The sequence below is a fragment of the Xiphophorus hellerii genome, chromosome 11 (assembly GCF_003331165.1).
Source record: "Xiphophorus hellerii strain 12219 chromosome 11, Xiphophorus_hellerii-4.1, whole genome shotgun sequence".
In the NCBI taxonomy this organism is placed as follows: Eukaryota; Metazoa; Chordata; class Actinopteri; order Cyprinodontiformes; family Poeciliidae; genus Xiphophorus; species Xiphophorus hellerii.
Genome location: NC_045682.1, coordinates 10,014,754 through 11,115,658, shown reverse-complemented (window position 1 = coordinate 11,115,658; position 1,100,905 = coordinate 10,014,754). Strand labels below are relative to the sequence as shown.

General features: G+C 38.7%; 59 protein-coding genes and 1 long non-coding RNA gene across 107 annotated transcripts in view; 21 read left to right on the top strand and 39 right to left on the bottom strand.

Annotated features, from left to right (window-relative positions):
• The window catches only part of ppp3ca (protein phosphatase 3, catalytic subunit, alpha isozyme), a 205,037-nt gene extending 181,149 nt beyond the window's left edge, over positions 1-23,888 (bottom strand). For both annotated transcript variants that reach the window (XM_032576816.1, XM_032576815.1), the window contains exons 1-6: positions 23,425-23,888; positions 15,032-15,232; positions 10,277-10,401; positions 10,072-10,183; positions 9,671-9,816; positions 9,437-9,576 (exon numbers count right to left, since the gene is read on the bottom strand). In XM_032576816.1, the coding sequence (XP_032432707.1) occupies positions 9,437-9,576; positions 9,671-9,816; positions 10,072-10,183; positions 10,277-10,401; positions 15,032-15,232; positions 23,425-23,479 (779 nt within the window). In that variant the 5' untranslated portion in view covers positions 23,480-23,888. The remainder of the gene's footprint in view (positions 1-9,436; positions 9,577-9,670; positions 9,817-10,071; positions 10,184-10,276; positions 10,402-15,031; positions 15,233-23,424) is intronic.
• A 12,997-nt stretch (positions 23,889-36,885) lies between these two features.
• On the top strand, positions 36,886-66,339 carry cxxc5a (CXXC finger protein 5a). 2 transcript variants are annotated; one of them, XM_032577198.1, is made up of 3 exons: positions 36,886-37,378; positions 50,107-51,116; positions 65,203-66,339. In XM_032577198.1, the coding sequence occupies exons 2-3, from the start codon at positions 50,322-50,324 to the stop codon at positions 65,245-65,247; spliced, it is 840 nt and encodes a 279-aa protein (XP_032433089.1). In that variant the 5' UTR covers positions 36,886-37,378; positions 50,107-50,321; the 3' UTR covers positions 65,248-66,339. The 2 variants fall into 2 exon arrangements, with proteins under 2 accessions (XP_032433089.1, XP_032433090.1); XM_032577199.1 differs by having other exon boundaries at positions 36,890-37,378; positions 65,206-66,339.
• A 50,332-nt stretch (positions 66,340-116,671) lies between these two features.
• Positions 116,672-137,312, bottom strand: LOC116728613 (SH2 domain-containing protein 4A). Its single transcript, XM_032576854.1, has 7 exons — positions 137,185-137,312; positions 135,972-136,459; positions 130,308-130,455; positions 130,082-130,184; positions 128,185-128,223; positions 125,605-125,890; positions 116,672-117,820 (listed from the first exon to the last, which is right to left on the bottom strand). Exons 2-7 carry the CDS (start codon positions 136,156-136,158, stop codon positions 117,606-117,608), a joined length of 978 nt encoding a protein of 325 aa, XP_032432745.1. The 5' UTR covers positions 136,159-136,459; positions 137,185-137,312; the 3' UTR covers positions 116,672-117,605.
• Positions 137,313-140,421: 3,109 nt separating this feature from the next.
• Positions 140,422-148,823, bottom strand: puraa (purine-rich element binding protein Aa). Of its 2 annotated transcripts, none has more exons than XM_032576547.1 (2): positions 148,643-148,823; positions 140,422-145,154 (listed from the first exon to the last, which is right to left on the bottom strand). In XM_032576547.1, the coding sequence occupies exon 2, from the start codon at positions 145,058-145,060 to the stop codon at positions 144,203-144,205; it is 858 nt and encodes a 285-aa protein (XP_032432438.1). In that variant the 5' UTR covers positions 145,061-145,154; positions 148,643-148,823; the 3' UTR covers positions 140,422-144,202. The 2 variants fall into 2 exon arrangements, with proteins under 2 accessions (XP_032432438.1, XP_032432437.1); XM_032576546.1 differs by having other exon boundaries at positions 140,422-145,149.
• A 3,772-nt stretch (positions 148,824-152,595) lies between these two features.
• LOC116728150 (uncharacterized) lies at positions 152,596-153,511 on the bottom strand. The gene is made up of 2 exons (XR_004340952.1): positions 153,373-153,511; positions 152,596-153,261 (listed from the first exon to the last, which is right to left on the bottom strand). It is a non-coding gene; the product is annotated as an uncharacterized LOC116728150 (long non-coding RNA).
• On the top strand, positions 153,467-249,946 carry nrg2a (neuregulin 2a). 5 transcript variants are annotated; one of them, XM_032575978.1, is made up of 12 exons: positions 194,140-194,571; positions 207,883-208,048; positions 209,261-209,379; positions 230,054-230,116; positions 231,907-232,027; positions 236,421-236,479; positions 239,904-239,927; positions 241,288-241,390; positions 241,910-242,033; positions 242,119-242,246; positions 243,791-244,012; positions 246,074-249,946. In XM_032575978.1, the coding sequence occupies exons 1-12, from the start codon at positions 194,319-194,321 to the stop codon at positions 246,726-246,728; spliced, it is 2,037 nt and encodes a 678-aa protein (XP_032431869.1). In that variant the 5' UTR covers positions 194,140-194,318; the 3' UTR covers positions 246,729-249,946. The 5 variants fall into 5 exon arrangements, with proteins under 5 accessions (XP_032431867.1, XP_032431868.1, XP_032431869.1 ...); XM_032575976.1 differs by lacking the exons at positions 194,140-194,571; positions 230,054-230,116 and adding an exon at positions 153,467-153,979; XM_032575979.1 differs by lacking the exons at positions 236,421-236,479; positions 239,904-239,927 and adding an exon at positions 235,968-236,044 and having other exon boundaries at positions 194,142-194,571.
• On the bottom strand, positions 165,431-168,360 carry LOC116728147 (uncharacterized). The gene is made up of 3 exons (XM_032575981.1): positions 166,309-168,360; positions 166,145-166,229; positions 165,431-165,702 (listed from the first exon to the last, which is right to left on the bottom strand). The coding sequence occupies exon 1, from the start codon at positions 168,224-168,226 to the stop codon at positions 166,493-166,495; it is 1,734 nt and encodes a 577-aa protein (XP_032431872.1). The 5' UTR covers positions 168,227-168,360; the 3' UTR covers positions 165,431-165,702; positions 166,145-166,229; positions 166,309-166,492.
• LOC116728149 (zinc finger CCHC domain-containing protein 18-like) lies at positions 170,757-173,929 on the bottom strand. The gene is made up of 3 exons (XM_032575984.1): positions 173,730-173,929; positions 173,566-173,650; positions 170,757-173,123 (listed from the first exon to the last, which is right to left on the bottom strand). The coding sequence occupies exon 3, from the start codon at positions 172,744-172,746 to the stop codon at positions 171,109-171,111; it is 1,638 nt and encodes a 545-aa protein (XP_032431875.1). The 5' UTR covers positions 172,747-173,123; positions 173,566-173,650; positions 173,730-173,929; the 3' UTR covers positions 170,757-171,108.
• Positions 249,947-252,221: 2,275 nt separating the features above from the next.
• Positions 252,222-258,791, bottom strand: slc22a6l (solute carrier family 22 member 6, like). Its single transcript, XM_032575983.1, has 11 exons — positions 258,428-258,791; positions 257,893-258,283; positions 257,675-257,778; positions 257,380-257,534; positions 256,889-257,057; positions 256,659-256,782; positions 256,461-256,576; positions 256,162-256,376; positions 255,460-255,568; positions 252,808-253,011; positions 252,222-252,688 (listed from the first exon to the last, which is right to left on the bottom strand). The coding sequence occupies exons 2-11, from the start codon at positions 258,277-258,279 to the stop codon at positions 252,595-252,597; spliced, it is 1,677 nt and encodes a 558-aa protein (XP_032431874.1). The 5' UTR covers positions 258,280-258,283; positions 258,428-258,791; the 3' UTR covers positions 252,222-252,594.
• A 7,052-nt stretch (positions 258,792-265,843) lies between these two features.
• On the bottom strand, positions 265,844-284,904 carry pygma (phosphorylase, glycogen, muscle A). The gene is made up of 20 exons (XM_032577007.1): positions 284,572-284,904; positions 279,027-279,128; positions 278,834-278,912; positions 278,638-278,741; positions 277,938-278,069; positions 277,734-277,845; positions 277,557-277,639; positions 273,437-273,580; positions 273,143-273,235; positions 272,054-272,200; positions 271,277-271,440; positions 270,555-270,669; positions 270,342-270,443; positions 268,800-268,947; positions 268,039-268,097; positions 267,821-267,962; positions 267,536-267,743; positions 266,927-267,061; positions 266,506-266,572; positions 265,844-266,365 (listed from the first exon to the last, which is right to left on the bottom strand). Exons 1-20 carry the CDS (start codon positions 284,812-284,814, stop codon positions 266,216-266,218), a joined length of 2,529 nt encoding a protein of 842 aa, XP_032432898.1. The 5' UTR covers positions 284,815-284,904; the 3' UTR covers positions 265,844-266,215.
• A 19,639-nt stretch (positions 284,905-304,543) lies between these two features.
• Positions 304,544-470,662, top strand: nrxn2a (neurexin 2a). Of its 7 annotated transcripts, none has more exons than XM_032576019.1 (22): positions 304,545-304,960; positions 338,792-339,878; positions 342,247-342,267; positions 350,550-350,579; positions 350,809-350,820; positions 358,049-358,350; positions 364,293-364,454; positions 376,736-377,165; positions 378,901-379,284; positions 380,133-380,336; positions 385,621-385,647; positions 391,693-391,812; positions 391,887-392,268; positions 393,785-393,975; positions 394,080-394,253; positions 395,850-395,969; positions 449,987-450,168; positions 457,983-458,154; positions 461,196-461,285; positions 463,763-464,091; positions 466,325-466,409; positions 468,179-470,662. In XM_032576019.1, exons 2-22 carry the CDS (start codon positions 339,176-339,178, stop codon positions 468,979-468,981), a joined length of 4,923 nt encoding a protein of 1,640 aa, XP_032431910.1. In that variant the 5' UTR covers positions 304,545-304,960; positions 338,792-339,175; the 3' UTR covers positions 468,982-470,662. The 7 variants fall into 7 exon arrangements, with proteins under 7 accessions (XP_032431912.1, XP_032431916.1, XP_032431910.1 ...); XM_032576020.1 differs by lacking the exon at positions 304,545-304,960 and adding an exon at positions 305,039-305,218; XM_032576021.1 differs by lacking the exon at positions 385,621-385,647 and having other exon boundaries at positions 304,544-304,960.
• A 5,298-nt stretch (positions 470,663-475,960) lies between these two features.
• On the top strand, positions 475,961-519,250 carry LOC116728319 (pecanex-like protein 3). Of its 3 annotated transcripts, none has more exons than XM_032576347.1 (36): positions 475,961-476,183; positions 477,082-477,560; positions 479,128-479,336; positions 479,412-479,517; positions 479,709-479,748; positions 479,868-479,963; positions 480,691-482,430; positions 485,292-485,421; positions 485,622-485,791; positions 486,246-486,303; positions 486,417-486,558; positions 486,665-486,822; positions 486,996-487,149; positions 487,342-487,374; positions 488,004-488,175; positions 488,303-488,413; positions 488,671-488,762; positions 488,842-488,951; positions 489,510-489,615; positions 489,698-489,790; positions 489,891-490,041; positions 507,735-507,879; positions 508,010-508,187; positions 508,287-508,395; positions 508,528-508,657; positions 508,767-508,825; positions 509,343-509,558; positions 509,937-510,190; positions 510,803-511,033; positions 511,133-511,236; positions 511,896-512,043; positions 512,141-512,371; positions 512,989-513,263; positions 513,371-513,540; positions 514,203-514,591; positions 515,521-519,250. In XM_032576347.1, the coding sequence occupies exons 2-36, from the start codon at positions 477,408-477,410 to the stop codon at positions 515,632-515,634; spliced, it is 6,777 nt and encodes a 2,258-aa protein (XP_032432238.1). In that variant the 5' UTR covers positions 475,961-476,183; positions 477,082-477,407; the 3' UTR covers positions 515,635-519,250. The 3 variants fall into 3 exon arrangements, with proteins under 3 accessions (XP_032432238.1, XP_032432239.1, XP_032432237.1); XM_032576348.1 differs by having other exon boundaries at positions 475,961-476,304; positions 508,013-508,187; XM_032576346.1 differs by having other exon boundaries at positions 475,961-476,304.
• LOC116728320 (immunoglobulin superfamily member 11) lies at positions 511,962-524,804 on the bottom strand. 2 transcript variants are annotated; one of them, XM_032576350.1, is made up of 8 exons: positions 524,591-524,804; positions 523,752-523,906; positions 523,195-523,261; positions 522,956-523,087; positions 522,191-522,346; positions 520,672-520,800; positions 520,365-520,596; positions 511,962-512,052 (listed from the first exon to the last, which is right to left on the bottom strand). In XM_032576350.1, the coding sequence occupies exons 1-7, from the start codon at positions 524,652-524,654 to the stop codon at positions 520,379-520,381; spliced, it is 921 nt and encodes a 306-aa protein (XP_032432241.1). In that variant the 5' UTR covers positions 524,655-524,804; the 3' UTR covers positions 511,962-512,052; positions 520,365-520,378. The 2 variants fall into 2 exon arrangements, with proteins under 2 accessions (XP_032432241.1, XP_032432240.1); XM_032576349.1 differs by having other exon boundaries at positions 520,365-520,800.
• Positions 524,805-528,679: 3,875 nt separating this feature from the next.
• Positions 528,680-537,825, bottom strand: dlat (dihydrolipoamide S-acetyltransferase (E2 component of pyruvate dehydrogenase complex)). The gene is made up of 14 exons (XM_032576711.1): positions 537,410-537,825; positions 535,683-535,784; positions 535,452-535,576; positions 535,184-535,346; positions 534,318-534,444; positions 533,956-534,149; positions 532,991-533,120; positions 532,827-532,894; positions 531,688-531,801; positions 531,291-531,398; positions 531,057-531,175; positions 529,938-530,100; positions 529,715-529,851; positions 528,680-529,625 (listed from the first exon to the last, which is right to left on the bottom strand). Exons 1-14 carry the CDS (start codon positions 537,662-537,664, stop codon positions 529,496-529,498), a joined length of 1,935 nt encoding a protein of 644 aa, XP_032432602.1. The 5' UTR covers positions 537,665-537,825; the 3' UTR covers positions 528,680-529,495.
• A 1,180-nt stretch (positions 537,826-539,005) lies between these two features.
• Positions 539,006-552,208, bottom strand: LOC116728531 (dixin-A-like). 5 transcript variants are annotated; one of them, XM_032576719.1, is made up of 21 exons: positions 551,945-552,208; positions 551,092-551,218; positions 549,934-550,059; positions 549,304-549,535; positions 548,376-548,477; positions 545,991-546,091; positions 545,808-545,911; positions 544,418-544,501; positions 544,120-544,173; positions 543,938-543,988; positions 543,749-543,853; positions 543,536-543,589; positions 543,352-543,426; positions 542,900-542,971; positions 542,736-542,801; positions 542,102-542,251; positions 541,066-541,129; positions 540,873-540,969; positions 540,564-540,672; positions 540,228-540,307; positions 539,006-540,150 (listed from the first exon to the last, which is right to left on the bottom strand). In XM_032576719.1, the coding sequence occupies exons 1-21, from the start codon at positions 552,005-552,007 to the stop codon at positions 540,141-540,143; spliced, it is 1,926 nt and encodes a 641-aa protein (XP_032432610.1). In that variant the 5' UTR covers positions 552,008-552,208; the 3' UTR covers positions 539,006-540,140. The 5 variants fall into 5 exon arrangements, with proteins under 5 accessions (XP_032432610.1, XP_032432608.1, XP_032432609.1 ...); XM_032576717.1 differs by having other exon boundaries at positions 551,092-551,221; positions 551,945-552,207; XM_032576718.1 differs by having other exon boundaries at positions 543,352-543,423; positions 551,092-551,221; positions 551,945-552,207.
• Positions 552,209-552,703: 495 nt separating this feature from the next.
• cfap54 (cilia and flagella associated 54) lies at positions 552,704-579,215 on the bottom strand. Its single transcript, XM_032576716.1, has 57 exons — positions 578,987-579,215; positions 578,673-578,778; positions 578,288-578,437; positions 578,031-578,196; positions 577,242-577,300; positions 576,713-576,856; positions 576,344-576,454; positions 575,353-575,451; positions 574,881-575,073; positions 574,629-574,727; positions 573,884-573,996; positions 573,507-573,618; positions 572,710-572,795; positions 572,438-572,575; positions 572,149-572,296; positions 572,012-572,061; positions 571,006-571,134; positions 570,657-570,891; positions 570,384-570,517; positions 569,342-569,536; positions 569,172-569,264; positions 568,895-569,083; positions 568,679-568,797; positions 568,442-568,589; positions 568,158-568,313; positions 567,954-568,076; positions 566,632-566,754; positions 566,391-566,511; positions 565,814-565,897; positions 565,222-565,348; positions 564,900-565,002; positions 563,324-563,406; positions 563,040-563,237; positions 562,702-562,862; positions 562,484-562,620; positions 562,197-562,406; positions 561,910-562,109; positions 560,930-561,065; positions 560,696-560,822; positions 560,378-560,539; positions 560,084-560,296; positions 559,842-559,929; positions 559,547-559,717; positions 559,381-559,447; positions 559,040-559,225; positions 558,873-558,959; positions 558,329-558,448; positions 558,122-558,169; positions 557,573-557,714; positions 557,216-557,391; positions 556,914-557,068; positions 556,731-556,812; positions 555,565-555,724; positions 555,170-555,327; positions 554,313-554,459; positions 554,093-554,213; positions 552,704-553,276 (listed from the first exon to the last, which is right to left on the bottom strand). Exons 1-57 carry the CDS (start codon positions 579,130-579,132, stop codon positions 553,137-553,139), a joined length of 7,674 nt encoding a protein of 2,557 aa, XP_032432607.1. The 5' UTR covers positions 579,133-579,215; the 3' UTR covers positions 552,704-553,136.
• Positions 579,216-583,069: 3,854 nt separating this feature from the next.
• On the top strand, positions 583,070-584,770 carry LOC116728725 (alpha-crystallin B chain-like). Its single transcript, XM_032577009.1, has 3 exons — positions 583,070-583,380; positions 583,578-583,700; positions 583,777-584,770. Exons 1-3 carry the CDS (start codon positions 583,201-583,203, stop codon positions 583,966-583,968), a joined length of 495 nt encoding a protein of 164 aa, XP_032432900.1. The 5' UTR covers positions 583,070-583,200; the 3' UTR covers positions 583,969-584,770.
• A 204-nt stretch (positions 584,771-584,974) lies between these two features.
• Positions 584,975-588,582, bottom strand: mia (MIA SH3 domain containing). 3 transcript variants are annotated; one of them, XM_032577012.1, is made up of 5 exons: positions 588,372-588,582; positions 587,878-587,946; positions 586,913-587,046; positions 585,839-585,949; positions 584,975-585,731 (listed from the first exon to the last, which is right to left on the bottom strand). In XM_032577012.1, exons 2-5 carry the CDS (start codon positions 587,924-587,926, stop codon positions 585,708-585,710), a joined length of 318 nt encoding a protein of 105 aa, XP_032432903.1. In that variant the 5' UTR covers positions 587,927-587,946; positions 588,372-588,582; the 3' UTR covers positions 584,975-585,707. The 3 variants fall into 3 exon arrangements, with proteins under 3 accessions (XP_032432903.1, XP_032432902.1, XP_032432901.1); XM_032577011.1 differs by lacking the exon at positions 588,372-588,582 and adding an exon at positions 588,248-588,365; XM_032577010.1 differs by lacking the exon at positions 588,372-588,582 and having other exon boundaries at positions 587,878-588,365.
• Positions 588,583-588,589: 7 nt separating this feature from the next.
• bicdl2 (BICD family like cargo adaptor 2) lies at positions 588,590-595,051 on the top strand. Its single transcript, XM_032577008.1, is given in 11 exon segments — positions 588,590-589,018; positions 589,105-589,535; positions 591,111-591,326; positions 591,431-591,547; positions 592,467-592,613; positions 592,781-592,927; positions 593,142-593,216; positions 593,592-593,671; positions 593,777-593,804; positions 593,806-593,892; positions 594,722-595,051. Coding segments are annotated over 10 exon segments (1,314 nt in total). The 5' UTR covers positions 588,590-589,018; positions 589,105-589,292; the 3' UTR covers positions 594,896-595,051.
• A 984-nt stretch (positions 595,052-596,035) lies between these two features.
• LOC116728297 (mitochondrial import receptor subunit TOM40B) lies at positions 596,036-606,417 on the bottom strand. 3 transcript variants are annotated; one of them, XM_032576287.1, is made up of 10 exons: positions 606,287-606,417; positions 600,147-600,346; positions 599,498-599,565; positions 599,323-599,415; positions 598,828-598,929; positions 598,584-598,689; positions 598,267-598,389; positions 597,393-597,469; positions 597,203-597,315; positions 596,036-597,129 (listed from the first exon to the last, which is right to left on the bottom strand). In XM_032576287.1, the coding sequence occupies exons 1-10, from the start codon at positions 606,298-606,300 to the stop codon at positions 597,027-597,029; spliced, it is 999 nt and encodes a 332-aa protein (XP_032432178.1). In that variant the 5' UTR covers positions 606,301-606,417; the 3' UTR covers positions 596,036-597,026. The 3 variants fall into 3 exon arrangements, with proteins under 3 accessions (XP_032432178.1, XP_032432177.1, XP_032432179.1); XM_032576286.1 differs by having other exon boundaries at positions 597,213-597,315; positions 606,287-606,414; XM_032576288.1 differs by lacking the exon at positions 606,287-606,417 and adding an exon at positions 600,736-601,007 and having other exon boundaries at positions 596,071-597,129; positions 597,213-597,315.
• On the top strand, positions 601,123-604,502 carry fdxacb1 (ferredoxin-fold anticodon binding domain containing 1). Of its 2 annotated transcripts, none has more exons than XM_032576279.1 (5): positions 601,123-601,606; positions 601,691-601,847; positions 602,536-602,644; positions 602,927-603,006; positions 603,084-604,502. In XM_032576279.1, exons 1-5 carry the CDS (start codon positions 601,429-601,431, stop codon positions 604,282-604,284), a joined length of 1,725 nt encoding a protein of 574 aa, XP_032432170.1. In that variant the 5' UTR covers positions 601,123-601,428; the 3' UTR covers positions 604,285-604,502. The 2 variants fall into 2 exon arrangements, with proteins under 2 accessions (XP_032432170.1, XP_032432169.1); XM_032576278.1 differs by having other exon boundaries at positions 602,536-602,739; positions 602,848-603,006.
• Positions 605,823-614,356, top strand: alg9 (ALG9 alpha-1,2-mannosyltransferase). 2 transcript variants are annotated; one of them, XM_032576280.1, is made up of 15 exons: positions 605,823-606,026; positions 607,484-607,619; positions 607,752-607,886; positions 608,128-608,198; positions 608,542-608,630; positions 609,584-609,719; positions 609,805-609,892; positions 610,101-610,206; positions 611,187-611,309; positions 611,611-611,765; positions 611,852-611,981; positions 612,063-612,210; positions 613,011-613,140; positions 613,221-613,351; positions 613,496-614,356. In XM_032576280.1, exons 1-15 carry the CDS (start codon positions 605,887-605,889, stop codon positions 613,617-613,619), a joined length of 1,842 nt encoding a protein of 613 aa, XP_032432171.1. In that variant the 5' UTR covers positions 605,823-605,886; the 3' UTR covers positions 613,620-614,356. The 2 variants fall into 2 exon arrangements, with proteins under 2 accessions (XP_032432171.1, XP_032432172.1); XM_032576281.1 differs by lacking the exons at positions 605,823-606,026; positions 607,484-607,619; positions 608,128-608,198; positions 608,542-608,630 and having other exon boundaries at positions 607,768-607,886.
• Positions 614,357-614,417: 61 nt separating this feature from the next.
• Positions 614,418-623,553, bottom strand: layna (layilin a). 4 transcript variants are annotated; one of them, XM_032576283.1, is made up of 9 exons: positions 622,153-623,553; positions 622,022-622,039; positions 621,605-621,902; positions 619,088-619,251; positions 618,968-619,012; positions 618,803-618,865; positions 618,623-618,719; positions 616,902-617,558; positions 614,418-614,624 (listed from the first exon to the last, which is right to left on the bottom strand). In XM_032576283.1, exons 1-9 carry the CDS (start codon positions 622,232-622,234, stop codon positions 614,552-614,554), a joined length of 1,497 nt encoding a protein of 498 aa, XP_032432174.1. In that variant the 5' UTR covers positions 622,235-623,553; the 3' UTR covers positions 614,418-614,551. The 4 variants fall into 4 exon arrangements, with proteins under 4 accessions (XP_032432174.1, XP_032432173.1, XP_032432176.1 ...); XM_032576282.1 differs by having other exon boundaries at positions 622,022-622,042; positions 622,153-623,549; XM_032576285.1 differs by having other exon boundaries at positions 614,418-617,558; positions 622,022-622,042; positions 622,153-623,549.
• Positions 623,554-626,670: 3,117 nt separating this feature from the next.
• Positions 626,671-636,435, bottom strand: LOC116727817 (complement factor B-like). The gene is made up of 18 exons (XM_032575448.1): positions 636,330-636,435; positions 634,861-635,067; positions 634,586-634,771; positions 634,040-634,216; positions 633,130-633,216; positions 632,784-632,923; positions 631,458-631,602; positions 631,228-631,356; positions 630,502-630,612; positions 629,743-629,877; positions 629,165-629,274; positions 628,844-628,976; positions 628,505-628,643; positions 628,318-628,394; positions 627,585-627,685; positions 627,382-627,511; positions 627,247-627,296; positions 626,671-627,128 (listed from the first exon to the last, which is right to left on the bottom strand). The coding sequence occupies exons 1-18, from the start codon at positions 636,385-636,387 to the stop codon at positions 626,946-626,948; spliced, it is 2,298 nt and encodes a 765-aa protein (XP_032431339.1). The 5' UTR covers positions 636,388-636,435; the 3' UTR covers positions 626,671-626,945.
• Positions 636,436-637,531: 1,096 nt separating this feature from the next.
• On the top strand, positions 637,532-643,024 carry chek1 (checkpoint kinase 1). 2 transcript variants are annotated; one of them, XM_032577387.1, is made up of 14 exons: positions 637,532-637,666; positions 637,852-637,917; positions 638,184-638,283; positions 638,364-638,472; positions 638,801-638,865; positions 638,943-639,012; positions 639,092-639,280; positions 640,051-640,155; positions 640,889-640,972; positions 641,246-641,312; positions 641,396-641,564; positions 641,669-641,800; positions 641,917-642,018; positions 642,702-643,024. In XM_032577387.1, the coding sequence occupies exons 2-14, from the start codon at positions 637,853-637,855 to the stop codon at positions 642,795-642,797; spliced, it is 1,353 nt and encodes a 450-aa protein (XP_032433278.1). In that variant the 5' UTR covers positions 637,532-637,666; position 637,852; the 3' UTR covers positions 642,798-643,024. The 2 variants fall into 2 exon arrangements, with proteins under 2 accessions (XP_032433278.1, XP_032433277.1); XM_032577386.1 differs by having other exon boundaries at positions 638,184-638,298.
• On the bottom strand, positions 642,824-651,174 carry LOC116729003 (V-set and immunoglobulin domain-containing protein 10-like 2). The gene is made up of 12 exons (XM_032577385.1): positions 650,916-651,174; positions 649,928-650,311; positions 648,509-648,784; positions 647,569-647,844; positions 646,806-647,090; positions 646,458-646,715; positions 646,081-646,371; positions 645,547-645,900; positions 644,840-644,962; positions 644,713-644,737; positions 644,520-644,620; positions 642,824-643,481 (listed from the first exon to the last, which is right to left on the bottom strand). The coding sequence occupies exons 1-12, from the start codon at positions 650,983-650,985 to the stop codon at positions 643,333-643,335; spliced, it is 2,592 nt and encodes an 863-aa protein (XP_032433276.1). The 5' UTR covers positions 650,986-651,174; the 3' UTR covers positions 642,824-643,332.
• Positions 651,175-655,334: 4,160 nt separating this feature from the next.
• On the bottom strand, positions 655,335-662,719 carry LOC116728819 (V-set and immunoglobulin domain-containing protein 10-like 2). The gene is made up of 12 exons (XM_032577137.1): positions 662,366-662,719; positions 662,029-662,286; positions 661,116-661,394; positions 660,419-660,709; positions 658,687-658,968; positions 658,349-658,606; positions 657,972-658,262; positions 657,523-657,879; positions 656,484-656,606; positions 655,728-655,752; positions 655,544-655,635; positions 655,335-655,402 (listed from the first exon to the last, which is right to left on the bottom strand). Exons 1-12 carry the CDS (start codon positions 662,478-662,480, stop codon positions 655,335-655,337), a joined length of 2,439 nt encoding a protein of 812 aa, XP_032433028.1. The 5' UTR covers positions 662,481-662,719.
• A 1,063-nt stretch (positions 662,720-663,782) lies between these two features.
• On the bottom strand, positions 663,783-667,863 carry LOC116728818 (V-set and immunoglobulin domain-containing protein 10-like 2). Its single transcript, XM_032577136.1, has 6 exons — positions 667,108-667,863; positions 666,624-666,908; positions 666,279-666,536; positions 665,292-665,567; positions 663,908-664,122; positions 663,783-663,791 (listed from the first exon to the last, which is right to left on the bottom strand). Exons 1-6 carry the CDS (start codon positions 667,295-667,297, stop codon positions 663,783-663,785), a joined length of 1,233 nt encoding a protein of 410 aa, XP_032433027.1. The 5' UTR covers positions 667,298-667,863.
• A 2,945-nt stretch (positions 667,864-670,808) lies between these two features.
• Positions 670,809-688,052, bottom strand: nectin1a (nectin cell adhesion molecule 1a). Its single transcript, XM_032575957.1, has 10 exons — positions 687,614-688,052; positions 676,715-676,827; positions 675,976-676,234; positions 675,629-675,746; positions 675,155-675,336; positions 674,276-674,393; positions 673,547-673,698; positions 673,099-673,231; positions 672,934-672,994; positions 670,809-671,795 (listed from the first exon to the last, which is right to left on the bottom strand). The coding sequence occupies exons 1-10, from the start codon at positions 687,663-687,665 to the stop codon at positions 671,478-671,480; spliced, it is 1,506 nt and encodes a 501-aa protein (XP_032431848.1). The 5' UTR covers positions 687,666-688,052; the 3' UTR covers positions 670,809-671,477.
• A 1,823-nt stretch (positions 688,053-689,875) lies between these two features.
• LOC116728137 (thy-1 membrane glycoprotein) lies at positions 689,876-691,978 on the top strand. Its single transcript, XM_032575960.1, has 4 exons — positions 689,876-690,020; positions 690,475-690,532; positions 691,194-691,520; positions 691,598-691,978. The coding sequence occupies exons 2-4, from the start codon at positions 690,496-690,498 to the stop codon at positions 691,693-691,695; spliced, it is 462 nt and encodes a 153-aa protein (XP_032431851.1). The 5' UTR covers positions 689,876-690,020; positions 690,475-690,495; the 3' UTR covers positions 691,696-691,978.
• Positions 691,979-693,832: 1,854 nt separating this feature from the next.
• Positions 693,833-697,950, top strand: bud13 (BUD13 homolog). Its single transcript, XM_032575958.1, has 10 exons — positions 693,833-694,019; positions 694,158-694,245; positions 694,474-694,558; positions 694,638-694,925; positions 695,679-695,968; positions 696,068-696,176; positions 696,266-696,404; positions 696,485-696,666; positions 696,771-696,852; positions 697,608-697,950. The coding sequence occupies exons 1-10, from the start codon at positions 693,880-693,882 to the stop codon at positions 697,699-697,701; spliced, it is 1,497 nt and encodes a 498-aa protein (XP_032431849.1). The 5' UTR covers positions 693,833-693,879; the 3' UTR covers positions 697,702-697,950.
• Positions 697,951-698,827: 877 nt separating this feature from the next.
• snrnp35 (small nuclear ribonucleoprotein 35 (U11/U12)) lies at positions 698,828-702,288 on the top strand. The gene has a single exon (XM_032575959.1). It carries the CDS (start codon positions 699,068-699,070, stop codon positions 699,734-699,736), a length of 669 nt encoding a protein of 222 aa, XP_032431850.1. The 5' UTR covers positions 698,828-699,067; the 3' UTR covers positions 699,737-702,288.
• Positions 702,289-703,680: 1,392 nt separating this feature from the next.
• Positions 703,681-722,939, top strand: arhgap42a (Rho GTPase activating protein 42a). Its single transcript, XM_032575954.1, is given in 25 exon segments — positions 703,681-704,470; positions 707,411-707,506; positions 707,601-707,662; positions 711,258-711,329; positions 712,770-712,871; positions 712,973-713,083; positions 713,672-713,776; positions 714,905-715,034; positions 715,150-715,250; positions 716,088-716,197; positions 716,325-716,403; positions 716,509-716,548; positions 716,638-716,700; positions 716,793-716,867; positions 716,966-717,050; positions 717,143-717,201; positions 717,881-717,986; positions 718,194-718,353; positions 718,430-718,580; positions 720,388-720,461; positions 720,463-721,042; positions 721,147-721,303; positions 721,526-721,597; positions 721,698-721,777; positions 722,568-722,939. Coding segments are annotated over 25 exon segments (2,913 nt in total). The 5' UTR covers positions 703,681-704,316; the 3' UTR covers positions 722,657-722,939.
• An 827-nt stretch (positions 722,940-723,766) lies between these two features.
• trpc6a (transient receptor potential cation channel, subfamily C, member 6a) lies at positions 723,767-735,793 on the bottom strand. The gene is made up of 14 exons (XM_032575955.1): positions 735,264-735,793; positions 734,101-734,432; positions 733,022-733,154; positions 732,428-732,728; positions 730,870-731,055; positions 730,236-730,400; positions 729,920-730,163; positions 729,616-729,837; positions 728,256-728,520; positions 727,355-727,550; positions 725,610-725,810; positions 724,906-724,962; positions 724,708-724,783; positions 723,767-724,373 (listed from the first exon to the last, which is right to left on the bottom strand). The coding sequence occupies exons 1-14, from the start codon at positions 735,401-735,403 to the stop codon at positions 724,243-724,245; spliced, it is 2,649 nt and encodes an 882-aa protein (XP_032431846.1). The 5' UTR covers positions 735,404-735,793; the 3' UTR covers positions 723,767-724,242.
• Positions 735,794-738,699: 2,906 nt separating this feature from the next.
• Positions 738,700-742,809, bottom strand: angptl5 (angiopoietin-like 5). Of its 2 annotated transcripts, none has more exons than XM_032577403.1 (8): positions 742,607-742,809; positions 741,285-741,462; positions 741,099-741,202; positions 740,915-741,008; positions 740,532-740,635; positions 740,340-740,460; positions 739,988-740,173; positions 738,700-739,906 (listed from the first exon to the last, which is right to left on the bottom strand). In XM_032577403.1, exons 1-8 carry the CDS (start codon positions 742,661-742,663, stop codon positions 739,587-739,589), a joined length of 1,164 nt encoding a protein of 387 aa, XP_032433294.1. In that variant the 5' UTR covers positions 742,664-742,809; the 3' UTR covers positions 738,700-739,586. The 2 variants fall into 2 exon arrangements, with proteins under 2 accessions (XP_032433294.1, XP_032433295.1); XM_032577404.1 differs by having other exon boundaries at positions 741,291-741,462; positions 742,607-742,807.
• A 4,862-nt stretch (positions 742,810-747,671) lies between these two features.
• On the top strand, positions 747,672-760,831 carry LOC116728288 (transcriptional coactivator YAP1-like). 7 transcript variants are annotated; one of them, XM_032576264.1, is made up of 9 exons: positions 747,672-747,952; positions 748,289-748,521; positions 752,223-752,425; positions 752,979-753,133; positions 756,111-756,212; positions 756,447-756,544; positions 756,622-756,776; positions 757,739-757,839; positions 758,516-760,831. In XM_032576264.1, exons 2-9 carry the CDS (start codon positions 748,318-748,320, stop codon positions 758,689-758,691), a joined length of 1,194 nt encoding a protein of 397 aa, XP_032432155.1. In that variant the 5' UTR covers positions 747,672-747,952; positions 748,289-748,317; the 3' UTR covers positions 758,692-760,831. The 7 variants fall into 7 exon arrangements, with proteins under 7 accessions (XP_032432155.1, XP_032432154.1, XP_032432158.1 ...); XM_032576263.1 differs by lacking the exon at positions 747,672-747,952 and having other exon boundaries at positions 747,964-748,521; XM_032576267.1 differs by lacking the exon at positions 747,672-747,952 and having other exon boundaries at positions 747,965-748,521; positions 756,658-756,776.
• A 2,595-nt stretch (positions 760,832-763,426) lies between these two features.
• birc2 (baculoviral IAP repeat containing 2) lies at positions 763,427-771,281 on the top strand. Its single transcript, XM_032576371.1, is given in 15 exon segments — positions 763,427-763,490; positions 764,046-764,121; positions 765,472-766,258; positions 766,364-766,644; positions 766,754-767,056; positions 767,619-767,876; positions 767,878-767,908; positions 768,360-768,459; positions 768,566-768,644; positions 768,733-768,781; positions 768,867-769,109; positions 769,202-769,300; positions 769,493-769,648; positions 770,375-770,416; positions 770,775-771,281. Coding segments are annotated over 13 exon segments (1,929 nt in total). The 5' UTR covers positions 763,427-763,490; positions 764,046-764,121; positions 765,472-766,164; the 3' UTR covers positions 770,969-771,281.
• Positions 771,282-771,958: 677 nt separating this feature from the next.
• On the bottom strand, positions 771,959-773,956 carry rpl23a (ribosomal protein L23a). The gene is made up of 5 exons (XM_032576372.1): positions 773,836-773,956; positions 772,860-773,040; positions 772,473-772,649; positions 772,226-772,295; positions 771,959-772,018 (listed from the first exon to the last, which is right to left on the bottom strand). The coding sequence occupies exons 1-5, from the start codon at positions 773,858-773,860 to the stop codon at positions 772,004-772,006; spliced, it is 468 nt and encodes a 155-aa protein (XP_032432263.1). The 5' UTR covers positions 773,861-773,956; the 3' UTR covers positions 771,959-772,003.
• A 1,105-nt stretch (positions 773,957-775,061) lies between these two features.
• On the bottom strand, positions 775,062-780,844 carry ddx52 (DEAD (Asp-Glu-Ala-Asp) box polypeptide 52). Its single transcript, XM_032577220.1, has 15 exons — positions 780,706-780,844; positions 780,293-780,524; positions 779,720-779,865; positions 779,409-779,594; positions 779,164-779,307; positions 778,055-778,166; positions 777,878-777,950; positions 777,600-777,803; positions 777,439-777,529; positions 777,241-777,363; positions 776,338-776,488; positions 776,085-776,160; positions 775,848-775,919; positions 775,448-775,720; positions 775,062-775,254 (listed from the first exon to the last, which is right to left on the bottom strand). Exons 1-15 carry the CDS (start codon positions 780,790-780,792, stop codon positions 775,242-775,244), a joined length of 1,983 nt encoding a protein of 660 aa, XP_032433111.1. The 5' UTR covers positions 780,793-780,844; the 3' UTR covers positions 775,062-775,241.
• A 164-nt stretch (positions 780,845-781,008) lies between these two features.
• On the bottom strand, positions 781,009-790,927 carry heatr6 (HEAT repeat containing 6). Its single transcript, XM_032577193.1, has 20 exons — positions 790,521-790,927; positions 790,322-790,429; positions 789,820-789,960; positions 789,377-789,492; positions 789,065-789,179; positions 788,864-788,965; positions 788,616-788,780; positions 788,281-788,525; positions 787,835-788,009; positions 787,535-787,741; positions 786,910-787,009; positions 786,438-786,835; positions 786,234-786,356; positions 786,056-786,142; positions 785,205-785,339; positions 784,998-785,120; positions 784,781-784,905; positions 784,115-784,211; positions 783,794-783,998; positions 781,009-782,997 (listed from the first exon to the last, which is right to left on the bottom strand). The coding sequence occupies exons 1-20, from the start codon at positions 790,911-790,913 to the stop codon at positions 782,417-782,419; spliced, it is 3,741 nt and encodes a 1,246-aa protein (XP_032433084.1). The 5' UTR covers positions 790,914-790,927; the 3' UTR covers positions 781,009-782,416.
• An 801-nt stretch (positions 790,928-791,728) lies between these two features.
• On the bottom strand, positions 791,729-793,176 carry dynll2b (dynein, light chain, LC8-type 2b). The gene is made up of 3 exons (XM_032576804.1): positions 793,049-793,176; positions 792,513-792,650; positions 791,729-792,420 (listed from the first exon to the last, which is right to left on the bottom strand). The coding sequence occupies exons 2-3, from the start codon at positions 792,642-792,644 to the stop codon at positions 792,283-792,285; spliced, it is 270 nt and encodes an 89-aa protein (XP_032432695.1). The 5' UTR covers positions 792,645-792,650; positions 793,049-793,176; the 3' UTR covers positions 791,729-792,282.
• Positions 793,177-794,655: 1,479 nt separating this feature from the next.
• On the bottom strand, positions 794,656-798,772 carry srsf1b (serine and arginine rich splicing factor 1b). 2 transcript variants are annotated; one of them, XR_004340999.1, is made up of 5 exons: positions 798,350-798,772; positions 796,763-796,959; positions 796,503-796,675; positions 795,501-796,150; positions 794,656-795,194 (listed from the first exon to the last, which is right to left on the bottom strand). XR_004340999.1 is itself a non-coding variant. In XM_032576802.1 (4 exons), exons 1-4 carry the CDS (start codon positions 798,538-798,540, stop codon positions 795,962-795,964), a joined length of 750 nt encoding a protein of 249 aa, XP_032432693.1. In that variant the 5' UTR covers positions 798,541-798,772; the 3' UTR covers positions 794,656-795,961. The 2 variants fall into 2 exon arrangements, 1 of the variants encoding a protein (XP_032432693.1); XM_032576802.1 differs by having other exon boundaries at positions 794,656-796,150.
• An 872-nt stretch (positions 798,773-799,644) lies between these two features.
• On the bottom strand, positions 799,645-807,612 carry pigs (phosphatidylinositol glycan anchor biosynthesis, class S). Its single transcript, XM_032576800.1, has 12 exons — positions 807,476-807,612; positions 806,326-806,465; positions 806,123-806,234; positions 805,551-805,640; positions 805,342-805,433; positions 804,440-804,677; positions 804,197-804,339; positions 802,844-802,958; positions 802,605-802,750; positions 801,498-801,598; positions 801,021-801,231; positions 799,645-800,196 (listed from the first exon to the last, which is right to left on the bottom strand). The coding sequence occupies exons 1-12, from the start codon at positions 807,492-807,494 to the stop codon at positions 799,918-799,920; spliced, it is 1,686 nt and encodes a 561-aa protein (XP_032432691.1). The 5' UTR covers positions 807,495-807,612; the 3' UTR covers positions 799,645-799,917.
• Positions 807,613-808,246: 634 nt separating this feature from the next.
• Positions 808,247-816,595, bottom strand: aldocb (aldolase C, fructose-bisphosphate, b). The gene is made up of 9 exons (XM_032576801.1): positions 816,425-816,595; positions 811,198-811,314; positions 810,885-811,096; positions 810,584-810,638; positions 810,333-810,493; positions 810,116-810,199; positions 809,856-810,030; positions 809,486-809,685; positions 808,247-809,387 (listed from the first exon to the last, which is right to left on the bottom strand). The coding sequence occupies exons 2-9, from the start codon at positions 811,307-811,309 to the stop codon at positions 809,295-809,297; spliced, it is 1,092 nt and encodes a 363-aa protein (XP_032432692.1). The 5' UTR covers positions 811,310-811,314; positions 816,425-816,595; the 3' UTR covers positions 808,247-809,294.
• Positions 816,596-819,575: 2,980 nt separating this feature from the next.
• Positions 819,576-828,484, bottom strand: rskrb (ribosomal protein S6 kinase related b). The gene is made up of 13 exons (XM_032577264.1): positions 828,139-828,484; positions 826,171-826,461; positions 825,980-826,063; positions 825,286-825,354; positions 824,908-824,977; positions 824,175-824,282; positions 823,759-823,799; positions 822,551-822,578; positions 822,210-822,299; positions 821,983-822,071; positions 821,688-821,798; positions 821,499-821,612; positions 819,576-821,395 (listed from the first exon to the last, which is right to left on the bottom strand). Exons 1-13 carry the CDS (start codon positions 828,166-828,168, stop codon positions 821,165-821,167), a joined length of 1,356 nt encoding a protein of 451 aa, XP_032433155.1. The 5' UTR covers positions 828,169-828,484; the 3' UTR covers positions 819,576-821,164.
• A 590-nt stretch (positions 828,485-829,074) lies between these two features.
• On the bottom strand, positions 829,075-835,695 carry cct8 (chaperonin containing TCP1, subunit 8 (theta)). Of its 3 annotated transcripts, none has more exons than XM_032576842.1 (16): positions 835,533-835,695; positions 834,199-834,289; positions 834,021-834,100; positions 833,767-833,916; positions 832,896-833,076; positions 832,739-832,800; positions 832,509-832,646; positions 831,688-831,866; positions 831,222-831,288; positions 831,058-831,145; positions 830,849-830,964; positions 830,695-830,766; positions 830,443-830,607; positions 830,236-830,355; positions 829,884-830,024; positions 829,075-829,350 (listed from the first exon to the last, which is right to left on the bottom strand). In XM_032576842.1, exons 1-15 carry the CDS (start codon positions 835,590-835,592, stop codon positions 829,917-829,919), a joined length of 1,677 nt encoding a protein of 558 aa, XP_032432733.1. In that variant the 5' UTR covers positions 835,593-835,695; the 3' UTR covers positions 829,075-829,350; positions 829,884-829,916. The 3 variants fall into 3 exon arrangements, with proteins under 3 accessions (XP_032432733.1, XP_032432735.1, XP_032432736.1); XM_032576844.1 differs by having other exon boundaries at positions 829,888-830,024; XM_032576845.1 differs by lacking the exon at positions 829,884-830,024.
• A 935-nt stretch (positions 835,696-836,630) lies between these two features.
• On the bottom strand, positions 836,631-840,854 carry pimreg (PICALM interacting mitotic regulator). 2 transcript variants are annotated; one of them, XM_032577397.1, is made up of 6 exons: positions 840,730-840,854; positions 839,525-839,863; positions 839,151-839,449; positions 838,942-839,037; positions 838,380-838,418; positions 836,631-837,546 (listed from the first exon to the last, which is right to left on the bottom strand). In XM_032577397.1, exons 2-5 carry the CDS (start codon positions 839,819-839,821, stop codon positions 838,388-838,390), a joined length of 723 nt encoding a protein of 240 aa, XP_032433288.1. In that variant the 5' UTR covers positions 839,822-839,863; positions 840,730-840,854; the 3' UTR covers positions 836,631-837,546; positions 838,380-838,387. The 2 variants fall into 2 exon arrangements, with proteins under 2 accessions (XP_032433288.1, XP_032433287.1); XM_032577396.1 differs by lacking the exon at positions 838,380-838,418.
• A 2,843-nt stretch (positions 840,855-843,697) lies between these two features.
• Positions 843,698-850,004, bottom strand: tmigd1 (transmembrane and immunoglobulin domain containing 1). The gene is made up of 6 exons (XM_032577327.1): positions 848,223-850,004; positions 847,453-847,539; positions 847,054-847,335; positions 845,595-845,882; positions 845,392-845,495; positions 843,698-845,307 (listed from the first exon to the last, which is right to left on the bottom strand). The coding sequence occupies exons 2-6, from the start codon at positions 847,514-847,516 to the stop codon at positions 845,293-845,295; spliced, it is 753 nt and encodes a 250-aa protein (XP_032433218.1). The 5' UTR covers positions 847,517-847,539; positions 848,223-850,004; the 3' UTR covers positions 843,698-845,292.
• A 2,986-nt stretch (positions 850,005-852,990) lies between these two features.
• On the top strand, positions 852,991-868,447 carry slc47a1 (solute carrier family 47 member 1). The gene is made up of 17 exons (XM_032577326.1): positions 852,991-853,289; positions 853,593-853,694; positions 855,527-855,595; positions 855,664-855,812; positions 856,183-856,225; positions 858,332-858,376; positions 858,855-858,952; positions 859,571-859,668; positions 860,552-860,665; positions 861,207-861,274; positions 861,376-861,484; positions 862,313-862,388; positions 862,474-862,543; positions 862,637-862,769; positions 864,792-864,886; positions 866,356-866,460; positions 866,545-868,447. The coding sequence occupies exons 1-17, from the start codon at positions 853,077-853,079 to the stop codon at positions 866,917-866,919; spliced, it is 1,962 nt and encodes a 653-aa protein (XP_032433217.1). The 5' UTR covers positions 852,991-853,076; the 3' UTR covers positions 866,920-868,447.
• A 40,910-nt stretch (positions 868,448-909,357) lies between these two features.
• On the top strand, positions 909,358-915,091 carry LOC116728816 (protein Ycf2). Of its 3 annotated transcripts, none has more exons than XM_032577134.1 (2): positions 909,358-909,542; positions 911,530-915,091. In XM_032577134.1, the coding sequence occupies exon 2, from the start codon at positions 911,559-911,561 to the stop codon at positions 913,557-913,559; it is 2,001 nt and encodes a 666-aa protein (XP_032433025.1). In that variant the 5' UTR covers positions 909,358-909,542; positions 911,530-911,558; the 3' UTR covers positions 913,560-915,091. The 3 variants fall into 3 exon arrangements, with proteins under 3 accessions (XP_032433025.1, XP_032433023.1, XP_032433024.1); XM_032577132.1 differs by having other exon boundaries at positions 909,358-909,627; XM_032577133.1 differs by lacking the exon at positions 909,358-909,542 and adding an exon at positions 910,023-910,807.
• Positions 915,092-928,168: 13,077 nt separating this feature from the next.
• On the top strand, positions 928,169-933,173 carry LOC116728602 (F-box only protein 39). Its single transcript, XM_032576837.1, has 6 exons — positions 928,169-929,182; positions 930,067-930,238; positions 930,612-930,920; positions 931,035-931,259; positions 932,203-932,379; positions 932,458-933,173. Exons 1-6 carry the CDS (start codon positions 928,758-928,760, stop codon positions 932,578-932,580), a joined length of 1,431 nt encoding a protein of 476 aa, XP_032432728.1. The 5' UTR covers positions 928,169-928,757; the 3' UTR covers positions 932,581-933,173.
• Positions 933,174-933,176: 3 nt separating this feature from the next.
• Positions 933,177-939,793, top strand: slc25a1a (solute carrier family 25 member 1a). Its single transcript, XM_032576836.1, has 9 exons — positions 933,177-934,132; positions 934,449-934,556; positions 934,636-934,735; positions 935,900-936,038; positions 936,128-936,212; positions 936,299-936,403; positions 936,493-936,608; positions 937,911-937,984; positions 938,060-939,793. Exons 1-9 carry the CDS (start codon positions 933,883-933,885, stop codon positions 938,172-938,174), a joined length of 1,092 nt encoding a protein of 363 aa, XP_032432727.1. The 5' UTR covers positions 933,177-933,882; the 3' UTR covers positions 938,175-939,793.
• Positions 939,794-940,531: 738 nt separating this feature from the next.
• nle1 (notchless homolog 1 (Drosophila)) lies at positions 940,532-946,170 on the bottom strand. The gene is made up of 13 exons (XM_032576834.1): positions 946,042-946,170; positions 944,997-945,158; positions 944,250-944,470; positions 944,050-944,129; positions 943,871-943,947; positions 943,686-943,783; positions 943,405-943,597; positions 943,188-943,323; positions 943,067-943,113; positions 942,781-942,983; positions 941,681-941,840; positions 941,528-941,598; positions 940,532-941,450 (listed from the first exon to the last, which is right to left on the bottom strand). Exons 2-13 carry the CDS (start codon positions 945,132-945,134, stop codon positions 941,438-941,440), a joined length of 1,437 nt encoding a protein of 478 aa, XP_032432725.1. The 5' UTR covers positions 945,135-945,158; positions 946,042-946,170; the 3' UTR covers positions 940,532-941,437.
• An 862-nt stretch (positions 946,171-947,032) lies between these two features.
• On the bottom strand, positions 947,033-954,362 carry LOC116727966 (inositol polyphosphate 5-phosphatase K-like). 4 transcript variants are annotated; one of them, XM_032575674.1, is made up of 14 exons: positions 954,070-954,362; positions 953,105-953,156; positions 951,288-951,392; positions 951,083-951,191; positions 950,441-950,557; positions 949,996-950,171; positions 949,810-949,921; positions 949,636-949,745; positions 949,531-949,557; positions 948,506-948,728; positions 948,292-948,429; positions 948,128-948,211; positions 947,941-948,045; positions 947,033-947,352 (listed from the first exon to the last, which is right to left on the bottom strand). In XM_032575674.1, the coding sequence occupies exons 2-14, from the start codon at positions 953,146-953,148 to the stop codon at positions 947,284-947,286; spliced, it is 1,419 nt and encodes a 472-aa protein (XP_032431565.1). In that variant the 5' UTR covers positions 953,149-953,156; positions 954,070-954,362; the 3' UTR covers positions 947,033-947,283. The 4 variants fall into 4 exon arrangements, with proteins under 4 accessions (XP_032431565.1, XP_032431562.1, XP_032431564.1 ...); XM_032575671.1 differs by lacking the exons at positions 953,105-953,156; positions 954,070-954,362 and adding an exon at positions 951,627-952,980; XM_032575673.1 differs by lacking the exons at positions 953,105-953,156; positions 954,070-954,362 and adding an exon at positions 951,656-951,804.
• A 3,156-nt stretch (positions 954,363-957,518) lies between these two features.
• On the bottom strand, positions 957,519-976,309 carry pitpnab (phosphatidylinositol transfer protein, alpha b). Its single transcript, XM_032576214.1, has 12 exons — positions 975,961-976,309; positions 970,397-970,427; positions 967,392-967,537; positions 966,091-966,182; positions 965,324-965,331; positions 964,959-965,033; positions 963,358-963,441; positions 963,170-963,247; positions 962,090-962,200; positions 961,689-961,811; positions 961,117-961,198; positions 957,519-960,980 (listed from the first exon to the last, which is right to left on the bottom strand). Exons 1-11 carry the CDS (start codon positions 975,975-975,977, stop codon positions 961,151-961,153), a joined length of 813 nt encoding a protein of 270 aa, XP_032432105.1. The 5' UTR covers positions 975,978-976,309; the 3' UTR covers positions 957,519-960,980; positions 961,117-961,150.
• A 2,985-nt stretch (positions 976,310-979,294) lies between these two features.
• Positions 979,295-990,374, bottom strand: slc43a2b (solute carrier family 43 member 2b). The gene is made up of 14 exons (XM_032576213.1): positions 990,309-990,374; positions 989,300-989,578; positions 986,662-986,938; positions 986,427-986,482; positions 986,263-986,339; positions 984,134-984,226; positions 983,618-983,751; positions 983,298-983,494; positions 983,050-983,193; positions 982,303-982,435; positions 981,354-981,486; positions 981,078-981,151; positions 980,812-980,935; positions 979,295-980,732 (listed from the first exon to the last, which is right to left on the bottom strand). The coding sequence occupies exons 2-14, from the start codon at positions 989,457-989,459 to the stop codon at positions 980,571-980,573; spliced, it is 1,764 nt and encodes a 587-aa protein (XP_032432104.1). The 5' UTR covers positions 989,460-989,578; positions 990,309-990,374; the 3' UTR covers positions 979,295-980,570.
• An 877-nt stretch (positions 990,375-991,251) lies between these two features.
• Positions 991,252-1,009,301, bottom strand: hephl1a (hephaestin-like 1a). Of its 2 annotated transcripts, XM_032577130.1 has the most exons (20): positions 1,008,858-1,009,298; positions 1,006,565-1,006,809; positions 1,005,007-1,005,219; positions 1,004,595-1,004,786; positions 1,004,128-1,004,382; positions 1,001,992-1,002,160; positions 1,000,430-1,000,560; positions 1,000,172-1,000,303; positions 999,593-999,798; positions 999,278-999,422; positions 998,937-999,149; positions 997,540-997,756; positions 997,287-997,417; positions 997,082-997,207; positions 996,887-996,993; positions 996,548-996,782; positions 995,739-995,878; positions 995,459-995,612; positions 995,337-995,357; positions 991,252-993,297 (listed from the first exon to the last, which is right to left on the bottom strand). In XM_032577130.1, exons 1-20 carry the CDS (start codon positions 1,009,028-1,009,030, stop codon positions 993,212-993,214), a joined length of 3,291 nt encoding a protein of 1,096 aa, XP_032433021.1. In that variant the 5' UTR covers positions 1,009,031-1,009,298; the 3' UTR covers positions 991,252-993,211. The 2 variants fall into 2 exon arrangements, with proteins under 2 accessions (XP_032433021.1, XP_032433022.1); XM_032577131.1 differs by lacking the exons at positions 991,252-993,297; positions 995,337-995,357; positions 995,459-995,612; positions 995,739-995,878 and having other exon boundaries at positions 996,667-996,782; positions 996,854-996,993; positions 1,008,858-1,009,301.
• Positions 1,009,302-1,028,905: 19,604 nt separating this feature from the next.
• tmem135 (transmembrane protein 135) lies at positions 1,028,906-1,039,108 on the top strand. The gene is made up of 15 exons (XM_032576781.1): positions 1,028,906-1,029,093; positions 1,030,798-1,030,925; positions 1,031,708-1,031,800; positions 1,031,925-1,031,958; positions 1,032,042-1,032,107; positions 1,032,863-1,032,909; positions 1,033,276-1,033,317; positions 1,033,395-1,033,571; positions 1,033,662-1,033,731; positions 1,033,837-1,034,004; positions 1,034,125-1,034,188; positions 1,034,274-1,034,350; positions 1,035,834-1,035,932; positions 1,036,038-1,036,105; positions 1,036,411-1,039,108. The coding sequence occupies exons 1-15, from the start codon at positions 1,028,956-1,028,958 to the stop codon at positions 1,036,559-1,036,561; spliced, it is 1,422 nt and encodes a 473-aa protein (XP_032432672.1). The 5' UTR covers positions 1,028,906-1,028,955; the 3' UTR covers positions 1,036,562-1,039,108.
• A 732-nt stretch (positions 1,039,109-1,039,840) lies between these two features.
• ltn1 (listerin E3 ubiquitin protein ligase 1) lies at positions 1,039,841-1,055,072 on the top strand. Its single transcript, XM_032576592.1, has 32 exons — positions 1,039,841-1,039,981; positions 1,040,172-1,040,378; positions 1,040,570-1,040,668; positions 1,041,072-1,041,302; positions 1,042,165-1,042,217; positions 1,042,343-1,042,523; positions 1,042,658-1,042,831; positions 1,044,406-1,044,596; positions 1,044,689-1,044,836; positions 1,044,921-1,045,178; positions 1,045,268-1,045,579; positions 1,045,785-1,045,994; positions 1,046,076-1,046,117; positions 1,046,205-1,046,394; positions 1,046,493-1,046,732; positions 1,046,820-1,046,973; positions 1,047,056-1,047,206; positions 1,047,937-1,048,147; positions 1,048,231-1,048,387; positions 1,048,479-1,048,592; positions 1,048,704-1,048,831; positions 1,048,914-1,049,049; positions 1,049,322-1,049,466; positions 1,050,058-1,050,271; positions 1,050,520-1,050,757; positions 1,050,935-1,051,012; positions 1,051,144-1,051,330; positions 1,051,432-1,051,597; positions 1,052,024-1,052,244; positions 1,053,784-1,053,978; positions 1,054,101-1,054,268; positions 1,054,354-1,055,072. The coding sequence occupies exons 1-32, from the start codon at positions 1,039,940-1,039,942 to the stop codon at positions 1,054,414-1,054,416; spliced, it is 5,304 nt and encodes a 1,767-aa protein (XP_032432483.1). The 5' UTR covers positions 1,039,841-1,039,939; the 3' UTR covers positions 1,054,417-1,055,072.
• A 17,415-nt stretch (positions 1,055,073-1,072,487) lies between these two features.
• Positions 1,072,488-1,073,930, bottom strand: LOC116728817 (tigger transposable element-derived protein 1-like). Its single transcript, XM_032577135.1, has one exon. It carries the CDS (start codon positions 1,073,928-1,073,930, stop codon positions 1,072,488-1,072,490), a length of 1,443 nt encoding a protein of 480 aa, XP_032433026.1.
• Between the last annotated feature and the right edge of the window lie 26,975 nt (positions 1,073,931-1,100,905).

Below are 1,100,905 nucleotides of genomic sequence, written 5' to 3'. Positions count from 1 at the left end.
ATCGATTTATGTTGATCACGGGACAGCCACAGCAACAGGGGGCGCCACCATCTGGGCCAAACGCACCACCTTCAATCCTCAGAGCTAAAAAAGAAAAAAATACAAACTATTATTAAAATACCGGTAGAAAAATCAAATAGATAAAACCGGTAAAAGTCTTTTACACTCGACCACCCAGCACCGCACAATTCAGTGAACAAGCCGGTGCTGATCGGCTCTCAATAAGCCACAGGATGGGGCGGAACCAGCGGTAACTCCGAACAAAGCAGCAGCGATCATTGTGGATATACGGAAACTATATTAGGGATGTGACAGAAAAAAATAATTAAAAAGGATAAAAAATTCTAGAAAATAGTATAAAGTTAAGACAGATATTTAACAGGCAGAAATTTTTAAAAATTGGCAAGAAAACATTCAAATATATTCAAACAAAACATTACACTCTTTCATTAAAGAATTTACTGGAGGGGAAGAGAGTAGTAGTGCTTTTGTCATAGCCTTCATTATTCCTAATGCATAAGCCCTCACCCTGCAGGGGGTGAGGAAAGATTATAAATTAAATGTTTCAACTTTCAACTAAATCTGTGATATTTCAACTGATCAGCAGATAGACATGAGTGAAGGTTGCAGCAACTATGACAATGTCCAAAGTGTCTCCATGAAACATGTGAAAGATGGATTTAGCACTGTAATTAAAAACTGTCAAATATGTGGCTGGTTATTGAAAAAAATGGAAAAAGTTGGGAGTGAGCACCTCTACATGTCCCATTACTTGTTGTGCAGCTAAGCCTTACCGAGTAAAATACATGGACTAAATATGTGCAAGAAACTATTGAAAATTGTTCATTGTTACAGTTTCCCACATTTGGATCTATTTTACTTTTTGCATTATTTTTCTCTTAATGCACATTTGAAAAATATAGTGTTTGGTTTTATATATTCTATAAAGCCATCACTATTAGGTTATTCATATTCAGTGGTCAAGAACAAGATGCAGCTGACATGAAGCAGTGGTGAGAGTATTAATTAGTTTATAGGCTTTAATTTAACATGAGCTAGACTTAAAGAAGCTTTCCCAGACATCATGCTACCTGATACACTACAGGGCACCTTCAGAAGTGTATGCATCTGCATGATAGAGCTTTTAAAGCTAATTGTAAAGAATCAAAAGCATATTATTATGTTACTTAATGCTAAAATGTATCTGTGAAGCTACTCACTTCTAACCGGTTTTTTGCTTTAGGCTGACTCTTATTTATGATTATTTATTGATTTGTTCCTATTTATTTTAATTGCAAATTTGTTATTTTAAAAACGGTTTGTGATTTTTCTTAAGCTTTAAATAATCAAAAAATATTTCCTTTCAATCTTCTACACATGTTTTTTTGTGTGTCCTTGATCGTTTTTATTGTCATTTGCTTTTCGCACTGGGTCATTTTTTTTTCTTCTTTTTGCTGAAAGAGTCAAGCTTCATGCAGACAGAGAGACACCAGGACACCTAAAGCATAAAGAGCTCGAATGGAGGCACAAATAAGTAGATAGTGACTTGTCTTCATTATAACAACGTTAACAGTTAGATTGTTTTTCAGCAGGAGATTATGCTACTTTAATAAATAGATATTTTTTGTAAAAGGTTTTTCCAGCATCTTTAGGGCGTATTGAAATACTAGCTTAAATTTCCAGTCATTTAATTACTGTTTGCACTGATCATAATTCAGTGTTTCCAGATTAATGTGTCCTACTGTGAAGGCAAAGAATAAGAACACAAAAAGAAACGGAAATGCATTATGTATACACCGAGTGGTCATATTGGAATCTTCAACGCAAAACAGAATCACTAGATGTTAAAGCTATGATCAATCTTTGTTTCTGTGTGACACTAATAATTTCTTCAGTTCTTTTGTCTTACTCAATCATCATGCTCATTAAAGAAATGTATAAACTTTACTGACAGTTATTTAAGAGTGTCTCTAAATTCCTCATTTTTTCCAGCAGAATAAACCATACAATTATTGCATTTCGACTCATGAAATTTAAATTACATATCCAAATCGACTCAAACATAAAACTCCTAATACCATCAAGTTAAACCTTCTGAGTAATAATCATCTTCTCCTGCTCTTCCGTGCAGTCACTGCCATCCATGGACCCATCAAACTTTCAGCGGTGTTTAAAATATTAAAGTGCTCCAAGGTTTATGCCGGAAGACAAACAAGGGGACTGCTGTGCCCTAAGCACCTAGCAAAACTGTGCCATCCTCCCCTTTTATTTAGGTCACATAGGTAACACTCCCTTGAGGAGAAAAATATGCTTTAAATGACATGCGTAGCTACGTAAACATGTTCTACGGTTTCCTCTGTGGCTGACATTTGAGTTTAACAACACAGCAAGATACTGCCCTCAAAAGAACGTTATATAACCGTTTCTATTAAAAAACATCTACAGCACATTTTAATATCAGACATAAGACTGAAACTCGCCTTGTTTCAAAATCTATAATAATATTCAAACGTAATCAAACATACATTAATATTTTAGTCACATTTTATTTGGTCAAACTACATTTATCGATGAATGCTAGGAAACACAGTATGGATTCAATAGCTGCCCTCCGATCATTCCTTTTCTCTCCTTTGTGAAAACGCACAATGATATGTGTTGGTGAGCCTGTGACTGAGAACGAGTGAGGAATCTGACAAGTGAGTATGAGCGAAAGAGACAGAGAGGGATGGAAGTGCTGCGTCGTGAGTGTGAAACTGAGAGGTTTTTTTTCTTTTCTTTCACCTAAGATAATCCATCTGTGAGGCTGCTGGTCATCACACTCATTTTCCCCCAATCCATCCATCCATCCATTTTCTGTTCACCCTTGTCCCTAATGGGGTCGGGAGGGTTGCTGGTGCCCATCTCCAGCTACGTTCCGGGCGAGAGGCGGGGTACACCCTGGACAGGTCGCCAGTCTGTCGCAGGGCAACACAGAGACATACAGGACAAACAACCATGCACACACACACTCACACCTAGGGAGAATTTAGAGAAACCAATTGACCTGACAGTCATGTTTTTGGACTGTGGGAGGAAGCCGGAGTACCCGGAGAGAACCCACGCATGCACAGGGAGAACATGCAAACTCCATGCAGAAAGACCCCGGCCGGGAATCGAACCCAGGACCTTCTTGCTGCAAGGCAACAGTGCTACCAACTGCGCCACTGTGCAGCCATTTTCCCCCAATATTAAAAAAATAAAATAAAAAAATCTTCCCTACTTCATCTTGTAACCACTGCACAAAAAAAGTGAGCAAAGATAGAAAGCCAAGACGAAATGTAACCTAGACTTTAAGTCAGATTGTCATGAAGTGCGGGTGGTGTTGGTGGTGAGGCAGACGCAGCGGACCCAGGTATGATGAATATGGTGATTTTTTTAATGAAAATAACTAGTCCAAACAACGAACATGGACACACTGACGACGAATAAGCTAACATTGACGAGGAACAAAGAACACAGGTGGAGTTAAATACATGGGAGGGTAATCACAGAGACGAGACACACCTGGGAACAATCAAGGGGAGGACAGGACAACGAAGAGACTTAAGGACACAGAAAACTCTAAACACAGAAAAACACAGATCCTGACAGTACCCCCCCTCAAGGGCGGCTACCAGACGCCCACAAAACAAAAACACAACAAGGGTGGGCGGAGGGGCGCCGGACGGGGGCCAGAGTCCAGAAAAAACAACCCACCATTGTGGGCGGAAACACAGGAAGGGCCAAGAGTCCAAAAACAAACAAAAACTACCCACAGGGTGGGCGGAGGCAAAGGAGGCGGGAACCACGAAGGTGGTCTGGCGGTCGTCCGCGGCGGCGGGAACCACGGAGGTGGTCCGGCGGTCGACCGCGGCGCTGGAGGCGGGAACCACAGAGGCGGTCCGGCGGCCGTCCGCGGCGCTGGAGGCGGGAACCACAGAGGCGGGAACCACGGAGGCGGTCCGGCGGCCGTCCGCGGTGCTGGAGGCGGGAACCCCGGAGGCGGGAACCACGGAGGCGGTCCGGCGGCCGTCCGCGGCGCTGGAGGCGGGAACCACGGAGGCGGTCCAGCGGCCGTCCGCGGCGCTGGAGGCGGGAACCACGGAGGCGGGAACCACGGAGGCGGTCCGGCGGCCGTCCGCGGTGCTGGAGGCGGGAACCCCGGAGGCGGGAACCACGGAGGCGGTCCGGCGGCCGTCCGCGGCGCTGGAGGCGGGAACCACGGAGGCGGTCCAGCGGCCGTCCGCGGCGCTGGAGGCGGGAACCACGGAGGCGGGAACCACGGAGGCGGTCCGGCGGCCGTCCGCGGCGCTGGAGGCGGGAACCCCGGAGGCGGGAACCACGGAGGCGGTCCGGCGGTCGCCCACGGTGCTGGAGGTGGCGACGAGGAGTTCCGGGGGCCGCCCACAGACGGCGACGACGAGCCCCCCGAGGCAGGGTCTCTGGTGGAGAACAGGGGGTCTCAGTTGGAACGCGGGGGGGTCTCGGTCTCGGGTGGAACGCAGGGAGTCTCGGTCTCGGGTGGAACGCAGGGAGTCTCGGTCTCGGGTGGAACGCAGGGAGTCTCGGTCTCGGGTGGAACGCTGGGAGTCTCGGTCTCGGGTGGAACGCTGGGAGTCTCGGTCTCGGGTGGAACGCTGGGAGTCTCGGTCTCAGGAGGAACGCAGGAGGTCAGGGTCTCAGGAGGAACGCAGGAGGTCAGGGTCTCAGGAGGAACGCAGGAGGTCAGGGTCTCAGGAGGAACGCAGGAGGTCAGGGTCTCAGGAGGAACGCAGGAGGTCAGGGTCTCAGGAGGAACGCAGAAGGCCAGGGTCTCAGGAGGAACGCAGAAGGTCAGGGTCTCAGGAGGAACGCAGAAGGTCAGGGTCTCGGTAGGAACACTGGGAGTCTCGGAAGGTGCGCCGGCTGGAACGCCGGCTGATTCGGCCTCGGGTGCGCCGGCTGGAACGCCGGCTGATTCGGCCTCGGGTGCGCCGGCTGGAGGCGAGCCGCAGCGAAGCCTGGGAAACGGCTGCGGGGGCGAGCCGCAGCGAAGCCTTGGAAACGGCTGCGGGGGCGAGCCGCAGCGAAGCCTTGGAAACGGCTGCGGGGGCGAGCCGGAGCGAAGCCTGGGAAACGGCTGCGGGGGCGAGCCGGAGCGAAGCCTGGGAAACGGCTGCGGGGGCGAGCCGCAGCGAAGTCTTGGAAACGGCTGCGGGGGCGAGCCGCAGCGAAGCCTTGGAAACGGCTGCGGGGGCGAGCCGGAGCGAAGCCTTGGAAACGGCTGCGGGGGCGAGCCGGAGCGAAGCCTGGGAAACGGCTGCGGGGGCGAGCCGGAGCGAAGCCTGGGAAACGGCTGCGGGGGCGAGCCGCAGCGAAGTCTTGGAAACGGCTGCGGGGGCGAGCCGCAGCGAAGCCTTGGAAACGGCTGCGGGGGCGAGCCGCAGCGAAGCCTTGGAACCGGCAGCGGAGGTGACCCGGAGCGAAGCCTGGGAAACGGCTGCGGGTCCGGAAAGCGACGAGGGGCCGGGTCTGCCGGCGGCTCACGTCGCTGTCTCCGAGCTGGCAGCGGAGGTGACGGATCCGGAAGGCGACGAGGGGCCGGATCTGCCGGCGGCTCACGTCGCCGTCTGTGAGCTGGTAGCGGAGGTGGCGGCTCAGGAAAGTGACGAGGGGCCGGATCTGCCGGCGGCTCACGTCGCTGTCTCCGGGCAGACAGCGGGGGAGGTGTCTCCGGAAAGCGACGCGGGGCCGGCTCCACCGGCGGCTCAGGTCGCTGGCTTCCCGGACGGAGGTATCGACGGGGGCCATATCCGGGGGGTGCCAACACCAGTCTTGTCCCCCGGAAAAGCTCCCGCTGCAAGTCCGCGAGGGCTTCCGCTAGCTCCCTCTCCTCCCTGCCGGATCTCCGCCTCCTTCCGCTCTGCTTTTTAGGAGTGAACCTCACTCCAGCTGGGTCCATGATAGCAGCCTCACCGATCGGTATGGTCGGGTCCTTCTGTCATGAAGTGCGGGTGGTGTTGGTGGTGAGGCAGACGCAGCGGACCCAGGTATGATGAATATGGTGATTTTTTTTAATGAAAATAACTAGTCCAAACAACGAACAGCAGGAACATGGACACACTGACGACGAATAAGCTAACATTGACGAGGACCCGACGAGGAACAAAGAACACAGGTGGAGTTAAATACATGGGAGGGTAATCACAGAGACGAGACACACCTGGGAACAATCAAGGGGAGGACAGGACAACGAAGAGACTTAAGGACACGGAAAACTCTAAATAAACACAGAAAAACACAGATCCTGACACAGATTCTTAAAGTCTAACTTACGACTTTAAGAATCTGACTTAAAGTCAGATCCTGTTAGGTTTAACCACAGTGGTATCCTATCAAAAAAGGATAATTTTGACTTGGTCAAATTTGTTTTTAGGTTACAATAACAAGCTTAAACGGTGTTTAATTGTAACTTTAGAACAACTCAACTAGAACAACTAGGACACAGTTGTGAGGTGGAAGAAAAATCTTATTTGGTTTCCATTTTTATTAATAAAATTTTAGAAACGTGGTTTGCATTTGCATCAACCTCAATCAATAAGGACGCAGAATGTTAGTGAAGAGCAATTTTTAAGTCATGTAACATATTCTTTAGATTTAGGGTTATAGTTTAACTGGGACATCTTAATACATTACTATGGTTTGATCTAAACTATTCCATTGTAGCATAGGCTATACTTTAACCTTAACTCCACAACCTCAATCAAGTTTTCTTCCAGCGCCTCCAGTGCGTTGCTCTCTCCATCCTTCTAGCAACTCTGACTCGCTTCCCAGATGCTGCTGAGTAAGCACTAATTCAGTAAATTCAGATTATCAGAGGTATTCAGTTTTATGGAGAACTGTTTGTATATTTTCAATTGATTTCCAACCCCCAAAAAACTGCCTTTATGAAGTTGCTATCATAGCTTCCCTTGCCTTTATATACACTGTGTTTGAAACAGATTTTGTTTTTTGCATTTCTCTCAGTTCCCTACTAGCATTTGGTACTTTGTGCTGCATCCACACTGTACGGATGTTGAGAGTCATAATGATGGAGAGGTGTGTGTGAGAGTGAAGGCAGAACAAAGCCAGGGGGAGATAGATGACTATAATAGCAGCATCCTCCACACATGTAGAGAACAATCCTCACCGAGTTCCCATCTCACTGAATACCAGTCGGCGACCATTTCGCTCTGGTGGAAGAGAGAGCGTTTTGTTTTATTCATCTAAGGCATCTGGATTGTTTTGATTGCTATTAACTAAGTACTTTGACTTTTAGGTTACCATTTTACTCATAGTGGTGTCATTTATGTTTGTGCTGGTCACAATGTCATGTTTTATTAAACTTAACCTTTTAAAATGATCATTGTATTATCTGTTAGCATGAGCTGGAATAGACAACTATTATCATTATTATCCTTTCTATATGGAACAAAAATCTAAACATGAATCACAAAAAAAACCTTACTCTTTAAACTGAGGAGTTTTAAAGTGATTCTTTTGTAAGCCAACTCTGCTGCTGTGCTAACATAAATAGTAAGACGAAGATAGTAGCACAAGAAATATAAATTATATTTTCCCCCATAACAGTGCTAATGGTATTAGCATTTCAGTCTTCTGTAAAAAAAAAAAACTTAAATAAAAAGAGGCATTTTGTGTTGAACTGAGTTGCTATATTATTCAGCCAACCACAAAATTATGTTCTGTGTCCAGAGAAGCTAATTTCTGAGAATAAAACCTGTTTTCCTTGAAGTAGCCGCACATTTTCTGAAATCATATGAAGAAGAGAAAAAACCCTGAGAAGAGTACACAACGCAATAACGGATAAAAATATTCACGGCTGTACTCATTGTTGTGTCTCTTGTGAAACTGCCAGAGGTACTTGCAAAAATCAGAGAAGATTAAATTTTAGCTGTATGATTGTATGATTTTTAGCAGTACACGCTGCCTGGACTGTAATCTCCCCTCTGAAGGAACCCAGGAAGTCTTTCAGATTTTTTCGGAGCAAATGTGGTTCAGGTTCTGAGCTTTCATTAAGAATATTTTCACTGTAATTGCCACCTCACCTCTTCTCCACCAGCTCCCTGTCATCCCACAGCAACGTCAGGTCAGAACTGACCTCTTATTATTTTGGCCTGACACGACTGATACAAATACTTTTGAGTCTCCTTTTTCCTGCCCATCCATTAAATCAGTCCATCTCTATTTTGAGTCTTTATGAGCCTTTTATTATTTTAAGTTGTCTTTCAATTGATGTCTATGAATAGATTATAATCTCAATATCTATTTTTAATCTCTAGTCACCATTTAGTCACCAGAGATTAAAAATTTTGATCTTATTTCTATGCGGTTCTCTTCTTTGATTTTTGATGTTTTACTCAATCTAATTAGAGTAGAAATGATGCGTTCAAGAAAAACTGTGTAACCATAATTTAAAGTAGTTCAATTTATTGTGAAGTGTGACCTGCAACTCATAAGTGCTGCTGCAGACACAACAGCCACATGGGTCAAGTGACTGTGATCACTGTAGTATTTGGACTTTATGACAGGGATAAAGAGCAATGCAGGCTGATATATAAAATCTTTTAATATCCAGGGATCTTTATAGACCAGAGGCTGTTAACGGTTCTTAATATTGTGTTTATATTTACTGTGGTTTCTTAATAGTGACTACACAGATGTCTCTCAAACTGAACTCAGTATAAAATGACTTTCAAGGGCATTTCAATACAAAAAATACTTAAGTTAACTGAGGCATGTAGCTTTTTCACTGTAATTGATTCATTCAGATATTCAACATTAAGTGGTGTCAATCTTTTTCTACTAGCTTTTATTGAATGTAAGGTGGTGGTGTACTACAGGTACCATGTTGTCACAATGTGTACTAAGGTAACAGAAAAAAAAGGCCAGAAAAAGGCCTGGAGTGGTGGTACTCTTTCTTTAACCCTCTGATGCATGACATATTGACTACACAGTCTTCCATGAGTGGGTCTTTTTGGACCCGTGTTTAAATCAATGTGTTTTTATGCTACTTTTTTCATTTTGATTAAAAAATAATATTTAGTATGATACTTTCTGCTGTTTTCTCTGTGCATGTTGTTAGTAATGATATCAATTGAAAATGAGGTGCATCAATGGAGTATCCATGCAGGACACGGACTAATTATGTCATTAGTGATTTTTTTAATGCAAAATAATTCAGGTAAATTCTGAGTTGTCCATGTTTTTAACAAGAGACCAAAGTAGTCTAGCTTTTTTAAAGAACCTAAACAATAACAAAGACTGTAAAATAGCTATTCACTGCCAAACAAGAATTTACAAATCAGATATAAAGTTCACCACTTTTAACCTCCTTTGGAGGTTACCCTCAAACCCACATTAATCTTGTGCTGCTCACCTGTAGAAGTAGGAGCAACCTCGCACTGTGTTGTGGCTGAAGTATTCCTGGGTTTTCTCATTTCCAAAGTCTTCCAGAGGATCAGACCAGAGCAGGTCACACATGGGCCCAAACGCTGGCGGCTCTTTGAACCGATCCAACTTAACATGAAGAAGAGAAACGTTTTAAGGCAGAAAAACCACAAAATTAACAAAGCACTACATGGCAGATGCCATTCTACTGTTTCCCCGTTACCTTTTTAATGTCATCTAAGGTGTGTATTTCAGGTGAGAGTCCTCCGTGGACACACAAAAACTGCTGGTTCATGAGTGCAGCCAAAGGAAGGCAGTCAAATGCATCCATACATGAGTCATACACCTGCTCTGAGTACTTGATTTTACCTAATAGACAAAACAATGGATTAGCTGCACGTATGAGAATGTATGCTAAATCTCAACTCACATTTTTCACTAAAACATTTAGCTATCAACATAAAATTTTCATCTGTTGACAGAAAAATCCAACCTTTCATACTGTCACATGTGCTAGACTGTAGTGGATTAGCTCCTTCAGACATGCTGCAGGCTATACAAGAGCATTTCAAGACTAGAAGAAAAGCCTCAAAAACAACTCGTTGGATCCTGCGAGGTACTCACATTCTTGTTTGAAGGTGAAATATTCTGTCAAATGTCTACATTCATGATTTCCACGAAGTAAAAATAGTGTCTTTGGATAGAGGATTTTCAGCGACCAAAGGTATAAAACACACTGTCAGAGCAAACAGACAAGCATAGATTTAGTTATTTTAGAGCACGGATTCATTGCTTTTAACTTTTAGCATATACAAAAATATATTCTCACCTCAATACTGAAGTAGCCACGGTCAACATAGTCCCCGAGGAACAGGTACCGTGTTGTGGCTGGCGATCCTCCCACTTCAAACAACTTCATAAGATCAAAGAATTGACCGTGGATGTCCCCACAGACTAGAAAACAAGCAAAGGAAAAAATATGGTATGGAATTAAAATTTTTCCTCTGAATGTTACTTTTTTGACCACAGGAACTTTGTCAAGTTTGCCAAAAAATGTCCTGAATTATATAAACATAAAGAATTCCTTTAAATTAGAGATATATCAACAATTTTTCATATTATTTAAATGCATACATTTTAGTTGTATTTGCATTGTGTCTACTGCTAGTTCAATCTAATAATCTATTTAAGGAAAACACAGGCCTCGTTATTAGTATCATTTCAATTGATACGAACCAATTGAAATGATTAGTATCATTTCAACAGCTTTTGTTGGATCTTATCAGACCTAATAAAAACAGGTAACTGGCAATTGAAGAGTTTTTTTGGAGTATTTTTTGTGATATTGGTTTAGTAAAAAATCATGAAAACCAGAAAGGCATTTTCCTGTTGTTGAAATCGGATTTTATTATTTGGGAGATCAAAAAGTACTTTGGAGGGAGATGAAGCTTTTACATCCCTTGATGCCCAGCAGTAGGAAAACTTGCAAAGGAAATCAGTGTGACTCCACAGTCAGCCTGAGTCAAGCGTCTCCATGGTAACAAACTGTTCCACTGGCCAATGAACGGTGATATGAACTTAAAATCCTTTCTCGTGGTAATATGTGTCATTTAATGAGGTGAAAAGCAATGACAATAAATGTCTAATAATCCATCAATTTCTTTGTCATAAATCGATCAAGTATACGATTCTTTTGTCTGGCTAACATTTCTGCAGTCCTTTAAGTAACAATTGGAATATCAAAAAGTGTAGTCTGTTTTTAAGCATGCCATTGTTTTCCTTTAATTTGTTGAGCAAATATACTGTTTTTTGCTTGTGTTTTTACTTCTAATTATATAAAGCACTTTGAATTTTGTTATTAAAAATGAGCTGCACAATTAAAATTGCTTTATCTTGCATATTACTGGGGTCAAGGTTGTGGCATTCCCAGTGTTCAACTGCAGAATAACCAGGTCCTTTTGCAGTGACATTAACACTGCAATGTCACCGCAACTGACCTAACTGGAGATGAATGCCGCATGAGATGTCCCTAATGGTGGAATAACAAGGATAGACCAAAAAGTAGGTCAATTTATCAGATTCAAGCATAAATGACAAAATCTTTGGCAGCCTGACTTATCTTGATCAAATTGAGCGTTCCTCTACATCATAGAAAAGAAATGAAGATTTGCAATAGTGAGAAGTGTGTAATAGAGATAAATCAGCAGATCAGACCTCAACAGATGCCAAAAATCAGTTTTTACCAGAACAAACTCTCAAGAGATCATCCCTAATGTTGATCAAAAAGAAAAACAATGTATTACATAGCTTACATCTAATCACCAGGAAAATACAAACAGGTATTCAGAGAGGAAGTCAAAAACAGGCATACGGAAAGCAGTATAACCTCAAAAATCCATCCTATTGGAAGCACTGCATTATTTTATTCATTTAAAATAGACAATACACACACATTGGTGTAAACCAGATGCCTTGTGTTTAATCTTTATAGCAAACCTGCTAATTTTTAGCACCTGTTCACAGGAAACTTTTGTTCATATAAAAAGAAAAAAGGTAAAGAAAGGTAAAATAGCATAAATAAATGACAGAAGACACAATTGATCAATAATGTTTGTTAAAATTTCCCATGTGAGCAGGTCTGCCCAGACTTAAACCACTGCTTTAGGTCTGTACCTCGCCAACATTACAATGAACATGTCAGTTTTAGTGTAGAAACGTAGGAGATTGTTTTGAAGGGCTTTACCCATCCTCTGCAGATATCTGCTATGCTATCAAAGAACCATGTCATCCTTTTTATCATCAGTCTTGCAATGACATGGGATAACAACAAATCACAATGACAATAGTCGAGGTGTAAATACGAATTCTGACCCATCTCATGCAATCCGTCTGCCACGTGCAATAATGTGTTGAAACAGACGTATAAATCTGTGTGTATGCAGATCAGAAGATATCTATGCAGATACAGTGACAATAAAATCATGGTGCTGATGTTTGTAAACAACAAAGCAGAGCACATTATTGGTGCTGAGATCATCAGTGAGTAAAGAAAGATTTTGTCCATTCAATATGGCTATTGTTTGTACAAAATGTAAAAAAAACAAAAAAACATTTATAGTTTGGAAATAATGAGGATGATTTGTGCCACTGACGAGACCTTTAAATAATTATGGAAGTACTTTGAGCAATTACATTGAGGACATGATGGTAATGAGATATTTCTGTGGTCTTTAAGGCCTCCTTTCTCTACTTCTGAGAAATGAGAAGCGCAAACCTCAAAGGGGTAGAAGAAACCCAAGCCCCCAGGGAGATGTATGCTTTTTCACAGCGAACACTATGGCTCTGGAGTGCAAACCTACATCTCATTTCCTTGCTGCCTTCAATTTTTCATTATCAACTCGCTCTGTCTCGTTCTCTCCTGCTCATCCTCCATCTCCTCTCGCTTTTCCGTCTCCCCTATCAGCTCCACAGTGGCCTTCGCCCACTCAAAGCTCAGAGCAATGTGTGTGGGAGACTGCTTGTGTGACTAAAGCAATCAAACACACACATGCGCACATAGGTGCAGGCCCATCCACAAACACCCATGTATTACATGCAGGCGAAAGCCACATTGAAATTCAAATGCACCCGAGCTCACAAAGATACGAAACACACGTACAAATGCCCGCACACAATACTTTTGCAGATTTTCACCTCAATACGTTCAACATCTATTTAGACCAGGAGGCTGAGGCCTGAAGATGTGATTTTCATCAGTTTGTCACTTCTGAAAATGTTGAGCTGATCATGAGCTATTTAATTAATACTGGTGGTTAGATATATATTTAATATCATGCATCTCGTCGTATTAAACATGCATGTGAAAGGAAACAAAGCATTAACAAACCATGTGAAGTGGTTTCAAATCAAATGTCCAAAGAACTAACTCTTTGGGAATCAGAGGAAATTTAAAACAACGATTTGCATAAAACGTACACAACGTACATAAGTACACATTCAGTCCTCAAGACCTGCCATCCAACAACTTTTAGATTCTCCTGACTTCAACACACCTGAATTTCTACACCATCAGTCATTCCGCTTTGTAGAGGCCTGGTAATGCTTAGTTAATTTGAGGTGAGATCTGCTGGATAAGTCCAAAACAACATTTATTTATTTTTTAAAATTATGGCGTAACTACACTTCTGTCGTTTTTATTATTATTATTATTATTATTATTATTATTATTATTATTATTATTATTATTATTATTTTAATAATAGGCCAATGCTGCAACTGACAAATAAGTCATATGTTTTATGTTGGTATATTTACAAAACACTTATTTGTGGGTCTAAATGTAAAGAAATAACATTTAGACAGGAATTAGCAACTCAGGAATAAGAGTTGCTAATTCCTGAAATAGCAACTTTTATTAAGTCTATAAAGTCTTTCTGTAAATGGTGTAAAATATAAAATTTGCCATAGACTGAAAATGTCTCCATTAGCTTCCTTTTAGTCCAGTAATCTCTGTTTTCCTACATCAAAACAATCAACGCAAAACTACTTAAAATTTAAATCTGACCAGGGCAACATCAATAAAGCTCTCCTGGTAAGTTCCTATCTGAACCAAACATCGATTGGCCTGAAACAATAACAAAGATCAAAAGAAGGAGGCATACTAAAAATACTCATCCTGAACAACACCAAAGAACAGACTGTCTACGATTATTCTCTACAAACTGTTGCCCCAGGGCCAAAATCAATAACTAAATAGTGCATGCTTTATTTTTAAGACTCAGTTTCAACTTTGGAGTTATTATTTCTTCCTTCTTCAATAAAACTATTGAAACCCTCTACATCCGACAATAACTCGAATCCTCGTCCAGGTTTGTTCGGTTATTTTAAATATTTGAATTATTAACATGACCGCAGATAAGATTACATTTAGCAGCTACATTCTTACTGCCATTTCCAGACTAATGATGATGAACACACATCTACCTCATTTGAAAATGATCTATTGTCTTTCCCATTTTAAAGAGTAGCTAAGTAAAAAGCTATTCTCATACTTATACAGCAAGGACAAATAAATTGAAGAATTACTCATTAAATGCTCCTCAACAATGATGCATATGAACAAAGAATAGACATCAGATCAGTGACTAGGATGTACATCAACATGTCAACGATATATGTGATTTGGATAACTGCTGAAACAGATGTATGCTAAATTTACTGGGAGACATCAGCCTCAATTGTACATTACCTTTTTAGATAATTGTCCCCTGTTTGGGGGTGAAAATAAACAGCAGTAATGATTTAAATAGGATTGAAAGAAGTACACAAAACTGTTTAATAATAAAACAGCCTAATAATAAATTGACTAGCTTTAATTTAGGTAAGTAAGCTCCATGGCTTTGATGCTAAACATGCTAAATCACTGTCAGAAAGAGCCCATTTTCAAACTATGACATATCAAAACATATGTAGTGAATTACAGTCTTTCATATATTTAACTAAAGATCATAAAAAATTAGTTCCAGGTTTAGCCTAATTCAGCTTGCCATGAAAAGCTGGCAAACATCCCTAAACCATGTGATACCTGTGACTGGTGCCTCAATGTCGAGAATAGTTTTCTCCTGACGGAGGATGGCTGCTCCCTCATTGATGATTCGAAGCGCGACAGCTTCCTCCACACGGCCCTCCTTGGTCAGGTGAGCCTTCAGCAGATCTACGCGAGGTTTGCCTTCACAGTCGAACACTTCCTTCATTGTAAGGCGGTGGCTCAAGGGGAAGGGGACAGCTAAGGAAGGACAGAGCATAGAGGCAAAAGTTGTAATTCAAATAATTGGCATACAACAGAAACATCAGTAACTGACAATCCAATTATTAAATGATTTGTTTATAATGTATGATATTCACAAGAAGATCTGCTTTTTAATGCAACGTATTCCAGTGCAGATGTGGAGTTTTGTGTTTTCTGATTCCTGCATAAAACATTCAAGCAATTGGTTCACTCTTCCCGGTTTTCTAAAGTGTGTGGTCATTAAATCTGCACCAGTCACCTACCCACCAGACAGTTTGTGAAACTGTGAAATCCAAGCACAGATCATTACTTCGGTGATGGCAGGCAAGGATTATTGTTATTATTTTGAAATTGGCAGATGATCCATGTGACTTCTAGTTTCTGGGCACATATACAAACATTAATCTAGATATACAGAAAAAGTGTCAAAAGAATGAATAATTTACATGGGAAGAAAATGTAAGTCCAGTTGCTAATTTACATTAGTGAGAAACGACGGCACCAACACAGCCGTACTGGAAACACACACACATACAGTACGTTATAAGTCAAAAACAATATTAAACTCAGAGAATGAGCAATTGAATGTGTGCCAGATTTCTGCAGTGTGCAACTAACAAGGCCACTCAGCACAGCCAGAGAAAGAAAAGACAAAGAAAGAGGCTCTGAACTGAATGTGGTGAAGATGGTCTTTAATAATGAATGCTAAACTAGAGAAATCTCAAAGACACTACTCCTGGGATAATAAGGCAAGCCCCTGCAAGTGGAGTTAAAGGGCCTAAAATTTTTCACAGGGCGCAGTGTGTATCTGTGATGGCGACGTGTGCTTTGACACTTAACCAGCAAGTACAAAGCAGCGTTGAATGCACTGCAGAGGAAGTGAATGAGCCCACTACATATAACAGCACTCAAAAATCAGTTCATTTTTTGTAAGCAGTATAAAAAGCAGTTATCAGTTTAAAACATGAAGAAACAAACTATGATATATGAAGCAAAATCGCCTTATTTCTGCAAAGTTAGCATACAAATTAGAAAAAAAGAGTGGGAGGAAGTGCACACCTTACTTCTCAGTAAGTCATTTGTTACTTATAAACATTCTTTGTTGTTATATTTCAGATAGTTTAAGATTTTTTTAAAGTAAGGTTTTGTCTAACCCTAACCCTACCCTAGCCTAGGTAATGCTCTGAAGCTAATACTCCAAACCAACTCGAAACTAAAAGCTGGTCCAAAGGGCCAAAGTTAAAAGTCTGAAACTAAACAACTAGTTTGAGAGCAACAAAGCTCATGTTCTGAAGCTAGATGGAACATGTAAAAGAATTTATTAGCCTAAATGTTTAACATGGTAGACTAAATATCATTCAAACCACTACAATGTTTTTTTGTTGTTTTTTTTTTACACCACTTTACGTTCACATCAAAGGGTTACTCTGTGTTACAGTTACTCTGTTCTCAGCATGTTTCACACAGAAAAATTATTTTTGGTGCACCACCTCCAACGTCCACTTCTTGAGGAAATATTCACAGATACTGTCCAGCGCAAACATAGTGACAAGTAAAAAGCTCACAAAATAGTCTTAGCATACTATGTTGAATAAAACAATAACAATATTTGTCTGAACTTTAACTCTTGCAAATGTTTCGTTAAATAGCAGTGTACATTTTTTATCTGATAAAAGTCAGTAAATACAAATTTAGTGTGATTTTCTAATCCAGTGCCATTGCAGGACCTCTGACTTCATACAACTGTAGATTACCACAACGTCTCTCTGTCCAACAGCAATGCAATCTTAATATTGTTTATTTCTAGATTTTTATTTATTCTTTGCTTTTTACTAAACTGAAATGACATTGAAACTTAATGTTAATGAAATACACTGACCACAGCTTTAGCAATTTAGAACAATTTGTTCCACAATTGGAACAAATTTGGATAAAAATCTGGATATAAAGAAACTTGATAATAAAATATGGCCATTCTATTGTGCTTTATTCATTGCACTCAAATTGTACAGCCAAAAATTAAAAGCATGCAAGTAAAGAATAAAAAAATAACAACAATATTTACATATTCATATATTTCTTTTTTCTTTCATAAATTAGAACATGCTTTGCTTTTTGATTATTATATTGTAAAAATCTTGTAAATGTATCTCCTAATTCTTCTAAAACAATTTATCATAAAATTATTAAATAAATTCCTAATTCTATGAGAAAAAAATGTACTCGCTGCGTATTTACTCAAAATGCATTTAGCCTATATTTTTATAATAGTCTTCTTAATATGGGTAATAACAATAAAATCCTAAATATAATATCCCTGCATCTTATGTAATATTCTTCCACAACACCTTCTGCAGAAGCAAAGGCACATTATACAAGTACACTGATATAGATGTGTGGTGCAGAGATGAAAAGCTGACTTCTGCTCAGCGCCAAGCTCAGCTGAGCTATGAAATACTGTATGTTGCCGGGCAACAGCAGCAGCAGTGGCGGCAGTGGCAATAGCAACAGCAGTTGAGTGTTGGAGTGCAGCCAGTGGTGCTCCAGAAAACTGCAGTTTGCACTGGAGGTTCACATAGAGACAGTGATTTATTAGACACGGTCAGGCAGCTGACAACACAAATTTTTCAATCAGCTTTGAATAAAACTTGCGTTGTACTGTGCTCATGATGCCTGACAAATATTCCTAAGACAGGTTATCATGCTGAATAATTGAAAAAAATAAGAACAACCATATATGTAATAGATATTATTGCAAAAGAGGGATCCTGGATCCTATTAGGAAATACTGTACAGTCCCACGTGATTGGACTGACTAGAATTGGTGGGTGTCAGGTTCCCTTCACACCTCCATGTGCAAGGTCTACTCTGTAAGATATTCCACTATTTGAACCTCCAAACAAAATGTACTTATTACATTTAGCAAACACTGGTCTACGTCTAGCTAGTCAAACTATTTCATCAGTGTGGCTGTCATTAGAAGTGACTTTAGGATGAAGGGACAAGTGACAAAGTGAGGAAAGATTGTGCACATGTAGAAATATAGCCTCCTGCCTGTTGATGCTAACAGTTCAGCAGAACATCAAACTGTACTGGCCAGCAGAAACCAACGCATACACGTTTGTCAGATCAAACGTGTATGTGAAAAAACAACTGAAGACAAACCTAGTTTGCTTTAGGTTAAAGCTATGCCCACAAGGATAAAAATATCTCAGTCTCACATAGTGAGTGCACCAGAACATAACAACTCACTATTGTCATGATAGCAAACTTTGATCAATTGATGCCACTCTGATTAAGTTCTTTATGACTTTTTCTTTTTTTTTTTTTTTTTTTTACATTTGGCACTCTGGGAATTGTAAAAGAAAGGCTTGTCTCTTCAAAGCTGAATACCAAAATAGGAAAAGCAGATAAAAGTGACAAACAGGAATATCCGCAAGCCTGTCAAGAAATAACAAAACCTATTGCATGTTTTAGAGCCTCTAGAACTGGGGTGCCCAAAGTCGGTCCTTGAGGTCCGGCATCCTGCATGTTTTAGTTCTCTCCCTGGTGGTAGTAGCAACCTTTTCAGCATGTCAGTGTTCTTCTTAGGCCTCTAATGAGCCATCATTGGATCCAGGTGTGTAAAACCAAGGAGAGAACTAAAACATGCAGGATGCTGGCCCTCCAGGACCGACTTTGGGCACCACTGCGTCTAGAAAATGACTCGAACTTGGATTTGAGTAAATGTTTTCCTATTTTAAATGGCCAGATAGTTTCCACAAAATACACAAGTAATAAAACTGAAACAAATGCATAACATGTTCAGAGTTTCCGACTCCTCAAAGTGTTTTGGTGTTACATGTTCATGTTACAAAAGCAAAGCGTTTCAGTCAGAAAGCTGGCTGTGTGCCTGTGCTGATATGGACTTTCTGTTTGCTTCACACTTTTTTTCAACTCTTGGTCAACAGTCATTTTTGTTGTTCAAATTGCCAATCATCCTTAGATATACATGTGATCGCATGGCTTCCCTCCATAATACGCACAATATTAGTAAATCATGCCATGGTGATATCACATGCGGTTAATCCCCATTTTCCTTCGATGTTACTCAATTTCTTCTAATTCTGTGTAATTTAGTATTTTTTGATCAAATCAGCTACATTGAAGATTCCAGGGACGTGCGGTGAGGTTCATAGCTGGTGAGGCACTGACTTAATCATATTCAGATTTACAAATATAGACCCCCTGCATGTTATTTTTTATGTAAGGAAATTGCGCGCATGTGGACGACGCTGGAGGGCAAAAAGACTATTTCCGTTCACTCAATCAAACTTGGACATGTAGATATTATTCATTTCGTGCTGTGCTCCACAGCGAAGGGGAAACCCGTTAAAGTACAACTCAAAACCACGTCTTGTGTCGCTCTCGGTATCAGCGCAGCTACGCACAGACTCGTTGCCACAGCAACTGACAACAACGACACAATAAAAAACACTCAAATATTTCCCACGCAAAAAGCAGAACATTCAGTCTGTTGCAGTAGTATTGTTGTAGTATTATTTTGCGATTATTAATTAATTGCTGTGGTAAGAGGAGAAAACTATAAATATATCGCTGCACTTGACCTTATTGTTTGGCTAGCTCCATGGCTAGCTCGCTTACAGTATCTTACTCTGCAGTTGTGGAATCACAATGTCTGGGATCATGAGCGCCCCCTGCCATGAGGCAAGAGAACTGCCTGCCTCACCTCGAATCTGTTCTCTGCCGTTTTTGATCGTTCTTCAGCACATGAAACACGTTACGCACATAGTTGGTGACAAAAAACACTGTACATTATATACATAAGTTAAATTATGGAAAATCAGTTCATACATTAAATGTTTTTTTAGCCATTTTATTGGCGAACATGCTCTCAGAATGGCAGCCAGTGCAGTTAGCGAGAAGATGCGCAATCCCAGGTGAGGCTCAGCTCGCTGCTGCCTCACCAGCTTCGCTTCCGAGCATTTGAATGGGAAAATGCAGAAATTCAGCGATTTTGAAGAAAAAATAATCTGAACTTTTTTAAATTAAATGAAAAATAGGTATAGTACAAACCACAGGGTGAAAATAGCTATATAAATGATTTTATCATTATTATTTTTCCATGATTACAGGTGAGGCTCTGCCTCACCTGTCTCCCCTGATCGCACGTCACTGGAAGATTCAAGAGGGTCATTCTCACCATTATTTCCTTACAGGTTTTCCATTATTTCAGTTTTAATTTGTGCCACATAAGTAAGGAAAAAGCATTTTTGGGTTTAGCATTTAAGTTGAGTATGTTGGTTAAAATTCACCAAGTCCTCTCGGCCAATGCAAAAAAGATATTGACTTTGTTTTGGTGTTGTTTATTGGCATGGATGATTAGGGCTTGAAGAGACAAGCTAGTCTCTGATACATTCTGCTCAATGTAAACATATCTGCATTGAGATTACCTGCAATAATGATAAATGTTGGTTTTTTGGTTGTTTTTTTTTTTCAGCAAGAGAAAGGCGACCCCACGCCAGCATACTGCCTCCAGGCTCCACCAAAACCATTTGGGATTCCCATTGGATTTAGCATCTTTTTCAGATGAACAACGCGCATACTTAGCTCTTTTATTTAAATGTGGCAACATCCAAAAGGAAATAAACAGGTGCTATTAGATTACAATAAGAGATATGTCAAAGAGCAACATTGTGACAAAGAGAAAAAAACAACAACAACCAAACACTGGTTTTGTTTGTTTTGTCCTAAGATCATGTTTATGAGCAACAATTTCAGTTTACTGTTCAATCAATTACTTAATTAATTCATATACTGTTTATGTATTGAACAATATAATGAATTGTCTACATTCCCAGTGTGGTCATGTGCAGTGTATACAGTCATATCTAATAATTTGGAGGCTCAGACATTAAACCCACACATTAGAAATGTTTTTACTGATAAAATGTAATCTTATGTTTCCATTAGGTGTAAGTGTTAATTAATCATAAATACAAAATTAAAGGCTTATTAACATTAGTCTTGTGTATTTAATTTATATAATGTGTTTTTGTGAATGGATATATTGAAAGGAATGAACTTTTCAATAATATTTTTAATTCATTGAGTATGACACCATTTCCCCAACTGCAATATTAATTTTAATGTTGCAACCTGATAAATAGACATAAAAGTATTTTAGCACCCACTAATATTTGAAATATAAGCTAACTGCAACACCCTGTGCAGCTCAACTCTTAAATATGTGAATCCTTTATGTGAATATTTCATTTACAACTATCAGAAAATAAAATGTAATCAGATATGCATTGATGAGATACTACTTCTTTAAAACAAGTTAGTGGGTTGGTTTCAGCCAGTTCATTTAAAAAAAAAAAAGTTAAGCCCTAAATAATATTTAATTTGGGGATACCTCCAGTAAACCTAACTGCAGGAATAAGACAACTGTTATTTTACTTTTATGTATTTGTTTAAACGATAACCCTTTGACATGTAACGGGGATCCTTAACACACATTTTTTTTCTCTCCGTCCTTAATATTTTATTTCTTTGGTTTAGTTTTCGGTTGTTGTTAAAGACAACAACAGAAACTGTGAGGACCTCTAACGTTGCATTCACAAGAACTAAAATAAAAGGCTTTTAGCTAGAATGTGCAACTAGTACACATGTCCCGTCTAAGTTAAATTTCTGTTGGGTTACAAATCAAGCCAGAAGCACCAAGCAGTGACCAAGTTTACTTATGCCTTGATCTGTCCCTGCATTGGGATATCTACTTTGCATGAACTGCGATGATGACACATTTTTAATATACTGTGCTGCTGCCTTGGCAATATGAAGAAAAATTTTGTGGGTCAAAAATTTTTCTTTAGAATGCCTTGTATGTCTATAATGGTTTATCAAACTAAATCACTTTGTCCATATATATTTTCTGTGTTTCATGTGGGCAATAAGGCTTTTTGCTGCCTGTGGGGTCAGCCACAGCAGAAAAAAAACTACTCTACACAAAAGTTGGAATCCATGCAACGTATGAATTGGCACTAAATGAAAGTGCTGTTTTGGTGTCTCTGTTATGGAATCTGGACAACATTTCATCATATCTAGTTAAAAAATCTTGGCTTTAAACCTGAACTGACAGATTCTTCTCCACCCATTTTCGTGTCCAATCAACAGTAGAAGTGAAGTATTGTGGTTTCTTATTGGTTATATAATAAAAATACTGCTTGCAGTACGAGCTTTGTTGGTGAGTGGGTGTATCTGGCAGTGTGAGGGGCAGCAGAAGCAGCTGTTCTTCCATTCACGCAAGAACCACCTATTAAAATAAAAGTTAACTTTAAGCTTATATTTGATGCTTCAATAGATAATTATCACAAATATGTAGCAGTTCACATATTCCTGTGTTTTCTTCAAATCTTGGGCCTATAGTGGTTCTAATGCTGATAGATCTGCTAGGCCATCCTGATAATGCACTAGACTGTATACTATAGAAATACATTCATGCACAGTGCAGATGCATGCTCAAAATGAGCTGGGCCAAGTGAGCTATGGCAACTGTGAGGACCTCATCATCCCACATCGATCAGTTCCATACATGCCTTGTTTTTCTTCTTCTTCTTCTTTATTCCCCCTAATCAAATAAAAATGTGACTCACTCCTGGTAAAGTATATCCCATTAAATGTCAATTTCATGCCCCCTTCCTCCTCTGCTGCCCCCATTCAAGCCCACGAAATCCTGCTGCATCACTGCTCCAGCTTCTACCACAAAGCTCGCCAACTGAGCTTTTCTTCCTCCTCACTTCTCCTGCCTGCTACAGCCTACACGCTATGTTACTGTAAAACCGAGCAGCAGCAGCAAAAAAAAAAACAAAAAAAAAGAAGATCCAGTTAGATCGTGGAATGCATGCATATTTATATACAGATATATGTTTGAGCAATGCTTCGTGCTTTATGCCTACTGACTTCCTTGGGGGAGGGCTTGTGCAGCAGAGAAACCTGGGATTGTTTATCAACATCAAAGCTTCTCTTGTCCACTATAACCTCCCAACCAACGCAACTTAATCAATCATTATGGCACGATGAAAATAACAGTAAAGGACACATCCCCCCACCCTCACCCCCTCTAACCGCAGCGCTTGAGATATTATGTAATGCAGCCACATCCGAGCGGAAAATGTAGGCTAACTTACATTTTACCACCCGATCGGTGGGGTTTAAGACGGTGTCAGCGTTAGACATCTTCATGGGCAGTTGCCGTCTTCGAGGCTAAAGCAAAATTTCCCTTCACCCCGAGCTCTCCTTTGCGGGATTTTTACTCTCGATTATTTCGCGTCGAAATGCGGATGATGCTGTGGCATCACTCACACGGTGTCGCGCCGGGTAGGACTGCTGCTCCCCAGGCAGGGACAGAGGGATGCTGGGCTGCTGGATGCTGCAGGACCTACTACTGCCGCGCTAAGCTGTTATAATGTGGGGGAGGATGTGTGGAGAAAGAGAGAGAGAGAGAGGGAGAGAGGAAGAAAGAGAGCGATGTGCACCATCCCGACATGGCGGTGGAGGGAACTCCCACGCAAATGTTTCACGGGACTGCCTGATGCTGCCATCAGATGGAGGGTGAGTTGGGGTTGCCCCCCACCCCCACGCACGCACGCACGCCGCAGAACCATATAATCCTGGTATTCTGGAAATGTGGTTGCGCAGCATGAGAAGCCTGCAGGCCGACTTGAATATTTTGAGGACTTTTTTTTTTTTTTTTTTTGCAGCATCCACAGTAAGTGCAGGTTGGTTCTGTACCCTGCACGTCCGCGGATCATTTTCTCTGGGTGGCGACAAAAACGTCAAGTGAAATGTTTGTTGTCATGCGGGAACCTCAAATTTCAATGTGATTTATTGGAATGTTGTGTCATAAACTAACGCATGGTGGTGTTTAAATGTGAGCTTTAAAGAATATTATACAATTTACTTTCAAAGTTATTAAAAAAAAGTTAAAGAAAAAACTAATGTCAAAAGAAAACAAAGAACTTAAGCCAAATACAAGCTCTTATTTGTTGTTGAGCCAACTAGTTTTTATTCCCCAAACCCCCCTCACTCCCTGAAAATATAAACACTTTGAACAGATTTGAAATTTATATACGTTTTATATTTTTGACAGAATTTGGACACTGGGGGGTAAAAATGCCACAGTCGAATAAATACATAATTTGCCAGAGAAATATTTAAACATGTGACAATTTAAAGTATTTGTGAGGTGCATTGAATAAGTTAAAAAATATTCACAAACATCTACAAATGTGCAAAACAAAGGCGATGTGCAATCTTAATTCATCCAAAGTATCATTGGATGAATTAAAGGTTCATCCAATGATAGGAATTAAGGAATTAAGGTTTCCATGAAACATTTTTCATGGAAACCTTCTTCTATTAAGTGGTGCAACAGAGTAGACAAATGTTTTACCTGATTTATTTGACTGCATTATGCACTGAAACTGGAAACCACACAATGCCAAACACTGACTGGCTGGACGTCAACATCATTTAATGGTCTATTAGTCTAATGAACTGAAGGACAAGCTATAATTATAGTTAACTGAAAACTGATTAAAAATCAATCTAGTGCAGAATAACTGTAAAACATACTTCCCCTGCAAATAATTTGAAAGTAATTTTCACGAATCGAAGCAATTTGGATCAATTAGCATTCAGATTGAGTTTAGCAGAGTATGAAACTTCTGGCCTATGGAGTTGGTTCAGCTGTCTGCAAGGCAAATCAGTCAAGCAGAGGCCATCAAAAGTTCCTCAAGATAAGTTTTAAAGGACTCAGCTGAAGCAGAAAATCTAGTCATCTGAGTTCGTTAGAGTTTTATCAATGTAGGTCTACAATAGAGGCATTTCAACCATTCTTTTTTTTGTGTGTAAAACACAAAGGCAACAAACGTGATAAAAAACTAAAAACTGAGGGGTTTTCTTTTTAAAGCTGTCAACAAACGTCATGTATAATTCTTGCTGTTTACTTCACTACTCCAGTTATCAGAATTAGAATGAATTTAAATTAGTTGGTTCCTGATACCACTTTGGAGTAGAGGCTGGAACCAGTACAGAAGCTTACAGCTCCATCCATTCCACAATCCAAACTAGTTTTAATTTGTGTTTGTTGTGTTTACAATCATTGTCCTGTTGGGAAATCCAAATGTGTCACTGGTGTGGACGCTGTTATCCAGAACATGTCAATCCTAAGAACTTAAGCAAAAGGTATCTGGACTTCTTCTTAAGAATATTATTGTGTCCAAGTTTTAAACGTCCCCCATTGGCATTACTCCCACCAGTTTGCACAGACCCCCAGCATGATACTGAAGTTCCTGAAAACTTGTTCAAAGCCTCACATTGACTCGTCTGAAAATACTTGACATTGTTGTTATATATTTCAATCTCTCTTTTGTAAAAGTTTTCTCCTCAATACAATTTTTTATTTTCATCCGAAGGTGACTGCTTGGGTCAGACGTGCCAACAGGATATCAAACGTCAATCAAACATACTGGCAGAATTAAAATCAATTCTGAAAAAATATCCGTCATGTTTTAGAATCAACATGGAAGTTTTTTGGGGTTTTTTGTGATGTTGCATCACTTTTTTTAGCACTGGTCAGTGAGGAGAACTAGAGGGCAGAGCTCCACCAAGTTACAGAAAAGGGCCATTAACCATAGTTTTTATATAAGCAGCATTTGAAATACACAGCTTTAGACTTTAAGATGATGTCAGTGTTTGATATTTTTAGTTTATTAGTGAGCTGTGAACACAATTTAACTTGTCTTATTGGAATAAAACTACATGAGAAATGGGGTGCAGTTGAACCACTGACCTTTCGAAAAAGTCTGCAGGACCCTGGTTCAAGACAGATTTTTCAACAATTTGTCCCCAATTACAACAACAAGCACATTTTTGGTATTGCAAAGACATCTGAAACTAAATGAAAACAGTTCCCTTTGTTACGTGTCATTGAGTTTTGACATTACAGACCAGTTTTATCTCTAAAGAAATGGTTTGCAATGGACTTGTTTTCCTGTGATGCCAGAGATTGCCATGTTCTGTATTCATTAGGCACACTATTCATTAGGTGCCTATAGGTTATGTTGAATATGTTATAGAGAGATATACTGTATGATCAGTTCCCATCAGAGTACCATCAAGAATATAGGAAGCTCCTTTGTAGCACCAAATCTGGTGCCACGATTGGTCAAAGTTCTGACCTCAACCTGTTGGAAATCTTTGGGCTTTACTTAAGATTTTGCCACAAATTTTCTCCCCACTCTGAGCTTACCAGACACGTGTAATAACTGTGCATCTGTGTGGTCATTACTGTGAGCCGCATAACAGCTGCTCTGAAACATGAGGAGGACTTTTCAGAGCTTGTGATGCTTAGTAATTATTGCTCTTGGCAATTAAAGCTGAGACCACAAAGCTGCTTTTGTTAACAGTTTTGAGTTCCGTTTTTTTTTTTTTTGCCTTGTTGATTTTCCATCATGCCTGGTATTTCACACATTGAACGGAGTTTTTCTAACAAGTGTAAAATAGTTTTGAAATGAAATTTAACGGCACCAAAGGCATTTTTTTTCTCTCTCTCTTAATGACATAGTTGATGTGTCATAATAAATTCCCTTATTATAGGAGGAACACACAGTGCTACATTCTGCTCCTTTGAGATTATGAAATGTAAAAATAATAATAATAATAATAAAAAGCTGACAAAACTCTCAAGTTTTACCACAGCAGACTAAAAATCCCTGCTGCTGTCCAACACAAAGAAACAAACAGGAGCTGAATGTTTTTTATTGAATTTACCCTGGGCGATCAGCGCTGCATCAGCAGGATAGCTGGTTTGATATTTGGAAGCTTTGATTTTTCTTTTTTTTTTAAGAATATGAAAGACTCATATGTCACGGTAAAGTGAAGAAAAAGACAGGAAATGCTTTATATAGCTCTAAGAATAGGCATGGACCGAACTATATGTGAAAATCTAAAGAAAAATGAACAATATCTGAGTGAAAATTCTTATTTATTCTGATCGTTTTTCAAATGTTGATGTTTGGATTCAAGATGAATAAATAACTATTTCTTACCATAAATAGTTATCGTAAAACAGCACCTCCTAAATCCTGTAAAGAGATAATGAAGTTTAAACATTTTTGGCAAATAGCCAGATTTGACGCATCATTTGGAGAATTCATTATTAAAATAAAATTAAGACACTGTTTATTTCCTTAAATAATAACAGAGACTAAATCACTAGGGTGTTTTCTAAGATAATATAAGAAGAGTTTTAATAGGAAAAAAAAACAAATGCTTAAAAACATGCAATGGCATAATATCTACCACTAGATGGCGAGCTAACCTTTAACTTTCGTCTCTACAACAGCTGGTCTGCTGGATCTGACACGAGGGGCAGTGTTTTCCTGTTTACTGTGAGTCATGATCATTTGAGAAAGTAGTCACACCATTTAGGTGGCAGTACATGCAGCTGTTGTTGTGGCTTTGGCTTCTATTAGTCGTAAAAGTAAATAACTTTGTTTGTGTCAAATTGATGAAAGGGTAAGTTGCTTAAGTTCACTGCTCAGTAATGACACCAAAAATAAATAGCATTCAACCTCACCTTCAATAGAGAGAGGCCAATTATTCTGTTTTAGCATTTTGTGGTGAAAACCCATGTGTGCGGAAGGAAAACATGCAAACTCAACGCAGAAATGTCCCATATTGAGATTTGAAGTTAGGACCTCCTTGTTGTCCCTCACTGTGGAGCCCTTGTTTCAAACAATGCATGAAAGAAATGGTTTCAACTGTAGACAGAAAGCAGACAACCCCAATTTCACATTTGATATTCCCCTTAATCTCACAAGTTGCTCCAGTGACCTGTTGGCAACCAACATCGTCTGACCCCAGCTTGAAAAACCACTTGGTGGAAAGCAGTCCTGGCACAGCTGTGGAAGGACTTGCTGGTTGAAAGTCTCTTAATCATGTATAAGGTATCTTCCAGATCCAGGGCTGGTATAAACCAAAAAAAATAAATAAATGAAAACCTTTTTTCTGTCAGTTCAAGTCCACTCATATGTTTTAAAGCTATTTTAACATAAAACTACAATCACTATTATGCCAGTCTCTATAGAAGTTTATGGAAGTGCTCTGAAGAGATAAGAGTAATTTAGATAAAATAACATTTTAATTTTTTATTCTAACCTTCTCAGTACCTTAAGAAATGCTAATTTGCAGCAGGCTGCATCTTCTTCAGGGCAATCTACGAAAGCACAAGCAATTTACTCCCAGGTAGAGCCCAGAGTTGTACTTTATGTGCTCACTCTAACAGATGTTGCTCCATGCACGGTTCTGTCCTTTAAAGGAACTTCATCTGCTGCTTATTTACAGCTGCAGGACAATTTGCTCCTTGATCATGTTATAGCTCTACTTTATACCTACATCTACATTGTTTCCTCCTCTCATTTCACATCTCCACCCAAACTATTTTCTTTTACATACTTAATGTTGCACCACTGAGTATCAAGTTATTTCACTTGGTACTTACAGTTGCGTCGTATACATCGACTGCTGTCGTAGTTGCTAAGAAATCTTTGCTTATTTCTTTTGAGCAAAAAGGCTTGAAATTCATCAACTTTGTGTTTGTGCGACGCAACCAAATTTTCAATATGTAAAGGTTTGTCGATGATCAACCCTCAAAGAAGATGAAAATCAGTGGTGGCACCAAATATACAGCATCATCAGGTGGTAACCGACAAACTAATACAGCTTAAATATACAATAATGATTACAGTTTATTTTTAAAGATGCAAAATTGTGTCAATTTCCTCAACTTCAGTACACTTCCATCCTCATTCTTAGTCCAGTGGTCTGCCCCAATGAGGTGGATGGTTAGGGAATTTCCTCCAGGTGATTTCATTATTCTGTGAACCACGCCTCCAGGAAGTTGACTTTAAAAAGAAAGAATGGTTAACAGTTTTCAAAATAAAAGTCAGATAATGGAATTGTGTGCACTTTCCATCATGTTTTCCTTACACAAAGCATGATGGGATTCATTCCTGACTGCTTTATGTTGTGTTGTATTTGCCCAATGCAGTAGATTACTGCAGATGGACAGAACAAAGGGTCTTAATTTACTTTTCTATGTTTGCTCCCTAATTTCTTCCTACAGATTTCTTCTGCTTTTGCTTTTTTTTTCATCATACTTTTAAAATTAAAATTGTATTTGAGTGAAAAAGTGAAAGTGTCCTTTGTGAAAATATAATTGTCCCTCATAATAAATATTGAATTACCTGCATTTAACCACACTTTTTTTTATTTCAGTTTTACTAACCACACCAGGTCTGGTTAATGTCAGACCAGGAGAATCAAGAAATTATAAAATTTGAACATGCCTGATAGCATGAAGTGGGTAGAAACCCCCCCCCCATGTTATGTAGAAAAAGAGCACCATGTTATGCTTAGAGTTTGCAAACTTAAATAATATAAAAGTGTAAAAGCAGATAAGTGTCAAGAAGTGCAGGTGAGATGATTGATGGTTGTTTTAATGATAAATAAACGTCCAAACAGTCCAAAAATAGTCCACAAACACAGGCAGCACGGCTGAGCGGACGCCAGGGCTCAACGCCGGTAGCAACTGGTAACGAGTGGAAAGAACGACAGAGACTAGACGTCGAATGAGACGAGGACCCGACAAAGACACAGAGACACAGGTGACACTAAATACACAGGAGGTAATCAGGGAACGAGACACACCTGGGAAACAATCAAGGGGAGACAGGACAGCACGGGACTCAGAAACACAGAAAAACTCAAAATAAATACACAGAGAACTCAGAACAACACAGAAAAAACCCAAATCCTCACAATAAGAAGCAAAGTCATTAACATTCACCAGCTTGGGAAGATTTAAAGAGATTTCTAAAGATTTGGGACTGCAATAAAACAATTTCAGAAAAACATAGAACAGTTTTATTAAACATTTACGTTTATCTTTAAATGTATCCTTAAGGCTTTGTGATTATCGGAAATTTCAACCAGAAAGAACACAAGTTGAACACAAATTGACTACGTTTTAACCTAAGAATTGGCATTTGTCTGTAAATAATGACTTCCATTTGTTTTACTGTTATAAAAAGTGAAAACGGACCCTACTGACCCAAAGAGCTTGCAAAGGTTAAAGTTGTTTGAAATAAACAAAAATTGCAAAATATAATTTCAGTTTCATGCTGGGAGAAATATGTCACTGTTAGAGGCCCTAAACTTGCAAGTCAAAACTGACAGATTTCTAAACTGTGACTTAAGTTTAGTCACGTTTTACTTATGACACTATGATTAAAAGACAACATATTAGAATTAACACTGGTTGTTTTTGAGCAAATAGTAGCTGAAATAAGGATCAAAGAAAGTACGAACCAAGGGGTAAGAAACAACACATACCTACTGGTACTAAATCCAGATACACAAATTATAAGCATAATTAAAGAAACAAAACACAAAGAAATTAACATATAGCAACTCCCCTTCAACAATAATCAAGATAGAGAACCAAATATTGCAAGACCAAATTAATGTACGGTAAACGGAAAAGGGAAGGGTCAACATTCACATATCATAACAATGTTAGTTATGGAAAAAAGAAAAGACGTACAAATAAACGAAACCAAAAAAATCTAAGAAAAATACTACACAGATTAAAAAATGTGCATTTGAATGTTTGATCATTTTTAACCTAGAGAAAAGCATTTTCAATACTGAAAAGTCAAATTGCCATATTTGTGTCACCTGCTGAGATAAAGCAAAAATAAATAAAGGGCACTAAAGACAGACAGAAAGGAAAAAATTACCACTTTCAAGTCAAATGCCTGCCTCTTTAAAATGTATTTGTTCCGCCATGCTACTGCCAGTGGGAGCCACATCCTTTTCTCGTAGTAGAGTGAACACCAGAGTGGCACAAACATTTGAAAACAATTAAAGCGGAAGTTTTTTTTTTTTCTTTTTAGTGATTACTCTTTGCTGACTACGAGTATTCTGTAGCTATTCTTAAAAAAGAAGTATCTCTTGATGAGTTGTGAAATACTCGGTTGCTGGACCACATGCTCTAAATAAATTTGGGTATTATTTTACAGAAGATCAGCCAACATGTCAAGCATGTGTGTTGGGTTTGAGACTCCCGGGGAATTTTCCTTGGAAACTTTATTTGCTGCAAAGGGAGCAATTTATTGCTGCTAAACTGACAGAATAGTGTGATGACATAAACTAATGCGGTAAAAATGTTGCAGCACAAGTAGTAATAATAAAAGGGGAACAGATTGCTTTAGGGAGAAAAATCAACATTAAATTGCACTTCCAGAAAGAAGCATGTTATTTTAAATGATTAGTCTTTAAAAAGTTCACAACATTTTGCAGTAATGGACGAAAGAAAGCTGGTCGCTCCTTGCCTCTCCCAGCTCCCTTCAGCCCTGACGTACCTCTTTTTGGGCCATCATGCGGGGCTTTCCTGCAGCGCTGGTCATGTGTGCAGCTGGGGATGGAGGCCATGCAACGCTAATCCTCCTCCCCGGCTCAGGAAAGTACCGTGCCTGGCTGTGCAGAACGAAAACACAAAGAGCCGAGTGTGGCTGCAGCCTCCGGGGTTCAGCGCACCCACCAGAACATGTCCAAGAGTCACAGCTTGCTGCTCCTTCCAACCCATCTATCCACGCATGACTCTCCTTTCCTCCCCTGCTGTCTCTTTCTGACCCCCTTTTAAACCTATGAAAGGCACAGATGATTGCAGATTGCAAAGTAAAAAGTTTTCCTGTTCTAGGAAAACCGACTAGATTGAGGACAGAATAGAATAGAAAATGAATAGAATAGAATAGAATAAAAACCTTATTGTTTTACAATTCACAGGCATTAGTCTTAAGGTTCACAGACATGGCTAAAACAAAGATACATTTACTCAAATTGTAGATAAATTCATTTCATGCTTGTATCATGGTTTTTATAGCATAAGCTAATTAAAAGACAAACACCAATGGAAGTAAAGACAGTATAGCTTATTTTATCTTAAATGGCTGATAGGGACAGCATTTTGTGCATGAGTGGACAAATTTACATTAGAAGGAATAAAAAAACAAAAGTGATAAGCAAGGGGATTGCATTTTCATCTGCAGTTTTCTGGAAGTGCGTGTTAAGGACCAAACTAATGTGCACATTTCTGTTGCTGTTCTAATATTTTTTTAACTCACTTTTTTTTCACACTGGGAGGGAGCATGTTGTTTCACCTAACTTGTGCCAGTCACTTGCAGGTTTTGATGATGTCAGCATGGCTGGGAAGTGATCTGAAAAGCCACAGTACATAAAATATCAGGCAGCTTGAAGCAATGCATTGATAAAATAGCTTAGTTTGTTATGTGTATATACCGAAGGTTTTTCATGGTATCACTTTCAAACAACTGGTGGCATGTAGATAACAGCTAATGGTTGTTATGGAGACTTGGTGAGTGCAACATGCTATCTGGGGGTTTTGAAACCAATCACCCACATCTTTACCTCGCATTGTGCAAGTCAAACTTGGATCCTCGTACGGCCAAATGGGAAGGTTCTAAAAGAGATGATCATCTATCTTGTAATATTCATTCCCTGCAGAAACAGAAATCTGTGGATTAGAAACAATGATCAATTTAAAAAATAATCAATATAAAAATGATCCAATTATATTTATTTAAAGGTAACTAACATTTGAGCCACTAGAGATTTTGTCAATTATTTCTGGAACAAAGGATCTTCTCATTATTAAATAAATGCAATAATATGCAATAATATTGCAATAATATGCAATAATAATATGTTTTTACAAATGTCTCAGTGCAACTCAGCAATAATAAAAAAACTCAAATTCTTATGAGTTGGTCTGAGAAATGGATCATCCTCTAAACATAATCAAGATTTTGAACATTAAGAAGGGAAAACATTTACAACCAAACGTTTTCGTTCCTCTCCAACTAACTGATCGGTCCTTTAGAGCTTTTCATGGAGATTGTTTTATCAGGGAACGCTGCATAATTCTAGCCTATTTAAATACTCTTTTCCTAAACTTTGTACAGGCTGATGGTTCAGACTGTACAGCTCAAAGAAAATGATTTTTTTTAGAGCGTGAAAACTTCAAACCTTCTTTTGCCTTCAAAAGGAATCTTATCTCACAAACAAATCCAACCACCATAAGGCACAAACGTAGCAAGGTGAGTAATAACGAGTTACTTTTACTCAGTTACACTTACTTTCAACCTGCTGACCCAAATTTAACCTTTAGGGGGCAAATAAATGTTTACACCATCTCTTATCAATGGAAGTAGTTTGCATTGTTTAAAGAAATACGTTGACTACTGTAGGTATTGGTGTCACAAGACTTGTTTTGTGATAAATTGCAATTAGGAAACACGTGCTTCTTTTGTCTTAATTTGTAATTTTACCATGATGTTATTTATGTTTTATAAATTGCATTTTATTAGTTGAAGATATCACAATCTGCAAAACTTTCTGTCTGTATCACTAAATTGCTACAACTATTTAACACTTTCACGTCTACTTGAGTTGTTTAAAGCATTACTAAACCCATTGGAATACAATTTTTGTCCACTCAAGGCTAATAAGATTTTTTAAAAATCAAAAAACTTAACTGTACAATTAAGAAAATGTAAAGTTTTTCACATACGCCTGAGTGTGAGATGCAAAATTCAAAAATCCCATGATGATTTCATGGTATTTATGTGCATCTATTTATATTCTGTTAGGAAACAAAACCACAATAGTATGTGCTTAAATAAAATGGGTTTTAGGAACTTTAAATTACATTTTTTTTAATTCACCTGTTCAAACTATTGAAATAAATTCAAAAACAGAATCAAACATGTTCAACCATACAAATAAATGCAGTTTAGAGAGATTCTATTATTGTAGCTAGTTATCTGGTCATAAACGTGAAATAACCTTCACTGTAAGTACGTTCGGAACTCAAATCCCGTGCGTAATTACGCACGCAGTGACTTTTTGACTCCCGTGTTTGCATAGTGAGCGTCATGTTTATGAGGGTCAGAGCGCATTTATTTGCAGGGATGTTTGTTGGCTACGGGCAGAGTTGAGTTGAACACCCCCTCCTCTTTCTCTCCCTCTGTCTCCCTCTCTCTGTCTCTCTCTCTCTCTTTTGCTCTCTTCAACTGCCGCGATATTTTCCAGCTCTGGAGCCTCAGCCGCGCAGCTCGATCGATTCGCATTGATTGTCCCTGACGAGCTGCTCCACTTTCTAGCCAATGTCAGCCAGTCTGCGATCGGGAAGGAGAGAAATGAAGGAAAATCTCTGCCGCCCTGGCGGTGTCATTTCCACACACTTGGGTTGGCCGCCTGCCAGCAGACAGGACAGTCGGAAGAAATGGAGTGGAGTTTTAAGAGCTGGATGAAAAGGTCGACATTGTTGTTGCTTTGCGTTTCGTTTTCGGTTTCTCCCGTTCTTCCTCATCAGGTTGCATAAAGCTATGAGCAGGATTTAATTTGTGCCTCAACTCTGGTTTAATCCACCACCCACCAGAGCCCAGCAGTTTCTATTTTCTATACTTGAATTTTTGTAGTATTTATACCTCCGATCCAAAACAAGTTGAATGAAAAGCAACCACTGAAAAAAGTCTAGTACCCAGTGATTAAAATTACAATTAATTGTGTGTACAATTACAATTTTTCATATGAGCACTATGGGCACAAGCATCAGATTTAAAAAAAATCTTACATCCCAGTTGCACCTTGAACTTTATTTGAACTACTCAGTTACAGTTTTTCAAATTTTTGAAAATAGTTGTTTCCATACATTTTAATTAGTTTGGAATAGAAATAGCTGGTCAGGGCCTCAACTCAAACAAGAATTGTGATTACATGGGCATCTTTGTCATTTTTTAAAGTTATAGTCATTGAAATGCAACTGTTTTTTATTGAGATATTTTTGTCTCCCAACATGCAGCAATTTGTACCTAACACAGGAAACTTTTGTACCTGCTTTGATGACAAATGATTTAATTGAATCGTCTGTAAGCTTTTCTTTGTCTGTTGTAACAAAGGACTCCGTCTATCCGGAGGAGGTCTCTCAGAGTCATTTCAGGTGTGATAAGGAGTCATGTGTCATATATTAAAAGCAACTTGTTCCAAAGTAAATATAAATGCGGCGTAAAAAAAAACGTTTTCTGGAAAAAAAAGTTTGATTAACTAAATAATACCTAAAATTTTAGCATTCTTTTGCTTAATTATCACCATAACTTCTGAAAATATCTAAATGCAAGGAAACAGACTTATACACAACAATTTAAGTGCAGTGAGTACAAAATGGATTATTTATGCATATGAAAAGGAAGTAATAAAGAATGAAAGGGGAGTGTAAGATTGCTACACAGTGGGGGTAAGAATTGTGGAGGTGATGAACTGACTTTTGCATAGAATGTTTTTTCAGCTCAGAAAGAAGCAGCAGAAATAACAAAAGATAAACAATAACACACATGTTTTGCATAACTTATATACTTGTCAACATGTATAGTGTAAATAAAATTACTCTGGATCAAATTCTACCAACAATGTTTTTCAAGCAGCCCCATTCTGTCAAGAAATGCAAAACAACAGAAAGTGTTGGTTTTTTTTGTTGTCTTGTTTTTTTATTTATTTTTTTTACAATAAATAAATAAAATAGTCCTGCTCATTTGTACAGCATGTTTGTGAATTCAAAAAAAATATCTCATTTCCAAGTTGGAAAAGAAAGACAAGAAAGCCTTGTGATGAGTTTCACACTAACCTAATCTCAAAATCCAATATGGCTGTCGTTTAAAACTAGTTCAATTACACAGGTTTCTTTTTTGTTTGTTTGTTTGTTTTGTGCTATGTAGTTCTCGCAGTTTGTATCATTCTCAAATTATTTCCAAAGATCAGTACAACTAAAACCTCCATTGGTGAACATGTTTATTCAGTGTATGATTGCATAAAATTCAGGAACACATATCTGTTACTATAGCTTGTTTTGCTAAAAGTAATTAATTTTGTTGCTAAGTAGCAACTGAGAAATCTGCCTGATTTACTGACTTGTAACTAGAATATGGTTAAGTTGTGTTTGACGTTATTCCTACATAAAACTAGTAACTTTAGAGGTAGATTACGACAGAAACAGCTGTTCAAATCGCCAAACATTAAACAGACACTTCAAAAAATTGTCTGAAAGTAGCGCTTCTGAGGTCAAGCTACGTAGTGAGACACTGTCATCCACTGCTGAATACATGCAGACACATACTGTTGTCCATTTCATATAGGACCCATTTGTGCATTTTGATCCCTTGAGGTGTTGATCCATTTAATATGAATATTCAGAAAAAAAATAGGAAACGGATTTAAAGCCCATAAGGGTCCCACTTTTCATAGAGAATGGTCCTACAACAAACTTAAACAAGCTAAGAACATGGAGTCATTATGTCACTGGCAGACAATGGTCTGAGGAATATTTTCAGACAATTTTCAATGTGGCTTAATTTGTACACTTTCTCTAATCCAGATGTTTTTGGCATTCAATCAATGTAATCGAGATTCATTTTCAATAAGAGGTCAAAAAGTGATCATTTCCATGTTAGGTACAGGAGTAAACAGATGAAAAGGAGGGTATTCTTGCCCCGCTAGCCTGCAGCTGTATTTTGAAACGGCTTCTGTTGGCTCAGATCTCGCACAGAAATCCACTCCGGGTTTTCCACCGGGCCCCAAAAATCTATGAAATGTGTTTGCATGTTCCTCTCTGCAAACGGGGATGTAGAGGTGGGATTGCAAGCGCCGAGAAAGCTCGGGGAACCCACGCGTTCAACACAGCCTCAGAGAAAGTGCGCTTTTCTCATTGAAGCGACGCAAAATCTGAATTTTATTTTATTTAATTTCTCTTCACGTTTGTCACTAACAAGCAGGCACAGGGTTAGGATTGTGTCTTTGGAAAAAGAAGCTTTTTGTGCCCCTGTCTTTCCTTGTCTTCTTTCTTTCTCTTTTTTTTTTTGTCACCATTCGCCACGGAAAGGCTGGGAGAGACACGGACCGCTCGGACTGTGGGAGCCCTCCCTTCTGTTTGAATCTGCTCTGGTAGGTGCGAATAAAAAAAAACGAGTGTTTGCAAATATGCAGATATATGGAAAAGGAGGGAGGAGGGGGTGGATTATGGTCCGAGGTGGTGGAGGGAATCATACTTTGTTGAAGTCTGATGAAAGTTGGGATGTGATGTTAGTGTGGGATGAAGTTAAAGCATGATGTAGCTGTACCCCGAAAGGTTTGATCGCAATAACAATACAAAATCCTATTTTGGTATTTTAACATTTTTATAGGGAAATAAACTAAGCTGTAACTAAGGAGACGCCACGCTGGTGGATCTAAAGTACCTGCAGTTTTACGTAAACCAGCTGACAATATCAGTTATAGTGAGGATCCATTAATTTGGACGTCGCTTGAATAAAAGTCGCCTGGTGTCTGTTTTGTTACAAAAACTCATTTGCGTATCCGTGCGGAGCTTAAAATGAAAGATTCCCACTTCCTCGGCTTTTTTTTTTTGTTTGTTTTGTTTGTTTGTTTCCAGCTTGTCCTCATTTGAAAGTTTCCCACAGATGTTTTATTTTTTCCGCCACCACAAAAGGTACATAGCGGCATCTCCAAGTGGATCCAAAGAAAAGAAAAGAAGAAGAAGAAGAAGAAAAAAAAAATCCTCTAACTTTTTCTGTGTGCGCGCCCGCAGCCTATTCGGGGGGTGAAAGAAGACGCAGCAGCAGGTTATGGACAAAGGATGGAGCGTTGAATCTAATTATTGCCACCAGGCTTTCTAACCTCCTCTGCGTTTGTGCGCGTGTGCGCGCGTCATTCGAGACGGAGGGAGCTCAGCGAGTGGACAAGTACATGCAGAGTCCGCCTGAAAATGGAGAGAGCTGCGTTCCGCGTTAGGTGTTCCCGGCGTCTGTCGCAAATGATTCACAACCACGCAGCTGTAAACCAAACAATGCTCCCCCTCACACCACCGCCTCCTCTGTTAAATAAAAGCTGCTAACCTGGTACCTGCGCATGCACTGACGTCAGTCACGGAAACTCATTCAGGACTGATTCCCGAGCAGTTGTACCTGACAGTTTATATCTGGCTCACCAGGGCAAGACTAAGAATCTGAAAGCAGACAGTTACAGTACTATGTTAATTTATAATTGTTGTATTTTCTAAATTTGACTACATCACACACTAACCAGTCACTTTATCAGGCACACTCTGGATTTTTGACTCCCTCTTTTGCCTACAGAACTGACAAAATTGTTTGTTGCATAGACTCAAGGTGTTGGAAACATTCATTAGAGATTTTGATGCTTCAGATTTGTCAGCTGCACATCCGTGATGCTAATATCCTGTTCAGCAATGTCCCAAAGGTGCCATGTTTGATTGAGATCTAGGGAACGGAGGCTACTTGAATACAGTGAACTCAAAACAGTTTCAGCTGATTAGAGTTTTATGACATGGTGCATTTTTCTTCCAAAAACTATCAATCAGAAGACGGGTACACTTCAGATATGAAAGGATGGGCTTGGACACCAACAATAACAAACTGTCTTGTTTGTGTTTAAAGGATAATCATTTGGTACTAAAGTGGCCAAACTGTGCCACAAAATATTGTTTACAACTAATTTTGGATGTACCATCTTAATGTTGCAACTGAAATTCAGATCCATCAGACCAGGAAACATTTTTCCGGATCTATTACTTTCCAGTTAAGGTGAGCATTTAGGAATTGTAGCCTCAGTTTCCTGTTCTTAGCTGCATGAGTAGCATCTGGAGATGGTTTCTGAAGCTTTAGCACATCTGCTTCAAGCTTTGACGTTTTGTTCACTGATGGTGTTCCACATACTTTGAACCAACTGCTAAATGCATTTAAAGTTACTTTAATCCCTGTTTAGTCCTTATCCTAATGCTTAGTTTGAACTTAAACAAGTTGTCTCGACTACCTCCTGAGCTCTAGACTGACTAAGTGGCAGCAGTAATATTTTCTTGTTCACAATTAAATAACACTGATTAAATTGTAGATTACAATTTACAATGTCAAGCACAGCAATTATATTTACAAACTATCCTGGATTGCAGTGGCTAGAAAACATACAAATTGAAAGTACACATCGTACTTTATTAAAAATCATAGTCAAATAGAGGTAGAGGTGGCCTCAGCATGTATTTATTGTAGCACTGTTCCTCACTATTAGTAAAAGTCCACTAATTTGAGTCTTTGGTCAGGAATATCAAACATGGTAAAAAGTCACATTTAACTCTCAGAAGACTTCAGACTTGATTTTGACTTGCACTGTACAGATTCAAGACTTTACTGTGACTTGCTGTCTGGAACTCAAGTCTGATAAACAATATTTATCCCATTCAATTGGGGGCAAAAATGAGGCAGAAAATGTAGTTATACTTGGTGAATGATTAATGTTGTCCTCAAGTTTTATAGTGTCTACAAATGACACATTATCATTGTAATGTTAGGCACAATAAGTGTGGCTTCTCTGTGTGGTTACTCATCAGTATGTGCCAGTAAAAGGAGTAACCAGCCCCTTTCAAGTTTGTCTGCTTTTATTAAATGCTACCATCAGTCTATATCTAAATCAAACATTCACTAATGTTTTGTTTAGGCATGACCAGCAGGCTCAAGACCTCAACTTATTGCAGATTTATTATATGCTACAAAAAGTATGCTATTTCTTTAGCCTTCTCCATGGTTTACAGAGCTTTTCATTATATAGTATTGTGTTAATAGCATGTGTTCTAACACAAAATATATATATATGTATATTTTTTAAACGTAAATAGAAAACTCTTTTGGAAGGAAAACATAGAGAGATGAAAAATTCTCTATACAGCACACAGAAAATGGGTAAAAAATGGTAAATGGGCGACAGGGCTGACATTATTTGGTTGTATGTGAACATTTGTGAATTAAATCTCTGAATGTTAGTCAATGCTTCAGTTCTTAGTTTCTTAGATCTCCAGTTTAATGATCATATTCCAATATCTTACATACATCAAGACTCATTAATGATAAAAAAAAAGTCGCAACATTCTAATTTAACACACACATAGTCCGGCATATTTATTGGCACCTCTCATAAAATTTTGTTAAAGAGCCTGAAAATAAAATAATTGATTTGGAGATTTTGCATTTTCTCATGTCTTTCCTATTCTGGAGAGAGGCTAAATGAAATTGGTGCCAGTGTCACTTAGTAATTCCACCCCAGGAAAGCAGGAAGGCTCAGATTACTGATCAAAAGTTCCTGTTCATTCTGATCAACTTACAAAAAGTTCTTATGCTTTCATATCTATAATTAGGAGTTTTCATTAATGATTACTGTGATTTTGTATTTTCCTTTTTTGTTAACTTATAATTGGGATGATTTTTCCCCCCCTAATGTCTGAGGTCTTTCTAGATGGAGTTTGCATGTTCTTTCTGTGTATTGGTTTTCCCCTGGTACTCTGGCTTCCTGCCACAATCCAAGAACACACTGATCATTTAAAGATCAGTTTGCAAAAACAACACTTTGTATTGGTCACCTACAATTTCATTGATGTCATTACTTCTAATAAAGAGAAAACCATGTGTAAACTGTGAGAGAAGCCTTAGGTTGCTCTTGTGTGACTGTGTATGGGACTTTTGTCTTAGACTAGGCAAGATTTGTCACTAGGTGCTTTTAAGTGGGGGCAAATAAATGATCAAAAGATACAAAATGAAGTTACAAGGTTGATCATTGTCAAGAATGAGGTGAGCAAATATGCTTAGATCCTTATTAAAACTAAGAAGTTCAAATGTGATGCATGGGAAGTTCTACTACTCACTCCTGCTTTACAGCCATAAATACCAGGCTATTACATTATTGTAGCAGAATTAAATTGGTTATTCTGTGCTTATGCCAAAAAAGACACAAAGTTTATCGCCTGCTTGTAGTATGTAGACAATCATTTCTGGCTGTAGCTTCTTAATGTGTAAATGGATTTCAGATTCCTATACAGCGTGTAAAGGTGAAGTGCATACACTGTTTTTTTTTTTAATTTTAGGTTTAACCTACAGCTAATTATAGTCACTGAAATCATGCAAATTATTTCATTAAAATAAACCCACAACATTTGTTGTAAGGGGAATGTGTTCCTGCATGTGTGTGTGTGTGTACATTTGGGATGAGGGGCAAGGAGTGACAAATTAATGACAATGCAGTCAGTTGTATGTAGGAAAACGGCTAAATAAGTATAATAGCATATTTATCTGAATACTTCTTCGGTCATTTTATAATGTTCTCAGTTTTTCACTTAGTATATTTTCATATAACATGTTTGTAAGGGAACCTTTAACTGCAATGAACACCTCCATTGCAGCTGTATAGAAACTCAGAAATATATCAAGTAATGCAATGTGGCTAAATTAACAACAATAAAACTCTGAATCAAATTCAGATTGTCTGTGCTGAGTGGGCACTGAACCTACCGTGAGATTTATCTTTCCATGTATGTTGGCATATTTGAAATGCTTTCCATGTGGGTCCATGAAGAAATAGAGCATGTTCTATAAAACATCAAGTCCTGCTATGTCTTAGGAGTATGTATATCTTATGATGCACTCCCATAATCAGTGTGTGCTTTTAGAAGACAGGTGTCAAACTCAGTGTTGTTTTGCATCGGAGTAGCCTGGCCATTGCCTTCCTATGAAATTTCTCTTGATTAAAATGTCGCTTCACAGCACAGTCTGGGCTTTCTCCCATTTACGTGGGTTCCTCCTGTAGAATTTCTACCGCATTATGTACGTCATGGACAAACGTCAGCGATTTGGTTAATTAAAACTTCAACAGAGTCCACGCCTCCAGAAATCAATCGTTTCTCAGTAGCCGAGAGTCCACTCCTTCTGTACGAAGGAGAACGTAGAGACTGGTTTTTAATCAGGCTAGCATTGGAAGTTACATTTTGCCCTATTGTCACTTCTTCATTTTATTGATTCGCTATCTAATGATTACCTGACTATTTTGGGCTAACGGTAACAAAATGTGGTAGTGTCTCCAAGTGGTCCAGTCAGGAGAGAAGTCCAACTCTCCTGGCATGTCAGTCCCTCCAAACATTCAGCCTGCTGGCGTGATTGAATCTTTCTCAGTACAGACAGAGCTTCTGCATAGCATGCCATGAGATTAAGTTACATATTACCAGGTAATTGCTGCAATGTGGGTATAGCTCTCGCATTTGAACTGCAGCAGTCATTTAATGGTAAATGTGGTATTTCTAAGTTGCAAAGTTAATCTTACACTTTAAAGCCATTCCTAAAGCTGTATCTCTCTTTATTTGCCATTAAATCAAAAGACGGATGAGCAAATGTGTGAGGGCCTTGTGTCATTTAAGGATAAATTTGAAAAGGTTTCTGACAAAGCTTCCCAGCGTTTTTCACTAGTCAAATGGTATTTTGAATGATGACATTAAATGTACATATCCAAATGCTTAAACTTGCTTTCTTCAAACTGTGAGAAAAAATAGCTAAATTATGACAAAGCTTAAAAAAAATAAACAGTTCCGAAAGAAATACCTCAACACTACGGCTACTGTTTCTTCTCCTGTGTAACTTCACCTAAGGAACTGGTCACCAATTATTTTTGCAGATGCTTTAATTATAGGTTCTCACAAAGCACTAAGGCTTTGCAGTTTTGAGCTGAGCTATCTGACCATTCTGAGAAATGATTCACTTGTGTAGTTCTTGGACTGTATTGATCTTTTGGTAATTTATACATTGGGCTTTATGTCTGTGCTGTCATCCAGTGTTGCACGTTGTGCACAAAGAAATTTACAAAAAAAAGAAAACAAGAAAGAACCATTGAGATGTCAAGAACAACTTATATGAGCACATGTTAAGAAACGGAAGAGGCTTAATGTGTAAGAAATGCCACTTTAATGGGTGGCTATTAGTTCAAGAAAAAAAACATTGTCCTAAGAGACATTACTTAAGTCTTTATATTTTGGATGTGCCAATAAATAAAGTGAGCCTGCCAGTTGAATTAAACTACATCAGCTATCCTGTTTTACCAAAATGACATCCAGGCTGTCTTTAAAATGCAGCTGCAGTTTAGGAGACAGTTCACATGAGGACACGAGGCTTCTCTGTAAATGATGCGCTGAGGGGAGCTGAGAAGCCAGGGTGTTGGAAGTAGAGGAGGGTGATTAACTAGGGACTATATGCCATGCTCAAGGTTTATTATGATTGAAAGAGTGTGACTGATAGGGCACACAGCACGGGAGGATGAGTGCAAAGCTAATACATTGTAGGTGGACTTGCTGTCAGTTCTTACCTTATGTTTTAATGCAGTAACAGCACTGCATGACTGCATGGTGGACAAAAACCTCCCACATAAATATGGTAAATAAATATTTGCCATTGGAAGCACTTTTGTAATTTTGCAGTTTATATTCTTGTACATTTTTACATTTTGTAGCCTCATAAACAAAACAAACATTAAACATCGGGATCTGAGTCATTCAAGACGAGTGCCAATTCCCAATACAGTGCTACATTAAATTAACAAACGTTATGCCATGCATATTGTTAAAAACTGAGTAGTTTTACAGTGTAATAATATGACACACTGTATTCCATCAGTTTTACATGCCTTACATTAGTGTTTGGATTTTCACGCAGTGATGAGGTTCAGGACAGTGCAGGACAGCCTCAAAATATAGTTAAGTTGGGGTAATTTATACATTGGTGTTTATCTGTAGGAGTTGTTAGGGAACAAGTCCTACAGCTATTTACTTAAAAGGGAAGTAGCTTTTATTATTTGTTTCTAAAGGTATATCTGATTCAACACATACTTCAGGCTTTAGTAAACTTACAACTTACACTTGTTGATACTTGCTGTGTTTCTACTACAAATGTTTGAAAATCCTTATTGATTTTCCGCCAATATAAAAAAATAATAATTTCACAATTGAGGTGTTTCCATTGAATAAGAAACCCGATTAAAATCATGTGAATAAGTTTTGTCATGCGATGAGTAATTGAAAAATACGCTGCACCGTCGTCCTTCTACCTCTTCCAGACGTCGTTTTCGTCTTTCCTGTCAGCAGTAACATCTGGTTGTTGATTACATGACTCCTGTGATGATTGCAGTTTTGCAAAATACACAAATTTTGAGACAGATGTAAAACCACCTCATTTTAGCTCAAAATAACTTTTGTCAAAAAACCTGAGTTTTTTTTTTTAAATTGGTGTGTTTAAATGGGCAAATTTATTTTCCTAACTCCAGGTTGCGCGACTTTACGGTCAATGGAAGCACAGCTAATGTTTTCACGAGGAGCAGGATTTCACAAGCTAGACTTAGTTTGTTTGCTGTCTCGATCATTTTGATAAATTGACTTGCAAACATATATCAGTTCAGACCCAGTTAGTTATTTTATTCTTTTACTGTTTTGTACATTTGTACCTTTGTAAGCATCAGTGGTTGCTAAAATTCGCAAACATTTACTTTCTGGTTTAAAAGTGAAGTTTTTAAAATGAATATGTTTACATGTTATTGTATACGGTATACAGTGTATGTGCTATTGTTTTCCTTTAGGACTTTTTAGATTATTTTGGATTATTGTGCATAGTTTTCACACAAAAAAATATAGCATAAGGGTTTAGTCTACCATAACCCATTAGGGTTATGGTAGACTAAAATACTTTTTACATGCTCTTGATGTGCTCGTTTTCACTCCCTTCCATTTTGACACAAATTAAAAGTTGGCTAGTTTTAAAGAGGCTAGTAAATCTTTGTCTTTGATGTTGACAAAGACAAAGATTTTATTATCACTATCAATGGAGTCTATTTAAATTAAAGCATTCTTCCACTTAACTTTCAGGAAAAGTCATGTTCATACAAGTTTATATGTAATTATATGTAATATGTAAGTATTTTTCAAATCCTGTGCACACTACTAAAGTTGCACTTTCTTCCCTCTCTGACACTGATTTTTATTTTCTTTAACTGTGACTTGCTAATGATGCATTTTTATAGAAAAATGTCTTTGTTTTGAGGCTTTCAGTGACTTGGGGGGGGGTAAAGAAATCATTTATTTGCAAATGAACCACCAAAACTGTTAGAGAAATTGGCTGATTCAGATTTCTGACCAGTTCATGGGTGCATCTCCTGCTCATCACCTGCTGACTCAGCTGTTTGTTTAATTCCCTGCAACCCTTCCAGGTTCTTCATTCAAAACTCAAATAGCATTGGGTTACATGTAAAACTAAAGACAGCATACAGTAGATTTAGATTGGGTCTGTACAGCTGAAACACACACAGGAGGAGATGGCGACTTGAATGTCAGAGTCTGACTTAAATTGCACTTAAGTCACAAAAACAAACACTTGAGCCTTGAATTTGACTCACGGTCTGGGACTCGAGACTCATTAACACATTTTAAGTTTCAGACCGCAGCTATTTCATTACAAGATATGTATGGCTAATCAAAATAAAAGTACTTCCTGTTCTGTTGACACTTAAATTCACTCACTAGACCAGGGGTGGGCAACTCCAGGCCTGGAGGGCCGGTCTCCTGCAACCTTTAGATGTGTCTCTACTTCAACACACCTGAGTCAAATAATGAGGTCATTAGCAAGACTCTGGAGAACTTGACTGAACTTAGGAGGTGATTCAGCTGTTGGATTCAGGTGTGTTGGACCAGGGAGACATCTAAGAGTTGCAGGACACCGGCCCTCGAGGACCAGGGTTGCCCACCCCTGCACTAGACTATGTTTTGTTCATTACGTTTTAATTTGTAGCGTTCTCTGCATTATGTTTCCCATTTAAATTGACATGATCGGTTTTAAATCTAAATTTAGAACATGGTTTCTTAATGTAAAAAAAATGCTAATTCAGAGCGACGAGAAGAAAGCATTTTCAAAATAGTTCAGGTGACGACAATATCAAGACCGTATTAACTCCATTATTTCAAATATAAACTAAAAAAAACCTATTTTTTTCAAATGTTTTTTGAAAAGAAAAACATTTACATAAAATGAGATTAAATGTAAAACTCATTCCATTAGTTTACACATATTTGCACTGCTAATTGGTTAAATATTATGATAAATCAATCCAAAATATATTGAAAGTGCCTCATAGCAGTTACCTTGCAAGTTGAATCGAATGCTAAAATATTATAAGGTAATTGCTAATTAGTGTTAAATGATGTGTGTTAAATGGTCAAATTACAGCAATTTACTGTTATTATAGGTTGCAAAGGTTTGCAAGTGCTTTTTTTTTTTACAAAAGAAAAACTTGTCATGTATTCACTTAATTAAACCATCACTAAAACAATTAAATGTTGACTGAAGATATAGTTTAGAGGGATTTTATTTTTTTTTTAGTCACATACAAAGCCTTCTCCAGAGACTATATGAAACATGAAATTCACTAATTCAGCACTCTTTACTCGCAGCCGAGCAGAGATTCTGGTAGGAGGGGATGCTGTCGGGAAACCAGACCCGGGTCGGTGCAGCACCGGGGAAACTGAAACTACGGGGTTGAAGGGCTGCAGAGCTGGCTCTGGTTCTTTGGCGCCGCATCCCCCTGAGCTGGTGAAAATGTGGGGGCTGTGTTTTAGCCTTTGAAGCTTTACCTCCCACTAATTCTGGCCTTCCAATTTCCACACACAGCACAGAAACCCCCCCCGACCCTCCATCCTCCGCCCCTCTCTTTGCCTTTGTTTCCCTTATAAGGATTTGCCCGGCCATTTCCTCAACGTTTCATGAAAGGTGGTGCGCTTGTTTGTTAACCTGGACAGGTCAAAAAAAAATAGCATCATTATATAATAAAGTATTTCATTGCTCTGGAGTGTCACAAGTAAAACTCGTTATAAATAAATACCACTTCACATTGTTTACATCGGAAATTTTAATAGATAAATGTGAATTTCAAGAGGACAAACTTTTTTTTTTCTAAAAGTAAAAGATAATGACAAACAGAAATGTTTGTCAGTGAATAGTGGATAATCTGCACAATCTTGAAAATCTGGAATTTTTATTTATCAGGTTTGTATGAAAGTATGAAAGAGTAAAACGAGTATGCAATTAGTTAGACATTAAAATAATTACATTTTAAAATAAAATTCAAAATATTTGAATAATAAAGTGTTTTGTTTTTTTTTTGCTAATGTCATTAGCTTTGATTTTCCACACCAAAACATACATTTTTATCAAAGCCTTGAAGCTTTTATGTTCTTGAGTTATTGACAGAACCCACAGATAAATGGAAAGTCATTCAACAATAATAAAAAAGCTATTTTGGAACTTTCTTTCAGCTTCTAAGGCCATTTTTAATATATCTGTTTAAATTGACCTGTTGTTTTCATGAACAAAAGAAAAGATTCATAAATCACAAACTCTATGTAATATGTATTTATGAAAGGATGATGCAGTGGAAATTTGATGTGATTTGAAGGCTACACATGATACATTTTAAATTTAAATTTTGATAAATTTTAAAACATACCTGTTATAAGTTGTTCCATATTTTCTACAGAAGTTGTGAAATAGCCCTTTAACACGTTGCTAAATTTGAAGTCTACTTGACATTTATATTCATTCATGATCTGTATGTATCAATATTAAGAAGAACCTTGTAAATTATTTGTTCTCTGTGTTATGAAATGCTGGTGAAAACATCCTAAAAATTAAATCTGATAAAGAATCGGTGTTGTTTATGAAAAAAGAGCTGCGGCAGCAGTAGAAAGTTTGGACATGAACTTTTGATTGGTGCAGCCAATATTTCCTGCTAGATAAAGACAAAAACAGACTGTTTTGGAATACATTGCGAGCACTGCCTTGCTTGTGATAGGAAGTCATTTATCAGGAAGATTATTGTCCTCGCTACAAATTAATTCATTAGATTGTATTATATTGAAGTAGCAGGGACCTTGGCTCCCCGCCTTGTAATTTCCTTGCAAGCCAATCAGAGAATCTGCAGGGGAGCAGGTGTTGCCTCATCAAGCAGGAGTGTGTAAGGTTTGATTAATGGATTGATTTGGTAAGAAAAGAATTAGAGGTGTTGTAAAAGCTGTTGTTCTTGGTCAGACTTTTCATCAAATACTTCTACAGTTGGGCGAGAGTTTTCAATGCTCCTAATGAAACTCATCCACAGGTAACCATGTTTTTTTCTGCACAAATTCTCTAATGAATAGCAAACGTTACATCAAATCTGTATTAAAATGTTTTATACTAAATTCTAGTTCAGAGAGATGTGATAAGGTGATTGATTTGGGGACCTCACTTGTGGAATAATTTAGTTTTGTACTCATTTGCTGTCAGATTTACAGTTTTCAGCTTATTCTCACCCTTCTGGTTTTGTTGCTTTTCAGCCACACAGAGCAGCTTTTAAACCAAAACGCTCTAAAATGTTTGTGTCCCACTCGCTCAGCAGATGACACACTATATACACCCTTAATGCGATTGGCTGACAAGAGCAAACGAGACCAAAAGCAGAGCTGAATCTGAGTGTATAGTAAATGCTTTAATGTTTCTAGAAGCCACATATGTGGTCAAATGAGCGGTGCAACAGAAGATGGAAAGTGGATAGGTGAACTGATCAATTTTTGTTCACAATCAAAAATATCTGATTGTGAAGTGGTAATTGATCATTTTAACGGACTTTTTGTATCTTATATTAGTAACTAGCACGGCTAATAATGCTTCAAGAATGTAGATCGTTCACTTAAGTCTGAGATTTCTGAAACGCTGTCACCATTTCTAAATCTAGCATGACCCACGACAGAAAGAGTTTGAATCTCAGAACAGAACAATTTTACTCTACTCCATTCAGTCTTCTCGTTATCTGCTTGTTGTCTTGCTCTTTCTTAGATTGTTGCAGTGTGAATGAAATGAAGACATGCAGTATTTTTATGTGTCACAGAAAACTATTCCTCTTTCAGCAGCTTCTTACATCTCTGAGCATGCTCTGTGTTCATTTTATGCAATTATTGGTTTGGTTTGCTCAACGGCAGAGATGAGAATCGTCCTATTTCAGACACAGGACAATTTCTTGGTGACTCTCCATAAAACAGGGTTCCTACACAAAAATATTAAATTTGATTAAATAATTTTCAAGCCTGGATGAATGTGGAAAAATTAAAATTGAGTGCCAAACAAGTTTGTGATTCCGAACTTTTAACTTTTTTAATTATATCTACAAATTAGAAAAATCCAAATTTCTGTAAAAGTAAAGAGCTTCTTTTACTTAAATTTACTTAGATGATGGTCTTTAGTTTTGATGGACAAAATAACAAGCAAGATAAGACAAACACTCATTCTAAAATCAGCTTTTTTGCCCTCCATGTCATTTTAGTTCTAGGTTTAAATTGAATCCATGGATCTTGAAGTGATGCCAAACAAATTCTGATTTCTATTTTTGGTTTGGGAATTTAAAACAAATTCCCAAATCAGTTCAAACTAAATCATAGTTTGAACTGATCACAAACTATGATTTAAATGGTCTGTTTGCAATCCAGGACAACGTAGTTTATATATTTCAATGTTCTATACATTATAATTGATCTGAGTAGTCAAAAAATTGTGAAATGGCCCGCACTCATGAACGGAAAGTCAGTTTCAGCACAGATAATGAAACACAACAATGCATAACTTATAAGTTAATACATAAATGTATTTTGATCTCCGTAAAACAAAACAAAAAAAAAATCATAAAAATGTAGAAAATTAAGTTGGCAGAAGTTTGGAAATATTGAATGGAAACATCTTGAGAACCTTAAATAATAAACCCCTTTCTCTTCTCTCCCTGTAAAGGTTCCTGAAAGCCAATGGAAGAACGTGGATGAGGGCCGCGCTTCTAAGGAGGAGGAAGGCTTTGGTGCCTGTCTCTTTCTGACTGGCTGACTGGTCCACTAACACCAAGCAACACTCTCACCAGGGCAAATAACGGGCAGAGTAAAAGTCCTTCATTGCTCACCCCTCTCCCCTTTCCACCCTCACCCCCGACCCAGGCACGTACGCACCGGACCATGTCTAGTGGGCTGTCGGAGGAACCCCAAACAGAGGACCTGGAGCGGAGTAGCTGCAAACAGGACTCTCCTGTCATAGAGCGCAGGAATCGGAGTGGCATCATCAGCGAGCCCCTCAGCAAGAGCCTTAAGAACTCGCGTACCCTATCTCAATATACAGCGGTCTCCTCTGCCACCACCAATGGACACACGGACAATAGCTCAACGAAGAGCCACTCGGCCAAACATCAACCGCCCCCAGCTCCCCAAGCCACTGTCTCCACACTAACAGCAGCCAAGTTGGACAGAACCTTAGAACAGGTTCTGGAGGGACAAAATGGCCTGCTGCACTTTGCCCAGGCAGCAGCGCTGCTAAAGCGAGCCGGTATGGAGCACATGCTCTTGCCTGGGGGCATGGGAGTGGGAGTTGGCGGCGGAGACGCAGGCTCGGGGGCTAGCGACTTGGAGGGTACGTCTGTCACGGACGCCGTAGGTGGTCCCGTTGACTTCCCATATGGAGTAGGGAGCGGCTTCCCCTTCAATCCGGGCCTTTTCATCATGACACCGGCTGGAGTCTTTCTGGCGGACAGCGCGCTTCACATGGCTGGCTTGACCGAATACCCGGCACAGAGCGAGCTGGCCTCTGCTATCAACTCCGGCAAAAAGAAACGGAAACGCTGCGGCATGTGTCCGCCTTGCCGACGGCGGATTAACTGCGAGCAGTGCAGCAGCTGCCGGAACAGAAAAACAGGCCACCAGATCTGCAAGTTTCGCAAATGTGAGGAGCTGAAGAAGAAACCCTCTGCTGCACTGGAGGTAAGACAGTGGTGGTTAAGATGTACTATTGCTTAGTGAGGTGAAACAACTGCTTGAATGGGTTTGATTCAGAGCGACAGAGACAAAATTTGAATGCACCAACCTTGGCCTCCAAGTAAGACACAACAATTCAATCATATAGAGGGGGATACAAAATGATCTGAAAAAGTCTGAGGTTGAGAAGTAAACTGCTATTTAAAAATACAAATAGGACTCTTGAATAGTCTTCCCCCTAAAAGAAAATTAGCAAAGTGGGGGTATATCGTGGGCCGAAGCTTCTGGAGCAAGGAAATGACAGGTGGTGAGGAGAACGGAGGGTATGTTCAGTGTAAACAAACACTATGGGGTCTCTTTAATCTGCCCACTATGACCACACAAGCGCCATGCCTAACTGTATTATTCAAAGCGATCTGCGGAACATTATATTTCCCTCAAGCGGGTCCATTTTAGTCTGATCCAATCTAACTCTTGTTTTGCCTACTGTGGCAACAGAAATTTGAATAAAAATAATGTGTGAGTTTGTGGAATAAGATTGGCAGTAATTGTGGATATGTGTACAGTATGTGTTTGAATGTCAGTATACATGTGTGGGTATGTTTGTATATGAGTGTGCGTATAATAAGGTCCATCTGGCTGCAGAGCTGTCATCTGGAGCACCAGGTGTCAGTGTGGCACACTGCACCCCCTCTTCTGCTTGCCACTGTCCTTCTCTCCTGTGACACTCCTGCTCATCTAAATGGCCCTCCATACTTCCTGTCTGCTGCCTCACACTCTGTGGTCTAACTAACCCTGGCCGTGGTGGCAGATGTTTCATCTCAAAGGAAACAAACTTTTGTGGATAAATGGTGTCACTTTTGCATTGCATAATAAATTGATAGACATGAAACACTGTGTGAACATAAACCAATAGAGAGGCCGCTGGTCTAATTGACCCAAACCGAATCTATGCTGCAAACAGCTAATGGCCTTGCTACGATCTCTGTCTGATGTTGATTGGGACGGACAGCTTAGTCTTGTGTTTGCAGGCTAAAAGGTTAGTTATCCAGGCCTGATGTGCCGAGTTTGGCCCCTCATGACAAACTTGATAAATGTGTAAATATCAGATAATTTTGAGGGATACAGCTGTGCACATGGCAGGAGATTTCAGAATAATGAAATGCCACAATTCCTTTTGTCAGCATGGTTGTGTCATATCTTTCTTATACATATGTATAAGGACATTCTTTAATTATGAGTCACAGATGTGAAGGTAAGTTCTCTAAGCTTGGAATCTCTTTGTTGCAAGCTTATAGCACTCACCTCTCCATGTTGAAACTCTTATTTTGATGTTAGAAAGAAAGTAGTTCCTTAGGTTCCCTGTTGTGTTAAGAAACTTTACTGCTTGCCTGATTTGCTGAAAGCACTCTGTTGCAGACTCATCAATAAAGCCTCGATCTTCTTTCAGTGGCTTATTTAACCAATTTTTTGGGCATGTGAAGTAAAAAAGATAAACACTGACAGATTGATTGATAACTACAAAGGATTTATAAACAGAAAATACCACAGTTTGCTAATATTAGTTGCCAATAAAGTTAATATCTACTTCCCATCAGCTGCAAATGAAATGACTATTTTGTTTTTAATCAATCTTGACTTTATTTTAACAAATCAAGTTCAAAACCAAAAGTACTTAGACTTGAACCTGAACTCAATAATCAGAACAGAACTTCTTTGTTATGAAATTCATGTTACAACATTTTTATTCTGTTTGTAAAAAAATTAAGAACCAAGATTCTTAGTTTTCTCAAAAGTTCTTAGTTTTCTTATATTGCTAAAATCACATCTTTTTCTTTCTCATGAATATAACATGGTCTTGTTTTGTGAGCTGTTGTTGTGTGTTTGAGGTTCTTTTAATGTAAAAAGGACTTAACTTAGCCTGAATAATGGATATCTAAAAGGTCCTTAACTCTTAGACTGACTGAGTAAATCAATTTTGTCCAACAGTTAGAAACACGATAATATATATATATATATTTTTTTGTTTCACAAATTTTTACTATTACATGTGCATAAACCAGATGTTTCACATTTAGCTCTCATCAATGATGAACATTTATTTTCTGGATGGCTACTCATCAAAGTTTATTCGGCGATTTCTAGTTTTGTTAGAGATTCAAGCTACCGATACTAATATAATAACGGTAATATTCAGCTTTTTAAAATATCAACTTCTTGCATTCTTAATATTAGTATACTTTTATACTTTTAATTTTAGTAATACTATCAATGTTAATAAGAGACAGCAATATATAATTTGTCACTTTGTAGCTTTCAGACAGGAAACCTCCTCAGAAGGAGGGTGGGAGAGAGTTTACAATACTAGGTTCCATTTTTAGTGCTGTAAAAATGCTTGAAAAACAATGAAATTTGAAGTATTGCCAGCGATGTATGGCCTTTTTTACCAGTTGGCATATATATACAGTACAGACCAAAAGTTTGGACACACCTTTTAATTCAATGAGTTTCCTTTATTTTCATGACTATTGACATTGTAGATTCACACTGAAGGCATCAAAACTATGAATAACACATGTGGAAATATGCACTAAACAAAAAAGTGTAAAACAACTGAAAATACCCCTTATATTCTAGTTTCTTCAAAGTAGCAACCTTTTGCTGTGATTACTGCTTTGCACACACTCTGCATTTTCTTGATGAGCTTCAAGAGGTAGTCACCTGAAATGGTTTTCACTTCATAGGTGTGCCCTGTCAGGTTAATAAGTGGGATTTCTTGCCTTATACATAGTCATGAAAATGAAGAAAACCCATTGAATTAGAAAGGTGTGTCCAAACTTTTGGTCTGTACTGTATATATATATATGTTTAAAAGTAGTTCATTTTGAAGGCTAGTGATAGTGGAATGGATCAGAGTTAAGTATCAAATTTAATCCTTTTTTCATTGGGTTTACAAGTGGAAAAGGGCTCAATATGCGTGGCCTGAGAAGGACTCATACAGAAGTATACTTCTCATCAGGGGCAGTGAAACTGAAAATTGTTCAATTCCTGTCACTTGCAGATTTCTATTTATATTTTAGCACAAAAAAAACTGTTGTTGCTTGTAAGTCAGTGTCACGTAATCAACACAAATCTCCATTACTTCTCAAGCATCCTCAGTGGGGTTAAAGTTTTGACGTGGTGATGGAAGTGGAGAATTTGTGTACTAGTATTTTGATTTAGAACCTGTTTGGGTGAATAGTTACTTTACAGTGATTGAGAGAACATGTGAGCCCTGTGGGTTCCTCCTGTCCCTGTGACGTACTGCCGATCTGTCGAGGGTGTATCCCGCCTATTGCCGGATGACAGCTGGGAGATGGCAGCTATAGCTGACCTCATTTTTCTGGGCACATACAGTCGCTGATTGTGGACTTGACCAACTAGCACAACCTCATATCATAACCCTGTTCACACAAGCTCATACAGTGCAGTGAATGGGCATCAGGCATGCACTACGTTCACTTACATCAAGAATGTTTTAATGATAGGTCTAGCTCTTCTTGTTTCATTCATTTCCTGCAAAGCAACTCTTTGAACAATCATGAAGAGCTATATTTTACCCCCCACAAATTTGGGATAAAGCTTGTCAGCTAAAACTTAATGGAAAATGCTTTCCCAGTGAGAGCTATAGCCAGTTAGATTTTTCAGATCTATGAAGTGATGTTTTCCCTTCGAGGTAGTACGTTTTATTTCTACTACTTTCAATTTTTTACATTAAATCAAAATTTACCAGAAATAATTGCTCATGATGGAGATCTCAAGAGATCCCGATTTCAAACCAGATTCTTCACGAATCATTTAAGTGCCTTGTTGGTTTTGCTGGGGATGAAATGAAGTGCTTTTAAAAAAAGATTTCTCCAACAAGCTTAAGACTCTTGGATGTGTATTTTGAATGTATATTTGAGTATGATTCAGTCCAGAAATCAACAAAAACCTGAAGGAAAGCTTTAGCTAGCTGCTGTAAGTGGTACTTAATTTGAGGTTTGGAAGTGAAGGCCATTATCTTCCTGAATCTTGGTCATCTGAGCACTGGCCTGCATGTTTTAGCTGTTTGCCCCTCCATCATTCCTGATTCAAATAAACAAACTACCTCCTTGACATTTAAACAAATTCAAAAGAAGTCTGACCCAATAGTTTAAGTGAGGTGTGTGGAACAGGGAACTCTGCAGGACATTGGTTCCCAGGGGCCAGCGCTGACATACACTGTTGTGAAATTTTACTTTTAAACTTTGTTGAACCACTTTTGCTTCTCGAATTTACTGGAACCAAACTGAATTCTTTCTGAAGTTGTACTTTTTTCTAACTTGTGTCTACATTAAAGTTTATGACCTTATAGAAATTGTTTCTATAGCAAAACTTTTTTAAACATGTACCCCCATTTTACCAACACGCATGACATGGGAAATGTTTTATGTGCTGTACATAAAACGGTACATAACAGTTTACTTGTTTCCTCCCTGTGATGCAGCGGCCTAATTCTATTTTATTCTTGTTCTGATCCCCTTGGCCGGTTGAATCTGTTGAAATATGATACATTAGCTTCTGATCAGACCAAAATAAACCTAAATGACCTCCACATTTTCCTCCAGTTGACTATGAATAGATTATAGAAAATTATTTTAAACTGTCAGTTGTCAAAGCGGGTACGGTACGTTCCCAACGAGTATGAGTTGATTCACAGCCATTGCAGCAAAAGACACCACTTACTAAAATAAAAAAGTCAGACACCTTCTCAACAACTCCATCTTTATGTAAATATTAATTAGCAAAGCTGTAGCAATCAATTTTGATTGGAAGAAGCAGGAGCTTCTCATCTAAAGACTTTGAATGTCACATAGGTGCAGGTTTTACACATCAGACCATTGCAGTGGAGTTTGGCTAACTGATCAGTCTCTCTGAACAGTTTATGCCGCTTGAGTTACTGCTATGTCAGATTAATCTTTCTGATGTCAAATTGCCTCCACCATTACTGTGAACTGCCACTTGTTTTATTCATAACACAAAGTAAAACACAACCCAGCTGAGCTACTACTTTGCTGTACATTTTTTTGTACTAAGAACTGATCATGAAAAGTTTTTAAATGTTAAACAGTTGCTGATATGAGCATCCCCCACTTTGTTTGGACAACATTTTTTAAGGAATCAGAATATATTGTTGAGTTTTGACATTTGTGTCTTCTGATCTTTACCAATGCTGACTGTAGACATGTCAGACTCTTTTCAAGTCACACATTCAGTGTCAAAGCTTGGGTTCCTTGTGACATCTAAACTTTTTGTTTCCTTTTTTCATCTTAAAATAGTATGTAGAATAAATAACTATAAAATATTAAAAAGAAATTTGGCATCTTTAACTTTGACCTGTCATTGTTTAGGGGCTAGCCTTGACTGCAGCCTTGTGAGTCACTGTTCCGGTTGTTTTAATCTTAGTCATTAGCCTAATGACTAAGGCTGCAGAAATGGCAAATTTGGGTGAGTGGCTATTTTCTTGCAGCCATTTTCTTATAAAGATCAACACACATCGGACTTTCTTAAATAGCATTGTTTCTCATCTTTCCTATTTTGAAGAGTCGCAAAGAGAAATAGGACTCTACACATCATAATTATGTCAGAAGAAAACAGGAAGTCAATGACTGCAGCATATTCTTTGAAAGCCCAAAAGGATAAAACAGATAGGACAATATGACCAGCCTTCCTGTTATCTGCTAAAAGTCTGAATTTCTTCCAGTCTCAGTCAAACATGCCATGCAAGCTGCAGCAATACAGAAAGACCAACATGCTTTAGCAAGCCATCTTTTGGAGCCAGTGTCCTAATTTAATCGCAAATCACAACATGAATACATGCTGAGTATATACAGTATGTTCTATATATATTGTTGTTAGTTGTTGCCAGGTGCTCTTGCTTTCTCTTGCTCATCAAAGCTGTTAGCGGGTACGACGTCATCCGTACAGACATGAGATTCATAGCCAATAAATTAGAAATGTCTAATTCAACTGATTGATTTCGATTACAATTCAGTTTTTACTTATGATTTATGTTTGTATTGTCTTTCAATTTTGGCTTTTTTAAGTGGGATTTGTGCTTCCCATCAGCAGCTTTAGTGCATATCCAGGGTGACTTGGGCACCACCTGCGCCAGAGCAGATCGCCTGGCTCTGGGAGTCACGCTGAACTGCGATGAGCCTCAGCTGCAGTTCAGACAGCCCCTGAGTGTCATGTTCCACTCCAATCAAAGATGGCACAGTACATCCCCGTCTGCTCTGACTATTACACTCTGTGCGTGCTTTCAAAGGGGGCATGATCTCTTATTTGAAATATGCGTTGGTCTAAGTTATCCTGGATAGATTTCACCGCTTTCTTCACATATCTATGTATGCAAACAGTGGACGTGGCACAACATGCACGTGTTTCACCGCATTTGCACGAAACACTTTTTTTATTCCCCTCTTTATCTGTTTGTTTGTTTGTTTCGGGCTACGAGTGCATGTACGTAAGAACACAAGTGCAGTCCAGCGACGACGGTGGCAGCGTGCTTATTTTGGGTGTTGATGGTTTCCATTGAAAGCTCATGGCAGCTCAAAGAAGAGCGTAAAATTGGCAAGTGAGGGGGAGTTAGCATGCTGAGGCCTTTGCCACCTCACCGCTCACTGGCTGAAGATGTCTGGATTTATTCTGGGAATGCTATGTTTGAGAGAAATAAGTGCAAAGGCAGTTCTCTTCTGCTCTGCGTCTGAATACCCTCCAGGGGTGTCAGTCTCAGCAGCGGTGAAAAGAGAGGAAAAGTAAAGGTTTGGAAGTTCTACTCCTCCTTGTTGTTATCTAAATGTCACAAGACTTTTAGGATCCACTGTACTAATGGGTAATATTTAAATATCTTATCAAAAATAAGAGGAGCTCAGCTTCTGTAGACTTTGTGAAGCGGCGCTGGTTAAACGTATACACTCGACCCTGCATGTTATTATGCGCAGCCAGCACCTGAAACGTTTTCCTCTGAGACCCACTTTGCCAGCATCAGATGGCGATATGGGAGCAGTATATTCCCTCACTGTCTTCCTTGCCTCCAAGATACCGCACACCAGACAGTCAGGACAGCGGAGACTCATAGAAAGTGACAGGCATGCAGACTGACGCCGAGATGCAAAGATGTGTGGGCAAGTTGCTGGGCAGGCGGAGGGACATGTTGAAGTGGACAAGAGGGAGTTTGGGGGAGGGAACAACCAAGGCAGCCAAGGTGTCACTGCGGACTGACATCCGCATTAACCTATGAAACTTTTAGCTTGAAGAGTTTTCTTTTTTTTTTGAAGTACAGTTCCTAGCAAACATTGTTCACTCCTTACTTTTTTTTTTTTTTCCATTTTCATCAGATTGCAACCACAAATAATATGGTATTTTATTAGGAATGTAATGGATCATAACATGGATCTGTATTAAGACCCTTTTACTTTGATAACCTCGAATAAAATATTGTCCAACCAACTGATCTCAGAAGTCACTTAATCTCCAGTGAGATTAAGATCCTCATGGTGGCAACATCTGGCTCTGGAAATGTAAACATGTCTTTACTATATTTAGATCCCTTCAGCAACTTTTTATCCAAATAAAACAAGTGACAAATCTGGCCACTTTTACTATACTGTCAGAAACTTTTATGGCGGCAACACTTGCAGTGAGCACTTCCTGCTTCCCAAGCCAGTCGGACACAGTCGTCCATCCTGCAGAATACCGTCACCATCAGTCAGAGCAGAGGAAACCCATTCCAGTCCTTGTCCAGATTGCAAAGAAATCACACATTTGTGGCCACGCTCACTATTCCAACTACTGACTAGCCACTGGACAGGATTGTGTTTTCTGAGAGAGATGATTTAATACCTGACCATGGCACTGTGTGACAAAAAACTGTACTGTTTAAACAATGCCAGAATTCAACTGCTTGGGACCTAGAGAGGCCAGCAATGAGATGGTTTCAAGCTAAATATTGCAGGACTAAACAAATTTACACTCAAATATCAACATTTGCACAGAAACATAAAAATAGAACCCTAAATAACCTGTTTAATTGGTTATTGGCAAACAAAAAAGAAGCTTATTTTGGTTTAATTACACTGTTAAAGTGTTCCTTAGACTTAACATGTGATTAATGGACTCAGATGTCAGAGGCTGGAATGGAGGTACTTTAAAAAATTTAAATTGAATAAAATTGCTAAAAAGCAATGGAGGTTCTAGATTTCTTGTATTTATTGACATAGGCATGTCTCTAGCATCCTCTCTGTCATATTTATGCCGAGAGCTATGACAGCCAGCTGATTAATTAGAGGATTAGCTGAAGATTAGTCTGAAATTATTTTGATGATTAGCCTCTTCAGACTCTTTTCTGGACTGAAATGAGCAAAGGCAATTATCTGTTATTTTAGTTCACAAAATCTGATGCTTTTCAACATTGTGTTGCACTGAAGAACCACAAAACAAACAAAAGTAAGAAAACAAGAAAAACACTGATGTTTTGTTTGACGCTTGAATCTCCTAATGAGTGTTTATTGATAGGGATATTCTGAATCAGTATCCTTTGTCTTATGTATCAATCAGTCCTTCAAAATTACACATTTGTTAACATCTAATCACAGTCCTATAATTCATTAAAGTCAATGCAATGTACGTAGTTGAAAACACAATAGCTTCAAAATGCAGTAAAATAACACATATCAACATTATTAGTTTCCATTACTTATGTGGCTTTCCACCATTTAACTGACACATCATAGTGCTGCAGCATCTGTTTTTCTTAAAAGAAAACTTGAGTTTCTGTCGGATAGCCTCCACATGCTACTCCAATGCGGGATTAAAGCAGTTAATAAGGCTGCCATGCTGATCCTACAATGCTTCTTTAACATTTGTTACTAAAGATATGTTTGACTAGAAACATAGAGCTGGTGTTTAACAATCTCATGTCTTGGTTGTGCTGAAGATGTTTTTATTTGAGCAGCTAAAACCAAGACTGATGTTCATATATTTAGTCTCTTGTTTCGATATGACTTGTCGATATTTTAGATACTTATCTAGTTACACTTGTCTGGTGACACATTGTGTTCAGTTACCTGTTTCTGAACGACTTCCAACCATGGCTGGAAGTCCACTATCTGACACACCAATGTCTGTGCTCTAAATCGGAGCGGTAAGGAACGGCTCTGCTCCACTGCGCACTTCTAAGGTGGCGAGGAGCGGAGACGCACACTGTGTAAATACGGAGGTTGCATTAAATGTAGCAGTAACCCGGAGGGGGCCTACCTACAAAGTCATTTTCATTCATTTTCTTAGCAACCAGGGCATGGAGACATAACTCCTGCCTCTCTCAGCAGCATTTTGTTTAAGCATCGAACTGTGGACATGTAATGAAGTTTCCTGGTGCTCCGAAAGAAACAGGCTCACAGCTGCCCAGATCCTCCCACATATGAGTTTGTTTTATTTGGCCTACTTTGAGTGTAGACTCATCACACAGATCCTGTGAAAATCTCAGTAGAGTTCCGGTAACTCCACATGTTTATGTTTGTGATTTAAAGAGGGAAAATGCTTTTTCTTAAAAACGAACAGCCAAGTTTGGCACAGTTTCTCTTGTTTTGTACTTTCTAATATTGGCTCTAACTAAATGGGCAGGTTTAGCCAATAGCTAATTCCTTAATGTCTTACTTGCATGTTCCCTTGTCTTTCACATTTTGAATAAAGCTAAGAGAAGTGTATAAATTTGCACCATAAAGAAAGGACTGTCATGGATTGTAAACAAGAAGTTTAATTTCACTCAAATCAAATTGTATGGGAAATAAAAAAAAAAGCTGGATATTTTTTATTTTAGTGGATTTCTTAATTTTCCCCATTAAATAAACTAAGTAAAGCGTGTGATTAAATTTCTCTAAAGGAAATCTTTTACACATTTTTACTAGTGGTGCTAATAAATGTGACAGGCGCTCTTTAATCCAAGTCTTTTTTTTTAAAGCAGTCATTGTAACATCTCACATTTGCGTCACCATGTTGAGATGCTTTGAGTTGATTGCGTCTGTTTCCTTATATGTGTTTTGGGAATCCATAGAAAACAATCAGCTGAACACTCAGCTGTGCCCTGAAGCCAAAGCTGAATTAGGAATGGTTTAAACAGGTTTACAGATTCTTGCATCACTTATGCTTTCCTTTATTTGGTTTATTACATGGAAAATGTTTGTGTCACGTGTAAGCCAATGGGTTTGCCTTTATTTGAGACGGGGGGGGGCACACATCCATCGACTTGTAGTGATTGGCCTCTTCACACCCACAGATCCCATCTGAGTGAACTCTCGCAATCAGTGTTGAGGAAGGATAGGAAGGAGGTTTTCTATTTCTGAAATGCTGCCATAACCCCAGCAACCCCCCCATCCCATTGATTGCACACGCTTGATAATGAGGAAAAACAGCATTACCGCTCAGTCCCAGCCGTGTGTTGTTTTTCCTCCCACACATTACGTCATGGTCGGTCCAGTCCTTACCAGGTTTTTAACATCTGTGGCAGTGCCAGATGTTGCTGTCCTCCAAGTCTCTGCTTAACAGCTGAGCGCAGTAGCAGAAAGGTCACAGTCAAGATGGAGGAGACGCTGCTGCAATATGTCGGTAGTTAACCTCGGGGTCGTTTGTGTTAAAAATGGTTTTCTTAAGACACATAGGCTGAAAGCTTGAGTAGCTTTCAGATGTTAATTGTAGGTTTAGTTACTAAAATAATCATGTTATCTATAAATCTTTTTGAGTTTTTGTCTTCCTGTAGCTAGCTAGTGTTCAATATTTTTGATCAAAACTAGAGGCTTTTATTGACAGTCATTGGATGGGAAAGAGGACGTTCCAGCAAGGGTCAGAGGGTCTTGAAAGTAGACCCTACACATGGCATGCCCGCTCTACCTCTACATCGCACGGCACTCTGTTATTTTAATATTATTATTAGATATTGTGATGAGAAAATAGTTGTAGATCGACTCACATGTTCCCTACTCGTCACTGTCAGTTAATTTTCTTGGTCCGTGAAAGACCATCCATCCGGGCAAATGTGTTATTTGCAAACAGGGCTTAACTGTATCTCTTGAAATATATTAATCTACTAAGTACTATATCTAAGCAGTCCTGTATGATCGCAGTATCACTTATATTGATTTTGTGATGATGATTGTTCAACAAAAAAAAACTTCTTCTTATTGACGCTACCCTTTCGGATATAATCATATGATAAGGTTTGCTTTGTGTGTCAGACCAAAATATCCATCCTAACAAGAAAATGGTTGAAGTTTAATCACCAGGAACTGTTCAGTCTCTGGATCTGCGACAGCAATAATTGGTTTTGTTTATAACATTTCGGAACCTGAATTTTTTACTTCTTTGATATTAATACAATCCTAAATCAGACATTAAAACTATCTTCCCCTTCAACATGCAGATAATTTAACAAAAAACTTGATACCTTTTAGTGTTTTAATCAGCTGTATTTACTAGAAAAAGAGACATCTCAGTCAAACCACTAGTGCATACTTTAGACAGTATTGGAAATAAAAATGTAACCCTTTTGCAGGTAAGTAACCATCAGTGTACAGCTAACTTTGCTAAGAAATTTAATGTGGAGCCTGCACCTTGTTGCCACAAATTTTCATGTCCATGTGAAAAAACAATAGTGGTCACAAAAGATCAACCCTGACCTAAGTGAAAATGAATGATTTAAATTAGCCTGAAAAGTAACTAAGGCAGGTATTGTTTTTGCCTGAACTAATTTGAACTAATTCCTTTGTGGAAAACACAATTTTACAGACTGTATAAGAAAGCTGAACGAAGCTACACCAAAAACTTTAGTCCGATTATGTCAGTGGTAGCCGCTCTTCAGTATTATTTTTTTATACCTCAGTTTGACTTAAACAGCAGCAGTGAAGACAGAAACAGGACAATAAGATCTTCTTTCATTTCATTTAAATAATAGTACAGTATTTGTGTTTCTACTCATTGTTTGGATGGTTCTTTATTTTAAAAAAATCTCTGTTGGTGAGTGTTGAGGGAAAATTGAGCCTGATTCCAGCATATATGAGAATTTCACTTGAACAGTCTCACTGTTTGGTGTGATTTCGGGGGTGTATTGCGCGAGTCGGTTAACGTGCCACTGTGTGTGGAGGTGTGTGACTGCACTTGAATACATATTGGTTTCGATGTGAGAGTGTGTGTGGGTGCGTAAATGTTTGCCGAGCTTCTGCCCCTCACTCCCTCCCCAACCCTCCATCGCTGCCACCGCCGCCTCACTCCAGGCAGTTCTGGCAAACGGAAGAATCCGTGCTGCAGAATAGAGGCGTGCTTTGCAGGACGCCAGCCACGTTCTGGCTCCCGGGACCCGAGCTGCTCTCTATCTCCTGACTGGCAGGCTGCTGCTGAGCCCTGCAGCTGCATGCATGTGTGCCACTCCTGCTCAGTGCAGTCAGACACGCTGATAACCACAGCAACAGGGGGGTGGAGGGTCAGTTTTGGTGTGTGTGTGTGTGGGGTGGGGGTGCAAAGCAACATCGCCATTCACGGTGGTGTGGGAGGGCAATGTGTGTGGCGGCTAAATAATAAATGTGACGTATTGGGTTTTCTGTGAGCTGAGGCCTGTTCCTCCTCTGGTGCTGAGGGCAGTAATGTAGAGATTTCCCTCATGCTGCTAACCAAGGGTCAAACTCTGAAATAGAACCACTACTGAGTGGATTACACATTCAGTTTATTAGCTGATTGACATCCATATTTTAGGTCACCAGACGTTTTCCAGAGAGGTTTTGTCTTTCATAACTTTACAGTTGAAAACCCAATCTTTCGTCCTGTTATATTAACTTAGCAAAACAACTGATAAGATTACTTTAAATATGCTTTCTACATTAATAGTAGTTAGTAGTAGCAACTAATCTTACCTGCTGTAAACACTGTCTTGTAGTGGTTTTAATTTGGATGACAAAAAATTAAATAGAATCAATGATGGGATATTTAAACTCATATAATTCAAGATGGGAGACCAATGAAGACCATTTATGTCTAAAGCCAACTTCTGATTCAAAAATACAAGTACATAAAAACACTATTTGTTTAAAACCTGGTTGGAAAATGTACAGCATTCGATTAGTAACAGTTGTGGAAAGATTGTAGAGATTCAATATGGAACCTCACAGTTATAGAAATCTGACTAGTATTCAAAATAATTTTCTAACTCTTTTTTTTCAGCCTCCCTGTCATGAACCAACTGTTGTATTTGTATGGAGAACAAATATATATATCTAACAATTCCCTGGAAAACCGATAACTTTGGGGTTGACATTTTAAACAACCCTATTAATTTTTAGTGCAATTAGCAATAGGAAAACAATAATCCCTGTATGTAGTCCATAACAAATATAGGTCATTATATTCAGTCTTAAATTTCAATAATCCGCTGACATGTCCAAATCCACCATATTCCATGACAGACTGAAGACGAACATACACAAATGCATTCTGTCCTTCTGTTGTATGTGGCAAATCACACCCTCTAGTTTAGTCTGAATTAACAGCAGATTTCAATATAAAAATGTGGTTTATAATATGGCACCAATATGGGTTACTTTAAAAAAAAAAAAAAAAAACTCCTCAAACCATTATTTCTATCTCTTAATTCATCCATCCCTCTACCTTTATTTCTTCTAAAATTTTACTATTCCTTCTTATTTGTAGTTGATTCATGTAATTCTTTGCTAATGATGTGTATTTTATTACTTGTTTAAACTGTATACTCTAAGTTTTATTCTTCATTTTTTCTCATGTAGTAAAGACAGAGATTCATTTTCAAGTTATTTTATTGTCTATTATGCATTGACATGTATGTGTGTTTGTGTAAAATGTGTGCAAGATGTGGACATTTTTAAGCTTTAAAGGAAGTTGTGTATTTGAGGCTAATATTTGCAAACAGACACACAGAAAAGTGTTGGTGTTCATTAACAACTACTTATTCTTTCTTTCTTTCTTGCCCCCTCTCTTCTCTCTCCTCTCCTTTGTTGTCTTCTGTTTCTCCAAGAAGGTGATGCTTCCTACAGGAGCAGCGTTCCGGTGGTTCCAGTAGGGCTCCTCCTCCGCTCCTTTCCCAAAGCTCTGCCATCAAGTGCAATGCCAACTCCTGGATTGACTCCGGAACAGACACTGGTTAATAAGCAAACTAGCAACGAATAAAATTCTATATATATATATAAAAAAAAACAAACAAACAAAAACAAAGCAGAAAAAAAAACAAACAATCGGATTATGGATGCACCTACTTATTCCTTGAACCAAAAATGAAGCGTAAAAGAAAAGCATCTATGGCAACTTTTCATTCCCTTTTTCTATGTTTCCATTTTTCATACCTTTTTGTCCTTTTCCCAGCTGGATTTTTTCTCTTTTTTTGGTTTCTGTCTCTTAAACACGGAACTGCTCATTGCCAGAAACAGAAATAGCGGACAGATGGTGGACAATCAACTAATTTCTGTGTTTGGTGTTAATGTTGTTCATGTGTGAAAAGATTCGGTACTTGTGTAGAGAATGTAAATTTACAGCTATATTTTAAAGCTAGCGGCTAATGGCAAACATCGTAACTCTTCACTGTTATGTTACCTAAACCCTTGTCTAGTTTATGGTTAAGTTTGTTGAAGATGGAGGCAGAAAGTGATTTAAAATGTGACGCTGTCAAGTTCAGAGTGAAATGAAAGTGAATATTATTGCTGGGCAAAACTCTCTGAGTTTAAGCCATCACTACTGTAATCTCCTTAATGAGCTCTCCTCTGCATTTCCAAACTTTTCCTTTCTTGTAAGACTGGCAGCCTTATGTTACTGTGGCCCTACTGAGCATGTGCCAGTACTGCTCAGGGCAATAGCACCAAGCAACAGCACTTGCTCTAAGTCTACCCTACTGAATGCACTGAAAAAGTTGCATTTCTTTTTTTTTTTTTGTAATTGTTGGTTTATTTGTTAAATTTTCATGAGATTTTTTTTTTGTTAAGTTGCTGGGTAGCTGCAGCTTTTGAGAAAAACAAATAACTCAATCTTTGTATTTGTTTAGGAAATTCGACTGGTTTTGTGAATAAAAGGAATGCATGTATTTGTGTCGAACTTTACAATTCTGAAGTTTGGTCTGATTGTCTGTTTGCATGTTTTTTTTATAAAATGAAATTTTCCACGGGTTATGAAAAATGTTTTCCTTTGTTTTATAATTAGATGGCATGAGACGAAGAAAAAAAAAACTAATCCTTACCCCCCCCAAAACTCTTAAAAAGCAAATGAAAGATGGTGGTTACAGAGATCACCGTCATGTTCCATTTTGCTGCCTGTGTTATCTTCCTACACTGGAATGATGGAGCCTTGCTGTGCTAAAATGTAACCAAAATGATTTAAAAGATGTTTGAATAAGAACAAGTTTGATTGCCGTGTTTCTTCAGAGTGCATGAAAACCCTGCGAAAATCCTCCTAAATCTCATTTATTGTCAATGATTTTTGGTCTCCTTCGAGGTCTTTGTGACACTCGCCTCGCTCACTGACATTTATAGTCAGAAAACACGAGCTGAAATGCGGGAGATCGATGGCAGTCATGGATTACTGAAGAGAAGCTGCGGACGCTTAGGTAAAAGTGTTAGGAGCTGAAAATCTTGTGAAGTTCCAGTAAAAACAAGGCTCAGGTAAAAAAAACAATGTATTTTTTGCTATGTTCTAAAGGTGGATCTTAGTTATTTATCACTAAAATGTTATTTATTACAATAATTCATTTGAAAAACGTTATTCACACATCAGATATGATGCAGCTGTGTGTATTTCAATCTCTGTCCATTTTATTTATTGAGGCGTCAAGCTTACTAAAACCAAAAATTTAATTGATCAGAGAAAGAAAAGTTGACTTGACAGTTGTTCATTGACACGCCACAAGAATAAGGCGCAAAGTTTTATTGCTAAAGAATGTCCACAGAGTTCTGTATACAAGCATAACTGTGGAAGATTTAGTGTAAGGAAAAAGTGTGGTGGAAGAACGCTGCAACAAGCCCCAGGGATGACTGCAGCCTTTAGATGATTATGGAACAAATCCTAAGTTTTTGTGGTTGAAGTCTAGATGTTCTTACCTGGTCTATAGGCAGACAAATTCTAGTTGTAGACATCCTCATTCTTCTCGCTGTTTACAAGCTTCAGGGTAAATATACACATTCTTTCAGTGTTTTTTTTTCTTCAACATTTCAATAGGAAATGAATTCTTGGATGAAATATTTTGTTGGCCAATGATACATTTGGCTAGACTTTGCCTGTCTTTCATGCAAACTCCTGATATAGATTCTGGTAATAAAAAGCTTAGGGGGAATGGTGGAGACGTGGGAAAAGAGAATAGTCACAATTAATTACATCAGATGTAATACGTGAAAAATATAGCAATTTTATGTTTTCCTAATGTTGTGAAACCCATGTTCAATTTCCTGCAGAACATGATGCCTCTTCTCAATACCAAAAGTAGCAATACATGGTTCAAACTTAGTTTCACTGCGCTGGATAGGCCGTAAGTGGCCTGACCGAAACAGAAAGATATAAGGGACACCAGACCTAACAATGCAAATACGCTAAAGTCTTATTTTAAAGCAACCCGTGTTTACTTAACACCACAGAAGTGGCACAGGATGATCATCTCCATGCCACACTACATTGATGCAGTAATTCAACCAAAGTAACCAAGTACGGAGCGCATATGATCAACAGTACATGGGCATTCTTAACAATGGACCAACATTTTCTGTTAACAATCCCTTACTTCATCGGCTTTGTATAATATTTACATTTTGTAAGCCTTATAAAACGTGGCCACATTCAGACGGCTCTCTGCATAAACACTCATTTCCATCTGCTGATAAGTGATGACTGCCTGTGTTGTTTTAAAGCCGCTTCTTTGCATCCAGGTGGGGAAGTGGATGCAGATTCCTTCCACAGCCAAAAGTGTGGTTTTAATTAGCGGCCGTCCACAGTGGAAGGCCCAGCGTGGCGCGCCTGTGTACGAGCTTGTGATCAGCTTTGTGAGAGCTGGAGAGCGGAGCTATATCCCAACTCACCCCCCCCCCACACACCCCTCCACTCCACCCCCACCTCCCCCTAGGTGACAGCACTGGGCTAGTGCCATCGCCATGGCGATGGGGGGAGTGTGTGCGTGATTGCGTGACGGGGTGTGTATGTGTGTGTGTGTTTCTGGGGGTGGTGGCTGAGGCCTTTCATTATTAATGTGCACCGCGGCGTCCTTACCTCCTCCGAGCCCGCACAGCTCACCGCCTGACCTGCCATCCAAGGGAGAGGAGAAGGAGAAGGAGGGGGAGAGAGAGAGGGAAGGGTGGGGGGTGAGGCGGCAGAGATAAAGAAAGAGAAGTGAGCCGAAGAGAAAGAAAGAGACAGCACGCTCAGCGTAGAGTTAGAGGAGTGTGTGAGTGTAAAGCACAGATTCATTTACGTGTTCTTATTAAACACCAAGAGTATCTCAGATTAAGATCAGCACTTTGGAGATTTGGGGTGTGGTTTGCAGGTGTTTGTGCCGAGGGGAAGGAGCCCAGGAGGAGTGGAGGGCAGGGATGTGGGGGTGAAGAAAGTCAGGGAGGGTCATGCGGTGGCTGTACGGCTCATGAGCTGGGCTGTCACACTGGGAAAATCCTGGAATCTTATCACCGCTTCACAGACACTGAGCTGCACTGATCTACTCACCCTTGTTGCCAGCAGACATGCCCTTCCCCCCATTTTGCAAATGCCCCTGCACAAGCTGGCCCTTCGCAGTTCCGACGCCACCTTCTCCACGAGCAGGGAGATAGCAGAACCGATGCAGTCCAATTGTTGAGGAGGGAGGAATGCTGCTCGTGAAAATGGGACTACTGGGAAGAAAAACAAGCTTTGCAACTGAGCAGGCGGCAAAGAACAGAGAAGCCCGGAGAAACCCTGAACAATAACGCACAGTCACAACCAAATCTCAGTGAGAAACATAAAGAAGTATGTGAATTTTAAACATACCTGTAAGTTGTTTTTGAAATAGTGTTTTTCAATAGTGGCACAGTAAGTACTAAACTTACTGTGCCACACAAACTGTTTGGATTCAACAATCCTATTGACTGATGCAAAATGTGTTATTATTAGAAATAATTATTAGAAATAATAGCATTAATAATCATTGAACTGAAAAAATGTAAGCACATTTGTTTCACTACATTCACAATATAAGATATAGAAGTCTTAGGCTGATGTCTTCATCTTTTTTTCTTGACAATTACTTTCTGCAGAATGGCTTTACATGTTGCTCCATGATGAGTTTAGTTTAGTTAAAAATCAATCAAAGTTTTCACAACATGTCACCTAAAACATAGATAGCATAGCAATTTGTTTCTAAAGATATATCAGCTCAACATTTACAACTATAGTCTTCAATAAACTCATGTTTTGTGTCTGCTGACAATGTTTTCATTCACCATTTTGCTATGCTAATGCTAGCATGCTTTCCTATCTGTTTTGATAATACTCCATGATAAAGCAGCTTGTGATTGAGGTAAGACGGTTTGCTAGCAAAGGAAATTGTTCTCCTGCATCATTATCTTTGTTATCCTTCTAGCATCATTAAAATTAACAGATCAAGTTAAAATTTATTTTAACTTTCAGTTTTAGTAATAACATTCTGTTTGCTTAAAATTAGAGCATTGAACTAATGCTGCAAAATGGACCAAACATTATTACCCTACAGAATGATTAAATGTCAAAGAATTTAGAATGTGTTCAATTTCAAGTCATCAAATTAATTCATCAAGATAACTGAGCATGATGAATTTTCTTCATTAATTAGAAGACAATGAACAAGTTGTGGTATGAGTAAGCAGCACCTCAGAAACTATCCTTCAAATTCCTAGCTTCAATAGTTCCCAACTTGTAAATTTTCGTTTGTAAAAAGAGACTGCTAAACACAGGGTCAGAGCAAAGGTCATGGATGGAAATCAGAGTCTCTATCTAAGCACAGATGGTGTAAAGGTCAAAAGATAATGTTAAACTTTGTGGATGGCAGCCAAGAAATAAACTTACTTGTTGGCACAAAAACTGTGAGACAAAAACTTTTTTGACACTCACTAGTTCATTGGTTTGTTTTTGGTGGGAAGGGGCGGTGGGGAGGCGATATGCAAGTAAGTTATGAAAGTAAAGCGTGGAGATATGATAATATGAGCCTCCAAGATATTCAGTATTGTTATAATCCCGCAATTTAGATGTGAGGCAGGAAGGAAATAAACGTTGAGAAACTTTTCTTTTTCACTTAGTTCCTTCATGCACGTTTTATTTTAATGAAAGTGGTTTTGTTTTAGTTCTACATTTAGATAGATAGACAGTTATAGATAGATGGATAGTCATAGATAGATATCTAGAGAACTGGACAGATAGATATGTGCAGCTTGTGGAGATTCCTCCAGCTATAGGATAAACACAAAAACAAAAGTTTTAGATGAACAGAGCACCACATTCTGACCTCTGTTTAATGGAAACCAGTGTGAGCTGCAATTTATTGGTCGGACATGAACCAGCGCTGCATTATTTATCCAAGCTAATTAGATTGTGGCTTCCCTTCGCTCCATCATTGCCGTCTATTGGTTAGCTTTTCAGTGACGAAATAAAATCTGACATTAGTTGTTCTTTATATCTCTAAATGAATCTAAAGGCAAAACAAATACGTAAGGTGAATGAAAGACAAAAAAAATCTACTGTTATCCTGCTTATTACATGCTGAACCTAGGATTCCTTCTAGATTTAAACAGTCATTTTCTGACTTCTCTTTAAATTCTTTGAAATTATTGTTTTACTGTTTTATTTATCAGAGTTTATTGGGATTCGCCAGAGAAAGATTTGCCGTTGACCAGAATCGGCTGATTTATTGCTTTAACAGTATAACATGTATTTGATGTTTTTAAAATCAGTGAATGCACCATATATAAGTAACAGTAGGTTGTCCTGATAGCACTTTACAGAGTGGAAGCTGTGACTGAGGGGAGAATGGTAAAACCTAGCTATTTTCACAATAAGTAAGGTGTTTAGATTAAGTCAGGGAATAGAAAAGGGTGTAAGATGCTTCGAAAAAAGAGAATATTTTCCCTGGAAGCATGTTTGCAGTTAATTAACATCCAGTTTAACTGTGGACATTAAAAGCATATCTGGCACAGCTCTAGATTGTTTTTCTTTTTTTTTTTTTTTACCTTTGTAAGCTGTTTGGGTCTGTGGGACCCATTTTCACTTTTTATTGTAGCAAAACAAATAGAAGTAAGTATCTTTTCAAATTGAGACTCATTGGCCTTAAGTCATTTTCTGTGAAGAACATAATTCAGAAAAAAATTTGATGGCCATTGGCCACGCACCTTACACCCTCCCTACACATTTACTATGGTTTTGTATGTCTGCTTGTATATAGGCGACCATTATAACCATTTTCACCAACAAGAGGAGGTTCGTTCATGGAAACTGGGGACATTTTCCTGGTCTTCATTTCTTTCAGTTATACTGAGCTCTGTTAGTTAGGTTTGATGTATGGCATGAAAAAGGTTTTGGTAAATGTTGGGATTAGGAATATAATTGTAATGGTGAGATTATGGAAAATGTCTGAATTTGGCATAAATACAGTTATTAAGATGAATTGAAGTCTATACAAAATAACTGGACCATATAAGGATGTTTGTGTGTGTGTATCTGTGAATTTTGTCTTACTGTGCCTGGCTTTCTGGACAAAGTTGAAACATTGTCGCAATGTGCAGGTGCCAGATGTTTTACTACTGACATTCATAGGATAACATGGTACCCATTTGCATTCAACTTGTGTTTTTTTTTTTTTTTTTTTGGTTGAAATTTCTGATAAAAATAGAAAAAAGATCAATCATAACTGAAAAGCTGCATAAAATAGTAAAAATAATTATTATTCCATAAATTTTTTCTATTGTTTTTTTTTGATAACTCACTCCTATCACCTAGAATTTTACTGTTATAGATTTCCAGTGAACAGCTATCTAACTTTGGTCTGTTTTTGAAAAATATGATTTATTTTTATTTTTATTATTCAACAGTAGCCCGACAGGAAAAAAGGGCAGAGAAAAAATGAGAAAACATGCAGTAAATGGCCCAAGGCCAGGAACTGAACCAATTGCGGTCATAAATATGATGTTAAAACAAATTTTACGAGTATACATTTTATCTACAACCACAGCTAAGGTAGAAGTGCTGCAGTTGTTAGAGTCTGATTGAGCTCTCATATGAAGAACTGTTGTACCTTTTTAACCTGGGCCATTGAATATGTGGAAACTGTCATTATGTGGGTGTTTTGTGCTAAAATTCAGCTAAAATATGCGCTGGTGTCAATGTGAATTTAACAAAGAGTTGTTCAGTGTCAGAACTTTTAATAGCTTCCTCCAAGAGTTATAAAAAGGTATGATCAGCTTTCAATACCTGTTTGACTGGTGTTATTATAATACATGCTGTTGTAAAACAGATTATTAGATTTATTGTCTATTTAAGATTAAAATATACAGATGATTTTATAACTGCAAATAAATGGTTAGTAACACCATATATGATAAAATATTTTTTAAAGACTAAAATAGGTAAAAAAAAATTTGTTTTTACTGCATTTATAAATAATTTCTGACATAAAAGTTCATCTTCCAGACTTTGAGCCTCACTTTCCAGATTTTAAATACATTATTGATAAGCACAAAAAGATGTCTCAGAGTATCCTCATCATCAAGAAATTCACAGTAGATCAGCAAGCCTTACTGCTGACCTTTCTCGGGGGAATCTTTAAACCATTAAAAAAAAAATCTTTTACGTATAAAGATTAATCTGGAGGCTGGCGATGGACTGGCGACCTATCCAAGGTGTATTAGTTTCTCTCGCCCAGTGACCGCTGGAGATATGGACCAGAACAGAGACAAGCAGTATTAGACAATTGATGGATTAATGTGGATTTAACTTTTCTATCAAATGATCTCCTAGTAAACCAAAGAGTAAAAAAAATATAACTAAATAACCAGCTTATATGATTGTGGGACTAAAATTAAGTTTTGGGTATAATTTTCACATCAGCAGTTAAACCTGGAAACAGAAATAACATTATTTTTACGGTTTTAACAGAAATTTCATGCTTAACAGGCACAACCTTATCTTTGATTCATATGTATCAACATTCAATTACAAGAAGAATATTTAAAGCTCATTACAGCCTTTGAACATTTCATACCACCCAATTTTAAGGGATAAAAGTAACTGACTTAAGACTAAAATGAAAGTAAGTGGCTAAAATAACTATTTGAGTGTCCCACACCAGAGAATGTATTATAACTTAATGGAAACAACATGCATGGTTTACATAAATGAATTCATATTGGTTTGGAAACCCATTTAGTATGTACAGGAATTTTGCCTCACTCTTATTTGCAGGAATTTTAATTCAGTCACACTGGTGGACCTTGATGCATAAATATTTAAGAGTTGCCACAATATTTCAACTGGATTAAAGTCTGGACTTTGACTAAGCTACTGCTGTGAGACAGGCGTTTTGTGTACTTTTTAGCTAATGGCAAAACTCTCACATGAGTGCCAGTTGTGTCTTGTCCCGTTTTATTGTTGAGTAAAAATGTGTTTACAATGTGTTTATATTTTTAGATGCTTTGATTACTTCATGATCTAAAACAGGTTCTGTTTAGTAATCATGTCAGGATGTGGCATAGGAAAAGGGATTAAATAGATTTTCATTGATAAATGAAAGTATCATTTGAAAATTCAAATTTTGTATTTTGTCAGATTAAAAAGGAAAAATAGAAAAGAAATATATACATTTTTATGAAACTAATAATCCCTTTGAAAATAAGATATTGTTCCCCCTAGCTAAATTCCTTAAACAATACACAACGTGTATTCTATAATGTTACTGTAATTTAACTCAGTTGTGTTGATCAATGTATGGACATATACCTCGGTCTTTGCATAAATGTGAGAGAGCTGTACACACTTTTTGAGCGGCCACACAAACACGCTGAGGCCCACTCAGGCTTTCTTTCCTTCCTCTCACCTCTCACTCACGCGCTAACAGCTCTCTCGCGCGCCGACACGCTCACGCGGACACGTAGGAACAGATTAAGTCCAAATCAATGGCAGTGGCTGGACTGGGAGGGAGAGGGAGAGAGATTTCACCCAGGGTTCTCGTTAAGGTCTGACACATGCGGCAAAGGCTCGGGGGAGTGTTATTACCAAGGTGATGGTTGATAAGACACTCGTTTCTCCACGCTGCGTCCTGTGGGGAAATGCGTCGTGCAGCCATGGAAACCATAAGGCTAGGTGTTATGCTATAATTGGGACAGCGTCTCTAACGTAGCAGCTGCACTGCCAGGTATGCCACCGTCTCCAAATGAGAAATTACAGTGGAGCCACAGAGGAGAGGATGCGCCCAATTTCCAAGAATCCCCCTTCCTTCCCTCCCTCCCTCAATGGTTTCCTTTTGATTTTTTTTTTTGGTCAAACTAAAAATAATTTTCTAGGACAAGTTAAGACATACAAAAAAAAAAGAAAAAAAACCTCCACATCATTATCTAAAAGTCTAAGTAATACACAAAGTATCTGAATCAAATCAGAGTGCAGAACCAGGAAATGCACTGGAACATGGAGAAGGAAGATGGAGGAAGAACGAAGAGGAGGAAAAGAGAAAGATGGTTGTCGGCCAATCCCTGCTCACTCTCTGTAACTTGGTTGATTACGATCAATTTCCACGGTATCGATGGCCTCCCTTGCCCTGAGCTACACTCCCTCCTGCACTTTGCATGGTACGTGCTTTGTGTACCGTGACGTGACGCACACTCCAGCACATCTCCAACCAACCCTGCATCCTCCACCACCTGCAGCCCCCCGATCCCGGCCTTGAGAAATATCAACAGCTGGGTTTACCACATTCTGGTAGGAGGGCTATAAACAAGCATTCAAAAAAAGCACAAATGTTTCCACTTCTTGTTCTCAGAGTGGGTGAAAATCTGGGTTAGCGCAGTGGTTTCTGTTTCTTGTTTTTTTTATTCTTCCATCGACTGCCTTGCGAGTCTGATAGGTGTAAAAAAGTTTGGGTGGTGTTACTGCAGCAGAAAAGAAGAAAGGAGATTTTCTTGTCTTCTCTCTCTCTTACCCTCTCTCTCTCTGTCAGGGCTGCAGAGAGATTGAACACTAGCCAAAAAACTCCAGGAGACAAGGTGGAAACGACGAGATGAGGTCTGGTCACGACGCGCACGGACCAAAAGCCCCCAAATCTGTATTTGTTCTGGGGAATGGGAAACTGTCCTCCCTCCGGCATGTGCGAGGGCGCATCCCGCCCGCTCCATCTCTGCACACTTGGCACGCTCTATGCGAATTAATTGCATCTCTGCGAGGGAGAGAGTGAGATGGATAGAGAGAGACGGAGTGAGGTTTAGTCCTTCTGTTGGGCTAGTCTCGCTACGAGGGGAGTCATTTAAAATTCTGCCTCCCATGTGGCTCCTGGTTTTCACTTTAATGACTGCCCTCCCTCCCTTTTTTATATCCATGACTTTCTAGAGTTCTAAGTTTCTTAACTTATGGCTCATATACATCTCACTCAGGCAACTAATACAGCCGAGATGTCTTGCTTGTTGTTATTTAGGTCTTCCCCTCCTGTGGTGCCTCACAAAACATACTTATACGGCTTTAAATTTGCCAGTTCTTTGTCATGTTACAGCCACAAACTTCAGTTTATTTTATCTAGGATTTTTGAGGTAGACTAACAGGAGGAAAATACATGGTTCTCAATACTCTTTACAAAATAAAAGTAGAAAAGCATCCACTTCAAGTCAGTCCAACAATATTTTTCAGAACCACATTTTACTGGAATTACGACTGCAGGTCTTTTGGGGTATGTTTCCACCGGTTTTGCGTGTCAAGAGTGAAATTTTTGTCCATTCTTTACAAATACCTCCAACTGAGTCAAATTGGTATGGAGAGAGTGTGAGAAACTCAAGAATTGCCAATGATACTCAATTGGACTTCTGTCTAGGTGATGACTAGGCTTTAACAGCATGTGAACATGCTCAACCTACATCTACATCTTCCCAATAGCTGTATGTTTATAACTGTTGCTCCACAGGAAAATGGAAGGAGTTTTATATATGAAGTCCTAAACAGTTCAGTTTTTGTTTCTTTCACGCGTTTGCAGTCTCTTACGTGGCTTAACTGCATAACATGGCTTTCTTTAACCAATCTTCTTGCCACTCTTCAATAAAGACTCAACGCGACGAATAGTTATCTTGTTGGCAAATTCTGCAACCTGAGCCATGTATCTCTGCAGCTCCTGTAAAATGTTTACAAACCATGTATGATGTTCCTCCAATGTGCCCTACATTTTGTTAATCTATTACAATAAATCTCAATAATGTGAAAGCGTTGAAAGAATATGAATACTATTGCAAAGCACTGCGTACCTTCCAACTTCGCCTACAGGCATCAACAAGTTTAGCTCCGCTGCTAATGTTTGCTTTCCAGTCACTGTCTTTTCTCAAACAAAATTTTCTCCCTGTTGTCAAAAAAAATATTGGATGAATAATGCTTTTTAATGGCAGTAATGATACTAGATAATGGTTGAATCATGTGGGCCTGTTCTGATCCCCGAAGCATCTTTAGCAGTACGAAGTAGAGACAGCAGCCAGCCCAGTATTAACTGCTGCAGCGTGCTCCTCTGAGCCTTCATTGAAGGCACGATAGGAAATGGCCTCAACAAGATAAAGCTGAGCTCTCTGCATGGCTCTCAGCAGGGGTCCCTGCCTCTCTCACGCACACTCGCACACATATATCTTCGTGTGCGAGTAGTGGGGGTAGAGTGATGTGGGCTGTAGGACAGCAAAGTCCCACAAGGTCAGAGCAGGCAGTGTATATGGTTGTTTTTCTCAGTTTTTTTTTTCTTTCCTCTCAGCGGTGGAGCTGTGTGCAGCCTCCCTGGGTCTCTCCTCTATCTGGTCAATACCAGCACGCAGCTTCTGGCGATCAATGGAGGGTCAATACCTCTCAGACGCCTGCCTCTTTGTGCTCTCACTGATTTAGCTACCACCTACCCAGGCCTTTTTTTTTTTTTCAACTTTTTCCTTCTCGCTCGCTGTTTTTTTATGACCCAAAGGTCTCAGTTAAACACACCAGCCTTCAGAAACTGGAGAGACACTGCAGTAAATCTGAAGGGCAGAAGGCATGTTTTAGGCAAAATGCTTTAAACCGAAGCCCATCATTAGCTAGGAACATAACTGCAGTGACCTCCTGTCAGCTGAAGCTACTTTTAAACATTTTCATGAAGTTTAAGAAATTAAACCGCTCTCTTGTCTTAGAATCTATAATTCACACGCTGTGAAGAAAAGACTAGGTTATGTCGGTTTATTTTTTCATAAGAATAAAGTTCAGTTCACCTGGAGGTATCCATGTGTTGAAGAAACTCTGAAGGAAACTAGCAGCAGTTCATAAAGACCCAGTCAGTCGTGTATGTTACCACCTGATCCCAGAGCATACAAAGAATAATCAGACTGACAAAAAGTCTGTGTGTAGAAGTTAAGGTGGCCCCCACTCAGCATTTCCTTTCTGCTGCTGTTGGTGTGAAAGATCAATTTTGGTTCCTGCATTATGCACCACATCCTTCCCTCCATCTGGACTGAAGCTACTAAAATAATCTGGTGGTGTCTGGTGACTTCCCCCCCTCTTTTCAACTTAAAAGACTACATTAAAATGAAAATAGTAGAAGACAAGAACAAGGGTTAATCATAATTTTATTAGAAAGCAAATAGTAAACTCTTCGGTCCCATTCTCTGCTGAGGTCAGATGTTAGCAAGGCCTTATTGTCCACACAACTGACACTAACATGATATTTTCTCTGTTATTGCGTGCTAAAATCCCAGTAGTTTAGCAGTCTCTCAAATCCGGCCTCTCTACCACCAACAAAAATGCAGTGTTCAAAGTTACTTGAATCCAATTTCTTTCCTGTTCTGATGCTGGACCTGAGCAACAACTTCTCTTCACTATTTCATTTAAATTCTCTGAGTTGTAGAGTTGCTATTTGTGTTATCTGGCAATTAAAAAGCTGTCCCCAATAAAGTGGCTGGGTAGCTCATTTTGAGAGAACAAAGACAAAGGTACAAGACCCTTATTCAAGCTGTGTTATTTTGTTATTTTATGAAGTATGACTTCAGGTGTGGCAGCAAAATTAAAATCTAGTCATCATATGCATCTTGGTAAATATCAGTAATTATAGAAATGTGAAGCTTTGCTGTTTTAATGTCTCTAGCATTTTTAGAATTAACAGAATTAAATTACAAATAAACTACATTCTGACTATGAATGTATGTGTTTACATTAAATGTCCAGTATTCTTCAAGGTAATTTTCTTCTACAACTCACAACTTTATTAATATAAAACTGTCCACAATATGGATTCCAGAATGTATTCCAATGATTTTGTGACGCAAATATCCTTTATAGTTTACAGAAACTCAGAAAAACATTTTCTATCCTTTAAACACCTGCTGAATAATATGATCTGATCAAACTCCAATGAGCATCTTTCACTAGGTAAAACAACAAATGTAAGGATGGTAGACATACTAATGTCGGTAATGATTTTCAAACTAGACAACAGTTTGCTCCATTAAGATAACATTATCTTTTTAGCTGCTAAGTAAGCGAAAGCTAGCTATCAAATGTTTACTCACATTTTGACCTTTTAAATTTTTTTTGAAGAACTGGCCATTAAGTCAATATAAAGAGGAAATGTATTTTGTATAGTGTCATATGTTGAACATGGTTTCTGTCTTCAAACTCAACTGTTGAAAAGTAAAGTTTTGTCAGATCTAACAAAAGTAGCAACTGCTGGGTTATTTGTTTATCTCAAGTACCGAGTTGTGGCTGGGGCAAGTTTACATAAACGTTGAGTAAAAAAATTATCACAGTTATTACATTTAAATAAGTACAGTACAGGTTAGTACTATGTTGAACATTAAAAGTATGACAAAAGAACTGCATATAGAACCATTACAGATAGACTATATTGCAATATAGTCTATCTACATACAGTATATTACAATATAGTAATATATTGTAATACATTACAATATATTATTGTAATATAATAATATTACAATATTATATTACTTTTATTCATACTTGAATAAAATTCAAGTATGGATTTTATTTTCTAAACTTGTAATGAATAAAATTTAGAATACATGGGAAATTAAGTCAGTGTTTCTTTGTGCTAAGAAGATCCTGGATTTGTAGCAGGGTGGGGCCTTTCTGTGTGATGTTTTTATGTTTTCTCCATGAATAGTTTCTTGTTCAGGTACTCATCATCAAAAACATGCATGACAAGTTCTTTGTCTGCCCTAAATTGCCCCTAGGTGTGCATGAATATGTCAAAGATACAAGCTTCCTCTTATCTATTGACTGCTGGAGGTGGGCGCTAACCCCTTGTGACCTTGCAAAAACAATGAAAGAGTGGGGAAAGAAAGCATTAATTTCAACTATTATTATTTGTCTAGTAGTCCAGATTGTGACTTTGGTGATATTGACATTAGTGACTAGTCCTTTTCTGGAGGTTTAGTATCTTGATAAATTTGTAAAAGTTTGATTGAATAAAAATCTAAAGAACAGTTAACAATAGAAAACAATTATTGCTTATGGTGCCAAGCTCATGCTGTGTTATACAAGTTCAAAATAAATAAACTTTTTTAATGTTTCCATGACTCTGTCAGTCAAAACTGAAACAAAATTGTCTTAATAGTTGAAGACTGGATAGGTATATATGATACTACACTGCAGCGTTGAATGTGTTTACCAGTGCAAAACGGACATTTGTAAATTGTAGCTTTTTATCTAGTTTGTTCTTTGTAAACGTTTCTTCTTTGTTCTCTGTAACATTGCCTCTTTTTTCTTCAGGGATCGTCACAGCGACTCATCTGTCTCCATTTAGTCCTATCCTCTACATCTTCTACCCTCACACCAACTAACTTCATGTCCTGTTTCACCACATCCATAAATCTTGGTCTTCCTGGTTTTGATGTCTGTTGGTGTGTTAGCTTGCTTTTCACTTTTAAAGTTATCCAAGAATATGGTGTTCCAATTTAAAAAATGTAAAAAAAAAAATAAATCAGGAAGAAAAACAAACCATCACGCCCTGTCAAACTTTTACTCATCTCGCGTTCAGTTTAAATGGTAAATGAATACATACAGCTTCATATAGATACATCTGATGGCCGATGCGCACCTAAATTAGGCTGGTACTGAATTTTGGGATATGTTGAAAAACCATGATTTCATTCTTGCAACTTGTAAACAACACATACAGATCGCATGTGCCAGTACTACAGAATTTAATGCCGCTCTGTCTGCACCTGTGCGCTGTGGTCCATCAGCGAAAAGTTTTCAGACCTCTACATTCGGGAAGCAAAACAAAATCGACTCAAAAGAAAGAGCAGCAAGAAAGAACAAGTTAATCAGATCAACATTTGTGATGCTCAGAGAGAGGTTTGTATACTTTATGTACCTGTGTTGACAACGACTACAATCCCTTGGTCTCCCATTAGATCTGGGAATTTGCTCAGGAATTGCAGTTTGGGGTGTTCTGGTCACAGGTCAGGTGCTTATTTCATTTTCAATTTGTCATATGCATGTTAGCAACCTAAAACAATGGACCAGTTCAAAGAAACAGTTAATTTTACATTTCTTTTGACGTGATACAATTTGAGTCAAAAAAATCACGAACGTCGTATCAACTCTCAGCTTTAATGCCTTACAATAGGTCCTACTTAAAGGAGGAGTGATACCTAAACAATTCATGTCATTCTAAAAGCAAGAATGCTGGTGGACAAATCTGAACTTATAGATTTTCCTTCATCCAACCCAACTAACATTTGAATAAATGCCTCTTAGCAAGTTGCACTTCAAGTACACATTTTTTGTTGCCATGAGCAAACCTCTGGCAAAACTCTGGGTGGATATTTGACCATTCCTTTGGGAAAAAACAGTTAAGTCCAAGGGTTTGGGTTGGACGTTCAAGAAACTTGACTATCCAAAACCAGTTTGACAGTCCTGTTAATGAGCTCTATTGGAACATCCAACTCTGTTCAAGTTTTGTTCATTTCAGCCAAATTGTCACCATCATATATGTTTCCAAACATCCCAACCTAGGAACCACAACGTCTACAGGCAATTAAGAACAAGTTACTGGAATTTCAGTGTCTTTGTTCACAATGAAGTCAGTGTGGCATCAACATGGACTGAGAGGATTCTGACTAAGGAAGGAGGCATTCCTGGAAAAGTAACACCTTTAACTCCAAGTGGAATGCGCAGATATTCATATGGATGATCTTAAGACCTTCTGGAGAAAAGGTTTATGTTCAGAGAGACAAAGATAAAGCTTTATGACAAAAACTACTGTATTTTGGAGAGGTTAAAGTGATTCTTTTATACTATTGGCTTGTTTCACTGTCACATGCAGTGACATTATGCCTAAAACAACTTAAATGAACCCCACCATTTATGCCAACACAAATGGCAAAATATTCATCTCGAAGTATTCCAGAACATTGCTGATGGCATGTATTTTTTTCTTTTTTTGCTAAATGTTAGGAAACACTTAACATTAGCAAATAAGAGGATATGTATAATTCAAACTACATTGTTAGACCTGGGGGCGTGTGTGTGTGTGTATATATGTGATTCCTCTACTTATTATGACATTAATAACCATAATTAATGTATTTGTACATTTCTGATTGAAAAAAATTTAACTTATATTTTCTCACAAATAGTCTTCAATCAAAGTAAAGGAAGTAAGTTAAATAAAAGAGAACCATCATTTGTATGTTTAGAGAATATTTAATAAAAAAGATTTTAGAGCTGAAGTCAAAAGATAAAACTATATGAACAAATTCAAACCTTGACTTCGTATATTCTTAAAAATATTTAACAGTTATAAATACACTTGTGATTATATCCTCGAGTAAGCAAAGTGTACAGGCATCACTCTGAGTGTCAGTGTGTGTATGTTTGTATGTGTAATCTTCCCGTTTCTGACTGTTGAAGCACGATGATTAAGAACCAGCTTTCAGTGCGAGAAGGTATCACAATCAAACATGGTGTTGCAACCTTTTAATCTCCAGCAGCAGTTGACTAACATCCCATCTCCCAAAATGACAGATGATTGGACGGCCCCTGTGGAGCCCGATGACATTATGGTAATTGTCATTACCAGGGCTGGGGTGCTGGCGTGACCGACGCCATTAGAGAAAGTGCAATTACAGTGGGCTTTTGGTGACCTTGCTGACGAGAGGAGGTCAGGGCTTCTCATTAGAGTGTGGTGGAAGGCAGCCCAGTGTCTCCTCTGTGCCAATCAATAAGAGCGTAGCTTGGTCGCTGCTAATCATAGCTTTGACGCAGCCTCACGCCCTGGCCACCACCACCCACCCCCAACACCACATATACTCACCCAACCTTTCTGTGTCCCACCATTTATCAGATTTTCCACCAAAGCAAAAGGGATAAAGCAGCTAAAACACATACAATGTACTTATACAATTTTAGATTTATAGATGCTGTAGAAATATAAAGATTAACAGGAGCAGGTTCTACTTCTAATAAACTTATGGGTAGTATGGAAAGCGCTCACTCCAGGAAGCACATGAATAATGACAAAAGGTGTATTAAGTTATTGACACAGCTTTACAATGCAGGAGAATAATAAAAGAGGACTTTTCCAGGTGTGAATAAAAAGAGGCAATGAATACACGTAGAGGCTTAACACACCAAAGCTCAGGTTTTGTGACCTTGCAGGGTCAGTTTAGGGACAGCCCATCATTTTCTCAGGCTTCTTTCCTTTAACCAGCACTTGGTTTTAGAAGTTTCCCTCATAGATGTTTCAGTATCTTATCTGACTTCTGCTAAACTATCTGTTTAGCTGTTTCGATGCAAATTTTGGTTATGGCAATTAATAACAGTGAAGCATCAGTTTTTGTTTTCCAAAACATAGTTATGGATTCAGAATTTTTAGTTTCTTGTTTTGGCAGGAACTGATCACACACAAAATATGATGTCTCGTGGCTGAGAAAACGATCCAGCTGCCCAAGAAGTCCATAAACATCATAATAGTGCAAACACAATGTCAATGTCAATTTTACCCTTGTTAAATCACTTCTTAAGAACTTTTATTATTCTTTGTTTCAAAGCAAAAACTTTTCCTGCTTAATTTTAACACTAACGAATACATTGTATGTTTTACAACTTTTTCTTTTTAAATGTCAGGCCTGTGGCTCACAAGAGTCACATTTATTTTCTTCTTTTGGACTAAAATTTTCAGTCGAATGGTGACTTTGGAAGTTTGGGAATGACTGAATAATACAATGGCCACCAAAGACAAGCACCAAAGTTTTTTTAGCAAGAAAACAAACCATTTTGTGTTTACAACAGCAGTTAGCCACACTCTGGATTTCCAGACAGCACATCATTTACAATAGTGAAGATTATGTTTAAAAGTTAGCTTTGAACTTACCTTAATGCTTTGAAAAACAATTTTAATTTATTCTTGTTTGATACTTTAAAGATTGATGTTTTCTCATTCCAAAGAAGGACAAAGTTTGTTCTGCAATATCGGACTCAAAGATGCTAATAGTTACAATTTTATTGTTAAAGCAAACATTTTTCACAGTAACCTCTAATAAAAACCCTAGAAAAACTTAGAACAATACAACAGATTTTATTCAGGGCCTATGTTTGAACTTTTGCATTGCAAATTAAGATCCCACAACGTACTGATGACACACAACTTTATCAGTTTTCCGTCTGGTTGATGAAGACGCTGCATTATTAATATGCTGAGCTGGGGAACCGTTAACGCTGCGGTGTGATGGAGGTGTGCTGCGCCATGAGCTCTGTCCATGGCGGTGTGAGGTATGCGGTATGGCTTGGGGGCAAGTAGTCAGGCAAACAGGCTGCGAGCCAGTTGTTGAGTTGTCTGCAGAGAGAGAGGGGAGGAGGGGTGGCTTGACTGGAAAACTCTAGATCTGCCAAAGCTCTTTTTCACCATTTGCACTCCAGTGGTTTAGTCACCAGACCTGCCTATTAAATCAAGGACCTCCTTTGAATGAGAGTGACAATTATGCCCCGATGAGTTGCAACCCCCCCCAAACTCACTATTCTGCTCCATGTCCTGTCCCTTTGCTTTGTTTTTTATTTTTTACATTCCCTACCTACTCCGTTTCATCCCGCTTCCACCAGTTTCTTCCTTTGCTCGGTGTGACTTGTTTTTCAGGTCTCGGTCAAATGGGAAAACACTGTGTTGCATCTCTGGCCTTCTCTCAGTGTCTGTGCAGCTTCTCTGAAGAATAAAGAGACGAAGGTTTTCATTTGGCAGTGGCAACACTAATTGTGGCAGAGGTGTAAAACACGTATCCCATGACTATTATGACTTCATATGTCTTCGTTTGCTGAGGTTCTGTCATTTGGATCAGGAGGGACAGGAGGAGCAGAACTTTTAACTATGCTTGTGATGTGGCATGAGGGACAGAAGTGTCCTCCTGTCTGTCTGGCATATTAGAGCCCAACAAAATCTGTGAAGAACTTCTGAATGGATCATTTTTAGCACAGGCGTATGTGAAATATTTGATTTGAAGTCTCATGATCGGTAGAGTTTAGCTAAAGGAAGGAATTATCTTTGAAGAGGTAGATAAGTCAAGTAGATTTTGTTTGTATAAGAAATTTCAGCAAAACAGCAGCTTTACATGTTAAACATCAATTATGAAACAAGCAACACATTTTACATTTGGCTGTCATCAAGAATTATCAACAAATTTACATCAAATACTGTATATCAATCAATGTTCCTGTTATTAATAATCAAAGACAACTTTAAATAGGTGGGTTTTTGGCTTTTATTTAATTGTTTCGGCAGTTTTGCAGTTTTCTTGAAGTTTGTTCCAGATTTCAAAACTGAATGCTGCTTCTCCATGTTTGGTTCTGACTCTGTGGTTGCAGAAAAAACTTGGACCAGAAGACCTGAGTGGTCTGTAAGGCTGACACGACAACAAATCTTTAAAGAACACTGCCTGGCCAAAAGAAAAACTGCCACCTGAATTTAACTGCGCAAATAGGTCCAAGCTTCCTATTGGATAGTTAGTTACTGCATGGACAACTGTCTTTTTACAAGAATTCTTTTTTTTTTTTAAATCTAGGGAGATTGGAGAAACTACTCACGTTTGGTTTAAATCTAGGCATTGTTGCTTTTTATTTTAGATCTTTTAGTTCACTTCATGTTGTCATCTTTTCAGGTTGTCAAAAATATTGGGTTTAACTTGTGAAAATTAACTAAAATTTATGATATGACAAAGGGACAAAGACAAGTATCCAAAGGCTTGTTTTGTGTCAACTTGTTTGCTTTGAGAAGAGTGAAAATAATAACAATGATTTATTTAAGTGTCATGCTTTGAAATGTGCATGTTTTATGGCTCAATAATATCAACCAAGTACAACAGTTTAAATGTTTAGTCACCAAGAAGAGCCACAAAAGGGAACAATGTGAACAAGTAACATTCAAACTCTGTTCAGAAAAGATTAGACAGGACAACCCTCAGAATAATCCTTATTTATATGTAACACTGTTATGAACGTTTTGCTAGAGCTTAGTTTCACAGTGTAGGGTTTACCTGCGTAGGATGGGAGTGGTTTCAAATATCATCTTACTGCATATTTCAGTTGCAGGGAGTCTGACAGGCTCCACATTTACAAGTGTAACTGTCAACTCTGGAAAATGTTGTCGCTCACTTCAACTGGATTTTTCCGTCTTTTGTAGACCAATATCGATATGTGAGCAAATTGAGTTTTTGAAATGATGCTGCAGCCTCAACTCTTGACCCCAAACACACAGGGTTACTGTATGTGCTTCTTTCCCCAACCAAATGGTACTTTTAAACAGTAAAAAATAGTTAATTGAAAGAAAGCCATAAAAAAGCCTCCATAGCTCCTTCATAAGCCATGAAGGAAGCATAGCAAACATGTGGAAGAAAATGCTCTAGTCAGAAGAGACGAAATCTATTTTTCATCCTGCAAAAAAGTCTTACCAAGATCTTTCATCTCTCCCAAAAGGACTTATAGCTGTAGTTGCATCAGTGGATCTGTAAGTTATCGACTCTGGGGACTGAATACAGATACACGACACTCATACGCACAAATTGGAATATTTTTTTAAATGTGCGAAAACAGTGCAACATTTTTAATATAATTATTTTAAAACATCAAATTTTAAGAATTCTAAATGACCTCCATATGACTAAATCAGCAAGTTTGTAAAGCTCAAATTAATAATTAATTAATTGTGAGCACATCAAAGTAGCTGAATTTAGCAAATCTATACCCCTTAAATCAGCAAAAAAGTAAGTAAAAATGTGTTTTTCAACTGAAATATGCAAGACTTTACTGTTTCGCCTTTCTGTTGTACTCAAGACAGGATCTGATAAGACAACTGCTCGTCCCACCGAATGGATGAACAAACTGAGGGATGAACAACTTAGGCTGGATGGACTGAGGGGTTGATGAATAAATGCACCGAGGGTCGGTGGACGGAGAACCAGAAGGAAGGACAATCTACGGGGTTGATGAATAGACGAACGAAGGGGTCAATGGATAAATGGACTAACAGACAGACTGAGGGTCACTAGATGGACAGACAGAGATGACCACACTGAGGAGTCGATAGGATAGGCAGATTGACTATTAGGGGTCATTGGATAGATGGACAGACAGACAGATGGACTGAGGGGTCAGGACATGGACAAATGGACAGATGGATGAACTTAGGGGTCAGTTGATGGACAGATGGATGATTGCTAATATTTATCTAATAAGCAATGGGAAAGGAAAAAGGTCTTAAAATATACCTGAGTTTTTATTTTCTTTTACTTTGCATCTATCCAGACCTACAAACAAATATTAGAATCAAATTATATACCTCTTAAGACCTTCCAAGACAAACTTTAAGTGTCATGGCAGCATTGTTCCCCTACGTTTCAGGTGAAACAGTCCAAAAGATTTTAAGGAGTACAGTGGAAGAAGCCTTTCCATTTCATGTCAATGCCAAGCAGTGACAAGCAACAGATTTATTTAAAACACAGATGTTTCTTCTTACTGTTTTACCCGTGTCTGCGATGGGAATGAACCGAAGACTCTGGTGCAGGCACACAGCATTACAGAGCGAGCCGCACCCCTATACCTCCAGGCAATGCTCCAGCTCTGCACGCTGCTCATACGCCACGCTCTGCTTCCCTCTCTTGCTTGGCCCTTAACTCTCTGGTCAGCACTCCACCTAGCTCCAGTTCTTCTACTCTGCTTCCCAAATGCTTAATGACCTTCCCTCTACAGCATGAACAGCAGCTGCTACCTGTCTTTGGATTTTGGCACAAACAGTGTTGCAGAACCCAAATCTACCTTTACAAAGGCTTTATTCCGTATTCCTATGATTAAAACTTGAACAAAGCTTTTTCCAGGGGGCCCAATAACTATAATGCAGTATCTTTTTCCCCAATATTACACCACAAAGGTTCATGAAATTTTCTCATGAATATCATGAAGCAGGCACTCAAGAAGGGATACAGGGAGTACGTCACCAAGCCAAAAACAAATTCAACAAGGCAATCAGGCTTGAGAGTAAGGTTGCCAACAGTGACTCATTCTGCAGAAAAAGAGTGAAAAAGACTCCTTATTCTTTCTCTTCAACAGCCTTAGCCCCATTTATTGTCTCATGAAGCAGTAAATCCTATTTATTCAGCCTTCCTATGTTTGTAGGTCATAGGTTATTTTACAGTATCTATGAACATGATGACATTTTCTCTAATTTAATTGTAAGAATACTTTAAAGTACGTGCTACAGGTAAAAAAAAAAAATCCAAAAAATGTATCGCTGAACACAATGGTGGCATAATCTAGATTCAAAGCCATGATGTATTATCTTGTTAGAAGTGGAAATCAGCGCACTGAGACAGAAATGGTTAACAACAATACTCAGGTTGGCTGTGGGATCTAAATAACACACAGTTGCTAATAAGGGGCCCAAAGTGTGATGAAAAAAATAACTCCACACCAACATCCCAACACCAGGCGTCTAAACTATTGATTTTGTTGTTTTTACATGTTGTAGTAGTAGTTGTAATAAGTGGTTATATGAGCTGCTGTTGCTTTTCTATCATTTGAACCAGTCTGACCATTCTTATCTGACCTCTGACATAAACAAAGCATTTTCCCCCACACGGCAACTGCATGTTCTCTTGTTGGCATTCCCTGTAAAGAGAAAATCCCAGTAGATCAGCAGTTTCTGAAATACTCAGACCGGCTCTTCTAGCACCAATCACTATTCCAGATTCAAAAATGACTGAAATCCCTTTTCTTCTCCATTCTAATGCTCAGTTTGAACTGTAGCAAATTATCTTCATGTGTAGATGCCTGCAAGTAATCATGTACCCAACTGAAGCTGCTGGTGAGTTTGTTAGTCAGTATTAATATAAACTTAGTAAGATTGATTTTTAAAAGATTATAGTACTTAGTAGGTCACAATAGAAGTTAACTACTCACGTATGACCTCAGTAAGCAGTTTATAGCCCTAAAAAAAACCAACACATGTCTTAAGAAAGTATTTGAGTCTTAAAAGAGTCTCAAACTCCTGCATTAGCTAGCTAGTGGTCATATCTAGGCTCTAATTCAATTTTGCAGGAGTTGTTTTTATTTTCACCCTCTCTAGTTTTGCCATCTACAGCCATACAGGGACAGTGGAGAAGAAGGGAAAGGAAATGGCCTGGTCTGAGTGGGTTCACCATTCAGTGGGTGAGACAGATGCTTGTTTACTGGCCTCATTATGTCAGCAGCTGTCCTGAGCAGGTCACTCGGCGGTCCTCTGTCCACCTACTGAGACACATAAGTCCAGCACCTGCCAGGGGACACACTGTAAAGCCTTCCAGACATGAGAAGAGCTTGACAAGCTCTTGTTTAAATTGCTGTCAGTTGGCCTCTGTCCGCACAAGCATAATAGCAGCTTGAAACTAAATATACCCTGGAGTAATGGCCTCATGAAGTTATGTAAACGTGCAGAGAAATTAGTGTTTTAGACAATACACACTATAAGGATATTCACTTAAAATGATAAAATAAAGAACAGCTTGAACTAAAGCTATGCTTAAAAGGCACATTCAGGTATGCTTGTTTGAAAACATGCAGTAAGGCTAGAGAACAAATACTTTGAGTCCTGTTAATTACAGGTTTTGAAGAGAAACTGGAATTGACTATAATCTGTATCAGTAAATCAAAGCAGGAAAGAGTTTGGACATTGGACACAAAACTCTGGTTGGTATATCTCCAGTCTTAATTGACATTTGAAACTCATCAATTCTAAAAATATAGTATTAAGATACCCCCAGTAATTAGAGCTACACATGCAAGACCTGGCATAGTATTTTAGAAAAAGTTCAAGTGTCACAATAACACTTCAGAACATTGAAGTACCCACTTGAGCACCCTAAGTGGCTTGTGATGGAGATAAAACAGGGATTATTTTCTCAAATTCACACCAACTTGACAGAATAAATGACAGGTTATTTAAAACGAGATAAAAACCAACCTGGTTTATTCTAATGACATTAAGGAGAAAAAGCTATCCCATACAACCTAACCCTATGTGAAAACATAATTACCCCCTTGTTAAATCAGGAAATAACTATGATTACTCGCATTACTTGGTTCAGTTTCCGTAGCCTGATTACTGCCTGACTCAAAAAAAATAAAAAATAAAAAAATCAAGAAATGACTTAAACAGAATCTGTTAACATGCAGTAGGCTTAATCAGAACATTTCCTAATCAAAAAAGTAATAATCTAAAAGAGATGAGAAGCAAAGTGCATGTCATCATTTAATGTACATTAAATTATGTCTTTAACAGACACTTAATGCTTTGTGCAGAAGTGTGCTGACACAGGACAGGTTCCTCGATTCAAGGGTTGGATAATTTTCTCAGAAGTATTGATGCTTCTGGATAGAAGAGGTCAAAAAGGAATGAATGCTCAGCCCACAGGAATTATCCTGAGTGAATCAAAAACCTCATCCAGGAGGTCAAAACACAACCCAGAGCTTAATTTTAAAACACTGCATGCCTCACTTGCCTCAGTTAAGATCAATGCTAATTTTTCAACCAGAAGAAAGAGACAGGAAAATAAGAGACTTTCCGGGAGAACACGGAGAACTTTCTGTGAGAACGCCATGGCTAAACCAAATGAACAGAAAGGCCCATTACACATTTCCCCAAATGATGAAAGATATGCATTCAGTTCCATCTGGTATACGACTAACAGCATTTCAGAAAGAGAACATAACTTGGATGTTCTTGGGTGGCTTTGCTTCTTCAGGATCTGGACGACTTGCCTAACTGAAGGAACGATGAATTCTCCGTACCAAAAAAGTCCGGCCAAAAGTTTATGATCTTAAGCATAAACACTCTTTGGTTATGCAGTAGGGCCATCTGGACGTAAATCTAGCACAGATGCTGTAGCATGACCTTAAAACATACTCAAAAAGGAGAGAGCCGAACAACTGCATGATGGCTGTTGTTGCCGTTAACGGTGAAACAATAGGTAATAGTTTTAGTAGGGGCCACGTTGGCTTGGATTGACTTATTTGTTTCTTTAATAAATTAATTCATCATTTGATTTTTTTGATAACTTGAACTGCGACAGACTGGCGACCTGTCCAGGGTGTACCCCACCTCTCGCCCGGCTGGAGACGGGCACCAGCAGCCCTCCCAACCCCATTAGGGACAAGGGTTTTAGAAAATGGATGGATGGATGGATGATAACTTGAGTTCTCTTGTTTGATTGTAAAATTTGAAAATTAAAACATTTAAGTGTGACAAAGAAGCAGGAGCTTGAGAGAAATGCATGTTTACAGCAGTGTTCATACATGCCTGTGCAGTTTAGAAAATAAGTAGTTTCTATTAAGACACAAGTTAGATGGTAAAACTTGTTTTGCTCGTGTGTTGAAATAATATCTCACACTGCATCAATACATACTGAATCAATGTAATGTCACAAAAAAAAGTCTTGTTCTTATCCAGAGGACATTTTGAAGTCACGTCTTTGACCGTCCTGGCATCCATTAGCGTGTTGTTTTTCCTCTCTGCAGTCCCCACAGCTATAATCCCTTTTATTGAAATCCGTGTCACCTGCCACCTGCGCAGTCCAACACCCTAAAGCATTAGATGGCTGGCATAGTGATGGCCACTGCAGCAAGAGGAGACCACGGAGACCTTCTTTTACGTTTATTGACGGCCTTTTTTTATTGATTTATATGAATGTTCTTTATGATGAAACTCAACCAGAAGGCCACAACATACACAAGAAAGAGAAAGTAAGAAAATTTGAGATTTTTCTTTATATACTGCCCAGCTCAAGCAAATCGGGAAATCTCCCCACGTGTGTATTAGCATTTCATCCTCCAGCAACACCAGAGAGAGCCGTGTGTTTTAGGGAAACATGGAGACGGAGAGGGGACTCAAACCACGAGGGAAGAGGAAAAAGAAGACAGAGTGAACAAGAGAAAGGAAAGCCAGAGGGAGCAAGGAAGAAGGGAAGATGGAGCGAGAAGAACGTGAGGCAATTTTGCAAACCTGTGACACATTAATTATTAACAAACTAAGGGCTACATGCGTAAACTCTCCCCTCCTTGTTCATTCCCTCTCATCCTTCTTTCACGCTCGCCTCCTGCGGAAAATGGTCACACTCGAGATGCGTACGGATACTTGTCCGCACACCGTTCATAGAGGCAGCATGTGACGCCTATAACATGAAGTGAAGCATGTCAAAGGGTTGGAGGAGGGTGTGAGGCAAGAGAGTCCACAAAGAGTGGGAGGACAGGAGGAGAAAACATAGGCAGTGAGGATTACAGGAAGCGGAGAAAGGACTGGACCAGGCATGCAGCTGCAATATAAAGGTAAAAGACAAAGAAAAGCTCCAAAGAAAGGGAAGGACATAAAATAAGAGATAAGGTTAGTGGGAGAGAGTCTGGCAGACTGTGAAGTTTAAACAAAAGTGAAACAACCAAGAGTTTAGTTGCATTCTTGAAGAAAACAAGCAGAAAACAGAATTCAACCAAAAGCCTGTCAAAACTTACTGAACTCAATCCTGCAAGGAAAATCTCACTTGCATATCTTTGTTTGCTGCTAATCATTAATTTGTGGTCAGCCCGTTTGACTTTCAGCATTGTCTAATCAATGGTCTGGGGTGTTGAAGTAGGACAGCACAAACACACCTCTGTATGTGCACACCCGTTCTTGTCTGCATGCGAGTGTGTTGAAATGGTGCTGCTTGAACGGTCACTCTGCCCCTCAGGCAGTGATGTGTGTTTGGAAAGCAATGGATCCTCCCCCAGGAATGGAGAGAGGAGATGCGTGTGAATGTCGCTACATTACTTTTGCAGCTTTTTTTGCTTCTCTTTCTCGTGACTTTTGGGCGTCCGTGAGGGAAACAAAGCAGATACAGAATTTACAAAAACAAACGCCGGACAGACAACTGAAATGATCCTAGGCACCCAGCCAAAGAAGGACTCAAACAGTTATAATTATTATTATTAATAATGATAATTCAACAGTTCTAAACTTTTTGTTTTAACAAGTAAACCTCAAAAAATTATAACTTTATCATTCTTTTGACATATGTAAAACAACAACAGGATTTGGATTTTCTATTTTTGTGTATACATACATATATAAAAAGAAAAACCACATTCTTATCCATTTTTGGCATGCCTATCCTCCAAATTTCCAAGCTTGAAGTTGGAAAAATAAACAGACAGATACCTAGAAGTCAGTTTTTTAACGGTAAGAATCACAGGTTTCTAACAAACCTTAACCTCAGAAACCAACATGGCTGCCTTTCATATAAAACCGTCAAAAGGGGTAACGTGACGTTCTGTGAAGTTATTATTGAGTAAACAAATCTCACAGAGTTTAGAAATTAAAATGATCTATAAAAATATGCCTTCCAACCTTTGATAGATTAACTGATCATGAGTACTCCAGTATTATTTTCTAAACTATGAGAAGTAGAAACACAGGAACATATCTTCTTTGATGCTGCTGCATGACGCATGATTTACACACATGAAAATGTCAGCAACTTAAGTAATTACCACAAAAAAAAGTTTGTTTGCGCTCATTGTTTGTATTTGTTCAAATTTCCAAAGTATAGTTACAACCTCCTCTAACAAATATTCTGTTGTGGTGTTTGAACTACAACATGCTGACAAACACAGATAAATATTAGCTTGAAAAGCTAATAGCATGTAGTTTGATTATTGAACATATTAGTTGGCAAAGGTCATTGGTTTTCAAGGAGAGAGTTAGGTTTGAAATCATTCTCAGCTACAGTCTCTAGCTTCAGCGGTTTTGGACCAGCATAAGTTGCCACCAGTATTCGTCCATGACTTGCCGTTTTCCATCTCATCTCGGCTAATTTGTTTGCATTTATCTTGCGAATAATTCCAACTCCAAAGTTTCTTTTGTGTTCCGCTAATGGCAGCCCAAGAACCACCCATGGTATTTGTACCACAGATTGACAACCATGGTTAGAATGCATTTATGAGAAAGTGGGGAGGCAAGATGCAACTCTGTGATGACAGTTAAGCCCATAAACGTGTTTTCAAAAGTCATCTTTTGCAATTTCACCGAACCCCTGTTTTTTTGTTTGTTTTTTGTTTGTTTTTTTTATAGAAGGAGCCAAATCTGTGCTGTTGAACTGGCAATATCATAGTTTTATTCCATCTGATCTTCTGCCTTATCAGACTGGAGGCTCACATTTCCCACAACATCAACATGAACATGAGGGGCTCAGTTCTAATACTGTAGGTTTAGGTGAGCCGCCTCAAGCCTTAAGCCTCAAGCAGAGAAGAGCAAGCCGAGAGTTCAGGTAAGCTCGTGCCTTTCCAACGCCTCTCCACAGGATTTTTTTTTTCCAACATTACTTTTATCCAAATTGTAATAACTCAACCGAACCAGGTTATAATAATTTTTACTGCAACTTCTGAAGCAGTAAAAACTTTTTTTAAGGTGTGCAGTATCTCCCCTTAGGCCTATCAATATACTTTGATGTACTGCTATTAGCACTACTAGCTAATATTTATGTGCGATGTAACACTAACATTTTGCATCATCCTGAACTATTTCCACACTGCTGTAAGGATGCTTTCTTCAGACTGAACAGAGAAGTAGATAGGAAGATGGATAGAACAAAATACAGGGTACACCTGCATTTTTCAGCCTGTTAGAGGCAGGGAAATAGTTGAGGCCTACAACTAACGCTAAGATAGTTTAGATCCATTTAGTTCAAATCAGTTAATTTACTTTAACAAGTGTCATTTCAACACACTTTAAAAGATAAATGTATAAGCACAACTACACTGTTTAATTCAATCATTTAAACAGATTCAATTACATTAATTTCAGCTCAACCCCTGTCATAACAGAAAGTAATTAATGCCATCTTATTATGCAACTAGGTAAAAAAGAAATCTATTTTAGGAAACTCAGTCCACTGCATTGAGTCACTTGCATCTCCTGAACGAACATCTGGCACCACTGAAATGTTCTCTGCATCAAGTTAACTTTGTAGCAATACTCAATTAGAGAATCCATGTGGCGACAGTGGAGAGAAAACTCTTTTTCAAATGAAAAAAAACAAACTCCAACAGAACCCAGTGCAGCAGTCATCTGCTGCCGAGTCTGTTTGAGAAGACAAAGACGACTCATTAAAAAAAACACACGTTCAGACACGTTCAGAACGTCTTTCTGTCCGAGACTAAATTAGGAGTGAATTGTAGCAGCAGATTTTTTTTTTTGTGGTTTGAACGAGGATAAACTCTGAGCCTGAAGTAAAATCCTTGGATAGAAAAACCAACATGTATATGGAGTCAGTGGCAGCAACAGTTTTGTCAGTGGCTCTTTTTCAAAAGAGAAAAAGGATTAATCACATGAAAATTTCAAGTTAAAATTGAAGTTCTTTTCCCAGACAGCAATTGGTGTACATTTCTTCCAGAGTATGACGATCTATGTTTGTGGTCTTCTGCACAGATTTTATGACCATATGCAGAGCTGTTGCCATAATACACCAGTGTCCTATGAACGCTTCCAAAGAGGATCAGTGAACAGACACCAGCAGCTGTTGGGAATGTTTCAGTTTATGAGGCAATCCCAGTTGATATGTAATCTTCGTTGGGCCTTCTTGACCAGAGATTTGAGATATTTGTGTGAATTTGGTGGGAGTTCTCAAGTGGATGGCAAAGCCACCATGAAGTATTCCAGTACATGTCCTACCAGTCAGATAATGAGTACTGGTCCTAATGCAACTAATCCATGGCCCTACATATGGAGACTGTTAGTTTCAAACTGATTTGTGGCTTGATTTAGGTCGCAGTAGTGTGTGACGGTTTACAAGGTTTTTTTTTTCTTTTTAAAATGGGATGCCAGCCACATATCCCTCTTGACAACTAGCGTTTGCAAAGTTATTTTACTTTTGATTTTATTTTATAACCAGACACACCAGGACCATACACTTCATCGCTGTTGACCCTTTAGTACAATTAAAGACAAAAAGTATTTGTTAAAAAATAAAAAAAGGAGAATTCTTTTCTTGTCTTCTCAAGGCAGGCATAGGCTCCCATACAGAATTTAAAATTTGTAATTTAAAATTTTATTTACAATTATGCATAGCACAAAAAAAAAGAATAAATAGACTTACTGGTCACATGACAGTCTCCCAGGAAGCAGAACCAGGAATCCTTTCTTTATATCTGCACTGGACAAAAGTAACAATTTAATATCATTATTGAGCTTAAATGATTAGTTCTTGGTCATTTAATTTTTGTTGAATTTCTAGGACTTACAAGTAACTTTTAAATCTTTGACGTCACAAACTTCTCATGACTTCCGGCTTCCCACGTCGGAGAGGCTGGCTCACAGCAGTCGACGTATTTTTACTTTTTTTTTTTTTGTCTTTATCGGTCCACGTTAATTGTAGCCACTCGGATGCGATTAGGAACAGGTGAGGAATTACACAGCCTTGGATTTAATTTTAATAGTTCCAGCAAGGGACGGCAACGTTGGTGGCGGCGATTGTTGCTATGAAACCGCCTGGAGGGAAACGGTCATCTTTACAAACAGGAAATGAACCAGTTTGAACAGCGGACCAACCAGGTGAATTCAGGGGAAGACTGGGCGTGACCAGGGGCGTGTCTGAAAGTGCGACAGGACGGAGGGGGCCGAGGGAGAGACGAAAACAGTGCAAGCAGCTTTGTGCAACAAGGGTTGTCGCAAGCGTTCAGTGATAAGGTTGGATTAAGGGCATTTGTTGTTAAAGAGTAGCTTCAGATTAATATTCATCCATCTTCTAACCCACTTGTCCTTGCAGGGACACTTGAGGTACCCTGTGAGAACCCACCGTATGCACAGGGAGAACATGCAAATTTAATGCAAAAAAGACTCCAAACAGGACATTCCTGCTAAAATGCAGTAGTTATACCAATTCTGCCACCATGTAACCTTATTAAAATAACATTTGAAGTTCAAATATAATATTGTTCTCTTCATTGAAAATGAAAGATTACACAATTTTACATTTGATAAGTTGGAATCACCGGCTACACCCCACTGTCATTGCTTCCTGTTTTTTGATTAACATATTTTGCTGCAGTGGTGTTAGCATCTACAAGAATGCAGACAGCATTTATTGCAATAACTTCTGAAAACATTTTATGGGTTGCTGCTTGGTTCACCTGGTTGCACTTTTGGCAGCTTAACAGACAATATGCTGATGTACTAACAAAAAAAAGATACATCATCGAATGCACTCCTCTGCAACAGATCACAGTGACTTCACAATGTGCGCATTTACGCAACAGTGCTACTCTAATTTGTGAAGCAGGGTGTGGAACAATTAAGTAATTCTGTGGAATGACAAAATGCTTTGCTTCCTTTTGTGATGAACAATGAAACCCATTCTGTCACACTGGATCAATGCTGGCATCACGCTGGGAAATGGACATTTTCAGTCTTGGTTGTGCACACACATCTTCTCCTTGTTTCTCTCATTTTCTGCTGTCTGATATTTCAAATCTAAACTCTTCCCATACACAGACATACCAATTGTATAGGCAGAATTTGAAATTAGATTTGAATTATTGCAATACCTTTAATTTATTCACAAAAAGAAAATATAATCTGAATTTACCTTTTCTTCATGTAATGAATAGAGAAGAGCAGTGAGGAAGAGCCTTTGAGTTATTAGCTGTGCACCGCACCAAGCAATTTTTGCCAATGGTTGCAATAATGCCATGTTGACTTTTATGCATCACAGGTTTGGCTGGTAGCCATCTTGGTAAGGCCCTTTGCATGACCTCAGGACTTCTCATTACACCTAAAAGGATGCAGAGATGCATTTTGAGGGGCTGGTTGAAAAACAACAGCAAACGGGTGATTAATCAATCATTCAAACTTTATTTCTAGAGCACACCCACCAACAACACCTTGCATTGGCCAAATGCTTTACAAAATAAAACAAATAAATACAGTACTTTACACTTTAAAACTGAAACAGTGCCAAGTAAAAAGCTAGAAAATACAACCACATTAAAATAAAACATAAAAGTACTAAAAGTCAAACATCAAAAGCCTTTTTAAATAAATGACTTTAAGTTTGGCTTTGGACAAAAACAGTTCATATATGGGAAGACATTTCCAGGATGTTGGACCAGCCACAGAAACAGACCAGTCCCCTCATTGCTCACCCACAGAGCGAGGCACCTCCAGCAGATATTGACCGGCAGACCATAAAGTTCTGCTGGGCTGGTGGGTTTTCAAAAGTTCAGATATATAGGTTGATGCAAGGCCATTCAGTGCTTTAAAAGCAAACAGCAGTGGTTTAAACTGTATCCTTAGCTGAACCAGTTGAAACTGTAACCTTAGCTGAACCGAGAGCCAGTGCAGATATAAAAGGACAGCAGTGATAACGTTGATGTTTATGTGAGTTTGTCAATAAGCGAGCAGCAGAGTTTTTTACAAGGTGTAAGCAGGAGATGGAGGACTGATTGATATTGATACTTGATTGATATTTTTCCAGCCTGCTTGAAGACAAAGACTGAGTGAAACATTACATAACAACATCCATTCGGTTTAGGTGAAAAAAATATTTGAGAGAGCCATTCCTAATGTCCTTTAGGCAGCTGTGAATAGAGTTTATAGAGTGGAGAATTTTTGAGTGACTGGCAGATAACGGCTGCATGTAAAGCGAGAAGAGCACAGGCCCCAGAATGGATCCCTGGGGCAAACCAAAGGTCACGAATAGGGTTAGTTTTCCTCTTTGTTGCAAATTAATAGGAAGAGCATTGTACAAAATAATTTTTAAACATCTTTTGTTAGACATGGAAGTTATTTGTTAACATGATCATGCATACGTGGCCATCCAGTCATACTGATCAATATGAACAGTATTTGCATTCACTTCCGTTTTGCTTTAAAATTGTGTTGAAATACACACTGGTCATTTCTACACCTCCTCCAAGCATGTAAAAATCTGCCAGTCCTCCCCAATAGAACATGTTTTAAACCTGCATTTATTTTGGCTTTACACATACAAAAAATGCCATATATTTTTTTTGGCAACTAAGTTTTACATTTTGATTCAGTATATTCTATTTACAATTGGACACATGAAAAGTGATAACAGTCCAATCTTGTTAGTGTAGAAGTCATGTCCAGCCATATTTTCACTCTCTCTGTGTTGGCACCCATATCACTGAAACAAATTTAAACAAATCTGAATGGCACAACTGAATTAATAATCAAGAAATAAACTGTGCCCCTAACATTTACAAAATAGAAAAAAAATTATTGTGCAGTCTAACTCCTCTTTTCCAGACAGGTACAACTTGTGTTTATTTTAAAACAATTTTCTTCTTTGCATAATTTCAACAGAATAAAGACACTGAAATTACCGTGGCATTCATAATACAAATTAAATAAACTGCAGAAATGAGTTTTGATTACTTTGAGACGCCAGCATATTTAACAAAGATAATGTTAAGAAATCAATAGGAAACGTGTGGTAAACTGATAGGAACAGACATCCACACAAAAACACACATGCACAGACATTTTAGGTGCGATCCTCTAGCTGCTATTTAGGGGAAGGTGTAGAATTGTGGGTAGGAACAACAGGACAAATTCAGTTTGAAATCCAACACCTCATGAGAGTGTTGCTGATTTGAAGGAACAACTGTAACACAAAGAAAGCCATGCCCAGAAACAAAGAAGCATGAGTTCCAAAAGTACCGTAATGCAAGTGGGTCTCCAGTAGGTTTAAAAATCAATCTTTTGCCACCGTTTGGTCCAGGATTTGGGATCAAATTAAGATAAAAGCACAAAAATTCTAATCAGATTTTAAACTTTTCATGCCAGATCCAACATAGAAGCTCATCTGAAATAAATGTGCTTGAATTTAACTATGTATTTAAACAGTGGAACCGAACATCGCAATCTACTATCAGCAAGAAAGTGAATGAGCTTATTCCAAAATTGAACTGTACACTCATATCTTTGCACATACACAACATCCATGGTTTCTCCAACAATGTTCAGGGTAACAAAAACTTTGCTTCCTTAGTCCGTCACACACAGATGACTTTAGTAGACACATTGTGCTTGGACACTGTCACTGTTCCTCTCTGCAGGCTCTGCCTCCGCATTGCTGGTCCCAGTGGACAAGATCTCTGAGGACATCTCATTCTGTCAGCTGCTGTGTCGGAAGAAGAGGGGGAAGAAGGAAGCACAGTTTGAAGTAGCCTCTGGATTTGAGCATCACTGCTGTAGCTGTTGCTTATCTGTGCAAATCCAAGACATATTGTTGCAGTTTTAGTGTTTTGTATTTGTGCAAAACAGTGTGTCTACCTCGACCACACATCAGTGACTGCAGCAGCAGCCAACCCAGCTGCAGTGAACATGTGGACGGGTAAGGACGGTCTTTCTGGGCCTGATAGCCCATCTCACCATGGCAACACTTCCCCACTGTGCGTCCCTGCTGCTGCATTAGTTTTCTGCACACTGCGTGCAAACCAGGTCTGCAGCATCCCTTACACTTACTAAAGAGCGCACGCACAGCAACAAGCCCATCTTACCAAACTGATAAAGACTTATGATTCAGTAACTCTCGTGTAAATGTGCTGTGAAATTAGAAAACAATTTGGAGTCAAGTATGATACAGAGATAGTTATTATCTTAATACGTTCATAAAATAAACCTTTTAATGGATTTATTTTTTCACATTTGTGTTATTAAAGTTGAAAAAATACAAAAGTCGGGTGTTAGCACACATATCTTTGGTCCATAATCAGTCTGAAAGTGGTGCTACTGTTAAAATACTGTTATCTGGTCAGATATTAATAATATACATCACCTTACAAAAGCACGGAAAGAGCATGACATTTATTCATCCATTCATTGTTGTAATTTTAATTTGATCCCACTATAAATAAAGCTTTTCTAGTACAGTGGCGGAGATCTGGAACACAGTAGTTGGGAATGAAAGTGAACAAAAGTGCAGGGTTCAAATCCCAGGCTTTGAATATGTCATGAAATGCTTCTCATTCAATGAAAGAAGGTGCAGCATGATTGAACATTTTGCTAAATGTTATGCCTGGGAGAAAACTAATATTATCCTTGACTATCTTGACTATTTTTGTAGTGAAACATGGTATTGAGTGCATCATGTTGTGGGTATGCCTTTTCTTCAGCAGGAACAGAAAACTTGCTAATTATTACAAAACACTTTAAAAAAAGGATAAAGACCCCCTTCAAACAGAGCAACAAAACTGAAATGGTTTAGCTCCTAGCATCTTCACTTCTTAAGATGGCCCAGAGTCCAGACATAGATCCTATTGAGAATGTGTGGCAAGACTTATAAATTTGAAGTTCCCAGATGGTTTCCATCTAAGTGTGTGTGAAGTTAGAGGAGAAACAAACCAAAAGAATTGCTGCTGTCAGAACATTATATTTTCCAGCTGTATCGTGTCTAAATACAGATATTCCATTCATATTTCAACAGAAACACAAAACATAGCATCTGTTTGATTGTTGACAACCTTGTTAACCTTGGTGTTTGTTGTGTGTTAATTATTTTGTATCTTTGTATAACACACATCCTGGTTTTCTTCTTGAATTTGACCTGTGAGAAAAGTGAACAGGCCAGGTTTTATTTTTCTTCATGAGTGGCAGATTTTTACATTTTAACAAGATATTTATAGTTCTGTGAAAAAAGGGAACACTACACTTATATGTGTGAGCATCTACTGTTTATAAAATACTAATAACTTTATTATTGCAAATAATACATTTGAAGTATTGATCATTTGCACAGAACCTATTATAAAGTAGTCATCTGTGCCTTGTTATTATCACAAGAACACAGATTTATCCTAAAAATCTATCTGCAAAAGGAAAACAAGCAAACTAACAAAAGAAAACAAATACAGTGTAATATTAACATCAGTTTACAATGTTGTTGTCACATCAAAGACTCCTGGCGATCACTGGTAAAGAGTGATACATATTTTTTTATTACTTGTCTAGAAATGCATTTGCAGGGGAAAAAGGTTGCACGACTTGCCTATTTTTAATCCCTGTTAAATGAAGCAGAGGCAGGAGTACATTAAGCAAAAATGTAAATAATTAAAACTAAATAGTGCCGTGACCTGGAGCTGAACTGAGGGTTGCTAAGGTCACAACATAAAGTACCAATGATATAAACGCTCCTCTGCTGTGAATCAGCTTGGCAAACAATAAAGGCTTACTAAAAACCAATAAATATAAGATGGACAACTCAAATAGAAATAATATCAGAAAAAGTTAGATTGGAATTAAGTATTCAAATTCAAAGGTGAAACTAGTACCTAATTTTGATGACACACAGAGTGATATATTTCCAAATATAAATAAATTACATAAAACCAACAAAATAGAGATTGTATTGGAGAAATATTATTATTGAAAATGATCTACATGCACTGTTCAGTAATTAATCTCAGAACTTGGTCTGGGCTCCATTTGCATGAGTTTTTGGATTAGTGCAGCTGATCATGGAGGTGATCAGCCCTTTGGCTGTGCTGAGGTGTTCAGTAAGGTTGCTATAGAAACACCTCATCTGCACTATTTAGTCAGGTGTTGATGACAATGCTCCACAGGTTCTCTTTGCAGTGTAAGTCAGGCCGGTTTGCTGGCTAATCCAGCACAGTGATAGCATGATCATAAAACCAAGTATTTGTGCTTCTGGCGGTGTGGGCAGGAGCCAAGTCCTGCTGGAAAATGGTATCCACATCTCCAGAAAGCTCTTCAGCAGAGGAAAGCGTGGAGTGCTCTTAAATTTCCTGGCAAATAGCTGTGCTGACTTTTCACTTAATGAAACACAGTGGACCACCTCAAGCAGGTGACATGGCTCCCCCAAATCCTTGCTGAATCTGGAAACTTCACACTGGACTTGAAGTGACTTGGAATTTATGCATCGCCAGTCTTCTTCCTGACTCTGGTAAATTGATTTTTAAATGAAATTGGTGTGAAAAAAGGACTCATGAAAAGCATTCATTTCCTTATAGCATAAGTAAGATTCTGTTGATCCCGTCTTTGGTTCAAGAGTGGCTTGTTACAAGGAGAGTGACAGTGGTAGCCTATGTATTGAAAACGTCACCACACTCGTAACATTGCGAGCTAGCTTCTGACTTTCTGACCGTAGCCACAGTCCGTATATAAATCCCTTTTAGTCCCTCAAAAGATAGACTTTGACTCGCTGTCCTCTCAAAGCTGCATTTACCTCTATTCAAGTTTTCCCTTCAGTCAACTCTCTACTATCATGCTCAGATTTAGCAGTCTATAAACAGCCAGCGGTGACCTTTTATGGTTTACCCTCCTTGTGGAGGTGGAGAGTGATCGTCTTCTGGACAACTGTCAAGTCAGCAATTTTCCCAAAGATTGTGAAGGTCATAATATCACATTTCTGTGTTAATTTCTTTGCTTTGGCCTGGAAAACCAAAATAATTTAGAAAGATTAATTAAACACTTGAAATTATGTCGCAGTATATGTCTGTAATAAATTTATATACAAGGTTTTTCAATGAAATTACTGAAATAGAGTCCATGTTTTTTTTAATAGTATTTTTAATTAATATTCACTTATAAACCTCCTCTGAAGTGTGGATGTCTGGTATTACATGTGCCATTGTAGCTTGGCTTTTGCTTTCATTCCATTCGATTCTCATCTCCCTTCAGTGCTCTGTCTGGGATTTCTCCCTTTGAACTCAATTTCTCTGATTGAATTTTAATCAGGCTGACCAGTGAACAGACGTTGTGAATGATGACGTAGATTTTCTTCCATGGTTGTATTTTTTTCAATGGCAGTGAATGAAGCCGATCAGTCCATGTTGGCAACACTTCCAATACTGAATTAACATTAATAGATATGTTGTCGCAGTGGGGGATAGTTGTTTAGGGCGCACACAATTTCCAGTAAGCTTCATAGTGTGGAACTGCTGCATTGCATGCACATTAACGATTGGGTGAAATTTAAGACTTCGACATAGTCCACTCCTCCAGCAAGCAATTGTTTCTCAGTGGCCAAGTGTCCGGACCCTAAAGCAAAACTTAAAACAAGGAGCTGGTTTTTACCGGGCTAGTGTCATAGCAATATCTGTGAGCTGTTTAAGAAAATAAACTTCTGTTAATTTTCCAGTTTTTTTCCCCCTTAGATACGGCTTGAGATCTTGCCTGTATTTGCATCTTCCTAACAAGGATCTATCTTTCCGACTGACTCAATCTTGAAGTACGTGGCTCACCTGATTGGTTGGACATAAGTACTGGATCAGAGGTGAACACAAACATACATGACCAACTGCCACGGTCCTCTTAAAGTAGATCATATACACAGTGACACTCTCTCACACACCCCCACACACACTGAGCCCCTGGTTTGTCCCCCTGCCCATTTCCTCTGCAGCCTATGGTGTTTCCGCTGGGGTGAGGCAGTGCCAGCTCCCTCCCTCTGCTTCCCAGTGGGGTCCTGCCTCCCGGCATCTGTCAGGGCAGCTGTCTCTCCTCTCCACTCTGCACTGCGCCACGCTATGCCAGGCCTCCACACACCATCATCAGCTACATGCGCACACTTTCATTAATATACAGGCAGACAAGATGGGGCACGTCTGCACAGATTTATCGCAGGAGGTAAAATGGCTTGCGATAGAGGTTTTACTGATTTAGAGTACTGAATCACCCTAAAATCTGGGGGGGGGGGGGCATCCAGTGACAGTGATATAGGCTTGTGCACCTATCTTGTTATTAAAGTTAAACTACAGAGCGAGCGCAGGACATCTTTATGATAATTAAAATAATGCTGGAAAAAGAAATTGGGATTTTGCATCCAAACAGAAGCGGCAGTTCTGCTTCGAAATTTAAGCGCTGGCCCGTATTATTGCACTGGTTAGTCATATGAATCAGACTGGGAAGAGACTTGAGACTTAACTGCCAAACAGGGGAGGAAGGAAAAAAAAATGCAACCACGCTCCAGAGCAGAGATGAAAGAAGAGCGGCTATCTCAGCTCCAGGTGCGCCAGGAGCTTCGCGAGGTAAACATAAATGCAGGTGCTGAAAAATGATCCTTTTCTTGGTGAGGTCAGGTAGAGCAGGAGAGGAGTGTGCGCGTGCATTTGTGCAGGGGTGGGTGAGTGTGTGTGTGCGTCACGGGAAGGGGCAGGGCGAGAGGTCAGGCCTGTTGCTGACACTGAAACCCCAAGAATAATCTGAAAGTGGAGGAGGCGAGCGAACCAGAAAGGGTTAGTCACAAGAACTCATAAAACAGACAAACCTTTCTTTATTCCTCAAGCATTTAACATGCACACTGAGCACTCCCACAGGTAGCACGCGCACACACGCATGCACACGCGTGGTTCTGTTCACTCACACAAGAGCAGAACCGGGAACATTAAAGTGTGAAGACAAAAAGTGCTTCCACTCCGCCTCCTCCCCTCGAGGAAGAGGTCCATCCAACACAGATGTAGCCTTGATTAATTGGGCGCAACGCAGGGAAGTGGGTCTGGAAACTACCTGGCAATTTCCCTCAACCTCCACCTCACCCCACCAGTCCAACTCCCTCCCAAAGCTACCCGCTCTGCACCTTAACCCACACCACCCCACCCCGTCCTCGAATTTGGATCACGTAAGTCAGCAGGTGGGCTGCTGGGCCGAGGATCTGCCGCGTGGCGTTGATATTCTGCCCGCGTCCAGCTCGCCGGGCGCCCTACATTGCAGGCGCTCCCTCTGGCAATGCTTGCATTGGCTCTGGGCTGAGTGCTGGAAACGGCGAGAGTCTGACAGACTCTGTGGGTGCACACACAGGTATACACACAAACCCACAGACGCACAGAGAATGGACCGCTCTCCACTTGCCAGGAGCAGAGCATAGAAAGAGGACAAAAAGAGAGAGAATTGTAGAGGAAGAGATGGGAAAGCAGAGGAGATGCAAGCAGAGGAAGGGATAGACATACTGTATTTACCTCACACTCTTTCAGTAAAGCATGCGGATTACCCAGTGAAGCACAGGGAGGCTTTTTAATGAAAGCACAGGAAGGGGGCAGCAGCTGGTGGCATGTGTTTGAGCCGGGAGGATAAGACCCCTCGTGCTGGGCTTGCCAGCTCTCTTCCTCTCCTGCTTTCCTCATCTCCTAGCGCTCCCTTCGTCCTACCAACACCGCCAATCTCCCTGTAGAGAATGAAGTCCTTTGTCTGCTCCACTACTGCCTGTCCTGGAGCTGTGGCTTGAGCCGCGGGGGCCTGCTGATCAGCCAGCCAGCACCAGAACCGGAGGAGAACAGGGCTGAGCCTGCCACGGCAGACCTACTCAGAGGGGTCTCTGGTCACCATTTGCAGGGGGACGAAGAAAATGAGCTAAGCAGAGAGAGAGCGAGAGAGACATCAGCAGAATTGTTGGACAAAATCAGCGAAAGGAGAACAATAGGAATGTACAGACGAACTGAGGCCAAGCTCACATGTAAAAAAAGGACACGACGTATTTTATTTTACAGCTCTGTTTAATTTTAGTTTATTTTCTGTATAATAGGTCATTATCATTAAACAAGCAACAGGTAACTTACTGACATTTATATGAAAACGTTTTCACACATGGGGCGGCTACATCTAGTCATTTCAGGTGTTTTTTTTTTTTTCTTCAGTAACATACCTGCAAGATTTCCTACCCACTTAATAATCTAATAAGTTATTGGAGTCATGAAACAACACTTCATTAGAGTGCACTGCGTAGAATGTAGAAAGCTTCTTCAAATAATTGATTGTCAAAGCAGATATGACGTGTCCCTCTGGTGGGCACTATTTGACACGTTGTCGGTATGAAGCATCCTGTTCGAGGCTGAGATGTTCCATGTCCAGTACAAAACAACCAAAAACTACAACATAATCCATAAAAAGATGAAACAAAAATGATTACAATTAGAAAACAAAGAGTGAAGTTAATTAACTTGCTTTACTACTTCATATAATATAAAGACAGTTTCTCCTTTTAGATGTTATAAAAACAAAACAGAGAACTATTGGTGGATTTTCACTCAAAAGGTTCTCTCGTCAGAAAGGCTCAACACTCAAATGTTCTTGTGTTTATTTAAGTAACTTGATTGACATCGACATGTGCAGGCCCACATCCAGGCTTTGTTTAGTAACACCTTAGACTGAAACATTTAGATATGACAGTGTCAAAAGTCTGCTGGTTAATAATTTGAGTGAACATCCTACAGAAAAGGGACCAATTTTTTGTCCATATAAAGATTTCCTTTATTGCATCATTACGGATCAAAGATTATTGTCAGCATGTAACTGGTGATTTTTTTTTTGTTGTTGTTGTTATTTCATCCACTGCTCATCAGATGAAGTAAGTACAATGAACAAACATCCATCCATGTTGTCTGTTACAAGTCTATTCAGATCAGAATCAAAACTTGGGCAACGACTTCCACACTTTTCACTCTGCTGAAATGAATGTCAAGTATACAGTATGTACATATTTTAAAGTACATTTATGACTACAGAGACAATATCAAGAACATTTTGTAAAATATACGAGTCTGGATGATGAAGTAAGTAAACCGCGTCATGCAGATGAACTGTGAGTGGAGGAAAGGTCTTCACAGTGGCTACTCTGCCTGAAGGACTTTTTGTCGCACCACCTAATCTGGTGTACTGACTCTACTAAAAACCTATTTACTGTAATGTGCATTATAATACAGTTCTGTGAGCGCAAAAATGCATTTTTTCTGAATTGCTGCTGTACTGGGGGTTTGTGTCAGCGAGTGATTAGCACTAAGATGCAAAACGAAAATTAAAGCAGCCTTTCACATAACAGCTCCTTAATTTTGATACCTTAGTAGTAATGTTGATCGCCTCTGCATACGGATAACCACAACAAATCTTAAACACGAAGGATGAACAGAAGAATTTGTGGAAAATGCCCTCACAGGTTTAAATAAAAGGTCCTCATAAGTGATTGGCTGGTTTCAGCTGTATTGAACTGATTGGATTTGGAAATGAAAGTTAACTGAATCAAAAGGAAAAGTGCTGCTGCTGTAGCATGTGTCAAACTCGCTACCCTGTTGTTTTTTTTTATATTCTTTGAAGATACAACTTCTCTATGTCTGCATGCACTTGTATAAATATCATCAAAAATAAATATTCTAATCAGTTATTGATTTTAAATAACGGACCCCTTATTGTATACTTTCTGAAATGTACTGAACAGTTCAGAATTTCAGATCAGTTACTGCACCAGCTTGAATCAAAGTTTTACATACGTTTCATATTCTACCTTGCTTATTTTTATTCAACAATATTTAACAGAAACGATAATAAATAATAATTAAAAAGGTTCTAGTAATCATAAGATACTAAACATGTTCAAAGGTCATTTGATGATGAGATGGGACCCTAGAAACAGAGGAGTCATAACCTATTCTAATTTGGAGTTGCAATTATGAGTAAATTTTAAAAAGACAGCATTGAAAATCCTTTGGTAAATGCTCTATTAAAGTTTGAGTCCTCTTGTACTCCAAAGTATGGTTTTCAGCAGCATCCATGCATGGCAACTCCGGCCCAGCATCGTCCGTCGCCTAGCAACATCGGCACTCGGCCCCTAAAAGAAACTGGAGGTCTCTGCTGGAGTCACACCAAGTGATTCCTGCAGTGCAATCAGCTTTTTTCCTCATCTCCTTTCAGATTCCTCACAGCGATCACCCAACACCTCTTTGAGCTTCCTTTGTCCAAGTGCTTCGCTCAAGCTACCTGGATTGTTTTGGAAGAACGCTTTCTTGCAAAAAGATAAAGAATAGAAATCCAAGGATATTTTAAAAGTCAGGATGAGACCTCAGCTTGTTAAGAGAGAGCAAAGAAAACAAAAGCATGAAAGGAGTTTTTGTTGTTGTCTTTTTTTGAATTATATTAATTTTCTGAACATTTCTATATATTTTTTTTATTTTATTTTATTCAAGATATGAACTTTTATGTTTTGATATGTAGTACTAGAATAAACAGTTTTTAAAAAAGACTATCATTTTATAATTATTCACAGCGTTTTGTTTTGTGTTTTATCGTGTTGGATCCACAAAAGAAAATGTATTTTACCTGGATTTCATGTGATAGCACAGAATAAATCAAATCTATGAAGATAAGTTAGAAATATGCTGCTAAATGACATCGGTGCAACATTTATTCTCAGAAGTTGCCTAATTGCATTGCCATAGCAATGCATAGGGAGGGCAGTGACTGACATGCGTAGCACTTTCATTTTAGCTTATCAACAAGTTTTAACATATTGAATGGAGTAAGTTCATGTTTGTCAGCATGCTTGTGATTCCCCACATGCTGTTAAGATTATTTTAGCTAAACTTAGCAATGATGCTAATTTTTAGCATCAGAAGGCTGGGTTCCAACCGACGGGCACACGTTGACAGGCCCCGTTTAAATTTCTTCAGAAATATTCTAGTTAGTAAATATCATTCATAAAGACCAACTATGAATATTAACTGAACACACACCCTCCCTATATGGTTATAGATAATAGTGGCAGCACCATGCTGGGGGGAGTCTACTCATACTTTTGGAAGGCACTGTAAATGTAATTTTGGCCTTTTACCAGAAATGAGAACAAATTTACAAAAACAGTTTCTTCATTCCTAACATCAACTTTAAAAACATTTTTAAAATAACAAACTTCCATACGTTCTGCATTGAAAGAAAGGACTAAATTAAAGCAGCCTGTGGAAGCTACTGTTACATACAGTATGTGCTCATTTCCCCTCTGTAGCAATCCTCACCTTCCCAAACCACCATCCCCAGTATTCCCAGGATCCTTCGCTAGAGCCCCCCCACCCAGCTCCACTTCCCGCAGTGGGTCCAGACATGATAACAGGGGGGCTGCGTTGGCGAGCAGCGAGCCGCTCTAGACCACCTTCCTCACATCTGAGAACCTCTGTGAAATCCTAATCCCCGGAGCAGGGTGAAGCACAGGCCCAGCTTGCCTGACCTCTCCGGTTGCCATGGATACAGCGCACTATAAATAAAACAGAGGGGGCTTTTTTTCTAGCAGTTTGGCAGGTCTGTGTGGCCTGCTCACTGGTGGGGCTTATTTTCCTCTATCCCTCGTTCCGTCTCTCTTCACTCTCATTCCACTCCCCTCGTTCATGCATTCTCTCGCTCATTGAGTGCTCCGTCTCGCGCTTCCTCCCTCTTCACCTTGTCTCTCCCCAATACTTTCATTCAGACCCTCCAAATCAGAACACCTAAGTTTGCTATGCGCTTGTAGAGGCTCTTTCAGGTCTTTCAAAGCCCTTCTTCAACAAGTTACGGCGCGCATCAAGAATACGCACAACCCAATTTCAAAAAGGAGACTCATCGTCTTGTTTGTGGTGTTAAAGCAACAACCAAAGCTGACTGGACTGTGCTGCTGATTTTTTTTATTTTTTATTTTTTGGCAAGACAAATCTCGGGAGGCTGGAAAATAATTTGGTCATGGCTGTGGGAAGGTTGTTGGGTGTGGGAGGCATGCGGGTGATGTGGGGGAGAAGGGTTGAGGGGTGACTGCTCCGTAGGAGGAGGAGGAGGAGGAGGAAGAGGAGGAGGAGGTAGGGCTTTGACCGTCTCGCTGCGGTGGAAAACATGCTTGACACTTCATTCCTTTCCAGTTAATGTGGAGCGGACCGCAAGATGTTAACCCTCTGCCTGCCTCTCGAGTCTTGCTCTACCACTTTTCAACAAAACCCAGCGCTCCAGGGTCACCTTAGCACAACTTTGCTTTAAAATCTGTGAAATTTACGTGACATTTAGTTCAACGTGTCATTGTCAGTTTTGCCATTTGTTTTCCTAGTTGACTGTAAATGTTTACTTATTGAAATAAAATGTACCTCAACAAGAAGCCAACTCTCGCAATCTATGTAGGAGATCTGACAGAATGCACTGGCTAGCAGAAAGCAGTATAGTCATGCTCAAAATAATATTATTGTGTTTTCATCTATTTTTTTATTCACATTTGTATAAACCTTTATTTAACCATTATGTCTCATTGAGCTTAAACATCTCTTTTTCAAGAGAGAGCTGGCCATTTGTTCTCCTTTTGGTGTATTTTTTTTCAGAACAATACCAGAGCCACAGATCAAGACCAGTGCATAGGTTTCTGGACAATTCAGAAACACAAACATACTTAAAACCGCTCCGACGGTTTCATTTTCAAGAACCAAATATCTCCAGCAAAGCCGCTGCATCCTTCACTACAACTGCCAAGGCTGATCACTAGACAGACAGACTTGTGATGGCTATGCACGAAACACGATCCAAAGCATGCTATTAATTCAGTTCAGTTTATTTATAAAGTGGCAATTAACAACAACTGTTGTTTGAAAGCTCTTTACAAGATAAATGCATCCAATATGTAAACAGAAACATACAATTACATCAATCCAGTTACAGTTACTCCAATTGAATCCTATTTATGATGCAATGCATTCCAATTTGGTTTTTGTGCTAACTAGCAACTAATATGCTAATTATCTACTTAAGGAAGCCCTTAGGTATATGATCAAGCATGTGGGGACAGTGGAAAAGAACAACTTCCCTTTAACAGAAAATAAACCTCCAGAAGAACCCGACCGTCTTCTGGGGTTTCCATTATAAAGAGTGAGGCGTCGCAAAACTACGTCCTCTCCTTCTGGACTGTATGAAGTGCTTGACGGGTTAGTTTGGATTTTTATTTAGAGAGGTTCTGTGAAATTATTGTTTGAAATAGTTCCCATAACTCTAGTAGAATGTCGTATCACTACTATTCAACAATGTAATTGTTGAGAATCTACATGCCTTTTCAGAGTTGTGAAAGCTAACTACTAGTTAGACTGTTGTGTCTCACTTTTACATTTTAAAAAAGGCCTGATGTTCACATTAATATTTTACACTGAAAATTTCTGTATTGGAAATTCTTTTTTTTTTTTTTTTTTGTCCCATTCATTTTATACAGTGGTTGAAAGGAGATGCACCTCTGGTCTTGTAGAGGTCCAAAAATAACACCAATACTTGTCTACAGCGCTGTCTATTAGTGGAGTGTAAATCTGCAGGACAATATGAAGCGCTCAGCGGTCTTCAGGAGTAATGACGATTTTTACTGTCAGATGTGCTTTTGTCTGGAAAAGTTTTGAAGAGCAAGCCACATTTTCCGGGCCCATCTGCCTCGTACAAATTACACAAAAAGAGGAGCCCGGCATCAGGGAGCATCCACAATGTTGCCTGGGAGACAGAGGTCACATGAGAGGATGAGTCACCTAGAACCGCAACTACCTAGAAACCAAGACGACTATCGAGCGTCCTCGCGTCATGAAGCTCCGCTCGGCTTGGGGATGGGTGAGAGGATCACTGTCATGTCGGCATGTAAGCGACATCCAATCTCTGTCCTTGGTGGAGAGACAGAAGTTAAACTTTTTCCAGCACAGCTACTGTTGCTGTTTTTCTCCAAGTTGGAGCTCCAACCTCAGTGTGACCACGGGTCTTCTGCTGATCTGTGAGTTGGCATGTGTGTGTGTGGAGAGTAGGGAGTTAATGCAGGCAGGGCCGTGGCAGTCCTCTTGCCCCTCAGCCAGATTAATCATGCAGGAGAGACACAGCAGGCCCCCGTTTATTCTGCCTGGGGGTGAAGCTGTGCCCGCATGCTCTCCGTATCACATGACCTCGGCTCCCCCCTCCGTCCTGCTTCCCTCTCCTTCTTACTCTACTGGGGGTGCTGTGGATGGTCCTGGTGTTGGAGTCAGAGGAGGTTTGCAGTTATTGGCAGTTAGGGGGAACACCACAGCACTCTGTGTTGCATTTTTTTTATCTCTTTCTTTCCTCCTTGTTGTTTTTTTTCCCTCTTCCCTCTTCTTTGGCTGTGAAATAAGTGAAGCAGAAAAAAAGACGTCCATCTCTCCTGCAAGGAAACAACAAAACCCCCTTTTTTTATCCCCCCCCCCCAACTTCGGTCGGAGGGCACTAACCACAACAGAGGCCCGGCTTGCTCGATGTAGAGGAGAAGTGTGTAGGGCAGAGGGGAGGAGAGGGGAGGAGGTGGGAGGACATACCAGGGGACTCGCCACAGATATCTCCTGGAAACTGCTCGACGATGTCTCTGCGCATCAGAGAACAGCCAAGGCCATTGTTGGGCTCTTTGGGAGACAGAGATCTGAGCGGCGGAGAACAGTTGCGTGCTTCAGCGTTTTTCAGTGGGCTTGCATGCGGAGCCCAGTGTGCACAACAGAGACAATATATTTTACCACATGGTGTGACCAGTGAAAAGATGAGTGACTCTTTGTAGTTTTTATGGGACTGGGATGCACTTTGCTTCGAAAGACTGAAACTGGGCCAGGAAAGAAAAAAAAACACAATATGGAAGATCAATGTATATCTGGCCTGCAGTGTTTTATTTGCAGTGCAATGCTTTCTCATCCAGATCTGATTACGTTGACTATAAAATTACACAGTTGCAAAGCTTTTCAAAGAGTTACTGTTTCAGTTTTGGGAAAATCCACTAATCCAAGCAGTCATCCTGCTAACTACAAAATAGTGCTTTGAGATAGCTTTTTAGAGCTTTTAATTTATTTTTACAAAACATTGTAAAGCTTTTTAATCATGAATATAATTCTGATATCTCAATTTACTGTGAGCCGCTTCTTGATTTCCTCCCGTTTGGAAGACACAGTAAAGAACTTGAATCCAGATTCACGCCACTCATCGCGCCAGTTGAAACAATACATCATAATGGTGGCAGAAGATGGTGGCGTTTGCTTTTAAGAACGCAGCCTGTTGAAGGGAGAAAAGAGGTTTGATGATCAGTTTGCTTCTGGACTATATGAACAACAAAAACAGCAGATCTACAACATGAGCACAACACGCTGTGCTCCCTGTGGAGAATGCAGCGGCTGCTGCACATTGTGAAGCTGCATCATTGCTTTGTTTCATAGATGCTCATTTACCATAGTGGTGTGATGAAACGTTTCCGTTTTTCTTAAAAGTCTTTCTGCATTTGTAAAAGTGGGCTAACAAAACAGTGTCCAATCTTTTGTCCTTTAAAATGTAAGTTATTTTAAAAAATACATTTGTGCTGGTTTATATCTCACAATTTATTCTAAGTATATCTTTAGCTCGGGCATCAAAGAAAGACCTCCATCTGAGTTTGTTAATGATGCAGTAGGGGCCTCTCGCAGTTAACCATTACTCATCATAAAGAGTTTTTAGAAAGTAATGTGTCTTGGTATTTTCCAATTAGGTTCCAAGTTTCAATGTAAGGGGTCGTAATCAAGGCTTTTGTTAAAATGATACACATCTAGACTTATATCAGATGTGTACAGAGGCTTATTGCATTTCCACTGTAAGTGAGGAGGGAGTTGAACTACGCTTTTAGCGGTTTGTAAGGAGCTTTTGACTAAAAGGAGATTAATTTTCATATTCCAAAGATATTCCGCCTCATTCATTGTCTCAGTACGTCGGTTCGTCAGGTCATGCCACAGCATCTTTATTGGATTTAAGTCCAGACTTCGACTACTCTATTTCAGAAGCTTCTCAGAAGTTCTGATTTTAGAAAGTTAAAGATTTACTCACTGTTCTGCTTCTAATCTTTGTCTTATTGTAACCAACGTCCTAAGGTTAAGGTCCCAGACTGAAGGCCTGCCTGACATTCTACAAGCTTCATGGGTTTTCTACAAGAGAGCAAAATTCATGGCTCCATCAATAAAGGCAAATCATCCAGACCCTAAAGCACCAACGCAAAAAGTCTAAATTTCTTTCTGAAATCATTTACTGTAGATGATTTTTGGGAAATGTCTGACATGGCTCTCTCCTGATAAATCTCCCATGGATGCCATTTTAGTCTAGCCATCTTGTCTTGAATTATAAATACTGACCTTAACAAGGTCAGGACAATTATATCATTATTTCAGTGATGGAAACTGTTGAACATTTGTTTTCTGCACGTGGAGAGCCATACTGAAAACTAAGCACAGACTGCCTTAAAGTAAGCATACTGCAGGTAAACAACTTTGCTGCGATTCAAATAAAAATTCAAACTGAGTTCATGAATGTGAATCTATATGCTATGATTTAAGATTTAAACATACGTCATTTTTTAGATCACATCAATTAAATTACAACATCAGAGAGTACTGTCAAATACTGTCATGAATGTTTGAAAAATCATTAGTTTGCATTTTATGAGAATTATTCAAACTGCTACTTTCCCAGGGTGCAGTATATAAACAAGCTTTAACGATCACAAAAACTGGACCTTGGTGTGCAAATTTGAATTAATGAAGGATTTTCTGTAATCTTTAGAGGGTCAAAATTATGCATACGGGCTAAAACATTCACTTGAATTTCTTACCTTGACAAGACATGTTAGCTTATTTTTAGTAATTGTGCTTATTTACAATTTATAACTTTTACCACAAGTTAGACTGATTAATACAGATTAAAGCAATTAATTATTACCATTTATTTTTTGTTTACACAAGTGGTTGGATCATCCAGGACCATCAGTTTAAATTACAGCACAGATTATTACTGTGCGTCAGTGCTTTGCCAGAAAACTCCTCAAAACTCACTCACAGGTAAAGAAAATTGTTAGATATTTGAGTACATTTTGGAACCGCCATGCCTCCAGCCTGCCATAAACTGGAACCTGCTGGAGCAGCAGTGTCACTGTCCATGATGAGGCCAGTTTTCCAACAACCAGGGCAGAGAGACACCTGTCTGAAAAAGGAACACCTTTAACCCCTTAGCAGCAGGGGCTTGTTTGGGGAATGGTAACACAAAAAGTTTGATGGATGAACAGTGAGGTGAGGCAGTGATGTGCTGTATCACACACACTGAATGACAGTAGGTTCATTCCCATTGTTCTCTCCCTTTGCATCACCTACATACATGTTTAATTAGACATGAACACAGTTTGTCTAATATGTTTAATCTCTCAGGTTGGCCTTAAAAGGGCATTGCAAATGAACAGGGTGAGGCAGAAAGTACAGTGTCACATTGATAGGGGGCAGCACTGAGCCATATATTTACAATGGGCAACAGGTGCTTATCTACACACTGGGAAGACTAAAAACTTGAAAATAAACGCAAAGAAGGATGATTTTGAAGATATTCATGGAGAACAGGAGGCAGATGGACTTCCTATACAAATAAAGGTAAGATCATCCATCCATCCATCCATCCATCTTCTAACACCCTTGTCCCTAGTGGGTTTGGGAGGGGTGCTGGTGACAATCTCCAGCTGACATTAGACGGGGTACATCCTGGACAAGTCGCCAGTCTGTCGCAAGATCATACATTATTTTCAACTTTAATAAAACAAAAAAACAAAAAAAAAACTGCTAACATTTAAATTTTAAAAAACATCTACATTAACCTTGAATCTTTTGTCCTGTTGGACAGCATGGAATTAAAAACTTTTGAAACCAAGTGATTTGATTAAGGTCAAAACTGAAATAAAAGGGTACTATTTTGGGTTTTATATGTTTGAACATTATCCGTCACGGATCTCACTGCACATGACTGCAACAGGTCGCCCCAAACACACGACAACTGAAGCAGGCTAACATTAAGGTAATGTCTCGCCAAAACAACAACCTGAACTTACTGGATATTTTTTAACTATGCCTAAAAGGTTCAGAAGATATTTTTGATTTTATCTATGCAGCTAATTATGCAAGAAGCTTCGTCAAGTCAAAGTGAAAACTTCATCAGACATATTCAAACAAATATTAGCACTGGTTAATGCATATGGAGACAGAGAGCAAACTCATACATTACAAAATGTGATTTAAACATTATATTTATTGAACTGCACCCTTCAACCTTTACATCAGAGATTTTGACATACCTCATATTTAAAAACAGCATTGTACTAATATCAAATTCCCCATTACAAAATGTGCATCCATATAGAAAAGATAAAAACAACAACGGCAACCAATCACATCTCAAAAATAGGCATGGCAAAAAGAACAGCAGAGCACAGAGCTGGATTATTTGGCACCAACTGTCTAACTTGCCAGGATTTGATCCACTGGGAGTGACAGATGAGTGTGCGTTTGGCACTGTCATTGGTCCACAACAAGTCGCAGTGAGACTCCTGCCAGGTGGCGGAGGGAGACATACATTGCAGTGTGACAAATAAACAAGCCAACAGTATCCTCTGGGAGGAGACGCTAAGGTGAGGGAGGACCCTTCTGTACCTGCTTTCACCCCTCCGTGCCTCCCCAGGCCTTCTCTTTTGTTGAAACAGACAAAAAACCAAGAGGAAAATACCACCGCTTTGAGTTTGTGGCTAGGAGAAAATGAAAATGTCATAAATTGATCAAAACACATTATGTAATCGGCGACATTATATTGTGTTAATTAAGTTAAACTGTAAATATCGCTCCTCATCATACAAAGTGGAAAGCATCCAAGAAAAATCTTTTGAAAAATCGTTGATTTTTTTTGGAATAGGTAAAAGAATTGCCACTTTCAAAACATAATATTCAAATACAATCAAATGTTTTTGGAATTTCTTTCCCACAAAGACCATTTACAGTACTGCAGCATTTGATATTAAAATAAATCTTTACATTTAAACCTTTGCCTGTTTAGGCTTTGGAAACAGAGCAACAGAGATCATTTGGTTTCTTACATCATCTTGTGTGGCAGTAATTCAAGCAGAAGGACTCTAGGACCCGGGTGAGAGGGCGTCTATTGTTGTTTACGGATTACCTGACGGAGGGCGTGGTTGTTAGGCGCAAGTGGTCAGGCTTTGTGGGAAGGGGTGGCTTAAGGCCGTGGGACGGGGCCAGTCCCGGGTTGTCAACACTGAAGTTTTTCATCAGATGAGCCACCCGGCCGCGCCCTGTGCAAGCTGTTGCAGTCAATGCTTTCCCGGCCTCTGCTGAGTCAGCCCTCTGAAACTTTCCCAATGCGCCAATATCTGTAAAAGAAAAGATTTGGTCACTTTTAACAAAGGATGATTACTCTTAAGTGCAGTCCTGAAAGTCCTGGCATGAGATTAGGGGTGCACCGATAAATTGGTCGGCTGATCGGATGAGATTTCCTTCATTTTTGGTGCTCGGATTAATGGCCAAAACTTACATGTGAAACCAAACTGATCTACCTCTACTGAAGTCTGAAAATCATTCCCTGCCCCCTTTTGCTCCTCCGTGGGAGAGGGCCGACTGACACAATCACCCACAAGGTCACGTCTGCACGTGTGCTGTTAATAATAGTCACCCCACTGTTGCCAACGACTGTGTCACAGTGTCGGCGAAGAAAAAATAAATAAACTGGTATTTGCCAAAATCTGAATCAGCAGGTCAGGCTTTTAAACGATTGGTGATCGGCCAAAAAACTGCTATCGGTTCCCCCCTACATGAATTATTAAAACGCGCAATATTTCTTGCCATAATGGAGACTGTCTCACAGACACTATAGCTACAGTTTTAGTGCAAACTATTATTTTGATATAAAACTCAGGCAAGGCTATGCCAGTTTGTTTAAATACCAACATTCATACCTAAGGCAATCAAAAGTACTTAAAAGAAAATCAAATGGAAAAAAAAAAAACAAATCTTCAGGCTATGCAAAGTGTCAGAAAAACCGGCATCAGAATAAAAGCTCTCAGGTGTCACAAAGAAGCTCCCAACAGGTGTCAGGTCAGAGGTTTCCAAATGCGTAACCAACGTGCGATGGTGGCAGACTGGAAGGTAAAGCCGGTACAGTATATACATGAGCATTTAAAGCCACACCAACAGCAGCAATGGAGGTAGAAATGGGAGAAAAACACAATTAGGAATAAATGAATGGTTAAATTTATAACGTAATACCCAGGATCATGACACATGAGAAATTTGAAATTCGTGCAGGAAATAAGAAAACAAAGTAACACAGATTTTTGGGTGGACAATTAAAGAGAAAATAAAAAAAAACTTCAAGTGAATAGCTTAGAAATTAGCCCAATATAATCAATAACAGTTATACTTCTGGATTCTTCAAGAAGCAATATTAGATCTGACATTAATGGAAAACAAAAACAATATATTATATTATACAGCCGTGTGAAAAGCTTTTAAACAGTTTTTATTTTTGGTAGAATAATCCAACACTAAAATAACCACATAAGTATTTTTAATTAAAGAACATTTGCTGCCAGGATAGTTTCACTTTGCCAAAGGCCATTAGGTGAAGCAAGGAACCACGTTCATCTCCTCACTACACACAGAGAAAAAAAATATTTATTAGATACCATCTACTTGCAAAAATGTTTGGGATTGAGGTAATAAAGTTTTTCTGTTTCTACCGTCAGAAATGTAAACATGTAAAGTTCACTAAACTTTGGTTTTAACTGGAACCATGTGTTCCAACAGATGAGAATAGTACCAATCCTTCCACATCAGTGTGGCATGAAACAAATTATAAATCCTTGCAAGTATGGAGGAGAACCTATGATGCTGTGGGCCAATTTCTCTTCCAAACCTGATAGAAGATAGAGCATTCTGAACACAAAAAAAAAAAAAAAAAGCAGTGACCTTCAATAAAAATCTTGGGTCGCTTGGTCTTTGTTTTGATATGAACTGCATTATGTCCAGTTGACATTTTGTGGAATAATTTGGAGTAGCAACTTGATTTGGAAAAGCTATCAGCAGCACCAAACCTGTTTCAAACAGGAGTCTACACCATCGAGACAGATTGTTAATGGTCAAAGGTTCCTGTTCCCCCCGCCCCGCTCTCTCTCTCTTGGTATGATCCAACCTTGTGAAATTATACTTGAGAACATTAAGTTCTGTTTTCAAAAGGTACAAAGTGTTACCAACAGGAGTATCAACAATCATGCCATCTGCATTATCGTTAAAACAATTACTTCTTAACATGAACATTTTTTCCCCACACCCCAGAATGTACTCAAATTCAAGGGTGGATTTTTCTAAAATATTCAGTGCGAGATTATTGGTACTTCAATAAAGCCTTTATATAAAGGCTTTTTATCTAGGGTTTGAGTAAATTAATAAAAACAAAATCACAGAATCGGTTTAACACTCACATCAGTATATCAAAAAAACAAAGCAAATAATAAAGTAAACACACAGTTATAGTTTTAGATAGTTTCGCAAATGTAAGATTCTAGCTCAACAGCAGCTACCATTCCCCTACTCCAGATGTCGTCTCTCTATATTCCTTCTCTCTCTTCCATCTTTTCTCTTTTCCTTCGCTTCCCTCCATCCAGCCGTGGGTGAGCAGAGGTCATCCTCGCTGGAAGTGGAGCGGGGACACAGCTGGGCGTAGTTTGTGTGTGCGTGCTCGCCACGGTGCCATGTTTTGGAAGAGGGTTGTAATTGAGGGAGGAATGGAGGGAATGGAGGGAACGAGAGTAACGAACGATAGGGGAGGGAGGGCCGCAGGGACGGCAATGGAGGAGCGAGCAGACAGACGCTGCTCAGACACCAGAAGGCTTGAGGAGCCACATATTTTTAGCGTCGTCCCCTGGGGGACAGAGATATGTGAGAGTACCCGAGTGCGTGGCTACAGAAAGACACACGAGCGCTCTCTTTCTTTCTTACACACACACACACGCCGACACACGCACGCAGCAGAGTGAAAACATGCACACATTGACGCACATGCCACATATCGTTCAGGTCCGTGCATGCTCTTTCGCACACAAACACTCACACACCCCTGCTGCTCACGGATTCAGTCATGCATGCCGCCATCTCTGACTAATACCCCGGCACTGCACATGCACAGAGGTGGTTGTTAAAGCCCAAAAACACAGACAGATACACCTGGGGGCCAGGAAACCTTTAAGGCGCTTTACATCTTGCAGGCATGAAGGGAGGAAACCTGAAGTAGCCTTTAAGGGGGTTTTATTGTTTATTGTTGTTTACGCTCTCCTCTTCCTCGGTTTTGGCCCCTCTCCCTGTGGTGACACTTCATCCCTCTACCTTTCTCCTCATCTTCCTCCCCACATGTCCTGCCCTGCCTTCCTTTGCCCCCTGACCCCACGGTTCCTGTGTTAATGTCCTCTCGCCGCGCTGCGTGGGCTTGCCTCTGATTGTCTCGTTGTGTTGTGCGGTCACCACGGAAACCTTGGATAGGCTCCAGCAATTGAGGCCGACACACATCGAGGCACGCACCCCGCACGCACGCGGAGGCAGACGCACACACCCGCGGTCAGTTTTCTGAGCTCGGAGACTCGGCGCGGGTCTGAGCAGAATGCTTAATGGAGAGACGGAGCGATAGAAAAACGGAGAGTAGAGAAGGAGGACTGGTGTTGTGGGCATTCACTGTAAAATCTAAGGCAAAAGACCAACACCTTCCCTCAGGTAGCCTGACTAACCTGTCCCAACACACCCAGAAAATGCTTAAACTCCACGCCTTCCTGCCTGAAACCCTCCTGGGCAGCTGCTCCCTGATCTCTGCTCACAGAAACTGTGTTTGAGGCTCCCTGTAAATCCTGTAAATACTCCCATCGATGTAATAAGCATTAAATTAGTTATCAGCACAAATTTATCTTCTGCTTGAGCTTTTAAGTGTTGCTCAGCACCTTCCGGGACAGCATGTGGGAAGCACAGGGAACACGAGGAGGATGAGTAAGCTAGCAAAAAAATAAATAAATTAAACGCCAATCTATCTCTTTAAAGATCTCTGCGTCTCTGGCCGGAAAAGAGGAGGAGCTGTGTGGGGCGGATGGGTGGGGTTGGGGGGGGGAGGGGGTTGGGATGGGGCAGGAGCGGGGCATAGGGCAGAATTCCTGAGCAGCACATCTGTGGACTGAAGGGCAGGGGAGAGGAGGAGGAGAGGAGGAGAAGTGTAGGTGTAGGCGTGTGTGTGCGTGTGGAAGCGTTGGCTCCTGTGTGGGGGGCTGGGGCCCCTGTCACTTATCGGCTCTGGCTGAGCGTCACCCAGGGCTAGAGTTGGGAAGCGGCGCTGGAATGCCTGTCCTTTCCTCTGAAGGTGAAGACAGAGGAGAGGGAAGCCAGCGGACTGAGTGGGAGTAGCTTTGAAACGCAAACGCTCTCGCAAATGTATGGGTGCTGAAAAATCGCTCATGGAGCTATTCTCAAAGCTCACACGCTACATAAACTGCAAATCTTAGTTTAACTTCAGATCAAGCTGACACACTTGTTTCCACAGCACTAAATGTCTTTAAAGCAGCATCAAATAGCCCTGAATTCACTGAATCAGATTATACTTGACACATCTGTGCAGGAACAAAAAGAAAGAAAAAAAACAGCAAAAGACAGAGCTACTCAGTGATGGCATTTGTTTTCCTACTAATTTCCTGGAACAGTCAGCACTCACATGTTCTATTATGTGTTAAATAGGTCATGTGAACGGAAAGAAAAAAGTGCGTTGCTTCTTTTGGATTCATTAGGGCGAGAGTATTGCGGTTTCCAACTGATTACAATGAGTCGGTATTTGATGTTCTGCACCATTTGTGCCATTACATCAGTGAGACACTCAGGATTTCACAACTTCGGTCCAGTTCAGGAACTGAGGGTGCAGAGGCTTCCCTGACATTTGGGCAACACATTAAAGGCCAGGCAAGAACACCTGAAAGCAGACACAATATTCTCTTTTGATATTTGAAAAAATACATGTTTTTCCACTCCCTTGCTCCCCATTTAATGGTTTCCTCATTTGTATTATTTTACTAAAATTGTATAACTGAGGCATGACCACGCAATTGCTTTTACACTCTTTCCTAATTTGTAGATGTAATGTTTAGTAGTCAGTTATTTTCTTGTCTTTTCCTTTATTTTACACAATGTTAAAATATTGTTGCTTAACTTAAAGCACCTTTAGTCCAGTTCCTCTCAGTCCATGTTAACACAACAGTCAGCCATGTCGCTGTTAGGTCTGTAGGTGTCTCCTCTCCGTGCTAACGGGAATGCTTGTCAGTACTTCCATTCAAACGAAAACAACTGAGGCTCAGTTCGCCTCGTCCTCCCAGAGGAACGAGCTTCCTGCAATTGTCAAGGTCAAACCGTCGTCCAGAGTCACGATCCGTTCATTCAGGACGGTTACAGACCACTAGAAACTCACCCGCCCACCACAACAGCTGTTCCTTCAAACTGCCGTCTCTCCTTAAATCTGTGTTACACGCTGTCCTCGAATTACCAACCCCTAACCACATGCAAAACATCCTCTTTGCTTTCTTTCCAATTTGCATCTTTTAATTCTTGTGTAGAACCGCTCCTTTTTAAAAAGAAAAAGAAAAGAAAAAACCCACTTCATATCCTTCTATAAACTGGCTTATTCGAGCAAAGCGATTGAGACCAAATTTTCATCTGGAGGACAATATGATGAGCAAACAATAGTTTTTAACTCTTCAGAGTCCACAGAGATTCACCAGGATCAAGTAACAGAAAAAAAAAAAAAACTATTTCAGTTTTTGTTGTTGTCGCCTGAGGAATTCTCTGCTATGAAGTCAGTATAATGGCTGCTTGTATTTTTTCTCCCCAAAGAAGCATATATACACAGAAATATTCAAATGTTCTTATTTATTTATTTATTTATTTTATTTATTTTTTTATTTATTTATTTTTGCAACATTTTGTAAAGAAAAATTAAATCAATGCCTAGTGATCAAACTTCTGTGTCACTTCCCAGCTGTGTAGTCTGAGACGGATTTGGACAATGAGGTGCAGCAGGATATGGAAAGGAAGGTGTTGCAGGAAGAGGATTTTTCCAGCAGAGGGACGCTGTGGGAATGAGACACTTTCCCCAGCTCAGCTTCCCTTCGCTAATATCACAATTCTCCACTAGGTGGTGCTAACTTCACCCTCACACAACAAATGTTTTTGCAAATTTGGGTCAATTGAGGCTGAATAGTTGTCAGATCTTGAACGTGAATAATGGGTTGTAATAAAAAATGATTGAATTGTCTGTAAAAATTTCCTGCAATATTTAAAATATCTTTCAGGAAGAAATTCAAATTCTGTCTTTTTATCTGGAAAAGATTTTTAGATTCAAAATGGATTAAACAGAGTTGAAAGTTTTTATTTTGTTATGGGGTTTTTATCTCTAAAAATTGTCATCCTAAACAAAAATGGTTTCCCTTATTTTAATCCATTAAAGAATAAAATCAAATTACAGCTTTATGTTGACACATCAAATGACCATAAACTTAACATTTTTGTTTTTTGGGCTGCATCTCATCAATCTTTTCCCAAAATAAAACACTGGGGATGCAACCAAACATACAGGTGTGTAGCAAGGGCCAAATCGCAGACTCATTTTGCCCCCCTCCTCCCTCTCTTGGCAGGCCCCTGGTTCTTTGCCAGTCCATGCGGATTCCAGCAGGCTGAGGCACTGTTTGGCGAGCGCTCAGGGCTCAGAGAAATAAATCGCTCCGCCTTACTGCAGCACAGAAATCCGTTTCTAGTGTGAACTTTGCTCAGGCTGTTTCTCCTCAGCTCTCAGCAGCCATTGTTTTTCTTATGCGTTATGCAGATATTCTGATGAGGATTCTCATATACAGCGACTTGCATAGATACACATATAGCTTCAGTCCTTCTACATTTTGTCACGTCACAACCACAACCCTCAATGTACTTCATACACCTGACATAAAGTAGCACATAGCTGAAATGCAAATTGATACATACTTTTTAAAAATCAGGAAAAGTGGACTGAAGAAAACTACTGTTGACAGGAATCTGTAAGACGTCCTGAGGCTGCTTGTGTTCAGTAGAAACAGGAAAGCTTGTCAAAGTTGATGGAAAAGAGGGATGGAGGTAAATGCAGAAAAATACTGGAAGGAAACCTGTTTGAAGCTACAAAGATGAGAGATGAAAGTATACCTCCCAGAGGCATAACCCATACAGCCAGAGATCCAGTGGGATCAAAGCAGATTCGTAAGTTGTTAGAATGGTCTAGTCCACAGGTGTCAAACTCCGGTCCTCGAGGGCCGCTGTCCTGCAGTTTTTAGATGTGCCACAAGTACAAAACACTGGAATGAAATTGCTTAATTACCTCCTCCTTGTGTAGATCAGTTCTCCAGAGCCTTAATGACCTAATTACTCTATTCAGGTGTGGTGCAGCAGAGGCACATCTAAAAGTTGCAGGACACCGGCCCTTGAGGACTGGAGTTCGACACCCCTGGTCTAGTCAAATTCCAGGCCTAAATTGAGTAACTGAAAACACTGATGCTCTACATCCAACCTGAGTGAGTTTGAGCTGTTTTACATACAAGAATGACTGAAAATTTCTGACTCCAGATGTGTAAGGCTGGTAGAAACATACCACTGCAGCTGGGATTGTAGTAAAAGTCAATTCTGTGAAATATCTACTCGGGGACAATGAAACACCTTTTCCTATATTGTCACAAGTTTTCTCCACTTTGTGTTGTTCTGTCAAATAAAAATGCAATAAAACAGACTGAGACCATAAAATATGGATCAGTTAGGAGGGTGTCGATGCATTTGTAAGGAACTGTACGTTATCTTCAATATGTTGACGATTGTTTCATTGCCAATGTTTAATTTTCTTCTCTATCTATGTGTGAGCCTATAATAAGTGACATACAGGAAGGATTATTAATGATGGAAGGTTTTCTGTGTCTTTTTTTGTGTGCATCATCTGAGAGTAAACCAGGATATGCTCCAGCAAGTGTGCAAGTCATCCACATTCAGGCTTACAACAATCACTCCCTAAAGTGATTTTGACATCTGACCCAACATTTACCTTTATCTGTGGCGCCGCATGCTCACTCACCTTTCCCAGCCTGTGAATCTTGGGCCTTCTGGGGCTTCTCAGAGCACACGCTGCCTTTAGCGGTGGATGCTGATGTGGACTCTAATTGGACAGCGCTGCTGGAGGATGGCGTAGAGGATGCCAGTCTGAGATTTCCGAGGTCGGCCCTGGCGTTGATGCAGCCCGGCGTGGGGTTTGAAAAAGCCGGTCTGACGATGATGGCGTTGCTTCTCGTGGGTGGCCTGGAGCTCAGGGGCGCCTGGGAGACGGGCTTCACCTCCGTCGGACCGGACGCCTGTTCCTGGAGCTGCAGAGCCAGGAGTGACACAAAGAGGACCAGAGAGGAAGATCAGTGTTGACAACCAAATCACATGCAGTGGAAATACTGTCATGCGCAATTAAATCACGGGATCAATGATTCACTAAATTACAGCTATCCAATGACAGCTCTGTGTGTACCGAAGCACACACACAGACACGGCTATGACCAGTGACTCGGAGTTTGCGGATGTGAGGGGAGAAAATTATAAGGCGACTTGAAAATCAAGCAGACTTGCTAATCTTCCTCCCCAGTCTTACGCCTTCTTAATCAACAGCTCTCCGCCTACAGAATGAGACCGCCGTCCCTCATGAAATGAGCTGCAGAAAACCAAGCTCCTTCCTCCTTCCAGAAACAAACCACTTTATTTATAAGAAACACATTGAATATCAGGATTTGGTAAAGGGTTGTCACACTGACCAAACTTCGTAAAGAAGAGGGGATCAGCAGAGATCGGAATTAAGTTATCTGTCAATAACTTAAAATAACAAAAAGACTGACATAAATAAATTACTACATCAGTGCAGTGCGCTCTGGAGGCAATGAGCCTCTCTGCTGAAGTGTTCAGAATGTCCAGGTTGCTGTATTAGTGGCCTTCAGGACAATACAGTCAAACCAGACTCAGTTATTACTTAGTTAGTTTACTGTCGTATTAGCAACAATGACCACATCAAGGTACAAAAAGGCACAAAAAGCAATTATCAGTTGAAATATCCATTAAAATAGTCATCACACTGTAAAAACACAAAATCTTACCAAGTAATTTTGGTCCAGTTTCTAGCGCAAATATCTTAGTATGCTTGAAATGAGAGAAAACTAACTTACAAGTAACTTATCAGCAACATGTAGGAGCTTGTTTTGATACTTCAATACTTCCTTAATATTGGTAAAAAAAAATAATAAAATGAAGTACTAGTCCGATTGGAAGATTATTTTACTTGTAACATGGGAAAAAGTCTTGTTATAAGTAAAATTATCTGTCAAACTTTTTACTAAAAACAAGCTCCTATATCTTGCTGATAAGTTACTTGTAAGTTAGTTTTGTCTTATTTCAAGTTTACTGAGATATTTGTGCTAGAAACTGGACCAAAGTAATTTTCATTACTTTGTAAGATTTTGTGTTATTTTTTTTTTCAGTGTAGATAGTAGTATATAAACAAATACAATTAAAAATGTGTCAAATGAAAAACCTTAAATGAAAAATACAAAGTCTAGGACTCTATGTGTTGGTGAAAAGCTATTCTGATGTTTTTAGATATAATTCACATTTTCTGAGAAACTAAATGTTGGTGTCTTTTCAGCTGTAAGCCATAATTATAGAACTTAAACAGAGATTCTATACACAATCTATATAATTGGATCTATATGACTGAACTGAATAACTGAAATTAACTTTTTGATGACATTTTAATTTGAGATGTAACATGAGGAGGCTGGCCCAGACTTTGTGGACTCGAGGTACAGACGTTTCTTTTGTGGCAAAGAGGGGAATGAAAAGAAAAAAGAAGAACGCAGAACAAACTCGCTCGCCCAAATCTCAAGGGACTGTTCCACAATCCCATCCATCTGCGACTGACGCATTCTCCTTCTCTGGCGTTTTAATTCCCTGATCAAGTTCATCAACCATCTGTTCTGGGGCAGTCCTGAAATCCTGTCTCATGTCAACCCCCTCACACATACCTACACACACGCACACACATCATTTGCACACTCATAAACACAGAAACAGAAAGAAAGCGAGCGGAGATAGGAAGCACAGTCCCCCGACAAGACAAGTCTGGAAAGATAATGCAGCCTGTGGGAGGACAGTTGAATACAACTGCCCCAACTACCCCAGAGTGAGCGATGAAGGGTGGGGGGGTTTAGACCGGACGGAGTACAGAGAAGAGGGAATGCGGAGAGAAAGACGATCTGGAAAGAGGCAGGGAGCAAAGGGACAACTGGCCCTGACAGACATTTCCTGCTCCAGAGGAAGGGGACCTGCGAGTAACGTCTATAAAAGGACTGCTGCACAGTAAATCATCTGTTTATTACAAAGACCAGTGCACTTAAACATTTAAAACAAGATGCTCCCTCACAAAATGTCTGAGTCTAATTACACATTGCAGAAAATTAAACAGGAACAGTATAAGAATCTGAGAAAAATTCGAAGCAGTTTAACAATGGGTCCTCAGTTGCTGCTGAAAGTGAACGCTTTCCACCTGACACCTGTGGGCTTAACCAGGGCACTACAGGAGTGAGGGCCGATGGAACAAAGACTGAATGCAGTTGCTCCAACTTACCGGCAGAGGGCGTAAAGTGCTGGTTTCCTCACGTTTCTCCTGTTGGGAGAGAAAGGAGCGTTGTTAGTTGATGTAAAAGGTTGCACTTTAAATGTGAGGCGGTATTCTGATCTACATTTGCAGAGTGAACGCGGAAGAAGAATAGAGCAAAACTTAAAAGTTCTGAAAATGACGTGAAGCATTGGGAGCAATGATGTGTGAAAACCAGACACGGCGTGAGATGCTCTCATTTCCGCTTCAGGCCAGATGAGACCTGGATCACTGCAGCTCAGTGTGTGCAAGGTTGCCATGACAACACACCAATGTGGGGAAAGAAGGTGCCCAGTTATTATTATTAAAAAAAATGAACTACTAAAATACAACTACCCCAGAAATGAAACATACAGCTGGTCTTCTGGGACTAATTTATCTACAAATGTTGATCTTGTCATTTTAGGGTGTGAGCACAAGATCCCATTTCAAAGAACTCTGCATATTTGCTCAGATTATCTTTGAGTTTAAAATGTTGTCATGATCTAAAACTTTTAAGGTTGTTAAGAAAAGGAGAAAATCTGTAAGGAAGTAAATACTTTATAAAAATGCCAAAAGCAAATATATTTGAAACAGATAGAAAACTCCAGAGAGACATCATGTTTGGTAAAAGCATTGTACATCGGCAGAAACACTCTGTCTCCCCTGTGAAACATGGTGGTGGCAGCATCATGTTCTAAAGATGCTTCCCTGCAGCAGATTCTGGAAAACCTATGAAGGTGGAGAAATGTATAAGATGTCTAAAATTCACAAGGACAATCTACCTCAGTATGCAACATAACTACAGCTTAAAAGGAGATTTCATTAAAAAAAAAAAAAATTCAAAGACAACAAAGTGAAGGCTTTGGAGTGGCCAAATCAAAGCCAGGATTGACAACTAATCAAGAATAAGTGGTTGTACTTGAAAAGAGTCGTTTAAGCTTCCTGGGAAATCTGACAGACGATGAGCTGTTGTGTAAGGAATGGAGAAAAACTGCAGAGTCCAGACGTGGCAGCCTGGCATACAGTATTCACAAAGGCTGAGTTTTGTCTTGTCTAAAACCTTTTTCTTTTTAGAGAGTTTTCCAAGTCACCTGGTCTAAAATGTTCTTCCCAATAAAATATGTTATTTGGTCACGTACTTTCAGAAGGAAGCGCAGCAACATTTATGATCACTTCCTGTTTGGCAGATTGTTGTGACATAATGAAGCTACAGACTAATTTCTAGTCGGCTTTAACTACATTCTTTGCTGTCAAAATGAATCACTTCCAAATCAAAATTGATATCAAACATGTAGGGTAACATTCCTACAAATAAAATGTTAGTTTAAGATTCCTGCAGCAGACGTTTGTGTCAGAGAATTATAAAAGTATTCAGTGTGTGTCTTAAAGTTTTAATAATTTTAATAGCTTGTTTTAATAATTTCTTCTTGTAATTTACTTCTATTCTCAGAAAATTTGCATTTTAGAAATCTACAAATCAACATTTTTAGCGTGCCTTTTCAAACTTTTAAAAATATAAACATTCCTAAATAAGCTGTACAAAAAAATACCTGCATTCACTAGTGCATGAAAATAACTTTAAAATAAAGACTTAAAAAGGAAACTAGTTTTTCAAAAGCTATGCTAAAAAGCTTTACTGATTGACATAAATCCAAGTAAGAGGATGAAACAATGGGAGTAGTCAAGAAAATCTAACTAAAATCGATTTCTTTTTTACTTAAGCAGCTTTTTTCATGTGTTAACAATGATATGCTAACATTTGTACAAGGAGTGAATTATGGTATAATCACACAAAAAATGTAGGGAAACAAAAATATCTGAATTTCTTTTTCCTCTCTGTCTCCAACGTTTAAGTCATTAATAAGGTTTTCTAAGAGTAACCCACCTTTAAGTTCAAGGAGACTTCTGCTTGTGTTTTCTGAGGGATGTGCTGACACTCACTTTTGACCTCTTGTGTGACCATGATGCTCTTCAAGGTAGTTTGGTGGCTGTAAAGTATAAACATCACATTCTAATTTAAAACAGGAAAAAACACTGATGTGGTTTTAATTTTCTGAGTTGTTCACTGCCTGTCATGTAGAAAATCTGTTTTATTAACGGGAAGTAATTACTGCGTGCTGTTCTGAAGACTTGGTGGTGACTTCTTGTCTACGGCTGCAGAGTTGATGAATTTGGAGGTCAGCTCATCCACTTCTCCGATTACAAGGACTGAAACGTCTCCATCCCGGCCGAGCAGCCAGCTCACACTCTTACTGTTGGCTGTAAAAAAAACAAAAAAAAAAACAGTTATACAACTCTATTCCCAAAAAATTACTACTTGTTAAATGTAACTGAAGCTAGTTTTTGAATCAATACCATCATAGTTTAATATAAGAGTTAAAAGATAGACGACTTACTGAAAGCTAAATTTATCAATCACCTCAATTTATTTTAAAAATAAAGTTTTTCTTAAAACCACCCAGCGACAAACATCAGTGTCGTTGCTATTTCTTATTTTTTATTGGGTTCGTTTTCTACACAATTCAGACAACCTGTCAGTTAGGAGGGTAAACAAATGACATCCAGAGACTCTTTACGGCCGTGGCCGCACACATTGTTATTGTTACACACACGCAAACACACACCGTACACACTTGAAGTCAGTGGCGTGCCGGTAGGTCCAGTTGGGGGGTGGGGGGATTTCGTTCTTTTTCTTTTCTTTTTCTCTGCACCATCCTCTCTGTGCTGCAGAGAGGATGGTGCAGAACAGAAAATTATTTTAAAAAGCTGAAATGTCTGGTTTTTAGGAATGTGATATCTGCCGAACCATTCTGAATCAAGCCATCCAGCATTATTCATTTCTTGACTGATTTATGACACTCAAATATAGTTAAAATTTAGTCTTTCTTTCTGTCTTGGCTTGTAAAATCAGTTATTACATTTTTGTATCATTTATTAAAATAAAATCCTTGATCTGTCTGGTATTTCTGAAGATCTAATCTGATTGGAAGGCAGAAATCTGCATATGACTAGTTTTATGTTTAACATTGAGGATATATTGACTTTTCAATCAATAACTCTCCCTAATGTTGCATAAATTTTATAGTGAGTTTATCTGTATCTGACAAAAATCTAAGAATATTTTTTCATCATTCATTTTTTGGAGCAGAGAGTTTCTCAGAGCTTTAAATTCATCCTTACTTCTGATGGGCTAGACTGGCTTTAGCAAGAGTTGGTTTCTGATATATCAAGGTTACAGAGAGTTACGGCTTTAAGCCTGATTTAATTTCCCATCATACATCTCCTACAGCTTTAAGTCAGTTTAATGAGGTGACGGAGTAACCGGAGCAAATCAGAAAGAAAGGGAGCAACGTTGGACATGATCTTGCTTTCAAACATTTTTTTCAAAACTGAAAATTACTACAGCCAATTCTAGACTGTCCCATGCCTTTCATGACTTCTTTTCTTCTTGTTGTTGGTAAAATCTTTGCAGATTTCCCATCTACTCATTGCAGATGAATGCCTGCGCAAACACTTGGCCTCATCTGATTGGCTACTGCTCAGCTGATTGTTTGAGAAACACTGCAAACCTATCAACAGTGTATCTGATGTGAATCTCTGTTTAAATGGCTGCTGGGAATGGAAGATATGATCAACAGACGTTCGCTTCAGGACGGCAACTGTAGGACTGATTCAGCTCACAGAAGGTTTATGTACTATGTAAACAGATCAGGAAGCCGGGGGAAAAAACCCGGCCACACTGGTTTTCCTCCCATCATCACTTCTGACCAGTACTTAAAAGCTGAATATCCATCTTCTTAACCCAAGACGCACTGATAGATAACCGGCATCTCCAGTTGTCTTTGTGTGATTTAGCAGCACAAAGGCATGTGGACACTTGTATCTGAACAAACACGTGTCACTGCCATGTGACTGTGGGAGCTGAGAAGTCAATTTATTCAGATAGCACAGCCAACACAATCCCAGGGCGAGAGCTTGTTGGGTGAAAACATACATTCATGGTGAGCTGGTTGCACCAGTCTGCCCTGTCGATCGCATTCCTACCCAGCATACCAGGATCACAGCGAAAACACGGCGTTCACAAACAAAGGTGATGCATCAGGTGCACACCGGATTCATTTAATGTGTCGGCTTCTCATTTCTAATAACAATAAGCAGAATTTAATAAGATGATTTTTTTTATCTGGGGAATGTGCTGAATGCTCTCCAGTCTTTCCTGGAATTTTCTAAATTGTTCCGGATACATTTTTTTGTGTGTCAGCAGTCTGTCGGCATAAACACAAAAATAGAGTGGAATGCCGTCATACTGAAGGTATTAATAGGATAAAGCATAAAAGTCAGGTTAACCACATAATCAGAAAAGCCTCAGGGTTAAACAAGAGCTCACAGTGTCAATAAGAGAAACATCAAACTTTATTCTGTGAACAAAAAAACAAAAAAAAGAACTTTTCCATCTACTTAGATAGTTAAACATATGTTTGCAGCATACTTCCTGTTTTGCTCTCTGCTAATTGTTTGAAGGATTTAGTCTTGACTCACTTCCTATTTCTCCCCCCCCACAGCAGCACAACAGCCACTGTTTCCTCTAAAGGAAAAACGGAAAAGGGAAAACGAGGCGAATGGAAGCGTTGCCACTGTGAGTTCTCAGCTTGCAGTCTCCGTTGCGAGGCTGCAAAGGACAGCTGCATCAGCCATTAAAGACAAAGAAAGGCCACTGTTCCTTCACTCTGAGCGGCAGTTTATAGGAAGATCCTTGTGATCAGCGAGAAGACAGAAAGGTTCATTCACACACCGCGATGTGCTTTTAAGTGACTGTAGGTCGTGCTGTCATTTTGTGATTTTCTCTTGTGAAAATAGCCTAAAAGAGCGTTTTGCTGTGTCCGGGTTATTACACAACACTTTCTCGCATTATCGCTCCCGACAAGGACAAACGAGACAAAATGTGGACTGACCACATTCTGCAGAGCAGCGTCCCGAGTTCCTGGCTGTTCAGTTGTTGACTGTTTCAGTCTGTTAACTCCAACGGTTGCGCCTGATAAACAAGGATACTATTTGAAATAAATGAGTAATTTCCCCTCTGCTGAGATTTCTTTTTTTTTTTTTTCCTCCCAGTATTTTCATCAAGCATCTGCTTCCTGCTTGGTTCTACACAAAACCGTGCATTTTGGAATGTGTTGTTAAATGACCCATCACAAAACAACCTGGAAATAAAATGCACAGTGCCTTGTAAAGATTTTTATACCCTTTTAAATTTTTCACAATTTTTCATGTAACGACCACAAACCCTGATGTACCTTATTGGGATTTTTTTTTTGTCTAATAGACAAAAATTAAAGTAGGGCACAGTTGTGAAACAGAAAAATAAAACATATAAACATGAATTTCAAAACTTTTATGATTAAAAATCTAAAAAGTGTTTCATCATCTGATACACTGTTAAAAACAGTAAAATCCAGTTTACCAGCTGCTTATGGTTGTCCACAGGGAGTAATTTAATCTCAGGATAAATTCAGTTGACTACTGATATTTCTTAGAGACCATTAGTGAACAAACAGTATCATGATGACCAAGGAACACGGCAGATAGCTCAATGATAAAGTTAGGAGATTAAATCTCTGGCAGTACTTATGAATTTAAGATGCTTTTCATCTAATCTGACTTCTTCGTAAAATAGCTCAAAGGTTTGAGCTATTTTACAAATAAGAATGGAAAAAATGTTCAGTCTCTGATTTTGCATAAACAAATCTACCCCAAAAGACTTACAAAGGGCGCCCTAATTCTTAAAAACAAACAATTTATAGTTTTGTAGTAGGGAATTTTTTAAAACCACTCAGTCCTTTCTTTGCCTTTCACAATGCTACATCGTTTTGTGTTGGTCTATCACATAAAATCTGCATAAAATGCTTAGAGGTTTACAGTTGCAACAAGTGAAAAGGTTTCCAGGGGTGTGAATACTTCTGCAACACACTGAATACTTATGAATGGCATTTATGTCAGACAATATGCTGACCTTCTTTAATACATTTTTATTTGCCGTAAAACACTCGCTGCGGCGTATTTACAACTTTTCAGAGTGGGAACATCTGTGAGTGAAATGCTAACATTAGTTTATTCATCATTAATCAGGGGGGAACTTGTTTACGGCCCTGAGGTATTCACCGTGCTTTCTGCTTCAGCTCTGAGTATGTTTGCAAACAGCTGCTTAAAGAATGGAGAACATGAGCTAAAGCGGCAACAGCACAACCAGCGGCTTAGGGAACATTTCACAGGTAATGCACAGACGTCTCCACAATCCCCTTCTCGAGGTCTGTGAGCCTATCAGGCGTTTTGCAGGAGACTGCACAAACATCTTTAGTGAAGGGATTTCGAATGAGGATCTCAGGTGGTTTGAGTGACAAACTGCACCGCTGTGCAGCCTCTTCTTTAAAGAGACAGGACGTATCAAAGTACAGCTGTGTTCAATACAGCGGCAGCCCGTGCCATCCGATCGCTTTTTTTTTTTTTTTGGTAGATTCAGATTGATAAATTGCAAATAATTCACTAGTAGGTGTAATAAAGTAACAGAAAACCTACAGACTTAAAATCCACACCAGGAGAGATGCTTATTTTGTGTGACTAAAATCAATAATCGAAAGGGGATGTGTTAAAAAAAAAAATAATAGTGTGGTGAAGTCCTTCATTCTGTGAACAAAGAGGGGTCAAACAGGAGGCCGATATGAGAGCATAAAGACAGGAAGAGTTCAATAAGGTTTTTATGGGGCATTCTTCTACAAGCACCTGAGCATCGTACGAGGATTACAAAGTTGATCGAAAAGATGGAAACACACAAAGAAGTGCTAAAACTGACAGGCTGCTCAGCTGACATGATCTCAGCGGCTTTAAAAACGGAAAACACAACAATGTGGAAGAAAACAGAGAAGTGCTGTTTGAACAGATCAAAGGAAAGCCAAAAGGATGAAGGTTTCTGCGTTATCGCCTGTGTGTAAATAGAAGATGATCATCAAAATCCAAGGCAAAAAAAAAAGAAAAAAATCCAAAACACTTTGTTTTGAAGAGGAAAGGTGCAACATTTTAAAGAACTTAAAGCAATGTCACTTATTACACTGAAAAATCCATGTGTATTTTTAAGCTCAGGGTCCCAAGTATCTTGGTACAGACATGTCTCTCATACTGTGGTGTCAAAACTACGATCAGATGTTCTGCGATCGGGCGTTCAGTTTGAAAACATCACACTAAAAAATAGGTTATGCTGCCTTATGCTGAATAGGAAATAGCTTTGAAATGGGTGTTCCAACAAAACAATGAACACAAACACACCAGTGAGAAAACAGCATTCTGGTTCCAGACCAACAAGATTAACACGATGGAGAGCTCAGCCAAATCCTCTGACCTTAATGCAATAAGAAAAGAAAACCTATAGGGTGACATGGGGGAAAAAAAGTTGCTTCTGACGACAACCGAAGCAAAACAGGGGAATAAAGTCCAATCGTGCTGAGCTGGAACAGATGTTCACCACAGCCAGAATTTGGTCAACTACATGAAAACAAGAGATGTGAAACAATTATCACAAAAAAACGATCACTGGGTCAGGGATTCTAGCATTTACAGTTTATACAGTGAGTTTGTACAGAAATGTTTTTGATTTGCGATAGAGCATGTGGTGTACACATGCAGTTTTGTGTGGGGGTGCGGGGGGGCGAGGAGAGAAAGTTATTAGAAAGGATTCTGAGCTTATTTTGAACACAAACATTTCAGTGTCTGGTCGGCGTGGTTACCGTTTCTTGGTTTTGTCCCCTTCGACTGGGCAGCGCCTCCCTCCCTCTCCAGCTTCTCCTCATGCTCTTTCCAGCGTCGGACCTGCTCCTCGCGCATCTTCAAGAAAAGTGTCTTTTTCTGATCCTCGTTCAGAGCTTCCAGAACGTCGGGGTCGATGTACATGTCCTTTAAAATTTGCTGCAGCATTTTGGCGGCGGGGTATATATATATATATATATTTTTTTTTTATCTAATGTAACTGGGAGAAGTAGAGAGAGGGTCTCATGGGTCGACTGCTGGAGGTGACAGTTTATAGTCTCATCCTGTTAGATTTTCTTGTCTTCTTTAGCCTACCAACAACCCACACAAACTTTTCTCTATGAATCACAACGCATGCATATCTTCTCACAATGTCACACACACACTTGAAACCCTGTTTCCTTTCTTTTTTGTGCTCCCTGCCCTGCTAAGACATCAGATTTTTGGAGGCCATCTTTGGGGGGGAAATCTATGGAGAAAAAACAGACAACATATAGAAGGTCATGTTATTCCCTCAATTTGATATGCAATGCTACATATATTTCTTGAAAGACTACTTCGTCTTGCACACTTTCTCCTTTTTGTTTATTTTGAATTTTTTTGGGAATCATTTGGTCTAAAATTATACACCAGTTTTTATCTTGTTCTTCCCTTCAAGAACACGGAAGATCCCAAAGCCTGCTTCTGCTCCGACAGAGAGGCTGATGTCAAGAATGGGAGGAGATTCCAGAGGAACGGGAGCGATTCTGTCATCAGCTGCCGACCTCACTCCTTCCCCCTCCCCGACACGCATCCCTTCCACTAAACCATGTTCTTGTCTCCCCACAAGCTAAGCATGATAGCAGCTCCATTTTAGCATGTTCGGGGTCAGCTGTTGGACATAAAGAAGTTGGCCATATCTTCGGAGCATGTGGGCCAGTCTTCCCAGCAGTGGGAGTGAAATTGGCTCCTCTGCTCTCTGCGATAATAAGTTAAACAAAGGCTTCCACCAGCAGTAACAACACTTGGAGGGAAAGAAAGGTTTTGCTCAAACTGACACATTAGTGGGATACAGACTGCTGTCTGCTACACACTGCAGAGGAGGAGGGGGGCATTTAGAGGGGAAACCCAGGGGGGAAACAGGAAATGTGAGGGAGGAAAGTGAGTGATAGAACAACAGAAGGTAAAAAGGGTAGAATTTGTTCAAGTACTCACAGTGGGATGTAGAGAGCCGCCGCTCCACAGCACAGTGTGCTAACTGAGCTGAGAGTCAGAGAGCCTGTGGGTCCTCCTCGTCTTTGTGTGTGTGACTGGCTGATGACGTCACAGCATTCCACGGTTCTCCCTCCCTCCCTCTCCACGGGCTCGCTTGCTCTCTCTCACACACACACACACACACACACACACGCAAGCACACGCCCACACACACATATATCTCAAATAATTGGAAGACTGCAATCCAGGAAACACTTTGGGAATATTAAAAAGAAGAGATGAGAGGAAAACTGCTTCATTTAAAGATTGCAGGCCACATCTGGAATTCACCCTGATCATAACTAACACAGAGCTGCTAGCATCAGCTAAAACAGCTAAAACATATGACACCCCGCAGAATCATTGGCACTTTATTGGACTCTTATCAGGCTTTTAAAAGGTGACAAAATAAAACAGTATTTCTTTTTCAAGGCTTTCTGCACATCATCAGGGGCGGTAACATAACATTTTTAAAATTAAACATACGTCCTCAAACTAAAAGCATTGTGAAATGTTCCGTCTTAGATTATGTGACAGCAGTAAAAACTGAATAAGGGTTTTTGCAAATCTTAATCTGGGAAAACCACTAACTAACTAACTAACTAACTAACAAAACACAAAAAGGTCCCAGAAAAACACATATTTTCTTGATAAGAAAAGAAGAGACAGAAATAAATGAAAACATGCTACTAAAAAAATACATAAATAACAAAATAAAACTGACAAAAAACATTTTAACATACAGTACAGACCAAAAGTTTGGACACACCTTTTAATTCAATGAGTTTCCTTTATTTTCATGACTATTGACATTGTAGATTCACACTGAAGGCATCAAAACTATGAATAACACATGTGGAAATATGCACTAACCAAAAAAGTGTAAAACAACTGAAAATGCCCCTTATATTCTAGTTTCTTCAAAGTAGCAACCTTTTGCTGTGATTACTGCTTTGCACACACTCTGCATTTTCTTGATGAGCTTCAAGAGGTAGTCACCTGAAATGGTTTTCACTTCATAGGTGTGTCCTGTCAGGTTAATAAGTGGGATTTCTTGCCTTATAAATAGTCATGAAAATAAAGAAAACCCATTGAATTAGAAGGTGTGTCCAAACTTTTGGTGTGTACTGTATTTCATTTCTTTTAAGTACCTTTTTAAAAATTGATTTTAGATTTATTTTCCAAAAACGTCACTACTGCTGTGAAATGTAGCTAAATTAGGTCAGGTTTTGGCATTTCAAAAAGATTTGTAAATGCCTATTTAAACAATGTAACCATTCCATGCGAAATACACTGTAGTTTTGCACCACACTGTAAAACAAACATTAATCATATACATCTGTTGAAACACGAATGAATGATATTTCCCTTTGTTCCATAACAAATCAATCTTCTAAGGTTCCTACTGTTGGCTGAAATTTCGAGTTACAACTTTCGCTTAGCCAGTCATTCATGGGTAAAGGTCTCCATCTAGCGGCCGTAAAGAAAATGTCCCTGCAATGAATTACGTCACTGGCAAAGCCTGGCCCCGACAACAGCAGAAAATTAAAGTTCATTTACAACAAATGGCAGCGACATTATAAACAAAATCATCGCCCCTCGCACACATATTACCACCACACGACGGTATAAATGTTGGCCATGTCACCAGAAGTAAATATGGAAGCAGACACCTTTACAGCAAGCAAAAAGCATCCAATTTTAACTAAGCAGGACCATCGGTTGATGGAGGTAATTTTCGACTGAAATAAAATATAAATTTGACCTCCTTTCACGGCCTACTGTCGATATGTCCTTTCTGTTTCAAACTAAAACCTGTTCGAGTTCAACCCATAACCTACATAACGAGTCGTGTCGGTATACACTAGTTAGCGTCTTTGCTGAAAAGAGTCTTGATTTCCTCGTGTTCACCCCTTGCCAAAAGTAAGTTTAAGCAATTTCATGATAAATATTCTACAGAAAGGCCCGCGAATGTGCATGAAACGCTCACCGTGGTCGCTTTGGAAGGGTAATGCAGGTATATCTTAGGTTTCTGTGTTTTTTTCAGAATGCATTGTGAAGAGCCAAATGCGATTGGAAATCAAAAATTAATTCAATTATTTCCTGAAGTAAACTTGCGTGTGCCGTGAGTCAACATCAAATTGTTATTGTATTTTGACCCTAAAACCAATCATTTCTATAAGATATCATTTCGGTCAAGAGGATTTCTGAGACCCAATGTCTCTAAAAATGTTACCTTCGTCAAAGCATACTGCATTGAATCCTTTTCTTGATTTCCGCCATCTAGCGGCTAGCACAAGTAATACAGGTGATACGTACGGTACACGTTTTATTCAACAGTTCAAAAGTTGCGTGCCCCTTATAATGGAGCTTAAAATTCTTTAAAAATATAAAGGAGAATTTTTTTCTTTTTTCTTTAGAGTCTGGTGGTAAAAACATGTTCAACAAAAGTCATAATTTAGGTACGGACAGAATGCTGCACACACATTTTAATATCAAAGATAACCTGAGTAACTAAAAAAAAAAAATTTTGAAAGAATATTTGATGTGTTAAGGAACAAAAGCTATCCAAATCAACCGTAAGTAAAAAAAAAACTAATTGCTGACACTTGTCAAATAAATTAACTGACTGAAAATTTTTAAAGAAAAATTGACATCACTTATGCTAACTACATCCTCAGTCCTCATCAGTTCTAAGCAACCAAAAGTGCATAAAGTACCATTTAATTTTTGCCATAAAACATCTTTATGATCCCCAAGACTCTTGGGAAAATGTTCCATGAAGTTGAGAGAGAAAAAAAATATTTTGTTTTGCAAAGTACATCTTCTGTTATACTAAAGCCATATCAGAATTTCCAAGGACTTAATAAAACAAACAAAAACTCTACCAACAGTCAGTCTGGACTTGATTCCAATTAGGATACAGTAGCATGTCCTTAAACAGGATGTTCCTTCTCAAAGGCCATCATATATTGCTTAATTAAAACAATTCAAAAGAAAATATTTTTTTGACTCTGGACATCAAGTCTGGACATCGTTAGTATAATTTAGCAATATAATCATGCAAAGAGATGAATATCTTGTCAAAAATAATTGAGCTACAGATTTTTTTTTTTTTTAAACTTGTATCAAGCATTAAAGGGTTAAACAGAAATGTGATAGATGTAGAGGACCACAAATCCCAGTCAGTCCAGATGATTAGAGAACAAAGTAATGCTTTATTTTACAGCCTGGCATTTATTACATATACAGTACTTTGAAATTTTCCAAGAAGACATAAGTCATTAAATAGTTGAAAGGTTTGCATGTTGGAGGCTGTAAAATTAAGCTTTAGTAATTAGTATCATTGCAAACGCAGATTCAGACATTGTAGACAACACTAGATCAAAAATAAACTTTTTCTTGCTCCCCGACCCTCCTGCACAGGAAACAAAACATTGGGGGCGGGAGGAAGACATAGTGGGAGAAATAAATTTATTCTTTCTTTTAAATTTGTCAAATGTACATAAATTATACTTAATGCATCAAATGAGCAAATCATACATACCATCTGAACAAAAACAAAACAAAGAGGCAACATAAGAGAAAGAACGACATTCTTTGATGAGATCATTGTTAAACAAGTATTGGTCAGGCGTTTCATTAACCTGGGAAAAGCAAAGTGCTACACACAACAACCACTGAAGACAGTTCACCACACATCTTAATGAGGATTAGACTGAAGCACCTTTTCTTAGCTTAAAGCTAAAAATGGAGATTTCTTCTTTTTTTTTTTTTCTATCATAAAAAAACAAAAAAAAACAAAAACAAAAACAACCTCCATTCGGATGTTTATAGTCTATCTTCAACAACCCACGCCCCTTTTCTTAGAGGGACACATTTGCAGTGACAATGTTCTGTTTCAAGTTAAAGTACATATGTGAACCGCTTGACCCAACAGGCTGCTAAGACCCTTGGTTTCCGCTTTTTTTTTCTCTCTCTCTTTCTCTCTCCAGGGTGAAACTTTTGAGTGCAAATAAAGGCGTACGACTCCTTCATGAGAAAAACACATGGAATTCAGTCACATGCTTTTCAAATTATAATCATATATTTAATTGATATACATATATTGCCACCATTGGCACATATGATATTGCACACAGTGATGAAATGTTGCACAGGAAAACAAAAATAAAATAGATATATCTCTTTCTTTTATGGGCAAAAACATTCCAAAATCACAAATAAAGTGGAATAATGCTGAAAAGGTAGTTACATTTAAATTAGAGGGGAAAAAAAACAATAATTATGTTCGCTACTCCCCGTTTACTGCCACATATAACCACCACTTAACCATGTTAGCTGGAAAATTAGCAATTTAAGTGGGGTGGGGGCTTACCGTCGAGGTCTTATTTCACACAATTAGCCCCCGCTCAGCGAGACACAAGCCTGCCCCTCTGCATCGTCTTGCATCGAGGTGACCACCCCCTTCCATGTTTACATGTAGGCCGATACCTGGATGGCTAAAAAAGGGGATGGCAATGGAGTTATATAGGGAAGAAAGGAAGGTAGCAGAAAGAGAGTTAAGAATTCTGCTCCCAGGATTTGTAGCAAACCCTTTTAGCACCACGAGTCGTGCGCTAGCACACAAGGGGGCCGAGACAAAACTGGAAGAAGAAGAAGAAAAAGAAGCATGAAAAAGAAAAGCTAAAACTGCAATCCAAAGCACCAGGCCAGCGTGTAAGCATGCGGAGTGTGTAAGGCACCAGGTTGTTTTACATGCTGAAAGTGGATGCTCCCCCGTACAGATGTGGCTTAGGCTTTAATCCGGATGCTCCTGAAAAATAAGGTGGTCAAGGAAAAGGACAATCTAGTTTTGCTGGTTTCCAGTCAATTGGAAGGCGGGAGCAATCGTTCGATTCAATGATGAGGTAAATCTGAAATAATCTGATTGTTGCCAGTTTCTCTGGAGTTTACTGACAAAAGAGTTTATAAAACTGCTATCGAACATCTATGAGATGCGACTGAACTGGTTCCAGAACCAGTCTTTTTAACAAGTGGCAGCCCGAATATTTACAAATAGACCAGACTGCCTCCAATCCCAAATCTGACGTAAAGCTGCAAGCGTGCATCCAGAGTAACCACTCAGACCTTAAACTTGTAGGGCTAAAGTTGGAGAACCACCAACAGGTGACTAAACCCCCTCCTCATCATCTTCCTCCTCCTCAGCTGAGCCAGGTGTGCACATAGGGGGGGGGAATGAGGGGCCTCCTTCTAAACCAACGGTGATATTCCGATTACCATTTCTGCTTTAACTATGCCAAAGCCTTTTGGATAAGTACTCAAACTTGAGATTCGTATCAATGAAACGGTTCATATAGTGCAGGTTAACATGCAGCAATAGCACTCCTTGGCACCATGTAGACTCTTATGACTGAACAAGATCACGAAAAGATGTTCCAGAAAGAAATGCACCGATCATTTACCCAGATGATGACCTCTCCCCACCAAAAGCTGGCAGCACATGTTGCAATTTGGAGTCTGTTAAACATCCACATGGCGAAGTTTAAAGAAAATCACACAACGTTACTGGCCAAAATAAAAAGTGATCGGTGCATCTCTAAAGACGAAACATGTCAACAAAAAGTTACCTTTAGGGTCGAGACGCACCAAACAATCGATCGGAATCAGACGACTGTGCCGTGATCGACTCTGATTGGTTATATGCAGGTCAAATAATGGGGGGGGGAAAAAAAAAAGCTTTTTCTATTCTCTAAATGCATTAAAAAAAAAAAAAAACGCATCAACAAATAGCATGTACTTTGAAATTATTTTTAAAACTTTAAAAAGTACATCTAAAAGACATCAGAAAAATTATAATGCCTTTAATTTCTAATAGAACGTGATAAACACAAAAGAATTAGCTGGCTGGATTTGAAAGAAAACCATCGATCGTGATCGGTGCATCTCCATTTCCACTCATTTCGATGCGTCTCTGCATTTAACTTCGCCAATTAACACAGCTCATGTGTACGGACGTGCGTCTTTGTTAAATAATTTGCAAATAGGGCAAATTGCTACATGTTGTCACTGCATTTCCTCTATAAAAAACACATAACGTACCTTTTATAATTACCACATTGCATCAACAACGAGACAGAAAGGTAGTCTATAATATATCGATTTGCATGGCAACAATTTCAACTCAAACAAAAAAAAAAAAAAGAAAAATTACAATATCTATATTTCTTTGAATGCCTCTACCAACGGCCATGTCAACTGTTGACCAGTTCAATATAAATCGATTTATCTGAAATGCATATTGCACAACAAAGATAGCACTTATTTCATTTCATGAAAATGCCTATATATTCCTTTTTTTTAAAATATACTGCATGACATCTAACCACTTTCCATAGCAGGCCTAGCCCTCATATATGATTTATGTGTAAACACATCTCCACTCACAGGTAAAGGTAAATAGGATGGCAAGTACATGTGACAACCTTTTACAAAGATTTGGAATTTTGTTGTTTTTTTTTTTGAAAAATTAAAATATCTGATTTGTGCTGAAGTCATTAGCTCACATGTAAAGAACCCCCGCCCTCCTCATATTTCCGTTTGAACATTGCAAACACTTTTGTCTTCTCCTTTTTTTTCTTTTTTAACAATAGCTTTAACTGGTACAAAAGTTCTCTGTTAATAAGGGAAATAAACACTCCGTTCAATATTGTTTGTCAAGTAGGAATCAATGTTCAAATATAATGTTATTACTTTGTTTAGCAGCCTGTTACTGTATTAATGGTGATAAGTGGGGTAACATCCAGCGATGAGTGACAACATGTCATAACTGTCAGGTTGTGGTTTCTTATACTGAGAGTGATGCTCCCTTGGAGTTAAACCTTTACAGTTAAAATATTTAGATTCTTTCTTTATACAGTAGAGTTTTTACTTTAATTCTCTTGTTATTTTTCGTTACTCTTGCACGTTTTCTCTATTATCAATCCTCGTCCCCATCGTCCGCCTGCATCTCCTCTTGTTGCTGCAGCTCGCATGCCCTCTTCTCCCGCTGCTTCTCCTGGATCTTCTTCATATCCTCGGCGTATTTACAGAAGGTATTCCCGAATTTGGACCACACTTTGTAGGGCACCGTGATAGAGTTGCGGTAGGTGGGCTTCACCTCGCTCACCCTCATAAACACGCCGTACTTATTGGAGCCGACGTCGAAGAAAAACCGCTTGTTGTCCACAGTCAACGACGACCCCTCCGGCAGTTCCGCGGGCTCGTCCTCTACGCCGTAATCGTCAATAAGTTTAGCCAGAGCGTCGCGAAACTCAATAAGTCCCTGCGCGGGCAGAGCGATCGTCTGGCCTTGCGTCGATCCCAACCCGGGCCCCCGGTTAACGGTCTGTCTGATCCGCAGAAACCGTCCTCTCTGGTTCTCTTTCAGATCCATATAGTATTTCCGATTCTCCCGGACCAGGAACTCACTTTTCAGCGCCCGCCTGGGCTCGTCCTGTACCATCCCAGGGTTGCTCGGTCCCAGCTGGGCGTAGTGCTCGATGAAGTCCCCCAAGTAGTCTCGGAACTCGACCGCCACGGACATGGAGAGAGTGAGGCGGCTCTTGTTTCCGCCGGCCCCGACTTCGGCTATCTTCAAGAAGCGGCCCTTCGCGTTCTGCTTAACGTCCAAATAGAAGCGCTTGTTCTGGATGTCGACCCGCTTTGACGCCAGCTCCTGCGTCTCATGCTGGAGCCCGGAAGCCGAGCCCGCCCCTCCTGCCGCTAGGTGCATGGAGCCGAAGCCTGGGCCCGTGGCCGCTCCTCCCTGCTCACTTCCACTGTCTCTGTCCGCCATGATGCTGCCTGCCTGCCTCGCCTGCCTTCTCCTTCCGTCTGCTGCAAAGCCACGGCCAGCTGAGCCCGTGTTCGGAGCTCTCGCGAGATCTGATCTACACAGAGGTATAAAACAGCGAGGAAAGGGAAAGGGAGGGTGCGTTAATGCAGATCGAATACTGCTGCTGAGTTCTCCATCTCCCGGTGTTTTCCTAATGTCAGGAGCTGTCTTTTCGCTTCATGTGAAACGAAACTTACGAATTCCACAGATTAATATCAGTTTCGATTCTTCAGGACACTCGACGAAAGAACTGGTACTTTTTCTTCGTGGGAAGACCCTACTTTCTTTTTCTAATGCTGATTACCTGAAAAGCATTAAGATTGTATGTAACTAGCTTGCCAAAATGTTATATAATACTTTGGCTTATACCATATATATATATATATATATATATATATATATATATATATATATATATATATATATATATATATATATATATAATGTGTGTATCTGTGTGTTTTTAAAATCTTTTCAAAATCATATCAAAGGTTGTAATTGCCTCAACGCTGTTTATTTAAATTGCGTTTTCGTTTCACAGTACCCTGCGGGCACATAAAGGCAAAAATAAAAATAAAATAAATAAATCATAGGTCAGTCCAATCATGTCTGTTTTTGGGCGGCAGAGATGTGGTGTTCTGTGTCTGTAGAACAGATTAGACCCACCTCTCTTTTCCAGCAAAGAGTCAGCAGGATGACTGACTTATCATGAAAATGTAAACATTCTCCCTTTTATAGTTAAGGAATCTTCACACATTTCCATAATGGTCTCGGCATGGCTATAGTGAGTCATCAAGTCACTTTCTCGACAAAGAAAGAAATTTGCAGAATCCGACAGACTGGTTCGGTGCGTTCATTCAGGTCCCCTCCATTTTAAACTGAACAGTTATGGTACGCTTGTAACCTCAACCTTTGGAAAATTAAAAAAAAAAAAAAACTTATTTATTTTAATATTTACGTTAAAGACAACATGGCCTGCCGCCGTATTGATACTGGCGGTTGCCACGTTGCTTGTGGCCTTTAATTAGCACAGCGGCCTCTGTCCTCCCCTCCTCCCAGCTGTATGACCGCACACCGTTTACGAGCCACTCCTTATTCTACGGGTTTTCCACACTCACGAATAGGCAGGTGGCAGATCTTTCTTTGTAAATGTCTGCTGAGTGACACTGCACGCCCTGCTCTGCAGTGGAACCACGATCAGTAGCATTTGGTCACAGTTAAGTCACATTTTGCCAAAAGGCACGGTCCACTTTGAATGAAGGCATTTACATTCAAAAACTGTTGCCAGCGTGATAAGTAATTTGTATATGTGTTGTCTAAAGTAGCTAATTGGGCAACGCATCTCCTGCAGAGCACACACAAAAAAAGAAAACTAAAAATAAATAAATAAAAAAACCCTGCAGCCTATGGAGTTCTACCCCCTTTCTGGAAGGACGCGTATATTAACTGCAACACTTTTTTTTTTTTCTGCACACTGTACCCAACTATTCAACTAGAACTAATACAACTTTTAGAATAAAATGAAAAAACAACAACAAATAACTAAAAATGTAAAATAATGCATAATGAATGCATTTATCGAAGTTAAAATTATATCTATATTTTATTTTATTTTTTTTAAAAAAAGGGAAAGTCGTCGTTTTCTGCCAGTCTAATAAAAACACATCGTAAATAAAAATAGGTGGAAAAATATACATTTAGCTGTTTCTGGCCCACTATATGATTAACCGTTGGTTAATTTTTATTTGAAATATTTTAAATGCGTTTTAACGCCATTTTAAGCAGATGTTTTGCCGTGCTTCAATTAATGTTCAAATAAAATTCATTTCTAAAAACAAAACAAAGGATAACAATAATAGGTCACATCGTCAATAGGCCGTTTCACTGAGATGAATAAAATTTCTATGAAATAAAATTGTAAAATAAATAAATAAATTAAAAAAAAAACGTGATTATTGTTTTTGGCCCAAACATTGACTTCTGTGGTCACGGTCTAATCTTTTTTTCCCCTCCGTTTCACATTTAATATAAGTTACTTTTAATAATAATAGCAAACTAATGTTTTAGGTACATTGAAGGCCATATCATAAAAGAGTAATTCAGTATTTTCTGTTGAAAATGAATATTTATATACGCTTTCCAAAGGTACTTTGAAGGTCCCGGATGAAAGGTAGTCTAACATCCAAACAATACTGCTAATTGCTTAGATATGAAACTTTGTTCACCGTTTTAGATCCAAAATTAGTTTTTAAAAAACTGTTAATGAGGAATAAAATATTAAGCAAAAGATTTTAAAAAATCCAAAATGACAAAAAGAAACACACAAAATAAATATTTTTAAGAGCAAATAATTAGTTTTGATACCCAGAGCAATAAAAAAACTGATGATATTAATATCTTAAGTGATGGCTCATTTATATTCCTTATCAATGCAGGTCTATGTAGGTAAAATAAATTCATAAATCGATGTCTGAATTAAAATTTTGAGATGCGCTGAGACTGTATGTTGAAGGCCTAGAAAGATTTGGTCAGTTTTCTTTTGTTACATTTCTTTATTCAACCATTACTTTTCTTACATGAAAACTAATGGTCGTCTTTCTGAATCCCATTCTACTATATCACGTAGCGTATTAACATTTTAGAGCGCGAAAACGGGCTCGTTTTATACTGGATGCTGTCCAAGAATGATCCGTGAAGCAGGTATAAAATGAAACATTTTTGCGTGAAAAAATGATTAGTTGTGACAATGCATCAGATATTTATTTATTTATTTTAGTTTAAAATACGTGTATTGTTTTTTATCCTAAAATAAGCGGATTTTAATTTTTTATTTAAGTTAATTTTTTACATTTATTTATTTTATTTATATACAGAGGACTACTGTGACGCACATAAGTCTAATTGTTGTGTAATTAACGTTTCTCGAGCGTATAACCACGGTTTTATGAATGCCGCGACGTTTTGCCCACTGCACATCAACTGGGCGAGGAAACAACCAAACTTCAGCAGAGTTTTAGATCCAAAAACCTGGTCAACATATTTGTTTCATAGACCCTGCACCCCCCACCCCTCCTTTCTTTCCTTGCTGGCTGATTCATTTATTGCTCCAGCATACGAACAACCGACCTATCAACTTATTTACATGCCGTCAGTGGGTCACCTTATATTTATTGAGGTGTTTTTTGTTTTTTTTTTAATGGTGGACAAAAAAAAAGTATTTCTGTTCGGATCCAAAACCGGCTTCTGTCTCAGTAATAAGGTGCTGTCGCAGTTAGTGGAAGCCAGACCCCGTAATCTCCTCACAAAGTTTTGCCCTACATCCCGGCACTGAAACGCTGCGTGGCGACGCTCCAGACGACAGCTCCGTCGCCGCTCCCGATCAGCCATATGTTAAGATGTCATGCTTTGGAAACTCTGCAGAGCGCCGTCATATGCTTGGTCGCACGTCACGGCACTTCGATAGGGCGGCTATGATAACCCAAATCGCAACTATACGCACAGAATTTCGTTCCACAGACCGTGGATTTCCTGCTGTAACCTTACCTTTCTTTCCCCCCCTCCCCGCAGCTCCGTCTGCGGGGACCGAGAGCCTTTTACAACCTAGACAACGCAACGCAGGCGACGAGACGAGGCGGAGGACTCATGGACGGACGCTCGAACGGCCCCTTCTTTAGCAGCACACAACACTACATCTGCCTGCTTCGCAAGATGGACCAGAAACGGCGAGTCGTGGCACGCCGAGCGACACACGCACAAGTTCGGCGCCGCACGTTGTGCCGCTGATGTCAACGCGTAAAGTGGTGAACGATGCCTCACTTTGGTGGAGGAGAAGAATTGCAGGCTTTGCTTGAAATGTTGGGTAGGAAATATGCATAAAGGCAAGCGGTACTTGTAAATGTTTCAGCTTTTTAATGACTTCTGTCATTAATTTGCGTCACTTTCACGTAAAAATTATTCTACATTCCCCTGCATTTCCTAAGGATATTGTAATGCTTTAATGCTTTACAATATCCAGAAGCAAAAATGATACCCAAAGCAAAATATAATTTTGGGTGTCCCCAGTTAAGTCTGCCTGTTCCTACAACTCCACTTGTCTAAATTTATACTAATTTAATTTATTGTGAAGCATATTTAGCAAGTTTGCCCAAGGTGCTGCACAATAATAAAATAGATAAAATATGCTTTCCAAAGTTTAGTAGCCAAAACAGAAAAAGACACATAAACTCTAAAATTCCATTGACTCTTAATTTTTTGGGGGGCAACTAAAAGCAGCTGGTCAGCTGATCTGACCAGGGTCTGCTGAGAAAGATAAGTTTGGAATTGACAAGTTCATGTCAATAATTCAGACTATCATAAGAAAGTTAACTTATTTTAGTAATTCATAAAAAAAAATGAAACTCATCATTACATCCAATACACAAATGGCAATAGTTCATTTATGTCATCTAAATTTGATAATTATGGCTCAAAATTAATGAAAAGCCAACATTGAGCCACATTTGAGATCATTATTGATCTCAATTTTGCTTTGAGATCAATAATATATTTTTTAATTTGAATTTAATATCAATAAAATGGACTTTCCATGTAGAAACGTCATGTTATTGGGACATTGTAGCCTAAACAAGATATGGACCAGTGCTGTTTTGACAGTTGTCCAGCAGACAGTCATTAACATTCACAAGGAGAACACGTCACAAAATATCCTCAATAAAGCAGCTTGTTCTACCAAAGCAAAACAAACTAGGTTGATGGAAAAGGCAACACAAAGAGAGGCCTGAGAAGCAAAGCGCATTTAAGAGTGTGGGAGACATTCACAAAGCTTGAGCTGTGGCTACATTTAGCAACTGCTTCCAAATATGTTTGGTATTTTTCTCTGTCAAGTTCCGGTTTATGGGCTCTTGATTTAAAATATTGCAACTTCATGCCAGTTAAATACTGGGAAAATGTAATCTAATTACCTGTGGCTAAAGTTGAACTCTTTGGATTTCAGTGCATACATCATGTTTGGAGGAAGAATTAGACCTGCATATCACCACCAAAACAGGTTAAGTTTTGCAGGTGGGAACATTACGGCGTGGGCTGGTCCACCACATATGGTGCTGGCAGACTTCATATAATTGAAGGGAGGATGATTGGAGAAATGAACAAGGGCATTTTTGATGTAAATTTGAAGATGAAACAAGGTGTGGATTTCTGAGCAATAGTTCCAAACACACAGCCAGTGAAACTCTTACTTGGTTTGAGAGAAAGCAAAACTGTAAAAAGGACCAAGTCAATCACTATATCAATTTGAAAATGTATGTAAAAAAAAAAACTGAAGATCAAAGTGAATAATTTGTTCTGACGAATGAGTCAAAATTACAGCAGAGAAATGCATATAAGTAGTTTATCCACACAAAAGAGAATTTGATGTTTTTATTACCGGAAAAGGTTTTTACATAAACTATCTAATTAAATTTGATGTATGTGCCATTTTTTTTATCTATACCTTCACTTGTTGAATAATTTATTTTGATTACTTTTTATGCTTGATTTCTTTGGTAGTGAATGACCAAATGGGCCCAAAGAATGTAAAATATGGAAAAAATAAAAACATTGAGGTGTTCAATAATTTATTTTATAGTTAAGTAGAAGAACTAACACAATTTCTTTGAAGGAAAACTATAGAGCATCAAAAAAAGATGCAATACTCTGTATACATCAGTGAGCATATCTGAATATGTTGTTGCTTTTATTTTTTTTTTTACATGTTTGTTAAAACTATCACCATGTCATGACAGTATGATATGAGACAGATAATCTGTGAAAAAAATCTTGTTCCTTTGCCTTCAGAAACAACCAATCACAGCCAGGAGGACGGTCTTAGAGCTGTCAATTACTCTTGTGTAAGTGCTGCTCACACTCTCCCCATTGTGCTTTGCTTGCCACAGCGAGTTCCCCACAACAGACTACGCCACGAATAGCCAGGCTAGCTTGCTTGACCTCCGATGATTGCAAATAAACAGTTTTCCTAGAACTGTAAGCTGTTTCTCTGCCATTAGCATATTGAGCTAAGACCCTCCTCCTGGCTCTGATTGGTTGTTTTTGACCGGGAGCAGCGCGTTTCTGCCAATGGCAGTAAGAGGAAGTGGAGGAGCTTGATCTTTTCACAGATCATCTGTCTCATGTTTTCGTAAACATGTAATAAACATATTGTTGTAAAGGTTACATACTGCAGCTACTTCTGAAGCAACTTTTAATTCAATTTTGTTTATAATTCTAGCCGTTCGTTCTGTTCGTTCGTTTCCTTGCTTTTGAATCAGAGACACATCTAAACTGAACTGAAGACCCCTGCCTTTGACTCCGAGACCTTTTTTTTAAAATTAAAATGCAAGACTGACTTTCAACTGAAAAATAGACTTTGAATCACTTAGCAACATTGCAGTCCTACTTCACCATAGCCCAGATTAGAAGCTTCCTACTTTAATTCTGGAACAGCTGAAGTTCATGTCCTGAACTGACTGTCCATGCCATGTAACTCCAGTAAGAATGACTTTTACGTCACAATTCTTTCATGGTTACAGTATTATCTATTGCTCATGCATCTTTTTTCTATCACATTTTTACCTTCCACTAAACTTTCCACTAAGAGTATCCTCTGGAAGCCAACTACTGGAAGCTTATTCAGTAATGGAGCTTTGTGACTCATCCTCCATGTGGACTGTAGGCTTGACAACAATGAAGTCTCCATGAATGTTTCAACCCTAACTTAAGATGGCTTACATTTCTGAGAAATTTGAGTTTTCCTTTGTTGTAGCTCTTGATCATAACATCATCAGAAATAAACATTTAAAATATAACACTTTGAGTATAGTGCATCTAACTTTTCGACTACTCCAAATTTATAGAGAAGCTGCGGAGTGACGGTAGCATAGCTGCGCCCTCCATGTGTGGATGCTCTTTTTTTTTGAATGACCATTATGGTCGGTAGATGTCGCTCTTTGTGAATACCTACTTCAACGTCCTGTATCCGCAGTGTATTTGGCACACAAACTAAACCTTCATCTTCCTTCCCTGAGTTAGTTTGTCAATAACATTTATCAAACAAATGATAACACAAAGGATTCTATTTGATTTTGGTTGGAGTTTTAAAGCTCTGTGCAAAAGTGCAAACCTAAAACTGCGCTAAAAACATATATATAAAAAGGAGAAGCTTAAATATAATATTTGTTCTTATTATTTCTAAAACTATCAGTGCTTTTTTAAAAAAAAAATATTTTAGATGTGGACTTTTGTAGTGCAGCTGAATTAGATGTGTAGGTTAAACATGGGTTCCTCAACCTCAGTTTTTTCCGAGGCAGAACGGCGAATGTGACCTGAATGCAGGGCATGACTTAATGGGATGAGACGCAAAACTCATTCAGAACAGTCTCCCGAAGAATCCGAAACGCTTTCGCAGTGTTAGTCATCGCAAGAGTTCCATGACTTACATACGCGGCTTCATTTTTCTCCCCCCCCCCCTCTACCCCTGTTGTTAATCTATATGATTTTTTTTCTTTCTTTTTTGGGGGGAGGTGTGGGGGGGAGGTTGCGAAATGCCTTGGCTACAGTAGGATGCGCTTGTAAGGAGGGGGAGCCATGGATTTAGGATTTGCATTTGTTTTATTAGAGCAAGAGATCCTCGCTGAAGAAACACCATGGAGTGACTGACATGCAGAACTAAAAGGGGGGGGAGATAGACCCTTTTGGTCCATCGGTTTCTTGTATACTGCATTTTTTTTTTTTTTTTTTTTTTTTTGGAGCCCCTTGGCGATCGGTCTTATTTTCTCTCCGTCAGCGGCTGGTAGGGGAGGCGGAGAGAGAGCCGCGGTGGAAGGCGGCGTATTAACGCTGTAGCTGGCGTGCAGAAATAATTCCTTTTATTTATTTTTTTTATTGTTATAATTTTCTATCATTGTTCTATTTTGTTTTCGTGGAATGAAACGGGTCCCTTTGTTTTGCGATCAGGCTCCCCCAACTTGTGCTTCACTGCAGCATTTTGCGTCTCTTCCCTCCGTTGCAGATGATACGGAGAACCATAACAGCGGCACCTTCCCACTGCAATTTTTGGGGGCAAAGATAAAGAGTGGCGTCGTCTTATGGCAGAATAACGAAGACGGGAGGGGGTGCACAATTCCTTCCTTAAAAAAAAGAAGAAGAAGAAGAAACATTTACAATGCCTTATCATTAGTAGGAAGCAGTGACTGGATTTAAAAGCCAGCGTCATCCCTGCTGCAAAAGCTGCTGTTTACCCGCTGAAAAGCATTTGGGGAAAAAGCAGCGGATCCCGATGGCATGGACACTTATGCAAGGTCCGCCGCGCTGCCGTGCTACTGCTGGAGCCTACTCGCTTTCTCCTCCTTCAACCCAGGTCCACCGCCATCGCCCCGCAGCCCACAGTGCCCTGCCGCAACGCGACCAGCCCCCACCGAGCCAAAGCAGGCGGCATGAGGCTTGATCCGGTGCATCTATCCATGCTGCTCATCGGGGTCTCATTCGCCTGCTACTCCCCGAGTCTGAATTCCCTGCAGGACCAAGCTTACAGGTCCGCCGTGGTGATCGAGGGCAAGGTGCAGTCCACGCCTGCGGGGAACGCGTCCGTAGAGCCGTACCGTGTGAGTGTCAAAGTGCTGGAGGTCTGGCCCCTGAACAGCGGCGGTCTGGAGCGGGAGCAGCTCGTCACCGTGGGGGAGTTCGGATCCGAGGCTCCGTGCGCCAAAGTGAAAAAGAACCACAAGTACATCTTTTTTATGGACCCCACGGACGAGCCCTTGGTTTTCAAGGCATCGTTCGCGCCCGTTGACACGAGTGGGAAGAACCTGAAGAAGGATGTTGGGAGGATCTTGTGTGAGAACTGCGGTAAGTTCATGTTGCCTTTCTGAGGTCCAGAACCCGGAAGAATGGGGGAGTGTGTTAACAAATATACCCGGCTGCCGGTGCAGGTTGGCTGCTTGGCCTCGGAAGGACTTGGAGTCACTGGCCACGAGATAGGTGCCAAAGGGGCGTCTATGCAGCAATTTTCCACAATTCTCGCAGGCTTCCATAGCCCACATGATCAATCAAACTCTCTTTCTCTCTTTCATTCTGTAAACGGAATTAATCTCGGCATGCGCCTCGCACTGTTGCTTTGGAGGAATTACAGTTTTAGCAGTTGCACAGCGTTTTATTAAAATCATGCTTTAAACCGTTAACCCAGTTCTATTGCAGCTCCAGCACATATAGAATTCAAAGTTAGATGTCTCCGATTTATTATAAATGAAGACGAAAACCTCTACCGGATGCAGTTTCAGCACCAGGGACAGCGGCGTGTTGCCGGTTGCCTGTCACGTGTAGAAAATCACGCTGTCCTCAGCAAATTGGTTCCTAGGCTATTTTTAGTTTCACACCCAGCTTTAATGCTTTAATACCTAAAGCGTTTGGAAGTCTTAAGTCCTTCTCACCCATATGCATCTTTACACATACAAGCATAGAGGTGTGAGCTGTACTTATCAGCAGGAAGAAATGAGTGCTGCAGCTTTTCAGATTCGTTACTATTACTATCTTCATATTAAATAGTCTCAAATAAATATAGAGGGACTCTCCTAAGTTTAGACATTCTTGTTAAAACTTTTGAGAAAACTTGTCAACTTGTGATTTCAAACAACCATGATCAATTATTTGCAAATTATTGCCCCCATTCAATGGGATTATTTTAGCATTTCAGCAAAAACAATGAATTCATCTTTAAGAGAGGGAATAGAAGATGAGAAGCTGCAATCACCCCAGTTACATAATAAGTGTGCACAGAAATACTCTAAAACTTTGTCAAACCAATTTTTCATCTAATTTCAAAGTTCAATCTGCTGCAGCATCCAGTTGCCATTAATTGGAGGGAATTTGATGAAGCTAGAGGGATTGTTTTTATTTGTTAGTTTAATTGTACATATTTTTGGTAAGAAAAAAGTTACAAAAAGCTCTGTTGTTCTCAAAATTATTCATACTTCGGGCAGATTTAGTTTTCAGTTAATCTTTAAATTTTCGAGATGCGTTTCTTCTGACAATGTTGATGCTTTTGGAGTGGCCTAGCCAGAGTACCGGCTTCGGTTTGAGCTGATAAACCTCTTGATTGGGAAAAATAATCTAAAATCTAAAATACACCAGAGATAGTAATATTAAATATGATCGAGCTTAACTGTGGTATACTGTATTAAAGTGACGTGAGCCATTATCAGTAACTGAAGGAAATATGGGGCTACAGTGAACGAAACATAAAATTTCTCCAAGATGAGGAAGAATATAAGACAGAAACTAGCTAGAGAGGTTGCCAAGAGGCATAAAGTAACATTGTAGGAACAGCAAAAGTTTATAGCAAGTACTGTTTGTGCTCTGTATGTGACAACAACCTCTTGTATGCTCCATATCTCTGGAGTAAGAAGTAAGTTTGAAAGACAGAAGTCTTATTTTCCCAAAGTATCTGGATCTGATTAAATGAGCTAATGATACCAAACTGGGACTCTATCACCATAGTTTCAAAAGGCAATGAAATGGTACTATGCATCAGCAAAAATAGCACCATACACATAGTGAAACAGGTTCGGGGGAAACGTTTCTTCAAATTGTAGTGTATATTTTTGTTTAGGTGGATAAGCATTTGAGCAACATCTCTAGGGCTTTGTTGATAAGTGCCTTAAGGTGGCAACCGTTTCTAAACTGAACAGAACTGAAATTGAATTTGAAAACGGAAGAAAAAGAGAGATATTATACAGCATCATTGTGAACCTATTTTGTAAAATAAAGGCGTCAATAGAAGAAAAGTAGATTTTTTTTCATAAACAGGTTGTCAACTCCCCTGCATGCAAAGTGTAACAGAAACTGGACCATGAAAGGACAACACCACATGTACAGAAGTCTTGCTGATCTCTCAGAATCTGGACTATTAGCACTTTCTTTGTTTGATTAATCTGTAGTTTAGCTGCTTTTGGAAGAAACAGATGTTGGATTCACAGTGCCAAACATTAGAAAGACCCTCCAGGTAGTTACTGCAGAAACAACTGTGATGGCGTAGGGGGTGTATCATTGCCCAAGGCATGATTGATTGGGTTAAAAGGTTTAATTGCTGCAGAATTATGGAGATAAATCAGCTACAATAAAGGAGATGTCTTTTCCAGGGCAGCCTGCTGTTATTTTGAAAGCAAAGCTTCATCGGCGCTGAGAGTGTTTGCTGTACTTGACTCTCTGCAGTACACACCTTTCTCTGCATGGCACATCATAAAGAGGAGAAGAATGCTACAGTTGTGATCGACTGAGCAGCTGGAGCTTTGACTTCATGTTTAATAGAAACTGCTTATGAAACCTAAACTAGATATTCTCAGCTCTCAAACTTAAAAAAAATATTTTTAATAACAGCAATGGAAAGAATATTACACCTGCCTGCTACCTTTATTTTAATGCACATTTAAAAACAAAAAAGAACCAATTTACTTATCTGTCTGCTACAGAAACGTTCATAAATAATTACAGATTCTACTTTATGTTGACATTTTAATATAAAATCCATCATTTTGCTAAAAAAAAAACCCCAATTGTTCCAACAAAAATGGGAACAAGTGTCTTTGCAATCAAAGTTGAATTCAATAATTTTTCCACTCTTCTCTCATGCTTTTGACTTTTATATTTTGAAGAGTAGCAACAAGAAGTTGTTGTCTCCATCGTTCACTTAAATAACCCAGGGAATATGAGGTCATGGATTACTAACCTGAAGTTCCTAGACGCAAATGCATATGAAAAAGTAAACATTAAAATGCTTTAGTTCTATTTATTTTACAGGAATTTGTAGGCTTGAAAGTAAGTTTGCTACTGATAAAAATAATCCTACAATGGGACCCCCTCATGAAAAACTGTTCTTAAATCAAAGATTGGGTTCTTCTAAAGCAAACATCAACAATAACAAGTACAGCATTATACTTCTGCAGGAGCATATACATTTACTAAATAAAGAGGCTTTTCCCATCTTTACCAGGGAAACTGATTCAGCTTGTTTTCTTTTGACTTGTCAGCAAGTTTTCCCGTTTTGTCAACTCTGTTCATGAAAACATTTTAGTGTTTCTCCTTGATGTTTAACTCATTTACTGCAGCTTTTAATCTCTGCTGAGTTAGAAGTAGCCCACACTGAACCATGTCACATCACAGCTTCAATAAAGGACCGTCAGCAAGTTGTTAAGCTGGTACGGCCACCTGTCCCAGCTCACTCTTCAGCATAAAGCTCCTATAAGATATGGAGTCTTGTACTCAGAGGGAGTACTCTCGTCATAGATTCTTGTGCTATACCTTCTTTTGATCAATTAAATTATTTCTAGTAAAATATAGTCATCCCAACATAAAAACCTGTGTTAGTATCAGTTTAGCTGGTAAATTTGTGTTTCAGTTACCATCATGGCGTTCAATATCTCTGTATAGGTCAAGAAACTCAGACAACATATGTGACATGCACTCTGCTGGATAACTACGATATGAGGTCTCCTGCAGTCATTATGAAATGAATGCATGCAGGTCGTATTCCGCTGCATTAGGTTATGATAAAAAAAAAGTCTTAAAGTTGCTTCCAATATGCCAGACTTTGTTTGCATCAGACTCTCTCTTCTCCGTATGTTCTGGATCAATAGTTCTCCATGCTTGAAGAACATGAAGGTCTTTTCAAGTGTTTCTAGGAATTTGTACGATTTTCCTGTTCGTACTTAATCAGTCTTACCTGGCAATGGAAGGTACACAATCATGCGTTGGCGTGTGGGGGTGTGTGTGTGTGGGCGTGTGCGGGCGTGTGTGTGTGAGAGAGAGAGACAAAAAGAGAGAGGACAGACAGAATATAAGAGAAGGAGAATGATAAAATATTTCGGGCCTGGAGATAATAAAGAGAGGATCTATCTGTAAGAATAAAGTCACATATTTAAGTATGAGTAAAAGAAAATGAAGATCTGACACTGGGCATGCTCATTTGTGCCAAATTGTCATCTCACTTTTTTTTGCTGTGAAAATACTATTTTCTGTTGTGCTGTGTCGTCTCTCGTATTTTTGTAGATTAATCTAAAGAGATGGGAATAAAACGAGCTTTTGTGACACATATGTTATAAAACATCCCTCTAAATTTGTGTATGTTTTCTTTTTCTGGATGAATAGACTAATCGTTTTTCTATAACAAACAAATAGTGCAATCTGTAGCTGATTTCGTTGAGTATTTGTCAGGTTTTGTCTGATATTTGAAATGGGAAACTAATTAAGATTAACATTGTTTCATTAATAACTTGGGTTTCTTCTGCATTTAATACACCTGGAATCCATTCAAATTTTGACATGCTACAACCAGTAGTGGTTCTTGCATGAATGGGAGCCTGGGTAAATCTCTTTTGCAGTCCCCCAATCAATATGAATGCAAGATATCTAAATTTAGAGGTGGGATAAAATGTGTCGCTGCCCTGCACACAAAATAGTCCTAGTAGCAAGCAGAGGGCGCCAACTCCCTATTGACTGCACATGCATAAAACCAATAAAAATGTATTTATGGCTCAACTGGCAAGTAAGTTAGATCTGCTGCTTGTGCGCTCCATTTCTAATGCCACCCTGGGCAACTGCCCATAGACACGTTTATAAACGCCAATGGTTGCAGCCAGAAATGTAAGTATATGTTAGTGTGATTTTCTTTGATATAAGAACAAGAAATAGTGCACAACTATTAAGTAAAACAATGATCAATTTTAATCTTTTTTTTTTTTTTTTGCTTCTATAAATTAAAAAAGTTTAATTTGACTCGCCCTTTGAGTCAGAACTAGAATCACATTTTGCTGTAATTACAGGGTATGTTTGGGTATGTCTGAACCAGCTTTGTAAATAGCTTAGGCACAATTAGACTGGATCTGTGGGCATTTATTTTTACGTTTTGCAGCAGATTCCTAATTGGCTTTAAGTCTGGGTTTTAATTGCACAATTGACATGGCGCCACCTGTCAGTCATTGTACGGGGTTTGTCAGAAACTGACCAATCGGTGCTCGCAATTTGTCCCTAAGTACACGCCCCTTATCTGGAGGAACATTGCCGGGGGTTTATCGTCGCTAACGGCTGCGGTCATACAGATTTCGAAGAAAATAGTAGGAAATCACGGTCCAGTGTTGTCAGTGAGGAACATGCAATCCCGCCGGGCGGAATACAATTTATGACATTTCCAAAACCTAAACAAAGTGTGGAATAATGCAAGAAATGGATCAAGGCCTGCAGTCGACCTCATGTCCACTTGAATGAAACTGTGAGGAAGGGCATCTAACACTTCGTCTGCACTAAGGTAACTGGTAGATCAATAAGTGAAGGTAGTTATGCTTGATTTTATGTGTGCAAATTCCAATGGCAGCTCTACAGCAGCGTGAAAACGTGCTGCAGTAACTGCTGTGTTTACATGTGAGCACCTTTTTATGCTAATTTATTTTTAAGCATTTACCTGAAGGCAGATTTTCACAAGCAGGTATTATTTAAATTATTAGTCACCCGTTTTCTACGTGCACAATGTGTCCGCCACAGTTTTCACAGTCACATCCAGTGAGACTTGAGCTATAACGTTGATTTCCGTAATCCGTAAATAACCTTACTGACCTGATGTAGGACTCGTTGGAGAATTTTGCTTCAATAGAGGCAAAAACGACAGGCAAGAAAAAAAAAACTAAACTAAAATGTTTCGGGTAGCCACTGAATTCCCCAACACTGTTTGCTTGTCTGAGGTTTGTTCTACTTCCGCTTGTGGGCGGAACTAGCGTCATGCAGGTCTGCATGTTGGTTTAGGGTCATTTTTCTGCTGCAAGGTTAACCTCTTTCTCAGTCTAATGCCTTCAATTTCTACTACTTTCTGTTGTCCTATTTCATAAATGAAAAAAAAAATACTTTGGAGATTGTGGTTGAAATTTGGCAAAGGGAGAAAAAGTTTAAGGGGTATAACTATTATTACCCCATTTCTTACTGTGTGGCTGTTTTTAGACTAGTTGCATCTTTGCATCAGTGAATATATTGACAACTGTGTTCAGAAGAAGGTGTGTTAATTTGTGGAGTGATGGATTGACATATTGCTACTAACCATTGTGATCGTTTTTAATTGAACAGGCCTCTATTTAGCTTGCTTATTTTCAGATATAGTGATGTTTTTCTTTTTTAAAAGAAGCAGCCTCGTTTCCTCACAAATCTGTCACGGTGAAGTGTGTGCAGGTCGCAGCTGTTGCATTGAGGTGGCAGACAGACTGAATTTCACCCCGAGCTATGCATCTGTCTGTGACCTGAAAGAGTTGCTTCAGTGAGCTGGATGTTGTGCATGTGTGACAGCTGCCTGATGGCTTCAGGGTTCTGCTCCTGCGCCACAGTTTGTCTGGTGGCTAATTTAACTCATATGTATCTATAAATTTACCTTTGAAGAGTTTTAATTGAGCAACCTGACATCAGTGGCGTGCTCTTATAGTATTAGAGTACCAAAAATGTTCTTTTAAAAACAAATTTCTAGTCCCTTTATGTAGACCTTCTGCTCCAATTGTTTTTCTTGAGCTGACAAGAGAATTTGATGTATATTTATAGGGTGTGTGGAAAAAAAAAAGAAGAAACAGTCATGGCCATTTCAGTAATTGGTCACTCATTTTCTTGTCCATTAGGCACTTTCTTGCCATCATTCAGGTTTTTACTCCACATTCCAAAGACAGAATTTAACAAGTTATATTATGACACCAGGGGCAAATTAGAATCCAAGCAAAAAAAAGTTCCTGCCGTTACTCACCCTTTTTACTGGTAAAGTTAGAGTTTACGTAACCCCTTTTTGCGTTACACATTTGAGAGAAAAATAAATTTCATAAGCCTTCATTTATGTTCTTTATTACACCCTAAAACAGGGATGTCCAAAAAGTGGTCCACGGGCCATTTGTAGCTCTTGAAACGCTTTTGCGTGACCCATTACTGTAGTTCAAGAAGGGTACAAATATGTAAATGTCTGATTCCATTTTCTTAGGATGAGATATCAAACAAAATATTTGAAACAAGAAGTTGACGGTTCATTTCAACGCAAAGGATTTATTATGCATTTATAATTTTTTTTTTTTTGCTCTGATTTTAATTTCATAGTACATTTGAAAAATATTTAGCAACTTTTACTCAAACCCAGTTTTACTTAAATTTGCTGTTTATTAATCTTGGCTGATAATGGTCACCAAACCAGTGTTTAGGCCTGACCGCATTAAGTTGAGCATATTTACTTGAAAGATTTAACAAATTCCAGTTTTCTTTTCACACAACCATAAGTTCAGTCATGTGGTAAAAGATCAATTGTGGCAGAAGGAGACTTTCTCATCTGATGCCAACAATCAGCTCAACATCCTGATTGAGGCATTTCTAAATGGTCGGTGTCTTGTATACCAATGTACTGTGTTTATTACACAGCAGTATAATCAAAATAATATCTTACTGCTGTTTACCATTTTATCAGGTACTTCCTGACATCTCTGGACACAAAACTGGTAGGTAGATATTTTCATAAATGGGAAAATATAAATAGTCATTATCTGTCAACTAAATATAACAAAATATGAGATTTTAAAAAGGAAGTCATGTTCTCCTGTCCTGAAAGACTTTTGTTTCTGAATAAGAAAACTTAAGTTTAACTAAGCTTTTGTTTCTGCACTCCTTTCAGTACCAAGATGAACACTGGCATGTAAGTGTACTCTGAGCTCCTCTTACTTCTGAAAAATTGTTAGAAATTGTTGGGTTTTAGAAGAAAATGTTTTCTTATTAGCACTAATACAGTTTAATGTAGACATTATAAAGGTTATGTCTGTCATATGTGAGGTCTAAGCTGCTTGTCTGGCATTTCACCCTTGCAGTCCTCCGACGATTATTTCCAGAGTGTGAAAACGTCACTGATGAGATCAGTAGCGCCTGTGGGCTAACTCGCCACATAATAATCCCTTCAAAGCTGATTTTAAAAAGAAAACAGAGCCGATGAAAAAACTTAACATTTTATTTGTCTTCTCAAATATGAAGGAAGGAATGAAATGTGAAAATAATTACTTGCTGTTATTTGTGTAATCCTCCTTTAAAAAGATCTAGATTTCTCACTGAGCTAAAGGAATTCCAGGAACAGAAAATATGTGCATGGAGATTATCTGGATCGGTTTCCCAAAAGACTTAAAAACACGAGAGAGGCAAAACAAAGCTGTGTTTTCATAGCCTACTGTAAGCATACAAAAGTAACATGAGGCAGTTGTCACTCTTATCACTAGAAAAATATTTTTAGCACTTAGATGTGCTAAGGTAAACTCAAATGTTGCCGGTTCAGTTCTGAATTCTGGGTCTAAGCTCTCCGTGTGACAGATATTTTGCGCAGATGGAATGACTGTTTCCTTGTCCTTTAATCACACTCGCAACAAAACAAAGCTTTGGATGATTACATATCAATGCTGCAATACAGAATTACCTCTAGGCTGTTGGAGGACAATGAGCTTACTGTAAGATCTGCTGGATAAATACTGGGAAGACAAGTCTGCAATTCTGTTCTGGTTAAGACTTTGAACATGTTTCCTAACTGCTAGCGACTTGAGAAAGACCATAAAATGTGTTTGAATAGGAGCCAGGGTAAAGTGTGTATAAGTCTGGCAAAGTGACATGGAAACTAATGTCTTTGGATTTCAGCCCTTTATAAACAAAAATCATTGAAATCTCCATGCACCCAGTAAGAAAATGATTTTAGGTTTTAAAATAAATTTCTGCACCACTTTGTCAGGGGTTTCAGTAGGTGTGGAGGAGACTTAAAGTAAGAAGAACTAAAGGTCACTATTTTAATTAAATGATAAGCAATAATCCCAAATAATGTAAGTGAGACTTACCATTTCACTGAGCCCATTGAATTCTAACTCTGAGAGCTGCAGACAGCTGGCTGAAATCTCAGGGAGCAGCAGGACTGGGTCAGCTGGCAGTGTCAATGTAAATCAGATTTGAACTAATCTCACAACAGCTATTGTTCATTAATCTCTTTCTTAAAATTAATTTTCTGACATGAAAGTGGGGTTTGTTGCATATGTATATATTTCAAATAGAATTTGATTCAGACCAGTGAGGACAAATGAGCATGGAACCATTGTCTACTATTTAATAAACTGCTAATATGCCAACACAAGCCAGTGCATAAATGCATAGAAGATGTAGAAAGTTAAATAATTTTCAATTTTTATTTACAAAAAAAAGAAGAAAAAAGTTTGTATTCTGCCCCATCTAATAGTATTTTGTCTCTTCCAGTTTCGTACATATAAAGATTGAATTATTTTTCCAGTAACAGCTTAAGCTTAGTCAGACTTGAGAGAGAGTGTCGGTTAATGACATTTTTCAACTCCTGGCATAGATTCTAAAGTGTGTCTAGGTCTGGACTTTGACTGGACCATTCTAACATATGAATCTGCTTCAACCATTCTGTTCTAGCTGTGAATTAATTCTTAGGGTTCTTGTCTTGCTGTAATTTGAACCTCTTTACCAGTCTCAGCTAATAAGTCTAAGTATGCTCCTTTGGTTCTTCACTGCTGGTTCATCTACTCAATATGCTTTGTGCTCAAACGTTGCTAAGTCTTCCAGCTCTGTTTAATTTTTACGTTCTTTCTTCAAGTGTTTGGATTTTTGGACCTTGCTTTGTTCTGTATCTGTTTGGCATATTAAAAATGTTTTTTGTTTTTTTTTTTCCATCCACCTCTGCATCTCTCTAGGATGCTTTTCCAAAGGCAGGCCAGCTATTGGTGTATGGCTAGTGGAAACTCAAAGATTCACTGCAGTCATACTTGGATTAGAAATCGTACTTGGACCAAATTAGCTGACAAGCAAAGGCAGTGGGATGTGTTTAAGCATATTAGAGGACAGGGAACTGAATTCAGATGGACAAATTTAAGAACCATATATTATTTTATTTCTTACAGTTCATAATTATGCACTAGTTTGTGTTGCTCTATTCCATGCAGCAAAGTTCACTAGATTTTGTGTTGAAATGTCATGAGATTCAAGGAGTGTGAATATTTTTACAAGGATAGGTGTAAAGTCCTGCGACAGACTGGCGACCTGTCCAGGGTGAACCCCGCCTCTCACCCGAAACATTTGCTGGAGATGGGCACCAGCACCTCCTGACCCCACTAGGGACAAGTGTGTACAGAAAATGGATGGATAGATGGATGGATAGGCGTAAAGTCACATTTTAGCAATGATGATACTTAATTTTTTCCACAAGAAGCTTGAAGAAAAGTAACACAAAGTGACTCTCTAACCTCTTCTGCTGCATGCTGTCTCTATGAAGCAACTTACACAATAAATGCTGTATTTTTACAAACATATTCTATGTACTCTGACATAAACAGAGAAAAGAACCAGAAACAAAATGCTCACAATGCAAAAAACAAAACAAAAAAACCTTAGCCTCTCATGTTGACTTCACCACAATGAGGCAGTATATGATCAAGATAGGGAAGCAGGAGAAACTCCCGGAAAAAAAAGAAAAAAGTTTGAAGGGATGACTCCTTTGGGAATGTCACAGCAGTTGTTAGGCCTGCGGCCCCTGGAGTTGGAACAGTGTCAAAAAAACTCAAAAGCCCCACAGTTGAGTTCAGTCCGGAAGATATGTCCAGTGCAACAACTGTGAAAGTCAGTGCCATTTGGATTTCAGTGTGATCGCTGGAGTGAGCCAAGTTTTATAAGGTTGCAGTAAAACCTGGGCAGTTAATTCTGCAGGCAGCTTAGAATATATGTTTCTTTGACTAAACTAAGCGTAATGGTGTCTCCTGGGCAAAGACAATCATGTTCAGCATTGGACTGTAGAAAAACAGATGGCCAGTAGTAACTCTATCCAGAGATTTGTGTAGATAAACACATCTATTGCTGCCTCTCTACTGAATATCCCCAAGATGCAAGAAATAAGTCATTTTTAACTAAGACTGTTCCTGAAAAACAGGGAGACTGGACTAAGAGCACAAAAATATGAGAGCAGTGCCACAAATAAAATCACAGTGGAAACGTTACTACAACACAAAATCTCAAATATGGAGAGAAAACTCGCTTTGTTGTTACTATTCATTGGATACCTCATGATATCATTTAACTTGTTTTATGTCTGCCAGCTCTACTACTGCTCTTGAAGGCAGTTTAAGTTTATCCAACCTTTTGAATCATTCAGTAATTTGCAGCTATCTTGGGCTGCAATACTCTTCCTTCTGAAGCTGCAGCCACTGGATGTAATTAATTATTGAAACTTTTTTTTTCTTCTGTGTGTAACAGTTATGGGCTAGACAGCTAACTGCGGCTACATAAGCAGCATCGGAAGAGTGGCCTTTTAAGGAGCCTGAGGTGTGAAAAAACACAGGAGGCAGTGCTTTTAGTTTTGGTGAATATATATATTAAGTGATTTGAATAAAAAAAACATACAATTACAATAACACAATGAGACACATGAGAATTGACTCAGAATAAATTGATTTCCAAATCATAAAGTCCATAGTCCATTTCTAGCTCGCCATCTTTCGATCCAGATGAGGATCTGATCCGACAGGTGGAAAAAAAAAAAACCCGACCTAAAAGGTCAGAAAACCCATTAAGTGTTTTATCAGAAACAAATATAATACAAAGGAAATAATTATTAAATTTAAACATCTAGTTTATGCATACTAAATGCAAATGCAATAATTAGATTCCTAATAGTTAAACAAACATTTCAATCAGGTTAAATTAACCATAATTTAAATAAAACAAAACAAAACTATCATATTTCAACTAATCAATTTAAAGTTAAAGTGCACTTCCAAAATATCAATCAAGAAAAATAAAATAAATTAATTGTCAAATACTCAAGCAGAGTGAGGGAAGGAAAATAAATAAATAAATAAATAAATATACTGCGCAATATCAATTTAAGTGTAGCTACATTCTGTTCTGATCAATTTTAGTTTAAACTTCAGTGCCTCGGCATCAATGTAAAGGTGTCAGAATACGCACAAACTTCAGCAACAAGTTTACCTTTTTGAAGAGAGTGGGGCGTACTTAGCCACAATCAGCACTAACAGAATCCTGGTGACGGTCCAGGTAAGCAATGCCAGTGATTCTAATAAAACAACGCTCCAATGAGCAATCGAGCAGAAATACCACAAGGAAAAAATAACACTGTTAACAAATAAACTCACCCAGCAATCAAATCAATAGGTTCAAAGATTGTTTGAGGAATTCCTGAGGAAGACGCCAACAGCAAGCCACAATCACAGTGGAACAGGTGAGGATCTCTTACTGCGCACTGGAGGCGTGGCTTTAAATAAGTTAGCAGCGTTCGGGCAACACAGGAAGTGGGCCCGCAAAAATAAAAGTCCTTTACTAATTGTGGGTTACAGGTTCCCCCCCTAAACTCATGTACGGCCTCGTACATGTAACCGGCTGGTGACACACCACACTGTCACATGATGTAGAGGTCACAGAGGTCTCATCCAGTTCCAGAGCAGATGTAAAGATTGTACTGAGTCCTTGAAACAGGGTCTGGATGCTCTGCAGAAGTGGATGACCAAGTGTTGAATACTGCAGACGAGTTGGTGGCTGACGTGTTCGGGTAGAGCGTCTGACAGGTGGTTCAGGATCTGGGCTGGAGAGTTTTGCAGAAGAAGAATCACTTAACATGCTGGATTGTCCTGGAGAGGATGCAGATTCTGGGTGAGGAGAGACAGGTCCTGATTGAGAGGAGGGATTTTCCACAAGAGGCTCTGAGTCATCAGAATCTGTTCCATCTTCAGCCGTTTGTTCCATGTCCAGTTCAGCAATAGGTTCAGGTCCAGACTCCACTTCCTTTTCCTCACCAACCTCTTCTTCCAAAGAGCTCTGGGGATGCTGGCCAGGCGGATCCACAGGCAGAGGAGCGACAGTAGATGCAGGAGCAGGTAAGTCAACCTCAGTTGTAACTCTGGTGACATAGGAGCTGGAGAAATCAGGTAAGTCAAATAAAAACAATTCTTCATTTTCAGGGTCTAAAAGATCTACATTTTCTGAAGTCTCAGGTGCAATGGCTGTTGTTGGCTTTGTCTGTTCTGGTTTAGAGGCTGGGGACAGGTAGCCACAAGGCAACAGCAGGTCTCGGTGGAGGGTCCTGATGGGACGATCTTTGCCTTCTGGTTTGACTGTGTATACTGGAAGAGTGCCGGCTTTCTTCTGAATAATATACACGTCTGATTCCCACCGGTCTGCGAGCTTGTGCTTGCCTCGTAGTTTGACGTTTCTAACCAGAACTCTATCTCCAACTGAGAGTTCTGCAGCTGTGACTTGCTTGTCAAATCTGAGTTTGTTCTTCCACATGACTTTCTCAGCGTTTTCAGTTGCAATCTTATAACTTTCTTTGAGATGTGACTTGAGCTTTTCAACATACTGTGAATGAGATGTAGATGGTTTTTCAGACACAGGCAGTCCAAAAGCTAAGTCAACAGGAAGGCGGGGTTGCCGACCAAACATCAATTCATATGGGGAGTATCCAGTGACATCATTTCGGGTACAATTGTAAGCGTGTACCAATGGCTTCACAAAATCTTTCCAGTGAGTTTTATCTTCTTCTTGCAGCGTACCCAACATGTTTAAGAGTGTTCGGTTGAATCGCTCCACAGGATTACCACGGGGATGGTAAGGTGTGGTCCTAATCTTTTGGATTCCTGTGATCTGACAGAGCTCTTTGATAGTATGAGATTCAAAATCAGTCCCTTGGTCACTATGGAGACGCTCTGGCATTCCATAATGGACAAGGTAATTCTCCCATAGCGCTTTTGCTACGGTTTTGGCTCTTTGGTTTGGGGTTGGCACTGCAACAGCATATTTTGTGAAATGATCAGTTATCACTAGAACATTTTTGGTGTTGCTTCGGTCTGGTTCTATTGAGAGAAAGTCCATGCAGACAAGTTCGAGTGGTCTTGAGGTTTTAATGTTAACAAGTGGTGCAGCTTTCTCAGGTTGTGCTTTTCTTCGGATGCATCTCTCACAGCTCTTGAGTTTGTTGCAGACATCAACTGCCATTCGTGGCCAGAAGAACCGTGATCTGACGAGGTCCAGAGTCCTTTCTGTGCCCAAATGGCCCATCTGGTCATGAAGCTGGTTGAGGACCTCAGGCCGCCATTCCTCTGGAAGTACAAGTTGGTAAGTAAGCTCACCTCCAATATTCCTCCTCCTGACAAGAACATTATTATGGAGCTCCAAGCGTGTAAGCTCTCGCAGGAGTAAGGGCAGATCGGGGAGCTGTTCCCTCAGAAATGGCGGTGGGTTTTCCCCTCGTTCCAACTGAGCGATGATGTGCTGAATGACTGGATCGGCTCTCTGTTTGTCAGCAATTTCACCTTCAGAGAAAGATGGCACAACAGGTGAAGAGAACTGTAGATCATTAACAAAACTGTCTGGTAAACTGTCAGTGTTAATGGAGAGGGTTTGCACAAGAGCAGCAACCTGGTCCAGGTTGGGTGAGCTGTACACCAGCTGCCTGTCACATATTGCTTGGACTGAGTGCTGGTCAATGGAAATACAGGATGGATGTTCCAGATGTTGTTCAGTGAACTTCAATATTCTCTCTTTCTCCTTAAGAGACAAAGGATCAGCCACCTCTTCAGCATGAGGTCGCCGAGAGAGACCATCAGCATCCACATTTAACCTGCCAGCCCGATAAATGATCTTAAAAGTAAAAGTTGAAAGAGCAGAAAGCCATCTATAGCTTGTAGCATCCAATTTAGCAGAAGTTAGCAGATATGTCAATGGGTTGCTATCTGTAACCACAGTGAAATCGGATCCATACAGGTAGTCATAAAATTTTTCTGTAACTGCCCATTTGAGGGCCAAAAACTCAAGTTTATGGGCAGGATATCGACTTTCACTGCGGGACAGACCTCTGCTGGCATATGCAATCACCCTGTTCTGCCCATCCTGTTCTTGGTACAAAACTGCACCAAGGCCAGTAGAGCTAGCATCTGTGTGTAATATGTAGGGTTTACCTGGGTCTGCAAATGCAAGAACTGGTGCTGTACTGAGCTTCCGGATTACCTCTTCAAAGGCCTGCTGGCAAGCAGTTGTCCAGCGAGAAGCAAAGGGTTCTTTGGGGTCAAGGTAATGTTGCAACTTCATCTGTTTTGATTTTTTCTGACAGGGTGGATATCCAGCTGTTAACTCATTGAGAGGTTTGACCACTGATGAGAACCCTTCCACAAACCGGCGATAATACCCTGCAAAACCAAGGAATGATCTGAGCTCTTTTAAATTCTGAGGAACCGGCCAAGATGTTAAGGTGGAAATCTTGTCTGGATCTGTCTCCACTCCATCCCTTGAAACTACATGTCCAAGGTAGCGAACAGATGTCTGAAAGAAAACACACTTTTCAACTGACAGCTTCAATCCAAATTCTTTCAGGCGTTGAAGAACTTTCTTCAACCGAAGTTCATGCTCTTCTAGAGTTGGTGCAAACACTATTAAATCGTCAATGAAAACAAGCACTTCTTTTAAATTCATGTCTCCCATGCACCGCTCCATGAGGCGTTGAAAGGTGCTAGGAGCATTAGTTACACCTTGAGGCATACGATTAAATTCGTAAAATCCAAGCGGACAGACAAATGCAGTTTTATTTTTGTCTGATTCATTCATCTCAATCTGGTAGTAACCAGATTTTAAATCCAGTGTGGAAAACCACGTCGAGCCAGACAGTGCTGAAAATGTGTCCTCCAGCTTTGGCAAAGCATATGCATCCCTGATGGTCTGTGCATTCAACTTCCTGTAATCAATACAGAGCCGTACTGCACCATTTTTCTTCCGCACTACAACTATGGGGGAAGCAAAGGGTGAGTTGGATTCACGTATAACACCAGACTGCAGCAGTTCTTGAATATGTTTACGTACCGCATCCACATCTAGGGGGTGGATGGGTCTTGGTCGCTGCTTAAAAGCAGTGGGATCTGATAGCTTGATCTCATGCTTGACCTTATCTGTACGACCAAAATCAAGATCATGCTTTGAAAAAACATCTGACATACTGTTGAGCATGGTTGTTATACGTTGCTTCCATTCAGTTGAGAGCGGCGAATCTCCAAAGTTGTAGTTCAATTTGGTTGGATTTGGCTCGGAACTATGGGAAGGTTGATGCACACTCTGCTCTTTGTGAAGAATGGTTTGGATGGTACTGACTTCAGCGATGGCTGCTCTGGCTGGAATCACAATGTCATGGTTAGATTCATTAGTGATCACCACTGGCAGAGAAGCAGGCTGTACAGGAGGTAAATCAAAAAGACTAGATTTTACTATCAAACCACCAGGTAGAGAGAAAGAGGTTGGATGCTGAATAACTACTTCTTTTTCACCTTGCAGTAATGGGCAAATAAGAAGAGCATCCAGCACAACAGTCTTCTGTGCAGGAACAACCTGTGGGATGGATGACTGCATTTTTAGAATGCCATGATAGTCATCAGTTGTTAGTTTATGCCTTATCTCCAAAGTTTTGTGCACTGCTCTATATCCAAAAGGCACAGGATGGAACTCAGACTGTGACTGACAGCACTGGTTATACACAACATCCAAAGTGTTGGTGCCAATCAGAACAGGAGGTTGTGCTGATCGCAGGTCTGGCACAACCAAGGCCAAGGTATTTATGTCCATCTCTTCTCCTGTGAACTCAGGGGGAAATGTCAAACAGAGTTCCACATATCCGATATAAGGCACCCTCTGACCATTTGCACCTTCTATCTCCAAAAGATCATTTATTGGGTTTATTTTGTGATCTGATAGATGGGTGTTATAGAAGGAATGTGAAATTGTGGTGACTTGGGAACCTGTGTCCAAGAGGCAATGAAAATTGATCCCTTTAATCTTCACCTCACCAGTACTCCTTGTGCCCACTAATCCTTTAGGTAATGAAAAATATGAAAATGAGTCTTTAGTGTGGGGACATTCACTGGTTGCAGCTCCCACTTGTCCCTCAGTAAGAACTGCTTCTAGTTTAATGGCTTACTTTTGTCCCAGGACTGCTGTTTGTGTTTGAGCTGGCGGCGTTTTTCTTCAACTAAGCTGGAATTTGGCTGACTGGAACAGTTGGGAGCAATGTGACCATCCTGTCCACACTTGAAACAGAACCAGGGCTTTGGCCTATTACTGGTCTGGCCAGATTTTGGTTTCTGTTTTTTCATCTGATTTTCTGGTTTAGCAGAATTAGAGTCCTTAGACAGCAGGGCTGACATTTGACTCTGCAGCTTTAACATTTGCTTCCTTAAGTCTTCGATAGCACCTGAGTCTGATAGATGGCTACATGAACATGAACTGGTAGTGTGAGCTTGTGCACTGACACGATGCTTGACTGATGGAATATGTTTTTTCATTAACATCTCTTTTGCCAACTGTCTGTCTTCTTCTGTTCTGAGTGTTAATAAAAGCTCTGAGAAAGGAGGTGGTTGGTCTTTTTTCTTTTCTAGTTGAAGTTTGTTAATCATGCTGTTATCCCAGCAACCTCTACAAAATTGTTTTAACAAATATTTGTCAATTTCAGTGGCTGGAATCCCACCACGCTTCACCACTGTGCTGAGAGCCAACTGGAGTCTCTGCAGATAAGAAGATGGTCGTTCCCCATGGTCCTGAAGCGTGTTTAAAAATTTTGCAAACAATTCTTCTCCATCCTCAACAGTGGCATATGCAGAATCAAGTACCTGCAAAAATGTTGCAGGCAGGGCACCAGGCCCCAAACCCTTCACTAGGTCAGCAGCTGGAGGGAGTAAACCTTCCAAAATGCGCCTTGTAACATGTAAAGGTGCAAGACTTGGATCTGCATTTAAGAGTTCTATTTGAGACCTCCAGGATTCATAATCTGCCTCATGCTGAGGTTTTGGAAGTCTTCCTGAAAAGGTGCGTAGTCTAAATGAAGACAGAGGTTGAAGATTTACATCATCTCTGCGCACAATGTGTTCGACAACAACCCTTTGAACCCCAGAAGGATTCAGATCATTCCCCGAGAGGAAAATTCTCGGCCCCACATTTGTAGTTGGATTAGGCTGAGTTTGTGGTCCCTGCTGGTAGGTGGTGGACTGATCTGATTGGTTTGCGGGAAGAGTAGATGGCTGAGTCTGACTGGACTCTCTTTCAATGGTAAGTATTTCAACAATATCCTCCTCATCACCATCCCCTTCATCATCCCCATCAGGCTCCCCTCCGGTAGCCGCTATTCCTAAATGAGCACTTATTTGTTCAAAAACTCCTCTCAAAACGTCATCAAATGATTGTCCACTCTGCTGGGAAATACGTTTCAGTTCATGGAGATAATCGGGAGGTAAGGTCGTGTCCACTGTGACTGTGGCAGGGCACTCTCTTGAAAGCAATTTAACAACAAATATAACATCTTCTACAACCTGAGATGGATAAACATATGGTAAAAGCGATTTTAGCTTTTCCAAATCTGCAGAATTAATGAATTCAACGGCCAGGTTTTTATAAAATGGACTCTCACATGCAGTAACAGAAAAAACCTTAATTCCACCATAACTACGTAAAAGATTGACAATCTCATCATCTGCTTGAGTGTTCGTTACACCACTAATGATGACAGAATTAGCAACATTGATACCAACTTGATCAAAGAAATCCATATTTCAATACCAAACCACAAAACACATTCACCAAAACATTCACAGTATCAGGCTCCTGGCTAGCTCGCCAAAGTAATGTAACAGTTATGGGCTAGACAGCTAACTGCGGCTACATAAGCAGCATCGGAAGAGTGGCCTTTTAAGGAGCCTGAGGTGTGAAAAAACACAGGAGGCAGTGCTTTTAGTTTTGGTGAATATATATATTAAGTGATTTGAATAAAAAAAACATACAATTACAATAACACAATGAGACACATGAGAATTGACTCAGAATAAATTGATTTCCAAATCATAAAGTCCATAGTCCATTTCTAGCTCGCCATCTTTCGATCCAGATGAGGATCTGATCCGACAGGTGGAAAAAAAAAAAACCCGACCTAAAAGGTCAGAAAACCCATTAAGTGTTTTATCAGAAACAAATATAATACAAAGGAAATAATTATTAAATTTAAACATCTAGTTTATGCATACTAAATGCAAATGCAATAATTAGATTCCTAATAGTTAAACAAACATTTCAATCAGGTTAAATTAACCATAATTTAAATAAAACAAAACAAAACTATCATATTTCAACTAATCAATTTAAAGTTAAAGTGCACTTCCAAAATATCAATCAAGAAAAATAAAATAAATTAATTGTCAAATACTCAAGCAGAGTGAGGGAAGGAAAATAAATAAATAAATAAATAAATATACTGCGCAATATCAATTTAAGTGTAGCTACATTCTGTTCTGATCAATTTTAGTTTAAACTTCAGTGCCTCGGCATCAATGTAAAGGTGTCAGAATACGCACAAACTTCAGCAACAAGTTTACCTTTTTGAAGAGAGTGGGGCGTACTTAGCCACAATCAGCACTAACAGAATCCTGGTGACGGTCCAGGTAAGCAATGCCAGTGATTCTAATAAAACAACGCTCCAATGAGCAATCGAGCAGAAATACCACAAGGAAAAAATAACACTGTTAACAAATAAACTCACCCAGCAATCAAATCAATAGGTTCAAAGATTGTTTGAGGAATTCCTGAGGAAGACGCCAACAGCAAGCCACAATCACAGTGGAACAGGTGAGGATCTCTTACTGCGCACTGGAGGCGTGGCTTTAAATAAGTTAGCAGCGTTCGGGCAACACAGGAAGTGGGCCCGCAAAAATAAAAGTCCTTTACTAATTGTGGGTTACATGTGCAAAGCAGGAAAGGTTGTTGGAAAAAAACGAATCCTTTAAGCAGTCAACTTGTACCAGAATTTTATCCCAAATCTGTTGCTAAAGGAAGCACAACAGCTGACCGTTGTCAGAAATGCTTTATGCTGCCTTGGAAAAGTATTCATTCCCTAACAGCCACAAACTCTGTACTTTGTTGGGATTTAATGAGGCAGACTGACACAAAGTAGAAAATAATTTATATTTATTTATAAATAAAAATCTGAAAAAGGGAGCATGTCTTTATTTTCAGCCTCCTTGCGTCAGATTCCCCTTAATAAAAATTCAGTGCAACCAATTGCCTTGAGCAGTCACCTAATTAGTAAATGAAGTCTTAATCTTGTATTATTAGTCTCAGTGTGAATCACAGCCATTTTGTGATTTTTGTACAGGTGTGGCAGAAAACATTAGTGGAAAAAAAACAGCATCCGGGAGCCCAGTGAACACAGAAGGCAGGTCAGGGATTACGTTGAAGAGAAGTTTAAAGCAGAGTTAGTTTATAAAACAATATCACCCTATCACTTTTAACAAGATGCCGCCCTGGGCAGTTGCCCATGTCACCTAGATCAGAAATTGCAGTAAAATACATTAAAGATTGTGACTGCAATGTGACAATATGCAATCAAGTTTCAACAGAGTTAAGACTTTTTTTATGGACTGCTATTCATGTTCTGTACAATTTCATTTTTATTGAAATTGTTAAAATCATATTTTGTTTTACATGAGAAAAGGCAGTTTGTGGGAAAAAAAAGCAGGTCTATGATTAAATATTTTAAAACCAAGTTAAAAGTAAGAAATATGCAAAAATATATGTATCTTACCAAGATAGGATACACAGACTGTCCTAAACGTTAAAAGAAAAAGTAGATTTATGTTCTAATGTTGAACTAATAACACTTACAGGAAAAATAGGTCATATTTTTATCAGGTCTATTAACACTTTTTATATGCATTTGGCAGTTCTGCTTCAATAAATACCCATTAGATCATGTCTCTGTGATCTTAAACCTGTTCAGGTTGCCTGACTCACTGCAATAAAAGAATATTTTTTTTTAAAAAAAAGGTTGCCGTGGCATGAAAAACCTCCTGTCCAAACTTCTGGAACTTGTTATCATCCCAGACGGAGTCAGATCAGCATTTGATGGATACTGTTTATGAACTGTATAATTGTCTGCAACATAAGGCTGGTGATTGGGAGTGTCAAGATCACACAAATCAAAGTTGAGATCAACATAGTTTTGGCATGTTGCTGGAATAATCTAACGTTTCCTATGCCAAGATGGGATGGAGGAGATGACAAGCTCTTCCATGCTTGTTTTCAGACAAATCTGTCTGGTTTTGAGAAAAAAAAAAAAAAACAACTCCAGAGGATTAAAAAAAAACTGGTTTATAAATGACAGGAAGGCTTCTTTATTATTATTATTTATTCACTGATTTAAGGAGGATTAGTATCAGTCAGCTTGTAGTGCAGTCTCATTTGGGCATTGTTTTGTTACTGGCGTCAAGCACTGTCCTTACTGAGGATAGGGGTGAACCTTTTTTTGTTTTCTTCAGGTGGAATTCCGTGCTTTGCAAAACCTACCCGGAAACAAAATATGAAAGAAATCCCTATCCAGCTTTCTGGCAAAGGATAACCTGATGATGATGACGATGTTCCAGGAAGTGAACAGCCGGTTTTGGCTGGAAGCCATAGGGAAAGGTTATCAACTGAAATGGAAAGTATCGGCAGCGGATTTTAATACCTCGTCACTATTTGCTTTGCAAATGTCTAAAACGTGGATCAAGTAAACCAGAATCGTATTAGACATGCTGTTATGTATCCGGGTTGGGTGTGGATTTTCCTTTATAAATGTGCATACTTCATTGACCTTAGCAGCAGCTTGGGGAAGAGAGCTATCACAAGGCTCTTTATGAGAAAACCTAACTGGCAATAAAACATGAGCAGATCCGGGTGCTTCCTCGTTGCAACATCTCCTGACTGAGGTGTCAGTTAGATTCACAAGAAGTAACATGACACTTAAGGATAATTCAGGAGATAACCTTCTTCTGCACTTTCTCTCTTCTTGGGATTCATTGAATATAAGCCTCAGGCCACTGTTTTGCTCTTATCGAGCATTTCTTTCTAGTCCTCTTGTGGTCTTATCTGTTGAGATAAACCTGCTTTGTGACATCACTGACTTAAAGGCTGAGACACCCAGGCTTTCTTTCCATCTACAGGGTCATGTCATGTTAAATAGATCACCCTGAGCACTGAACAATAACTGCAGCATGCTACATGCATATGAATACCAGTTAATCCATTCTTGAAATGCACTAAAGTTTAGTTTTCTGTCTAGGCAGACTTGCAGAAATGGTAAAATTCAGTTCTGTTTCAAGCTCTGACTCGGGTGACTTTCTGGAACTTCTTCATTGACGTGAGCAACTTGAATTTCTATAAAGTCGATCTGCAAAATTTCTGAATTTGCAAGCAAACAGTGCCTTGCAAAAATAAACAAACTACCACTACAAAATAACTGCAATGTGCTGCTTGCATGTTCTGCTTCATCATTTGGTTGTAAGATGGCTAGTTTCCTTAATGGACATTCTTTTGTTTCATGAGTGAAAAAAGTGACTTTTCTTCTGATAGTTTTTGCACAATCTTCATGAAATATCAAAGAAACACTGCAATGTGCTTTGTTTCAAAAATACTCACACTTCTTGGAGGTTTTTCAAGATTTTATCATTCAGACACCAACTTCAGTAAATTATCCTGAGAATTTATTTAATAGAAAAAAAGAGTAAACATGAAAGTTTTGTTTATTTTAATTTTTTTTAATTTACCACACGAACAGTGAAAAGTGCCTTTTAGAGTAATTGTGCATTACAGTTCATTTCAATGTATTTCATTGGTATTTTAGGGGATAAAACAACACAATGTAATGAATAATGAAATAGTGAAGGCAAAGCATTCTTATTTTTTCATTACCAATAATAATAATAAAAAAAGTTGTAGCATGCATTTATATTCATCCCCCGCAAACCTAGTGCTCCAAAATAAAATCCAGTGCAACGAATCTTTCCTTTACACTTACTATGTACTGAATTGTGTTGCTCTTTCACGAGAAATTTATAAAACACACATAAAAGTTTGTGGTTCGGTGAGTGTAAATACTTTAGCCAGGCTCTTTATTCACACAGACTTTGAGTTATTGTAGATCTACACAACTTAGACATTCAAATTACATTTTGTAAACATATAGGTTGTAGATATCAACTCTGCAGACTTTGAAATAGTAGATCTGAAGTGGAAGGTTTGCATGTATATGGAATTGTTTTTAGGGTATCTGACTTTAGGAGGGTCGAACACAAATGTAACCTCTTGGATTTTAATTATTTTTCTTCCGAAACCATGCTAAATTTTCCAATCACTTTCTGTTAGTTTATCACATACAATCCTAGTAAAATGCACTTACCTTAGCAGTACAATTACAGTGCTTGCATTGCTCCTTAGTTGCGACAGAAGAGCCTAGTTGGAGAGAAGTGCCTCCTTTTGTTTAGTGATTTTAAAATGTGATTGCTCTCACATAATCTTTATGAAATATCAGGGATCACTGAAGTGAGTTCATCCTGGTGTTTGCCAGTTATAAATGTCCAAAGAAAGCTGACTGTGTCCATGACAGGAACTCCCCACAAAACGACGGGGAACAAAAGGACCATGGAAAGGGCAACTGTGCTTGTGTGCGCCGTGCCGAAGTGTTGAAAAGAGGGGCTGCTGGCACTCCTGCCGGGCGCCTCCCGGTGTGTTCAGGGAACGTGTCCGGCCATGTTTGCCCCACACACACTCAGTGCATATCCTGAGAGAAGGTTTGTTTCCTCAGGTATGTTGTAGGTGTGGATTGATGTGTGTCTTAACATGAAAAGACTTTACACAGAATGGAATGGCTTGTTAGCAATGTTTGGAAGTGGACCAGGAGAAAAACCATGTTTCCCTCTGCGGGGGTCTCCTGCTTGGAGATTTGAGGCTTATTTCAACAGAGCTCGTGACAACACGCCATCGCGGCAGAGCGGAGATGAATTGCCTAATTCTGTGGTCTTATTAAATGAAAGAGAGAGGAGGAGCTGTTAGAATATTATGACACTGCTGACTCACAGTGAAATAAAATGTCAACAACTGAACACAGACATTCCTTAGTATTAGCTACACGAATTGGACATTTTGACATATGTAGGTTCACCATATAGCCTTCCATACAAAGTGCCTCGAAAGAGTATTTACAACCCCTGAAATGTTAGTTTTCATGAAAAATATTGCATTACAGCCATGGATTTAAATTTTTTTTTTTGGAATTTTAGTGATAAGCTAATACAAAGTGGGGATTAATTATGACAAGGAAGTGGTCATGGTGGTGGTAGCATCATGCTGTGGGAATGTTTTTCTTTATCAGGGAAAGGAAATATGGTCAGAGTTGTTTGGAAGATGAATGGAGCTCAATAATAGGCAGTCCAGGAGGAAAACCTGTTGAGACAGAGGTTCAAATATCATTTTGTCTATTTTCATTGTCTTTTTTTAAATTTCAAGTGTGTGCTTTATATTCGTTTTAAATGTTTTTTTTTATGTCTTGATTTTTATTCCATGTCTCGGTTGTCTCGTTTTTGTACAGCACTTTGGACAAACTTCTGTCCTTTAAATGTACTTTATAAATAAATTAGATTTGCATTTGGATTATACACTGCCTGGCCAAAAAAAAAGTCGCCACCTGGATTTAACTAAGCAAATAGGTACAAGCCTCCTATTGGATAAGTACTGCATAGGCGATTATCTTTCAGCTGGCAACAAGTTATTTAACCCCAGCTGATGCAATGAGTAACTCCTCATTTCTTAAACAGCCATGGCAAAAGACACATCCTGTGGTCGTGGAAAAGACGTTAGTCTGTTTAAGAAGGGTCAAATCATTGGCATGCATCAAGCAGAGAAAACATCTAAGGAGATTGCAGAAACTACTAGAATTGGGTTAAGAACTGTCCAACGCATCATTAAAAACTGGAAGGATGGTGGGGAACCATCGTCTTCCAGGAAGAAATGTGGTCGGAAAAAAATCCTGAATGATCGTGATCGGCGATTACTTAAACGTTTGGTCAAATCAAATCGAAGAAAAACAACAGCAGAACTCAGGAGTATGTTTAATTGTGAACGCAAAAGCATTTCCACACGCACAATGCGAAGGGAACTCAAGGGGTTGGGATTGAACAGCTGTGTAGCCGTAAGAAAACCTCTAATCAGTAAGGCTAACCAGAAAAAAAGGCTTCAGTTTGCTAGGGAGCATAAAGATTGGACTCTGGAGGAATGGAAGAGGGTCATGTGGTCTGATGAGTCCAGATTTACCCTGTTCCAGAGTGATGGGCGCATCAGGGTAAGAAGAGAGGCAGGTGAAGTGATGCACCCATCATGCCTAGTGCCTACTGTACAAGCCTGTGGGGGCAGTGCTATGATCTGGGGTTGCTGCAGTTGGTCAGGTCTAGGTTCAGCAACATTGTGTGCCCAAAGAATGAGGTCAGCTGACTACCTGAATATACTGAATGACCAGGTTATTCCATCAATGGATTTTGTCTTCCCAAATGGAACGGGCATATTCCAAGATGACAATGCCAGGATTCATCGGGCTCACATTGTGAAAGAGTGGTTCAGGGAGCATGAGACATCTTTTTCACACATGGATTGGCCACCACAGAGTCCAGACCTTAACCCCATTGAGAATCTTTGGGATGTGCTGGAGAAGGCTTTGCGCAGTGGTCAGACTCTCCCATCATCAATACAAGATCTTGGTGAAAGATTAATGCAACACTGGATGGAAATAAATCTTGTGACACTGCAGAAGCTTATTGAAACAATGCCACAGCAAATGCGGGCTGTAATCAAAGCTAAAGGCGGTCCAACAAAATATTAGAGAGTGTGACCATTTTTTGGTGGCGACTTTTTTTTTGGCCAGGCAGTGTACATAATGTGGTAAGAGATGAAGCTTGTTTTCAATAGAGGACCTGTGGCAACATAAAATTGCTGTTCAAAGACATTTTCCATCTGATCTGACTGAGCTCTTTTATTTTAGGTATTTTGCAAAGAAATATCCTCAATTTTTTTTTTTCTCTTGATGTTCAAAGCTGGTGTTGACAAACCTAAAATTAGCTCTAAATGCAGCGAATTGTGGTCCTACAATGCATGCAACCAAAGGATCTTTATTTGTGTCAAAACATTTCAAAACCACACATTTTTTCCCTTCCACATTATAATCATACACTAGTTTGTGTTGTCGTATCAAATAAAACCTGAAAAACGTACATTGAGGTTTGTGGTGGTAGTAACATGATAAAATATGTTCAAGGCCCACAAATACATTTTCAAGGCACTGTATTGAACACAGTTTCAGCAACCGCACTGACTGGAGCTGGTGTGTTATTTTTATGCTTGTGATACTGAGAATTTCGGTGTCATAATACAGGGCAAGCTGATTCCAATTCTGATACCAATGATTTTTTTTCTTGAAATATCATCATCATTACATAATTTGGCGACTTGACTTCAGTTAGTTAATTCTGATTATGATCAAATGCAAGGCAAAGATCCAACTGCAATATAATGCAACGTAACAGAAAATAAATTAAATAATTCCCCTTTTACCTTTTACTACTACACACAATTGTTTCTGTGTTGTAGTGAACACACAGGTTATCATATTAATATTTGCAAACAATACAAAGGCATGAAATCCTGCTCTCAAATTGAAAATGGAAGCAAGTGATATTTGGCATTTTCAGTCTTGCATATGTGACTGGTATGAACTTCAGCAGATTTGAGTAATTTGGTGGACATATGGAAGAGAAACTGCAAACACAAATATCATTCTCCTCACGCTGATATCAATCTGATACCACTCCTTACTTTGGTATTGAAAGTATAGATCTTTAGACCAATACATCCAGTCCTAGTGTCCACAACTGTATGGTTATTCATATTAATTTTGACACTTTTCCATGTGATAATAACTTTAGGAGGAAAGGAAATGGATGGTAAACCTTCCAAAAGGATGTATTCATATGAAAAGGGAAATGTCTCATTTGAATAGTTAAATAATAAGTAAATTAAAGTCAAAATTATATTTTGTTGCAAATTCATGCCTTTGATTAGCATAAAACCTGCCAAAGTAATGGGACCGACTGTATGTTTCTTGCAAATGTTCCTGCATATGTAATGCATTGTGGAAGTGTGTGTTTTAGCAGCTTCCCTGTCCTTTTTACCAGCGCTCGCTCCTGACCTTCCACCGGTGCTGCTGCTGCTTTGCTCATTCTTGTGTTGCTCTAATCTGGATCGGACAGGACTGGGTGCAGAAGTGTATTTATCTTCCTGCACAAATAGGACCTCTTTCCGTCTGGTCCTTGCTCAGCTTGTTGTTGAAAGATAGCGAGCAGCATAGAGCAGGCTTTAGTGTGCGTGTGTGTGCATGGGGTGAACTCAGATGTGTCCCAGCTGGCCCACCGACCAGCACGCTAACCATCACCTCACTGCAGCAATGTAGACAAAAGGGGGATATACTGTATCTCCCCTGTGATATCGATACTCCTCGACTGTGGGGTTGTTTTACTCAGGATGAAAAAAGCAACATTCCTCAAAGAAGTCTGGTAAAAAGTCTGTAAGATCACAGTTGCAGAAAGTCCCCGCAGAGTCTCCTCCGTAAGCCCTTTTCTGCTTTTCCTCCATCCCATCTGCTCGGAAGTGTATGGACTGTCTAAGCATGTTTCATTGTATTCCCTTGCCGTCTCCCTGATATTAGGCTCACAAACCTAGCTTCCAATGGCTACAAGCCAAGTAACCAATACTTGGCTGTATTGCTGGCTAATTCAAGGGTTAGCCAGCAATGCAAAAATGTACCTTTAAAAAAAGACACAGCTCATCTTTCTGTCACCACTTACTATGAGTGCAATGTTACATCCAGCTCACAAGAGAATAGGATATATAATATTGGATTTATCAGAACAAGATTTAGGCAATATTTTTGGAGAAAACCAACAATCTACATTTTTTGTTTTCACAAATACAGTATATGTTTGACAAGTGAAAAACTGCGTTTTAAACAATTTCTGCTCAATGTAAAACATCTTCCTTCCCATTTTAGTTCTTAATAGGAAGGTTCAAAGCCAATGTTAACTTTAGTGATGTTCTCATAATTTATGCAAACCACTTGTATCTTATTTAGGATGCTGGTAATCATTCTTATTATTGTTTATAGAGGTTATGTCAATGTATCCATCTCAAGAAACCATAAAACGGTAATCTTAAATGACAATGTGTCTTTTAAAGAATGAATAAATGCAGAATAGTTCAGGTTTGCCAAGTTCATATACTGCAGTTTATCGTGAATTCCACTTGCAACAAATGAAAACACAACATTTTAAGATTAGGCTATTACATCAGACCAATGAAAAACGTACTTTTTACACAGAAATGTGGTCTTCATGGAAAGGAATGTTAATACCAGCTTAAAGGTTATCATTGTCAAAAAGTACTTTTAATCTGACAAACGAGCCTCGTTGGAATGCAAATTGTAATTCATTAAATATGTTATAAATGACTTATCAGAATCAGGACCAGAATTTGCTTTCATTGGCCAGAACTGTGTGAACAAACAAGGAATTTATCTTTGGTTTCACACGCTCACAGCAAAACCCCCCATAAATTTTAGCAGACATAGAATAAAAGGAAGGATATGTACATGTATGTGTATGCTCACACATTTTTTTCTAAAGAAAGGTTGTGCTAACACAAAATATGCTTATTTTGTTTCACATTGGAGTAGTTGACAACTCTTCCTCTAAGATGTGTTGAGATTGTGTTCATCAGAGAGAACCTGACAGAACAAAATGTCTCTGTGACTTTTGCAAATATTGCTCCATAGTGCTGACCTGAAGGTAAAAGGCCAAACAATTTGTGTCCAGCATGTGTGGGGTATGTGGAGATGTAAGCTGCCCATTTCCTGATGCTACACCTGTACATCCAGACCTAAACTATATAGATAGAAGGTCACCTCTGAGGATCCTCTCTGTAGATCTGATTGTTTGTTGCAGTTTGGCCCTGTCTTGTTTTTTGGCTGAGTGAAACCACACAGTGATGGACGAACACAGGACAGACTAAATAGTACCAGGGTAAAAGATCCTGTAGTGGATTTTATTTCTTCAGTTGCCGCAGAAATTATATTCTCTGCTGGGCTCTTCCAGACAGTATCTATGCGCTAGAATAATCTCAAGTCACAAGAAAGGGTTTCCATTTCAAAGTTGACAATTTATCTTTCACGCTGTGCTCCAAGTCTTTGAGGTGGGAAGGCCTCCTTGACATCAGCCTGATGTTTTGCTTCAGATTCTCCGTGAGAATCAGTCGAGACTCTTGTTGGACCACTCCAAAACTTTAGTATTACTAAGAAGAAAGATATAACTAAAACAAAATATTACTTTAAACTTACATCTGTTTGCGACAACAATATTTTAACTCTGTATATTGTAACATTCATGAAAGAACCACTCCAGACAACAACAAGGAAGCAGATAGACTCCAGTTCGATGAGAAATATAGGCTTCGGCCTATATTTCCACACTTGATCAATTCATCCTGATCTTCATGTTTTGTATTACCTTCTTTTTTCATGCAAGGCTTCTGAAGGTAAATATCATTAATGATGGTCTTTTTTAGCTAAAGATTTGATTCTGTGCCTCTGTCCATAAGCTGCTCAGCAATGGCAGCGGTTTGCCTCCTTTAGCTATTACAGCTTGAGTAAGCTTTGACCTCCTTATGCTTGTCATTCACTGCCACGATGGGATTTACCCCGCTTGTCTGTTTTTTTTTTCTTTTTTTCTTTGTCCATCCGAGCGGTCATGTTGTCGCTTTGAGATGACCCGACTGCCACTCTGGCTCTGTGGCTGTCGGCCAGAACGCTGTGTGAGGCCCTCCTGGCACTCTTGACCAGTTATCAGGCTCAGTCAATTTGAGCCCGCCTTCATCTGGACGTATGCTGGCCGAGGCATGATCTAAGCTTACACATGCGTAGTGGCCTGTTTTCCAGGAAAGGCCGACGTTGGCGAAAAACAAACAAAGAGATAAGGCATACTTTTGATAAGCCGTGAGAGGGGCAAGCAGAAATGCAAATGATGTAGCCAAGATGCTGGTTCGACTTTGTGTGAAACTCCTCATAGTGTCCTCATCCTGACATGTTTGTGTTGCTCCAAAAGCACATTCTGGAGATAAAGGACAAGTGCAGAGCGCTGGAGGAATTTGATTTGATGCAAAGAATGTGAAGCAGAGAGCGGATGCTTGTATGTTTTTGAAGAGGGGGGTCTGCTGATAAAAGGAACAACCTTCCTGTGTTTTCCTTTGAGTAAACTCACAATTCTGTGTTTTTATGAAAACCTAATTGACAGAATCAACCCTCAATGAAGACAGTTTGAAACCTGTTTAAATCTTTAATTTCACTTTCATTCAAAACAAACAAAATAACAATCCAACCAAAACGGGGTTAGGCATGTCTATGTGAAAAGTTTCACATCATAATTTATGATTAACCACCTTGTTTTGGAGTTACATTTCACTTTTCGCAGTCAGACCCAATTATTGTCAAACTGGCGAACCAAGAAAAACACCTCGATAGAACCTGTTTTACAACATGAAGTTGGCAAAAATATGTCAAAAAGCAACACGTCATACTCTGACCTTAACAGGGTAAATAACTCCTAATGCTGTATGTCTGAGGGTCAAGGTTAGTTCGAGTCTTTTAAAAACAAATCTACGCATTACCAACAAGCAGTAAAGTTATTTAGTAGGTGTGAAAATTTGAGCGTAATGGAAACAATATTGCAATTCTGGGGAAACACTGTGATTCACATGTGATGTCCTAAACGCCGCGTTTGTACGTGACACATGGCATCACACAGCCGAATGGTTTATGTTCACAGTTAGTGGAAAAATGTCCATTTTGAAGACATCAGAAACTCCTGAGCTTCCTCGACAGTATTTACTCGTGGATGCACCTGCGTGTTTGCATGCGTATGTACGTGTTTGAGGGGGTCGTGTTTGGATCTGAGTGTGACAGTGTATACTTAGTCAGCCGGAGGATACTTAGATTGAGTGCGTACAGTCCTCTCTTTGGCGAGAGCGCACATATGTGTTTGTGCGAAGACCCGGTCCTATGTGGGTGTGTGTTTGATAAACTGTGAGAGCATGTGGGAGACTGTTTGTCTATTCATCTGGGTGAGAGCGGGAGAGAAAGAGCAGAATGAGGAGGTGGAGGAGATCTGCTTTCCAGCCTCTATCTTCAAGTCAATCTGCTCACAGTAACACAAACCTCTTTATCTCTGCCTTAAACAGAAGGGAGGGAGACAGGCAGAGAGACAGACAGAGGGACAGACTCAAAATAAATGCTTTTAGCAGGAGGAAAAATACAGAGAGAAGGAGACAGAGATTCAATCAAACAGCCTTAAGAAGATCAAGCAGATAATCATATAAGAGGAGCGTGTTTTTAGCATTCGTCATTAAAGATGTTTGTTCTGTTGTAGTGAGCCATAATTGTTCTATTTAGAGGCCTCTTCTGGTTAGGTAGATAAAATACATGTCAGGACCTCTGTTATTTCAGTGCTTGTTATTCCCAGTGTTACAATTGATTGTAATAGTAAAAAAAAAAAAAAAAAAAGGATAACCGACTGGCTTTACTGCTACGGTGTCTTGCAGAAGTATTTACAATTCTAAATGTTTTTAGAAACTGTGTCGCATTCCAACCACAAAATTGAATGCATGTCATTGAAGTTTTATTTTAGAGACCAATACAAAGTTGTACATAATTGCAAAGTGCTAAAACATAAAACATGGTTTAATTTTTTTTTTCCCCAAATAAAATTGTGTTGCAGCTTCCACAGACTTTCCTTTACATTCATTCGAACCACCATAAACATGATCTCCACATAGCAACTTTCTCCACATTTTTCATCTGCTCCATTACTTGCAGCAAGACTGCAAATAGGACTTTGTGTGTGCTTTTTTTTCAACAATGTTTTTCTTTAATCTATTTTTTCAGAAAGACCAAATTTATGGTGGACACAAGTGATAGTTGTTCCATCAACATATTCTATCACCTGAACAGTGGATCTCTGCAGCTCCTCCACAGTTTGTTGTAAAATGACTTGCTACATGCATTTTAAACCCTGACTTATATTTTTTTAGTTCACCAACATACATTGTTTCATCCCAATACAATACATGAAGTTTCAGATTGTAAAGTGAGACACTTTTCAAAAGTTCCATTGGTGTAAATACTTTTTTAATGCCGCTATTCGTTTCTGAGCCACTATATGGACTTCTCTTTTTTTTTTTTTCCCCCATGCATTTACAGCAAACAAAAATTCACACACATAACCAGACACTTCCTCACATAACCATGACCGATGCCAAAGATAAGAATCATCTTCCAGGCCTGAAACAAGGAAAACCACACAGTTTTATCTCTGTCTTGGCGAGTGTATGTCTGCCCGCAGAGCAAGCATGACCAGTCAAAAACAAAAAAAAAAACAAAGAAGATGGAAAGCGATAAGAAAGAAGGAATCATTATAAACTCCTAATTGTAATTTAAAGACGAGTGGGCGGGGGGTCATTCACCGCTCGGCTTTTGCAACCGACCGAATTAGGAGGACGGCCAGTGGGAGTGCTGCAGGCACAGAGATCACATCTGGTCGCAGGGTGTTGTTTATGTGTGGGTTCAAGGCAGACGTGGTCCCGGCCCGTTGTTGCAGTATCATGCCCCATTGGCTGATGTGTTGCTATGCTCATCTGTCGGTTCTCTCAGCCCCGATCAACCCTGTCAGATTCTGAGTCACTGTGGCCGTAAGTGGGGAAAGATGCCTCTTACGATTACATCAATCACTTATCAGGGGCATCAATCAAGCCACGTCCACTGAGGGGCCACGTCTGGAAAGGGATCGGCCGTGTCATGTGCTTGTGAAGTGAGGGGAAGACTGGGATGGAGGGGGTGGGGGGAAACTGAACTAACCCATACGGCTGAAATCTCATTTTCTCCACGGCCTTGAGAGTGGAGCATGCCCAGTACTGATGTTTGTCATGTCTCCTCTCTCTGAGATGCTGCTGCAGTGCTTCCCAGTAAGCTTGGCACAGGCTTACCCATAGACATTGCTCTTATTGGACAGATTCAGCGCAGCAGCCTAGTAGATACCTCTGTCTCTCTCTCTCTCTCTCTGTGTTTCAGCATTGCACTTCCAGCTCTTCACTGCTCCCCTGTCTTTGCTTTTCTCGTTCTTCCTCTCGCTGTATTTCTCACACGTTATCTCCTATTTTGTCTCTTATCCTCACTCAGCCATTCTCTCCCTCTCTCTCTCTCTCTCTTACATACTCTCGCTGCTACCCTTAAGACTGTGGTTGCCATGGTGACAGCTTTGTGCTGCAGGAAACGTCAAAGAGCCGAATCCGCCCAGCATCACTTCCTCGTTTAACACACAAATTCTGCTTCATTGTTTCCTCCTTGCTGTGATTTCTGTAACATGACAAATAGCCGAACTTGAGTTGTATGATTTAATATAAATTTATTCATGGAGGTGTGAGCATTGTCAATGAGTCAGCAACTTTGAATTTGACATACCAGATCTCCACTCTTTTACCTTTAGATTTGGCACAATTGACCTTGGAAAAACTCGCTTAGCCTACAAAGAATGCTCAGTGTTTTCCCCCAGGAACTTGGTCCTGAGGCATGTGGGCGGGTGCTAGAAATGACATTTTTTTCAGCTTGATTGAATCCAATTTCCTTTAATTTTGGGTGATCAAAGTTCAACTGAAACTTGCATGTGAAGCTTATCTTATCCACTGATCCAATCTACCTCCACAAAGGTCTTGAAATTAGCCACTGCCCCCTTTTGCTCTCCCGTGACAGAGAGCTGGTCAATTCTGCGGGTGCACGTCACAGTCAACTGACTGTTGCCAACTTAGCAACTTTTTTTTTGCTATAATTAGACCAAAAGAAAATCTGTATCAGCAGGTCAGACTTTCTCATCACTGCTTTCTTTTTTTAGCAGCAATCTGTAGAAAAACTGACTGCTGTAAGACGTAACAGTCATTAATACAAATAAATATATTTAACAGTTGTTGAAGAAGTCCTTGAATACGTCTTGAATATATGCACAAATTCAACAGAGCAGTCCTAATAAAAGGAAATAGAAAATGTTCTTTATTTCTCTGCAATGTGCTACATTAATATAATTTTTAATACGTCTCTCTCTATTTTTCAATCTTTATTTACTGTATCTTTGTCTCCCTCTTTGCCAAACTCAGTCTTAAAGAGCCACAGGGAAAATTTTACTCCAACAGCTGAGCCAGGTTAGGCTAGCCATTGCGTTCCTGTCTGCTCAATTCTCATCTCCCTTCAACACTCAGTCTGGAATTCCTCCCATTGAACTTGATTTCTCCAGTTGAATTTCAACCAAGCCGGACAGAAGAAGGAGTTGTGAACAATGTAAAGGCAATGAACATGCCATATAATGTAGGGGGATTATATGCAATAACAACATAACACGATGGACAAGTTTCAGCTTAACAATGTTAATATATTTCTGTTTTGGATTCATTGCAAACGTAGGCCCCAGCGTGTGAAATGTCTTTGCAGTGACTGGAAAACATAAGATTCATTATTTTGAACTTTAAAACATGTTTTCTATTTTTTTGTTGTTGTTGTTTTTATCACTAAGCTGCTGTGTGAAGCAGGGTTAATACTCAGGCACATTACTGCCTCCAACAGGTCAGTTGTAGTAACTTAACTTTGCTTAGATAGCGCAGTTGTCACTTCAGCACATGGAGCAAATTTGCATTTAGTTTTTTTTCAAAAAAAAAAACCAAAAACAAAGAAGGTTCTCCTTGAGAAATAGATGGAAAAGGGTCCAAATTTTGGTTGGGGAAAGGCAGATGTTTTTTGCTATCACTGATCTCGAAATCTACTATAGTTTGCAACATAGTGATAGCTGGAAAAATAAATGTTTCAGTTGCCCTTCTGATAGTGTGTATTGCATTAAATCATTCAAGTAATACTGTATCTACTCCTTTAGTGTTTAAATTGATAAAATGTAAGGATATTAGGGCTGAAACGATTCCTTGAATGATTGCAGTACCTCGATTATTAAAATTCTTTGAGGAAAATGTATCTGCCCCGAAGCTTTGTTAAATTATGTTTTATTATGTAGCACCGTGTTCCACTCGGATCATTATTTGTGGTGGGCAGCGCTTTTACTTCCGCCTATGAGTAGTTGTGAAGTGCTAGCAGCATGGTGTTTAATTGTGTGCCGTTTTGTCATGGGACAATTGTTGAAGTTTGCGGTGCAATGGTCGGACTACGAGGGTTTGTGGCATCGGAATCGTGCCGTCACGGTTTTGGAGCGAACGGTAGGAATGAGAGAGATCCGATTCCTCGGATAATCGTAAAAATATTCTATACAGTACTCAATTACTAAAATATTCTTTTACAACAGCCTTAAAGGATTAGCAGCAAATCCTTTAGCAGCAAAGACTAACCATTGTTAGCCTTTGCTGCTAATGGATGGATTAGCAGCATGAATTAATTGGTTTTAAGGCATTCTCAGATCCAGTTTCTTGGTTCACTATTGTCAACTTCAGTTTCTTGAAATATGGTCACCATGCGTCTGTCCCAACTTGTCTTTTTATTAGCTAGATATAAAACTTAAAAACCTTTGTTTGCCTTTTAATTCTTTGACACCCAACTTTCTAATGAGTACCCCGAAATGAAATCAAAGTACCACCAGTACTACTCATCCCACTGGTTAGGAATCAGGGCCCTTGAAGTGAGGAAAATCTAAAACTTAAACTACATATGCATAATCAGAAAGCGTCAGCTCTCACAGAGTTGGCTGTAAACCGCAGAACGTGTGCTTCTTTTGTGTCTCCTGAAACCGTCACTAAAGCCAAATGAGCAGCTTTTTATCTCTGCAGTCAGTCGGCCTGCATTTATGTTTTGTTACCACAGCATGGTTCAGTGCATGGCCAAGGAGACAGATGCCTTATTAAAAAAGGTGAAAATCAGCAGGTGGTGCTTTTTTCTGCCATCTGATGTAGAGGTCGTTATCTTTTAGCTCTCAAATACCTCTGTCACGCTTTTTACCTTTTTTCCCCCTCCCTCTTTAATTTTTTTTTGTGTTAATTCCGTTTGATCTCCCTTTAATTTCTATCTCCTGCTGCGGTTTTACGCCCCTCTACCCTCCTCCCTCACTACAGAGAATTAAACCTGCAGATGGGCGTTAAAAGCAAGCACCATACAGTACTCCAACCCCCTCTGCAACCACCATCACCACCATCACCACACATGCAAGCACACCCATGTCCACTCTATTGGAGAAAAAGAAAGAAAAAAGCCCAGACAGATGTAAACAACAAAACCTAATGGCTGTTTAAAGCCATTATGTCGAAAAAGATAAACTCTCCTGGCTGTGAAAGGGCAGGAGTGCTGTTGAGCGGTATCAGTGTGATGATGTGCAGGTATGCCGCTGTTAGGAGTGAACTGCTCGGCTCCACAGTGGAGGAAAGCTCTCTCTTTTTTTTTTTTTTCTGGGAGCAGCAAAAAGAGGGATTAGGAGGCAGGCAGAGATGGGTTCTGTGAGGCATTTATGGCAAGCGCGTACAGTATCAATCAAAAGTTTGGACCTATTTTCTTCAGGCTTTATAAATATGATCCTCATAAAAAATGTTTCATTTTATTACCGTTCCATATTTTTGCTGATTTTTTTAAAATAGTAATGGAAAAGCTCATACTTTAATTATATATTATTATATCTGAAAACGTTGTTTTACACTTTGTACCTAGTTATGTCGGTTGTGATCTCATAAAACTCAGGTATGAAGTCGGGAGGAAGTGATCACCAGTTTTATTGATTATCACGATCAAATTTCCAACTGTATTTAAAAATGGAAAAACTGTTATAACATTTCTTTTTTGTTGTTTTTCTGTGGGTTTTACTGTCCATTGAACGCACCATCTTAGTTGCTCACTAAAATATTTCAACTCCTTTTCAATGACCAGATGCTCCAGTGTTTGTATCCTGGCCCGGGGTGTTTCTGCATTGAGTTTGCATGTTTTCCTCATACATGTGTGAGTTCTCTCCAGATGCTCGGCTTCCACCCACGGCCCAAAAACATGACTGTTAAGGGGCAGTGTTATGTATTTTCCAGGCATATAGTGCCAAGGAGAAGCTTTTGGAAATAGGCAGCGCTTTGTATGAGCTAGCATTTAGGAATGGCTGCCAAAGGAGATTCAAGGATTTCTCAAATATCCACAAAAGAATCAAAATATTGGAATTTGGAAATATTTCTGTTTGGGGAAAAAAAAATAGACACTTGTGTTGTGGAACGAAAGGAGCACCACCCATTATTCTGACAAAGGTCACAGCTTTAGAAATAAAGTTGGCAGGTGGCTTTAAATCTAAGCATCGAGATTGTAGAATGCATTTTTATTTTGAATCTTCATGTTAACATGTGGATTATGTGGAACCATGTGAATCATGTCAGCCAGTGCTTAGCTCTTGTGCATTCTCGTAATTCTAACCTCGCTGTATTTGCATTGTTTTATAAATTTGCTTCAAAACATGCTTACGATGTTGAAAACAACAGATGACAAACATTTCCAAAGAAAAAAATCTCTTTCCAAATTTGCATACTGTCATCCTCAAAGGCATTTTTTTTTGTTTTGCAACTTGACGTCATGTGTGCTCACATAAACTGCGTGCCCACCCAGAAACGTGCAATCCTTGCTACAAGTCCCATCTTGTCAAAACGGCAAGTGGAGGAAGTGAGCGTTGAGATTGGGGCGATAGGGCGGTACGAGGCGGCAGGAGCATATCCCTGTCACACCGCGGCCCCTGCCAGCTCTTACTCCTTCCTCCGTTGATAGATTAGATCATGGAGAACTACCACAGGAGGAGAGAGCAGAGGAAAGAGCAATTTGTTTTTCTGAACTCGGAAAAGCACTGCGTCGGAGCCGGTTGGTGTTTCAAACCTTGGCCTTGTTTTGACCCCTCTAGCCCACAGATAAGGATTATGCTACTGAGTGCAGTGACCTGTTAAGACATGACCCATGAGCTGCCCCTCTCAATCCCTGCCGCTACCGCCTACTCGAAAGAAACGACAAGAATCCTCTGAGGGCTTGACGGAGACAAACCCCGGGATGGCCCCGCAGATGACTCATCGATGAGTTTCATTGAGAGTAACTGTTGTTGTTCTTCTGTTTCTTTTTGTCTACATTATTTTTGGCACTTTACCAGAACATTGAAGTGCAGGAAGCCTAATTTTGGAAAACCTTGCTTTAATATGTAGTGCCTTGTTATTCCACATTTTCTCATATTATAACTGCAACCTATGCTATTGGAGTTTTTATTGGAGTTTTTGTGTGATTGAGCCACATAAAGCAGGACATAATTCAGCAGAGAAAGAAGGTGATACAGGCTCTCCATTTCTTTTCACAAATAAAAATCTGAAAAGTGACTTTATGTTGTCTTTGGACCCGTTTCCTCTGATGAGCCTCAGTAAAAGCTTCTGCATTCAGTATTTAGTTTTATCTCAGTATAAGTCCAACTCAGTGGTTTCTAAGATGACAATTGCAGATAAACAGGATCACGAGGACAACAAGGAGCACACCCGATTGGTCAGGGGAAGTTGTGTAGAAGCTTAAAGCAGGGTTAAGTTCCAACACATTACCTAAAGCTATGGACTCTATTTGATCAATCGTCGGCAAAGAAAAAAGCACAACTACCAACCTACTTAAATTAGGAGTCTGAAACCTGGTGGCTTCTTGTAACTTTGGCCAAAGACAAAATGAAAATGAGGTATGTTTTAATTTATAAAGAAAATATAATTTCTACACCAGGGTTATATATAAAGTTTTTTAAAAGTCATTTTTGGTCATTTATTGTTAACCTACATACTTTTTGATGTGTTTTTATATCCTTTATGAAAAAAAAATAGTATAATTTTCTTTATTCTTACCTCTAAATAAATAAAATGAAGTGGTATTGTTTGGCTTTGTTTCACTAGACTAATTGTTCTTTGGAGTAATGTGGGTAAAAATGGCTGTTATCAACACATATTCATGTTTTAGAATTGCCTAGTCAAAGTCTGTGGCAAGAATTGTTGTTCCGGGGCTCCTCATCTAATCTGACTGATTACTCTGTGAGTAAAGCTGATTGTGCCCTAACCATAAGAGGTGGAACTACAACGTATTCATTCGGAGGGGCTGAATACAAAAATGCATGCCACACTTTTCAGATTTTTATTTGAAAACCAAAATTGGTGTTGTGTGTTATTTCTCCACTTCATAACTATTTTGCTGTTGGTCTGCTATATATAATCTTCGTAAAGTATATTGAAGTTTGTGGCTATAAGTGGCGCTGTAAAAAAATCTTTCCTTTTACAAGACACTGCGGTAGGTTGAAATAAGACTTGGCCACATAAAGCAGGACATAATTCCTGACATAAGTCCGCTGTCACTGTTGCAGACGTGTCAGATGGACATGAAAGGGAAAGTTGTCCCTTTTTTACAGTGTCACCCTGCTGTCTTTTGGAGCCACGAATGTAACTGTCCTGATCGTCATCTTGGTTCTGTCTGCCTTTTATCCAAAGTGTCTCCTTTGCTCTGTTTTTTTTTTTTCAATGCTCCAAACTGTCTAGACAAAACATCAAGGCTAATAACGCTTTTTAGATTCAAGAAAGATACAGAAAAATATCACAATATCGGTGTAAAACACGCTGTACCTGTTTTGCACTCTTATTGCTGCTTGGACAATAATGACAACCGGCCAGAGGCGTCAGTGAACAGAGAACCTCAGGCACTGGCGTGCTGAAACTCGCCTATCGTACCGGTGGAGGTACTGACAGATGAGCGAGGAGGTGAGGAAGTGCAATTTTGAGCAGCAGTCCTTCATAGATTGTTATCTGACATTCAGCACCTCGCACATGCATATCCACAGAATCTGCGCTCCGCAAATGGGAACCAGATGTGAGGCTGCTCTGGGACCCCGACATCATCCTGGCAAGGGCAGGTCGTCTGCAGGCTTATCTGGGTGGGGTGAGCAGCGCTAGGGGGGGGGGGGGGGGATAACTTAACTGGTCTCATTTTGCTTTTCTTCTATGGGTCAGTAGAGAGGAGAAGATGCTGCCCGGGATGGCGAAACGGAGCTCTCCGGAAGCACTGTTGTGAAGTTGAAGATTTATGATCAGATTCCTTGGGACACCCTCTCGGTCTCTGTCTTGAGTCACGGCTTCAGGGTCTGGAAGATCCAGTCATAGAAGGGTTGATTGCCATCATGCAATGGGAAATGCTTTTCTTGTTCCCACCCTCTTCCCTCCCTCTCTGTCAGAGTTGCTATCCTTGATCAGTGCAAGTCTATATAGGAGCAGAGAGACGCTCTCACAGCTTCAGAGAGTCTGGTGGTGCCCATTTGCCACACGTTTCCAAAAAGGACTACCACTTGACTGCAGCATGACAGAACCCAAGAAGAAAGACAGGAAAGGGAGAAAGAATGGGGGTAAGAGAGGACGAAAAGAGAGCGATCCTACTAGAGGTAAATACAATTTAGTTTCTGTGTTACATGTTTAAACTTGTGTATGTTTACAACAGAGAGGAACAGTGACGCAGAAATAGACTCGGACAAACAAAAGAGCAAGATTAGGATTGAATTACTGTATTAAGAAGGGGAAATTATAGCCTTGTTTTGTAAAAGTTGCAGCCAAGTTGTCACATGAACTTACCTTTCAGTAGCCAATGACACACAGAGGCACTTGTTCCGGTAACTCTTTATTTAAGCAAAAATGATAGACCAAGTTAAAAAATTCAGATTTTAAAACAGCTGAACAGAAGATCTAAAAACTTGCTCACAGGAGAGTTTTAGCAGTCCATGTGTTTTATCCCCTATCACAGGGTATTAATTGAATAGTAATGTCTGTGTGACAGCAAACCCTGCGTCATAATGCACTGTTTGACAGGGTTAATATTTCAAAGGTTGCTAAAGTGTTTTCACTTCTCATTTTAATATTGAGTCTGCCGTGACTCATCCAGCATAAGAGTCGGCACTTTTCTTTTTTGCGCGTGTGCCCTAAGCTGATTTAGTTTTACAAAAAAGAAAAGGAAGCTGGAGACCTGTTTGTATTTCATATACACAAGAGGTAGAAATGCGGTTGCTCTGTAGTGAGTTCAACAAGCTGCAGCATGTCACTTTAGTTTGACCTCGGGTCATGGGGAGGCCCAGCCCCCGTTTTAGTGACACTTTAAGGACAATAGCTTGATTAGTACTGTAGTTTCTACATATGTCATTCCTTGCTTGATCAGATACTGTCTCTTTGAGGGTTCATCTTGATAGACATTTTGTACCTGGTGATGTCACCCCCCTCAGCCTCCAACAGATAAAACCGGAGATTAAATGGGATGTTTTTCTCTAAATCCAACTTTTTTTCTGTCTGTCTTTTTTTTTCTTTTTTTTTTGTAGCCTGCTAAATGTTTCAGTTTCCTTCCGTTATGTAAGCCAACTACTGGTGATCTGGCTTGTTTTATTGTTTTAAACAAAGTGTTGAAATACTTGCTGGCTGCCATTCTAGATTTGAGGGTAGCCTCTAAACTTGTGAAATACATAGCTTACAAAATTCATCCTTTTTCAAACAGCCTGAGAAAGGTCAGTGAGTTTATGATCAAAATGGTTTATTTTATGGAAGTGTTATCTTGCAAGAAAAATTTACTTATGGCAAACCAGCATTGGGTGTCTTTATAGGGGCTTATTGTTTAAAACAAAAAGTATGATGGGAAAAACTTTTTCCAAAGCTCAATTACGTTTCTTCAGCTCTTCATTAAACATCTGACTCTTGATTAAACAGGGTAATTAAAGCTGAATTATTTGGATAGGTTTATTAGTGTTGGTCCACGAAAACTTCTATATGTCATTGCATGAGTAGCCACCTGGGGGCAGTATAGCGACCTTGTTGAACAATCTGGCTGTCTTTCCTTGTGCAAATGAAATGGAAAAATCAGTATTCGCGCAAAGTATTTCCTTTTACTGTTGTAAGTGCACCGCAATCTGGAAAATACATGTTTATTCTGCTGTATCAAGGTCTCAAATAATAATTTAACCAGACACATTTTGGTACATAAGCATTGTGATTTATTTATTTATTTTCGGAAAGTTGATCATCCTTAAAATAGCAATGTATAAGTGTGAATTCTAGCTGTGCATGGTGCAAGTAACAGGACTTTCACATATCCGGATTCTTATAATTTCCCCATAATAGCGTTTCAGTTTTTACCTAACTTTGTTGAAGAAAGGCCACGAGTCAGTTTGGCTTCGTAGTGGAGCACAATATTAAACATTAATCTAGTTTAGTTTTGATTATTTTATACGCGTTTGTTCTGTGAAATTAGTTCATATGGTGTATGCCGTTTTGTGATTGCAGGATTAATGAAAACTGCATGCAACCTTTTTTTTTATATGCAACCATAACCCTGTATTTACGTTACCAATGTGTTCTTTTTAATCTAACTTAAACAGCTCATGATTTATTTTAGCAGCTGGTTTAGGATGACAATGAGACATAAAAATCCCAATAAATTAGTAACTCCAACTTAGACTGACACTCTGAAGGTGCATAGCCTTCCTCCTCTGCAGTTAACCCATGAACACTTTTGTCTTCAAAGTTGATCAGGTTATGGATAAAAAGTTCTTTTACAAATAAATATAACTGTAATTTGACTGTGACTTAACTTTTTACCTCCGAAAAGTAAGACCATCATTCATTTCCTCTTTTTTTTTTTTTTTTACTATATTTGGTCTTATTCAAATTTTAAACTATGTGTGCTCTTTATTTTCATAACAGTCCTTTTCACTGTTGTGTTTGTGGTTTTATGTAATAATAATTTTGGACTCTTGCTGGTAAAAGGTCAAAAAGAGCCAAAACTAAACCTTGTTTTCTTATTTGATCTAAAAAAATATAAAGACACAATAGATGTAAAACATACCTAGGTTAATTATTTATATTTAATTTTCACTTAACATATAAACAATAAAGTTTATTTATTGCCATCTAAATTCTAAATTTCACACAAATTATACGTTAAAATATTTTCAAACCTGGTGGGTCCCTTGCACTTTGCCCACTCAGCTCCTCCGGACTAGCGGCAGTAGCAATTAGCAAACAACCTGGTGGAACTGTGCATCTGCTGAGCTTATCATACAAAGTGCTTCTCAATCCGATGTTTCTCAGAACGTTGTAAAGGTCATAATGGCTCATCATTGTTGTGATAATGTCCTGAAGACAGAAAGAGCAGGAGCTTCTTAAAGAGATAGAGACCACTTCAAAGTGTCAAATTGTGAAGTCAAATTTATCTTATGTTTAATATATACATAAGATGGCTGTATGACTTTAAAATACATAATTCTGCCCCTTTAAGTAAAGTGAATAATCCAAATGAGGAATAATGCTCACATGTTCAAATCCTGAACATGTGAGCATTTGAACATGCCTCTTCAAATCATTAGAAGATTATACCTTATACCATTATGCCGCTTCGGTCGTTTCATACCTTTGCGGTTTTTATTGTTTTGTAACCAAATTTTTTGAGATACAAAATGGTGCCAATTGGTTGGTCTGTTTTACACCGACCTTTCATAGCCACCTGGAAACCGCTGAAAATTTACAGTAATTTTATATATTCTACTCAAGCTTTAAAATGAATTTATTGAATATAGCTGAACTTTATGCCCTTTTAAGGCAAACAATATTGTGCGAGCTGGAGAGCATAATTTCCAACTTTTATTATCAGTCCTAAGAGAAAACATTCTCCATGTGTTTTTAAGCGTCATACATATTGTGTTGTATTAACACTTAAAGTGATATATTTGATCACTGATGATGGTTTTTGAAAACATCTTGTTTTTAAGTTTACACTGTTGAAAAAGAATAATGTGAATGTACATAATGTAAATGTTGTAACTTGGTGTGGAATTTCACTGCTGAAATTTTTTTTTCGTTATATATGTTGTGAAAATAAGCAGACTGAATATGAATATGTGTATTTTTTTTTATTTCATTCACGAATTGTTGCTTTTCATTAGTTCACACTAGCTACTTTTAACTAATTAGCCAACAAGCTAGCCAAAACCAGCTAACTCGTTTAAAAAATAAGACAAGAATTATATATTTACTTCAGCCAATACTCCAGTGCTCAATTGAAGTTGTCATATTTGAACAATTTTCCTTCACATGTTTCCAAATTGGCCAGTCGCATGCTAAAGATGCCATTTCAAGATTACTTTTGCATAGATGCAACGATATGCGGCATAATTTGAAGTTATACAATATGCTGTGTGAGCATGTGCATGTGTACACGTGCCTGTCTGAATTAGGTGTGTCGACCCATAATTGTATGTAAACAGGAGCAATCTGCCGAAGCTGTCAGTCAGTGATCAATGTGGCATTGGGGGCGTGAGACAGGTTCTTCTTCTGTTTTTTTTGTTTTTTTGCAGAATTTTTTTTTTCACATTAATTTCAAGACATCCCCTCACAGCAGGTGTTTCTTAAAGTAAGCACCCTTTCATTCAAGCTGACATCTTTGAACCAAAAAGTGTTGATGTGTGCCATTTTGCATCTGCTCTGTTGCATGATCATTTACTGACTCATTTATCTACTTTAACTACTTGTAATGTAGCTGCAAAGCTGGTAGTTTTTAGAAAATGTCAAAAAAAAGAGACAAGTTTAACACACTTTTACAATGGAAGGCCTTCATTTTTTAATACTAGTTGTTAGTGGAAGAAAATTGCATCTCAGCAGAAGAAAAACTAAGCACTAACTCTAATTGGATGTCTTTGCAGTCTTCCTGACCTATATAGATATGCTGCTCCTGTTTGTGATGTAATAATTCATAATCATGCACCTCCCACCTATCATATGTCAAGACAAAACACAACAAGTTTCTTTCTGCGTGAATGGGTTTGCGTGTGTAGCCAAGGATTGCAATAATTACTCAAGGAAGTAAAGAAATGGCTGTTCATTTTGTGCTTGTTGCTTTTCATCATGTAGTAATACCTACTGCACCTTTAAATTTATGGTGGTGCTGTTTGAATTATTCAGCAACTAGTCAGTGGAGGCAGCAGGGATTGCTGCCAACTATTTCAGGGTGATCTTGCATTTATTTCTCACAAGAAGAGGATTCTCACAAAGAAAACAAATCTAGTCCATCATTATGTCTTCACTCTGTGACATCTTCTAATTTTTTTTTATTTTAATTTATTCTTTCGAATGCCACTTTGGTGTGTTCATTAAAAGAGATGGAGGTTGAAATGTGTCCTTTCAAAAGCATGAAGCTAGAAAGTCTTTTTCAGGCTGAATTATGTGAGATATTCAGATAAATTCTGATCAAATCTTAACTTGAACACAAATTTTAGATGACAGCAAAGATCTAAAATTTACTGCTTGTCTTTATGACGATACATAATTCATATAGTGTCTGTTTTTAGCAGGATTCAGGTGTGACTACAGTCAACACTACCACACTGTCAGCAAAGACTTGATTCATCATTAATTGTAGTTACACAAGGACTGGCTAACAGTATGACAATATAGAGCTTAAATACAACAGCGGAACATTATCACCACCCAAAGTTTAAAACAAAAATGTAAATAATTATATAATTTCTTTCCAATCAAAAAAGCAATAGCTTTTGCATTGCTGCTGCTAAATAATATTGAATATTACAGATAATGTTGTCTGGAACATTTATTATTTATTGACAAAACAGCTGAGGATGTTGACAGTCAGTTGTTTCATGTATGACAATAATTTAAAAAAAATAAAGTTTTGCTTCAGTTGCAAGCACCCAAATAGTCAGTATGACTACTTGGTCAGTACTTGGTCAGGTACTACTGACTATTATCTGCATCAAACTGCAGATGATTTAAAAGGTTAGCTAGCCTGCACTCTGCTTAACATACAAACTGCTACAGAATGATGGAACAATATCTGTAAATTCAGAAGAGCATTAGCTTATAGTGGCAAGTAATGTATGGCGTCCTTTAATTTCCAGTTCATAGCTTTCCAAGTAGCTGTGACTTTCCTCCAGACTCCACCCACTCCAGAACTTTCTCTGGAGTGGGTGGACACTCCTCATTTTACTGGGGAGTGTCGCAAGAGTAGAAGCTTCTTAAAGAGACAAAGGCCCATGTCAAGGCTTCAGATTAGTCAAATGTCTTATTTTTTATGAGACATTTTCAAAGCAACTGAAGGTAACATGGTTACTTGATTGTTCTATGAAACGGCACTATGTATCTGGAAAATAGAAAATAAACTCCCTTTGAAGGAACTTAAAACCGTTAGAGTGGTATAATGAAAACTCAACATAATAAACATAGGAGACACTTGTTAAGCTTTTGCACCGTGACCCTGGCTTTGATTTTACAAACTGGTACTGTTCCATTTATATGACTGGATTAAGTTTGCTCATGTCTGGGAAAATATTTATCTGTTGTGCTGACATGTGTACATTTCTTCCTGCATTTAAATGCAACTTTGGAAACTTCTGCTGCATCAAGGTAGAATTAGGATTCAGTCCATTAAAAAAAAGTAAGGTTTAGAAGTACATTTTTAAGAGATACTGTTACATACAGAATAGCAAGCTGCTTCCCAAAGTAATAACTAAATTTTGTGAACCGCTGGGTGGCCAGCAATGCTCCTTTGGATCTGAAACGTCCTGAGTTGAAATTCTTCCCAGGCTTTATTTTATTTTATTTTATTTTTGTATGGTATTTGCATGAAATCTCTGTGCATAGATAAGTTTTCTCTGGGTACACCAGTTTCCTCCCAGTGTCCAAAAACATTCATGTTTGGCTGTTGGTCACCACCTCTTTCCCACTGATCACTTGAGCTGGGAACCAAACAGTTAGTTAATGCAGATGATTACACAGCATCATCATCTTGATGACACACCACAGAGTTAAAGTTAATACATTTAGTTACTTTTTGTGGTGTCCTGTCTGTAATTTATAATTCAAATTTGTAATGCACAATACTATAGAAACATTTATGTCAGGATTGGCCGGTGTTAGTCATATTTGAACTAATTGGTATCGGCCTCATAAGGAAAATATGTAACAGTGCTAGTGATGCAGAATAAGATTAGGACTGGTTTTTGACCATAGCAACAACATCAGTGTCAGACCAAAATGGTATGTTGGTGCATCTCTAGTCATACTACAGCTGAAGAAGCTGGATTTCAGTCACTGAAGTAGATTATTAAAGCTGATTTCAATCTGGAGAGACTCAGACAAAGAAAGGGAAACAATTAGGAAAGTTTATTAACAGCATGAGTTAAATTTTTGGCGCTCGGGCCCCGGCTGAGGACATCTATTATCGCAAACTTTGCGATGGGCTCGGATGAACATCCCTGACGCTGAACGGAACGTCATCCCCCCGGGACCCGACACTGGTGGTGGAGGCGATGAGGGATGCGGCCGGATGGCCGAGCGAGTGGAGGTGAGGGGGTGGAGGTGGGTTGAGCTCTACTGGAAAGCGAGAGACGCCGTGGATGGTGGTCCATTTCAGCTGGAACTCGGTCGGAGATTGGGCGTGACTTGGATTTGGACCAGCGTTGGTTAATCAGCGGTGATGAGCAGGAAGCGCCGGTTGGATGATGCAGATGGGGCTAAAGAGTCTTCCAGATTGAATTTACGCCTAGGCTTCGTTTCAGTTTAAAGCCTGATAAACTGAGTTTCATGCAGACTGTTTCAATACCACCGAGGTTTCAGCGACGTAATATTGGCATCATGCAAGTGCAAACAAACAAAGATGTTTATCCTCTGAAAACATCAAGTAACCATATTCATTACTAGCTGAAGTTTGTGCCGACATGTTTTGAATACTGTGGACCGTTTCAAACAGCACGTCAGTAGTTATTTGAAATACAACGAGTGAAATGGTCTGATTAAATTAAACATAGTCCAACATGACTTGTCAAGATTTTTGGCTCCAAACAGCTTCTTATAAACAAATATAACTCGGCTGGCTTTTTTTTGATCTGAGATCACAAAGTGAAGGAGATCATTATTTAGCTTTTCCTGTTGACTTCCTCAGTTTTTATGGGGTGATTCATCTCTCTTTGGCATCATGGGTTAGGTGTTGAACACAGGGAGGGTTTTAAAGAGACAAACTAAAACTTTAGATTGAGAACTATGACTTTCAAGCAACAGTTCAGACCTTGCGTTTTGCCTCAACTCCTGAACACATGATATATTCGCATTCTCTATTAAAACCTAGAATTGTCCTTTAGACATGACGGACAATTGTCTATCATGTAGCAAAAAATGTACTAGAGAAAGTACGCATGTATAGTCTGATAATGTATGAATAGTTAGACATTTTATTGATTGTTAAGCTTGGCTCAAACATGCAAAAATCTCAACTAATACAGAGTGTTGGCAATGAAGTATCCAATACAATTTTACTTCCAAAGATTAGAAGTAGGTTTGCTGTTTGAATTTGTCCACAGCTGAAAAGTTTCAGTACAGGATTGATAGTAATTTGGGGGATCTCCGGATGGTAGGTAAAACAATCCCAAGAATGTACAAGGTCCTCACTTTGTAAAAGCAGATTTGGCTGGATGCTATTAAACTGATCTTTTTGAACAGATGTTGTGTTACAGTAACTAGCGTATGGCATCTGAGGGGCATTTGCACATGCAAATGGCATATCTCTGGCTGCCATGCAATGCGGTTTGTCTTTTGACAACGTGCAGCGAGGTGACATAACACCGCAGTAATCAGGGATACTTTGTATGGGGGGGAAAAAAAAGGAAAAACACAAAGGCATGCCTTAGATTCCTTTCCTAAGCTCCTGGAAATGAAACAGAAATGTTAACTCGATAATAAGGGTAAGGCATTGTTAATATATCAAATAACTTTGTTTTTGAACAGCTATGTGGGCTGAGATCTCCAACTGTTACCCAAGGCATGAGCTGTTGACACGCCAGATAGGCTTCTATTCTCAAATTGGGTTTTTATAGTCCATGTCTGCAGCTGCCCCTGTGCTTCAAAAAGAGAGAAACAGGCTGTTCTTGAGGCCACGGTTTATCATCACTCCTGCACAGTTTTTCATTGAGGAAATGGAAAAGGACTTTTTGGTTACATTGACAACTTGTTTTCATCAAAAGTTGATCATAGCATAGTGCAGTAGCTTTAAAGGTAATTTCAGACATTTTAAGAGTGAGGTTCTGTGACATTATTAACCGGGATAGTTCATTTACCTGTAGTATGAAGATATCAGTGAATATATCCTCAAATTGGCAGATGGCTAATAGGTGGCCATGTTCTAGGTAGCTTTAGCAATTGAATAAAGCTGATAATTTGTTTAAAAACTAAAAATGTTTGAATCTATGGAGTGTATTGCTAAATTAATGAATATTTACATTCTGCTGTTACAACTGTTAAGTTTATCACTGCTGTCTCAGTTAAACAGCTTTCTATGCTAAAGATGGTTGACTTTGTTATTAAGTTTATTGTTGTCTTCATATTACTATTCTAAGAGGACATTTTGTGAAGTTGTTACCTGCAACATTTGTGGCTGCAGAACTAATTTTTAGATGTCTACAACACCTATAAAATCACCATTAAGATCCATCTTTGAAGACACTGCATATATTAGAGACTTAATAACTATGTAAATTTTACTTACAGATTTAGAGTGGAGTGATTTTAAGGATTAATGGTGTGTTAATAATGTTAAATATGGAAAACCACATGTGAGAAGAGAGGTACGTTCCACTAAAATAACACACCCTGTCTTGATAGAGTGGAACACTGTGAATTCCACACCCTTGATCCCAATACTCATGCTTGATTCAAACTGGGAGGAAATTAAAACCAACACTCGCACTTGAAAGACCGGACGTTTCACATAATCCGTTTCATTTCATGACATTTACACCTGCAGAACATGTGTTTTTTTAAAATGGCCACAGTGCAAGAAAGAAAATACCATGACAGCATTTAAACTGTCTTGCTGTCTTGGTGTTAATGTTTTTCATCTGTTGGAAGAGAGCATTTTCAGTCTGAGTTGTGTTAAGTTGCTAAAATAAAGAATCTGTCTGATTACTTCTTAGCCATCCATGATTTATTTATTATGCGGGTCAATTTACATCTTTCTACTATAAGGAGGGGAAATATTTTGATAACTCCACAGAACTTCACTTAAAAACCTTAACCTATTCTTTTAGTTTGTTAGATATATGTGCAATGGGGGATTAATTTAATGATACTGATCAGTATCTGAAAGCTGGGCAGATGAAGCAGACCCTCCAGCACATCTGGCTAGCTGGACTGATGAAAAGTAGAGTCCTGTGTTTCTGTTGCTTCTCTTGCCAAGGACAAATCTTTGCTAATTCTCTTGGCAAGGACAGACTCATGTCCAGACATTTTTTTTTTTTTTTCCGTATAGTCGGTGCAACCTCATTCTTGCAGCTCTCTGACTGACGAGGCTTTCCTCAGGCAGTGTGCACGGGTTCAGTGTGGCACAGTTCAGTGTGTGTAGATATCACAGGCAGAAGTTCAGTTTCTCAGACTTGGGTCGGCTCACGCAAGCATTTCTACGTTTTGCTCTCCGTGTTTTAAATATCTGCAGAAGACAATGAATTTTCTAAGCCTTTCAAATGCCAGACATTTGCAGATACTCTTACACAGTTACAGTGCGACTAATACAGTACTGGTTTTTCCCTTTGGTGAGAGTAACGTAAAAGTTAGAGGTAGGTCAGTAGGGTAGACCACAGAACATTGAGCACTATTTAACATCAATTCCCATGTAGTGCATTAAATTGTTAAACAGCAAAAAATCTTTATGGCTCAGTATTAGACCTAGCTTCTAGCTATCAATAAACCTGAAGCACTTGCAGAGTTGATGTCAAATGGCAATATGTTGTATATGTTCAGCCCATATAATGTTATGACTTTCAGCAGATCTGCAGTTACGCTTTGCTGAATTAATGGGGGTTTTATATTTCCAAACTCTTGGGACTTCAAAATCTTGAAGCAATTCCTCGAGCAATTGCACCACCAATATCTATCTTGAGACCGAAAGCTCATTAAAGTTTCAAAGTGCTACATTACAAAAGTACATCTTGCCTTTTCCCTGAATGTTAGATTCTTTGTCTTTGTTTTCCCAATGCTGCAAATATCATCAGCCACATTTCCCAGCTGCATGATGTTTGTAGATAAAAGGCCCTTGTCTTAATGAAAACAGGATAATTTTAGCAACAAAGTGACCGCTGTGAAGCTAAAAATGGCTATGTTTCCATTGATCTGTGTGCTATTTTGTTTTTTTTGATTTACAAACGGATCTATTTTAAACAGAGGATGTTATCTTCATTAATATATCAATCTTCCTTGGATATATCCAGGCTGCTTTGCATTTAAAGATTTAATGCATATTACTTTTCAAACTTTGTGAAGTACACTAAACACAAAGACTTTTTGAAGCTTTTGCTGGGGTTTACGTTTTAGCAGACCGTGTTATATGCATTATCAGGAATAAAAGAGCTTTTCTATGAGCAAAGAGATGCTTCTCTCATGAATATTAGTGCCAAATGCAAAATATGAGACATACTTAGAAACGTATGCACTGCTTTACAAAAGATTTTATTCTCCTTGAACTTTTCTACATTTTGGTATTACTGCAATGTAAATAATTGGTATTTGGTTTGTCCTGCAATGTTTTAGTTCCAATCTTTACTCTGGTGCCCTCAAATAAAATCAAGTGCAACCAATTAACTTCAGCAATGTCAAGAAGATGGACATTGCTGAAACAATGCCTTACCCCTATTTCTACTAATTACTATCAGAACTCTCAATAATTACTTGTAGGACTTCTGAATGCTAAATGTGTTGGAAAAGTAGCACTTTATGCTATAATAAACACACCACCTCCACAGTCAAATGAGGTGGTGGCAGCTTCATGCTGTAGGATTGCTTTTCCTCAGCAGGACCAGTGAAACTGGTCAGAGTTGGGTTGATATGGATTGAGTTAAACACAAAACAGCATAGCTGGTAAGATGTAGCCCATAAGAGTTGCAGCTCTAATTGCAGTGACAGATGGTTCTATAAGTGTTGACACAGGAAGGTTGAAAACATATGAATGTCTCACCTCTCAGATTTCTATTTATGAAAAGTTTTAATAACTCAGTAAAGTATTATTTTTCAACGATTCATCACTTTGTGCTTGTCTTTGTGGAAGAAGGTGCTCTGGTCAGATAAAATCAAAACGGAAATATTTGGTATACATGTAAAACATATAACTGTGAACATGCCACCCCCCACTATGAAATATGGTGGTGTCAGCATGACGCTGTGGTCATACTGCAGGGACAAGTTCCCAGCAGCCCAGTGACCCCGTCCAAACAAACAAAGTCTTCAGTGCAAATCCATGAGATAAAATGAACTCAGTCAGTATTTACTCAGGGGGCTAAACACAAATGTAAGCCTCACTTTTCAGATGCCGATCTACAGAATATTTAAGAGACGAGCATCATTTTCCTCTCAGCAATTATGCATTATGTTGGTCTGTCAGATGAAACATGTTGATATTTGTGGTTGCAACAAGACAAAATGGGAATAGCATAAGGGGATTAAATACTTTTGGAAAGTACAACAGTTCACTGTTGTAAGAGTTCCTGGTATTTACATTTGCAAAAGTCTCCCAGGTATGTGACCTCTCGAGAACTGATGATTTCTTCAAATCCAGTTGAAGATTATCATAATGGCTGTTTTGTCATTACTCACTTAAGTGTTTAAAACTTTCACTGACAGAGGAAAAAAAGTGTCTGAATACCTCTGTGAATGCTAACTGAACATTACCCTAAATCCATCACAACTGTCAACCTAAATCCACCAAAACGTCTTAAAAACTGCAACATCATTGGATTTGTTTTCTTTTTTTGGCTCTGCGCAGACATGTCTTCTTTTAATAGGTCAGTAAAGTAGGACAGTCTCTTAAAAAAAAAAGAGGGCAGGGGGGGATAAATTTGGTGCAATGCTATTTCTGTGCCCAGTTGTTACCTGCGTGAACTTCATTTTGCTTGTCATGGTTTGTTCGTCTTCATTCAAGTGTCGTCTTTGGGAGGTAACTGCACCAAGCAGCTATAATTTGCAGGACAGCATGGTGCAGATTGTGCATGAAATCGTGAATGTTACTCATGGTTATTGGAGGCGATAGAGGATGTGTGTGTGGGGGTGTGTTTGTGTGTGTGTGTGCACCAGGGGTCATCCCCGGGCTGACCCTTGCTCACCCCTTTTCTTACTCCACCTAAACATGTGTGCAGCTGTCAGCTGACATGTTGCTGTGTTCTTTGTATGTATTTGATGATTTATGTTGTATGATCATCACAAATATGGTTATCATAGAACGAAAGCACAGAATGAGTGTTATGATTTAGCATGTTTTCTTTTCCCTCTCACAAACACAACAGGCCAGTTTTACAATGTTTTAACTTTTCTTATTTCCAGATTGACTTTAATTGTGCGTGATATTTGTGGCTGCATATTTCCCCTCCTCAGCTGGTGGATGTTTGCTAAATACTGCCTCAGGTGTTTTTGTAGCAGCAAAGCCAGAGTGAATATGAGCATGTTTATTAGTCCAAGGCGAAGTTGATGATGTCTCCAGTGACCACATCTGGAGGTCACCTGAGAGAGCTGCTGGCTCACTCCATTAAGAGGGGTTTCTGGCTCAGCTCCTGTTTCTCCACTCTTCCCCTGTCTCGTTTTGTAGCAAACCATGATGCATAAACCTGAAATATGTTTTCTTTTTGTTACATTGCATTAACACTGAGTTTTTTTTTCTTCTTTTTATTCCATCTTAGCTGTTGCTCCAAAGTTAAAACCAATCAAGAATCCCATCGTCGTTGGTGAGGGAAGCAAGCTTATGGTGAAGTGTGAGGCCACAGGAAAGCCTGTCCCAACCTACAGATGGTTTAAAGATGGCAATGAGCTGACAAGTAGTCGAAAAGTCAAGATCAAGTCCAACTTGTGAGTACAAAGAATCGTTTTCTAGTAAGCCAAACACCATCACACTATCAAGAATGTTGTAAGTTGTCTACAAATGATCTTCTTGTAGTCGGACACCATCTAATAAAAAACTTAGACAATGAAAGAATCAATAGAACAGCCCGTGTACTGTGATATTTCACTTTTCACACTGTGGTTTAATCTGAAATAACCTTCAAATTTTTTGTTCATAGCTTTTGTTTATACACCAGTGGTGTTGCACCGCCACCTAGCTCCATTTCTGATTAAAAAACCTTCCAGTTTTATGTAAATATAGTTTGTAAAATAGTATTCTCATAAACGGCTAAGATTTTTGAGGATGGAGCATTTTTTTAAAACACTCATTGTTGTCTTTGGTCTTGGTTCCTCCTAGGCCACGCATTAGCTTGAATCTATTAGCTTTGCTTAGCCTCTCTTGTTCTAGCCATTCACTTCAGACTCAGCCTCTTAGATAAGTCTTTAGATCCAGATAATTAGTTTGACCCCTTTTTGATTAGCTGTTAGCTTCATTCTTTAAAACTAACTAATATAGATTTATACAAAATAAAGAACATCAAGCCAATTATGCACTAAAGGACGTTAGGACCTACTCAGAGGCTTATGACTTAACCTCACTTCAAAAATCCTGAACTATGTCTTTCAGAAAACATTTTAGTTAGTTAAAATCTAAGTCACTAGTTTAAATGGCTTGTAAAAAGAAGTCTTACCAAGACTTAAATTAGTGTAGAGGCCATATAATGTTGCTGTCGCCAGCATCTTTTTTGTAATAAGCTTACATAACTTATACAAAGAGAAGCAGCTCAAAGCATTTAGCCAAAGATAAAGAAAGAAAGACAGCTTTTCATTGTGCTTAAATCCTGTAATTTCTCCTTTTTGACAAAATGGCTAATGGTGAGCTAAAGTTAAACATACTCACTTTGAGGAGAAAATACCCAAAATAAGAGCTTAGGTTGACAATATAATAGCAAAGTCTTTATTAATAGTAGAAATGTAAATAAGTTAAGCTGCAAAGGAACATGTTGGGTAACCTGGATGCCATACTGAAGCATCATAAGTTAGAGATGAGCGTGTGCCATAATTGCTCTTCGACCTCTTTGTCTCTCTATGTTCCCACTTGTTGTATTTCCATACCTTTTTTTTTTCCTCCCTGCCCTGATTCCCCTGACTCAGCTGTGCGAGTGTTGTCACCCACAGGAAATCCTCCAAAGTCCAGATCAACAGAGCGAAACTGGAGGATTCTGGGAATTACACGTGTGTGGTGGAGAACTCGCTGGGGAAGGACAACTCCACTGGCACCGTCAACGTACAAAGCAGTGAGTACTAACTCCCGAGCAACAGGCAGAGCAGCGCAGATGACCTGGCATTGTTGTTGTTGTTGCAACTGTTCTCTTGCCAATTGAGAGATCTGACAGAGTCAGATGGCATGCAGGGATAGTAACATGCATGGAGAACAACTGTCCACACATGTGGTTTTGGCCTACTGTTCAGTGGAATGGCGCACTATACTTGGCAATGAGCAAGAGTGAAATGTATCGGAAGGTATGTCTGTTTCAAACAACAACAGCAACTAATTAAAATGGGAAGTTTCAAAAGGAGTGTGGGATAGAAGTTAATGGGATTGTTTGGTAGAGATTGATGTCTGTGGGTTACAGATTTTCACAAAGCCTGTAGCAGATGAAAGAGTTTTGATAACAGCTGCTTCCATTTGGTGAGGTGGTGAGTTTGCCTGTGGTCCAAGAAGTGTCGGGAAAGTTCAAGGCTACCAAGCTGCTCTTGGTAGCTTTTATTTTTACATGGATTGGTCCAAAATAACATAAGAGTTGAAGGAATCTCACCTATAGATCTTCTTCTGCTTCTAATCAAGAAAGAACATGCTGGATATTGGACACAGATTGTTCAAAAAAGATGCTGCATTGAACTTTCTGTGCAAGATGAAAACATATCTGTACACGTTCTAGGAAATGTACAGAATATCCACATTGCCTTAGAAAATATCCATATTTATTCATTTTATAACTACAGACTTTATTGTAATTTAATGGGATTTTATGTGACGTGCATAATTATGAAGTGAAAACAAAATAGTCAAATCTAAAATGTGTGGTAAACATTTTCATTCAGACTTGTTTACTTTACCACTGAGGAATTCCCATGTAACAAATTACGCATGCAATCAAGCTTTTGGATGCCTTCTGACTGTGGTTTAATGTCAGCGTAAATATATTTTCTCTGAAGGGATAAGTGGTTTGTTAGAGAACATTAGTGAAGACCAAGGAACACAAGATGGGTCAGAAAGAAATTTGTAGTTTGGGTAAAACCATGTAGAAGAAACAGCAAACATCTGGAAGAAGGTGGAGTTTAAAACGGAACTTTTTGGCCTACAGGCAAAAAGGTTCATGGTTATATATTACATATTATTGGTCTATTACATAAAATCCCAATATTATACATCCAAATCTTTGATTACAGCATAACAAAAAGTCAAAAAGATGAAGGGGAGTTAATTAGCAAGCCTCTCAATAGTTTTGAATATTGTGTGACTTCAAAATGAGGGACACCATTTCTGACCCTGACAGCTGGTTGATTTTTGTTGACATCCCACACACCTAGAGATACAGCTGCTGAAAAAAGACGAAAAGCCGGCTTCGGCAACCGGGGGCTGTTGAGTTACACTTAGTGTCCTTGTAATCACTTTCAGGCACAATATTCACTCCCCCTTCTTTCTTTACATTAGTCAAGGCCACCTTTTTAGAGCTATTGTTTAGCGTTTGCAGTCTTAAGCTTGAGCTGCATTATTAGAGTATGGCTGCTCTTCTCAGAGAAAGAACGCGCCCATTGTGTTTGGGAAAAACAGAGAAGGCTTGATATCCAGCAAACAACTTTTGCAGAAAAGAAGCCATCCATCTTGTGTTTTTAAATCGGCTGCAGATTGCCTCTTTTATTTCTCTGACATCTAAAAAGCTTTAGCTGAGTTTTATGAGCGGATCATGTGACTCCTACTTTATGCGTACAGTGCGACACTCGGCTTTGTCCAGACACGGTGTCTTATTTCTCTTTGCCAAAATCAATGCAATTTTTATGCATCCTTCTAAGACACACTGTGCTGACATTTATTAAATGTTAATGTCATACAGGTAAGTCACTGCACAACAACCATGTTTATTGGCAATTAAAACAAAATGGGTTGAATCATGCTCTGAAGCCTCAGAGGTTGGAGAATCCCTGGTGACTGCACCTGCTTGTCTTCATATTCAGTGAAGGCTCAAGAGCATGTGATTGGTGGCCCATGAAACTATATATGATGATCTTAGCAGGCTGATCTCCTGGTGATGCAGAAATATCAAAGAAAATCTAAAATTACAAAGCAGTGAGCATGTGGGCTTATTCCCACAGTAGCCATAATGGAGAAAACATGACAGAGCAGCATTATGGAACAGTGTTTTCACTTGCAGTGCAGACGATTTAAAACAAGTTGAACAGGATATCCTTATGTGTAGCGCAATGCATGATAAACAAGAACTGGCAACTGGTAGAGCAGACGCTAAAGCAAAGACAAAAAAAATATGTTTCGTCTTTCTTATTCACCATCTATGCATATCTATGTGTAAAAGCATCCCTGTGCTTTTCCATCTGTCAGCACGGACGTTTCTTTAAGTCGCTCAATGGCATAGCTGTCCTTCCCTTAAAACGCCAGCGATCACGGGTTGTATGTCACAGTTTGGTTTGTTTGTGTACGTGTGGATGTGTCGGTTCACCGTTCCTTAAAAACATCCCATTGTACTCCAACAGCACGCCCACTTCTGTCATGCTTCAGGGAAGAAGGCAAGACGGGGCGAATCGGGGGTGACACGTCTATAGGCAGGTCTGAAGACTTCGCTGAGGAGATGTACGCTAATTATCCATAACATTATAACTACCCACCAAATGTTAAGACAGGTTCACTTTTTGACTTTTAAGCATCACTGACTTGATGAGACAAGGACTTCATTAATCCTCTGAAGCTTTGTATTCATATCCAGCTTCCGTTTAGTCCGATTTCCGTAAATTGGAGTAAATCCAGCGTAGCCTAATGAATTCAGAAGTTATCTAATTGACCTAAAAAAGGTCATTTTGTGTACCGTAGTGAACAAATGCCATCAAGAAGACAAAAGAATGCAGCAAACTGATTAGTGATAATGTTTTGGACAACTTTAAAGCATTGGTAGATGATAAAACAATATCCCAAGGTGTCGAGTCAATCATATTCATGTGTATTAGTGGCCCAGTCAAAGTCTGTACTTAAATCCCACTGAGAATCTGTGCAAAGAAGTACAGTTCATAACAAGAGAACTCTCCATTCAATGTAATTTCTGTTTCTAGATGTATGAAACAGGTGAAGACATACCTAAATGAACTGCAGCTGCACATGCAGCGAAACACGATATTACAAGGTATTGACTTGTGGAGTTGAATACAAATGGACAACACTTTAAACCTTGCATCACCTAACCGATCTACTTTGTGTTGGTCTGTCACATAAAATCTCATTAAAATACACTGACATTTCTGGTTGTAATATGAGATATTTAAGTACTTTTGTACGGCACTGTAACATGAACTTTTTCAGTACTTTATTTACATTAGCTATGCTACTGAGTACAACAACATGGACCAATGGAGGCTTTGTTCAGCCTGTTGCCAGCTTTCATTTCTTAAACAAAAATCTTCTTCTTTCGATGGCTTTAGGTAAGCCCTGGCCTTCGCAGGCCGGAAACATCCCACAACAGCTGCAGATGTTGAGATGCTATGACTCAGCTCTTTAGGCATCAAATTTTGGCTGTTGCAAAAGTCTCCCCTGTAATCCTTTTCTTTTTTCTGCTTTCAGCATATCATCTTCATGGACAAAATGTCCACAATGTGCCTAAACTTATCTCTGGTTCTACTGTAACAAAATATATTTTTCACTGTCTGCTTTCACAACGTTGTGGCTAAATATTGTATTTCTTTAAAGAGGAATGTCGCTGTGATTACAACATGTGGTTGCGAGCTTAAGGTAGTTGTTTAGGGAAAATGACACATTGCCGTTAAAGCAAATGTGATCAAAGAAAGGTTTGTTGGAAGCTAAAAGCATGGTTTTATTAAAGACGACACGTAGTTGATTAAGGGAGTTTCTTTCCATCCTATTGGGTCAGGAGAGAACCGGCTGTTGTGTTAAAGGGCTGCAGTGGAGCGCGCTTTCCTGCTGCAGTATGTTGCCAAAGCAGCATGTAGCTGCAGTATTATCTATGTATGTGTGCCTTCAAGTGAGGGAGAGCGAAAGGAGGGAGGGGGGTGCAGATGTAGATGGACAGGGGGAGCAAAAGAAGAAGAAGAACAGAGCGTGGATAAAGGGAGGGGAGAACATGTAAAATGAGGGAATGCATGACAGAAAACAGACAAAGCTATTAGTAAGAGCAAGAGAGATATGTATTACTTGTGGAAGGAGAATAGCAGAGCAAGGGAAAAAAAAGTGTGAAGAGAAGGAAGATGTGTTACAGTGCAGTCAGCGGTTGCAAGCTTTTCCCCTTCTTCTTTCTGCTGTATCTGATGTCTGCGTTAGGGTGCAACAGTGTACCTCTTTTCAGAGTGTGATGTGTGTTTTAGCCAAACCTGAGCAAAAAGAAAATGTTAAAAATCTTTTATTTTTCCAATTAAAAAAAAAATCACAGATAAATTTTAAAGCAGCTTGGTGCAGCAGCATCAGTTCGACTCACAGCGTTACCTACAGTGTAGCACATGGCTGTGCCTGCATGCTGCCTGAAACCAGCACTCAGCTCCACCACATGGTGAATCCAGGCCACCACAACCTACTTCTGCAGAATATACTGACTTCCCCAGACAAGCATTTGTGTGTTTTTACTTCCATATTTGATAGTTATTACAGAAATGTCTGCTCATAGACTTTTGCAACGGTGTTAGGCAGTAAAATAATATGTCTCTGGCACGATAAATATAGCAAAAACATTTTTATCAGCATGCCTGAGTAGCACTGAAGGGTGATGACATCTGAGTTGCCTAAAAAAATTCCCAAAAGTGAAAGTGATAGCTGGATTTGGTGCAGAAGCTTCTAACTAAAAACATATAAGACGTTTTCACTGATGCAACACTTTACAGCTGGCCACTGTAACAATATTTGTGCAGCAAGACAAATGTAACCAAGTCTGCCTCGGACAAGAAAAACATGCCAGTTTTCCTCAGAGTGAACCCCATCTCAGCATTTGAAGGCATGCAGTGGCTTCATGCCAGCGGATGGAGTTCGCCAATAATATTGATTGATTGGACTTGTGTGGGGATTTTGCTCATGCCTCTCTGTTGGACGAGTGGAAGAGAAACATACAGTGATTAAGTGCCAGTTACTGAATATTCTACACAGATGGCTGAGATAAGTGTTTGAGTTTCTTGTTTTTTTGTGTTTGTGCATGTAAAAGTACAGTTTTGGCTGCATTTATTCCAGATTTTCCCCAGTGGGCGGTCCACCGTGTTTTTGTATTAAAACATGTTAAGTTGACATTAAATATAAAATGTGAATTGGTAATTATACGTTCCTGGAAGTCATTGTTGACTCCCAATTAGCCAGTGGATCTAAAAACACTAAGTAATACTGTTGACATTTATAACAGACCCAAGGCATACGTATATGAACTAAGCAGCTGATTTAGGCCCCCCAGGCCTTCAGGGGCCCCATAAATGCTGACATTTTAACACAAACCACAGATATAGAATTTTATCACTTGTTTATTGAGAATGTCAATAAATTTGATTTAATGATTTCAGCATAGATGAATTAAAGGAATTCAATTTAAGATTTCACAAAAGATCTTTGTAAAAGCGCAAAGAATAATTTTTGTAGTTAGATTAATTGTTGTTAAACTCACAGCATTAGTGAGAGCCTAATGCTGTGAGTTTAATCTTTGAGTTTGAGCTCTGTTTGTTCAGTAATACATTTCAGTAAGTTACAGTTATCACTGATTGCTTTTATACTTGGCCTAAGCAAAGACGCATGCAGTCCGGGGTCACTGGTTTATAAAATAAGCTATTTTAAGGAATTATTCTTTTTTATTTATTTATAAAAACCAGCGATGCTTAGCCTGTCGGGGCCAAGTGCAGCCTGGCGCCCCGACAGGTTTATAATACATTGGAGGAAACCCTGTTTATTCATTTGAAATGAGGTCCCTTATTATCAGTAGTTCCCCACCAGCAGTAGTTTAGATGTCGTGTTTTAGTGAGTTTGTGAAAAATTGAACACATCCTCTAAGAGGTAGAAGACTAATGGCAAGTAAAAAAACTGTTATCTTAAACTAGGAAGTTTGTTTTCTGTCTACTAAAGATCTTTGATGCTATTGCTATTTGTTGCGATCCCAAACAGTAGGACTAAATAAACTTTGGAAAGTGTAATAATACACTTTTACGGTTTGATATTGGTTCAGAATTTCTTTTCTCCAGTTGTCCATCCAGTTGTGATTTTAAGGATTTTTGCAAAACGGAAGAAATTTGTTCTGTCACGCAAGGTCGCAAGGACACATTTCTTTCATATTTCACAAGAACTCACGTTCAGAGACCCTGGGAAGTCCTCAAAAGTCCCTCCCAACTGTAAACTTCTAACTAAATGTTATATTCAAATGTTGCGGAAGTGTAGATTTTTTAAAAGTGTAGCAATACATCTCTTGAATATGTAACATTTTAGTTTGAAATCTTTTAACTGCTAAAATGAGACAAAACTAGGGTCTGACAACCTTCTAGTATTTAAGCTCTCTAAAGATTGAATTGGTTTTCTTGAAAGTTTCTTTCATTAAACTATAAAACACCATGTGCTGTTGACAGAGTACATTAGAAATACTTTTTCTTTCAGGTAAATGGAACTGTGTTTGTCCTCCAGACATCTCAGCAACAATTGCTACCATTTAGCAAGTGCTGGCTTAAACTTCATCCACGACCCCCAGTGTAGACGCCCGGGGACCATTTGTTGTCCATGTGGTCTGACCTCTACCCTGTAATCAGTCTGGCATGGTGAGACCTGCTGGCCCTCTGCAGCGCGGTGTAGTATATCATCAACTGTTTTCTACAGGGCCAGCTTTGAGAGGCAGCAGCAGTCAGAGTTTGCTTGTTTCCACGTGGCTTCAGATTAAGGCCGCCATTTATCCTGCAGGCCGCCGTGTTGTGATAAGCGCTTGCAAGGCAGCCATGTGTCTGCAGGCTGCAGGTCACATCCTTGGGGGGTGCTGCACACAGCTCCACAGAGAGGCTGTGTGAGCGTCCAGGAATGTGTTGATGGAAATCACAGCTGAACATATGATTGCTCCAACCTCAGTAGTCATGCTGAGGCCCACTAGAAACAATTTGCACACACCGGGACCCTCCTCTTTACCCCCAGTGACATACACACATAGATATGCACACGTATGTTTTCCCTCTGTGTCCTGAAGTAGTGATTAACTAATTCACAATGTCTTAATCGTTTTACGGTTGAGTGGAAGGAAGCTCGTTAGCATCTTTTCCACACCACAGTTTGGTTTATTTGGCAAGCTCACTATGCCATCTAACATCATACATCAGTAATATTTGAATTTTATTCGAGGGTTTATTGTTGAGATTCTGGAAAGTTTTTGTGCAACATGATTAAACCAAATACAGGAATAACTGTTGTCATCAAGCAAAAACAAAACTGAATTTTTTTTTCCTGCTTTCTTCCAGTAAATCTGAAGATCTGTTTTACGTAAGTGAAACTGTAAGCACTTTGACTAGGATAAACAGCAACTTCCTTCGTACCTACTATGTCACCCTTTAGCCTGCGTGCGTAAAACAAAACTTACTCACTTGTACCACGCAAACAACAAGATAAACTCGACTCCAATGACGCTAAAGGATGTTAGTTGTGGCCTTGTCGTAAGCCAGTCAATTGTATTGATCGCTGTGTGCAAGAAGAAGCAGCAGCAGCTGGACCGCCTATATCTAAGAAGAGCAACTCTTTACATCTGCCAAATGATTTGTATTTACAGCCCACCAGAGAACACCTCGTCAGGCTCTGTGGATGTAGCTGCTGTGCTATTAGTCATACCCACTTTTTCCAAATAATCCCAAGTCTTGAGTCCTGGATAAGAATTCCTGTTTGTGCCAGAATCCCAGGTCTTTTTTAGTCGAAATCTACACACAGAGGCAGAATCGGGTCCAGGAGAGATGTTGTAATCTAACTGACAACATTGCAACAAAAAGATTGTTTTTACATGGGTCACTTTACCTTTAGAATCCTCCTGATTATCTTTACTTTGTTGAATAAATAGAAATGAATGGAACTGATCATAATCCGAGCATTTAGGACTAAAAATAACAAACTTCCAAAAGAAGATTTTTTATTTAGTTTTCTGTCATTATCAAAGCAAGCTGCATCAAAGATATTATCTCTAGCATCAGCTCACTGACCGAGGGTGGTTTGTTTCCAACAGAGCTGTGACAGTTTGCACTTATGAGAGTTCAAGCCCTCTTTTTTTCTCAAGGGGTTCTCAAATCCAGCCATTTCACCCACGCTGGCGTTTGTTTTTGTTTACTGTTTGGGCCTTCCTGGAAATCTAGTCAGTTTCCAGAAGTGTGGGAGGATCGAGAATAAGTGGAAAAATTTATGTTTTGAGCAGATGAACACCTCCAGTGTCATAAGCACCAATCATGCACTGGAGCAACATTGCTGATCTGTCAGGCTACAGCATGGGATTGTTATAGTATGTCTTTGGCCGACTTAAACTAAGCTGACTTGATCTTAAACTTTAACCTTAAAAAACTCAAAGTCTTCAAAACTTCTCATACATATTAAACTTTTTTAAGAATTCACATTATGTCAAACTAATGTATTTTAGTGTGATTTTATGTGACAGGGCAGCAAGGGCAGTGAAGACTGTGAATGAAAAAAAAAAGTTTTTCAATTTCTTTCTCTTTTTACAAACAAAAATCAAAATAATGCATTTTTATGTTTATGTATTCAGCCACCTCTACTCTAAATATATTTAGCAAAATCCAGCACAACTATTTTCATTCAGAAGTTATCCAAAAGTGGCAGAAAGCTAAAAGTTCACATCATCCTCATGGGCAAACATGGTGGTAGAAGGAAGGATCACAGTATACGAATGCTTTCTCTTCCTCCTGTGTATAATGTTCCTTCTACCTTATGTGGAACACAATAGATAGACCAGCAACATAACCCAATAAAAACACAAAAACTGGAGTTCTAAAACCCTGAATTGGGTTAAACCTTCTTCAAGAAATTGAAATATTTTCCATTTTTGTGCTTCTTCTTTGATGCTTTTTATTCTGAGAAACATTTAGTAATGTTTGACTAATAAAACATAATTAAGCACTTTAATGTGGTGCATCCTTCTTCTAATCATAGCCTTTTATATTCTGTATAGGCTTAAGAAGCATAATTGGACAAACAGAATAAAGCAGCTTCCAAATGTTTCCCTCAAACTTTTGTTTTCTCTCTCAGCTTAGTTTCATCCGGTCATTTTGATGTTCTGATGTTATAAATAATCAAAGCACGTCTCATTTCAGAAGATATCCAGTAATCTCTGTGTGTTATACGGGTCAGTTAAGCCATCAGTTTGAATGGATGAGGATATGGCTATGAATGCAGGAGGAAGCAGCTGTTACACTTGAAAAGCTGAGTGATGTGAGCAGGAGGTGACACAAGGTTTTCGCTGTGTGCAGGGGCTTTGTTAACTCTTCCAGTGCTCCTGCACAGAATGTATCAGGGCCTTAATTTGATAGCATAATAAAAAAAATCCCTCTCAGCCCCCTGTCAGCTGTCCTGGTGGTCTTTTCTCTGCTGGTGACCCCAGCTGCGGCTGGCTGTGCTCTGGTTTCTGTTTTAACTTGCCAAATAACTAACAAACACAGCCGTGTTTGTTACTGTTTTCAAAGAGGAGAATTATGGCCTAAAATGTTTCATTGCATCATAAAGGCTTGTTTGTACTGAGGCCGTAATAATTCGCAGTTGCTTGGATGTTTTGTGAACAGAGCAAGAACACTGAGAAGGGGCTTGCCAGAAAACTATTGTTCACTCACATCAAACAAAATTGAGGCTCCTCCTGTTACCTTGCATTGTTCAGAATGGGGTATGACTAATTCTAGGTGTCCTTGTGCTTTTTAAAATTTTCTTCGTGCACCAGGGGAACATATACTTACCATTCCATTGCTTAAAGCTCAGCAGCTCAGTGTTGTAGTTGAGTTGCCACAGATGTCTGTTATCCTAAACCTCCCATTACTCCATCACGCTGTTTCCGTTCATTAGTGATTTGGCACCTTTACTCAATCATCACATCATGTTTGTTAAGGTGAGCAAAGTTCTTCTCCGGGATTTTGTATGAGTAGTGGGTACCTGTAAGTTTACGCTATCCACGTTTAAGTATTAAGGCACGACTTGAGGATGAAACTGTGACACACTCACAGTGAAGTTGATGTGTAGTATACAGAGGCCCAAAAGCCTAACAAATACCCTTGCTACATGACCTGTTTTCAGGGTGTAAGACAAGTGTGGGTGGGGTGTGTATGCAAGTGTGTTTATAGGCATAAGAGGGCTGTACTCACACACGCACACGCCCGCATACACGCAAATACAGGTAGGCTATGTACAAATAGGCTGAGTGCTTTTTGGCTTTCGGGGAATAGCAGTGGGAAAATCTTTGGTCTGAACAGCTGGCCATTACAATAACTGTGAGTATGAGACCCAAATTTGGAGTAGGGGTTAAAGGGTTTCCTTTTAGCTCACTAAATCTACTTCTCCTCAGTAAAAAGAGCATCTCACATGCTGACTTTCCAAGTGAAACTGGCATCTGTATTCGTATTCCCTATTCATAGTTAACTCCAACATTACTGATGGTAGATATTCAGATTTAAAGTAAAGTTTTAATTTTATCAACATATTTATAGGCTACTGACTGGAGGTAATATTTTCGAGTGACCCAGTTAAACCCACCACAGATAAATTGTGAAAATACTGGTGGAAACTTTAAGAACAGTTTCATTGCTGCAACACCAATAAAGCTCTTGCTTTTGATTTTTGACAAGTGTGTAAATATTTTTGACATGCCATTTTTTAATAAATGCAATAAAAGTTTTCATTAAAACTTTAAATTCATTTTACATTTTTATTGTCTTTACAGAGATATCAGAAATCTGCTTATGGGTTGAGACAAAAATAAATAAAAAATTCTAAATCTTCCATGGATATCATTTTGGCATTTTGTCCTCATCAATGGTTCTCTTTAGCAAGACATTACCTCATATGAGCAAGAAGACTGGAGACTCAAGTGTGGTGTTTGAAAAATTTGTTGATTAAAGCTGCAGTATGTAATTTTATTTTGACCAATGCGTAGCTCCAACAAAAGTGTCAACTTCGCCTGTTATTTTTTTACTTGAGTCACCTTCAGCTAACCTTGCTTAAGACTTAAATCTAAAAATGTGGCGGTAAAAACATCATCATCTTGCTGAGTGACACATTGTATTCTACACATGCTGAAGGAATTTCCACACAACTTACCATTTGGCCTTTAAGTTCAAATGTGTCACCTTATGGCTGCAAATCTACTTTGTTGACATAACTATCAGAAGCTCTGCCCTGTCGGGGTGCTTTGACCAAAGATGTTGGCAAATTTAGAGGTTTTAAAGTGGATGGGCTTAGGTCCTCAGGGTCAGTGATCAGTGCTAGATTTTACCTTTCCACATCAGTGAGTTAGTGTTTCAAATCTTTCCCAACTGGGTCTTCAGAGTCCCTCCAGCACTGGAAAGAAGGACACTCCAAAAGAAGTATGTTCACCACTTCTTGCTCAGGAGATCCAAGGCTGCATTCGTTTTTAATTTTTTTTAATTTTTATTTTTTATATTTCAACATTTAAAATGTGCAAATAGTTTGAACAACAGAAACGACCAAGCAGAGAGCAAACCTGCCTGGAACTGAGCTGCAGAAAACACAGTTTGGCCATTAGTTGCCAACTGCACTCAAACTGGTGTCCGACAGCAGCCATGGCGTGCGCCCGCGTGTGTGTCGTGCCATTTTCCCGCCCTGCCAAAGACGCACTTTGCTTCCTTGCAGTGCCTGAACAGCTGTTGTGCAATCACATACAAGGTTGCTCTTTGATTACACTTCAGCGCTAAGACGATTGAGGCAGACAAGACCAGGCATATCAGCTATGTGACTGAAAAATGGTAATAGGAGACAAGAATATAAAAGAAGACGCACTGGTTGAGGTGGTCTTACTGACGAGTGGGTGGTAGATTAATGTTGTGGGCGGGCTCCATTTTGTTCATTTTCTAAACATTCCTGTTTTCATTTCAAAGGTGTTTGAATTGGGGATAATTTTCTATTGGAAAGAAGCTTTAAAGGAACTCTTATTCATAAAGGGTTTTTTTAATGCATCACACTGAGAGTAAATAGTAATTTAATTCCTCTGGTTATTTGACATGAAATCTCCCTCGCTTGAAGGCACAGATGCTGGATGCAGCTATTGATTGGGTGTGGTTAAACTCTACGTACGGTATTTGGTTTTTGTTAGTTTTGGCACGCTTTGATATTTTCCTTCTGATCGTGTCAACACACCATCTTTTCTCTTCCGTCGTCTTCCAAGCATTCAGTCTGTATCTTGTGCTTTCTTTTCGGCTACCTTTTTATTTGTTACTGTTTTTTTTTTTATTATTAATCTTACTTTGGCGACAGCTTTATCTCGGTTTCAGCTTCTGTCAACATATGTTGTAATTTCGAATCTGAAAATAAAAACATGTTTCATGCGTCAACGTTCATATTAATACATAAAAATGTCAGTGCTTGCTAATATCTAAAACATAAAGAGCCTTCATGTAACTTCTGCTCCATCTTTTGCTTTGTTTCATGTTTAATTTGTGTTCAGCTGGATAAATGGAGTCATTTATTTCCCCCTTTCTTTCATACACTTTGTTTAAACCACAGAACTTAAGCCCACAAACTTACATCTAAAACTTTCTGCACATCCTCTGTAACCACATCAGACCAAGCTGTCAACGACTTTATATTCAACCAAAGGCACACTTCCCACTTTGGTCTTTTGTGCTGCCAACTTACCAGGTTCATTGTATTAAGTCCATTTAGAGAAGACGGCCTTTGCACAACAGCATAAAAGAACATGCAGCACGCAAAAGTGTAGCAAGAATGCCTGCAACTTGAACTGGACCTGAGTTGAAAGATCTTGGTCCCAGCTGTAACTAGGAGACATGTCAGACATTCTCTGCCAAGAAGTAAGGAGGTGAAGGGAGGTGAAGGGTGTGTGAGTCTGAAGAGGGGGGAACAATCTGAATTTTTTTTTTCCCGGTTCATAAAAGTGAGTTGTGGAAAAGCATGTATGGGTGACAGAGATTACAGGTACCATCACCCTCTTTATTTATATGTTTAATAACCTGTACTTGTGACATTTATAATGTTCTTCCGTCTGATTTTCACAGCCCAACAAAGATATTTGTTTTTTGTTTTAATTGTGATGGTGATTTACTGCATCTCGCGTCTGCATGTTTTTGCAGCTCGAAGCTGAATGTCTGAATGAAGGCCTGTGGACTGTTCTCTTACGACTGTGATTTACTCCTGAATCAGAGACATGATTTATACGTTTTATCTTGACAACATTGCTTTTAAGAGCAAAAGTAAAAAAGCCGTAACAAAGTCCAGATGGATGCTGGTCCAGCAGTGTTTAAATAACTTCCTTGACGTTCGCCCTACGCAGATTCAGATTCTATCTCATGCTTCGAGATGCTTTTCTGTTCAACAGCGCTCCGCAGAAGTAAAACAGATTAAGCAAAGCTGAAGAAAATTATCAACATTTGTCATGAATTAGCAGAACATGTGTATAACTTTGCACCGTAGTCGGGCCAAACTGAAAACTTTCATTACACAATTCTGGATAAATGGACTGGACTGTGAGGTGCGGTTCAGGGCTATGATTCGGTGCAAGCAGTTTTCTGTTTGCTACATATGCAGAGGGTGCCTCAGGAGAAGAAAAAAAAAAAGAAACGTGCAAAAGGGACCTCTCTTTTCACTTTTACGATTTTCCTAGAATCCTTTGGAGAGCGTGGAAAGACAGGCATGTTTATGAAGGTTTCCAGATGGTCCGGCTTGCACCCCCAGCTTTTCCTTTTCAGTACTTGGGCCATGAAGGATTAATCAAAGTCAGTGGCAAAAGCTGATGCCTAAACACTGTGGCTCTCACTAACCCAGGAGGAAACCTCTTCTCAGATCTCTTCACATTCAAACCCCCAGGCTATACTGCTGTGGAAAACTGAAACGCGAGGTTAAGAAACCAAGCAAACTTATCAAAACCTTGGCTACATGAGTGCATATAAACAACACAGGGAAAAAATCCTCTTACTTCAACCCTCATCAACCCAGCAGCCAATCTTCTACTTGGGGTAAAAGAAAATTGTCCCCAACGTTCGGCCAAGAATTAATGAACATACCTTTAACTTTGGAAGGTGCCTAAAGAGCAATATGTGGAATGCACCTGAACTATTTACTCTACAAAACACAGATCGTTAAGAAAGTAGGAAGTTTAGATACCAATGATTCAATGTGACTAGTTTCTACATCATTGGGAGCTACATATAAATTAGTTGGATGTCAGAGAAAGCAACATAAAAAGGGTACATTTCCTTTCAGTTCCTCAGGTTGGGAACTGAAGTTGAAGGTTTCAGAGGAAGTTTATTTTAAAAACTCTGAACTATACCTCACAAAAATACTTTAAAAAGTAAAGGTTTAGAGTCATTCCCTAAAGCAGTATTGTTTAACGTTCTTACTAGGTCACTTAAACAATTCATCACTATTGAGAACTAAAGGAACGCACAACTCAACAGAGCATTGACTCTGCATTAGTCGGGATATTTTTGGAGGAAAACTTTAATGCCATGAATTATATTTTTTAAAGAAAACATTTTATTCATAATCACCCAAAGTCATCTCTATGTGACTCCATAAAGCTGTGACTTTGCATTAGTTTTGCCACTGAACTAAGATCATTTTTGTTGTCGCCTATTGATGATGACATTTATGCTGTTCTACAAATATAGAACATCAAATTACGTTTTAACTATTTATTTGTATAAATAGATTGTACAGCCTGATACAGTTGTATGAAAATAGTGGAGTCAATTTCTCCGTTTTTAAAGAAGACATGCTTATAGGTGGCTCACTTTTGCTATATTATAAAAAAAATGTTTTATCTAAACTGGATGAGCACATTCAAACACCAGAAATAAATATGCACCTGATTTACCAGACACATTAAAAGTTGTATATTTTAGAGCTACAAACTGTTCCAAGTTACGTACATAAAAAAAAAAAAACCTTCACTGCATTATGAAAAAATAATGTAAAGAATATCAAACCCACCATCAAGAATCTATTGCTATTTATTAGCAGTGGCTGAATGAAAAGAATAAAGGAATGCAATAAGACTAAAGGTGTTGTAAGTAAAATATGTGCTTTCACTGTGATTATTTTCACTTGCTTCATGTTCAGACATTATTTTGAGAAAGATTTAACCCACTTAAACCTAATCTTCCTCTCAAGACAAACACTCGTCTGATGTAAAACCGATGTGACTGAACGCAATTAAAGAAATCCAAACACACACATAAAACAGAATGACTACTCAACATTATAAACCCACATTGCGTCTATCTCACAGGCTATGAATGTGTACGTAAGCTGAGTTTACTAAGCGTGAAAAATGAAACTCTTCTTCAAGCTGTGAACTGAACCATCACAACATATTGAAAATAATTAAGTCGGTATAATAGTTGAAAATGTTTTTTACACACTTACTGCCAAGAAATTTGTAGAAAAAAAAAGTATGAATGAGCAATGGAGGAAAACAATATCTGTTATAATCACAGAAAAGAAATGCACTTGCTTGCAGACTGGATGGATATGCTGTGTTGTCAGAGTTTACAACAACTCTGGAAGAATATTCAGTCTGTGAAGAAAATCTGGTCAAAATGTTCTGTCAAGTCACTCATTTAAGTGATGGTGAACGTTTTGCTGCATCACATTTACACAAGAGACGCTCTGGTGATGTGTCAATGTTAATCTCTAAACAATTCAATAAATACTTGGGCTTTATCATGATGTTTAATCTCGAGCTAATATGTTGTTGAGCCTGAACAAACATTAGCACAAACAGATTAGAACAGAAACACAAAGGGATGGAGTATAGGAAGGCATGTGAGAAAATCAGCAGCCTCATTTGTAGCATTTCTGCAGTCAGGTCATTAGGATCACTGATTGCCCTTAGTAGTAAAAAACATTTTATTTGTGTATAGAAAATAAGAAAAACTGAAATTCTCAAACATATGTAAACTTTTTTCTTTGATAAAGAGGGAAACTTCAGCCTTTTTCACACCCTTATTTTGATTTTTATTGTTAGCCTAATTATGGGCTTTCCAAGTGATTTAACTGTATAGGCTGCGAACAAATGACGTAGTTCCTGTAATCTTATCATATTTTGTGGTGTTGTGACAAAAGAAAATGCGTCAAAAAAGAAAAAAAAAAGCAGTTAGGGAAAAAAACCCAGCTTTGTTTATGACATGCAATACAGACAAATTGCAAAACATCAGTACCAGAGATGATTTTATTCCAAACATGTGCCCCTTTTTCAGTTGTGGTTAGCTGAGACACGCTGGGTTGCACAACAATAAAAAAAAGACCTTCATTTAATTAGGTAAGAGCCAGCAAATCGATCGGTTTATTTTTGCAGCTTGTTGCAAAATGTCGAAGCGAGTTATGGTATTTATACGTGTTTGTAGCCTGATAAAACCTCCTGCAGATGTGCAACTCATACTGAAAAGTTTCCAGAGGACACTTAATGTGTAGTAAGTTTTCCGAACTTAGTGGACAGACTTTTTTTTTTTTTTAGCTTTTATCAGTGCTTCTGCAATCCAGAGTGACAAAGCACTAAGGAGAATTTCTATCTGTGCATTAAATCCTTGCATAGATGCATCAGAAATCACTTTGATCAGGGGTCTCAAACTCCAGTCCTCGAGGGCCGCTGTCCTGCAACTTTTAGATGTGCCTCTGCTGCACCACACCTGAATAGATGGTCATTAGCAAGGCTCTGGAGAACTGATTTACACAAGGAGGTGGTAATTAAGCCATTTCATTCCAGTGTTTTGTACCTGTGACACATCTAAAAACTGCAGGACATCGGCCCTCGAGGACTGGAGTTTGAGACCCCTGACTTAGATCCTTTACTGTCCAACAGAGTTCTTTTATTTCATGGTTATTTTCACAGAATTTTATATTTAGAGATCTCTTAGTTCATGTGAGAACATTCTAAAACTACCCCTTTATTTTTGTCTAGCATCAGTGTTAAAGTTATGCAAAAGGGGAGGGAGAACAGAAAAAATTAGAACTCTTGGATTTTTTCCTGTGCAACATTATATGTAATAATACTAATTTTTACCATTGCATTTAGTGAAAATTTATATTTACGCCGCTGAAAAAATTTACAATATAATTGTAATTGTGTAGCAACTTTTTAACATTTTTTTATTTTTTTTGGAGTTCTTGAATTGTCTAGGAAGACTTTTTTTTTCTTTTCATTTCACTGTTAGGAGGGTAAAGCCACGCTTCTGCTTCTTAGAAAAAGCCCTTGAAGACAAACAGATGGGATTTGTTGTTTGGCTAAATGAATCCTGTGTACTGAGCGTAGATGTGTGGGCTCCACCTGCAAGTACTCAGCTGGATGTCAACACAAGACCAGCCTGCTGCTATAGCTGTTTAGCAAAGGTTCCCACTTTAAGGACGTTTGACGAAAAACCTGTTAGCTGTACTTTAGCCTCTACTCTTCATTTTTACAATGTATTGATTTTGAACCTCATGTTTAGATTTTAAATAATCATCAAGTGAATCATAACCTGCTTAATATCCAACTAATGTCTCTTACAGTGTTTACCAGAGTTAATGCCAACCAAAGAAAGTGACTGAGTTGAGCAGTTTGTTTCTAAGACACGCCAGGTTTTTGTGTCTGGAGGAAATACCTGTAATGTACCAAACTGATTGGATTTGACAGGACTTGTCAACAAATATTGCTGAGCACGAAGAAGCATAAAAATGGAAATCAATCCCATGCTTATGTTATCTATTCCCTTAGAAATGCTCAGATGTGCTGCAGACATTAAGAAAACAGCACTAGTCTGTTTTTAGACATATTTAAATCATGTCTAAAAATGGTTTCAACCGTTTTTTCAGATATTTTTCCACTCATTAGGGCTGCTTATAGAGTACCACAGGGTATAGTGCTGGAACCAATTTTCCTTTTACATATATCCATCCGTCCATCCATCCATTGTCTTATATCAATAAACGATTGTTGCATGTCAGTCAAAAATCTTGCCACGTTTGAGTGGAATAAGTTCAATAAAGGATCATTGCACCAAAAACAGCTGGTGTTATTTTACAGAAACTAATAGGGGTGATGTTTATTCATCTGTGACCAAAGTAAACTTGGCTGCTGTACCCTTTTCACATTTTAAAATAAAACTTTTCCCATACTGTTAGCAGCTGAAGAATTGTTATTCACTAAAAATAATAGACTTCAGTAGTTAAAATACTGCTACAAAAATAATAATCACCAATTACATATACAAATGAATTGCAGAATATTTGAATTGTATTATAATGTAACATCTTGTCATTCTGATTTTATTATAGTAGTACAAGTATAACAAACTCAACTAGTAATTGTTTTGGCAGACGGTTTGAGTTGATATACAGTAGTTGGTCAGTTATAATCAGACATAGTTTTATTTTCCAAGCAGCCAGATTTTTCTTTCTTGTAAGCGACAAAAGCAATATGGTAGGCTTCTGTCAGACAGCTGACTGGCAGTGTGCAGCATTATGATGGGAAAGAGCAACTCTCAAAACAACTTCGAAACTTTATGAAAACTTTGTAGCCCCCCCGCTCCCCCTCCTCTACTCTGCCCCATCCCAACATCAACAGCTGCTGCTCTGTTTAATGATTCACCCAGCTTGTTTTGCAGTCTTTCCACTAACACTTTTTAAAGCCAAACCCCTAGGAAAGCTTTCCACTTTTAGCATTGGAGGGTGGGTGCAGTCCTTCGAGGTGCCTCAGTCCTTACCTGATCTTTTTTATCAGGAGTTTTACCTGGCAGGACGCAAACTGAATGAGTCAGGTGAAAGTGAAGTTAGCTCCGATCTGCTGCTGAAGCTGAAAATGTTTTCCCATGGAAGTGGCAGCGGATAATGCTGAGGGGTGTGCTGGTATGAAAATATTATTGTGTTTTGTTAAACCCTGGAATATGGGTGACAGTGAAGCTTAGGAGTTTAGACATGTAATCCAGTTGCAGCTGAGATGTTTTCCATGAATCACACATTAACTAATCTAATCAGATTAAACCTGCCGTAAACGTATATCTTGGTTTATTATTTGGGTGGATGTTTATTGGAGTTAAACCTGAGATTCTTTGAGTGTGGCCTGCTCTGCATTTTGAGAGTTGAGCAGAAACTTCTTACTGCTTTGCGAGGCAGTTGTACTTTCATCATGTATGCGCTTGCATTTTGAATTTTTATAAAAGCTCTGTGTTTTCTGACTAGAAACAAGAGCATTGACTTAGTATACATTCGATTTACCTTGTTTACTAGCAGAAGAACAAACCTTTCTAGTTTTTTGTCAAAGCAAAACATCTCTACCTTCTTGAAATAATAACGAAGGAGAAGCAAGAGTTGTGAAACCTCGCCGTGGAGGCAAACAGACCCAGAGGCCTAGCTGAAGAAATTCCTTGAGCGATTTCTTGTCACAGCACTTTGCACGGCATGAGTATCAGACTACAGATATATTGGAGCTATTGACATTTTTTTCTCGGTGCAAAGCGTTTGTGTCTCCACCAGCACACTGCAGCATCTCACTTCAGGTACAATCGCATTTCAGCATCTGACATGCAAAGCACAACCCTCTCTCCTCAAGCCCAATCCTGCCATGTTTTACCTGTCCCTGTGTTTTGATAAGCAGACTTCATCCCAGGCATGTTATGTTATGCTCAGTCAGAGGAAGGGGGATTAAGTTCAGATACATGACATTTCGGGCCATTCCAACGAATTGAGTCAGTGCATAAACAACTCCTACGTTATGTCAGGGAAATATTTATCTTTCTTCGTAAAAGCTTCTTGAGATAGTGTCAACACTGCTTAGAGACACAATTACATCTGAGGCTGAGCATCGAAGAGTCCTTTTGGAGATAAAAGTGTGGTTTATAAGTAAATCACAAAATACTTGTGGCTATACAGGACTATCGCTCTGATAAAACTGTCCCAGAAGTGCATATTTAAAGAAATACTAAGCGTGGCCATTAATCATATCTTTTATTCATATTTTGACTTGAAGAGATTGCATTACGGTAATCTTTTGGTGGCTATTAAGAGAAATAATTCAGCTTCATAAATACAGCAGCCTTTATGATTTTGTCACCTCAAATAAACGTGAGTAAAAGCCTTAAAATAAGTCACAGTAGCATACATTAAACTTCCCAGCGTTCAATTTAATTCATTGATATCATCATTTTTGTTCAACAATATTGTCGATATTCTATCGACAATATTTTCCTTTTAGGCGCCTAACTCCACAGTACAGCCACCCACTCTCCACAGCTGCGTGCACACAGACTTGGGAGAGGTTTAATGTCGGATGCCCGGCCTGACACCCCCGGGAAGGGAGGGAACTAGGTTGAATGCGAGAACCTCCAGGCCTACAGCAAACCTGCTCTACCACCCAAACCACTTGGCACTTCTTCCATCTACTCTAAAATTATTGCAACTAAGCCAGTTTTCAAATCTATTATTTTCTATTTGTCATGGTTGGTTGTATCTTTTTTAACTCACATGCAGAATCACTCAGACATGTTAATAAATTTATTGTACCGTACTTGTTGTAAAACACTGGTTTCTTTATCTTTCAGGCGTGGATTGTACAATGAGCAACTTCTCTTGCAGCACCACTACAGAAAGGACAAAAGGAACAGGTGAGTACATGGAATGATGTACAACAAGTATGAAAATCTTTGGTTAGTGGGGGACAGAAAGCTTAGACTGACAAGAACAAGAAGGTCGGCTTTGGAGGAGGATGTTCATGGAGGTAAGTGTTCCAGGGTTGTTCTTCGAATCCTTCTTAGAACGTGGACGATTTCCAAGGAAGTAACTTCAGAGAACGCAAAAGGAGAAACTCAGTTGGGATTCTACAGGAACACAAGTATACACAAAGGTATACTAGTAGACTAGTAACATAGAGAGCAACAGAACTGCATTATTCCTTTCCTGATACGACGATTACACAGGGATGTGAGAAAGGAGCCAGCAAAAGCCATGGACCCCAGATCTGTGCTGGCACCCTGCCTTAACAGATGCCTCTTGGTGGCTCAGAAGATCCAGATGGTGGAGAAGCCGTGCAGCTGGTGATCATGGAGTCATCTCTGCTTGATTTTGGACAAACAGAAGGTCGTGCGCTTAGGTTTGGAAAAAAGGAAATAGACAGCAGTGGGACTGACGTTGGATTTTATTAAGGCACCTTGTATATCTTATAATAGCACTTAAAGGGGAAGTCTTTTGCAGAAAACCATGCCTTTTGGCCAAGCTAGTATTTTGGGCCTGGAGTTCTTTTATGCTTGTTAGTTTTGTTTAGTGATTCCTTGGAGGGGTGAAGTAGTTTAGTTCCACATCTTTCAGTCCATATGCTGGTGAACTATATGTACGTTGGCATGGGATTTATGTGCATGTTCGATCACCGGTAAACGTTGACCCCGTGAATAAGGATTAGAATTGGTTACGAACCTAAATGCGACTTCCATTTCCTGACTGAGTTGTTCATTTTCACCATTATTTCTTGGATGGAAACCTGAACTAAGCATAACTTTTCCAATTGGGAGATACCATGAAGTCTACACACATTTTGGATGAAAAGGTTGGTTATCTTGCTGCCAGATGGGAGTTTTTTCTTCATCAATGAACCAACAAGACTCGAGGAAGCAATTATTCATAGATAGGATTATTTTTGAAGAACCCAGTAAAACGTATCAAGACATCTTTGACCGGGACTTGGAATACAGCAAGGGCAAATCTGAGTTTGAAGGGTGTTGCTCTCTGAGTTTCAAAAGCTTTTTCCATCATTCCCCTTCCACATGCAGGTCAGATGATAAGTTTTGTGGAGGTCTTTGTTGGACAATGTAGTGGTGCAATGTACTGATCTGAATGCTGTGGAAATGAGAGGCAGTGATTTGGTTGAGACCGTGGTATTCAGTAGACTTGGGGAGCTATCTTTCTTCAAAGCAGACCTGATTTCAGGTCTTGAAAACTTGAGACCTAATCTCAAGTTTTAAAAAACTTTATAATTATTAATTCATACAAAGTTTCCCTAGGACATAAATACAATGTGACAAAGGTTATAGACTTTTCTCACATCTTTGCCACCATGTGTGGGGTTTCTTGTTAAATAAACGGAACAATTTTTCATCTAAATGTTTAAAGATTATTATTTATGGTCAAAATATGGACAAAAACTATGATAAATGGCCATGCTTAGTTCTTATTTAACTTTGTACTTGTGAGATTTATCACATGTATTTCTTGCAGAAAATACACTATTATTTTCTAAAGAACTCTTCAATGTTCAAGTCCCACCATGGTGTCTGCATTGCCTGACGTTTTGCACATCTTTACAAGTTTTGACAATATTTGTTGAGGTCTGGGCATGTATGTGAAAATGTCTTAATGTTGTCTTTTGTTTCTTTTTGTTTTTTTTTTTGTTTTTTTTTACTAGTAACCACAACGCTATCTCCAGGCTCAGGCCATGCCCGAAGATGCAATGACACAGAGAAGACCTTCTGTGTGAATGGCGGCGACTGTTACTTCATCCCTGGTATAAATAAGATTTCCTGCAAGTGAGTTTTCGTCCTGGTGATATTGGGATTCCCTGTTTTTATTATCAGAGTTTGATCTTTACAAGATGTTTTGCTGTGTAATAACGTTCTAGCACCATATTAAAATTAGTTTTCATCATTATGCTGCAGTTTCCTTTCAGCAGCAGTAGTTACACATCAAGTGGGGGAGGGGGAAAAACTCAGTTTCTCTAATCTGCCACCTGTTGTGTATTTTAACACTAATAATGAAGTGAGGCGGTGTGCTTACTCTTTTAAGTTTTGTTTAGTGTAGAGAAGGGCTGCACATTAAAAGCCCTTTCAAAATGTCATGAGTCACTGTTTTAGTAGTGAGCAAATATTTATGCCTGTTCGAGGCCTCCAATGAGATAAATACAATCATTGCTTACATTTGACAGAAGGGATCAAGGCCAGTGTGCAAGGATGTGTTTAACTCTGTATCATTGCTTTTTAAGTGGAAAACGGGTTGACGTTTTCTAAGAAACAACCATTTTTCTCTCCCTCTGACGTTTAGATTTGAGTTTGTCTGATGCTTACGGTCAAGAAACATTAGTAAGGATGGTGTGTAGGAGAACATAAACAAGGAGTTTTCTATTTGTTTTCATCAGACATTTTTATTTTTGAGCAGCTGTTTACTCATTCGGGTGATCCTCCAATGTTTTCTCTAAACTTTAATACATTTCTAATTTCAGGTTCAGAGTTGGTTAACCTTGGCTTGATATCTTCTAATCTGTTACAGTACCTATAAAAAACCACTCCAAAACTATTTGCCAATTCTATGATGAAGTTTTGCTGTCAAGCCTGTGATTTTAATTTGGGTTTTTGTTTAGCTACATTTGCGTAATGTGGCTAAATGCAAATGCATACTTCTTATTTTCAGATTTTCAAGTAAAAAATATTCTATCAGATGCAATTTTACTTCCACTTCTCCATTACTGTATATTGTACAGTATACAATATATAATATTGCGTACTGTATACAATATATTGGTTTACCACATAAAATTAAAAAAAAAACAAAAAAAAAACACAAAGGCTTGTGGTTGTAAAGTCACAAACTCTGAAATGATTCTAGCAAGGCACTGTGTTTTACTTGGAAAACATGCAGATTTTTATTACTTCTAGTTTATGAACTGGTTAAATGAAAACAATATACAATCCAATGTGAGTTACATGTTTAAAATCCGAGAAAAATTATACATCTTTGCTTCAGGTTAGATTATTGAAAGAACAATGCAAACCGTTCCAAATTTTGATGAAAAACAAAACCAGCCAGTGAATATGATATTGCTAGTTTGACTTCATAAAGTAGAAACTAATATCAGAAAACAAACTAATCTCCCTCCAAAGGTTGTCAGGCGTTACCATGCAGATTTTTCTGGGAGCACAAACTCGCATAAGTCTGTCAGTCGTTTTGATGTAAAGTCGAAATATTAGCAAGACTCTGCTGCCAAGTCGGCCAGAGAACGTACGTCTAAACAACCAGCGAGGACGCGGCTGCAACCGAAGTTTGATAGGCTGTGTACTAATCAGAGGCGGCAATAATCCAGCCGCTGCAGCTAATTCATTCACGGCCGGGGCATAGGTCCAGAAACGTTGGATAATGCGGGGAAGGCCTGCAGCAATTTGTTGTCCCACTGCCATTTCACTCGACACCGACCAGGTTTCTCTTTGGTTATAACTGAGAGGCTAAACAATCATGTAGACAACAAGTCTGTGTTTCACACCCATCTGCTTCTCATTAATGTACAAGTTTTGAAAAAGTGAGGTTAATTAATAATCTAAATATATTTATGTGTAATCAAATATAAACAGAAAAATAAACAGGATTACAAAGAAAGTAAAACACAAACGGAATCAACAAGAATATTTTTAACTGTTAAACATGATGATTTTCTTTTATATTAGATACTTTTATGCAGTGGGAAACAAAGATAGTCAGATTTTGCTAACAGGAGTTGATCATACAATTGCTGGCAAAACCTTTTTTTTACATTTTGTGACAGGTTAACACAAATTACTGCATAATTACACAGTGAAAGGAAATGGATAAATGGTTTTCAGAGAGTTTTAAAGTTTAATTTTTGAAAAGTGTAGCTATCATTTGTATTCATCCCCCTTTACTCTGACAGCCCTAAATAGAGCAATCAGTTGCCTTCAAAAATGACATCTTAAGTAAACACATGTCCAAATATGTTAAGTTTAATTTTAGCATAAATCCAGCTATGCATTAGTGAACAGACAGCATAATGAAGATCAGCACAGCAGACAGTTCCAGTATCAAGTTGTGAAACATTGGCAGCCTCATGCCTCATTTATGCTTAAGGGATATGGCTATATTTGTAATCTATAAATGTGACACAGAAGGTTTTACTCTTAGGTTCAGCTCATTACAGTGAGCTGGACACACATTAACACATTTGTGCTGTCAACCCTGTCTTGCGTTTTCTTCTAAAATATGCTTAAAATCTATTAGAACAAAAAAAATAAGTATTACAAATTACATAATAAGTAAGTACAAAAAAATATTTCTACCTCATTCTGTGACTGAAATATCTGCAAACAGCAGGTCCTACCAGACAAGTCCAAACCTATGCTAATTTGCTTATTTCGTTCTGCATGTAACAAGTTTGGTTTTGGCCCCATCCCAGAACACTGTTTTCTCTTCTAATTTTTTCTTAATTACTCACCGGGGTTTTTTTTTTTTAACTTTCAGCAAAGTTTTCTTGGATTAGCCAGTCTTGTGTTACTTGTCGGTAAAACATTGGTGGCCCTTTGAAAGGCCCGCTCTTATCCTAATGGGACTATAATGAGGAAGTATGGTCAACACCCTTGATCCTGGAGATAGTCTGTCTTCAGTAACAAAAACATTAAGCTACATGCTATCATCATAAACCATGTAAAATAAACAGTCCAATATTAGGAAGCATCTATGTTTTCACAAATTCCAGTGAAAAATTTAGAGTTTACTTTTGTCTGATTTGTTGTTACAATAATAAAACTCTCACATTTGCAGGTTGTGAGCACAGCTACTGGGATTCCAAGAGGCTTTACAAAGGAAGACCTCATTAATCTATTTTCAGTTTTGTTGCACAGGTTTCCTTCAGTTCATTTATGGATGAAGACTTGCATGGGGATAAACGTTGGACTATCAGAAATCAGCTTTTATTTAATAATAGCCATTTGTTGATTATTTTGTAAAAGTTTTGTGTTTGTTTTATTGATATGCAGAGGCTAGAGGCTCTAGTAGGCCCTTTTATGTGTCGGGCTTTTGTGATGAAAAAAAGTCAGACCATGGTAATGTTACTATCAGGAAAAAAAGTTTAATTTGGCATTTTGGTTTCCTTGTAGGAAAAAAGCCTCTATCCATCACCACTGACTGGGTTTTATTAATGTATTCATTAATATATATGTCAGTTTAACTCTTTCTTTGAATTAATTTTTGGCAAAAAATGTATTTTGACTGAGCAACTCAGTTCTTTAGTTCAGCTTAGTTCCAGCAGACCCCAATGTCTTGTAAGTTTATGGGGAATTTTGGCCAGGGTTGCAATTTATTTTGCAATCTCTTGCCCTCAAACAACAGATGTGAAAATTAGGAGACTTTTGTTACATGTAGAACACAACCAACACATGACGGAAAATCCTGCAGCTGCTTATTTATTCATCTTTTCTTCTAATAGTTTCTTTTATGTTTTATGTTAATGTTATTGTCCCATCAAAAATGTGAAAAAATTCTTGAATGATTTTTTTAATTATTTTTTTTAAATCATGTCACTTTTTAGGTCTCAAAAGCCTGGCTTTAAAACTGGATACAATCTTGAGAGCCCCTCTTTTTTTCCCCATACATGACATGTCACGCTGCACGAATGAATGCCTTGAAATTTAAAAATGCACCCACTCCCCGTGTTTTCTTTTTTCATAACACATGTCTGCTCTTTCCCAGTTGTCCACCGGGATACTTCGGTCGTCGATGCTCGCAGACCGAGCCCCTGCGGTCGTTCATGCCCTATCCTAATAAAAGTATGTCCACCTGATATGAGCAGCTGAGAACAGAGATGCAGTTGTCCCTGGATTCTTCCAGTGGACTCCTGTCACCCCGACCGTCTTGCTCTTTCTCCTTCTCTTCTTCCCTCTTAGGTCAACTTCACAATGAGCTGTGCACAGCACCATGCACACAGTGGTTTCGTCCATGGGGAACACTCTGCTTTTGCTGTCTATAGTTTTGCTGTTGTTCTAATTCTGTGTCTCTCTCCCTTTCTCCCACCCCTCCCCCCGATTTCTCCCCTTTTTTTTCTTACACATGCTCTTCCTTTTCACTCCACTGTCCCTCTATTTTCTTCCTTTTATTTTCCTCACTGATCTCCTCCCTCTGTTCCTTTGGCTTTCTTCCCATCAGGTGTCCAAATGACTTTACTGGTGATCGCTGTCAAACCTACGTTATGGCCAGTTTCTACCGTATGTCAACTTGTCTCTTCTGTCTCTGTGTCAGACTGTCCTCGTGTGATGCATGTACACTGGGTGTAGAGAGATTGCACTCATTTCCTGTTCTTACCTAATAATTATATCTGTGTCTCCTTTGATGACTCATTCACAAGCTGGCACAGATTAGTAGAGCGTGTTTCTGTGGTTGGTCACCATGTGATTTGGCGTGTGTGTGTGTGTATGTGCTTCCCCTGTAGCTCAAAAGAGCTTCGCATGTGCTTTCCCGTGGTAGATTTGCCTGCAACCTGTTGTGAAGTGAAGTGATCTTGTGTTAGATGCTGCCTGAACCAATTGTTTGCACATAATGAGCTGCATGTAACAACACCGGCAGGATAAATGCTAAAACACACCTCTTTATGCAATCAGTTGCAGACATGCAAGCTTGGGCAATATTACCTGAGACAGTCCATTAATGCAGAACCAGATCTGAACAAAACTTATCAATGAAAAGGCAGGTGAAATTTGATGTTCAGTGTGTTCCAGCCTAATGAAAGAGGAACACACGACTTCTCTACTGCATAATGTCTCGCACAGAATTCCTTTATATTTACAGTTTTAATTAGCTGTATTGTCAGATGCAACATGAACCAACGTGACAGAACACTTCCCAATACTTGTTTAATTCTTGACTAATTGTACCTGCATGCATCTGAAAGCCAAGCATCACATCCCTTCAAGCTGTGACAAGAAGCCCCTGCTTGTTTCACTTTCAGGCCAGTTGATCGCATGCTGAGTTCCTCAATTACAGCCATTCTGAGAAAATTAAAGGTTAGGGCTCCATCATTAAAAATACAGCTAGTTGTTATTGTTTGGGGGTGGGAGGGAGAGTTGTGTCTGCTAACATGCAGCACTTTAGGGAAAAAAAAGCAACAAAATGGTGCTCACAACTGGAAGAGCCCCATTGCACAAAGTGCCTTGCAAAAATATTCAACTCTTTTCATTTTGTCATGTCACATCTGCAAACATCAATGTAATTTTTTGAAATTTTATGTGATAAATCAACAGGAAATAATGAAAAAGTGTGAAGTGGAGGGGGAAATGACACATTTTCACATAAGCAAAAACCATAAGGTGTTGCATACATTGGAAAGGATGAATTTTAATATCTCAACTCTACATGGCGACATTGGCAAAGACAGCCATCAGCTGAAAGATTATCCCAAAATTGGTGGAAGTGCTGCTGAGAACTCTCCTGGATGGATCCTGGCCTCCAGGCATTTTCCTATGAAAACAGTCTGGAGACGAGCTTCTCCTTCAGTCTGTCTGCCTTTAAAGCCGCTGAAGTGCTTTCAGTATCACAAAAGTATTCGACAGTGTTAATAAGTGATGCTGCAATACTGTTACAAAAACATACAGCTACAGAAAACATTCTTACATTTTCTACAATGATGAAAACAAGATTCCTTTCTGTTAAAAGAAAAAAGACCTCCTGCTAATCCCATTGCATATGTGCAGTCATCGTGTGTTTGCAAGATCATACAGTTTCAATTTAAAGTACATAGCAGTGAGTGCATCTGCTCTTGTTAATCCGCCTGCTGATTACAGAGACCCGTCTCTGCAGTCCATGTTACTCAACTCGCATATGCCGTTTGTTGTGTGTTGGCAACGAATGAATTGCAAACATCCCACCTCTCCCCCATTGTCTCTCTCCTCCATCTTAACTACAAGTAATTTAACCTCACACTAAGCAGCAATGGACTGCAGTGAAATTACTTGTCTTTTGGCAAAGTATTGTTGTGTTTTTTTCCGACACTCACTCACTTTGGTGCAGCTGTTCGTCTGCGTCAAGGTCTGCGTCTATTTCCTGTTGCTGTGTAGTCGTATGGAGACAGGCCAGCCTTTCTGTGCTTTGTTCCTTGTACAACATCTTGTCAGCATAAAGAGAGATCAAAAGATAAAAGACGAGTTGATATAAGTCTTAATAAAGTGATTTTATTCACACTTATTGAACGCTTCCATGTTTGGTCGCATTGTAGCCACAAACTTTGCACGTGATTGTGGAGTGGAAGTTGTTTTAGAAAAAAAAAAAAAGTAAAAATTTCAATTTTAAGCAAAGTTGGGAAGGGCATTTTTCAAACTTGTATCTCTAAAAGATTCTGATAACCATGCATCATGCTCCTTCCACATCAAAATGAGGGTGTTTCATATAAGAGCCCAATAAAACACGCTACATTAAAGTCTGTGATTGTAACATGAGAAGATGTGACAAAGTTCACTGGATACGACATTTTTGCAAGGCACAGTAAAAACATCTTAATTGTACACTAAATGAAGGCATATAAAAGGGTGCATCTCTCCTCATGAGATACAGCAGAGAAGGAGGATGGTTTCTTCCTCTCGGCCGTGAGGGCTTGAATTAATAAGGCATGTTGTCATAAGGACAGCTGGGACTCGCCTAAGCCCAAGCAAACCAACAGAGTTGCCAGAGTTATGGACTCGGCTAGTTGGTGCAACATCCCCATGGCCTCGCTCTGCCAGAAAGCTTAGGCCCAGCAATAATTCAACGATATTATTCCAATATTGAGTACAGCTGTATTGAAGCAACCCCTGTTCTCACAGCAGCCCTTTAACTTGCCTGTTCATGTGATGGGTGTGTCAGGGAGCTGACAGTGTAGCAGTTCTGCACGGCAGAACAGTGAAAAGCACAAGTAATCTCTGCATATGACACATATTTTCCCCAAACAGCACCAATGAGGGTTACTATGCAACCAAAATTCAATTCCCATTCACAGAGTTTGTTTATGTAACAACTTGAAACGTCTCTGCAGAACGGAATTGTAAAAAAAAATATAAAGCTGTGCCGCTTTCACTGGTTGTACTACAAACAGTGCCTCGGAGAGTAGTCATGCAAAGTGAGATGTTTAAGACTAAAACTTAAAAAAAAAAAAAAGTGGTTCATTCTGTTAGGAGTTAATAAGTTAATACACGACGGTGGCACCATCATCCTGAGGGACGCTATTCTCAAAACGGTGTCTTCTTTTCCTCCAACTTCACAGTTATTCTCAACGTTGTGTTGATTTGTCCCTTAAAACACAATCAAACACATTAAGGTTTGTGGTTGTGACAAAGTTAAAGACTTTATATGTTGGGTTGAGACATGCAGCTACCCGAACACGTTTCACCTCCCTAAACTGAGAGCCCCAATCATGAATGTGAAATTACCATTGTTCATTTGTCTTGTGTGGAGTTGTATAGTTTAGTTTAAAGTGTGTGGTGCATGCTTTTGTCTTGTCTTGCACAATTTCTGACATGTTTGTTGTTTCAGTTGGCTGTGTTAAGTCACTTATCCGCCACTATGTATATGTATGCTCCGAGGTGCCACTACCTTAATCTGCTCTCTTGTTTCTTGTTTTTGTTCTTGTTTCTCCTTCCATCTGTCAACCCTCTGCAATGGCAGAGCATCTTGGGATTGAATTTATGGGTATGAAACAATCCATTTTGACTCTCAGTCCTAGCCTAGCTCCCACAATGTCCGTCAATGTGACATGCTTGTTGATTTGTAAAACACATCGTCCCCCCTTTTTTTTAATTTTTTTTTATTAACCAATCAACATCTTTAGTGATCATAACTCATACGAATGACAAGCTCACATGTCCTCCGCCCGGCATCATTAACATGGATTCAATACGTCCCTCCGTACATGTGATCAGAAGTTTCCACCTTATACTCACGGTAGTTAGTTTTCCCTTTTAGAAGCTTGGATTTTAATTTCATTCATAACAAGCATGATGTCTCATGTTTGTCCCTACCGGATGATTTGACTCCGTTTTCAGTCCAAGTCATTTTTCCTTCATCTCTATCTTTTTTTTTCTGACATGCCTCGTCTCACTTTTGATTTACATGTGATCTCCTCTACTTTTATTGCAATCCTCTGTTGCTAGCCGTGCAGAAATGCAATGTTGAAGTCTGAATCATGATATGTGTGTTCTTGGCTCAAATTCTCCCTTTTCTAATGCATGATATTTTAATGTTTGACAGCCTTCCCTTTCCTTTCTATCAGCTTCTGTCTCTTTTTCATTGTTGGCTTTTGTCTTCTGACACTTTTTTTTTTTTTTTTTTTTAACCAGAAAAGAGCTTCAGAGTGTGAGATTTTAGAATAATGGCTAGAGGCATCCTTTCAGACATCATGCAATTATACAAGTGCATTCACGCACTGGAACAGAGGAACACTATGTTATTGCAGAAACACCAGTATTATTTCCTCTGTGTAAAGTCATTATCAGCAGATGACATGCACCGTGAAATATTCCCCACTTTGCTCCTACAGATAAACTAACTTTATTTATGGTGCCATAAACTTCTCACAAATTGGCATGATGACGAACATGACTGCCGGTGAATGAAAGACGGAGCCTCCTATGGGAGAGGATGTGAGAAATCTATCACATTACTTATCAAAGATCCCGTCAGCACAGCATTTTCTGCCTCAGCCACGCCGCACTGGAGCTCTTTTTTTGTTCAAACACAAATCACTCTTCAAAATAATCATATTTAACTTTTAAATTAACTTGTTTTTATAATGTTGTGACAATATGTTTCATTCCTTGCTGAAATCTTGAGTAGATGTGTAGTTCTGCAAAGTTTAGGACTGCTACATATATGTTAGACATTTTAGATTTTATTGCTGCTTAGAGCATATTGTGTTTGTGTTGCTGGGAGGATGAAGATTTATCCGACAGAATTTAGATCTGGAAAGTACTTTGGGAAGCATCACCTCCTTTGTGAAGCTAATTGTTTCCTGTCTTTTCTCTCTGTTGTCTCGTGGGTTTAATTTTGACAGAGGCAGAAGAACTCTACCAGAAAAGAGTCCTGACAATCACGGGTATTTGTGTGGCTCTGTTGGTGGTAGGCATCCTGTGTGTGGTTGCCTACTGTAAAACCAAGTAAGTCCTGCAGATGACATGTTAATGTGACTATGTGTGGTCATTTGAGCCAATGGATTTTAGTGAAAAGATTATAAAAGCTTATCATAGGATTAAGTTTATGGTCTAAAGGGCATATATCATCACTTTTTTTTCAGTAATGCACATGCTTACAGCTGAAAATAGTTTTAGATAGTTATATTTATTTTGTGTAAAGAAATTGAGAAAAATGTTTTCTAGAAAAAAAATATCTAGCACTAGGCTGACTAGAATGCAAAGGAAAGTAAAGACTTCGTTTGAGATGCCTGGATTTTTTTTTTAAATTTTTGCCAAAATGTGTTTTTAAAGTAACCAGTCTGATTTGAAAAACAATGAGTAGGTCACTATAAATATATATATTTTTCATTTATTTAATATAAATAAGCTTTAAAATATAATGTGATCCCTCTAATATGCAGTTTTATGCACAATTAATTCTAGTTCTTTTGTCAAATTGCAAGCTTAACATTAAAAGAAAAATTTCTCAAAATCGTTCCACAGGAAACAAAGAAAGAAGATGCACAATCATATGCGACAGAACATGTGTCCTGAACATCCCAATCGTAACCTTGCTAACGGACCTAATCACCCAGGACCCGGCCCGGAGGAAATCCCTATGGTGGATGTACGTTTTTATGAGAACATAAACATATCCAATCAAAAGTTTTCTCTCTTTTACATTTCTTAATCGTTTGATTCTAATTTTACAGTACATATCAAAGAATGTCCCTGCAACTGAGCGAGTCATACGGCCCGCGACAGAGCGATCATTCCCAGCCAGTCACGCCTCTTCCAGATCTCACAACTCTTCCACACGAGCCCACTCATCAACTCAAAGGTAAGCAGTCATTATGCGTCACGCTGTGTGTGTCATGTTGTACCCCCTTGCTCTGATGTGATGTACTTCAACAAAAATTCATCCTTTGGTTAGATTGTGTGACTAATTTTTGCTAATCTACTCATTCTCACTGTATTTCTGACTACTAAGGGTTAGGTTTTATTTCAAATTTGTTTCTTCTTATTGGGCTGTCTCTGTTGTGTGAGAGCCTTATCTCTTGTCCCAGAGAGTTTTGGAGAGTTTTGTTGCCTGTAATCATCACTAGGTGTCCTCAGTTTCCCTCGGGTTCTCTCAACCTGTTTCCTTCAAATCATCTTTCCACCCGTTGGCTGTTTCTGTCAAACTCTTTTCTCTGCTCTCCCAGCATCTCAACTCAGAGGATGTCTGAATCTGAAAAACAGAGGATGCTTTACAGATTTCCATTTTTCAGAATGTTCCTTTGATGTTAGTGTTTTTGTGTTTTTCAGTCTGTTTGGTTAGTTGTGTGGCTCGTCCCGCTTTGTTGAGATTTTGGCTAGTTTTAGTCAAATAAAGGTTTTCCAGTTGTTTATCTGCCTATGTTTTCACTACAGATAGACAATGCAGCAACATGCCATTCATGAAATAATTAATATGATAAAGTATTTGCCAACATGCAAAATACATAGTATACAAGTATTCATACAAGTATTGAAATGATTATCTAATTTATTATAGAAACAAATTCCATCCAAATCAACTTGAACAAGGGTGGAAAAAATAAGCTCTTGGATTATGCCGGACATTGATCCAAAACACACGCTAGCAACTCAATTTCTGACAGGACAGGCAGAAAACAAGTTAAGTGATGGTTTGGTTTTAGCCTAGTCACCACCCTGAGTTAAACAAGCTGTAAACAGGCAATTCTTGTTTGAAAATCGTCATTTTTTATCAAAGCAAGCTATTGTTTAGTTGAGTGGGCCATAATTCACCCACAGCAATGTAAGACTGATTTCCATTTATGGTAACTTTTTCGCCCCAAATACATGAACTCACCATTTAAGAATGACTTTTGTGTATATTCCGGTTATCGATGTCTGAAATTTATGTGACGATCAAAAAAAATCCTAAAAGCTGTGATGAATTTGTTGTGATTTAGGATAATATAAAACAAAATTGTTTACTTGGTTCGTGAATTCAGTTGATTAAAAATATTTTTTTTAGATAATAATAAAATAAAATTGTGAGTTAAGCTTTTAATGTTCATAACAGATACAAGTTTTTTCAACTTCTAGAAAATACTATAGACTAATTTTTGCAGCATTGAAATAAACCCATCTTGTTTAGTGTACAGGAATATCACCACCATTAGTTTCTACTGGTCAGATCAGCTGCAAGGCAGGAGATTACGAAATAGAATCTGTGGTTTTAACACATGAATTATACTGAAACGCTTGCGCCTGCGGAAACAGTAAAACGGTTCCTTTTGTTCTCCGAAGGCATTCTTCAGCGTCTACAAAGAAAGAGAAATATATCTTGGGGACACTTCAGGGTGTGGGTATGTTAACACCTATTTTATTTGACAGACATGAGGAACGGACATGGAGCCTGGAACGTTCTGAAAGTTTCCTCTCTGACTCGCCGGGAATGATGTCATCGTCCGTGGGGACCAGTAAATGCAGCAGTCCTGCGTGCATGGAAGCGCGGGCGCGGCGAGCTGCTCACTGTGGTTATTCTGATCCCCATCGGCCGGGGCTGCAGTACGGGGACTCGTTCGACTCGCTGGGAGACTCTCCGCACAGCGACAGGTGGGAAGCGAGGTCTGCCCGGCCGATTTGGCTCTGTCTGTAATAAACACGCTGAAAAGTTTCCCCTCTCTGCTGGCTCCGTGTCCACCTCGGGAGGCCAGCGAGGGCAATCAGTGGAAACTGACACACAGCAGGCATGATGTTCAAATGTGCAAAGGAAGGCAAAAGTTAGAAAAGGTGCTTATGTCAGTGGGAACTCTGCTCTTGCAGCTATAGGACTATTATTTCTTTTCTAATATGTTGTTCTTGAGGCTGTTTTTCACTTGCTGCTTTCGTTTTTGTTGTTGTTGTTTTTGTTTTTTCTTATTTTTTAGTAAGCCACGTGTCAGTCACAAAAGACGATAATTCTGCCATAAAAATAGTTGAAGCGCAAGTTAGCACAAAGGGAAAGCCTGACAAGGGAGGAAATGAGCCTTTCATCAACTCTGCTGTAGTCTATATTTATCCTGTGCATATTTCTTTATATTGTAGGCAACAAGATACCAATCTTCTTATGCAGCTCTGGGCATGACAGACAGTAACCCTAACAGCCTTATCTTCTAAAACATCAGGCTAGTAGCCTTAGCATGAACGTTCTGCACAGCTGCTCAGTCACAATGGACTTTCTAAAGTATTATGCTTTTATGTCTGCCGTACACATTTTATTCGAAAAATCTGTTTCTTGTGTACAGTAACTCACTTTTTATGGCTTTACTGTAAGCTGAATTGAAATTTGCCAGCAATATCAATGTCAAAAGAGCCAAGCAACAAAAAAGGCCCTCTTTGCTATATTGTAATGTTTGAAATTCTAGTGAAAAAATGTCCATTATTGCTTCCTGATCCAAATTTACAGCTGTTTGGCTGTACGTTTTCATCCAAGTATCTGACTTTATGAAAAATTGGTTATCAGTAACATCAGTGTATCTATTTCAACTCTTTCCATATATTGGGACTTGCACTTTTAAGGTATATCAAAGTTTTAAAAACTTAAGACTTTCAAACAATATGTTTGTTCTTTTGTCTTTATATTACCAGGTAAAATGTTTGAGAATCAGTTCTAATCAGAAAGCCTGACTTAGCCAAGAGGCTGTTAAAAGGAAAAGTGCAAGAACACACAAATAAATGGAAACAATATGGAACAGTCATGTAAATCATTAAAATGGAATCAGAGCTACGAAGTAAAGTAAATCATCTAGGACTGACGGGAAAGGAGGAGGATAATGTGTATATGTTACTGTGACTTAAACTCTGTTTAATGGGATCCTAGAGAAAGTGCCAGAATGAGAAGAAGTTTTTGTTTTGTTTGTATGGAGCATAGAATGATACAAGTCCTTCTCTTCTCCACAGACTGTTAGTTGGCTACATTACACCGGCCTCATTACACTTTAAATCTTTTTATCAAGTTAAAGGAAAAATTTGTGACTGATTCCAAAATTGTTCCACTTTAAGAATATGCATGTTTTTTATTGATGGCTATAGCCATTTGAATGCAAAGAAGATGCAAATGTTGTCACAATCTGTTAACAAGGGAGATGATAAATGCTGGAGATTCTGTTTTTTGGATGCTACGAAAATGATTGTAGACATGGATTTTTATTTGTATCCCTTGCAGATCAATATAATATATGTGTATTATTGGATCCAAATGTTAGCAAAACAACAGCGGTCCAGAAAACCAAACTCATTGGGGAGCTGTTTAGAGCCTGAGCAGGATCGTTTCCAATGAAGACTATTTCATCATCAGCAAAAGTTGAGCCAGCTTGAGCAGCAAAAGAGAAAATAAATCAGCCAACAATGACATGTTTTGTCTTGAATCAGTTGTAAAACGTAATTTAACAGATACTTAATGAAAGACATTCCGCAGAAGGAAGTAGATCAATGCCCACCATGCATCCTAACTTGTTGATGTACACAGAAACTCTGTGGAAAAGTACCTCCCACTCACTGTTCTAGTTTCTGCTCAACCTGACAATAAGGGCGTGATTTGTGTTCAGTCATCAAAATGCTGTACGCTCCTCCTTCTCTGCTCTGCTCTTTGTCCTGCTCCAATCACCTGTAAATTTCTCTCTGTTTTTCAAACAGGTACGTGTCAGCCCTGACAACACCAGCCCGCCTGTCCCCGGTGGATTTCCATTACTCGTTGCCCCCCCAGGTGCCTACCTTTCAGATAACATCCCCCAATGCCAGCCACGCCATGTCGCTTCCTCCTGCTGTCCACAACCCCTATCCTCCAGAGGATGACCAGCCGCTGCTGCGCCGCTACCAGGTGCCCCTACATGACGCCCAGTGCCAGGAGCCCTACCGGCAGCAGCGCCGCACCTACCTAAAGAACAGCAGGGGCAGCCTGCCCTCCAGCCCCTACCGGCTGGCCGAGGAAGAAGACTATGAGACTACCCAGGAGTACCTCTCCTCTCGGGAGCAACCAAAGACAAGTGGGTCCAGTGAAACTGGTAGCCGGCGCTGGAAGAGATCCAGACTGAACGGCCACGTGGCCCCGCGTGGATACGAGGCATCTCGGGACTATGGATCTCGAAGCTGCCTAACAGAAAGCGAGTCAGAGGAGGACGGTGAGAGCACTCCCTTTCTCAGTATGCAGAACATGAACGCCGAGCCCTCTACCATCTACAGGCCGGTGGACACTCGGACTTCTCACTCATCAGGGTGGCACAGCGGGCGTGGCAACATGCATACAAGACTCACACAGTCGCGCTCCAAACCGGACAGTACGCCCCATTAAAGAGTGACGATGAACCAACAAAAATCAATATAGTATAGACCTGCATCTATAAGAAATATTTTTATTTTATATAACTGACAGATATTCTAAACAAATGAAATATTTATTTTCATTTTAGCAAAAGTTGTCTACTAGTTAACAGCAAAGAATTTTTTATAGGGAAAACTCTATTTATATGTACATTTTGATTTACAGCATAAAAAAGATGTGCCAGTTTTTTCACAACGTTAAAAAAAAAAAAAAAAAAATAGAGTAATATTGTGGTGCCTTTTGCTGTTTGCCGATGCCAGAGGGCCAGTGGAGGTTTTTGTAGCCTTTCTTATATGGACGCCTCATTTTTTATACACATTTATGTTCTTTTGTTCTGTCTGATTTTTTTTTTTTTTTTCCTGTCTCACTTTCTTTCCAAAAAAAAAAGGCATTCTTTGAGAAGTCTGTCCCCACTGGAGCATAACCCCTTCCATGTCACGCAATATAAACCACTTCAACATAAAGTGTGTGTTTACATTAATATGATTCGTCCTGTAGGGTTTGGTGGTTCGGGGATATAACAGAACGCCTGATAAATACAATGTAGAACATTTCTGACGTATGTGCCCTGAGAGACGAAGAAAGAAGATAGTGATGTTTGGTTGAGTGCAGGTACAAATGAATCTGTGTGAGTGTAACGTTGCTTGCATGCTTTCGTGAATGTTAGGAGAATATCATGTTGTGAGATTAAATGTGTGGATCTCAGGAGAGCTGCCACTGACCCCTTCTCCTCTTCCCCTCTCCCTCCCTTTGTGTAGGTGGACAGGTAAGGCCGAGTTGTATTATGCAGGTCATTTCTTAATGATGTATTTATAACTGTCTGGCCCCAAGTCTTCCCCTATTCTGTCCTTTTTAAAACATCCTTGTACGAGGCCAACAAACGCTTAGCTGATGGGCACGGAGTGGGCATACCGACGTAGGAGACCAAATCAAAAGATATAATCTGTTTTCACTCAAAACGACTCCTCCTCCCACATCTCATTATCATTCTGTATCCATTCTGTTTCTGTGGCTTGTTTTAAAGGCCACACAGTGTCTCAGGATTTCCACATACCCCGCTCCACCCCACACACCCACTTTCACCTCCTCTCACCCCTTGAGTAAGGCCTACCTAAGACGATGGTTCTCGGAAGTTGAGGACCTGGAGATAAACACGCTACCAGTCTACCAGTCCCACGCAAAGAAGCAGCTCTGCTGAAGGAGAGTAAAAACAATGTAGGGAATTAGCTGTGAAAACTACGGAGGATCATACAATGCAAAAATATGCAAACTTTACATTTTGCTGTTTGACTACATCATTTTCTAAGAGGTGACTGTAGTGTGTTGTGTGCGCAAAAAAAAAAAACTCTGTCATGCCTGTGGAGCAGAATGAAAACAATGGGTACCTACCTGAGTTATTTTTTTAAAGCCATTATGCAGACATCTATCCACTGCTTTGATCCATCCTTCACTTGCTCACAGAACAACTGTGTCTGTGACACAGGATTTAATTAGACCACTCCACATCACACATACACTCCCAAATATTGTCTCGTCTAGTAGTGCTGTGTACTGCTTTGTCTGTTTGACACGTTTTATCATTTTGAATTTAATCTGTAAATGATCGTTTTACCAAGGTGCTCATATAGTAAGTAATATCACCCTCGTTTAAAGTAGAGATGTGCCAAGAATCAAACTCAACTTGTCTGGAGACTGTTCAATCAAATACTCAAACTGACTTTGCAAACCCAAAGGAGGCGACACATGGAGATGAGTGGGGTCAATAGAGTATTAGTCTATTCTTTTAAACATTTCAGCTCTTTTCAGTTTTATTCTTTTTTCAGGCTAAACAGCACTTGCAGGAAATCCAGTGATCTTTCTTGTTGGTCTTTAGCATGTCCCATGCTATATGACATGATGTGCGTGGTGAAGGTTTCGCCTTAAATATGCTACTTACCTCGGCACATAGACCATCTGTAACCAGAGACCAGCTTTTACCAGTCAGCTGATGCTATGACTGACTTGCTCGATGAGTGAGAGGACATAACGGGGAGACCTTGACCTCAACCGCCCCAATCCCCTTCACTATTTGATCCATTCATCAAACACATGTAGAGAGTAAAATAGTTCTACCTGTTTTCATTGTCGGTGAGGAGTTTGAAAAGGAAGTCTAAGGACGTATGTAGATGTAAGAAATGATATAAACTGAAACTATTTTTCATTGTTGATTTGTTTTTTCATGCTGCAAAATTAAAGAGCAAGTATTATCCAGATGCTGGGGATTTTGCTCCCTCATCACCAACTTGTACTTTTGCACTTTACATAGTGTTTTCCCCTTTTCATTAGTTATAGGAAAGAGCCGCCAGGCAGAGGACATCAATTGGTGACTATTAGAATATTTATTATTTAAAGACAAATCTTGGGAATTTTGGTGTGTTATTTGACATCTTTTCAGACTCGAACATGAAAGCTTCTATAGGTTTTCTGTGCTTTGTATGCCCTCGTTCCAAAACATTCAAAGGTCACCCAGTCCTCTCTCAGCAGTGTGTCCCAGCTGTAGACAAGAATAAGAGAACTTCATCCCATTTATCTCCAGACAGTAATGGCTGTAATGTTGTCATTTTTTTAACTTCTACATGGATTTAAAAAAATCTAAACAAATATAAATAAAGTTTGAGAATGTATTTTAGCTCATTTTTGTCACGTCCAGATAAAGATCTAAAATTGTGACTTGTGAAGAAAGTTTATTTGGAATACAAAACAGTGTTTTACCCACTTTTTGCTTTCCCAAAATGCCCTTTGCCTTTTAGAATGGCTGTTACAAATATACACACTTCTCCAATTGCATAAATTAGATTGTTAAGCCAATAGCTACTTTGCTTAGTGAGGAGCTGACAAAACAATGTTTTGCTACATTAGCAAAGAAGCAAAATGATTTGGAGTTGATTCCTGTAGATACCAGGACTGCCAAACACACTACAGAAAATATTCTCCGGATTTCAGAATCTTAAGGTAATGGTTTACATTGTCTTGGGAATACACACAGAGACTGGTGTTCACATCTACTAATGCTAAGAGCACTGATCACGCTAACTCCTAACATAAGATGCTAAGTTCAGCTTTAAAAGGGCACTCCATCTGATTTTGTTTTGGATTAAAAGAGTGAACCTCTCAATAGGATGTCAACGCCATGCTGAAGACAGATAACGAAAAAAAAAAAAAATCTAATCAGAAAACGGTCACAAATCTCTTATCGGTGCATCTCTACTTTAAAGGGACATGGTAAGAAATTAAGCCAATGATCACATGTCACAGCTGGTCCTTTTTTTCTTTTTAAGAGAAACTGAATACTCAATTGTCCCATGAATATTGACCCACAACTGTCAGAAAAATGTATCTGCAATTTGGAAAATGCACAGAGGTATTGTGATAGACGGCGATTTCTGGTCACACCTCCATCACATCTTCCAGATATTTCATCAGGTTTCTCACCGGGGTCGAATTTTGTATGTCTGAATGAGATGAGAGACGACTCCACACCTCTAGTTCAAATGTGACGCCCTCTTCACTTTACCAATCCTCTCACACAGTTGATACGGTACCAGGCATGTCCTGCCAGTCTCTTCTTTTTTTTTTATTTTACAATCCCCCACCCATCCACGCCTATACACGCCTACACACGCACACACACAAACATACACCTGACCCCGCCCCTCGCTTGAAATGTTTGAACACCTCTCCTCTGCATGTCTTTGTGATCAAGGTTAGATGGGTGCATGGATACTGAAAAAAATAAATAAATAAGGAAGAAAAATAAAGCAGCAGACAATTATTTTCCAGTCAGTGAATGTGCATTTCATTTCACATTCAGCAATAAAAAGGAATCCTTACCCCTCCCTCATGTCATTCCTAAAATATGCTAGAAAAAAAATAAGTTAAAAATGCGAGACTGTCATAGATTGTAAAATAAAGTGAAAAATGAATCCACCTGTTCATATGAAAAATAAATCTTTATTCATATCATTTTATGTTGCGTTTATTTCTGAAGAGCATTTTCCTTTCTTTTGGATCTCAGCCCGGAGGCTGAACTCTCTTTGTGCATGTTGTTGCGCCTCTCAGGGGTGCGCACATAAAATCTCAGGGTGAAAGGAAATCTGTTTAATGTGGCGGTTGGGGCTTTATAAATTATAGTAAAAGGGTTACAGTCTCAGATGCACAAAAAAAAGAGCCAAATACCATAAATTGATTTTTAAGAGGTGAAGAATGTGTCTTTGGGCTCTTTAATAAATAATCAGACATAAATTGCTGTCTTTAGCATTGTACTCTCTAATTTACCAATATTGATGTCACTTAAGCCTTTAGCTGTTTTTAGCACATAATGGATTGGTTTTTTTTATCCATTATGCAATACTACAAAAGGTCCACTAGATGGAGACAAAGCAAACAGGCTCAAGAGAACAACTGGCCTTCTGTATGCAGAGACATTTGGGTTTTTGGTCCTTTAGTATTATAGTATATAAACAAATGATTCTACATTATGCAATGCACTTATTAGTATATTCTTTTTAAATTTCTGAATTTTTGCTTATTTATTTTCATTTGATTTCTTTTACATATTGATAAATGTGTTGGCCCTATTTAGGATGTAATGGGTCAACATAAAACGATATTTGGAAATTTAGGGCATGAATGACACATTTTGTATTTCCAGGACTTAATTGATTTGAAATGATACAAACATGTGTACTATTGCGATAATAACTTGCATGCAGTCATTTTCTCAACATGGGATGAAAAATAACAAAAAAAACACACCAGAAAGATATGATCCCACATAGAAAAACCATTTAAATTGACTGTCTCTCGAATAAAAATTACTGAAGGGTAAACAAGGAGTCCATTGATACTCCTTGAGCTTTTCATCCCTTGAATCCACTAAGTGCTCAATAAATTAATTGAGACTGTGACAGACCAACACAGGAAGAGTTTTGAAGGACTTGCAGTGGTAATTATTCAGGTAATTGCAGCAAAAGGAGTTTCTACTCAGTATGTAATCTGGGTGGTTGCATTCTTATAATATGTATCATTTACCTTCCATTTAACTTATTTTTTCACATAAAATTCCATTAAAATACATTTCATGTAGCTGTAATGTGACAAAACGTGGACATTTTTATGTTTAAAAGAGCGCTCTGTTTCAAGATTATGATTTTTTTTAAATTAAATTATTAGCCTTGGGAAAATGCCTTGCGAACATAAATAGTATTCAGAAACAGTGATGGTATACTTTCAAGGTTCATCAGCTGAAAGTTGAATTAGCAAAGATGATGTTATTTACTTTTGCATTCTTTGGTTTCTTCTGCTTTTCATCATTTCCATAGTTGTTCCAGTTAGGTTAAATATGACTAAATTAAACTTTGACAGCTCCCACTCTAGTAATATTTGAGTTAAAAACAATAAAGCCAAACTCAGAAGTGGAGTATGTGTTCACTTTTATTGAAAAATACAAAGTGGTACATACAAAGCAAAACAAATTTACAAAAGCACCAATAAACATATAGTCAGCCTTGAATTCATTCTACTCAGAGATTTGGGTTATAGACATGATTGTTGCAAAGAAGTCCTGAATTTCTCAAAGCTACTGTTTCACCAACAAACATACTGCAGATCTGATTTTCTGATGCCTTCAGATTATTTTACTGACCTTTTTTAAATAACACTCTCTCTCCATTTTTCGGGATAAAACAACACAAAATAAACTGTGAAAATCAAATATGCAGCTATGAAGAAAACAAACCGTACAAACGCCATTTTTATTTATGTGTCTGCACATTCACCAGGTTTATATGCAGGGATTTCAGGCAGCCTGTTTGAGGAGATCCACTTTAGCGTCCTGCAAGATCATCGTTTCCTTTGTTGGCGTTGGACACTTGGAGCTTTTTCCAGAACCCCTGAGATCAGAACAGAGAAGGAAAAACTGAATAAACTATCCTTTCTCTGCATTTCAAAGTGTTTTTGCAACACTGAGCCTTTTGCTGTTTTAATTTTCAACTTTGCATGTTGATCTTACCTGTCCTCCACATCCTGTATTGTGTCAGGGAGATGTGTGCCCAGTGTCTCTGGAAGAAAAACTGCAGCAAACCCTGAGAGAATTGGAGCTCCTCCGTAGATTAAACCTGGCAGCCAAGGTATGTAGTCCCCAGTGAGCTGAACCATTGGGGCCACCATAGCCCCCACGCGAGCCATCATGGACACCCAACCCATGCCACTTTGACTGAATGTGGAAAAAGTCAAAATGATACAATAAAAGCAGAATCCGTGGTCTAGTTGCTGTGCAGTTAGAAATTAAATTATATTACAGGCTTTAATTGACATTTTTGTCAGAGGACATTCTTAAAGGAAGATAGTAGGGGCTCCAGAAGTGCATGAATGAATTACTGTAGTTTAATATGATTAAACTAAATTTGAATATTGAATCAATTTTGTATTTTTGCAGTGTTCACACAGTTCCACTATAAAAATTTGGCAGAGAGGACGATTTTAAAAATGTAACAAAATCAGAAGGGGGAAATCTTTGACATTTAGCTCAAGATAGAGTCCCTGGCACTTTAGAGGCCAGGAATTGACAGTATTAAGCAGCTAAGGGGTTCACTGTAACATCTACAGCTAATGAGGGAGAACTAGTTGATTCAGAGCTAATCTTGGAACAATGGCACTATGAACGCCCCCCCAAAAAAACATACTAAAAAAAATAAATAATACAAAATGTTATGTGGAGGAAAACTAACACCACACATGCCCGCTGACACACCATCTCCTGCTGGATTGAATTAAATATATTGGAATACTGAAAAAAAAAATAATTGAGGGTTAAACAAACGGGGGACAGAGGTTCACCTTCTGGCAGGACAACGCTAAGCAAACATTCACAGCTGCAATCAAAAGATTTGGATCAATGAATGACCTGAATACAAATACCTACAACAGATCTTTGAAAAAAAAAAAAAAAATCAAACCACACATATTTTTCCACTTCACAATTATGCCTTACTTTCTCTTTGTCTGTCCCATAAAATCTCAATAAAATACATCCAGCTTTGTGGCTAGAACATGACAGTAATTTATCCAAGGAGTATTAATACTTTTGAAAGACACTGCACAAACACTGTGTGCATTTAACCAAATAACTCAGAGTCAAATCCTTCAACAAACCTGGATTTGCTTTAGCTTCTTTTAAATATGAATGGAAATCTTTTGTGAGAAAAAAAAAGAAGATTTCGTAATAAATGAGTGAACAAAAACCATGTGATGTTACAAACTTTATATCCCAGAAAAAAAAACAAATGCTGTGTAAATCTCATCTGACACATTGGCAGTCCACAATAAGCGCAAACAAGAGGATATATTAGCCTGCAGTCATTGGCATTCATCACCAACATCTGTTTGCAGAACTTGTTTGAAACTCAAGAGTATTTATCCTGGCCAAAGGTCACCTGGAGACTTCCCAAGGTCAACCTGAAACTCTTAGATCGTTCTTCTTTTTTTGTCAAAACCTTTTCAAACTCCTTGAATGCTGTTTGTTTTTTTTTGTTGTTGTTGTTTTTGTTTTTTTTGGCCCAAATTCCTGGTAGTGTATTTAGCTCTTATATGTCTGTAAATGTTTCTCAGGTAATGTTCACAAAGCTCTCAGCTTCATGGTTATTGTAAATCGTGTTTTTGTTTTCCTTGATTGTTTGCTCGTTCGGAACATCTCATTGAGATGAATAAAAATAGTCTTATGAATCACTGCATTCATACTGTTTCATAACAGGCCCAATTGTTTGTTCTAATAAAAACTAACAAGTCTGGCTTGCATTTGAATTTACCCGTTTGCACTTGTTAGATGCCTTTCATCGAATCTTACTGAGCTTGAGCTGCTTTGCAAGAAAGAATCATTAACAGTTTCAGTCTGTAGTTGTGCACAGTTGATAGAGACAGACCCCAAAATAGTTGCAGCTGTAAATACCACAAAATGTGGCACTGCAAAGATTTGTAGAGCCACAATACTTCTTTGGATTTACGACGCTCTTTTAACACCATGCACCACTTTCCTTCCTCTTTCATTCTGTTTTCTGACACATAAAATCAGAGTAAAATACATTGAAACTTGTTGTAACACAGTGGAATCTGAAAGATTTGCGGCGCACGGATACTTTTGGTCACATGTGAGAAAATGGTCACTTATTTAACTCAATCCCTCACTGTTTAGTCCAAGTTTGGATTGAATTGAACTCTGTGTAACACTGTTAATCTGCAAACCTCCACCCTCTGACCTGTATCACTGAACACTTGTGCCCGTAAATAAACAGAAAAGCAAACATAATTCAGTGTATTTTCACTACTACATCACAAACCTTATCAACTTTAAGCTTCATTTGTTTTTATATTTTCATTACTTTCTTTCTCCTGAAATTGTTAAGCATACAAACATATCCTTTTTTTATTTTTATTTGTATCAATTATCACTTTTGTGTCTTTAATCATGCTTTAATTTAATCAAGTTTTAATTTTGACGGGGTTTTTTTGTCAAGACGTTTGTGAGCTCAACAAAGTCACAAGTTCTATTTTTGTCAGAAACACCTGTCTAGTCCAGAATTACACTCACGTCATAAAATGGAGGAACTCTGATTTTCGTCAGGAGGAATCAGATTCAATAAATTCAATTTCTGTTTTTAAAACATACCGGATGATAGTCGGGTAAAGTTCTCCAGAGTAAAGGTAGCAGCAGCTGAAGGATGCAGCCAGACAGCCTTTGCCCACCACTGCCAGACAGGTTCGCACAGTCTGTTTGTCTAAAGAAAAAAAGACACATTACTAAATGTATAATAACTTTTCCCATTTCAGTAGATAACTGTATGTTTGGTTTATTATGAAGCATGCAAAAAAAAAAAAAAATCAATTACAATAAAATTATTTTCAGGAGTTTTAGTGTCTTTTATGCCTTCTCACACCATGATACTGCCACCACCATGTTTTACAGTAGAACTGGTATATTCAGGCTCAAGCGCAATATGAGATTTCTAATTATTTACTGCATGGTTTTCATTGATGTTCTCCAAAACGCTTGGGAGATCTTACCCGAGCAACTGGATTTACATTGAGATTTAATTACACACAGATACTCTATCCACTAATTAAGCCACTTCTAAAGTCAGTCAGTTGCTGTCACAGTTTGAGTAAAAATATACACATGCAACAATTTTTAGGTTTTCACTTGGAAAAAAAAAAGGTGGTACATTGTTTTTTCATCCAATTCAAAATTATGCACTGTTTTGTGTTGGTCTCTCAATTATTGTCTCAAGAAACACTTTTCTGGTTGTAACGTAAAATCTAAAAAAAAGTTCAATAATATAATACCAGGATAAGAAATGCGTTCCATATTTACCATAAGGTACCAGTATGTTGATCAGAATTGTGACTCCAGCCAAGATGAGAGCGCCGCATTGTGACGGCCGGCGTCCAATGAAACTCATACACACGGTAATGACAACTTTAGCGGGGATGTCGACCGCTCCAAAGATCACTTGTATCAAGTAGATGTTCACCCCAAATTTCTGGAGGTCCATAGCAAGGCCGTAGTATGCAAAGCTGGTTGATAACCTGAGAGAGAGAGTGTCCTTTACTGCCGATTATTTAAAGATGGGTTTTGTTTGTGTCTTTTCATAGAAAAATCAGGATGTCTACCAGGTGGCACTGAGGCAGAAAGTCATGATGCGCATTTTGGGCGTGCGGAACAGATCAAGGGCAGAGTGGGTCCCCTGGGAGCAGGACAGTTCTTTTTTCATAGATTCTTGCAGCATCTACGGATAAAGAAGACATACTTTCAGTGCACGTCCCTTTTATGAATAAAAACACAATTCTATGAAAATGACATTGCCATACTTTTACATTAATCTTTTCCCCTTCTTCATGGCGGCCATTAAACCTGGCCACACTTTTAAGCATCTTGACAGCCTGTTCAGTTTTATTGTTTATCGCCAGCCATCTTGACGATTCATGAAACCACCTGAGAATATACATTTGTTTATTTTCTTAGATGGTTTTTGCCATTTACAGACCCTCCCAACATTTGACCAGTCCATCCACTCGCATCTTTGTATTCACCATCTTACCATGCAATAAGGAAGAACACATAGAAGGGCAACGACACAGTCAGGGTCAACCACCTCCAGTCCGTGATGACGTAGGCAGCGGCTGGCAGAAGCATCTGCCCCACAGTGTAGCAGTAGCCGGTTGCTGTCCCTGTGAATGTCCGCACACGAGTCGGGATCCACTCCACAACTTCACGTGAAAGAATCAAAGAAAAACATTTGAGTTCCAGACAAACGTCCATAAAAAGTCATAGATTATAATAGAGAATATAGAAAGAGGCGGGTGAAGAGACAGACAGATATGCTGCAGTTTTATTTCAGTTTATGTTAGTTAAAGATAGCCATTCAAAAATAAAATCAGCATCAATAATGATAATAAAAAAATAACATCTTGGTTATTATTGTTATTGCCTTCCACAGTTTGTCTGATGAGTTATAGTTTAGGCTACATTTTATCCCTTGAGCAAACGAATTCTTGTTGTTTTTATGTTTTTGACTGAAAGCTTAATTACTGAGTGAGAAGGTGTTGAGTCCCAGGCCGGACAGAGCCATGCCACAGCCAAACCGGAACAGACAGAAGAGGGAAAAGGAAGGGGAGAAAGCAGCACACGTTCCTGAAACCGCCATGAGCAGGTTAGAGATCAGCAGGAGGATGCGGCGGCCATATCTAGGAGAGAAGAGTGATGTTTGGAAAATTTTTCTTTTTTAAAGGCACATTAAAGGAAAAGACTATTTTACTGATTTTGAACATGTTTGCAATTAGCATCAGATGGAGTTGGAACTATGGATAAAAAATTTGGAGGATACCTGTCTGAAAGGCCTCCGAAGACAAGAGCCCCCACAAGCACACCGCCCATATAAATGGTTTGGCCCATTTGCTTTAAGGAGCGCAGGTCACACACCAAATGCCACTGAAGAAAAGAACATATACATCAAAAAACAAACATGTAAGTGTCTCCTACAATCATCTCTGGCTTGATTAAAACCCCCATGATAGCAATAAAGTCTGAAGAACGCAGCCCTACATCAGATATGATAGTGGAGGTCATATCCGTCATGTTGTAGGACCATCCATCAACACATCCCTCCAGGACGACACCATAATCCCTCTCTGTAGAGGAACTACCATTCTTAGCCAGGAGGTGCCACTGTGGAGCAGCGTATCGCTGGCAACTCTGTGGTTTCCCTGCTTCATTCAGTGGTACTGTGATCTGCAGAATCTCCTCCGGGCTCAGCTGGGTCCGAGACATGTTGGAATGTGTGCTGCAGTGATGAGGCGGCACCATGGCCACAAAGTTCTGCAGCAGGTTGTGACTGGCCATCATCAGGACGGGTGTGCAGAGGAGCATCACATGGAGGACCTGGAAGCGACCCGTGCTGCCAACCTGTTCGAGGAGGTCTGCAAAGGCCATCCTTCTGCACAACCACAATATTGATATTAAAATTCAGGTTCTGCTGCATTAACAAACTTACATTAGATGAATAAAAAAAAAAGCAAGCACTCTGTAACCATCTGTGCCATCAAAGTGTTGCTGTTGATAAGAAATGTAACAAACTTACCTGATTGATCACGCTTTGCTTTGTAAAGAAAAATTCCTAAAGCAATAATAAAAAAAAATGCTTAATGCACAAAAACTAACTAAGTTTAACCTAAAATCCCCATATAAGTCCTGAAAATGTGGGGAAAAAAGGGCACCACAGAGAAAAAACTAGCTTTGTCACTGCACCATATTTAAATCCATAAGCGGCTCTGAAATTCCTCTACTTCTTCTCAACCTTAGGAATTAGCAGCTTTATGTTTGAGCACAGAGGTAAAAGAACAGAGTCCTTTCTTCACAGGTCTTGTTGAAAGATTTGAAAGAACTCCAGCATCAGTCGAACCTCAGCTCTTGTCCCTCTTTGCACTGAGAGACTCAGTGCGCTTTAGTGGTTACTTAATATGAATGACGGGGTGTGTGCGCGGGTGTGTGTGTGTGTGTGTGTGGGTGTGCGTGGGTGGGTGTGCGTGGGTGTGCGTGTGTGTGTGTGTGTGAAAGAGAGAAAACGAGAGAGAGGCACACGTGCATACATGAGATCAAGCAAGAAATGTTTTTCTTTACTATTTTTTGCTGATGTTTCTGATTACAGCACCAAGAAGTTAGCAGGATTAAAGATAAACAACAAGAAAAGAGGTAATAAGTGAGGGAACAATGAGTGAGTCATTGGCGTAAGTTGCAAAAGACGTTGATCAATATTCAACAATTGAAATGCCCTTTAACACTGTGAACCTTTTCTCCTTCTCTCTAGCACCTTGTGTTATAACACTGTAAATAAGTTACTGCGCTTTGCTTTGCAAACTAAATAATATAGGAGAAAACAACTGAAAATAACATATAAAAAATCCAATAATTGTATTTTCAAGGTTTGATCCGATTGTAACTGAAATATTAGCTACTTTAGCTTTGTTAGATTCCTGCTGATTAGTTTTGAGGAATGTTTTCTCTTATGTAATAGTCAGCATGAGACGTCGGAGCGAATGAAGCTGCAGGTGCACCGGGGCTAAACAAGAAAATCTGAGTTTTTTCAGCTGTCTGACTCAGAGACCGACTTGAGCTGCTAGATTATTCCTTCTTCAGCATATTTCTTGTATATCGATGTATTTAAAACTGGAATCAACGTAAAACCATATCATGCGGTGCTTTGTAAAAATAACTTTTTACCCTTGGGAAAACTTTAATATGTCTTTTTGGGATGGGTTGTGAAAAAAGCAACACTTTGTGTTGCATAACTGCGGATGGGAATTTTTTCTTCACGGTTTATCAAATAAATAAAAATCTGAATAATGCAGCTGGTATTTATGTTCAGCCCCTTTAATAATGTGACAGTATGCAATCTCAGTATTTATACTGAGATTCATTCTCAGTATAAATACTATGGCTCAGTGAAAAAACATGTAGATTTGATACGTATTTGGGGAGAAACTTTTTTTTTTAATAAAAATGAACACAGAAATATCTTTACTTTTGTTTCTGTTTTACAAATAAAAAATTGGTTGTAAGAGCCCCCTCTTTTCCATTTCACATACTTGAGATATTCTTTAATGAATATATCCATAAGAAAAGAAACACAAGCAGAAGAGATAGGAGATATTAAATGTCCCGCTTTCATCTGTTATTTTGTTCTTTTCCTTAATCTCACATTATTCAAAGAACAAAGGCCTGAAACAGAAACAAAAATGAACAGAGAAATCATCCATAAATTATAACATAAAACTCTGGAGAAAACTTTGAATACAGTCTTAATGTCTTACACAAGATGTGTCAACATTTTGGCAGCTTTCTATGTTCAAGGTTGAATGTCTAACCAGACGCGGTAGAATATGCAAATTATTTATCTGATCCTAGAGGTGAGCAGGCAATGTTTCTGTGATGTTATAGCGAGGCAGAAAGCAACAAAGCTTCTCAGATCAAAATAATAGTAATAATAACAATAAACAAATGTAAAAAAAAATTTTAAAGCATGAACACCAGAGAATCAACTGCAGAGGAAGATTTGTGGGATCATTTGGCTTGAGTTGAGCTGGGCTGTTCCATTAGGTCCACTTTACATGTCACTGTGTTGCATAAGACCAGTTCAGAAAACGCTTTCCCATTGCCAAAGTACTCAGAACCCAAGAACCTGCTCACATTTTGTCACCGTGCAACCAGAAACTTCTGTCTTCTTTGTAATGATGAGCCAACACAAATACAATCTTATCGTAAATTTTTTGCTCTTCTTGGAAAAAAATAAAATAAAATAAAAAATCAACCGGTAACCTGGATTCCCATACAGGAAGTCTTTGGGTTAAAATATTTTCTATACCCACTTATTTCTTCCAGGGTGCCTCCTGGCAATGGTGATCCCAACGTCCAAGTGAAGTCTGATCTCATCACTGTTTAGTTAAAAATGGCTGGCTGAGAATAATCATGAAACCCCTCTTAAGGATAAAACAAACCAAGTCACAATTTTTGACTCAATTATTGGTTAAAGTTATGCAACCTTTGTCGCAACTGCAAGAACCCAGCATTTGGCTTAAACAAATCACGAGAAATCAGTAAGACTCCAGCCTTGCTAGCAATTCAAGTACCTCAAGTTTACCTGTAGATATGAAAATTCCTGTTTATTTTCTCCACATCATGGTGAAAACATAATGAGTTGATGGCAACTAAAGTTTCCCCAGCAAGCATCATGTTTGTGGTTTGTAATTGAAGTGCAGTGTTTTAACAAACTAGACCAAATAGAAAAAGACGTCTATTTGTAAAAACAGATAAGTATACTTTTACAAATACAGCGGCCAGTTAAACTAGCTGGGATATTTGTTGGTGTGAACTTATTTACTGAACATTCTCCTCTAAAGTTATTAGTCCTTCTTATATCACAAGAGTCTGACTCTGTTGAAGAAGGCGACGGGGGCGAGCAGACTTGTTTCTTGGATTGAAAGACTGACTTATTGAGCGAGACACATTTATTTTTTTTAAACAAGAGACTGTTTTCTGTCTCTGTCATATATTGATCAAAGCGAGTCTCAAGCATTTCATTTACACCTCAGGAAACTCTGTCACAAGGCATAATATCTCTCCACAAACACAGAGCTACAAAGTGAGGCAATTACAGCCAGTGACTCCTCGAGAGGAGCATTTTTACAGACCCACAGATCATAACTTTACTAGGTAAAGTTATGTTTTACAAGGGAACAAGACGTAAGTGAAAATCCTGTTTAAATTCGTTATATATCTACTGTTATCTGAAGCGTGGGATTTGTGCTTGATCCTTGAACTCAAAGATAAGCCCAAAAGCAACAAGTTATCTTACAGTTTACTGCAATTCTAAAACCAGACTATAGAAGCCAAAATTTATAAATGTGACATAACACATGTTTCCTTTTATCCTCTCATCAAGTCTGTTAATGGGTTTTTTTCAAGATTAAACACACAACCCTGATCTTTTGTCACTGTGCAAGCAAAGCTTGTTGAATAGAAATGTGTGAATCATCCATTTAAAGTCAAGCTCCGACATGGTTAGGAAATAACACAACTTTTTTTTTATTGGTGTCAGATGTATATAAAAATATCCTCTTCTTCACTGGCAATAGGGCTGTGAAAATGTGATCCCCTCATTCTGGTTTTCTTTTGTTTGTCAAATTTAAATATTCCAATTCATCAAACAAAGCTGAATAGCAGCTAAAAGGAGTGAAGTGAAAATCATTTTTAAATGGTCATTTATTCTCAAATTAAATCATGAATGAATTGTATTTAACAACAATTTGTGGAAGACTGAAGAGACTTTCATGCATGACACCCATTCGAGGGAAATCAAGAAATCACTGACAACATAGCAGGCTCAAAGAAACACTATGTCATAGTCATTGATACTGACATTTATCAGCTTGGAAATGGTCACAAAAACATTTCTAAAACTTTGAGACTCCAGTGCACCACAGTGAGAGTCATTATCCACAAATAGAGAAAATATGGAACGGCGGCAAACATTTTCAGAAGTGGTCTGCATACCAAAGTTACTCCAAAAGCTCATCAATGACTCGTCCAAGAGGTCTCCATGTAACCAATAGATTGACAACTATCTACTGAGTGAGGTCTGAGTGTTTTGGTTGGTTAATGGTTGGTTAATCACTTGTTGGTTAATGGTTTTTGAGAGCACCGTAGATCTTAGCTGCTCCAGCGTGTGTTGCTTCGACAAAAAGTGGTTGTCAAAATTTAGCATCTGCAGCAGGCTAATATTCAGCTTCTTTCATGGATTTGTCCACATTGCTTCCAGGCATTCACTACTCACTTGGTTTGTTTTTTTGCTTCCTTAGATGTCCTATCTACTTGTTGACATTGTTGCCGTCACCTGGCACAACAGGGCCTCTCAATGTTAATGTTCACTTCTTTCAAATCTTGCGTCACCATTTGCTACAGCAGCTTCCTCAACCTCATTTACTTCTTATTTATCCATGAATTCTAAAAATCTTTGCAAAATCAAGTGTCACAGTTGAATATTATATTATAATAATAATAATATTTGATTACGGTACCTTGAATTTTATTGATTCTTTGTACGCGGTTCTTTCTCTGACAATTACTGAGAAAAGTTTCTGTTCTTTAGTGATTTAAAAAAAGAGGGTTTAACTCTGCAGGTTGTGACTGATGACATACTCAGCATTTCAAATGCTTGTGTTTGCCATCGGGTCACAGCCAAACTCCAAAAATGTCACCTATTATTCACTTTTAATGGTGTAAGCATATCACAGATACAAAAGCTATTTACTGTACACGAGTTTTGATTTGGCAGAGATTAAAAAGCCTGGATAAGTTTTCCTTTTCTTTTTTTCATGACACATTTTGAACCCACATATTACAGAGGTTTTATTTATTAGCTGTTTTTCAGTTACATGTACATTTTTTAATTTAGAGCGCACTGCCACACAAAAGTATGTCTAACCTTTAAACTTTTTCACCTGTTGTCACATTGCAACCTCAAACTTCCACGTATTTATTATGAGGTAAAAATGTCGAAAGTGTAGTATTCTTTATGCTGTTTGCTGAACTCACAGCTGCAAATGTTTCCCAATATGTCCCCAGTAACTTTAAATATCAAGACACTGAAATAGTTCAAATTTAGTCAAATTGGATGGAAAGTGTCTATCAACAGTGAATCTCAGTTGGTTGCAGGTCTAGTCTGTATAAAAACCAGTCTATTGTTGCTCTGGCTGCATGTTTAGGGTTGCTCTTCTGCTGGAAAATGAACATCCCTCTGACTCTGTTTTGTGATAAGGTAACTTCAGAAGATAATGGAGTGCACTGGACTTTGTTTGAATAGAAGTAAATAGATCTGAGCATGATATAATGTTCTAGCAGATAAAAGACCTCTAGTTGGGGTTGCAAAGAAAGGGGTTCTTCTCTAAATCTAAATGTTGTTCAGCACATGCTGGCAAATTCGGGCCATTTAAATTCAACACTCAGTTTGTAGTCCAGGTCATTACCTCCTTGTTAAACTTAAAATAAAAAAAAGATCAATAACTGCTCTAACAGGTCACACATCCTATCGGACTGGAGAGAGGAGCCGGTTTATCGTAGCAGAGGTTCTTTTTTATGCTGATGTTGTGATTCGTGGATTTTTATTTAACTATATGAGTACACCCGTTGCACTGGAGCAAATGTTATCAGGAAGAGCCTGTGATAACAGCTCGTATTAAGATTAACTGCTTCTGGCTGCATCCCTCCGCTGGAGTGCTGCCCTCACAAGCAAAAGTGCCAAAGTCCTGTCTCCTGGTAAACTGGGTCTCGTGCTAATGTTGACACAGAGGTTTGCTGTGGGGCAACAGCCTTATCAGACACCAATATCCCTGTTTTTGTGTTGACCTATTTAACTGGACATATTGTCCTTTTCTTTATTTATTTTTGCAATGCCATCCCATGTTGGATGTTGGAGTTTTGTCCAAAACAATCCATCCTGAACTCATTCACATCTTGACTGTTTTGGCAGGTACCATATTTATTTTCCCAGCAGCTGATATGGTTTTACTAGGGCGTAAACGAGCGTATTTTGTGATACATTTATGGAAATACCTGTCATATCCATTGACGTTAATGAAGGGATGTGCCTGTTAAAATGTAAAGTCTGCAGTTCTGTGGAAAAAGAATTGACCCTCTTACTTTGCTTTTTTGCAAGAGTGAATGTTTCAAATCATCAAACAAATGTTATCAAAGGAAGCACTAAAAGCAGTTTTCAAACGAGGATTACATTTTTAGGCAACAAAAGCAATTCAAACAACATGGCCCTATGTGAAAAAAGTTATCTTTCCTTGCCCAAACATAAATTAATTTAGATGACGCCAGCAAATTTGTTCAGGTAGGTACAGCTCATCCTGACCTTACTTAATACAGGACCTTTCTCACAATCTGCAGAATATAGCAGGCAAACACTACTGATTTTGGTGTACCATTTAAGCTGCAAAATCTCTAACTGTACTCTTAAGTTCATGAGCTACCATTGGCCGCTTTGTTACCTTCGGCCCATCTACCTCCCCTGCACCTGCATGGGCTCTGAGGTCAGAGACCCTCTCTTCATTTTCTGAAATGTGGAAGAGATAGTCATGGTGTTTACATGCGCTTATCACCGATATGTTGAAGAGCATGCTCGTGGTGTAAAGAGACTGAAGCTAATAATCATTTCATTTTAAATTTACATGCACGTTGTCTGTGATTATGCTAATTTTTCAAAGCTAAGTGCAGGATCACCAATTACATAAAGGCCTGATTACTGCTAGACACGTAGAATCAAGAAGCCACATAAATGGAAACCATCAGACATCATTAAGTATGCTAAAAGATCATAAAGAAAGGTCATGGCACAAAGTAAAGAAATTCAAGAACAAACCCACTTTTTTATGTAGAGCAATATACAGTATATGTGTTTTCATTATTAAAGGATATTAAAGACATCATTTTTTATTTACTTAGTAAAGATCTGATTTAAAAAAATATATACAATGTGAAAATGTTAAGTGTGAAAATAAGGAAAAACTGTTTTTTTGGGTTTTTTTTTTACTTGTAATAAGACTGACGATATGAGACAGGGGGTTAAAGAAGCAGTAAAGAGAGTATGGTGACATCTAGTGGTCAAGGTACACATTGCAATCACTTCAACACTTATTTTCCTGATGAAGCACAGCATCACCCTTTTCATCCAACAGGTTAGGTGAATTTCAAAATAAAAAAGCACAATGCTTCTATTTATTAGTCAGATTTGCATAGAAATACATAAAATAATGCTTACTCGTTACATAATTTTTATCTAGTAGACATTTTCTCTGTAGTTACTTTTCTGAAACAAATGTGATTATATCCCAAAATATATATTAAACATAACATTTAAGGTGGAAAATAATGTCTAAAACCCATAATGAAGTCCACATGGCCCAACAATAGTGTTTTAGGTAAGTAAAGTCTCAGAAAGGAAAGTTGTTAAAACAAATTTTATTTAGAATGAATCTGAATGGATATATAACAGAAACGTTTTAATAATAATAAAAAAATCACCAAACAAATGTACAAAGCCCACCACAAAGCTCTTTCAATCCACTTTACTTCAGATACATATCAACTCCTACATCTCCAAAGAAACTGCAACAGTTTTCCTTTGCCAGCATGTTACCTGGATTAATAATAATGAAAGTAAGGAGAAAGGTTAACTTTTTGAGGTTTGAATGTGCTGTGGATGCAAGCTTGTGGGGGCTTCTTGCCTGACATTACAGAGCCAACAATACCGGTTTCAGGTGTCGGAGCCTAGGTGAGAAAGTGTGTGTGTGTTGGCTGTCATAAGAAGAGTTTATTGCTTATCATCAGGGGCAGGCAGTTTCTCAAGCGTGGGCTCCATGCCCCAGATCTCACGCGCGTACTGGGCAATGGTGCGATCACTGGAGAATTTGCCACATCCAGCAATGTTGTAAATCACCTTCTTGGTCCATTCCTTAGGGTTCTGTTATAAGATGAAAATAACAAGTAAGCAATAGAAGCAGTCACTTTTGTTTCCCCCTATTAAGACTACACTAACAGTACACTAACAGGACTAATCCTAAGCAAGACAGTTAGAAATAATGATTTATTTTGAATTTATACCTTGTACAAAGCATTGACTTTCTCCTGGCATTTAATGTAGTCTTCATAGTCAGCAAAGACCTTGAACCTGAGAGGAAAACATGAAAAACTTAATGAATAAAATGTAGACAATACAAAGCTAAGGTTGCAGAGATCAGAGATCTGACATCTTGATGTCTGATTCCAAATTCCTAGAGTCAATGCCAACTTTTATTAAATTCTTTTCTTTAAAATGCTTAGACTAGTCAGACCTGACAAACAATAGAAATTCATCAAGGCCTGATCCAGTTTGCTCTACCACCTGCACAACCAGAAAGCCTGTTTGTCAATAATGGTCCTATTTGTACACACTTGCTAGAGTCCACTAAGCCCTTCTGCACACATATATATGTTCATCAATATCTATATATTTAAATATACACAAATACTAGATTGTTTGTACCTGTCGTGATGCATCAGCATGTTGACGATTTCCTTAAACAGGTCTGGCTGCTTTGGGCTGAAGAAGCCACCGGCGATCTGGTCAATGGCCTGTTTCAGCTCAGGCAGTCGGTTGTAATACTCCCCAGCATGGTATCTAAGCAGGATGAAAAACAAAAATGAAAAACATTGACTAAAGCACAAGCTTATCGCTGTGGTAACAAGCTCTTTCATCGGTGCAACTACAAAACAGCTCTGTGTTCTTTACAGTCCCTCCTTTTAATGTACAAAACCCTTATTATGCGAGGAAAAAACAGTCTTTGAGCAAAGGAAAAGGAAAAGATTATTATTAAAACCAGTGAAATGGCTCAGAGCAGCTGGACTGTCAGAGCTTGTGGAGCTCACTGCGATGATTTTAAAAGGTCTTGACAGTTGGCCTCTCTCGGAGGTATTTCCCCAAATGGATCTGATAATGATACTCCGATGGCACAAGTAAAAAGAAAAGGATAAACCGCTCTGTACTCCGTCTAAGTCTTCCTATAAGGAATTCTAACATTTTTCAGAGCCAGTAAAAGATTTTCCTGTCCTCTTGATTGCACATGAAAGACGGAAGGTGTGGTTCACTCCTTACCCCTTCTTGTCGAGTGCATCAACGTCATCTACTCTCATGCCAAAGATGAAAAGATTGTCTTCCCCAGCTTCCTCTGCCATCTCAACGTTAGCTCCATCCATGGTGCCAATGGTCAGGGCTCCGTTAAGCATGAACTTCATGTTGCCGGTGCCGGAGGCCTCAGTGCCAGCTGTGGAGATCTGCTCTGACAAGTCTGATGCTGGGATAGCTGCAAGATGGCAAAAGAAGAATGTTGATAAGCACTTCATATAAGTCTTTTACTCTCGGCATAGAATGGGTTCTTACCTTTCTCTGCCAGTGTGACTCTGTAGTTCTCCAAAAAGATTACCTTCAGGCGATCTCCGACGACAGGATCGTGGTTGATGACCTCGCCAATTGCTGTGATCAGACGAATGATCATCTTGGCTGTGTGGTATCCAGGAGCGGCCTGCAAGTTGACTTCAGTTAAAGATCTGGTAACATGTCTTGTCAAAGTGTTTTGTTTTTTTTATTTTAATACAAACCTTTCCTCCAATCATGACTGTTCTTGGAGTCCACTGCTTGTTTGGCTCTCTCTTAATGCCTAGTAGGAATTGCAACAAAAGTAACTTAACAACCTAAACTACAAAACAACAACAACAACAACAAAAACCCTGAATTTATTATGTATATAAATCTCTGTGAAGGTTGTAAACTGAATAGATGAGCTGGAAGGAACCATCTAAATCTTGACTATTAAAAAGTACAGCTGTCCAACACAGTAAAAACGTTTAAAGGATATCCTAACTCTATTGAGAAGATTAATGTATAAAGTAATTATAAATATAAAAGCAGTTTTCAGGTTATGACTTAATTTAATAAGGGACAATTAGCATCCAAACATGTCGAGTAGCAGTGTAGTTAGGTGTTTCAGCTTTCCAAGTTGCACTCCCTTCAGAATCTTTTAGATATACCTAATGAAAAAATCTGTGAGTAATTTGGAGTTATCTTCCACTGAAAAACCCATGAATACTGAACCACAAGTAGCTGGGAGTCAACTGTAGCTCCAACACAAATACTGAAATGAAGGACCCTTTTGAATGGGAGGTAGAAGGACTCCAAAAAACAAAAGACAAATTCTATTTAATCGCTTTGTATGTTTTACGTCCTGGATAACTGATAATAGACACCAGAAATCTCAAAAGTTGTTACAGGAAAAAATACAAAGCGCTAAAGGACCTCAACAGTGGAAGATTTTACATAATAAAGTAGATGTAGAGCCAGAGGCAGCTAAACGAGGACTTACGGTTGTAGTAAGTGATGATGTGGAGACAGTTGAGCAGCTGTCTCTTGTATTCGTGGATTCTCTTCACTTGGACGTCAAACATGGAGTTGGGATTGATCTTCACCTTGTAGTGCTCCTCCAAGTGCACAGCGAACTTCAGCTTGTTCTCCTACAGGATCGAAGCATTTGTTTTTGTTTGTAAAGAAAAAAAAATGTACTTCAGTGTCTGCCACTGTGAACAGATTCATTATGCAAAGGCGGTTAAAGCAATTACCGGAGACAAACAATACGCGAAACACAAACGTGGGAAAAATGCCAATGAAAACTCATAAAGTGTCATGTCACCTCTCTACGCTGATTGCTGGCTGTCACAGCCTGGGTGGGCCAGGGGCCAAGGATGTATTCATTATAATTGCTTTTTAATTACACAGAGAGTTAGAAGTAATGAAACTGGGACACGCCTGTGATGTATAGAGGAGAGATATCCAGATGGAGCTTGGGAATGCCTGGGAATTATATTTGTACTTGAAAAGCCAGTAGCTGTTTCTATGTGTGAAGGACATGATTTTGGTGTTAACAGCCTGTGACTACACAAACATTTTTATATGTTGTCATAATCCAACCACAAGCTTTAAATACTTTTATTGGGATTTTATGTGATAAACCAACTAAAAGATCTGTGGTAATACTGGAGGAGCAACATGACATCAATTCATTGTGCACCCCACAAACATCTTTGACAGAAGAGAGAAGGCATCCATTGTTGCTGTGACCTTCAGGATAGAGAAGCTGACCACAGTTTATAGAAAGATGGGTGAAGGTAAATACAAATCAATCCTGGGGGAAAAAAACGACGTGAGAAAGCAGAACAATGACTCTTAACGGGCAGCCAGAGCTGCAATGGAATGATTTGGACCAAAGTATATTCTGAAGTTAGAATATTCAAAATGCAGACCAAAATCTAGCTGTGGCAAGAACTGAACATTAATGTCCAGACATGCTTTCCATCTAATCTGACTGAGATTGAGCTAATGGGCAACAACTTCAGTCTCTAGAGGTGAAAACCCAGCAGAGAGATTCCTCAAAGATCAGCAGTATCCTCCTTTGTATCCTCCTTTTCATCAAAAGGAGGATACACAAAGCATTGAGTCAAATACACTGAAAACAAACCAATAACACTTTTATCAGAATCATATTAGTGAAATCAATAAACCACTGGGACAAAATGTGCAAATGGTTAGGGGATATAATAACATTATCAAGGCACTGTAATTAGATTTAAGGCAACATTGAAAGCATTGTGTGAACTTAAAAGGTGAAGACATACAATATATGTGAAATCTTGCAAAAGCCTATTTTCTTTCACAAAGCTGCTGAAAAAGAAGCCAAGATCAGCAGTATGCTCTATTTTTGTGCTGCTAATTAACCATGCTGTGAACCCCAAGGAATGTTGCTACTAAGGTGCGGGAAGTATTTGCTTTTTAAATTTTATTTTTGGTGGGTTAGTGAACAGTTAAGGAATCACAAACTCAAGCACATACAGCTAAATAGTCCATTATTCACCTGTTTCACTTTGGCAACATCCCGAATAAATGCCTCATCATTCACAAAATCCCGGAGACGCTGCAGCTGGTCCAGATCACGAATGAAGTCCTCCCCAATTCTCTGATGAGCAACAAAACGACACCAAGTCAGCCCATACTGTGAAGTGGTTCATTCTGCCAGATGACCTAAATATGAGCTTGGTTTTGTTTATGCCGTCTGAGCGCAGCTGACCTCAGCAATGATCTCTGCCAGCCCGGGGTTGCACATGACCAGCCAGCGGCGAGGGGTGATGCCATTGGTCTTGTTTTGGAACTTGTGTGGCTCCATTTCATAGAAATCCTTAAAGCTGGCGGGAAAAGAAAACTTTAGTTATATCTGCACACAGCTGCTTGAAATTCATTATGTTATTATATAATTTACAATAGAAGTCCTTAAAGCATTCAGGACACCTTGAAGGTTCTCTCTCATTATTTGCAAAACAGCTCAGATTTGTCAGATCAGACTGGGGCCGTCTGTTTATTTGTTGTTGTTTTTCTAAACTATTCTGTTGTTTCTCAGCAGTACTCTTTTTCTTGGTAGTGACTAAAATTCATCCTAATCTGAAGTGTTTTGCTGCCTGAAATGCAGCCTTAAAATACTGTCCCATATTTACCTCTGTTGATCGCATCAAATCTAAACAGCTGCCACCACCATGTTTCATGTGGAGATAGTGTGAATGAAGTGAGAAGGTGAATGAAGATAAACAAAGCTGCCCACCCTGCTTGTGTCTTTTTCTACTTCTAAGATTACATCCTGCTTTATGTTGCTGTATCACAAAAAAATCCCAAAACATAAAATGTTGTTGTTTGCTCTGATATGATTAAACGAGAAAGTAAGTAAAACAGGGATATATGCTTTTTCAAGGGACTGTAGTTCTAATTTAATTCCTGGTAAAACGATTTTTGGCTACTTACATTGTAGCTTTCAGGATATCAGAGTGGATTCTGGCCACACCATTGACAGCGTGAGAACCAACTATGCACAAATGGGCCATGTTAATCCTCTTCTGCCCTTCTTCCTCAATCAGCGACATCCGACGAAGACGATCAACGTCTCCTGGAAATGCGGCGGCAACTTTCTGCAAAATCAAAAGGAATTCCTGATTTTAGAAAGAATTAAAAACACATCTTTTGCTTGTTACATCAAAGCTGGTCGTTGTCTATACACAACAGGTCACACCATACATTTAAACTACAAGTTAGCAGCATCATGACCATTTCCATCAGTGTGACAGTAGATGAAAGCTTTCACATGAAAGCTTTCTCTTTTTTTATTGTGCAGCTCTGCCCACCACTTCATGTCAGAAATATCTTTGTCTTGTTTCAGAAGAGATGTGGGAGTTTTTTCTGACAGATGTTGAAAATAAAACTCAAGATACATCTATTTTTTTTTTTTTGTGCTTTCACATTCTGAAAGATATTCATCTTTAACACAACGTTTTTGGCACTGAAAGTCATTGCTGCACTTTGTGTGTTAAATAAATTCTCATTTAATTGTTTTCTAATCTTGTTATTGTTAATTGTTAATGTAAGAGATTAGATATAATTTAATTTCGTCATCATTTTATTTTCAACTATGCTGAGTATACTCTGTGAAGATTAAGCAATAGTCTTATTCCACCATACACTGAAATAGGGTTTTGGATGCAACACATTGCTGTCTGTACAGATGTTGCAGTTTGCAGCACCAACCTCCAGGTGGCGTCGGTTGATCTCAAAGACGATTTCCAGGTGACGGGGCAGCAGATGGGAAAACAGGTCTACTGGCCAGCGCTCCAGAGCTTCAGGAAGGACTGTGTGGTTGGTGTAGGCACAGGTCCTAACACATATGTCCCAGGCCTGAACATCAGCCACAGGAAGCAATAGTTAAACATCTTTGTTTTGTCTAATATCATCCATCCATCCATCCATCCATCCATCCATCGATCCATCCATCCATCCATCCATCCATCCATTTTCTGTCCCTTAGAGGGGCCAGGAGGTGCTGGTGTCTATCTCCAGCTAACATTCCGGGCAAGAGGTACACCCTGGACAGGTCGCCAGTCTGTCGCAGGGCATGTCTAATATCAATAAAATCATATAGTTTCTTGAATGATATGATGATACAGGGTTTTCCCAATCATTTACAATATAATCAAAATTATATGTTGTTTTAGTAATTCAATTTAAAGAGTGAAACTCATATTTTAGATTAATATCTGAGTTTCACAAAGTGATGTGTTTCAAACATGTTTTCCGGCTTTTTTAATTAATATTCAAATTTTAAAAAAAACCCCCAAAATTCTGCCTAATAGATTTTTTTAAATATTAGAACTAATAAAAAAAAGCATTTTTAACACAAAAATTTCGACCAGAAAAAACACATCCAAAGTAATTTAAAATTATGCACACCATGAGGAACTAATTCCAGTCTCAGTTCACATCTTGTAAATCTCCTTCAAATTCTTTAATGAAATTTACACTTTCCCATTCTCTGTCATAGTGGCAATAATCCCTGTAGTTTATGTACTTTTTGAGCCACAGTTTTCCTTTCACTCAATTTTCCATTAATAGGCCCACTGTTTCTTTAGTAATAAACTTTTGTGTCTGACCCTCTGTGTAAGCCATTACCAACACAAACAGACACACATCACTCTGTTCGTAATCTATTATTTCCAGTCTTATGATTGAATAATTTACCTTTTTATTGATTTATTGCTTTGTAACTTTGTACTACTAAGATATACTTGTGCCTGGTACCTGTGAAGAGCTTTAGGAAGATAAAGAAAACGGGACATTTACCGATTCCCAAGAGAGTTTTTCATCATCAACAAGAACCCTCATCAGCTCCGGAATAGCCATCGCAGGGTGGGTGTCATTTAGCTGGATTGCAACCTGCATGTGCAGAATATTTGGTCAATGTAGAACATGCACAAAATGCCAGTAACAAACACAAACAACTTTGCAGGTGCTGTTCATGCCAAGTTATACTTAAAATGATCAATAAACAACTACAATATCTGCTCAACACACTGATAGAAAGTCTTTCATGCAGACATTTGACAGAAGTGACTTTGTCAAGTTTTCCCACTGTACCTTGTCAGGCAGTTTGCTGAAGTCTGTGCGAGCGACCTCCCTGGAGCCAAACTTTGAGACCTTGAAGCGACGGATGATGTCTTGCAGGGTGGCAGACACCACAAAGTATTCCTGCTTCAGACGGAGCTCCTTCCCTTCAAAGAACTGGACACAAAGACACCGTTTTGTTCTGAAGTCAAATTTCAGTTATTTTTATTCATTAAATGGGTACTTTCATTCAAATTATGTTTTTTTTTTTTTTGCATAATTATAATCAAGGCATTGACTAAAAAGAAATTAGGTATTTGTACAAGTTTGTTGCTGCTGTTGTGCTCTTATCTCTTGTAGATCTACATTAGTGTGAGTTAATTTTTTTTTTTTACAGTTCAGTAGATGGTTTCACATCCATTCATCCACACCCAGACATCTTTTTCCACTAGTCCATTCTAATGAGTCCCAGTACGTTCTCAGGTCATAAGGAATATATAGTGCCTACAGCAAACATTTTCAATATGCTCAGAAGGCTTCCAGATCAGATATCCATAAATATCTCTGCTGACTCCTTTCAACGCAGAAGTGCAGTACCTCTACTCTAAATAAAGTAGTACCTCACTCATTTTCTGAGCGTCAATGAATGTTGCCACACAGCCAGGCTAAACAAAGAAAGCTGATATCAGCAGCTTGTGTCTGGAATAGTGTTCCTTGAGTCACAAACAATAATTCATGACCATAAGCTTTGATGTTTCAAAAGCCGTCAATGTTTTGTTTATATTAAAAATAAAAAAGTGTGGCATGCATTTATATCCTCCGTCCTTCCCCATATACATAAACACAAGCACCCCCGCACACCCACACACACATATCACCCATCAAGCAAATACTTTGTAGAACCAGATGTTGTCACAGTAAAAGCTGCATATCTTTTGATGTGTGCATCTTCTAGTTTTGCACATCTACACAGACTTTTTTTAGCCAAACTTGCTTTCAAAATATCTCAAGCTCAGTCAGATTCGATCTAAATCTTTTCACTGTAGCTTTGTCCGAATGTCTACCGTTGTTCTGATGGAAGGTGAACCACTGCCTCAGTTTCAATTGGTTTTCAACCACTGACAGGTATTTTCAGACTAAAAAGACATCCTGATAATACATATGTACAAATATTGTTACATCTTAATCCAAAAAGTACACCGTGTTCCAAATTATTAAGCAGGTGATGTTTTCTCAGATTTTCCTAAATGGTCAATGCAAATGATGGTCAGTATAATTTTCAGGTCTCATATTGTTACAGTTATTATTGCAGTATAAATCTAATTTTACTGAACAGAGCTCTCCATGAGAACAGTATTTCTTTTCAAAAATAAAAAACTCAAAATGCACTGTTCCAAATTATTATGCATAGCAGATTTTCTCAACATTTTATGGATTATAAAGAACTACAAATGGTCATTCTTTGAATGTGCAGCATTAAGTGGTCACATGTACTAAAATCAAAAGCTATTTCAATCAAAGACATCTTAACAGACAGAGTTACATGTTAACATAGGATCCCTTCTTTGATATCACCTGCACAATTCTTGCATCCATTGAATTTGTAAGTTTGTGGAAAGTTTCTGCTTGAATTTCTTTGCAGGATGTCAGAATACCTTCCCAGAGATGCTATTTTGATATGAACTGCATTCCACCCTCAGGTCTTCTGCTTGAGGAAACTCCAAAGGTCCTCAATAGGGTTGAGGTCAGAGGAGGATGGTGACCACACCATGAGTTTCTCCCCTTTTATGCCCATAGCAGCCAATGACACAGTCGTATTCCTTGCAGCATGAGATGGTGCATTGTCATGCATGAAGATGATTTTGCTACTGAAGGTACGGCTCTTCTTTTTGAACCATGAAAGAAAGTGATCAGTCAGAAAGTCCATATACTTTGCTGAGGTAATTTTCACACCTTCAGGGACTCTGAAGGGTTTGACCAATGATTCTCTCCCCATGAATTCAGCCCAAAAAATGACTCCACCACCTCCTTGCTGACGTCACAGCCGTGTTGGGATGTGGTGGCCATCCACCACCAATCCACTACTGAGTCCCTCTGGACCATCCAGGGTTGCACAACAGTCATCAGTGAACAAGTCTGTTTGAAAATTAATCTTCATGTACGGCTGGGCCCACTGTGACCATTTCTGCTTGTGAGCTCTGGTTAGGGGCGGCTGAATAAATAGTAGGTTCATGCACCACAAGCCTCTGGAGGATCCTCCACCTTGAGGTTCCAGAGGCATCAGCAGCTACAAATAACTGTTTGCTGCTTTGTAAGGGCATTTTAGCAGCTGCTCTCTTAATCCGATAAATTTGTCTAACAGAAACCTTCCTCATTTTGCCTTTATCTGCACAAACCCATCTTTGTTTTGAATCAGCCACAAATCTCTTCACAGTACAATAATGCTACAGTTTTCGTTAAATATCTAATGTTTTCATACCTTGTCATACGGCACTACACTAGCTGATGATTTTCGTCATCAGAGAGATTCTTTCTCTTTCCCATATTGCTTGAAACCTGTGGCCTGCTTAATAATGTAATAATGTTCTTAAGTAGATTTCCTTTAATTGAGCTCAGCTCTCTGAAATTAATTATAGTGATTCAAAGAGCCCTGACACACAATGCAATCTATAAATTTAATAGCACAACAAAAAATGTTATCTTTATGAGACTTAGATCCAATTTGCATAATAATTTGGAACACGGTGTATATAGTGCTGCAAAAAGCTCTGTTTCAGTTCACTAAACATTTGTAATTTCACAGCTGCAGTGGCTGCCCATCCCAACGTCTGCTCTCACTTGCACAGACATAAATTTCTAAGCTCTTCCTGACTTATAGCTCAAACCAGACGTCTGTCTCCTGGAGTAAATCCTTATTCTTGGGCTTTCAGAAAGCAGAGGTCAGGCCTTAAGTCAGGTCTAAAAGACACCAGAAAACTCCTTGGACAGGGGACTGTGATTGAACTGAAGACAAAACACATTCATTGTCATGTCAGGTGGCTCCTGTCTCCAGGTTAATCACACAACAGCCACATTTTCTTATCTTCTCACCAAATATACTGTGCAGGGAAAAATCAGAAGACAAACCTGTATTCCATGATTTGATTCCATGCAAACAAACACCAAAATAAACATTAGGTTATTAATTAAAGGAACAGTATTATATATTTTCCAGGCATTTTATAGCACAATCAAGTAACTATGTTACCTCCAATTCTTATAAAAATGCTTTATATTACAAATATGACTTAAAAGATATTTAACTTTAGAATTTAACACCTTGAAATTGGGCCTCTGTCTCTTTAAAAACTCCTGCTCTTTGTGAAACTCCGCTTTCAGGAAGTCATCACATTATCCATGCTTACCACGTGGTGAGGTGAGGTTTTATGCTGGAAATGTTTTATTTTTCATCCCAAACTGGTCCTCTCTCTTAGTGTCCAACTATTTAAATTTCAGACTCATCTGTTGAAACATTTTCTTTACATTTTCTGCGGCAAACTTCAATGTGGCCCTCATCTTCAGTTTTCTTTTTTGTTCTTCGAGAGCAGAACATCCTTGCAAACCTGCCTTGAAATTTCAACTTGTGCAGTCTCTTTCTGACTGTACAGACATGCACTTAAATATTAATAAGGGCCTGTTGTAGGTTCGGTGAGAAAAGGTTATGGGGGACGTTCAGTATTTTGCAGTCGGTTGAACGAGCTTTCCTGGAGGGCCAGACCTTGGCATGTTTACTGTTGAAAGTTACCGTTGTGTAGATTACTTTCAGTCAAGTGGAATGAGTAATTTCAGACTCTTTAGAGACTTTCTAAAATCCCTTACCAGACACAAAAGGTTTTACAATCTTTTTTTTAAGGCTTCAGGCAGCTCTTAAGGTTTCCCTCCCTCTTCAACAGTTAGAGCCACAACAGACTTAATGTCTGGGGTTTAAACAGCAATAACTTCATTTAAGTACTCTATTTCTCACCATTTTAAGTGGGCAAAAAAATAGGATTTTCTATTAAATTGGTATTAAATGTCCATATTTACAAATGTGTTAGAAAAACACACAGTGTCCTAAATGTTGGGTCAGTGGCTCCAGTTCTTGTGGATTAGAAGGTAATATAGTTTTTCTTACATTATCATTGGGGTAAAGCACACGGGAGATGTTCTCAGCCAAGTTCCTGTCCAAAACAGCCTGAATGTAGCCACCAATATTGACTATGAAGAGAAAATAAAACACAAACGTATTGGTTTAAGCAAGATCTGGAATTAGAGAATGTATTAAAAAGTGTCACTAATGTCAGACACGTACAGTCTTTCAGGTTAAACTCGCAAGGAGCCTTCGCAGACCACAGCCTCATGGTGTTCACAACGTTGTTTCTGTAGCCAGGTACAGGCGTGTCATATGGCAGAGCCAACACAACCTATCAGTGCATGAAGGGACAGAAGTATTGTATGTCAGTAGTGTCCCATCTGAACAAGATTTAATCTTTGTTACTTCAGATTATATTTTCACCTGGGTGTCCACCCATTTCACACCGTCGGGCTGATGCTCAGTTCTGCCATAGAAATGAACTGGACGCATGTACTCAGGTCGAGCCTTCTCCCAAGGGTTGCCATAACGCAGCCAGTCATCGGCCTCCTCCACCTGACAAGTGACAGACAGGACAAATGCACGAGTAAGATCACAGAAAAAAATTCATCTTCCCTGCGATTTATGGTTAAAAAAAAAGAAAAGAATTACCGGTACTGCTAATTGCAGTGCCTTATAAAATTATTCTTACTCCTTGAACTTTTGATATCATCCAATGTTTCAACATTAAGGTTTTGCGTATTTTTTATGATTGTATGAGATACGGTAGCAAGAAATTAGACATGAATATTATACCCACAGTTAAACGGTACCATGTTTTATTAATGACACGGTAAAGGGTGAGCTGCAAAACTGTTTACAAGTCACATTTTCATCTCATCTGCCCAGAACCTCTTCTTAAACATGTTACCCAGATGGTTTGTGCCAAATTGCATATGGTAAATTTTTTTCTAGCTTTCTTTCAACAATTTTTGCGAATCGTTATAAAGAGCACGATGGACGCCATGACTATGAATTGTCCTGTTAACAGATTCCCCCACATTTCCCCCAGGGCTCGGTTAAGAGGAATGAACACAATATTTTTTGCAAAACACTGTATTAACATTCACTTTTTTTTCTATACCTGCCATCCATTGACGATTCTTTGGTTAAAGATGCCAAATTCATAGCGAATGCCGTAACCATACGCAGCCAGGCCCAATGAAGCCATTGAGTCCAGGAAACAGGCTAAACAAACAAAAGCATGTAAGAATGTATTCATAGAAAACAAGAGTGATCATTTTCATCTCATGCAAAGTGCAACAAAATAAAAGACGTACCAGCAAGACGTCCCAGGCCTCCGTTACCCAAGCCAGCATCTTCCTCCATATCCTCCAAGTCCTCCATGTCCAAACCCAACTACACAGAATGGACAGAAGAAGAGGGGATTTGGGGGAAGCTGCTCCTTTATGCACTCTTTGGAAACAGAATTTCACTCTCATAAGAGGATTAAATTAAGCTGCTTTGTCTCACCTGGTACATGGCCTCGTCACAGGCGTTCTCCAGTGCGAGGTTCACCATGGTGTTTTGGAGCGTGCGGCCCATGTAGAACTCCAGAGAGATGTAGTACACACGCTGCAGATTGGACACAAAGAAAGACGAAATCCTGTCACCTTCAATAAACTGAACAAATGAATAAAAAGGCGTTAACCCTCTATGGCATGACTTTTTATTTTTTGGGGGAAAAAATATTTTCCTGCATTCTTTGGGAGCTTGGTGGTCCCTAATTACATGTCAATCATAAAATCGGACTCTGACACCTCCTGGAACCAGATTTGGGTTTGTTGCCTCAGGGTAACATTGGTCTAGAACACCAAGATTTTCTACACTGATTATGAGAAATGAAATACAAATCAAACAAAAACTATATTCATAAAAAAACTTTTTTTCGGACAAAAATATGTCAAAAATCATGCCCCCCAAAAAATAAAATAAAGGAGCAATGTGAGGTACAGATATGTGGTTTGTTGCCTGAGGGCAACGCCATGCCATAGAGGGTTAAGAGGTTTCATTTGTGCCACTGTTATAACGGTGAAAGCTCCTCCCAGCTGGATGGATGGTAGTGGTGGTTCTCAAAGGTACACACATTCTTGATAAAATGCCAGGTCTACATGCCATAAGCAAATGAGAGGAAGAAAATTTAGCATTGTTTCAACGTATTCTCCATCAACAGAATTCGCCATGTAATGTCAGAGGAAAAACACATTAATTATAAAATTAGTGCAATTGACTGATTAAATATGTGTGCACAACTTAAACTGATATTTTACTAGGGCAACTTGAGATCAAATTTCACTATTTGGTCTACATCTCAAATTAGTAACATTTTTCCTTTGTCTAATTTGACAAAGTTCTCTGGGAATTGCAATCCTTGGTAAAAAGAAAAATTCTTGAAGTTTTTTTATTTTTATTTAGAATTTTAAAAAATCATTAAAGCTGCAGTATGTGATATGTGTGCAAAAAAGTTGCATATTTATTACAACTGCTGCTATATCCTGATAGTGTGATGTGAAAAACCAAGCTCCTCTGCCTTCTCCCTGTGTTTCTACTGCCATCGGCAGAAACACACCACTCGGTCATAAACAACCTATCAGAAGCAGGAGTAGGATTTTAGCACTGTCAGTTAAGCTCGTGTACACACTGCTCACACCCTCCTTCTCGATCTCTGTTGCACTACAGCTCCTTTCCTTCTTTTCCCTCCTGTGAATGCACAGGCTAGTTATCATGGCCATGATGACGGCGGAAGATAGTTTTTTTTCTGAAACAGTAAGTTGTTTCTCCGCAATCAGCACAGCTGCAGTAAACCGGCAATCTTGACCAGTACATACACTAGCATGATTAACAGTGCTGAGAACTTCCTCCTGGCTCTGATGGGTTGTTTCTGATCCAGTGCTATATTGATGGCAGTAGGACCACAAGCAGGAAGGAGAAGAACTTGTTGTTTTTCCCAGATTATCTGTTTCATGTTATACGGTCATGACATACTGACAGTTTGACCAAATATGTAACAAACATATTTTTATAAAAGATACCGACTGCCAGGTTTCTTTTTGGACGTCTTATGCATGCTTGAACTCTCAGTGATGCTTGAATTCATCAGACCTTAACACATTCTCCTAGAAGGCTTTAACATTGATCTTCAAATCCAGGCCTGGAGGCCCAGTGTCCTGCAAGTTTTTGATGTGTTTCTGCTTTAACACACCTCAGTCAAATAATGAGATCATTAGTAGGACTCTGGAGAACTCGACTGCATGGAGGCGGTGATTCAGCCATTCGGCTGTGTTGGACCGTGAACTCATCTAAAACCTGCAGGGCACCGGACATTGAGGCCTGAACCAGAAGACCTCTGGTTTAAGAGATTTTAACCAGGCCTGGATGGTTTCTTTGAAGGAATAATATTATTTTAATACCCCACTTATTAGTCTAGACACACGGAGAATGCAGAACATTGTTGTCATATGTAGAATACAACTAGTTCATGCTTGAAATTCTCCTTCAGTGTTGCTCTCTGACCCTTGGCTGCCTCCCTGACCACTACAAGCTCATCCTTTTAAGCAGTTGCTGAAAAGGTTCAGTTTCTATGATATTCCTCTCAATCCATAGATGAAATTATTGGTAACTTTCTACATTGTTGGCATATGTAAAATGCTAAATGATGTAAAATCATTATATATACATATTTTTGTTTACCATTTTTTGCACTGTAATGATGGGAAAGAATGACATCAAGAAAATCTTACTTGTGCAGCTTATCTTTATTTCAGGTTAACCCAAAGATCCTTGAAATATTACAGCTGTGAACTCAATTCTGAAACTGATTTAAAAGGAGCTCAAACAAAACATTAGCTCAAGGGTGTGCATACTAATAAAACCAGAATATTGCTGCTCTTTATTTTTATATATTTCCTCTAATAAAGTCGTTTTTAGTTTAACTGTGCAGGATATGTCACTGACATTATTTGCGGAATAAGGTTTTTAAATCCTTTATCAAAGTCTAATTTTCTTACCTCTCACTTTTGAACAGGGGTTTGCACCCTTTTAAGAGTTTCTGTATTTGCACTGAAACTATAAACCTGAGAAATCATATGCCAAATGTCAAAATAACGCCCACACCTTTCTTGAAAAAACAAACAAACAAAAAAAAAACTTCAAGTTTCATGATTTAGTTTCATGGTTGGGAGCGCTTATAAATGTGCCACCTGAGACAGTGTTTAGCCTTTGCCATTTAGATGTTGTTGTTTTTTTCCCCCCTTTCCTCTGACATGGAAGGGCACACACAGGCAGAGGAGAGAAGGAGGAGGACTAGGGAGGGGAGCGGGTAGAGAGAGAGGGAGGGGACTAGGGGAACAGATTGCTTTGGGTATTACATAACATCCAACATTTTGGGCCCGGTAAAAAATAGCTCCTGTAGAGGTCGTTGTAAAGGTCAGCCAGAACCTGATAACCTTTAATTGTGGAGTTCAAGTCCTGGTAGACAGAGACGGCACAGATAGATGTTTAAAAACGATGGTGAGGGGAAATGACAGGGGCTCCATTTTGAGCGGTGCTGAGGATTCATTAAATTATATATAACAGCAAGTTCCTATCCCGTTTTACTTAATTTACTCTACTGACCACCCTGTTTTTTCCAAGAATGCAATCAGTATTAAGAGAATGGATCACGGAGGTCCACACCTTAGTTTAGCTTGGATGACCTTCCTCCCTATGCTTTCCAGTTAGACCAGCATGTTATTCACCTTCGACCATTCCGTTCAGAGCTCAACCCCAACATGCCACTCTGCTTCTGATTGGGCTGTTGTAGCCCACTGACCTCTGAGCAAACATTTTCATACAATCACCAGGATCTTTCTTGAAAGCATTGCCTCAGCAAGTGTTGTTGAAAAGCGGGTTCCCTCTTCCAGCTTTGTTCAGTAGGTTTATTAATGAGCCTCCAAAGAACATATTATCACACAACGTAAGAGGAGATGGAGCTGACTTTTACCCTCCTTCTCAACCCTCCGCCTGTAATTACATACGGTTCCGGCTGACATTTCTAAGTGCAAATGTGTTGCAGCTTGCAGTTTTATTGTTCTGTTCAAGTGAACCACAGCCTTATAGTTCCTCTAAGATTCCCAGCTGTAGCTGCTGCTTAATGACTGAGCGGCTGTTGGCATAAAGCTTTAATGTAACTGCATTACAACAAGCGGGCTTCGGACGGCCTTGGATCTCACACACTCACACGACCTAAGCAAGGAGGAGGAGTACGTGTTGGTAGTCAGACGGGACAGGAACAGAAGGTCATGGGTGAGTTTAGTGTTTCAACACACTATAAGCAATGGGGGCATACTAGCAGAGTGCTAAGAACCCCTACCCCAAAGAAGTCTAAATGTCACGGCTGCCATACATTGGCATCAGTATGTTAAAACTATGCTTGGTATTACTATCCTGGGCTCAAAGGAAGAGTTCATATAATTTACCTTCAGTACAACACAGTTAAGTTCCTTACTGTATTTGGTCATACAATAATAATTTATTCTTATTTATTGTTTTATCTATATAAAGGCAATGTTTTGTTTTGGCTAAACACACAATACCCTGGCTGGGCTGTTGGTAACCAAAAACTCCACAAAAATACTGATGATAAACTAACATGCTATTATAATACAATTATGTAATATTTATATAAAAAAAATACTAATGCATCACTGCTTTCAGGCCGGTAAAATCTAAAATCTGTACTGTACAAGAAACAGCATATGAGCGTTTTAAATTACAGCAGACAGTTCTTATTGTATTACTGTACAGTACAAGCAATATTTGTTGCTGTATGCGACGGTAAGCAGCAGTAAAGCTGGTGGCGTGTTCAGTGGTTCTAGACTTAACACAATTGTTACAGCCTAAGTAACAAGCGCTAGTTATGTTATGTACAGGCGCTAGTGGCTAGTATTTTTTTTGTACAGTAGACAGACAGGAAGGAGGGTGAGGAGAGGGGGGAAGACATGCGGTAAAGGTCGTCGGGACCGGGAGTCGAACCCGCGACGTCCGCGTTGAGGACTAAGGCCTCCAAACGTGGGGCGTGCTAACCCCCTGCGCCACCACAGCACAAATTTATGTTTTTATACAATATAAGATATGGTGATATTTTAGGTATGAGTCAAGGCTGATTAGGGGATAATGTTTATTATGCATGTTTAGTCTTTTCTTGTAGGAATGGTCCAAACAGGGCCAGTATTTAGCAAAGTAAGTATGACTCCACTGCAATTTGTGTTTGTTTGTAATCAAAGCCTGCTTTGTGTAGGTAGGGCCCCAAAGCTGCCTTTTGACTTTTGCCTTCTCTGACACTGGGCACAAAATTGGAGTCAACTAAAGATTTCCCACCTTTTTTAAAGCATTTAATGATTACTTTTAATTTATTTAGACCTTGCATTAAATAATTTAGAAACCCGAGTACAAATACTTGCAGCACTAAATATCTTTTAGAAAATTATGCTATTTAAAAACTTCAACGTTGTTTTTTTAAATTAACTGATGGGCAGACTTTGAGGGTGGCACACCAGAACCAAGAGCTACACCAGAATTTCTGTTTTTATCATGCTGAATGAGTACCAGCATAATAAACCAGGAATCAAGATAAACTGCCTGACCACAAGGTCAAATAAATAAATAAATTATGCCATTTAATGAAGCTTGCACTGTGACTCCTTTAATTAATGTAATAGACTTGATCAGGGAGAGCAAAATTGGTGGGTGTGGCTTTTTTTTCTCGGGGTTGCCATTGCCTTTTTGGATCCCATCAGTGACACCACTGTTAAATAAAAATGTTAAAATCCAAAATATTTGCACATAATGATTGTGATCATTGTTCATGATATAGGTGTGGGCATTTTAACTTCATCTCACAAAAACAATCTTTCACTCCCTTTTTCTCATAATAGTTAGAGAAGTGGCTTTGCTTTTGAACTCTTACGGTTTATTTTTTTAATAAATTGGAATATGAACATATTGGCTTACATTTAGTGCTGCTCTGAGCGTGACTTACTTTGGGATCTTTCTCATAGTAGTGCTGCTGGGTTCTGATCCACCTGCCCACCAAGTGGTCTCGCACTGTGTGGGCGAGAGCAAAGTAGTAATCCCTTTTGGTGGCGACATTCCTGTCCTTCACCAGCGTGAAGTGGAGATGTCTGTTGAAGTTCTGCTTCAGATCTGTGATGTTCTCGACGCCGGCAAGACCCCTCACTGAAATCTGTTTCTTCCTGTCGTGGTCGGACAGAGGCTTGGACATGTTGGCAGCTCAGCTCTCTGAGGTGGGTAGAGATGTAAACGAAAAACTAAGCTCAGAGACGCAACTAGAGAAGCGGCCAACACCGCAGGCTGAGGATGAGCATTTTATAGACACGGGTATGAATATTAAGCAAAGGGTGGAGTGGCCTCCGTGTATTGGGTAAATGGGAGGAGAGAACATGCTGAGGCAGAAGACATCACTGTCAGACTCATGAATAACCAAGGAGGGGCTGTTTGGGACCAATGAGGTTTCCCTGGCAGAAAGACAATACACCCCCATAACATGACAGTGTCATTTGCAGGATGCATAATCATTCTAAACAAAGTAAAGATTTTCATAAATGTTGCATTCAGTCAGTACATACAGTTCCATGCAGAGGTATCCATATACATCAGGATTTATGCATTTTGTCAAGTTACAGTCCCAAAACACAACATATTTTGCCACAGAACAACACAAAGTACCATATAATTCAAAGTTGAAGAAAATGATTTAACAGTTTTCAGAGTTCGAAGAGGTCTAAAACGTGAAACTTGAATTTGTATTCAGCGCCATTTACATTAACAACCCCAAATATAATCTTGGTATAAATTGGCCTCAGAGGTTTTTTGAAGAACATGTCAATGGCACTTTAGCTGTAATTTCATCTATTCACACTATGAATAAAGTCTCATTTCTGCACAGGCTTGGTCTTGCACATCCTTGTCATGCTACTGTATTACTAGACAATGCAATAGTACTGTAAGTAGTGAGTGATCGATGCAACGTGTGTGTTTAAATCACACTGTTCAGCAGCCCAGAGCAACGTCAGGCACAAAATTAGCAGGAGCAAAGCAACTAAGACCCACTCTATTCTCAGTTATCACTCTGGCGCGTACACTATCATAAAGTCTTGACCTTCTATAAATAGTTACTCTGACCCAGTCCCAAAGGCCATGATATTTGAAAGGCGTATCTTGTTAATGTCAGCAAGAGCCGGCAGAAAAAACTAGTATATTACTATCAGTAGGACGGCAATTGCAGTAGTTTCCTCAGCTGGTCTCAGTGGGACGCAGTGCTGCATGATTATAATTTCTCCCGTATAGAGGCGTTCTACCTCTGGACTGAAATTGGATAAAAGCTGGTTGAGAGAGTGAATCCTACTTTGCACTTTGCAGTGCGTTGAATTGCTCAGCACTTTGAATAAATGTTGACAGGAAAAGTATGAGGAATAAAATTACCATGTCTCTGCAGCGATTTCTCCAGTCTGTCTCAAGATGCAAACAAGAAAGAGAGAGAAAAAAAATCCCGCTGTCAACCATTACACCACTCAGACAGAAGCTAAATAGAAATCAAGCCGCAGGTGGCTGAGGTGCAGTGCTGCAGAATCTTTAGAATCTGAGCAATATTTTGAATTTAGTCAGTGCAGAAATGCCGTTTCTATTATGTTCCTGGATGCCAAACGACCCGCAGGACAGGAGAACAACCGCAGAGCAAGTGACAGAGATTGAAGCTGGCATGCCCCTGATTTGTCCAGTATGATGAACGAATTATGCTCTTACATGTCTACTGGGTGTTCAGTCAAAATGTGTGCCGAGCATTTCACAACCAAGCTAAATGAGCACACAGGCTAATGAAGACAGAAATGAATAATTATACAGTCTTAGGAAGCCTGTTTCCAGCAATATCATGAATTTCTTGAACTAGACTCTTTCCCCATTTCTCCAATACTAATAAGACACAGAATAATTTGCAGAGCAGTTTCTTTCACACAAGTCAGAAAAAGCGGATTGTTTCTACAGTAACAGCAAATGTCTAGAAAATATCCAAGTTTGCCAAATGCTTTCACAAAACAGCAAGTTTCAAGGTTAGACTTAAGAGATGTGTTCCTGGTGAGATGTGTGTGAGTTTAGCAGGACAGAGAGCTCCATCAAATGGGGGCTCTAATAGTGAAAACCCAAACGCCACAGCAGTAAAAAACTGTGACCTTGGTACAGCTAGCAGGGAGCTTTTATGGATATAAGCAGCAACAGGGTGTACGACATATTGATAACCAGGTTAGGGACAAGGTCATTTCAAGTTCAGAAAGTAAACAGAAAAAATTTTAAGTGAGAGTGTTAAGTAAGACAAGCATTGAGGTAGACAAGCATTGAGGTAGGCCTGGAGTTTGACACCCCTGCTTTAGAGCAGGGGTGCTCAAATCCAGTCCTCGAGAACCACCATCCTGCAACTTTCAGATGCATCCCTGATCCAACACACCTGAATAAAATGAATGGCTTATTACCAGGCCTGTTTAGAGCTGATCCCAGTCTGTTGGAGTAAGGATGCTTCTAAAAGTTGCAGGATGATAGCTCTTGAAGACTGGACTCGAGCACCCCTGCTTTAGAGCAATTTCCTGCTGTGCAACCTACAAGTGTGCATCACCTAAGGTTCATTAACTGATGGCTGGACAATCCTTCAAGATTTTTCATCATTTGAAAGTTGAATTTACTTTAGTTATCCCTTTACTTTGTTGATGATCAGGAAAAATGATAATAATGTGACAACAAACCAAAAACAGAAGGCATCTGTAAAAGAGCAAATACTTTTTCACAGCACTTTACAAGTTTCATCTCAAATAATTCAAGTAAAATTTCACACTGTCTAATACAGGGATGCCCAAGTCCAGTCCTCAAGTCCTCACACCTGAATCAAATGGCTGAGTTCCCTCATCAGCAGGTCATTCAGCTCAGCAGAAGCCTGGTAACGAGTCATTTGTTTGATTCAGGTGTGTAGGAGAAGGGACGCTTTGAAAGATTGCAGGATAGAAGCTCTTTAGTGCTGAACTCCAGCGTCCCTGCTCTAATGTATAAAGTCAGTTATCGCTGTTTATTAAAGTTTTATTAAATCAAGATTAATCACAGCAGTTGCAATAATTAATTCAAACTCTGTCGTTTTGGCTCTTTGATCCAATATAATCTGGCGAAAAAAACACTTTAGGTAAAGACAAAAGCCAAAGAGTTGAGTCAGTCCTTATGTAAACACCAACCTTCCTGGTTCTAAATTTGCCTCCTTGATAAGAAACACTTGAGCCTGTTGGATCGTCACTCAAGACACACCCCGGAAAATCTGCATGTCTACTGAGACTAAATAAACACAATTAGACTATATTTACTATTTCAGTGAGTTCTGAAGGATATTTGCACTGGATTTTATTTAGTGGAATCAGACTAAACAGGGATGAAGTCTAATGTACAAGACAGTATTTAGGTCTTTATTCCAATTTAAAAACATTTTTAAAACAATATATTGATTTGGTCATGCTTGGTGTTAGTATTTTTTTAGATTTTCATTTTGTTTTGTTCTAATTTTGGTTAGTTTTTCTGCTCCTATATTTTGAAAAAGTCATTCCCCAGGCAGATAACCTCCAGCACACAGTAAGTTTAACCTTTTATTTGATTAAAGACACTGTTCAACATGACCGAGTATAAATCCTGCTTGAAAGAGGATCCCACACAATAAGTTCTATTATTTTCTCCCCTTTTTTTTTTACAATTGTGCATAGTTATGCACTACCCTATGTTGGTGTATCACATAGCATCCCAATAAAAATGCTAAAGTTTATAGGTGTAGCATAAAAATTGTAAATCAGTTAAGTAGATTATAATAGCTTTACAAATTGCTCAATGAAAGCAAATCAGTTGCTTCACCTTGCTTTCAAAAAGAGATATGCAACTAGTGGACAAAAAGCAGGGCTCAGCCTGTTTAGTGCAGCAGAGACTGGCTGCTAAGCAAAGATGACAGAACACTTAATGAAAAATGTTGAACGATAAAAGAATCAGAGTTAGCTGGGAAAACAACCTACTCAAAATTTGATCCTGTGTCACTTACAGCATCTGCTGTATCCACAGCATAATTATATGCATCAATATGGATGAAGATTTCTGTTTATATAAACACAGCAGTTTAACTGACGTTTATTTTAGGCCACATGGCTACTTCCACCAGCTAAAACAACTGCCTACTTCTCATAAAGTAATTTCAGGACTAAATCAGCTTAGTTAAAGTGAACAATTATATATATTTATGAATGTTCGACTTACTTTTGAATGATGTAATTATTTTTTGGGCTGTCCTAATTTTCTATGGGTGCTTTTCACAATTTAGAGTTTGCTTCCCATCTTTTATGGTTTTTTGAGGGATGCAAACAATTTATATTTCATATGCAAACAAAAAGTTAAAAAAAAAAAAACATATTTGCCTGACATTTAAAAAGAAGCATCTGCAGAAAGGTTTTGGTGACATTACTTATGGATCATGTTGTTTTGTTGTTGTTGCTCCATTTTATGATGTAAACTTCAGGGAAGATTTGTTTTCCCCTTTTTTGTGTTTGTAGGATGAAAAACTGTAAAGCAACAAACCCACCACTCCTTCTCCTTACACTGCTGTAAACATATCTGAAAGCTGTCATACAAAATGATGTGCTACATTTGCAGGTGTAATATTTGTCTCGCACTTCAATGTCATAAACATGATGTTTCTTCGTAACCTTTCACAAGCTTTCAGGTCATGCATTGGCTTCCTTTTCTTTTTGCTTCTATTTTTCTCCTATTTGCCTCATATTCTTGCCTTTGGCTGGTTGTTGAATCCTTTCATGATGAAGGAAGGATTTACATCTCTTATTTCCACAATATTAGATCAGAGATGTCATGGGACTAAAAGGATGAAAGGATTAAAAAATTAAAAATGACAGTAACAAAAATCTGGTGAAGAAAGGAAAGTCTTTTCTTCTCTCACACACTAGTGCAATCTAAGCCTCTCATTTTGTATTTTCAGCTCATGGTTATATACTTGTCTACATTCTACATTACAACAATGCAGGGCAAGACAGGACTCCTCTATAGATATCGTATACAAGAGCAAAACAGCCAAACGATTTGATCTTAAAACCTCATGTCACACAGGAACATCAACATTGTTACACACAGTTAGCCGTTTCCCTTCTTTTGCTGAAGGGAAGCTTCATCTTTGTTTACATCTCACCAAAACTGAGATGCAAAATTTATTAGCACTTTGGGATTTGCTGTTGTGTGTTTCTGTGTGAAATGTTAATTCATCCCTGAGGTTTAAGCAAAATATATTTTTTCTGTATGTGGAAAAAAAATGGTTTGTTTGCTGCAAACTCTGTTTGCAAAACTAGTTCTAGAGGTTTTCCCACAACATAACACTTACGACCACAAAATCAAATCCAATACAACCCACTGGCCAAATGGCCTCATCAGTAAACAGAGTACACCTGTCTGTAATTTCAACTCAGTATAAATATTTTGTTCTGAGAAGAGATCAATGTTTGTCAGAGAGTATTACTGGATGGTTAAATTCACACAACCTGTTTTTCATCTCCTGCTGCACTTGCTTTCCTTAAGTGGGTATGGATGCTCTGCTGTGGTGTCTGAGCACCTGATCCCTATCTTCTCATCAGGCAGGCGATATAAGTGCAGCAACCTCATGGTCACCTTTAGATGCCATTTTTTGCTGATGATCTCTAACTAGAATCTCCCACACAAACACCCAGAACTCCTCTGCAACTCTTTACCACAAGGATTTATATGAATTCCTTGGTCCTTATTCTCAAAGAATTATAAGACTAAAGGTTGCTCCTGACATCATTTCAAGAAAATTCAAATAATTTCTAGACAACCACTGAGTGTCTTAAGCAGGGACACTCATTGGCAGAGAGATTGACAGGAGAGCTATTCTCCATAAAATGGATAGAGCTGTGCCAGCAGCCGGCCCTGCACCTCTGTCCGTATGGTTTGGATTCCTTTTCTTCATTTTATGTTGGTAGTTTTGTCAGCTCAAACAAGTTTATACAAGCAAACAGTCACAGCTAAAAGCTGATCATAATGTCAAATAGATGACTTTGTAAAATGACCAGCATGATGAGAAGTTGTGACAATTCACAGTAATGATGATGTAAATAAGGTACGATTAAACACGTTGATGCCGTGTGGTGATTCATTCAATTTTGCATAGTTTCATCATCATGACACACTTATTAATCCAGCCTATATTCAAAGATCGTTAAATTTCTATCAACTGTTTGGGACACATTTATTTATTTATTTATTTGTGAATCAACCAATCACAGTTAAAACTGGACCTTAGTGATCTAATTCAGAAAGGCTCGAGAAGAAAACCTACCATATCTTATTTTTTAAGACCGTGCAAAGTACGGATATGACATTTGGTCTATGCTTCTTACCAGTTGGTGCTGGTAATGCTCCAGTAAGCTTACCAATCATCAAAAGAAGTTGAAGAAGAAGAACCAATCCTCCCTAGAAGATAGCGTCACATTACCCACGTCTCCTTATTACTATGGGAATTTCTGTTGTCTCGTCAACAGGTGACTCTTAGGCCACGTTGACACTGCAGGCCTTGATGTTCTTTATTTTTTTGTGAAATCTGATTTTGTTTTTCTTTATGCGTGGTCGTTCACATTTCTAAATATATGCGACTTGCATGTGAACTGCAAACGATCTGTGTCCCGCATGCGCAGTAGTGGGCTCAATGAGGTCACACATAGAAAGCGTGCTCAGTGTTTTGCCAACCACTGGAGAAGGTGTACTTGAACCACTGTAAGAAAAAAAAGAAGTGCTCAGTGTTTGCGTAGGTAAACGTGGATGCTAGTGGTGGAGCTTATCTTGCGATTTTGAAGTTGTCGTTCGCTCGGAGCCAGCACATTAACTTAATCCTCAATGGTTGTTCATTTTCTTCCCGCGTGCGTGTTTCAGAGCGCAAAAATAGTGACGTTTGTCGAGTATCAATGGCGTTTCAGGTCGGATCAATGGGACCTGGATGGACAGACTCGGGTAACATTTGAAAAGATCAGATATGTATTGGATTTAGGTCCACATATCCAAGTGCTCTGGGTTGCATTAGAAAAAATCCTACCTGTGTTGTTCAGACTGTTATCAGAAATAGGTCACATTAAGTAAATAAATAAATTGGATTTGGGTCTTTTCACTTAGGCTGCAGTGTGGACGTAGCCTTAAATTAGGACTTTTTGGGCCAAGATAGGAACTCTCTGAGAATCGTTCAGTATATTCGGGCCGCGGTTTCCCTCTATTGTCTGCAGCAAATGCTCACCTCTAGTCACCAAGCATTCTGTGCCTCAACCTGCAAAGCACCTTCTGGACACAAGCCTGGACTAACACACCCCACTGTGGAAGCCAAGTTAATGTCTGAAATATGTAGTTACAGTTAAAACTTATTTGTTTAATTAGTAATTCAATGAGTGCATTTGTAGTTGAGGTTTAGGTAGAATTATTATGTTACATGTAGGTAATTTCATAATATTTTATTGTGAATAAGTGTTTTATTAGAAGTTTGTATGTTTTATAGCTTAATTGGCCTCTTCTCAATTTATGCAAATGAGGTGTGCCATGCTGGAGCGATAACAATGATAGCAGAGGAGGGAAGGCGCTGTAAAGTAGATAGAGCCACACGGTTTTTCAAACCTAGTTTGTTTTGTGGAGGTTATCTAAGATTCAATTGCTCTTGTAAAGGATGACGCCAAAACTGTGGAATACATTTTTGTTTTGCATCTTTACATCGGAGCACAGTGGAAGTTTTTATATTTCCTCTTCAAACACACGAGTGAAATCTGAGAAATTAACCTTGTGGCAACACACTCACCTTGCATACTGTAAGCATTTGTTGCAACCATTCAAAATCAATCAGCACTTCACCCTTCTGTCGATAAATTGCAACATGTTAGGCAACTTTCTAATCAACAAGACATACTGGATCTTTGCGTATAATAAACTTTATCATAACTTATCTGAGTCAAAAAATAAATCTTTTAAACATATGAAGACCATGGAACACACAATGCATGGCAGGGATAAAGCTGTGCTTAAGGCAGGGTTGGGTAACTGGAGGTGTTGCCTAGATCTGGTAGAAGAATGTGTCAGCAAGACAGCTGTGGACTCAGTTTACAAATCTGACCTTCAGCGGCAAGAAGAAAGCAATCAAACTCTTTGACCTACATGTAGAAAGCACAATGTGTGATAGACACATCACCCTGCCACCACCACAAAACCTGGTGGTGGTAGCATTATGCTGTGGGGATGATATTTTGTTCCGGCAGAGCAATTGAAGCCAGTCAAATGTTATGAGAAGACGGATGGAGATAAATACAAGAAAACTTGTTAGGTGCAGCAAAAAGTTTGGAACTGGTTCACTATCCAGATGGAGCAACAACTTGAAACGCACAACCAGAAATGCAGTGGATGCTTTATTCATGTGCCAGAATGGCTCAATCAAAGTCTAGTACTGTCAGTCTGATTGAGCCAGAGCTAATTTGCAAAGCTGAGAAATGCCACTAAAATTCTGTAATTACAGTAAAATATTCACTCAGAGGAGCTTATTACACAAGTCGTGCCGTTCTTATCTTTAAAGAAAAATTAATGCAAATCATGCATTATTTTACCATCACATAAATGCTCTCTGTCGCACTTGAGGTTGTAACACCTCAACTTGTATACAAGCTTGAGGGGAAATCAATATATTTGTAAAACATTTTTCTCTGGTGGCGAATTGCAGAACATTTCATCTAGATGGGCTTATGTTGCAGCATGTTTCACTCGGGTCAAAGGCTTTATTTTGTCTGTGATATCCTCAATGGTTTGGGTGGACGGAGAGCAGTAGGAACACTGTCACCTGCTGGTGCATAAGGTAATCTCACAATGAAAGCCAGGTTTTGCTCTGTAGCAGACTGTGGAGCAGCACCAGCAGCTGCACCTGTTAGAAGTGAGCATTATCAACTAATTAAATTTACAAATTGACACAGAGATGTAGAGTAATGACCAGCTGAACAGATGTTCTCCCTTATTTGTACATGTGTGGCTTAAGTTTATCCAGTTTCTAACAGGAATAAAGAAAATTTCTGTAACAATAAAAAAATTATACAGATTAGTTAGAATTCATGAATTAATTTGGTTTGTCTGACTTTTGCATTATATTGTCATTCCTCTGATGATTTTTCATCTTGCAGCTGGTAATTGTTTCTTTCATGTTTCTGTTTTTATGTGTGTTTTTGTCTAGATATATTCCCCCATGTTTCCCTGAAGTGTTCACATTCATTCACCAGCCACTTTATACGTGCACCTGTTCAGTTGCTTGTTAACACATGTAACAAACTATCCACTTAGCGTGGTAGCAAGTCATTGTATTTAAGCGTCTACACATGGTGGAAGACAACTTGCTGAAGTTTAAACATAGCGTCAGAAAGGGAAGAAACAGGATTTAGGTGTCTTTGGATGTGGCTGGGTTGTTTGGTCCCAGACCAGCTGCTGTGGGTATTACAGAAGCTGCTGATCTGCTGGCATTTAACACGCAACCAGCTCACGTTTACAGAGAATGGCCTGAAAAACAAATTGTGCAGATAAAAGCACCTGCTTGACGTAAGCGTTCAGAGAAGAATGAACAGTCTGGTTCAAGATGGTAGAATAGCAACACCAACTCAAATTGCTACTCTTTACAACTAAGATATGCAGAATGCCATCTCTGAACATGCAACATGAAGGTGTGTGCTACGGCAGCAGAAAACACATCGGGTGTGACTCCTGATATCTGAGGCTACAATTTGCAGATGCAAATAACAGACAATAACAGATTGCAAAAATATTATCTCATCCAATAAATCTCAGTCTCAGCTGTGACATTCGTGATGTTTTGGGTCCCTTAACTCTACAGCCTACCTGAATTGTAGATCACTATCACCATGACGACCACAGTGTACAGATCATCTGACTCTCAGTGTTTGGCTGGTGAAAACATCTTCAACTACTGTCATAAACATAATGAGCTCACTGTATTGCATTGATCTCCACAGTCACCATAGCTCCATACAATAGAATACTTTTAAGGTTGACAAACAGGAGATTTAAAAATAGATGTGAGACCAACATATTTGCAGCAACTGCTTGATGTTATGTTAAAAACTCAGGAATATTTCAGAAACCCTGTTAAGTGGTGTGAGTAAGCAAAGTTTTCCTATGATACAGTTCTCTTAGTACCTGTGTTTATGCTGCCCTATAATTTTTATCAGCTGTTCCCAGGCCAGTTACTCAGACTCACTGTTTTTACACCAGTAATCACCTCTCAATAATCAAGTTCACTGCTGATATTTTCCTGTTTTCTTCCTGCCCCTTGTTGCTCCAGTGTGTGCTCTGCAGCTATTGTTTTTTTCTCCCATATTTGGATTTCCTCGCTGCACAAATTCTTCACAATAAGCTTTTCAGTTCCATTCCTATTAAAGTGCTGCTGTATATTATACCAAAATGTCCTTGCTACATTGGGCTTATCTAAAAATCAAAACATAACTGTACTGAAACGTTCAAATTTGAGGGAGTGTTTCCTGAACATCGGCCAAATTTAAGCCTTGGGAAAATTCACATTTTAAAATGTACTGAATACATTGGTATTTTTGGACTGTTTGATTTACATTCCTAATACATCTATTTAGTATTAGACTAGCGTTCACACTATAGACCTTAATACTCAATTACGATTTTTTTTTTCTTTGAGAAACCTGTTTTTGTTTGTTCTTTTTTCGTAGTCGTTCACAACTTACAAATATATATGAGTCCCCCTGAACTGCAAACGATCTAGTGTCCCGCATGCGCACTAGTGGGCGCAATAACGTCACACAGAGAGCGTGCTCTGTGTTATGCTAACATGTGTAGATGCTAATGGTGGAGTATATCTTATGATTTTGAAGCTATCCGATCGGAGCCAGCACATTAACAATTTAATAATCATTATCATCCGCCATGGTGGTTGTTATTTTTTTCCAGCTTGTGCAGAATAGTGACATTTGTCGAGTATCAATGACGTTTAGGTCGTATGAACGCGACGTGGCCATACAGATTCTGGTCACGTTTGAAAAGATCTATACTTAGTGGCCTGCTTCGCATTCAAAAACATCCGATCGGTGTTGTTTCGACTGTCGTGAAAAGATCAGATAGAGGTCGCATTTAATGCAAAAACATCGGATTTGGGTCACTAGAGGCTGCAGTGTGAACATAGCCATATATCAATTTTGATTAACAGAAAAGGTTTTAGAAGCTACAAACTCATAAAACAGTTTTTTTTTTTTTTTTTTTGCTTTGTAAGTTTCATCTGTTTTTTTTTGTTTTTGTTTTTTTTGTTTTGTTTTAGATAATTAATAGAGACTCCTATGTAGATATTCTTTCCTTTTTGGTGCTGCTCTGCTCTAGTGTGGGGGGTAAGTTTTAAGGAATATCCAGCCTTGTGAGACCAAACTGACAATTGTATACATGCTTTGCACAAAGTTGAACTGTTCCCAGTGTGAATTGGACTTCCTCACAGCTGCTCCTTGTCACTGATTGTGTTCGTGTTGTTCTAGGCACCTTCAGACCATTACCTCTAGGATGAGCTGGAGCAGTTAATAACTCATTGTGAAGCAGAAGAGGGTCAAATCCTTGGAGTTTGGAGCCATGATTCCCAACATCAAAAAGGTTGGATTTCTCTCTCCAGGTAGGAATTATTCTCAACTTTTGTCATAATGTAATGTTGTAGGGGACAAACATGCAAAAACAACAAACCTGAGAGTGTGGTTAAGGATGATTTATTAAGAAAATGGAACAAGAAACCAGCATGTGGACTACAGTATTATCTAATGTTGTGTCACTGAAACCGAGAAGTGTAAAATACTAACTTGATTCCTGGATGCAACATAGGTGAGTAAATGAGCAGATGGAAGGCAGGTGTACATGAACCAGAAGCTTAGGCTCTGATATAAAAATGACACTACTTATCTAGAATTTAAGAGAAAATTAATAGGATGGAAAAATATAATGAAAATAATTAATCTTAATCTCCGTTCCATGTTTCATCAATAGTCATTTAATGTGGGTCATGATTTTATAAATGAGATCCCAGACCCAAGTTGATGAAAAAGCTTTCAGAAGCACAATCTCACCATAGACATCAGATTCTGCAACTTCACTTACAAGGTACCTTCATTTCTTTTTCTGCGCCATATTCCAATCAGAATCTCATTGACGGCAATATTACAATCGCTCTTTTTTAATAAAATGTAATTTTACAAAAAGCTAAATTTATCTGTTATTCTAAATTAATTTGACATGGAATGAGAATGTACGCTCTTTATGGTCAAAATATTTCTTTAACCTCTTATAACTGTTGCCTATACTGTTTGTTTTTAGAATTATTTTCAAAAATCAAAAGACATGTGCCTTTTTGCGTTGAAAAGTGTGCTCACTGGAAAAGTAACTTGTCCTAGAGAGTGATTCGGGAATGAATGACAGGCAAGATTTATGAAAGACCTTGAAAATGTGGCTGCCAAGCTGAAAGCAGCAGTCACTAATTGTATCGTTCACACCTGGGATTTTCTGACTGAAGTGACAAAATACTGTCAGTGAAAGTAATTATTGATTTTCTGACTTTCTCCATGATATTTCATATTTTGACAAGCGATACTGATGCAACAACCATTATGAGATCAACAATCGACCTGTTATACATTTATTATTTGATGCTTTTAGGTCATTAGGCAGTCACCTCTGGCTTCTCTGCTTCCTTGTTTTCTTGCACCTCGCCTCTCATATCATCAGTAAGCTATCTGTTTAGAGTTCAGTCTTGACTATACAAGCCACAAACGTCTTGTAAGCTGATGTCTGAGTGTTCTTTGTTCTTGTTCTGCAGCTGAATCCCAGATAGAATGCTCAATAACGTGCGTGCTTTACTTAAGTCCTGAGGGCTTTCTCCTAATATGGGCCTTTCAATATTTTATTACAAAAAGTAGCTCTCTGCACCGCAGATAAGCACCCCTATTTCCTCGACGAGGCCGCAGAGCTTCAATCTGTCTTACATTGGAACAAAAATCAATAATTGGCCCAGACAGGGCACTAAAACACATACGCACACACACATATCTGTTTGGTAAAGTGTTTTTGAGGTAGAAATTACACAGATGTTCCAAAACAAAAGCACTGGTTTCAAAAATACTCCAACATTGGAACAACAGCTGTATGATTAAAGCTAACTGTGAGACGGTGTGGTAAAGCAAAGCACCCATTCTGTCGAGTTTGTTCCTTGCTACACTGTTGATATTCCACTTGGCAGCTTTGGTTACATTTGCACAACATTTTTGCTTTTAAACAGCATCATAATAAAATCTGCTTTTGTGCCAGTAAGCAGCATAAAGCACATACAGTGATGAGGCGCAATAAAATGCTTAAAACTGTGTAGATCCCAAAACAACCGCAGCGCCCTCCACAATTGTTTGCACTCCTGGTAAAGATGTGTGAAAGGCATTAAGCTGGATTCATCTTTTATTGCAGCATGATTTCATGCAGCAAAGAAAAAAAAAAGGCAGTTTTTTTCTAAACTGTGAGGTTTTAAAGCCTTTTAATACCTCTCTCCTCTGTGTGGGCTTTTAAGATAAACTAGGATGCTCTCCAAGCTTTGATTGACACATTTCGAGTTATTTTAATGAACATTTCATTTGTTGCTCTTATTAATATTATTATTTGTACATGTAATTTCTTCCTACCTCAAACTTTAATCGATCTTAATGGGATTTTATGTGATGGACCAAAACTAAGTAATTTTTTACACATCCCTAAATCCAATCCAGAGCGAACATTTTCTTTTATTAGACACAAAGAGTTCACTTGATTAACAAATGTATGGCACATTCTTCCAATTAAACAGTTTATCTACCTCATAGCTACACAAAGTAGCGCAATTATGCGCTACTTTGTGTTCATCTATCACAAAAAATCAATTTTTGTTATTATGTGAAAAAAGTGTAAAGGTATGAATAATTTTGCAAGGCACTTTTTTGACAAATCTGGGCAAGTAGCTACTTATAGCCATTTTCTAAGTCATGTACATCTGGCTTCTCTGAATAGCATGTTCTCATGTGTTTCCTGTTTTGAAGGGTAGCTAAAAGAACTGGACCTCTTTTCCATGTCCTAGTTATATTTCAAGGACTTTGAAATTTACTTAGTACCTTAAAATACACAATAAAAAGTAAGGTTACATTAAATTGTTAAGATGCAACAATTGTTTTATGTGTATATATATATATATATATATATAAAATTAAAGTGGATTTTTCTTAATTAAATTATTTGAAGGTTGTATTTTTCTAGATTTTCCTGACATTATGCTACTGCAGTAAAATAACATCACTTAAAAGTTTTTGATTTTGTTTTTTTTCACATATTTACTATAGGTGCCAATGAATTTGGAGGGTATTATAGGGCTGTAGTTTTGGAAGAGCAGACATGGGTGGATTACAACAGTATTTGTTAGGCTGTCTGGTGCTGGATGCTGGCAGCAAATCTACTCTGGTAAAATCTGTAGATGCTTGGGATCAGTAAAGCTGCTTTTTTTTTGTTATTGTCTCTTGAGCTGTTTATGACGTCGTGGTCCGTATTGAGGCGCCACGGGGAACAAGTTACATCAGCAAGCAATATCTTGGCCTGAAATTATGGTACTGATTATCCTCTTTACTATTAAAAGGTACATTTCAACTTCAATGCTACAACTAAATCTTTGACCATTGTTTGGCGGCAAAGCAGTGCATTGTTGATCACTTATTTGCGATATTTATCAGTGACTTCAACATCTTTGTCGATCTTTACTGAAACACATTGTGAGAAAGTAGTCAACCTTCATCATCCGAAAGATTTTTGAACACCATCTGTAAAATCCTGAGGAGGACTGGAACTAGCATTCTAAGGATAAGAAGACAGAAAATTGATACCACTTCTAGTTTCTGTGCTAAACAAGGCCAGAAACTATGCAGGGGTGTCTAACCTCTGAAGTTTGAGCGTTCAAACAGGCCTTTGAAACAGTCACACCTCTGAAGTGGACTTTGTTTGAAATTCACTGCACATTTCCCACTATGTGACTGACGGGCAAATCCAGACTATTCTTTTTATTCAGAACCAATTGGTGGGCTTTGCTGAGGTTTTCCTGTATCTTATTCCTGTAAAAATATTATGACTTTGGGACTTTTAATACAAGAACATAAAAGCTTGAAAACAATAACAGATTTGCATATTATAATTTATAATCCACAAAACTGCCTCTTTGTTGCTATTCTTCAGGGTCCAAATGCATTACCAGGGCTGACCAGTTGCCATTTTGGTCAGAAGTTTACATACATTCATCATTGTTGTGACTGTAAATATAATTTGGAGCGTTTAATTATCCAATCGATCTGTTTTTAAAAACTGACAAAACAGTTTTTTGATGTGTTTTGGGATCATTGTCCTATTGGAACATTCAATTATATGCAGGCTTCAACTATCCGGCCTAAACTGTCAACCCTGATGAAAGGAAATTTGACATTTCACCTGGCTGCTGAGATACCAATGCATACATTTAAAACAACTCTTTTCTAAAACTTTGACATTTGCAGCTGCCCACATGAACAAGCTAAATAGTTCCAGGTGAGGGTTTTTATTCGGCTGCTGTTCCCTATGAGCCCGCCTACTGAGGTTTCCAGAACCACAATGATCCCAGGCACACAAGTCTGGAACTAGTTAAAGGAAATTTATCTAGAATTAGCGAAGTTTATGTATATTTTTTAATCTGCGTGTAGCAAAGAAATGGTTTCAATTGCATAACTGCACGCTTAGCCCAAGCTGTATACCTAAATTTGAGTTTTTTGTGGCTCCTACTCAGACAATACTAGTAAGTGTTACTTACTTCCTCACTTGGACTGAATTGTTTAGCAGGCAAAAATAAGATTTTTGAGCATTTATTATTTATATAATCGCCCTCAGAGTCAAGATTGCTTTGACTTTTATCCGGAAGTAAAGTCGTCGACGTACCTCGGCTCTCTGGAACAGGCTTTTAGAGGTTTGTTCATCTGAGTCAACTGCCACTGATATGTCAAATAGTCTACACTCCCAGACAGAGCTTGTGCAAGGCACACGATATGAAATTGGACTTTTCAAAACAATAACGTGCTTAAAATTTCTCATAGCAAAAGCAAATGCTTTTAGCGTTCCATCTGGTTCCCTGATAGCTGTAACCTTTTGAGTCTAAGCCCGAAATGGAAAAGTATCAACATTTTCACACAGCTGAAATGAAAATGAAGTGCTAAAAAGGACAGCTTGCACCTTCATAGAGTACAATTTAACCACAAAGAACCCTACAAATTAAAACAGACAATTTAAATGTCTCAATTTGAAAAAGAATTAGCTCTTTTAGAAAAAAAGAAAAAAGAAAAGTGTTTGAAGTGCTTGCTTAACATTTTGGCTTTGCCGGCAGAGCATCTCGGGGTTAACCTCTAAAAACGACACAAAGCTGTCACTGAAACAAGTTATTTTGATGGACTAACCATTGTTGAGAGCTGCTGTCAGCTCGAGTAACTTTGTCTTTCTTTCCCTTCTCTTTTCTCCCTTCTACTCTTGTTTTAAAGCAAGCACCTTCTCATTACTTTGCTGTCTTCACTCTGACAAAGCAGACATGTATTATTTGTGAATCCAAAACTGCTATTTAAATCTCTTTAATTTATGATTCATGCATTCAGTTTTTTTATCTGTGTTTATAAATACTGTAGATGTGGATTGTCTATGTATAACAAATGTGCTAAAGTGTCATAAATTGAAGGTTCAAGGGGGGAAAAAAAATCAATTCAGTGAAGAGAGGACATTTGTAGGCATATACATTGGTTTCTTTTAATTTACCTGTGTGGCAAGAATTTATTTTTGTACTTAAAAGTAGTGTATACAGTAAATTTAATTTTGATTAAAAATGTGCATATTTTTAAAAGCAAGCTAACACCCCATCTACAAGGGAAAGTTTTTATTTTATTTTTAATATTTTTTTTAATTGGTTGTCACTGTTTTCAGAATGTTTCATCTACACAGAAATGCAGAGAATGGCCCAAAACCTTTTTTTTTTTTTTTTTTTTTACTCTCCCAGACCAATAAATTGGATTATAAAATTGTTATAAAACAGGATTCAGCTTGGGTCTTAGCTGAAAGGAATGTTTTATTACCAATTCATATTTTCATAAGCTAGAAACTCATAATTTGAATTATGGTAATCTATGGATTTTAACACCTATTAAAGTCTATATTTATGCACAGCTATTGTATTGTACTTCTGTTAAAACTTCAGTAATTGAATTTCTACTTTATTCATCAAATGTTATGCTAACTGTATCGTTAGTCTTTAAGATTTTATCACTTACCACTCAATTTCAATGTTCACTATTTAAGATTCTATAAATAACATTTTTCACTTCATGATTATTTCCTCAGTTAATCTATATGTAATTTTTCTTTGTTGTTTTTGTTTATTTTGCTTGACCGTTAGGCATATTTCAATAAACACTTCTATCTAATTTTACCCTATATAAATGCCCATGCATGTGATTCTGACTGTTTCTTTGCCTTCATAGTTACAGTTCTGTCACAGTAATTGACACCAGTGTAATGCAAAGTTGTTTTGATTTTTGATTTACCTCTTAATAATTTGAACTTTACAGTTTCAGGATTGTGTTAACATGTACAGTATTTGTATGAGGACTTTTATACCAACTTGCTTGTCTGTTTGAAGTGTAATTTATTTATGTAGAACTTTTAATGTCTACCGAAGAAAAACACAGGAATGTAAGAATTCTGGATGGGCAGATTTGTGTCCTTTGACTTGCTCAGAGGTTCATAAGAGCTGGGTTTTAAGGTCCACATGAGTTGGATCTGTGTCTGGAGAGGGTTGACAAGTGGACCTGGAGGCATTCTGTGGAAGGTACTGTGGAGTAAGATGTTCCACAGTAGGTCCTGCTATGTCAAAGCGGGACACACTTGGATGTCCCGCTTTGACACGTCGGGATTTCATCTCTTCATTTTGCAAATGTTTTTCCGTTGGCATTTTCAATCCATTACTTTCAACGCACAAAGAGCTCTGATATCTGAGGGAAGGTTGAGACATTGATTATATATTACAAAAGTAATAGCGGTTATGTTTATTAATATATATCGATGGGTTGAAGTACAGACACTGCTCTGCTGCATTGTGTCAGTATAGGTAGTTTAGGCATCAATTCAGTATACCTCTTAAACGCCTCCCTTAGGAGGTTTTCCCAGAATGTCCCACTGAGAGGGAAACCTCAGAGTAGACCCGGAATCTGCTGTAGAGTTCTAGAAACCATGTGGAGAGAGATAAGGGTAGAGTTTGTAATCATCCAAAAATGTGGAGGAAATTGTTTGGGTTAGACATGCATCCATTATAATTGTGTTGCTTACTTTGAGTCTTACAGTCTGGTCACTGGTGAAGTTAATGTCAGAAATGTTTAATTTCTAAACCTCACATTCCTCATGTCATCCCTGCACATAATGTGAAAGGCAAGATCTAACGACAACTGAAGAACTTTGTATGCATTTGTCAGCGAGTAGCGTAAATTGGAGTGACCGAGAGGAAATGAATGTAATTGATCCTGATCTGTTGAAAATAAAATCATTTGCAACGAATACATTTCCCTTGAGTCAAAAGGATTTTCCTGAGTGAAATTCCCAATTAGGCAGGCTGCTGTTGTAGGAACTGCATGGGGATCTATTGAGTTTAATATGAGATAAAAAGGTTTTCATTTTTATGTCATGGTAAGCCAATGGAAACCAGCTAAAAATCATCAGAGTATGAAAATAGCTTAAATTTCATCTAAGAGAGTGCAGACCCCCAGTGCACGCAAAACAGAATCTGACGCTTGTAAAGAGGCAAAATATGCTTGTAATTTTATTTAGCAAATGTTTGGACTTTAAACCTGGGTTGAGTTTTGCCATTTGACTATGAAAGAAATGTCATTTATTTTAACATGTGAAATCTTAAAAAGATACTAACTAAAATCTGTTGAGTATGAACTGCAATTTGTGTCTACCTACATGGACAAGTCAAATCTCTTGAGGACAAAAGATTTTTACGGTTGGAGAAAACAGTGGGTGACTTTTTCTTTATTATTTATTTATTTGCCCTGAAGACATGAATCACAGATGCAGGAGTTAAGGTGAGGCTTCAAAATCCAAGAAAGCAACCCAACTCTCTTGCTGAGGCGTCTGTTGCTTGTGGAGCTCCTGCATTATGCAAAGTGAATGGTCAAATTAATTATTGTTACCTTCAGATTCCTAAACTTCAGCACAAATTAGCAGCTTGATAGGTGACAGTTGGGTAAGAAAATTATCCCAATCATTTGTAATGACTAAAGTAACATTAAGCTTACTAAAAATGTACATGCAATTAAAAAGAGCCATTTGTGATCATCAATAATGTCTAGTGTGTTACCAGATGTTTCTATGTTTATTTGATAGTAATCTAACCGGAAGCAGTTAAATGTTAGCTTTCGATTTTTAATGGATGGATAAAAAGTTATCCACCAAAATAGGGAAGAAGTGAGTAAAAAGTGGTGAGTGGCTTGCACCTTGCTCAAGGGCACTTTAGCAGGATGAGAGGAGGACGTGGGGGGCTGATGGAGGGAGAGGAAACAGGAAACATGAGATGCCTCCTGTATCAGGATACCTGATCACGGCAAATTAAAATACACCCACTCACAAAGCTGGGGTTACGATCCCGCGTGGTACGTTTATACGCAGTTTAATCCTCCCTGGCAACGTTGATGTTATAGTTTTGATGGGGGTGGGGGATTGGTCAACAGCAGCTGACCGCGCCCTCAACCCTTATAAGCTACCTACTAAACTATTACCATCAAGTGTCGGGGGAGAGGGGGATGACGGCTCTGCTGCTGCTGCTGCTGCTGCCGCTGCCCTCAGTGCGGCGGAGGAGAGAAAGCATCTTTGTCTGCACAGAGCAGCTCTGCTGGGCTTCCCTGCCTGTCTGCTTTCATCTACACAGCAACATCTAAAGATAAGGGAGACTCTTCCTGAAAACGGGATTCGTGGATTCATCTGCCGCATTCATCTCTGCTGAAATTTTCGGACTTTTCCTTCCCGTTTCCTTCTCTCTTCCTCTCTCTCTCTTTCTCTCTCCATTGTGCTTTCCGGGCTTTTTTTGTGTGTGTGTGTGTTTTTTTCTTTTCTTTTTTCTTTTCTGTTGCCTTGCTGGAATAATCCAACCCTCCCCTCCGTGTCCATGTGTCGGATCGCTGGATGATGCACAGGTAAATGACACCACGCACCTCCTACACACAAACGACCTTACGGACGGAGGTAATTGCTTTTTTAAGGCATGCCGCAGCGGAAAGCCACGTTATACACGCCGTGTATTTGTGTTTAAAGCTGCGAGGCTGTGCTCCCTTTTTTTTCCTTCTTCTTTCTTTCTCTCTCCTATGTCAGTGATTTGTTTTCTGTCACAATTCGGGGGCTTCTCATTTACTACTTCTTCGGGGTGTCTTTTGGAGATCTCAGCCTCTATGCAGGTAAAGGTGATCTGATTTCTTTCAGAATTTAAATACATTTCCAGTCAGCTCAGCTGGGTGGAAGAGGACAGAGGTATGGTTTCAAAATCTCAGCACGGTTTTGCGGATGAGGTCGCCTAATTGCGTGCCGGAAGACATGCCCCGTGGTTGGGCTGTACATGCACCACATACTGTGGGGGCTTTTCCTTTGAATGCATACAGAAAACTGGCATGGTTTCATCAGATCCCACGTACCAGGCTGACTGGTGAAGATGCTAAATATTTTATGGGGAGGAGAGAGGGGGAGAAAAAAAAAAAAGTGAAGTTGAGGTGGTCTTTGAGTCATGCAGCAGGCAGGGCCCTTGTCTGTAAAATGCTGGAGGTAGCCTATTTATTATTGAGGGGGATTTTGTGTTCTGTGCCAGAGGACCAGCTAGTTTAAATAAAAAACAGAAGGGATGGAAGAGGGAACAGTTGCAGCCAGTTCAGCTTTAAATACAATAATAAAATTTGAGAAAAGTTGCTATTCCATCCAGCGTTTTGTGGTTGCAAAAATCAAATTGTGTGGTTTGCATTTTAGGAGTTGTTGTGGCTCAAATTACAGCTTGTTCTCTATCTTCTTCCGAATACATTTGCTTTATTTAATTCTCAGTTCTAATTTACAACCCCGCACATTATAACTAGATTATTGTGACTGAGCAGAGGGAAACAGCTTATTTAATCACCACCTATTGTTTATGGGAAGGCACCAATTGTCATGGTGCACTATTTGGGTGTTACTTTCCTCCTCACTGGTGTTTGTTTTTATTTTGTGTATCTTTTGTGTCTTGAATATTTTTTTTTTTTATAGAACAGTAGCGACTCTGATCACAGCTTGATGTTTTCCCCCTTAATAATTAGATTAATTTATCCAAAAACTGAGGGGAGGTGCCCAAGGGGGCTGCTGCCGCTCTTCTCAAAAGGAGTGTGGCTGCCCTCCTTGCACCTCCTGCAAACCAATTTGCTATGCAAATTCAGCTCCACCTGTGATCTGATGCATACTGTTACTTGTCTTTGTCAGGATGGAGCAAAACATCCAGCTCAAGACATTAGGCAATAAACGAAGTTGGGTTCACAAGAACACAACAAGATTTTTTAAAAGACATTATTAAGCAATAGTATTTCGGGTAAAAATCCTTACTTTATATATTATTTATACAAATAGAGTAATCTCATAGTGTTTGAAGAGTCTCTAATCTACGTTGGACATTGAAAATGCTCCTTTTTGTGTTTTCACAAATAGAACAAATATTTAATGAATGTCAAACTTGGATCTCTCCAGTGAAGAATTACCCACTTTTAGTTTTTTCAGCTCAAGTATTTTAGATGTTCAACTAGAGATGATTAAATACAGTCTTTAAAAAAGTGCAGATGCTAACTTTAGGATAGTTAGCAGCTAATAGTTATCCAGTCCATTGCGTACATGTAAGCTGTATTTTTCTGTTGGGTCCTCCTTCAGTGCCTTTGGAAAATAGATGTCGGTCAGCACAATGCAGAGTTTTTTTTCACTGAGTCAATATAACACAACATCTGGTTACATCCCTAAATTGCCGACTCCAAATCAAATCAGAAACAGTTAAGATCAATTTAATCCTATACAAACTGTGTAATGGACCTTTAATTTAACACCCATAGGAAGCTCCGAAGCAGATGGGAAACATTGCGTCATTAGTGGCTGATGGCTTTGCACACACTGTAGTCTTGCAGTGCTTACAAATCATTTGTGTCTTGTCTATAACTCTTTTAATGTTTCTATACTGTGCACCCAAATGCTACCTGACCCATAGCCAGAAAGTAATGAGTGTTTTTGTTCAGCTGTCCCAAACAGAATTATTTTTTTAGTCGACTCTGGCAAGAAGTAAACTCAAGAACTACTTCCTAGCTTACAAAAAAAATATAAAAATAAATACATGAAATCTATCCCACCATAAACACAAGAGGTTTGTCAAGGTTCAGCCAAGTTTTAAACAGTTAAAACATTTTTCAGTGCTTCCCCACCTGTTGCTGCGCATTGATGGTCAGCTGACACCCTTATGCTTTTCAGACGCATAAGGCAAAGCTGATCTTCTGGAAATATTTCCAGATGCTGCATACTTTTTTCCAGTTGTGAAAAGTATAGAGTATCATTGTGCCTAAGCTTCAAAACAATGATAAATATTATGATATTGCAACCAATATGTTTTACTATTTCAGCAGTAGCAGGAATAATTGCTGGTTTTCTGTTTTACATAACTATAAAATCGTTTTATATATTTTTGGTCAACATTATCGTACCATTAGATTGTCATGCTGCCCAGGCCTACTAATTACTGAGGTCAAGCTTGAAGTACTAACCTTCATGTCATATTCATAATAGTAGCTTACACTTACCTCACTAGATAAGGTCACATCCTAACAGCAACTACTAGATTGCGCTTTTGGAGACAGACTTTGTCTCGTTTTGATGAGAAATATCATGGCATTTTAGTAATGCAAGGATCTCAGGTTTCATTGAATAGAATGACCAAAATAAATGATTTTGCAAAGAAAGAAAAGGGTGAGGGACCATTCAAAATGAGGTATTGCTAAGGTCATAGTTACAGACTTTGGTGAACTAAGCTTTATTGCATTCAAATTCTTAATGGATTTACCAATCTTATAGCTTAATACTACAATTCCGATTTTTAAATCAAATTTCAGCTTTACTTTCGCTCAATGTGCTATAGCTAGGATTTCTCCCATTACCCTGTTGCTATTTTTTTGGAGGGGGAGGAGCTTTCAGGGCCACACTTTCCACACTTGTGTGGCTATGATCTGACTCACAAGGCATCTGCTTTCATTACTGCCTCCAATAAAATGTGAGAGTTTGGGAAGGCTTGGGCATTTAAGAAAGAGGGAAATTGTGTTACTGCTGTCATCACAGCAACTTATTTAATACCAAGTCATTGGAATCATTTTAAAAATAATTTTGTAATATTTTTTTAAAACCTATTAGAATGTGGCAGATCACATAACTTCACTTTTATTTAGTTGAGCCTTTTTTCTCCCGAAGGTATTTCTTGTCTATTGGAATGAAACAGAAATGCAGAACCAAGACATAACATAAAGCACCAGCTAGAACGCAGCGAGAGATGGGTGACTTGACCAAGGAGACTGCTTGAAATAACAAGAGGGCAAAGTTGACGTGGTGTGCGTGGATGTTTGTGTGTTTTTCATACATGTGTGTCACAGCTCAATGGCTGCAGCATGCATTCTGGGGAAGCGGAAGGTTACAGATATTGTGTGGCATTGCAAATCGTGTCGCTTCCTCTTTATCATACCCCATCAAGGTCATACCCACAGACTGAAAGTGGTGGCCCTGGCCTTTTCCACTCCTGGCTCTGGCAGAGGAACGGGGCCCGCGGACCACTGTTGCTTCTAATCAGGGCTGACGCGTGACTCAGTTGCATGCCAGCTGCAGAGCCAAACAGGGATTATGTCCCTGGATGATGAAGACAAAAAAACAAAGGTCACTGTTGAGATCTTTGTCTCTCTACACCTTCAGGGAGCTCGAGTTATTTCATCATTTGTGCGTTATTTTCTAATGAACTTTGCTCCACAGAATGGAGCAAATAGTAGAAATAAAAAGAAATCTTTTACCCAGTACAAGTCACATAGCCAGAGGGCTGTATAGTTAGAGTTGTGACACCAGCAGCATAGTGTTGGTTAAATTACAATCTGGGTCATTGTGCCACTTGTTTCAAAGGGTAGAAACAAGGATTTAAAACATTGTTATGCACAGCCGAAAATCACAGGGGACGGACCCCCTGCCCTCTTTTCTGGGAAAACTGGAGCGTTATGCCACAAAGTATTTCACTGTAATTGTAACTATATAATTTTATACCGTTCATTATGCATGTTAGGTGCATGTGGTAATTACAGATACAAAACAAGTCTTTTCAGAACTTTGAATATTTTTTTTTCTCTCTCCTACGCCTCACAATGCTATATATGTTACAGCCCACTCAACTGACTGGAAGTGTGTCAGATGCTGCTGAGAACTAGTAAACAGATTTTTTTTGTAGTAGTAGTTAAAACAGGGCAGGATTTAAAAAAAAAAAAAAAAAAACTTTTCCCAGGCAGAATAAAATATGCACTTTGTCTTACCTTGCACTAGACATATAACAAAACGTCTAACTTATGAGACAAAACATGTAAAGAAGATGCAAGAAATTGGACTTGAGAAAACATGAGATGAGTATTTTTGTTAAAGAATTCTTTTTTTTTTTTTTTTTCGCAAAAATTTGTGTTGAATAGTACAGCCCAAGTTTGGCTTGTGTATTTTTTTGCACCTATCTAATCTAGGGTGTTCCTATTATACCAAACACTACCTAAAATACTTCTTACTGTGTATTTATAAATAGACTAAAGGTTTCATGTCTATTTTAAAGAATCTGTCTTCAAAGTTGACATATCCAGTTCAGTCCTGAAAAGCCTAGTTGTTTTTGATTTTGAACTAAAGCTGACCAAATGCAGTCCACACTAATTAAACACACTGAAACATCGAAATGTGAAACAGATGCTAACCTAACAGTGAGCTAGTTGTGGTTTTCTTACTGTGAGTCGTCTATCATCCTGTCACAGTGGTTTTTTTCCCCCTCTAATTTCATTTTAAATTTGTCTTTTACGCATGTTAAATGTGTGGAAATTACTGATGCAAAACCATGTCCTTTGAAAGCTTTAAAATTTCATATTGCTCTCTTATACTTTGCAATCATCAGGTGCAATATCTTACAACCCACTCATCTGACTTGGAAGATAATTATTGCTTAAAAGTCAGCATCAGGCATTTTTTTATTTTATTTATTTATTCATTTTTGCACATTTCCCACTCAGAATAGACAAATGCTTTGCATTTTGTTTTCTCCATTAAATGCTCCATTTGGGATATAATAATACATTCGGCTCACAGTACATGACATTACACTATTGGCTCACAAGAGCTCGACAAGATTAGATTTAAGTCATATTTTATTTGTTGTTGTTTTTTAATAAATACAGTAAATATTTAAGAAATTATGCAAGGTATTTAAAAGAGTATGTTTAATATTTCAGTTCATGCTTTGCTTGTGTATACATTACAATTTTTCTTCTTTTCTAAGGTGATCCCGGTGCTGAACAAAAATATTTTCTGTTTTCACAAAATGTACATTTTCTAAATTCTTTAGATTTAGAAAATTTAGGTTTTCTAAATCTAAATTTATAGATTTAGAAAACCTATAAAGATTTTCTAAATGTAAGACTGTTTTCAAAAATGGTTCCCAAATATTTTTGCTTGCCCACAAAATAGGAATGAAAGTGACTTGTCGCTGTGATTATTAGCCGAGTACGCAATCATTACATGAAGTCAGTTAAAAAGATCTATTACGCAAATCAAACATCATCCGCGGCAACATTCTTTATCTATAACTGATGTAACATTAAGAGCATAAATGTTTTAACATGACCATTTTCTTCTTATTTTTGTTTGGATTTCTGAAGCGAATCTGTTTAGTGTGCAGTTATTCTGTCTTTCACAATCTTTTTATATTTTAATCTTTAGTTGATCTTTAATTCTATGCATCACTTTGAGTTGCTTTTAGTACGAAGCGTGCTCTATAAATTTCAAATGGATTGATTGATTCATTGATCAAGCACTCAGTCAGCCCAGATTCATCAGCAACTGGTCATTAAAGCTCAGCTGCTAATGATGCTAAAGTTAGCATCTGCTTCCAATGTTTAGCCACAAGCTGAATCTTTTAAAAAAAAAATTCTGACAGTTTTATTTTTCTTTTTTTAGTTCTTTTGGTACTGAGCAGCATAATGTTTTCAGTTAAAATCTTTATTTACTCCATCAACACAACATCTGGTGTGACATCTGATCATACCTCTGCCTTGCACCAGCTCCTTATCGCAAATTGTTATAGGTCACCTCGGAATCAGTTGAGATCATTTCAGTCCTATGCAAGTGTTTATCTGTTACACCTTAGTTACGCTCAAAAGTCAGGTTTTAACACCACAATGCTTTTAATCGAATCATTTTTTTTACACCCTGTACCCTCCAGAATGTCTGACAAAAGCATTAAACCATGCTGTTGAGGCCCAAACAGGGGCCTTTTGAAACATCTATGAAGAAAAATAATAACTTATTTGCATATGCAGCAGCTACTGATTTTAAAAGCCTGATTGGTCCTGCCATATATCTGTGAAATAATTGACGGTAAAATTGCCTGTGATTTTCACCACAGGTGGTACAGTAGGTGGAAAGGAACGAAAGGCGGTCTGTAATTTTCTGTAAGCACAATGCTACTTAGGATTCATCAAAGGTTGTCAGCGGAGTCTGTCATACTTAGGAGACACGGTGACAAAAATGTCTCTTGAAAAGCTCAGCTGTTGTTCATTAAGTATGTGCATGACAAAAATGTACCCGGTCAGATTTTTCCCCGACATCTTGCACTCAAAATGGAGAGACATTTGTATTTGTTACGTGTTTTTTCTGTCATATTTTTTTAATAACACAAATGCTGTTAGATTGAAGTTGTTCTTTTGTTTTTTGGGGGGGGGGGGAATAAGCCACATAATTTACGTGGGGTTAATGTGAGAAACATGTGGCATGCAGGACCTGAAGTTTTATTTCCCTTCATTCTGGAAATTTTACTCTATTCTATTTTGCTTAACTTAACAAATACGTTTTCTCCTACCCCGTCGAGCAGCTAAATTTTGTAACTGATGGGCTCCTGAGGTTGACACCACAGACTCCAATCAGCTCCAGTCTTGATTAAGAGGCTATTGTAGGCCAGTAAAGTTAAAAAAAAAAAAAGTAATGTAAGTAGTCATTATCACCCTTTTTAACTTTGTGATCTGCTATAATCTTACTAAAATATCATAGAGTAATGGGTTCTGAGAGTGCTGATTGAAGGGGATATTTATTCACTGTTGAACTGAAGACGTACAGCCCTCTAGTTAAACAAAGTGGCTTCATCTTGCAGCGCCATTCAGGTAGCTTTTGCACATTTAAAAAGTGTTGCATTACATTGCAGATGTAGGAATTTTTAAGCCCATCCATCTTTGTGACAGAATGAGTAAAAGGAGGCTGAAGCTGCACTGTTAAGCGAAAGGTGCCTAGGCAGCATAATCGGTGCCCTTAGTGAAATAAAACACAACATCACTTTGTCAAGACATACGTTGTGCCGTTAGACTGCTCAAAAAAAACAGCAATCCTACAAGGACCAAATCTGCTGCTAGAAGGAAAAGGACTTGAGTTTGCAAGAATAAAAACTAATGCAGTTATAGTATTGCTTTGAATTAGTATTTTTTGGTCTAGAGAAATGGTCTGGATTTTCTGCTATCAAAATTAAGGATGCACCAAATACTCAGTTGGCCACCAGAAGCGGATGATCTTCAGCTTGACCGACTTGATTGCTAACAGTAAAACATAAATACAATTTAAAATGAGTTACAGAAAGTATGAGATGTAAGAAGGTGCTAATGAGAAAAGAAAATGCTATGGAGTTTGTTTGTTACTGATTGTATTTCTCAGCGCTGGATTGGCTGAGGTTTCCTTTGTATCTATGACTTAAATAGTTAATCTTTTCAAATGTAATTAGTTATGATTTGAGGCCTAGCGAAAGTGTGCTTGTCCTGTGTACGTTTGTGTTTTAAGTCTTAATTAACTGCAGAAAAAAAAACTATTAGCGGTTTTTGCCTCCCTATGGCTCAGACTAACACCTCCCTGTGTTTTAAGTCAGGTGTCTCCAAGGTCAGTCCTTAAGGGCCGGTATCCTGTGTTAGTTCTCTTCCTGGTGGTAGTTACTACCTCCTCAGCAAGTCATTGTTCTGCAGAGGCCTGCTAACGAGCCATCATTTGAATCAGGTGAGCTGAACCAGAGAGAAAACCTGCAGGATACTGACTGGCCTTTAAACTGACTTTGGACACTCCTATTTTAAGCATTCTCAAACATTCGCTCACATAACGTAAAGCTGAAAAGTACAAATATATTTCTTTTTTCGTACCGATGGAATGTCTTTTTTGATTAATGCACCACAGCATGGAAAATAAGCAAGAAGGTAGATGGTATTTGCAGGGTTTTGTAGATGTCTCCTGTGCTGCATCAAAAATAGTTTGCATCCCTCATAATATTTGATGAAGTGTTAAAGCTCTTAGCCATGCAGAAAACAACCATGTTGTTGTAGTTGCGGGTTGGCATTGTCGTAGCAGTTATTAAAGATCAAAATTCACAAACACCACAAACTGTAGGGTTTGTGGTATTCACTTGGATTTCACTTTGGTTTGAAATCCAAAGTGTACTGCACTAAGACTTGTGTACAAAATGGCAGCCTCTGCTGTGCATTGTAAAGGCCCCTCACATTCTACATTGTCAGATGCTGCTGATAAACTTATTGTTTTCCTCTTCAACAAAATGGTGGAGCTGCTAGTTAAGGTGCAGAAACCTCTCATATTAGAGAAATTAAGAATATTGTGAAGAAATATGTCAATGCAGGCATGATGCTTGTGGCTACAGCATCCTAGTAGAAAGTACACCAGGATCTTCCTTTTTTCCCCCAATTAAACTGTTATCAAAATTTTTCGCGTTCACACTTGGATCTCCGGACAGTCTTGAACAGCCATGAAGGGGATGGTACTGGCTTCCTGATTGTTCATATGGCATATGTGGGCATTTTGACTTCGGGCCTATTTGTGTTAAGAGTAGCACTAAGAACTGATGGAATACCGGTTCAGTTTTGCATTGAAATATTTTAAAACACTACCCAAGAGATAGTGGTAAGGGTCGAATCTCAACCAGGTGAATATGAAAGCTTGTAAATTAAAAGAAGTGTGCATTTTATGCTGTCTGTTTGTTCTCAGTGAGAAATTGGAATCTGTCAAAATCTTAATTGTCAGGTCAAGGCGTAAGTGTAAAATGCTGCTGTTGGTGCATCTCTAATCATGATGAGATTGTGCGTGTTCATCTCATTGTAAAAAGCTAAATTGTAGTCAAGTGTTCCAAATTACAGAGTGTAATTAACTGTAAAGAGCCACACAATCCCAAGGCTATTATTCTGATTTCTGTATTCTTTATGGTATACAACAATCTGAAGCTTTTAGTTTTGCAAACGACATATTTTGGGTATAACGCCGTCAACTGGAAAGACTTGCTGCATTATTCAAAGGCCAGCTTTAAAGAAACTTGCGCATCAGCCTCTTTCTTCTTGAAAGATGAAAACAATGATGACATGGGGAAGGTTAAACGTTCACCTTGGCTGACAGCGCGTGATTATGTATTATCTGCATCACCTCAGCAACCCGTGGCTCTGAATTAAAAAAAAAAAAAAAAGTCTGCATTTTGGTTCGCTGAAATATTTTGATTGAACTTGCATCAGATTTGTTGTCAGAAACTCCTGGTAGGGCCACAGAGGTTTTACTCAATCTCAGTTGCAAATCGCTCAATGGATCTTTCTCTTTCATACCAGCATTAATGTCACCAGCAGGGGAATTCATCTTCTCAAGGCAATATCCACACGGCTCTCACATGGGAGGTGGGAAGGAGTTCACAATGAATGTGTTGGAAACCTGGGGAGTCTTGTAAAATTGCACTGGTACGTTAGAGGTAGAGTCCTGTCAGCTTTTAATTTTTAAATTTTCTCCCCTCTCTTATCATGTGACAACAGGGCGTAGGGCAGATTTACGTGGATGCAGTTGATCAGTGAATGGCAGGCGGGTTGCGAAGCGAAAGATTCTTAGCAGCTGTCTGGCTGTCCATCCATCACGCCGCACTCAGGCGCGCCAGTCACACTTAGATGACCAGCAGACTGCAGAATGGGGGATGCTGTGGTAAACACTGGTACAGTCGTTTATTTCAATTCAAGCTGTGTCTTCTGGCATCTCTCGTGGGGAGCGGATTCTCACTAATTTGTTACAGTATGCAGCGGAAATCTTGCCTAATGCTGCATTGCAAAGTCAGTCTTTTCCTTGCCCGCGGCTGCTTCATCTATAAAGGTGTCTGTCTCATGTGTCCTATCTGTGCGAGGGAGCTTTATGCTGTATCAATGTCAGCTTTCATTGGGTCTTAGCGGAGCTTTCTGATTCTGGCAAAAGGAGCTGTTACCTAAGATCAACCTAGGCCTTTCTTTTGCTTAGCTGCTGAAGAGGAAAGAGGAGTCGTGGGTTTGTGTGCAAGTCTGTGTACATGTGTGAAAAGAAAAGGCTCGGCGAGCAGGATCCTCGCTTTGCTTCCGCTCAGGGTTTTTGTCTAGTGGCATCCTCCTCAGGATGAGATGTGACAGCGCTGGATGATCTAATCATGGATGTCATGGCATAGCTGCTTATTAACTGAGATTTCAAGGGCAAACATTTCCATCATTAGCAACTAGTATACTGTATAAATGGCTCCATGAGCAAGTGGTGCAGTGGTGATGGCTTCTGGTAATGTCACAGTATGTGGTGGTGGAGAGGAGCTTGTCTCATTACATTTTTTGCACGTATATATGAAGAACTTATCTTCATATATATGTGCAGATATACTGTATATGTGCTGCTGCTGTTGTATACTGGATATAAATGGTTGCATCCAGTGTACAACCATTTGTATTTTCAGATAAATTTTAAGTCCTCTGATGTTCAGAATTACAGAGGATGTAAAATATATGCTCATTCATGTTAACTAAAACATTAAAAAAATGCACATTTTAATTTTAGTCGAGTGCTGTCATGAAAATTATTAATGCACATCAAATATGTTGGTCAATGTTTAATTTATTATGGTTTAAAAGTAGCTCTAAAAAGGTGACTTTTTAGCCTAGATATAAAGGAACTAGGTGTTTCAGCTGTTTTGCAGTTTTCTATAAGTTTGATCCAGATTTGTGGTGCATAGAAGCTGAATGCTGCTTCTCCATGCTTGGTTCTGGTTCTGGGGATGCAGAGCAGACCAGAACCAGAAGACCTGAGAGGTCCAGAAGGCTGATACAACAACAGCAGATATTTAATGTATTTTGCTGCTCAGCTGTGACGTGAGTTATAAACTAACATAACTATTTTGAAGTCTATTCTCTGAGCTACAGGGAGCCAGTGGAAGGATTTTAGAACTAGCATGAGGTTCTCTATCTTCCTGGTTTTAGTGAGAACACAAGCAGCAGCATTCTGGATCTGCTGCTGATGTTGTATAATTGATTTTTTTATTTTTTATTTGGCAGACCTGGGAGGACACTGTGAGATAAACACGCAGATGAGTTTCTCTAGATGTTGCTGGGACATTAGACTTTAATCCTGGAAATGTTCTTCAGATGACAGAATGCTGACTTTGTAACTGCACATATTAAATAAGATTGAATACACATCTACCATCATTTACACTAGAGTCTCATTTAAAGGTCAGTGGCGATAATTGACTTTTACTGACATTTTCATATTTACATCTCTAAGCACCATCCATTTAACATGTCCCTTTAAAATTTGTGGAAAGATAAGAAGAAAACTGGTCGCTGGTGTTGCTAAGAGGCCTACCTATATGTTTAAAGTACTGGCTGTGTTCACTGCATATGACTGGACAGAAGACTAATAATAAAAACAGCCAGTCATAGCAAAGTCTCCGTAAGCATGTGAGAAAATTGAATATAGTGCGATCAAACTATGTTTGGCACAAAACTACACTGCACATCACCAAAAGAACCCCGGCCTGAAATGAAGCGTAGTGGTGGCAGCAAGACTGAAGCTTTGTTTAACCCAATTCAACAAGAGAATAGTTTATTTCTGTCACATTTCAAAGACAGGATTTCATTTTCCTGTCCGTAAGTAGCATTGCTTGAATAGAAGATAAGGAAGTAAAAGTTAGCAGACTGAATTGCTTTATAATGCAAATTTGTGTGCATCAGTTTGAGCAGCGAAGTTTGAGTCAGACTTGTGAAATTGCATTTCAAAATACTCTATTGTTGCTACTGTGGTGAATTTTCCATCGCAGCCTTGCCTAAGTTGTCCCACCTGTCTCTGAGATATGCAGAAGAAATCCTCTGGCAGCAGCACAGAGACATTTTATGCCTGGAGCACATAGTGTCTGTCTTACATGAGAAACAAAATTGTACACGTCAAGTGACGGAGTGTCTCTGTGCACTGGACACCGAACCATTAGCTGTAAGTTTCTGCCCATATCACCCGCTGACAGAATCCACCTATATTATTTGGTGACGCTCTAAGTGATGTCACCGGCTCGGTTGTTGCCAGGCTACAACCACAACATCCAGATACAGTCACTGTGATCCACAGAGATTTGAAGCACACCTCTACCTTTGCCACACATCCAGCTTTCCTTCCGTTTACTCAGATAGAACATGCTATATAATTATTTTCACAGTGTAACAGATGCCTACCCTAATAAAATGTATTAAAATGGGCAAAAAAAGGTAGTTAACTTGCCAGAAGAGCAACCAAAAGCAGCCAGTTTAAATAAACTATGCCGATTTTGAAGACAGTAGATGTTAACAATCCAGCCAAAGTCATGCCACGGCCTTTCTGACAGTTACAAAAGAGATATTCCAAATATTTGCACTGATGTATGTGAAGATTTGAACCTGTAATATTCCCATAAAATTCACATTCATTTAAAATTCAAAGGTCACATAGTATACCGAATTCAGATACAAACCAAAGGTGTGTGAACACCCATCCTGTGACAGTTTGACATGGAGGGGCGCTAACATGTTGGCAGTGAAAACGATCTCAGTTCACATTTTGATTTCCATGCGTCTCACCAGAACATAACACCCTCACTAATGCAGCTCCTTACCTTCTGTAAGGCAGCCTGGATTTATTTCTGAGATCCGTCTCAGGCGAGAAGCTTTTCTCGAAACATTAGGAAGGGTGGAAGATTACTGTGTATTAACAGAAAATCAGAATCATTTATGATGTTATGACATTGATTGGCTAAATTCAGTCGAGCCCTAAATTATTCTGACTCTATCAGATTTTGGTTTAAAGTAATCTTTTAAGTTTATCAGCATGTTTCTTCTGATTTAAAGTGATAGTAAAGTTTTGGGTTAGTCTCAGTGCTGGATCATCTATGGAGGGAGAATAGGATGAAGGTCATGACAAAAATCTGAAACTCATTTCCAACTATAAGTCATTCAAGTTCTAGATAACTTTATGCAAAAACCTGTACCAAATAAAGAATATTCTACTGATTGAGAAGAGTGTAATTTTTAAGCTTTAATTTGTGGATAGACATCTATATCTCAAAATTGAACCTTTGTCATTTTCATTGTCATTGTCTTATTTCTTTTGAGAGACAAACTTCTTGGTTAACTTGAAGTTCATTTTTTTTACATCAAAAGCCCTGAATATACTCTGCAAGAACAGAGAATTTTGTTCCGTCTCCGAAGGATGCAAGAACAAAATGACATCTTTCTGTTCTTGCAGATTATCTTGACACATTTTAAGGGGAGAACAATTTTCTCTTGTGGTGTCTGAGATAATATTAAGTCATTGAAAAGAATTTAAAGAGGGCAGTGATACTACGCTGAGAAATGGGAGCGACCTATGAGGACTTCCCAGGAGTTCTGCACAAGTATTTCTATCATAGTGTTGCTAAAAGCTGTTGTAATTCTTGATAAATTTATATACTTAAAGACTTGGGGTGTTTTCACATCTGATAGTCTGCTAGACTCTTCGATTGGGACCAAAATTGCAACATTTGTTACATGTTCAGCTGGTGTGGTTTACTTTCAAACTGTTGCGTTAAACAAACCAAATGCTTTGAGCAACCTGTTCACCTTCTCACCTGTGGTGGCGCTACACCAAGAACCAAAGAACTACTGGGAGAAAGCACTCAACACACACCTATGAAGCACACAACTTCCTTCTTCACAAAATGTAAATGGCGGTGTGACATCAGATTTTAATGGTTGTAGAATTTCTCTTTTGTCTTTAGCAAAAGGCCACAAGGCATTTCTCCAATCAACGCTATACACTCATTTGTTTTGATTGCATTTACCCAGAATGCCATGGGTTAAAGTTTGCTTCCGTCTTGTGGGGTAGTCTCCGGTACACTTGGCATTTACATCTGCATTCGAACAACACCACTTCAACCAAGAGCTAGGTTTTTAGGCGAACCAGAATTCACTTTTTTGGTCCGGCATCAGTTTGATCACACTTCCCCAAAAGATCCAGGCTCTCTAGGCAAATTAACTTGCGTTAGATTAAAGCTGACTAAAGTTCAGAGGGCCGGTCTGAATGCTCCCTTATACTTAAAAGTCATATGCTAATATTTTTCTATTAAAGCTTTTATATAAATTGATGTTTATAAAATATTTAATCCTGTCAAGAATCCTGCTGTTTTTAAAAAAAAAGTATTTTAGCAGCTATATGCCTTTTTTGTCTCATTCCTCATCTGCTTTCTTTTAGGTTAGACTTATTAACACTATTTTTTTAAACTTTGAACCAGCAAATGTGGTTACCTTCTGGTAAAACCATCAGCTCTGGATTTAGACCTCAAAATTGTGCTCCTTTGATCACCTGACACCAGTGCATTTGGCTGGGGCAGGGGTGAGTCTCTTTAACAGTTAGCAGCTAACTGCTAACTGTGTGGCATGTGATCGAAGGAGCATAATTTGATTGGCTAAAAGCTGCTTGACCTGATCTAGGGCTGATTGCTTTGGCTTGGGTCACCAGAAGGTCACCACTTTTGCAGGTAAATTTCTTTTGCTAGTGAAGTTAAAGGAGATATACTGTATATATGTATATATATATATATATATATATATATATATATATATATATATATATATATATATATATATATATATATATATAGTATATAATAATTGAACAGGATAGAAATTCAGTGTTATCAAGTCAGAAAAAGTCTGATTCAAATGAGACTATATTTCTTCCATACTATTAAGACTGTATTTCTTCCTTAGTAAAGTTAACGTCTAACTGCTTGTATCAGCACTTTTTTTGGAGCCAGGACTGCATTTGGTCATTTGTAGTTCAAATCTAAAACGCTTACAGTAGTGAAACCTGAACTGATTCATCCGATACTGAACAGAGATTCTTTGAAACACACATTAAGTCATATGAAACCTTTGTTTTGTTTGAGAACAAAAAAGGATGTTCTTTTTTTTTTTTAAACGTCTTCTCTCATTCTCATGAAACCAACATCAAATGTGGTTTTGTGTAGTTAGCTTGATGTAGCATCACACCCTGACAAAATAGCACTTCATACCTCCATACTCATTCTCACACACATCATGCCTGCCATCACATGCTGAAGTGGGTGTCAAGCAGAGGATTTTAGTCTTCACTAAGCTTGCTAAAACAAATATTTCTCTTCAGACACGGTCATGTTCCGATTTCCTCTTACCCACACCGTCAAATGTTAATGGAGGAATTTCATCTTGATGGTGTGCCAGGACAAAAATCTGTCTAATGATGCTTGGGAGGGTTTGGTGCCTGAGCTGAGCCTCTGTTAACTCAACCTCCACCTCAGTGTGTGATAAGGGTGGTGCTCTGATCCTGCTGGGTTGGACACAGACAGCGAGGCAGGCTCATTTGCAACGTGCAGGCGAACAAGCTGCACGATGCCTGCCGTGTTGTCGTTTAAATCACTTTTTTTCTTGCTGTGGGTATCCAACCAAATGGCATTTCTGAGGAAGGTTTTTCAAACGCCACAGTTACAGCTATACAGGGAGCAGATGTGCATGCATTGTGTCATTACTACGCCTACAATACATTTACATTCACTTAATGAGGGCATTGTGCGCAGTACCATGTTTATGCTTGTAGCGAGTGTTACGTATTTAGTTACCTAATTACCTGGCTTGCTGGTTTGTGAAAGTGTCAGCTGTTATAATGTCTTGTACCACAGAGAAAATGGAAGCCTGTGTTCTGTTGACATGAGCTCGGCATGTACGGCCTGTGCAGGATTCCACTGAGCTGACAGAACCTTTAAACTGGATGTTCCGCCTGACACAAGATCTGCTTATATTTATCCAACTCGCATCGAGGAGTGCTGTAAAAAAAAAAAAAAAAGCACAGATTTTTTTTGGTGTGTGTATTTGTATCTGAATGTGTCAGTGCTTCCTCTGTGAGACAAATTGGCAGTATGTGAGGAAAAACACAGGAGCATGATCACAGATTCTCAGAAAATGGTTGACATGATCGTTTACAGTTAAAGTCAATATTCTAGCCTGCGCTTTCTGTATATTTGAGATAAAAAATGTGGTAGCAAATATCGATCACTCCATGAGGTCTTCTGTTTCTTTAAATGGCACAAATTTCAAAATAAGAGCGGGTCACATGCCAAACAATCAGCTCACATGTTTGGCAGTAAAGCTGATTCTGGCGTTGGTTGGGAGACAAGTTGAGATATTTCTTAAGCTTGCTACTGAAGTAAAAAGTATTTAAAAAATACAGTTAATGCACAAATATGAGACAAAAATTGTTTGTTTTATGACTATATAGAAGCCTTTATATTAATAATAATAAGTTACTATAATAAAAAACAATTATAAATCTTTTGAACTGAATATCAAATGTTTTGTTCTCCCAAGCCATTTTTATTTACCTGAAATCCCAATGCTGCATCACAAAGCAAAAGTTCAGCGCTTTGAAAAGGGCTTTTGCTATTTTGTGTCTTGCTGAGAGTTAGATGAGACAACTGATAACACTCCCGTGTCTGGACAGCAGATATGAAGAGACTGCCAGCAGCTAGCCAACTTATCTTCCCACAAAAAGGAAAAATAGTGGGAACATAGCTGCACCGCATTTGCTCAACGGTAACAAAAAATGTGCACACCGGCAACTCTAATGCACCTCCTGCTGACATGTTATATTTAAGATGGACAAAAGGTGTAAAAACTAAAAATGAATTGGGTTTTACAGGGATCAGTGGGGATTTCTGGAATGTGCTGGAGGTGATCATCAGTAAAAAGTAGATTTCCTCCATAACTTTGTTTCAACCTCAGAGCCTCTTTATTTCTGGTGCTAGTACATGTAAATGTGTTCACATGCTACATTTTCCTGCTGTTAGGATTTGTGATTGTAAAAAAAAAAAAAGGGTTTTGATTTTATTTTGACTCCAAAAACAGTGAATTTGACAAAAAGAAATATTATGAAGAATTTTTGGCCACAAGTGCAATAAATGTAATGTTTTTTCCCAAGCTAAAGGATATAGTGACAAATCATGAGGAAGAATACTTATTTAAGTATCAAGCAAAAATAATTGTGATTTTACAAAAAAAAATATTTAAACATACTTTCCTTTTTGCTTAATTTATATTTAATGTTACCTCCTTGGTGAGTGTACTTATGTAAGTAGAAGACACAAGCTAAAGGATATAAGAGCGGAAAAAATATGTATTTCCTACATTCTAACTGCTCACCAGCACTTAAACGTTTAATCCATTACTATTTTCTATTTTAACTAATTTCTTTCCAAATTCACTGATAAGTGTTCAGATAATTTTCCTCTTCAATTTTTTGATTGCTGTTCTCTCATAATTGGATCATCTCAAATGCATTTCAGCTCCAAGTCTGAAAAGCTCCTTACTTTGCTTCTTACTGGCTGAAAAGTTTCAAATCGTTCATATTTACTAAAAATTATATGCCTGTTTTGACATATAATTTAAGGAAGCAAGAGGACAAAAATGTAACTATAAAAAGAAAAACATCCATAGAGCGTAAAGTACAAACAAGATGTATCAAATAACTAGCGTCAGTAAAAGATTTAATGAACATACTGATAAACATATTTCTGAAATTAAATTTAATTAAAAAAAAGAGATAGTGTTATAATTTGGGATTTTATTGATAAAGGGATAAATGAGACTGGAAGGGATTTCTCCAACTCGTATTATTTATTTTTGCTTGTACCCACTATAAAACTTTCAATTTCCACCACAACATAATCTATACGTCGGTGTACCAAATGGTTGGTCATTAATTATGTGAATTCTCTATGTGAATTAAAATCTGTGGATGATGGCTATCTGTGAGGCATCATGTGTTTTATGGTGCTGGATCTATAGCGGTAAAAATCTTTATTGTCTTTGTGCTGATATTGAACTCTCCTTTATTTCTCATATTGACAATGTCAAAGGATATAGTTACACTGGGGGAGAGTTTTGTGGCCACAGAAATACCCATTTTGTGTCCTCATACATAGAATACAGATTTTGAAAGCATTTTTTTAAAGACTGACTTAAAGAAAGACTTTGAAAAGTGAGAACACCATACCATTTTTTACTCACTGCTCACATCTGTTAGGGAAAAGTGGTATCACAATAAAACATGTTTTAAAAATACTTGTCCTTCTCTAGATGCATTGAAATAGTAGATATGGTTTTTATGTTCCTGCTTATTTATATTTTTCGTTGCAAAAAACAAAAAAAAAAGCAGCTGCACGTGAAGCATCAATTGTCTGTGCTTTAGAGCTTAACTCCCTCCCATCAATCTTTTTCTTAAGCAAGGTGCATTCTCGGCAATAGAGAGCAAAAGAAAGACAAATACTAGATCCCTTGTATCTGTAATTAAAGTTTTAAGTTACACCAGCCACTATGGGTAAGTGCAGGCCCATCATAAAAGATTAAGTTACTCCAATGAAGTTGGATCCAAAAAAAGACTGAGTACTGAGGAAAAGGCAAACGGAATAAAATGTAAGATTCATAAAGCTGGAGGAAGATGAGAGAGTGTTGTTTGCAACGTGACATACATTAGAAGATGGGACACTGACATGCACTATGGAAAATGTGGATCTTTGCTATCGAGAACAACACGGATATAAAAATAGCAGGCAGGTATTTACTGAGCAAATTACAGCACACAACATAGGTTTATGTGACAAAAGTAATGCGGGAGGAGAGAGATTGTCTTAGTGTCTAATACACTTTCTTATGGGGAAAACTGTTGAACAATTAACTCCAAATTTTTTAAAAAACATCGCTAACGCATCCTTGCTGCCGATAAATTAAAAAAAAGAGCCGTGTGGAAGAATTTGTAGCAGTAAATAAATGCATACACATGCTCATTAACCTTCTTTTGATAAAGTGACCGTTTTCCTGTCTCGCCAAGACTTTGTGCAGTATCTTTTCCTTAGAATGATCCTTTCAGACATAAAAAATGCAGCCATCTAGGGACTGAAATGCAAATAATTGATGCTGTCCTCTGGCTCCAGAAGGTTGAAATGGTAAACAATGACTGAAAATGTCCTCAGATTTAGTCTCTAGGTTAAACTTGAACAAAAAATTTAAGAAGAAAATGATGGTCAAAAAAATGCACTTGGGTTTTTAACGTGACAGAAAAATGAAGTTCTGTCATAAAATATTAGTTTTCTCCAACATTTATGATGTAGACTTCAAATAAAGCAGCAAACGGTTAAATATATTCATGGTTATTAATTTCTGTTGTTTGAAGAGGTGATCTTCTTGGCGGGAAACCTCTGACAATGCAGTGGGGAATGTGTGTAAAAAAGCACTAGGAAAACAAGCAGTCTTTTCTAATTACAGCTCGACACACATCACAAAATAAAATAAACAAGACTGATGGCAAATATTGCAAAAAAATTGTGCTGACCTGACTGAATGCATGAGAGCCTGGATGAATAGATCTGCATAAAGCTTGAATTCCCCACACAGAAGTAAAAACATGGCTAAGATTCTTAATTTATTGGAAATGTAGTCATGTTCAAAGTATCATGTATACGACAGAAGATAAAACATAAAGAAAGGATGATATTGATTCAACAGATTAATTTCTTTTGTTATTTTATTTTTGTAACATTCATTCAACATATCTGAATTAAAATGTTATTTTTGTGACCCAATATATGCTTTCTTATATTGTCTAAGTAAATTTTGCACAAATTAAACAGAGCTAGTGAAACATTTTAAGATTGTGAATTGCTTTGCTTTTGTGTCTTAGTAAAGCCTCACAGAAGCACTGACACCCTAAATCTGTTTCATGGCAGACATTTTGACATGTCTTAGCAGGAAATAGACTGGTCTGCTAATTAATTAGAGGTTGATTGCCAAGGATTACTGGGGCACTGAAAGGAGCCAAGCCATCATTCATGTCACTCAGTAAATCTGTGCTCTGAAAAGGCAAAACATCTTCTGTGGAAGCCAAGCATGTTTTAGAGTCTGATTTTATAGCAGTTCATCTAAACTTCCTATCAAAGTGTACCTTGTTGTTGTTTGTTTCTCTGAGTTTATTTTAGTTGTGGAAATTATTTACTTTAGAGCTGTAGAAAAACTTGCACCCTATTTTTGCAAGATCTTTTTCTCCTTTTGTGTTGCCGCCACTTCAAGGGACACATCTGCTGAGGAAATTGTCCCTGAACACAATTGACCGTATGGATTATTGTTCAGTCAGGGATTGTTGACGTTGAGAAAACATTTGAACTGAATCGGCTTTGTACAAAACTACACCTTATGGCCTGACAGAAGGGTGATCTGTAATGATTTCTTTTTTTCAAAAACTGTCAGATTGCTTTCTGCAATATTAAAATGAGCTTGTATGTTGACATATCTAAAAATACTTTTTACAGTGTGCGACTCAGAATGTAACCAAGTGAAGCAAAACATCACCAGTAACGTCACATACTGTATATTAAGTGATTGCGTTGCTTATGGTGCTTTTGTTTATCATCTGCTTTGAACTTTGTAACATTTACTGAGAGAACCCTGTTTTGTGATTGTGTCTCTTTCTTTTGGACAGACCATCTTGGGCTGAAAGGTCTATGCTACATATGTAGTTTGATCACCTTGACACGGTCAAATAATTAACGAAAATATTAAAAAAATAAGTGCAGCTTCCCCGTCACGTCAGACACACATTTGGTGTACTGGGGTGAATCTTCACTAGCAAAGATAGAGTGTCTGCATATATTGTTGTGACATGAAAATATGTCATTTTTTACTGTCATTTACAAAACACAAAAAGTTTTTCATAGCACTGTTGTGTGTCATAGTGTTGACACTGATGCTACAAAATGTTCCAACATGTCCACAAAAATCTGATCCCACCTCGACTAGCTTGAGTTCACAGCACATGCTGCTCTATCGGATTTTCAGAAATACAATGTTGGTGCCACATTTACTATATGCTTTGAAGTTCTTTATCTAGACACAAAATTGCAAAAACAAATGCAAGGCAGAAATTCAGTAGTGTGTAATATTGAGGTAACCTAACCAGGATACTGTTTCTTACTTCAAACTAAGCTATGTAGTGTCAAATTTAAATGCTATGATAGTAGCTATAAAACTGACACTATTAATCTACTTGTTACATCAGCTGGATGGCATTTCTTGACAAGACAGACCTCCCTTTGACAAGTGTACTTGTGTTTTATATCTCGTGATCTCATGCCACAGGATCTCATCATACCCCTGATAAATGCTTTTTAACTTGACAGAAATTGCGTAGTGGTGACATTGATTAGTTCTCAGTGGAACAAGCTTATGAGTTTAGATCTCATTTAAATAAAGTAAGAGCTTTATGAAACAAACGTAGCTCTTCAAAATCTGATCTTCTGACTTAATGCTGCCTAATTGTGTTCCCCATATTTAGTTATAGTGTTCAGCATCTTTAAAAGTATTAGAATTTTTCTTTCTGTTCCATCTGTAATTAGCAACTTTAAATGAGGATAAGCTGGCAGTATTGACAAACCACTTAGACATTTTCTGTGTAAAAGAAACAGCGTCTTGCGCCTGTGCAAACAATGCTTCATTTCATAACATTTATCATATTAACTGTACATAAAGATAGATCTTTGTGTACAAAACTTTACATAATGACAGAACATTGATGTAAAGTCAAATGACATAAGAATAAATGCCCTCACAGTTGAAAGGAAGAAAGTCCTTGTGACAGCTGGCGGAGATCCGCCGTGGACTCACTGACAGGAGGAATTTGTTGTAACAAAGGCAGCCACAGCTCGCTGAGGCCGCCTGTAAGCAGAGTGAAAAGCTTCAGCCAGGCCAGACTGAGGTAGCAGCTTGTTAGAGCGACCCCACACAGCTGAGCAACCTTCTGTGGCTCGTCCTGGCTGCTGCAGGGTGGAGGACGGGTGCAGTCCTTGTGACTTTGCTGTAGCTCCCCAGGCATTATCAGTGCCTGAGTGACAAGTCCCCCCCCCCCGCCTCCTCCTCCTGGTGCCTTTTGCTCGCTCCCATTTGTATGCACATCCTATTTATAAACTTTCACTTTAGCACAGCAGATTTTGCGCTTACATATTTAAGGTTGATGAATATTCATTAGTGTTATGATAGTCATCCTCGGAACTTTGCATAAATGTCCAAATATCTGTGACAGCGGCTTGGAAATGTTCGGTTTTGACATTAGAGAAAGTTCAGGTTTAGATGGGTGTGAATCCCAAAGAGTGAGGGGTTCCTGCAATTCTTCTAGATGTAGAGAAATTATGACACAAACACTACATGGCTTGGAATCATAACCATATACCGAGCTGTAGAAGAAAATAGATAATATTATTAAAGTGATGTTCTTTCTCACTTTGGTATTTTCATTTTGATTGCAGGATTCCTTATTTTCAATTTAAGATGAACTGAGAAAAACTCTGTGCTCACGCTCAAGTCCATTTGGCTTGCTTCCAAATGCACTTTTCTGCATTTCTGCTCTCAGATTTAAAACCTCTGGCACAAATATTTCCATCACCTGTGTGCTACTCCTTGTGCTCAAAACGTCTCTGAGGTTTCTCTTGTCTCCTCATGGATTATTTTGCTCTTGCAAATCTGCCTAGTAACGATTTAAGCCAATAGAATGTCAGTGTGTGACTGTAATATCACGGCTTCTTAGTGGAGTTCTTGTTTTACTGACACTCTAGCCAAACTAGCTATGAAAAGTATTTTGGTTAAGTTAACATTTAATATTCAAGATTGAGAATTGAGAGACCAATAAAGGGAATCTTTGTGCAAGCGGGACATCTGTAAGCAAGCAACAATGTTGTGCTTTTGTGGTTTGAAATTAGAAGTCTCCCGTAGTTCGTGCCCCATCCTTGGAAGCAGACAGGCCTGTGATCTGCCAGTTTTGCTGGTAATTCAGATCAGATTTACAGCATCAAAGAGCTTCCCTTTGATTAAAACGTGTGTATATATATCTACTTTGGTTTTTACCAGGAGGTCATTTAGTTCAGTATTTCAAATGCATGAAATTTATATGGTTTGCACGGTTCTTACGAAACTAGTGGGGAAAGGGGTATTTTAAAGAGTTCTTAGTGTTTTCCTGGGTGTATTCTGTGCATACGATGCATGGTAGACTTACAGGTTTGTAGAGCGAGAAAATCTTCCGGTTCCAGCCCTTTTTGTCTGCCATGCAACAGCACTTCCCAGCATGCTGACCTAGTTGGGTTTTCATAGTCTGATTGAGGCTCCACTTATTGGATAGTGTTTTGTCTCTTATTTTATTTATTAAATAACTTTCCTGGCTCTCATAGTTTTGCCACATAGAAATTGATGAGGCTGTTAAAGTTCTAATAAAGTTCTAGTGTGAACGAAAGCATACAGCTACATCAGGTTTATTTGAAGAAATCACTCTCATTGTTACACTCTGTAATTAACATGCCACCAAGAAGATACATACATGATTCATTTTTAGAGAGGAAACAAAAAAAGAAAAAGAAAAAGTTGTGACTCAGAGGCTCTCCATTTGGCAAAAAAATAAAAAATAGCTTGGCTGACAGATGAAGTGTGAAGACAGCACAGGTTATCAGATATTCATAAATGCTTAAATTGAAGTCTACTTCCTTCTTTTTGTTTTTGGTAGATGTTTTACCCCTACTTCTAAAAGCTTCTTCGGTTCTTAACATGGATTGGCAGTTCCAGGTTTATACAGGTCTGTTGATTCAAATAATTTGATTGTGTAAAAAGCCTTAAAGTAAATGGCTACTTCAGGTGAAATTGCAAAGGATGGCTTAGGTGCAATGTCTGGTATTTGGAGAGTTGGATGGCCTTTTTTGCCTTTGGTCCTGAAATAGTGCATAGATCTTTCTGATCAACATGCTGCAGAGTGATTTTTAGAATATTACTACGTTGTAAACATAAACGTGTGCCAAGAAAACACCACAATCATATTATCTTACTACCACCAGCCTAAAACATTGATACAAGGCAGGACTGATCCAGGTCTTCATGTTTTCTATCCCATTTTCTGACTCAACTATCTGAATGTCACAGCTAAAATCAAGATTAATTGGGCCATTTTTCCAATATGGTTTTCTCCAATCATGGTGAGCCTCTGTGACTTGTAGCCTCAGCTTCCTGTTCTTAGCTGACCATAGTGTCACCCTTTCTGCTAATGTTTAATTCCCACCATGTTAAACTAGCCTGCCTCTTCTCCTCTGGCACCAAGAAGGGATTTTTGTTCACATTACTGCCACACATTCTGTTTTTGACTATTCTTTGTAAACTCAAGAGATTGTTATCTGGCACCAACCACCATGTGACGTTCAGACATTTAAATCCTCTTTCTTCCTGAGTAGTTAGTTTTATTCAGCTTGTCACAATGACCAAAGGTTTTGAGTTGCTGCCTTGTAATTGGCTGATTTGCTGTTTAGTAGAAATTATACAGTGGGGATGTATCAGGGGTGAGAGTAGAGTACCCAAAAATTTTACTCAAGTAAGAGAAGCATTATTTCAGAATATGTTTACTCGTGTAAAAATAAATTGTAGCCATCCAAGAAATTACTCAATAGTAATACAGTATTTGGTGAAAAGGCTACTCAAGTATTGAGTAACTGAACAAAACAATCATTTAATATAAAAAAATTACATGATCAAATGGACCAAAATGTAATGTTATGTGGAAATTTTTATATCTTAATAACAAAAATAAGCATAATTCATATAAGTAACATAAATACAAAAGAACAAAATCAGGCAAAAGAAACATGTTTTCCAAATTAGTTTCTTTCAATATAAAAATTATGAAACTTGGACAGTTATGAACAAAAACTGCAGGTGTATATCTATTTAATTTTTGATTAAAACAAGCTTGTGCTTCATTCAGTGAAATTACTCAATGGGTAGAGTATCCAGAAATTTTACTCAAGAGTAGGTATACGTCATAATAAAATTACTCCTAAAAGTTCCTTCTTGTACAAAGAGCTACTCAAGTAAATGTAGCTAGTTCCTGCCACCTCTGCTTCAACTATTCATGTTTTTAATCAGTTTCACCATAAATGTGACCCAATTTTGTAGTCTGTTTCTATTGTTCCAAACAGCTACAGAGAAATTTTAAACAAATTCAACGGGTGAAACATTCACAGTTTTGTGACTCTTATTTGTCCAATTATTGGAGCAAAGCTATAAAAAAGCTCCTTCTAATGATATAAATAATAATAAAAAAACATTAACTTGAGAGTAAATTGAAGAGTCGTCCCTCGCCCCCCCCCCAACAGGTATTTCCTTGAACATTTCCTCATGCTGGAGCGACTTCTTACACAGAGGGAATCTTCTGCTCAAATGTCCCAAATGTCATGAATACTTCATTAGATGTTTGTGATTCATGGCGGTAATTAATATCCAAAGACATGCCCTATTTTGCTGCTAGCATCGCATGGACTACGACGCCGAAGATTGAGGGGGTAAAAGATCACAGAGGCGTGGAGAGAAGTCATTTCTTGCCGCCCAACTCTCACTCCGTGCACAAAGCCTTGACACACCCATACCTTTTGAAGATTGGGCATGCATATTGAGTGCAGTTTTTCTCCCATTTGCTCCTATTGGGACCTATTGGAAATGCATCCACGCTCTCACAGGCCCCATTTAGAGAATGACTGGATATTTAGCCCCCTCTGGTCCTCTAATAGAAAAAAAATGATGGATGAAAGCAGCAAAGCTAAACAGCTGGAGAAAAACATAGCCACAAGGAAGATTGGGTTCAAATGCTAAATTCTTCTTCCTATTGGAAGCCTAATGTGCTTGGATAAACGTTGGTTTAAAAGAATAGCTTCAGAGCATGTGCAGTTTATTTAAGCATTAAATAGAAACCAATCCGTGCAAGGAAGGCAAGCTGTAAGACAAGAAGACCTTGAGCTGTGTCTGCAACAGAACAAACACTGTCTACATTGCAGTGTTTGAAGATGCCTCTGTGACAAGCAGGCGCAGACGCCATATATGATTAAGTCAAACTCACTAATGCATTTTAAACAGTGCCGCAGCATTACATACATGTTACGGTATCTGCCGTGTCACAGAAACTATTGCAAAAAAAAAAAAAAAAAAGAATGTTCTGTACTGCTCTAAGATCTCTTGGACACATTTCTGCGTCTCTGAGCTGTTTTATTTTTGTTTAGCCACTTCACAGTCCACTTCCTGCTCTGCTCTTTAACCCGTTTGCTAAGTTGATTCCACGCAGGGAGTCTTTAAGATCGCCACTGTGTTTACTGACACGCTGCTGAGGATCAGGAACACGGCGAGCCTCGCGCCATGATCCCTGTTGTTTGTTGTCAGCTTGTAGAATCAAGAAAAATGGTTCGGTTCTATTCCCTGCAACACTCACTCTGTGGGGAACCAACACGTATAATCAGTAATTGCTGACCCCTGGGCCCTTCCTCTGGTTACCTCTGAGCTTCAGCAGCAGCTCATCCATTCTTAATCTCCTGTGCAATACAATACTCTTAAAGATTGTGGTTGGATCTATTTAAGAGAATGTTTCGATTGGTAAGATTATGTTTAATTGGTAGAAATTTTTGGCTTCCTTGAGATTTTGATGCATTATACGGCTACATTTTTATGGCCACTAGCAACAGCCTGAGATTAATGGTTGTTGTCGGACAGCAGTATTTACGATATCGCATTCTTGAGACGTGTCATAACTATTATCATCATGAATGTCTCATATATATATATATGTGTGTGTGGCAGTCTGGCATATAACAAACCTAGCAACACACTGTTGCAGTGTCCAAGAAATATGAATTTAGCATTTTGTTTAGATTGTTTTTTGGGTCTTTCTGCTCATGTAGCATGACATTAATCTAGTCAAAAATGTCTTCGTTATGACAACTTGACATTAACCAAGAAATCATGATCTGACATAAATTTGTTATAAAAGTTTTACTGATTAAACTTTAAAAAATTATGTAGCTTTATGTTATTAAAGCTAAAGTTTAATCAGTAATACTTTTATAACAAATTTATGTCAGATCATGATTTCTTGGTTAATGTCAAGTTGTCATAACAAAGACATTTAGAATAATGTCAATTCTGTATTGAAAGTGTCATGATTTACCGAATGACACTTTATGACAACAGTCATAAATATTCATGAAGATTTAATCATGTTCATGAGTTCAGGCGTTATGTCATGTTTATTAAGGTGTCATGACAGTCTTATTCACAATCCGTCATAAAAAACAAATCTTCTCACCAGAAGTTTGTATGTTGTTTGCTTTAAAGAGAAAAAAGCTAAGTTTGCTTTTAAAAGCAGTACGATTTATGTAAAACCAATTTAATATAAAACTGCAATAGAGTAACTTTGTAATTATGTATTATTCTACTTGTAGTTTTAAAATAAGTGTAGAAAACATGTCAAAGGCAACAATTATTGAGTTATTTCTGCTACTCAATTTACATTAACTTTAAAAATTCTGAAATAAAATGCTTCATTTGAAAAACATTTTTATACTTTGCCATGAAATGATGAAGAGCAGGACCCAAATGCAAGGAGAGAGCAGGCAGGTGAAAATAAACAAAATTAAAGAATGTTTTTCAAAACCTAAGGCCAAAATTATATATTGGTATGGGAACACCAGGAAACAGACTGCTGGGAACAAAATGATTTGACCAAGTGAGAGATTTTTAAGCTTCAGAGTTGATTGCTGAATATGGAAAATATGGTTGACCAAAACCTGGGTGCAGCTGTGAGGCAATGCAAGTAACTCAAGTGGAACTGAGGAGAAACGGCTGCTGGATTACACAGGAAACATCAGGCTGTACTAAAATGAAGCTGAACATAAAATCTCTAAGGTCATTGCAATAAATAGACAGCTTTTTGTTACTATTACTTAAATTGCATTTGTTACTGTAGATAGTTATGTTTTACTTTTTAAAAGCAGCACAGATAACACAAAAATAGATTCAACTTAATATTTAGTTCCAAACAGGAATTAAAATAGCAAACGCTTTAAGTTTAAAGACAGGCTAATATAACTAAAGTAAACTATTGATTTATCTTTTGTGCAGTTGGTCTATTATGTTTTTTACTTTTTTAATCTGTTTTGCATATGCATGACTTTTGCATAGTGTGTAAAAGAGAAACAGAGAATATTCTCTCTTTAGCTTCAGGAAAGTTTTTTTGTTCATCAGACTGCAGTCCAAAATCTTTAATACTTTGATGAAATATGAGTTAATTTAATATTTAACAAAAGCATTGAAAAGGGTGTCGAAAGAAGTCAATCTCGTACTTATTTCTTTTTTTTACACTAATTGCAATTCAAGATTGCTTTTCCCAGTTAAGCAAAAACCTAATAAGGCAGCTGTTGTCAAAACCTGACCTGTAAATCATTAGCCTTGCTTTTGTTTTTACTGGGTTACTATAATTCTTTTTTTAATCTCTTTTTAAGAAATTGATTTTAATTTATTGAGGTTCCAAAAAAACAGCAGCAAAAATGTTATCTTGGACAAATTAACAAGCTGTTAACTGTCACTCCTGTTTTAACTTCACTCCACTTGTTGCCTGGCAATTTTAAAGTTTAATATTCCTGTACAAACATTAAGAGGAAAAGCTCCTCAATATATCTCAAACCTACCAGAAACGTATTCTTCCTCTTGGCGGTCTTATGTTTACCAGCCAAAGGTTGCTGATGATTTCATGCACTCTGTGCGCAACTCTTCAGTATTGATCCTTCGAATCAGTTGCACTGAGACTTTGGAAAGCATTTCCTCTATCTTTTGGGTGCAAAGAGACTATTGACTCTTTTAAATAGCATCTGAAGGTGCTTTTATATAGACATGCATTCCGTTAACTCTGTCGCTTTGATGCTTCCTGAATCACATATTTAAAATTTGTTCAATGTGTTAGAAGGTACAGAAGGTTCTGGGGCAATGTTTTCAATTTCTCTGTTTTTAGTGATTTCATACTTTGTTACTAGAACTTTTTAAACTTTGAAATAAACCTTACTTACGTTAGAATCCTATAACCACAGTCTTGCTTTATGACACCTAAACTGTATTTGTGAAAATAAAAAAAATTGGATTCTTAATTTTCCATAAAATATATGAATAAAGTCTATTTGTAAATGACTAATTTTGACTAGCCAGACAAATGTAATGGGACAATGTTTTTTGTGAGCTGCTTAGTGTTTTTATGCAGGCTTTGAAATACGAACAGTGCACAATCAGTATTTACCATGGAATGCATTTAATATTACTCTTAATGCTTGTTATATAAATGTTTTAGTTGGTTAATGGGCGTACAGTGCAGTTCAATGGACTTGCCAGGGTTTAATAATACATGATGGTACACAGCCCTGTTCTCTTATTGTGTTATTAGTGTCTTAGTGTGGATAAAAATCGCCACTGTCCTTAATTTGAATTATATACAGCTCTGGGGAAAATAAAAACAAAAAACACTGCATTGAACCCCATTGAAAACCTTCTGGTTATTCTACCAAAGACTGATTTCTGAACTCTTCCTGAATTAAAACATTAGTATTGTTGTTTCCAAATGAATGTTAACTTGTTTGAGGTCTGAAAGCGCCTAATCTTTTTCATTAATTTGACTATTTCTCATTTTCTGCAAATAAATACTACATTTTTGGTTGGGATTTTGGAGAAATGTTGTCAGTAGTTCATAGAATTAAAGAACAATGTTCATTTGACTCAAAATGCACGTTATAAACTCATTTTGAGTTCATTTGAACTCAGTACCTCATAGCTATAAAGATACGCTTTATACCTATAAAGAGTAAAGTCAGAGAAACGGTGCAGTTCGTACTGGGCGCAGATGATCTGACGGATCTCAATCAGATGTTAGCCTGGAGAAGATGCCTGGCATTTATATACCACGGTTCAATAAAGACTCATTAAATAATTGGACAAATTGGGTTATCAATGACATTACAGAAACTGGAGATTTATCTAAGATTGTTTTAAAGACAATCTCTTGTGGCAACTTGCCTGGCAACCATTGTTTTAGCAACAGTGCAGTAGCTGCAGGCATTTTCAGCATGCACTGGTTACGGTCTACAGGTGATAACCAGCTTTAAGGTTCCTAAGCTGAGAAATGTGGTTGTCAGGCAGAATTGTTGCCACCCAAAGAAATTATCCTGGAGTTGCTTAAGTCTCCCTTATGACAAAAATGCTAGAAAGGTGATGCCTAGATGAAATTAATACAAACTGAGATATTTTGCAAAGAAGGATGGGCTAAGGTCACTGAGTTAAGATGTGGCATCAAAATCACCATCAAAATGTGCAAATTTATGTTATTAATTTTTATAGTTTTTTTTCCCCTGTTTCAAAGGGTTTATTTGGTTTTCTGTTGAATTTTACAGGATAAATGTCCCATTTTATGGGCGCAAACCTTTGAAGCAATGAAACATGCACACAGTTTTCACAAAGGGTGTGTGTAATTTTGAGAGCCTCTGTGTGAGTAAAGTTTTCCATTGTAAAGTGTTACCAGGCATCTTTGATTTTGTAGATGTTCTGTTTTTATTCGTCTTTTATGCAACTTAAGGAGAAAATCCAGCAGGCTCAATGGATTAAATTCATGTTTTCAGGGCTTTTCGGTTGGCAGAAGATAGAGATGCACATTTGGCTGTGTTATTGTTTTGGGCACAGGTCTCCAATTTAATGACATTAATTTACAACCCCGGATAAATGCTAGAGCCCATTGTGCTCATGATCTGTAATTGGCCTGCTGCTTTTAATGGAAAAAGTGGATGTTATCCAGTGAGAAAAGCCATTAGATGTACAGAAGGCTCTGGGCCATTTTACAAGCATTGCTGTTAAGTTGTCACAGTATTGCAATGTAACAGGCTCCACAAACACAAAGAAAGACACTTTAAATTCTACTGCATCTATATGTTTTAGACGTTTTCTGTAGATTTTTATTTTCTTGTTTTCTGTTTGCATTGGACATTTTATTTAATTTTCTAAAGCTGTCTTTAAACAGTCGTCATAAACTGAATAAATAATGTGAAGTGCTACTGTGTGGTTTAAAAAAAAAACCTTGGTTTCTGAAGAGTTTACTATAAAACACTTTTCAAATATTAAAGATGACAAAGCCCACAGTTCCTATATGAGCTAGATTCAGCTGGTTTGCTGGATAAGGATTTGATTTATTTATTTATTTTTTAAACATTTGTAGACTATTGACATTGACCGAGCTGCCTCTCATAGCTCTTGTGGGGAATCGCTGTCTCTATTAGCTTAGCTGTGGGTGCCATGTTGATAGAACTGGCTGTAAAAAAGATAGAGGATTATTACTGTAAAAACCCCACAGAAAATGTGGAATGCGGAATCAGAAACAGGCTTGAGCTGTTGCACAGTCTTCTTGCTGTTAAGAAAATGTGTTTGTCCTGCCTTCATGTTTGAATTTTTATACCACTCGCTCATTTTAATGACTACAGGCTGGAGAAGGATCGACATGCGATGATGCTTTAAACCTGAAAGGTGCCGCAGCCCTCCTTATTTCAGCGTGTACAAAACGACCAATGTGTTGTTTTTCAAAATCAATACAAACCCCGGCTGTATCAGAAATAGTATTTCCCACACCGTGCGTGACCCTGACAAATAGCAATTCATTCTGCAAGGAAAGTGTCAGCTTTTATGACCTTCCTCGATGCAGCTGTTCCCTTGATAAACCTGTCTGTCAGTAAGTTTTTTTCAGCCTATAGCAATCTGATACTTTGGTAAGAAATTTGGATTGATCTTGTCAAGAAATCTCTGTTGCACTTCTTTTATTCATTTTAATGTTTTTTGGGGGGGGGTTTCCCCTAGGAAGCCGATTTTGGCATCAGTTTGCTCTGATTGATAAGAAGAAGCCCCGGTAGCTGCAAATATTTTTGAATGTTTAAAAGGAATTAAATGCCCTAAATAAATTATACTCTAATTTGAATGGGACTGTGTGAGCTAATGTATTCTGGAGGAATCATGAATACCTACAACTGTTTCATTCTCTTGTGAAAACTGTAATCGATTGTGGCTGTTGATTTTGTGTTTCATCGCTTAATTGGACCATACAAGGGGTTTGTTCTTTTATTTTATTATAATAGCATTAAAGCAGCTTTGGGAAATGAGCTCTAGCAAGCTGTGTATTCTGTACACTCCATACCTACTGTTTTTTTTTTTGTTTTGTTCTCTTGCTAAAACGTAAATATTCTGGGAAGAGTAGACAGAAGGAATCATTCATATGAAATCTGAAAGTAAAGTTTTACTTATTTTACGAGTTGTAGTATTATTGTACTAGGTCTGCTCCCATTTTATCATTCCCATCCTTCAATTGTAGCATTACTATGTCATGTCAGCGTTACAACACAAAACTACTGACTAACTTACAGTTTCACTCAATCTGCCAGCGACCTTGAAAGCACATTTGAATCTAAAGTACATGAGCCTGCACATGGTACATTTTAAAAAATTAAATTTTTTGATCACTTTTGCATGAAATGGGACTATGGTGTGATCTCACCTTATTTTTTCACTTTACTGATATCCTTTTTGTTGAAGCCAATATCTCTTGTGCCAAAAGTGGGAAAGTAAATTAGGCTAATTGAAGTACTGCCTGGCCATTGTGTGTGTGATGAAGGTGTACCCCTTCATCACACACACAAGGCTTCACATTGTGTGAATACCAAGTCACACAGGTGCAGGTGAGCTCCCCATGGCACCAGGACAAAGATAAACGATAAATGGATCAAACTTATGTACTGTTGTGTAGGACTGTACAATATTAGGAAAACTTGTGAAACGGAATAATATTGGAATAATGATGGTTAATGATTTAGTCTGGTGTTAAAGTAAGGGGTTACTTCATTCTAAATGATTGTTGCTAAGTACAATATGTGATAGCGGTATAGTAATCCTTTACTTGTCGACAGAAAATAAACACTTATATTTACTTTTCTTGTTTATTTACAGGCCGACTTGTTTTGCTCATTTGTACCTTCTTTCTTTGGGTGCCAGGAGGAACCTGTTAGGGGGTTGATTTTTTTCAAGTTAGACAGCCTTTATGTTGTGCCAACATATTTTTGTGGGTAATTTTCAAACATCCCACTATCATTTTAGAAATTAGTTGACTTTAGCTGCTTTCTCCGTTTGCTTGGTTATGAGGGGATATGGTAGGCTGCCAGATTTTAGAGAGCCCATTACTAGTGGAAAACATCTTTTCTCTAGTCAAAATCTTTGTTTTTAAAAGTTGCCCTTAAAAGCTTCTAAATGCTGATTTCTGAATACATTACTCTGATCTCCATATCTCCCTCCTTAATAATTTGTTAGATTTTTGTAATTCATTTGCCACGGTATTGGTAATGAATGCAGATTATTTACCTTTTTTGTGCAATCACAGGCTCATAATGCTTCCAGCTATTCATTACACATTCTTCTTTCATGTTTTAGGATATTGGGATGCTGAGCAGAGTGGAGGCTGTACCTAGGCTGCATGCCTAGCTAACCCATGGAGAACTGACAGGAGCAGTGCTGGATGGAGGCCAAGTCACTGGATGGCGAAGACGAGGAAGCACACAGTACTGTGGATCGCTCGCATTGTTTGTTCTCTTCCTCAGATGAAAAGTAGATGCGCCTCGATTGTCAAGAGATGGCAAAAACAAATCAGGATAGGCAGTCAGTGCTGAACAAACTGTGCTGCACATAGGATTTTAAGTGTTTTTTTTTCCTTCGCCAATTTTATGGTGACTTCAGAAATATTATAGACATTAGATAAAATTCCCTGATTAAATTGGAGAACACACAGACGCTAACAGGAAGCAGAGAGAAACCATCATGGGCAGCTGTAAACGCGAGGTTTCCCGATTTTTGTTTTTAGCGTGTTTAGTGTTAACAGGAGTAGCCTTGGAATACGAAGGGGTACCTGGCCAGTGGACTCGCTATGCTCAGTGGGACGCTAAGACGACAGGCGAGCTGAGCTTTATTCTGAAGACCAACATCACCAAAGCCCTGGTCCTCTACCTGGATGATGGCGGGAACTGCGACTTCTTGGAGCTCCTGATCGCAGACGGGAGGCTTCAGATGCGATTCACCATCCACTGCGCAGAGCCGGCCTCCCTCCACACGGAGACGTATGTCAGTGACCAGCGTTGGCACAGAGTCCTCCTCACCCGCAATTACCGGGAGACCCGATTAATGCTGGACAGTGAGGAGAAAGTGGCCGAGGTGAAGTCCAAGAGGAAAGAGATGGTTGTGGCCAGCGACTTGTACGTCGGTGGGATCTCACCCGACGTGCGTCTCTCCGCTCTGACGTCGAGCACCGTCAAGTACGAGCCCCCGTTCCAGGGCTTTGTAACCAATTTAAAAGTGGGAGATGCTCTGCCTGTGCTGCTGGATGGTCAAGCCGTGCACAATGATTTGGAGTACATATGTGAGGCATACTCACCCTGCAGCAACCAAGGCCTGTGCTCTGTCAGCCAAGGAGAGGTCCTCTGTGAATGTATCAATACCAGCTATAGGGGAAGGTACTGCCAAGAAGGTGTGTAAACTCCAATCTTCTTTCTTCTTTCTGCAAGATGTGTGAAAAGATTTACAGGCTAGACGGAGTTTCATTCCGTAAGCAAGACCAGACACTGTTTTAAAATTCACAGCAAATCTATTAATTTGAGGCTCATGCAATTATTAATCTGAGTCTCTCATAAGTTTGCCAGCAGCTGCTGAAAATGACCAAAGTGTTCAAACGGTACATCTGCTCCAGGAAAAAACGTTTTAATCTTCAGTTCTATTATACAAATGCACCTGATCTGTTACAGCCTAAAGACAAAACACACTGATTTCATATTGGGCGACTCATAAATCACATTGACATGCTGTATTTCAGAATTATTCTTGTTTTTGTCTTTAGTTTTGCTGACTGGTTCACTGTTTATGTCATCCTTATGACGATATTCTGGACTTTTAGTTTGAGGTCTTTTTTTCAAGGGTGGAGCGATTATACAACTTTAACAAAGTATTACTACTTTAACAAAGTATTACTACTTTAACAAAGTATATTTGTTAATTTGCATTTTTCTTCAAAAATGCACAAATGTTTACATGCACGCACAATGTTTGTTTAGTGTTCATTTTTTAAGGAGAATTTAAAAAAGGAATTAAGTAGCAGTATAATTCTGACTGCTAAAGCTCTTTGAAATTTGTTTCCTTTCTGGTATGGAATCAGCTGTGAATTATGTTTCTGAATTTTTTCAACAAGTTTGATTTTAGAGTTTTGGGAAGACTTTTCCAGACCAAACCAGTTTTTACAAATGTTTGGGTTAGTTGCCTTATCTCAGGCAACTGCTGAGATGAGGCAAGATTGACCTTTCACCTCATCTGTCCACAACTGTCAGTAAAAATAGTTTGATACAGTAACACTGCCACCATTCTTCGGTCTTCTATATAATCTTCTTGGTGAGTTCACCTTTATTTATACAGGTAAATCTTGTGGAGATCCATTGTCTGCTTTTCAAGAGCACCTGCTTTATGCAGACAAACAAAACTACAATATGTTAAAACAGACAATCTTCGGTATACCCTATACAACAGATTAACTGAAAAAGTACAGCTGAGTAAAGACAGTAGCAATAAAACATTAAGAACAGGAACTTAATGTGGATGGTTGATCAGCGTGATCAACCATCCACATTAAGTACCGCACTGGATCTACTGTGGTTGGCGGCTGGCGCAACCGTTCCAAAGCTTAAGATGGACACAGGTGGCTTTGTGCTTGGAAATCAACTCATTTTAACAATCTCTACCCTTTCTGCCTCAGAGAATTGTAAAATATTCAAACCGAATTGTACTTTAAACTTGTTGATGGCTCCAAAGAGGGCACTAGCCAAATTTTAGCGGAGATGTACATATTAGTTTGATTGTGTGGATTAGAGAAACTCCTCAATTAAAAATCATCGAAGATGTATGTTTAGTATTCACTCCACCCTGGGAAAAAAAAAAAGAGTGGTTTGTTATGTTAACATGACAAACACGCCCATGATGGGTGCATGCAGACTTCCGAGTGGATCTTTTGTAATTCTTTCGTACTAAACGGCAGATGCTACCATCAGCTGCATTTGTTTGGCCCATAAATGGTACCAATATGTTATTAATATCCCCTTCTAAACATATAGTTCCAACTCTCATTGAGCTCCTGGGGATAATCAATAAAGCCCACTTAACAGCAATCCAAGACAAAGTATGCTCCAGCAGTGCTCGCAGGCTGCTCGGTGAAGCAGTTATCTTCACAAGGCAGAGGATTTAAGCCGTCTAATGTGATCGGTGTTCGCATCTTTTTTTTTTTTTCTTTTTTAAATGCTCAGACATCTAACGGGCCTCCCAAAATGGATGTCATTTTCTTCTTCTGGAAAAAGCTGAGCAAAGAATTTAGCATTATAAAGTGAGCTCTTAATCTCCTGCAGCTCGGAGCGGAACGTGTAAATGCAGAATATACTTTCCACTCTGCACTTAAGGTTTGCTGTTTTATGAATGTTAGTCATTAAAAATATGACTGACGTGGAAACTATGCGGTCCAACCGCAGGGTTTCTTTATAGTCTAAAATACTAAAGATCCCAAACTGCGGTCCTTTTAATTTAACAATGATCGTCTGAAATTCATTTATGTGCCACAGATGTGATACAATGCCGCCATTAAAGTGCATTAATTTTATTGCTGTGAATATAATGGGCAAAAAAATCACACCCCACCATGCAAGGCTGAATTGTTTTAGCCAGCATGTATTTTCTTATTCAGAGCAACAGCAAGAAGATATATAACATAGCACGGTGTATCCATGGTTTGGTATGCACATTTCATGTATTATTCTGTTGTCAACATTGTAAACGTCAGTTTTCTGTTCTTTATTCCCCTGCAGCTGTCCAGAGAGAAGTTGAAGGTAAGGAAATGCATCCAATAATGAGCGCAAACGGAGAACGTGGCCTGTTTTATGGTGATGTTCTTATTTGCAAAGGATATCACCTTAGCATGACTGTGTGAGAGAGTGTGTTTGGTTATTATAAGGTTGTTATTTTCAGTTTGGACTGCAGTTCCAACATCCAACAAATTAAGCTGAGCTGAGACATACTATTGCCGGTCACAGGGTCACAAAAAGGGAAAAGCGTCTAATGTGCTCAACGCTCATTGTGTACATAATCAGCGCGCTCAAGGTGACTAAAGGTCTACAGAGTGCGTGGGTGTCACACAATATGGACAACATTCACAAACTCCATAAAGGAGCAAATGACAGTGCAGAGTTGCAATTCAGTAATTTATGAATCCTTCGTTTTCCTACCTCTGCAGGGCATATTTTTCACATCTTAATTACTTGTTATGAGGTTTACTTTGTATAGTGCGCCATTAAGTGCTGAGGTCAGTATGTGTGCAGTATTAAACTCAAAATTACTTAACTCAACATGACTGATCACTGAAACCTTAATAATCAACTTGTGTGTAATAAGATTTAGAAAGATGGTTTTCTTTTCATGAAGGGGGAAAAAAACTTGTGCTACTTCTACCGACTACATTTTGGTTTCTAATGAGGTGCCCATACCGAGCTGAAAGGAAGGTTGAGAGTGAGTTGGGAAATTTGTTTAGTCGACATTGGAGAGATACATCCATCTCCCCCCAGTAAGGACTCACGGTTCTGGTGAAAGGGCAGCCAGCAGACTCAGGAGACCAGTATGAGGTGTGCTGCTCTGGTGCACGTTATAAATCACTGTAACTTACACAAGATGCCAAACCCATACACACACCTGTTTTCTGAAGTCCTACCTCTGGCACACACTTGCCATACAACAGCAAAATAGACAAAAAAATTCATACCTTTTGAATGTTTTCCCATTTTGTCACATTACAAATACAAAATAAAACATTTTTCTAAAACAGAAAGAAAAAAACTGCATGATTTTCTACATTGTTTCACAAACTAAAACCAAAAAACTCTGGCCTTGATTTAATTTTATTTAGGGTTATTTTGATAACCCTAAATAAACGCCAGCACTGCCAAGCGCCTTCAGAATTAATCTGGTACATTGAGTCAACCTGTGTGTAGAGTAGCAGAGATCTTAGGAATGGGCAATATTAAGTAAAAAAATAGTTTATAGTATTTTGTGTTATTTATTACAATAATGGTTAAAAGAAGCCATTAAAATTCTCTGCAGTCTAGAAAGCAATTATAGAGCTATGACTGTATGTCACTGCATACAATCATAGCCTCACAAACACAAATGAGGCTTTTAAAGTTCCCTGGTCTTTATGGAGGGATACTGAGACAAAGTACCGTATTTTTCGGACTATAAGGCGCACATAAAATCCCTATATTTGCAAAAAAATCTGCAATGCGCCTTATATTCCGGTGCGCCTTATGTATGAACAGTGTACCGTATGTTTTATTACGACTTTGGTTCAGCGACGAAGCCACTCCCCTTGATTGTCAAAGCATAGGTAAATTTGTTTCAGATTTTTATGAGAAATTCAAGAAAACCAAAAGTATGGTTTTCTTTCAACTTTACATTTATGCAGTGCTTTGTGTTGGCCTATCAAATTTCATCAATATACACAGAAGCACGTGGTTGTAATTTGACAAAATGTGAAAATGCTGAAGTGCTATGGACACTTTAGCAAAGCTCTGTAGGCGTGTGGAGCTCAAAAGGCATGAGGACGGAATGTGTAGAGATAATAGCCTGAGTGTAGATTCTCTGCTGCTTTGAAGACTTAGTCACAGAGATATGTGATTTTTATTTTTAAGCAACATTTAATGGGTTTCATCTCAGCACAAATTGCAAAAACAGGCATTAATCATTACTAATGTGAGCAAAGATGTCAGGACTCTGCTTACAGCTAAATTGCAAGGAATATCAAATGACATGCGCAAAAAAAGAGCACATCAGAATGTTTATTGGATTAAAGCTTGACACGGAAACAATCCCCCATTGCAGAACGCATGAAAACAACACTGACAAGACTGGGGGAAAAAAAACACATTCACCAAATGCCTCTTTTCTGTCCTTCACACCAGTCTGTGAGAAGGAGCCAGTCTTCTCTGTTGCCCTTGCATCAGCTGAAATAGACCGATCTATGCATTACCTAAATCGCCTACTCCCAACAGAGATGACAAAGATGGTAACCCAAATGCTATATTTGGTCTTTGCTGTGTGTGTTTAAGTGGCACAGGAGTAGTCTTTATTTGTCTGAGGAGCTGCTCTAAGATGGTGAAAACCTTTCGGATTAGCAGGTGAGTCCTCTGAGTTGTCCATCTGCATTATGCGGCACGCGGGCTCGCATTGATCTGTCCCCACAAAGGCCGCGCCGGAGCCTGCTCAGCTGGCGAAACAGTGCAGCAGCCTCTGACGTGCTGCGAGATCTGCGAACAAGAGATAAGGAAAGCCACCACAAGAGGCAAATAGAAAGAGAAATCACTCCAAATATATATATATATATATATATCTGAAGCATACACAGATATATTTATAAGAAACACATGCTAATAGTGCAATTTTAGTTTGAGGGTGGACAAAACAAGTGTTAAAGTTTGTGAAGGACGAAGGACACGTAGGCTTGCATTTTGGAGCAGCAGTGACTTTGGTCTAATCCGTCATTACTATTGGCCCCTAAATGCTTTACTTTTTGTGGGGGGAAAAAAGAAAAAATTGGTAAATCCTAATCCGTCTGTGCTGCCTCTTTCTTCTCAGATGTCTGCTAATTAAAGCCACAATAATGATGCCTTTCAACATCTCCAACTGTTTTCGCTTTATTTTTTGTTGAAACATTTGGAGATAATTGTTTTTATGCTCTAGATAGGACATCTTAAAAGGGTAATGTTGCAATAAAAAGTACAAATAAATTATTTTCACTTTACGTAGTCATGCCAAAAAGTATTTTCTCCTCAAGCACATAGTTTTAAAAGTACAAAATACATGTTCCTACTATGTTGGATGAAGGTGAATAGAAAATCATGATGGGCAGTAGACAGAATCTGTGAAAAAATGGAAAACAGGAGAAAATATGTCTCCAGGAATCCCCTTTGCTTTTTGCCGTTATTTCACATTATTGAACAATGTGAAAAGCTTTCTTGCTCAGTGGAAATTGGGCTTTTTTACCAAACCAGTTAAAGTGCTGAAGTAGAAGTAGAGCCAGTTCTTAACTGGTTCCATTTTTCACAGTCAGAGTCAGCTTGGTGCTTCTGCATTACTTTAATTGAAATCTCTCTTCCAGTAAATGTTTGATCCTCCCTCTGTTATATTCTAAATTTCTGCGCAGATCACATTGCATCGAGACAGTTTATATCTTTCACATTATTTAACTCATTTTCCATCCAAACATTTATGTTAATAGCATCAACTAATTTATTTATGTGAAAACGACAGTCTGTTTGTGAATACTTTACGTAGTCATGACCAGCTGCACTCTAAAGTATATTTACAGGTCTAGAAACTGTAATTAGGCAGGGTTCATTAAAATAACCATAATTTTAAAATGCAGAAAATGTTTGATTTAGAAATGATTTTCACAGCTACAAAAATCAATGTAATCAAAATAAGTTTATTCCATTGCTAACCACATTATATATCTAATCAGTGTGAAAGATTAATCTTAAGCAAATTAGATTAGAAGCTAAAGTGTAACTCAGCATGATGCTCTTAATGTTTTGATTATTAGTTTTCATGAGCTTTACCTTTAGCTCCTGACAAAAACAATTCCTTCCTTTCACCCAGTAAACCAGGGGTCTCAAACTCCAGTCCTCGAGGGCCGCAGTCCTGCAACTTTTTAGATGTGCCTCTGCTGCACCACCTGAACAGAATAATTAGGTCATTAAGGCTCTGGAGAAACTGATCTACACAAGGAGGAGGTAATTAAGTCATTTCATTCCAGTGTTTTGTACCTGTGACACATCTAAAAACTGCAGGACTGCGGCCCTCGACGCCTGGAGTTTGAGACCCCTGCAGTAAAGGTTTTGTGCCAAGATGGTTGGTGCCTCTGGCTGTGGAAAAAAGAACCAGTATTAAGCAAGAACTGGTTCACTAAGTCCTGTTTAGTAATGGAATCGGCTGCTTTGGCTATAATTGGGGCTTGACTATTGTAGCAAAGCAGAGAGAAGTTTTTGGGTAGGATTTTCTATTCATGTACATTATGCATACAAAGCACATGGATGTGAATTAGAGATGCACCGATTAGAGATTTGTGAATGATTTCCAATTGGAATGGGCATTTTAAACTGTCTTAATTGTAAACTAAACACTGTAAGCAACAAATCTTTGCTTGGAGTACTCAAATAAAGTTGAACTATACCTTCATTTTGAGAATTACAAAATCTACCAGCATTTTTAGCAATTTATGTGAAATTTATTTATTTTTTTGTGAAATTTAACAAATAATTCCTGAAAGAAAAGTTCCAGCTCCCTGGGTCTAGCATAATCAAGACTAATCATTGTAATAAATAACTCTGACTAAGGTAAAGGGCTATGGAGCTGGAAAAAACACCAGGAAGAAATAATAAATGAGTGAGTAAAGGCCTTTTACAGTCTATGCTATTAGTAGGTCTCAGTTGGCTATTGAAAATCAGCTTTTTTCTGCCTTTATATTAGAATATAAAAATACTTTACATGTTCATTGAGAAATGGCACTAATCTCTCAATGATGTGCTTTTGGAGTTCTATGTGTTTTATTATTTGATAGTATAAAGATTGCCATCCTTTCCCATGTTGACTGTATTCTCAACCTGCAATAGATCATTAAAATAGTTGAATATGAAACTACTGACCTCTCAGAAATTAAAGAGCAGATAAAAAAAAAAACTGCTAAATTTGTTAATTGGACTCTAAATCAACAACAGAATTCCTGCAGTTTATCACTTGACCTAGAAATAAGATGGATAGTTTCCTTTTCTTATTTTTGCTGCTCACTCATCCCTAAAATGAGAATAATCTTCCATCTGTTACAGCTTCCACATTGAAGAGTCTTGTGCAACCTTGTAGCACTAAGATTTAGTGCATTTGTTTATTTATGATTTTTATTTATTTATTTTTTTGTATCTCAAAGCAGTTGGTCATATTGGAAATCATTCTGTTCCGGTTACCATCAGACTTCTCGGTGCACCTCTAATGCTTATTCACAGAATGTGGATATGAACAAACCAAACCAATTATTTCCTGAAACTTCTTCAGAACAAAAATCATCCAACTTACATCTTCCTAGTTCAATTAGAAATTGACAATGGTTATTTTACATTGTCTGACAGTAAAAACAAATGATTTGACGTATATAAAGGCCAAGTCAGAAGGACTCTAAGTAGCAATGCAAAGTAGTTTTGTTCAGAGGTTTAGTTTGCTTCTTATTTAAAAATAGAAAGCTGGTAGATTATGGGTAGGACGGGCAGCTTATTTCCACAGTCTTTCTCCTCTACTGGGACTCTACAGGTCTGAGCCAGTTATCTCTGCATTTCCACTCACTGAGATTTGGGTGGAAGGCGCAGCAAAGTAGGAAGCACACATTCAATAGTTGGCCGCCTCTATGAAAGGGCAGGAACGACACCTCTCCTAATCCACAGGAGTGTTTTGAAATATCGTCAGAGACTTAATTCACTGACTGGTGTGTTTGCGAGGCAACCACCTTGACCTGTTTTTTTTCTGCCAGCGTTTCAGATAGATGTGGATTTTCATTGCCCGGTGCACTACTAAAACTGGTGGTGTGAGGAGGCTAAATGTTTTGGTCAAAAACCTTTCTTCAGCTTTGTAGCAGAAAAGCTGGAGGAGGAGACCAACTGGACCTTAATCCAGTGGCATTTAGAGAGAGAGTGAAAGAGAAAGCTTTGTACTGTACATACACAACCCAGCCATCTAAAGAAAAAGTGAATCATTCGTAGGTTTGTCGAAAGCAAGTACAATATGCATAAGAATGAAGGCAAAGTAAAAAAAACAATAACAACCTGCAGGCCATCCAAGCAGCAATAAAATACATAGCAGTACAATTTAGTTCGACTCCGTGTGATTCCACCGTTGAACACCAGAGTCTGAAACCCTTCTGTCACACCTTCTTTATTCTGTCATGTATTCAGACATTGTTTGTTTTCTGGAAGATGATTGTACATATCAGAGATTTGCAGCCGACTAAAAACCAACTTTTTTTCTCTCTCCCTTTCTGGTGACTGGGTTGATGCATAGATTGGCCTGTCTTGTAGATTGCACAGCCGCAGTTTGGGTGCACACAGCAGCTCTTTGTCTGCTATGCAGACTGGGCTTTGGCTGAATCCTGTGAGTGAGCAGAGGCTCAGTCACTGGCTTTGCGATGGCACACTCTATCAAAAGCCTACGTGTTGGCAAGCAAGGACCCTCCCAGGGGTAATTATGTTCATTCCACACTCAGAGCTGCAGCATTAATAGCCTTGTTCAGCTGTACATGAGTAGATTTCTACAACCTGGCCCTTCTGAAAGTTTTAACTAATGACTAAAATGGGACAATAGTGGTAATGTAAGTATTAATGAGTAATATAAATGACTTACTGTGCAGAGCTGTTTGTGTTTATTGGCACAGTGGCCTCATGTGCACAAGTGTAGCAGAAGGAGCAGATGACGTATGCCGTGCAATTTTCAGCTGACCTATTGAGATATTTCTGTGTCTCACATGTGTATGTGCATTACAAAAGAGGCAAGGATACAGAACAGAGATGTACAGGAATGTAATTTTCACTGTTTTGCTCTAAATAGTCTACATCTTGCAAACCTCCACGGATTTTATCCATTGTCACCTGCAGTAAGGTGCCTCGTTACTTTGCATTTACTTTCTATTGGGATGAATCGTATCACTCCTTCCCTTTTATAGAGCTGTGCTAAATCAAAGTCTAGATATACAGAGACTTGTAAAAATATTCACATCCTTGAATTTTTGTGCATTTTTATCAGCTTACCACAACCAACTGTAATGCATTTCATTGAGATTTAATTTGACAGCTCAACACACAAGATCATGTAATTTTGAAATGGAAGGAAGAAAATAAAGGTTTTATTTTTGGAACAAATGCAAATGCTTAAATTGTGGGTTGCATTTTCCGTCCATTTGTTCAGTAAAGGCTTCAGAGGTTTTTAGGTGGACAACAGTGAGCAAACATCATCATAAAGTAGAAAACACAACAGATCAGGGATGAAATTAAAGAAGTTTAAAGCAAAGTTAGGTTATGAAACTACTTTACAAGGTGATCGAAGGAGCTCTGGTTAGAACTACTAGAACACAACATGTGACAGAAGACTAGTACTCCATGAAACCCAGAACAAACCTTTAGCAGGGCTGGACATAGTGGTGGCAACATTATGCTGTGGGAATACTTTACTATAGGAATGACAGGACAGCTGGTAAGAGCTGATGAAAAGATAGATAGAATTAAATACAAGGCAAGATAATGTTTTCAACATTTCCTCATGCCTAAGCATAAAACAAGGGCTACATTGGGAAGACTCAGATTTAAGCAAAGTTGGTTGATGGAGTCTAATCTAAATTCAGAACTAAATCCAACTGGGACTCTGTGGCAAGACTTGAAAATTGACGTTCACCAATGTTTACATGAACCTCAGTGAACATGGAGAAATCAATACAACTACACACTACACCGTTTAGGTTTTTAAATGCACCATTATGTTTTACTCTGTGTTGAACTGTCATCTAAAATCTTCCTAAAGTGACACAAATGGATATTTTTTTAATATGCCAGGAGGTTAAAAAGTTGAAGGGGTATGAATATATTTTCAAAAAACTTCAGAAATAAACTGTGCATCTGCAAAACATAATAAAAATCAGTGAATGAGCCTTACCAAGTGCGGTTTATTTATACGAGGTGTTTTCAATACACGGCAACCTCTATGTATAGTAACACATCCCAAACGTCTGCATCTAGTAAACATACAATATGTGTTCCATTAGAAAAAAGCATCTGTGTGAGCAACTACCTGTGAGGGTTGCGCCGGTCAAGATGTTTTTTTCTCTCCTTGCCTCCCCTCTCCTCCCTTGAAATGTTTGTCTGTTTGAGTTTAATTTTCCCCTTATATTTTAGTTTGAACTTTGACATCCGTACCTACCCCCAAGGATGTCTGTCACAAACTGCAGTCCAACATTGTGACAATGCTTTTGTTCTCCCGAACCTCTTTATGAACTTCCTGTTTTCGTATCCTTTTTTCTGTTCTTTCCCTCAAGGTCTGGCGCACCTGATGTTAAACCGCCAAGGTATGGGGTCTATTGTTTTGCTTTTCCCTCCCAGCCACCTGAACACCCAGAGGTCATTCAGTTTACTGTGCTGCACTAATATTTCCTCTCCTCTTTTTATTTTTTACATATACTTGCCTGTTCATTTTATGCTTCCTCTCATGTTATTCTCACTACTCACTCAATATTTGTCCGTCAAACCCTTGTCCTGACCACTGACTGATCTACTGGAACATCTTCATCTCTGCAGTTTTACGCCAAGGTAATGCTTCTAATGCTAATAGAATTTGTTCGGTTTGGTTTAATGGTGTTTTCAGACGATTCAGTGATGAAGAGCAAAGGTTTCACATCCCAAAAGTAGCGTTAGCACTTTCAAAACAATCAAGACAGATAATTGTATTCTGGTAGGAATAAATTCTTGCATTAGGTTTTTGCTATTTTTCATTCTCAGGGTTTCATTTCAAAACTACCCAGATTTCTCACTCAGTTGCATATGATCATTGATCAGCAGGGGATTTCAAAGCACAAATGGAAGCGAAATCTTTACCTTGGGGAGTTTCACTAATAAAGAGCTAGCAGCCCAGTAATACACACTTGGCAATGCTGTTATTTATCATTTTTCACACTCTGTAGAACGCTTAAATTAAAATAAAGCAATAGCAGTGAGAGTAAAAATCTTGGAAGGCAAACATGCATCTGCTACTAAACTGGGAAAAAATGACCTAAATTAATTCTGAGATGCATACATTTACCATGCTAAGAAAAAGTATTAGCTCCTTCACAGTTTCCTTCTGCTTTTGCGTTTTTGTCTGAAACATTTAAAATGTTTCAGATCATGAACATTTTTTGTATATCAAAGATAACCTCACTCAAGTAACAAAAGAAACCCATAACAACATTGAATGCACCGCAGGCCTCACTTGCATCAATTATGTAAGGTCAGTATTGATGATTCAACAATATGAAAGAGACTTTTCAAAATGGCATCCAAGGGAGAGTTCTGCGATGAAAATCACTGCTGGGGGAAAAAAAAACCCCACAATGTCTTGTCTTAGATTTACCAAAGAAATCATCTTTATGTTTCCCAAGATTTTTTGGAAAATATTCAGCGGAGTGACGAGACAAAAATGGAAACTTTTTGGGAGGTGTGTGACCTGTTAGGCATAAAGGACATCACACCTGCAATCAAACTGCAGGTGTGAATGTCTGGAACTACCTTGCTGCTCCAGGACAACTTGATTTATTTGATGAAACCACAAATTCTGATCAGTTTGTGACATTAATCTGAAGCACGCTTGGGTTATGCAGAAGAATAATGATCCAAAGCACATCAGTAGGTCCAGCATTGCCTGGTGCACAAAATTAAATAAATAAATGGAGATTTTGGAGGCACTTACTCAAAGTCTGGTCCATAAATTTAATTAAGATGAGGTTGCATACTCTTAAGCAGACCTTTCATGCTCAAAAAACCACCAATGTGGTTGAATTAAAACAATTCTGCAACTGAAAGTGGACCAAATTTTCTCCATAGCAATTTAAAAGACTTATTGCCAGTTATAGGAAATGCTTAATAGTTATTGCCTCCAAGGCTGGACAACCACTTAATGGAGCTAGATGGCTTTCACTTTTTCACAAAAGGGCATATGAAGGTTTAATTCACGTCATCTCCTTTTTTCAATTAAAATCATAATTTGAATTTTTTTTTTTAGATTTTCTTACCGAAATTTCTCCACAGTAATGTAAAAGAATCATCACCAATTGTAGGAAACACTTGATGGCAATTCTGGCAAAACAGTCGGTATGTTTAAGGGACAAATACTTTTTCACATAGAAACAGGTTGGTTTGGATAGCTTACATCCCAAATAAATGAAATCATCCTTTGAAAACTGCAGTTTCTGTGAAGGTTATCTTTGTCTAATGTTAAATTTAGCTTGATGGTCTGAAATATTTAATTGTGCCAAAAAACTCAAAACAGAAGAAATCTGTAAGGAGATAATTCTTTTTTAAAGGACTGTCTGTACATATAAATTCAAACACATATAGATATTTAGTTTTGAAACTGTGCCTCCAGGTTTTCCTCGTGTCTCCATGGGAGTCTGGATTGCCTTGAAACCTACTTAAGACATGGCTTTGATGACCCATTCTGCCCAAGTCCTCGAGATAATGAGTTACCTAAGCAGAAAAAAAAAAAACACTTGCTGTTGGGTTATCATTACACTTCCTGTGTTCTTTGCTTCTTTTTTTTTAACTCAATTTCCTCAGAGACATAAGACTGAATAATCTGCAGCTGTGAACTGAAATTGCTTTGTCTCTCATCTTGTGTTATTTTCACATCCTCTGAAAAAAGAGGGTGTGGCGGCACTCTCAATGTTCTCATGCACATGTTTTGTGCTGAGCTGATTATGATATCAAGGCTATTCTGATTAAATTACTTAATCAAATTAGACCGGTTTATCTGTACCTACAAATTATGCAGCTAGAGGCCAAGCATGGGTCTGATATTTTAGATTAAAGTCTGCTTTTATTGTTTTCTAATTGTGGAGCTCATTTTTGCATGTTTAAGGGCCGTTAAGCTGCCTGAACGCTGTGACTGAACACACTGAATGCTTCCACATCCTCTGCTTTCTCAGAATAAGTGCTCTATAGCTGATTCAGGACATTGTACAGTAAGTGTGTCCCAAAGCCACACACAATGTGAGTTATCATGAACTGAAGAATGGGATATGTAATTGCTTAATTTCATGCATTAATGTAAAAGAGAAATTCATTTTAGAAGGAAGATTTACAGAATTGTATCTGTGAGTGATAACCATAACGCAGCCCACAGTTATTAAAATTATATCATAGCATGTACATGAGACATCAAATTTTTATTCAGATGTTAAATGTTTGAAGGAACATTAGTTATTAGCAATTACCCAGCTATAGCCTTAGGGGCTGTTCGAGATAGAGTTCTGATATGATGTGATAGATTCATGCAGACCTCAGGAGGTTGAATATTGGCTGGTGTGCACAGAAATCCTTGATGTAATGCAAATTGTAAAATCATTCAGACACCCATGGACTGTGCTGGTAAGCTACACTTTTTTTAATCTCTCCTTATCTGCTGTAGCCCATTGTTAAGATGATTGTCCAACTGTATGTGAACACTGCTTTTATTCATGCGCTTACCCTTAAGAATTAGATTATGGGCTGCTCCATTGACAGTAACTTTGCTTTAAGGTTAATATTAATGAAGAGATGTGTTCATTATTGTGGTCAAACATGCAGAGGAAATAAATGTAGAAAAAAAAAAAACACAGTTACTTGGTTACAAACTCCCTAAGCCAATTCTTTGTTGGAGGACTTGCTGTTTCAGTTTCAGCATTCTCTTTTCTTTCATAGGAATTTATAAACTTCACAGATTTTCACCGGTAGAGTGATTAATATCTGATCGCCCTCTAATGTGAAAATTCTACAAATCCTCCAGATCTTGACAACATCTCTTGTCCACAACCCTCCTGAGGAGACGCCACAATTTTCCTGTCAGATTTAGTTGTGAACATTTTGAAGCATTCTTTTTGTTTATTCAGGGGTATTCTTGGACTTACTGCAACACAGAGAAGTTAAAGAGGGGATATTATGCAAAATTGACTTTTATGAGCTTTATACCATGTTCATCAAAAACATACATACAGTGTTGCTTTAACTCATTCACGTATGTTTAAAAAATCATGGTGGCCATTTGAAGAGCCTAAGTGCCTTCTCATACAATGCGCCGCCTTTTAACCCAAAGCTACACCTGGAAGCTAAGCTTCCACCCCACAGAGCATCGCTCCTCCAGACTAGCAGCAGCAAATAGCAAACATCTAGTGGATAGATTATCTGCTGAGCTCATCATACAAACTATAATGCTCCTAAGAACGGTGGGCAGCATGGAGAAGCCTTGTGATGATGTGCTGAACAGGTAGTGTCAGAAAGTGAAGGAAGTTCTAGATAGAGGCCAATTCAAGGCATCAGATATAACAATGATGCAAAGTTAATTCTTTGAAGGTGTTTTTGATGCATAAAGCATTTTTATGACAACTGAAGTCAAGATAGCTACTTGATTGTGGAATAAAATGGCACTAGGCCTGGAAAATACACACCTCTCATTTAAGAACCTTTTCATTTTTCCTGCAGACCCCTGATGGTTTTGGGATCTAAACTGATAATTGAAATGATTCACAATTTCAAACACTGTTACAAAAACGTAATATTTCACATTGGGTATGGTGTTTCTTTGGAGATACCAAATGTACTTTATGGAATTGTGGTCCAGGGGTTTAAGGCCTGAGTGTTTTGTTTTGAAGGAAGTGATTCCATGTTTCAAATGTACATCTTATTCCAGACATATCAAATTTAACAAGGACTGTTGTCATATGTAAAATACAACCAGTACATGACCTAGATTTTTACAGCTTCCTCCATTATGTTATTGGCCTCTTAAGCTTTCCTGACATGCTTACATCTCGTCGTTTTCTTATTTTTGAAAAACATCCCGTTTTTGTTGTCTTTTCTGATGTATTTTTTTACTCTTTTCTGCACCGTGGTGTATAGAATGTTATAAAACGGTCCTCGTCTTCTTCTCACACACCTTTAAACAATAAGATCATTTTAAACTTTCGACTCAGTATGCTAAAAGATATAAAGGTCATGAAAATCCATTTAGGACAGCTGATCTTTATTTCTGCTTAATCAAATATACTTTAGTTGATGTGAGGCGTGAACCCACAAGCAATGAATGCTAAAACTGAACCAAAAGCCACTTTAGTTAATTTAAGGATAGGACAGGATAGGATAAGGATATGTTGTGTTAAAACGTGAGTTAGCTGTACCTGGCCCGCAACAGCAAATGTTTTAATGTAATATTTCAACAAAGGCATATGACGTAAAGTATACAGCGCCTCTTTCCTGTTTGTTTATTTATTTATTAGCAAATAAATATGATATCTTTTGATGTAAAATGACTTTGAATGACATGCTTTTCTAAATCCAAGGGCATAAGTGTTAATGAATTGATACAATTATCAGTTCACAGGCAGTTTGATATGCTAGAAAATGCTACAATGCTGTTTCCTTTGGAAAATTAGGATAGCTACATGCTAGACAAAAACAAATAACATAACGGTCCTCTTTATCCTGATTCCAAATAAGTGAAATATATGCGTTGTAACACATTGTTGCATATTTTTCCCATTTTTCAATGCAATATGATCCCTCTAATTGCTTTTATTGTGTTAAACAAAATGTGAAACCAATAATATTTGAGGCCTCTCTTTTTGGAAGTAGCTCAATAAATCATAATTTGTTGGGCACACACATACTGGCAACGATGGCTTTCATGGAGTGCAGAGGTGGTGGAAGATCACTGAGAAGGCAAATTGCTGACACAAAAAAGAGCAAGACATGACATCCAGTTGAGAAGTAGGAGAGATTCCTGGAGACTGTTGGTGTTTCCATTATATTCTGCTGAGCTTTCATTTTCTATCGAAGGGTTCTTCTATTTGCATCTTGGTTCAGCACAATGGTCTCATGCTTAATTCCAAGAGAGTTTGAAAGCAAAGCCTCCCCCACCTTATTGCCTTCAGTCAGCAGCAACGTACAAAAAAAAACCTGCTTGGAAAGCATCTTTTTCAATAACGACTACAGCCATCGTCTTAGAAAGCATTTCAACAGAGTTAGCGCCAAAGTATGTGTGGTGTTGTGACAAAAAGAAAAACACTGTAATAAATATTTCTCATGCTGGGAATTTTTTGTTGTTTCTGCAGATATTAGTCTACTTTCTAGATAGGCTGCCCATGTAATTATTCATAATACCCTATAGAAGGACTTTAAGATGGTGTCATGGGCATCTACAGAGGTCATTTTCATGGCAGGAAGTTATAATGAAAAAAAAAAGATTGCACTAGCTTTGGTTTCATTTCTTAAAAATTTTACTTTTTTAGCTTAAATTGTATAGTATCTTTTTCTGGGTTGTTGTTTTTGGTAAGAATGCACTTATCAGTAGGGAGGCTCACTGATAATTTATCAATTTGTTGTGTGCACAGTGTTTGAGCACCTACATAGCCTGAACAATAAAAAGTAATGGGGCCCAGTCAACCCACAGCCTTAAATTGGCCCTGGAGCATCGGCGCTGACATTTACAGTACAAACAAGCACAGGCTGTAGGGACGGCTTATCCGTCCTGCTTGAAATAGCTTGCTCAGTAGCAAACACTGCAACTATCTAAGGACAAAGCTTGAAACAACCTACACATTTTAAATGGGGGTATTTATTGGTTAACAACTCTTATTCCATGTCAATGTCAAACAACAGTTTAATGGCAGAAATTATAGCGTTGGTACTGTATTGGAGAAGTTTGTCATAGTCAAGAGTGGTTGTCTCAGCATACTGTATTTATGTGGCTGTCTGTCAATCTAGCATTTGTCTATCTGTTTATCTAGCTGTCTAACTTTTTTATTATATATTTAACATGTGTTTTAGTGTTATCTACCACATATTTTTGAGTGGTTTTCAAATAGAAATTCAAACTGCTAGAAACCAGCAAAAGCATCTTTAACCATCCTCTATATGATGTCCTCTGCCTCTATATGATGTCCTCTGTAGTGTTGGGGAAAACCTTCCAACATTTCACAGTGCATCTATATCACCCAATGACAAGTCTTGGAAAGTAGGTGTAAAACAAATATTTGACCAAGTCGGCCACAATTAGTTAGCCATCCTTTCACATTGTCTTGCAAAAGTATTCACATCCCTTGGATTTATCCCAAAGTGTATCACAAGTTTAAACTTTACCATATTGTATTGTTTTTATAGACCAACATAAAATAGAGCGTAATGTGAAGTAGAAAGAAAGGATGAATGGCCTCAAACTGTTTTTTTTTTCAGAAATACTCTGTATTTAGCTCCATCCATCTTCTCACTAACTCTGACAAGCGTTCTTGTCCTTCCTTTCAGATTTGTATTTGTAAAATATGTTGAAAATAATATAACACTTTTCTTTCACTTCACAATTATGCTCTTCCTTGCTTTTGTCTGTCACATAAAATCCCATTGAAATAAACAGCTGTTTGTGTTTATAACATGCCAAAATGTGAAACCCTTTAGGGGATGTATATACTCTTGCAAGGCACAGTAAATGCTAATGTTGAAGAAATAGCAATACTGTGGAATGTTGAATGTATTTTTCAAAAGGGTGAAAAAAGGTCATGCTTAGCTAGCTTGATCTATATTGTGTTATACTCTTTACTTGTTACTTGTTTCTATTTAGTTTAAATGCATGTAGACAGCGTTTCTAAATAGCTTTCTCATGCAATATTGTCTTTTCTACTCATTTTAGTCCTTACTTTTACCCACCAAACATATTTTACTCAGCCATGCCTCAGATGTAAATGCATTCATTTTGCAGAGTCACAGTTTTATCTAATTATATGGACATTTTTCCAAGATGTTTCTTTTCCCCTCTCAGGGCAGCAAGAGTCGGTGGCCACCTTTAAAGGCAACGAGTTCTTCAGCTACAACCTGTCCACGACTCCCATTCAGAGCAGTTTGGACGAGATCACGCTGTCCTTCCGGACCCTGCAAAGGAATGGCCTGCTGCTCCACACCGGGAAGTCAGCCGATTATGTTAACCTGTCGCTGAGGAACGGAGCTGTGTGGCTGGTCATCAACCTGGGCTCTGGGGCCTTTGAAGCGCTGGTGGAGCCTGCCAGTGGAAAGTTCAATGACAATGTCTGGCATGATGTGCGAGTGACACGCAACCTTCGCCAGGTGTGTATGCAACTGTTACCTCAGCATTCAGTGCTTGGAATCAGGACTTGACTTTGAGGCATCGAAGTCTCAAATTCAAGTCTTGAGCATTAGCCCAAGACTTTACTTTGGCTAATGCTCTAAAGATTCTGGAGTTTACTAAAAAAAAATTTATTAATCACCTGCAAGCTGTAATGTAAAATGGCAAGTAAGCTCCAGAGTTAGACAGCGATGTGCATATTCTTCTGTGAAAGGGAAAGTTCTGATTTATCTGGCATGGTGGTGGTGCAGGGAATAGAGCGCTGAACCCATGTCCTCAGTCCTTGACGAGACCGTCACAGGTTCGAGTCCTGGCTCTTGAACCTTTGCCAGATGTCTTCCCTCTTTTCTCTCAATCCAATGTCTCTCACAATGAGCTCTTTAATTATTTTCAGGTAATGTCAGAACAAAACAAGCTTAACCTCCCTGAAATGTCATATTACATTGCGGATTAAAAAAAAAAACCCTACCAAAAACTACCCCTTTTTCAATCAGTTAAATTTTTTTTTTTACCTTTTTACTTTACTTTAGTACACCTGACTTTTGTTTCATAATTTCTCCCATGCCTAGGAACATGAGGGAATGAGGGAAGCATTGCACCAATTAAGTTTCTAATGGTCTTTTTAGATGCTGAGCGAAATGTGAAAAAAATAAAGGGAATTGTTGATCGTCATGTGTTAAAGGACAAAGCAGTTTCACAACCCTGTACAGTTCCACTGTTAGAGGACAATAATTGCACTTTTTTTATTGCTAGAACAAGAATTTCAGTCATTAAAGCCATGAATTGTTACTTAGAATGGTTTGAGAATGTAATTGTTTCCACTATTTAAAGAATTGAGACTTGACTTGGACATGAGTTGAAAGAGTGGATGCCTGACATTGGTTGAGATTAAATACTTAGCATTTGACTTGGAATTGAGATGAAATTGTTGAGGACTTGGTTGGACTTTTCCCTTAAGGGTTTAATATTTTGACCTGAGATGTAAGACTGAAGACTTGACATGAGCTTAAAAAGAAAGGTTTATAACTTGAAAGACCTGATATTTAACAATTTGAGACTGGATTTAGACTTGGAAAAAAAAAATAAAAACACCTGAGACTCTAATTGGACTTAAAACAAAAGAGTTCAGCGTATTTTGACCTCTGAAACTTAATGATGCACATTCATTTTGCTCCCCATTTTACTTTGTGACTAGTAGGTGGGGCGTATAATTTATAATTTAAAATGAAACATATATTGTCTTTTCATACAACACTTTTTTTTTTTTTTTTTACCTCAAAGTCAATACAAACAAGCATTATAAAAAGAAAACAGACCATCTGTCCATTCTAGGGCTTAAGCAAATGACTGACCTATAATGATAAGAATATACTGCAGTAGTAATGATTTTCCAGGAGTCTGCTCATTTTGCCACGTCTATCGTCACTCAGATTGCCATATTTTTGTGTGCTTCAGTTTTACAAAGCGCTATGAATTTGTTTTGGTATCTGCAGACTCTGATGCAACACTGCAGCAGGATAAGTAAGTTTTACAAAAACGGGATGGGTTTATTTAATGAATATAGCAGCTTTGTGTGTCCGGCATTGTTTTCCTGCATTGTTCTGCAGCCAAGTATTACTCAGCCTTAAATTTTCTATATCGGAAATAATCTGGACAATGTGCTGATCTCCCAAACTTATTTAATACTTTTACTGTTACCTTTAGTGCAATTGTTCTCATTTCACTGTGACTTACAGGGGTTTTTTTTTTTTTTAAAACCCACCAAATTAAAATTATTATAATGTAATGCACACTACTTGCTTGCAGTGAGAACTGTGCACATAATTAGCCTTTTTTTTCATTATGATACATTTATATGCAAAACAGTAAATGGTAATAGGAACAAACATTTAAATACAGTGTCACCACGTTTTTCAATCATTTTATCTAATAGCATCAATAATATGTTTATAATCTTTATTATGATTATCTATTTTATATTCATGTTTTCTATAACTTGGATTATCTACAACCTAAAACAGGGATGAATGCCTATGCCCACAGATTCATCTATCTGAGTTTGGGCTCTGTTTATATTCAGGATTTTCTACCAATTAATTTTATCAGACAAAACATTATCAGACATTTTCAACTGTCCTCAGCCTCACAATTACCATTAGTAACCTCAAACAGCTAAGAGATCTTAGACCCTCTACATTAAAACAGAAAGTTTTATTTGATTTATGTTTTGAAAAAAGGCAGTGTAAGCTAAATCGCTGTTTTTTATTCATACAAACATTTTTTCACATAAAAATCGCATACAGTTAAATCCACATATTTCATCTAGTAAAGTCCACTTGTGATTTTTTTTTTTTTTACATAGAACATCATTTCATGTCATTTCCAATATTTAAATCATTGTTGTAAATTGGACTGGCTGTAAACTTGTCTACATTGATTTAGCTCATGTCTGACTGTTGACTTTACTCATAGTTTTCAGGCAGCGCTTGGCCTTTTCATTTCTGATTTAAAGGACTCAAGATTCATTGCAGTGTATGCATTTAAAGATGTGTTAGAAAAAAAGCCCTTCTTTGTTAGTCAAGAGCAGAAGGCTAAGTCAGTTCGGTCCTGTTTTTTTTAAAAATTATTATTATTTTATTTATCTTAAACTCTAACTGTAAATTGTGTCACTCACTGACATCCTTTTTTTTTTACTTAATATTTACTATTATGAATTTGCTTAAAACATGCAGCAGATCTTACTGCTTAACCCCACACACTACCCAAAGAAAAAAAGGCCATATTTTCTGCCAGAAAAAGTCCAAGCTACATTAATGCCCTTAAATTTTTTTAGCATGCTATCTTCTCTGGCAATGGTGTTAATTGGGCCCTCGCGGCGCGAGGCAATTCTGTTACAGTTGATAACATTGCTGGAGACTGCAATAAAAAAAATAAAAAATAAGCATAACACATTTGAATAATCCATATCCAATACAGCTGGTGATGAAATACAGTATTTTAAACATGGTTTTGTTTAAAAAGGTCAAATTTCTGCATGCTGCAGTGACTGAATTTATGGCACTCATGGATGAAATCCATATGTGAAGTACTGTCTATGAGACGCATTTAAATCCATACAAAAAAAAAAAAAACCTCCACAAAGTCTAACATGATGCATTTCTAAAAAAGAGCATCTACTCTCATGGTGGTTTGTGTGCATAAATTATATATGATTAACTCAGCTAAACATAATATATTCAATACACTCATAGCAATCTTTGTGAATGCCAGTTGTTTTTAACATAGCCAAATCTATTTTGTGTCTAACCGTCTCATCGTCACCGTTATGTTCTGAACCCGTCATACAAAACCTGTGTGTGTTGCATCCTCCTCCACATCTATTTCCTTACCCTAGCTTCCAGAGGAGCGGCTATCCAATGTTAGCCACGTCACTTATGCTTTCAGGCATGCATTTGATCCCTGCGTAAATTGCTTTCCCTTCAGATAAGTTACCTCACTGACATGTAGATAGGGGGAACTGTTGCTCCCGAGAGATTGTGGGTGGAAGCATTTTATTAGATCTGGTGGTGCTTTTGAGGCTAGAATTTCTCCTATTACTTTCTTTACCTTTTTTCTGATTGGCAGTGTGTTTCAGTCATGGGTGAGCAGGGCTTGGTTCATCCTTAACCTTATTTTTTCTGTTTGGGTGGAACTCTGCTCACTCCACACAGCATACCCAATGAAATTCTCCATGAGAGGTCAGTTTCAAGTTGTTACCACCCAAATACTGAAGCGTAGCCGTGGCTGTGTGTCTTAAATTAATCATGACCCAGTTCTACATGTCTCTCTGAATGCATTGATCCCATACCCCAGATATTCAGACCAGTTCAGGTACTATCTATGTGCTGCACATGGTGTAATTTCATGCCACACAGTGGTTGTGCCGGGTTATCATTATCAAGAGAAAAGCAGAGCACCATCAATCAGTTTGTAGCCATGAAAGCCTGTTTTTCTAAAGGTTCCTAATGTTTCGTGTCATCAATTTGAAGCCTTTTCATTGTCTGCTGTCCAAGCCAACGACTTTCCGAAGACTTAGATGGACACAAATCAATATTGGATGTTGAATGAAGAAAGACTTTTATCCGATAGAGGTTAAATCCGAGCATGCCGTCCCAGGTCTTCCTTTTGTCTATTGTTTAGTTTTCACATGACCTACACAAGCATCGCATAAATTTAGGTAAAATGTTAACCCCTAGTGATCAAGTGTTTTTTTACACTTACTGAACCTTTGGTCGCTTGATTATAATTTATTCAGAACTATTTCTACATTTACTATTTACAAATGCTGGCACTACTAGTAAAGATTTGCTAAAGAATTGAGGTTTCTTTTTTTTTCTTATTATGCTGAAAATTAAGAAAACAAAAATCCAACCTATAATTTGAGCAAACAACCTATAATTTGATAAACATTTTTTTATACAGTTCTTATGACCTCTCTGACCAACATGACACCACTTAAAATTTTAATATAATGTTTTTTATTTTTATTTTGGACCATTCCTCTATATTCAATTTAACTACATTAACTAAAGTTCTGTTTTCTCTCTCATGTCATCTCGCAGCTTTTCTGCAGCATTTAGTTTTTAAAGAGTGAGAAAGGGTCACCATGTCTGTGTGGATTTGGCCATATGTTGTGGATCATTATCCATCTGCAAGACCCACCAGTGACACATTTTCACTTCACTAGCAAAGGCCAGCACATTGTTTTTTAAATCTTCTGGTATTTCAAAGAGTTTATGCTGTCTAACAAGGTCCCCAGAAACAGGCCAACAATATCATGGATCTCACCTCCTGTGTGTTTTGCACAAGTTCGTCTTTTGTCTCACACCAAATCGACCAGAAGTGGTTGTTGTCAAAAAGTCTAATCTTATTGTGATGAGACCAAAGCACACAGTTCCAGCTACATTCCAGGTAGAGTTTTGGAAACTCCATGTTTACATCTGAGATGGTTAGACGGAAAGTGCCTCTTTCGTTCTACCTTTGTCCCATATAGAACAGTATTATAAGAAATATCACCAGTGCCAAACATAAATAAAATATAACAATAATTTCTGTTTTAGGTAAATAACATTATTGCAGTCTATATGAAATATTTAGAGAAAAGGGGAAAAAAATCTTTAGTCTTTAGGGCACCAAAATGTCTGTAAATTATGCACAACTAATCCAGTTTATTCGCATCTTTACCTCTTTGACACAAATTACTAGACTGATTTTAGCACACATTTCTTGTGTGACATTTTCCCACTCAAGATTTATGAAATGATGTTGAATAACCTCAACCATTAGCAAAAAAAGAGAGAGATTTCACAAGATTGTTACAGTGGTCATTTCCATTTTTCACCTGACACACATTTTACAAAAGAATATTACATTTGGTTAAAAATTGAGACAAAGAAATGGAAATTGTTTTGGAATATTACTGTTAAGTGGGAGCTTTTACATCAGTGCAAGATTCTGTCTTAAGTGTAGGCTTATTGTCATGGCAACAAGCACATCGTTTTTACCTCCACAGCCCCGTTCAGCTGTTTTGTTTCCTTCTCTAGGTAGTGATGAAACTGATATGGAAATTATCTTGTCTTGTTTATGATGAAGCACAGGTACTGCGGCTTCCTGGTATCTTTCATCTCAAATTAATTGAGCAAACTGTGGCATTCTGATCACTTTGGAGCTGAAGGAAAATTTATGGAGCATTGACTCCTCTGCCATCCGGCTCACATATCAGAAACAGGGATCAGCTGAGATTAGTGAACTCTTTAAAGCTGTTCTTGTAATTGCCTCCAAGTGCCAACATTAAGGCAAGCTCAACCAGAATCAAGAAATGAGGCGTGAAATAATTAGGCCAGTTCTTTCTGTTTAGGCTCATAATCTCTGCTTGGTTTTGTAGGTGACGATCTTAGTGGACGGGATCCTCACCACCACTGGCTACACCCAGGAGGACTACACCATGCTGGGCTCTGATGATCTCTTCTACATCGGGGGAAGCCTGAACACAGCCGACCTGCCTGGCTCCCCGGTCAGCAACAACTTCATGGGCTGTCTGAAGGATGTGAGTACTACTTGACCTCTCGCTGTGGCCTGCAAATATTATCTGAACCTCCCTTGATAACAACGCCCCACCCTGGAGCAGAGTGTATTGAAAAAGCTTCTCTTATGTTTGTACTGATGCCGCTGCTGTAGGGTATTTGAAGGAGAAGCTTTCAGTAGAGAGGCAGCACTGTGCACTTATGGATTCCTCTGGGAAACCCTTTGAGAATGTTAAACTAATATACATGAGAAACAATGCTATCTCATGTTCGCTCCTGACACACAGGACCAAACTCACTCCTCATCACTACTTCCACTATTTTTTCTGAAGCATTTTCACTCCAGCCTACACTTGTCACATTGATTATCTAGAAGATCAGATCATGCACTTTGCATGAGAAGTAGCATACAGTGCTGCCATCCCACACATTTCTAATATGCAATCTGAATAATAATAAAATATGATCTGAGTAAGTACAAGCTGCATCTTTCGATTTAACTATTTTTTGGGGGGTGTAGACCAACCAAACTAACCTGGTTATATGTGAAAAAGTCTTTCCCCATTAAACACAAAGACTGTTTGTCCCACCCTCGGGGGCAACAGCTGCCATCAAGAGTTAACTATCAATCAGTCTTTAACATGTCTGTGGAGGAATTTTAGCTTATTCTTCTTTGCAGAAAGGTTTTTACATATCACCATAGGAGGATGCCTTTTTGAAGTCATTTTAATTGGATTTAATCTTTTACTTTATTATTTTATTAAGATTTTGAGTCTCTCACAGGTAGATTTGTTGGTAGGCTTCAGATCATTGTCATATTGCAGGACCCAAAATGTACTTTAATTTCAAGCTGAGAAACTGATTGCTGGATCTTCTCCTGTACAATTTTGTGGTGGACAGCATAATTCAAGGACCCATCAATTATGGTAAATCATGCAGGTCCTGCAAAGCAGTCCAAGACAACCACCACCGTGACAGTGCTTGTGATGTTCTTTATCTGAAATGATGTGGAAGGATTTATGCTGGATGTAAACAGACTCACTACTCATGAAAAGTTCCATGTTTGTCTCATTATTCCACTGAATAATATATTAAAAGTCTTAAGAATCATCAAGTTGGTTTTTGGGCAAATGTTACCCTGGCCTTTGTGTTATTTTAACCTTGGACTCTACCAGGATGCCAATTTGCTCAACTTGTTTTGTATTGTTGAACCAGGAACCCTGATCTTAACTGAGGAAAGTGAGGCATGCAGCACTTTAATTGTTCTGAGTCTCTTTTGTGGCCTTCTGCATGTGGAATACTTACACTCCTATTTTGTAATATGGTAATTTTGGCTTCAAAATAATATAATAATGATAATAAATAAATGATTATTTTGAGGTCACGTCTCAGAAGGTTCCCCAATGTTCTATATTTTCATTTAATAGTTCTCACTGCAGTTCAGTGAAATACCAAAGACTTAAAAAATGCTTTGTAACTATTTGAAGACATGTGTCACGGACTTGGCTATCTTTGTCTGATATTAAAATGTGCTTAAGATTTGAAATGTGGATCTTGGAAGGTGTGTGTGAAAATGAACATCCCGAAATCACAAGAGTTGGACTTCGGTCCGACCATGTTGGGCGCTTTTGGGTAACGCAAGAGACACATTACTTTAAACAATCAATCAATAGTAGAGAACTGATTTAAATAGTCCATATTATTTAGACTAAAACAGACCCCAAGATTGTTATCAAAGTATCCCTGTTGATACAATATCTGAAGCAGATGTTACAAATAAGGTTCTATCCTTATTGTCTTTTAATTCTACTAAAATAAAAGACAGGTTTATAACTAATGATATTTAAAGGACTGTGACATGTATTGGCAGGTATATGGTCTAACAAGGGCATCTTGAAGGCACTGAAAGGAAAGCACCTAAAAGATAAAACCTGGTGTTTTTGTGTAACCTAGAAAAAGCAGCAAATGTTGGTTTTCTAAAAGAATCTTAACAATCTGCCTTATTCTTTAGGAAACAATGATGAGTTATGACCATCGTTTTATTAGGGTCAGTGCCCAACTACAAATAAGTTGACTTCTCTCAGCCTTTAACGTCATAGATAAATGAATTATTTCATTATATAAATTGCTGTTAAACTCTGCTCCCAATCCCTATTAAATCCAGCTGCAGGGGATGCATCAGAGAGTGCACCAGGAATAGAACAGACACATCATTCAGACATAGGATACATAAAATGCACAAGGCAAATAGAGTGGAAATAACCTGATTAGGCTACATGCAGTAACAGCAGTGGCAGGTTGGAAGGAAGTTTAACCAGCTGCTGCTTCATTATGCATGAACGCAAATGCTTGGCAGTTATTTTTCTGTAATTTCTTAGGGTTTATACAGCCGGCCAAATTGTGCAATCATGAAATCATGTATCATATAAAAAGACATGTCTGTAATGGGGAAGTGGAAAAGTTGAAATAAAAAAAGGTGTGTATGAAATCTTTCGGGCACATGAATATATCTATTTTCAGTCAGATGGGTACAGTACCTAAATATTTTCATAGCTAATGTCTGCAGTTTCAGGAGGCCAGATAGAGAAAATGCATTCTCTAAACAAGGAATCAAAAAAGGAAGAAAAACTCATAAAATTATGCTAACCTTTTCAACGTATTTTCACAGATCTGAACTTCTTAGAAATTGTAATAAAAAAGGGTTTCACTTAGGTAAATAACAGTGTTAGCTCAAGTTAAATTTCTAAAGGTGTCATATACAGGATCATTCAAATGATTGAAACCCCAGGCGGCCCACCGGGCCTATAATACTTTGGCGGGGAGACCTGCACTTTTAATCATAGTTCACAGAAGACAAAACTGTCTTTACTATTTCTGCTCAACAAAACTTTGTTTTAAAGAAGTTCTTCAGACAAAGTCACTGGTTCTTATCCCGACCACTTAGCAGTTCGGCAAAGAAATAAATAAGTCAATAAAAAGTGTGTCAGTCTTCAAGACCTGGGGGTGGTCAAATTAAACGTTCCTGGAAAATCTGCAAGTCATTATTATATTTGACCAGCTGGATGAACTTTAACTGCTTTTGATGTAACATAATGGTGTATATAGGGACTGAGATACTAAAGTGGAAGGGTCTTGTGATGATGGAAAAGAATCAGGAAGATGTGAGTTAAATGTAATCAATATCAACATTGAAATTCAAGTTTTCCTGATACAATGAAGCCAACACTTGCAGCCCACACAATAAAACACAACCATTTTATTCAAACAAACATCTTCATACTAGCAATACACACACCAACAACCTTTTGTTCAGTTTGCCCAATTAAATATTCAAAGACTGTCTTGATGGTGTCTTTTACATCTTCTAAATAGATTGTGAGTATCATAACTTGTGAAGTTGCTTCTGTAACCACATCATCAACCATTTTCTCATCATTATTGAGAATTGCAGCATTGGCCAGCAGTCATAAAGTTATTTTCAGCCTCAACAGTTTACATGTACACGCTTTAATCTGCAATATGATCTGGTTAATAAAATGCAAAGACAGAAACTAGAGTTTGATCATTTCAATTATAGTTTACAAATGTTGTTCACATTCATGGTTCCACAACACATTAGACTTTAATGACTAGATAATCACCTCACTCTCGGGTGCTGTTCATTGACCTGAAAAGCACAGATGAAAGAACTTTAAATAAATAGTGGAAGACTACAGATTGAAGCCAAATGTGAAAGCAGAAATGTGTTTGCTTTTAAGCAAGGACAGATAACCAGTCCTTTTTTGTTCTAACATTGTTTAGACATTTTAATTGGGTCACTGTTTATCATCTTGATCATGTTTGTACTTGAAATAAGTATTGCTGCTTTTAACACTGAACAAACATGTTTGCTACCTGAGAAGGATCAACACCTTTAGTATAGATTCCTTTTCTCAGATCTATTCTCAGCTGCTGAACATACTACTCCTGACCGAAGTTCGCGAGTTTCACAAATTTTTGAAAAAAATATGTGGTCACGCTGACACAATGGTTTTTATTTTAAGACTGATAGATTGAGGATCACATACTTATCGACTGGACCTGGTCAGGGTTCACAAACTACAGGATTTATGAAGCCAACTAAAGTCAGCTGAGCCCGTAAAACTCATGGGGACTCTAGCAAGGGCTAAGGTTTGAAGGAGCAGTTTGAAGTTTGTATTATCCTCGGTGGCGATTTGTGGTTATGAGCATATTGTTGCATCCAGAACAGTCTGAACAAACTAAAACATGTTTGACTTCGACTGAGGTCAGCGGGTTCTCCTCAGACATGTGCAGGCTCCAGTTTTCACCCCATCTCACACTAAGATTTTCATTCTGACTCACCCTGCCAACAGTCCACAACTTGTGCAGACTGGCGCCAATTTGCCTGACTGGGAATCGGGGGTAAATTTGGGCAAAATCTTCATGTTGTATAACCCGAGCTTAATGTGTCTATTCCAGAAGATTTTTGCTCTAATTTGCAAGGCAATTCTATTTTCTCAGTATTTAGGCCCTCATGAGGTCATTAGCATCTTGAAAGAAAGTTATTAACCCTCCTGGTCATCATGTAAGTCATCTGAAACTCATGTAACACACTGCTTTTAAACAGATGGCAATGCTGTTCTGCTTGTATCTGGCATCTTATAAATGTTTTACCTTTAAAAACAAAATTCTGATGGCTTTCAGAAACAAAAACAAAAACAAAAACATCTCTTTGAATAGCTTCAAAGAGATGACATTCAAATAAATATAAAGCGAATATGTGAATTTATATCAGTGATGCTAAGAGTCTACATCTATACATCAAGGTACAATACAGAAATGCTCCTCAGGTATAAACCTGCAAAACTTGGATAAGGATTGCTCCTTTGAAAACATGAAAGTCCACATTTTGGACAGAGGAAAAGGAAAGACTAATAAAAGGTGACATATTGAATCTATTTTTAATTGAAATAGCCTAAATTGTGGCCTAAAGCATCCACTAGTCATGTATAGTGATTTGTACTGATGTTTTAAAGCTCCATATACTTGTTTTAGTGATCTGTTGGTTTACAAGTTAGTGTATCAAACACACAACTAACCTCAGACCGAATTTGAACATTTATGGCTTTTGTGAACACACTTTTTACTTCCAAACTGAGAAGAAGATAAGAAACTTTCTCATTAGGTGACAAGAGAGGAAACCTTTCAGGTTGCTTAAACACCTGAGGTGTTTAATTTGTTTAAAATGAATTCAGGTTTGTTTCCCTTCTTGGTGGAGTCAATTATGAGCAGATGTGAACATAGAAATCACTCTTTTGTGCAGACCAAAACAAGAGACCAAAATGGAAAAAGTGGTCTTGGTACAGTTCCAAGCAAACCTTGAAGTAGATAATGTGTATATGAGCCAATCGCAATTCAGTAAAGCTGTATGCTGGATTCTTGTTCCAAACACCTTCCCATAGCCAGGTTTGCACTGCATTGTGGGATGCATTAAACTAAGTAATAACATATATTCTTTTCAAAAAGCATAAAGGCCTATCCATCTTGCAACCTGTCTTCTCAAAATCCTCCATTGTACTTCTCAGATAGTCTTTTCCTGAAATAGTAACCAGAACCACAACAATAATACATTTCAAATCTCAGTGTTTATTGCTAACATCTGATTCCTGTATTTACATTTTCTACTTTGGCCTTTGACACAATTGACGAATAAACAGTCAGAACATGTTTGCATGGTTTGTAGTGACGGATTTTGGTTTGCTTGGAGTTTTGAAAAGAAACCAACCAACTGGGAAAAGTTAAAGTTAACAAACTCATCAACTAATTTGGACTACAATAAACAAACTATCGGTAAGAAAATACCTGTAATTGAAATACTGGGAAGAAGAAAACAAAAAAACAATAGCTAAAAAAAGAAGTACTGAGACTGGGGTACTTTCTATGGGACACTCAAACGTTCTAGTCACGATAGCTCTATCAATGGGTTAATCCAGGAAAATTACACAGTAAACGTTGAAGCATCGACTCTGGAGTACCTTCTACGGTAGAGAGAGGCATAGGGAACACAAACATTTAATGGCAGCAATAGATCTAATAATAGCATAATCTAAAAAAACACCAAGTTGAACATAGAAACACTGAATTAGGAGTACTTTTAAAGGAGAACAGAAGAAGGGCCTCAGCCGCACAGCTAAAAACAAGTCAGTAATCACAAGCAGCATATAAATGCAGCCACTTGGTTATACATTATTCCCATACATGTATATATCCAGTCAGCTAAATCCAAATGGATTCTTTGAACAATTGAATTAGAATAATTTCTTATTAAAGTATGTAAGATGGACATTTTAAAGCACATCTGTAGAAAGGCTTTCAATTCAGTGTTTACATAATTACTTTGCCATCTGTATGCAGCGAAATGAAAACGAGATGTTATTTATGGACAGGTTATTGTTCCAGCATCACTGCCAATGCTCCAACCTCCGCTCTGTGGGCGGTGTGGCTGTTGGTGGTGTTTAGACCTACTACTGCTGTGGATAATCACACAGATGTACTGTAGGCATGCAGCGGGAGCAATATGGCAGGAAGGAGGGAGATAGTCAGGAAGATGGGCTGACATATCTCAGAAATCCTAAATTGTGGGAGTTGTGGGAGAAGCAGAGGTGATGAAATGGGATCAGCTCTCCAGACAGTCCCGCCGCCTGGCGCAGAGACATGTCTGTCCGGGCCAAAGGTCCTGAGGTCGGTGATAAACGAGAGGAGCAGAGTGGACGTAGTTCAGACAAGATATTAATCTTAATCCACGAGAAGAGAGAAAAACCTGCAGCGAGGAAAATATTTATTGTGTAAGCACCACATCTATTTAGGGAGTCTTATTTCACTGACTCTAGAGAGTATGCGCCATGACTAATCTCTCCAGACGTTGCACAATAACAGATGTGAATGGAGCTCGGCAGGCCATCGGGATCATCAGGTGTGAGGAAAATAATGGCGACTTTCACATGAAGGTCACAACTACAACGACAAACAAGGAAAGGCAGGTTTGTCTTTGAAGTCGAGAGTTTGTTGCGCGCACCCGGGGGATATTCCACACTAGTTCATTAGGTTCCTGTATTTTACCACTTCAAAGATGGGACCCAATTTAGTCATGAAGACAGTTATGAGCAGCAGAGAGGGTCATTTTCAAAGTGATGTTACTCTTCACAGCTTGAGCAGTAATGACATAGCGGCTTTGTCGGATGACTCTAAAGGAGCTTTATTCTTGTGTTTTGGGATACTCTATAATCCAACTAACACACAGTAAGCATCTGAATCTGTGAAACAGGATTCCACTCACTGTATTGTCCTTTGGCTTATATAATAGTTCTGCAGAGGTCATAGCTCCTCTTTTTCGTGGCCATCTGTGCCTTCTAACACGTTGTTTCCTCTTTGTAAAAATGGCCGTCTTGACTGGATTCCCCTTTTAGAGTTTGCCCGTTTCATTCATTTCTCAACGGTCAGTTTCAGCATCTGATTTCACCGTCTAATTAGTCACACCGAGGCAGTGTAAAGTGTGATATTGGCTTACACAGGCTCCAGGCTCTGCTGTTAGTCCTGTGTGCAGTGTGGTGTGTCACCTCAGGCGGCGGCTGGTGGTAGAGTGAGGTGGCAGATAACAGTGGGGCAACTTACAACTGATACAAAATGAGACAAGGGTTGCTGTGTCTTGTGAATATTGATGAAGCCAGAGTGGAAGCCAAAAAAAACAAAGTAACATAAAGAAACCCACGGGCATTCTTTCAATGTATGCATCAACTTCTGGTATCGGATCAAGGTTGATTGATTTAGATTGTTTTGTATTCCAGTCAGTCAAAAATGACCTTGTAAAAAATATTCACTCCCCAGAATGCCCCTTTTTACATTTAGTCATGTTACAAACATAAAATTTGGTGTCTTTTCGTGGGATTTTATGCAACAAATCACATAAATGTGAAGGGGAAGGACTTGAAACAAATTTCCACCCTTGCCACAGTTCCTCCTTTGGATCTGGACTTTGATTGGGCCATTCTGAATCTTAATCTGAATCTCTCCACTCCAAAACTGTCCTGCAACTTTGTATTTTGAAAAATAATTTAAAACAATATAGCCTTTTCTTTCCACTTTGCGTCTATGCACTGTGTTGTGTTGGTTAACAAACAAAATTTGAATGCATTTAATAAAGTTTGTGTCAAAGTCTGGAAAGGTTTCAGCTGCATAATTCCTTTGAAAGAAAATTTATAGCAAACTGTTCCCAAAACACAAACAAACCATGGGCACAGTAACTGCGCTAAAAATCAAATACAGTGCTGAGGGACTTTAAATTTGTTGTTGAAGAAATGACTCTGCTTTTCTCTTTATATAAGGAATTAGGACACATGAGTTTAAAGTGATATACTCCTTTAAGCTGCTGTTTACTCTTTATTTCAGTAGTTTTATGTCATATTTAACGTTAACTTTGTATTAGTTTTGTTACTTTTCTACTAGCAGGTTGCAAGTTCAAATCTGTGCTTTGCAGGTATTTGTTTGGGATGTTTGTTCTCCCTACACCTATATGGCTTTTCTGTTGGTACTCCAGGCTTCTCCCACAGTACAAAAACACATTAGGTTGACTGATTAAAAGAAAATTGACATAATGAGCCAGAATGAGTGTGCATCGTCGTTTCGTGTATCTCATTGTTGGCCCTGTGTTGCATTGGCGTCATGTCCTGAGTGTTGCCCACAGACAGCCAGTTCCAGCTTCCCACAAGCTGAAACCAAGAAGGACCAAGAAGGTGTGAATACATGGATGAATCCATTCTCCTGACCTTCATCTGATTTGAGATTGTTTTTGCTTGTGGGCCTGAATTAATTACATTTTATAAACTGTTTATCCGCTTTTTCTTTTTTAGATTTGATTCCTATGTCTTTGAGTAGCTGAGGCCAATTAACAAACACCTAAAGACTCTCACTGAAAGTTGTTAAATTATTGTGAAAATCAGTAAATTCCTTTTGCCAACAAATTTGCTTGCTAAATTATCTCCTTTAAATTTATATGATATGCACTTTCAGAAAGTACTCATCAGAAGACAGCTTCTTATCTTGCCATGTATGTTGCCATATCTGAAAATGGGTTTTATATAATGTCCACAGATAAAAAACAAAGTTCACTGTGTCCTGTTGCATAGACAGCATTATACATTTGGAAATGAGACAAAAAGTAAAATGAGACGATAATAGAAGAGGAAAAGTAATTTAGTCCTTTTGCTGTAACATCATGTACACTTTAAACCTTTCATCACAAAATACTGACAGAATATATTAAAGTGCCCAGAATATACATGCATAATGTGACTACATTTTTCCACATTCTGAAAAAAATCAGTGGCTGCCTGGCTTAGCTGGAGATCACGTTTCATGTACTACAGTATCAAATGTGTAGGAAGGTGATGCTGAATGTTATTTACTTAAAGCCGTGTGTCTCTTCAACCCATGGAAACACAAAGCCTATGTGCAATAGTGTGACGGGGTTTAACAGAACAATGGTTTAAAGCAGGAGGCTCTAGACTCAGACTTCAAAACCATTTATGTATTTAAAAAGGGAACATGTAAGCATTCTTTTTATTGCTAAATGTCCAATTTTTTACCAGAAAATGTATATACACCATATTCCCAAAGTTGCCAGCTCATCCAATCAGATCATTACATTCAGGATTTCCAGTCACCCCAATGGCCACAGGTATATAAAATCTTGCACCTTGCCATGCAGACAGAAGGAAATAGTTGTGAAAAGATGGGTCACTCTAGATAAGTGACCCACCTGTGCAATTAGTCCAGTTGTGAACATTTCTAAGTAGTTTTTATTCAACAGTCGACTGCTATACTAAAGTGGAAGTTATCAGGATCAACAGCAACTCAGCCACAAAGTGGTTGGCCACATCAAACCATTGATTGGGGTGAGCAGATGCTGAGGTGTACATAGAGGTCACCAATTTTCTGCAATAGCTACAGACCTTCAATAGAGATGAAAGAAGTTTGGGTGGCAAAACAGCTGCATTTATTCCTTGCATCACCAAGTACAATTCAAAACATTTAGCGCAGAGGTGTAAAGCACATGGCGACAGTGAAGGAGTTTTCTCTGAAGTGACAAAATATTTGGTAATTCGGTTGATCAATCTGAACAGGCCTTGCTAGGAGAACAACACTTGCCTGACTTCATTGTCAAATGTAAAGTTTAATGCAGACAGGATAATGGGGTGGGCTATTTTTAAGGAGTTGAGTCTTTGGTTCCAGAGAAAATAACTCTTAATTATTCCAGATACCAAGATATTTTTGGCAATATTATGCTCTAGACTATTTGGGGACCGTTTAATCCCATTTCCTGTTTCAATGAAAGCATAACATTTGGTGTAGAAGAACTTGACTGCCAGACCTCCTGGTAGCAGTAGAGTGTAGACTGTGAGCCAGGTCTTCTTGTCCAACACCAGTGTTGTTGTTGTTTAGTTTCTGGTCATTCAGAAACTAAACAGCCTGATAAACCTTGGGGAGAACCTTCCTAGACGTGTTGATGGGCCGACATCTTAGTAACACCTGGGTTAAGAATGTGATGTCACTCGAATCCATATGTGAGTAAAGGCAGATAAACAAATACTTGCATATACAGCTCTGGAAAAAATTAGAGTCCACTGCATTGAACCCCATTGAAAACCTCCTGGTTATTCCACCAAATATTGATTTCTGAACTCTTCCTGAGTTAAAACATTAGTATTGTTGTTTCTAAATTAATATAAACTTGACTTCTTTGCTTTATTTGAGGTCTGAAAGCAATACTCAGTTGTATTTTGACCATTTCTCATTTTCTTGTAATAAATACAAAATTTTTGCTTGGATTTTCAGCGACATGTTGTTACTAGTTCATAGAATAAAAGAACAATGTTCATTTTTACTAAAACGTAAACATTTAAAAAGTAAAATCAGAGAAACTGATCATTTTAAATGTTCTCTTAATTTTTTTCCAGAGCTGTATATAAAGTCTATCTAGAGTTGGAAAGGATGATGTAACATTTTGTAAGCTGAAAAATAACTAGCGTTGGTAGCCATGTGATTTTTTTCTGTGAAGTAAAAAAGTTTAATTCTTCTCTCAGTGTGTAGAAAATGAGATATTTTAATTTATTTAAAATAAAATAGTCCAGTAAGAACATTTCTGTATTTACATTTGTTACAATTTACTGTCAGTAGTATGAAAGTTAACATTGTAGAAATTATACAATTTGTTTAAAACCATGCAACAAAATGATTATTCAGATTTTAGGTCATTTGGATTTGACCTTTAGCATACAGTATGATTTTAACAGCTCATGCTTTCCTCAGAGGTCTATCTAAGTTCTGCAGCTCTATGTAATAAACCATCTGGTGGATCAGAGCAGGCTTTCACTTGTAATGTCTGATTTCACAAAACAGTATCGCAACAACCCAAAGTGAGACAAGATGGTTGGAAAATAGCTGTCTGCTGTGTCTATGTTTAACATGTTGTCTGTGGATTTGGTTGAATGCAAAACATTTTGTTTTTGCTGTTTTGAAATCTTGTTTTTCCCGTTTTCTTATTCTGCATCTGTGACATCAATTTTGTCTGAACTGATGTTTTTCACTTAGCTGACACTTAAAACACATATTTTCGGTCACTCTGGATATTGATTTTTACTTTTTTTTGTGACTGTGACAGCTTGATTTAGTTTTTTTTTAATCTGCTCTGGCATAAACCAACTCAAGCATATTTCTTAAAAATGTATACATTTCATCAACATCCGAATGTAAATCAATTTTTCCAGTTTCAGAGTCCTTGCAGCTCTCTGCTTTGATCCTTTTTGATAGCAGTGTTGCAGCACTTTCTAGGTGATAAAAACAGGCAAATTAATACATGATGCAAGGTCTCATTGGGGAGAAAAATAATGTCTGGCTTCACAAATAATTTTTAAAGCTTTCAGCTGATGAGTTTATTAAATCGTACAATCTGTTCAGTGCTCCTCTGTCAATGCATTGACACACAAACCATCTCAGCGAGGCTAAATGTGTGGTTGTTTTTTTTTTTTTAGATTACTGCACTAAGTGGTCATAATTCCATCTAATGAAAATTTGCCTGTTTATTTCAGCTCAGGGATCACTCAACACGCTGTCTGCTGTGTACCCTCGTAAATGCTGCTGCGCCATATTGATTCCTGGATTTATTGATGAGCAGTATTCAAGCTCGACGCCAAATCTCACCCCCCTCTTCTAGCTGTCATCTCACTACGACATCTCTCTCATTTATTAGGTGGTCTACAGGAATAATGAGTTCAGACTGGAACTGTCACGGCTGGCTGAGCAGCGGGACCCCAAGATCAGTATCCATGGCGACCTGATATTCAGCTGTGAAAACGTGGAAGCTCTGGAGCCGGTCACCTTCGACACGCCGTCTGCCTACCTGACATTGCCCAGGTGGAACACAAAGAAGACCGGCGCCATATCTTTCGACTTCCGCACCACAGAGCCCAGCGGCCTGCTGCTGTTCAGCCACGGCAGCCAGCAGGGAGAGCTGCCCGACAGGAAGCCCCGCGCAGACTTCTTCGCCATAGAGCTGCTGGAGGGATTGCTCTACCTGGCCATGGACATGGGCTCTGGCAGCATTAAGATTAAGGCCAGCAACAAGAGGCTTGACGATGGCGAGTGGTGGCATGTGGACTTCCAGAGAAAGGGGCGCAATGGTGAGATAATTTCATGCATTTGTGAACGCGAGGGGTGGAGGTGGGGAGCCTTCTGTCTGCTTCTGCGTGTCTCCAGTTTTAGCTGTTGAGCATAAAGGCCTCCAAGCTGTGAAATTGCCATATGCCAGCATGGATACAGTGACATCCGCACGTTCCTGCTGCTTTTTATTCGCTGCAGTGAAACAGGCGCACATATTAGGTTTTAATTATGATGATATTTTGGGATGGTGTAATCTCGAAATGACATTTTGAAATTTGTGTTAACCTATTTCACAAGTGGCCAATTATACAGTTACCTTGTTCAAATGAAACTGTTAAATGGCTGCTGTATTTGAGTAATGAAAATGTCTTATTAGCAGAATCCAAGTGAGACACACTGATCTTTTCGTTTGTATTCCTGCTATGCATAAGTGAGAAGTACCCATATAGCTTGAAGGTTGTTTTTTTTAAAACCACAGTTTTCATTTTAGTTTTGTTGAGATTCGTATATTTTAGACCAACACAAATTGCCACATAGTTTTCAAAAGATTTTCTTTTCTTTTGAAAACTATTGAAAACGAAGGATCACGATGTGCATTTGTCTTCATTCCCTCTAAGTCAATATTTTGTAGAACCATCTTTCCCTGCAGTTACATCTTCTGATCTTTTGGAAATTGATTCTTTCGGCTTAGCGCATGAAAATTCTCTGCAAAATCACTTAAGGCTCATTTAGACTGAATGGAGAGCAACTGTGAACAGACATTTTCAAGTTTTGCCACAAATTCACAAATGGGTTGAGGTCTTGATTTGACTTGACTTGGTCATTCTACCACATGAATATGTTTTGATCTAAAACAGCCTATTGTAGCTATGGCTGTAAGTTTTGGGAAGTTTTCTGCTAGAAAATTCCATCTTAATCTCAACGCTTTTTCAGTCTAACATTTTTTTTCTGTTATTGCCACCTATTTAGCTCCTTTCATTCCTTCATCACATCAAACCAATTTTTCAAAAGAAAACACTCCTGTGGCGTGATGCTGCGACCATCACTTTTTCTTGTGAAAATAGTGTGTTCACAGCTGTACTTTAGTTGTCTTTTACACAGCAGTTAACATGTGCATTATAACTTTAAATTTTGTGAGCACCTTCTTCTATATGTTTTCACATTTCTTTTCTCTTCCATATAGAGATTGTCCCAAATGAGCTATGGAGCTCTGCAGCTCCTCCAGTGTTACCATAAGCCCCTTGCTGCTTCTTTTTATTTGTGCTGAGTTAAAATCATAAACAGGTGGACAGTGTTTAATAATTTGGTGACTTCTAACATTCTGTCTACACTGAATTTCACTGAGGAAAAACAGAGTAATTTGTAAAAAATGAAATAAATAAAACCATGTATCCTTTTCTTTTCACTTCACAACTATCTGGACCTTAGTGTTGCTCAATTACATGGAAACAATTTACACATAAGACTAAGCTCAAGAGCACTGAATACGCTTATGAGTCACTGTTATACAGTGAGCAAAATGTGGATATCTAATTTGAACCTTCATTCAAATTTTAAGCTCTTAAACACTGAGCAATGTCTTCATGTGGATCCTTCAAAATTAGCGAGTTGGTTCCCATTACCCCAGCCTTATACTTTGTTTATTCATATCACTCAGCACCACCCACACCCAGCTGCTGTTTCCTTTTTCTTTTCCAAAGCATCAAAACCCTTCTACGAGTTCAAATTGGTTCAGTGTTAATGTCCACCCCACAGGCTTCATCTCAGTGAACAGCCAGAGCATCCCCTTCACCGCCAACGAGGGCAGTGAGATCCTTGACCTGGATGGAGACATGTATCTGGGAGGTTTACCCGAAGATCGGCAAGCCCTCATTCTGCCCCCTGAGGTGTGGACAGCCTCCCTCAGCCTCGGCTTCGTGGGCTGCGTGAGGGACCTGTTCATCGATGGACAGAGCCGCAACCTGTGGAGGCTGGCCGAGGTGCAGAGCGCCGTGGGTGTCAGCAGTTTCTGCACCAGGGAGACTCATCTGAGGTGCTCCAGAGACACGTGCGCCAATGGCGGACACTGCAGAGAGGGCTGGAATCGGCATATTTGCGACTGCGGCGGCACAGGCTACGTGGGCCCCAGCTGTGAGAAGGGTAAGAGTCTCTGGAAGGGATGGTGGTGGTGCTGCATGGAGGGGACAAGTGATTTTAAAATGCTGCAGGGATGCTTTTAGCACACTTTGGGTTGTATTTTATTTATTAGGCGAGGTGTAAAAAGTGACTGCACAGACAGGAATAATGTAGATACAGAGAAAATTTATCATCTGACCTAATATCCCAGGCCTCCACAGAAATTTAATTTGCGGTTGCAAGGGGATCATTCTTTAGATTCTCATATGTATTTAAATGAGATCCGTGAACTCACCTCCAAATATTGTTTTATGTCTTGAAAGCAGTTTGGTGAAAATTACAGCACAATGGAAAAACAATAATGTTTTATTTAAGGCCTTCTAAAGTAAATAGCAGTATTTTCCCACAGTCGAGTAGTTCATTAATGAATTGTCTGTGTTGTGTGGGTGCGTGTGTGTTGTGCGTTTCATTAGGGACGCACTGGTGCTTGGGCAGAGTCATTCACCCTGAATCGCTTTGCATTATCCATGCAGATGGTTTTCTCACGGAGAGGCCAAATTACGCAGATCCATTGGCAGTTAATAATATGACGGATGTATGAAAATCCCTCCTGTATTGCATTGGGATGGGAATAAATCCTTCGGAAATTTAATCGCCGCCGCATTTCTCACCCCCTGCCTTCATCTGCTCCAGGCTTTTTCTGCCATCTGGTGCGGCTGATGAAAACTGCAGTCTAAAACTTTATCATTCTGTCCCCAAGATTGTCTCAACAGGGGGTTCAGGTTTTTTTTTCATAAATGCTGTTTATTTTTTTATTTAGTGTTTATTGATTTCAGTGTCCATTAAGACACTCCTGTTCCCTAATTGCACAGAGGCCACAGCAGTGAGCTATGATGGCAGCATGTATCTGAAGGTGGTGCTGCCGAGGACGCTGCACACAGAGGCCGAGGACGTGTCCCTGCGGTTCATGTCCCAGAGGGCCTTTGGTTTGCTGATGGCCACCACATCTCAGCAGTCAGCGGACACCTTACGCGTGGAGCTGGACGGAGGCAGAGTCAAACTCACTGTCAACCTGGGTAAAGCTGCTGCAGCAAATTTAAGCAGATCATTCCACCTGACTTATTCGGACGTGTCACCTAGACAAATGAAATTTGTTTAGTTAGACTTTCTTCCATTCACATCTTCATGCACAATAACTACAGTTGTCTAAAAAGACAAACACATCTCCCGTCTGTCTGTTGGAGCTTGAAATCGTTTTAATGTTGAATTTGACCAAAAATCTGAACTACTGAAGTAGAAAACTCTTGCTATGATCATTCACACCTAACATTAAAAGTTTTATTTTGAAACTCTTGAGGCGTTTAGTTATGTAGCAAAAGTTGTGCTACATAACTTATGTCATTTTTAGCAACTTATGGGTTAAGTCACTAAATATCTTAACCCATAAAAAGGTGCAGCCATATGGAGCAAGTATTGTTGTTTTTACTGCATGAATTTATTTACAATAAAAAAAATGTTTTTGCTTGAAAAGGGACTCTAGATTCAGTAGAGATGGTTCATTTGAATGTATTTAATGTGAATAATAAATGTAGGTATGCAGATTAACAAAATTGCGCATAACGGGGTATAATCTGCACCCCTAAGTGAAGGTGAGACAGACAGTGCTATTCATACACTTTTGGAGTGATTTTGGTAGGCCACTCTGCAATTGTCCTATGACTTTTCCATTTCAGATAAAGACTCTCACTGTGTTTGCTGAAGTCCCAAAGTCTCAGACTTGAATGTCTTTAGATTGGAGCTTCAAGTGTTACTTTTTATGATCCATTTTGTCTCCTTGATGTTGATTCGATTCCTTGATTCAACAGTTCAAACAGTAATCAGGAATGGGTGTGAAAACTTACTAGGAATGGTTTAAATATAGTCAATTTATGGTTTAACATTTGAATATAATTTTGAAAAAAATAATTTTGCAAACCCACAAAATATATAATTGTCCATGCTGATTTTGAGCGCAAAATTAGCAATGACAATATGACAAGATCAGTGACGTGCGGTGAGGTTCATAGCTGGTGAGGCACTGACTTAATCATAATCAGATTTACAAATATAGACACCCTGCATGTTATTGTTTACATATGGAAATTTCGCGCATGCGGACAAGCTGGAGGGCACGAAGACTATTCTTTTATATGCCATGCAGAGCTGCGCTGCCGCAGTAGAATAAATCCGTTAACTCAATTAAACTTGGACATGTAGACATTATTAATTTCGTGCTGTGCTCCACAGCAAAGGGAAAACCCGTTTAAGTACAACTCAAAACCACGTCTTTCTCGCTCTCCGTATCAGCGCAGCTACGGTCAGACTCTTTACCATAGCAACTGACAACAACGCCACAAAAAACAAACACTGAAATATTTCCCACACAGAGAGCAGAACATTCAGTCTGTTGCAGTAGCATGGTTTTAGGCTTCATGTTTATTTTGTGATTATTAATAAGTGGTTGCTGTGGTAAGAGGAGGAAACTATAAATATATCGCTGCACTTTACTGTATGGCTAGCTCCATGGCTTGCTCGCTGTTACTGTCTCTTACTCTGCAGTTGTGGAGTCACAATGTCTGGGATCATGAGCGCCCCCTGCCATGAGGCAAGAGAACTGCCTGCCTCACCTCGAATCTGTTCTCTGCCGTTTCTGATCGCTCCTTAGCACACGAAACACATTATACACACAGTTGGTGACAAAAAACACTGTACATTATATACATAAGCTAAATTATGGAAAATTAGTTCATACATTAAATGTTTTTAACCATTTTATTGGCGACGTTCAGACAGGAGGAACTTGCTCCCATAGAATGGCAGCCAGTGCAGTTAGCCAGAGCTTGCGCAATCCCAGGTGAGGCTCAACTCGCTGCTGCCTCACAGGCATTTGAATGCTGAAATGCGAAAATTCAGCGATTTTAAAGAGAGAAAAAAATCAAAAGCTAAATGAAAAATAAATACTTTGTAGTACAGACCACAGGGTAAAAATAGCAATTAAAATTATTTTATCATTATTTTTCCATGATGACAGTTGAGGCTCTGCCTCACTTGCCTCCCCTGACCGCATGCCACTGGACAAGATGTTGGAGCCAGAGTTAGTATGCATATTCTTGTAGTCAATTCACTTCATTTAAAATCACCCTGACCCTCTGTATATTGTCCTAATTTCATTACGAGAGTCATTGTTATATATAAAAAAGAAAGTACAGGGAGTGGCTTTGACATTTGATAAAAATCAGTGTTTCCATGGTAGCCTGGTCAAATTAAGCAGTGCAGATCAGTTATTCAGATTTCCTCGGTGGAAAAGCAAATCAATTACACTCGTGCGTGTTTAAGGAAATACTGTGGAAATTTTAACCTTTATTGAAAAGGTTTTGGCACAGAAAGACAAACTGAGAGATTGCCATCTGGAACCATTTAAGCTTCAGTCGTGTGGTAGGCAACATTATATAACAGAAAATGTGTCATGTTTAATGAGTTTAAAGTAGAGGCACTCTACCAGGCAGACAAGTACCAGGAATAAGCAGAGTAAAAGGTTATATTTATAAAGGCAACAAGAAACTTGCATATAATGCACAAGGGAAACAGGATGTGGAGCGTGGGCAGCATAATGCAGGGAACGATGCAAATAATAGTGAAAACCAGTGAGCTTATGCTTGGGAAAGGATGGAGAATGATATAGGGACTTGTTAAACAAAGAAAGAGGAAGTTTCTGATGAGCTGTTGATGCAAACCAAACAGGCAGACTGAGGGAAAGTGACTATTCCATTGGTAAAATTTAATTTAAGTATTAAATTAAAAAATTTAAATATTGACTTTAATTAAAGTGCAAAATATAATGCTTCCACCATCTTAGTCAAACAAAACCTTTTCCAATGAGCTTATTTGTACTTCAATAAAGCCCAACAGAACAAGGGATGCTGCGCCTTTTTAAACAACTGTACATGTGCATGTTTCGTCTGCCTCTTTATTTCTCTCTAGCTATACCTGTCTCCCTGTCTCTCTCCTCTCAGTTCATCCTGGGGTCGGGTCCCACCCGACTGTCTCGGCTCTATCAGCCCTTCAATGGCTTGTCTGCAGTTCAAGGAGAGGGCAGTCAGAGACCTGATCCATCATTACGCTGAAATATCACCACTTAAACTCCTCACACTGTAGATGGACCCATTGTCGTTCCTTCCCCTCACATTTGCTGGCTTGTCCAGTTTAGAGTCACTTCACTGAGCAGGAAGCGCCAGTGATGGACACACACACAGACACAGAGACTCAAAGAAACACATACACACGCCAGCATCAGAAAACTCTCAGGTCTCTGGGTGTCTGTTTCCACTGCTCTGTGATGGTTGACAGCTTGAGAGCACTCCGCCGCCACCTGATTTACACCAGTCTATTGTCGTACATTTCTTCAGGTTGTCTAAATTTTCCAAACTTTAATGTGTTTTATCTGGATCAATCTATTTTTGAGTTGAAAAATGTTATTTCTTGTTAACTTGAAAGATCCAATCAGTTTTGGATGTCAATAATGCATTAGATTTGTGCTTTAATAATTTCGTAAGGTGTAAGTTTGACTGTGGCTGCAGGTTGTGCAAATCACCACTTTTCCTCCCTGTTTAACATGGTAAATAAATTGCCATTAAATCTGCAGAATGAGGCTTAATGGCAACTTCAGTTGAAATACCATACGTTCTTTGAATAAAGGTGCATCAGCCTAAACATTTAGAGAGTTAACTATCAAACCAGCAAAGCATTCATTAAAATCGCATCAGTCAGTTTGTATTACTTAATAACCAAACAGTTCTTGGGATCAAGTGTTTACTTTGTTCTTATTCTTCCCTTCATGTACTGTATACAGGGTTTCAGTACAGACTAGAGATGGAAAGGAGTGGTTTTAATTGTGCATAGTACATCATTCAGTTCTTTTAATATTCATTTTGCACATGAATTAAGAATTGCCATTCAAAAAGTCAACTGTCATAAAACTTGCATACAAACAACTAAAGTTCTGAGATCTGTACTGCAGGAGAATAATATAATATAATGTAATATAATATAATATACGAATAAACTTTCATGAAAACTCATAATGAAAAAATTGTTTTTTCAGACTGTAAGGCGCTCCTGAGTCCAAGTCGCATCGGTGAAAAAATATGTCATGAAGATAAGAAAAAACATAAGCCGCATTTATTTAGAAATCGTCAATCACGTGGGGGACCTTGACCATCATAATGATGTGACCCAGTAACATGTTGTGTTCAGTCAACAGCTTTTCAATAACATGCGGAAAATGACTTTCTGCAGCACGAAAGTCACAAATGGCTTCACTCAGCTGATGAAGTACGCATCCGAGCAGAGACGCATGCAGAGTAAATCTAGAGTGGAATGGACCAGGGCATAAAGACGTAACTGCATTGATCACAAGCTTTAGCTTGTACAATGTAAGCTAGCCTAAGATGGTTGAAGTACATGAGTATACTAAAATTTGTTTGAAGGTACAAAAGGAAGTGGGAAGAGACAAAATAGTCATTTTTGGGTAACAAACAAGGTGCACATTGGTCAAGGAGTGAAATGACCTGAAGTTTAATGAAACTGATTGTGATTCTTCACAATAAAACCGTAGACAAAAAAAATGTCACAAGCTTTGTTTTTAATTATGAACATACAATTTTACAACATAAGCTGTTTATTGCATAGTTGTTACAGATGTTAAAAAGCCAATCTGGCGTTATCTAAATAGAAAAATACATGAATAAATCTTTATCGTAAATGTTTTTTTGCTCTGCTGATATGTTTGAAGTTGTTTCATATCAGCTGCACGACATGCTCAAATTTAGCACATGTTCCATTTTCTATTTTCGTTATCTTCTTCAGACGACTTTCCTCACAGCGGTGCATGTTTGCTGATTTACCCTAGAGCACATGTCAGTAAAACTATCAGTCACGGCTTCTGAAACAATCAAACTCTGCCAAAAGCTAAGCATAAGCAGCCTTGCCAGAGCCGGTACTCATGCGGAAAACAAAGTAAAGCTGGTGCACCTTTACTTTTATGGTCAATAAAGCTCTTATTGATCCCAACTTTGATGTGCTCTGTTATGCCTCCAGCAGAGCCAGACACACAGTGAGCTTTGTCCTTTCTCTCGCTGGTTTGTTGTGAAAACTACAGGGAGGGAAGTGGCGGTTTAGACTCTCGAGGCTGTCCCCGGATGGTGGGCTCTGAAAAGCACTGAACTGTCTGCAGAATATACCTTGAAGGATGTGAAATATTCTCCTCTTTTGTGCTGTTCTTTTTTTCCTTTAATCTCACCATCTCACTCTCTCTCTCACCAGATTGTATCAGGATAGACTGTAATCTCAGTAAGTGTCTCCTATGATTATCTTTCGTTCCATGATTTAGAGAACATGCACTGTGATATATTTATATTCTTCTTTCCTTTTTTTCCCCATCATGAAACAGAACATTCGTCTTGTTTACTGTTGCTGCTGTTTCTCTGAAGTGCCATTACAGATAACAGCAAAAATGAGACCTTTATTCACTGAACAGCTGCACAGCTAAATGTAATTAGATCCCTTTGTGCTTTGCTCAGGAAACCCAACAATCTAGTTACATGTTTTCTAATTATTTTAGCTCCATAATGCAGTAATCAAATGTAGCTAAATTTGACATATACTAGTCTACTGCCACTCAGTTAATTATCTGTTTGCATTTTGCTAATTGGCTCTCATGCCAGACAAATGGGTTTAGCTTAAGAATAATTAGCAGGTTTTTTTTTTTCCTCATGAGTAAATTAGATCCAAGACTTAAAAAAAGCAGAAGTGAAGATGGCAAGTAGAGATAATCATACATTAAGGATGTTTTAATCAGGAATTGGTGTGACATTATGCAAACTAGTAAAGTGCAAGTTTGCATGATCCTACATTAGAATTGCAACAAATAGTTTGTCAGAACTGCCTTTATATGCTGCATCAAAATAAGATTAGCTGGGATAAACTAGTTTAAGACTAATAATTAAAGAATAACTGATCACATACAATGCACCAACCACAGGTACTGAGATTTGCCAGAATCTTATTTAAAAGTGTCTCGATTGTAAGCCCAGCTAATTATTGGGACTCTATTAATATATAATATATCCTAAATGTTACCCTTCAGTAAGTAATACTCAGTAAAATGAGTATCACAGCAACAACAAAAAATTTCAAGATGTCTTAATGACTCCATGAGTAGAGTTAAATATTTCCACCTAACATTCATGAGGAATTTTTATGGCATATTTCAACAAGCATTTTATTTTCCTGATAATGACTCTTAGATTAATCCTGGACTTATATTTGGCTGAATAAACGACTTAGGAATAAAAATCAATAAAAGAATGACTGTTTAAGTCTTTCAAAATCAGCAAGGCATCAAAAGAAGGCTTTCCTTTAGATCAACACAATTGATTTTCTGGAATTCAGTCCTATGAGATGTAGCAACATTTTATATCTCAGCACAGTCAAATACATGATAAAGATTGTGGTGCTCAACAGATAGCAAGAGGCAGGCAATTTAGGCTCTGCCTGAGATAGCAGCAGTGTTAGAAACAGATAAAATGTATCACCAGGAAAGCTGTGAACATGCTTTATATAGACGCTGGGAAAAGTTACTTCTGCAATGCAGGTTGTTTGCAACCTCTGTGTTTCAATAATTTCGGATTATTTTTGAATAAAATGTCTAAATGTTCCATTTCTCAGTGATTTACAGGATTAGTGTGCGTTATTATGCATTTCTTATTACATGAAATGAAAACCCTAATCACAGCAGTTTTTATTAGACTCGCAAATGCAACATTTTCAGTTCATTGAGACCTGGTCTCAGCCTGTAATCCTATTAATTTATTAGTTGGAGATGAAGCTTTAACGTCTTTGAAAGGCATATAAGGGCACATTTGCAACAGATTTATTGCACATCTGTAAGACTAATCTGCTGCCCCCTATGTTCAATTGATTGCACTTTCTTTATCTGATCAAGGTAAGTAGAGGGAATGTTTATGTATGTGTGTGAATAGTTATCTTAAAGGTATTATTTTTAAGATTTTCTGCGCCTAGTAGAAAATTGTAATAAAACAAAAAATTGTGAAATTGGCTAAAGAGAGCAGTTACCCCTCTTTCCTTTTAGTGTCTGGGTTAAAAAAAAAAGTCCCAATGTGTGCCAGCAGATGGCAATGCACTTTCACATATTGATCATAGAACATATGTGTTGTATGTGTGTAATTAAATGGCTTCCAGATATTTTTAAAAAATGATGGCCTATGCAAAAGCCTAATCGACAGATGTGACAAAAGAATGCTGAACCAAGCAGCACCAAACCTCTGAGCGAGTTAAAAATATATCTGCTCTATTAATTTCATGGAGGACATAAAAAAAAATAATAAAAATAAAATTCCAAGGTTGATAATTAAGATATTTGATGTATACTTGTGACAGAACCAGAGAATGAGCTTCTCTGCAGAGAGTGCCTGGAAACCATCCATCACTGGATGCACACAGGGAGGGTAAAAGTTGGTTTAACAAATCCTGTTACAGCGCCCTTAATTAATTCTTGTATAACCACAGAATAATGGGCCACTAGATGCTTCTGAAGTAAGATGCACCAAATTACAAAATGACTATAACACGCTTCGATTAACATGCACGTCACGCACGGCTGGGTCTCGGCGCGCTCGCAGGGATGACCTGTATAGCTGCGGCGGCACCTTTGAAGTCGTCTTTGTTTGAGAGTATTAATCAAATTCAATTTTAAGTGAGGATCAAACTGGACAAAACAGACTCCTTACATGGGCGGCTAGGGCTTGAGCTTCTGGAAGAAGAGCTTGTGAAGTGAAGGAGGTTTGAAAGGAAGCCAGATTTCAAAGAGTTTACGGTCAGATGCCCGGAAGAATATACATCACAGTCCACCATCTCAATACGTCCTGCTGAATCAGAGCTAGATCTCTGTCTTTTATAAGAATGCACTTTTATTATATTTATCATTATATTATATTTATTATTATTATATTTATTATATAGTTTATTTATAATTACTGATAGGCTATCAGTAATTATAAATGCTGACTAAGTTAGGATGTTTAAATTAGTTAAACATACTAAGTTAAACATAGGATGTTCAACTTGCAAATTTTAATTCATTTAATTTTGTTTTCTTTAAAGAACATCTCTTTAGAATCTGTTTTAAACTAATGAAGGACAAAAAAGCCATCAGGTGAATGTGTTGCAGCATCAAATTTATCGTCGAAACACAAATTTCAGGTATGGATCAGCAACTGAGGACGAATAAATTGATTTTCAGTCACAAAACAATTCTTTTGTGTGTGTTAAACCACACAATGGGGTTTCAGCCCAAATACACAGACGGACTAGGATGGCCATTGATACTATACAGTAGATACAGATGCTTTTAAATTTAAAAATCACTTGATGCACTAAGATGTGAAAGAAATATGTAAAGGACAATGTCCTCATCAAACATTTTTTATCTGAGTTCTTCACTAAATTCTTAATCACAGACAAAATAGCAAGACAACCACTGCATTTATGTAAAAGAATTAGAATCACATGAACAGTTTGATAGATAATAATTTTTGTTAATTTCCATTGTATTTCTGCTTTTTTATTTAGATAATAAATTTTCTCACATCTGGAAACACTGCAAGTTGAGCATATGTTTTTTAAAGGATCCAACACTATGCAAACAATATAGTAATACCGTAAAGTATACGTGTATTTTATGTTTCAATCAGAAAATAGTTAAAAACCAAAATTATTAATTCCTTTGGCAGATTCGGCTTAAAAGTAATTTAATGAACATGTTTCTTCTGAATAAAGGAACTTTAAAGTTTTGGAGTGGAACAGCCAGAGTCCAAACTTGAATCTGACGGAGAATCAATAGACTGAACAAAAAATTAGAGTGATGGCAAAGAGGCCTTCCAACTTTAAATATCTTTAAAAATACCAGTGGAAATTTTCAAAAAGCTAGTCAGAAACTATAAGAAGAGTTTCTGATTGCTGTAATGCCATTTTTTGCTGATTACTGCTAATTACTGAGAATGCTTTTAAAAGTTTTAAGAGAATGTTTGGAAAAGGAAAAAACAGATGTAGGTAATAGCCCGGATAATTCTGACATAGAAAGGAATCAAAACAACTAATTCAACAGTTTTAAAGATATAAATGAAATAATTAAAGCTGCAAGCATCCCCGTGCAGCTCGTTTTTAGAAAAACTTAAAATTTATACAGAGGATCATTCACCACAGAAATCTTCATTCAAAATTAGTGTCATCAGTTTACCATATTAATGTTTGCTCACATAAGTCACTAAAACTGCCTTAGATGCTCTCTGATAGTTTAAATTTGATCAGTGTGAGGAAATTTTAATGCCAAGGTGGAGTTTGTCAAAGTTCGACATGTGTAAATTGTCAAAATTCCTCAAAAATGATCTGTTAAAAATTGCCTGTGGGAGAAAGAGCCTCTTACGCCATTCTTGACTGAAATTCAAATCTTAAAGTTTCCTGCTGCAAGGCAACTGTGGTTTATATGTAAACAATAAGTAATTGTACTGAACTGTGGTGACCTTAGTGTATGCTCACTGCTCAAAACTCCACTGTTGAAGAAATAGATTGCTGAAACTCATTCAAAGCTTCCTGAAGGAAATTTGGAAAATTTAACATACATCCAAAGTAAAGTAAAGACTAGATTAGATTCAAAGGTATCTCTTTAAAAATGTTAATGCACAAACAATATTTAGAGAAGATATGTATGGCACTGCACACCGCAGTAAAACACATCATCAGTGAGGTTTGAATCTGGGACTATCACGATAGGGAGTAGTTTCTAGCATTCTACTGGCAAGCTTCATATCGAATGAAGGATCAATGGAGAAATGTACCGGGACCTTCTTAATAAGAATCTGAAGAAGAAGCGACGGTGGATTTTTCAGCAAGAGAATGATCCTGAGCACACAGCCAAGGAAACTCTCAAATGATTTCTGAGACAAAAAATAAAGCTCCTTGAAGATTAGATTTCATAGAAGAGGCCCCCAGAAGCTTTTAAGATTGGAAGACAGTAATGTGGAAGAATATCTCAAACTCAAACCTAAGAAATGCAAATGACTCTTTTTTTTTTTACACAGAAGATGACTTGAAGTTGTAATTACTCTAAAAAGCATTGAAAAAATGTCCGTGATCATGTTCCATTCCTCTTTATTACACATAATTTAATGGACCGAGTTGTCTACATTTCTCCATATGCACTCGTGTAAGTTTTGTGTCAATAACTTCGTGAGAAATATATTTTCTGAGGGAAACATTTGTTTGCTCAATGTTTATTTTCCCTGCTGTATAAACCATTACTTCCCTGGCCCAAACTTTCTAGAAGTAACATTTTTTTCTGTGTGGGTATTCGTGTATTTGGCCTTATATGTTTAGATAGCACCAAAGCTCCCCCCTGAGCAGCACAGATTAGATGAACAGCCTCCTCTACCCTTCGTCCTGCAAACTCTTATTTCATTACAGCAAATCCTGCCCGTATGTCTGATTTCATGATAGTGATCCACAAGGTAAACATTTCTGCCTTTTCAGCTCTACTTGACTCCGCACAGTGGTTTGTTTTTTGAATGCAAAGGATGCAGGATTTGATGTTATTGATCCACTCAGAGTGCATAGCCAATATTCAGTCCATGTCATGCAATGTGCTACGTGGAGACACTTAATTTGCAGCCGGACAAGGTCTCCAGGCACGGGTTTTATTTCCCAAAGGATGAAACAGTGTATTGTTTGGAAACCAGCTGATGTTTTTCATTTATTGCCCTCTATGCGTCCCTTGTAATTCTCCTGCGCCCTGAGCACAATTAGACAGACAAACCCCTCAAGGCAAAGTCAGCTTAGGCATGGCCAATTAGTTTCCCAAGTGATGTCAGAACTCCTTTGAACTGCCGTGTCGGCCTGTTGCATAGGCACTGATTCGGGTTGACGGTACTGCAGTGGCAAGCCTCTGCACTGTGACCTATTTTTAAACCAGTGAAAAATGCAGAGGATAGTGAAGAAAATCTGAAAGTTGAATTTATATGAGCGAGCCAGGGCCTTTGCTGTAAGCCAACACAGCTTTTCAGCAGAGATCACACAAATGTCTCAACACACGTTAAATATTTAGCCTGAAAATGACTGCGCTGTAGGTGTTTTGTTCTTAGTTGTACTTTGAAATGGGATGAATTTAAATTATTGCTTTCTCCTGAATGTTTCTGCTGTATGTGTGAGTGATAAGTAAATGGATGTATTCACCCTGTAAGTGCTTCTCAAGTTTGAGTGCTCGTGTGAAAAGATACTGCGCCCCTGTGATATGATTGTCACTTGACGCTTTCCTCCTCTTAGGCAAGGGACCAGAGACTCTTCTTGTAGGCGAGAAGCTGAATGACAACGAGTGGCACACAGTGAAGGTGGCGCGACGTGGGAAGAACTTGCAGCTATCAGTCGACAATGTGACAATGGAAGGTAGAGATGAGAAAAAGAAACTTGGCCTATCAAAAGTGTTTTAGCAGCTCATGATAAATGGGTTTGTTCTGTAGGCCACATGACTGGTGCCCACACCCGCCTGGAGTTCAACAACATCGAGACAGGAATCATGACAGAGCGCCGCTTCATCTCAGTGATGCCCTCCAATTTCATCGGCCACTTGCAAGCGCTCTCCTTCAATGGGATGCTCTATCTGGACCAGTGCAAGAATGGAGACATTTCCTTCTGCGAGCTTAATGCTCGGTTTGGCATGAGGCACATTGTGGCCAACCCTGTAACTTTCCTAACTCAAGCCAGCTATTTGGCCTTTTCGACCTTGCAGGCCTATGCTTCCATGCATCTCTTTTTCCAGTTTAAAACCACCAGTGCGGATGGCCTGATATTGTATAACTCTGGAGATGGCAGTGACTTCATTGTGGTGGAGCTTGTCAAAGGGTGAGTGATGGGATATTTCACACATGCAATTTAAAGGGGTGATATAATGTGTGTTACAGGGATATAATGCCATTTTATAGCAAACTATATAGCAAAAATGCTATATATCAAACAAAACTTAACTGTACGATGTAAGAAAACTTGCCTTATCAATTTAATACTTTGAAATTGGCCTCTGTCTCTTTATGAAGCTCCCAATTGTATAGGCAGTGCTTTGTATGAGCAAGTATTTAGGCATGCCAGAATGGCTGCCACAATAGAGTCAATGATTCTTCAAGCATGCCTGAGAATTTCAAAGCAACACTTCAGGTTTGTTTCTGATGAAGGAATAACATAATATATTATATAAAACTCAAAGTCGATTTTACATAATACTCCTCTTTAAAGTAGGACTTTTACATACAGTATGTATGAATGTCATGTTAATTGAAAGGTTGCTTTTTATTAATTAATATCATCGAAGTTTTTTTCTGGTCGAAATAATACAAAATACACCTTTAAGAAATTTTTTAAGCAAAAATTGGCTAAACAAGTTGTTTAATTTTCCAGAAACCATATACTGACATACACTGCGGGGAAAGAGTCCATGCATCATTTTTTTCTCACTTCTATACTATATCAGATTTAATAATTGCTGTTTAGGTCAGTCAGGATAAATAAAAATGTTTATTTGCTAAATTAAATTATTTTCGAGAGAATCTTTATAATTTTCAAAATCCAAAGTTTACTCATACTGAGCTTGTTATGCCTTTAGCAACTGACAAAACCCGACATCATGCAAGTTATTTGTTCTTTAATCAATCCACTCTGGGGAAAGAACGTTTCAAATTCAAAGTTAAAAGCCCCACAATTATATGATACTAGATGTAAATTCCTGAACTGTAAATGCATGATATAGAAAATTATTTAAATTATTTGTGAGGACAATCGGTGTCCAGGAGTCTCAAGTTAAAACACGATGATAGCTCCCCTATAGAAGCATCAATAACATAGACATGTTTCAAAGGATCTTTTTTTTTCTATTAAAGATATTTTTTCATGGCAAGAACATCAGAAAGTGGCTGTGGAAACAGAGCCAGCAAAGCCGCAATTGTATCATCCCACTGAAATGCCAAGCACAGACTCTCTGTCAGCGAGCAATTAGTCAGCAGGAGGTCTTGTTCAGATCTGGAACCAGCAGCAGAAGCTCCCAAAGACAACACAGACAAAAAAAAATGGCTCCCAACACTTCTGTCAGGATTTTCCGGCTGTTCAGTGTTTTGTGTGAAGTGTGGCGGCTCATTCATGGATGGTTCTTAACTTTGATTATTAACATAATTAAGTTTGAATGAAGTCTGTCTGATGACTATGCTTGAAGTAAAAGACACTCGTTTGCAATTAAATCACATTATTTTATTTGAATGGCGGCAAAAGAAAATTAATTGTTGCCAAGTGGAATTAGTGGTAATTTATGTGTGACATTTGTTATGAAAGGAATTTAAAAATACAGATCTTGAGCAAATATTTTGTCTTATAGGTACATTCATTATGTGTTTGACTTGGGAAATGGACCGTCACTAATGAAGGGAAACTCTGACAAGCCTCTCAATGATAACCAATGGCACAACGTGGTGATCTCCCGTGACAACAACAATGTACACGTACTCAAGATTGATTCCCGTACCGTTACCCAACACACCAACGGAGCCCGAAACCTGGACCTAAAAGGTAAAAGTCATGCTGTTTACATCAAAATCTGACTATTTTCTTGTTTAATTTGAAATTAAAGTTTGCTAAAGAGCGTTTCTATTTCTTAACTTGGTGTTTTCCAGGGGAGCTGTACATCGGTGGTGTTGGAAAGAGCATGTACAGCAGCCTTCCCAGGTTAATAGCTTCTCGGGAAGGATACAAGGGCTGTCTGGCTTCTGTGGACTTAAATGGAAGGCTCCCTGAGCTGCTGGCGGATGCCCTTCACAAGGTGGGAGAGGTGGAACGAGGCTGCGGAGGTGAGGGCAAAAAAACCCATCCCAGATCATTTCTGTAAATGGTTTTCTTGTTGTTCAGCTTGGCGTATTAGGGATTAAACCAGAGGGACAGGAGGCCTCTCACTGCACGCTAATTGTTCCCGATTGGTTTTGGAATTGAACAGGTGTCTCAAATATTCCACATTGATTGGGAAGAAAACAAATTCAGTAAATCCATTTTTTATTTTAAATGTTGCAGTATTTATCCATGAGTGGATTTTGACTTTTTTGATTTTTTTTTTCTTTTTTGTAATTTTTTTACAGTCCAAAATGTAATCTATAAAAACTGCCTAATAAAATGCTGGGAGAGCTGATGAGTGGTAATGACAACTGGGAGTGGTAATCAGGGGGATGTGGAGCAGCTGGGAAAGAAACCATAAGGGAAAACTAAGGGAAGTTGATTAATAAGAACCGAATGAACACAAGAGGAGACAAACCAAAACACAAAATAATCTACTAAACAACAGGAGAAGTATTAATACACAAAATAAATATATGTCTAAACCAAAATACACAGAGAACAGAACTTAAGAAACAACTTTTAAACTAACAGTTTTAGCCAAAATAATCCAAATACAAACACAGGGGATTCCAAAAACATTAGGAACATCTCCAGGTCACACTCTATGAAGTCCCTCCCTGTGAGAATCACATAAATAGATGCAAATAAGCCCTAGATCTATCTAAACAGAGTCAGCTATTCCCTCGTGTAAAATCTGTTTCACATTGATAAGTTGTCCTTCATATCTTGTGCTTATGCACCCAACCTTGTAATGCCTATATTGCCCACATAAAAGGCGACTTGAATCTAAATAAAATGTGATTGAATCCCTGCATACTCAGGGATATATACTTCCGATATACCGTTGTAGATATGACCCCTGATTATTCATTAACCAAAACTCTAGAATTAACAAAGTATGTGCTTTTCTTTTAATGTGACTTCACGTATTTAAATGTCCAAAGTCTTAGTCCTAAGGTAGTAAAGGTCTTTTTTACTTCTTGGCTTTGAGATTCTGTCATTAGAAATCAAAGTGGCATGACTTAACAAAGTTTACTTTTAAAATGCATTTATTATTGATATATGTTTTAGTTTTTGGTCCCTTTATTCAATGTATTCAGTATATTTTATCAGTGAAAACCTATTTATTTATTTTTGTAGGAAAGCATGAGAACTATTCATTCATTCATTCATCCATCCCACACTGCAGAATTATGAATTAAAAGGGAAACGATGGGTGGCTGTGAAAATTGTTTTTCAAAGTCAAATCTGGAAAATCTGACATTCATTTATATTACATCCCATTTACTCTGTTAACCCTAAATTAAATCTGGTGCAACATGCAAACTATTAACTGAAGAGGGTTGAACGCAAATGTAGGCCACTCTCTCAAGATTTTGTTTGTACAACATTCCTAAACTACATAGATTGTTGGATATGTTGGATGTGTAAAGGTAGCCATATGTACTGTAAGTGTTTTACTTACTTTGGTTTCATTCACTCCTCTTGAGTAAAAGCAAAGGTGCATAAAATGAAGTGAAAAGCCCTTTGCTTAATCTACTGTGAACACCCTTCAGGGCCCAGCACAACCTGCACAGAGGACTCCTGCCACCACCAAGGTGTGTGTCTGCAGCTGTGGGAGGGCTTCTCCTGCGACTGCACCATGACCACCTACGGGGGACCTTTCTGCAGTGACCGTAAGTAGAGGTGTATCACGCCCGACTGGCTACAATGCTGGAAAATGTCTTTTTGGGGCTTATCACTGACACGATGCAGATCAAATTCCACCATCAATACAGAATTCAGTAACGCATGAAATACACTTTAGAAAGAACAGTCAGCTTCTTTTTTTTTAACCTCTAAAGGGATGAAACCTTTAGGTGGTGTCCTGCCTGCTATGCATTGAAATGGCTTCCATTTACATCTTAATAGAATTTTAATGAGTTTTTGTCTTAGAGGACTCACAATCTAAGGACTGAAGGTAAGTTTCACACAACGATACGAGATTAATGTGTTAAAAATTCCAACAAAATCCAAGCAATAATTATTTCCTCTCCTCTGTGTATTTTCTTTTTAAACATAGTTACACATGACTCACCGTTTCACTATATTACAACAACAAAACATATTTCTTATGTAGCAAGGTTATGAATAATACAGCCAACTGTTACCGAGGGCTCCTCATATTAATTATAGAAAAGTATTGGGTTTAATAGGCCAGCCATGGCAAGTTAAGCTTCATTTGCTGCAGAATCATTTAGAATAACTGCAAGAAATGTGTCTTTGTGGTAATTGTTTTTAAAATGTGGTTTTATGTTTTACTTTTTAAGAGGGTAAAGTACATTAAGCTATAAGCTCAGCAGGCACTGTAACAGAGGATCATTTCTTGATAAGTGGTGTTCTGGTTAGAAAGTTAATATATAAAGATAAAAAAAAAACACTTCAAGGATAGGAGCTCATTTGTTCGCTCACAAAGACTGCAGTTTTGGGTCTGAGGGAAGAATTCAGTGAGCAGTACGAAAAGCACGTAAGGATAAAAAGATAATACTTTGTCATTGATGGTTAGAAGCATGTTTGTTCACTCACATTTTAACTTTGAAGAGAAAATTCAGCAAACCGTTGTGCACTTGATGTTGCAGAAGTCATCAAAAGCGGTTTCCTCACCGCAGGGTTTCCTTGATGTGTTTTTTTTTAAGTTAAATACACTTTTCTGTAGTTTTCAAAAAGCATCCATTAATGTGCTAAGACAATAAAGGTTGTAACTAGAGATGCACTGAAAGATCTGCTGGTGACTACTGTAGAATATTACTGTGTTTAGCTTCCTTAGTCCTAAAAGCTGATCGGAAACTCGAAACTGGACTTTTTTCAATCAGTAAATGAATAAGAAAGTGACATATACAAGTTTGACACTTGTTCTACAGATGTTGCTTATTCCATAGCCTGTCTAATATAATTCATGAATATGTGTGACATATTTAGTCTTTCAGAATAAACATGCAGTGGAATTTGCAAAGTGAGGCAGAAAGTACCGTGCGCTGAACACCATCTGCTGAAAACAATCATAAAAACACAAAAAATAGTCAGAATAGAACAATTTAAGGATGACTCTCCTCCTTGGCAATCATCCTCCTTAAAACAGTCAGAATTTTACAAATGAAAGCAAACAAGAAGGAGACAGTGATATGTGGAGATGGATAGATAGGCCCATGGACTTTATGTACAAATAAAGGTAAGATCAGATCCATTTTCAAGCTTATTTTCAAAAAAAGAAAGAGATCAGAGCAAAAAAAAAAAGTAAATTTTACTGTCAAAAGAAGACTGAGTTATGTCTCTGGTGTTCAAAAGTGACACCAGATGAGGCATCAAAGGTGTAACTTTATAGCTCAGCTTGAAAAGCATTACTGTTAAAGCAGATCTTATCTTTCATACAGTTACACAAGAAAAAATTGTTTAAAAGGATTGAAGTGAACCATGGACATTCTTAGTTTAGTTTTGTCTTGTATTCAGAGAACCTTTTATGTATGCTTTTCAAAGTGTGCCCTGATTTGTTGATTTTCACTTCACATTACTGTCTTGAAATTGACTCATTTCTCTTTTCACTTTCAGTCACTTGCGAGTGCATTTGTTTTTCCCCTTATAATTCTGCTTATGTTGTAAGCTGTTTTCTTTGAAACAAACAGACCTCCAGATTTTTTTCCCCTTTCTCATAAACAGCAACAACATGCAGTTGATCCTTATTATTCTTGAATAAGAAGTCAAATGAGTTCCATAATGTTGCTATGTGGGTTTTCAGTTTTAATTACAAGCCTACTGAATAAACCACATAAATCCTCCCACCAACCTTTGCTGACTTTTCTTTTTAAACTCCAGATACCTGATTTTACTTTTGTAATTTTGAGACATAATCACACGGCTTAGCTATTTTGGTTAAGTCATTTATGAAAGTATTTCCGATTCCAGGATCATGTTATTGCGATTAGGATGTTTTGAACTGTGACCTTGATTCCAGTCTTTCAGTTCAATTCTTTTCACAAGTTCCTAGAGAAAAATTGTTTTTCAAATTATGCAAAAAAAAAAGACTTTTAATATCACAGCAAAACAACATATTCAACAAAAGCCCAAAAAGGTTTTGTGATTTTCATCTCTCCTCCGTTTTTGGGAGGCCTCTCAATCAAGCCCATGCTAAATGGCATGGCAGCCCAATATCAAAGGTCAACCCAATAGATCAGATCTGTTTGAAGTAAATAACAAGTCTTGTGCTTCACATTGAACCATCACTGAGTCCTTGGAAGCAAAACGAAATGTTGCTGTATATAAACAATGAACAGTGTAGCAATGTTTTTGTTTTTTTTTTTGCCTTGCAGCAAAAAGTTCTTGGGTTCAGATCCCCTCTGGGGTTCTTTCAGCATGAATACTCTAACTTCCTTCCACAGTGCAACAACATGAATGTTAGGTCAATTGGTCTCTAAGCTAGCCTTCGGTATGACTCTACGCATGTTTTGTTGTTTGTATGTTGACCTGTGATGGGCTGGCTGGTTAGGGTCAATAGATCTGTGTAAAAATAATGATTAATACTTGGAATTTTGTAGTTTTATTCAGCATGAGATGTCAAAGCTCGCCTCTTTTCACACTGGAAAGTAAATTTTGATTAATTTTATCAACACCGACAATCTGAAGAATTTTTCCGTGACCAAGGATTAGAAAGAAACTGTTCTGTTCAACCATTTAACCCATAATAGGAAAAACTGAAATCACTTCTGCTTGGTTTGTGACTCAGTGCATTGATATTCATATACAGACATTGTCTAAGTGAGTTTGCTATAAACATCTGTGCTTATTATTTCTAGGTCATGGCTTCATTACCAGAATTAACAAGAATGATGTTCGGTGCTCACTTTTCAGCACTTCCTCCTCTAAACATATGGTGTGTGTGTAATTATTGGTTAACCTTTGCAGCTACAGATAATTGATTTGGCATATTTATTACCTGCTTGTGTTCACACATTGGCCTGTTTGTCACAGTAAAAAAAGAGAAACTATAAGGATTATAGATGTACTCATGTTTCTTCCATAATATTTTATTTTTTTCATTCAACTTTAATTTTAGAAAATGTGACATTTAATTTAAGATAAATTGAACATTGATTTACGTATTTATTCTCAGTTCGGATTGAGTAAAGTTTTTAGTATATTCTAATTTATTTAGTTATGGTAATCCTTGCTTTTCCTTTTCCTTTGGATAAATAAGTATAAACTATCTCATTTTATACTTAACACACAGAGGCAATTCGCCATAGCCACTCTTCAAAATAGGAAAGACTACAGTACATGCAATTTACATAAAATGTATGTTTATCTTTGTAAATCAGGAAGTATTACTCTGATGCTACTTTTCCCACTGGTATTTATCTGCCATTGCCCTCTTGTACCCTGGTTAACCAACCACATATTAATCACCTCCTCATCACTTTTACCTCCCTCTTCTGCTATGCCTTTGTCAGATCATCAGACTAGTTGCTGTTGTCCTCCTTGACACCACATATATTATTATTCTGGTATCCACCATTTTTGAAAAGGAATTTCATTAGTTATGAATAATGTTTCTTCTAATTGCTCTTCCAGTTTTTATTGAAGCAGAAAATATCTTCGAAATTCTATCCATACCACTTAAATTTTGGTTCTACTTGTGTTCTTCCATTGGTTTTGATAAGTTCCTGTCGTTCTGCTCGCCTCCTGCCAATGACTGAGTTCACTACCAGTGAAAAACATGACAGTGACAGCCATTACAGCGGGTTCCCAACTCGTGTAGAGATGTAAGATATTTCAAAATGTGTTTTGTTACATGTTTTTAGAAAGATTAAAACGTCCTGCTTTGTGGTTTTAGGAGAAATGTGATGTTTCACCTGAAAAGGGGGGGGGAAGGGGGGGGAAGGAGGGAAAATGTACCATGATGCAATGCTCGATAAACTGCTGTTTTTCTTTTGACCTTCATTTCAGGTGGATTCATTCACAATTACTCGTACGTCCCAGACGGGATAATCCAGGATAGAGGTTTTGACTTAATCTTGTGCCTTGGGACAGAGGCTCAAGAAAACATATTGCTCTTCATAACATGATGACCTAACAGGAATAGAGTTCAGATATGTGACTCTTCCTGGAGCCTGTAAAGCTACAATTTTAGTTTGCTTGGGATCACACTAAGGACTTAAAAAAATGTACAATATTTTTTTTTTTATCCCCATAAATGAGGCACATCTGCTTAAAAAGACTTTTCATACAACAGAAATTTTACGAGCTTGCAATGAATGTTTATATTCCAGGTCTATTTAAGTATTTCTGATTAGCAGTAATTACAGTTAAACAGGCTAATGCAGAAAGAGCATGTTGAATTGGAGATATAAAGGAGTGACTCACAGCAGCGTTCATGTAACAGTTTTAACTAATCTAACATCAAATTCAGTGCAGCTTGTCGAAATTGTCTTAATTAAGTTTTTGAAAATGAGCGTGGCGGTCTGTGGAAAATGATATAAGCAGATCACTGTAAGGTTTTAGTACATGTTTCAGAAAGTTAGGTTTGTGCAGATTAAAAAGTTCTGCTTTGATGCACAATTAACGAAATGAATTCTGTTGGTTTGCCATAATTAGTTTCAGAGGACACGTTTAGGCTCTGATTTCTGCATATAATAAAAATAATGAGATCCTACCTGCCACAGAACACTATTTAAATATACCCAAATGGAATTAAAACCAAAATTAAGAATAATAGTTGGTTTGGAAGATAAATGCAAAAAAACCATTCTTGCACTTTTAGTTTGTGTTTTTCCTAGATGAACTAACCTTTCTTCTAGAATATGAACTAAAGATGCAAAATATAGCAACATTGCACATTTCCATTGCTACATGAATATATGCAAAAGAGAACTGCAGTACATTATTTGGTAATGTGGCCTGCATTCAAGTTTTCCAGGAACATTTTTGGCCAGACTTTTATTATCTTTGTTGCCATAGTTCTCTGAACAAGGTGCTAAATATTAAAGAAAATGGTCAGAACATCATACTGATGGAAAAGGCAGAGAATAGTTAGGAAATTGTGGGTTAATTGCATAATGATATTGCTATTACCATCCAATTAAGGATTCACAAAACAAAAATATATATATTCAGAGATTAAAGGATTATCATGGCATAAAAGACTTGAAGATGTCCGTCTGCTAATTAAGTATTTCCCTTTGCGGGAACTTGCAGACATCCCACTCCCAAATTTATTCTTTGGGATCTCAAGGTTTTCTCAGGTCAACTGTGACAAAATGGCCATCATATTTTGAGTTTTAGCCCGAGTCTCCTCCCAGTAGGATGTGCCCTGAAAACATTAAAAGAGGCATCCCAACAGGATTCCTCAACCACCTCAAGAGACTCTTTTCAAGGCAGACTACCTTTATTCAGAGTTCCCTTCGAATGATGGTTCTCCTCTGCCTATCTATACAGCCAAGAACAGCCACCCAAAAGAAGCTCTTTTCAGCCTCCTATATGTGGGTTATCAACCTTTCTGTCACAATCCATATCTAATGACCGCAGGTGAGGGTTGAAATGTAGACAGACAGATAAATGGAGGCTTTTTGACTCAGCTCTTTCTTTTCCACAGTAGACAGAAATAGCACCCATATTACTGCAGACAACACCCCAGTCAGCCTATGCTGCTCCTGCTTCATCATACGATCAATTGAGAAAAAGGCAGAGAATGAGTCTTGACTTGTATGGAGAGGTCTACTTTCTCCTGGTTGAGGACCATTGTCTAAGAAAAGTGGATTTTTATCTCTGCTTCTCCACAGTCGACTGCAGGCAGCTACACTGCACACCAAAAGCCATAGTCACATCATCTGCAAAAACAAAGATGAAACCTTGAGGTGCCCTTCTTTAAATTCTGTTTAAAGAAAATGTAAACATGGTCAGGGACAAGGACCAAACCTGACGGAGTCCAGCCTGCATTTGAAAAAAGTTTAATGTTCAGCTGAGATTGCAGACAAAGCTTTTACTTTTTGCCTTTTTCAGATCCACAAAAGCAAAGGTTGACCTGACAAGTGCACGCCGGTGACCCTGCTAACAGTGGTTCACTGTTCTATGGACAGAATATAAGCCACACTGCTTCTCCTTCAATATCCAACCATCCAACTTTATAAAGATCTTAATATTTTTTAACAGAGACTGGATAAAAGCTGAACAGAGTAACAGAGTATTTAAGGTCCTTAAAGATTAGCCTCTAATCTAATTCTATTTTTATGAGGAAAACATTCAAATTCATCATTTCATAAAATTCATCACGTCAGGTTGAATCAACGCTACACGTTTGCAGCATTCAGCCCTTCAGCCTTGTGCAAGAAACACTTAGGACAATTACATAGATGTGAGAAGAAGTCAAGCACCTGAGGGGAAAATGTCCTTTCCGGCTTATTTTTGTTTCTGTCCTTGTAGTCTCTCACATCATGTCTTGTGTGGCACAGTTTAATGTTTTTTTCTCAGAAGAGCAGCATCACTGCTCAGACACTAAAAACTCTAGTAAACATGATTAAATACTAATCTGTTTTTTATGTTAATCGTGCATTAAAAGTGCCATCAGTAATCAGACCAGATTAATATCTTATCCTGTTCGGCAATATTTGAAGTGAAACTATGCTGGGTTTCATGTAGTGACACTGACAAAATGAGTCATGCAGTTTAATAAACTGGCAAAGACATAAAGCAGTTTGTCTAAAGAGATACTGATGATGCTCTTCCATAAATTGCATTTATGGATTTTGAGCTGGCAAGATAATAAAACAGTGCAATTTAACAGAATAATTTTAGATAAAAGTGTTGGAAAGATGAACAAATAGAAAACATTAATGTTGCTTTTTATTGGATAAACTGACTCAGACTTAATTTTGTTCTCTATTGATAGTTTACTTCTCAAAGGCCAATCGAGGATTTTCCCTGTCGGTTCAATTCAAATGTCAACGTGTGACATTATAAGAAATGTGAAGCAACTTCATAATGATGAAATCAAATACAGTGAAGAGGTGTACAATTTATTTTCTTTTTCACAAAGCATCTGTTAAGAGATTGTAATTTGTCTTAAATGTATTAGCTTTCATTTTGGTGAGTGAGTATAAGAAACATCCAACACCGATCAGGTAAAACATAATACTGAAAGCAACGTCTGACAGAACGAAGGGGGAAAAAAGTAAATTTTACAAAACGAATATGAATCAATTTTTAAGATTCAGAGTCTATATATTTACCTTGACCTTATACTGACCTGCCATTTTATTGAACACACCTTGTTAGTACCGGTTCAGGCCTGATTTTGTCTTCAGAACTGCCTTAACTGTCAGTTTCAGATTTGAGCTTTGTGACATAGTTTTATTTTTATGCTGCTGAAAGCAGCCAGAAAGAGATGGATGTGGTCAGCAGCAATACCAAGGCGGCGAGTAAACGAGGCTAAATTGGTGGTAAACAGACTCTAAACGTACTAAGAAAATGTCCCCTGTTTTATTACACTACCAGCAGCATGAATTATTGATGGGAGGAAGATTGGACCTATGCTCTCGTGTTTACATCAAATTCTAACCTACCGTCCGAATGCGGCGGCTGAAATCAAGACTTACTGAGCCGGGCATTTTTTTCTATCTCTTATTGTCAGTTATTTTGGATTCCCCTCATACATTTTAGCCTTAGTTTGCTGTTCTTACCTGGTAGGAATGACACCCACTGTGATCTTCAGCTTCTGTAGCTCATCTGCTTCAAGGTTTGATGTGTTGTACATTCAGAGATTATTTTCCCCATATCTTGGTTGTGGTTATTTAGGAAACTGTTGCCTTTCTTTCATCTCGAACCAGACTGCCCATTTTCCTCTGACCTTTGGCAGAGGCAAACAAGGCATTTTCTTCCACACTGCTGCTCTTTGGACAGTTTCCCTTCTCCCTTCCCATTCTCTGAAAACCCGAGACATGGTTTTTGTGTTAAGATCCAAGTAAATTGTCCGTTTCTGAAATACCCATTCCAGCCTGTCTGGCACCAACAACCATACTACATCACATAAAGTCCCTGTCTTCTCTGCTCTGATACTCAGTTTGAACTTCAGCATGCCATGTTCACATGCGTAAAGGCCTAAATGCACTGAGTTTCTGCAATATGCTTGAAGGATTTGTTGATTGAAGTGATTAAATAAATAGACCGTGAATACAAAAAACTTCTAAACACAAGTTTGAGATCAGTAGTAAAAGAAAACTAAAACTGCTTTAACGTTTACATGGAAAAATCTAATGCTCATTTTATCCTATTTCTTTTTGAGATTATGCTTCTCCTTTGTTATACATCTTTTATGATATCCAACATGAGTTGATGCACTGTTTAACTTAGAGCACAAGTAACAGTGGCACATAACAGCTGGTTATTTTTCTGAAGTCTATGTAACACTATTTTGTATCTGCTTTGAATTTAAATTACTTAGTAAGATAGACAAATAAATGATGCATAAAGGATTGACTGCTGATTCTCTGCATCTATTTTTGGAAAATCTCCAGCTAAAACAAGCTACCACAAACTTTTTGGAACAGTCGAATGGTTTTGTTGCACGAGCGTCATGACTAAGAGATGGGAGAGTGGTTGGCCATTAGCAGGGTGTGCCGTGGTGGCGCAGGGGTTAAGCACAACCCACATACGGTGGCCTTAATTCTCAGTGCGGCTGTCGCAGGTTCTCTTCCTGGCCTGGGGTCCTTTGTCACATGTTTTCCCCCTTCTCTCATTACCCATTTTACTGTCAATTCACTATAAAATAAAGGCCACTAGAGCCTATAAAACCTTTAAAAAAAATACTACTGGCAGTCAGTAGTCATCGAATTCACTTTAAAAAACATTACATCACTTGAATCTACAAAAACACCAACACAAGTTGCAGTTTGAATCTACTTGTATTTCAAAACAAGAACATCATCAAACAGCACTGACAGCAATATACAACAAAGGTCACACAGTATGGAAATCTGCTATGTTTTCTTTCCCACACATTTCAGAAAACTGCTTGTCATAGGGATTGTAATAAACCAAGTCATTAATTGGAAGAACGTAAAATGAATCCTCTTATTGATACGGTATGCATTTAAATGATCATTATATTGAAGACTGTCCACTCTGCCAGCCAAAATAAAAGTAAGGATATTCATCTCCTCAAGTGTCGTGAAAATGTCCCATCAATGCTACATACTTATCTGAACTCAACAAAATATGCTTTATCTCCTGATATTTGGGCAGAAGTAAAACTAAAAAAAGTGATTACTACTATACAGTATGTGACAGCGTAAAAATCACTGACTGCAGGTTTAGGTTATTCACAATGAAACATGTACATCTTAACCACTTCAGTTTGTCTCAAAAAACAGATTCATTTTAAAACATTATTTGCTTTTTGTGTCTATCTTTATTACAATGAAGCAATCAACTGTACATATTGATATCTGCTTTTACAACAAGGTCCCCAGTCAACATCACTTACTGGTGTAGTAAAACTGAAAATGTTATGCAAGGGATTTACTTCAATATTAAATATTGAAGATATCAGCCGGAAAGCTAAAAATTGCACACACATTTTTTTCAAAACGTGACTAAAAGACAACAAAGTCAATGTTTTGGAATGTTTATTAATAAACTTTTTATCTGAGTCCCTTAGCAAATTTGTGGGCAGAGCACAAAATAAATGTTTCAGCAAAATCACCCCACAAATCTGACTCAGTTACTCTCGTTCTGTCTGGAGGAGGGCGACCCGAGTTCCAGCAAACTATTGTGAGAAACTTGAGGAATGATACCTCAAAATGTTATTCTGTTAAAGATAATCCTTCTCAAAATTAGCGAAATGTTTATAAAGTTTTATGTCTGAAGAAAGTATTTTAAAAATTCCTTAAACGTAGATCTCTCTATGATATGAAATTTATCAAATATAATTACTCGTGGGAAAATTAAGTGACCTAAAACAAAAGTCTGACGAAATGTCAGACAGTGAGACAAAAAGTTTGCCTTAAGTTGTATACAGTGTATGTAAACATCTGATTTAATCTATACTTTTAGCCGTGATGGTTCAATATAATATAGCTTAGCAAGATTGTTTTCCAGTAAAAGCAATGTTTACTTTGGTCTGATGTTGTTTACACTGGTTTATTTCTAAAGTACCAAAGTTGCCCGTGTGACTGCCGACTGCAGTGCTGGTCCTCGGTGTCTTCATCTCCTCATTAGCCTCAAGAACTTATATCATCAGCAATCTAAATTTTTTCCGCAAATAAACCTGTTCATTATTTACAGTGACTAGACATTGCTTCCCCTGACCTCTTGTACGCTTTTGGGTGAAGTGTCACGGATTGAGATAATTTAATGCGAGCTGATGGCTCATTAGAATGCAAGCAGACGCAGGCTGTGCTGAGCTATGTTCAACAGATTTGAAAATGCGAGCCACACTGGCAGCTCACTCAGATATGCGACAGGTTATTTCATGATTAGTCATGGCCTCTTATGACTCACCCTCCAAACACTGAATGCAGGAGAGAGGGAGTTCAGTCTTTTGCCGATGTCACACTGACTAACGGAGTTAGGAGAAATATCCAAACCACTACAATACATATTTTACTCTCTGTGTCCGCAGAGGGGTTCAAAACTTACAGGAGGAAATTGAGCTTCTCTCTGCAGCTTTTGTTTGAAATCCATAACAGGGTGGTCACTCTGGTTAACCAAGTGAGTTCTCATTTCTTCCCTTTTATCAGAGAAAATGCATTTGTGTGTGAAATTCTTTAGGAAATGTCTGTGTAACGTACAAGTATTCAATCTTGAAACTCAGATCTCATTTTTATCTGTGGTAGTAGTTTGGTTCATTTTATTGATGTAGCACCAATTCGCAACAAACGTGATCTCAAAATATTTCACAGGACTCAAAGGTCCAACTCATATCAACATAGAACAAATTATGAATGTGGCATAAATTCTGCTCAGAAAATCACTAATAAACCACAAGAGGTTTCTTGTGTTCTTATTATAGAGTACATTATTTTTAATTTGTATTTTTTTTATCTATTTTAATACTTTTATCTTTGTGGAAACATAAAATCCTCAAACTCGTATCATTTTGCCGTTGTTTATTTTTACCCCACCATGGGAGAATAAAAGATATTTTTATTTAATGATAAATTCCCAAGCAAATTCGTGTCCTATGATTCAAAAAGCTGTTTTTGCCCTCCATTCTAAAAATTAAAATGTGTTTAGATCTGAAAGACTTCCAGTGACTTTTTCAGATCATTTATGAAAATCTACTTTGTAAATTTTGTGAAACTCTAATGTTTTATTTATATGTTTGAGTTTTAGAACAAAGAAGAGCATCAATTAAAACCTACTTTGAATGGAATGTTCTGCAGTTATGCAAAGAGAAAAAAAATCACCCAGTTTGCAGCAATATAAAATATAACAAAATATTTTTTTAGCTCAAAACAATTCTGATTTCCATATCAAGTTGACTAAACTTATTAGGAGCCACTGTGGATCCCCTAATGAGCCAAACGGGGCTCCAGATCTGCAGCAGGAAGACCTCTGGTGTGTTTGGGAATCTTTCTGTGACCTAAAACTAGCAACCCTCTTCTCTGCAGCATCACATTGAAAGTAAGCAACCTCATTGCACTGTGGTTGTGCGAACATGACAGCCAGTGTGGTAGAAAGCATCTCAAGGCAGCAGGCGTAATCAGTGGTTATTTTGTCTGGTGAATACTAAGTGTGTCAGCATTGTCACCTTTACTCCAAGGGAGGTTTGCAACAGTTGTCCCAATATAATAGGTTCTGCACAGAATGAATAGTTCAACCCAGTTGATGTTTCACTGCCAAGAAACCAGCACCTATTCAGTCACTGCATTCACACATGGCTTATTTTGTGTTACCAGTTTAAGTATCATTATTATTGAATAACTGCTTTGTTGAACATAACGGAGTCTATTATGTTGTTGAACCTCATTGTCAGCATCCTCGTCTGTTCCTTCAAGCAGAGAGGAATTATTGTAATAGAGAGCGCTATAAATTGCCTGGAAGCATCCCCCTTGCTCTAAATGGATTAAAACATGTACCAACACCAACCAGAAGCACACAATAGCTTTGAATAGGTCACAGGAAGTACTGCTTTCTGGCTGCGAAAGTGAAAACAGCAAAACTGTGAGTTATTTCATAGTTATAAACTGACTTGTGATGTCTGCTTTGTTTTTTGCTGGAAGCTACGATGCTATTTATGAAACTTTGTACTTAATTATGTCTTAAATTTCAAAGGCAGTTATTGCAATTTAAATGCAACACAAAGGACGGCCAAATTTAAAAGTCAGTTTTACAATTTATAGAATATTAATTTCTTACATTTGACAGAATAACATTTAGTATTGAAAATTATCAGTTTATTTTACCATTATGGTGGCTTAAGTATTCATAACCCTTGATCTAGACAAAGTAGTTAGTAATTTTTTTTTAAGTGGATTAAAGTCATGAATAATTTTACATGGTTTTCCAAGCTGTTTTAGTAAAACATAGGTCATCTATTCAGTAAATGATTAATTAAGGAACATGTTTCAGCAAACAGAATCATGAAGGCCTACAAACACAGCAGACAGGGCAGGGAGAAAGTTGTGGAGGAGTTTTAAGTTTTGAACACCTTTAAAAATAAAAAGCCTTCGGATTTCATCCTCTGAAAACGGAAAATGCACAGTGCAGCTGCAAAACTGTCCAAAAAGGAGAGCATTTCTGTCACAAGACACACAAGTGGTTTCCTAGCTCCCAGGGGCTTTTCATTTTTCTAAAATGGATACGTCATTAATCCACCTTTGAGTTTGTAAAACATATACTGCTATAGTCCTCAGGAGTTGCCTTGACATCACTGCACATGATATCTGTCATTAGTCTCCCTACACTGCGCTATTCAAAACAATAATGGCGAACAAACTAAGTGAAGCGACCATGTTGTTGGTCGTGTGATTGCTTCAAATTTAAATATCTCTCCCTTCCATGCTGTTACTTTTGGAGGCCTGTTTATGCTTGTAAATCCTTTTACAATTGAACATTTTGTATCAAAGCCTATTCATATGATCGAGACCTGAATCCTATTTTAATTCAATCTCCAAAAGTTTACTACATTTCATAGATTTTCATAAAACAAATAGAAAAATATGTATTTTTATAATCTTGCATTTATTTATTACATTGTATTCAAATGTCACATAAAATCCCAATAAAAATAATAATAATAATAATAATAATTTGCAGCCTTCGGTGTACTTATTACATTCTTAGGGCAATTGTACATTGCACCTCCAACTGTATCTTCCAACTTTTTCTACACATATTTCACCCTGAATAATATTATGGAAAGGGGAAAAAAATAAATAAATATCTGATACAATGCATATTTGATGCAAACAGGAGAACTATTTTTTCCCCTTCTCAAAATCTGCTTGGGGAAAAAAAGAAAACACACAGCCTCCTCTGACTTTGTTTGCCAGAGGTAGACCTACAGGGTGGAACGCCTCTATTGCAGTATTGTAAACAGACAATAAAACTGAAAGATTCCCTGAAAATAGCTATCGGGAAGGCTGCATATCAGCCAGAAAGAACCTCTTGCATGATGACTTATTCCAGCGGCCACAGGCAGTTTAGAAGCCTATTGTAATATGATAAGAGCCAAGTAAAAGATTGCAGCAATAGCAAGAACTGAGTTCCACACAAAGGATTCGTCTCTGCTAGGGAGGAGGTTTTCTTTTTATAATAACAGACACTTTATTAGAGAGGACATTTAAAAATAATTGCCATTTAAAGGCTATTTATTGAACAAACATTTGTGAAAATTACTTTCTCACTAGCAAAAGAAGAAGCAGCAATCATAATACGCCTGCAGGTGAAGTAACCAAGAGCACACATAATTATAGCAATAAATGGTGTGAAAGTGGGGTCAGAGGCTCTCCAAGAGGCTCTGTGCTGCTGCTCACAATGAGTGCAGTGGGTGTTTTCAGATGTAAAATACGCTGCCTTGCACTGGCAGTTAGTGCCTCTGTGCCGCTCTCCCATTTCCAGGACGATATTCAGCGCAGCATCTCCCAGGCTCCAGTTCTGGGGCCGACATTATGCAAGACTTGATTACCAAGTGGCCGGTAGCTGCTCAGTGCTGACTGTTACTCTGTGCCCTGCTCTCCATGGGAACATGGTGGGTTTCACTTGACACTTAGACCACGCAGCAGCTGAGCCTCAGATGAATGCTAGTCTATACCTGCTCCCCCTGGGGGCGGGGGCAAAGCGGGGGAGTCTGGGGCTTCCGAGTCTCTGCTGCAGGGGTTTTGTGAGAGGAGAAAGGTTACATTCAGTTTACATCATAAAGGCTAGACACACACACACTCACACACAGGCCTTCAGATACAGAGCCCCCCTCTATCTGACTCCATCTTTGACTTTCTGTTGTTTTTTTGTTGTTTTTTTTTCTCCTAACACTCTCAGACACACTGATACTCAGTGATACATCATTCACTTGCTGTTCCCCTCAAAAAGTCACACTTTCATTCTGTTCAGAGCTGAGTAAAATTACAATCCTCTATTGTGAGTCCCTGCAATGTGTCAATGTTGTTGCATGTGTCTTGAAATCTATATCTTTATTTTTGTTGGGGAAAAAAAAAACAGTTTTATAATGTCTAGCACACAATGTGAAATCAGATTAACCAATTTCATTTTATTGCACCTACTAATCAACCTGGCTATTTGTGAAAAAGTAATTAGAACAGCAAACCCCCTGGTTAGTAAGCAGTTTTCCTAACATACATGTACCTGACTAGTTTTCAGCTGTAGTTTTAAAACAATGCCTAAGGTGCTATTACAATTACATAATAAAGCATATGTAATTTAATATCAAAATAATACCGAACATGGCATTAAGATCTAGGTTTTTGTTTTGTTTTTTAACCTGTCCAGTCCAGCAGTGTAGTAACCAGAATTTATGTTAGTCCCAAGAAGAAGCCTAACAGATTTACAGGAGTGTTCCAGAAAATGTTCCACTTAATATGCATTTTAAAAAACTTTATTAGAATTTGCTTTAGGTTTCTTTCAATCACAACGGAAACTGAGAGGGAAACGAAAAGGCAAGGAGAATATAGGAACAAGAACTCGGTTACCTGAAAATAGCCTGAATTTTTGCTGGCACAATATTAACAGCAATATTCTGCTCCATGACCTTAATTACTTTTTTTAAAACAGTTGTTTGTTTTTTTGACAGTTTTAATAAGAATTAATTTATGATGCATGTGAATGAGTGCAGGTGTAAAAAGATTGATAATGAATTGAACTACACATAGCTGTGTAAATGTAGAGTACCCAAAATATTGTGTGAGCATCTTGGGTATTTTCACATCATACTGAATTTTATTTTGACTACGCAAATCTGAATTACCATAATCAATAAATGCCTTACTGCTGAGATGCAGACGGACATTAAAAGAAGCAAAAATTTCTATGTACTTGTTCTGAACATTAAGTTTATTCAATATCCCTTAGATGTGTTAGATGTGTGACTTAAACTATTGTCAGCTAAACACCCAAAAAACTGTTTTAAGTTGCAGCAAACAAAGCGTGCCAGTTTTTGAACATGCTGCTAAAAACAAGAGATATGAATCTTCAAAATTACCTACAAAACAAAGTTGGAACTGATGTTTACATACACTTTATATTTCTGACTTTCTGACATTAAATCAGACTACACCTTTCTAGTCAAATTCAAATATTTGCTAACACTAGTATTCCACTGTCCTTAAACAATCTGGGATGCCTGGTTTATGCTTTGGTTCCAGGTTTGGTACATTTGGTCCAATTAACCTAAATTAAAAGCACAAAGTCTTATGAAGATTGTCTTTTTCTAGTATGGGAATGCCATTATCCACAGGTAAACACAAAACCTGCACTGATATGGCCTGTGAGGCTCTTGGCAAGGAAGGGGTAATTACTTCCAAAGCAACATAAATATCAAATTAAAGTTTGCAAATGTAGTCTGAGACAAAGACATTAATTTCTGAAGAAATTTCCCGGGGCCAGATGAAACTATAATGGAAGTGTTTGGCTTTAATGATCATAGTTACATTTGGAGGAAAATGGGAAGCTTGCAACCCTCAGAGCATCATCCCAACTGTGAAGTTCAGTGATGGCAGCGTCCTGCTGTTGGGATGTTTTATTAAAGGAGGGGTTTGTGCTCTTCACAATGTAAGAGGCGGGATGAGGAAATGGTAAGACATGTCTAGATATGAACCAGGAAGTTAAAATTTGGGCACAAATGGGTCTTCCAAAAGAACATGAATCATGATCATACCACAAAATTAGTTGCAAAGTGGTACAAGGACATGACACCGCAAAGCCCTGATGTCAGTTCCATAGCACATTTGTGGACAGAGCTGTCTAGACTGGCAGAAATTCAGCCACTAATTCTAATTCACTTTGTAATTGGTGTCTGAGATCTTTCTGTTCTGACCAATCACCTATTAGCGCTAATGCACTTCAAGCTACTTCGACATTTTAGGTTTGGTTTGCCCTTCTTCTTTCTGCTGCTTGTATGCACTACAGCACTCAGTATTCATTGATCTTTCCCTCTTGTGAACTTAAAAGTGGTTTTATTTGCATCATAGTAACATTTGGTTTGAGCTAAATCAAATCTTCCCTCAGAGACCACGGTTTGAATTTCATATTGCATTTTCCCAGTACACCAGGAAATCCTCTGTGTGTGTATTTCTTTCTCTTGCACACACACACACACACACAGACACAGCTCTTTACTTCTTCCCTTTCCATTTTCCCCCCTCTAAGTCTCTTTGTCACCTGCTCTCTATTCCCGGCTCATACTCTGGTCATTGCACAACAAAGCGCCAGTCTCTGCATGCTCAGCAAAAGAAAACCTTTAGATTTTTTTCTTTTGCTCCCAGTTCATTTTGATGAATTGTTCCCTCACTTTCTTCTATGTTCAGTGAATAATAAAAGGATCTTTTAAGCTTCTCCCTCTATTGTGAAGTAAGCTTGCTGTTCCTCATACAGTTTTCCTCAGATGCAGTTGTAATGCAGATAATGATATATTCATGGCCCACATATGTATTCATTTCTCATCTGATTTGATTCTTTGCGCAGTGTGGCTTCAGTACACAATGGGCGCCCCTGTTATTTCTGCAACGATACAATGCATTATGATTTCAGTTTGAATACGGTTAGGCTAATAAACTCTAGAAAGAGCTGCTTTTTTACCATTACATTACCTAAAATTGCATAAATAAGACTGTTTTCCATTCATATCCAGTCTAACCTCTATGCAAAAAAGCAAAGTTTAATACCTTTCTAAGAAATATGTACAAACACAGACAATTATGTTAGCAACCATAGTCTCAATATTTAAAAACCCTCCAAATAAATTAACCTTTGTTGACCTTTGGCATTATTTAACCCTAAAATCTGTAGAAAAAAACAACATCAAATGTTACTCATATCAGTCTCTAAACTAAATCTAACTGGAGGATCTTGGTCACTAGCATCTTCTACTCAGCATTCATTGATTTGGGGGTATAAATATGATGTGACCCTTGGGCCCTTTTCTTTAGCCTTTTGCTAAAAAGGCTGGATGAAGACCCATACTTATCTTGCCACCATGCTTAATGACCAAGATGGTTAGGGCAACTTGGGGCAAATGAGTCTCCATAACAACCATTAGATGCCATTTACAAGCCATTTAGTTTGTAGGTGATGCCAGACGAAAGCCCTATCTGTCCTACGATCCCAAACAGTTTGCTAAATGCTGCTGAAACATTGACTGGAGTCATGCGCTTCTGTGACATTAAATTCAGATTGATCTTTTCGGCAACAAACGATTCACAAAGGATGAATATGTGCTTCATCAGTTAAACACGTGTGTCACTTCCAGATGTTTTAAGAACCATGAACAGTTTGAGTTACCATGATATTTAAGATCGACAGACACAACATCAAGCATCTTTCATGGCCACATCAGTCCTCACACCTTAAGAAAGTAGAAAACTTTTGGTTTGAATGGAAAAAAGAGAATATAAGAGAGAATTTATTATTAGTATTATCTAATTGTTATCTAACTTTGCTTGTTTTTGAGCAAGATTGAATGGATGTATTAATATTAATCAATTAATCAATATAGTCATAATAATAATATTTCACTTTAATTTTAATTGAACTTTTATGCCTTTCAACTGATGTGTAAAAGCTTTTGTCCTTGAAGCAGGAGGAAACATGAAGACGCTGTTCAGAGTCCTTCAGAAAGCTTCATGGTTCATGCTTTATAATTACTCCTTGTTTTAAGTGTCAACATCATCCTTGTCTTTTTATTGTCCCCTTAATTGTTATCCAAATTACTTACCAGCTTACCAGTGTCATGAAAAAGCACCACTTGTTAAACACAACAGAAACCAGGATAAATTTTGATTAAGATGAAGAGTATAACCTTGAAAATGCACACAATATCATAGTATGGTCAGAATCTCAGTCAGCAGTGCTTGTTGTTTTTCCCAAACACCTGAATACTATTTGCTAACCATAAGACCTGTACTATGAAGCAAGACCAGTGGTTTATTGAGTTAACTTCAAGTTAAATTCAAGAATTTCAGTATCATAAAGCTGATTCACTTCTTGCCTGGGTCTGTCATCATGGTAATTTATGCAATTTATTACCAAATTACAGCTGAAGATCATGGAAGCACTGCTTTTCAACCAATAAATAACCCAAGAAAATGAAAAAAGGAAAAGGACGGCAGTGTATGGGCACTGTCTCCATTTTTTTCTCCTCATGTTGCAGTCATATCTTCCTTTCACCAGCAAATATTTGTACGAGAGCTTGCAGCAGAATTGCAACAGATACACCAAAAACAGATACTGATTTTTCTGAAGTTTGTTTCTGTTTGAATCTGAAGCCAAGAACTTGGTTAATTGCATTTTCTAATTAAAATGTAATCCTCTGAAAATCGATTCCTCAATTCTCAGCCAAAGCTATTTGCTGCATGTCTTTCTCTTCGCTCTCTCTCCACATCTTCCTGTCCATATACTGTTGAATAAAGACCATTAGTGCCACAAAAACCTCTACAAATTATTTTTAGTGCACTGGGGAAATACGACTTTTATACAGCCAGTAGCGAGAGGCTTGGCAAAGTTTTATTATGAGGGTCATATACTGATAAAAGAGAATATTCAGTTTCTGTAACCTAGTACCTGAAGAACATGCTTTCTTGACACTTTTCACTCTACTTGCCATGTGAAAGTAAAGTAGTCTTCTCTCAGTTACAGGAATCATGCTTTGCGATATTATCCAAAACATTCCAGAAAGTATCTTTATTGTCAGAGATCAATATCTTGATGAGCCATCTGAAATATTACGAGTTGGATTTAAAAGTACTATCTGTTAATTTTTTATGGTATAATAATTCCCTTTGTGTTTTAATTGATAGGTACAAATGCTGGTAAAATTGGGTGTTCACTCAGACTTTTGCTACCCAGGCCACCACATTAGTACCTCTGTTTCAATGACAAAGCATTTAGCTGCTGTAGCTGCTGTTTCCTGTGCTGGAAGGTTGGTAATTGTTCCACAGGCCTAAATGTAAGGAAAGGAATTGGATTTTGTGGAACATCAATTTCTATAATGTCAGTGAAATAATTTGTGTTGCTTTTCATGCATTCATGTTTTCAATAGTGCCTCTGTATTGGGAATGAGGATGTGGTATTCACAGTACTCATTCCTGATGTTGTGGTGTTACCATTTCATAATTTCCCCCGTACTTACAGATCAACTTCCTGCCTGGAGATTAGATTTCAATACTTTATCAGTTTCCCCAAGTTGTCACATATTAGCATATTATTAGCTACTCATTATATTCATGTTACCAGTTTTACTGAGTTTCAAGAATCCAACATCCTGAGGTGAGTGAATGTTCATCAATCAATCAACCAATCAAATTTTATTTGTAAAGCACATTTCAGCAGCCAGGCATTTCAAAGTGCTTTACATCATAAAAAGCACCAAAACACCAAGTCGTGCAACATAGAATCAACAATTAAAATATTACATTAAGTTCAGTGCCATCATTAAATTCGGAATTGATTATGTTTCAATACAATTCTAAACAGGTGGGTTCTTTAGTCGAGATTTAAAGGAAGTCAGTGTTTCAGCTGTTTTACAGTTTTCTGGAACTTTGTTCCAGATTTGTTGGGCATAGAAGCTGAATGCTGTTTCTCCTCGATTGGTTCTGGTTCTGGGGATGCAGAGCAGACCAGAACCAGAAGACCTGAGGGGTCTGGAAGGTTGATACAACAACAGATCTTTAATGTATTGTGGTGCTAAGCCGTTCAGTGATTTATAAACTAACAACAGTATTTTAAAGTCTATTCTCTGAGCTACAGGGAGCCAGTGGAGGGACTTTAAAACTGGTGTTATGTGCTCTATCTTCAGCAGCTTCCTGGTTTTAGTGAGAACGCGAGCAGCAGCATTCTGGATCAGCTGCAGCTGTTTTATTCGTATGTTGGACAGACCTGTGAAGACGCTGTTGCTGCTGAGCAGCAGTCTGTGTAAATGATGTAGCATTGGAGCATGTTTGGTATACATGATGCGTGAGAGACGGGGTGTTTTTCTGACGTTTAAAAAAAAATCCATAGCAGCCTTACTTATCAAGTGATCACATTATGCATGCTACCAAGTTAAATGTGTTATGCATTATTTGCCTAAGGCGAAATATCCTCCTGCTACATTGAAATGAAGAACAGATATGCGTTACTGTGGTGTGGGATAACACACATTCTTGGCATAGGTTGGCTACAATCTTGAAACGTCATAAAAAATGTATATTTGAACACTTTTTCCCTTCGACAAGCTTTATTAATGCCTCCTCCTGTTTTACATACATTTCCATATATTCCTTTACAGTTATCCTTGAGTGACTAACAAAGCTAAATAAAATGTTTCGTGGTACTAAAATCAATAGTGTAAGGAAGGTTAGGATCTTTTGAAATAACCCATCGTTGTATTGGGCCGTGTTGTTTTGTCTCTCACTGCTTACACGTCTCTTTTGTCTTTGTTTCCTCTTAAAACTGTATTGTCTTCTTTTTTACAGTTTCTTTTTCCCCATGCTAGGTTTAGCACTTGCATACTTGATCAATGCTCCTTGGTGTTAACTGTTTTGTTATTTATTAAACATTTGCTTTTTTTGTTTCCTCTCTTTTGTGCATTTGGTTTCTCTCCATCCGTTGTGATGCACAGCAGTGTGACATATGTTTACACTCTGCTCTCAGAAATTGGAGATACAACAGCCAACTTTAAAACAGTGAGGAGTTCAGGGCCAATCAGAAGTTAAACATCCCTTTAATGGCTGTCGTACAAGAATGTATAAGTGCAAAGTAACTGTGAGTTTGGTGTGTTAAGGTGTTAGAGGAGGTGTCCTCAGAAGAGATTTCAAAGGCACAGTCTGCTCTGATAACCTTTGACAGCTTTTTCCATCATCGTGGAACTACGAATAGGAACAGTCGTCTTTGAGACTACTTTGTACACAGGAACAGATTCCAGAAACAAAATTATTACAAAAAATGTTGCTTACACAAGATTTTATTATTTGTTTTGTCAAAAATGAAAGAACTGGTAGTGTTGAAAACAGTGTTCTGTTTTTAAACAGCATTTTTGAAAATATTAACACATTTATCACAGTGCCGTTTGCACCAAAGCCCATCTTTGCTGCTGCTTACAGCAAATTTCTAATTTTTATGCCACCCTTGGGTGTCTTAATAGATGACTCAATTATTAACATAATTGTTTGGGAAGGGCCTCTATTCCTTAAAGGGATCCATGATTAGTTGTACATGTTGACCTGAAAATATTGTAATTTTCCCATTAACTAAAAAAATTGCTATTTGGGATACATAAATACTCATAATTACTTCTAACATTTTATATCTTTCGTTATATTTTTCACCCATGGAAGTCCTCATTTCTTCATCTGCACAATGCAATGCTGGGTTAATGACATCCATGTGACAATATTTTTGATTTATGAAAACCAAACAGCCTTCAGTATTTTTACTGTATTGTTTTTATGTCTAATATAAGGTTATCAGTTGTGCACTCTACAAATCTGGGCTTTTGTGGAAAGCCTGCCTGCAGTTTTTTGCTGCATGTTTGAGTTTCCCAGCCAGAGATGAGAATGTGGGCAAGAAGGCCTTCACAACTCAAAGACTTGCTCTTATCCAAAGATAAATCATCAAATACTAAAAATGCAACAAATTTGTCGGTAATCATAAGGATTTAACTTTCAGCAGATATTAAAACCTGTTGAATTTAAGACTCCATGACATTATTATTATTATTTTTATTATTATTATTATTTCAAAACTCTGATCATTTCTTATTGTTAAGAGATTAAGTTCTCTTCCTCATCAGAAATAAATATATTGGTGAATGAAAATATTTAAGTGCATAAAAGTTGAACTTTTCTTAATGGTGAATTTTTTGGCACAACCAAACTGCACATTTAGACCGGTTTATCTAAATAACCAGTTGGATAAGGTGCATTACTTCCAGCTGCACTTTTGCACATTTACCTCTGGCTGCAGGTTACAGTTTTATTTTACTCCTTGTTGTTTTTCTACATTTCTTCCTGAGCTTTGAAACTTGGCAAATGATAAAGAGTTGAAAAGTTTGCGGCACCACCACTGGGATTAGAACTAAGAGAACATTGTCTCTATGAATAAAGCACTTCCTTGCAAAAAGGATTATGAAAACGTTAAGAGTGAAATGTAGCGAAATCGTTAACAGAGTCCATTTTGAAACAATATTCTCATAGTTGAAAAATTACTGTTGGGTAATTTTACTATCATAAATTAATATCAGACGTAACTGATCCTTTTGAAAAGTTATCTGTAGCTCTTTCCTAACTCTGCAAGTTAAAGTTTAAATTAACATGATTTACTCAACATCTATCATATGTTGCTAGAAGTATAATTGCTCCAGGAAATAATCAGACCATGTGGTTTTACATGATTTTTCTCAGAAGGAGGCATTTTTCTTCTGCTTCTCTCATTCAGCTGTTGTTCTTTGAAAAACCACCACCAGTGTTGGAGTCTGCCTCATCACTCGTTCATAGGCCACACACTTGTATTATGGTGTTAATTATTGTTAAGAGCCGAGCTCAAGTGTGTAAAAATGTACGACAACTAAATATTGACATCGTAACAAACCCCTATCTTTACTACCTATTGCAATAAATGTACACTCTAGTGCTTTAGTCAGTTTCCGATGTTAGATTTCTTATTGGTGCATTTCTTTGCCTCAATTCAATGAATCACATGTGAATGGTGTGAAAAATTCAGTTGTGCAGCACTTCAGCAGTCAGCGATGATCCAAAATGTCAGGGTGAGCAAAGCAGTGAATTCAGATGCAGCCCAAGGTTTGAATGTTAGATCAGCAGTGTGTGAGCAACAAAGAAAGAATATTTCATTGTTTTGTCTCTGTTTCCCTTGAGTGTCTTGATGCTGAAAGGATGAAAACAATAATAAAAGGAAAAGAGTTCACAGATCTTCTGTTTGCTTTATCATTTACAAAACACAACAAATATGATGTACGGATTTGAACTTGTTGAATTTAAGACTCCGTGATCAAATCACTACAAATCCCTGCAGCACAACTAACAAAACAAAACCCTCTCCCTGGTAATAAGCTAGAACATATGCTGTTGTATAACAGGAATTCAACATATCCTTCCCCTTTCTATGGTTTGTCACTGTAATCTTCTCAGCAGTTTTTTAGCTGTTCCACTCTTAAATCTTTACAAGTTGTAAACTCCATGCAGAAAGAACTCAGACTGGGATTCGAACCCACAATCTCATAGAAGCAAGGCATCACTCCTACCATTTGCACCACTTTGCATCCCAAACAAAATTTGTCACTTAAAATTTCCCAAGTTGCGACACACTGGCGTCCTGTCCAGGGTGAACCCCGCCTCTCACCCGGAACGTTAGCTGGAGATAGGCACCACCATCCTGACCCCTCTAGGGTGAAGGGTGTTAGAAAATGGATGGATGGATGGATGGATGGATGGATAGATGGATAGATAGATAGATAGATAGATAGATAGATAGATAGATAGATAGATAGATAGATAGATATTTGGAGTCTGATGGAACAAAAATGCCAAAATGTTCAGTGTCTGTAAACTAAAGGTACAGTTCAATTTAGTTTCATGTGTGTATAGTTTTGAATCACTACTAAATTAATTCATGAATACTTTCTCAAATGTTTGGTAGTGAAACAAATATGGACAAAATGTGACATTAAAATAACATTCATTGCATTAAAACACCAAATTTTTTCTTGCTCAAAAATAATATAATAATTGTAGAGACAAATTAACAATGCAGTCTCATCGTGTAACCTACACTATTTCCACATAAGAAATATGTAATAAGTACCAGTAATAAGATGTAGTACAATGTAGTACATTGTAGTACCGATGTTGTACCAGGTAATAAGATGTTTTGATGTTACAGTCAAAATTTTGTGTATGTACCATAAAATGTAGCATATTTCCATTTACTTTCCAAAATTATCATGTATTCTCGTAATAACAGCAGTGATGTTGTGATAATACTAGAGTAATTATTTGGTTGTAAATAAAAGTTTTATAAGTTTGTATAGTTATTAAAGTTATCATATAATTAACTGGTACTTACTCCTCACAGTATTATGGTAACAATGTAGTATTTATTGTAAAGAAAAGTGTAAAGAAAAGTGATATCATGTAATTACATCAAAGGAAAACAAATGTTCATATTTTCATATAGAAAACAGACACTTTGAAATTGTAAAGTTTCACAGTTTTGTACATATTCATTTTTGGGGGTTTTTTGACAATTTTTATTGAGTTTGTTCAGACTTTCTTCCTGTTTAACACTCCTCTCAGTTTGAATAGTGTAGTGTAATTTACAGTGTTCAGGTGTGTCAGTGTGATGCACGCTACTGATGACTAGACATCATTGTATTTTTTTTTATATTTAATGATCATTTGGCCATCTGGCCGTCATTCAAGCATTGAGCAGATACTTAAAGCAAATCAATGCATGGATGTGCCATAAGTTTCTTCATCTGAATAGAAACCAAGTTTAGGTACTTATTTTTGTCAGGACAAAGCTAGAAACTACTATTACAGCTAGAAACTACTGATCAGGCTTGAAATCTGAGTGTAGTGATAGATCCAGACCTGAACCTTTGCAGTCTGCGTTGTATCACCAGAAGAATATTTCTTGGCTTAAAGGACGAATTTCCCAGTACTGTGTAGAGAAACTCATTTGTACCTTTATCTGCAGTGTCTTCACAGGTTTGCTAAAAAAGTCAGACAGCTGCAGTTGTTCCACAATGGTGTTGCTTGCCTCCTTACTAAAACGAGGAAAATAGAGTGCACATCACAATGTCCTTAAACTGGCTCCCTGCAGCTCAGAGAACAGACTTTAAAAAAACTGTCGTTAGTTTAAATCACTGAATAGCTAAGAACCAAAATACGTAAAAGATTTGTTGTCCTGTCTTCCTCCCAGACCTCTCAGCTCTGAAATAAACTTCCAGAAAACTACCAAAATGATAAAACACTCAGCTCCTTTAAACCAAGAATAAAAAAACCCATTTGTTTAAGGTTGCCTTTGATTGATGATACCTGGAACATCATTAACTGTAGGTTGAATTCTTACTTTTGATTAGTTTCATTTATTTTTCCACTGCAATGTAATGTTTCTTGCTTGCTGTTATGTTTTCATCATGTAAAACACATTGAACTGCCATACAAATAAGCTCATCTTGCCTGGGGGCTAAATGCAATGCCTAATATGTTGCCCCAAATGTTTAGATAATTATGGGCCAAATTAATCGGAATGTAGGTCATGCTATCTGTTTCACTTCCCAAGGTGAGCGAATGTTTGTAGTGTTTGCATTGTGGTGCAGGCAATTAGACAACTGCAGTTTTTTAAGTGGTATTGTTGTGGATGTGTGGTATACCTGGCATGTGTAGATTTTTCAACATCCAAAACGATTTAGTAGATGATCAAATTATTTGTGCTAGAGTATGAAATGAGTTAGAAAAGGATGCTGGTTGGTTATTTACCCGAGACATCAAAATGCAGAACCAATGCATGTCACTGTGACGTTTAAATTAATTTACGTCTAAGCCTAAAATGCTGCTACACCAACAGTCTAAAAGTGGCAGAGGCCTTTCTATTGCAAGATGCTTGTATTATAGACTTACAAAACATAGTTTATACTTCAACAGATAAAACCAAACGGTGACAGCAAACTGAATTGTTTCACAAGAAAGAGTGGAGCATTTTAGCATTCTGAAATCTCATCCCTTGAAGCCTCAAGACACATCTAATGTATTCCTTTACTAATTTCATGCAAGAGAAAATGGAACATAACAGCGAGGTGTCAGTAATTAAACTGATTATCAGCAAATAACAGGTTTGATCATCTATTGTATTGGGAGCTTTTGGGCTGGAACCAGAACAAACCGTCTCAATCCACTAAACCTTCCAAGCTGGGAATTTGTGAACACAGTAAAAAATATTCAGTGAGATTTTGCTGTGGGTTTACATAATAAAGGATAGAGGATGAAAGGGAAAATCAACAAGTGGGTTTGAAACATTTCTAACTCCATTTCAAATGCTTAAAGTGATTTCTAAATGCGTTAAATCGGTACACAAGCTGAAAGGTACCATCTCCTCTGCATGCCTGCTTGCTCTACCTAGTGATTATATAATGAGTAAACCAGCTGATCAAAACTAACCAAAGCTCCTTCCCTAATGAGCTTCCAACTCATAGTTTCCTAGATTTACTGTCAAAATATTATCAGATCATTAAGCTGGGAAGACTTGAGATTCTTTCTCAGGTTTGGATTTCCATGATGGCAGCATGTTTAATTTATTCCTCTGAGCCACAGCAGTTTAGAATGATGGATATTCAGATTTGGCTGACTGTGGCTCTTTATCCCTTGTCATTGGCATTTGTCTGCATTGTATGCATCGCTGCCGCTCTTCGTTTCCAGGAACCATGCTGGGGCTAGCAGGCTCAGCTAAACAAGCAAATGGAGTCTATTTTTGCCAGCACCCTGTGCAGCCGGCAATATGCAACACACTTCTGCAAAGGATGTCTTTTCGAATGAGAGTTTTGCGGGATGCCAAGACACCAGAGTTGATTTTTTTTTCAAGCAAAGAGTGAGAAATCAATGTGCACTGAAAGTATGGATTTTAATAAGAAAAAAGTGCTAATAAAGTTGTGCATCATTAAGCCCTCCTTTACTTCAACTCTGAATTAAGAACCGTAGATTCTTTTTGTTCCCAACTGTGGAACTGCAATTAGTATTAGCTCAGTAAAATAAAATAAAACAACAAGCAAGTTGGATTTCATTTTTGCAACAAAATGATTCTGTGCAATTCTGCTGGTTTTTGGTGCAGCTGTGGTGCATCGTGCTGCATGTTGTCTCCTACTCTTCCACCGTCTGAGCCAGGTTTATTTTAGGTGTTGTCGCTTTGAGATTAATGAAATCAACCAAACATCACAACTGCAGGCCATGCCTTACAGAGGATGCTGGCATTATGAGTAATTAATCTGAAAGTGCTATGATTAATCCTGCTACTTTACCCCCTGGGGCGAGACTGGATGTCTGCAGAAAAAATCCCCTCACCAATCCTCCTGAGAAAAAACATGCACATTTAGCTTTCTTAAGTCCTTAAAACGCCGTGCACGTCCTTTCATATCATGTCATTTGCAAGTTTACGGGAAACCTCCTGGCTTCTTCTTTTACTACGATATTCAAAGCTCTCCTCATAACATATATATTTATATTATAACACACAAGGAAAAGAGAGTGGCTTAGTGGATCCAAGTGAAAAAGATTTGGTTGTAATGTAAAAAATGTATGTAAAAAAAGTATCTGGACGGTGCTGCAGAAATGGAAAATCTAGGGCAGTTACGATCCCATCCAAAAACATTTTCCCCATCAAATATATATCTTTGTTTTTGCTTTTTTTTGTCACACTTGAATGTGTCAGACCATCAAAAAAAATGGTCCAACAAAGATAATCTGAGTAAATACAAAATGCAACTTCCAAATGTTGATTTCATGCATTAATTGAATCAACTGTCTAAACTGTCCTGGCCCTATGTAAAAATAAAAATACAGTGAAAGCCTCTTGTTAAACTTTCATTTTATAGTTGAGGTCATTCTCATTAGCCACACCCAGACTAACAAAAATGAACATTGAATCAATATTCTATTAAATGTAGCCGATCAGAAAAGATGATACAGGCTGACTCATCTGCAAAAGCATTCAGTTCAATTTAGTTTATTTCTATAGCACCAATTCGCAACAAATGATTTTGCAAGGCACTTTACAAAAATATCATTTCAATTTAATCACACATACATTCCAATTAATGAATCCTAGTTACCAAACAGGACAGTATGCTCAATTAATTCTTCAAAGTATTTAAAAAAGTTTACCCAGCACTTCACATCTCTTCACAGCAAAAAAACCCCTCAGTACCAAGCATGCATGTAGCGACGGTGGAGAGGAAAAGCTTCCCTTTAACTGGAAGAAACCTCCAGCAAACCCTGGTTCAGTGCAAGCGGCCATCTGCCAACGCTGACTGGGGCTTTGAGAAGATAGACCAGATCTAAGCAAAACATTATTCTTTGTTGTAGAATCAATTTAAGAACAGATAAAGAACCAACTCAGTGGCATTTATAAGTTTACTAGCAGTTGCAAAGGTATTTCTAAAGCTTTGCCACTCCAACGTAACACAGTTAGAATTGTTATTCTCAAAAGGAAAAGACATGAAAAGGGCGTGTCTAGTCTACTAAAACACTACAACTTGAATTGAATTGTAGAAAAAAACATCATACCAACAGTGAAATATTGTTTGTTTGCCATATATTGTTGCCATATATGGCAAATACTTTGCCATATATGTTTACATTTTAAAAGTGACCCATACAGCTGATCCATATTGTACCATTCCTGGGCCTGCTCAGCTGTAGGTCTGTAAATTCAATTTACAATTTAATTTTTCTCTTCAATTGAAAATTCCATAGGATTTTCAATTCCAGCTAATTAGGAGCTGAAAATAAGGTCAGAAAACAGTGGGACTGGCTAGTTATTGTGATCCTAACTACTATTAGCAATATAAACTGATACTAATGTATTTTTTCCCCATTTATTTTAAGAGACAAGAGTAAGTTCACAAATAGCTATTGCACAATGCAATGTATAACACTGTACAAAACTTAAAAAGTGCTATTAAAAAGTTTCTATCAGTCACCTCCTCTTCATTCTATGTTCATGGTTGCCATGTTGAATAAAAAAACTTGTGGTGCCTCAGTAAGCACTGACTTTCCCAGCCGTAATCCAGACTTTATCGGGTGTTCTTGTTGAATCTCCAACTCTGAACGTGGAAAATCCACCTTTAAGAACAAAGAGGGCGCATTAAAACTCAAGTGCTTTTGGGTTTTGCTGCAGCACAATGATCTGAAGCACACCAGCAACTCAACCTCTGGATGAATCATAAATAAAGCAATAGATAAAGATTTTAATAGATAAATATTTTTGGAGAGACCAAGTCATGGTCCAGGCTTAAATCAGACTTTGATGCTGGGTTGAAAAACCCTCACATGTGACTCAATTAGAATAATTCTGCAAAGAAGAGCCAGGTTGGTTAAGATAAAAATTTCTCTTATTAAATGAAATCATCATCAGCAATTTGTATTTTCTTATGCTATCTTTTATGTTAAAATTTGTTTGATTTTTCTCAAAAATTTAAATGTGATTATTTTCTTTAAATCTGGACAACTTCACCAGAGTTTTATTTTAAATAAATGAATCAAATATGCATTCAAATACTGCTTATCCGTACATCTCTTGTGGTCTGTCGGAAGTTCTACATGGGATGCTCAGCCTATCGAATATCCAAGGACAGCACAAGGACAGCTAGTGAGTCTCAGGCTTCTCCATCTCCCCAGACTTCCTTCATGTTGAGCAACCCTCGAGCCTATAAATTGATTAAGGACAGCTTTTCACTGCTGACAGCTCCCACCAAGATATCATCACTGCCTAGAAAGATGATCGCATGCTGGACAGCCTGACAGTCCAAGTCGCACATTATAAATCACCCCACTCTGTTCTGTTGTACTCAGACCTCACTATAATTGGAAATTACATGCTGTTTTTATACTTGTGTGTTTTCATAGTGTGAAATCCCACACAACATTAGTGTTTTTTTTCATAGCTATTAATGTAGTTCATCCACTAGGTAAAAAATAGCAGTAAGAAAGAAAGTGAAAAGACAAAATCCAAAACACACGTATACAATTAAAAATTTTAAAAACATAATGTGAAATTAAAATCTCACAAAAGCAAAATGAAAACATGATGACCTTTAACTAAACGCTCAAGCTAAAAGCATACACATATTTTCAAAGTAAAATTAACATGAAGCATCTCAGGATTCCTTTTTATTCTCCCGGACCAACTAGTCAAGAAAATGACATTGCACCAGCTTACAGCATCCACCACAAATTAAATAATATCACCTTTTATTGGAGCAGAACAGATGCTTACATAAAAATTCTGAAAAATACAACCTTTAATTTGAGTATATTTATTGTGGTATAACAATTGTGTTAAATTCTACAGCTAATGGTATTCCTGCTGTAGATAGATGAACAGCGTATCTTCAGATTTCTTCAGATTCAACAAAGTTGAAGCATGCACACAGAGGGATCTTTGCACGCTCTTTTTATGCTCTCTTCCCCTCAGCTCCCTAATGAGCCAAATTTAGGAGGTTTTATGGAAGAACTTTGACTTTATGTCTAGTTTTGAGATATTCTATTATGAGTTTACAGGCATTTTTATTTAAGATCTGGTGGTATTTAAGACATCATGGTGTTTTCTACTCTAACAAAGTGCTCAGGTTCTTGAGAAATGAAAAGAGGCCCTCATCATCACAAACCGTATACCAAAACCTAATTGACTGTTTGCGACTGTAAAGCTTAAATCTCAAATCCCACTAGATTACAACAAACATCGCATTTAAAAAAAGGTTTTGTCCTAGGAAACACTCAGTTATTCCATAAATGCCATTTTGAAGACTTTGTGTCCTCTGGTTGCCACTCTTTGTTGTCATTCTCTGACAACGAGCCTTAGAGATTTATTTTTTTATTCCTCTCTCCCCCATGTTTGTCCTTTTGCCAATGGAGACAAGATAAAGTTGTCCAGCCCAGTGACCAGTGTGCTGTCACATATTTTCCCTGGGAAACAAGAGGGCATTTATTAATAATTAAAAGTTTCTAGATGCTCTGATCAATTTAAATCGAATAAAGTTTTATTTTACTAAATGTTTTTCTATTATAATTATTTATGAGTTGTTGGGGTGTCATTAAGTTTGCCACCATTGATTTCATTAGGAACAATTGTTCCAAGATCAGAAGTTTTTTGTCCCTTAAATAAAGGTACTCAAATTAAAGTTTGTGTTTTTCTAAATTGTTCAACATGAAATAATAGTGCTTCAGTAAAAAAATTTTTTATTTCAGGGTTTTTTATGTATCTTAACCAAGGATGTATGTGGAAGTAGATTTAATGCTTATGATACATTTCAAGCTAATAAATAGAGGATTAAATACTACAGACATGAAGTTGAACATAAAAAATAAAATTGTAACATAATGTAGTTAATACTGTAGTGTGACATATTACTCTTCTATAAGATAAAACAAAGTTGAACAACACATGCCACACACATTAAATAAATCACTTATTCACAGTTTTCTTATGTGATCTCATAGCTGACAATATTATATATTCCCTAATTGATTTAAGAATAATAACATGAAAAATAGACAAGTAAAAAAAATAGAATAAGCCCCTAAATAAATAAAAAACTGCTGACTTTAACAGTTGCTAGAAAACAGTAATAATGTGCCACACTACAGTATTAAAAAAATATTCACATTAAAGAATGGAAAAAATATAATTTACAAAAACAACTTATGAACTTTTGTTGACATTTTTATTTTGCGTTGTCAAATTTCTTTCACTGTTTTGTGTTTTTGTTTTTGCATGCGCCAGATCAATGCAATTACTCTTTTCCTTTCCTTTTTCAAATTGTATGCTCATAATGATGTACAAGTAAACATAGTTTTATAAACCAATTACGTTACACTCATATGTAAAGTAATTGGAGTTTCCTTATCTGTGTGCGAGGGATCATTCCACTGTTTATATCTCTGTAAATGTCCTCATCTAAATTATAGAAAATTCATATGTTCTGACATGGACTTCCACATCGTGATACCACAACCTCCAAACTCCACTGTTGCTTTGATATTTAAGGGTTGCTATGTTCATTGGCTTGTCCAGATGTAAATTATAAACAAGTTTAAGCCTCTTTTTTTTTCCTGCAGTGAATCTTGTGAGTAGACAGAGGAAATTGCATTGCTTGATGTTTTGATGGTCGAATGGTGGTTTGATGGATCTGCTAAAGTCTTTCTGCGACTGTAAATGAGCCAACTCTTCTGGTTATTTTTTCCACTAAAATATTGTGGGGTGTAGCTTTTCACGGCTGGTTTACGGTGAAATAATGTTTTCATTGACAGAATATGACTCCAGTGATGCTTTCTGAAATTTTCAGAAGTAGAGATGCATCTGTGACCACTGCCATCATTTTCTTCCTCAGGTGAAAGGTTGTGAATGTCTTGGGAGAGCGCTGTACTGATAGCTATCACAAGATGCTTTTTGTGTGACACCCTGGAAATGAGAAACTGCTATACTAGCCACAATTTGGATTAAATCAGCTTATTTGAAGGGTTTGTGCTTCAACTATTGACAGATTCCACTTGGTTTCTCTGCCTTTTTATACCTTCATATGTTCAATAATTTATTGCCTTTGCAATTCTACTTTAATACACACAACCTAATTTATGATAACTTTTTACGGTGTCTTTTTTGCGTGTGGATTTCTTGGGTTGTTACCAATTATTGGAGCCATAAAACAACAACCTATAATTTACTTGCAACAGACTATTTGTAGATTATAGAAAATTGCTTTAAATCAGTAGTTCTCAAAGCAGGCATAAATGTCCCAATTGATGCATGATTGCTACAAAAAAAAGACCAAAACCGCAAAGATGCAAAATAGCAAAAGGGAAAATGACCTGACATACAAGTCCATAATGTTTTCTTTTATTGTGCACTGCAAAACTTGAGCAGACCTGTTATTAGGAGAGTGAAATGTGCATCTGTGCAGGTATTGCCGATGAGGTGTCTGTATGTTTTGTCACCAAATAGACATTTGCCATAAACTAATCTTCATGTTATAGCCAGGCAGTGTCTGTTTGGGAGAGCTGACACGCATTACGATTTACTGAGAAGTACAAAGAGAAGGGAACACATAAAGGATTTAAATCTCCTTCTGACTCAGATGGGAAAACGAAAGCAGATCCACAGCCTCTATCGGTTTATTTATGTCCACAATACCCGCGGATGAATGTCTGAACGCCGTTCAGCCACTTGTGATTTCACAGCGTCGTGCGCGTATCTCTCCTCAGTTCCTTTAGTTCAATCAGCCTCGCTCCACCACACGCAGCACTCCCTCCCTCTCTTGAGTAATGGCCTGTGTCGGCTTCTTGTCACCGTGAGAGGTGGTGCTGCATGGCTCGCCTCTGTCCTCCTGTTTCCATGCGTGTCCTTTCAACCGACCAGGCAATCCCGGCTGATATCTCTATCGACCGTGATTCACTTGATACAGCTGCAGCCTCCCTCTCCCGATGTCTTCCTCCCCTTGTGTTTTTCCTCTTCTCCCTTCTCTCCTGTCCCTACCTTCTTCTCATAACGTCTCCATTGTGCCAGAGCGCCACATATTTTTCCTGTGAGCAGCTCAGGCATGGCCGGAGAGCCCCTGACCCCACGGATCGGTCGTGGCTGTGAATGAGTTCAGCATGGTTAAGCAGCATGAGAGCTCCTGAGCAAACAAGAGAGGTGACTGGTATACAGATGTAGGAGGAGGGATTGTGGGCAAATAGATTGGGAGCATGGCGATGCTCTCCTGCGAAGAGACAGGTCTTCGATTGGATTTTGATGCAGCTCTTCTTGATTTCTTCTAGACAGATTACACCGCCCAACCTCTGACTTCCTCCGTCCTGCTTTGTTTTCGGCATGCGTTCTCGTTCCCCTCTCCTCTCTACCTGTTGTAGCGTTGGGGTCTTTATGCTGCTTGTATCCCCCTGTGTTCCCTGTGCAACAGCTCTGACAGCTCACCTAAATCAAGCTCCTCCTCTGCAGTATGATTCCTACGTGTTACTGCCAGGACCTGCAAGCCAGCGCGCTGCGAATTCTCTAGCATGTATTTATTCACACAACCCATTTACTTGCCTCACTATTTCCCGGAGTGTTTGCCTGTTCTCTCTTTCGCCGTCTCTTCCTGAGTCGCCCTCCCTTCCTCCCTCCCTCCCTTCCTCTCTGCCGCTGTCCCTCACCCACCCACCCTCACCCTCCTCGCTCACTTGCTCACAGACTCTTCCTCAGACGCACACACACACACAAACATACACAGAGGCACATGCTGTGCCTCGCTGGATCAGAGCACCCTGACTACAGTGTGCCTTCAGAAGAGCTCCTTTAGCTCGCCTCCAGTCCAAGGCGAGGATATCGTCCTCACCGGGAATCTGGGCTTGTCCTGGAATCTCAGTCATTCCTGGGATTTATCACAGTCTTTCATTTTAATTAGCATAAGCCTTTCTGCAGCGAGTCGAGCATCACCTGCCCTCCTCCGGAGACCAGACGCCGCCACTTAAATGTCCTCCACCAGAAGCTAGCGGATCTGGACAAGGTAACCGGAGAGGATAAAGGGAAGAAACGAAGGAGGGGGGGGGGGAAAGGAGCAGCAGCGGCAGCGAGGGGAATGCAGCAGTAGTCGTTGCTGCATGAGTCTGAGCAGGTGGAGCGTGAGAGATGGAGCCTACGTCCGTCTGAAGCAGAGGCTGCTGTAGCTGCATTCTGATGGATCTCTGAGCACGACAGAGGTTGCGGTTCGCCAGATCTGCGGCGCCAGTGAGAGGAGGACTGGGGGGAAGAGGAGCTGCTGACAAATTATTTATTTATTTTCTGGATTTTCTTCTTTACCGCGCTGCTGCAGATACTGCTCCCTGGCTTTCTAACCTCCCCCCCCCCTCCTCTTCTTCCTCCTCCTCCCTGTCTCTATTCTTTTTTCTTTTTTTTTTCATTCCCCGGTTAAAGGGAACAAAAGCTCTGGCTCCAGCGTCATCCTCCGTAGCTGCACCCCTCGTATTTTTATCTGCTCGAGATTTATTTATTTATTTATTTATTTCCTTAATGAAATGATTCATTTTCCCACGGAAACGTGTTTCATCTTTTACTGCGGTGGAGGGGCTCTCTTCTTCTTAGTGGGCAGGCTCAGCTGCCCTCAAGCTCTACCTGTGGGCGATGGAGGCTCTTATCAGAATTCTTATCACACGAGTCTCTGCCCTGCCAGCATTCATGCCTAAATATAATGACTGGACAACATGGCTGTTGGACTGAACCCCAAGCTTTGTTTGGATCTGCATCTTCCTGCATGCTGGAGCTCAGTTTTGGAAGAATGTTCTCGAGGAAGCTTTCCAGATAGATTTTGAAATTTTGTGGGGGTTTTATCCTGTTTGAGTAAACATCTTTGCGTGTGGCTCTGGGTTTGGATTGTTTCTTTTGAATTCTTTTTTTTTTTTTTTTGGTGCAAATCTAAAGGATATTTTTCTACCAGAGTACAGGCCAAAACTAAGTGACTAATCCAGCAAGGGATCCTGAAAAGAAATGGATCCAGCCTCTCAGTGAGATGCCCTGCTGTCTTCAGGCTGAACGATCAGAGGCCAGAGCCCGGCCCCGTTGTCTCTCCTGGGCCTTCGTGGAATCAGCACACATGGGTAGACTTTTTGCAGCCACCCCCGTGCTCGGACACAGGAGCAGCTGGTCCCAGTTCAGCCTCAGCATGGGTCTGAGTTATTGTTCGAGGCAAATACTCTGGTTCACCTTGATTACTTTGCTCCCAATCCAGACCGGTACGGCGCGAGTTTCTTCGAGTTTGAGCACCACCCACCATGTCCACCACTTCCACAATAAGCATGGTACCGTCCCCATTGCGATCAACAGGATGCCTTTTCTTACGAGAGCGGGGCATGGTAAGACATTTCCCCTCCAGCTTCCTGTTTCTTGCATCCTTTGGTTCTGACAGTGCAGATTGGTAGAAATGATAAGAATTAGTTATCGCATGCGTAGTGTATACTGGTGGTAACATTGGTGGCTTTCTTGTGACGTGCATTGAAAAGATGAGTGTTTCACCAACTGTGTATGTGCTTCAGCCTCTGTGCACCATGAAATATCTTATGTCTATTAGAATCAGTGGCGTTTGCTGTTTCACATGCTTACAGCATCAGAGTACAAACACACACCAGCAGTGGGATGAATCATCATCGCGAGGTTTTTTACTCCTTTTTCAGTGACATATCTGATTGTTTGAGCAGCGTAAAGCACTGATCTATTAATTAGGATGTTTTGTGGCAGTGGTGTTCAGAATATTTCAATTAGTTTACAGTTGGATCTCAGTCAGTCAGAATAGATTGAAACATCATTTAATACAACTTATTAATTTAGTTCAGTAATTCAAATTCAAGTGAAACTTATTATTTACATTAACGTCACACAAAGTGGTATGCTTTAACACTTTAGTTTATCATAAAACTATAATATTACATTACAGCAATAAAAGATGCTTTTTATTACATAAATGTTATTGAAAGATTCATTTACACCCTAAACTTTAAAGGATATTTCTTAAGAATCTGGCTTTTCACATCCTGCCACATTTAAGTACATTAGTGGAAAGTTAGGTGGAAGAAAAAAGTGTGGTAGAAAAGCAGGGTCAGGTACTGGGGATACCTGTACTTGAGAGGATTTTGAAGCAAAGGCCGTTCAAACTTTAATATCTTTACGGCCCTCCATGCACAGGACAGACGGACAGGACAACTGTTGCATGTCAACCCAGAACCATCAGATTCTGGATTGACAGAACCAGGGTTCAGAAAAATATGACCTTGACTAAGAAAAGAAGGAACCATATTTTTGCTCGGTGGTCCAAACTCCTTTCAGATGACAGTAAATGTTGCAATTCCCTTTGGAATAAAAGTCCCAGAGTATTGAGGAAGTTGCCTGAGGTAAAATGTGAATCATCACAGTCAGTGAGGATTTGGACTCCCATGTCTTCTGATGGTGTTAACTTATTTTACCAACTCCAAAGTCAGTGCAGCATCTGCAAAATCTTTTAAGTGACTAATAGACTTGGCAGCTTCCAAAATTACCAGTACCTTGTTTAATGACCCTAGTATGTCTGTGGTGGACTGACCAGCACATCTTCTTGACCTAAGCTCAAAGAGAAGCTATACTGTCAAGAGGTAGTGAGAGAAGAAGAGCCAACAATGCAGATGACTGCTGTTAAATCAACTTTGGCTTCTTTAAGCCCTCAGCAGAGTGACAGGCTGATTGCCTCCATGCAATGCTGCATTGATGCAGTAATTCAGGCAAAAAGTGGCCACATTAAGTACTGAGTGCATATACTATCTAGTGGCTGGACAGACCTTCCAACAGGCTTACATTTCTTTAATAAAAAAGCTTTTTAAATTAGAGCTTATGGGTTATTCTAATTTTCTGATCTAAATGAATTTTAGGTTTTCATTATGTGTAAGTCATGAGCATCAAAATCTGAGCAATAAATGTTTTTCATATATCACTGTGCATACTAAATCCCTTTTTGAACTAAAATATTGAAATACATTAACTGAGAGGCACCTGTGGTGTCATTGCTTTTATAGGCTTAATATCCTGGTGTTGGAACATTTAATAAAACTTGAAATAATGCTCCATATTTGAGTCCTTCTTCTTACCAAACTTCATCTTGTATTTAATTTTTAAAAATTCATGCTACGATTGGTTGGGGAATGTGAAGTATCAACCTATCCCGGAGAATCTACATCAAATTTGTTACGCTACTCAAAATGGCTCGATCAAAGCACTGACACAAGTCGTTTCTCTCTTTCATATCTCAGTTTGAAAAATCAGTCCTAAGACTCACTTTTATGTTCTATAAAAAGAGGCCCAATGGATTTGTGATGTTTTTTTTTTTTTCCACCGCAGCAGTTTTGTCAGTTTCAAAAAGGGCCCAAAAAAGAATGTGATGAATTACATCGACGCTGTTACAGCCGTATCATTCTGGGCCAGACTTTTACAGGCACAGCAAAGCCTCTGATTAAACAAGACCATAAAATACTCTTCAAAGAACTCACTGATATATTTTCAATTACCTGTATTGCAGATTTTCTGCTGTGAATTATTATGAAGTATGTGCTTCAGAGCAAGAAATTCAATTTCCTTTGACATAAATGATACAGACAGCGCTTATGATTTACAAGTCATGTACACAAAGCTCTATTGCTCTGTGTGGAGTGCATTTTCTGATTTTGTTCAACATTTGTTGGTGCTGTAATTACTATAGTGAGTCAAATTACAACGTTTACAGAAGCACGATGGATCTAAAAAGCAAAATTATCTTTGAATTTAACAGTCACAAATCTCTCGTGCTTTTTTGTACATCTTCTTATAAGTCAGGAAGATACATGTATTCATTTCCTTAAGGTGTTTATTTTAGGGTTATATTTATGAAATAAATCTACACTATGAATACGTAAGCCCATACTTGCATCCCAACCTCAATAAATTAAATAACTGCAAGCAAAAAAGGCCCTTTTGATGTCATTAGATTCACCCTCAATACAAATGCAGTTCCAGCAACACAAACATACAGCTCTGAAAAAAATTAAGAGCCCACTGCACTGAACTCAGTTGAAAACCTCCTGGTTTATTCCACCAACTTGATTTCTGAACTCTTCCTGAGTTACATTAGTATTGTTGTTTTTAAACAAATATGAACTTGTTTTCTTTGCATTATTTGAGGTCTGAAAGCGCTGCGTCTTTTTCGTTATTTTGACCATTTCTCGTTTTCTGCAAATAAATAATATTTGCTTGAAATTTTGGAGACATGTTGTAAAGAGTTCATAGAATAGGAAAACGCTGTTCATGTTACTCAAACATATACCTATAAAGAGTAAAATCAGAGAAACCGATCATTTTAAACGGTCTCTTAATTTTTTTCCAGAGCTGTATGTATTCGGCCATTTCCAGTCAGAAGAGACAAAAGGAAATTTGACACATTTGCATCACATTGCCACAGTCAACAACAGAAAATCTCATGTATTCTTAATTCAATTTAGCTTAATGTCATATCCTTCTAGCTTGTACTCAGTTTATCTTGGTCACGTTTTACAACCTCAAACTTTAATGCTTCATTAGTTTTTATTGTGATAGGCCATGGTAGATGTTTAAACATTTTTAAAAGTAAGAATCTTGAAAGAATGGCATATACTTGTAGTCATCCCCCTTTACTCTCACACCTAATTCCACAAAATGTCCATCTGTTTGCAACTTAGCCTTAGTATAAATCGAGCTGTTCTGTGAAGGCGTCAGAGGCTTGTTAGATGATATTAGTGAACAAACCGCATCATGAAGATGAAGGAACACATCAAACAGCTCGGGAGAAAGTTCTAGATACGCTTATAGCCCAGTTGGCAATAAAAACAAATATCCCAAGCTTTGACCATGTCGTGGAGCTCTGTTCAACACATTATCTTAAAATAGAAACAGCGTGGTGCAACTAAGATTCACAGTTCAGGTGGGAACTACAGATCTCATCTTCATGAAAGAAAAATAACATGAGAAAGAATCCGTTTTTGAAAGAAACTCACAAGAAGTCCCGTTTGAAGTTTGTCACAGTTAACATGTAAAAGAATGTGAACTGTTCAGATGAGGTCAAAGCTGAAGTTTTTTTTTTTTAAATGAACACTACACATCCCTAACATAAACCATCCCTAACATGAAAGGGATGGTTTCATGTTAGGGATGATGCTCTGACCAGCATCACCATCACATGGTCAGAGTTTATGGGAAGCTGAAATGGGCCAAGTATAGAATAATTCTGGATGAAATTCTGAAAAATAATTAAGACTAGGGTGGAGGTCTTCCTTCCAGCAGGATAACAGCCATAAAGGTACAGTTAGAGCTGCAGCTGCTTAGATCAAAGCATGTTCAGATGTTAAATTAGTTCAGTAACTCCAGACCTAAATTCATTAGTGGCAAGAATGTTGCTGTTCAGACACACTCCACTCAATCTTTCTAAGCTTAAACTATTTTGTTTCCCACAAACATTGACTGCACTGTGTGCGTCTATCGCATTGAACAATCAAAAGCATTGAAGTCTGTAGTCATAGTGTGACAAATTTCAATATCTTTGCAAGGCCAGTTTGGTCCAAATTCAAGCAAATCCTACACTGGGAGGATTCTGGGCGAATTGTACTTTAGAGTCTCATTTTATCTAAAATGCAATTCAATCAAACTGAGTGGATCAGGAAATGCCAAATGGCAAAAAGTCTGAAGAAATTACATTGAGTCAGTTGGCTCTGCAGCAAGACTCAAACAGCATGATGTGATAGTTGAGAGGGAACAAGTGCGAATCTCAAAATGTCTAAAGATTTGTTTGATCAAAACACAACATTTAGATTTTTTTTTTTTTGGTTTACCCTGATTTTCATACTTAAGCCTGTCAACCAAGCCAGTTAGCTTATTAGCTGGTAGCATTATTTTTATTTGGACATCTCTTTTATGCATCTCTTTTGTTTCTATCCAAAGCAAACGTTTGTATGTTTTTCCCTTTGTTATGCAAAGGGAAAAACATCTCCGTCCATGTAGCAGTCTGATGCTGTGACTGCTTGATGCAGGCACTCGGTTTATTTGCATAGGCTGCAGCATGCCTGAGCTGGTTGTTAGCACAGAAGTATAAATCAAGTTCCGGACTCCTGGAAATGGATGTGAGTCATTGTGATGCCCTCCGTCATGGATACACAACTGTATAAGTGTGCATGAGTGTTTCAAGGCTGGCCAAAGATTTCTGAGCGCCCCTGGGCAACTCTCTATTAATAGCTCACCTCCCCTGCTGCAGCGCCTCTCATTCCTCATCTAAAACAGAGGTTACTGCATGGATTGTTACATTATTCCAATATCAGGACTGCAGACAGTTCATCAAAAAACACACGAAAGAATAATGTCAACTATTCAGACACTTTTCACAAAATTAAATGAAACTTCAACTGCTTTGCACAAATTCAAATGAACGACTAAACTTATAAACAATAAACACACAAATTTATGTTAAGCTAAGAAACTAAAATAATTCTTGGCAACTATAAAAAGGTGTTATATTTAGTATAGAACTAGGGAATCACAGTCACAAGTGATGAATGCTGAAATATGAACACAAGAATTTAAACTCTGAAACTAGAGTATGAAACACTAGCAAAATGTAAATGATGAAATCTAAAAAAAAATGTCACTGAAACTAAAATAAAATTATAAATAACACTAGGGTATCATGGTTGAAATGGAAAAATAATTGCATTAAACAAATAAGTGAAAGGAAGTGAAATAAAGAAGATAAAAACCAAGACAGCATGGCTAAAGTGACTGAAATCCAGGCTAAAAATATTTATTTTTAAGGAAAGTTGTTGCAAAGGTTGTAATAAATAAATAATTGACTGCAAAGATTTCTAGATATTGTTCAATAAATGCATCATATGTGTTTTGTTTATTATACTGTTTTATGCTTTAATGTTTAATTTCTTTAAACAATTTCATTCTTTACACTCAAAAGAAATCAAGTAACTCTGAAAAAAAATTCTCCAAAAAAGTTTTTTAATAATTGTCCCACATAAAAGTAATGTAATAATACATTAAACATGTAGTAATTAGCTGGCCAGAAATAGGATTGGCAACTCTTTGCTCAATTGTTTCAGATTGCTGAGCAGCAGTCCAAATATGGAAAAATCGCAATAAAATTCCTCAATAAACAAATACATCAAAACAAAGCCCTGCAAACTTTTCTGGTTCTGCTTTGAAATTTCCCTCTTAATCTTCCCATCAGTGTATAAGACATGCTTCAGTTGGTGTGAATAAGAATTTAGTGAGAGAAACCTTTTTTTTCTTCCACTGTGTACATGATATGAAATTAAAATCTTGTAATTTGCATACAGATCAGACAATCAGATTTCTATTTAAAGCTTACAGTCTTAAATCCCGCATCATATTTCAAATATTAGGTTTGCAGCTAATATTGACTTAAACAATTCATATTTCAGAATTAATCTGCCCATAATAAAGTAAAGAGCCATATCTGTACAAGTTAGAAAAGGCCTATCAGAGAAATCCTTCGGCGTGTCTGGTTTCATAAAGATAGTGATGCTTCAGCGCACATTTTACTCTGTACTTGTGTTGCACCGCAACGCTAAGGGAGAGTCAGCCGCCACCATGACCACAGAACCAAAGAACTTGTATTCTCTCAACTGGATTATAAAAAAAGCTTGCACTGTTGCTGACCCCTCATCACAAGCCCAACACACCAGCCCGATCAACACACTCATGAAAAATCTGCTGCACTTCATTCTCCAGGGCCTCGGTGTTAGTGTTAGGGCTGTCTGGCTGTGGCAAAGCAAAGAGCAACTAATGCCTCCAGAGAGACGTCTGAAAGGGGGAAGGAGGGGGCAGCATCTTTCGAAGGATGTATCCGTTGAGTCTGATTCAAAAATTGAATTTAACAGAGGACAGGTTGTCCTTAGATCAATGCATTAGTGCTGGGAAATGCTTTTCTACTGGGCTCTCTCCAGTAATGTGTGGAGCAATGTTTATTTTATCTCAAAAATTGGAGAACAAAGGGCCATGGGCATCATTGAGTCAGTTCAAGAGGGCTCAAATTCCCCCCCCCCGGGTAACAAACTGCATTACCTCATGAGTGATGGTGACTGGCTTAAATACACATTTTCACTGACCTTCATAAAAACAAACAGCAAAAACCCGCCAGCATCTGTAAATTTTGGTTAAGTATTAGAATTAAATCCGTATTTACAGGTGCAATAATTAGAATATGTTTGAAGAGTTCATTTGTTTTAGTGGTGGAATTCAAAAATTGATGCTGATATGTTTATGCAATCATTACATGAAAAGTGATAAATTTCAGGCATCTTTTTCAGTTGACTTCAATTAATATGGCGTACAGCTAATGAAAACTCTAAATTGGGTTTCTCAGAAATAAATATTGCATAAAACAGATTTTAAAAAAGGTGTTTGAGAACAAAACTGCTGGCCTTCTGAATGGTATTATGGTTTTCCTTAGGAAGAGTTTGTCTGTATTCTCATTAAAATATAGATTTTCGATGAGTTATGATCAGGCAAATTTGCTTCACAATCCAGACTCAGTGTGTCATTGATACAAGTATTCGTACCTTTGGCAATGTGGAGAGGTCAACTCAACATTCCCATTAAGATTGAAAGTAGAAGGAAACAGGAAGTGCTTTAAAATGTCCTATTAGATGGCTAAGCTAACATTGGATTTGATAAAGCACAGTAGACCAACACCATGGTACCCCAACTCATCACTGACTGTGGAAATTTCTCACTGAACCTCAAACAACTTGGATCTTTTGCCTCTCTACTCTCCTCCAAGCCTCTGAGAACTTGATTTCCAAAAATTGACTTTCATGTGTGAAGAGGACTCCGTACCACTGAGTAACAGTCCAGTCTAATTTCTCATTAGCCCAAGTAGGACCGTTCTGACATTGTCTCTTAATCACAATCCTCTCAAGGCTGCAGTTTGAACACCTTTTCTACTGCCACACTTTTTCCTTCCACTTGATTTTCCTTTTTACATTCTTGCTTTGAACTGCCAGATTCTTCACAAATAAAATTTTGTGACTCTTGGAGGATATCATTGAATGTCTGGCTGACTTTTGAGTCATCAGTCTTTCCTTAGATCGTGTAGAACATACTATAACATTTTCATACATGAAATCCTTTCTCATTGGTATTTGGCAAAATAAAAAAGAATAATAAAAATGAATAATAAGAATAACGATGAAGGAAAAGCTGTTGAGGGTTTACAGGTGCAGTGTTTTAGCAAACAGATCAAGCACACCACTGCACAAGTGCTGCAAACCAAAACAAGCTAAATGTAAACACAAACTGACAAACAAGGCTTTAGTTTTCATTGTCTATTTGTAGTTTCACACAGCTGATGCCTTTTCAAAATTACTATCACTGTTTATGACAGTCATAAAGATGAGATCTTTCAGAAAACTGCCAATTGAAATCTAACAAGGTCGTAGAAAAACATATAAAAAGGCATAAGCAGTCGAACATTTGTTTTACTGCTTCTGGTTAATCAATGAAAACTGTTTTTTTTTCCTCCTTTTTTTATTTTTGAACGAGTCCAGTAAGAAGCAGAACCATCTGTACTGTTCTAGATATTTGTGGCAGCTGGTAAAACACCGGTCTAGTTTTCTAATCTTGCCTGTAATGTTTTGGACTTGAACAAGCAGTCGGATTTTCCATTGAGCATCAGCAGCATTTTAGAGGAATCCGCGGTGATCTTTATAAAGCGACGCAGACAGATGTGCTATATATGTTTTTGCTGTCATGATGGATAACTTGTTACAACCAGTTTGGACAAGAAGATAATAAACCCTTTTATACAAATTTGATGAGATTAAATAAGATATATTGTTTATTTGTAAATTTAAAAAAAAATGGCAGATAAAATAACGAGGTGCTCATGTAGAAGAGAACATCTTTAATATTTATTTTAGGTCCCTTTTGAATCTTTTGAAACCCTGAACATTCCTGATAAAGCAATCTGTCTTTATGATGTCAGACAGATGAAGTTTTTTCACAGTAGATCTGCACAAATAATGAGCATACCGTGTCTCATACATGTCAGGATCTTAAAATCAAGTTTGCTCTTGATTGTATTAACATTCTCATCCAAATCGTAATGTAATATGTAGTGACGTCTTAGCTTAGAGACACAACAGGTACAGCTAAGGATAACAGTAAACAATCCTGTTGCTAAGAAACATGGGGATATAATAATTTAAAATGTATAAAATGATTGGAGAGTATGAAAGATATATTTCCACAAAGCACAACAAACTTTCATGTGCACCTGAGATTCTGGTATTTTTAAGTTTGCAAAACAGAAGTGTGTTTTTGGTTGCGTCTTTGCATCTTCTGGTTTCTGTTTTGCTTTATGAAATATTTCTTTTCTCATTTTCCTGAGTCAAATATTGTTTGTTTTTAATGTTTGGGACTTCACAGAAAATATACACAGCATTAAAGACATAGCAAAATGATTTTTTTTTTTTTTTTAAGCATGGTTTTTTTGGGGGGGGGGGTTACATTATCTGAATCACAAGTTCTTAACAGTCACAGTTTCTAAGAAATCAAGGTATGAATAACTTTTCCAAGAAAATTGCCAACATTTTATTATTTTCTTAAGTGGAGCTCAATTTTTAGGATATTTCTTTGTTCCAGAAATCTCTGTGAATCATTTCAGTCTTTCTGAGCCACCATCATCTTACCCAGCAAGTCGCACAGCATGAGGGACATTCAGGGTTTGATGGTGTATATTACACTAAGCCACGGCCTTTTTTAAAACCTGACCTCGAAGATTTGGTGGCCAGAACCAACAAGAAAAAGCGAAAGAAATACATGTCACTAGAACAATTTAGAAACTCAGGACTGGACTGATACATTGTTATATTTTATCAAAATCCTTCTGATGTGACAAACCCAATACTAATGCAGGAACCTACTATTTATTAGAAACATTCATACGGTATCTATCTGACATGTTACTTGACGGGGCTGCATTACGTTCGGCACAGTAATTCATGTGCTGCATTCGCATCGGCACAATTTCATCGCAACCCCGAGTCACCTGAAATCTGAGTGGGAGAAAGCCTGAACGCCATAATGGAGAAGAAAGGGCTGTTTGAGGTGCCGCGAGCTGCAGACATTCAATTTGAAACCTGGCAGTCTGAATGCGTCTTGCTGAAAGGCGCAGAAACAGCAGTTCGACCATAATAAAGCTGAAGTCAGCGTGTGCCGACTGCATGTGTGGTTTATTTAAGATTCATAAGACTTTTCCAGCCCACTTTCGCTTGGCCAAATTTAATTGGTGTGATTGATTTTTATTTGTTGAGTCTTTGCACACAGCTCTAAGTGTGTGATGCTGCTTTCTAACTGGAACACTATATTTTAGCTTGAGAACCATATGTTCTCTCTGACAGGCTTCAGGCCTGCGTATTCATTTTCATCATTTCACTAAGCTGAATTTAATAGACCATGGTGCAAGTCTCCCTCAGATGCTATAAGCCAGATGAGAAATTTGAACTCCATGACTCCCCGTTCCTTCAGAACTGCTCACATTAGAGAATTTAAGTCTAAATCGAACAGCTTTGTTTGATGTGGCCTTGTTGCCCTTCACAAACTGTCTTTCCTGAAGCGTCCACACAACACTGTACACAGTTGGCCACTTTTGCCCTGCCAGAAATATTTCCAGACAGCGAAACGCTTTAATTCAGAAACGAAGGAAACGACCATTAAAAATCCTGTGTAAGTTATAAAAATAAAAGCTTTTACTGCCGCAGATGAAATTGAAGATTAGTTCTAACCTGTTCCTTCAGCTCTCGGCCAGTTCAAGTATGAGACATCATATTATGAATTTAATAGCAATACTACAATTTCATGCAGTGGTGGTTCTTACTTGAGTGTTACAGAAACGAGTCTCTTCCCAACCACAATTTAGTGTGGGCTTAGTGCCAAAACAGTATGTGTATTTCCATAAATGGAAAAGGTTGCAAACAGTATTTTTATATAAAATTGGTCGAGTAATTTAGTTTATGTGTTGCACAATCTAAGTATTTTAGATTTTGAGAAAAAGATGATAAAGGCATCCCCAATTCCTTAAGGATCTGTGCAAAAGTTTTCTATTCAAGCAATGAATCAGAAGGCAACAGATGTGTTCAGTCATATTTCTAATTGAGCTTTTACTAAAACCGACACTGGAGGGCACGGTATCACTCCATACTGCCACAATGTGAAAATAATTATCAGAAAACCTGTACAGGCAGTGACTGACTGGTATCACTGGTGTCATAACATGAAAATTGAAGCAGCTATGCACAATATGATCTGATTGTCTACTTAAAACAAAATACTAATAGATTAACTGTATTTTTCAGACTTGATCTAAAGCCAACTCTTTCTGTTGTTATTCCAGAATTGGAAAAACAAAGTCTGCTGTCCTCGCTGTTCGAGCATTCAGAAGATCATAATATTAGATAATGTTAGACAATGTTTTCTTTGAGCCCGAACAAAGCCAGATGTAAAAATTTACTTTATTTTAGGAGTAACAATTACTTGATGCTATTGGTCAGCGTGGTGCACTGCTCGCTTGCCTGGTCTCCATGACATCGCACTCATTAGTTGATGTGCAGCGCCGGGCCCAGATCTATGTGCCAGTGGCATACTATGTATTGTAATAATGATATAAAAACAAAGTTTTGAGATGGGAAACTGAGAAGTGTCTTTGCAGACATGAATGCCTCCGATTATATAAATGCTCTTTGGAGTGTTTTTTTTTTTCTACCACTATGTTGCTGGTGGATGTTGTCATCTCCAAAGTCAGTAACCAGTAAACCAGTTGGTTTTAATATGTCCAATTATTGCATTTTGTATTGCATAGTAGCTTGCCATCATCAGTGTGTGAATATGTGCGTAAGTGGAAATAACTGATTTCATTGTAGAGCAAATTTGAGAACCCCTTTGAGGGTGGAAAAGCAGACGTACAAGTCTGATGTAATTTCATTTAATTTCATTTCTTATTATTCTCATGTTCTACAATGTTGCATCGGTGACTAATCAATTCTGGGATCTCATTGTATTTTCATGTCTTATGGCTACAACCTTTCTTCTTTTTCACATTCAGCTGTCTTAGAGAACATATGAAAGAAGGACAGAATATTTGTGTGGGTAGCATTCATCTTGGCATAAATACTGTAAACCCTCCATACTGTTGCATTTGTTGTGTAAAGATCCTTTAGGACATGATAGAGTGTCATGATTACTTTTTGAGAGCTTAACCAAAACGAATTGTTATTAATTTAAAAAACGAACATCGTTAATATAACTCAGTCTTCTTGGGCTTTGAGGGGGGTAAGAAAAATGCTGCTCATTTTGTATGTAAACATGCAGAGGTTCACCTATATTTCATAGACTTCTTGTATATTGTTTCAGATGCAAGTGTTACTAGAATGTCTGTGCAGCTTGATTTAATTTTCAAGGTTACCAACTAATAACCCTCTATGGCATGACTTTTTATTTTTGGGGGGAAAAAATATTTTCCTGCATTCTTTGGGAGCTTGGTGGTCCCTAATTACATGTCAATCATAAAATCGGACTCTGACACCTCCTGGAACCAGATTTGGGTTTGTTGCCTCAGGGTAACATTGGTCTAGAACACCAAGATTTTCTACACTGATTATGAGAAATGAAATACAAATCAAACAAAAACTATATTCATGAAAAAACTTTTTTTTGGACAAAAATATGTCAAAAATCATGCCCCCCAAAAAATAAAATAAAGGAGCAATGTGAGGTACAGATATGTGGTTTGTTGCCTGAGGGCAACGCCATGCCATAGAGGGATAATGATGACACAGTACTGATCGTGCAGTTTAGAATCTCAAGGCTGCCTTTTTATTCATGTTATGAGAAAAAAGACGAGCAGAGCAGCTCCCATGAGACGTTCCACAAAGCCCCGTTACCGAGGTGCTTCAAGGTAGTAAACTGTGTGGTTTTTAGTAATAATTTTAATAAAGCTGATTTACCACAAGCTTCGGCTCAATGCAGGTCTTTCTTTTAGAAAGGTAGAGCTGGAGCGGCGAGGCAGAAAGGTGTAATGAAACGCTTTAATGTCATTACTAATGCAGATGGTGTTGCTGTCTATAGATAGATGCCTCCATGTTTTCCTCCAGGTGCATTAATATTCCATATTTCAGGAAGCGCATAGCAGGGAAGCATGTTAACCTCATTCGCCCTTCTACTTTTTCTCTTGTCTGTCTTTGCTTGTTTACAAAAATCTCCATTTCATAGGCTGTTTTTCGAGAGGTTTTCACAGTAGTTCGAAAATTTATGTTTTTTTCCCAAAATATTATTAAAAGTCATTAAATTACCTTTATTTACAATGCACAGAAACTCATTTTAGTATGTACTGATGTGTTCAAAGCCTTGACGTGAACCAGCAGAATGAAATGAATTGCATACAGTTGGATTTGACTAGGACACTTAGATGGCTTTTTGTTTTGATTTGGTGCTAAACAATAAAACTGAAATACCTTTGAGTAGTATTTTATCAATCAAATTACTTCTGTCTAAAAGTTATACTTATTATGACCTGTATATTCATCATCTACTATTACAGCTCATACCCAATTAACATGGATACCCTGTAGATCAACAATTTACAACTTTTCCTGATTACTTTGTCAAACTCATGCCACGTACAATATCTGCTGCCCTAGGAAAATGTAAACTAAAGTTTCCACAGTTAAATATATTTAACCTCATAGCTAGAATTAACTTTAACTTGTGTGAATTGATTAAATTAACATCTAGAAAGGAGAAACAAACAAATCATGTCTTATTTGAGTCATTCGCTTGCTTGTTGAGATTGGCCAACTGCAAATCATGCAAATCAACAAAGAAGCAACCCACACAGTAATGTTTTTGAAAAGACAAACACCCCTGAAGCAGCAGGATGATGTGACCATATAATACAGGAGAATACAGTAAAGTATAATCAGTCAGGGCTTATTAAAATAGGTCAGATTCCTAATCTAACTGGTAGCTATAGCTGCAAACCTTTTAGAGGACTGTAAAAAAAACTGTAAGGGTGTATCATTATTGTAAAGTCTGTTAGTAAGTTCAGCAACCTAGATTCTTGATAGAAAAAAGGTTTGCAACAAGCCTTCTGCTGCAGATCACAGTATGCACAGCTCAGAATATCACATGGTTAGCATTAGCTGGCAATGTTCAATTTCAGCCAATTCAGACTCCCCAAAACCTCGTTTTTCTCATGAATGATTTAAAGTCCACAAAGAATAATTTGAGGTCTTGTCTGAGTTTGAATATTAAAAAAAAAAAAAAATGTATTTACGCTGCAGGTCAGCCAGCTAGTGGTGCAGAAGATTTCACAGTAAAGAGCCCAGTTAAATATTGATTTGGTAATTTAGACTACTGGAGCCTTTCTCCAAAATAAAAATCAATTGAGAATTGCTTTCTAAAAACCAGTATGCAGTGGCTGCAGAGGAAAGCTATTGGAGTGCAGTAAATGTTTGATGTACTTGAGGAAATTTCAGTATTATGTCTGAAGTCTGAAACAGGATGATCCAGTTGTTCTCTGACAATGGAAAAAATCCTAAGTTGATTAATGGACTGAACATATGTAGCACTTTTCCATCCGTACTGACCAGTAGAGCACAGACATGCACGCATTTATACATCAATACAAAGACCTTAAGGTTAAGTGCCTTGCCCAAGGAGACATCAACATCAAACCTACAACCTTCCAGTTGCAAGACAACAACTTTATCAACTGAACCACCCTCAACACAGTTAAAAGTCACCCTCTCTTATATTCATATAATTTTAATTATACGTACAGAAATGCTATGCTGTGGCCTAAATAATCAAGGTTAAAACTGTTGACTTGGCAGCTGCTTAGCAGACACTAGAGACACTCTCCACAAGGAGGGTAAGACACAAATGGTCTTTGCTAACGAAGTTGGAAATTCTTATGTGTTGCACTTATCTAGTCATACTGACTAATCAAAGAGCTGTTAGGCTAGAGGAACATTCACCCAGCCACACTTACTCATACACCAATATGAAAATTGTAAAGCAACTTGGGGTTAAGTCCATTTGCATTAATTTCTTTTCAGATGAAAGTCAATATTCATTTCATTTTGCATTGGCATAGACACCAGATCCAGCTGAACTAACTAAACTTTTGTGTTTCTTAACATCTCGGCCGAATCATGTAATAATAATAATAATAATTTTAAAAATTATTTATAAAACCCATTATATCTGTAATTTAAATCTCAAAGGGCTTATTCACCCACTGATCATGGTAAGCTACTGGTTTGTAGCCACACCTGCCCTGGGGCAGGTTGACAGAAGCAAGGCTGCAATTGTTTTTTTGCAATTTGATTTGCATCTTAAACATGTTTTAGATACAATCAAATGCATATTTTCAATGACCAATGTAAATCTTTTTAGAACTTACTAAAAGATTGTTAAATTTAGGGCAGAAATCTAAAACACTTGAAAAAGTGAAAAGCCACGTCTAAGGCTATGCTCATGATTCTGTTAAGTAATTTAATTGTGGAGAAAAGGGGGGGAAACTTAGAGGCCAGATGTAGATAACTTTCACTGAAAGGAAGAAACTAATAAACCACTCAGTGAGCCTCTTTGATGTGACTAATGTCACTGACTCACATTTGACTGCAAATCCCAGACATTAATTAAGATTAACTCAATAAGAAATAATTAACTCGGAAACAATCACCGTTGGAGAGCTCACCCTTTGAATTAAATTCAAAGTCAGCACAAGGTGTTTTTTGAACCCTCAGATGAAGCGTTTAATGTTATTTTTAGCTGTCAGCCAGAAGTTAGTTTTCCACAATAGGAGACCTTTTATGCACTCAGCAGAAGAGCCTTTGCAGATTGTTGAAAATGGGGCCACAATTTTTTTCCTCAAGTGTTCCTCAGCTTCACTGAATAATACCCAGCGCACACACTACACTTTTCAGGTGTGACAACAGTGCCATAAACACAGAGCTGTGTTCTTTCTAAGGTGATTGTTGTTTCCGCTCCCAGCTGCATAACAGCTGCACGCTGCACAATAAGATATTATCTGGCACTTTCTGCAGTCACCACATGAAGTCCTAACTTTGAGCTGGCATGATTTACATATGCATGGGGTGAATAAATGGATTACTGCTCTTCTCACAATATCCTTGAACAAATTACAGAATTTAGCAATTTGCAGCAGGTTTAGCGAACAACCGGCACAGTACATCTCTTCACATCTTTCAAAGGTGTGATTTACAAGCAAAAGAATTTAAACACATGACTTTGCGGATATTCTCAGGTATTTCTGTAATTTGAGCTAGACTTGTAAATGACAAAATTAGCTTCAACGTTTCCTCATTTATCTCAAGGACAGACATGAATCGTTGTGAGTGGAGAGGAATAACTTAAGGGATAAAAAGTTTAGGCAGAAGCAATCGCTTTTCCACGCACCTGCCAGATTCTGAAGGACCAGGTGGAGGAATTTCAATCAGACGTGAATTAATGCTTTAAAAAAAAAAAAGCACATTGAAATACGACCCATCTTTATATATATATATATATATATATATATACATATATATATATATATATATATACACATTCGACAGTTAATGTATAGTGTTGCGCATTTCTTAATCTTTGACTTTTCTAAAGCTCCAGTCACCCTTCTTGTTTTGACTTGTGTGCTCTTGTTTAAAATAAAAATCAAATGTTAGGCGGAAGAGGAAGCAGATTCTGTTAAGTCTGAAGTCCTGTTAGGACATTAAATTGCATATATTACTCTTGACTTATAGGTCTTAATACTACATGTGTATCTGGGTCAAGCATGTCAAATTTACAGTGCTCTGCTGCATTAGAACAGGTCACCTTTCTTTTGCTGTGACGTCACGACTTGTTTTATTTATTTCTAAGTCAGTTTATATGGTAAATATGAAGTAAACTAGCAACAAAAACAGAACTGTTTCCCTGTGGCTTAGAGTCTTCCTACTCCACTGAAACAAAAGATAGGCATGGAGTGGTGTAGCAGATGTTTAAGATTAGTATTTAAATATCTACATATATGGCACAATAAGTAAAAGTGAAAGTCAAACAATTAAAATAATGAATCAGTCAGATTTGAGAAATAAGCATGACTATGCTCAGAAAGAAAATGAATCTTACATAAAACATAAATCAAAAAATTGTTTGGTTTTGTTCAAAATTGAGAATTTAAAAATTTTATAGTGTTGAACTTAATATTTGAAACAACTTTATGTGTGAGTCCCAAAATCTTATGACAGTTATTTGGCTGCATCATTCAGCTAATGATTGGCACTGCTTACTTTCAAAACCCTTATTCTACTTTCTAAATTAAGGTTTTTTTAGTAACCATTAAATGAAAGAATTCATCCCTAATTAATTTCCATTCTTTGCAGTCCGATGGAAGCTTTTGGTTTGCTTTTTTTTATTATTTTGAATTACATAAAAAGTGGAGAGCACAGCTGAGGACAGAGGTGGCCTTGTTAAGAGAGGGTTAGAGGAGAAAGCATAATTTCATCTTCATACAAGGGTTGGTGCTTTAAAAGCTGAAAAGGGCAAATGTAAAGTCTGAATTTCTGTGTTTGACGAGATCTATTATTAAATACCTGCAAAAAAAAAAACAAACGATGACTACTTTCTAATGTTTTCTTTTTCTGTCTGTTCCCAGCTGGGACCACATACATCTTTGGCAAAGGAGGGGCCCTCATCACATTCACCTGGGCCCCCAATGAAAGGCCGAGCACCCGGGCCGACCGGTTGGCCGTGGGCTTCAGCACTCAACAGAAGGAGGCCATTTTGGTGCGCGTGGAGAGCACCCATGGGCTTGGAGACTATCTCCAACTGCACATTGTAAGTACACCACAGGGAAATACTTTTTAAAATGTTCTGGTCAATATAGGCTGCAGGCAAAAAAAATGTTGATGTAAAATTGATCAAATTCATTTTAAATAGGGTGAGTCGCATAGTATTTATTAATTTACCAATCAGCTCAGTTCTCCTGGTCATTGTGATGTCATCAACCTAAATATTTGTAGCTTTTTTTCTTAGTTGCGCTACTTGAAAAATGTATTTCCTGACATCATGAGTTAAAAAAAGAACATACAGCACTGGATAGTATTTTTTTAATTTTTTTTACCTTTATATCCTTTAAAATTGCAACTTATCTGTAAATATTACAGCTGTTGAGCAACAAACTGCTGAGATAGATTAAATATAAGAGACCAGAGGGTCACTTTACAAACATTTCTAGTCAAGGGGAAATCTAACTTTAAAATAAAACTCCCAACAGTGGCAAAAATAGAACATTTTTTATAGAATTTCATGCAGGGGAAAAAAGAAAACCATTTCCAAATGTTTAAAAAGGTGCATGATTCCAATTTTAATGCACTGTGCTCCACATTTTAACAAAATACTCCTAAAACCTGTTGTAATAAATTGTGAATTAGGTTGTAACTACTAATGCTTTTATTCTTGGCTCTAAGACACCACAGCTTATATGATTCACCAATGTTCAGCTACGGTGTCCAAACATTGAAGTAAATTAGTAGCTAAAAAAAATAAAAATACAAAGAACAGGAAGAAGATTGAGAGCGTCACATTTGCCATGCGATGTTTCCTAAAATATATTCTTCCATAGATTGAGTCCAAGTGAGTCAGCAGATGCTAGTTTATTTTTTCAAGGTCTGTTTTGGTGTGTAGACGCAGCAGGATGTGGAACCAGGCAGACAATCTGTGAAATATCTGAGTGGTGTAATAATTAAAATCACATCTGTTGTCAAAGCACCTGACAAAAACTGGTGTGTATGTAGTTTGTTGTGAACACATGCTTACTGAAAGCATATTATGTATCCTGTCATAAATCAAACCTGAATAATTCTTTGGTAGAACAACACATGCCATCCTGTGATGGTGCTGTATATGGTGAAAATGATGCAGGGACACATCTACTGCTGATTTAAAGTCACTTCTAACTGAATACACAAATGTTGTGATGATGAATGAAGGCCATATCAATCATAAAATTCATCAAGGCCTACAAGAGTAAAACATCTACTGGTCTCTACGCACAAATCAGCATGTTGCCTCATGTTTTAAGACACTTCATCTTCTAAAATACAATCTACAAGATCACGTTTTTTGTTTTGTTTTGTTTTTTGTTTTGTTTTGTGTTGGTTTTTTATCTAACATGCTTAGCATTTTTAAAATAACCCTCTACAAATTCAATGATTGCCTCTTAGCATGTACCACTAATTTCAAGACATCCGAGCCTGTTCGAGTTACAAGTAAAAAAAATGTATATTTTTGAGTCGTTAGGCTTGATGACCATGTAAACTACTGTTAATTTGTAACAAAGCACTAAATCTTAAAATCAATAAAATAAATCAAATTGTGCCTGTAGGTTATAGTAAGACAGGCATTTAAAAACTGAAATTTGAGGAATAATTTCCCTCAGTTTATGTTGACATTGACTATTTTTTTAAGATATCCCAGTGAAATGTTGGAGGTAAATCTCAGAAAGATTTACCTTTTACAAGGTTCAAATAAATGTCAGTTAATCCATTTGTAATAGTCTCTTTATTCAGCCAAAAGGGCACATACTTCTCCACATTTCTCGTTTAAATTATTTTACTGTTAAATGTGTGATGCCGACCTAGCCTGCCTTGCACATAAATGCCTTGATTGCTGCCGACGTGCAAACCAGGCAATTTTTTTTTTCTTCCTTTTTTCAGAAGCTGCCAAGCCTCTCACAACGCGACAGATTGCTTAGTTTGACAGCTTATTACCACTTTGTGGAAAGGAATCCAGAAAGATTTCAGAGGGTGTCGAGGCCTTTTGTCACTTCGTAAAATTCTAGCTTTCCTTTTTGAACACATTCTGTTTCTTTGCTTTAATTATCATTTTAAAAGGACTGTGGAAACTCTGGGAAGACAAAGAGAAACTGCTTGCTGCTGGCCAAAATAATACTGGCCACAAGGGAGAGCTGGAAATAGTAAAGGAAACAGATGATTTATGACTTTTATATGCTGCACGCATATAGGTGATTCAGATAAGAGCCCTTTCTCTCGATGCTCCAGACCCATCTATTTTTTTTTTATTATTTAGACCTATAGTAAGACAAATAATAGCAGTGAAACAGAAGAGTGCCATATTAGAGTAGTCACACAGTTCACTGCAACTGTTACTCAGAACATGGCCTGTGCAGCAGCTCCATAGACCAATTACTCTGCACAAACTGAACAAACCATCCCAGCATTCACCAGAGAGCATATTAGAGGAACTAATGATGGTCTCAAATGATCATGTTTTTAATGAGTGTCTAAAAGATGCAACTTACAAAGCTCTCACTGTTCAGAAAATTATGTTGATTAGAATTGCTGAAGAAGTTACGGAGCACAGCTATGCGTCAAACCGCAGAGAGGCAAAATATGTACTTATTTGGTAACCAGATGAGGTTTGGAAGATGCTTTGTTATGCATTTTCATTATAAATTTATCAGGTACATGGCCAAATTGTTGAGTAATATTTCAAATAGCAGAGAAATGTTTTTATTAACCTGATTATTTCAGATGAGTAGGTGAGGTAGACGTCATGCACACAAAATGTTTTCATATTAAAACCACAAACTACAATGTATTTTATTGCAATATTATGTGACATATTAACATGAAGTAGCACATAATTGGGAAGCTGTAGTAAAATTATGCATTGTCTCTTTTTTTTTTTTACAAATAAAAATCTGGAATTTCTGCACTGTATTCAGACCCCATTTATTCTGATAATGCTAAATAAAATGAATCACATCTCATTGCCTTCAAAAATCATGTAATTAGTAAACAGAATCGTGTAGTGTGTAGCTTTTTATCAGAATAAATCCAGCTGTTCTAGTAAAGCTTCAGAGGTTTGTTAGATTGTTTGCAATTTGTTTGAAAATTTCCTGGAGCCAAGCAGGAGAAACAGCAACATGGGAGAAGGAACTCAGGTCAGGTGGGGCTTAAATTAAACCTTTTAGCTTGTATGCAAAGTGCTGTGTGTCAGAAGACTAACAACCTCTTTGTGCAAGACTATATGTCACTGGTCATTAAAAGCCAAAGCCTGATGTTTAAAATTGAACCATTTTCTGTAATATTAAACATCTGATATGAAGTTTACTGTAATAATTTATTTGCACATGGATGTCATTCTAGAGAAAATACTTTCTTTTGATCATTTGGGAAATGTGTAAAAGCTCAAAGGATGAACGCTTCAAAGGCTTTTTTTTAATTTTTTGATGTCTCATTTCCATCAAGTAATCTTCCGAAATGAAAAAGAATCAGCTCTCCATGCTCACCAACAATTGTATCCGTTACCGTCTGCCATAGCTATCGCCGAGCTGCTGAAAAGACACTTTCTTTATTCCAGTGGGAATGAAAGAAGATAAGAAGCCTCCGAATCCCCAGCAGCACTGAGACGTCTACAGCAAAGAACCTAGTAAAGCCAGGCAGAACAGAGGAAGACAGTTGGCTGATGACAAACTGAGACAGACAGATCTGCCGGTCTTCTTAAAAGAATAATGATCCGTCCACTTTAAGCTCTGTTTAAAGATGTATCAAGTGGCAATGATGTCTCATCACGGATCTGTCAGTTCTAGAGCCCTGAAGGATTTTTCTTTTTCAACTAATCAAAGATAAATTCTGATGATCATAATTTATCTACATGATAATCAATCCTTCTCCCTTGGAATGGGATTAAATTTTGATCTCAGCTCTGAGAATTGAGCTGATGGTGTCACAGAATACTTCACCAGATGGGTTAGATGGAAGATTATTTCAAATCAACCGACAGAAACAGTAAATGAACAAAAAAAAGGGAACTTTGGCTTAGTTCAAGCTAGAATGCTAGGTGGTTGTTATACCAGATATCACAAGCTGCTTCGCTGCTATATTGTTGTCAAGCCGGAAAGAAATCAAAGTAGATGCAAATCTTTCTATGGAGCTGCAAGAGACCATCAACAGACTGTTTTGACCTAAGAGATTTTAATTGCTTTGTCCAACATAAGGGTTAGATTAACCTTAGGTCGCTCTGCCCTGTAGCTGTCTAATGACTACTTGTCAGACGGCCTCATCAGTAGAGTAATTAAAGTCTAAGTAACCTTCTACAAAGCCTGTGGAATATAGAGAAACATGGAACGTGCAGGGCTGAACTTGAGAGATACTGTATGAGTGATTAATTATATATGTGAAAAGGTGATAACAGGGTTTCTAGTCGTGCATTTGTGTGACTTAGGTGTTCTTTACCGTGAGGTGATCTTTCCCACTGAGGATCTGTAACACTGACTTTAATTAGCTGACAGGTTTGTATGAACTAAGTGTGAGGGGTGAATATTTTGACCGCAGGGGTTCTCGTCTTCAGTCTGACTTGTGTGGTTTAGATTAGCTGGTGCTTTTGCGCCACAAAGCAACAATATTGACAATTGTGTTTCCCACTGTTATAGTTTATTCAAAATAATCTGTATATTAACCAAAAACCTGCTAGTTAAATGACAGAAATGTTCACACTGTCGAAGTTTCAACTCTTTAATTACTCAACCCTGAAAAAAAAACCGTTATATTAGGTAGAGATTCACATTAACACCTCTAAGCCTATTTTGACAGCGAGCATTTAATGTCTGGATCTTTTACTGAACATTGAATTCAGTCCATCCGTCTTAATGGCTGTGAGGTTGGGGGCTGCTGCCTTTCATTAGCTGTCATTGGGCAAAAGGCAACAGAGAGATACACAGAACAACCAACCATGCACAAACACACTCAGATGTGAAACTGTCATCTTTTTGGACTGTGAGTGGAAACAGGAGAGAACCCCTCAATGCAACTCCATGCAAAAGAATAGCAGGTCAGTATGAACCTAGGATATTCTTAAATCAAGTCAACAGTGCTAACAGCACCACAATGCTATAAGGTACAATATTTAGCAGACAATGAAAACAAGTAGAACTCTGAGTGTAAAATTTGGTAATGTGGATGTAACCCATGTATAATAACACTTAGCTGATCTAGCTGATCATCTTTAAGACGGTGATGGCATTTGACTCAACTCACACTTGCAAGTTGGAAAATTTCAGGCTTTGCTTATTCTTGTAATCTGGGACTTGAGTTTTTATTTCATGTAATGAGGAGTTAAACTGAGCTGCTATGCTCAGGCAACGCATTTTTTACTGACATCCAGATTCTGCTCCTGTTGCTGTAGCTTCATAATATTAGCCACACTGATAGCTCTGCACACGAGTGATGGATTAAATGACTTCAGGGGTTGTTTGTTTTTTTTCTGGAGAAAACCAAATTAACTTACTTACGAGATTTGATTCTGTCACCTTGAAATACTTTTAATGCTTAGGCTTGACAACAAATGTTTTAAAAAATAGTTATATGTTTTTCTTGTATGAAATAATGCATTATTATGTTTATATTTATGATTGGATATTGTGATAGTAAACAGCAGCTTATAACAGTTGGATTGCACATTAAAAAGTTAAAAAACAACAGTTAAATGTTGTGATAAATTAGATCTAACGATTAGATCAGCGATTCAGTGTTACAGAGAAAAGTAAATGGCATGCTTTTGATGAGAAAATGTTTATTTCAGTCATTAAAAAGTGAAGGACTGAAACTTTTGAGTTTATTCATACTTGGAAAAAAATATTTTTGAACATATTTGGTCAATGGTAGGTACAGTAAACCATCCTAAGTTATTTAATACACAGTTTGCAATCCCTGTGGTCACTATTATGACGCTACAGCAAAAATGAAAAGCTTGTTATGAACCATTACAAGCACACAGTGTGGTTAATAAATCAAACACACATTTTACAAGGGAGTATCCACATCTCTGAGGTCATTTATGATCTTTGGTAGCAAGGATCTCCACCAACCAGCTTGCTGCTTGTAGTTCAGTCTTTGTTTGGGTAACTTAAATGCACCTCGAGTCTCAATCACAGTCCCCATCTTTACTGAAGAATAGTCTCAAGGTTTTTTTTTTCTCAATCACAAACTTTACATCATTAGAGAAACACTTAAGGTCTCTGAGAAGACCTCTAAATTTAAAACCGAATGTGTCTGCATAAATTATCATTTTTTTATTTCAAAAGCCTACATGAGTGATTTTAATTTACAGATTTTGCATCACATAATAGCAGCTGTCACTGAGGCTAAAAAAGAAAAGAAAAATTCTGTCTAGATTCTAGAATTTCTTTTATGTTTTAGTCATTAATGCAATTTGGGGTGTAGGAACAATCAGTTATAATAAGTGGGACATGTCAAGAACTTTGTTTTTAAAAGAAAAGTTAACCTCAGTCGCATAACGGTTCTGAGGCCTGCTGGGTTTGTCATCCTAATGTGGCATGCAGGAGCAGCAGTTTGCAGGGTTTCATTTCAGTAAAGCACCACTCAATGTCATTGTTTGTTTACCATCTTTTCTCAGGTTATGGGTGTACAGTCTGCTGGATTTACGGTTTTATAAATAAAAACTTCAGTGCTGTTTGTTCATAGTAAAGCTGAAATGAAAATAATTTGACACGAAAAGTATATTTTTATTGCATTCTTCCATATTCTTCGTAGTTTCAGGCATTGCTCAGGCAATGGTGAAGTAAAACTCTACCTTTGGTGTGCCTGGCATTTTTTCTTTCTAATGTGCTCTACAACTACCACTGCCACCATCCCTTGCATTTAGAAAGACTTCAAGGCAATAAGGCGAAAATCAAAGAGGCACAGAAACCACACTGTTTGTTTTCCAATGTTTCTTAATAGCAGCACCCAAAGGCTGTAGATTAGGAAGCAGCTCTGACCTTTCAGGGAGGCTTGTTGGTCTGACTTGGGAGAGACTGAAAGGCATGAGAAGCTGGTCAACCAAAAGAGAAACAGCAGGTTTCTGTCAAGACTGATCAAAATCAGGAAACCTGAGCTGACTCTAGAGGAGAACTTTCACTGAACCCTAAAGAAAAAGCTTAGCATATTGTTCAGATTTAAAAAGATAGAATATTTTGTTCGAACAGGGCTGCACAGTGGCGCAGCTGTTAGTACTGTTGCCTTGTAGCAAGAAGGTCCTGGGTTCGATTCCCAGCCAGGGGTCTTTCTGCATGGAGTTTGCATGTTCTCCCTGTGTATGTGTGGGTTCTCTTCTGGTTCTCCGGCTTCCTCCCACAGTCCAAAAACATGACTGTCAGGTTAATTGGTCTCTCTAAATTCTTCCTAAGTGTGAGTGTGTGTGAATGGTTGTTTGTCCTGTCTGTCTCTGTGTTGCCCAGACTGGCGACCTGTCCAGGGTGACCCCGCCTCTCGCCCGGAACATTAGCTGGAGATAGACACCAGCACCTCCCGATCCTACTAGGGTCAAGGGTGTACAGAAAATGGATGGATGGATTTTGTTCGAACAATCGTTTTAGCTCATCTCTGTGTAGTTTCAGTATGAAATGGCATGTACAAATTTAGAAATTTGTAAATAACATAAGTAAATATAGTCAAAGAATTACTTTTGAATAAATAAATCAGCATGGGTAAAAAACAATGATGGTATGAACAATGATGTTAATTTTACAAGTGATTGTCACTGTCTTTGTTCTCTCTCTCATGGTAACTAACCGTATCCCTTGTTGTAGTCATTTGCCTAACTCCTTCACGGTCTTTTTCCGGCAGGATCAAGGGAAAGTGGGTGTCATCTTTAATGTGGGAACAGATGACATCACCATTGACGAGCCTGCCGCCATTGTAAATGATGGCAAGTACCATGTTGTGCGCTTCACACGCAGTGGTGGCAATGCCACTCTCCAGGTGGACAACCAGCCAGTCATTGAGCGGTACCCACCAGGTAAGGGAAGCGAGACCGCATGTTGCGTAAACTGTGATTAACATGAGGGGCAGCATGGATTTTTTTTTCTCTGTAGGCTTCAGGAGATTGCAAGTGTCCACTGGAAGTAATATTGTTTATTGGCCAATTTTATTAATATAATTACCTCTGCAAATTATTACGTTTGTACACACACATATGAAAGATGAACTAATAAAATTTCAGGGTCAGAAAATCAATAAAAGAAGTTTAATCAATGTTTTTTTTTTTTTTTAAACGTACAACCACTCAAGGAGAAGTCGGTTCAAGTAATTTTCAAGCACATTTTTAAGCACTTGTTTACCAACATTTAAACTTCAGATCAAATAAGATATTTTGCATCGTGCAAAACTAATTGCAATAGTATCATAAATTATCAGGGTTATTCTACTACGTTATTGTCAGTGAAATGTTCACAAGAATGTAAAAAATACTGATGCAATCAGAGAAGAGGAACACAACACATAATAAGGGAAATCACTAACCTCCATAAATATAAACTATGCACAGAGCCACGAATGGTATAAAAACCCATAGATTATGTGATCATTGCTGCCTGTGCTTTAACCTGCTCTGAAGCAATCAAGTAATTAACATCATTCAGCACAGGTGCACAAGCTGGCAGAGCGAGAGGAAAGCAAATCCCCACTCTGCCTCCAGCTGGTGCTCAAAACACACACACACACACATGCCTACACGCCCACGCACACACACACATGCACATTTGCCACAGTTGTGCCAAAATCAGAATTGTATAATATGGACGACCATGTGTGCATTTTTTTTTATTCAGCTCCCACTCAGTAATCAGTGGTTTTTAAACATTTGCAAAAGTAAATGATTGAAGTTCACCGGAGCAATCATAAAGGAGGGCTTTGTTTCTGTAAAAAGAGTGTGCAACACGTGCTGCAGGTGACGATTATGACCACTGTAAAGCAGTGAAATTAAAATTAAATGTCATGAAGTAGTGATAATATAAAGCATCAAAAATGCAGGTGTATCTTATGACACACCAACGGTTTAAAACGTGTTCAGCTTTATTTAATTTACTACCTACTCTCTGTTGAATCAGAATGAAGTAAACACATTCACACTGCCTCATATTCAGATGCTAACCTTGCTCTTGTGGTTTTCAGAGTAATTAATCTATTATACCATAATTTTTGTTGTAGATGTTATGTTTTGTGCTTGCATGTGGTACATAGAGAGCTAAAGTCATCTTTCTCTTCGGCTTATTGATTTTTTTAAAGCTAAAATGTATTTGGTGGCTCATCTGTATCCAAATACTGTAGAGTTAACAAACACACAACAGTGATATATTATTTCTTCATGTTTCATTGGTAATTCAGAATTTAATTATAATTAATATCTTAATTATAAGATATTAAAATGCTAACAGGACCTCTTAAGTCTGCGCAGTAAATCATCCACTGTTTATGCGCAGATATCCAATTGAAAATTTGTGACTAAATTCATTACGTTTCATAACATCGTTTTAGCCCAAAGCAGCTACAGTTAAAAGCAGACTGAATTTAATATGAATTGGCTAAAAATGTGCTTAGATGATGCTGAAAAGTCAAAGTAATGAGATCTAGTAAAAGAAAATGTTGCATGTTAATGGCAAAGTACTCATACAATTAAAAATAAAGCTGCCAGAAATGCCTCTTGTATGTAATGTCAAAATGTACAATGATAAGACTGAAGCAACGCTGTAGCGTGCGATTAGCAACCAGATGTGTTGAGATAACCTCAGACCGATTCTTCTTAGGTTTTTATTGGCTGATGAAGTCAGAGCAAGTCATGATGAAACCTGCTTCTCGATCATTGATAAAGTCAGAGCTGACACAGGTGGAGGACAGGTGTTACAGGTTAATGATGGACTGAAGATAACATTTCCAAACACAATGATAACTCCTGGAAGATGATCCGTTTTGTAGTGGCTGAGGAAGAAGTTTGTTTAATCAGTGCATCACTGTCATCCTTCAAATCAACAAAGGCCTTAAAAAATAATGAAGAATGAGCTCTACCTTTTTACTTTCCTCATCTTATATGGATCCAGATGAGAGAGTCATATCAAACTTGGCAACTCTTTGAACAGCAGGGGTGCCCAGCTTGAGAGCAGGCATCATGTAAGATTTAGAAGTCTCCTTATTCATCAGTTGTACAGGTGATCACTTAAAAATGTTAAAAAATTTGGCCCACTACTAGTTATATAAATGTTGAGAATAAAGGAGTCAGTTGGGAACTAATAATGTTGCTTGTTGTTATTTTTTTTAAATGAGTTTTTTTCTCTCTTCCTTTTTTTTTTTAATCTTTTATACTTGCTGTAGCATTAATTGCCCTTTGGTACTTGAATAAACCTGAACCTAAACCTGATCTACTAACTTTTACCACTTAACATGGAGTGGAGAAAGATGAAACATCCTTGTATAACGTGCAAATTTGAATTCAATAACATTTTAAATTGACTGTAAGTGTTCCAATAATTAAGTCATAAAAAACATACTGACAGTTCCTGATAATTGTGCATGCAATGTACATATATTGTGTAACAGAAGAGGCCTGAGACTTTAGCTCTCTATACTAACTGGGGTTTCAATTTTGGTTCTGCAATTCAATTTTACTGCCTAATTGCATGGGGTTTTCTGACTGGCTTTGTTTGAATCATTAAGCTGTTATGTATTTCTTGTGTGTGCCTAAATTAACCTGTATTTGCATAAAATGATTTTTGCTGTAATTGATCTCTGATGTAAGATTATGCTTTGCTTAAATAAATAGATAAATCACACTAACTAGTGTAGTGAATTATAAATAGCCTAAACATTTCTCTAATTAGCGTTTTAAGAATGTAACTCACAATAACTAGATGGCTCTAAGTAAAGCATACCTTTGTTTTAACTCACAGCTGGATGGAAAATTGCCAACTTGTTAACCCTGTTAGACCTTAGAACGTTGTTGCTAACCTTGTGATCTTTCAGCTTGCAGACTTTAACCTTTAACCTGTCTCTCCAAATTCTTTGAAGGACACTATGATAATGAGCGACTGGCTATTGCTAGACAAAGAATCCCGTACAGACTTGGTCGGGTAGTTGACGAGTGGATAAACGATAAAGGTAAAAATTATTAGATGAATTAACCCTAGAAATAACCACTAAATAACCTTTCCCCATAAGAGGTGCAGCGCCAGGACACAAGGATGAGAGGGATCTAGCTAGCCTCATTCCAATTTCCTCTCGAATTTGAATTTCTATTGGCAGTGAATTTGGATGGCCTCCATTTCCTTAAAATAAATTTTGAAGCGTAACGCTATATCAGCCTTGCTATTTATTTTTATATCCTTACACCTTGTGGAGATGCTGCACCTTAAACATTTTAAAATAAATTAATCAAAGCTCATAACCCTTGTCTAACCCCCATTCATCCCTGTTAACCAGTGTGTATAAATAGATGCTGTGTCTAATTATTAAACATAAAACCTCTTTAAAATGTTGTGTAACCTTTTCGGTAACCCCAAGTGAAACTAACCTGTGATATAAATGTCTTTCATAACACCTAAACATTTTAAACCCTAACTTCTGGATGTGATCACACAGATGAATTTGCTCTCCCTTTACTTTTTCCCTGTGACCTTGTATTTCCTCATATTGTTCTGCAGTCACACTGAACTCCCACGCTAAGTATATTTTACCACAACAGAGCGGACCTGACAGGCTGTTTAAATACAGCAGTTCACTGTTTGCAGCCATTAGCTTTGCTAATAAGTATTCTCCTGAGTTAGGCCCATTACTGCAGTCCTGTGATGTAACGGCTTATCAGTGAGGCTGCTGACAATGTTGCAGTGGGCTATCATTGCCCCTCTCAGGGGGTGGACACAGCTGGATGTGTTGAAATCCCTAGCAAAGCATGTTTTAAAGGCCTAATGGCTGAAGGGGTCAGTGGGAGGAGAAGTCAGCTTCACATAGTAAGAAGCTTAACAGTCGGGAGATTTAAATTCTTAAAAAAATGAATAAAAAATGGACACGGCGTACAGTGTTGTGAAAAAGTACTCGCCCCTTACAATTTTCTGTTTTGCTTACTCATTTGTCACACTTAAGTGTTTCAGATTATCAAACAAATTTTAATATCACACAAAGATAACCTGAATAAGGGCATAAATAAAAAACACTTTTAAAAAGCTATCCAATCATGTGAAAAAATAAGCCGAACCACATTTTTTAGAAAGCTGACAGTTCACATTTAAGCATAACTTCGTACAGAATGAAGAAATTAGTTAAATGGTGCCTGCCTAACATCATGAAGCAGGCTACACTGTCAGAATAAATAATACATTTTACCCTGATCTAAAGTGCTTCAAAAACAGATGAACAAAATCATTGACATCTATCAGTCTGGAAAGAGTTACACAGACATTTCGAAGGTTTCTAGCAAACCACCCAACACCATTATTATCCAAAAGAAAATAGAGAAAAGATGGAACAGTGGAAAACCTCCTAACAAAATTACTTCAAGAGTTCGTCAATGACTTAATCAAAGGGTTTCAGATTAAGCATAGAGCTTATCAACCACTGCAGGCCTCTCTTTCTAAGGTCAGTGTTCAATAATAGAGACTTGGTAAAAAGAGCGCCAAGGTCAAAGCCAAAAAAGAAACAAAGGCTGTCTCACATTTACCATAAACATCCTACTGATCCTCTGAACCTTTGTGAAAATGTTCTATAGGCCAACAAGAAAAAAGCAGGTCCTTTTGGAAGACGTGTCTTCTGTTAAATCTTCAGAAAAAGACAATAAGGCAGTCAAACATGGTGGTGGTAGAGTGATGGTCTGAGCCTGCTTTATCTTCAAGCTGGGACTTTGGTGTCTTGCTATAATTGTTTGATTCATTAATTCTCCTCTTTGGTAGAAAGTCCTGAAGGAGAATGGCCAGCTCATGCCAGACATAACGAGGTTGAGTTTCTGTGGCATGACTTTAACAAAGCCTTTCATGTTTAAAAGCCCTGCAGTGTTGCTGAATTGAAGCAATTCTCAATCCACAGATAGTGGGCTAAAATTTCTCTATAATGATGGAAAAAAAAACATTAACAGCTATCACTTAGTGGGAGCGTTTGCCAGAAATTCACAAGCAGTCGTTAAGTTAGAGGGGCTTTTTCTATAAATAGAAGGCCCTAATTGGAAACCATATGATTTTCTTTGTCTGATATTACAATTTGTTTAATGTTCTGAAACATACAAAATAATTATAAAGAGAAAAATGAAATATCTAAGGGGGAATACTTTTTACAGAGCTGCACACAAAATTTATTCTAAAGCTAAGAGATTAATAATCCCACAGAGTTCAGTTAAAATGTTTAAACACGTACAAAACGACACCTAAACAAGTTTTAATCCTCTTGCACCAACTGTGAAGTCAAAGTTTTAAGCTTCCCTTCTAAAGTTAACATCTAAATAAACCTTTTTTAAAAACTATAATCCTTAAAGCTCACCTGGTTCAAATGCTTTACCAGTAAAAAGAAAAGAAAAAAATAGTTCTCTGACTTTGTCATGTCTGCGTTCTTTTTCCTGCTTTTTCTTTGTCCATGTTTCTGTCTGACATCAGGGAGACAGCTGACCATCTTTAACAGCCAGGCGGCCATTAAAATTGGCGGCTACGACAAGGGTCGGCCCTTCCAGGGTCAGATTTCTGGGCTGTACTACAACGGCCTCCAGGTGCTCAAACTGGCTGCAGAAAACGACCCGAGCGTTCAGGTGGAAGGGAACTTGCGCCTGGTCGGAGACTCGCTCTCTGCGTTGACTACGGACACCACCTCTGTGACACCGCTGGCCGTGTCCGACATGTCCACCACAATTATGGAAACCACAACCACCATGGCTACCACCACCACCCGCCGGCAGCGATCTCCCAGCTTGAGGGAGAGCATCTCAAAGGTTGGGCAGCTTAAATGAAAACAAGTTGAAGGCTGATTTTTGAGAAAAGGAACTTAATCGGACTTTGAATCAGATATGTATGGCCAAACTTGTTTCAAAATGGTTTGAAACGATGCGTGATAAGGCTCACCTAATTTAATATTGTTGCCTGTGTTGATTTGATTTACTTTTACAGTTGCTAGTTGCTATTATTTTTCTGGTTTACTTTGAATTTGAATTTGTATTTGTATTTTTTTTTACCTTAATCCCAGTCCAGTTTGAACACACTTGCCTGCTAACCAACGCATCATGTTTCGTTGACATATTTTTAAAAACAAAAAACAAACAAACAATAAATTGTTGTGTGTACGGTTGTTAAAAGCTACAGTAGTTCCACAGCCAACCAAAAGCGGGGCTTCTCAATAATAATATAAAGATCTAGATCCTTTCCAATTACTTCTCGTATCACGTTGTGCTCTTAGTCGGAGGGACCTTTTTCATGCATTATTGATACACATGCATTGAAATGTAAGATAAAGAACAGTGCAAAGAGAAGATCAAAAGTTATAAATTCAAGTCTGAAGAAGAGCCTTGTGCTTAAAAAGTCAGCACAAAATAAAAACCTTTAAAAGTAGCCATCAGGTTTCAGGGTCTCTCAAGCTCCAATAAAAGAGCACGATCACACGAACGAAGGGAAATCAGATGATAGATTAGGCTCCTTGGTTCGTACACTTGGAAAGGCCGTGACATTTTAGAACAATGAACCTTGGCTTCTTACATTTGAAAACGTCCTTACTGAGACCAAAAAACATTTGTGCTTTTGTTCGATTTTTTTCCCTGAAGACAAACATATTAAAGATGTACTTATAAATGATTAATACCATTTGGGTATGCTCTCTACGCATAAAACAGAGTGAGATTCTTATGATATGATCATATTCAGTTTTATTGTTTTGATAGCTTGTTAAACAAAAACCAGCATCATAATTCAAATGATCAATCCTGCTAAATTACTATAATACTCTATTCATTAGCGTTATGATCATTTTATCAATAACATTAATTTGCTTTATAGATTTTTACACAGAGACTAATGTAAGAACATAGTAGAAGCACTCCTGTTTAACTTGGGGTCAGAAATGTTTCCAAACTCCCCAGTTTGTTTTCCTGTAACTACGGGCAAAGTGCCTCAGCCTTTTGACTAGAGCTGCTAGAGAACAGACCTTGATGCATTATACTCCATGTTCTCTAGCATTTCATTAAAAGGACTTTAAATAAAAAATATGATGCCAAAAAATATTCCACATGCTTTTTATGTGGTTGTACAAATTGAAACTAAAACTATTTTAAACTGTCTCTTTAACTGACTTATTTAATATTATGAACTACAGATGACAAAAAGTAGACCAGATTTTATGAAAAAGAGCAAAATAACCATTGATTATTTTTAGCATCCAGTGTATGCAGTCATATTAACTGAGTCACCCACTACAGCACGCAAGCAGTAGAAAACTTGTTTCAAGATCAGTCTGCATGATTCAGTGTATTTTTTCTGAGCCCTTTTGCCACTCCTGATTGGATGGCACCCTGGGTGGCGAGCCATACCACTCATATCAGAAACTGCCACTGCTTCCATGACCAAACCCCTGAGCAGAAAAACTTTGTTGAACAGAAATGGAAACGACACTGCCTTACTTCGAACCAATGGGAAGATGTGGTTAGAGGTGAAAAGTTAAAAGATTTCTATATAAAAACAACCATTGATGTCGATGGATGGAGTTAATCAGATGGGCCAAATAAAAAAACGTCATGCAAGTACAGTCAATGTATCAAAAGGACAGTCCTCCGCGCATTCTGCTTCTTACCTTAAAGCAGCATGTTTTTGTGGAAATTCATCCAAGATAATTGCTTACAAAACAAACATGTTCACAATAAAATAGAAAGTATTAAAAGGCATTTAGCCTACAGGTAATCTATCAGTGATGTTTATTCTTTGTTTGCACACAGTGCATGAAAACCGCCACAGGGGTTAAAGGATAAAGAGCAGCTGCATATGTGCTTGTTTTGAACATGCACTCTTACCGGAGTTGCTCCAAGCCAAAGAACAATAAAAACACTTCTGTGGCATAGCTCTGTGTGGAGCAGATATTCCTTAAATAGAACAGTCAGCAAGAAAAAAAAAAGCAGGTGGAAAAAAAATCTAGCTAGAAATGTGTTAATTGTTCATTCACTCTGTTGGGGGTTTTTTTTCCAGCCTCAGAGCTCTGATGATATTCTGGTGGCATCAGCTGAGTGTCCGAGTGACGATGAGGATCTGGAAGAGTGTGAGCCTGGAACAGGTGGGTAGCCTATCGGAAAACCAGAAAAACATCTTGTTGGACTGCTACTCAACTCCTGCGCAGGATTGTTAGCGGACAAAGTGTTCTGGTTCCATTGTTGTTTTCCACCGCAGTTGAATTCTTTCTTTGTGTTTCCGCTCCTCTTTCCACCACTTGCTCAAACAGCTGTCCTCATTTTGATTGTCACTAAAGCCCCGTCTAATTTTTACCCATCATATACCCATTTGAAAATCACTCAGTTGGACTGAATTAATGAAAATGAGTGTGGAAAATTAAGAGCATGCCAGAGTAATTAAGATAAGATGACAGTAGATCAGGTTTGTGACAGTTACAAGCTTTGAAACTCAAGAACGAGTCTGACCTTATTATGGGTGCCTCCATTATTAATATGACCTTATCAGAATTGTTTGTTGCTGCCTGGCTCTGCAACATGTGACTCAAATGATAATGATGAAAGGGAACGGAGTCACCATAAATATCTGTACAACTCTGTAAATAGAAATATTAGATAGATAGATAGATAGATAGATAGATAGATAGATAGATAGATAGATAGATAGATAGATAGATAGATAGATAGATAGAACCTCTGAGATATGTTTGTGTTTCATTCAAATAACAATCTGTTTCCTCTCTTGTCATCCCTGAATTTCTGCCCACAGATGTGCACACAGCAGCACGGCCATTTAATTTTTTGCACTTTCATCCATTTGTCACGTGCCTTTCATTGAGCTTTCACCCTCTTAGGGGTCCTTGTGTGTTGGCATGTGTCCTGATTAAGCTTTTGTTGCATTCTGGTTATCGTATGTCTGTGTGTTATTAAGGATTTCTCTTTTGCATACCCAGGCATTTACGAATCACACCTCTAAGAGTGTTATATGCAATGTCTTGCAAAAGCATTCAGTGATGTGTGTGTTTTTAACATTTTTAGTATAAAAATCCTAAAGGTTTCTTTGTGGAACGTTCCTTCACTGCAGATCTTTTGAAGTGTGTCTCTACTAGCTTTGCAGGTCTAGACACTGAAGGTGTTGCCCATTCTTTCTCAGAAAGGGCTAAACTTCAGAAAGCCTAAAGAGTTCAGAGTGGCTGTATTTACTCTGAGAAATGCAGCCGCTGTGTGTTATTAAGGATTTCTCTCTGAGAATACATTACAACTTACCAAACAGGTGATTTTTGAAGTATAGTTGATGATTAGGCTCACTGAATGTTGTTGTTTTTTTCCCTCAGAATTCTGTGAAAAAAGTTTGATTCATGACTTTTTTGACAGGATTTTGACTTGAATATAGATGGTGAACTGGAAGCAACCAGATTCAATGACAGAGATGTGAGTTGTGCAGGAGGAGAACTAACTTTGTGGAGGAACATGTCTGATTTAAGTGATTGTATACAAGGTCGAACGGGTCCTAGAAGATGCCATTTTGTTTTTTATTTTCAGTGGCCTTAACCTTTTTTAACCAACTGTTACAACTAGATTTTATTTTGAAGGATTAGAGTTAAATGGGGGATAAATGCACACCAAACTCTACAAAAAACTTCAATATTTATCCTCCCAGATCACAAGTATGAGCCACTTTGTTTTGGTCTGTCATAAATTCCCAATAAAATACAATGAAGTTTGAGGCTATTCAAGGAACATCGATACTTTTGCAAGGCAATGCAATATAATAATATCACTGACATTAGCATATATGCCAGAAAATATTATGTTGAGCTGTTTAGTCAGACAAGTTCTAATTTGGGATACCTTACTTTTTCTCTTTCCTTTCTAGGAGGAGAATTAGTGTTGCCTATTATAACAGTGGATTCCCTTGAGCCCCCATCTATCGCCACTCGTTACCCTGTAATCCCTCCTCCTCCCACCCTCCTCTCCCCTCTTGAAACCACCAAAGAGTCCCTGATCCTCCCTCCTCATCCCTCCTGCCCCCCGGACCAGGAGGACTGCGGTGACCCTGTGGAAGTCTCGGCCTTCGGCTCGGGGGAGATGACGGAATCCGATGATGAGGACTTTTACAATAATAACTCCCCCATGGTCACTGACAGGACAGTCCTTCCTCCACCTCCCGCCGTTGGTGAGGGTGGAGTTCAGAAATCCCGCCCTTTACCTCCTTTTGTTCCCACAACCAATCCTGACCAGCTCCACATTCCCGCAGGCAAAATGAACACCCGCGACCAGGTGCTCCTGCCCCCTGCTCCTCCATCCTCCCGTAACACACCAGGACTAACGTACCCCCCCAATTTTCCCCATGTGCCCACAGCCAATCCCACAGCCTCTGATGAAAAGAACCAACCAGGCGCCGTAGAAGTCATCAGGGAGTCCAGTAGCACAACAGGGATGGTGGTCGGCATCGTGGCTGCTGCTGCTCTCTGCATCCTCATCCTCCTCTATGCCATGTACAAGTACCGCAACCGGGATGAAGGCTCCTACCCAGCAGACCAGGGTCACACTTTTGCCAACAATTCCACCGTGGAGGGCAACGGAGCAGTGGTTAAAGACAAAAGCACAGCCACCGCCTCTGTGGCGAAGGCCATCACAAAGGGCAAAAAGAACAAAGACAAGGAATATTATGTCTGAAAGAGAAGGAGAATAGGCAACCATGGACTGAGACTGGAGGATGAGAGAGGATGCTGTTTTCCTTTTTGGGTTTTTTGGTTTTGTTTTTTGCAACCTGAATCCATCAGGTATCTGAAAAACTTCCCAGACTGCAAGGAAACATTCACTTGAAGCGAATAGATATTGGTTTCCCTACAGTCAAGGATGCCCAGTTCCCCAGCAGTGCTATATTCCCCGTCAATGACACAAGATCTAACACATCATCTGTGTCAAAATGGACACTCTGTATTCACCATCTCTTTGTTGGTGTACGATTTTTATTTCATGTTTTTAACTTAGCTAGAAAAGAGAACATCCACTTAGGCTTTGTACATAGCATGGATATGGTACTGTGAAGAAAGTGCTGAGAACATCCAGTTTCTTTGGACTTCTTTATAATTCTCTATCCTGAGTCTCAATGTCCCCATTATGATACATGAGGCAGAACAGGCCAGTTATTGAATTTTTATGGTATATGAGCAGCAAGCGCCCCGGCAGTCATCCCGAGCGCACTCGAAGAGAAAGCCCTTTTCACTTGGAGAAGACATCACATCGGCAGCCTTCGTGTTATGTTATGTGTTTCCTTTTTTCTTTTTTTTTAACTACCCCGATCGCTCTGCGTACATCCGTCCTCATGAGATGGGATTATTTTCACTGATGGATACTTGTACTGTAAATGAGCCAGGACATCTAGCTCTGTCTAAAAGTGGTCATGAAATCACTATTCATACCTCTACACAGCAGTCCTCGAATGTTTCAGTCAGATGAATCTGAGGAATTGTGTGATATAATGAGGCGATAATGGTGAACATGTGAAGGTATTCCTCTACAAGCACTGCTTGTATGTACTGTACATATAGAGGTTAGCGGACTGACCAGGATGTGATCACATCCAGGACTGTTGGTCCAGCTCCCACCATTGATTCCATCACCACATCCAAACTGTTGCAGTTCGATGGAGCTTTGAGAAGCGCAGAATCCCACTTTTGAAGAGCGTTTTGGAGAAAGGCCGGCTCACTAACAACCTTTTATTTCCTCTATGCTGTCATTGGGAATTTAAAAAGCACACTGAAAATGGAAGCATAGCTCTGAGACATAAGATAATCCTTGTAAAGCAGCCAAAAGTATTGATTTTTGTTTTCTATCAGTTATCCAAAAGACTATTCTGTGGGATGAATAATTAAATTTGTGAACTGTAATATTTCTCTGATATTTCGATGTATCTTGTTACCACTCTTCTTAACACACCACATTTTAGATTGCTTTCTACTTTAATCCGGACAAAAAAATAATAAAAGAAGCACACTCTCCTCTGATAGCTGCAAATATGTCATTGTTTTTTTTTTCCCATTGTTTGCCATTCAGGTTATGCAGAGGAAACAGAAGGATGGAACCAATCAATGTTTTATTTTGTTGTGCTTTTTATATGTGCTGAATCTCAGTGAATCTGATGATAACTTTTTGTTTTCAGTTATCTGCTCATGCTGTGTGATTTCTTTTTTTTTTTTTTATGAAAGTGCCATTTAATGTGAGCTGCTCAGTGCTCAGAAAATATACCATTCCTCACTCATTGCTATTGTATAGTGTTCATGTGAAATGGATCTTAATATGTGTACAGAACGTGGATAAAGATGAAAATACACTTGATTATATACTTTGTACACACCTGTGTCATGTGATGCTTCTCTGTGACTTAAAACTGTTTACTGACATTGCAGCTGATTCAGTTCATAAAATGAAATTCATATTATGATTACTTCCAGTTAACTTAAACCCAAAATTCACTTTGTCAAAAAATAAGTAATACAAAAATGTTAGTCCAGTTCACAGTACTGGATCATGTTTTCTCCAAACCTTTGAACATTTTTTTTGTACTTTCTTTTTCCACTTTATCTTCTAGTTATAATATACCTATTATAACTGCATACAGCCAACTTCTACAGCAATTACTTTTTGTTGGTTACTCTCCTTTGTCAACTGGGAGCATTTTTGTACTAAGAAAATGTTTACATTGATCTGACCTAGATTTCACGTTGAATTTGGGTTTTTCATTAGCTGCAAACTAAGATAATAAAAATTTTAGAAATACACATTTAAAAATACATCAATCAGGGTTTAATGAATCTATAATATGAAATCTTTGCTCTTTGTATTTAATTACTGATTTGATCTAACCTTGTAATGGTATTCTAACTTACCAACATGCACCTGTGTGTTGCAAACATTCACAAAGAAACTCGCAAAGTTATCATGTTAGTAAAATACAAGGTAAGACCAAATGCAGAAAAGATTCCAGGTATTAGTAAATGAAGATGAGAATCAGGTTTTGAAATGTGAGTTGAAATTCATAGCCCAGGGCACAACTCTGGATGACACAAGTGCTTGGATGAAAAAAAATTACTTGCCAATTGTTCCCCAACATCTTATTTTGATGTCATGTCAATTAGGAATAGGCACTCCCCTGTTTATTTCAAATGGCTCAAGAGTCTGGAGTCTTGAATCAAGATTTTTTGTTTGGGGCTAAACAAGAAGGCAATGTCTGCTTTTTTCAGGAAGTCTGAAAACTGATCAAAATGTAAAATACAGCTTTGTAGTTAAAAAGGAATGTGTTCTGCAAAATCAACTTTTTTGAGCATCATACTGTATCATGTTATAATATTCCCTCATCAAAAACATACCTGGTGAGTTGTTTTGATTCTTTCATTCATGTTTGAGAAATCCTCAAATTCGAACAACTTCTAGGTTCAACACTCCAAAGAACTGTCTCCTGAAGAGACAGGGGCCAATTTCTGCATCATGGCATAAAATATTGCCATGATGCAAAGTTAAATTTCTCTAAAGTTGTTTTTTTTATTATTTATATAGCAATTTTATCACAACTGAAGGTAACATATTTATGTGATTGTGGTACAAAATTGCATTATGTTCCTGGAAGATGCAGAAGTCTCTCCTCCCTTCCATCAGCATTTTCCTGATGCCTTCTTGGCATCAGGAAAATTGTTGTCTATGTTCAACAACACGTTGCAGCAATAGTCCAGCTTCTCAGAAGATGCAGAGACAGAACATCAAGAACATGGATACATAGAACATCAGAAGCATAAGAAATACCAAGGTCTCAAAAAGAAAGTATAGAAGTTGTAACACAATAAGAGTGACTTCAATTAGATTGGTTCTTTTTATCAATCTAAGGTTGTTCCGATGCCAATAAAGCATCAAGAAGCTTCTTTATATATACTCATTGAACTATTTACTAGGCACACCTGTTCTTTTCTTTATTAGCACAGATAGTGATTCGGCCAATCACATGGAGGTAACTATATGCATTTAAGCATCTATAGAAGGTTAAGATGTCTTGTTGAAGTTTAAACTGCTTAGATCTTCATGCACAACAATAACTATAGTTTATATAGTAAGGTCTAAAAAAATTTAATATCCAGTAAATGGCAATTGTGTGCATGAGGAACCATTTTAGATGTGGTGTAATGGAGTGGGAGATATTATTGTGGTGCTTAGTACCAGTTAGACTAAAGTTTTACATGTAGAGTCAACAAATCTGCAGAAACCGTGTGGCAGCATCATGCCAAAATCTCAGAAATGTTTTCTACACCTTGTTAAATACTTGTCACAAAGAATTCAAGAAACGCTGAACCAAATGGTGGTGAACCTTATACTAATAAGATGTATCAAGTAAAGTAGACTGTGAATACATTTATAAGGTGAACAATGAGGGCCGTGTCATGGGCAACATTTATGCAAGAACCAATGCAAGTGACCTTACATTTGAAATGGAATATCCTTTGTATTTAACTTGACTGTTTTCTTTTGTAATTACTATTTAATGCTACTGCAGATTAAATACTTACTGATTTAATCTGCAAGGGTCACACTATACAAACAAGAAATGTTAACATGAAGAAACAGCTTTTCATACAAATCACAGTTCAAGAAAAGTGTGCATTACACCTAAGTTTCATCATCATTTTCTCGCTCATCCTTTGCTCTTTCCCGGTCTCTCTTCTTTGGAGGCAGCATAATTCTGTAGGGACAGTAACTCCCGCATATCAAACATTCATCATGGAACAAAAGATTTTTTTTTTTGGTTGAAACAGAATGTCTTTATCTTGATTTGTCTAATTTAGCACTATTAAGTCTAAATATGACAAAGCCTTAAGCCAGCTGACTCCTTTGTCTGGGATGATGAATCACTGCACAATGTGATAGAATCAGGACTCAATCATGTTTCCACAAGTACGAAGACGACCCAGATGGCCAATTCTTTCAGGGTGATAGAGGAGAAGCGCAACACATTACACTCCGTTTAACTGAGCCAGTTCATGTATAGCTGCTAGATTTGTTCAGGTTTGGGCAGCATGAATGGCACCCCATGGATTTAACTACATTTGATTTTGTAGAGCTCCATAAGTCTGTTTCTTGTTCAAGCACCTTCATCCAATGTGCTTGGTTCTACTCTGGGGAGTGATTTGAATCACAATTGGATCAATGTTATTTCCTTGGACCTCAGGAAAAGCCATTTTTGTCACCTTGGGACCTTATATTAGAGCAGCCAACACAACCATCTGCCATACCAGCACATAGTCATTTCATAATTTCAGGCTACTAAGTATAGAGGAAGATCTGTAAAGAGCGTCCAAGTAAAGAGGAAAATAACAATTTAAAAAATGAACATAGTAAAAAAAAAAACTGTGGTCAGTTACCTTCTGTGAAATCCCCGGAGAACTGCTCTAATGGAATCATGAATAGACTGTTCCCTGATTAAATAATGATTTCTAATAATAATAAAACAAATAGTATAAAACTGACACTGGCACGTTGCTAATTAGGTGACAAATTAAATCTAAAATTGGCTTGCTTGATTTAGCATAAAAGCTGGCCAGCAGCTTTATGTTATAATGTAATTGTGAACTTTAGTAAGCTATTGAAAATGACATAGATGTCAGAGGATGTCAGGACATCACTGCATGACAATAAATACATTTTCATTAATAGTTAGAGATTAAAAGTACCTACTAATAGTCTAATTATAAATCTACCCAAACATAATAAGAATACAGCTTTTTTAAACTTAAATTTCAAACATAGGATTCTTTTTTTTACAAGACTGGTATATGGAGCTAAATTATGTACAAATGTTTTGTTTAGTTTTTCAAATTAACAAGCCATTTTTGGTTTAGTTAGAGTCTACCGTGCTGGTAGGCTCTTCTGGGTAACCACTGGACTCCACTGCAGTTCACAATAATTTAGTTGCAAGTGGAATAAATGAAAAAATGAATTATAGTAATGGATGAATCCATAGGAAAGAATTACTTCCCAGTCAGGAGAGACGCTGGTTTATTGGTTGCTTCATTAAATTGCATGATATTAAATAGCTAAGAAGGCAAATTGAGGTTTCTAGATGCCTCTGGCTGCATATAATCTTTATAGTAGGAATAAGAAGGTTGCATACTAAGTGAGTCATAAATGAAGCCATGGCAAAAGTAAAATATGTCCGATGTAATACTTTTGATGAAAATAGCATTGCCTCTCAATGTCTGAGGAAGAACTGCATGCTGTTGTATGCTCCATACTTGTGTAGTTGGACCCCCCCTGCTGAGATGAAGAGGAACTGTCCACTGTGCACACATTTCTTTCTAGGACTGAGGCAATAGCTGCCTGTTTTAAAGCAGCCATCAATTTTCCAAAGGTTTATCACTAAAGACAAGAATTTAGAACGGTTGTTTTCCAAGCCAGCGGGGGTCACTTGTCCCGTCAGTCCCTTTGTGCTGAGACGGAAAAGAATAGTCCTTCAGGCTGCAGAGGTGTGGTGTCACTGCAGGTCTGGTGCAGGTGAGGACTGATCTGTGCTGACAGAAGGTATCAAACTGGGGTAGCTAAAGGACACAATAAGCCACTCCTGAGAATTGCAGAGATGTCACGAGGTTAATTCGACAAAACGGCTCCAGCAGCAAAAGCAGATTACAGCTGTCTAACCAAGCACTGGTCCTGCAAGAAATGTTTTTAAAGTGATTTAGGATTATTTTTTCTATATTTTCCAAGATATAAATAAATATGCGGGTTGCAAATGCATGTGCAATGCATTGCAAAAATATTCAAACTCTTTAAACCTTTCTAGATTGTATTAAATACCGTAATGTATTTCGAAGGAAACCCACTGCAGGAAGTAACGTATAATTGAGATTATACGCTATCTCGATTATACGTAATGTAGGTAGGACATTTACCTACCTGCAAATGTCCTACTTACATTTGCAGGTAGGACAAACTGTTGACTGGACAGCTTTTGATCATGCACTTCACAGATCAGGACATTAAGGAAGACTCCTGAAGAGAGCTAAGTAGTCCTAAACTTTACCAAAAACAATGCAGAGACACAGCAAACATGTGAAAGATGAAGGTGGTCAGGTCAGATTACCTTCAAAATCTAACCATTTTGCACAAACGCAAAATCCCTATGTGAGCTCAGCATCCACCCAGTTAAACATGTTGATGGCAGCATCATGCTGTGGAGATACCTTTCTTCAGATGGAATAGTGAAGCTTAACAGTGAGCAAGACAGAGATAACTTTGAGGCATTAGTGAAAATGCATGTATGTATGTATATAGATAGAAAGATAGATAGATAGATAGATAGATAGATAGATAGATAGATAGATAGATAGATAGATAGATAGATAGATAGATAGATAGATAGATAGATAGATAGATAGATAGATAGATAGATAGAACCTGGATGGATGGATGGATGGATGGATGGATGGATGGATTTTTTTAAAAGGTTTTGTCGGCTCTAGTGGCCTTTATTTGAAAGTAAAATGTCCCAAATAAAAAAAGATGCCCCAGTCAGACTTTAAGCGGACAGATTTCACTTCGTGACGTTGACATTCACTTAGCCAATCGGGACCATGGGAACGTCTCCGTGTGCGTACTTACGTACGTGCGTGCGTGTGTCAGCTAGCTGTTAGCTGGGGCTAACAGGACCTCGGTGTGCCAGACCTGTAACAGTCCCACACAGACTTCGTTTATGCCAGGAAACAGCTGTCGTTCGTGTACAGAGGGGTTCACTGTTCTTGTTTTATGTCTGTCAATGTTTAACACCAAAGAGGATGACGGACTATGAGGAAAACCAAGATAAATTAACCAGCCCCAATAGAACAGCGAAGCTCCAGGTAATCTACAGTTGGACTGCCGTCTTCTGCTAGCTGCATCCTGAGGAGGAAAGCTCTGAGATTTTACAAGGACTGGATGCGGAAGGAAGATATGAGGCAAGCTCAACAGCTAATGCTAACTGTAAGCTATGTTTGGGTCCAGACTTGGAAAGCTGTTTACTGTGAGCAGTTATTTAAAACTGTCCTCCTAACCTGAGTTTACATAGCTAAAAGCATCCACCAGCGGATAGCTTAGGTCTGTTTTGTTAGTTTAAAAAACGTTACATTCACCTTTCATATGGTATGCGGCCTAGCATTAGCCGGTACCTAACGTTAAGAATTCGGATGTTAAACGCTGGCCATCGATTTTTGTACTTGTAGCAATTTTATTCTTTGTATCGTAAGTGTTTGCAGAGGCTAATCCACGCTGGTGGCTCAATGCGTCTACGACGTATATCATTTAGAAAAGCAAAGCGATTCCATAAAGCTAGGCTAAAGTGTCTGCTAGCCTGCTAATGCAAATCTAAAACTTAATCTCGCTTGCATAGCCCTGGCCTACCTCTAACATTTTGAAGTTTTAAGCTCAGTCTTTTGAAATTGAAAGATGTTTTGGTCATGTCACGTACCCTCCCACAATGGCGTGAATGGGTGTACTTTGGAATATTGTGGTCAATGGGTGCTTAGTAATTTTCTTGCTTCAGCTTGGCTACTGTTTGAATAATAAATACTTAATTACGTGTGTAAAATAAAACGAATGAAAGACACATTCATAGTCAAAACATGTGAATAACAAAGTACTATAACAATGAGTTATACAGAGTACTGTGGCGTTTGGCTTTCCCCTAAATGCATTGCTAAAACAATGTCAATCACAGAAACAGATCAACTGTCAAGTGACTATCTTTGATTTGTCTTTCAGATGAATGCCATTTCACACTTTCAGTGGGATGTCAAAGTGCCAAAAGATCAAACAGCTGAACACCCAGCTGGGGTTAGGGTAGAGAAAAGCAGCATTGGTATAGAAAGGGCACAAGAATATGCAAGGACTTTCAACCTCCACTGAGATCTATAAATATCCACGATACAGAACTGTTGTCCTCAACAAACCAGCCTTGGTCACCATGCTGTCTATGTTGGAAGTGCCATCATAGAGAGAAGATACCGTGCCTCAATCTGCTGCACGGTTTTTTGAGCTCCAGGCTCGGAGGAAGCTTTCCAGCTTTTGTCTAACCCTAAACGGTGGAGATGGGCTCCCAAGCTCTACAGATTTTGCGGCAGGGTGTGTGGGCTTCACTCACAGGAGGCTGGTATGTGGACCCCCATCAGAGCACATTCTCCAACTGCATCCACCTGTACCTGTGGATCTTTCTCCTGGCCTTCCCCTTTCTTCTGTACATGGTAAGACCACAGTTATAACGGCAGCTACGTTGACAGAATCATTCTTCTACAAATAATGTCTTGTTGACCTGAGTTTTTCTTTATTTGATGTGGCAACCTGGCATGAAATCAACACAAAAATTGTCAGTCAGAACTTTTCATACACTCAACATGGCAATGATGTCAAAGTAATTTTAGATACATTTGAATTGTTCTTTACCTCAGGGAGGAATAGTTGTACATATTGAAGGTTTTAAAAAATGTTGAGTGTAAGAAATGTGAATTTATTGTGGATTTTCTATGTCTCGCACTTGGACTGAAATTTTCACATATGACAAATGTATATCTCTGGCAACAAGGGAGGATTGCTTAAGATCAATTTTCTCCTACAACAATTTAACAAATTTTAAGGCTCTAAATAAGAATGAGTTTTAACTCACGTTTTAATGAGTAACCCCACTTAATAAAATTCCTCATAAATATTGTTGTCTCTGTCAATACAATATGTTATGTCTTATTTAAAATTGTTAGTGGGATTTTAGAATATAGCTTCTGCTACTTTGTGTATAAACCCAAAAAGGTGTTTACTTAGATTCTTCCAGCTGTAGCCAGATTTATGTGAGACTCAATGTGTTTTTATCCTACTTTAACCTCGGGAGGGTTTAGATAAGAATGAAACACTCCTCCATTTTCAGTGTTTCAAAGGTTTTGAAGGTCTTTAATGTCTTAATGCTGAGCCAGAAATGTTGGTTCCCAAACTCCCTGTGAGAAACTTTTTGATAACCCAGGTATAATTAGGGAGTGACTCTCTGTCTAGAACAATTAGAACAGATCAGGCTGTACAGACACCGGGGGAGGGGAGACCTTAAAATTCATCCTTAATTTCTTCTTCGATGAATGGTGGACTTTTTTCATTCTTCGTTTCTTTTGCCTATTTATATTTATGTAGTTTAAATACAAACGTTCCTTTTATAACTTATTTGGGGTTGGACAAATCTGGAGTTTTCAAAGATTGAGATAAATGTTCCTAAACAAGATGCAGAGGAACTTAATCAATAAAACCCTGACATAATTCTGGCTGGATGTTTGAACAAATTGTATAGCCAAGTTAAATTGGTCAGTTTCTTGGCACAGAAATCAAACCCACTTTTAATCAGAGTTCATCAATTGTATAATAAGTTATCAGGGTGGAGGTCAGGCCTTCTTCCAGAAGCTTAATGTTCTCCTGCTTTATCTACTGCAAGACCAGTATAGATGTGTTTTGGGGTTCATTATCCAAGTTTGAACTATCTGAGCTACACTATCACCCTCAGATAAAAATTTAATTACTTGGGATGTTCAGCAACAGTCCAAGACCCACCAAGTCTCAAGACGATCACAAGCTGAAAACTACAGAAACACCAATATTACTCACCACTCCAGTGAAGTGAGTTTTGCTTAACCATGGGATAAAAGGGTCTAGACCAGGAAAGAGAAGCTGCTCCAAAATCAACCCGTTTTAGCTTGACTTAAATCTTCAGTTGTCCATTTAGACAAAACATTTCCTGGGTTTCTAATTCCGCCCGGTTTCTTTTCCACTCGCTCTCAGGCTCTTCCTCCAAGCTTGGTGGTGGCAGGCGTGTACTCTGCTGTGGTAGCGGTCTTCTTTACCGCCATTAAGGTGGTTAACTACCGACTTCACGCCATGTTCGACCTCGGTGAGATTGTCGAGAAGAAGCAGGCTTCTCTCGCAGCTGACGCCCCGAGGACAGAAGAAGGAGATGATGGGTCAGGGGCTCACGATGGAAATCAACACAGGTGTGGAGATATAATTGAAAGGGATGTTGGAGAATGGCATTTTTTTTATACTAACCAGTACTTATTTTCTTCCAGAGATAGTCATGTTGGTGTGGAGATGACCGTTTTTCGGAAGGTTAACTCGACTCCCCCGGTTCGCTGCAGCTCCCAGCATTCTCTTTTCGGATTGAACCAAGTGTCGGTGAGGATTGCTTGGTTCAGTAGTTGCATGTTGGCCTCACTCATTTGCCCTGTAATCCTTGTGAATTGACAAATCTTTCATCTTTAGTTTTCAAAACCTTTTCAGTCATCTAACAATACTGTCGGTGCAGGGTTGATAACTACTGATATGACTCATGAATTTTAATATGCCATATATTTTTGATTTGTTAGGAGTTTTTGCCCCAGCTTGAGGATGTAGGAGGAACTACTGGTAAGCATTTAAACTGTCTTCTCCTTTTTTTCATTAATTATTTGCTTGATTTTTGCAAACTTTTCTTTACTAAGTATTTTGATTCACATTTTTTGACAATATCTTTTGTTTTGCTTCAGATCTCAAAGAATTAACACAGGCACAGGGAAGCAATAATGTAATTGTGACTTCGGCCCATCGTGCGATTTTACGTCAGAGCTCCCAGGACGCACAAAGTAAGGCTGCTGTTTTTTCTGTGATCTGCAGTGAGCTTTATTGCATGCTGAGTGGTGTCTAATCCTTGCCTGTATAAAAATAACTGTGCCTCAAAGCATGTGCAGATGCACATTCTTATAAATCCTTTCAAGAATAAAAAGTACATTTTGAAACTGTGTTTGCTCCTCTTAAGCCTAACTTGCATTCCAGGATTCCTACACAGTCTGGAAAATATTGGAAAAGTATAGACTTTGATTGACGTATCTTCCAAGACCTTGATCAGTTTCCAACTTTATTCAATATCTTATTGCTTCTATGCTGTGTCCTTCTGTACATCCTAGCTTCTGTGTTCCTTAATATCCTTATCTTTCCTCCTTGTTTTTCTTACTGCCTTCCTTCAATGTGTCTTTCCTGGTCCTTCCTCCTTTTTATCAGTTCCTTTCAGTCTTCTTTGTGTCCTTGCTACTTTTTGCTAATCTTTCTTCCTCCCTGTCGTCATTGTCTTTGTATCCCTTCTTCTGTCCTTGGGTGTGGTTTCCTCTCAATTTGAGCTTACTTCAATCTAAACTCTGAGCATTGTGGATGTTTCTCCAATAAATTTATGAAGAACACTTGTATTTTACATTTAAATTTTGCATGAAATATACTGGACTTTGAAAAATAATATTTTTACATGTAATATTTGTAGAATGCTAAGTAGTTGATGGATTTCGGTCTGATTGTGTCGTTTTTTGGGGGATTTTTCAGGGCCCTCCAGTATGGTCCAGTCCTGCATCTCTGACTCTCCAGGAGGCGAATTCCCAGGTCTCATTGGAGTTCCTGGAGTGTCATCTGGACCTGAAGACCCTGGAGGATGCCTGTCCATCCCACCTTCACCTTTAAGTCAAGAAGATGGAGACGAGAAGGAGCAGCCGAAAGACTTGCCTAAACAATCATCTCATCAGAGTCCCAAGGATAATGGGTTGGGAACATATTGTCCACTTGGACCCTCTGCTGAATCTGAAAGCTTAGGCGATACACCCCTCAGCCCTCTTATAAAGAACAGCTTAAGCGAGGAGCTAAGCGAAAACCTCATGGGTTTGGGTCTGGACCCTGGAGCTTTTGCTCCAGGAACTGAGCACCCAGGCAGCCGCAGCGGGGTAGCTTTGGCTGCGGGGTCCACAGACAGCTGCTTCAGTGCAGGTGGAGCTACCACAGACCGCGAGACACTAAGCACCGTAAGCAGCTACCGCTCAGAGAAAACGGACTCCACTCAGTTAGAAAGTCCATCGTTGAGCCAGTCGCGGCCTGCGGATGGACAGATGCCTGCTGCAGCACCAGTGTCAGGTTCTATTCCTCTGAAAAACACAGAGGATGCAGCCGGACAGGGTGGCAGTGACACTGACAACCTGTCAGACAGTGTGCTCCTGCGCTCCCCTTCCAAAGAGTTGTCCATCAGCCAGGGCTTAGACCGGACCCTTGTTGAGGAGGACTTACCCCCTGCACACTCTGATATTGCACAGCCCCCTCCTCTCCAGAACTCTTCCCCTTCAAGTAGTGGCCACTCAGAGGTGTGTGACTTGGACAGAAAATCTCATGGTCCTCCTCTCCCCCCACCTCGGCAGGCCAATTCAGTGCCTTCAGGGCTGGCCCTGGGTCTAGTGTGTTCTGAGCCTTCTCTGCCCATATCCTCCACCCCATTGTTACTGTCTGACCCGCCTGCGCTCCAAGCCCAGCAGGTCGTTCGTCCTAAAGACTTGAAGCTGCTGCGGGCCGGAGGCGGAAACATGGGCCACAGGCCGGGCCGAAGGAAAGCTCTCAGACGGCGAACAGGAGCGGGCAGCAGTAGTTTCGACTGCGGCTCTTACAGGCGTCACCACAATCACAGGCAACACAGAGATTACATCCCGGTGCGCAGCCGGCTGGGGGCTAAAGCTTACAGCGAAAGTTTGTTTGAGGACTCCAGTGACGAGGACGATGGCAGTGATATTAGCGCCGGGTCCAGCCTGGGCTCCCAGCGCAGATACAGCTCAGACGAGGACAACGACAACGATGACGACTCGAGTTCCTCTACCTCTTGCTACTCCTCAGACCTCGCCAACATCAACATTACATCCCTTCGCTCCACTGCTTCTCAACTTCCTGCTCCAAGGGAGGGCGATTTACCCGAAACCTCAGCCCCCTCTCATTCTCGTGCTGCTCAGCGCTCCTCTAGCACAGCGAGCGCTAAGACTCATGCGAGGGTACTAAGTATGGATGGAGCTGGCGGGGGCCAGAGCAACGCAGCGACCACGCCCTCCGCGCTTCTTCCAATGCCTTCCACGTCCACCCCGGCTCCTCGCATCCTTACTATGTCTAAGTCTGATCTTGAAGCCCGAACTATACACACCGACGGCTTCCCTGTATGCCATCGTCATCATCGGCTGGATTCTCTCGGAGGGTCTTGGACCGGCAACCAGATGGGTTGGAGGGCAGGAGAGCTGGTTGAAGAGGGAGCCGTGGGTGGAGGTTAGTTCACCTGAAAATCTTTTCTGAGAAGTAACTCAGTTTTAAAAATGTTTTTGACTACCCAGTTAAGTATTAAGACCCTGATTTTATGCCAAGTTTTATGGTTTAGTCTTAGAAGCACTTGATAATGGAGCTGCACAATGTATCAAATCTTAATATCAGATCCTTCCTTGGATGCAGTATTAAGTCAAGTGTGCCATTTCAAGTGCAATACAGTAGGGTTCTGCTTTCTGATGATGCATTTGGCCATTTGAATAGATGTTGACTTTCCTCAGTTGGTATTGATCTGAGAAACTCAGATTCTAGAGCTCACCAAGCGTTATGGGTACATTGTGTCGAAGGGAAAGAAACAGTACTGAGGAAAATGAGGGTAATAATCATAGAGCTGCACAATATAATAAATTACTGTCATTATCACAATATCATTGTTGTATTGCAATCTTAAAGGCAAACGTTTCAAGACCATTTAATAGGCTACAGTGGCCATTAATCCCAGAACCTGATGTTTACATTTAGGAGCTGGGATGCTAAAGCTAATGGAAAGTGCTGAGGTCATTGTATAATTTGAAAGACTCAAAATGTGTCTGGGAAATTTTGTTTAATTATAATAGGTGTTACCATTTCAATTTTCAGCAACAATATTGCAGTTTAAATAATTTTGTAATATGGTGCAGCAGTGCCTATTTATCAGTCAATATTATTTCTGTCAGTGTTATTTATTCTTAATACTATCAAATCTAGAAATAGGTTAATGTCATAAGTTGAAAGGTCATATTTTTTTAGTTTTTGTTATGCTGTACCTACACTTTGGAGCTTTTCTAATTTTGTCATTACAACCAGAAATCTTAATGTTTTATTGTGATTTTATTTGACAGACCAACACAAATTAGTTCATACATTTGAAGGGGAAGGAAAGTAATAAACGAGTTCTAACATTTTAAAAGTAAAATGTAGTGTGGGATACATTTGAATTCACTTTGTTGGACCACCTTTCACTGCACTTTTAGCTGCAACCTTTGGTCTCAGTTTTTGCAAAAATAATTCAAGCACCTGTGAACATAAATTTTCAAGTTTTGCCACTCATTCTTAATTGTCTTTGCAGTCTTTTGCTGTTTCCCGGTCAGTTTTCTACATAATTGCTTGTTTTTAACTCCATCTATTTTCCCTTTAGCTCTCACAAGTTTCTCTGTCCGTGCTGATGAAAATAATCCCCGTAAAATAATGCTGCCACTACCATGTTTCACTGTGGGGTCAGTGGTGCACAACATTAGTTTTTCACAACGTAGCATTTTACATTTGCATTTTGCCTCCTGGATTATTAATAGATCAAATTATGTTGACCTAGAATTTGACTTGGAATTAGTAAAAAACACGTTCTTTATTGGGAGTGAGTAATTGAATGATAAATGTATAGGATTCATTTATTGCTCATCAAAACTGTAAATCAGCATCTTAACATCACATCCCCAAAGCAGTGCTAAAATCTAATTATGGCTATTCTCCACATTGTAAACTTTAACGAGTTGCCAAGGAGGAAAACATTTCTTGTAGCATGAGGGCAAGTCAGATGTGGTGTAGATTAAATCCTGAAAATGTGGTTCTGATACCAGACAACACAGGGCTCAAACAGCCAGCATTGTGTTTTATTAATAGCACCAGCAGCTTATAGGCAGTGTTTCTTTGTTTCACTTTCTGAAGAAAGAAGTTAAAACCATGACGCCTCTGCTGATTTTTATAAGCTTGTAGGTATTGCATTCCTGATGACCGACGTAGAGCAACTAGATTTGCTGGTGCTTTGTCACTGATTAGGAGGGAGGAAACTTGCTTGAAGACGTTTGAGCAGATGTGAGATTAAAGTTGAAGAAAATTCCAAGATGGCGCTAATTTAAGTCTTGCATTTAAGGAAAGAAAACATGATTTCCCTTTCAAAAGAAGATTTTAATAAGCACAAAGAGTTTGTCCATAAATAAATCGAAGGGAAGTGTATGTCGAAAGGGGGACTTGGATTATATTATGTATGATTTATGAATTACATTTTTAAATTTAAAAATTTGGCTTTTCCACAGAGATCTTTGCACAAAACGTCTGGGAAAAAAAAAAAAATTGTTCAGTTCACACCTCTTAGGAGCAATGGGTATTTAACAGACTTTAGTGTACGTTGTCATAACAAGGTTAAAACACATCGTCCTGTTGCGGTTCGATAAATTAATTTGTGTAGCTAATCTTAAAGCTGATAGGTGTAAGGTCTTACTAGTACTTCTTGCCATCAGCGAATTTATTGACAAAGTTTGAAACTTAAAGAAACAAAAATCAAATAACAAACCTCAAGTCAAATACTCTAACTTGGATGTGAAGTGTTCCAGACATTATTGCTTAAGATTTGTTAGTTTGTCTTGATGAAAATTTGCTGTTGATATGTAAAACGGTAAGATCAAAAGAATTTACACTCCCACTTCTGAGATGAAGCTAATGCTTTATGATATAAAGGGTTGATATAACGTAGGAAGGATGATTTATTCTACTCGAAGCTGGGAGCATGGTGTACGTTTCATCCTCAAAGCCGAATAATACATTTTTAGGCCAAAGTGTCAGGTTTCCGTCAGAGTTATGAGTCTGTTGTGACGATAGGCACCTCACTGTTTGCCTATCATAAATACAACATAGATTGCTTTTAGAAGAATTGCCTTTCCCTTTAACGTAGTGTTATCCACAAGAACCAGTAAGTGGATGTTGCTTCTTTTTAATAGCTAACAGACTTGAATGTATAACCAGTTTTGATGCAGCTTTTTCTTGCTGTTATTTGCGTAATTAATGGTGTAATTGAAGCCACTGCACTGATGAACCCATTAACTCTTCTCCAGCTTTAGGTCCAGAAGACGGAAGCAAACATGAATGCATGACGAGCGTGAAGAGGACCCAGGCGATTCGCCGGAGGCACAACGCCGGGAGCAACCCCACGCCTCCACCTTCAACAATGGGATCGCCTCCCAGGTTAGTGTGGTAGACAGGAGTAAAAGGTTGCATCAACCTTTTCTTTGATCTCTCTGATCTTTAATAAATCTGTAAAAAAAATAAAAATAACTGCTATGATGGTGTCAAAATCAATACTAAATTTAAATACAAAATAAATCTGATTTATTAAACTAGTTTATAAGGATAGCTACAGTCGTGCTTTTTTTGGTTTCTTTTAGCCTCCAAGACCTTCAGCGTGTTCGGACCTCGTCTCATTCCCGCACCCGCACGCTTCCATCAGCCTTACAGTTTGCGTCTTCGCTCTTACTCCCCCGCAGCGGCATCCACGAGGCCTCCAACTTCGACGACACATCAGAGGGAGCAGTGCACTATTTCTACGATGAAAGTGGTGAGTCTGTGAGTTTGAAGGAATAACTCGGTGGGGAAGAGGAGTTGTCAGGCAATTTGGATGTATATGTGATTTCAGTCCCGGTCTAATACTTCAATCAAATTAATAAAATTAGTAACTTGTAAGTGCTTGAAAATGTGACAGTTTTAAAGTTCAGTAAAATATCGCTTCATCACAGAGTAATGTACCTACCGTTTTACTGGATTTGTTCATTATGCTGCATTAGATGCGTTTAATCTTTACTTCAGCCGATCTTTTGTCCCAGTCAGGGATTTTTTCATTACATTCAGCTGGGAAAAAATAATAAAGCAAATATTGTTTGTTCTTAATAAATACTTTGATAATAAGTTGAAGAAAATATGGATAAAGAAAGTTTAGACATGATACAAAGGCAGAATACATTAAGATCAATACATACATCATAATTACTTTTATTTTGGGTGTTGTGTCTCAGGAGTGAAGAGATCATACACTTTTGGACCTGCTGGAGGTGGTTATGAGGACCCGGTTCAGTACGTAAAGACTTGACAGGCTGGATTATGTTTTTAATTTTTTATCTTACTGAGTGAATTGGTTTCTTGAAAAGCATACAGCACAGTAAGTTGTGAAAATGTGAATGTTGCAGAGAAAGAGAGAGGCAGTCCCAGTCATCAAGCTTCACCTCCACTGAGGTTCAGGATGGAGCGCCAGTCCTGTCCATCCTCCAGCCCAGACCTGTGGTTCTGCAGGGCATGCAGGTCCGCAGGGTGCCGCTTGAAATGCCGGAGGTTAGCCGACCTTAAGTACTTGAATAGCAGATTATTCCTGGTCGAATATGTTGGTTAGTCCTTTTTTTAATTAAGTACCAGTTTTTTACCTTTTTTTTTTTTTTAGTTTGATCTCGATCACGAATCCCTCCAAGAATCCCATGAGAACACTCTGATGATTGAGGAGAAAGCCAAGCCTAAGCAGTACTACAGGTTTTGGGTGCTGCCTGGAAAGTGGTTGAGGGTTCGATACGATCGACTGGCTCTTCTGGCTCTGTTGGACAGGTGGGAAGAAATGTTGACGTAATGAAAAGAAATGATAATTGATGGCCTTTTTCTTTTTATGGCATACAAGTCAGTTTATTTCAAAAAAGCCTTCATACCTTGAAGGCATTTAGATGAAGGAGTTGCAGCCTGATGGAGTTAAAAATAATAATTTCTCTGGACTTTGCGTGCAGGAATCGCCGTGTGGGAGAGAACGTGTTTTCGGTGTTGTTGGCCAGCCTGGTGGCCTTCCTGGGGTTTCTGCTCCTGCTTCAGGGCTTTTTCAGGGACATCTTGGTCTTCCAGTTCTGCTTGGTCATTGCCAGCTGCCAGTACTCTCTACTGAAGGTAGGTAACCTGCATATTTTAGAAAAAACGTATTAAATATACACTAATCATGTATCTTTCTGATATGTGGATTCAAATGTTTTTTCCTCCAGGATTACATGTTTGTTTTTGTCTTACAAGTTGTAGAATCTTTATTGTTTATGTTGATGATTTAATAAATATGAAATATAAAATCGTCTCCTTCTACTTCAGAGTGTACAGCCGGATGCCGCCTCCCCAATGCATGTGAGTATTGATTTATGTTCATCATTTGATGGGGGAGCAAATGCTTTCATGTTGAGCTCATTTGATGAGGTCTTAAGGAAATGTCTTAGATACTTTACTCAAAATTTATACTGCCTTCCACCTTGATCTTTGAGTAGAGGAAGAAATGATGAAATGAGAAATGGTTTCATAGCAAAGGATGAGACGAGCAGAAGAGTTTTAATCAGGCATGGGCCAGTTACCGCTGTCAAGTAAGGCAAGGTTTTAACAAGCTTTTATTGAGGTAAGAAAAACTCCCAGAGAGACTGGAGTTTCCTCCAGGCATATGGAGCACGTAGCAACAGTGCTGCCCCTCCCCCACCTGTTGCTTTGCAGTGCTGGACACCTGGCTGAAAGAAGGCTTCTGACCTTTCAGTGGTCTCCATAACATTTGAATTTGATTCATAGTGTCTTCATACATGCTGCATAAAACTAAAGAAGCATCACTCATTACTCTGATTTTCCACAATACCATAAAGAACATTTGAAGCTTACGATTGTTGTAGATTCAATCCATGGATAGAAGAGAAAATCATTCATTGTTAAAGCACAAACCTGAGCCAACCATGCCAGTACGACTAAAATAAGTGTTTTCTTGTCTTATTTCCCAGGGCCATAACTGGATCATTGTGTACAGTCGGCCTGTTTACTTCTGCTTGTGTTGTGGGATGATCTGGATATTTGACCTGTCTGGGCGAGCTGGAAGTCTGCAGCCATTCTCCCTCTATGGGGTCACTTTCTTCTCTGGACACTTCCTGCTGTGTGTCAGGGACATGCTTATTGGTCAGTTTTTATCAATCGCTTTTTAAAAACCAACTTTTTACTCGGTGATGTGTCTTGGGATTATACTAAAAAGTAAATGTCTTTGAGAGTAATTGATGTTTGTTTGTTTTCTTCCCTTGTTCAACAGTTTTTGCCTTGTGCTTTCCAGTCATTTTCCTGTTTGGGTTGCTACCTCAGGTCAATACATTTGTGATGTGTCTGCTGGAGCAGATTGACATGCATATTTTTGGTGGAACCGGTAAGACCACGCTTGCCCCGACAAGAAACAGCTTCTTCCTGTTTGTTGCAAACAGCTGGGGAATATTTTCAGATGATCATGCTATTTTTTTTTTATTTTGAAAAACTGTTATAGCTTTTTTTTTTCTTTTTCAAAACCCAGCATGCAAACAGCAGTGTGTTTCACCCTGTATTTATAATATTTAAAAATCCATTGTCTGTTGATGTAGTTTGACTCTCCCATATGTTGTTCCTGAACTTTGTCTCCTCTTTCATCAGCTACTACCAGCCCGCTCTCATCTCTGTTCAGCCTCATACGCAGCATAGTGGTGGCAGCTCTGCTCTATGGATTTTGCCTCGGCGCCATAAATGTAAGTCCTTCTGAAATTTAGATTCATTGTTATCGATATTAGTTCATATTTAATGTGAATATGCATTTAATTGGAACAGGCCCCATGGGGGGATGCCCATGTGCCAGTGCTGTTCTCTGTGTTTTGTGGTCTACTTTTGGCCTTGTCTTACCACCTAAGCCGCCAAAGCAGTGACCCAACCATTCTGTGGTCAGTGTTCATTCCTCCTATTGTCAGCAATTGAACAGTGAGAGATTATGTATAAATCTCCTTATATGTAAGGAAGAAGAAAGTTTTTGTTTTTTTTTAGTTCAGAAATGGTGATAAATGTCTTATTTCTTCACCATGATGCATTCAAATTGTATGCCATACAGTAAGCTGCTTAAAAAAAATTGTAATTTGTAGAGTTTGCTTTTAGTTTTGTAAATTTGGATGAACATAAAAAATTAAGGACAGTGGAAACAGTTTTGTTTCTAATTATTCCTGTTTTTCATTTGACTGAACACAAAATTTTGACTTTCTAAAAAGTGGATTTAGACACTACAGAGCTTTCATTTGCTTTTTGTCTTTTGTATTTTAGTTTTCAACTTAAATACACTCGCCACAACTTTGCTGGTATCTGGAAATTTGAGTCTAAATGATTAATGTACTGAATCCTTGCCAAACACAGCTGACCTTTTTTTGTTTTCACCACACTGCAGCCAGTAAAGACTTATAATGCAGATTAGTTCTTCTGTGATTTATTTAGCTGTTGGCTTATTGCTTTAGGTCACTGGTCCGGTCCAAATTATTCCCAGAACTGGAGAACAGAACACCAGAAGATCCCCCTGTGGAAATCAAAGATCCTCTCCCCGAGAAGCTGCGCAACTCTGTGGTAAAAACGGGCCGACTGATTCCAGCGGCATGTTTCCAGGTGTTTCCATGCTCCGTGGTTAAACCGTCCCGTCTCTTTACAGAGCGAGATCCTTCATTCAGACCTCGTCATGTGTCCGCTCATGGCTGTGATTACCTTCGCCATCAGTGCCAGCACCGTTTTCATCGCTCTCCAGGCAGGAGCTCACTCTTCCAGTGCTTTTCTCTCAAGATTTTGGCAACAGGTGTTCACAGATTTGTAATGCTCATGTTTTTCTTTTCCCGCTCGACCCTCAGCCTGCTCTCAGCTTCGTCTTGTACATCCTGGCTGGAGTTGTAGGGTTCGTTACACACTATCTCCTGCCTCAGCTCCGTAAACAGCTGCCATGGTTCTGCCTTGCGCACCCTGTGCTCAGATCCAGAGAGTACAGCCAGTTTGAAGTCCGAGGTGAGCTTCTGAGGAATTTTATCTTCTGAAAGTATGTCTTAAAATAAAATTCTTACAACACAGAAAATACATGGAACAAGCCAGTTCACAGTTCACTGTTTCAGGAATGGACTGGAGCTATGTTTACTGTTTCAGTTCATTTTTTTGTGCATCTTCTTTTTTTTTTTCATTATTTACTGCTGTGCAAATGTATTCACTCATCAAATTTTGTTGTCACATTATAACCACAAACATCACATTTTATTGAGATCTCATAAATTTTGAAGGGAAACAAAAATGAAACGTAGTTTTCCCCTTTTTTTTAACAAATCTAAAAAGCGTTGTGTGTGTACAAAGCTAGTTTTTTATGGAAAAATGGCAAGGAGAAAGACATAATAATTCCTATGTGCAGTGTATCATAAGGGAATATGTGGAGGAACGCTAAATATAATGTCAGATCTGTAATGGAATGGTTTAAAATACTGGATGCTGAAGGTTATCCTGCAATAGTCAGCCCCGCCCACTCCTCACTACTTCACAGAGCTGCCTACTGACCAGTTCTCCGTCTAACGGGTCCGGAAAATCTCTGAGACCTGGGTATTACCCCAAAAGTACTCTATAAGAGATAATCTATTTAAACTGGTGGCGAAAGTGATTCGTCTAGCTCTAACTACCTCCAATCCAGAAGTTATGACCCTTTACAGTTAAGAAACAATCAGCTGAGTAGCCCTCACAGCTGCATAATTCCAATAACCACTTCTGTTAACGGTAGCCCACTTTCTAAATCATAACTTGCACTTGGAACCGGCTAGATTATGTTTAGTGACTTAGATGTAAGTCCCAGGGTCATTATTTACTCTCACCAAAGGAAATTATGAAGCCTCCTATTTACTGGAATCATGTACATTAGTTTTACCTTAATTAAAAGAACTGGACAAAGATTAAATGACTCTATTAATTCCAATGTCCACCAACCTCATTAGAATTTTGTAGTATAAATTTATTAAGCAAGCTTAAGCAGGGATATGCGACATACAAATCAATAATCAATCGTATATAGATCAAAAACAGTGTAATAAAATTTACATGTACAATCATACTACCCTGTCCTCCTTTCCCTAAGAGTTAAGTCGCACGTTCTGAAATGGAATTTCAATGAGCAGATTCAACTCATACCCAGAAGATGGTGGATCTTTTGGCAACAGGAATTTCTAGCATCCTTGGTTGAGGTCTTTGCCTTGTGTGGAAAAATCCTCCTTAGAAAGGAAACAAAGCAGAACGGGTTCGAATCCTTTTGCAAACCCCAGTTCCTCATCCCTGAGGGACCTTTGTCCTTCCTCCAAGTCTTGTTGCAGAGTTTGAAATTGTTGCTGGGTTGAGACGAGACCAACGGTCGAATAAAGAACCAGAGATGGGGTGATGGGACCCAGTCTTTTCTTAGCGGTGTGAAGTCCGAGCTTCCCCGTGGTTCTGAAGTGCGGTCCGTAGCTGCTTCTGCAAGTTGTCTCTCCTTCTGCGCCGCCGGACTGGGAACGACTGGTTCCTCTTTTCGACCCCTTTTTATTCATTTCTCTACCATGTGTGTGTATGGGGAGGTTTGGTCTACGTGACTTTCTGCACACCTGCTGTGTCTCATGAAAAAGTCCCAAAGTTATCCAATCTGTCCGTACTTCCCTAAACCTGTTGCTTCAGCCAAACTCACCGCACCATCCATCCTGTGCGCCTTGGCCATCTGTTCAGAACTGCTTGCGACATTTCCTGTTATTCAGGGCTGTGCTGCACATTCGTCTTTCTATAACTCATTTTTATCTATTATAACTCAGTGAATTGATTTCAAATGATTACAACTTCATGTTCATTGACAATAAATCCCCCAGACATCTATCTCTTATTATTAATCATTAATCATAAATCATCAATCCTAATCTTTCCACAGTTAAATCATTACAGAAATCATTACAGATCACATTTCAGGAAATATATTTCAGAAGGTTATTATGTGATTACTTATATTCATATTTTTCAGACTTATTGAACTTAATTAACTTTTAATCAAACTACAAGATTACTTTATTTCTTCCAAGCCATTATGCACCTTTTTCTGCGTGTACCTGGAAAGATCTCATACCCTTATGCCAGTTTTCTTGACACCCCCTCCATGAGATCGGACGGTGCTTCGCAGAAAACACAGAGTCCAAAGTCAAAAGAGATCAAGTCCATCATCACAAGTGGTAGTGAGGATATCCCGCTCATAGCAGGTAACCGGAGACGATGAAGGTGTCCAGGAATCCACAACCTCATACTCCGACAGATTGGATGGCGGAGAAAGCCAGAGTTCTGCGCCCAAATCGTTGTCAAGTGTAGGCGGAGGCTGCAGAGGCGAAGGCAAGTCCATGCCGAAGTCTGGCAGCGTTGATGGGTTGTTGCAGTAGCCGTCCAATTCTGCCAGCAGGTCCTGGAAATCCATATCACTTGGTGATGGAGATGAAGGGGAAAGGGTGTCCTCAGTCTGGCATGCTTGGGGAGATGAACTGAGGTTCTCAGTTTGGGTACCTCTCTCGTTAGTCGCACTGTTGGCTTGGCATCCGACGTCGATAAACAAATCCGGAGACACGGGACGTGTAGGCGGAAGGTAGTCGCCCACCGCCACAACTCGTCCATCCAACAGATGTAAAGTTGGGAGGCATTGCCGAGTAAGTTGGTGTTCCCATAACTTATGAATCACGGGCAGCCGTAGTCCCGTATACAACGGAGATGCTGTGAAGTCGTCGTCGTCTAGGCCAAACGCAGAGGTCCACACGATTTTGTGCACCCGTTCCAGGGATCTAGATGTGGAATCCGCTATGTAGGGCAAATCCTCCAGCCCTGTGGCGCAGAGGATTGCCGTTACATTATTAAAATGGCTGCTCACACATTTGTGACACCAGCGGGAAGACGATGCAACCCAAATGAATCCATAAGATTCTGCAGTGATTCCACACCCCACACAGCAGGTTGATGCCTGAGGAGAAACAGTAACCCAGGTAACTTCATGATCAGTGGTTATTGATTAACTACATTTACTTACAACGACGAAAATGCGAAAGCGAAAGCTGAGAGAGTAGGCTGGTTTAAGCCCGTGTGCCGGCTTGTTTTGCGAGCCAAGGTGAATTAATCACAGGAGCCGGAATGTCATGATCTGGAGCTGGTTCACCTCGATCATAGACATGAGCTGAATCATGGAATATTGCCGCGTAGGTCATCAGCCATACAACAATGGCCAGGTCCGAGGTCTCATGGAGCCAGTAGAGGACCACCAGGATCCCCCAAACCGTTGCCCAAAGAGCCAGAATTATCCACTTTTGCATCCAAATTCGCCGTCCCCGACCCTTGATAGACAAGGCCTGGCGCGCTAAGTAGACGAGGATAGATACTGCGAATAGCCCTTCTAGAATAGCTGTGAGGATCTTAAATGGGGCGGTTCGTGTGGCTTGTATGCCCCCAAGGACCAATTCCAATATCAGGGCTGTGGTATCGGTGATGAGCCATAGGCAGACCACAACACCCCTGCGCCAATTAATGCGGGTACGGCCCATCAAGTAACAAGCGAAAAGGGATGAAGCCAACCCCCATTTGTGGAGAACGATGGGACGGAGGATCAGCTTGGCATATCCTTGTAGCGCGACGAAGATCCTCATAGGATGTCCCTTAGGCCAAGGACCGGTGTGGCAGAAGACTACCCAGGCCAGGGTAATCCCTAAATGCTCAAGGGTACTCACTTGAATCGGTGCAAAAAGTGAGTTGGGATTCGACGAGTTGGTTGAAGAGTTAGTTGAAGAGTTGGTTTCCATGATGTCTGATGATGGTCGCTCTGGATCAGGTCTTGTCGGCAGCTGTGGTGAAGGTTGAATGGCTCGCAGGCACACGGCAGCTCTCTCTTATGCAGAAGGAGGCTCCTCCTTAGGGGGGAGGGGCTGGTAGTTCCTCTTTTTGCAACGACAAAGTGCTTTCAGCCACGCCACCAAGACGATTTTGCCGATGAGTATTGCTACGGCGACGCCCAGGAGACCTAAGAGATATGGCCATAGCAGGCTCAAAGCGTCTAGCAGCCACTGTTCAACAATGTTGAGGCCTTCTTCCACCACATGAGCAACTTCTTCCACAACCTCGGTGGCGACGGCCACCAAAGTTGCTCCCAAAGTCTCATACCAGAAACAGTCATGTTTATCAGAGCCTTCTCCACATTGCTGCCAATTCTCCGTAGTGGTGGAGCAGGTGAGATTGGAATACAACAGGTTGGGTCCTACCCAGTCAAACCCTGAGTCTATGTTCCCTTCACACAGACTTTTCCGAAAAGCATGTCCTTCGGCGATGGCTATAAGGGGATTTGGAATGAACGGAACGGGTAGTCCAAGAATGCTCTTGCGCTTCTGGAGATGATATCCTAGGATTGCGTCGGTGCATGTCCGTCCGCTCACTATCGCCCTTCGCCATTGTCCATTGATTTTTCGCCAAGTGACCTCAGAAGAGTGAGTGTCATACTCATCTGCATAATGATCTGTGCAGTAGCTTTCCCACCCCCGGACAGTTCCGCAGGGTCGTCTGGCCAAACTTATTACGCATTCAAGGATGTTTTTTGTATTATTCTTACAAGTTATGCGCCAAGGCCTGGGGTTGACATAGCTGTCAGGTCTCCAAAAAACTCCAGGCCAAATCATGCGGTCTTTAGAATAAACCGTGGCGATGTACTGGTACTTGACCCAATAGTTTGTTGATTCCGTGAGGCATGGTGTTACCCAAGCTTCAAACTCATCTTGTTGGAGTCCCCACCACTCGTAGTCCCAATTTCGAGTGTAATCCTCGTACCAGGCCCGCAGAGCCCACTTGGCCGTAGGTGCCTTGTCAGGATCAGGGCAGTTGTACCTCCAGGTGGAGTGAAAAGCGTTTCCAGTTTGCCAGAGGTCACATCGTGGCGATGAGTGGGTTTTCTTCCAACAAGTGTCATTAAGGCTCTCAAAAATTCTCTTGGCGACACACCTGTCAATCTTTGCAAAGTCATTTTTAGGAGCCTTCAGAAGGTCATCGGGAGTTGGAAGGGGTTGTGTACGCAAATTGGCAATGTGTAGCTCCTCCAACCCAGTATGAGAGCGAACCGTTCCCTCCGGGAAATCTCCCATAAAGAACGTCTGGTCTTTGGCTATGTATGTCCATGGGAATGAGTTGTTCAGCCAGGTTTCAATTTCCGTACGTACTGAACGTGTAGAGTGCCAGAAATCAGCCCAGTATTCTTCTATGGCTGTAACTATATAATTCTGTCCCGCACATTGCACAAACTTATTCCAGAGGCAAGGATTTAACCAAAGAAAGTGGTGTTTGTAACAGTGCTGTTGCTCGGCCTGATACATAACCTGTCTAGGTCCTTGTCTGATCAGGAAAGCCGTTATGTTAGTCAAATTGGCTGGTGTAGGCGAAATCGTTGCATTGACTGGAAAATTACCTCGGGAGGCATTTCGGAAGGTCCAGTTGCCCGGCGGTGCGGTTGGGATGGTGTCATCCACCCTGCAGTTGAGGTGATAGTCTCCCCAAAAGTCTCCTCGTGGGAGCCAGGCTCGACAGCCTGAGGACCTGTGTGGGGCTGGGTATACTACTTCGGTATCCCAGTACCCTTGACTTGGCAACAATAGCAGCGATCGACAAGCCATGTTGCAATGCCATTCTGGCATACCTCGGTCCGGGTGAATCCAGTTGCATCTGACGGTCCGTCGTTCTTTGTGTTGTAGAACCCGTATCCAGCAGAGCACTCCGGTGTCGAGGAAGTCATAGTTGTAGATCTCCCAGGTGCGATTCAGAAGGCCGTCCAGAGTGGAGTCGTTCAGTCCGAAAGCTCGGTGTTCCACGTATTTTTTACCGTTGTCCTTGGCGAACAGTCCGGTTCGGTTCTGGACAGAAGTTTCGTTGTCCCATGGCACAAAAATAGCCGTGGTGCTTGTATTCCAACAGTTGAAGTTAGCGTACTTGGAATGTCCATAGGTGACTCTTGTATGCGTAAGATACCACGGTCCAACTCCGATGAAGTAGAAGATAGTAGCAAGAACAGCAGCAGCAAACAGCAGGGCAAGAAGCGTTAGCAGCCCTTTCAGGCATAGGGATTTTCCGGTTATCGTAGTCGTTTTCCGTAGCAAAGGTTCGTTAGAGGTTTCCGAGTCGTCGTCAGTGTCAGTAGAGCTGTCTGATTCCGATGTAACATCCAGCAACTCCGGGTCTGTAGGCCGGCGCCTCATGCCGATAGCATCCATCCTGGCCAGATTAGTGCTTCTCTGGGATCCGATGTATCAGGCTTTGCACAGATTTTCCTCAAAGCCTTGAGGTGGCCCTGGTTGGCAGGGTTCTTTCCAACCCGTCTGGTGGCCCTTCTCTGCTGCAGGGCTGTAAATATGGGAGAGGGGTAGGGTAAATCAGGCTCCAACCCCCTCCACACCCACTTCCAGTGGAACACCCTCCAGTAGTCCGGCCGAGGAAACGGGCCTTGGGCGGTGCCAGTTTTCAGCGCCTGGTCATACCAGGATTCGTGTTTGTACCCTATTGGGGCAGGTACTGAGATGTAGGTGTACAATGATTGTCCATGCAGAGTTAGTCTAGTGCGGTACCCCCAGGATGACGGAGTATAAATCCTCTGGTGTGGTGGATTGGGGTAGACCCTGTCTATTTCCAATTTCAATGGAAGCCTGGTGTTATTAAATATATAACAATTCTGGATTATTTCCCTCTTTATTATGGTTTTCGCCATGCTTGGTGAAGTGGTCCAAATGACCATGTCATTGAGTGAAACTTCACAATACAGTCCTTGCAGTGGTTCAAGATAATGGGGACCCCACCTAATCCGTAGCTCGATCCCCCGTACCCTGAAATACACTGTATTAAAAGTCCATGGTAGAGATCTTGGACACATAGGCGAGATTGATGCATAACTAACCGTGTTGTCGGATCCTCTTCCTTGCCAAGCAGGCGGTGCGGTAGGGATAAATAGATGTGGCTTCGTGGGAGGGGGCGTCGTGTATTCTTCACTTTCCCCTACCTGTTTTACGTTTTGGAAATTGGTGGGTCGGAGATATATGAGATACTTGAGAAAATAGGCCTCGGTGAGCGGATTGGAAACAGTGTAATCTTCTCTTGGCATATCTAGTAGAATGGAGGTGGTAGGGAGTCTTAAAAACGGGCCTCTGTCTGATAGTCCCGATGAGACTCCAACCCCCACTTTGAACAATCTAGTCACAAAACACTGTCTCCCCTTTCGCTTTTTGGTTTTTTGCTGACCTTCCGACTTGACGACTCGTTTTCCTCCTTCCGGTGCGTCCATCAGTCTTGGTTCTTCCTCCTCCATGGAAATGCTGAAGTGAGTCTTTCCCAGGCGTGCGTCTTTGGTTTCTTCTTAGGAGGCTCTGGTTCCGTGCAGGACGCGGTGGCGAAAGTTTGGTCGTCCGGCACCGTTGTAATGGTCGCTCCGACCGAGTAGATCCCTTTATAGGGGACGGTGACCATGCGCACTGACAGCTGAATCTGGCAGGTGGTGCTGGGATCAGAGGGCGTACTCACTCTTTGGGCCACGCCTCCTGGGTGTTGCAAAATCCCGTCCCGAAACTGGGACTCCGCTGTCACTCTGTATAGGCGGGACTTCTCCTTCGGTCTCACCGTACTACTGCCCCACCCGTCTATTTCAGTGGTGCAATAATACAGCTCCGAGCTGCGTATTCCACTTTCTTTTGGTACGTCCGGTAGATCCGTCACAGGGATGGTACAGTCATTGATGACCTCCAGGACCAGATGTGCCCACGTAGTTAACTCCCAGGGGCCTGTCCAACCTCCATTAATGGCCTGTTCTTTAGTGTCATCTGGAAGTGCATTAAGCCCCCCGGCCGACGGTTGGTACTCCTGCTGGCGTAAGACCCGGAAGACCATGGGGTAGTGGATGGTGTTCAGTGGTGGGATTGACAGGGATGCTCTAGCGGGGTCATACGGCCAGGCGGCGTTAACAGATTCCCACAGGATGTCATGGGGCCCCTCGTCCCTTCTCCATACCCATTGGTCTGCTTCCTCTGGGGTGTTCGGGGGAGCTGAAGGCCCCAGTAATCCTATGGGTATGGGGCTCCCATAGTTTGGCTGTACTTGTCCATACGTTCTGTAGTATCGCAGCGAGCTATAAAACCGTGCCACCTGCCATCCTTCAGCTTCACCTGTTAGGGTCACTTCTCCCCCTCGCAGCTGGTCCCGGCATACAGAACAGTGGCTTAGATTGTCTCCATCCCACATGCAAAAACAACCACTTGGCTCGTCCTCCTGCCAGGTCCAGTGGGTCTCCAACTTAATCCGGGGTAGGTAACCCACACGGCAGTTCCCGCAAATCAGGTTGCTCAAAACCGTGACCGGGGAAACACGAAGATGTTGTAGTCCCTCCGCAGTAGCTCCTTGTCGCACGGGTTTTTCACGGCCCGGTCCTTCCCAGATGATAGGGAGTTGGTTGCCTGCCAAACAAACTGGACAGCGACCCTTAGCTTTTCCCCAAATCAGCATTTCTCTCTCCTCCGACAGGACTCCATTTTTAGCCCAATCCAATTTCTTCAGGGCTCGTCCTGCCCAAATCCCTGAAGGTGTTCTTCTAATTACAACCACCCCTTTCACGGTGGCCAGTCCGAGATAGGGTGGAATGATACATGATTCACTGGCCATTTTACCGGCTTCTGTTTCGCTTTAGTCAGGAACTGGCTTGAGCTGCTCGACTCCTTGGATCCCTTTTCTTTCTAGCAATACTGTGTTCCTATCCAGTATTTGCTTGACGATGTCAGTTGTCTCAAACTTGGGTTTCACTGCTGCATGTACAGGTTGCTCTCTTGCTTTGACCCACACGCGCTGTCCCTCTCGGAATGGCACTCTGGGCGTCAGCTTCTCCTTTTTGTCGCTGGAGCCCCGCCCCACTTCCTTCGTGGTGAACGGCCGTTGGTTGAGTTCCATCGCAGGGGCGGGTCTTTCGGCTCTGCTTCTGTCGTTCAGGGCCTGCCCTATTTCCACCGCTTGGGTGCTCCAGCTGTTGGTGTTAGCATTTTTAGCTATCCAGCTTTTCACTAACCCTATGGCTCGTTCCACCACTCCGTTAGCTTGTGGGGTGTAGGGTGGCGAGTAAACTCGCATTACTCCATACTTCTGACACCACTGGTCAACCTGTGAATTACGGAAATGAGTCCCATTGTCCGTAGCGCAGCTCTTTCGGGATTCCCAGGGCACTGCATACTTGTTCCAGCATGCCGACAACGCTATTGCCGTTTGCTTTCCTGGCTGCTTTTGTAGTTACAAACCCCGACATAGAATCCACCAGCACTAAGAGGTACTTTTCACCTCTCCTTCCTGTTATCCCCATGGGACCTGCAACATCCATGCAGACTGAGCCCCAGGGGACCGTGCTTTTGATGGACAACCCATCCATCCGCTGCCCTCGGCGACCTGCGTTGTATTGACCACACACTTCACAGTCCCTTAGCACGCGTTGGACTTGTTTTACTGGGATCCAAAGATCTTGCTCCTCCAGTTCCTTACGGGTAGGTCGCACGCCTGCATGTCCAAGGGCCTCATGCACGCTCCGCACGACCTCGACCACGTACTTCTTCTGGGACCTCCCGTCCTTTGGGAGTTCTGTCCCACTTCTCGGTACCGACAAAGACGATCTTTCTTTGTTGGACATAACAGTCCACTTCATCATTCCCACGCCAATGAGCTCCCTCATGCGTGTGTGCTCTTTGATGCTCAACATCTATTTCCAACTGCAGTTTTAGCTCAGCAATCTTTTTCCACAAGTCTTTGTGTGCCACTGGCTTGCCCTTTGCTGTCTCGAAACCATTTTCTTCCCAAATGGCCAAGTCCTCTCTAAGGGCCTGAGCACAGTAGTAACTGTCGGTTACTAACCTGGCACTTTTGATTTTCCTTTTCACCAGCTCCAGCAATCCTTCCAGTACTGCCGTCACTTCTCCGGCTTGAGCACTACCGGGGGCCTTTCCTTTCTGACGGCATTTCTCTTTGCCGTCCTGCTTCAGAATAAATCCCCAGTATGCCGACTGGTCGGACCCCTTTCTGGATCCATCGGTGTAGATTGTCCATTCCGGTTGTCCTGGCTTCTCAGGTGTTTCTTGTGGTTTTTTCTTACTAGTGGGTTGTGCTGGCCCAATTTCAAGCTCCGGGTCCAGCAAGATGTCCTCCCATCTTCCCCACCGAGTATTGGTTGCTTTAGTACTTTCCACAGTCCCTTTTCTTAGGTACTTGTGAACTTGGCTTTGTGTGATGACTTTAACTGGTTGTCCTTGTGCTAAATCCTTCAGCACACCCCAATAGCGGGCTAACACCGCTAGCTCTTTCTCTTCCTGCGGGTATTTCTTCTCAACAGAAGTTAGGGTGTAACTCCACAGGGTAACCAAGCCTCCATTTTCGTTACTTACTTTGATCATGGCATCGTCATTCTCGCAGCTGATTTCTGCCACTAGTCTTTCTGACAAACTCCTTGGCTCCAATCTCACAGCTGCTTGAATGGCCCTTCTCAGTTCCTCTAGGTTCTGTTGATTGGCTGCTGTCCAAATCCAGGGTCTTTTTCCGTCTTTCTCATCGTCCTCACTTTTCCTCAGGCAGTGGTACAAGGGTTTGGCATATTTCTGATAGTTGGGTACATGGTCTCTGACATAGTTGCACAGTCCCAATATTTTCTGCAAGTCATTTTCTGACTGAGGTGGTTGAATGTTCGTCAGCTTTTCTCTGTACCCATCCGAGAGTCCCAAGTCCGACGTGACTTGGAAACCCAGATAGTTCACTTGGAACTGTCCAAATTGACATTTCTTGAGGTTTAGCTTCAAACCTGCCTTGGTGAGGTTTTCAACTACTTTTTGTAGCCTTTCTAAGTGTTCTTCTTCTGTGTCATCAGCAATAAAAACATCATCAATGTACACAGTAGCACCTACGTCCCCCAGTACCTCCATCACTGCTGACTGGAACACATTTGGGGAGTTCTTGTAGCCCTGGGGTAACCTTTGCCACACATAGCTTTTGCCTTTGTGGGTGAATGCAGTTTTACCTTGTGACTGTCTGGCGAGGCGTAGGGAGAAAAATCCATTAGCTAGGTCGATGCAAGACTTGAACTTCTTGACTCGAAGAGTTTTCAGCGCTCCTTGTGGATTGATTAGACTGGCTCGGTTTGCTATTGTTCTCCGATTCAGGGCCTTGAAGTTGATAACTGGCCTCCAACCCCCTCCAGCCGATTCAGGTTTCTTCACCGCCTGGATGGGGCTGTTGGTGATCGGGTTGAGTTCCTCTCTGATGATTCTCTAGGGCACCCAGTTCCTTCACGATCTTGTCCATCTCCTCGACTGCTCCTGGGTTCAACGGGTACTGCCGAACAGGTGGATGAACCCCACCTTCGATGTGATGAACAAACTTTGGGCCCAAATCTCCACAATCGTTCTTGAACCGTGCCACCTGCGCCGTAACGATGATCTCACGCAGCTTCTCTTTCCCAGCCGGGGAGAAGTCACTCTCTTCAAGTTTCTGTTCTGTCACCGCTGGTATGTCAACTGGTTTGTACCAGTCTTGCTTTTCTGATCCTGTTTGGGTCGGGCCGACTTTCACCAACCTTGCTTTCAAGCTTGTCAGCCTTCGCTCCAGTCTGCGATGTGTGCCTTTCTTTTTACTGAGTTCGTCTAAGTCTTTTACTGTGAGGAGATTGTAGGGACCTTTCACCCACACTACTCCTTTCCAGGTCCCATACGGCATTTCTTCTACTTTTCCATTAGCAAACTGAACCTTTAGGTGTCCTGCTGTTTTTAGGTCTTTGCGGGTCATAGACACCTCCGCTCCGGTGTCCACCAGGTAGGGTACTCCCTCCACTTTAGCGTAGATTTCGTCCCCTTCCCAGTAGGCATTTTCTAAAATGACCCGCGACCTGGACGCCATTACTTTGGTGACCCTCCGGCCCCGGCTTTACGGGACTCACGGAGGGCCGTCCTCTCTTCTGGGCTCAATTTCCTATACTCCTCATCTGTCAGGAACTGACCTTTTCCTGGCTGGTTTGATGAAGCCGGAGGGTTGGTCGGTTTCCCTTGTGGTCCTGGTGGTTTCTGCTGGAACGGCCGGTTCCGGAAGTTGGATGGCGGTGCTCCTTGTTGAAACGGTCTGCTCTGGAAGTTGGATGGCGGTGCTCCTTGCTGGAACGGTCTACCCTGGAAGTTGGATGGTTGTCTGATGTTAACCCTTCCAGGTGGCTTTGCCGGTTGGCTAGCCTCCTTCTTCCTTTTGTCCTCGTAGTACTGCTGTTCCAGGTCGAATCCTTGCACTGCTACATCCATCTGAGCGACTGTTGTGCTTCTCACTGGCAACTTCACGAACACGATCTCTCCTCTGCGTCCTTTTGTCACCTCACGCAGTACTTTCACATATCTCGCAGGGGAAACGGTTTGCTTAAGTGTGTGCCAAAGTGGTTCCAACCGGCTTCCCCTGTCCAGCCGTCCCCTGGCCCTCTTCACCTGGGACTCTTCATCATCCATGTCCTCCAACACCAGCCTTTCATAGTTGCTTTGTGCTGAATCTGTTCCAACCATCGGGTCTGTAGTCACGCTGGTCAGCCACAACTTTTTGGCTCCCTCATGGCTGGTGGTAGACAGCACGGTTGGCCAAACATCTTTCAAATACTCTTCATTGTTTTCGTCTGCATTTTTACTCCTAATCACCAGCCTTAGATTCTTCAATTCGGCGTAAGCATCTTGTCCTGTATTAGTGGCAGGTGGCTGAGCTGACACCTCTGGTTGTCTCACCGGGATCTGTGGTCCTGGCTCCGAAGACGTCGCCTGAGGTTCCTCTTCATCAGCCGACACTTCGTCCAGCTGCTGTTGAGTTTCCCTGGAGTACTTGTAGGCGGCTTTCTTCAGTCGTCGCAGCATCACATCATACATAATTCCAATGTATGCGTTCCTGAAGTTGGTAGTCAGGGAATAGTGTGCTGTCAGGGTGGAGCAGGATGGTGTCATCAGGATGTTAGCCCATTCTCCGATTGTCGCTTCCACCTCGAGCTGCACCCGGTCTCCCAACCTGCTGGCCCATCCCGCCTGGGATCTGGTACTCGGTCTGGCCGACCTCTGGTACATACGTACGCCGTCCGTCCTTAGCCTGCACAGGGCCCCAGGTCACGTCTCTTGCCAGTCTCTCAGAAGATCCTTCGATGTCGAAAGTTTCTATTTCTTTCTTCTTTCCCCGGTGCTGTCCTGTTCGGAGTGTCTTATGCTCGGCTGGTAGTTGCTTTGGGTCGGAGAAGACGCTGCCGTGATCGCTCTCCTCTTCTTCTTCTCCAGGATGTTCGATCTCCGGTTGCTCCTCTTCGTCCTCCGAGTCGCTGATGTCCTCATACTGCTGTTGTCGAAAAGGTTCTCTCCTGGGGGAGTTCAGCGGTCGAATCTTAGCTGGTTTCATCGGTCCTTCTTCTTTCGGGACCGTCGGCTGCTCATTCTTGACTCTACCTGTGTTGGGCTTTTTCAGTTCACTGCGGCTCTCCTCAAAAGAGAACTCCTTAACGTACTTTGCTGCGGAGAACCCTGGTTTGACAGGTGCCTCCTTTATTTTTATCCTGGGTGGCTGCACGGTCTTGGCTTTACCTATCTGGGTGGTGTTTGAAGCCTCACTCTGGGGAATTTTTAAGGGATATTTCTTGACTTCTTGTGATGGATGGCTAATGCGGCATTGCTCCTCCATCTCAGCTGCCAATTGCACCCCTTGCTCAGTGCGGAGTCGATGCAGACGGGGGTCAACCACCACCACCACTTCTTTGAACACAAAGAAATGACTGTTGGTCCTGGTTATATTCACCACTCCGTTCTCTGCAATCGACCTGGCGGTGTCCCTTGGCAGGTCCGTCGATCTCAGTCCCTGCACGCTCACCATTACTCTTCTCATGCCTTCGTTGCTGGCCATCACTAGGCCCCGCTCGAGTCCGTGCCACATCTTCTTCCGATATTCTTCCAGACTCTCTCCTTTTTGGTAACCGTCTATCGGGACTAGGATTACAGCCCCATAAGGGAGACTATAGCCTTTCATTACTATTACGTCTCCTCGAGTTGCTGCACTACAGGAAGTTTCCAGCAATTTTAACTCTGATTTGTAACATTTTCCTGCCTGGTTCTTTAGGTTGCGTCGGAAGTTTTTGTTGTGGATCTTGTATCTATCATTGGTGAACACAATTAGTCCATCCCCCTCAAGATCCCATATTCCTCCAATAAACTGATAAATCATGTGCCCGGATTGCAGCCTTATGCTGATTGTCCCCGGTGGTATTTCGGCTAACTCTCGGGCCATCCTCCAGGCATCTGATTTCTGAGTCTTCTTCTTGGGGCGGCCGGGGCCCCACTGCTCCTCGTCCGATTCCTCTTCGTCCTCGTCGGAACTGTTGGCCGATGGGGTCCTTGTAGGTGGCAGTGGCTGCCTCCTTTCCGTGCTGTGGACTCGGGGATGAAACCCGAGCTCCCGACCCCGTTGAGTGGACCAATTTCTGGCCGCTTGCTCCCATTGCTCCTCAGAGAGACTGCCGACGTGCGATCCCTCGGGGTCTTCCTCATTGGCTGGTGCAGGTGGGATGTCCTCGTTCCGCGATGGACCCGGTTGAGCAGGGATGCCTTTGTCGTCATCGTTGTTGCTGTCACCGCAGTCGTTGTCGTCGCTGCCGGCCGTCAGGTCTATCAGGTCCCTCGGAGGTTGCTTCTGCGGGCGAGTCGGTGTCGGGGCTCTGCTGGGCAGTCGGGACGGAGGCTCAGCCACCTCCGACCTTGCCTCTTCGAGGGTTTGCTCCTTTTCCTTGCCTTCTTTGTCTCTTTTGTAGGCGTGCAGTTTTTCCAGGGCCTCCGAACACTCTTTGTAATGGCGCACCCCCTGTGTTTGGGGGTTCACCAGGATTCCGTCGATGCCCGCTGCTATTGTAGCGGTTTTTACCACACGATCATACTTTTCGGAGGGGCTGTAGATAGTCCGCAGCGTACCCTCCGTCCATTCTTCAAGGAGCTTGGCGAACCACCTCAGCCATTCTGCAGCCTCCGTCTTCTTGGTAACCTTCACTGGGCATCTGACGACTCCCAGACGGTGACCCTGTTTAAGTTGGGTGCAGTAGTATACGTGATGCCGCACTAGGATCTCCAGTAAGTCCTGAACCCTGTCCTTACTGGTGTTGTAGTGGGAGTCAAAGAACATTCTTTTATTTATCTCAGTCCAGGATTCCAATCCATCACCGAGTAATATCAGCTGTACAGGAATTCGTGTTAGAATAGATTGGGAAAGACGGGATTGATGATTTTCCCCGTCTTGGCTGATGTGGCTTGCCCCTTGTCCCATCGCTGGCTTCTGTAGGGGATCCAGTTCCCCTCTTTCTTCGTCTTCACTCATAGTTGTCTTTGTCTTTCGAGTCGCCTATCCCCCAAAGCCTCTCTTTGCGCTTTCGAGTAGGGATGGGTCCAGGCTGTGTTGGCTACTGGCTTCACTGTCTGGATCTGGTCATTCCATCCTCAGTAGAAGCTTTCCCTCACCTGCATGCTATACAGTTACTGCGAGGGTTGTGACTGATGGCCTTATCAGTCACCACTAACTCTCTTCCCTAAGAGTTAGTGACCCAAGTGAGCTATTCAGAGTCTCACATCTGTTTTCACTGACTTGGTGTCTTTGGGGCCCGCCTACTCAGTTGTGCGCCGCCCCACGTTGGGCGCCATGAAGGTTATCCTGCAATAGTCAGCCCCGCCCACTCCTCACTACTTCACAGGGCTGCCTACTGACCAGTTCTCCGTCTAACAGGGTCCGGAAAATCTCTGAGACCTGGGTATTACCCTAAAAGTACTCTATAAGAGATAATCTATTTAAACTGGTGGCGAAAGTGATTCGTCTAGCTCTAACTACCTCCAATCCAGAAGTTATGACCCTTTACAGTTAAGAAACAATCAGCTGAGTAGCCCTCACAGCTGCATAATTCCAATAACCACTTCTGTTAACGGTAGCCCACTTTCTAAATCATAACTTGCACTTGGAACCGGCTAGATTATGTTTAGTGACTTAGATGTAAGTCCCAGGGTCATTATTTACTCTCACCAAAGGAAATTATGAAGCCTCCTATTTACTGGAATCATGTACATTAGTTTTACCTTAATTAAAAGAACTGGACAAAGATTAAATGACTCTATTAATTCCAATGTCCACCAACCTCATTAGAATTTTGTAGTATAAATTTATTAAGCAAGCTTAAGCAGGGATATGCGACATACAAATCAATAATCAATCGTATATAGATCAAAAACAGTGTAATAAAATTTACATGTACAATCATACTACCCTGTCTCCTTTCCCTAAGAGTTAAGTCGCACGTTCTGAAATGGAATTTCAATGAGCAGATTCAACTCATACCCAGAAGATGGTGGATCTTTTGGCAACAGGAATTTCTAGCATCCTTGGTTGAGGTCTTTGCCTTGTGTGGAAAAATCCTCCTTAGAAAGGAAACAAAGCAGAACGGGTTCGAATCCTTTTGCAAACCCCAGTTCCTCATCCCTGAGGGACCTTTGTCCTTCCTCCAAGTCTTGTTGCAGAGTTTGAAATTGTTGCTGGGTTGAGACGAGACCAACGGTCGAATAAAGAACCAGAGATGGGGTGATGGGACCCAGTCTTTTCTTAGCGGTGTGAAGTCCGAGCTTCCCCGTGGTTCTGAAGTGCGGTCCGTAGCTGCTTCTGCAAGTTGTCTCTCCTTCTGCGCCGCCGGACTGGGAACGACTGGTTCCTCTTTTCGACCCCTTTTTATTCATTTCTCTACCATGTGTGTGTATGGGGAGGTTTGGTCTACGTGACTTTCTGCACACCTGCTGTGTCTCATGAAAAAGTCCCAAAGTTATCCAATCTGTCCGTACTTCCCTAAACCTGTTGCTTCAGCCAAACTCACCGCACCATCCATCCTGTGCGCCTTGGCCATCTGTTCAGAACTGCTTGCGACATTTCCTGTTATTCAGGGCTGTGCTGCACATTCGTCTTTCTATAACTCATTTTTATCTATTATAACTCAGTGAATTGATTTCAAATGATTACAACTTCATGTTCATTGACAATAAATCCCCCAGACATCTATCTCTTATTATTAATCATTAATCATAAATCATCAATCCTAATCTTTCCACAGTTAAATCATTACAGAAATCATTACAGATCACATTTCAGGAAATATATTTCAGAAGGTTATTATGTGATTACTTATACTCATATTTTTCAGACTTATTCAACTTAATTAACTTTTAATCAAACTACAAGATTACTTTATTTCTTCCAAGCCATTATGCACCTTTTTCTGCGTGTGCCTGGAAAGATCTCATACCCTTATGCCAGTTTTCTTGACAATGCCGAGTACCAACACATACCACACTTATTAATTTTTTATTTCTCAATAATAATGATAATTATAAATATTTAATGCTGCATCTCAAACTCTCAAACATAATGCTTTGAAGTTTTGTGGCTGTAATGTGACAAAATGGCAAAAAAAAAAAAAGAGTCCTTCTTATTCAGCGTCTAATTAACAGCAACATTTCTACCTCCAGGTTATTTTTCAGCCAGATTTTACAGCTTTGATTTGAAGGGTGCACTTTTAACTGTGGATTTGTGTCTGGAACAGTCTGTGTAACGTTGTTTTCGCTCTCTGCCTTCCCTAGATGCTGCTCAGCTGATGTGGTTTGAGAAGCTTTACGCGTGGCTTCAGTGCGTGGAGAAATACTTCATCTACCCAGCAGTGGTGCTGAACTCTCTAACAACCGAAGCCCGAACTGTCGGCCAGAGTCATAAAGATCTGGACATCTAGTAAGTCTTGTCAGGGTTGGGTTTTTAGCAAGCTTCCGGCACTTTTTTTTCCATCTGAAATCCTCAGTACAAAAACAGAATCTAGCTGTGGATGTTATGTTTAGCAGCGCGTGCCTGTGTTTCTCTCCAGCAGCCGAGCTCTCTTCATCTCAGTCGCAGGAATGAAGCTGCTGCGCTCATCCTTCTGCACCCCGTCTCAGCAGTACGTCACGCTGTGCTTTACCACGCTCTTCTTTCACTGCGACTATCCACACTTCTCGGAGACCTTCCTAATTGACTACTACTTCATGTCCATCGTCTTCAGCAAGGTGAGAACACAAAAGAAGTCATTTTCTCCAGTGGATTAAAAACACACATTTAAGACATTCCTACATATAATGGTGTTTTTTTTCTTTGTGTTTTGACAGATGTGGGATCTGCTGTACAAGTTGCGCTTTGTTCTGACTTACATAGCCCCCTGGCAGATCACATGGGGCTCAGCCTTTCACGCTTTTGCTCAACCGTTTGCCGTTCCTCGTATCCTTCTGTTAGTCCAACCTGTTAACAGTGTTGATGGAAAAAATTGAACTCTTCAAGTTATTTCTTGTTCCTTTCTTACAGTAATCAAATTGAATTTCCACATTGTGTCCTTAACTCGTGTTTCTTCAGACTCTGCTGTGCTTTTCGTTCAGGCGGTCTTCTCCGCCATCTTTTCCACGCCCCTCAACCCTGTTCTAGGCAGTGCCGTGTTCGTCACCTCTTACACGAGGCCTGTGAAATTCTGGGAGCGAGACTACAAGTATGTGTTTGACAATATTGCACATGCAAGTGTGAAAGTGCTGCTCATATACTCCAAATACTGGATAAAGTATTTAATGCTGCATTTAACACCAAAACCTTTTTTGCAGCACAAAGCGGGTCGACCATTCGAACACCAGACTCGCCACTCAGTTAGACCGCAACCCAGGTACGCCGCTAGTGATTTTCGCTCATGTTTTTACAGCACTTGCGAAATTTATACCTTTTATGTTTTCACATTTTATCATACAAATATCAACTTTAAAATTTTATTGGGGTGTCACTTAATAAATCAACACAGATTAGTACATAATTAAGTGAAAGAAAAATCATATTGTTTTTGACATTTTTCTGAATATTTCAGAAGTGGGGCATACTTGCATGTATTTGGTCAGGTTTTTAACATCTAAATAAACAATCAAGTGCACAAAAACTCATTGTCCTTTTCATTTAAAGGTTTACATTTTGTTGGATTTGTATTTAGCCTTTGCTGTACTTTCTAGAGCTTATTTTGCTGAAGGTACAGCTGCTGCTTTTGTGGGATGTTTCCTTACCATTCTTGTATTTAGGGTTATCAGAGGAAGGGTTAAACATCAAAAAGTCCAGGGGTATGAACACTTTTGCAAGACATCGTATTGTTTTGCGTCCTTGCTCTTATGGTGAGCATCTCTTCTTTTCCCCCGCAGGCGCCGACGACAACAACTTGAACTCGATTTTCTATGAGCACCTGACGCGCTCTCTGCAGCACAGCCTGTGTGGCGACCTGCTGCTCGGTCGCTGGGGCAACTACAGCACGGGCGACTGCTTCATCCTGGCGTCGGACTACCTCAACGCTCTGGTGCACATCATCGAGATCGGCAACGGCCTCGTCACCTTCCAGCTGCGTGGGCTGGAGTTCAGAGGTCAGCTGTGGCTTAGGATGCAAATGTATGGAGCCTTTGGAAGCTGCAACTGTTACCAGATAGCTATCACGTCTCAGTCTAGAGAGTTTTTACTTTCTAATTTCATTCATGAAAATGTTTCAAAAATGTCATTTTAAAAAAGGCTGAAGGGGTTTGTAGCAGAGCTTTTATGTCTAAAAATATTTTCATCTTGTCTTAAAATTACATTTTATGCACAGATTCTTGGCACTGTTATTTCTTACAGAGTATAAAAGCTGTTTATTTTGTTACAAGTTTCTGGAAGTTTAGTAATGTCCTACAGTTTCTAACCTTGCTTGATTAAATAGAAATGTCATCTTTGGCTTTGGGGCTGATTGTGATATGTCACACCCTGCCCAGGTACCTACTGTCAGCAGAGGGAGGTAGAGGCCATCACAGAGGGGGTGGAGGAGGACGAAGGCTGCTGCTGCTGCGAACCAGGTCATCTGCCACAGATGTTGTCCTTCAACGCTGCGTTTGGACAGCGCTGGCTGGCCTGGGAAGTGGCTGCCACCAAATATGTTCTGGAGGGCTACAGTATCAGCGACAATAACGCAGCCTCCATGTTGCAAGTGTTCGACCTGCGCAAGATTCTCATCACCTATTATGTGAAGGTAAGACGTTGGTCGGTGGAGGTTTGTATTCTAGCTGATGGATTCTTGACTTGATAACCAGCGGTACGATTCTCATGTAAGGTGTTACGTGTTGTAGACCGGAGGGAAACAATCTTGAAGTTAAAAGTTTTATTATATAAAACAAGAGGTACCTGGAGAATAACTAATGTTAACACATTGAAGTTAATTGTGTAAAATTCATCCAAATACACACAGTCTCAGGTTGTTTCTGTGCTGTTTGACTCTCCCTCAGTGGATGTCACCATCAGATATTATTTTTAGGAATTTGTATCTTTATTACATGAATGTCTATACTGATGTAGACTGGTGCCATGGCAACAGCTTCTCTTTTTCCAGAATCAGTTATTGGCCAATCATATCTCTTCTCTTAATTTCTTCTCTTTATACAAACGTTCACAAATATTGAGAATTGCTGTGATTTTAATAACTGTTAGTTATAATACCATGCAGTGCTCATGCACATGTATTCCTTCTGTACATTTATTCAATCTCACTGTTAATCATGCATTCTCTAACCATTAATTTCTCTCTAACCATTGTTTTAAATGTCACCGCTACATATTGGACTAATCTGGATGTTTGCGCCACCAGAGCATCATCTACTATGTGAGTCGGTCCCCTAAGCTTGAGGAGTGGCTGGCAAACGAGGCGATCCAGGAGGCTCTGCGGCCGTGCCTTGCCCCCAACTATGTGGACAGCGACCCCACCTTCAACTTGAACATCGACGAGGACTACGACCACCGAGCCTCGGGCATCACCCCCTCCTCATTCAGCATGGTTTACCTCGACTGGATTCAGTACTGCAACAGCAGGCGCCAAACGGTTAGACCCGACACGGCATGACGACAAGAAAACTAACAAGGAGAAATTGTAAATGTTGTATGTTTTAATTTCTTTTTTTACTTCATTTTGGTGTTGTAGCCAGTAACTTGTGAGAGAGATTCCCCACTCGTCAACCTGTGTTTTGGCCTTTGTATCCTGGGAAGAAGAGCTCTGGGCACAGCATCTCACAGCATGTCTGCAAGGTAAAAACCGCAAGACCACTTTCACATTATGTCACATTTCAACCGCATACTTAAATGTATTTTATTGGGATTTTAAGCACTCTATGAATCCACACTGTTTACCATAATGATGATGTAGAAGGGAAAGAAGCCTGGCTTTCTTTGTGTTTATCAATGAAAATTTGCAAGAAGAAAACGATGAGAAGTCTTATTTGTAGTTTGCAACAAACCATTTAGAGAGAACACAAAAGCAGCTCAAAAGTTTGGATGCCGTTCTTCAGCAGTCAGTGAAGCATTGGAGAAATGGCTGGAGCTAAATACAGTGCAATGCTGGAAGAAAGCTTAATAGGTCGACCTTCAGGCAGGACATCAACCTTAAACAATTAAACAAAGATTAAGTTTAAATCAATGTATTTGCATGTATTTGAATGGCCCAGTCAAAGTCCATGTAAAATCTAAAATTGTAGTTCAGACACTCCATTCAGTCTGAATTTGAGCTATCTAGCAGGAAAAAAAAGTTAAATTCAGTTTCTAGATGTGCAAAAGCGGGTAGAGACGAATCCTAAAAGACTTGCATCCATTTACATTGTCTAGACTTATGACTTTTGTAAAATACATTGAAATGTTATACTGTTACTGCTCCCCATGTAATGAAATATTTAAATTTTTAACTGTGACAGTTTGGAGCCGTTCCTCTACGGCCTGCATGCGCTCTTCAAAGGAGATTTCCGCATCACGTCGCCCAGGGACGAGTGGGTGTTTGCAGACATGGACCTGCTGAATCGAGTTGTGGCGCCAGGAGTCCGAATGTCCCTCAAACTGCATCAGGTAACGTCACTGAAAACAAAAAAAAAACAACTAATTACGTTTGGGTATTTTTTCGTCACTGGTGTTAAACTGTTGCTTTTTTTTTTTTTCCCTGTAGGATCATTTTACGTCTCCAGATGAGTACGAGGATCCGATGGTTCTGTATGATGCAATCACTGGCAACGAAGAAAAGATGCTGATTTCCCATGAAGGTGACCCGGTGTGGCGCAGCGCCATCCTGGCCAACATGCCGTCACTGCTGGCACTGCGACACATCATGGATGACGGCAGCGACGAGTACAAGATCATCATGCTCAACAAGAGATTCCTCAGCTTCAGAGTCATCAAGGTCTTTGTTGTGTAGAAATGTCCAATTTTTAGTTTCGTTACTGTTTTTAACAAATCTGTAATGTTTCTAACTAAACATTAATTAAACATATATTTATAATCTGTAAAAGTATAGAATTGGACTTGGGCATTTCTAGGTTTGGAAAAAGCAAAGTGTGGGAAAATTATTTTATTACCAGACTGTATATGTCCCAATGTATAAAAGTGTTTTCCTTCTGTAATTTCTTCCCTTTTTGTTTCTGAAGTTCTTTCCTTCTTGTGTTCTGTCTTTGAGTTGTTGCTTCTTTCTTTTATTATGTCTGTCTTGGCGTCTTTGTGTCCTAGCTCCATTTCTTCCCCGTTCGTTCCCCTCTTCCCTCTTTGTATCCTTCCTTCTGCTTTTCAGGTTCTTCTTTTTGCACATTACGTTAAAGTAGTAAAAGCTAATCCGCTATTAAATATTTACAGTGGATTTCTAAGAATGTAGTATTTTAGAGGTGAACGTAGAGGTCTGGTAACTCTGGGAGGTTGAGTGTTGAAACATATGAAATTTATTTTGAAAAAATATCTAAGAACTGTAGATTCCGGACGTTTTAAAATATGAAAAATGATCTTTTTTTTCCAACTTTGTGCCCGTAGGTGAACAGAGAATGTGTGCGTGGGCTGTGGGCCGGCCAACAGCAGGAGCTGGTTTTCCTGCGTAACCGTAACCCAGAGCGAGGGAGCATTCAGAACGCCAAACAAGCCCTGAGGAACATGATCAACTCCTCCTGCGATCAGCCCATCGGTTACCCGATATACGTGTCCCCGCTCACCACCTCATACGCCGGGGGTCACGGCCAGCTCCGGTCGGTATGGGGCGGCCCGGTCAGCCCACACAATATCTACACATGGCTCATCAGCAGCTGGGATCGGTATGTGTGTGTGTTTTTTTTTTTTTTTTTGTTTTTGTTTTTTTTTTCAGTTGGCGCTTTCAGTGTAGACTCTGATCTTTTTGTGACTGCAACGCGTCTCCCTGCAGGTTGCAGAAAGGCTGCGGCGCCGGCTGTAACAGTGGCGGAAACATCGAGGATTCAGACTGCGGAGGAGGCTCCACTTCCATCTCCACTAACCCAGCCATTCACACCACGCAGAGTACGCCAGCCTCCGGCCTGCCCCAGCCGCACATCACCACTGTCCAGCCCTCCATGGGTAGAGACCTTTTGCTTATTTCATATCATTTAAAAAAGGAATCTGGTTACTTATTAAAACGGAGATCAAAGCTGTTGCGTTTTCATGTTTTCTTCCATATTTAAGAAGTAGAGATGCACCAATATTGAAATATTAAAAATCTCCTTTTCAGATCAGGGTCTTGGTGACAGTGTGGCCAATCCATGGGGGCAGATCTAGTCAGTCTAATTCTATGATTTGTGCTCTAAGTGACGTCATGTTTTAATATTTATTTGCACTTTCTGGACCATTTGAAAGATTTCTTGCCATTTATTTTTCCATGTTTGACAACAGTGGTCAACTTTTTTTTTTTCAGTTTCATTATTATTTTACATTAGCTGTCAATGCTCCTAATTGCACTGACTGAACAACATTAAAGTTGTGTTGTTTTTACATGTTTGACCAAGCTTGTGAAGCTTTTGGTGTATTTAACTGCTGCACTGGTGCAGAGTTGTAATTTAGTACTTTTATGTCAGTGCTCATAAAAAAGAAAAAGGAAAAGTTTTAAGTCCATTCTGCATTGTTTTTCTGTTTCGGATCAGCCGATATTAAACCTCAGATATCGGTATTGGTAGCGCAAGTGAAAAAAGTGGATCGGTGCGTGAATATTACGGAGCCATTTTAAGGCTGGTCTTGCGTTTCAGGTACAGACAACTCTGCAGGCCCAACCCAGAGCTGGCCCCACCATCCCCAGCCTCTCCCATTGGCTCTGCTCAGCCAATCGGAGAGCAGGATGGAGGCTGGCCTGCTGTCCTCTCTGCAGCGGACGTCCTCCATCCAGGGGCTCCTGGGCCAGCAGCTCTCCAGCTCCCAGCTCTCCTTCAGCAGCTCCATGGTTCCGCCGCCTCTGCCCGCCCCGGAGCGCTTCTGCCCGGCAGCCCTGCTGGAGAACTCGGGCCACAGGTTGAGCCACAGGAGCGGCCTGCACTACGAGAGCCACTTTGGCAAGTGGAGCTTTTCAGGCAGGAAGGGCTTTAACGGGCCGGCCGCCGTGGAGATGGAAGGAGGGCCGGTACAGACGATACGCACACAGGTAGGCAGACTGCTGGTCACGCCATGTTTGTTTGCTCTGAGCTTCAGTACAATGGAAAACTAAAGACACTATACAAAACCTGTTATCATGTGTAGCCTCCCAAGTTTTGAAAGTCTGATCATTTTTTGATCTTGCAGTGTGAACCAGGCATTAGATTTCTAACTACTAACTTTTTCACTTGATTTCCATCACAGTATACACACAGTTTGTGATTTCCTTCTGGTACGATTTCAGCTGTGAAAAAAAAAAAAGAATCATATTTTTATATTAGGCTTCATGGAAAGATGGCTGTGATTTCCTTGCTTCTGTAGATGGTAGTTAAAAATCCCCAAAGCACTGGTATTAGAATGCCACATCATGTGAAAGAGGAGAGATTTTCCTAAGTTTTTAATGCAGGATTAAAAGTGGTAAAGTAGTTGTGGAATACAGGAGCTCAGCTGAGCAGCAGAGTGGGTGAAGTTACCAGTTTTAGGTGGAGAAAAAAGGCCAAAAATATTTGCAGCACAGAAACTGTTATTTTTATAAAGCCTGAATCGTTACAGTCAAACTCTGTCCCACCTTTGATTGGAGTTTCTCACTGAGGTTATTAGTCTACAAGTGTCTGTATGATTTGAAAGCTTCCCACTAAAATTTTTAAAGGATTGTTTTTTTTTATTATTATTTTAGAAAAAGTAGAATGTTTTAAAAGGTATAAATATGCAAAATCTTGTCTGGTTGAAGGACAAAGAGACTTTAAAAGGTATGAAGAGCTGCATGTTTGACAGTATTTGCACCATCTGGGATCACGTGGCTCATTAAGGAGGATGACTCAACATCTGCAGCTTGTTCACTGTTAATCTTTCTCTTTGCCTTTTCGGTCAGGGAAAACACTTTAATTAGACTTTCCTTTGTAGCTTCTTTTTTGCTAATTATTTATTATTATCTCTCAGCCTCCTCCTCCTTCAGCGCCACTGCAGGAGGCCGGTATCACACACGACCCGCTCGGAGCCACTCAGACGCTGGACCCGACTCTGCTGGGTTTAGGTGGCTACGGCTGTATTTGAAGCTCCCGCTTCAAAAGAGGAATCCACAGAGCTGCCTTTACTTGATCAACTCCGCTGACTTTTGCACTGGCGACATTTTCTACGACGAAAGCACACCGTGGGACCCAGTCCGCCCCACCCTGACCAGACGCATTCCAGCCGCTTCGGGACTCATTCCATCGATCCCCGCCTGAATCTGGTAGCAAAAACGTCCCTCCGCAGCCGGAGCGGCTAAGCGCGCAGCAGACCGCGGAGTGAATTTAGCCAACTTCACAGGTCAGGTTTCATCATGAGATCTGATCTACCTTTTTTTTTTTTTTTTTTTTTTTGTCTCTACGGACAACCTTTGGGTTGTAACAGAAGTGACAGGCCAAAAAGGCCAGTGCAATTAAAAGGGATATTTTGCTTCAGGAGTGCTTATTTTTCTATACCAGAGAAAAGAATCTAGCGTCTGACTGTCTTTTACTCGACAGATGCAGTGACAAGTGTTTCTTTTTCATCAGTTTAAAAAAAGAAAGAGAGATCAGTAGGTTACTGTACCTGACGTGTGGAAACCATGAAAAGCCTTGTTTAGTTTTCCCGCCGTTACTGCATCCTAACTGAACCTGCGGCCGAGCGTCGATATCTGACGGAGCGTATTGACAAACTTCAGGAGCCTCCGCGGTGCCTCCCTCCACCGCACGCCGCGTGGAAACAAAAATAACACCCAGTCCTCTGAGGAGCATGGCCAGATCAGCAGTTAACAAAGACATCCTCCTTCACCCAGACCGACGGGCGGTGCGCCAACGGCTAGTTTACAGATTATTTAGGCCTGTAAGAAGTCCTGAATTGAAAGGCGGAGATGTGGAAGACGGAATGGGCCAAACGGAGGCTCCTCTGTCTGAAAAGCATGGGGCTTAAAAACCCATGAACTGGGGGTTAGAAATGTCAAACCTTTTTGTTTCAGTGGGTTGTATGTCCTTTCTTTATTTTTGTTTTTGTTTGTTTGTTTTTTTTACTTGAAGAATCCCAAGTTCCTCAGTGATTAAAAACACACTGAGTTTGTTTTTTGTTTGATAAACGATCGATAAAAGCCTGACTGGTTAGATCCAGCCGGCTGTCTGCTCTCCAGATAGCAGGGATTCATGCTGCTCAGTGTGGGGAGCAGCGCTTCCTCTCCCGTTACTGTACTACTGCTTCTGTGTCCCCTGCTACTACTAATGTACCCACTACTACTGCTGTTTCCTTCGCAGGTAAATCCAGCGTTTTAGTTGGAACTTTACACCGCGGAATAAATGGTAAAAGCAAAGGCGAAATATTTATTTGATTAAACGTCTTACTGATTATCTTTTATGAGCGGGGCTGTCTATGTGGTGTGCTGATGTATTTTCCTTCTGTCAATTGCATCCTCTCTCCCATCAGTTTGTCTAAAAACGTATCATCGATACCAAGAGTTTTGTTTAAAGGGATAGTTTGCATATTTGAAGTGGGATTTCGGAAGCACTTTTGACCAGTGTGTATCTTATTTTGAGACTAATCAGAGTTTTCAACTCGCTTGTCAATGTTAATTTTAACTGCACATAAAATATGTTTTTCTAGCCTCTGACTTCAGTGGTCAGTAATTATTTACATCGAGATTAAAGGCAACATTGCAGTATTTTTATTTATTTAAAATGGGAACAAAATGATTACTGGGTTAACATTTTAAACTGGCTTTAGCATCTAATGTAGCAAAAACCAGTTAGCCCAGTCTGTGTGTACATTCTAGAGAAAATAGATCTTTCACACTTAGATTTCTACAAGGCTGCTTAGATTTTCAGACCCAATATGTATTTAAGACAAATTTGCAGTTATACATTCAGTCTTCCTCTGATCCCTTTAAGTCTTGCTCTCTCTCGCTTTCCCGCAGCCCGAGAGAATAAATTGTCATGTGTCAACATATCGCAGCTTCTTGCACCTCTGCACTTAAGTGCTAATTTCTTATTCATTTTTAGTCGTATTCACTCAATAACCACCTCTACACTGAAGAGTGTAGTTGTTGAGCTTTGATCATGATCGAGAATCGTCCGATTCCATTCACCTTTTTTTTTTTTTTTTGTGCATCTCCGACTTCTTTAGGTTATATCGGATCATTCCTCCGAGTATCGGGGAGGTTTTAATGGAGAAACCAAACTCAGAAAAAGGTCTAAAGAAATAAATAAATCTCACTTTAAATCTGGTCAAGAACAAGCATTCTTTTTTTTTTTTTTTGTGGATCATTGTTCAAAAGGTGATTTGGATTACTCTCTCAAAGTTTGTGAAACATGTTGGGACTGAAATCAAGTTTCCTGCTGATGTTTTCATGTTGAGCGTCTGTTACCTTCCTCATTACAGAGGAGAGTTTAATCTACTGTCCATCAGTGCTTCACACAAAACCATTTCCAAATAAACAAATCGTCTCTTTAAGCTCTGTAGCGTGACTGGAAATATTCCTGAGAACTCAAATTTAGCTTTTCTCCTTTCCACTTGTTTTTTTGTTTCTTTTTTTTACCGCTGTGAAAATCTGCGAGTTTTAATGAGTTGCAGGTAAACATGAAACAAAACACAGAAACTGGCAGCCCGTTCAGATGTTCTCCTCCCCGCCGCAGCGCCCAGCTGTCGGCTCTCTGCGGTGTTCGTAACGTTGTGCCATAGCATTAATTGCCAGATCCTGGTTTGCTCACAAATTAATTTCTCTACGATTTTTTATTTTATTTTTATTTTCCTCTGTGGGACACTTGAAAGAAGACAAGCATTCTCAGGATTTAACATTTTGGGGGGGGGGAAAAATTAAGAGGGATTTAAGATCTTTATTATTATTTGAGTCGGGTGGCTTGAATTAGGCTCTGGTCGAAAAATGGATATTTGACACTTAAAATTAAAAATAGGGTTTTAAAGTAAAGGTCACTTAATGTGTGGGTTGGGAACTGGGTCACACTGGTGTCACAATTCTTCATGGTGTTTGAGAAATCGCTCTCTTCGCTGTCGTCTTTGCTCCACTTTAAGCTCCTTACAGATTTTTTTTATTTTTAATCTTTTGAGCAGCCCTGAGAATTTTTGTAAATTTGCTGCAAGGAACCTTGTACAGCATCTCTCCCAGGACTTGGTAACAACACCCTCAACTCAGGAATTACAGACTTGTCGATCAGTGCTGTTTTTTTTTTTTTTAAATATAATTTGCATCCAAAGCAACGGGGAATTTTTTCTCTTTTTTTTTTCTTCTTTTTTCTTTGTTGGGAGAAGGGAAAGCACAAGCTAACAGGCAGACCTGGGTGTCCAAAAGGGATTTCTGAATCTCTAGATCTATGTACAGCATGTTTGCTATATGAATATATATTTAAAATATAAATCTATTTTATTATTGGGTTTTTTGGTTTTTCTTCATCAAAGACACTATGTGCGGAAGGGTGAGACTCTGGATTTTACTCAACCTGAAGAGCTGAAATGTGCAGTTTGGGAAGAATCACTTATTACTTCTTTTGCACAAGATTTCATCGTCCATCATCCCAGTTTTTGATTTTAGACATTTTTGGGAAGGTGGCCTTTTATTTAAGAACTTTAAGTCAATGTTCTGTACAGTTTTTTATGTGATTTTTTTTTCTCTTCTATTTAAATTAAAGTTTTTGTCTTTCTTTGCAAACTTGTTGGTCGGAGTGATTTATTTTTCTTTTTTTCTGAAGTGCTGTTTTAATCTTGGATACCTTGGCTTTTTGTCAGTTTAAATTTGTTATGGATTGGAAATTAGTTGCCTTTTAACTGTATTAGCAGCCTGTGAACTTCTTCAAAAATCAAGTATGTTTCGTTATCAGATGGACTAAGAATCACCTGAGAGACGAGACTAAGAATCAGGTATTTGTGATGGAGAAAAAAAAGCTTGAAATGAAAAATGGTTTTTCATTTAAACCATTTTCAGTGGCCTTTGCTTCATATTTGGGTTTGAAAAACATAATAGTTTATAATCAGATAATGGAAAAAAAAAAGACCAGATGATCCTGACGCTGAACATAAATTAAATGCCAGTTTAAAAAACTTTTGATTTAACAACAGACATTGCAAATTAGAGTGATGTGAAGCTCCCTTCCATTAACAAACATCCTGCTGCAACGGCAGCCGACTAAGAGATGCTAATTTAGTGAAAACTGGTGCAGTCGAGTCCAGAGGCGATGAAAAGCACGAACACTAAATGCTTTTCAAGGTCTTCCGACTGAAGAAAAGGTTTGAATTAAGGGAGAAACACAATTTTTGCAAATTTATCAAAAAAATACGCTGATAAAATTCTAAAAAAAAAAAAAAAAAAAAAAAACATACTGCAAAACATGTACATGAGCTTCAAAAGATAAAGGGAATAAAACATTATTAAGCTGAAACCCTGCACTCATAAAGAACATGAGACGATGGCATCCAGCTTACATTCAACAGAGACCCACGGTTGCTTCTGTAGGCAGGCGGAAGAAACAAAAAAAAAAAAAAGCGTGTACAGTTTATTTTGATAGTTGAAAAACTGAAACATTTTTCATTTAAAAAATTCTTGTAATGGAAAACCCTGAAGGAGAGATGCAGCTCAACATTTTTTTAATTAGGTTTATATCTGGTTATAATCATTTAGCTTTGAAGGCAAATGGGAAAAAAAAGAACTCTGAAGCTAAAAGAATAAACTATCAGAACTTGGATATTTTTTTAATTTCACAATATTTCTGGCAGTACAGCCGGGAGAAGAGCAGAAGCAAAGCTGAACAAGTCCTTCATTTTAATACCTGATGCTGGGACTTCAGACAAAGGAGCGCTTCATCAGGGATGGAGTGTAGCGTATCTCGTTGTAACACTCCTCTTCCTCCGCCTTCCTGTCCCTCCTCCTCCTCCTGCTCCTCCCGTCCTGCCCCGTGCGATGCAGCCACAGGATGATGGCCAGCAGAGCCAGCAGCACCAAAGCCATCACCAGAGTGAGCAGCACGCCTGGCAGGACGCCCGGGGGGCCGCCTGGAGCCGCTGCGGTGCACAAAACGGCTCCGATCAGAAACGGCTCGAGCAAACCTAAAGAGGCGTGGCGGTGGTGAAACGGACCCTCGCTGTTGTAAATGGCCAAGTTGATGTAGCAGTTTTCCGTTCCCAGGACGTTGGTGGCCGAGCAGCGATACAAGCCGGACGTCTGAGACGACACGTTGACAATCTGGACTGAGCCTGACAGCTCACCTGAGAGATGAGAGACGCAGGGAAGACACTGAAAAGAGGACAGGAATTGTAATAACATGTTTTGATGTGGAAATGGATTGAAAACTCTTAATCTAATGAATAGGGCTGTTATTGAAAGAGTTGCATGGCTGACAATGCAACGATTTAGCTGGATACACAATAAATACAGGTGAAATCAGATGTTTACATCCTTTTTTTTTTTCTCCCTGAGGTTAAGTGAGCCTAAACCGTAATGCTTTATTTGAAGAGGTGTGCAGAAGACTGACATGACGCTGTCATCAACATGAAGGAGTCTTCATGAATGTTGTGATGATGAAGTGTTCATAATGACACTTTTAATCCAAAACCGGCATTGTTACTGGACTTTCAATGCAAGTTTTAATGAAAATTTGCATTAAAAGTGTCATTATGTACCAAATGACATTTCATGACAACAGTGAAACATTCATGAAGACTCCTTCATGTTCGTGACAGTGTCATGTCAGTCTTGTGAATACCCCTTCAAACAAAGTGTTACACATTTTCTATTTCTTTTTTTCTTATAAATAAATGTAAATTCAGACGTGTGCATATATTTATTTAGCATTTGCTTTCTGCATAAGTCTAATTAAAGTTTTCGATGTCCTTAGACAAATAGTTTGATGTAATTTTCAGCTCTGCCCACAAATTTTCAATATGATTACGATCAGGGCTTTGTAATTGATAGCCACTAAAACCATTGAGTTTGTTGAGGAAAGCCCTTTGGTAACTGCTTGGATACCCATTTGTGTTCCATATCTTTTCATTGGATTCATTGGGTATTGATACTCTTATCAGCCGCAGCCCAGATCTTCAAAAAATCTTTTTTGCTTTTTCTTTCATGGGGTTCATTTGTACATTTCACATCAAAATATGTTTATCTTGTATAACAGATAATGGTGGAAGCAGATGATCCAGACCTCTGGTGACCAACGTTTGTCTTTCCAGATATATTGGGAGGTTTAACTTTTCAGTGATGTCACACAAAGACGCAAAGTGTTTTAGGTCTTGTCTCCATTTAACTGAAATGTTGTGTAATTAATCAGACGCTTACATCATCATCTGAGTTTCACAAATTGCTTAAAGGCGTGGTAATGTTGGTGTACGTCACCTTTTATAAATACAGCCCCTATTTAGTGGTTTCATGTTGTACATTCACGGTATGGAGTCGTACGTAAATGTCTAGAATCCTTGTGAGGATGCGCACGCAGTCTCACAGAGGAACAGTTTCTACTTTTTATACAAACAGCTTCATCAGAATAGTTTCGTCGTTTTCAAATAAGCAAATTGACAATCCAAGATTGATTTTGTGTGGTGTGGATTTTTTTTTTGCCACTTTTTTTTTTTCTTACCACAAGAGTAGGATACTGACCCTCCATGTTGATTGGAAGTGAAATTTCCTCGGGGTTCACTTTCTCCCAGCGGATTTCTGGGGTGGGGACGCCCTCTTCCACGGAGCAGGACAGCCTCACGCTTCCGCCCACGTCACTCGCTCCGTCCCACTCGCACACAGGCAGCGAAGGTGGCTCTGCAAGCATCATCCCACGGGTTCAGAGTAACTATATTGGGTTATGCATTCAAATTGCGCCATCACGTCTGACTTCAAGAAATGCAAACAGGAAGGTTTGGAAGTGGCACAGTTAAAGTCTGAGCTAAAAATCCAATTAAGAGGTTGAAGCCTGACAGGACGCTCTAGCTTGAAACCCGTCTAATGTGTTTGATTTTAAAGAAGATTTTGTTGCATCTTTCAGTAATAAATAAATAAATAAATAAATAATTGGGTTTTGGGGGCAGTTCTAATTTCACGCCAGACCAGGCTTCTTTGAATGCTTTTCCCATTAATAAATGAAAGTCATTTAAATTTTGCATTTTGTGTTTAGTTAGCTTATCTTTCTTTAATATTTAAATTGCCTTAATTTAAATATTAAATTAGACAAGTAGTCTAATTAAATAGCCCTTTAAATATGACCAAAAAGCACAAACCTGTATGAGAGCAAATAAATAAATACCTTTTTTTTTATCCAAATGAAAAATGACAATTTTGTCGATAAACAATATCGAAATTACAATAAAGACAATAAATAAATAAATAATTTTTTTTAAATCAAATGAAACAGGCAACAAGTGAGCCACCTACCCAGCACGCTGACCAGCAGCTCTCCCACGCCAGGGTCCGCCGTGTCTGGCGGGTTGTTGACCATGCAGCGATAAATCCCGCCGTCCGAGACTCGTGTTTCATTTAGCATGATGTCTGCACTGAATGGAAGGCCTGCAGTTTGTTTACATGACAGAATAAAAATGTATTTGTCTTTAGCTTGTAGCTAAAATGCGTAGAAGGCAGCGTGAAGAAGAAGAAGAAGCTGGTTTCACATGTACCTGTAAAATCCACTCGGCCAATCAGGGAGGGGTTCTTAATCACCTGACCGTGGTCATACACGATCACCTGAAACGGGAGGAATTTCAGAAAAGCGTCTTCTTTGTTGTAACTACAACTGACCTCGTTTCTCGGTGTTTCTTACACATTTCCCCTCAAAAATGCTCTAGATTTTATCATATCAACCGCAAACCGGCAGAAACCCGCAGCTCGCTTAGATGTTTCTCATAAATCCAGCTTTTCTGAGAGTGAATTGAACTTCAGTTGAATATTGGTGACAAATAGAGAGAACTGTGTAAAAAGGCGGGCCCAGAAAATACATTTTCAGGACTATATGGCAGGAAGAAAAAAAAAAAAAGTGAAAAATCACTGCATTGGTAAAGCAAGGTGGTGGCTGCATCATGCTATGGGGAAAATGGACTTTTACATCAAATCTCTTTAACATACCTTGAAGCTTGTGGTTGTAATGTGTCAAAATCTGACAGTATGCGAGGGACATGGATGCTTTTGTCAGGCCGTGTGCGGTTTTTTTTTTGTGTTACACATGGAAGATGCCAACCTGCACTGGGCTCCCTGGGCTGGAGGACGGAGCCAGAGTCCAGATCACATTAAGTCTGGAGAAGTCAGAGGAGGTGAAAAAGGAGCAGGGCAGGAGGACGGAATCGCCTCGAACCGCCTCCAGGCTGGATTCCCTCATGGTTACCCTGAGAGCAGCTGGAAACGGGACAAACCACACAAACTTAAAACTTATTTCCACGTTTCCATCCCGTTTCTGTCTCGTCGGTTTGCTTTGAACTTCTCCAGTTGTCCCGTTGAGACCAGTCGTCCCCACCCACCCACACACACACACACACACACACACTTTTCACTTCATTACTGCGATAATGAACCTCCTCTGTCGTCCCCGGGCCTTTTGTGTGAGCGACAGAGGGAGGGCGACTCGGCGTGCGGATCAGCTGTTAATTACACTCGACAGTTTTGATGGCGAGCCAAACTAATCACAGACAAAGTGGAACAACAGGCCGCTTCACTGGGAAAACAAAACGTCGATTCACAGCATTGTTTTTGAAAAATAGATCACTGGGCTTTCAAAATGTCGCTCTACAGAGACACTGTCTTTATCTGGAATAAAGACAGTGAACTACCATCTGAATTTGGTTTTGAAACCTTATCGGAACAAGACATTCTGTGCGAATCGTTTCATTTCCAGAAAAACTGATTAAATTAAGTTCTAACCTTAACAAAATATGTTGGTATCCTATGTCATTAAAAAAAGCTGAAACTGTCTAATATATATATATTTTTTTTTTAAATAGCTACTGCAGCCTATCTGTCTACAGCCTTCAGAAGTAAAAAATTTCTTATATTTGTTTCGAAGCAACAAACAGGATGACTCACCGTTCTGCAAAGCTGCAAAACACACAAGCAAAGTCCAGAGAATCCACCTTACAGGAGAAGCCATGATGGACAGGGAAGGCAGAAAGGCAGAGCTTTCTCACTGCCCACAAACTAGTGGCACAAATTAGGACAACAAATGAGCATGCATGATTAATCAGCTGAGCGACCCCTCCTCCCTTTGTCCTCTCTCCTCTTTCCCTCTCTGACTGCAAAAAAAAAAAAAAAAAAAACCTGCAATGGAGTTGTCAGGTGAACGACTAAGGAGCTGTCACAATTAACCGCTTAAACCCCAAACGGACCGCAGCGGTTCCTTTGAGATTCAACCCAGCAGGAATTCACTCAGCTGCTCCAGGTCGAGTGATTCTGTAGAGCCACGGCGAGAACGTTCTCCACCGTCAGCGGCTCAGAAACAGGAGCAGCTCCAGGATGTTTTTACATGTAAAATGAAAATAAACAATTATGATTTACATGGTGAGACAAAGACTCCAGATCAGCCCAAATACTGCAAGACATGAACAAAAAAAAAAAGGCTTCTGCAGTTTTGCAAATGAATGCAATTGAATTCAACAGATGCTTTAGAGATTAAAACTATTCACTTATCAGTTAAGCTCAATTGATGGTTGAGAAAAGAAAGGGACTTTACATACAGACCAAGTTCTTTACGTATCAAGGAAATCCTGGATGGAAATAAAAGTCTGTTGTGGATTACAACACACTGCCAAAATTACTTTTTTTTTTACATATTAACAAAAAGTGCAGCACTCCAGTCCTTTTTCAACCCAGGCTTCACCTTTGTTTCCTGAAGCCAAATTAATTGTGGGATGGAAAATGAATTAAGACAGAGTTCAGTCAGTAATAAATAAGATCAGCATTTTAAAATCTGGATATTTTTTGTATTTTCTCAGATTATCTTTAACATTTAAATTTTGTGAATTATCTGCAACAATTAAGTTGTAAAATTAAATCTGACTTTAAACTCCATACTCTACCTTATTACATAAAACTAAGTGCTGTTAACTTTGATTTTTTATTTTTTTTTCCCAACTACAACAATCAGATTTTGTGGAAAAAAAATAAATATTTTTCTCTCTGTTGAGAACCAAATTTAGATATATCTGGGGAAAAAAAAAAAAAAAACAGTATCTATAGCTTTTCATTGTGCAGCAGTCGTGTACGGATTCAAGGCAGTGAAAGATCTGAGGCTGTCAGTGGCGTAAAGAAATATTCAAAGACAAGTTCCCGACACCGCCAAGTGAGCCGTGCGATGATAAGGAGATCCTCGGGTTCTGACCTGTGGGCTAAACAGAATGCAGTCGGAGCCGATCCATCCTTTTGATGGATTTACATAAAATCTGTTTGTGACTCACATGAGTTGATCCGCCGCAAAGTTTCCCTGTGATCATCCAAAAATGTTAAGCCCACAACAAAACGTCGCGAGTGAGCCTCACAGTGATGCCACGAGGAGGGGGGGGGGGGAGTTAAAGCCAGTCAGCGTGTCAGGATTAATAAGCCTCATATAGCAGCATTAATTAATCAGCTTCATGCATGCAGGAATGCTGAGCACTAGCATGCGGCTACACCTGTTTGTGCTTTACTGTGAAGCAGGGGTCTCAAACTCCAGGCCTCGAGGGCCGCAGTCCTGCAGTTTTTAGATGTGCCACAGGTACAAACACTGGAATGAAATGGCTTAATGACCTCATCCTTGTGTAGATCAGTTTTCCAGAGCCTTAATGACCTAATTATTCTGTTCAGGTGGTGCAGCAGAGGCACATCTAAAAGTTGCAGGACTGCGGCCCTCGAGGACTGGAGTTTGAGACCCCTGCTCTAGGAGGTACAGTAGAGCAGCATGTGCCCTTTTCAGCTTTTCTGACTTGACCTTTGAGTTACGTTCTCGCCTCTGACAGCAGCTATTATGTTTTCTCTCTCTCGGTTTGTCTGGAGTCTCCCGCTTTTCCTTCTCTTCCAAGATCACCGTGTTGCCATGGTGCCAAGAAGAAAGGCAGTTTGCTAGTCGCTGCCTGGTTGTCTTCATGGCGTCTATGAAAGCAAAAAGATCGCCGTAGTTTGTCCTGAAGTCATCCGTTCCGCTTTTTAACACCATTGTCTTGTGAATAGTGGTTAAAGTTGACAACATTTAACAACTATTACGTCACCTGCCTGCACTTAAGTGAACTTAAGTGACCTCCTCCCATTCTTAGTCGACTTAATATGATGTGGGGGAATCTGTTACAGATACAGCAGCTGTCAGTTCTTCTGGGAAGGCCTTCCACAAGACCAGTGCAGTTTTTCCCACAGCAATCTCGCTTATCAATGTCTTTATAGACCCGGTTTGTGCATTCAGACAGTTATGTTCAAGCAAACAGGGTCGTCCACTCACTGTTTCCACAATGTCCAAAGTACCTTAAAGTAACACCAGCTTCTTTCACTGGAACTAAAGTTTGGAGGTCTGCAGCCATAAACTCTGTTATTGTTATAATACAATAACAGCTGAATATTTAGTAGGAAGGAAATCAAAGAGTTTGTGTTCAACGATTGGAGAACCTGATCAATGATCTGTAGGGATAACCCAAAACTGTTGGCAGACACGTGCAGAGGGGGGGCAAAGGGGGCTTGAGCCCCTGCCCCTTTTATCCTTGATGCCCCTAGTGCCCTTTTTGAGTTTTTTTTTATTTATTTATTTTTAATCTGTATGTCAGAAGGCCTGTTTGTGCCTCAGTCTCAGTCTTATAATTCTAGGTCTCAGAGGTGCTAACATCAAACTATTATATAGAGTTAACCCCTTTGAGCTTTTTGGATCTATAAATCAGTCTCCAAGTTATTCTAGAGGTTAAATAGATATTATTAGGGCTTAATTAGTAAAATGGCAGTAAATTAGCTTATTTCATAACTTCATAACCTTTGACCTACTCTCCTCTGGTCTGTTTAACAGCTACAGTCTCAGCTCAGCTCAGCCCTCCAGGACTGTCAGCTGCAGAAACAGCAACTTTATACCTGTTGGGGAAAATATACACTACATTTGCTTTGCATTGTCCCCACATGATGGCAATGGTATAGTAGGACGTAATTAGATTCTTGATTAATATGGGTTGTTGCTATGTTGTTGTACAGAGTTTTTGTTCAATGTGCCCCATTTTTAAATTTGAGCCCCTGCCCCTCCAGAGGTCTCTGCACGGCCCTGACTGTTGGAGATACAGCGCATTTACTTTGTCACCTAATTGAGACAGTATCTGAAATGTCTTGTTGACTGGACATGGCAACAGAGCAGAATGTGAAGTAAAAATGTGGAGATTTTTCAGCATTCAAAGTTTTACCAACAGGGTTAAAACGAGCAACCAGTGCGTAGCAAGGCTCAGCTCTACCATGAACTACTACTAGTATCCCAGTACTATTGTCCACAGAGAAGAGTTTTTTTTTTTTTACCATTGTCTGTTGGGATAGAGTAGAATACTGTAAGAAAGAAGTACTGAAATGTTAAAACACACCTTTCTAGTCACTGGATTGACTTTATTCTCTAGGTTAGATGTTATTACTTCAGACATACACACGTGAAGCTTTGCAGTAAATAACTGTTGTTTGATAGCAGCTTTCCAGACTGATGGCACTCTCTTCACTCAGCTTCACGAGGCAATCGCCTGAAACGGTTTTTAAGTACCAACTGTGCCTTTAAGAGGTATTTCTTTATATGGGTCATATTGCCTACGGTCACTATAGAAAGGGGAGGCACACAAGCACCAGATAGAAAACGATAAAATGAAATGGTCTTCTATAACTTGGTTTCTTTTTTCTCTGGTAGTAGGAAGTTGGCACCCTACTTGCCCCACATCCACGCCATGCAACACTGATACAAAAAGCAGCACACACCAAGTATTGAATGCAAAAGGATGCATACGTTTTCATTTTCTGAGACTGTATTTTGTTTGCCATGACCTATAACCTATAATTGTCAAAATTAAAACTGAACAATTGTTGAAATGTATGACTTTGTCTTGAAATAAATTTACTTTTCAATAACCCTTAAAAATGAACCTGTAACCGGACATTTAAAACGACGACTTCATCTTTGTGAACCAAATCAAAAGAGTCTGTGCAGAAGGTCAGAATCTCCCAATTTATTCCTTTGCTGTTATGAACAACATCCAGCACCGGGTTTGTGCGTTTTAGCTGCAAGATCAACAAAATGTTTGACACTACAGAACAAAATGGAGAGAAATTGGTAAAATATTTCCGTGTCTCTTATCCCTCAGAGCTAGACGAGCTTGTCATTTCTATGGTGAGGTCTTTAAGGAACTTGGTTACTTTAACCAAACAGTTCAACACCATATACATAAATATACAACACCGTGTGTTTCCACAGTGATTATTATTATACACACCCCGTAGTTTTAACCCACAGAAAAAGCATAAAGTATTCCAACTGTATGTGTATGGCCACTGAATGCAGGTGTGTGTGTGTGTGTAAATTTGGCCCGTTTATCTGTCAATTTCATTTTATATTTTACCATGTTCACTGTGACACATAACAGTTTGCAGAAATACACACACCCACTGGTTTTAGGGTTAATATGCTAAGTGGATAGACATGTAACATTTGTTTTTGTAAAATATTCTCTGTATTTTAGCGACATAAAGTCTTTTTTCCAGGATTCCTAAAGCCTAATTCCGGTCTCTCGTAGGATGGGGCCAAAATAAATAAAAATAGTGAAAGAGAGTGACAGGAAGGAAAGCTAGGAGAGACAGTGAAATGGACAGACAGGAAATCGGAGTGAGTTCTGCCTCTTCCCCTGTCGGGCTAAGTGGGAGTGACCTTATGGCAGGCCAGCCAGTCACACGAGGCTCCGGGCCAACCAGAGCTCCTCAGTGTGAGCTCTGCGCCCGCTGCCGCCGCTCTGTGGCGGTTCAGTCTGATCACAACAGCATGGTGACCGGTTTCTCCAGGAGCTTCCTGAACTCTGCTAGCCACTGCGCTCCGACTGCTCCGTCCACCACCCGGTGGTCGCAGCTCAGCGTTACCGACATCATGCTGGACACGTCGAACCTGCGAAACCGCCAGGGCGACCGGGGTTAGCTTTGCATTATAAGCATTTTGTTCGTTTTTATCAAAGCAGCTGTTGCCATGACACCCACCCCTTCTCGTTGTCAGCGGGCATCAGACGTTTCTCGGAGCCTCCCACAGCGAGGATGCAGGCCTGAGGCGGGTTGATGATCGCCGAGAAGTTTTTGATACCGAACATCCCCAAGTTGGAGATTGTGAATGTTCCTCCCTAAAAGACGTAACATTAATAAATGTTAGTTAATGAATGAATGGATATGATTAGAACATGAGATTCCAGCTGATAAGGCGATGCACCTGGAACTCGTGAGGCTGCAGTTTGCCCTCCCTGGCTTTGGCTGCGAGAGCCGCCACATCAGAGCAGATGGCGGCGAGGCCTTTGATGTGGGCGTTGAAAACGATGGGCGTGATGAGACCGCTGGCGGTGCTCACTGCCACACTCACATCCACCACGTGATTCCTGGAGAAAAGCAGTCAATAGTGACGTAATCGATGTGTTTCTGAGCCAGAAAAGCATCAGAGTGCCCTCTGCTGGCTCAAATATGAAGCTGCAAATTCTAACTTGCTTATAGATTTATTAAGGTTGAGGAGTTTGGTGGATAAAACATTTATTTGGAAATGCACGCACAGGGAAGTTACTAAGGGATTTGTTATGCATGTTAAAACACATTAGCTCTGTGCCCCACCCTTAAAAATCTTCTCTTAAAAATGATCACAGAAATTCATGAATGTACTTTTCCAAATATTGTCATAATCATTCATGAATTTCCTTTATTTAAATACCTGTACCATCCAATTTATACATATTAGAAAATGTTGGATGTGGAAATGTTGGCAGCCTTTTGAAAATCTCAAGAGAGAATGATCGATTCTGTATTCTCTTGAAATTATTTCTGCAATGTTAGCTGTGCTAATCTCTAGTATGAGAGGTTTAGGAATGTTTAGAATCTTCAACTTTTAGCATTAGGAACAGGAAAAGCCTGTTCAAGTATAAATGATAGAATTCTTAATTTAATCATTTAAATTAAGAAAGAAAGAAAACAAAATTGTAAATGCTTTTCTTATATTACGGTTCTTAAAAGATTATTTTGGATTAAATAATCCAAAAGTGGTACTTAAAAAAAAAAAAGAAAAAAGGGACAATTCAGTCCTCAGAAATATACTTAATTTTAAAGTGTCACTTTTCTGTTTGACAAACTGTAGACAACAGTTCAATTTCAGGGTTAATGTCCTTAATGGAAGAATTAACCTTTGACTTTCTGCTCTTAGGAGGGTGACAGTTTGCTTTGTTGCGTCGCTATTTGGTAATTTAGTTAACTAAAACAACAGACGGCTAAAATGGGAATTCAATTCAATTACATTTAAGTAATGACAATGCCAACATCTGAACGAAAATTAACTCTTGTTTCTACTTACTGCCGTATGACTGTGTCCATCCAGGAGGAGTTGCACTCAGGAACCTTGAGGCAGGCCAGAGCGCTGGCTTTGATGATAAAATCATTCACACTGAGCTTGATATTCTGGGCTTTCACTTCCTGCAGAGCGGGGACAGCATGTTCACTTGCTCATTTCAACAGTAATTTAACGTGTTGCATAAAAAATAAAAAAAATAAAAAGTACCTCGCATGACTGCTTAGAAGCTGCACTAACCTCATTGAGCTCTTTTCGAAGTTCAAGCACTTGGTCCATGTTAACATCTACAGAGAGATAATAGTGCGGGATGGTTTGCTTGGACTGCATCAGTCTCTGAGCGATGACCTGGAGGACAGACAGATATACGCACTTCAGCTCTGATCCATAATTCATCACAGAGAGACGTAAGAGGTGTGCATATCCAGTCTGGGCTGATAAATGTAGTTGCCTGCCTGTAAGGCAAAATGTGGAAGCGCAGGTCACAGATAACAAAGTATCGCTGTGAAACCTCCTCAGGGTGTTTACTTCAAAGCTCTGAACGCAGCCGATGGAGAAGGAGGCCGTCCTAAAGCCCGGCTGCCGGCAGAGCGGAAAGTCATCACGGAGGGAGTAGAAGTCAGGTGTTGGCTCTCACCTTGCGGATGTTGCTGATGGGGATGTCTGTGAAGGTGCCAGCTGGAGCAGCCGGAGCTGCAGCGGCTGCAGGAGCGGCTCCGACAGCGGCGGGACTGGGAGCAGCAGCTGCAGTCTGCCAGAGGAAAGGATTTAATCAGCAGAAAAACATTAAGGCACGAACAGTTTAATCACTTAAAAGATAAATAAATAAAGAATAGCAAATAAAAACAGGTTAGATACCAAAATCTAACCTGAAAAACCAAAGCGAAATTGGATGTTGACTTTTTGACCACCCCTGACTGGTTTAAAATCCAATCTTTCTTTCCATCACTGAACGCTTTACTGCATAACCAGGAGGGTAAAATAGACAGAGGGAGCAGAAAAGGTGTAAAAACTGTATTTTCAGTAATATGTTTGGAGTCTGTAGAGGCTGCGGGAGAGAGCGAAACGTTACGCTTAAGGCATGCCTGAACAAATTACAGTAAACGTAATTTGATTCCAATTTTTGAAGCCATGTTTCAACTCGAAATTTATTTGGTGAAAACCTAAATGAGTCCAAATGTTTTTCTGTCATTTTTATAGCTTCCGCTTTGTTGTGGTGCTTTCCTCGCATACATACGTTCCAGTGACTTTGGGACATTTTATTTAGATTCTCAATCGAAATAAACTGAGAATCACAGTTCTTATGTGAATCCATTTCTTGTCATATACCACAAGAATAGCACTTCCAATGCCTTTAGATTTGAAAACAATTCCAGGACTTTGTTGTCACCCCAGAGCAACAGCTTACAGATCCCTGCTTGATTTTGATTAATTGATTTTTTATTTATTCAGTTAGTCATCAATAATTTGGGGATATACAGACTGATGTTTTATCAAAGCCAGCTACAATTAATGGTAATTTAAGTTGATAAAGTTTGTTTGAAATCTAAGCACCAATTTTGTTTATCTTTGTAAATAATAATCAACCTTGTTTCATTCCTACTGCTCTATGATGTCACCTCGACTCCTGATTAAATTATTGGCCATTCTTTTTCATTATTATTTATATACTATAGATATTAAGAAAAAAATTTGAATCAACTACACTCGTCAAATAAAGCTTTACAAAAGGCAGAGAAAAAATTCTTTAAACAAACAAAGCTGGCCTTCACTCACAGGAGCAACCTTTGGTGGAACAAAGCTTTCAATATCTTTCCTGGTAATGCGTCCATCAGGACCAGATCCTGAATGAAAACAAAATAAAAGTACCATGATTACATTGTTCTTTGTAATAACATCAAAGTTGCCCACAGTTAGCTCGGTTAGCCTCGGTTACCTACCGCTGACCTGTGCCAGGTCAATTCCTTTCTCAGCAGCAAGCTTCTTGGCCAGTGGACTGGCAAACACGCGGCCTTTCCTGGGTGCTGCTGGGGCGGCGGCAGCTGCTGGAGCAGCACTGGGAACTGGAGCCTGCAACAAACATCCAGAAACAAAACCTGATATTAGTCAGTTTCTGCAGCAATCTGGATAAGACCTCTCATGATGCCGTATAAAAAAAACAAAAAAAAAACTTTTGTGAATAAAAGTAAGAAACCCCAACCAGAAACAGAGCACATGATCACTGGTCAGATTTCTCAGCAATCTGATCAGTACTAAAAATACCTCTGAGAAAGAGGGGCAAAAAATGCTTTGAAGAAAAATGCAGAAGTGGACTATTGGACATAATGAAAATTATACAATAAAAAAAGTAAATATCAGTCGGCATCCTCACTACGTTAACGCTCATCAATCTACTTTCAATTACACATTGGCTCAACTTGACAAAAACACTTTGTATCACAGAGAAACCTGGGTTTGTTTTAATGCATTGATCAGAAAGGTGGGTGATGTAGTAAAATACCAAAATAAAACAAGACTCTGATTTCAAGTGTGCTCTGTCTCATAGTGGATGGCCTAATAAGAAACCTAATTTTTGTTATAAGGTAAACAACAACATCATCATCAAGGTAGAGTTAGTGTATATTCTACCTATTTAACAACTGATGGGTCTGAACAGTGCAAAAAACAGCTATGGACAGATTCCTGTTTTGATAGGACCTGTTGATCATTTGACTCAAAGCAGATTCTCTTATGTTTCCAGGTATTCATAACTTTCTCTACGAAGATGCAGAATGTTATTCTCTTGCTTAATTAACTTAGTGCTTTGCTCTCACATCGCCAACCCCTAATTAACCTATATAACTGAAATGTGTTGATTTTTATCCACGTGTAAACACAGTGAGAAGAAACTTTATGAATGTCCCACCGTGACAGGAGTGGGAGCGGGAGCAGGAGGTGGCATGGACACGTCTCCCACCCCGGTCTCTACGTAATCCTTGAAGGCACCGATGTCACTTTCTTTCTCTACGATGATGCAGAGCGGCGCTCCCAGAGGAACATCCCGAGTTCCCTCTGATATCAGGATTTTAGCCAGATATCCCTCCTCCTGCACCTCGAAGCCTGCGCAGAAACAGGAGATGTTAATTTTCATGCAATTTGAAAAAAAAACATCTGGAGGATGTTTTTTTTTCTCATCCTACAGATGGAAAAAAACATTTTGTTTAATACATCTGTACAAATCAACCCAACCCACCATTCAGGTTTGATTCCTACTCCATTTGGACCTACCAATAGTTGCCTTGTCAGTTTCGATCTCAGCCAGTAAATCTCCTTCGCTCAACTTTTCTCCAACCTTCTTCTCCCAGCGCTGCACTGTTCCCATTGTCATGGTGGGAGAGAGTGCAGGAAGTGCAATCTGTAGTAGACAACAGCCAAAGGGTTAGAGAGCACAAATTCAGAGCCTTGTAATCGGTCAGAAAAAACTTCCTGTCCCTTCAATAGTCCCATTTTGCCACATAACAACCGCAAATTTTAATGTATTTCATTTGTTACACAAACACCAAGCAGTGAAAGTATAAAGTTGAAAGAAAGCAATAATAAAAAAAAAAAGAGTAGCATCCCAAAAGCTTGTCAAACTGTAAAGTTTATTTTTGTACGGCTTCTTGCCACTCTTCCATAAAAGCCAGAGTTATGGAGGGCATGAATAAAAACTCAAATGCTTAATTTGAGACGCCCTCCCACCTAAGCTGTGCATTTCTGCGGCTCCTCCAGAGCTTTAATGGGGTTCTCAGCTGCTTCTCATTTGAAGTTGCAGTTTTTCCCATTTACAGATTCTTTGTGACACATTCAAACCTTGGGATGTTTTACAACCAAAAAATGCTTAAGACTTCAACAACTTTCTTCCTGTACCGTCTACTGTGCTTCTCTGTCTGTATTTATCTGTATCTGAAGGCAACTGGACAATAAAAAATAAAGACATTCCAATGCCACAAGTAGCATGAATACTTTTTCACTGAAGCGTGAGTCACATACAGAGAATCCACCCTTATAACTCTTCAGCTGACACAAGCTGTGACTGTAAACAGAAGTTTCACGTCACTTTCACCCTCTTATTAGTGCACACCTGATGGTATTTGATGTTAGAGTACACCTACCTTCATGTGTGGGGGGTAAGAGCTGCCTGGTGCTGCAGGAGGCGGAGCCGTGGCAGGTGAAAGGGGAGGAGGAGGAGGAGCAGAAGCTGCAGATGAAGGAGCAGCACCAGCAGATTTAACAGACTCCAATGTTACGTCCTTAAATGCTGGAATGAGCTCTGGGCTGGAGGAGAAAATTTGCACAGACATTTCATTTAGATCCTCATTTGGTCATTTTCTGAATGAGAAGAAAGTTTGCCATGAATCGATATAAATACAGAGCACTGACTTGTCAACTGTGATGCAGATTACTGATCCAACATTGACGTCTCTGGTGCCTTCAGGGACCAGGATCTTTGCTAGATAGCACTCCTCCAGCATCTCAAAGCCCACAGTGGCTTTATCTGTCTCTACCTGCAAAGGTGGTTAAATAAAAAGTGAAGTATGTAGTATACTTTTGGATTGTATTGAAATGTTTTTTGCTTTTTTTACATTTATATACAATAAGACAGCAGCTAACCTCAGCTATAAGGTCCCCCTCACTGATTTTATCCCCTTCCTTCTTCTCCCAGCGAGCGATTGTTCCCGTCTGCATGGTGGGCGAGAGAGCAGGAAGCTCCACCTGATGAACGACAAGAAAGAACAGGGAAGTCATCTAAAGGAATACACATAAAAAACCCATCATGTTATAATAATCTCATCATAGAGGATTTGTAAATAATGTCAGCTGTTGTGAGCAGAGTTGCAGCGTCATCATCGCCTCATTTGACTGTTCAATAAAATGGCCCACATGTCCGATTTCATCACATCTGCAGACTTTACGGTGGCTACTCGGGTCAAGTGACATCTGATAGCAGAGATAAGAAAGAGCTGCCAGCTGCGAAGCCGACAGGAGAGAGTGGGAGATTTCCCAAAATAAACCTACATTACACTAAAGAGAAAATAAATGATTTATTTAATAGAAAATCTGAATGTTGAAAAGCAGAACAGGAACACCTGAAAATGTCTGGAATATTAAAATATCTTTATAACATATTAATTAAGAAAAGGACAGATATTGACTGCTCTTTCACATTAAAGAATTTGAAAATAAATTGAATGAAACAGTTATTTTTTTCTAAATCAAGATTTTATTCTAAGTCAGAATAGATTCACCCAAGTACTGATGCTTAAAAACATTTTCTGTAAAAGTATTAAATCAAATCCCTGCTAATTAATCTGAATTCTTTCTGAACAGCAGACTTTTTAAAAACACCGATTCTTCTGGCACTGCATTTAGATAAAAAGTAGGTTACTTTTGACATAAAGTGACACTGAATAGTGGAATAAAAACATCAGAAACTCACAGAATAATGTAAATGTTTCCATACGCAAAATATTTATAAAAATATTTATTACAAAAAAGCTATGATTTATGTAAATGGCCAGCATCGGAGCTAAATACAGGTCCTTAAAAAAAAAGCCTGTAACAGATTAAAAAAGCCTTAAGGTTCAAACTCCAGCAGGACAACAATGCAAAACATAGTTTCAAACCTACATGGTTGAAATCAAAGCAATTTGTCGTTTGTTTTTTTTTTTTGGAACGGCCCAATCAAAGGAAATGGATGAGGACTATACTTACTATACTTAACAGAAAATCAATCCAGCTCATCATTCTGAAGTTGAATGATGAGTTTCACTATGAAACTCATCATTCATGCAGTGTTTCATAGTGAAACATGATGGTAGCAGCCTCATGCTGTGGGGATGTTTTTTTCCTCTGTTTTGTTTTGTTTTTCAGCGGGGATGCTGGTCAGTTTACATTAGAACATGAATGAAGCTAAATGCATACCAGTTGTGGAAGTAAATCCACGCCACAGTTTGTACATTATTTATAACCAAAATTGAAATCTGCATATCATTTTTCTTCTTCACTACTATATGAACTTGCGTTGATCTGTCAAAAACATTGATGTTATGTGATGTTAAGAATAATAATAAAAAAAGAAGCTAACATGGGGTTTGAATACTTTGGCAAGGCGCTGTACGTCCCACTTTTAAGGTCAGAGTTTATCGTTTTAACAAACAAACACAACGTATTACAAAGTTTAAACTCTCGTGCCGACATAATGCTGCGTCAACTTGATGGTTTCAAATCCAGCTATTACAAAGAAACGCCGCGTCACGACTCGTACAGGTGTGACAGCTCTCCGCTGCTAGCTGCTACCGTGAGCCTCGGTGCTATAGCAACCGATCAGGTAACCTTACCTTCTGGTGAGGAGGGAGACTGTAGAAGCGGCTGCTCTGAAAGCCACCAGCCAGCTGAGGACACCGCAGGAGAGTCGTTCTGTGACCGAAACTCGAACCTAGGGAAACGACTCGGGAGCCCGCTCCGCAGTGGAGCCGCCTCAGACAGCCGGTGACGGGCACAGACCGAGAGCCGAGCCTGGAAGGCCCCGCCGGGAGGGCACGGGCACAGGAGAACCCGGCGGACGGTCTGAGCCGGAGAATTAAACGAATCATTTCGCAGCGCTTGAAATACTACACAGGGATGTTAGATAATGTATTTGCCTCACATCGGCATCAGAAACTAGCTGGCACCGAGTTAGTCTGTGCCCGGACTCCTTCCTCCTCACTTTCTAATGACCTCCTCCAGTCCAAAACACAACGCTTTACGGCTGTGGTTGACTGCAGCTTACGACAACGTCTTTAGAGGAGGTGTCGTAAATGTCGGTCACCAAAGTTTAGTCTTGCAATAATCTCCAAAGCTTGAAAATGAAGGTAGAATTCAAAACACAGTAATTGAAAAAATAATATTCACAACACGTTTGTGTTGTGAATATTACACACAATATAATATTGTGTGTAATATAATACACACAATATTATGTGTGTATAAATACACACATAATTTATATGTGTGTATACACATATAATAGTAAATAGTACATTTATTGAATAGTTTTCAATAAACTATTGAAAAGCTGTAGTTAGTTTACTGCAATACCACTAGGAGGCACATGGTGGCAGTAAACATGGCATACCCATAGAACAAAACAGCACAACCTAAAAATGTTCTCTTTCAGCTTAATTATTCACTACTTTGTCATGTTCCGTCACATAAAATCCCAATAAAATACATTGAAAGTTGCTGTAACGTAAAATAAATTAAAATGGAACTACATGGAGGAATTCATCTGATGCATTTTCTCTGATCAATTTTAGTTACTCAACTTTAGTTTACTCTCTCCTACACATGGACTGACTGAAGCATAATGCAAATAGGACATTATATGGCTTCCCCCCCCTCTTCCAGAACTACAATAAGTTTAGGTGGACAGCCATGTTTCAGTATGCCTGCCGCTGCCCTGTATTGTGCCTAGGGAGATGTTCAAAGCTTTAAGTACTTGCACTAGATTAGGGGTATCAGCATTAAAGGGGCTAAACAGACTATGCTCAATATTTTAATTTCTGTTTAAATTTGAAAACTGTATGCAACTCTTACAGTTATGAACCATCTTGTGTTGGCCCACAGTATAACTTACCAAAATACTGTGTGGTTCTAACATAACAAAAATAAAAAGATTATTGTTATTGGAATGTCAAGGCACCACTTCATTCGCACAGATGAGCAAATGTAAAAATAGTTAAAACATAACAGAATAAAACATTAAATAAAATATTTCTAGCCTATTTATTCTGTAGATGTATTTGAAGTACAATTGTGTGTAACCATAAATTGGGCAACAATAAGTTGCAAAAAAATCTCTGATTAAAGAATTTCTTAAATGCAAGTAAGCATACAACACAATACAGCTCTTGGTAAAAAATATTAATAAAGTAGCAGAATTATAGATGCAAATGCACATTAAAAAGCGGCATACAAAAATTTTATTTCAAAATGTGAAACATTCAAAGGCTTTTCCTCCCCAAACATGCAAATATCCATACTTTGCAAAAAAAAAAAAAAAAAAATCTCAACACCACAAATTGATAAATACCATCTCACCAGAAAATTGTACAATTTTACTGTACATGCAGTCATGGCATTTAAATACATGTGATCACAAAACCGACTTGTTTCAGCTGGCTTGTTAGTGAGAGATCAGTCAGAATTTTCCACAAATATGCAAACCTCCACAGAAAGAAATAAACAACATAACTAATGGAATGGTTAATTATTAAAGAACTAAAGTTTGCTTTGAATTAACATTAAAATCTGACACTTAAAAAAGGCTGTTTTATTTAAAAATCTCTAGACAAATAAACCATTAACATAAATATGATCTTATTCAAAATATTAAGAGATATAGTCTACCATTATAAAAAATGGAGTTAGGTATGGGAAGAGGCCTTTTTGTCTAAATTTCTACATGTGTTCTTCCAATGACAATGAGTTCAGATACTTTAAGGCTTTTTCTTTATACAACTGTAACTGTTCTCTGCAAATGCTTCCTACTTCCGCTAGGTGGCATGCAAAACTGCAACTGTAGGACAAAATGGTTTGTCCCACAAAAAAAAAAAAAAGGCAAATTCCTATAAATTTGTTTTGTCTCATCCTATCTATTCCGTCTTCCAAGCAGTAGCAAAACACATTGTTCTGTTTTCTAATAGATTTTTTTTCTAATTAGTTTATAATTTCATATTCTTTAAACAAGAGCTAATGTAGTTGCATAAATAACTGAAAAATATTTGTTTTTCCTCTAATTCTCCATGTAAGCCTCAGTACAGTAGTTTCTAATCCACTTGGTCCAAAAGAATGTTCTCGACTATTTTTCTACAGCAGTTATAGTGTGGCAGCATTAAGAACATGATAAAAATCAGTTTTCCTTTGTAAGGCACAGAGTCTTATAATTTCCTTGCTGTCAGATATTTGCACAGACTGCAGGGATATTCAGTTCATATTTAATAATCCAAAAAATCCTATGTTCTGACAACAATGTGCTAATTTTGTCCAGTCTCCAACCCTGTGCATATTTTGTGGCTGCTCCGCTTGAATCTACAAAGGTCTAAAACAGAAAAGAAAGTGAGTCTGTTGTCATAGAGAGTAATTAAAATGGCTGAGAGACACAACGGTGATTATTACCTCTCATCGCCGTGGTCCTCTTCCAGCCAGGCCACTATTTTTCCCTCCCAGCCTGGAACAATTGCTCCATCCAGGAACACCTGGAGAAAACCCGAAACATTTCATCCTGCTGAAATGCTCAATCTCAGTCTCATCTAAATTCAGCTGGTTTCCAGTTAAACTCCCTACAATATTTAGCAAACTAAACTTTAGTGATAAAAGGTTTAGGTTATTATAAAAAATATTTTAAAACTTAACACATCTTTATGAGGGGTGCCAATACATGCAGCCACCATCATTAGTAAACGGTGGCCCACTGTTGTCCTGTCTTTATCTTTCTCTCCGTCTTAGACTTACCTCCTCTTTTACAGTGCCAAACTCTGGGTCCAGAGCCTTGAAGTGGTACCTGTAGTTTCCCTCTCGATCAACAGCCTCCTTAACATCCTTCAGAGTTACTTCACCCAGCCTGCATAACGCATGTCAAGAAAAAGAATTCATTTTTTCTCGTTTTTTTATGACATTTTGAATCATTTTGCGTATTGTATGTTCTATTTGTAGTGCATTCACAGGATCAGTTGTATTGACGAATGGTACACAGAAGCTATATTTTCTTATTTAGCATTAAGGAAAACATATATTTCATTGTAAACAAACAAAGACACAAACCTCTTGGGAATATTGATCATGGAGGGTGTTGGGGATTTTCCAGTAAAGTAAAGGATTTTTGTAGAAGGAGGAGAACCATTCTGTGACTGACAACTCTCTGCAGCAAACAGCAGTTTCAGTTAGAGAAAAGTTTTAAGGTAGAAATGTTTCGTCACAATTACAATTTGTGACTCTACAGAGTAGAGATTCTTACGGAAGGAGGTCCAAGAGTCCAAATCTGTGTGCTGACCTTTCCGTCTCGGCGATTTCCCTCTGCCCTACAGATGGAAAGAAAAAAATATTCAGAGTGTAATTAAATCGCTCTCAAAAACATTATTTTTTTCACGGTGCATAATAATGCATTAAACAATGACATTGTGTTAGATTTTACTGTGTATTTTCTATAAACGGCTGTATTGTGTATTTTCCAAGGACAAAGTGCCATCTTATAGCACAATCACGTAACTGTGATGGCTTCGGTCGTTATGAAAAGGCTGCATATATGAAAAATAACAAAAATAATAATAACATGAAAGCAGTCCACAAACTTTCAGCTGGATGTCTGTTTTTCTGAGAGGTCATTAATGAAGCTATTATATGTCATCCTGCTGGAATATCGCATTTAACCCCAATTTCAGCCATTTGACCCAGACAGTTACTCGCAGATTAACAACTGAAGCTGAAGTCTTCTATGAATTGGAAACTGTTCCAACACTAGCATAGCTTTCCACAGTGGATTAAAGTTTGAATTACTATTGACTAAAAGAGTGACAACTGTCCACACAGATAAGCCAAATGCCTTTAGGTGACGAGAATTTTGGTCAAGATGAGGCTTTAACCTACTAACAATATGCCTACTGTTCAACATGGCAGTGGTACCATAATGTCCAGGGCTTGTTCAGCAGTGGATTTTAGCTGAGAAAGGTGGATCGAATAACAAGACAGGAAGTTCACTCATAAATTTTTCAAAATCGCCTCAATTTGACAGCTAGATATTGAAAACATGGATAATTTGGTAATCCAACAGGACGACGATCCCAAACGCACATCGAAAGTGGTTTTGGAATGGAAGAAGCGGGCCAACATTATGCTTCTGGAAGGGCACCAAACTCAACCCTACTGGAAATGGACCATGTTTAAAAGCTTAAAAGAGTGTAAACAAATATGCATCTATATGTAAACCTTTTACCAGAAATGTACTTTTCAAATATAGTTTCCTAAACCAGGACATTTGTTTGAAGATGTGATACCCTGTGAGTATGCACAACATGCAGTCTGTCGATGAGTGACACTATTCCCTGCTCCAGGGTGTCTAGTGTATGGTGCTGCGGGTCGTGGTCTCTGAAGTTGTTCCGCAGGCTCCTCAGCGCGTCTCTGAGCAGCTGGACCTCCTCCGCTTGCTGGCAGAGCAAAACCAAAACACACTTTCAGCCCACAGAGCCACAGTGAAAATGCACCATGAACCCATCTCGGACAGATCACTTTGTCTTTGCTCATCATACAAGTTGAGCCATTCGTGAGTGTTTCTATGTCATATGCAATTCGTATTTCAGGAAAAAAAAAAAGTGACAATTAGCAACATTCATCTGAGCAATAAAGTGTGTGTTGGGGATTTTCTCTCTAACTGGTTGAGGCTATCCAGTCCAAAACATTCATAAGTTTGTGCTTACCACCTGAGGCAGTTTAGAGCAGCAGATTCTCCCTCTCCCCGTTCCATGTTAAGATTTCTTATTTGATTGTAAGACGTAAAAACATGTGTGGCTCACAGAACAAAATTTTGATATGAGATGGGCAATAGGACCATGTCAACCTTAATATGACATAAATGAAATATACAGTAAATCTATTCAGTATTCAACTGATAGAAAGAGAGATAATACTTACACCTGACACCGAAGGAGTTGGGTTTCCAGAGTAAGAATATCCATTGTTTTCTGCGCTGACTGGAATCTGATAAAGAAAAAAAACATAGCTGTAGGTAGAATGGGTGTGTTCTTCATGGCAGCAAAAAAAAAAAAACACCCAGCAAAGCACAGAAACAGCGTTACCTCTTGCAGATTTCTACTCATTAGCTCCTGTAGCATGTCATTTTTATGCTCCAACTCTCTCTGTGCTTCAGCCTATAAAGAAAGTCACATGACCAAAAGTTGGGAACATTTCATGTATAAAGATTGACCATAAATAACTCGCTGGTGTCTCCCCGTTCATTGTTTCACAGATGTTGGCATGTCTAAAACCTGTCATACAGTTCTAAAGAGGAAGAAATCAAATGCATTTTGAGACACATCAAGCTTTAACAACTTTATGACATCCCTCATGCATAACTCTACTCTAACCATCTCAGGATGAAAGTTCAAAGCCCTACCAGTGACCCTGAAGCCATTACGCATTTTTCATTACTACTTTTGCTGAGAAACTTGTAACTTTTGTAGCAGGGTGTTATAATGTCTGAATTATTAAAGTAGTTCACTTCACCCCTCAATCCAGTAAATTAACATACCTGGAGTTTTTGGCTTTCTTCTAGCTTGTGTTTGAACTGTTGGAGTAACCTGTCCTTCTGGCCGACATCCTTCTGCTTCCAGCCACATAGAGAAGACATATTAGATTCTTTATTCAACTCAAACTCATTTGATGTTGACAAGCAAGATTAATTAAAGAAAATGAATTGTATTGAAGCCTGTCACCTTGCATTCACCCCACAGCCTGTTGCATTCCTCCAGCTTCCACTTCAGCTCTGCCTACAGCACATTATTACAGAAAAGGAGAATTACTTCTAAACCATCTTCATAAATACCATTTTGGAAACAATTTTAGGTGCAGTGTTTTAATGATTTTCCATGATCATAATTAAGAAAAGGGAGAAGAATTTTTAAGAGAAGCCTGAATGCATTTCCTACGTGGTGGATGTTGAGTTCATCTTTCGTCATGCTAGCTCGGAGAAGTTCCTGCTTCATCTGCAGTATAGATGCTTCCTGAGTGCACAGCCTCTGCTGCTGGGCTTCCTGCACAATAAGAACCAAACACAAAGTCAAGACCTGAATCGAAAAATTATTTAAAACATTATAAAAAATGCTGCTTCGACTCACCTTAACTGCCTGCAGGTTTCTGATCTCCTGCTTACAGAGCAACAGCTCTCTCTAACACGAGGAGCAAAGAACATAAGGCATTAAACATTAATGCCAGAGTGAGGTCTGTAGTTACAAAAATCTTGTTCCTAACAGATGAAACAAATAAAATATTAGCATAAAAAAGGTAACGTATTGTGTACCTTCAGCTCTGTGACCTCCTCCATACTCTGATCCAAACGGCTGCGAGTGACTATCTGGAAGAGAAAAAGGTGTGTGAGAACTACAACAGAGGGAGAATAAAAGGAAACTGATATCCGTGTCGCTCTGTGACATACACAAGCACGCGCATACTCAAATGGCTCAGGAAAAAGTAATGTGATCTGCAGCGAGCACAAAAAACCTCAAGAGATTCAGAATAGAGACCGAAAAGAGTCAGACAAACAGAAAATCAAATCAACAGTTAAAAAATACAAATAAATCAAGTAAACTAAAACCTACCAGCTGTTGTTCAGTATTGACTGGCTCCAATGTCAAAGAAACGTCCTGTTCATCCTCAGGGAGAGAGCCATGCAGCAACAGAGACTGGAAAAACACCCACAGCCTAACATGTGACACCAATTTGTACTTTGCGGTGAAGCCACTCACCCATTAGCTGACAAACTATCCTTTATTTGAAGTGAAGTTAAGTTTGTGCAAAATATACAAAAACCAAGCAAATGAAACAAAAAACAGCTAAAGATGAAGGTCTTACAATTAGGTTTCAGACATGACATTTTTTGTTTCACTTCCAGTAAAACAAAAAAATGTTTTGTTTTTTGTTTTACTATGTTTGAATCTCCTCATAAAGCCAACTGGATTAATTGGCACCTCTGGTAAAGGTGTGCTGAAGAAATTAAAATAATTCCATCTTTTAATGCAGAGGCACAATTTCACCATTACATAAAAATCCAGGTAGTATTTTTTTTATAGTCTACATATCAAATTAGTTAAATGGCTTAAAGTTAAAGGGAATGATTCAGATGTCTATTTCTCTTAGATTCTGGCCTCCAGAATAGACAAGGCACCATGTTTCTCTTGCCATCACACACTGGTAGAAAACCGCTGCAACGAGCTGCACCTTAGGACGACCAAAACCTCCATAGCAACAATGGATGACCACTGGTTGTATGGCAGTAAAAGAAGAAAAAATAAACCACTTTCTGTTCTACCATCATAAATGTAAACCTGCAGAGCCGAGGCCGTAACTAGAACGGTCACATGAGAGTAAAATTAAGCTTTTCAGCAAAAAACGCTCCAGGTGGGTTCGGCTTCATACAAAAGATATATAAAAGAAAATATTATGCCCATTGTTCAGAATGGTAAACAATGGGTATATGATGCTTTGGAAGAGCGCATGACATCATGATCACTTAGGAATAATATAATAATTTAAATAATAATTGAAAGTGTTAAAAACAGTTTTTTTGTAACACGTTTTTCCCCTTCATGACATAAATTACCTTCAGTGTGAGATTTAGCTACTGCAATAAAAGATCGATAAATCTTAAGAAATGTTACACATTCTTGCAGTTCTGTGATTACAGTGTGAAATCACTGGATAAGAGCTGCGTTATTAAATCAAGAATTGTGTAGAAACGTATCAAATCAGAGGGAAAAAAAAAACAGATGGACCATTGTCGTATATAAACAACTGTTAACTATTATTCTCAACAGGCTTAAACATCTCATCGTCAATGTGGGAACAAATTAGTTTCAGCTAATGCAAAAGAATAAATCAACATAACTTTAGTACTGATTGACACCTTTATCATGATAACAATAAAATCATCCTCATCTTTTAATACTGTTAAAAGAAGGGAATGTTATCGCCTCATCCTCGTCGCCATACCTGTAGGGCAGACACCATCTTCCGTGTCTCTTGAACCTCCTTCTCCAAGGTTTCACTCAGAGAATCCTCCAGTGCCATCTGTACTACAGCATTAGATGACTCCACTACGAGCACACATATAAATGAGTTACACAGGCCAAGTGAATATGTTTTGATGCTCACTGTAGGCTCGACAGGACGTACCGCTGCTCTCCTGCTCCTGCTGCAGGCTGTCATGCGCCTGTCGGTCAGAGTTGCTGCTCTGCTGACTTCTTGGTGACGGCAGTGGAGTGACGGAGCTGAGGCTCACGAGAGACAAAAAACACTAATTAATCTATCTATTGGTAAATGTTTCATTGGCCAAATGAATTGGCAGTATCCGAGTCTATCCCCAGTGGTGGAATTTTCTGATTTTGTAACTTATTTCTGCTTAATTTGGCAGGCCGTCACAGGTTTAGCATCGGCACCCTAACCAATCCAACTTCTCTGGACCCCTTTTGGTGCATGTGGACCACTCGATAGTGAAATATTCAAGGAGAATCAATTGTGAAAACAGTAAGTAACCCATCAACACAGCAACTATAAGGACAAAATAATAAGCTGTAGTCAAATTCAATGCAATACTCAGAGAGAAGGGGCTTTAATCATGTTTGTGATGTGCATATTTTCACCGATGCCAAAGGCAATTCTGTTAGCTTTTAGCCAGAGGATTGAAAAACCGTACCAATCAATGCAGAACAAACCTGACAAAAAAAATGCCCACAGGCAAACTGAATGTTGTGAAAGCAGTCTAGAACACCACTCTGTGTTACAGTCTGGATTTTCAAATTAATAAGGCATGTCACAAACCAGACTCTATCAGTATTGCAAATGCAATATAAAAAAACAAGTTAGTAGTCATTTTCCATGTTATATTGTGTTCTTTGATTGCAGTCAGTTTGCATAAATATTTTTTTTTTTGCTGAAAAATATATTTTATAAATGTGGGAACGTAAGAGCAGAAAGAGACAAACCATACAGAAAAGAGCATTACATGGAAAAGCCACAGGCACTAGTTAAACTCAATCTTATCTGAGTTAAAGTTGCTTAAAATTTTGAAAGTCAAAGAGCCTCTGTGTCTCGGCTTACCATTTAATCTGGGTTCCCCCCATAGTGGGCTGCAGACAGTCCGGCCAGCACGAAACACTTCACTCCTTTCCTCTGTTTTAGCCCTTAGGATCTCGAGAAACTCATGACAATTTCTGTATCTGTATGCTGTCAAGCCCCGCCCCCCTGCCCTCCAGATAGCCAAGAGTTACCAAGGCAACCGATACAGTTGGCATTGCGCAGTATCTCCCTGTTAACCTAAACATCTAATAAAGGATTGTTATAGTGAGTCTGAGATGGTCTCTAAGAAGGCAGCAAGCTTGGAATAAAAGCACTGGTTTTCACCCGTTATTTTCACGACGGGTAAAACGCTGGAAAACAAAACTTCACACCAGCATGTGACTGCAGAAAATAAAGACAAATCATTTCTTTTTCTCAAGTATCAGTCCTGTGGTTAGCTCAGATGTCTCTGAGGAAACGCACACAAATCCAACCAAGATAAAAGCTTAGGGGACAAAGACAAAAGTCATATGCCCTGTCAGACACACACCCACACACACACACACCCCACACACACACAGACAATAATGAATCACATAACATGCTCTGAGGTTAGGGTCTGAAAAGTGACAAATATGGAAAATAAAAAGTAACTGTGAGCAAAGGTAAAACAAACAAAAGGTATGTATTTTAAAGTAGCACAAAGTTCTTTAAAACAGGAGCCATGTTTGTTAACTTCAATCAAATCAGCCCCTACACTTTTCTAAGTCACAAAGAAACTAAATATATTCTTTTGATGGGTTTAGGCTGTTGTTGCTCACATCTGCAAGATTTGCTCACAACTATTTTTAATCTCCTTCAATAATTCTGTGTCAAAGACTACAGCAAATAAAATCCTATTTTTATTTTTTTCTGTTAAATCCAAGAACTGTTTTGCCTCAATGCACGTCAGATAATTTTAATGTTTCTTATAAAAAAATGTTTTAATGACAATTAATTGCTTAACATGAGAAATAGCATTTGAGGTCAATCATTCTTATTTAGCCCTGTAGTTGACTGGGATTGAAATACTTCAAAATAATTTAGGACTTTCACTTTGAAAATAATTTCAGTCGATACAGCTACAATCCTTTTCCTAATACAAGCTAGATATGACTGCATTTTTATGATAGTGCAGGTACAACAACTACTTGATTGCTGCCAGAACTCTTGTTTTACTTAATTATAATTTTTGTCACAAGTAGTTATTTAGACTGTTTTAAATTGCAGTCAGACCATTAGTCCCCTACAAAGAGCTTTTCATTCCCTCGATATGGTGCTTGACTGTTAGGTTTCCTACTTCTCTCAACACAAAATGAAGTAAAGAAAAATTAATTGCTTATTGTGACGAATTTATCGTGACATCATCCATGGCTGTTTTAATCAAATGAGAAATGGGAATGACTACAGAGTGGAAAATTGTTTCTTAGAAGAGTAATTTGATTTTATGCTGAAGCAAATTACCTGCTGAGATGAGGATTCTCCTGCTCATCTGTGACTCCTCTTTCATACTGCTGGACCAGGGCACGAACACATATGCTCCTTTCTCCATCTAACCCCCAGCCACTAGAAGACAACACGCAAAATAAAAATAATCCAATTATGTGTAAGGACTGTCTGATTCATCATCTATAAATAAGAAAGATGAGCCTCGGCTCAAATGGAGGATAATCAATTGATATTATTTGTTTGTCCATTAGAGGTCAGCAAATCCTTTGAGGATGTTGCTCTGAGACCCAGTAGATCTGTATCTGGATGGTTTAGATGAGTAAAGCCAAAGTAGGTGTAGGCTCAAACAGACCAGGATAAACAACAAATTATGGCAAACTAATTACAGGGTAGTTTTTTTTTTATGCTCACCAGTTAGAGTTAAAATGCTCTAACTGGTGATCTAAAAATAAACTAGCTGATTTTGAATGATCATAATTGAGAAATTATAAAATGATTCAGAAAGGATGCATTTACAACTTCAGCTACTTAAGCTATTTATATAAAGACACCAGGTAAGTCAAGGCCACTGTACAGAACGTTGACAAAAAAACTAAACGTGACCAATGAAAAATGTTATAAGAGAAAATAGGCCCTTTTTTGTGTCTACTTTGGTGTCAGACATTTTTATGTTGGACATAGTCACATTATAATCATTTGATAATCATTACTGGCTATAGATTATCTTTATAATAATCTATAGCTGAAGACAGACAGGCTGAAGACAGACAGGAGGAAATCAGAAGGTCAAGTTCATCAGACCTCAAATCGAAATTAAGACTAACGTACAGATTCGCAAGGCTTAAGTTATAGTGATCCAAAAGCAACTAAGGTACATTAAGGCATTTCTAAAAGTTTCTCTTTACAATGCGGGATTATCTTACAGTCAACAACACTGGCATACCTGTTGATGCGTGCGAAACGTATTGGCAGTGAGGCGTCCAGGCGGGCAGATGCCAGAGCAGCAGCAGCCCCTTGAGCCAAAGCAACCGTGGAGAGAGGATTGTGGGTTGTGTTTCCTCTAGTTAAGCTCCTCCCACCTAAAGCTGCAGCCCTCTGACTGGCTGAAGGTTTGAAATGGGCTGCCAGAGCCAGAATAATCCTCATGATGGACTTCAGGTTCCCATCGACGATGTCTAAAAACCCAAAACCAAGCCTGTGATGCAGATGTCTGTCAACCATAAAAAATGTTTCTGTTTTTCTTTTATGCTGGTAAATGGTCTCCTTACAAAAAGCCTGGTCAAAAGATACAGTTTCAGTCTCAGTGAGGAGACCAAGCAGAATAACTTATCAGAGAAATTAGTTTTTGTTCACCGCATTCCACCAGCACAATACAGCAATATCAGCTTTTCTATTATTGTCCAAAGACAGGAGACCAAGTGTGTGTGCAGAACAAAGCAGAAACAAGACAGACAAGGTGAGATAATCTTATAATGGCATGTCTATGACTGAAACTGACAGTCAGCGAGGTTAGATATATAAAAACAACAGCTGTGTAAAAAACATTGTGTAAAAATAATTACTTGTCTTTTACCTTTTGCAGATATGCGTGGCATGCGTATGTTTCTAGAGGAAATGAACTTTAAGACTTCCTCCACATTCTTTCTGCTTTCCTCTTTGTTCAGTGAAGGTGTGTGGACTCCCTGTAGAACCTCACCAGCTGCCATAATAAAAAAAAAGCACAGATAAAGAACATTAGGGACTTTATGTTGAGGGATGTGATCATGTCCCAATCAAAACTTCCTTCTCACACAATCCAAGTGACTGAAAAGGCATTTGCCAAATGTGAATCCCATTCTGACAATTCAATAAAAACATAAGACAACCAAAAGGAAAAAAAAGAGTGCACTCTGTGACCTTGAAAAGAGAGTAGCTTAAAAATGCAGCAAAACAGCACACTACCTTCCTTCTCGTCAATTTTTCTTGACAGCAACAAACATTTTGTCCACACAGGAGTTTTTGCAGGACAGCCTTAAGCTTCTAAAAATATATCTGACTCATTGCTGCAGTGTTTGGTAAACTAACTCCTTGTTTCTGCTGCTGATGTTTTCATGCGAAGTAGTCTGTGAAATGCTAAGCTACAGGTCTCAAACTCCAGATACTGGAGATACTGGAGATCAGGAAGTGGATGACTGAAGATAGTGTCATCCACTTCAGCAGTCACGGTAATGGCCATTTACTGGATTTTATTTGATTGTCTTAAGTCCAAAAACTTGTGACGTTTGCAAAAGCGGATCTATTTTTTCAATTAGACAAAACTTCAAAATCTCTAAACAAAGAAAAACTTTAAAGCCTGAAAGGCACTCAGATTTTATGAGCTCAACAAATGTTTTTGGACTATAATAAATGAACGATTTGAGCAGCAAATACCATGTGCTTTTTGAAAAATGGTTGCAAATTGCAGCACAGGTGTACGCTTGTCTGGACATAAAAAACAAAAAGCTTGAGCTTAATTAGAAATTATGATTCTGACCATTTAAGAATGACATAAGCAGACATTTTTGGGACCACTATACTTAGATTTACATTTTCTAAACTGTTTTGCTCATCTCATAGATTCACTGAAAATTACATCATATTAGACAGATCCAACCAAAAACAATGATGAGTTTTGCTGAAGCTTTTCCCCAATTGAGTTACTTCAACATGTGGTACTGTATATCAGCACATGTGTGAATCTGTGTACATTTACCAACAATCTCTATGAGTTGAACAAGCACAACGCCATCCTGCAGATCACGCCGGAGGTCTCCAATGGGCTGTAGGCCCAGCTTCCTCTTCAGCTGAGAGTTCACCCAGGAAACATATGCTGCCAGCTGCTGCTGCAAGTCAGCAATCAGATGCACACATCCAACACACCACAGATAGACACATACACACAGATGCAGGGCTTAGTGATTGGGGCCACATGAAGCTCAGACAAATAAGAGCCTTTGTTGCTTATGTTAGGACAGAGCAGAGGGAGGGCGCTGGGGAGGAAGGTCAGCCTATTGTTCCAATAATTTCAATTTTGCTTTCGCTCCTGCAGTTCCCTTATTTAAAGTTTTACTCCTGATTTAAATATTCCTTCAACGCATCAGCTTTAACAAATTTGATCGTTACTGATGCTTCATGTGACAGCTCATTGTCATCAGGACGCATCACAAACAAGGCACACATTTTACACACAGCAGAGGTAATTTCAGGTTTGGCTTCCTGTGTTATTGAGCTTCCTTAGCTAAAGTAAGATTGAAGAGCTCCAGTAAGGATATACCCTAACAACTACATATTATACATTTAGAATCATTGATGACTTTATCAATACTTTATTACTAAGTCTCGTATCAACTTTTTTTTTGGTTGGAAGAAAACATTTACACTCGCGATGTTACTCGCATGTACAAGATTGACATATCTAAAAAAAAAAAAAAAAAACTAAACTTATTGTTATATTGTTCGTATAAAGGAACGCGCACGCGCTTTTAAGCTTTGAAAATGTAAGCAACGTCCGCTTGCTAATTGGCTCAGCAAATTTACCAAACACAGAATCAGCAACGCTGGGTTACCTCATTGTAGCCCCCATGAAGAACCTCATCCAGCAAACTTCCTCTTGAGAGTGAAGCGATCATCTTTTAACTAGAAACTCCATTTAAAGACGGCTAACCAGCTAACTGTCACAGCACTAGCCTGAACAACGGGCGGACCCCCGTTACTAACCACTGCCGGACTCAAACAAAGGTCAGTTGAGCCAGACAATTGATGGCTCCGAGCAGGCTGCTGCCGTTACTCTGGACAGTAGACCTGCCATCAAGTCAGCCATGGTAACAACGACCACGTCCGGTGACGTTTCACAATAAAACACTTGACCGACCGGAATTCATATTTTGAATTTATTTACCAAAATACAGGGAAAATTTACGCCCCCTCTTAGAGGAGGATTGGCACCTAAATCTAGATAGCCAATGCAAATTCTTGGGTATTTTATGCACAGAATGTATGAAATAAGCAAAAGGATGTGTTTAGTGAGATTTAATTAATCAAATATTGCACAAGAAAGATAAAGAGTTGTGAAAACTCTTTATCTTTCTACTATTTCTAAAATAGTAGAAATCTTGACAGATTTAAACTATTTTTCGTTTTTTCTCTCGCAAATGTCGGATCATCAAAAAATATTTTATTTTACAAGGATAACATGAGGAAGTTAAAAAAAATTATGAAAGCCAACTTGTCCATGAAAAAGTAACTGCCTCCTATTAACCGTTTTGCATTAACCACTTATATAAAGCTTGTCTGATATTAATTTACCTAAAGAAAATCACAAAAAATCAGTTTGCTTAATTGTTTTATGCTTTCATTTATCAAATAGCAATGAAGCAGGTATTCAGTTGGTTCATTTCTATCTTATCTCAAAATAGGGTGTGGTCAAAAACAAATAAATATGCAAGGGAACAAATATTTTTAAAAGCACAGTAAATGTTAAAAATTTAAGAATGAAAATAAGAAAGAAATCATTTTCTTAAAGGTAAAGAGAAAAAAAAATTATCAAGTTTAAGTCAAGTAAATTTTTTAATTCTTGAAATTAGGATTGTGCAGTCTTGTTGTTTAGCAGCACAAATTGTATTTGTATTTTATAACTGTACTGCTGTAATACAGAACAAAGATGACCCTGTAATGAAACGCAGCATAGGTTATACAAAGGGAAGCAAAAACTCCTGCCTCTCAAAATGGCAAAAAGTCTAATGGAAGCTATGCCATTCATCAGCTTTCATGGCTTGGAGGGAAAACTGCTTGAGAATCTTTCTCAGTGTTATCAGATAGGTGCTGACTCTTCATGGGAGTGGACAGTGATGACTGGACAAATGCTGATCCTTCCACGTTGCCAACATTCAGGACTGAACCTGTAACAAAGGAGGCATAGCAATTTTTCAGCAATTTTGAAGGTTAATTCTTCAACTCTGCAAATTTATGTGGACTAGTTTTACGTAGTTTTACAAGATCGTACCAAAGACTGGTGGGCTTCATAGCTTCTAGTGAACAATGGCAGACAGATTGTTTGATTTCTGAAAAAATCTCAAAAAGGAACGCATCCTATCTCGTGTTGCCTGGTATTTCATAGCAAAGAAATCATGCCATAACTACACTATGTTCGGAATTACACCGCAAAGCTATTTAAAAAATAAAGTTATCTTCAGCTTAGTTAGCACCATAATTCATTTAAACTACTCTGAGAGACGTCAGTCTTGTTGAAAGAAGTTAATGTTTTAAATGCAGGACTCAACGAGATACTTCCCAAATACAACAAGAAACAAATTACACAAAATAGAGACAAAAGCATTAACAAGTTTTTATTAGGAAACCTAGTATGCTATTTGTTAAAGTACGGGCTAAAACATCCTTTTATGTAATATGCAATAAAAGTGACGTTACAACTGGGTTTGCAAAAAGCACCAAATGAGTAAAGGGCTTAGTTTTGTGTGTTTCTCTGAGATGGTCATTCTTTTAAGCTTTTTAATTGGAAAATTCACAAATAATTAGCTGCTTGTGTGCCTTGCGACACACTGGCAACCTGTCCAGGGTGACCCTGCCTCTCGCCCGAAATGTCTCGCTGGAGATAGGCACCAGCACCCCTCCAGACCCCACTAGGGACAAGGGTGTAAAGAAAATGAATTGATGGATAGCTGCCTGTGCCCTGTGTATGCATGTTCATGTCTTACCAATCTTCATAGTAATTTTGTTCAGCATGTCGAGGTAAGGGAGGTAGATGTTTCTGGGTCCGGGTGGAGAGAAACGTATATTTCCATCAAGCCATATTATATTTTCATCAAACAGGCACAGCTGAGACAGAAGGTCAAGAGGTTAACTGTATGTATTTCCCTCCTATCAGTACAATGACAGAATGCATACATAGTGAGCTTCATCTTATTTTATGTGTACCTTCTTTTCCAAGAGTTTCTGTGTCAGTTTGAGAAGTGTTGTGCTTTGTTCTTTTTTCAGGTCACTGAGCAACAACGTGGCTCGAGCAAGAGTCAAAACAGACCCAGGTGGCATACATGTCCGTCCTGACAGGAGATTCACTGCTTTCTAAACAACAGATATAAATATAAGGAGAACCTTAGCTTATCATAGTCCCATTTGATGGACAGAATTTACAGAACCAATAAAGTGAAAGAAAAAAAGAAAACGTGGATGTGATTAATTTGTAGTTTATGCGCTCAAGGTGCATATACCCTAACCCTAAATCCTAGCTATGACTTGCTTAGGTTTTTTTTTTCTTTTAGCCGTGTTGGTGCTAAAATTAAGTGTGGTGTAATAATGAAACTATCAAAACTGGCAACAAGATTGAAAAGAAACAAAAAACCACTAAACAACATGTAAAAGACAGATCAAGTCTATGTCCCAAGTATACATTTTGCTAAGAGATCTGAAGTTAATTAAAAAACTTAGAAGCAGCTAAAAAAGGAAAAAGAATTGAAGAAGAAAAATGGATATTTGAAAAACATAAATAAATGACATTTACTAAAAAAAAAAATTAAAAAAAATTAAAGTTTCTTACAACCAACAAATTCATTATTACAGGTCATTAACATTGCATGACAGTGATGACTTCCTTATCACATGAGTTAACTCTTGTTCTAACACATGCATAAATGTGACTTTTGTCAAGATGCATGCTGTCTACTCATAACGACATAAGTTCTGTATAGTATGCATTAATATGTTGTGAAAAGTGCCCTTAATTATTATTTAAATTTCTAAAAATAGAGAAAACAAACGGTTGCCCCTGTTTGTACCTTCAGCATTGCCATGCACTCATCAATTCTGTTTCTCTGTGCTTCTAATTCTACAGCTTCCACCAGAAACAAAGCTTGATTGTCTTTGTCTCCCCATTGCAGACATTCATCCAGTCCCTGCTGTATCACCTGATATATTTCTTCATTAATGTTCTTACCTTGAAAGACAAAATGCCATTAACACACAAAAAACAAATTAATCATATAGTTCATCTTCTGCTATCATATTGCATATCAGTCATAAGGAGAGATTGATCAATAACATCACTAATTAAGGTTTTCTTATGATTTTTTGAGTATTTATACTCACACTTACGACTCATTTCTGCAATATTATTGTAAAATTAAGAAATTTAATCATGAAACACAAAAAAAAGTCTAAAAGCTTCTAAAACCTGGAAAAAGAGTTGCATTAGCAGGGATGTTAGCAGTCAGGCAGTGGACCAGAGTGAGCCGGCAGCGCAGCCACAGCAAAACTCCAATTCTCTCACGGGCTTCAACGGCCCTGGACATGTCTCTTTGCAGGTTGTCTGGTGCACTGTAGTCCTTGGTGTCCTTAAAACATAAAACACATACTGTTGTTATGGCCCCTGGCCTCTGGAGGCTGTGCAGGCTTCTTTTTGTTATGCAGGTTCAGCTGTGAGGGCACACCTTCCTGATTGGCTGCCTGGAGGCTGCAGGAGAGCAGCCACCCCATTGGACCAGAATTGCAAGCCAATCAGACGTTGATGAGCCTCACCTACTCCCTGTAAAAGGCTCCCAAAACCATTCCTCCAGTAGAGCAGTTTGTAGGGAAAGGGTTTGTTCAGCTGTCCCCCAACTTTGGTGCTTGCAACTGTTTTGGGCAGTTTTGAGCCATTTAAAGACATTTTGAGACATTTTGTTCTTGCTTGTTCTGCAAAGCTGTTTAACTTTGGAATAGTTTGATTTCACAAGCTAAAAGCTCATGTTTGGGAGGCTTGGTGCTCCCTTGGTGTGTGTGTGTGTGTTTTATTTTCCTTTCCCTTTTGGGCTATTTAAGTTTACCTTAGACTTGTTTGGACATTTTGCCGTTTTAATTTGCATTAAACCTTCTTCAGTTTGTTAGACCCCTGTTTTGTGTTAATTGGGTTAAATTGTACTGTGTTTTGGTTTTGTGAAACCATCTTTCTTTGTAATAAATCATTTTACATTCCACTTATTTTCTCTGGACACATCTTTATGTTAGCGCCCCTGAACCCCTAGACCTTGGGGGCGTAACAACTGTAAATAAGTTCTGGGTGATAAAGATTCATTGCAGCACAACAGAAAAATACTCCTATAAAGAAGGAAACTAAGGAGAAAGAAGCAGTATCTAAAAACTGAGAGCTATCCTGAATGTGGTTATACATAGTTATCAAATATAGGAATGTACTTAATTTGTCAGATATTTCTCTTTAATAAGATTTTTGTTATTGGTAAAAAATAAATTTTTAGGGCCTGGTGAATAGTAGGTGAGTATTTTATTTTATTTATATATTGGCATGTAAAAATAAAAAAACTTTCTTATTTTCACCATATATGGATGCATATGCCACTTTACCTGTTTACTTCCAGGAGGGGATGGTGTCACAGTGACAGGAGATGTCTGCAGCAACACCAAAGCTGAAACTGCAGCCTCAGAGCTAGGGGAGAGCAATCAAACATGGCAACATAGAAAACTTATGCAAATACGAAGGATGTAAAGACAAAACAGTTGCCTAAATCCACTTTGAAGTGTGGGTACCTTGGTGCATAGTTTTCTTGCTGCAGACAGAGGTTAGCTTTAAGAAGGTTCAACTCCACCACCAGTTCCAGTTTCTCAGCTTCGCTGCAGGTAAGAGAAGTGAGCTGCTGCGTAGCAGAGGAAATCAAAGTGGAAGCTCCTTCCAATAAAAGAAACTATAAAAGAAGAAAATGACATTTTCACACATGGCCCACCACTTCCTCAGAATCTGTGTTGAAGTGCCAGGAACAGCTAAATACAGAACGGGCCTGCAGCTAGCAAACTCAATAGGATCTACTGGGATAGAACTTATACACTCTTACCTTGATCCTTTCTGGAGATGACTCCCTCTTCAGCTTAGCAAAAGAGACAACTTTCGGTGTCTCTGTTTTAGGGGATGATCCCTCTGTTTCATGTCTCTCCTGCTCATCTTGTGCCATATCCTCTGTATGCACTTCTTGACTTTGTGGGCTAGAAGGGCTAGAATTTTCTTCAGAATCTGAAAAACAATATGTCTTTATGTAAAAAAAAAATACATTTTTATGTACCGTACCTCAGAAGTTACAGTTTAAGGCATATATTCAGCACAAAGTACCATTTCAGCCCTTAACACAATATTCTTTTGCAAACACACTGATGGCAAAACAAAGTTAATAAAGAACAGCTTCTTTCTTACAGACCTGACACAGGACTGCCACGTACAGACTTAGCGATTGCTAAGATTAGTTGAATACGAGCAAGGTTGAATTTGCAGCACAGTGTAGGACCATACAATGTGCAGACCTCTGAAGTAAAGTCACAGTTCACAAGGTCTTCCACAGCCTAATCATAATCATAAACATTACAGATTAGATTAAAAGAAAACAATTTTATTTGACAAATTCTACAGCATTTATAGTTTCTGTTAGAAATTCACTAATCAGCATAAATTTTACATTTATTTTTGTTTCTATTTGAACCCATCCTTAAAAAATGGTGGTTCCAATAAATCATTAAGAGCCAGAAATTAATCTGAGAATAATGCAGATGAGAATAATGCAAAAACTTCTGATAGGTACTGCATTTTTTAACTTGAGGAGAAAAATCCAGTAGAAAGGAAGGACCATATCAACAGTATATTTATCTCGTTTATGCAAGAGTGTAGATAAATATGAATAGATGTATAAATACATCAAAGTGGTTTTAATGAACTGATTTGAAAGTGGAGTCAGAGAAATTGCGTAGTTTACCTCCACATTGTCCGGAAGAGATGCATCGCTGCAGAAAGTATTTACAGGCTGTTTAAAAAGCACAATTACCATTAAAATCAGGTTAGAAAAAACGTATTTCTGTTGTATGAGCACACCTAATCATCACAGAATAGAAAGGTAGTGCTATGGAAAAATGCAGAAATATTAACATATTTCAAATGGATTAAAGAGAAAAGGCAAACTTACTTGTCGATTTGCTGTGGTCATGTGGAGTCCAGATGGAAGAAAAATATCTGCTCCTTGAGTGAATTGAATAGCTTCTGTAATGGCTTCAGTAAACATGCACAACTCTGTAAGAGCACGAACCTGCAGAAAACAACAGTCAGATCAGGTAGCAAAGAAAGATGTTCATGTTTAAAGAGAAGGTAATATCATAACTATTGTATTTTAATTCTTTGAGTACGTTTTATCTGACAGTGTAATTGTTATTATTCCTTCTGCAAGAGCATGTGCCTGTCTAGTGTTATAAGCATCCACTGCAGGAACATTGTGCTGTACTCCTGCTCCAATAGGAGGGTTCAGAGTCATCAAGTTGTCTTTTCCCCTATGATATCTGTGCATACAGAAGTGTTTGCCCTCTCCTCAGACAGAGAGAATGAACAACTTCGCCCTCCCAGCTTACAAGCTTGAATAAATCTCCAAAACCACAGCTTGGTTTGTCATGATAGGGTTCATTTCTCACTGATGATTAACAGAAGAAAAAATTCACAGCAATAACTACGATCCTGACCTTGAGGATCTTGGCTTCAGCTGTGCGCTCTACATCTCTACATACGGGCCCCACAAAGTGGAGGTAAAGGGCTAGAATGGGAAAAAGCTGAAAAAACAGAATTTACCAGTAAAGTCTATTTTTTTTCTGAATTAAAGTTCAAATTGAGGACAAATGTTAATAAATACCGTAATGTAGTAGCCTGTGATGAAGAGCCAATGGCAAACAAAGTGAAGACTTGCTACTGTGGTGTCGACTTGAAGCCTATGGGGCTCAGAAAAGAGGTCAATGCCAGGAAACAGTTCATCCCTAATGCTGTATGAGGAATATTGTAGATCCTTCTGAGGGTGAGCCATGGAGCAATACAGCACACACTAAAGAGTATGAGCAGACACCAGGTCAGAGATGATACAAGAAAAAGAAATTGAGTGACTTGCAAAAGAATTCATAATCATGAAATTTTCATCATTTTGTCACATTACAGAAACAAATTTCAGTGTACTGTAATAATATTCCTGAGACAGATTACCTTAAAGAAATGAGCAGACAGCCGACAACGCTTTGTGCGATTCTTGATATCAGAGGTTGAAATAAACCTGTAAATTAAAACACGCGCCTCAGCAGAAGTGTAGTTTTAATGGGACATTTCTTGCGACACACACAAAACGGCATATCAACATAAAAGTCCAACGTACTGCGCTATCTTTGCAGCGAGCACAGCACCTTGCAAGCATCCCCATATTCCAGCTTTCTTTACAATGTTTTGTGAGAAGCTGCTCTCAAAGTTAACATCGTCCCATTGCTGGATGCCACCTGAGCTCTGGAAGATGCAGTCAAGAGCTTTACGCCAGCAGGAGTGTGCAGCACTAGAGGCAACACAAAACAAGCAGATACCAAAATTACTGAGAGAATGAAAGAAAAATTATGACACAAGAAATGCACACATTCTTATTGATTGGTCCACATAAACCCATTTAAATGTTTTCTAACCTTATGTTTCCAGTATAAAAGTGCAGGTTTCCAATTTCATGCAGAGCTAAAATGTGAAGGGAGTCGTGACCGGTAGCCTCCAGGTCCTCTGAGGAAAATCAAGACAAGCGAAAGGACAGTGAGAACTTCTTAAGCGCCTATATGCCTACACTGTAATTTACACATGATCAAATATGGTTACTTTGTCCTTTCATTCTGCTTCTTTCTAAAAATATACAATAGTAGCAATTATAAGTTCTTACTGATGGAGTTTGTGTAAGCAGCAGCAACAGTTGGTGCACTGTTAAGGCTGACGGGAAGGCTGTAGATAGCGTTTGGAGAACTAAAGTCCTCATCAAGCAGGTCATCAGGGAGGAGGTCCGGAGAGGTAACAACTGCTGGGCTGAATGACACCTGGCTTGCTGGACGGCTGGTACCTCCTCTAGTTCGACAAGTTGGAGTCTGTGGTGCAAAGCCTGAAGAATCACATCAGCAGAGTTTTTACTGCAGAGGAGCATATGCACATGCCCCTGTTGTTTAATAAGCAATAAACTTACAGGGTTGTGTGCATGCTAAAAGCTGCATAATTAATGAACGACTATGCTGGAGGAGTGGAAGACTGGGCGATCTTTTTCCAAGGGCTTCACGAAAAGAGCTCAGGGTGTCTTCCACGACAAGGGGAACGCGCACAAGCGACATAGCGAGGTGCAATTCTGAAACTTCAGTACAAAACATTTTTGCATTGTTTTACATTTTCTATTTATTTTGCACTAAGAAAATTAAAATACCAAAATATTTTTTTGTTGCAAAATAAATATTCTATATGACTCTGTTCAGCACTTTTCTAATGAATGAAGCTTTTTGTCCAATCAAACCTTTCAGTGAAAATGGATCTTTATATAAATGCTTTTTTGCTCCCTTTTTGTGAACGTTCTGTTTCCGTGGAGGGGGTCGATTCCACACACTGAGCAGCTGGTAGCCTGCGTAAGTTCTGTTAGTCATCTACGATGAAAAAAAGGAGGACACAAACAATTCAATGCACACAATACACAACTACTTTGTGTCATCACACAAAGCAAGATGTGATTTCTGTTTTGTGTATGCCCTACTTTCTTCCCAGTGGTGTTCTCTGTCTTGACATGGTGTGGTTGTGGGACTGTAGGTCCTTTAAAAGAAGAAATTCTCTCAAGCAGGTTCCTTTGAGCATGCACCAGCAGAGGAACTATCATCAAGGCGTAACGTTCCCTAGGGACAAATATAAATTCATTTCAAATTTAAAGTCTTCAGTTGCAGGACCAGGTCATAAAATGAAACTGCAAAATGTCTAATAAATCTGTATGAAACACCCTTGCTTTACATGCATTGAGCATAGCATAGTGCAAAAGCATTCATACCACTTGAACCTTTTCACATTTTCACACAATACCACAATCTTCAACATACTTTTTTATTACACATGATAGAATAACACTGCGTAAATGTGGAGTGGAAGGGAAATTATTCATGGTCTCCTGAATTTACACATTTTGATACTGAGTTTTTATGACCATTCTCTGATGCTGAACAGCTCAGACTTAATGAAGCGCATCTAGCTCAGCAACAATTTTGTCAGCTACAATTTTCAAGAACTTTATTTCCATAGATTCTCAGTTGGATTTAGGCCTGGACAATTCTTTTTTTATCTAAATCACTCCACTGTGAGTGTATCTTTGGTGCCGTAGAGCTTTCCAAGTCTCAAGTCTTTGCAAATGTTTTGCAAATCCATTTTCCAAACTACATTGACCAGCTTTCCCGTCCATGCTGAGGAGAAAGGTACCCACAGCATGATACTATCACAACTCTGTTTCTCCCTGGGTATGGTGTGTTCAGGGTGATGTGCAATGCCACAGACAGAACATTGAATCTAGGCCAAAAAGGTAAACCCAGACCCAGAGATCTTCCACATTTTTTCTGTGTGCTACATGGAGTGCATGACTAATACTGATTTAAAATATACATACTTTTGCAAGATACCAGGCACAGTATATAATCTTCTGTATTTTTGAACATTTCTTTTAAAAAATAATAATTATTATTATTATTTATTCACCGTGTGTATGAGTTATATAGTAAGGCAAAGTGTGCCAGGGTCTCCCATTTTTCACAGAATTGAAGCTGCTCAAGAGTGTATAACACCAAAGTTCGAACCCAGCGCAGGTCCACCAGGAAGCAGTCATCGTAGGGGGGTGAGAAGTGGAGACGCGACTCAAGTTCTTCAACATTCACGTCGAGATCATACAAACTCCAAATCTGGTGGGAAGATAATGAAAGAATGTGACAGAAACTCACAAAAATCTTAAATAAAATGTTCATCTGTGTAAGTAGAATTTGGCTGACCTGAAGTTTAGTCAGCATGTCCAGCGTAAAATCTGTGGCTAGCACCAGAAGAGGGGTGAAGATGGCTTGCAGCTCATCAGCTGTGACTGGCGGCAAACTTTTACTTAAAGCACCATTTTGTGCCATTGCAGTAAGCTTGTGGTTTTGGTCCCACACAGATTGACACATGTACTGCAGAGTTGTCCAGTGGTTTCCACGATGGGCCAGTACCTGACAAGATAACAGTTAGGTAGTGTGGAACAAACATAGCAGCCAAACATTCCTGTTTATCGTCGCATCTTGTATACCATTGCTCTGCGAAAATATAAAGCAGCATTTTCAACAGAATTCAGTAGTACATAAGAACTCCTTTCCTGTGTATCTTTATGCTGATCCTCATTCTCATCAGTGATCCCCTTTGCCACAGGGATAACCTTTCTAACAGCTAGAAAAAAGAAGCATCAAGCTATTTAAAAAAATGCCAAGTTATACTTCATTACAGTCTTTTGTTAAGTAATTTTCTCACCCTCCCGTCGTTTCCTCTCTGCTTTTGGAGTCACAATGCCAACCTTACGGTCAGAAGCCTTCTGTAATTCCTCTTTTTTTTCAGAAGAGGGCAGAGAATACTTCCTCATCATGATGCCAGAGTGGGCGAGGGAGAACCAGCAGATATCAATCTGGCTATACCTAAGCAAAGTATGAAAAAAGCAACAAACAAAAAAAAAGCAAAGGAGGCTTCACTGCAACCTGAAATTATTGGTTACAAAATGTACAATATCTTGTTTCAAAAGATAAAATTAAATATTGGCATAATGTTAACAGAAATACAGTGCTGCTCAGAGGAACTTGATCTTGACTGGGAACCTTTCATCCAGATGCCCTTCATTAATCAGATGCATGCCCTGGTAAAATTTTGCTAAATGTGCCGTAGCCATGCAGTAATTAAGGAAAGATCTCTCTGCTCTCTCGTCAGCTATTAAGTTCCTCAGCTGAATCCGCTTCTTGTTGCGTTGCACCACAAAAGACATCAAAAACAGTAAATTCTCCACAATGTTCAGCTCTCTAAAAACACACACACGAAAGTTGTTAGTCCAAACTACTACACTGCAATTTGAGTGTCCTTGACCATCGATATTCACGTACAATACCTGAGAGTTTTCAGATTCTTCAGTAAGCTCTGTGGCAGTTTCTTCCTAAGCTTCCTTCTTAACTCCTCAAACGTGGGCACACTCTGCAGTAAAACACAAAAAAGGCTTTACTGAAAATAAAAAAGCTGTGCAGATGCACAACACATGGCTTAAGTTTTCTATATATTGTTCTTTGAAATGTTTCGAAAATTTTTGCATTATAACAACAAATTCCAACTTAGACTTTCCCTCTATTAGTTGAACACATAAACATGCTTGGACCTTTCATTGGCTTCATGTTTTGGGTTGTTGTCCAGCTAGAGCAGGGATGTCAAACTCATTTTCATTTTGGGCCAAATTAAGATCATCAATGTTCTTAAAGGGCCAAAATGTATTGATAAAACCTGCTAACCAAACTGTTAATATGCAAATAAATTCTTAAAATTAAATTATATTGTAAATCTTTTCAGTCCCTCCAGGATTTCGCGATTGTTTCTGTGGTTTTTTACAACTCAAATCAAAGTGTTTGTGTTACTAATTTAGGAATATTTGTGCTTATGTATGACTTTTTATTACTTGTGGTATCATTATGAATAATTATTTCACATCAACATAAAGTAGCTGTTTAGTAGAAGTAAGAAATATCGCCACCTGCAGGTGGGAGCAAGCAGTCACTTTGATCCAATGTTTTTCAACATTTTTTACCAAAAATCTGCATCAAATTTACAATTATGTATTAGCGTGAAAAACTGCAGGGATTTGTTGATTTTGATTTTGTGTTCATTTCCACGATAATTTGACAGAAACAGGAGGGACTGACTGGTGTAATTTGGCAGAAAATGAAAAAAACTGCTTTGATTTGACTGATAAAAAAATATTTAAGCCCACAGTTATCTTAACTGTGTGTCCCTTTAGAGTCTAGAGGGCCACATAAAAAGCTATGGCGGGCCGGATTTGGCCCACGGGCCTTGAGTTTGACATATGTGAGCTAGAGGGTCAACCTTTGACCTGGTCTTAATTCTTCTGCAAACTTTACAGGTTTTCTTCTAGGATTACTCTGTATTTTGCACCAACTATCTTCCCATCAACTACGATCTGCTTACTTGACCCTGCTGAAGAAAACCCCACCCACAGTATGGTGGTGTATTCAGGGTGAGGTGCCGATAAAGTTCTCTACCAAACATAGTGTTTTGAATGCAGGCCAGAAAGTGAAGCTGAGTGAAACTGAGATCTTCTTGTGCATGTGTCCTCTATCCCCCAAATGGCTTGTGGCAAGAAGAAAAAATAACTTAAGTGCTACAGTTTTCCTGCCACAGTTTAACACTAATACTTGTCTTGTCAACAGATTCTCTCATCTGAGCTATAAAACAGTAGAAGTTATTGGACCACATAAAAACTATGTATTATTTCGCTTTCATTCACAATAATGCACAACTTTATGTATCAAAAATAAAAACTCCAAAAGAAACACATTGAAATTTAGGGTAGTAACATGACAAGATATGAAGAAGATCCTAATGTATGGACACTTTTGCTATGAGCTCTACACATGCTGTACATGTCTAAATATGTGCATTTGTGTGTATTTTATGTTCACCTGAGGTGCTATACTTTTTCTCTGAGTCATCGAACTCTCTCCTTCTTTACTTTTGCTGCTTTCCTGCACAGTTTTTGTGGTTAGTCCCAAAATTTCATCACGTCTGCAAGTGTAGTGAAGAGGAGAAGAATAATCAGTGAAGTACGTTGTAATGACGAGGCTCACTGTAACATAACTATTGACTTAGTAATTACATCAACTTGGAAAGGGGTCACGTCTATTAATTGAAGCATGACGACGAACACATTTAAAGTTGATGTTAAAATGAGTTTTCTTGTCTTGCCTAGATATCTGTGAAGCCTTGAATGTCAGTAAAACAAACCTGGAGAGAGCCTGAAAAATGGCTAGTCCCCAGTCCAGCACCAGTTCTGGACTTCCTTCCTCCAAGGTCCTCCGTAGAAGCAGTGACGCAAACTCAAGAAAGTATTTTTTCCGTTGGAGCTTTATAACTATTTAAAACACACAAAGATCCATCTTGCTTTGAGTGAACGTGACTAATCATTCAATAATAAATTGATTTTATTGAATGAATGAACTGTTAGACAATCAGACAGTAATGTTCCTGTTTTAGGTTGGTTGGTTAGAAAAACCAAACTGACAAGTGGCTGAATAATGAGAGAGATTTTTTTTATGAAATTACTTTAAATTCAGTTAAGATTCTTATGCTTTTAAACAATTTGAGAAAGCACACGTATAAGTAAACACAACATCTGATACCTGAAGTGCCACATTTAAACATGTGCACATATGTAAACACATAATGAGAATTTCCATTTATCATAGGGAACTTACAAAATTGAAGAAAAAAAATTATTTAATGGTTTATTGACAGACTATAAGAAAACATGTGAAGTGCTTCTTATACAGATATGTAAATATCTGGTTTCAATTGTTTGTAAAGATAAGCTACTCACCATTGTCAAAGTTATCCTGCAGTGACAAGCGGGGGAACAGTCGATAAAGAACACCAGGATCTTCAAGGGTAACCCATGCAATCTCTGGAGACATAGACAGCTGTGTTTATAAGAATCATTTTTGACTGAGGTGAACTGAAATGCCCTAGCACATGCTTGAAAAGTTAATTCACATTTTCTATATTTAATTCAGCTCAGGGCTTCGGAAATGGGTAACACAATGCTTAAACATGTATGGGCAGAGCATGCAAAAAAAGTTCCACATATGAATACCAATCCATTAACAACAAACTTTTAACTTTTCAGCTTTTGACACCATTTAATTTTTTTTTTAGATGGACTAAGGTTTTACTAAATATAATCCATCCATTTTTTCTAACACCTTTGTCCCTAGTGGGGTCGGGAGGGGTGCCTATCTCCAGCTCACGTTCCGGGCGAGAGGCGGGATACACCCTGGACAGGTCGCCAGTCTGCAGGTTTTGCTAAATATAATAAAACCTAAATATAAGGTTTTATAATTTAATTTGCTAAGGCTAATTTGAATATATACTCTTCAAAAGGCGATTTTTGTTATTACCATGATCTCTGTTAAGAGCCTCCTCGGATAGAATGCATCTTATGCTCTTCACATGCAGTGCTTTTATCAGCTGGCTCATCTTTCTTTGGCTCTCAGCTGCAGCTATAGCTGCTGCTTTATCCTACACATAGATACATAAAAGCTGAACCGTTCATAAACCACATTTCATATACATACATGCACACATAACTCTAAGTATTATGATAAATGATGAAACAGATCAGTATGTGTCTTGTCTTACATTCCCAGCTTGAAGAATTAGTTTGCCAAATTTAAAATGTGTATCAAAGACCTCCTGGACCAGACTCCGCCCACAATCAAGCACAGCAGCGGCCGACTCATATTTTCTGAATGTTTGCAGTGCCTGTGAGTGCAAGACAGTAAAACATTAACTTTATTGTTGATGAAGATAAAAGTAAACTCAACAGTGAACTCAAGGAAGTAAGTCATCTTTGATAAGGTGCATTGCTAAATGGGTTAATATGGCATGTATGTTCTGTCTTCAGTAAAATATGTTGAAAAAACTGCCTGGTTTCAAGCTGCAAATCTAATTGAATAAGAAAGATATCAAATGAAGGGGGGCATTCTATCCACTACACTTCTACGTTCTTGTTGTGACATAAACATGTTGTTTTCCTCCTTTCCTTTTAGCTTAAAAAAACGTGTTTACACGTGTTTACATTAGTATAGATAGTTAAAAGTAAAATTACCATTAAAAGTTTATTTAGGTTAAAAAATATTTTTTTATTGCCATCAAATGTATCATCTCAGACATTGTGCAGTCAGCAGGTGTGAGGAGAAGATAAAAGTATGGAAGGGATATCAAAACCACCAAAAATATCTCAGGAAGGAAAACTTTCTGAAGATGTTTTGTTTTCACTACATGCAGTTATTTAACTTAACTCATGATGTGTATTGAGAGAAATGGGAGATCCCCAACATTTTGGACTGGTTTAGACTGGGAAATAATGCGACAGCTGTCCTCTGACTGGTGCTCAAATATCCTGCAGCAGTAAATGTACCACAATGTCAAGGTGCAAGCTGCCTTATATAGGCTGACAAGCTTCACCTGTGGGTGTGTCACGCGGCTAACCTAAGACAGAGACAGGGGACTGCACAGGATTCAAAGTTTTGTGTTTGGAAGAAACCCACTTACAGCTAGTCCAAAGGATTTTCCCCGATGGTACCACACTTTTTAAAAACAAACTAAACTAAAAATATAAAACCTGAGCAACCCTATGAAATTGTGTTTTTCCCCTCTTTATTCTCTAATAACCTCATCAATAATTTCAATGTCAGTGCTTACCTTGGAGCTTAACATTTTGCACTTAAACTGCAATCTGAAAATTACAACTCAGTCGGTATATGCACATCTTTAGGGCATGCATGCTACATCAGAACGGGACCTAGTGTTGGCACTGACTGTACTTATTTTCATTATTGTTTATTTCCTTTTCATTGCTTGATGAGATCCGATTAGGTTGCTGTTGGAGAAGTAAAATGCGCTCTAGACCAGGGTTAGAGTTAAGAGTACACCACACACAGAACTGCACATAAACAAACCATTGACAGGTAGTAGGTGATGCAGGAAACCATGTGCAAAAGGAACTCTGAGGAGTTTCCGGTCCATCTTTGCTTCATAAGAGATGAATTATCCTCCAGAACCACTAGACACTTTAATAGCACCTGGGCATTCAAATAGACACACAGTTGTAAATTTAAAAATTATTTTAAATGTACATATAATTTTAGATCATGTTTGCATACTTGCACCACAGGATCGCAAGCAATCTGATGGTAGATCAGAGGGGCCAGCAGCCTGTAGCAGGTAACTACAGCTCGTAATGAAGCCCCACCATCATTCAAATATATCGCCAGGTCCATAGCCAACATCATCCGCTCAGTCTCTGCTAATCTGGCTTCCTTTATACACATAAACAAATGCAATTATTTGTGTGAGCTATTATCCGCAGTATAATTAATATCAGCAATAGAGACATCATGCTTTCCACATGAGGCTGCTGTGTGCTAGAAGACGTGGACATATATACCTGTTCCCAGATAAACGGTCCTCTGTCACCACATGTATCGAAATGGAGAGACGCCTGTTCAATGTTGATTTCTGTCTCAGTGAAAATGGAATTCAGAAACATCTTGCAAATGTTAGGAGAGGTGTGCTGTAGGGTCTCCTTATGCAGCCTTGAAATTGGGGAATTTTAACAAGTTCATTAGAATTTTAAAAAAGGCTAAATTGAGAAAAAGTGAACTATGTATGTTTCCATCCTCACCCACTGGAAGCAAATCTGTTGTGTTTGCTGTTGGATGAACTGTCTGGATCTATGTATTGACTCCACAGTTTCCTGCAGGCTCTTTTAGCTACAGCGTGCTGCCTTGTTTCAAATGCCACCTGGGAGAGAAGGCAACAAAGATACATGAACATGAACATGTATGCCTTATGTTTCTTTGTCTCCTTGGTAAAGTTTATGTTTGTGTACGTAATTTACCTCAGCCAAGTGAGCCCATGTGGAAAGCACTGGGGTGGGCAAGCATGCCAGCACCGGTAATGATGTATCCCCTATAGAGTTGCCCACCAGCTGCCCCTTGCTGTCATAGGCTGCTACAGCAAAGACATACTTCTGGTTGGACTGCAGACCGTCTACCCTGAGCAAACACTCACCAGAAACCACTGGCACCTACAACATAAATTGAAGTGCTGCATGAATTATGTAGATAAAAGTATTGGTAATTTCAAACACTGTGCCTTTCAAAACTAAACGGTACCATATTCCCAGTTCCTGGTAAACTGCATTCACCAAGGCGGACTTTAGGGTTGACACCCTGGACTGTTCGCCCACAAAGCTGATACCAGCTCACCTAAAGAAAGGGAAATAATAAGGGACAGGAAAACATAGATTGTGTGGAAAAATTAGCTCAATATAAGCAAATCTCACCCGTTTTTTCAAGTCATACTCAGCAGGAGCAAAAGTAATGGAGTGGTCAGTTCGTGAGATTAGCATTGGTGGAGGTGGAGCTTTTTCACCTTCATCATGTTCTGCTTTGTGCTTTTTTTCGTTGACATTCCTAACAGTGGCCATATATGTTTTCATCTCCTCCAGCTCTGCTTTTTCTACCAGGACTAGAGCTTCCTAAAGAGAGCACATGAACACCCTAGTTGAACACCTATTATACATTATTGAATAACGTTTGTTTCTGTCATCATCAAAACATCAAGCTAAATATGAAAAGAAAAAAGTATTCATTTTAACTGTATGGAACGTGCCTGGATTTTACATTAATGCCCCTTGCATCTGTTTATGGGCAACTACATTGCTGTATATTTTAATAATATTTGCCACATAGAGCAAAAAATGTCTGTTTTCTTGTAACACATTAAGTCATGTTCACTAAATTAGATGAGTTCTGATGAAGCTCGGTTGTCAGATTAAATGTACCTTTTGAAAATAACAACCTTAAGCAGGAGTTAAACATATGTTCAATGAAGCCCATATTTCTGAATTAAAATGTTTTTTTTTCATACAGAAATGTGCTCTGATTCAATATTGCAAATTTAAATGGTATGTTTTATTAACTGTAGGTTGAAAAATTATCATAATTTACAGAAATCAAGATTTGAAAAGATAAGTTTGTGTGTAGTTAATCGATACCAGGTTTCACTTCCTCAATTACTTACTCAATCACTGAAATAGTGTTTCAGTATTATATAATTTATTGAATATGACTAGTTTCATTTGATTCGTTTAACTTCAAAGATAAAACAAACTGATTCTGAACTTAATAAGTTTCAACACACAAGATAATTTGCAGAAGGCATTTCTATATGTTCAGATAAATCTATAGTTTATGCAATTGTAGATTAAAAGGCACCGAACCATTTTTCCCACAAAACAGATTTAAATTTTAAATGGAAAATTAGTTTTATAATTACATGCACATGTGAGACTATATAAAGCATGTTAAGTATAAATGTTTTACCTCGAGGAGACTTCTGATCTTGCTGCTTTCACCTGGCTCCCCTTTACTGTGCTCCGCCGATGCTTTCTGCATCATTAAATGAGCTTTGGACAGATTATTTTTCTTGATCCGATGCAGCAAATCAGACTCTTTAACTGAAAAAATAAAAAACAAAGCTTCAGCAAAGTCCTTTATTTTTGAATTTGCACATTATTAATAACATTTAAAGGATAGGGACATTTTAGCTTATGGTAATGAGCACTATGTATACTGTATTAAAGCAGCGAATCAAACCTTCATTTAGCAGCATTAGTTTGACAGAAGCCTTGTGGTAGATGATATCTAGCCCTAGATGAAAATCCTGGGCCAGTATAAACAAATTTTTGGACTCTACGTCCTGATGGTCTTCAGTTTTTGACTCTCCCTTAGTCTCCTTTTCTTCTTCAACTTTTACAGTGATTTTATTTGTCCCATTTTGCTCTTCTGCTGGTGTAAAGGATGGATTACCGGGATGTAGGGACTTACATTTCTAGCAGAAAAAAAAGGATTTGTTTATTGAATTTTCACAATTCAATTGGAAATTATGCATTAAGAAGTAAAAGCTTTATGTAACTTTGCATTACAAGAAAGATCACCTGCTTACCTGCATGCAGGCAGTGTCAGTGATGGCTGAGCGATCTTGTGGAATCAGTGCAGAGACACCCTTTGACAAAGCATCAAGACCCTTCTCTGTCACTTCACACACCTTCTTTAGTAGATTTGTGTTTGACTCCTAAAAAAGTAGAACTTTAATGTATTTTATTGATATTTCATGTTCTGTACAAACACAAAGAAAATGATGTTCAGAGAAAATAAAATAAGAGTATTCAAAAACGACAATAACCACTTGGTTTGGAAGTTGACTATTTACTAAATAGAAACCACCTGTCTGTAATTTGATCTTACAATAAATACAGCAAACGTGTAAAAGAAGATGCTCTGGTTCTGTCGAATAATCTTTAATGTAATGTAATCTTTTAGCCAACGTATAATTCACACGGTGTGTCAGAAATTTTAAAGGGACAGTATTATGTATTTTATAATTTGTCATATTGTGCTATTTTATAGCAAAATAAAGTAACTATGTGACCTTCAGTTGTTATAAAAAAATGATATATATATCAAATATGGCTTAAAAGAAATTTGATGCATTGAAATTGGGTCTTTGTCTCTTCAAAAACTCTGCCTACAGGAAATTATTACAACACCGCTCCTGAAAAAGATGATGATAAAAACACGGAAACAACAACATTTTACATGGAATCCAAGTGAATGGGAGAAAGCCCAGAATGTACTGTAAGCAGAATTTAAATCAAGTGCAGGAATGCAATGGCCAGGCAAAGTGCGGTGCAGTTCCAGAAGAAAACCTATCAGAGACTGCAAAAACCTTACAAATGTAGGTTCAGATTACAGCTGGTTGTAATCTGAACCTACATGTCAGATTGTATGGTAAAAAAAAAACAGATTACATAACCCATAATAACGTGTTAAATTGACATAGACAAAAGCACTTTTCAAATTTGCACTTCTAAAAAGATAAAACTATTTTGTCTCAATCTACCACATAAAATCCTTGTCTTTTTGTATTGTAATTTAAGTCATTCACACACCTTAAGAAGAGAAAAGGAGCTTTGCTTCATGTCCTCAGATCTTCCACAAACTGTCGTAAAGAAATAAAAAAGTATCTCAGGCAGAGTCTGTAAGACATTACATGTTCCTGTGTTTATGACACAGAGGCATTTCTCACCTGATCCCTCTGCTTGATTAATACGGCCAAGTACTCTCTCAACATGTTCACCCAACATGTGGATCATCTCTGCCACCATAATGCAGTCAACATTGGCCAGCTCACAGATAATGGCCACATCACACAGTACAGAGAGACACCACAGCAACTGCCAACATGTTCACAAGAAACATAAAAACAAGAAAGCAGACTAGTGGATCCTCCCTTTTCTACAATGTCGAAATTATTAATTGACTTCTTTTACATATAAACTTGGCTTTTTAAGCAATATTTCCTGGAGAAAACAAACCTTGTCATAACACTGTAGCTTCTGTTGATCATTAACAGAGTCTTGGATTTCCAGGTAATGACTTTGCATGATATGTTTTAGTCTTTTCCAAAGAAATACCAAAATATCAAAAACAAGGTCTGGATTAGGCCTCAGTTCCTGTAGAAAACATGCATGAACAGGATATCTGTAACATGTAATTCTAAAAATCCATCCTCTGAGTACTTCTTCAGTCTGGTGTCTAAGAACATCCAAATGCAACAATAAATTAAACACACAACATGGAAACTTACAGGATCAGGGCCAAAAACACACAGATGCAGGGTGTCGACCATGCCAACAAGCTCATCGCTCACGGCGGACAAGAATTTTTGCCTGTCTGTGAAAAAGTTTGAAGAAAAACAGAAACAAAAAATAACCATATTTTAATGCAATAATAGGTGTAAAACCAATAAAGGTCATGGTTAACAATCCAGAGTATGTATGTGACAACATTTTGTCAGTAACCTTGAGTAAAAATAGCATGGTTTCACGATACCATGATATAAACAGGACAACTAAAAACAGAAATATATCAAATCATCTAACAGCTGTTTTTTAAAACAAACAAAAAAAGCTATAAATATTCAAACTGCTGCAAACATAAAAGAGAATATCCTTTACTACAGTTAAGATGTCATATTTATATAATCTATAGCATGTTATGTATTTAATTTTTCTAACATTTTTTATTTTATTAGTTGCTGGATTTTGCTACACAGTATTCTATACTTCACTGCTTGCTGTTCCATTTTTTACAAAAGCTGAATTTTTATTTTCTTTTCTATGCTAACCGGCAGTGCTAAGCAATGGGTGGGGGAAGGTTTAGTTATTTGTTTCTAAAAACTCTTAACTGACTAATGCCTTTTCCAGTATAAGGTTTCTAGTCAATATTATAGTTAAATACTGCTCAACAAAATATTTTAGTCTATTCTTAAATAAAATTTAAACAAAGTCTCCTTAATGAGTATTAAAGTAATGTAAACGATAATGCATTTATAGCCATAAATAATAAAAGTGCTAATGACCTACATAATAGCTTTATTATTACCATCTCTTTTGTCCTCTTTAGTATTGTCTCTCTGAGAGTACAGCAGGTTGCTGTAACTGTAGAGTAAGGTGAGCTCACGTTCTGCCTTCCTAAAAGGCGGACCTTCCGCACCCTGATGCAGAGAGAAGTTATGCACACAAACTCATTTGAAAACACAGAACAGGATCTGAATGAAGGTCCTTTTTTATTTCTTTAAGGAATAAACATTGACACCGGTTTGTGTTATTTGCGTCCGAAATAAGTTTTCTTTTTTACGTCAAAGAAGGACACCTTCTATAAAAATGGATACAGAACACAGGAAAAAGGAAAAACTCAAAATGTTTCGCCACGCATTCATATAAATATAGATAACAGCAAATATCTTCAGAGGTACTTACAGACAAAATATGCAACATCTCCTTGGTGAGTTCTGAGAATGCTTCTGGCTGCTTGTACTTAAACAACAGTTTGATGAATCTCACTGCAGACGTAATCTGTATTTTATTCTCACCTGGAGAAACAAAATTTCACATCTCTTGATTCTAACTATTACAGTTAGTGCTTTAGTTAAACTATGGGTGTAAAGCTACATTTTGGGTGAGAATTGTCCTTTGGAGAGAGGGCAAATATCTATCAGTGCTTAATTATATATTTTTAAAAATGCAAAAAAATAAATAAGAAAAATATGACAGAAAAATATATTGGACTTTATTATGAAAGTGCATATAGTACATTACATAAACACATACCGGTAATTACAATCGTCACTGTAAATGACTATGATATTGCAGACACTGACTGCAATCAGTATCTGCAATATTGTGATTGTGAAAGACTGGGAGTAAATGTGTGGTTATGTTAGGTGGTTATATTAGTTTAAGTGTCATTCATTCAACTCAGTGCAAATTTGAATAAAATATGAAAAGCTGACTGAACTCTAATTTCCCTTAAAATCCATATCAGACCTTTTTCTGCCAGCTGGCTGGTACCTTCTGGTACATCCTTTGGAATGTCATTAGAAGAACCTTACATTATTACTTCTTCAATATGATCATTTTTAAAACCTTGGTATTCCTTGCATATAACCATCTTATGCTTACGTATTATGTTGATCAAGAAATATACTTGATGATGCAGACTTACCTTCTGTTGCTAGATCCACTAGAGTGGATTCTGTTGTCAGTACGTTAGGACAAATACTCTGGTAATCGTCAGACTTTTGTTCACCGGTACTTGTGCCTCCTTAGCAAACATTAACATGAGAAAAAGTCATTTCCCAGTCAGGCCTTCACACCCCCACAATACAAGGTTATCATGTATATATTTTACAACACCTCTAGATTTCATTACATCGCCGTTAAAAATGTAGTAGGTTGGCGCATTTGTTGCACTAACCAGACAAAATACTCATGCCAGCAGAGAGGAGCTCGATGATCATCTCAAGCAGCTCTGGCTCATCGGGTAGCTTTATTTCCAGTGGACGTGTGTGGCTTTCCCAAAGTGCCTCTGAAATGGCTAAAAATTGTCCTGCAGTGCAGTCAAACTGGTTAACCAGCATCTGCTCTGTTGGGGTACGAGGCCATGGGATCTGGGGGAGAGGCAGACTTTACTTGCTGTGTTTTGTCCAGTGTAGGAGTTATACAAAGATTTCTGCATAGAGCTCTGCAACTTAAACATTTAAAATCCAACAAAAGAAGTACTTAATAACAGCTCGACATGATGGCAAACATTTCATAAAATTAAAACGCCTTAGAGGACTTGCAAGAAATATGACTGTTAGCAAAGTACTCAAGAAGTGCTACATTTCACTCAAAGATTAGATTTAACATTGTGGTCGGTATCACAATGTCCATGTACATGATATTACATTGGGGATATCTTTGAGGGTGCTTTTGTTTTTGGTTCTTAGCGTGTTTTTAAGTTTTCTGCTTTCGAAGACTGTCCTCTTGAACACCAGAACACCAAGCTAAAAGTGGGAAAAAAAGAAAATAGTCTTAATTTAAACTGCATGACTCAAGCTTGTATAAGTGTCTTTTCTGTGTAGAATTTCAACACAATGACAGCATCGCTACATATTTAAAACATTTACTCATTATACATTTCTTCCACATACTTTTTCATACAATCATTCAATTATAATATATGTTCTGAGGCTCATTAGTCAGATGAAAAACTTTAAGTGGGTATTAAACATAATTTTCATGAAGCTAACATTTTAAAAACTGTATTAGTTTCATGTAATATTCTAATGTTAAATGCAAAAAAATCATCATAATTAACAGAAATAAAAACTTAAAAGTGGTCTGAGTGTAATCAATCTATGGAATGTGTTCCAGTCAAAGAATTGAGTTACTGAAAGAAACATTTCAGTAATATTCACCATAGCATACCTAATGTAGTTTACTGAATATGATCTCATCACAGCCAAATCCAAAGAATAAAAAAATAAATTAAAAAAAATCACTTAAATAGAACCTGTTTGACAACATGAATTAGGATAAAAGATCTCAAAAGCAACACATACTCTGATATTAGAAAATTCAAAAACATTAGTCTGAGTTTAACAGAGGTTACAAAGCCATTTGTAAGGATGGAGGACTTCGCTATTGTGTGATTTTTTTATCCACAATTGGGGAAGATGTGAAAAATCGCTGAATTAAACCAACTCTCTGAAGATAAGTGGGCTAAAATTTCACTCAATTGATCGAAAAGACTGCACTTTGCACTTAATCGGGTTATTTTTGTGTGATGGTAACATCTGCCTGATTATTTGAAACATTTAAATAAGCCAAAAATGCTAAAACATAAGGAATCTGGAAGGGACCAAACATTGCTTCAATATGTCATAGTCTGCTTACCTTCAGAGACGCTGTTCTGTAAGCTTTCTGAGTTAATGCATTAGTGCATTCAGCCTCGTCTTCCAGGTTAGCCATGTCATTTATTTTTCCAAGAGCTCTCTTAGCAAAATCCTGAAAGCAGTAAAAATAATAGATTTGTGAAAAGGGAGGATTATGCTTTCAGGCACACTTCTATTATCTTACCTAAATTTCTAACCAACAATTAATTTTACAATTATGCTTTTGTCATTTCACTTTGGGATCAATAAAGTATTTTTGAATTTGAATATAATGTACTATAAGGGGTAAATTGTAAAGGTAGCGTATTTAAGATCAATTCATGAGTAGTTTTTTTATGTGAATGTTTGACTGGATGCAAACGTCTTTCACCTCTGCTTGCAGTTCAGCCTGGTTGTCATAGTAACACTGGCAGACTGAACAGTAGAGTGCGACAATAAGTGGCAGATATCTGGGTGTCATCAAAGGGATGGACAGCTCCAAACTGATACTCGCCCACAGAAGGTACTCCAGAGCCTGAATAGGAGCATAAATAATCCTGTTAGGTGTCATAAATAGGGATGCATTTATATGCAGGGATGCATTTATATGCATGCTGTAGATGTGAAAGAGAATAAGTTGGTAGCGACTCAATTATTTTTGCAGACCTTTTTCAATTATAATTTCAACATTATACTGTAGGTTTTATCATAATTCACATCTGGTCTATCAGGTTATTTCCTCCCAAAATCCATTTTATCATATCTGTGTTGAGCATCTCTGAAATCAGATGCTGTGTTGAGCATCTGACTTCAGATGAAATGTATGAAAAATCATATGTTTTCCATATGAAACATATGATTCATATGTTTCAGATGAATCATATGAAGAAATAGTAGAGAGTCTATGAATGTAAAAGCACCTGCTCACTGCAATTCATAGACATCAGGTAACGGCAGATGTTGTAAATGGACAATGAACCTAGGATAGATGAGAAAGTAAATGTGTTATAGAGTATGGAAATAATTCTGAAACACAACCTGCAAAATAGTTTTGCATATTTTATGTAATAGAGCAGCACAAAGGGGTGAATCATTGTGAAACAGAAGGTAATTGACATATGATTTTCAAACATATTAACAAATTAAAAGAAAATCTGACAAAAGTGTGATGTGCTTTTGTATATATAGTGAAAACCAAAGAACACAATAGACAGGTTAATGTAAAAGCTACAGAGTTTTAAAGCAGGGTTAGGTTAGAAAACAATATGAAAGCTACAGATATCTTACAAAGCACTGTTTAATCCATCATACAAAATGGAAAGATCATAATATAAATGCAAATCTACCAAAATGACAGGTCAAGCAATAATTACAGAATCAATCTAGGGCAACTGGTGGAGCTCGCTTATTTAGCAAGAAAAAATGGCCAAAAGACCGCCTCTACATAGGCAGATCTGGTAGAGACATATTATAAAACGCGTACATTTCTAACTTCAGTAAAAAGTAGAAAATAAAAAAACATTATGATCCTTTAACACTACTTTTTGTTGGTTTACCCTCCCAAGAGTTATTCATATTTATGTAATATTCAATACTAGATACAGGTTATTACCTATAATCTGATTTTTTAAAGACAAAAATATTTTGGCAACTTGTTAATTTATCTTTTCTTATAAGCTGAAACCAGATAACTAGTTGACTTTACAAACCATTATATATGAGCCAGGAGAGATGCTCATGTTGCTGGAATGCCTGCATCATGATCCTAATGAAGTTCAGCACTTTCAGCAGTGTGGAGAGTCCCTTCTGGCTGAGGATGCTGCGCTTTTTCTCTTCCTCAAAGATACATATGGCACAACCAAACATCGCACGCGTCTGGGTGCACAGAAAAATACACACTTGTTAATATTTTGTGTACTTGTATACTTGTGTACTTGTCTAAAAAAAAATGCATTTGTCTGTATACCTTTATTGTAAAGGTGCCTTGTTCCAGTTCAAATCCTTCAGGGAAAAAGCAAGCCATAAAGTGGTCCACATCTGTAATGTCAGTTATTTGCACTGAGCTCAACTGCAGCAGGCTGAGACCGTAGCCCAGCCACAGAGCCAGCTGGTACAGCTAGAAACAAAGAGAGTACGGGTAAAATCTGAAATGTCAGATGCATATTTGTCAGCTTCAAATAGTTTTGGATGAGACACTGTGTTGCTGTTAACATCCACATGTTTGGTGTGCAATATCATGCACACCTAAAATGGTCTGTTGACTGACAACGTTATGAGGCAATAATGACTTTGACGATGGTGCAAAACAGCAGCAGGATTACAGCATAAATAACTGTTATTTATTAAGGTACCTTATATTCACAAAGGATATCTGCAACCTGCAACACGTGCTCCTGGTAAAACCTCTCTGGTATTCGTTGTTTGTACTCTTTCCGTATTTTCATAAGTAGTTCAATCCTAAAAACAAAAGTATGTTGAAATATGTCTTGAGAATCTGACAAAGAAAAGAGGCTCCTCTGTCTGCCTCCAAGTGTACCACTGCTTTGGAGGAAAAAAAAAAGTGCTAAATGTTAGCAGTATAACATTAACAGGGTTTTTTTGTGAATAAACGTAAATGACGAGACAATCAGGTGCGTAACGTCATCATACTTTACCACTTTCTTACCCTTTAGCATAAGAGCTGTTGTCGCGCTTCGTCGTCGAAGTGACTTGTTTCATAATCTTTAAAAATGATTCCGTGTCGCGTCTAAAACATGAAAGGACAGGATTTTTTTCGTCCAGTTCGCCATAATATGTAGCCGGTAGGTCCATTTCTGTAGATAGAAAAGCATTTGAAGCAGCTGTGAACAAATTTTGAACAAACTCCTTCTCGCGGCAGCAATGTTAGGCACGTCGCTATGGCAACCGTCGGTAGACAGGAAGTTGACTAACCGAAACCTCTTTTTGTCTTTCTACTAATTAATTAATTTTAAACAAACTCCCAATGTAATATGTAGGTAATTAATTACATGTAAATGTAATGTAATTCATTTATTAATTACATTTTACGCCCAGAGTGGGTCATGAAAGTTTTTGGTAAAATCACGCTTAAGTACATTTTTATATATGTGTGATATTAAGACAGGCTGTACTTTTCTTTATGATTTTAAGTATATTTACTGGAAATTGAAATTTGTCAATTGATCTTATTATATATATATATATATATATATATATATATATATATATATATAGAGAGAGAGAGAGAGAGAGAGAGAGAGAGAGAGAGAGAGATATGATAATTTTACCTATGTGTTGATACATTTAGACTATTAATTTAAAATACACAGATGAAAAGCTAGATCAGCAATCTTATAATCTTTAATACATAAAAAAATAAGCCTTTCTAATGTGGCCAATTGGGTCAAAATTACTCAACAGAGATGTAAAAAAAAACCAACTCACTTGCTGCCAGGAGCGGCACAAGTATTTATTAGGTAAGGGGTAATATTAGCTTGGTTCAATAACTTTTTCACACAAGGTCAGGTATGTTTGGATAGCTTTCTTTCCATTAATAAATAAAATAATAATTTAAAAACTTTGCTTTCTATAGGGATCATTGTGTTATTTTTTCTCTTTTTGAGCAGAAACATTTAAGTAGACAAACAAGCTAAAATAGAAGAAATGTGTAAGAGGACCAATAACTTTTACTTTGAACAACCAATTGTCAGGATCTGTGTTTTTCTATGTTTATTTTGAGTTTCTGTGTCCTTGAGTCTCTTCGTTGTCCTGTCCTCCCCTTGATTGTTCCCAGGTGTGTCTCGTCTCTGTGATTACCCTCCCGTGTATTTAACTCCACCTGTGTTCTTTGTTCCTCGTCGGGTCCTCGTCAATTTTGCGTCAATGTCAAGTCTGTTCGTCGTCAGTGTTTCCCTGTGCCTGCTGCTCGTTGTTGGACTTATTTATTATTAAAATCTTCATCATTCATCTAACCTGGTTCCCGCTGCGTCTGCCTCACCACCTCAACACCGCACTTCATGACAGAAGGACCCGACCAAACCGAACGGTGAGGCTCGCCTTAAAATGGACCCAGCTGGAGCGAGGTTGCCTCCTAGAGGGCAGAGCGGCCCGTGGCGGAGGTCCGGCAGGGAGGACAGGGAGCTGGCGGAGGCTCTCGCCGACTTGCAGCGGGAGCTTTTCCGGGGGACGAGACTGGTGTTGGCACCCCCCGGATACGGCCCCCGTCGATTCCTCCGTCCGGGAGGTCAGCGACGTGAGCCGCCGGCAGATCCGGCCCCTCGTCACTTTCCTGAACCGCCACCTCCGCGACCAGCTCACAGGCGGCGACGTGAGCCGCCGGCAGATCCGGCCCCTCGTCGCCTTCCGGAGCCGCCACCTCCACGGTCAGCCCGGAGACAGCGACGTGAGCCGCCGGCAGACCCGGCCCCTCGTCGCTTTCCGGAGCCGCCACCTCCACGGTCAGCCCGGAGACAGCGACGTGAGCCGCCGGCAGACCCGGCCCCTCGTCGCTTTCCGGAGCCGCCACCTCCACGGTCAGCCCGGAGACAGCGACGTGAGCCGCCGGTGGACCCGGCCCCTCGTCGCCTTCCGGAGCTGTCACCCCCGCAGCCGGTTCCAAGGCTTCGCTGCGGCTCGCCCCCGCGGCCGGTTCCAAGGCTTCGCTGCGGCTCGCCCCCGCGGCCGGTTCCAAGGCTTCGCTGCGGCTCGCCCCCGCGGCCGGTTCCAAGGCTTCGCTGCGGCTCGCCCCCGCGGCCGGTTCCAAGGCTTCGCTGCGGCTCGCCTCCGCGGCCGGTTCCAAGGCTTCGCTGCGGCTCGCCTCCGCGGCCGGTTCCAAGGCTTCGCTGCGGCTCGCCTCCGCGGCCGGTTCCAAGGCTTCGCTGCGGCTCGCCTACGCGGCCGGTTCCAAGGCTTCGCTCCGGCGCACCCGAGGCCGAGTCAGCCGGCGTTCCAGCCGGAACACCCGAAGCCGAGTCAGCCGGCGTTCCAGCCGGCGCACCCGAGGCCGAGTCAGCCGGCGTTCCAGCCGGCGTTCCTTCCGAGACTCCCAGTGTTCCTTCCGAGACTCCCAGTGTTCCTTCCGAGACCCAGACCCCCAGCGTTCCTTCCCAGACTCCCAGCGTTCCTTCCCAGACTCCCTGCGTTCCGACTCAGACTCCCTGCGTTCCTCCAGAGACTCCCTGCGTTCCGACTCTGACTCCCTGCGTTCCGACTCTGACTCCCTGCGTTCCTCCAGAGACTCCCTGCGTTCCGACTCTGACTCCCTGCGTTCCTCCAGAGACTCCCTGCGTTCCTCCAGAGACTCCCTGCGTTCCGACCCTGACCTTCTGCGTTCCACCCGAGACCCTGACCTTCTGCGTTCCACCCGAGACCGAGACCCCCAGTGTTCCTCCTGAGACCGAGACCCCCAGTGTTCCTCCTGAGACCCTGACCCTCTGTGTTCCTTCCGAGACACCGACTCCCGAGACCCTCTACGTTCCCTCCGAGACACCGACTCCCGAGACCCTCTACGTTCCTTCCGAGACCCCGACGACCAAGACCCCCTGCGTTCCTCATAAGACTCCCAGTGTTCCGACTCAGACTCCCGGCGTTCCCACTGAGACCCCCTGTGCTCCACCAGAGACCCTGCCTCGGGGGGCTCGTCATCGCCGTCTGAGGGCGGCCCCCGGGACTCCCCATTGCCACCTCCTGCGCCGCGGACGGCCGCCGGACCGCCTCCGTGGTTCCCGCCTCCAGCGCCGCGGACGGCCGCCGGACCGCCTCCGTGGTTCCCGCCTCCAGCGCCGCGGACGGCCGCCGGACCGCCTCCGTGGTTCCCGCCTCCTTTGCCTCCGCCCACCCTGTGGGTAGTTTTTTGTTTCTTTTTGGACTCTTGGCCCTTCCCGTGTTTCCGCCCACAATGGTGGGTTGTTTTTTGTTATTTTGGACTCTGGCCCCCCGTCCGGCGCCCCTCCGCCCACCCTTGTTGTGTTTTTGTTTTGTGGGCGTCTGGTAGCCGCCCTTGAGGGGGGGGTACTGTCAGGATCTGTGTTTTTCTATGTTTATTTTGAGTTTCTGTGTCCTTGAGTCTCTTCGTTGTCCTGTCCTCCCCTTGATTGTTCCCAGGTGTGTCTCGTCTCTGTGATTACCCTCCCGTGTATTTAACTCCACCTGTGTTCTTTGTTCCTCGTCGGGTCCTCGTCAATTTTGCGTCAATGTCTAGTCTGTTCGTCGTCAGTGTTTCCCTGTGCCTGCTGCTCGTTGTTGGACTTGTTTATTATTAAAATCTTCATCATTCATCTAACCTGGTTCCCGCTGCGTCTGCCTCACCACCTCAACACCGCACTTCATGACACCAATGGGAAAGCAATTTTTAAAATCTGAGCTCATGGCAAAACTTTACGCAGATAAAGTCTCACCTAATGCTGTCCCATACAAACTCATCAGTTTCCATTCAACACCACATCCACTCCACACATAGATCTAAGCTTTTGGCACATGGTGCACCACTGGCTAATGCTCCGTAAGCTATACGCCAAACAAACTCTCGAACACTGGGCAGCGGTATTTCCTGGGGCATAAGCTTGGAGGTATCAGCAATATTCCCAGCCAATGTCCCGTCATGACTGAGAGAGAGAAACATGGTGTCGGGGGGAGAGTGTGAGACAACAGTCAGACAGAGGAAACAGTCAGGGGGATGAAGGGACAAACAGCTGACATCATTGTTCCAGAGAGATCAGCCTGTTGGCACAGTTTCACTGCCAGTGATGGCATGGGAAGTTAGGGAGGCTTGGATGGGTTGGGAGGGAAAGGCCTATAAATTCAGTGTAGAACTGGAGAGCTGCACCCATCTTAAGCCAAGTTAGACCAGCTCTGAGCTTAAAACCTTCTCTGACTTCCACTATGGATATTCCCATTCAGTACCCCTGGTACCGCCGTGGCTTCCCAAGCCGATTTTCTGACCTCTCCTTGGCAGAACCTCTTGCTGACTGGCCACTGGTGTGGCCCTTCTCCTGGTCCTTCCCCTGGATGCGACCTTCATTTATGCGCTGGTTCAACTGGCCAGAAAATGGACACAGTGAGGTAAAATGCTGTTTGGTTCACCTTTTGATGGTACTTCAAGCCTTAGTGTTTCACAGTCACATTTGTGAGATTTGTTGTTTAAATCAGAGTTCTAAGTGCTTAAGTTGAAGTCAGAAACACAACTGACTTTCTACTGATATGAAATTGCACTGAGATAAAAAACAGCATCTTACTACTTCTGACAAATTTCTGCACAGATGCGGATGGAAAAGGACCGCTTTGTTATTTATCTGGATGTGAAGCATTTCTCCCCCGACGAGCTGTCAGTCAGTGTTAGCGACGAGTTCATCACCGTGCACGCTAAGCACGAGGACAGACAGGTCAGGAGAGATTTCAGAGATCTGCAGAAACTGCAAGCTGTAACCTTTCTAACTCTCTGACTAATTCTGCTTTCAGGATGATCACGGCTTTGTGTCAAGAGAGTTTCTGAGGAAATACAGGCTTCCATCTGGCGTGTTAGGGGCCGACATCACCTCCAATCTGTCATCTGATGGTGTGCTAACAATCACGGCGCCTCGGCCATGTCTTGGGCCAGACTGCAACATTCCCATCTCATTTGAAGATGGCTCACAGAAACAAAAAATGTAGAGTATCCTGACAGCCCTGATACTGATTAAGTACTAACCCACCACTACTTGTTTATATGTTGGCATTTTGGTTAACATAATAGGTCAGACAAGTTGGGAAAAAAAATGAAAACATAACCTGCTGACTTCCAACTTACAATTACTGATGGATTTAGAACATGGTAACCTCTGGAAAAAATTGGATCCTGCATAAACATCTAACATTACATGTGAGTTTTGTCTGCACAATATTAAGCTCCAGAGAATAGGCCTATCTTTGACAAGATGCATTGATCTAAAATTACCAAATGTATTTCTTTCCTTTACCTAGTGTGTGAATATGAGACGAAGCCCGAGAAAGCTTTGGATTTAGGAGACCAAACTCTAAAAAGTTGGGTGGAAGGAAAAGGCCTAGACAGCTTAAAATGTTCTTGTCTAAAACTAACATTGTCAGACTTATTAACAAAATGCCAGCTGTGCTCTCTCTTCAGTGGGATAAGGTGCTGGTTTCTGTAAGTGAAGAGACACAGGATCATTGGGAGCATTTGATTGCTTTTTTGGTTAATTCAAAATGCCACAGGAGGATTTAGGGCCAAGACTGTGTGGAGCGGAAAAAGCAACAGATGAAGAATGACAGGTGCAGTGTAAAGGATGAGCACAAGAGCCACTTTTTTTCTTCAGATATCTTATCTATATGTACTGTTTTTGACAGTGAGTACATTTTTACTTGTAAACCCAACGCTCTACTATTACTGTTAAACTGGCTATAACCTCTGGCATATTAACACAGAAAACCATATTTAGAATAAATATTGAAACTCAAATTTGTCTTGTCATTTTTTTTTTTCTTTATTCTGTTGAAAGTATAATTTCACACAACAGCAGAGGCTGAAGAGTCAAGCTATTTTATTGTTTAGTCACCAAAACTTTTGTGACAATTAAAAAGCAATTTTTAAAATTCAAATCAATAAACCAAGATGTGGCAAACATTTTATTTGTTGTTTTACAAATTATTACACAATCAAAACAAAAACAAAAAAAAAACTGAATGATTGCCAGATAGTAAAAGTTGACTTTGTCTTGAAAAAAATGTTTAAATCCAAATGTCCTGTATATTCTGAATGTCTAAGCATAACACAGCTAAAACAACAACAAAAAAACCCATTTATTTAAAAGATGTGTGTTTCACCATCATATCGTGCTACAATAAATAATAGGCAGCATATTCAGGTAAATTCTCTTGCCAAGCTCAGCCTAAAAAAAGACACATTTTTACAGTTTTTGTTGAAATGTTTATTATCTGTAAAACTGAAAGTATGAAAAGCCAAAGTGTCCCAGATAGCATATGTAGGAGAACTATCTTCTAAATAATTTAAGATAAAGATGATTACATGTTTAAATACAGATAAGATCATTGCAATGTATTTTCTTTATTTAATTTTGACAGAAAATCCGATTAAATTCTGTCAAGTCATGTTGTGTAAAGTAAATCTCATTTAAATACCAAATAACAAGAACACAGAAAAGCATGAAAGAAGAGCCCGAGTTTGATATATAACAGGAAGAGGAAAATAACTCGACCTTGAAATCAATGATCAGTAATCAAAGCATCTATTTGACAAGGTTATCAGAATGCAATTTCTGACACCCATAAATCATTTCATGATTTTCAAAAACTTATTCAGAGACGAGCTAACATGGATTAGACCATAATTGTGTGTTAAGGAACGCTTGTCGTTTTCTCTGTCTGCCCACTCAACATCAGTTGCAGTAGAAGTCCCAGTTCTGGATTTAAAAAAATGAAAGCAGTGAAAATAGAAGAATAAAATAGAAATAAATTGATAATAGCTCAACTTATTTGTAAATATGCACAGAACTGTTGGTTCACTTACGGTAGTTTTGACTTCAGTGGTTGCTGGCATGAGAGCATGTGTTTCCTCCACAACGCTGCTAGGGAAGTGACCAATGCGAGCCTCCTGTTCTCCATAATATGTATTTTGTACCTACAGTAGTAAAATAGCTAGATTAGAGCTTCTCAATCTTTTTTTTACTATATCTTAAACTTCAAGATGGCTGAACAACGCCATCTTTAGAGACATTTTAATGCAGTAGAACAGGACATAGTTCACACACCTAAAATCTATTGTTGACGATTGTTACAATATTTTATAGTTACAGTTGGGAGTTACCTGGTTTGTAGCAGATGTGCCTTTTAAAAAGTGTACAACATAACCCATTATACCATTTACCAGAAACTTTTTCTTGTTTACCATGGAAGTTGCTACGTTAATTTATTCCTCCTGGAACATGCATGTATTGACTTAAAACATTCAAGGCTTGAGTAGAAAGATATTTTCAGTCAATATTTGCTTGGCTGTTCTTAGCCTGATGGCAGGCGCCGAGCCTGTTACATCTGTAAGCTGTGACTGGAACATTTGAAAGTAGCAAAAAAAAAAATATCTGTGGTATTTTTTTATTTATCTACCAGATTCTTAATTTCAGAAAGAAGCCTTTTTCTATTTCAAGTTATCTTCACACCCAGCAGGTTTGATTACCTTACACATGACATTTTTTGAAAGGGTTGAAACAAAAATTAGGTCTTGTTCACTGGACTTAAATCTTGCTACAAACAAGGCAATTATTTGGGTACAAAGTTACTGGCAGGCTTGTGTTGCCCCAACAGTGTGCTACAGACTACCATAAGCCTCATAATGTTGATTGTTCTTCAATGGTTTCTAACAAACATCTGAAGCCTTCACAGCTGAGATTACTTTATTCACTTACCAAATACTTTTTAAGGAAAGTAAATTCATGATTGTGTGGTATTTTTATATTGATCGGTCACACAATAAAATTCTGCAATGTTTGTGCTTGTAATGTGACATTCCAAAGGTATGATTAATTTTGCAAGGCACTGTGATTTATGGTCATAATGATTTTTTCTAAAATTATTCTTCTTTACTCACACTGCCAGCCCAGAAGAGATTCCCTCTGTCTTTCAGCATTGCATAAACATAGACGAGCTGCCCCTGTCGGATGGGGATGAACCTGCAGTCTCCAGGGTAGTAGTCCTGAAGCGCCTGGGCTATGAGGATTGGATCTGTGTGGGAACATAGTTTAGGATTTGTAGGGGCTTGAATGACTGCGTAAGATTTTCAGTTTTTTAATTGTTGTGCAGCTCAGAAAATCATCAAAAATTTTAGTCAGTACAGTAACTACATTTAAAAAGTAAAATCTGTATATTATATACATTTCTGACACACACTGGTTATATGACAAGTGTTTATTACTGTTAACTTTAATGATTAAGGGTCACTGATACAGACATGTGAGCCTTTTGAAAAGTTAATCTGGATCATGTGGCATGGCCTGGAAATGATCAACTTGTGGCTCTGGGGTGTTAAACAGGTTGTTTCCATGGCAGCCAATAGCTCATCCTCATTTTACTCTCTCGTTTCTCGTCTTCTTTTTCACAATACTCTGTACATTCTTTGCATAGTTAGGTCAAAGAGGGTTGTTTTTTTTTTCTGGCCAATCCAGTACAGTGATAACATGGCTATTGAAGCAAGTATTGGTACTTTTGGCAGTGTGGACAGATAATAAAATCAGTACCTTCATAAAAGTTATGAGCAGAAAAAAGCATGGAGTGCTCTAAAATTTCCTGGTGGATTCTGAGTCGTCTTTGGGCTTCAGAAAACACAGCGGACCAACACCAGCAGATATGGCTCCCCAAGTATTCGATTCTGTACCTTTTCACTCTTTCTCCAGACTCTGGTACCCTACTTTCCAAATTATTCTCCTTTATTCATGAAGAAGCAACAGTATTTTTTCCATTTCTTTAAAAAAAAATCAGCATTTATCTTTCATATGTTCCAGTTGTTAGATAATATAATCAGTAAGCAAGGAAGAAATAGAAGCTGTTGCTACTTACGACTGCATTCAGAGTCAGCGCAGAGTTTCTTATTTGATAGTTTGGGCATCTGCTTTCCAGCTTCACAGGCTGTCAGGAAAAGCATCACAGAGAGAGCTAAAAACAGTCTGAAAGCCATATCAGAATGCAGAAAACACAGAAACTAAGACAAAAAAAATAAGTTTTATGATTGATGAGTGTCGTGCTCAGCTTTTTATTCCTTCTTTCCCAGTTTGCTGCCCCCTGAGAGGAGGTGGGGTGTGAGTTGCCCTCTCTTCGACACTCTCCCTGCCCCCTTCCTCATAAGTGAACAGAGCACTCCTTTGAAACACTCCAAGCAGGTAAACAAGACAGGAGGAGAAGGAGGGGGTGAGAGCTGAAGTTAACAGACCCCTGTTTGTGTCCTCATCTCTTTCCATCCCAAAAGAAGACTGCTGAGCTTTCAAGCAGCAACTTCCTCAAACTTTATCTGCCTTTTAATATCCCTGCTCAACCACTAGATATCCAAACAGCACCTGCTTCATGTGATCCTGACTCTGTTTCCTTTACACCTTCGTGACTCGGGAAGAGGTGTGGCCCTCAGATTCTATTTACATACCGGATGTTTTCACTACCAGGGAAACCAGCTGAGCCTCTCTTGCGCAAATAGTCCCAGGCACACAGACAAAATGTGCGCACACTCAACACCAAACAGGAAGACTATTTCTGGTGACTGGTAACCCGTCAGGTAAGACAGACTTGATTCTTCTTCTTTGAGCCAGAATAACTTGGGTTTTCGTCTGACTTCAAAATTTGAATAATTTGACATACAGACAAGTTCTGGAGTGTTTTAATTTGGATGAATTATTGGCTTTAAGAGGTGGAAGTAGAATGTTACGTCAAAGAGTGACCTCAGAAGGAAATAGTTTTGAATGAAATTTGTGTTAGAGGAACATCACATTAGTTAAAGTGCGTGGAAAAAACATGGAATATTCTCAATTGTTTCTGTTCACAAGGTTTCAGAAACTTTTTACTCTAGTTTCTTTACAGTCTGAGACCGAGACACAATGCTTACACTAGCTGTGGAATTTAGGGAGGGGAGCAAGAACAATGGTAATAAAGGAGCTAGATTTTCGGTCAGAGTAACCAAATCACCAGTCAGACAAAAGACCTCCTTGTTAAGGTTGTTAGATAATATCACCAGAAAACAACTTGTCACGCTAAGCCTTTCTAAGATTGTCTGTCTGTATTGATTTCTTGCTGTTACAGATTTGTCTCTGAAGAGGAGAGTTTCTGAACGATTGCAGCGTTGGCGCCTCTGAAGAACACAGTGGGAAACTAAAGGAAAGGAGAAGGAATGGGAGTTCATCCCTCACCTCTCTGACCCTGGAGAAGTCATCCAAAAGCCAAGAGGGTGTTGGTTTCAAACTAATCCCTTAAGCCAACACGTTTCAGTCATGTTCACTCCCAGGAAAAACAGCCTTCCCTCGCCCAGCCTGGAAGACTCCTTCTTTCCTCTCTCCTCTTCCTCTTCGGTATCTCTCTTTGCTTTGCAGTCAGCCTCCTCCCCCGCTGACGGCGTGGACGGCGGGGGAGCGATAGAGACTGACCTGATACTGGCGGCAGAACTGGGACGGGCCTTGCTGGAGAAGAATGAGGAGCTGGCAGAAACTCTGCAGCAGAGAGAGAAAGAGGTGGAGGTAAGGAGATAAGTGGGCTGAAGGAAAAATAACTGCACAGAACTCTTGCCTTTAACATAAACAGGAAAATACCACATGAATCAAAATGTGAGTCAGTTTCAAATGTGTAAAAAGTTGCTGTTCCATTGATCATACGATTCATTACTTAGGGTTTTTCCATCTAGGAAAATAGAAATGGGTTACCTAATGTTGAGCCACCAATTGTTGACAAATAAGTCTGGAATGAAAGCTTTCTGCAACAGTAGGTGTTATGTTGTGTCACAGACAGAGTCCTCTCGAGATTTTTCCACTGAGCTTATCTTCTATGAAAACACTGAACGATCATTTCAACACTGGTTTGGGCGCTGTGTCTGGGTAAATGACGTAGAACAGAATTTCAACATGTTGATGTCTTTCTCAGTAAATATGTTTCTAATGAGGCTACACGAAATCCAAAGATTGTCCAAAAGCCAAACACCATTCACACAGTTACAGAGACCCTGAATAAGCAGAAGTAGTTTTTCCCCTCACAATCTATATCTAATGCAAGAAAAAGCACAATACTTCACTGAAGAATTAAGAGTTTTGCAGCTTGAATAATGTTTCATCATTTGAACAGGAGGCTAATGGTTCTTCTGGTTGTAAAGTGGCTCTTGCTAAAACGTTCTTCTTGTGGATCCTTGGGCTCTCTTCAGATATTCTTCCCCTCCCAGTCCGAAACATCCTAAATTATCCCTTGGTTGGAAAGTGTGTTCTGAGTCTTAGGTTGTTTTTCAGGTGTGTGTCTACCATGCTCTGTGATGCATGGACAGACATTTCAACAAGATAGTTAAATACCGGAAGTATACACTCTTGTCAGATGAGATCAAAATTGAACTCTTTGGGTCACGTATTGCAAGGAGAAATGTCGCTGCGCATTGCTCCAAAAAATCCCATCAAACGCAGTTTGGAGTTTGGAGGTGGGACAATCATGTTGCGGGTCTGTTTTTCAGCAAATAACACCAAAATTGAAGAAATGTACAAGGACGATTTGTCACACATGTATGCAAGAAGGAGAAGGTGAAATGATTTATTTCCTTTGTTGTGTGTTTCCGATCAATGACAAATCAAAGGGATGATTTTGGAGTGCAGCAAAGATCACAATATCTTGGGAAGGCATCATTAATTTTTTTTCTATCAAAGCTTAGCTACAATTTGCTCTCGATTTCTTCCTTTATATATAACGTTATGGGTCACGCATTATTTGTTAAATATACCGATGTAGACAGTTATTTAAAAATAATGAAAATCTTTCTGAATAATGAAAACTAAATTGGTGTGGCAAGCCTAAATGCCCCTCTGAAACAAATATGTGCAAATATGTGTACATTATTGTTTTGTAATTTACATATTCAAAAAAGAACTTGTTGCAAAACTGGCTAGTCCAGGCACCCCACGCTTTCCTAAATATAACCCTAGCTGCAGGTTTCTCCTTATTTCATTTATGGGGAGACTCCTGATGATTTGCATGTCTCCCTTTTGTAGGCTCTGCTGCTGATATTCATACACTTCTTGTCAACCTCATGAAGTTGATTAATATGCAGTTTATTGTCTCAGGCTTTACAGCAGGAGAAGCACGTCCTGCAGAGGAAGCTGGAGATGAATGAACTAGAGACTGGGCAGAAGGAGTCAGAGCTCAACACAGACATAGCTTCACTGAGGGCAGAGCTGCAGAAATACCACAGCGAGGGGCGGGACCGGAGGAAAGATGACAGCGAGCAGATGACTCAGTTGGCCAATCACAACCAGAGACTGGTGGAGCAACTATCTGAGGTTGGATCATTTTCACCTGTATATTGAGTCACATCTGATTAACTTTTTTTGGCTGCTATGCAGGCAAACGGGTTTCACAGCCTTGTATCTCCCACGTTTTCTAGGCTGTAACACTGGAACACTCCCTGAGGACTGAGCTCCGCACCCTCAGAGAAGAGATGGAGGAGTCATCCTTTAGTCGAAATATCAGCTTCACGCAATTAGAAAATATGCAAGCTGAGGTATTAGAACTTTCTCATTACTGTTAAAGTACTTTGCTGTGGAAAAGTATTTACTCCCTCACAGATTTCTCATGATTTTACTTCTTTTGACTTAACATTTTATCTCATCTAACAAATTCTATTATAAGACTAGACAAAATTTGAGTAAATACCAGGAAAGAAATAATTGCCCCTAAACCTAATAACATTAGCATCGACTGCCGTGAAGCGTTTTGAATGACTGTCAATTACTCTGCCATAAGAATGCCAATCCTCTATACTGAATTATATAAAAATATCTACACAGCAGAATATGAACAAGCTGTTTCAAGTGATGCCACAACATCTCAATCAGATAAAGTCCAGACTTTGACTAAGTCAATCCAAAACCCTCATTTGTTTTTTTTTAAAGCCATTCAGAGGGGAACCTATTAGTGGGTGTAACCCAAGTATGCTTAACTTTAAGGTCACAGACTGATGGCCAACTACTCTTCTACAGGGTTTCCTCATCGAAGGCAGAATTCATGGTTCCACTAAATACTGGAAGTCATGCAGGTCCTGAAGCAGCAGGAATCTGTAAGGGGGCAAATACTTATCCCAACCCAAATTAGCACTTTGTATATTTTGTGCGGGGAAAAAAATTAAAGGTCAAATTATTTATGAAATATGTCCAAATAGTACAATGTTGCAGTGAATTATTTCAGTATTGCAATGCAAGATTGCTATATTGAGGTATTTTATATTGTTATGCAGATTTCCATTTAAATAGAACTAAAACATGATTTAATTAACATTTAAGAATAAAAACTCAAATATTATTATTTCTGTTCACCCACATTTGATGCATGAAAAAAGTAAATCTACATATATTCAGAAGTTTAAAGGAAAGCTTCTCACTCAATTCATGGAAAAATGACAATTCTCGTCTTCATTCATGCAGAACAGAGTATTGCAGGAGCGGCTGTCGCACATGGAGACGCAGCTAAAAGCTTCAGAGGAGGACAGCCAGAGGCTCCGTGTGGAGAGAGACGGACTGCGGGACAGACTGTCAGAGCTTCATGTCAAACTCACTGAGAAGGAAGCTGAGGTGAAGATCCGGCATTAGTCACAACTGTCCTAATAATAATAATACCATTCATCACTAACAGAAATAACTAACACATCTGCTTTAAAATCCTACACAGTCCGCCTGTTTGCTTCTTATGGTCTCTGTGTGTGTGTGTGTGTGTGTGTGTATTTTGTGTGTGAACATAGATAGAGCAGGAGCAGGGGGTTGTGTTTGAGTTACGCACCTTGAATCGCTCTTTACAACAAAAACATCTGAACCTGGGAGAGGAGAGCTTCCTGGGCAGTACGCACACACAACCTTTGTCTCTGCTCAGTGAAATTCAGCAGACACAGGTACTCACAGATCCACACATGCAGTAACTTTACTGTCTGACCTGGGAACTGTCTGCTAATTCTGAACCTCTACTCACATCCCTTATGTTAGAAGTGTCTGGTACTAACACGTGTCCACAATTCATTTTTATTGGAAACCTTGCAGAGATGCCAACATATTGCGACAAAATCTGTGTAAACATTTTGTGCTCTTTATGTTTCCTGTTATTTATAGGCTACAGAGGCTCTCTTGGCTCACTCCTCAGCGCTGCAGGCCAAAGATGAAGAAATACAAGCATTAAAGGACGAGGTCTGTTAAGTGCTACACATGAATTCAACATTCATTAAAGCAGCAGGTCACCAGAGCAGAGGATATTGCATCATTTGGGGCCAATTAGCGAAAACAGAAAAAAATTTAATGAAAAAGTCCCCCTTCAAGACAGTAAAAAGTAAAATAATGTTTCTAATGTGTGTTCAATGGGAGGATCATTTCTGAGACAGCAATGTAAGTTTTGATATCTTATCATACAAAGTTGGAAATATTACAGGATGTGTATATTGTTGAAAATGATGTCTTAATTCTTCTATTAGACAACTGGTGTTTTACAGTTTGCATTTTATATAAAAACTCCCAAGATGTATTTAAAATAAAGTGCTGAAACTTTGTTATTTTCTGTCCTTGCAGCTCCAGTCTCAGCAAAAGGAACTTGAGTCTCTCAGGGAAGAAATTAAACCCTTCAGAGGAGGAGAAAATCAGAGCTACAGGTGATACTGCAACACAAAACGCCCCAGTGTTTTATTAGACATTATCTTTAATTTATAACAAAAAATAAATAAATAAAGGCTAATAGTATTTTCTTTTCTATCCAGCTCTCTGGAGAGTGAACTGGCCAAAGTTCCGTCAGGAGAAAGAATCGCTCACTCAGCAGCTTCTCAACACAATCAAACACAAGGTGGTGCTGTCTCAAGAACTGGATGCCTGGCAGGTGAGTTTGTTGTTTGTGTAAAGATTTTATTTTGAACATGTTCAACTTGTAGATTAAAGTAAAAAGTTATCTATACAATACTAAAAAATTCAGAAAAGTGGAGGAGGAGGCACACTCGTTTAATCCTCTCCTCTACACATCTATGCCAAACTTCACGCACACACATGCTCACCCACACAAATACAGAAACCTTCAGTGCAAGGTCTTACAATAGAGTAATAAAGTTGTAAGAGCTTGATAATGTTTGTTACAAGTTTGAAAACATATTATTGGAATACTAATGATTGTGTCATAAAACGCTTTCTTATTGGAATGTGGAACATTCTCCAGTTATTATGTAAACAATGTATGTTGTAGCAACAACAATTCTGTTGATATAACATGCTATAATATTACTGTAATTTTATATTTTGTGTTGCAAAATGAATTATTGTGTAGCCTATTTGTTATAAAGATATTCTTGGATTAATAAGCTTTTCAACTGATAATGCAATACGATTATTTTTCTTTTCCTGAGGCAGTAGCTCTATGCTGCCATACTAATAAACTCCACCCAGATCATATTCATGAAATTTTCAAAACAACCGTAACTGTTGTCCGTTCTTGACCGTGGTACCACTTTCTTAAATGTGGTACCGTAAGAAAGACCCAAAACCAACCCCTACGGAACACCACGACTTCCTCAGGGAATACATCAGAGTACTCTGATTTATCTCCTTTCAGTTTCCGTTTTTGATGATTTGAAGCTACAGTAACTACGGTAGTGTGCACTCCTAATGATGTCCTTACATCAGTATTTTCTAAAATCTACCATTTTGTCCTGCTGCAGGAGGACATGCGCTTCGTCATCAATCAACAGGTGCTGCAAAGGGAGGAGGAGAAGAAGAAGAAGGAGGAGAAGCAGGAGAAGGAGAGCACTGTTGGACTCCATAGGAGCAAGTCTTTGAGAGTGAGGGGTGAAGGAGGAAAAGGGTTCTTTTCCTCTTTATTCAAGGACAAATAAGACACAGCCTGTTGGCAGCAGATGAACACTGATCAATATCGGCAATATCAGCAAGCTAAATGTTTACAAATGTAATATCTGAATGTACTTTTCTGTTTGTAAATATGTACAGTATATTAATAATTTTAAACTTTTAATAAAAACATTAAAATTTAATGTGTTCATTTTCTGTAATCTGCATACAGTCTCCTCTGTTTTATGTAAATAGGGGAACAGACTGTTTCCCTCATTATTCTATTTAAATTTGTGCACTTCAAGCAGGAAGAGCTGATGGTCAGTACAGAGGGTGAGGATAAGATTAAAGGGCTGAGATATTACTTTTTCCTGCTATGAATCATGCAAAACATTATCTCAGAGAAAGAGCTAAAAATAAGCATGTGTCTCTGTGTGGTTCATAAATGTGAAGGGGAGGGGGAATTTTGATCGGTTTCTTGAACATATGACCAATTCTATATATATATATATATTAAAAAAAAAAAAAATTCCCTTCTCACCCACCGCGGGTGGTTCTTATCCTCTGAGCTCGGGTCCTCTACCAGAGGCCTGGGAGCTTGAGGGTCCTGCGCAGTATCTTGGCTGTGCCAAGGACTGCACACTTCTGGACTGAGATGTCTGATGTTGTTCCTGGGATCTGTTGTAGCCATTGGTCCAGATTGGGGGTGACTGCCCCGAGGGCCCCGATGACCACAGGCACCACTGTGGTCTTCACCTTCCAGGCCCTCTCCAGTTCCTCCCTGAGGCCCTGGTATTTCTCTAGTTTCTCGTGCTCCTTTTTCCTGATGTTGCAGTCGCTTGGTATTGCTACATCTACCACAACGGCTTTCCTCTGTTGTTTATCCACTACGACAATGTCTGGTTGGTTCGCCATTACCATTTTGTCTGTCTGGATCTGGAAGTCCCACAGGATCTTAGCAGGATCTTATATATATATATATAATTATTATTTTAGATGTTTTAGCCTCTAATAGACAAAATGAGAGCATTTCTATCTTTTCTCCAAGAATCACTTGCTCTGTACGTTTGGAGTGAGCACTTTAGTGAATATTTTTCTGATTCCGATTTCTAATTTAGTTGACCTGATCTTTTACTATGTCAGACCAACACATGAACACACTTTGACCTAAACCATTCCACCGTGACTCAGATGGATCTTTTAATAGGTAGAAGACCAAAGGTTATGACATAAATAACATCTTTATTAAATCATGTCAGAAAAAAGTACAGTCATCTTGTTCTCCAGTCCAATGTCCTGTTAAGTGGATTATACATTACAGATTTAAAATATTTAGAATTTGTCAAATAGAATTTGTGTTTTTACAGGCCTTTTTGGGCAAACATATAAGAGACAAATCTGTTTGTGCATAGACGCCCTCAGATCCATTTGCTTTGCTCCTTTGTGTTTCTTTGGGGATCATACTAACATCAGCTGCTGACAAATATTCATACAGACCTAATCTAGCTGTATTTATTCCATTTGGGAGCTAAAACTTGCTTCAGGCTGGTGATTTTGTTCTTTTTAATGCCAGACAGTGCTTGCAAACCCATAAAGCCCGAAAGATAGATGCCACGAAAATGTTCCATCTTTCGATTTTGTTGTTTGCAGCTTTATTCTCGACCACTGACTTTGTGAAAAATGTAAAATACCATAATTTTTTGAATTTCTCTTTTAGAAACAGCTTTCAGAACAATCTACAATACATAATTTCAAGATAAATCACTAAAATGGGAAATACATTTTTGTTATTTTATGTATATATTTATACATTTCTTCATGACTGCCGACATTGTAAAATTGATACTCTAAGTATACGGTACAATTTCACTTTCAGCTTTCAAAGTTCAGAGGGTGATGCACCCTTCTAAAAGTAGCATCCATTCCTCTGGCACAGAGCTTTCCCCATAATCAGAAAACATCACCTTGTTATTGAGAGGTAGGTTGCAAGGTGAGATACATGGAGTTAAACCAACAGGAAGAGTTTCAGTGCAGGTGATGCACCCTTTAAGTCAGTGCATTTTAAAATAAATCTCAAACGTAGGTCTCTGGATTGATGTCCTGACATTCTTTTCATAATTCCAGTTTGAGCATGTGGAGGGTCATCCCACGTTGACGCCCAGGCCGACCTGCAGCTTGTCACCTTTGTGGTTCACAAAGGCTCCCATAATCAGGGTGGCAGGAAGCGGGGTAAGACGCTTCTCCAACACACCTCCAATGATGCACCGGCTGTTGATCATACCTGAACATTTGCCATAAAAAGACGCCTGATACACTGATTTTTTTTGGCACTAAGCAACCTTAGTTAAAATCACCTTAGACTACCTCGAAAAACCATGTTGGCCTCCGGGAGATCCATCTGGTACCCAAAGGAGGCTGTTGTCTCCTGCGTCCTGGTGCTGGCTTCAAACTCCACCCCAACTTGGATCTGGCAAAACAAATTTCCCCTTAGCATGCTGCACAGAAATAATGAGCAAATAACAGCTAGGCTGTTAGTGTTCATACCTGTTTGTTGGCTCTGTGATAGTAGCTGGCATGGGCACCGCCTTTGCCAGCATTAAGGGTTGCAACCCAGTTTGGTCCTGTATGGCAACAAAGTAAAACAAAGAGAAACCTTTTGAAAAATATAGGTATAATACATCACATCCCAGCTTTTCACCAGCCTTGAACACATAATTTCCACTTGCAAAACCAAAGTGAGATGATGCCGTAGGAAAGTCTCAAAAGTCGAAAGCGCAGGCAAGCTGATTCATGCCCTCGTATTGACCGATCCGTGTTAGTGATTTGTGCACGTGTATTTTTAGATTTATATGCGTAATTTATTACTACTTGTGTAGTTTGAAACATGTAAATTCGACAAACTGTTTACACATATGTGAATCTTGAGGTACGCATTTATGCATTGTGTTATACACATTTGTGAATTATGTGTTACATTTACAAAGCTTCCTGCATGCATCCAAATTTCATTGTGCGCTTTGTGAATCTTTATGAGGCTAATTTAGCTCTGTACGAACACCACTGGAAGCTTGTTAGTGGTGCACATCATATACTTTAATGACATGAGGGCATTTTGTGTAAAAATCTGGTGGTATTGGTTAACAGAAACTGAAAAAAGATCATTGGCCTTTTTGTGGAGCATAATTAAAAGCTGCGAACACAAATATGATTTAGCAGACACAAAATCTGCCTTTTTAAGTTAACGGGAAAAAATCCAACAGAAAATCTGAGGCACACGTTCAAGGAAAGAGAACACAGGAAAGGAGCTTGAGAAATTATTTTGAGATAATTGATCAAAGATAGCCCTCTTTATTGTCTCCAACCTTATAAAATGTCAAAGGTTAAGAAACCTATAAAAGTGGAAAAAACTGCATCTCACCTGAGTACTGTCCAGCCAGAGTCAGAATTCCTCCTTCCTCTGCTCGCCCTCGGTGGTACACCAGTTCTCCTCCCAACACCAGGCCCGATGACACACTCTGCAGGAAGTGTGCTACCAGAATGACTGCACAAAAGAGGCATATAATAAAAATTTACCAGAGAGACATTATGAAAAACTTGAAAAATGCTACAAACTGTGCAAATTGCTAAGTTTTACATAAAATTGACACATTTAAATTATCTTTTACATCACCAAGCAACAATTTGAATGCATTATATATTGTTTAGATTTTTAGTTGCGACTTAGCCATTTCTCACCTGACTCTCTGAGGATGTCTGGGTTGGCCACTGTCACAGCAGCGGTGAAGTCGCTCCCTCTGTACTCAGTTTCAAACTGCCACGTTACGAACTGAGACTGCTGGGTCTGAAATACAGTTCAGGCTGTGAGCTTCTGGCAAAAAAAAGAAAAAATCTACACCAGTTTTTAAAGAAGGATCGGACTTGTATGGATGCTGCAAATGGGACGGATATAAACGGCCCCAAAAGACACCGGGAAACTCACCTGGAATACCGTTCTGGCTCGAACGCGCTCGGTGAGATGAAGGAGAGCGTGAGCGTTCAGACTACCTGAAGAGTCCATTTCACCAATCAATGCTGGGGCGTCCTAAAATTGGATAAGACAAGGAAAATGTATTTATTTACTTAATTATTACTGTAACTTCTAAAAAATGATGTTAACAAAGTGAGGGTTCCTACAGATATGCTAAGTCAAAATGTTACACTTTTCCAGTATCAAACTGGATGAAATACTTCTACAGTAGGTGTATCATTTAATTAACCCGTGTTAAAAACAAACCAGTTGCACTGGTTATTTTTAAGGTTCAGATATTAATAAGGTTTAAAATAAAAGACTGCAAATATAAATGTATTTGGGTAGTAGGTTTTCTTATTCCACACTTATCCTAAACTAAAATAAATAATTTTCCAAACTTTTAAAAACTAAGCAGAAACTCTGAAAAGCAGTAATAATTTAAAAATCCGATTATTTGGGTCCAACCTTGTCCTTGCTGTAGTCGTCAGACTGCAGATGCTCCACGTGGAACCGATAGTAGGAGGGACTAACAGCACTGAGGTGGAGGGTATGACTGACCTGGAAATAGACTCTTTACTTTAGTCAAAGATAAAAAAAAAAATATTGTTTCAAAATATAAATGTAAATAATGAAGAGTCACCTTAAAAAAGCTACTCAAAGTTTTATTGATAATCATCTTGACACCCTCAATCTGATGAGGAAAAACATCTGGTGGGGTCAAGGAAGAACAACAAAAATAAAACATGAATAGAATGGTAAACAGCACTGTATAAAGTATTAATAGCCTTTGAGCTTTTCCACATGTCACAACTTCAAACCTCAATATATTTAACTTGGATTTTTTTTTTGTGATAGGCCAACACAAAACAAAGCATAATTACAGAAGGAAAATTCTGTGTTTTTTTTTTTCCAAATAGAAATTCTTCCCCCTTTTAATCTAATACTCCTAAATGAAATACAGTGCAACAAGATGCCTTCATTAAATGTTTAAATGGTGTTCACCTGTGCAAAATTAGGTATAAATCCAGCTGTTTTGTGAAGGTCTTGGAGACCTAATAGAGAATGTTAGTGAACAAAAAGACAAAAACATAAATATGTACATATAGAGATATGATAAAGAATGAACGGTGTGACATAAGCATGACTACGTGCTATTTTGTGTTGGTATATCTCATAACATCCAAAGAAAACACCATTGAATTTTAAGATTTTGATGTTATGAAACAGTGCAGGGGAGTGTAAGTCGGGGTGTTCACTCCACAGATCTTGATTCATCAACCTAAAGCTACCTTTGCAGCTCCTGTGGAGAGAGTGAAAGCTGCCAGGGTTGGGTAGGCGCCCATCTCTCCTCTCCCAGCGTGGTGGACGGTCCCAGTGGGCAGGATGTGCGTCCCAGCGAGAAGGAAGGTGATCCTTGGAGAAAGGCCAGTTCTGATGGCCCGGATTGGAAGACAAAGCCAGAACACTGCCCATGTGGGCACAATGCTTCCTAAAGGACGTAGAGACAAAGAGCATATTTATGACACATTTATTTCGCATACCTGCTACCTTTACAGGCACTTTTATACAGCTGTAATATGGGATCCTGCATGACAACAAGATAAGTAGAGCATAAACATAGCAGAGTTAGCCACAGATAAAATAACAAACAGATTTGTCCCAAAGACCCCAGAGAGTAGCAATGCAGAATGGATTGTGTGGAAAATGTAAACGGATAAATAGGAAAATTATAGCTACAATTATGAATGAGATAGATAGGCACTGGTTCCATGACTAAGTGCAGCAATTCCGTTAGCTAGCATGACCTTAGCATCAGTCAAATCTGGCATGTATAGGTGAATACTATTTCAGTATAAACTCCTAATGTAATCGGGGTACCTTAAAATCCCGAGCGAAACTGGGAACCGCACATCAGAAACACTGTCAGGGGTATTTACTTCCTAGATAAACCAATAACTTAAAATATGCGAACTGATGCTGCGGATCAAGTGATGCTGTAGATTCCTCCCTGTTCAAGATGCGGTGAGTCGCTCCTGCGAGTCCTTCCCTCCACACACATAATTATGAACATGAGGGCTAAAAATTAACGCATTTCTATGCAACGATGAGAAAGTCACAGCTATGACTTCTTTTTTTATTTATTTATAGGACCACGATTTGGTGTTTTTAGGACGTGAGAGTTCAGGGGAAAATTGCGTAACGAACTGGGGATTTGTTTCCCGTCGGACAATTTATGTGCGACACCAGCGTTGGTTGCCACAGGTGACTTCAGTTGTAAGTACCGCAGCAGCAGCCACGAATCCAGGAAGGTCATTTGTTTATCTCTAAAATAAAGTGAAAATAGCTACCAACCAAAATGTGTCCGTTTTAGATGCTTAAACGCTGGAGGTTTGATTAAAAATGCAGCTGGATGAGTTTTTATTAGACCGTTGAGCAGCAGGACAGAAAGTGGTCTGTCGCTTGTCGTCGTCTCATTATTTCTGCCTGAGAGCATCAAAAGCCAGAACAACGTCAGAGCAACTTGCTGGGGGAAATTCATAATTTAAGCCTCTCTTCTCGGGTGTGTGTGACATGTCGCCTTCACGGTCCATTCTGCTGGTTGGAGAGGGGAACTTCTCCTTCTCCTCCTCAGTGTGCAAGTTGGATTCTGAATCGGGGAGCAACATAACGGCCACCTGCCTGCAGCGTCAAGAGGAGGCACTGCGGCACGATGGAGCCGCCGCCAACATCCAGACCATCGAGGATTCGGGTACCGAGAGCTCCAGTATCTGTGGCTGCTGTAGCGGATTTTATTTTTGGACTTTTGTGGTTACTTCTCGTCCTTGTTATTCAGGAGGAAGTGTCCTGTTTGAGGTGGATTGCACAAAGCTGGGGGAGTGCGCCTTCCTGAAGGGCCGTGTGTTTGACCGAGTGGTGTTCAACTTCCCCCACTGTGGGAGGAAGAGCGGGGTGAAAAAGAACAGAGAGCTTCTCAAAAACTTCTTCCTCAGGTAAAACAGCATCTCACGTCATCTTGTCCTCACATGCAAGGGGGTTTCTACACATTTTTCACGTCCAAATACCAAACTTCTCTTGACTGAAGTCAGCACAGTTCTCGCTCTGTACTAAAAATCTAAACTAACTGAAAAAGAAATTCATGGTGAATTTATTCACATATTTATTATGATGGATGAATGGACAAACAAATGGATGTTAGACAGGATGGATGTTCATTTAATGGCTGGATGGACAGATGGTAGATGCAGCTATGAATGAATGGATAAACAAATACGACTGAATGAATAGATGGAGGAACCAATGTATGGATGGAGGAGTAAATGGATAAATAAGTGAACAGGAGGATGTGTGAATGGATGGATTGATTACAAATTGATGGAGTTATGAATGGATGGATGGATGGATGGATAGACAACTGGATGGATGAACAAACACATGGATAACTAGATAAATAGACAAATGGATCAATTGATAAATTAATAGATGGATTTAATGGACAATAAAAAATGGTCTAAAACTGTTTTTTTGTTTTTCCAAGCATATTCCGACCTACCCCTTTTGATACTGAATAGCACATGTGTCAACTCAAGGCCCCGAGTGTCTTAATATTTTTCAACTTTTATGACGTCCTCACGAGTTCTGAAAGATGTCAAATTTAAATTCCTATTTTGAAACTTCCAGTTGTGTTGAGGTTCTGGCCGAGGACGGGGAGGTTCACGTCTCCCTGTGCAATGGACAAGGCGGGACTCCGGCGGACCAGCCGAAACGCGAGTGGCACAACAGCTGGCAGGTGAGTGCCATGGCAGCCGAAGCTCACCTCATTCTCAGCGCTGTGCGACACTTTGAAAGTGACAACCTCCCAAGCTACAAGTCCACTGGATACAGGTAAGAAGTCAAGGTGAGTGTTGAAGTGTAGGATTGTGTGTCCTCTGCGTGTTTGCGGTGTGCGTTTGGGATCCAACGTTGTTTAACAAGCGTGTTGCTGTTGTGCAGGAGCCAAGATAAAGGCTTTCATGTGGGAAAAGCTCTGCTGCATGTGTTTTCACGCAGCGCCCCATTCACTCCTGTCCAGATAGTTCAGATGGAGGAGGTTGTTGAAGGGGAGATGGTCCACTATAACATACCAGCTGAGCTCAGTGATTATGTATCCAGGTACTGGAACTGATAGACTTTTATGATTTGTAGTGAATAAGCAAGGAGGTCTTATTATCTCTTTTTTTTCTCCTTAGAGGGTTCCTCTCCTCAGATTCCATCCATCCTGTCAAGTTGGTGCAAGACTTTCTTCTCGAAGGCTTAGGGGTACATTGGCCAGTGTCCATGAAAAGAGACCCTTTCCCCCACCTCATATCAGCCAAGCAACTGCAGACATGCTGCCACGATCTTGACAATTTGCAGTACTACTGGATCCACTTGCTACAGAAAGAACTCACCTCGCAGGCTCAAGAAGACGATGCAGTTTTCTCCAACATAAAAGCCACTTCACCTCCTACCAAGGCAGACAGAGTGAGGAGTAAAGGCACTGAGAGTTTACAGCCTGTGTGCTGCCATGATTTTAATTTGGAAGTGGAAGGGGGTCTTTACCTGCTGCGTCCATCACTGCTTCCTCAGCTGGAAGAGCTCCTCATAAACAAAGATATTAGTGGTAATGCAGAGCCTCAAGAGGAAATTGATCAAAGTTCTGAGGTTGAGGGCAGTGAGGCGGAAGAAGCCTGTGACCGCTGTAATGGGTCTTCTAGCTTATTGTTTGGTATTAGTGGAGTGGTGTTCAGGAGCGTGCCCATCAGCCTTTGGGCTCTGCCTGCCTTTCACGAGATTCTCCTCACAGGTGTTTTCCCTTTGGAAAATGAGCCCGTTAAATTGATAGGACATGAGCTGGAGGCGCTCCTCTCTCCCTATGGGGTCTCCATAGTTACAGAAGAGAAAAGCCTACATCTGGTGGCTCAGCCGATGGGTTTGATCGGTAAGGTGTTTGCGAGCAACACAGCTGACGGCAACAACCACGTCACTGTCAGTGCATCTCTAAATTTAGACCTCCTCGCTGTTCTCTTGTTCTCACTGCCTGACTGGCGTCTGCTTTGGAGTCACGACCCACGCTTCCTCAAACAGTTTTCTCTCCGTCCACCACCAGGGACGCCTTTTCAACCTTTTTCACTGTACCCAGAGTCCTTCTCCTTTGACATCAGCTTCTGGACGGGGCCAGCGTGGGAGGAGAAAATGTTCCACGCTATTGCCCGAGAGGCTAGCTGCGGAACTGTGGAGCAAGTTAAACTCATCGACACATTCTCGCACCCTGACCTGAGTCAGACCAGTTATTGTTACAGACTCACCTACCACTCACACACACACGCCCTGTCACACACACAAGCCCTGACATTTCACAAAGAGCTGGAGGTTTTGCTCTCGTCTCGTATGCAGGTCACAGTCAGGTAGCACTTCACGCAAACTGTTGGGAGACATTAGAATAGTTCAGACATTTTTGTTCTCCACATGTGCTTTTAGCTGGAAGAAAATTTATTAGAAAATCTATAGTCGGATGTTTACAATGGTTGAAAATGTGGTTGTTGTATTATGCATTTGAAATGTGGCTGAAATCATTCAGTGTATGTTTGTCTCATAACCATAAAATAAACCTTCTATTGAAGCTGAAATGTTGATCAATGTAGATAATTTTAAGGCTTTATTTCTTATATGTTAACGATAATAAACAAACCCTCTCAGCCCCCAAAAGAAATAGTTTCATAATTATATTCATATTATTTTGATCATTGATATTAAGAAAAAATATCAAATTAATAATATTAATGAGTACAAGAATTTAAAAAAAATCTGTCAATAACATGTTCACATTGGAGTATAAAGAAGCAAATCCTATTTAATTTCCCTCCTCCACTTTGTCGTCATCATCTGTTTATTTTCAATCCAGTCAAGTTATGAATGGATGAATCAGTGACTGTGAAAAAAAGAGCATTTCACTTTACAAAACATGAAAAACCAAAGCACTTCTTAAACACATGTATATGTCACAGAACTAATTATTTACAAATACAAACTTAAGTTTCTAATTGTTGCACTACTGCCACCTACTGGAACTACTTAGTTTCTGCAGTCTACAGTGAATCAATTTGACTACTGAGCCCTTTTCACCCTGTCCAATGACATAGTCCAACCTCTTCTTCTCTGGTTTTCACCCATCACTTACAAAAAGTATGTGCGTTTTATTCAATATTAAGAAATTAAACTCTGCAGCTCATATTTCCTTATTATATAGATACATTTTTGTTTGCTTTTAATATGTTTGCAATGCAGCCACCATTCTTTCTCTATATGTCATTCCCTTTATTATTTTGAAACTAAATCACTAGATTGCAGCGATGTATTGCTTAACTTGCTTAATCCTGTTGCTATTCTAAAAAGCAATTGTAACACAGCGCATTTGTAAGCCGTCTGACTGGAGTGATTATGCTGAAAAGCCCGAACTTGAAGTGTTTTTATGCGTCATTGAATGTGCAAAGGTGTATCACAAGATCATAATATTCATCAATACAATTATCACCTCCTGATGCCGCCGTGTAAACAGAGATAATGCATTAAGAAAGATTTGTGTAAACATTCTTAACTGTTGTGATAAGTCATAACAAAAAGACTGTTTTTTGCAAATTGGGCTTTAAGTTCCAAATACATCAGCGGAGAAAGATGAAGCACACTCATCCAGGTTATCATTCATGATTATAGAACCGCATCTGTAAATTAATATGGTGTATGGTTATGTAAACTCGAGGGTAGATTTATATATTTGTACATAAAGCCCCATTTTTAGATTCTCTGTACACATCAAACTTTTAAATAATTCTTTTAATTTAATTTTCTAAGTTACATAAAGAAAACGAACGCTTTATTCTCGCCTCATATCATAATTATTAATACTGATGCGCTACACGACGTCTATGAGAAGAAGAAACGAGGTTGGGCTCAATAACCGAACAGAGACGAAAATGACCGAAGCGCGACTCGGCAGAACAGCGCTGGTGAAACATGGCGGCCAAGGCGCTTCGGCAGCGAGCCAGACGAGGCAGCAGACAGGATGCGAACAACGTGAACGTCCCAGCCGAAGCCCGGCCGACGAAAGAAGAGAAAGGCACCGATGAAAGCAAAATAACAGAGACCCGGCAAGAGTGAGTACGAGCCCGAAGAAGAGAGGTTTGAGTGTACGGCTCTATGGAGTGACTGACAGCTAGCTTTGCCAGCTAGCTACTTCATAGCAAGTTCCGACCATAACAAAGCGATAAAAAAAAAATTGCCTAGGTCCACTGGATAATTAATAAGGCTGTCTGCTCACGGTAATAAACCCCCAACGGGCAGTTAATTGTAGCGCAGCTCCGCATTGTAGATCTGTAGCTGTTGCGGTTCAATAAGGGTTTTTTTTTTTTTTTACCTGATCAGATTCATTCATTCTCCCCTGATGCCACGGCACATTTTTATAAAGGTAACAGCTTTTCGGTGTCAGTTCCAGCGCTACTGTCGTGCCAGCGACTGTTGTTTTTGCTCCCTCACTGAAGCCATCTAGATAAAATGTTGACAGCTTTGTGGGATGACGTGTCTTAATAATAAGGCAGCATTGGATCAGCTCTGGGCTGAATATCTAATCCGATCTAATGAAAGATGTGAAACAAAGAAGACTTTCGACACCAATCACATCCTTCCAACACAGAGCATGTTACATACTATATACCCACTTTAATACCGGGAAAGCTCAGATATTGTTTAGTCTTTAGAGGAAGACTTTTACGAATGAATATGTTATCAGGACATGCAGGATTTCCGAATAAAATTACCCTTTGTAGACTCAGTAAGCCAGGTATATTAAAATATATTTTGCTGAGATATGTGCCGACTGTGCATAGGCATGGCCAAGGACCAGATTTTCACAATGTAGTCTAGAAGAAAAATACTCCTGCTTGTGAGGTAATCATTTGCTTTTAAAACAAAATGAAACCATTATTACTGCTGACGAGTTAACCAAACATTTTCTCTATTGCAGTGCTAGTAATGTTATCTATCACGCTTTCATTGGTATTCTGACATTGATATATAGACCTTAGGAAAAATATAAACAATAAAAAAAAATAGGATAAGCACTCAAACTGAAGGAGGGAGGAAAAAGTGTATTGTTGACCTGATGTATGATTATATTTATTATAAACAATATTGAAGTATGCTGCTGAGACATACTGTAATATATTTTTGTTTTCTGGGACACAGTCTTTCAGGCTCTTCACTAGTAATTGTCTCTGAGATGTACTTTGTTTATCATTGCAAGTTTATATATATTTTTAAGTTAAATCATTTCGACAATACAGTTTTAATTTTGTTCTGACCGATTTTTAAAAAGAAAAAAAAGGTAAATGCATAGTTAATCATTAATTAGTAAAACACTGTAATGAGCATAGTGCCCACGTGGAGCGCAATTACATTTGATTTGAAAATAACTTTTTCAAAGTTATTTATGTATTTTTTAAATAAGTTGTTAATATTCAACAACCTTTTAAACATACTCAGTGCATTCTTCGAATCTTATGCATGTTGACTGTAAACAAGTTTTAAACGAGGATGTTTTCTTTTTTTCCAACAGGCCGATAAGTCGTGGAGGGCAGGTGTGGGCTCCAGAGGGGTCGACGGCATTTAAATGTCTCCTCTCTGCACGCTTTTGTGCTGCTTTGCTCAGCAACATCTCAGACTGTGATGAGACGTTTAACTACTGGGAGCCTGTAAGTTCCACTTTCCGATAGAAAATGAAGTCGCTAATAAAGCTAAAAATTAGCAAAGTTGCCTCAAAACCTATCTTCCAAATTTTGCATAGTCTCCATTTCAATTGTTTTTTTCACGTTGTGTTTCCACAGATGCACTTTCTCTTGTATGGGACAGGAATGCAAACATGGGAATATTCCCCACTGTATGCCATCAGATCCTACGCTTACTTATGGCTGCATGCGCTCCCTGCTTGTTTGCATGCCCATGTTCTACAGACTAACAAGGTAAGTATCACAAGGTGTAATCTCAGTTTTTGATGTTTACTTTTTAAATGTTTTGCTGAGAGTCATCAAGAGTTTCGTTCGTAATAAATGACCTACGTTCACATGAACCTCAGCCTTACTATTAGAACAATGTTTTTAAGAACTCTGTCTTTTTAAATATAGGATCTTTTCATGTAAAAATACACACTGTTGCAAATCACGATGCCAAAACATGCACTTTGATTTAAAACTTGTGTTTCAGGTGTTGGTGTTCTACTTTGTGCGATGTGTGTTAGCATTCTGCTGCTGTGTCTGTGAACTCTATTTTTACAAGTGAGTTTGTTCACCTAAATACAAGATAGTAATATAGCACTTTGAAATTATGTTGAGTTTTACACTGCCTGGTTAAAAAACAATAAAGACAACTTATCATGTCGCCATGTTTGAACTGATCCTTTGCAGAGCGTCTCATTCTTTAAAGTGCTGCTTTTTTTGCATGAGGTCCCCACTGAAGGTTTCTGCTGATAATTCATTTTTGGTAAACTAAAGGAACCGTCGGATCCTTTCAGTATCGTGAGATTTCCTTTCGTTTTTGGCCAGGCAGTGCTTGAATGCAGTTTGTAAGTTGTATGGAGTTGAAGTAAAGTATTTGATTTGTTTGTTTGCTGTGATGCAGGGCAGTTTGTAAGAAGTTTGGTTTGCATGTGGGCAGGCTGATGTTGGCATTCCTTGTACTGAGCACGGGAATGTTCTGCTCCTCGGCAGGTTGGTCAGATTTATTCCTAGCTTATCAGGCTTTATTGTTTGATATATAATTGCTGCAGCTTAATAACCTACCTATTATGGAAACTAAAAGCTAAAGGAATACATGTTCTGTCTGACTTGATAAATGACCTGGGCAGTGGGTATTTAGGTTTTTCCGGAACATGACAGTCTAGGTGGGGCTGGCACATTGTACAATTATATAAGTTAGGCTATAATTAATAATTACATAATTTCTCCTTATATCCATCTGCTTACAATTTGAAACAGAAAAAATTACAACCCCAGAAAACAGCATCTGTGTAGCCACCATTTCTTAGATTTCAGGCCTTGTTTACTTTTTAAAGTATTTTTGGGAATACAGAAACATGTCCAGAATATATATTTCTTTTTTAAGGTGGTTTTCCAGAGCACTCTCTTTGTCTTTAAGACTTATAGTTGCACAAGTTCAAGACGACTTGCTCGCTCCCTGCTCCCTCAATTTGCTTATGCAACCAAAGTTTAGATGACATTAATTCACTTTGAATTATTCTATGTATACAGCGTCAATATGGAACAAGAAGCCCTTTAGAAGACCAATTTAAATACAGATATTTATAGTCAGACTAATACAATCATGAAGACAAATTCAGAGTCAGTTACATGCATTCCAATTTTGTCCTCGTTAGAAAACCATCCAGTCAAGTTTAATTTATTATACCAATTTGCAAAGCGTAAAGAAACTCAGCCGATGGCATCGAATCCCTGATGCAGCAGCAATCCCTCTTTCTGGATGAGGATGTGGTGACAGTGGATTTGTATCTGTTCATTAACCATAGCATGCTACGACTCTCTTTTTAACAAGAACAAGCCTTCAGTTAGTATTCTTAGAATGTGGTACGAGTCTTTGACATGTTTTTGTCAGCTTTTTATTCCTAACCATTCATAGTTTCTATTTTTCTGCTCTTTTTCCTCAGCTTTTCTGCCTTCCTCTTTCTGCATGTACACGACCCTGATTGCCATGACGGGGTGGTTCCAGGACTCGATACCACTGGCTGTTATGGGCGTGGCCGCCGGTGGAATCGTTGGCTGGCCATTTTCTGCCTTGATTGGGTAAGATGGTAAATAGTAACGCTCCCTTTTTAAAAGTAAAATTCAGAATATCTGAATGGCGGCGTGTTAATTATCATCTGTGCAGGTTTCCGATCGCGTTCGACCTGCTGGTGATAAAGAGAGAGTGGAAGTGTTTCTTGATCTGGTGCGCTCTTGCTTTGCTTCTGCTGCTGGTGAGAACGTTCACTGTAATATGTTGTGAAATAAATAAACTTTTAGAAAAATCTCCATCTTGTCTTTGAGTCGAACTAGAGAGAGATTACATTTTGTTTTTCAATTATACAGAAAATTACACAGAATGCACTTTTTCCATGTTTTCTGTGTTCATAAATGAAGAACTGTGTTATTTATTTTTGTCTCCATCTTGTTCACATTTTCAAGGTCCCTTTGGTGGCAGTGGACTCCTTCTTTTATGGCAAACTGGTGATTGCTCCACTCAGTATCCTGCTTTACAATGTCTTTACAGAACATGGGCCTGATCTTTACGGTAATTTGCACAAGTACATCACAACCATGTCTCATTTTCTTAGTCGCATTCCTTTAAAAATTATGTCAGAAAAATAAACAACTCAGGGGAACATTATAATTTAATATTTCAATAGAATGCTTTAAACAATCTGAGAATGTTGTTTGTGAGGAACATGGCTCATTGTTTAGTGCCAGGATTCAATGTCATAACATTTTTAATGACTGCTTTAGAAAAGTTTAGTGAAGAAAAAAAAAGCTGACCTCCATACTTCAGCTTGCCAAGAAATAAATGAGGCATGGTCGTTTTTTATTATGTTTCAATTTGAAATAAAAATAGTGAATTTAAGTCAATTAATAAAAATTCATAAATGTCTAATTTATTTGATACACAATTTAAAATTAGAGGTGGACATTAATGAAATGATTTTTGTTTATTAAAATGTCAAATCTGATGTAATTATTTCAAGTTTTTTTTTCCCCTGGTAAGTTTCCATTTTATTTTAGATTATAAAGTGAAATCATTAACTAATTTACAGAATAAATTAAACTGTCTCTTTACATAACAACTTCACCTCAGACCAGTTCTTGATTGTCCTGCTGCATAAGACCAAATTAAAAATTGCAACTCGTTTATCATTTTTAACATCTCATGAATTCACATAGCTAACCATTAATTTTCACATCTAATTATTCAGATTAAAATAAATTACTAACTTGTATATAATTTTATTTAAGTAATAACAAACAAAGATTCTACTGCTTTATTGTATTTTTTAGTCATAGAAGAAGATGAAATACTGAACAGAGCAAACATTAGTTCAAATGTATTATCAGATTACGTATGTCACATATTACATGTTATATCCACATTTAATGTAGTTGCATATCTTCATCATAGATGACTTGAAATAATTTTTTGATCTGATGGGTAGTTGTAACATTTAGAGCGACTCACAGTTCAGTGATAATTTGACTCTGTTTGTGTCGCTCTGTTCTCAGGTACGGAGCCGTGGCATTTTTACTTTCTGAACGGAGTCCTGAACTTCAACCTGGTGTTTGTTTTGGCGTTGTTTTCCCTGCCGCTCACCGCTCTCATGGAGACGCTGCTGCACAGGTTCAATGGTGAGGCCTGACTCGTTTCTTTTCTGTTTTATTTTTGTTTTAATGTTTTAGTGGTAATCGAAGCACTCGGGTTTCCATTTGTGACTCATGACGTTTTTTTGCAACAAGATCTCACTTACAGTGTCACAATTACAAACTATTAGAAACATACCCATTTGCTGGTGCTTTTCTGCACATTAGTTCCCCTTAGTTTAGGTACAGTTAAACATTACACATGGTTAAAGTGTTTGTCTGTACCAATAGTCAGATCAGATTGTGATTTAACATGTTGCTTTATTGTTTTTTGGGGTTTTTTTTGCAGTTCAGAATCTGGGCCGCCCATACTGGCTCACTCTTTCTCCCATGTATCTGTGGATGTTGGTTTTCTTCACTAGACCTCACAAGGAAGAGCGCTTTCTCTTTCCCATCTACCCTCTCATCTGCCTCAGTGGGGCAGTAGCGCTCTCGTCTTTACAGGTATAATTTGCTTTTTTCCAAGTGTATGGCTTAATTTTTTTGACAGTGTTTAGGCAGATAAAGTATCCTAGTTTATTTTCCCACAGAAATGCTACCACTTCCTGTTCCAGCGATACCGACTGGAGCACTACACCGTTTCCTCCAACTGGCTGGCTTTAACCACTGTCGTTGCCTTCACAGTGCTGTCACTGTCTCGCTCTGTCGCTCTCTTCAGAGGTTTGTGCACAAACAAGAGTCTTGGAAGCAGGCCTATCAGCTCAATGTAAGGTCAGATTTTGTTTTACGTCGTGTTTACAGGGTACCATGCTCCTCTGGACCTGTATCCAGAATTTCACCGCATCGCCAAGGATCCCACGCTGCACTCCGTCCCCGATGGCCGACCAGTCAGTGTGTGTGTTGGGAAAGAGTGGTACCGCTTCCCAAGCAGCTTCCTTCTGCCTCACAAGTTAGCTCTCATTAGTAACAAATTTTTTGCATTTCTGGATGTGATTGTGAGAAAATCTTTAAACATCCCTTTTGTTAACAGAAAGACATGATATAAGTAATAAACCATCAAGTGTGGTTGCAGGAGTTTTACCAAAAGATTGCTAATGTCACAGGAATCCCACAGTCTTTATAAACACAGAAATAAAATTCTAATAATAATATATTATGGAAAAATACAGCAATTTCTATATTTTATTCCTCGTCTCAATGCCAACAAGTTCCACTCATTCAACTCTACATCCATTTAAACTTTTGATCATTCATCCATCTATCCTGCCATTCATTCATCCATCTGCTACTTGTTTCTCCATCCATTCCATTTGTCAATCATCCATCCTTTCTTCGGTTTGTCCATCCTCTAGTTGCCCATCCATCTCTCTTTGCTCTCTTTAAACTCTGCAGAAGTATCTTGTGTAATTCCATGGTTAACTTTTGGATTTATAGGTTAAAACGTACCAAGAGTGTATTAAATCTGGTATTTTCATGAGATAGATGTGACGTTAGTTTCAAATAAAATACTATCGTCTAGATTTATCCTTTTCCTTAAGCTTCCTGTGTGTAGGTATTTAATTGCCTAAACTACTTCTTCTGCAGTTTTTGCTGCCAAATCATAATTATCTCCTCTCATAATTATCCAATTACCAGATCAGTTTTGGAAGGAGTCTTACATAAAAAAATACTTTTATTTCTGTATCTGTTTTAATAATTACAGTGGATGATTCTTATCTTTTCTGCTAAAAGTCTAATCTTTTTCTGTAGCTGGCAGCTCCACTTCATTCAGTCTGCCTTTAAGGGGCAGCTTCCTCAGCCGTACGCCTCTAGGCCTCAGGCCACGCAGATCATTCCAGCCAATATGAACGACCAGAACCTGGAGGAGCCTTCCAGATATGTGAGCCCCTTAGACATAATGATGTTTGGCATTGCGTAGGTAATAGTTTCACTGACCCGTGAAAGTTCCTTTTTGTGCAGGTAGATATAAAACAGTGCCACTATCTTGTGGACTTGGAGACGGATGAGGAAACGCCACTTGAGCCTCGTTACTCAACCAATAAAGAAGAGTGGTCGGTCATTGCTTATAAGCCTTTCCTTCAAGCTTCAAGGTACTTTGACAGATTACTACAGACTTTCTGACTATTTCCAGTTGTTCTACACTTGATATTTAAAATAAACATGCTATTTTTCTATGTTCACAGAAGTTAAAAGACGGATGCATGTTTTAATAAGGTTGGTTTTTTTTTTCTCAGATCCTCTCCTCTCTTCAGAGCTTTCTACATCCCATTCATATCAGACCATCACACCACCTACAGGCGGTACATGATCTTGAAAGCACGGCGACAAAAGCAGCCTCGTAAGCGGGCCCACGGCTGACACTTGGTCCTCATCCTTCTCCCTATCCTATCCAAGATTATTGAAAGAAAAAAAAAAATTAGGAGTCGGTTACATCCGATCCACGCAGCCGGTGTTTGTGTGTCAGTGTGCATGTGGTGTGGTTTGTGTAAGAAAAAAAATGTGTGAATTAGCGGACCCTTTAAAGATGTCACGTCTGCTTTGGGCTGGAGCGATTGTCAGAAGATGTTCTGAATGGAGATGTGATTGCCAATCATCAACGGAGGTTTTTTTTTTTTTTTTTTTACTTTTTTGTGTTTGTTTGTACATTCATGTCTTAAAGGCATAAGCAGAAACTGGATTTTACACTAAATCAACCTTAAGAGGCCGCGGCACAACAAATCCAACTGTTCTCTGTTTATGCTCTACTTGAAAACGTGGCCTGAAATGAAGAAATCCTCTGAACATTTGATCTGAGTTATGTATCGTCTGCTCGTCTGGAAATGATAAATGAATGAGGGTGTGCTGTTGACAGAGTTCCTACACAGTCTTCTCCTTCCAGTGTTTGGTTTTGCAGGTTCCATCGTTGAAGAGTGACCACTGCAAATATTTCTTCCATAAATCCATGGTAAAGTTTGGTTTTTGTATGTCAAAACTTTCTGCCAAAATATTGACCAAACAAATCTGGAGAAGTATGAAATTTGGAAACGACAAATGTGTAGGAAAACTGTGTTAATTTAACTTGTGAATAATGTGAATAAATTCATGATTGACTGTGAGTGCAACTTTGTTTTCTCCTTTTTCCCCACACTAAAAATCACTTGATGACCTGAGTGGTTCATTTCTAATCATTTTATTCAAAGATGTTTTCATGTGGCAGTCATACAAACTCATCTCACTTGCAGGAGAGTTGTCAAAGGATTACACATTCTAAATAATAATAGTGAAAATGCATTCTTTCATTCTCTTCGATTTCATGCTGTTATGTATGGCGAGGCTGGAGCCACTTCGTCTGAATTCAGAGCAGGATCCACGTTTGAACCGACTCTGTAGGCAAAGGACAATGATAAATCACACAACAGTTTTGGGACATCTTACAATTTAAGGCAGTATCCAAAAACACAATACATATAAACAGTTTAGAGTTTGGTCTGAAATGCGTCTGGTTTTAAAATAAAAGTTTTTCAGGCACTGAACACAATTATCCATGACATCAATATTTTGTGTGACAAATCGAGGGCTGCATGACAAGTTCATGCAAACAGACTCTTACACGTTTTTTGAAAGTTTCTCTTTTAAAGATCCTGAACTTGATCAAATCTATTTTTTTCTTCTTCAAATAGCATCAGCTGCCTCTGAAAGTTGCATCTTTTTGTTTTTGTCCCTTTTCGTGTTATTAATCGGTGAGCCGCCTCCCTTGATGTGAGTGGATCAGATAAGACGGGTCCTGACATATGATTAAGACTTCACCAGGTTAGCATTCCATCATATCATTACCGAACTGAAAATAAGACTTAAAAAGGGATCGAAATAAGTTGTTTTACTTTTTCCATGCATTGTTTTCTTTTAGAAACCCTCTACCAGCAAGAGCTGACATATTCATGTTAGTGAGATGAGATTACGCAGCACAGGAGCAGCTAACCTCAAGGTGAGAGGACAGATGGATTACAGTGTCACGAGATCCACACTCAGACTTTTTAATCCCTAAACCCCAAATGACCAGTGAACTAAAAGAGGTCAGGTGAGGTTATATTTAAATTATAAAAGAAGATACAAAGCTTATAGATACTAGGATTGCTGTTCTATGCAGCACTTATAATCTCATCTCTAACCAACATAGGCAGCACAGAGTGCAGGATTTTAACAGAATTGATGCTAAGAAAACTCAAACGACCCTCATGTTGTGTTATGCAGATGCACTGTCTGTACTGATGAAGATCCACTCACATCTGGTTGCTGATTGCTTTAGGCAACTACTTTCTTATTTCAGATGATAAATATTTGACGATTTAGGCTTTCATAAATGAATTCATCTGGTACTGTGAAAAATTATTTCCCCTCTTATGTCTTCTCTTTTAGCCATTTCTGACTCTTACCTGCTTTTCTTAATAGAATGAATTTTAATTTCAGGAAAAGAAAACAGGATTAAATACAAAATGCAGTTTTTAAATAATGACCTCAATTCCTGGAAAGGAATTTTGCCCCTTTAGGTCCTAAAGTAGCAAAAATAACCACAAAATATCACACAGCAACACCATGTTTGGGTGTCACCAAAATCTCATTTTGCTACTTTATATTTTCCCAGAAGTCTTGGGGATCATCATGCATGTTTGACAAACTTGCGACTGGCCTTGTGTCCTGTTGGATCAGCAATGTGGGGGTTTTTGTCTCAGGATTCTGCTTTAAATGTTGTTGTGGGTTCTTTTAATGACCTAGAAGAATCACTGAAGTAATCCTGAAGGAGTTTTGGTTCACCACTGTATTGTTTTCTTCATTTGTGGATAATGGTTTTCACTGGGATTTGCTGGAGTCCCAGGGCTTTAGAAAAAGCGTAGTAGCCCTTTCCAGATCTAAACTGATAGATGATCTTTTAGCCTACTTCATGTTGTCAAACAGGTTCTACTTGAGTGGCTTCTTAAATCTACTTTAATAATCATGCGTTGGGACATTTTAACTTCAGCCAATATCTGTGGCAAATCGCAGTTAATTTATGAGTTTAAAAATGGACCTTTTCATAAAACGCTGGGTTGCTTTTTCTTTTTATAAATGATCTCACCATGATAAAATTGCATTTTGTAATTTTCTAACTACATAGGTTATCTTTGTCTAATTTAAAGCAAAACTTGATTAAATCTGTAAGGGGACAAATAGTTTCCCTCGCACTGTAAACTCTCTTCTGATGCAGGTTTAAGTTGAATTTTACATCTTCATCATATTACAAAATCACTACGCAAAAATGAATCTCATCCGACACACGACAGGACTTAATGTTCCTAAACGTACGCGTCATCCTGAGCGTTATGCATCAGATGTGCCAAGATACATGGCAACATAAGAAAGTTTAACTATTTAAATGTGTCTGACTGAAATGACCAAATTTCATTATCCATACGACTAACAAAGTAAGGGTTGGAGTAGAAACAAAATTAGTATTTTCAACCTTAGATTAAAAAAAACAAAAACAAAAAAACTATCAGGTCTTGCACATGCACAAATTTTATCCATTCTTTTATCCCTGTTCAGTCACTCTTACAGTGGTGTGAGCAGACTCGAGTGAAAAATCAGTATCTCTCTCTTTTTATCCATTCCTGATCATTGAAGTACCTCCCTCCACTGTCAAGATTCAGGCCGTTTCTGTAGCAGTCCAGGTTTGTGTGGAAGGACTTCCGGTTTGAGTACGCTCCCAGACTGGTTTGAAACGCCTCGTGCCTACCGCTGGTGACGTATGTCTGGTAGAGGTCAACCTTTCCCGTTTGACCACCAGCTTTGAGTCTGGCATCATACAAGTCAGTGCCTGCTCTGATGCTGCTGTCAAATAGGCCGTGATCTCCATACACGGTGCCGCTGTAATGCTCGCTCTTCGTGGTGCGGCGGCCCAGGCTTCTGTCGTAATACTCCCTGGTTTTGGTGCGACCCAGACTGCCATCGTTCAGTACCCTCTTAGCCGAGCGTCCCAAGCTGCTGTCGTAGAAGTCACGGGTCCGCTGACGCCCGAGGCTGAGGTCGTTGAGGTCAAAGTTCAGGAAGTCGCTCTCTGTGCTAGCAAGGGTTACGAAGCCGCTCTCTGTGTCCCGTCCACCAAGGTTGTCGTAGTCGCCCGTCGGCGTGTCCGGAGAGGAGCACAAAAAGGAGGTGTTCTTTGTTTGTGGGCGAGCAGAAACCAGGTCATCATCCTTCTGGGAGCGGATGACGTTGTAGACGTCTGTAGTAGTTGGACTGGGATCTGTTTGGCATACTTCTGATTTCTGTACGTTCCTCCTTCTGTGTCACACATAAGGATAAGGAAAACACCCAAAGTAATAAAGCCTATTCAAAACTGCACTTTTAAAACAATTAACTCTAGTCACTTGGGTTGATGCATTTACATGTTGGTTAAATATCTTTTTGAATCAGGATTCTCTAGGATAGTTAGCAGTTGACAATATTTTACTTGCAGTAGACGCCAGTCAGATCTCAGTTTTATAACTTGACCATGTGAAGAGTCTATGCAAAATTCAATGCATCAAGCAAAGCTGGTCACTGTCTGAAACATCTGAGGTGAGAATAAGGCTTTGTCGGTACCAATTATTTCAGAGCTGTTCAGGTTAACATTGTTGAATTGATCTTCACAGTTTCTGGATTTGTGTCAGATAGTTTTGTTTTTTCAGTGTGGGTTGTACACAGTAACTTTTTCTGTCCCATTGGCCAGTTTGGCATTGGTTGTAATTCAGCATGGACTTAGAAAAATAACAACCTAAAGAAACACACCAATCTGATTGTAGCAGCTGATTGAGCAGTGTTACTTAATAGGGCATATGCATAAACTACTATGATATTTTTAGGATTCTGGTGTGTTTTAGGATGGCAAAAATCTACTTTTGAAGCTCTACCTAACAATTAGCTCTTTATCCAACCAGATTTTACTTTGCTCGAATTTGCTGTGTACGTTAGCTAACAACTAATGATAACACCGAACCCCATTCTTAAGAAAACTTGACTTATCCCCTCAAACATATTCTAAAAAACTTTCTTTAGAAAATCACATTGAAAAACGACATTGTCTTGCTGTATTTAAGACGGGTCAGATGATCTTTCTTGGTTTAAGCTTGAAAACCGCTGCAACAAAGTGTAAGCTGTGGAGCTGCACAAGAACAAAAAGTTTTAAATTCAAAATCTGCGTCAAATTTAAAGTCTGCAAACGCTGCCTTTTCAGTAAAGCAAAATAAAATAGTCCCATAAACAGGTTTATTATCTTGTACAATTACAAGCACTATGCGTAACTGATAAGGAGTCTTATTTTGATTTTCTGTTGTCTTTTTTTATGCAGTTCAGCTTTAGCTTCTCACCGACTGCGCAGCACTTTGAAGCAGCAAACTCCCGTCACCGTCAGAAGCAGCAGGATTAGTGGGATTGTGGGGATGATGACGTAAACTAAATTCACGGCTACAAGACAGAAGCAGATGTTAGAAACTAATATTTTGTTATAACTGTATAACTTTTGGCAGTAAATGCAGACTTTAAATGACCTGTTCTTCTTTGCTGGTTGTTGTCACGTGGGTCCAATGGGAGTGCAGATGGAAGGGAGGCATCTGCAAAATAATGACGTCTCAGGCTTTGTACATATATATATTTATATACTGCTTAAAGTAGCATAAATGTCCAATATCAATGTGTCATGTACTGTACTTTACCTTTCTGACTGGAGTTGGGAGACAGAGTGGATGACATTGGCTTTTCTGTGAAGAATATGGAAATACAGAAATTTAGAAATATTCAAAGTGAAACAGCAGATAATTTGTTTTCAGCTGTACCTCCTGTGTATTTGCAGATAAAATTGTTCTTGGTTTCACAGTTGTCGTCGTTCCACTGGAACATGTAGAGGTCTGCTCCATCGTATCCGACCGGAGCAGACGGTTGGTGATACATCACCACACACACTTCATAGCCGCACGACGGCTCATCAGTGTGCCAGTTCCTGAAACACAGACAGAGCACATTTAGTGTCTTGGGAAAATATTCATATAGCGCCGACCTTTGCACATTTGGTCATATTAAAACCAAAGATTTTCATGTAGTTTTGGGGGCATTTTCTTGTGATAGATAAATACAAATGTAAGAGATAAATGGGATACAAGAATCTACAAAAAGTTCATTTTGATCAGTTGTATTCATGACCCAAATGATTGGCAATTTGAATAGTTTTATGATCTACTACCAAAGATCGACATCAGTTGTGCAGCAGCAACTCATTATTGTTGAGATGGAACGTTTTGCTTGGAAAAACAAAAGTTTTGAATAAATCTGTTTTGACATTGATTTTCCCCCTTTGATTTCTCTGTTCCCATATTATGCAATCATCTTGTACACTGTTTTACCTCAGGATGGTTCTCTAGGACTAGTGGAGGATTGTTGAAATTAATTTAGTTCAAGTCTTTTAATTTATTCTATATGAGATGAAGGGCTTCTGTTTGTATAATTCAGCCTAACCCCTGCCTCATAAACCAGGCCAAAAATGTTATGGTCATAAAATCCACACATTCCTTACTTTTGCAAGACACTTGGTTTGAAAATTCTGCTGATCATCTAGGTAAAGTCAAGGATGATTAGAGTAAATAAAACATGTTTTATAACCTGTCTCTGGCATGTTTCTCTTTTTGTTGCCAAATTGAACTCACCGTTGGCAGCATCATTGGCGTTGTTTCTTGATTAATGCCTCCTGTTGTATTTCAACTAGATATTGATGTGCACCTAATTCAATGGCCACAGAGTGGGTGTAACTCAGCCATCTGTGTTTCGCCTAACAGCTCAGGAGATGGAAGACATGGACATTTAAATTTATAGAAAGTTTGAAGGAGTTTGGGTAATTCAGATCTGAAGCTTCTGGGTGGCAGGGTGCCTATAAGTCAAAACTCATCCCGAAGTGTAAAAGGCTTTTAAAATGACAGAGCTGTTGTAGTTGATAAACTGATTTAGAGTTTCACAGAGGGCTGTATGAAGCCTGTTCACACCCTTAAAGAAGAACATAACATAAGAACATAACATAAGAAGAACATAAGAGAGTTTGTTCCAACTATAAAAGATTTACACTATTCAGCCTCCTTGGGAGAGTTTACTCTTGAGTTTTTAATAGGAAATTCTGACTCATGGTTACGATTCAGGAGGAACTTTGTGAATTTCATACAGATCTTTACCTTGGTGGAATAGCCAAGAAGTCTGATTGTCCTTTCCGCAGGCGTTTCATGAATCTGGAGAAGGCGTACAACTTTTTCCATAGAGACATTTTGTGGAGGACATTGTGGGAATATGAGTTGCTGCGGATGATTTTAAAGGTAGCGCAAGAGCTTGTTTCCTTATTCACAGATAAGTCTGTGCTCCTTGTCCCAAATTTTCTTTTTGTTTTCATGTACAGGATATAAAGAAGCTATCATAAAAAAGTGGTTGGTTGGATTAACCTTTGCCTTTTGCAGATGATAGTTCTGTTCCCGTCTTCAAGCAATAACTTTCAGCATGATCAGAGCTGCTCTAAGTATGAAGCCATGTCCCTCATCTGGGGACACCTTCACACACTGTCCAGACAGTGTACCTTCAGTGTCCCTGAAGGTTGCTTCCTTCAGGTTGGGTGTCAGAGGAGATCAAGTATTTTTGTTCATGAATGTTGGTAGGATGGAACAGGAGATGGAAATTGGATTGGAACCTCATGTGTCATAATTGAGGTTCCGCCTGGTGTATTGACTTGAAAAAAGATTAAAGCAAAAAGGCAAAGCTTTCGATTTACCAACTGTCTACATCTTGACCCTGACCTTGCTCATGACATATAGATCATGCCTGAAGGAACAAGACACAACTGGCTGAAATGAGCTTCAGGTGGTCAGGCACAGCCTTACAAATCAGGGTAGAAAGTTTGTAATCTGGGACCTCAGAGTAAAGCAACTACACATTAGAGTCAATTTAGGTGGCTCGGACATCTTATCTTCTTCATTTGGAGGTTTTCTAGGCATGTTGGGAAGGAGAATCTGGGGAAGACCCAGAACCCACTGGAAATCTCATACATGGCTTATGTTCTGGAAACACATTGATATCCAGGATAGGGGCCGCTTACTCCTGCAACACGATTTCAGATAAAGAGAAGATAACAGACGGAGATTCAGGGGTCTTTATAGTAAGATTTGTGGCGGCGGCTCTGTTGGACCAGACGACCCTTTGATGGGCTGGAATAATGATTGCACTAAACGAAAGTGAAATGAGTTTCTGATAAAATGATTCTGTAACTGTGTGGAGCTTATTAAAAAAAAACCATGAGTGACCCCTGCTGACCCCTCCGCTCCTACCTGAACGAGGATTTGCTCCCGTCCAGCCAGTAGTAGTGAGACGAGCAGTTCGAGCTGCTGTCCTCGTGTCCCGGTCCACGCCGGAGACCTATCCAGAAGTCTCCATCCGTGGGACGGAGATCTCTGATGAGCTGCTCTACAATCTTCTGCTCGGACGCGGACTCGATGCTCAGCAGCTGGCCTCCGTCTCGTTTGCAAGATCTCTCCGCCTCCTCAAAGTTCAACTTCCAGCGCAGCTCTGAGAAATAGGCCAGTTTGTAACAAGGTCTCCCTTTTCCTGTCTTGCACACTCTTTGACCTGGACAGAGACACAAAAAAAGAGATGTGAAGTAAACAGGTGGGATCTTTTCTTTGCTGGTTTCTAACAATGAGGCAAACATATACTGAGATACATGCTGAATATGTTGCCTTGTGTACCTCTCGCTTCAAATATGTCTGCTTCAGGAATCAAAGTCCAGTTTAGAGTTCAGAAGCCAAAAACAAAACAGATCCTCAGATTAATTCAAATGTTCTTGACTTTGTGTTGTGTGTTTTTAAGAGTAGCTTACCTGTGATGACGCTTGCTGCTGCAGATGGATGGACACAAAAGAGCAGGAGAAAAAAGGCGGTTATCACCAGGTCCATCTTCATTGACTATTTTCAGTTTTCTACCAGAACTTCAACTGAAGTTTTGTGCTTTTCATTTCTGTTCATCTGTCAGGTCGTCAAATCGGTCCAAACAAATCCAGAAAGTCCATCTAAATTCCACAAGAGGGGTGAAAAAAAGTTCTACAAAGTTTAAATTAAAAGACAAAGAGCGATTTATTTTACAAAACGGGGCAAGAGGGACAAGTCTCCTGTTGTATCTAGTGAAAAGGCTGTGTGTGTGTGTTTCAGAAGGAGGAGCAGAGAGAGAGGGGAGGAGAAAAAGACTTCATCTTTGGGAGGGGGGCTGTAATCTGTTAAGAGCAGTCTTAATGATAAGAGAAGAGGATACATTGATCGCTAGACATCCAATCGCCCCAAGTGGTTCTCATTGTAAATGCTGACAAGAGGCAGATTTCACTCATTCCTTTATTACTTAAGCTTTCGATATTATCATTACAAAAGTGTTACATGAAAACGATCCCTCTTAACTCGATCAGGGATCATTTAAAACGTTATTCCCAGTTCCTCCGGGCTGCAGCACTCTTACTGGTTGCAAAGCAGCATAGATCTTTGTTTGACATCTAAGATCTCTATTGAATAAAAAAAATGTAAGGATGAAAGCTGAGAAATGCACTTTACATACTTGGATATACGTGTTAAGGTTTGATTTAGATGCATTACCTCAGTTGGGAAGACATGACTTCACCTTTTCAAATGAAGCCCTCTCTCCTTTAAATCAATAAATCAGAGTGCAAATGGAACAAAAGCAAAATCTGTCTTGAACTGTAGAAGAAGCAATCTGTATTTTAACCAGAAATAATGCTCACCATCATGAGTAACTATTATTAGTGGGTGCACTGAGATTACATTTTTTTTAAGCATTCATTGTCATATTGAAATAAAAGATGAGAGAAACATTTCTGTCCAGTTAGTTTTACAGGAGCTTCTGCTGTAAAACTGGACTCATCTTTCATTGCAGCAGCTTGATGTCAAACTGAAAAATTATTAAAATATGACTTCCAACTTAATCAGTTGGAAACCTTTCTTATGTCAAGAAAAAAAATGTTAAAAATAATGTAAAATAAATAGGAGTTAGGCACGTTTCTGATTTATGTATCCCTTTATTAGGTTAAGAAAGGAGTTTTGATTACTAATGCAGATGTTTCATGTTTTGGGGGAATACATTTGTTGTTACACAAAGGCTCATTACCCCTCAAACATGTTTCTTCATTTCAGTACTTTGACTATTTAAAGTGAACACATACACTTTTTGGATCAAATGTTATTTTACTTACCTTTTACATAAGGTCAAGTGTAGGCAAGTTGTAAGACAAACCTAAAAATCATCATTTTTGTAATCCTTTTGAATCTTAAAAGATTCAAAAGGCATGGCTTTCTTCAGCATGGCTTAAATGTCCATGCTGAAGAAAAACATCCCAGCAGTGTGATGCTACCACCACCATGCTTCGCTGTCATTTGCCATTTTCACTGTCCTGGGGGCGATGTGTTGATTTTCTTTCTTTTCTTCAGAGAGACGTTTAGAGTCTGATATGTTCTGACTTCTGATCTAACTCTGTTTAAAGTATTTCAGAACTTTCTCGCTGACCTGTCTGACCTGTTCATTGGTCTTCATGATGATGTTTGTTCCTTAATGTTCCCCAGTAAACCCATTAGGCCTTCACAGAACAGCTTAATGCTGAGATTGAATTACACACAGGTGGAATATATTTGCTAATTTGATGACTTCTGAAAGCAGCTAGTTGCACAAAATTATATCTAAAGGCAATGAGGAAAGAATGCAAAAGTCTTCTCACGATCATGCACTACTTTGAGTTGGTTCTCAAGAAAACATATTAAGGTTTGGGGGTTTGAAAGGGACAAAATGTGAAAATAGTCTAATGGGTTTGAATGCTTTTGCATCTAGTGTACACAGTAAGTCAGAAGTTGCTAAATTTGCATTACCTGATGTTTAAATTGACCACAAGAATAGAAAACAGGCCATGAGGGTTCAGGCAAATAACGTTTCATTGTCTATCTGTGCAATTTCATTTTAAAGTAACAGGATCAGCAAAAAATATGCATTCAATGCATGCAGTCTTCTTTTCTAGAGCTCAAAAGAGGGGGAAACGTGTATGCATGCAGTTCCTAATGGCAGCAATTTCTGAAATGGCCTATAAGGTTGATTTAGGGCTCTCAGTGAGACAGATCAGCCAGAGTTTAAACAGCAAGATGCTTCATCAGGAATATGCTGTGTGTGCTAGCAGTGCACAGATGGTGAAGAGTGGAGGGGGGCTTAGCCAGGCCTGAAATTACCGCCGCTCATGCACGCTGCTCTATCCAAACACCGCTAATCAGTTTAGGTGTAGATTGATTTCAGTGAAAGCCGAGGGTTCAGCCTCGGTTAAATAGCAGGCGGAGAATGAGGCAGCTGTGATCCAGGTAGAAAAGAAGACGGAGAGGTTAGCGAGCCCTCAGGAGGGATTCAATAAGAGTAGGACCCTGGTTTAAATTTCCTCCCTGTTTACGGCATCTGAGACCTGAAGGAGCTTTCACTCAATTAAGCCTCTGCCATTCGTCCATCATCGCACGCAGTCTGTCTTCTCCTGTCTCTGCCATCCTCTCTCATCCCACTGACCTCCTCCCTCTCTCGCAGTTAGAGGGAAACCAGACAAATGTTCCCAGGGGGAAGCAGTACATCATACCTCCGTTGCTGCACACACGCAGAAGCCAGGGTTCAACATTAATATTGAAACATCAACATTTTCTGTGATACTGCCACAACCAATATGCATTAGTACGGAGGTTTGCATAAGTGTACTCTTTTTTATTATTATTATTATTATTATTGAAAGCTGGCTGGGTGGCAAAACAAAATAATTCGAAGCAATGAAATGGCTCCAACCGCAACAAATCATTCTTGATGTAATTGCCTTGTTTGTGTCGGGGTTGTAAAAAATACAACAGCTGACAAATTCAGTATCGTTTCATCTCGCGGCCATAAAGAGCAAAAGAAAAACCTAATTACACAAAAGAATAACTCTCCACTAAATTTAATTTTAAATGAGCTGGCCGTGGCACACGGCCAAATGGAGTGTCCGCATTGCGCACGTCTGCGCCGGGAGCTGGAAATGGGGCTTGACTCACTGACCCGGAGGGGGGGAGCGAGCTGGAAAGCTTTATCAGCAAGAGCTGAGCAGCCATAAAAGAGTTTGGATGAAACCTTTTAAGGGCTGGAGCAATTCCTCAAAGTGCTCCTTTTTCAATTTTCAATTTTGGAAAAGAGGATTATTTAAGAACTGCTCATTTGGAATGGAGAAACTATTTGTTAGAAAGTTCTGCCATATAATATAAGGTACCTTTCTACACATAGATAAAAGATATGCAGTCTGATCATTTGAATGTAGTGAGAAAATAAATGTAAAAGCTCTGTTGTTAAGTAATCGAGTTGTAAGAACAAAATGTTTATAAACTTCCTGCCAAAGATAAAAATCTAAACTCAAACTACAACAAAAGCAGGATAAAAAACAATATTAGGTTGTTACTATGTTAAGATAGCTATCAAAACATGAATATTGTTTACAAAGCATTTAGTAGTTTTTTAATTGTTTTATTTAGGATTTTAAGTCGCCTTAATGGTGAGATTGTCCAAGATTTAAACAGTCCCAGGTCTACATCATCATGCATCAAAATCCGTTTCTAAATCAGATTCTAAAACTAATGTTCCAGATTCTTTCAAACAATTTATGAAAATTAAGGTGAGTTGTTTTTTTTTTTTTGTTGATCGGGGTCTTCCCCTCTGTTCTAATAAAAATGAACCTTGACTGATCACCACAGAAAAACACATTTTCTTAAGTCAATAAGACCTTTCTCAAATAACTGTGTTGTATTTTGTTGTCCTAATCATCCTCCGAGTCACCATTGGCAAGTTGCAGGTCATGTCCCTTTGCTCTACGTTGGCTGCTTCTCTTGTTGACTCTTCTGTGCAGCTTCTGTTGGGTCATGCAAGGACTCAGATTTGGTTGGTCATTTGTGGGAACTGATGTCTATTTGTTAGTTTGTCTTGGAAAGTCATGATTTGTGCAATGCCTGATTAAAAAAAAAAAAAAAGCACCATCTCCCGCAGGCCATCTGGGGCATGTGAGCCACTGTGTGGTTTACACTCAAATGAAAAACTCATGGATGACTGTTCCCATTTAGTATTTTAAAGCTAAATGGAAATAATCCATTTAGCTTTCAATGGATTGCTGAATGAAAATAAAAAGATGAAGCTGTGTGCTGACTCTGTATTCACTATTTGCTTAAAAAAATAATCACTTTAGTTTTGTTTGTTTTTCAGCTGAAAAAAAAGTTACGGCAAATCCTGCAGGATAAAAAATAATTACCTTTTGATGCGAAGAATGAGAAAGCCCAACTTTCTATAAACAAAATGACAACAGGTGAAATACCATGATAGCTTTAATCCAAGATATAGTTATTTTCCAGATTATCTGCATCTTTGAAACAGCAGAACATACATTAAAACCTGATTTGATGGACACATAATCATTCATTCATTCGTTAATAATTGAACATTTATTTTCAAACGTTGCATAAACACTGAATGCCTGTCATGTGGGGTACAACCAAAAGGTCAAAGTCTGAAAAGAGAGCAAATGTGTGAGTTTAAAATGCCTTGAGTGCACATTTTATATTATGATGCAATTATAGCGTGCAGTTATGCTCCGTTTTTCAGAAATTTCAGTGCTGTGTAGTCTTGACTATCATCTCCAAGGTTCTGAGAAAGAAAATCAATCATTTTGAACAGATTGATATGGAAATCTCTGGACTCATCATTGGACTCAACCAGTCCGCCCGTGGAGGAGCACAGTGCCTGTGTTCCCCAGCTGACCACTCCAATCTGTGAAGAAGAAACAAATCTGTCATCTCAGTCATTACTTTGATTGACCTGTTCTTTTTACGCCATGTTTATGACGGTAAATAACTTTCTGACACATTTGCTGCACACGGCTCTTTACCTGGATTGTCCGCTGGTTGAAGTTCTTGAACACAGCGCCGCCAGAATCCCCTGTCCCCAGAGTTTTCCACAGACAGAGTTACCAACCTGGACCACCATTGTTAATCATCTTGAAAAGTGATAAGAGTATACCCACCTGTGCATGCTATGTGATCTCTGTGCCCAACCCGACCACCGGTGCACAAGAAGTTATCGGTCACAGCAACCCTTTCTTTTTTTGTGGTGATTCCTGGTGCCGAAAGAGCTTTTTTGATGCACAAATCTCGCTGCAATAAACCACTCAAGCATCAGAGAAACATAACGTTGGCAAACAAAGAGTCTCATTTATATAAAACTTACGTTTTCTCCAAGCTTGGCGTGGACGATTTTTTCTGCTACCAGCGGGTCCTTCCTTGTTAGGAAACCGAGTTGCTCACGGTAACTCTTTAACAGGACCTGCTCTGTTAATTCAGAACACAATCATTTGTAAGGGGCCTCCACTTTGACTCGAATCATAACTTGACAGTCTTCAGAATTGTATTTGAAATGTAATCAATTACAAATTTATTGATGGAACTTGACTTAATGCTGTGTTTTGATTATTGATTCTATGTTGCATTGTGTTTCTGTGTTTGTAATGATGTAAAGCACTTTGAAATGCCTTGCTGCTGAAATGTGCTATACAAATAAAATTTGGTTGATTGATTGATTGATTGACTGATTGATTCCTCTATAAAACATTTTCTGAATCTATAAAATGCCTTGCTCCACGAGACTACACTTTTTCAGAAAAAGAAGGAAAGAAAGTGTGCCATCTTTAAAGAGCCATTGGGCTAATTTGTTAAAAAAAATAAATAAATAAATAAAATGATTTTTTAGAAGAAAGCTACACTTCAGAAAAACAAAGTTCCCTTTCAGTCCCTTCTTTTGATTTCCATGATGTAGCACAAGGAAGCTGGGTGTGTGCGGTGTTGCCTTGAAATGCATCTGCAGGCATATCTCCATTTAACTAAAATTGCTATCATCTAATCATAAAGTGTTTACGCCTGATTTCAAGTGTGCATAGCAGAGCACAGGAGCCAAACCCTCAGACCTTGTTGCTTGCATGTTGACTCGCCAACCAGGTTGAGAGCGTCGCTGGTCTCCTGGGTGCAGGGTATGCATATTGGTCTGAAAGAAATTCAGGTTTTTGAAGCAGGAATGTGAAAATTGCTATATCAATAATAATAAAAAAAATCTAACTGTAGCCATATTATTTAAAGACAAAGATGTGAAAATACCTCGCAAGTTCAGAGATCCTCACTGGTTCTTCCAGTCGGATAATGGCCAAGTCATAGTCATAAAACTCGGCCACGCCTTCTTTGACTTTGGCCGTGATGTTGTACAGTGGGTGCAGCGTGAAACTTTTCACATGTTTCACTGCATAAATAAAGATTAAGCATGTGCCGTGATTAATTATACTGACTGATTAAAATAGTCGGCGAAATGTAGTTACAATGTTGTGTTCAAACACAGTATAATAATCTATAACAAATGTCTAAGGCTGCAACTGCATATTAAATGGTGATAAAATGGAAGCTTGTTTTGTCAAATTGAGAAGGAAAGTCAGTGATATTTACTTTTGCTGCCCAGTCCATCTTCAATTTCAACTACTATATTCGCTGGCAAATCACCAAAGGTGAAGCAATGAGCAGCAGTCAGGACAAAGTCCGGCGTCACCAGCGACCCGATGCAAGTTTTTCCTTTTCGTCCCTGAAGTTGTACAGAACAGGCAGTGGAGAAAGTGTATGTTGTTAAACCAGCATGACTTTTTGCTAAAATAAAGATGGAACATAACTCTAAGAGAACCATAAATAAATGGTGCTGCAACACATATATTTCATGGCATTTTAATGCTATTTTGCTGTATGATTAATTAACTAAATTGCTGAATTATTCACCGTGTTAACAATAAACGCCAACCATGGGTATTTTTTCCTTTTGCTTTCTTTATCTTCCGTGGTTTCATAATCCCTGTGCAGGCCACACATACCTACAACTTCGCTTTCATCTGCAATAAGCAGAACAAACAAATACATGGTTAGCGTAAACGGTAAACAAACGGGACAGTATTTAGAAATTTAAAATAAATATTTAAACTGTAAAGGAAATTTTAAAAAAAATAACAAGTATAGAGCTTGTTGCATTAGATTAAAAGACTCCACTCAGGTCCACTGAGGGGCTTCATCACATCCATTCCCATCAGAAGAAAACAGCTCTCTTCCTGACTACTTTGGGAAACTAGAGAACCATTCAGAGTCCCATTTAAGATCACTTACCTCCCTGAGCTAAATTAGTGCCAAATGAAGAATTACGGGAACTATACCAGCACACGCACACACACACACACACACACACGCGCGCGCACACCCCCACATGCACACAGACACGCCCACGCAAACACACGCACATTACAGCTGACGAAATTAAAAAAAAAACAGAGGCTTTTTACAACTTTCCCTTTTCAAAGTTGACTCACCAATTATTAAATCAAAGGTCTCCTTTAATTCTACGATTTTTGACATCCTGAAGTAATGATTTCCTCCGGTTCCTACAGTGAGGGGCTGCAGGTCGTCGTCAAAGATCTCCTTCCCAATGGCGAAGATATAGATGTCTGCAAAACGGTGTTACTTTGTAAGTTTGTGTTTCGTTTACATTGCAGATAGTAAAGAGCCCTGCAAAAGTATTCATACCCCTTTAACATTTTTAAATTAGATCAAATTACAACAAATGTAAAATCTCATGAAAATGTATTTTCATGAGATTTTACGCGCCAATTCAAAATAGTGCATGATTGTAAAATTGTAGAAAGTGGTATACTGTTTTAAATTCTTCTTTTTTTTATTACAAATGAATATCTAGAAAGTGCTCAAACATATAGTTCAGCCTCCCTGGGTCAATAATACAGTATTTACAACAGTGTAATGAACAAACATGCATTAGTGCATAATTTTGAAGAGAATTATGTATGGGTTTAATTTTTTTCATATCTTTTGAAGCATCATGGAAAGGTATTTTTTTTTAGAAGACACTGAGAAGCTTGACTGATGGAAGGAGCAAAATGTAGACCGATCTTTGAGGAAAACCTGTCAGGAGTTGAAAGTATTGACTCAAGAGGGGTTGAATACAAATGCAAGCAACACTTTTCAGTTTTGGATTTATTAAACATTTTGGAACGCATGAACACTGGGCACTATTTTGTTGTTAATCAGTCAAATAAAAACTAAATTAAACTTACCAAGAAAGTCATCTCTTGTGCCGACATGGTTCTCCACAGTGTGATTCATATAGACTGTGTTCTTTATTCTGGCAACAGTAGGCTCAGGAGAACCACCCATGTTATACGCACCTGTGGAAAAGGTCTTGCTCGTAAAAGTTTCAGATGTAAAAAAAAATATATACGTTTATTGATATCCCTAAATATGTGTGAAAACATATCTTCTTTTAATGTTGTTGTGGGTTTACAAAGTAACAAGAAAAGAAACATAGAAATGTCAGCAACAAAATCAGATGTCAAATAATAATGTTTTTAAATAAAACCACCGGTGCCACAATTATTTTTCAGAATAGGGTTAGAAGCTAGAGAAATGAGAAACATCTGAATAAGATAAGAAAACGTAACATTCTGTCGGAGATCTTGTCTGAGACTAAGTTTTAAAATAATAGAATTTATTCCAATACATTTTTTTATATAGTTCTTTTGCTTGAAATGTAGTCCCCTGGAACTTAAATGCATAGATATTTTTTATTTTTTGCATTGATCAAAGACTGAAGGAAAAGGAAATTATTAACATTTTAAATCTATCCTGAAACCAGTAACTTGGCCGAGTTTTATGTCTTTAGCCAAAGGTACTGAAATATATGAAATAAGAATTTTTTTTTTAGACTTGTTACCAAGGGTATCAATAAACTGTGGAAGGTTGATGTGTGTTTGCAAGCAATATGTGTGATGTAGGCTTGTTACCATCTGTGAAAAGGATCAGGGCATGCCGATGAGCTTTAAATCCCTCATCTCCAGCTTGTCGCTTTATAAAAGCCATCTGATTCTCAAAGGTTTTGAAGACCAGGTTCAAATCTGTTCCAGTGTTTTTGTCTTTAAACCAAATGCCACAAAAACACAGATGTTAAACCAGAGTCCAGGTAGGTATTTAAAACCGTTTTATAACCATTATCTTGTGCTCGGGGTAGACTTACTTTCTATTTTAAACTTTTCCAGGTCTTCTATGACTTTACTAAGGTTCACTTTGGCATTGAAAAAATCGAGAATGTTGACGACCCTGTATATTTCAGATGAGAAGAAGACGATTTCGTAGTTTGGAGACACACTGAAGGAGGCGATCTGTGGGAAACAACAACAGTTGAGGTGCGGCGGTCCTGTGTAAACGTCGGACACATCTTTACGAGCACAAGTTAACTTGAACAATTGCTGTGAAATGCTTTGTTAATCCAGCACGCCTGATACTTTAAATTGCTTAGGGTTGTTATCCTATAGAGAAAGCTATCCATTTATCAGCTGGGTGCTTTTCCAGAAGCGGACTTTGACAACGGGCCAAGGGCCTCGCGCCAAGGAACATCAGTCAAGATTATGATTTGTAATTCATAATTAAATTTACCTCTAATAGGCTGCTGTTGTGGCGGCCAAAGGGAACAAGAAACTGTATGTCAAATGAGCCTATAAGTGCGTGGAAGCACTGAATAAAAGCTTCACACAATCGGACCCAACTGAGTATTTTTAGAAAGACGAATTCTCATTTACATGTAAAAATTGTCCACTCTGTGCTATAACATGTCTTTTGATTAATTTCATAGATTGAATAAATGTCCAGACCTAGTAGCACTAACTGCTACGTTTCTAACCTTCTTTAAGAGCTCAGCAAATTTATTGCCAGCACCCATCAACAGGAGTCTGTGGTCTCACCCTGTGAGCATCCTCAGACCCTTTAACTCCACCCGCAATCAGCAGAGCCATCATAGAATAACTGCAGTCCAAGCACTATGCTGCTGAGTCTCTGCACACTCAGCGCATCGTAAGGCAGAGGGGGCTCTAAAGCAGTTGACCTTTCCATTAGAAAATAATATAAAACTTTTAATATGACCGGCTGATGACACCTAAATGTCTCTGTCTTTAGCCCAATTTTTTTAATGAACAGTAAAGTTTATGATGCCGATCATTATTGTGGACTGAACAAATGCTTTGTGAGTTTATTCTAACACCCTGACAATTTTTGCATTGCAACTTTAAAAAGGGGCGACGCAAGGACAGTAAATATTTTGTGAATTTGGAACGCCTGCAGTTGTGCAGGACAAAAGAATATCTTTTAAATTATTCTGCTGCTGAAGAAATGTTTTAAAGTCACAAATGCTGCCAGGTTTACGTGTGGGTTTTCACTTTGTGTATCAGCATCCTCGTGGTTATTTTTATTTCAGACAGGAATATTCCTCATGGGTTTTTGTCACATTTGTTTGCTCTCCTAAAATTATAACTGACATCTTTTTTTTTTTCTTTAAAGACGTCCTTACCTTTTTAATCAGAGTTATGACAGCGTCTCTTGCTTTCTTAAAATCTTCTTCTACTATGCTTTCTGAAATGTCCACACCTATGTAGATGTTGAGAGTCCCACTTTTTGAAATCCTGATTAATCTCCCTTCTTGGGTATCATCTGGGTAACAAGAGGTTTTATGAATGAGCCACATTCAAACAGTTGTTTTACATGTGCAATCAGGAATAATTAGCAATAAATATCTTTTTGTCATGCCATATGTCATGTCACTCTTAGTCATGTTTAACAAAAAGTAAGACATTTGTTTCTAATATATTGCAGTTATAGTTTCAAATATTGTCATAAGATGAAGTCCAGGAACTTACTAAGAGATTGTGTAGTGGTGAGGGTGCCTTTAATCGCACCTCCAAATGATTCTGCAACCTCGCGTGGGGTATCAAACGTGTGCTTATCTGAAAGAAGTAGCAGCAAAATAAAACACAATTTAATTCAGTAATGCAGATTTAAAGATCTAGGGGAAAAAAAGAGTTTCGTTGACCAAAACAAAAGAAGTACAGACAAAAAAAATAAAATGTTTGGTAAGCGTTTCCCCTTACAGTGGAGCAGCCTTAAAAACGTACAAAAGACAAGATGCTAATCAGGTTTTTTTAATACATGCTAGGCTACATGACGCATGATGCGGCGTTGTCTCCATGGTTACTAATGGTTAGACGCATACCTTCCCCATAGTTGATATCTTTTTAATCATACTTACTTATAAAGTATATGAACGTTAATCTTCTTTTCTTGTAAAAAGTGTTCGATGCAAATCCGTGATTACACTGAGGGCTGATAGTCATTATTATTGACAGCAGCTGTCCGTTGTCGCCATATCTTTCCTCATTAAAAGTTATAAGATAAAATGACATGTTTGGTTTCTATCCTTGTCTGTTTGTGCAACCGACCGTGCAGGGCCCTGTGACCATTTTTAAAGTGAGATCAACTAAATAGAAGCGATATGAGGCTACAAGTCTGTTTTTAGACTGGTTTTAAAGGAGCGCATTTTGACTGCAGCTATGGTGGAGTGGGCGGAGTTCTGGAGAGCGTGACGTCACGTGCAAAAGGTCAATAGTGGTTTATTTAGTTCAGCGGACTCTAAAGCGCTTCACACTGTATTCAGTCATTCACACAGTCATTCACATGACGATTTAAACAGGATGACTTCATTTTAAAGTAGCTCTGTACCTCAGGAATATATTGATTAATAACTATTAATATGAAATTAACAAATCTTACAGTAGCATGCTGGCTCTGTCCCGGTCCACTGGCCGTTCTCCAGACACACTCTTTCCTTAGAGCCCACCAAAAACAGTTCGCCATTGCAGGTGTATCTCACTTTGTCATCAATCCCAAACATATTTCCTGCTCTAGAGGCTCCAGGTGGGACTCCAGGATCAGGACAGGCAGCACCGGCTGGGGAAAAACAGAAATGGAACTCAATTCCCGACTGTTATTTCTAAAAAGGACAAAAAGGTTTGAGGTCTTATTTCCTGAAATGTATTGGTGTAGTGTACTCTCTATTACATTTATCTACATGTTTTCTACCTTAATCATCCTTGTTGGCTGGCACCATGTTTGAAAGCATAATAAGGATGGTGACTTCTTCTTTGTTTTCAGATGTCATCACATCATAAGGTCTAATCCTGTCTCAAATACTGATTTTTAACCCATTTAATTCACTCCATACACATGGGTTTGTCCCATATGAAAAATCTCTATTCACCCAAAAAGTAAGCAAAACAAAGCAAAGCAAAAAACAATGAAATGTTGCTCAAGACTTACAGTCACGGCTGCAGATTGGAGTGGAGCCACTCCACTTCCCATTTGGTAAGCAAATCCGTTTGGATGATCCTCTCAATGTGTATCCAGAGTAACACTCATATGAAGTTTCATTCCCCACAAAGTACTGGACCTCAGGAGGAGACACGTTTCCATTCTCCATAACATTCGGATCAGGGCATTCAACAACTTCAGGAAAATCAGCAAAAAGGAGTCAGAGTTGTTACTTTGCTGAAGTCTGGTGTAAATTATGAATCACTGAAAGTTGTGTTGCTCACGTTTGCATTTCTGTGGTGAAAACCTCCTGGGTGCTGGTTTCCAGGAGCCGTTTGGCTGGCAGATGCGGGTCAAAGCAGGATACGGGTAGTATCCATCGTTACAGCGATAGATGAGTAAGCTGCCTTTCTCCAGCTCCTTGGTCAGAGTAAAATTACCTCCCTGGATTTGTATGCCATGGTCAGTGCAATCGCAAAGAACCTCAGCACCTACGCAAACCGACAGACATTTTTGTTTTTTGGTTCAGAGTTATTGTGTTTTTTAAACACAAAAACAGGCACACAACTACATGGTGTATGCTTCACTGTGTGGAATGGCTTTCATCCAAGGAGAGCTTGAAGTTCCATAATATAATATAATATAATATAATATAATATAATATAATATAATATAATATAATATAATATAATATAATATAATATAATATAATATAATATAATATAATACAGTGGCGCAGTTGGTAGTGCTGTTGCCTTGCAGCAAGAAGGTCCTGGGTTCAATTCCCGGCCCGGGGTCTTTCTGCATGGAGTTTGCATGTTCTCCCTGTGTATGTGTGGGTTCTCTCCAGGCACTCTGGCTTCCTCCCACAGTCCAAAAACATGACTGTCAAGTTAATTGGTTTCTCTAAATTGTCCTTAGGAATGAGTGTGTGTACATGGTTGTCTGTCCTGTTTATCTCTGTGTTGCCCTGCAACCTGTCCAGGTTGTACCCCACCTCTCACCCGAAACGTTCGCTGGAGATAGACACCAGCATCTCCTGACCCCACTAGAGACAAGGGTGTACAGTATATAATATAAACACTTTAGTCTATAACATTGAAGTGAAACAGTGAAATATTTCCTATATTAATTCTTGTTGTCATTTTATTATTTATTTATGTATTTGTTACTTTATGTATTTGTTACTTTTTCAGTTTCTCTTATATATATATATATATATACTGTATATATATATATATACTGTATATATATATATATATATATATATATATATATATATATATATATACATAGCTAATTTATTACACATTTGCACTTCAAAATTCTTTTTATATAAAAGTTAGTAATAATAATAATGTTATTTACTATTAATATTATCATTAGTGATCGATTGACAAAAACAATTGAAACTGGTGCATTCATAGGTTTACCAGGAAACTGTAATCTTCAGTATTTCAACAGTAACGTTCACTGAATAAATAAACTTTTTTCTGGTTAAATATGTTAGAACCTTATACTAACTTTTTTTGTATTTAAATCAAGGATGTTAATTTTACAGGCACATAATGACCATTCCATAATTCCAGCATCTGACTTTTTAAATTTGTATAAGTAAACTTTTAGGCTCTGCTGATATCCAACAAATTTCACACATTTCACTCAAATGTACAAGAGAGACACCTGGACATTCTTGAAAATCTGGAGTCATAAACAAAATGCAGGTATTGCATGTTAATTATAAGTTCCTTACCGAAACTGAGGAGCCACAAGAGTGCAGCATACCAGCTCCAGTTGCTAGAAGCCCCCATGTTTCAGCCTAATGAGAGAACAAACTGGAAATGTGATAAAATGGCAGGAACATCTGATTTATTTCAGAGTGGATAAGGTTCAGGTGGGGGTGAGGGGTACAAGGACAAACAAAAACTAGTCTGTTACTCATTACCTGTTTGAGCAGTAAAAGGAGATCAATATGTGTGTTTCCCCAGAACGTTTTGGTTTAGAGTACTTTGTTTAAAATGTCTGCCCAAATACGAAGAAGAAGAAGAAAGAAAGGATAACTCGTAAAAAAAACTAAAAAAAACGAGATGGCTTAGAAAACTAGGAATAATCATGCTTTCTTATGGGTTTTCTCCTTAATTTTCTGGAACCACTCTAAATTAGGCCATAACCTTTTCCTTTCTCTTTAAAATTCTGGTTTCCCCACTGTGTTTATCCACGCACAGGGTCACATGTTGCACAAAAAAAACAAAGTCATTGTGAAACAGAGATAAAGTACAAACATTTGCCTCATCATTTCCCAAAAACGAAGGCACATTTGAGTGAAGTTTGTTGATTAACTTGTTGATTTAGGCCAACACACGTATGAACAGCACTGTACCCTTATGTCTTCTCAGAAAGAGCCTCATCTTTTTATGTTGATATTTTATTGTCAAAAAAAATGTCTAAAGCCTGGACGCTGGAAATACAGGGAAAATAAAATATATTTTTGAATTTAATGAATAAGATTTTTCAGTCACAGGCTTAATTTTTATGCATAGATTTTTCCTCAATATTTTCTTTTTGACTTGTATGATTTTTCTCCAGCGCCATCTTGTGGAGAAATCTCTAGATCCCATGTAACCCGAGTTATGAGACGGTTTAAATCGGCTTTTAAAAAACTATTACCATTACTTGCGTTGGTGTTTGTTTTTCATTCTAACCAAATATTATTTGAGAAGGATGATTAATTAGTGCAATGTAGTTAATCTTCCCTTCATAAACGTATTTTGTCAGTTTGCGAAAATGATACATTTATAATTTAATTTAATTTAATTTAATTTAATTTAATTTAATTTTATTTTATTTTATTTTATTTTATTTTATTTTATTTTATTTTATTTTATTTTATTGCGACAGAGGGCAACAGCGCACAGAACAATGTTGCTCTAGCGGAAATGACGAAGCTTTGCGGAAGTTGCGTCCAGTAAAACAACAAGGCGCCAATTTTTCGCCAGGATTTTTTAAAGCTTCCACCGCTGACACATGACAAGGTTATTTTAGTCTTTCGCGAACCGCCTTGTGCGAAAACTGCAGCTGAAGGCCGTTCAGGTACGATGAAATGTACAGATATTTAAATCACCTTTTTCTTTAAATGAACGGTGACATTTAACATCTCGCGTCCTTCCTTGCGTGTCTAGACTTTAGGAATGACGTGTTTCAAATGCGCAGTTGTTAATGAGACGCGGAGTCCTTGTTTGATATGTTATAAAAATGTGTTTCTGTCTGCGTCACAGCATGGCGATCCCTTTTGTGCAGGACTGGGATGTCGTCCAGACTCTGGGAGAAGGAGCTTATGGAGAGTAAGAATGGGTTGTTATAAATATTGTTACTTTTTAGATTGGGCATATTTGTCCACTCGAAAATGCAAATCATGTGTTAAATTTTGTACTCTGAAATATAGATGTTTGCATTGTCTCTGAATCATTTTTTATGCATATCAGTAAAAACTGCAATACATTTATGCATGGTCCACAATTTTGTTTTTCCACACTTGTTTTCATTTATTTAAAACATTGTCATGTGCCTCATAATTTAACCACAATTTTTGTTTTACTGATTGTGTCAGAGTGAGGTTACTGGTGAACAGACAGACCGAAGAGGCAGTGGCGGTGAAGGTGATTGACACTTCTCAGGCTAAGGAGTGTGCAGACAATGTCAAAAAGGAGGTGTGCATCCATAAGGTAGGCTGCTTATTTTGCACTTTAAGCCTCACAATCTACACATTTTAACACTTGTGCTCTGTCAGATGCTCACCCACCCCAGCATCGTGAGGTTCTTTGGTCATCGAAAGGAAGGACCGACTGTTTATCTTTTTCTGGAGTACTGCACCGGAGGAGAGCTGTTCGACCGCATTGGTAATGGACAAGTTGTTGCACAATGTTTTTGTGACATTTATTCTCAGTATAAATTTGCATCTACAGCCCTTCGTGAAAGTGCTAAGATCTCTTGAAAATGTTCACATTTCATCCATAAACTTTAATGTATTTTATATGGATTCTACAGACAAATGTGTGCTGCAGCAACATATTGTCTTACTTTACCTTTTACTTCATATTTATGCACTTTGTTGTGTTGTTTTATCACATAAAATCCCAATAAAATGTATTAAATACAAGTTCATCTTGCATATAATTTTTATTCGCAGTGTTTTAAGCCTTTTTGGGGTTCGTTCTGTTGTTCTAGAGCCTGATGTGGGGATGCCAGAGAAAGACGCTAATAGGTTTTTCAAGCAGCTAATAGCCGCTGTGGTGAGTAAATTCAGACTGTAAAAGTTTGAAAAATCTACACTTGTTTTAAAGGTTTTGTTCTTGCTTTGTTTTCACAGGAGTACCTTCACAACCTTGGCATCACCCACCGAGATATAAAGCCAGAGAATATTTTGCTGGATGACAAAGGTGAGGAAATAAAATGTGTACAAATTGGAGTTCATGTTTAATATATTCATACATCATGAGGTGTTTTCTTTCCTCTTAGACAACTTGAAGCTGACAGATTTCGGTCTGGCCACCATGTTTCGTTTCAAAGGGCGGGAGCGCCTTCTGAATCGACTCTGTGGAACGCTCCCCTACGTTGCTCCAGAGCTTCTCGGCCAGCAGGAGTACAAAGCTCAGCCTGCAGATGTCTGGGCCTGTGGGATCGTTCTGAGTGCAATGCTGGCAGGAGGTGAGACACAAACGGTGCATTTGGACTGTAGGGACTTTCAGTTTTTGGGAAATTATTGATTCCTCAAGTTTTGTAGTTTACCCACAGTCATCATAGCCAGATACATTTAGACACCTTGAAAGGTGGCTAAATCAATTGTTTGATTAAAAATAAATAAATATAAAGCTGTGTTACTCACATTGTACAGTGAACCTTAGCTCTATGTGAGATTGTTATTTACAATTGTCATTACTACTATTAGTATTATCCGTACATTTTCCTGTCTCATGAGAATTAGCTTATAGCTATCTTGTCTATGCAATATAAGTTATTATGGGCATATTATATTATGTAATATAATATATTAAACAGGCACATGAATAATATAGCATGACTTAAATTACACATTTTTGATAATTATTGAGTCAGTAAGTAATATATTCCATTAAATTGAGATAAGGGGTAGGATAGAATAAGTGGTCACTTCTTCCTACTCCTTTTCAAACAGAAAAGAAGTAGTAAACAAATTATTTTGCTCTTGGTTATGTATTCACATGTTTTTCTCTGTCCTACTGATTGCTTGTTCTCTTGTTTTTTAAAATATGTTTGAAATAAATAAACAAGTAAAAATAAAGTTGTCAGCTTTATTTATCAGGGTTTGTCACTTTTTTAATGTGAAACAAAAGTGACGACATGGAAATTATCTGGATTTTTATTTTCTGGAGGATTTCCCGTGACTTCTTGCTGAGGTACAGAAACCTTTGGTCAACATGTTTGTTTTTCTTCACCAGAACTGCCCTGGGATCAGCCCACCGAGAGCTGCCAGGAATACTCAGACTGGCTCCAGAAGAAGACTTACCTACCTCCCTGGAAGAAAATCCAGCCGATGCCTCTTAGTAAGACTCAGACTTACAACTATATTCTGGGGGAAAAAAATACACTGCATCGGACATGGATTGCAATATTTTTCCTACTAAAATGTACTTAGCTTTATTTATTCATATTCTGTAAAGACACAGGTCGAAATCACTTATAAAGTCATCGTTTCTTCAGTAATTAAATTTAAAAAAAATTTTTGTTTTGTTTAGTAATGGCAGAAAGTATTGTATTTCTAAATTATGCAATTTTCTCATTTAATGTTGAAAAGCTTGATAATCAATTTTAAATCTGAATAACTGTCAAAAAATAAGAGTTTGTAGACTTTATTCCACATTCCATACATTAAAATGTTATATTTCAAATAGCTGAAATATAAAGTATGTTTTAATTTTTTTTTTAATGATGTCTTCTATGTTTATTTATATCACGATTTGACTTTTTGCCCAGCTCATTGATCAGTTTGGTTTCAGACCTGTAGAAAAAATGCAGCCTCAGGTTCTGGTTCAGGCACAAACACATTTTTTAAAAACAAAATAAAGCCAAACCGGAGCATAAACTGCTTCACAGAATCTTGATTTACAAAACAATAATCAGTTCCAGGTTTAGTTGAGTCTGCATTTTATGGTTTTTGAAGTAAAGCTTGTATAAGTTGGTCTAAAAGATAAAGATTTTACTCATCAAATGTTTTGTATTCAAAAATGTTTTAAAATCTGCAGGTTAAATTCTTGTTTTTTCGGTAAATTTTCTTAGGTTTGCTGTCCAAATTGCTGCAGCCCCATCCTGATTCAAGAATCGTTATCGCAGACATACAGAAGGATCGCTGGTTTACTCAAGGCAAGTCTGATTCAAACTTTTACCTTTCAGGCTTCATGTAGCATTAGATCAGCATCATTTTTTTAAAAAGAGCAAATAATTCCTTGTGTTTTATGTTAATAGACATAAAGATGAAGCCAAATTATTATACAATTAGAGCAAGTTTAACTTCTTCATTTGGTTTTATTTACTCTCTCTAAAGAAGAAAATGGTTTCAGTTATTTTCAGATGTTATTTTAATTCATCTTAATGGGTTAATATTCACAGGGCTGATTTCTGTCTTTTGTTCTCTAGGTTGTCAGAGATCAGGATCCAACAAAGTTCTTCGAACGGAGTTGGAGCTTAAATCCCGGACAAGCAGGTCCAAGCCTTGGAACAAAGTGATGTTTGCATACAGATTTAGCCGAAATACTATTTATTTATGATCTTTCCGTGTGTGTGTAGTGATGACAGGATGCAGTTTTCCAGCTCTCAGCCTGACTTTGCTCCAGGTGGATGGGAATCCATGTTGTTGATCGGCCTGGCCGAAGGGCAGGTCAGCTTCTCCCAGCCGACTAAACCGGAGCACATGTTGCTGGGCAGTCAGCTGTTGGGCACGCCGGGAGCCAGTCAGGTACGGCGCATTCAGAAAATATTGCAAATGTGTTAAAAATGAACAAAATTCACATTTCTTTAATACTTTGTTGATGAAGTTGATGTGTTTCTTCCTGTTAATAGTCGCTGTGGCAAAGATTAGTCCGAAGAATGACTCGCTTCTTTACCAACGTGAACGCCGACGACTCCTTATCTGCCCTGAAAGACGTCTGTGACGGCATGGCACTTGTCTTCAAACTCACCTGCACGCAACAGGTAAACACTTTTTTTTTTTTTTTAAGTGGATGGTAATTAAGGACTGCCTTCACACTGGCCTCCTCTAACTGGAGCTGCCGTGTTTTTATCTTCATAAAGTTCTCCCTTCTCTTCAGGTCACTGTGAGCACTCTGGACAAACGTAACAACAAGCTAATCTTCAAGGTCTTTTTACTGGAGATGAATCAGCGAGTGTTGCTGGATTTCAGACTGTCTAAGGTAAGCGGTTGCGTTTCAGATTTGACGCCTGAATGTGGTTTTCCATGTGAAAGAGCATTCAGTTTGTTTTCTTCTAAAACCTTGAACGTGCAAAGCGAAATGGGCTTGGAAACCACAGAAAATACAGAGAAAGTGCAGAAGCAGCAACAAAAGTTTTGAAAATGAAGCACATATTTAAAGTAGCTTGTAAAAGTAGTCAGATTATTGAAGGCTTTCCTCATTTGATCACATTAAAACCACAACTTCAGTCTGTTTTATTGGGATTTTACGTGATACACTAACACACGTAGTTTTATGTGTTGAGGAAAAATTTTCTTTTTACTTCTATCAATTTTTCAGTGTTTTGATTTGGAATGAGACTGATAGCCATGCATAAATGTCCTTCCATTTTACAACTATGTGCTGAATTGTGTCAATATATCACATATGACCCCCCAAAAAACACATAAACGTGCAAGAAAATATAAGATGAAAACTTTCTTTATCTTTAAAATTGTATTTATCTTGTGGAAGGAAGAATTTGAGATGCACCAGAGCGAGTTAATCCTGCAACTCAGAGTTTGTAACCAGTTGTTGCCTATTTGTACAAATATTGCTTAATCGCTTAAGAGAATGCATCAGATGCATTTTGGGAGTTCTTGTTTGCGTTGCTCTGAAACGCTGAAATGACTTTGCCTTTTCAGGGCGACGGATTGGAGTTCAAGCGACTCTTTGTGAAGATAAAGCAGAAGCTCGGAGATGTGGTCTGCACCCAGAAGATTTCACTCCCCATCACATAATAAACAGAGAAAAACGCACGCTGTCATGGACTTTAGAGACAAACTGTATATATTTACATGTTCTTGTTGTTAACACTTGTTTTTTTATACACTTGAAAGATCAAGACTTTATAGATCACATAGTTTTCTACAATTTGCCATTCATAAAGACTGAAGTGTTCTGGTTGTTTTTGCTATGTTAATGTTCAAAGCTGAATAAATTAATAAAGATCTTGTTTGCTAAATGATCTGTGATAATGAAAAAATCTTATATTTTAATTGATACACAAATGCGTATTACTATCCTCTATGCAAATCTGAAAGAATTTGAGGTTAATGTGTAATGAAGACGGATGCCTGCTAAGGCGAAAAGCTAAAAAAAACACTTAACATGTACATATTATACATAGCAAATTGACCGTCTAGCTCATTTTTGCAGCGCCTGACCTTTTAAAACCAACATCAAAATGTTTTGTTAGATAAATCAGACAAATCGATGTGCATGACGCTATTTACAGCAAGAGCTCCAGTGTAAACTACAGCTGGTTTATTTACTCTAGGATTCTGCAGCCTTGACTGTGATTGTGACGCTCACTGGCTCGTTGTCGTCTCCAGAGGGAGGGGCTTGACTGGTGGGGGTGGGAGTGGCACTCCTGGGTGAGGCGGTGAGGGGCGAGGATGCCCTGGGTATAGAAACGGCTGGGCCTGAAAGAGATCAACATCAAGGTTCAACTTCCAGTAAACGAGAGGGTTATATGCACTCAAAGTTCAATTGATCAATCAGGTTTATTTGTGTAGCACATTTCAGCAAAAAGACAGTTCAAAGTGCTTTACATTATAAAAGTTATGATGTAAAGCAAAATTAAAAAAAAAAAACATCAGTCTTTGGGTTTTAATGTGGTCATTAAAGTAAATATTTAATCTGAACACACTATAATGTATGTGGAGTTTGCGATGTGTATATATATATATATATATATATATATATATATATATGCTTCAGCAAACTTTTCTAGTTTGAAAATAGCAGGAGGAGCAAAATGTGTGTGTAGTCCAGGTCAGACTGTATTTTGATTTTCTATGGAAATTAACTGAACTGTTAATCTACACTGTAAAAACCCAAAATCTTACCAAGTACTTTTGGTCAAGGTTCTAGTGCAAATATCATAGTAAATTTTAATTTAAACAAACCTCCAACTTCTCAGTAAGATATATGAGCTTGTCTTTAGTAAATAGTTCCTTAATATTGATTTTAAATAAAGTGCTAGTTCCATTGGGAAATTATTTCACTTATAAGACTTTTTTTTTCCCATTTTGTAAGGCAAATAATCTGCCAATGAAACCATTATTTTTTAAGTCAATATTAAGGAACTATAGACAAGACATAAAACAAGCTAATATATCTTGCTGTAAAGATGTATTTTTTCAAGCACATTAGGATGTTTTTCACTAGAAATAGACCAAAAATACTTGCTGAGATTTTGTGTTTTTACAGTGTAACCTGTTTTTCCACTGTTGGGTTGAATATGTTGATTAGATATACAATATCTGACCAATACAACATCTGATTTTTTCAGAATGGTTTTAGTTTAAAGGTTAAAGGCTGCCAATTCCAAATTGTATGAAACAGTGTAGGTGGAAAGGTTTTCAAATAAACTGTTGATTCTTAAAATTGCAAAATGTTATGTTAATGATACAAACAGAAGAAAAGAAGAAACAGTTTTTGAGGCAAGGTTGACTTGCCTGCAGTTGATAATCCCCCAATGTCCTCTATCCCTCCATCTGACCCTCTGACCATTTCATCCTCTGGAAAATTAATGTTCTCTCTGGACTGGCTGTGCTGCCTAGAAATAAACAAACAGGAAACAGACATGGATTATTTATTTGGGAAATGAGCCTCATATGGATAAACGAACATCAATACCCAGATACTCACATGCCAAACAGCATGTCATGCAGTCCTGGGGGAACAAAAATACAACATTAATGCATAAAATTTTTTAAGTGACTTTATTATCACATGCTGCCTTTGCTAAATTGTGATTCCACTTTCTAGGACTCACTGGGGTTGTTGTTGCGGTTGCGGATTATGTACATGAGCAGCAGGACTGTGAGAATGGCTGCGAAGAGCATCCCGCCTATCGCTGCTCCGATCACAGCGGGGTACATGCTGTTGCGTGGTTCCGCTGCAAGAGACCACAGTTACAGATTGCAAAATAGTACACCTCTGAAATGGAAAAAAAAAACAAAACAAGAAAATAGTTCTTCCTGACAAATACGTTGTGTAAGAATTTGAAGTGGTTCTAAACCAGTTTGTGCTGCAAACTATTGCAAATCTGGGAAATGTAAATCTTACTCCAGTCTAAATCCTCTAGTTAGCCCAGTAAAAATTTCTACAACATGTATAATCTACTTATTTTGACAAATCAAGTGTTTTATAAGAAGAATCTAAATGGGGTCAGTTTTTAGAAAGTTTAGAGAGGAAGGAAATGGAAACAGAGAGAAGATGGGTGAATGTCAGTGTCAGGTATGTGTTGATGTGTGCATTTGCGTTTTTGTTGTGTGTGTCTTTCACCTAAGAGGATAAAAAGAAAAAGAAAATTAGACCTTTAACACAGTAATCAGCAGCAATCACAACAAAACACTGATAGCTGGAGATTTAAAATATCATCTGGTCCTTTTAACACATATTGGTCTACTTGATCTGCCTTTTTCTACTGTGTTTAAATCTTGCTTGTATTATTGTCTTTTAAGAGTACACTTGCTGTACCTGGAGTTTTTGTTGGAGACGGGTGTCCGATGGTGCGGTGGTTGATGGGTGTTATGCGGAACTGGTAGGTAACGGTCGGAGTCAGTCCTCGAACTGTGTGACTCCTGCTGCCTGGATCCTGGATGATGGTACGGTACCAGTCTTGGGAGGCAATCCTCTCCAGCTGCAGCTGTGAAATATTGCTGCTCCGTCTCTTGTTTGGTCGCTCAGACACCAACTGGTGCTCCACATGGAAACCAGTCCATCCTCCAGTCTCCTCCGTACCGTCGACCTGCCACTCCAGCTCCACCTCGTTACGCTGTCGGCTGTTGTACGTCGCTCTGATCAGGGTTGCATTGGGTGGCATGGGGTATCCTGACACAACAACAAAACAAAAAGATATGAACTAGTGTATAATGTCTATATTTTACTTTCTGACATTTAACAGTCAAAAAATTTCAATAAGAATTTAAACTTTATTGAACCGAATATGAAAAGTTACTTCTCTTAACTTCTTCTAAGGGCTTGGAAAGAAAAACTAAATCTGATTCTTACTCTTGACCACCAGAGTGACGTTGATCTCAGCGCCTCCCACTGCGTTTGAAGTGGAGCATCTGTACTCTCCGCTGTCCTGCATCTCATCGGTTTCTCTCACAGTCAGGTTGGCCCAGGCAGACGTTTGCAGCAGCATGTACTTCGACGTGTCTCGGACATCCACGCCCTGGTTGTTGAACCAGGTGATGTCATTGGCTGGAAGGTAATTGGCTCTCAGATTGCAGGTGAGCTGAACGTCACTCCCCTCGTACACAGAGATGACTCTGCGCTGCGTCAACAACACCGGGGCCTCTAAAAATGAAAGATATTAAGTAATTTTTAAAAACAAAAATCGCGTCTGCTGTTTACTGTTTTGTACAGTGATCGTTAGGACTGACCCAGTGTGAGCCTACAACTCTTTGCTTCCACCAGAAGTGGGTGTTTAGCGTAGCAGGTGTACGGTTTCCCACTTCGGGCCGTCCCATAACGGAGGATCAGGATGTTGGAGTTTTCTTGTCCTCCTTTGCTTTGGCCCCCTGGTCCCTCCCACCACACTAGGGCCTTTGGGGCCCCTCCATCCCAGGAGCAGGACAGCATCAGGTATTGCTGAGTGTTTGTGACGTAGGCAAAACACACCGGTTCTGCAGGAGGAATGTCTGTAAGGAGGAGTAGTATGGAAATAAAATATGGAATGACAACACAAAAACACTTTTTTTCATCATCTGCTCTGACCTTTGTGTACTCACATGTCCGTGTGTTGCACTCTGTAGTTTGTTTCAGAGCAGGATGGGAGCCCACACATCTGAACAAGCTGTTAGGGGTCACGCTCCCAGAGGGCAGAATGATGGCAGTGCCACTTTGTAGATTAGTTTGTTGTTCTGCGTCCACCTGGGTTTTTCCTGCCTGCACCAGATCTCCGGTCCAGTCCAAGGACGGGGAGGGGAATCCCCCGGCCCAGACGCAGAGCAGCTTCAGAGCAGTGTGATTCAGAGCGGCCTCCACGGAGCAGGAGGGGGAACCGTCAGGAGGGTCTGCAAGGATAGATCATACAGTGGCCACGCAGTGATGTTCGAAGTGGAGGTAAATTCATCAGGACACATTCTTCAAAATGCTTGGTTTGAATCTTTTCACTTGACTAAAGAGTAGAGTGAATCATACGTAAACACTTCTATGATCAACCTGTACTTGCAACAAAAGGTACCTGCCAAAGTGCCTTCGAACTCTCCGAAGGTCCAACTCCTGAATAGATCTGCAATACTTCCTGTCTCTTGTTTGTGTATTTATGTTGGTGTGTGAGTTTGATCTGATGTCTGAATGAGTGAAAATGAAATACTGAATTATTTAAGAATAAAGAAAGACAGCAAAAAAAACAAAGCTTGATGTGGCAAAAGAGGAAAGACCCCATCTATAGTTCTGCACCTTATTGTACCAAGACAGCGAAAGCACTCTGGAACAGACAAAAGAGCAATAGCGGTAATATCAGGGCCTGAGGTCAGAGGTCACACTCACAGTAGACAGTCAGGCTGATGGTTTTTTTGGAGCGGGTGTTCAGGTATGTGTTCTGGGCCAAGCAGGCGTAGTCTCCTGTGTGCATGCGAAGGATCTTGGTGATGGTGTACTGCGGCCCACTGTAGACCTGGGAGTTGTTGTAGAACCAGACGTACTGACTGGCTGGATTGGACGGGGCTTGACACATCAGTGAAACAGTCTCTCTCTCCAACGCTGAGTAACCCCGCTCTGTTATACTGTACGGAGTCACGTCTATCCGGGGGATGTCAGGACCATCTACAGAGAAAGAACATGGAAGGCTGTAAGAGATGAAAGGCCCAGACGGTCCAAGCACTGATACTATATATCAGTTTGGGGTGGGAAGACATGTCTTAGTATTATAAGGAGTAAAGCTTTTACTACTCTATGCTGCATTCAATTGGATGAAAAGCAGCCAATCAGCATCACCAAATCAAAACACTTCAGAAAGAAAATAGGGTCAAATTTACTAAACAAAATTTTAGGTTTTATTACAAACACGAGACAAAGTAATAAGATAAACACATGAATATAGAAGGTAAACTGTGATCTGTGTCGTGTTTAATGCTTGGGATATTTTTTGTGAGATATTATTGAACTTTATATATTTTTGTTGTTGTTTCTAGTGTCGTCTTTCTCTTCACACAATGTTTTGGTTCTTGAACAAAGACCTTCAGAGAAAAACTGGACTTATACTAACACGAAATTATACACTTGTGGACTCTACTTATTGATTATTTGTCAGAACAAAGGGAGATGAATTAAAAAAAGCCATGTTTTTTTTTTTTTTCATTTCTGAAAACAGAAAATAAATGGGTATGTATTCTTCTCAAAGTCGAAGACACTCATCGTGAATTTGCAAATACACTAACACTTTTTTAAAAGATTATAAAACATGATGAAAGAAACTTTTTACACTCACAGATGGTGTCCAGCCATAAGCGGTTAGAGCTCTCACTGTTGACGGCATTGGTGGCCACACAGCGGTACCAGCCAGTGTGGTTTCTGTTGATGTCCGTTATGTTGATGAGGTTGCTGCTTCCCTGGGCCACCACCGTGATGTTGCCACTGTGGGTTTCGTGCTGCCATACGTACTGGATTGGCCCGGTCCCGTTTTCCAGGTTGCATCGCATCCACATTGTGGAGCCTTCCACCGGAGACACATCGCTTAGCAACAGATACGGCTTACTGACGGGGACTGCGTTCAAGAAAAATACAGAGAGAAATAAGAGTTTTATGCTAATAATCATTTTTATTATGTTGTGTTTCCGCAGTGCATGACTGAACCACTCAATGGATTCTGACTCTTTTGTTTGCATGATACTATACCAGCTTTAAGACTACTTGTAAACTGAATGACTGTTGATTCTGTTGATTATAAAAATAATGGACAGACTTGTTTTGGTCTAAAACCTTAGACCTGATCTATGATTTTGTGTGTTTCCCCTTTAAGATCGCACAGTGATTTAATGAGCTTGGTGCCAGGCAATTTATTTATGAATTCACAAATATATCCCCAAAATAGCTAAGTTTCAAACTTAGTCTGTGCATAAGGACAATGTTTCAAACCACACCAGCGAGTTCACCTGCGAGTGGCTAAGACACAAAACCATTCCAAGGTTTTGGAATGACCTAGTCAAAGTCTGGACTTACATCCAATTAAACAAGTGTAGGCTGCTCTTCATAAGGCAGTTGATGCTCAAAAACCCCCTAACGATGTTGAACTGAAATAATTTTGCAAAGAATTGACCAATTTCATCTACAGTGAAAATTAGATTAAAATTTAAAGTTTTTGAAACTTTAAATGTTTTCAGAACATGTGCTTTGTAATTTTGCATGCTCAGTCATGGGCTAAACTGAGCGCTTAAAGTAGATGTTTCAAAAAGTTTTAATAGAGGAGATCAGGCTTAGTGGAAAAGGAGAACTGGGGACAAAGCAGTCCGTCACCGAAACGCTGAAATGAAATGCTTGATCTGCAACATTAGACAAAAGAAAAGAAAAACCTGTAAAAGAAAAATGGTTTTGTTTCAGCCCTGTTTGCTTCGCATTACTGTAAGGATGCAAAGCAAAAAAAAAAAAAACAAGCACACTAAAAAATATATGACTTGGCATCCAAAGCGAGACAGTATGGAAGACCAATTTTTAAAAACTATATTGCATCTTGATTTTTATTTTAAAAAATTTAAAAAAAGACAACTGTTGACTATAAATAGTTGGTCACTGATTTGGTGATCAAAAAGGTTACAGTTATCAGAAGAAGTGTCAAAGTACACAAGAAAAGCTGAGCCTGTTACGTACACCCTGCTTGACGAAGAAACGTAATTTGAGTTGAGAGTCTTACCTCTGACATTGAGGTGAACGTAGTAATAGTAGACTACAGGCTCCTTGTCGATATTGTAGAAGGCCTGGCAGGTGAACAGGCCATGAGCAGCCAGAGGCAGTTTCTCAATGCTCACTGCTGCACTGTTTGAGATGATGGTCAAGTGTCCAAGTGTTTCAGCAAACTGCTGGATCCTCGGCCCTTTCCCCAGATTATACACCACTGCTTTGATGGCGTCAGTGCCGGGCTTGGTGAAGCTCCATATGTAGATGTCAGGCACGCTGGTGCCACACTCCAGGATCACGGCTTTGCCCACCACCCCATAAACGTCAGTGTCCTGGTAGACCACCTCCCAGTTTGGATTGATCTTTACAGATGAAGTTGGGACAGGATACACTGACGTGCCTGCAAAAGGGTCATGGAGAAAGACGGCGGTGTCATGTGCCCTGCTGGTGTTATGCTGCAGGTTTGATTACACTGCAAGTTTCAGGAGAGGCTTACAAGATTCCAGAACAAGTGTTGTCAATGCTGTCTCACTTTATTTTCAAATCCAACTTGGAAAAATGCTTTACCTTTTCAAATTTCCTATTTCTCTGAAATGATGGTCATGTTTAATTGTTATAAAGCAAATATAGAGGAAATAACAGCTCAAAAACAGAGAAAAAGTAATGATTTAATTGTACAAGTTATGTTGGAAGAAATCTGGAATGGGATGCTTTTAAAAGATTTTTTTGTGGCATTTATGGTCAAAATACAGTGGAAGTGGAATGGAAAAGATGCAATCGTCTGATACATTTCTTGTTTTTATTTGTATTTAACTATTTTTACAATTATTCTGCACACTGACAGGTGATAAGAAGAATATCTTTTATTTGTAGGTACCTAAAGAAAAATCATGCAATTAAATGTCAAAATAACATTGATCATAAAGGGATCATCAAATATTTAAGAGCCAAAAAGTCATTTTAAAAAGTGTTTGTAATTGAATTCAAACACCGTCAAGCCTTACCATGTGCAGAGAAGGTGAATGGACCGGTCGTGAGATAAAGAAAGGCCAGCCCTAACAGTTTGGCCACCATGGTATCATGATGATCCTGAGTCCCGCTGCTTCTTTACTCCGAGAAATGCTGTAGAGCACAAACTGAAAAAACAACAACCAAAAACTCCAAAAAAGAACCTGCAAACGCCGAGACTCTCCGTCTGAGTCACAGTTTCTTATCCACAGGTTTCTTCAAGAGTCCAGTTGGAGGCACTGACTTCATTAGGCTGAGAGTAGGAAGAGACTGATTTAGATTCAATTATTGATGTGTTTTTCCTTTCTCTCTAGTTCCCTGTGCTTCTCTGTGGGGTTAGAATGACACTGTGTTACTGGACCCCTGCATTATGTAGGACTGACTCATAGGGTTACCCTTCTGCATGCACTCATGCATGTTAAATAAGACAAAGTCAAGGCTGCATTATATAAATCTGACATCTTACTTATGTAAGAATGATAACAAAACATAATTATTCTAACAATGGCGCTAACATGAGAATTTCTTCCTGCTGGACAGTCATATGCTGAGCAAAACGGCGTAAGCAATTATATTATATTGTTTCACAATTTACTAATTACATTACTTTATTTAGTGGTATCAGAACAGAATGTACAGTATTTGCACAATGTGTTGTTTTCTTTCCTTTTCTCGTGTCAGCATTTCTTTGTGTTGTCCTGTCATCACAAAATCTTAATAAAATACAGATATAAAAACGTTCCAAGGGCATAGTTTTGTAAAGTAACACATTTACAGTGAGACTGCATAAGCAACACGTTATCATTATCACCGCTGAAGAAGATGAACCAAGGCATAAGTTTATCATAATATATTTTTTAAATGCTTAGATTATTTAGATAAGCAGAATTATCTAGGTGAAGGAAAAAAAAACATGATGTTTTACAAATAGCTAGTAAATGGTCACATTAAAATTTCCTAATGAGGAAAAGGCCCCGAAACCAAACCTGGTTTTTCAGTCATTTTAGCAAACAGTGTCCAGCCTGGCCTGGCATGCATCAGAGTGTTTCCTGCCCAGTCCTTCTTACCTTTACCCTGCCTTTGAGCACCTGACACTCACATCTGCACTCCAGGAACATTACATGTCTGGGAGATAGTGCCACTGACATTGAATAGTTCTCTCTTAGATTTAGATCCAATTCATTAAAGTGTTGATAATATGTATGAAGTTTAAAAGTTTGCAGCTCTGTTTGAAAAAAGAACAGACAACCCGTTAACGCTCAGGCAGGGAATCAAATTGAGGACAGAACACTGTGGGGAAATAGACTTAGTACATCTGCACAATATTTATTTTTGCAGCTACTGATGTTACCTTAGTTAGGATTTGTTGAACTTTCTGTTAGATGCTGTCTTACACTTATTATTTTTTTTATTTTTCAAATGTTTTAATATAGTTTTGTTTTGCTTTAATAAAAAATAAGTTGAGTGAGAGATTTATGCAATACACAATCAAAGACTCCTCTCCAAAGGAAGTGAGTTCCAGAGTCTGGGGGACAGTGAATAAAAAGCTCTGTCTCTCTTTTGTTTTCAGCTTTGTATAGGGCACCGTCAGCAGGCTCTGATTATTAAAGAGCCTTTGCGCACCTGCCAGGAAAGTATGGATGCGGACGTCCTCTTGTGTAACCTAATGCTTGGCCATGGAGAGCTGTCAGCTCTCAAAAGTGCACTCCGAAACAAAGTGGGAGCCAATGGAGTTCACTATTTACTGTTTGGCCTCCGCATGGTTTGGAAGAATTTTGGCCCTCTTTTCTTTACAATGCTGCCAGGGACGTTGCAATCATGGAAGAAGGTGTTCTGATCAGACTGAAAACTTCAGCATAAATGCAAAACGCAGAGTGTTTTAGGAAAATTAACAAATAATCCGGGGATGCTTTTCTTCAGCAGAAACAAAGTGGAGCAGAGTTGATGGAAAGGTAGATTAATTAAATACAGGCAGTCTTAGGAGAAAGCCTCTGAGAGGCTGCAAAAGGTCAGGTATTATGCTGGATGTTGACCTTTCAGCAGGGCAGTGACACTAAAAAGCTAAATGTTTTAGATCAAAGTATGGTCATGTGTCAGAATAATTCAATCAAAATCAATTCAGACTTCTATTGAGAATCTGTAACAAAACTTAGAAATCGATCATCTCCATCCAGTCTGACTGAGCTTGAGTCATATATGAAGCCGGTAAAATGATGCAAACACCTGTGAAGGCTGTAAAAGGTATTTCATGAAAAGTTAAAGTGGGTGTGAATACTTATATTGTATAAAAATATGAAATGCAAATTTCATATTTTCTTTCCTATTTGTTTCACTGATATTGTACAGGCATAACCTATTACATTCTGCACAAAAAGAATGATATAAAAGTTGCAAAAAGCTATAGTGAGTTGATATCTCCATGACTAACCCCATTAAGTTAAAATAAAAGGCTTCACATTGTAATCTCTAAGGTCAGGAAGGATTAAAGAGGCACAGCAAACTTTTTCAACCAGATTAGGATCTGAATAGATTTTAAAAATCAGGCATCTGATCATAATTCTGTGTGCTCACAATGTTCTGCAATCTCCACGGCTTTAAATCCCCACATTTAAAGATAAACTCTAACGTAGTTTTTTATCTTCATGGATGCACCATTTCTGAATTATGTGTTTCATTTTAATAATAGACTAAGCAAGCTTATACACGCGAAAGAGGAGGAGAGACTAAGTGGATCCGTGAGAATGTAATGCGAGATGTTTTTCATGAATGGATGCAGGACAGAGATCAGTTTTCGTTACCTGGCAAGGGCAAGCAGAGACTCAAAGGTAAGGTTAATAGCTCTACAAGGTTTCAGTCCACAGCTGATATCCATATGACATTATACTACAAGTTACATTAAATAAAATGAGAAAGAAAACAACCATTGTTTCTTTTAATCTAAAGACACAATGTGCTCTTAATGTTAAAAAGTGTTTATGCACCCAATGTAAATCTGAAACGGTTTCAATTTAAGGAGGGGATTTTCCAGTCAAATCCTATTTGGGATGTTTAGAAATTGGAATTTTAGGAATTATTAGAAACTGAAAACCGTCGTTTTGAGCTGGAACACATACATTGTTTACGTTCTGGGATTTAATACTAAACTATTCATGAACCCAAATCCTGTTTTAGCACAGCTAATACAGCTAAAAGCTCAAAATAACTCACGTCTGACCATGAAGGTGACCTACACCTGAAAGGAAATTCATCCTGTGTTAGTTGGGATCCAGTTCACTGCAGAGAGGGATTTAGAAACTCCCAATACCTTACCAGTGCTTTGCTGCTTTCTTCTGTCCTACTTTAATTTTGTACCTATAAATAAACCAGGTATGTTTTCATAAATCGTGTTTATTATCATTCATAAACTACTCAAGTCTCACTTGCAATTTAATTGCCATTATTATCTACACACAGTTTCTATTTTTATTCCTTGTTTTGGCCTTTGACTCAACATTTTCAATAATTTTTAGATCTCCTCTGTGGTTAAGTGATGGAATAATTGAAAACTTGGCAAGATGAGGCCAAATGAAAAACATATTTTACGAGTATTGGATTTTGCCAATACTCATATCATGTAATTAAATTGGTTGGAAACACCTCAGGAGACAGTAACACATTCAACTTCATAAATGACATTTCAGATTGTGTCTTAATCTGAAATTATACCGCCTTAATCTGAAATTGGAAAGTAAAAGCATTAGTCTTAAAATTGAGAGGAAGGGAGTCTTCCTTATTTTAATGTCATTTTACAGATTCAGTACAGGAAAAAAACATTTTCTAGAGATTTAATGGGAAAAACATTCAGTGTAAAAATGCTGAACCTCATGTAAAACTGACTTTTTATTTAAACAAACAAACATATATAATATGAATTGAGCATAACTTAACCATTTTCAAAAGCACACGTATAGTATTTTGTGACAGAGTCTTGGAGATAAGTTTGCATGTTGTAAAAATAAAAACACACTTTTAATGTTTTGGGAAATAAACATTCATCTCAGCATGTTGTCAATTGCTTGTAAAGGCTAAATGACACTGAGTGGTAAAGGACTGTGAAAAATCTAATAGTAACATAATAACACATTTTGCACAGGTGACATTCAGACATATATCTTTCTTTTTTCTGGCTTCCTATATTCCTTCATCTTCTGCAGCTGTGGAAAAGTTAACTAAAAAATAAATCCCGGTCACTACCTAAACAAACAAACCATTTCTTAAAATAAATTGCTCATACATTGATAAAATGCCTTGGTGTGACGAATCAAACTGCCTACAGTCTATAAAAATAATACGGGATTTAATAATACCCAAATGATTTAGATTTATACAGTTATGATCTTGCAGCTGGTGCAAACGGCGGTAAAAGGCTCATTACGTTACTGCAGTGGGAGATGCTTGCCTGCGGCCAGAGAAGATGATGCCTTTGGTTCTGCTGAAGTTGTACCTGGAAAAAACAGCGTAATGTTTCTACAATTCCCTATGAACATTCAAGACTTTGCTTTCCTGTCCTGCTTTTATAGTGTGATGACATTTAGGCTCTATCCTTAGATTGATCAAAAATGTGTTTGATATGACTTTTTCTTGCCTGATCCAGTAGGGTTCTCTAGCCCACCATCTGAGTCGGCAACCACCTCATCCTCTGGGAAGTTAATATTTTCTCTGGATTGGCTGTGCTGCCTGGAATAGCAAGAAAAAAACAAATAAAATGTCTTTACAGAGAATCAGGCAATTAACTAAAGCTGCCTTATTTGTCTAGAGATAATACTCACGAGCCAAAAAGCATTGCATGTAGTCCTGAGGAAAGAAAGCAAAAACTGCTAATATAGCACAACACATTTTAGTGTCTATATCAAAGCGACATTTCAGAATTTTATTTTAAGGCTTCTACTGCCTTAAAACAACTCCAGTCCCAAAAATGTTACGGGGTTTGTGCAAATGATATTTGTGCATTTTTTTTAATGAGCATCTTGTTTGCATTGGGTAGTTATAAACAGAGAAACCATCAATTGTTTACAAAGAAATTGGAGGTTCGAGATATTGCATTAGCAATGAGCTTCCTGTGTGCAACACATGCTGTTAGCAGAACATGTTAAATATATTAGGTCAGAACAAATGTCTGATAGAACGGTAAATCAGTATAAAAATAAAACCAAATGTCTTTACTTAACGCACTATTTTCGCATTTTACATCAAAATCACTGTTGGCAGATAGCCTCTAGCTTCCACTTCCTGTATAGCTAATCATTAGTTTATTTGCTAAAAAACACCCAGTTCTAATGTGACAATAGTTAAAACATTTCTAAAGTAATGCTTGCATATACTGCTTTAAATTTTTTAGGACTTGAGTTTTTAAAGACAGTAAAAGCCTGCTTTGGTCTTGGTCCCAATGTCACTTGCCATGAGCTTTAGCCAGCGCTACAAACATATCTGGATTTATACTAAACTAAAATGCAAACAGAGTTTTTGAGGACAAAATATATGCAGCCTATAACTTTTTCAAAGAGCCTTTAATGTGGGGGACTTACGAGGATTGCTATCCCGGTTACGTATGATGAACACAAGCAGCAGCACAGTAGGAATGGCTGCAAAGAGCATCCCACCAACAGCTGCTCCAACCACAGCAGGGTACATGTTGTCACGCAGCTCCACTGCAAAAACATCACAGTTGCACAAAAGTTAAATATAAAAAGCTTTTTCTCAGTGAAAAAACTTCACAGCTGTAACTGTCTCACCAAGTTTCTTTTCAGTAGAATCACCTCATCACTCTGAAAGTATATTACCAATACCAATACCCCATTATGGCCAATAACTCTAAATTTTTTCCTGTTTAAATTAGAATTTATGTGAATTATCTGGTACTAAGATCTGCCTTTTACACCAATCATAAAGTGGTTTCATCCTTATTATTCCATCACAATAAACAAAACAATTCTGCAATTATTAAAAAAACAGAAACTTAAAAGGATGTATCGGATAAAACAATAAAATAATGTGAAGGGGAAGCAAGTGAAAGATGTAACGTGTATGTCATCGTTTCCAGAGGTGGGGCAGAGTACCAGAAAATGTACTAAAGCAAGAGCAGCATTAATTTTTACTCAAGAAATCCAAGAAATTATTCAAGTAAGAGTAAAAAGTATTTGGTAAAATGGTCTACTCAAGTACTGAGTAACTGATCAAATTATCACTCATTTAATATATAACATTACATAATCAGATGGATGAAAATATAAAGCTAAGTAGAAATTCTGGTATTTCAAGGATGAAAATGTCAGCAACTCATATAAGTAACAAAAATGACAATCAGGCAAAATAAAAATACAAAATACAAATCAGTTTCTTTATTCTTCATTCAGTGAAGTTACTCACAGAAAATTCTAAATTTCACTCAAGAGATACTTCAAAATAAAATTACTCAAGTAAAAGTAAAAAGTAATTGTTTTCAAATAAGTTATTCAAGTAAATGTACCTACATTTACTTGATCATTTCTTTCAGATACTTTCTCTGAGAGAAAAAACGTTTGACCCTCAAAGCTGACCAGGCTTTCTAAATTTTCTCTTTGTTACCTGGAGTCCTGGCTACAGACGGGTGTCCGATGGTGCGGTGGTTGATGGGTGTTATGCGGAACTGGTAGGTAACGGTCGGAGTCAGTCCTCGAACTGTGTGACTCCTGCTGCCTGGATCCTGGATGATGGTACGGTACCAGTCTTGGGAGGCAATCCTCTCCTCCATCTGCAGCTGTGAAATATTGCTGCTCCGTCTCTTGTTTGGTCGCTCAGACACCCACTGGTGCTCCAGGTGGAAACCAGTCCATCCTCCAGTCTCCTCCGTACCGTCGACCTGCCACTCCAGCTCCACCTCGTTACGCTGTCGGCTGTTGTACGTCGCTCTGATCAGGGTTGCATTGGGTGGCATGGGGTATTCTGATGCAGAGGCAAAGCAAAAAGAAATGTGCCCTCAAAACTGGTCTAGTAATATCTATTACGAAATTTAGACAATCCAAAGAGATTCCTACTTTTGACCACCAGAGTGACGTTGATCTCAGCGCCTCCCACTGCGTTTGAAGTGGAGCATCTGTACTCTCCGCTGTCCTGCGTCTCGTCGGTTTCTCTCACAGTCAGGTTGGCCCAGGCAGACGTTTGCAGCAGCATGTACTTCGAAGTGTCTCGGACATCCATGCCCTGGTTGTTGAACCAGGTGATGTCATTGGCTGGAAGGTAATTGGCTCTCAGATTGCAGGTGAGCTGAACGTCACTCCCCTCGTACACAGAGATGACTCTGCGCTGCGTCAACAACACCGGGGCCTCTAAAAATGAAAGATATTAAGTAATTTTTAAAAACAAAAATCCCTTCTGCTGTTTACTGTTTTGTACAGTGATCGTTAGGACTGACCCAGTGTGAGCCTACAACTCTTTGCTTCCACCAGAAGTGGGTGTTTAGCGTAGCAGGTGTACGGTTTCCCACTTCGGGCCGTCCCATAACGCAGGACCAGGATGTTGGAGTTTTCTTGTCCTCCTTTGCTTTGGCCCCCTGGTCCCTCCCACCACACTAGGGCCTTTGGGGCCCCTCCATCCCAGGAGCAGGACAGCATCAGGTATTGCTGAGTGTTTGTGACGTAGGCAAAACACACCGGTTCTGCAGGAGGAATGTCTGTAAGGTGAAAAAAGTAAGGTCTTAATTTTAACAACAACTTTTCAGTGTTGATGATTTCTTTTTATGTGTAAACCTACATGTATGCATGCTGCATTCTGCTTGCTGTTTTCTGGCAGGATGAGCACCAATGCAAGTGAACAAGCTGTTGTTAGGAATCCTGCCTTCAGATGGCAGCAAGATGGCAGCACTGTTTTGCAGATTCGTTTGCAGTTCTGTTTCCTCCTGTTCCGCTTTTATTACATCACCAGTCCAGCGAAGGGATGGGGAAGGGAGTCCACCAGACCATGAGCAGAGAAGACTAAGAGACGTATGATTCTGAGCCGCTTCCATAGAACAGGAGGGGGAGCCAGCTGGAGGGTCTGTGGGAATTTAGTATAGATCAGTAAATTGATCAAAAAAAAACATCATGTTCAGTTGAGTAGATAGTTTAGGGGTTTTTTTACCAACTATATGAGATCTATGTCATGAATGTGTTTAAAATGATCAAAAATCCCTTTATGAGGAATAAAGGGAATGAAAATGAATTAGATAAGCACATCAGACGGGGAGGTAAAATTGGGAGGATGAACTCTATGGCACTATATTTACAGTTTACCTCTCACTGTTCATGGACAGATGCAACTCCATGTACAGCATCATTTTGAAGTACTGGGTTCAGATCTTATTTGGTAGGCTGAAATCACTTTGTGTCATTTCCCAATTATAAATGTGTATTAATAAATTTAATCTGAAGTTCGACAAGGCTCTATTGTCAGACCACTGTTAAATAGCAAGTTTTATAACATATATTATCATATGTATTCTGATGACTTTTGAATTTTGGACTTTATATGTTTGTGTCTCCATCACCACAGTTTTTTTACAGTTAATAATGAAAGTAGGTACATCATGCTAACGAGAGGGAAGGTAGGAATTTCTTAGCTTAATGTAGAAAGGACAGAGGTAAGTAGATTCATTGAGGTTAACTTTGGTGTTGGTACCGTCTCACATTTAAATTTTAGTTTCAGCAGAAAGTGTGTTATTAAATCAGGCCACTACCATCCTTAAAAAAATTCCTAGAATAAAGGGTTTCCTTTCAATAAACTGTTCTAAGGAAGTACACAAAGTGAAAACAGGAACCAGCTACACTAAACAGGAGTATAAAAACAACCAAAGCCTCACTTTGACTATGTTCACACTGCAGCATGAAGTGACCCAATTCCGATTTGTTGTCAATCGGATTTTTTTTTTTTTTTTTTTGCTGTGGTCGTTCACATTTCCAAATATATGCGACCAGTATCTGTTCTCCAGTGGGAAATGCAAACGACCTGAAAGTGTCTCGCATGCGCAGTAGAGGGCGCAATAACGTCACACATGGAGCGCGCGCTCAGTAGTGTTTGCGGAAGTAAACGTGGACGCTAACTGCGGAGCAAAGCTTACGATTTTTAACTTAAAAATGTGAATCTGTTGTCCGACCAGAGCCAGCATATTAACAACGTGATCCTCATTATAATCCGTCATGGTTGTTGTTTTTCTTCCCGCTTGTACGGAATAGGGATGTTTGTCGAGTATCAATGTATCAGATCGGATGAATGCGACCTGACCGTTAGGACTCAGGTCACTTTTGAAAAGATCAGGTGCGCATGTGTCGGATATCCAGGTAGCCTGGATTGCATTCGGGGAAAAAGAAAATCCAACCTGTGTTGTTCAGATTGCCATGAAAAGATCAGATACAGGTCGCATTAAGGCAAACAAATCAGAATTGGGTCACTCCAGGCTGCTCAGAATTGTTGCCATGGTTTTTATTTATGTGAATGCTGGTTCAGTGTCAGAGGTCACACTCACAGTAGACAACGAGGCTGACGGTTTTCCTGGAGCGCGTGTTTAGGTGTGAGTTTTGTGCCAAGCAGGTGTAGTCACCAGTTTGCACACGGAGGATCTTGGCAATGGTGTACTGTGGGCCGGTGAACACCTGGGAGTTGTTGTAGAACCAGATGTACTGACTGGCTGGATTGGACTGGGCTTGACATGACAAAGAAACCGGCTCAGTTTCCAGAGCTGAGAATCCTCGATCTGTTATACTGTATGAAGTCACGTCAATCTGAGGAACATCTGGGCCAACTGAGAACAAAAAGAGCATGAACACAGTCAAGAGCTTAACGCTGTGCTGAATATAGTAAATTAGCTTGAAAAAAAGCACTAGATAATAAAGATATGTGAAACTTGTGGGTAACTGTTATCTAAAGGTTAGCCATATGACATTTACTAAGCAGCATTTTGTAGAACTTTACATTTTCAGATTTTACATGATAACTTGATTTTGTTCTATCAGGATCTGCTCTGTGTTACGCAATTATGAGAGCTTCTTTGTCAGAACTTAGTAGGTACATTTACTTTGTTGTAATTTTTATGGAACTTACTGTTTACTTCCAATTAAAGTTTTCTAAAAGTATTAGGTTAAAAAATATATATATATTTGGAAAGATTATAAGCTGCTAACATGTACATATAATTTACAATTACTTACAGATAATGTCCAAAAACACCCAGTCAGAGTTTTCAGTGTTGAGGAAGTTGCTGCCTACACAGCGGTACCGGCCACTGTGGCTCCGGTTGACGTTGCTCATGGTGATAATGCTGCTGTTGCTGCCCTGAGCAAATGTTGTGATGCTGCCTCTTTCAATTTCACGCTGCCACACATACTGGATGGGCTCAGTCCCATTTTCCACGTTGCACTGCATCTTTACCGTCGCTCCTTCCACTGGGAGTGTGTCTCTTACCAGGACAGATGGTTTACTAACAGGGACTGTGAAAAAACAAATCCAGCAACAAATCAGTCAAAGGCTCACCTTTATGTGAATATTTTAGACTCGGTTGCCTTTCAAAATATTACATATAACAGAGTAAAACAGTGGTTATACATTTGTTTATAGGTCAGGTTTTGCCTTAGTTTTCAAACTAAAATTTATGACAAACAGGTTATAAAATGTTATTTAAGTGGAATAAGTAAAAAAATGATCATTTGTATTTTTGTCTTACCAGAAATTATATGGCCCTGTGGGAAAAAAATCCACACACTAACAATTTTACGTTGTATCAACACAAATTTAGCAACCATTTTCTTCATCGTTAAACAAACATTAAATACTTGAATGTACAAATTGGCAAGCACGTTAAGTGCCAGTCTTAAGGTGGCAATGCAACTTTAAATGCTCTGACTTTTTTATGCTTTACACTGTTGCAGTTGCTAGTGTTTTACAATTAAATTGAAGTGATTGGTTCTTCTAAATTCATGCATATAAATGAAAATTTATGGCGTTTCGCTTCACATAACAAGTGCTGTGTTTTGCCAATACAGAGATACATAAAAATTAGACTTCATCAGCAAAATATCTCTAATTCCCAAATCATTTATGCTGTTTGTGACCATGAGCACTGACCCAGTGTAAGTCCACAGGTTTTTGTTTGAGTCACAAGCGGGTGTTTAGCAGCGCATACGTAGGCCTTCCCAAACTGAAAGGCGCTGTAACGAACAATCAGAACGCTGGAGCTCTCTTCTCCGTCTTTGCCCTGACCACCTGGACCTTTCCACCACAGCAACGCTGTCGGGAACCCTCCACCCCAGGAGCAGGACAGCACCAGAAACTGTTTGTCATCCGTCACATTGGCGAAACACACAGGCTCTGCAAAGGGGGCATCTAGAGCAGAGGGAGTAAAATATGACTGAACGACTTTCTTTCTCTCATTCATCATTTTTATTGAGCTTTCTGGACTCACATGTGACTGTGCTGCAATTCATCTGCTGCTTTAGAGCAGGATGGGAGCCATGACAGGTGAACAAGCTACTGTTAGCAGTTAAACCTCCAGAGGGCAGCAAAACGTGTGCACCCATTGGATTTATTTGTTGTCCTGCAGGGATCAGGTCTCCAGTCCAGTGAAGGGACGGGGAGGGGAATCCACCGGGCCAGACGCAGAGCAGCTTCAGTGAGGTGTGATTCAGAGCCGGCTGCACGGAGCAGACGGGGGAGCTGTCAGGTGGATCTGCAGGGATTAAATGTGTACAGTAAGAAGTGAGTCACTGGGGAGGGAAGTGCACTAAACATTTGTTCAGATTCACTAACATAGTTTATGTAGATCATTTAATAATTTCCAGCTGTAGGTTGTCAGAACAGCAACTATCTACATGATCCCATATTCTCGACTGCCTGCATGGGTTAAAGAGCATTTAAATATTTTATGTGGCAATAACTAGAAAGAAATTTACAAAATACTTCTGTGTGTAAAATAATTTTATTGAATCGTGATTCAAAATAAAGTAGCAGATGAACCTGTCTCTAATAAGATCAATTGTTATAGGTATGACTTAGAAAATATTGCACACCAAATAGTGTCTTACAGTTTATATCAAATCTGTCATAATAAGAGAAAAATCTATTGAATCTGTGGGAACTAATATATAGAAATATATAACAATTTAATTCTTAAGATTTCATACTCGTCTGTGAAACTAGGAGAATCCTTTTCAATGACTTGTTGAAAGTTAAGAAGTTTTGAAGTGATTTTCTGTTAAATCCTTATAGGCAGTTAATATCTGCAGCAGATAACTGTATTAATGTCCTATCTGAGTGCAGATCTGGATTAAGTAAACCGTAAGACTGAAAGTAACAGTTTGTCCAAGTTGGCCCAAGACCAAAGTGAATTTTCATCATCTTAAAACAACAAAAAAATATTCAAGTTACATTGCAATTTAGACATTTAAACTATTGTCATGTTTGCATTGTGCATTTATTTGCCTAGGAAATAGAGATGGGAGGTGGGAAGGCATCAATAATATTCATGATTGAAAATGTATTGAGAACGAAGAAAGCATTTGATAAAACTATTTGTGAGTAAAATGTATGAATCTGCATGAAGTGGTTAAATGAATAACATATTAGGGATTTTTGTTATCATTCAAATCATCTTGGCGATAATAGAAAGATGCCAATGTACCTTCTTGCTTTGAGGACTGTTAGTTTTGTGATTGAAACTAGAAATAAGGTTTTGTATGAAAACTTAACCATCAGTAACATCAAATCAGAAGAAAACTTCAGATTGATCAAATTAAAATAAAGAAAATGTTCTGTTGAAATTGATAAAAATGTGATACATTTCACTTTTGACTTGCCTGATGTTGTACTATGACATATTTGGATCAAGGGGCCTGCAGGGATGCAGCACAGAAAGAGGAATGGTCTGAATTTTAAAGTCCCACTTACAGTAAACTGTCAGGGTGATGGTTTTCCTGGACTGCGTGTTCAGGTAGGAGTTTTGTCCCACACAGGTGTAGCCACCAGTGTGCAGACGGAGAATCTTTGTGATGATGAGTTGCGGTCCAGAGTACACTTCAGAGTCATTGTGGAACCAGACGTACTGACCGGCTGGATTGGACTGGACTCGGCATGTCAGTGAAACCGTCTCATTTTCTAGCGCAGCGTAGCCCCGCTGTACAACACTGGATGGAGCCACGTCTATCTGAGGAACATCTGGACCAACTGAGCAGAAATAACATGAACATTGTCTAGATCAATGCTGTCAATCATCTTTCTTTAGAATGGGGGGGCTGTTAAGTTGGCAATGCCTCATTAATCACCCAAAGATGCTTTTTTTCCCTTTGGGGTAACACTTTATTTGACAGGTTGTGAATAAAACTGTCATGACACCGTCATAAACATGACATAACGCCTGTCAAGAACATGACTAAGTCTTCATGAATATTTATGACTGTTGTCATAAAGTGTCATTTGGTAAATCATGACACTTTTAATACAAAGTTGACATTATTCAAAATGTCTTTGTTATGACAACTTGACATTAACCAAGAAATCATGATCTGACATAAATTTGTTATAAACGTATTACTGATTAAACTTTAGCTTTAATAACATAAAGCTACATAATTTTTAAAGTTTAATCAGTAATAATTTTATAACAAATTTATGTCAGACCATAATTTCTTGGTTAATGTCAAGTTGTCAAAACGAAGCAGTGCATAATATTAAGGTGGAAGGAAAATTAGACATTTTCTTTTTTTGCAATCAAATATCTGAAAAGTGAAATGTGCATTTGTAAACAGTTGATCTCATGTGGCACCACCATTTTCTGCATTTACAGCTGCAGGTTCACACAGTTTTAACTTGTGAAGTGTTTTTGTCCTTCTGGAAGGTGAACCCAGTCCCAAATCTTTTTGCAGCCTCCATTAGGTTTCCTTCCATGACTGTCCTGTTTTTAGTTCGTTCTGACTAGTTTTTCTGTCCCTGCTGAAGAAAAGCCTCCATTTCTCTGAGGCCTTAACAAGGTAGCCTCATTTATGCTAATATCAAATTATATAGAGGGTAGCTATTAATTAAGTTGTGTAGTGCAAAGCAAATAAGGCAAATTTTGAATTTTTTTTTTTTTTTCTCCGAAGAGTTTCTGCGGCGCTAGTGGCTCGTATTTTTTGTACAGTAGGCAGACAGGAAGGAGGGTGAGGAGAGGGGGGAAGACATGCGGTAAAGGTCGTCGGGACCGGGAGTCGAACCCGCGACGTCCGTGTCGAGGACTAAGGCCTCCAAACGTGGGGCGTGCTAACCCCCTGCGCCACCACAGCACGCCCCAAATTTTGAATATTTAACACAAAATGCAGAGCACAGGGAATTAATTTAGTGGATCCTTTACTACTTACACGTGACGTTGAGCCATAACCTTTCTGAGCTCTCTCTGTTGACGGCGTTTCCTGCAGCGCAGCGGTACCAGCCAGTCTGGTTGCGGACAATGTCTGTGATATTAATGAAGCTGGTGTTGCCCTGTGCAAACGTTGTGAAGTTTTCATTATACAGTTGATGCTGCCACATGTAATGTATTGGCTTAGTCCCATTTTCAATGTTGCAGTGCATCCAGATAGAAGAGCCTTCCTTCGGGGACGCGTTGCTCATCAGGAGGAACGGCTTACTAACGGAGACTACAAAGAAAAGGAATCGCAGATGTAGGGAGACAGAAGATAAGATAGTGTTCACTAAATGAAGTGTTTTTATTCATGGTGTGTGTGAAACTAGAAATTGCATTACTGAGCTATTCTACAGTACATTCACTCAAGGATTCTGACACCTGGGGTCAGGTTGGCATTTCCAATCAGGTTGGCTGGATTGGCTGCTTAAGCTTCTTTTAACTCTGTCATGCAACCTGCTTTGTATACTGCGTTCAAATCTTGACAGGTACATGAGAAGCAGCAGCTAAAACACAATTCATTCAATTTTATGATGTTCAAAGCATCATAAAATTGCTTTGAACATTTTGAACACTCCTGCTTAGTGTATGAAGCAGGAGAATAACTTTTTCTGCATTTCTGCTGGAAAAATGTAAGTTTAGTCTGTGTCTTCAGTAAGAAAGGTGTTCAGAACCAAATGATAAATGATTTATTTAAGCATCAGACTGGTACTAATTACGACCAAATGCTTGTTCTTGAGTGATGAATTTTAGGGACAAAAGCAATCTTATGGTTTTTGTTTTTTTTAAAGACAATTAGCATGTTGCATGTAATGAAACCATAAAAATTTTTTTACAAAAAGATAACTGTCACTTAATTTATGCATTGCAGGTGTCTCTGCATATTTCTAAATTCATTGGAAGTAATAATAATTGATTGTTCTGCACAGCGAAGATGAGCACTGACCTAGTGTGATTCTGCAGGTCTTTGCTGCAGTCAGAAGTGGGTGTTTGGCATAGCAGGTGTAGGGTTTCCCACTGTGGGCAGTCCCATAAGGAAGGACCAGGATGTTTGAGTCTTCTTGTGCGTCCTTGCTTTGGTTTCCTGGTCCTTCCCACCACAACAGTGCTTTGGGTAGCCCTCCATTCCAGGCGCAGGACACCATCAAATACTGCCTATCATTGGTCACGTTGGTGAAACACAGCGGTTCTGAGGGAGGGATATCTGGTGTGAAGAAAAAAAGAGGTGAAATGTGCAAGTTTTCTGTCCAGTTAGTTATGAGAGATTTAATGTTCTTATTCTGGTTCTCACAGGTATGCGTGCTGCACTCTGTAGGTTGTCGTAGAGCAGGATGGGAGCCGACGCATGTGAACAAGCTGCTGTTACGATTCAGCTTCTCAGACGGGAGCATCATGACGTTGGTAGTCAGACGAGGTTGTTGCCCTGTGTCGACCTGTTTTTGTCCTGCCTGTGTTGGGTCTCCGGTCCAGTTGAGGGACGGGGAGGGAAATCCTCCGAGCCAGGAGCAGAGGAGCCTGAGAGCAGTGTGGTTGAGTGCAGACTCCACAGAGCACACGGGGGAGCCATCTGGAGGGTCTGCAGGACCAAAAAACGTGTGTTATCAATAAATTTGCAATGAATTAGAGCTTAAATTAAGATGTTTGTGTGTATGGTTATATTTTTCAAGATGTTGGAAATGAAATTTTCTAACATGGAAGAACTTGAGACTGACAACAAAGATTAATGTGGGAAAGTGATGATTAAATTAAATGTTCCGGTCAAAGGTCACACTCACAGTAAACAGTCAGGCTGAGGGTTTTACTGGACTGGGTGTGGAGGTGGGAGTTCTGGGCCATGCAGGTGTAGTTGCCAGTGTGGCTTCGGAGGATCTTGTTGATAGTGAGGAGTGGTCTTGTGTACATTTTTGAATCATTGTAAAACCAGATGTACTGACTGCCTGGATTGGACTGGGCTTCACAGTACATGGAAACAGTCTCATTCTCCAGAGCAGAGTATCCATGCTTTGTTATACGGAATGGAATCACATTTATCTGAGGTTCATCCGGACCATCTGAAGACAAACAATATGAGCAGAGTGTCAAAATGTAGGTCAGAGATCGACAGCCTACTCAGAACAAAGATGCTTTATTTTTATTTTAAAAAACCGTCACAGTAGAGAAAAAGTTAAAGTGGAGCAACAAACAGGAGGAAAGCATTTTGATGCAATTTTTTTTTTTATCTGCATCTAATCTGCACCTAATAGGAAAATCCAAAATTCTTACATGTGACATTTATCAACAATCGGTCAGAGGTCTCATTGTTGACGGCATTGCTGACTTCACAGTGGTACCAGCCAGTGTAGTTTCTGCTGATTCTGGTCACAGTGATGATGCTGCTGTTCTGTGATAAGTCAGAAATGTTTTTATTGAGAGTTTCATGTTGCCACTTGTACTGAAGCGGTTCAGAACCATTTTCAACACTGCAGTTCATCCACATTGAAGATCCTTCGATTGGAGATGCTTCACTCATCACGAGATACGGCTTACTGACAGGAACTGTATCGGAAACATAATCACAGAAGGCAGTGATGTTTTAGAAGTGCAACACTGTCAATTAAATTTTTAAGTTTTATACAGAGTTGTTTTAACCTGAATTTTTCATTTCTAAATAACTTGTAGGAAACATCATCAATGGATTTGGAGCAGCTAGCTTGACGTTTCTCCTTTTGTTTAGTACATTGTAGTTAAATGTTTTGGTATCAGACATTGTGCCTTTGGTGCTAACTCTGTGTTTTTTGCCAATGGGAACACTAGACACACAAATCTAAAGATCTTACTGTCTAAACCTTTTTGGAAAAATGTAGCAGGTGGATTGCTGAAATTAATCATGATTTTGTTCAAAATCATTCACCTGATCAAATCTGTTATTACAAATTGACTACAATCTACTTGAATGCTCCTGAAAAGGCTCATGTCATGACTCAGTCCCTTCGTTAAAATGTTAATATGCTAGCACTGTCTACACTAAACAACCCAAACTCATTTCACATGGAATGACCCATTGATCGCTACCAGAACCGGGCCTTCATTGCTTGATTGTGTTTGATGACGTCAACTTAAACCTTTCAATACCCTCAGCGGGGAAACATGAAACTGGTTTCTTGTTGGAAGGGGCATTTGTACTACAAGTTGCCTTTGCTTAGACAGTGATTGGGATAAATGGCTGCCATGTTTTTTCTGAAGCTCGAGGTTTACCAGAAAAGACACTGGAGATCAGGGGTTCTGATTGCCATTTTAGCTGCTAATCTCAAAAGCTAATCTCAAGTATTGTTCCTGGAATTTGTTCAAATTTTCCCAGGTTGGGGGTTCAAAATGTATGATTTTTACTAAATGTGGTTTTCATCTGTCACCTCTGTTGCATACTTTGTCTGTTCTCAGAGGTTATCCCAGTGTTCAACTATGACATCCCTTTATTGTAATAGGGTACCCTTCTAACCATAGTCATACCTACAGGTGGGACTCTTACCTTGGACAGTCAGATGTACGTAGTAGTAGTAAACTATAGGCTCATGTTCAATGTCATAGAAAGCCTGACAAGTGAACAAACCATGTGCAGCCAGAGGCAGTTTCTCGATGCTTATTGATGCCGTGTTTGGGAGGATTGTCACTGGTCCAACCATCATAGCTAACTTCTGGATCCTCGGTCCTTTCCCCAAATCGTAGAGCACTGCTTTGATGGCATCAGTGCCTGGCTCAGTGAAGCTCCATATGTATAAATCAGGTAACGCTGCTCCACATTTGAGAACCACAGCTTTGTCCACCACCCCATACACACTGGCATCCTGATACACCACCTCTCCAGTGTGATTTATCTGAAGGGCTGAAGGAGAGAAATGACACCATGTTTTGTAGGTAAAATGTGTGCGTTTGTGTGAAGGAAACAAAGATGGAGGTGTCATGTGCCTTGCCTATGTTCAGCTGAAGCCAGGATTGATTGCACATACACACACAAAGTTTTGTTTTACATACTGTATATATAAGCTTATATATAGGTTTGAAACTCTGTATATGCTAAATGTATTTAGCATTGCTTTTTGTTCCCTACACTAAAAATGTGTACCATGGTATTATTTTTCAGCCATGAGTAAACTAAAAGAGAATAACATATGAACTTAAACAGAACTGATCTATTGCAGTTGTGAAATTACATGACAGAGACAGATATATAAATAGATAAAACCCTTACCGCATGTTGCTAAAACTAATAAACTTGTTGAAAGAAATACAAATTCCAGCTCTAGCACTCGGGCCACCATTGTAGCATGATGATTCTTAGTCCAGCAAGAAGTTTAATCCAAAAAATGGGGAAGACATTGAAGGTTGAAGCTTACAAACACCAAAAAGAAAATCCCCTTTCTAGTACATCCTTTCTGCACTAGAACTGTGTTTCTTTGTCTCTCCAGTCCAAATGATTCTTCATGATGGCTGAAGGCACAAGGACTCAATTTAAAAACTTGATTTTGCCTTGTCCAGTCTTGGTTTTTGTTTTCTCTGCCCGTCTTTCCTCCTTTCTTTTCCTTCAGGGTTAGGATAACACGGGGATCACAAACTCATCTATTATGCAAGACATTTGCATGGGTGAACGGCTCAGACTTCCACACACACATACTCATGCATAAATGCACATACCTGCACATTACCTAACACAAGCAGGGCTGTTTGGGGCGAACATTCAAAGTTTTACCTGAATAATTTGGAATTCAAACTGGATCAAAACCTATTTCATAAAGGCATGCAAACATGAATTAAACATCTGAAAAGGCACATTCTTTAAGGATTCACACCTAGTTTGACGTTTTTACACAGAACCCTCTGATAGTCTTCCAAGGCCGTTTTTGAACGTCCAACCGTTCAAAAAACCGTCCGTCTGCAAAAAAACTGACCATGATCACATCAATATTCTAAGGAAAAAAGTTAAAGATAAATGCAGCAAAACAGCCTGGTAGTTTAAAAAGTTGAACACAATTATTATTAATAATCTGCGCTATAAAATAAGCAGAGAATTATCTAGGCTCTCTAGTTTCCCAATCAGACAGAAAAGGAACCCGTATTCTCTTTACGCAGTAACTCTGCAGCTACAATCTTATTAGGCCTCAAGGCCCTCCACTGAGTTTCTGTCAACAATTAAACAACATTGTTCAAGCTTGAACAGCATGTTGACACATTTGATGATTGTATTACTCTGAAAAAGGATAAGACCCGGCATGCATGCAAAAGACTGAAATGAGTTTCCGGCTCGGTCGAATTCTCACACACATAGGGCCAAGTCATACCCAGAGATAACCCTTACATGCATGAGGAGAACATGCCAACACCAAAATGATAAAAGAATGTGTTTCTGTCTAAAGAAAGGATTTGGAGGAAAATGCTTTTTGAGTTGATTGTTTAGTAAAAAAAAGTTGCATAATGTCCAAAACGACACCTAAAACAAAAGCCATAAATTGTTCATGTGATCATTTTTATTTATTTGCTAAACTTTTCAACATTCATCCAACAACACCAGATATCAACAATAGACCATCACTTTCATAAACTCCCTTGGAATATAAAGATTTTTTTTTCTCTTCATTACAAAGAACAAACCATAAAAGATACAAAATACAAGTACAGAAGTATGGGAGACCAGGAGACAATGCCAAGACCTTACATAAAAGGATTGTATCTAAATACAACAGGAAAACAGTGCGTCATCAGAAAACACAGGAATTGATGTAAATTGATGATAAATGTTTTTCTTTTTCTTCCTTTTTTTATAAAAACCATGTTAATGTGGATAAAGTAAGGAGAGTAAACAACATCAAGGTAATCCTTTCATCTGGATTAAATACATTTTTCTTAACATTGTTCATTCAAACAGGCAATTTCTAGCCTAAACGTTGAGTATGGAGCACAAGATTCCCTTTGAACATTAAATTAAGACAAAGAAAGACATAGCAAGAGTGAGGACATTACGAAAGTCCAGCAACAAAATGTTCAGTGTCCTCAGATGTCCATAGTGCAAATCTCCTGCCTGATAGTCCATCTAGCTTCAAATAAGGTTCACCAAACCTTTCCTAAAGATATATGTTCAGGTTCAAGAAGTTTGGGCTTGTGACATGATGCCGCTTCAGACATACTGCTCTTTGGGGAAAGTATATGGCCCCACTCCAGGCGGAGGAGATGACAAACCTGGCACAGACGGGTATTTAAAGATGGCTGTGGTGTGTGTCTGTGGAGCAAAAGTGTTTTTTGACGGGGTGCTGGCACTGCTGGTGCCCAAAACAGGCATCGTTTGTGAAGGGTGGTAGGGTTGCTGGGGTAGAAATGAAAGAGGGGGGTTGATCGGTGGGGAGTAGGGTTCTGGATAATCCTCCTTGTTACAGGCAAGTCTGTAGCTCACGTAGTCAGCTGTGTTTGGAAGTTCCTCATAAAAGCGTCCAGCATGCTGCAGAGAAACAAAATCATAATGTTAAAAGTCAAAAACCCATTATCTGTGCTGTTTTTCTTTTGCTTGAGAGTAGTGTTGCAGGAAACCGAGCTATCCTTGAGTTTAACCCATGTGAGATAAAAATGAACCCAGACATATCAAACACGATTTCAAAATCTTTACAAACTACTTCAGAAACTTTAATAGAAAGAAACAAGAAATGTTGTCACAGACCAACTCCACAGTGAACTAAAGCATTGAAATAAACATTAAAATAATAATGATAAAAAAATACTAGCTGGTAAAGCTATTTACTGATTTCTTTCTTCTTCCTACAGAATGAAAAATGTGAATTTTATGGAACATAATGTCCTGTCACATCTGTAAACAACGTGTATTGCTTGTGAAGTGCCTCTGTTTTGTATAGTGTGTGTATATTGGGATTAAAAATGTAAAATTCAGTGTTCAACAGCATTAGAACAGGGTATGACCTTTTACTGAGTGTTTGTTTAAGGCAACTTCATAACAATAGTCCACAAGATGTTACGAACGAAGTGGTGTTAAGTAAGCGGTGTTTAACCCTATAAGTCCTAAACTGAGCGGTGATGATCTAGTCAAATTTTCAGCACCGCAATTCCGCCACACTTTGCGCTATCTGAAATATTCCAATGATTTCTGAGAGGGGAGACGTTGCGCTTTCTGGACAATATTGGGTCATTATGGTAATTTCACCCCCACTGTAATAGGGAGTGAGTTTTAATATATCAGGGGGAACTCTTAGTAGACGGCAAATTGTGAAAATAACTTGGTAAATATTGAAAGTTCCAGTTCTTATGTATAAATTGGCAATATATATTTACTCACAGGACATTTAAAGAACTGTGTACAATTAAAATAAGCAAACAATATCCAGGTGGAGATTTTAAATTTAGGACATAAAGGATTAATACACAATAGGTGCCTCTGTAAAGAGCTTGATTAATGTCCAAAATGGCTTTCAGTAATGGAAGTTTTAGTAACATTTGAGTTTAGTGTTGTTTAACCTTTTTGTCCTCATAAAGCAACATAAAAAAGTAACATTACAGTATGGTTATAATACTGTAGACTGATTCAAAGCCCTGAGATTTGAAAATTTCAAGCACAACATACGGGTTACCTGAAAATCATCTGGTCTTTTTCTGATGGGTTGAGACAGTTTTCTGGATGGTGAGTCACCTCTGATCAAAAAGCATTAGAGAGAGAAAGCAAAACATGTCAAAATTAATGGGAATCACCTTGAGAAAAAACTAAAATGCAACAATCTGAGATTGCGTTCACATACGAGGAGCTGTCTTTTCTAGTTCTTATTTTGAGCACCAGGACTGTGATAGTAATGCCCATCAGGACGCCAGCAGCCAGTAATAAGGCGATCACACTGATGACGTCTCCTGTTGCAATCTGCGGCAGAGGCTTTTCTGCAAGAACAGCAAATACACAAGTAAAAGTTTTCCAATAGCTATTAGAAAATAAGAGCCCTATTGATAATTCAAAAATTTAAATAAAAATGTTTCTACTTAATATTAAAATACGCATATCCACTAAGTCAGTGTAAAATCTTTACACCCGGCCTCATGCGAACTCAAAACAGTGTACCTCTGAAGCTTCTTCAAGTGCTTTGTTCTTTCTTTTTTTTTTTGCCAGTGAATTTGTACATTTAAACATATCATAGTTTTTGAAGGACCTAAAAGTAATAAATCAACTGAATAAGAGACGTACTCTAGCTACCTTACCTAAAACGCTGACTTCGACAAAGGCAGAGCTGGTCCCGATACTGTTGGTGGCGTCACACACGTATGTTCCTTGGACCTCGTATGTGACGGGCCCTTTAAACAGGAGGACGTTGTCTCGGATTTCGACATTGCTCGGGATGGAGCTGTTAACCCTGCAGTCGCAAAAAACATATCAAAAGGTGCAAGGTAAGCGTAAAAGCTGGTCTTTAGATAGTCAATGTTGCCTTTAGTTTCAATTTAGAGTAGTATTTAAAAGTGTTAGTTCAAATAAATAAGGAAATGATCTGACCCAAAGCCTCCTGCAAATTCAAATTTCTATTTATCTCCAACATGACTTAATCAAGAAAATTATAACCGGCTATTGGAAATTTTATTAAAAGGCAAAAACATGCAGGAAGGCTCAAAACCATAATTTTGGATATTGTGTTTTTTTTAAATAAGGAGATTCCTCCACCTGTCCAACTAATCAACAACATGATGACCGAATTAAGTTGCGGGATATATTAGTTGAGGTTATTTTGATTTTACTGATGCTGAGAAAATAAATAAGCTTCCCCATAATAACCCATGAGTATTCTGAAAAGTTGAACTTATACACCACAATGTTTTCGTCCATCGCATAACTATGTCTGCTATGTGTCAGGTAAATCTATCCTGGCATTAATCTGGTAAAGAAACAAATGTGATTGTTCAAAGAAAAAAACTAAATCTGTGTAAGTGAACTCTTACAGTCTCCACTGGTACAGCGAGACGACTGGATTGGCGTCGGCTTGGCAGCTCAACTGGACGTTCTCTCTGTTCAGATACCAGTTCCCATCAAAACCATCAATCATTACATTGGGCTCATCTAGAGAAGAGGAAGCAATATCAGTTAGGTTAGCCTTTATTTCACCAGGCAAAATGTTAAGTATAAATAAAATAGACAGGTTAAAGCTGCAGTTTTTTAAAAAAAGAGCTAGACCATCTGCTCCAGCTGGCTTTTTAGGATCCAAAGAAAGCAATTCAACTTTGACCTCTTTGACATTTGAGATTCAACAGGTAAATCAGACATGATATTGAGTTCAGCATTAAACGATGCTTGCAAATACGTCAAAATGTCCAGACTTTTTGAAATACTGGTTAAAAAGATCTACCACGTAAAGTTTGTCAGTAACCACAATATTATCTGATTTGATAGCTAATAGTGGATCATTTATTTTCCAACTGCTTAGCTGTTTTCCAAAAGAAATGGGAATTTGAATTCCACCTGTGTTGCTCATTGACATAATGCCTCTGTTGCCTTATTTCTAAATTGTTGAAAAGAAAGTCTCATTACAATTCAGGTTTTCTGGCTTTTTTTTTTTTTTTTTTTTTTTTGCCTTAGGTGTAAGACCAGGTCTTGGGAGAAAACACAGAAAGTAGCTTGATAAAATGGCCCTTAGAAAAGCAAAGTGATCACTATAATAATTTTAAAAAGTGCCAGGAGAATGCAAATAGGAAGAATTTGCTACGATTACGTCAATCAATGATTCTTAGTCTAATCTTTTGGAGTCATAAAGTGTTAGTTGGGATTCAAATTGGTGAAGATTTACAGAATTATATACTTTGTGCTTCTCACGAATGACTTACACTGGATATCAAGAGTGACACTGTCCGTGTAGACCTCCTCATTGTAGGTGGTGACGCAGGTCAGTGTCTCCCGGTGGGTTTCCCTGCTGGGGACTAAAATGTAGTCGCTCTGAACAGTGAACGTCCCGTCTGAGTTGATGTACTCTCGGGTGGTCACTTCTCCAGGCACCCTCGTCTCCCACCTGTTCCCGCACACAAGACAGACGAATCTCAAAAGACTTGCCATTTAAATCACAGTAAAACTGCAGTAAAAGCTTTAGAAAACCATGTATCATTTCCCTTCCGCTTCACATTTAAGACACTACTTGGAAACAGTACTTTGTGTTGGTCTGTCACAATGACAAAAAATGGAGTTTGTAGTTAGTTTTTTTTTTTTTAGAAAATGTGAAAAGGTTCTAGGAGTCTGAACACTTTGGTGAAACACTGCGCATTTCAAAAAAAGAAAGGTTAATTTGAACACAAATACAGACAAACCTAATTGTTCCAGGTGGCTTTCCGTTGGCGGAGATGCAGGTGGCCACTGGAGTTTTTAGGTTTGATGAACGAGCCACAAGTGTAGGCGTGGACAAACTCATCTGGGTTGTTGGGCGAACTGTAGAAATATAAATGGAAATATGTTAATATTCAGTGATGATGCACACGTGTCTGTCAGTCAACAACTTTTTGCTTAAAAGTTGTTGAGCATACAAGGATTATATACAATAATAACTATTTATGCTTGGAGAATCCACCAAAAATATTAAAATACAAAATTTTACCCTTCAAAATAATAGTGTTTTATACACTTCAGACACTGAAAGGTCACTCGGTCATGCGCTCACCGAAGACGGTGAGGTTTACGGTGTTCTCCCGGTTCCCTGCAGGGAACGTCGTGTATTCACAGATGTAAGTGGCCTCATCAGAAAGGCGGAGTGAAGAAAAGATGATGGTCGTGTCCTCCAACGTTGGAGTTCGCCGTCTGACTGCTGCGTTCTTGAAGGTAACGCGGTCCCTGTAAGGAGGGGCCACAGACACACCCAGCGATGGATTTGCTATCGCCACATTCTGCTTGGAGCCGTTCGCCAGTTTCTGCCACGTTACCTTGAGAAATTGAGACAAAAATTGAATAGAGTCAAGCAGAAATTTCAAAAAACTCTTTGACAAAAGTAAGTAATAAATTATTGTTTTTATTTATTTATTTTTTTTCTAAAAAGGACTCATGGTTTTGCTGTCTGTTACCTGAATTGAATAATTATTGAAATGTTTGTTTCTCATTCAGTGTTTTTGTGTTTAGATGCGGGTATTAACTGGACAGAACCCTTAGAAAGAAAAAAACAACTACAATTGTATTTCAGTGGTGCAGAGCAAAAGCCATTGTAATCTGTGTTTATTACATTATTTAATTCACTACCTGTTGGTACTTTGAATGTTCTCCGTCCATTATCTGAACACATTATTTAAATGTTCTCATTAATTTAATATGTTTCATGCGACTTTAAGAGAAAATCCGTGACACTGTTTGTGAGGCGTTTAATTTTAACATGTGTTTGACTGCGTTAATCCAACACTGTCGACGTATACCTGGGAGATTTTAACAGGTGGGTTACTGTTGACGAACCGGCAGCGAAGGTCCACCTTTGAGCCAACATAGCCGGACTTTCCATCATCCATTTCCACTCTCTGTCCGTTTACTTCTGCAAGCAAACAAACGAAACACAAAATGAAGATTTAGCCAATAAATTGCTATAAAATTCACAGCATGCTTAACGTGTGAGCTGAGCTGTAAAAGGTGGTGCATGTTGGCAGAGGTGCAGGTAAACTGCGCCCAAAGGTTGTGGATTAGCTGGAGGTATAAATAAGCAGGATTTGTTTAGTTACTCCTTCTACTGACTTACTGATCTCCTTTAACAAATCCACAGCAGAGCCTCGCCCACTGTACTGAGGCAGCACAAGCATCACGTTTGTTTACTTGTGCCTGTCAGAATCAGTAGAAACAGCTTCCTGTTCAGTTTTTGTGATGGCGGATGGAATTTGTCCTAATTATAATGTGGGTTAAACAGCAAAGTGAACAGCACTGAACAAAACACAGTGAAACAATTCCTGCTCTAATTCTCAGACATTAATGTACACATTACTCGCAAACGTTTCACGGCCACAATTACAACTTTTTACTGAATAAAACCACTTTTTTTCCCCCAGTGTTTCCCAAAGATCTCTTCTCACCCCGCGAGGTAACTAACCTCAAAAAGTGCCTCGTCTGCCAAGACCTGCGATGTATTTAGCTATTTTAATCCATGTTATCCACACCATCATTTAATGGGCTCTTCCTTCGCACGTCTAAGCACCAAGCTCCACATTTCCCTACTATTACTGTTGCATTGTGGGTGTATCTTTTAGATAGTTTAATCAACACACATACAAATGGAAATTATTTATATGAGCTTGGAGAAACCCAATAAAACAGATAAAGATACATCTTAAACATTCCAACTCTTGTTACAGTGTGTTCAAATAAATGTCCCATTAGTTATTAATGTAATAAATCATGACTTTTTATTTTTATTTTGTTTTGATAGTTTCGAGAAAATCTTTTGACAAATACATATGAAAACTACATTTATTTGCACAACATAAAATGACGTTGATTTTCATATTTTCATCTGTATTCATAGTTCCAGTCAAAAGTGTACATCCAACCACCATGGGAATAAATGTCACATTAATACAACAAGCAAATTCTGGGATATTTTTTAATAAAAGTATGAATTCACGGAGGATAGAAATTTACATACAGATTACTACACAGTTAACTAAAACTACTAATACCCTAGCAAAGGTAGATTTAAAATAATCTTACCAACATTATTTCTGACTGGAAACAATATTAATTTCATGACAAATTAATTTGTGCCTCCACAGAACAATGTTACAACGGGATTTACTGGCATATTCAGTAGAATCTACCTTTATTATTTTAATAACTGCATAGTCTTAATAACTGCTTACTTTGTACATTTAACAAAGTAAGTACAGTCTTTATTTTGAACACATAAAGGATAATTCTATTCTACTACTTATTTTCACATATCTGTGTCTGTTAGAGCTTTGCTTAAGCTTTGTTTTATTATATAAAGCTCAAGTAATGTGACTAAAATCTCTAACAATAACATATATTTTTGTGTGTTTGTTGTTGAGCTGACAGGAGTTGAAATTCAGCTTACATTGGTATATAAAAGCTTTGGTAAGTTAATTTAATTTCCCTATTTTTGAAAGATTTCAATACTAATGCACATTTTTAACTGGACAGGGATACAAACACATCATGAAATCGTGATTCAGAGCGTCAGTAGATTAGCCTGCCATGATTATTCACAAGCAAACAGAAATACACACATCATATTCAAGATGTATGTGCTCAGATAAGGCTCATTTCTTAGATCTCAGATAGAAAATAACCTTTAAGAAAGTATTAAACATATTTTTAATTGAGCCAAGCATTTATTTTAAAAAATATATATTTTTAATTGTTCTGATGCAAGATGATAATCCTAGATATATTTTATTAGCTGTAAGGCAAAAATCATCATAACAGAAGTAAAAGCTTTAAAACATCAGTCTGTCTGTAGTTAGTCTGTGTAATTTATTTCACTTAGTGAATTAATTAATAGGACATAATTGAACTATTCAAGCATATTCTAATTTATAGAATCAAAGCTCAATGTATTTATTGAAATGTACTGAATAGTGATTGAAATGTGTTCTGTGTTTGTGTGCAGCATTGGGAGGAGACATAATAACACTGGGAGCAGTGGGATTTAGGAAATTAAAACGCATATCAGAAAATTCACAGTCCATCTGCTGCTCTACATCTGACATATGGACGTCCAGAGACTGACCCTCGTGACTCGGCCTAAAGCTGAGAGTAACTAACAAGGTTAACTGCAGGCTATGTTAACTACTTCCTAATTGGAACCTATTGCCATCACTCCACCAGTGTTTACGCTTAGCTAAACAATGCTAGTGTTGTTTAAAATAGAAGAAAAATAGCAATTAAAGTGTTTAAACCATTTAAAATCAATTCCATTTTGTACTCTAGCCTGAAATCGCTAACAACCATGCACTGACTCTACCACAACTTTTTGTTATTTAGCTTGTCCAATAAATTTCCTATTTAGAAATTACACGCTATGTGGTTTATAATATAGGTTAAGCAGGTAAAATAAGTATTGGACTCATCATGTTTTTCTTCTATTGGATTAAAAATGCACACCAGATCTCAGCAAAAACCTAAGAAATCAAATCAGTCCATGAACTTAAGAGGGAAAAGAGAGAGAAAGAGCAGCAGAGGGAGTTTAGAAATGCAGCTGTAAATGTTGCTATTAGTACAGTTTGTCCCTGAGACTTTTTTTATCGGAGTCACTTTGTTTTTTCCAGCTGTGGCACTTTCTGCAACCCTTGGGTAGTTTTTCAACCCATCAGTTATTAAATCAGCTGATATTGATTTAATAATCCTCAGAACCCTTTCTGAATATTTTCTGGATTTGAATACCTCTTTTCATTCATGTTTTATCAGAATTTCTTGTGTTGTTCCATTTTTTACCCATATTATCATGATTATCATGAAATAATTTGCTTTGATTTCTGTTTATGTGTGAATTATTTAGGTTGTCTCAATGACCTTGTTTAAACTGTATAAACATGTTCAAATATTTACCTTCTGTACATGACACATAGAACGCAATCTTAAAATCTCAGAGTCCAAACTGACAATAAAATCTAGAGCTTTGTGAACTGTGAGCTTTTTTGAATATTTTTGTCTTGTTTATATGACAAGAAAAGACAAACAAGTTGAAAAGTTTAACAGTGTTTGCACAAGGCTGTAAATCTTCATTTATCTTTATTAATAGTTTCATTTTAAAAAGGTCATTCAGATGTTTGTCGTAAACAAAAAGACTATACGAAACTAATATTACAAGCATTGTAGAGTGAAGTTTATTTGTATAGCACATTTCAGCAACAAGGCAGTTTAAAGTGATTGTGAACCCTCTGCATCTAATTCTTCATACAATCATACATTTGCTGGTTGCATCAGGTGCTCCTCAGATTAAACACCTCAGATACCAGGACTGATAACATAAATCTTTAGTTGCTGGGACAACGAAATTCTCCAAAAACTTTAGATGAGAAGGCTTCGTGTGGCACAAAGAAAGAAAATGATTTTAAAAATACACCAACAGCCTTAAATAATCCTGGAGATACAACTGGAAGCAGAGTGGTAAATTAGCTAATTTTGAGTTAAAGAACAACAGCAAAGCCACCTGAACATAACAGAAAGTGGAAGCTATCAATAGCTACTACCAGATTCCCGGGAACACAGGTGGTTAAAAACTCTTTACTGACAGCAAATGACCTGCAGCCTCTGTGATAAACTCAGAAGGGGTCCTTGCATGAACTCTTAACGAACTGGAGACTTTTGACTGGGCCAAGACTCCAGAGGAACGCAGCCAGACGCCGCTGTCTGGCTGTGACTCACTTTTGCAGCAGTGCTATGAGGTGGTTGAATATTTTGGAGATTGCAGGAAACATTGTGAGTTATATTACACTAAAAATTCAATGAACAGATTTCCTGGTGTTTACATCAAGTGTCATTTTCATCCTTCCCAGTCTGAAAAGATTAAATATTTAGACCAAACAAACATGACAAAAAATCCATCACAGCCTAATCCACTTCAAATAAATGCTGCCAGCAAATAAAATCTTCTCTGGAAATGCATTAAATCTACGTGAGCATGACTGGAAAAGATCTGAAAGGCAGTAAGGGTGCAGTGCAGCACCCATCTACTGCAAGAAAACACTTGGTTACAGCATCGATATATATTACATATTAATGGTTTAAAGCTTAACGTTTCACAACAACATTGGCTTTACTGAATAAAATGTAAATCCACGACACCATTTTGTTAATGGCTAGAAGGGGAGTTAAAATTCAACTTATGTGTAAAATGTTTGGAAGCTTGATATAAACAGGCAAAATTATTGTTAGCCTTGTAGGCTCATTCTCAAACACAGCAAGGAAAAGTAGGTTTGATTAATTAATTTACCCCAATTTTTGTTATATTTCAACTTGTATGCATGAAAAATAAATACTATTTAAATTGTCATTCAGTATTTTTACAGGGAAGATAAGAAAATTAAATGTTTTTTTAATAAAATAAGATTGGACTGGCAGTGTCTGTTATAAAAATAATCAGCTGATCTGAGCCTGGTTTTTTTAAAGATTGGTGATTGATCAGAAAACTGCAATCAGTGTAGTCTAGCGTGAATTCACACCATTTTAAATTCCATTGTAATTGGTAAATCAGTCTCAAATATTCCGCCATTAAATAAACAATCTATTTCTCAATCTGAAGTGAGTTCTTTTCTTTTTCTGATGAAAACGTACCAAAATTTCTCCTGACTTCTCTTAACTCACTGGACAAATCGTCATATAAATCTTCACTTTCGAAACTTGCAGCGGATCTGGAGACTACAGGTCGCTACGTCGTGTTTGGCATTGATGAACAAATTAGCGCTCAACTATAGAAAAATCTAGAAGTCTCTAAAATCCCAACATTACTTACTAGGTAAAATTTGTCCCAAAAAAATCAAGCTATGTATAACTGTTAAGAATATATAGAAAAAACACCAGTATTTTTAAATAATTTGTCTGGAGGGAAATAAAATATGTCGTAATAGTCTTTGCTTTTCATGACTTTTCTATTCAACACAGACATGGAGAGTCCGCCCTGATGACCTCTGCAACTGAGCTGATTAGGAGCTTAAACTGAAGCTATCGCAAAGAAAGACTACCTTTCTGATAGGTACAGAAAGCCTCGTTTCTCCACATCGCTCACAGCTTCCTCGTTTTGATTGTGTCAGCCCACATTCTTCTATTGTTTCTAGTATGGGAAATGACCTCATCATGTCAATAACCCATAAACAGGAGCATGCTGGCAAGAAAAGCGCTTGGGAACGAAGCACAACAATAGCAATACTGTTTCCCGCCTGAATGGAACATTTAGGAACAGTTAGAGCAACACAGCATGACGGTGGGGCTTTTTGTTCACATCCTGCACGGATATCCTGCATCTTTCTTTGCTGTTATTTGAAAAGCTAATTTTACCATTGTGTGTATGAATGAAACACTGAGGCAAGTGCAGGTGTTGCGGCTGAAAGTTGTTAAAAATATACAACAAAAAGGTCACTTTACTGGGCAGTACAAAAAAAAATCTCTCACCTGATATATAGTCCAGCTTCTATAAAACAAGATGTGACAGTAATGTTTGAGGTTTGTTTTGCTGGGTTATCGTAAATTGAGATTTGACAGGATAAAATTCACTTCAACAACCAGTAGGACTGGAATATGAAGAAACGAACTACGATAGAGCTGCCTTTTGTGTTAACAGAGATTCATAAACTTTTTTTGATTTTATCATTATCCATCCATTCCTGATTTTCCATGCAGGACGTACGGTGTTGGTATCCGTCAGCGGTCATTAGGGGAGAGGCGAGGTACACCCTGGAAGGTCGCCACCCCATTATTTTTTCAGTGGATTGCTTAAAATATAATATGTCAAAGTGAAAAAATAACAATAAAACACTATTCCACTTCCTTTTGTTTTCTTTTAGATGGTATCTAACATGCAACCTTTGTATTGAAGCCTCATCTGCTTCCAATTTTACATTAAGATATCAGAGATATTTCTGTTTTTCTATCTTCCACACACATCACAGCTTAAGTGTGTAAATCTTGCTGTCATGAAAATCTGCTGCACAAGTTACAAAAGTATTAATCCTGTCCTCACTCATCATTTGTTTTAGCATACTACTTCTCAGAGTGGTTGAGAGAAAGCACTCAAAGTGAATTTGATGGGATAGTAAATGGGACTGAAACACAACAACCCACCTTACACTCAGTTTAAGGTTAGGGGTGAGACGCAATTTTAGTAATGTTTACACATTACTATTTTCAAGTAATTTCTACTTCTGTAAGTTGTTCTATATCATTCTTAACTATCCTCAAGAAGCCGCCTGTGACTCGGTTCCTAAGATAAGAAGACATGTGATACTCTGGGTTTACAAGAATGAGACAAGATTTTAGAAATATTTGTTTTAACAAAAACTAAGACTTTGTTTGTCACAAACAGGGGGAAAAAAATCACAAATCTAAGAGCTTACAGTTGTAAATCTGGCTTTTTTTTTTGACAAAACTGCAAACATTTTTGTCTCAAGATATACTTCTCTTCAAAATGGCTTTCATTTTAAAATCTCGTCTGTAGCTATACTTTTGCTAACCCTTTGCTCAAATGGATATCAGACGAAAACAATGATGGCATGTGATGGATCAAAAGATTTAAAAAAGTTCACAGAGAGAGAGAAAGAGAAGAGGGCAGATTAACTGTTTAATCTTTCTGTCATAGAATCTGTGATTGATCGGGGATTACATGCCCCGTCTGCGTTTTGAGGTTTGTGATCAGGGATGCTGAAAAGTCTGAAAACTGCAAAGGCCCATAATATTTACAGTTCCTTGACAAAAGTTGTCATATATTCTGGTGATTTATAGTGTTATGAGTATTATTAGTATTTATAGTGTATTTATTAGTATTAGTATTTATTATTTATTAGTATTTACAGTGTATTTGCCCTTTACAGGGTTTTTTCTGTTTTTGTATCTTCGCCAGACTTAAATGTTTCAGATCACAAAACAAATTTTCATACTGAATACAGAGGACCTGAATACATACAAACAGCAGTTTTCGTATGACGATTTCATTCATTGAGGGGGGGGAAAAGCTCAACCTGGACAGTGTTTGAGCTTAAGTTGATCAGAATTTCCTGGTGGAGAGTAAAATTCCTGGTAACATTAATTACAGAAAGTCATCCGTGTCTCCATGTACGTAGAGAAGCAACTCCATACCAAAGTTACAGCCAGAATGTTTGACATTTTATTTATTTTTTTCTGAAATGTTGCTTAAATGTATACCAGATGGAATGGTATACATACCTCCTAAACAGTTCTGCTTTTTCTTGTACGACAACAGAAGATTATCAAGATATTTTAATAAGAGTGTTCGATGGATGTCACTTTTCCCCAGCCTCTTTCTTTTGGTTGAATCATGAACACTCATGAACCTCTCACTTTTCTGTGACCTCCTTGATGAGTTGTTAGTACATTTTTGGAGTAACTGTGGCAGATTGGTCACTACTGGGAATGTTCACCATTAGTCCATGTTTCCTCTTCTTGTGTGTAATGGTTCTCTACGTGGTTCACTGGAGTCTCAAAGCTTTACCGATGGCTTTCTAACATCTGCAGACTAATCAGTGTTGGTGACATTGTTTATCATCTGCTTTTAAGCTTTAGTTCAGGGCATAACATGTTGCTTTCTTCAGATCTTTCAGCCAAATCCATGATGTCAGTCAGGATATGTTTACCTGATTTCTCAATTTGACAGATTCTACAGTTCAGGCAGAAATCACTCCTGGTGAAATAATTACTTGAACATTAACTCAGGTTGGTTATTAAAATTTGCTTGATGATTCAAAGAAAATGTTAACAAAAATTTTAAAAAACTGAATACAGTTTTCTCACAGTGCTGCATTGCCACTGAAATCAATTCTGCCCTTGTTTTTGATCAGAGTCAGTGCACACACGTGTCTTCACGCGTGTGTGTGTGAGTTTATGTGGGTGCGTAATCTCCGTGGCAGGAACGTGGCGAGTACACTTGGCCAGCGTTCAGCAGGCAGCTCACAGGATTATGGTGACTGCTGCATGTGTGGCTGAGACATAACATGAGAACACAAAAGGCAAAAAGGAGACGGGATGAGGAGAAACGCAGAAAACACCCGGGGAGAAACTTTACCAGACTGAGGGGGCAAACAGGCAGAAAGATGGTTTCAATCTGCACACTCCGGAGAGAGTGGCGTAAAAAAGAGGGAAACAAAAGGCAGAGCGGACAGAAGGAGCGTGTTTGTGCGGGATTATTTCTGTAGAGTAGCGTCTGTGTGTTCCAGCTGTGGGCAGTGGATTACGCAGAAATGCATGAGCCTGTCTGTTCGTCTCATTCAGCCTTTCCTGCGTGCCTCCCTGCTGGGGATTTCAAAGTTTTACTGCAAGAGGAAAAGCAAAATAATCGATTGTGATAGCACTCATCACTGATCGATGCCAGGTGGCCCCGGATCACACCGACCCGCTCCGAAACATCCACAGAAAAATACCCAGCAGCAGCAGCCAGCAGCCCTGGCAACAATCTTGTTGTCACTTCCTGCACAGCTCTAATCCAATGCTGTGTCCTTCAACATGACAATCGTATGGCACACACTACTAATACGTATGAACATATGTGTGCACAGCAGCAAGTTACTGCCCAGCTTCCAGAGAAAGCTTTTATTATTCTGAGAAAGGAAAGGGGGAAAAAAGCAATCACAGCTGATGTCACAACATCTCCCTCCATGTAAGACGCGGCCACAGATCGAATGCCAGCTTTAATGTGTGGCCCAAGCTTACAGTGATTACACTGCTGCACCTGTTACAGCGGCCATGAGTTGGTCCATTCATTCACACACACAATAAACCTCCAGACAAACACATCTATGCCATCTAAACCAGCACTCACTTTAGTTTTTCTGCTTTTCTTTAACTGCGGCCAAGTTCAGGCGGACAATATGCAGGTCCTGCTGAGCAGCTGGTTATTATTGAGTGTAGTTTGAAATCTTAAATCCTTTAGATTGGAAGAGTCTGATGCAGGTTTGAGTTGAAAACGGAAGAGCTGTGCATGGTCTGGTGTCTGAGTTAAAGTAATACAAGCTTTTGAAAATTCGTAGTGAAACTGGTCATTGTGATAGAGGCAGGAAATAAAATCCTTTTGGGAGTGAAAAATATAAATATTCAGATGGAAAAACCCTAAACGGATTTATTTCTCAAGACGCTCAATGACAGATGTCAAACTCTCTGGTTACCTGTTGCATGGGGAGGTTGACATAACTTAAAATCTACGCCAAAATGTGTCAAAAATGGTTCATTCGCCACTTTTTATTTTTGTTACTGGTGAACAAAAATGCATTACTGTAGATATTTAATATTAATATTAAACAGAGCAGTATTGTGGTATTTTTGCTCAGTCCCAAATGATCCATGTTATCATTGTACAGGGGACAGGATAAGCATATGCAGACAACATTAAAGAAACAGGAAGCAACTATTTGATACAGGATCAGATTCAATGTGAAGAATGAACTAACAAACCCCTAAACAAAGGGAGGCAAAGGCACACCATAACAGAAACCAGGAAAGCATTATGAAGCAGAGATAAACATGTGGATCTGACAAATACACATAAAGGAAACCGGGACTGTAAATCCACACAGGTGTGCTGGCAACAAAGCCAGAAGTGAGACAAAAAGGCAGGAAGGAAGACTGACAAAGAACCCGCATTGCAGAACAACATGGGGAATGACTGGCACAAGCTGAACAAAATGAAACCCAAAAGTAACATAAAACAATGTTGACAGAACACAACATGCAGAAATGTCCGGATAATCAAATATTTCTCTTTCCTTAAATTAAATGTCCATTTATTTAGTTATGCCAAGGAGCCATCGTCCTCACACCTGCACCAATGTGCCTTGGCTGCTAATGATCATGTTGCCAGTTCATTGATGTAGATACTTACCACTGCAGACTGGGAATAAACCACAGCATCTGCAATTGTGAAAATCCTTTCACCCCATGATCTAGTCATCAGACGTTCTCAACGTCAGTCAAACCATTTTTACTTGGCCAGTTTTTCCTGCTTGAAACACATCATCTTTGAGAACGAATGCTGCCTGAAGCTATCCCACCAAAGGACAGAAAGACATCCACTTCACTTGTCAGAGGTGAAAATGTTATTTTTGATCTGTGTTATATCATTACAGTAAAAAATAGCAAGTAAGAACAATTTATTTAATATTAAGTCCACATTTTTTTATGCTGAGGATGAATTACTCATATTTCTTTATCTCTTTATGTAAATTTTACTCGTTCATTACTTGTACTTTTACTTAAGCAAAATACACAAACAGAAGCCTAATTTTGGACTGCAGTGTAACATTACATTGTTGCCACTTAGGCGTCAGTTTCACTTAGAAAATGAAATAGCTAAATTACATTTACACTTGAACATATGTATTTAAAAATGTTTATAAAAGTGTCTGTGATTTGAGTTTTCCATATTAAGAGGAGACTATCAGAAAAAAAAACCCAAGGCATCACTACTATGTTGTCACAGGAATTAAAATGAACATTTTGAATGAATTAAAACACAGGGGTCCGATAAATCTTAATTGGTGAATAAAAATGTTTTAAATATTGTCGCACAAAATACTTAATGTGTGAATACATGAAACTTCAGATAAGTTAAGAAGCGATTTTTTTTTTCTTTCTTTTTGTTAAATCAACCTTACCTGAAATAACACAAGTAGTCACAAAGAATATCCACAGTCCAGCCTGTTCCATGTCCTGAACACCGTTGCCAGTTTCTGTCTGTGTTTAAATCCCTAGAGTAACCTTCTCCTCTTGGCTCTTGGAATAATAATTGTTTATTTTTTTTAAAAAAAGTAAAGAAATAGACTCAGCTTCAGCACCAGAGTCCGTTCATGTGTGTCACAAGCCGTGCGCAACCTCCAACTGGTCAGTGTGACCTGTGTCACTTTTTCTTTCTGGCGCTCAGCGTGTGTGGAGCCGGAGCTGCAGCGGTCTGAGGCTCGGCGGGGATAAAGCCGCTTAAACGCGTGGGCAGATTATTTCCGAGATAGACTACCCCCAGCCCCGACCGACAAACAGCCTGTGGGGGCTGAGCCGAGCAACCCGGGCAGCACAGGGCGCCTCTGTAGAGAAATTAAAAGTTGTGATCCGAGGACGCAATTAACAGTCCAGACAGGGACGGAGCTACGGACTTTAAGGCTGTCAATGAAGGGGCCCCCTTTACCTGAGCTTCAAATTGGATGTTTATTTTATGAAGTACAAAAATGTATCTGTAATAAAACATTATCTCATAATACATAATTTATGTTTTCCTTAAATTTTTCTTTTTTTTTTTTTTGCATTTTTGTATCCTATTACATTACAGTTAGATTTTTACTAGTTGGATACTAGCCTCCAGGGGCGCAACGGCATACTTTCTGAGGCTTTGGTGGTTTGGTAGAATTAAATCAACACTTTATTTGGTCCTTCTCAGAATTGGTGTTAATTATTATATATAAGTTATTATAAGTGATTGAGTAATTCTAAGACTCGAAAGAGCTAAAACTACTCTACTATATAAATATATATTGGATGAACTGAATATTTTTTATTTATTCAGTATTATGCAATAAACTTGATACAACGTTGTTTGGTATTGTACGCTGATGAATTAAAATGGCTGCATTGGTTACACTCGAGGTTTTATACTCATGAATCCAAAAGATGGGTTTCCTGTAAAAACCATGTCTGCTTTCACATTTTCCAGGTGATTAATTATAATTTTGATTGTTTTTGCCCTGGTTTTAAAGCCACACATTCCAAGAACCAGTTTAAGTTTCTGCACATTTATTTCTAAACTTCTTCACTTGAGGATAAATCCAGATTTGATTTTTTGATTATTTTTTTTTTCTTTATACCTGATTTTAACCTAACCTAACATTAACATTGTGTTGCAAATACGTTTACCTTCATCTTACATTTTATACACCTCCCATTACTAACCTCCAGATGGAGACACTGAGCTTTTTTTTAGCGGCACAGTGATGGAAATTTCTGAAGGGGCACAAATGAGTCATGGAATCCAGAGATGCTGTGAAAACATGACGATGGGTTTTTATTCGGGCAGACTATCTCAGGGAGAAAACCAAAAAGTAAAAGGAAAGAATGCGCTATATGCTGCATAGACTGAAGAATTGCTTAAAGTAGGATTTTAACTGTTTAATTCTATTTTAACTTGTATTTGTAGTTTTATTTGGCAGGCATAGAGTACTTTTGTTCTTGTGCTAAAAACCTGCTTTAGCTGATGGTTTTCAAAACATTTTACAGATTGAATACTGAAAAGTGTGGAGTGCACATGCATTCAGTTACCCTGAACCTCTGGCTATATTAACAGCGTCGCTCTCTGCTGGAGGGTGAACCTCAGACACCCACCAGGTTGGTTGGAGAGTTTCTATAACCGTAAATCTTTAAGTCTGGTAATTAGGTGTAGGTGTAGACTTCAGCTAAGTGATTCTAAGATATAGCTGTACTGTCATTTTCTGACAAGCTTTCTTGTACTTATCAAGAAAACCATCCCTACACCAACAAAACATAACGTTTTATTTTGGCAACATAACAAAATGCAAAGCAATGCACATGTTCTCATTAGAAATAATCTTCTTGTATTTGCACATCATAATGAGACTGCTTGGTGCACAAAACACTTCCTCTTTTTGAGAAACACTTAGAGGAACAAACTGGACAGAGGCATGAAGGGCAAATCAGGCCAGCATGACTTAGAACATGAGACACAGGCGAGGACTCGAAAGAGGGAAAGAGACAAGGTCAGACAACACCTTGCTGGCGAAAAGCGATGACCATGCCCGAGTTTTGCCTCTGAGCACACACAGACAGCCAGCTCATTGCTTCCGTCAGCCACTGCAGAGGAAAAAGACGAATCAGCGCTCTTTCTGGTCCAGGATCGTCCCTCCCTCCTTCTGCCTCCCTCCACCTCTGTGTGCTGCTCCCACTCCTTCTCAGTGGTGGGATGCTCTGCAGTGCTGCACACCGAGGTGACTCCCGGCAGCCGCTTAGCGTTTTACTAGCGGAGCAGAAAGAAACTGCTGCATCATTCAGCTTTGACAGGAGGTAAGAGTCCCTCAGGGATTTAAATTAACTGTGGATTAGAGAGTAAATATGAAGTACTGAGGATGAGATGCAGGAACATGTAGCTATAAAGACATGATGGATAAAAGTAAGAGGCTAATTTATTCCAAATAATATAACAAAAAAAAACAACATTAAGACATATAAAAATGGCTTTTAATGTTGACAACGCTGCTCTAAATTATGCTACGTCATCTCTTTGGACTGCAGATGGGTCAGGCTCTTCACACTGAACACATCCATGTTGGTTTTGACCAGAACTTTCCAACCTCTATGGGCTGTTTGTTGTGACAAAAAAACTAAATTAGGATCCATTTTAGTATTTTTAGCTGTTATTGGCACCAAGCCGAAGAAAACAACTAGCATGCATCAGTATTAAAGTTTAAGTGCTATCTCTTCCTCCGTCTCATTAACCCATTTGTCATTTTTCCCACAGTTGGATGGGTGATTCTTCAACATGCTCACATCTCTGATTCTAAGTGGGATACTTGGAGGTGAGAGTAAAGTTCTAGAAACTTCTAAGGTGTGGCACTGAGAAGCTAAGCCAAACTATTTTGAAGTATCAGAAGTTTCTGATGATAAAAAAATCAGGAGATTGTTCTCATTAGAGAAGCTGCTTTATCTCATATTCAAGAAGGAAGGAAGCAACTGGGTATATTTATTGAAATATCATCTTGAAGGATATCACCATTTCTATTTCTTACTGATTTAGTCGAGTAAATGAAACAAAATAATAATGCGAAATTTCTAATATGGACTATTTCTACAGGGGAGAATTTACTGTATGTTCAAGCATTTATTTTTATGTAATTATCCTGTTGAATAAAAAAAAAAAAAAAAGCTTCACTTTCGGTATTAATCGCTATTAACTCATCATGGATTATTTCAAAACGCTTTTCCGCATTTGTCCAGATTATTTACTGACGCGCTTTCAAACAAACAGCTTTTGATTATAACACTTCAGGGTCATAAAAACAGATACAAGATTCACCATGTGATACGATGTTGCTATACTGTAAGAGTCAAACTGGGATACTCAGTAATGACAGCTAAATGCTTCTAAAAGGGCTGATCTGTGGCGTCTGTGGTCGCTACAAATGAGACTTAGCTACTTCAATCATTTTCTCTCGCGCCACATGTTTGCGTTTTACCCAGTGCTGCTGATCCCAGTGCAATCTCAGCTGATCTCTGTGTGCTTGGAAGAGGATGAGGACCTGAGAGTCGACTGCCGGATCGAGCCCAAGCCCAACAAAATCAGCAGCTACGAGTTCTCCTGGTCATCTGGAACCAAGGAGGCCCTGATCAACACGAATGTTTCCGGCTCGGCTGCAGAGGCCCAGTTCAGAGACAAAAGCGAAGTGGTGGAGCTTGATCCCCAAGGCTACAGGATGACCCTGAAAGGCTTCACAAACACACTGCCGCACAACACCACCTACATGTGTAAAATATCTGGGCAGGTTGAGAGTATCAAGGTGGAGAAAGGTGGGTGGATTAGCTATTTACGTACATGAGGTTCGGTGCTTTGAAAGCAACACTGATACTTTTCCGTTCTCCTGCAGAACAACTGCAGCCTTGCTCGGCTGTCAGCCTGTTTCTGAAGAGCTCGTGGTCCTGGATCGTCCCCCTGCTGATCTTCCTCTTTCATACACACTGCTAAATAAAATGTGACACCCTAGCATGTGCCTATCTACACACAAACAAGCCCAGCCCTGCTTCTGTCTACATACACATCCATCAACACCACAGCTTTAGGTTTTATCGCTGTTACGGCATTAGAATGCTTTTATCGAGGAAGATGACTCAAGACGTTCTGAGACCTTTTGCTTCAGAACTGCACAAATCTTTTGTGATGTAATGCACTGTGACAACTTGCACATGTGAATATATAGTGATGGAGCTCTGGTTTTCAATAAAAGAATGCTAAATATATAGTCAAACAATGATTTTCTGGTTACTTGGTGCTCATAAAAAAAACTGAAAAGAATAAAAATGCATAGTCAGTTCAAAGTATGAGGCTTGCCAGCAGAATTTCATTAAAGGTCCATTCTCCAATCAACCCATCAACCAGCCAACATTTACATTTGCTGCCCAAAGTCACAGGAAATGGGATATCCTGCAAATTAGAGTTTCTTTTTCGCAGATTTGATGCAGGATAACTCTGGGTAAAATGTTGGAACCCATATGAAATACTAAATGCGTTAACTGTTTTGAAGTGATTCACTTATTTGACATTTGAAACCCAGATTAGACCGAGTTGAATCAAGTCAAGTTCAGCAACAATGCAGTTCAAAGTTCTTTGCACCATAAGAACATCATACAGTAACCAAATATGAAACAAGCAATAAGCATTACATTTTGTCAAATGCCATCACCAAAGTCATGAACATCATGCATCAAATATGCTGATCGGTATTCAAGTTATTATGAAACAAAATAAACTTTACACAGGTAGGTTTTTACCTTTGATTTACATTAACTATGTTTCAGTATCATTATAGTTTTCAGGACGTTTGTTCCAGGACGTTTGTTTCTATCTGTGGTGCATAGAAGCTGAATGCTGCTTCTCCATGTTTGCTTCTGGTTCTGGGGATGCAGAGCAGACCAGAACCAGAAGACCCGAGTATTCTGGAAGGTTGATACAACAACAATAGATTTTTAATGTATTTTGGAGCTAAGCTGTTCAGTGATTTAGAAACTAAGAAAGTCTATGCTCTGAGAACAGAGAGTCAGTGTAAGGACTTGAAAACTGGGGAGATGTGCTCTATTTTCCTAGTTTAGTGAGAACGCGACCTACTTAGCGTGTCCAACTGGGTTAGCCCATATGGGTCCAGTTGAGAAAAACCAATTGGGCCCCGTGCAAAAAACAAACAATCATTTTAGATTTAAAGTCATTTATACCGCTGGTAGATCTGGATGTAGAATTATTTGCATTCAACCCAGGAGTTTATTTCTAGCTGGAAATGCGGGTTTCTCTTATAAGATAACAAGACCATTATAAATGGGAATAAATTCTGGAAAAAAAATAAAATAAAAATAATCCGTTTTTAGGCGCATTTTATAAAATATATGAATAAAAAAAATGCTTATAAAAAACTTAACCTTTTTATAAGCACCAACCATTTTTCTTTCAATACAGCAATCAAACTTATGTTCAGACCAGCTCTCTACATGTTTCCATTAGTACTTTAAAAATGTTTCTAAGCGACGGGCGGATAGTACTACTACTACTACTACTACTGCTACTACTACTACTACTACTACTACTACTACTACTACTACACCAGTAAGAAAGAGGCCACATGAAATGCAATTTCGCAAATAACAGCAGTCCATGCTAAAGACTCCGAATGGCGAGGTCTGTTCCTCTCAGCATTGCCGGTCCATAAGCTGGCTCGAAGTGCAAACGAGTGTTTGGGGGAGTATAATCCTTTCAGACATAGGGAGAATAGTCAGTTGATATTTACATGCCTAAAAGCAAAAGCAAAAATTCCAGTTTGAATTGCAGTACATGTGCAGCCCAGAGTATAAATATAATGAATGCAGCACCAAACAAAACATGCTTAGCATGTACACTCACTTTATCTTTTCCATTTGAAATATATTAAAATATATTATATTATATTTATTAAAAATAAATGTTGTGTTTTTGTCCCTCGAATTTACAAAAATAATTCTCCCACGCCCTGATCATTCGTTCTGATCTCGTAACAAGAACCAAAAACTCCGCCCAATTTGGACACCCTCCACGTTCCGTGTACATAATGATGCGGACCCGCGTCGTCTGTTCGCTAGCTTAAGCTTGAACCTCAATGTCATCCGTAGTTTCCAAAAACATCCAGCTATGGCCGCCTCTACTAGCAACAGCAAGGGAGCAGAACTCTCTAAAGCTGAGTACCTCAAACGGTATTTGTCAGCAGACGACAATTCCAGTCAATCAAAAGGGAAGATGAAAAAGAAACGACGTAAGGTTCCCGAGAGAGGGTGAGTGACTGAAAAACCCAACTGCGATTCTCACGTTTTAGATCTACACTAGCGCCTGAGCTAGTTTTGAGTCTCGGCGACTCTTTGGCGGTTAGCTTGATGTGACATTCGTCTTATTTTGCTTGCTTCCGTCTGAAGACTTAAAATAGTGGACGACGACATTGACTGGAGGCAGATGGTGAAGGAGCAAACGGAGGTTGAAGAAGATGAAGAGGAGGCTCCGGTGGTAAGCACCGAGCTAACGTTAGCTTGCAGGCTAGCCTAAATTCATTCATTCATTCACTCCTTTTACTGTTAAGTTTTACTTGCTTATCAAATATTCAAATAAATATTTGTTCTTAAGACAAATATGTTCTGTATTTCTTTAAAAACATACAAATTAAAACATATGTAGTCGTTAAAAATTATTCCAAGCAAACTATTCTACTGTGTTTTGAATTCTGTTCTTTCTTAGATTGCTGAATTCATTGATGAGCGACCAGATGATGTGAAACAACTGGAAGTCTTTAGGACCAGCAACAGATGGAAAGTTATTGGAGGTAACTGTGAGGCAAATAAGAAGAATTTGTTCATGTGTGAATCTGGATTGATATTTACTTCAAATCTCCTGCTGTGTAGCTGATGAGGACGAAGGGGAGGAAGAGGAGGAGGAGAAAGGAAGTGAACACACAGACCCTGTTTTGTCAAGCAAAATACGGCCTAACTCTTCAGAACGTTCACTAAAGGGAAATAAACACGGCTCTCCTACCACTAATAAGAGACACGACTCTCCAGATGCTTCTTCTCCCAGGAGAATTCGCCATGACTCTCCAGATGCATCTCCTCCCAGGAAAACTCGGCACGACTCTCCAGACGCGTCGCCGCCAAGGCAGCATTCAGGGAAGCAAAGAAAGGCGCAAAGTAAAGGTGGGTGGGGAAAGTAAATTACTTTCTTGTTTCGAATATAATCTGGACTCTGTCTATGATATTGTATAACTTATGCCATCTTTTTTGACATACAGCCCCTTGCAAAAGAAAACTATCCCCACAGCATAATACTACCACTACCTTGTTTTACTATGAGCATGGTGGATGTTCAGCTTGATGTGCTGCTTGTTTTTGCTTTGACTTCTATGTGGCAAACTGCAAATTTGACTTGTTATTCTATCACACTTTCATAAAGTCAGATTTTTGGAGTGCTTGACTAGTAGCCCCTGTTGAGATACCATAACCCTTGTGCTCCTTGACCTTTGTGATGTTTTTTTAATTTATTTTTTTGGAATTAGTAATGAAGTTGGAATTAGTAATGAAGTTGCACAGGATTTTATTTAAGGGCTAAATAGGTGCCCCACCTTCAGATTTTTCTTTCTAAAGATGTAGCCATTTATCATTATTCATTCAGTACTTTGTAGTGCTCCAACACACCAAATCTCACTAACTACATTAAAGTTTGTGGCTGCATTGCAATAAAATGTTGAAAAAGATGAAAAGGGCCATGAATACTTTAGTAAGGTGCTGTAAAGATGCAATAGAAAGTCTTAAGTATTTTCATTTCAGTCATCTTTACTTTTTATTTGTAATGTTATGATGAAACTTTTGACGAGCTAATTTGAATAACAGTTTGTGTATCCTGACTGACAGAAAACAGTAGACTGATCATTTAAATATTATTATTTTTAGATTCCTCTCCTAGCAGAAGCAAGCACAGTTCAAATCGACGATCGCTGGACGTTCGGCGATCACCTCACGCTAAAAGAACTCAGAATCGGCATGACTCAGATTCTGACCAGTCACCTCCTCGAAAAAAGCCTGTGAAGCGGGAAGCGCCGGACTCAGATCAATCTCCTCCGAGGAGACGTCCAAAAGGAAGACAGGGCTCTGATTCTGACCAGTCTCCACCCAGACGGCCGCGGAGTGGAAAAGACTCAGATGACGACTTGTCGCCACCTCGAAGATCTGGGCCCTCCCAAGTAAGCCAAAATATATATGTATATATCCATGACTAATGTCAAAACATGTTTTGCTTCAAATTTTTACTTTTTTTCTTTTTTTTTGGTTTATTTTTACAGGGCCCAAGGATGCTTTCAGGGGGAAAAGCAGGTCTGGTTTCTATTGATGTCTTAAAAAAAGAACAGGAAGAAAACCGACGACGGGAAAAAAACAATCAGCCGCTAGAAAGTTAGTTTCATTTTTTCTTCCTTCACTTTGTTTCTGTTTGACTGTAAAACACACAGGATGTTTCATTGTATGTTTCATACTTTGACTAGATGAATCCCGGAATGCCCAGACGGTGTTCCGAGACAAGAGCGGTAAAAAGAGGGATTTGGATTCAGAAAGAGAAGAACAGAGGAGAAAAGCTGGAGAAAAAGCTGCAAAGGATGAGAAATATGCTCAGTGGGGAAGAGGGTAAGTCTGTTAAGCATTATTTGACATCTCAAAGGACATTGAAATGTGTAATATGGTTCATTAAATCAAAATGTTTGTAGGTTGGCCCAGGGACAGATGCAACAACAGAAACTAGAAGATGCGCTGCATGAAACCCAGAAGCCGCTGGCACGTCACTACGACGACGAGGATCTTGACCGAATGTTGAGAGAGCAGGAAAGGGAAGGGGATCCAATGGCTGGGATGCTCAGGCGCAAAAAGGAGCGCAACACCAAAACACCAGGTTTGAATGTCTCACCTTCATTTACCTCAGTAACGTCTCTGCGGTTAACTGTTTGCCAAAGAGACACCAAGTCAACAGGTTTGTTTTTGTGATTTTATTCACAGCGAAACCTCGCTACCAAGGGCCTCCACCGCCTCCTAATCGGTTTAACATTCAACCAGGTTATCGGTGGGATGGAGTCGACAGGTAAGGCTTGTAGATGGTTCACATGAAATCACAGAAGAACAGATGGCAAAATCATTGCATAGCTGTTGTACAGTTGCACCTAAAATTATTCAACGCCTACCCTAATACAAACAGGAATTACATTTATTGGCAAAATCCTAAGTTGTTCACCTGGTTTCCATGAGCAAATGAGACAAAAACAACTTCAATAGTTGAATAACACTAATATCAAAATTATTTTTTATCTAAATTCAAACTACATCCTGCATTCAATGACTATTTGCGTGTCAAATGGATTTAACTGGATGGAGTTCTTCCTAAAAGCACACATTTGCAAATGGTTTTGGGCTGTTGATGGAAGCTTTTCATTGCATGGTGGAAATACAGCTCAGTTAAAGAAATTGTCCAAAAACCTGAGAGAAAAAAGCATTGCCTTGACCTAAAATGGAAAAGGGAAGGGGCACAAAAAGTTACAAAAGGCCCTGATAATTACAAGGGACACCAGGAGTTTGGAGGTCAAAAACCCTCAAGTGACTAAAAAAAGACCTGCAGCCACTGAGGTTTCAATTTCCACTGTAACAATAAAGAGGTTTTTGTTCCCTGGTGCTTGGGCATCATTAGACCTTCAAACAGGATATTGATCCTAAGCAGATCTCAACCTAAAGTCCCTTGTCAAAAAAGTGTTGAAAGTAAGGTTTACTTTGTTAACTAAAGTTTTTTTAGTGAACCTGTAAGACTGTTGTTGTGACAACGTTTCTGTATGCGCTGTTTTACAGATCCAATGGATTTGAACAGAAGCGCTACACGCGGATAGCTGATAAAAAGGCTCTCCAGGAGGAAGCTTACAAGTGGAGCGTGGAGGACATGTAAATTTAAATCAGCATCAGACATCCCCTTGTTCTGGTGAAACAGAAAAACTTTGGTGAAACAAATGCAACGTGGACAAATATTTTCTAAAGGGCTGAAAAGGTTTTTGCTCTGTGATCCAGTTCATTGCTGTATCAAAGGCAGCATGACAGTGTAAATACTAGTAAAGTAGAATCATTTTAATGATTTTGTTATGAGCCAAAGTAAAGAAAATTAGTTTTCACTGTTCTCATTAAATAATGTTTTTATAAAGCTTTGTGTAGTGTGTTTTCATCCCTAAGTTCAAAGTTAATTGTTTGTTAATTCATGCAATTATACTGAAACCAAGCCATGTTAAAGTGGTGGAATGCACTTTAAGTGCTGCAGCAGTAAGATGAGGTATTTGCAGAACTGTGAAAAGGTATTTGGTTTGTGTGTCACATGTTTCAAATCATCAAAGAAAGTTGAAGATCAAAGTCTTTAAATGTTTTTATTTATTCTGGGAATAAATCTTTTCAAGTCTAACTGTCCCTATGATAAAAAGCAACTGAACTCCCCATCATGTTCTTTAATTATGTATTAACTACAACTCACTGAATTTAATTTTACTAAAATAGAAAAAATATTCTGCAGATGCCATAACAAAAAGTGGAACATTTTGGGATGTCCGATTTAGGCAATATGTACAAAAGAATTTGTAATTATGTAATTTATTGTGGTAAGGGAAATATTTAAAAACTAAGTGCATAATGTAAAGGCCTTGTTTTGATTATGTTCTGAATGTGGGGTGTTAGAGTAGGAACTTTTTAGAGACAGGCTGAATTTCAACAAGTTAAATGTCTTTTGTTATATGTGACATGCACATTTTTGTAACTGAAGGTAAGGTTACTTGAAGGTGCAATTTTTAGCACAGTGTGCCTGGAAAATGTGTAATACCGTATATTAAAATGATTTAATTATAATTTTGTGAAACAAACGTTAAAAAACACTTCAAGCAGCAAAGGTAACAATCCCAAAGAAACTAGCAATTTGGGTGGATATTTGTATATTAAACATAATTAATTTATTACTGGTGCCGTAAATAAAAATTCCTCTCCTGTTGTTATTCACGATAATAATTAATTGTGCAATAATTATCCATCCTGTTATTGCGCGTCTCATTAGAAAGCCTGGAGAATTGGAGACGTCCTCAAGTAGGAACCAATAAAATGTGACGTAGAAGAACTCGTTTCCTCACGGATTATTTTTGTTGATGCGCTCCGACACTAAAGCGCTGTAATGAACATGTAGTATAACGACTTTTAACGGTAAATGTCCGTGTTGAAAAGTTATATCAGTCAGAGTAGCTGCCACTGATTCATTTGAAGTCTGAAAAACCACTGCAGCTAAAATGTCTGACTGGTGTCCGATAGCGAAAGACTACAACCCCCTGAAAGCTGGCAGCATCGACGGGACAGACCTGGAGCCCCATGACCGGGCGGTATGGAGGGCCATGTCTGCCCGCTACAAGCCCAACAAGGGCGTCGTTGGCGACCCACTGCTCACATTGTTTGTGGCCCGCTTGAACCCCCAGACAACTGAAGACAAGCTGCAGACAGTGTTCTCAAAATATGGAGACATACGCCGGCTCCGACTTGTTCGGGACATCGTTACGGGTTTCTCCAAAGGATACGCCTTCATAGAGTACAAGGAGGAGCGGTCCGTGAGTCGGGCCCGCCGGGACGCCGACAAGCTGGTGGTGGACCAGCACGAAGTGTTCGTGGACTTCGAGCAGGAGAGGACCCTCAGAGGATGGGTGCCGCGGCGTCTCGGGGGCGGGTTGGGCGGCAAAAAGGAGTCCGGACAGCTGCGTTTCGGCGGCAGGGACAGACCCTTCCGCAAACCGATAAACCTCGGTCCCGGGGCCACGCAGGAGCGAGGACCGGGGGATAGAGACCGAGGAGAACCGAGAGTCAGAGGGGACAGACGCCGGTACGGAGAGAGCGACTGGGGCAGCAGAGACAGGAGAGATTACCGGGAGAGAGACAGGGGTGATCGCAGACACAGAGACTGGAGATGATGATGATGATGATGATGATGTTTATAGGCATTTTCGGCTGTAAAGAACAGACATTTCAACTGATTTCGGATTGCTTTACCTGATGTGCAATAATTTCCATTCTCCCTTTTTAAAAACATTTTTTTGTTGTTAAAAATACTAATTGGGCTCTTCAAACTCAATAGGAGTCCAATTATATTTAGGGTATAATTGCACCTTGTACATTACATCCAAGTTGTGCACATGCAAAGAAGTAAAAGTTTCTTTTTCAATTCTGCAAGTCAGAACCAATTTGTTTCTCCATTCCTGTTTCAATGAGACACAGTTTATTTCAGTTCTTATATTTGCCAGTTTGCTAACGTTGACACAGGTTTTGATTTTTGCTAATTAGGATTGTAAAGTATGCTTTAAACCATAATTGTTTGACACAAGAGTATAAAGCCCCTCCCAGAGATCCAAATAAAACAAAAACAAGGAAACAAAATTTTTTTTATTTGTATTTAGCACCCCCTGAGCAATCGCAGCTACAGACATTTTGTGATTATGTCTCTGCCAGGTTTGCAGATCTAGAAGTTAAAGTTCTGTCAGATTGTATGGAGAGAGTCTGTGAACAACATAAGGGGGGAAATGACTGTTTGATCTGGTACAGGAATGTATTGTTACAATCTGATGACCTTGATGATTGGTTAAAGTGCAAAATTATTATTAAAAGAAAACCAAAGTTTTGAGATGTTTTGCAAATAGGCCTCTTTTAGAAATCTATTTTTTGTTATACATGATTGGCAAAAAAGACTGTGGGAAGAATATGTGGCCTACTTGTCAAAGATGTTACAGTAGTTGTTCCCTTTGTACTGCCTCAGGATTAAAATAGCAGAATATTTTATTTCCAACATGACTAAACTTGTGCAAGTTAGAACTCAGAGGCCTTGTTGTCTGGATGAAGCCAGTTTCTGCTTGTCATCTTCCCTGAGCTTCATTTCAGCTTGGGTATGCCTCTTTTTGCACAGTGTTGAATTCAGTCCTGCAAAGTCAGAACACGAGACAGATGAGCTGTGTTTAATGACAAAGCTGCAGGAGACTGAAGAGATGTCGAACCCGGTGTCTCCTGAAAACAGAGTTGATTTCGAGGTTAGCATTCAGCTTATCTTGAAGTTTTACACATGAAGTTTTACAAATGAAAACTTCATGTTTATACATGAAATGAAAACCTGGATTTTACGTGTAAACAGTAACCTCAGCAAGTTTTAATTTACACATGAACTTTTTGTTTGACATTGTTGCGATGCAGCCACAGGCATTAACATATTTTATATGTATTAACATACAAATACAAACTAAGATGCTGGAGCATTAACCACAGAAGAAGTTAAAAGTTTCATATTAACTCTGGAGGAGCTGCAGAGATCCACAACTCAGATAGAGAATCCAGCCATTATTGACCTTGCTCTCCTCAAATTAGCCACAGGAGACACAGTTGAGCATGAAGATGGGAGTTTGGTCAGAAGAAACTAAAATGGGACTATATGCAAAATGCTAATGTGGTTGAAAAATAAGATTATACACCATCCCCATTGTAGAACAGCGTAGTGGCAGCATTGTGCTGTGGGGATAGTTTTCTTATCGGGGACTGGGAATCTGATAAGTTTTGATAGAAAGATGAAGGGACCTAATTATAGAGCAACCTTGGAGAAAAAAAAGCCTCTTTATGGTCAATATAGACTTCAGACAGGAGCAGATGTTCAATGTTCAGCAGGATATTGACCCTAAACATGCATAGCAACAACTGAAAGGTTTGGATCAAGGTATGTTCAAGAGCTCAGATTTGATTAAGTGGATTTCATTTCTAATACTTTGTTGTTTTTTTTCCAGACATGTTCATTTGTTGCATTGTTTGTATTTCACTACATGGAGATAATAGTCTTATAAACAAACAAACAATTACCCACAACCCTCACACTAACTGAGAGGTCCATAAAGAACAAAGTACAAATGTCTCCGCTAAGACCTATAAACTCACAGCTTATTTTAAAATATACATAGCACCTTTGGATGTGGTCTCCATCTTGGAAGCTGTGCTCAGTTACATAAAAAAGCCTGGGAAAACAGCAGTAAGACCCTTTTTTGTTTTTACTAAGATCCTGATTATAAAAAGCAAATATAAATCTTTTTTTTAGTTGTCTTTTGCTTTATTCATCAGATGCTTAGTTATGTGTGATTAGAAAAATGTTACAGTTATAAATGACACTTGTTACTCAACAGTTTGTTGAAAAAGTGCTTTATTTTCTTGACTTCTTTGCATTTTCTGCTACAATCACCACCATCATTTCAGTGTATTTTCTTTTTGTTTGTTTGTTTGCTTCTTTGTTTCTTCCTTTCTTGACGCTCCCACTATGAGGAAAAGCTAAGTGGCATTAAGAGTTTTGCCTGATAATGTGGGTAACCTGTTTTAAATAGATTATTTTAATTACCAAAAATGTAATAAAACAGTCTGTTAAAGTCCAGACTGATTGATTGTAAAAGAGCGCCAACTCCATCTGTTGCATTGCCCCAAATACGTGAAGTTTTAACCGTTACGGTTGGAGGCTCTCCTTTGTAGGGTCGACTGCGCAGAAATAATTCATGGTAGTGGCAGGCGTGTCGTATGTGGGCATTTTCAAAGAGCACTTTGTCTGAAGGGTCTCGAATCGAAAACATCAACAAAAGCTTTAATTCTTCTGTGCCTGGTACTTCAAAACCTTTGCCTTAGTTTTATGTATTACCTTTCAGCAAATATAGAAAAAGATCACAATTTCCCATGAATTCGAACAAATGCTGCTGCACAAAATACTTTTGAGTATACAGCTAATAAATATGGAAAAAGTCTTGTCTTTAATGTCTCTTCCTAAGCTGTCTGCGTCAAAACTACTTTTAGGCCTGTTGACTCCAGTAGTCATGGTGTTCCAGTCTTTTCCACCGCATATCCTAGTAACCCAACAATAAAACAGCAGGATCACCAACAGAGTACTGAAACCTAACAGGAGTTGTTAGGTTTCAAGGGGACCGAAGGGCCTGTATAAATATTTTTTTCAGCTTTATTAAAGACTGATTAAGCAGGAAAAAAAAATAGCCATCTCAGACAATGTGCAATGCTGAAATGTGGAATGACTCAGGATGACTCAGTTGTCCAGCAGCAAGTGTGATGCTGAAAGTGAATTTGAGGACTGCAGTGTTTCATTACACATACTGAAACAACCGAATGTGATTCTGTGAGTCTGTTCGGAGGTTACCACAGAATGTCTGGCCAGAGTTCAGTAATCCTGTGTGCCTTTCTGTGTTCTCCTGGCAAAAATCCCACAGCAGTGTTTCTTTCACTTTATAGCCCAATCTATTCATCAGATGGCCTTATCCCTGGGAAAACCACAAAAACACTGCCAAATGAATGCATGAACTCTCTTGGCATTTTTCAAAGACTTAAACTTGTAGGACTTGTATCTTCTTTTAAGAAACTCTAATAACTGTAATTGAATTCTAAAATAAAAAACATTAAATTGTCTAGGTACTTAATATTATCCTTAGGGGTCACATGGAATTGGAAACTGGATGTAAACATAAACAAGTATGTTTACCATCAATTATCCAAAGCAAAACGTCACAGGATTGTCACAGACCTGCAACACAATATTCCAATACTATTACATATAAAAATGCATCTGCAGCAATTAAGGAGCCCAAAAAGCACCATCATGGCCACCATCATCTTTTGAGAACAGGATTGTAACTATTTGTATCACAGAACATTTTACAAAAAATAATAACATGCATTTCACTTCCAACACTAGTTTTAACCCTCCTTCTAACACCACTTCCAAAACGAACAATTGTGTATTTTAGTGGTCTGAACCAACAACCTCTGACGTGTTTATTCTTTTCAAAAAAATAACTAAAGTGGATTATATTAATATGCATTTAAAAAAAACAAAAAAAAACTTTGCTCAATATCTCAGAAAAGTAGTTTATACTAACAAGAAGGCGCAGGAGGCTTCAGAAAAGCTATCCATCTCAATCTCTGCCTACAGATTACAGACAAGACTTCTCGGGTTTTTCTTGGCAAACTTTTCTCCTGATTTCTGTCCACGCCAGCAGGAGTCTCCCGTTCCCATAGTAACAGCCCTTCCATTGGAGCCGTAGGTGAAAAAAAAAAGAAGTTAGCTTCCAAGTGGTCGTCTGCAGTTTTTATGCGTCCTAAGAAACGCATTTCTCGGTTCTCCGACTCTTAGTCCTTTCTGTTTCATTTTTTATAACTTATTAATTCAAAGCGAAAGTGTATTTCAGAGCAGTGTGCGTTTACAAAGTGGAAGAAACAGCTCGGCTAGGCTCGCTAGCCAAACCCTCTCTGTCACAGGCTCTGCTGTGTATCAGTGTCCGGAAGTTCTTGCGAGAGAAGGGGGGGGAAAAAAGGGAGAAAGGCATGAAAAGAAGGAGCTGGGAGAAACATTAGACCAAGACTTTTCGTGCGTAATAAAACAGCTCGTTATGTGAAAAGGTTTTTCTCCCTCTGGTTCAGATTACTGAGACGTCTTGTTGCAGTTCTGTAATTATTGGCCGCCTGTGCTGAGTTACCGATGGGTCTCCCGACGTTGGAGTTCAGTGATTCTTTGCTGGATAGTCCGGAGTTCAGAGAGCGGCTGCAGTGCCATGAAATCGAGCTGGAGAGAACCAACAGGTTTATAAAAGACCTGATAAAAGATGGAAACATGCTCATATCCGCCCTCAGAAGTAAGTAAACAACGACTGATTCATATTTTGTAAGATTATTTAACCTGATTTCGGCGCACGGTGTGATAAAAAAGCCCGAGGCCATCAGTTCAATCCCATTTAGTTTACCTACTTAAACTCTCAGAGGATAGATATTTCTATATATCTTTATTTACCATACATTGGTGCGGGTAGTTACTATGTAATATCTGTTATATAATGTCTGTATGGTAAAAGTACCATTACTTTAAACGGAATTTTACTGTACATTTGCTATGGATAACCTACTGTTTAAAAATACATATTGTTATTGATTGCACATTAGAGATGATTTAGTGGTTGATGGAGTATAACTGCATGCATTAATTGAAAGAAAGTCATCCAGTACCAGGGACGTTTCCAGAAGGTTTTGTAAAGGGTGGCAAAATGGGGGCCACTATTTATCTTGGGCTGTAGAAAAGAGAGGAAAAAAGAAAGGACAAGAAAAGAAAGGCACAAGAAATTTTCAGGACTTTTATTTACTGTCGGTATGTTACGATGGCATATCCTGAAACTTAGGTCTGATGTAAAAATCATGATTCCCTTTTTTAACAACCCAACAGTCCCTGTTTTCAAATACCTATACTCCAAAAATCACCAAATGTGATGACGTTCTTTTTAGCCCTTGAAACATTTGTGCACATGACTTTAAAAATAGTTACTCTCTTAATAAGGTAGACGTTTAGGAAAAGGCACACAATGACAGACAGAAAGAAAACAGTAAGATAAAGTTTAAAAAATTGGTATTGGCCAAAATCAGAATCGGCAGGTCAGGCTTTTTAAAAATCGATAGTTGGCAAAAACTGCAATTGGTTGACCCCTACAAGACATGTATAGCTGTCTTTCTACAAAAGATGTTTTCTGCAAATCTTTGATTTATGGGGGTTGCGTATATAAATGTTAAACTTAAATGTTTTATTCTCTAAACCATGTATTACATTGTATTACATGCATGTGGTTTTACATTTGTGTGCCACTGTCTGTTGGTGTATCACATTAAAGAAAATAAACTGAAGCTTGTGAATGTGATCTGAAAAACAATTAGAGCTTAGAGGGTGTGAATACTTTCCGCACAGCAAGACACTGTGCACGTTTTTAAAACATCGGAAAATTTAGCTTCCTCTTTTTCTTTTAGAATGATCTTACTACTTCTTCAAAGCTTGAGAAATCAGTACAGGTTTTCAAAGACACTGTAAAGCAAACCCTTAGGTTGTAATGGGTTAACAATTGAGGGTCCAGATTCTTTCTTCACTTAAGATGCAACATTTCAGTCCCATTCTGGTTACAGGTTAACAGAGAAAGGCTGAATTACCATAAAAACTAAACAGCACAGCGTCTAAAACCCCAGAGGCTCAAGAACTCCAAAGCCTCTTTGAGAAAGGTCTAAATTTACATCAGGTTAGGTGGTTTGTGCTAATGTATCAACCTTTTATTTATTAGCCTTTATTTTTACTGACCATGATTCTGTTAAAAACATTATTAGCAATAGTTGATCATCAAAAATACAGATGTCATCATCCTCAGACTGCAGTTTTATACTTTTATCCTCAGTGCTTCATCTAAAATCTTGGCGTATTCCCCTAACATTAATTCTCATATTCAGAACTCCTTTTGTTGTTAGCACAAGTATTTTATTCTGAGAAAATAAAAATAAAATTGGAGACCAACCTTTAGATAATCTGATCTGAAAATATTAATAGACATTTCAGCAGCATTTTCCTTCATCTGGTCCAAATGTTTTCAAATCCTTTGAAAATTAAGTTTTTGGGTTTAATTATCAGTGTCTAAATAAGAGCTTTACAGTTGTAGAAATGTAATTATTGACACTGGGGTGAAATAAAAGTTGACTTTTTCAGTACATATCTGTTCTCTTTAGTAGAATTTGGCTTGCTGTTTATTGTTATCATTATAATAACTTCCAATTATTGATGTTTAGGAATTAATTCAAAAATATGATTAAATGCAATTACAGTGTGCAGCTTAGTGATTAAAATATCACCCTTCTTTCTGTAAAAGGAAGACCCTTATTTCAAATGACTTTTAGGATTGCTTTGGCATGCAGTTCCAGCCATATCTAAAAAAGGCCACAAAGAAGTTTACATTTTTATCGCCACTTTTATTATTTCCACAATATTACCACCTGCTTTTTACACAGCTAGTGTCATCTCAAGCCACACTGCAAAGACAAAAAACCCTGAACTACGGTGTGAAAGGTAGGAAATACTTAGGGAAATCTGTCTGATGGCTCATTGATTTTAAAACCTGACAAAGAAGGGCGAGACTCTTCACCTCTTCAGGTTACGTCCGTCAGTGCGGTCAAACTAAATGGCTGCATTGTTCTTGAGAACAAGTCCTTTTCTGTGAACAATCACCTGAGCCACCATATTTAGATCCAGTAGAGTGCAATTTGTTATTCGAGACACGTGTTGAGCATTTTTAGGGCTATTTATTTTTTAAACAAGATGAGTTGCTAAACTTAAGCAGGCAAGTACGAGTCAACTTAGTTTCCATCTCATGGCTGTAATGAATAGGACTTGCTTTCTGTTCCTGGTGGTGGAGAGCTTTGGGTTAATCAGTTCCTTTTATATTTTGAAAACCAAACGTGACTTCAGATCCCTGCAGGGGTTTGGTTCAGATCGCATCTCACAGCAGCGCAGTGTAGTGACAGAGTGAGACACACAGAAAGAGCATTTAACACAAACACGTGTGTTATCACCAGGTGTGGCAGTTTGCTAACATCAGACTTTGACACTTCGCCTCTTGGTGTCACATGAAATGCCAGGTCCTTGTTTCATAACATCAGGATTATTTCTTAAGAGAAACAGGGATCGTTGTAATTGGTTTGACCAGTGACATCAGTGAGCTTTTATTAAAATGATATTAGCAGCATGATTATTATACCTGCCTGTCCATTTTCCTCAGGTCTGTCTCTGGCAGTTCAGCGGTTCTCTCAGTCGCTGCAGGAGTTCCAGTTTGAATGCATTGGCGATGCTGAAACTGATGACGAGATCAATATAGGTGAGAAAAATAAATCTAAACAACTTCCGTCTATGTTTCCTCTGAAAGATATGACTCGACTTCAGAGATTATAAGTCTGTGATTTGTGCTGCAGCTCAGTCCTTGAAGGAGTTCTCTCAGCTTTTAAGCACCATGGAAGAGGAGCGAAAACGACTGGTGAGAGTTTACGCTTTTGTTTTATTCATATATACATGTGCAGAGTAAAAGGAGACTAATCTACAGATTTAAACAAAACCGGTATTTTCAGCCGCTTCCTTTCTCAGGTTTTGTCTTAATGAAACACATTATTTATTAAAAATAATTTCTGCAGCTGTACACACATCAAGTCGTTTATGTGTATTGCACATTTCAGCAACAAAGCAGTTCAAAGTGCTTTGCATCTTCTAATTATCATACAGTCACTAATTATGAAACAGCCTATAGCAATATTTTAACTGAACCCATCAATTTAGATTCCTGGCTCCTCATTCAAACTCTCTGTTCGTTAACTTCTGAGTTCTTGAAAAGAATGTTCTTATTTTTTGCCATTTAGGAAATAGAAATGTTTTGGTGATTCAAACTGATCTGAAACAGGAAAAATTCAACGAGAAACAGAGGTTAAGTGCCTTTCATACAGAGTACGTTTATACTGGTTTCAAATTAGATTAAATTTCATACTAAAACCCCTTTTTTGCAACATATTATTGATATGTTTCTATTTCTTTTTTTCTGTGCTGTTGCAGTTTATTCATTTAAAATCTGGTAAGTCAAACAGCTTTGAGACACGATAAAGATCATCAGGAAACAGCATCGTGCTGGCACTATTTATTTACACGTGCATGTAGAAACGTGACGCTTTTCACACCGTTTCAGCCAACAGCTTTCTGCTGGGGCTTTCTGTATTATTTGATTTAAGCTTTGTCTCGTCATATGTTTTGTGTTTCCTCTGTTTCTAGTTTTACTTATGATCATCAGTCTAACTTTAGACACAAACACAAATAAATATTGAGCAGATTGTGCATCAATGTGAAGGTTTTAGTCCTTTTAGGAAACTTCTGACTAGCCTCCTTTTTATTTGTCTCTTGTTCTGGCTTTCCCACATCTTTGATTCACACATTTGTGGGTTAACTTTGTGCCAGCAGCAGCGTGTGTTCACCGCAATGTGGAAATGTCTTGGACTCAGTGATCCTCCATCATTTGGAGGCCTTTGTGAGGACTGACTCAATTCTGGCACACTCTGTGTGAAGCCAAAGCTTAGACCGCTTGTAACAGAGACGTGTAGTAGGCCGCCTTATATATAAACCCTTGTGTGAGTGTGTGTGTTTGCCTTTGTGGCTGCCTGCATGGTCTGGTTGCACAGGAACCATGTGGAACCTATTCTGGCAATTCCCCTGTGAGACTGAGTGCAGTTTGACTGCCTGGGAAAGTCCATAAAAGGTTTCTGTGTGTGTGCGTGTGGGGGTGGGGGTGTGTGTGTGCGTGTGCGTGTGGGTGTGTGTGTGTGTTTGTCTTCTGTCTTTTGCTCTTTCTGTGTGTGTTTTGATTTTTTTGCTTTTTTAAACTCACTGTAACTGGAACCCTGGTGATTGATCTAAACTTAGAATAATAACATCATTATTCAAGCTCCTTTTAGAAAATAGTTTCCTCTAAAATACTTTACCTGTTCAACCTGAAAGTTCTCTTATTTGGATTTGACAATCCCTCCCGGTCTCAGTTTTCAGTTTCTCTCTACTTATTGTGACGTGTTGAAAAATCCAACATTACAAAGAAAGCAGCCCTTTCTTTGGGCGCCAGTGCAACATTAAACTGAAGTTAAGGTGCGGCGCCGAGTTTCTCTCCATCGTGAATTGAATTTTAAATTGATTCATTTATTTCAGACATTCCACTAAGAAAAAAAACCAACAAAATAAAACAAAAGTAGTAAATTCCTAAGTGTAAATGCAACACACACAATTACACACAAACACACCACTTATTTGGTGACTGTGTCTGAAAAGAGGTATGAGATAGTTGAACTTAATCTTACAACCAGACATAGACCAGCTTTTTCCAGAGCGAATACAAATACAAGTACTTCAGTTCAGGTACTTGCCAATTCCAAGTACCAAGTTAATAAGTTGTTACTAAGACATCACACAACTTTTGAAAACACATTTATTTTATTTCGAACACAGCAGCTCTTCCTCGTTTAGGCCTACAGTCCCTCTGACTTTATTAACAAATCAAATATACAGCATAACATACGCTGTTACATACATTTAACATAAATTAAAAATAGCAAAAGTTAAATTTACATTTTTACAAGTTTTCCTGAACTAACTAGCAAACATTTCAATTAAAACGTAAACTATAACACATTCAATAAACTTTAGCACCACGTCTCTATGATGGCAGAATTTTACACTGATGTTTGTTTGCTCTGTTGTTTGTCACATTTCTGGAGTTTCTGCTGCAATGTTGGTTGTGCTGGTTCTCTTTGAATTTTAATGTTGTGTTTAGTTTTAAAATTCTTTGCCAGATTAGTCATATTAAAGGAGCATTATTCAACATTATGCTTGACAACTTATCGGGGCACAGCAGACAGTCTGCTTTTTTAGTATCCTCCATGATTGTCTTGAAATATGCACAAAATACAGACATTTTTCCCCTCTTCCAACTTTTGTTTTTGTTTTTTGGGAGTGTCAGTAAATAACTTCTTGATGTATTATCACCACCACCTTGTATGGAGTGTTTTCTAACTTTTGAGTTGCGTCGCACCCAGCCCAGGAGGAAACCCAAGCACAAAAGTGGTGTCGGTTCACAGTATCGGGTTGCTTTTACAAGAACCTGACGCTGGTATCAGTACAAGAAAAAGAGGTATTCCATTTATACTTAATGAGTATATCTAAAAATTACTCATTGAATCACTAAATACAAATTTAACAATATTGACGACATATGTCAAAGGAGGTTTTACCGAGGTGGCTTTGGGATATTTGCAACCTCTTGCGGTTTTTTATTTCTTGACTTTATTTCTTACCTTAGTTAAATTTACACTGATAGAAAGAAATAATTTGAAGTAAGGCTGCATTATATAAGAAAAACACGGGATTGCAATATTATTTTCAAATATTGCGACCTCCATCCACTATCTCCACCACTCTGCATGAGCTTTAGTGTATCAGTTGCTAAGATCTACGTCTGGTGTAGATGTGAGGGGCAGTCAGACTCTAGGAAGCTGGCTAGGTAAATTATTAGCAGTCAATGCATAAAGAATGGCGCTTTTAATTTAAAGATCTGCAAATTGGTACACTCAGGTAGTTGTCTGTGATTACAATTTTGCACATAAAATGCAACTGTGATTCATACTTTTAAACCCATTTAACATTTTGAACCCTCTTACCCTTGTCAAATATGTTTGTATCAACTTACATGTGACTCCTGTGTTATCTTGATCTCCGTGTAAATAAATTGTTGCTGCAGAATAAATCTCCATCTTTTCAGTGAAACTTTTTGTGAAGCTAACTGTCGATTAACATATTATGTCCTATTTGAAAGATTTTTCTGGACACGTCACTGAATTAAAAGCTTCACAAAAGCAACAATCATCACTGCTTTGTAGAACGTGTCAAGGATCTGCTGATCTTTAATGAAACCATATTTGAACTTCAACAGTGAGCTTCCAGCTGCAGCCCTCATGGGACATTTTTAATGCTGCTCTTGGTATTTACTCTTACGACAAACTGAACTCACTTCTGTTTTTCTGTTGGTTTTTTTTTTTTCCTTCTTTCAGATCCAGAATGCCGATGACGTGTTGATCTCACCACTGGAGAGGTTTCGGAAGGAGCAGATTGGAGCAGTTAAGGTACATCCACTTCTCTAGGTGGTGGAGTTAAAATCTAAAAAAATGTTTATTGTGCCGAGAAGTTATCCGGTGATTAATTAAAATTTAGAAATTCAGTTAGTTCAGATAAACGTTGGATCGCAGTCTAGAGTCAGTGACAAGGTCATGGGAACGGACACTGGGAGAGACTGGGAGCATGTCACAGACAGAGACAGTGTAAACACTATGAATATGTGGTGTCTGCTTACTGCAGCTGTTCAAGTTGTTTTATCCACTTATCTAACTTTCTCTTTTCTAAAACATTTAAGAGGACATGGTGTGATTTAATGAGTTTGTTTAGTTATAAAAAATAAAAAGCAACCTGAAAGTTCAACCTCGGCTCGCCTCTGTGCATTTGTTTAAGCAGCTTCTCAGTTTGCAGAATGTAACACCAACGTGTGAGCAGCACATCATCGGCTAGACCTTACAGAGCCAGAATGTCTGTGGCACATGTGGAGTAGTTCAAAACTGCAGTGCAGCTGTTTGGAAGAGAGCTGTTTCTTAATTATTTCTGGCAGAGCCTCTTTGTTTATTATTAACGGCCTCTCTGTGCTTCGCCAGAGCTTTTAGTTCCTGAGAGCTGATGCCTTATTATTTAATAAAAATCTTCCTACTCTTTCAGCAGTTTAGTTGCAATGTTGGGTTGCTCTAGACAAATTCGCTGACTTAGTAGGCGTATTTTCATGGTGTTTTAACGTTAATAGCGCTGACGGAATAAATCTTTAGTTGCTTTTCCCATGACAACACTAAAGAAGATTGTATTGCATGTGAAGCCAATCTGCTTTTGAAAATGTAATATACCTTGATGTCTGACATACCGGAGCAATTTTCTTCTGAACATTCTGTCTATTTTGAAATGAGTTTGAAATGTGTGTTGGGCTTTGTGTCTCTTTTCACAGTTTCAGTTCTTTCTGTGTTTTTTTTTTGCTCTTTCATGCTACTGTTAGTTTTGGGGATGTAATATTAAGTAGAAAAGCTTCATGTTTTACATTAGCTATATTATATTTAAGATTCCTAATTTCCAGCTTCCTGTTTTTCTCTCCAACCTCTACAGTGTAACTCACAAATGCTCAAGTAGTTTTCTTTCCATTTGTCCTGTTTAAGTCACTCCGTGCTGTTTGATCTTGTGACTTGATGTCACTATGATTAAAGGGCTGAAGTTTAGACCCTTCCCTCCTGCATGTCTGCATTTGGATCCTTTCAATCTATGTAATGACACAGGTTTCCTAAAAAAGGCAAAAATTCTTGAAGCTTTTTTAAAACATTCTGATATAATCCTTGTTTGTGATTCAGAAATAACAGCAGTAATAAACAGCTCTGACGTTAAAGCCTCCGTACAAAACAAGTAGGCATGCAATTCCTTCTCTGTGGTTTTAGAAATCTTTGTTGCTAACATCCTGTCTCCTGAAATGTATTTACCAGGAGGGAAAGAAGCAGTTTGATAAGGAGACAGAAAGATATTACTCTGTGCTGGAGAAGTATCTCGGTGTGTCCTCCAGGAAGAAGGAGTCCCAGCTGCAGGAGGTAAATTCTCAACATTCTCACAAAGCTACAACGCGTCTCTCCCACACCTGTTAAGTTACATCACATTCTCAATATTTGTTGTGTATGTTTTTCCCTCACAGGCTGACTCACAGATGGACAAAGACAGGCAAATTTTTTATGATGCGTCTCTCCAGTATGTCTTCAAGATCCAAGAAGTGCAGGAAAGGAAGAAGTTTGAGTTTGTGGAGCCAGTAAGATTGTATTCTTTAGTATCATTGTTATATTTATAGCTATGTGCAACCCCCTTTTTTATATTTAGAGACGGGCATTTGAAAAGAACAATTTCAAAATGGAAGGCAGGTCAGTACATGCTGTTTCATCACAGGAAAGTTGGAGCGATTAGACTTTTCCTGTGCTGTGTTTTCTACATACAGACGTCAGCATCAAGCCGAGCCATTAACAAGTGTGTATATATAAACACACTCACTGGAATAACAAGTGAACCATGAGCTCAAAAACACACTTTGCACACACTGCATGACGAGCGGTAAAACTTTTTAAACGATAGATATCAGTAAAGGACGCTTCCTGTTGCCGTAGCAGGACTTCCTGCGATTAGGTTTTTCCAGCTGACACAGAGGAAGAGCTGTTTGTTGTAAAATAAACAATGGCAGCAAAATAAACAACAAGCAAAGCTCAGAGGGGTTTTTGTCTTTAGAGCCAGTTTGGATTATTGAGCAGATGACTGAAAGTCAATTCTCTGTAATTTCCTCGTCACGTTTAAACTCCCAAGCCCTTAGATAGCATGTCTTCTGTTGATCTCTCCCTGTGCTTCCCAGTTATTAGCCTTCCTGCAGGGCTTGTTTACCTTCTACCACGAGGGTTATGAGCTGGCCAATGAGTTTGAACCCTACAAGCAGCAGCTCCAGTTTAATCTGCAAAATGTAAGTGCTTGTTTTTCCTTAGCTTTAAGATTAAATCTATGCCTGAGATTACTGCTTTGTAAATAATCACTCACATTTCAACTGCTGGAAACGAAGTAAAAGTACTCTGTGTCAAAGTGCAAACTTCAGACTCAGCTGATATTTTATTATTTTTAAATAAGACTTTCTACTAATGAATTCTATTTATCTTAACAGTTAAGTTAGTTAAGTTAGTTTTTTTTTTTATTAGACAAAAAGTCGCTGTTGTTCTTTTGGTGTTTTCTTTTTCATGTCACTTTAAATGTATAAAAAAATATCTGGATGTGTTTGTGTTGCATATTTTTATAATGTACAAACTGAACTACGGTTTGGATTTTAATGTCTGTCTGCTTAGCTGTTTGAAATGGTTCAAATTTAGCTCCAGGTATTCAGAGTTGGTTTCAATTCTCTAGTGAGTTTTGGCTTTTTTTTTTTTTTAAGATTGGCATTTTTAGGGGTAGATGTTCAGCAACATTTTGAAAGGGTTTAGAAAAGTGTGTGAAAAACATTTTTCATTTGTTCCATGTTTTGTTGTTCTAGTTGAGAAATCTAAGCTCGTCGCTGTTCCTCATATGCTGGTTGTAGTTAGTTATTACTTGAGTTACTTGGGAAATGTAAGCCTCTCATTGTCAGAGAGTGTGTGTATGTTTAATAAGATATAGCTTTAAAAAAGAAATATTAATAACTTGCTCAATACTTTCATTAGTAGCCATTATGAAGCTCACTGGGTGCTTTTTAAAAAGGTGTTGAAGTTGTGCAGCCTAATGGTAAAAGCCACAGACTCACCAATGAAATGTGTTAAAAGTTATCTTTAGCTGGATATTAAATTTGTAAGTTATTTTATTTTTCATTATTATGCATCTAGGTCCTAAAATTAGATTATGATGGTCTTAAAAGACTCAACATTTTACTGTTTAAAACTTAGCCTTTACCCCTTATTGCTCTTTTTTATTTACACCAGAAAAGATCAGATGATGATGATGATGTTCCATACAAAGCTAGATTGCTTAATAATTCACTTTCCTGAATAAGTTACAAATAAGTAATCTACGCATTAACCATAAATAAAACCAGTTTTAAGTTGTTTCTAATGCGCGTCTCCTTTTAAAGGCTCGCAACAACTTTGAAAGCACTCGTGCTGAAGTTGAGAGGCTGATGAAGAGGATCAGGTCTGCTGAGGATGACTTCAAAGGCCCCAGCTGCTTCGCCATGGAGGGATTCCTGTACATACAAGAAAAACGTGAGATACTCTTTACTATGTTAGTTACTTTTCCTTAAGGAGAATCAAAATGTGTGTCTTACTAAATCAGACTTGAAAGAGTTACATTTCCAAATGTGACACTGTGTGCATCCAGGTCCTTTGGGGAGTGTGTGGACCAGGCATTACTGCACCTATGAGAGGAGCTCAAAGATGTTCACCATGAGCAACACGGAGACCAGACCAGCCAGCAGACAGGTGAGCCGGTGGCTCCCATGTTTACTAATTTATTTGTATAGGGAGTATCAGGAAAATATTAATTGGTTTTTGTACGACTTTTAATCATTTGGAGTTTGTGTACAGGTTTGTGTGTCTTTGTCACTTGGAGACTTACATCTCTGTTTCCTCGAACTCAGTGTTTCTCAATTTCACGCCCCCCTGCCCTGCATGTTTTAGGTGTTTCCCTTCTGCCACACACCTGGATTGAATCTTTGGGTGATTAACAGGCTTCTGCAGTACTAGATGGCTGCAGAAGAATTCGTGCAATCATTTGAATCAGCTGTTCTGGTATAGAGGCACATCTAAAACATGCAGAGCAGGGGGAGCCTGAGAACTGGAATTGATACGCACTGCTAACTCAACTTTTGAGTCTTCACTCAGTAACAGTGACTGCACCAAAGAGTTTTGTTGTCAGTACAACAGTGTTTCGACTCTAGTCACCATGTGATTTCTTTCTGCATCTTTAAGTTATGCATATGAATTCATCTCATAGCAACTTTATGCTCATATTAAAGCCTTAAATCCACCTCTAAGAAGGATTGATTTTATTATAAAATCCTGTTTTGAACTTGAACAGGAGAATAAGTATTCAAACTACCTTCATCAAACTTGTCTTTGTTGTGTTTTTGCCATTGTATAAAATGTTTAATTAAACTGACAGGACTAGCAGAAACATTTATGTTGACCGACACTGTTTTCTGCAGCGATACAGACAGTTTTTCCACATTTCATTTTTCTTACTTAAGTAATTCCTTACTGTCAGCACAAAACTTTGGCATCCTGCTTATACGTGTGTGTTGCTGGTCTCTCTGACAGAACGGCGTAGTCACTGGCGCCCCAGAGATGTTCAGGCTGCGCTCATGCGTTCGAAGGAAGACAGATTCAATCGACAAACGCTTCTGCTTCGACATCGAGGTGGTAGAGAGGTGAGCGGACGACCTGACCGAGAGTCTTGGTGTTTCTCATGAATGATGCCTGGTTTATTTTTGCCTTCGAATAATTGGGGGTGTGGCTGCCGAATTGAGTTTGGGTGTAACTATGTTTTTCATACAGACATGGCGTCATTACTCTGCAAGCCCTGTCAGAGGCCAACAGACGGCTGTGGATGGAGGCGATGGATGGAAAGGAGCCTGTAAGGATACACCCAGCTCCATAAAGAATACATCTCTGGAGAGAAATTTCTGCTTGGGCTACTAGAAAGCAACTTTTACTCATGTTTTGTTCCGTGTTTGTACAGATTTACACGCTTCCTTCTCTGCTCAGCAAAAAAGAGGAGAGTAAGTGTCAAGTTCAGATTAGAAGATTCTCCTTAAGAAGAGAATTATGTAAGAATTGTTTGGTCTGATTTTGAGTTTTCATTTTATAGCATTTCTCAACGAAGCAGGCTTCAACTTTGTTAAGAAGTGTGTTGAGCTGGTTGAAACAAGAGGTATTTCTCGCCTTTACAAGAATTAACTGAAACAATATTGATGTTTGTTTGTTATATCGACTGTTGATCTTTATTTATTAACGTGTCCGCAGGCCTTACTACCCTTGGACTTTACAGGACAGGTGGAGTAAACTCTAAAGTGCAGCGCCTGATGGCGTGCGCGTTTGGTATGTTGATATTTATATATCTGGGAAAACATTACTTATTTTATTAAAAATAAAATAACATATCATGGAAACATTCTGACATTTTAACATCCCTGCAGCTTCTTCTGCACCCTCCAATGTGCAGCTAGATGCAGAAATCTGGGACAACAAGACAATAACCAGTGGCCTGAAAGATTATTTCAGGTAATCTAGGCAAACAGCATGACATTTTTTTTTGCTTGTTTTTAAGTACATTTCCCCACAAACTGTGAATTATTTCTATAAATTACATTCAGGTGTTTGGCAGAACCATTACTTACCTACAGGCTGCATAAGGAATTCCTCAGGGCTGCAAGTAAGAACATTTTTGATTTTACGAAAGAACACATTATGAATTGCAAATCCTACCAAGATATAAACATCTATCTAAATTGACAGGCTGGAGAAGCAGAGTATTAATCAGAGAAACAACAAAGAAGGTTAATGCTAACTATGCTAACGGCGGAGAAGCTGCAGAGATCCGTAGCTTAGCATAAGAATGCTGATTTGCAGTTTTTCAGATAGAGGTCACAGCAAATATGAAAGAAGGTGCTCAGTTAAAAGTGAAACTTTCTGGCCTTCATGAGTCTAACTGTGACACATGACACACTTTCTTTTGAGATGTAGACTTCCAGCATTGACCCTAAGCCTACAGCCAGAGCTACAACAGCATAGTTCAGATCAAATAATCATGTGTTCGAGTGGCCCAGTCAAAGTCAAAACCTAAATTGTAAAAGCCTAAAACAATATGTATTATTTTACTTCCACCTCACAATTATGTTGTTCTTTGTGTTTATCTGTTGCACAAAATCTCAATAAAATAGATAATTTTATGGTTTTAATGTGAGAAGTTAGATAAAGTTGAAGAAAACTCAATTTTTGCAAGGTATTTTATTTAAGTTGCTGCTAGCTTGAATTTGTTACTTTGTAAAGTTTATTTAGGGTTAAGTTGAAACACACCAGGCTCCTCCCTCATCACTCTGCTTCTCTCACAGAATATGACGACCAGACGTACAGAGTGAGAGCAATTCATGCTCTTGTACACAAACTCCCAGAAAAAAACAAAACGATTTTGGACATCTTAACTAATCATCTTCACAAGTATGTACATGATTTTATGGTGCTCTTATTGTTTAGCTTTTACTAGCATTTCTGTTTTAAAGCAGTGTTTAAAAATGATTTCTGAAGTAAAATTTCTAATCTATTTTATCTTTTAAATTGGAGCTCATTTGTTTGTATTTGCCAAATTCCTCTGTGTTTATAACTACATAGCTAAGCCAAGCCCTCTGTTTTTGTTTGGGCGTGTAGGGTATCCTCTCACAGCGACCAGAACATGATGACCGTATCTAACCTTGGGATGATCTTTGGGCCCACGTTGATGAGGTCACAGGAGGAGACGGTGGCCGCCATGATGAACATCAAGTTTCAGAACATTGTGGTGGAGATCATTATTGAAAACCACGACAAAGTGAGTTTAAAGACGCCACACACATATAAGCACAGAGCCCACTCACATTGATGTCAACTGTCGGTGTTTGCGTCAGATCTTTGGTGAGGCGCCGGACCTGTCGGTGCCGCTGCCTCAGGCGCCGTCGTCTCGCTCCACTCCACGGAGGAGCAAGGCCATCTGTCTGTCATCTGGAAAGAGAAAGGCCCGTCTGTACACTCCTGCTCTCTGCCTGGCAGATAATGACAGTGAGTCTTTTAACGTATCTTATAAATAACACATCTTACCATTTATATTAGGCTTCCAGGTAGGTAAGTCTCTTTTTATTGGACTTAAATAATTATTTTTTTTAAATATAGTCATGTTCACTTCACTCTATAGAATGACTCTCAAAAGTCCAGACCATAATTAAATTATTAAAAACTGGTGACATTCTGAAGATTTTTTGCATCCCAAAAAAAACTTTTTATACACTAGGAATAAATTAAGGTGACATAAATAATTCAGTTCCCTTTTTAAATAAGAAAATAAACATTTTATTGTCTAAAATGCAATAACAGCATTCTTTTAGTGAACGCATGATAACTTGCAGATTAACTGATTATTTTTTAGATTAGCTGGTTAATGATTGAATGGCAAAAGGTCCTCTATAGATTTTTTTTTTTTTTTTTGTAGAATTTGAAAAACCTAAACCTGAGGAGTTTGGGTAGAATATATTTAAAGACAAAGGGTTTTTTAAATTTTACATTCAAATGTTTATATTTTTTTGTAAAGTCTTAATTACTGAGTGTGTGTAATGGTTCACTAGAGGGACCCAGAAAATCAGCCACGACACAGGAGTGAGCAGAAAACTCTGATATTTATTAAAAGGCAGCTTAAACCGGGCACGCAGGATCGTCCGCTGCAGCACTGCGAAGGGGGGCGGAGAGGAGAGATCGGTGACTGGACAAATAGCAACAAAAGGATCTGTTACTGCGTGTGTGTGAAGGGAACACTAACCTGGCTTGGCGATCAGCAACTGAAGTGATCGGCTGAGGAACCAGGAGGAGCGCGGATGCTGCGCTGACGCAGAGCTCGGCAGGAAGTGCCTGGGGAGGGAAGCGCTGATGCAGGGCAGCGTACAAACTAGTTAGGCAGCAGATCCGAATCCTTAGTCAGACGGGCCGAGGTCATGCACGATCGGGGCTAAGGGTAGAATCCGTGGGAGTGGGCGAGAGCGGTGTAACTGAAACAGGCGTGGGTCGAGATCCAGAAGGGCGATAGTAACAGTCCGACAAGGGCAAGGCAAAAGGGGCAGGTCCGAGGAACAAAGCGTGGTCGTAGCTATGAGGGCGAGGTAAGAGTGCTGGAAAACTACTTGCTGAAAGCGTTCGATAATCTGGCAGTGTGGTTGCGACTGAGAGAGGCTTAAGAAGGGAGACAATCAGGAAGCAACACAGGTGCGAGGAATAACGGAAATGAGGGGCGTGACTAGGATTGGCTCAAACAGAAAACAGTACAATGTGAACATCACAGTGTGTGCATTTTTAGAGTTATTATATTCCAATGAACAATTATTTAATCACTAAATCAGTTGTTGACTATTTCAGTAATCGATTCAACATGATTAATCCACTTAATAATTTCACTAGTCTGGATCCAGTCAACACTTTATAATTTGGACTGCTGTGAAGTAAAGACCTGAAGCAGAAATTGGGGAACATTTTCTTTTTAAATGTTTCTCCTTGCAGTTAATTGGAGCTTCGAAGAAAAAAATATTATTAGCAGAATTTTCTAGTCATATTAAAACAGAGGAAGCAAGTTGACGTCAGCCTAGCACTTCAGCTAACATCTCGCTGGGCTAACACTCCCTTACTGAAGACTTTTTATAGCCATTTGTGCTGAGTCAGATCTTCCTGTTACTGTTTTTCTTTTTTTCCGTCAACGTTTTCATCGTAACTGTATTAACATGTGGGCATTGCTTGGAGTTGTATCCTATATCACCAGGACCGCCAGACAATAGATCAACAGTCTGGCTCCTCGGTCTCTGATGTGGCGTTTCCTCCTGTTTTTCAGGCGACACGTTCAGCAGCAGCCCTGATACGACTCCGATGGGCAGCCAGGAGTCGTTGTCGTCACACTCCTCTGAAAAAAAACCGATTGTCTCAGACCTCCCCTCCATCCTCTCCCGCCGCTGAGCCTGGCTCGCCCCCCGCAGCACAGTTTTCTCCTCCTTCGACTTCCTCCGGCTCGTCACCACGCAATGGGAAAGATCAGAAAGCGTCTCCAGACGACGCTCCCTCCCCCCGCCTCACGCCTTCCTCTTCCTGGATCTCCGCTCCACTGTCCTCTGCCGAGCAGACTTCCTCTGTGTCCTCCTCCACATCCTCCTTACTCTCTGCAGTGGAGAGGTCTTTCAACAGAAATTCAACCGTGTCTTTGTCTTCTGCGAAAGACTCGAGATGTGCTTCCACACCTTCGGTCCAGCCCGCGTCAGGGAATCGTTCCTCTCCTGTCAGGGAGAAAGCAGCCTCCGTCTCCTCCCTGAAGAGCTCTCAGTCAGAGGAACGAAGAAACGCATCCTGTGCTATGGCCACAGAAGCCGGAGGAACAGACTCTACCTCTCATCCACAGCACAGCACTGCCTCCTCCTCTTCTTCTTCCTCCTCTTCTCTGTTTCCCTACCGGCTTTCCACGTCATCCTCTCTCACCTCCTTGCACATTTCAGAAGGTGTGTGAAAGACTCCTTTTTTTTTTTTTGCCTCTAAAATAAATAAAAGCCAAAACATTTACCACTGTGCAACCGCGATTCTGATCTCTTGTGTTTGGTTGAAGATTACAAAAGCTGTCATGGGTCGGTGCAGAGCCTCATGTCGCTGGAACAACAGGAGAGAGCGAAAGCACGGAAAGGTCACCACCGCTGTGGCTCCGATCTGACCCCGAAGCTCTCCGCAGCGACATCCAGCAACGGCTACTCAAGGCCCATCTCACTGTGAGCGTCACTTTAAGATGTTTCACTTCAGTTTAACATTTTTGTGTTTTAAGGATCTGAGAAAGAGAAGCTCAGGAGGAAGGAAGAGCAGACTGTTGACTAAAACCTATCTGTGTGCTGTGATTTTCATCACGAATTATTGGAAAGCTAAACATATTACTTCATTGTGATTAATAAGTTACATCAGAAAAAAAAAATTTTTACGTTGCGTTTGTGTTGCAGAGTATCAGTCAGGCAGCCTCAGCGTGAGAGTTCAGTGTTCTGCTCAGCGTTAGACATTTGTCCCTCTGGAAGGTAAGGCAACATGGATGATATTCGAAGCCGTCGCTTCTTCTTCAAGAACGAATCCCTCGTTAACTCAATTAGTGAGCGCCTTTTTAATTCTCTCTTGCAGGGAAGCTAGAGCTCTGTACTCCTGTGAAGCAGAGCACAGCCATGAACTAAGTTTTCCACAAGGGGCGCTGCTCACACATGGTAAGATTTTATGTTTCCGAGAGTTAACGTGTACAAAATAAAATCTACCCATTGATTTTACATGCGAATCTTTCATTATCTTATACTGACATATTTTGATCTTGAGAGAAAAGTAATGTTGTTCTGTTGTGTTTTGATGTTTTTCCTCTTTTTCATGCATATCTCATGGTTGTTTGTGACCACTTTCTTTATCCAAATGTAGATTTGTTTTTAACATGAGGCATAAATGTCTTACGCTATTTTCGAAGTGTTTTGACTTATTAAATGAAATATTAAGCTAATTTGTGATTGACCAAATGACTGGGCTAGTTGTGGATATATATATAATATAACTATTTGCTCCATTCACATCAGTCTTGAATGGGTAGAAAAGGATCAGATCAGCTTTACTGTTCTCCATTGAGCCTTTCTGTTCCATTGAGCCTTTCTGTTCCATTGAGCCTTTCTGTTATCTTTATGTCTTGCTCTCTCGCGCTTCCTTGAACGCTGAACAAACCACAGACATCATGGTGTAGAAAATACTGTTTAAAATCGCTTCTTACGAGTCTTTTTCACACAATAACAAATTCCAAACTTAAGAGTGTTATTGTCAGGACAATGTGTTCTTGCTAAGTACGGTGTGTTCACTGATTGGAAAAAGATCAGACCGCCCGATCAAGCAGAAAGTTGTCTAATTCCACTCTCCACACAATTTCTCTGAGCATCTCTAATGTGTTTGTAGAAGGGCTATAAAAGTCTGCGTCTTTATTGTCTGAGTTTTCGAGTGATTTCTGTTTTGTTGTTTTTGCAGTGGGTCCATCTGTGGAACCGGGTTGGCTTCAGGCGACATATCAGGGCAGAACTGGCCTTATCCCTGAAAATTACATCAAATATTTCTGACAAGCTTGACGAACCGTCGGCACATGAAAGAATCACAAAGAGCTGACTCAGATTTTAAAGGTTTATAAAGAATCAAAACCATGATACTGTAACTGTGACTATTATCACTGACTGCTGTGCTGCAGCATGAGTAATCGGCCTACTGCATACGGCGCAGTAGGTGTTAATACTTGACGTACAGTACAGACCAAAGGTTTGGACACACCTTTTAATTCAATGAGTTTCCTTTATTTTCATGACTATTGACATTGTAGATTCACACTGAAGGCATCAAAACTATGAATAACACATGTGGAAATATGCACTAAACAAAAAAGTGTAAAACAACTGAAAATACCCCTTATATTCTAGTTTCTTCAAAGTAGCAACCTTTTTCTGTGATTACTGCTTTGCACACACTCTGCATTTTCTTGATGAGCTTCAAGAGGTAGTCACCTGAGATGGTTTTCACTTCATAGGTGTGTCCTGTCAGGTTAATAAGTGGGATTTCTTGCCTTATACATAGTCATGAAAATAAAGAAAACCCATTGAATTAGAAAGGTGTGTCCAAACTTTTGGTCTGTATTGTATACGGCTTAGCTTCTCAGTATCACCTTTTTGTATTTTCTGTTTAGTAATTCTGAAAGTTATGTATTCAGTAAACATATGTAAAAGGTACATAGAAGCAGTATTTTTCTATTAATCTTGATAATTTATGTTTTAATGTTTCATTAGTCGGTCTAGAAATTCAATGTTCACACCTCAGTGCCTTGAACTGTATGATTTGTTTATGTCCTCTCTGCCAGCTTTACTGCTGTCTAAATAAAAACAAAACCTTCAAATAGCATGTATGTGTGGATTCTGCTTGTTTTTATTCATTTATGCCTGATATATGGTGTATTTATTTTTAAGCGGTGATTTGTTTTTACTTAAAACAAAAAGAAACTCTTAGAATTATAACAAACACAAACTATGACACGTAGAAAAACGTTTAGAAAACTGACGAAACAGAAGAAAGCTGTTCTCAAAAGTATACACATCTCTGAAAATACCAGCATTTTGTGATGAAAACATGAAACGTAGAAGACTGAATCCTGAAACTGAAACAAGAGGTGCTTCAAAACAGCTTTAGTTTAAGAGTGTGAAAGCATATGACGTTCCTGGATTTTCCTTTTTTTTTCTTCTAAAACGGAGGAACAAAATTAGTTGATTAACCACAATCTGTTGTTTTGCCTCTCAAAAACCTGGCATTTGAAAAGGGCTGCAGAAACTAATGAGAGCTAACCTGCAGCTTCGTTCCTGAGCTTTTAGGAATCATTTTCCCACCAAAACTCGAGACAGAACCACACGTTATGTTTAACATTTTTTGGGCAAACTTAGAAGATTTTTACTCTCATTTGCACATTTATTTGCGTAAAAATGAAAGTTCTAGAATGTTTCCAATCATAATGAATTTGTATCTTTGTATTCACATCACTCTGCTGTATGACCTGGTAATGCCTCTACCCAAATACAGGTACATTCAGTGACATTTAAAAGGCACTTAGCCAGCTTTGGCTAAGTGCCAAAGCTGGCTAGGTTGTGCAGCTTAGGTCTTAGGTTGTGCACTAAGACGATGGCGTGCTGAACTCTCCCAGCCTCCTCAACAGTCCATCAAGCGTCTCCAGGTTTTGGGATTTCTCCTCCAGCAGCTCATATCGCAGGCTCGAGATGTCCTGTTTGATCTCTTTCAGCTCACCTGGACCAGAACAGATGCAACCAAGAATAACAATGAAGTTTGAGATTATAGTATGATAATACTATCATACTATAATCCTAAAATGGTACAGATACCCAGGTATGTATCTATACCATTTTAGGTATAGATACATAAGATGGAAAATAAGACCAGATCAAAACAAATTAATCAGGAATGGATAATTGCAGACACTTATGGCTGGGCAGTTTTGCAATGATTGCTCTAAAAGATTTATGCCTCAGTATATTTAGTAGGAAAATAAATACTACAGACCAAGTATTTATTGTCACAAAGTTATAGTAATGACAAACACACAGAGCTTAGTTTATATTACCTTCTGTGATCTCGTCGCTCTCTCTGTCTGCTTGAGCTTTGATTATATAACGCTTGATTAGTCGCTTCATGATCTTCTGCAGCCAGTGAAGGAAAAGATGGGGAATATAACATCATTATATAATAAAATCCATTGTAAATTTATAGAAGTTAATTTTATACAATATATAATAAAACACTCAACTACTTCAACACACACCTCATATCTTGTCGGGCCATTTGAACCGCCATAACCTGGATTTTTGCTCTCCCCAAGCTGCGGAAAAACCCATATATGTTATGTAATTTGATTTAACTAAACTGAAATTACAGTAATTTATTTTACTTTGCTCTTTTGCTCTCAAGTGAGTTTGATCCTGAAGGAATGCTTAATACCACTAGAGGGCGCCAATGATTATTTCATTTACTTTTCAGCCGCTGTAGCGAAGAGGGCAAGTGCAAATTTGTCTACAACCACAACTTTAATGTAGTTCATTTAGATTTATTGTGTTAGATACAGTTATTAATTAGCTGTAATAATTAAATATAACTGTGAAGAAGCTGGAAAAGATATATGGGTTTTAAAATGTTTTATGAAAAAAAGTACATCACTGAACAAACAACGTAATGGAGATCAATGAACACTCCAAGCTGCTCGAGGTTCAGGTATAATAAATATTCAAAAATTATAAACCTGCTCATGGAGGATGCAGCTAAGATATTCCTTTTAGTCTCAGTTAAAATAGCTGAGAGAATCTATAGATAGGACGACTATTAATTGTTCACTCTGCAGATCTGTGCTTTCTGGAAGCGTGGCAAGAAAATCCAGAGTTAAAAACATCTGTAAGACCAAATCTGAGGAACTTAAAGGAACATAAACACTTTATCATGTGTTTTAAGTCATTACATGTTGAATCTGTATACCTGATTAAGTTGTGTCTCAGTTTTCTTCTCCCTGTGTCTGTGAGCCACATGCAAGAGCATGGACTTTATGGCTGTGGCCAGTCCCAGCACAGATTTTGGACTGGGGACCAGATTGAATGGCACAGGGAGTGTCCTTCCCTCTTCAAAGTAAGAAAACCAAAGTTTCGCCCGAGCAAACTTCCACTCGACATCGGCATCATCCTGCAGAGTAACAAAATGGAAAATAAAAAAACAAAAAACAGGTTGAAAGTGGCAAATTAAATATCTTTCGGGAATAAATTAATTCATAATCAGATTTAGAAAATTAATCGGTGATGGTCTTCCTAGAAATAAAGATGACATAATCAAATGACATGTAACAAAGGCAGAAATAAAAAAAAATCTGTAGTATTAAGTAATTTGGTGTCATTGTGAACATTTTGCATCCATATTTAGATTTGCAAAACAGTGGAAAGTCTGGTTCAGGGAGAAAAGACAGATGGGCAGAAGCAAAACCCAGAAACTTTACATCATACTGTAGATCCAGTTACAGTTACAAGAAAAATAAAACAGCCTTTGCAGTTCATTGAAAGCTAGATTACAACACTGATAGCAGTCAGATTTGTTGTCTTGGTTGTGTTAGGGGGAAAAAAAATACACATCGGCATCCCTTAAAGGCTGGAAACTTCTGGTTTGTTTGTCCAAAGATAACAAAAGCAATTTATGACAACAAATCCCAACTATATCTGGACATGGTGCTTCTGGACGGCCAGACTGCAGAAACCTGCCTCTCTTTCTTGGTTTGTTTTCTATACCGCCTTGCAAATATGTTCAAACAGCTTGAGCAATTGTTTCAAATTCTGACGTAGTTTAACATATTTTATTGAAATTTCGTGACAGAACACAAAGTAGTTCTTATTTGTGAAATGGAAGATAAATTAAATATGGCTTCAATTATTTTTACACATAAAACTAAGAAAAAAGTGGTGAGTTAAAACAGCTGCGAGTCTTTTCTGTTTGGTTGCACATCCAGAGACAGAAACGTCTGGACTTTGACTGGGCCATTCTAACGCATCAACATGTTGTAATCCATTAATCACAATACCTCCACAGCATTACGCTGCCACTACCTTGCGTTCAGTTTGGTTTTTGCCATATAAATAATTTTGACTGTTCTAAAAGTTTCCATTTTGTTTTCGTCTTCCACAAATTTGCTGGATCTCAGACTTCCAACAAAACTTCTCACTGCGTCCTTCCAAGAATTGCTTTCTTCTTCTTGCCTCTTATCCATAAAAGTCAGATTTGTGGAGTACAGAACTAATCATTTACTATTTACTATGATTAAAACTCTCCTTGAAATAATATCCGGACCATAACCTAACCCTGCTTTAAGTTTCTCCACAAATTTGAGTTTCACATGTCTTAGTCTTCATAAGGCTTTTTGCTCACTAATGTTATCTAACAAACCTCAAAGGCTTTGACAGAACAGTTTGATTTCTACTGAGCTCCTCTACCGATAAAGTGACTTTTGAAGTCAGTTGTTTGTGCTAATTTTTATTTAAGGCCATCTGAAACTGAATACATGTGTTTTATCTGTTAAATATATTTATGTTCAGACAGAGTTGTGTGCAGTAAAGCATTTAAATTCATTTTTATGAACACAAAGAAAGTTTATTCTACAAGAGTGCAAAAAATTCCAAACACATTCCAAACTCATATTTATAGGCTTATACCACACGGTAATGTAATATACTTCAGTGATGTACCTCTATCTCCTGGAAGGAGCTGTTAATCATGGCGATGAGCATGTTGAGCAGCACTATCACCATGGTAACGTTGTAAACCCCATACAGTACGTAGCCAATGTTCTCAATGAACTTGTGTCCATTGTTGATGACTACAGACTTGACCTCAGAGAGTCCAAATATAGCCCAGAACAGCGTCTTGAAGCTCTCCTCCAGGCTACATGAACATACAGAAGGGAACGTTTTTAATTTAAGCAATCTATTAAACACACAAAAAAAATAATCCAAAAAAAATAATCCAACAGCTGGAAACCTGTTTCCAATATCCTCTCTAATATCTAAATACAGAAAAGGTCTAGAAAAGGTAGAAGTAATTCCTAAAAGAATAAGAATGAGAAGGAAAGTCTAACATTCTTTGTAATTTTCTTCTATTATCAAGGTTGTTGTATTTATTGAAGTTGTCAAATATTACTGCATTATGGTATATTCATTTGGAAATATATTTTTTTAACATGTTAAAAGTGATGCTTGCTTAGATATATTTTACTACTGTTCTTTTGTTTTCTTTGCTTTTGTTTCAAATGTATTTTGTTTGCATATAACTTTGTTTATTCTTTAATTACACTGCGCTCAATAAAGTCAAACACAAAGTCAAACTTAAATTCAAAAACCTGATTAAAAACAGGCGTGTTTTAGAAAAATAGTGTCTGGTCAAATCAGATTTGTTAAAAAAAAAAAACAACAGATCACTGCAACACTGATCAGAAAACTAATGAGGGCAATATAGTTTAAGCTTGGTTGTGTTTTTTTTTTTTTTTTTTCACAAAACATTAACCAATTTAATTCAGAAATAATCCTGTTTCAGCCTCGTTCTTCAATAAAAGCATCACTTAGGATAATTATGTGTGCATGAATGTCTCACGTGGTGAAGGCGTCATTCTGCTTCGCTCCCAGGTAGTAAGAGTACAGGTTGAACATGCCAATCATGAACGCCAGAAAGACCAGCAGGAAGATGACCATGAACTTGAAGATGTCTTTGACGGTTCTTCCTAAAGAGATCTGGAGCGGCCCAAAGCTCTCGTTGGCTGGCAGGATGTACGCAATCCTAGAGAAGCTCAGCACGACTGCGACCGCATAAAGACCCTCCGACACAAGCTGAGGATCTGACGGCGTCCAGTGGATACGAGCTGCAAAACGGGCATAAATCGGCTGGTAAGCATCAGGATATCTGCTGCGAATGAAAACCTGATTTGTTTTACATGTGACGGCAGTGTTGTGACAGCAGCCATAGTTAAAATTCATTTTAGTTTCAATAACTAAAGCAGAAGGGCTTCGAAAGCCATAACTACTGTAACTACTTTTGATGTAGAGGAGCCGCAGCTCTACTTCATGTTTCAATGAATAAACTTTAATGGTTTGAATTGAGATTTTATGCGATGGACCAACACAAAGTTTTGCACAATTGTGACTGGAAAAGAAAATTAAGATGATTAACATTTCTTGCAAAAGGAAATCTGAAAAGTGTGGTATGTTTTTACTTTTTAGCCCACCTGAGTATGCTTAAAATGTCTTAAATTCATTGAAACACTATAATTTAGCCTTAAATGCATTCATTTTAGGTCTTAAATTTTGTTGTGGCTGGACTGTTTTATCTCATATATTCTATATAGATGACTTTTTTTTGCAGGGCTTTACTGTTACAGCAAACTTTGAGTCTGGGTTCACTGCGTTCTGTGACTCAAGGCACAGCTAGCTGCTAATAACTAGCTGCTAATATACTCTTGGCCAGAAAGAGTTAAGCTATCTAGCATTATGGGTAAGTGCAAATTCATTGTCTCACTTCAGTTGCCAACCCAAATTTATTTACTTGCTATTTTCTTTTGCACATTTTTGTTGTGATAAAGGTCTTAAATTCTACTCATAATGGTCTTAGAAAGGTCTTAAATTTGAATTGGTGAAAACTGCAGAAACCCTGCTGAGTCAGTTTTTTGTTCAATAAAATTGCAATTACAACTATTTTGGTCTCTACCAGCTTTGAAAGTCTAGATACTTTTAATTCACTCCTCTCTGAAAAATGGTCCAGGTTTTCATTTCCAAATCTTCTCAACTGGATTTAGGTCTTGACTTTGACTTGGCCATTCTAACATCTGATTACGCTTTCCATTACATCTTAAATCTTTTGCAGCTTCTAACTGGTTCCCTGAAGTTAGCAAGAATTGCCCTAACTTTTAACTGGTGATACTAGATGTGTGGATGTGTGTGGTGTGTGTGTGTGTGCTTACCCAGAGTGAAGTAGTGTATCTCTGGGGGAAGTTGGACCAGAGTTTTGCAGTGTTTGTACACATAGGCCTGAGCCAAGTCAGCTTGCTTCATTGCAGAGAAGCGGCAGCTGAACGAGGCCAGAAAAATGGCCAGCATCCCAAAGTCCAGGAAGTTCCACGGTTCCACCAGGTACTCTCCAGGTCCTTGACTCCAGATCTCCTTCACTTCGGCCCAAATCATGCCTACAGCAGCACAGGTCAAGGGTGACATCCTTGTTTTAACATTTGCTTTAGTTGTTTTCATATATTGTCATCTTCCACTCACCCATGACCCATGAAATGATTAGGATCTCCATCCAGGTGAAGGGGGTGGTGGTCTTGCGGTGAAGCAGCAGGGGGTCCAGCTTGAGTTGTGGACTTCCAGGTTGCTGATGGTGGGTCATGTTCGGCAACAGCGTGGTGCCTGCAAAGCGGTCCGCTGCATTCAGGATGAGCAGGCCCAGGAAGATGGTGAAGGACGAGGCGTGGGCGACAAACTTCATGAAGGGGCTGCGCATAACTTTTCCCACCTGAGAACAGAGTGAAGAGCATGAGAGATCCGGTTGGCTAGTGGGTAAAATCTAAGCCTGAATGTTGCATACTCTGCTGCACGGAGTGACCCAGTAAGCCACAGACAGTCCAGGGAGTCCTACAGCCACCGCCAGCACCACCAGCAGCTTCACAGCAGTGGTTTGTTGTCTCAGGCCGGGCAGGTTCTCGTACCAAATACTCAGCAGCTGCTGCTGGCAGTTTGGATGAGCAACGAACTGGAGGAAAACGAAGCCGGGTTAAAATATCGTCAGACAGCTTAATTCAGTTTATATACAACCAATTCACAATAAATGTGATGTTAAATCATTTTACGAGACAAACAAATCCTGCTCATTCGACGTTTGATGGGATCTAATTCAGAATCAATCCAGTTCTTTCCAAAGCAATTTAGTCACAAACAGTGAAAACTGCAGTATCTTCTAGACGCCAAATTGTCCAAACAATGTGCCTCATATTCTGGAAAATAAAGTATGTTGCACTCCAGTCAATTTATGAGGATCATATAACAGGAATTGGTGAAAAGTTCAGAGTCTTAGATGTTTGAAGAGCATTTATTTTGTTTGTTTTAACAAAGAGCCAATAAAGAAGAGATAAAACTAAACAGAAAAACTCCAGTTCTGGGTTTTTTTATTTTTGGGAGACTCTAATTAATTAACTCTATTGTTTGTTTGAATGCCTGGTTACCTTTTTGAGTTCGTATTTGATGGCTAATTTGAGGCGTGTGAGGGAGGGACGACCTGGCATGTCGAAGCTGTCGTCAGAAACCGTTTCTCCATTCAAGATGGCCTCCACTTCCTCTGTGCTGCGACAAAGATCCAGAAGGCCCACCACATAATCCTTACACTGGTTTGACAGGCGACTGTAATCATTCTGCATAAAAATAAGAACATAAGCTGAAGTCATTTTAAAGCAGCAGTAACAAGGTGTGGTAGGAAAGCAATTGTGATTTTCTTCTGATTTATACTTTTGCAAATACTGTGCTCATTAAATCATCGTATTTTTTGGACAAAAAAAAATCACAACCAAGATGTCAAACATTTCATTTCACGCCTGTTTTATTCATTTTATGTTGTTCTCTTCATAGTGAAAGGCACATTGCCCCTTTCCTGTTTTTGTAAAAAGAACAAGTTTAGTTTTAGCCACAAAGTGTTTCCCCACACCTCACTGAAGTAACTAAAATATGGAGGAATAAGTGAAAGTCCAAAGCAAAATTGGATCCCAAGAATGCAAAGCACTCTTAGTTTTACACAAAACCCAAAAAGTCATCTATTGTTTTTTCTTGTTTGTTAAAAAAGAAACAAAATAAACTATACTTTAGTATCACTAATATGTACATTAAAACTTTTAGGTCCCAACACTAAACCTTGTGGGACTCCACCTTTAATGTCTTCATTATTAACCAGCATAAACGGATTCCCGTTATGATCAAACACTTATGAGCAAAGCTTCTTTTCTTCTTTATACAAATCTGTAATTTTTTTTACATTTTTTATAAGTGTAAATAATCTTAATCTGTACTGCTTTCTTTCTGTTCCTGCTGTATGTCCTTAAGTAAATTCAAGTGCTGAAAATGATGGAGATCTGTTAGTTTGACATAATAAAAATAAAACAATTTTGTTCTCATACAGCGCTTTAGAAAATTTAGAGAGCAGACAGCAAGAACAATTTCAAACAGAACCGATGCCATGCCTCCTGCCCTCTGGGAGGCGTTACAGAAGCCTACAGACCAGAACCACCAGGCACCGGAACAGCTTCTTTCCCACAGCTGTCACGCTTTTGAACGCCTCCTGACATAAAACATAAACTATAAGGACTGTACTCCCCTATCCTCTCATACAACAATAACACATGGACTATCCTCACACACACACACATCACGGACTGTTTTCTTCACACACACATACAACCTGTAAATTTTATCTGCCATTATTTATCTATAATCCATTCCCTAACATTCTTGTATATTCTGTATAATCTGTGCATATAGCTCCCATATTTATATTTATACACAATATCTATATCTCTTGCTATAACCCCTTATAGTCCATACATACATAGTCTTGTACATCTGTAAATAAATATTATATCTCGTAGAGCACTTCTGGATAGATTCAAACTACATCTCGTTGCTTGTACTTGTGACAGTGCAATGACAATAAAGTTGAATTCTATTCTATTCTATTCTATTCTATTCTATTAATGCGACCCTGACATTGCACTGACAGGATGCTTTTCCACTGACCTTAAACTCCTTCTCAATGTCAGCCAGCATGGCCAGCTCATTGCTGAGCTCCAGGGCAGCCAGCACTGGGTCCTCACTGGACAGGGAGAGGTATGCAGGACTGGCCAGGCCTCTGTAGGCATTGATCCTAGAGCGTGAGTGGCTGAAGGAGTCGTACTGCTGCTGATAATTACACGAGTCGCAGCCACAGAAGTAGTCGTGAGGAGGGTCGATACGGGCGCCTTTGCTCAGGAGCGTGTGAACTATCTCATATTCCTGGCAGTGGGCCGCAAGTATCACTGGAGTCACATCATGAGAAAACCTGAGAAAAAAAGGATAAGCATGGCAACAACAATGTTTTCAGTCGACCAAGAAGTCGGCCTTAACTAGGCCACCTTAGTAAAAATGTATATAAATAACATTAAACAGCTGCATTTATCTGCAGACTCAAAAACGGTGGACATATTTTGTTTTCAGACCAATTTTTTTTATTTGCACTGTAATATCTGATTAAAAGAATAATTCAAATTGATTCACCCCCCTCACAAATTTCATTAGCTTTTGCTTTTTTTGTCAGTGGTTGACCTCATTATGGTGCTTCTTTACCAGTCGTACCTTGTCCCATCTTCGTCATAAGCATAGAAGTCATCCAACATGTCTACTTGAGCCGGACTTGCTGTCAGACGGTGAGCGTCTCTAAACGAAGGGTGACTGAGCAGAGCCTCTGTGATACGGACATAACCTTTACCTAAAGTAAACGTAGAAAGAAAGCGGTTGAAACATTGTGAAACAAAAGTAAAGTTTAGTTTATATGCAAGTAAAATGCAAATTTGAAAGTAAAAAAAAGAAGCGTAGCTTGCATATCTGGTTCACCCTTTGCTACAACTTGTGGTGGAAAAATCTATTACAGGGTAAATGTTGTCTAACTTTTTTAATCTGAGAGTCATTTTATTACTTAAGAACTTTATCCAATCAACAACAAGGTACAAGTGTTTTTGGGTCTGTCCTTAATTAACAGCTCCAGACATCTAGAGAATAAAATTTCTGTAAATTCTTCCTCTCAGTCAGATGGGATTTAGATGTGTGTTAGGATTGTTGTTCTGCTGAAAAGTTAATCGCCACTGCAGTAGCATATTTTGAAGGATCTTGTAGTAAAACTACTAAAAAAATCATTAATGTCATGGTATGTTTGTTGATGGACCCAAAATGCAGACAGGAGCTGGGAGCATCGATCGTGTTGAATATTTTTAATGACAATATTGAAAACTTACTAAAATCACAGGGAACGCAGGGAGCCAGAGCAGAACAAAAACAGAAATCCAGGGGAAATACCAGCAAGGAAACACAAAGTGTAACAGAAAGAACCAGTGATGGGTGAATTAAAGAGGTAGAGAAGACTGGCAACTAGGAAATGAATCTAGTAAATTAACTAGACAAAGGAACAAGTAAACTAGAGTAAGAAAGACACAATAAATAAAAATAACTAGAATCACTAAGAAGGAACTGAAGTGAAAATAGAAACTAACAAAACCCCCAAAAACTCAAAAATCCAAAATCCTAACAATTAACTTTAAGGACCTTAAAAGTAGTAGAAGAAGACACTACTACATTCTTTTGTTATCATAAAAGACACATTATCTGCTTCAGACATTACATCTCCAAGCAAATTTTGTCTATGCATGCAAATTCCTTACTGATGGCTAGTAGGAGAGCATCTCCCACTCTGGCCAGATCTGCCCTCCCCAGCAGCAGCTCCGTCACCTCCAGATGTTCGTTGGCCACAGCGAGCTGCAGCGCATTCTGTCCCATGTAGTCCACTGCATTGACGTTCAGGTTGGGGATATGGAGCAGCATGCGGCGCACCTCTGGGATGTTGCCGTACTCAGCCGCCTCCAGGAAACGCTGCTCGACCTCTGACAGGCTGAAGGAAGGAGCTGAGAACATGTAGGCAGGACCTCGCATAGCCTGGCGGCGTTTAGAAGCGCTGAGGCGAGCTGTGAGCGACCTGTCAGCGCTGCTGTGCCTGCTGGGAATCAGGGAGACATACGGTTCATGTCAGGATGTAATAAAATGGATCTGGTCTCTACCAAGTTTTAACTCTACTTAAATCTAACTCTGAAAGCGAGAGACCAATCAAGTCCCACACTGTCATGATGTGTTCAACAAAGATGAAGCCAAAGGGGAAAAGCTGGGAGTAAAAAGCTTAAAAAATATATGAATCGTTGAATAGTTTATTGTCAGTCAGTGAGACGCTAACAACAAAAGCAGGAGTTTGTCATCTGCTGCACACAGGTGTATGTTCACACAATGGCAGGGTTGGAAAACATCAGCACTGACTTTTAGAGGGTTAGAAGGCCATTTCCAGACAAGCTGAAGTCCATCATTCTGCATTTAGAGAAATTATTCAGTGGTGGAAAACATTAAAACAACAGATTATTTTAGCAAAAGTGGAAATCCTAACAATTTCAACCAAAAGATTGAAAAAACTATTCAAAACAACCGCTTTATACACTACACATCAAAGTTAATGGAAAGGCAACAAGAAAAAGAGAAAGATTAACTGAAAAAGGTTGCTAATAAAAGAATATGAACGCATGGCTTAGATTTCTAAAACTGCATCTACTGTAAAAGAAAAACAGTAGACTTCTGGAGTGTCGGGACCAAAATAGAGATGCTTGTTCATTATATAGAGCACCATGTTTGAAACGCCAAAGGCATGTCAACACAAATACCTCATAAAAACTCAACCTCCCTAAACAACAAAAATTAAAAGGTTCCAGTCGGTCCAGACCTCACCCTTCCACACAGATGTTTACTGTTTGTTTATCTGAGTAGTGGAGGTAAGTCAGAGCCTTACCCGAGGCATTGCCCAGCACAGCAGTATTCCTCTCCAAAGTCATCATATAGGAGCAGGTTGTCGCGGCTCCTCGCTCTGGATCTGTCCGTGTCGCCGGCAGCCCGGCTGATGCGGTCGGCCGGCGGCAGTCTGTGGTTCATCCTGGAGGATGACCAGCAGCACAGGCTCCCGCTTCATGTGAACAAGTAGTCAAGTGCCTGTGGCATGTTCCTGCCTCGCTCGCTCGCTCTGCCGCCCTCCCCCTCTGTTTATTCTCCATCCTTGAGAAAGAATGCATCCTTCTGGGTCCCACTATACTTTTATTTACATGACACGTTGAACCTCACAGATGTGGAAGGATCCTGGAGGGTCAATTTCTGATCAACTTGTTTTCTTTCATTTCAGCCATCCGTGGACTCCTCTCTCTCTTCTTCTCTCGCTCTCTCTCTTAGCTTGACCTTTGACTTTGCCTTACCTGTGGAAGGATTAATAAAGTTAAGTTTCAGAAGAAAAAAAGATGAATATTCCTTCCTCTTAAGTTTTTATACATTAAATACTTTTGTGTGCGTGTTCGAGTGCAGGAGTGACTGATGGCTGATGAACTGCAGATGAGATTCCTTCGGGTTTAAATTCCCAGTAGACTTTGCTTCCTGTCCGCTCCTACTTTCAGCTGATCCCTGTCCAGTGTGGGAAAACAAACACACACACACACACACACACACCCCAACGTATATTCCTGAGACATGTAAATTAAACTTGTGCGTGCCGTTTTCAGTTGCTTTTCTCTATTTTAGAAAATCATTTCTTCATCTCTTGACTGGAGCTCATTCTCGTTAAAAGTGGCGACGCATTAAAAAAAAAAAAAAAACCCTAAAAGCTGAAAGGAATCTGATAAGACCGAGTCTCTGATGTCTGATAGTCAGAGAGAAAACTGCCTTTTAAGGCGCTGATTGCTGAAGATTAGTCATTTTGGACATTTCATGCTATGAGAGCGTTAGACGGTTTCAAGGAAAAGGTCTAAACACTGACGAATGTCACCAGTAAGAAGAGTTTTTGTTGAGACTTCCTTCCACAGAGCAGAACAGACCCGAGATCTGGATGTAAACACTGTCAACCCAAACATACACAGTCTGATTGGGGGGGAACACAGAGTGCAAAGCACCTGGATGAGCCTCATTCTCTATCTGTGTGCGCCAGTGTATTGATGGACGCTGCCAATATATGCACATACCAGACCACACAAAGAGCCAGAGTTCCTACAGTGTTATCAGCTGCGTTAATAAATCTTTATCACGCAAACACACACAAACAGAAAGTGAATTACGTGTTCCTGCGTGCAGAACCGAACAGGAAGACAGAGGTGGGACAGTACTGAGAAAAATGCAGACTCCTCAGATGAGCATTCTGGTCTTTGTTTCAAAGCTAAAGTAACTCATGTGCTTTCACGCAGCAGCTCTTCTTTTAGGTTGAATATACACACCAAGCTACCAGTACAAGGCAATAAAAGATAAAAAGTAGCTGAAACCTTGTCGGATTTTTCTATTCTTCCTTTTTTGTCACATTCAACGTTTTCAGATCACCAAACAACTATTAACGCCAGGCTAATATAACCTCTGTTAACACAAGATGCAGTTTTCACATTGTTCAGTTACAAAGGGAAAAAGGTGAATCTTACCAACTATGTTAAAAAAATTTTCATATCCAGATCTGCACAACATCCAGTGTTAAAATGGGAACTGAAGTGAATGCATTCGAATTTTATCAAAACATCTGGTAATCAAAAGGTACTGTTTACCCAATGCTTTAGAAATCTGGTTGTTACCTTTTCTGCCTGATGGATATCAACCTATTCTTAAATGTCTTTATATCAGGACATGACTTGTAGCTCCTGAAATATTTTGTCCTATTTTATGCTGACTCTTTTTAAAGGATTTTCTGATCCTACAGATGACATCAGCTCACCAGTAACGTTCACCTTTTATTCATGATTTAATGAAAGGGTAGGGTTTCTTTTTTCAGACAAGACCAGATCAGTTTGAATTTGTACCTGAATAAGTAACTGTGTTTTGTATTCACTCAGGTTATCGCCGTCTGATATTAATTTTCTTTTTAAGATCTCAAACATTTATGGAGGGGTTTTTTTTTCATATCTAAAAAAAGGTGTTTTCTATTTACATTGGAAAGCCAGATGTTGAGCTTTCCAGATATGCGGTGGTAAAAGTTGTGCTAACATTGAGCTCTGTAAGATTTCAAATAAAACTTTATGGTCCTTTAGCCCTCTGTTGTCACACCTCTTACATATCAGACGCTTTAATTGAAGCGTTTTTGCAAACTAGGATTTAAATTAATTAATTTTAAATAATAAATATGTCTTCTCTCTGTTTTTTCTTTTAATAACAATAAGAACCTGCTTGGTGTAGGTTGTGTGATAAAGAGTCTGTTTTTATATGCATGTGGGTCATTTTGTATGTTATCATCTGAGGTAGATCTCAGTACAAACATAAAAAGCTTTAAACACACATTTTGACCACTATTACTGAACATTTCTTAAAACTCAATTCTGATTCCTGATCATTTTTATATTGATTTTTTGTTTGTTTGTGCATTTAAAATGTTTAGGTTCATGACGTATTAAAGTTGGGGTCATTAGCACCACCTGCTGGACTGAATTGGTTCTTTTTTAAATCAAAATCTGTTTCACCTGTTGCTGCTTCTCTGAAATTACAACCGCAGTAAGCACACTAAATAACTTTTATGTTAAACACAATTTAAGACATTTACTTTTAGCTGCAAATAACGACAGTGTTAATTTTATTTTGCAATAATTGCACTAAAGTCAGTAAGAAGTTGATAGTAGAAGTAGTTGATAGTATTCTCAAGATTCTTGACTCTGATTCTGTCATCACTTTAAGGAGTACATCAAAGATTTAATGTTTATGCTTTGACACTCAGTCACACACACACACACACACTCATTACTAAGAATTTCGATTGACCCATTGACCTTACCGTTATACTTATGCAGTGTGGGAGGAAGCCGGAGAGCCCAGAGAGAAACCACATTTGCATGAGGACAACATACAAAAAAACTGAACCCAGGACCTGCTTGCTCCAAAGCAACAGAGGAACTAAATGCACCACTATTGGTCTGTATTTCTCCTAAGAGGTCACTAATTTAACCCAGCAGTTTATAAGTGTGAAGGCTGCTACTCTCCTTTTAGATAATTGTTTTTTGTTGCTGTTCTGGTTGGGTGATTTTAACCCAGCTAATTCCGTAGATTTTTGCTCTTCTTTATCTGATTTGATCAAATATATTTCATTTAATATTATTTAAGTGCTAGACTTTTCAGTACTAAAATAGCGGAAGGTTCACCCTACATCTCAGGTATCTCCACATTTTTTGTTTAAAAATGTGCTTTCAATCAGCAGAGACATGATGAGACAGTGAATTTTTGTTAAATGATTACGGCTTCCTTAAATTCAATCTTTCAACAAAGCTTGATATACGACATATAAATGCAGAATGACTTTATTGTCCACTTGTAATAAGTAAAATCTTAAAATCATATGAATAAAAACCAACTATATAAAGCTTTGGCTTGACTGTTTTCATTTCCTCTTGATGAAGAAGTAGATGGTGACACGGGATTCATGTCTGTTATTGCAGTTTTTCTTAACTAACATTTAGAATCAAATGTAACAAATAAAGACAGGTTAGGTAGAAAGAATTATGGCAGTTAAAAAGAACTAGCACAATTTAACAAAAATCACAGAATTTATGTGCACATCAGGTTAACAATTGTAACAGTGATCAGTTGTTAATTGCATTTGTGGCAGAGTTTAATGCATAAATTTGTCCTCTTTAGACAGAACAAAATTAGCTGTAGTAATAGTTTAAGATCATAATTATAGTAAACATTCTTTAGCACTAAATAACAATACTTTTGTTGAACTTTGAGGTAATCTTCCGTAAATTTTGCAGATCTCCAAAGAGACTTTTCCGAAACTCATCAGGTACTTCCATGGAATTTGAATGGAAACAAAGGAAACGCTCCATAAAATGTTTGAAAAGTACTTGGTAGATTCCAGAAAAGTTCCAGAAAGTACCTCAGGAGTTTCAAGAAAGCTTGATTAAAAAAGCTCTTAAAAGTATCTGCCAAAATTCATGAAAGTTTCAGAAAGTGCTTGTTAAGTTCCTGAAAGTATCTGCTAAGTTTTAGAAAGGTTCTTTGAAAGTATTATCTAAGTTCAAGTATAAGTTGTAATATTTTGCACTACCGAATATTTGCTGTATTAGTAAAATTGTCAGAGGCCCATCAGTGCTTCATCCCTCTTCATTAGGTGTCAGTTGTTGGTTGCAAGCCTTCTGATCTTCATCGTAACGGATTTGATGGCGTAAGGGACTCCACTCTGCCTCCAGGTGTCCCAAAGGATGTGCGTCCTCTTCCCCTGGTTCTGTTCTCCATCTTCGGGGGAGCCGTTGAGGTTTGCCAGTCCGCACTGGTTGAACCACCACCCTGTGTGGTTGTGCAGGATGCTGCAACTCTCCACCGTCCTGTTGGCAAAGCTGCATGACGGGTTGCAGCCATCGTTGTCCACGTCCGCGGCGCTAAATGGAGCTGTGTCCTGGTTCTGCTCCTGCTCAAAGCCACGGAAAGCGTCGCCTGAGCAAAAACACACATGCATAACGCCACATATCAAACGGTTTGAAAATAACTGTAGATGTCTTCCTTGTTTTGTCATACCTGCACTGCCTGCATATCTGCCCAGGTGGATTCTGAAGAACTGGGTTTCATTGTCGAGGCGGAAGTCATCATAGGAAGCATAAGACGTGACGTCGTTGTTGGACACCAGAGCGATGTGAAGTTGGAAGCGAGCATCTTTCTGGTTGACGATGTGAAAAACCTTCTTCAGACCCAACCAGTGTTCTCCTATAGAGCCAAAGAAGGAGAAATTTGATGAGGATCAAACTCCACTGGAGCTTTAGGCTTCTCCTGGTTTGATAAAATACGAGAAAGAGTTGGATTTGTCTTTCTGACTAAAAGGTTTTAAGATAAACCTGATTCTCGAATGATAATGAATACATGTATGCACAACCTGCAAGGTTTCCAAAGCCATCAATGTAATCAGCCCAGGATCGTTTGAAGTCATTCAATCCATCGGTTCTCCTCTGCATCACTGTCCAGCCACCTTCCATGTAGTCCATCTCACAGAACACCTTAACAACATTTGTTTAGGTTTTAATGATGAAAACTGGCCAAACGGGGAATGCCTAAATTCATTTTGTACCTCAAAAGAAGAGTCTGTTTCTTCTGGATGGATTATGTAAATACCACTGGGGATCTTTGGGACGACTGACATCAGGCTGTCCTTGATGTCACTGCAGTCCCGTCCTGATCAAAAGCACAAGCGATCAAATTCAAGAAAACATTTGAGCCATTGTTGCTAACAACTAAAGGGGTTCCCTGATAAAAATCTCACTTTGCACACTAATAATTCCTATTTACATATGGCTTTTAATTCTACCTTTACCTGATTTAGATATGATGCCTTGCACTTTTTCACATTTTGTCACATTACATCCACAAATTTAAGCGTATTTACTTGGATTTTATTTAAGATAGAAAATAACCCTTCAGCCTGCATGTTGTATGAAGGAGCCTGTGTGTTACCGTGGGACTGAACAGGCTTTATCGAGTACATCTCAGTGTTGCTTCTCTGGACCTCGGCGCTGAGCATCTGCACTTTGCTCATCAGTTCTGAAACCTGGAAATGTGACACAGCAGCGCTCACTACTGGCCAGTTAATCTCTTTAAAGTCTCCTCATCAAACCAGAAAATCCTAACCAGGTTTTACCTGACCACTCAGGACATCTAAGCCTCTCTGCTGCTCCTCCATCACATCCCTGATTAGCTTTCGGGTGCTACGTCCAAATGCCAGCAGGGACTGCTGCAGCTGGCCTGCACACATAGAAACAGACGTGCTTAGTGAGCAGCCAATATTGATGAGAGAGCTAGCAATGTTGCAAGAACAAAAGAAAACCTCCACCACAGATTGAGTGTTTTTCGTCCCGGAGGAGTTTGACGGTGATGTCACATGGGATGGAGCACGCATCGTGACCTTTGGTCTGCCTGAAAGCCTTTTGGCCTTTGACAGGTGAGTCAGAGAGTTCCTCGCTTACTGTCTCTGATTGGTTTAAATGGCCAGTGGTGCCTTCAGTCTACAGGTAAACAGAAGAATACAGTTTGATCAGATAGCACACAGACTGCCTGCGATCAGAAAAACACTAGAACGTTTTGCCTTCATTTTTTATGTTAGGTGAAATGTTACGAGATATTGCTATTTATTTTTAGAGCTTTTCAAAAAACTCCTCATTATATGGGAAACCGAGCATCTGCTGGAGAATATTTATTCTGCTTTTTAAAAACTTGAGAATCTAATTTACAGTGTGGCTAGCAATATTACGCTGTCGAAGCGTAATAAGCAAAAAACAGACATCTTTATCATTTCACGTCTTTTCTTTTTGCTACATCGGCAGTTTTACCTATTTTGTATCCAGAAATCTGTCATTTTCAGCTTTCTGGAACCAGGTGTAAATTTGTGATCTTTAGGATATTTTGTTCCTACTTTTGTGGGAAGTGGTTTGGAGTAGCTTCAAATAATAATCAGTAGTCTTATGAAAGTGACTGATCAGTCATTGGTTATGCTCTGTAACATTAAATCCTACTGAAATGCAACAAGAGATTTGAGCATCTTTTTTTGTCTTTTTATTTATAAAATTCAAGAAAGGCTATTCACTGATGAGACATACATTATTATGCTTTAGTTAAGTTTACTGGAATAAAATGGTTGGTTTGCGGACATAAAAAGGAATAAGACTGAGAAGAAATAGCAAAGCATGGGGGCATAAAATGGCTAAGAAGCAAACTAATCTGGAGCTTTCTGGGATAAATGGTAGCTGGGATATAAATTTGTTTAATTATATGGTGAACATACCATTAGACACATTATAATGTCTGAGAATGTCAAAAGCACAATTTCCTTAGACCTTAATTCAAATATCTCAGATTAAAATATTGGGGGGTTTTTTAGGGATAAAGTTTTGACAAAACATCCTTTATATTTAAAACAGTGTTTATCTCAATAAAATATAAAATGGGCTCTCTAACTTTCTATTTTCTTTATAGAATATAAATGTTTTCTTCAAACAATGACAAACGCAAACAGAATAAAGCAGCTTGTTTGGGCCTGTCGCTGACAGCTTATGGGTTCTGCATTACTCTGCCTTCCATAAATCCTAATAAATGTTTCCTAATACAGAAATGCGAAAACAGATTAACAATTTTCAACATGCATATACATACTGTGGAGGAAACCAGCTGAGGCAGGAGCAGCAGGAGGGCAGTTGTTGCCCACATCATCCCAGTCCAACTGTGATTATTTCCTCACGAAGCGAGGGGGCGGAGCTCTTCCCACCAACTTCTTCATTTATACCTTTTTTTTTTTCCACAAACTGTCCACATCTACTGTTCGTATTCCAAACCCCCTTTTCACTTTCTCCTCAGTTCCTCTCACACGTGACAGTGGGAGTGACTGACTGGCTGATGCTACTCCCACTTTCTTGTAAACTCCCGTTACATCAGACGAGTTAAAGAAGGGTGCTAATGAAAATCTGATTACGTTTCCCAGAAGGAGCTGAATGTGCAGATTTTTAGTTTCGTGTTGGAGCTACTACTTTTCTATGTGGTGTGTCTCTTAACCAGACATTGTTGTTTTAAGGGTTACATCCTGCCGCCAGCATGAGAAACAGATGTGGGGAGAAAAAAAAAAATGTGCAGCTTGTTTTATTGAACCCCCAGTCTTGGCTTGTGTCGCTGCGTGGGAGCCGCAGCTGAAGGTAGGGTGCAGACGGGGCAGGGTGTTTGTTACTTGTGCTCATGTTTCCTCCGACCCTAAGCACTGAGTCAAAAGCCTCCTATTGAGCGAGACCAATTATTCCAGTAAACTGGGCATTTAAGCAGTGAAGAAAGTTAAAAAAGCAAAAGAACAGCTGAAAATGCCAGGAAGAGTCCAGCTGGAGTCTGTCGCTTCCTTGGAAAAAGTTGCTGAGAGTGCCAATGGAAAAGGATCACTGCTGTTCCAGGCCTCTGTGAGTCTGCAGCCATGGTCAGAAAGAGGAATGTGGAAAAAGCATGGCGCTGTTGCCTCAGGGACCCCACATCTGTGCAACTTTACATGCTGCTCAAAAACAGTGTGTGCATGTCAATAACGGGTGAACTCATGAAGATCAAGGGAATGAATAAAGGCCTAGTAAGGAGGATCTAAGCTATTTCAGGAACCATGCTTATTATTACAGCTTGTTACATTTTTTGTGATTTAATGTTTAGAACAGCTAAATATATATTTTTTTTGTTAAAACACAATACCTCTACATGACAAAGTATACAAAATGAAAAGATGCTAGCGATCTTTTCATTTTGTTTCAATTGGAAACTTCTCATCAAAGAGGTCAAAGGTCACATGTGGGATACCCCAAGGTTCAATCCTAGGACCCCTCTTATTCAATGTTTATATGCTCCCACTAGCTCAGGTTATAACAGGAAATAATATTAGCTACCATAACTATGCAGATGACACACAGCTCTACATTACGATGTCACCAGGTGACCTTTGACCCCATCCAATCACTGAACAGATGCTTAGAACAGATAAATGTGTGGATGTGCCAAAACTTTCTCCAGCTGAACAGCTGAAGTTATTATTTTTGGACCTAAAGAGGAACGATCTAGAGTTATAGATCTAGAGTCAATGCACAGCTTCAGTTATTACAACTGAAAACCAGCGATCAGCCCGAAACCTGGGAGTAGTGATGGACTCTGACCTGAACCTCCAGAGCCACATAAAGACAGTTACAAAGTCGGCCTTCTATCACTTGAAGAACATTTCCAGGATTAAAGGACTAATGTCTCAGCCAGATCTAGAGAAACTCATCCATGCGTTCATCATTTATAGCATTTTATTTTTTTTTTTTTTTTTTTATTTTATCTACAACTACTACTCAGTGGTAGTTGTTATTGTGTCTTGTCTCTATGCTGTAACTGCGAAGTAATTTCCCTGCTGGGATGAATAAAGTACTTCTATTCTATTCTATTCTATTCTATTCTATCTTCAGTCGTATTGATTATTGCAACAGTGTCTTCACAGGTCTGTCCAACAAATCAATCAAACAGCTGCAGCTGATCCAGAATGCTGCTGCTCGTGTTCTCACTAAAACCAGGAAGATAGAGCACATAACACCAGTTTTAAAGTCCCTACACTGGCTCCCTGTAGCTCAAAGAATAGACTTTAAAATACTGTTGTTAGTTTATAAATCACTGAACGGCTTAGCACCACAATACATTAAAGATCTGCTGTTGTTGTATCAACCTTCCAGACCTCTCAGGGCTTCTGGTTCTGGTCTGCTCTGCATCCCCAGAACCAGAACCAAATGAGGAGAAGCAGCTTTCAGCATCTATGCACCACAAATTTGGAACAAACTTCCAGAAAACAGCTGAAACACTGACTTCCTTTAAATCTCGACTAAAAACTCACCTGTTTAGAATTGTATTTGAAATGTAATCAATTACAAATTTATTGATGTAACTTGACTTAATGATTGATTCTATATTGCATTGTGTTTCTGTGTTTGTAATGATGTAAAGCACTTTGAAATGCCTTGCTGCTGAAATGTGCTATACAAATAAAATTTGATTGATTGATTGATTGATTGATTTGATAGCGAAACTAATTCCAGTTTGCTACCAGTAGTAGATTTGTGCATGCTGTAGTTTACTTTTATTAGGTATGTGGCTTAGGAAGTAGTAATATTTATCTCTATCTAAATTTGTGAAGATATTGCAAAATATCCTTTCTGATTTCAAATATTCTCAGTAGGTTGATTGGGCTGTACAATCACTATTAACTGATTCAAATCTTTGCCATGTATGACAATTCTCTCAAATTAATGTTAAACAATTTGCTACTACAATACTATCTTTATTTGATGTGAGGAGGCAACTCACACCAATATTGCTGCTGTTTGGAAAAGCAGCTTAAAAACCAAGAAGAATGAAGGAATCAGTGAAAATGAAAATGAAGAACCACAATTAGAGAGCAGTGATTTATCTACGAGTATTAAGCTGCTCACAAAACATTTGTCTCGGTTTACTTTCAGCTTTTATTCAGTGAGCAAATTTTTGATAGAAAAGAACAACACAAAGACAGAGAACACAAGAGCAACATTTACATTTCTAACAGTATTTAGCTCTCATCTTTTTATAGTGAATAAAGGACTACCTAAAAATAAAAGAAGAAATTAATGTAAAAAAGGAGACAGTGCCACCTGTTGTCCACAGGAGTGTTTCACAATAATGTTTCTTATCAATGTGTTGCTAAATTTCTGTTCTGGATGTGACCTGTAGCTATATCGCAGAAAATGATCACAATATTAAAGTAACTCAACCAAAATGCAACTTATTTCAAACTAAATTTCGTGGCAAAATGATCAAATTTATTCTATTGAAATTATTAGCAGTTTGCTTCTCAACTGGCAATTTATTTCATGATGTATGGCTGTGTGATACCTGTTTATAAAATGGGATTGCTAAGATTTAATCACTTTACACAGAGTTTAGGAATGAATGTGAACACTGACTCAAAACCCCTGACTTGTAACTCAAACAGCCTAAAAAAAAAAGAAGCATGTTTTACTATTTGAATGTATTTGACATCGCCGAAGAAGGCAGCAATGACAGTGACTGCATCTTCACAAAATAATCTTTTCGTTCCACAGTTAAAAAAGAAGAAAGAAAGAAAGAAAGTCTACGCAGGTGACTACAAACATAGAAATATGGAACATATGTCAAGTTTGATGCTGTGCAGAGCAGAGCATCTGGCTTCCCTGACAATGAGCAACTTGCCGGGAAAGTTTCTGTCGACCTTTTCCTCACCTTCAATGTTTGCAGCTCCTTCTTGAAACAAGGAAGGGAGTAATCACACAGTACCGATCAGTCAGACTCTGATGGCTTTATGACACAATGTTTTGTTCTTCTCTTTTTGTAGAGGGAACAATTTACCAGTGCTGTACACTGTCCTATTGTTTTTAATTTTTTTTCTTTTCCACCTCGAGAACTTAAACAGATCCTAGTGTAACAAAAACCTCTTGACCGCTTAATAACTTAGCCACAGAAAATCATTTTCATTAGATTGACTGAATAAATATTCAAATGTGCATTTAAACATTTTGAAATTAAGCAGAAATAAATTTTCTAAAGGCATAACAGTGCCCAAAAATTGTACTTAAGAAAGAGTAGCACTACTTCAACACATTTTTACTCAAGTAGTCATCCAAGAAATTACTCAAGTAAGAGTAAAAAAGTATTTGGTAAAAAGTAAAGAGTAGTTGATCAAATTAAATGTAATATTTGAAAATTACACAATCAGATGGACCAAATTATAAAGTTATGCAGACATTTTGGTGTTTTAAGGTACAAAAATGTCAATAGTTCATATAAGTAACAAAAAATTACAAAATCAGGCAAGAGAAATTTTTCCAAATCAGTTAATTTAAATTTTTAAAAAATCTTATGAAACTTTAGCAAAGAACTGCAGGTGTGTGTTTGTGTCTGGTGCATTTTTGGTTAAAATATCTTTGTTTTTTATTCGGTGGGTAGAAAATCCAGACTTTTTACTCAAGTAAGAGTAGAAATACTTCATGATAAAATTACTCAAGTAAAAGTAAAGTACAGCGTAGTAAAAAAAATACTCCTAAAAGTGCATTATATCAAAAAAAAAAAAAAAAAAAAAGTTACTCAAGTAAATGTAACTGAGTAAATGTAACTCACTGACTACACAACCCCGAAAATATATCCCTGAATAATAACACTTTTGGGACTTCATACTTTTGGCCGTCAGTAGTTACCAGCAGCTGCTGAATTGTGGGCTCGCTGGTGCGTGTTTTCCGCCAGGGGGCGCTACACTGCGGCTTGAGCCTGCACGGGACAAACAGGCTCCGACTGGGTTGGCCTCATCATGGGGCGGATGTTTTCTCCGCGCAACTTCCCAATTTCCCCTACCCAACCTCCCCCCCCCAAAAAAAAAACACAAGACCCTCCAGACCCAGAGAAAAAAGAAGGACTTAATGCGGCCCTTCTGTGAGATTACCTGAGGTTGTTGCAGTACTTCACTCTCTACCTCTAACGACTGGAAAATGCAAAAGCTGGATTTAAAATATAAACTAAACACAGAGTAAATGGGATTATTTGGGTTTTCCAGCTGACCAGCTCTGTAAATAAACTCCTGCTTTTCTTGAAGTTTTCACCAGCGATGGTTTACATATCTGTCTTGAGTGTGAAATATTTGCCCTGCGACTGCGGCAGCTTTAAACCCAACAACCCCGCCCCTCCGCACTATCACATGAATCTGGACTGAAACGCTGGATGGGAAAAGTTTAGAGGTCTCGGTGAAATCGCTCTTCCCCGGCCAGTTTTGTTGTGCGTGCGCCCTGCCTCGCCCTTTAAAGGGTTTTTACTCCACCGTCCGTGTCGGGGAAAACCGAGTCGGCTTGAGCGTTTTCCAGACTGGGACTTCTTTTTCTCCCTGCAGGAACACACAGGGGAGGAGAAGGAGAAGGAGGAGGAGGAGGAGGAGTGGGGACGCTCTGGCTGCTTGAGGTATGTGGGAGGCATGTTGTGCTCTGCCGAGATTTGATTTTTTATTTTTTGTCCGCGATCTTGGCTTAAATAACACCATTTCGACCACGTTACCTGACGCTTGGTGTTTTTTCCCCTGTTGCTAAATAACTTAGGAGAAGTTCGAGCTTCAAACACCGAGGCAGCGACGCGAAAAGTTCAAATGGGGTGGGGGTTTAAAAGAAGAGGGAGGGGGGGTCTGAAAGTGTAAACAAATCTGATCAGAACTGTTGCACACAGGCGCATCCAGCCCCGTTTTTTCTCGGCAATCTGCGTTTTACTCTTCGTCTGTTTTACATGAGCGGACTTTTTCTACAGATACGTTTCGATTCCAAACTTTGGGCGACATGGACGCGCACCGCGGCGCGCCTCCGGCGGGGCAGCAGGTCGTGCACGTCCGCGGGGACTCCAAGACGGAGCTGGAGGCCCTCTTCAACGCGGTGATGAACCCCAGCAAGGCGACCAGGCAGCCCCCGTCCGTGCCCATGAGGATGAGGAAGTTTCCGGACTCTTTCTTCAAGCCGCCGGAGCCCAGGGGCCACTCCAGACAAGTAATATTACTTGCAAGCTGCTTCACGCTGCAGGATGTCTATTGTTGCATAAAATTCACCAATATTTAGTGAACGAATTCAGAAATTGAGCAGGAAAACACACATATTTGCTTGTAGCTTCTGAAATAGAGTAGGAGTTAATCACGATATAACATTGAGTGAAGTACCGCGGTTTGACGATATTTGCACAAGAAATTAAAGCCAACATACATAATCTGATTTTTTTTTTTTTTTTGCCATTATTTAAAACAAAAAAAACATCCTCACTGTTTGTTTCTTGGAACATTTATTTGTTTTATTTGTTTATATATTGCAGCATTAACACTTAATTGACTTGTGATTTTGCAGGAACACACAGGGGAGGAGATACTGTGCAGAAATTATTCATTTTTCGCTGTTGGGTTTTTTAGAGAGTATAACCCAATAGTATTTTCTGAAGTAATCAGGCTATCTGCTCTAGCGCTCAGCCTGTAATCACCTGCATATGAGTTAGCCCTAGTAAGTGTTTATTATTATTATTATTATTTATATAAAAAGCACCTAGATGTTCACGGGTAGATTATTTTTACAGTGCCGTGTGTATCTCTGTTTTGATGAGATATAAATAAGCAGAACTGCTAATAAATAGCTAATTCGCTCAAAGGTTAAAATTTCCAAGACTGGGGGTTTTTTATATATATGAACGGGTATAAATAGAGGATGGATATAAATGCATAAATATAAATATAGATATAAATATATGGGTGGATTTAGACAGAGGAAAAACTTTCAGATTCACTGTTGTTCTTCAGGGAGTTCTAGAGAGTTTATTCACAGATTTTTCTGAGGAAGCAAAGATCAAACCTAAATTATATGTTTACTGTTGGCGCTATATTCATATATACCTTGGACTTAATCAGCAAACATGCAAATGAATCCCACTAAAAGCAGCTCAAGTAGCCACCAGTGACACTTCTGCTGCAGCACAAGAATAACGGACTTTATTAGCTTTATAGTTTGAGACCTTTTAAAACTAAAATTTGCTGAATGTATTTGCAGAAATCTTTTGTTCACAGTTCACTTATGCCAACTTGGTGCCTTCTAATTTAATTCATTTTTATTTTTTATTTATTTTGTACCAGTTTGTTGCCATGTATGACAGTGAGCATGGAATCAAACAAGACTAATTGTCACTAACTTTAAGTTATCATTAATTTACTAAGAGTCACATTTAGATTAAATCTTTAGTAGTTCCAGCTCTTAACATTTACCATTGCTTTTTACATTGATTCCAAACATATGAAATGAATCCATGGGTTAAACATACAAAAGGTTTCAGGATTGTAGGTTTATGTTCATAAATTTCATTTTGTTAGCTGCTCACTTTGATTTTCATGGACAAAAATAGAGAAAAAAGTTTTTGACTGGCCTTTGGTTGAGTATGGAAGGATTAATAGTATCTAAATGAAACTGGTAAAATGACAACATAAAAACCAGGTTATTATTATTATTATTATTATTATTATTATTATTATTATTATTATTATTATTATTATTTGTTTATAAATACAGTTATTAAAATGCTTTCGCCGTAATCAATTTACTCTTATAGTTTCATTTCAGAAGATGTCAGGAGGTCGTGACCCCTATTTAAAACCACTGTGTTCACCAAATACTTTGCAAACAGGAATTTTAACAACAAGAACAATATAATCCGCTGGGTTTTGTACCAGTGTTTTGGGAGTCCAGAGTCCTCACATCTTAACATAGCAGTAACCATTTCTCTTTTTAGATCCAGAGCTTCATAATTATTTTCTCTGGCCTGTGCAGCTGCGTGGACAGTTTAAAACATCAGAATGTTCTACAGACATTTTCCTGCTGTAAAATTGATCACCATGCATTAAAAACAAGGCACAAACTATCGAAGGTGACAAAGAATACACAGATGCTGCAATACTCAAACTGGACATTGTGCATCGCTGCAGGGCTACAAGAAATCTAATTCAGGGTTTAATGTCTCTGCTGAATTCATTTCAAGTTGCATTTTCTTAATTTGATACAGGCTGTTGCACTCAGAACTACAACCACGAAAGGTCACTCAGTTTTGCCATTATCAGACCTCTTCATGTTGCGTTTTTGTAGCTGATTTCGTCTCCTTGTCATTTGCGGCCCAGTTGTGGGAAAATCTCGAATGAACACAAAAAGGTACAGAAAGTGACAAACAGAACTTCACCAGCTGTGAACGAGTGCAATCGTTGCTTGAATTGTTAACACATGCAAGAGATTCATTTTAGGACATCTAAACCGTAGATATCAGACTGTAGGATGTTCCGGCTAGTGTTTTGTCACTCTTTAAAAAAAAGCTGAAGTCACTACAGAGGGGATGCTTAACCTGCATTAACCCCTTTTAAAATTCAAATAATTTTTATATTACAAAATCATAAATCATTTAAAATATGTTTATGATTTTGTTGTGACAAAAATCCTGCACACTTTAACAGAAAATCAAGCCAATCAGTAAGGGACAAAAATGTAAAACCAAAAAAAGCTCTTAGGCTGCATGTGGATGCACACCTGTGAACAACCTCACATAAATGAAGTGTAATTAATTTTTTTTGATTTACTTACATTATCTTGTCCCTTTAGTACATACCTGCTACCGTTTAAAGTTCACTTGTTGAAGCAGAAGTAAATTTCTGCTACTGTAGAAGGATTTCGATAGCATTTGCTCATTTGCATCCTGCAGACTTAAGTCTGGAGAGACGGAACAACGGATCAAAAGATCTTGTTGCACAAATGTGTCAGTCAGAAACACAATCCCATATTATAAATTCACACCATGGCACAGTAACAACACGCTTAAAGAAAATATGAGAAGAGAGTGAAATCACAACTGATGGAAAGACAAAACAAAAACTTTTCAGCGACAGTGCCTAGAGCCGGACGGCAACAGTGAGGGAGTTTCTGCTCGATGTGCTTCACATGTGTGTGTCCTTTATTGGAAAAGTGTCAGATGAAAGATAAGTTTGTAAGACAGAGGTCTTTTCTTCCAAAGAAAACATCCAAACTTTACTGAAGTCTTTCAAAGCTTTAGCCACTCGTGGTCTAATGAAACCAAACTTGAATTTTGATCCACAATTCCAAAGAAAACAACAGTGAAGCATAAACGTGGTAGTAGCAGCATCATGCTCTGGGATTACTTCATCTTTTGTAAATAAAAATTTGAATTTGTTTTCTTTTGTTTAGTTCATTAACTAAAGATATGTCCTCATAATCTAAATGATTTGGAAACTTTTGTCAGGCAGAAGAGTTAAATATTGAAATCTGAAGCTGAGGGACGCTGATGGACTCTTGCCAAGGAAAACTAAATGTTGAACTTGATCAAAAGCTTCTTAGGCTTTGGGTTAAGTGTGTGTACACTTATGCAGACAGGTCAATACAGCTTATTTGTTTTTCGGTTGAATTATGGAGGATAAATGCCACGTTAAAGGAGGAAAATAGTTTTGAAATGATGCATCACAAAATCCTGCCACTTTCCAGTGTACATTATTTTTGCAATGAAACCATTTGGCGGTGAGACTGTCCAGTGTGAGAAGCAAGTCTTGTACAGCCTAGCTTTCATTACCCATTTGAACTTGCTTTGTTTTTGCTCTCAGTTTATGTTTCGGATTGCCGTTTGTCACTCTGCTGCAGACTTGCTAACCCTGCTCCTTTCTCGTCAGGCCAGTTCAGACGGAGGCTTGTGCGGCTCCCTCGCCCCTCATCACGTCCGCGCTCATTCCTCCCCGGCCTCCCTCCCAGTCAACTCCCTCTCTGCTCAAGCAGATGCAGATGCAGCGGCCACACCAATCATACCCGATGATGTGCCACTCCCCGACGGTTGGGAGATGGCCAAGACGTCCACTGGCCAACGGTACTTCATCAAGTAAGGGCTTCCTCCAGCTTTATCGCTGTGTTGCATCTCTGGCTCTGCAGGTTTTCTTTAAAAAGGGTTTCTGTGCCGGATGACAGTTTCCGAAAGCAGGTTGTGCAAGACAGATTCTGAATCAGCAGATTTTGGAACTGGAAAGTGGCGACCTTAATATTTTAGGCTGATAGATGTCCCAAAGGATCATTCCAGCTCTGATATGATTCAAAATATTGGGGGGGTTTTTTCTAAAAGTTTTTTTTATTTTCATTTTTTGCCACACAAGATGTTCTCATTTTTCTAAAAGTAAAGTGGCAGAGCTGTACACAGGATTAAAACTCCTGCAGACAGGAAAACAGTTGAACCAGTTCTGTGGCCTGTTGGGTTTCACCTTCATGAGAGCACGTTTCCTGCTCTGTGAAAAGCCTGAGATTGATGTGCAAGCACATCTGGTCGTACAGGTAAAGCGAGTCTGAGGGAGAACGCTCCTCGCCCTTCAGGTTACTGCGGTTTAATAGATGCATCGCTTGCTGTGTGTGTGTGTGTGTGTGTGTGTGTCTCTTTTCTTCAGCCACGTGCACAGGACGACCACATGGCAGGACCCCCGCCTCTCGCAGCTTCAGTCGGCTGCAGCCCAGCATCAGATCGCCTGCACCCCGAGCCACGCCCACTCCTTCAGCAACCCAGCTCCCACTACGCAACCAAAAAATATTGTTCCTGAGACAGGTATCACACTGCAGTGCTGTACCCTTTTTGTTGTCGTCTGTCTTCCTCTGACCTGGAGTGTGTTGGGTGTTGTTCCTTTGGGATTCTCTTTGGGTTGCTTGCACTAATGCCTCTGCTTTGAAAAAATGATCAGGCTTAATATGTGAACCTACATCAGGGTGAAATTAAAAAAGAATCATGCAGGTTCTATAAGTCTTTTTTTCCATTATTGGCTTGATATAAATGTCTAAAGGGTCAGTTTACCCAAATTGTATTTCTTTAAATGAGAGAATCAACCACAGGATGTGATGATGCAACAAGTGATCATTGACTTTAAGTACAACCTATAAGATCTTTTTAAAACATCAATCAGGCTCTCATAAAAACTCTTTCTCACTGGCTTCTGCTTTCAGTTGTCATCCACCTGCTTATTAGGCATTATCAGACCTATAACGGCTTTAAGTGTTACTGACAAACCTTCTCTCTGAGGAAAAACTGCTTGGAGAAGCTGTTTGAAAGCTTTGTTGGGCTTCACCCATCAAAATATTACATTGTGCAGGAAATAACATGTATGTCCAGATCAGTATTCATTGCGCCTGGAACCGATTAGTCAATTAAGATGAATTGTTTACCAATGCTAAGTGCCAGGCCGATGTGACGTTAAAATTAATCTACTTGCTTGAAAACCCAGCAGTTTCAAATGGCAGCACAATGCCACATCACATTTCATCCATATTACCCCTATGTTCGCTTAGATGCCTAAAATGTAGAGTAGTGCAGCAACTGCGTCCCTATTTTTAAAATCGAGAGAGTAATAAATTCGTTTTTGCTAAAATAAAAATCATAAAACAGGGAAGCAAGGTTAAAGCACCTTGTAAAATAATTGGGTGTCCATGTTAATTACTACCATGTCCGTCTTCCACTTATTAACTCGCTCACCAATGATGTTCAGGATGTTGCAGAATCTATTTTTCTCGGTAATAACGTATATTTATTCTCAGATTGAGTTTCAGCTGAACATCCCTTATATTTCATGTTTCTCTAAGACCGACTTTACTCAGTTAAAGTAAAGACTCAACACTTTCCACTACTTTCATCAATAAATCAATGAATTGAAGTTTGAGGCTAAATCTAGCATGTTTACTGCATGCTTTGATAGGACTTGTTGATAAATCCACTTGTAATCTACGCAAAACTTTAATCTACTGCCTTTTTAACTATTGTTTTTGCACCTCATATTTTGCCGTTTGCATGGTACTGGCAGACAGCTAGTATTGTCTCTCCTTTACAGTCAGTGTAGTTTTAAGTGGTGAAAAAGGCTTAAAAAGTTGCATTATGCATGAATAAAGTCTTAATTCAGATCTTTGGCAGACACCAATCTTAGTTTGTTTTTTTTATTATTATTATTTTTCATTCATTCTGAGTTTTTTTTTTTTTTTTTTTGCAGTTATGATTAGTTCCATCAACATTTTCCACCATACTTGTTTAGTCCAGTGTTTACATCTGACCTTGGTACTCGCCGACTCCTCCCAATAAAATTGCGATGTTTGTCACACCTCAGTGACTTAAAAGTTGGATGAAATGTGACATGACCGTTCCAGCTGGTTGCACCAACATCAGATAAGGATCCAGTTTGGGAGCGCGTATTTAAGAGACCTGGGTGTGATATCGAGAAGAAAATTGATTTGTGCTAAAAAAAAAAAATAAAAAATCAGATACCAGTAATACATTGGCAGAGAAGTTGGCTTCGCGCCACTTTTGTCTGCTGTGGGAACATTTGGTCATTCACACCCAGATTTGTTTGATCAACAGCGAAATGTGCAAAGCCTGTAAAACAGCTTTACAAAACATGCACATGATAAAAAGCAGTGATTTTAAAACATCAACATAAATTAAAAAAGTTTCAGTCACATACATTTTTGAAATGTTAATTACTTGCTTAGTTACTATTTGATTGGGTGTTGGAAAAACGTCGAGGCAATGTTGGGGTTTTGTTTGCCACAGGTTTTCTGTGAAAAAGTAAAGGAATCAATCATCTTCTCCTTTTGTAACGAGTGCCTCATCTGGATGTTTCTATTAAGAAGTAGCGATTAAAACCTGTGGATCAGACTAAAATCATTGATTGTGGGGATGAGACTCTGTCCTGTACTGTGACACTCAGAGAAGACTTAATGTGCTAACCACAAGATCATCATAGCAAATATTGTAATCATATTTGTTTGTCTGAGCATATCAATCGAATGTTTCAAGGAATATTCGTCTTTATTAGGTGACAATCTACTTTGTTTTGAACACATATGTAACTTCCCACTCAAGATTATTTATACATTTTCTTTGTGCATTTGTTTTTGTTCTAAGATGTGAAAAGAAATATGGTTCTTTAATTTAAGCATTGAGCAAAAAATGTAGGTTTGGTGGATTTTGATTTATTGTTTTAAGTTGGAGCATAAGAAAAAAGTTCTTTGGATTGTAACATTGCTAATCAAAGTTCACAGAGTTAAATGAGAAGGTTTACACTTTTTTCCAACGTAACCCCTGGTTTTGAAACGTTACCTTGGCCCAACTGACTCTTCACCATCTAATGAGTCAAATATTGCTTTCCGTATTTGGTATAAAACAAACTGAATGTACAGTGGACTACAGGACATCACCCAGATCCTCAGCTATGGCAAAGCCGTAATCAGATTGCTTTCTGTTGGCTTGTTTTGTAAATGTTCCCAGCATTGGAGACATTGTTTCTTCTGAGAGGTATTTTAAAATTTTTATAGTGTGATTTGGGTGAGCAGACCCTTTAAGGATAGACGTTCATTTACACACACACTGAGGTTAGGCAAAATGCACATACAGTTGGTTTTTTTATATGTTTTTAATTGTAAATAAAATAAAGCAGTGATTCATTTCTCTTCCTAAAATCTGCAAACTACAAACTTTCCTCTCAACACTCCATTGGCTCCATCAACCATTTGCCTTCTCACTCTGTACTTTTACTGCTGTTCAGGTCCACTGCCTGAAGGCTGGGAGCAGGCTGTGACTACAGATGGAGAGATGTACTACATTGATCACATAAATCAGGCCACCACATGGGACGACCCGCGTCTAGGTAGCACACTATAACAGATTTTGTGCCTCCTGAGTTGACAATTGTCAATGAGAAACATTGTGTTCCAATGTGCGCTAATAGGACAGCTCAATGTCTGGCAACAAGACAGCAAAAAAAGAAGGATCTCAAAGTGTTGGACACTCTATTCTTCATGAATTGTTTCACTGTATGATTTATGTTTCATTTCAAAGAAGTTCATGCATATATTTTTAATGTTTTTTTTGTGTGTCGTAGCCCCGAAGGTGAACCCGGCCATCCTCAGTTTGGCAATGCAGCAAAGACTTGAAAAGCTCAGACTGAAGCAGGGCATCCCACCACAATTTGCCCCACAGGTCATAGAGAACGCCAAGCTGGAGCGAGTCATTCCATAAATATTCAATGTTATCCTAAACTTCTGCTTTCTTTAAAGTTAAATGAAACTAAGCATACACGCATCCAGGTGCAGGAGGCCGGAGGGAGCAACCAGATGCCCGGCGGGATGGACCATGACAGAAGCGCACAGATGCTTGTCCCGTCAGTGGATATCAGGATCAGGGCCCTAAACCAAGAGCCTAACCTTAATGGGTACGTCTTTACTAACACAATACTGCAAGTTAGTGAAAAGTACTCGATTTATAGTCGTATTGTTCATACATAGAATACTCAGAAAAAAATATGTGCCAGTAGATTTGTAAATGTATCTTTATTCCTGACCCTAAATTGCATTTACCGGGCTAACAAAGGAATAAAAGTTAGCAGATAGCGTGAAGATGTTTTATAGTGTTTATATAGAATCTCTTGGATACTGTGTTGTTGCTCAAAAAGGTTCCCAAAACTCTTTCTGAAGCAATCAGGCTTGTCCAATCTATTGCCAGACAGTACATAATAAATTGGTAGAAGTAAAAGACCAGGGCCTGAGGTCAAAAAATGGATTCACTCAAATAACGCTGTATGTAGCATTCAGTCAGGTGTCACTGTGACTTGCACTGAGTACTTAGATGCCTGAATTTTGAAACTACTTCAAGTGCCAAAAATTGAAATCCCAAAAAGGAAACTGAGAGTGCAGAATCCAATATGGCAGCCATGCATCAGAGAATATATGAAGTTCCCAATTTAAAATTAATAACCTCCCTTCTGATGGGACGTATTTGGGAATATCTTCCTTTAAATGCATAAAATGCTGAGAATTGGTTTGTTTTGGGGGGGTTTTTTCCCCACAGTAGTTTTTAGTCTGTCACTCAGAACAACAATTAGTAAAACCCATGGAGTTTCCCACCTTACAGCTGGAATGTTGTATTGTTGGCTGTAACATGATTCCCTGATCCAGGTTGAAACTTCTGGTAAATGTGACACAGCATCAGAGTAACTTCAAAGAAACTAAATTCAAACTTTCATACGGGCTTACAGCAACTTCTGAGCACCTTTATACTCTTTCATACATGTGCTGAATTATGGTGACCGAAATAATTATTCTCTAAGTGCAAAAGGTGGCCAGACCTGAAAGAAAAAGATTATTTTAACCCCATAATTATTTGTTTCTTACTCAGGGCTCACTCTCGCAACGAAAGCACTGACAGTGGCCTGAGTGTCAGCAGCTTATCACGCACGTCGGACCACATGTTGAGCTCTGTGGATCACATGGACACTGGTATTGTTCCTTATAGCTGTTTTTATCAACTACCAATCCAAATTCATTACATTTTTAGTTTTATTTTTGTTCTTATATGTTCTTTTCTTAAAGCTCAGTAGGTATTTTATAATAAAGAATATGTTTTGGGTTTTTTTACATACTTGTTGAACCTATCACCATGTCGTGGTAGTATGTTATGTGACAAGTAACCTTAGAAAAGATCGATCTGCTCCACCTCCTCTTGGAGCTAATATTGCCGAAATGCTTGACTGTTGCTCGTGGGGAGAGACATTTCAGTAATCTAAAACTAATAGAAAAAATTTAAGCAACCTACTTGCAAACTGTATGCGGACCGTTGGATGTAAAATTCACTTGCTGTAAATATTGTGCTAGTTATCAGTATTGGACCAAAGAAAGCAAGGCAGTTGCAAGTCTTTAAAATTGTGACCCTTTTGATGGGTCAGATAGACTCAAGAAATTGTATCAGCAGCTGCGTAGGGGGGCCCAATTTAAATTTTTGTCAGGGGGCCCAAGATTCCTGGCAGCGCCCCTGCTTGTTAGCATATATATTTTATTTTTTAAACATTTGTACAATGGTGCAATAAATGTATGTAAGTTGTACAGGTTATTGTAAAAACAGTTTTATGAAGGAAAGTAAAATATTCATCTCGTTCTGTGCCTGCGATTTGTTCAGGTGACTCAAGTGAGCCTCCCTCAATGGGCCTGCAAGAGTCGATGCCCGTGCTGCCGATAAATGAGGACCTGATGCCCGGCATCCCCGACAGTTTGACTTCAGACATGTTGATGGAAATGGACACAGTTCTCTCCGGGCCGCACATGGACAGGGACAGCCTACTTACCTGGCTATAGACGCAAGCAGCCGCCATCCGTTTTGAGTGTGGTTTGAAATCAAGCTTTAGTAGCATGACTGAGAATTCTGGAAAATTTGAGTCGGATTTAAAAGTGGTGCAGAACAGCTACTCGGAGAGAATATGCTACAGATGTATGTGATGGATATCTACTTACAGAATTCACTTCCTGGCGTTTGTTAAAAAAAAACAAAAACAAATGACTCTCACAAAAGCTGGAGGTTTTCTCTTTTTGGGTCTGGTTTTTGCAAATGCTCCTCTTCTTTTCATCCTGGTCCTCCATCCAAAGTCACACTTGGGATTGCCACAAAACAGGTTTGAACACAAAAACCTGTTAAAATAGCATTAATGTAACATAAAGATTTTATTTAACAAAATAATAAAACATTAAAAAAAAAAGATTTAAAGCTCCTAAATTAGCCAAGTGATTTGTGAAAGTTTAAAGCAGCATCTCATGCTACTACCTCTGAGCAACTTGTGATTTTATTACATGTTAAAACTCTGAGTTGTATTTTAAAAACAACTTTTAACAACATTTTTGGCGTAAAGTGAGCAAAGAATCAAAGGATTTTTTTTAGGTAAAAACTACGATAGTTTCGAAATCTCTGGGCATCTCTTCTTAAAACGGAGGGAATGGTGCCCTCTTGTGGCGAGTCAGAAAATAACATTTCCTCCCTAAACCTACATCAGTTGCGCAAGTTTAAAAATAAGTAAAAGATTCTCAGGATCTGTCTGCCTGAGTCAATAAATCCAGCCGACTCGAAAGCATACTGCCAATGTATTAGTTTTGAACATTAAATATGTACTTTTAAAACTTTGAGACTTCAATATATAAGCGAATGAGCACATGATCAGGGTGAGGTCCAACATAATGCAGGATTTCCACAGAAAACTGTAAGGACGATTCATCAGTTTTTTGTTTTGTGTTTGTTTTTGATTCTTAGATTTTCTTTTGTCAATAATGATTTAAAAAAAAACCTTGCGAAAAAAAAAAATCATATCGATATTGTCCACCAATATTTGGGTAATTTTAAAACACTTTTAGTATTTTTTTTGTTTGTTTGTTTGTTTATTCCAATATTTTTATTGTAGACTTCTATTCCATGCCAGCATTGAACATGAGCTTCACAGGTGCAGTATTTATTTTGGGATTTCTAATGAACTCACAGTGCTGATAGTTGTTTCATTTTCATTCTACCAAACTCTTGTTTTGCAAAAAATCCTCTCTAGTTGCCATCTGACCTGGGAAATGTATGAGGAATAATATTCACAGCCTAAGATTTTTGCAATTATTATTATTCCATAACACCTTTATTGCAATACTGGATTGGAACATTCCTAGTATTTCCCCATCTTTAGTTTGAGCTGTATCCATTCAACGGGTCAATATGAAAGACACTCAAATAGTGACAGCCTCTTTTTTCATCTCATCAGCTTTAAAGTGTATAAAATTCTCCCTTTCTCCTTGACTTCCAACATTTTAGATGCTACTTTTTCACTTATTTCTGAAAATCTGTTCCATATACTGAATATTTCTTGATCCCGTATTTTCTTTTTATTCTGCCTTTCACTCAAAAGTCATGGCAGTGAATGTTGTTGGTGTCAAAGCATCAGAAAGTGAGATTCAAGTGTTTTGTGGAAAGGAATGTCTAACTTGGCAAACTAGCCGCCTTCAAATCCCAAACCTTCATAATTTTTTTTTTTTTTTTAGATTTAGCTTTCTAAATATTGGATTGATTGTTTGTGTGACTCTTACTTGTGTAAATACATTTAGAATTAAAGGACCCTTTTGAAGTGTTTTTAAACACTAAGTTGATGCCGTACATTTTTGTAATACCATCAGATCTTCATTTTTAAAGAATGCTTTATCTCATGATTGGTTTTGAGGTTTAAGCTAGCCATACAAGCTTGTAGTGGAGATAAAATTATGCCATTAAGATGCAACGGTTTGTTCGATCATGCAGGTGACTGCAGGGGTCAATTTGATGAATTTTTCCTTATTCTAAACATGAGATCAATTTTGATTTTACTCCCGACCGTATGTTTTTACTATTCAGCCAATATCAATCCAAAACATGTAGCTGCCCAGATGTAACAAATATTGGTAAGAATAGTTGTTGTTTTTTTTTGTTTTGTTTTTTAAACACCTTAAAGAAGTTGGGATTCCTGGTAAAGGTGACATACAATTTGAAATGCTGCATTTTTAGAATATTTTATTCAAACTGCAGACGTCAGGTCCAAGCGTCGGTATATGAGGGAGGTTTTTTTTTTATTCCCCTTGTTAAGTCAAGCCATGTGAAAATTATATCGGTTTTTATCCGCTTGGTTGTTTCTGCAGTGTGTTTAGAGTTGATCTGAGTATTAAGCTATAAATGACCAGATAAGACCATTGGCTCCTAACCGACTTCTTCGTTTAGTGTATGTGCAGTTCTATAGCTGAAGACTTCATTCTGAAAATCCCACATAAGCAGCCGGTCTTGTTTTAGTAGCTCTCATTTAAAGTGCCGAACAGCTTAACAAGTGATTTATTGCACATCATCAAACACACTACCAAGTTTATTATTTATCTTGGCATGCATGACACTTGCTATGTTCTGTATGTTGCATATAATAACATTTATTGTACTATTTACAAAGAGTTTTGAGGTTTGTTTGTTTTTTTTGTTTTTTTACTTGTTTATGCATGATTAATTAATTATAATCAAATTAAAGAAGTTTCTGTTTAATAAACTTTTAAATTACACCTGGATATTTTGCTTCCTGTTCTGTTCATTTCTACCACCAAACAGCACACAGGTGTATATCTACCTGTAGCTGAATTAGGATTTATATGTTTTTCCTGAAAAGTCAGAGCATTAAAGCATCTCTGCTTTCCATAGTATTTTGTTTTTATTTCCCTTGTATTTGGAAAATAAAAAGACCAAGGGGAAAATTTAATTTAAATTAAAAAAATTATTATTTAATTTTTAAAAATTGAATTACATTTTTTAAATGTAATTAAAAAAAAAATTTCAGTCTACATACATTGGAATTTTCCCTCTTTCAATTTTCCAGTTCATCTTAGCATAAATTTTTTAAGTTCTGGATTTGAACTGAACCCCCAGCCCACAAAAATACCCAGCCGATCAAATCTTGCTGGTTTTGGTCCCTGGAGTTTTCCTGAATCATACTCTTGTTTCTTTCTCGCTTGGATTTATGTCATTACTGTTGTCATTCTCAACACTCTTCTATATTTATTAGCTCAACTGTGTATGTGATTTTTAAGTGAGCTAACTCCTCGTTCTCCTGTAGTAGACGTTGAACTTTCCACATCATGAGCCTACCATCGTGGCAGACTAGATAACCTATTGATGACTTCATTTGCACTGTGTGGTTTTACACGTCGTGACATGTGCTCTGAGGGTTCTGTTTCATCAGAACAGGAATTACGCCTCATGATCAATCAGGTGCAGCTTCATGAACTCCCTTCTTGGTGTCACGTGTTCATGAGTGACAAATGGTTTCTGTGGAGTCACAGTGTTTTAGGAGGATTGCTGTGTTTATATCAACCACATCCTGTCAGTGTCCACTGATCAGACATGCGTGGTACTCAACGTTTTTCTTCATTGAGTTTCTTATCTCTGTTATCTTGATGACATATATGCAGAGCTATTCGACTCCTTCAAGGACTCGGAGTACTTCAAACTGTTTAAATAACGTCATTTCCCCAAAATAAATCCCAAACTAATTAAAGAACTAGTTTGAACTTTGAGAAGACGAAGGGTCAGGTGGTTTTTGCCCCGGAGAGCCTGGCTGTTCTGCACTGACAACTAATTGGTTACGTGACATTTTTTGCAAAAAGGTCAGACTGGAGGAATTTAGGTGAATTTAGGTGCTGTTGTTAATAGAGCCTAATTGCTGTTAAAAACACTTATTTTTCAATGACTCTTGAAAATCACTCGAAACAGCTTATCTGGGATGGGTATCCACATTTTATTAAATATTTTTGAATTACGAAACATTTCTGTTTGGGATGACTGAACAGGCAGAAATGCTCACATTGCTCCTGCTTTGCTTCTTATGGCTATTTTAGAATTTCCTTTAAAATCCTGACTTCGGCTGTAATTTGCTTGGTCAATCTTCTTCTAATGCCACTGAATAATCAAATCTACTGTTAGGGTCACAACCTAAACTTGAGTGGGTCGCTCATCTTTTGTTTTTATGTCGTCTTAAGTCTGGATTAATCTTTAAAAAGCAAGCAAAGACATGCTTTTTCAAATTATCTGTATAATTATATTTTTTTTAAATCAGTTTTTGTCCTGATCATTCTTTGTGATTTTTATCTGTAAATGGTGATATGTAGCTCAATGTCCTTACGTATTTACTCTGGCAACCACTTTTGTTGCTTAATATTTCTGACAGGCATAGATTTATTGTTTATATGTCGTACTGAATACTGTGATAGTGCTATTGTTTTACGTCAAACATTTTAACTGGTCAAACTGTGGATAAACCACTGACTGTAGCCTGCAGTTCAGGGCGGTGACGGAAGCAAAACAGACAGGAAGTCCCCAAAAAGTCAAAATGTGAAGTGGGAAATGTCAGTGGTTTCTCACCAATCCTGATATCAAAACTCAGCTCAACTCACCGCAAGGTCAATAAATCACACGCTTGGTATAAGCTATGTAAGTAATTACGTTTCTTCAGAGGCGTGTTTCGCTTTCCTTCTTTTGACATTGGGGGCGTGGCGATCAAGGGTAAAAAGACACGTAAAAATTCAAATCTACTTTTGTTCCAAAGTACAGCGAGCACCGAGCAGATGTAAGTAACTTTGTCTTTGTGAAATATTTGTCATTTTGACTGCAATTACTTTAAAAATCGGACTGGTCAGTGACGTCATTAATTGATCTATAGATAAATGATCTAAAATTCTTCTGGGATTTATAAATTAAGTTAAATTGAACCCAGCTGAATTAAAAAATATTACTTATATTGGTTGCTATTAAATATTGTCTTGTCCATTTTATTTTTATTTGATTTATACTAGACAAAGTTTGTGAATACAAGTTAATTGGTGCTTTTTTTGTGGACTGGTTTATCTGGATTTTTTTGGTGACTAAGGTTGTATTTATACATCAACGGGGTTTTTTTTTTTTTGGTTTTTTTTTAGCAACATGGTTCTCTGGTTAAATCTCTAGTTAAAGCAAACTAGAGATTTGACCAAAAGTCTGATACTGATGTATTTCAATTCTAGTCACGCTAACTTTTCTTTTAACTTGTGTGATTTCCCAGGGGTTGCCAGGAGCGACTCAAACAGTCATTCATTCATTTATTCATTCATTCCTTTAATGGCTGTTTTCATTTTTGCTCTTTAAGCCCTAACCGGAAGGTGACGTCATTTCATCGGAACGTCAGGGACTTTCCGAACTACAGCCCGTCTGCAGCTAAGCTGGTGAGTGTTGCATAAAATGGAAAAGGGCCGCTGTTGCTGTGGTTTTGTTTTTCGTAATGGAGCCTTTTACAACAGACAATAGTTTGAGTTAACTGTGACACAGAACAATGAGTTGTGGAGCGGACTGAATCCTTGTTTTTATTAGCATTAGCGGAGGTTAGCTTTAGCGAGCTAACGGCTGTAGAGCTGCTAAAGGAACGTTTGAGTGTTTTTTTTTTGTTTGTTTTTTTGCTGCGTCATTATTATCAATTAGATGTTGATTCAAAACACAGATTCGGTTGGCATTTACTCATCCATTGTGCTAGAAATGAAACACCACAACGCTGGCAAGCGTTTGGTAAAAATGTAACACAATAAAGCTAATGTACCCGCAACAATATTCAAACGAGAAAGCTTTAGAGGAAATGGAGGCTCCCTTATTTATTTTTTTTTTGCTTGCAATGTGGTTATTTCCCCTTGCATATTGTAAAGGTTAAACAGCTGTTGTTAATCAAAATGTAGGTTTGGTATGGGAGGGAGACGGCGTCCCTTTGTTAAGCCAGGGACTTTCCACCTGTTTTTCCGCGTACACCTAGCTGTAATTACTTTAGTGGGATCATTAACCAACTAATTATTTCCAGATAATAAACTATATTTTAATATATATTTTACACTTCTTTCATTCTTGCACAACACAATTCTAACCTACCATCTTGTGTAACTGAAAACCCCCCCAATTAAAATATGTGACCTCGTCTCACTAACATTCGCACACATTTTTATACGTATAAAATGAATTTTAAAAAGTAGTTTGATTAGGATAAGTTGCACATGGAGATCAACACCACACAGTATGATTCATTTCTAGATAAAACAAGCAAATTATATTGAACTGGTCATGGAAAGAGACGTATAAATAGCAGTGCGCCGCTTTATGAGATAGTAAATCATAAAGCCCAGTTAATAATGTAGAGTCGAGTTTGTTGGTGGGGATACAATTCTCATTAAAAATACATTTCAGCAGGACATAACAACACAGAGTGAATGTGTATAATTAGGACAAAGACAATGCATCAAATGATCACTTCAAACTAAAAACAAATACATAAAAGATGTGTAGGAAAACTGTAACCACTCCAAACTGCTTGAGGAAATTCCAGTCCATCGCACTGAAAACTTTGTAGATTTGAAGGTGAACTTTTTAAAACCTGTTGGTACGTCTATTTGCCAAGCATAGATAGTTCACAAAGTGTCAGACATCTGTGTCATATGACAGTGTTCAGCTAGAACCAATTATTACAAGGTGATAATTCAGCATAATTAGGTATTTCAAGTATGTTTTTGTTTATCTCTCGCCTATTGTCTCTGCAGGTTCCACCAGAAAACAACTCCAAGGGGGAACTACATTATCCTCTAAAAGATTAAAAATATTTTTTAATTAGATTTTTAGCCTTCAATTATGGAAGCCTAGACACCCAGAAAAGGGATGCCCCAAACGGGGAGAGGGGTTTGAAAGCACATATTCCCAGGTCTGTATGTGTGCATGCTTGAGGGGTTTTTGTTTGTTTGTTTTTAATTTATTTTAATGTTTATCCTTAAGCTTACACAGAGGTTTCAAGGGTTAAATATGTCTGTGGTAAAGGTGGAGAACAGCAGGGTGTATACTGATCCTGGTTGATCTGTAACAGAATCAGACTCATAATAATAAAATTCAGGCTGGGCTTGATTCACCGCGGTGTTTTGTTTAATTGCATATTTACTTACACTGTTTCTGACGGGTTTTGCGCTTTGTCTTTTGTGCTTCCTGTTGGCTAGAGGTAAAAAAATAAGCAGAGGACATGAGCTCTTAAGTTTTATGCTCGACTTGCCTTCATTTTCACTCTTAAGTGTCCCGTCTTGTCTTTGGTATATTTAGCTGTGTTGGTGTTCTCAGTTTCTGTGTGTGTGACTTGAGTGTGGGTGTGTTTGAATGAAGGACCTTGGGTTTTTTTTTTCAAACCCCTCTCCCTCGAAGGGACATCTCTTTTTTTCCCCCCCTTACTATTATAAAAAAAAAATCCAAAAATGGAAACTCTTGTTCAGCTAAAAAACAACCCGTTTTTGATGGGCCTGTGTCGTAATGGGCCACCACCTGACCTACAATACGACAACTCTTCAGGTATTTTTAGACCTTTCCTTTGACGCATTAACTCAAATTTATCTTCATTTGTTTCCTGCTGCTCTCCATCTAAAGTAACACTATGCTGTTGTTTATTTCCCCCAGAGCTCTATCGCATATCTACGTTCGCCCGCTTCCCAGCTTCCCCTGTCACAGAGCGAAGCCTGGCGAGGGCAGGCTGGTTCTACACCGGCGTGGGCGACCGGGTACAGTGCTTCAGGTGTAACGTGACGGCCGAGGGCTGGCAGGCTGGGGACTGTCCGACAGAGAAACACAGACAGCTCTCGCCTTCCTGCTCCTTCATTCAGAGCCTCCCATCCACCACCAACCTTCTCTCTTCCTCCCACTCTGCTTTCTCCCCACTTCGTATCGCCCCGGCTCTACCGGTAAGATCAAAGATTGTCTACTCAAAAGAGGACATGATTCATACGAGAGAGGAGTCGGCTGAGAAAGCGGATGTTGTTTTAAACTCCCATCATTCTCTTTCTCCTCCAGCTTCCTGGTCCCGGCCCGGCTGCTCCCAACCCGTCAGTAAGCCAAGTCGAGGATCCGGTTGGTTTCCTGAACACGGCCTTCTCTGCTCTGCCGCCCTCCAGTCCCCTGAGCTCTCGGGGTGTAGAGGACATGTCCCATCAGAGACCGACGTGCCACAACCCAAGCATGCGCAGGGAGCAGGACCGTCTGGACTCCTTCCACTCCTGGACGCTTTCCATCATCACCCCCACAGAGCTGGCCAAGGCGGGCTTCTACTACCTGGGCCAAGGTGACAGGGTGGCCTGCTTCAGCTGCGGCGGACAGGTGGGCATCTAAAGGAGTTATTGACCTTTTTAATGCCACGTTTTTATTCTCTCTGCATCTGTAAACACGATGCAGACAGATACTATGTAAGCTTTTGGAGGTAATATTAGCGATGCGTTTCCTATTTCAGGATTTCAGATCTTGCCAGATTCAGTTCTGGGATTATCTGTCTTTGTTTATTCATTTTTTTCTTCATGTAATTGGAAATATTAAATTAAGTATAGACCACAAAAGTACTTGTGGGTTTACAGTTTCAGTGACATAGTTAAAGCATTTATAAAAAAGTAAAACTTATTTTGCAAAACTAGGTACCAAATTTGAGTAAAATTTGGCATTTACATTTTTAAGGTTGTTTATGTTAAATTTCTGCAAATGACTGTAATCATGACTTTATAGATCGAAATAAAACAATATAATCAGAATCAATTTTTAAGAAATTCATGCTTTTCTCTTCATATTTTCTAAGAGACGTGTTATTTTTTTTCCTTTCCACAAAAAAACATGACTCAAGTCTCTTGTGAATTGTCGGTGACCTTTGACCAGAGTTTGTCTTGTTTTGCAGCTGAACAACTGGGAACCAGGTGACCGGGCTGTATCCGAGCACCAGCGCCATTATCCAAACTGTCGCTTCGTCCGGGGGGACCGAGCCGATAATGTGTCGCTGTCCAGCGCCGCGGGAACCGTATCTTTAGCAACAACCTCCCAGGTGCCAGCCGGAGCCCCAGTCCTCACCAGTGTGTCCAACCCTTCCATGCAGCAGAGCGATGAACGGCTTCTCACCTTCGTCAACTGGCCGTCTCGTATTCCAGTCCGACCCGAAGCAGCTGGCCAAGGCTGGCTTCTACTACGTGGGTAAGGACAGCACACTATTACTATTTATTATTAGATGGCTCGTCTTGTGATTGTTTCCTCATCCAGTGACTAAACTTTAAGTAAACAGGAATTAGGAACTGCAGTTTTACTAATAATCTTGTTTGTGTTTATTAATTCTGTAAAGGGACTAAAATGTTTCATGTCATGAAAATTACCCCAAAAGAGGGAGTAGGGAATTTTATACAACGGCTTTGAATTCAGAGTTTCATTTTATTTCACTTGGAAATTCCATATAGCCTGAATTTATGGTATGATTGTACCAGAACTCAAACAAGTCTCATGATCATTTAAATTTCCCCCCCAGAGAAAACGAGAAAGACGATTGGCACGTTTTGAGATGTTGTCATCATCTGTTGACCTCCCTAAACCCCCTGAGATTCCCCTAAAACCACATGACACACTGAGTGTGTTTATCTGTGTCTCCCTCCAGGGAGAAACGATGATGTCAAGTGTTTCTGTTGTGATGGAGGCCTGCGGTGCTGGGAATCTGGGGATGATCCATGGGTAGAACATGCTAAATGGTTTCCTCGGTAAATTTAGCCTTTTCCGAACTCTTTTTTTTTAATATTATTATTATTATTTATTTATAAAACTGCTCTGATTGTTGAGCATCATTTCCTGGTTGTTCTTTTGCAGGTGTGAATATCTGCTTCAAGAGAAGGGACAAGACTTCGTCCACCAGATTCAGGCTCGATTCCCTCGCCTGTTTGAGCAGGTTAGCTCAGAGAATCATTTTGGATTTTACTTCCTGTTGAAAAGCTGCTCCAGGTTATTTAAAATGCTCCATTTTTTATCTCCAAAAGCTCCTAACAACAGGAGACACCAGCTCCAGAGAGTTTGTGGATCCACCAGGTGAGTTTAAACCCATATGAAGTTAAAAAATATTACCATAACAGAGGCTTAAAGTGTTCATGATGTTTTTTTTCCCCCCCATCAGTGGTACATCTGGGTCCAGGAGAGGAGCGGTCGGAAGATGCCGTCATGATGAACACGCCTGTGATCAAATCTGCTCTAGAGATGGGCTTCGACCGCAGCCTCGTCAAGCAAACGGTGCAGAGCAAGATCCTGACGAGCGGCGAGAACTACCGGACCGTCCAGGAGCTGGTCTCAGATCTGCTCAGCGCTGAAGACCAGAAGAGGGAGGAGGAGCGGGAGATGCTAGCAGAGGCGATGGCATCAGGTGCTAGCTCTGAGGAAATAATTGAGAAATGTGCTGCTTCCGTGCTGTTGAACGAAAATTTGATAATGGTTTTTAATCTTTTGTCGTTTTAGATGGTTTTACGTTTGTGAAGAGGCATCAGGCGGCATTGGCCCAGCGTCTGAAGAGTGTGGAGCCGGTGTTGGAGCACTTAAGAGAGCAAAATGTGTTATGTACGTTAACCTTTTGTTTATCTAATTCAATATAGGCTACCAGATCTTTGAGATTATAGGAATCAACTATTAGGATTAATATTAATCCACATTGAGCAGCTGTCATATTGGAAAGATTTTGTGAATTTAGCTGAACCTTCTGCTGGTTTCCTGTAAGTTTTAGTTTTTTGACTGGTCTCTGTTCACCTGCAGCTGCTGAGGATTACAGCGGCCTCCTGGCCCAGACCTCTGCCCAGCAGCAAACTGCCAGGCTGATCGAGCTCGTCCTCAACAAAGGAAACGCTGCTGCCGAGGTGTTCCGCAACTGGATCCAGAAAAACGACGTCCACCTGCTCAGAGACCTCATGGGTATGACTTCACCACAGGACACCAACACAGACCTGAGAAGTATGGACTTTAGCTGCATCATTTTTCAACTTTGAACACGCTTTGATTTTATAGAAATGTTGATTTTCTGCAACGGTAAAGAGTTTCTGTATTTATATGATGTTTATTATGTTTTGTTTGCACAAAGCCATTGCGTTAGGTTTTGAGTTAATTTAAAGAACAACACGTATAAATGCCACATTGATTCAAAAAATGGCCATTTCACAGCTTCAGTGTTTAGATAGAAATTCTAAATGATCCAATGGATTTCAAACTGGTTTAAATGCTCAACACAACATCGCATTTGAATTAATGAATCGCACACTGTGCTTCAAATAAATGTCATTAATGTAGAATAATCCAGACCAGATTAGAGATATCTAGTCATAAAATATTTGGACGCCCAGAAATCATTTCATTTTCTGTTTTATTTTTATATATATGGCATAATGATTAAAAAACTAAAATCTTAACTTTTCTGGAAAATGTAACAGAAATGCAGTGAAGAAAAATTTGGGGAACATTTATTCACACAGAAGAATTTTAAAAGGATTCAGAGGTCAACGTCAGTTGTAAAACTTGCTAGAAAAATCTGAAATGGACTGTAGTAAGATGAAACTCAAAGTCTAAGATTTTACTCTGAAAGCACATCGCTTTTTGTTTTTAAATCAAAGCCTGACTTTGACACGTTTTGTTTCCCCCTTTTAGCTCAGTCGAATGAAGCTTCTTCACCAAGCCAAGATCTTTCAGGTAATAAAGATTTCTATAGAAATGTTAACATTACAAGGAAAATTATCTTATAGCAGAGGTTGTGTTAAGGTTGTAATGAGGTTTTTTCAACACTTGTGATTTGTCAGTTTTTGTATTGAATTTCACAGAAAAGTACATTTTGTATTTGTTTAAAACATCTTACATTTTATCAAAATTGCAAAGAACTCCGACTACCAATAAAATAAGTTTGATTCCTTTATACATAACAAATGTACTGTCACTACACGATGTTAACACTAGGTGGTGCAATTGTATTTGTACGGGGTTTAGTTTTTGTGAAGATAGATTCAGGTTCTTATGAGCATAATTGACTGAAATTTTCTGTCCGACTCCACAGACCTACCAATGGAGGAGCAGCTGCGGCGCCTGCAGGAGGAGCGTACCTGCAAAGTTTGTATGGACAAAGAGGTGAACATCGTCTTCATCCCATGTGGTCACCTAGTAGTGTGCAAGGAGTGCGCACCATCCCTGCGGAAGTGCCCAATCTGCAGAGGCCTCGTTAAAGGCACAGTTCGAACCTTTCTGTCATGAGGCAACATGGTGCCGAGAACTTAAAGCAAAATGTGTTGTAAAAATGTAAGAGGAAAGGCTTTACTTTTAGCCATTTTGTGGCTATTTCATGTAAACTGAAATAAACCCAAAAGGTTTACTCATCAAGATGTGAATCATTCGTCAGTTCAGTCTGAAAGTAGTCACTTTTTTTTCTTGTATCAGAATGTGCAATATCCAATCTTCAATCAGTGCAATAATAACCTTATATGTAATTAAAATCCATCATTTCTTTAAGAATCCACTGTATTATTGTAACAATGCTTTTATTATATTAAACCAGTAAAACTCAAAAGGTGATGTAAATGTGTCATTTGTCCAAGGATGCAATTTAAATCCATCACATTTTTTATTTTAGGTTTTTGAAAATCTATAAACTGTTTCCACTAGAGTTTGGAAACCATTTACATGCCACAAATCTCTAAATATTTGCAGCATGTTTAGATATTTATAAATTATATTACAATTTATCACTGGGATTTACCTTAGGGGTTTTTGGGAGTTCATTTAAAATCACTATGGGCTCATGAAAACAGCTGAAGTTAGCTTAGCAACTTCAAATTAAGTTCAACATAACTAGGAAGTTTTGAGAAACTTGCAACAAAAAATGTATTTAGACTTAGTTTTCAAACTTTGTCTAAAATTACCGGTACAATAAAAAAAAAAACACTCTTGCTGCAGAAGTTATTTTATGAATCTACTTAGACACCTTGATCTCTGCTTTAAGACATTTTAATCATGTTCTCATCTTTCAACATATTGCCTACGCCTACATAAACAGAAGTGCAAAAAACATGTAATGGCATTAAAATTTTATTATAAAAGTCATCAATTAAAGTCTCACAATTTGCCAATCCCTGGGTGTAAATACCAGAACATAAAACTTTAGTTTCCTACCAATCAATGATAGCAAGTGTGTAATATACATACAAAAGGTTTGGTGACGTCTCTTAAAGCATACAAAGACACAAATTTAGTTTTTACAAATATTTATTCTTCCACTTATATTCAGCCAGTTTAGATGATGCCAATCTACAAAAAAAAGAAAAATGCATGAATTACATAAAGCTCATTGAAAATAGTTAATCTAATACTGCAGCATCTGGCATCAGTGGTTCCTTTGAATGCATCACAGACATTCAGATCAAAATAATGTTTACATCACATGCGCAGAGTTACAAAATACAGAGATCTATAAAATAGAACATTACAGCATCGGTCTGCTGGAATAAAACTCACCTTGTTTGCAACATCCAATGCGTCGTAATCTGGCGCAAGTCGAACGTAGGCCTTCTTCTCGCCATCAGGCCTGAACAAATAATGCGAGTAAACATAAGCAAAAGTAGTCCATGAAAGTCATTTTACAGTTATTTGAAATCATATATGACCCATGTTGGGTTCTATATTAAAGAGCAGAGTGCATATATATATATGCAATATTTCATCGAGGAAAACCAAAAGCACAGCCTGGACCAGGCTGTCTTACCTGATGAGTGTGTTGACTTTGGCGACATCGATGTCATACAGCTTCTTAACAGCGTGTTTGATCTGATGTTTGTTTGCCTTGACGTCCACAATGAATACAAGAGTGTTGTTATCCTCAATCTTTTTCATTGCAGACTCTGTTGTCAAGGGGAACTTGATGATGGCATAGTGATCCAGCCTGGAAGATTATTTAAAAAGTACATTTAACATTAGATTATTTCAAGTAGACAAAGCTACAAAACAGACTAAACTAAAATAGCACATTAACTGAGGTGCATCAGTAGTTAATAAAATTGGACTCATGATTTTTTCATACTTTGATCGCATTTACCATCATGTGCACCGTGTTTTTGTTGGCCTTTTCATCACTGGAGGTCTAAAAACTTACTTGTTCCTGCGAGGAGCACTCTTGCGAGGGTACTTGGGCTGTCTGCGGAGACGGAGGGTTTTAGGGCGACGGAAGGTGGGAGAAGTCCTGATTTTCTTCTTCCTCTGGCTGTGTACGCCTTTAAGCACAGCCTTTTTTGCCTTCAGAGCCTTTGACTTGGCCTCTGTTTTGGCAGGGACAGCTAAACAAGAAAACAAAAATTAAGTTAAAACACTGGATGGTGAATAGTGCAAACCAGAACTTGGACATTGAGAAAAGTCTTGCTCCTTAATATATTTACAGTTTTATAAGATTTCGGCTACAAAATTTGTCTGATCAAAACTTTCCTCCTCGGGATAAAAATGTCAAAAACATCAGAATCAAACAAGTTAACCTTCATATGCCTCTCAATCACAAAAGGTATAATTTCCAGTCTTCATAGTCTTTCAAGTCATACAGCTACAAAAATGTGCACATCAACATGGATGCTAGATTTCGTAATTGAGTTCAAATGATTAATTCTCCCAAGATTCAACTAAAACCCCCCAAACCACACTGGGTCGTTTCACGCCTTGAAGAAAATGTTGACGGCCGTCCGGCACAGTTTAGCATTTCCACACTCAAGACGCTCATGTTGCTAAATTTCATGCTAACAGCAAAACATGACTGATGTTTAAACAAACTGTTAGCAATATATTGTCAGAAACCGGTTTTTAATACCAAATCCACCACAGAGTCGGCAAAAGAAGTTAAATTAATGACTAAGTAGACCACGTTTTGTCGGCAACATCAGCGCTCACGTTAGCTTAGCAACAATCCCTCTATCACATTCTCAATGTAAATCACAACCGTATTTAACAAGTTGGCAACTGTGAAACTAGATCTTGTACAGCGACGCTGATATATACTTTCAAGCGAATCGTCTGTGTTTACTGTTCGAGCCATTATAATCACAAAATGTGCGATTTATTCATTCACAATTTTAGGATTCACAAACCTTCCTTCTTCGCCTTCGGTGCCATGTTGAGAAAGGAAGAGCAGGTGGGGTTTCCTACCGTATAATGCAAGGGCGAGATCTCGCAGCATTATCGCGATATCACAAAGTCAGCTAATGGTAGCGCCCTCTTTTATCACATGCAGGTGCCTGTCTCAAAAAATTAGAATTTAGAGAAGTAAATTTATTTCTGTAATTAAATTGAATTACTAAAACTTTATTATGGCTTACAGCAAATAGAAACTCAAAGATTTACTTTCTCAAACTTTTGAATACGTCATACTACGAATAAAAAAAATAATTTTTAAAAATTCGACCTGTTCGTATGTTCAGTATAAGCTCTGAACACATGATCAGGGCTCGTTCTACACTAACCACAGCATCAATGCGGCCTGTCATGGAGATGATCAATCTGTGACAGTCAGCCAGGCACTTTGTTAAAGCAGCCCGTCACATTTTTCCCATTTCTTTAGTTGAATTGATACAAACCTAATACTTCTTCCTTGGATTTAAATTATTCTCACTCATTTTCTTAAGAACACACATATGCTGCACACTGTGCTGTTATACTAAGAACTGGGCATAAAATGACTGAGCAAAACAACAAGCAAAATCCAAAATAAAGGATTGAATGACCTCCAGAAACCGAAAGGAAGAGTTGAAATTAAATTTGGAAGGATGGGTTAGAAGGAGGATTGGAGGGAACCCTCCTTTCAATTGTCCATTCAATCCTCCGTCTAATCCTCCTTCCAACACTAATTCCAAATCTCATTCCAGCCTTACTTCCAACTCTAATTGCCACCATCCTTTCAGCCCTCCTTGTTCAACATAAGACGTCTTTTATTTATTTCACAAATTTAATTCAAATCATGAAACTCAAAAAAGGTTCACTGTGGGCTTTGCTTCATAACCTTCCCATGGTTCTTTTGCTTATGCAAATTTTTCTGAAACACTTTTTCCTTCCACTTAACCTTCCTGGAATATAGATTGATGTGCCACTCTAAACAATCAGCTTTTCAGCAACAGCACTTGTAACTTTATTAAAAGTTTTAATTATCTGTAAACCATAATAATCTAAAGTCATAGAAAAGTTGTGAGCATATTACTCTTTGTAATCTATAGATTTCACTTTTTGAAGTCAGTTACTGGCATAAATGAAATTTTCAATGATATTCTAATTTATTGCAACAATCTGTAAACACAAACACCAAACAGTGCAATTCCTGATAATGTTGATAAGACATGATTTTAATGACAAAATGGATGAACAAACAAAAGGCTGCAAAATGACAAAGTATAAAAGGTTTTTCTTTATTCTGATTATAAAATCCATAACTGTGAAACCATTCAACAGAATGTTTATGAAAATAAAGTCCACTACAACACCGAACCACCGTCCTCTTGTCCTCTCATCCGTTTTTCCTGATTTAAAAAAAGACAAAGAACATTATTGTTACATGTACCTCTTCTATAGTTAGTCCTGAAGTTTCAATATTATTCACAAGTCATTTAATGTTTTCCTATAAGCATTTTTGGTGAAAGTGATTCATTTATTTAAACTCTAAGGTGTTCATGAACTACTCTTCAACAAGCAACCGGTGAAGCCCGTGCTTACTTTTGTAACTTGGCTCCTGCTAATTTTGATCCTCCTTTCTGAGCTGCTGCTTTAGGTTTTCCTTTTTTCTGTCCTGCTTTTTGAACTTTTGTCTTCTTCTTCTTGCCCTGCTGTTGCGCTGTCTGAGGCCCGTTTTCTCCTTTCTGTTTGCTGTTTGACCCTTTCTTTTGTTCTTTTTTCTCAGCTTTGACTTTCTTCTTCATGAGGAAGCGAGGGGTTGTGCAAATGGTGCTCCTACTGGGAGGTTTCTTCTCAAGTCTTCGCTTTACTTTGCTGAAAGAAAAACAAAATATCCAAAGTATGATGATCAAAACTTAAAACAGGAAGGGGTTCCTTGCAGGCAGTACTTTGTGTAATTGATATACAGCTTGGCTTGGTTATAATCACAAATCTCACTTACCTGTGGATCTTTTTGAAGCCAATCATGTAGTCCGGCACAGGGCACCCAGCTTGTTTTATAACATTAGCAATGCTGTTCAGATGAGAAAAACAGGTAGATGTTAGAAAAGAAAAGAAAAAAGGGAAAAGAGCCTTTATCTTGCCAATCCTCCATAACAGCTTAGGTTACAGAATGTACACGACATCTGACTCAAGCTTTCCCTCCTGGTTATTCGAACATAATCGGTTTATTTTGTACCTGCGCAACAACGGTTTGTCATTTTCTGTAAAGAAGGTGATGGCCTTCCCTTGATGTCCAGCTCTACCCGTACGGCCTGAGGGATAGACAGAGATTCATGGAAAAAAAACAAACCCACAAGAATGAAAAAGCATTTAATAAATTCTACATAATTTACACTGCCACAAAATACTCGACTAACGTGGTAACTTTAGACAATCTCAAAGTCAAAGAAATAAACATTGCTGAAACAGTAGTCCTCCAATGAACCCACCGATTCTGTGAATGTACTCCACGGCGCTGGTGGGGAAGTCGTAATTCAGCACCAGGTTCACTCCTTTGAAGTCGATTCCTCTGGCGAGCAGAGCCGTGCAGATCAGCACCCAAATCTTCCCGGAGCGAAAGCTGTTCACCACGTTGTCCCTCTGAAACGCAGCAGCCAGTCAGGACGCCATGAACCATGCTGGGCTTCCTGCACTGTTTACTTGGTTAGACTCTAAACTTTTCCAGACTCAATGTCCAAATACAAATGCTCACTTTGATGGACAGATAGTGGTGGACAGATTAAAGGACAGATGGATAAATGCATGGACAGATATGCAGGCTGAAACGTTGTTTTTCTGTACAATGATGGTGAAGGCTGATTCTAATGGACTGACAAACAGATGGATATACGGAAACGATGCACTATTATCGTACCATCAACTATCCCATTATTTTTTTCAATTGTATTTATAGTATTTTCATTTATCACACTAATAAATTCTTCATGATGATGTTTACCAGCCTGAAAAACTCAAAAATATACTTGAATTGTTACTTTTACTATTTTTCACTGACTCTTAGATCCATGAGAGCATCAAACAATAATATCTTTAAAAATATGATCAAATGCAGTTATTGTTTGCTGCTTAGCTGTAAAGTAACACTACTTTATGTCGCTGGAGTCCTGCAGCAGCCTGTTTAATAAAAGCCAAGTTCTTTCCAGGAGCAGCATTTCTATTTATAGTAATAAAAAAATAAGAATAAAAATAATAAAACAAATATTTAAGGAGAAGGATGGAAAGATAGATAAGCTCGTGGATGAATGGATGGGCAGCTAATTGAGAATGAAAGGATCAAATAACAGATGGCTAGACAGTAAGAATGTGTGTGTGTGGTGTGTGTTTCTTTCTACCTGCTGCTGTGTTCGTTCAGCGTGGATCACGTCAACATTGATCCCTTCATACACCAACTCGTGGAAAAGCTCCCGCGCTCGCTCTATGGACTGAACGAACACCAGCATGGGAGGCAGGAAACCCTGGAGCACAAAGAGGAAAACATGCTTCACTCCACCAACAAAAAGGTTCAAAAATGCAAATAAAGCACTCCTTACTTTTTTGATGATGTCCCTCATGGCCACAAGTTTCCCGTTCTCCTCCCCGACAAACAGCAGCTCCTGTTCCACCGTCTCCACCGCTGTATTTCTGAACATTTTTTACAGCATTATTATGTTAAAACACAAAGAGGTATTCAGTTCTACTGGCAGAGCGCTACCTGTGTCCGATGTTGACAGAAACCAAGTTGTCGAGGTTCAGGCGGCACCACTTTTCCACCTCCGGCGTGCAGGTGGCGCTGAAGAAAGCCCTGCGCACCTTGGCGTTAGAACATGCCAGGAAAATGGTCGCCAGCTGCTCCCTGAAGCCCGTCTTCCCGTCCTCGAAAAGCTTATCGGACTCGTCCACAACCAGCCACTCCACACTGTGAAACAAGAGACGTGTCCGGAGTGAAGACAGACGTTAAATTAACAAAACGAGAAGTGTGATAAATAATACCTGCTCAGGTTGATTCCTGGAGGATCCTGATTGAGGAGGTAGATCAGTCTGTTGGGAGTGCTGACAAGTATGTCTGCACAAAAGAAAAAGAAAACATTAAAAAATTCACAGGATTTAATAAGAAACAAAAATGAAAGATCTCAATATTTCCAAAAGTCAACATTTGCGACCACTCACCATATTTTTTATTTGACTGTGGACCGTACTTCTTCGCTGCCAGGGAAGCTTTATCGATGATATGAACTCTAAAGCCGACTCCGTCTGACAGGCGCAGCAACTCTCTGTAGGTCTGAACACAACACAACAAAGCTGAGTGCTAACATGGAAAGAGTACCTACGAACAGAGCACACATTTGTAACAACACCACAGTAAAGGACGCAATAACCAGGCAACATGTGCAAACTAAAACTCAAACTAAAACTTTATTAAAGCTACTTTGGGTTCAATTTAAGCATTGAGTCTACTTGAGCCCCCCGTAGGAATTTTCTCAGTGTTCGTATCCTTCAGTTAAAGCCATAGTTTTGAGGAGAGTCTAGAAAGGATCAAATGAAACTCATTAAGCCATCGGTCACAAGAAGATCCACAAGATCCACTGTATCTTAACCTAAAAATGAAATCTTAGATGGAAGATGGAGTTAAAGCTCTGCTTCAGATTTAATAAATCTACTTTCTGTTTAACATTCAACAAGATAAAATAAACTATTAAACAAGTACACTTAAATTTCTGCATATTCTTCCTCTGCAACAAGTGAAGTACAGTATCTAAAGCATTGTGAGCGTTAACTGCAACCAATACTTGATCGATATTATAATAGGTATTTGATAAATCCACAGTCGACACTAGTAAGAGGTGAATTACACAAAAATAAGGTCTGAAACAAGCCTGTTGGGATAAGCAATTGATTCATTAATCGCATGATGAATTAAAATGAGTTCAATCATTTCCATTTTGATTTTTTCCATTAATTTAATTTACAGAGCTCATAATCCATTTTGCACATGGTTTCAGTTGTGTGTAGTTTTTATTTCCTTTTATTGCTTTTGTTTCTGTGTTATTTTGGATTTATAAACTATCTTCCAGTTTCAGTGTGGAGTGTTCTGTACAAAATTAAAGTGTCTTAGTCTTTGAGACAGTGAACTTGCATTATTGTGCCATTATCAATATAATGCTTGAAAATGGTCTCAAAACAACAATATTATTGTTTACCGCAATAATTTCAGAGACAATTTATCATCCAGTAAATTTTGTTATCCTGACTGGGGTAGAAACAATCTGTGTGTGTACCTGGCTGGCCAGTTCTCTGGTCGGAGAGATGACCAGAGCCCTGAAGCCCAGGTTTGCAGGCTGCTGCAGGTGGGCGAGCAGCGGAAGAGAGAAGGCCAAAGTCTTTCCAGATCCGGTCGGAGCGCAAGCCAACAGCTCCCGAGCCTAAAAGAGAAACCAGACTGGCGGAAATAATCTCAAATAAAAATAAAACAACAACTGAGATCCGTGCTCTGATTGGCCAATCGCAAAGTATTTTAACTCACATGCATCATGAGCGGTATGGCCTGCATCTGTATCGGCGTTGGCGTGTTCAGTCCTGCATCCTTGAGGTTCTGAAGAACGCGCGGGTTGAGATGATACTCGGACTGAAGCTCCTCAAACGAGCAAACCGGGTCGGGCACATCGCAGCCATGGACGTTTATACGGTGCTGCGCGCGAATGCGATTCACCTTAAAGCCAAATCCAGAAAGAAAAAGAAAAAAAACCTTAAGGAGTGTAGAGTTCTTTTCCTGGGCATCCAATTTATACAAAAGCAGACAAAAATCTCTTTCTGGGGGTTTCAGTGAGAGGAGACCTTTTCCTGATGAAGATGCTTCAGCCTCTTGAGCGAGAATTTCTCCGTCCCGTCCTTCTGTACGTTTTGGATCTTTCTGTCCAAGGAGGAGGTCCAGGTGATGCCGCCTCTCTGGGTCTCAGTCAGTGGTTCACCACTAGCTGGAGCTAAAAACAAAGAAGAGAGCTTATACTCTGAAAAATATAGGTACAATACAATTTGTACCTACAGTAACGCAAACTGCTACAAGCATCACTTCACATTTGTCATTTAAAATCCGATCTCTCGGTCAAAGTGATGGACACTTTTGATACAGACAGAACTGTATCTGTCCTCCACAGAAGCTCTCCGTCCAATATGATTGACGTTGAGCTCTTTTACAAAGAAGAATGGACAAAACTTTTAATCTCTAGAAGTACAAAGCTGGTAAAAAAAAAAAAACAACAAAAAACGTACTTCTGTAGCTGTTTGTATAAATGCCTTAATTCACAATTAAAAACTATTTCTTGTTTACCGAATATTGCCACTCCTAAAATTTAAAACAGTAAGAAAAAAAAAATCCTGAGAAACAAGCATGGATTCTGCGTCCTTTACCGTCCTCCACCATCCGGCTGCTTTCCGTCTTCTTGCTTTTGTGTCTCACTTCTCCCGGTCGCTCTTTGCGTTTTCTTTTGCCTCCTACTTCAGAATCTCCACTTTCGATGCCCTCCTCATCCTGGGTCGCTCTCTGGGTCCAGCTCTGGGCTCCATTAGCTGCTCCTGTGCCGAAGTAGTTGATCGCAGACAGGGAATCCAGCGACGTTTCTCCGCCCTGAGACCTGGCCACCTACACAATGGGTCAGAACATATGCAGGTTCTGCCGTTACCATGGTGGCTTGTATAACAACACCACAGCTAATCATCAAAAGGGAAGAGAAACCAGAGAAGCAACAGCTATCACTGCTAGCCAATAGCAGCAACTATTAGTGTTAGTTGCTACTTCCGCCGAGAATTGTTATCAAGAGTACCTTAAACCGAGCAGCATCTTGGCCAAATCTCTTTAAGTCAAATTTAGCCCCGGCTCCGAGTTTCCTAAACAGCTCGAATGTGTCCATTGCTGTGGCAGCAGCGTGGTCTGCGAAAAATCCACGAAGACAATCAACATCCGGTTCATACGCATTCCAGCCTCTTCTTCCCCCTGGTGGCCACTGCTGGTACTACACACGTGGTTTAGAAGTTTTCCGTCAAACATTTGTGCTGTGGTTCTTTCATGGTGGCACTTTGAATTAATTATTGATTTCTGCGAAGACTGATCAGATGAAACGCAACAATTAATACACATGTTTATTATTTTTTTATTTAACCTTTATAAAAACCAGGATAAAAACCCATTGGGATTAAAAATCTCTTTTTCCAGGGAATCCTGGCCTGAGAGGCAGCAACAAATACAACACACACAAAAAATACAGTTAAAAAATGCCAAGCTATAAAACACAAGTACATGTAATTGAATCGGCATCAAAAACTTTTAGTTTGTGTGTTACCACATTGTGGGGCAAATACAGACTTTTGGTGGCATCCTGATGGCAAAATGTGTTGAAAAATTTGACATTCTGCAGAAAATATCAGAATTTGATAGAACTGTGTTAGCTCTTTGTACAATTGAGAAGACTATTTTCCCTGAAAAAAATCCTGCCATGATCAAACTATCCTCTAAGAGCAACTTACCCCAACAATCCAGAAGACATTTAGTGGTGTACATTGTACTTTTCACCATTAAAGGCACCATATCAAAACACAAAACTTAGCTTGGATCTTAATCACATTGGATAACGGGTGCCATAATACACACACCACAGCTTTTAAAATTTTATTGGTAAAAAATAAAATTGAAAACAAACTACCCTTCACCTTCCACCTCACAATATATTTTAAAATACACATACACAAGTGGCTATGTCAAAAAGTTCAAGGGGTTTGAATACTTTTGAAAGGCACTGTAGTTTTGTGACGGAAGAAAAATTTGGAAGAATCAGAAAAACAACAAAGGTATCAATCTATTTTCAGGCAGCAGAAATCATACAATAATACAAGAGATGTAAAATATATCTGTACACTCAGCCATATCTAGCTAACGACGGTGTTCATGTAGGTGTGTGCAATACTAGGAACTCTGGTATTGATCCAAAATCAAGTAAATACAAGGCTAGTATTGCAGATTCCAATACTAATGCTTCCAAAAAGTGTCATTGAATAATTTGGTGACTTGACTTCAGTTAGTTGATTTTGACTATGATAAAATACAGATCAAAGATTTTAGGCAAGTATAAGTGTTTTTTTTTTTATCAACTAAATACAACAGAAAACAATGTAGCAGTATAGAAATAAAAGGGATGATGATTCCAGTGAGGCTTTTTTCACCTGCCAGAGACCCTATCTGAGTTGGGGGTCAGGTTTGGGGATCTTCTCCTCCCTCAACTTTTTATTTCAGCTCAGTTTTCTCAGGGGTAAACTGTTTTAATAATTTGTGTAAATTTGCACTTATATATATATATATATATATATACACATACACACATGTCTCCTGTGAACGCTTGAAATCTGAAGGACAAATTCATCTTCAAAGCAGATTTTAATTCTTCTGAAAACATATTGTTCAAATATATCAAGACTGATCTGCTCTTTCGTTTTCTTTTTGCTCCAGCCTGATTTAAGATAAACTCAGGTTAAAGTACATTTCTAAAACTCCTCACATATCTTCAACAGATCCTCGAGGAAATGAACCACCACATCCTTCTCCTGCTCCCCTCCCTCCTCTTCAACCTTCAGGCTCTTAAGTCTGACAAGCGTCTCCTGGAGTCGACCCAGTCTTTGCTGCAGTTGTCCACTCTCCTCCCCAGAGTTCCTCTCTTCTCCTGCTTCATCTTCTCCTCCTGTTTTTCCTTCTCCTTCCTCCGCTTTAAGATACTTGATTAAATGCTCTCTGATGCCCCTGCCCTCCTCCCCGGCCAACGACGCGCTGAGTACAGGCATGTCCTGCAGCGTGCCGAGGCTGAGCAGGTGCAGCAGAGCCTCGGAGAGCGTGTGTCGCAGGCTGGCGCTGTAGCGGTATTCCAGAAAGTCGACCGCGTCTTCGCTGTTTTCCAGGGCTGCGGCCAGAGAGCGCCACACGCAACTGAAGCGCTTTGTGTCGCCGTAGCAGCTGCGCTGGGCTGGCACCGTGAGGGCGGCAGCCGACTTGATGCGGACTTTGAAGTTTTTGCACGAGGTGACCACATGGCAGAGGGCGGAGAAGGCATCCTGAGACCATGGAGCCGTTTCTGTCATAAAGAAAGAAACAAAGGCCAGCTGTAATGTTTGACATCAGGAAAATCCAACAACTACAAGACGGAAAGTTAGTTAAGTAAATTTAGACTTGGATCTAAATCATTAGCTACTCCTAAAAGGGGACTTATAATGCTCCCTTCAATTAGGTTAGGAAAAGTCTATGGGCTATACAAAACATGTTTATTACATTTTTTGCACAAAATCATTCTTAGATAATGAGATTTTTGTCTGATCAATTCTGAATATTTTGACCTCCTTTCAGAATGAGCTGTTTTCTAAGGACGTCTTGTCACTTTAAATCCAAGTCAGCTTCTGCTAGACACGCCCCCCCAACACAACATTTCATCAAGTTTCAGCAGATGAAAATTGATGAAAACAGATGCGTAATTATACAACATTAACTTCGAAAAGCAGAAATGGAGCCTCCTGCACAACCAACAGGAATGTAGCAAGTGGTTTCTGATTAGTAAGTCAACAACCAAACGTGCTGGAGCTCTGCTTGGGTTGCTAGGTGACAGACTGGGATTGCAGGGGTTGCTAGATAACGGCGCTGTGCCCCTTGTTGTGACTCTACAAAGAAGGTTTTTGAAATTATTTGTTTTCCAGAGACCAAAAAACATGAACCTATTCCCAAAAAACATTTGTGGTTTTCTTTTTAAAATGCCTGGACAGTTTTTAGAAGCAGTCGAGGCCCAACTGAAAGTATAAAAACAGGCAGAAAGTGAATTTTGCATAATATTCACTTGAATCTCTAGACTCTTAAGAGAAATAAAAAAAAAAAATAGTTACCAAGTGGCAGGGAGGAATTTCTGAAGGCATTTCCCAGTGCATAGCAGGCATTCCACCTGACTTTCATAGCTGCTTCCGACTGGACGGTTTTGACCAGAGCACGAACCGCGTCTTCCAGAGGGCGTTGGAAAACAGGCTGAGTCATCTGACTGTGACGCAGGAAATGAAGCAGATTTCCAAGAGCTCGCACTGCATTGCACTTCACCTGGAAGGTTAGAGGAGAAGAAAACAAGGTAGCATATTAGTTTGAACACGTTGCCCTCAGGAGATCTGGGGTTACTGCTGTAAATCTGAGTGAATGCGTTTCTTTTTTCTTTTCACCTTGTCTCTGTCTGCAGATGCTCGAGTTGCTGCCTGCAGCATCTTCAGCAGAAGCATGTCGGACAATTCTTCCTGGAAATCCACACCTACATTCTGCCTGAAGATAGAGAAAGATACAGATCAGGTCCAGAAGTTTACAGTCATTATTGCCGTGAAGGTAATTAATTCTCAGTTTTCAAATGATGAATTTAAAGTGTTTTTTAGTCTGGATGGAATTTTGATGCAACAAACAACAAGAATTTGTTTGTTCTTGTTGCAGAAGTTTGATTTTTTGGTAATTTTCTGTATTGGGTCAAAGTTATTCATGCAGATTACATATTATTAGTTTAAATGCCTCTTTGCAACTTGTGTCTCAACTTCACATTTTCTGTGGCCCTCAACAAATTTCTTGTACCCTTTTGGCTGGTTGTTTGACCACTCTACCAGGGATAGAGTACAGAGTTTGTTTAATTTGGTTGATATTCTGGCGCTGATCAGGATTTTAATCATAAATAAAATGTTTATAAAGTTGAGGTTCCAAACCAATCAATTCCAAAATCTGTTTTATTGAGTGTTCAGTTGAAATATCCAGTAATGTCCACCTTTAAGTATGCTGCTGCTGATTTAAGAGGAAGTTCCAGACTTTTCACCCTATTCTGTCTGCTTTATGAACCCAAGCAGTCTTACATATTAATGATAAGTGTGTCTGTGAGGTTTCCCAAAGACCACGCAGCTTTTGCACGGACGTTTGTAGATCGGTCATCAAGGGCGGCGAGGATAATGTTCGCAGTATCAGCCACAAACATCACATCCTGAGGGAAGAATATAATAAGAGAACATCTGAAAACATTCAGATGACTGTTTTTCCTAACAGCGCAGATGCTGGTCTTTACTGATTACTTGCCTCTCTCAAACAAGGGAACAGTATGTAAACTCCCAAAGCCCTGACGGCTGCAGTCTTCACCAGATAGTTCTCGGTGTAGGTCAGGCCCAGCAGCACGGTGATGCACATCAGCTGGGTTTTATCCTGAAAAACAAGATTGCAAATACAGCTGGAGGAATTTCAATTTTCTCTTCAGAAAATTAGAAGGTGATCAAAGGAGAAACTCACAGGCAGCTGAGCGAAGGCCTGTGGCAGGATGGAGGCGAGCGTGTCGCAGGCGCTTGCCTGTAGCGTGGGATGTTGTTCGTTTTGTAGTGCTGCATTTAGTGGCCCACTCAACACTTTTAACCAAAACTCCACCACCTACAAGCAGGAAACGTTGCATTAGGACACGTTCCACAGGTGGCTAACATGACATGAGCACAATCCAAGCTGAATGTTGGACATAAGGTCCATTACAAGCAACTTGGATGTCATTGCAATAGAAATTTCGTTGAATCCTGTTCAATGACAATAAATGCTATCTATCTATCTATCTATCTATCTATCTATTTAGTTTTATCCATTTTAAATTTGTGTGATTTTGGAAGCGTCCTGTAACCCATCATGACATAATGTTTAATCTTCTGAAAAGCTGAGCCTTCAGCTTTTACAACAAACTCTTAAATCTGTCTTAACTAGGGAATACTAATTTAGTAAGCGATTAATAATCAACTGGAGCATACAGACTCAAACAAGACTGAAAAACATTGAATTCAGAGCAGTAATTAAGCCAAAATTGTACAAAATATGCACATTTTGCATTTAAGATAAAAAACAACCTTGTTTGTAAATATGTTTTACTCAAAACTCCTCAAGTGGCATAGTTTTAGTTCACCCAGTTCAAATTCACTAAAGGAATGCCGTGTTATTGCATTTTTTAAATTTTATAATTTAAAAAAGGATCTGAATTGTTTATTTGCATTTTAATGCATCTCTAGTATTACATAAAAAAGGCTCGAGTGACTTGATGAAAAATATGTTAATAATCGATTAATAATATAATAGTTGCAGCCCAAGACCGTAGCAAAGGTTCTTACCTGGTTCACAGGAACCTTAGAGCTTTCAGGAACACTGTTCTCAGCTCTGTACTGTTGGATTATTCCGGCACCAAACTCTTCTAGTAGCTAAAAAAATACAACAAAACCACAGAGGTCGTTTGCTTACTGTAGTTTGATGACCATGTGTAATGCTTGCAGCTGAGGTAGACAGCTTTACCTTTGCACTGTGTAGCTGTATGGAGGGGTCTGTCTCCTCGAGGCACCGAACGCTCACCTGCCCGATCTCATACAGGCTTGATTGAGCAAGAGAGAAATAGCCGCGTACCAGATGGGACAAAACCTGAAAGAAAAAAACAAAAACAAAGCATGTCTTGAGAAATGCTTCTTTAGAGCGTTTACAAGTTGTTTCCATAACTTTTACCTGCAGAGCTTCTAGTCGAACAGGAGAGGGCTCTAAAGCAGCGCCTCCTCCAGCTCCCTCATGGTCTGACTGCTCCTCTCTGGGCTGAGTCACCAGAGAAACGCACAGCTTCAACAGCCACGGTGACGACTTCTCCTCCTCTCTCGGTGTGTGAGGAAGCTGGGGGGAATGTGTGCTTGAGTTTTGTTGGGAGAAAGCTGCTGGTGTCCGAGCAGGCGAGGCCGCTCCGTTCCTGTGTCTCCAGCTGAGAGCAGAGTCCTGCGGTGTTACCGAGCCGGAGATGCTGCCGCCGCCGAGGTTTTCTGGCTGCTGGAGGAGAAGCTGCACCTCAGGGAGTGGGGCCTGAGCCGTTACCATCGCCCCGTAGAGTCTCAGCACAGACCCGCGTACAGTCACATCTGTAGACGGAGCATTCATAGAGTCAGAGAGAAGCTTTAAAAAGCTAGACAGGTCATTGAGATGAGGTGCAAACCTCTGTGGCGCACATAAGGACGAATCTGTTTCCAGAGCTGGCTCAGCAGGCCAGGTCTGAGGCGATGATAGGGAGCGTTGGTCACCAGGAACGCCAGGCACTAACAGACAGAAGAGGAGATACTCCGTGACTGCAGCACTGTCTCAGTCACATACGTTTTCCTTCAGCACGAACTAACATTATTTTGGTCAATTTTATTATTCAAAAGGGTGAGTTATGGTCATTTTCATCATAAATGAAGTATTTAAGAGTTTTGTTGTCTTCACTGCTTCACCCCCACAGCCAACAGAACAATGCTGCAGACGGCCATCGTCTTCCAGTCCACCTGTCTTCCAGGTGGTAAACCCAATCTCTTTGATGTTAGTCAATACAATGTGACGCGCCCATAAATATTTATTTCAAGCAGAATGCAATTGTGGACAAAGTGTAATTCTACAAATACATTAAATTGTAAAGTCAAGTCATTTATCTAGAGAAAACTCAAAACAGACTTAATGCATTGATTGTGAACAGTGTGAATAGCACTCTGGATATTAAAAATCTTTTTCTTATTAGGACAAACTCATTCACCAATACCTGCTTGTAAGAGCTGCCTAAACATTAAATGATAAATCAGCTTGCCCACCTTTGTGACCTGTGTTAGTGTTTGAGAGGACGTTTCAGCCAGGAGAGCCAGGCTGAGGCCGCGGTGCAGCTCTCTGATAGCAGCAGCTAGCATGAAGGAGAACGGGGTGTAAGACGTTCGAGGTGATGCCGTGTCTTCAGCCGCTGCCAGAAACTGCCGAGAGCCATCCAAGATGGCCGACAGCACCTGAAGCGCACACAGTCGCACCTAGAAAAAGAAAGAATACATGAATTAAACACGAAGTGTAATGTTTCACACATCCTGATGAAAACCAAAGCAAATGTTTGTGACTGGCTGTACCTTTGGTGAGGGGTCCTTTAGTATAATTGTAAGGAGAGTTAGAGATGGGGGTCCACCAGCAGGAGAGTCAGGGATGAAGGAGGACCAGTAACCATACAGAGTTCTCTTCTCGACAGCTTTCACTACTGCTAGCATGCAGTGCAGCGCTAACTGACGAACACGGCACTGGTAAACTCTAAAACAGCAAAATGGAAAAGTTTGTTGATGGGAATAAAAAAAAAAAACGGCATTAAAACAACCAACACATTGTTCTCTGTCCTCTCCTGATCATTTTTATAATATAAAAACAAAAGTCGACTGAATTCATGGCAGAAAACAAAACAAAAAAAGGGATGAATGGATAGAGGACAAGAAATACCATATTTCTGGAAAAAATGCATTCCTTTCCAGACAGTGGAGGAGTCCTGTGATCAAAAGATCAAATATGTAAAAAGCTCTCTGTGTACCTTAATTTGCTTTGTGCGTTCCCCTCGATGTCTGAAAACTCGGATTCAGAACTGTTCAGCTTCCAGAACGGGTAGAGAAATGAGGTGGGCGCTTTGGCTAGGCTCTCCACATCATTTCTGCTGACGTCCCCTCCGCCTCCGCAGACTTCAGGCGCCGCTTCTTTATCTTCCTCCTCTCTGTCATCCACTTTGCTTTCTTCATGTTTTGTTTTCTTTCCTTTTCCTTTCGATTTCCTCTTTTTTTTCTTAAACGAGACAAAAGTGAACACCTTGCAATAAATGCAGAAAAATCCTTTGTAAGTACTAAAGTCAGTAAGCACTAAGGCTCCTCTTACTCCTGAAGCTTTTCCAGTCTTATCAGCCTCCTTTGGTGATTCTAAAGGTTTTGGTGGTTCAGTAGGCCTTGGTGGAGAGAGACTTTCATACTGCGAAAGAGGCGCTGGGTAAATTACCTCTGGCCAGTCGACACTCAAACCAGGGGCTCCCTGGAACATGAGCCTCTATGGAAAGAATCAGTAGGTCTCAAATGAATAGACTTCACCAGACAGATTTATGCAGAAGGAAATATGGTTCGTTTTTCCACCTTCAGTGCAGCCAGTACAGATCCAAGCTCCTCTCCTCCTCCAAATTTCCACTTCCCACCTGACAGACAGAACTGAAGTCCCTTCAGAGCAGCCTGGATGACCTGCAAGAAACAAAACACAGCAAAAAAAAAGAGTGTTAGCTATCACCAAACATGCATTTTTCAACTATTTCCTTATTGTAGCAGGCCAGATGTAGGTACCATGCAGTAGAAGAGATCATCGGTGTTGGGAGGTTTGAGTGACTGCAGTGTCTTCAGAAAAAGTCTGAAACAAACACTTCTGTACTGATCGTCCAAAAGTGGCTGACCGGGAATCCTGCAGAGGAAAACACGCAGCCATCCGGCAAAATGACACAAAAGAAGCCTAAAGTAACATTTCAAATATGTACGTATAAAGACATTTAGGAAACAATTAAGCGCCATTCTCTGTTGATCTACCACATAAAATCTAAAATGAGATAAATAGAAGGTAATGTCTATAATGTGATGAAATGTGGACATCCTGAAGTCTACCTGAGGCAGATGTTGGCCATGCAGGTGAGCGCAACGTGCCTCAACTCGATATTTGGCTGGGAAGGAGAACTATACTGCAGAATGACTCCATCTTCCCGCAGCAGGTCACTGACAAGCTGTGAACGAGCAAAATCTCAACGCAAATAGGAAAAGACATGACTGAAACAGGAAAACATTTCTGTGACTGGTTCTGGTAGAACAATTATTGACAAATTTGACTTATTTTTCACTCTTCAAAGATATGAAAACTGAAGACTGAGTTTAAATGTCAACTTGTTTAAGGGATATTTTTGGAGTTTATTAAAGAATATACAAAGGTTAGGGACATTATTGAAAGGATAAGAATTTAGAAACTCCTCGGCTCACTGTTAGATTCAAATCTTTAATTAAAGCCATGGAAATAACAAATGCAGGTTAAAAAGCAGTGAACAATGATAATCTACCTGGTGGCACAGAGATCCATTACCATACACCACTGTGGAAAGTGCCAAGAGAACATCTGAGTGTGTCCATGTACTGCACTGTTTCAGGGCATTGGCAGTATAGTTTACCAGCACATCCAGTGTCTGTTCATCCATTATAACCTGGAGGAAATCCAAGCAGAATAAAAACAAGTTAATATATTCCAGCACACGGCAGAAAATCGAACTTCAACCTCCAGATATTCAAAATGTTAAAGGGGTATGAATATCAGAATCATCCTTTATTGTCATTGTACAGAAGCTTGACGAAATTTGTTCCAATTCAGCCCATCCAAGGAACAACAAAAAAGACTAATGAACAACATAAGACAAGAGTAAACAGGTGCCTGAGGCTACAGCCATAAATTCAAATATATCCATTTAAATTGATTTTGAAGTAAAAAATAAAAATAAAAATAGTGGGACAACACGTTTACAAAGTCCTAGATGGAAAAGTAGATTTTTGCATTATGCTCGTTCTTACCTTCAGCTGATTGAGGAGGTGATGAACAAGTTGACAGAATTTAACAACTAAATGTTCTTGATTCAAAGGTACGAGGCCACTGGTGTGCTTTAGCAAAACACACACATCCTGGAAAAGGGAAGCAAGACGCTTTATAACAACCAAGAAACCCTTACAAATGACCGAAGAGGAGCGGCTGCTGGTTGGTAGATTGTGTTACCTCTGGTCGGATGGTGATGGGAAGCTCGCAGCTCCTGTTGTAGTTCTCTGAAAGCAGCTGGTCAAACAGCTGATTGAGCTCCTCTCTCAGCTGGCTGCAGTCTGGTCTCAGGGCTCGAAGCCTTGCGGCGCAGCGGGAAAACTGCTTCTCCGCGTCCGACAGAGAGTCTGGCGGCGAGCAGTCCGACTCTCCGGGACTGAACGGAGCGGCTTCGGCCGACAGAGCCATGGACGGGAAGGCAGGGACGGCAGGACGGCCGAACAACGGTGCCGACACCCCGACAGGAGCCGACATGTTTATCACCCGGAAGCACTTTTCTTCGTCCTTCTTCTTCTTCTTCTTCTTCGTCTTGTTGTTGTGGCGGTTGGTAAATAACCGCCACCAACTGGTCATGGAGTGTAGACCAGAATGTCACCCAATTTATATTATTCATTTCAGATGACTAAATATTCTCTGATAACTTTGAGTTATTGCTAAATGAATAAATGAACTAAGTCTAGTTTTTAAGTTTTGGATCAACTGTTGTCTTTCTTTATAAACAGAACAACGTAACATGATCTAGAGTCTCAACGCCACAGAGTATTCACACTTGCACTGTTTCCCTAAAATTAAAAGTGCTTTTTAGTCTAGAATGCTGAAACCTGAGATGATCCCTCTGCTTCTCATTTATCCAGTTCTCTTTTGAGTTTTATAGAGCCAATGACCTCCCATTTTTGCTTCATTTTCTGTTTTTTTTTTTACTAAAGCTAGTAAAATCCATTAGTGTTTTCAATGGTGTCCTTTCACACACAAAAAACCCCTCAAATTTATTAGGCCCATCATGTAGAATTTACTAGATTTCTATTAAGATATCTAGTCTGCTTTCCGAGTGGCTGTGCAAGTGTATTAATGAACTGGAATCAGAACAAATTTTTGATCTTAAATCATCTTGTTTCATCAACTCACTGGACAGCTAATGTGAGCATTTTCATTATGTATACTGAAATTCCATCATTTCCTTACTTTGATAGTAAACTGGTACAATGAAAGCAACACCACCTCTAATGTACTGTATTTTAGTTCCAACTGCAAGTTTAAGGTTCAAATTCTTTTACATAAAATTCCCACACCTTGTCATAGCCTTAATACCACTCAGGGTGATGTTAAGGCCATGTCAGATGTGAGGCATAACGCCATGCAATACAACCAAATTAAAGTGCATCCACAGACATTATTTGAACTATTTAATTGTCAAAATTGGTTTGTGCTCAACATTTGATTTGTCGACAAATACTGTCACAATACCAGGCAACCAAATGAGTTTACAGACATACAGAACAGGATCGCTGCAAGTTTTCACAGGCATAACCAGGAATGTTAAAGCACATACAAACCTCCACATATCACAGCTTTTATTAGGTTCAAGCAACAGTCCTGGAAATTAAAGGCATTTGAACAAAAACTCTGTTGCTCATTTTAATGCACTAAAAATAAGTTATTTTACAACAAACTCGTTTGAAATAATGGACTCTACATCCAACTCCATAACCAACTTGCACAAAAGCAAAAACACAGATATAACAAAGACAGATTTACAAACACTGACAGAGGGCCTGATCAGACTGATCCTAATTCTTGGACTTCCTATGAATCATCTGTGCAGACATGATCGATGGTTTGTGTTGCAGTTGGCAAAAAACGTAATTGATGAAAGCAGCGGACCAGGAGGTAGGCATGTCTGCAGAAAGGTGGCAGCATGCACATTGTGACAAGGGTGCATGCCTTAGCCGGACTTAAACAGCAGGATGGCCACCTGACCCAAGTAGAAGTAAATGAAATGTTTAGTTTCGTGTGTCACATAGCTGCCAAAGTTCCTGCCAACGATGCAGTGCCATGTCGGATTGTATTTCTTGTCAAACTCCTGCGGGAAAGATGAGAAAGATGAAGGTCAATGCTGATGTAAAAGTTCTTCAAAAGGTCACATTTCTCCAACTTAAAAAGAGAGCACCATACCTTTTTAACATAGGCAGCGATATCCTTCTCTATGTTGTACTTCTCCATTGCCTGCATGGCACAGTCTACAGCATCCTGCTGCATTTCATCAGACATGTCTGCATTCTTGATCACCGCCTTCTTGTCAGACATGATGCCCTGCAAGACACAAAAGTTTGATACATTGTCTATAAAAGGACGCAGACAAGACGCTGTTTGGTGCATAGAATCCACTGTCGGCACTTCTTTTAATCGATGTTTTTGCTTCAGTTTGCAAACCACGTGAGCCCGGCATTTTGCGTTTCACGCAGTGCTGCTACAAAGATAGCTCATTTTGGGAGTGCACACATCTATACCAACTTGGTGCTTTCTGTGCGAGGGCATGTTTTGCTTCAGCCACCATTAGCCTTTGTAGTCAGGTTTCCACAGTGGCTGATGCGCTTTTATTGCTCAAACGGCACAGGAAAGATGCAAAGCACTCGGGTTTCTCCTGCGCATCAGCTTTTGCACACTCAGCCATAGCAAAGCACGCTGTGTAATATTTAAATAACTCTTACCGTTCCTGCGTGTAGTTTCAGTGTTCAGAGATGCACGCTTCGGGGGACTGCACAGCTTTTCTTTCATTTATTGAAGGACGCGTGGTTCTCCCGCTCCGCCCTCTGCATCTCCTCCCCCCGCTGATTGGCTCAGGGCAAGCCTTCGCCCAGCTGACGCTCATTTTCTACTCGCGGAGAAGGGCCTGCATTTTATTTCCACCCAGATTGCACCGCTCTCACCTTCCTGCCTCACCGCAGATGTCATTTTGACGTACTTAGAAACAGTACGTCAGCCTGTTCGCCATATTTTGTGTGGCAAGATTTTGTCTGGAACAATTTCATAAATTATTATTTCTGTCATCAAGAAGTGAACACTGCTTTATATAAGTAAATAAAACCATTTTTTCTTACATGAAATAAATAGGATTACCAAAAATAATGGTATTTGTCTGACAATACTTTAATAACATATAGGACTATAATAATCCTAGGTTTATGACTTCAAAAAAAGTGTTTCTCTCATAAATAACATTCAAAAATATCTTTTTCAGCAGGGCGTGTAATCACTAGAGAGCTTCTAATTCTTGCAAAAAATAAAAATAGGACTATAAAATGTTGTAAAATCTTTCAGAGAAGGAGTCACAAATGAGCTCCCTAAGATTTGAAATGAATACAAGAGGAACCTACAGTACTCAAGATAAGTTGGATCTTTTCTGGTTGTAGATGGACTCTACATCAACTCCATAACCAACTTTCTCTAAGCAGTGCTAAAGAGAAGTCTGAATCTTTCAAGAAAACTTTTGATTTTTGCTCCATCACATAATAAACTAAAACCTAATGCGTGTGCCCATCTTAAACAGGATATTTATCATGAAGGAAAACGCACATGCACTTTTATTTTGTGAAGGTTAAATCATTTAATTACTGACAAAAGAGGTCTTTTTCTGAGAAAAAAAGGCTTACAGTGTTACTCTGCCCTTAGGTTTACCAGCTTAAGGAGACCAGTGGTTGTTACTGCACAAAAATACTGATCATAAGCCGATTCGAGAGACTGAGACCTTGAATGGCAGGCTTGTGATTATTATACAAGAAAATAATCATATGGGCAACTGATACACCTCCCCCTTTTCTAAATTACTTTTATTTTTTTAAAAGCTGAAAGTGAGATTGTTTCCCCCCCCATTAAGTTATCCAATAATTGAGCACATATATTCTCCTACAAGAGCAAAAACCTGTTTTACTTTCTATGAAAGCTGACTGAAAACTTGTTCAAACTTAACAAATCCTCAGAAACAATTTAATTGTGCTCAGTGAATACTCTGCTTTGTTCACAAAGAATACGACTTTGGGATTGAATTGAATATGATTGAATGGTAGTGGAATAAATTAGATTCTCTGACTTGATATTAAGTAGATCCATTTAATAAAATGCTTTGAAAAAATCTGGGAATTTAGGACTAGAATAATTCTACTTTTACAAAAATAGGAAGAAACGATCTAAACGAAGGGGAAACCTGCTCCTATTACCTCAGCTTACTCAGAAATACTTTGTGCAAGTGATTGTGCAACATTGTGCCAAACCTGTATATGACAGAAAATTTAAAAAATACAACAAAAACAGAACTCACTTATTGTTACTGAATGTTTTATTAAAAGAGAAATAAGCAGTGAAATACTGAAAATCACAAATCATCCATCTTTGAAAATGACTGAACTAAGAAAAGTCATACCATTTTGAGAATCCTTTCCTTTTACCAACCACACCTCCCTCGCACCCTGACAAATGTTCCCCACAATTTACCACTCTCCTTACGTGTGGGATCCATCCTGCACCTCCATGCCCTCCTACTGGATCCTATCCAAGCTTTGCTCTTCTTTTTATAATTAAAAAAATAAAAAATAAAAAATTGAGAAATGGTTTCCCCTCTGTGCCGCCAGTAACTGCGTCTCTGAGGTCCCAGACCAAAAAAATGAAGGAATAATTTGGATAATTCCGAAAGCCAAATCAGTTTGATTTATCTCGTTTACATAGAGGTTTCCGGTTAGCCGGGGTAAGGTGGACAGGGCCGGGGTCGTGCTCCATGTATCCATCCTGAAGCCTAATCCTAAACTGATCCTGAATCCTGATCCGGATCCGGAAAGGTGAGCCAATGAGCCCAGTCCAAACCTTTAGAATAACCAGCAGAACCAAAGAGAAGGAGGTGAGTTAGAATCACACCTTTGGAAAACATTTAAAAATATTAATAATTCAACTACCAATCAAATCCAAAAAATACTTTGACTACAAAAAGATGAGAAGCAAACAAAAAACAAAAAACAAATAAGTTTTAGGGTCCCCAAAAACAGTTTACAGCACACTTTACTGTAACATTCAACAGCAGTATTCAAGTGTAAACTGAGTATTTCAAAGGAAAAGAGATTCACAAAAGCCTTAAGTGTAGATTTCACAGTCGACAAGGCACAGCCATCATACCATTGGTGCCATATTTGACTCCTCCTCCTCCTGTTTATCCTAAAATGAACTGTTTCCTCTCTTCCCATCCTATCCTGTTCCTCTGAATTCTACAGAGAAACACACAAGAAGGTCAAAGGACAGTTGTATATGCTAGGGAGAAGTCAAAGACGATGGCAAAAAGAAAAAAAACAAAAGCATTCAACGAGAAGAGAAAGAAGAAAAATAATGCTAGGACGAGAAAAAGATGGATAGCAGAAACAGAAGGGGAAAAAGACAGAGGAAGCCAAGCGGGGGGCGGGGGGGGAATCAGGTATGCAAAAAAAGTAGGGAAAAACAAAATGGAGAAGGAGGGGTGGGTGAAACACACAAAACAACATTGTACACAAGTGAGAGATTATCCTGGGAGTAACCACTGGATTTTAAACGTGACCGCCTCCTCTCTGGCTCTGACGTACACCGCTGCTTCAGTTTAGGCAGATTTAAGTGCGGGAACGGGAGCGTGAACGAGAACGCCGGGGCGAGTACTGGGGGGATCCCCGGCTGCGGCGCGGGGAGTAGCTGCGGGATCGGCTCTTGCTGCGGCTTCTGCTGCGGCTACGAGAGCGAGAGGGGCCGTAGCTGGGGCTGCGATTGCCATCCATCTTCACACGAATGTAGGCCGTCTCTCCCTAAACACAAACGCGTGTGTTAGCATCTATGAACTGAACAACCAGGTTCAAGCAGACACCAGGAAGAGTTCACATTGGTTTCAGCAACCTAAAAAACGCCAATAATTCTCTTAATGTTGTTGTAAAAACAAAACAATGTTGATCGATCAAGCATCTCAACCTGCACTTAATCATAAACATATATGAAAATCTTTTCCCCCCCCCCCCAGGGACACTTTGAGATTTGGCTTTACTTACAGTTGGGTATCCATCCCCCTCAATCCCGCTTCTTCATCTAAATGAGCAAACTTCAAACTGCAGCTCAAGAGCACCTCCTCAGTAACAAAGCTTTCTGCTCTGACTGATTACGTACCTCATGAGAACGAAACTTGGTGTTATCCAATTTACGCACAGCGTAGGTCATGTCTTCTTTGCGCACAAACTCCACCACACCTGTGCCATCGCGGAAGACATCAGCGTAACATACATCACCTGCCTCCCGCATGTGATCCTTCAGGTCCTGCCAGCTCCCGCTTTGGGGAAGACCTGAGAGAAAACAGAAAGAAAAAGGTGATGTACAAAATATGTTTTTTCTTAAGACAAAGGCACAGAAAAGAGGACGGCATTACTCACCTGACACAACCACTCTGTTTTCGGAGCGTCGGGATGGAGGGCCGTACCGATTCCTTGACGGCCCCATGCCTCCGCCTCCACCACCTCCTCCTCCTCCTCCTCCGCCACCACCCCTTCCACTTCTAGGAAACTCCACACGCAGTCGATAGCCATCGTAATCATAACCATCTCGCCCATACACAGCATCCTCAGCGTCCCTGCAAATTATTATTATTTTTTTTTACACTCAGTAACTACAAAAGAGTACAACCACTGGAGGATCTTGACATCAACAGATCTGAATTACTGTGAAAGGGCCACTGTCACAGTATTTTCCCAGTAAGGTTACGGATTCATTAAATCTTAAAAAGCAAAAGTTTACAAAGCAGAGGTAGCCAACAAAGTCCCAAAGGATATCAGCTTAGGGCCCCAATAAGCCAGTTTTGGTATTTGTACCTCCTTAAGTTAAACCAAAACTAGCACAGGTTAGAAAAGCAATGGCTCTATTGAAGAACTAACAGAGCAATCTAAGTGGAGTGCAATGTGTTGTTAGACATTGGGGGAACTTTGGAGTGGTTTGCATTGGTTTTTAATGATTTCTTTAGAAAAAAAAAAAAAAAACATCGTCACCACTGACCTGTAGACAACAAGGAAGAGATTTGACATATGCAACACCATAAAGTAGTATTTTTTAAGAAAATAAAAGGTTATTCTTTGTACACCTCCAATTAAAGTTATGCATGTGGAGGCTTTTTCTGATTGTGCACATATGAGCTTTTATATCGACAGCAGCAAGAGCCTGCTGTAAGTCCCATCATGACATAATATAAATTTTGGAGACTTATTTTAGCATATTGCTGCCTGCTATGAAGGTACGTTGCTGGGATATCCAAACGTGTTCATGCTGGGAGTTTAATGTCCTCCATCTTTCTGTTCAGTGAAATAGTTGATATTGTTGGAAATTTTCTTTAATGAGAGATTAATGTGAGGAAAGGTCATAATTTATTTCTCAGACAAAAAAGTCACTTTTAACAGAACATAAAAAATTATTTATTTATTTTTTTCTGTTTAGGAGGCACAGCATTTCTAAAACTTGTATTAAAAATTTTAATCTGCCCGAAAATGTAAAAAAAAACAACAAAAAAAACAAACACATACAGCCTGTTGTATATTTTTTCACGAGGTTGGTATGTTACAAGGTCTCGCCTTTTAAAAGCTAGCTATCGAAATAGCAACTATTAAAGTTCACATAAGATAAATATTGGAAGAAAAAAAAACTCAGATTATTTGCACATACCAAAAAGAAGTTAATTACAAGGAAGGTTTATTTGTAACCATGACAACTTGTATTTAGTTGCCCTTTAGAGCATGTTTTGTGAAGTAGGCCTCAGTCCTACCACATGTAGGCAACCGAACACCTCACTTACAACAGGATGAAAATATAACTACGAGACGAATGTAAAAGTGGGTCAAAACATAGTTTAGATTTATGGCTAAAACTAGCAGCTGGCGGTAAATGAACATTTGTATCAGGGGAGATTAAAACAACTTTGGGTGTAGCATCTGGCTAACAGCGGCGGTAAGGCTAACCAGGATATAGATGCTCACCTGGGGTCCTCGAACTGAACGAAAGCAAACGGCGGTCCTCCTCTGCGGTTCTTCAGGTCAATATCACGCACAGATCCATATTTATAAAATAAGTCTTCGACGTCTTTGGAGCGGATGTCTGGGGGAAGATTCCCCACATATATCCGACAATCGTTGCTTCCCGAGGGTCCTCGAGCGAATCCTCCGGACATGATAGCGCAAAATAAGCTAACCGTACCGCAAACGGACTAAGAGCGAGTGGTGAACAAAAGGCTACGGCAGAGCTATCTCATAACAGAGGCGGGAAACTTCGGGTGAAAACGAACAGGGAAATGCTGCGACACGGTTCTGTTGTCGGCTGCTAAATCCGCTCTAACTTTAATGGCGAACTTAGCGCCATGTAGTGACGCTAGTTCACGTAATCACCTTTAGCATTGGTTAAGAAGCAACAGCTCGCCTACTATACTTCCGTATTACTACTGTAGTCCAATGGGTTTTTTTTTAGCTTTGTCTTTATAAAGAATACTAAATACTTTTTGAAGCAGTGCTTCTCAATCATTTGGCTTTGCAGAAACTAAATGCAGCTTTGTTTTCTTTACCATATAGTTATGCTAAAAAACCAACATTTTATGTATAATCCATTAGTTACAAATTATGTTCTCTTAAAAGCTGACTAAATTTACTGTAGTGCTAATAGTTGATAGCAGCATCACAAACTTTAAGTGATTCAAGTTGAGCTAAATACGCTTATACACAAACTAAAGCATTTTAACCTTTATTTCTGTTCATTTTTATGGTTGTGTGGCTTACCTCTAAATAAAATCCAAATTGTTTCTCTGTAAATTTTAATGTTGCATAAGATAATATTTTTAATACTGAAATGTACTGAAATATAGCAGCTTATGCAATGCGTAGAAAACAGATATGTTGTATTCAAGGACATTAATGGGAAGTTGAGTGGAAGGAAAACTTAAAGAGAAAAAAAGTATGCAGGTAAAAAGGATAACTACAACCTTGGCAGTATTGCAAAGCATAAAGTTAGGCAGGAATCAGCAAGATCACACCCTACAACCAAGGTGAGCTGAAGGCACTATTAAATAATTGCTGAGACTTGAGTAGAAAAAAGTTTTTGTGATTTGGGCAAACAAAATATTTGTATTTTATTATTTAGGTTACTGCAACTTTAGTGTTTTCATAAATTGGCGTATTGCTCCCATGATTTTGCTTTGCTTACAGCTACTGAAAACATAAAATGTTTGATAAAAAGCTTAATTGAAAACATTGTGTAAAAAGTGAAGATAAAAAAATGGCTAAAATGTGAGTTAAAGCTTTTGTCTTTAATTCTTAATAATTTACAATAGAAAGTGGAGTTCATATATAAAAGTTTTTACACATTTACACAAATTCAAGCTTTCGTACAGCAACGGTTCCAGTAGTCATTTAATAAAAACTTGCAGCACATACCCATCCTAATTTCAAACAGAACAATACCCCCAAACAACACTGTATAGAAGCCTTTCTTGATGCCCCCATTGCATCTAAATGTCAAAATCACCAACAAAACAGTTTATCCATAACATCTTCACGTGTCAGTCCTTCTTAGCTTGCTTTTCCCTACGTTTCTGTCTAGCTTCAGAAGCTATTTTGATCAGAGACAGCAGAATAGGCACACACATCGGCAGGAAGAGAGGTATGTAGATAGCAAACTTCTGGTCATCAGGAAAGTAGAGGAGATGGAGCAGAGAGGGGTCAAAGAAGGCTTTCTCTGAAGCCTGGATGGCTTCTTTACTGAACTGAAGGGCGAATTTGAGGTTTCCAGCCTCCAGCTCTGCAACAGCCAGCTGTAGAGACGTCACAGCGCTGGACACCTGGCAGACAGCGACAGGAATAATGGATTAGGAAACATGCAATTAAAAGAAAGATGACTTGTAATGCTAAAGTATTTAAGTCCCCACAACATTTTCCCACTTGTTATGTCACAACCTCAAATCTCAATATACCTTAATTAGGATTTAATAATGATCAAATTATGAAGTGGAAGAAAAATGATACATATTTTTCACCACTTTGTACTCCTTTACTTTCCTTTAGAAAACCTTCAAGTCCTCGTAGTCTGTCGCCCTTCCTGTTTTTATACATATTAAACTGTGTGATTTACAGTCAGTTGTTTGTTTTTTAATGATTAGGTGGTTCTGGTACACCTGAACCGTTACAGGTTCTAGACAACTCTGACGGGTTCGGAACAAAAAAAACTGGTGTCAAACGTTTCTGCAGCAAAAACTTTCCATTTGTGCTGCCATCATTGTGAAGAAATGAATAAAAAGGTTTCCAGAGGTCAACGAAAATTAATGTTGGAACCGTCATTTAAAAATGCTTTGGTGATGAACTATGAACATGAATAGATTCATTTTAACAGATGAAATTAAAGTAAATAAATATTTAGTTTATTTGTAACTAAATAAAATTGAGTGCAACAGATTTTATTTTATTATCCAGAAGTTACATACAGTGGACCTGGAAAGTCGACACCACACTCTCCACATTTTTTCATGTCACAGCCTTATTCCATCAAAACTCTATACACATCATCTCATTATGGTGACAAATATTCAAAGCTTTTGTTTTAAGGAATTATCATCATCAGTCTTATTAAGTATGTATTAATGATTTTTTTGAGGTATGTATACTTCACCTGTTCAGCAATGTTGTCATTAATAACAATGTTGCCTATCTGGTCTAGCAGCTGTGCAAGTGAGGTGATTGTTGTGGTCGCTGTTGCTATGTTTTCCACTGAGCGGCTCCACATGAGACGGTCCAGCTCCCAGTCAGCTAGTCCGGTGCTGCCACAGGGTGCCACCAGGAAGCCGGGGGGCGGGGGTGATGACTGCACACCCAGCAACAGTCTGACAGAGGAAAAAACTCTGAAAAATTACCTGGTATAAACAGTGCTGTGCTGTGAACATTTATTTTTCCACATAATGCCAGATTGGGTTGGCGAGCTTTTTTCTCATAAGGAATGAAATCACCATTTAAAAACGTAATTTTACATTTACTCAGGTCATTTTTATCTAATCTTCACATTTATTTAAGTGTAAGAAAAAAGCAAAAGCCAGAAGAATTTGTTCATAAAGAAATAAACTCAAACGACTTACTGTAGGTTGAGACTTACCGAAGCTGCGCGAGGAAGACGCCCATGACTTTAGCCATGTTGATGTTTATGTCAACAGGGAACTCTGCCTCTGGCCCATAGTAACTGTCTACATTGTACACCTGAAAACAAGTGAACATTTTCATCGAGACAGGTCAAAACACATTTACAGGTCAGAAAGCTAACATTTGATTTAACACAAGGAACTTGGCCTTATGTGAACATTTTAGTTAAATTTTGTAAGAGAAAAGTCCAACCATCAGGTTGTGACCTTAAGATCAAGCAAACTTGGGTTATGTAGCAAAAACCAAAGCACACCAAGTTCACCTCTGAAAAAAGAAAAATAAAAGATTTGGAGTGGCTTTGCCAAAGTCTGGACTTCAGTCAAATTGTGATGTTGTATTATGAGATTCTGTAACATTCAGTTGCAGAATGTTCATGCTAGAAAACCCACTTGTCTCAAAAGATACTTTGATTATTAAAGCTGTTTATAAAAAGGGAACATCAATGCTAACCCTGTGTACAAATGAAAACCAATACAAGTTGGGTAAAATGGATTTTAGCACAATATTTGCTGGCATTTATTGTTGTCATGGTGTTTTTGACAATATATTTTTCTAAAATAAAACATACACATTACAAAACAGGTTATTTTATTATATTGTTATGTAACAGTGGCAAACAATCAAGCAAGATGTCGTGATTGAGTTTGCAACATTTTAATCTAATAGCTGTTACAAAGCAACTCCCTTAGCAGTATCGCTACACAGCGGTCCTCAACCGTCGTCTCCTAGCAACGGCGGAGCGATACTGACCCCCTCCGAAACCATGTCAATCTGCGACACAACTAGTAAATAACGCACTCAAAACACACAAAACAGTATTAATTTACCTTGACTATTCCATCAACATGACCTATGTGCCACAGTTACATTGTGTAGGAAGTGCAACTGATAAACAGCACAGAATAGCATGTTCAACTAAACTAAAACGTAAATGGAGCTTTTTTGATCCTTTTGTGATAATCACAAGTACTGTCAACATTTTAAATATGAAAATGCCCATATGGAATACTTATTATTCATTACACATTTTTTTAAATAGTCAGGTATAATCCTGTGATCTCACCATAATCCCGCCCCAGCGTGGCGAGTGAAACGCGTTGGAGGGCACTTCCTGCTTGTTTTGATCTTGGATGTAAAGAGGTGAATGGTAGGCATCAGGAACATATAGAAGAAAATTCAACACTGGGTTGGAAGATGCTGCATTAGAGCCTGAAAGAAAAGTATATACATATTAATAAGAAAAATCACATTATATTCATTTTGTATTTTATCCTTCATAGATATGTGTATATATATTTTTACCAAGTCTGGCCTCCACTGGGTTGATAACATGTGCGAGGCTGTCAGCGTTGAGCATGTAGGCACTGCGGGTGTTATCAAAGCGTGGGTTGACACCCAGCATGGCATAATGCAAGGTCTGTAAAATCGAGGGTACAAAAACTGAGCATTTGCATAAGTTTGGTCTTGCACTTTGATGAGACAGGGGTTCCAAGAGAAAGTGTTCATATACTTTCAACATGTCAATTTTAGTTCCAATTCAAACACAAACTTCAATGCATTTCATTGGAATTTTATGTGATAGATGAACAAAGTAGTGCAGGGCAGCGAAGTTGAAGGATAAAAACTTCATTTAAATAATAACTGTGAAGGGCATTTGTCATCAGCTCCTCTGATCAATCTAGATCAGGGGTCTCAAACTCCAGTCCTCGAGGGCCGCAGTCCTGCAGTTTTTAGATGTGCCACAGGTACAAAACACTGGAATGAAATGGCTTAATTAGCTCCTCCTTGTGTAGATCAGTTCTCCAGAGCCTTAATGACCTAATTATTCTGTTCAGGTGTGGTGCAGCAGAGGCACATCTAAAAGTTGCAGGACTGCGGCCCTCGAGGACTGGAGTTTGAGACCCCTGATCTAGATGGACATAGACAGACAAGCTGTAAGCATAGATTTTTAAATCCAGTCACAGATTCTTAGACCAGGGCTCGAATGTGTCCATCACATGAAGATGAAATTATCTAAATCTTTCTGTTGCAGTCCTGCTTGTGCATTGACTTACAGGCATTTAAGTTACTGAAAGATGAAGCTTCACTCCACTCTTAATTTTTTGCAGCCTTTAAAAAGTTTTCTTCCAGGTTTGCCTTGTGTTGTACTGCATCTATCTTCCCATCCACTACATACTGTCAGGAGATTCAACCATCAGAGCTTTGGATATCTGCAGTTCCTCCAGAGTTAGCATGGCTCTCTTACTTTATTTTCTGATTAAAGCTCACAGTGTCTGGCTGCTTGGTCAATGGGATGGCCATGTATTGGAAGGCTCATAAAGGTGCCAAAATCTTTCCATTTTCTGATCCTTTTAAATCTCAAAGCTTTGCATATCCCTAACCCAGTTTCAAACATGAGTTTCTTGGTCTTCATAATAACAACTAGAAGGAATTTTAAGGCGTTTGTTTGCACTGGATGTTTTTAGGGGCATTAGATTAATGTGGGCTGCTACAGAAGCACGTCAAACATTTCAGATTTGTAAAAATGTTGAAGACCATGCATCCATTTTCCAGTTCACAGTTATGCGCTATTCCTGCTGATGTGTCACAATAAAGTAGGTTAGGGATTTTGCTTACAATGTGAGAAAGGACACAGTACACTGCCAACACAAGTACCTGAGAGTCAATGCTAAAATTAGCCACAGGGGACATTTTGGTAAGTAAAGGCTGTATGTAGGTCTGCGCAGCACCCTCGATGTCCCAATGCAGCCGGTGAGACTTTGGGTCGGGGTTTAACAAGCTGAATGTGATCTCATAGCCTAAAAGAATAAACAGAGAACAGAAGGGAAGTGTTAAAACACACACACACAGCCTATAGAATAATGTACATTGAGGCAACTTCTGACAAAAATAACCAACCTGGACTGGATTTGAAGGCTCTCATACTGTCTGCAATGCTCTCTTTGTTGCCTGGGTGGAAACGGACTCTGTCGCTGAGGGCAGCAGTGATGTCAGCACGGCTGAATGACATCACTCTCAGTACCTGTTTGATGTGTGGCTGCAGGTGATGCAGCAGCTGCTCAAGTGTCTTAGCTGTCCTCATCTGGGGAACACGAAGCAGCGCAGTCCGTCGCTGACCAATGTACACTTTAACATCCTGAGAGAATAATTATATGATGCAATCAATTCAATCAACATTAAGAATCATAGAAGAAATGTAGTCAAGCATATATTAGGTTAAATGGCAAACACAGAAGTTTTTGTTCCCTATCTTTTATTTTTACAATAATTACTTGAATATAAAATATGTTTTATATTTGTTTACCACCTGGTTATGTTCCATTTTGTTAGAATGTCAATAAAAGTGTTTTCATGTCTTGATCTTTTCTTTTTTTTTAAACAAACATTCTCCTTTAAGTTTATTTGTTGTTTCTTTAATTCAAAATAACCTTTGATTATAGTTTTACAGACTATTTGATGCATTACTACATTATTAATCCAAAGAATAAAAGGTGTAGGACCAAGCATACAGTCTTGTGCAACACCACAAATAAACTTTGGTAAACAAGTGTATGAGTTACATATTCATATCCTTTATTAGGGTACCATTACATCCAATAATGTGCTGTCCGTCTAATTTGATATCTCTTAAGCTTTGTCATCAACAACCCATGATCTGCAGTGTCAAAGGCATTTAATTCAATACAAATAGTCCTGAATTGAATTTAAATTTAGAATAGAAACATAATGGTTATTTCAAGTGTACACAGCAATCCAACATTATAGTAAGGAATAAATGTTAAAGTGTGAACAGTTTTAACCTCAGGCAGTAGTGAGGACGACTCAGGGATCACATATATGACCAAAGACCCACATGGACTCTCACTTAGCACATGCAAAGAGAGATCTGCCTCTACAAAAGACAAAAAAAAAAACACACACACACAAGCAGCATGTGACCACCTGTGCTTTGAGGGAGAAACTAAAATGTGTAGATGAGATACACAGCTAGATTCTACAGGAAACTCACCCGCCGCATTAGGTTTGTTCAGGGCGTCCTCCTCCATGATGGTGGCTGTGCGATATTTTGTCTCATACCTATACTTCAAAGCTGTATCCTCTGGAACAAATTGCATTAATGAAAAGAAGAACAAGAAAAGTGTGTAGGATTCCACGAATGAAATTAAAGTTTATAAACATCTACAGTACAGACCAAAAGCACACCTTTTAATTCAATGAGTTTCCTTTATTTTCATGACTATTGACATGTAGATTCACACTGAAGGCATCAAAACTATGAATAACACATGTGGAAATATGCACTAAACAAAAAAGTGTAAAACAACTGAAAATACCCCTTATATTCTAGTTTCTTCAAAGTAGCAACCTTTTGCTGTGATTACTGCTTTGCACACACTCTGCATTTTCTTGATGAGCTTCAAGAGGTAGTCACCTGAAATGGTTTTCACTTCATAGGTGCCCTGTCAGGTTAATAAGTGGGATTTCTTGCCTTATAAATAGTCATGAAAATAAAGAAAACCCATTGAATTAGAAGGTGTGTCCAAACTTTCGGTCTGTACTGTATGTTTAAAAAAAAGTCACCATCCACAGCATGATCCTCCTCCTGGGTTTGTGTCAGAGGCACCTTCTTCTGCTGCTCTGGTGTCACTGTTCCACGAGCAAATACAACCTCCACATCTGCACTCAGCTGGAGCTGAGAAACAAAGAGAATAAGACATGTGACAAATAGATGAGTCAATAGATGAAAATAGATGAATCAGGTATTAATCTCTTCTATTACAAACCTGCAGCTTAGCCAGTTCTCTGATCTGACTGACAGGTAACCAGGCCCGGTAGGTTTCAGTGGTTTTCCACCACAAAGGGACTCCCACGATGATGACCACTGCTGCTATGGACAAAGCAGCAAGCTGACCTCGTCGTCGCTCTGAGAGAAACACAAGAGCTGGTAAAAAACCTTTTAAAGTGAATATATTAGTATAATTTTATTTTGAATTTAGCTTTATTCATACTCTGTCAAGTGGTTGCACTGAGTTACTGGTTAAGTTATATTTTTGTTTATTAATTAGCCTTTTTGTCCTGTAATGTCCCCATGGTCATAAATTGACTTGGATTAAACTGAACTAAATAGTGCCTGACTGCATCACTGCACATTTTACAGTGTATGCTTTAAAAAAGCAGAAAAGAGGACTAAAAAAAGTCAAGGCCTAAAACCTAAACAAAGATAAAAATAATTCTTCAAAACCAAAAAGACCTGGGAGAACCATAAGTTTTCAAAATGAGAAGAAAAAAAAGTTAAACCTCTATTAAAAAACTGATTATAAAGTCTGACTGCACGACAAAGTAATATAATTGCAGAAAATTAGTAGCCTACAACGTGTCCTAAATTATTTTATGAAACTCCAATCTTTGGACTGACCTAAATCTCTAATTATTTTGGATTTTAACAACGCTTTTGACACTAATTAATGTGGTATTTTATCCTCATTTAATATTAAAGTTGACTAACGAAGGGGGTGTAAATACATTCAACACAACAGTCTAGATAGCCACTGACTTTCTGAATTGTGTGATGGTTAAAAAGATAAACCGAATTTTTTCAAAATCCTTTGTCATGGGAAAAATATGAAAATACGCAACGGATATTAAAAAATATATATTTTATAGGAGTTAATGGTGACTTTATAAGCGTTAGTAAAACACATATAAAGGTACAATAAACCTGCAGGTGTTTCAGACAGCATCTTAAGGCAGTTGGGGCAAGCTAGCTGTTAGCTTCCAGGTTCATAACAATGAACGACATAAGTGCAAAGAGACAGTTCCAGATATTCTGTAGAAGACGTCATATACAGTCTAAAACACTCGATAGTAGGATAAAGAAACACATTTTAAAGCAAGAAATGAATCTTCACATAATTTGCTACTGAATCTACTCACCCACTTCCGCGGTGGCCATTTCTGTGAATGACTTGGGTGCGTTTGTTCGTACACACACACACACGCAGCCTCAAGTCACATGACAAAGGTTGGAATTAAATCGGGCGCGTCACTTTAAAACTGAGCCGTTAACTATGTTTAGTGCTGCATTTTCAAAACGGAAGTAAATCTTCTTTCATAAGGAAGAAAAGGGAAAAAAACAGATACAAGGATTAGCGCCGTCTCCGTGCAACCACGGTGAGAATATTAAACGCATGTAGACAATGTGGGACATGTAACACAGCACCCCCTACTGGTTGGCAAATGCAAGAATAGTCGTGTGGCTTGACCAGTATGTTTTCCTAAATTTAGCAGCAAAAGTAACACATGATTTATGTGGGAAACATACGTAGGAAATCGAATTGTTAAAATAGGTATTTAAATTATAATTTTATTGCAGTCAGCTACTAGGTTGTGTATTCTGCTAATAAAGCTAATTTTTTTATAGGAGTATACTAAAATAAAAGCTGCAGTTTTTCAAAGATTATTTTACCATTTGTCACTGTTTGGAGTTTAATTCATAGCCTTGCTGAACCCCCACCCCATTAATGTGCCATCAACTCCAGAATGCTCGACTACTGCTGACTCAACCCACTACAGGCAGCCTCAACACTCATTTTTTCTGAATGCAACCAAAAAATGTCCAAATTAAAGAAAAATGGAAAAAAAGTGAATACAGCAGACTTTATACATTTACTGTTTTGTACACACAGACACACACAAAAAGACGTGTTTAGTTTTAATGTGTATTTTAGTTTATTTCTCCACTATTTGACACACCGATTGTTTCAAGAATAATAACATCACAAACACCACATTAATCCACTAAAGCAGTGACTGTTTCTGCGCTGCTGACCCCATGTGTTGGTCCATGTCTGCATGGATAGAAATTCATCCGATCTTTCCGTGGGGCAGGCAGGGGGGGAATCAGGAAGGTCAGGCAGGGGGCGGGTGACACACAGAAATCACATAGACACGTCACACAACTAAATACAATATTTACCAAGTGTAATTCAAAGCTAATGTTATACTGAGAAGACACACGTGATGGTCGTTTTTGTTGATGATGCTAATAAGGAGCACGAGGGGGAAAAAAAAAAAAAAAGATTACTGGTGTGCAACGTTTATTACAGTACACCGTGTCTAGTGACCTCTGCTGGAGCCACCGATGACCTACACAAGATCAACTTCAAGTTCAACATTTCGACTTCGCTCTGCTCAGCTTCTCGTTTTACCCTTAAAACAGATGTACTGATGCCACTATTGGTTGGCTGGTCCCACAGTTAGTGTGAATGTTAGTACAGTAGTTAAACGAAGGGCCAACGCCGGGTTCTGACTGAAGCGAAACACAGATGTGCACGTGCTGATCTGAACTGCTGGGGAGCCGATATGAGAGGACCGATGATGGAGAAGGAACCAAACGTGGAGAGAGAGGAGCACTTATGGAGAGGCAAGAAAGGAATACTGACAGATTCTCTGGATTACATTCTGCATTAATCTCAGAGTCTAACCAGAGCTAGACATGAAATTCAACACTTCAGTCATCAATTGTCTCAAACCTGTCTGGATTTGTTTGTTGAAATAAAAATAAAAACTTGTTCCCTTTAGTATTGCATTCTTACATAGATTTTAAATAGACATCTAATAATGTAATGTTAATAACTATTAACAAATTACAGTAGACAGCACAGGCCTGTGTCTGATGGAGGAGTGAGAGGGGAATAGCAGAGCAGATATTAAGACTAGCCACTAGGCCACAGCTGAATGTGGTTGTTAAAGTTTAATAGGCATGGTTAGCCACGTAGAGGGATTGAGCAGCAGCACCAGCACTTCCAGAGGACTTGTACTTTCCAAGGGCAGCCAGCCCGTTAGCCTGGAGAAGACAGAAGGGAAACAAAGAGAGACGTCTTAATATAAACCCTAAAGGATTTCGCATGTTGGTCCTTCTGATGAGTCTTTGATTTGACTGACCTGGGCACGCTTGATGAATTCCTCGGTGCCAGCTTTCTCCTTGTTCAGGTCTCCTTTCCATGCGTTCAGGGCGGAGGCCTGCAGGGCGCGGCCGTAGGAGAAAGTCAGAGCCCAGGGCTTGGTGAGGGGGCAGGTGTTGATGGAATTGAGGTTCACGCTAGCCTCCTCTTCAGACTGACCACCCGACAGGAAAGTCACTCCTGTGTAAGAAAAAATATGCAGAAATTTAATACGTTTCATAAAAAGAAAAAAAAATCTAATATGTATTTTACTAAATAATATCCTGACTTATCACAATAAACTAAAAGTTTGAAAGAAAACTTAACACTTTACAGTTTCATAAATACATCCCTATATTTCCATGACTAACCTGTAACAGCTGGAGGTACAGTGCGGCGCAGGGCAGTGACGGTAGCCATGGCGATTTCCTCGCTGGAGAACTTAGTAGGACAGGAGTGTCCAGGGGTGACCATGTTGGGTTTCAGCAATGTTCCCTCCAGGTACACATGGTGGTCTGACAGAGCCTTGTAAACCGCTGCAAGGACCTGAAGACAAACAAGGAGTTTGCTATTAGATTAGAAATATGTTGATATGTATGGAAAGCAGATCGTGACGTTCCAGATGATTCACCTTCTCTGTGACATATTGGCAACGCTTCAGGTCATGATCCCCATCAGGCAGGATCTCTGGCTCCACAATTGGGACAATGCCATTCTAAAAGGTAGAAGTATGAACGTAAAGTCATTAGTGGCTTTAAACTAGCCCTCAACGAGGCACATTTTAACTGTATTAAAAAATGCTTGTGTCTAACCAGATGGGAAAAAAAACCAAAACAAACGAAAACAACCTGCTGGCAGATGCTTGCATATCGTGCCAGTACATTCGCATTCTCCAGGATGGCCAGCTGAGATGGCGTGGTCTCGCTGATCTTCAGCACACAACGCCACTTGGCGAAGTCTGCACCGTCCTTCTTGTACTGAGCACAGCGCTCACTGAGCCCGTCCAAACCTGTGCACCAACACACAAGAATCTAGAGTTCCTGCTACACTTGGACTTTTTAAAAAAGTTTGTTAGAATATTCCTTCTGCATTGGCTCACCCTGGGTGGTGGTCTCTCCATTTGTTCCAGCAAGTGGTACAACACCTTTGTCAACCTAAAAGCAGATGGAAAGAAATATCTATTAAACAAAATGCTGCTGAATTTCTACTTTTCTTGAATACACAACATAAAAGCTCTTTTAGGGCAGTTTATCCTCACAACTGAAACTGATGTTTGGGTATTTCTGTAAACATGCGTACATTTCCAGTTTTACCTGCCAAACTATGAGACTGTTGGGAGGCAGATGAAGTTAAAGTTCAAAAGTACTGTGTTTGAATCTAACAGTTCATTTCTGGGATACCTTGATGCCAACAACAATGTCGCGGTCTTTGATGAGTTTAGCAAAACAAACGCCATCGTCGCTTTTCTGGTAGAGGGTCTCATGGAAGAAGATGACCCCTCCAATGCAGCTGTCGATACGCTGGTCAGCGGTGAAGAGCAGCTGGCGGTAGCGACGCCTGTTCTCCTCCGTGTTCTCAACCCCGATAGGGTTCAGGCGTTTCGCCATGCTGCCTGAAATTGACACATGATGAAAAAGTTACTTAGCTTTACCTCATATGCTTGCACAACTCCTTCTACAATGTTCAAAATGTTCTTAGTCTGACTGAACATACCAGTGGACTCATCGGCAGCTAGGATGCCTTTTCCTGGAGCCACTATCCTCTGAGCGATTTCCTGCAGCTCCTTCTTCTGCTCAGTAGTCAGTGCGGGGTACTGGTGAGTCATGGTGGCTGAAAGAGAAGGAGAGGACGACATTTTATCACCGTCTGACCACCCAGCTCTGGCCTCGTTCTCATGCCCTGCTATTGTTGGGGAAAGGGCTGACTTGCCACAGCAGTGAGCAGAAGGACTGGCTGAAGAATGACAAAACACTAGCATGATGCATTGGAAAAATACTGAATTTCACACAATCCAGTGACGCAGCATGTGAGGGAGATGTGATAAACCCAAAGGCAGCAAGCTGCTTCCTGTAGGAAAGGAAATGCTACATCTTCTATACTTAAAAAAAATTTAAGTTGTCACACTTCCTAACAGACCATGCTTCTAGTGTGGGTCTGGTCAAAGTGAAACCATTTGGCGGCAGCGATCATACGCAGGTTTCCAGATCACTCCCTTCTCCACTCAGCAGAAGTAAGTGGTTACGCAACTCCTACCCCCACCACGTGTATCTGAATCACAGACAGGGCGGGAGGGAGGTGAGGGGTTATAAAACAAACGCTTCGACAGACTCAGCTACCGGGCTTGATTTCAGCTTCAGGTCTGGATGCAGCACGACTTGCTTTCCTCTTCCCTAGCAACACTCTTCCTGTTTTTCCCAGTTAACACCATTTTCATTCTTTAAATTTATGTAGTTGATTTACTGATATAAAAGAATGCAGTGTGCTTCCACCATTTTAGTCTCTTGTCGGTCTGTTGCTGCCAGTATGTAACTACAATTCCCTTCTGCACAGGTAATGCAAAGTAAATCCTCCCAATACTTGTAAATTTCCACACATCCAGAATATGCCTGAGGACACACTCTGGCTCTTCGGTCTGGCTGACTGCACCAACTGTAAAGGCTTCACTGATTATTGGTCTGTTCACAGCTGAAATGCTATGGGTTGACACAATGGATCAGGGATGGATTAAATGGCCTGATAGAGGACCAGGAGTTTAGCCGCAGTGAGCTGCTGGAATGATGTTTACTCAGAAAGAACAGGGCCGAAATATTTCTGTCATAAAGAGCGAAAAAGTTACTTGTAATTTAGTACACTTGAATTAAGACAAAACCAAGTTATTTGCATTAGAAACTAGACCAAATATACTTGATGAGATGTTGGATTTTTGCTGTGTAATTAAGGCTGGGTTGCTGCTGTAGGACACCGAGGGTCATATCCTCTGTTAATCCTCAGCTTTAAGCTATGGGATAAGGGCCTTGGGAGAACACAGGCAGGCCTCTCTGCAGGGCAGCTCTGCTGCAGGAACAGTTCACTACTGTTAGCCAAATTCTGCAGGGAGGTGAACCCAAACAGGTCAGGACAGAGTGCTGTATTTTGACACTCTGTAGGGGAACTGTTAGCTCACCAGTCTGAAGTGCATGCACAATCTCCAGTGCACTGAATGAAATTGATAATTCATTGAAATCACAAGACATAATGTGTGTATTTTAGGTGTTCTCTTAGCCAGACACTGAGTCATGCTCAGCAGATACTGGTTTATCTTTAGGAAGGTGCCTGCGTGCTTCAACAATGCATTTTTTTACCAGTTCCAGTGTGTTCAGGTTTCCAGTCACCAAACATTGCAAAATGACGGCTGCTCTCTGTGTAATCTACATTTTTAAGCCAATAGTTTAAAAAAAAGAAGAAAAAAAAAGTATTTGTTAAAAAAAAAATGTATAGTGCATGTTGAGAGTGACGATTGTTCACATTGATATGGTTGCAGGTGACATTTATATTGAGAGGAAAAGAAAACCTGGAGGGGATCATGTGTCAGAAACAGCACACCTTGGAGGCCAAACATGATCAGCCAAGTGCAGCGTTGGGAACTGATGGGAAATGTTATTGATGCCTATTCCATTATTCATCTGGGTTGCTTTTTCAGCTCTTAACTGATTTTCGGATTTCTAAACATGTCTTTATGTGGACTGCAAACAGAAGGCCTCCACTAGATCCATCATCCAGTCTCTCTTTAAAATAAACTTCTCACCTTTGGTAGATATAATTCAGAAAAGAAAGTAATATTTCAGTCACTCACTCTTAGAAATAAAACTGTCAGTGACCGTCTCAGGCTCAGAGAAGCATGAGCAGATTAGTTGGAAACTGTAGCATTTTTATGCAATGATTTTCCAAATATAGTTCAGACTTTAAGCTCCTCCATGGGATCATGTCTTGGGTCAGTATTAAGTTAAAACATAAAAATGTCACAGATTTGACCCCATCTTAGCTAATCCTTTTGGTAGCCTTCCTACTAATTAACACTAAATACAGCATATAATAATGCTTATGAATAAAGAGCTGCTTCTTTTAGCTCCTATTGGTTGTAGCTGCTAATACTATTGATTAACAGAGTGAAAATTTGGGTGGTCTCCCAGACACCGGTGATTATTTAACGACCATGTATGGATCACATCATTGCTCTCCTGTTTTATCTTGTGCTATAAGCCGCCACAAGTCATCTAAAAATATATTTTATATGGTTTACTACTTTCACTACAAATATGTTCCCATTTATTTCTGAATATTGATGACAAAATTAAGTGCAATTCAATAAAACACCACTAGTTTGCCTGCTGTAATACCAATGTAGGTAAGGCTGCAGGAGACGCTGATGTTTTCCGTTTTAGCATCTGCTCCTATATTGTCTCTAGGGAACACTCAATGCATTTGGGGAACATGAAAGGAAAATATAAAGATAATCTTTGTTCCACAGACACTTACTGTGCGCAGTGAAACTTAAGACTACAGATTTGGCGAACTAAAGTGTCACAATCACTGTAGCTGGCTGCTGAGCCCAGCGATGGTGTCCAGGCAAAAAACAAAACATTTCCTAAAATGGAACTGGCCTTGGTGGAACCAGCAGCCAAAGATGCAACAAGGTCCCTGTGAGACATCAAACTTTTTAAACTTAGTCTTCAAAGAGCATATTACATGACAACAACCTGTAACCCGACTTGACATTTTGATTACACAAGCTTCAAACATGGTCATGGTTCCTGTAAGTAGGGTTTGAGGAAGGGAGGAAGTGCCAAAGGAAGAAAAATACTCATTAAAGTTGTTGTTTAACTGTTCTGAGATGTGCTTTATAATAAAATATTTTCTTAATTAAAAAACAAAAAAGGGGGGGATTTTGAAACAATTTTCAGCTTCTTTTGAGAGAGAAGCTGAGATTATCTTGTCAGAAGCTTGACTTTCTCTCAGTCAGACCTCAGACTTTCACTCCTGCCTGTTGCACGGTGGTTTTCCCTCTATCAGGCAAACACCATGTCTGCATTGCGACATCAAGATACATGGCCAACTCCCTGCTGCGTCACACGGAATCCCTTCAGAAATGAACAGGAAATGCTAGTTTGATCACAGAATACAAAAATATATGGCAGTTATATATAATGTGTGAATTATAACAAAGATCCCCACATGATTTAGATAATTAAAATTATTGACACTGAATCTCTGTCGGACTATTCAGAGTTAACAAGTTCAAAATAAATTTATTGGGCACGATTGAAACTTAACTACATCAACTAGTGTTTATTACTTCCTGACTCTGAGTCATGACGTGTCTGATGCAACCATTTTCACCCTGCTAAGCACCGAGCAGAATGTAGCCAGAAATCACAAAACCTTAAACATCATTGCCAACAGATACAGTAAGCAAGTTACAGCTGGTCTGTTGTGAAACATTACTGCAAGCTTTTAACTACAAGAGACTTCAGGCCTGCAAACTATGAAGCGCAGCATTTATAAAGGCTGTAAGCAGGGATTTAACAGGCTGGTATCAACTGAATCAGGCTGGAAATGCACACATATTTTAATTATTGTCATTATAAACAAGCCGGGAGAGGATGGCACAGTTAGAGGAAAACTGGATCTATGTTCTGCTGCACTATCTGGATCATTACCGCTCTCCCCTGGAAATTTACCCAGCTTGTTCTTGTCTCCAGGTTGCAAGCTATAGAGCTGAAAATGGCTCCTGCACAGCAGCACTAGTCAGAATTGTAAAATAATAATAATAAAAAAAAAAGCCTGCTTGCATGCGTTTTTACCAGACAGGCTGCTGGCCTTGGAGCTGATGAACGTTCCTGTATTTGGGCTGTTTCTATCTTCAGACTTTGATCCAGCAGCACTAGCCGGAGCACTGCCCATTGCCCACTGATACAGGAGCCAACAGCAGATGTGACGGCTGTGATGCATGGTGCGGTTCAAAGAGAGGTTGACAGTTGTGAAAATGTGCAGGTTACACATCAGCAACGTTTTCACGTTAAACACAGGCGACATATCTGGTTCAAAATGGCAGGCTGTCTGCATTTGATGTCATATGATTTTCAGAAACAAGGAGCCGGATTATTTTAGGGATTGGGACTAACGTAGGAAAGAACCACCAAGTATGGCAGCTGACGTAGAACAGCTGGGTGCTGCTTAGCAACAAATATGGCAGTGTAAAATTGTAAAAAAAAAAAAGAAGTGTAAAAACAAAATAAAAAATATATATAATTTAAAAGATAAAAAAGGACTTCAAAATTGACTTGATGTTTCTTGTTTGCCTTCTATTCAAACTTTGTATCCACGTTTATGCATTTGCGGTCATCATGGCGTCTCCTATGCCCGCCCCGCCTTCGTCGCATCAGAGGTCTACGTGCACTTTAACAGATACACTCCGACAGGAAACGACTTCATCATCACCCTCCCCCATCATCTTCCACTGCTGCTCACCACGTTTTTATTCAAAATGTGTCATCGGCCTGAGCACGTTTCAAACTGCAAACCCCATGGTACGTTAACTTCACTAACCGAAAAACCAGACCCGTCACCTTCACTTCCATCCTTGAAGGTCAATGGTTTTACGTCCTTCCTGTTAGTGTGGTTCGTTGATCCTTAAAATGCGCAGCTTTCATATATGGTCAAATAAGCTTAAGAGCTCGAGGCTGTTTTTAGTAGCCAGCACGCAAAATAAGAGACATACGTCATGATAACCGTAGGAACAATTTGTGGCTAACAAGCTAGGAGGACAAAGTTAGCTTGAGGTTGAGTAGCGCAGCATCACATTCCCATCAGCATCAACTCGGCCGTCTAAGTTACAGCGGTGCGATATGAAAATGTTACAGTGTACAGCAGTCATAAATGGTAGTTCAGATTTGATTATTACCCGTTTGTTGATGTCTTCAGTTGACAGAGCAGGCGAGCTGGAAGTTAAAGATGCGGAGTTGTCTCCTGTTTAACTGCTGCAGCGCAACGTGACCCTTTAGAAAGCCTCTCGAGGCGAGGGAGGAGCCAACACCCCTGCGTCATGTGATGGCGAAACTGCGTCGATCGCGCATGCGCCGGAGAACATCCTCCATCTAGAGAAAGAGCCCCGCGAACGCAGCATGATTCTGCATCTTTTCCAGACTGGCTGCTTAATTTTCATCTGAAATAAACAAGCAAACGGACTTCTAATAAAACACACGTCACCTTCAGAAAGTAGTTTAATTAAAGGCAGAAAATATGTCCAAATATTCCCAGAATATTACTGAATGCTGAATTATAAGAAGCAGCGCTATAAAAAAGTAATGAAGCCAAGGGACAATCTCACGTAATTTATAACGTCTTGCAAAGATATCCCAATTCCCAAACTGTTTCATGTTTTATCACATTTAGAGTCATGAATTTCAATGTTTTGTTGGGATTTTATGAGCTCAATTAACACCCAGTTAGGAAGGCAGACAATACGTGTGCAATCTACAAACCTGGGCTTTATAGGAAAGTAGCCAGAAGAAAGCTATTGTTGAAAGAACATGATAAAGTCCAGAGTAACGTTGACCAAAACTGCCATTTATGCAGGGGACAGAGAAACATATTGATTAGGTTCTTCAAGGGGTGTCAAACTTCTGTCGTTACGGACCGTTTTGTAGATGTGTCCCTAGTAAAACGCATCTGAATCAAATGTCTGAATTGCCTCCTCAGTATGCAGTTGAGGTTCTCCAGAGTCTTTCAAATAATCAAATTATTTCATTCAGGTCTGCTGAAGCAGAAATAAATCTAAAAGATTACAGAAGACTGGCCCATGAGAACTGTTGATCAGATTGTAATAAACCATTTTTATCCTAAATGCAAAAAAAAAAAACTATGTTTAGAGAACTAACAGCACATCTGAATAGAGTGATACATAGTGGTGGCAGCGGGATAAGATGGCAACGATTATCCAGAGCAGAGACATGGAAACTAGTGGATTGTTCAATGAAATGGTCCAAACATGGGACAATACTAGGAATAAAAATCATGACTTCAAAAAACCTTGAAATGGGGCTGAAGTTCACCTTCCAGGAAGACACAAAACAAATTGAATGTTGACAATTTGTGGCAGGACTGAGAAACTACTGTTTATTGACACTTTTAATATTAGAAGTTTAGATACTTTTACAAGCAATGTATTTTTTTTTCTTTATTTTCATTTGACACCAACAGCAAATTTAAAAAAATAAAGGTTGGGAATAGCATTTGTTTACCAGAGAATTGTATCCCCTCTTGTTGATGCACTCAGTGAAAACTGTTGCTGTGCTCAGTTTGTTCCTTAGAGGCCTCTTGCATACAAATTCTGGCACACACGGTTGTTACATGCCTGTTTTTGTAGCTGTGGCCTAGGCTCAGTTCACTCTCTAGTTTCTCCATTTACAGATCAGACATACACTCTAAAATCTACAGGGTGACTTATTTAATTCACAATTGGGTTCTCCAGTTTCAGCAGGGAATCTGTGAACTTCAAGCTGCTGCTGCTGTTGGCATCTTGTCTTTAAAGCCTCTTAGGTGGTGTTTTTGCTAGTAGGTGAAGTTATTTTTGGTGTGGGCCTGCATATATAGAGGACAGTAAACAATGGCTTCACAAGCTTTAAGGTCATTACAGCAGAGCCAGTGTAACAAGTCGAAGCTCTGTTGTCCATCTTTATCATGAACGACACTTTCTGTGTGCAGCTTTTTGACATCTCTTCCTTTTCATGACTGTTTACCATTTATTTTTTGTAAGCACAGGTGAGTGAAAGCCGACTGCGTTCAACAACTGGAAATGGGATGAGGAATTAATGATGATGGAAGAATCTCCTTCTGATAGAACTGTGAATAACTGAAGAAACCCCTTTAATTGAAACATAATTCCCTCAGAGGAAGGCACACCTATATTCCCTTTCATTATTATTTTATGTAATCAACCAACAGATAATAATTCATTATTTTATTATCAACTGTGTAGAAACGAGTGATGTGGAAGCCTAACACTGCACATTACCTAGAACACACCACAACTACTGCAAAATGAGGCTGTCGCATCATAACAAGGGGCAGGGATGGAAAGATGAAAGTAGCAAAATACAAGGTGATCATTGAAGAAAACTTGTAGTTGGCTGCAAAAGACTTAAAACTGGCTGCACGATTCTTGTAGTCCTGCTGGAAGCCAGACAACAATGGAGACAACAAAAGTTTATTCAGGCATTAGAGTTGCCACAACAAAGTCCAAGCTTAAATCCAATTGAGAATCTGTAAAAGTACTTTACAATGTTGGTTACCAAATAATTTTCTTGGAAAAGAATGGGCCAAAAAAATAAAGTCCAGATGTGCATCCAAAAATGCTTGAAGTCGTCGATGCAGAAAAAGTGGTTTAACAAAGTATTCGCTCAAAGGTGCTGAATACGAAAGCTCACCTCACTTTTCAGAATTGTATTTTCCAATTTAAAAATCAGGGGTCTTTTTTCTTCCAAATCATAATCCACATTGTGTCAGTTTTCACACAAAAGCCCGATAACATACATGTAAGTTTTTATGGCTGACCTGTGACAATCCAGTGTTGTATCTTGATTTTGGCTGTCAGCAAGCATCTTCTGTTTATGGAGTGTTGTGCTTCAAGACAAACTGTTATGTAGCCAAAATACTGGTTTGATTTTAGGCATGGGAACATTAAATACATACGTAATTTTTTTTTTTAAAAAAAGGATGTTAAATAAATGCAGAATCAAATGTAATTGACAGCAATAGGAAAAGCAAACGACTTTTCGTCTTTAATGAGTGAATTTGAAATAATAAATTTAATGGATTAAATCTAAAAACATCTCTCTCTCTCCAAGTATAGACCACCATCTGCTTACTTTAGGGTTTTAAATGTCAATCTGTGAGTAAGGTGTGTTGAGTAACTCAGCTAAGTAAATGCACAACGTGATTTCTTAACTGAGTTAGGATATTCTGCAATAATCTGACACAATGTTGGGGGTGAGTTAGGCAATAGAGATCCGTGCACCCAAAATCATTTCATCAAAACAAAAAGACAAAAGAAATCAGCAGAACTCTTTTAATATTCTGTTTCTGCTACATGGTAGCTGCAAAAAGACATCATAATACATGAGGAAATACTCTCCAAAAATGTTTTTACAAACTTTATAAAGAGGAATATGCTTATATATTTATAAATATGTACACAAGCAGTTTGTGATCAAGAAGGTAAGCTCAGAGTTGTGCGTGTGAAGCAATCTGGGTAAACATCATGCATCATTTATAAAATCATCATACATCTAAATATCTGTTTAGTGAGGAAAAAAACCAATAGAAAATAGCCTTCATATTTATCAAAATATTATAAAGTTCAAAGAGAAGTTTAGAGCATATTTAAATTACTGTTTAAAATCTGACTTGATGTGAAAAATGAGGCTAAATAGTAAAACCAGCACGTCGTCCCTGAGTCACTGATTGTAAGAAATAAACGCAGAGTTGCGAGCGTGCTCATCAGACTCTAAGGCTGTGTTGCTTGCTTCACTTTGAGATCACGGGAGAAGTTCCTGCTGCAGCCAATTCTACAGGCAGGACAACAAAGGTAAGGAGTGAGAACGAATGACAAGAGTTTCTTTTGTCCACTTTTGTTAAAAAATGGTTTCATGGCGACACAACATGATGCATAAAGGCAAAGGTTTGAACATCCTCTCTCCTTTCTTAAGGGTTTTGGATGGGTTTCACTACAAATAGGTTAAATGGTTAAACAAATACAATATAGTTAGAGCTATTAGCCTAACTTTTCAATTTCGGATTAAATTATCTTCAGTACACAATGTTTTGCCAGCCGAACCATAAGGAGACTCTGGATGTTTTACTAACCGGGTCATGGCACAAAACCACTGAGCAAATGATACTAAAGGGACATTAAACATTAAAAGGTGAACATGTAAAATAAAATAAAATTACATTAAAAAATAATTACATTATTTCAGTGCCTTGCAAAAAATACTTTTCAGACTTGAATTAGTCACATTACATCATGTTATAACCATAAATATTAATTTATGAGTAGGATTGAGACAAAGCAGCACAAAATAAAGCTTAACTGTAAAGTAGAAGGATAATTCTTCATTTTTTTTCTGTAGCATACACAAAATTCACACGGTGTACACATGGATACCAGTTTATGTTAAAATGAGGATTCAATTGTTGTTCTGATCTTAGTTTCTATCTGTTGAAGCTGCTAAGACAATTGAAGGTGACAAAGATACAGTAACATTGTCAGTGGTTTTATATAAAAACAATATCTGGAAACATGTTTTATTTGGTGTGATTTGTTTCTTTGTGATAGTTTCTACAGTTTTCTAACATTTTATTTATATTTTATATTTATTTTGTATTTATGCTTCCACGTTACAATTATGCAATACTTAAAAGTTGGTCTATCTCACAAATTTCCTATAAAACACTCTGAAGTTTGTGGCTACAATGTCGGAATGATGGATACTTTTGCAAGGCACTGTAAATATGGGGGTTTATGTATTTAAATCCTTCACTTTTACTCTTCTAATTTTTGAGTAAAAAAAAAAAATCAAATGGTGTTTTTGCACAAAATGAAGGCCTTTCCCTTTCACACTGCAGCCAGACTTATAATCTGTCATACAAACACTTCCCTGCGTGGAACCTTTTCCTGAGTGGGCTGCAGCAAGGGGCCAGGCAGCGGCACAGCTGCGCGTGTGCGTATGTCTCCGTCCAGATGTGTGTCCGGCGTGGCGGCAGGGCTGAGCAGAGAATCAAAGTCAAAGCCCTTCAGAGGGAGCAGGGTCAAAGTGAGGCCCCGTCGCGCTTTGGCAGCACGGTCTGGTCTCTCTCGCAGCTCCAAGATCACCTGATGAAGAAAGAGAAGAAAATGAACTTTTCTTCTCCATTTTCAGATAATCAGAAAAAAACCCCTGAGCTTTCTACAGTACAATCAGGCATTCATTGGTTACCTGCACAGGTCGACGCTGAAGGAGGTGGAGGTCAAAAGATGTCCCAAAGAAGAACGTTTGACGCTTGAAACGGTCCAAGGTCCTCAGGCGTCGTAGTGGATTTTTGCACAAAAGCTGGAAAAAAGTATCATGATGCTACAAATTAGTGAAACTATGACAAAACTATATTTACACGCACCGAGAAAGTACCTCTGTGATTAACATGGAGAGCGGTGAACTCAGGCTCAGGGGCATTTCATAGGGAAAACTCCTCACTTTCCTCAGCATGCTGCAATGATCTGGTTCTGGAGGAACAGGGAACTGTTGAGGCAAATGAAGAGACAGATTTCATATAATAAGTTTATTCATCAGTTTAATTATTACAAGGATCTTACATGCTGCCCAGAAGAGAACTGCTCTGTTTTTCCAACCCAGTTTAGGCTGAGCTGTCCCTATGTCTGCCTGTAGAGGAGGCCTGCTGGACATATTAGAAACAAAGGCTCACCTTCCCAGTGGCCAATGAGAACAGCAGAATTCCCAGTGACCACCAATCAGCTGCGTGGTTGTAAGGTCCACCACTGAGCACCTCTGGAGCTGATCAGGGGGGTAAAAGAGAGAAAAAAACAGAAGTTTTATTTTTAACATTCAGCTCTCTACTTTGGAAAAGAAAAGATATAAAAACAATTCTCAAACTGTTGGAGCATTAATGTTTTCCTGGCAGGTTTTCATCACCCATGTATTGGATGGTTCCACAGATTGTGAAGGTTCGGCCTCCTCTCTCCAGGCGGCGGGACAAACCAAAATCAGCCAAGCGGAGGTGGCCTACAAAGGATCATTTTCTCTGCATCGTTACAAGAATTTATCATAATTCTCCAGACATCCACCATACTAAGAAATCATTTTATGAGTTAAGACTCATAAAAATTATAAGCATCTTCTTCTAATAATTCTTGTTCTCTTTGCTAAAAGTATAAAATATGAGCTGAGAGCTTGACAGAAAAGAGGCTCTCTGGGAGCTTCTGTAATGCCTTTTCAGAGGTATGCTGCCCTCTGCTGGTGACTGTTTCACCCACCGTTGTCTGTCAACAAGATGTTTTCCATCTGAAAGTAAGGAAGGAAAATCTGAATGAGTCTACTTGAATTCACAAATGATTTCGTACAAGACCTGCCAAATCATAAGCCCCAAAGTTAAAATGAAAGTAAGTAAAAAGAATAAATCACAAATTATGAAAAGGAACATAACACAGATAATATCCAAAAAGAAAATAAAGAATAAGTGCCCTGCGACAGACTGGCGACCTGTCCATGGTGACCCTGCCTCTCGGCCTGAATGCTAGCTGGAGACAGACACCAGCACCTCCTGACCCGACTAGGGACAAGGGTGTTAGAAAATGGATGGATGGACGGAAAATAAAGAGGTTTTGTTTTTTATGTATCCAGCTATGTATGAATGTTCTAATATAACATTAAGATAATGTTTGATAATATTAAATTAATCAAACTTTCAGAAGTCAAGTTTGAGTTTTGTGCACTGCGATCTAGTGTTGGTTTTAAATAAACGAATCAGTCATTTATTTAATGATTTATCCATTAAATAAATCATTTACTGTATTGTGTTATTTTGAAAGAAAATTCTCAGGAAATTCCTTTTGATTGGCAAGAAAATAATAATGACAAGCAAAACTGTGCTATTATTATTTAAAGGTATTTAAAATTCATATTTTAATGAAAAACAAATCATTTCATACATTTATACTTTACATTCATATTTGACATTTACCTGTTAAGGAACATTGCATAAGATATGGTTTTCATGTTTTATTTTAGGGCTGTTTGGCGATAAGAACATAATTACGGTACTTTTCAGATACAGCATGTTGGGTCATTAATTCAATAAAGCCAATAGTGCCACAGGTATCTACATTTAGGTTTGCATGGTCCAGTCAGAACAACACAAAGTACTGCTTAGTAAGCTCTGAACCGCAAAACACTAGGATGATAAATGGAAAGAAGCAAGTGGAACTAGTTCACACCTAACACCTTAAAAGTGGGACATCTATTTCTAAAAAAACAAACAAAAAAAAAAACTCCCTTACACTTGAGTACAAACTGCAGGTATAAAAAAATGGCTTTTCTTTCTAAATTCACATATTGTGTTTTCCTATACTTAGTCATGCTACATAAAATAACTTAAGTAGATTTCAAAAGTAATATGCATATTGCTTTGCAGTATTGCTGAATGTGTTAAAAAAGTAAGAAGTGACATCTTTGCTTGTCTTACCTTCACATCCCTGTGGATGATCCCAAAGTCATGCAAAAACCCTGTAAAACGAACAATAAGTAATTATCAACCTATAAAATGACTATGTAGAACATTTAAGAGAAAGCCAAAAAAAAATATATATATATATATATAATTTTGTATGTAAAAAAAACAAAACAATACCCCATAAAAAAGGTTTGTTTTTAAAATAGAAGTTTTCTGGGGTTTTTTTTTTTACTCTAAAAGGATTAAATACTTATAGAGTAAAAAAAGTTAAAACACCATCTATTTTAAAGGCTTTTGCTGTTAACCAATCTTGCTAACACAGAAAGTTAAACTGACTTGCAAATCACTGAAGAGCTTGACTCTTTGGCTTTATTCTTATCACCTCCCTGACATAAAAAAACCAATATATTAAAATGTAGCATACAAACCGAGTGCACATCCCAGCTCTGCTGCAAATATTCGCACGGTTTCCTCTGAGAACTGACCAATCATCTGCCAGTAGGTGTAGAGGTCCCCTGTGCTGCAGTAGTCGCACACTGTTGGAGCAGAATATGGTTTAATATGAGCCTCTGACGCAGTGGGACATATGAGAAGCAGTGAATGGTGGCAGAGGATGGAAAAAACACTGGTGAAAAACTTAAAGCATTGAAACTTGTGCTAAAGTGAAGAACACCTACATATCTTTATCTAAAACAAATCAAGGAAAGGCAGGTCTTCTGGTTTTCAGCTTGTTGTTGCTAATATATAGAAAAACTCCAGCAGTATGGTTACAAGAGGATTCTGGATAAAAGCATGCAGCAGGCCCTTTAACTGTGGCATGTGTTTCTGTTGAACTGTGGAGTTCTTTCAACAGGGGGTTGGGAGGCAGATTAAGTGGGTCACACTTTCTGAGTCAGTGAGTAATTCTGGAAAAAGGGATAAATGTTCTGGAGGGAAGGGAATCAGGGCAACACGGCTGAAGAACTGGTATGGCGGGACTTGGAGAGGTTGGGAGCTTAGGTGAAATCCAGAATTTAAACACTTGAACTGAAGCATTTCTGTTATCATGTTCTAGGTGTTAGATTTGGGATTGTGGGGAGATAAGTAGCAGAGGGGACAGAAGGTGAAGTGAGGGGTTGCAGATTTGGGAACGAGTGGGATACTGCTAGCTGCCTGACTCACTAATGTAAAGGTGGCGCTGAGTCTGCCAGCAGTCCTGGAGGTCGAGGACAAATGGGTGGCGAACCTGACGCTGCAGGGGCAAAGGTCAAAAATTATATTCCTTAAAAAGCTAATTTCTATGGGTTCTATACTTTCATTTTTTTGCTCTTTGCTTTTTTTGTATTGTTTTTTTTTTTTGACTCAGAACTGTACTAAGTATTGGATACATTGAAACTTTCAAAATCAAACACGGAACTTGTAATAAATTTAAATACAAGAGTGTGAATTTTGAATTCTACTGTGACATGAAATAAATAAATATACGTCTATAGAAACATATTTGCAACAAAGCAAAAATATCAACAATACTTTTAAAGACCCTTCGAAGGCAGCGCTCACCTGAACTATAACTTCCTCTTTTGACTGCTCCAAAACCGCCAGCCTTAAAATCTCCGCTTTAGGTATAACCTGTTGGTGGACGCAGAAACAATGATGAACAAACTGTTTCAAATTTAAGTGGATGGCCATCTCTTTGGCAGTTCATTTTCATACGATGGATTAATATCCTCAAAGATTGTTTTTTTAAGCCTAACTGACTGAAATTTATCCACAACTTAATCCCTGACCTATCTGTTGTGTTCTTTGAGCTTCATGATGATGTTTGTTCACTTTTGTTCTATTGAGGCCTTCACAGAACAGCTTCATTTACACTGTGATAAAATAACACACAGCTGGATCCAAGTTAGAACCATTTATTCATAAAATGGTTCAATTATGAGTAATTTTGCTAGATTAAAACTCACTAAAAAGACTAAAGTGTAAAAAGAACAGCTCATACAGAATATATTAAGAGATGGGATTTATGAATATTAATGCCTGCCAATCTGTACCAGTAGACAAATTCTAACAAGCAAGAATGTAGAACATTTTTTGTGAATTAACATGGCACATTTACGTTACATTTGCAGCATCAAATAATATTCAATCAAAATTAACCCACAAGATAGAAAAACTAAGATAGAAAACGATTACATCATGGCCTAAATAGGCTAAATAAACACATTAACGTATAACAATCAGGTAGCACACTCACTTTAACAGCATATGTTTTCTGTTTGGACTTGTCCCTCACTTTCAGAATGGGTCCAAATGAACCTTTGGCAATGTACCCCATCACCTTGTCAGAAAAAAAGGGTAAAATCAAATAACAAAGTTTGAAAACGTAGAAGATAGACAATACAGCTGAAGTGTGTCTAATGAAGCAGATTTTTTAAATTTTTTTACCTGAAAGTGTTCGTGCCCTGGCACAGCTCTGTGGGGGAATTCAGGCAGAAACATGGTAACGAAGCCTGGAAGGCTCCATTCTCCTCTCAGCCTGCCTGGGCCGACTCCCGCCAATCTGAGGACGTGCTCTGGCACCTCAGGGGCTTTTCCTTGGAGCATCCGACGCTGGCCCAGACGGAGGGCGGGTGGGGCCAGGCGGCAGAGGCCTTCTGGGATAGACAGGCTCATGCTGGAGAGGAGACCCCGCCATCCAGATGGGATGGGCTCGTCCTCAGCCCCTCCTGAGGCCCTCTGGTAGCGCAGGAGTACGGGACCAGTGATTTAACGGAGACAGACACAACATTTAAAAGATACTACATCAAATATCTAGACTAAAAACCCACCTGTTTAGAGTTGCTTTTGAATCATTATAAGTAAAATATTAATCAACATTTTGATGTGTAATGATGGCTCAAACTTTGTTTTTTTGTGTGTGTTTTTATGATGTAAAGCACTTTGAACTGCCTTTTTGCTGAAATGTTCTATACAAATAAACTTCATTGATTGATATAAGCTAATAATAAGAGAACAGAGTAATACTGGATACAAGAGATGCACTAGAGATGCCTGCTTGTTTGAGTCAACCCTATTTTTAAAGGACAAACAGTGTTTGTTCTTTCCCTGTTTTACCCGACTCATAGTCAGTCCTCATACAGCAAGGCATCCAATACCTAAAAACATTTATTTCTTTAAGGATTCACCTAGAAAAAGTTAGTAGACAATAAGGAAAAACACTTGAACAGTACAGTACACAAGATGTTATTTTGAGTGCTAAAGCTGAGGCGGAAAAATGACCGTATCAGAAATAAATACTCATTCTTGAGAATTTCTGAAGAATTTTAGGCAGAAGATGATTCATTCCTGTACGTGTACAGGGATTCCACAGGCATTTCTTCTTTTCGAACGTGTTGTCATTTCCTTACATGAAAATATTCCATAGGGTAGTTTTTGGTTAAAAAAAAAGATTTGTAAAAGGTTTGTATTGGGGTACTAGAAGAACATCCTGTAATCCTCCATCTTTGATTTTAGATTGCTCTTCCCAACTTCTGGTTCTAACCAGGACAGCTTAAAATTTTCTAAAAGCAATAAAATCTATATTTTTTCATAAGCTTCTTATATCTCTGTTTGGCTGGTCAGATTTGCATAGAATTGGGGAAAAGATGTATTTCCCCTTTCCTCCTGTTGCATAACTGACTTAATAACATCTAAAAATATTTCTGATTCAAACAGTAAATAAAACAGGTCATGACAGTCATAGATATGCCAAGATGATGAGTTAAAATTTTGTTGCTTATTTCTACTGTAACATCTGGATGCCAGTAATAGGGTTTATAGTGTCACTGTATGGCAAAGTTACAAAATAACCACAATTCATTTAATGCACTATTGCCAGTACTGTTACTGTATTTTCGTTTATAGTTTTAAAGTCGCTACTGTAATGAATTTAAAGTACCAGTATAAGTTTCAATTGCATGCAGTACTGTTTTCATCAAAACCATAATTCATTACACACAGCAGCACCAATCTCTCAGACAGGAAAAGTTATACGACCTAAAATAAAAAAACACATATAAATCCAATACTGCCACCTCACAGTGGTTTACAGACACAGGATGCAGTAGGCCTTTTGTATCAATATTTTTTATCTGGAAATAAATTATTATTATAGGGAGATTGGTCTTTTAGACCTTCAAAGTAAAAGCTTGATGCAGTAGGAGCGGGATTCTTGTGGAAATATTTGATTGACGAGGTATGTAAATCCTTAACGACAATGTAATACTTTAGTTTAGTTTGCTGATTTAAATCAAGGTGAAACGGAGCCGTGTATTCTAGTTGTAAAGAAACCCGACTTTGCATCCTGGACACCAAACCATCGCCATAGAAACAGAGCGCCACACCGTAGCAACCAGGAGTTCCATTCAAACTCACCTTCCTGTTTTTACTTCCGTCTGCCCCCATTACTATTATAATTATTATTATTATTATCAGCGTAAGGGAACATCGGCGCAGTAGGCTCAGTCAGTGCGACGTCTGCTGCTCCTCAGTCAGGCTCTCAATCGGCGCCGCAGGACATTCCCGTCCCATTTCCAAAACCCAACGCACAGGGAAGGCTGAAACGAAGGGCCTACTGAAGCAAAGTGATATTTTCAGTATCACCAGCTCATCAGGCCTCCGTTAAAAAAAATACGAGGGATATGGCAACATAAAAAAACAAGTTAATCCCAAATGTGGGCAACGTCAGAGCAAATCCGCCCACATCTCGGTCGTCCAGAGACTTTAGCGCCATCTGCTGGTCGGTGTAATTAAAACATTTGAATTCCTCAAAATCGCTTTGATTCAGTTGTGATTTTAAGAAATTCATAATCACTGTAAACAAAGAAAGCGTTCAGGGGAACATTACGAGATTAATTACTGAAATTAAGCCATTGGTTGCAGAATTGTCTACGGTTTCAGCCTGCAAATGACAAACCTTCAGAGTAGCATTGAAGAAAATTCACAATTTACTCTACACAGTTCATAATACATCAAATTAAGCTACCTAAACACAGTACGAAACCTTAAGTGTATTTTTTAAAATCAGAACATAGCCTTATTAAATGTATTTTTTCAATTATCTTCTCTATAAAACCACTACCTTGTGTTAAAGCAGTCCAACAAAGTAAAATATCTTTAACACGTTCATTTAACAAATCTGAAGAGATTTATTAGAAAACATTAGTGAAAAAGCAGTTATTTATTTGATTCAGCAAATATACAACACAAATGTGGTTGTGGAATGAAAAAAATCAAAAAGGTCAAAGAGTTGTTTTCTAAAAACATACTCTGCATAATATCAAAACCACAAAATGAGGAAAATCCAAGCAAGTAGTTGACAGCACAAGTGCCTTTTATTCGGGACGTAGGAACATAAAAAGCAAACAGAGCCATCTGTACTTTCTTCTTTCACATATGATGCTGATCAATGCAACCAGAGGTTGTCTACAAAATAAACCAAACAGTTGAGCTTTAAATAAACAAGTTGAAAAGGTTTGTGAATGCAGCAGGAACTTAAAATGGGAAGCTTTATGTTCAGTCATCATCATCAAAGTCCTTGTTGCCTGGGGGAGGTTTGGGTCCACCTGCTGGTTTGGCCATGATGATCTGAAAAAGAAAAAAAAAATGTTATTTAATATTTTTTCTAAATGTAAATAAGAGCATTGAGTTCAACACAGCTGCTGGAATCCCTGAAGGTAAGTTGAGGAAAGTGAATTTCCTTGTCGGATTATGTCACAAGACAAGTTTTAATGTGGCCATATGTTTCTAAAAGGTCAGGTTTAGCAATTTCTCATTCCAGTCCAAGTGCTAATATTTATACATCAAAAATCTCTAAGTCAACTGAGCATCGCAAATGTTTTTCAAATGGAATCATTTTCAAAATTCTCCACTCTCTTGATTTACATGACATACAAGATTATAATCCTGTGCTGTTTTCAGTCATACATGCAGCATGCCATCACACCATTCTTTATTTTGTGCAATTCCACACAGCTGCAAACCTAGTGTTGTTAGACACACACTTGGAAAAAGTTAAATCTCTTAAAAACGTGTAGGGGTGAAATTCAACATTAGTAGTGAGAGTCCAAACACTACGTCAGCGTTCTATGACCGAGCAACCTTTCTGTTCGGAGACCTACTGACAGAGCGCTTTATGTATACAAGTACGCCCTCTAATGGTGGGTTTCAAAATGATCAGGCTCCTCATCCCAACCGTCTTTGTCCCAGTGGCCTCTCTGTTTGGGAGTCTTGGGTCCCCCTGCAGCTTTAGCCATGATGATCTGGATCATATACATACATACTAAATCATCTATCTGGACTTTCTTCATTAGACTGCTGCAAAAAAATAAGTTATTACCATGTCGACAGGAAGAAGATCCTTATGAAAGGAAAGACCTAATCAATCTGTTTTTTAATTAAGCGACTTTAGAAAGCAACTCCTTTCGATATCAGTTGGAGTAACTTTTATATTTTTCATGTGTTTATACAGACCTGATCCACTCTCAGCACTGTTATGGCAGCGTTGGTGGCTAGTCTGATGCCCCAGTGTTTCACCAGGTAGGGGTCCAGAATGCCAGCCTCAAGCATGTCCTTCACAGCCGGACCTTCTCCCTACAGGGCAGCCACACCATGAGTTGCTTCAAATAGTAGGTTTTTATTAAAATAACTTGAAATTATAGTTAATCTCCATCACTTCACCTCGATGTCAAAACCGATGTTTTTGTTTCCCTCGTGATGAGCAGAATACAGCTTAGAGATGAGTTCGTTCCCCTTCACTCCGGAGTTCTCGGCCAACGCCCGCGGCAACGCCTCGAAGGCATCAGCAAACTTTTTGATGGCATACTGCTCCAGCCCAGGGCAGGACTACAGAGACAGAGACAGGTTATTTATTTAAGGCTGGGATGATGTGGACATCAAATGATAAAACAGCAGAACTCAACTCTCTGTTACCTCTCCAAATGAGGTGATCTGCTTGGCCAGCTCGATCTCTGTGGCTCCTGCTCCGGGTACCAGTCGTTTGTCCTGCAGAGGGAGAAAAAGAGGGAAACGGTAGTACCCGTCTCACGGCTGTTGAGCTGACAGTCTTATTCTACAAGTTACTTACCTTGACCAGAACCTTGAAGGTATTAACACCGTCATCCACAGCCCTCTCAATGTCGTCCATCAGGTTGTCAGTGGAGCCTCTGATTACCACCGTCGAGATGGCGCCATCTTCTTTCTCTGTTAAAGAACGCAGGAAACAATAAGTCACGCATAAAAGTCCTAAAGGATAAATCTGGTCTGAATTTGTGGATTTTACAAAAAGAGACTTGCCGTGTTTGAAGACCACCACCTGAGTGTCTCCCACCTCTGTGAGGTAGACGTTGTCGCAGTGACCCATCTCATCCGGAGTCGGAGCCGTCTAAGAGTGGTTGACGTTAAGGTTAGTTTGGTTACAGTTCCCAAATCTAAAGACGGTAAAACATGAGTAAACTAACCATTTTGGGCAGAGCTACAGCTCCCACGGTCTTGCATAACCTTCTGAGATCCCACTTGGAGTTCAGTCTGCAAGAAAGATTTAGAACTAAAACTTGAGAATAAAGCTATGGTAAAAATGAAAGTATGTTTTTTTTCAATTCAAGGTTAATTCAAGGATGTGTTCATATTTTGTGTGATGGCACCATGCATTATGGCCAAACATATCTACTTTGTTTCAGTCTGTCTGCAGGACACTGCACCATTGTTCAGCAATTTTCCAAACCAAAGTTCCGCTAATTTATTGGTTTTACCACTAATGTTTTTTTTTTCTTTCTAATTTTAGTGTCCTACACTTTAACAGGGAAAGTTAGTTTTACACTTGTAACCCACTTTCTCAGTATAAAATTCAGGACTTCTAATTGTTTTAAAATTGCTCCTTTTTCCCTTTCACTTTAAATCTCATCACCTGAGCCTCTGTGTTCCTACCTCACCACCATGAGCTTGTACTTGTTGGCGTAATGCAGAGCCATGTCAGCCACTTTGCCTCCAGTTACCACCACGTTGGCTCCAGTCTCCTTGATGGCCTTCACCTGCGCCTCCATCATGTCCTCCTCCCCTTTACTGAAGTTCATCAGCTCCTGGGCATTATTTATCAGCACTGTGCCCTGTGGAGCAAGCAGCGCTGCAGTTAGGAACCAACCAAGAGACCTCAATAGAATTTAGGCCATGACACATTAAAATGCTGCTGTCTACTTTAACAGAAATTCAAACGTGGGACTCATAATAGATGGAAATGATTTGCTATAAAATATTTTAATAACTCAAAGCTATGTGAGCAAACATGAAGACACATGGACTGTTAATTTTGTCATATACGTAATGCACGAGGATATAGTTTCCATGAGCATTAATTATTAGAGCAGCAACAACGATTATATTAGTAATCGATGCTTATTCAGATAAAAATTGACACCTCCTGTAGATTTTTCAGTTAACCATGTAAGCTTTTTTATACAATATTAGAAATACATTAAAAGATGCAAATAAACAAATAATTCAACTTCTTCCCAAAATTGGAAAACAAATATAATGCATTTATATTTTTTTCCCACCATTTTGGCTTAATTACTGTTCTGATGCTATTCTTTTAGTAAATGGGCTTTTTTGAGTCTGTATCTGGTTTGGCAATAAAACTGAACAGGCCATGACGAATTTAACGAGTCAAAGAAACATCAACAATCACAAATACAGCAGAATGAAAGAATTATAACAACAAAAAAATATATATTTTTTTAAAAGTCTGTTACCTTGGTCTCTGTCACCAGGCAGTCGAAGGGACAGGAGAACACGGCGATCTTGGCGTCTTTAACAGATGTGATGTCTCCCTCTGCCTCCTTCTTAAAAACCATCCCATGCAGCACAGTGGATGCTGTCACTCCACAACCCTAAACACAAAACAGATTCAAACACTTGTAAGAAAACAACCTCAAACTTTAAAAAAAACAAAAAACAATATTAAACAAAAACAGCCACTCACCAAAATCTTGCAAACTCTGACATTGTCAACATTGAAACTGCCGGACTCTGGGTAAATGGATACTGAAAAACAAACCAAACAAGGAACAGAGTCAGACACTATTGTCAAGACATTTTTACAAATGAGCTGATTGAGGTCGTCTAAGTTGCCAACTCACCACAGGCCTGTGCGATGAGGTTGGCGAGGAAGTCTTCGTTACCGTACTGTTTACTCATGACCGCTGTACGGACGAGAGCCGTGGCCTCGGTAATGTCACGGAGGTTTTTGGCAGAGGAGCATATGCAGTCTGGAAGGATCTCCAGAGTCTTTTTACACGCTTTCTCATAACCATCGATGACCTGAGGTCAGACGAAAACATTATGGTGATGGAGTGGGGAAGAGCTGCATGTGCTTTCTGCTGTTAAACACACAGCTATGGCTACGTTCACTGGCGTTATAGGCAATGTAAAAAAACAAGTATATGTGATCAAACGCTTTATTGTAGTCTCTAAAAATGGAATATGACTTAGCAGTAATATATCTATAAGTAGGAGCAAATATAGTTCCATTAATTACTAGTTTCCAACTTCACTGTTTTCATTAGAAATGTGCGCCAAACTTTGTTGATATTCCGCTTATGTCCAAAAAAACACAATTTCACAACAGCGGTGTTTCCACTAAATACGAAACGCAATAAAGTCACACATGATCAGTCATTAAAAAACCTGCTGCATCAGTATCCTCCTTCCTGTCGTCTTCTTTGTCTTTTCTGCCAGTAGTAAGCATCAGGCTATTGATCACATGACTCGCATGATGCGAAAAGTGCTTCTATTGCAATTGCATAAAATAGAGAAATTTCTATGCAGCCGAAAAACCACCTCAACCTAGATCAAAAACGTTTTATCAAAGAACATGAGTTTTTTGTTGTTTTTTTAAAATTGGCGTGATATCATTAAGCAAATTTATTTTCATAATTCTAATTTGGGCCAATATATGGTCAATGTAAACACAGCTATCGACAACAATGTTCAACAGCTGCATGTGATCACCTCTGACACAGACAGGCCCATCCTCAGGAGCTCTTCAGCCAGCTCCAGCAGAGCTCCGGCGAACACCAGCACGAAGTTGGTGCCGTCGCCTACTTCCTGCTCCTGCATGTGGGACGCCATCACTATCATTTTGGCGGCTGGGTGTTGCACCTTGGAAAAGAAAATAAAAGCAAGAACAGAGGAAATAATTAACACATTAATTTTTCAGTTAATTTTGAGCAGGCAGAACATGATGATTAGAAGAGAGTCTCCACCTCAAGTTCTCTGAGGATCGTTGCTGCGTCGTTGGTGACAAACAGCTTCTCCAGGTGGTTGATGACCATTTTATTCATACCTGCAACATTTGACAGGTTATTATTTGCCTATCTGATTTTTGTACTAGATTTTTAATCTCTTTGTGTGAATATACTTTTGTCAGAGGAAAATGCCTACCATTGGGTCCATATGCAGTGCGTGTGGTCTGAGAAAGCTCCTTACAAGCTCTGATGTTACGAAAGACTGCCTCTTCAAGTCCTGAAAAGTGCTGTTTTGACAAAAGAAACGTTTTGTTAAGTTACACTGTGCCTTTCACAAACAAAGGGAAATTTTCAGCTACTGTATCAATAAAAAAAAATTGTGGTTACTTTTACTATGAATTTACACTAGGATCTCAACAAATATTATAATTCCAACATATGTGAAACAGCTGACTAGTGGTGTTTTATTACATGTATATTTAAAAAATAATAAAGTAAACTTTCGAAGCCGATTCCAAATCCAGCAACTTGATAAAGAGCTCCTTTTCTTATTTTTTTTTGGCACCTTGTCACCAAAACGATTGTCAAACCTGAAAAATACTGATTTTTTTAATTACAATTTTAGATCTGAGATACTTCTGTTTTGCTTCCGAATATTTAACAACTGTGTGTGACATAGCTTTGTTTGGATCTAAACCAGGTCCAATTTAAAACGTCAAACTAAGATGGCCAAAAAAACAAAAAGAAGCTTCTAGTGATTCTGTAACTTAAAAGCCAAAATAATCAGTAAGCTGCACAAAAAGTTATGTTGTACTGCGGAACATTTAAGATAAATGACGGCATCCACAAATAAATAAATGTAACACAGAAAGCCACTTTTGCTCATTTTTTTTTTAATTAAAGGGACAATGAACAATGATTAAAATAAGGTCTTTAAATATTTTTTGCTAGAGTTGGAAAATGAAAAATTCTAATTTAATTACAAAATTTAAAAATAGCAGGAAACTTGTTATAGTAACTGTTGTAAAAAATAAATATGAATTGATACATATAAGCCTGGGTGAGATGCGCGGCAATCTACTTTGTGAAAAGTGGAACAACTTGTAAAGAAAGAAACTGTTTTATTTTTCAATAAAAGATTAATTTTATGGGTGATTTTGTGAAACGAGCCATAACAGGATGTAATAGACATTCACAGCATCATTCTCAGTGCTGACAGCTAGCTGAAGGCTAACAGGGTGTGCCTGCAGCTTCATAATCATTCATCATTGCAGCATCATATAACCAACAGACGTAGATATTGACATGTACGCTGATAAAAAAAATGTCAACGGCGTTTAAGAAACTGAATTTTGTCTTTGATTACGGCCGCGGGACCACCAGCTTCAAGCGGCCTGCCTCTTTCTAGAAAGCTCCCACATGACTGTGAATGAACATGCTAACTCATGGCTAGCCGTAGCCTAGCATGCTAACTTCCATGCTGCCCTCTTTAAAGTACTCCAAGAAATCTACATGCCGATTTCTTCTGACCTTTGCGCCATCCTTTAACATCTGGGCAAAGCCAGGGGGCTTGGGGACGTGGAGAGCCATTCTTCGACGCTATGCAGCCCCGGTGTCCTGGAGAAGCTATCCGCGGCGTGTGTTCAGCTTTGGGTACAAAGCCGGAGAGACAGAGGAGGTGCAATCCGAACCTAACGGGAACCAACAAGGGACAAACCGAGTGGTTCTTCTTTCAGATGATATGACCAGGATACACCACATGGGGGAAGTATAGTCTTTACTATGAAAAATGCTCAGCTTTTAACCACTGATGGTGCCTTTTCTCATAAAATGCATTTTACCGTGTGGCAAAAATAGTGCTATAATATTTTCCACAGTTCAATTCAATTTCGAAAATATTTGTATGTATCCCAAGGGAAAATTAAATGTCACTGTACCTCATATCCAGTATCTTCAAATAGGTGTGGACAATGTGGGGAGGAAGGATCTCTGGTAGCAGTCAGTCTAGCAACAAATCTGAAGAGGCCTCTGACTGAAGACTGTTCTCATAGGACAGTCTCACGACATGCTAATAACTCAGTATCTGACAGAACTGTTATGAAATAAACTCAGAAACAGGGCTTTACACAGGGTCAATCTTTCAGAAAAGCAGTATTGTTTATATTAAAAACACACGTGTTCATATCTACATGCAACTGAAAATGTCCTTCCAGATTTCATCCGACTGGAAAGACATTTTACATCTATTCTGACTGACTTGGAACTGTTCTACCAAAATTGGGGAGAAATTTCAGTTTTAGGATGTACAGAGGTGATACATTATTGGAAAAACTTGCTGCCGTGATTACGACAAACTGCTTTCATCAAGGTATCGACTCAGGATTTCTAGAAAGCATTTGCATTAGCGGCGTGACAAAATAAATGACTATCAAATTGAACGCCTTTCATTTTGTCAAACAAAAACAAGCCCCTTTGTTCTTAACCAAAATGTTTGACTATTAATTTAGAAAACAATAAAAAAATTAACTCAAGATTTAAGATCTAATGATACCAGTAACACGCAAATAATTTACAACAGTTTTAGGTTACCCAACATGTCGTTTATATATATAAAAAAGGAGACTTGTATTGTTGACTTGCAGTTTTTATTGTCCAATTCATTTTCACAGTTAGGCACAGATTCTCCCTTCTTCCCCATTAATTCAGAAAAAGGAAGCACAGCGAAGAAAAAAAAAAAGCGTTTTGCTTCATTTGAGGCTGTCACTACACTAATAACTCACTGGATTTTTCTTCATAACATCATCATCACTGCCATCATCTGGTAATGAGCCTTTAACTCTCCCCCCCATCACATTATCTGATGATTTATGTGTACTGTATTGGAGCATGAATCATTCACAGACCATTGCAAGCAACAACCTCTGCTAGAAAGTGTCCATTTAAATATTACCCAGGCTATATAAAAAAAAAGGTCCCGTTACACATGTATAAAAAAGGAAAAATATAAAATTTTGGTTTATTAAAAGGAATATAAAACATAAGGATTTCTACATACACATATATTGTAAAGACAAACCACCTGTACTCTCTCAGAACACTTAGTGTTAGTTTTACAGCTACAGTCTGAATATAGTGCAGCATTTCTTTATACTAGTTAGGATATGTAACTAAAATATATTGTTTAAACATCACAATCCCTTTGGTAGTTATGAGGATGTTCACCCTACAGAGCTAACCTGAGACATGTAAACACAAGACTCACAAATAATGCTAAACACACATAGAAGACAAAAATCAAGCAGCTATAGGAAAGTTTCTCAGTACATGTAACAGTGACGCCACAATAACACCTTTAAAACATGGCTACTGAAGGCTCTGTGTGCTTCAGTTTGGTTTCCGGATAGTGTTCACAGCTGTGTTGGCCCATCCTCCCAGTGTGTTTGAGAGATTTGATGCGCGGCGCGCGAGGTTGGACCGACTGAGTTTCCCACTGGGGTCCAACTTTCTCATCATCGCCCCTCCAGGACAGTTGCTTGAACCAGGCCTGTCAAAAACACAAAAGCAGGACTTGCAGTATTTAATTAATATATCTATCCATCTATAATCTCTTTAATCAATACAGGCATCATTATAAATATGAATGTCGGAATTTAACTGATTTACATGAGCTCTACAGTTCTGCCAAGAAGAGCAGTCAAATATCAAGCCTGAAATATGCCAGAAGTTTATTTCAAGCTGTACAAAAAAAAAAAAAAAGAGAGATCTTGTCAAGACAAAATTTGCTAAATTACATTTAGAAAAATATTAGGGGGCATAGATGAACATAGGAAAACATAAAAAATGTTGACCCCGTTTGGAGAAAATCTACTATGAAAACATTATTCTGAATAAAGATGATTATTTCACCCAAAATGAATACGACATTCATGGCTATGATGAATTTATATAAACCATGTGGGACTGGACAGTCAGAAATAAGTTTCAAAAACAATATCCTGCCATAAGAAAAATAAATAAAAAAAGTTTAAAACCAAAACAAAAGGAAATCATAAATTATTTGTACATGCAACAATATCTGTGACACTTGACATGACAGATTTTTAATATCACAGCTTTCCATCAGGAGTTTTAAAATATCAAGTCCCTCCAAGCTCTCTGCAGCATAACTGCAACGTGACAAAAAAAAAACCTTCCTTGCTTGAACTGCGAGTTATTCATTAAGTGACAAACTGTTAGAATGTTAGATTTTCAAGGCTTAGTTTGTGAAGCCACACAGATAGGCATGGGAGGGGGGAGGGGGTGCCGTCATGCATTTTCATGCTGAAATTAGTAACAGTGTTCAGGTTCGGTTAAACATCTTTCCAGGAGTTGAGTTACCTTGGATCCTACTCCACAATCAGGGGATGTGTGAGCTCCCTGTAGAGAAATACACTTCTAAATATGCATTTTACAGTGAGGATCACCCATAGCGGCTTGTATCCTGAGCAGATATCACACAAGCTCACTGTTCATGTGTCTCCGCCTTTAACAGTGTCTGATTGTTTACGGTTCTGGCAGGGCTTTTGGATTTTGAATGTCAACACAGGAAGTGATGCACAAGAAAAGAATAGAAAAAAAAAGGCACCCACATTTTTGTCATTTCATCTGGCTCCAATTTCCCACGCCCACCACCCCCACTTATCCGAATACCAGAAACAGAGGCACTGTTTCAAACTGAGGCGGGAAGAATGTTGAGGGGACGGGTGAAGGGGAGGAAACCTGGAGACTCACAATCTGGACTGGATTCCGGACCCGCCTCAACAACCCTTTGACACTTCTCAGACAGCTACAAGAGGATACTCTCTTTATCAAATGTTCATTACTATATCATAAAAAAAATGACTTGCCAAGAGAAACAAAACTAAATAAAAACACCCATTTAGCGAAAACATAACTTTACCTGTCCTCTCTTCGGATTATGTCATCAAAAGCCTTGGACAGATGTTTGAGCCTTCTGATTCCACTGGAAACAGACTCCAAATCTTTGTCAAATTTTCTAAAAAAAAAAAACAACAACAAACAAAAGTACAGCAAAAAAGGGTTTAAAAATCAGGACTAAGTAATAAAGCATTAAAAAAGAAATCCCCAAAGGTCTACTATGTAACTCACATTCTCTGGTTCTCTGTGTTTGGGGAAGAAAAGGGACTTCGCAGCGCAGCCATTCGGACCAGCTGCCTCCTGCCTCTCCCCGTTCTCACCCCACGTACAGACGCTTCAGGGGTCTTTCGTTCTCTAGACCCCGGCGTGCGGCCGGGTTTGGCAGCAGATCTAGGGGTGCGCCTGGGTGTTGCAGCTCGACGAGGAGTACGCCGCGGAGTGCAAGATGATGCACCTGCAATTTCTGGGTCTCGACCCGGGGTGGCCACCAAGCACTCCTCGCGTGAAAACTCTCTGGTCCTTTGAAACCTCTGAGGCAATTAAACGAAGCCACTTAACTTCATGCATAACATACACAGAGGTCAAGCTCCGATGCAAACACTCACCTGGCACATTTCGCTGATGGAGTTCCTGGCGCTGCGGGAGAGCTTGCGGGCCGTGCTGGGTTTGGGCTGCTGCTGCTTCTGGATTTCTGTGGTTGATGCTTCCGGGAGAGAGTTTGCCTGGACCGACCGGAGCGGCAGCCGCTTCCGCAAGGACATCCGCAGGGAGCCGAGGGAGGATGAGGAGGGCATCTTACGGAAACGATCAGGAACTTCTGGGGAGCTCTCTGCTCCATCAGATTCATCCAGGACTGTGTGCGCCCGCCAGACTCCAACCACAGCTCTTCCAAACCCATCCATGATTTTTTTTTTCTCTGTGGTTATTGATTGGTAGGTCTAATCCTAAAAAAAAGAAGAAAAGATTCCAATCATTTTTATTTATTTTCATGACATGCAGGAAACTAATTCCAACCATCTTCAGTCCATGAATGCATCAACAAACAGCATATACTTAAACCAAATATCACTAATTGTTAGGAAAGGCTTGATCAGGCAATCAAGATTTAGCCAATCTTGATTTGGGTGGTTAAACAATTCAGATACGTTTTTCACACCGAGAATATTTTCCAGAAACCCAAATTAGTGGGAGAGGGAAAACAGGCGAATGCAGCACTAACAAGTAAACAAAAAGTAAAACAAACACAAAGTAGAACATTTTTTAGACCATTTTATCGACAAATGTTTTATTTTTTTAAAGACATTTTCAAAGAGAAACTGTTAAGAAGTGTGAGAAAATATTCAGAAGGTGAAAAAATGACCCGTAACAACCTTCACAATCAAGCAGCGATAATCATGTTAGTGAGCCTCACTTTCTTTTGTTGTTGCAGACAATGTGTCTGAAACAATGTGTGTGTGTGTGGGTGTGTGTGTGTGTGTGTTGCCGTGCAGGCTGCCCTGCCCTGTTAAACTCCAGTCGACAGAAACTGCTTTCCAAACACACCCAGAACAAAGAATAACTGAGATTTTACGCCCTGCTTTACGTTAAAAGTTACAAACTTTTCACATTCCTTAGCAACCGCGCGTCAAGCTTAAAAATAACACAGATGCATTAACAGCGAGGGGTTTGTTCGTGATATTCATTTTATAAAGCAACCCCGTTTTTTTGGGAAAACGCAGACAGTGATAATAACTCGACATGCTACGACTAGAGGCAGTTTTTTAAAAGTCAGATAAAGGGAAAAAGTATTTTCACAGCGTAAATAACTCACCCCGAACAGATACTTGTGATAATCGTCGGTCCTCTGCTGCAGCTGCTCCCTTTCTCCCCCTTTTTTCCTTACAATTTGAATTTGGCGGTGGACCACAGCGTGTTAACTACATCACCACGCTGCACGATGACGTAGCACGTTGCGTTGGTCACGTTTATGTAAAGAGATGGAATCTTACCAATCTGTTTGGTAAGATTTTAGTACTTTTATTCTGACTCACCCTTTCTTTTTTTTTTTATTGTGTTTTACTATCCTTTTAAAAAATTATTTTATGGTTTTATTGTTTTTATGCTTCGCTTTTCTTGCAGTTATTTCAGTTATCTTTTTATGGATGTTTAAATCAACATAGTTTTCATATTTCTTTTTAATTTTGAAGAGTTTTAATGTAATGAGAGTGCAAGATATTATTGGGAATTGGTTCTGCCATATGGTTTTATCTTTAATCATCCTAGTGTTAGTAATTTGGCATAAGTTTGAAAACTAATATGTTATGGGTGGAAGTAAGTTTAAAAACAGAAGTAATATTTCTACAAACATTCTTGGGAAAATTCTTGAATACTAAGATTGATACTTTTTAAATTCAAATACTTAGTAGAGATACAAAATCACAAAATATGACCTGCCACAAAATATTTTTCTTAATTATAACGTTGAAGATGTCCAATAATTAATGTATGCCTTTTTCACTTTTCATATTGGTGAAAAAAATGATTGTTCTTTACAAGACATAAATGGTGCAAATGTATTTGAAGAGGATCAAAATATAACTATAGAACAGAGGAATAACATCCTGTTGTGAAGGAGAAATTTCCTTCTTGTTTTTGCTTTTTTTTGTTTCAAATGTTCAAACTGATAATTAAAAACAACAACAACAACAACTAGAATAACATCAATTTAAGAGAACCCAAGAAAATACAAAAAGCAGTTTTCAAATTCTCATTTTATTGTTTAAGGAGATAACAGCATTCAAAAATAATCTGGCCATCAGTGAAATTGTAACCAACACCTTCTTGTTAAATCATGAATCAATTGATGAAAACTACTTTATTAAAAACATCTCTTTCTTGAAAAGTTAAAAATTTGCCAGGAATTTCGGGGTGTGGTGGTGCATCAGCTTTTTTTTTTTGTTTTGGTTACTGTTTGTGTTTTATGTGACATTATATTCAGAAAATCAATAAAAAATTTAATTATATAAATAAAAAAGACTCTACCAGCAACACCCAGGTCTGATTATTACCTAACCATCTGAATCAAGACTTCTCTAAGCACCGCTGACTTGCCTCAGTTAAGTTCAATGTTCACAATTTAAAAATAAGAAATAGGCTGTACACAAATCCAAGATAAAAAAAAAATCACTATTGAAATAACTTAAAGCCTGTTTCACATTTACCAAAAACGTCTTGATTATATCCAGGATATTAGAGAACAGTATTCGAGACAAAACCTTCAGAAAAGCGTGCATTTCCATCTTGTAAAAATAACATTTCAGAAAATGAACATCATAACAACATAGTTGGATTGAGGTCGATTTGCCACATTGGAATTAAAGAGACATACTTCATGTGTTGCTTTAAACGTAAATTACATTTAAACCAGTAAGCCTCAATAATACCAGAGAATGCCATTTATTTAGAAGCCATTCCTTTTTGTCTTAAATAAAAAAAAACAACACAAACTAGCAATAACAAATAAATAAACGTTTCATGATGAAATATAATTTTATTTTGAAACCCAAGTGTTGATATAATTGATATTATCACCAAATGACATTTTCAACTATTTAACTTGATCAGAAACTACAGAATACAGTCAGATGTTCCTTAAGGAACCTTGAAGTCTATGTTTACTCTGATATCTCTAATTTACCTTTTATTATTGCAGTGTAATGTTTTTTAAAAAAATGCCCTGTTGGCAGTAGCCCTTCTTGATAGTCGTGTGAGGCTTGTATTATATTTTTAGATTTTTTTTGGTGCTTGTTTGTTCACACTAAAACGTGAATCTAATCTAATTTCCACAGACAGGTTTGAAGGTAAAGCGATTGGCAGATGCCACTTTAAACCTGTGTGTGAAATGCTTTCAAGGGTCGGAGCGATTTGGCAGCCATGTGGCAGAGGGCAAAAATCTGTTTCTCAAGGTGTAATGAAGGGTCTTCATTACTTGGATGAAAACTTAAAAGGGTGTGTTGAATGAGAAGAGACAGATACAGGTTGTAATATTTTATTGTTTGTGTGTTTTTGTGCAGTGGCATCTCAGCTGGAACTGATGGTGTCCTGTTAGGTCTTGTAACTGAAATACACTGAAATGTTTGTGTAGATGTGGCTTACCTCTGTCTCTTCCTCTGCAGGGCGTTCAGGCTAAAAGATTCCCCAGGGGGCCTGAGCACCTTATAAAGGTTACAGAGGAGACCAACGCAGATGGAAGAGGGGGAGCGATAGAAGTTTAATGATTGGATTTATATTTATAGAAAGGTATTTTTAGAAATGAAACGGCTGCTTAAAAACGAAGTGTTTGTTAATATTGTGTTGAAGATTTGGTTGTTTTGTCAAGATTGTTTGTGTACATGTATTTTGTCCTACCCTGTTTCTTGGTGGGGTTGTTAATTGGAGCAGCCAGGAACTATAAAAACCTGCATGCAACCACACCAACCACACCAGGTTGGTTAGGTGTGGTTGCCGCTGAGCCCCATGGCCGTTGTAAGCAGGAATGTCTATGAGTTAAATGTTGGAGAATAAACACCCGGTGGGTCTGCACTATTTCTCTGCCTCAATACTCCTCTGTAAACCAGCCGCTAAGGGCCATTCTAACACAAGGTCTTCATACACATCATGAAGATGTGTATGTTTTTAAACATGGCTGTGACTCTTGAGGCTTTCCCATGGGAGATTTCTTCTTCAACTCTGTGTTTTATTAAATTCTAAAATAATATGACATTCATCTGTCCCCCAAAAAAGTCATATGACACAGCAAATATGTATTAGTTTTGTTTATTTAATCAACATGTGGTTTACATCAGAACAGCTGGTGTTGCCTTCTTTCATGTAAGCCTCCAGAGTGTTTGTTCATGGGCAGGAGCACAAAGATCCAGACCTTGAACCACACAACCTCATAATCCCTGTCCTTTTGTCACATTAAGAGTAAATGTATAACATGATTTTAACAAGCCTGGGCTTTATTGTTGAGTCAGGAGCTAAAGTTCAGTGGACATGTGGACCTCAGAGAAATTACATTAAAAAATAAAGCTTTCCAAGACACCAAAATATATTATGCTGGTTGAATTAAATTCGGATGTTATTACACAAGGAGAGGCTTTAAAATGGTTATCTGGACAATCAGAGAGCTACTGATTTTTGTCTTTTATAGCTGATAGCACAGTTTCTTGAGAATCACTGATTTCTGTCTATACTTTGTACAAAAAAAGAAATATGAGTACTTCTACTTATACATTATACGACTATACATAAATATGATGGCAACTGACTACAACAAGCAACATTAAATACACATTTGCATTGATAAACAGGTTAGATATTTAAAAATTCAAAAAAGTGCTTAGAGTTTAAAGAGAAAATGTATACCTTTAAATGCTTTCCCTGCATTTAAAATGTAAAAAGAGTCAATAGTTTAAAAAAAAAACATTTTTGAAATACAATCTCTTTTTGGAAGTACCTTTCTTGATTTAACTATATCAACCCTAAATAACAGGTCAAGATATGAATTTTGTATTAAATCATTGCTAACGTCAAAAGTTGTCAATATTTATATCTACTAAGCTAGAATGAAAAAACCCAGTTTAATTCCAAACCAAAATTTAACACAGCTTGATTTTGAATTTTATTTTTGTTTTTTTTTTTGTCCTAACCAAGCATCAAACACAAACTCAGTCATATTAACTTAAGTTAAATCCTTTCTTTCTCTGCTGACTCTGTATTTGCATTGTATTTCTTTTAATATTGCTCAACTTAAATTGTATTCATGAATAATTTAGTTTTTTTCTTTCTGGAACAGGTTTATTTCTTCCGTGACAGCAGGTTATAGTACATTCAATGCCTCATTACATGATTCTGAAATCCCTCATTACAGTGTGTTTCCTATATCCCTTACAGTATACACAAGTTTGTACATTTGTCAGAGTTTGACATACATTTGAATATTTAGCACAGGACAAATGCTTACTGAACTGTTAGTGTGGGAAAGCCAACTCTTCTGTCTTCCCCAGAAACAAGGGAACAACGTGATGATTGTAGCCTGAACTAAAAAGAAAATAATGGAAACACAATAGAATAACAAATCTTGTTTGAATCTATTAAAATGAAACTAAAATAACTTAATGCCATTTAAAACTTACTGACTGATATGTTCAATTCTTCCAGGAAATACAACTATTTTATTTATTTGTTTACTCATTAGGTGGGGAGAGCGTCTAGCTTCGGGCAAAGTCCAAAAATGTAAGAAATCAAATAAGAAAAAGCCATATAACTGGGTGATCAAAATCTCTTGCACCATGCAGAAGGCTTCATCGACGGTCTCACTTGATGACAACGCAGACGACCAGGTTCTTTTGGATCACTTTTTGAACCACTGTTGAAGGAGAATGAAACTCTTAAGAAGTTTGTGCTGCAAGATTCGAATGAGTAATGTTTGAGTTTGTTTTGCGTGAGTTACCCGTGCAATTATCCGCCATCGTGAAACTATGGCAAGAAGAGCCGTGAGGCCCACCACCACCAGCCCCGCAATCATCGGCATCAGTGGGAACTTTAAGGTCTTATCTGTGGACAAAGGCAAATTAAATCAGATTATGGGTATTATTTATGTAGCTTGTACACAGGTTTCTGTAAACATTTGAAGCACTCAGCGGGGGAACTTACCTGTGACAGTGACTTGGAAAGTCCTGCTGCGCTCTTCATAGGCGGGAGAGGCTATCGTGCACTGGTACTCGCCTTCATGCAGGCTTCTGTCTACTTTCTTGACATGTAGCTTGGTGTTAACGCCGTTGTTGGATACAATAAAGCCACCTGTCGATAGATCCACTAGGGTTCCGTTTAGTTTCCACGTCACTGACGTTACCAAAGGGTTGGCCTTCATGTCACATTGGAGGTCCAGTGATTCCTCCTCTTCCAGCGTAACGTTCTCTGAACCAGAGATCTCGGCGAGATCTGAGCAAAATTGAAGAAAAACGATCGACACTAAAACAAATGAGCAGGTTTAACATGCTTCTGAACATTTGGTGCGGGGAATTAGCTCAGACTTAATAGGGTTGTGATGTTCATCCAGTTCTTCTAAGGCAGCAATCAGCTGCATCTTTAGGACAGCTTTTTCTGATTTTTTGAATTGGAATCAAAGGGACACATGGCAATATCTAATAATAACAATGACAACAACAAAAGCTCCTTTATGCTGTCCTGGCTGTTTGGGCGTGGCTTCCACGCAGTGCCATTTTGTTCTTTACTTTTTCATAAACAGTCATAAAATGCTCAAATGTAACATGTTGCATAGACCAATAGATGATAGAAGAACTCTCCAAAAATCCTAAAATACTGCTCGGATTACAACACAATCCTACTACTGTTGAAGTAAAACTACACACCTTTACAGTCAATACACGGTGTGTAAGAAGGGAAACTACTGAAGTAATTTCAACCAAAGCAGTAGATGCATCAGTCATAAATTGTTTCTTTTAGATTTGTTTTAGGAGTCAGAAGATTGATTTTTTAGAAATAATTAACTGGCCTGAGATTGAAAATGGCCAATTTTGTCTTGAACATCTCATGTCAAATACTGAAAATCTTTTTTTTTTTCCACAGCTTTATTAAATGCATCAAAACTAAGAACCACAATAATTTTCAGTCTACAAAAGGATACAATTATCTATGTTTTGATGGATAATATTGGGGTAATTCTTTTCATTTTCTCATAGTTTAAAATCACCTCCTCACTCATTCAATCTGCCACACACTTTTTTATTTTATGTATTTTAGTGTAGCTCTTAGATAACTACACTCAATGAAGGATGACGCACTTGATGGAAATCTACACTGATGGTAAAGTGACTTTCTGGTTTTCCATAGATAAAAATAGCAAGAAAACTACAAAAATTAATAGTTTTATGAGAAAAACTGTGCTAAAAATATTCTCAAACTGAAACCATGTTTAACACAAAGGCCTTCAAAAGTCAAAAGCAAAGTTGAATCCTTACCACATCATGCTAGAATGAACCAAGATGTTAAAATGATCTCAACCTTTTAATCTCTAACACTTGTTATTTTCTAAGTACATCTCATGATTAGTACTATTATTGTAGTATAAAAATCCTTTAATGGGACTCACATGTGACATTGAGGGTGACCGAGGCCGAATGGGAGGCATTGCTCTTCAGTTGGCAGGTGAACTTGGCGCCCTCATCCTTATAGATGACGGGATTGATGCACACGCTGCTACGATTCTCCTTGTTTCCATCATCCAGTTTAATCACAGCGCCATTCCTCCGCCATTCCAGCTCCTTATTGTCGACAGTGCCAGTAAGAACACAGACCAGAGACACTATCTTTTCAGTCTCAGTCTGGATTACCCCATCAGCGCTTGGTTTGGGGGTGGACTCGATGTGGACGACTTGGAAAGAAGAAATACGAGTGAGCGGTTTGACGCATCAAATACTGAAAGAATGATAAGTTGGAAACCAAGAAGGAGGGAACAAATGTTTTATGTAGGTAAAGTGGTGGAGCTTACCTGATGTTTGGCTTGCATAGGAGGGCAGCAAGAATAAAAGAGCGATACTGACCATTAACTTCATTTTGACGGTCTTCTCATGTAAACCTAAATAAATAAATGATATTCGAATAAACACCCAAACTATGTGTTTAAATCTCTTTCTGTATTTGTTGGTGTTTTCTTTTTTAATGACTGTTGTCCATGATTTCTTCTCCAGTCTAAAAACCCTTATGACAGCTTGGATCAGCTTTAGTTCCAGCTCAATTAAAATTGTAACATAATCCACAAAAGAAAAGAATGCTTTTATTTCCAGGTGCAATGGAAAATAACCGTTAGCATGCCAACCTATGATATAACAATCATTTTGACATCATAAAGAAAGATAAAGTATTTTAAACAATGCAGGCACTGCCAATAGTGTATAAAAGAGTTAAACAGTTTAACTATTTAACATAGCTTTTTCTATGCGAGCATCAATTCACCTGTTCTTTTAAAGCAAAAGGTCAAGCAAAGGTCAAAACTGCCGTATTTTATTGAACTGATTGGGAAACAAATTTTCTTTTCGAGTTGCTTCATTTGAATATCTTTCTTATTTTTAAACTGAAAAAAAATATATCAGTGAAACATGTTTGATCTTTGGCATAACTGTGGCTCGTGATGGCAAAGCAAGATAAGGTTTTGCCATCACAATGAGAATTTATTGATAAATTAAGTGGAAAAAGCAAATAAAGTAAATTTTTAAATCTTCCAATCTATGTGGTATTTAAAAAAAAAAAAGATTTACTCACCTTTAACTTTGTGTTTGTTATTTTATCTGTCGGAGCCTTCCCTGCTGTGATCAGTGTGTGTGAATGTGAGGCTATGAAAGCCGGTCTGAATCCTCAGCCGCTCTTAAACGGCCCAACAGGAAACTTTTACAACTTCTTGGCCCCAAAATAACTTTTTTTTTCCTTCTTCAGGTTTTATTTACCTGTTCCTGGCAACACCCTGTCGGTCCTTCCACCCCTGATTTTATTCCATTCCTCGTTTTATTGTCATGCTGTTATAATGTGCAAACACAAAGAATCTTTTTTTTTATTGGCAATGGCCATTAAAGTTGCACTAAAGCCTGTTGGGTGTGGATGGAGGGCTGAAACGCCACATTTTACAAGACTCTTTTTATTCCTGTTTTTAGGGCTTTGATGTTTCCTTATGACTCCAGGTAGAGATTAGCTTTGAAATGATAAAAATGAAAACATGAAGACATCAAAATGTTTTTCTTTTTTCATAACCTTTGATGGAAATAACACAAAACCACAGAAACTGTGATGGAGGGACATATGGAATAATATCTGGGGTATTATTATTTGTTGACTGATTTTGTGTTTTCTTGTTAAACTCTGATAATTTGGTGAAAGCAAAGATCTGTGGTTTTCCTTTAGTTTTCCAGCATAAATAAATCAGGGGATCTGGTATGGTGTTACGCAACACCTGAGACTCTTGAGACGTGTGGGGCCTGTTGCAAAACTGATCATTAACCTGGCAAAGCTTGATATATTCCAGGTGTTCCTGGACTTACAGATCATCGGCGATAAGGAGAATGTCTCAGTAACCCTTTTTGATTCCTATCTCTACCAACTTTGCATATAGAAACTGAATTTTCTGCCCATTCTTTTCTGACACTACAAGAAAAATGAATCCGTTTGGATGGAGAGTGAGTCTAAACATCAGCTTTTCACTGATTCTCAATTAGTTCCAAGTCTTTTTACCAGGTCACTTTAACACATGAATAGTCCCCTACCCAGCTAGTGAACTGCAATCTTAACTTCTTCTGAATACCACTGCAGAGCGGCGCATGCGACAGCATCTGGACAATTTAATTATGTGGTACATCCTGTAAAACCTCCGAGTGTCAAAAGAAGTCAAGTGGAGGCTCTTGAGAGCCACAATTTTCTACACTTTTACGTTTCAGGATTCTTCACCAGAGGAAAAATTCATGTGTAGCAAAACAGCACTAAAAGAGCTGCATTTCATAAAAGAGAGCCATTTTTAGATGGGTGGACCTCATCCAAATCTTAAAGAACCATTTTGAAACAAGATGTCAGAAAAATTCCTCAGATTTTGGTCGATGTGGACATGACAGCAGCATCACACCAATTTGTTGGATGCACACCTGAAATGTAATGCACATTCTAAATGTGCTCCGTTGTATTCATATCTGGTGACTGTAAAAGCTACTGAGGTGGAACAAACTCATAATTTTCAAGAAACCCTGTTTGTGATCGTTTGATCTTTTTGACATGGTGCACTTGCTGCAGAATGTTCCCTTAGGAAAATGGATACATTGTGGTCATAAAGGGGTGGAAATATTCAGCAGTAACATCCAGGGAGGCTGTGATGCTTACACCAAAGTTTGTAAAGAAAGTCTCCCCCAGACCACTGATAAAGGCATGATAAATCAAAGCGCTCCCACCGGTAGAGAAAAATCCTACAAGCCGAATGCAGCTGAAATCCAGACAAGGACACGTTGCTCCCACAATCCTCAATCTGTTAGTGTGCAATTTTATTGAGCCTGCAATTTATCATCGCCTTTCTGATTTAACACATGTTAACAAGAAATTGGTCAGGTATACCAGTGAGTATATATTTGCTAATGAAAATGCACTGTGTTCTATTTGATTTTCATAATACATCTACTGTTTTTTTTGTTTTTTTTACAAGAAAGTGTAAAGATAAAGAAAATGACCAACCTATCCTTAAAAACAAAACAAGTTAACAGTCGCACCAGGAGCAGGGATCGTTACTGAACACATTTTATAAAAATTATACAAGATTTTATGCAATTTATGCATATCCCAATTCAAACAATACGTCATTTTACACAAAATTCACTTTAACAGTTGAAATTCTATGCTGTTGTACTTTGCTAATGTATAATTTGTTCAAGAACCATCATAATAAAACATTATACAATTACTTTTTCAGTCTTGAATGTTTTCAGCAGATGCCATTTTAAGGAAGCCAAATGTTTCCTTAACACTTGAGGAAACATTTAGCTTTCAACGTCTTAGACAATATTTTTCTAGTTTCAACTCCAACTTTGTCTTCGTTTTAACAGAAGTCCAGAAAGGAGAGCTTTCCCTTTGTTCTCCTTTATCTATTTACGAAAGACCAACACAACCGTCATCAGCCAACCAGAACTGAAATTAATGTGAACTGTAAAGTTGCACAGTTGAGCCAACATACCTGCTTTTCCTGTTGTTTGATTGGATTGTTGAAAACTAAAACTTCTTTAGAAGAGCAGCAGCTGACAACACATTCACAGCAATGTTACTCTGTGCTAACTGGGTAATGATTATTTGCAGGGAAATCTGTGCAGGAAGTGAGAAACTGTGGATTTGTGGTTCATCCCAAATGAGCCAGTCATAGAGATTCGTGAATTCAAGAGTCACATTCAGAAAATGAAGCTTCAAATTGGTTTGAATCCTACAAGCTATTTTCTTGTTTCCCTATTAACTTCTGAAAACCCCTCCAGGGGCTTTTTCTTAATCACTTAACTGACTTGTTGTTGGTCAACTTCGTTGACAGCAAGATGTTTTTCTACGTAAATTATTTTTAAAATCTGAAAATAATGACATGCTCTAGATTGAAAAACCGAACAAGAGTATTTTCTTACAATTGAGTCCCTTAAGTCTCATGTTGAATTTATTGTCCTTCAGTTGAATGGAGTTGTAAAATAATACAAACTGTCGTTATCTCTTCTACGTAACACACAGAACCGAAATGCTTTTTTATGAGTGCTGTTTGTAAATGTTTCCATTAGCTTTTTCTAGCTTACCCACTAGGGTGAGGCATTGGCCAACTCTGGAAGAGATTATTCCTGTCCTTCTATTTCCAGAAATATATTTGACTAAAAAAGGAGAAATATATGTACAAAGTCACCTTTTGTGTTATTTTTTCCTCTGTCTAATCAAAAACAAGAAGTTATTAAACTTCTACCAGCTGAAATTATTTTTAATAAAAGTCCAAAACCCTTCATTGTGATATGTAGATGAGCATGTGCGCCCAATTTATTAGTTTCCTATGTTTTAAATGTCTTTGTGTTCCCTGATGCCATTACAAGCTCTACATTTCTCTTTTCAGAAAATCTCTCTACCTAATTTCATCAGAGGTCAAAGATCGCCTGCAATTTCGACACATCCACTGGCTTGAGAAAAATGCTCTCTTTATGTTACATTGCACAAGTGGTGTGCTTGCAACCTGTGCACATGCTGCATAAACAAATCTTTTACTCATACATTGTAGAATTTTTAATACAAGTTCTGGAACCAAAGAAAACTGTCTGTGAATTTATTCTTTGCAGCAAAGGAGAGTTTACACACAGAGTATGCAGCTCTGAAAAACACAAATTACACACTTTCTTTTATACAATTAATTGTACTGGAAGAAATATGTCACATGCATGTAGAAACATCTACATACATGTGTTCTACTTGTTCCTAGATCAGAACGTTCTGGATATGCATATCAAGAAAACAATTCCAAACACGGCAACCTGTTCCAGAATCACATAATGACAACAGGGTTAGAAGAAAGTTGGTCATACAGATAATCTCCTGCTGACACGAATGACTTCATCTGGTATTGCCCCACCTGGCAACGCACAGTTCATTCAGAGAGATAAACGTCAAAAGTAATTTTTCCACCACACACATGTACACACTCCTATAGATCTTTGTTGTTGTGATTTGCAATCTGCCTGCTGCAAGCGTGTTTCCAAGCCCAGCGTCCCCTAAATCTATATGCTCCATGACTGGATCAAGTTGTTCATCAGCATCACGTAAAGTTACATTGAAATATTTCTGTTAAGTTCCAGAGCTGAGTCAGCAAGCATGGATAAGAGCAAGTTTGAGTGTTCATGTGACTCGGTTTCTTTGTGTTGAAATTACAGCAGAAGGGAGAACGCAGGCATACAGGCGGTGGCCAAAGTACACTTAGCGTGAGATAAGATCAGTGTCTAATGCATGTGCGAAAAATAAAATTGAAAAAAAGAGCAAAATATATGTGCAAAAACACAAACATGATTTAGCTGGCAGTTGGTGAATGTAGCTCCTTGCATATGAGCAACAAACAAGCATTCCTCATCAGATTACTGCAGAGGGCTCAGAGACCCACTCATGCAAACCCACACAGGCGCTTTCTCACTGTGTGTATCCAACTCAAACATTTATCCACTGCTCATTGCCCCCCAACAATAACCCGCCTCCAACAGCCCTGATGTGACCCCTCCGTCAGCGGCGCGAAGCTGAAGGGCAGACACACAGTTCACATGACTTTACAGACTCTTTTTGTTGTTGTCATTTTTGTTTGTCTGTCGGGAAAGTGAACAAGACATATGTAATCAATCATCATGAATATCCCATTAACTCACTTGTTTTTAAAAAAAAAATTCTATGCTTTCTTTCTTTCTGTCACTCATTCTCTCTTGTTTCTCCTTCAGTGTGATGCAATCAATAACTTAAAAAAGTGCCTGTGCTGAACACACAGGCCAATTCTCTTGTCCCCTCTCCCTCCCTACCATTGCCCTCTTTCCCTCCCTCGCTCCCTCCCTCCGTTGCTCTGCAGCTTTTCTCTCCTGTCCTGTCTTCTCTCCCTGTGCTTGAATGGAGAGGCCAGGTCCTCTGGAACCTGCGCCCCCCTTGCAGGGTGCAGAACCCGTTGCTGGGGTTCCTGCTGCCAAGATGGAAGCGCCTCCTGTGGATGAGGGGGCAACATTTGCCAGCTCCAAGCTGTTTTGGTGTGCGTGTGTGAAGCGTTGGCTGCCTCTGGCCTACAGAGAGGAACTTTATCACGTCTTACGACTCACAGGCCCCCTGGTGAGTAGACGGAAACTTAAGTGTTGCTCTTTAATCTGCACAAAACTGCGATCGCAGTGACTTTACTTGATTTGATTTAATGTGTGCTGTGCTGTTCATAACCCAATTTAATAGTGCAATCATTTGTGAATATTTTATGTGTGCTAAACGTAAAAAAAAAAAATGCTTCTGCTTATCGAATAGAAGCATAATTAGCCCATGGCTGCTAATTTCACATGAATTGCTATCTAACTTCTTTACTTTTTAGTTGCCTGGATGCAGTTAGTGGCAGTAGCTAAATCAGTCCGAACTGTGTTTCTACAGCTGCTGTCCCGGATTCTGAACTTTCTCCTGCCGTTTGTTATCACCATTTTTTGCGGTCACATTGGAAATGCAGAGTTGGCGGGATATGCCCTTGCCTCAGCGGTATGAAATTGTTCTTTTGCAAGATTAACAATGCCATAAAGTTGACGTGTGCACGAATGTGTGTGTTAAGATGATTAGAAAATATGACAGGTGTCTGAATTGTTAGCAGTTCTTGACAGAACGCGTCTTTCTATTGACAGGATTCAATCTGTGGATTTTAAGATGTCATCAAATAAATCTTAGAAAATTATGCTTATTTTTAGTTCCAGTTTGTTCTCTTTCTTTCTATGTTTTGATCAAGATTTGTTTTCTAGCGAAGTTGAGAAATAAGATTTCAGTTTTATTGTAGGACATAAAGGGGCTTCGAATGCAAGCAATTTCCAAACTTGTGAAAGTTCTCCAGAAGTTTTCCAGAGCCGTTCAAGCTCCTCCAAAGAAAGAGTCAGTTTATCTCATTTGTTTACAAAAATAAGGTTTACTCAATATTCATAGAGTGATCATTCAAAGGTTTGGCGATAAAAATTTGTTAAATAGTCCAAAAACACCCAGCTGGGCAACACAGGGCACCAGAATGCATCATGGGAAAGAAAGCAAACCAACTAAATCAGCGTTACTTTGGCATTTATGAGCTTCCTAATCAATGCTGGAGGCCAAGCGTTTTCCCTGAAGGTTCTCTTTCCGCACATAAAGCAGCAATGCTACAAAACAACAACGGTTTAAGAACAGCTTGAGAAGCACTTTAATGTCTGGACTTAGGCCACCCAAATTCACCAGAACTCCATCTAATGGATCAAGGGGCTCCACAGATCACAAGGCTGACCAGTGGAGGCCCCACTTTGCAACTTGCAGGACTTCAAGGATCAGCTGTTAACATCTTAGCGCCAGATACCACAGTGCACCTTCAGAGGTCTGGTGAAGTCCACCTCTTGGACATGTTAAGGCCGCTTTGACAGCAAAAAGTGGTCATGATGTTTTGCCTGACTGGTGTGTTTCAAAAAATAATTTTGTTCTTAACATGTGGAATTGCATAGAACTTTATAATACATAAAAATAGTCTGATGAAAAAATGACAGCAGCTTATACTTTGCTTCAATTGAGCAAATAAATTTGAACTTCTTTTAAAACTATTCTTTCTGAAATATTTTCTCTAATGAGTTTAAATGGCTACAAAGCTCAGGTAGACAGCAGGTAGACTATGCTGGTCAGGTTTAATGTTTTAAGTCCTCTAATAAGTTTGTTTCTCATTGGAGATGAGAAGGGCATCGCTCCACAGATAACAAAACAATAATAATAAGTGGAACATTTTTTTTTCTTTTAACGTTGCAGCAATCAAACTCTTATTATAATTACTGACCATTTTTTTATGTTTCCACTGGTATTTTGATGATGAGCAACAAGTCTTGTAAATTCAAAACAGGACTCTGGCTGGGAAACTCCAAAACATTAATATTACATCCAAAAATCATGGTGTTAAAAATCCAACCGAAACTTGCCAGGCATGAACAATTTTCAGTCTAAATGATGTTGGGGTTAAAGGTTGCAATTGCAGCAGTGATGCTCATGCCTATAATTTTTCTAGTTCCCCAATACTCCACTCATACCAGCCACACAGTCCTAAAGGCATGCAATTTTTTAAAAATATAAGAAAACAATTTAAAAGAGAAGAGCCTAAGTTTATAAGACTTCCCAGATTTATTATATTTGCACATTATTGTAAATATGTGTATTCTTACGACCTATTCACCTCTGAGTAATTTGTATTAAACTTAAACTGAGTTTGCAAAGATGATAACAAAACATCTTTCAATTGTAGGCAAAAGCTAGATATTTGCGTGAACATCAGATCTAATGTGAAACGTCTCATAACCGAGTTTTGTTGTCTGTTGCTTTAGACGATCAACGTGACAACAACTGCAACAGGCTATGGCCTGACGATGGCGTGTGATACTCTCATTTCTCAGGTGACCGAGTGCTCCGTCGGTGATTCATTGCGCTTGAAACCATCCACTGAAACGTCCCTGTTTTGCAGACATATGGCAGCAGGAACATGAAACGTGTGGGAGTTATTCTACAGAAAAGCACCCTGATCCTGCTGATGTTCTGTCTGCCTTGTTGGGCTCTCCTCGTCAACTCCCACAATTTACTGCTCCTTCTTCAGCAAGAGCACGAAGTGGCCCGGTATATCCTGCAGCTCTGATATCTTTACACTCTGTCTGGGAGAAACTGTGGTTTAGAACATAAAATACAAAAAAAGGCTTATCTTCATCTTCAAGGCCAAAGCTGGAATCGTTATCAGTAAAACTGACAGCTAAATTATCTTTAAGCTGTTTATTATTCAGCTTTCTATGCGCCTTATCATTGGACTAAATCTAGTAAGACCCCAAGTGAAGATTTCTATCTTTTTAATTCATTTATTACATTTACAATAAAGATTTAAAAACATAATTTTCATTCTGCAGAAAATTTTCTTATTTATGAAAAGTCAAAAATATAACTGTGTTTATGGCGCTTGTTGAAAAGTTGATTTTTTTCTTTTGCAACATTTCAGAATTGCCCACCTTTACGTGATGGCGTTTCTTCCTGCTGTTCCAGTGAGTACAATGAACTAAACACGTCTATTTCTATTTAAATATAAACTAAATACATATTTAAAAAGTATGTATTTAGTCAGTAAAGCAATTCAACAGAAGCACTAAAAACTGCAGTTTTACCAAAAATGTTCCACAGTGGGGAAGTTGCAGTCAACGTGCCGTCCTGTGTTAGATTTCCACAATATATTCTTTCATATTGAGGCCAAAAAGTTTAACTTTGGTCTCATCTGTACAGGACACCTTCTTCCACCTGCTTTCTATTTCATACAAAGCTTGTGGTGACCTTTCTTTCAACAGTGACTTTCAAGTGTATCAACACTTCTTGCCTTTCTTCCATACACTCTAAATTTTAACATCTGACCTGTAAATCTCTGCGGCTCCTTTAGGTTTAGCATGGGACTCCTAAGTCCATTCTCCATTGTCTAGTCTCAATCTAACTGGTTAATGTCTGGTTTGCTTCTAGCCAAGTTGAGTTTATCTCCACTAAACGTGAGAGTAAATATGGGCATGAACCTGAGCGGGAATGTGGGATTGTGGTTGAAGTTCAGATGATGCAATTTTGCACATGTATCCTTGGGTGCCAGCAATCTCTCTGTATATTTGTTTGTTGTGAGTTGCTTGTTTCACCTGACAATGCATGTGCTGTTCTACCACAGTAGATAAGAAAGGTTTGGACCTGAAGGTTTGACGGTAGAATTATCAATCTGCAGCTCGCCATCTCGTCAATTACTATGGCCTCACGTTTGAAAATGATGGTGGAGATGTAGTTGTTTGAGGAGTTTCCAAGGTCCGGCCTTTGCTCATCTAGTGACGTAAATCACGGGCCAATCAGCTGTCAATAAAAATCCTTGTGCGTAATACATGGCTTGTACCCCCCTTGAGGTGGTTATGAAAAATGGGGATGAACCATGGTGGACCTGGTAATAGAGACGTGGCTTTCGATAATCTTTGCCTGGGTTGACATTAGGTAGACGGCCATATCTTGGTAGTGTTTTGAAGGTAATTGATTGTACTTGATGTTATTGCACGTTACCTGAGTAAAAAGGTCTGAATACAGATTCTGACTTTGTGCTGGTCAACCACACAAGATGCCAGACGAAAACACCGAAGCCTGTAGTTGGATGTGACAGAATGCTAAGACACTTCTCGGGTTAGAAAAAGAAATCATTTGCCATTTAAATTGTAGGCCTTTACACAATTTGCAGGTGTCCAAAGTTTTGCGGGTGTACTTAGTTTTTCTGCAAGGAGAGTCTGTGGTGTGTGGGTTCATACAAAAAAGAATACAAATCTCCATGCTAAATTTGTAAAAAATGTGTAGAATCAGGTGAAAGCCAGTTCATTCATACATGAAATCTTCCGAACTTACGGGTGCATTTTCTTTTTGCCATGGCTGTGGGATCATGCTTAAAAACAAAGTAAAGCTTAGAATAGTCGGAATTTGTTGGCTTGATAGTTCTGCCATTCCTGTTTATCTTTTCATTCTTATTTCTAATGAACTAAGATAATCCAGCAGTTGAATAATACAATTATTCAACTGCTCACTGAGATGGATAAGAAACACAATTTCCTTTTAAAAAGTCGATGCTGGGGGCTAAATTCTTACCATCATGGCTGACTTTCAACAAAAATAACAAAGACGCGGTATACCAAGCTCTTTTTGCCATCTATGAATTTAAAGCTTTTTAATTAACAAACTGATTTTGCCTCATTTAAAAACTCTGCTGCAATTTGGAGGCGCCACAAAAAATCTGAGCGGACAGAAAGGACATTCAATGACCTCCTGAAGCACATTAGCCTGTAAGAGTGAAAATATCACAACCAGTTCAAGAAAATCTGACTGTAGAGTTTACTCTTGAATGTTTAGTTTTCCCAAGTTTATCCCACTTTATATGCATTTCATATTTTATTCTAAGATATATGACATTAGAGCAGTACAGTGGGAGCTTTATTAATATGACCTACTTATGCACTTAACACTAAATAAAACATTTGAGATTCATAGATCTCAATATTATCATAAAATTGTAATGTTTTAAAGATACTGTACACCAGGAGATATGTGAGATTAGTCATATAAAAACCAACTTTTGTCTCTTTTTGTTCCAGGCTATGTTTTTGCATCAGCTGCAGGTTTCTTATCTACAAAACCAGGTACATTCCCGGAAAAAGTATTCTTCTGCTCAACTACCTTATATCTCAAAATCTGAGTTTGTGGAAACTTGTTAAGGGAAAACCTTTCAACCTGTTTTGATAGTTTAACTGTATTTCTTCTCTGATCCTGTCTTCGTTTCCCTTTGCTGATTTTATTGGTTTACCTAGTTTATTGGTGCCACAGTTTTCTACTAAACTTTCTATTTTGCTATCTATCTTCATGATGTCATACCTGGTACTCAAGTCCTCCCTGACTGGTTTATCAGTCAGGGATAACATTATGATATTTGATTTGACTAAATGATCCATTAATATTGAATCTTGTTGGATAATTTCTTTGATGTACATTTTTCTTATACATGTGATATTGCTTGATATATTTATTTTCCATTTCAGGTTTTATGGCCAGCCAGTGTTTGAAAATTGTCACTGCAGACTGCCTTTCTAATTATAACTTCTATGTTTTTGTATCTATTAGGGAATCATTCTACCTCAGATGTACACGGCTGCAGTAGCCAACATTTTGAACTTGGGGATCAATTATCTTCTTATTTTTGAGCTCAAGCTGGGTGTAACGTAAGTGTGCGTAACATTTCCTGCCTTTGAAATTTCGATGGACTTTGTATTGACTGATAAGGTATCAAACCTCGGGAATCAGAACAGATAAAATACATAATCAATATCATCAAAAGAGCAGGAAGTCAGAGAGAAAGGGAAGGTATGGGCTTATGCATTCAAGAGAAGGATTTTTTCCCCTGCATTTTATCTTATGCTTTGTCTTTGAAGGGTAATTAGTTTTTTTTGTTCAGACTGAGTCAGCAGTTCACTGACGTTTATTATTTTTGATCTTTATTTAGAGAGAAAGGGTCAGAATAGGGCAAAAAACAGACAAGAAAGAAATGTTACGGCTCATTCCAGATTCCAGCTGGACAAACATTTGATTCATCAGCAATTTGACCAATCGGGCCTCCCTGTTCGGGTCACGTCTCCCCACTCCTCACTTGCTCCATATCAACCAGGGACACCTGCTAAGGGCCTATTGAACGATCTTACCGTTCCATTATGTGCAATTCGCAGTGTATGTTTTTCCTCTGTATGGTTCTGCAGAGATACGCTTGTAAAATTACATCTTTTAACCGTCTGCCGTAAACCAGATTAAGAAATAAATCCGTTCTGTCTTGTGTGTGTTTGCAGTGGATCAGCAGCTGCCAACAGCCTCTCTCAGATCATCATTTGCCTTCTGTTGTTTGGCTACATCAGGTGGAAGAAGCTCTATAAGCAGACATGGGGAGGTAAGATCAAGAGGCTCTTTTATCAATAGACTGTCACAAAAATATACTTGGATTGTTTATTTCTGTTAATTCTGATGATTATGGATTAAAGACAGTGAAGCATAATTTTTTTTTCAATGTTTTGCCTGAATTACACCATTGTTATGTGGCATGGAGGTGATCAGCATGTAGATCTTCTGAGTTATTAGAGGCTTTTAGCTTCTCTGCATTGACTATGGAGTCTCAGAGGTGGACAGAGTAGCCAAACATTTGTACTCAAGTAAGAGTAGAACTACTTCAGCATATTTTTCCTCAAGTAAAAGTAAAAAATAGCCGTCCAGGAAATTACTCAAGTAAGAGTAAGCAAGTATTTGGTAAAAAGTCTACTCAAGCCCTGAGTAGTTGATCACATTATCAATCATTTAATATTTAAAAACGACACAATCAGACAGACTAAACTGTAAAGTTAAGTGAAAACTTTGGTATTCTAAGGATCAAAATGACAGATTTTAGGGACAATAACCGCAGCTTCTGAAAGGAATAGAAGCTGCAGTTATAATCATTGCTAATACATCATTTCTACTCCATTTTTTCCTTTCGCCTAACTTTCCATTGATACATTTTATAGTTTCCCTCCGGGTAAAATGTTTGTTTGACTATCTACTGTTTTCCAGATGATTCTGTGGAATGTTGCCTATGATTTCTATTTAAAAAATGTTTGTTTTTTTTAAAAACTATTCTTATGTAATCACATTTTTTCCCTCAAGTTTAGTTAATTTTATTAATCAAAATGTATGTCTAAAACTAAAATATAAGACCCTGACAGACTAAAAATATTACAGATATTCATCTGGGTTAATGGAGTCATGCCTTTTGCTAAGAACCTGGATGAAACTCTTTGCAGGTTGGTCCACTGAATGTCTGCAGGGCTGGGGTTCCTACATGAAGCTGGCCGTTCCCAGCGCATTCATGATCTGCTTTGAGTGGTGGGTCTGGGAGGTTGGAGGCTTTCTTGCAGGTATGTCTTGTATTTTTTCTTTTACACGATTGCATCATAATTTTGACGGGAAATGTGCAAAAACGTCTTGGCAGACCTGATGAGAGTTTCTGTAAGTTGGTTGGTTTCTTGGAATGGAGCAATGATTCCCATCCTGTGGAAATCTTTAATGTGTAATATGATTTATACATACAGAGAATAAAATAAACAAGAACATTTTAATCATTGTATGTTGCTTTTACACCTACATCTGTCAATTACAAGTCTGTTCATGGAATAAAACTCAACTAAAAAAATAAAGTAACTTTACCATATTGGCTCAATTTATTTATTTAGAAATGTGCTTTGCCTGTACAAATATTAATTCTTCACAGTAAAATTGTCAGGTAGATGCATCATCCTGAAATTAGGTTTTTTTTGTACATTCTTTTTATTGAAAAAGGTGTATCCTACTTGTCGTATTGATTTAGTTTTGCACCGGTCCAGTAATATTTGTTGTACTTGCCGACATGCTCTTTCCCAAACTGTTATACTCAAACCCAGAACTTTCGATTATTTTTAGGTTGGCTTGGAGAAGATGACCTGGCTGCCCAGCATCTGATGGTAGAAATAGGAGCCATAACATACATGGTACGCATTACCAGAAAGAAATGATCATGGTTATAAGCGTTTGAGAACCGGGTCTTATTTACAAACATAACCCGGACTGAGTAATATATACTTTCTTGCAGTTTCCTTTAGGTATCCACGCTGCAGCCTGTGTGCGTGTGGGGAACGCTTTGGGAGCCGGCAACACATCAAGAGCCATAATCACCTGCAAAGTTGCCTTAGTTCTTTCAGGTATGAAGATACATATTGCATGCACTTATACTGTAAGTTAATTATGAAGTGGCAGGAATCTGATACATTGCTTTAAGAACATGTGACATGCACAAGTAATCAACCATTGATTGATACATTTGATGTGTATTTGATGATGATTACTCTTGACCATTTTAATGCTTGTGTTCAACAATACGGCTCGTTTGCTGTTCCCAACAGTTAGTTACTGTATCATGTTTTTATCATGTAAAGCACTTTGAACTGCCTCTTTGCTGAAATATGCTACATAAAGAAACTTGACTTAAAGGGTTTTTCAGTGTTTAGCTTCATCTTCTTCAACCAGTTTCTTCTGTATCTACCACCACAGGATAATGCTACAACCACCATATTTTACTGTGGTGCATTCAGTGTTAGGCGTAGTTTTCTGTCACGAATTACTTTTCTTTATTCCACATATTTCTTGGCTTACTTGAAAGGCTTCCAGCAAACTGCAAATTGGATTCCTTATTGGTTTTGTTTTGTCAATCTTCTGTATATTTGTGAAATGTGCGACTAAACAAATCCCCCATAGCTAACTCAATGATGCTTTGTTTTGGTCCGTCACATGAACACCTCTAAAGTTATAGTTTATAGTTATAGTTTGTGGTTTGAAATTGACAAAAAGTGGAATTAATGTTAGTGAAAAACATTTTCAAAGACTCTAAATTAAACAGCTCTGACACATTCCTACTGGCAGGAAACTGCTTGTGTTATATCCAACACATATAATGATTATGATAATTGCGCGTCTCTTAACACCAATCTTGAACAATTTGCAAAGTGTTGTATCTTTTCTTTGCACCACAGGAGTGCTGGCTCTGTTCCAGGGGTTCATCCTTGCTGGCTGTAAGTCCGTCGTTGGCTACATATTTACCTCGGACGAGTGAGTCTTCAAACCAACACACACATTCATTCCCATGCAGTGAATAAGCCGCTCTGTTTTGATGAGCTCACCTTGTCTTCTGCAGCAAAATTGTGCAGCTCGTATCAGACAACCTGACAGTTTACATATTTCTTCAGTTCCTTGATGCACTTCTGGTATGTTTTACTTTTGTGTTTTATTTTAATTAGAAATTTTTTCTATCAGTAAAATGTTTTTTTTGTTGTTGTTTATTTTTGGGGATCCTTCAGTGTGTCTGCTCAGGAATTCTTGTTGGATGTGGGATGCAGAAAATCGCAGCCCTGTCAAATTTGATATTTTACTACCTCATCGGCCTACCTGTCGGAATAGCACTGATGTTTTGGGCCAAGCTGCGAATATTAGGTAATTTGTTCTTAAGCATATTTTCTGTCCATATCACCACATCAAAAATGCCCAAACATTTTGCAACTGGTGCAGAGACTGCTGGGTGTTTTGTGTGGAACCTTAAGATAGGAATGACGAAAAATCTTGTTTTCCCCAGACATGTTCACGTTCTGTTCAGTGCATCCGTCAGCTTTCTGTTATTGTTGAAAATGTCAAGGTTTTCATTGTTTGACCAATAGACAGACTCAACTTGACTAGTGCGATACACGGAAGACCACAGCCCTTTTCTTAAATTCAACGTCGTCTCCGAGGTGCTCCCTAGAGGCTGGTTTTTATCCAGTCATAGGCAAGATGCTTTATGGACAAACCACAAAATAAATGTCCTTCATACCATTCTGGTCACAACAAATGGGTGGCAGAGTGAACTGTGCACATAGCTGTTACTGCTCAACTTTCTAAGCTAAAGAAGACAAAATGTTAGGGATGCACCAAATTTGATATTTGATACTGCTACTATGGCAGTGTTTATCGATAATCACCAATATAACAGAATTAGATACATTGCCCTATGCTTTCTGCTTCTGTGTAATCCCCCACAATCCTTCCCTGCATCACAATCACTGTCACATGACTCAATAAATACCACATAACCAGCCCCCTAAACACAAACAAATGGCAGCAAGATGGAAATAAAATTGGTTGTTCATTTTGGCCGAGATTTCAGACTGATACTGATATGTTAAAAAATGACTGACATTGGCCAATACCCATGTTGATTGTTTCACCAAAGTGTTTTATTGCTGGGCCAAGTGTCCTCTTTTTTTGGATATTAAAATATAACGACCATACCTTAAGTTTTTACAGTAAACTGAAAACGTCTGGGTTCTCTGCCTTGTAGAGAGTGAAACCTGAAGACACGATTCTCAACTGGAAACATGTTGAATCCTCCATCTGAGTCTGAGACGTCGTAAATGAACAAATAAAATCTTGCTGTCGTAAAGGCGATGGACAGACTTATTGGGGTTTTGTCTGCAGGAATGAGGGTAAAGAAAGTTTGTTGTGGTAAAGAAAGAGCCAAGCTGAACGGTAGCGCTGTTGATTTACTGGCCTGTCAATTTTGCAATTTTCGTCTGTGGCTATTCTGACTAAAACAACAACATCATGGAAACAAGTGGCTTTATTGAGCTTCCTCCACAGGGTGCCTGTCTTTAGCTTGATCAGTTTTATCAAACGTTGTCCGCGTCAGGAAAGCATTTTTGTTAGATAAAGCAAACAGACGGATGCTTAAAGGTCAGATTTAATCCATTCAGTGATTCCCTCATGGTAATTTTATAGTAGCAGAAACAATAATTAAGATTTTGAGTATCATTCTGCAGCATGAAGTCACACTAAATTTACTTTACATTAATCAGAATGTTGCCCTATTTTCTTGCATTTTCTTTACAATTGTTAGTACATGCATACTGAATGACCAGCTCATAAGAAATAAATTGGAAATTATGTTCGATGCTGATATTTAAGCTCAGAGATATTTGCAAAGTCCATCCACCACTCTTCCAACCATTCATCATTCTTCTTTCCTGCAGGCCACAATTTGCCTCCTACTTTTTGTTGTCCACTTAAATCAGACCTACACAGAGCAGCATCACTCCTCTGACCTTGTGAAATAAGATGATTAGAGTCTCTGTCAATATTTCCTTTGTTAAGCAATTAGGAACATCGTCAAAAGCGTTAGGAAAGTGTGTTGGACGTACATATATCTCAGACTTTCTGCTTTCATCTTCTAACTGAAGGCAAATGCTCTTTAAAGTAACTCAAACAATGGATTTGGAGTTTAGTGTATCTGTAAATATTTGTTTTGTTAAATAGATACAAAAATAGGCCCAAGAGCTGAAATGGCGTCATGATGAGTATTTCTGTTTGATTCAAGAATAAAACATCTCAAACTCATAACTCATTTGGTTACTTTCTTTTACCTAACTCAAAACTTGCTGCACAGCGTAGTAATTATTTGTCATGTACGCTAATCTGTCTTTTCAGGCTTGTGGCTCGGTCTCCTAATTTGTGTTTTCATCCAGACGGGTTTCTTTCTTGCTTTGATCTTTAAAGCTGACTGGAAAAAAGTGACGCAGAAGGTGAGCTATTCTCTTCTTTCATTATAGACGTATACAAATGTTCAAATAAGAAGTAGATTCAATTAAAAAATATATGTATATTTTGAGGTCAAACTAAACTGTGATATACATGTTGGACCTTCAATTTATGCTTTTTAAGCAAAGAGTATCATTTTTCGATCTGTTGTCTTTCCATACTGATGTTTTTTTCTGCTGTACCAAGTTTTTTTTGTTACTATCAAATTTGTTCTATGGTTTTAGTTTGGTTTGCAACTTCAATTTACCATTGCTACTTCATAAAAAACACTAATTACATACCCGTGTACTTCAGGTTTTGCTTATCTGTTTATTCCTCTTATTCATATAACATTTAATGATTACATCAACGTACATAAAAATAATCATTCTCAGACTCTGCAACACATTTGTCAGAAGGATGAGTCCTATACTCACATCAGGAAATTACTCCAGTGAGGAAATATTTATTTAAATAAGATTTTATTGACCAAACAAATTATTACATGCAATCGGTGATTGTATCTATTAACTCTGAGGTCAATTTCCTGAAGTTTATTTGAAGCAGAAGAAGGGCAAACAAAATAAAACAATTTTAAGTCAAAATAATGTTTTAGGATCTTAAGCCAATGATATTGTAAGGCAAAAATAATAATAATAATAAAAAATCATAAACTATGTGGAACCTTTATATATATATATTTTTTTATGTAACTGCTGCTTTGTGTGCTGTAATTTCCTTTTGGACACATCTCTGAGGATTTATTTAGCGATAATAATTTAATTTCAAAGTGTAAACACAGTGAAATGATCACTAGTTAATAGCTAAAACACCTTTGTTTTAGCTGTATTTAAGTTTAAATAAGCTTAAACAGTTTATTTAAGGCTTGTTTATAATCTGACTGAGTTAATTCCCTTTTGGAAAAAATCGTTCTTGCAAGTGAAAGGTCAGATATGATGTTCATGGCAACTACACAGGTGATCAAACCTAAACTTATAAAATCAAAATAACTGCCATTATCATAAAAGAAATTTACAGGACTCACAAAAAGGTAAAGTAGATTTAGAGCAGATTACAGAAAATTACTCTATATCCTCAGTTATGAAAGCAGGGATAAAACTTCTAGCTTGCAGCAACACATCACTGCACGGTTGATAAGAAATGTTTTCCTTTCAGACCAGAATAGATCAGCTACCAAATGATCAAAAGTGCAAAAGCATAAAAATGCAAAGTCATGAAATGGCAAACATCTTTTAAAAAAAGAGAAAAAAACATTTTGTAACGTTTATTCAAAATGTGGATAATTATGACAAAACACTAGTCTACTCACAATTCACACTGAAGTTGTTCTGCGTATAACTATTATTTTTGTAATTAGATCTTTTATTATTTACTGGATCATTTTTGGTAAATGACAAGTTTGGATTAACGTTTATATTTGTGCCTAACTGGACATCTCGTCAACATGCTTTAGGCTCAGAGGCGAGCTGGGAAAACTGTGGTTGTGGCCCCAGTGCGTCCTGTTAGTGCGGTTCTAAACGAAGCAATCTTACCGGATGTCATTGTCTGCCCAGATTCGGTAGGTACACATTTCTCTCTGAAGCTTTGACCTACCCTGTATGCAAACCTCGCATTTTCTATATTTTATTTTGTTATCCTAAAGGCCCAAGAAAAGAGCGAAGCAGCTCTCAGAACAGAGGGCTACAGTCGGGTTAATACCCAAGATCAGGAGCTGAAAGGAGGCCGTGAGTCAGAGGAAAGTCACACCAATGCTGCAGTAAATGAGGCAGACGCAGAAAAGAGCAAAGAATCATCTGACTCCAAAGCTGCAGAGAAGCTCTCCACCTCTCAGCTGATCATGCGTCGGGGACTAACTTTGCTGTTCTCAGTTCTTATTTTGATAACAGGAGTTGTATTCCAAATTGCTTTTCCTGTAGCAGCACCCAGTGCCCAGAGTGTGGCCAACGCCACCTTAGACTGGGTTAATTTCTCCACTCCTACCCCACTGGATGCACTGAACCTGACCACAAGCTTGTGAGCTTCTTGGAATGGAGACCCCTGCTGACAACACGTGGTTACTGCACCGGCTCCATGAAGTGGGGAGAAGAAGAAGAAAAACGCCTTACTGGCCAACTGCTGAGTGAATCCACAGAAGCCAGCAAGCGATATGAAACTCCACTGACTAGGAAGAACCAATGTTTTGAAGTAAAGATCTGGTTTTAGCCCTATCAGTCAAAAGTACATGGCTGTACTGTGGTGAGGAACATTGATCCAAATTCCTCACCAGCACACTAAGTATAAAGTGCCAAATGTGCTGCTATCAGTGAGGTGCGGTGAGGTTCATGACTGGTGAGGCTCCACCACAGTCAGATGTACAAATCAAAAATCAAATATGGAAGCTATATTTTAATTTTGACCATAACTAATTAAAGCTTCTAACAATATAATAGCAAGAGAGATAAAAGAATGTGTAAAAAGGTATTTTTTTTACAATTATTTGGATGTTTTCTTTGGCTGACCTCTCTTTTCTGATTAAAATTGAAAATGATGTGTAATCCGACCTTTATTTTATATATACATGTATATCTCTGTCATTCTGTTGTAAAACGGAAAAAAAAGTTGTTGTTTCTCATTTACCTTTCATTATCTAAAATCTGGCAGCCAAAGAGAGTGGCTTGAGCAGTTCTGTTTGTCTGTACTGTTCTCAGTCTTTTCAGTGTGTAGAAGAAGAGCACCTGTTCCTCGTTGTGTCTATGATGCTCAGCACTGCCCCCTATCACTGAGGCATGGTACTTCCTGTCTCACTCTGCGAATTTTCACTGAACATTTATGGTCGATCAGAAAGACTAAATATGCCACAATCATTCATTAAATTTATCAAACAGACTGTGGAATGTCAATATATGTAGAAAATGTGTAATTAAACAAGTACATTGAAATGTGCCAATTCATTCAGTTGTGTGATACAGCGACCCCAAAGGTCACTTTTCAGTCTTTGTCTCCTCTGGACTACTTTTTTTTTTTTTTTTACTAATTGGAACATAGTTTTTAACTTAAAAAACTTGAAAATTCAAATTTGCTTTAATTTTCTCCAAATTTATGATTACAACAATGGCATTTAAAATGGTTTTGCTCTTCAAGGCCTGGGTAAAAAGTAAAAAAAAGGTTAAAAAAACTTTTGATTTTTTATTTATAAATTGACTTTTGTTTTAATTATTGAAACCAACAACAATATGAATTTAAAGATTTATTTACTTTTCTGAATTTTGGCACTTTTGGACCTCCATACAAATTTGGCATGAACATATTATTGATTTGATTTCTGTGTGAATTGCCCTCTATAGTAAAACCTTAACCCTTAAGTAATTTTATCATGCTTTAGAGACCTAAACATTGAGTGTAAATATGTATTTTGTACACATGAAAAAATTACCTGAACAGATGTAAATACGTATCACTAAATAATATGTTAAATAATGGTTTTATTTTTGTGTCATTATAAATTTGTTCTGAGTTTTGTCTTGGCATGATTGACTAATTAAAAACATTTTAAATGTACAATGTGACTGTGTGAACATTTTATGAACATTACCAATAAAAATAATGAAGTCAATCAAGAGGAATTAGGGATGATGAAGTACTAAAGTCAGACAGGTATGACACTATATGATTAGTTTTAAATAAATGTGGCAGTTTTTGGTATTTTCTAAAGGCACTGACATCAGAAAACACAAAAAAATGCATGCCTCATGGCTTCTATGATGGTTAGACAAAAGACTACCTCCATTTTATTGATGAAAACTGAATTTCAACTATTGATTTCGAAATTAGGACTCATTATCACATAAGCACAGGCTAGACGTTTCCCAACAACATGACACAACAAATAAGGTAGCATCATTTCTTAAGCGACCATGGTACACCATGACTCTGAAATACAATTCAGACAGGAGATTTTTGTCTCTTTCCGCTTGTTAATGATGCCACAGCATGTTACTGATTGCAGTCTCTGGAGGTAAGTAGGCCAAGATTGCAGTCTCTGTGAGGAGCCTCTGGCAAGATCTCCGCTGATGAGCAAAATGTGTCCATGTATGAATGCAACCTGATTTACATATTGAATTACAATAAATTATTTTGCATTTTATAGGACTAAAACAAAGAGGTGTCGGCTGTAAGAGTAGTGTCTCAACTATGATCTGGCTTCATGCTGTATACAGATACCTGTCAAAACTCACCAGAATGTGCTATAGTTGTAATAATACAGCATGCTGAAAGGAATGCTTTAAACATTTTCAACATGACTTATTACACGCTATGTTTACTTTACTTGCATGTAGCTTCTTGTGCATCATATAAAGAAGCAGATCCGCTACATTTGGAGGAAGGTAAAAGAAAACGAAACAAGCTGTTTAAGTTTTGACATGTTTGTACCAGGAGATAGCACTGTGCAGTGAAAGAGTATTTGCTCCCTGACATGTTTCCATTGCTTTTCAGTTTTATTACAACCTAAGTAAATCTAAATGTTTTAGATCCTCAAGCAGTTTTTAACATCGGAGAAGGATTACCAGTCTGAATAAGAACTTGCCCTCTGAGCCAAAACATTAGTTGTTTGCCTTTAAGAGTTTACAATTACTGGAATTGGGTTTTTAAATTGCTTTGGGGGAATTTTGGCACACTCTTCTTGCAAAATTAATTGTTTTAATTAAGACACATGACAGGGTTTTCATGTTATGCATTTACGGTTTCACCAATAACAGTATCAGTTTGTTATATGTTCCCTGAGGAAACAAAGTTGATCATCAAACTATCACCAGCATGTCTGACGGTCTGAGTTACTGTATTTCTCCTGTCTTAGCTTTATGACTAATGTAATGATACATACAAGTTCAACTCTGGTCTTGTAAAACAACATATGTGCTGGTGAAGATGTTTGTTTTTTTTTGACAAATTTGAGATGGGTAGTTTTGTGCCTTTAGGCCTGTAGGATTTTCACCTTGAAACTGTCTGGCTCTGTCTTTTTCTCATTGTTGAATCCCAAACACTCCAATTTAGTGAGGCCAGCTGTTCTTTAGATGCTGTTCTGGCTTCTTTTTAACTTCCCGGATGAGTTGATGTTAGACTCTTGGAGTGAATCTGGTTTCTTTAAAGTAGAACCTTTCAAAACCTTGGCATTCTCGATGACCTAATTTTCTTACATTTCTCAGAAACTGACATTGCATTAATCATTTCCCAAAATTCACACAGCAAACTCATTCATTAACAAAAAAGATCGGACAAATTGTTCACAGTTAACCTGGGTGAATTGTTCTACTTATGCCCGGTTCGTCCCTGATAAGCCATAGCAAGCGAGTCATCAGCTCTGGCGGAGGAACAGGTGGTTGATCTGCTCACTGGGACATGTTTTTATCTGGCATGTTGTGAAGAGAGTGCACAGACATTTCATTAGAATCAAATTTGGCAATGAAGATCAAAGGAAAGAAAAATAAATCAAAGAGAAAAAAACAGCCTTTGTGTCTTTGATGATGAAAGCACGCATGCAAAAATGCACTGTAGCCTAAATTTAACACATAATACCGTTTTTTATTATGGCTTTTATTCAGATTTTAGAAAATAGAGAATGTATGTCTCATAAGCTTAAACAGCATTTGCACATGAAAATTTTATTTCATTTCCTTCATTTTTCTATGACTAATGTTTAAATTGAAAACCTGACTGTGTTCTACTGTGGAATAAAAAGCGTAGGATACACAGGCAGATTTTGTGCATTTAGAAGGCACACGGCGACAATGCAGCAGCATCGTTTTAGTAAGCAGAGAGGAGCTGCATCCAGAGTGACTTTAATGATGGATGACGCTTTAAACAAAGGTCCTCTGTGTACTGTGTGAATGCAGAACAAGAGCTGTGAAATGTTCTGCTGTGTGTCGAATAATACTGTATTATTCAGATTAAAGGGAAAATGCTCAAAGTAAAATAAGATAGCAATACCATATACATAAATATATTCATAACATTTTTAAAGTGTTGATTTCGCTTCAATGGTTATTTTTAAAGGCTATAATTATGTCTTGTTTTCTTTTAAATTAGCATAAAAAATAAAATTTGTTTTATAAATCTAAATGAAGGAAAATGTGAAACGCACTAAAGTAGGTGTGTGCTCTCCAAAGATCTTTGACAAAATGTATTTTATGATGCAACTGCCTTTTTAAAAGAAAGACATTTTGTGTCAATAGTGGCTTTTATTGACTTTTATTAGACAGAAAATGGGAAGAAACAGGAGAAAAGATCTGCAGAAAAGATCCCAAGGTTAGGAATCGAACCAGAGACAAATAGTTTCAGTAACAGAAGAAAAAACGCTTATTTCCTTTGTAGCTGAAACAATACATTGACAAGAGAGCAGGTCAGTTACGGCCCTGCTTTCTTTTAACCAGCTGACCAGCAGTGTGTGGCAGCTTGGACTGTATTAAACCCAGAGAAAACATTTTCTGTATTTATTAAGATAAATCTGAAGCATAAAAATATCTTAGTTGTTGTTGTTTTTTTTTATTATTCTTTGAGCTATCCATTCTAGCAGATTTCCATTACTTATCTTAAAAAGCCGTAACATAAGGATATGTAAGAAATGTTTTGGTAGTCTCTGAGGCACTTCTTGATTTTCTCAAAATGATGAGAGAGCAGTTGCTGTAAAACAGGATTTTGTAAGCTAAAATGATTACTACACTACCTTGTATTAGTTTACATATTTAGTTTGATTAGCATTAGAAAAAAACATTTATTTAATAAGTTAGTTGTTTTATATTTGTGTACTTGTTCAAGGCAGTATAAAGTAGTAGAAATCCCTTTTCAAAGCTAATCAAACTCAGCCATTACCTGTTGAATTGACGTTTTTTAGAACAAATTCAATATTAACTTTAAAGGTCGTTGGAGGACGTCTGGATAAACTTATGGCCCACCTGAGAAAAACTGCTAACTGGTGCACGAAGTTTCAGTATGATTTACTATTGTATTTGTTTGTACTGGACAATACCAACACTGGGAACATTGGTTAAAGTTTAGTTACATAAATGATTCACATTCTGGAGTGGATGCACACAAACAAGAACAGAGCAAATGAAAGTGTCGCAAAATTCCTAGCAGCAGAACACTGACTGAAATTTAATCCATACTTGGAGTTTTTTCAGATATTCCCTGGTGGCACAAGCCACAAAGTGCTTCAACATCAGTGAACAAAGTACACAAAGCAATCTTGCCCTTAATAGATCTACAGTCACTATTTCTGGTCTTGAATTGCACCTGATTCTGAAGATACCTTCCTGCAGCTGGCAAATGAAGGCAGGCTACAAAATTCAACCCAGCTAAATGGGGTTAATTAGACTGATAATGCTGCTCGGCAACCGTTCTGTGCAGCCTGTAAGGATGCAGATACAAAAGACACGTTCAAAGCCAAGAAGCTGAATTGGGTCCCGGAGCCGCCATAAAGATCGACGCATGCAGCTGAGCGTCGTTCTGGCAAACAGAAAAGGGAAAATTGTAAATAAGCTCCAAACAATTCACTCTGAATTACTTGATGATGTGTGATTAGCAATGAAGCCAATCTGCAGCATTGTCTGAATATGATGCGCTGATATTGTGAAAAAGGTTCACCTGGCGCCCCGCTTACTCCCACTTAGATCATGCTAAATGGGCAAATGTTAATGAGAGCAAGAGAAACAAAGTGTTTAGAGAATCACACAGGAATTAATTATTGTATAAACTACATATGTAAAGACTATCAGCATATTTAAATGACTAACATTCATAACTCAACTAAACTCCCTGGTTATTTAAATTAAGCAAGTCTCATGACTGAACACAATCACTGAAAATAAATAACTGAACAAAATACAACTGAGTCTAAATAACGAATAAAAGAAATAATAAACATAATGAACAAGCAATTGCAAATTACAAACGTCGACTGAAAGGAACATGAGATATTTTTATATCAGCACAGCTTTGTTTAAACACCGCATCCTATCAAATGCCAGCTTAATTTGGAGAAAGAAGATCGTTTTTGATGGTTTGAGATTCTTCTTTTTATTTCTAAACGATGAGAGGATACGGTTGGCAATAGGCGAGTAACAGAAAAATTTCCCCTTTTCACTCCAGCATCTGACAAGAAGAAAGGACTAAGATACAATATTGTGAATTACCCTCTGGGATTAATATATATAAAGTATATCCATTCATTACTTGAGTAGCATTTTTGACAAAAATTACTTTTACGAGTGTTTTAACTATGCTGTACTTTTTACTTTTACTTGAGTAATTTTATTAAGTATCGCTACTCTTACTTGAAATTTAAAATACTTTAGCATTCCTGGAGACTCTGCACAGTGTTTTGTTAAAACAAACATGTTTTAACCAAAAATTCACCAGACACAGACACAAACCTGCAGCTTTTGTTAAAATTTCATAAGTTCTTAACTGACAGAAACTAATTTGGAAAAGTTTTCTTTTGCCTGATTTTGTTATTTATAGGAATTATTGTCATTTCCACTTAACTTCAAAATTTGGTCTGTCTGATTATGCAATTTTTAAATATTAAATGATTGATAATTTAATCAGCCACTCAGTACTTGAGTAGATTTTTTTACCCAATACTTGTAAATTTGAGTAATTTCTTGGATGGATACTTTTTACTCTTACTTGAGTACAATTTTTGGGTACTCTGCCCACCTCTGATTATGGATAACTAAAAGAAAAAAGTGATAAACATGCTTGATCTCATGTTTTGGCTCTAATAAGACACAAATGTAGTTGAAGATGTCTTTAAATATACAGTTTTGAATGTTTTGAAAAAGATGCTCTACTTCATTTAGACCACAATTTTAGTTTGGTAACAAAAATAAATTTAGGTCATTTGAAACTGAAAGGAAAACAAAGTCTCTTTGAAGTTGTGCCACAAAAAAGCTTGAATAACCAGATTGTGACACAATGAAAGTATCTCACATAGAAATGAATCACATAGAATTGAAAAGATGCCGATTGAGAAAAAATCTCTATTTGCTCCGGCAGGTGATGTGTTGCGCAGCACCTTTGTGTGCCTAAAACTCTTTCGTTTTTTTGACAAAAGAATTCACAATAGCTCAAGAAGGTTTCTGACAAGTTTTTCTGCTTTAAAAGGTTCACACAAAGGAACCTAAATGCCATTATCAATTAATTTGTCACTTTGTGCAATGAATAGTAATCAGTGAAAAGTGAAAAACCAATACAGCACTTACAAATGCTCTATTTATGTAGAATACGGAAAAACATCTACCAATTATGCAAAAGCATGTCTGGAAAATTGAGATTATTTGAGAGGAATCAATTTAGATAAAATAATGTGGATGTTGTACAATCCTCCATATGGCTTCTTCAAGATCAAATAATGAACAAATTATGGCTTCGAGTCATTCAATCAGATCACTGACAAGCTATTTCTTTTGGTTGGAATGATGTGTCTCATCTTCAGCAAAATGACAGTTTTTAAAAAATAAAAATCTTCTTGGAAACAGACAATTTAAAACCTTTTCCTAAATGAAAAGCAGACTAATTAGGAACCTGCAATCCAGGCAGATCCCAAGCTAATAAAGTGAATACAAGACATCCGTTTTTTTAAAAATATTTGTGCCATTCACATTAGATCATTTTTGCAATTACCATAATAATAAGATCTCTGTATCTAAATGTCACCTAACATCCAGAAAGCATTGCGTTTCACTCTTTTTGCTCCGAGCTGGAAACTCGTGAGGCAAGATCTGCAGCATGAGTCAACACTCAGAGCAGCAGAGAAGGTGATTCGTCTGTTTCAGTCCGTCTACTCACTCCTCCACTTGTGTTTTCACTCTCTAAATCTTTCATTCTCAGATCAGGTTCGGCAGAAAACAAGAATCAGTGCCGTACTAAATTATAATTGTACGCTAAAATCTCCCATCATATACAGACAGGAAAGCTGGGAGTAATCAATAACTAATTACCAGCAGGATAATCAATAACAGAGAGTATGAGAATGGACAGCAGTCGTGCTGCTACGTCACGTAAACAAGCTTTTCGCTTCTGGAAGAAAACGGTGCCGAAATGTCAGAGAGGCGTCACACATTTTCAAGGGTTTATAAATGTTTAAAGGAAAAGAATGCTTTTAATTCAAATTTAATTTTCAGCTTGCAGCTTTGCAGATAAAGTTGTACAAAACTAGAACCAACACTTTATGCATAATGTAATTTTTTAGCATTAAAAATAATACTTCAATTGTAACAGAACACAAAAAGTGCAAGAAAACACCAAAAACAAACGTTGTAAATAAATCTGCAAGGAAAAAGAGCAGACTTTGCTGTGTTTTGTTGGGATAGTGATAGATAAGTTAGTGCAAAATTTTGAAGTGGATCTGGATTGATAAATAGTTTATAAAAGTTTTTGACAAATAAAAATCTGAACTGTGTGCTATGCATTTTGGATTCAAATCTTACACAACCACCTTTAGTAATTTAAGTTAAGCATATTTTGAGGCTTTACACAAAATTGAAGGTATCAAATGTGACCTAACGATGCTTTAATGTTCTCTAAAAATCACTTTATAAGTGACTTGTGAAAGCAGTTACTTGCACTGAATTTATTTAGATATATAATTTATTTATTTGTTAAAATCCTAGTCTTTTCATCATAACTTTTTTTGTTGGGATGTAACATAAAATCCAAATAAAACACAGAAGTTTGTAGCTGCAATGTGAGAAAAACTGAAAAAAGTTCAAGAGGTATGAATGGTTTTGCGAGGAACAGTAAATGACAAAAGCCTGAAACAAACTGGACAGCCAGGTTATTGACTAAACATGAGAGCTACAATATGATGCCACTACTTCATCTGTGGTGCAGAATAAGTGATATCATCAAACTGAAAAGCTTTTCACCTATCTGTTCAGTTCTCTGAAATCCAACAATGACAGCAGAGACAGCAGAACAAACTCATGTCATGTTCCCTACTCAGAAACACTCGTTTTATTTTTCTCTTTCTGAGTAGCTGTACCACCTGTCACTATGAAGCAACACACACGCCTGATTCCTGTTGAGCCATCATGTAGTACACCTCATGTTCTGCCATTGTAACCCTTCATACTTCACACAGTGAGGTGCTCCTCTCCCTCTCTCTGTCTTTCCTGTTCAAAACTCTCCCAGTGGGTGGTGCTGTTTTTGTACCTGCTCAAATTCAAACACTTAAAATTTTTGGCACACCAGGCTGCTTCATTGGACTTTGAATGGATTTCCTATCAGTTAATCAAACATTCAATGAGTATTTGCTTCCCCTTCCGCTAGGTTCAGTCATTAAAACACAGTTAGGGGGTCTCCTTCACAGGATTGAAGAGCATCTTGTCAAACACTCAATTAATTTTTACAGATTCAACAATTCCCTTTTGCCTTGGTTGGGGGAAAGAAAAATAAAGGCTAGAGAAAGAAAAAAAAAAAGCAGAGGAAATTTACAAAGACAAGCTTGCGATGGAGGGACAGGGGACCGTGGGGTGGGGGTGGCACTAAATGTTGGCTCTCATTCATTTTCCGGGATCAATGATGCAGCAAGGCCCAACGGGTCCTCCTACCAACCAAATTGTATTCCTCAAATCTCTCCCATCCCAACTGCACACACAGAATCACGCACACGTAAAATACGCTCCACCAACCATCATAGCCGGCGTGCGCCGTGACGTCACACTGCAGTTCTTGTCGCACCCCGCTGGATGACACTGGCAAGACGCCGCTTACACATGCCGCGCAGTCACTCTTTAATGGCAACACTTGCAACGTCAACCACTCCCAACCCTTCTGCGTTTGTGCGTCTTAGGTGGGGTTTGTGCTGCATGGGGAGTGATTTTAGAGTTTTTTGAGGAATATGGGGTTTTCTTTGAAAAGGGTAGGGGGGCTGATGATGCTCTAGGAGGCAAGGGGGTGCGGGTGGTTAAAAGAAATCGCAAATGAGAGGAAATTGTTTTGAGTCAGAGCAGATTTGGTGGAGAGAGATAAGAGCTGATGACAACGGTTGTGGTGTGATTAGGATTAGGGGAGTAGAAGGTTGTGGCGATGAAGGGGTGGGGGCTGACTGTGTGCACAGGGGGAGCTTTTCATTTTTTTTCCTTTTTTAGTGGTGGTGGTGGGTTTATCTGTCTCTCTCTGATATAAAATTCTTCCCGACTACGAGAAATGGGAATTGAGGGGAAAGATGAGGAGATAGGTGGTTTAGATAATGGTGGAACCGGAGAATGGATAAGGGCAGGGGATGTCACGCAGAAAGATAGAGTGAGATGGAACAAGAAAGAGTGGAGGAAACAAAAGAAGTGAACATTTAATAGAGAGGCAGAGGTTAGAGAGAAAAGAAGGGGGAGGTAAGCAAGAGAGGAGACACAACTAAAAAGCAGCAGAGTAATTTTTGACGTCGTCTTCCCAACACCCCCACCTGCTACCTCCCCGCCCATTTGGTTGGTAATGGTAGCTTTGGCGGCAAGAGTTTTAGAGGCTTCGGAGTGAACAATGACGCAGAGGGACCCGTCACGTCTGCCCCAGCTGATAGCAACGACGACGATGATGCCCACGGACGATAACAAAACCCCCCTCAAAAATCAGCTTCTCGCAGAGAGCTAAAACCCGACGGCACGTAACGGGGTACGTCACGGCCCGTCACGCACGGCACGCAGCCGCCGCTATCTCACGTCGGCAGCGTGCATGTGTGTGAGGGGGTTTGTTACAGCAAGCCAGCAAAGACACAAAGACAGAGGCAGAAACATGGAGGCAAAAAAAGGCAGGGTTAAATTCAGCTGCATATACTTGACATTCACGTGTCTGTGACCTGAGAGTGAAAAACAAAATCAAAGCATTTAAAGCTGCGCCTCTTGTACGAGGGGCAATCTTGTGCAATTTTCTTTTGTCGTACAGACAAAAAAAAAATCTAATGCAGCTACTAAAAAGAACCCTACTGAGAGCCATTGCTTTGAAAAGAGGTAAAAAAACCCCCTCAATTAGGCAGTTGGAGGCGTACGATGGGGGTGGGGTCTGTCTGTCTCATATTTTGTGACTATATTTTCTCTTTACATCGACACACAGCATCAAGCATTTCACTTTCTTTTCATTAAAACAACATTTTCCTTGTAACTTTCTGACTTATTTTCTGGTAGCGTTGCATCTTTATTCATCGAATGCTATGATGACATTTTACTTTCGTCAAAGAACCCAATCAGTGAAGAATGGACATGTCTTAGAAAAAAAAGTGACAGGCCAGATGAGAAGCAATTCAGCCACGACTGAAGCAGGCGAGAATTTGCTCTTTTCATGGTGTGATGTATGAGTGCTGAGTCTGATGAGTCATATAGAAATTACTTGAAACAGTTACGACAATGCTGCACTCGAAATTGTAAAATAGAGGCCTAATGTTTTGGGAATTTTCATCATCTTTTATGAAGACAGAGAGAGAGAGAGAGAGAGAGAGAGAGAAAGAGGGGGGGAAAAAAAATCCAAAACAAATTACAGTCACGACATGTGAGGGTGGAGGAGCCTCTCCCCGTAATTAGGTTGGACGATGCCTTAATCAATTTCATGTCTGACCTGCTAAAACAGGCACTGCGGGAACACATTATGATTGCGCTGTTGATTTAACAGCGGCGTCCTAATGCAATGGACGAGTCCTCTCTCAAATGCCACCAGCCCTGATTTGTCTTCTGTGAGTCATCCGGTGTCCAAAACAGTGCGACACCGTGCTGCTCGCTTCCCCCATGACACACTGTCCTTTCCGTAACACCCCTGATAAAGCGTCGAGTCGGTTTCCCGGCAGTAAACACAAACAGACAGTGCCAATGGAGACTGCCTGCTGTGGGAAGAGAATGTAAACAAGAACGCCGATAAAAAAAAGAAGAAAAAAAAAAAAAAGAATCTAAAATCCGAAGCAAACAGGCTTTTGAGGACATCTTGAATGAGTTGGTGAAAGGCGTTTCATTAAGCTTCTTGATGTGTGTTTTTGTTTGTTGAGGGTTCAATAGGGTTGGAGGGAAGGGGGGCAGGAGGGCTTGATGACAAATTCATGGTTGGAAGTGACTCCGTGCTTTGTTGGCTCCCAGGCTGAAGAGGCTCATTGACTGTGGCAGCTGGTTGACCTTGGAGAAAAGGCAGACCTCTTTCTCTCACTTTCAGCTTCACCCTCCGGAGCTTCTTTTTTTTATAAAAAAAATCTCTTTCAAGGATGTGAAGCGGGAGACGTCGACTCTGACGCGAGAGGCGCGGGAAGGGAGCGGGTGGCACCTGGACTCACCGGCGGCGTGTTGCGTTCTCAAGCCGTCAGTAGATTTGAATGGCTGAAGAGCCTCTCGGTTTTGAATCGATCTGCTGCTGCTCTGATGAATGGTGAAAGCAGTCATGCTGTGTCTGGCTTTGTAAACTGATTGGAAACAAATTCACCTGAGTTCTTTTGGTCTGTGTGTAAATTACATCTTGTTTTTAAAAAATCTGTAGCTTTCTTTTATAGCTTTTCTATAAAAGTCAGATACGTGGAGGGTGCTAATAATAATTGTCCAATGAACAGATTCTCTGGATTTCTGCAGCTCTTCTAGATTTGCTATTTGTCTCCTGACTGCTTCTGTGAACACTGTGACTTACTTAATACTGTGGAAAAACGGAAACTCTAATAACGTAAACAAACATTAACATTTTTTTTTTTTTTTTTTGCTTTTCGGCAACCTTTTTTGTAATATTTATGGTTTCTCACTGAAAGCCTTTGGGTGTTTACAACATTACACTTTTCCTTTGATATTCTCAATGCCTCATGCAGCAAATCAGACATGATACATGAATGATCCTCTAGCTTATAACAAGCTTTGATGGCCAGTGAAATGATTCTACGATATAAAAATAGTCCAGATGTTAAGGTTGAGATAACTGTCGACAAAGGCAGCAAAGACCTGTGCAAAAGCACAAATCTTTAGGGAAGGAGAGAAAAACACTTAAGCTAATTAGTTTTGTAAATATCTATACACAATATTCTAAACCTGTTTAAATCACACTATTTAACATTACAAATTGACAAATGCACAACATTGTGTATTTTACTGAAAATAGAATAGAAACAAATATCCCAACTGTGACGAACTTGGATGAGCTGTAAAACAACCATATGGTATTCCTTTTAATGTGTCCTTTAAGCATAACTAAGTTTATTATAGTCTAAATGTGTGCGAAAAGAGTTGAACCGAAACAACCTTTCCAACATGTGCAGGAGCCAGCCCAGTTTTTGTTCCAATGTGGATGTTTGTCTGTGTCTCACACATAGTGTTTAAACAGTTCGACCGGATATTTGGTCGGACTGAACAAGCTGAAGGTCGCTATCAGAAAATGTAAAAATATCAAGAGAACCAGCTCATGTGGCGATGACAAAGACATCCACGCAGGAACATTCTCAACTTGTCTCCCGTTGCTTTCTTAACAATGTGAAGTTTCGAGCCCAGTAAGTGGCAGGGAAATATTAATAATCAGAACGTCTGTCAATGACGCTGTTGCCCTGACTACACAGTGAAAAGGCTAATTGCTTCTCCGCGGTCTTTCTCACCTGAATGTTCCCAGACTCCTGAAACTTGCATAAATCACTTAACTAAAATGTTGCCTAAATGAAATGCTTCATAAGATGCAGCTGTGATCGCATTCACACAGGAGGGAGCGAAGGCGGCAGAGCAGGCTATAGCAACACGAGAGCAACTCCCACTCCAGTGATTTGACTTTGGTCTTTTTTTTTGCCGCTGTTAGAGAAGCAATGCGAGCTGCTACTATTAATACAAATAGGCTGAATTAGTTGCTATTCTCATTGAGGAATGTGGAAATGGGTGGGGGTAACTGTGGAGGTGAGGTGGAGTCAGGGGAGTTAGTGGTGAGGAATGAAAAGAGCAAGATGGCAGGCGGGGTAGATGGGGGGGGGGAGAAGGGGTGCGAGTTAAACGCAGAGTGACACACGGAGAATCAAAACAGGTGATGACTACATTTACCTCCCCTTCCCCCCCATCCTAATGTTTCATCTCTCTGTAACTAAGACGAGCGAGACACCTGAGACGTTTTTACATTAAAACACTTGAATAGTCTTACCTGACCTTTTTCAGCCAGTCTGGAGTGTCAATTTATGTGTTTTTAACTAGGGGCTTAAAAATGGAAGTTAAAGAAGTTGGTGACGTCAAGCACTTATACGATGTTAGTTGATCTGTGCCACGTCGAAGGGCAGTCTTTCTCATGAGTAATATCCCTTTGCTGCCGGCAACTTCATGTGGTGTGAAGTATCTTTATGGTGTGATACGAACATGAGGGCTTTAAGCTTTACATCCTTTTGTGTTTCTGTTTGAGAGTCTTATTTTAAAGCATAAAAAAAGAATAGACTTCACATTCAGCAGGCTGGTAAAACTCGGTCAGGGGAGAATTGAAGAAGCAACTACCTTTAAATCATGTTTGTGGAGGCATTTTATGGATGGACAATAGGAACAGTGATAGCATGGCAAACAAATTCCAGCTTCTAACTATAAAAAATGTAGAAAATGGTAAACAGCTTCTACCAATGCTAAAGTTCAACTTCTGATCGGAGGAAACCAAAGGAATATTTCAATAGTGAGTCTGGATTGCATTTGATCATCCCTAATTCAAAATATAAAATACTTTGACTGAACTGAATAATTTCATACTGAACCGGGCGAGTTTAAAACACACTTTATTATTTGTTGAAACTTTACACTAGTTGTGACAACTGAAAACTAAAATCTGGTCTTGTTTCTGTGAAATGGATGCATAGTTACACACCTTGCATTTTTTGTTGACACCTGATGTATGAAATGTTTTACACATAAATTATTCAGGTTACAGAAATAAATACATCTGCATTTTGACAGACTAAACTTTCTTCAAAACATTGGTCTAATTCTTCACTAAAGGACATCATTGCTGATAAATTTCTGAAGCCCTGATAACTTTCATTGATATAGCTCTTTCGTTTGCGTTTTTGGTTATGCGTTGAGTATTAGAATCCATTGAGTCGTAGCATATGCTACCATCTGCAGCTTTTAAAAGAAAAAAGAACGGAAAAGCCACAGAAGAAAATACGCACACATGATGCAAACGGTTGATTTCACCCACAGATTTTGTTTGCACTAATTACGACAGCGGAAACATCATGCCAGGCGTAAATCACACAAATACTAATTTTTGCTCTTTGATTAACATTTTGTTTGTCAGTTAATCATCTGGCAAACATCTCCATTTCACCAGCGAGGCTGTGAAAGGTCAAATCAACAATCTGCTATTCTTTTTTTCAGATTCCATCTGTTTACTCTGATTTCTCTGAGAGCGTAATGTTTTCAGTGGATGCAGTCCACGAGACAATGTGGCACAGTAGCTACACAGCTGTGGCAGCTCCTTTTTTGGGCGTGTGTGTGTGTGTGTGTGTGTAGATATATATGTGTGTGTGTGTGAGAGAGAGTGAGTGTGTTGCCTACAGGTGACTCATCGCACTGCAGATGACCACAATGTTTTTCTGCCGCCTTTCTTTCTACTTTTGCCTCTCCTATGATTACCTTCCTCTGCTTCTATTTTTCCCAGCACCAAACCTCACGCTGTCCATTAGTGCTCTCCAGTAGGTGTAAAGAGCATGCAGTCCCAGAATACATGATGCCACATGTATTTGTGCCTGGACACAGCAGAGACAAAAGGCGACAAATGACAAGACAAACCAAATGTTTGCATCTTGATTATTTTTTATTTTTTTTAAATGATTACTTCTTTGCCACAAAGTGAAAAAATGCTTCAGCCCAGGTGTAATGAGCCATAATGTCATGTTACGATCTGATTGGCGTGGCGAGCGTCACAGAAAAAGGGGTGGGATGAGAGGCTGGTGACACACAGAGATAAAGAAAGGGAGGGCTAAACAATTATGATGATGATGGCTGATGATGAGGGCCATGAGCCGAAACAAAGGCAGTGTGGAGAATAAAAAAGGGGGTGAGGATGCCACCTCATTTTCAGCCTTCACTCCGCCTAAAACTGCCATCCGTCACCCATCCATTTAGCCCATCCATCTCTCAGTTGTGCCCTCCCCCTTTATTTGTATTCTCCATTGTCCAGTCTGATTCGGACTACTTGATCTAAATATTTGATTTCGTTTGAAAAGCATATCCTCAGAGCATTGTATGTTCTCTTAAAATATCTTTGGCAACTTTCTTTTTGTCAAATTTAAAGAAGTTGATCTAATCTTATTGGGTATTTTATTGACCCTATGTTTGGGGTTTTACTTTACTTTTTTTTTTTTTTTTAAATGTTCAAGCAATGAACATCTCTCATATTTTGGAATAAACATACCAAGATGTTTTATTTTTTCTAAGTCACTAATAATTTATGAACAAAAATTTGTTGCCATCAAATCCCAAACCTTCCTGGGCAAAAAGGACAAGAGCAGATTAACCTAATCTTGGGAACTGCAAATCCAGGCAGGATAAAACACATACACACGCAGTCCCACCCCCCTCCCCACACACACACACACAAAGAATTTACATTGTAATTACCCCGGAGGCTCTCCTCGGGTCCCAGTGGGACATCAGGCTGAAGACAGCCTCAGAAGAGTCCCAGTTGTCCCATCGAGGAGATCATTAGCTCGGTTAGGGTAATCCGTGACACGCTGCGCGGCTGCGTCAGTGTGTGTGACCGTGCACGCGTGCTTGTGCGCCGCTTGTGTGCTCATGCATTAAGTGGCTGTTAAATGGACTCCGCGGCCTTTGGCGTCCGCGGACATTAGCTTCATTGGTGTGATCTGAAAAGTTATTTAGTGACAGCTGGGATTTCCCTCCCCAGGGACGTAGCTGCTGACGACTCATGATAGCGGACATGAATGAGAAAGGAAATAGGCGTTAAATTGAAAGACCTGGAAAACTGCTGGGGAGAACCCCCCTCCTGAATGGATGATAAAAAAAAACAACACATAACCCTAGAAATATATACTGCTGATAAAATGCTCAGGATTACTTTTTTAATGTTTTAAGATTTCAGTAACATACAGCAGGTAGAACAAAAGAAAAATGCTCTAAGATTTATTTTAATTACTTTAGATATTTTTATATGCAGGTAGATTTCTATAATGCATTTTTAAAGTACAAAAGCATGAACCTGTGTTGGGCCTTGTGTTGCATGATCTTCTAAGTAGATGTTTTAATTGTTTTTGTTCCTTTTTTCACATCTCTGGAGAACCTATGTCAGGGTTTACTGCGGAGTAAAATCTGCATTCAGTGCTGAGTTGTCAGATTTGCCTTTAGACTCTGAACAGGCCAATCCACTGAGACTCCCTCTCTCTCTCTCTTTATCTCTTTCTCCCTCTTCTTCCCTCTGCGGTTCTCCCCCACCCCTCTAACACTGTTGTTTGGAAAATTATCCCCTCTGCTCTCTCGGTTGGAAAATAAAGTATAGTAAAGGGGCCTGCTAGGCTGGGGGAGAGCCAGAGAGGGCAACTGATTGGTCCTATTGTTTAAGAGTGAGGCTTGCTACCTCTTAGGGTGTAATTGGTGCACATGGAGGGTAAATGTGTCTGGACGTGAGAGGAAGGGAAATTAAGCGAAAGGTGGGCCTTTTGTCTGAACAATTTCAATGTATATATTTGAAGGGAAACAAAAAGCAGAAATGTTTTCATGCTGTTGTGTTCTGAAATGCTTCTTTTTATCATGATAAAAGTAATGTGGTCTTGCTTTACAAGGTAAAGACCAAAGACCATTTGAAGAAATTCAAATGGTCTTTGAATTTCTTGAAGGATTACAACAAAAACACCATCTAAAACCATGCATTTCTTCTCCTTAAACTAAAGATTAATCTACAAGATACACATTTTAATTCTCATACAAAATATCAAACATTAATATATAAGAATATAAATTAAGGTACTTTTTATTGATTTATAATGAAACCACATAATTTTATTAATTACAACACAAGTCCCGTTTTTCTGAACCTCATTGATAATTTTTGCTTTATGAATCACTGGCACAAAACCCTCAGTCAAAAGAAAAGGCTACATACATGCATCAGGGTTTAACTTTTGATCATTAAAATAATCAAAATTATCCAAAAAAAATGTATTACCATTTTAAAATATTATTCCATATTAAAAATTATGCTTTAAAAAATCTGTATCTCATGTTTATGTTTGGCTTAGTGTGATAAACAAAACTCTCTGTATTTCATAAGGTAAATTAAAATGACGGAAATTAAACTATAACCGATTACAACTGTATTTATGTTTACAGTTCTCATAAATTGTTTTATCTAATCAGAAGATGCTTACTGATCAAACCTTGGCTGTCCTGTTTTTGTACAGCATATTTATTGTGTTTTTATTGTGTTCTTTTATGTGTGGAAAAACGAGTTTCCTATCAATAATAATAAATTACCATTGATTCTTAATTGTTGTTGGCATTTGTTATGCTTTCTTTTTTGTAAATTTGTTTTTATCTGAAATGGGGATATACTATTATGGGAATAACTTGATACTTTGCCACACTGGCGACAATTGAAGAAAACTTCAGCATTATGTTGAATCACGATTTGAGTAAAATGCAAATAATACCCAAAAAAACCAAAATGTGTTTTCACTCGGTTGTTTAGGATGTAAGAAAACACTGGAAAGAGAAAAATTGTGAAATGGAAAACAGCAGGAACTCTGAAGTCGCTTTAAGTTACACTCAGCTGTACTGAATGTCTGAACAGCCAAAATGTTTACCTTTGCGATATAAGAAAATAAAGTCTGAATATCTGTGTGAAAATTAAACCACAAATACATACTGGCACACTGGTATTTATGGTGCTTTAAAATTATTTTACTCTTTTGTTCTTCTTTATTTTTACACCTGTTTTATGTTAATAAATGCACTGCTTTGTAAAATGTTTCACTGAAGGAATGTTTTTAAGGAGCATTTCTAAATACATGGAAGAAATGTCAATTGCAAGAAGGTTTTCAAATATATTCTGAAACAAGGATGTTTACAATGGCTAAAAAGCAAAAGCACAACAACCTCCCTCAGATGTTGCATGTCTTGGTGAAAGCCATCCAAGTGTGAATAAGTAGACAACAACAATAACAAGCGATGCAGAAATCCTGCTCCCAGGATGACCTTTAACCAGCAGGACGACTTGTACGTCATAGGCTGGATTGTGAAAACTCTCGGTGTAATCTGTGGAGAAGAGTTTGCCCCACTGCATCATCAAAGCGAGTCCTCCACATCTCCTTTCTACGTCTCTGACTCTATTTCATATTCCAGTCACAAGCAGTGTGGTGCAGCTGCTCATAGGGTGCAATTTGGTATTATGGATTTTTTTTTTCTTTTGGTTGGGTTGATAAGTTTTTTGCCTCAAGGTCTGTCTGAGAAAGGGGGTAGCTGAACCATAATCATTGGCTTGAAACCAAAGGAACGTAGGGTGAAAAGATTGAATATTATTCCAGTCGCAGGTATTCCAAACATGCGGCAAAGATCTTTGAGCGCTTCTCCGTATATACGTGCCAATTAGTGAACTTGCAAGACAATCCTTTGTGATATTATTTGATGCAAGTGTGTGTATGTAGGTGTGTGTGTACAGTGTGTCTAAATTGGAAGGCTGTAATTAAATGCGTAGACCTCTCCACTATCTCCTCCTCCAGCTAGCGCCAGTGACGCACAAACCGCAGCACAGCCATGAGTCATCAGGCCCCCAGGATCACCACCCCTCCTTCTATCTCTCTATCCCTGCCTCCATCCACCTCAACACAGCTCTCTACAACCCTCTCTGCCTCTCGCTACACATTCCCATGTCCCACTCTTTCAAAATTACCCACCAACACCACCACCACCTCCCTCAGGCACGCACACGATACAAGGAGTGCGCTTCTGCTAACGCCCCTCCCGGTAAGCTCCTCGAGATTCGTGCTCAATTTCCACCTCAATCCGACACACTCCTGTTTATCTCCACACATCTGGCCATCGATCTCCCTCTTGACTCGATCTGTCTTTACCCTCTTTATCTGCCGCCTGTTAACCTCTCCCCGCCCACCCGTGAAGCGGTGGGTTAGTAAGTTCGGGGCGCACTCATGGCCAGTGTCAGGAACAGGAGGCGACATGGGCGAGGAGAGAGGTGTGAGGAGGAGTTTTATTTTTTTATTTGAGGGAGACAAATTGCAAGGGGAGAGTGGGGAAAAAGGAGTGGGAACGGCGAGAAGAGGCAGCAAACAAAAAGAGAAGCAGTGACAGTGCGAAGAGTATATAGGAGGCAGTGAACAAGTGAGAGGAAATGAGAGGGAGAGCATGATTTTAGGCATTTGCCACCTGGTGTCCTGAATCACTATCTGACTCATGCTAATCTCTTGTCTTTCCAACCAAACGCATACAGAGAGACATGTTAACATTAAAAAAACAAAACAAACAAAAAAAAAGAAAAACTGCAAGAAGAGTCAGATCGGCACTTTTAAGTGTCGGTCGTCTGAGAAAGCAGAAGAAGAGTCAGGAGCTTGAAATAGAGAGCGCTAAGAACCTCTTGACTGTCCAACCAAGTCTGTGATGTGGTTAAAGAGGAGAAAGAAAGGAGAATGCTTCAATTCTATCCCTCTGAGTGTTTATGATACGAGTAGGAAGGGAGAGCATATTAAATGTATGACTCATAAATGTGTGCCCCACCAACGCCCTGCAGAGAGGGCTTGCATCCACTGCAACTGCAGGAGGGATAAAAAAAAAAAAAAGAAGTCAATTTCGTGCTTTAGTTGGTGTGGTTATCCAATTAGTTACACAAAACATGTGGCTAAGCGGATGTATGCCTTTTTTTAAATTTATTTACAAATGTGTAGCAAAGCTGTCTGATGAAATACTACATTCGGAGTGCAATAGTTTTTGTACTGGGCATTAGTGACAGAGGAGATCAGGCGCCATTATCCTCTGAGCTGACTGCAATACCGCGAGGAATTCTGCACAGAAACGGCGTGAGCTGTGTGTTCATTAACAAAGCCACCAGACTTCACTGCTCAAATTTTGAGTATTTTTTTTAATCTGGTTCCAACATGCACATCCTGAATATTTCTGGTAATGCTATTCTTTACTAGTCTCAGCTAAAGATAACACACGTACAACTTTGTTTAGAACATATCCTATATGATAAATGTAACCCAAAGCAGATTAATGTAAGTCAAGATGGGTGATACCCTTTGAATCTGATCCATGTCTGGGCTGGGCCAGCTGCAAAATGCAAAAATTGTAAATATATAAGTAGAACCACAGTGGAAGGATAAAAGCAAATCATCGTGTTTGAATGACCCAGTATAAAACCAGCCCTGCATCCAATCAAGTATCATTTTTTTATATTTAACAAAAATATGTTACAGTTTTTTGGTCCACCTCAAATTCCCCAAAGTTAATGCGTGGAAACATTTGGAAAATTTCAAGGGATGTGACTAACTCAGCATAATTCAAAACCCTAGTCTTCGAGTGCGAGTATTTGTTTGTATTTATTTAGTGTGTGAATGAGTCAACAATTCAGAACTGAACAACCCTAAGTTCATTTTTAACATCTGAAACTTAAATCAAAGTGTTACAGTATAAGCTCTTATTATCCAATAACCAAGGCTACAACTTGTCACTCCAACATTGTTCTGCATTAACCTACCGCTCATCCCTCAACCGATCCCCTGCTTGCACTAAAGAGCTCAGAGGAACATGTGGAAAGACTTTTTCCATGCCAGAAAATCAGGAAAACTCTAGAACCTGATGGTGTTTCCCCCTCCTGCCTGAGACCCTGTACTAACTCAGATCTTTTACAAGATCTGCAGAGCGGAATATGATGGCTGACCTTCTCTCCATCCGGGACTCAGACAAGGAAAAGAAGCTAAGATCTACAGACCCCACACATTCTGGACACAAACTGTTTACCTTTGGGTTGTTGCTATTTGCAAAGACTATTTTTCCCCACGTTGTCTTCTGACCAACACTTAACTGTTGGAGTGCACAAACTACTCTGCTTTGAGTCAACACTATATATGCAGTATTTGCTCCAACTATAATTTCTAATAACACTGTACATATCCATTTTACTTTAACAAACCTACTTTTATTTCCAACCAAATTAATGTATTAATATTTAATAATTTTTTATATGTGCACAAACCTGGTCAATAAAGCTGTTTCTGATCCCGATAAGAGTAGAACAAGCAATATTATTTTGCTCCCAAATATTCCTGCTTGATGATGGTCCAAATCTGCCCGGTTTAATTGTTTACTTTTACCCTGCCTGGCTCAATTGGCAAATAAATTAAAGAAACCGGTTACAAAAAAAAAAAAAAGAAAAAAGAAAGGAGGCTGACATTTGCATACAAAGACTGTTGAGTCAATTTGAAACCCATGATTAGAAAGTTCTTGACAAAAATGTTCCTTTTCCTTCCTTTCTTCAGTGATTTTGTTTGATCTGAGTCACTGTGAGTTTTTGTTATGATCTTAAAATGTTTTCCTTCCTCCATCCAGGTGGTTTCTGGGGTAGACAATCATAATCATTTTTGGCTCATTAAACAATTCACTTTTTAACCACTATCACCAAAGGCAACGTCTCGGCCAAGAATAGTAACAAGGCAGCATTTTTTATGGCTAAATACAATAATAAATCATCGGCTTTGTGTTGCTGGAAAGGGTGGACTTTCCCTGGGTCAGAATGTAATTTTCACACAATAAGTTTGAGTAAAAATACCAGTTTGACATTTATACAAAAATGTAAAAGAAAAATGTTTTATTTCATCCAACTAATATTTGAAAGCGAAATAATCATGCTGGCAAAATACATGTTTTTGTAATGTCATTGTGATTTATTATTAAGGAATATTCAACATTGTTCATGTGTGTGACTTTATACTTCTATCATGCTCAAAATAAAGAATAAATATAGTAAAAATAAAACATTTAGTTCATTATGAAACAAAGGCAAAAGCAAAATAAAGAATGAAGAATGACCAGCTAAGTTTAGAAGGAGTTTTCAACTGTGGAGAATATTATGTCCAATAGTTCTGCTCTATATGAGAAAAAAATAAATAAAAATAAGCCATTAGCTGTTAATTAGTCAGGCTATCTTCTGTGGTAACTAGGTATTAGCCTAACATGTTGCTTTTACTGTCTTTTTACAACAGTATTTCTTAAACATGCATGAAAGAATCAAAGGAATGCTTGATAAGGGAACAACATTAGAGCATGATATAGAGCTCAAAAAAGTCACATTTACATAATGCCCCACCTTTAACCTGTCTTTAAAATTTAAAGATTTAAAGTTTAAATCAGTTTAAGGTAGCTGAGGATGTTTGAGGTTTGAAAACTAAAGGTTTTCAGTTTATTTCCAATTGGAGAGGTGAGTAGCAACTTGTTTATAACCCAAAATCAAACCTAAGTAGGTATTAAACCTTAAAAAACAAACAAAAATCACGTTTCATAACAGTGACAGTAAAATTCCACCCATTTGTTACTGGATGTCCTATTTTCTTCATGGGGCCAAGAGGGCTATGCTGCCAGATGTACTGACACGTTCCATTGATTATGCCATGCTGTTTTACTGCTCTCCTTCTACTTCACATACTGCTACTCCAATCATGGAGATTTAATACCTGCAGTCAAAATGAACCCTGGAGAAGTCAGAACTGCTTGATGCTGTCTTTGTAATACACATTCAAGTGGTCTTCATGACTCTCCTAATGCTTAGGAAATCAGGCCTGACACCTCACCACCTCTAGTTTCCATTGTAACCCGGACTTGTGTCTGTTTTTCACACTTTGTCGGTTTGTGGGTGTTTTTTCCCTCAGGCAATGTGTTTTCTACGTGCTTTTACCTGAGATAATGTTGACATTGTCTCAGTGTTTCTTGCTGTATTTACCCCATGATGATGACAGACGTTCTATAAAGTGACTCTTTTAAGTTCTCAATAAAATTTACTGTTGCAACTAGAGATGAAAGCAAGTCATTGTATTACTATATAAATTCTTTTGGGCGTACAGGATTTGAATTCTTTAAGGTTTTAAAATCAACCTGTGCTATGCTTCCAACATAATTCAAAAAGTTAAAAACATAAACTAAAAAACACTTAGGTAATAATGAACTTTAAATAATGAAAATGTGTGTTTGTTAGTGGATTGTAATGGCTCTTTTATGTCTTTTTAAGAATAAATGGCATCCCACGGCCTTTCAATATAAAAATCTAAATCTGAATTAAAATTCCCCAATATGCCACACCTGAAACATTACAGAAAGATACTATGTATCATAATAATATTGGCTTATTTTACGCTTCTTAAATATTTAGAGAGAGGACTGCTGACCATTATCTACTTTTACTATGAAAATACTAATATTTTCTAAACATGGTCAGTTTAGGTTACGTTAGGTAATAAATGGCAGAGTACTTATTAAACGGAAGCGCATTTGCAAAGTCCAATAAAAAAGGGATTTGCATTTTTTTTTTCTCATAAAATGTTACTCATTAGTTTTGCCCCAATTAAGATTTAATAAAAACGTCTGCATGTTGTGCAAGTGGCTAAATAGAGAAGTGAGAAGGGATAACATTTTCAGGCCAAATTTGACAAAAGAGGGCTGCACAGTGGCTGCACCCAGCACTGTTGCCTTGCAGCAAGAAGGTCCTGGGTTCGATTCCCGGCCCGGGGTCTTTCTGCATGGAGTTTGCATGTTCTCCCTGTGTATGCGTGGGTTCTCTCCGGGTACTCCGGCTTCCTCCCACAGTCCTAACATGACTGTTAGGTTAATCTATCTAAATTCTCCCTAGGTGTGAGTGTGAGTGTGTGAATGGTTGTTTGTCCTGTATGTCTTTGTGTTGCCCTGCGACAGACTGGCGACCTGTCCAGGGTGAACCCCGCCTCTCGCCCGGAACGTAGCTGGAGATAGGCACCAGCAACCCTCCCGACCCCATTAGGGAAAGGGTGAATAGAAAATGGATGGATGGATGGATTTGACAAAAGACATATGAGGTTGAGTGAGGTTTCTATCTTCTAATGCATCAAAACATCAAACGGCCTTTCTGCTAGCAGAAGAAGACTTAGTAAAGCCGCTGTTTATGCCTGCACAGGCAAAGTAACAACAGCTCCAGTTTTAATCTGTTTTTAGGTTCGTAAAGATTCAGTAAATTCACTGTCCAGTAGTCCTTTTCATCAGATGAGCAGCCAAAATAAGTGTTGCAGTAAATCAGTGTTGTATCTTTCTAGATCAGTTCAGACAAAAGATAAAAAGGTTTCCGCTGCCACACCACCCTCTCTTAGCAGAAAACTAAATGCATCAGTGAAGCAAAACAAAGTGTGTGACCAAGACCGCTGACTACAAGCTTTTTGTTGCCAGGTCCACCAAAAAAGGAGAACAAGCCTTTATTGTTCGCAAAAAACCATGCACACCAAGTCCCTTATTTTTTCTTTTGTTTCTCCAAGAAAGAAAAAAAATCTAATATAAATATATGTGAAATAAATAAATATAATTAATTGTGACTGGAACCAGACACTACTGCCTAACTGTGAGCGGGAGGAAGCTGCACATTTTCCTCTCTCTGCCTGTAGCATTTTAAACTCTATTAGTGCAGCTTAATGAACTCAAAGTCATAAGTTGTGTCAGCAGCCAAAGCATTTGTGTTTGGGGTGAGGGTGGCAGGTCATTGTCCACTAAATATTGGGCTATTATAACCGTAAATAAAAATATTATGATTTTATATTATCACGGTATTATGATTAGAGCTCTAAGATGTGTTGTTTTGCTTTTTCCTCAGCATGTTTTGACGTACAGTAGATGCGTACAGGATTGTAGGACGATCTTCACCCTTTCACATAAACTGTTCTAAAAGAACAATTAGGGCAAACATGTGGATTTAACTGGAATTTCAAATTAGCCTATCACTATAATCTTACAGTCATTTTCTACCTTAAATGTCTTTGGAAGCTGTTTGTGTGATGCTGAAATTTCCTTCCCGTCTCGCCTGCATGCTCATACTTTCGATTTTTGACACATAACACAAATAAGCTATGGTGATAAAGTTTACATCTAATAGGATACCTGTGTTTCCACCGATATGATAGCTAAGACAAATCCGACAACAGGCATCTTTTATGTACATAATGGATCTCACTGGAAGTTTTTATTGTGCTGTAGGTTCCAAGGTAATATTTGACTTAAAGAAGATTTTATATATATGTATATACATAAACCATATGCAAACAGAAATGACAGAAATGAATGCATGTATAGGAAATGCGCTGCAAAGCTGCTTAGATATAGTTACTTGGACTAGGCTGCCTTGATGCAGTGGTACTTAACACACCCAAACCTCTTTAAGGATAAGCAGGTTTAGACAATGGGCGATTGTAAATGTAATATTTACAACTAAAAAACTGTTAGATTGTAAAAACTTAATTCTAATCCTTTCTAAGCATGTAAATTGTGTAGAATATTGAATAAACCTAAAAAAAAACAACGTTTATCCATGGGACATTTTGGCATTTTATTCTTCTTTGCTTCTTTTGAAAATTATAATATTCCTAATAAGAAACATTATATTTATGCTCGTAAGCTAAAACGTGAGAGGCAAAGGAAACTATCGCAAAGACAGGAAAGAAACATCATAACAGAGAAGATGATGAACTGAAATGATAGAGGAAGAAAGGGCTTATGACATTCAGTTACATCCAGAAAACACATCTTTGTTTCGGGGAGATCACTCTCTGGATTAGTAGAAGTGACAGATAGAGAAATGGAAAATTTCATTTCCAGCTGGTGCTATCTAAAAAATGAATTTTGTGAATACTCAGCTGTCTGGCTGTAGGGTTTATTCAGCCTTTTTATTGCTGGAATCCTTTCACACTTTTCAAGCCATGGGCTTACACTCTCAGTACAGGAGGATTTCTTTTCCATTTGAAGGAATAAAAAGCCAGAGTACAGTAGGTAGATTAAACACAAGCCCTCTCATGTTGGAGTTATGGTCAAATATTTGCATGTTACAACACTCTTTCATCTCTGAGAGGTTTTGCTGTCTTTACATTCAGCGAAATGTGGCATATAACTGAAACAGAGAATCTAATTAAAAATATTCTAATACATAATTTACTTAATTTATAAGAAAGTTGGGCAGAAATAAGAAGATGCTTCAATGTACAGGACCAACATTCTCTTTGAAGGTTCCTTTTGCTCAAGACAGGTAACACCAACGAATAATAATTATAATGTTTGCCAAAGATTACAAAACTTCATTACATCTGCACTTGCCTTCTGGGTAAAGGGACAAGACTCTTTGCAATTTGTCAGTGGATGATGATGATGACAACATGACGAACACCGTGATGTTCCTATTTAATAAATGACCAATTCCGTTTATTTTTATTTTTCTCATCAAACATTGTCTGCAACTGAAAGCATAAAGATTAATCTATGTTTTACCAGTGTCTGATTCCTTTGCGCTGCCATTCTACCCGACTACTTTCCAGGAAAGCCAAGTGATATGCATAATATGTCAAGGCCTTTTAGCCATATTATTAAAGAGAGTTTATACTCTTTAATAACTGATTAGGCACTATAATAGGACCACCTGTCTAATCATCTGTTGGCCGCCTTCCTAATCCTTAAGGCACTTACTCCGCCACATGCCAAAATTTATATCTGCTACCAATAACTTAACAACAATTCATTTAATTAAGAGCTCTAAATTACAAGGCAGGGCCTCCACTGATTTAAATTCAATCAACCCAAGTTAAAATAAATATTTTTCAACCTGAACATCAACTTTTCCATTCAAAATATGCAGATTATGATTTCATTCACAAATTAGCTTATTTATTTTGTCATCGCCTGCCATTTGTAACTTTGTTTTCTCTTTTTTTGTAGTGGGGCACATAAAAAGTGTGTTAGGCATAATGTTTTTGTCCTTGAGCAGGAACATAAATTTGAAACCAGTGATACAGTAACACTGTGTTTGACACTTTTGTAATTGTCACTTTTAACACACTATTGTGTATTAAACAAAATCCTAACTGACAAATGACAGGTGTTATGGGATCACAGCTAGATTTACCAGTATGATTGCAGCAGATTCTTGACTGCTTTATCTTCTGCCCATGAATAAAACCACAATCCAAAAAAACTGAACCCCATATTGGTTCTTTATGTACAAGGGGACTTTTTAAAAAAAAAAAACAATGAGTAGTTGACATGCGTCCTTCATTTAGAAGATATTTATGCAACACAGACATAAAAGGTTCCAGCACAATGTCAGAAAATGCTTCATCACACTCTTAATTTTAGGTGTTATTTCTGAACGCTGTAAATGTAAAAATGATTCATTTTTACTGTTACTATTTTATTGTATAAAAACAGTAGATCTGATATCACGACTCTGGGTGGGTGCTTGCAGAAGTCACAGTCCACATTTTACAACTCAATAAGTTTATCTATTTTCACAGTAAGTTCAAGGTAACAAGCAGGGATAATCCATTTACACTTCAAAGGAGATAACTGGACTTGATAGGCAAAGAAAGCGCCAAAGGAAGTCACGATGTGACTCAGCAAATATCGAGTCTGGCTAATCTGCACTGCTTCCCTTATGCAGCAAATAAGGGAAGCATCTCTTTCACAGAAAGTGATGCTCTGTACTTTGTTTTACTTGGAATTGCCATCAAGAAATCGTAAATCTTGAAGTGACCTTTTTTATTGTTTGATGTATAACATTGACCTTCATTCCGTTTCCATTAAAGACTTTTTGGAATTGGAATGACGAAGAGCAAAGTACTGAATAATTTAATGTTTCTAACACGTTGACTTGCTACACGTTGTCACAGCTTGGAAGGCACCCAGCTCTGTATAATCCTTTAATTTCACCCTTTAATTCTGTTTCTTGGAAATCACTGTGTTGCATCTGAAGATTAAAGCTCCTCTGTCAAATGTGATTATTTTTTAAGATAAAAAAAAAAAAAAGCGTATACACCTGTAAATAAACAAGTTCCACCGACCTATTTTTGGCTTTCCTTGCCCTATTAGAGGATGTCACGGATGTTTTACTTTTTTTCTCCCAACCTAGATAAAAAATATCTAAGAGTGTGAATGAGAGTAAACCTGAAATGTCTGTAAAAACCATGTCCTGATACCTGTAACAATCAGATTAGATTGGTATTGATAGGTAACTTTTTCTCAACAAGTTATAATCTGCCCTTACCTGAGAAGATCCTGCATTATCGTCCCTGCTGCTGGCCTCTGGTTGTATGGCCTCACTTTGCTCTTTCTGTTGTGACAATAAAAAATTATTTTAAAGCACAAATTCTGCACAGAAATTAAAGAGAGCTGGGTTTATTCATGGCATTAAATATCCAATAAAGGATGTAACTTAGGCAGAGGAGGGTAGCGTAGCTAGATTGTATTTACGAGTAACACTACTTAACTTATTGCTACTAAAAGAAAAATTTAGCTTTCCAAGAAATTGAAAAAAGCTACTTAAGCACCGAGTAACTTATCATAAAATCTAATTTAATATTTTAAAATGTCATCAATCAAAATACCGAGTTATGTTCAAATTCTGGCATTTCAAAGACTAAAATAGAATAAAAAACAACAAATAAATACAAAATAACACATTCAGGTAGAAAAAAACATTTTTTCTAATCCATTTTTTTTCAACATTAAACAAAATTAATTCTTGCAGTAGTTAATGTTTATACATTGGAACAAAGTAATGTAGGTACTTCCAGTGATAATATTCAGTGTTTACTGCATCTTATTGGTCTCCAAATGGCACAACAGGCTCAGCAGAAAGAAAATCACTTTAGAACAGCAAAGCTGGTGGAGATACAAGAGGTCTGTGTCTCATACATTTTGGGATGAAATGTTTCTTCTTTCTTAATTGAAGTTACTTGCATTGGATAGAGTATCCTGAAATTGTACCCAAGAATAGTGATAGTTCATAATATTACTCAAGAAACAAAACATGATTCATTAAGCGAGGTAAAGATAATTTCTGCTCATCCTAGGACCAATGTTGTCACTATTTGTTGGGAGTAAACACACACTGAAGAAATTTGTTAAGCGGTATTCATTTTTTAAACTCTGCAATTCTTTACTGAATGCCAATGTTATGTACGGAGAGGACACATAACCCCAAATATTTTCTTACCTGAGAGAACTGCAATTAGCTTAAGCACTCGGTAGACTCTGGCTAACAGCTAGCATTGAAGATGCTAATGTTAGCATCTGCTTTGTAGCTTTCTGTCAAAGCTAAATAACTCCAGTTGTGTACTTCCCCTAACATTACCACAAGGTAGGACGGACTTACAGGTAGCACAGATAAACAGAACACCTGTTCCTCATTGAAAGTCGTTCTTCATTATAAGGGGCGGGGCTACAAACACAACAACGCAACGAGAAACTCAGAGCTGCTTAGCTCTCACTCTCAGTGAGAGCGCTCTGCTTTTGGCGGAACTTTATGACGTAGCAGCCTTGCGGCCAATCACACGTGGGGATATGGCGTCATACAATTATGAGAAAACAGAGAGGGGGACAGACAACAATTGGATGGTGAGGAGGAAAGTGTGTTGCAAAAACACTTAAACATAACTGACACCTGTAAGAGGAGCAGCACCTGAAGATGATATAATAATAAAATATTATTTTGGGTCGGTTTTGCAGATTTGCTTGCAGCGTGTTGTTTATTTGTTTTTGTTAAAAATTAAAATTTGGATTAAAATATTATACAAAAGTAAGAATGTCTGCTTTCATAACAGAACAAATACTTGCAATTAATCAAATAAAACGTGATAAATCAAATATAGAGAACATACGAAACATTCCTATTTGCAAAATTTTGCTAAAATATGGGGCTGCAGATGATAATAAATTAAGAGCCATTTGGGAGCCAAACCAACAGGCTCTTCCCATCACTATGTGTCCCATATGGATTTTGCTCAGGCTGGATGCCTGGTCCAGGCCTTGAGATCAAACACCCAGCCAAGTTTAGAGGCCTGCTGACAAACCATTGATTTTATTCAGATGTGTTGGAGAAGGGATGCATCTAAAAATCTAAAATCACCTAATAAGATTCGCAGATAGATCCCATGTCCTAATGTTTTTCTTCTAATTTCTTGTTTTCAAAAGTGAAGTGTTTGTTGTGTTTATATTAACTTTGATGGAACTTAAATACATAATCTATGTTGAAGCATCATAGAGTTCTGTATAAGTCTAACCAGGTGGACCAAGCACAATTGAGTCATTTTAAGATGCAAAGACATGACAGCATACAAACATACGATGACGTGGTAATTTGGGGAGACTGGAAAATCCCCTGGAATATTATCCAAAATGTATGTATAAGATTTGACTGAAATTGTCCACAGAAGATGTGGCAGTTTCAAGTGGAGCATTTTGAGTGTCCAATTTCCTGTATTGCGGCTATTAGATGATCTGAAGTCATTACCATCATTGTCATTAATACCATTATTTATGAGTTGCCAGCTCCAGCGCCTAATAATTCACCGTATGCAGGATACATGATTGAAACTCTTGCTTGAGCTATATTCCCACCACAATAGAGCTTGATATCTTCTTTTAAATCTTGAGCCAAAATGAATCAGAGGAAGATAATGATTAGCAAGGCAAAGACTGATTACACTCCTGCCTTGCTGTAACCCTGTATTAATCATAATAATTTCCCTCAACCTGACACCTCAAGTGAGGCTACACTGTTTGCTTTGATACCATCAGGCTGTCATCAAAATTATATTAACTTGACGGTGGCTTCCTGTTTGATACCAGGACACAGACGATTTGATTTGCATTGCCACCCTCAGAAAGGCTTCGCAACCCACACTAAGGTTGTTTTTCTTCTTTATCGAGCTTAGCATGGCTAAAATATCTATGAAGAGAGACATTTCTCAACACCAGAAATGATAAATCTAGCTATACAATTAGAGGCACAAGTACTCAAGTGTGTGCAATCAACAGTAAAAGATTCATGTGTTAATTATGCTAATTAAAGGTCAGCAAGTACAACTTGGAAAATATTTACCGCAAAAAGCAGCGAGCATGTGTGGTCCACGTTTATGTAGCTGGAGCTACATACCCTTCTATAGCTTTGTCTCTATTAACCTCAAATGCCATCTTGTTGGTTTTATCTAACACACACACACACACAGTTACGTTACCCTCCTCTGCCTTTAAAGGATCAGAGTTTTTTTTTTTGTTGTTGTTGCTGTAGGTGTCAGTGATGAGTCACACTAGCAAATTACTGCATTTCAAACAGCTTTCAGATTACTTCCCTTCCAGTCGGGTGGTGCACTGATAACCGATAACAGTTTTCACTTCAACAAGGAGTTTTGGAGGACTCATCTTTCCTTCTGTTTGTCTGCCTTAAGGTAAATCTCTAGTGGAGCCTTAACCAGCATTTGGCCTATACCACAGTAAAAACACTCAAATGCAGAAGCAAAAGAACTGAAGAAAATAGCCATTGTTTCTACAAAAGAGTTAGAAATTTGTTAATTACGAGTTCTTTTATTACACGATATCGTATTTACCTTGCAGCTGCTGGTGTAAAACCAATCCACTTAAGTAGGAAAATGGTTAAGAAAAAGCCTATTAGGTTACTATTCATAGAAAGGCGCCATTAAGCCGATTCTGAAAGTTTATGTTTTTTGCCTTAAAGGTGCTGCGTAAGATGTGTTCGTGTCTTCCATTTATCGGATCTTCGTCAAACATTTGATTAAAAAAGCTTAAAATAACTGTAATCAAGCAGTTTGTTGTCATGATTGTGGACCGTGGAGTGTGTTGGGTGTGTTTCTGTAACTTTTTAGAATGCTTGCATCAGTGGGCAGTCAGTATTCACACCTAACACCTCATCAGGTGTCTGCTGAACGACCATTCATTATCTGATGATCAACCTATCCAGGCTATTCCCATGATAAAGAATAGCTTCCTTAGAGAAAACTCACCATGTATGTTTCCCAGGTCCTAACAGCTAGGACTGAGATGAATTAGAGATGTACCTCCATGAGATGCCACATTTCTTGAGTCACTTTTTCCTTTGTGAGATATTACCTGGATACTCACCTGCCTCCATTATCTTCTGCTGCAAACCAGGTTTCCTCTTCCTGTCTGGTAAATGGCTTGTACTTGTGTAGCTCTTTATCAAGACCAGAGGAACCCAAAGCGCTTCACACTACATTCAGTCATTCACCGATGACTGAATGTGTACGATTCACGAACACATTCACATGCTGAGCCCCTGCGCAAGCTACTATTCAGTAAAGGAAACATCCAGTGAGGAGTAGCTATATGGTCAAATCTGACCATCAGAAGCCAAGGAAGGATGGACTTGAGATGATCGAAAAGCAACAGTCGGTAAAATAACCAGCTGTGTTTTATTTTATGAAACTCAAAATTTCAAAGTCAGTAATCCAAATTCAAGGGGTACTTAAGTTATTTTTTCAACTGTGCTTTACTTGTTGCATTTCTTATATTTTAGAAAATTAATGTATTATTAATAAGGTTAGAATTTAGGTTGTAAAGTATACATACTAGTTTTCTAAGTTGCTCCATTTTATAGGAATTACCCGGAAAAAAAACAACAGTATCACAGGTTTGTGAACCACTCTTCTCTTGCATGCTGAAGGGTTAAGAAAAGTTCAATCTACTTCAGTTAATTTTTTATTATTATTTTGGTTGCAAGCTTAGCTGATAAAACTATCATCTTTGCTTGTGCAAATTGAAATTACAGAAATAAAACTGCTTAATGGTAAACCTACCAAAATTAGTAGGTTTACCAGTTTTTCTGGAAAAAAAAAAGGTTGTTGGGCAAGGATGAAATGGTTTTCAGTCATATGAAAATTTGTGTATTTTGTTAAGCTGCAGAGGAAACAATTTTCTTCTGTAAAATTGCCATCTGAATTTTCTCTCTATATATACGCATATGTACGTATCCTATCCCAAGTATAAGGAGCTTGACACTTCAACACTTGAATAAGAAGCCAACATTTGCTCTGATGGCTGATGATGAGCACTAGTGCCGTGGCTGAAATATGATTAAATATCATTTAAATGTTTACATCCATCGATGCCATGAATTTTAATGACTTATCATTTGAACAATATTATGCTCATATGCTTTTGATTGCATTTTCTATTTAATGGAAATTTGAGATGCACCAATTTCATTCGACCTGCTTATTCAAATTTTTATTGGCTCTCATTTCATTTTACTGTACATGGTCTAAATTAAAGTAAATGTGAGAATTCAACATTTTTATTCATTATTTATCGCCATAATTCCTCAACAGTGAACGACCAAGAAAATTAAAGTGAGTATGTGGGTACATAATGTCTTATTTACACTAATGACGTAGACACAGCGTCACAATCATTACTTTCACACAACACAGATCTACCATGCAAGAAAATAAATCAGTGAGAAAATATCAAAGACACTTTCTCTGAAATTCTTTAAAAGTTTTTTTGTATAACTGAATAACTGAAGCGGTGCACATGCGCTCAACATATTAGAAATTGCAGGTGTTGATTCACTTTGGTTTCTTGCAGCAAAGGTGTACACAACTGTTGTTTTTCTGCCACAATAACTGTTTCCCATCTTTGCCTGGCTCTGTGCCATGAACTCAAACGATATGGATGCAAACTAGTGTCCTAATAAAGCCACTTGCTGCGTTCTACTGTTTTACATGGCAGCATTTGGCTGGAGGACAAGTCTCTTTCCACAAGGCCTTGCACTACTCTGTTGGCGTGTGTGTGTGTGTGTGTTCGCCTGGGTTGGCTCAGTTCTCTTGCAGCCGTGTGTTTGCTGATGCATGTGCCAGGTGTCTACAGGGGACAGAGGAAGAGATTGATGGTGAGCACTGCTGTTGCACGCCCTGTTATGAGTCGCCTCATCAACCTCAAATTCATTGCCTGCTCCTGGCCTTCGACACCATTCATCACTGACACCACCACTTTCTCAAAGGTTGCGATGCACATTTTAACAGCTAATAATCAAAGGAGGTAAATAATTTCTGAGTAGCAGACATTGAGAGTGCGGGACAACAATTGCCAGGAATGTGCACACATTTTTTCAAGCAGGATCCACTTTCAGAGGCACCACGGACTCCGGTCATAAGTCTTTTTATGGGTCTAAAAGCTGTTTGGCCGTCACTGGCAGCTCTACGCATCATTTATACTAGCTTATAGATCCAAATATTACTTTTAACACCATATTCATCATGAGGTAGATGTGCTAACCTGCCACAGAAAACTTACGAAGTGGTGATGTTCATTTAGAGGGTGGTGCAGTGTGAGCAGCAGGGCATTATTCTTTGCTGTGCCTGTTAAAGATTTACGGAGCTGATGGGAATGGAAGGCGTATTTTTGCCACCTTCAAGCTCCTTCTTTCTTTCTTTTCAAAGATTTATTATTTTCTCTTACAATAAAAATGCAGAATCATATTTTTTTCAAGTGGAAAGCTATATGTCACTGTGTTTTATGGCAAGTGCTTACCCTTTTTTTGTATTTTATTTTATTTTTTACTTTTGCTGTTTCATTTTAAAGTTGTATTTGAGTATTTCTGCTCATCCAACACACGTCCCCAGTTGTTCCAGATCTTTGACCAAGTCTAAGGATCAGATTTGGAGCTTCAAACAACGTTTGAAAAGGCCTGCAACTGATATTGTTGGCAGATGATCTCAATCTACGTTTTAGTTGTAATTCACCAGAAAACCAAAAGTTAGGTTTACAAAACCCAATCCTGCTCTTTGTTTAATAAACAAACAACAACTCCAAGAGTGACCAGAGCACCATGAGGTTGAAATGTTGTCTGGTGATGCAGTGCTGTCTCCTTTAACAGTTGACTCACATACTAATGTTAGAACGAGAGTGAATCAGATTCACAAAATTAGGCCAAAAACATTTATACATTCCTTCTCACAAAAAAACAAAAGGTTCTCATATCAGATTTTTTTTTTAGGTTATATTGCACTGCATGCAGCAATTTCAAACTTTTGAAAAAGTGTGTTGCTAACATGGAAAAAGAGAGAGAAAAAAACTTGACTGTAACTCTGTTGCAGATGATAGTGTGGGCGCCAGAGTCTCTCGCATCATCAAGTCCCTGCAATGCATTGTGTTGTAGGAACCTTATGGTGCAATTACTTCCCTCCTCTGACAAAGTGGCGTGGGCGGAAATAGCTTCTGTTAATCATGAGCTCTATTTTATCACTTCCAGGTAGAAATCGTTCACAGGGCTGAGCGAGGAGCTGCATTAGCGCGCTTGCTCAGAGATCCCCCCGCTTGTATTACCGTAATTGTGGCCAGAATTGTGTCGGCATTCATTTTTCCCTATCTCCCGGTGATAAAGCATGTCGATTTTTCACCTTACCTCACAATCCTGCTGCCTTGCTCCGTCCAATACCAGGACGGGGAAAGAAAACCTTAATTAAATTAAACAAAAGACCATCTATATGTAGCCATTGTCTTGTGTTAGCAGCTTGCACAGGGAACCATCGGCGACAGCTCCTCCTGTGGTTCACTTGTTTGAAATGTACATGACTGCACAAGAGGGAATGCATGTTTGAGCATGCTGTTTAAGAGATAAGAGAGCACAACAACAAAGGGAGAGATGGAACCATTACTGTGAGGCATCTGTGTGTTCTCCAGTGCATGTATTCCATTAAATGCAGCCATGGTGCATCAGTGTTAAACTGTGTGAGTGGCCGAGCAGGCGGGGGAGCGTGAGTCAGTGCGGGGGTGCGGACATGGAGTGAGGGTAAGGGGCCAACTAATGCTGAGTGGCAGTTGATAATACCAGACCGTTATATCAGCATCTGCCCTCCAGCTTCATACTTACCTCTGTGAGCCTGCTGCCGCCATCAAGCATTTCAACTAAGATGAACATACGCTCACACAAACATGTCTGCCATGCAGACACACTGAGTAACACTGCATTCTGCAGCAAACAATCACTTGTGCAGAATCTAATCAAACGGAGGTTATGCGCTGCCTCAAGGCATTATTACAAATTGCTTCTCCTTTTGATGTGTTTCTTTCATCCATGGACTCAGACCCCATATTGTAATGCAGAAAATAAGTGACACTCTTCTTCTGAGCCAAAATAAAACCCTGGTTTAGTCTTCAGGTAAAAAAAAAAAAAAAAAAAAAGCCATTTCCTACCTAATTCTGCAAATGGATTCTAACACTAGAATGTATAAGTGCACCACAAAGACCGGAGATGTTAATCCTGATTGCTTTTTAACATTTAAACGGGTCTTCTCAGAACCTTTCTGTCACACCTGTGAAATATAAAACCACCTGACATGATATTTTAGTAGCATTGATTCAGAAATACCAAAATAAAATTTTTAACTCTCCACAAATTCTTTAAGCAATCATTGAGGTATCTAAAGAGCAGTTTGTCGGGATCCTGACACTGGGCTGTGCTTGTGTGTGGGAGGTCATTAATGGAAGATCTTTCCTGGAGGTTGTGGTCAACCTGCTGCAATCTCTACACCTGTCTGCAATTATCCCTTAGTTTGCAGAGGCTTTTAAGAAGCTGTTGGATGGCACCTGAAGATCAGGCATGCTTGGTGTGTTACCTTTCTCGCTAGTTGTTTATTCCTTGTGTTCTTTGTTGGTTTACCTCCTGCTGTGCCTTCCACGCCATCCTGGATCCAATCTATTGCTTTATCTAGTTCTTCTCCAGGCATCCATTTACTCCTCTTCATCAACAACAACAATCTATCCCAGATGACCTTCCACCATCTGGATCCTTCCTTCCTCTCAACATCTACCTTCCACAACTGGACCATAAGGTGTCATTATTCTTCCTCACTTCAAATTTATTCAAAGCATATTAAGCCTTTTCTAAACACATCACTCTTCCTCCCGACGTCACCAAGAACCACAAGCCCAAGTCTTTCATCATTGTACGTTTTCATACACTTACTATAAATAAACCAGATTCCTGGTTTTCATACACTTACTATAAATAAACCAGATTCCTGGCGTTTAATTTTGTAAATGATAAGAATGACAGTGGCACAAGTAGAATTGTTGCTGCACAAACCAGCACAAACATTTAATATCAATTCTGTTTAACTGGGAAAAGGTTGGGGTGGCTGGTAGCTTCACTTAGGCCATTAATTTAGTGCACAGTTAAAAGTTCTTAATTGTTCACCATTATTAACCAGCCATGTGGTATCTCATGATTTGCTTCTTGTGATACACCACACAGTCCATTCATCGACTTATCAGTGCACGGTTTTGGGAAGGAGGAAAAGGAAAATTGGTACCTATCTCTGTGAGCAGTAGGCAAGAGGAGGGGCACACCCTGGACAGTCACCAAACCACTGCAGAGTGACGCAGAAATACACAGAACAACCATGCATGCAGGCACTCATAACTGAGGACAATTTACAGTAACCAGTTAATCTTACTGCCATGTTTATTTGACTGTTGAATCAAATCAAAGTACCTGGAGATACTTCATGGGGAGAGCATGCAAACTCCATGCAGAAAAATCCCAGGAGCTTCTTTCTGCAAGGCAACGGCGCTACCAACTGCACCACCGTGCAGCTTGTTAGAATAGAATAGAATAGAATTCAACTTTATTGTCATTGCACTGTCACAAGTACAAGCAAAGAGATGTAGTTTGCATCTATCCAGAAGTGCTCTACAAAATATAAATATTTATTTACAGGTGTACAAGACTATGTACTGTATGGACTATAAGGGGTTATAGCAGAGAGATATAGATATTGTGTATACATATAAATATAAATATGGGAGCTATATGCACAGATTATACAGATTATACAGAATATACAAGAATGTTAGGAAATGGATTATATATGTATATAATATAATACAAGATAAATAATGGCAGATAAGATTTACAGATTGTATGTGTGTGTGAAGAAAACAGTCCGTGATGCATGCTGTTGCATGAGTTATCAGATGTCAAATATTTTCTTTCTTTGAAATGTATTAATTTGCATGAATGAGAAGTTCTTCAACTCTTTGCTTCAGGACGTTTTAAGCAATATAAGGAAAACGTGCCTTTTCATGTCCCATAGTTTTGATATTAAGGTTGTGATTAGCGTTCTACAGTATTTTGCTTAAAATTCGTTTTAGTTTAATGAAGCCTAATTATACAAAAAGACTGCACTAAAATGGATGCACTAAATAAATGCACATTTTGTTTTATAATCCCAAATGCTTCTCCACTTCCTGATTGGCCCTTATTTCCCTAACAAGGTAAAACGTGTTAAGACTCTAATCGGTACACACAGCAGTTGCTTAAGAAACCAGGCTTCATATGATTGACATGTTTGTCAAATATAAATTTAACCATGGAACACCGGTGATAACTCAGAATCCCTGTTTATGATTACCTGAACACACAGCGGAATATAAGCCCATCCATAAACACGGAGGCTCTCAGCCAGAAGCGAAACGCCCAGATGCAGCGAGAAATAAACTCTTTGAGGGCTGACAGCTGAATCTCGTTGCACACAAGGCCGAAGCAAGGGGTTTGACATTGACAAATGAAATGTATGGAAATGAGTTTGGCTTTAATGTTGTGACTAAGCTTGTTTCTACATTATGCACAAAGATGCCAGTAATGACAGCCCAGTGTCTTACTTTATCTGCGGGAAAGCCAAATGACAGGAATAAATGTACTTTTTGTGGCCTTGAGCCATGATGCACAAAAATGTACCATTATGGCAGACCTTGGGAACGACTAGCTGATGGGGGAAGTGGAATGCGCTTTTTATTTTGTGATAAATGGAGCAGAAACGGGGCCTTAAAAACACAGGTAAAAACCATGTGTGGGTAATAAAAGTCTCCCTGTGTGACCAGTAATTGTTTACTCCAGGAAACCTTCTGATTCTTGCTTTGATGTTTCAGGCAGAATGTGAGAGATTTAAACCCTTTCAGTGTTCTTATGCCAGCTGTGAACTGCTTCTCCACAGCTAATGCTGCAGTTTCTTTTTGTTTTTTTTCCCCCAATGCCTTGGTACTGACAACGATCGAGTCACAGCCAAAGTGCACAAAGCTACACTTTTAGAGAAGCTTTCAGCTAACGGCACAGTGTAGACGTCCAAAATGTCACACTTAGAAGATGCATAAATCACAATGACATTTTAAGTCATAAGTGAATGTATTATGAATTAAGATCCTGTAAAATATCCTTGACCTTTCTTCTGTGTTCCTTTGTCTTTGTGATGCTGCTTCACAAGTATTCCTTAACAAACCTGTGAAGTCTTCACAGAACAGTTGGATAACGGGGAAAAATTTCACTCAGGTGGATTTGATTAAATAGATGAAGGCAGTTGTTTAAAGTGGATTTTACTTAGGAGTGTCAGAGTAAAATATACTGAATACAAATGCATTACTTTTCACATTTTCATCAATAAGAAAACATAAATCATGTATATATTTCAGTTCTTCAAAGTGTACACTTCCCTCCCAAAGTGAATGTTTGATTAATTAAGTAAATGGAAACAAGATGATGCTAACATTTAGCAACTAGATCCATTACAACTTTAGCTAAGTAACACACTTCTTTTTATTAGTAATAAATAAATTAATTACTGCAAGCTTTTCGGGTGTTGGAATCCTTTCCAATTAAATTTGTGGCTCTAGTTGTGTGTAGTCATAAACGATGGTAAATCTGGATTACCTGAAGTAAAGTCCATTTGTCCCTTCTGGACAGACAGATTAATCTCAAACAACACCGCACATTGTATGAAACATTTTTTGAACTTTCCTTTTGTTCAAAAGAACGTTGGATGTAACTTACCAGTCAGTTTTTAAAATCTTTGGGTATCCGCTAGAAAGTCGAAAATAAAAGCAGATTTAATTTTTCACCGTCACACTGACTCATATCACACACCAAATCAATCCTATTAGAATAATAGAACCATTCTGGATGTTCCGGGCACAAATCCAAATAAAACCTGCATAGCAAAGATTATAATGAGTAATTAGTAATGAGGCTAAATAAGCTTTGAAGCTAACAAAAACCGATATTTGGTATGGGTTTAAACAGCCAGTTCAAAATGCAAAACAACAGGAAAAATAGAACAATAATTTAATAAAATAATGTTTCAATAATAATTTGCTAAATTAGAAATCTGTAACAGTATGTGTAGCTGATTCTTAATGTGGGCTGCACAACGTTGTAGTTGGTATTTAAATTATGTCCTGGGTCCAAGAGGATAATGTCAGTTTTTATTCTCATTCCAGTGCAAAATTGGATGTCAATAATTATTCACAAGTTATTGAGAAACCTGTGAATCAGTTTCTCAATAACTCTCTCAACTTATTGAGAAAGTAGAGATAGTTGTTAAAAGCTGAAACTTATAGCAAATAATAAGTTTCAGCAAACTTATAATTTGCTGAAAGAATTTTTTTCAGCAATTTTTTATTTATTTTTGTTTTGCTGAAAATGGCCATTGTCTAAGTGGAGCCTTAATCTTGGACTATGTTAAAGTTATTTGAATGATATAATTATTCACACGTTATTGAGAAACTTGTGAATAATTATTGACAAAGAAAAGACCCTTAGTGGTATTGCAGCCATCAAGCCACAGTTGACTTTTTGCACTTTTAATCTTTTGGGGATCTGCTCTGTTTATGTGTCAAAATACAAACTTCAATTCTAAACCTCAACTTATAAATGTATCAGGGTTGTGGATGATTTTAAGGCTAACTGCAATAACGGATTTTTTTTATACCCATGTCCTGACTGATACATTTGTACAGAGAGGTACCTCTCTGAAAATTATGATCGCAGCTAAATAAAACGCAAATGAGCAACAGCACCTACAGGACTAACCCTGCCTGGCAAGTGGAGGAACTAATACTATTCTGAATAGCACATATTCTAGCATAATCCTCATATAAACCTAACAAATGAAGTGCTTACACAGTCAGGGCGGTGATGCAGCCAGAGATGGCCACCACAGACTAACAACCAGGCTGCAAGAGAAATGAGTCCGCACCACTTTAGTGTCGGAAGCGTCAGATTGCAAGTTGTTGGCGAATCTCGCCACCAAATGACCCTAAATTATAAAAAAAAACACACAGGTTGCGCCGGTGTGTGTGTTTTTTTTTATCTTTCCCCGTCTCCTGGAACTTAATCAAGCCGGGGCAAAGGCAGGAGGACGCAGCCCGCTAATCTCCGAGGGTGCGAGGAGGAAAAACAGCCCCGCAGCAGCTTCATCGCTACAATTTCTCCTTTTCATTCAGGAAAGTACTATTTCATTCATGCCATTTCCGTTCATTCATCAGCTCGGGCCAGCCTAGACTCACACTGCTATCTCCCCACCAACATTCTTATCAATGGGAGTGACGTCAGCAGCGCCTGCAGCTGGGGGTTGAGGGGGGAGGGAGGGAAGCGTCACGTGGTCCAGCGAGGGGTATATACGATAAAGTTGCGCTGACCGTGGTGCTGAAAACATTCATCCAATTGTACACCAGCGCCAGTGCCGCTGCGATATAAACACACCTTCAAAGCTAAACAAAGAATCCTTGACTGAGATTTTTATTTTTTTTATTTTTTATTTTTTTTGTCTTGATGTTGGTCACAGGCTGAATAGAGAAGGAGGGGAAAGTGACATTCTCTCAGGTGATCCACTATTTATGATAATAATCTTGGCTTTTCCAGTGCTTTGTGAGTTTCACCGCTTCCCCACCCCCCAGTGGGACTCCAGGTAAGTGAAGCGAAGTGTCATCTTTTATCTAAGGCAAGGCGATCTGACCGAAAAGATCACAACTGGGGTTTTTTCTTCTTTTCTCAAAAATAATAATAAAAAAAATGTTAAAAAAGTTTAAAAAAAATACAGATTTGTAAAATGAGAAACGAGGTACATTTCACGCATGTGAAATCGTTCAAAATGTAACATAAATTTGGTAGAATTGTTGTTGTTTTTTTTTGCTGAAAATTGCCATTGTCTAAGTGGAATCTTAATCTTGGACTATGTTAAAGTTATCTTAATTGTGTAAATTAACTTTATTATTATTTAAAAAAGAGGTAGCTTTAAAATTATGAAAAAACAGTACGTTTTTAGGAAAGCGACTATTTTAATAATGTTGGTTTCTAAAACTAATCATTGTTTCCACAATGAAAACAAGATAGAAAAAAATTATGCATATTTTTGTTTCGAGGAGACAATTAATGATTTAACCCTCTATTGTGCGAGTGTAAATTGTTTTCAGTGAACATTTCTCCGCAGCAGCTCTTCAGACCTTTTTTTGGCGTTGAAATTTCGCGAATATCACACGTGAACTAAACAGCAATGTTTGCATTTTCATTATAAACAGGCGTTTAAAAATCTAACTTTCAAGAGTTCTTAATTTCCAAATTAATCAATTTGAACCAAGCATGTAAAGAGCAGCTGCTTTATTCAACTTTCATTGTTTCGTTTCGCCTCTTTTTCGTTGAATAAAAAACGGAAACGAATTGAAATGCGGGCAATGTTGCCCCCAAATGTTTGCGCTGGTCTGCATTCCGCCGCCGCGGCTGCCGCCACTGGAGGAAGATACTCGCATCATAAAAAGGACAAAAGCCACGTATCCTCCCTGGCCGCTCCTCTTTTTTTTCGTCGCTCGCGGGAAAACGGAATCTTAAATTTTTTTTATTTACATCCCGCTTGTTTACAAATTGTGCCGACCACTCAGAGACCGCAGGATTAAACACCGCCAAGCGTCGCTCCAAGCTTTTACGCATGACTTGCCAGTGCTTGCCATCTTTAAAGCCAGCGTCGTGCCAAATCTCCTTGACGCACGGAAATGAACCAAAGTCACGACTAAAACAGAGTTTTGGTTTTGCACTTTAATTTTAAAGAAAGGGATGCTTGTCCGAATCTGGGTTGAGCTAGCTTGGAGCAAAAGGTGAGGCTTTTTTTTTTTTTTTTTTTTAATTGATTATATTTAAAAACAAGTAATCTCGTTTATTTACGTGCAAATAATGACCAGTGTGAGATAAATCTCGTACTGCATTATGCGATTGAGCAAGAGTTATTCCAAGTCTCTTAATCTGCACCGTGTGAAAAATAATAATCTGGTTCAGGCGGCGATTTGGCAAGCGCAAAAAAAAAAAAAAAAAAGAAAAAAAGAAAAAAAAAAAGGCCACGCTCCTCATGTGATGATTTACGAGGCGAATCGAACAAATAAAAGGCCGATGAAGCTTCACCTTCACGTTTTCCATCGAGTCTCCTTTTAACTGCATGCTGGAAAATGCAGCTACATTTTCTTTTAGAAACTATAGTTTTTCCGTGTAAAACGCACCGGTTCTATGGATGGTCGAACCGCTTTTCTCCCTGAAATGTCTTTATAATAATAATAATAATAATAATAATAATAATAATAATAATAATAATAATAATAATAAAAAACAGATTTAAAAATATCTTTTGCATGATATAAACGTAAAATATCAGGTAGCAAAGTCTCCAAAGACATTAAATGGTACTTAACACATTATAATTGAGAATAGTAAAGTGATTCCTATTGATCAGATGACCTTTCTATCCACTGAAATCCCTGCATCTAACAGAGACCTACTCATGTGTTTTCTCTCCTTCTTTCTCTGCCTCGTCTTCCCTCTTCTTCAGGTGCTTAATCTCCCTCCTGCCAGTCCTGCATGGTCATGACCTGTCATAACGCCCCTTCCACAGCTCGTCTCATCCTATTGGTCCTGCTCATTGTCACTCCACAGCTAGCCAGCTCCGCCCCGGCATGGGGCGAGCAAGGGGAGGGAGGGGTGCAGGGGCGCACACGGACAGACCACAAAGAGGACTCGTTGGGCCCCCTCCTCTCGCCGCCCCAGCCCCAGATTTTCCCTGGCACAGATGACGCGTTGCCAGACCGGGTTCATGGTCCAGGTCAAGATAGCCAATTAGATAAAGTGAGTGACCCTGAGCAGGTGCTTGCTGTTCTTTTGGAGTCCCTGGACCACCCAGGGGATGGCGAAATCCTCGCCAGCAGAAACAGAGACTGGGAAGGGGAGGATCAGAGTCAAAAGCCGCCCTCCGCTGAAGACGTGCAGGGTGGTGAGATAAGAGGAGCAGCACAGACAGAGGGGGAGAGGGGGAAGGAAGAGGACAATGAAAATCAAGAGGCTGATAAGGCAATTGAAAAGGTAATTTTAGGCCATTTGGCAGCTGATCAGGGGGATGAAATCCAGGAAAAGGAGAAAGAGGACGAGGAGGCTAAAACTACAAGATCAGGGGAGGATCAAAATGCAACTGAGGAAGAAAGGAACGACAAAGAAGATGAGCAAGAGGAGGGAAATAATTTAGAACAACTCATAGAAAAAGTCAAATCTGCATCCACATCAGAGGCAGAAGATCCCTCGTTGGAGCGCAAAATCCGAGGCTACTTCCAGAACATCGACTTGGGTCTGCAAGACAATGAGATCCTGCCTCCCCTGAAGGGCTACAAGGCGTACAACACTCAGCTCGCACAAGCCGGGAAGAAGCAGCACTGGCAGGACAACATGTCGCGCAACAGACCCGTCAAGGGGGGGAACTTCATGGACGACTTCAATGACGGCGGCGAGGAGCTGGAGGAGGAGGTCGAGGAGGAGGAGAGCCTCTCCCACATGCAAGAGGAGGTGAGGGCACGCGCAGAGAAGCAGGAGGTTCTCCGGCAGCAGGAGGAGGCGGAGAGAGCCAGGGAGGAAGAGCAGAGGCTGGCGGACATCGCCTCCGACATGCTGCTGCAGTACATGGGCAGGAAGCAGCAGTCCTTCATGAAGCCGCGGCAGAAGAGCAGCAACACTGCCGAGGACAAGAGGTCAGAGGAGGTCCTCCCAGACGAGGACGACCTGGACCAGCAGATGATCGATAGGCTGATTGAGATCAGCAGCAAGCTCCACCTGCCCGCCGACGACGTAATCGAGATCATAAGTGACGTGGAGGAGAAAAAGAAGAAAAGGAAAGAATTGCAGCAGCAGCCGATCAACAGCAATCCAATCATTCCTCGCTTCAGGCCTCTGGTGCCTCCTCCTCTTGCCTCTCCACCCATTTACCACTACACAGCCTCAAAAAATCCCAAGAAAGCTCCTTACAAGCACAATAAATCCAACAAGAAATGGCACAAGGACAAAGTCAAGTCATACAAGCAGGACTATTGGTATAAGCCTCAGAAGCAGCTTGACTACTGGTATAAACCCCAGAAACAGTTTTTAGCCTTCCCCTCCTATCCCTACTACCAAAAGCCATATCGAGCCTACTACCCAGTTTACTTCCCATATCCTAAAGAACAGTACTATGGCAAGTCCTCCCCCTCCAGAGATCAGCCCTTCGGCCCCCAGGAACTTGATCTCCAGCCCCCGAGGCGCAGGCACAGGGGTGGGGGTAAGAACCGGGCCGGACAGGGCTGGAGGCAGCAGCCGCCCCCCCGTCTGCCTCTCACACCTTATATCTCTAACTATATCCTTCCTCACCCACGGACCTACCAACCTCTGCCCCCTCCTAAACCGGTGGTCGCGCCCAGGAGGGGCAGACGACCACAGTACTACTACCCACAGGTCACTCCTGGAGATGATTATGAGGAAGACGGGCTGGTGCCTCAGCTGGACAGTGAGGAAGAGCTGGAGAACTTTATTGAGAGGATCTACATGAAGCGCAGAATGTATTGAGGGACTCTTTTGGACACTGTCAGATCAGAGGGACCAAAGGAGGGCTAGATCTGAAGAAAATTAGCTGAGAGGAAAGTTATAACCGAGGTGAAATGAAAGGACTCAGAGGAGATACGTTTTGAGCCTGTGGTCATTTTAAAAAGTTGGGAAATGAATAAAAGTTAGATTTCTTTTGTTCTTCACTGTAACTTTATTATGTTTTCAGTCAGGGAGAGAATGAAGAAGTTCCTCTTTGAACTCCCTGTAATCATGTTCAGCCTCTTGATGGGTTTACATTTTAAACCAGAACATACCGCAGTGTATGTCTGCCTCCATTCAGGTCAATCTCTGATGCTCTCTTGTATATTTCAGAGAATTATAGAGCAAGCAAACACACACACACACACACCCACCCACACACACACATCCGCACGCACACATGCAAACACACAGAGGCATGCATACATATGCACCTATGACACATTGACATGCACACCTTAAAAAAATATGTTTACAACCTCACTTTGTATCTTTTGTTGTATATTTATGTCACATTAAAAAGGAAAAGCAGCTCTACACCTTCTTGGCGATACAAAAAACGAAACTGGAACTGTTTTTGTTTTTTTCTGTTGCTGTATTTGATGTGTTTAGATTTCTTTCTTATGCCAGATTGGATTAACTTTAAACAGCTTTAAACACTTTTCAGTTCAAAATTTGATATTCAGATTATTTGCCTTACCAGTGCCGTGGTTCTATAAGGGAAATATCACATTGCATATGACTTTTATCACAAGTGATCCTGATGTAGAAACCCTGTGGACTCCTAAAGCACAAACTTAAACAGTAAACACTTCCAACGTGGTGGACCAGGGGTTTTTAACTATTTTGGGATCCAGTTTTCTTTGGGTCAGCACACATCTGATATTTATCTATGCCTTAAATTTTTGTTATCATCTGAAGCCCTTTTACTTCTTGTGTACTTTTTTGTTCCTTCACCATCTCTGGATTTCCTTATTTTTTGAAAAAAAAAAAAAAAAAAAAGAGAGATACTTGAAATCACACTATGTGTTTTGCAGCCTTTTTATTGCAGATGTTTCCACCAAGAGGCTACAAGCATTTTGTTGATTTTTCATGAGATATTCATTGAAAAGCTTCAGTCCAGGGAGTCAGGGAATGTGCGCAAGCTGTTAAATGCACGTCTTTCTACTTGCATCTTAAAAAATGAACAAAAAAAAAAACAAAAAAAAGAGGAAAAAAATAAAACAGTATGGAGAATACAAAAATGATTGTTTTCTCTGAGTAAACTGTGAACCTAAAAAAAAAAAAAAAAAAAAAAACTCAAAGGAAAGATGGCCACTGTATATGCACAGTGGAGCCATCTGTCTTGTAAAAGGAGAGTGTTGTTGTTGATGTCACCTTTAGCATTGTAAGATGTACAGTGTGAAATAAATATGCCCGTGCAATGTGTAAATAACAGCATGATGATTACTAGTTTTGCTATATGATAAAAAAATAAAAGCAATTATTTTATTAAAGTTCAGTTTTTTAATGCCTTTTTGGAGAGTGCTGTATTGTATACATTCAGCAGCAAAAAAGAAAACAAAACCCAAGCGGGACAAAAAAAAAAGACGATGACAGTCAGCCGCAGCTTAGTGACAGCACAACTCATATATGTCACAACTGCATCAGGATGGAGACAAAGCAGAATCCTTTAGAGGGGTTTTGATATATTCGCAAATAATCAAGACCAAGAAAGCAGAATGAATGGGAATGAAAAGAAGAGGGAAAAAAAAAAATAAAGTATGGAAAAATTCAGAAGGAGGTGGGGTGGGCGAAGGGGGAAATGGTAACTGCAGTGATTGATGAGTCACATGATTGGTGGATGAGTCATCCATCTGTACACTTTACTGCGCAGGACCACACACACACACGCAGATGCACTAACACATACACACGTGTGGACTAACGCGCACACACACATACACGCATTCTCTTTGAGCTGTATAGTAATTTAGCTGCTGGCATTCAAGATAAAGATTGAGTCATGTTCGCCTCAGCTTGAAGCCTGCCAGTCGGCCGGTGGAAAAAGGTGTTTGGCAGATGGGTTTTGCCATATCTTGTTTTCACACCTCCCCCTCACTCACATCACACACACAATATGTCCTCCCGGTGTAATTTCCTTGAAGTGCTCTTGGTTTGCTGCTTGATTGGCATCCAGACAAACTTTATGGATGCTGTCAGCGGAACAAACACTAACTGTGATTAGCAGCCTGTCAATATGGTGCACATCAGATGTTAGCCCCCCAGCTCACTCCGCATTTGGTTCGAAGATCGCCTCTCCCTAAATTCATCTGGGTTTGGTCGCACTATTCCAGAATGACCTCAGACTCGCAGCTTTGGTAAATAGATTATATTTCATGTCAGTGACTAACTCTAACTCTGTGTTTTATATGTTTACACATACAGCTAGTACAAAGTTGTATGGGGTTGTTAGTAGAATTTGATTTGGGTCCCTTCTTCTTGTTAGAAACATCAACGCCACTAACAGCATTTCAATGCAGACTATTTGTGAACAAACCAAGCTCAAACACAAAGAAAATATTAAACTAGGTGCATCAAAAGGTGACTATGTTAACAAAGTAATTGAACAATAAGGCTTATTCTTTGCAATGTGTTGTGCAATAAACACATTGTAACACATTGGCAAAACAGGATCTGGTTTGCCAATTAATGCAAACAATTATGGCATTATAAATTATGAAAATTACTAACAAAACTTCTAATTTAGATAAAAATGACCAAGTTGGAGTACCACCTGATCATCAGGAAAATAATAGCCAAACAGTTCAGTCTCAGGTATTATGTATAAATATATACTTGATAAAGCTTAGCTATTAAAGTAACAGTAGATAAAGGCAGAAGTCCATCACTGGCATCTTTTGGAAAGCAAGACACCGCACATAGAATAAACACAAACAACTTATCTCCAATATGTAAGTTTATAAACAAAAACTAATTCAACCTTAGAAATATTTCACTAAGCTAGTATAACACTAAACTTACTATTAAGTAAAAGATGAAAGAATGATGAAAACTAATAAACTACCAAAAGGTACAACAGTAAAAATGAGAATAGCACCAAAGAGGCAATGATAAAGAAACCAGGTTTATTAGTTTTCAACCCATCCAAATTTATTTGTATAGGACACAGCAACACTAAATTATGCAAAGAATAAAATATAAAATTGCCCATAGAATAATATATGGTAATATCACAGTCCAGTATGAATATATATGCTCAAGGTTAAAGCTTAAAGCCAAATGACCTCTGAACTAATTTAGATTAGTTTATGTCTTGATTTATAGAATATAACTCTGTATGAAATGAGCATGATTACCTGGGGGCCCTCCGGCCTCTTGAGGGCGCCACTAAGCCTTTAGGCCTATAGTTGTAGTCATAACTCCATCAAACTGTGCACAGAACTGCACTTTGACTAAATCACTGTCGCACTGCGAAAACACAAACAAGATGGAGTGTCGAGTAGCAATCTATTTCCTTCTGCTCTCAGCAAGAAAACATCTGCTTGTTGATACATAGCCGACATCTGTCTGCAGCAGGAGAGAGACAGCTACTCTTAATATGCTTCCTTTTGATTTAATGCTCTGATATCATTTTGCTGGCTTCAAATATTTACACCAGCTGTTCTGGATGTGCAAACATGTTACAAGTTCCGACCACAGAAACTGGGTTGTTTTAGTTTGTGCTTTGTTGATTGATTTACTTTTATTAGAAAATTACTCATCTGACGACAAGTATTGACAAACTCCGTATGGATTGGTTGTTCCATTGTTGAAATATCCGAACCACAAAGGATGAATTTTATATTTTAATACTCAGATGCTGAAAGGTTTTAAAAAACTCACCTTACATAAAGTTTTGCTTAAACCAGAATTATATTAGAAAACTAATGGGAGTTAAGTGGAAAAACAAAAAAACAAAGCGTAGCCTGGTTTGTGTCCACCAGTCTGGTTGTAACTTAAGGTTCCTTTTAAGTCTTAGTGAGAAACAAAAACACCAATTTCTTTGACAATGAAAGAGGATAGATTAAATTTAATGATAATAACTCAGCAGTCTTGTTATTGGAAAACATTTAGACCAGGAGTCTGCAACCTCTACACTACAAAGAAAATTGTTTTGAAATCTTGTTAACAAATGGTACATGATTGTTTGACAAAAAACTATATATTTTTTTCAATAGATATGAATTGTAAAAAAATTTTTTTTTTTTAAAAACATCATTTTATTTTTAGGTTCCAAAATAAAGAAAAAAACATATATATTTTGCAAAAAGAGGGTGGATATATCGTCTTCTATGCCATAGAATCTATGGAATATTGATATCTGTGGAAAATGATGCAAAAAGAAGAAAAAAAAAGGTTTTCAACCTAATGACGAACAAAGCAGACCTATGATTGTTGAGACTTTAAAATTAGAACTGTCCTACAAATAGCAAACCCTACCAATCAAGGAGGAAAACACCAGCCCAGATTCACACAACTGTCAGCTTTGAGCGGCTTAAGAAACTCAGTTTTTATCATCGCTGTCTCAGCAGAAGAGAAGACGCGTCTTGCAAATGTGTTGCCTTTTTCTCATTGGATCGACACTGATTTCCCTTCCCTTTTGCAAAACAGCTGACAAGTGTCATTCAAGTAATCCAAACTTCAGTGTCTTAGATGTGGTAGCCAAGCAGAAATCACCATATTATAAACTAATAGATGTGCCTGTTTGACACTTGTTCACACAAATCAAGTCATAACTATTATTAGATCTATTTAATATATTCTTTTTCCACATAGTTACATTAATGCAGAATCTTTGATATCACAAAGTAATATGATTACGTATTTTATAATCTTATATAATCTACACAGCTAACACAATTATCACAAGGCAAAGTCACTCTGTGCTAAATTAGCTCAATGTCCCACAGGATGGATTTATGTAAAGAAACAAGAAGGAATTTTGTAATCAACCACAAAGGGTGAAATGGACACTTAAAAAAGCTGATTTTTTAAAATGAGCTATTACCATATTCATAGAAAAATTAGTCTGTTCAAAGAAAATTATTGTCAAAAGAATATTGTATAGCACCTATACTTGGAAACCAACACTGTCACTGAGTAGTAAGACAGAGAAAGGGAATCCATAAAAAAAAACGTCTAAAACTACATCATTTGCTGAGCAAAAATGAGACAAACAGGATGCTGTTAGTTGCCATGCAACCTAATAGGATCCATTTTTATAGCAATAATTTGGTCCTTTTAATGCCGTGGTATCGTAATGGCATTCACTGTTTAAACATCTGCACTGGGTTACTAAAATCTGATCTGGGCTTTACACCGTAAATTTACAAATAAAAAGACATGTTTTGACACTGCGTTAAAATAAATGGTTAAAACAAAACCGTACGCGTTGAAAAATCAATTATCATAATTTGATGTTGATTTGAAGGGTATTCAATATTCATGTAGCTAATGGCCGACATTTTCCCTCTCATTTCTCTTTCTGTAAACGCATGGGCTTCTTGGGGCCATTACTGATAAACTGTTGTGCTGTCGGGCTCGTCTGAGCCAGGAACTGGATGTGTACCAGGTTTTGTGCCTGGGAGAGTTGGAGTCTGTTGAAATATTCAAATTGCATTTTAATTACAGCACGCCCACAGGGAGAACCGCGAAGGATTAGTATCAGGTTGTAACACAACCTTACACGCGGCAGAGATTAATTGGATAAAAATATTAATTTTAATTGTGTATTATTTAGTAACATAATTGTGGCATATAGGACATTATGATGTACAGAATAGGACTTCCAGCATGAACTCGAAGTTTTAAAAAGACTCCTTAGCCGAACCATCATGGCAAAAATAAATCCGAATTATTGAGAAATACATGGAGGATGTAATTGGCAAACAAATTAATGCTATAATTTTTTTTGTTGAAGCCAAATGGCCTCCAGCCTCTACAGTTCTTCTTGATAGCTTTTATGCAGCTCTCAACTCAAAGCTCCACATTTTCAAAACAGTTAACACAAAGGCCTAAACAGTGGCACCGACACATGGTCAAAGTGACACATTTTGTTTGCAAAAGGCTCCAACTGTGTCAAAGCATGAAAAACATGAAACAAAAAGCTACTATTGTCTTCAAACAACACAACTTGCAACCGAGTGTATGACTGTGGCAGTGGAGCATCTTCAGATCCAACACATGAAAATCCCTGCTTTAAATTATTGTGGTCGTATTTTCTTCTTTTTATTTTGCTTGGCCCAGACTTTGTCTCCTTACTCACCGTAGCTACTAAAGTCCATCAATTTTATCTGTGGCATAGGTTTGGTGAAGTTGGCTAACTGTGAATGAAAACAGAAGTACTATAAATATCACAGAAAATACTGTAAATGCAAACCAAAATAAAGTCAAAGAATAAAAAATTTAGAGAAAGAAAAAAGAAAGAAATTCCCGTTATAGATGCTCCGTCTCATCTTCCTTGGATCCATACTGGAAAAGAACAACGCAGACATGGCACATTTCAAGGCGAATGAAGGAGAGTCAAACAGGTGCAAGCCTGTAACTCTTTTTAAGTCGTGTTTCTCGGCTTCTTATGTGACTAACATTTGTATTTCTTGATCAATTTCCAATCCCGAGCGTTATTCAACTGCCTTTTGAGATGTGGAATTTAAAGCAAACAGCATCTAGTGACGCATCGTCACCACTTGCTGTTGAAAGACTAACAATTCAGGCCATTTCAGCTCTTAGAGAGACATCTTTCAGGCAGAACCACTGATGATGCATAGTTGTTTTGACAACTTTGTTGCTAGACAATTGTGACTGTTTTCTCATTCCGGCACACTTCTTCTGCCTCCAGGCTCTGGGAGTTAAAGGTGTCTCTCCAAATGTGTTTTAAAATGATTTTTGCCTTGTAGAAAACGTCTCTCATCCCTTTTTCTAGCATTTTCAGTGGTGTAGACAAATGTTTATGTTGGTTTTCTGGTTTGACAGTGAATCCACACCAAACTGCCTAGATCAATAATAATAATAGAAAAACATCTGTGCATTTTTATTACTGCTAAAAATACTTCAGCTCATTTATTTTTCATTTGTTTTATAGCAGATCAACAGTGTTGGGTTACCTCAGCAAGGAAACTTCAGCAGCAGTATTGAGTTGCTATGTAATGTAATAGTGAGGTGTTAAATAATAGCGCATGTTAATTATAGATATCAAACATGAATAAACAGGCAAAAAGAAGAAAATGATATTAAATGTAGAGCCTTTTCAGTCAAACATTAATTTAAAAGTTCCCACCTAAATTCTGAAGTTCTGTTTAAGGAGTGTTTTTTGATTCAGCTTCAAAATAGACTAATTTATTTTTGTGCTAAATAAATGAGGCATTGAGATTGTAACACTACATGCAGCCTCATACAAAAAGGAAAAGTCACAGATAGGAATTGTTGAATTACATTTTGTAAGTGCTCTATTGGAAAATAAAATGCCTTACAAAAAATCCATACTTTTTTTTCACATTTTGTCACATTACAACCAGAAACCTCAGTGTATTTTATTGGCATTGTTTTGTAATAGACTAGCATCAGAAGAAAGAGTTAAAATGATATCATTTGTTCACGATTGTGGATCAAACATTTGAAATTCTGACATTTTTATTGAGATTAAACACAGGCGGAGTACTAATTGGGTGACAATAATATGTATTAAGTTGATTTTTTGCCTTTGATTGAAGGTGATTGAATTGAATGCATATGCTTTCAACAATTTTCAGATAATTTTGTTTGTTAAAAAAAAACAACTTTGAAAACAATGTGTCATTTTCCATAAAATTATGTTACTTCCTGTTGCTCCATCACATCAAATCCCAGTAAATATGTTTGAAGTTAATTTGATCAGATGTAGAAAGGTCAAGTAGTGTATTTGCATCCACTGTGCTTTTTGTCATGCTGATGTAAAGATGACTACTGAAAACTGTTCATCTTGCTTAGAATATGTTAACTTGTCATTTTATTAAACATGAATATCACCTCATTGCTTTCCATGTTTCCTTTTTTAATACCAACTTCATTGAACATGACACACTCCATCAAACATGCTTTCAGCAGCCACTAGGACACTGGTGGCAGAACTGCCAGGATCTCGATTCTCTCCCACTGCAACACTCTCCTTGTTTATGATCTACACCTCCCCACAACTCCTCCCTAACTACCACCACCACCACCTCTATGGAGAGCCCTTTCAGCTAAAATTCAATAAATAAATAGATAGGGAAAATAAATAAATGAGTAATTGGCCTCTTTATTCCCATTTATATTTATTAATTTATACATTTATTTACTTCCAGATTTATTTCTGCCTGGGTTTTTTTTTCATTTCCCTATTTTCCATTTTCATTTATCCTTTTCTATTTTTTCATTTTCCTTTATCTGTTTTTCATTTTCCCATTTTCATTTATCTGTTTTTCATTTATCCATTTCTCCCTTTTTCATTACTCCATTTTTTCATGTATCGTTTTCCAATTTTCCATTTTCATTTGTCCTTTTTAAATGGTCAATTTTCATTAATTCTTTTTCAATTTTCCTTTTTTCATTTGTCTGTTTTTCCCCAAAACTGGGAAAAAAGATAAATAATTAAATGCTAATGAGGAGGGGCAGCGTCATCAGGCTACACCTTCTCCAATTGGTTGCTTAGCATCACTCCGTACTTTGCTTCAAGAAAAATGGCGACTTACCACCAGCTTATCAGTGAGTTGAAGCTCAGCAACTTTATTAGAAAATAGTCTTACAACTCATGACTTGATTATTTTTCGTGTAGAGACGCTCAGATCGTGTTTCTATGAGAGGCCCCATGGGCCAAAACTTACAAACCCTCTTACATGTACTATCAAACTCTCTTACATGTACTATCGCAACGGAAGTTAACTTAAAATTTCAGTTTCTGATTGGACCCCAGGCAGGAGAAGGCGGGTTTTCACGGACAGAAAAATAGCTGAGCGGCAGCTATACTCGCAGAGGCAATGAATATTTTAAATGACATGGCTCCTACAGTAGTGTCAGCATTATCAGAAGTGTTAGATAGAACCCGACAGCCAGCGTCGGAACCCCCATCTATCAGTGCCGTAAAGCTAGCCTGCACTCGATTTTAATGTGCGCGACAGCACAAGTTACGACGCTCTTCTTTCAAAATAAAAGCGCACCTTGTTGCTTGTGTTTTTCAGGAGTGAATAAACAGAAATTTATTTGCAGATTTCTGAAGCAGCTTTCCAGAGCATAATGTTGCGTTCACTATCCACCTTATTCCTGGGTGGCTTACTGGGGAAACGATTATGGGTCTTACTTCCGGCACCCACCGGAAGTAGCCATATTTCACTGTAATTTGTAGGGTTTTTTGCTAGTCTATTTTCATGATAGAAGTTACATCTCTCTTTTCCGTTATAATACAATATTTAGTCCAACTTGTTTACGGGCACGCCGTCTGCTATCAGAGAGCTGCTCAGTAAAGAGGATCGTAATGTGAGTTTAATCACCGGGAGCGACAGGAACACAGCGTTACAACGGAATAACGTGAGTTAGCAGCGCTGCTAGCAGCTCGTTCCTCTGAAGAACTGACAGTAATAAAGATGAGAAAAGCAGAGAAGCTGGTCAGAGTTCTGAGCTGCAGTTTTGTGCCGACGGTGTGATGTGAATTTTAATTTTTGCTTGAATTAAAAAAATAATAAAGTTCATGATCTGAGTCTTTATCATTATATTTGGGCCAGTAATATTTTTTATAAGACAAAATAAAATATCTGGGTTTATTTAGTCCATCACAACAAGAACCTCCGATTCCAGCTTCCGATTCGGGAAATAGCTAAAGGGCGATTCCACTTAATTTTTCACTACTTTCCGCATCTTTAATCGACTCTAGTTTAAAAAACTACAACACCCAGACTCTTCTAACCTGGACTGGATTATTCTCCAGATTAGAATATTTAGAACCATGTTTGTGACTTGTGAAACTTTTATCTGATTTGTGAAACTTCAATAAAGGTTGATTTTACCTCTTTTTTTTTTTCTACATCTGGATCACACTAGAACTGCTCCAGCACCAAAACTACAACACCTAGAGACACTTCAAACCTGCATTGGGTTAGGAGCAGGCTAGCGCCGAGGAGATTTATTTACTTTTTTTTAGTAAATGTATAAATGAATAAATATAGTTGGGAATAAAGATGCCCATTACTCATTTATTTATTTATTTTACCCATTCATTTATTTTACTCATTTATTTATTAATTTAATTTTGGCTGAAATGGCTCTCCATACACCTCCACACTTATCTTTTTGCTCACCTCTTTCATCTTTTCCCTGCCTTACTTACCCCGATCTATATCATCCCTTTCCTTACATTTATCCATGCTCCTTCCACCTCTCTTCGTTTATTCCTAATGCCACCTAACGCCCAGTCTTGCCCGGCTTTCCTTCTAATTCTTTCTCCATTTCTTGTTTAGTATGCAAACCCCAAGAGAGGGAAAAAAATGGGTGAAAAACGCTCTCTCTGCACCACTGTCACAAAGGACCGGTGAGTCATCTCCACTTATGTTCCTCGTCTCCCTCCTACAAAAAAAAAAAACAAAAAAAAAACGCATGCACACACACACACACACACACCCACACAAAAACACTTAAATTACATACCGCGCATTTACAGCAAGACACGTACAGATGCACAAATGTTGGTGAGCTACAGACAGACATTTAAAAAGAAACAGATTCTACTGTCCTCCAAGGAACTCCTTGATACAATTCATGGTTTGAATTGTTAATGAAGAAAATGATAATGACGGCTAAAATTTGCACCATAAAATGCCACGCACTATTTAAAACCTTTTTAACGAAGAGTGATTTAAGACAAGTTGCAGGAATGACGATACACAAATGAACACACCACAAAACTGGTAATAACAGAACGTGATCTCTATAATCATGTGCTTGAAGTGATTAAACAGAAAAAAAAGAAGAAATGAGAACGCATAAAGAATACAACAAAAACCCAGAGGGGATATTAATTCTTTTTGTTCATGTTTATACACCTACATTTTAAATATCACAAATAAAATACTCTTTCCCCATCTGCTGGCGGGATGCGTCTCTGCAGCCAAAGAGGTGCTGTGATCAAGATGGCAGTTATAGAAAACCTCTGTTTTTTTTTCTTCTGTGAATGTGGAAATCGAAATAAGATATTTACATTTATTGATGATTTAATATCTGAAAATCAAATAAGTTATCTTCCACTTTCTTTCCAAGCAGTTTTTTGGAAGGTTTCTAAATGTAGGAGGCTGCCCGTCACAAAAACACTATTTGTTTTCTTTGGTTCAATCGAATCTGTTCGATAAAATGGGTATAAACCAGCTTGGTATACTTTCTCACACTATCTACCGTTGATTAATTTCTAAAGATATGAAACAAAACCTAAAGGGCATACAGGCTATCAGATCCGTTATTCTCTTCTCATGTGCCTCTTTGTTTGTATAATTAAAAATATGTCCTGCCTGTCGTCACTACAAAGAATAAAATCATAAAAAAGAAGGGTCTTAAGGCTCTTCTACACCTTTGTGAAAGCAGTGGGAAAGTTTCTGGCTTCTGGAAGTCTTGCTCACGCCAAGCCGGACTCCACCGCACAGACACTGGAGCCCTCATCTGATTACTCTTTACAGAGGCCTGCTTGTGAGCTATTCAGACACATGAAATATTGAGAGTGTGGAGCTTCCGTTTCAGACACAGAGAGGAAGGGAAGAGAGCAGAGAGGCTGGCAGGCAAACCAAGACTAGGGAAAGAAAAAGCCAAAGAGGGTTGGGATTAGCAGGAAATAGCACGTCAGGCACCGTGGGAGGGAGACACATGAGTGGGGATGGAGGAAGAAAGGTAAGGCAAGGAGTGGATGAATGTTTAAGACTAATCAAGCTCTCGCCTTCAGAGTAACACTAGAGGCTGAGCTGGTGCAGATGATTGAACGGCTGATAACCCTCTTGTAGATCAGTTAGGAGGGCATGTGTTTTGTTTTTTTTTTAAATTCTACTCCCTTTCCCTGAGAAAGTAGCGGGGCAACGTCTGCCCAGGCAGAAATACTGACGGAAAAATCCGGTGAAGAAATCATTGAGTCCAGAAGTATCCAGACACCAGAGGACACCACCAGGGCTAACAGCGGAGTCTGGGATGAAGAGGTAAAAAGCAGATGGGCAACAGGAAGGAAAACAGGAAAATTAATTGCAACTTGTACTTTTGTTGTGGTGTTTGGTCTGTGTGGGTGACGGTCATAGATTTTAGAGGATCAATGCATTGAGAATGCAGAGACATTAGCAGAGGAGACTGTGATAGCTACGGTCACACAAGGGGATGAGGACTACCTCCCGGAGACCCACCTGTCAACAGGAGAGGACATGAGTCCCCAATCTGTGTCATCTCATCCCTCCACCACACAGAGTAAGATACACACAAACTTGTATTATGTTCCCACATTCCTGTGGGGACATTGTACTGACTCAATAGATTCTCTGTTTGAGCTCTCTAAAGATCAAATGCTATCATCTCATCTCCAGAAATACTGCCATCCTCTGCTTTATTTATCTAATAAATACATTTTTAACAAAATACTTAATTTGTGTATGGAATGGGTAAAATGTGGAGAAGATCCATCCATGGTTGGGTGGGTGGCAATATCTGGTGGAAAAAATGTTTGCAAAATACGACCTTTCTTTGCCTTTATGTTGGACTTTTTACTTTCCAGAACATTTGTTGTATTGAATAATGGTCTAATGCATTGGATAATTTGTGTCTTTACAGATGCCCCAACTGAGCCATGCTGGTATTGTTTGAGGTCTCTTGACTCTGAGTCTCATCCCAACTGTCACAAAACAGGAGGTAATATTTCTGACACAACTTATTTTGTTGTTGTGTAGCAAACAGATTCTCTGATTCTCCCATATATTGGAAAGCTTTTGATTCACTTAAAAAAAACCATTCAAATTATAAATTAATAGCAAAAATATAAAACAAAATTGATACTCAAAAAAGCAAGAGCTGTAAAGTGAATCAAGTCAAGAATTATATGATTCATTTTTGTTACTTGTAAGAAAAAAGAAGTAGACAGCAGCATTCGAACAAGAACATTGTAAACACTTAAGCATTGATCCAACTGTAACTACATGTTCAGATTACATCTAACCCTCAGTAGTTATTTAACTATAAAGAACTCATCATTTAGGTTAAGGTCAAGTAAATAGCTCAAACATTCCCTAAGTTACTCTAAAAACAAATCTGATTTTGCTTCTTTAAATGTAAGCAAAAAATTGTTTAAAAAAAAAATGAACAGTTAAGCTTTGAATCAGTAAAGCACAGCTTTGTTTTGAACACTTCTTACTATATTCTGTAGGTCTCTATTCCCTGTGTTTCAGGAAGACTCTGATCCTGAATCACATCTGCCCTCTAGTGGCCAGAAAGTGAACTACCAGACAGATCCCAGACCTCACTTTGGTGTAGCCTGTTCCTCCCACTCTACATGTCGCCCCCTATGGGGCAGCGAGGGGCCTTATTGGGGACCACGAAACCAGGAGCTGGCCGAACAGACAGACACCTGTCCACACTGCCACCTGGGCTTGCCCCCCGACACACTGCGCTGGCATGAGGTTGGCACGAATACTAGCATGGCGACACAAACAACATCTGCATCTAAATTCACTGAAATATCTCTCTATTCACAGGCAAAATGTCTTCTGTTTGATGGGCTGAGGAGCTCGAAGAAAGAAAACTAATCACTGTGAAAGAAAGATGCGACTTGTACATATTTTAGAAATATATTTCTAATCGTCTGGGCAAATTTTTCAGGAAAATCTTTGTTCATGTTGTGCAGTTTATTCCAGAGCAGATAAACTGTTTAGAATGACACATTCATTCCATGTGACACTTATTCTAGTCTCTACTAACCTCTGTTACAAAATATTTGCATATTTTTGTATTCATCATTTATTGGTACATCCCAATTTTTCGCCATCCTCATAATCTTTCAAAAAAAGTCAACTTTTTTTTTTTGCTTTTGGCTTTATCTTACATAAGGAAGTGAGAGATGCATTTAAACAAATAAAAATGATTAACTGTCGAACTGAGTCAGGCTCTCTGGTCCATCATTGGTTCAAATCTTACTAAAAGAAAGTAGATATCGTCTTATTGGAATGGACAGAAGTCACATGAGAGGTTAAGTGGAACATTGATTGACATATTTAATGTACAGTATATTAAATTGATCATTTTGATGATGGCATTTGAGAAAATGTAATGTTTATTGCTTGTTTCAAAATTGGTATTATGTTTTTATAGCATTAAGCACTTTGAACTGCCTTGTTGCTGAAATGTGCTACACAAATAAACTTGACTTTAAATTAACAAGCTTCAAATCGTTTTATCTGTGAAGCCTAAACAAGAACAAACATATCGAATTAAGAGTTTTACACAACCTTCAAAAATAATAAGAATATTAAAGCTATCCTATTCCTGAATAACTGTATTCTATTAAAAGTGTGAATCTATAATCTATTTTTGAAAGACATTGTTGAAAATGTCTGACATTTTCAACAATGTCAGGTAACATAGATTAAAAGGAAAAATATGAAATATTCTCACATTGCAATGTCCACACAGATTTTTTTTAGTTAAGCTCTAAATAACTTTGAGAAACTAATATACTCTGTGATTAAATGTGGTCAGGTTTGAGACTGAAAATTCAAATTTATTGGGGAGATTTGAGACTTCCTATTATATCGAACTTCAATGGTTAGACCAATGTCGTAGCTGTTTAAGTGAAACAAAGTAACCAATTGAACCTTGTATAAAGCATGTTTTAGAATACAGTTGCGTTAATTCAACTGTTTGAATTAATACAATTGAATGTGGAACTGATATTAGAACTGGGTCCTTGTGATGTAACGGAACCAGAGGGTTCTACAGACAGTACTTCACTAAGTTGCATGTTCTGTCAGTTGGGGCTCATTCAGGCTTTATCTCACAGTTTCTGAGTGTCAGGATTTCTCTTTAATGTTTACCGTCAGCTGGATTAGCACATGAACCCTTATCTACTAGCTGCTACTGTGACACAACAGGCTGTTTTAAATCTTCAAATCCAGATAAACCATGGAGGAGTGCGAAGACAGACTATGGGAGGACGATTGTACTTCCTCTGACGACTGGGGGGAAGAGACCATGCATTTAGACAACCGTGACACTGAGGAGATAGGTGAGTGGGAGATGCTTCCTGATGTCTGCTTGCTACACATCTTCAAATATCTCTCTGATGGTGATCGCAGCAGGGCATCTCTGGTTTGTCATCACTGGCACAAAATCATGCGTCTGCCCTGTCTCTGGCGCTGGCGCTCCTTTCACCTCAGTGGCCGTCTCTCTAAATACAAGCAGTCCGAACACTTATCGGCAGTGGGCTATGCTGACAATCTGGGAGTCTTCTTGGAAAGCTTGGAGGTGACCGTGTGTCCTCCAAGATCTGTTGTGTTGGCCCAGCGTCTGCATAACACCATCTGTGGGCTGTTGAATACACTGGTCAGGTAAAAACAATTTGCATCTTAAGGCTGCAGTATGTAATGTTTACAAAAATATGCTTTTTTACATATTTACTAAAAGTGTTGCCATGTTGTGACAGTGTAACATGAGACAATCTGTGAAAAGATTGGTTTCCTCCACCTCCTCCTTGAGTTGCTATTGCTGTCTGAAGAAATGCGCCGCTCTCAACCAAAAACAACCAGTCAGAGCCAGAGGGAGTGTCTTAGCATTGTCAATCAACCTCGTGTATGTGCTGCTCAATGTCCTAATGGCGGAGAATCTTTCCAGTTACTAGTTTTTTCAGGAAAATACCAGGAAAACTGTTAAATTCCAGTTTTCCTGTTAAATTCCAGTTTTTATCCACCATCATCCACCAATGATGGTGGATGAACAGTTTTCCTGGAACCCATTCCAGGAAAAATTCCAGGAAAACTGTTCATCCACCATCATTGGTGGCCATGCTAACTAGCTTTAGCATTCATGACAAGCTCCACTGCTATGCTTCTAGCTGTAGCATAGCAGAGAGCAAGGGGGAAGGTGTGAGCAGTGCGTACATAAGTGTGATTACAAGCACAAAGACCCTCCTCCTCTCTCTAATTGGTTGTTTCTGAAGGAGGAGAGTATCTGTTCAGATGACAGCAGGATCATAGGCAGGAACCAGATGAACTCAATTTTTTCTCATGTCTCATACTATGCTGTCATGCTATAGTGATAATAAAACACACACATATTAAGAAATATGTAGAATACATGTGTATATATACATATATATACACATATATATATATATATTTAGAAAAGTTACATAGTTCAATTTTAAGTGTCTATCTGAAATCAGACTCCAAATACATTTTTATTCATAAAATTGAACATCATTTTGTCTTCACAGAGTTCAAGCCCCATTAAAGACCCTCTCCATCATACGGCTGGAGCTGGACCGTTCCTCCTGGGGTCAGGGCCTCAGAAATACTGTAGTCAACAAACTCATTTATTTCCTCTTAGAAGGTCCCTCAAGACTTAAAAACATTTGCCTGATCAGGATACGGACAGAGACCCAGCAGGTAATGTCAAAAGATACCGAATAATACTTGACAAGAAACATTTAGCAAAAAAACAAAAAGTGAATTGGAACAATCATTTGTAATGTAAAGCTACCAATGTTTTTGTAGGAGATGGAAAAAAGAATTGTTATTTTGACTTTTTCAACAAAATACTGACATATTAACTTCTAGAGAAGTTACTAGTCTACATACACATCGGGTTTACTGAAGTGACTCACTCGAGCAAATAATAGAGCAATACATTAGGAACCTTAATTCACAGGTGAAATTTAATGACAATCAAATACCACTAAATTTGTGTGCAGCCATAACAACAACTGCTATAATAGTTTCACCTGAATCTGGTTTATTTCCCAATTCTTTTGACCCACAGGGTCTGGAGCTGCTTTCTGCAATAGTACAAAATCAAAGAAGCCTCTCTCCCCTCTGTGGCCTTTCTTCTTTGGATCTAAGAGGTTTCTTTTCTGTCACTGTGCCCAATCACCTTAATCGCAATATACCTCAAATGCTGCAAAAGTTGCAAGGCCTCACCCACTTGGCTCTTAGCTACTCCTGGTTGTCAGATGAACTGCTGCTGGCTCTCAGTGAAAGTATCAGAGCGAGAAGGGTAAACTATGGCAGAGATGGTAACTTCCTGGAAAACCTTTCACTGTACTGCACTCAGAATGAGCCACATCAACAGGTAAGCAGGGAAAAAAAGAACATTAAGTCAGTCCAAAGACACTGCCCTATCCATGTTTTACCGAGAAACTACAAAAGATGATTAAACTACAAGTGCTAAATAATCTCTTTCAAGGTGGTGTATGGTTACTCATGGGCCACTTTGGTGTCCAGCTGCCCAGATCTAAAAGTCAGACTCACAGTCGAACAAGTCGTTGACACACAGCAGCTGGCGAGGATCCTGCTGCCTGAGATTCCACTCGTGGAGTACAACATGACTGCATTTTATTCAACAGACGAGATCTGCAGCGCCAAGCCTCTGCTCCAAACCATGCTGCCCTGGTACAGACACAGCCTGCAGGTCAGAGTCCTGAGAAAGATGCATCACATGAAACAAAAATGTTCTTTTTTTTCCAACAAAATTTTCACCTGGAATCTGCAGAGGGCACAGGCTTGCTGTTAAATGCGTAAATTTGTATAATGAAGTTACTGTTTGGCTAAGTGGTTCCCAAGCACTGCAGTTTCTGATAATCAAAATGACAGTGGTAGAAATGTTGCCATCCAGACAATTACTGACAAACTTTGGCTTATATTGGCTTATAAGCAGTATAAGAATATTGTTTGGCTCAAGTAAAAGCTTATAAAATATTCAAATATTGCTTATAACATGAGTTTCAACAAACATAAGAACTTTGTTTTTACTTAAGCCACTTTTCATATATATATATATATATATATATATATATATATATATATATATATATATATATATATATATATATATGTTTACTTTTCAACCATTCAACTTTAAGAATCTTCAGTACGATAAGTGAAATGTGTTCTGCTATAATTGTTATACTTTTTAAAACAATGCCTCATTAAAATTAATTTATAACATTTTAAAATTCTACTTCCATGTACTTTCACCTAGAGAGCTGTTCAAACTTTAACATTTGTTGCTTTTTGAGTTGTGTCAGCCTACTTCAAGTTCTATTGTGTCTCTACTTGATTCTGTCTGACAGTAAGTAGCCCTGGGGGTTATGGCCAGAATTAAGCTTAAGCATGTGAGAATTAAAATTACTGGATAGCTCTATTTCCTCATAAAATCATTGCTTTAAGACAGCTGCTTATATTGTTGTCAGATATTAAAAGTTGGTACATGACCTAAAACATTTGGGTGTAACAAAAAAAGCAAAAACAGACAAGAGGACAAATTCAAATACATTGGAAGAACGATAGCGGCATAAAAACCATTTGAAAGTGTTCAGTCACAACAATGCAAAGAGAAATGTTCTTGTCTGTAGAATCTAACACTGGACCTGAGCAACTGCAGCGAGTCACTCGATGATGAGCTGCTGGAGTTGGTCAATGTGTGTGAGAGCCTCGTAGATTTGAGAGTCTGGGCTTTCTTGGAGATCTCCACTGTGGGTCGGCTGCTGCACATCCGGATGACTAAAAGGATGTCACTCAACAAGATCAAAGTAAGAAAACAGGGAGAAATTCCCCTTGAAGCTACGGAAATTCAGTGAAGAGAAAGATAATAGTACATTTGATTGCAGGTGCGAATCTACACAACGGTAGAGAACATAGAGGAGCAGGAAGATCAGCTAATGGAAATACTATCTCCCTTTTGTTATCCTCCTGAGCTACAGTTCCTGGCAGTCATTTGCCCCTATATATGACACCTTCAAGTGTGCCTTAACACCAAACGAGCACAACCAAAATAAAGTGAATGAAGCATAAAAGGCATCTATTTCTTCATTTAACCACCCAAATGATAAACATCTTGTCAGGGTGATGTGGGTGTGTTTATGTTTTTCTCCAGGAGACTGGGTGAGCTGGGGTTGTGTATAGAAACTCTGACCTACTTTCACTGTAAAGGGGGAGCAAGCAATGTTGTGCCTGTGTTTGCATGGGGAGAGCACTATTTAAAGTAACAGAGGTTAAGGGCCAATAGAAATAAACTCTTGTTCGGAGGATTCACGCGAGACTAGAAAGAGCGTGAGCCTTCTTTGTGTCTTTAATCCTCTTCATTTGATTTTGGTCTATTATGAATAGAGTCTTTAAAGGCTGTATTAGATTTAAGCTCTTAAGTACGACACCTTATAATCCTTACACACTCTCCACTGATTGCTTTGCTAATTCCTTCATGACTGAATACCTTTTTGGTCTTCTGTTTTGAATAATTACCCACCATTTTAAATGATAATGACATGTTTCAACAAAAAAACATGTCAATGCGTCCTCATTTGCTGAGTATAAGGTCACACACACACACACGCTAACTTCTTGACACTTTACCAAGTTGAGCAACTTAACCATGATCACACCAGACCACTGAAAAATCAGGTTCTGCTGCAAAGACTCCTGCCAGGGAAGGGAGGTGGAAACAGCACAAAATTACTTTAAGTCCTGGCTACTAGTGTAAATGTCGTAACCCGCTGCCAAAATGTATTTATTCTGTCAATTATGTCTTGGAAAAGTATTGCAAAAGTATCCATAACCCTCCTTCTTTTTCACAGCTTATCATGTATTATAACCACAAATAATATTTTAAGGAATTTTATGAAACCGATGAGCGTGCCTGTGAAGTGCGAGGAAGCTGTTAGTGTTGTGGATTTGTATTTAAATTAAAAACAAAGCCTCTGTTGTCAACATGTCAGTTTGTACTCTTTCACTAATTCAAAAATAATGTCAATATTTCCATGTCGAACAAGCCTGGCATAAGTAAAACATTAGTATTGCACAGCGCGTGACTGTAACGGAGCAGCATCCTTCACGCCATTGGCTGTTAAAGTCCTCACAAAGTCACGTGACTGTAGCTATAGCAGGTCGCCGCCCGTCGCCATCACCTGACCGCCGTCGCCACGCCGGTGCCCCGCCTTCCCGTGTTGTTGTTATATCCTCCACATTGTCTCCTCCACTCCGCCGGACTATCGCCCCCCAGTACCGACGTTTTGCGGAGTCATTCCCCGACCGTCGAAATGTCCTCGCTGCCGAAGCCCTTCTCTGTCTGCGAGGGGCCCTGCGAGAGCTGCGCTGCCCGAAGACGAGGCCTGAGTTCGGCTCTCCATCAGCGGCTCCCATCCCCGCTGCTGGCCGCCTCCGCCGCCTCCGCCACCGGGTTGGTGTCGCTGAAAGAGCACCGGAGGTTGTGCGAGGGCAGGCGGAACCTGGCGGCGGCTGCGATCGGAGGGAGGAAAATCACTCATCCCGGAAAAGCTATACTTGCAGGTGGATTTTCTGGCTCTTTTAATTCAGACTGGAGATTTCAAAGCAGTAGTTGCTCTTTGTGTGTTGCAGAGAGAACAGTATAATCCCAGTCTGTCGCCCTTAAAGCTATCCACGCAGAACTGGGTCAAAAAGCCCCATGCCAAGCAGGATGCTACAGCAGTTGCATCATGTAGCCTCATCCCTGTTTTCATTGCATTTGCCCCTCATACAAATGTAAACAATAAATGTTTACATTACAAATCCACCACTTCTTCTATATCCACAAGTTACTTTAGGCAACAGAACATTCAGGAGCAGTTCTGCATCTCTCTCTCAGGTGGCATAGCAGGAGCAATAGAGATCTGCATCACCTTCCCCACAGAGTATGTGAAGACCCAGCTGCAGCTGGATGAGCGAGCCAACCCTCCAAGATACAGAGGGATCGGTAGGTCACCGGGCTGGGATGAGTTTCTGTGGTGGCCTTGTGATGCTCTCTCACTCTGTCCTGCTCTGGGTTTGGACAGGTGACTGTGTGAGGCTGACTGTGCAGGATCACGGGCTAAGAGGGCTGTACCGAGGTCTCAGCTCCCTGCTTTATGGGTCAATACCCAAATCAGCAGTCAGGTGAAGACAAGCACACTGTACATGGCAACTTTTACATCATACAGCCTTTTTTTTTAAAAAAAAAAAGCAAAAGAAGCTACTAAAATAATTCAGATTTTTGTTTTTTCACACGTCAGAGGTTAGCAGGGTGGAAAATGTTAAACGAGGAGGAACAGATCCAGTGACATAGAAACCAGACCGGGTTTCTTTACTGGATGTGTACCACACATACAAGCGTTCTTTTTTTTGTTTTGTTCTTTTATTTTTCATTTAACAACTACATGTAACAGCTTTTGACTATAAAAGAAAAATGTGCTGCTGGATCCTTGACAGTAGTAGTTTTATTTGTCAGAAAATTCCCACTTATGTATCTCAGCATACGTCCCTTACCTTAATAGAATACGAATGATATCAAACCAATCACATAAAAAAGTAGAGCATGACCTGCATGAACAAAACTGCCTGATTTAAATCTGACTGGATTGAACGGGTGCCATCCTCCCTGATTCATGGACAAATATCAGCTATAGTTTTTGAAATTTCCACATTAAATAATTTTTTATAAAACATGAATTGCCATCAGAAAATAAAGTCACTCTGACCAACAGCAGATATCTAAATTCTTCTCTGCATTTTTTCTAAAACTCCAGCTTGATTTAAAAAAAAAAGTTTTGTACAATCTTACATTGATTTGTTATTGAGTACAGAATTAGGTGAAAGTAACGAACCAGCAAGTATTTCTTTTATATGTTGCTTCCAAACACCTTTATCGTCTTTTGAAGTGATCTTGATTAACCATTCCTCGGGTTTTTTAATGTTTTATTTTAACTTTTGCTGCTTTTTTAAACAAATACTTTGTCAAATCCTTGTACCTGACCTAAGACTAACAGTTTCTAGTAAAAGGACTGTATCATGTCCGAAAAATACAGATTTTTTTTTTCTTTTGAAGCTAAAAGTTCCTTAAGAATCATTGTCCTCGATAAAGTACTGTTCTGCCTCTCTCAGGCTATGTGATCTTGGATATTATTGTGTAGGCTGACTTAGAAAGAAAGCGACTGAATTTGTGACAGGTGCCAAAAGTATTTTGGTTTTTGCCTTTCTAGAAAATCTGCAAAGAAGGAGCATTCCTGTACAAATTTCTTTCTGTTGCTGTTTTATAATACTGAAATGTCTCCATCCTTCCAGGTTTGGCACATTTGAAATGCTTAGTAATCCGATGCGAGACCACACGGGCCGGCTCGACAACAAACGGAGCCTCCTGTGTGGTTTGGGAGCCGGGATAGCAGAGGCTGTGCTGGTCGTCTGCCCCATGGAGACGCTGAAGGTTGGTTGAGACGTTCACTTTCTGCAGGAAGTTTTGTGATGTGTCACAGAGATGAAACATCTGGATAAAACGGTCTGTATTTGACAAAGGTGAAGCTCATTCATGACCAGTGTTCCCTCAGGCCTCGCTACAGAGGCTTCTTCCACGGAGTCAGTGAAATCATCAGGGAGCAGGGTGAGTGAGCAAAACTGGAGCAGCTGCTTATTTTGTATATTAGCAAAACTGCATCTGTAGTAGTAATGTCCATTTTTCCTGTGTAGGTTTGAGAGGAACGTATCAAGGCTTGACACCAACTGTGCTTAAACAAGGAACTAATCAGGCCATCAGATTCTATGTTATGAACGCTTTGCGGAACTGGTACAACGGTGAGATGGTTTTCCCTGAACAGATGATAGAAATTAGAGATCAATAAGTTATTGTCACTTTCGTCAGTTTTTTGGCTTTGGCCCCTAAGGTGATGAGCCTAGAAGAGAAATGCATCCAATCGTCACTGCGATGTTTGGAGCCACAGCGGGAGCAGTCAGCGTTTTTGGAAATACGCCTCTAGACGTCGTCAAGACCAGGATGCAGGTAGGAAACAAACGCAACCCTAGTTTATATATATGTATATGTATACAGTACAGACCAAAAGTTTGGACACACCTTCTAATTCAATGGGTTTTCTTTATTTTCATGACTATTTATAAGGCAAGAAATCCCACTTATTAACCTGACAGGGCACACCTATGAAGTGAAAACCATTTCAGGTGACTACCTCTTGAAGCTCATCAAGAAAATGCAGAGTGTGTGCAAAGCAGTAATCACAGCAAAAGGTTGCTACTTTGAAGAAACTAGAATATAAGGGGTATTTTCAGTTGTTTTACACTTTTTTGTTTAGTGCATATTTCCACATGTGTTGTTCATAGTTTTGATGCCTTCAGTGTGAATCTACAATGTCAATAGTCATGAAAATAAAGGAAACTCATTGAATTAAAAGGTGTGTCCAAACTTTTGGTCTGTACTGTATATTTTTAAAAAAACTATTTTAGATTTGATTGCTTACTGGCTAAGCATATGATTTAAAGAAGGAGTGTCATTTCCCATCTAGTACCCAAAACGTAGCGCCTCACAGTGGCCGGTGTCTGAATTATTCGATGTTCTTTGGTAGAAATAGCTTGTTATCCAAACACCCTAGCATGCAGAGCGTCTTCTGTTTTGTCTTTCAAGTCTTAGTTTTCTCTTGTTCATATGCTTTATATTGACTTGCCTTGGAAACAAAATTATCTTAATAGAGACTGATAAATGTGCATAAAAATCTATTTTTTTCAAAACCCAAGAACAAAAGGATTCACATTTGGATACTCTCTTTACATGCTGGTCTTCACCTTCTATATATTTAATGTTTTGTGCAAATTGTCAACCATCACACACCTTCTAGATTGATAAAAGTAACACTGTTTTCAGCACAACTTCCATTCTCCTGAGGTCCTGAGTTCAGTTCTAACTGGATTTCAGAAGCTAAAAGATTGTTGTTGTTTTTTCTACCTGACAATCATCAAGCTTAAACATGCCATGATATTTTAGTTTCTGCATTAACATAACTTTGATTCACCTGTGTCACATTTCTGCAAATTCAATGCACTAATTAAACAGAATCCTCTTGACATCTAGCATTGCTAAGCTTCTGGATTTGTATTAGCTAATAATTCTCTGGTACAGCTGACATCGACTTTTGTACGTCTTCTGAGACCTAGCTTAGAAACTAAGCATAATTCATTCTCAAATCCACACTTATCAAACCCAGAATGAGCGCAGAAAAAATGTTGTCACTGTAAGTTTGTTGCTTGTTAGAAAATCTTAACACATTTTTTTAAATATATGTATATATGTTAGGGTTTGGAGGCCTATCGCTACAAAAACACATTGGATTGTGCCTTCCAAATCTTGAAACACGAAGGACCACAGGCGTGAGTACCATGTAGCCACTACTTTAGATTTCCTTCCCCCTTTAGCAACCAATTGTAATCTCGTACGTCCTGCAGGTTCTACAAAGGCACAGTTCCCAGACTTGGCCGCGTGTGCCTTGACGTGGCCATAGTCTTTGTCATTTACGAAGAGGTGGTCAAACTACTCAACGACGTGTGGAAAACGCAGTAAACCGGCATGAATGTGAAAAGGGGTCCGGGAGGAAGCATGGACCAGTGCCTCTTGCTACGCACAACACAACACCTCTGTTCCAGTTCAGTTTAGCCGTCTGGATTCTCCTGAGCAGATGACGCTTCATTTTGACCGGTGTCCACACTGTTAAGCAACATGTTCGGTTACGTAGGCTCACTCTAAACCCAGCAATGAAGACTAGAGCGGTTTTTTTTTTTCATCAAGTGAATTAGAAGTAGGTACGGATTAAATAACAAAAGGCTGAAAATACGATAAAAGGAGTATTACGAACGACATGAAACGAACACTTTGTTCTGAAACCAAAAAAGTGTCTTGATTCACTGAGTACTTACCACATACTGTGCTGTGAATGGACTTGAGCAAGCTTCTTGAACCACTGCAACCAGTCTGTGCAGCTCTTGGCTTTGCTTGTGGTGCCGTCATGCTCGCAGTGTCCAGGTGACGGTTCATGGCGAACCTTAATGCCCAGTGCTGACCACAGTTCATCTTTGCATGAGCATTTTTAGACTCCAACAACGAGTCGCAGACCTGCTGAGGCTACACAGACAAGTTTCGAAAGGGAGTGAGTTTGTAACTGAAAATATAAGCTCATGTTGGTACATCCGTCTTGGTTCATGAACATTGTAGAACTTTCTGTTTTTGTAGTCTGTTTTTTATATCATTTTTCTTCTAATCAGATCTACCACATTAAGGTTCTTTTTATTAACCCTGGTTTGATCTGTCAGACAGACTTTTGGTATGCTAACATAATAGCTAACTCAGTGTGACTAGGATCTTGAAAAAGGAAAAGGTTTGTTGCCACCTAGTTGTTAAGACGACAATAACTAGGAACTGATCTGTTGAAAGACTTTTGACATAAGTGAAAAGTCTCAAAGCAACAGATCAATTTTTGGGTGATCTTAGTCTTGGACAAAATCCTTTCTGTCTTTTTAATCCGGTCTTCATCCTCCATCTTGTCCTTCCTCATCTGTCCTTTCCTCGCTTGTGTCCTTCCTTCACTATTTCCTTCCTACTTTCTTTCTTGTTCCCACCTTTCCACCCTAATGTCCTACTTTCTTTCTTGTACCGTCCCTCCCCTATTGTCATTTCTTTCTCCACTTTGATCCTCTTCCTTTGCTCCTTCTTTCCTGATTACATATTTAAAATCTTTCCCATGTAGGAATATTTTTAATTTATCGGGAATTTATGGTATTTCCTATTACGGTATCTGGAAATGTGGAATTTGTCCACAAGAAAAAATATTCCCCTTTTAAATATTGTATGTTCCAATAATTACCCGGGTTCACTCTTTACACAGGGATACAAAGAAGGTTGTTTTATCACTCGTCATTTGTTCTTTTTTTCAGAAGGCATTTACTGCACAGTATTGTTCATGGTTTGCTGTTTTGGTTTTTCATAAAATGGCCAATTTTAATGCGCACATTCTCTTTAATTTCTGTGTAAGCACCAACACTGCTCACTGTAGGGCAGATTTAAAGCTTTTTTTATTGTACGGGAGATACCAAAATACAACATGACGCACATGACATAAATGCTGTTGGACAATTTCAATGATTCAAGTTTGATGTTCTTGATGATAATAAACTTGTGTAGACCAAGTCTGTGTGGCTGTGATAAGACTAAACATAACGTTTCAGAAGTAGATTTTACCGAACTGAAATGATCAATATAGCAAATCAAAAATATCTAAACTTTTACTCTTGAACTTATCAACACTTAAAACATCACTGTACCTTAGTGGGACTTATGTGATAGATCAAAACAAATTGATGGTTGTGTATTTTAGATTTGCTGACCACCTGGAATACAACTAGTGATCAACAGGAGTCCTCAGTGGGAGAGAGAGCTGCTCACAGGTTGGAAAAACACTGGCTTTAAATAAACATTTGGTGATTTAAGTTGACATCTATTTAAACTTTACTAGCAAAGGAGCTAAGGGGGAAGTTTCTGCCTTGTTTATCACATTAAATTCACTCAAGTGTTTAAAACAAAACCTCAGGTGCACCATTTCTAAAATACATACAGGTATATACATATATTTTTTAAATAGTTTCTAGTTACATGTTGTGGATCAATAATTTGTAAAAGCTTTTGAGTGAAATTGGAATTCAGTATTAAAGATAAAAAAAAAAAAAAAAAGTGCCTCCAAAACAAAATGTTGCTTTGATAGATTTGAATGAAATTAAATTTTTGGATTAACAAATATGAAGATGAGAATTTTGAATTTGCACCTTCACAAAAATAACTCTTACACTCAAAATGCAGCTTAAAATTAATGTGGTAATATTTGTTATTGTAATCCTATTTGTATAGTATTAACTCAAAAAGGACAGCTATTGAAGACCACAAATCAAGTCTTTATTATCATTATAAAGCACAACATAATACAATGAGATTGAATAATACATGTGTACAAACTGGTTGTAATCAACATTTCTCAACCATTCAGAGGGAAACTTTGTTTCTTGTTCATCTACCAGCCACTTAATTTACTGTTAAGTCAACAGTATGGTGGGAGGGACCTCTAGTTAGAATGCGTCAAGAGTAAATCATCCAGCAATAAATTCATGCTATGGACAAGAAATGAGGTTTCCCAATATGGGATGAAAGAAATGTTCAGGATTTCCTGCCGCTGCAACTTAAGAGATGTTTAACGTCGCGCTGACGGCAGAAGAGATTAAAGACTGAAGGTGCAGGGCAAGCAACAGTGGACTTAACATCACAGAGGAAGGTGTTACCGCTCCCACATGCTGCCTCAACAGACCAACTGTTCCATGAAAATATCGCCAAAATATCTCAAGAACTGAGATGAAAACAGGACCTGTATAGCTTTCTGATAATTTACTAAAAAGTACAATTCTTTTATGTATCTTTACATCTATGATGATGGCTAACAAGCTTTCAGTAATCTGCAAACTGGTACCTGATTTGTACAGATGAGGGTTGTTACATTCCGTAAGGTAAACGTTTTGAAATACTTTTATATGTAGCAATGGATGTTTCACGTTTTAAATTTCCATTTGGGTGAGCTTTTGTTTGCAGTCTTGCATTGTAAATGATTAACATTTGGACTTGAAAACAAGACTCAGCATTTGTATTGTGACAGGATCCAAGTTCCTCGACACAATCGCTCCTGTGGCAGGCGCCGTAAAGATGAACAGAGGACTAGATCTGCTCTGGACACCCTTTGCTTCAGCTGTCTGAAGCTTTAAAGAAACCCATATGAGAGGAAACATAATTGGTTATCTTCTCCATCTGAAAAAAACAAGGCAAAGGTTTAGTATCTGGATATGTCCAACATTTGTGGAAACTGTACAAGTAGGGCGACTCACATTCGAAGACATTTGTCTTTCCCACCACTTGCCACTCTCTGTCCATCAGGACTCCAGTCAACAGCATAAACCTACGGACAGAAGGAAAATCATCAACTAATATCAATAAAATGCAAACATTCGTTAATAATTTGAACACATCTCTTGTCTTGCCTCATCAGCGTGTCCAGGAAGGTCCATATTAAGCTTCCCAGTCTTTATGTCCCAAACTTTCAGCGTGCTATCACTGCTGCCGCTGACCAGCAGCCGGCTGTCTGCTGACCACGCCACCTGATACACAGATCCCACATGTCCCCGCAGAGACATCAGGTATCTGAGAACCAAAAGAAGAGGACGAGACTTATTTAGCTTAACAGCACCATCTTATGGATCTATTTGGTATTGCACATACAGACACATCTAAATTACCTCAAAGTGTAATCAAAAACTGAGCCATATTCCAGCATTTTAATGGAAAATTCAGTGGAAGGAAAAAGTATTCACAAGCATTATTATTATGTTTGGCCTTAAGGTGATTGTATAGAGCTCTGTGTGTAAATCTGAGTTTCAATTTTTTAAATAAACAAGCTCTTCCATGTTATTCTGATTTATGTAGCTGCACCTGTAGATTTGCTAAAAATCTTATCAGAGATGGAGAAGAGGTGAGGCTTAGGCCACACATAGCCAGATATCTGGAAAAATGGAAAAAATGTTTATGCATTTTAGCCTTTCGTCCACACAAAAACTCTGTTTAGTATCACAAAAAACAATTTCTTATGAAAACTGACCAAAGTGGAGATTTGAGAAAATTCAGTATTTGTGTTTGAGTGAATGGAAAAACTGAGTTTTAGGGTCAAACACATTACAGCCTGCAAAAAATAATGTCAACATGGCTGCTTTGACATAATTTCCAATCGACATTGTCTTGTGCTTCATTAACTTCTAATATGCTATTTAAAAGTAGTTCAACTTGTATATCTATCTACAAAAATGAACCTTGTTTAATTCCCAACAGGAAGTTGTGGTTGTTTTCAAGCAATACGATTGGCTGACATACATTTTAGCTTTGCAGGACACTATATCTGTGGGTTTAGAAGGTGTAAAACAACCATCAGTAACATATTTATGCAAGTTAATGGAGATGAACAATTTTCTGAAACCGATCCTGTGTATAAAATCTTATTTTCTTTTTAAGTATGTGGCAGAGATATTTGTTTTTAAAAAGACTCAGCTATGTACATTCACTCAACCTCCTGAGTCAGAGGTTTTCTTACTTTCCAGTACGTCCGTCCCAGATTTTAATGGACTTATCGAATGAAGCAGAAGCAAGGAGCCTGGTGTCGGGGGAGAAGAGCACTTCGTTGACCAGAGCGCTGTGGCCGGTCATCCTGGCTAAAGGCTTTTTGTCTTCAGCAGGATTCCACAGGAATAAGGTGAAATCATCAGAGCCAGACACCAACCGCTCCGGAGCGGAGCCCTGCAACGGAAGAAGACAATAAATTGAGAGAATCAACGAGGCGTTAGAGAAACTTTCCTCTCACGTAAATAAAAGGTACTCACCCTAACTTTATTGTATCTCTGCAAGGCTGTCTCCTTTATCTCATCCACTAGAGGGAAATGATGCCAATTAGGCAGGAACAAAACTCAAAATCCAGCATTACAAAGGAACAGAAGGCCTTACAAGATCCAGTGAGATCCTGGGGGTTGATGGTGGCGGTAGCAGGTTCAAAAGCTCCAGTGCGTAATACGTAATCTGTGCTGAGAGCCAGAGTGTTCACCCAGTGGGCGTGACCCTGCAGCGTCCTGCACAGCACGCCCTGAAATCAGCAAACAAACGTGAACACGTCTGGAATCTCAGAGCTACTTCAGTTAAAGATTAAACAGACACTCTGCCTTACATCTTTGGGCCTCCACACTTTGACTGTGCGGTCCTGGGAGGAGGTGTAGAGCAGTCCGTCTCCGCCCCATTTCACACAGGTGACTGACTGAGTGTGTCCGGTCAAGATCTTCTCATAGCGTCCCAGAACAGTGTCCCAGATCCGAACAGAGCCGTCCTTAGAGCTGCTGGCTAAGTATCGGCACTCTGGGTTACTGAAACATAGTTGCAAAATGTTTAGGTTTCTACAAACAGCTAAAAATACCCAAAAGATCACCAATAAAAGAGGAACTGAAGGCTTACAGATGAAGAGGTTCCCAGCAGAGCCAAGTGATCCACTTGGTGTGTCCCGTCAAAGTCTTCCCTATCTGTGTTCCTGTCACCGGATCCCAAAGACAGATCTAAAGACGCAGCATTGCGAAAATAATTTTAAAAAATTTGTGGAATTCATGTTTAGAAAATAAAAAAAAAAGAAGTTTGGAACAAACCTGACTGTTCTTACACCCTGAAGCTAACTTCTTCCCATCAGGTGACCATGCGATGCTCAGGACCCAGTGGTTGTGTCCTTCAATAAAGCACAGTGGAGCTCAGAGGTGTCCAGATGTCAATATGTAATTTGTATTTTTTGAGAGAGAAATGATGCCTCTTTATAGAAGTGACTTCATACCTCTGGCAGTGTGATGGGGGGTCTCAGTCGTCAGATCCCAAAAGCGCACCGTGGTGTCTCCTGATCCACTGGCCAAATATCTCAAACAAACAACAACATAACTTATAAATCAGCCTCTTGTGGGTTTTTATATTATATACATTTTGGACAAATACTATGAAAAAGCATGCAGCTGGTTATCATGTCTGAGAGTAACTCACTTGCCAGTAGGGCTGAAGGCAGTGGAGATGACTGCCTCTGTGTGTCCCTGCAGCGTGCTGGTGCAGCGGGTCACGGCCCGGACCCTGAACACAGCCTGAGGTTGGTACACCACCGGCAGAACCTGCTCCGTCTCCACCCCGAGAGTCTGGATGCAGGAACCCAGGCTGGACACCACCTCTGCCTCGCCGCGCACGAAGAATGCCAGAGGAACGGGCTCCTCCTGCAGCAGGTACAGAGTCACAATATGTAGATTAATACATTTTAATATTCAGCTTTAAACACAGTGCCTTGCAGAACTGAAAAAATGCTTAGTTTTCTGTTTTTTAAAATAACATACTTATGTGGCATTACTTTATTCAGCTAAATACGACACAATACTGGAGGATAAACAGCTAGAGGTAGCAAAAAACTTTAAACGGAGGCAGAGATGTTTGCTGATCACTTATCACCCCAATAAAATGCACTGGAATTACAGACAAACATGACAAAATGGAGCAGAATGATTACACATTACAATGGGACTGCGACTTAAAAAAAAAAAATCATTCTACAAGTCTACGTGATCTCATGAACATTCAATCTATATAATACAATGCTAGAAGATTTTGCTCTAACATACGACCTATAAAATACGCATTTAAATCAGATTAAACAGAAGACCTACATTTTACAAATGTTACCTTGTATGCATTTTATTATTTCCTAGATATTAAAATGCATGTTTACGCCAAGTTAGTCAGTGCTACCTTTTGCAGCAATGCATTGCAGACGAGCTGCAGTTTGTCTGGGGTGATGTCGAGAGGCACATCGAAAGGTGAGCCCAGAACTTCCCCATTCTCGTCCTGGAACTGGATCAGCAGCCGTTCCACATCCTCACTTGTCATCTCGAGTCTGGTTCGGTTAGAGCTCTGACAAGATGAAATTTGTTAGACCTGGTTTTGCTGTACGTTTGTGTGATCTCTGAATGTTACAATCTCCAAAGCATCTCAATTTATATTGTGACAGTGAATGTTTCAAGCAGCTAATTAACGTTTAAAATAAGGAACTTCTAGTTACATTAAATAAAGCCAAAATATCAAAACTCATTTGTATTTTTAAACCTGGAAAAGTTTGAAAGTTGTTATTGCCAAGAGTACAGCTTCAAACAAGTTAAGCTGAATACAAATGCATTAAGATCATGTCATGTGGTTGTGAAAAAGAAATGTTTCAGAATAATTCAATGACTTGATTTGTCAGCATCAACTCAACTGGGAATCAGAGTTGTTCTGAATGCGACACGACAGTCTATTTTTTCCTATCATGAAAGTAAATACCCGTTTTGGACACTCATGTTTATTGATAATAACTGTGACATGATATACGCGTATTCATACAGCCAACACATTATAATGAAAATCAACCAAATGATAATTAAACTTTCCTCCAGGTACTATAATGTTTGGCAAAATTCTCTCTTGCAACCGAGCGCAGGTCACCAGTAGCACAAAACCTTTACTTTAATTTACATATTTTTATTTAGAAAATATAGCTAGAATTAGACGACACTTCAAATTGGGGGTAAATGTAACAAATAAACAAAGACAATCTGTCAGTTTTATTCTTAGCTAACTGGCGGTGTCCATACTCTCCGTTGAAGCTAACTCAGCTAGCACATTCATTAGCCGAACCTTTTAGCATCTTGAAGCCTTTTTTGCACGAGTCACTTAACAGGAGTAAATCTAAAGTTAATTCATAAACGTCCATTGGTTTTATATAAACACCGAATGCGTTATATATGAACTAAACGTTTACCTTTAGCTTAGCGGGTTGATGTGCGGTCTCCACGTGTTTACAGCCAGAGAGCCTACCGCTGAAAAGATACGCTGCTAGGAAACGGAACGTCAAGTGAAGTTACACTTGCATCCATTGCATAATCCCGCAATGGATTATGGGAAGGTTACCAAGTCGGTAGGTGCTGCTCACACGCACCCATCAGTTATCTTTATGTTATTTCTACGCAGGGGCGCAACTACATACTTTCTGAGGTGTATGCGAACATGTCATCCCCCACCCCGACATAAACTTGTACAACTAATTTTTTTAATTAAAGTATCAATAATAATAAATGTACATACAGTACAGACCAAAAGTTTGGACACACCTTTCTAATTCAATGGGTTTTCTTTATTTTCATGACTATTTATAAGGCAAGAAATCCCACTTATTAACCTGACAGGGCACACCTATGAAGTGAAAACCATTTCAGGTGACTACCTCTTGAAGCTCATCAAGAAAATGCAGAGTGTGTGCAAAGCAGTAATCACAGCAAAAGGTTGCTACTTTGAAGAAACTAGAATATAAGGGGCATTTTCAGTTGTTTTACACTTTTTTGTTTAGTGCATATTTCCACATGTGTTATTCATAGTTTTGATGCCTTCAGTGTGAATCTACAATGTCAATAGTCATGAAAATAAAGGAAACTCATTGAATTAAAAGGTGTGTCCAAACTTTTGGTCTGTACTGTATATTTGAGCCAAAGAGCCACTTCTGTTAGAGCCAACTGTGGGCTGCAGGTCTGAGGCTTTTTGTTAGCATGTTTTCTATCATTCTTATAGCTTGAGGAAGCCTTATTCAAACTGACAACCCACATTAATAAAATGGTGAAATAATATTGACCACAAAACATAAATAAACCGAATCTCTCAAGCAGCTCTTGGGATCTTACCATTGTGTCCACTCTCCCTCCAACAGTCTGGAGTACAGCAAAATGAATGTCTGAACAGGGCAAATTTCCTTCAAAATCTCGAGTAATGATGTTTTAATCAGAATGTATATGCAATCATATCATTAGACCAGTCAATCATTAAAGTGATTTAATTTTATTAGTAATTTATTCTCAACCAAAGGTCCAATTTTAGAAGAATGAATCTTAAGGAAAACAGCAAATACAAGATTGATGTTCCCAACCATCTCATCATGTAGCTGGGCAATTTAAAGTCTGAATCACAATCATGGTGCAGAAGTTTACATCAGGGCACTGCAGCAATGTTTCTTTCATTTGTCGATCCCGTTGATGTCTTTAGATACAAGACCTTCCATGGCAGCTCGCTTGGATTCCAGGATCTACAAATTCATACAAACATTTAGCATAAAAAGGGAAGCTAATCCACTGCTATAAGATGATCATATTTAGTTAAGAAATGCTTAAGTACAGATTGTAAAAAGTTAAAAAATGTAAAAGCTGTCTAACACAGACAATGTCAATGTGCATGAGACTCTAGAGGACCACAGAAATAGCTGTGGCGGCCTGGATTTGGCCCACATGCCTCAAGTTTGACACATGTGGTTTATATTGACACAGACAATGTGTGGTCTGTTAACATTCTCTGTTACAACACAAAAAAACTACAATCTGTCCAGCTACCAGGTTCTCTGATTGTCTGAAAGGCTTGATAAACCTTTTATATGAATGCAGCAACAACTGAGCCTATGTGGCATATGTCAAAGCATCCAGTATACCAGTAAAATAATAGATAATTACCTCACTAGTAATGTATTTAACATAGTAAATATCTATATGCTAGAAACCCGATTTTTCTCGGAATAATTAGAGTTTATTTAATAACGTTTGCATTGAAAATCGTATGATGAAAAAGGGAAAATAAAATAATTGGGTATGCCATCCATGAGTGGCATAGTGTGGTACCTCACCTGGAAGTTATCACTAAGGCCAACGATGCTGTTCAGGTTTGTACTGTAGTAACCCAGAACATATTCTCCGCTTAGCAGAGGGAGGTCATCTTTAACCACAGATTTCTGCAGCCAAAACAGGAGTGCATGCTTATGAAGAAGGTATTTATATAGGGGCTTGACAAAACATTCTTCAATTCCACTTTACCTCAATGACCTCATTAACTTCTGGCAGCTCGTTCTCTCTGACCCATACAAAGGTTTCATAGTCAGACGCACTCTTGAATCCGACCTGCAGGTCAACAAGACAGTCAGTTCAAATCTGTATGGTTTGTATTATTGTAGTGATGGACTTTTTCCTGCTTTGCAAACCTTGTAGAGGCCAATCCAGTCCCACGTGGAAGACATGAAGTCCTCTAGGATGGTATAAGTCAGAAGTGCATTTTGGTCTGCGCTCCACTCGCCTACAGGTGCCAAGTCTACCAGTTGTGTGTCGAAGTATTTTCTCAGCTGGAGGGATTACAAAAGGAAAGATGTGGTGTAATAAAATACAACCCCTGGGGTCATGTGACACTTTTGTACTTGCCTCCAGAGTAAAATTTCCAATGACTGGCTTGTGGTCACTGATTCCGTAGCTCATGACACTGGTGTATGTGTTCTGGGTGACCATGATTGGATACTCCTCCTGCCTATCATCAGGAGAAGTTGATGCCTTCTCATCATCATCGTCATCCTCTTCTGATGGGAGGCTTTTAGGTTTGATCCGCCAGAGGATCCGATCCGTCCAGGCTGGCTTTCTCTTCTTGCCGCTAGACAAAATCAAAACAAGAGTAAATGATAACGCGTGAACTCGTATTTTAGTTAAAATCTTATCTGTTGCTTATCTGAGGACACATTTTTATTTACACTAATTCATGTGAACATTTATAAAAACGCTGGAAACAAGAGCCGCTAAAACACACAAACATGCAGTGCAAAGGTAACTATATTCTAGTGTGTGGCTGACAATACCGTCTAAAGTAGAATTGGAGTTAATTAAATGTCTTCTAGAAAGCAAAACACGTATTATTCAGGTACAAACAGCGGGGAGCAGGCAGGAGCTCAGCTCGAATGAAAACATAGACCACATCTGAAATTCATCCACAGTATTCAGTTGGCTAAACCCATCTGAATTTTGTCCGTTAAACTTGTGTCTCCATATGTTTTGCGGTTGTAAGTTATGCCCCCCCTTTGTATTGTAAGGACAATTATTTATTTTCAAATAGGACTGTATGTAACTTTTAAACATTTTATTTATTAATAGCCTAATTGTTTCTCTATACCAAGCCCCCAACCAGAAACAGACCATTCCCCAGAAGAGGGAGGTGAGGAGGAAGAGGAGGGTGGTACTGCAGCGCTGCAGAGGCCTTGGTCTGTACATGGTTACGGGCAGTGCCACAGTTCTCGTTCTAAGGCAGACACATTATGGTGGGGTCAGAGGAAAACAAAGCTGCCTTTGATGTGATACATGCTGTGCACACTTGAAGCTGATTTCTGCATTAACTAAAGGTGGAGTGGCCGACAATAAAGGGGAATGTGGAGCATGTGACACAGAAATGAAGAGTTTCTTACTTAAAACCCAACCATGTCTTTGCAGAGCTGCAGAAATTTAAGTTCAATCAGAATGCTGTTAAAGGTGTTAATCTGTGTTATATATGAGCGTCAGACACATGGTACCTGGAGTCATAGGAGTCAGCTTTACGGTCAAACTTGTAGGTGGGTTTAAAATTCAGTGGCCCTTCGTCAAACTCCTGCAGAAAGGGTTCCTTTTTCTTCATCATGATGAGCTGCAACAACAAAATGTCAATCAGAATATCTTAATCCACAAATAGCAAATTCTTAATCCCATACCTGGTCCTTGCTCCACAGCAAATTGAGGCGTCCTCCATTGATGGATGAGCGGACAAAATGCAAGCCATGGTCCTCGATACGGAAGTTCAGATCACCAAACCAGAACACCACCCTGGTAAGAACCACAGACACCTCTATTTCAGCACTGGGTTGGACGGTAGCTTAATTATGTGCGGGCACACTGACTTGTGGTCCAGGACATGAGGAGTGTCAAAGATGTCAAAGTCTTGTGTTTCCAGAATGTACTCAAACTCATCAACGCGTTGCAGGGCATTGTGCATGTGAGCTGCAAGGTGGCAGTTGAGGAAGCACATCATATGGCCGTAGAAGGAAAAGCGTACAGAGACGGCACCTTTATTTCCCTGAGAGAAAAAAAGAGGAAAAAAAGAAACTATTTTCATGATAGCACATAGCATGATTTTTTTTTTTTCCCTGAACTTTAATTATTTGTTGGAACACATCCTAGTGTTTACTAAATGTCAGTGTTCTCTCATGTTCCCCACTTTCCACCTCACAAACACAAAAGGCCTTTTATTTAAAACCTTTGATGACACTGGAATACCAACGCCTATTAGAGTTGATCTCTCTACAAAGTTTAGGGTTAAGCCAAGGCCGCTAAGAAATTTCCTACCCAGTAGCCAAAGATGCCAGTGCGAGTGTAGGTGGTCTGGATGTTTCTGATGAAGGGGAGATGCATCATTTTGGCAAAAACCAGCAGCAGCAAACCCTGCATCCTCACCGATGTGACCTGAGCACAGATAGAAAAACAAGGATTTGTCATTTAGTGTTTGGTGTATTCCTGTGACTATATATTTGATTGTTGTTTGCAGCTTCTATGGGTTACAGTGTATATTATCTTGGAAAAATTTACATTTTACTTTATTTGTTAGGAGTTTAATTTGGCTCCAGCCGCAAATTTCAACATATCCTTAAGGGACTTTATGTGATGGAAACAACAGAGGACTCTTTTTAGGGAAAGGAAAATGATCTATGGTCTTTAAAATTCACCCACAATTTGCCTCAAACTCAATTCTTTAGCTGGTCTGTTTTTAGCTTTACTTTGTCTTTTTCACCTCTTTCAACTTTCTTTGAGCTGCAAATTTTTTTTTTTTTGCCATTTTCCAATGAAGGCTTAAAAAGTTGCCATATTTTTCCACTTGAGGTGTCAAACTCTCATACATAAATGGATGAAGCACACAAAGACAATATAAACCTCTACTGAATATTTATTTACATGCATCTATTGCTACACTACTATTTCCTCTTTTCTCACCTTTACAAAGCCTTTGGGTCCCAGTGTGTCCATGAAACGATGGCTCCAGGAATCTTCTGCCATCAAGTCTGAGATAAATCTCACAGGTGTGGCATTTACTTCCTGCAAGCTAAGTAACACCAGTAAAAATGGAAAGCAAACAAAATGACTCAATCATTGATCCCGCTGCTAATCATAAATATCTGTCTGCTACGGTTTTCCATACCCAATCACATAAAGGTCTATGGAGGGTTGATCATTTAGTTGTAGCAATGAGGCGACGTCCTCAAGAGGTTCTGCTGTTGCCACGTTCCAGGTGACCATGTGCAGCCTATAACAATTATTAATTATTTATTTTCTATTAAAATTTCACCACCTCTTTATATTTATATAGAATTAAATAACACCGTAAAGCAGGAATTACCCAAGGCTATAACATTTGCAGCCGATCAAACTATTTCCTACTGTCAGCAAAAACAATCACCTCTATGAAGCCCAACATTTCATAAAAAAACGTTTTCTTTCTGATGCCTGCATAAACATGTGAACATATGCATTGGTCAACCTGAATGCATCTGTGGGGAGTAATCGTACACAAAGCTGAAAGGCTTCGTCCAGCGTGCGGGACACTTCCTCGCCGGCTTCGTCATCAGAACTCATGTCCTCTATGCAGGTCATCAGCTCGGACAGGCGCTGGCGGAGGATCGTCTTCGACCTGGAGCCCTGAGACTCAGAGCTGCTCGTGCTGTCAGAGCGCAACCGTGAACCATCCGGCAAAAGGTCCATCTTTTAAGCATAAAAAAGGAGCTTCCCTAGTGCCTCAGAGAATCCTTCTGTATCAGGAAACACGCAAGTGAAAGATAAAAAATTTAGTCCTCCACGCAGGAAAAATCCAGTACAAGAAAGTTATTTGGCTCTGTTATTCCTGATTCTTTTAGCTGACCTGGTTGCGACCATTTGATTTGAGATACTTCCTCTCTGCTCAAGCAGGTGGAAGTAATCCAAATTATTTGTTGTTAATCAAATCTCTTTTGCGCTGTAGTAAATTTTTGCTAAAAATCCTAAAAGAGGATGAGAATGAGAAGAGTCTGTGTGGGTGATGTGTCTCCTCCGGTTCTGTGCAGTCATGCAAGAGCGCCGCTCAGTTTGACGGAGCAGTGGGGTCGACTGAGGAATGTTGGCAACCCAGATTTGGTGCCTAATCACAGGCAGGAGACAGCCATGTGAATGTGCAAAGGTTTGTTCCTGTGAGTGTATGCAGACTCAGAGGCTGGAGGAGGGGGACCACCGGCTGATCCTCCATAACGGAGAGTATTGTTGCAGGACTTAGGTAAGTCTTCAGATCCCTAAGAGGTTTACTATCAGCACTCTCTCCATCAGCTGAACACACAGAACAATGCCTGAAACCCCACAATTACACCCGTGCATTAGTCACCAGGGCAACGGCGAATCGGCCTTGTTTTGTCTCAATCCAGATTCTTTTCATGTGGGGGAAAGGTTATCTCTGTAAACCCAGAGACATGCAGGTCACGTTCCGTTTTAAACCTAAGGTCTTTCACACGTTTATCCAGGCATCAGTTTTAAGAATAAAACCTCAAATTCTTTAATGTAGTAATGTTGTAGCACAATTAACAGTAAATCAATTACATAACAGTTTTGGAGCCACGCAACAAAATCTTAAATAAGGATGGGGAAACGGAAGATTAACTGATTTAAAAATTGCAAAGGGTGAGATAACATTTCCCAGTTTACAAAACAAAATCAGATTTAAAAAGCCATAAATCTAAAGTCTAGCTCAGTAATTGAGTAACAGTCTAAGAGTGGTAATTACCTACATAAAGGCTGATATATTCACAGTTTTGTTTAAATCGGTCAAATTTCATTTGTTAAAGCACCTTTTTTTTTTACAGCATTATTAAAAACAATCCCAAAACAGATGCAACCTCATGAAACAGGGTCACTTTAAGAAACTCATGACAATGAGAAGAGTTAAGAGGATAACAAAGCAGCTCGTTATATTCAATTATACAGTGCCTTGCTCACCTGTGCTTGTCTGTCCAACCACTTGTAAATCTCTCAGTGCTCATCTTCTATTCTGCAGATGCAAACTGACACAGTTAAAAAACCAGGAAATAAAGAGGTTTTATGCACAACACAGAAGCTCACTCTTTTTCACAACCAGTTTACACTAAGCACAGTCAGGTCAAAATGCATAGGAAACAAACAAAGCCAGCTGAGATGGAGATGCCTGATAGTCATTTCTGAAATGGCTTTGTAATCATGTTTGATCATGGCGAGCTTTGCTCACATTGAAATGACTGTGTATCAAGGATTGCATAATCTGAGAGAGCTGATGGACATTTTAGTGATTGCATTTTCCACTGTGCGATGTGTAGGAGGCTGTCATAGAGGAAAGAGAATCCTCAGAAAATATCAGTGGTGAAGGGTTTTCTAAACGTATTTGAAATCTAAGAGAGTAAAAAACAGTTTTATTATTATTATTATTTTTAATCGTCCAAGAATCGTACAATAAATGTTTGGAACAAATATTGGAGCTAATTTAGTGGATACTAAAGCAGAGCATTTTGCCAAATTGTTTATATTTTATTTATACTTCTAGTTTCTCCATTTTATCCTGTAAATGCTCACATTTTAGTAATTTCTTTTGGCTGTAATGAATTCCAAGGTTTTGAGATTTTAGACTTTTGTTTCCTTAAGAAATGCAGAATCATTGAAACAGCTCTAAAATGTGGTGTTCTGGTGTTTGTTAGCCTGAACACCTAAGATATGTCATTTATTTAGACCAGCAAAGATTTACAGTGATTGCCTGGCATGTTTCAACACATTTTCTTTAAAAATAGTTAGTCTAATAAAGTTACCAAAGGGTTTTAAATATTCATACTGATGTAATTGGGGCCTGCCACAGCAATGCATACGCATGGAAGGCACCTATTACTTTACACCTCAAAATAACTGTAGCTTCCTGTCACCGTTAATGCGGTTCGTACCTCTGCGTGAACCCCCACAAAATATATCAAAACATGCGGCTGGATACTCTGTTGCCATGTCGAGTAACCATGGCGGTGTAATTAGCGAAAGACGAGCCAAATTCAAATCAAAACAACTTCTGAAACTGTTTTCTGTCGGTACAGACAGAACACTGAGCAGGGCAGAGATGTAGAGAACTACAAAGATGGCGGAACACTCAGTTCCTACAAAGGAGGGCAGAGCTTCCAGTTAGAACTGACAAAAAAAAAACATTTACATTTTTTTTTTCCCCCAAATTAACCAACTGCACAATTCTTGTTAAGTAGTAAGAAGTGTGAGATAAGTCGTATTTTAAAAGAGCAGAAGAAATCTTATGTTTTTGAACAATAATCAAATTGGTGTTAAGAGATGAGCTGTTTTTTTTTTTCTTGTAGCGAACTGCCACGAAGTATAGATCAAATTTTTACTTTTTACTTTTGTGTTTAGTGTCTGTCTTATAATATTTTCACTACCAATGACAAAAAAACAAAACAAAAAACATTTTAATTTTTTTGAAAAATTCACTAACTTATTAACAAATCTGATGCTAAGAAATAGCCTATGCGTTTTCTGGTAACCAAGTGCCACGAAGTAAACATCTGATTTTTATTTTTGCAAAAGTAAAAATCAGAAGGCAGTGCATTAGCATTAGCACAAACATTAGCAGTAGCTACTGCCCACATTAGCAGTAGCCTTTTCCCTAAAATAAGCTTTTTAGCTACTCTATTTATTAGCCATGTTTAGCACACTGAATAATGGAGGAAGTCAATGTCAGACAACATGCTAGTTATACCCCTCATGTCACTGGCAGCATTAGGCTAACATTAGCATTTTGGCGAATTTTAACTTGTACACTAATTTTAATATACTAAATGGAGTAAGTACATGTTACTCAACATGCTTAATTGCTTGAGTACATTGTAGCTTACTTTAGCTTTGATGCTAATTCTTTGCATCAGAACGCTGGGTTCTAACCAACGGGCACACTTCATCAGGCCCCGTTTAAATTTCTTCAGAAATTTTATAGTTTTCTACTTTATTCTTATGTATCACCTGAAATTATTCTGTTTGACCACATGAGGGCAGCACTGCTAGTTTCAAGAAGCTCCAAAAAATCTCTAAATATGGCATCCTACAAGCTGTGAAGTTTTTTTTTTCTCGTCAGTAGGAGTTTGAGTGACATTAGACTTTATTTTAGTCAATATACCACTCCCAGGACACTCTGTCTTCAGTGTTCTGGTGAGCCTTATGAGGAAATATTATAATTAAAGGGATAGCTCAAGATTTGTAAAGGAGTTCTACTGAAAAGTTACAGGCATATTAGCTAGTAGATGTGTTTTATAGTAAACTAAGATTAGTTTGTCCTATTTAGTCTAAGAGGTTGCCAAAACCAAGTTAAAAATAACTTAAAACATCAAAGTGGCTTATGTCAAATCTATTTAAACTGTTATAATTTTAATAATAGGCAGTTATTTACAAAATGATACAACTGTTTCCATTGAAATCCAGGTTGGGGGTGGTTGACCAACAGTTAGCGTCCTCTTTGAAACACCTACTTAGAAATAAATATATAAAAATATCCCCCCAGACAAACTAATGATAAAGAAAGAGACTGTAAAAATCCAGTAAATAGAGAAACACTAAATGTTCTGCTCTCTATATGTTCAAATAAGGAAGATTGGTTTTGGTGTCCAGTCCTCTATCTCTATTTCACACATAAATATTCTTTGGTTTCTCTGTAAATGATCACCTAATGTAAACAAAAGATGAGTTTATGTGTTAGAACAGGCTACATGCTGTTGATTAGAGTTGTTTTAACACAATAGTCCAATAGTAAAATGATCAAATCTACATTTAGCAAGCTTATGTATGTTTTTATGATATGTGCAATTCATCTGCAGAATAGCACAGTGATATTTTTCTTTGTGAATGTAACAATTTAGCTCAGATTTGGACATGAAATCTATACCAGACCTGGAATATAAATGAATAACAGATCAAGCAACTGCCCCAGGGAACCACACAGTGTCACAACGGTGCTTTACCTTTTAAATGTCACTGAAAGGACACAACTAAAGAGAGACACAACACGACTTAAAGCACACACACATACACACAAGAGCCACTGTAAAAACTCTATAGTTATATAAAATACATCAGAAATGTTTAAATTTAACTAGAACTAAAAGAGAGCACAAAGCATGACAGTTAACACAAGAAATGAAAATGATTATAAAGATCAAACCAATACAGATATGATTACATACATCGTTTTTGTAAAAGGGTCATTATAACCCTTTTACTTGTTTTTTTTTTGTTTTTTACTTTAAGCCTTCACAGTCAAGACAGAGACTTTCCTACTGATACATTTTTCATGACAGAAAAATCAAAAGAACAAAGTAAAAAAGTAAAGCAAAGCACTTGAAATTCTACCGTTGTTGGTATATGAGTCTTACGTTGTCCAGAAAAATTGTCTTCAAAGGTAAAAATCTCCAAAAACGTGACAAGAAATGTAGTTTCTTCCTCTCTGGACGGCTGTGATGTTATTTGACAGTTTGTTAATTTCCCTTGTTGTACTGTGCCCTGACCCACAGCAGACTAACAGCGTAACATCGGATTAAGCTAATATCCTTGGTTGGTTAATAACCCAGTGAGAAAGTATTTGTGAATAGCTATAAAGGACGTATTGTATGTTTAAAAATAATCCTTAAATATTTAAAAGTATGGAATGTGTAAGGTGCTCTAGTGTCATAATACATTTCTTTTTTTATGTTTAACTAAAATAACATGACAAAACAGACTGTGGAAGTGTTTATGGTCTGTTATCTTCAAAAGGATTTCTTGTACAGCATTTTGAAAAGTACAAACCTCAGTTTATATTACAAGTGGTTAAACACATTATTACGACTAGCATTACTTAAGACATATTTGCTTGTTAGCTTGAGTGCAAAATTATTAGGAAAGGTTATTAGGGTAAGTAGACTAAAACCCATTAGGTTACTTATTTTTACATTTTCAGCTAATGACTAACATTAATATTGCAAGAGAATCTTTTTCTAACAATTTTCTCTGTTAAACTTGGTGGTGGCAGCATCATGGTTTTTGACTGTCTTTCAATTCTGACCCTCAGAGAAGTTGGTCAGTCTTGATTGGATAATTAACGGAGTTAAATACAGGTGTCGTGTGTCAAATTTATGTGTTCCCATTCTATTTCTGATCTACCCCACTTGTTCCCCATTACCTTATTGAATAGTTATTTCACTTTTAGGTCTTTTAACATAACATTTGACAATGTGAATACTGAAAAGCTATTAAAGGACTTTCCATTCGTAACTATGGAGTTTATTACAATGCAATGATTTTGTTATGAGTCCGACACCACAGAAACTCTTACGAGGCTTCAGGATAAAATAATCTACATCATGCTCTCAATTTGTATAGTCACTTTGAGTCTTTATTCATTTCGTTATGTCTCTGATGTACAGTAGTGTTATTAGAGAATAAGATGACGAAAAGGCACAAATTCACAATAAAAGAAAAAAAAAATAGGAGACAAGGTAACAGGAGTGAGAGAGAAAAAGAGAGACAGAGAGATTTAAAAACAGTTCAGGATTATGGAATCATTTGGTTTCTTCATACTCCAATTAAAAATCAAGGAATCTAAAAAGAGATATATTAGATTGTCTCTGTTAAAATATGCTCTCTCATAACTTTTGTGTCTTTGAGCTCTTAAAATCTTATCTCGGCATCTGTTTGGAAACCACATTCCTTGTTACGGTACTTCTGTGCTTCCGTTGAAGGCCAGGCAGGATAATCATCTTTCATGACTAACAACAGGAGCACAACAATCCGACATGCACTGGGGATCCACTTCCACGATTTTGCCATGATGTGGATCAATGCACTGACCCAAGCTACAGTAACGTTTACCATTTCAATGAGAGAAGAGAGTGTAATCCAGAGACTGACAACAGAGGTACTACAACATTCAGAACAAAAATATATATTTATGCTGTCCTGCCAGTGAGAAGACGTCCCCTCTGAGGGACAGTGAACGGGGTGCTTGCTTCACTTCAAATGTTTTCCTCTGAATACAAATAACAAAGCTCAGCTTCTAGCTGCTGCTAAATTTTTATTTTCCCTAAATAAATACATTTCATATTGTTCTAAACAATGTCTTACCTGCACTAAATTTTAGCTACTATAACGCTACATTTTCACACTCAAATGTTTCTGTAGGAGTCTGTGAGGTTTTTGAATAATGGATCAGGAGTGTTTGAGAGGGTGTTGTGCACACTTGGCAGGACAGTCTCATCTATATATATATGTGTTCATCTACATTAATTTATTTACTATTTACAAAGTCAGTACACACAGTACATCCACAAATCTCCATGACCCAGTTGACAAACCCAAACAGAGAGGGATGATGGACACAGACGTGGAGGGGTGGGACATCCATGTCCTCTTCAGAGGAGGTAAAAGACAGTGAGAAGCAATTTGGCTATTGAGGGCCAAAAGTGCAACAAGTCGATGCATAAAAGAGATGTTAAACAAACATATGTACATGTGTTAAATTAGGAAATAATTACTTAAGTTGTTCATTCATCATGTTAAAAAGATGCTTGAATATGTCAGTATTTAATCCCATATTGAGTGTTATCAAGAATTTATTTGCCTTACCTGTGAAGGTAAGTGAGTGGGGCTAACTGCCCTGTAATCATCTGTAATCATCAATTACAGATGATTGGTCTGTAATTGAGCTGTGTGACTTGTGAGTACATCATTTATTCAACATATAACTGTTGATTTTCACTAGTTTTCATTAGTTTTTTAAATACATTTGTTTAATAAATAATTATATAAATAGAAAACAAAATAATATATATATATAAATATTGAATATATTTATTGACATTTTATTTAAAGTCTCACTGATATAAATAATTATTCATCAATTTATTAGTTCATTGAATTGTGTCACTTTTGACCCTTGGTAGGTCTATTGAATTACAGCGCTGTGGAAAAAAAAAAAAAAGACTTCTAACATAATGAAAGAAGATTCTAAAAAGTATAGATAATAATAGTTGCTCTCTCTAATGATTTTATATGATATTGGTTGTTAAATTATTTAAATGATCAGTTCAGTTTCAGGGTGAAACAACAAAGCTAAAAAACGACTGAATTTGTCTAGATTTAATAAACTGACCTAAAACCTAACTTAGGATTAAAATTAAGTCAGTGATGACGTGATGATGACATGTCCTTATTCCAAACAAGCGTTCCCGTAAGCACAATTTCTACAACAGAGGGATCAGTAAGACTTTGTAAAATGTCAAATTAAACCTGCTTTTTAAAAAACAAACTATGACATCATGTGGTCTATGTCTAATAAAGGCCAATGGGAAGCCCTTCCACTGAACCTTTTGTTTATTATTGCAAGTAAATATGCATATAAACTCCACACATGTGTCCAGAATTAAGCCTTTGAAATTGTTGGACATAAAGTTCCAAAAATAAATTTAATTTTGTATTTTATTGTCCCCAAATTTTGTGGCAGTTTTTGTAGCAATCCAAATATAATCAATCAATGTAATTGATTGGCTCCTTTATGTGATCTCTTGCACACTCTCCTGTTAAAGTACATGGAATAGTAAAGTGTATGAAACCAGCGTTATCTGGTTATCTATAACATAATAGATATCTCTTATCTATAACATAAGAAGAAGAACAATAAGATAGGACAAAGGAGACGATAAAAACAGAGAGCAATGATGTCGAGTGAGCCGTTCCTCACTTCTTCACCCAGTCATTCATCAGGTCTCTGCAAACTGTCACACCACTAATCGTTACTCATTCAGTCCTAAGCACAATACCAGAGAAAATAAGTAAGAACAATGAAATAAATAACAAGATAACACTCTATAGAAAGACTAACACTTAAATTCTGTTAAGCTCCTGACATTCAGCTCAGGCTCTGCTTTCCTAAAACTGACCTCACAACAGAAACAAACTAAGGACTAAAACAGATTTGTGATGATAAAAAAGGAGACCCAACATGTCATGATAGTTATTGCTTTTGCTGGATAAGACCATTTATCCAATGACACATCAAGAAACAAAATAGTCTGTCAGAAAAGAAAATCGGCAGTCCTCAAATCATTTATGGCTGTTTTCATTTACCGTATCAACTGTGATTAACATTTTATGTGCATCTTTTTAGACTATTTCTACTTACATATTCATAGAGTTAGACATAATCTTCACATTACTGCATGTTCATCCAGAGCTTGAAATAATGTTTGAAGAAAAACCTGGCTGGACACTTTGATGACCTATCAACACACACTGGCACACAACAGAAGCGTTCACACACACACACACACACACACACACTCACAAAGCAGCAGAAAAATTGACAAACACCTTGAAGCCGGAAGGCAGGTACTGGGGATAAAACCTTACTGGCTGGTTAGAAGTACACAACAGACTGCATTACACTATACTGATGTGCCACTGTGATATTTTGTCTAAAATATGTCCTTAGTTGCAGAGATGAATGACAGTGTTCTCACTGTTCTCTGTAGTTTAGAACAAAATTGAGAGAAAAAGATCGGAGTAACTCACAATCTTAATAATGATGCTACTGGAAGCCTTCAAAAGTTTAAGCTAGGTGGAAACAGCAAATGAGTAAAAACAACAAAACAAAATAAGACAAGTAGGACTCAAGGAAGGACAGACGATGTAGAGGAGATCAGCTGAAAACTGGGAGTGTACTGGGTCCAGGTCCGAGAAGACCAAAATCTACTGCGGAAAGTAGGATTTGGACCGTCCAGTCAGACATATCAGTTGAGACAAAAGGAGGAGTGAATCCGCTGGTTTCAGGTCCAATCTGGTGGGAAAGGGAGACATGAGTGAGAGAGAAAAAAAACCCAAAAGCAAAGTTTGAGCCATGAAGAAAAGAAGTTGATGTGTAGATATGTTGACGTACATATCTACACATCTGTTTCCATTGCAACTCTGCTTACCTGATGAGCGGCAGCATTTATGTCCAACAAAGTCTCAGTCCTCTAGAGCCACCATTCCTTTCACAGGATCCTTGACTCTCATCTGACAAGAATATACAACAACATGCTTGTTAGAGCTGAGAAATCATTGAATGAAGGGTTTTGGATGATAGATGACAGACTAATCTAAAAAGATAACAGGAAGGACTAAAAAGATAACAGGAAGGCTCTTTTGCTCTCAGGGTTTCTTAGAAACTTAATTTTAATAAGGTTAAGATCTTTTTTAAAATGTGCTTTAAATCTAAGAAGTTGTAATATTTAAATTAGAGTAGAACGATCTTTTTAATACTGTCACTTATTGTCTCTAGAGAGAAATATGAATTTACAAAAATTGCCATTAGCAGATTGGAACTTAAAAAACTGATAATCAGAACTTGGCCCCAAATTCTCAGGTCATCCTGCATCTCAAATGTCGGTCCAGTGAGTTATACGTAGATAATTTAGCAGCCGTTAATTTAGATTCCGGGTTATTAGAAACAAGTTTTATATAAGTGTAAGAGATTTGGCAGTATGTGGTATTTCTGTTGGCTTACTTCATCTAGCTCCCTACGAGTCTCCTCCTCCATGCGACGAATATCGTCCATGTTCAGTTCAATCCACTTATCAATCCAGCAAAACAGTTGGCGGTGGAAATTTGTGAACAAGCGCTTCTCTTGCTGTAAGACAACAACGGAAAAAAATCAAATACCTTATTGTGGCCCAAGGATAATAGATGCTTATTTCCTTATGAATGGATATAAGTAGGACTATCATAATTATTTATGCTTTATTACCACACTTCAAGCTGCTGTACTGCCAACTATTCTTAGCACATTAAACAAAAATAAGATCTGGAAATTCAGTAAGAGATGCATATTATTCCCTGACTCGACCACTGTCTTGTACAAAAGTTGAAAAGCATAACAATGCAAGAAAAAAACAACAGTCAACAAACCTTTTGGATAAAGTTCTCCACTTTATTCTGCAGACCCCACCACTTGAATTTGACAGTGACCAGTTTGTAGGCACACATGTGTGGGCAGTCTTTCTTGTTAGGAAGCTCCTTCTGCATGTAAACAGAAACACTAGCATTAGGGTTGTCATAGGCAACGGAGACCTACTGATACACATTTGGATTCAGATTTAATGTTTAAACCAAGTGTTTATAGATCTGTAGCAGAAATGAAACAAAGCCTAATATAATTACCACAGCTATTTCAGCTGTGGGTTCTGATTATGGGCTGTTTATGCATTAGGGTACAAAAAGGCTTTAAAGGTTATTGTTTCAAAAGCACAAAAATATGTTCTCATATGAGTCAGAGTAACAGTTTTATTCAGCTTTTGGAAGCAATTGGTGCATTTTGTTTGTACGTGGAAGTCATGTTTTCTATGTTCCAAGACAGAAATACAACAAGGACATTCGAAGTTGAAATTATGCATTGGGAAGTTGTAAATTAACAGGTGCAGGTGGAAACTATTACAGAAGTTTGTGTCTTCTTCTTGTGTCGGATCCCCTCAGGACAAAATGTTAGCTTAGAGAACGCTCACTAGACATCATAGCTGCTGGACAACACATGCCAGTGGGAAGGAGAGTTTTTTTTTCATTTGGCAAATTAACAGAGAAGAGATCGCATGTGTGTTTTATGGAAGCTAACAATGAGGCATGGTCCAATAAATGAAAGTATTAAGGAACAGTAAATGAAACTTAGGAGGAACTGAAAATGTATCTCTTTAGGTTAAGTTACTAAGATCTTTTAGAACAAAAAGTTGAGAAAAACATGAAAGTGCCCTTCCACCTTGAAAGATTAACAAGGGCTTTGTGCAGGATTAACCATCGGCTGTTTCACAACATGTGAAAACCAAATGCTAGGAAAGCCACCACAGAGAGTAACAGCAAAAAACATTCCAAAACCCTATAATGAAACCTCTGTGAATCTATTTTTTGACACCAAAAATAATAATGTAATAACAGGAGGTAATACATAATACGAAATGTAGCATTTATTGTTAAGATGAAAATGTTGGTATTGTTTACCTTCCAGTCTGGTCCTAGAGGACCTCGTCCTGTCTTTGCTGACTTGAACTTGCAGGGATCCTCCTCTGGTTTGTAGTCCTGATACAGACCAGAACAAACAAGATATACTGTATGTGGGGCATATAACAATACAAACAACAGCAGCTGCATTCATCATTCCAGTAGTAAAAATGGGCCCACTGATTTACCTTTGGCTCCACCTGGCTTCTGTCTGCAATATCAATATAGACTACATCCACCTTTTTCCAGGTTTCTGCATCCAAACCGTGTACCTAAAACACAACCACAGGGCAAAGTCACAAAAATTTGTCTACAAATTTAAATAACATACAGAATTTTTTATGCAATGTGTTCCTAATGTTATAGTTATAAGCTTAAGCTCAAGAAAAAATACAATTCAATAAATGTTTACCATGTAAAATGACACAGAAATGCAAGATTTGACAAAAATCATGTCTGTGATCAACATTTTTAAATAATAAACTTCAAGGTCTTTATGATTGCAAGTAGTAGACCAGCACAAAATAAATAGATGTGGAGTCGGAGGAAAGTGATAAATGGCTTTCAATTTTTGTTATGAATAAAAATCTAACAATTGTGACATGCATTTGTATTTAGCCCCCTTTACACAGATGTCCAGTGCAACAATTTACCCTCTGAAGTCAACTCATACGTAAATGGAGTCTACACCGTGTTCCAAATTATTATGCAAATTGGACTTAAGTGTCATAAGAGAAAAATTGTACAGAAAATATTGTTTGGATGCATGCTACTGTCTGTAAATGGAAAAGAAGTTATTGATGTTGGTGTTGGATGGTAAACAGAGGGAAAGAAGGAGCAACAGAAGACTACAGTGAAAAAAACAACAACTCAGACATCAGTTGCAACATCACCCACATTGCTTGATTGTATATAAGCAAAAATCCTAACAATACTAGATATTTGTTATAGGTCGTTCTGGTCAGGGGAATGCAGCATCAGTGGTTGTTGTGTCTGTTACATTTATCAACCACAAACTATTGATTTCAGCTGATCATCCCGTGATTCCTTAATGAAGATGCTCAATAATCGTTAGAGAGGCTTTGAAAAACTGGAGGTGAGTGTGCCACATAACTCAGAGGTAGAGGAGGCACAGCATATGTGGAGGCTACAGCCCTCAAAGTAGTTGGTTCGATTCCCCTTCTTCCTGTTCAGCTACTAAAACATAAACCCCACTAAAACCACAAAAAAAAAAGAAAAAAGACTTGAGGTGGAAGTTCACCATGAACACAGTTTGAGAAATGATGGAGTGATTTAGATCAAAGCTATTTCTGAGTTAGAATGGCCCAGGAAAAAGTCTAGACTTGAGTAGTAAATGATTTCACAGTTGGTGTTCTCAGAAGTCCTCCTTTCAGTCTGACTGAGGAGATGTTACCATGCAAAGAACTGTCAAACAAAAAATACACATTGCTAAACATAATCCAGAAAGATCTGTAGCTCTTATTTCTGTGAAAATAGTTGTACACAATTCTAACTGAACACTTAACAGTATTTGATTTTATTAAATAACAGAAACTAAGATATTTTGAAAACCATGTATCATTTTTTCTTCCACTATACACTTTATGCAGCTTGTGTGGCTCTATCATAAAAACATCCCATTTAAACAGGCTTTTATGGTTGTAGTGCGACGAAATGTGATTTGCAGATGTGTTGACAATTTATTAAGGTTCTCTCTTTCATACCTGAATTCGTAATATTGTTCAGACATGAAAATACACTTCCATAGCTTATGATCTTATTCACTAACATTTTCCTGGCGTCCCATGTCAGGTTTGTGCCACGTCTCAATCTTGATCAGGAAGTTATCTTTCATATACTCATTCTGCAAAGAAAAACACAGACAACCCTGAGTGAAGGGAGTAAGAATCCTATGTAAAAATCTATAAAAGGTTCAGCTGACAAGGATCGGTATCTTGCTGTCGTTCACTAACACCCAGCCACACAAACACAATCACAGTGTGTTTCTATCCCTGTTACAGTTTCACTAAATAGATCACGTTTCTTTCTCAGCTTTCAGGTTAGGCGCCTTCTCGTTGTGCACCTTAGCTGAGTGTGTTGCATGTGTTGATTTCTGAATTCTTCAAAGCAAACACAAGCAAAAGAAATACTCACAGTGATGACTGCAGAGCCAGGTGGGGGGGAAAAGTGCAGCCCCAAACACAGAGAAAGACACAATTAATGACAGCAAAGAATGTCTGAGAAAGCTGTTAGCATTTGCACAAGCTGGCAATCTCAAAATGATATGAGAGCAGTGTTTGAGATGCAGAGTTGGTTTGTGCCTTTAAACGTGTTTGGGTGACAGATGGCGGTCTGGCAGCTGGCAGTGTGTACGGGTGGCGGGATCTTTGCCTGAATGGCTCAAGTGATTGCACGGCTCTTCTCACAGGACATGCAGTAAATTATTCAACTACTCCTTGAAAGTGACAGAGACCCAAAGGCACAAGGAAAGAAGAGAGGAAGGGAGGAATCTCGAGCATGAAAGCACTTTTTACCTGAAGCAATTTAAAGCGTTCATAAAAAATACCTTTTTGAAGACTACAAACAAAGAAATCTCCATTGTTTCCTTTAGCTGACAAAGACGTCACACCAAAAATGTGCACTGGGCATGTAAACAAAACTGCTAGCGTTAGTAATTTAGCTGGGAGATTAGATCCATTGCAGGAACTTGTTCACAACTTATTCCCAGAAGGGATTTGGAACGTCCAGGGTCTGGTCCAAAAGTAGATCATAATTAAAAAATTAGGCTCAAATCTTCAATCAAGTCTAGACGAAATTAATGTACTTACTAGAAAAAAAATGCAATCAAGATTTTGCAGAGTTCTAAAGTATGTTAGTCTGTAAATAGTTGTGTGTGCCCAACCACAGTGTGTTATACATACCTGTACGACAATAAGGGTATGCATTCCAGGCTTTCTCATGGATGTTCAGAGCTGAAGATGGAGCCAACATTCTGACGAATGATGGCACTTTACTACAAGAGAATAGAAAACAAACTACATGAGTTTAATTGCTGTAATTCCAGCTGCAAGACTTTTGTTGTCCTTGATATACAAAGGTGGTAGAATTTTGGACATCTAGCAAACATAAATCACCAAATCTGAGGAGAAGAAAGTGGCAAGAAGATAGCCATTGTTGAAAGAAGTTTAAATGTCCACAAACCATGTAGGGGACACTGAAAACATGTGGTAGAATTAGACCTAAACATGATGTGGGAAGGCATATTTTGAGCTAGGACAACTACCCTGGTTAGAGTGATGGGAACATGGATGGAGCTAAGTACGGGTAAAGATAGAGTGAAAACCTTTTGGATTTGAAACTGGGGCAAAGGTTAATCCTTCAGCAAGATGACATGAAACCAGAACTTTAGTCAGATTATTTAGATCAGAATATAGCCAGGTCTTAGAATGGCCCAGTCAAAGTCCAGACCTAGATCCAATTGAGAATCAATGGCAGAAATTGAAAGTGTATGCTCTGTCATTCTATCGCTGAATAAAATAACATTATAAATCTTTCAAATTAGTTATAGTAAGGATGATTAAAAACTCCCACTTTTATGAACTACTTTGTTCTAGTCCATTAATTAAACTCTAAATAAAGTAAATTGGAATTTCAGGTATAAACTAAACAAAATGCGAAAGAGTTACAGACATGAATACTATATGGCATTGCTAGTACAATGGTATCAATTGCACCATCATTAATAGAAGAAAAAAAAGAGTCGCTGCAAAAAGGTCAATCATATAAAACTGATCTATGGACAGGCAACAATCAAAGTGTTTAATGCCTGGCGTAGTTATTTATTTAAAATACTTTTGGTTTGTGTCATCAGAATTTTAATATTTCCACCAATGACACACTGAAAATATGCATTTGTACATTTCATGACATGTTTTTATTTATGTAGGTAATCTGAATAATTGAAACAATAATATTAACCATAGTATATTTAAAAACTTTTAATTAGAGTCAAATAAAGACCAAACTGCTACACTATTTGGTCCAAAGAAGCATGCTAAAGTCTTGAGTTCCTGGTGACTGAAAGATGTGGAAAAGGTCTGAGTGGCTATAAAGAAAGATAATGGACTCAAGACAGAAAATGAGAAATTCATCCTGTGTAAATGTGATATGTGGACTCTCTACAAGACACACTTTCTGGAACGCCTCTTGTGAAAATGCTTACCTCTGCAAATGGTAAATTTTGTGTGTGTACTGGCCCTTCTCTCCATCCTTCTCATAGGGTTCATTTTTTAGCACCTCTACTCCTTCGCCTCCGCCCGTCTCATTCTTACTGGCTTCAGCTACAGAGTACAGCTGGCCCACCTGGTACTGAGAAACAGAACAATGGATTGGACTGTTAATGAAAATTGAGCAAAAGAAAAGTCTATAATCACAGGTTATATTTAAAATTAATACCTTGTTTTCTCTCTTATTTTTATTTAATGGAGCTCTGAATTATTCCATCTATTGTTGCAACTATCACAAGCTTCTTTCTCTTTCTCCTCATTTTACCTCTTTCTCCATCTGAAGGCTTTGAATTCAAGCGATTTCAAAATAGAAAACAATGGTTTCCTTTTTTTCTTAATCAGCTCTAATCTATCATATAACCTCAACAAACCTGAGCCTTGGCACAATAACAACACAGCAAGTATGAAGTGACTCAATAAAGGCTCAATTATTCTATTGTTTTCACAAATAAGATGTTTATTTTCATTTTTCTAGCATTTCGAACAGCAAAGTTCAAACTATGCAAGCACAATCGAGTCAATGCTGGGAAAAAATGAAAATGGTAATAGATTATATACTTTTAATTTGAAGGTGTGAAGTTGAAGGAATTGAAAAAACGTTTCACTCATGTCTTTAATTACAGGCAATTCGAACTCAAAGGATAAAATCTGTTTTCCTTTTTCACAGAGCAATTTTATTGAATTTTCTCAAACTAAATGAAACTGGTTCATGGACATACACTGAAAGATTGAACTAATGGCAGAATGAATGAGGAGGTCAGGTAGTTGGCAACATTTTCACCTAGTTGCAAATAACAGAAGACAACTATTTCCAAGTCACTTAGGAATGAAAGACGTTTCTCCCTGGCTCTTTCTTTTCACGTTTCTTTTCACTCATGACTCATTCTAAGAGACTTGGGCTGCTGGAGGAAAAACTGATCCCTTCCTTTACTAATCTCCAATTAACATTATATGCTGTTATTTGCCGAGATGAATCTGCCCACAACTAAACTCCCTCCCTCCTGATATTGAGTTGTTACTTTTCATTAACATAGAAAGTACTCCTACATCAGTTCATCTGTTTCTTTCTGTGCAGGCTTGCTCTTTAACAAACATTGCCTTGATATGATGTAAGAAAATGTAAAAGTCTTTAAAAACACATAAAATAAAAACAATCAACATACTTTGAAAACTCAAACTAACAATATCTTGAAGTAGAGGTAAATTGTCCCCAATGTGATTTAGGAGAGTAACAATTTCATGTGTAAACATACAGTATATGTTTTATGTACTTCTAGCAATAAAAAGCAACAGCCAACTATGTTAATGCTTGTAAATCAGTGTCATAAACTATTAGTCAGAGAAGGGTTGAACTCTTTCCCTTTCCATCTTTTTTTTTTAACACATAATAGAAGAAAATATTTAATTTCTCCATATTTTTGAGGATTAAAGGTTTATGCAGGATCTACACAAAAAGTAATATTTCAACAAAAGATTATAAGAAGGTTCAGCAAGAGCCTTTTTACTGATCAAACTACTTGTGAAAGATGAAAAGGAAAAATGTACTCACAAGCAAATATAAAGGCTAAAAAACAAGGTGCACGACACCAGTTCTGTAACTATACGTGAAGAGGAAAGTGCTTTAATCATTAGGATACTGCAGGTGTTTGGTTCTGATCCGATGTCTCTCAACTTTCCTGTTGGAAAAATCTCAGTTCAAGTATCTGTTCAGTGGTCTAAAGTTCGATCTGAGACTGGCACCTTGTTCTGGCACAGGCAATGCTTGTAAAAAAAAAAAAAGAAAAGAAAACTAAGTGAGCACCTGCCAAGGTGTTTGGACAGACAAACTGTAGAGCTGCTGCAATGTAGAATACAGGCAATGAACAAACAAAATTGGAATCTGAAAGGTTGATCAGTTCTTGTTGACCTAGTTAGAAAGACTTTTTACAGTTATGTATAAAGAATATTATCACATTTAAGTTTGCAAAATGTAAACTTAAACATTCATTAGATCTTGATTGATTCAATCTTGCAAAAGATCTTGAAATGTGTGTTTGCCAAAGGCTATGTAGGTTGTTTATACTTCTTTTCTGAACCTTTGCAGATAATAAAAATGTTTTTTGTTTTCTAATAACTGAAAAAAATGATCTGGTTTAACTATTTAGTTTCTGGCATATTTTTATATTAGTTACTTCTGACTGATGCATTTTAATTGAAATTTTGTGTCAGACCTAACGAAATCACCAAAGTCAATATTATGAGAAGCAATCAGACATTAGCAAAGCTTTTCTATCACTAATGCATCCCTCTAGTAAGCTTTACATGATAATAAAAATACTCGGCAATATAATGACAAAGACTACCAGGGATGAGCTGTAATGACAATACGAGACAGCATCAGTGGTCTCTGATTTAGAGGTTCCCATGTTGTTGACGTGATGTGGCACACTGCACAGTGTGTGTGAGCGGAGTTTTTCAGATTAAATTGGAATGTTTTGCCTGCCTAAAATGACTGTTTTTATACTGTGGATCAAGTGTTCAATGTAAAGTAGCATACAGGGGTGGGTGAGCAGGTGATGTCATGGAAGTAGTTTCAGATAATTCATCTGTGATGCAAGCCTTAATAGAGGGGGAAACTACTCAGTTGAAATAATACTGGTAAGGCCCAAACAAATGGAGAGAGGGAGAGATAAAGAGAGAGAGAACAAATGAGAGAGCGACGGGATGATAATAAGCTGTTTGCTTTAAAAAGTCCTGTTTAAAGGAACAGCTTTCAGGGTTCCTACACATTTTGCATGTCAACAAATCACACTTGTCCAGTCTCAAATTTCCAGAGTTATTACTGTATTTAAGCTCATGTCCTAAAAGAGGAAGTGAATCGGTCGATGGCTAGACGGACGTATGGATGGATGGAGTCAGCTGACTCACACACAGATATTGAAGAGTATTAAACTACACTTACCTCTTCCACAGAGATGGGAAGAATCACTCGACTGCAAGAAGAAAAAGAAGTTATTCAAATAAGGACTCCGAAATTTTACTTCTCCTAAACAGAAATATCACACAAGAGAGCAAAACAAAAAAATATATATATCCATGTGGTTACATACTGAACTGCTTTAGTCAACCCAGCAACCCAGATTGACTTAGATTGCAAGTTTAGCCTTGCGAGAAACATTCAGTTAAATCCTAAAACGTTCTTTCTCTACAAATTAATTTATGACAGTTATCGACTTAAAACTTTACCAAAACTCAGAAACTGGGGCGTGCCATGGTGGCGTAGGGGTTAGCGCGACCCACATTTGGAGGCCTCAAGTCCTCGACGCGGCTGTCGCGGGTTCGACTCCCGGACCCGGCGACATTTACCGCATGTCTTCCCCCCTCTCCCTCCCCTTTCCTGTCAGCCTACTTCATGAAAAGGGACACTAGAGCCCACAAAAAGACCCCCTGGAGGGGTTACAAAAAAAAAAAAAAAAAAAAAAAAAAAAAAAAAAAAAAAAACAAAAAAAAACTCAGAAACTGAGGAAACAATAGCTCTATCTTGGAACCAAACTGAATAAAAGCAACACACTGATAAATGAATCCGATCACTGCTTAGGAAGAGACATTGAGAATGTTCCTTGCTCAAGCAACATAAGGGTAAAAGAAGAAGTTGAATGTTAAAGGAATTTCAATATGTTTCAATTAGATTTCTGAATAGGTAATGTTCAGGCTTATGTTTCAGAGCTCATTTAGCAGAAGTCAATAAAATGCTGTTGATTTGCTGCTTTTTTAATTTTTTTAGATTTTTACGATACGCCTGAAAGTGTCAGTAATTCTCTGTTCTGCCTTTGTTTACAAGAGCATGACGAAAGCTGCTGGCTAACAAATGATCCTAAACGTTACAGATCACCAACAAATTGATGATGTGGCTCTTAGCCAATTGTCCTCGCACAAAAATATAAATGCAAAAATTAAGTTTTATGCACAAATGATGAATGATACACCAGCAAACAAAGCACATTGTTGGGTGCAGAATTTCTCTGAGAAGGAACAGGAAGATGTATTTGCATTTGGGTTTGCTTAAGAATCTATCATTGAGCTAAGCTATTAATTGACAGCTTACCTAATCCAGTTGCTGTTACAACACAAACATCTTCCTCTATTGGTAAAGTTGGGATGCATCGATTTCAGTTTTCAGACTAATAAATCTGAAATGGTCAAAGTTTCAGCTGCCACTAAAACAGGTGACTTATGCAGGACAATTTTACTTTGAGAAGCATTAAAACTTCTGTCACACCATTGAATATCTGCTTTACATTTTAATAGTGTGAAGATATGGGTCCTAACATGCTAAATACTCAATCATTTCCTTTCTATGCAGATTATGCTGTCAATACTGCTTTGAAATTGTGTAAGTCCTTACACACGTTGCAGCAATATTCCGATAATGACGTGTTTTTTTTTTCCTTTATCAGTAATTTAGTTTACCATTAAGATTTTAATAGGAAGACATATAACAAGGGGACTTTAAATAATATACATATTTCACAGACATGACAAAACTTGGTGTTTCACAAAATACACTTTAAGGGTGCGCTAGTTTATGGCAAAGGAGAAAACTATGTGTCAACATGTTAAGTTTGCAAAAAAAAATGTACAAATGTAAATAAAGACAGTTTAATTATGTTTAACAATGTGTAGTTGGTAGAGTAGACTGTGTCAAACAATCCATCCATCCATCCATCCATCCATCCATCCATCCATCCATCCATCCATCCATCCATCCATCCAGTTTCTGTTTCTGAAATCAGATTCATGGACACAGTGGGGTTGGAGCTCTCTGCAGCCATTGATGACAGAAGCTGCTTACAACCTGGACAAGCTGGCAAGTCATTACATGGTCTGAACTGAGATCTTATTTTTTAAAAATTGTCTGTGTGAAGGTACACGTTTTTGTTTTGGGGGCAAAATTTGTGCCTCCGGCCATGAAGGTCCGAACTACAAGGAACAAAGAGAATAAGAACTATAAATCCCACAGTGCATGGCATCAATGAATTATTTTTACTTTCATCTTTTGCTAGCAGTTTAGGTGGGTGTTACTGGTTAAGTGGGTTTATTGAATAAAGTATTTAAGTAGAAGGTTAAATAAACTCTTATGTGTCAACAAACTACAAGAAATAATTGCAAGTACTTTTGCAAGTTTCCTGTAATTATTTCTTAATAATTAGTTTGCTGTTTAAAAACGCCAGTGCTGGACTTAGTCCTTCATCTGCTGTTATTTTAATACCTAAGACTTAGTATTTATAAGCAATAACATTTTGGCTTTATTTATTTATTTTTTTTTACATTTATTTGTTTTTTATTGATTTTATTGTTACAGGCTTTTTATGTGGTATAAAGGTGATCTGATTGAAGTTTTGCCCTGTAAATCTTTTTATATTTTTCTAGTCAAAATTTTAACCCAAACAGAGTTAAGAAAAATGCATTCTGTTCAGCAGCCAAAGTGTGGCTGCTGAAGGGAGGGATCTTAGTCTAGAATGGTAGCCCACACATTTACATTTGACAGCAATGAAACATGGATTCATTTATGACAGAATTTGCAACGTGCATATTTCCAAATTCAGACACCTCATCTGAGCAATGTTCCTCCAATTCACAATGCTTCCACCGTTACAACACACAGCTCTGCTTCCGTTCTCTGACCTGTCTGCGTCTCACACCCCTCTGTGCACGGGTACACTATACAGCTTTGTTGATTTTGTTCTGTGAATATGTGAAGTATGCCAAAATTCCCATAATCCTACACCCACCTGCCACTTAATGTAATCTGGGTCCAACAAAGGCGCTCACTGAATAGTAGGCCATACGCTGCTGCAGTTTACAACTGTTCATTGCAAAAATATTTGATTGCCCTTTCTTAAAAGGTGCACCTCATATAGCACTTTTTGCAAAGTATCTGTTTCAAAAATCAGAAATTAATCCTAAAATGAAAAACAGGAACTGAAGATTATTTTTTCCTGTCTTTGGAAGTCTCCTTGGTCCAAAGGTCTTGAGGGATCATGTGTCTCTCTGTGGCTTCAGGAAACAAACACCCCTTCTGCATTGCTCATCTTATATGTCCTTGTAGCTTATTTCTCTTTCTCTTTTCATTCTCTTCCCTCTTTCAGCTTCTACATAATTCGCTTTATTGCTTCACGTATTGCAAAGAGGATTATTTATTATCGTATAAGTACCAAAACCTACTGGGAAATAAGGAAATAAAAAGAGATCCAGGTCAGTGTCAGGTAAGGATCACTAGGTCACAAAGCACCTGTAAGACTTGACTCCTGGTCTCCATGATGGTTTCCTGTAGTGGATGCACAAGTCTCTTGCCTGTGTGTTGACAGTGTGTAGAAGCTTTTAGCCTTTAATCGTAACCAATTTAATTAATATCCAGGCTTACTGCAGAGGGCCTGACTCTCCCTAATCACTTCAGATCTTTGGCCATGCCACCACTCCGATCTGCGGCTTTTTGCTGACATTCATTGATTAAATACATGTGATAGGAAACCAACACAACAACTGTAGGTGATTAATCTACAATGCACGGAACAGTATTCACACCCACTGAGCTTCCTCAGATTTTCCCACAAACTTCAATGGACTTAATTTGGATTTTGTGAGGGAGCAGGAGTCAAAACATTACATGAAGTAGAATGATAATGAAATGATCGGTGTGCATTTGTAGTCAGTTGCAGAGTGACCTTTTTGCCCCTGGTAACTCGGAAGGAGCTCCAGAGATCCACAGCTCAGGTGGGAAAATCTGTTGCCAGGACAACTACTTGTGATACAGCCCAAAAATACTTGGTATTATAGAGGACTGACAAGAGGTCATTGTGAAAACAAATGACTTCTCAACTTTGCCACATAGAAAGCACATAAAATATGCGTTAGAAGCTACTCTGGTCAGGTGAAGCCAAAGTCAAACTTGTTTGCCTTCATGCAAAACACTTTGTGGGGCAGAACACTATCATCCTGAACAAACCATCCCCACTGTGACACTCTGTGGTGGCAGCCTCATGCTGCAGAAATGCAGGAAAGAGTTGTTGGAAGGATGAATGGAGCTATTTGCAGGGCAGTACTAGATGAAAAGTTGTTAGATGTTGAAGTGGAGATCTGTGCAGCACGTTGACCTTAAGCATCCAGTCAGAACTACAATTGAATGGTTTAGAAAAAAGCTTATTCGTGTTAGACTGGCCCAGTCAGAGTCCAGACATAAATACAGTCGAGAATCAGTGTAAAAATTCAGACTGACCTTAACCAATAATTCAAAAAAGAATGAGCAAAGATGCCTTTAATGACAAAAAATTACATTTTAATTGTAAAACGTCTTAAATCATGTATATTTTCATTCACTTCAAAGTTACGCACAACTTTGTATTGGTGTATCGCATAAAAGCCGAATGAAAAACTTTTTGGTTGTGATTCAAAGAGCTTTAATACTTTCCAAGGCATGGTAAGCCTATTGGAAGTAGATTTTTTTTATATTTTTTTTTGTAGCTTGGTGTTCAGAAAGTAGCTGTGACCTTACAAAAGTTGCAGTGGGGGAAAAAATAGTGTTTTAAATATTTAGAAGAAGGCCCTTTATATTAAGGTTAGCAGAGTGAGGTTTTCTTCAGTTGGCAAAAAACTGAAGTTGCTGTAATGAAAACACTAACTATAATTTTGGATGTCTTCAGTATTAATATCTGAGTGTTTTAATTTCAATCCCAATAACATCCTAATTTGCCAGCATTGCATCCTTCTTGCCCTTCTGATTCTGAGCAAAGGCCTCAATCCGTTCTATAAAGAACAGAAAGTCCTTGTGGGGGGTGGAGGGGCAACATTGTGTTAAAAACAATGCAAAACAATGAATTTCAAATATCCTTCCTCTTAGCAGGCACAAATTAATATGCCACTGCTTCCCTTCGGCCCAGCATCTGACACAAACCTCGCCATTTGCCCTTTACGCCACCTCCTCTACACCTGCCCACCCCGCACCTTATCCTCTCCAGGCATCCCCTCCACCCCGGGCCATCCAACACCTTCTTCATTCCTCCAGAGCTGAACACCGGAATGCTCCGTCGCTAGTTTCACCTTCACCAGAGCGCATCAATAACATGGCCACAGCGGCGCGGGCACGGCGCAGCGCGGCAGAGCACGGCACGGAGCGGCTTATGCCAGCCATTTCTGCCCCAGCACCAGCATCCGTCATTTTAGCAACGCTGGCAGAGAGAATTAAGAGCTAGAACTTGTGATGAAGGATGTGAAGGGCACAGGGAAGCGCCGGCTGCAGTTGCATCAGCAGCCGGCGCTGTTTTATCCCTCCGTTGACTCTGCGTGACGGAAGGAATCTGATCATGGACATAAAGTCCTCTGGATGTCGACATCACTCCGGACGCGCTCTCCTAATTCCTCTCCCGGGCTGCTGGCCACAATGTCAGCTCTGCGAAACCGCACCAGCGCTCTGTCACGCAAACGCACACGCACGCACAAACTCCGCCGTGCACACGCCGTTTTACTTACTATTCCTTTATGAGCATCTTTGTGTTATTTCGGCGGTGCAGTGGAGCTATATCCCAGACAGGCGCCGCTCCCAAACGGATCCAGAAACAGGGTCGGATTCCTCGCTCCGTTTATATAGTCGCCTTTATTTATCCGCTCGATTCTCTCCCACCTCTCTCCCCCCCCCCGTCTCTATGTCATTCTACCTCCACAGTCGCTTATTTTCTTCAGATTCACTTCCTGATCGGGGCCGCCGCGCGGCGTTGCTGCTGCTCTGCTGCTGCTGCTGCTGCTGCGCGTAGATCACCGAAAAAAAAGGGGCGCTGCGTGAGGAAACGGACGCACACTGAAAACGACGGTTCGCCCGGAGAATGGTCTGCGGTGCACCCGCAAGGCCCACAGGTGACCAATGACACGGCTGCACAAATTACAGCATTTGCAATTTATTTTGACTATTTTTTTTGTTTTGTTTTTTTTCCGGTTGGATATGAAATGAGGAATAAAAAGGAAAGAAATGAGAAACAAAGAATCAAACTAAGAAAAACGAAAGGAAGAAGGAAAGAAGAGAATAAAAAGATTTGTAAATTGGAATTACTAAATTGTCTTAACTCTGAGCCATTTCTTAATAATAATTTTGAAAAAATAGCCCACTTGTTAATAAAGCGCACTTTTTATTGAGAATGACAGCATAAATGCAAGACATCAAAATAGCCTCTATCCATGCAGTGGTCACAGGAGCTTTCCTCTCACCTTTTTTACTAAGAGTGTGCAGCTCACTGCGTCATCATGGCAGCGGTGACGTAGAAGCGCGGTTCAGCGTCAAAGGATGAAACGGGGACCACCGCTGGCAGGGACCAGACGCTCTCTAAGCCCTTTTAACAAAGTCCTCGCTTGTGATGCGATTATCTCCCACCGCCGTGTGTCCTGACATCATTTCTGCTTTACAGACACCTTTATTGTCTTGCATAGGTGGCACGTAAGCCTTGCCACTAAGGTAAAGCTTCAATAAACATCCTAAAATAATTATAAATAAAAGGCAAAGACCGAGCCATAATTCTTTGGCAGTGCTTTGTTTCCCAACACAGGGGGTCTTCAGTACAGTACAAGGGATTCCAGGTCCCTAATCTCGACCCACTTCCTGAATATCACGGGATGTGGATGCTATGTGAGTTTAAAATTATGTAACAGCAAGCTGGAGCTGTATTTATAGCTCATGTCTCCGTTTGACAACAACCACATATCCGCTTCTGGCTCTTGTAGTTTATTTTAAAGATACATCTTTCAGTTTCTCCTCTGCCGACGTAATCTTTGTTTTTTTTTGGCTCATGTTCAATGAGATAATTCCACATGCGAGGTTTTTGTTATGCAATGCCTTGCAAAAGTACTAATAACAGCTTCCATATTTTATTTTACAACCACAAACCAGTTTATTTTATCACAAGTGTAAGTGACACACAAACACAAAGTAGCATATGATTGTACAGTGCAATTAACACGATGATTCTCAAATGTTTAAGTCATTTTTTAAGACTTGCCACAAATTCTCAGATGGATCCCGGTCTGAACTTTTAGTTGGCCATTCTGACAAATAAACATACTTTGATCTAACCATCCCATTGGTTCTCCAGCGGTATTTGGGGTAATTAGCAGTGTTAGTTTTCCCACACTGTCTACCAGAATTTAGACCAAAAAGTTACAGCAGCTCCTCTATAGTTAGCAAGTTAAAAAAAAAAAATAGTCAAACTCTCGGCTGCTTCTCTGATTAATTCCATCTTTGTCCATCCATCACTTTTGGATGGCCATTATACAGTTCATCAAAGTTGTGGATATTGTTTTTTTTTAATTCTGACTTCTTGAAGCAATCCTCAGGTCTCCTATCTGAGGAGTAGAAATAAATTCATGATTTCTATTGTTAATCATGCATTAGCATTATTATGCTAGATAATGTCTAATGATTGCTATGGAGATTTGATAAACCCCCAAAATATGATCAGTTCACTTTGAGTCCTTTTACCCAGTTTGAGGAAAATTCTGAATCACATATTTTACGTGCAAAAAAATAAAAACAAAACATCCATCTTCTGTTCACCCTTTGTCCCTAATGGGGTCGGGAGGGTTGCTGGTGCCTATCTCCAGCTACGTTCCGGGCGAGAGACGGGGTCACCCTGGACAGGTCGCCAGTCTGTCGCAGGGCAACACAGAGACATACAGGACAAACAACCATGCACACACACACTCACACCTAGGGAGAATTTAGAGAGACCAATTAACCTAACAGTCATGTTTTTGGACTGTGGGAGGAAGCCGGAGTACCCGGAGAGAACCCACGCATGCACAGGGAGAACATGCAAACTCCATGCAGAAAGACCCCGGCCGGGAATTGAACCCAGGACCTTCTTGCTGCAAGGCAACAGTGCTACCAACTGCGCCACTGTGCAGTAACTTTAAAATGTGTGACAGCAGGCTTGGCAAAAATATGTATTTTCTGTTACCAGTTTGTGGCCGAGCTGTTAAGGAAGATAGCAGCTCAATTGGAATTATAAATTGAGTTCTACATCCTGCGTTTCGGTCGTTTTATGAAAAGCTGAGCTGGAGCAGACCCCTCTACCTCCGATGTGACTGATGATTTCGCACATCTCGTCTCGGGTGGTGAGAGGTGCAAGCGTCAAGTGATGAAAATCTGCTAAAACGCGATATCAGGTGGCAGCTCAGCGTGACGACAGACTTGCAAACACCAACCACCTAGATGCGAGAAAATAGTTTATGCTGATCACGCCTGAGCATGTTTCCCGAGTGCTGAGACATTTTGTTAACACTTATTAAAATAGCTTGGTGTTTTAAAGATTGCGATCATTTTCAGGGGCAATGACAGATTATTTGTGCACAAGTAGATTCTGACATTTAGCCTACACAGGGTATTTATTTCTTCATTTTTGTTTTAAAAAGTATTCTTCAACTAGTAGTGTATCATAATTTTCAAAACTTTATGGTGTTGTTGCTCCTTGCAAAGAAAAAGCGTAACCCATAGCATGCTGCTGCCACCACCGTGTATGTCTGTTATATTAAGAGTGATGCTCAGATTTTGTTCGTAGGTCAGCATGCAATGATTTTCCTCTAAACACAGTTTCTATGTTTGAGCTATTTTCAGGTTACATTTCAGCTTGTTTGAACACAACAAATATGCATCATATTCTTCTTTTACATTTTAGTTTTTAATGTTCATCACTGCTATAACTTGATGGTACTCCACAGAATACTCGTTGCTTTGGTCAAACCGAGGATAAACCAAACACTGCCATCTCCTGGTTCGTGTTGGAACAACTTAAAAACAAACAAAACGTAATAATTAGAGCGATGCAGTGAAAAAAAGGAAAAAATCTTTATTAACTTCCACATATTCTTCCACATACAGACACCCATTTACCAAAATATCTCTACTTTATCTTCATTGAGGGCAGAAGGAGCTCCAGGCAGACAAAACAGAACGAACCTACATAAAAGCAGCACTGCACAGTTAAAGTACACCAAGAATTGAAAGTGGAAATGCTAGGAAAAAATAAATACACATATAAAAGGTTAAAGGAAAAGGGGGGGGCAGGGGTCTGAAGCCAATCATCCAGAAAAAGTGCCACCGTGAGCTGGATTTGTGTGGAATTGGGGTAAAAGTGCTGAATTTCTCTTGAAGGAGACAGACTGGAGGAAAAACTGACACAAACTAAGATGTCTGACTAATGGCAGCTTTATGGGGAAATGCATTAAGTCACTATTATAATGCCCTTCACTGTTATGTGTGAAAATTCAATCAGTTAATTTTCACTTTTCAACTAAAAATGTACTCTTTGTACATTTTGAAATGTATTTTTTTTTACAATATAATTGTAGAAAAATACTGAAGCTGATACATAAGGTAAAATAAATATTCTAAGCATACATTGTGAAAATTATTTGAAAACAGGCTGACTTTCCTCTGAAAAAAATGGGATAGCACTGCAATAGATTTCATTATTAGACATTAGCCGTACAAAAAGATAATGACTGTCTCTTCCGATTACCCGAGAAACATCAGCAAAATGTCTCGACTCTTACTCCACATTTCCTTTGTGCAAACTTCTGGAAGAAATCCAGCAGATGTACTGATAAGTAGCACCATGCAATAGCATCTGGATGATTTGCATTCAACATATAGCACATCGAAGAAACCCCATGACAACTGGATCGCCCTCTAATTTTAAAGTGGTTAGATGGGAAGGTGATACTGAACCAGGAGGACGTATATCCCTTTTCTTCTCTTGCGGGGCAAGTGAAAGCAGAGGAAATGCTGGAAAACACTCTGAAGGTCAGGAGAAAGAGGAAGTGAAGAGAGCTCAGAGGATTTGGGGGAATACAGATGGCTGATGCCTCTTTCCTTTCACAGTTTCTCCTCCTATTTGCTCTTCATCTCCCTTGTTTGTTTCACTTTTCTCCTCATCAGCCGTCCATTGGACTCATTTCTATGACAACAATCCCAGCAGTTTTCCAATTGGGGAATTTGTAAAGATGGGTGTTGTCTTTCTTATGGAGATGTGTCGCAATTTTTTGTTCACCACTTCAAGACGCCCGTTTTGCACGTTGTTTTCTCTCGCCGTCTCCGTTTAAACGAAGGCCTCTGGGATCTCTGAGCCGTTGATTTTGATGTATATTTTGGCGTCCTCGGCTTTCTGCTGTAGTTCTCGATGGAGTGTCCGTCTGTACCAGACCAGGTAGAGGGGCAGCAAGAAGCCCAGCATGCTGAGCACAAGCAGTCCGATGTTAACCTGCAGGGTGACACCGGAGTAAGCAAGGTTTTAATTTGGCTCGATAGCTGAATGTGTTTAGGTGGGTGATGATTCCTACCCAGAATGGGTCTCCTTCAAGTGGTCCCATCATTGCCAAAAACAGGGGCTGTTGCAGCAAGGCAAAAACAGCACTGACGAGAGACTGCATCCCTGTTAAGCTGCCAAACTGAGAGGAGGGATATCTAAAAAGAAAACATTTAGTTTAGTTGGTCACTTTGAAGCAGCTTCTACCAACATGGAAGTTTGACACGCATAATGACTAAAAATTACTTGGCAATTGAAAGTAAAATGGCCATGAGAGATTAAAATGACGTTGGTACATACACAGCAGCATAAAGGCCCCCAACAGCAGAGTGAATGAATCCTCTCACCACAGTGTGTAAGATGAAGGAGACAATCTGAGGAAAGGAGAATAACAAAATCAGTGTTTATTCGCTTTTGCATCTCATGTGAAGTTAATTCAGTTTCCCTTTAGCCAGATGGTGTTAGTGGGCAATCAGACGCCTACATTTACTGTCAGCTTGACACAGTAAAGTCAGCTTTGCATACGGACACAGATCTGGTGAGGACATAGAACAAAAACAACAAAGAGACACTCACCTGTAATTGGAGATTTGGAATCAGACAGGTGACACCAAATCCCACCAAAAGCAGGTTTGTGAGGACGAATGCTCGCAGAGCGTTTGTCACTTTCTGGATCTTTCTGTCTCTGCGCTTTGTCTTGCTTTCACCTCTAAAATGTAAAAAAACAAAAGAAAGTTGGATTACGAGGCAGAGATGCCATGACTGCATCTGTATAAGAAGCAGATGGAATCAGAAATAAAAAAATAAAAATAAAATAATCATTGGTTATGCAAGCTTGTTATAGTAGTGTCCTAGAATTTCGGCTACTTGCACTGTCACCCAAGCTTTAAGTTTCTGGCTGATACAGTAAAACACACCAAAAGCACAATGTTTCCTGGGATGCAAACTCCCTCCCCGTTTTTTGTACAAATTTAATGGTAGTAATTGTGAAAACCACTTCACATTTGCCAACTGTAGTCTGTTTTTATGTTGCATTTAGAGCAATGGCTTCTCAGCGTCTGTTAAAACAAACTTGTTTCACTGTGGATAATGAAACTTTCTAGCTTTACAAGCAGAAAGAAACAAGGTTTTTAATTTTTTTTCTGGACTTGACACACATTTTCCACCAAAACCTGCTTTCTTTGGAACACAGAGCCTTTCAAGTCCATTGAGGAAATAAAGAACCACATTATAATTGTTTATACTCGTGCGTAATTATTAGAACACATGAACATGGCATATTCCAGCATCTTGTCACCAAGGGTGAAGTAAACTTGTGGCTGTCTATAGTGTCTTTCTGATACCCTGAATGATTTATTTAGATTTTTCCATTAAATCCATTGAGGAAATAATGTGTTTAAAGAGCTTTCTTCCAATAATAAAACAGTAGAAGCTTAAAAATCTATGGCATCATCATCTGTGCTTTTCAAGATTGCTTAATGTTACTGACATTTTAGTGTATCAACAGATCAACACTCAGACTCACTTGCTTAAGGGTTCCTTGTCTTCTTCCCCGTCATCACAGTCCTTCAGTTTCCAGTCCATAATTTGACCGATGACAGGAGTGGTCATCAGACAAAGCAGCTGCAGCACACCAAAGATGGAGGAGTACAGACTCACTGAGGACCAAAGGAGGACAACATATTTATTGTTGTTTATTGGAATACAATACAACACTGTTGAAAAAAGATTTTAAAAAATTGGTGTAATCCAGTGTGGGGAGAGGTCACTACCTGGTTAGATGGTTAGACATTGCAGTTAATAAACTGTGTGAGACTATAGAGTGCAACAAGGTCGTTCAAAAGTCAATATGGTGCTATTAGGGCACATATTTGTGGCTCTGGGAGCAGTGACACATGAAATGTGAGTCATGTGAAGCAGTGTGTCATGTTTGTTCTGCTGATTCTTCTAGAAAAGTTGTTAATGAGTCAACTAATAATACCGGTGGCTTTAGTTTAAAGCTGTGTGACAGTTGAAGGACTCAGTTATCTACAGGGACAACCAAGAAAATAAATGTAGTACTCTACTTGTCAGCTGGATATTTAATAAGCTAATGCTAAGGTAAACTACTGCGAACGCTAAAGTTTTCGTCTTACCAACTTCCATCCTTTCCACTGAAAATGAAAAAGTTACGTTCAGTTGTTTGTAGGTCATGATACAAGCCAGACGGGTGCTGTCTTTTGAGTTAGTCATTGCACACAGACAGACATGTCTCAGAAGCAAACAGACTGACCTGTGTCAAGGTTTCCATCACAGAGCACCTCCAAGACGCTGTTCATGGCCCCCATGTAGAACAAGAGGCGGAGCTGAGTGATGCACATGGTCGATGCGCTAAGCATAAAAATAGGGCTCATGATGCTCTTCAAAAAAGACTCAGCTGCAGAAAGCAAAAGCAAGAGATTTAGAAGAGGGGTACAAACTAAGTCAGAATTCTTTAAACCTTCATCATTTCAGGAGTTTTATTTTACACTGCACTCTTACATTCTTCCTCGGGCTTGCAGTCCATTTCCAGGTCCATGGTGGATAGGCAGAGAGTGCGTCCGTCCTTACCAACCACCTCCTTTTGTTTCACGTTGTTGCTGACGCTCAGGCGGCGGCCCACTGTGGTCACTTGGCGGTAGAACTGCTTTCCTGTGATCTTATGGTCAAAGCCTAGCCAGCTGAACTTTATTTTCACACTGAGGAGGCAGAGAAGCAAATATTTTACAACATAATTTTTGATCAAACTCTCTCAGTGGGAGTGGGATTTATGTTGGCAGTGTACTTGGGAGCATAAATATGCGACTGTCTTTGCTACTGACGTGTAGTCCATATCTTCTGGTCCTGGGAATGGCTCCAGCGGCCAGTTGAAGAAGCAGTTGAGGAAGACAAGTCCAGCACAGGAAGCCCACACCACAAGAATGGTAATGAATGAGGCACCAAAATCATAGATGACCTGTCCACAATGAAGGAAAATTTCAAACTGAAGTGGAGGTAACTTTTTTTTAACAACTTATGGCCCAAAAGATTCATAGAGCAAAGCCTTTAACATGACCATTAACATGGCTTTGTGCTATCTTCCTTGTTCTTAGATCATATCTGATATGTGTTTGACTGAGATTAGAGCATTTCAAGAATCGTTTTGTCCTTTGAATACACAGATACAACAGAGAATTTTACATTAAATTTCCCCAAAAAGTAACAAAGAAAATAAACAAACAAAAAATACTATGGACAGAAAAAGTTTGTTTCTAGGTTCAAAAAATATGTGGAATTTCTTTTAGATTTTGCTTGGACTCATTTCATGTTCATTTTTGAAAAGGAATACTTTTCCATACCTTGACACCAGGGAATGTGACCGCAGACGAAGCATAAGAACCAATCATGAGGGCAATGAAGGTAGAACGAAGGTTTCCAAACATATTAGGGAGCTAAAAGGTAAAGGAAACAAGAAACACATAGATTAGCATATTCTGTCCACATGCCACCCTACACTGAAATAACGAACAAAGATGCTAAAAGATATAAGTTAAATAAGGTCTGTTTCTCTGTGAATGTATGCGTAAAGGTTAAACAAGCATCATAGTTATGTCAGCTGCATTTATTTGGAGATGAGGGAATCATATGGGGGCCCCATAAAGATGATGCCCAACGACACTCAGGTCAGAGGTCACAGTGGGGACCAATCAGCAAGACTGCATGGTTCAAAATGAGGAGGTAAAAGCACAACAAACTGACATGAAGCAAATCAAAGCATAACAGACGCACATGGACACACAGCTGTCCATTACACCACACAAAACTCTTAGGGGAGGGGGTCGACACAGCTGAAACAGTCAGGGGGGGTGAACCGGTCCTGATACCAGGAACAAAGCACACAAGATGGACAGGGTAGAGAGTTCATTTTTTAATTTTTTTATTTTGTTTTGTTTACACCCTCTGCTCCAACTGGAAGAGAAGGATAACAGAGCTGGAGGACAAAACGGGGCGACACAACCAACAAAAAGGCATTCACGAACTGCTCTGCTTTCAAGTGGCTGAACAACAACAAGCACATTCTTTTACATAGGGCTGGGGAGGGGATTTGCTATGTTGGGGAACCAGTTTACTGTATTTCTCAGCAGTAGCATGATTCAGAGAGATATTTATTAGTCTTTAACACTGACAAAGAGTTAAACTGGTATTGCACGGTGCTTCCTAATAGTCACAGAGGGATGTGCAGAGAAACTGTACTCCAGTGATGTAGCTTGTGTTTAATGATTAACCCAACACCAAGGCTTTCTTTTATAGCGTTTGAGGTTGTTAAGGTGACGAGGTGAACCGGCATTCAAGGGTAAAGACATGTTTTCATGCATACTGTGGAGAGTCTATTATTCCCATAACTTTAGCTAGTGAGACATTTAAGACGTGCAAAAGACTTAACAGTAGAGATGAGTGATTCAGTCTGTTGTTATTAAGAAATGTTGTTTCACAGAGATTTACTGGTGTAGAGCCACTGTCCAGTGAACAGCATCACCATGGTAGCGTCATGGACTCTTGACTGAGTTATCAAAGGCTAAAAGTGATGGTGAGAGGAAGCAACAGCAGGACGAAAAACAGAGAGGAAAGAATGCAAAAGAATAAAGAGGAGTCCACCCATTGATCCCTTGAATTAATTAAGATCATGGGTTGTTTTTCTTTGCCTTTGTATCCAAGGCTCCTCTCAGATTTAGTGAAAACCATTTAAAATATGTATCCCTTGTTTTGGTCCCAAATGTCAGTATGTGAAGTCAGATATAGTCAAATGAAGCTATGATATGAGGCCATATTTTGGTAATGTAAACAGTTCTTTAGTATTACACTCTTATGAAGTTGTACACATATATAATGACTTGCAAAATAATTTTACTTTTTTTTTTGTCACTGTGTTACCACAACCATTAATGTATTTTAATTTGAGGTTTTATGTGACTGAAAAGCACAGAATAGTGGATCATTTTGAAGAGGTAAATTAGGCTTCTATTTCAACATTTTCATAGACAAAAATCTAAAAAGTGTGGCATATGGTTGTATACTGTCCTTTTCATTTGTGAAACTCAAGAACACTATATTCTTTCCTTTTCATGCAACAATTATGTGCTGCTTCGCATTGCCCAAGCACATAGAATCCCCAACAAAAATAGACCGAAGCTCTTGGGTGTAAATGGCACCGTATTCCTATTTCATGTTACTCAGTGGTCCTACCTCACATCTGAAGCAGAGCTGAAATACGCTTCTGTAAATCTCCTCAGAAAAGATCGGAACAACAGGAGGAATTCAAACAAGAGATGAAACAGAGTGACTAGCCAGGGGTCCAGTAAAACGATTCTAGCAGCGTGTTAATGAGGAAGTCTCATAGACACAGACATTGCTCAAACAACAGGCAGCTGGTGCACCAGCTTTGCAGCAAGAAAAATGCAAAGCACACAAACCTGGCATGCCCACTTACTGTAAGGGAGGTGAAGGTCATGCACATGCCTCCGAAGCCATTGAAAGTGAGTGCAATGAAGATAAGAACGGAGAGCTCTAAAAATGACACATCATTAGACTGCTGACAATCACTACATCACATGTAGATATGGAAAATGGACAGATTGGATCACATGGACTCACCGTTTGGCTGGTAGGCTCCATAGGCAATGAGTAGACAGGAAAAGCCAAAGCAAGTGCTGAAAATAGATGATCAAGCATTTTTAATGACCAAAACTACTTCTCTTAAATTTGTATATTTTTTTTTATAAGAGTATAATATAATCTCAATTAACTCTTTGTGGTTGATTGCCCTTCTGAAAAGCAGCAATTAATATCATGTTTCTGTTTTTTATTGAGCCAATATTGCTTTGCTCACCTGCCCAGCAGTCGAAGTTTCCGAGGCCCATATTTATCCATGACGATCCCCAGTGGCAGCGTGATGGCTGAGAGCAGGAAGGAGCCAACTGTGAAAGCAAGATTCAGCATCTCATCCTGTTCTTTGCAGATCAGCCAGCCGTTCATCCTCAGCGGACCCTCCGGTACGATGGGCTTCATCTCCACCCCGTCCGATTCATCCGGTTCGAAGGCATCAGCGTAGTCATGGGGGACTGAATTCGCCGCGGAGTGAGACAGATTGTAGCTGGAGCTGTTACCTGTAGAACATGATGAAGTGATGGTCAGATGGATCTTCTATTTTTTTTTTTACCCTCTTTGTTAAAACATGGTAAATATGAGCTTTTAAAATCTACTTTCACTTATTATCTGAAATGTAAAGTCTGCACTTCTATTTCATCACAAGATCATGACACATCATTACGCAGTCGTCACATGTGGAGTAAACTCATCCTCAGTTATCTGTGCGGTAAATATCAGTCTAAAAAATGCAACATGTCAGCAAAAAAATGTGCACAGACAGTAGAAATTAAGCAGGAACACAGAGAAACATTTTGACTCAAATCTTGTCAGGCTCTCTGGAATTTTATTGAGACTTTATAAAGTGTGAGTGGAATAAATGGTGATCAGCTGGCAGAGTTAATGAACTGAGCAAGGTTATCAGAACCTTCAGGTTATAATGTGAACAGGTGCAAAGGTTCAGGAAGAGACCAACATGAAACATTGCCTCTTTTGAATCCACCTGCCAGTAACAGTGTGCCATTGCAAAGTGGAACTTCACATCATGACACATTTCACAATAAAGGCGCCAAAGCCTTCTGCAGAACTTTGTATATGATTTTCCAAATATCCTGAAAACGTGTTTTCTTTTATATATACTGTTTCATGGTGCAAAAGTGGAAAAATTGATCTAACTCAATATCAAAATTGAGTATTTGGTGTGCTGACAAGTTGTGAATAAATTTTGCTTTTAGTTTGTATGCATAACTATTGAAAAATGAAGTGACATTAGCCTAAAATTGAAAATAGAAAATACCTGTTTGTGTAAAAATAGAGAAGAGATGTCCTGTGGCCACATGAACTCCAATAGACTACATGATTTCCTCCTGTTGCATAACACATGGTCCCTCTGTGACGTTACTTGCAGAAGGAAAACCAAACTTAAACCACACGACTATTTTATAGCCGTTTCCTGCACAGGTCATCTAACTTCTACGGCTCATCACTTTTCTATCAGCCTTTGTCCCCTCCCTGGTCTTTATCAGCACCCTTTAAACTTCCAAATTACTGGTAATAAATGCTTTACGTGGAACTCGCTGTTCTTCATTTCCAAAGTCACATGGCTGAAAAGAGCTGAGAGGTTCTTTTTTTCCTCTTTGGTCTTATGTAATCAGAATGAGATAAAACTGCTGTGGCAGATCTAAAGCAATCTTTTTATTTTTTATTAAAGTACATATTTTAGTGTACTTTTTTAGACTCCATGTAATAGACCAACACACATTTTCACATAATTGTGAGGTGGTGTGTAAATGACAGGTACTTCAACCCCCCCCCCAAATTAAACTCTGAAAAGTGTGTTGTGCACTTCTATACAGCCCCTTTACATCGCCAATAAACTATGATCATATATAACTAAATTGCTGCAGAATACTCGGGTGAGAAATTCCTGCTTGCCGTTTTCATCCAGCCCTTAAAAGGCACAGCAAAAATGTGAAATGGTCTGATTAAATGACAACACAACTGAATTTCTTTTAGAAACACAATCTTTGGCAGAAAGCTAACATTACATTACACATGGTGGTGGTGGCATCATGATGTGAGGATACAGTTTTCAGCAAGGCACACTATTTTTACATTTAAATATAACGGGAATGAATAAGGATTTGACCTTTCAATTCATCTGGAGATACATATTCCTTTTTCAACCGTCATTTTTGCCAAGCCTCATATAAAATACATGACTTGGTCAAATCAGAGATTGTGCAGAAATGTTATCTGTTCTTTAAAACACAAAGCACCACCTGGAATTTTATTAAAATGAGCAATAAGACAAAAGAAGAAAAGAACACTTTAGGAAAAGATTACTTAATCTTTTTACGAGTTTTTTTTTTTTTTTTTTTTTTAAAGGAGCAACAAAGAAGCAGTTTATGTGATCCATTCTTGGTTGTTGTCTTTCAATAGGTCAGTGTCTCTGTCCTCAACTATTGTAAGCTAACAGAGACAAGAACAGCACAGTAACATACTGTCTCAAGAAACCGTACTCTATTCTTTTGTCCCTTCGGACCACTTTGCCTACCTGCATGCCCGAATGCTCTAACGTATCTGATCTGGTTAAACCCCCTTAGTCCAGCCTGGGACATCTTCACAGGCAACATTTTATTTTCAAAGACTTGAGAAGATGGGAAGGTATCAGTGTTGCTTGACATCTCTTGAAAAAAAAATCTGTCACATCCTTTAATTAAAGTCAAAGCATTGCTTTTCCCCCCAACCTTTAATTTGAAATGTATTTTCAGAGCGTATTAAGAGAAAACTCACAGCATTGAACCTGAATGACTGGCCAGATAAATATGATGGAAAATGGTAAGCGGTGATAGAAGTGCTATCTAAACATTCAGACTCACCTTCCTCGTTGCAAAGGTAAGAGTAGAAGCCCTCAGACTTCAGCATGATGAGGAGGGAGCCCCATCCCAGCAGCACAGCAGAAAACAGCAGGTTCTCAATGATGGAAGTCACTGCCATCCACCAGCGCCTGGCGAAGGCTGTGGCGAGGGTCGGAGCCATGGCCGAGGGGGAGAGGGAGAGCTTGAGAAAGAGAAAGGACAGAAGAGGAAGAAGGCTAGAAGAGAGCAGAGAGAGCCTCCCCGACTGACGGTCAGAATGAGGAGTGACGGATTTCTTATCTGAAAAGAGAAGTACAGGAGGGAGGGGAAGTGGTAAAGTCAGCCTATCGGTGGAGTCAGTAAAACCCTGGAAGGGCTGGTTTTTCAAATGAGACCAGATTGAGCATCTAACTTTGCACCATTGGGAGATCACTGATTGTGTTAAGAAATTGCAAATGAGCTAGTATTGTAAGGAAGGAGCTATTTGGCACCCTTCATTCCTTTTTGATGGATTTAATACAAAAAGGAACAAATTGTTCTTATAAATTGTGGGGATTTATATACATTCTTAGTTATAGTAGATAAGAAATAAAATAAAAGAAAAGAACAATCAAGTATTAGCACCACAGAGTTCCTTCAGGAGAGTAAACTGGTCCAGACTGGTCTGAAGACTGGTCAACCGATGACCCTCTTGTGTTTCTCCTGCGCAGCCCCCTCCCCAAATGTCCTCTCATATATTCACCCAACCGGCAAAAACGTTTTTCTGCAATTACTTTAGTGCATTCCCAACAAATTAAACAACCTGCTTTGTTTTATTCACTCACACAAAACACACCCTCAAATGAGATGCAGAACCAGCGGATTGAAAAAGTAACGCCCACAGAAGTCACCACTTCTAAGAGTAATGAGTTTGCTCATATTAATTACTCAAATTCCTATTTATGTCAACTGATAACCCATGTTCAAGTCTCATTCTTTAATCATTTTCCTTTTAGATGTCTATGAAAATATATAAAAAAATAATTCTCACCACTCCAGGCTGCAGGTAGTGCTTCAAAGCACCCAGCTCTCTGTGTCTGTCTTGGCTGTCTGTGACCAGGTATCTGTGAAAAGCAACATTTATATATACTCCAGCGCTCAGCAAAGGGCGCCCCCTAATGAATTTTGGCTGCGTACAGCCTGTGCTCTCGTCAGCTCCCAGTTTCTGAGAAAGACTTGTGTTGAGGGCAATGATGTGAAAACGAGGCTATTAATCTATTTAGAAACCTAATGCACCTAGAATGATAATGTCATGCACCCGTAACAGAGGTGATGGGAAGATTGAGAAAAAACCCATTTACAGTGGCATTCAAGTTTGATCTTATCAGTCGTTGGAGAATGTGACGTGTGTGTAAACGGAAGGGATTAATCAAGCCAAACAGTGTCTGAGAAGTTAGAAGACAGCATATCTGCAGGTGTCAACACTTCTGTGGCTCAGTCGTAACTATTGATTGATCAGGAGAGCAAGAACAAAGCCTTGACGCAGATTCAGCGCTTATGTGAGCGGTTCTCAGATGTTTACTGTGCTTTGTTTTCGAAATATGGTCAGCAAGCAGTGGCGTTTTTAATAAGGATGTGGGCTTCATGTCTAGGGCTGCGGGGCGCCATAAGTACTTCCGACAAGTTTGCATGTCACTGTAGCGCGCGCGCGCAAATCTCTGGGAGAAAATATTCCTCGGCTGACCATGAGGCAGAAGTTGTCATCTGACATACAGCTTCTCACTTGATGGCAATTTAAAGAGCCATTTCATCTTTTTCAGTTATGTTTTTATAAAGTTAAAACCACCCTAGAAGACAATGATCAAAACAAGATATATTTGAAATAAAAAATAAAAATTAGACATTTAAAGGACAGGGTGGAGGGTGGGCATCATATGCTGGGTGCACATGATGCCCACGTTTTGAAGATCAAAGACTCAGAAGCTGTTTTTTTAATAATTTATTTTATTAATTTATGCAATAAACACATTCTTGGATGCTGCACATTAGGCCTACTCATGTTGACCCATTTTGTGACTAAAAAAATAGATAAAACAGTCATCAGTAACTCTTATACGTGCATACTATAATATTCATGCCTAAAGATTTAGAAGTTTAAATGAATTGCATGAAAGTTGGAAGGGTTACAAATCCAGGATGGTTAAAAGTTGTTTTTCAGTTTGGGTAGTGTTTGTCTTAACTTGCAGTGAACTCTAGATCTGATGTGATCAATATGCAAGTCAATCACTGAGTGAACAACAACAATCACAGGGACATAAACACTGATATGCTAATTTCTGCTGGTACACAGGTCAAGCTGTTAGATTGAGAGGTAAAGAAACACTCCTCTATCACACCCTGGATTTGTGTTTCAGGAAATGATGAAGGACCGTCTTCTAGACCTGCTACTATGAGTGCCCATGAAAGGCTTAATAATTATTCAGTCTTATCACAAACTCCTGCATACACAAATAGACCACAATTAAAATTAACCAACAGTGCACTATTTTTTACTTCATAGGGTTTATCCATCTCATTATATATCTGGTTCATTGGGGGAAGATACTAGAGGAGGGATTTAGGGATTTGAACACATTTATTTTAAAGGTCCTGAACTGTCAAAACGAAAAATTCAGTTTCAAAATTTCAAGGCACTAGTTTTTCCCAACGGGCTCTGTGGGCCCCATGCAGCCACAATGCTGTTATATACAGACAGATCTCCAAGTTCAGATTTTATATATTTAGCCTTATTGTTTTGAATAAGGAAATCCATCTGCTGCAAACACAAATAACTACAGGCCTGTTTGAAAATGTTATGTGACCAACTAATGGACTTTTTGAGGAAATATTTATTATTTTCGAGCAACATTAAGATTTAGAAAACACACTACAATCACATTTGATTCTTGTGTAATAAGATAAAGATATTGAAAAGAAACTTGGTCATTTTTAAATTAAAATGTTTTTGTCATAGAGCAAACATGAATGAGTAATATTTTTTTTTCTTACAATGTTTTCTTTTAAAGTCTAAAGGCAAAAATCAAACAAAAATTCTGTTTATATTTATTTTGTGCTGAATTTCAACAGTAAAATGCAGCGAGTCCACCAGACCCACAAACAGTTGCTGTGTAACCAAAATATGAGCACTTCACCAAGGTTAAAATGTAATTTCAGTTAATAACTAAATTAGAAACAAAATAACTAAATCAGAAACAAAATGAACCTTATGAAAAACAATACATGGTTTGAATGAAATTTGACTTAAAACTGCAGCACTGCTTTCTTGGTCCCCATTTAAACAAAACTTCCCATGAAAAACTAAGCTCTTGCTAATCAACTGAATCCATCTGGTGAACTCAATATAATTTCACAAAATCTACAACATTCACACCATGCTAGTCTCCATAACAAAAATCCATAGATCTGTGAACCGTGATGCAGACTTTGTTGACTGCTGCATTCAGACAGACTCGGCGACCTGCTCTTTGAATAACTTTCCGTTTGTTTCCAGACTGAATGGATGCATGAATGATCACCACCTTGTGGTAGTAAGAGACGCTCACATGCAGAAGTCAAAAAAGAGAGAAAAAAAAACAGTGATCTTTCTTTTCATCAAAAACAAATTTCTTCAAGCTAACAAAACAGCTTGAAGAAATAGATTTACCCATACATTCAAAACCAACTTAAAATATTTGGTTCAACATCTCCCTTTTTCTTAAAATAATGGACTGACAGTGCACAATTAAAAAATACCATCAAGTTATTGGAATAGGCATGACCATCCAGTGGTTGACATAACATACACAATACAATCTATTATGCATTATCTTACATAGTTTTGATTACTTTAGGCAATCAAAAGAAAGGTGCATCATTGACCATAATTGTGCTCACACACATACAATCATCTGTCCCTCATCTATAAATTCTTCTGACTAGCAGACCGAGTCCAGGTGCGAACAGCAGCGTCTTGAAACCGACTTTATGTTCTGGTGCAGTAGCTGTGAGGAACACAAGAAAGTTAGTTCTCTGATCACACAAGGAACAAGTTTAACAATAGAACTACCAAAGATTCCCAAAATGGGAATCTTCGTCCAGGTACCAGAGAGGGGCCAGTTTGGCCCTCCAAGAGAGGGTGTGAAGAGGCGCCTTTGTTATGTAAATAAGGCCATTACCATCCTGTTCCAAGGACAATCAGCGTGAAAGTTGATGTAGTGAGTTTGGCTCTCCTCCCCCCTGCTCATCTACAGGGATGCTAATTAGACCATTCAGAGTCGTCAGTTTGGCCACATTTGGATGCTAATAACCCAGTTTGGCCCTCTCTCGGTAGCTCTAGGAAGATACCCAATCTGGCCCCTCTTGGTAGAGATAGGAATTTCTCAAAATCCTGGTAGTCCTAGTGTTAAAGTAACTCCAGAAATGCTTTTAAAAAAAATATTCCTTTTTAATATGTTCATGAACATGACTGCACGCATACCGTCGGCGCCACAAGGTCACCTGACCCAGATGATAACATGTTCCTTTGCTGAACGCTAATCAAACAGAATCAGATTGTGAAAAACATTCCAATTGCTTCGCATAACGACGCTAACGCTGCAACCTGCACCACTCTCCGACTGGTGCTGGACAGAGTTAAATGAGCGCTGAGCTTCTACCAGGTCGAATACAAAATATTGACAGTAGCTAAAGAATACCTTAGTGTTTAAATATGCTAAGGTTTGTTTTATTTCACACTACATCGGACTGTTGTAAATAACTATTAGAAAATAGGGACATAATCACATAAGTGTGTAAACTTTTCCTATTTCCTTTGGGACAATCAGAAAAGCTACAGTATTGTTCTGTCTTTGTTGTACTGCAGCCTTGTTCCCTCTTCTCAGACAAATTTCTCCCATGGGAGACAAATAAATAATCTTATCTTATAATTACAAATGTATAAATTCTAGGCTTCAATTATATTCTTATTTCTGTTTTCTATTTTTGGCCCCTTGGCCTGGATTACTTGGGATGTTTTGTGTGGTACAGTAATGAATGCTTTGTTTCAAACAGTTCATATGTCTAAAATAAATAAAGCTATCATTAGGCCTTATATTGCTCTCACCTTTGTTATATTTAGATTTTAAAAGAAAATGTACATAATTAATAGTTTAAGATAACAAATGGAATAGACAGCACTTAAAGCAAAATGTTAGGAGGCCTCCTTTTGATTACCCTAATCATTAGTTTCCCTTCTAGAAAGGAAATAAGTTTTTTTTTTTTCATAAACTCCTTCATTCAACAGTTGTTACCACTCCCTATCTGTCTAATTTTTACTTGGTGTTAAGGGGGATGCATGCTTGATTGTGTCCAAACTAATAACAAGGATCCTGCAGTGGTCAGAAGGCTTGATAATCTTAAAATGTGTTTCAATGGGATGAAATTTTGTATCGTGTATAGGGGCACATTTCTCTTTCACACTCACTGCAGTGAAAGGAAAAAAAGGGAAATATGTCATTCAAATGAACCGACTGTGTTTCGAATTTCTCAACTTAGGGGAAGGCCACAAGAAGGTAGCTATTTCCCCACAATTTATTCATATCTGCTTCAATAATACAACTGAAACTTTGGCAAACAAGTCCAGAAGAAGGCCTAAGTTTGAACTGATCCAAAAACAGGAACAGGGAAATAGTTCAACAAACATAAAATGAACCTTCCTCTATCTGCCTCAGTTCCTAGACCTAAATCTAAAATAAAATGTGCTGTTTGTTCTGAAGATAAAAGTGTAGAAAAAATTCTTAAACAATTATTCAACGATCCCTCTCTGAGTATTTCCTATTTATAAAAGGGCGTGGCACTGGCACTGTAATCTGACCCAAATCTCTCAAAAAGATTTTTCCAAAAATTGTTCAAGTGTAGAGGATGAGATAGTTGATTATTTACTCAGAGTAAAACTTTTTAAACTCCTTCTACAAAGCAGGACAGCACTTGCACTGAGATTCATTTTCTACTCTTGTGCACATTGTTGAGTGTATAAAAAAAAATCCTTCTATAATTCGCTCACCTCGCAAGTGGATTTCTGTAGCTGTAAAGACACAAACAAAGCAAATGTAGGAGGAACAGTTTGACAGCTTGAATATGTGTATGTTTAATAAGCGGCACAAACAGAATGCTTTAGATACGCACCTTTTATTGTATAAGTGGTCTCCATGCCTGCATGGATGTGGTCAAAGACATGACAATGGAGCAGCCATGTCCCTGGGTTTGCCGCCACCATCTCAACAGTCTGGAAAATCCCAGGGAACAAATCGAAAACATCTGCGCGATGCACATGGTCCGTCTAACACCCACACACACACGCACCCACACACACACACAACTGTCCATAAGGTACCGCAAAGGGAACAAAGAAGAGGAAATATGCAAAATAACACAACCGAGGAACTGTGAGTGTCCTGGAACAAACCCTGTAGATGAAGGTTTCGGCATGAAAGTGAACTGTGTGCATGTCTATTTCATTGCCCATGCCAAGTAGATACCAGTCGACTTTCTCCTTCTCCTTCATCACCAGTCCACGGAGGTTACCATACAGTCTACCATTAATTCCTGTAACACACACATTTATAAATCACACAACCAGCTGTGACGGGAAACCATCTTGACATAAAATTAAACCTTCTTACCATAACACTACCCTGTTTTGACTATAAATGATGTAAGCTGGAAAAGAGCTGTTTTCTCCTTTGTTGCACCATATGTTATAAACTTGTTGTTGTACTTGTGCAAGACTTTTTTTTTTTTAATCTTAGGATTTTACCAAATTTCTCAAGCTGTTTGTTTCGGAATGTACCATTTACTTAGACTGGATGACCACTCTGGACCGCTGGAAATGTAAACACTTCTGCTGTTGTAATTTGTGCAGAATGTTTTTTTGGCATTGTCTTGACCAAATAGGTCAGTTGTTACAAAGCATCTCACAGAGATCTCATAAACGGTCCGTGCTTGCCAAAAATAGATGGTCATTTTTTTTAAACGGACGACACAGTGACCATGATGTGCAGACAGAAAATGATTCATAAGACCACAGGGAAATGTTTTTAGTCCATGTTTCATAAGTAAGTCTAACTGAGACAGTGTCTCCAAATGTTATATTCAAAGCATGTCTATCCACACAGTGTTTCCACTTGTTTATTTCCACTCTTTATATGTGACTAAAGTTTACAAATCGCTTAATTAAAAAGTAAAAGTTTCCACACCACCATCTTTTGTTCGTACCGTGCATCAAGTTACTCTCCTTAAAGTCTTCGTCTTTTTTAAATGTTCCAGGGTCGACGCCAAGGTATGTCTTAATGTTGTCATCCAAGTACCAGGACTGGTTTTCATCATACACCAAAAACAGCAGCGCGAACTCCCTGTCTATGTCCCGCCTTTGTCTGCCAACCAACTCGCCATGGCCCAGAGTCCCACGCCTGCATATCACCAGGGGCCCAAGAAGACCACTAAAGAGATCCTGAGCATGAAGACATGAGTGCTTTAGCTACTATTTAGACATGAAATTTAAACTGCAAATGACGTACTTACAAGTTAATGTTTCTGTAAGAAGGAGGGATGTACCTTGACGTAGTCAACAGATGAGAAGTAAGCATAGGTGATGCAGTTAGGATCTGAATTTGTTGGTCCAGAGCTTTTAGGAATATCCCAAGTCAACTCAATAATGTGGCCTGAAGGAAAGATAGAATATATAAACTCCATAAAGTTAATTCAGAGGAAACAGCTCCTGTTATACAGATTTGTTTTCCTTATTCTCACCAGGTTGAACATCAGTGTGTGAACCGCTGGCCTTGACTCCGTGTGGTGTGATGGAGTAAGGCCGACTGGCTTTGTTTTTGAATATAATCAGAATCCGCTCTCCCACCTCTCCGTGGATTATCGGACCTACAAATGGAAGAAAGATATTCTCTGCCATTCTCTCAGTTTATTTAGCAATGCTGATGTAAGGAGGTGCTGATCTCACCCAAGATGCCCAAGTGTTCCTCCCGTGCCTTCTGATTTTTGAAGGTTTCATCTGTGTATTCACGATACACTACCTTCTTGTAGCGGGAGCCAATCCTGTTCTCCCCTTTACCCACAAATATATTGCCTGGACTGGGAGACATGTACCAATTAGCTTCCATCAACAAACAGTAATAAGTTCCACCACTAATTACAGGCTCCAAGTGCAACACATAGACGCATCATCTCACAGTCGTCCTGCCTTACTCACACACCTCTCCTCTGGATTTGTTTTGTGTTTCTCCAGCTCCCAGTCTCTTGTAGGTGAGTAGTCCCATTCAATTTCCTCTGCACTGATATAATACTTCACAATCCTGGGAGAGTCAGAGTGTGGGGCATGTATGCCTTTTCCCTTGCAAGGTTTGACTTTGTAAAGGTGCCTCATGCCAGCTGAGAAGTGATCTGTTGTTCTGCAGTCCACCTCAAACAGACCTGAGAGGGTCAAAGAACAAAACAAATGATGCCATCAAATTTTATTACCATGATTCTTAGTAGATTTCCTGTTGGAACAAAAAAGATTGTCTTCAGCTGTTTGAAAGTTTTGTGTGGGAGGGTAGCACACATCCCTCTTTCTGTTTTAAATTACATTTGTCCCAAAACTCCAGCTTATCACTTAAATCCTACTATTGAGATTTCCTGCAAATTCTCCCATCAGTAATTTTGTGGAACTCATGTGTTCCTAAAATTAAAGCAATGACACAATGGGAAATGTCATGATATAAATCAAGAAGACCCTTGTTGAGTCCCAGGTATACATAATAAACTTTATAGAAGACTTTTAAAATTAATAATCAGATGTATTGGATTAATTGATCAGCAATTTCCCTCAGTAAAAGCCAGTATTTTTGGTAGTTTCCTAGTATAGAGCAACCACAAGTGTGTTCCAAAACACTTTGAACACACTTGAGACTGCTGCCCATAAGCTAGTTTCATGAGGAGATACAAGACAGTTTCCAAATCATTTTCTTTGTCTACCTGAAACAATTCCCCGAAGAAAATATTTAGGATAGCCAATCTTTTAAGGAGCAAACAACCCAACAAATTCGCTCCAGGGTCATGTTGCACAGCAGTTTGCAATATTGCACAAAACCAAAACCTCTGAGACTCTGCAGGCTTCAGTAAATACTGAAAGTAAGCATTCATAAGAGTACAATTATTGTATGAATGTATGAATTCATGTATGAATTACATTCATTAAGCAAAAACCAACAATTAGTAAGAGGCTAAACATATAGGAAGTTTGTTGTATTTTTAAAATAATCACCAGTTTTTTTGTACGGTTTAAAATGATGGAAAATCAGCGATACATTTTCTTCTACTGGTTGTTGATATCTGTAGAAAATGTAATAAAGAACAAATAAAGAATTTCGCTTTGCAAATTAAGTGCCATTATTCAATGACAAAAACTGAAAAACTCCAACCTGCAATTGTTATTATGCCTAAGTATAAAAGCCTTAATTAGTTCTTTGCTATTATTTTTTTGCCAGCGATATTAACAACTATTGTGGAAGGTCCAAAGGGCCACTGGGTTTTGGTGTGCAAACATTATCCTCCCTTAGATCACATTTTACAATACTTTTGCAGTTATAGAAAATGAATGCAAAGGACAAACCATGATTATTTGGCTGCATGAAGAGAGCTGCAGTGGTGTGGGGAAACAGGCTGACTGTATCGCGTGTAGTGCTTTGTTTCTCAAAGGTGTTTCCCTCAAAATACACTCCGTGTATGTCTGCCTCTGTGCCGAGCCCAAAGGTGTACCACATGACATTGTCCCCGGCACACATTTCCAGCCCCGGAAGGTTCCCGTACATGAGTCCATTTATAGCTGAAACAGAAAGGGACAAAATAATTAGCGAAGTACAAGCTGGATCTCGAAAGATAAAACTATGATCTCTGTTCGTAAAAGTCTCATTAAGAGAAAACTGTGCAGCCTTTTTCAAACAAACTGATTACCATGCATTTTGTTGCTCTCCACAAAGTTCTCATCTTCTTCATCTGTCTCAGCAGTGCCGAAAAGCTCGATGTTTTCATTCAGATACCAGCTCAAGTTTTCATCCATGACAGAGAAAAGGAGGAAGAACTCCTTGTCAACACCCTTCTGTTGAACAATAAACACACACAATTCAGGAAACAGAGACATCTAGAAATGACAGAATGTGTTTATGTATGGCTTTGTAGCAGTGCAACTATAATTAGAGGATACATAACACAGTAGGATTCTCTTATTGTGGGAAAAGTGTGTGTGCCAAGAGATTATAAAACCCCTACCTGGATTCCATTCTTCCCCAGCGCTCCTCGTTTACACACAAGTAGAGGCCCAACTAATCCGGAGTTGGTATCCTTGACAGGATCCGTGGCGGAGTAGTACATGTAGGGAATACAGGGAGAATCGGATGGCGACGGGCCTTCCAGCACCCGCCAAGTGTAGACAAATTCCTTACCCGGGTCAACATGTGACCCTGGGTTGTCAGAACCTGAAACATTACAGACAAAGCAATGAAAGTTCAATTAATACACTTTCACAGTCTCATTATATTTTGTGTTCATTAAAATATAGTTGTTGTTTTTTTTATTACTGTTACTATTTTCTTTTATTATCTGAATTCTCTGAGTCAATGTTGTTTTTAATTTTTCTCTCTCTGTAATTTGGAACAAATGAGCAAAACAGAGTGAAAATAAAATGTTTAGCTTTACAAAAGAGCTAAACTTTTTTTTGACAGGCACAACAAAGTTTTTTTTATTTAATTTTATAATACAGGCTTTAAAAAAACAATCCTCCAGAAACAGTTAGTTGTTTTAGCCTCTAAAGTTTGCTGTGAGCAGGATTGTCACCAACTGCTTCCTCACCATCTTCGTAGCTGGTTCCCTGGAAATGTTTCTCATAGTGAAGTCCATGAGGATGAATGCTGTAGCTTCTGTTGGCCTTGTTCTGGAATGTCACTCTAAGAATATCGCCCTCCTCTGCCCTCAGTACAGGACCTGGTCAAAGGTTTGATAAAGGAAATTAACAGCGGGCTGCTTTGAGAAGACAGAAGAAATGCAAAACGAGCAACTTTAACATTAAACAGTGCATTTGGAGAAAAAGGCAGAGAGAAAAACAAGTACCCAAGAGTCCATGATGGGATGGTGATGCTTTGACGTGGGTGAAGGTATTGTCTGTGTACTCTTTGTATATTACTTTTACATAGGTACCTCCAATTGCTCCATTATCTCGGCTAAAAAACACCTCTGATGCCCTAAAAAGGAAAGGACAACAGAAAACAACCAGATCAATAAATCTATTATTCTATTCCTGTCAGACCCATCTATCTCTATCTCCGTTTTACTTACAGATCTATTTACCCAAAATAATATTTATTTTACTCTCATTTCAAAAAACTTAAACTTTAAGGTTTAAACATTTCTGCTGTTATTTGTACTCCTCTGTTGTTTTCATTGTCACTTCTTGTAAATCGCCTGTTGGTTTTTTAATGCTCAAATACACATGCACATGTACTGTACATTTTTAAAATGATCCCACTAAGTTGGACATGCCTTTGAATCGGAGTACACCATTTCAAATAATGACGTATTTATCAAGATAATTTGTGAATCTTGATGATTTCTGTCTCTTTGCTGCTGTTGTTCCAGAATTTCCCAACTGGGGATAATAAAATATATTTCTATTCTATTCTATTCTATTCTATTCTATTCTATTCTAGTCTGGTCTAGTCTGGTCTAGTCTAGTCTAGTCTGGTCTAGTCTAATCTAGTCTAGTCTAGTCTAATCTAGTCTAGTCTAGTCTAGTCTAGTCTAGTCTGGTCTAGTCTAATCTAGTCTAGACTAATCTAGTGTAGTCTAGTCTAGTCTAGTCTAGTCTGGTCTAGTCTAGTCTAGTCTAGTCTAGTCTAGTCTGGTCTAGTCTAATCTAGTCTAGACTAATCTAGTGTAGTCTAGTCTAGTCTAGTCTAGTCTGGTCTAGTCTAATCTAGTCTAGACTAATCTAGTCTAGTCTAGTCTAGTCTAGTCTAGTCTAGTCTGGTCTAGTCTAATCTAGTCTAGACTAATCTAGTGTAGTCTAGTCTAGTCTAGTCTTCCCACAGCCTGCCTGGGTTAGAGTTAACTGGTAACCTCTTCACTCCCCCAGATGATGTTGCTTTCTAAATTTACTTTCCTACCTCTTCCTAAGGACATGCAATCGATGTCTCTGTTTCCTCTCTGGGTGCCTGACCAAGATTTCCACTCTTAGGAAATCTCTCTGTGTATCTCTCAAAGCGTCCTCTGCTCCTTTCATGCCGGTGTAAACAGCGGCATCCCCACCCGCAGTAGAAGTTCCTCAACTCATATCCTGCGGATGTTTGGATTACTTTGGTCTTTCTTTTTTTTTTTGGTTGTTGTGACTCAATGACAAGTCTAGTTGTCTTACAGTTGGAAAGTTACCTATCAATCTATTCTGGTTGTAGTGTAAAATGCTTTGAGCTGTTAGCATGACAAGATGTGAGCCATTAAAACTCAGACCTTTCATTATTTATTAGAATTCAGATGGGACTCTGGCTCAATCACTTTAAAACTCATACATCCTCATACTCATACACTGAAAGTCCGCATTTTCAGAGCACAAACCTCACCAATCGGCCTTGATTCTGGATTATTCAAAACATTACTCTATGCTACGCATGATTACTCACCTGCCCTCTTCAGTAAGTGATGCGTTTTTAATCAAATTCTTTTCTGAGGGGGCGTAGTTCCACTGGACTTCCTCTGCTGCCAGGTAGAAATTCCTGACAACACCAGGTATTGTTGTGCTGCCAGACGAAGAGTCACATGACATCACTTCGTAAAAGGCCTGCATACCAGCTGAGAAAAAAAATCAAATAGGTACAAAATATGAGTTTGTTTACAAAAATAACTTTCTTATCTTTACATGACAGGAAATTGAAGAACATCAAAAAGTGTTACTTGCCTCAAATTTAAACAATTCCAACACCACTTATAGACTTTAACAATTAATGCCTTACACACTTTCAACATTTTCACAATTTGTCATGATCCAACCAAAACATTCACTGTATTTTTTTCATAACTAATGTCACACACCAGCACATGTTGGTGCATAGTGGTGAAGTAAAAGAAAGAGTGCATGCTTGTCTAACTGTTTTAAATGTTCAAATAAAAAAACTGACATCCTGAATCAATTATTTCCGACCAATTTTGGTGTAATTAACACTGGAAAGCTTTTACCTACTTTGGAACTAAGACTGAATCTTTGTTCTTTGCGAAATAGTTAAAGCTCAGTCAGACATGGTGGAGTCTGGGATGATCATTTAATTCCATGTTTTGACGCAGTTTTTCCACCCAAGCTGGTGAGTTTTGCAACACCTCCTGAACTACCAAGGGACTCTTTTCTGTTTCACCATTTAAAGCTCTTCTTGCAAGACCAATCATCTTAGGTGATCATGTTTTGGTAAATTAGCAATCATGCTTTGTTGCTTAGTTACCCAGGGCAGTTATGAAAAGGGGGCTCCCAAATAAGGTTAAACAAGTATAAAATTGAGCCTGTTTTTGTTGTTTATGCTTGTGCAGTCAATAGGAAGCTGGAAACACCTGTAAATACAGGTGCTACTGTATTTGCTACTGAAAATACAGAGACTTTTGTTCGCACCTATTGAAGACTTCTTCACTTTCTCCCAGCCAGAAATGAGATGAATTCCTGTGTTTTTATTGGTCAGCGAATGGCAGACAGACAGGATTGCTAAGGGTGCTATTCATACAAAAACCGTCAGTGATTGTGCTATATTCTTTCCAGTTTTAGATGATGAGTTGTATAGTTCTCTGTGAGATAGTTTACACTTGTAATATAGTTTTATGGGAGAACCAATTTCTCAATTGGTTTATCTTTGACATGTCTGCTTTGTTCTTTAGTTTTCATAATTCTGTTTATTCACTACAAACAAACCTCAGAGTCCTTCACAGAACAACCATATTCTGTGGTTGATCAAACTGAGATCAACATCATTAGTTTTTCTTTTACTACTTCCTTAAGTCACTTGGTTGTACTGGCTTTTACTTAGGAGTAACAGAGTAGTAAAGTGGGGTAAATACAAATGGTGATCGCATTCGTCACACCTCATTCTCCATATCATCTTGATTTGTCATGTCTTGGAAATTAAAACTTTGGCTTATTTACTGGGAAGAAAGAACTGATAACGGAGGTTTCAGTGAAGATGTTTTTTTCTTCTTTTTCCAAGCGAAACTCGTTTGAACCAGATTTGATTTAGGGACAGAGGTTCCAATTAACCAGAGATGGGAGAAACTGAGAGAAACTCCCTACAGGAGAGAGATGGATGGAAGACACCGTACATGTGACTGAAAAGATATAAAAGGAGAATTGTGTTACGTTTCAATTCTTCTTCTTTCTTGCTTTTATTTTTTTTATTTTCTCACTTGCTGATACTTACTCTGATTTTCTAAATATTATATCTAAAGACAAATGCGCATTTCTCTGACTGATTCAGTGTATCGCTCTCTCTCAAAACGAAAAAGATTTTTTCTAAACAGTCACATAAAAATGTGAAAAACATTTTCAAGGAGCTGTATTTGTTGTATTTTGAGAGAGTGCAATTCTTTGAGGCGGATGTTCACCGGACTTTGGACATCAATAAAACACATCATGGCCCAATTTGAACAGAAACACACCCCTCTGCTATGTGAATGCTGGTAACAAAAACAGCAGCACCCCGCAGGCACACATTCTCCCCTGTCAGCAGGGGAGGAAGTTAGAGGGGGCAGAGGTGAAACAAAGGTTAAAGGGCAAGTTGTCCTACCTTGTAAGTGGTCATTAACCTGGCAGCTCAGCAGCCACTTTCCTCTCATTTTTGGGACCATCGTAGCAGTAGCGAACGTGGCCGGAAACAGGCTGATTGTATCAGTGCGGTGGCCTCGGTCCAGCAGAGTGTTTCCATGGAAAAAAGCACTGTGGACGTCCACTTCATTACCCATCCCAAATAAATGCCAGGCTACAGGCCGGTGCTGGCAGAGCTTAATACCAGGCAGATTACCAAATGTGTACCCGTTTATAGCTGTAGTACAAAAGAAAACAGAACTAAATGAACAGCAAATTTAAAAAATAGTGTATTTACAGAATTTAGTATTATTACAATTAACTTTTCAACAGAAGGGAAGCAGGAAAGGATTACAATCGGAAAACTAATTTACCAGTAAAAAGTACTCTTTTGATAATGTGTGCAGTTGTTTTCAATGAGAACAGTCTTAAAAGGGGAAAGGTTCTCACCATGCATCAAGTTCGACTCCTCAAACTCTGGATCGTCTGAAGAGACCCCATCTGGTTCCGAGCATCTCTTAATGTTGTCTTCCAGGTACCAGCTCAGGTTTTCATCCACCACACTGAACAACAAATAGATGTCCTGATCGACATCCTTGCGGGCCGACTCGGAAACTTGTCTTCCAGGATTCTTCAGAATTCCTTAGAGCACAAATAACAAATGCTTCTTTAATGTCTTTTCAGATATTTTTATTTAATTTGATAACTTCTCTTAGAATTATTTTTCAAATTAATGCTGGGTTCAGCTAACTTATTATTAAAGACATATATAGTGCAGATAAGAACAATGCAGTTCTTATATATTATATATACAATGAAACTCTCCAGAGAAGCTGACAGTGTTTCATATACTTTTTTGTACCTTTCTTGCATGTGATGAGAGGTCCAATGAGGCCTGAGGCAATATCCTTTGGAGTATCAATATGGGAGTGGTAGACCCAGGTCAGGCAGTCGGCGTCATCGTTTGTGGGGGCAAACCTCGGTCTTACCTCCCAGCGGTAAGTGTAGCTGCCCCCTGGAGGGACAGAGTCATCCTCCTTCAAATCATTGAGTGTCTTGTCTGGATACAGAGCTCCTGATAAAACAAAGCCCATTATTAGTGCTCTCGTTATTCATGTTCAGATCAATTTTACAGAAGAGGCGCAATAATATGCTTTCACTTTCCTCAGGTTTACCACATCATTCAATTACTTTAGGTTCTCTTGAGTTTCTTTAAGTGATTTTGTGGCCTTTTAACTTAAAATTAGTCAAGAACTTAATGAAATAGCAACTTTCTTTTCCTTAGCATTCCATCTTTTCAGCACAATATTTTGAAGTGAATTTAATGTTGATTTACAACAAATTCTACAAATCCAACAGATCCATTTTATACAGAAGTATATAGTCATCTCAGTTCAATATACAGAAGGATTAAAAGATGATTAAGTACATTCAAACTTGATTCCAGCAGGGCAACAAGACAGAAAAGCTCACAACCAACTGCATCAGTTTATTGACTTTGCAGCAATCGCTTTTCCTGATCAAGCACAAGCTAATAATGGACAGATGACATTAATATCTTTCCAGCAGTTCCTCATACGGAGGATGAATGTGGCAAAAGTAGAAAGAACTTTCTTTCAATGCGAAGAAACTTCCTACTATCATCTGTCCGTGCATTTTGCATAATTTTAGAACTGTTTTGTAGTCTATAGAATGAATGTAACTGTTTATACTATATTTTCTATTCAAAAAGCTAAATCACTTTGTGCATTTGAATTTGGAGCACTTTGCACTGGTGAACCTTAAACCAAAAGCATTTTCCTCACATGACAGTGGTTAATAACCAAATGTATTAGTTATATGTATCTGATGACAGCCTTTATAGTTCCTCTTTTAAGCACATCATCTTTTATTCCTGAGCAGTTTCAGTTTGTACATCTGTGGAAATTTAACAGAAAAGCTTCATGAAGATAAAAAACATAAATAAGCGGTTTGTGTTTTGACTGTGATTAAAAAAAATCTTCCTCAGAATGGGGTGCGATTAAAGGGGGTGGTGGAGAGCAGGAAATGCTCAACAGAAGCTAAAGCCTCCCAGAGCTGTCAGAGTAATCTGACTCTTGTGTAATGTAGCAGCTGGAAGAGACCACTGAACACATTCCACTAGTGTCTGTGACGGCCAGGGAGTAATGGAGCTTAAAACAGGGCTTCCCAGTCATTTGATATTGGAGAACTAACTGAGCAGAGATACTTTCACTTTCTAAAATAACACCATGACATTAATGCTCATATGTACTGCATATAAGCAACTATAGTTGACATAATCAGTGTAAATTAATGCTTCTTGCGTCCACATTTTCAGCCACGGCTATCCAACACATGCTCTTTACGAGAACTTGTGATTCCTCTCCAACTGTGAGCTTGTTCATTGTGTGATACTTTACCTTCTGCGTCCTTCGCGTAGAAAAGTCCGTGGGGATGTATGGAGTAGCTCCTGTTAGCAAAGTTTTTTAAGTGAATTATGATGACATCATCAACCTCGGCTCGCAATATGGGTCCCAGAAAACCCAGCCAATCTGGCCGGGCCGCCAGGTGGCTGTAGGTGGCGTCTGTGTACTCTCTGTACATTGCTTTCTTGTAGGTGCTGCCAATGCGCTCTTTCCCTCTTTCCAGGAAAATAGATGCATGTCTGAAATAGAAAGAGGAGGAAGTAGTTATATATAAAGTAGAGGAACTATACAAAATAGATATATCTCAGCCCATAAGGCCATCTTCAACACATATATTTGTTCTGTATGGTGAACAAATCAATTCTATTGTGTTGCACATAGTGAAATTTTACTCAAGTAGCTGGAAAAAATTGTAGGTTTTTAGATCTTATAGAAGCTGATTTTGGCTAATTATGCAGCATAGTTTATAACTGGCCAGATCCTCTACAATTTGAGATGTTTTTGTTATGATTACATGTTTTTCAAAGATAATAAGCTGTTTCTGAACCTGTGACAAATGCAGTTTAGCTACTATGTACCCACCTCAAAACTGCAGCAATCAGAAAAGAAGAACAATGCAAACTTGTAACTTTATTTTGATCTTTTTGCAAGACCGCGGGGCTTTCTGGCTTGTTGTGCAATAAAAAGTTTTTAAAAAAACGTTATGCCTGTGTGGTGACAAGGTGTTTTATGATTGTCCATGTTTTTCTGTTTTCTCTGGCAATATTCAGATGAAGTATTAATTAAATGTTTGGCTTTTTATGAAAAAAAATAGTATTCTCTTGGATTTACTGTGATCAATGTTTTTTTTTATTTTTTTTACAAGAAATAAGTAACTGAAAAAGAGAACAAAAAGAACAAAATATTACTTTTTTTCACAAATCCTGCACGTTAAAAAGCTCTTTGTTGCTTTCAAGTACTCAACAACCTATTCCTTCACTTTTATTTATTGTTTACTTTAAGAAATTGCCTATGCTTATTTTTAAATGTCAGATCAGCTGTTGAAATATCCCATATCAAATAAATCATACAAAAATCACTAAAATACATCCTGTCTAACATGAAGCAGACTGTTGTCAGTTTGCGTCATGGTGAAGTATTTTCTTGTTGCTTTTTTTAATCTCAAAAAGCAGCAAGAAATTCAAGAAGCAAAAAATAAATAAATAAATAAAAATAAAGAAGTAATGAAAAACAGTGACACAAATTGATAGTAGTGGCTAAATTACTCCAAGAGCACCACAATATCTCATCCAAGGAGTCACAAAAAAATGTGACAATAATGTCTGTGGCACTGCTGGCCATATGTTTAGTAATCATACAACAGAAAAACTATCCACAGGAGAAATCCAAGGTAGAAACAACTGTGAGATCCATCTAATATTTGCCACTATACATCGTGATGTTCCTTAAGCATTTTTGGTATATGAACAGATGAAACAAAGATTAAACTTTTTGGAAGGTGTCTGTACTATTACATTTGACATAAAACTGACATAATATTTCAGAAAGAGAACATCATGCTGGAACACGGTGGTAGTAGTGTGATGGTCTGATTGAGATCCGGTGGCATGACCATAAACAGGCCACCAGTGGTCAAAAATCCTTGATGCTGCCGCCATTAGATTTGGAGGGCAATTCATTGTTTTCACACTGTGCGATGTGTCTGGTTTAGTTTAAAATCATAACTTGAGATTTTGAAATAAGCTTGTATTGACTCAACTAAAGTTGGTCTGAAAGAAAACTTTCTTTTATGTTCTGAAACAAAAACAAAATAAAATTGAGAGGTATCAAATACCTTTTCATCTCACTCGATATATACAGCAGCTTCACCGTAACTTAAATAACTTTTAAGCCTTCCCTTTCCTGTTCTGTGACTGGTGTGGAAACACGTAGTAGGTGCACTGATGCATCAGAAGAGCCGCGCGTTTTTCTCTGTTAATATTTTGCGCGTCAGTCAGACTTCCAGCCACGCACAACAGTCCGGTCAGAGGTCTAAACTCTGTCACACCTTGATAACGTGCCCTAATAACCCGAAAAAATAACAGTTTTGATCTAGAAAGAGTAAATCCCTTCTCCATTCATTTGCAGTTTCTTCTCGTCTCTTCACTATTAAACGTCTCTGTTTACCTTCGCACCTCATGTGGGTTGGTCACAGAACGCGATAGATCAAATGAATGAAAATGGAAGCGTAAAGATGACCACTAAAAAGGCCTTTCCAACAAGCCCGAAGAAAGTCATAAAAACTTACTCGTCATCTTCGATGTTCCGGCCGTTCAGTAGGTTTTTTTCACTTGGTGCGTAAGACCAGTCGTCCTCTATGATTCCGATAAAGTAAACTCTCTCCCTGCTGTAAGCCCCTTCCGCGCCAAACGAGAGAGCAAACAACAAATTGCTTAGCAAGAGCCAGAGTCTCCGAGCCATGTTAGGATGTGACCCCTGTGCGCTGACGGGAAGGAAGCTCAGAGGAACAAGTGAAACCTCCGCAGAGAGACTGAAGTGCGTCCAGGGTGTAGCACTTATGAAACCCTGCAAATGAAGACAGTTAGTCCATTGAGCCGGAGAGCGCTGGTGATATGACCGCCTCCTGTGGTACCAGATGGGCAGGCGTAACAAGCACTCGTTCTGGCACGTCAAAATATAATTAAATTCCTCTGCAGAGACATTAAGATAATCGATTAATTTACCCCAAAATGCGGACTCAAGAACACGAGAGGGCTCTAATCTCAGTTAACTGTTTTTGTTTTTGTTTCGACGAATAAGCGCCTTGTTATTTGCTTTCTCTTTCACATTCCCATCAATTTACAGCAGCGGTTCTCAATCTTTTCATTTAGAAATACGAGCTCAGTAAATTTATAGATTTTCAAGTACTTACTGGACCAACTGCCCAATTATAACCAGAAAAGGCACGTTTTGTGGCACTCATATTCTCATCATGCAAGTTTTTTCTTATAGGTTTTCTAGTTGTTTGTTTTTTTCCCAGTGAAACTATCTCCAAAAGTTTTTGGTCGTTTAGCTCTGCACTCTGCTGTGTGTGTGACCACATATGAGCTGTGGGTGAGTAAGCCACAGGAAGCCACATTGGTCGTGTTATTGTTCCCAGCGGTGTAGAGTTGCCACTTCTTGTCCAAACAAAGTGAAGGAACACACACTGGTTCACTAGATTAAACCAGAATGTCCTGGGAGATGTTTATATTATGCCACGAGTTCCACAAAATAATACAGATAAAGTCATCAGACAAGAAGATATAATAGTTTATAATAAAGAGGTTCTTCCAAATTGCATCAATAAGTGATAGACGTTTGTTTAGAAGTGTTTAGAATAATGTGCTCTCTCACAGAAACACAGTCTGTCTTTATATTGCTTTATAAAATCTTTGTAGAGGTTCTAATATGTTTTTAAAAATTACAAGTACAGTCTCTTTAACTTAAACACATTTAATAACTTAATTTATGGGTCTACACAGTGATGGTACAGCATCAACAATGTAAAACCAATGTAGCTAAAACATTATTTAGTGTACACCTTAATTTATGAGTTCCACAGAGTATTGAAGAATCTTTCATTATTATTTGATGACTTTCTCTTTCACGTGGGTATTTATTTAATGTGGTGCATTTCCTGTGGCCACTTTTACAAATAGAAAAAGCAAGAAACCATGAAAATCCACTAATAATAATAAATATGTAGATGTCTGTTTGTGTTCATAGATCAGGACCAGCTTCAAAAAATTGTTGTTCGCATAAACTTGCACATGGTCTGATTTTTATTGCTGTTTGAAACAATGGAAACTGTGACAAAGAAGAGTAGATCAAGTTATCCTCTGTCACAAAAAACAATAACATACCCGTTTTATAGTTTAAGGCCCATTTAAACCTCAGTAATTTCACAAACATATTTGTGAGAGAGACCTAATGGACACCCTTCTGTCAAAATTTAATCGGAGTTTGATGGATGAGTGATTAATGACCCTAATTAATTGATATTAATTTCCGGTCACATGACACCCCTCCCCCCATCCGGTCACATGATGCCCCTCCCCCCATCCGGTCACATGATGCCCCTCCCCCCATCCGGTCATATGACCCCCCGGATGTCTCATGACCTCAGCGTGCTTAGCACGTGTTACAATATATTCCCGCTAATTTCAATTCATCCAATAGAAACAGAGACAGGGGGGTTTGACCTTTACTGTTTCTGCTATAAGTAATGCTGGAAAAATCAAGCACTCTACTTGTAAGAGTTGTTCAAGAACTTTACAATGAATGGAACTAAACGAGTTCATCCTGCTGCTGAGAAAAATGGACCTACCTCCTCTGCATCAGCTGATACGGATTCGAAGTTACCTAGCCCTAAGACATTCGCTAAGATGATGAAGTCAACACCGTTAATGAACAAATACTTGCTTGCTGAAGAAGAACGTGCTGTTGTATATGAGATCCCAATAGCAGTGAAACCGGATTTGGGCCCAGTGTTGGATAAACCTGTAAGCTCACCTTCGTCACCTGATGCATCTGCCTCAAATACTGTGGATAAAAGAGAAATAGTGACAGGCGGAACATCTCTTCTATGCGAGACCCCGATATCCATCTATGACAACTCCGGGCCTAGAGCGGATGCCCCAAAGAAATCGAAATTTTATCTGTGCCGCGTGCAGAGCCCGGTACTTGGATCCCTCAAGGCAGACTGGTCTTTAAAACCTCATGGTCTATGGGGGTCATGGGGTTATGTTTTCCGTTATGAGACCGGAGAGCTTTACCTGTACCAGCTGGACAAGGATGAGGAGCTTTCACCGATATCGGATACATGCAGCCTCACCTATAATGACTGGGCAGTGCTAAGGCTTGCAATTCCTCGTGCCAATGAAGATATGGAATTGGTCTTAGAGCGAAATACAAGAGAAGATGAGGCTGACCCTCGATCTGCAAAGAAAACCAGAAGACAGTGTTTCCCGACTGATACTGAAATTGGAAAGGGACAAATTCTCTTCAGCGCAGTGTGGGAATCGAAAACTACAGAATCCGGGCGCTGGTCCTTAAGGGCGAGCAGACGGAGGGGCGAGAGCCTGAATTCCCCAGACCTGTTTGTGTTGGAGGCTTTCAATGTGGACTGTGGTGTATTCAGAACCATGCTGGCTCTCCCATTTGAGGCCTGGTCTGAGAAAATGACGGAAGTCGGGGATCGGATTTCAGAACTGTTCCGAAAATCTCGCTGCTGGCTCGATATTTTGTCAGTGAAGAAAACTCTGACATTTCCTGTCCTGCCATCCTCTTCTGGCCCGACCCTCTTCTGAGGACCCGCCCCCCCTCTACCCTATATAATGAGAGCGCTGCGGGGACTTCTGACACCAGACCTTTAGAATGGAAGAAGTAAGGAGCTATGGACTATGGGGATCAAACTGGGGTGAGCCCAGTTATTCTACAGAGAGCCTCTTCACTCCTCCGTCTCCCGGAAGCTACAACATGGGTCCATATTACCCGCCTTCTCCTGTTTTATACTCTTCCTCATCAGCATCATCTCCGGCACTCTCTCCTACAAAATTTCTGATACCGAGTACTCTAGCTGAAGAGGGTATCCCTCCGACAGCAGCAGCAGCAGCAGAGTACTCTGGGGAACCTGCTACCAGCTACTCCCAACCCCCAGCACCGGCAGCAGAGAATTCTGGAGAGCATGCAACCGGCTACTCTGAACCTCCACCTTCTCCAATTCAACAAGAAGATGAAATTGATGGATGGATACCGAGCACGCTGATTGGTGGTGTAAAAACAGCCTTACTACATCTATTCAGTTTAATTTGTGCCAAATATGTCAAGGAAACCTGCTACGGGTGCAAAACAGATCACCCAAGCCAGCGACAACATCAGTGCCTGGAAATACCGGAGGAAGAATATTACCAACTCCACTTTCATCGCATCACACAGCGACTCCTGACTCCACGATTCATTCCGGCTGTCCAGAAACTGCTGAAGCAGCGCCACATACAGGTTGAGGATGCAAAAGTGAAGATGATTGCAGAAACAGTTTTACACGAACTGAAATCGGCATTCGGAATCCAGACTGCAATTAACGACATGTATCAAAACATGTCCACTGATGAAAAACTCAACCAGCTTCGTTCTGTTTCAGAGTGTTACACTCTGAATGAAAAGTAATCTCTCTTCTGTTCTGACTTGTATTTTTCTAGTTCTATAGATTTAGTTTAAGTATTATCCTTTTCTTCATCTTATCTAGCATGTTTAAGTATTTAATTCGTACATCTATTATCCTTTTTTTTCATCTTATTTAGCATGTTTAAGTATTTTATTCATTATCCTTTACCTGTGTTTTATGACTGATTGACTAGCATTAAATATATCTTTATACACGTATTATCGTTAAAACATTTAATTGTAATTTCTAGTAAATAATTGTACTGTTTGTGATTTCTTACTATTAAAGGAAGAATAAATCCTTTGTACCACGATCTTGTTTTCTCATTATTTAACATCCGCTCACCAAAGCAGTTGACATAAGGATGGCGGAGAAAAGGTTAATGAAGACAGTATATTACACTCCATCACATCCCGGTAGTTTAGGAGGAATAGAGAGATTGAAAAGAGGTCTGGAGGATGAAACGGGAAAGAAGGTTAAGGTGGAAAAAGTACAAGGTTTTTTATCGGAACAAGACACTTATACTTTGCATAAACCTGCACGCATAAATTTCCCAAGAAACAGAGTTTTTGTCACGAGGCCTTTAAAACAGTTTCAAGCAGACCTTTGTGACATGCAAGCTTTGACTGAGGAAAATGATGGTTATAATTACTTATTAACAGTCATTGACATATTTTCTAAAAGAGCATACGTACGAATTTTAAAGAGGAAGACTGCGGATGAAGTGGTAAAAGCCTTTGCATCCATTTTCAAAGATAGTCAGACTCCTAAAAAATTGCAAACAGATGCGGGTAAAGAATTTTTTAACCAAAAATTTAAAGCTTTAATGAAAAAGCACGGCATTGAGCATTTTGCCACAGCAAGCGAAACAAAAGCCTCAGTGATTGAAAGGTTTAATCGTACGTTAAAAACAAGAATGTGGAGATATTTCACAGCTAATAATACCCGTCGTTACGTCGATGTTGTGCAAGACTTGGTGAAAAGCTACAACCACAGCTACCATGCAAGTATTAAAACTACCCCTATGGAAGTGAATTCAAAAAATGCCTTTCAAATCTTTCAGAACCTGTATGGTACGTCCTCGAGCACACGTCGCAAGAATGCCAAACCTAAGCTTAAACCCGGGGATCTGGTTCGATTATCTAAATTACGCGGCGTTTTTGATAAAAAATATGAGCAGAGTTTTACGGATGAAGTATTTACAGTGACTGATACCATACTTCGATCTCCTCCTGTGTATAAACTCAAAGATCTTGATAACGAACCTATTCAAGGTTCTTTTTACGAGGAGGAGCTTCAGAAAGTGAAACTGTGTAAAGATAAAATGTACCAAGTGGAAAAGATATTAAGCCGACGCACCGTAAGGGGGGTTAAACAGGTTTTTGTGCGGTGGAAAAATTGGCCTCAGAAATTTAACAGTTGGATCAGACTGGCTGACCTTCAAGATGTATAAAAGACACCTGCAGTAAATCTTACACCTGACACAACACCATGGAGCGCTCGGTAGAGGATGAAGGGTTCTACGTTACTTTACCCTCAAACGCGGGTTTAAATGTTTTTAAGGATAATACCATTTCAAGTTTTCGTGTGAATTTAGCGCAGCATATTAATTTAGAAGGTTCCTGGCAAGTTGCCTTGACAGAGATTTCTTATCCTCACACCTGGTATAATGTCCCGGAAGAATCAGCTTACTTTGAATGGAGGGAAAGAAAAGTGAAAAAGGTGTTTCGGCAAAGTATTACTCCCGGACACTACAAAAACACGACACATCTGGTTGGAGAAATCGAACCTATCCTTAGAGAAATAAAATCCGACATTTACTTTGAACCGATTTACGCGTTTGTAAATAAATTATTCTTTCAAGCAGGAGGACAATATCAAATACGTTTCCATGCTCCGATTGCTTACATGCTCGGCATGGAACCTGGAAAATGGTTAACTTTTGATAGAAAAGCTTCTCAACCAACGGACATGCAAGCAGGATTTTACATGATTTATTGTTACAGCGACGTGGTCGAACAGCAAATAGTGGGGGATAGTTATGCTCCTTTGCTGCGTACGGTTAAAGTGGATGGTAAATTCGGTGATATAATCACTCAAACCTTTAACCCCCCCGATTATCTTCCTGTGGCGCGGAAACATATCGAATCTATTCAAATAGAACTGAAATCAGACCAGAACGTTCCGATAAATTTTACCTATGGAAAGGCAATCGTGAAATTACATTTTCGACCTGTGAGGTCACGAGGAAGCCTGAGATAATAACTGTATGAACTTCGATGAGAAACATTCGTATAAAATACGGCTGATGATAAGGTCATCATTCATACGGGCTCACCCTCGCAGCGTGAAAGAGAGTATTTACCTTAACAGAAGAACTGTATAAATCTTAGGTAACATGAGTCAGATAAATCTGAGAGATGATCCTCACCGGTTTGTACATTATTACCATAATCAGGTAGGGGGCACGTTACCTGGTTTCTATGGGGCACCGGTGATGTACGGCAGAGGTATAGGGGCGGTATTCTCAAGATTATTCAGATTTGTGTCACCCCTAGTCAAATCAGGTTTCGCCCTGGCTAAACCTCACTTAAAAAGAGCAGCCGCCAATATTGCCACTGATGTTCTAGGCAAAGCTATGAATAAAATATCTGGTTCTAAAGAGGGTCAAGAAGGGTCAGGAATTATGGTTCTGTCAAGAAGAGCAAGGACGCGCCCACCGGGAGAGCGTGCGCGAAACTTACAAATACGTAGAGCACTGAAGCGAAAGAAATCAAACGGGAGAAGGAAGGCTAAAGCGAGGAACTCTGTTCCTAGCAAAGATATATTTCAATAAAACATGGCTCTTTTGCATCACAAATCACCGGAATGCACTTTAGCCGAATTAGACTTATTTTCAGCCCCTATGACCCAGCTATCTATAGAGGACAAGGTCTACACTGAAATTTTACCGCTGTCAGCTCTTACGGACAACGGTCCTATCGAATTTATGATCCCGGGAGGAGAGAAATATCTGGACTTAAACGACACCCTGCTTCATCTACGCATCAAGATCACCAACGCCGATGGTAGCAACCTGGCTAATGACGCTGCTGTGGGATTAATTAATTATCCTCTTAACACAATATTTTCCCAATGCGACGTCACGTTGGGAGACCGGCTGATATCTCAGTCGAGTTCCACCCATCCTTACAGGGCAGTGATTGAAACTTTACTTAATTTCTCTCAAGATACGCTGAGAAGCCAATTTAGCGCAGGTCTTTTTTACAAAGATACAGCGGGAGCCATAGACTCTATAGTTGTAAATAATGGTCCAAACCAGGGTTTAAATAAAAGGGCCTCCTTCACCGCTGAGTCCAGAGAAGTGCACCTGTTGGGGGCACTCCATGCTGATATATTTTTCTGTGAGAGGGTGCTGCTTAATTCTGTGGATTTAAGGATTAAATTAACAAGAGCCAGCGATGCATTTTGTCTGATGGGAGCCCGTGACTCAACTTTTCGATTGAAAATTTTGGGGGCTTCTCTTTTTGTGAAAAAAGTATCGGTTTCTCCCGCGGTCCGTTTAGGACACGCTTCTGCTTTAATGCGGGGAAATGCGTTGTACCCACTTTCCAGAGTTAATGTTAAAACATATTCTATCCCTGAAAACTCAAGAATATGTACTCAGGAGAACCTATTTTTGGGGGCTATACCAAAGTATATAGTTCTGGGAATGGTTCATCACGAGGCCTTCACAGGAAGAAGGGACCTGTCACCTTTTCATTTTAAACATATGGATGTTGAGTACTTGGCTCTGTGTCAGGAGGGCAGACAGATCCCGGGCAAAGCTTTCCAGCCCCAATTCAACCAAGGAATATCGGTCAGAGAATTTTACAACATATTCTCTGCATCAGGCCGTCATCTTAAAGACCTTCCGCTGAGCATAGACCGAACTGATTTTAACCAGGGATACTCACTGTTTGTCTTTAATCTCAACCCGGGAGAGGACACAGAAGCTTTATCACCGGTTTCTAACGGAAACTTGAGGTTAGAGATCCGGTTCAGAGTCCCATTACCGCACACAACCACGCTGGTCGTATATACGTGTTACGATTCCATTCTGGAGATCAATTCTAAAAGAGAGGTTTTGGTGGATTATTATTAATCATGAATAATCATCAACTTGAGAGTCTGCTACACCAGCTGTTGGGGAAAGTATTTTGCGGAGTTTGGGCATGCGATGAACTGTCTTTGCTCTCACACGAGTACGCAGGACCCGCATATTTTATTGTGAACACACATCCTGCTCACATGCCCGGAGAACACTGGCTAGCTCTTACTTTGGAAGGGAACGGGATTGCCACGTTTTTTGACTCCTATGGCTTTCGGCCAGACTTTGATTTCTATCCAACAAGCATCGTAAAATTTTTGAAAGACAGGTCTTCAAAAATAATATATCATAATAATCAACTTCAAGATACTCTGTCTGTTGTCTGCGGTCATCATTGTGTTTACTACTTATGTAATAGAGCATGTGGTTTATCAATGCAACAAGTGCTTGATTCATACCCCGGGGATGTGAAAAAAAACGATGTCATGGTTTCAGATTTTGTGAGAAAATATCAACGCTGTGTAAAAAACCAAAAGTTTTGTTCTTTTCACCACGGAACATGTTCTATGCAAATGTTTAAAGATTGTCACAAATTGTTAACGTGATTTTCTAATATTATTGTATTAAAACAAGAGACTGTACACCTGAAAAATTCTTTAATAAAATATTTTATTGAAAAAAAAAGAATTGTTGTCAGAGAGTTTATGGAGTAAAAGCAATCCAACGTGATGGTTTTGTTCTTTTACGCATACTTTGTCTGTATCTGATCTTATTCTGCAGATCAAATTTAGGGGATAAGATAAATTTCTTTTTACGCGTACTTTTTACATCCGTCACCTCATCCCCGAAATCAAATTTAGGGGATAGGATACTCTTCTTTTTTTCTCTTCTGGAAGGGATTTTGACACCGTCTGTCTTGACACGCAAATATTGTTCACGAGCTTGTGGATTATTAACAGACGATACCGGGAAATTTAATTCATCCAGTGTGGAAAGGAAATCGGTCCATCCTGCAGGCAGGAGGCTTTGGGATTTTCTTTTAAACGGAAGCAGAAGGTTTTTGAGTAAATCAACCAAATGAGAACCTTTCGTGACATTTCCTTTATAAACAAATTCTGCTTTAGATGTCCAACCGCTGTTACTTTTGGACAGCTTTTTCAAAATGTATTCAGCATTTTTACGATCTCTTTCAGGAAGCGCTTTCACAACTTCATTAGCAGTTTCATCCAATTCGGTAGTTTTTTGAATAGAATCATCTTCACGGTTTCTAAGTTCAGGATCATCCTTGGTACGCTGCACAGTCACAGATAACTGTGGCTCTTCTAGTTGACCTTGCTTGATTAAAGATAGAGATCTTTGTAGCAAAGCATCATATTTCTTAATTTTCTCGTATGCAGTGAGCCCTGATTCATTCAAAATGGCTCTCATTTGAGAATCCAGATCCTCCTCCGCCGCATCTCTGATTGAAGTCTTTGAGGAGTTCAAATGTTTAAACTGATGAGGTGAGATGAGAAACATCTTTTGAGATGTTTTAAGAGCCATTGCTTTTGTTCTATCTGCTGAGGATTCCGCCCACTAAGTTTCCTATTAACGGAGTCAGAGCAGCTAGCAGGGGGAGAATAAATCCTCCTCCTTGACTTTTAAGAGCCAGCTGTTTACGCTTTAATCCGGTTCTTTTATCCGCCAACAGTCTGATAATTTTTCGCTGCTTTTTCAATTTCCGGTGTTGAGAAGGTGTTAGTTTAATATTTCCTTTTAGAATGTTCAGAGCAATCTCACATAAAGTTTTAAGAAAATCCGGTGAGCAATGAGCTAAAATATCTTTACGCTTCTGAGGGGTGGCCTGGTAAAGAGCCCTGAGCATCGGAGCATTCCTTTTTATGCGTGCAGACATTCTGACTTACTTTGATTTAGGTACATACACCACTGGCCATTCGCCGGGTAATATCCCCGTCCTTAACCTGTAACGTTCTGGGCAGCTAGGAGTAAGATCTACGATTAAATATCCGTGAGCTTCTTTGGTTGCATCTTCAAAACTCTCCAGGAAACTTGCTTTAGCTGATGGGAAGACTTGACGCGCTAGTATATCCACCTGTAATTTATCTCGAGGGTTCTTAAAGAGCACCATATAATTACTGTTGAGACTAATGGTGCGGCTGTATTTACCCTGCTGAAATACATTCTGGGTGAGATATAGAACAGACATATTTCTATGATGTCGATATTGGGTGAACAATTTGGCTACTTCAGGGTGGTTAGAAGCCTGGAAAATGACATCATCCAAAATGACCAAGTGACTTTGATTCACAGGGAATAAATCTTCGTCGTCAAAAGAAACAGGTAGTCCTTCCACAAATTTAATATTTTTATTCAGTTTTTGCAATTCAGCATATAATGGTTGAAAAGAAGTAAAAATCCAAACAATATTGTCCGGTACAACATTCATGACATGCTCAAGATTTTGCAACATTTTCCCTACAAAGTATGATTTTCCACAACCACTTGCCCCAACGATCATACATGAGAACGGTTTCGTGAATCTGGGGTCAAAGTATACCTCTTGAACATCGTTGGAATAAGACATTTTTATTTTTTTATTTTTTCCTTGTCTCTTAAACTCTAATAACCAAAAGGTAGAGTTGAACCATCAGGAAAAAGCCTGCGTTTGTCATACACAACCTGAAACCTTTTAAGAAATGTCGCGTTTCTTAAAACGAACCCTTTTTTATCGCGTTTTATGGTGTGTTGCGGTGTTTTGATAACACCGTGTCGGGACCCTTCTAAGTACCCTCCCACCAGCTCTCTGATGCTGTCAAAATTGACTCTCTTGCTGCACTCATAAGTTTGAGTGATGCCTTTCACCCGGATCACCACTTTCTTTTGATTTTTTGTCTGGTAAGCATAACTTTTAGGCCCCGCTGCTACAAATTCCTGAATGGTGTCACCTCCTAATTCGTCGGTTAAATCACCGAGATAATTTCCCAGTTCTAGAGGACTCTCACCATCTTTTACCACATAGATCAGGCTGTCTGTGTCTATGTAGAGAATCTTATCCTGCACACGCTCCAGACAGCTGAAAAGTTTTAAACGAGCATAAGCTGTGGTAAATGCTGCGATGAAAATATTATTTGATTTGTTAGGACGAACGATGCAACGTTTGCTGTAATTCCACTGGATCAGACAGGTTTCAGGGTTGATAAAGTGAAAGTACTTCACCACGTATTTACCTGAGAAAAAAAAATTGAAATATTCATCAGGATCACTTACAAAGCTGGTCTGAGAGAGATCATTTCTTTGCGCAAACTTTCCCCAGAAGCTATTGAGACACAGTTTAGCTACTTGTCTTTTAGCAGGGTTCACCTCAATTTTCCCAGCATCTAGTTGAATACCTTGATTAATTTGATAATCTCTCACATATTTCAACCTGCTCTCCTGATCCATCGCTTCAGGGGGATAACCGCTGGCTTCCTGTTTCCCCTTCAAAAAGGTGTGAATGTAGCCTTTAAAGATCGAGCTACTGCTTCTCTCAAAATGCCAGACCTCAGTGATTTTTCCAAGACGATAACCACATTGCAATGCTTTTTGAAACTCCGCACTCACCCAAACACCTGTCAGAGATCGAGCATCGTCCTCATGGGTGCAGATCCCTGTTTGATTGTTAATATCTGCACATGTGCGGCAAAGAGTGAAAACTAGCTTACCCCTAGATGTCTTGTAGGGCAGAACTGGAAAAAACAGGCCTCGTGGAGGATAAACGGTAGCTCTGATAAAACCAAAATAGTTGACGGGATCATCGAAATCTTTGTAAATCAGGGTGGGGTGACCTAGCGGATATTCACACGTAGCATTTACATAAGGGTAGAGAGATGTGAAGTCCACATAATGCACGGACTCACCCGGTCCAGCTGTGAACCTGAGCTTTAGAGCACAAGTTCGACCTCCGTACAGAGCGTTTCGGGGGGTCAAAGGTTCTGGCGCATCAAATTTTTCCAGGAATCTGATTACCCCTGGATCAGACTTTTTCATTTCATCCCACTCATGTTCCCACACAGTCTTGACTCGAACACCATAAACGGCTTGCAGAATCTTAGATCTTTCAATCGTAGCTGCATAAATTTGTTCAAACGGCACTTTTCTCAAAGGACACATTTCAGTCTGCTTGAAACACCGAGGGCAGGCATGGTAAAGACACCCGTTGAAAGAGAATACGGTGGCTAAACCTGAGATTACTGCGAATCCGTCGACAAAATAGGGTCCGATTTTGCGTTCGCCCGAGTTTAGCGCGTGCTCAATATGTAAGTTCTCACTGTCCATCTTCCACTCTAGCCACTGAATTGAAGCATTGGAGAAAGTTTTGGACCCACGCCTGTAATCTACAGCGGATGGGATCGCCAAGGATTTCTCCGGAAGAAAATTGGTCACAAAAACCTGCATGCATGCAGAAGCAATTGTGATGTTCTTAAAGGGATCCACATTTGTCTCCTTAAAAAACTCCTCTCTGAATTTAACACAACCTTGAAAAAGAATGTCCACATCATTTTTGCAATAATGCAGGGATTCTTTCTCAAAGTCAAAAATGCCTTTGGATGCTTCACCGTACCAATCAGTAATTTTCTGCCGCTCATCTGGATTCATAAGTTTGATGCCGTAAGAATCTAAAGGAGGAAACACACCCACATACTTGAGATGCTCTTCGGCGGAAAATTCATGGGGAAAATATCCTTTCGAGCGGTCATGGAAGCCCAGTGCTTTCGGCATGGCACTCAGTTTCATAGTCAAAAATGACAGGCTATCAATGAATTTCAATTTGTAATCGGGGTCTGTAAAACAAAGAACTTTTCCTCCTTGCATGATTAGAAAAGGCTTGATACCTAACTGCACCATAGAGTTAAGCATTAAATAACTGTCAAACCCACGAGCATTATGTGCGATGAAAGTGTATCCCTTAAACATAGTTCTTCTAAAATGAAGAAGGAATTGCTGTGCACAATCCAGGCCATAAGCGTGCCATTCAACACCTGTCACGGATTTTGAACAGACTAGAAAGGGTTTATGTACGCCGCTCTGATCGACAAATGTTTCAAAATCGTAAAACACAAGTTTGTCATGAAGTTTGTCATCAGTAGTACTGGTTTGAATGTAGCATTGATGATCGTTAAGAGTTACATCTGTACCAGGAGGTAGATTTTTTTCACCGCAGACGACACATTTTGATTCGCATATGTGTAGAGTTTTCTCTTTGGTCATAGGTACGTGATACAGCCTTTTACACGTAGAACATAATTTGATCATCTCACAATCACTTACAAGCATTTCAGCATGAGGTCTGTTGCGAGGTTCTTTGTGCCTATCGAAGCATGTAGAGTTTCGACATATTCTGTTACAGTCATCGCAGTGTACTGGATTGTACTGCAATTGTGTGCAACTGTAAGAACAGCAGACACCACAGTAGCCTTGGCAATGATGGGTGTTAGAATTCTTATAACCGCTGTAACAAAATTTGCAAATATATCTCGATCCGGTAAAACCTGCAAGATTCCTAATGCCATAGAAGTGATTATTATGGAGGAGGAGAAAGCAGGGATTTGAACGATTTTGGAAATCTGTTTCAAATTTAGATAAAGCCCTATCTTTTGAGGTTCGATGAAACACTACAATTTTTCTTTGTAGAATGTTTTCAAACTTTGCGACGTCGCTGAATGTAACCGCTGTCTGATCAGTTAGACCTGCCTGATGCTGCCACTTTCTTCCCTGTTCAAGAGCTTGTTTATCTGTAAATTCAGGGTGAGCTACATGTGCCAGGCTGGTAGCAAAACACAATTTATTTCCTGTATTTTCTACAATATACAGGTGACGCCTCTTCTTATTAATCAATTCACATTCCAATGTTCTTTCAGCCTTGCGTTTTACGCCTCCTGTAGGATTCTTGACTATCTGAAGAATCAGCTCCAAATTACTTTCTGAGGGCAGCTCTGCATTAGATTGAACGAGCTCATCTAAAAATTCTTCAAATGCAGGCAGGATTGCGTCGTTATCAGTAACAGAGATATTTATGTGATGAGAAATATCACCCCACACTAATTCTAACTGTACAAAGTCATTACGTTCAGCTATTGATCTTGCATCAATTGCCAGATCAGTTAAAACATTCATAACTGCGGTGTAGAATTCAGCAATGTCAGGTACAGCTTGGGTTGGAGGCGCGATTGATAACGATCTCCTTATTTCAATGTTATTGAAACGCTGACGTTCAATTCTCTGATTTTGATCTAGATTACCTCCTCGCTGCTGTTGCTGCTGTGCTTGATCATTTGCTGCAGAAACTGTTTCAGATGGTAACACAGATTCTGTATTTTGAAAACCTTCATCTAATGAAATGCTAGACGAAGTAGCCGGTGAACCAACGGGTGAGTTTTGCGGAGATATACAGTTATTTAAACCGCGGACTGCATCGTCAATTTGTCTGAAATAGTCTGAGACTTCAGATGTGTTTAAAATATCAGAGATTGGTGATCTAGCAGGGCTAAGAGCAGGGCTCTGTGTAAAGTCATTTCCCCCGGTATTCAAAGCTGAAGCGATTGTTTGTAGAATCTGGATGGAATTAATAATTTGTTGGGAATAATCTGATTGAGGTTCTGTATTTTGAAAAGTTTCATCCAACGCAGATGAGGCAGCCGGTGAGTTTTGCGGAGATATGTAGTCATTTAAACCGTGAACGGCATCATTAATTTGTCTGAAATAGTCTGAGAGTTCAGATGCGTTTAAAATATCAGAGATTGATGATCTAGCAGGGCTAAGAGCAGGGCTCTGTGAAAAGTCATTTCCCCCAGTATTCAATGCTAATGCAAGTGTTTGCAGAGTTTGGATATTGTCAGCTATTTGTTGAGAATAATCTGATTGAGATGATTCAACTCTAGCTTGTTGGTCTTCCATTCTTTACTGAGTTATAAGAGACAAATCATTTCACAATCACCTTTGCATCGGAGGAAACATTTTGCAGCACTGTTCTGACGGCTTGTAGCAGGATTTTAACTTTTTCTCGGTTGCGAGCCAGAGCTTGTCGTCTTTTTCGAGCTGGAGGTCGGTCCAGAAGTAGAAAAGATTCTGTAATAAATAATTAGGAATAAATAATTAGGAATAAACTTCTAACAGTTATGAGATGTGATTTTACTAGATAAATTCAAATAATGTACCTGTAATCAATCCGTCCAGCAAAACAACTCGAGCTTGTAGATTTTCTGCAGTGAGCCTCTTTCGTATTTCACGAGCGTTGAAAGCTGTGAAATATATTTAATGTGATTACAATCATTTAGGTAAGGCTGCTTTAATTCTAAACAATACTTTACTGAAAAAGCATTTATGTATTTATTTATTTATTTTTTAAATTATGGTGTGTGGGGAAATAAATACACACAAACTAATTTTTATTACATCATGGCACAATCATTAGACATACACACGCACAGAGAGAGCAAGGGATCTTCTGCAGGGGAGGGGGTCACTCACCCCTGACCATCGGCTGTTATGTCCTGGAGACAAAAAAGCGCATGCACACACCCACACACACACACACACACACACACACACACACACACACACACACACACACACACAGCCCTACACACCCCTGGACACACACACACACACACACACCCACACACACACACACACAGCCCTGGACACACACATACACACACACACACACACACACACAGCCCTACACACCCCTGGACACACATACACACACCCCTCCCCTCTGCTGTCTCTGTCTCTGTGTGTCGGGGTGGCTTGAGTAACATGTTCCCAGTGTAGAAAAATATTCACACCCCTCCCCATATTTCGCATTTTGAGGTGTTATAAAGACAAACTTTATTAGCGTTTCTGTTACGGATATATATCTTTCTTTCCATTTAAAATAAGAGTTTGAAAATAGGGACTTGCATTGGAATCAGACATGAGAAACATTTAAGGTATATATCTTTATTATCTAAAACAAATAATTAAACTTACATAGGCGGAGAGAATTAGTAGACCTCTCAGGTAGCTGATCTGGTTCCGGTTCAGGTAACGATTCTGGCTCCGCTTCAGGTTCTGGCCTTGCTTCGGCAGCTTCCCGTGGCGTGGGAGGAGGCGTGACGGGGCTGAAATCAAATCTCTGCCCTGAAGGCAAGTCTGCCACAAGTTCGTCTTCTGATTCAGATGAAATAATGATTACATCATCTTCATCAGGGGTTAAGCCTGTAAAATGAAAAAAAAAATCAGTTTCCTGATTGGTTCAAATAGGTTATTATTTAGAAGAAAAAAAACTTACTCTGTATTCCTGTAATAGCAGAACCGGATTGTGTCACAGCTGCATTCACTGTGTGAGGTGATGTTCTGATAGGTTCAGAGTGATTTCTTTTCTTATTCAGCGACAAGCGGTACTTTCTGTGGTTGTCCTGGACATCTGTAAGAAGATAGATACATAGTAAATGGATATTAGTTTTTATTTTCCCGCTTTTTAGAATTCTGGTTACAGAGGTACTAAATTACCGATTGTCTTGTTTAATCCTGTAAGATCCTGGTGTGTCTCCTGAGTATTTGCAAGATCTGTAAGCAAATAATATTTTAAATTATGTTACAACTCTGACTAAAAAGAAAAAAGGAAAATAAATTACCGATTGTCTTGTTTAAGCCTGTAAGATCCTGGTGTGTCTCCTGAGTATTTGCAAGATCTGTAAGCAAATAATATTTTAAATTATGTTACAACTCTGACTAAAAAGAAAAAAGGAAAAGCTATGCTGAAAACATACTTACCGCTTATAAATTCCGATTCTAAGACGATGTTTGGATCTTCTGAGGCTGCATCTAAAAATAAGAAAATCATTATTAAGCATGATGCATTTCTATATATATATAAATGTACAGTATATGATTAGAGAAAGATAATTTAAGAATTGAATTTACTTACGATTAAACAACCCTGAAAGAACCTGGGAACTTAAAAATGCAGATCTTCCTGAAAAGTCAGACATAATTCAAAATAATACTTCTTTAAAGAAAATTAATAAGTTTACAAGTCTAAAAAAAAATTCTGTTGTACCAGAAGTCACTTGACGTCGTGCAGAGCTGTGGTTCTTCTCCGTAGAGATGCTAGCTCCTTTTAAAGAGGCCTAAGAGGTTTCTGTCCATTCATCTGCTTGGACAAGCACACCCACCCTATCAAGAGGGGACTTTTGTTTCTATATGTCTTTATACACACACACACACACACACACACACACACCCCCACACACATAAATAGCCTGGTGAGCAATATTGTCGTGGGGCCTCCTCGCTAAAGTCACGAGAATGAATCCTGTGCTGGCGTTAACATCATATCAATCAACCCCCGATAGAGACCCTATTGAGATGATCGGAAATATACAGAGCCACACGTGTCACGCGGTGTTCCCCCTTAAACACTGTATGGCGTTGAGACATCCTCAGGGACATATGTGCCCAGTATTCTCCCCGGACACACGCTCACACACACACACACGCACACACAAATGGCCTGGTGAACAGCACTGTCATGGGGCCTCCCACCCCCACCCTCCCTAAAGTCACGAGAATGAATCCTGTGCTGGCGTTAACATCATATCAATCAACCCCCGATAGAGACCCTATTGAGATGATCGGAATATACATTGCCACACGTGTCACGCGGAGTTCCCCTTAAACACTGTATGGCGTTGAGACATCCTGAGGGACATCTCTGTACAGTATTCTGCCTGGACACACGCACAAACACGAACGGCTTGGTGAGCAAAGCCGGAGTTAATTACAACATTCTATTTCAATATAATATATTGTATGTTACTAATGATTTTCTAACACCGAACCCCTTGTCTCTGCTTCTATCGGCTAATTCAAACTCATAGAGGTCAGAAGGAGTTCCCCTTAAACATTGTATGGCATTGAGACATCCTGAGGGACATCTCTGTACAGTATTCTGCCCGGACACACGCACAAACATGTACGGCTTGGTGAGCAAAACCGGAGTTAATTACAACATTCTATTTAAATATATTATATCGTATATTATTCTTGATTATTTATCACTTATTGTTTTTTATACTTTAATTGTATTACTCATAAAACTCGGAGCCGGTCTCTGTTTCTATTGGATGAATTGAAATTAGCGGGAATATATTGTAACACGTTCTATTTAAATATATTATATCGTATATTATTCTTGATTATTTAACACTTATTGTTTTTTTATACTTTAATTGTATTACTCATAAAACTCGGAGCCTGTCTCTGTTTCTATTGGTTGAATTGAAATTAGCGGGAATATATTGTAACACGTGCTAAGCACGCTGAGGTCATGAGACATCCTGGGGGTCATATGACCGGATGGGGGAAGGGGCATCATGTGACCGGATGGGGGAGGGGCATCGTGTGACCGGATGGGGGGAGGGGCATCATGTGACCGGATGGGGGGAGGGGCATCATGTGACCGGAAATTAATATCAATTAGTCACGGGTCATTAATCACTCATCCATCAAACTCCGATTAAATTTTGACAGAAGGGTGCCTATAGAGTCTCTCTTTTGTGGCGCAAACAACTATTGGCTTCTTTTTGGATTACAACCCACTGCAAACTTGAAAACTACTTAAAGGTTCATAAAATTGTTTTCACATAAACAGCTTAGCTCCAGCCATTAGGACCAATTAATATATTGGTCCTAATGGCTTAATATATAAATTAATATATATATTAAATGATGACAGTATAAGAACTATCTACTTCAGCTCACATATTAAATATTATATATATATTATATTATATATTTTGACAGAACTCGACTCTAGAATTTCTGAACTATTCCTTCAAGGCTTGTTTCTTTCTTAATTTTTACTATTACTCAATACTCAATCAGAAGTAATTGAATATACATGCAGAGGCAAGAGGAAAAGTCAACAAGGCTAATGGAGCATAAGATTAACTGACATATTATTGTGTACATTTTGATATATTTCTTATATTATAATTAGAAATATCTTTAGAGAAAAATTCCAAATCAGAAGACATATTGGAATCCCCCAAAAATTCTTTCAAAATCAAAACTCCTCCACAGTAAGGTAAAAGTTTTTTTAAGCCATATCAACCATTTGAATAGTTCTAAGGTTAAAATCTGTTGAGGTCAGCAAGAAGGACTTTTAACACAGCTCAGAGTTTCCAAGCCAAAGGAGGAAATGGTTTTAGGACAGGAGGTGGAACGATATGTTCTCCAGTCAATGACAAGCAGTTAGTAAAAGTCTACAGATTAGACGGTGTAGTACTTTGTGACAAGGCTTGACAAGGAGATTAATGTACATGTTAAACACAGTGTACATAACAGCTTCAACATTTCACACACACAAAAACTATGATAAAAATCATTCCACAGTGTGTAGAATATTATATTTAATATATTATATTTAATAACTGGATTAATATGACTAAAAATTAAGGGATTTTTTTTGTCACAAGCTGTTATACAGTTATAGTTATAGTTTAGTGACGTGTGTCTTACATGTGGGTGTTGGGCCTTCCATGTTAGCTTCTAATAACTGAGCCAAAAATGACCCAGTGTTTTATTTAAAAAGCCAAAATGAAAGGCTAGTTTTGGAAGTTATTCTTATTTTTGTGCAATGTATTCAATTTTTTAAAACTAGAGCGATTTTCTTAAAATATATTATGCCATATTTACTTGTTTTCCATTTGTTTGCGTGGATTACTTTTAAATTTCTCTTAAATATTGGAAAGCTCAACTCACCTTATTTTAGTCAATAAAGTAAATTTATTGATTTGAGGTTTTTATTCTTAAGCATATTTTTTCTTTAGTCTATAATTAAAAAAAAAAAGTTTCACTAATTTGACCTTAAAACTCACATTTCTTTAGTCAGTACATATTTTGACTACTGACAAATTTAAATCAGGATAAGAGAGCACAAAAAAACACCGCACTTGACGACGAGCTCTGATTTCCGGGGCAAAGTGAACGCAGCATACGTGCACGGCCAGTGTTGTGCCCATGGTGCGCGTGTCCCGCACACCTCGCAACAAGCAGAGTGTGTTTCTGTTCCGCCTCACAGACATGGCTGCTTTAAGTAAGATACCACACAGCTGCTACGAGGTCGGTCATACCTGGCACCCATCGTGTGTGCAGTCTGCCGCAGACATAACCAAAGGGGCTCTGGAGGTGTCCTTCAAAATTTACGCCCCTCTTTACCTGGTAAGTCGCTTTGAGTCTCTGTCCGTAGACTGGTAGCTAAGTAAAGTTGTCTAGCTAACCGAGTGTTGCTGTGAGAAAGACACTACGGGTTAGCTAATGCTAAAACTGAGGTGCAAGTTCGAGTCCTTGCAGGAGGACAAACAGAGAAGCTAGCCCAGTGAAACCAGTTATTTACAGAACGTCATGAACAGGAGGAAAGTTCCAGCAAGTTTTCTGCGTCAGGAGTTTTGTGTTAGTTCAGAGTAAGCTTTGTCTCATCCTGCAAACTCTAAAACGTTTTGCTAGAAGAATATTCAGACATTCAGTACTCTGTATCATTACATTTAGTAGTTAAACTCTCTTTTTCATTGACATTATCTAATAATGTTTACAACCATGGCATGACTCGGATGCCATTGTGCGCTGGCTGGTAAAAAATAGGGTTGTGCTGCATTTATATTTCAGTGCCTGTAACTACAATGTCATATTCCCCCTCCGGCCCAGCTTGAACATACAGTATTCATAGAATCAGAGATTGAACCACAGAGCACTTTATAACCAAAAAGCTCTGTTACAGATCGTCTTTTTAAAGTCTTCATGTAGAACTATGTGTCTTTTGGTCTGGACCCTGAGAAAAATATACATTTTATGTATTTCAATGCAATCTTGTGTTTTATTTTTAACCAATTTAAACTAAGGTTTAACTCAAAGCTGCACATGCAATGTCACTTTCACTTAAGCACCAGTAAAAACACACACAAGGTCACTTTCATTATTTAAGCACCAATAAAAATCCGACCATGTTTGCCTTGTCTGAGCAAAGTACGACTATGTAGGGCAAATATATAAAATCACTACAAGAATAACAGGCCTTCCCAGTTGGAAACATACTTTCTGAATAGGCCCATATGAACTTCTCACAGATCAGTACTTTGATCTAAAATACCATGATTTGAGGTTTTTATTTGCACAAAAAAAATCTATGTGGTGCATAAATAACATATTTAAATCAAGGAGCAACGATTATTATTTCTGCTAAAATAATATTCAGAGTATTAAAGTTTAATGTTGTCATTCTGCTCGTTAGATTAAGTGTATTGATATAAACTGAAACATGTCTTATTTGTAAGCAAGGTTAAAAGTGTAGGTCTCATTTTAGCCAACAGTTAAGCCTTTTTTACACCAGTAGTTACTCTGTTTATAAATGCAGTCTGATCTCCTTAAATCAGGCCGTTTTTCTGCAAGTTCATGCGTAGATGTTCTGTTCCTTTAGTAGTGATTTGTAATGAAATTTGGCCGCACTTCTAAGGCATCCACATCTAACCTTCAACACCAACAGAAAAGCAAATAATTGCAGATTTAGCAATAGCAACATTTTAAAGAAGGAGGCAAATGTTCTGTTGAATTCTTTGCAGGGTTGCATTTCGTCTTCACGTTGAAAATAGACAGGATTAGATTAAGCAGCTATAAATAAAATTACCTTGATTTTATTTCAGGTGCTCATCGACAATGAAGTTAGTATTGAATTCAGCACTGTGATAAATATCAGAAGTCCCATTGCATCTTCTTATGGTTTTTGAGAGCCGTGCTGAACCATTAAACCACAGAGCATAAATGTCAAGTAAAATGTTTTTTGGTGCTCAGTCTATGTTAATTACTTAAGCATGACTTGTCTCAAATGGAGCACCGCAAACACAGTGACTACTGTCTGACTGTGTATTGCAGATAGCAGCAATTCTACGGAGAAAGAAGAAGGATTATTATTTAAAGAGACTTCTCCCTGAGATCCTGTGGTCTACCTCTTTCCTAACTACCAATGGAAGTCTCTTCATTGTTTTCTTCTGCATTCTCAGGTTAGTAGTTCCAGCAGATGGCAAAGGTCCTTCAATGTGAAAGTGACATTTTAGAAGTGCTGCTGTGAGGTGAATTAGTTTTTCAAACCAGCTTTGAGGTTTTTTTTAAATACCTTTTTTATGTCTACATGTCTGCAGAATTTAATAAATTATAAAATACCTGTTGACAGTTTTAATCTGAAGTTAAATCTCGGAATATTGTTTTCTTGGATTATTGTCCAAGCATGCTTACATTTTCAACTATAATTACAACCTTGCTTGTTTTCAACAAATGGAGTCTAAAAGTCATTTCAGTGTTTTCAGACAAAAATTTGTACTGTCAAAATCTCCTTTTGACAGTACCTACAACGCACAAACAGTACTTGTGAGGTACCTTTGGACTTGTGTGACAGTAAGAATAAATTCCAGTGTATTGTCAGAAAGAAAAAGTTTACAGTTTGATCCTGAGCTACTAAAAAAGAAATTTTGTGTCCTGAGAAGTTCAAACTTAGACCTCATCATATTCTGCAAATATATTAATCTAACTTTGCATTAAACTCCCAAATTAAGAGGAGATGTGAGTAAAAGTGATCTGAAGTGTTTCCTTTAGAATTCCTTCCAAAGGCTTTGTGGAAAATATATTTAGGTTTAAACTAAGTGGGATATCAGACCCCAATAAAAAGAGGTTATTTTGTGAATTTCCTTTGGAATCCCTGTAATCAAGTCAACTTAAAAGCCTGGACTGTATTGGCATTTTTCAAAGTGAAAGTGTTTTCAAAGTGAAAGTGTTTGTCTCACTTTAGGAAATTGCTTGGAGCGTTTTACCCATGGTCCTCGGGGTTTGGGGCAGCTTTGCCGGCCTCCTACATCGCCATCCTTCTGGAGCGGAAGAGCAGGTGAGATTTTTGTCCTTTTCTTCCATTTTTATTGCATATTTTTGCCATTGAGAATAATATAATGTTGTATATTTTTGACCCTAGGTTTCTGTATGGTTTTAATATTGCTGTCTTTTCTTTCCAGGAGAGGTCTGCTGACAATATACATGGCAAATCTTGTAAGATTCTGTTCAGTTGCAAATTATCTTTCTCATATGTGCATTTATATTTATTAGTTGATTTTTAATTTGTTATTTGCCAGGCTAGTGAGACTTTGTTCCGCATGGCAGTGACACGAGGCATCGTCAAGCCCATTAGACATGGAGAGGTGAGATGAAGCCTTTGTGCTTCTTTATGATTAAATATATTGCAGGAAATACAGCACAGCGAGCAAAACACCCTGCATGAATTCCTATTTTGAAATCAAATGTGAAAACAGATTTTGTTTGCAAAATATTAGGAAATCTTGCAATGTTATGTTATTGGTAAATATTGAGACACGTCACTTGAAATATATTCTTTCCTCTCATTGTCATCTGTGCTTCCTACACTCTGTGACCTTTAGCAGCGTCATTTGTTTCCTTCTGTTAGGATCTGCTTCCATGAGGCTCTAACTGGCTTCATACGTGGTGCACAAAGTCAGTCCTCAAGGGACTGCATGTTATAACTCTTTTCCTTCTTCAACACACCTGCATCAAATAATGGTTCATTAGCAGTTCTCTGCAGAACTTTGACATGCTGGGGAAGTCGTTGGACTATTTGAATCTGCGGTGTTGGAGCTAAAACTGGCAGGACTGGAGCTGGACCCCTATGAACTATTACATTAGTGTAAAATGTGCGGTCGTAACATTTGGAGTCCATTGTATATTGTCACTGATATTGCAGTGACAATATAGCTGTGATAAATTGTGCAATCTTGGTTTTGATCTGTGTGAAAATATTACTTGCACTCAGGAAGTATCGTCTTACCACTTTAACTGTATATCTAAACTGATAGCATCATGGTGTTGACGTGTGCAAATGACAAAAATAAATATTTCCTCTTATAGTCCTGATTTTATTATTCATGCTGCCCCCAACCAGGTGCTCTTGTTCTGCATAACTGCATCAATCTTCATGTTTCTCTTCAGGTAAGAGCGTTGCATTCAAAATATTGTTAATAACATTTCAACTATTGTTAAGCATAAAGTATGTGTTCAGAGGGGCAGAAGACAAATGCATGCCACACTTTTCAGAATTGAATTTGAAAAAGAAAAAAACCTTGTATCATTTTCCCTCTACTTCACTCTTCTGCTCTACTTTGTGTTGGTCTGTCACGTAAAATCCCAATAAAATAAATGTAGGTTTTCGGTAGTATGAAACTACTAACACACACACGAACACAAACACAGTTTGAAATGGATCAAGCTCTTTGAATACTTAAAAAAAAACTAAAAAAAGAGAGGAAAAACAAATCACTATAATAATTTGAGATGAACTTAGTTTTATTTTTGCAGAAGCAACGACGGTCTTAAAGGCTTTGCATTTTCTGCACTAAAGTAAGTCATCCCTCATTTTGTTTATGCTTCAGGTGTTTTGATGAGTCTGATAAGCTTGAGGTTGTGTTCTATTACAGATTCATTATTGGGAAAGAAGAGATTCCAACTCACTTTAACATCCCAGACTCTGTTGGCACACAGCCCCCTGAAAGGCCAGATGCCATAGAGACCGAACAATCACAGGTCTCAGCAGAAAAAGCTGACCACAAGAGGAAAACTCTGATCGCCTACACCAGGAAGCTGCTGGAATCAATGTGAGAATCAAAAGCAAAAGCAAGAAGAAACAAATACCTTAGTAGTAGTTAACAGCAAGTACTAACTTGTTTGTGTTTTTCATTATTCAGATGCAAACATGGTCCAAGACACAGATGTTGTAAACATTACCAGGATAACTGCATTTCCTACTGTGTTAAAGTAAGGCTTCTTATCTGATTTTCTTAAACAATGGATGTAATGTGCTTTGAATATATATGCAAATTCTATACCAGCAATGCTGATGTTCCATCATTGTCCCCTCAGGGTTTTGTCAGGATGTTCAGTATTGGCTATCTTATCCAGTGTTGTCTCAAAGTGCCCTCAGCATTCAGGCAGATGTTCTCCAAACCATCTCGGCTGCCTTCTGTCTTCTACAACAAGGAGAACTTCCAGCTGGGGGCCTTTCTAGGCTCTTTTGTCAGTATTTATAAGGTGTGTGTACTCTATGTTCTTCTATTTCTTTAACTTTTATGTACATTACATGTTTCTTTGCTTTCCTATTCTCTTTTCATTCTCATGGACTCATCAGAATGTTCTGCCTGATCTTTTTAGGGAACGAGCTGCTTGTTGCGCTGGCTGCGTAACATTGATGATGAACTTCATGCACTGATAGCTGGTAAGAAAAATCCTGCAGAGTAATCTTCTTTGCTTTTTGTTCTGTTCACAGCTGTCCCTTTTCCCTCTCTTTTGTGTCCTTTCAGGCTTCCTGGCTGGTGTCTCGATGTTCTTCTACAAAAGCACAAGTATAACCATGTACCTCTTCTCTAAGTTGGTGGAGGTAAATCACACCACATCTTAAAGCAGACTCACACTTTGTGTCATAGAAATAAATGTCACTGGTTACGGTGGTCGAATCTGAAGGATTCAGAAACAGTTTACAGTGAACCCTCGTTTTTCGCAGGGGTTACGTTCCAAATAGAACCGGCGATAGGCGAAATCCGTGAAGTAGTAACCTTTATTTTTTTACAATTATTATACAGTGAAATACTCCATAATACATTGAAACCAAAGAACAAAACCTTTTTACAGGCCCAAGCATTTTTAACAAATAAAAATACTGTATAAACGTTTTTTGTTGTTTTTTTTTTTTACAAATAACTACTGTAAAATAGTAATCAATACGAACTGAAGGCTTCAAATTGCGGAGATCAGCACAACCCCCCCACCGCGACCCGAGTCATTGGATTAGAACGGGAGAAAATGAAAAATGATTATGAAAAAAAAATACAAAGTACAGTAGGACAAATACTGACTCGCGTGTATTTCACTGCTCTTCTGACTGAGCCGCTGCATCCTGACTCCGCTCTGTCGCGTTTTTTTCTTCTAAAGCCCGAGGTGCAGGTGTGTTTTTTTGAGAGAAGAACATAGTTATCGGTAGTTGTTGTCGCTCTTTTTTTTTCTGGGCAAAAAGATTCTTATAAACCGACATGCCACCACCGATTATGTTAAATATGGCAAGCTGTTTTACGTACGTGTACATATCAAACCGCAACGTTATTGACACACGGGTAGAGAAGAAGCGGAGAGACTGTTTAGCCAATCAGAGTGCAGAACACAATGCACGATGCAATAAATAAATTGCATGCAAGCAAAAATTTAAGCTAAAAAGAAACTATAAACTTAATCTGAAAACGTTTTATTTCATGTCCCTGTTTTTTGAGAGGTGATTATCTTGCAGGTTTTGGGCAACTGACTATGTCTAACTGATTTGTTTGTTTCATCTGTTTACAACTTGATTTTAACCAAAAATGTGTTTCTATCCAAACCAGTTTCCAACCAGCTGCTGTCTTGTAAATCAAGCTTGTCAACTTCCTGTAAAAAAAAAAAAAAAAAAAAAGGTTGAACTTGTGGCTGATGTTGAATCAGCAGGGTTAACTCCATAAGTAATCATAAACGTTGTTCTTGTTTTGCAGTCTATAAAATGATTTAGTAAGATAAAACAGCATTCATGAACACAAACTTGTTCAACTCTTTCAATTAGAAGATATAAAACTAAAGCTGTGGAACTGAGATCACCCGCTATGTTAAAAGTGACATGTAATCACTGAGTTATGTAATAACAAAATGGCTGATGGTGAAACCAGCTGAAAAATCACATTAGTAGCAGCACAGGTTTCAAATTTCTTTTCCTGACCGTTATTTAAAAATGGTGTCAAACCGACATGTTTTAGTAATTGTAGTTTATATGCAGTGTTGACTAATCCAAGTTTATCTGAATTAGGCTTGTTTTATTACTAACCACACGTTATCTCTCTTTTTAGACCATGTACTTCAAAGGCATTGAAGCAGGCCGGTTCCCTTACTTTCCACACGCAGATACGATTATTTATGCCATCTCCACTGCTATCTGTTTCCATGCTGTAAGTAGCTTTGTAACAAAAACACCCAGGTACTAACATGAACATGCTTCATGTGCATTTTTCTCTGCTGACTAAGGATATGTCTGGCTCATGACATTTCCACAGGCAGTAATGGAAGTGCAGAACCTCAGACCTTCATACTGGAAGTTCCTGCTGCGTTTAACAAAGGGCAGGTATGACCATATGCTTTAAAACTAAAGGGTTGCTTTTGCTTATTACACAACAACCAAATTGTGTTTGTCCCTAAAAAAGATTAAGAACAGAGAACTCTGGAAAAACATTAAAAATACTATGAATTTGTATCATGATGAGGGATTTGTTAAACAGCAATCAAATGATCTCCAGCTAAATATTTCAAATATTAAGAATGAGGGGCATAAAATTGTAGTACGGGTGAATCAGTTACTAAATTACTCAATCACTGGACTTTCTTCTGTTCTCGTGGTGATTAAGGACTATTCCATGTCTTTGTTCCTAGATTTGCTCTGATGAATCGAGAGCTGCTCGACGTGTTTGGGACAGAGGCGTCCAGGAATTTTAAAGGGTCTGTGCCCATGTTGGACCCTAGCTACGCCACCGTAGTCAGCCGGACTGTGCTTCCACCTGGAGGAGACGCTAAGCTTGGGTGACTTGAGTCAAAAGTCTTGAGATAAGACAGAAAAAGACAAGAGAAAGTGGCCCGTCATAGTTACTTAGGGCTTTGTAAAGGTGACATATCTGAAAAGAAGAAATATTGTAGCGATTCAAAATCTGAAGATTGGGTCCAAGCAGGATGTTGTGACTTTCATTTGTGAACCAGCACAAGTAAGCATACTGACAGTGATCGAACACTTGCAGGTAGCTGGGAAAAATAAATACAGATCCATAATTACTTTCAAACCATATCATTTAGTTTTAAAAAATTCTAGTGTAATTAAACTGAGCAGAGCAGAAATCTCACAAAGAAGCCCTTTTCTTTTCTGAGTTGAAGTCCAGGCTGACATTAGATAACCTTCAAACCTACTGACAATCAGTCTTCAGTTAATAAATTGTTATAAATTCATTGGTTGTTCTGCTTTGGCAAAAAGACTGCATATTAAAGGCAGCCATTTTTGAAAAATATATGTTAAAAATACTTTTATAGCTAATAAAAGAAATCTAGTAAAAAGTCTGTTAAACTAATCTTTGCATCACATTTAAATGTAACAAGATTATAAACAAATACTTTAAATCACCAGAGATGTCCTCTTACTATGTTTTGAAGGTTTCAGAAAATCCAATAGTCTTTTCTGGTTCATGAAATTTAAAGTTAAAATAAAGGTGAAATTTATTTCCAGCCTACTGAACAAGGAAATGACTAAATCTATAGTTTTGTTTGACAGGAAATACAATTTATGCTAAAATTTAAACTAGAGTGATGTAAATAATCTCAGTTTCATTATGGCCTCCAACGTTCAGCTCGTTATTCAGGAGGACTTATTATATTAGCAGTTTTAGTTTACTACATATAAAACACACTCATTCATTTTTCTGTCATATCTTTCAGTTTTAAGTCACCATTCTGTTATTTGTGACTGCATTGTTTCATTGGTTTTGTTCAGATAAGGGATGGAAAGCAAAGACTGTGAATAAAATATGGAGAAAGTAACTTCTTTGTGAGGTACTGGTGTGAATGTGTGCGTATGTTGAGCTGAAAGTTTTTTTTGTTTTTTTTTTAAAAATTCCTCTTTATTTTCATAAAAATATATTCTAAGCCAAAAGGTGCATCAGTTAGCATGTTTTATCTTCCTGGACCAGATATTTTCTGTTTTTAGACAAGATAGAGTAATGGAAGGTGATGTGTGAACAGGTAATGTAATTCCTTTCATTCCAGCCAAAAATAATGAATCTATTTCTTCATAATTCGTTTAAAAAAAAGATCACAGGCACATTAATTAAATAACTACATGTTAGCCAGTCATAAGAAATTGATATTTTTTCAGTTTATAAGAATGTTTTTGAATGCGGTTTAGTGTCACCAGAACGTTTGAGATATTTCATCTAGAGTACGAATACACCCAGTTTCCCTCAGAGTATGATATAATATAATTTTTTTTTTTTCAGTCAATGTTTGTTTCCTGTAAAGTGGATCACATTTACACATGCCTGAGATAAAAACAAAAACCTTTAGATGTTATCAAAAAAACATTTCACGATAGAAACGCAAACAATGACATTAATTCTAGCCAAGAAAGGAATAATAACGCTGCCTGTGATTATTGTACTTATTGAGTGGAATTTGTTTGTTTTTCTCAACAAAATTTAACTGGTAATTAATACTTAAAATGTTTAGAACTGTACCTCTGGAAGTCTGTCTTTATACCAGTTTGTTCTATTTATTGAAATACTTAGTGGCCCTGCAGTCAAATGAGATTATTCTACCATACTTTTGCAGCATAGAAATGGTAGGAGGTGGGTTTTATGTATATTGTAAGGAGTGTCTGAATTTTACTGATCACCTGCCTACAATTGTGCAGTTTTTCATAGTTAAAGGGTCGATGTTTGATTAGACTTAGCTATAATTCATATTTCAAATTGTGATGAGAGACATTTTCAGAATGTTATTTGTTACTGGCATATTAATTTGTGCATAAATCCAATGCTGAATCTATTGTTTTTAATGTAGATTTTTGTTCAAGCTACCTTCACTGAACTGAATGCCACACACAAGAATTTGGAAAAATTGAAAAAATATCACAGTGCACATTACATTTTTCTTTTCTTTTTGAACAGCGACACAGACGCTGAAATGATTTTGTTCCTGGAAGAGTGAAAAGCAAGCTCACTTTAAAGGTGATTGTCATCATAAAACTTAGAAACATCTGTGCTTTTTAAAATTTTCTTTCAATGAAGGGTTATATAGACAATATAGTTTGTGAAATCTTGCACAGCTATTTATGAAAGTTATTTGAAATGCCAGTTTGTCTATGTTAAATTATGCAATCACTTGAATGCAGCTCAGCTTGAGATGCACCTGACCTCTAATATGACAAGTGCTTAGGAAGTATATATATATATATATATATATATATATATATATATATACACATATAAGGGGAGATTATATAAAGTGTTATACTGTTGATAGTTACATTATAGTTGTTTTGGGAATTTACTCATCTAAAGAAGGTTTATATTAAAATGATTCTTAATCCAAATGCAGGACTCGTTTGTCTTTTTTGGACTGATTATGTTTGTGTAGATTATAAACACAGTGTCTATATAATTTTGTTTTCACATCAGTGTGTGGTTTCCATGAATTGTTAGGTTAAAATATTCAGCAGATTTCAATTATACAGAAATTGGGCTGCAGTGTGATGTAATAAGTACAGTTCAGTATAGTTTTGAAAAGTCCTTTTTGGTTATAATTTAGTTATATTAAAAATTGTATTGACTCAGAAGTAACCCAGAAAATAAGTTGATTACATGTGATAATTAGAATTTGAATAAATATTTAGGTCAGAAAAACTACTACAGCACACTTGCTACCTATGAAACTGGTACCAGTTTTATCATTACTTCTAATTGTTAGTTTGATAGAACTTCATGATTGGGCTCTTTTGCAAATCTTTGACTTGTGATCTTTGAGCTCTATTTCGCAATTACTTTTCCGGATGTTGCTTTATTTTGAAAAATTTTGAAAGTGAAACATAGAAGTCACGTGGTTTGTTTCGTTTGCTGCGTTCGGAAAACTCGGAATTTATATTTTTAAGAAATAAAAATCAAACAACTCAACAGAATTCCATTAAGTTAATTATTTCGATGCGGCTTTCAATATTTACAACATGCCTGGCTATCAATCATATGACGAACATATTTTGTTTCATACAAAAAGCGAGGAGAGGGACTATTTCCTCAGCTTGTTGCTTTAAATGCGTTAACGTCTATAGTGACGTAGGACGGAGTCACTTCCGAGTTGGGGTCCCTATGTGATAGCTAGTAAGAACACATTTGTATAAGTTAAAGAGTTCAAATGTAGGAAGATCACCATGGGGGGAAAGAACAAACAACGAACAAAAGGAAATGTTCGGGTAAGCAACCACCAATATCTGTGAAACAGCGTTGACGGTACAAAGTGAGCTAACACGAGCTAATACAAATTTCGTGGTTTCAGCTAAAACGACGCATGTTTAAACTGTTTGACGACCATAAACTGACCATCAAGCGTATTTTTATTACCTCCATTGCTGTGTGAAAACACGTATTGTTTCCTGTAATCAGCCGTCCAGCAGCGGCCGAGCTGCTGAGGTTCTGGCCCGGGAAGGGGGTGCCATCCCGGGCTTCGTGGGCTTCGACACGACGGTCACCTCTGAGCTGAGTTATGTCCCAGCTGTCCACGGAGCGGAAGAAATAGACAACCTGGTGGATGCTGATTTCCGCCTGGTGCTGAGGAAACTCTCAAAGAGGGATGTTGTCACCAGACTGAAAGTGAGCTTGATCTGGATGTTCTGAATGTTGATCTGCAGAATCAGGCAAATATTCATATTTAATGCTCTGGCGAACTTGTAAGCGAAATGTGTTGTTTTCTTTGTAAAAATTAGGTTCTGAGAACATGAGTAGAAACATCACCTTCGAGCTCTTATCGTTGAAAGTGTGTTTGATAAGCTTGTTCTTCCCAGGCAGTGCAGGACTTTGGGGCCATGTGTCAGGAACGGGATGCAGAAGAGGTGAAGGGAGTTCTGCCATACTGGCCAAGAATTTACTGCAAGATATCAGTGGTAAGTTGTTAATTCACCTGGCATCCACACAGTTATCCATTCAGCATAGTCACTTTACATGATATGATTTGCTAAACCAATCTGCCACTGATGAAAGTTGGCCATTTGTTTTCCTACTCATTAAGCTTTAAAACAAAATAACTAGATTTTTGATTCATATGCACAACAATTAAGTGTGTACTGTGATGCACTAAACGATAGAGACACGATTTGATGCATAAATGTAACTAATAGTGTAATGGCCTCAAAGGACTTGCAGCACATTTTATTCTCATTTTAATCCTTAATAAAATAAATATTGGTCTTGATCTCTAGTGTTTTTAATAGTTGAAATAATTAATCTTTGAACTAATTTTCCAGTCATGCATTAAAGTGTTTCTTTGTTTCTCATTTTATCTGTTAGGACCCTGACCGCCGTATCAGGGAGGCCACTCAGCAAGCGTTTGAACAGCTGGTGCTAAAAGTGCGTCGCAGCCTGGCTCCCTTTCTGAAGAGTTTGATGGGCCACTGGATTCTGTCGCAGTGTGACACGTACACACCCGCAGCCTCTGCCGCCTGCCAGGCCTTCCAGGCTGCGTTCTCACCTGCTAAACAACCTGAAGCTCTCAGCTTCTGCAAGGACGAGATCCTTACTGTGAGTGGAAATGCAAACTTTTCTGCAGAAATGTGGATTCTTGTGCTAAAATACGCAGAACTGGCACATTGCATTAATATCCCTACTCTTAAAGGTTTTTATGTAATTGTGCAAACATCGGTGTAATTTGTTTCGGTTTTATGTGCATAACAGAGTTTGAGGGTATTTTCTGTCTTGTCACAGAATTTTATTTAGAGCTGAACTTTGACTACACCATTTTAACACATGACTGAGATTTACTCCTACCCATTTCAATTGGTCAACATTTCCAGGAATTTCCTGTATTTACCTGCATCCATCCTCCCATCAGTTCTGACCAGCTTCAGTGTCTCTTATGACGAAAAGCGATCCTAAAGCATGACGCTGCCGTCATTATGTGTCACCATAGGGATGGTGTGCTTAGGTTGTTAAAGTGTAGTTTTTTACATCACAATGCCCTTTTTATGTGTCCAAAATCTTAAATTTTGTTTTCATCTGACCTCAGAGAACCTTCTGTCATATTGTCTCCAATGGTTATTGCTTTAAAACATAACCCTGCCTTAAACTTGTTTTTAAGCGTATCCCTGAACCACATGCTATGTTCCTTTTTTTTCCCTAATGCTCTTTATTTATTAATGTTGTCAAACACATCTCTGATAACCTTCGAGGCCTGAATAGCTGCATTTACACTGATTAAATTTCACACAGTTGGTCTCAGTTTACTAATTAATCATTACGGAAGGCGATTGCTTTCGCAGATTTTTATGTGAAAGCTATGACAGGAAAATGAACTGAATACAAAGGTTGTGATCTGAGAAGAAACTGAATATTTCTAAAAGTCCTAAGTATGTAAGACTCATATAATTTTATGACTGTGTTGCAGGTGCTTCAAGATGTTCTGTTAAAGGAAACCGCAGACACTCTAAGTGACTCACAGTATGTTAAAAACTTTTACTTAACCTTAGCTTCTGTCTGTTCCTGTTTTGTGTGTGTGCAGTAATGATATATTTTTGAAAACCAAAAAAGGATTTACTGAGGCATTGATTTCTCTTGTTCAACAGGAGTGTGACAGAAGAGGAAAGAGAAACCAAATATGTTCGCATGCTGACCAGTTCGTTGTTGGGGGTGAAGAAGCTACTTTCCCTGCTGCTTCAGGATGACAGGGCAGCACTGCAGCAAAGATTGGCTCTACTGGTTAACTCTGGGAAGTTCTGGAAATACAGCAAGCACAAGACGCCACAGGTGTGCATTAAATGACGTTCACATTCAACTCGAGGAGATTTGAACAAGAACATTTGCGTCGATAGCTCTTGTTACTAGATCGACTCCTTGTCTGTCATTACTGAGTTGCCCTAACCCCGTGTGTTGCTCCACAGATCAGAGGAGCCTTTTTTGAGATGCTGTGTGCTCTGTGTGAATTCACACCAGATATGGTTCAGAGTGAAGCAGCACGACTGTGCCCTGCTGTTCTCCTCAGTATCGATGACACAGACCCTGTTGTGCTTCCTCACGTGTGGGAGGCAGTTCTTCATGTTGTGTCCACTATTCCTGTGAGTTTGAACGACCCGTTCCAGCGGGTCCCAACCCCGCTCCTCAGAGTCCACTGTCCTGCATGTTTTAGGGCACAGTCTCCAGTCCTCAAGGGCCGGTGTCCTGCAACTTTTAGATGTGCCTCTGCTGCACCACACCTGAGTAGAATAATTAGGTCAGAACTTATCTACACAAGGAGGAGGTAGTTAAGCCGTTTCATTCCAGTGTTTTGTACATGTGGCACATCTAAAAACTGCAGGACAGCGGCCCTTGAGGACTGGAGTTTGGCACCCCTGCTTTAGGTTTCTCTGCTGCCGTACTTCTGACTAGCTGAATCAGTTCTGTTGGAGCAGAGTAACATCTAAAACATGCAGGACAGTGGACCTGCATGTTCACTCTCCTGTTTGGGGAGTAAAACAAAAGCTGTTCTTTATATGTTTATATTTTGTCTAAAATTGGTTTTAATAGTAAAATCAGTAGGTAAATCAAAGAGAATACAACTAAAAAAAGCTACATTCTATATATTTATTGGTAGATCAGGTGGAAAGATATTATTCCCTATTTTGTTACCAGGAAAAAAAGGAGGGATATTTCTGAGTGAAAAACACTTGAGGGTTGCTAAACGTTTTAATAGTTGGCATTAGGCTGTGTAATAAACCCAAAACCTGCATCTCAAAGTTTACAGGACTGAGTTGGTATGTTAAATGTTACATTTCAGGACAATACTACTAGAATTGTCCTGAAATGACTAGCGTTTGACTAGTCATTTCTAGCTTTTGACTTGTTTGGAAGGATAGCCAGGAGAATGTCTCTTCCGCCTACAAATAATACGGTAGCATGACTCAATTTGCAAAGCTGTAATTGAAGGAACTACTGGACTTCAGTATAGACAAGTAGAGCTTTTGACAGCTCATATTGGCTGTTAAGCATGTGGTGTGGAGGTGTGATGATATGGGTTTGTTTTGCAGCCTCAAAAATCCCAGACATGGGCCTGTTGGAGTCATTAGCTCCTTTCACTAAATTCTTTAGGTCTGTCTCACCATTAAAATGTATTTAACAAATCACACTAAAGTGTGCAGAGATGGAACAGTTTTCTGGACTTAAGACATGGTTGTTTGTGTCAGTTAGTGACTAGACATCTCTAATATTGGCTGTTAAAAATCCCAGGATAATAAATCCACATTTTTTGAGGCACAAAAACATGTTGAATGTTTTTTCCCTCAAAAGACTTGGAGATGTTTGACAGATGCTTCCTGTGCAGGACATATCTGGCTTAATATGCTGATTTATGAACGGCCAGAAGGAGCATAAAGAGGGTCTTGTGTTTGTGACTGAATAACAGCACTGTGGTGAAAGAGGGTATTGAGACCACTATGAAATCTTCTCCCAGGATATTCTAGTGGGAATTTTGAGACAGCTAAAGCTTGACCCAAACTGAGTCATTAAACAATCCTGAAGACATCAGATCTTTAACAGAGTAGTTGGGGAAAAAAACAAAAAACAAAATCAAGACTGGAATCTTGAAGAGAGTTGTGTAAAACAAGATTAGGAAAATGTTCTTAATGATTTCTTAATTTTCTTTTAAATGTTTCAGGATTGTTGGACACATGTAAATGCCAAGAAAGGCTTTCTTCCTAAACTCTGGGCTTTGTTGAAAGAAGGAGGTAAAGGCATGGCTAAAGGGCTCCATCCGAATCTCATGCCTCTCCTCAGCAAACTGCCGCAGCAAGTCACAGATCCTGAATTGGACTTCTACACCACTTTTTACACCGCATTCCTGCAAGGGTAACTTGTTTGTGTTTTTATATGTGAAATGTTACCTGATGTGCATTTTCCAAAAGTAATTCCCGTATTTCTGCGCGTTTTGTGTTGGTCAGCCTGTCCAGTGAGCGTGCGGCGACGAGCCCGTCGGAGAGCGCAGTCATAGTGACGTCGTTTGTCGAGTGCTTGAGGTACAGCATAACGCAGAACGCCGGGGACGAGCAGTCTCAGGAGAAAATAAGGAGCATGCTCATTTCCCAGCAGGTGTGGTCATGCTGTCATGCCAAATTTTCCCAACATTTTCTACCTCTCAGATGTTTCTTGAAGTGTTTTGCTCTATTTCTGCAGCTCCTACCGTTGATAGAAAAGGCTATTAGGAATCCTTCCCTTCAGAATGGACCTCTTTTTCTGCTGATCACTGAAATGCTCATTTCCTGGGAGAAGAGGGCGGGTTTACACTGTGAAGGCGAGAAAAATAACAACAAGGATGTCTTCAAAAGACTTTTAGCTGACTTCTGGGAGGAACTCGGTCTCCTGTGTGTGCGTTTTGTCGACGACGAGGACGTTGATCTTCAGGCTTTGGAAGGCGTAGCCACTTTGCTGCAGGTGAGTTTACTTTTATGCTTTAGTAAAATGTGTCAAGTAAAATACATTTGAAATAAGAGCTAGTTGTTTTCTCTCTTGAATCTCTCCAGGTCATGCGTAATCCTGAGAGAATAAGCAAAAAACAAACCCAGAAGAAGAAATCTGTCAGGTTGTGTCTCACAAAGACAGAAGAGGAAGAGAAATCAGTAATTCAGGGAGAGGGAGTCGAAAAGTTTGCGCAGACTGTGTCGGAGCCTGTGCAGGAGAAGGCGCTTGGGTCCCTACAGACTCAGCATTTTGAAGACGCCGTGTGCCAGCTGGCTCAGCTGTGCCTCGTGCATGTGAATGAGAAAAACTCAGAGAAACATCTTGTTTTTCTGTCCCTTCTCCTACAGTCTTTTCACACGCCCAGGATTTTCAGTGTAAGTCAAAGATCTATTTTCATTTGACAACAATTTCTTTGGTGCAAAATCTAGTCGAGTAAAATAAGTTATATTGCGATGACTTTTACAATGTTGTGTACTGTGCAACTCTTTGTCTGTAAATACGTTCAAACTAGAACTCCTAAAGTGGCATTTTTAGCTTCAGACTAGGATGCATTTTATCTTACATTTTTACTTATTTCAGACCTTACTTGAATTTGATGAAATTAAACCTGGAGATGATAAATGGACGGGGGAGAAAAATCCAGCAGTTCAGTTTCTGCTGAGGCGTGTGGTCGTGTGGCTGGCGGAGGTTGGCCGCAGCGATACCGAGCACCTGGTGGAGATGGTTTTCAGCTCACTGTCCTGCTGCAGCCAGGAGGAGACCACACAAATTCTTAATCACATCACCACGGTAACCTCATCCTCATTTGTTTGATATCCAACTGCAGTTTTACCTTTTTTTTTTTTAATGGTCCGTTTCTCTTCTTTCTAGATGGGTTTGGAGTGGAGAATTATCCTGCAAATTATTCAGAGAGTAAATATTCAGTTTTCATCAGACTTAAATTAGTTTGTGGTTTTTGTTTAGAAAAGACTTCTTGACTTTGTTTCCTAACTTCTAAAGGCAGGTAAAGATCCCAAGACTCGGGCAAGCTGCAGGAACTGGCTGAAAGGTTCGATTCTGGGCGAGCAGCTCCTGGGACTGACTGAAGAGCTCTGCAAGATGGAGCACAACTCGACTGCTCCCAAAACCCCCACAAGCAACAACAGCTGGACGCTTATCGGCCTCGTTCTCTCTCAGAACAACAACAATGGTAACTCAAGAGAAATTGTGCAGAAACACTGCAAAGAGCTTCTTTCTGCTTGACAAAACAGATGATGCGTCTTACATTTTGACGTGTTTTGTGTTTAGAGTCTTTAATAGGGGAGGTGTACATGGAGAAAATGTTGGAGAAGCTCCACACTACGTTGTCCGAGACCAAGAGTCTGTCGGACGCGGGCAACATGGAGCCACTCATCTCCTTCATCTGCGACGTGGCTTCCTCTTTCTTCTGCTCTGTCCAGGATTGCCTGCTGCTCCTCTCTGCTGAGGAGCTCCTGCTGACTGTCTTCCAGCTGACTGCGCAAGATCAAAGACACACTCACCTGTCTGGTGGGTTGACACACACATTGCACAAAAATGACTAATTAAGCTGTGAGAGAAAGAAAGAGCAACTTCATGTTGCCATTACTTTTACAGAATCACTGTTGGATAAGCTGAAGAAAGTGTGTGCAGCTGGAGTCAGGTCGCTGGTGCAACACTGTGAATGCGAGGTCCGCCAAGGCGGCTTCCTGCACAGTGCAGCCGTCTGGGTCATGAAGCAGCTTCTGACCAGCAATCTCGATATTAAAGGGTAAATCTTTGTACATGTATCTTATTTTTTGATTGGTCTGTTGTGTTATCTTGAATTATTATTATTATTTTGTTTGTTTTAGCTTGCAGGTTTTAGTCGGAGCTGTCCAAAGCTTAGTGGAAACGATCGTCTCCGTTGGCGGCCAAGCATCCTCCGTCCTCAGCCAATTCTTTGCTCTTCTGACACCGAGCCAGACGGAGTGGACCAGAATCAGACACGCCCTGTCTCCTCAGGTCAGCAAGTCTGTACCCGACTATGGGAAAATTCAAGAACATCTGTATAGTGATTACAAAGGAATATTTTACAGAGGCCTCGCAAAAATAATCCTACTCATGAACTTTTTCAAATGCCGCTACATTACAGCAAGACATTTTACTTTTCATTGTATTTTATTGAAATTTTATGTGACAGATTTAGGAATCTTTGATTTACTCTTTCCATTTTCAGATGATGGATTGAACAGTTTTCCTATCAGATGTTTTTGTTTTATTGCCTAACTGAAGCCTTAACCCTCTTCCAAACTTTCTTCCCCTGACCTGTCTGGTATGTCACTTAATCTCTTGTTGAGTAATGTTAAACAGACTGATCAGTTCAAAGAACAGCTGCATTCACACCGAGATTAAATTACACCAAGGTGTTATAGGTAAGGTTACCTCTAAAGATGATTGGTTGCACTAGGTTTATTTTAGGCCAATAGGATGAAAAGGGCCTTGATACATTTCACCATATTTAGAATTGAGTAAAAATGTTGGAAACTGTAATTTTTCATCCATTTCAAATTTATTTACTAATTTGTGCTGGTCTTGGATAATATTCCCATAAAATGAATTGATGTTTGTCCTCTTAGAGTGACAAAATAACAAACATTTGAGAGGTAGGAATACTTTGCAAGGCACTGCACAAAGAAAACATGTAACATTCATGTGGTACCTCCATTTTTTATTTTTCACTTGTTGTCTTCAGTGGGTCAAATCTCCTTTGCTGTCCAACCGTCACAGAGGAGTTTGTGAAAAACCCTCTAAGGACATGTGGAAGTTCAGAGACTCAAACAGGCTGCCTGCTCACCTCTGTGTCTGTGCCGTCTTGGGAATTGTGGCCCAGACTGCTGCAGTTCTAGCTTCTGGCCAAAAGGAGGCGCCATGTTCTTCATTCCTCCCAAACCTTACAGGCACAGGTACACACAGGACTCTGTTAAGAACAAAGTTGTTTTCTTCCACCAGTTTTCGATGCTTTCATAAGTTTGTTCCTTTTCAACAGTTTCAGAAGTGTTGTATGCGCTGCAGTGGTGTAAGGAGCTCGATTTCCGGCCCCCAGTAGCATCTGCTTATCGCAACCTGTTGGCTGAATGGGGACTATCAGCTGGACTCCATAGCAAAGTCCCAATGAAATCTCTACTAGAGACCCTCTACTCAAGGTCAGATTCACCTCAGGCTTTCTTTCATTTTTCTAACAGTAATTTTAAATATTATCTTCTGATTAAATTCTTCTCCTTTTCTGACCATAAGGTCTGTGACAGATGGAGGTCTGTGGACTCTGACTCTAGAAAACTACATCCACACCAACGACTTGGCAGCCACTTGCAGTGGAGCTCTAAAAAGACTTTACGATAGTGCAGATAGGTTAGTAATTTATGAGAAAGTATTTGATTTTCTGTTTTTTTTTCTGAACATTCTTAGCTCTGAAATTGTAGCTCTTGTTTTGTTTTATACTAAATATGTTTATTTAATCAGTCTTTTCCCAGTGAATCTGAGCAAACTCAGCACACTGCAGGTGCTCTGCCCACTTATGGCTAAAGAAGACAGAGAAACTCTGATTGCTTTGGCTACTGCTGGAATAATCAACTGGCAAGAGGAAGAAAGTGAGATACCGTAGCACTATACATGAATCTATATCTTACAGATTTATATATGCAAGTAGTAATTTTTGGCTGTGTGTTGCAGATGTTTATGGCAGTCTGGCAGTGCTGCTGTGCTGCCTGAACGCCAACACGCCGGTAGAAGACGAGGTCATTCAGGCTGTTCTTGCCACTCTGATGGAATGGAGGAACAGCAGAGAGGATTGGTTTCTCTTTAGCTGGTGACTGAAGCAACTTTTAACATTTTTATTGAGTTAACACTAGCAGACATTCATGTGATTTAAGCTGTTATACTACAATTGTTAATTTCTAAGTTGACACTCTAACATCGTGGCTCCTTCACATGTTCAAGATTTGCAGCATGTCTTTAAAAAACAAGGTTAATCTGTAGATTAGGCACTTTATGCTTTCAGGACCATAGAAAATGCCGACTGACGTTGTTACAGATCAGTTCATCTATTGCTGTTAAATTAGCCACATCTGTTTATTTCAGTGACTTGTCCGATACGACATCTGAACAGCTGAACCTCAATGTGGAGATGATTCGATTCTTGTGTTGGTCGGTGACTCACTGTCCAGCTGTTCTTGGGGGAAACCAGTGGGACTTTCTGCTCTGCTCTATGTTGGCCTGGTTGGAGGTGAGACAAAGCTCACATGAGATTTTGAGATTGTTTTGTATTATAATTTAGACTGCCTCACAAAACTATTCACTCCACATTCTATCACATCACAACCACACATTTCTATGCGTTTGTGGAACAGTAATTTTCAAAGTTTGCCACAGATTATTTCACTTTAGCTCCGGCTGTGTTTGAAGTCTCTGTCGTGCTGGAAGATACGACTCTGCTCTACCAACAGATTCTTCCCAGTACTGCTCAGTTTTATACTCCTTCCAGTTTCCCATCAGTTCTGACTAACTTCCTTGTCCTTAGTGAATAAAAGCAAGCCCACAGCCTGATGCTGCCACCACCATGTATCACTGTGGGCTGTTAGTTGTGTTACGTTACTTTAGTAAAGAGTTAAATTTAACTGTAATTTGACTAAACTACATTCTTCTTCATGAATGGTTTTGTCTTCTCTTTAAAAAATGCTTTATCTTGCCATTCTTATGGACCAGATTTGTGGAGCTCATGAATAATACTTCTCCTGTCATCAGGTTCTCTGAGCTGAGCTGCTTTTTATTTTTTTTTTTTAAACATAACTCAGTTTTTAACTGTATCTAAACCCAGACTGCCAGTGAGAATGTGAGCTGTCTGTGGAACCCTTGGGTGCAGCTGTTTGTGTGCGAGAACGCTGCGTTGATCGTGACGCTGAACCAGTTCTTTTCGTCGCCATCCTCTGACGTCCTGGAGAAGCTGCCAACAGAGCTGGCTGGCGAATGGAAAGATTTCTTCATAGAGGGAATCTACAACCTCCTGTTGCCCCTGCCAGTGAGAATCACTGGTACGTGTGTTGCCTTTATGTTGGCAAGTAAATGTACTGTATTTGGAAAATAATTCAGGTACTACTCGGTGCGCTTGATTTTCCATGAACATTTGAATGTTACATTTGAAGTATTTCAAATGGATAAGAATGGATTTCTCCTAAATAAGATTTCTAACCGGATAGGTTGTTTTCTCACATTGTAAATAATGTAAATACCAGTCCTAATTTTAACATCTTCATTCACTTATTATCTCTGCTTCAATCAGAGGCTTTTCCTGAGCCGGATGACCCTGTGTTCCCCATGGCTGTTCTCCAGTCGGTTGGTTTGGCTCTGACTTGCGTTCCAGTCCAGCAACTAAACCAAAATTCCCTGCCGCCACGATTTATAGCGGACCAAAAGACCAACCTGCCAGAGCCTCTGCAGACCCTGCTGAACACTCTGTGTCCCCTGCTGCTGTTCAAGGCCAGGCCTCTGCAGATTACTGTTCACCATATGCTGGAGAAGTAAGGGGTTTTTCTTTCTTGTTGTGAGAATTGCTCGATTCTGTCAGAAAAACACTTCAGTAAGTCTGATCTATAGTGTTGAATTTGTTCAACATTACAGATCCGTTCTGTCAGGTTAGCTGAAGTTTTGCAGACAATGTTAAAAAAAGCTTCTTTTTTTTTTTTTTGTCAATGCAGAGTGATGCCACAGCTGCCTGAATGTGACGGCGAAGGCGATAGCAATAGGTCTGATGATGACAGCGATGAGCCATGTCTGTAAGTGAAAGTGGGGAAATTCTGTTGCCTCATCGCAATGCATAATTGAAAAAAAAAGAAATGAAAACAATAAATGAAATGAAACAAATATATATATATATTTTTTCCAAGTTGTGGTTGTTTGATCTCAGATCTCCTCCAGCTGCGCTCATGGCCATTCTGTCGACCTGTGAAGAGTTGTGTGACAGCATCCTGGCAGCGCTTCAGGTGGGAGAGTTTGCAGTGGTCCAGCCTCTCAGCGTGGAATACTCCTGCATACTGGCTTACCTTCTTGCGTGGAAACTGCTCCTTACTTTTTTCAAATCCTCCCCCTCCCATGTGAGTCTTTGTCTAATTTCTACTGCAAGAGTGGGTTTATGAAGACTAAAGGAGTTGGTTTTGATGTACTGTCACACTTTTTTTTTTTTCTTTTTATGTAGCTGCGTGCCCATTATGCTCAGTATCTGAAGAGAAGCTGCTCTCTTAACAAGCTGCTCCTCCATCTCTTCAAACTGATGCCTGAGAACCCGATTTGCCCGGGCCAGGGGACAGAGACAAAGGAGAGTAAAACTTTCTTCACAGAGAGTCTGCTTCTCACAGTTGACAGTAAGTCACTTTGAAACTTTTAGTATATTGCAAAGCTATTCCTGTCCTTTGAATGTTTGCACATTTTAAACTATACCCATAAATTCAGCAAATCCTGCTAAGAACACGTGTAAAGCAAATTAAATAAGATCTGATGCTGTGTAAATGTGTTTGCACCACTTTTCACACCAAGTTGCAACAAGTTTCGATGTATTTTTGGGGACTTTATGTGATAGATCAATACAAAGTATAGGATAGTTAAGTGGAAGGAAAATTCCACGTTTTTCAAAGTTTTAACATCTAAATATTTTTGACATGCGGCATGCAGGTGTGTTCAGCCCAATCATATACGTTAACGGTTGAGTCTGTAAATAAAAACCAAAATTCATAAAAAGCTTAAAAGGGTCTGAGTTCTTCATTTTTTCCTGTGCTGTGAATTGACTGCAGAGAACGTTGGCGTTGAGTGGGAGCTCCCCCACCTGGCTTGCAGTGTGTACTACAGCACAGTGCAGGACCTGCCCGCCATGGTGCGTCTGTGGTGGAACAGCCAGGAGAAGAGAGTGAGCTCTGCAGTGGAAAAGTTCACCAGTAAATACGTCAGTCCTGTTCTGTCGGCCCAGGAGATCTCCTTGGTCCACGACAGCACTCAGATGTTTGACAGCATGACTGTAAGTTAGCGGGCTAAATGCACTCTGCACACCCAACATGACAGCCTTCAGAAAGCATTTGTTAAACTCTTAATTTGTTCCCGCTCTGAAACGGTAATTTTCTAGACTTAAGTCGCTCTAAAATGTCAAGTTTAATAGATGCAAGCTAATCACTCATGTCATAATGGAAAGTAGCATATTTAAGCTGTTTCTATATATACATATATAACAGAAATAGATTTCTTGATTTGTCAGCTATGTTCTCTTGATTTAGAATATAGTTTGTAGTTTCTGGTGCAGGCTTTTATATTTTCTTATGTGAAAGCCTCTGGGAAGCTTAGAACCCCTTTTGCTTGGTTTTGATTTAATGTTTCATATTCTGCGTCAAAAACATATTTACCATAAGTTTGAAGTTTACTTTTTAAGGTAGAGGAGGAAACAAAAGGCTGAATATTGACTCGTTAAGCTTATACACTTTGGATTAACATTAACTTACTATCAGATCACTAGCTCTACATGATGAATGAACATCAAACCAAAATTAGGGTTAGTTTAAAATCTACACTTTTTAAAAGTGTTTTTTTTTGCTACTGACCTTTGAAAATGTTACATGGTGTAATCATACCAGTGGGATCACAGATCCCAAAGGGTTAAAAAGAGAAAACAATTTACACTGTCATCTGGAGATGCACCTATCAGAATTTTATAGCCAATTTCTGATCTCTTAATTTTATGAGTTAAACTCTGCTGATACAGACTTTAGACAATACAGATTGCTAAGGGCAGTAAAATATGAAGAACGGCACTGAAAATAGTTTGATCCAGACTCGTCGTCTAGACTTCCTAGTCTCTCTATGAAAAGCCTACCATAAACGTTAATAATTATTCAAAAACAATAATTTTAGAGTTGACATGTTAAACTGGATTTTAGCATCATTTCCTGGCTTTTTCAGTCTTTCCGCCGACGGTCTTTGACTCTTGTGCTCTTCTTCAACTTAAATGAGCAGCTGACATGCTGTACAAAAGGCTTCCAGCATCCCAGTGCTTCCTCTGTCTTCATTATGGCTAAGTTTGAGTTGCATCACCAAATAACATCATCCACATCAGAGTTTTGTTGTCGGCTTGTCTTGGTGATTTGGGTGGTGCATTCACAGAATAAAAAAAGATAGGATTTTGACATTTCCATACACTAGTCCAGATAAAAATAACTGATTCCCATCACCTTTCATTTCTTGGTCCTTTTTCACTCTAAACTAGATGTTTGTTTTTTTTTAGAAGAAGAAACTTGTTAAACTTTTCCATCTTTTGTTTGCCAGTAGGTATGATGTTAAATCATTAACCAAATTTTGTGATGCATCATTGCACTTTAACGAAGGTGCAACATTATACTGTTCTGTTAAAGTTAATGAACTCTCATTTGTGTCAGTCCATTAAGTGTGATCTGGGTGTTTAATTGTATATCCGCTGCCTGATTATCTGACTGGAAGACCCCCTATGGTGTTAAGACTATATATACAGTATATATATATATATATATATATTTTAATCATGTCTCCTCAGGTTAAAGCCCGCTCAGCAGCGCGAGAGGTGATTGCCACATACTCCGTGGATGATATCTACATCGAGTTGGTGATTCAGCTGCCGCAGAACTACCCTCTGGGCTCCATCACGGTGGAGAGTGGGAGACGTGTGGGCGTCGCCGTGCAGCAGTGGAGGAACTGGATGCTGCAGCTCAGCACCTACCTCACACATCAGGTAGAAAAACAATCGATACACTCTTTTAAGGCACTTAAGACTCAGGTGTTTTTAAAGTGCCGGGTATTTTTATTTGCTGGGATTAGTAGGTAGAAAAACAACAACATTGTTTGTGCGGTCAGAACGGCAGCATAATGGAGGGCCTGGCTCTGTGGAAGAACAACGTCGATAAGCGCTTCGAGGGCATCGAGGACTGCATGATCTGTTTCTCTGTTATTCACGGCTCCAACTACTCCCTGCCAAAGAAAGCTTGTCGTACCTGCAAGAAGAAGTTCCATTCTGCTTGTCTGGTGAGACATGTGATATTGAAGTATTAATTTACTTTAAGCAACCAGTGGCAGCCTGCTTTGATATTGCCTTTTTCTTTTTCTATAGTACAAATGGTTCACTTCCAGCAACAAGTCCACCTGCCCGCTCTGCAGAGAAACCTTCTTTTAGTCCTCTGTGTCTGCTTTGGATGAAAGAAGACGACTCTTACTGGAGAACTGGACGCTTACATACAAAATGTTATCACAAGTTTTTTCCAGAATGCTGTATAATTTGTTGGATTACTCAAGTAATTAAAAACAATCTGGAGAAATTATGTAAAACCTAGCGCTATTCATATTTTAACCTCCCATATGTCAATACTCAGACATGTGGGTTAATGCCCAAACTGTGTGTACATAGCAGTGCTTTTCCTGTATTGCTTATGTGAAAGATCAATGCCCTCATGTGATTTTTATATTTCCTGTTATGTAGCAGTTTGTTCTTTGAGTCCCCACATACATGCAGAAAACATTGTGATTAAACTGATTTGATTTATCACAGGAAGAAAAATGAGTTTAGAAATATGAAAAAGAGCTTGAGGTGTGAAAAGCTGGTTGAAGCAATGGTAGATCCAAGTCAGCTTTTGATGAAAAACTTCCTAATATTTAGGAGTGTAAAGCGACTGCCTGATTAGAGACATTTGATCTGTCAGAAGCAGGAAACAGGAATTTAAGATAAAATATCCAAATGCACACAAATATCGGGGCCTGTGTGTCTTACCCTGTGCCTACATCCACCTGTAAATGTTGAAAAGTAATTTGAATAAAACATCCTGAATTATATTGGATAAAATGTCCTGATTCATCACAAATACACCTCATAAGTGTCAATATATTGGATCGTCGCCACCAATTTTTGACATAAAATTGTTTTTCTCTTAATTGCTTTTTTTTTTTTTAAACAGAAGCTTTAGAGATATTAGAACACTTCATGCTTCTCTCTACTGAAAAGCTTTAGTAAAGATACTGGTTTAATTTTCCAGTAGGACTTTTTACCTGCCCACACTTCCTGATTTAATCATCATGATTTCGCTGGGCTGGTTTGGCCTGCGAACTCTTCTGACCTAAACCCCCATTGAAAATATAAGGGATATTTTTTTTTCAAGAGGAAGATGAGAGATCAGGCTTCCTGAAGGCTGCTATCAAAGCAACAGGAAGTCTCCGCTGTCTGCCTCCATGTCACAGTGATGTAATAATTTATGCAAAAAGCGATCAGAGAAAGTGTTGAATCCATAAATATGGTACATGAACATGCCTTTCAGTGTTAAAAATATTTTAAGTTGGTTTTTCTTCGTAGAAATTGATGTTCTAATTTATTGCAAGCTTAATAAAAAATCTAAACAATGTTTGCAACCAAAATCCAATGCATCTTCTGTGCGCTATAGAAAGGAGAACAGTCTATATTCAGAAATGGGACTCCAAAAGCTGCAAATCATATTTACTCGCAGTTTTTGGTTTTTATTTGTTTAAAAACGAGTATATCCGAACAGAAAAATAAAATAAATATGAAATCCCTAATTGATAAACTTTCACATAAAGAGATGTGATCAGTAAATTTAGCATGTATGACATGAACAGCTTGAGTCTGTGCATGACAGACATAATAAAGTCAAATCAGCTGAAATCAAGGTGAAGCTTTTCCCACTTCCAACCTACGCCTCCCGTTGTAAGGTTTCCAAATAAGCATATCGAAACAACAACAAAAAAAACGGTGCTTGTTTCCAAGAATGGCTTGTAATTAGCTTTAGTCCGTGGCTGCTGCACCGGTCCCACAAGCTCATTTGTCTTGGGTCCACCACATCCTCCTGCTGAATAATTTATCTGCTTAATGGAGACTTGCTCTCATCACCGTTGTTCCTATGGAATTAATTATGACAGATTAAGCATGATCAATGAATTAATCCCTTTGATTTTCTCTGCTGTCTGAAGCTTGTGTGTAAGTGTGTCATTTGTAATTCATTATTGTGGTCAGATTTTATCAATACATACAACGGACATTCATCATCATCTGCCCTTGACCTTTTTAATTGCCATTGATCTGTTTGGCAGGCATAAATATTTATACTGAAGGCTCCCTCTGTCTCATGAGTTTTGACAGAAACACTCACACCAATAGCCTCAAGTTTTATTGCTCATTATTTGCTTGATTAAGCATTGGTGCAAATGTTATGAACTACATGCAGTTCAGTCCTGTGTAAAGCCAATTCTTTGCATAGGCTTAATCAATTTTCACCAGAAGGTGGCAGTGTTACCACACAAAGTCTGGAAGTCTGCAGGAGAACTACTTACCTGCAACAATGGCCATTTTACGCTGCCAGGAAAGGCGTTGTTTTGTGCTTTGGGAGTGGAATCCTCAAAGATTACAAATTCATTGTTTATTTATTTTTTTTGTTTGCTTGTTTTTTGTGACTCTTCCCACGTTCATATGTGGATCTTCTGTGGACACTTCCAGTTCCTCCATGAGTCTAAAACATGCCTGGGAGGTTCATTTGTGATCAAATTCCCCTGTAGGTTGTGTGCATGTTTGGTCTTATTCTTCAGATTGTTTCCAGCCTTTTACCCAATGACTGATGCAGCGATGAACTCCAGCAGTCATTCTAAGACTCTAAGCATTATTAGGGAGGCGTAAAAAAATAAATAAATGGAGAGGTTATTAAAAAGTTATATAGAAAGAAGCAGATTACAAAATTGCATCCATAAACTTCTACGACTTTTCTTACAAATAAAACCCCAAAATGGTGCACTGTGCAAACAGTTAAACATGGTAGAGGAAGCATCCTGCTGTGCATATCTTAGAGGCTGCTACAGACTTGAAACTGGGATGGTGGTCCACCTTCCGGAAGGATGACAACTCTTAAACATATAAATAGAGCTACGAATGAAGGGGTTCGATTCTGAACTGTCAGAATGGCCAAGCCAAAGTCCAGATTTCAATTTCAATTAGAATCTGTGATAAGACTTTGAACATTTATGTTCACTGTCGCTTTAAAGCCAATCTGAGTGACTTGTACTATTTTGCTAGAAAATAGTTTTAGCAACGTCTCTGGAGTTGTGCAGAATGTGCACGTTTCTTTTTTTTCCCATTCATATGTGGGTTTTCTCTCATGCCTGTCTTGCTATTAAATCTTTTCTTATGGGTGCCCCCCTGTTTCTTGACCAAATAAATACTGCAGACAAGCACCCACAGCCTTGCAAAGATAGGCAGATATAGGCAATGGTTGTGTGATGTTCCTACAAAATATTGATTCAGAGGATGCTAATACAAAAGCATGCTGCATTTTTCTGATTTTTATTCCTAAAAAAAAAAAAAACTTTTAAAAGTTTGTATCTTTTTCATCCACTTCACAACTGTGCACTGGAAATTGTGCTGGTCTATTAAATAAAATTCAAAAAGAATACATTTAGAAGGCACTGTAGCTGTGGAAGTGTTACAGATGTTCTCCCCCTATTTGATTTTAACCCACTCACATGACCCTACTGTACAACATCAGGCTAATTAGCAGTCATCCTGGCTGTAGCCACTCTGACCACTGGCCTCTGTGGCTGCACAGCCCAGTTTGTGCAAACTTAGTTACCTGATAATTATCCAGACCAGGTTAGTCCTCATTTAACTCCTCCAAACCCATTTGTGAGCCTTTTAGCATTCAAAGCAAGGGCAGGAAGCTAGTCACATCCTGGTCATGCCTCTCCTCAACATTTCATGCTGCCACTCATCTCTGGGATTCGAATTACTGTGTGTGTGTGTTTTGAGCCATACAAGCACATTTGCCCAACAGTATAACTGCTAATATTAGTTCCGTTGAATTGAATCCCACACAGTCATTCTGCTTCCCTCTTTGCAGCTGCTCTCCTACTCTGTGCCTCCCGCTCATGTTCTCCATCATGCAGCAAAAATAAAAAAGTAAAATAATGTTTGAAATCCGGCACAGCGCATAATCAATATCTGAATTTGATTGTTATCCTGCAAATTTATCAGGAGATAAATTTATCAAGAGGATTGCTTTGTTTCAATCCTAAAACAAAGCAGGGAGCTTTACATTCTGGGCTATTTTACTCATGGAAAGGGATCGATTTTATTAACATTTGCAGTTTTCCCGTAATGAAGGCAATAAACAAAGATTATTGACCTCAGGCTGTTGGCTCCTACACCTGCATTTGTCTCAGCCATTATGAAGAGACAAGTCTGCTAGGTCTGCCACAGTTTAAATCAGTTGGTATTAGTCTGTCATCACGTACAAGCCTTTTATGGTTTTCTATTACTGCTGCCATGTTGCAGCTGCAGTGGAGGACACCAAAGATCAGGTGACTGAGTGTGCTGTTTTCCAAAGACTGGCTGATATTCAGAACTACAATGAATGGTTTACAGAAAGCAACTGAACTGGAAAAAAAAAAGAGAAAAGAAATCAGCCACGTAGTTTGGAGTTTCGCTGTTTTACAGTGCATTGCAAAAATGTTCATGTTGTTTAATTTTGTTTTTCACATTTATATCTTAAACAGTTTAAAATATTAACTCTGGTTTCAGCGCAGTAGTTAAAGTACAGGATGGCTAATGGGCAGAATTATATTAATAATTTGCTTTAGTATTTCACAGGTATTTATAAAGTAGACTGAATGAATATGACGGTAAAAAAGTATATATATATATATAGCCAGGCACTTTAATGTGTAATCCGAAATGTAATTAACATGAGCAGTCTGCCATCTGTCTTCCAATCAACTCTGACCAATTTCCCATCAGTGCTGAAGTTACGCATCATACCATCACTACCTTGTTTCACCATGTGCACAATGTCTTCAGGTGCAATGTTAATTTTCCAGCACACACACCAGGTCTCAATTAGGACAAATAGTTTAGCTCATCTAACCAGATCACCTAATAATGGTTTGGCAACCAGGTATTATTTTTCTTCTAACTCATAATCTTGTACTTAGAGTTCTTCTAGGACATAAATCCCAATAAAATACATCAAAGTTTATAGTAGCTTAACACAATGTGAAAAGGTGATGTAAATACATATATAATAAATTCATCTTAATACAGCATGTGAGGAAATAATTAAAAAAAATCCTGTTTGATTTAGGAGCACTCTCACTAGGCTTTTCTGAATATTCTATTTGTTTGACTTTTAAAATTAATTTTAAATCTATTTTTATAAATATGTTTTATTAATCAAAATGCCTGCAAAGTGGCTAAGCATTTCAAAGGCTCATTTTCAGCCAAAAGTAACCGACTCCTTCGCAAGAGGATTCTCAAGCATTCAGAGGCAGTGCCCACAGTTCACATTCAAGCACCATAAGCACAAGCCTGCCAACAAATAAAACTGCCTGTGTTTTTATTTCTGTCTTTCTTTTGCCTACCAGAAAACCTTCTGCACACAGCTCTATTGAGCACAACTTCGAAACTTGGAAGTGGAAACAACAGTACGAAAGGAAGTGTGAAGGAGATCTAAGTAGGAAAAGACAATTTCAGATGCAACACGGACAAATGCATGAGAAAAACGTAATGAATATTTCAGGTTGTATGAGATAACTCGTCCACATGAGCCAGACAGGCACTGGGAAACCTTTGCTGTGGGTTCTTGATAAATTCATCCTTTACAACTCAGTGGGAAGGAAGAAATTAACCCACAATGTTCCACTGAGGGCAGTTCTCCATCATGCCCCTTTCAGTTAATTTAGAGAAACCCATCGGCATGTCCATATATTGTTCCAAAGCTCCATAAATTGTGATAGATGCTAAGAAAATTGGCTCCTGACTCCCCGTGGCCAAATTTGATTTACAGGGCTATTTAAATGGTCAGTGTTTCACTGAGGCCTTTGTTTACATAGCTAACACCTGGGGCACTGCAGCAAATTAACGAGCTTTCTGATATACAATGCACAAGGTGTACTAAAACGCCTTATAATCAAAGTCTGAAATAAAATCCAAACTTTTTCAGATCATAAGGGAGCTGTGTTGGTCAGCTGAGCCACAGCTATGCTTAATTGACAGCTTGCTCTGGCTTATAAGCTTTTGTACAGATAATTAGAGCCTCCCAGTGGATTTAAGGAAAACATTAAGAAGAGCTTTCTGATTCTTTCTTATGTCTTCAAAGAGGGGGATTTGTGGAAAGAGCAAGCCAACCTCTTGATTTAAGCATTGACTTTGGAGCAGCCTACATGACTGCGGCTGCTCATCTAGGGCTCAAAACCGGATTATATGGAGGTGGAGGGGTAGAGGTCAACATTTCTATAATGGAGGTTGACAGTGAGATCAAACCGTGCTTTGAACAAGCATTGATATGAATACAGAATAATAAATAGAGGTAGGGGCTTGAATAATTATTGTATGTCATCTACTAAGACCAGTGAGAGGGTGAACTGCTTCACAAGGTTGAGTCAAGTAAATTTTTTAATTTTTTTCTGACATACATAGGACTGTGTAAGAGAGGAAGTGAAGAGAAATGGGAAAATGACACTCCTTTTCAAACCGTTTGGCAAAAATAATATTTGAAAGAAACATGGTGTATCAAACCTCCCTCAACTCTGATACCCCTAAATAAAATCCAGTGCTTTCAGAAATACAGCCGCCACAACTTGATTGGTAATATTAGTATACAGACTTATTGGCTAGGGAAAATATTTTTATTCTCATGGATTTAGTTTAGTTCACAAAGGAAAAATAGGATCTGAAGCCAGCCTCCTTACTCCTGGAAAAATAAGATGGTGAACATGGTAAATAAATTTTTAAGCACTGCCATATTGGTAAGGCAGGTAGCTGTTTTTGCTTTTTACGTTGCTAAGCCCATCCAGATTTAACGAGTCATTGTAAAGCAGTCTAATTATTCTTTCAAGCCATAAATATGATTTTTTTTTATCGCTTTTATAGAAAGTCACAAGGCTCAAGTAAGAAACTGAGGGGAAATACCATGCCTGCACAATTTAGAGATAAAGACACGAGTTTAGCTCTTTCAGTTACTGCACTCCCTTTTCCTTTCTGCCTCAGCGGTAGTATTTACTGTGTGGAGTAAATCAAAATGCGGTCCCGGCTGGTTCCGCTTGTGCACATCAATCATCACAATGGTGCCACCGATAAACAAGTATACGGAGAACTATGGCTCCACACAGCGCCACAAACGTAGCGAGAAAGCATCAGATCCTGGAAGATTTTAACAATTAGGTAAATCCTAATTGGCAATTACTTTGATTTGTAATCCTAAAGGTTTTTAATGAGCTCATTTAATGGTGCCATGGAGCATGATAGAGAATGGTAATTGGCTTTTATAAGATGTGTAAAAAAAAAAAGAATCAAGGTGTGCCTGCGAAGTGGGTGATGCTTATTTTTCAGCAAGCCTTATTGGAACTTTAGGAAGAAGTTTTCTACTCAGGAATTTTCAGAAAGAATCTCCCTTTTAGTAAAAACCAAACAAAATGACGGATATTTTACCACCAGCAGCTCAGTTCTTAATAATCTTTTACTGGTGATGAAGCGCCTATGCGCATTCATCTTCAAGGGTAAAGCTGTCTTCAAGGGTAAAGCCGAAGGTAGTAAAAGAACACATACGGCTCCTCTTGCAGACGTTTATATTCATTCGTTATCATTTATTATCAAGTTCTAACAAGGTCATAGTAGTCAGGAAAGATTGAGGCCAGGGAGGTAACACACTGAGGCGAGGAGGAATAGTCATCCTTCATAAGCACTGAGAAATATGGCAGAAGGAGAGGAAGGAGGAACAGTGTGAGATGGAGGAAAGAACGGAGAAGAGTGAGCAAGTGTGGAGAAGGGCGTGATTGGGTCGTTTCAGACAGGGAACAAAGAAAGAGGAGGCAAAGGGAGAGAAGACAACGGGAGCAGAGAGAAAAACTGGCTGCCCTACCCTAAAGTCGAGTTAAAATGGCAGCTGTCTGAGGGCAAATCTGATGCTGGTTCATTTCACTGAGAAATACGTCTGACTTTACTGATCTGCAGTGCCAGATAAAAGTTTATAATCACTCTTCATATGGCAGTGATGTCATGATAATGTGGGACTTTTGGTTTTCTTAGGTTCTGACTATTCGTGCTTAAGATCCAACTTCAAGGATATGTTAAAACAAGAATTTGGTACCTGTTCCATAACTTTGGAGCAACAATTCACCTAATTGTCATAGTGCTCAGATAGTTCAATCCATACTTAAAAAGTTAGAACACCAAGCAGGTTGAGTGAGCTGTACTATTGCTGATGAGAAGAGTGTTCAAATAAAACCTGATTTATGACAACAAAAGGCATGCGGTTTCTATGCAACTTGCAAGAGATAGTTAAATAAATTTGTAATTGTGATACGTACATTTCTGACTGTATGCATGAATTTAAGATGCCAAAATCAATGATATTTATGCTGATGATGATGGTATGTAAACTTCTGTCCAACACTGTAGGTTAAAGCATCTACCCACATTCCTTGTTGTTATTTTGCTGATCAATAGCACGATGTACCTCGGCAGTATGCCATGTTCTTTAACCAGCCTTTATCTTCGTGATTTTGGCGTTGCTTGGTGACGGGACCCTCATACATTTTTATCAATTTTTCCTTTGAACTGGATGCATTGGGTTAATGGCTTATAAATAAAACTAATTATGCATTATGACAATGAAAAGGTAATTTGGCATCAATTACCTTGTACTGCATACCCAGCACACTTTGGCATTTCACTAAATGAGTCAGGAATCAGGAGAGGAGCAGAAAAGATACGCTACCTGAAGCCAGCGCTGCCTATAGGCTAATGCTCACATTATGTCTACATTATCTCACAGTGGAAGAGAGCCTTATCAAGGCTAGCAAAAATAACAAGGTAATCAATTAAGTGAACCAGGCAATTAACTTAATTAATTGCTTGTATGCCCAGGAGTTTCCTGATGCTTGAGCTGAGGACACCATTACCACACTGGCCTGTGATTAGATTACAGTGTTAGTAATGCCATTTGAGTCTCAAGTGTGGGAGCTAGAAAGTGGATTCCCTCTGGTTGCTGTAAGCTTCTATCTCCAAATTAACTGTCTCGTGTCCTTCAGTATAAGCTTCACGAGTAAGGGGGCCCTTTGCCCCGAAACAGATTCCACTTTCAGTAAGTCAGTGGAGACATTGTTACCTTTCCATTGGCAGGGTGTGCGAAGCTCCTGCTGATCAATAATAGCTTGCGGGAAATACGCAACCAGTAATCTCAAATTCCAGAAACAAAAAACTGGAAAATGTTCATGTTCCCTTTGCCTTTTGATAAATCTTTTGGTACAGTTACATAAAATGTGAAATGTTAACCACATTTTGATAAAAAGCCAATTATGCATAAGAGGGCACCTTACGCAATGTTTTGTTTTAAGATAACATTTTTAACTGACAATAAAGATATTCATCATGGAATGGCATCACGGGCCTTAGTAGAGTTTTCTCACAGCAATGCAGTGTTTTCTCCAGCTAATCTAATTTTTACCCAAAGCCTATAGACATGAATGTTTGGTCATTTGGAAATTCTAAATTTCCCTACCTGCTCAATGTGTACCCCAAATCAAGACTGCACAGGATTAAGTGGATGGATGGAGGATACAAAGATCCTTTTTAAACACAAAGTACAGCTTTTAGCTATATCACAGGGGCAGTCGCACTACGTCCTAAGTTCTAGTTTATTAGTTTGCAACGTAAACAAAATTATATCATTCATTACTTATGATGTTCGAGGACTCTATATTTTAAAGAGATTTTATAAATGATGCAATTTTATAACATCTGTTAACATTCATTTTTAAGTTTTGCTAAAATTCCATTATTGTCCTTTCATGAGGCTAACCTTTGAATCTCTAGCTATTGCCGTTTTTAGTCGTGTTACATTTTATGTTTACAAACATAGATTCATTTAATTTAAGCATTTCTTTAATTGTATTGTGTTTCACCATTTTATAACAAATCTAATCAAAGGCCGGAAAGTTTTTTTTTTTTTTTTCAAAATTAGAGAAAGAGACACGTTGTGTATGAGATTACATTTGGGTCATTACTTCCTGTAATACATAGCTTAGACTGGCAGCAGATAACATCAACCTTACTTTTGTTGCACAAAGGGATCTGTGCATGTCTGTATTCTTGTGAGAAAATCTGCTGACATTTGATTGACAGATTGTATTTGCTCATGCTAATGCACAAAGACTTGTATGTATTATGCTTGGCATTATGTTTGGCTTCACATTGCCAGGAGAAGACGAGAAAAATTGAATTTGAGATATTCAAAGCACACGCACGCACACACAAACGGCAACTTGAGGAATCGATTTGAAGTCATTCAGATTTATCCTCCTCTATTTGGCTGCCAGTAATCTCGTGCTGTTTCTCTGTGCAATGTGGAAGATAAGAAAGCCTGTCATCCCTGTTATGTTCTGTGTTTTTGAGCACAGTTCCACGCTCCACCAGAACATCACGGGGTGGATTTTTACCCATCTCAGTCCCTCTGTCCGGCTTTCTCTGGTCTTGTAATGAACATGCTGACAGTCCAATTAGCATGAAGTCTTTTTGGTGGTACACTCCAGCGACATGCCTCTGCAGCTGTCCTGCTGTGATAGCACACTGCACCTCATTTAAGGATCACAGCGCAGGCACTGAAACACGTTCAACCCTATGAAGGTAAACAGGATGCTCTGTTTTCTGGACTTTGTGATGTCTGGGTATTTCTTGCAACTTTTAAAATTTCTTTAATGTAAGTTAAAAAGATGGGTTAAACCATGGAAAGATTTGCTTTAATGTGAGGAATACTTGTTTGATATGCAGTGCAGGTGCATCGCAGTAGATTAGAATATAGAAAAGTGGATTTATTTATTCCATTAATTCATTAAAAAATCAAACTCTTGTAGTATACATTTCGCAAAAAAAGTGCTGCATTTCAAATTTGTTTCTGTTATTTTGATGATTACAGCTTACATTTAATAACAATCTGAATTTAAATTTCTAAGAAAATCAGATTACATAGGATCAATAAAAATGCATTTTAAATTCTAAGATGTTGATCTATTGAAAGGTTTGCCTATGTTCTGCTCAGTAAAGGCACTCAATACTTGGTCAGGACTCCTGTCGTCTCTGATCCTCCTTTTGGCAGTGCTTGATAAATTCTGTACAGTGTTTAGTTCAGATCCAAGGCAATGACAGTACGATCATTAAAACAGATATTGGTACTTTGGTTATGTGGCCAGGTACCTCATCCTAATGGGAAATGAGATCCATAGAGCTCTATAAAGAGGCATGACTCTTTATATCACCACTGAGTGTGGGCACTTCACATTGGACCTAAAACAAATTTGGTCTTGTGCAGTGTCTGGGACCTTGGAATGCAGTTACTTTAATTTAAAAAGAGAATGTTGAACATTTGAGCAACAGTCCAGCTCGTTTTCTGCTTGACCCCGAAAGGACACTTCTGATGTCTCTTGTTCTGTAGTGGGCTTCTTGTAGCACCAGGATTCTTGTAGCCCATTAACACAGACACAATCTCTTGTCTCTTGAAGCTCTGAGTCCAGTCTGAACCTCCCGCAAACTTTTGACTGAGCTTTGCTTCACCGTCTTCTCAAGGCTGTGCTTCTTCCTGTTGCTCATGCACGTTTTTCTACCGGAATATTTTCCTTCTACTCAACTTTCCATTAAAATGCTAGGATACACCAGTCTGTGAACATCCATATTCTTCTACAATGATATTTGGTGGCTTACATTTTCTTGTGGAGGGCGTCAATGACCGTCTCCTTGACAACTCTCCTCGCTTATTTAGCTTCAAGCCACAATCATCAAAATTAAGAAACATAATTTCTTTAAACATTATGTGAGTTGTACTTTTTGAACTGAATCACTGAAATAAACTAAATTATTTACAGTAAAATGGACTTGTACATATTTTTTTTGTGCAATCATTAAGATGGAGTTTTCAGACGTTGGTTAATGTTTTTTTTTTTTTAACACATACTCTCCAGCGTCTGTCAGTCCAGAGTGCATTTATGGACTGAAATTAATTTCCTGAACACTTATCCTCTCTCCTCCTAACCACTGGTTATGAAATCTTTGCACTATTTTCAGCTGAACTCAACTTCACATCAAGCTCTGAAAAAAAAAGTCTTCTTATTGCTATAAATGATTTATGTTACAGAAGCTTGAGGCATTTAAGCCACCACATTTTGGTTGAATAATTGGAAGTAAGTCTTCACAACAAGAGCTTTGTAAGTGGACCATCTTTTAGGTCTGCACCTGAGTAATTATGCTGCAGGTGAGGGAAGTAAGGGTGGAAAATCGGTCTCGTTTTAATTGAGTCCCTCTGAGTAAACGGGAGAAGTTCACCCATCACTCAAACACATGGCTCCTATTTTTAAACACACACACAACCACAATGGAGAGGCCTCTGCTTAATAGGCTCCCCTGGGTCATAATGTTATTGTTGATTTCCATGCAGAAGACGCAAGGACTAACATAATCAAATTTGTGTGTAAACATGCACAGACAGACTCTGCACGCACGCATGAATGAATGCATGAATGCTGCCTGCTGAAGGATCGCCCTCTCTCTCTATCTGTCTCTCTCTTTCTCACACACACACACACACACACACCCACCAAAACACACACACACACACACACACACACCCACGTATTTCACACTTACAAACATCCACAACATCCAGACACTCAACCACATTTTTTTCCTGCTTGTTTGAAATGCTTCTGTACACCTGAATATGAACCAAATTCTCTGTCAATGAGAGTGCAAATACTTCAGTTCTGTTTGAATTATTTCCAAACTGTCCCACTTGTGGTACTTGTGGACAGTTTGCTTTTACTAAGGCAATACATTTTTTATGGACATAAAATTATTAATTACAGGTTTTACTTTCTTTATTCTGACCACTCACTTTGTGGATAAAAACTCAATACATTTTAAAAACAAGGGTGCTTCACCTTCAATTTATGCTAAATTTTACTTTGTATACATACATGTTTTATTTAGTCATGTACAAGATTCTTGTACAATTTTTGTATGCAGCCAAGTTTTTTATTTTAATACTGTTGAGGTTGGTGCATTGGGAACACCATTGCAGAAGCTTAATTTTAGCCTCCTTTCTGTAGTCAACAACCAGTTTTAATGTGTGTTTGTCATGTTGGAATAGCCGACTGCAATAAAGCCCTTAATGGCCAATGTAGCTTTTCTCTTAATAAATTACATTATTATTTACAATTTGATTTTGCATTTACTCTATTTACTCAAGTCATCTTTATTTTTTTGTTTTCACTGATCCAAATCATTTTAGTGTCACAAAGAAAGAATAAAAACTGAGGAAACTTGTATGGTACCAAATACTCCTCAGAGGCCTATAAAAAGAAAAATCACAAAAAGATCACCTGCTTACCTCCTTTCTCCAGGTAGATAGTTCCCGGCTTCTTTATAAAAACTCATCCAAGGCAGAAGTGATGAAGTTTCATGAATAGAGTCAGTACCAACCAAATTTTAGGAAGGTAGAATCTCCTTTGGTCTTGGCTTTTTTCAGACCAGCCATTATTTTCAGCCTTTGGGTCAAACTAATTTGACCCTTAAATATAGAGGGGAGTCCTATTCATATTTTTACGTAAAAGCAAAAATAAAATGTAAAAATATAGGCCGAATAGAGACATCCTTTGTTATCTCACAGTATGCATTGTGTTTATGGACAGATTATATTTTCTACCTGTCCAGTTAAACATCATCAAGGCAGAGGAAGCTATGAAGAAAGGTAATAAAAGTGTAATCTAACTTGGGCCATAAATGAACCAGTGCAAATGCTCATCACATCCCTCCTAATGTGAAAAGTTTAGTCTGCATTTAAAGGAAGTGTTACTGATTTTACAGATAAAGGTAAAAGCTAGACCAAACACAAAAAATGTAACTTCAATTTTACTTGATTGCATAAAAGTGAAATATATTCATCAACACTGGTAATATTGAAAGCCCATCAGACCTTTTAATTTCATTTAATAATGTTGCATGCTAAGCCCGAGAGCTCTCTAATCACTGGAAGGAAAGAGTAAGTGTGTCATTTGCAGCTACTTTCTGGCTTTCTTTGTTCCTGAAAGGTCACTTGTGGTCACTGGAGGATTTTAAAGGTCAGTGCTCAAAAAGACAATGCTACTCAGTGACACTTTAGCACAGTTTGATTTAACTCCTGTCGAGTTTTAATTCTAAATTCCAATTTAATTATTTTGGTGAAGGACATTCAAATCTAAAGTAAAAAAAAAAAAAACAGACAAAAAACGTGACAAAAATATTTTTTCTTTTGGTTAAATAGGGAGTGCACTTACCCAGAGATGATTTTTTTAAATTTTATTTTAGTTTTGGCATGTTGGCATAATCCGTCTGACGCTGAATAATTTATGAGATTTTACTCTCTCAGTGGTTTAAAGATTACAGTACTACAAACTGTAAAAAAGGAAATATTCTGCTGCTGGTGCACTGCCTTGGCGGGTACTAATGAGCTACAGAGCTGGTACGTTTTGATTTAAAATAAACCTTTAAGAATTTTTTTTCTTACCTTTTTGAAAAATGTGGTAAAATATGGATGTAAGCAGATTGTCTGTTCTACAATTAAAATATGGGAAACATGTTAAAAAATGAGTTGAGCTTTTGTTTTATTCTTAATTCCAGTTTTGTACAAACAAGATGTTCATAAAACATTTGATTTTGTAAGTATTTTACAGAATCAAAAGTAGTGTTTACTAATACGATGTGTCTTTATGAAACCAGCAGATAGTTGAAAGCATTAAACCAATTAAACAATAAAGTTGTTCAAATCAATATGTGAGGTGTATTGACACCTCTGAGGCTCTACAGTAACATAGTTTGCTTTAAAGACCAAAATATAAGGAAAGCAGCAGACAACTTGTTATGAACTAGTAGCTGCCTGACCAAATTGTGAAATTCCTAACAGAGTTAAGTGAAAGTGCACGGAATGTAATGTTGGATAAATAACCTGGGCAGCAGAACCATTAGCTAACCATACTACTGGTTTTGCCTGTTTGTCCCCTGGATAACAGGATGGATTTCTCACAGCTGCGAAAAGACATGAAGCTTGTGCATCTAGACGTAAAACACTGCTGGGTTTTTGTTTCACACCATCTCCACAGAAACATTTCTGAATTCTGCTGCATTTCTCAGGTCGCCAGTGAGATTTGTATGCTGAAGCCAGGTTGAATAGCAAACATAGAACTGGGGTCAGTGATGAAGGTCGTGGAAACTACCATCCATCGACCAGTACACAGGATTGGTTACTGGCATAGAGAATGAGACCGTCTAGTGACCAAGGATCCTCAGTGATTTTATTGTCAAGTCATCCTGCTGTTTTGGTGCCACGAGACGGGTCGGGTGCTGCTCCAAGTGCTGTTTGAATTCTTACATCTAAATAAAATCTTTGCTTAATTAACATCCTCCAAACAAGAGGTTGATTCATTATATGTATTTTACTATCCGTGACATGGAAATTAATATTATAAGATATTGGAAGGATTGTTTCACCTCGACCTCTGACCACCACTAGCAGACAAGGCGGGTGAAGTGTCTTGAGCAGGAGCAGACTGTCGGACAAAGTAGTACCAACGTCACCACCCTGGTCCCGTACACATCCACTGTGTACGGGAATGGATGAATAGCTGATTTTAAAAATGAAGACCTAAGTTACTGATTTTCTGCCATTATATACTGGGGTATATAATTGAAACATGAAGAAAATTGAAACATGAAGAAAATGAGACATAAGCTCATTAATATGCACTTTTCTTGTTTTTCATGTCAAATGCACATTTTGCTGTAAAATCAGCCATTAAATGGGCATTTTAACACCGTCTTTCAAATTGCCTAAAAGGTCAAACTGTGCAAAATTTAAAATGGACTGATGGGAAGTAAGAAATTATTAGAGTACAACCTTAAAAATGAATAGTGTTTCTCATCAGATTAAACATCATATTAAAAGATTCTCTTGTTAAATTTAAGTCCCGATTTAAACAAATGTCTGTAGAGGTTCACACAAGTATGAATTTTGCACCGTTTCCTTCACTTGCAGAATATTTTGACCACATTCTTTAAATTCTCCTCTGACCTCTCTCCAATTTGCATGTCCCTCCGACCGAAAGAAAATCTGGTGATCATTTTTCTCCGCTCAAACTGTTTTTGCAGGCATCGGGAGGGTAATAAAACACATCTAAGGCTTGCCTGCGGTCTTGTCATTAGTATTCATCTCGCTGAAAGATTGAAAGGAGTTTGTTCTGGACAATAAAATTATCCCTCGACTTTTATTTTATTTTGCGCCTGGAGGAAGGTACTTTGGAACACCTTTTGATTTAGAGGGCAGCTATGAACACTTCCAGCTGCTGCACACGTACATGGTATCAGGTCATGAATGTTTTTGGGAGAGAAACAGCGAATTTGATCCTAAATAGTTGCTGCTCTAACTGCAGCATCACTTACTATAAAATACATATTTTTTTGCCCTTATAGGTCATGTTTCAAATATTTAGCAATGCTAATATAATAATAGTGTTTCAAGATGCCACCTTAAATGGACATTAACTACTTTCCTTTGAGACAAGCATTAGTTTTTATATTAATAAAATCGCTTGTTTTTCATTTTTATCATGCATTCAGGAAACAACAGCTTCCTAAATTTTAAAGTCACGACTATAAACCTTTGAACAAATTACTCCTGGACATATCAGCAGATTCTAAACTTAAGAGCAAAAAAACAAAACAATTGCACCTCGTTTTACAATATACAGCTGTTACGTTTTCAGGTGAAAATAGGTATTTTTCTCTCTTATTTACTTGCATAAGAGGTGAAACTCAGTAAATTGGAATATGATTTCCAATAAGGCATGCTTGTCAGATTAAAAATGCCTCTTGAACTTATTAAACATGCTTTTCAAAAAGGTCATATTTCTGTATTAGAAATATTTTTTTATTGGTCTGATATAATATTATAATCTTAGATTTTGTGTTCATATTTGCTGTAAGTGAAAAATCATCATAATTACACAGAAATAAAGGCTTGAAAACATCAGTGTGTAGTAATCCATTTAATGTGTTTCACTTAGTGAACTGAGTTACTGAAATAAACGAACTTTTCAATAATATTCTTGTTCATTGAGGTGCACCTGCACATGGATGTCAATTTTAAGTCTTGCTTGAGATTGTCAGGCTAAATTTGGTCAATACTTTGATTAAACCATTCATATACAAATACGCTTTGATCTAAACCAATCCATTAGATCACCAGCTGTATGTTTAAGTTGTTTTTTTTCAAGGATTACCTGGTGTTCATCCATCTTCCTATCAACTTTGACTAGCTTTCTTGCACTGGCTGAAGACAAACATCCCCTCAGCATAAGACCGCCACGTTTTATGGGGGAACTGTCATGGAACGGTGCGGTGTTGGTGGTGAGGCAGACGCAGATGGAACCAGGTTAGATGAATAATGATGATTTTAATGACGAAGTCCAGAACAGCACAGTCCAAACAACGAGCAGCAGGCACATGGACACACTGACGACGAACAGACTAGACATTGACGAGGACCCAACGAGGAACAAGGAACACAGGTGGAGTTAAATACACGGGAGGGTAATCACAGAAACGAGACACACCTGGGAACAAGCAAGGGGAGGACAGGACAACGAAGAGACTTAAGGACACAGAAAACTCTAAATAAACACAGAAAAACACAGATCCTGACAGGAACTGTCTTTGCATGATGATATGCAGAGCTGTTTTTCCACACATAGCACATAGTGTTTTCCAGTTAAATCAAATACTTCAGCAATTTTCTTTGGCATGTTGCTTATCAGTCTGTGTCTAATATTCAACATAATGTGTTTAACATTTTGGAATTGAGTTAAAACTTTTCAGCTATGTTCTAATTCATAGGAAAAGGCTCCTCAGTGAAGTTACTCCTAATGTGATGAAAAGTGGAAACGTTCATAGCGTACGAATACTTTTGTAAGAAACTGTATTTAGAGTCTCATTTTCTTCAGTTTGTCTGTTGATAGTAAAAGAAAAAAAACTACAGTGATCCCTCGTTTATCGCGGGGGTTACGTTCCGAAAATGACCCGCGATAAGTGAAATCCGCGAAATAGAAAACTTTTTTTTTTTTTTTTTTTTTTTTACAATTAGCAACTATTACATGTATACAAATACAGTGACTCACGTGTAGGCCGTTTCACTGCTCTTCAGACTGGGGCGCTGCATCCTGACTGCGCTCTGCAGTGTTCTCTTCTTCTGAAGCCCGCGGTGCAGGTGTGTTTGTTCGGGAGAAGAACATAGTGATAGGCAGCTGTTGTCGCTCTTTTTTCTTCTTTGCAAAAAGATCCTTGTAGACCGACATGCCACCATCGATTATGTTGGAGAACTGTAATGAACGGCTCATCAAAGGGTCCCATTCCTCAGCTACTCGCTTAAGTTCAGTGGCCATTCGCACCATGGTTGCTAAGCGACCAAGCGTTAGTCCTTCCTCCTCATCTCTCGTGTCCTCTTCTCCCTCTTCTCTTTCATCGTCGCTTTGTGGCTTTGTCATTTCTGCCAGCTCTGCATCGGTCAGCGGCTGTGCGTCTCCATCAATCAGGGCGTTTATGTCATCCGGACTCATGTCATTAAAGCCGTCTCCTCCAATCTGTTTAGCCAGATTCACAGCTGTTTCTACGGCAGATTGGTGGACCTCGTCAAGCGAGCCTCCGGTTGCGTTTTGCACTGCCTCTAGCCATAGTTTTTTCCAGCAGGCCTTCAGAGTTTCCGTTTTCATTTCCTGAATGGCCCTCTGAATGTTTTGGAGACACAATGCGATGGTGTATCCACGCCAGTAGTCCTTCAGTGAGAAATCTTGATCCGAGTCCATAGCGTCAACAAGATGTTGCAGGGTGTTGCGCGTATAGAGAGCCTTGAAAGCACGGATGACTCCTTGGTCCATGGGCTGAATCAGGGATGTAGTGTTTGGCGGCAGAAATTCGATTTGCACACCATCATATGCCAAATCATTACCGTGACCTCCGGCGTTGTCAAGGAGCAGAAGCACTTTAAAGTCCAGTCCCTTTCCTCTCAAATAACACTTGACCTCCGGGATGAAACAGTTTTTGAACCAATCCAGATTGAGCGCTTTTGTCATCCAAGCCTTTGCATTGTACATCCAGTAAACAGGCAAATCATCCTTATTTTTGTTTTTCAGCGCCCTGGGATTTTTAGACCTGTAAATCAGCCCCGGTTTAATCATGAAACCTGCGGCATTTCCGCACATAGCCAGGGTCAAACGGTCTTTGTGAACTTTAAATCCTGGGGCTTTGGCTTCTTCCTGCATGATGAAGGTGCGGGAGGGCATTCGTTTCCAAAATAAGGCAGTCTCATCCATGTTAAAAACTTGTTCGGGCTTATATCCCCCCTCCTCAATGATCGCCTTGAATTTATTGTTCACGAAGGCTTCTGCCTCAGCGGTATCCGCAGACGCCATCTCACCGTGCAGACAAACATTTTTAAGTCCAAAGCGTTTCTTAAACTTTTCAAACCAGCCCTTGCTTGCATTAAATGCGCTTGGCACTTTGTCAGCAGCACTTGCTGAGGGCCCGGCATCCTCTCCCTCTTCCCCGTCACTGACAGCAAAGTTTTCATACAGCATTCTCGCTTTTGTGCAGATAACGTTTGTATCCAGGGTTATGTTTTTTTTCCTGCAGTCATTAATCCACAGAGCTAATGCCGTCTCCATCCGTACCATGGTCTTGTTGCGGACAGTTACAACCCTTTTTGCATTCGTATTAAAATTGACTGCTGCTGTCGTCCTTATGTTTTTTTCATCCTTCTTTATGTAACGAACGGAAGATTCATTGATTCCGTAATGGCGAGCAACGGCTGCATAGCTTTTACCTTCCCTTAGCATGTCCAGAAGTTTAACTTTATCTGAGATAGGTAGCATCTTCCGCCGTTTGGTCCCATCCGCAGGTGCTTTTGTCGGTCCAGGCCGTTTCGTCGACATTATGGGTTTAGGAGATGTTCGAAATTACAAGATAATTTTAAATTTGCCAAGCTGTTTTACGTACGTACACAACTGCACGAGACGACAAAATGATAGCACAATTCGTAGCATGTTTTGATACAAGAAGCGGGAGTGAGTTTTTAGCGAATCAGAATGCAGAGCACAATGCAAAAAAAAAAAAAAAAAAAAAATGCATTATGAAAATCCGCGAAATAGCGAATCCGCGATAAGTGAACCGCGAAGTGGCGAGGGATCACTGTAAATGAAATATTTTTATTTCTCCCTCACTCGCTATTTGTGTAAATTGGATTTAGTACACAAACTGGGTTGATTCTCTCTTCTAAATATGATGTTTTTTTTTTTTTTTTTTTTTTTTACAAATCAGACAGAATGATGTGTTGATTAGGTAATTACAAAATTACACAGTAAATCAAGCTCTTTCTAACGAATTTTAGCCATTTTCTCTTTTGCAATGCCAGCTTTGCGGAAGAAAGAAATTGCCAAATTTCATGCTTATTTTACCATATGGCAGTTCAAAACTCAAACATCACATTCCCACTGTAAGACGAGCTCGAGCTGTGGGAGGGACAGGATGTGCTGCCGGTCTGCTTGGTGTGAAATCTAAAGCTGTGCCTTCCTTACCTCCATGCATCCTAACTAATGCACATTTTAATTTTTGAGTAAAGTTTGAGGGAGGTTTTGGATCTCCCCTGCTGTCTGCGTGATCAAATGTAACAATATGATGATTTCTCGAGGATCATCAGATACTTTGACATTCTAATTGCACGTCTGAACTTTTCACAAAAAAATGAAAACTTGCTGTTAGTATCGGTGCTGCTGCTTTTCTTGTTGCAGCTCACGTTCTCTGAGGAGGAAATTAAAGTCTGCAGGAGCCTGTGCAAACCAATCAGGGCAGAACTGAACACCATAGCTGATAACTGCATAATGGACACACGCAATCTGCATGCGCACAAACACAAAAGGAAGGCTTACCCCATTGGCAGCTGCTTAGATCTGGGCCAGGCATGGCCTTGGAGGTGGAGTGAAGCAGGAAAGATGGCGCGACAGCAGATCGTAAATGTGGAGGGACCTCGGGGGTGATGTCAATGGGTAGTTGTGTGTAATAGAAAAAAGAGAGATGGAAAAAAGGGACCTCACAGGGTGGAAAAAGAATATGAATTTTATGGAGCCCCTTTAGCTAATAAACAAACCCACATTAGAAGTTTCTTTTAGCAGATGTTGTGTTCTAAAAACTAATTACAGTGACTATAAAGAGAACCATCCAACATGAGGTCATGACCTTCTAATTTTTGCATCTGAAATTTGTTGATAATGCATAATTGCTGATTCCATTTCGAAATGCAAACATTTTGTATCGATGACATTGGTTTCCACATGAATACAAATATATACAACTGAAATCATATATTTATGTACACTGCATAAGAAAATATTTTTTTCTTCGCCCAAATTTTTCTCATTTGCTAAATGACTGAAAAAAATACATATAAATATGTAAACATACACATATCTACATATGTGCATATATGTTTAACATCATATGTTACATTTGTTGTTAAAACAAGTTCTAAGGTATTCCTCCAGTTTACTCAAATGTTGTTCAATTACAAAGCAATTACATATTTATGAAGGCCTTCCCTAATTGTTTTAAAGGATTGTTAAATGTGGTGTGTGCAAACTTCTGAATTTGTGGAAAGTAAACGTCTAAAAATATCTTTCTGCTTATTCTGCTTATTAAAAGTCTATTTTCTGACTTTTGAAAAATAGACTGATATAAAATAAGAGTAGTGTTCCCTGATTCATTGAGGGGGGGAAAAAAGCTGCAATTGTTTATACAGTGTATGTAAATCCCTGGTTTCAGCTGTAATTGTATCTCCTGATGCTAAATCTAAGTTTGCTTCACATTTTCACCAGCTTTGGAGTTTTGAAATGCTAAATTGCTCGCAGCCATGAGGATGAGGAGGCTTGTAGCTGTGGGGCTACGAATGTCCTCACATGATGCTGGAGCATGTCTGCTTTGCTTACAGCATCGGAAATGTGCAACAGAAGTTAAACATTAGATGTTTGCTTTGAGTTGAGCAGAAGGCCCTGCTCTGTCCCACAGTGATGGCACATCTTTAATAAATATTTATAGAGGGCACTAGGGGATATTAAAAAACATGACATGCTAAGGTGGATTTTGTTCCCAAGTAGATAGAGATCTGTGTAGAGTTAGGAAACGAGGTGATAGAATGGAGGTAAGGCAGCCATTTGTTTGGTGATGGCAGACCAACAGATGACTTTTACAAGGACAAGTTTGACAGACATGTCTTTCAAAGTCTACGTGTAGGTAGTGCTAAGCAACCAACATGCAACAGTGCTAAGGGTAATTCAAGGATCGTCACATCTTACTGAAGGCAAGGGAAAATATCCAGAGGAATACAGACTCGCGATGTATGTATGAAGGTGTGTGTGTGTTTATGTATGGAGGGGTGGACAGACAGTGTCCAGCAAAAGTATTCATACACCTTAAAACATGTTTTTACACATCACTTTACAACCACAAATGTCAAAGCAAAACCCAGTGCAATTAATGGCTTTCCAAAGCCAACTAATAGGTGAATTAAGTCTTTGCATAATTATCATCTCAGTAAAAAGTCAACTGATTTGGAAGGCCTAGAAGATTTGTTTGAGAAGATTAGCACACAGAATTAAGTCTAAGATAGATTGACTACACATGAAGAAAGTTGTGAATTTTAAAGCAGCGCTGGATTATGAAACAATATCCCAAGCTTTGAACATGTCACTGAGCACAACATCCATCATCTGCAAAAGGAAGGATTATGGCACAACTGCAAACCTGTAAAGACATGGCTGTCTGCTTTAATGGACAGACTGGACAAGAAAAGCTTTCATCAGTGATGCAGCGATGTGGTCCATTGTAACTCTTGAGGATCTGCAGAAATCCACAGTTTAGTGGGAGACATGATATATTTTCCAGTAGCAGGATATATTACAGAACTTTAGCTTCTAAATGAGAAAATAGCCCCTGTTCTTTTGCTACAGAAGATATATTTACCACTGAATATTTTTGCTAAACGTTATATAACAATATAAACAGCCTATGATAAGGAGATATATAGACTAACCATTAAGCTGTATCGCCTTGACTTATATTTTTTAAATACTTTGTCTAGTCCATTTTCTGTTGTAGCAACTATTTATGTTTACGTCCTAAGATGGGAAAGAATATCTCATACAAACACGTAATATAGATTAAATATACAAGTAAATAACTTATGTTAAATAAATAATGCACATTAATACAGCAAAAGAAAGCTACATAAATTTAACAGCGGATGATATAATCAACCAGTTAGCTTTTTACTTTTGACAACTTTCAGGATAAAATTCCATTCAATATTTGAATATTTTTAAAAGCTAAATCAAAAGGCATATTCCTACATAAGTCAAGCTTTTAAATTGATAACTATGCATATGTTACTTTCTGACCACTAACACTTATCTGCTGTGGTAAAAAGATTATGCAAATATATTCAGTGGTTTTAAGAGTATTTATGCTTTTAATGTGCTTTTAGGTACAGTGTCTGCTAAACACTGTTGGCAATTCAATGTGGGATCCCTTCATCTGCAAACAGGGAAAATGTTGACGCAGCAATATAAGATCACAACTGCACTAACACAGCAAACCCGATGTCATCTGCTTCAGCTAGACACTAAATGTGCGGAGCGGAGCGGAGTGTACCTTTAATGATGTGCATGATTCAGAGTTTTACCCGGGCGTCTACCTTCCATCAGCAGCCAAGACTCAGAACACTCTGCTCCTATTAAAGGGGAAAGTGCTGTTCTGTGTCCTTTATTTTGAAGTCATTGCACAAGTGTTGTCTCTGCACTTTCTGTAATTGGACTAAAGGTAAGTTTAATTACTGATTTAAAAAATGTGAGATAAAACTAGTTAATGTAGAGATGATGTTCCTGTTAAGCATTTCATTTTACAGAAATTGATTAATTTAATGTTCATCTTGTATTTCCTCAACTGAAGGGTTAAGGCAAAAATACCTGTAACACTTGAAATACTGAATCGAGTGGCTTCTGAATGCAGTCTGTTCCACTGACTTTTATTCTGGTGCACCAGATTAAAAGGGGGGTTGAATACATTTACACACAGGACGTCTTTCAGATTTTTAGGAACAAAACATATATTTTAGCATTCCAGGTAGATTTTTGAGTAACCTACAGAAATTGGTACTGAAAGACATGAAACGGCATGGGTTAATAGAAAATATCCCCTAACGTGCTTCTAATTTTCTTATTTCCCTTGAGTTCAGTCCATAATGTCGCACCGCTTGAAGCAGCTTTGGTTTCAGAGACTTTATGGTGATGCGTGGTGTTGAATAGCACTTATTATGACCCTGCAGGGTTCATTAAAATTAAGATGCAGCTCTGATTATGTTCAACATCTGCTTCATATTAGAAGATTCGCTCCGAGGTCACAAATCCCTGGGGATATGATCTCCCCCGATGCAAAGAAGACATTGGACCATCAGAGATGGATTAATTAAGCTCTTTGCTCCACAACATGCAGGCTTAAATAACACCTAATTTTCATAATTGAGGATTTTAATATTCCGCCTGCAGTTTAGTACTGACAGGTGATGCATGCTTGTTTAAGGGAAGAGTCTCCTGATTCCCTCAGGGCTTTCCCTATAGTAGTGCCATTTTTCTTATTTATTTATTTTCTTTATTTCTAGTACCCTTTACCAGAATGGTAGAAATGCATAGGTATCAAACTAGTTCATGTTTATATACAGCTCATGGTATGCCACTTATCTCCAAAGATATCTTAATCTTTTACTCAAAGGCATCTTTTGAGTTCCTCCAAGAAATGTGTTCAATGTGGAGGATCACACGTAAAAGCTCTTAGTAATCTGTGTGAGAAGCTGACTGACAGAACCAGCAGTTAAGTACTTTATCAGAGATCTTCTGAGGGGTATTTCCCTCATTGATAGTTTCTCTCATGTAGTGGACATCTCTTCCTTGCCATTAATCAAATCATATCAGAGAAACGTCTCTGAAGTTTGGGGAAGTTAAATGCAAGTCATCCATCACATTACGGTAGGCCTTCATAAGGGAGAGACGTGGACATTTTTCTTGTCAGATGTGCGTATGATCTATATGCAAAGTCAGGTTCTTCTCACACTTAATTATTTTGGGAAGGTTTCCCAGCAATAGAGCAGCAGATGAAAGGCTGAGGGCAGAATGCATGAAAAGTTTCAGCAGAATCAGGAGCATATGGGTAGCGGCAGAAAAACACAAAAGTAGAGAATAGAAAAGAGACAGAAGGGAAATCAGATAATGTGAAGACAGAGTTACTCAGAGATAACATCACTGTTTGATACATTCTTGTAGTGACTAAATTTGGCTTATGGGCTAAAACAGGAATCAGTCTAAGTCCTGAGTGACAAGCAAGGAGGAATATTATCAACAACCAGTGAGAGGAAACTTGACATGTTTTGAATGGCCTCATGCTACTTACTGTGTGTGTCTTTGTGTGTACTTGGGCAAATAACCAAATTGTAATCGTCTAACCTAAGTTCAAAACAAATTTTATTTCTCTGTCATTTCTGCTTATTAGTCTGTTTCTTCTAGCTGGGCTCTTAAAATGAACAGTTCAGCATTGGTTCCTATCCCTGGCAACCGTTGAGCGAGACGCTGGCAACATCCCGAACAGGTTGCCAGTTCATCACATTGAAACGCAGAGGTGGATTGGACGAACAACAAACGGCACACACAGTCACATTCAAGGACAAATTAAAAAGGTCAATTAACATAAATTTTCAGGCTCTGAGAGGAAGCCAAAGCACCCAGAGAGAAGCCACACATGCATCAAGAGTACATGCAAACTCTGTGCAGAGACCCTGGACTGGATATGAACCCAGTACCCTTTTGTTGCAAGAAAGAGTACACACATTTGTGTCAACACAAATATATAACATACTCCAACTGCTGCTATTTAAAACAGAAAAACAACAATGATTGTGCTACTGTTGCTAAAATATTACTTTGGTTACTATTGTTACAATAGTGTTTTTCTTAGGACCACTCACCAAATTGTGTTAAAAAGTTTAAAAGTGCTTATTGCTATTTTCAGAGTAACACAACGAAACCAAACTGAAATGAATCAGCCGGGCTTTCTGTTCACGTAGCCAGTTTACAATTGAAATGCTGTGTGAAGGTTTGCTAACTATAGTTTTTAGTTGCTTTACTTCATGGTCAGGAGCTTTCTTAGCTTTATTGCCATAGCAACCTGTTTCTATGCTGCACTTATTTTGTTTCTTGCAGCAACATAAATGTGTAAGCAGCTGCCTTTCAGTTTCCTGACTTGCAGTGCACAGCAAAAGGCATAAAATGAAACGTTCTTGTTGTTTTGAAACTGTAGCATTTGAAATCCCCCATTCCACTGGCAGATGTTCATGAGTTCAAGATAACTGCACATATCTATATAAGATATAATTTAGGTTAGGGTTATTATTAGTGCTGCCAATTGATTAAAAAGTCGTAATAATATTAATCAGACTTTAGCACTCTGATTAATCATGGCTAATTACTATGCTTACTGTAGGTCTGACCCCTAAGACTGACCATGCTTGATAAGTTACATGGTTTTTGGATGTTTGTTTTTGCACAGACCCTTCACATTCAATGAGGCCTTGCTCATCTTTTCACTCATGTTGCATTGATGACTCCAGTACAGATTGTGCGTGTGTACGGTGCTGCTTTGAACTAGGTGACCCTCTGTGGGAGAGAGGCTTCTAGGTCTTTAAGATGCTGTGATTAATCTGAATGATCTTATAATTAACACATTAAACTTTTTTAGCCTACTAATGTTGACAGCCCTACTTTTAACATACAAAAATACTCCTTAAAGTTGGGGTATGGAACTTTTATAAAAAATAAATATATGCTTTTTTACATATTTATAACTGTATAGTATGAGACAGATAATCTGTGAAATTGAGGTCCTTCGCCTTCTTCCAGTACTCCCAGTACTATCTGCAGAATTACACAGCTCGTCAGAAACAACCAATCAAAGTCAGGAGGAGGGGTCTTGGAGGTGTCAATCATCCTCATGTAAGTGCTGTAGCTCTCTGCAATGCTACAGCTTCTGTCCATGAGCAGAGGCTGCCATGAATAGCTAGCATGGCCACTGATTATGATGGCAGAAAAACAGTTTTCCTGGAACAGTAAGTTGTTTCTCTGTCATTAGCACATTTAGCAGCACGTACACTAGGTTCAAAAGGGGTATGAAGACGTTGAACTTATTTAATCATACAACTCCATGCTGTAGACCACGACATAAACAATCTTCCCACTTCCTGTTACTTTCTAAATAAAAAAAACTTTCCTAAGCCAGATGTAAACTATCGTAGTTATCAAAGAAAAAAAAGGTAATTTTAATCTTTGTTGGGCTGTATGAGAAACATATTATTAGTTATTAGTCATAAGTGTGGTGTGTGAGAACCTTAGATTCTGTAAAACATAAAATCTTCAAGTCTCAAAGTGAACTTAATGCCTCTAAGTGTGAACTACGTATTTGGAACAGTGAGAACACTGATGTGGAAAAACTTAGGAAGTGAGATGGGAAAACTCAAGTTGACTATTTTGTCTATTTAGCATCAAGCTGTGGCCTCATAAGGAGAGACGTACATGCTAGACACAGATAATGAGTGAAGTTTGAACTTTGTAAAAAACACTCACAGTCACTCATCAACACAGCTGTCAAAAATAACTATGCCAGTTTATGCAGGAGAACCAGACTTGCACACACAGTTGTGTTGGTGAAAAACACTACAAACTAGATGTGTGGTTCAATACAGACTCGACTCAATATATTCAAATATTTTTGAATAGTTGATCCATTTCAAAAACTCAATTCACAAACTGAAATACATTATAAAGATCAATTACACACAGACTGTTTAAAAGCTTTATTTTCTGCTAATTATAACAATTTCCTCAGAAAGCAAACACTTGCACCCCCATCTCTACTGCGTTGCTGTTTTTTTCTGTGATTTTTTTTTTCTGTTGCTACAGTTGATGTTTCACCATGTTTCACTCATGTTGTGAGGTTTACCTGCTTTAGCTATGAGTTACGCCATATGTTCATTTACAGTGCTAGGAGTATGAACTGTTCCGACTAAAATTGATTTAGCTTCCTGTAAAGAAAAGAAAAAAACAGAAAAACTCCCAGGGCTTTGTAGGCAACCCTGTGGCAGTCGAGCATCTACAGATGAGCTACCTAAAAATCCCAGCTTTTATTCTTTTTTATTATTATTTATGTCGCTTGGCCCAGACTCTGTCGTAGCTATCTAGACTTTGGCATGGGCTTGGTGAAGTTGACTAAATGTTCGCAGACTTTTAACAGTTTTTTTATTTCCCCATACTATACAGCTATGGCACCCATAGGGCGCACATGTAGGAAAAGCCCTGGTTTAAATGTTTCCATTGAAAATAATTGGTAACTGATGTAATTCAGCCATGACAAAATGCGTAACTAATCACTGGTGTTTTTAAAAGTCGCTGATGAATGTTTACTACATCCCTTTTGAAAATTCATTTTCATTTCTGTAAATATGTTCTGCTGCCATGAAGAACTAATCCACTGGCTCCAGTTAAAAATATGATTGATTGACTGATTGATTAAATATTCTATCCAGATTTGCTTGCATAACTACCCACACTTACAACTTTGAGTTAAAAGGTCATATTATTGGCAAGCACCCTGCAACTATTGAACATTTTTCACATATTCTAATCATTCTATTAACCTAACATAAATTAAAAAAAATAATCAAATGAAACATAATAGAACACATGATGTTTTTTGTCATTTTAAAGAATCGACCATTTTTATGATTGACTGAATTCAAGCTGGCTATCTTTTATGTAAGGACTATGTTTTTTTTTCTCTTTTCTGTATTGCTTTGGTATCCATGTTCATCTTGCTCCCCCTCTCTTTCTCTAAATGCTGACAGTGCCACTAAGGTTTATCATCTGGACTGCCTTTAAAAGCTCCTTACAGACATATCCTGGAAAATGATTTAGTACTTATAAACCTGCAAGTGAAAGTGTGAGAATATGTCTAAGTCTGCAAGGTGACTAATACAGGGTTAAGAGGGTCATTAGTGAAAAGTGATTTTGACACCTCATCAGCAAAAAAAATGTCGCCTTGTTCATTGCTCTTTATCTATGTCTCCTCTTCACTTCTTCATTCACACTGTTGCTTCCATTATGTTGAATAGATTCTCAAAATCAGGGTTATTTTTACATTCTGTGTGGAAGATCATAGTGTTGGGAAGTAAAACGGGAGAGAACACAGTAAATGATTTTTTTTTCTGTTGAACACAATTCAATCTGGAGAGACTCACATGGAGAAGAAAATAGCAGTTAAAAAGATTTAATGGTACAATTTCTTTGGCACTCGGACCCGGCAGAAGACCGTGAGCCGAGGATCGCCGTGAGCAGGCGGTCTGCTCGGCGAGCTCGGGATAGTCTTCCCCCCCGGGACCGAAACTGGTGGTGGAGCGGAGCTTGGAGAGGAAGAGCACAAGGGATCCTGGAGGACGACCCTCATGGTGAAGGTGGAGAAGGGGAGGAGGTGGGTCGAAGCACGGCTGACGAGCAGGAAGACCCCAGGGTAGCTTGGACTTTTGAAGGTGTCTTTGGACGACGATTGGCTGGAGCGGCGTGAAGCTCCGGTCCGGATTGGCTGCGGTCGGGCGTAGTGATTAGATGATGTGGTGAAGCTGGTCGAGTCTCCCAGTTTGAATTTTCGCCAAGGCTCCATGAGGAGGGAAAAAAAAACCTTGTATGTTTTTGCATGACTAAAGAATTTATATTTTGTTTCTGTTGTGTGATTTTAAGTATTTTTTTCACTCCAGATGAAGGAAAATACACTGTTAATGTATTTTAGTTGACTTATAATTTTCTCCTTGTTCTTTAACTTACTAATATAATACAATTGTGTATCTTTAAAACAAAGTTGCACTCATTTCTGCTATTGCTACCTAAGTGGAAAATACAATTGTGTAATGCTGTCTATTTATTTATTGTTCTGACATAATGACCTGGTGAATTTAGTTGTAGTTTTCAGTGGCTCATATTACAGAATATTATATATGTTTTCAGTTTTGACCTTCATACCAGAGTGAACTATACAGTGGGTCACTTTCTTTATTTCATTAAAAGGACTTCAATCTGTACGAACGGTGTAACAAAATATTTTAGATGTTTTGAAACAGCCCTGATCTGTAGCAAATGTGGCAGACTGGGCTTCCCACAGAGCACTTTTAAAGCACTTTGGATGGTGCCAGTTTGCTAAATCTCCAAAGTAGTGCACTCAAAAAAACATTTCACCTGACTTTTTGCTCTCATTGGATCATTTGCTATATAAATCTTCACTTTATGTATTCAGATGTGAGTAGAAGACTTTCTCCACTTTCGTTGTGTTTGGCCATTAGTGATGCTGGATTTAATGTAACATCATCACTCTTTGGCAACTTTCAGCTGTGATCTCAGCTCCTTTATGATTCTTTTTTTTCTTTCTTACATTCAACTTAAGAAACAGCTTCTTTCTTTTTTAATCATGTTTGATTTTTAAGCTTTTTCTTGGTACATTTTATTGCTTCCACCATGGCTTGTTTCCTTCATGGTGAACTGTTGACTTTTTTCCACATTAACCTTTTGCAGGGCTTAAGAGAAGTAAAAAGCACAACTTGAAAGTGTCTTGTCTTCTGCATGCTGGCGAGGCAACATAATGCAGAATTTGATTTGGCTGAACTGTTGCTATAATTGATGGCTGTAAACTGAAGTGTGATTTCACAGGAGCTCTAGGGTGTTGTCTGGCACTGGAATGCACATTATCAATGTCAATGTGTAATTAACATTAGTCAGAGGTATAAAGTTTTAAGGTCACTCAGTTCTGTAATGCTGCTTTGAAGATGTCGCCGTTTTTAACAGTTTTTGAAAGAGAACATTTGGTCCTCTTTGAAAATGAGCTTGTTATTAAAGCAGAAAATGAGCAATTTGCTTGAATGTCTTCACAGGAAACACTACAAAATCAGGTATTATTGGCAGGGGATAAAGTAGAAACAAAGCTCTATCAGAACACTGGGACCTTATTACTCCAAACCTATTTTTCCTTTTAGAGTCCTATTGATATTTTCAGAACAATAAGTGTTATGACTTTTTTTGGCAACAGTTAAGTACATGTTGATGCAACTGGAGATAAATTATATATTTTTTTCAATCAAAAAAACTTTCCACATATTATGTACAGTCATGAACATTTTTGTTCCTCCCCCCCAAAAAATCTTCTTGTTTGGTTTGCCCTAACAAATTATCTAGCCCTCTTTCTTGCTGTTATGTTCTCCTTTTTCTCAATCAATGTACTCTCTTTCTTAAAAAAATAAAAGAACAAAATTCAATGAGCTATGATATTCATCCATCCATTCTTTTGAATGTGCTGCTTAGTTGACATTTTGTTTATGCAAATGAAACCAGAAGCTGCTCTACATTTTTGTCCATCTACCTACCTTCCCAGGCTTGTTAAAATCTGTCTCCATCTGTCCAAGTCTTTTTTCCCCCCTGTCATTTAAGAGGCAAAGGTAGAACGCAAACATAGTCTGAACAGTAATCAAGGACATCAACCCATTCAGTTCATTTTATTACTTTTTTAAATGCAACATCAGTTTGTCGTGGAAAAAAGTGGTCATGTAATGTTACTTTGACCTCACTCTGAAGCTGGAACTGAACATGTTGGTTTTTCTTGAAAACAAGAGTTTGATTTATCACTTCAGAGACATGAGGACTGCCTCTTTTGAAGCTTACAAGTAAGCACTGAAAATAGCCAACATAATTTTCTTTACCGTATTTACATATGCTTACAAACATGTAAGCCTGTTGCTTGTTAAGAAATATTTATGTTTATGCAGAAATTGAGTTGCATTCAGGGTTGTAGGTGGATTTTACTGAAAAAAATCTTTAACATTTACCCAATATTAATCGCTGTCATGATGTAAACATATGTGACTAAAAACAACAAAAATAAATGTGGCATGATGTTTGAAAAGACACAATGTTATGTCAGATTAATAAAATATATTTTTTTTCTATTATATTTCCATACATTCCTTAGTATTTAATACTAGTACTTTTTAGCCACCACATTGTGTGAGCTCACTCCCTGGAATGAGAACCTAGTGAGCAAACAGGTTGTATTGGAACAGTTTAAATCTTTTATTAATTGAATAAATGCACATATGCACATTTATGTATGAATTTTAGTTATGTTAATGGTTAGTTATATTAACAGTTTATTAGCATTTAAAATGGTTGCTTATTATTCTGCCTTTTTAAGAAGAACTAAAGCAAAACTTTAAATAACATAACTATCGCTGATCAAATTAATCTGAAACAATAACTGATATTTAGATTTAGTAGACTATTACATGGCTTGAAGACCATAGCAAAAAAAAGTATTTAGGTTAAAAGGAAACAATATTTTATTAATCAATTAATGGAAATAATTCACAACAAAGAAAACTATGAGGCAAAAAGATCATCATTACTAAAGGGTAGTCATGTATGCGTGTATGGATATTGTGCTAAAACATCTTATGATGTTCTGCTCAAAAACAACCAATGGGGAGAGACAAGCGCTCTGTCAACCAAAAGAAAAGGTACCGTAATGCTTTTATAGATGCAGACACAGGAACCATGTGACCCAATCTGTCTGATGGTCTGCTTCGCATTTCTGCAGCGAAGATCTAGATAAGACATATGTTAATATATTGGAGCCGACTGCCACGAGGCAAAAACACTGAGACGCGTCTTTATTCGAGTAAATTTGCTTCTTTACATAGTCATCCACTTTGAATTTATTTTTCACTCAATTTATTCAAATAAAAACATATCCAAAAGTGGGACTTGTCTCACGACTACGTTTGGGTTGTCACTGACTTGTCAAGTTACATTTAAAGTGAGTTCTGTGGAGAACATTTGAAAATTAGATTATTATAATTGAGATTATACATTTCTCACTGTGTGGATGTGTTTGTCTCATATCTATTCTGGATTCACCTGAGCTCTTACCCACCAACAGTTAGAAATTGGTACCTGCCTTCCAACAATCCTTCATAGTAATTAGTAGGTGTTGAAAAATGGATGGGTGAATAGATATTTAGGCACACATTTAGCAGAAAAAGAAACTTAAGAAAATGTTTATGGAGTTGATTTAATTATGCATACATCTGTGCAAGAAAGTTGACAAATGACACAGTGTTTAAGAACAATTACTTTTGCTCATGCAGCCAGTCTGGACTTATTTTATGCCTGAGCCAAATTTCATCTGACTGTGAGGGCATAAACAGCAAGAAAGCAAAGTATTAGTAGGTGTCTTTCCGACAGGAAATGACACATTCATTCTTAAAACTTTTTGTAATTAGCCTTTTTTCACTGTCAACAAGTTTAATGAGACCAAAATTATATAAAAGCAGTGTTAGAAAGGAACAGTAAAAACAAAGCCTTCTTCACCTCACAGCTTGCTAAACCATGGCTTGATTTGATCCCTGTCAGAATTTTTGCCTGCAAAAGTCTTTTTATTTTAAAATTACTGATGATGATTGTTGCTATGAGCTTGAAAACAGTGAAACTTCCGAGAGGAAACAAGACTTTTGAATTTCTTTAAGTTATTTGTCAGATTTTTCTTTAAGGCTGGTCTTTCTGCACAAACTAACTTCCATGTTCACTGCTGTACTGAAAGTAAGTTCTAAATGTTATTGGTGATAACTTTCAATTGGAAGTGGTTGTTTTCAAATTATGTATCTGTTAAAGGGCCTATTGATTCAACCCATATTTCTCTATCATTTAAAGCAGCAACTGCAGGTGCAATAGTCGGTCAAAAGGCTAAAGTTACTTTTTTCAAATGGATAAACATCTAAAACATAACAACATATCCACCAACAAGTGAATATGTTATGTCATGCAAAGTTTAAAAAATGCTTAATTTATTTGTGAATGGATTTACCTTGTCATAATCCAGCACTCTAGTTTTGCTCCTTCTTTCCGAACTATTTCAAGCTCAGTCAAATTGCATTAAGTACATCAGTGAAGAGGGAGTTTAAAGTTTCGCCACAGATTCTCAATCTGATTTATACATCTAAACTTTGACTGGACGGACCATTGATTTGAAAAAGCTTTTCTCCTTTAAATCTAAGAGTCCACTAATTCAGAGACTTTCAGAAGCACATGGCAAACATTGTGTGAAACAATGCATTAATTGCTAAACAATATGTTGCACAGTGAATTCAGCAGCTAAGACTATATGACCTTCCAATCCATTTTTAAACTCCCTGAACACAACTCGCATGCCAACTAGATGAATAATTAAACATCATACTTCATAAATTACCTCAACCCACTCGACACATCTCTGCCTCTGCTGCTACGACACTTTATGCTGAGCAGACAACATTGTCACAAATCGAAGGCTGAGTCTCCACAGACTTCAACGATATGTCACACCGCTCTACAACAAAGAATCAGGAAGATGGAAGCCAGAGAATAACAACAGAAAGCTTTTCGATAAACAACGCAAAAGTTCTCTTTCCTTTGCTGCTTTTCCATGAAAAATGTTTCTGTCGATTAACAACAGTTTTCTGTCATGGGTGTACAATTTTTGAGCAGACAACAAAAGTTGTGTGGATGTGTGCGTGAAGGGGTGAATGGTTGAGTGTAGTGTAAAGCGCTTTGGGGCCCTCTGGATTTGATGAAGTCCTATACAAATCCTGGCCATTCACCCTTTAAATGGTTAGTGTCAAGGTTGTTGTATTGCTATAAGGTGATGCTCCACCAGTCTTAAGTCTTTTCCAGCAACTAAGAGATTCTCTTCTAGTAATGGTCTGTATTTGGTGTCTGAGTGAGATGGTGTTAAACCCAAATGACTGTGACGTAGACATGGACCAAGATGTACTGTTGTAACCAATAGGGCACCACTAAGTTTTGATGAACTATTGCAGAATTAAACAAATTTACACCAAAATGACACCATTTGGATGGTAACAGAAGGTGTGTGGGGGCGTCTTAGGGGATATTATGTATTTTCGAGGCACAGTGACACTTTATAGCACAATCAAAGAAGCGTTAGTGAAGTGCATATCAAAAACCAATTAAAAGAAATTTGACTTCACATCATGGCCATATCCAACAGCTTGAAATTAGCCTCTGTCTCTTTAAAAATTCCTATCCTTTCTGACACTCCTCCTTCAGCAAGTCATCACAACAATACTCCTCCTGGCTGTCCATAGTTTCACCAGGTGTTTGCTAATTGCTGTTGCTGAGATAGAGTTCAAAGAAGACAATTTTGCATAATAATCACCCTTTAAGGATCAATTCATACAACTTATCTGCAAAAAAAGTTTAATTTGGGTTTAGTTACACTTTAGCTATGTACCATTTGGGTTAGTCTGTCATAAAACGTGGAAAGGTTTAAAGGGTATGAATGCTTTCTCAAGGTACCGTATGTAAAGTAGTTATAAATTGCTACAGAATGTCCAAGTTTTGACATGCCCTGTTTCCATTTAATTTAGAGACTGTCTGCGGTGGTAGCAACTAACGTTAGTTGAAATTTGGCAGAAATTGATTTATTATGCTATACAAATACACAGCATAGATAAATGATAAAGAGGATTCCGAGTGCATATTTTCCCAAAGGGGATTCACTTCTGTCACTGACATATTAATCATTTCAGGGGGAAGAGTGACAGCATGCGTGTTTCATGAATTAATAAAGGCCTTGCTATACAACAAAACTTTCCGATTAATCTAAATAAGGTCATAACTCAGCCACATTTTTTAAAGAAGTCGTGTCAGTCTGTGCACGAATTAAACATACACACACAGACTGACACACATCCAAAAAAATATTTTTACAGTACTGTGGCTTTTGATGTGTGTGGTAAGAAAATAGCTTAGAGTTAATACTTATTATTCAGAAACAGTGGGGTGGTGTTGAGCACAGTGGTAAGCCCATTTTTTAATAAACAGCACACTGCTGAGCTAAGTCATATCACAGTAACTGTTTATGTAGTGTATCTTTCAGTGCATGAACCCAATGCACAAAGGCATATGGGAACAGCAGAATGAATGTTTTTAGTATGTAAAGTGAATGAAGACATTTCACAAGTGACTCATTGTCTTAATAGGCCGAAACTATTGATAGGTTTTTATCAAAGGTTTTATCGATACATGGTGACTTCAGTCTATGTAATAAATTTTGAGCTTTATCAACTTTTCTTAGAATAAAAGTGAAATGAAATACTCCAAATTAGCTATTTAAAAGGACAAAAGAACTGAAATGCATAAAAAAGTTTAATTCTATTACAATAAAATTCTGTTTAATGCAAATATAATTTTTTTTTCAGTTCAGGTTGTGATGTTAATTTTTTACTAAAAGTTGTCTCTTTAAGCACACATGGAGAATACTGTCTACGTTAGCAAGTCAAGTCCAGCTTTTACATCTGGAGTCTGTTAAAGGAGAAGAGTTTTTCTTATTAAACTGTATATTTAAAACTTAATATTGATGGAGACCTTTTGATATATGCCTCTACAATTTGTTTAAGACAGGATAAATGCAAAAACCTCACAGTCTTAAGTACTTTGGTTGTAGTGACCAATCAAGATCCACAAAAGGGTAATTCGGGAGTTTATTTTTAAAAACTTTCCCTAATAAAACTTAATTTTTTCAATACTTTCAGGATGTATTTCATGGTAAAGTGTGGGGGAAAACTGTGATCATTAATTAATATATATTTTAAAAAAAAACATAACATGTGCTAATTTTACCTCAATCACCTTTCTTGTTTTCTTCAGGTGAGAAAAACATTGTTTAATAAATATTCAAAAGTTGTTGTGAACATTAATTACACATTGTCTGGGTGATAAGATGATGATTTCTGGACAGTTTGCAAAAGATATGGTTCATACTGGGGTGACTGGATTAATACTTGTGGGTTACCAGTTCAAACATTTCCTCTATCCTTTTTACTCGTCATGTCCTTGGATAAGACACCTCATCTACAAGGAAGCTCACCTGCATCCATTCAGTGTGTGTGTGAATGGATGTAAAGCCCTTTGTCTAGATTACATAAAGCACTGTACAAGTACAGGTCACCTTCTATAATATGCATCATAATGTGATCATTGTAAAGTTCTGTCTGAGAAAAAATATGTAGTCCTTGAACCCCTTCATTTCATGTTTTTCATTAGTCTAGAAGATGTAAAAAATATTTTACGTAGGACATAACTGTTAATCCACAACAGAAGTGTGCATGTGTTTGTGTTTGTGTGTGTAACTTTTACTCTACAAGTCAAGTTGAGAATGTTTTACTGTAAATAAGCATAGAAAGATCAATGGGTTCTTTGAATTGCATGTATTGAAGTACAGCATTGGCTGAATGACATAAAAACAGAAAGCATGGATTCAACAAAAGAGTCTCACAGTTTTTAACACAACATTCAACAGTAGTTTCTTAGCAACACCATGGCAGCAGCACAAAAACTGGACTCCTGCTTTTTCACTCACAAGCAGGGTGGCTCTTTACAGAGACAGCAGTATTTAGTCAGCCGCGAGAGATGATGCCACTTACGAATCCCTTCAGGTCTGCAACATCTGGCTTTTATTGACCTATGTCCTGATGCACTGGCAGAAACCTGTGCCATAACATCTGTTTAAAGGTGACCCTGACCCCTGTGTAGCACCTTGGTGTAAACTTGTACCTTGCTCTCGACATAGATCATTACCTCTGGCCAAACCAGAGGGGGTAACGTGAGCGAACACTGACACACAAGGAGTCAGAGCTCTGCTCAAAACAACAGCTTCATTCTGACCTTTTTCGTAACCTCAGAAAAACTTTTTGTGCCATTTTATTCTTACAGCTGTAGGGTGTCTTGTCTGTCATTGGTTCACCTGTTGTCACAATGCAAGCTTTTGGCACCATATAGAATAATAATATTTGTTTTTTTCCAAATAAACATTCGCATAGATAAATTTTTTAAAAATATGCTTATGATTTAGAGGAATACTGTTATAAGAAATGACACAAAGGCCAACTCCTCTCAACCCTAAATAGTTTGAATGGATAACTTATAATTATGGTATTGTTTGACAAACCACAGCCATTTGGCCAGCCTTCTGCTGCTGTTTATCAGGAAGCTTTTTACTGGGCAGCTCCTTGAGACCATGCCTCCTCTCTCCAGCTACATCATCCATCTCATCTTCAGTAAATCCTAGGTCTGCTAAAAGATTCCCACCTCGAGGGCACATGACGCAGCTTTGCCAGCTGCCCAAAGTAACGTCACCGTTTTTTATTTTCATTTAGAGCTACAATCTAGTGGGAAATCCTCTTGAATCTAATACCTGTGCTACATTATCTGGTTTGCATTTCATTAGCATACATTGCTTTAAATAGATATTGCTAATGTTTTTCATATTTCAAAATGGAATATGTAGCTTATATAATTTGATCTCCACCCCACATTTTCCATACAGAAGAGTTACCCATCTCTGCACGCTGAAGGCTAAGGGCAGCAAAATCTGACTCCTTTTCTGACTATTTACCTTAGTTATTTAACCACTTGGTGGGACGTATAAAGCTTTGAATTGTAATTCCAGTCAGATAGTTCATTAAGTTTGGGGTAGGAAAAAATAAACATAGGCGTTACAAAAAAAGTAAGTTGCTCAGTAGAGCACAGGATATGAAAGCTCAGACAGATTGTATTTTTATGCTATTAATTCATGGGTTAATTGCCATACATTCAACACTGTCGCAAATAACAACTGCTAGACCTGAGATGTATTCAACATGAGAGTCTTCTGATGAAACGCAAAGTTTCAGTGTGGATGAGGGCATGACCAGAAACAAATGAAGATGGAAAAAATAAAACCCTTCTGCCTATATTGTAGATAAAATAAAATATGAGGGAAAGCAAGCCAAGTGTGTAGGGTTTTGGTTTCAGAGTGATAAAATAACAACATCAGTGTTTCACTCCAAACAACAGATGACCATTTACAGTTTTTACAAATATAGAGACAGAGTGCCTGAGTGGAAAACACTGATGTTTCAAAGAGATACTATTGAATCAGAGCAAGTATTTTGCTGAGAATGTAAATTTCAAACACAAAATAACTGCTTGTTGAGTACAAGCATAGAGCACATTAAATCCACCCACCAAAGAAAGTGTGTCACCGCAGCCTGCTTATTCTGAATATTCAGTGAGTAATCAGCAGATAAGAATGTGGCCTAATGCTTGCACCATTTAAAGCTGTCCTGCTCATAAAAGGAAGCAAGTAATTACAGCTGATTGCTCATAAAGCACTGGTACATAACTCATATCATAGTAAATTACTTTTAGTTTGAGGGAAATAAAACTTTAACTGGCTAAACAAAGAATATTCATACTGTTTGTAACTCTGGCCTGCTTATGTGATTTTACAGGGAAGAGAGTTGATCAAAAAGTGACTGTCTAGTCAAGGGTAGAAGAGAACATGCTTTCCAAAAGTGTTTACAGTACATTTTAACATGTTGTCATTTTACAACTACAATCCTCAATGTATCATATTCTGGAAATAAAAGGTACCCACAAAGTTGTGCATAGACGCAAAGAGGAAGAAAAACAGTATATGACTTAGAATTTTATTTTTTTTACAAACATTAGTATTTAGCCCACTGAGTCAATAATTTGTGGAGTTTCCTGTGTCTCCGCGTTGTCCTGTCTTCCCCTTGATTACTCCCAGGTGTTTCTCGTTCCCTAATTACCTCCTGTGTATTTAGTCTCACCTGTGTCTCTGTGTGTTGTCGGGTCCTTGTCAATGCGTTCTGGTCCATGCGTGTAGCCTGTTGCTACCAGTGCTGAGCCCTAGCCTTCCGCTCGACTGTGCTGCCAGGTTTTTTGGACTTTTGGAATTGTTTAAGCCTATTTTCATCATTAAACTTGCATCATTCATCTCATCTGGGTCTGCTGCGTTTCCCTCACCGCTTTCACCACCTCACTTCATGACAAAAAGTTTTTCAAACTTGCCCCAGATTCTGAATTGGACTAAAGTCTCAACTATAAGGGATCCATTCTGATACATGGTTGTATCTTTATAGTTTTTGCTGCTGATAAAACTGAGCAGAAATCTTCCATGTTCACATCAATATATGTCAATTTATAGAGTTTGTACAGCAAACCATAATGATTGTAATTAGATGTTTGTATCACAATCTTTCAGAGTTGATGCTGAGCGCGGTGTGTCTGTGTCTCTTTTTAACTGCCCTGTCTTCAGATATGGCCATGAAAAACAAACAAAATGCAAAGAAAATGCAATCTCCTCTGATGGACTGTAATACCGTCGCAACAACTTAATGAGGCAGCACCATTTTCAACCTCTTTGCCACTTCCACACAGCCACATTCCTGGACACACACACACACACGCCAGCATATATGAAACACACACAATTCACCACCACTGTGCTTTCTCATCATTTGGAGCTTTGCCCTAAAATGCGGGCTAGAATGGACAGACTCGAGGCCTTTTATATCCCCCATTAGCTGTGCTGCACATATAAATTAGCAGAATCACGGCAACCATGGCTGCGTGCTGCCAAAGGAAGACTTATGCTTTGCAGTCCTCCATAAAGCTCACATTCCACCACGATAGACCGAAACACTGATGTCTCGCATAAAACAAGCTGCTTTGGACAGCCGCGCGGTGATGGCTTGGCACTGTTATGGTGCTGTTATGACTTTAGCTGTGCTATTAGTTGAGTTCTGAGTCGAACATGAAACACAGCTGGCCTGTTTTAGTCTGCAAGCTTTAATGGATATGTTCTGCCACATAAAATGAGCAATGGAAAACTTCTGCCACTGTTTGCTAACTTTTCAGAGTTGTCTTATTCAGTTTAACCAGGCGATTGTTGTATAACTAGTTGGATCCCCAAATGTTTCCGTTCTTTACACTTACTGTTGTTGTCTGCGCTGTTTCTAATGAATGTGGAAAGAAAGCTGGAGAAATATCCATCATGGTTTTGATGAGGAATGATGAAATGCTGGATGTAAGATTACACCCAGTTACACAAGCTGGGGGTGCAGAACCCAGCTCAAGTTAACTCCAAAGATGGCTGGATAAAACACAAGGTGTAAGTTGGGCTGCTGCAGAAGCTGGTAGGAGAAGCAATCCCCTGGTTACATGCCTATATCGCTAACAATCAGGTGACTGAATTACAAAGCACTCTTCATGTACCAGACAGTTCTGAGGAATATTACTGCAACCTGGCTCTAATGTGTGAGTGCATTTATTCACTTATGAGAAGTTACTGTCAATACTAGTTATTGTAAATCTACATTAAAAATCCAAATTGCAGGTCTAGCACACTTCAAAAAATTTTAACTAGCGATTTAGATTTTTACAGAAAAATTGAGGGATCTTTATCTGCAGAGTCTATATTGTATAAGACTGCAGATAAGGATCATTCTAAGCAGTCTGGTTTATTGGGGGTTCTCACACTTTCTAAAAGTAGAATGGGAGACAGATCTGTTAAGTATCAGGCCCCTCTCCTGTGGAATCAGCTCCCAGAGTCATTTCTATGTCTACTTTTTCCAGCTGCAACCTAAGTAATATTTTTATGCATAATTTATGTATAATTTTTGTGGTGTGTTACAAATATGTACAAATCTTTGCCTATATTCTGCTAATGTCGAAAAAAATGTAATTTTGCAGTTGCGGTGTTTCCAATAAATAAGAAATTGAATTAAAATTATACGTGAATAAGCTTAATCACATAAGTCATTAAAAATTATGGAAGTGATGAATGTAAACAGTTACATGACATATATTCATAACTCAGCCATATTGCTAGAACTTTTTACCAATCAATCATCAGAGGAGATGTTGGCGTCTTATTCAGGAATTGGAGCATTAAGCCTTTTATACTTGGGACTATGTGTGCAGCGTTTTGGGGAAACTGTAGTTGGCAATTATACAGATTCTGTCTCATTAGACTTTAATGAACTGTGTGAGACTGTGAGAGCTCTGGTGGAGTCAGCTGCATTCTCTAAAAAAAAAAAAAAAAAACACACACCATCATCCTTCTACAACTTTCTGTTGTTGTCTTTGTTGTTTCTGCCAGTAGTAACATCCAGCATGTGATTCATGTGAAAAAAGTGATTCCAGTGATTGCAGTTTTTCAAAATACATCTATTTCAATACAGCTGAAAAACCACCTCACAACACAAAATCTTTTTAAAATTGAAAAACAGGATATTTTTTTTTTCTAAATTGGTGATTCGTTTAAACAAATATGTTTTCATAATTTCAATTTGCACAATTCTATGGTTAATGGAAACACAATTTTTGTGTTTCTGATGGATTTCTTAAGGATTTTTAATTGAACCAAGAAGCTTGAAAAAAAAAGCCATTTTCTTTGACATTTGAAATAACTTAATTGCATGAACAATGTGCTTAATATGCAGCGAGTGCTACAAAACATTAAAAGCTAGAAATACGAGTATTAAACAGAATGTCATAAAGTCAGATGCATAAGGCCATTACTAAGACACAATGGTAATAGCTTTAGACTATAACACTGCAATTTATTAGACTATAATGAGAGAAGTTTTTCTTTTTGAGGGGTGTTTATTATTTATCCCTTTTGTTAAAGAGGATTGGGGAAATGTATTTTTATATTTGTATGCTTTGTATTTATGTATTTATTTTGTAATATAGCTATATTTTCAGATAAATTTAGCATTAAAGACAGCCAATCATATTTTTTTGTCCAACTTAGTTAGTTTGGCATGTACAAATATAAAGTCTTTCCGGAAAATTTGTATTATGTCTAAAACATCAAATCCCCATGTTGGAGGATGCAGCTGGGTTTTTGAACCCAGCGTTCTGTCTTCTTTGAGCTGATAGGCCATGGCACCGCTGCTGGGGATCTCTACAATGCAGACAAAAACACAGATGGTGTTCTAGGACTGAGAAATCAGCACGCCTCCTCTACTGGAAAGAGAAGCATCATGCAACATACTTTTCATCTCTTTGTTGATGTTCCAAACATCACGGTGTGCAATTCTGTGAAACTGAAGGAGGGACAAGATCAGGATGTTTCCTGACAACATCTAAAAAACAAGTTACTGATAATGATGATTATCATTACTATATTAGTAGTACCACCAATTTGTGTCTTTATATTCAGAAATTTTGTTTGGAATTTGAATTCTTGGCATGTACCAATCAGGTGTGGAATTAGGTAACGTGGAAAAACCACGGGTTATCTCTGTACTATGGTCTGTGAAATATATAAGACAGCAAGTAAAAATTGTGTTAGAAGCAATAAAAATTGGTCAAACAAAAGAATTTTTTTTAACACATTTGACAAGGGCCAAATTGTGATGACTAATCAACTGAGTCAGATGTTTCCAAGCTGCAGCTTCTGAGGGCTTTTTCCTGTCTGCAGTGCTTAGTATCTATGAAAAGCGGTCCAAAGGAAGGTGTTGACTTGGCCTCTAAATCATCCAGATTTCAATCCAATGCAGCATCTGCTGGATGTTCTCTGCAAACAAATCCAATCCATGGAGGCCCCTCCTGGACTGAAGGGGTCTGCCGCTTGGTGCTCGATCCCACAGCTCACCTTCCCACTGGTAGAGTCCATGTCTCAGTGATTCAGGCTGTTACACCAGCATAAGTCTGACCAACACACTATGATTCAGGATGTTATGCCTGACTGCTCTATAATCTAAAATAGAGCAGAATAAAATGATTTGTCAAACCTCATGATTAAACTATTCATAGTTTTGCTCACATCAACACCACTGATGAGAGCTGTTTATAATTTTAGGATTCAGAAATAATGAGCGACGTTATCATGTCCTTTTACAATCTGTTGTAATTCGTAAAACATGACATTCCAGTCTTTCCCTCTATGGTTGCATTTTTAGTTTGAAGCAGAAAACGACCACAGAAAATACTTAGATTCACAATTAATGAGCTCTTGGTTGTCTAAAAGAAAAAGAATATGTCTAATCGCAGGCGAATTAAATTAGAATTATCCTTCTTTTGTTCTGTGTAGCAGTGGAGTAGACAAGGCATACAGAAATATATAAACTAGTATGTTTTTAGAATCCATTTCTTCAGGACATTCTTCACAGATGAAGGGACTGCTCTGAAGATATACAGTAACTCATTTAATATGTACAAGTTATTGTTTCTGTCTGGATTTTACTGGTGCTGCTCTGCAGGAAACTATTTGAGATCATGTAAAAATGAAGATATCAGAATAATCGACTCAGATGAATCTCATGAATGAAGAAAAATGGTCAATAATGAATGGAGCATTTCAAGATATTTTAAAAGATAATGCAGGAGGAGAAACCAATTTTGCTAAAATGCTATTCCCTTGTTTAAAATTTGTTATGAAAGGCTTGCCTGCACAAAGGCAAATTGAGCAGAATTGCGTAAAAAGGCAGTGGAAAGACTAATGGCACACTGTTCAAAATATTTTAAAAAAATACCATAAAAGGAACTGGTCTAGTTATTGTTTTGAGCTTCTTAAAATTCAAAAAAAGAAGTTCTTTCAGACTAAAGTTAATATACATTAAGGTGTTTTTTCTCTCTAGCTGATGGCATCTTGGGGACAAACAGTTCGCAGCGTGTATGGAGCCATATATGGGTTAGAATGCAGACACACATGGTCAGCAAATTTACCAGACATCAAAGTCAGTATGCATCCCTTCTGTCAGCCTCCAAAGGGAATGTACCAGCAAGATAAATGGGGATTTTGGTATACTGGATTCTGTAGTAGAGGGAGAGGAGAGGACAAAAAGGAAGAAAAAAAACAAAACAAGTTGAGTTAAATCCACCTAATATAGCAAAGGAAGCATTAAAATAATAATTTGACTAAATATATGCATGAACAGAAAAGTGGCTCTGACAGAAAAAGCTGAGAATAGGAAGAGTAGATCATCTTCGCATATGGATTTGCATATGGAGCGGCTGCTCCCTTCACCAGTGATCCGGCTGTCACTGAACAGGTGTGAGGCAGGAGGCTTTGGGACGATCAGAAAGAGACAGTGAGTTAGAGTTGTGTGCATTGCCACCAATCATCTCAAGCTCCATGTTCAACAGCCCTAAAAACCAGAGATAAACTATCAGATGCATGTTATTTCTCAAGGAGAACCCCCTGCATACTTGTGTCTTTGCCCCATTCTAATGAAATTCTGCTTTCGGTCTCACAAAATTAAATGGAAGGGAACGAAAGATGCTGTAGTGGGTGTACAGTCAACAACAGTGACTTTAATTCTACAGTAATTTAAAGTCCCATTGAAACTTTTCGAATACAGCCACAAACTTCAATGTATTTGATTGAAATTTTACATAACAGAACAGCTGTGAAGCATAAGAAGATTATTCATGGTCTTGTAAAAAAAGTTGGGCTATGTCTCTAGCAGCTCTCCACACCTACAGACAAAAGACCTTCCCCATTCTTTTTCACAAAACAGTTCAAGGTCAGGCAGATTGGATAAAGAGCATTTGTGAACATCAAAGTTCATGTTTTTGGGATGGGGATGTTGCGTTCATGGTGAACGCAACATGCGTTTAGTTGCGTTCATGGTGAAACAGAGTGGTAGTTTTTCAACACACATACTGTTTGGGATGTAGTTTAAATAGTTTAATGTTCATCTCATATGACTAGAGCACCTTCTTCCACATGTGGGTATTCGCTACATGGCTTGTAGCATTTTCTAAGTGTGTACTTCATGTATATTTTTTGTTTTAACAGTGTCTTTACTCATGTTTCTCATAATTTAGGTCATATTCATGGACTGCATGACTTACAGTTTTTATATCCCTTTTCTCCTTCCAGAGCTGTGGATCTCTGCTGCTCCTACAGGATGACTTGCACCTCTGATTAATGCTCTCGTTGCACTCTGAGATACTGGTTTATAACCTAACCTTGCTGTCACATTTTATTTAGGGATACAAGCACGATGAATTTATTTCTGCTCCTTATGAAACAAATGACTGAAACAAATGTCAGCCATTAATTTTGGTTCCAAGTTCTATGTCATATCTCCTGTCTTGAACATTTTTAGCTTGTCGGCTGCAGTCTTTTGTTGACTGTGGTAAATAGTGGCAACAATCAGTGTTTTATTTTCTGGCCTGATATATTCCCTTGTCACTAATGTGGCCACAACAAAACAGTAATTATATAACTGGTTGTTTAAAACTGTGTATGCTGACAGCGTTTAAAAGGTGATCACACAGTCAACTTTTACCATGTTGTCATTTTTAACAATATTTAACCTAGAGAAAGTTGTTATTCACATTTAAATGAATGTTAATTATTACTCTTCTGAACTTTCAGAAATACCTCTTCGTTTGTTTTTGTACATTTATTGATAGAATATAATCTAAAATTTAAATAAAAAGCTCACAAACTAACACTAACTGTGAATTAAAGTGTTTGTTTAGAGCTACTACTTCTTGATATTTAGTTGCCA

Excerpts from the sequence above, each read along its gene's own strand:
- slc25a1a (XM_032576836.1), top strand. The coding sequence starts at position 933,883 with ATGTCCTCGCTGCCGAAGCCCTTCTCTGTCTGCGAGGGGCCCTGCGAG. Across the intron at positions 936,039-936,127 it reads GCCCCATGGAGACGCTGAAG|GTGAAGCTCATTCATGACCA; the intron begins GTTGGTTGAGAC and ends TATTTGACAAAG. Across the intron at positions 936,609-937,910 it reads TCGTCAAGACCAGGATGCAG|GGTTTGGAGGCCTATCGCTA; the intron begins GTAGGAAACAAA and ends TATATATGTTAG.
- LOC116728725 (XM_032577009.1), top strand. The coding sequence starts at position 583,201 with ATGGATATTCCCATTCAGTACCCCTGGTACCGCCGTGGCTTCCCAAGC. Across the intron at positions 583,381-583,577 it reads CAGAAAATGGACACAGTGAG|ATGCGGATGGAAAAGGACCG; the intron begins GTAAAATGCTGT and ends ATTTCTGCACAG. Across the intron at positions 583,701-583,776 it reads CTAAGCACGAGGACAGACAG|GATGATCACGGCTTTGTGTC; the intron begins GTCAGGAGAGAT and ends TTCTGCTTTCAG.
- rpl23a (XM_032576372.1), bottom strand. The coding sequence starts at position 773,860 with ATGGCACCGAAGGCGAAGAAGGAAG. Across the intron at positions 773,041-773,835 it reads ACCGAAGGCGAAGAAGGAAG|CTGTCCCTGCCAAAACAGAG; the intron begins GTTTGTGAATCC and ends TTTCTTGTTTAG. Across the intron at positions 772,296-772,472 it reads AAAGTCAACACACTCATCAG|GCCTGATGGCGAGAAGAAGG; the intron begins GTAAGACAGCCT and ends TTATTTGTTCAG.
- ltn1 (XM_032576592.1), top strand. The coding sequence starts at position 1,039,940 with ATGGGGGGAAAGAACAAACAACGAACAAAAGGAAATGTTCGG. Across the intron at positions 1,047,207-1,047,936 it reads GACACGCCCTGTCTCCTCAG|TGGGTCAAATCTCCTTTGCT; the intron begins GTCAGCAAGTCT and ends TGTTGTCTTCAG. Across the intron at positions 1,049,050-1,049,321 it reads GATTGGTTTCTCTTTAGCTG|TGACTTGTCCGATACGACAT; the intron begins GTGACTGAAGCA and ends TGTTTATTTCAG.
- mia (XM_032577010.1), bottom strand. The coding sequence starts at position 587,995 with ATGGCTTTCAGACTGTTTTTAGCTCTCTCTGTGATGCTTTTCCTGACA. Across the intron at positions 587,047-587,877 it reads CGCTGACTCTGAATGCAGTC|ATCCAATCCTCATAGCCCAG; the intron begins GTAAGTAGCAAC and ends GTTCCCACACAG. Across the intron at positions 585,950-586,912 it reads ATCTCTTCTGGGCTGGCAGT|GTACAAAATACATATTATGG; the intron begins GTGAGTAAAGAA and ends TTACTACTGTAG.
- LOC116728819 (XM_032577137.1), bottom strand. The coding sequence starts at position 662,480 with ATGGGTGCACACGTTTTGCTGCCCTCTGGAGGTTTAACTGCTAACAGT. Across the intron at positions 662,287-662,365 it reads GAATTGCAGCACAGTCACAT|ATGCCCCCTTTGCAGAGCCT; the intron begins GTGAGTCCAGAA and ends CCTCTGCTCTAG. Across the intron at positions 655,753-656,483 it reads TAACCGGGATAGCAATCCTC|GACTACATGCAATGCTTTTT; the intron begins GTAAGTCCCCCA and ends TTCTTTCCTCAG.
- chek1 (XM_032577386.1), top strand. The coding sequence starts at position 637,853 with ATGGCGATCCCTTTTGTGCAGGACTGGGATGTCGTCCAGACTCTGGGA. Across the intron at positions 637,918-638,183 it reads GGAGAAGGAGCTTATGGAGA|AGTGAGGTTACTGGTGAACA; the intron begins GTAAGAATGGGT and ends TGATTGTGTCAG. Across the intron at positions 641,801-641,916 it reads AACTCACCTGCACGCAACAG|GTCACTGTGAGCACTCTGGA; the intron begins GTAAACACTTTT and ends CCTTCTCTTCAG.
- LOC116727966 (XM_032575671.1), bottom strand. The coding sequence starts at position 951,847 with ATGGACCTTTTGCCGGATGGTTCACGGTTGCGCTCTGACAGCACGAGC. Across the intron at positions 951,192-951,287 it reads ATAGACCTTTATGTGATTGG|CTTGCAGGAAGTAAATGCCA; the intron begins GTATGGAAAACC and ends GGTGTTACTTAG. Across the intron at positions 948,212-948,291 it reads ACTGGATTGGCCTCTACAAG|GTCGGATTCAAGAGTGCGTC; the intron begins GTTTGCAAAGCA and ends GTTGACCTGCAG.
- nectin1a (XM_032575957.1), bottom strand. The coding sequence starts at position 687,665 with ATGGAACAGGCTGGACTGTGGATATTCTTTGTGACTACTTGTGTTATT. Across the intron at positions 674,394-675,154 it reads TGTCACTCTTGATATCCAGT|ATGAGCCCAATGTAATGATT; the intron begins GTAAGTCATTCG and ends CCTCTTCTCTAG. Across the intron at positions 673,699-674,275 it reads TCGCTGTACCAGTGGAGACT|GGTTAACAGCTCCATCCCGA; the intron begins GTAAGAGTTCAC and ends TTGCGACTGCAG.
- slc43a2b (XM_032576213.1), bottom strand. The coding sequence starts at position 989,459 with ATGGCTCCGACCCTCGCCACAGCCTTCGCCAGGCGCTGGTGGATGGCA. Across the intron at positions 986,483-986,661 it reads AAACTTCGACTGCTGGGCAG|CACTTGCTTTGGCTTTTCCT; the intron begins GTGAGCAAAGCA and ends ATCTATTTTCAG. Across the intron at positions 980,733-980,811 it reads TTGAAGGAGACCCATTCTGG|GTTAACATCGGACTGCTTGT; the intron begins GTAGGAATCATC and ends GTCACCCTGCAG.
- nrxn2a (XM_032576019.1), top strand. The coding sequence starts at position 339,176 with ATGGGCAGCTGTAAACGCGAGGTTTCCCGATTTTTGTTTTTAGCGTGT. Across the intron at positions 377,166-378,900 it reads CCAGAGAAAGGGGCGCAATG|GCTTCATCTCAGTGAACAGC; the intron begins GTGAGATAATTT and ends TCCACCCCACAG. Across the intron at positions 395,970-449,986 it reads GGGACCTTTCTGCAGTGACC|CTGGGACCACATACATCTTT; the intron begins GTAAGTAGAGGT and ends GTCTGTTCCCAG.
- rskrb (XM_032577264.1), bottom strand. The coding sequence starts at position 828,168 with ATGGGGGCAGACGGAAGTAAAAACAGGAAG. Across the intron at positions 823,800-824,174 it reads AGAGCTGGGATGTGCACTCG|GGTTTTTGCATGACTTTGGG; the intron begins GTTTGTATGCTA and ends TTCGTTTTACAG. Across the intron at positions 822,072-822,209 it reads TGGAACCATCCAATACATGG|CTCCAGAGGTGCTCAGTGGT; the intron begins GTGATGAAAACC and ends CCCCCTGATCAG.
- pigs (XM_032576800.1), bottom strand. Across the intron at positions 802,959-804,196 it reads ATTTTAGCATTGACTCTCAG|ACCTTGCATTATGCCATGCT; the intron begins GTACTTGTGTTG and ends TCGATTTTACAG. Across the intron at positions 800,197-801,020 it reads ATGACAACATTGCTGAACAG|GTGTCCAGCGCTGTGACGTC; the intron begins GTGAAGTATACA and ends GCTGTCTGCCAG.
- LOC116727817 (XM_032575448.1), bottom strand. The coding sequence starts at position 636,387 with ATGGGGGCTTCTAGCAACTGGAGCTGGTATGCTGCACTCTTGTGGCTC. Across the intron at positions 630,613-631,227 it reads CCTGATCCTTTTCACAGATG|GTGCGTATAACATGGGTGGT; the intron begins GTAACAAGCCTA and ends CCTTTTCCACAG. Across the intron at positions 628,977-629,164 it reads TGGCGTTTATTGTTAACACG|GGACGAAAAGGAAAAACTTG; the intron begins GTGAATAATTCA and ends GTACAACTTCAG.
- LOC116728288 (XM_032576264.1), top strand. The coding sequence starts at position 748,318 with ATGGACGCGCACCGCGGCGCGCCTCCGGCGGGGCAGCAGGTCGTGCAC. Across the intron at positions 752,426-752,978 it reads GGCCAACGGTACTTCATCAA|CCACGTGCACAGGACGACCA; the intron begins GTAAGGGCTTCC and ends TCTTTTCTTCAG. Across the intron at positions 756,213-756,446 it reads ATGGGACGACCCGCGTCTAG|CCCCGAAGGTGAACCCGGCC; the intron begins GTAGCACACTAT and ends TGTGTGTCGTAG.
- angptl5 (XM_032577403.1), bottom strand. The coding sequence starts at position 742,663 with ATGATGTGGGCAACAACTGCCCTCCTGCTGCTCCTGCCTCAGCTGGTT. Across the intron at positions 741,203-741,284 it reads ACACTCAATCTGTGGTGGAG|GCCAGCTGCAGCAGTCCCTG; the intron begins GTTTTCTTTTGT and ends CTATGTGTGCAG. Across the intron at positions 739,907-739,987 it reads CAGATATGCAGGCAGTGCAG|GCGACGCTTTCCGTGGCTTT; the intron begins GTATGACAAAAC and ends GTTTTTGCTCAG.
- LOC116729003 (XM_032577385.1), bottom strand. The coding sequence starts at position 650,985 with ATGGTGGCCAAACTGTTAGGGCTGGCCTTTCTTTATCTCACGACCGGT. Across the intron at positions 646,372-646,457 it reads GAGTTGTAGGCTCACACTGG|AGGCCCCGGTGTTGTTGACG; the intron begins GTCAGTCCTAAC and ends TTTCATTTTTAG. Across the intron at positions 644,963-645,546 it reads GTCTCCAACAAAAACTCCAG|CGGAACCACGCAACAGCATG; the intron begins GTACAGCAAGTG and ends GGTCTCTTGCAG.
- slc22a6l (XM_032575983.1), bottom strand. The coding sequence starts at position 258,279 with ATGGCCTTTGCAGACCTCCTCGAACAGGTTGGCAGCACGGGTCGCTTC. Across the intron at positions 255,569-256,161 it reads CAACATACTGGTACCTTATG|ACAAACAGACTGTGCGAACC; the intron begins GTAAATATGGAA and ends TTTTTTCTTTAG. Across the intron at positions 253,012-255,459 it reads CTTTACCCGACTATCATCCG|TCAAAGTGGCATGGGTTGGG; the intron begins GTATGTTTTAAA and ends TTCCACATTCAG.
- heatr6 (XM_032577193.1), bottom strand. The coding sequence starts at position 790,913 with ATGACCAGTTGGTGGCGGTTATTTACCAACCGCCACAACAACAAGACG. Across the intron at positions 788,010-788,280 it reads AACGCACAAAGCAAATTAAG|AGTTTACCAGTGCCGTGTTC; the intron begins GTACACAGAGAG and ends TTGCTGTTTTAG. Across the intron at positions 786,357-786,437 it reads TTCGACTAGAAGCTCTGCAG|GTTTTGTCCCATCTGGTACG; the intron begins GTAAAAGTTATG and ends TTTTTCTTTCAG.
- pitpnab (XM_032576214.1), bottom strand. Across the intron at positions 963,442-964,958 it reads ACATGGGACGCCAGGAAAAT|GTACACGGTTTGGATGCAGA; the intron begins GTTAGTGAATAA and ends GTTGTGTTTTAG. Across the intron at positions 961,812-962,089 it reads TGGAGAACTTTATCCAAAAG|CAAGAGAAGCGCTTGTTCAC; the intron begins GTTTGTTGACTG and ends GTTGTCTTACAG.
- LOC116728320 (XM_032576349.1), bottom strand. The coding sequence starts at position 524,654 with ATGGCTTCTCCTGTAAGGTGGATTCTCTGGACTTTGCTTGTGTGTTTT. Across the intron at positions 523,088-523,194 it reads TGGCCGAGTGGATTTTACAG|GCCTTCCATTCAGTGCAGAC; the intron begins GTACATGTGAAA and ends AACAAACTGCAG. Across the intron at positions 520,801-522,190 it reads ACTTCCAATCAACATGGAGG|GTGAGCTGTCAGGCTCAGTC; the intron begins GTCAGTATCCTA and ends CTCATCTCTCAG.
- LOC116728137 (XM_032575960.1), top strand. The coding sequence starts at position 690,496 with ATGCTCACATCTCTGATTCTAAGTGGGATACTTGGAG. Across the intron at positions 690,533-691,193 it reads TCTAAGTGGGATACTTGGAG|TGCTGCTGATCCCAGTGCAA; the intron begins GTGAGAGTAAAG and ends CGTTTTACCCAG. Across the intron at positions 691,521-691,597 it reads GAGTATCAAGGTGGAGAAAG|AACAACTGCAGCCTTGCTCG; the intron begins GTGGGTGGATTA and ends GTTCTCCTGCAG.
- LOC116728147 (XM_032575981.1), bottom strand. The coding sequence starts at position 168,226 with ATGGGCCATTTGGGCACAGAAAGGACTCTGGACCTCGTCAGATCACGG.
- LOC116728613 (XM_032576854.1), bottom strand. The coding sequence starts at position 136,158 with ATGCTGCAGCAAATTTTAAAGGACATGTACATCGACCCCGACGTTCTG. Across the intron at positions 128,224-130,081 it reads AAGTCTCCTTGAACTTAAAG|GAGAAACGTGAGGAAACCAG; the intron begins GTGGGTTACTCT and ends CTCTCCCAACAG. Across the intron at positions 117,821-125,604 it reads AGATTCACAGGCTGGGAAAG|ATATTGGCGCATTGGGAAAG; the intron begins GTGAGTGAGCAT and ends TTTCTTTTACAG.
- tmigd1 (XM_032577327.1), bottom strand. The coding sequence starts at position 847,516 with ATGAAGTTAATGGTCAGTATCGCTCTTTTATTCTTGCTGCCCTCCTAT. Across the intron at positions 847,336-847,452 it reads CTATGCAAGCCAAACATCAG|TCGTCCACATCGAGTCCACC; the intron begins GTAAGCTCCACC and ends CTTCTTTCCAAG. Across the intron at positions 845,883-847,053 it reads GGTCACCCTCAATGTCACAT|ATCTCGCCGAGATCTCTGGT; the intron begins GTGAGTCCCATT and ends AATTTTGCTCAG.
- LOC116728531 (XM_032576717.1), bottom strand. The coding sequence starts at position 552,007 with ATGATCGCTTCACTCTCAAGAGGAAGTTTGCTGGATGAGGTTCTTCAT. Across the intron at positions 548,478-549,303 it reads CGTTTCGCACGCATCAACAG|TGGCTGGGGGTTAGATGGAG; the intron begins GTATGCCAGTGT and ends GTTGTCTTCTAG. Across the intron at positions 543,427-543,535 it reads GGCTGTGGGGTGAATGCAAG|CAGAAGGATGTCGGCCAGAA; the intron begins GTGACAGGCTTC and ends TGTGGCTGGAAG.
- puraa (XM_032576547.1), bottom strand. The coding sequence starts at position 145,060 with ATGGCGGACAGAGACAGTGGAAGTGAGCAGGGAGGAGCGGCCACGGGC.
- LOC116728817 (XM_032577135.1), bottom strand. The coding sequence starts at position 1,073,930 with ATGCTGTATGAAAACTTTGCTGTCAGTGACGGGGAAGAGGGAGAGGAT.
- fdxacb1 (XM_032576278.1), top strand. The coding sequence starts at position 601,429 with ATGTCGCCTTCACGGTCCATTCTGCTGGTTGGAGAGGGGAACTTCTCC. Across the intron at positions 601,607-601,690 it reads CCAGACCATCGAGGATTCGG|GAGGAAGTGTCCTGTTTGAG; the intron begins GTACCGAGAGCT and ends CTTGTTATTCAG. Across the intron at positions 601,848-602,535 it reads CTCAAAAACTTCTTCCTCAG|TTGTGTTGAGGTTCTGGCCG; the intron begins GTAAAACAGCAT and ends TGAAACTTCCAG.
- pygma (XM_032577007.1), bottom strand. The coding sequence starts at position 284,814 with ATGTCCAAGCCTCTGTCCGACCACGACAGGAAGAAACAGATTTCAGTG. Across the intron at positions 270,444-270,554 it reads TGGCAGAGATCATTGCTGAG|AGAATTGGGGAGGACTTCAT; the intron begins GTCAGCTGCGCT and ends GTTGCTCATCAG. Across the intron at positions 266,573-266,926 it reads ATGCTGATGCATCACGACAG|GTTCAAGGTCTTTGCTGACT; the intron begins GTACAAACAATC and ends TTTTCCTCTCAG.
- LOC116728818 (XM_032577136.1), bottom strand. The coding sequence starts at position 667,297 with ATGTACTGTGAAGCCCAGTCCAATCCAGGCAGTCAGTACATCTGGTTT. Across the intron at positions 666,537-666,623 it reads AGAGTGCAGCACGCATACCT|ATATCCCTCCCTCAGAACCG; the intron begins GTGAGAACCAGA and ends TCTTCACACCAG. Across the intron at positions 664,123-665,291 it reads GTTATGGCTCAACGTCACGT|TTGGTCCAGATGTTCCTCAG; the intron begins GTAAGTAGTAAA and ends ATTTCTGCTCAG.
- trpc6a (XM_032575955.1), bottom strand. The coding sequence starts at position 735,403 with ATGAACCACAGACTGCCGCCGGCCGACCGCATCAGCCGGGCTGCCGGC. Across the intron at positions 733,155-734,100 it reads TGCTCTCCTACTAGCCATCA|GTAAAGGTTATGTCCGTATC; the intron begins GTAAGGAATTTG and ends CGTTTACTTTAG. Across the intron at positions 724,963-725,609 it reads CTGAGACACAACTTAATCAG|CTTGGGGAGAGCAAAAATCC; the intron begins GTATACAGATTC and ends GTTTTTCCGCAG.
- dynll2b (XM_032576804.1), bottom strand. The coding sequence starts at position 792,644 with ATGTCTGACAAGAAGGCGGTGATCAAGAATGCAGACATGTCTGATGAA. Across the intron at positions 792,421-792,512 it reads TCGCTGCCTATGTTAAAAAG|GAGTTTGACAAGAAATACAA; the intron begins GTATGGTGCTCT and ends TCTTTCCCGCAG.
- slc47a1 (XM_032577326.1), top strand. The coding sequence starts at position 853,077 with ATGGAGAGGCCAGGTCCTCTGGAACCTGCGCCCCCCTTGCAGGGTGCA. Across the intron at positions 861,485-862,312 it reads AGTTGCCTTAGTTCTTTCAG|GAGTGCTGGCTCTGTTCCAG; the intron begins GTATGAAGATAC and ends TTTGCACCACAG. Across the intron at positions 862,770-864,791 it reads GGCCAAGCTGCGAATATTAG|GCTTGTGGCTCGGTCTCCTA; the intron begins GTAATTTGTTCT and ends CTGTCTTTTCAG.
- alg9 (XM_032576280.1), top strand. The coding sequence starts at position 605,887 with ATGGCGGCCAAGGCGCTTCGGCAGCGAGCCAGACGAGGCAGCAGACAG. Across the intron at positions 608,631-609,583 it reads AATGTTCTGCTCCTCGGCAG|CTTTTCTGCCTTCCTCTTTC; the intron begins GTTGGTCAGATT and ends CTTTTTCCTCAG. Across the intron at positions 613,352-613,495 it reads CCTTTCCTTCAAGCTTCAAG|ATCCTCTCCTCTCTTCAGAG; the intron begins GTACTTTGACAG and ends TTTTTTTCTCAG.
- LOC116728297 (XM_032576286.1), bottom strand. Across the intron at positions 599,416-599,497 it reads CTTTGAGTAGCTTTTTTAAG|GTCAGTCATACCCTCCACCT; the intron begins GTGACTCTTCAT and ends GTCTATTTCCAG. Across the intron at positions 598,930-599,322 it reads ACGACTACAGCAAGGACAAG|GACGCCCCAGCATTGATTGG; the intron begins GTTGGACCCAAA and ends ATCCAATTTTAG.
- nrg2a (XM_032575976.1), top strand. The coding sequence starts at position 153,568 with ATGAGGCTTGATCCGGTGCATCTATCCATGCTGCTCATCGGGGTCTCA. Across the intron at positions 153,980-207,882 it reads GATCTTGTGTGAGAACTGCG|CTGTTGCTCCAAAGTTAAAA; the intron begins GTAAGTTCATGT and ends ATTCCATCTTAG. Across the intron at positions 208,049-209,260 it reads GTCAAGATCAAGTCCAACTT|GAAATCCTCCAAAGTCCAGA; the intron begins GTGAGTACAAAG and ends TGTCACCCACAG.
- LOC116728816 (XM_032577134.1), top strand. The coding sequence starts at position 911,559 with ATGGTCATGACCTGTCATAACGCCCCTTCCACAGCTCGTCTCATCCTA.
- snrnp35 (XM_032575959.1), top strand. The coding sequence starts at position 699,068 with ATGTCTGACTGGTGTCCGATAGCGAAAGACTACAACCCCCTGAAAGCT.
- ddx52 (XM_032577220.1), bottom strand. The coding sequence starts at position 780,792 with ATGGACACATTCGAGCTGTTTAGGAAACTCGGAGCCGGGGCTAAATTT. Across the intron at positions 777,951-778,054 it reads ACAGTCAAATAAAAAATATG|ACATACTTGTCAGCACTCCC; the intron begins GTGAGTGGTCGC and ends TCTTTTGTGCAG. Across the intron at positions 775,920-776,084 it reads GACAAACCGTTGTTGCGCAG|CATTGCTAATGTTATAAAAC; the intron begins GTACAAAATAAA and ends TCATCTGAACAG.
- bud13 (XM_032575958.1), top strand. The coding sequence starts at position 693,880 with ATGGCCGCCTCTACTAGCAACAGCAAGGGAGCAGAACTCTCTAAAGCT. Across the intron at positions 695,969-696,067 it reads GAAGATCTGGGCCCTCCCAA|GGCCCAAGGATGCTTTCAGG; the intron begins GTAAGCCAAAAT and ends TTATTTTTACAG. Across the intron at positions 696,853-697,607 it reads CGGTGGGATGGAGTCGACAG|ATCCAATGGATTTGAACAGA; the intron begins GTAAGGCTTGTA and ends GCTGTTTTACAG.
- LOC116728149 (XM_032575984.1), bottom strand. The coding sequence starts at position 172,746 with ATGGATTTCTTTGATCAAGTTGGTATCAATGTTGCTAATTCTGTCATC.
- tmem135 (XM_032576781.1), top strand. The coding sequence starts at position 1,028,956 with ATGGCTGCTTTAAGTAAGATACCACACAGCTGCTACGAGGTCGGTCAT. Across the intron at positions 1,031,801-1,031,924 it reads CTTCTGGAGCGGAAGAGCAG|GAGAGGTCTGCTGACAATAT; the intron begins GTGAGATTTTTG and ends TTTTCTTTCCAG. Across the intron at positions 1,033,572-1,033,661 it reads AGGAAGCTGCTGGAATCAAT|ATGCAAACATGGTCCAAGAC; the intron begins GTGAGAATCAAA and ends TTCATTATTCAG.
- nle1 (XM_032576834.1), bottom strand. The coding sequence starts at position 945,134 with ATGACAAGTGAGGATGTGGAACGGCTGCTGATCCAGTTCCAGGACGAG. Across the intron at positions 943,948-944,049 it reads CCCCCATCACACTGCCAGAG|GACACAACCACTGGGTCCTG; the intron begins GTATGAAGTCAC and ends GCTTTATTGAAG. Across the intron at positions 943,324-943,404 it reads AAGTGTGGAGGCCCAAAGAT|GGCGTGCTGTGCAGGACGCT; the intron begins GTAAGGCAGAGT and ends TGCTGATTTCAG.
- LOC116728602 (XM_032576837.1), top strand. The coding sequence starts at position 928,758 with ATGGAGGAGTGCGAAGACAGACTATGGGAGGACGATTGTACTTCCTCT. Across the intron at positions 930,239-930,611 it reads TACGGACAGAGACCCAGCAG|GGTCTGGAGCTGCTTTCTGC; the intron begins GTAATGTCAAAA and ends TTTGACCCACAG. Across the intron at positions 931,260-932,202 it reads GGTACAGACACAGCCTGCAG|AATCTAACACTGGACCTGAG; the intron begins GTCAGAGTCCTG and ends TCTTGTCTGTAG.
- cfap54 (XM_032576716.1), bottom strand. The coding sequence starts at position 579,132 with ATGGACCTACCGGCTACATATTATGGCGAACTGGACGAAAAAAATCCT. Across the intron at positions 562,621-562,701 it reads AGAGAGGAAACGACGGGAGG|CTGTTAGAAAGGTTATCCCT; the intron begins GTGAGAAAATTA and ends TCTTTTTTCTAG. Across the intron at positions 556,813-556,913 it reads CAAGAAAACTATGCACCAAG|CTCTGAGGCTGCAGTTTCAG; the intron begins GTACCCACACTT and ends GCTCTCCCCTAG.
- hephl1a (XM_032577130.1), bottom strand. The coding sequence starts at position 1,009,030 with ATGGCTCGGAGACTCTGGCTCTTGCTAAGCAATTTGTTGTTTGCTCTC. Across the intron at positions 1,004,383-1,004,594 it reads GGAGTCGAACTTGATGCATG|CTATAAACGGGTACACATTT; the intron begins GTGAGAACCTTT and ends TTTGTACTACAG. Across the intron at positions 996,783-996,886 it reads CATCTGTTGACTACGTCAAG|GATCTCTTTAGTGGTCTTCT; the intron begins GTACATCCCTCC and ends CTTCATGCTCAG.
- pimreg (XM_032577396.1), bottom strand. The coding sequence starts at position 839,821 with ATGGATGGGTTTGGAAGAGCTGTGGTTGGAGTCTGGCGGGCGCACACA. Across the intron at positions 839,038-839,150 it reads AACACAGAGAACCAGAGAAT|AAAATTTGACAAAGATTTGG; the intron begins GTGAGTTACATA and ends TTTTTTTTTTAG. Across the intron at positions 837,547-838,941 it reads ATAATCCGAAGAGAGGACAG|GCCTGGTTCAAGCAACTGTC; the intron begins GTAAAGTTATGT and ends TGTTTTTGACAG.
- srsf1b (XM_032576802.1), bottom strand. The coding sequence starts at position 798,540 with ATGTCCGGAGGATTCGCTCGAGGACCCTCGGGAAGCAACGATTGTCGG. Across the intron at positions 796,960-798,349 it reads GTTCAGTTCGAGGACCCCAG|GGACGCTGAGGATGCTGTGT; the intron begins GTGAGCATCTAT and ends AATAATTTGCAG. Across the intron at positions 796,676-796,762 it reads AAACAGAGTGGTTGTGTCAG|GTCTTCCCCAAAGCGGGAGC; the intron begins GTGAGTAATGCC and ends GTTTTCTCTCAG.
- cct8 (XM_032576842.1), bottom strand. The coding sequence starts at position 835,592 with ATGGCTCTCCACGTCCCCAAGCCCCCTGGCTTTGCCCAGATGTTAAAG. Across the intron at positions 831,146-831,221 it reads CTGTAGCTCTGCCCAAAATG|ACGGCTCCGACTCCGGATGA; the intron begins GTTAGTTTACTC and ends AACCACTCTTAG. Across the intron at positions 830,356-830,442 it reads ACATCGGTTTTGACATCGAG|GGAGAAGGTCCGGCTGTGAA; the intron begins GTGAAGTGATGG and ends GCTGCCCTGTAG.
- LOC116728319 (XM_032576347.1), top strand. The coding sequence starts at position 477,408 with ATGGGCTCCCAAGCTCTACAGATTTTGCGGCAGGGTGTGTGGGCTTCA. Across the intron at positions 509,559-509,936 it reads GCGTGGGCTGGAGTTCAGAG|GTACCTACTGTCAGCAGAGG; the intron begins GTCAGCTGTGGC and ends CACCCTGCCCAG. Across the intron at positions 511,034-511,132 it reads GCAACAGCAGGCGCCAAACG|CCAGTAACTTGTGAGAGAGA; the intron begins GTTAGACCCGAC and ends TTGGTGTTGTAG.
- layna (XM_032576282.1), bottom strand. The coding sequence starts at position 622,234 with ATGAAGATGGACCTGGTGATAACCGCCTTTTTTCTCCTGCTCTTTTGT. Across the intron at positions 619,013-619,087 it reads TATCTGCAAATACACAGGAG|AAAAGCCAATGTCATCCACT; the intron begins GTACAGCTGAAA and ends TATTCTTCACAG. Across the intron at positions 618,720-618,802 it reads CAACCAGCAAAGAAGAACAG|CCGTGAATTTAGTTTACGTC; the intron begins GTCATTTAAAGT and ends TCTGTCTTGTAG.
- aldocb (XM_032576801.1), bottom strand. The coding sequence starts at position 811,309 with ATGACTCACCAGTACCCCGCACTGACTACTGAGCAGAAGAAGGAGCTG. Across the intron at positions 810,200-810,332 it reads ATGCAAGCATCTGCCAGCAG|AATGGCATTGTCCCAATTGT; the intron begins GTTGTTTTCGTT and ends TCTACCTTTTAG. Across the intron at positions 810,031-810,115 it reads GCCAATATGTCACAGAGAAG|GTCCTTGCAGCGGTTTACAA; the intron begins GTGAATCATCTG and ends GTTTGTCTTCAG.
- dlat (XM_032576711.1), bottom strand. The coding sequence starts at position 537,664 with ATGATTCGTTTAATTCTCCGGCTCAGACCGTCCGCCGGGTTCTCCTGT. Across the intron at positions 535,347-535,451 it reads ATCTGCATCACAGTTGACAA|CCCAGAGCTCATTCCAGCAT; the intron begins GTCAGTGCTCTG and ends TTTCTCCTCCAG. Across the intron at positions 531,176-531,290 it reads TTCGAAAAGAGCTCAATGAG|GAAGTGAAAGCCCAGAATAT; the intron begins GTTAGTGCAGCT and ends CCCGCTCTGCAG.
- cxxc5a (XM_032577198.1), top strand. The coding sequence starts at position 50,322 with ATGTCTAGTGGGCTGTCGGAGGAACCCCAAACAGAGGACCTGGAGCGG. Across the intron at positions 51,117-65,202 it reads AACCCTCTGCTGCACTGGAG|AAGGTGATGCTTCCTACAGG; the intron begins GTAAGACAGTGG and ends TGTTTCTCCAAG.